Source organism: Lissotriton vulgaris, chromosome 11, assembly GCF_964263255.1.
Source record: "Lissotriton vulgaris chromosome 11, aLisVul1.2, whole genome shotgun sequence".
Taxonomy (NCBI): domain Eukaryota; kingdom Metazoa; phylum Chordata; class Amphibia; order Caudata; family Salamandridae; genus Lissotriton; species Lissotriton vulgaris.
The window spans coordinates 99,996,726-101,089,970 of NC_141699.1; the positions used below are offsets into that span (position 1 = coordinate 99,996,726).

At 47.8% G+C, this 1,093,245-nt stretch overlaps 2 protein-coding genes across 4 annotated transcripts; one reads left to right on the top strand and one right to left on the bottom strand.

The window, feature by feature from the left end:
• The first annotated feature begins 8,394 nt into the window (after window positions 1-8,394).
• MED15 (mediator complex subunit 15) lies at window positions 8,395-790,482 on the top strand. Of its 2 annotated transcripts, none has more exons than XM_086942779.1 (17): window positions 8,395-8,567; window positions 57,727-57,814; window positions 157,634-157,685; window positions 182,556-182,585; window positions 227,591-227,833; window positions 366,462-366,781; window positions 403,887-404,207; window positions 421,789-422,076; window positions 500,070-500,209; window positions 503,820-503,944; window positions 504,435-504,569; window positions 504,871-504,934; window positions 535,344-535,410; window positions 576,859-577,022; window positions 645,913-646,079; window positions 746,111-746,266; window positions 789,068-790,482. In XM_086942779.1, the coding sequence occupies exons 1-17, from the start codon at window positions 8,500-8,502 to the stop codon at window positions 789,202-789,204; spliced, it is 2,565 nt and encodes an 854-aa protein (XP_086798905.1). In that variant the 5' UTR covers window positions 8,395-8,499; the 3' UTR covers window positions 789,205-790,482. The 2 variants fall into 2 exon arrangements, with proteins under 2 accessions (XP_086798905.1, XP_086798906.1); XM_086942780.1 differs by having other exon boundaries at window positions 746,111-746,209.
• Window positions 790,483-839,693: 49,211 nt separating this feature from the next.
• LOC147679042 (coiled-coil domain-containing protein 74A-like) lies at window positions 839,694-987,650 on the bottom strand. 2 transcript variants are annotated; one of them, XM_086942781.1, is made up of 9 exons: window positions 987,451-987,650; window positions 980,162-980,713; window positions 954,300-954,344; window positions 942,455-942,544; window positions 934,731-934,899; window positions 905,995-906,208; window positions 905,583-905,683; window positions 867,824-867,880; window positions 839,694-840,083 (listed from the first exon to the last, which is right to left on the bottom strand). In XM_086942781.1, the coding sequence occupies exons 2-9, from the start codon at window positions 980,424-980,426 to the stop codon at window positions 839,948-839,950; spliced, it is 1,077 nt and encodes a 358-aa protein (XP_086798907.1). In that variant the 5' UTR covers window positions 980,427-980,713; window positions 987,451-987,650; the 3' UTR covers window positions 839,694-839,947. The 2 variants fall into 2 exon arrangements, with proteins under 2 accessions (XP_086798907.1, XP_086798908.1); XM_086942782.1 differs by lacking the exon at window positions 987,451-987,650 and adding an exon at window positions 986,583-986,715.
• Window positions 987,651-1,093,245: the final 105,595 nt, after the last annotated feature.

Consider the following 1,093,245-nt stretch of genomic DNA (forward strand, 5'->3'; position numbering starts at 1 on the left):
GGCGGTGTCGGCAACTTGATTGGAGCAAACAGGCTTTGGCTAATGCAAGCCACACAGGAAGTGGAAAAAGCTTATCACTCGGACCAGCAAGGTCAGAGCGAGTGCTCCTTTTTACAGGAGCCAGGGCAAGTCTGGTGCAACCAGACCCGCACTGTAAATTGTAGGTTTCGTCGCCAAAATGGCCGCTGACCACGTGGCAAGTGGCCGGGATGGCGCGTCGAGTGGCACAATGCAAAAGGGCCCCACGCAGATCGTGGCGATGCTGGGGGGCTGATCTTCTGGTCAAGGGCTGCTCCGTTGTGGGGCTTCTCAAACCCCAAAGCACAGCATTGAGGGTGCCTTGGGTGCCTTGGGTCAGCTTCTCAGAAGTCTTTAGAGATGTCCGGTCCCATGTCTCTCGGTGCCTCCACGGGTCCCTTCTTTGCAGGGACTGTGGATCGGGCTATGAGAAGTCTGGGAGTCTGGGTCTTGTCAGGCTCTGGGCTCGGGCTCCGGCAGGAGGCAGCGGCAAAGCAGATGTTGAGTTGCTGGATGGTGCCTGTGTTCACAGGGTGGCCACTCCTAGGCCACAAGGTAGATGTTCTTCAGTCTTCGGTGCAGCAGAATGTCGAAGTCTAGTCGTCTTCTTAGTTTCAAGTTGATTCAGGATGATCTGAGGTGCTATGGCACTGCTCCCACTCTTATTCCCAATCTGAGGGGTGGATCACCTGCTAGGTCCCTTCTCTGGGTGGGACCAGGAAGGGGGGCGGTTACACCCCCTTTCCTTTGTCCAGCTCCGCACCAGGACTGGGGCTAGAAAGCCCCAGCACCGGTTTGGACTGGCTTATGCACGAGGACACCTTGTGTGCCCGGGCATGTCTGATTCTATTCAGCCCTGTCCTACCCAATACACAAAATCCTGTCTGGGGTGGTGCTCGCACCTCCCAAGGCAGGAAACCCTTTGTCCAAGCCTCCCTCGCTGAAAGGACTCCCAGCAGCAGGAGGTCAGACTTGTGTCAGTGGTGGCAGCATCCAATTTGTGATGCTGAGGCACTGGTTAACTTTAACCGGGGTTCAGGTTATGTACATGTTGTGTCCCTCTAGAAGGGTGGAATGCTATCCCCGTCGACAGGACTGTCGTGGGGATAGTATTCCAAATCGTATGACGCCTTACTCAACATGTTTTGATAAAGCCAAACCAAAGTTAGCATATAACCGCGAGGATTATAATGCACTTAAGAGTATATGGTGTGGCAATATCCAGGAACAGCTAAGGGAGTCGTTCCCGACAGCTGCAGACAGGCTCAGCTCATGCTAGAGCACCATCTCACATGAAACCATGCACTCTGCCTCCAGGATTGCAGAGGCCTTCCATAGGAGTGGCTTATAGGTTACCATGTGTCCAGTTAGGTTAGATATAGGTATACTATATCTAAGTAAGAGGTGATTACACCAACTTACCCCCGCTGAGTGATCAGCCAGTTGTGTCAAATATGGAGGCCAGGCCAGGGGTGACACAATACATGCTGCAGCCCCTGGTAGGCCTTGGCTATACCTATGCCCTGGGTACCTATGGTACACTGTTACAGGGGCCTATAAGGTGAACCAGTTCCAATTCGTAATGCACCTAGAGTGCATTGGCATTAATTTAGAGAGAGAACAGCAGGCTGTGGGTCTGATTAGCAGGCCCACAGCCACATTAAGTCATAAACCAGTGAAGCAAAAAGCAAACATTTGGGGTGACCATAGGATAGCAGACCCTACTCTCCTACAACCACCTCTTCCACTCCCTTCATCCCACCCTTGTGACTACAATCTCTCTAGATTCTTCCTCTTCTTCTTCTAATTTGTCTGCTTTCTCCCTTTCTCTCCCCTGACCCCCACACATTCCTTTAGACCGCTATCCTGGGAGTCACAGGTCTACCCGTTATCTCCCCCTTCTATTGTTTCCTCCCCTCCCATTCTGCCCCCTTCCCACTGGACCTCACCCTTACCTCGTCTGCTTTACACCCCACTTCACCTCTACATCCTGCATCTCCCCATTATTCCACTGCCTTTCCCCACCCCCTGACTCCCCTATTCCTACCCATTTCCCCCGTATTAAATCCACCTTTCTTACAACCTGAACTACCGATCAACTCCCCTTACCCTCCCCCTCCCTCCCTTCCTCACCCCTTTCTGCTCTACCCCTTTCCTTGTACCTTCGATTCTGTTCTTACACCTCCCATCTCTCTACAACCTTCACTCCCCCTCCTATGCCTCACATCCCTGCTTCCCCTATTTGTAATTCCATCATCTTCCCTCCCACTGACCTTACACCTCCCATCTCTCCACAACTTACACTCCCCCCTATGCTTCACAACCCTGTTTCCCCTCTTAGTAATTCCTCCCTCTTCCCTCCCTTTGACCGCACAGTCTTTCACTACTCCCACAACTTTCATTTAGCTCAACGCCTTCACTCTGCCTGGTGCCTGCACCCCTACATTCACCTTTCTTTACTCATGGTACCTGGCCTGCACCCTCTCTCTTCTCCCCATTCCTGTGGCCTTCCTTTGACCTCCCTCCCCTCCCTGTACAGCCCCTTCTCCTCTCATCTCACCGTATCTATGGCCTTCCCATAACCCCCCTCCTACCCCCTCCTCCTCTCGCCATCCATTTCTACCTCTCAATTTTCTCCTCGTATGTATGATCTCTATTGATCACCTCTGTTCAACACCAGTAAAAATATAACTGTAACTCCATACACTCCTTTCTATCACCATCTTTCCCCCTCAGACCCTTGCATTACATCTCTCTCCCCAGTCCCCCACAGCCCACTGTCCTCCTTCGCCTACTTCACTTCCTCCCCCACCTTCGACCCTCGCACCCCAATACTCTCCCCGGTCTCCCACTTCCCTTTGTCCTCCTTCGCCTAAGCAACTTTCTCCCTTAACCATTGAGCCACCCTTCACTCTGTGCTCAGCTCAGCTCTCTCTGGAAACTAAACTTAATTTTCTCATCTCTTCCATTTCCCAGCTTGAAGCGTCCATTTCACTCTTATGTGCTAAGATATCTCCCTCCCCGAATAACCTCCTGAGGAGTTCCTTGCTCCCGCGCCCCAAGAAAGCCAACCACAGTCTGTCCTCCACAGACATCACCAACTTACTTGCTAGTTACAAGACTACCAACGTCAATTCCCCTCCACTCGCCTCTCCTAACAATTCTACTCAATTTTACATTCAGACCATCTCTTCGCCCTTATCAGTCCAGACACTCACATCACCAAAACAGTTGCGTCAGAGCTACACTGTATGCTCCATAACTGCAGATCTACAACCAAACACAAACTTGAAATCTCTGACAGCATCACCCACCACAATCTCAACATGCTCTTTCTCACTGAGACCTGGTTTAATGACTCCTCTCACACTTCATTTGATCTTTTGATACCTACTGACTACTCTATTCTCAGAAACGACAGAACAGACAAGATCGGGGGAGGTGTTGCGATTATCTTCAGAAACTTCCTCCGAATCAAAGCCTTTTCCACCATCCTCTTTCGCACTTTTTAATGCCTTTCCCTAAAACTCCAAGTTCATCATGGTTCACCCTTCAGGTTCCATGCTAACTACCACCCGCCTGGTAATTGCTCTTCCTTCATGGAGGAACTCATCGACTTCATTAGTGACCGATATTCACAAAACGACAAGCAGATCTTCCTAGGTGATTTCAATCTCCACTGGGGCTCTGTGGAAGACTCGGCTGCCAACAAACTTGCAACCTTTCTCTCAGCTAACGATCTTGTCCGGAAATTACACACGCCAAGGGCTCAATTCTGGACCTTGTTATTTCTAAATCAGACCAGCTTACCACTGCTCCCCACATCCATGTAGACTGGTCAGACTATTTCCTCTTTCCCTTACCTTTTCACCTCTTTCACATTATAACTCTCGGCCAACCTAAAAGAGCCTCTACTTGGTTCCGCAACACAAAAAATATTGATCTTGGGACCCTATGTGATTCTGCTATGCGCTCACTTCCTAGTCTAGACCCCAATACGGATGTCAACGATCTCACCCCCCCATTGCCTCTCAATCCTTGCAGTCGAAATCAACATGGTAGCTCCACTTCAAAGTAAAAGGAAAAGACCCACCCCATCAGCTCCTTGGTTCAATAAAGCTCTCTATGACGAAAGGAAAAACCTTTAGAATCTTGGAGAAACATTGGAGACAATCTCCTTCCAACTCCAACCTCTCTCTTTTGCATTCAGCAAGATCCAAATACCACAAGCACATCTTCCAGAAGAAAACATCACATTCCAGGTCTCTCCTCGATTCAGCTAAAAACAGACCCAAAAAACTTTTCGACCTCATCAAAAACCCAAATTGTTCTCCCCAAACCATCAAACCTGAGGATGCTTCAAAGAAAGCAACTGAGTTCGCTATATTCTTTGATCAATAGGTAAAATCTCTGGTGGACCAGGGCACACACCCCTCCCCCATTGAGGAGCGAAAATCTGTAGTCAGTTGGCAGAACTTTGCCGCCATCTCGGAAGATGATCTCCTCAAATGCATCCTTGAAACCAAACCCTCCAACCATTCTTCTGACCCCATACCCAGTGTCAACGCCATTGATTTCTATACCAACACTCTCTCCTATTGAACCAGGCTAGTTAATCTCTTCCTCAGTCAAGGATCCCTCCTAGTTGTCCTCAAAACAGGACAGGTTACCCGTCTTCTAAAAAAACCCTCTGCAGATGCAAACGACCTCAATAACTTCCGCCCCATCACCAATCTCCCTTTTCTTTCAAAGATCACAGAGAAATGCATTGCAAAACTACTTTCCCAACACATTATGGACAATAATCTCCTTGACATGTTCCCGTCTGGCATTATTCAAAATTGCAGCACTGAAACAGCCCTGCTGTGAGTGATCGGCGATGTGCTGCATATACTTGATTCGGGTGAATCGTGCCTTCTGATTCTTCTTGACCTCTCTGCAGCCTTTGACACTGTTAATCACAACACCCTCCTTAACACTCTTCAACAGAGAATGGGCGTGGAGTACACAGTACTCAAATGGTTTGCCTCATTTCTCTCAGACAGATCCCAAATGATCAAGATTGCGAACAGTCTCTCGTCTCCACTGGTGGTTGGTCAAGGCGTCCCTCAAGGTTCTATCCATGCTCCCACTCTGTTTAATCTCTATCTTGAACCACTAGGGAACCTCCTAAGAAAATCTTGAATCCTCTACCATCTCTATGCGGATGACACCCAAATCTACCTCAAGGTGTCTTCCTCTCATGATCTCTCACTACTCAACTCTACTCTCAACTCTTTTCAAAACTGGATGCTAGTTCACTAACTCATTCTCAATCCCTCCAAAACGGAATTCCTCCTCTTATCTAGCTCTCTCTCCCCACCTCCTGTTCAATCCTGGATGGATCAGTTGATTTTACTCAACAGTAAACCCGTCATTGTTGACTGCGCTAAATCCTTAGGTGTCATTCTTGACAAAAGACTCAACCTAATCTCACACATCAACTCTATTGCCAAGAGCGCGCGTTATCAGCTGCGCCTTCTATAGGGGATTCGTCGGTTCTTCTCAGAAAATGACCTAAAAACTTTGGTCCAATCGCTAGTTCTCTCTAGACTGGATTATTGTAATTCTCTTCTGACGGGCCTTCCCAAATCTCACCTCTCCCCCCTCCAATCCGTCCTCCATTCAGCAGCCCGCTTCACTTCAGAGTCCAAACGAAGTGACCACATCACTCCTATCCTGTCTTCTCTCCGATGGCTTCCCATCGAGGCTAGAGCTATTTACAAAACGGCGTGCATCACCCACAAAGCTTTGCACTCTTCCTCCCCTTGCTATCTGGCGAATAAACTGAAATTGTCTGGAGGCTCAAGACCTTCTCGGGATGCGGAAAAATTCCTGCTTGAGCCTCCCTCTTTCAAAAACGACAAGCATTTGCAATGCAATAGGTCTCGCATTAGGAAACTTTGATGTTTTTTTTTTAGCCTGTTGTTTGATGGTGGATTTGGAGGGTGGAGGGTGTAGTTGGTGTTGGAGGGTGGATTTGTAGTGTGGATTTGTAGGGTGGATTTGTAGGGTGGAGTGCTGAGTGTTGCTGTGGTGGTGCTGAGTAGTTTTGTGGTGGTTCTGAGTTGTGCTGTGGTGGTGCTAACTGATGCTGTGTGGTGCTTAGTGGTGATGTGGTGGTACTGAGTGATACTGTGGTGGTTCTGAGTGATAATGTGGTGGTGGTGAGTGGTGCTGTGGTGGTGCTTGGTGGTGTTGATTGAATTTGTGGTGGTTGTGCGTGGTGCTGTGGTGGTCCTGAGTCATGCTGTGGTGGTGCTGAGTGGTGCTGTGCTGGTTTTGTGTGAAGCTGTGGTGATTTTGAGTGGTGCTGTGGTGGTCCTGAGTGATGCTGTGGTGGTTTAGAGAGCAGTTGTGGTCATTATGAGTGATGCAGTGGTGGTGTTGTGGTGGTTCTGGGTGGTGTTGAGTGGTGCTGGGCTTGTGCTGAGTGGTGCTGTGGTGTTGCAGAGTGATAATGTGGTGGTACAGAGTGGTGCTGTGGTGGTGCTGAGTGGTGCTGTGGTTCTGCTGATTGATAATGTGGTGGTGCTGATTGATGCTGGGGTTGCGCCGAGTGATGCTTGGGTTGTACCGAGTGATGCTCGGGTTGCGCTGAGTGATGCTGAGTGTTGTGTTTTTTTATGTAGTGTTAGGCACTTATTTGTAATCGTATCCCAAATGATGAACTTTCTGTGTTCAGAGTAATGCTATAATAATACAGAACTGAGCAGACTCCTCCTGGAGAAGCCTCTGAGTGCTGAATGCGCCCAGAGTCATGTCGAGGCTGTTGCCTTTGGAATGTGTTTCAACACTGCCAAGAGATAAATTTACATATTGCTGTTAGTAGTGCGTCATGCATGGCAGTGGGATCATTCGCATATGTAAACACCTCCTTGTGAAGCTCCTGATGAGCGCTGAATGGCAAGAGAACTCCTTAGGCCATGAAAGGGCTTGCCCGACGTAAGGCCACTGCGCCCTTCACACAAACTACATATATGAGGAATCCGTGTCTGGCGAAGGTCCTCAGATTCTGGTCAAAAAGCCCAATTGCAGAAAATACCTCCAGTAATGCTGTAAAAGGTTGAAGAATCAGAGGAGGCCTGAAGGAACTCGGGACCATTCAGTACAGTGTGGCAACTCAGCTGGAGTGAACCCAATTCCAAAAGATACAAACGCGGGAGATCGTACGAAAAAGACAGGAACAAAAATAAATGCACGAGGGGTGCTGATGTTGCTGACATACTTCAAGTGGGTTGTGATACAGCGACGGCTGATTTTGACACACAAATAAACAACGGGAACTGGAAACTAAATAGTCCATCTTGGATTGGAAAGTTTTGCATGTCAGGAACAAGGAAGCCTCCTTCTTCTTAGTGAGGCCGAGCAGCACGCTGGGGAAGCAACAGATGGCTTTGATGTGGACGCGCGAGGCAGGCGGATGGAAAGCGCGTGCAGCAGGGGGCGGAGCGGATCCCTTTGAAGTGACGGTTAGAGTTGCATCAGGAAAGCTAAACCAGCAGGCGGATGCGCGTTCACGATCACATGCACTTGTGGAAATCCCCCGGCTGGTTTAGCTTTCCTGATGCAACCCTATAATTCTCGCTATTCATTCATTGCGGATTGGAATAGCGAGACCTAAAAAATTGATGGCACAATCGTTCTCAGGTAATGCAGTGAGATTCTGTAACTCGCTTCCTCCTTTGCTCCGTGACATCATCTCCATCCAGATCTTCAAAGCAGACCTCAATTCTCTTCTATTCCAAAGACACTTTCAGAACTAATTCCCTCCTTCTCAGACCCCGCCAGGAAGTCCTTTAGTCAGTAAATTTGTTTTATATATTTATATTTTTGTTTGTACATTCTGTGCTAATTATGTTTGATATTGTGTTCCTTTTGCCTGCGTTATTTTGATCTATGACCTGCTATTTTTCGCTAGGAAGTGTTTTAGTCATTGTAAATTTGTCATATATATTTATATTTTTGTTAGTACATTCTGTGATTGCTGTGTTTCATATTGTGTTCCTTTTGCTGCGTTGTTTTGATTTTATGGCCTACTATTTTTGTTGTTTTCCATTTTTGTAACAGTTCTCTCATGTAACGTAACTGGTTCTATTGTACAGTGCTCTGACACCTTCGGGTAAAGTCCGCGCTTTATAAAAAATGCATTAACAGTATACAACTAAGATGGCGATTTGCGGTGAGAGGATATTTGCAGTACCTTGTCTAGTGTTTCTGATAGCGTGAAGAACGTCACCGAGCTCGCGCTGAGTAGCAAGCAACAGTGCGTCACCCAGCTCACGCTGACAAGCAGTAGTACTCATGTTCCCGGCATTCCTCAGGCGTCGCTCTGGCTCTCGCTCCCTCCCAGCATCCCTCGCTCCTCTGTCTCCTTGTCCGCTGTGAGTTCCGGCGGGGGGCGCACCGTGCTGTGAGCTGTAGCATCTGCGGGGGCTGAAGATGGACGTGAACAGCCAGGAAACCGACTGGCGCAGCACGACCTTCAGACAGAAGCTGGTCAGCCAGATGTGAGTGCCAGGGACACCGGGCCCTGGGGGAAGAAAGAGACAGTCTGGAGAGGAGCGGGGAAACTTAGAGCCCAGACAGATCGTAGTGGCAGGAAACTCCCGCCATCCGGCCTCACGCAGCTCCCGTGGCAGAGTGCTCGCACACCAGTAGCGTTTACTGTTTGCGATAAGTCGTATATAGGGAGCTATCGTGTGCCCATCGTATTGTTTGCGCAATCCGGCATAATTGTCATACATGATTTATGTCCCGAGTGCTAGTCTCCGGTCTCCTGTGCAGCTCTCAGTGTAGGAACTATATATTGGCTGTCATGCCTATATGCTGCCTTCCTGGTACGGAAACTGTTATGTTGCGCTATCCTTGTGCACCCCCCCACCCCCCACCCAGCGTGATAGGTGCTGTCTGCCACAAGTATTACTTGTTGTGCCTTATGTGCTGCGTGTCATGCGTGTTGCATGCCATATATGTCATACATGTCATAGTTACAGGACGCATTACATGTCATAGTTACAGGACGCATTACATGTCATAGTTACAGGACGCATTTAGTGTCATGTGATTGATGCTGGCCTCTATAAGGGTGTTTATGTGCTATCCGTAATTCCATGTGTACAGCCACTTTGCCTTAAAGAATCCTAAATATAGCCTGTTATAAATGTATGTATGCAAAAAACAAAACCAGCACCAATATTGCCTATTACTTGGTATGGGGACCTAGAAGTGACCACACGACCTACTCAATTAAACAGTAAGTCTTGAGACAAATTATTTGGTCCAGAATAAATCAATTATTTTAATTTCAATTTTTAAGTCGAAACATATTTAGTGGAAAATTTACATATTTATATACATTGCTTATTTCACTCCACATTCATTCACGACGACACTACTTGCACTCAATACAAACATTCAACCATGCATACACATTATAACACACATAGAATCAATTGACATGAATTTGTGCATAATGTATTTACAAAAAACAACCAACACAGGAAATCAGATCAATGGTTGTGAACAATTTAGTGTTTTAAGAACGTCCTAGTGTTGTATACAAAGGTCTCCGCGTTTCGAAAACCCTTTCTTCAAGGGAATTCTCTTCAGGACCACGTAGCTGTGAATGAGAAGACAGACAAAAGTCAGTCTCAAGAGACGACCATAGCTGTGTCACTTGTTGATTAAGGGGGGGAAAACTAGTCCTACCTCAATGGTGCTCGTTTTCTTAGGTCAGGAATTCTGAAACAGATAAATAACAACCCGACTCAATACTATATCTATTTGCTCTTATTCAGGGAAAAGCAAAGTGTATGTATGACCTATCTTGTCACTGGTGCTGGCAAAGCTTTCGTGTGTTATCTACAGCCATGGGTACTATCTGTAGTGCCACGTATGTTTCCCAACATGTTAGATGCTTCCAGACAAGAGTTTGTGTTGTAATGTTATATGTACACCCATCTTAATATTCTTTCGTGAACTCCCCTTGTAAGCATTACAAAAGAGCCATTATATCATATGTGACATAACAATTAATAATTGTTGTGTGCGACCCGCCATGCCCTCTTACTGCCGAACTTTGTATCACACATGCACACCCAACGTGCGCAAAATCTCGTATAAAATCGGACTGCTCCTCCCTTACACTTGACCAACATACCTGGATTCGAGCTCACATTCAAACATAGTATCGGGGGGGCATCCAACCGCCCCCCAGCATTGCAACATAACCTTTCATCCTGTTAATCTCCCACTCACTGTCTTCTCACGCCTTTTCCCCTTCATAGCTCACTACATTCTACCCTCGAGTAATCTGCCCAAATAATGCGCAGCTCCGTCCTACCTTTTGTGGTCCTGCACCCCTTTCCTCCTCTTCAGCTCCTTTTTGACCCCTGTCCAACTTTTTATCTTGGCCTTCTCTCTCCTCCTCTCTCTTGATCCTGACCTAGTAAATGTCTCCTCACCGGATTAAAATAGCTCTATGTCTTTGCCTTACCAAACTTGCTAAGTATCAATCGGCCTCACCACTCTATTGCTCAAAGCTCCTTCTCCCTTGATATACTTAGCGCTCTAAACACTACACTACTGTGCTTATGCCCCTCCTCTGTACACCTCGTACCCTATTCACCCACTTTTTTTACTCACATCTTCCACCGCCCTCTTCTGCTGTGTGTTCAGATAGCCTACCTAGCTGTCCATTTTGCATTGCTCTCATTACCACAACAATCCACCACCTCGCTCACTCCCCCCCCCCAAACTGTGCATTCCTGTCAAAGTACTTCAAACCCACACATCCCTTCCTCCTCCAAGACAACAAATATAAATAAATATATATATGTATTGCAACCTATATCATTCCGTACTGTACACACACCACACCATTGCAAATGACACCAGCACATCAAATGCCACGGCTAGAAACCCAGGCTTCCCTTATTCACATGTTAGATAACTATCCTTAGCACTTCTATCTCCAATTTCACTGATACACTACCAACCACGATTCCACAGCATACTCAATAGAACATTTTACACTTCTCGTCATCCCTCCTTCTGGGTAGCTACCCATCCTGTCCAAATCAGTACACAACACCCAAGTACATCGCACAGTACATCCATACCTACAAATCCCAAGTTTACCTTCTTATTTAACACGATCCCCCTCGCATTTGATAAAACAGCGCTAGAGAAATGCCAGAGAGAGCTTAACTCCTTCGTTTGGGGATATAAGTCAGCAAGAATATCCTGGAAAAAGCTGAGGAGGAGGAGGGAAAAGGGGGGCCTATCCCTACCCGATCTACAATATTATGCGTGGGCATTCCAACTATCCCATTCGAGAATGCTTTTAAAAGTGCCATCTAACACATCAATAGGTATCATGTTCATGGCAATGCTGATTGGTGCTGGCTTACCAACTAACGGCTACATGTTCAAGTTTGGAGAACAGAAATACTTCAAGAAAGTTAAATTAAAAACTCTTATGTCCCAAGCGAAGCTATGGTCACATATAAGGAGGAACCTGGGTTTGTCATACTACTCCAACCTTGCGCCCATCTGGGAATCCCCAGGGCTCCCTTCCTGCTGGGATGATAGGCTTACTATTCCGTTGAGAGCAGGAGGGATACTAACATGGGGAGAAGTGTTGACAGGTGACTCTCTGAGGCCCTGGGAGGATTTGCGGGAGCAGCGGGGGATAGAGCTCTCGAGGATTAAGTATCTACAATTAGATAGTTGGGTTAAGGCAACAAACAGGTCTGGGGTACCATTAGGGAAGCATAGCATCACCGAAGAGAAATTGGTAGCGCAACCTGCAGGGAGTAAAGAGGTCTCGAAATGGTACTGGTGCCTGCTAGAAGAGATAGACGGAGATTTCACCCTACCGGAACAACTATGGGGCTCAGATCTGGGGGCCCAGAGCATCGAAACCTGGCAGAATTCCTGTACCCTATTATATAAATGTGTCAAACTTGCATGGCTTAGGCGTAATAATTTTTTTACAATTCACCGTGCATATTTTACACCGCTAAAACTTTCTAAATTTATCCCAGGGAAGAAATGTAATAAATGTGGCCATATCGCAGCCTCAGACATCCATATGTTCAAAGAATGCCCCAACATATCACAATTTTGGAATGAAGTTAAAGCAACTCTGGACTCTATTCTTAATATTTCGATCTGCACCTGGATTGAGTGGTTGGCAGTTGGAGGCTAAATAAGAGGTGGTCAGGCAAATGAGGATAAAAAAAAAAAAAATCCATACCTACAAATCTCATCACGGAGCTACCACTTATCACCAGCACATCTGCACAAACCCACGTTCCCAGAGGCCTAAACCTCCCTTTCAACATACTAGCTCCCAACCCAATCTCCGCACCCATAGCCCCCCCCCATTATACAGTTAATCATAACTCATTACCATTCTCTCCATCAAACCAATGAAGGTAATGTTTTCTGTCCCACTAACCACTACACCAGATCCATCCTAAAACAACAAGCGGAACTATGCTTTGGGTCTCTGCCTCTCACTGATACCTAGGCACACTCCACATTCTGCCATACACCCGCACCCAGGACTTCTGAAACTCTCAACTCGCCCTACATAGGAAGATGCTACAGGCTTCTTCTAAGTTAAGTCTATACAACTTCAACATTTTTTAACTAAAATTGCTAAATAGAAACTAATTTTAATAAATGACCTGCAAAAACAAGCATTACAAATGCAATAGGTCTCGCCTTTCATTAAGTTAAAGGTGGGGCGCTGCAGAGACGCCTGGAGCCTGCTAGTGACCCCCAGAAATCTGCAGGTGGTGGTCAACCCTGCTGAGCTACCTACCGGTTACACATTAACGGGACCCTCACCGGAAGCAAAACCCTGCTGAGCCCCGTCTCGAGTCCATTAGGGCCGATGTATTGGCCATATTATATAAGGCCCATAGAGTCGATGCGAGAGGCCAGGGGGCATAGCTACTCAGGATTTAATCTTATGTGTGACATTTCTGTGCCCCGAGTGTGACGCTGAGTGTCTCTATCATGAGTACAATACAGCAGCTGCTCTTTGCGTTCTGGTGTTTTTAAACCCTTTCTTCATCTTGTAATGGGAAATGTCACAAGTGGAGTTGTATGCCTCACATACTCCACGCAGCATTGTGTGCACTACTTAACTAATACGATCTGTACGGCAAGAGCACAACCTGCTTTGTTAATCATCCCAGAGAGCAGCGGAGACCGCAAAACAGTCATCACAGAAACATCGGCCCTGACCCCTGATATAGTCGTGGCCTTAAATGCATCTGCTTCAGATGGGTGCGTCCGCTTGGTTCAATGAAACCGAAGACTACAACCTCCAGAATGCGCTGAGAAGTGGAAGTCTCCTGACCCGAAGGAACACGGGAACCTACAACAAGCTGTTGGCGTTGGGAAAAATATAGTGCATAGCAGATAATGTGTGTAACGCCGCAAATGAGAGATCTAATATGGGTGGGCGGAGCTAAAAGGAGACAAGACTGCAACAAAGAGGGACTAAGAAGCCTCCTTTTTAATCGTGAGCCTGCGTTTTGCATGCAGGATGACGCCAGCGAATGAGGAAGATGGGCGGGGATTCAACTCCGCCTCAGAAAGCTTTGGAATCTGTATTGATTCCGTGAAGCTCTCGTATGACGAGAGTAGCGCATGCGCGCTGCTTTCGCCAGCCGAGACTTAAACATAACTGATTAATTAACCCCCCATACGTTTGGACAGCTGCAAATCGTTACTATACTGAAATCCTTTAATATCTCTTCTACACAGCCTTTGTCTGCACTCCTTCACCCCCACACCCGTACGTCAGCCCTGTGGCACCCTGTACCTTCCTTTGGAGTACCTACCTCTTTTCCAAGATCCCAACTTACCTCGCAAAGAGGTGGTCGCACCTGAAAAATCTCTTCTCCAAGTCTGCAGCCTTTGTTCCCTTTTTAACTTTCCCATTGGATAACATTGAACGTCCGACGGCTTAAAAGCACCCTGCACCCAGCCGCCTGAGTGCTGCTGAAAGTACAACTACTACTCCTACTTTACTTCCCCACTTGCCCTGAGTAAGTGACCAGGAGCTCAGCTCCCACAGCCACGTGGCCTGCTTGCTTGCAGCCACCAATCAAAGGCCCCCTACCCTCTGTTGGATTGCATTGGGCCTACTCTCTCTGCACCCTACTGCCCCTGTGCCGCTGAGGGTGTATGTAACAACTGTACCTTTCCAACCCTGGGAGACTCCTGAGTCTATACCCAGAACCTTAACTCTACCAGTCGTGTACTTGCCTAAAAGCTGATAACTCATTTTCCTTCCATAGGCTAACATTGACTGGTTTCACTTGAAAATTATGTGTGGGCTTTGAAACGCTAAAATATTCACCTAAAATCAGCCGAATAACGAAATCCGAATTACTCACTTGTGATCAGGAGATAAGCCAGCCAGTACTGTACCTTTTAGCCCAGTACTGAACCAAAAAAGTAATTATAACTGTACTTACCAGTAACTTGAATTCCTTCCCATAGGATAACATTGCTTGATTTTCACTGAAAAGTTTCTAAGTATCGACTTTAAAAATACAATTTTATTCTTTAAAAATCACTGTTTATAACCAAAACACTTTTACTTAACTGTTGACAGCTTATGTCCCGGTACAGAATCTAGGCTCCAGTCCTATGATTAGAACAGTAATCCATAAAGTAATCTATTGCATTTATCTGGCAAAACCCATGGAGCTCAACTTTAAATTGTGTTTGAAATTGTGTTGCCTATTGTAACCACTATAGCTATTGTACTTACAAAGTATTTTGCCTATTTGCAAAGTAATTACCTAAAGTCACTCATATTGAGAAAAGTATATTTTGATACCTTGATGGTTCTAAAATAAAACAACTATATCTTTTGATATAAAACAATTTGCCTAGAGTTCAGTTCTTGAGTGTGTGAGACCATTTGCTGATTGAGTGTGTACAACAAATACTTTACACTGTCCTCTGATACTGCCTTACTGCTCGACCAAGCTACCACTTTAAAGAGTAGATTATATCTAACTTTAACCTCTACCATACCTCTGGAGACTGGGGACTCTATACACACACTGCACCTTACTTTGGTCCAGTATATATAGAGCCACTTTCTTACATGGAACATTCTTAGTCTTTTGCTGATCTATATAGTGCATGCCTAAAGGTAGAAAGCAGTATTAGCCACATTGAGCGTGTGTACTCAAACACTGGCTGCATCTTAATCAGGAGCATGTCCTGTTACTATATGCTTATTGCATAAAGTGCGTTCAACACAGCATATGCATTTGTAATGCACACATTCACTAAATGGGATCTCTGGGTACTGGATAATACATGTTTATTTTAACTACTCCTTTGTATGGATTTTATTGACCATGGTAGGGTGAAAAGCTATGTGAATATTTTTTTTTTAAATCAGACACACTCATGGCCTTAATGTACAATTTGAGATTATTTGACCTACTCCTTCAGAATCTGATCACACAAGGCATATGTGCACAGTTAAAAAAATAAAATAGAATATTACATGTGCACAATACCCTTGTTAGCACATTGTACACATTTAGACAATTTTACACACCTGTTTCACTCATTAACACCTGCCAATAATGCAGATGGCCATTATTCCTGTGGCTTGTATATATAGAACACCATTGTTTGTAAAATACATCCCAATTAGAAATGCGTGTTAGACATATCTTTGGAGTGGGTTTACACCTTATGATATCAAACATGTTATTTCTGGTTATAAATCTGTGACTATTACACTGACACTGGGCATCTGATGTGTGCATGCCTGTTAGTTTTAGAATTATGGGCCTGATGTAGAATTAGACTGAAAGAATTATCTGTGCCAAGTGGGCAATGCATTACCCACCATAATTAGCATGCTCTTTGAAGGAAATGGCCACAAGTATGTGTCCATCATGGGTGAACACACTTTGGCGAGGAAAGACTGTCTCAAAAGCCATTCCTGGCCATTAAGGGAGGCTGAATTTCTGAGACAAATGCGGGCACTGGAGAGGTGCTCCCAAAATGAGGGTTCTTTGTAAGTTCCCACATAGCTAGTCTTGCTAAGACTCTGGGCAAGTTTCTCCTGCGTCTTAGGGAGATTACCAATGCGAAAAGAACAGTTGATGGTCAGAATGCAGAACAATGTCATACATTCACCCCAGTACAGAATTCTGAGCCTAAAGTGATCGTTTTTTTGCTCACCATTCCTTTCCAGTATGGACCCAGCCATATGCAAATCAAGCCAGGTCTAAACTGGGGTGGCATGGTGCACAAATGTATGATGGATTTAACCCAGATCTCTTGAATGGTGGTGAATGTGAACAAGTTTTTCTGTTTAACACCCTCTCATTCGGGCCCAATGTCTATTTGTTATACATTTTGCAACGTGCGCAATGCTGATTATGATGAGTAGACTTGTACAGGGCTACTTAAATTGACTTGCCTTTAAAAGGTACACACATGATTGTTATATGTTAAAAAGTTTGTGTATGTTTTATTTGACTTTTGTAGTGTGCTTCTTTATGGCCATGTGATAATAATTGTGATCACAGTTTTGGATTTAGGTGTTGTCCTTTTTGGATGGGTGTGCCCTTTCATACTGCATGAAGATCAATATTCTTTTTTGAAAAAGATGATCTTGAGTCAAAGTTTTGTTGGGCTAAAGGGGTGATGGCATGTTCATATTGTGGAATGGGACCTTAAACTTTAATGAATTTGTCTCCATATTTGAGTTGCAGGATCTTCAAGAGGCGCTGGACCTAATGTTTTCTGCAACACTTATAATGCAATGTCAGACACTAAAGGTGCCCAGGGCTTTCTCTTTATTATGCCATTTTTGACTTTGACATTTCACTTCTGTTTGGATGTAGCGTCTGACTGGCATAATTGAAATAGATTGTTTTAACATGCTGTGTAGCAGTTTTGAGACTTTGCAGTTTTGGTTCTTATTTGGGATGCAGCATTTGGTAGCTCTTTTGGGTCAGTCTTTTTAGGTCTCTGCTAATAACGTTCTGAAAGCGCGTTCTCGCCGAGAACTATAGTCTGCGTCTCAGCAGTCTGAGAACGCTGAAGTGAGACAAGACCTGGCTGCGCGCAGCGTTTCCCCATAGGATAACGTTGTGCGCGCGGCCAGGTCCTGTCTCAACAGCATTGCGTGGCAGACCGGATCGCGTTGCGCGCCTCTCTGGAATGCAGGGAGAGTCTGCAGAGGGGCACCCGGCGCTGTTAACGAGGCGCGCGGCGCTCATAAACAGACTGGTTCTTTGTGTGTGCATTCCACGAGAATGCATGTTCTTGTTATTTTTGTCGTTATTTTTACAGAGGCATTGTATTTATTTCTAATAATATTTGTGTGTGGCTGCGCTGCCTTAATGTTGTTTGGACTGGGTAAGAGTGGTCTGCTTAATTCAGACACTCTGTTCATCATCACCCCCTTTTCTGAATCATTTTTGTCCACCATAAGCGTGGAAGGGTATACTCAGATGTGAGTCCCTTGCTCATTGCACCATCAGGATTCAAGCAAGCCGGGCCGAAGACGGCTGAAATGCCAGAAACCGGTCCCCGGTAGCTTTTTTCCTTCCCAGTATAAGAATTGGCTTGGTAGTTTGGTCTGCCCTGTTCCCATGATGCACTGGGCCGGGGTCAGACTAATTTGCATATAGCCAAGTTCTGAGCTGGGATGGTGCAGTGAGCTAAAAAACGGTGATGGATCAAGCCCTGATCTTTGGACTGGGTAAGAGTGGTCTGCTTAATTCAGACACTCTGTTCATCACCACCCCCTTTTCTGAATCATTAATGTTGTCAGTGGCACTTACTTCGCAAACATGCGATGCTCACTTATTACAGTGTACACTGGCCGCGTTCAGTTTATTTTCTAGAAATCACGGATCAGCTTGGCTGAGCTCGGCAGAGGCTTATAACAGGCAAGTCGCGGGTGTTTCAGGGAGGTGGATGTTCTATAGAGCTGAGTGTGCTGACTTTGCTTTATTTCCATCTTTTCTGATGCCCTCCCACCACACTCCGACACAGGTGCAGCCTCGCAGAAACTTATTAAAGGTGAGCAGCTGGTATTCAATTTAGGTGGCTGCACTACGGAGCTGAGTGTGGTGATGTTTTTTTTTATTTTTAAAAAGATTGATTTGCTCCCGATGTTGCTTTCGCAATCCAGGCACAAAGGTAGGCTAAGCAGAAACTTATTAAAGGTGAGCAGCTGGTGTTTAATGTAGGAGGCTGGTGACTTAAAAAATGTTTGCTTTCTGCCGTGCTTTACCGTTAACTTGCAGCTTCAGCGCTGGAGCCATCCTAGCATCAGGGTTTCCCTTACTCATCACTGCCTGCACTCTAGTGCCATCATCAGGGCTAGGATAGCAGAGCTGTGAGCCTGAAGAGTGAACGCCGGCATTAGAACAGAGACTCAGCATTCTGGCAGTCTTAGGATAAAGGCTGTGGGGAGGGGCACAATGATTAATACCACCATTATACTGCAGTTTGGGCAACTAAAGTCCAAGGTATCTGTGCTGCAATGTGCTCGTCGCAGCTTGTGTTCGATACAGAGCCAATGACCCCTCTCAGAAGCTTGCTCCTCGAGTGCCTGCCCATGGGAAGTAAGATACTATACCCCAAAAGAGCTTTGCACCTGCGAGAACTTACAGCCCCTCCCTAACAAATCCTATAGTCACAATTAGGAACTACCTACCCAGTTATCATAACACACCCAGAGTGTGCTCACCTATTAGAAATAAATTATCCACATCCTGAGACTTCTACACCCTTTTCCGAAATCTGACTCTTTTTCCTGCACCTTAAACTAGTGTAGCTTGGGGCCCTCCACCGGAGGCTATTACCTTACTTCAAAAGACTGTAACCCTGAACTTGTAGGTCTCTGTGTTGCATCACCTTCGTGTTGCATCACCTTCTGGGGTGCTTCTCGTGAGCGGTGTTGCAGGGTGTGTCCCGCAAGTGCACTCTTCTTATTCTGTTACTGCTCTTCAGATGTCTCTGTCTCCTTACACCTGCCTCCTGCAGTCGCCTCGAAGTGGCAGTTGTGTGGCGCAGACAAGTGTAAGCTCAGGCCAGCATTGAAGAATATCTGAGTTTATCAATCATAGGGTTCCGACCTTTCTTGAAGCCATCTTACATGAGAAGCAGACCGGCATCTCGCGTATAAGCACGGGTATTACATTTATAAAGTTACACAACTGACAGTTAATTTGCTATATAATTGCATTTCAAAATTGTACCTAGATCTAGAACCTAGGGTTCTTTCTTTCTTCTTTTACTTCTTCTCCTTCGCTTCGCAAGGGCTGCATGGGCATTAGGAATCCTACAGCTGGTCACCTCACTACCTCCTTTTAGGCGCAACTGAGGCTTCTTGAGTGAGGGGTGCTGGGGCATACTGGTTTTCTATGGTGCATAACATTCATTTAGTGAGCCTTAATAGTCCGGTGAAACTCAAAGCAATCTTGTCCTACTTGGAGCATTCGGGGGAGAAATTTCTTATTGCAAGAAACCCACCTACTAGCCAGAGATACGCACCGCATGCGCTCACTCCTGTTTCCCCCACAATATTGATCCTCTGACACATCCAAAAGAAATGGGGTTGCTATTCTGATCACCCTGGTCTTCCAGGGTAGCGTCACCAATGTGATACCCGAACATAGGGGCAGAGCACTAGGGGTCAGGCTTCAATGGGGCCATACACAGTTTACAGTTGCGTCTATTTACGCACCAAACTAACACCAGGAACGCTTTCTGATTACTCACCTTACGCAAGTCCTGTCCACACCTGACCGTCGGGTGGTTATAGGGGTAGACACGAATCTCGTAATGAACATGGACATGGACCGTTCTGGGCAGTGCACTACACATGTTGGGACTCTCTCACAAGCGTGACACCACTGGCTTACGAACAGCTCCCTGAATGACATATGGAGGCAGACACATCCCTCTACCTCTGACTGTGCATATTTTGCTGCAGCCTTGAAATCCTATGCCCGCATGGATCACTTTCTGGTTACCGATGCACTAAATGGGAGGACTAGTGGAAGCGATGATAGAGCCTCGCTCTCTATTGGATCATGCCCTGATTACGCTAACCCTGAGTCTGGGCGCCCCTCAAGCACGACCAAATGGTGGCGTCTCCGGGGATCCATGCTACATTCGGAACAGAACACCAAAGCACTCCACAAAGCAATCGTGGACTATCTTGCCACAAACTACTATGAAAGGGTCCGCCTGGCCTCTTTGTGGGAAGCTTTAAAACTAGTAATACAGAGTTACCTGATAGCTATATCAACAGGCGAAAACAGACTCTGAAAGGAGCATAGGTTGCAGATAAAGATGGTAGTAGAAGAGCTAGAGTTAATACATAAACGCACTGGGGCTCTTCGAATTTTGAGGGAACTAGAAAAGAAACCTCTAAATCCACTGGACCAGACTGCTTTACCCCTCTGTTTTACAAGAAATTCTGCCCGCTACTAGCGCCTATATTGGCTAGGCTTTTTAACTCATTTATCGATACCGGGCACTGCCTGACTCTCTATGAGGGCTCTATTTCGGTAATCCTCAAACCCTCCAAGGATACCCTGGAATGCGCTTCCTACCGTCCCATCTCAGTGCTCCATTTCGATGGTAAAATTATTCACAAGTATATTGGCAGTGCGTATCAACCCATATATGGCTGGTCTCGTTGACCCAGGCCTGATTTATTCCCATGAGACAATGGGGGGATAATACCAAACGCCTTATGCATCTCACAGAGCTCTTTGACCGCTCCTGGAAGAAGGCTTTCCTGCTCTCTGTTGATGCCGAGAAGGTCTTCGGTAGGGTGCACTGGCCATTCCTGTTTGAGACGCTCCCCGGTTTGGCTTCGGAGAGAGGTTCCTAGTCTGGACGAGGTGCATTTACAAAGTGCCTAGGGCTTCTGTTAGTCTATGGATGCTCCTCCAAGCCTTTCCCCGTAGACAGAGGTACCCTCCAGGGATGCCTCCTATCTCCATTGCTATTTGTCCTGTTTATGGAGCCGATGGCCCAGAGAGCTAGGGAAAACCCTATGATTTCGGGGATCCGTCTGGGGGCGGACCTTCACACAATAAGCTTATATGCAGACGACATAGTCCTGCCCTGGACGAATCCCAGAGTCTCGCTCCTGGCCTTGGTGGATGAGTTCTCCCGCATCAGCGCAGTATCCAGCTTTAAGGTCAACCTTTCCAAATCTCAAATATTGAACCTCTCCACCCGCCCGGATACGGTAGAAACCCTGACTAGGCAATTTCCATTCATCTGGGCCAGGCAATCATATTCCTTATCGAGGGATTCTCCTGGCGCAAACCCCGTCCAAAACACTAAAAGCCAATTATGGCCCGTTCTTGGACCAGACTAACAAAACATCAGTATTGGTGCGGTCGGGCCTCTCATGGGCGGGTCGCAATGCGGCTGTCAAGGTGACGATCATGCCACGCATAGTCTATATTTTTCAGACTATTCCTCTCTCCCCATCCCCAGCTACTTTGCAGAGCCTGGAACATGTGATCAACCGCTTTGAATGGGGGGAAATCGGCTTTGAATCAGCGTCTCACAGATTACTAACCATAAACCGGAGGAGGGATGACCGTCCCAGTGGTGTCTAGATATTTCCAAGCATCCCAGCTGCCCTTTATTCTGGAATGGAATCGCCCCCTCTCGGAGAAACAATGGTCGTTCAAGGACTAAACTATAGCAGGAGCGAATATTTGGCGTGATATCTGGCTTCCGCGTAGGCACGGGGGCTCTACTCGTCCCCGATCACAGTAACTATTCTAAAAATCTGGGATGCTACGGCGATCCGCCAAGGCTTTACCTCATTCCCGGACTTCCTGCCTGGATGTAAATATGAACCATTTTAGCGGTGGCGGGAGGTGGGCTGAAAATGGGTAGGTTCCTTATTTGATCAGGCGCGCAACACCCATTGGACTCACTGGGCTTCAGCCCCCCCTCCCCACCCCCTCCCTCCCCCGTCGTGTATGTGTGCCCGGAATGAGACACTACCCCCGGGTGCACACACAGCCGCACCCGAGCATTTCACAGGTCTTTAAAAGACCATTTGAATGTTAATGAGTCCTTGCTGTTGTTTCACCCCTTCTAAGAGCCGCTGCAGCTCCACTTTGCCTATTGATTAAAGGTTCAGCCCCCCTGAAATTTTGTCTTCGCCCCCTTTTGTTACATTGCACAGCCCAGCAAAGCCCACGCAGCCTCTCTGAAACCCGTAGCACGTGACAGCAAGTAGTTCATTGGAAGGTGGTTATCTGTGTACAACCACCCCAGAATTAACATTTTACACTATATTTGCACTTTACTCCCCCTATTTGCACTTTTCACACTTTTATCCCACTTTTGTAGTCCTGAGACTAATTTGTGAAAAAAACAATGTTATATATGTACTGCATGACGGAGCGGTAGGCTAAGTGTTCGTTGCTGACATCAGCTGTAACCTGCAAATCCTGTCCAGGCCCACCCAGCCAGCCCTCTACCCTTCACAGATCATTACATTTATTCATTCTTTAGGTGTACATTCGGGCACCGAATACCTTGGTGCAAATTACAGCCTCCGTCACGGAGTGTGTCTTTGGAATCCAATTTACAGGCTGCCGGAAATAAGGGGGTGGGGTGTGTAATGTGCACAAATGTTTGCGCGCCCGTTTTGTATGTGCTATTGCCCAACTTTTCATTTACTTTTTTTGCGTAATTACTATCTAAGCACTGGCGAGGAGTGCCTGGGTAAAACAGAGCAGGACCCATTTAATACCAAATGGTCAAAAAGTTCTCTTTATATTTAGAACTAAACGTTCTTCCTGCTGGAATCTCCCCCTACTCCCTCCTTCCTTCACTGTGGTTTTTGCAACCCTCGGAAGCTTGGTACAGTGATGTCAGTGCTTGTTTTTTAACTGTCGCCTGCCCAAGATCAGGAAGCAGGCATACCAAACCGGCACCTCCTCACCACTTCTTGTCAGCCAATAGCAACCATAGGTCCAGGGAAGACATGGCTTGGCAGTAAGGGCTGGACTGTTCCCATGAGGCACAGGGTCAGACTGATTTGCATATAGCCATGTCTGAACTGGGGTGGTGGAGTGAGTTAACGAATGGTGATGGATTAAACCCAGATCAGTTGACTGGGGGTGAGTGTTTGTTTTGCTCAAACGCTCCGTCCATCATCATCTTTTGTATCGCTTTGTTCGCCCTATGTTGGCAGGGTATGCTCAGACGTGAGTGAGTCCCTTGCTCACTTGGCCACTAGATTCAAGATAGCCTGGCTGATGAGGATTATGAATCCGAAATCGGTCCCAGGATGCTTGTTCTTCCGGTCCAGGGAAGACATGGCTTGGCAGTTCGGGCTGGACTGTTCCCATGAGGCACAGGGTCAGACTGATTTTCGTATGGCCATGTCTGAACTGGGGTAACTGAGTGAGCTAAAGAATGGTGATGGATTAAACCCAGATCAGTTGACTGGGGGTGAGTGTTTGATTTGCTCAAACGCTCCGTCCATCATCTCCTTTTGTATAGCCAATAGCAACCCCCATGCCCAGCATACACGGAGAACTACACTGCTATGACACAGCACTACCAACTGCCTGCATTCCTGCCCCTACACTGGTACCCCGCGGTGCAGCCACAGGACAGTGGCTACATTGCCTGTGTCTGCCCGGCAAGACGTTGTTCAAGCCATGGAGGTTTCCCACAGCTGGGTGCAGTTAATAAATACAGGTACCCAAAGATATGTGACATCAAAGAATAAGAATGGACGTGTTACAGGTAGGCTTTTTTTATTTATTTATTAGTTTTCACTTATATAGCGCAAACTTTACCCGCAGGTATCAGAGCGCTTTAAATCAGCATGCTTTGAACAAGCAAGGTTAGCACTCTATATTACTGCTAACTTTGCTTAGCTAAGCAACAGCTAACCATTCATAAACAATGTTTATATACCAATTGCAAAATAAAAAAAATAATTAATCCAAAGCATTGTCATTTACAATGCCAGTAACTCAAACTTTAATGCTGCGAGACCGATTGCAATGTAAATGCTTGTTTAAAATTGTAATTCATGTTTTACACTCATGGTTCTTGTGTGTTTATGACAGAAGAGGTAGTGCTGTAACTTTTGATCCCATAAAATGTCAGGTAACTGCGTAGTTTAATTCTTGGGGAAATTGAAATAAGCACATATTTTAAAGGTTTAAATAAGTAAATACGTTTAGGTGATTCTGGTATGGTAGGCCACTGTAAAGCAAAAGGTGCTTGAAAATTGTCTTGGTAGAACTTGATGGATGCAGTTTTTGGGGTAAGTCTCCATTGAAAGAGTTGAATCGGATGGACATCTGGACTACAAGCACTCGGAACTCATCCAAGGATCTTAACTCTGATGATAAATTGCTTAATGTTCTGGCATTCAGATTCTGGAACGTTGGAGACATTCATTTTGTGTCCAAGGTGCTAGCTTTTGGAACCTGCTCCGATTCTCATTATTCTCTAGAGAAGATAATTTCAAATCATTAAATGGTTTAATCCATGGCTTTTCACTTTGTGAGTAGCAACCATTGTAGGATTGTGCCTGTTCTAGCCCCTCTCGTTTTTAGGTCTCGCTAGCGAACGCAGCGCATGCGCTGCTTCGCCTTGCGAGATCTATTGTTGCCTCTTTCTGTCCCGAAGGGAGACCGGAGGTGGCACGCTTGGACAGGAGATGTGCACTCTGTAGTACATTAGTAGTTGGCTAGGTTATCTTTCTAGTCTTTATGGAATATACCCCCTGTGTATTCTGTGTTCTGTGCTGATTATGCTCTGTATTCTATTCTGTGGCAGTTGACTGGTCGCTGCTGCAGTGTTGTGTTCGCTCTTGCTTTACTCTACATCTTGAAAAAAGAAGTATTTGAATTCTACCCACTTCTCTACTGGAATCTATTTACCACAATTTTTCGCGACGAGGACTTGAACTCCACGCAAATGTAGAGCTGCACAAAGACAAGAGCGGACAAATTCGAGGTGATTCCGAATTTGGGTTTGTATTGTTTCCTGAGACGCATCTTAACACGAGTTGAGGTTTGAGTCTGCATTTCTGGGTGTGGATGAAGATAGTCACAGTGATGAGATGGGACTCAGAAACAGACCTAAAGCCCTGTTTGTTGTTAATGACAAAGATATTTACTTACTGGTGGACACAGGCTCACGCTACACAATCATTCCTAATCACATTTATGTTGATGGGTGGGTAGTACTCCTCTTCTCCCTAAGGATATTTCTCCTGGTGGATATCAGGGGGAACCTTTAGACATTATTGGTTATTTTAACGCTTATATTAAATTTTCTTCTAGACAGATTCAAGGGAAAGTTTGTGTCTGCAACGGGTCCTGCTATTCTAGGGTGGGTCCATCAATACGATCTCTCCATCATTGTCAACCCTCGTGCTGATCTACAGGTTATGGTTGTGGAAGATAATGAACTGCTTTCTATTTTTATCTAGGTTTGAACATGTTATTTGTGAGAAACTAGGGCGTTTGAAAGGTTAATCTCACAAAATTATTTTATAAAAAGATTCTGTTCCCGTCCAGCATAAAGTTAGGAGAATACCCATTGTTATCAGAGACAAAGTAAAGCGTCTTCTTGATGATATGTTGTCTTCAGGCGTGATTGAAGCCGTGGAAGCTTCTCCTTGGGTTTCACCCATTGTGGTCACGAAAAAATCGGACGGCAAGCTCTGCTTCTGTGTGGACTTGCGCTCATTGAACCAGTGTGTCATAGCTGATACTTTTCCTTTGCCTAACATCGCGGAACTTGTTACAACTCTCAAAGGTGCTTGTTTTTTTTCAAAGCTCGACCTTAGAAGTGCTTACCACCAGATTGACTTGCATAGGGATTCTAGGAGTTTGACAGCTTTTATTACTCCTTGGGGCACTTGTCAGTTTAATAGGCTCCCTTTTGGGTTAAATTCAGCAGCGAGCGTTTTTCAGCGGATGGTTGCTAGCATTTTTGAGGGTGTACGAAATGTGGTTTATTTTCAAGACAACATTTTGATTCATGGCTAGACGGCAGATCAACATAATTCTACACTTAGGAGTGTCTTAGGAGTAGTTATCGGGGGCTGGTCTTAACTCTGCGCAAAGACAAGTGTTTATTCTCAGTAGACCAAGTGGACTATTTAGGTTACACAATCACCTCTTCGGGTATCAAACCTAAGAGGGATTTGTGTAATGCCATTCGTTCTGCTCCTCGGCCTGTCTATAAGGACCAGTTAAGTTCCTTTATGGGACTTATCGAATACTACTCAAAGTTCGTAAAGAACTTTTCAGACAAGACTGGTTTTATAAGATCTTTGCTCAAGAGGGGTGTTCGTTTTGTTTGGGGCCATGAGGAAGAAAAATGCTTTGAGAACATTGAGAAGGAAATTTGTGGTGCTAATCTTTTTGTCTCACTTTTTTTTTTTAAATATATCATTTATTGAATTCACAGGATGATAGACAACTCAATTGTTACATCATGCATTTGTCCACATCTCAAGGATGTCTGTCGTGGTTGCGGGACGTATCACAATTTGCAGTAGTACCGTGTTGTATACAGCTTAACAATGATGCAATACAAATGTTCCTGCCGTGTCAGTGCAGTAATCAAGATGGCATCAAAAGGTGAATAACAAGGGATAGAAACAAAACCTAAAAGGGGACGTAAGATGGAGGTGTGGTCATCGAACGTGAGGACGTGGTGTGTGGTTCGGATCAAGGATCTGCCAGTGTATTGCGGGTTAATGGGTTAATGGTTTCCTTTGGGTGGTGACTGCGGGCTATCTCTTGGTGTCGGCGAGGGCCGGTGGCAGGAGGTGTGTTGCATGCTCGGGGTGTTAGGTGGGGCATCACCGCGGTGGTCACGGTGTGGCATCGTCGGTAGGTGTCCTGTGGTTGGTTACGTGTATCTCTGTCAGGGGCGTCAGGCTCGCGGTCTGTGTTCTCTGTCTCGGTCAGCACCTCTTGGCATTCCTTGTGTAAGGAGCCCAGCATCTCGTCCCACAATGTTGCGATCGGAAACTTCCGCAATCCCGCGGTTTCCTCATTGTGCAGGGTGATGCTTTCTGCTTTCGCCCAATTGTCCAGGGAGGTGCGCCAGTGTTCCGTTAGGGGTGGGGTGGGTCGTTTCCAGTGTTTCGTGATCAGCCGTTTGGCTGTGAGGAGGCCAAGGTCCCAGAAACGAGAGGGGACTTTATTATGCTTGGCCCGCTTGTATATGCCCAGTATACATGCTTCCCATGTGTGTGGTACCTGCATGGCGGTGCAGCGCTCCAATGTCGGCAGCACTGTCTGCCAGTATGTCTGAAGTTGTTGGCATCACCATAGCATATGTAGTAAGTCCGCGCCCTCCAGTGTACATCTCGGGCAGCCAGCTGTGGCGCCCGGGAAGTACAGTTTAATTTTGTCAGACGAGAGATACGCACGATGCAGTATGTAGAACTGGATCAGCTTAAATCGCGCATTTCGTGGGATGTTCCTGGGGCCCGACAATATCATCGTCCATTCTCCATCTGTCCAGTCCTTCCCCCTGTCAGTCGCCCATTTGTCTCGCAGGGGCTGTAAGGTATGCTGTGTGTGTGACAACAGTGCTTGGGTCAGCCAGTGTACTACATGTGTACCGTTCCCCATGACGTGTAGGTGCTGATCAGTTGATGTGTGGGTGGTTCCTCTGCGATGCTTCCCCATCGTTGCGCGTATGCCATGACTATGGAGGCATGCTGTAAAAACTGCCCCGCTGGAAGACCAGTATCGCTGGCCAGTGTCACGAAGGGTATCAGGGCGCCATCGGCATAGAGGTCTGCCATGGTGTCCACTCCTGTGCGTGTCCAGTGTTCGAGTGCTGCTTCCGTGACAACAGATGAGGTTTTGGGGGTGCCCAGGAGTGGCAACGCAGGGGCGTATGGTTTAGTGTGTTTAGTGAGTTTTAAGCTCCTGGTGTAGCATGTGACAGCTACGGCTGCATGTAGTTGTGTAGTTATCCTCGTGGGCGCCAGGGGGTGGAAGAGGGAATGTATTTGTGTATGAGACAGCATATCTGTGGCCGTGGCTGTATCCTCTGTTCCTACCCTCGAGCCAGGCCGTTACCCACTGTAATTGTGCTGCCAGGTAATAGAGTTCTAACTTCGGCACTGCGAGGCCTCCGTCGCCGACCGGGTTGTAAAGTTTCTGCATGGCCACTCTGGGTCTTCCAGTATTCCATATCAGGTCTCTGACCATGGTTTCCAGCTCTTTGAAAGTGCGGACCTGGACATATGTTTGGATGTTAGCAAAAAAATATAGGAGTCTGGGCAAGACCATCATTTTCGTCAATGTCACTCTACTCGGCACATTAAGTGGGAGTGTCTTCCAAAAGGAGATCTGGGATCTAATGGACGTTATGGCGCGTGTCAGGTTGCCATCTAGGATGTCCGGGGGTGTTCTGTATATGTATATACCTAGATACTTGAAAGTGGTGTGGTGCCATGGTAGCCGCTCACCGTGGATCGCGATCTCAGGGTCAGGAGTGTCCGGAGCGAATGCATACGCCCCAGATTTGGCCCAGTTAACTTTAAGGCCTGACATGGACTCGAAGGATCAGAAGATTTCTGACCGCTCCGGCGGTATGCAGGTGAGGTCTTTGATATACAATAGTAAGTCGTCTGCATACAGCGACACTATGTGCACACCGTCCGCCATTGGGATGCCCCAGTGTGCGCCTCTGGCGCGCAATACCTCGGCAAGGGGTTCTATTGCCAGTGAGAATAATAGTGGGGATATTGGGCAGCCCTGTCTGATGCCGCGTCGGACTCTGATGGAGTTAGACATGAATTTGCCAGTGCGGACTCGTACTTCTGGCCGGTCTTATAGCAGTCCGACTAGTTCAATATAGTAGTCTCCTAATTCGAATTTGCGCAACACTGATAGCAAGTAAGGCCATTCGACCGAATCGAATGCCTTCTCAAGGTCTAGAACCAGGCAACCCGAGCGCGGCCATTCCTGCACTGCGTAGGTCTGTACGCGGAACAGCCTCCGTATATTGTGGGAGGTGCACCTAGCGGGCACAAAGCCGTTCTGGTCAGTGTGCACCAAGGCAGGCACTAGGGCTGCCAGGCGTCTGGCCAGGGTCAACGCCAAGATCTTATAGTCTGTGTTCAGCAGCGCCAGTGGCCTATAAGATCCAAGGAGCATGCCATCTCGGCCTGGTTTAAGGAGAGACACCAGCGTCGCCTCATTCATTAACTTGGGCAGAGCTGAGTCTTCCAGCGCCGCCGAATACACCCTGAGTAATTCCGGGATCAGGATATCGGAGCAGGCTTTGTAATACTCCGGCGGTAACCCATCTGTGCCGGGGGCTTTACCATTTGAGAGAGCGAAGATGGCCTCTCGCAGCTCATCTGCCACCAACGGGTCTCCCAGGTCGTCACGCTGGTTGTCTGTTAGGACAGGTAGTGTTATTTCGTCCAGGTATGTCGTGATGGATGATTGTGTGGTCAGCAGCCGGGACTCATACAGCGCACTGTAGTGCGCTACAAAGGCCTTGTGTATTTTCGCCTGGGTGTATACTACTGGGCCATTGACCGGGCGAATCGCTGTCACGGGCGACGTGCGCTCTTCACGTTGTATCAGCCAGGCCAATAATTTGCCAGGTGTATCCCCAGTGTGATGTGTGCGGGCTGAGTGGGCTGTGTAGTTAATGTGTTTCAACCGATCAATCAATCTATCGTGTTCCGCCCGTGCTTCCAGTAAGTTAGTGTTGTCGTCAGTGGCCGCTGTCTGCTCCGCTTGTAGCAAAGTCGACTCCAAGCGTCGGAGGTCAGCTTCCAGCTGGCGCCGGGAGTGGGCTTGGGTGCCTAGACAGTGCGCTCTGAGGACCACTTTAAATGCGTCCCATTCTATTTGTGGTGTCTATGCCGTTCCTGCGTTGTCCTCGAAATATTGCGCTGTTTGTGTGTTTATGGAGCTCCGACACTGGCCATCCAGCAGCAGATCAGGCTGTAGCCTCCATGTGGGTATCGGGGGTCGTGGTTGCTCCCATGTCAGGTCTAGTATATGCGGGTTGTGATCGGAGTGTGTGCTGCCCATGTAACAAGTGTCAGTGATGTGTGGTAGGATCTCGCTGGACACCATATACCTATTGAGGCGCACATGTAGGTCGTGAGCCCCTGAATAATATGAGTAATGTCTAGTGTGTGGGTTGTGGCTACGCCATGCGTCGTGTAAATCCCATTGTGTGGACCATGCCTGAAGTGCATTTGCAGTGTTATGTGCCTGTGAGTTGGGTGGTGGAGGGTGTGAGCGGTCCAGGGCGAGATTCAGCGTGTTGTTGTAGTCTCCGCCGAGTACCCAGGGGGACGCCATGCCAGGGGGCCAGTGTGTTTGACATCTGTGCGAGGAAGTCCGCTAGTCTTGTATTGGGTGCGTACACTGAGACCAGTACCATCGGGTTACCGTTAAGTTTGCCGTGAATCGCGACATATCTCCCCTCGGGATCTATGTGTGTGTCTATCGTCGTCCAGGGAACGCCTGGTCTGACCCACACCAGTGTGCCTTTAGCATAAGATGAGAAACCTGTGGCATACAACTGCCCGCGCCATCTGCGTCGCAGTGTGGGTATTTCCGTAGTGTTAAGGTGTGTCTCTTGGAGAAGGGCGATTTGAATGTGGTGGCGATTGAGGTATGAGTAAATCTGATATCGGCGTGTTGGAGTGTGTATACCTCTCACATTCCAAGTACACATCTTAACGGTAGACATCACAGGTTGTAGCGATTCCCACCACCCAGATCCCTCTTCTCCTCCCCGGGCACCCCATGTTCGCTATCGGATAGGCGTCACCCACAGTCGCGCAGATACATATAAGTGCACACCACATCAGTAAGATCGATCGAGGGAGGGGGGAGGAACATGGCTAACGGAACATGAAGCCATTGAACAGTATGAACATTTGAAATACCAAAAGGTCGGATGCGAAACGTGCTCCCGTCCATACTCTCTAGGAGAGCAACAAAGTCTAAGTTTAAGGGGGTGGATGTGCTATGCGCACAGTGTCAATAGAATCGTTGTGTGAGGGCTTGCCTCTATCCCGGGGGTGGCGTGCCAGTCTGTCGCCCATGCAAGTAGGGGACCCCATTAGTACATGTAGGAAATACCATACTTTACGTGTCTTGAGCCATCTGTAGCCAGGCGAAGTGTCTCTGGAGCTATGCATCGGCTGGGCGTGGGTTTCCAATGTCTCTCTTGGTCTCTTGTCCGCCAGGGGGGGAATTCAGTGTGGGTTGGCCACTCTTCCGACTGTGAGGTGCAAGGGTGCTGGTCGTTGTTTCGTGCACTTTCCGTTGTTGCAGCGCTGCGTTTCCGTACGTGCGTGTCTTCAGGTCCGGTCCGGTGTGGCTTCCCTTGGTAATGTCTCTAAGGAGTGCTGATTTCCTGGCGCAGTTAGCCTATATAGTCCGCCGTTTGTGGAGTGACGTCCGGTCGGTTCCCTGACGCTTGGGAGTCCGGTAGGCCATAAATGGCTTTGTCGTCGCTGGGGAGTTCCTGCATGCTGCCACTTGCTGCTTCGCTCTGTGCAGGGGATCTGCTGAGCTCCATGACCAGGCGGAGGGCATCTTTTTTCTCCTGCCTCGCGGCATCCGCCGGGGGGGGAGGAGGGGAGTCTTCGCCGCACCATGTGCGTCGGTCCGTGTCCGTTGGCGGGGTCTGCGTTTCCTTCTGTTGCCTCCGAATTGCCTCTGGGGTGCGGGACCCGTGGTTGTTCTGGGGTCCGTGTCCACACTGCTGTCTAGCCATGCTTCCATGTCCGATGGTTCTGTGAAGAAGTGAGTGCGCTCCCCCGCCACTACTCTCAATTTCGCAGGGAACAGCAGGGAGTATTGCAGTCCTAGTTGCCTTAGGCGTTTTTTCACCTCTAGGAAGGAGTGCCGTTGCCGCTGTACTTGTACCGTGTAGTCCGGGAAGAACATCACGGTCGCGTTTTCAATCCGGACCTCGTGGAGTTTGCGCGTTTCTCGCAGAATGGAATCTCTGTCCCGTTAATTCAATATGCGGAGCAGCATGGGTCTTGGGTTGGAACCAGTCGCCAGCGGCTTGGTGGGGACTCTATGAGCTCGTTCTATCACGAAGTGAGGGGATAGTGACCCCTCCGGTAGTATGTCTTTCAGCCACCGTTCCATGCGTTCTTCTGGGGTCCTCCCTTCCCATTTCTCCGGGACCCCGACCAAGCGCACGTTGTTTCTTCGTGCCCTACCTTCCGCATCTTCGGCCCTGTCTTCAAGGAATTCCACCCTGTTCAGTAAGTCCTGGATCTGCTTGTGCGACTGGTCGGCTTGAGGTTTAAGTACCTATACGTCGCTCTCCAGAGTCGTGGTGCGCTCCGACAACTTTTTATGGTCCGCCCTTAGGTGCGTCAGGTCTATGACCACGCTATCAATTTTCGTGGCCAGGGATGTGCGAGTCAATTATATGGATTCCTCCAATCTCTCCATGGCCGCCAGCATGGGTCCAGCTTTGTCGTTGTTTGGTCGGGGTCGGATCCTTTCCCGGACTTGTCCATCTTGCCCTTTGAGTTGGAGCCGCCGGTACCGGTTCGGGTTCTGGGCCAGTTAGACATCTGTCGCTGTGCTTCGCCTCCACCTCAGCTGCGCGGCCTGTGCCAGGAGGACTGTTCGGCGTGAATGGCGGTCACGCGATCACTGTGGCCCGTGAGTTGGCAAGAGCTCGTGGCCAAGCCGGCGTGACGTGTCAGTTGGGCCGCCAAGTTTTTGGGGGCATGCGGTAGCAGGCTGGTGTGCGGCCTCCAGGAGTGGTGTTGGCGTGGCTGTGGGTTGCGCGGGTTTCCACGCCGCCCGCGTGGCGCCGTGGGCTACAAGGTCTCTATGAGTCCCGGGATGCAGTCGTCTGTGCGCCCTTACCGCACTCTGCCGGTGAGTGGGTGTCCTGGCTCCTGTCGTAGGCCTCCGGGTCTATTCAGTGATGGCGCCCACAGGGCCGACCGGTTCTGCCACTTGATTCGACTCTGTTCACCCCCCACGGCGAGCAGCGCCTATATGTCCGGCCTTTTGGGGCTGGGGGCGAATGTTCAGGCTCTTTCGGCTGGTGCCGGTGATTTTCCGCGAATGGCGGATCTGCTCCGGCTCCCCCGCCCCAGGTCCGTGTTCTCCCGGTCAGCGCCGGTCCGCCACGTGTCGTCGCCCGCGGGCCCTGTGTCTCGACGGGTGGCGTGTGGTGGGTGGGTTTCCCAGCCAGGTCGGGCTGGGTCCTGGGTGCCGTTCACCTTCCCGCGCGTTGTGCGCAGGCTCTGTAAGTGGGCCGCTTATTCGGGCCTGGTGCGTCTGGTGGAGCCCCGGCCTGCCCTGGGCTACCGCCGATGCTGGATGCGACGTGGGCGGCTCTGGCGCCGCGGAGTGCTCGGTGCGGCGTGGATGCGCCGATTGCCGCCAAAGTCGGTAGGGTGCCAGAGGGTGATGTCCCGCTGCCACGCCGTCGGCTTTCGGCTGGCCAAAATTCGTACTTTCTGGATAATTACACCGTGAAGGGGAGCTCGGAGCGGAGCTCTACCCCAAGGCGGCCATTCACGTTGTGTGCCTAGCCACGCCCCCCCCATCTTTTGTCTCACTTTGATGTTCACAATAAGTCCATTGTCACAGTTGACGCTAGCGCCACAGGGTGAGGGGCTATGTTGTCTCCGGTTAAAGCTGCTTCTGAGGTTACAGTGGCCTTTGCCTCAAGGACTCTTACTGACTCAGAGTAAAATTATTCGGTTATTGAGAGGGAAGCTCTCGCTGCTTCCTGGGCAGTGGAGTATTTTAGGACAGATCTCTGGGGCATGAAGTTCATAATCAGGACTGACCATAAACCTCTCATTAAAGTTCTTTCTCCAGGTGGGGCTGGCAAGGGTTCTGCCAGACTCATGAGATTGGCAGCTAAGCTTCAGGAATTTCAGTTTGTTGTGGAATACATTCAGGGGTGGAAAAACGTCCAAGCAGATTGCCTTTCAAGGTTCTCTAGACTGGCGTAACTTGCATGACTCTGGTATTTCTTTGGATATTGACGACATGGCTGTGGCTTCTGTTGAGGGTGTTCTTTTCGTTGGGATAGGTGCTTTCTCTAGTGATGAGTGGAAAAAAGAAATGGCATGTGACCACACTCTTCAAGAAGTTATCAAACTTATCAAATCCGGTTCTAGGCGTGAAAGTACTCTTTCAGTCTCAGTTAGGCCCTATGTCACAATTTTGGATGAACTTTCTTTCACCAGCAATGACATTTTACTCAAAGGGGAGCCGTTTATACCTCCTTTTGGTCTCAGGAACAAGCTGATGGCTTTAGCACACGAGGGTCACATGGGACAGACACTCACTCAACGCTGTATAAAGAACCATTTTTGGTGGCCTGGTATTGATTCGCAGGTTGAGCATTGCACAATGTGCAAAGAAGGTGAAAAGCGGCTGAAGATCGGTCCTAAGTCAAAATCTGATACGCACATACACTGTCCTGATTTACCGTGGCATACCATCTGCCTTGACTTCATTGGTCCTATGGGGGAACTCAATTAGAAAGATAGGTTTGCCATGGTGGTTGTGGATGTTTTTTCAAAAAGGTTGGTCATGAACTTTACTAATGACATCACTACTGAATCACTATAAGATTTTTAGGAAACTTATTTAAAGATGAGGGTTTACAGTCTATCATCATTACTGACAATGGTACTCGACTAACGGAGCGCGTTATAAATCAATATATAACATACCATAACCTACTCAACTCGTCTCTAGGCATATGCAAATTTTCTTGAAAGAGTGCGGCATTTCACACCACCGTACTTTCTTATATAATCCCCAAGGCAACGTAGTGTGTGAAAGGGCCAACAAAGTGGTGAAAGGCATAATTCAAATGGCTTCAGATGGTGGGGGTATTGTTAGAAAAATGGTCAACTAAATGTTGTGGGCCTATCGAACAACTCCCTCATCTAATGGCGAATCCCCTTTCCAGTTGATGAGAGGACGTGATCCGGGTTCAAAGTTGGTACCTGCATGGATGAGACAAGTTGTTGGTTTGCAAAGTGCACAGAATGTTCTTTCCTTACCTCGCTCTACACCTTTCTTAGTTGGGGATCTTGTCAAGGTCAAAAGTGGAAGGGTACAAAGGGGTCTCTCGAAGTTCAAAGGTCCTTTTAAGGTAAAGAAAGTTCTCAGTCACTGTGTTATTCTTAATAACGGTGAATGTTGGAATTTTAGAAGGGTGGCTCTCTATGAAAGAGTGAAGCCTGTGCCTGTTGACAATGTTCTTCCTTCCTCTTCATTGGATGGTGTCCCACACATTTCTCAGAATCCTATTACCTTCTACCACCAGTGGTTATTGGCTAGCTTCCAATACTCCTGTGGAGTAGTTTCCTCACAATGATATTTCAAGTTCAGGGTGTGGTGATGCTCTTGTTCCAAATGTTTCTGTCCAAAGTAACATTGACAGTGATTTTTCTTCACAGAATGATTTATTGCTTAGTCGTCCTGTTGGGTCTCGCCGACCACCTACTTATCTACAGGATTTTATTCATTAATATTGCTGTTTGTTCATTTTTCTCTGTTGGTTTTTTTTCCCTTTTGATTTGTTTTTAGAAAAAGAAAGGGAGAAGATGTGTAGTAAATTAGTAGTTGGCTAGGTTATCTTTCTAGTCTTTATGGAATATACCCCCTGTGTATTCTGTGTTCTGTGCTGGTTTATGCTCTGTATTCTATTCTGTCAGTCAAGTCAAGTCAAATAATTTATATAGCGCACTACATACCCAGAGGGTCTCAAGGCGCTTGATGAAGGGTGGGGAATTACTTGTAGAATATCCAGGTTTTAAGCTGCTTTCTGAAGGCTAGGTGGTTTTGAGTAAGGCGGAGGTGAATGGGAAGGGAGTTCCAGGTTTTAGCCGCTAAGTAGGAGAAGGATCTCCCCCATCCCCCCCCCCCCCATGGTGGTTTTGTTGATGCGTGGAACAGCAGCGAGGGCTTGGTTAGAAGAACGTAGCTGGCGGGAGGGGGTGTAGAAGGATAGTCGCGTGTTGAGGCATTCGGGTCCAAGTTCGTAGAGTGCTTTGTGTGCGTGGGTGAGGAGGCGGAACGTTATCCTCTTATTGACAGGGAGCAAGTGGAGGTCTTTCAGGTGACCGGAAATGTGGTCTTTATGCGGGATGTCTAGTATGAGTCTGACTGAAGCGTTTTGGATGCGTTGGAGTTTTTTCTGAAGTTTTGCGGTGGTACCGGCGTACAGGGTGTTTCCGTTGTCCAGGCGGCTTGTAACCAGTGCGTGGGTGACCGTTTTTCTAGTTTCGGTGAGGATCCAGCTAAATGTTTTTTTGAGCATGCGAAGAATGTTGAAGCAAGATGATGAGACGGCGTTGACTTGTCTAGTCATCGAGAGTGAGGAGTCCAGGATGACGCCCAGGTTCCGTGCGTGGTCCGTTGGGATGGGTGCTTTTCCTAGGGTCGCTGGCCACCAAGAGTCGTCCCAGGCGGAAGGGGAGGTACCTAAGATGAGGACTTCTGTTTTGTCTGAGTTCAGTTTAAGACGGCTGTGCTTCATCCACTCGGCTACTTCTTTCATCCCTTCGTGTAGGTTGGTTTTGGCGGTGTTATGGTCTTCGGTGAGTGAGAGGATCAGTTGAGTGTCATCAGCGAAGGAGATGATGTTGAGGTTGTGTTGGCGTGCGATGGTCGCGAGGGGGCTCATGTATACGTTGAAGAGGGTGGGGCTGAGTGAAGATCCTTGTGGCTCGCCGCAGATGACTTCGGTGGCTTCTGACTTAAACGATGGGAGGCGGACTCTCTGAGTTCTTCCGGCAAGGAACGAGGTGATCCAGTCCAGTGCTTTTCCTTGAATTCCGATGCTGTTGAGGCGTTGTATAAGGGTGCTGTGACAGACTGTGTCGAAGGCTGCGGAGAGGTCAAGCAGGATGAGGGCGACTGTGTCTCCGTTGTCCAGTAGTGTTCGAATGTCGTCTGTTGCTGCGATGAGTGCGGTCTCGGTGCTGTGTTTGGCTCGGAAGCCGGATTGTGAGGAGTCGAGGGATTTGTTGGTTTCGAGGAAGGCGGCGAGCTGGTTGTTGACGGCTTTCTCGATGACTTTGGCCGGGAATGGTAGGAGCGAGATGGGGCTGTAGTTTTTGAGTTCGGTGGGGTTTGCTGTGGGTTTTTTCAGAAGGGCGCTGAGTTCGGCGTGTTTCCAGCTTTTCGGGAAGGTGGCGGAGTTGAGGGAACAGTTGATGACGTCTCGGAGGTGGGGTGCGATGATGGAGTCTGCTTTGTTGAAGATGTGGTGGGGACATGGATCTGTGGGGGATCCTGAGTGGATGGAATTCTGTGGCAGTTGACTGGTCGCTGCTGCAGTGTTGTGTTCGCTCTTGCTTTACTCTACATCTTGAATAAAGAAGTATTTGAATTCTACCCACTTCTCTACTGGAATCTATTTACCACACACTCCATACGCGTGCACATCTCCTGTCTCCGGAGGCTTGCAGTGACACCACCTCCCCCCCCCCCCCCCCCCCCCCTCCCCCGGTCGGCTCCACGGAGCCAGTTTGTTCCTTTTTGAGGTGTTGGCAAAAATGAAGTTAATTTCCTAGCACAGCAAAGATTTACGGAGGGCTGCAGGGCTGGGACAAAGTTTGCTTGTCTGCCCTTGAAAAAGCCTTAAGTGGAGGCAGTGTTTGACAAGTCCGTTCTGCTTCCTCAGAAAATGTAAATGTAGGATACTTGTAAAGCGCACAGCTGCCCATCACCGGGGCGTCCCGGCGCTGTATAACGCTGTGGAACCCTTCCTGGCTCTCCCTGTGAGATGCCCCTCCTGGACACCCCCAAGGTGAAGCCAGGCATCCCAGTGTTGTAGGGGCCATTGTGGATATTAAGCAAGCTATTGCCCAGAGTTGCAGCGTGGGACCCCATGATTCGAGTAGGCGCTGAGGCGAGAATTATAGAGTCCGCAGACAAATGAGCCCATGACCCTGCCGCTTCGGGAATTGAACCCTGGTACCGAGCCAGACCTCTGCATCAGGGTCTGCCGCTCTAACCACTAAGCCACACTCCTCCACTTCAAAGTGGGTATGCGAGCGTGGATCAGTTTTCACCTCCAGCGCCAGTAGGGTTGAGGTAAGGTCAGTTACATGGCTGTCTCGGAACGTTAATTTGAATCCTTATTGTATGTAGTGTGAAAGACCTCTGTCTTTACAGTAAACCACAAGAAACCTCTCTGTGCTTTAAAACAGTCTGTTGTTCGATTAAATGCTTTGACTGCGGTTTGTTATTCAAAGTTTGTAATGGGCCAGATATTGGAGGGAGGGTGGGCTCGCAGGCGGCTGGTGTGGTCGGTCCTTGTGTTCTGTCAAAACCTTTTCCAGTATGTTTACTACACAGTGGTGACCACAACTTCACTCCCGCATTGTGGAACGTATTTAGAGCCGGTCATGAGGTAGTAGAGGGTGCTAAAGAGCCCCCTTAAAGTAATCCTTTATTCTGAGTTTACTACATATTGCTCTGAGGTAGACTTGTAGGTTATGTGTTAGTGTCTAGGCTTCTGGCATGGGGCTTAGAAAGGTTGGTCAAGTGGGGGTAGAATCAATCCGGTTTCAACCCCTTAACAACCTCTCTTGTAGAGCCATCTACCTATACAGAGTAAGTACTGTATCTGGCATTGGCTTACTAAGGTTGGTGGGTCTGGGGCAGACTCATTCAGACTACTTCTAAAGACCCATCCCTTCCTGCAAATATTCCAATTTTCCGGTAGTCTGATTAGAGTGACTAGGTGGGATTCTGTGACTTTACAGGACTTCAATAAAGTTCACTTTTAGGAAAAGCAAAAAGCGCTCTAGACTTTGAAGAAGTTGCCCCTAAAAAGCATAGTTTTAATCAGGAGGCGCTGTAGAATTTGAGACCCAATAGGGATCGTTCTAGTCCAGATGACTTTCATGAATACAAAAGCAGTAAAAAGTGAAAATACCCAAGTCTTGGAAGAGATGAAAGAAGCACAACTTACATTTTCCAAAAACAAAATAGCTTACCCCCCCCCCCCCCAACCCCCAAAATGTGAGACAAATTTTTCTTTCCAGTCTCCGTTTTATGGACGCTCATGTTGAAAATCTGTGGACATGTCTGCCTTTGTTCTGGAGACTTGAGCAATTTGTGCTGATGAAGAAATAGCCTTTAAAGAAAAGTAATGTAGCTTTAGTTTACTGTCTATGTATTAAAATTCTCAATTTGAAAACCCTTTACTGACTGCATGGTCAGCTTAAGGGGAGATTGCACTATTTTCTTTACTTCCTGATTTGTGTGTTAGGGAGGCCAATCCTGCCTCTGGTTTTGCTATACCTGTTGTGTAAGGAAAAATCGGTCTGTTTCTTTTAGTCAGTGACTCGGTGTTGTACCATTTCTCAAGCTCCATCCACTATTCACACATTTGCTTAACCCGTTCTATGCTCATGACGGAGCCGCTCAGTCATGAGCCTCGGTTGAGCTGTGCTCATGACGGAGCGGTTCCGTCATGGCCCGATCGGCGCGCCTGCGTGGCGCGAATTTCGCTCCTGTGCTGGACGTTCCATTGAGCGGGGCGGGCCATGACGGAACCGCTCCGTCACGAGCACAGCTCAACCGCAGCTCGTGACGGAGCGGCTCCGTCACGAGCATGCGTGCGCCGCTCGCCCCCCCCCCCCCCCTCGCCCCCTTAGCGCTGCGGCGGAATTCCCGCCGCAGCGAAGGGGTTAAAAGGTTCACGGGCTGTTAATGGAATTTTGTTTGTGTTGAGCCTGGGCAGCACATGCGCTGCTCTGTGAGCCATGCTGTATTGGAGAAAGGAATAAAAGTCCCGTCCACGCTCCACCCATATTTGTCATTAGCTTGTGTCATTGTCCTTCGTAGATTCTCCCTTCTGATTTGTACATAGGCTTGTTAGTCCCTCCTTAGTACTGCCTTCCCTTCATTCGTAACCTTACATAAGCCCTGACCCTTTTTCTTTGGTTGTTACACAGTGACTCTTTTTTTTTTTTTTTTTTTTTTTTTAGTCTGTAAGCACTATTTTTTTAAATGGTTTCTCCTACTGCAGACACGACATGCTTTCCTGCAACATTCTGCGTGTCTTGCGCACTTTCACTTTCTAAGCAGCCCGGGACAATGGTGGCCACTTCTTTGAATAGGTCTTGCATTTACAAGAGTTTGTTTGAGCTATTGGCATTGTACATGACCATGCCTTTTATTTGTGTTAATTATCAAAACATAAACAAGACATTGTCCTTTACAATGCCAATAGCTTAAACACTCGCAAATGGGAGACCTATTGCATTCAAGAAATCCTACCGCTTGGTGACAGTGGCCTCTACAAAAATTGTTTGACTTAACAAGCTTATAGCCTCTCAGAGGCTGCAGAAGAATAGAAATGTTTCTTTCATCCAGCTTAACTACCCTCAAGCAAAATTCTAGAAAAGCTGAATGAAATTGGAGGCAATTCCTTGAATAAATATAAATTTGGCAAACTTACATCCAGTTCTACTCCTTGAGCATGACGTTTTCCACAAATCTTTTTAGGTCTTGCGACCTGCGTTGCACTGCGTAAGCAGTGCTTCGCAGCACGAGGCATTTTATAATCAAAAACGGGGTTTTAGCACTCACCTAGGAATCGTACACGCTCGTGCGTGTGCAATTCCTTTTGTGCTACCCTATTGGCCTTTGCGTGCGTCTTATTTTAAAAGACTGCACGCAATTGTCCCGAAGCACGCGCATAGCTGCTCCCATGGCCTATTGCTGTCCATTATGCGCACCAAGCGCGTGATCTACACCAATAGGCCGTGGGAGGAGCTAAGATTGTGCCCACACAGGCGTGACGTGCACACCACTTGTTTTATTTGGGATTGCAGCTGCTCTAAATCTGCTGCTTTGGGTTCCTGTCGGGAAGAGGCTGCAGCAGAGCGAGATACTCGCTGCAAGTGCATTGATCCCTTGCGATGTGTGCCCTGCTGGTGTCGCGCTGGGTTCACTGCGAGGGCTGTCGTGTGTCACCGGGATAGGAGGGGTTGAAGGAGCATAAGAAAGTGAAACGTGCTCACAATTACAAAGATGTCTGCTGCAGCCATACGACCTCGCCGATCTCTATACGATCACTGCTTCCGGGATGGGGGCTGCCGGTGAATGATCCGCACTGGGCTCCATTCCCCTAGTGAGTTCAAGGGCAGGGGCCGAGGGAGGGACCTGGAGACACACAGGCACATTCACACAGCGGACCACGTGAAGACTGCGGGCTTGTGCCTCCGAAAAGTCAGACGACTCCTGGTCCGGTCCACTCCAGGGACCTGACCAGGAGTCGTGAACATGGGGGCATCCGATCGGTTCCACTTCCTCATACAGATGGACAAGTACAAATGTAGGAGACTGCCTGACCTAGGAGCCTACAGCAGCCTAGTAGTGGGGAGTGTGGGCATTGTCCAATGCGTCAGCACCTTTTGGGCACTGCAATGTTTCAGCACTTTTCAATCTATTTGTACTTTTAACACTGTGCGTGCATGATGCTTTTTCTTCTTGTGTCATTCAAAATAAACACAAATCATTCTAACACAATTGTACACCCGAGGGAAATCTGGGTGAGGTGTCTGTGCTCCTCGGGGCCAAGTGTAGTATACCTCTACTTCTCAAAATTATTTTGGGGACTCTAGTATATATGGATCTATGTTTTATTATTTGAGTAGCGCGGATCGAGGGAGGGGGAATGGTCTTTCGTAAAGTCACCCGCTCTTTAAGCGGAAAGGTGAGTGAGTAGTACACGTGGAACCGACCCTTCGGTCTTGAATCATACTTCTGCACTACATCTCTGTGGGCGCTACATCTCGTGCGGGTGTCGTGGTTTCAAGACTGGCTGGTGTTCAGGGAGCAAAGAAGCTACAGCTGGATGTGGCTAGTGCAGATCCACTCTCCGCGCTGAACGCTACCTTCCGCTGTTTATTGATGTTTAAATGTCTGACTTTTCGGAGGCACAAGCCCACAGTCTTCTAAAAGAGGGGGGACTCAGAGTGCGCTCTTCCCAGACTTAAGTTTGTAGCTGCAGGGGGTGAGAGGTGAAACAGGGTGTGTAGAGGAGGGAAGTCCACGAAATAATAAATAGCTGGAGAGGATGGGGTGGGGGCGCGTGTCGGGGCACTCGTGTGGGGTGGGTGGAAAACAATTACAGTGGTTGCTTTTCCCTGACTGGGATGGGCAGTGTATAACTGTTCTCAATGATTCCAGACACTGTTGTATTCTGACGTTTTATTGTTTTGGAAGCATGAACTATTAAACCGAGTGGGAGTGAGTGTTGTGCCTTTCCGTGGGCTACATTGCTCCGGCCGAGAAGCATTGGCCCCCTGAGCTCTGACATGGACTTTTGAGGGTCCTCGCAGGACATACTTCTCAGCGTTTTATAGAAGATCTTTTTAAAGCAGAATTAGTAGTTGCTAGTGTGAGTCACAAATACCAGTGGATCAGAACATGTCCCATTCCATCGATCCGGCTTGGTACACCATTATGTACACACGTCCTAAAAAGAGCTAAACATGACTGCCGGCAGAGCGCTACTGCTAAATTAAAACGCCTAATATGGTACTCCCCAGCACTCTGCTTCTAGGTACTTAGACAGACAATTGGGCCCTCTTCCGCGGCTGTGAGGGGGCGGCTGAGTTCCTGCTGGTTTTTCACAGGTGCAGGAGGTCTGATGGCTTTCTGGCCCCTTGATGTGTGGGCGTGGCATGGGATGTGGTAGTCCAGCTGATAGACATTGGTTTGCAGGGTGGAGTTACCGCTAGGGGCCAGGAAACGACAGAAACCCGTCATCAGATGGTTCTATATTTATTTTTTCTGTCAGTTGCTGCCATTGCCAGAGGGTTGTTCAGAGGGAGATGCTCTGTGCCAGACCACCCCCCAGTGCTACAACAATTACCTGTTGCTCGGTTTAGAAATGTGTCTGTACAGCTTGCCAAAGAATGTCAATGCACATTCGTATCAGTCGGTTTTAAGAGAAGCGGCTGTTAATGTACATTATCCGGGCCAAGATTCAGAATATCCATCTAGGGTTTTTGATTCTGTGTATAGAGTGCTCTGGAGTATTTATTAAGATTGGTTAAACACTTTTTTTAAAGACCTCTTTTATTGTTTTCAGCGGAATAACCGCAGTACAAATGATTAAAAAACCAAAAGCTACTGCTGTCCCCAAACCTTTGACATGCAGTAAGAAGTGATCGCTGTTAAGTGGCCGCAGAAGGAGAAATCATAAGTGTCGGGCCCCAACACACTCCTCTCGTAGCACCGCAGCGCAGCAGCATATGTAACAAAAGGGACTTGCGCCTCATCCTCAGAGGAAACCTCCTGCGACCCCCCCACCTCCTGTCGCAGAAACGCAGGCAGCACCTCCCCCAAGCCTGCTGGTCGTCCTAGCTTGGGTAAACACTTGCTGTAAAAAGAGAGCATTTTTAAAATGTTGCTCGGGAGCAGCTGGTCGATATTTTTCATAGTTGCATCATCTCCGGGCATCTTTCTGTCCTCTCGCTGATCTTTAGGGAATTCGAGGCCTTGGATAAAATTTAGCTGCTGATTTTCATAGCTAAAATCAACACATCAACGTACAAGATGGGTTTGGGGCTGGACAATCGAGCACTAAGCGCTCTATGGAAAATGAATTTGTGAAACATGTGACAAGAACTTTAGTGCTACAATAGCCAGTAAGGAAATACAAAGTATTTGTCAGCCTAATTCACTTATTTGGATTACTGCTCATCTTTTAATAAGTAGTGTTTCTGGCTTTCATGGTTGATTTGGGGCACTATATGGGTTACAAAAAGAGAAGGACCTGAAGACCGCAAGACAATAGGTGTGAGATGTGTTTGACAATAACGACAACTGTGATGTTGGAGTATGTCTGTCTGGTCTTTCAGGTGTTTTATTGTTGTTGGTAAAGCCTTGGTATTGAATGTGGAATCCTATTACATGGTGTATGTTACACTAAAATGCTTCAGAGGAACTCAGCGGAATCCGTGTTTTTATGAAATGCTGCATAATTCCACGGAGTACAACTCCATGAGTTCCGCCCATCCCTAGTTCAAATACCATGCACCCTACCTTATGGGCTGATAAGTGTAGATATAGGTGACTTAGTAATCTTTTAGGTAGGGTCTTGTCCTGTCAAAAAGATTTAGTTTGACAGGTTGAATTGCAATTTTTACACTACTAAAGCCAGGCTACAATGGTAGGCCTGAAGCCATGTTTGAACTGCCACTGTTGTGGACGGCACCATAAGTGCTGTAGTCTACTAGTGCCATCTAACTTACATGCCCTGGCTACACCATATGTCATATAGTAGGGACTTGTAGAAAAATTAAAAATACCAATAAGGGAAATGCCAATCTGTTTTAAGGGGGATCCCAGGCACTTTACTAATTGTTAGCAGGTGTAAGGGCTGTTTCCCAGTCACAGTATGTCCCATCTATGAAGAGATGCAGCTTGAATATGGCTCCATGCATCTGGTGGTTGATAGGGTAGGTGGCGTAGCACATTTATTTTCTTTCAGAAGGTTCTGGACTTAGGGCCTTATTTATATCTTGTCAGACAGCTCGCGGTTCCTTCATGGGGATGAAATAAATGCCTCCGTCCACATGACGGAGGGACCACCTGCTAAATTTCATGATCATCACAATCTTTATTTCGGCATGTCAGACATAAACAAACAATTTAAAACATCCAATAACTTTATGATAAAAATGGTTAAATACATAATTAAAAAATCACGTAAAACAATGATAGTTATAAATAAAAAGTATAAAATAGGAATAGTATTAAAATGTTAAAAACATTGGTACAATTCAAAGCAAGTAAAATCCCTGTACAATTTAGGCAAGGGATTGTTTAACAAGCATTTGCAATGCAATGGGTCTCGCATTATTAAAGTTTGAGCTATTGGTGTTGCATTCTTTAGCAATGCCAATAGCTCAAACTTGAATAATGCGAGACCTATTGCATTGCAAATACTTGTTTTGTTACTGAACTCGCACTCTTCCTACTCTCCTCCAGTACTCACCGCTGATTAGTCCTATTGCGATTAAATTACTTCCTTTTCTTCTTTCAGAATATATAACATCATAAACTCTATGACAAAGAAGCCGACGACTCCGACTCTGTTGGAGAAGATGCATCTTTTATTCTTGATTCCCTAATGAACTGTCTTGTAAACTGTAAACCAGGTTCTTCTCTGAACCCCATCCATGTGATTTCTCTCTCCGCTTAGGAACATTCTTCTTTCCTCTTCCGTTCATATGTGGCACAGTTTTCAGTCTTTAGAAAATAATCTTCTCTGTCTTGAGTACTGAGACAACAATTGTTTTATTTCCCCCTACCTGCAGTATCAAGTATCTTGAATGACATCTAACTAAACCTCTTTGCCACTTTTTCAATTCCATAACTTGCTTCATGATACCCAAACTGGCTTCCACATTAAGAGAAGCACAGATCTAGTCCTTGCCATTGTCGTTGATGGGCTCTTTTACCTCTGATAATAGCATTGTAAATACCCTGGTTCTTATTGGTTTGTCAATGGCATTCTAAAATGTTGGCCATTCACTACTTCTGTGTGAATTTCACAAAGTAGGCATTGCCAGCCCTTCTAGTTCTTCTGCTTTCTTTTTAATTCTACTTTTTGTTGGCAATTTTTCTTTTTCTACCCACAACTTGATGGTGTGGTGTCCGTTAAGGGTCAATGCTGTCCGTCTTTTGGTGTGGTGTCCGTTAAGGGTCAATGCTGTCTGTCTTTTTGTTATCTTTGCATATGTCCTTTGCTTTTCTCCTTCACTTTGTATATTGAATGCTATGCTTATGCCAGAATCTGTTCAATCCTTCCAGTAATAATCTTCTGCTCCATCACCGTCGTCATGCAATCGGGGACTGCTTGGACAGTAATTGGCGAAACCTTAACACAGAAAATACTACCCTTTCTCTGATCATTTTCTCTCCGGCCGTGGAATTTGGTCTTTGTCCCAGTCTCTCCACTTCATTTAGAAGTTATGGAGTCAGTCTGTATGATAAACTTGAGTTGTCCACTCCAAATTCCTTCTTTCTTCTTGTACGTTTCATCTCTGCAAACTCTATAGACACTCATGCAGCAGGTCTTACTGTAATACGATCTCCCCTCAATACCCGCAACCACATCTATCTCAGAACCATTGCAGCACAACTCAGTGAGCTTCAAACCATTCGCAATCCAATGGCGTACAGTGCGGCAAAGTGAGGGATATTAACATGTAGTGAGACCAAATTGCCTTACAGAAGAAAGGAATGAGGACAACTAGTTTTGTGTTAAACCACAAATCCCAATACTTCTGGCTTACATTTTTAGTGTCGTGATCCACAGTTGCAGGCGCTGACTGCCCAGTTTCTATAAACTTTCATTGTTCTTCCCATGATATGCATAGCATCACTCAGTACCTGCAGAGTCAATCAATCAATCAGAGTAATTGTAAAGCACGCTACTTACCCTTGAGGGTCTCAAGGCGCTGAGGGGAGGGGCTGCCGCTACTGCTCGAAGAGGTACAAAAGGGGGTGGTGATGGACGGAGCATCTGAATCAATCAAACACTCACACCCAGTCAAAAGATCTGGGTTTAATCCATCACCGTTCTTTAGCCCACTCTGCCACCCCAGTTCTGACATGGCCATATGCAAATCAGTCTGACCCTGTGCCTCATGGGAACAGTCCAGCCCGAACTGCCAAGCCATGTCTTCCCTGGACCGGAAACAAGCTTCCGAGGACCGGTTTCTGGCATTCCAGCCGTCTTCAGCCCGGCTTGCTTGAATCCAGTGGCAAAGTGAGCAAGGGACTCACGTCTGAGCATACCCTGCCACACTTATGGTGGCCAAAAGCGGTACAAAAGGCAGTTCGGGCTGGACTGTTCCCATGAGGCACAGGGTCAGACTGATTTGCATATAGCCATGTCTGAACTGGGGTGGCAGAGTGGGCTAAAGAACGGTGATGGATTAAACCCAGATCTTTTGACTGGGTGTGAGTGTTTGATTGATTCAGATGCTCCGTCCATCACCACCCCCTTTTGTACCGCTACTGCTCGAAGAGCCAGGTCTTGAGGAGTCTTCTGAAGGCGAGTAGGTCTTGGGTCTGCCGTAGGTGGGTAGGGAGGGTGTTCCAGGTCTTGGCAGCGAGGTAGGAGAAGTATCTGCTGCCAGAGGTTGTTCGTTGGATGCAGGGAACAGAGGCGAGGGCGAGGCTGGCGGAGCGGAGATTTTTTCGGTAGGGGTGTAGAAGCGGAGTCTGCTGTTTAGGTACGCTGGTCCGGCGTTGTGGAGTGCTTGGTGTGCGTGGGTGAGGAGCTTGAAGGTGATCCTCTTGTCGTCGGGGAGCCAGTGTAGGTCTCTCAGGTGGGGGGTGATGTGGCTGCGGCGGGGGACGTTGATGATCAGTCGGGCTGAGGCGTTTTGGATGCGTTGTAGTAGTCGTAGGTGTTTGGCTGGGATTCCTGCGTAGAGTGTGTTGCCGTAGTCCAGTCCGCTGCTGACGAGGGCCTGTGTCACCGTTTTTCTTGTTTCGGTCGGGATCCACTTGTAGATCCTTCAGAGCATGCGGAGGGTGTTGTAGCAGGAGGAGGAGACGGCGTTGACCTGTTTAGACATGGAGAGGGAGGAGTCTAGGATGAATCCTAGGTTGCGTGCATTGTCGGTGGGTGTCTGTGCTGTTCCCAGTGTGGTCGGCTACCAGGAGTCGTCCCAGGCCGAGGGGGTGGGTCCGAGGATGAGTACCTCTCCCTTGTCGGAGTTCAGCATCAGACGGCTGTTCCTTATCCAGTTGGCGACGGCCTTCATTCCCTCGTGGAGGTTGGTTTTGGCGGTGTGCGGGTCCTTGGTGAGGGAGAATATGAGCTGAGTGTTGTCAGCGTAGGAGATGAGATCGGCTGGTTGGCGGGCCACTTGTGCGAGGGGGGCCATGTAGACGTTTAACACCGTTGGGCTGAGAGATGAGCTCTGGGGGATGCCGCAGATGATGTCGGTGGCCTCGGATCGGAAGGGCGGAAGCCGGACGCTCTGGGTTCTGCCGGAGAGGAAGGACGTGGTCCAGTCAAGGGCCTTCTCTTGGATTCCGACTTCTAGGAGGCGTGTCTTTAGAGTGCGATGGCAGACCATGTCGAAGGCGGCTGACAGGTCCAGGAGGATGATGGCTGATGTTTCGCCGTTGTCTTGTTGGCGCTTGATGTCGTCTGTGGCGGTGATGAGGGCTGTCTCGGTGCTGTGGGGTCGTCTGAACCCGGACTGGGATGGGTCCAAGATGTTGTTGTCTTCCAGGTGGCAGGCCAGTTGCATGTTGACTATTTTTTCGATGACCTTCGCTGGGATCAGGAGTAGGGAGATGGGCCGAAAGTTCTTGAGGTCCTTGGGGTCCGCCTTGGGCTTCTTGAGGAGGGCGTTGATTTCCGCGTGTTTCCAGCTTTCCCGGAGTGTCGCTGTTTGGAAGGAGATGTTGATGACCTTCCGTAGTTGGGGTGTGATGGCAGCGTTTACTTTGTTAAATACGTGGTGGGGGCACGGGTCTGACAGAGATCCTGAGTGGATGGAGTTCATGACCTTGCGTGTCAACGTCGTTGACGTTGGACCAGGAGGTCAGGCGGTTGGCGCTGGTGGTGTTTTTTTTTTTTTTTTTTTTTGCAGTGGAAGAAGGCCAGTGAGTTGCACAGTTCTTGTGAGGGCGGTATGTCGTTGGCGCTGGGGTTGGAGAGTTCATTTACGATGCTGAAAAGCTCTTTGCTGTCATGTGCGTTGTTATCCAGGCCGTCTTTGAAGGAGGATCTCTTGGCTAATCTGATGAAGTGGTGATGTCTGCGGGTGGCGTCCTTGTGGGCTGCGTGGTTGTCCAAAGTGCGTTCTTGAAACCATATCTTCTTCAGTTTCTGGCATGCGTGTTTGGAGGTCTGCAGCTTGTCGGTGAACCAGGTGGCTCTCTTGCTGGCGTGGTTGTTGGAGGGTTTCTTGAGTGGGGCGAGGGTGTTGGCGCAGTCCTCGATCCACTGTCTGAGGTTGCGGGCTGCGGTGTTTGGGTTGGTGGGGTCGGTGTGTAGGTTGTGGGCGAGGGTGGTGATCAGCTAATCTTCAGTGACTTTGCTCCAGCAGCAGCGAGGTAGCTGTTGGGAGCGGTGGTGCGTGGTTGGTTTATTGAATGTGAAATGGATGCAGCGGTGGTCGGTCCAGTGGAGTTTGGTGGTGTGGTCGAAGGTGACATGGGTGCCTGTGGAGAAGAATGGGTCCAGCGTGTGGCCAGCGGTGTGGGTGGGCGTGGTGACGAGTTGTCTGAGGCCGAGGTTGTCGATCTGGGTGGCGGAGTTGGCATTGTTGTTGTTCTCGAGGTGGAAAATCAGGTCCCCAAGGAGGATGTAGTCCGTGGAGGCGAGTGCCTGGGTGCTGGCAAGTTCTGCGATGGAGTCGCTCAATTGAGCTCCGGGTCCGGGGGGTCTGTAGATAAGTGTTCCTCTGAGGGTGGTGTTTGGGTCGGTGTGGATCTGGAAGTGCAGGTGTTCGGCGGTGTTGAGGGTGTCGTCTGCGTGGGTGGCGACCTTGACGGTGAACTTGTGGACGATTGCTATTCCTCCTCCGATTCCGTTGGCGCGATCCCTGCGGGTGGACTTGTAGCCGTCCGGTATGACTATGGCGATGTCGGGCGCCGAGGAGTCGTTCCACCAGGTCTCAGTCAGGAAGGCCACGTCTGGGACGGAGGTGTCGAGCAGATCCCAGAGCTTGACGGAGTGTTTGCGTGCGGAGCGGGTGTTGAGTATGCAGCAGAGGTTGTTGGGTCCAGTCCTTGGGAGGTTTGGTGGCTCTGTCGCAGGTGAAGCTGCAGGTGTGGCAGGAGAAAGGTACGTGAGTCCATTTCGGGGCGGCTTGGAAGCAGGTGTGGTTTCGGCCGGCGTTGAGTGCGTAGAGGGTGCTGGCGTCGTAGCGGAGTCTGGTGGTGTGGCGTTCGCGGGGTCCAGGGGTTCTGGTGCTGGGCGCGGTCCAGGCGCGGACGTGCGCAGATAGGCTTGCCTTTGCGCTCCCGCTGCGCGGCCTCCATAAGAGTGGGATGGGTGGGGAGAAGCAGCTGGGAGGTGGGAGCTGGGTCGCCAATGAGGAGCAGGGGGGCGGGGCCACAGGGACGCAGCGGCGGGAAGGAGCGGAAAACAGCGGGAAAACAGGCGGGCGCCAGGGAGCAGGTACGAAGCAGCTGGCGGCAGTGTGGTGGCGTGGGGATCGACCTGCCTGCGAGCAGGGTCAGAGGTTGCTCCTACGCCACTGAGCGGCCTCCTTAAGAGCGGGAGAGGGAGGGAGGAGCAGCTGGGAGGCGGGAGCGGGGTGACCAGGGGGGCAGGGACGCAGGGACGCAGTAGTGGGAAGGAGCGGGAAACGACGGTAAAACAGGAGGGCGGCAAGGAGCAGGTACGAGGCAGCTGGCGGCTGTTTGTAGCGTGGGGAGCGACTTGCCTGCGGGCAGGGTCAGAGGTAGGTCAGAGTAGGTTAGTGTTATCGGTTTTGCACTTTGGTATACAGCCTCCTGCATTGATAGAGGGCAGCATTAAAGACACCGCAATTGCTTCCCTTTAGTGAGGATTAACCTTGTGGTTTTGTGATGAGGATTGCTTTAGGCAGTCCTAACATCTGAGGGAGGCAGGAAATCCCTCTGGTGCGAGCACCAGAGGTATTTGCTTTCATTTATTTAAGCCTTTGGGAGCTGGGAAAGAGCTTCTCCAGTGGCTCTTTATTTTTCCTCTGAAGTGACGATTAGGGTGCTGACGTCATTTCTGAGAAAGTGAAATGAGCCGATTTCTTCATTTCACTTTCACTGCTTCGGTGTTCTGGGGCATAGCTCAACTCCCCCCCCCCCCCCCCCCCCCCCCCCCAAGCACCTAAGCAGATGGAAGAGGTATTGTTGGAAAGGGGAGAATCTCCCCTTTCATATGGTACATTTACCGGAGATCTCCAAGCCAAGATCCACCCAATACATCCGCAGGGACTATTTTTAAGGTGTAGAGCAGCCCCCCCGGGTCAAATGCTAACTGCCCCCCCCCCCGGGTCAAATGCTAACCCCCCCCCCCCCCCAGCCCAAACGTCTTTTTGCCCGGGGGGAAGTGGGGGCAGGTTGGAGGCTGTTTTTTTTTTAAGCAAAAATTGGCAGTTTGTGTGTTTATTCTTTGAATGCAGACACATCTCTGGTCTTGAGCATTAATATCCCTGGCCATCTGTTGAAAAGATGACCGGGTACCATAGCTTGCTCTTTATTAACATCTCTCTCCACCCACCTCTTCATCTCTGACTCCTGATGGATTAGAATCTTGCAACTTTACAACTGTGGGAATGCACCATTGTGAAACAAAGCAAAGGGGATATCATAATACAGGACTTTAGAAGGTGCTTAAGTTAATGTTTAGGAATGAAGCTGATAAACATTATAGCACATCTTTCCCCTAATATTGAAAGGAAACATTAGTCTTAAAAGAGATTATTCACCCATGTCATAATCCTTATGCCACACCTGTGGTATTTTTGGTCTTTTGCTTAAATCAGTTATTTTGCTGGAGTCTTCTTTGATAAGATTCAAGTTATTATCACTACTTGCGTTTTGTGGTTGATGGGGCATAGTTAGCTAGTCTGTCTACACTCAATTTTTGTCTGTTATTGCTACTTTTCGTTTGACTTCGACAATTCTCATGGGTTCAAAGAACTTGGAATCCTGGTCATTTCTTCCTACTGTTTTACCTATACCCAATCTGCCACATCCCATTGTTGTGTTCCATGTTTGTCATAGCAGTCCTTAAAGTTGGCTTGGTGTAATGTAATTTTATTTCTCACATTTACTATTTTATTTTCCATGCTTTATACTTCACCCTCCCCGCCCCCAACCATTTGGGAAATAGTTTCGTGCTAGATAATCTCGTAACCTGGTTGGGAGTAGTATGAAAGGCCCATAACTTGTCTTTTATGGATTTCTCAACATGTAAGTGGTTTGCACGTTCTAACTGAATACACTCCTTTATCATTCTGTTTACTCTTTCAACTAGTCCATTAGCCTGTGGACAGTGTTTGATGCATTATGATGTGTGATTGCCAATTGTGTCAGGAATTCCTTTAGTGATGATCAAGTAAATTGTACCCCATTGTCAGTGATGATAATAGATGGAATACCCTCCGTGGTAAAAGTACCTCTCTTAATAATGGCATTTGTAGTGATTTGGTTTGCCATCCTATTAACTACCCAGGGAGAATGATAATCTGTTAAGACGAATGCAAAGCGTTTCAGCACACCTTTACAGTTAATGGGGCCAATTATGTTAAGGGCTAGTTTTTCCACAGAGCTCACACCCACAAATGAGATATTAAAGTGTTAAGAATTGTTTTTGATTTGTCGCTGTTAGCGCAAATTGTACAATCTTTCACTATTAACTCCATCTTAAAACCCATGTTGGAAACCAAAAGCATTCTCAAATTCTGGATTTATTTAAGCTCCTCCCTAAGTGGTCGACTTGTGTAAGATCTGTGATTTTTTTTATCTCTTATGTCTATGGGGGTATAATGTTGTCATTCCTTAGTATCCGATTGCAGTTACTTTCATGTCTGACTTCCCTGTATCCTTTAATCTAATCATCTACTTATTTGCAAGTTTTGGGCCACCCTTCTAATGTGTTTTGAATTGATTCAGTGTTTTCCCCTTTTCAATACTCTCATTCCATTCTTTCGAAGTAATAGCTGGGGCAGTATTTTCTAAAATGGGGTACTCTGGAGTTTCATATTCTTCTTCCTTGACTAATTGGGCCCTAGATAGGAAATCAGTAGCTGTGTTTTGGTTTCCTGGAACGTATTCTACTTTGAAACAAAACCCTTCTAAGCTTAACACCCAATCTGTCTATCTTTGCTGAGAGCGCTGTTGGATGAGCCTTTCGAAGTTGTGTGTATCGTCTGTACATATGCTGAATTGTAATCCCCATTTAAAAAAATGTAAAAGGCTTCCTTGCCCAAAAACATGTGAGGGCTTCTTTTTCATCAACTGAATAGTTCAATTCTGATTTAGTGAGGGCACAAGTAGCAAAAGTAAGAACTCTTTCCCTGCCAGCATTAAGTTGCGATAAAGTGGCTCCTAGTCCCATGTATCTGGCATCTGTAGTTAAATAGGATTTTTCTACTGGGTTCAAAATTGCACAAGAACGGAGCTGTGAGTATAGCTTTTTTGATATTTTCAAAAGATGATTGGTGTATGTAGTTCTTTACCAGGTCCCCGAGGTTACTCGCTTAGTTTGCAAGATTTTTGACATATTTCAACATGTATTCTGCAGTCCTGAAACTAACTTTAACTTGTTTTTCTTTTCTGGTGCAGGTGCTTTTTTGATAGCTTCTAGCAGGTATATTTTAGATTTAAAACCATCTTTAGAAATGGTGTGTACTAGTTATTATCTGGGAGCTCCCAGAAACTTGTTTCTTTTCACTGTAAGACTGTGCTGGTGTCAAAAGGTAACTCCCTCCCCCTTTCTGGAGTTGCTGTCTGAACAAGGAGAATTAGATATTTCTTCATGAGTGAGGCTTTATCCTGCAGTTCAAGATATTCTGTACCTGTACAGCTAGATGAATTTCTTAGTCCGGCTTTTCAAATTCTGCAGAGTTGAATGATATGCACCTCTTCTTAATGGTGACATCTTGGTCTTTTGGTTTCTGTGTATGGTTGTGAGGGCTTGGTGGTGAATAAAGCTAGTAAATAACTTCTCATATAGAAAAGTGGCGATGCTTACACACCCATAACACTGCTGCTTTCTTTCTGTGGATAGGTACTCCTACAGCCATTAGGCGACTCCTGGTGGCATGTGAAACCACCCTTTTAACAGTCCACCTTTCTTGCTTCCTCAGGATGTTAGTGCTGAGCCAGAAACACATCCAGTTCTTTTGAAGAGGCATCAACTATGGGTTACGTGCACAGGTGTGGACCAAAGTTCGCCAGATGTTCTGCAGAAGCAACATTGTCTCTGATATCCATGTTCTGAATATCATTATTTAAGTGCATGTGTACTTGTTCAGAGATGTATATCTATTGTTGGATTTGGGCATGTGATTTGATAGTGTGTATTTCTTCTATTTTGCTGTTTGAGAAACCCATCTCTGGTGATAACTTGCCCATGGTCGTCATGGTACAAGCATAATGTGTAGTCTTTTTGGAGTCGCAGGAAGATTTTCATGATCATGTTTGTAGCATTTCTCAACATGGCTGGGCAGGAGCCATTGTGAATTAATAGCAGGCTGCAGCTATCGCATGATCTGTCATCCTTGACTGCACCTTTTACTTTTTCAATTGTTTTGTTTTAATCTTACCATTTGCAACATCTGCTTACATTTCTCTTGCTTCTGTTCCTTTCTCCATCTTGGTTGTATGTGCGCCATCCCTGATGTGTTTTCTGTCCATTGCTTCAATATGTGCCACGTGGGCTTCTTGAGCATTTTATTTAGCTGTTTTGTATAGTGCAGACCATATGACTGGGATGTCGAACTCTTTAGATTTCAACAAGTTGCATAGTTACGGAGAAACCAACCAATAGAGAAGGAATCCTATTTGCAAACACTTGAGTTTATATTTTGCCCATGACTTGTGCAAAAGGAGGTTGTTCTGCAGCATAAAATGTGATACCTCGTAGGAGCCTTAGGTGGTGTTGGGTACCTCTTTACGGTGTGTTTATATTTTTATGGGTGACAGTTTCTGTGGGAGCTTCATACTTATACACTTTTTGAAATACAAAGTGTCACCAGCAGATGCACGTTGCTGCCATATTTATCTGTTTATTGGCACTGAATCTGACGGACTATGTTGAAGGTAGTCATTAAGGCCCTCTTGGAGGCCAGAGTATGCGTCTTTTCGCTGGTGAAATTCTGTGTAGTTGCTTGACTTTTAAATTCTGTGAACAGAGCTTCTAAGTTTCCCGATTTCTTGCACGAGAACCTCACCCAGTTCAGTTTTTTTTCTGTGCATTCTGGCACTTTTATTTCATTGCAAATTAAAAACTACAACTACAGTAATACTCATTTTATTTCAGATGGCGTTTTGCATTTCTGGGATGAAATGGTAAAGCGAGAGCACAGTTGCAATTTTTTTTCTCATTTTATTGTGATTTGTGGAGAAGCGATTACTCAATTGTTTTTTTTCTCCTATCATAGTTATAAAAGGCACGAAGTAGTCGCATTGCGCGTCACAGCTTTACTTCTGCAACTCCCAGCACAGATGACCTAATCTAGAAGACGGTGGTGTCTCTCGGGATAGCGCACGCACTCTTCTGCGGCTCCCACAAGTATAAGCCTCTCTGGTGCGCTTCCAATTCAGCGGTCTCCACCATCTAGTTTAGGCGGTCTGTTTTGGGGGTCCCTGTGCGGAGGAACAGTGGTGCGACTTTGAATTTTACTTTCCTTCTCTATTTCTGAAATATTTGCGTTTGAAAGTTTAAGTAAATGTTACACTTTAGTAGTACCTTTGCGTTTTCCGTGGATGTCGTCAGAATGAGTCTATTTAAATCTTTATGGAAAAGTAAGCTGCCCTTGAAATACAAATACTGGTTTAGCAGCCTTTGGATTCTGAAAACGAACAGAGGATATGAATAAGGAAGAGCAGAATTTAAAATCCGTGATTGGCTAGCAGTCTGCACAGGAAGGCTTTAAAAAATGCTTCCTAAAATTTCGGTTCATTTCCTGCTGATGCGAAGTGTTGAGCTCCGTGTGTGGTGGCACCAGGCGAAGATCCGGTTTTCCGCCCTTCTCTGCCATGCTGCTGCCGCCCTCTCTCGCTCTCAGCTGGCCACTCGATTCACATTTGAGCACCCTGCAGCTCACCTGCCATGCTGCTGGCGTCTCTAGTGTGGTGCTGGGCAGAAGCAGTGGTGAGCTCGGCCCCTCAAAGAACACGCAAGGAATGGCGGAGCCGAGACTCCTAGAGCAGTCTCAACCCAATGTTTAAATCTCTGCAGGCTCTGTGAAATCATTGGCTAAGTATTGTAGGCATCAAAAAGGTTTCCTTGGGAGTACAAGACAGATGCCAGTATCTAATACTATCCGGTAGCCACTAGATGGTTCATTACCCTTGGTTTCCAAAGTAGCGTGCGACCCACCAGCTGCAACGCCTTGTCAGAGGTAGGAAGTGGTTAATAAATGCAAATACAATACTGTGAAATACAATAGGAACATTTTAAAGTTTAAAAAAACATTGGCAAATGCCAAATGTCTGGCCTTGTCAAGCTGGTGGAATGTATATTTTGTTTGTTTTATTGAAAGCAAATGCCACAAAAATAAACAGATGAAGAAAAAGCACATGTCACCAAAAAGGATGGATGTGTCCATAAACATTTCAATTTTGAAAATAAATGAACCATTTTGTATCATTTTAATAGAATAATGCGAGTGCTTACTTAGCAGGAGGTATACTTAGAACTAGCATTGAACCTCCTTGTAGTTTTAATGTACATCACAGGAAAATATGATTCTAATCGGCACACAGAACATGTACTGTGATTTTGAAATACTGTAGACTGAAAACAGTTTAGACACTTGAGGATGACTAATTTAAAAAAAAGAAAAATAATTGGGGGGAAGCATTGGCTGTGAATTATAACCCGCCAAACAAAATATTGAAGTGCACTTGTTTTTAGGAGCGATTAGACAAATGCGGTCACTCTCAAGCTGAGAGCCAATGGCTATATTGCGCTCACCCATTGACCAATGTTATATTGTGATAGGGAGAACCAAAATGCGAATGATATTCGAACATAACAGTGGACGAAGAGTTTCCAAAAACACTTTGTTTTTCGTTAAGAAATGTTGTAGATGACATGAGGCTGGCAAAATTCCTAAAACGGTCTCGATGCCTGGCCTAAAATGAAAAAAAAAACCTTGATTTCCTTTAATGGAATTTGATGATTTGAGTAGAGTAAGACAATAACTGGAACTAGAAAGAAAGGCCACCAGTCACTGCAGTTCTTCCAGGTACATAGAAAGATAATAATGCAAATTAGCGTTTGTTAGAAGTAGCACAGGAACATTGGCTTGCTTTTGTTTCTTGGACCTATGTTTCCCTCCTCTGCATTCATCTTTTTAACGAAAGATCTTTTTGTAATACTGTTAAACTGTAACCCAAGACCAAATTACTTTGGAATTGAAAGAAGTATCGATATTTAAAAGTGTAGTTCGTACTTTTCAACGATTTCTTGTGCATGACAACCACCTGAGCGGAAACAGGGGTGTCTCCCCTCTAGATAAGAGAGGTGGCCAGGGACCGCTGAAAAGTGCCAAGGGGTGTCTCACTGCGGATCTTCCTCGTTGGAAGCCTGGCCAAGCACTGCTGCATGAGGCAAATAGTTAACTTCTATTTAAAGAAAGCTTTATAGTTTCTTTAATTAAAACTTTTTTTTGCGAACGTGCACAGGTCCACCATTTGTGTTTCTGTATTTGTCAACCATTGCTTAATATAGAAAACGACATGGTAAATATACAAGTTTTGTTAGTGGCAGAATTAATTACTTTTATAACGCAGCATTCTAGGGGATTCTGGGGAATAAATATAGGTACACTTGCAACTGAATCTTTTCCTCTTTTGTCTTATGTTGCAGTGATGAAGCAATGAGGAAAGCTGGCGTGGCGCACAACAAATCCAGCAAAGATATGGAGGGCCACGTCTTCCAGAAAGCAAAGACCAGGGTAAGATGGCGTATCATTGATGACTGAGGTTTTTCTACAGGAGCTATGCAGGCCTGCAAAGCATAACCTCACTATCATCCTTTGTCATAAGCGGATCATGAGTACTGATAAGGTGATCGAGCATAGGCTAAATTTGGCCTCTTAGTTTTCATTTATCACTAAACTCTTTTCTGTTACATAAAGTTTTTCTTTGCCCTCCCTCCCCATCGCCCACACCTGACAGCTCATCCTTTTGTGAGGTTAATTGGGTTTAAATCTTTTTATTGGAAAACAATGTAGCAAGATACATAGTTCACAGGAATTACACAGGTCATTGCCCAGTGGGCTCGGTGGAAAGGTCATAAGGGGCCCAGGGGCCCTAGCAGTGTTAGCTAAGTTCGACCTGTCTGGAAAAAGGTAGCTGTAAACCTCATCAATTTCAGTAACTTCCCAAAGAGAAATTCCCCCACTCTCCGTCCCATTTGCCCCCACACCCTCCCTCCCCTCGTCCAGTGCTCAAGTCCCTTCTCGAAAGATGGAGTTTCCGAGCCGGCGGGATCACGTCGGTAACATGAGTCTCACTGATCTGTGGTCGCTGGTGTGGTAAGGCGCAGTAGTCTGAGGTAGCGTGGGCAGGTGATTTCTGTGAATTCAGTGAGTAGCAGAGACCGGAATGACTGGTAGAGCTCTTCATATTGGTCTCTATCTCCGGCTAGGGTGAGCAATATCTTCTCCATATCTAACACGTGCCACAGCCGGTGGAGCCAGCGGTAGAGGGGACTGTAGCTGTGCGCCAGTGTGTGAGAATGTTTTGCAGTGCTGACCCCAATGCAATGGCGATTTGACGTCCTCTGCGAGATCGAAGGGATACATCAACGTGTTAGGGAGTCCCAGCAGGACGTATGCAGGGAAGCGTGGTATGTTGGTTTGGAAATGGGTTTCCACTTCATAGAGTATATGCGTCCAATAGGATTGGAGGTGAGGGCATTCCCATAGCAAGTGCATTAGGGTACCTACTTGGTTGCAACCTCTCCAGCAGTGTTTGTCTTTGGAGTGGTCCTTCTCGTGTAACCTTTCCGGGGTGTAGTACCAGTATGTGGAGATTTTCGTGAGGGTTTCAGTGAGTCCCATGTGGTACGCAAAATGACGTGCCCTGTAGGAGATCCCATCCAACTCCGTGTGGCTAAGAGTCCTGCCCAGCTCCCTCTCCCGACCGGGGTTGTGGACGTGTGTGGGAAGTGTTTGGATCATCTTGTAAATGTCGGAGATAAGTTTGGCATCGGAGGTGCGGGTTACCAGCCACCTCTCATATGGTGTGAGGCGTCTGTCCGCCGTCTCCCGCACCTCCGGCTGAAGCGCACAGGGCCTCATCTGGAGGTAGCGCATGCGTTCGGTCTCGGGAAAGCCGTATTCCTGCTTAAAGAGTGGAAAAGGGAGCACGCCGTCCGGACCGTATACGTGATATAAGAACCGGCAACCCGCTGGGCGCCAATGCGCAAAGGCTCCTTTCTCCATACCTGGGGTAAAGTCTGGGTTGTCCACCAGTGGCTTCAGTGGAGAGAGAAAGGTGGTCAGCTCCTGAGAGCTGTTGGTTGCGTCCCAGACTTCCAGCGAGACCCGGGTTACATGGGAAGCGTAGAGGTTTGCGGGACTATGTGACTTTGGTAGAAAGGGGACCTCTTGTAGAGGACGACCCGCCACTGCTTGGTCCTGGAAAAGCCAGTGTTTCCCAGATTCCCACCGGCTCCACTCGACCAGGTAACGAAGTTGTGCCGCCTGGTAATATTTATGCAGATCTGGTATGCCTAGCCCCCCGGATTTTGATGCCATCATGGCGATTGCCCTCTTCATTAGTGGCTTTCGGCCCTGCCAAATGAACTGAGCTAAGTCAGCCTGTGTCTGTCTGATCCAGCCTGCAGGTGGTCGTAGTGGCAAGGCTCGGAAAAGGTAGAGGGCCTGTGGCAGGATGGTCATTTTGACCGCTGCTATTCTCCCCAGCCAGGAGAGGGGGAGATGTTTACAACGGCTCAGTTCTTCCCGGATCCGTGTGCGAAGGATAGCGTGATTCGCCGTCGTCATTCCTGCGAGCGCCGGGGCCAGCTGGATTCCCAGATAGGGGACGGTGTCAGTCGCCCACTGAATAGGGAGGAGGCCTTGCAGGAAGGTCCTGGTGAAGGCAAAGAGAGACTGGTCCAGTGCCGTGGATTTGTCCACGTTAATTTTGAACACCGCCACCGCCGCAAAGGCATAGAGCTCGGCGATGTAGGGCGGTGCGTGGATGTTCTAGGGAGATCATTATGTCATCCGTGTAGAGACTGATGGTATGCACGTCTCCGCCAAACTTTATGCCGATGGCCTCCCTATTTTGTCGTAGTCTCTGCGCGAGTGTCTCCATGTATAAAGCAAAGAGAAGGGCCGACAACGGGCACCCCTGCCTCGTCCCTCTTTCAATCTCAAAGCTGGATGAGCTGCAGCCATTGACTCGCACTATTGCGGAGGGGATTTATAACGGTTAAAGATCAGGGTACGGAACTTCTCCCCAATCCTGACCTTGGCTAAAACTAGTTCTAGATAGGGCCAGTGTACCCGATCGAATGCTTTCTCGGCATCGACTGCCAACATCCTATGTTCCCCTGGTATGCGAGAGACTTTTTCAATCAAATGGACCACTCGTTTGGTGTTGTCTACTGTCTGTCTTTCGGGGAGGAAGCCGGCTTGATCCGGGTCAATGAGGCCCGGGAGACAAGGGGCCAGCCGTGCCGCCAGTATGCCAGTGTAAAGTTTAAGGTCGACATTAAGGAGCGAGAGCGGCCTGTAGGCCCCGCATTTGGTTCTATCCTTTCCCAGTTTCGGGATGACCAAGAGGTATGATCGGGGGAGGTCCGGCGGGATGTCCCCAGGCTCTGCAAAGGTGTTAAAAAGGCAGGTGAGGAGGGGGGCCAGTTGGTGCAAAAGGTTTTGTAGAAAATCGCGGAGAAACCGTCCGGGCCGGACACCTTCCCTATCTTAAGTCAAGCGATAGCAGCAACTACCTCCTCAATTCGGATCTCCCTCTCCAGATAAGCTGTTTGTATCGGAGCTAGGGAAGGGAGCTCGACCGTGTCTAAGTAATGTGCGGCTGCCGTTACATTCGGAGGGCCGCCAGAGTACAGGTGCGGAAGGTCTCTGCTATTTGTGCGTCCCCATGCGCTGTGGATCCGTCCGATCGAGAAATCTCTTTGACATTCTTTTGTTTTTGTGCTACCCGCAGCCGGTTGGCTAGTAAGCGGCCGCATCTATCCCCCCCTGTGTAATATGTGTGTTTGAGGCGCAGCGCGGCATATTCAGCGCGGTCTAAATCTAGAGCTGTTAGCAGCTGCCGGGCCACTTTGAGTTGTTTCCATATTCGAGGGGCCCCTGTCCGTTGGTCCATTTGTTCTAGTTTGTGCACTCTTTGAGTAAGTTCGTCCCGTTTAATCTGCCTGGCTGTATTCTCCGCAGAGGAGAGGGCGATAAACTCTCCTCGGAGTACTGTTTTCACGACGGCCCACTTAGTCGCAAGGGTGGTGTCCGAGTTGGCATTATGGGTCAGATAATCTTGGATGGCGGTCTGTATATGCGTGACCACGTCTTTCCTATGTAAAAGAGTGTCTCGAAGTCTCCATACACTGGGTGGATGTGTTGTAGGGGGTAGGATTAGTGTAGTGGTGACCGGAGCATGATCCGATAGTGAGATGACCCCAATGTCAGTGGATGTCGCAAGGGCGCATACTGGGCTTGTGGTTAAAAGATAGTCCAGTCGTGTGTATGTTTTGTGTGCGTTAGAGTAGTAGGAGTAAACCTTCTCCCGTGGGTGGTTGAGGCGCCACAGGTCATGTAAATCGAGCTCTGTCAGTCTCTCTAAGCAAGAGGGGGAGAGTGTCCCTGCTTGGTGGGAGCGCTGCCCCGATCTGTCTAGGACCGTGTTGAAAACCATGTTCATGTCTTCCCCCCAATATGATAAGTCTGTCTTGCGTGGCAGTGATATCAGTGAGAGCTGAGTGGAGAAATCGGTCCTGTCCCTCATTGGGGCAGTACAGGGAGCCTATCGTGAATGTGAGACCGCCCAAGGTGACCCAGTATGCCAGTAGTCTGCCCCGCAATTCCGCACTCTTATGGAGGACTTCCCCCATGAAGTGGCGCGCCACCATGATCGCCACCCCTGCTGTTTTAGTATGGCTAGAGGAGGAGTATTGACCAGGGAATTTCCGTGAGCGGAGTCTGTGGCAGTCTCGGGCCAGTAGGTGTCTCCTGGAGTAGACAGATGTCTGCCTGCGTGCTTTCAAGGTAGGACAGGACAGTCCTTCTCTTAACAGGATTATTAAGGCCCGCACATTAAGGGTCACTATCTTTAGGGTGTTAGGCGTCATGGTGTGCGGGTCAGTAAAGTTCGGCTGTTGTGTCGGGCAGATGACCTCAGGCACGCAGGGGGGTGGAAAGCCCCTAGGTGGCGCCCATTGCCGTGGACGGAAATGAGAATTTGAGCAAAAAGACTTAAAGAAAAGGAGAGCACTGTACAGCCCTCCCACCCCGCCCGATCTCCCTCTTTCGGCGCCCCTCTCCCATTCCCCCCCTCAAACACCCCACCGCAACTCCCTCCTCCCCATCCGTCCCGCCCTCCAACCTCATACCCCCTTGATCCGTCTCCCACTTCTCGCCACCCGGATCCCAACTTTGTGAATAGTTCAATGTCCCAGTCCTGCCAGTCCATCGCAGGGCTGTGGTAACGTTACCTAGTGGAGCGTGTCCAAGTGACGGCCATCGTGGCCCCCCATCTGCCCCCCCCCCCCCCCCCCCCCGGCACCAGCACAAAAGAAGCGAGGAGACGACCCCTCCTCGAAGGAGATCATTCGATGTCGACATTTCTTTGGCCACTTCTTGAATGGCTGTGGCCCGTTCTTGCGAGATGACGTGGGCCTCTGGTTTAGAGTGGAGCTTGGGCGATCGTCTGCGTCTTACCCTCTGCCAGCCCTCCAAAGGTTGTTCCTGGGGCGGTGTCATAGGTCTGGTCCTCCGGTTGTTCTAGGCCCTGAAGCGTGCACGTGTATTGCAGGGATTGTAGTTGCTGTAGGGTCCCCCTCCATTTGAAGATCAACCTGAACGGGTGGCCCCAGGAGTATGGGATCTCCTCTTTGCGTAGGAAGTCCGTGACCATTTTGAATGACTTCCGCTTCTGCAAGGTTATGGCCGACAGGTCCTGATACAGTGCTATAGGACAGTTGCGGAATTGGAGTGGGTGCTTCTGTCTCGCCTCCCTGAGGATCCTTTCCTTGGGGGGGGAAGTCTAGTAGGAAAGCCAGGATGTCAGGTGGGGGGGGGGGCGGGCGCACCTCTGTGGGGTCCCACTCTGTGTGCTCTCAGTCCTGATTTGGAAGTCTGATGGTTCCCCCAAGACGTCGCGAAAGAGAGCTTACAAATAGGCCGTGATGTCCGTCCCCTCCTTCTTCAGAGGTACCCCCCGGACTGGTATGTTTCGGCCAAGACCGGTTTTCCAAATCTTCTGCGTGCGCTTGTGGATCCAGTTGCTGATCTCTCAGGCGGATGACCTCCTGTTGTAGTTGGTCTATCTCCTTGCTCCTGGCCTGGTCTTTCTCCTCGATGGCCATCACCCGTTCCCCTAGGCCGTCCACTTCACGTCTGATCTCCTTGACTTCTCCCGCCACCTCCTGGTGCAGCGTTTTCAAGTCATCCCTGAGCGAATTGAAGAGCGACTCCAGGAAAGACTTGGTAATCGGCGTGTCCGCTCCAGCAGTGTTAGGGTGCGGCCTTGCAGGTTCCAGCGTGGGTTGCCCTTTTTCAGTCTTGTCTGGCCCTTTGCAAGCATCTCAGGGAGCGTACGTTCTCCCTTCTTCCGCAGGCCCGCCATGGTGTCCCTCTCAGACCCCCTGCTGGCCTCTCGCAGTCCTCTCCCAACACTGTTCTTGCCTCTAACCAGGCAGGCGGACCGGGAGCGTGTTTCCTGATAGTGGTGAATAACTGTGTATGGTCAGAGTAGATGTGAAAGGTGTACCGGTGACCCCTCGGCCCCCGCCGCAGAGCTCCACCTGTGGTCTGAACCCGCTGTGATGGCTGCCTCCCAGGTCCCGGCGCCTTCCTCACTCTCCTCTGTCTTCTTCGTGTGCCCCTGTTGTCTGTCGAGTCGGTGTTCCAATTGCCCCCGAGCAGCGCCGTCTCACCGCGCTCACCTTGGGCCAAGTGGCTAATTGGTCCCCTTAGGTCATGCTCAGGCCTCCCGCGCCCCTTCCTGGTCCGTCTGGGTAGGGGTCAGTCCAGCACTGCGTTGTCTCTTCGGGCTTTTGCCAAGGCTACAGGACACATGGGCCCTAGCAGACCTCCCGCCGGGGGCTCAATTATGCCCCCCAGAGTTAACTACTCCCACCAGCTTCACTCTTCACTCATCACTCCTCACCTCCATGTGGCCCTTGGGGGGTCGCAGCCTGGCCGCCTGTCTTGTCTGCTGCCTGGGCTCAGTTTCCGCTATCTCCCGACTTCTGGGGCGTCTGTGGGCTCGCGCCGCGGCCTCCGCACAGGCCCGAAGCCGGGGCCTCGATTTCGGCCTTTCCGGCCGACTCCTCCTGAAATAGCCGCAAGTGTTGCAGCGGCTCGCTCCGGTCACAGACCGCACTTGTCACTGGGGTTGCTCTGTCGAGCGCAGGCGGTCTGGGACAGGGGACCCAGGTAGCCGTTATTGGTCGACCAGACCGGCCGCCATTTTTCCCTCCGCTTCGCGGGTGGGTCTCCTCCGACCCAGGAAGCTCCCGCCGAGTGGTTTCTGGGCTCACCGGACTGGTCACGTCACTCTCTGCAAGGCAGCCGGGTTTCGAGGTGCTAGGGGGGTCTAATGGCTATATTAAGAGGCGCTAAGGGGGGTTAGGACGGGGAGCCTCCGGCACAAACGTCTGCTCAGGCCGCCATCATGGCCACGCCCCCCCCCCCCCCCCCCCCTGTGAGGTTAATTAGAATGCATAGAATACCTTACCCCTAAGCTTAGGGATTTTTCACATGGGCATTCATTTTTTAAAATATTATGAAGTGTCAAGGATTTTTTTGTTGTTGACATTCTGATTTTTAGCATTCCCAACTTAATAATAAAGAACTGAAAAAGGCTGTGCTTCTAAAGGCAGGAAACGGCATCCCACACAAGAATTCTTTATTTGACTCTTGATGTACTGTAATCCTGGCAGCATGTTATTGTTGATATAGCAGTTAATTGCCTAGCCTCTCTATCTTCAAACCTAGATACTTGATTTGCTAAGCCATCACGACAAGAACCCCTGCATATCATGCTGACCAGTTTTCAGTATCACTGGTGGTTCTTGTCACACCCACCACAGACAGAAAACCATCGGGATTGACACGAAGCGCAACAGAAAAAAAAGCAAGGAAACCGTTTTTCTTAATGATCCGGAACATCATCACTGTATTCGTAAGGACTCCCGGCACTCTGTTCCTGTTTAGGAAAGCGCTGATAACACACCCTATTAAAGAACTCTGCATTATTGGCAGTAACAGCCTGCTTTCACTGTTGGGAAGACGGTTCCCTTCTAATCTGGTCGGCTGATCTTTGTCTGCGACCTTGTACTGCTCTATGCTGCCTTTGTTAGGTGTACGCTATACAAGTGCCTCATATATACATACCTAGAAGTCAACCTGAATGATTTCCTGTCATCTGGTAACAAAATTGTATTTGGTGTTCCATAAGCAACTAGTATTGCCCCATTGTTTTCATTTTCTATGAGATATCGAACTATTCGCATTCATAATATCAAAATGGGGGGCTAGGAGAGTAAAACCAGGGCATACATCCTCCATCCAAATGTAAGCACAAGAAATACACCTTGCTAAAAAGTGTGTGTATATATGTGTTTATATGTCACATGTGTACACACACGTATACACACACACACACACACACACGTATACACTCACATGTAAGTGGTGTATGTGTGTATCTATGTATCTGTGTGTGTGTGAATATATAATATGCACACACACATGTGTGTGTCCTACTGGCGGTCCGATATGGCCCTAGTACCTCCTGTATGTCCCACACAGTGGAATTCCTGAGAGCTGGTCAGAGGCCCTGTCCCCTTTCTCCACCACTCTGCAAACGTGACTACTACTAAAGAAACCATTGAAATTCACTGAAAAAAAACCCCAAAGGTTACAGGGGAGTTATCATTTTTTTTTTAAGCTAGTTTTTTTATTAATCACTGCTTCCAGTTTATCAATAACAAGGACATGCAGGTACGTCTTCAACATCTATCGTCACTACTCAAATTACTTTATTTTTTACTATACTAATTTTCAACACTAATCCTTTGAGTTCCGGAGTGGCGTGCTACTCTCCAGGAATGTGCTTCAACATCCATCAGGGTTAACAAGTGCTATATGAATGCAAACCTTTCTTCCCCTTTTATCCCTCCGCTATCCTGCTCACTCCAAATAACTGACTAATATACACCACTGAAATGACTTTCATATTTCACTATATTAATTCACCACTAATCCTTTATCGGCTTCCTGAATAGCATGTTTCAACCCCCCATCAGGGGTAACAAGCGCTATATAAATACAAACCTTTTTTCCTCCTCCATCCTTCTGCTATCATTCCAAATCCAAATAACTGACTAACCTATCCACCACTTAAAATGTATTTGCATTTTTCACTATACTAATTCAACACTAATCCTCTATGGGTCCCGGAGTAGCGTGCTACCCGCTGAAAAAGTGATTTGATGCCTCGTCAGGGGTAGTAAGCGCTATATAAATGCTATTACAATACAATACAGGTTTACCTCCAAAGCTGTTAAGATGACATCCCACTTTTTTGCTCGTTCTCACTACCCGTAAGCCGAGTTACTGTCTTTTTAAGCAGCAGTATATTTTTGGTAAAGTAGGGTCTACATCCTGAAAAAACAATATAATAACAACAATAACCAAAATAGGGAATCTAGATTCCCCCTTATCTAACCCCACCCCCTCCTTCCTTGGCAGCAAAAGGCTGGCGGCACTGTACTTCTAATATAGGGAATCTGGCGGTGCACTCATGACTTGTTTACAGTTCATGTGTTCATGGTGCGAGAAGGTGTGTGTGGTGATGTTACATTAGTTGGTGATCAAATGGGGCCCATCGCTCGGTGAACTATGCATGCTCTCATTCTCACTCTCATTCGTTGCTGTGGACACTTTAGCCAACATTTGTCCCTAATGCAAGAGATCACTCTCTGCATTCTCATTGGAGCATACTGCTCTGAGGCGGCATTCCTCAGCTAAACCCTCCATTTTTCCCACGTGGGTGGGGCTGGATGTATAGTGCATCCTAGTCCCCTTCTTGGGTGTTGGGAGCATGCCCAGGATACAGTGTTTTATGTAGATGCCAATTTGCACCGCCGTTGCTGTGCTAAGGGACAGCACCACCTGGTAGTAGAACCGTGGTAGGTGCGGACTATTCTAGGTCGAAATTCAACCCCGGTTCTCCTTCAATGTCTTATATATGAGTGAGATGAGCCCCCGACTACAACCTGGATCTAGCAATGTTGCCAATGTACAGGACTCTAGGTACATCAGGAAATATTGTCTACATCTCTCGCACAGTGCGTGATATTTTGCTGTACTGTAAAAATTGCCCCAGTGGCACCTGAAATCAGTCCTGAGCTTCCTGAAAGGTCATGAACGTGCTATTCTGGTACAAATCTCCTGTGGTCTCATAACCCCCTTGTATCACTTAGAAATATCCATGACCTCTTGGATATTCTGAAAACCCTTCAACCAACGCAGAGGCAATGCTCTAGCATATGGGGCCTTTCGGACCATCCGGGTCACTGCCTGCTCCTAGACCTTCGCAACCCGCCGAATTATGTGAGGGCAATTTTTAGGGGCCCTCGAGCCCATCATTCGGAACTGCTGTTGTTGTGTACCCCCATTTCATCCTTCTAGTAGGTCCGTCTCGACCGTGCGTTCCCCCATGCACCATTGTGAGGCATATTTCAGTAGGCCAGCCACATAGTATAGCTTTAGGCCTGGAAACCTAGACCACCCCCTCCCCAATCCATGTCTAGTTTAAGTGATCCCAGTTTGGCTTTGCTTTTCAGCCCAGCCCAGGAAGTTAGCAGACTGTTCAATGTGTCGAACATTGATTTAGAGATTTTGCACAAGGAGTTCTGGCGTACGTAGAGACAGCGAGGCAAAAGAACCATTTTCGATAATGCCACTCTCCCCATAACAGACAGTGGTAACCTGTTCCAAAACTTTATCGCTGCACGGAACCCATCAAGGACCCTCCCCATGTTTAATTCAAACTGGGACTCCAGCTGGTGAGCAATCTGCATTCCGGAGGTAACGGAACGATCGCACTTTCAATCCATGCCAATTATGGGGAGATCGTTAGATGCCCCCCGCGCCAATGCAGCATGCAGGAAGAATATTGCTTTATGGCAGTTGATAGAGAGGCCAGAGGAAGCCCCAAATGAATTCAGTATATCCCGCGCTACTGGGATCGCCCCTTCCAGCTCACAGATATAAAGAAGAGCATCGTCTGCATACATGGAAACCCCATGTGTACGACCGTCTACCGCTGTACCCCATGGTTTTATATCCCTGCGCAATCATACGGCCAAATGTTCCAGGGCGAACATCAGCGGGTATAATGGGCTCCCCTGCCTTGTGCCCCTCCCAATCTCTATAACGTCTGACACATGTCTCCCAGTCCGCACTCTCGCCATCAGTTTGCTATATAGCAGTTGGACCCAGGCTATGTACTCTCTTCCAAACCCCATTCTCTGCAGTACTTCCCATAGGTAGTCGCACCGGAGAGTATCAAAGGCTTTTTCAATTTCCAAGGAGACTACTGCCGCTCTGAGTTCTGTGTCTGCTACCAAGTGCAGGACATTTGATCTATGTAAATTCATATGTGTTCCTCTCCCTGTCATGAACCTGCATTGGTCCTCATGCACCAGTGAGTTCATTACTCTTCGTAGTCTTGTAACTTTTGACAGCAATTTAGCATCTACTCCCAGCAAGGATAGGGGCCTATATGCAGTCGGGTGCCCGTCAGGATTGGGGAGCATAACAATCTGCGCCTCACGCACGGAGTGTGGGAGTATTCCAGCCTGGTTAGCCTCCTTCAAATTGTCCAACAGACCCAGAACAATTTGATCAGCATAAGCCTGATCTAGTTCAACTGGTAAACTGTCTGGGCACGGCGTCTTGTACCTAGTCATTCCCCTTAGGGCTTCTCAAAGGTCCTCCAGCCAGAGTGTCGCCCCCCAGTTCCTACCGCTGTTAATCCGAAAGCCTCGGTAGAGGAACCCCTCGGTGGAAGTCGCTCCCATCTGACCTCTCTTCTCCTGTGATCCCACGGTATGGATCCGCCAGGTGAGCGAACAAAACTGCATTGACACGGACCTGTGCATTCCCTGTCCCTCCCTCTGGGCGATGCAGTGTTAGAATTATCGGGGTGGGCGTTCGCGTTTTAACCACGCAAGCAGCCTGCCTGATCTGTCTCCTTCTCTTTGCAGTAATTTCTGGTATTCCCTGCGGGTCAGGCAATCCAATCTATCCCAGGTCTCCCCCCACTAAACGCTGCTCACGTTAGAGGGCATCCGAGGGCTGATCCGTCGTGCATCCCTCATTTTGTAGCCTAGCGAACATGCCTTCCGCCCCACTCAGTTCCGTCTCTAACAGTTTCCTGGTGCCCCCCCACGCTGGACAAGCGTGGGGGGGGCGCCAGGCAACGGGGGCTTCTAGTTCCAGTACAATTCTTCACGCACAAAATTGAAAAAAGCTACACGGAAATCGCTAAATCACACTCAGACAGGACCTTGCAGTCACATTCTTACCACGCCCGGTCCTTTCCAAACCGATTCACCCCACACTAGCTCATACTTGGATGCTTGGCCGCTTCTCAACCTGGATTCCCTGAAATCTATTTTAGGGAAAGAAAAATCCGGTTCTCCGATGTACCCTCTTCCAATCCCAATAATAACACAGCTTGACAACATTAATCTGTCCATTATTCTGCATGCCTGCCTGCATGACGCACAAGGCTATACACCTGAAATCACCCAGCTACCTCACTCATAAGTTGACAATGTCCGGTGGGTCCAGAGCTACCAGGAGCACAAACAATCTTCTGTTGAAACCGCGAAGATTCCGGAAGGAAAAAACTTACAAACGCTCCTTCTCTGGAATGGCGCCCAGGATCTGGAACGCACTTCCTCCTGAAACGAGGCTCATCTCTTCCTCCCTTCTTTTTAAGAAAGAAGTCAAAAGTATCCTTATGGCTAAATACACTTGAACAATTCGTTTGATTTACATTGCGAACAGTATTATCAGTATTCTGTTATGATACAGCCTATATATTCCTATGTACGTGTGTCTGGACTTATATTAGTCTAAAGTGCTTAGATCCTTGCTACCTCATATCCGTTTTTTATCGATTTCGGTATTATTCACAGCGTTTTGATGGCCTACGCTCCAACTAGGCCGTGCTACCTCATACCTGTACTATACGTAATTTGTTTTTTGCTATGTACATGAACTTGATGATCTACCTCCCTACTATCCCCCCTTGTTCCCCTACCCTTCCACCTGCCTGTGTAAAGCACTCTGTTATCTGCAAAGATCTTGTTCGCGCTATATAAAACTCTCAAAATAAAATAAAATATTCTAAAAGCTCTGAACTCTTTCCTGCTCGAATCCTCAGTCCCTGCACATTGGAAGCATGCCATGGTGACCCCTCTCCTGAAAAAGGCCACAGCCGACCCGAGTGTTCTCTCCAACTACTGTCCAATTTCTCTTCTGCCAGCCTTCTCCAAAATACTTGAGACACATTCATTCCCATCTCTCCCAATTCAATTAATCGAATCTAATAAAATTCTTCACCCCTCTCAATCAGGCTTTAGAACCAGATTTTCCACTGAAACCACACTGCTGGGTGTCACGGAGAAGATGCCACACCACCTTGATAGAGGAGACACAGCTGCAATAATACTGCTCGACCTCAGCGCGGCGTTCGACACGATCGCTCATGCTATACTCAACACACTAAGCTATTTGTGGCCCAGCATTGAACTGGATCTCCTCTATTCTAGCCAACCGCACCTTTCAAATCTTTTCTGCCACGGCCAATTCTAATTTTCACTCTTCACCTTACCGGGTACCCCAAGGATCTATTCTTAGTCCTCTGCTTTTTAATTTATACGTTAGGCCTCTAGCGCACATTGCCGAACAAGCCTGCCTGACCCTATTTACTTACACCGATGACTCCCAGATCACCCTTTCGAGCACTGACCCCGGCTCGACATCTCTCCTTCAGTCAGGCTTAGGGAAAATTACTAAATGGATGAACTGCAACCTTCTTAAATTGAATGGCGACAAGACTGAAATCTTGATTCTCGGTAAAAAGAAAGACCTGTGGGGCCTGTCACACTGGCCTGCCGAGATGGGGGCCCTCCTGCTGCCCTCCAGACACGTCCGCAACCTGGGAGTTACTATCGATGATTACCTAACCATGCACCAACAGGCAGTCAAGGTCTCAGCTGTCTCTTTCACCATCTTGAAATGGCTTAGGAGAATAATCTGGATGCTGCCAGGCGACACCCAGAGATCAGTGGTCCATACCCTTATAACATCTCGGCTGGATTATGGTAATGTCCTCTATCTGGGCTCTAACAAGGCAGTGATCAGACGACTGCAGCTGGCACAGAACTCTGCCGCAAGACGTACATTGGCTCAGGGTTGAGAGTTGTATCAAATTCAAAACCTTGAGCTATATGTTTAAAGTCAAAATGGGCACGGCTCCACAGTACTTGCAATCCCTTGTACGTCCCTATACTCCCACTCGCCATCTACGGTCTACAACTCATGGAAATTTCACTCTACCCAGAGTCAAACTCTCCAAGATGGGTGGGAGATCTTTTTCCTACCTCGGTCCATCGCTATGGAAGTCTCACCCCCCCCCCCCCGATATCCGCCAAGAAACCATCTACACACGCTTCCGCAGATCCCTTAAAACCTGGCTATTTAACCAGTTGCTCTGTCTATCGGTATGAATAAGCTATTACCTGCACTTGTCCGTCCAGCGCCGGGAAACCCTTTTTTTGGGTAGCTGACGCGCTCTACAAGCTTATTAAATAAAATAAAATAAATAGTAGACCAGTTCTCCTTAAAATAATCTAGTATGGTTTCCCCAAGTTCTTCTCTGAATACTTGGTCTCTTAGCATAGATGATTGCAATCGCTGTATCGGGACTCTATGCCTAATCTTCTCAGATCCCCATTCTAACAGCGCAAGGGCATGGTTTGACAGTACCGTGGCCCCACCCACACTACCACACAACTCACAGGAGAGCAGAAACCTGTCAAGCCTGCTGTAGACCGCGCTGGCTGGCGTGTACCAGGTATACTGTTGTTATTCAGGGTGCGTTTCACACCATATGTCCACACACTGAAGCATATCCATTACCCCTCTCAGGGCGGCTGACATATTCAGCTTGGTGTGATATTTGGTGGGGGGTGGGGTGTCTGTCCAGTGTACCATCCAACACACAGTTGAAGTCACCCACCCATGTCACTGGTATCCCAATGTATGGTAATACAGAATTTTTTTGATGAGTTAGACAATCTGTTATCATCCAGGTTTGGGGCATAGAGGTTCACCAGACACACTTCCTTCCCATCCATATCGCCGTGCACTACTACGTATCTACCTACATCAGCTTCATTGCTGTGAAGCTTAAACAGTGGAGCTATCCATATGGCTACCAACTGGCATAGGATGAGAACGTGGATGCGAACAATTGTCCCCCCCCCCCCCCCCCAATTTTTTGTGAAGTTTCTGTATTTTAGTGCCTAGTAGGCGTGTCTCCTGTAACATAGCCACCTGTGTGCCCTGCAGCCGCAAATATGACTGCAACGCTTAACAAACAAATGTAGCCCTCTCACATGTTATAATTTTATAGTGCCCCGTGACCAACAATAATCACTAGTCTCAACCCTTATGTTACCGGCCTGCCTTTGGCTGCTGCCAAATAACCCCATATTTTGAACATTAGAAACCCCCAATCCTCCGAGTAGACACTGTTTTTTTTTTTTTTTTTTTTTAATTTTTAAAACCTTTATTTGTAAAAAGCACACAGCTATTCAGCCTAACATCCCGGAGGCAAGGCAGCACGGTGAATCAGGAGAACAATAGTGCAAGAACACTCGGAACAGTACAATACAGGTTGTTTTTATAGTTTTATATTAAAAAGGAACATAGAACAAAGAAGGAAGAAAACGCCAAGTGGCGCTAAAGAGTGGCAATGGAATAGAGGAAGCCTTCGAGGTGTTGGTAGCGGGCAGGGGGAAACGAGCACTGTCACTGACACAGGAGAATAGAGCAGGATAGTAGAGGGGAGGAGGAAAAAACAGGATTCAGCAGTACAACGTATCACAGGTTATGGTGACATATGTTCATCTAGAGAAGCAGGCTCCGGTGGCAAGCAAATATCTCCCCGGTAAGCATTCCAGGCCGCCCACACTTTCGTCCATTTCTGGGGCTTACCCCTGGCAACATAGACCGTCTTTTCCCTAAACATACACCAATCCATGTTGGCCTTCCATTGTACCACCAGGGGAGCCGTAGCAGCCCCCCATTTTTGCGCAATGTCGCGTTTGGCCACCATGTTGCCCAGGGTCACCCACTGAGTCTGAGCCACATTGTGATCGGATGGTTCCCAGATGTTGAGGAGACACCTCCGAGCCTCTGCATTCGCCACCACCCCAGTCACCTCACCCATAATCCGGTGCACACGTCTCCAGTAGGAGGCTATGACGGGGCAGTCCCATAGAATGTGCATGAAGGTAGCAAGGACACCACAGCGACAAAGCCCGTCGGGCGAGTAACCCATACGCACAAGCCGGGGGCCAGTCACGTACACCCTGTGCAGGATTTTGAATTGCACCAGCCGAAGACGAGAGGAAATGGCGACTTCCTTAGGGGAGGACACAGCGCTCTGCCAGTCCTCGTCGTCAATCTCCAGGCCATCGCGCACCCACTGATCACGTACTCCCAGGAGAAGGTCAGTGCGGACATTAATTAGTTTTTTATACGACAGTGAGATGGCACTGTCGGGCATATGGCCATCTAACACTCTGTCTTCCAACGGGGAACTTTCTGGAATCGCCCCCTCTGCCGGCTTGGCAGAGAGCAGCGCGTGCCGCAGCTGGGCATAACGGAAGAACTCCGAGCCGCCCAGCTGGTATTCGGTCTGCAGTTGAAGGAAGGTCTTGATATCGCCCTTAGAGATCATGTCATCCACCCTGGAGATACCTATGAGGTCCCATTTATCAAAGCCCTTGGTGTGCCATAACCTGCCCAAAATATCGGAGTCATACAAAGGGGTGAATCTAGTTAGCCTGCCCTGCCAGCCCTGCACCTTGGTAATCGTCCGCCAGATGTGGACCGCTGTCTTCGTTGGACTAGACATCAGCCTATCCAGAGACCTCGAGTACAGCGCCCTGTAGTAATTACCACCACCCAAAAGCCACCTATCCATTGCATAGCCAGGGCTGTTTACCGGACCGTAGAGACCATGGTTAATAGCCGCCAGTTGGGAGGCCCAATAATACCTATGCACGTCCGGCAGTGCGATACCCCTGTCGTACCATGGAAGCGTGAGCTTCGTGATAGCGACGCGGGGACGGCCATCCCAGAGCAAGGCACGTTGAAGGCCCTCAATCTCTCAAATAGCAGGCCGGAACCGGATCTTGGGTGTTCTGCAAGGCATACAGGAACCTGGGCAAAGACATCATCTTAAATAATGCCGCGCGGCCAAGCAGGGAAAGCGGAAGCTTGCGCCAACTCTCCACATCACGCCGGAGGCGCAGGAGAGGGGGAAGCAAGTTGTGGTCATATCGCGCCTTTGGACTCCCGGAAATGTAAATCCCCAAGTACTTAAATCCCTGACTGGCCACCTGAATGTTGCAGCCTCTAGGGAGGCGTGGTGTGTCCCCTTTTAGTACGTACAGGGAGGACTTGGCCCAGTTAATAACGAGGCCAGAGTACCGTCCAAAAAGTCTGAGTACATCGCATGCCACAATGAGCGACTTGCAGGGGGAGGTTAGGTAGAGCAGAATATCATCGGCATAGAGGGAGACTCTGTCCTCGAAACCGGGGGCCCAGGTTATGCCATGCAGATCAGGGTGCGTGCGCAACATGGCCGCGAGCGGCTCAAGAGCAAGCGCAAACAGAGGCGACAAGGGGCAGCCCTGTCTGGTACCCCTATGAAGGGCAAAAGATGCCGAAATGCAGCCATTGACGGCAACGTTGTCCAGTGGGCCAGCATAAAGGAGTTTCACCCAACCCACGAACACCGGGCCAAAACCGAGCTTCGTCAACACCGCCCAGAGGTAACTCCACTCGAGAGAGTCAAAAGCCATCGTGGCGTCCAAGGACTCGAGAACTGCCGGCTCCTCAAGGGTATGGGCCCTAGCCAGGGCGCCGTGGAGTCTATGCAGGTTAAGGGCAGTGTTGCGGTGAGGAATAAAGCCCGACTGGTCCGGATGTACTAAGTCGCCGATAACTCCAATCAGTCGATTGGCGAGTAGCTTGGCGAGGATCTTAGGCTCAGCATTTAGGAGAGAAATGGGACGATAAGAACGACACAAGTCTCTCGGCTTCCCTTCCTTATGGATGACCACAATGGTGGCCAACCTCTGGTCCAGGGGAAGAAGGCCGGTGTCTCGCGCTTCCAAAAACATGGTACACAGGTGCGGGGAAACCACATCTGGCCGGATCTTATATAACTCGACCGGGATGCCGTTAGGACCAGGTGCCTTGCCCGACCGCAACGAACGGATCGCAAGGGCGATCTCGTCGGCAGAGATGTCCCTGTCCAAATCGTCACGGTCTTCGTCAGAGAGACGGGGAAGGTCAACGGCCGAGAGAAGCGCAGTCGAGTCGACCTCGGAGCGATCCGAAATAGAGGTGTAGACACCTCGAAAATCGTCAGCAAAAGACTCGGCAATGGCACTGGGGTCAGAGACGACAACACCGTCATCCCCCATAATCTCAGGTACAACACGGCTAGCCATCTCCCTCCTGTCCAGCCAGGCCAGCAACTTCCCAGCCTTGTCTCCAACGTCATAGATCCGACCCTGCTGTTCCTTAGCCAAAGCTAGGGCAGCATTCGTGGCAAGGTCGCGGTATTCAGACTGTTTGAGGGAAAGGGCATGCAGGAGAGCGGGGTCGGGTTCTGTCCCCAACTGGGAGTCAAGGCCCATGATCTCCTCCTCGATGCGTACCAAGTCGGCATCCCTGACTCTACGGGCCTCCGCTATAAGAGCGAAAGCCTCGCCCCTCAAAACAGTCTTAAACGCCTCCCATAAAGTCGCGGCCGAGCCAACCGAACCCTCATTTTCAGAAAAGTAAAGGTCGATGGCCTTGGCTAGGAGAGTGCGAGTTTTGGGATTGCGGAAATACCATGGATTAACTGCCACCGGCCGGTCCGACAAAACAATGTCAAAATCAAATGAGACCCACAACGGGGAATGGTCAGAAATGCTCCGCGCCAAAAACCGGGCCTCAGACACGGCGGGCGCATGTGCTGCTAATGTGAGAACATAGTCTATACGCGAAAGACTACCATGCGCGCCGGAATGGAAGGAGAAATGGCAGAGCGTGGGGTGTAAAAGCCGCCAGCTATCCACTAGCCCCATGGTCTCGAGGAAGGACGGCAACCACAATTGGGAACCCCGGAGGTCTCTAGGCGGATGACGGTCCAAGGAGCCGGAGCAAACTGAGTTGAAATCACCCCCCACAACCAACAAACCAGCAGGCAAATTTAAAATGGCGCCACCAAGGTCTTGGAAAGTGCTAGACTGTAGGCCCGGGGGAACGTAAACTGAAAGTAATGTCAGGGCACGCCCTTCCCATCTTCCCGCCACTGCGGCGTAACGCCTCCTCTCATCAATCAGGGTGACGTCGATCTCAAGTGTAACGGAAAAGCACGTACAAGGACACCCGCCCCCCGAGATCCCGAAGAGAACCCCGAGTGGGCCACCATTTTGTATCCCTTACGATTGAGTGCTTTGCACGTGTTCCCAACCAAGTGCGTCTCCTGCAGAAGGACAACATCAGGCATATGGCGTTTAAGCAGTTGAATCACAACCCCTCTCTTGATACGGTCACCCAACCCATTAACATTCCAACTGAGTACTCGTAATTTCCTACCCCCCATCCTCGTGCCGCCTGCCCCACCCAACCCCAACAGTCCTCAACAGCAAGTGAAACTCAGCAGTGTATACGACCCATTGCCTAAGAAATAGAGGAAAGAATAAACAAATGAACTTTCCCAACCCCACCCCCCACCCTGCACCCCTGCAGCAGACTAAAGAGCCCCCCCCAACCAGCAGTGTGCCTGTCGCCCCATAAACTAGTCTACAAAAAGCCCCCAGAGGAGTATGGAATCTCCACGAACTCCTCCCGCCACCCTCCATGTAAACGACAGGAGAGTTATCAAAATCAAAGCAACATCGGTATCGACAGTCACATACAGCAGGGCCACCAACCGCCAAAATCCGTGCAGTAGAGCCAAGTCCTATTGATCGGAACCACCAGTCGCACCTCCAGAGTCGAGTAGACACTGTTAAACCAACGTGCATCCCCTAATGATCCCCAAACGTCACACCCCCCACCCCAATTGTACACTTCAGTAACAATAGCACAATTTCCAACTAAAAAATCAGTGATGACAAAGACACACACTCTCCACTCAGACATCATGCCACTCTCACATTCTCAATCCAAGGAAGCACCTCAACTATTACTAGACTCCGCCTAATCGCAACCCAATTGAGACCAATTCTCTGCCTTTTTTACTCGGAAGACCCTCAACATCGAGAACGATCTCTCACAGGACCGAGTACTTTACTCTGTGCCACATTCACAAACTTCCCCGGCACTACCAACTACGTCACAACATATCCCTTCAAAATGTGACCTTAAGAACGAAGCCACCTGGTCGTCCCTTGACACCTATTCGGAAGAGGCTTTGGGCAAGATTCTAAATACCTTGAAACCTCCAAACCACCTCATCGATCCGCTCCCTGCTAATGCTGTTCAAGACCAAACCCCATGGCTGCTTCCGCTTTGGACCAAAATCATCAGCGGCTCACTCCAACAAGGTTGTATTCCAGACACCCTCAAAGTCGGTCAGGTCTCACCCATCCTAAATAAACCAACAGCTGACCCCACTGATCTCAACAACTATCACCCTATATCCAATATCCGTACCCTGGCCAAACTGCTTGAAAAATGTGTGCACCACCAACTATCTAAATATATAGTTCACTTTGACCTCCTTAACAACTATCAATCAGGCTTCAGAGCAGGGTACAGCACGGAATCTGCCATGACTCACATTATTGATAATGCGCTTCAAATCCTGGACCAGAATGGATCATGTCTTCTCATCCTGCTGGACCTATCTTCAGCTTTTGATACAGTCAAACACGAGAGTCTGCTTCACCTTCTCAGACTTAGGATGGGTCTTTCAGGTTCAGTGTTAAATTGGTTCACCTCCTTTCTACATAACCAAACACAACAATTCAAGATCAAAAACACTTTTTCCAACTCGGTACCAGTAAGGCTGGGCGTCCTGCAAGGATCCTCATTATCCCCAAGACTATTTAACCTGTTCATGGAGCCACCCACTGCAATTCTACAAGCGGCTAACGTGCAGTATCATATGTACGCAGATGTTACACATCTGTATCTAAAGATTAATACCTTAGAAGACATTAAACAGCCTAATTCCACACTTATGTCCACCCAAACTTGGTTGGCAGAAAATCATCTCAAACTGAACGCTCTTAAGACCGAATTTCTCCTTATAGCCCCCCCAGCTAAAATCCCCGTGATGCAAAATGTAATCCAACATCTCACTGCACTCAACGCTCGACCAACTATTGTGGACTCAGCAAAATCCTTGGGAATAACTCTGGAGAGCAATCTCACTATGCCGAAACACGTTAGCAACGCTACAAAAGGAGCTAACTACCAGATAAACATTCTAAGGAAGTTGAAGCCATTCTTGCCAGTCAACGACTTCAAACCGGCTGTACAAGCGCTAGTTATTCCTTGTGTAGATTATGGTAGTGTCTCTTTATGCGGCCTTCCAAAAGCGACTACAGCCCCCCTCAGAGCCTCTATAAACTCTGCAGAAAGACTCCTCACGGGCTCGAAAAGAAGCTACCACATCTCCCCTGACCTAAAATCCTTGAATTGTCTCCCGTTTGAAGCAAGAATTCATCTAAAAATAGCTTGCATGACACACAAGGCCTTGCACCACAAGACCCCAAAGTACCTTGAACATAAATTGACAATCTCCGGTGGCTCAAGGTCCTCTAGGGGTGCAGATAACCTTCTACTGAAACCTCAAAGATTCAGTTAAAAAAAAAAACATAAACAATCCTTCTCTGGGATGGCTCCTAGGATTTGGAATACTCTTCCCCCTGAAACCAGACTGAATCCCTCCACAGTATCTTTCAAAAAGGAAGTAAAAGCAATTCTCATGGCGAAATGTACTTGACCACGCCACCCGGCCCTGAATCTTTGCCAACCGAGAAGCGACTGATTCGTTCTCTGATTACTTTTTCTGTGTTTTTATGTTACGCCTGTCGAAAGCTGCGCACCACGCAGCTTTTCGGCGTAGGCGAAATCTTTTGTGTACAGTGTGTGTGTGTTGTCCCGCCCCTCTGTTCCATTGGCTAGCTCCATAAATGGAGGCTAGCCATTGGAACAGAGAATTGTCCGTCAATGCCGGAGCAGATTCGTGGGCGTTCCCGAGAATTTTAGGCTTTTGCCCACGTCATGCGGCTGTAGGCGTGTTTTTTTATTTTTATTTTTTTGTTTTCGCCATTTCGGAAGTGTCTTTTGCAGGGGTGGGTTGCGCGATGTCCCACTGTCCGTTCCCGCCGTCCGTGAGCCCGTTCCCGCCCCCCCCTCCAGCTGTCCATGTGTGCCCGTTCCCGCCCCCCCCTCCCGCTGTCCATGTGTGCCCGTTCCCATCGGTGGTCTCCCATTATCACTGGTTGAGGCCCCAGCTTTCACTACGCTCGGCCTGATGAGCTCTTACTTCTGACTGGCTGAAGCTGTTGGTGTAACGCATTTACTTGTTGGATTTCATGGATCAGAGGGCTATATCCAGTGGCATCATACACCCGGTTCACCTTTGAAAAGAATCAAAACAACATAGTTTTAATATAGGAGGGCCACAATTAAAAAAAAATTAATTTGATTTAGTTTTATGTAAGGTCAGACATAAACCTCTTGTTTTGATGTACATGAATGTGACAATTGCTTAGTTGAGTTGCATGTTGTAAAAAAGAGAAATACATGGGTCTTATTGGTGCACCTTGTCAGGTTATAATCCTGCATGAGATTATTTGCTGAAGGATACCTTTCAGTTAACTTTTGGCTCAGATGTACTCGTACGTTCCCAATTGATTCTTCTGTTTGACCAAACCCACTCCAATACAATTGTTAGTCTGTGAGATTGTCTGAAAACAGCTCATGGGTGGATGTCTGCCTATTATTAAAAATTGAATGGAGAGTAGTACGAGGTCTATTGCTAGAACGTGATGTCTCCACATGGACTGTGGCCCACTGGCTTAAGGAACTGCAACCTCTTTGCCTTTCCTCTGTCACATGTTTTTGGAATCTCCTTTGATTCAAGCTCTCCTTTAACACTCACATTAAGAAGTCTTAGAAGGTTTGGTCAACAGAGTTCTTGGGCTCATTTGGTCAATCAAATTCTAACAGCACAAACTTCTATGTAATACACTTTTTTTTTTTTTTTTTTTTTTTTTTTTTTTCCCCCTGCATGCATGTCTGATGTTTTACATAGACATCTGCTGTTCGCTCTGTGAGGCTCAAAATTAAGGAAATGAACAAACTGTAGAAGCTTTAGAATCTAGGTGCTTTCCTAGTTTTCAGCCTGCAAGGCAGGGATCATGCCTTGGCAGCTTGACAAACCTTGCACTAGTTGCCTGTCAAGCAACATAGGCATTGCAAGATTTTCTGCTTGATCAAGCCATCAGTCCGGCCTGGTATTGTTTTCATATCTGATGTCTTTTTACGTTTCAACATTAGACTTTTGAAAATCCAGGTGTTCTGACGGTCCCCTATTTCAAGAGAACCGGTAGAGCCGTGGACTATGGATCTGCTCTTGACACACTCCCTTGGCAGTCTACTTCTCTGTGATTCACTTATCTCCTGTTTTCTGGCTGGGCTTCTCCTGATCGGGCAGTCGACTCTTGTTGGACCAGGGGCACACTTCTCCCCTCTTATGTCTCAGATAGACTGAAAGCCTCTCCAGCAAGGTACTCTGGGATACTTGAACTTCAGCTGTTCCGGCCATGGATCATAGCAGCTGTCCAAGTGCTCTATAGAAAACCACATTTCTTGGTCCGTGAAGAAACTTGGAACTGGAACCAAGTGGGAAAGTTTGGGTCTTACGTGTATGTATGATATCCAGAGAGGGAATGTGGATCAACTGACTATAGTTTCGGTACTAGTTTTGGGTGATTCCTCTATATAACTTTATCTCCTTTCTGCATTGCAGACAACATCTTTGTGTAAGGTGATGCCAGTCATACCAGGTAGCGCTGGTACTGGCTTGAAACCAGAGTACCCATAAGTTGTACACTAAGTATAAAGCTCTGCTCCTGGATGCCATCAGTCTTCCTGGATGGACTTAAGACAAGGCAAAAGGCCAATACCCTGCCTAGAAATTCTCCCCATCTAACAGCTGAATATGCTGACACGCCACCCCATGCTTCCACCAGTGCCCAGGAAGTACTAATCTGCAATTTCCTGCTAAGTAGGTCACACTGAATTTGTAACTGCCGCACTCTCATCCCTTCACACTTCACTGTCTAAAAACCTACACCGTTTTGCAGGAATGCTCACAGTGCATTTCCACTGTCTGGGTAGGCTATATCACAAACTCCCATCTTGTGCCTTGTCAAAAACCAGGGGCAATCCAAAAGGTGTCTCACTGGCAACAGCATACACACACTCACAAATAACATGGAGACCTAGTACCAGGCTTCATAGATAGGGTTGTCTGAATAGGGTCCAGGCATGAGACACGGGTGGAAGTTAACACGAGCGGGCCTGTACGCAAGATACTCTTACCTAGAACCGATAAAAAGGCTTTTCCAAACTCTATTGGTTACAAAAATAATGGTATGCTGGCCGCTTGCTCAGAGACCGACAGTAATATTGTGTTAGCTAGCGCCTGCACATTTGGTTCCCCTTCCGAAGCAGGCTCTGCTTCTCGTTTGTCAATTTCGGGCCTAGGCATTAGTGCTTATGTAGGATTTTGCATGTGCAGGGCTAAAACAGTCTGTATTCACTTAGCTGGGTGACTCGGGGCCTTTGTGCCTGTCTATTTATCGTGCAGGGGACATCCCCATTTTGTTTGGAGTAAAAAAACGAAAACAAACGTTCATATGGGCATGCGTATTAAGCTTTATTGTTCAATTACTTAAAATCGTTACAATATACTATTTTTACAAAAACTTCCAAAGAAAAAAGAAAAAATCTCAGGCAACTTGCTACGAACTGTAGAGAAGTTTAAAACATTAAACAATTATCAAAAAATGGCAGTTAAAGTGCAAGTACATGAAGCTTATGTATGCTAATGCTTAATTGGTTTTTCTTCTCATTCGTCTTGGCTGTCAGGGTGGACAGGACTTGGTCTGGATGAAAATTCCTGCCCAAAGTGAAGCCTTTGAAGCGAGCTAGAAACCAATAGCACCGAGGTACTGTAGATACTAAAAATCTATTTTACAAGACAAGCTACCAAGTTTAGAAGAGTGCAACATTTTGTAGAATAGTAGAAAATGATGAAACAAGGAATTGACTTTGGCACAGCATGCCTGTGTTAAGCGCAATGTGTAGGCTATATGTCCTATGTTGAGCAATGCTAGGAACAAGCATAACTGCAGATGGGCATACAGTAACATGCTGTCTAGTTAATTGCCTCAGGGATGCATTCTAATTTGCATTTATAGTGGGACAGCATGTGAGAATAGTGAATCATTGTGAAGTTCTGGAAGAGCAACATTCCTGTGCCCATCCAATACATCTGGATCTCTGGTTGTATAGATTATTAGAATACCATTGTTCATGATTTAACAAAATTCTCCCTATGATTTCACTGCACTGGAGAAAAAAATATGATGAGGGCTATATATCCACAAAAGGTTGCTGTGTGTGCAATTAAGACTATTTATTTTCGTCTTTCTAATTACATATATTTTAAAGTTGAGAAGTTAATTTGTTACATTGAGTTGAAACTATAGGTAAATAATGTGGCATAGCAAAGACTACATAGACCTTTTAAAAGAATCGGCTAGTGATTACACTATTTTTCTTGGTAAACCACATTCATTAAATCTACCGGACAAAGAAGCAGGCCCTCTGTGTACCACATATAATCAGTTCTAGATATTTATAGTTGAGACTTAGTAAGTGATTTAATTTATGAAAAACTATTCTTCAAATTTGTGTTGTCGTATTGAGCGCCTATGATTCTCGTCTTGAGGAAAATAGTCTCTTAAATTAAATTTAATTTGTGGAAATATTCCAGGTGCATGGCATTGTCTATGTTGTTTAAATCAACCAGTCGAATGCTTGCCTTAATGAAGTCCATTCAATAGGCTATTTTTCCTCTGCTCCCTTCTCTTGCTTTTCTGGGATGAAGTGGACTTGGTCCTGAATTTCATCTGTTTTCTACTCACACCTCACACCTCACCCAGCCCTTCCTGATGACTCCCTTACTCCTTACACTAATTCTCAGCTACTCTATTACCTCCCTCCTTATCTCCTATGGTAGCCGAGTCTTCATTGTATTGGTTTTTACATGTATCCACTTTGTGATACCCTGTTTTTTGCAAAAATAATTATTGGCACACCATTCAACAATATGCCTGAAAAAGACCAACTTTACACATTATAGTCCGCAAAAGGCAGAGAGCCCACCTTCTAAATGAAAGAAACACCAAGCTACCATTTTTAAAATTCTGAGCATTGTAAACCACAAGAAGACCAAATACAGTGCAGACCTTAAATCACCGATGTCTTGGGGTGGGGGTAAGGGACAGAAGTAGTGAAAAAAAGAACATGATTCCAGGTTACTGTATCAACCCCTCCCACTCCCCAAAATCATGACCAACTCTCAAAAGAAAAGCAATCCAGAGCCTCAAATTAAAGCATCTTTATTCTTGGTTTTAGATGCATACCATGAGAAATTATGTGACCATTTGCAGCAAGGAACTGAAATGGGTAGAGTCCTCCATGTCCGCTTAAATTGATAATGATAGGTGGTAGCTCCCTAATGTCGTGTCAGTGGGCTGCATTTACATTGTCTATCCTGTGTGGAATGAAACCCAGTTCTACAGAGACACTGCTGTTCTAGAGCAGTTCACATATAAGGGGCAGTCTACACAGTAGGAAGAACTAAACAGGCTCAAAAAGTAACAGTTGTGATTTGCTTTGTATCTTCATGTATTTACATTTTGTTGAGAGCTGCTCTTTCCCTGGTTATTGTAAGCATGCGTTACAATAGATTGAGTATAATAATAATAAAGTTTATAAAGCGCCTGGTTACACTTTAATCAGTGTGTCCCCGCGCTGCCGATACAGACCATAAAAGAGCTTCAACAACTGTCAGGCTGGAGGCATAAGTGGGAGCTAACCGGACATCGGGCCTACTACTTTGGAAATAGGTGAGTCTTTAATTTCTGACGGAGCCTCACCTCAGACGGTTGTATAGTGCTACTAATTGTTTCAAAGCCTAAGGGTTTTCCCAAGACTCCTGACACTTTGGCATTCTTTTCACCCCCACCAACTCCATTACCATTTGAGGATTGTCCTAAGCAGCTGCATTCATGTAATAAATAGGCTGGTCATGGTTCAAATTCTATTTCCTAATGGGGCTTGTGGAACTGTATCAGTCTTTGCTCCACACCTCTCCTTTCTTGTCTTCTTTTGATGCATTCAGTGCATGGAGGGATGGAAAAGTGGATATATATATTTTTTTTAATTGTATTCCCCCCCCCATCTCTTTTATAAGCGGTCTTCTGAAAGAACCCTGTTCACTTTGCAGGTCAACACAAAATATTACATATTTAATAGTGAAAAGTCTCAATAGGAAGTACGTCTAGAATAAAGCACTCCGAACTAATTCTTTCACTGCCGGGATGTTTGTGAGCCTCCGTGCTGGAGTAAAAAAAAAAAAATAAAAAAAAAATAGTCCATTATCTAAATACATGTCCCTCTTGGAGCTTGTAGAAGTTTTGAAAAATCTTCAGATGTTTGTATTTTTAAACAATTCTTTAAATGTTTTTTCATTTGTATAAAAAAAATCTTGTAACTCTAACCAGGAAATTGTTGCCATGAACGTCTGGAACCTGCCAATACCGGAATGCTTGGGTTTTCCTTTGAAATGTAATTTGCACACTCAGTTATTTAAAATTCGAGTAGGGGGACACAAGTTCAGAAGGATCAGTATTTATAATGCACTTTTCGTTTGACTGATATCAGACACGGGACTATATGGAAAGTATATGTGGGAACTTTATCTTGACTCTCACGGCAGACATTGGTTAAAGGGCACAGATTCTGTCATCCGGAGACTTGTACCAGTGTTGTCCTTGGGCTTAACCTTCTGTTGAGTCCAAAACTGAGTACCAACTACATCCCTTTATCATGTGAGACTAGTATTACTGTGGTTGGTGTGTTATAAGAGACTCCGTTAGTGCTTAGTCACCATCCACAATTAGTCTCTGGGGTTCGTTCTGATACTGATAGCGATGGAAGATTGTTGATTTTTTTCAGGTGGATTGAAATGGGTGTGGTTAGCTGGGGGTGGAATATGCGTAACCAACCAGTTGGTGACTGAGCGCTGATAGTTCCCCTCCTTTTTAGAGTGGAATTTGTTTTTACTACAGATCACCCCCCACCAAAAACCCCTGAGTTTGTTGATAGGCCAGAGTACCATGATCCGTTGCATTGATTGTGTATTGTGGCAGGCAGGGCCAGTGTGTCCTGGTATTTTGGCCGGCATGGCCAGTGTGTCCTGGTATTTTGGCAAGTCAGTGCTGCTCAACGTGGTGTGCATCGCCCGGCCCATGGAACACTGAGCAGGGATCTTGCCCGGGCCCAGCCAGCTAATGCATGTGTGGCATGGTGTTACAGGTAGGAGGAAGCCCTACCAGCTCCAGTTGAGGTGGCTGCACTGGGGTTGCAGTTCTTGAGGCTTGTTGGATCTTGTGGCTTGGGATCTTTTTTGGGCTCAGACACACAACTCACCATTTGGACAAGCTTTGTGCCCACCCCAGGCGAGTACTTGGATCCTGGTGCAGGTGTTTCTCTGTGTGGTACCCCTTATGCTCTCTTTGCACCTTGTTGTTTCTATCCATTCAGCCGTCTAGGCCAAAGTTGGACAGATTTGAGCTCCTCCGTATCCTCCGTCCACAGTGGCACACAGTTTGCTCACATTGTAGAAACACTTTGGCCCATATCCTTCAGAACAGTGTCTCACTAATACAAGGTCCTCTGCAGTGCTCCTCCTGAGCAGTGGCTCAGCACTTTTCCTCTAAGAGGAGACTAGACAGCCTGTCTTGGCAATCCTGGTCGAAGTTTCCAATTTTGTGGTTTCTGGTCCAAATCTGGCAATGGGTGTTGGCAGTGAATATCCCAACCCTGGAGTAAAGAGTTTTTTTGGTTTTGTTACCACTAATGTGGAGGCCCTGAATTCTGACAGAGTTGTAGCACATGGGCTGGAAATTTCTGTCCCATTGTTATAGTCTCATTGCAGATAGTGGTTTTGTATTCCAGCAGTCAACACAGATTGTTTCATTTGGTTAGCCTGCTCTGACTGGTCTAGCTAAGGTCTTTGGAGCAGGAAATTGGGGTGGATCTGGGAGTTTTGAGAAACATAAACGGAGTGTACAAAAAGCAAAGGAGGCTGTCCCACTTAACTACCTGCTAACTTGTGGGGAGTTAGCCCTTTCAGGATAAGGCAGGGCGGAGAGCTTTTAAGCTTCAAAAGGTTCCTGTGTCTCCTTTACATTCAACGCCTGACCCAGCCCAGAGGATCACTGACATGTTTTCAAGAGTCCTGAAACTAACCTCTGCTGCCTGAACACTGCTCCATTTTTAGTACCACTTGGATGTAATAAGAATCGTGTTGTGCCACTATCAACAGTATCACTTCCACCACTGTTAGTTCTCTAGAGCCTGGCGAGCCTGAAATCACGCTTGGAAAGGAGGTAGCAGATGGTGCACAGCTCTGTACACGAGAGCTCTGCTTTGACTCTCAATCTGTGTCACAGAAAAGCCTTTAGAGTCCTGAGGTGGGCATTGACAACGGCTGCGCTTGCTATGATGAACTTGAGGCAGAGGAGCAACTTCTCCAGATACATGCTTGGGACCTTTCTCCATCCTCGAAATATAAAATCTTTATTTAATTCTGTATGTTTAAGGAATCTATTGGTGCTAACCATGCTTTCCTTGCCTTAATTCTTTGGTAGAAAATGCTGAACATGTTTGCCAGCTTTTTAGCAGTTTGTTTCCAAAAAAGTGTCCCTCACACACAAACATATCCCTGACAATCCTTCATCCCATCTGAGTTCTTTTAGGTTTAAAGCATTTTATTGAAAGAGTACAAAGAAAGAGAAAACATTTGAGCAATGGTTACAGTGCTATGTGCCGTAGGGCCAGTCCCAAAGGAGTGCGTAATATCCCAAGTTCTTTTAACAGGGGCCCTTTCGGCTCCGCTCCCGCATGCTCGGTCAAGGATCAAAACACAAAAGTAGAGTTATCTCTCTGTACCCCTCCTATTTTTGTAAAACTACCCCCCCACTCCCTCACCCTCCCTTTCCCCTCCCAACCCTTCCCCACCCCATCCAGTGCCTTGCTTGCCTCCTGTTTCGGTTCCTTACCACCGCCTATCCTCACTGACCATGCTCGGTCAGTTGACCGTTAAGCAGTGTGATCCATCGGTGGTGTTAGTCTCAGTAGTCTTGGGTACCTCGGGCAGGTGAGCTCTTTGAATTCCGTGGTTAGCAGTGCATGGAATGGTTGCCACAGCTCCTCAAATTGTTCCACCTCCCCAGCCACCATGAGTGATAATTTTTCCAAGCCCAGGACATGCCACAGTCTGTGTAGCCAACCCGTAATGGAGGGGTGACGGTCGTGCGCCAATGTATTAGGATGTTTTGAACTGCTGAGCCCAGCGCTATGGCAATTTGCCTACCTCTACGGGATTTCAGTGGGTACATTAAACTGTTTGGAAGACCGAACAGGATGTATGCCGGAAGGCGGGGCAGCTTTATTTCGAAGTGCGCATCGATCTCGTCAATCACCTCTTTCCAATAAGAGTGTAGCAGCGGGCAATCCCATAAAACATGTGTAAGTGTGCCTATCTGCCCACACTCCCGCCAACAGGTGTTCTCAACATGTCGATTCATCTCGTGCAGCCATTCTGGGGTGTAATACCAATATGTGGATACCTTGGTGAATGTTTTGGTGAGTCCGATATGATATGCCGAATGGCTTGCACGATACGAAATCTGGTCCCACTCTTTATGGCTTAGTGTCCTGCCCAGTTCCCGGTTCCATCGTTCTCTGCCAGGGTTATGAAAGTGGAAGGGGGGAGGCTGCAACAGCCCGTAGAGATCCGTGATTAGCTTTGCGTCTGAAGTGCGTGTTACCAACCATTTTTCGTATGGCAGCAACTTCCTGTCAGCCGACTCTCTCACCTGTGGCTGCAGCCCCCAGTGCCGCACCTGCCAATAGCGCATCCTGTCCGTCTCGGACAACTGATAATCCTCTTTGAGACTCTGAAAGGGGAGGATCCCTTCCGCATCATACAATTTGGAAGAGCGCCCTACATCCGTCTACTCGCCAGTGCGTGAAGGCTCCCGGCTCCGTCCCTGGTGTAAAGTCCGGGTTGTCCACTATAGGTGTGAACGGTGAGGGGAACGTGGTGAGGTTGTGGACCTTGTTGGTGGTATCCCATACCTTCAACGGGACTCGTGTGACATAGGACGCGTAAAGGTTAGGAGGGCAGTGTGCCTTACGCAGGAAGGGCACCTCCTGTAGAGGACGGCCTGCAACCGCCTGGTCCTGGAATAACCCGTGCTTGTCCGACTCCCACTTGCTCCACTCCACCAGGTACCGCAGCTGCGCTGCTTGGAAACATTTGCGTAGGTCCGGAATACCTAGTCCCCCTGACTCAGGAGCCAGCGAAGAGAGAACTCTCTTTATCCTCAGTTTGCGGCCTTGCCAGATGAAGAGGGCTAGGTCCGCCTGTGTCTGTTGGATCCACCCCTTGGGCGGTTGGAGCGGCAGTGCCCAGAACAGGTATAGTACCTGGGGTAAGATCGTCATCTTGACCGCCGCCACTCTGCCAAGCCAGGATATCACGCTCTTGCCCCATCTCCCCAGTTCCTCTTTGATCTTCTTGCCCAGAGCCGCATAATTAGCGGTCACCATTGCCGGCAGTGTAGGCGCTAGCAGGATACCCAGGTACTGCACTTGGTGCGACGACCAATGCATGGGGAAGAGCCCCTGCAACTCCGATCTCGTGGCAGCTGTCAGGGAGACGTCTAGTGCAACTGACTTTCCCATGTTCATTCTAAATCCCGCCACCGTCGAGAAAGCTTCTAATTCTCTAATGCACGCTGGGAGTGCACGTCTCGGGTCTTCTAGGGTCAGTATCACATCGTCCGCATAAAGGCTGACCGTATGGATATATCCTCCCATCTTTACGCCTGTCGCGCCTGGGTTCTGGCGTATTCTCTGGGCGAACGGTTCCATATATAGGGGGAAGAGTAGCGGGGACAACGGGCAGCCCTGTCTGGTGCCCCTCTCGATAGTGAACCGCTGGGAGCTACAACCGTTCACCCGTACCACCGCTGATGGGAACCTATAGCAGTTGAACACTAAAGAGCGAAATTTCTCTCCTATACCCATTTTCTCCAACACCCGTTCTAAATATGGCCAGTGTACCCGGTCTAATGCCTTCTCAGCATCGACTGACAACAGCATTCTCTCCCCAGGGATTCGGGAGGCCTTCTCCAAGATGTGTACCACTCTCTTGGTGTTATCCACCGTCTGTCTCCCAGGCACAAAGCCGGCCTGGTCCGGTTCCACCAGTCCCGGCAAGTGGAGCGCCAGTCTAGCAGCAAGAATCCCTGTGTACAGTTTGAGGTCAACATTTAGGAGGGAGATCGGCCGATACGAACTGCATTGGGTCCGGTCTTTCCCCGGTTTGGGTATGACAGACACTGTGGCTTGTAGGAGATCAGGCGGAATAGCTCCCGGGGTGGAGAATGAGTTAAAAAGTCTAGCGAGAATGGGTGCCAGCGTGGTGCCGAACGTTTTATAAAAGTGTGGTGTAGCCGTCCGGGCCTAGGGCCTTCCCATGCTTGAGTCTGGAGATGGCTGCAAGCACCTCCTCGACCTGGATCTCTCTTTCTAAATACTCTGCTTGCGTCGGTGCCAGAGATGAGAGGGTGACCGAATTCAGATAATCCTCTGTTTCTCGCGTCGCCAGATGGTCCCCTGTGTATAACTCGTTGTTATAGGCAGGGGAAACCCAATGAACCCTTGTAGGCTGGGGCACTGTATGATTGAAGTCAGAATGTGCTACAAGGGACTTGTTTAGAAAATACTCAGTTTGATTAATGAGTTGTACCAAAGTAACACACTGTAGTATCCACAGGATAACAGTCTTATTGCACAACAGTAAATCAATTAGTGGAAGGGAAAAAGAGAACGCACAGAGCAAAAAATTATATTTCAAACAAAGTTTTTACTGCAAAATAATTTTTAGGGGAGATAGATACAAACAAATCAATTAGAGCAAAAAGTCTTGAACAAAGAGACAAACCAAACAACCCAAATTAATCAATAAAAAATGGTTGTGAGTTTGTGTCAAAACAACATTAAAGGTGATGACGGAGTGTCGACGTTTCGGTCTAGGCTGCAGTCGCCAAATAGACCATCATCAGGACGATATTTATTCAATGCTGAAAAAAACTCCCTTTAATATTCAAGGTCGGACTACATCCGTTGGTCTGATTTCAACTAGCTGGCAAGTCAATTCGAAAGACAAATCCAGTCGTTTTTGGAATAGAAGCTCGAACGGCATTTAATGTATCCTAACGGGTTCGTCTTGTTTGGTTTATTCAGTAGGAGTTGATGTTTTTAGTTATGAACTATAGAGAAAACATTGTCTATCTTTGTTCATGACTTTTTGCTCTAATTGATTTGTTTGTATCTATCTCCCCTAAAAATTATTTTGCAGTAAAAACTTTGTTTGAAATATAATTTTTTGCTCTGTGCGTTGTCTTTTTCCCTTCCACTACTATTGTGCAATAAGACTGTTATCCTGTGGATACTACTGACTGTGTATAACTCGGCATAGAATCGACGGAAGGCCTCAGCTATCTGGGCATCGTCTGTAACCGTCACTCCATCACCAACCACAATCTCTTTTACCCGGTGACATTGGTGTGCCTCCCTGAGTTTATTCGCTAAAAGTCGACCACACCTATCGCCTCCCTTATAATACGCGTGCTTCAGACGCATCGCCGCATATTCCGCCCTGTCCATGTCCAATGCCGACAGGAGTTTCCTCGCTGCCTTCAATTGCCTCCAGATCCTGGGGGCCCCCGTGCGGTGATGCACCTGTTCAAGTTCCCGGACCTTTTGCGTGAGTTCGTCTCGCTTTTGTCGCCGTTCCCTATTCTCTGCCGAGGAGATTGCAATAAATTCTCCCCTCAGGACTGCCTTGAGTGCTGCCCACTGAGTCGCCAGCGAGGTGTCCGCGTTGTCGTTGTGAGACTGATATTCTCTGATCGACTCTATAATGTGTTTCACTACTGTTTTTTTGTGCAAGAGAGTGTCTCTGAGACGCCATACCCCGCGAGGAGCCTGAACCGGTGGCAGAGTGAAGACCCCCGAGACCGGCGCATGGTCCGATAGAGAAAGGACTCCAATCTCAGACGCCATGGCCAGTTCACGGACCGGTCCGGTGACTATAATATGGTCTAGTCTTGCGTATGTCTTGTGTGCATGTGAATAGTAAGAGTAGTCCCTATCTGTGGGGTGCAGTCGGCGCCAGAGATCGTGGACATCCAGGTCCGCCAATTGGGTCTTCCTTGCCGACGACAGTTCTGTGGGTAACGTTGAGTTGATCTGTCCATAGATGAATCGAACACCATGTTCAGGTCTCCCCCTAGAATGATGTGTCTGTCTGGGGACGCTGTTATATCCACCAGTGCAGAGTTGAGGAAGCGTTCCTGATGTTCGTTCGGGCTGTATAACGTCCCGATGGTAAACGCCAGGGTCCCCAGTTTGAACCTATACGCCAAAAGTCTCCCTTTTTGCTCTGTAAATTTGTGTAGAATCTCTCCCCTGAAGGACCTAGAGACCAGGATTGCCACTCCTGCTGTTTTGAAGGTGTTCGAGGAAAAGAACTGTGTGGGGAACTTGCGCGATCGCATTCTATGGCAATCACGCATTAGTAAGTGAGTCTCCTGTAGGAGACCGATATCAGCGTGCGCATCTTCTAGTAGAGACAGGACCGCTCTCCTCTTAACTGGGTTGTTAGGCCCTTTGACGTTAAGGGTCACCACCTTAAGGGTCGCCATGAGTGATTAAAACAATGTGGTAGATGCAATGGATCAGTATCAGTGAGTGACAGTTCGTGGACCAAACGGACATGAATGTCCCCTTTGAGGCAACGCGAATGCACCAAGAGCACTGGATGGACCCCTCCCCTTCCCGCAACCAACTCCCAACACCACCTCCCTGCAACTCCCCAACAACCCCCTCCCGCTCCACCGACCACCCCTCCAAACTCTTCCTCCCCGCCCCCTCTCCCAACTCTTCGAAACCCCTGAACGTATTGTCCCAGTCATGCCCCAAGTGGATAAGTCTGTGGTATGGTACATGAGTGGATGTCCAGCCAAGTACTTCTCCCCTCAGCTCCCCCCCTTTGTCCCCAAACCTTCAACAACAGCAATGCTATGCAGTTCTTCCCCCGGAGCAATCTTACGCTGTCAGTGCGATATCACCATTAGCAGCTGAGTCTCTGGATGCTTCCTGAATGGCGCTTGCCATGTCGGCTCTGATGGTGGGCGAGCCCGGCCTCCGGGACGCAGCCGACGGCACCCTTTGCCAGCCGTCGCCGGTGGTGCACCTCCGTCTTGGTGTGGCGGAGTCTTCCTCCACCGCTGTGATACCTAGTACTTCACATGTCTCCTGCAGTGACCGCAATTGGTGCATCGTGCCGTTCCATTTGAAGTAGAGGCGGAAAGGGTGGCCCCACGAGTAGGCTGTCTCGTGCTGTCTCAAGAAATCCGTCGCTATTTTAAATGCTTTACGTTTCTGAAGAGTGATAGCGGACAGGTCCTGATATAGCGCCACAGGATGACCACGAAAAGCCAGTGAGTGCTTCTTCCGTGCCTCAGCCATAATCCGTTCCTTCAACGGGAAGTCTGCGAGAGGCCAGAATGTCCGGGGGCGGGGCCGATGCGCGCCTCGGGGGTCCCACTCTGTGCGCTCTGTATATACGTATGGGAAAATCCGCAGCTTCTCCCAGTATATCCCTGAAGAGGTCCCGTAGATAGCCCGCCGCATCTGTGCCCTCCTCCGTTGATGGAATTCCTCGAACCCTTATGTTTCGCCGAGACCTATTTTCCAAATCTTAATTGTGTGCTTGAAGGTCCAATTGTTGGTCTCTGAGGCGAAGCACTTCTTGCTGAAGTTGCACAAGTTCCTCGTCTTGCCGCTGCGTAGTGTTTTCCAAAGTGGCCACTCTTTCCCCCAGGCCGTCCACTTCTCTACGCACTTCGCGCACTTCTACGGCCACCTCCTGTTTCAGGGCCTGAAAATTGGCCCTCAGAGTGCCGAAAAGGGATTCCAAAAAGGACCTGGTGACCGGGGGCTCCCCGCCACCTGCTGATTGTGAGCCTCCCGCAAAGCTCGGCGAAGGCTGATTCCTTTCTCCTCTGGTTTGATTTCTGCTGAGCATCTCGGGGAGCGTGCGTCCCCCCCCCCTCTTATTGCTTTTTTGTCCCGCCATCCTGGCTGTGGGGCCACTACACCTCTCCTGTGCCACCTACTAATTCAGTTCCCAAGGGCAAGTGCTCCCCTGAAGGCGCCCGCTCTTCGCCCCTCGTCCCAGTGGAAACCGGTGTGCTCCAGCTGAGTCGATCCGCGTTATCTTCCACTCCACTAGGCCGCAGCTGCGTTCGTACTTCAGTCTTTGCTGGGGTTGCTAGTTGTTCAGGCTCTTTCGGTGCCCCCGGAGTGTCCAACCTTCCTTGCCGTGAGTCTTAAGTGTGGGGGATTCGCCGTGTATCCCGTCCACCCCCGCAATGTCCGAGGGAGGTCCTTTCGGCCCCTTGTTCCCCTGGGTCTTCTCAGTACGAGGGTCCACCGGGGCTTCGGCGCGGGGTGGTCTGTGTGTTCCCCTGCGCCTAATCTCCACGTGTCTCCGGTGGCCCACTTAGGCAGTGTATTCCACAGGTCCCCTTCCCTAACCCCGGTCTTCGCTCTCGGGGGGCTGCTGAGGAGCTCTCTGGCCCTACCTAGTGCGGGGAGTAGGTGGTAGTGGCCCCTTGGTGCTATGTCCTCTCCCGGGCTCTACCAGGTGGCGCACTCTGTAGCGGACTTCTAAGTCCCCGGGTATTGCCTCTCGTTGCCTGGTTGCCCTTGCCTCCCTCTGGCACTGCAGCGACTCTTAAGAGAGTCCGGGCTCCTACCTTCGAGCCTTGCGACCCGGCTCCGCTCTTCCGCCTAACTCCAGCTTCCCCGCCGGTCTCTCCTGCTGTAGGCTGCAGCCGCGGCTCGATTTTACCTGCTACTGGCCTCCTCGAATGGCACTTCCTGCCGGGCCGTAAAGTGTCTTCCGGGGGTCCTGGACCGCTTCCGAGTCTAAGGGGCCACCTCCTCACCACTCGGAGCACCCCTGGCAGAGGTCATCACCACTCCGGGCTACCTCGCTGCTCCCGGCCATCTCCCAGTTCCGGTCCCTCTCCGCTCCCGACTTCGGAGCTCGCCGCAAACCGAACCCGCACCTGGACGAACTCGTCCGGAGTGTCACCTGGGGCAGTTCCGACTCCGGGCTCGGCTGCAGCGGCCTCTCGGGCTCGCCTTCCACGCCGGCGACGCCTCCTCGCACTTCAGCTGGGTCTCTGGTGTAGGCCGCAGCCTCGAGTTGGGTTGGGGCCGACCACGAGGGGAAGGTCTCCCGCTGGGTCGTCTGGCGTTTCCCAGGCTACTTACAGCTGTGACCGCGGTTCCGGGGCCACTTCTCCACCCCACCGCGTGTCGCCGCCGGAGGATCCCTCTGTCTCTGGGACTCGCTTCGCTCTAGGCCGTGTCTCGGCTACAGGCCATAGCCGCTCCCGATCCCAGAGCCCGTTCCACACCACACCCGGTCCGCCGTATCCGGGGTGTTTCCGGGGCCACCTCCAGCTCCGGGTTCGGCTCCGCAGACTCCGTTACCTCTCCCGTCGCTGCCTAGCACCAGCAGGGGGGAGAACAAGCTGTTTTTTAGGCCTGGGGCCTGGACGGGTTCGGGAGCCTCAGGCAGAAGCGTCTACCTACTCCGCCATCTTGGCCACGCCCCCCCATCTGAGTTCTTTTAAGTGTACTGGATGTACGGGTACTAACAAGGTATGGGTTTTCTAGGTGTACTTGATATATTTAATTTGAGAAGTTTGGAAATCAACTGAAAGTGGAACACCAGTCGAAAGTACCTGGGCACAAGAATCGCCTCTGGGCCACTACAACGACCGGTCCAATCCCCACCCTGATTTGACTGAACTTGCTCAGCATGATAGTGGACTGATTAAAAAAAACAAAAAAATGTAAGCAAATTTTTCCACAAAGCATGTTCATTTTCATCTACCCAACCTCACGCAGAAACATATCCCCTGGAAGCATTCACACTGTGGTTTCCTCAGTGTGGGAATGCCAGTACAAGGCATTGTTAAAGATGATTGCAGATGGCTCTAGTACAGAAGCAGGAATTCACAGCCTCATGAGCACTAATTATTAACTTTGAAAAGACATTTGATTCACTAGGTTGTAGCTTCTTGAAGTAGGTGCTCCCCAAATTAAATTTTGGACCCTCATTTTATTACTTGTACTAACCTCTTGACTGACCACCCACAAGCCAAAGTGAGAGTAAACTCTTTCCCCATCCTTTGGTATTAAGAGGGAAACCGGGTATAGTTGTCCTCTTGATTTGCTCTTGCCATTGAACCGCTTGCTGACTAGATTAGGATCGACGGTACAAAGGGTGGCATAGAAGATCACTTCTCATTATGCTGACTAACTGCTCCTTTTTATGAATTATCCAAAATGGATCTGTAAATGACATAGGGGGCATAGGGACGCACAATCTGTGTTCTCCTCTGGCTTCTGTTCCAACACAGTCAAAACGTCCACAGCTCATTAGTGAGTGTCCGGAGCCTCAGTGGCAATTGTAAAATAATTTGAGAGAGAACCGGTGTAGAGACCCGCCCGTCGACCCGCTCGTCCGGCCCTCGAAATTCCAGTGCTACTGCCTGGGTAAGCCACTGCAACTGAGCCGCCAAGTAATAAGTCTCAAAATCGGGCACCACCAGCCCACCTTCAGCCTTCGGACTCAGAGTTTTCAGCTCCATCCTCGGTCTACCATCAGCCCAGAGAAAAGCCGTGAGCATCGATTGGAGTGGTTTAAAAATTGACGCTGAAATCCAGGCTGGCAGGGTTTGAAAATAATACAGTAACCTGGGGAGGGCCACCATTTTAAGGAGGGCCACAGTTGTTCTTAAGGCCTCGGATGGCTCCAACCACCTTGCCATCCAGTTAGTCAGGCTGCGCATGATGTTCACGGTTTCCCGGGTACATCAAGCAGTGGTACTCCCATTGCATCCCCTCCGTAGTTAATGGACCCCCATCCAACGGGGCAGTGGGGAACAGACAGGACTTCGCCCTGTTTACCTTAAGGCCTGCAACCTCCTCAAGATCCTGGAGTAAACGTTTCGCTCAGACGAGGGTGCCGGCCGGATCTGCTAGAAACATGAGTAAATCCTCGGCACAGAGTGCAATGTGGTGAATGCGTCCTTGCACAAATAATCCCGGAAACCACCGTCCCGTCCTAGCCTGGGCCGCTAATAGCTCCATGGCAAATAACAGCAGGGAGAGCGGGCAGACCTGCCGCGTCCCACCGGTCACTACGCAGGCATCTGAAATTAGTCCCCCTGTTCTAAATCTAGCAGTAGAGTTTTTGTATAACAATTCCGTCCATTCCACAAATACATACCTCAAACCAAATCTACTCCGGACTTGAACTCCTTCTCAATTTTGACCGCTAAGATGGCAGCGGAGACCTTCAGATAGGAGTCCGCATCCAATATATAAAGCAGGCGCCTCACTTTCTTGGCAGTGTTCCGTGTCGGGATAAATCCTCGCCTGCACTAAGCCGGCCATGTGCGGGAGCAGCCTCATTGCCAAAATCCGACTTAAGATCCTATAGTCAGTGGTGAGCATGGACAAAGGGCGATAAGCAGTCCTATCAGAAGGCGGCTTCCATGGCTTCAGCAGTGGAACAATAATAGCTTCACGAGTGGTGACAGGCAATTGTCCCGCGTGCCGCGCCTCATTCTAAAGAATCAGTAATTTAGGAGCCAAGAGATCAATGTAGGTCAATTAAAACTCAATTGGCAGCCCATCTGCCCCCGGGGTCTTGTTTTTCGCCATATGTTTAATTGATCCCTGGATTTCTCCTAGCGTTATATCTTTTTTTAAAATTTGTTTTTATTGTTGCATCATCGAACAAGGGTACAAAGTGGACCATCTGCTGGCGTGGCGTCAACATTCAGCCACGGTCAGCCATGCGTGCAACATTTCTGTATATAAACTTGTGTAATTTGGTATTTCCTCCATTATACAGTACAGATCAATCAGACAAGTCTTCAGGCTGGGATACAGGGAACGTGCTCCGTAAGGGAGAAAGGAGATTAACAGTGGGCATGTGAATTCCCGCCTTGGGGGCGTTGGATCGGGGTCTGTACAGTTTGCATAGCAATGTTACCAGGTAACTGCGGGGACAGAACTGTGGGGGGGGGGAGCATATAGGCGTTAGCAAGAGCATGGTAGAAGAAAACCGGTGTCGAGCATCGGGAGGCAAGGGGTTCCCTAGTATGCACTCACAGTGAGGTAGGGCGGTCAGAGTGTGGAGGCATCCCGTGCATGTGAGTAGTGGGACGGTAGACATGGGGGCGGGGCATTGACGAGGGAGTGTGGAGCACCGGTATTCGGTACTGGGGGGGGAAGGGCCACAGTCCAGGACTATGAGCTCACTTGGGTGGGGGAGGGGGAAGGCGTAGGTGGGTCTTCTGTGTGTTAGGACTGCCGGAAGCTATGAAGGATCATGGCCCATTCCATAGAGATGGGATGTTTACGTGCACCCCTGGCCTCCTCCTCCTTGAGGGCATCCTCCTCCGCCCACTTACAGACCGCCCCCGTCCATGCCTCTATGGGGGGACCTTCCGGAGATTGCCAATGCATGGCTATGCATCTTTTTGCCAGCAGCAGCGCCAAGGACACAAAGCATCTGTGTACCGGTTCTTGTTTAGGGCCGTGAAAAATGCTTCGCGCGCTGGATTCCCAGGAGGCCAGGGTTGTGAGGCCTGTGAGATCTGTCAGTGTGTCGTGCACCGTTTGCCACAGGGAGTGGAGGTCGCAACGGCTCCAAAACATGTGGCGAAAATCTGCATCAGGGGAGCGACATCTGGGGCATAGGAATTGTGTTGACGGATAAAACTTCTTCAGTCGCGCCGGAGTGAGATAATCCCTGTGCAGTATATAGTATTGAATGTTTTTGAATCTGGTGTTCCTAGAGACGCGTTTCGAGGCCTAGAGCGCCTTGGTCCACTCTGAATCATGTAGTGCGCGCCCGATGTCTTCCTCCCATGTGGCCCGTAGGGTTGCCAGGGGAGCGTGCGAAAGTTCCCTTATCTATTTTATACAGCCAGGTGACCAAATGGCGTCCCACTCCCATGTGTAGAATAGTGTGTATTACTGGATGCGTGTCAGGTTCGCCGGCCTGGAGATTATAGGAAGGACGGAAACCCTTGAGTAGCTGTCGGTGTCTGAGGAATTGACCTGGGGGGAGTTCGAACTCCGCGACCAGCCGGTCGATCGGTTTCAGCTGACCATCCTCAAAAAGCGACTCCATGTCCGTGATGGCACAATGCGTCCATTCAGCAAGCATTGGAGCAGAGAAATAAGAGTCCCTTCTGGGGCAGCCTACCAGCGGTAGTAGCGGGGAGTACGGGGTTCTACCGGGGGACATCCGGTGGATCCGCGTCATGCATTGACGCGCTATCGCGACTTGAAAGGGGTATGTACGCCGAGGTTTGGTGCCCGGGAGGAGAAGACGGGTGAGTTCCGGGGTTGTGACTCAGCCGGTCGGGGTAGAAGTCTCCTGGGTGTAACGGTCTGCCGTCCAATACGATAGCCATTGGAGCTGCGCCGCCAGGAAATAGGACTCAAAGGAGTGAGCGCCGAGCCCGCCTTGTGTTGTGGGGAGTTGGAGGGTTTTCAAGGCCACCCTGTGTCGGCCTGCGCCCCAAATAAGGGTACCAAGGAGAGAGTAGAGGTCCCGGAAGAAGGACCTGGGTGGCACCACCGGTAGATTAGTGAAGTGATAGAGGAGCCGGGGAAGCATCACCATTTTAGTCGGGGCTATCCGCCCTATCGGGGCTAGTGGGAGCTTGTTCCAGAAGGCAACAGTCGGGCGAAGGTCAGCGAGCGCTTTACAGTGATTACCGTCAAAGATGTCTGCCGGAGAGTGGTACAGGCGGACACCGAGGTACCGGGGGGCCTCCGCGGACCACGAGAGTCTATGGGTCCCCAACCCAACGTCACGGGGTGGTAAGCCCGGGTGGAAGGGATAGATCGTGGACTTGTCCCAGTTCACTTGGGGTCCCGAGGCGTCTGCAAACTCAGCAAGCGCCAGTCCTATGGGGGTAAGGTCAGTCTCGATGTCCCGGACGTATATGAGGTCATCTTCGTACATAGAGACGCAATGCGTAACGTCTGCGGGTGGGATGCCCCAATGTATTCCCTCCTGGCGCAGTCTAACAGCCAGCGGTTCGACGGCCAGGGAAAATAGAAGAGGTGACAGGGGTCACCCCTGTCTCATGCCTCGCCGAACCTCAAATGCAGATGAAATTTGTTTCCCAATCCGTACTCTCGTTGTCAGATCGGTGTACAGAAGGCGTGTGTACGCCATGAGTGTCGGGCCAACGTTGAGAAGACGTAGGACCGAGAAAAGGAACGGCCAAGTGAGGGTGTCGAACTCCTTTTCCAGATCCAAAATGAGGCAGGCGGTCCTGGACATGGAAGACTCGGCGGATGCTCTGTGAGGTTTTCCTTCCTGGAACAAATCCACATTGGTCAGGGTGGATCAGTGGGCATATGACCTGGGCATACCTGTCAGCTAGGATCTTCCCGAGGATCTTACAGTCTGCCGACAGGAGCGTGATAGGGCGATACGATCCCATGTGAAGTGGATCCCTGTGGGGTTTGGGAAAGGTAACAATCACGGATTCCCGTAGTGACCGGGGCAGCATTCCCAGATGAAGGGCCGCCGCGAACATCCGAGCCAATCGGGGGACCACCAGGGGAGAAAACGTCAAGTAGTATTCTAGTGGGAAGCCGTCGAGCCCCGGGGCTTTGTTTCGAGACAGGGCACGTAGTGCTTGGGTGATATCTGAGGGTACTATTTAAGTATCGAGCATACGCTTGTCAGCATCCGATATCGATGGCAATGTCAGTGGATCGAGAAAGCGGTCCACGGATGATGGAGAGTACCGGGCCGGGGCCCCGTATACCCCTGCGTAATAGTGTTGGAACGCCAGGAGGATCTCAACTTGAGATTGCACTAGCACTCCCTCCGGGTTGATAATATCAGTGATTGGTTTGATCTCGGTGTCCTGCCTCGCCATCCAGGCAAGCAGTGTTCCCGTTTTGTCCCTGTCTTTATGGACTCTGGAGGCATAGGCCCTGAAATTGTATTTCCTGAGATCAGCACAGGCGGCCTGGTATATTGACTTCACCTCGGCTGTGAGCGCGGCGTGCTCCTCCGAGACATTGGTTTGTTTAGTGAGTGTAGCTAGGCGCTGTTCCGAGGCTAGGAGTGTCTGTTCTAATGTGCGGTGAACCCCTGCAATCTGTTTGATGCATTCCCCCCGTGCCACCACCTTAAATGCATCCCATTCCACTAGCGCCGATGATGCCGTGTTCGCGTTGTGTGAAAAGTAGTCTTGTATGCTGGTTTTGTGTGCGTCTCTGAATACCAGGTCTGATAAGCAGTCTTTAGGGAGACGCCAAGTGGGGACTGGTGGGTGCGGGGGGCGCCAGGTCAAGCGCAAAATGTGGGCATCATGATCCGAGAGGATCCGACCTAGGTAGTCCGAAGAGGTTACCCTAGGGAGGATTGGTGCAGAGCATAAGAATCTGTCAAGGCGGACCCGAAGGTTGTGAGATATCGAGTGGAATGAGTAAATGCGAGCCAGTGGATGCAAGTGTCGCCATGCATCGGTGAGGGCCCAGTGTGTGGTCCAAGCTCTAAAGAGTTCCGCTTGCCGGGGGACTGGGGAATGTGCGGGGGGGGTGATCGATCCAAAGTGGGGTCCAGCGTGCAATTGTAGTCACCCCCTAAGACCCACGGAACTGTAGTGAACTGGGCCAAGACTCCTGTGAGGTGGTCCCAGAATTTATCTTGCTCCGTGTTAGGGGCGTAAATGCTGCCCAGGAGGATCCCTTGTCAGTCTAAAATTCCCTCCAGTAGTGCATATCTGCCCTCCCTGTCTACCACCCGCGTGCTCGGAAGGGGGTGCCCGGCCTAACCCAAATTAAGGCGCCGCACGCAAATGCTGAGTATGTCGTGGCACAAAAGGTCCCCCGCCATTTGGTTTGTAACCGGCCTAATTCAGTAGCGTTAATATGTGTCTCTTGTAAAAGAGCAATACTAGCTGACATACGCTTAATGTAGGAGTAGACGGAATAGCGTTTGCTGGGTGTGTGAAGGCCCCGTACATTTAGTGTGAGGGCATTAACATCCGACCGTGGAACCGCCATTACTAAGGTGTCGTGTATGTGATCAGGCCCCCTTGCAGTCCCCGAGGGCAATAAGGCCATGTGTTTCGCGTGTGCTCCTGCACGCCATGCTTTCATAAGTGCGGGGGAGGAACTGACTGGGATAACGGGTAAAACCAAGGGTGGGAAACAGTCCCAATACCGGGGATATATCACCGGGGTGGCATAGCCAAACTAGTGTCCCACTAGGGGAGAAATATAACAGGATTCTGCGGGGGTGGCAGCATGTGTTACCACCAGGCTTGTGCGCGGATCGGGCTTTTGTAGGAGAAATGTCTATCGCGCGCGAGCGCATATAGTTAACTGGTTATGCAGTCTTTGGACACAAACATCACATAGTGCATTAAGCGACCAAGAAAAGAGGATACAGCAATTGTCTTTCTGCCCATCATGAAGAGGTGCCAGGTTGTCCAGCCAGGGTAGCGTCCATTGTCTGTGTTGCAATAAGGGGGGAAGAGATTGGGCCAAACCCCGACATTGTGCCATCACTGTCTCGGTCTTTCTCAGGGGTGAACAGGTGCGGTTGGCTTTCCAGATCTGGTGCAAGGGGAGATATGTGTAGCTCCGTCACCGCTCTTAAGGCGTCTCGCCTCTCCATGATTTGCGTGAGGTAGGGTGAGCCCGAGGGGGAGGATGCTTGGCTTTTGGAGGGGCCTGTCTGGGTACGCCTCGTGCCCCGTCTTCTGGATCGTCGCGAATCGTTGTTGTGCATCCGGTGGGGTCCGGTCTTAGGGATCAGTAGACAATGGAACTCAGTCAATCCCATGCCTCATCCGCCGTGGTGAAGAATATGGCCTTCCATTTGTGCAGCACTTTGAGGCGGGCTGGGAACAACAAGGAGTATTGGAGATCATTTGCGCGGGGCGTCTTTTAACCTCCAGAAAGGTGGACCGCTGCTGCTGGACTTCTCGGGCATAGTCCGGGAACACCATGATCTGTTGGTCCTCTACTTGCAGGGGACCCGCCGTTCGGGCTGCACGAAGCACCGCATCGCGGTCTCGGAAGTGTAGGAACTTAGCTAGCATGGGACGTGGAGGGAGACCCGGCTTGGGTTTCCGGGCGGGGACCCTGTGGGCTCTTTCAATAGAGAAGAATGCTGAGCGTTCTGACTCGGGGGTGAACGATCTGGTCCATGATTCCATGTAGGTCAGAGGGTCCGAGTTTTCAATCCCCTCCGGCAGACCCAGGACGCTTGGACGCCTTCGGGCAACAATTCGCGCTCGATAAATACTCAAGTTTACAAGTTTATGTTGCATCGCCTCGAGCTTCCCTCCAAATCAACCGTGCGTTCCTCGAGGGCCGCCACGCGGCGCAGGACTTCCTTCATGTCCGCTTCCTGCGTTTTCACCGCGGGTCGTAGCGTGACCACAATCTGTTCTCCCTCCTTCACTCTGTCTGCCAGCTTACGATGGTCATCGCGAATCAGGCTAATGTCTGTCGTCAAGACGCCCAATCGTTCCTCCATTGAGAGCCGGGATAGTTCAATAGCTGCCAACACCTGGTCCAGTTTCGCCGATAATGTGGGGTCAGTAAGTGGCGTGTTGGCTTGTGTCCAGGTCCTCGTGTGCGGCATTTTCTCAATGGCCGTTTCAGGGACGGCAGTCACCTACGAGCCCTTTGGTTTCCCCATGGGCCCGGAGAAGAGAGCACCACGCCTCCGTGGAATCCGGGAACAGTGGGCCGTCAACTGCCAGTTCGTTGGGGTAGACGACAACCCGGTGGGGGTTGGTTATTCAGTCCTTGTTGGTGCCGGGTAGTTATGGGCTCGCCAAGTCCGGAGCGCGCGGGGGTCCGCAGCCGCTGGTGGTTTCAGTGGTGCAGATGGGGGCTGCGCGGGTATCCATGAGCGCGCACCATCAGGGGCCCCCCCCCCCCACTGTTAAGGTTCTCCAGGAGAAGGGGGCTTCTCGCCGTCCGCAGCGTGGCAGTGTGTGGGTGGCTGGTTCTCGCCCCCCCCCCTTGGTGCATGGAGCAGTCTGTGCCGGTCGCTGGGGCCGAGGGCCAAGCGGTAGGGTCCTGGGGGTCTGGGGCAGCGGTAGGTTGTCCTCGGTGTGGCGTGCTGCTGCCACAGCTCCGGGGGAGCGCCGCCGCTCCTAGAAGGGGGCTCGCGCCGAGCTTGGTGTCTGGGTCTCCGTAGGCGCCATGTTGGAGTCAGGCGCCCCGACCCGTAGAGCCGCCCGTGGTGCCAGGTGCGTCTCGGCCCTTCCGCACAGGGGATGATGTGGCGGGTGTCCTCCGGTGGGCCCCAGAGGGAGCAGGAGGCCGTTGGGGTTCTGGCGCTGGGATCCCTGGGGGGGACAGACGCTCACCGCCTGGAGGAGACGCCGCGGTCTTCAGGAGGCGGCAGGCGGGGTCGGTGCAGGAGTCGGGTTAGACACCCGGCTGGGAAGGAGCGCTGGTGGAGTGGAGCTCCGGAATGGCGGCCGCCATCTTGCGCGCCAATGCGAGTTTGAGGGAGAGAGCCCGGTTCCGATCACACTTTCGCGGGCTGGTTGCACTACACAGCCAGGATCTCCGCAGCCGCCGGCTGGCTGCACCTCTCAGGGCTTCCGATCGAGGAATGGGCGCTCGGCGGTGCAGGCATCTGTGGGACGGAGCCGCGGTCGCCATTTTGTGACTCTGCACACAGCTCCGGCAGGAGATGTTTCTACAGGTGCCGCACGCCAGCAACATCCGCGGCTCACCTGGAGGATGCCTCTATGAGTGAGTGCACTACGGGTGCCTATTCTGAAGGTTGAGGCTCCCGGCGATCTCTGGAACTGGGAAAGATGCTAGCCCGATCGCGGAGCCTCAGCAGAATACAGCCGCCATCGTGGCTTGCTAAGCCACGCCCACCCCATGCGTTATATCCTGGCCTAACAGCACTGCCTGTGTCCCATCAAGTTTAGGAAGATAAGCCCTGTCTAAAAACTCCCCAAGAACATCCTCATTCAACGCCACATTACTCTGATATAGATTTGTGTAAACAGCAAGAAACTGATCATTAATCCCCGGCTGGGCATAGCAAATTTCTCCGTTTGGGCTACACAATTCCATTATGACCGTCCCCCGCCTAGCAGGGTTGGTTAACCAAGCCAACAACGCGCAGGATTTGTTGCGTTCCGCATGAGCACGCGCTATGTATTTTTTTATAATCGAAACAGCGCAGCCTCTCAACCCCTATGCCGACTGTGTTCCTCGCCTCCAACAAATCCTGCTGCTTGTCAGGCCGTTCTCATTCCGCTTCCTGCAGGCATTGAACCTCAGTCTCTATATCTTGCAACAGCGTCTTACGCACCCCCATCAGATTGGCAATATAGAGACCAGGAGCACAGCCTTAAAGGCATCCCAGTCCATAGCAGATGAGAACGCTGTGCCCTGGTTCTCGAGGAAATATTGGGCCATGCCAGTCCCCACTACCTCACAAAAGATCTGATCCTGTAGCAGCTGAAGCTTTTTTTTTTAAATTATTTTTATTAAAGAAAGAAAACAAACGAAGCAAGGCATCAACAAAATACAAAAGTGCATAGACTTTACAAGGGCAGTGCGACATTTCAGTAGACATTACAATAAGCAACGCACTGATGGGGGAATGGGGGAGAAGAGGGTGCAGCAGTAACATGAAAGCAATCAAGAACCATAAGGGGTCGGGGAAAGCTGGACATTAAGGACTGCAGCCGCTGGTGGTACACATACGTCCCCTCTATACCGATTCCAGGGACCCCAAACCTTATGCCATTTTCGGGGGCTACCCCGAGCCAAATATACAGTATTTTCCCTGAACATGCACCAATCCATGTTTTCCATCCACACCTCAAGAGTAGGAGGCCTCTGGGACCCCCACAAGTGTGCAGTGTTCCGTTTAGCAATCATGGCCCCTAGAGTCACCCACTGGGTCTGTGCTACATTATGATCCGTGGGCTCCCAAACATTCAACCGGCAGTGCCTGGCCTCTGGCAAGAGAGCCACACCTGTAACCTCCTGCATCTACTTGTGTATCCTACTCCAATAATCAGTGACTTCCCGACACTCCCAGTCCACAACCCCATTTGCACAGACCCTCCTCGGAAAAACCCATCCGGACCAGACTGGGACCAAGCAGCTGAAGCTTTAAACACTATTTTTATTTTTTTATTTTATAAAGGTTTATATAGCGCAAACCAGATCTCAAGGGATATTGGAGCGCTTTACAAAATGACGAAGGTGGAGTACTACTCCAGTATCGATAACAGAAAAAAAAGAATGCCAAACAGTTGTAGATGCACCCCTTTAAAACTGATTTGACTACATTCATTGGTGTTGCTGATGTTGGGAGTGGTCAGCTTTTTTGTAACAATCGATAGGGGGTTTTGGAGGGCTGATCCCTTTTTTAGTGCGATTACATAGCTTTCAAATTACGGAGTGATTTGATTTCCAGGTGGTTCGTGTTTATTTTGTTTGGTGGCGGTTATGAGTTGGCTGGAATTCTACGGCTAGTAGGATTTAATGCCTTGTAATTCTGTAATCTCCCCCAACAACCTAAAATATTTCCTCTTTACCTTGGGTGAAATATTCAGGCTGAAATATTAGTTTGGTTTGGCTACCCAATATTCTAAATGGTGTTTCTTGTGAGTAAAGAGTTTTAAGTGGGTGTGTATTAGATGTTTGGCGCTGTCTGTCCAAGTCTAAATTATAAAATCAAGCCTGTTAGTACGAGGTGTTGTCCTATGGTCTTGATTTGGGAAGACCAGGTTTTGGTGTGGGCTGGAGGCCTGTTTGGGAGGTTGGCTTTTATAATAAAATAATAATAAAAGTTACATTTGTAAAGCGCCTGGTGACACTGAGGCTAGTGTGTCCCTGCGCTACAGTGGCAGTAAGCTAACAGCAGCACCTACCAAACAAAACAGATTAAGAAGCAGGGAAATGGTGGGAAGATCATTTCAGAGAGCTCCAACCGGAGTGCCTGGGGGAGCGAGTTCCACAACTGGGCAGACAGTTATCGAAACGAGCGCTCCCCCCCCCCCCATCCTGGCTCTCTTAATTTTGGGGACATGCAGCTTACCTTTCCCGCCGGACCTTTAAAGTCTGGTCGGTACATAGGGTGTTAGAAAATTGTGCAGATATGTAGGCCCCTTTCTTTGTAAGATCCGGTGACTCATGCACAAAGCCTTGAACTTTACCCTCTCCCTAATGGGGAGCCAGCGCAGAGAAGCCTGCGCACCAGTAGCTGAGGCCCTCTTAGGGAGCATGAGGACTAATCTTGCTGCTGCATTTTGGATGCACTGCAGGCGCTGCAAGCATCTAATAGTTGCAACAAGACACAGAAGGTTGCCATAGCCAGGCGAGATGTTACCATGGCATGGACAAGAATCTTCCTAGATACAGTGGGGAGGGCGTCAAGGATTTTCCGCAGTCTCTTCATGATGCCAAAACAGGCGCCTGCCACCTGCCCGGGCTTTGGTCAGAGAGACCACCAGCTGGGTGTCATCAGCATCAGCATAGGACAGGGCATTAATTCCATATTTATCCGAGATTTTAGCCAAGGGGGCGACATAGAGCTTGAACAGTGTTGGGCTCAAAATAGAGCCCTGAGGCACCCCCTTGGTCAGCTTGATGCTTCTAGAGTGGTAGTTTCCCTGCATATCCTGAAAGCAGCGCTCGGATAAGGATTCCATCCACTTTAATTCTCTGCCAGCCACACCCCCTCTCTCTAGATCGTAAAGCAGGGTATGTTGGGCAACAGTGTTGAACGCGGCACTTAAGTCTAAAAGAATCAAGGCCGCGGTCTGTCCTTCGTCAACATACTTCGGTAGAGTACAGCAGGGCAGATTCTGTGGAATGCAAAGCCCGAAAGCCGTACTGGGAGGAATGAAGAAGGTTATTGGTACAAATGTGAGTGTTTGCAATCTTTTCCGCAACCTTTGCAAAATATGGAAGCAGAGAGATGGGACGCAGATTGTCAAGCTGGTCAGCGCTAATATGAGGCTTCTTCTGTAGGGGAAGTACCACAGCCTCCTTCCACATTTCTGGGACCACCCCTGAGATAAAAGACAATTCTAAAAGATGTCTCAGAAAAGGCTCTGGTGCGTCAATACTACCCCTCAGCACCCTCTGGGTAGCCAGGGTCCCTAGGCGAACCCAACTTAATTCCAATGGCAATTCTTTTAAGGATGTCCTGAGGGGGTACAGCAATTTCAAAAAGACACTGCATTTCAGACACATCCACAGCTTCCTTTTGCATTCTTTTACCATCACGAACAGATTTGGGAAAAGAAGAGTAAATCCTCTCCAGCTTATCTCCAAAATATTCCGCAACTCGATTGCATGACTCCTCAGAGCCAGCGATGCCAAGGAGGAAATCTCTTTGAAGATCTTAAACAGCTTTTTTGTAGAGTTCTCTGCTGTTTGAATCCTATCATTCAAATAGGCTGCCTTCGCCTTCCTAATGAGTGAATGGTAGTTCTTAAGGCTAAGTTTATAATCTACTTTCAGGCGGGCTGAGAAGGCTTTTCTCCATCCCCTTTCTAATTGTTTGCAGGTGGTTTTAGCGCAACGTAACTCCTTGCTAAACCAAGGGGCAGATTTAAGTCTGTTCGTGGACATTTTAGTGGACCAAGGTGCAGTAACAGGTTTGTTCGTAACTGTTTTTGCTGACAATATAGAGTTCTGATTAGCATTATGTGTGTTTGAAGTTAATTTGAATTCCAATGATGCATATTTTTTTTTGGATGTGACGGTGAGCTCACTGAGGCTAGGGGTTCGGCAGTGGGGGAGGGATTGGACTGGAGTCATGATTTAAAGCGATGTTACCAGACTTCCCTTCAAGTTCGGGCTGATTGCCTGTTGATTCCTTTCTTTGTTTCGATTTACCCGTCATAGCGGCACTTGTTTGAATATAGCTGTCACCTGTTTGTAAGGCACCCACTTGTATTTGTCTCAAGGGAAGTTTACGGTAGCTTCCTCCTGGGATTTTTTCTTGTCTGCATGGTTGGATTTTGAGGTTTTCTTGTTCCTGATAGGATTTATTGGGAGTGTGGTATACATTGCAACCATGGGATATTTCTGAAAGGAATAGTTTTGTTGAGGGTTTAATTAGGTCATTCTTGTTTCTGGGGAGAGGGACGTTACTCCCAGCCTCTCTTGTGGGATTTTTGTATTTGTGTTTGGCGATGCTCCCTTTCGAGGCTTGCGAGTCGGTGGTTGACGAAGGTGGCCCAATATAATGATGTTTAGTGGGGGAACATAATATCGCGTCGAGCTGAACGTGGAGCTCATGTAGCACTGAGAAGTAGGAATAGTCGCTAACTTCCAGGTGGTGTACCCTCCATGTGTCAACTAATCCCCATCTATTCTGCCATTCCCGTCTAGCCTTCGAGATCTTATGAATTGGTGCGTCAGGGAGGGGTGGATGAGACCTGTCCAGGGAAATATCAGGATTAGAATAAAAGTCCCCGCCTAGAATCCCTGTGCCAGTCAGATATGGCGCCACTCTCCTGGACAATTGGGGAAAAAAAGGCTGGTTGGTCAGTGTTGGGCGCATATATACTGCCCAATACCACAACCCTACCATTGAGCCGACCCGCAGCCAACACATCGTCCCTCTGGGTCTATCAATTGCTGCGTGGGCTGAAAAGTCACCCCTGGCCTAACCCATATCAATGTGAGTCTCCTGAAGGAAAACAGGAGGAAAACTATTCTCTCTGTATTCTCTAGTAGCTACAGAGGATCAAAGTGGAAGGCGGCTGTGATCGATGTTATCGTGCAGCGTAATCAACAAACCATGCAAACAGGGCAGCGCCAAGCCTCAAACAATGCCCCCATTGCCCTGCATCGCAGAACAATAACCTCAACCTCCTCCCTACACCCGCCCCTACCCCTGTATAACATGCTACCAGAAAGGCGAGGAAGCGCCTGAAAGCCAAAGGAAGGTAAGCATCAGTGAAAAGGGGAAAAAGAGAGAGCGAAACAAAAAGAGGAAAAGGTAGCAAAGCAGTCAAATAATGCCATCAGCAGTTCCTGGAGTAACATGTGGCAACTCAACACTGTCAACCTTGAACGCATCAGCATCCGAGCGATCCGATGCCTTCTCCGATTGGGTGTCCGCTCCAGACGGCAGTTTATGGTCCTGCAACAGCTCTGATACCGCTTTCAGCCCAGCAGATCTCTCCTTCTCTGTCTGAGATGCACAGGGTGTCTGCATGAGATTGCGGCGATGTCTCGACCATCGAGGTGTCATATGGTTATTACGTTTCCATAGATTGTGTTAAGTTAGCATGTGCTTGTTAAATGTTTAAACGCCATATTTTCTTTCTGCTTCGGTTTGCACACGGCACCTAATTGTTATTTCAGCTTTTAACCTAGACGAAAGATGTGATTTATTTCAGAATAATATATTATTGTACTGGTATCAGTCGTGCCTGGAACACTTGGTACAACTGTCTGCACACTGAGAACTGCACACTCTAACACAAGGTTACTGTAGGCCTGATCCTCGCACTACGTTAGTCATAACACAAATAATGTTTGTGCCAACTTTGGGCTTTACGTGAGTTCAAGATACAGTTACAGGGAATGAGAAAACACACTTGATGCTGGACATGCTGAGAGCTGGTAGCTGTTGATGTGATCTCCTCCTACTGAGAATTTGAGGTATGGGTTCGCCCAGCTAAAGCCCAGATGAGACCTTCTTAGATATAATATAATATGCTAATTAGGGTGCGCGAAATATAGGTGATACAGAATTCTATAGATTTTGCATCATAATATGTTATCACAATTTGCTTACTATGGATTAGTGACTATGCTGCTGACTCTGATTTTTATAATATGTATGTTGATATTATACAAGATACTGCGTTTGAGAATGTTGCATTGAAAAAATAAACATTTCAAACTTGCACGTGTTCTCATTGCCTCCCAGTTTCGGTTTGGAATGATAATATAACGAAAGAGTGTTCATGTGTTCCACGATACCTGAGGTATTCTAAGTTCATGTTCTCGATTGTCTAAGACATCGGGAAGTATTCACTGCCGATGAGATACTGTAGCTAGCCTGGTAAGGGGATTTCTGAAACATAGGTGAGTTGTGGGTCACCCTGACTCACCCAGGTTCTAGGTCTCTGAGCACAGTTCTGTGAGAACGAAACCCTGCGACATGGCGCCCATACGTTGGTTGGCCTTATAACATGACACTCGAGTAGTATATCATTCAAACCTTAACGCCTACATTCCCGTTTCCGGAAAACGGCAGTGTCGGAAAAACCTACCTATTTTTGAAATAGGTCCTTTTCAAGCTTGAATCTGTCTAAAACGGTTTCTTTGAATTACTACCCAGTTGTGCTACAAAGTATAATTAGTTTTTTCTAATTCCTGTGCTAACATGGCTCAAGCCGTGGACATCCCGCAGCATAGTCGCATTGCGGTGAGTGTCCATTTGCGGATGTATGATGTTCCTATGAAAGGCTTGGCTGTGGTTCTGGTGGTGAGCGCGGAACATGCTTACCCGTACGAACTGTTTTATTCGTGGGTGACATTTCCAGAGGTGGACGCAAATACTGGTGTGTTCCACACATACACTGCTTCGGTTGTACCGGCGGCGTACGCTCCGTACAGAGCACTGGAGGTACCTATAGACGCTTGGCAGCATGGAGTTTGGTTTGGTGGCGCCCTACCGCACGCTTTGACTGCTCCGAGGTTAGGTCCTTTGTCCATTGCGGGCACTAATTGGCCTGCTTTGGGTGGATTTACTCCTCACCCTCGACGTAACGCTTGTAACGTAGGTGAACTGCGGCAACTTCATGAAGTCGCGGTGGGAGTGATTAGAGCACTTGTTCATTACATTGGCCGTAATGTTCAAGACGCAGCCCCTAGAGGCGCACAGCTTCGAGCAGAACATGCTGGTCTGAAAATCAACCCGGTCATGGTTAATTCCGTGATGGGTAAGAAGCCCCAGGAAAAGGACGATTTTCCGTTCTGGCTTGCTGAGAAATTCGGCCAGCTGGAAGCTGTGTTTCCTAATACGAGTCCGGGTGATAAACACCGGATTCTTACACTGAGTTTGCCGAAAGATCTGGCTCCTGACCTTGCTGACTGTGAGACCTGGGGAAAAACTTTTGCAGCGGTCTATTCGAGGTGCTATGGCTCCCCGTCTGTGACCAATCTGGGTGGGGACCTTAAACGTGTTCAGGACGAACACGTCCGGAGGCGGCTGTTGAATTGGGCATGCGCCTGTGTGGCTCCTTTGAAGTAGTTTGCGGTGTGATCCTTGCGAATGTCAAGGGGGATGCTGTGAACTTTCAAGTTGCTAACGCGTTAGCGTTGGTTCCCGAGCCCGACCGACCCCGACAGTTAGCAAAGATTATTGTGAATGCTTACAAAATGGTGGGCCGCAATGCAAAGGGGGTTAAAACTTTTCCTGATCAGGAGAAGAAACAGCCCCAGAGTCAGACATCGGAAACTAGTGGTCAACAAAAGACCAAGAAACAAAATTGGCCTAAAAAGCAGAATCAGGGTAAGCAGCAACAACAACAAATACAGGTTTCTGCTCCTGCGTCTCCATTGCCTGCGCAGTCGGATCGTGTTTATGATTTGCGCGACCGCGCGATGATTAAATCGCCTGAGAGGTTTCAGGCTTCTGAACAACGCTCTCCTCGTTCCTTTCAGGACTCATCGGCTCCGTCAACCGGTGGTGGAGGGGGCGGCAGGGGCCGGGGTGGCCAGCAAGGACGTGGTCAGCCCCGCCCGCGTTCCAGTGGAGATCAGCAGGAAGGCTCTACGCCCAAGAGACCTCAGTTTGCCACGAAGAAAGTCGCTGCCCTGACCGCGCATCGTTATGCCCCAGATAGTGAGAACGCGGCTTCGGAATCGGACGTGTGCTCTGACCTTGCTGGACAGCGCAGCAGAGATTACCATAGTGAGAGAGGCCCTCCGTCCACTGTTGAAGGTGACAGCGACTGAAACTTTTGTTGTGATTGAAACTGCAGATACGCATGTTGCTCCCCCTGAAAGACTTTTTGAAATTGTCCTGTTAATTGAAGGTGACATGCAGCGAACTGTAAAAGGGGTATTTTGGGAAAATCTCTCGTCTACGTATGACATTTTGCTTTCGGAGGCTGACTGGCCCCCACCTTTTGTTCTCGCAGCTCCGCGAGGGGAGGAGGTAATCCTACCCAGCTTCGCGCACACAGTGCCGAGGGTAGAGGCGCTGCATTTTGCAGAAGAGTGGGTTCTGGCGCTTGCGCCGGCTGTGTACCGCAATCAATGTGGCTGGGATAAATTGTCACCAAGCCATGAGATTCCTTTACGGTCACAGCCACAGCCTCAACCACAATATCCCATACGGCGTGAAGCGAAAGCTTCAGTCGCAGCTATCCTTGAACAATTGGAATATCAAGGTGTAATTGAAACGTGTGTGTCACCGATGAATAACCCCCTTTTTACTGTGAACAAGCCGGACGGCTCATATCGTTTGGTTTTGGATTATAGGCATTTGAACTCGCATTGCCGTAACTGTGCAGTACAGAATACGCACGGCTCTGCATTAGTGAATAGTCTTGAGCGTAAACGGTTCAAAACCACGCTTGACATTTCCAATGGTTTTTATGCACATAGATTAGATGGTCTAAGTTCCCAATGGACCAGTTTTACGTGCGCCGGAGTGCAAAAAATGTTTGAACGACTCCCAATGGGCTACAAGAACAGTCCTGGAGTTTTTTCCGCACGCATAGTCTCTCTTTTGTAGAGCTTCGACCCAGTTGCTTGTTCGTATGTGGATGACATTTATCTCACAGACGACGATCTTTGGGAGCATCTGTGTCGAGTAAATAGCATAATTTGTAACTTTGCTGACATGGGTTACAAGTTTAACTTTGCAAAGTCGCACATTGCAGAGTACACAGTGTTGTTTCTAGGTTACGAGCTTAACCATGAAGGGAAGGGTTTAGCACCCCATTTCCTGGAGAAATGCGCACAGTTGTGCTCTCCGACAACACTGAAAAAATGACAATCTCTTCTGGGTTTTCTGAATTTCGGGAGGACTTACATTCCGGAATATGCCCAGCGTATCAAGCCTTTGTATGCTTTGATACAACCATCTTTTTCCAAATCATGCTGGCTGCCTGAGCATTCGGCCATTCTGCAGTCTTTGCAGGCTGATTTGCTCGCTTCTGAATACTTACAGACTCGTGATAACCATACCAACCTGGTGATAAGAATTGTCCCTGGGGCGGTGGGTTTCACTTACCTAACTTTTAATGAAGGAGATACAGTACCTATTGCTTACAAGTCACACTTGTACACTTCGGCTGAATTGCGTTTTTCCACTGTGGAGAAAGTTTTAACGGCTGTGCAGATGGCAATTCTTAAGGAACGTGCCCTGTCACAAGGAAAGCGCATGTTGGTTGTTACCCCGTGCCCTGCCTTAGAGGCGGTTACGAAAGCCAGTGTACCTAATTCCAAAGCTTTGCACCCTCGGTGGATTCAATGGGCTGCGTCCTTGACGTCCCAGGATGTCACGTTTATTTTTGACGCCACCTTACGGTCCCAGGAGTATTTACAGTATGAGTTTGTTCATCCTGCTCCATTAGCAATGCGGCCGTTGGAGGATTTCCATTGCATCATTTACACTGATGGTTCGGCGCAGGTTGCGCATGGCTCTAAACATGCCTACGTTTCCGCATGCGCCATTGTGGTCGGTGCCATGGTGAACGATGAGTTCAAGTCCAGTGTCGTGCACACGCAGACGCTTGGAGACTGCACCGCACAATTGGCAGAGCTTCGTGCTCTGATGCTTGCATTGGAGTATGCAGATCCTAGTGTGACGACTTTAATCGTAAGTGATTCTTACTACTGTGTCCAGTCTTACAATGAAAACTTGTTCTTTTGGATTCAGAATGATTTTCGCGACTCCAAAGGTAGCACAATAAAACATAAAACTATCTGGGTCCGAGTGGCGGAACTTAAAGAGAAGCTGCCACTCGTGTTTGTGATTCATACTCTCGGTCATCAGCGCGTGGGGTCCACGCTGTTGGCAACTCGCTTGCTGATGAAGCAGCGAAGTCAGCGGTATCAAAATACTTAGTTGCAGCAGTCACGAGGTCCAAAAGCAAAATCGATGATGACATCTTGGCAGCTGTAGCTGCAACGGAGAAGGGAGGTAAATATCCTGCGGGATTCCCTTCTAAATACACATACCACTTAAGTCCCGATAAGGTTCCTTATGTGAAAATCCCTGAAGTTGGCGAGCGTTTAGTTCCCAACTCGGATCGCAGAGCTGCTTTGATTACAGCGGCACATGAAGGTGTGGCGTCTGCGCATGCGGGCGTCTCTGCCACTGTAACTCAGCTACAAGAGAGATTCTGGTGGCGGGGTCTGTACAAACAGACGCATGAATATGTTCTTCAATGTAACATTTGCCAGCAGATTAAGCCTTCTACTGCTGCGCGTCCGCCTCAGACACAGTTGTACATCTCTAATAAACCGCTTGGTTGCGTTTATTTGGATCACTGCGGTCCTTTTTCTTCTGATACTGCGTTTAAATACATCTTAGTAGCAGTTGATTCATGCACACGCTTTGTATGGGTATGGCCGCATCGAAGCGCTGATTCGCGGACTGTCATTAAGGATTTGCGTGTCTTTGTGGGAATTTTTGCCTGTGGTACTTTCCATTCGGACCAGGGTCCGGCTTTCGCCTCTAAGGCATACAAGGCTGCTATGGTTTCGTTGGGAGTCCAAGTCAAGTTTTCAAGTCCCTACAGGCCTGAGGGCAATAGTGTAGTAGAACGAATGAACCGCGACTTAAAGCAATCTTTGACAGCCCGAGTTATAGGTACTGGTAGAAACTGGCTAGCCCACCTCATAGGCGTGCAGCGTGCGCTTAATAATCTCCCTAGAAGGTCTCTGAGTGGGCGGACCCCATACGAAATGCTCTTTGGTATCAAGATGTATGTACCTGACTTTGATGGGCCGGACTACAAGGCCCAGGCCGGGGCCTTTGACGTAGATGAACATTGCAATGTTTTACAGAATCTACAAAAGACCAGAGACAGTCTTGCAAAGGAACATTTGCCCTCCACATCGGATGATGCGTTGCAGATCCCAGTAGTTGGCTGGCTACCCCAAGTTGGAGAACTGGTTCGAGAGAAGATCGATAACAAGAAAGAGTTTGGTCCCTCATATCGAGCACCAGTTCGAGTCCTTGGAGTGAAGGGCACAAGAACAGTCATTTTACCACCACTTCCAGGTCGTAAGGAAAACAGATTTATTTCTATTGACAATGTCAAGACACACAGGGTGGCCGATTCTTCATAGCATGACACCGGCTGTATCCTGTCCTTCCATGGTGAGGCACTCTGTGCTGGCTATTACATCTGGTGCAGAACAGGAGGTGCCCCTCGAGATGCCTGCCATATCCAGTCCTTTATTAAATACTATTCCTGATACTAACATTGATGAGCTAAACTACACTTATCCTGCTGATTTATCGATGCCTGATTTACAGACCCGTTTGGCAGGCCAGTCCAGATTCTCTTTTGACTCTGTTTCGGAAACATCAAAGAAACCCACAAACATTGCAAGATATGCCACGTTGTTCAAAAAACATTTTTTAATTCCGCCTTGGACATACATATGGTTGATCCTATTTTCATTCTATCTTTTTATGTCAATTGGTTTTGTGTTTTATTTTTTCCGCCTGATTGATGGTCACTACGTTAAAGAAAGAACAGGAATTCGGTACCTTAATGGAACATTGGCCCCTGTTTCCTCTTCACATTCTGCGCACAGGATGAAACGAAACTTAAATACAGTTAACATTACTGCTTGGCCTGTCCTTGATGGGATTGTGTGGGATGCGGTTAGGTTTCAGATACACGGGCCTACTGAAGTGATTAATGTTCCAAATGTGCTTAGAGTAAACATGGGAGATGTGATTAAACAAAATATACGTTCTGATGATTGGGATATTCAGGCCGTGGAAGCATTATTCTCGGATTTGAAGTATTATGCTGCCTTCGATACTGAGGATCTGTATACAGATTCTGTTAATTATGGTGATTTGTTTTGTTTTCAACACTATGGTAATCATTTTTTGCATAAGACAAATTCCAGGAGGGTTGCTGTAAATTATACACAATGGGAACATTGCCCTGCTCCATTCAGTGGCAGTTCCAATACATTTCTGAAAAAATATACCTATTTTACAGACTTTGATCAGTCTAATCCCGAGTCATTTTATTTTAAAATGACACAAAAGCCCATTTCCAAAGTTAGACTTACCGATACAAAATTACTGTATTCGAAGTCCTTTTTAGACAGGTTGGCTGTAGATGGCTACGAGTTCTGGAAAGGAACTATTGACCTTAAATCGGTTTGGGGTACCAAAGATTGGCAGGTACAAGGTAACTCGGGCCCGATCCACGTTTTGAAGAAGACTATACTGTCACAACTTATTCTGTGGGGAAGCTGTGTCAAAATTGGTTACAGCATTCAACTTTAGCTGCAGTTAAACTACATTTGTCTCAATTACATGATAATGTGGATTTAAACGATTTTATAAAAGGCCCTGCTAAAGGTAGATCTAAACGATTCCTGTATGCAATTTACAATGAAATTTGGAAAGTTAACCAGGTTGAGGCTGCTAAACGCCTAAGGGCTATTGATCAAGCTAATTTGGAAAAAGTGCTTGCAGTGGTTGATAACAGCATTAACACGCTTTCTTCCCGAATTTACACTTTAAATAATATTGTGTCTTCTGTTGTCGACATTGTGCATGATGAAGTGTCTGTGTTATATCATGGTCAAAATCAATTGCGTTCTGTGATGCAGTTTGCGTGGACACTACAGACTCTTAAGTCTGGTCGAGTGCCATGGACTTTTTTGAACGTATCATCATTATTTGCCCCGTTTAATTTGACTGAAAAACAGCGCATGTTGTCAATGAGAGATGCTACATTTTCTATGTTACATATTGAAAAATTAGAATCCCTGCCATTTTCGGTGGCTGAAGTGACTGCAGCAACATGGCTTATTCATGGTGTTATAACATTACCTTTTGCGTTGTATAAATTTACAAATTGTATGAAATATATAGCCATTGGACGATATGAACCATTAGGCAGCGCTTTCCTCCATGAAACATGGTCTTTACCATACACTTACAGATGCCTTAAGGAGGGGAATGAAGTGAATCTGAATGGTGAAGAATGTACACAGTCGCCTGACCGCTCACTTATTTGCAGACACATCCAGTTGCATGGTTCTTGTAATCAGGACAAACCTAATTTGGCCTGTGTTTTGAAAGGGACACCAGTTCCTGCAATAGTTCCCACGTTCTATTTGTTGTCCAACGGTAGTTATTTACTTTTAAATAACGAGTTTTGTTGTGGGTTAGAGCCTGGTATCGCATATGTGGTTACCGTGTCTGAAAGGGTCGTTTGCTGCAAGAATGTGTTGTATCCACCCACGCATGGGAATTCAGAAGTTTTAATTTGGCCAAGAATACCAACCTTGAGAGCTGAATTCAATGGTTTAGGCCGTATAAGAGCCCTTTTGTCTCAAAAACAGGTGGCCCTGAGCTCTGCCCGCGAAACTTATGTCCTTCACATAGCACACACACGCACAGAAGTACAAGCGCTTTTAAGTACTGATTTGCCGTTTCATTTTTGCGAGCTGGTTCATCAAATCTTTAATGCCTCCTCCACATCCAGCCTCGCTCATTTTTTTTAAATGGTTAGCAGTGGTCTCGTGACTACATTTGAAAAAGTATTTGGTATTATCCCTGCGTTCTTTCATTCTATATTCGCTAGTCTGTTTGGCGGATTTCCTGTTTTGCTGGCTTTGGCTGCAGGCGTTCTGGTGATATTTTATTTCATAAAACATGGATGCCCATCCTGCGCAAGGAAACGCACAGCACCTACTGATGCAGTTTCGCAACCGGATGCTTGATTATTATGGATCCCTGCCGCTTGCGACTCTAAGCACGGCTTTTGGATTATCTTTCAGATTTTCCTATTTCACCTGTGTCCAGCCTGTGTCTCATTGCCTGAGCTGTGATTTCGACTGGGCCATTGATTTGTGTCTCTGTTTACCGACTTCTCCTGACGTCGACTTTGATCAGCTGATGTCCCCCGTAGTGGCTCATGAGTTGGTCTGTTCTGGCGAAAGGGTTATGGCTGTGGCAGCGATGCATGGACTAATGGGTCAGTGGGACATATTCGCAGCGGCGCATGACTTTCTGGCACAGAGCGTTCTCGAGAACCCACTGAGTTGTCCTCTGATGTTGCTAGAGGATTCGGTGCTGGAAGAGCACGTATGTTCTTTCCCATTGCTTAATTGGATGGCTGAACTGTTTTCGGATGATGACAGTGATTTCATGTTGGAAGCTGTTGCTACATATTTTGCATATTCATTCAACGAGGAATGACTCTGAATACTTCCATCATTATGGCACGTGACTTTTTAGTAATTCTGAATGGTGCCTATGTCAGGGGAGTCTTTGCTTCTTAAAAAAAAATTGGTAGCTGTAATGATAGCCGTGTTGCCATCATATGCCGATTTAGGCACAAAGTCCTGTCTCCTCGTCGGATCCTGGTTCCGGAAAGCATGTGTACAAATACAGCAATTACTGATTTTTGTTGCATTAAGGGGCTATCAGACTTACAGTTTGGGTTTCGGCAAGGCTTGGGAACAGTGGAGCAGACTTTAAACCTGTCCCTCGTAGTCCAAAAATATACAAAGGCTAAAAAAGGATATGTTCATCTTACCTTTTAAGGACCGAACGAGTGCCTTTGACACAGTGGATCGCTCCAGATTATGGTCACTGATGACTGACTTGGATATAGATAGTGCAATAATTTCTTTGCTGCATAGGCTCCAAGCACATAACACAGCCTGAATGAGTTACGCTAGGACAGCGGCCGGGAAGAGTGCAGAGTTAACCCTCACGCTCCACTATTACACCCAGCACTTTACATACAGTTTATTGTAGATGAAAGACTGAATTTTCTACTCACAAGGTTTCGACTCCAAACCATACACTTTCTTGTGGCTTACCCCTCCAAATGTTCCTGGTTTTCATCTTTACCTCTATCAATGTGAGATCCCTGCTGAACAGAGCACTTTGCACTTCTTGCGCCCCATATTGCGTGCTTTGGAGTCAAGTTCTCACATAGCAGCCTTATCTTACTTGCAGTGCCTGGGAAATAAAACTGTCATTATTGCTGTATTAAATTACATTTTAAGTTCCCTGAAACTACGATCTAAATATTGGAACTTTTTGGTGTTGTGCTGCTATTACATTATTTAATCGATCTTAACTGAAGTTTATATGGTTTATTATTTGTATTGTGCATTTTATGATATGACTTTTATGGCTCGTCTGAGCCGAATAAAGAATTTTGATGATGGTGCATTAATCAAAACTTTAGCTGTATGCGAGGGGATGCAAAATACCAATCATACACAACACTGCACCATGTGGTAACACATGGCAGAGCAGGGAAAGCTATTACAGCCGTATATGAATGCATCATACACCAGGCCAAAATAGACCTATTTCTATGGGAATTGTGGGAATATGACTTAAGTAGGCAATTAAATATCTAAGGATTGGGCTATGGTGGTGCTGCATTATTCCTCAAAAGGCCTTGCATAATGTTAAATTTAAATTGATGCAGTTAAAAATACTCCTGGAGTATATTTAACACCTCATGGGTTGCATAGAATGTACATCAATGTCACAGCTCATGCCCTAGGTGTTGACAAACCAGAGCGTATAGCACTCATAAGTTCTGGAGATGTCTGAAATTCACTCCAAATTGAAAATACATTTGGAAGACTGTACAGGAAGTGACTGGCAAAACCTGTCCCCACTCTTCAGAAATGAATATACTGAGCTAATGCAAAAGAGTGAAAACTAGAACCTGGATTTGCAGTCTTGGCATAGTTGCTTTCTAAGAGGCAGGTTGTCACGGCCTGGAAATCAACTCTGGCCCGACATTGGACCCGAACGCTCAAAAAATGAGTTTCGGCAGATAGTGATATCCTCAACATGCTGCAACGACGAGCTAGGGGAAGAGTCTGTGTCATGATATGGCATACAATGATAGTTAAATTTAAGATTAAAACAGATTATTGTCTCTCATAGGTTGCTAAGCAAAGGATTATTAAAATCTGCCATAACTGTGAGTCATCTTTGTATTGCTCTCAAGCAGAGTACTCTCAAGATAACACAGTGGGTGGTAGTTCACCAATCCATTTTTCATAGCCTGGATATGATGGCGTAAGTAGAACACTGTGGCTTCAAGTTATTGGGTCCCCACTCAGACCCCCACACTATGCACACCAGGATTAGCAGTTGTTCATTAGGTTACACTTAATAGTTAACACAATGTATGCTACTTGACTGCTTACCTCTTAATGTTAGATCCTGCTGCCACCTAATGTCGACTATGCCTTGTTTATGTGCTATAATGGAAATCGCTCTTATTGACTAATTTGAAAGGCATACATGTGACTCTTGAGTTGTTTAAAATGTGATTTATTTTCCTTAATGCATAAAAATTAATAAACCTTATAAAATAAAAAATAAAAAAAAAGTTCAGATAATATCGTCCTGCATTCTTGCACTTGGTTTTGTAAAACCGAAAGCTCGTTCTTGGGCAATCAACATCCTCCTCTGTATTAAGTATTTTCGTAAAGGCTTCTCTCTACAGCTGCAGCAATATTTGTAAATCTATCTCCTTACAGTTCTGTGATCCAGATTCTCGGATGAATCTTACCTCTTCTTAGGTTGAGGGTACTGTTGCAGGGATTCTGCTCAGACACAACTGTGCACAGAGGACCTCAGTGAATTGTGGTGGACCAATAAACTCACCTCAGTACCTAGAACCCCTAACCGACTAGCATCAGTGTCACATTAGCTCTTCGTCCTATAGCAAAGGAACCAATGATTAGACAACCCAGAACATGCGACTTAGGTTATACTCCGGAATGGTGGGAATCAAGAACACTCTTTTGTTTGATATTCTCATACCAGTCCACAACAGGAGTAAAAAAAGACACGGGGCAGGTTAAAATGTTTATTTTTATGGACGTGCTCTAAGATGCAGTATCTTTGCTAACACAAGCAGACATATTATTAGAAATAATATGATCAGCATTGTTACAATTCCATAAAACACAAAAGGAGAAATCATATTATAATGATTGTGAAAACAGGTCTTATAGCACCTAGTATATCACCCTCCCTAGCTAGAAACTGTTTTATAAAATATAGAAGGTCTCTTAGGCTTGTGTGGGGGGCCCTATACCTCTAAGATCAGCAGGAGTGAATCACATCCGGATCTGCAAAAGCTCTGTCTCTCTGGAAACTGAATTCTTCCAAGTGCCTGAAATCATGCCTACAGTTCAATAAGAAAGGCACCAGAATCTCAGTAGGCTGCAGCTGCATGTATGTTAGTTATGTCTAAAACGTGAGCCAGTCAGCCTGAACAGCAGGTACCTTGTTATGATAACCTTGGAGGCTTTAGCACTCACTGTGCAGATTAGGGTTGCTTTGTAAGTCTAGAGATGCCGAAAACAAGCCATTCTCATGTGAAGTAATTCACGCAGCCTTACTTAAAAAACCGCTATATGCAGTGTTGTGTGCAAAAAGCAGCAAAAAGTAAAATGGCGTTTAAACTTCTAATAAGCCTATGCGAACATAGCAATGTGCGCAAACAAGGCCCATCCCTCACTACAGTACCAATAGTGCTTTTTCATGGATTTCTTGTCAGTCCGTTGATGCATCAGAATAGACTTGACCATCGTCTCCAAGAGATGTTTTCTCCAAAGGTCAATACTTTCTGTACCTGCCAAATGTGAGAGCCACCAGAGATCAATAGCTCATCATGAAGTTCAGGCACAGGTTCTGAAGCTCTAGCCAGCAAGGTGCTCCTTTGCTTCTCAAATGTTTCTGAATGTGCAGTGCTCATTGACGTTTTCTTGGCTGTTCTGAAAGGTGATCGGTTTGCTGGTTCTTGCAGGTTAGTTTAACTTAATCTTGTATTCTGATATGGTGCTGGATTTGTTACAAAACCCTTTTTTAAGATGGCTAAAATTGTGAGCCCTTCGAGAGGCCCTTATTCAGCATGTAAACTGTGATCTGCTCCTCACTTGAATGAGGTCGACATCACTAATAGTCGCCATACTCCGTAATGTATATCAAGAGTTGCGCTAAAAATCAGTTGCCACTGCCCTTGTGGGTGGAAACACACATGTAAGTGATTTGCTAATGAAGTGTGATTGAACTCATTTGACAAACAGCTTCTCTGGCTTTAGTTAGTAGTTCTGCAGTCAGATGTTTTTAATATGGATCCCTTTAAGTCTACCGGGTTCCATCTGCCTACCTCTAAATATACACTCCGAGTGGTAGTTTTAAAATCCTGGGCGACCCCATTATAGTCTATGGGAGCATTTTTTTCTTGGGAAGGTGAAGCCTGAAAAAAGAGGGTAACATTCACCACATATGGGTGTGTTGGCAGATATGTCATGGTTTCAGCTATTGGGTAAGATTACATTCATTATCACTTAATTGGTCATCCAAATTGGGCACTAATGTCGCTTGTCGAAGTACTTTAAGTCCAGAAGTTTTAGCGGGAACTTTCCCTATACTTGTATGATGTAATCAATGATGTAATCAATTATATCATTAATTATATCATATAACGTGTCAAAAGTGGTGTAATATGTGAATTCCTAAGCAGAGCATGCCAAGTTCTAGTAATTTCACTAACTAAAACTGTGGATTTTTCTGTAGTTTTCTGTTCTTTAAATGTTAGTTCTTACCTCATTTTAAAACCTAACTATAATGTCACTTTAACTTTAGGTGTTTTTTTTCTGCAAATATTTTTTGTGTTAACTATATTCTAAATTGAGCATACCACTAACCCTCTTGAGCAGCCTGCACCGAACCCCACCAGACACAGCTGGCTGCTGGGATTGGCCACAGACCTTGACCCCATCCGCTGAAGGGTGGATAGCCCCCTGCAATGCGAGCCTTTCACCACAGTATTTTCTTTAAATTATTATTTTGTTTGCTGTGTCTCACTGTAGTGCATCGGTTCTGGCAACAAAACTGCTTTTTATTGTATTTTAATTATGGGGAGGGGGTGCCTGTGGACACCCCTACATCAGCCAGTGGGTTTAGGTGTAATAACTTTTCTCCCTTCAGGGCTGTTTCCAACTTTTTATCAAAACTGTGACTGAGTCCCCGAGGCTTTTAATGGCAGCTAATACATTTTCTCTCGTGTTGTGGCCAGTCAGGCAGATTATTTCAGCACAGTGGGACTGGTATGCTACCGCAGTACAGAAACAGCCAACAGGAGAACACGCTCCTGTGACTAGTCACAAGCGGGCAGTGTAAACATTTATTTTAGTACAGCTGAACCAACCGCTTGCATTTCTTACTTTTTGTGACGGTTAACCACCTCATGTCCAACCCAAGCTCCCCTTTACATGCAAATGTATCCAGCGGCTGAACTGATTTATCCCAAATCACAGAAAGCACACCTTCTGAGTAACTTTCTAACTCTATACCAAGATAGGTGTAATTATGTTCAGTCTTTTTTCTGTATCAGAGCAATGTTTGCTATGAGAATTAAAATGAGAAATGCCCTCACCCACCTCTCCCCACTGGCACGTTTGATAGATCAGCACAAAACTTTCATTAAAGTAACCAAAGTGGATGCATGTTAAAAAAGCCCCAAAAAACGTTTTGGTCCCAATTGTCAGTCGTTACCCATGGTATTAGCAAAACCAAAAATACCTTTCCTATGGAAACTCTAACCTACATTAAACACAAATTGGTGAGTGCCACTTTGCTTGAGATGTTTATTAGGAAACCCTGGGAAGGTCTCAGATTGTAGGTGGCCAGCTGCCCCTTTATATGGAGCACCACTGCACCCCTGACACTTTGTTTGCTCCCCTCATATGTCTGTTTTTCGGTCTCACCTGGCATTAGCAGCGCGCATGCGCTGTTCTCGCCATGCGATGGCCTTTTGGAATCAATACAGTTTCGGAAGGGACTTAAAGCCCGCCCTTGTTTTCAGTTGGCACGTGTCATCGTTTAAGTTAAACGGTGGCGTGTGATTGGAAATCTGGCTTCTTGGTTACTGCCTTGTCCACTTTTAGGAAGGCCCCATGTGGACAGGCCGACACCATCTTTGTTTTGCGTGACGTAGGAGGGTGTGTTGGTAGCGAAAACGCTCGCTCCTCATTGGGAATACTGCCGTCTCCTCCCTCCCCTTCCCCCATTCAAAAGCAAACTCTCCAGAGTTGCGCTATTCATTCATGTGCAGCTGCGCCTTGCTTATAAGCTTCATTGCTCCGACTGCGACGCTAACTTCAGGCTATGATTCATACAGGTTCAGATATATTCATTTCTGGGTCGCTGGAGCCAGGCCAGACCAGTGCCGTTTGCATTATTCATTTACAAATTATGTGTAATTCCAGATGGCAGTGGCTGCTCAACTTGTAGGGTGTCCTATTATTTACCAGTGTGAGTTAATGAATATCTCAAATCCTTGTCCTCCACCCTCCTCCTCTGGCTCTCCCCTCTGCAAACACTTTGGGGAGATTCTGCCCAGAGAGTAGAAAGAGTTACCAGTGCCACCCTCACAGGAAACACCCCATCCAGGGTAGTATTACTGGAGACAACAAGTGGAGTGATGTTCCTGGGAGCAAAAACGCAGTTGAGCTGACTACGATGTCTCTGGTCAGCAGGGAAGGGCGGTGCAGTCAGTTCTAGCCTCTGGGTGGCTGAGCTGGCCCAACCCTCCAAATTATTGTGCCATTGTTATTTTGTTGTTGCATGGACACATTTTGTTTCCACGCAGGATGCTTCCAAGTTTAGGAGCGCCCTGGCTGGTGTGCCGGATTGGATGACCAACTGCCTCCAGCTGAACGCTACTAAAACAGATGTATTGCTGGTAGGGAAGGATAGGAGACTATGGAGCGAGCAATGGTGACCTACCACTCTTGGTAGTGCTCCCACCCCTAAGACGGTGGTCAAGAACTTGGGGGCAGAGATAGATTCAACCCTCAGTTTCCAGGATCACACTAAGAAAGTGGCCGGCACTTGTTTCGGCTTCGGGGACTAAGGCCCTTGCTTGGAGTTCTTTGATCCTCCTACCCTTCAGCTGATTGTCCAATCGGCCATTCTATCTAGATTGGACTATGCAAGCTCACTCCTCCTAGGGGCTAATCAAGCTGAGTTTTTGCGCTTGCAGCGTGTCCAAAATGCTGCTGCCAAAGCCCTCTTGGGGCTTCCCCGTAGCTGCTCCGCTTCCAGTGCTATCCGGCGGTTACACTGGTTGCCCATAGCCAAGCTGATTGAATTTAAGGCCCTGTATCTGTCCTTTAAAATCCTGAAGCTTGTATCCCCTGGGCTCCTAGCCAATTTTCTGGTCCCTTATGTGCTGAGACATCAACTGTGTTCTCTGGGATAACATTTGGTTGTGGTCCCCCGAGTCAACAGTCTCCGGGCTGGGGGGGTCAGTCCTTCTGCTGTCTAGCAGCCAAGCTATGGAATTCCCTACCCTTCCAGATTCGTAGCTTGGATCGCCTGCTGGACTTGAGAAAAGCTATTAAAACAGTCCTCTTCCCCTCTGCTTAGTCCTCTTTTTCCCCTTTTTCTTTTGCGCTGACCTGGCCAGTCTTTTAGCCTCCATGTGGGTCTGCTGTCAGCGCCGGGACGCCTCTTTGCTGAGGCAGCTGCATGCTATATAAGCCTAATTAACATTAACATAACATTTTTTGAGGCACTGGGATTTTCAGAAATTTGCCCACGGACACTTGGTGTCGAGTTCATTTTGAGCGCGGGCTGCCTCATCCGTGCTTATTTTAATGTGCCATGTTTCTGTCTGGTAATAGCTGAGCCCAGGGGAGAAAAATGTATGTTGCAACATAGACCATGGCCCCTCCTACATGCAAACTTGTCTGCCATCGCAAGATTCAACATGTTATTGTTTAAGCTGCAACAGATGAACAGGTGCTGCCAGTTCAAGTGTCTGTGTGACCAGTCCGTCTGGGCGCATTCTTAGTCTCTGCCCCTGCCCTGAAAGAAGGCTTTCTCTGGAGGCCTCTGGGCATGTCTGGAGCTGTGCTCACTTAAGTCTGTAGTTCCCACTGCCCCAGCGGTATTTACGCCTTTACCTTCAAGAATAGCTGACATGCGTTTCATTCATTTCTCCAGTATTGGGGTGTCTTTCATAGATTCACATGCTTGAATATTCCCCGTCTAAGTGGGAGTCCACTGTAAATAATATAGCAATGTAGCCATAACACAAGCATATATACTTAGAGAAAGCAAAACCATAAAGTTTTTCCTAGATAGACAACATATAACTTCTATGATATATCTTCGTCATTATGTATTGGTCCAAATTCCGGCCAATTGGGCGTCAGCACCCTCTTAGAATGTTCTCCTCAGAGGCTCAGGCCCTCAGATTTTCTACCGCACGTCGTGTGAAGGGAGTCTCCCTGAGCTCTACTCATATTTCTTCTCTTTTTAGGTCTCGTAGCGAAAACACAGCGCGTCAGCGCTGTGTCTCGCCAGAGATCTTTTGATGCTGACTCTGCCTCCCAGGAGGCAGTGCCGGCCGCGCGCATCGCCTTGGAGGCGATTTGAAACTGGAACGCGCGCTGTGGCCAGGCGCTGTCTCCTGGGAAGCTCAAGCACCACACACGCATGCGCATAAACACAGACACACACACAAGCGCCCATGCACGCACGCACATACATACAGAGACACCCCCTCTCACACATACACACACGCGCGCACACACGTGCACCGAGGCCCCCCCTCTCCCGCCGTCACCGTCGCACGCATACATACATACACACACACACACACAAGTGCACCAAGCCCCCCCAGCCTTTTGGAACTTACCTGGCCAATGTCGGGGACTCTGCTCTCAGCACGCGGCGCCCAACCTCCTGCTGGCGCTGCCCCGGGGCTCTACACCGCTCACTGGAGCCCCGGGCCGCGAGACGCATTGACTCCGCCTGCCTCCTCTTCCGGTCTGGACGTGGCCCCGCCCCCGTCACAGGCGACCGTGCCTGACTTCCGGGGCGGGATTCCGGGGGCATTTTAATAGTAGTCATTGTTGGCACGTTCTGTTCCGGGACAGCACGGTTGTTTGTCGCTGTGATGCATACAATTACTTTCTACCCTGCTGATGACCGCCCGAAAGTCGGATGACACTTGGGAGTAGTAGTTAGACGCGGATAGTGGCCAAATAGGGGTGATGGGTTTGAGGCGGGCTCCCCATTGGAGGGGCCTGGCTGGGGCCAGCCAGTTAGATGGTGGCGAGAGGAAGGGGGCCGGTGGGGTATGGGATGGTCGGGGGCAGGGCCAGTCTGAAGCAGAGGGAGTGTGAGAGGGGCGTCCCGGGGCGGGAGGGCCGATCGTCGGTGAGATGAGTGGGAGGGCCGATCGAAGGGGAGGGCCGGCGGCATGGAGGCGGTGTGGTTGCATGGGGGTGGAGCCATGCCAACACGTCTCTCCCACCGGTGAGGCCGGAAAAAACTTTCTTGAGTTCGGACCGAGGACCCGGAGCGGCCATCCAGTACCACCCCTAAGGACCCTCCCCGCCCCCGGGACCAGCCGCGAGCCCCCACCGGAGACCCTCCAAGGACAGAGCCGCACTCAGCCCGCACAGCCGCCCCCCGAGTCCTCGCAGACTGGGGGGAGGAGCGGGGGCCGGAGCAGGTAGGACCGAGAATGAAGGGGTGAGGTGGGTGGGAGGGAGCAGGGTGCGCTGACCCCTCAACGTGTCTGCGCCCAGCAAACATAGCGCCTCCTAGTACTAACGCACCGTACACCCCGGAGCGCTGAGTCCCCTTAATTTCCACCTACACTTCTACCAAAACAACATTTCCACTTAGAACAAACACCTTCTCCCCAATTGCATCCCCCTTCAGCCCTGTAACCCTCCATGCAGTGACCCCACCTCTTCCTATACAACTGCCCCCCCCCCGACCTGCAGTAAGCCCGCAGAACCCAGCCAAGACACTCCTATATAAACTATACACAGTACTTAACTGGCGTGCCTTGCCGGACAAAGTGAATACATGGGGTGCAAGAAGCACCCTCTTTGCTGCAGACAGCTGCCCTGTCCGCCTCTGGCAGCAGTCTCTTGCAGACAGCGACTGTCCATAGATAGACCGTCCCACAGCACAGACACCACCACCAGGACCCCAAACAAACAGCAGCCTCCGCTCTCAGACAACAAATCTCTTCCAAAGATAGCAGCACTCCGCAGCACCAATGTACCAGCACGGGTATTGTCCCAACTGACAGCTGCCGCACCACAGACATGTCCCCGAACACCTTCGCAGACTGCAAATCTCTCCTGTCTCACCAAAGATACCCAAACGCATCACTCCTGCCACACCGGACCCCGTCCCTCACTACAGGCCTCGCCTCACGTGTACCCTCACCGACATCCCTGCTCACAGGGAGATGGCACCTGCTCACACGCAGAGCCCCTTCCACAGCCGGCAACCACCCTCTGACAGACAGACTTCCACCCCACAGACCTGTCCTAGAGACCGACAGCACCAACCTTAATGAACCTTACCCATAGTTAATGGTTATCTCAAAGACATAACATTCCTACCTACGGCCCCTAGCAGCTTCCAGCTGTACCCCGGTTAACTTGCGTTGTTGCTTCCACGTCTCAATTTAAAGTTTTGGTCTGCCCTTCCTTTGGAGAAGATTACATTCAAATGTTAGTCCTCATCCCCCACAGACTCGTACTGTGTCACCCAACTCTAGGAGTTAGGCGTCATCTGCTGTGGTTGCACACTCGTCCTATCTTTTCTTTCAGTGTGTATGTTTTGAATGGCCTCCTGGCGCTTGGCAGGTTTAATTTCACATGTGGGGGGCTATTTGAAGTGCTGAAACAGTTCGCCAAGTGGCTTCCTCTGAGAGCTTGTCTCCAGCTCAAATTATAGAAGATACAAACGTGTAAACACATCCCTAAGGATGGTATACTCCTTCAGAAGTAAACGGATGTTGGACTTGCTTCGACGTGCTGTTATGTGTACGGTCTCCACAATGTATCTGTTTTCTGTAGGGTCCATAATGCAAACCTTATCAGATGTGGTCACTGTGCTGAAGTCAGTGCTGCAGTCCAAACATACAGAACTGACACGGACACCACCACTGCCATGCACACACGGACACCACCACTGCCTTTCACCACATCACTCAGGGGCACTGCCACATCACTCAGGGGCACCGCCACATCACTCAGGGGCACCGCCACATCACTCAGGGGCACCGCCACATCACTCAGGGGCACCGCCACATCACTCAGGGGCACCGCCACATCACTCAGGGGCACCGCCACATCACTCAGGGGCACCGCCACATCACTCAGGGGCACCGCCACATCACTCAGGGGCACCGCCACATCACTCAGGGGCACCGCCACATCACTCAGGGGCACCGCCACATCACTCAGGGGGCACCGCCACATCACTCAGGGGGCACCGCCACATCACTCAGGGGGCACCGCCACTTCACTCTGGGGACACCGCCACTTCACTCTGGGGACACCGCCACTTCACTCTGGGGACACCGCCACTTCACTCGGGGACACCGCCACTTCACTCGGGGACACCGCCACTTCACTCGGGGACACCGCCACTTCACTCGGGGACACCGCCACTTCACTCGGGGACACCGCCACTTCACTCGGGGACACCGCCACTTCACTCGGGGACACGACCCACTTCACCCTTCCACCAACTCAATTACAATAACTTTTATTTAAGTATTAAAAAAATGAAAAGCCATTGTTATTTGTAATATCAATACATCTTAGTCATGTAAATACAACTCATATTGCATTACAAATGCTATAGGTGTCACATTTGCAAATGTTATAGTTATTGGCATTCTCATACACAATGCCAATAACTCAAACTTTAATGCTGCGAATCCTATTGCATTGTAAATGCTTGTTCCCTCAGGAATTCAGTTTTTTTGGAATGTCTACCACCAAGAAATCACTCTTCAGACCTTGTGGTTGCTGTGGAAAGCAGAGACTTCATTCTGAAGACCCTCCTAAAAAGTGCATATATTGCCTGTATCCTGAACATCAAGTTAAGGATTGCAAGATATGTAGAACCTTCTCTCAGAAGACCTTGAAGGACAGAGAAGGCCGTCTCCTATGGCTACAGCAGTTGAAGACTTCAGAGAACCCAGTCTCTGATGTGGAGAGTGTGTCTTCCATCAAAACTTCTTCATCTATAAAGAGAACAAGTGAACATCAGAAGACATCTCCTAAAGTGATGAAGAAACATCACAAGGATCAACCTTCCACTTCAAAAGGGGTGAGTTATTCCCCTCAGTCTTACTGCACCTGTTACGCCCTCGTGATCTGACTCTCAGGTGTCTAAGACTCCATCTACGCAGTTTTTACCTCAAAAACTGCTCATCTCGTCTGATTCATCATCGCTACCCCCGTCGACGAGAGCTGCTGTTGTAGAGTCTACGTTTATGATTTCGGCATCATCATCCATGAAGACGACCCTGATCCTGTCGTCTGCATCTTCACCGTCGACAATTGTATCTGTGTAGGTGAGGCCTATTCGACTTTACCTTTGACATCGTCAACGCTATCATCCAAGCAGAAGAGGAAGGCTTCGTCGACGGCAACCTCGACGACGGCAGCCTCGACGGCGGTGGCTCAGTCGGCGGTGGCTCCGTCGGCGGTGGCTTTAGTTCCACTGAAGTCTTCAAGTTCTCTTCTTCATCAACGCCTTCGTCTTTAGAGGCTCTAAAGCCGATTAAAACCCCTTCTCAGCCTCCAGCGAAGTTATTTTCTTTAGGTGATAAAGATTACGATGATGATGATCGGTTCAGGGTGGCTCGAAGTCCTTCGGAACTGCTCATAAAATGTCAGGACTCGGATGAGGAGGAAGACCTAGAAGAAGAGGAAGATTATTCAGTATGTGGAACGCAACCTGAGCCTGAACCTCTCTAGGCACAGATGCCTTTGATGCTTATCTCTAATCTACAGTATATGCTGGATGATTATAATCGCGTTTTCCGAGGTCAGTACAGACCTCTCCAGCACCTCAACCACCTACTCAAGCTACTAAAAAGACCCTTTGGTGACACCTTCGGGGTAGACGACCAGGACACAACAACAGACCCCTCACGTTTTACAAGAGGGCAAAGATGATGATGATGATGATGAAGGTGAGCGAGAATAGGGTTAGCTGGATGATAGATCCATACTTTCAGAATGGGACAACTACCACATTCGGACGCCATCCCCCACTCCAGCTCCTCTAGATTCCCCACCAGTAGACATTGGCAGTTTTCATACACTCATGGAAAGAGCAGTGGAAAGATTCCAACTTCCCATGATGATAACCGAAGAAGATTGCTTCTTATATGATTTTAAAGAGCAGCCTAAAAAACAAGAGCGCACTATTCCCATAATCTATTTCATTTGGCCAGAAGGACTTAAAATCCTAATTTCATTCCATCCATTCTACAGAGGCTGGACAAAAAGTACAAGGCCCCCGCAAATACACCTGCTTGTATAATTTCTCAGACAAAGCCTGATTCCATCATTACTCAGTCTGCACAGCGCCGAACAAGATATCCTTCATCTCCAATATCCGCACCACCTGACAGTGAAGGTAGGCGCCTTGATGCTATAGGCAAGACATTTTCAACAATGGCAGCAACAACAGTCCGTGCAGCCAATTCAATAGCCATTCTTGCCAGGTACGACCGGCAAATGTGGTCTGACATTTCCGCTCTAGTTCAATTAATACCAAAATCTTCAAGGGCAGAGGCATTGAAAATTCTTCATGAGGGAGAAAAGATTTCTTCTGAGACGATTGATTGCTGCATCGACGTCTCTGCCACTGGTTTTTGCCTTTTGGCTGGGGCTGCGGTTCTCAGAAGACAGGGCTGGCTAAAGGCCACATATTTTCTTCAAGAGGTACAAACAAAAATGGGGAATCTTTGTTTGGCCAACATATAGATGATGCCCTTCAGACAATAAAGAAAGACACTGACACGGCCCGTGCTCTTGGAACTCTCCAATTTAAAAGGCAAACTTTTCGAGACGCAAGAGGTCGTGGGTCCTATTCCTCCTTTCGAGGTACTTCCAGTCAATATAAAAAAGATCAACAACGATATTACTCCCAGTCGTACAGGCAGCAACACTCTTCATCCTATAGACAATACAGAGGTAAATCCTCTTACAGAGGAAAGGACTCTTCCAAGAAATAATGACTCATCACAAACTATTTCTAGCCCCGCCCGATTGTTCACGGGTTGGAGGTCGAATCTCACACTTTTTTTTTTTTAAAACAAATTTTATTGAAGATTGTTACAAGGTGTAGACCTCTGTACTTCAGAGGTAACCACAGGACATTAGAACCACATCAAATAGTGCACAATCTTATTTTCAGCTGAAAGAATACGCCAAACATTATGAACTACAAATTGAAACCTGACCCCCCTGGCCCCCCCCCCCCCCCCTCACGTTGCATGGTCTTCTGCCCCGTCTCCGGTTCTGTAACAAATCCCTGTATACTATGCACGTACTTGTTGGGGCTAAAGTCCAGCCCTCTCTTCCATGCCACAATCGTCTGGGCTCGGGTGTCTTTCCAGGCTCTCGCAACATCCCTCTTGGCCAGCGTGAGGCCCAATAGAAGCAAGTGCCTTTTGTACACATTACCCCCACCCCTTCCATGACATGCAGAATCCCCAGTCTTGGTGTACGATGGAGGTCCCACCCCAGCACTTCCGGCAAGCAGTCCCACACTCCTCTCCAGAAACGAGCCAGTGCTGGGCAGCTCCACACCATGTGAAAGAACGTCCACACCTCCTGTCCACGTCGCAAGCATTCCGGGGACGCTATGAGACCCGCCCTCCATAAGCGATGCCTGGTAAAATACGCCCTATGAAGGTACTTACATTGTATCAACCGAAGGCGAGCTGAAATGGCCGCACCCCGCGGCCCTGCCAGCGCCTCCCTCCAATCATCCTCATCCAGGGCCCAGAATCTCACACTTTTACTCAAAATGGACACTAATTACTACAGATCAGTGGGTCCTGGATATTGTACGCAGGGGTCATGCATTAGATTTCCTAAAAATTCCTCCCAATCCTCCACCAAGAGGTCCACCTCCTGCCCATCTTAAGGAACTTTTAAACCAACTCGCAATTCTAATAAGGAAAGGTGCGATCGAAGTGGTGTCTCAACTCCAAAGGGGCAGAGGTTTTTATTAGAGGTTCTTCCTCATACAGAAAAAGTCTGGAGAATGGCGTCCTCTTCTGGATCTACGTGCCTTAAACAAATACATCAATAAACAAACGTTTGGCATGTTGTCCCTTCAGGAGGTACTTTCTTTACTTTCTCAAGGAGAATATATGACAACTTTGGATCTCCAGGATGCTTATTTTCATATACCAATTCTACCAAGGCACAGAAAATTTCTCAGATTCAGAGTAGCCGGAAAGGACTTCAATTCAAAGTTATTCCTTTCGGACTTCGTTCCGCTCCCTGTGTGCTCACCAAGGTCCTCGCACCGGTGGCAGCTTACCTTCGCCTGCAAGGAGTACAAATATTTCCATACTTGGACAACTGCCTGCTAAAGACACAGTCATTCGAACAGGCTTCCAAACACACTCAAATCTGCAAGACCCTCTTTCAGTCCCTGGGCCTCATATTCAACATGGAAAAGTCTCAATTTCTCCCTGCTCAAATCAGACTGTTCTTGGGATCCATTCTAGACACCAAGCTAGCAAAAGTCTTTGTGTCGCACGAAAGACGTCTGCGTCTTCACAACTTAGCAGCCTCCCTTCTATTAAGAGTCAGCTTCTGTCCGACAGTTGAAATCTTTCCTAGGGATTTTGTCCTCTTGCATCCCGCTTGTCCCGCACTGCTGGCTGAAAATGACACCTGCTATTCAGGAGGATTTGGACAAACAATTGGCTTAAGTTTCAGGAACCTTCAACGATGTAGTCAGTCACATCTCGAATGAAAAAAGGTCTCGTGGTGGACTCAAAGAATGTCTCTTCAGGTCGTCTGTTCCTGATGGACGCTCCGAGCTACGCTCTCACAACACATGCATCTCTAGAAGGCTGGGGTGCGCATCTTCTGGGATTAACAGTAAAATGAAAGTGGAACCATCAGCAAAAGACCTGGCACATCAATCTTCTAGAATTGCTGGCCATTTATCTAGCTCTAAAAGCGTTCTGTTCCATCATACAAGGAGCATCAGTGTTGGTTCGAACGGACAACACAACGTGCATGCACTACATAAACAAACAAGGAGGCACAAGATCCATCCTACTGTCCCATCAGGCTCTGCAGATTTGGGATTGGGCGATTCAGCATCAGGTCGTCCTTTCAGTAGTGCATGTTCCGGGAGCGTCAAACAATCTTACGGATTCTGGAGCAGGTCTTCTACAACCAGCCACGAGTGGGAGTTACATCAACCCACACTGGATCACATTTTTCGGCTATGGGGTCGCCCGAACCTGGATCTATTCGCAACACATCTGAACCGCAAATGCCTGTCCTATACAAGTTGGCTTCCCCAACCAGAGTCATGCGGAAATGCCTTTTTGATGAATTGGTCGACAATATATGCCTACGCTGTTCCACCAATACCTCTAGTTCCCAGAATTCTTTGGAAAATGAGGAAAGAACCCTGTCACATTATTCTAATAGCTCCCAGATGGCCGAGACAAGTATGGTTCACGGAACTCCTGCTCCTGTCACAGTGCGATCTGATCATTCTTCGCCCTCTTCTGAATCTTCTAACCATGGATCGGGGCCAAGGCCATTCCGACCCAGCATATCTACGCTTAGCGGCTTGGAACCTGAGCACTATGAATTTCTGAATTTGAACATTCCTGCGGATTGTAGGGAGGTCCTGGCAAAGGCAGGAGTACCTTAAACTGTGAAGACATACAAACTCAAATGGAAAAGATTCCGTCTCTGGTGCAATGGTGCCCAGGTGCATCCTATACATTCCACGCCAGAGCAACGTTTGCCTTTCTTTTTACACTTGGCAAAGTCTGGACTCTCGTTTGCTACCTTAAAGGTTTTTCTAGCAGCAATCTCATGATTCCGTCAAGATGGCTCCAATTCTCTTTACTCTTCCAGAGTCATTCAACAATTTTTTAAAGGTCTTTTTCGGATGTTCCCAGCAATTCGTTGACCACCTCCTCCTTGGCATTTAAACATTATCTTGTTTGATTTTGATTATCACCACAGCCAAAAGAGTGGCAGATGCCATCTTGATAGGAGTACAAACCCTAGAGGGGAAGGTAAAGACCACTTTAACCAATACTGTCAATCAGAAAAATTCTGATGAAACTACCAAAGCGAACAAGGAGTACAAAGAGTCTATACTTTTTTCCAAAATTGAAAAATTTCATAAAGATCTGGCAAAATTTGCGTTAGAGAAAATGTACCCATACACAAGTGACACCTATAACCCTCCAGATTACAACAAGAAGGGGAAACGGCATGGGTCTAATTATTCCACATCTTCCTCAGACCCACACTCCAGTGACTCAGACTCACCTCGTAGTAGCACATCAACGGGGCAGGTAAGAGGTCGTTTCAATAGGCCCAATCGTAGGGGGGCCAGACATGGAGGTAATTTTTACCAGCAAGGTCCCTGGTGGCCTCCGGCTGCTTGGGGATATCATCAGCCACAATTCCCACAACCAATGCCCAATTTTCAGCCTCCACCACAATGGTTTAATGACCAGGCTGTTTCAGGACAGGGCCATGGACGGAGCAGAGGCAGAAGGAGAGGCCAGCCCCAGGTTCATTGGGAAGACGAACCATCCTTTCCCTACACCCGAAGCAGGAATGGCCATCTGCAGCAACAACAACAACAAGCACGACCTAGCACAGAGGGGAGAGCCTCATAGTGAATATTAGAGCTTGGACCCTCAGTGACCTTGAGGAACACGTTCTTAATAGAGGACTTGGGTTTGGACCCACCAACATGGGTGATCCCTGTTAGTGTGTTCAGGTCTTCCTACGAAACTACTTATAAATATTTTACAATTGGCTAATACTGCAGTTTCCACTACGGTCCTACAGCTACCATGTGTGTGGGCTGGTCCAAGCACCGTGGCACACTTCCTTTGAGAAGCAGCCACTTCCTGTTCTAGTAAAAACTATTCCATTGGCTAATACTGCAGTTTCCACTCTGGTCCTACAGCTATGGAGCATCCTCATTGGTCCATGTAACACATATCAACTTCCTCCCTGTTCCAGGCAAGTAAAAACAATTCCATTGGCTGAGAATGCAGTTTCCATTTCCTGTTTTAGTAGAAACAATTCCATTGGCTGATACTGCAGTTTCCACTCTGGTCGTACAGCTATGGAGCATCCCCATTGGTCCATGTAACATATATTAACTTCTTCCCCGATCCAGTCAGTACCTCCCCCTCTGCTCAGGATCAGTCCAGGGGGACCGACGGACAGGTGAGGAAGCGACGCCAGCCAAACTCATGCAGCTCTCTAAAGCGAAGCGGTTTCCTACTTCATACTTAGGAGAGCGCTCATTTTCCAGCTTTACACAGCGAAGCGTTTCTCTATTTCCATTCTTAGGAGAGCGCTCTGGATATCAGCACATAGGCTGTTGGATTACAATTACAAAGCGGAGTTTGATGAGCTCCTTATGTATTATTGTTACTAAATGAACTAGGTCCGCTATCAGCCAGCCTTGAAGAGCTTTTTTCACTGCTCTTACATTGACATATTGTTAGAATCAGAGATTTGTTACTGTGTCTCACTCTCACGGCAGCCCTTGCAGTTGCTGTCTGTCATGTACTCCGAAACAATGCCTAGGTTTTTAGCACTTTGTGCCAGTGAACCATTAGTATGGATGTGATCTAACCAGACACCCACTATTCTATTTCACGAATTGGAGCGGTGCCTCCAACCCTGAGCAGTGGCCAGGAAGACGTGAGGCTTTCTCCCAAGCATTTTTGAGTGAGTAAAAATAAATAAAAAAACATATCTCGATCGTTTTGGAGAATGACCTATTGGCATAAAGAAACATATGGCGCAAAAATAATAGAAATATGTGTCCGTCTTCTACCTATTTGTTGTCCCTTGTTGTGTATCTTCCTTTCTAGGAAAGAATCCTAAATACCTTATGAAACATACATCCCCCGGTCTGGAAAATCCAATGTACGGTAGGATGTTTTGTATCACTAATTTGTGTTAATTTTTGCTTCTCACTAAGCTTAGGTCAAGCTTAATTGCAGTAGTGTTCAAGAGGTCCAAACGAAAGCCGGGTACACTTTCCTATAATGGCTGAAACATGTTGACCAAATATCATCCTTAATAGACAGTTATTGTGTCAAACTGTCTCACACTCATTTTAATCTTGACACCATGATTTTCCCTAATAAAGCTTTCCTTAAATCATGGTAGCCAATTTTACATCTCACTTTTTGATTCTTTTTGCACACTTTTTTCTCACTGCAATTTAACATCCCACACCATTCCAAACAGATTTGACTTTTGTAAGGATCCATCACTGGTGGTTCCTTGGGTTTGGAGAAGCACATAATTCCAACAGGTGTGTGGCTCCTTAACCGGACCATCTGTGGTTCTATCCCAGATGATGAAGCTCTGCCATATGGGTGGGCTGATGGGATTTGTTTCCTTTTTGTTGTACAAACCTTATAGGTAGACACAGAGTCCGTCACATTTTTCTTTGCCCCCATTAGTTGTACAGACCATTGACAGTCCTTTTGTATTGTTATACTGTGAATAAGGGGTTTGTCTGTCCTTTGGTCTTTAAATAATTTTCCCCTTAGACCCTCCACCAACCTTGTTTTTTGATATCTATGAAAGACACCAATACAGGAGAACCACAGTTTACAGGTAAGTAACTTTTGTTTTTCTCTTGCGTGGCTTGGTTTTTAATGTTTATTTTACTTCCCAGGTGAATGGAGACACTATTCCAATAATTACGTTTTTTTATGTACGTAAGAAACTTATATCCATTTACATTTTGGAGTCCATATTTCTTTAGAGTTATTTAAGGGGCATGCGCATTTTCCTTTTTTTTATATGTAGAGCATTACTCTGTTCCTTCTCTTGCCCTAGCATTCTCATTTTTTACAAAACCTGGAGTTGACGCTCAGGGTGATAAAATGACTTGCCGAGTATCTCACGTTTTAGCCAAGTTCGAAAGCCGAATTTAACACTGTAGCGCCTAAGTCAACACTTCATCGCCAAACCTCAGGTCCTTCAACACATGTTTACCGTATGGAAGGAAATATTGATTCCATTTTTTTTCCAGGTTGTATTTTTCGTTTTTTTGTGTGATAAAGACTCGATCCCGCCCATCCCATTCCCCCACCAATAAAATCAAATAGCCAATGCGCTTGTTTATACATGGCGGGGTGGCTCAGTGATGTGAACTTTAGCTGATAAACAAAGACTGCAAACACTTCAAGACCTGATCTGTATTCATTCCTTCCGACGTAGATAAAACGGAGTGCTTTTACATTTGCTAAGTAACACCTGTGATTTGAAAATGCTTAGAAACTGCAGGAGCGATATATGAAGCGCTATATAAAAAGGCATATTATATTATACCTGTTCAATTTATATGGCCGGCTATAATCTTATTTCGCTCTGCCACTTTTCAGAGAAAAGTGTCTCCAGTATGTTCTTTCATGGTGGATTGCTGTGGGTGTTTACTAAGGTAGAGCCCAGGAGCAGCTTTGCCACCGTCCCATTGTCCTTACGCCCTGAAGAGGGTCGTGTGCGAGTGGACACCTCCCATCCTGGTACTATGCTAGCAACAATATGTGTCCAGAGAAAGAAATTTGTTTAAAAATACATGTATTTTTCTGTGTTTAGCCCTCGATACATACCTTGTGCTTGATCCTATCCGGACATATCACAAATATCAGCCATCATTCATGTATAACAAGATAAAGAAGTATGAGTGATGGTTTCAACCAGGTATATCCTTTTTCCTGTGTCCAATTGTACCAAATGAATGAGGCACCAGTTAGCAAATGTACTTTGATTGTATTACAATGTATTAATTTTCATCGATTCTTATATCTATAGTAAAAATATTTTTCTAATAAAACTCTTATTTAAAAAAATTAACAAATAAAATAAAATCATGAATTTTTGAATACATTTCTGTCTCCTATTGTTGCTAACATAGATCCACCTTGTATTCGTTTCTTACATGCTTATTTTCAAATTATGTTGTTACCCTGATGTAGGAAACTCATTCCAGGGGTACCCCCTTTTTCCACACATAGACACCTCCCATCCTGGGTCAGGCGGAGATGCTAATCTCCAAGGCAGGCATTCCATCTTGTGACTAACACCAATGTGACAGCCCTGCGACTCAATTACAAAAGCAGCCGAAGCTGACAGCGAAATTAAGTATTGATCCTTGGGTGTGCTAGCAATTACTAACTATGGCGGGCTAGAAAGTTGAATTCAGGATAAATCCATTAATCAACTTTCTTTGAACTTCAAAAAGAAACAAGTATTTGCAATGCAATAGGTCTCGCATTAGGAAAGTTTGAGCTATTGGTCTTGTAAATGGCACATTTTATATTTGTGTTGGTTTTGAAAATAGAGAAATTAATAGGTTTGTCATTTACAATGCCAATACTTTTAACTTTTTCAAATGTGACACTTATAGCATTTGTAATGCAACATGTTTTGTATTTACGTGACTTAGATGTATTGATATTACAAATAACAATGGCTTTTAATTTTTTAAAATAATTAATACTTAAGTTATTGTCATTTATAATGGCAATAGCTTAAACTTTTGTAAATACCTTTTGTGAAGATTATGTTCAGTGTATTTTATTGTGACGAAAATCCAAGAACAGAAGTGAAATATTAACTTCTTTTTGTGACATTTGTAATAAAGCTTGAAACATTGAGAGAACATATTTGAACCAGTTGTTGTTGAATGGTTGCACTGATTGCTGTGGTGGAGCGGAGAGATGTTGTGGTGACGACGAGTGATGCTGTGGCGGCGAGGAGTGATGCTGTGGAGGCGACGAGTGATGCTGTCGCGTTCAGTGATGCTGTGGTAGCACATAGTGATGTTGTGGTGCCCCTGAGTAATGCTGTGGTGGTGCAATAGATAGATAGAGGTCGAAAGATTAAGTGAGGGCGACGGACAAGAGTGAGGGCGACGGACAAGAGTGAGGGCGACGGACAAGAGTGAGGGCGACGGACAAGAGTGAGGGCGACGGACAAGAGTGAGGGCGACGGACAAGAGTGAGGGCGACGGACAAGAGTGAGGGCGACGGACAAGAGTGAGGGCGGGGTGGGTCGGGGGGTCGGTGGTGTGGGTGCGGTGGGTGGGTGTTGTGGGGTGGGTGGGTCGGTGTGGGGTGGGTGGGTCGGTGTGGGGTGGGTGGGTCGGTGTGGGGTGGGTGGGTCGGTGTGGGGTGGGTGCGGTGGGTGGGTGTTATGGGGTGGGTGGGTCGGTGTGGGGTGGGTGGGTGTTATGGGGTGGGTGGGTCGGTGTGGGGTGGGTGCGGTGGGTGGGTGGGTCGGTGTGGGGTGGGTGCGGTGGGCGGGTGGGTCGGTGTGGGGTGGGTGCGGTGGGTGTTATGGGGTGGGTGGGTCGGTGTGGGGTGGGTGCGGCGGGTGTTATGGGGTGGGTGGGTCGGTGTGGGGTGGGTGCGGCGGGTGTTATGGGGTGGGTGGGTCGGTGTGGGGTGGGTGCGGCGGGTGTTATGGGGTGGGTGGGTCGGTGTGGGGTGGGTGGGTCGGTGTGGGGTGGGTGGGTCGGTGTGGGGTGGGTGCGGTGGGTGTTATGGGTGTTATGGGGTGGGGTGGGTGGGGTGGGTCGGTGTGCGGTGGGTCGTTGTGGGTGGGGTGGGTCGGTGTGGGTGGGGTGGGTGTTATGGGTGGGGTGGGTGGGTCGTTGTGGGTGGGGTGGGTGTTATGGGTGGGGTGGGTGGGTCGTTGTGGGTGGGGTGGGTGTTATGGGGTTGGATGGGTGGGGTGGGTGTTATGGTGTTGGGTGGGGTGGGTGTTATGGGGTGGGGTGGGTGGGGTGGGTGTTATGGGGTTGGGTGGGGTGGGTGTTATGGGGTTGGGTGGGGTGGGTGTTATGGGGTTGGGTGGGGTGGGTGTTATGGGGTTGGGTGGGGTGGGTGTTATGGGGTTGGGTGGGGTGGGTGTTATGGGGTTGGGTGGGGTGGGTGTTATGGGGTTGGGTGGGGTGGGTGTTATGGGGTTGGGTGGGGTGGGGTGGGTGTTATGGGGTGGGGTGGGTGGGGTGGGTGTTATGGGGTGGGGTGGGGTGGGGTGGGTGTTATGGGGTGGGGTGGGTGTTATGGGGTGGGGTGGGTGGGGTGGGTGTTATGGGGTGGGGTGGGTGGGGTGGGTGTTATGGGGTGGGGTGGGTGGGGTGGGTGTTATGGGGTGGGGTGGGTGTTATGGGGTTGGGTGGGGTGGGTGGGGTGGGTGTTATGGGGTGGGTGGGTCGGTGTGGGTGGGTCGGTGTGGGTGGGGTGGGTGGGTGGGTCGGTGTGGGTGGGTCGGTGTGGGTGGGGTGGGTGTTTCGGTGTTCGGTGTGCGGTGGGTGGGTGGGGTGGGTGGGTCGGTGTGGGTGGGGTGGGTGTTTCGGTGTTCGGTGTGCGGTGGGTGGGTGGGGTGGGTGGGTCGATGTGGGTGGGTCGGTGTAGGGTGGGTGTGGTGGGTCGGTGTGCGGTGGGTGTGGTGGATGTTATGGGGTGGGGTGGGGTTTCGGTGTGGGTGGGGTGGGTCGGTCGGTCGGTGTGGGTGGGTCGGTGTGCGGTGGGGTGGGTGTTGTGTGGGTGGGGTGGTGTGGGTGGGGTGGGTGTTGTGTGGGTGGGGTGGTGTGGGTGGGGTGGGTGTTGTGTGGGTGGGGTGGTGTGGGTGGGGTGGGTGTTGTGGGTTGGGGTGGGGTGGGTGGGGTGGGTGGGTCGGTGTGGGTGGGGTGGCTGTTTCGGTGTGGGTGGGGTGGGTGGGTCGGTGTGCGGTGGGTGGGGTGGGTGTGCGGTCGGTGGGGTGGGTGGGGTGGGTGGGTCGGTGTGCGGTGGGTGGGGTGGGTGTTAGGGGGTGGGGTGGGTGTTAGGGGGTGGGGTGGGTGGGTGGGGTGGGTGGGTGTGGTGGGTGTTATGGGTGTTATGGGGTGGGTGGGTCGGTGTAGGGTGGGTGTGGTGGGTGTTATGGGGTGGGTGGGTCGGTGTGGGGTCGGTGGGTCGGTGTGGGGTGGGTGTGGTGGGTCGGTGTGGGGTGGGTGTGGTGGGTCGGTGTGGGGTGGGTGTGGTGGATGTTATGGGGTGGGGTGGGGTTTCGGTGTGGGTGGGGTGGGTGGGTGGGTGGGTCGGTGTGGGTGGGGCGGTGGGTGGGGTGGGTGTTATGGGGTGGGGTGGTGTGGGTGGGGTGGGTGTTATGGGTTGGGGTGGGGTGGGTGGGTCGGGGTGGGTGGGGTGGGTGGGTCGGTGTGCGATGGGTGGTGTGGGTGTTATGGGGTGGGTGTGTCGGTGGGTGGTGTGGGTGGTGTGGGTAGGGTGGGTGGGGGGTGTGGGGGGTGGTGTGGTGGGGGTTGGGGGGTGGGGGGTGGGTGGTGTTGGGGGTGGGTGGTGTGGTGGGGGGTGGGTGGTGGGTGGTGGGGGTTGTGGGGGGTGGGTGGTGTGGTGGGTGGTGTGTACGTGGTTGTATGTGTGTGCGGTTAGAGAAGGATGTATGTGGAAGAGAGCAACAGATCAGCACGGGAGAAGAAAACGGAGTTGGAGAAGGAGGCAGGGGAAGAGACAGCAGATCAGCACGGTAGAAGAGAACAGGTAGTTGGAGAAGGGGGCAGGGTGGAAGAGAGCCGCAGATCAGCATCGGAGAACAGACCAGGGAGTTAAAGAAGGAAGCTGAGTGGAAGAGAGCAGCAGATCAGCACAGGAGAAGAGAACAGGGAGCTAGAGAAGGAGGCGGTGGAAGAGAGCAGCAGATCAGTACAGGAGAAAAGAAGTGAACATGCTAAAGTGCCATCAAGTTGGTAGCCTGCTGAAAGGGGAGGAACAGAAACTCACACTCCAGGAGTATTAAATGTCATCAAGATAGATAGTTGGTTTTTCTCAAGATAGGAGGGGTATTAGTCAAGAGTTGCACACATGGGATAAAGAAATAGTATGGATGGCAATGGGAGTTCTAAACTTACCCGGCTTTAAATGCAAAATCAATCATAATGATTGTTTCTGTTACGAGCTAATCCAGTCCTATGTACGCGTGAATGTAACTGAGTGCAGGACCCAACGTGGCAATAATTGTAAGGCTCGCCACAAATCCGGCAACCTGCCTGACGATTCTGGATCTGTGGAGCAGAAGTCCCTATTAGCGAGGGTCCGGATGGACGGGAAAGTTATTGCAGGTCATAACAGGACTGTTCACAAGCGGAGTTTATATATCTGATGGGGCCTGAACATAACATATCATCTTATCTTCAAAGTGCACCTTCGCCCAGGAGAGATGTAATAACAGTTTTTATGTTTCGGTAAAATAAAATCTGAAAAAACTTATTTTACATCGACCTAAGGCAAGCTGTCACTGTTGGTCTGAGTGCCTCATTAAACGCCTATCTATCATAGTGTTTTCTATGACAGATTAAGTTGAACATAAAATTTGTTTTGAAGGGCATTTTACAGTGCGTCCTAATCGAAGTACATTGGAGTGAAATATGTCAGCAGTGAGAAGTAAGAAAAAAGTATGCAATTTACAACAAGCATTAGCGTCCGCAATAGCGGCCGCGAAACGAAAATAGTCTGCGAAAGGAGCAGGGGAGTGAGCGAGTGGGAGGGGATTCCTTTGAAGTCTGAGGCCAGGGCTCGAGCATATGGGGTGTAATAAAGTCTTCGGAGTGGCATTGCACAGTAGTGGGGTGGGGGAGAGCATTCCTTTGAAGTGTGAAGCTCTCGGGATTGCTGTGGCGGGTCTGATGCGATGATGCGAGGCGGCTCGGGCAGCAAATGGCAAGCGCGTGCACGGGCACATGCACTCTATGTAATCCGCCTGACAAAGCCTCTTGATCAGCTTTCATGATCCACCTCGATATGTCTCGAGCTGCAATGCTTGCGCATCGGCAGGTCTCGACCTAAAAACAACTGGAATTGAGATGCACAACCGCTAAATGGAATGGACGCTCAAAATGTGTCCAAATCGTGATTGCATCGTATGACATACAACTTTTCTCCGCTCAGTGACATCTGTTCCTCCCCAAATTAAAGTTTTACTTTTGTTAATGTCGAAGCCATTTATTTAAGTCTTGCCTGGCGTTGCAACGTGGTGCTCTCGGCACCTATGGCCAGAGGGAGGGATGTGGCACCAATGGGGTAGAGGGAGCTAGATGGGAGCGGGGGCCCGGAAGGGTGGGCAAGGACAGACCCTGTCAGAGGAGCCCAAGAGAAAAAGCCACCAACACCACACCACAACACTACCTACACAACTACATCCATATGCCTCGTACTACTCTCATCCACACTCACAAACCTTCTAGCACACACTGCTTTTCTCCTCAACACTCTGTCCTTCAGCATCACACTACTCCTCTCCTCCTTCTCCTACAATCTCCCTCACACTGCTCTTCAAAACCAATCTACTTCCTTATCCCTAATACTAAGCTAATAATCTTACCTTCCTGCTACCTTGCACAACTCTTCTACTTCTCACACTCCTTTCATATCCCTCCTACTACTCTTCTACTCCTCTCTCCTAACTTGTCTCGTACTGCTCTCCATACTTTCCTTCCGTCAAAATCATGCAAATCTCTTCCACGCTTTCTAAATTCTCCCTCATACTACTCTCCCACTCCCCTTTCTTCTGCCTCATGCTACTCTCCTCCTCACTATGCTTCATTGACCCTCATCTATTCTTCTACTCCCTCTCCGTCCCAAATCTTAAACACTGCTCTTCTCCTAACGCGATGTGTTAAACTACTACACACATAACAATTACAATTCAACCAACATAAAGGCACAACATATCACAAACACTCAATAAGACATAGCTAAAATACAATACCATTAGTAAAGCAAATAGCTTTAACTTAAAGGCGAGACCTAAAGCATTTCTAATGCTTGTTCTAGAAGTTTTTAAATCATTGGATTAGATTAGTACAGTGCCATTTAGGCAGAGCCGTGCCCATGGTTTCATTCATTCTATTTTTGCATAATTTATACGCATCTCATGAAAGGGCATATTATTTTTTTTTGTGTGTGTGTGTGTGTGTGTGTGTGTGTATGTATATATAGTTCATAATATTAGCAGTGCACTAACATAGAAAAAAGAAAAGGGCGTTGGAGAATAACCCTCACAAGAAACTCCAATTTTACAAAAAGGTGGGGGGGGGGGGGGGGGGAGGGACGGTGTTTGGAAAGAAGCGTAGGTATAGTTAGGATTTTATTTCCATAGGGAATAACTTTGTTGGTTTGCTAATAACTTTGGTGCTGCTCGATTTATCTGTACGAAAAATAAATTTAAATTGTCTTTTTGTCTACTTTGTGCATGGAAAGATTCGGGGTGATCCATCATGCAGAGGCTGAGAAAAAGGGGGAGGGGGGTTCCAAAACAAAAAAACCCTATAGCAATTTCCATAGTTTTTTACCTCAAAAACTTCTCAAAGGAATTTCACCAAATTTGTCAGAAAGCGACTTTTGTGGTTTGGTGTAAATCCTTTCAGTAGTTTTTGAGAAGTTAAGGTTCAGAATTTATAGAAATCTGGACAGTTGTTGGCCTGATATGCTGTGATTGGCCAATTTAAATGGGACTAGTTAATCCGGATTGTTTGTTTGGGGACAACCTAAACCATGCTTTGGCAGCCATTACAAGACCCCTGGACTTGATCCCTGTGTCCTGAAAATGAATTTAAAAAAATTAAGATGGGAGGAGTAAGCACACCCGACTCCAAAGAGAATGTGGGGTACCAATCCTCCCGTTATTGGCTGACCACAACATGTTGTGGCAGCCATTACTGGACCTTAGGACATGGTCCCCATTGAAATGCTTTGTAGTGATTGGCAGGTTTTGAGGGTCACAAAGGAACCCATATAAAGGGTGATAACAGATTTTAGTTATAATCTAAATCATTTGTTGGTGGTACCATACTAATTTTAGCAATTGTGGTGTTCTAAAGTGATTTTACCCTGTGAAAAATGCTGACCCTCTGGTGAGATTTCATGAACCATAGTTAAGTGAAAACGGTTTTCTCTCATGATTTACTCAGCTGTTATAGAAGGTGCACTAAAAGCTAAAATGAAACCACATTTTCTGTACATTCACATTATCTTTCTCAGCCATGTGAGAATAAAGTCTGACATTCTGAGTAAAACTTGTACTTCCAACCCTCTGTTCTACTGCAGCCTCACAGTGTGTTTTCAAAAACTAGACTGCTAACAGTTTGACAAAAGTGTGGCAGTACAGAAACCATCTTGATGTATTCAAACCAGTAAAACTTAAAGTATTTCTGTTACTTAAGAAAAATAGAAATGATGCTTAGTTCTGTAGAAAGCAAAATTAAGACACATTTTAAATGAGTTTGCAGATATCCTCATGTATTTCTTGAAAACATTCTGACATGCAGAGTCAAACTTGTACTTTCAACACCAGCAGCAGATTGGCCGTTAATGTCCTGACAATCACTACAGCTTTACCACAGTGTTCTAATGTGCAACTAGAGTGCTAACATTCTGAACTTAGGAGAAAAGTGTGGCACATCTGAACGCCATCCTAATGGAATCGAAGTGGAAAACTGAAAGCATTTTCTACTGAGGATACTGCAGAAAGGAAGAAATGAAGGAGCTTCATAACAAACAAGTCTTCTAAGATGGCCACCAGAGATAAAAAAAAGACAAAATATAGGTCCAATCGTAGCCCAAGTATGGCCCAGTGTTAGAGGTGGACAAACTCTTACGTTTTATTTTACAGCTTTATACAGCACTGAGGTGACCTGACTGTATTGGAGTGCTTAAAATACGCATCAGGTACATTACACAAGGACACGTTCATTTTGGTTAGAGGCACTGGGAGATTAAGTGATTTGCCTAGAATCACAGGATGTTGAGCAGAGACTTCAACCTAGTTCTACGGTTCCAAAATCGACAGCTCTTGCTATAATGCCACGTCTTTCTCTTAGGTGGATCAGATAATCATGATATCAACTGGATAAAAAAAACTACAAATTGCTAAATATTTAAAAGTGCTGCATTGCTTCTTGAGCATGTGTGCTCATTCTAGGTTTTTTAGAGCACTAGCCGTAATTTTTATGGGAAAAAGACCCTCCTTTCTATAATTTCTACAGGAAATGCTTTAGATTTTACAGTTTTGATTCCATAAAGATGATTTCAGGTGTACCACACTTTTATTATAAATACAGAATGTTAGTGATCTAGTTGTTCATTATAACTCTGTGGGGCGGCAGAGGGCAGGGGCACCTACAATGTAAATCAATGGAAATAATTCCCCTGATGTGTTTCAAAATCTCCCTCTTACTAACTTCAAATGTTGGCATGTATGGTACAACGGACTATGGAGGGAAGGAGGAATGTGATAGGGACATGGGCTCGGACAATAGAGCGTAGGGGCACTAAACTGACCTTACTGGGGCAGGTGCCAGGGGTAGTGGCAGCACAATACATCACACAGGGCAAGCTGGAGAGCAGTGCAGCACAACGGGCCATGGAAAGCAAAAGGCGAGGGGACAGGGGCATGCATCCGGACAGCAGCGCAGCTGGGAAAGGGGCAAGTGCAGCAAGCTGACCATACAGGGCAGACTGGAGGGACAATTACAGCACAGTGGACCATGGAGGGCAGGAGGGAGGGGACATAGCCACAGACTCAGACAGAGAAGTGCAGGAGTGGGAAGGAATAACAATCTAAAAGCTAAGGGCAGGCAGAAGGGACAGTGACAGCACTACAGACCATACAGAGCAGGTGGTATGGGTAGTGGCATCACAGGGGACCCAGGAGGGCAGGAGGAAGGGGGAGTGGCAACAGAATGGACCATGGAGGAGAGGAGGTAGAGGGTAGGGGTACGGACTCTGACAACAGAGGGCGGGGTAGGTGACCGGTCTGGAAACATGACCACAAAGGGCAGGCGGGGGAAAAATGTCTGCATAAAGGGCTTCGCCTGACAGGCAGGTGGGGATGCTGAAGCACAACCGATCACGAAGGGCAGGAGGGAGAGTTCAGGTACCCGCACATGTAAAATGGAGGGCTGGAGGGATTGGGACGGAGAGAGCAATCTGACAATGCTAGGAGGGGAGGAGGGCAGAGTAGCGCAAAGGAACATGGTGGGCAAAAGTGAGGGGCTGGGTCAAGCACACACATTGGAGGGTGGGCGAAGCAGGGAAGGGGCAGCAAGCTAACCACAGAGGCTAAACAGAAGGGTGTTGACGGGAACATAGACTTTGGCAGTAGAGGGCAGAAGTAGTGATAAGGGTCAACAAGCTAACTGACCATGGAGGGCAGTGACATCTTTTTGGGCCATGTAGGACAGGAGGGAAGTGCAGGGATTTGGACACGTCCAGCAGAGAACAGGGAGGAGGTGGGTAGGGGCAGCAATCTAACCATGCAGGTCAGCCAGGAAGGGCACTGGCAGAACAACAGCCACAAAGGGCTGGTGTTAGGGGGCAGGGGTATAGACTTAGACTGTGGAGGGCAAGTAGGAGGGGGGAAGGGGTAGTAGAACGGACAATGGAAGGCCAGGTCCTTCATCCAACTCTCCTCACCCCCCCTCCCCCTTGCGCGTGGCAATGGACATTTTATTTTTAAATACCTAAAAATTCCCCAAAAACCCTACAGATTTAAGTGAAGATATAATTAAGTGAAAATATCACTTAAAACGTATCATTTGTGCCCTGAAAAACACTAATGTGCGCCCGCTCCATGCACTGCTTTAACCATCGCATATTTAAGTGCTCATGCACCATCAGACCATTAATCTCGGCCACTACAGTTCGCGACCATGGAACTGACCAAGGGAGTACCTCAGGGCTCCTGTCCGAGCCCTACTTTGTTTAATATCTGTGTTGCTCCCTTGGCCAATCTCCTCCGGACCTGTGGTTTCATTCCCATTTCATACGCCTACGATACGAACCTCCTATTTCCTTTCAGCAAATTCACCCCATCAGTTCAGTCTGCTTTCTCCTCTGATATGAGGGCTATTTCTAATTGGATTATATGTAAATTTCTCCAATTTAACGTCGGAAAGATTGAGATGATGCTTTTCGGTGAGGCCCCCTTGCTGTGGACTCCCGAATGGTGGCTGGCGGACCTTGGTGCTTCCCCCGCCCCCAAGTCCCAGGTTAAGAACCTGGTCATCCGCTTGGACCAGGCCCTTACTTTGAAGGAGCATGTTGCTCAGACAGCTGGCTCCTGCTTTCATACGCTTGGTCTTTTACGCGAAGTTTTTCCTCTGCCTCCTGATTCTACTCGGAAAACCCTGATTCAGGCCCTTATACTCCGGTTTTTGGACTATTGCAATGCCCTCCTGGTCTCCCCTTCCCTCCGTCTCCTCGATCAGCTCCATTGGCTCCCAGTGCGTAAGCGGGTAAAGTTTAAAGTCAGCTGCACTGTCCACGAAGCCTTATGCAACATTGGTCCTTCTTATCTTGCTGAGAAATTCACGCTCTACGCCCCTTCCAGGACCCTCTGTTCAGGAACCAAATCTTTGTGTGGTCTCACGAGACAGAAAGCTAGGCTGGGTGGAAAGGCATTTTCCTACCTTGGCCCTCTCTACTGGAATCAGCTCCCTATTCACCTAAGACATTGTCCTGATCATTTCCAATTTAGGAAACTCCTTAAGACCATTCTATTTTGATTCCCTCATCAGCTTTTCCTGCAGCCATGTCCGTAGCGCAGAGATACCCTTTCAGGAGTCGATTCAGGCGCTATATAAATAAACAAATCAATAAAATGGCATATTAATTTACTACTTTTATTAAATCCCTAATCAGAAATGCATCATTATTGACGATAATGTACATGGCAAGGACGCAAGTTAGTTACTTGAGATAACTATAACTATAACTGTTGAATTTTAGAGGTTTTGTACGTTTCAAATGAAATGTGTCAAGTCAAATTTCCATCTAGCTTTAACTTCCCATTAACCTTTGTTTTTTCCAGTGAATTTCTAGGTTTTATTATAAAATGTAAAGTTAGTTTTCCTCACAATTCCTAATTCACTCACTGTTGCTCTGTCACTCACTTTTTCACTGACCTTTTCTAATTCCAGAAATGTATGTATTAAAAACGTGTGTTTATATATATATCTATGTATACTTACCTGGGAAGTTGCGATGTAAAGTTACTCCCTATGTAGTGACTGTGCTTTAATTACTCCTGATGTACTTACCTGCGATGTAAAGACCGATCAGCATTTTCACTTGTGATCACATGAAAGCTCATATCTTTAATCTTTGCTGCTGTGTGGCTTACCTATTGAGTGTATATTTGTAGCCCCTCGCCCTTTCAGTGCTGTCGGAACTGCACCAAAATGAAAATACATGTTCGAGGCATATGGGCTGCAGATGGTACATTATGAATAGATCACCATCTGGTGTTGGGCTCGGATGATTGCACTTTGTTTTTCTCTTGGAGAGTCTTTTGTGTCTTGGTGACTCCTCCCTTAGTTGGTAGTGCGCATGGGCATTGGCTCCATCCTTAGATTGTTTTTTTCCGCCATCGGGTTCGGATGAGGATCGAGACGCTCCAGATCAACTTCAGAAGAAAGTGATTTATCGGCGCGTATTCCATTTCCAATTCGACGGTATTGTTATCGAACGCGTGCATTTCCATTCCGACGCGTTCCAAATAAAAAATCGGACAGAAAAACTTGGATCTACGTCGAAGAACAGGAGGCCTTTCTCGACGCAGTCAAGCCCGGAGTCCATGGAAAGGACTCCATTCAAAAAATGTCCAACGTGTGGTGCTAAGTTCCCACACAAGGACCTACACGAGGTGTGCAACCTCTGTCTATCGCCTGAACACGAATCCAGGGACTGCGAAGCCTGCGCAGCATTCTCCTCCAAGCTAACGATTAGAAATCGTCGAGCTCGAAGACACGAGGTTTCCAGAATGCAGGCGGAAGCGATCCCAGAGTTGTTCGGAGACGACCAAATCGAGGAAGAAGAAGAACAGTCGGGGTCGGAAGGGGACCAGTCGGAGACCGAAGAACTCATCGATCAACAAACCGTGAGTGACGACGTCCCCTTACCGAAAAACCGACCCCGTGCGGTAACGACCCCGCCCTCGGGCCCGGTCAAACCGCGGAAAAAAGTTTCCGACGCCCCGCCCTCGGGCCCGGCAACGAAACCGAAACTGAAACCGAAACACTCGGAATCCCACCATGTCGGATCCGAGAAAAGGGCGACATCGACTTCGGAACCGAGGCTACATGCAAAAGGAAGCTCGGTATCGAAACATTCCATGTCGAAACATAAATATGACTTATCGCCCAAGAGACACTCGATACCGAGAAAGTCGGAATCGAGCAGGCATTCGGTGTCGAAAACAACAAGATCTGACGATCGAAAAATAAAGCACCTCTCGGAACCAGGACCTTCGGTACCGATTCAGGAGCAACAGACAGATCCCAAACAAAAGATCTTGTTTATTGATCCACAAACTGGGAAAGTGGTCACAAAGAAGAGAGTGAACAGTCAGAAGATAAACTTCTTCCTCCAAAAAAGAGAACAATGGGGACCAATATAACTCCTCCTGCTTCTCCTCGTTCTAGAGTCACTCCCTCTTCTCCTATTCCTCACAATAGGCAAAATATTCCTACACCTTCCACACCAAGACCAGCTACACCTCAGTCAGATGTAGACAGTGATCTAGGGGAGGGAGAACCTCAGGGGGATGACGAGACTATCCCAGATGAGGAGGACCCATGGGAAAATTATGATGTAGGGTCAGATGAGGACAATGACCCAGAGCTTTACCCATCAAAGCCTTCACCACCTGATGATAACACAGGGTTTGTGCAGCTCATTAATAGGGCAGCAAAATATCACAAACTAGATATGCACACAGAACCTCAGATAGAGGATTTCTTGTTAGAGACTCTACCTAATGCACGGAGAACATCAGGTACTCTTCCTATGTTAAAGGGTCTTCTTAGTCACACAGATGAAATATTCGAAAACCCAGTGAGAGCCAGGGTGTTAAACCCGAGAATTGATAAGAAATACAAAGCGGCTCCAAAAGACCCAATATTTATTAGAGGGCATGTACCTCTAGACTCGCTGGTGGTCTCAAACGCTCGCAAAAGAGCAAATTCATTATCTACAGGAGAGGCTCCTCCACCAGATAAAGAGTCGAAGTTAATAGATGCATCAGGCAAAAGAGTAGCATCTCAGGCAGCGAATATCTGGCGTATAGCCAATACACAAGCACTACTCGCACGTTACGACAGGGCACATTACGATGAGTTAGAAAAACTTCTCATACATCTACCAAAAGAACATCAGAAAAAGGCAGATCAATTAATACAGGAAGGTAAAATAATCACCAATACTTCCATTAAATGTGCACTAGACGCAGCAGACACTGCAGCAAGGTCTGTTAACACCAGTGTCATGCTAAGAAGGCATGCATGGCTTAGAATCTCAGGATTCAAACAAGAAGTACAAACAGCCCTATTGAACAAACCATTTGATCAGAAAACATTGTTTGGTTCAAGCACAGACGAAACATTAGAAAAGATGAAGAAAGATACAGAAACGGCTAAGTCAATGGGAGCATTGCAACAGCCAACACACAGAGGTTCCTTTCGTAGATCCGTCTATAGAGGGGGCTCAAAGAACACAGGAACAAATCAGCAATCCACATCTTTCACACCAACATCACCCAGAGGTAATTCAAGAGGCAGTTACAGAGGTTACAACAATAAGGGTAGAGGCCGCGGAAATAATAACAACCGCAACGCCTCAACACCAAAACAGTGACTTCATAGAACTCCCCCCAGACCACATAACACCGGTCGGGGGACGTCTATCACAGTTCCTACCTGTCTGGGAAAACATCACGTCAGACAAGTGGGTGAGACAAATTATCCAACATGGTTATTGCCTAGAACTCACAGCTACCCCACCAAACATCCCCCCCAAACAGCGTCCAATGAGTCAAGATCATCTAACATTGTTAAGAGAAGAAGTGCTAGCACTTCTACAAAAGCATGCAATAGAGAAGGTCCCAAAGGATCAACAAGGAACAGGAGTATACTCTCTATATTTCCTGATCCCCAAAAAGGACGGGTCCCTAAGACCAATATTAGACCTCAGACCTCTCAATGCTTACATAAATTCGGAGCATTTCCACATGGTCACGCTCCAACAAGTACTCCCTTTACTGAAGAAAGGGGACTTTCTTTCTACACTGGATCTAAAAGACGCTTACTTCCATATCCCAATTCACAAAGCCCACAGAAAATACCTAAGGTTTGTGTTAGAAGGACAACACTATCAGTTCAGAGTCCTTCCGTTCGGTGTCACAACAGCACCAAGAGTTTTCACAAAATGTCTAGCTGTGGTGGCAGCACACCTAAGAAGACAACAAATACACGTCTTCCCATACTTGGACGATTGGCTAATAAAGGCCAAGTCAAAGGAGGAATGTCTTCACAGCACACAGAAGACAATCCAATTGCTGCACCACCTAGGGTTCACGGTGAACTACAAAAAATCACACCTGCAACCAAACCAGATTCAGCAATACCTGGGGGCTACAGTAGACACAGAGAAGGCAATAGCATACCCCAACCCAATCAGAGTACAGACAATGGTCGGGTTAATACAAAGATTTCAACCACAACACTTACTACCAGCACGAGTGTTTATGCAACTATTAGGCATGATGTCCTCCTGCATACTGCTAATACCACATGCCAGACTACAAATGCGCCCACTACAAGAGTGTCTAGCGACACAGTGGAATCAGGCTCAAGGTCAGATTACAGATCTGGTGTTGGTAAACGACCGGACGTATCGATCTCTGAAGTGGTGGAACACAGAAAACATTTCCAAGGGACGGTCGTTCCTAGAGCCAATTCCACAAGTGATAATAACAGCGGACGCATCGCTCTCCGGATGGGGAGCGCATATGGACAAATACATAGTACAGGGGAAGTGGAGTGTGCAGCAAAAGAAACTGCACATCAACTACCTAGAACTACTAGCAATATTTCTAGCACTAAAAGCTTTCCTAATGCAAATAGCAGGAAAAGCAGTCCTGATCAGAACAGACAACATGACTGCAATGTATTACATTCAAAAACAGGGGGGGACACACTCTCTCCAACTGTCCAGACTAGCACAGGACATATGGAGATGGGCCATTCCTCAAAAGATCTATCTGTTAGCGGAACACCTACCAGGAGTTCAAAATCAAATAGCAGACATCCTAAGCAGACAGTCAGAACAAGTACACGAATGGGAGCTGCACGACCAAATACTACAGCCATTCTTCCAAAAATGGGGGCAACCAGAGATAGATCTGTTTGCCAATCATCAGAACATAAAATGCAAAGAATTCACATCCAGGTACCCACACCAAAGGTCCCAGGGCAATGCACTGTGAATAAATTGGTCCAACAAATTTGCTTACGCGTTCCCTCCTCTACCACTAATTCCATTACTGGTTCGGAAACTACAGCAACACTCAATGACAATGATACTAGTGGCACCCACGTGGGCAAGACAGCCGTGGTTCACCACGCTGCTACAACTCTCACAAGTACCACATCAAAAGCTAAGGTTATTACCCATGCATCTTACACAGAACCATGGAGAAATAATGCACCCAGATCCCAAACAACTGAACCTAGCGATCTGGCTCCTGAAGTTATAGAGTTTGGGTATTTAGATTTACCACCAGAATGCATGGAAATCATTAAGCAAGCAAGGCGTCCTACCACTAGAGCATGCTATGCAGCAAAATGGAAGAGGTTTGCTATACATTGTAACAGTAAGAACATCAACCCTCTGGATGCATCCACTAAACAAATCATTTGCTATTTATTACACTTACAGCAATGTAACCTAGCATATACCTCTATCAGAGTTCATCTCGCAGCTATAGCGGCGTATCTACAAAACAGACATCTGTCACTGTTTAAGGTACCAGCAATTAAAGCTTTCATGGAAGGACTCAAAAGAGTCATTCTACCAAGAAGACCACCTTCCCCAGTCTGGAATCTCAACATAGTGCTTACCAGACTAATGGGGCCACCCTTTGAACCTATGCATAGGTGTGAAATACAATTCCTCACATGGAAGGTGGCCTTCCTCATAGCTATCACGTCACTTAGAAGAGTAAGTGAACTGCAGGCTTTTACGATTCAAGAACCATTTATGCAGCTACACCAAAATAAAGTGGTTCTTAGAACAAACCCAAAATTCTTACCGAAGGTTATTTCAGCATTCCACATCAATCAGTCAGTGGAATTACCGGTTTTCTTTCCAAAACCACAAACAGTAGCTGAGAGCCCTGCATACACTTGACGTTAGAAGGGCCATATTGTACTATATAGAAAGAACACAAACTTTCCGAAAAACAAAACAGCTATTTGTTGCGTTTTCTCCTACACATAAAGGCAATCCCATCTCCAAAGCGGGCATTGCCAGATGGATTGTAAAATGCATTCAAATATGCTACTTAAAGGCAAAGAGAACATTAACTGTTCCTCCTAGAGCTCACTCTACACGTAAACTAGGAGCATCTATGGCATTTCTGGGAAACATTCCACTAGATGACATATGCAAAGCGGCTACCTGGGTTACACCGCACACTTTCACAAAACACTATTGTGTAGATGTGCACACAACACAACAAGCTAGAGTGGGACAAGCAGTATTAAAAACATTGTTTCAGACAGTTGCAACAGACACGGGCGACCACCGCTAGGGAGAGAACTGCTGTATAGTCTATTCATAATGTACCATCTGCAGCCCATATGCCTCGAACGGAATATGCTACTTACCAGTATGCATCTGTTCTTGGCATAGAGGGCTGCAGAGTGGTACATGCCCTCCCAGCCTCCCCGGAAACCTGTGTCTGTTCCAACATTATCTTATTTAGATACACTTACATGGGCACTCTTATCTGTATTCTACTATACTACTCCATCTAACCCTACTATGGCAAAACAATCTAAGGATGGAGCCAATGCCCATGCGCACTACCAACTAAGGGAGGAGTCACCAAGACACAAAAGACTCTCCAAGAGAAAAACAAAGTGCAATCATCCGAGCCCAACACCAGATGGCGATCTATTCATAATGTACCACTCTGCAGCCCTCTATGCCAAGAACAGATGCATACTGGTAAGTAGCATATTCCTTGTTGTTTCTTTGTAGATTTCTCAACATCATATACATCTATAGAAAAGGTTTGTCAGATTTTTTTAAATTGAAGCGTACATATACTATTTTGACAACCTGTACTGACACTAGGAAAGTGAATCCGCGGTAGATTGCCAGGCTGGAGAAAAATTGGTGCTTCCTTGTTGAATACTCATAGCGTTGCCTGAATTGCTTCTTTTTATGTTTTCAGGAGGAGTACCTTTCTCTTGTGGCCAGGTTGATCATCCACTTCCGTGATATTCGTAAGTATATCTAGTATTGTTTAGATTGAGAATATGTTGGTTCTTAATGTTTTGCTTTTCATTGGAAGGTGCTCATTTCTAAATCATTTACTGTTTGTTATTCAAACCAAGAAATTTGGTATTTTGTAATCCGCTATGAGCAGATTTTCTTTTTTTAATTTTTATTCCCATTCTTTATTCTGGGCTTAATTCGGGTAGTTTATATGTGAATTGCTATCTGCTGAAAAATAAATGTCAAATAGGCGAGTCACTGAGGTTGGTCTTCCTTCTACCAAGTTCTTTGTGGCCACATTTGTCAATATATCATTATTTAGTTTGCCTTTAGGATATAGTTTTCCTTTCAGCATCTTAGGTCCAGTGATTCTACCTCTCCTGAAAGTAATTTGATACTGTATTGTTCAGGACACTGATGGGGCATGTCATAATTTCCAGTTAGTCAGAATTTACTGTTAATCGGACGTTAGCACTCATTGGTTAACGTATGAGCCAACAAGGCATAAGTTCTTTGGTAGATACTGTAATTTCATGTCTGTTCTCAAAATGTAGAATTTGAGAACACATAGCCTTTTCAACCAATTTTTGTTTTAATGTTGTCTTTCGTCGCTGTGTGATGCATTCAAATAAAAATGTTTCTTGAATCCTAAATGCCTTCTTTGGACCAGACAATGATAGAGCTACGATGGCGGTGCAGTCTAATTTGAGCAGATTATTGGAACTGCACGGGTAGCAGTTGTTGATGGGCCTTTAGTATTCTATTCACCATCTTTCTGGAAACCGGGCTGTTTTTTAAGATGTAGATGGGCTAATCATCCAATATCTGTATACAAATAAGAGAAAAACGGTAAGGGTGAAAGGACAGGCACAGAAAATAAACCTTACATTTTTGTCCCTTATTCTATGTTTTTTATAAAGTCCGTCCACTCAAAACCTCATGAGGATCTACCGTTAAGATCCCAGCCACTCCAAATGTCACTAAATAAATTGAGGGAGCGTCGTGATGTTCAAAGACGTGTCACAGGTTCAACGATGTTGATTCCAAAATATCTTTTTATTGAAGTTCATGAAGAAATGGCAACAGCTTTTCACCAAGTTCAGTTTCTCATACACAACAAAAGTACATGCTATACAGCCAACTCGTTTCGTCCTGGAGCGGACATCATCAGGGCTCCAAATATTTAAACTGTATAAATACAGTCTTTTGCCAAATTTCGCTTCTCCATTCACTGATTCCCAGCCTTTAGTCTCTCAATTCTAAAAGCAAACTCTAATGTGGGGAGGATGACTAATCTATCGGCTGGAAGTCAATTCAATATGTAGAGTTCCTCAATCTCTATTTATATACTGGATAACTTATTCAGGCCTGGACTTCTCCTATTTTCTTTATCATCACTTCTTTTCTCACAATGTGTACGCTAATACGAAGTCAGATGTCCCACCTCATCTATTTTATCCACAATCCTATTAATCTCAGTGAATCATAATCCTCCTTCTGTTCCTATTAAAGCAGTGGGCAATCCTTAAAACGGCCGGTGACATCTGGCTTCTTGCAATAGAAGTAAATGTAAATGTAGTGTATTTTGTAAAGCGCACAGCTGCCCCAACGGGGCGTCCCGGCGTTGTATAACGCTGTGGAACCCTTCCTGGCTCTCCCTGTGAGATGCCCCTTCTGGGCACCCCCAAGGTGAAGCCAGGCATCCCAGTGTTGTAGGGGCTGTTGTGGAGATTAAGCAAACTATTGCCGAGAGTTGCAGCGTGGGACCCATGATTAGAGTAGGCGCCGAGGCGAGAATTATCGAGTCCGAGGACATTGAGCCCAAGACGCTGCCGTGATGGAACTTGAACCCTGGTCCTGGGCCGGATCTCTGCTTCAGGGTCTGCCGCTCTAACCAGTGAGCCACACTTCCCCAGGCCAGTCCAGGCCTGAATAAGTTATCCAGTATATAAATAGAGATTATTGAGGAACTCTACATATTGAATTGACTACCAGCCGATAGATTGATCATCCAATATCTGTAGTCCAGTTTACGAACAAACTCAAAAGGGTTAATAAGCTAACTTCGGTAGGCTACCATCAGCAGGTAATGTGAGCACTCCTGCAGGTAGTGGTCCTGAACTTCTGCGGCCTGATAAGACATTAATAATTGAAAAATTAACAGCATTCAACATTAATCCAAGTAGGGATTCCAATAATATTGTCAAGATAGTAATCTATTTATTGTTTAGCACTATTTCTGTGCAAAGGAGTGTGGCTGAGTTTGGATGGGACATTGAGGAGCGAATTAGTCTTTTCTTTGAGTTAAGTTTGATGCATTATTAGGGATGGTAAATAGGTCTCTCCCATTCCCTGCGAGGCAAGCCAGGGGCTGTCTGCTTTGTCTGTTGTGAATTTTAAAATCTCAAATGTTTGAATTTTAAGCTGGAGCCACAGAGGCTTGGAGTCCCTCTTTAACTTCTTACTAGTTGAACCATCTTCTACAGGGGCAGGTGGATGTACTTTCTGAAACCTAGTAGTATATTTTATTGCAGGGAAAATAGAGTAAAGCTACACATTTTAAATGACAGCAGATGTGCAATAAAAGTACCAGAATTTCATTATGTAAATCTCATGGCAGATGACTAGAATGGCTAAAAGGTTAGGACTCAATACTGGGCTTCGAGAATGGCGGATTCTGGCTATAACAGACTGTGCAGGCAGAGGATTATGGGCTGGACTGAATACCGTAAACCAGGAAATGGCTGCAGAGGTCGGTAGAAGTTTACAGAAGTTCAATGATTTCACAGCCAAAGTTTTACTGTCTCTACTCCCAGTTTGGGTGATTTTCGCTTGTGGACCTCTTGTTAGAAAACAGATTTAAGTTACCGAATGTCCCCCAGAGATTAAGCATAGGAGTTGGAACGTGGTTCAACGTACACGGTACGGATCCATGGGAAATGCATGGGAATCTGCTCAGATTCGACCTAAAAAGCTCTGACCCAGTGTGCGCTGTTTTCGGGATTGATGTTTGAAAGTGCCTTAGTGTCCGATAATGCAGTTTAAAGAATAAAAAAGATGCACTGACATATTGCTGTACTGTACTAATTATTCTTTTTTAGTCCTTTGATTGATTTTATACAGATCAAATGTCCGCTAATAATGAGTCGGTGTGATAGCAGCCGTACTATACAAGTCACATGTGGTGCCCGATAGTACACGTATATCTAATCACGCACTGACGAAAATGTGCATACATTCTATCGCAGTAATAGCATGGTCACAACTGTCTAAGGAAAAAGAAAAATAATGAGACCAAACTTCACATTGAATCAGTCCAAAACAACCAATCCCATAATCGCCATCCTCATCCGTCCACCTCCCCCACCCCACCCCACCCCAGCCATGTGCACTGAATGTGTCATACCGACATTAAACAAGATTGAACAATCGCAAAGGCTCTGCCACAAATCCCAGGATCTCGATCACTGGGGAACCACAATATATTCAGTTTTGCAGTATTATTGACCCCATTGTTCTATGAGGTTGCACTCCCCATCCCTATCCCGGGTATCGGCTCGAATAGAACGTTCTGCTGAAGCCATGGTACTACATCAGTCTGCCTCGTAAAAAGGACTGGGGTGGTTGTCTCTGTCCAGGACACGTCAAGGCGTTGCTTTGCCAAGACCTGGAAGCACAGTAATAGTTTAGTCTTTTTGGTTATCACCCCTGTATGAAGGAGACAGCGAGTGGGGTCGCGCAGCTGGATAGAGTTTGTATCAGTCGAAATACAAGAGGTCACTGCTTGCTAATAATACGAGATCACTGGGCACGTCCAGACCATATGAAGAAAGTCCGCTGTATCATGATTAAGGTTTTCAGTTCAAACAGATTTTTGCATATAAATAGACAGAATAATATTTTTCCTTTGTCTGTATTTAGAAATGGAAAAATGCCAGTAAATGTTTAACAGAGATGTTTTATAGCTACGATAACATCAGGTGTTTGCCTCTGTTGATAGGTCAGCCAGGTTTCAGCTGCTTCAGACGCTATCTTTTTGTTAGGTTTTCCCTGTGAAATGGATCCATAAAAGTAAAACACTTTTACTGGAAAAGTCGTCTTTTTCTGATATTATTCTGTTCCAGGGTGAAGCCTCGGGTCGGAGGAAAAAAGAAGAAAAAAAGTTCAAAACATGTAAAAATAAATAAAGCAAGACACAGTGGTTGCAAAGTTGCCGGATTGGTTTTATTCACACCCAAACACATTAGCACCACTGTGCAGAGTTTGCCAGTGAAGCGCTTCTTACGTTTTCTCGCTTTTGTTTGAACAGAATTGTTTTCGGTGGGTGGGGAAGTGGTACTGCAGTAGATTTTGCCATAACAAAGGAGGTAAGTGGCCATCAGGCCGCCCTTTGTTGGAGTATCCTGACTGGCAGCGATGGTGGGAATGGGGGAGACGAGGAGGGGAGACACACCTAAAAGCAATGGAGGGAAAACAAATGCACACAACTTATCGCTTCACAGGTACTTAGGTGAGGAATGCTTTGGACTGTCTTCAGTCCCTGTGTATACATGATAAAATACCACTACTATAGAGATTTAATACCACTACTTTCTTTTATAGGGCTACAGAGCTACTCATCCCAATGCAGGGTGTCAGAACAATTTACATTACACATACACAATTTATACATTGACTGTAAATCACATGTGTAAATCAGTGTGTAGGATGTGTTACATATGACAGTGAAGGTTAAAAGGTGTAGGAGCCACATGTCCTTCATTATTTTGAAACCAACGTTGTCGTTTTCGTATTTTACAAGTGCGTCACTCATAGGTTCATAGAAAGGACATCATATATGCGCATTTCAACATACGATTATAACCCCGCCATGCCACATCTCCGGTTCTCATTGGATCATTCAGGCCGACTGTTCCTTCTTCATAAAGAGAGTAGGCCATCAAACACAGACTAATCCCACCCAGAAGACAGTCAAACCCAGAGAGGCTGAGCTATGGCATTCCAGGGTTGCATAAGTACTCTCAGCATCCACACACCCTACCAAAGAACCAAGAAAAGAACACCCCCCCAACTCATACCCCCCGCCACAGCCCCATTCCAGTAGCCCCACCGCCCTACTTCCTTCAGAGATGTCGCTCTCCCTAACCGCACACTCATTACACAATAAGTATGTCCCATGGTCCGTTGGATTCCCTATGGGATTGGCTCAAGTCACACTTAGATGAATGCACACACATTGGGCCTTTCCCCATCTACCCCTGCCCACCTGCAGCCCAAGATTGTGCTCCCATGCATCACAAGGGTGATACCAACTTTCAACAAGGTCAGTCGTCATCATCCACCGGATTCTTAAGGAGATCCACCATCGCTACCAAAGTTCCCGCCGCATCCCATAGTTTGTCATTATCAGCCAGCTGGAGCCGAATGGTCCCCTCACAGTCTGCCCATTTTGGGAATTCCCGTAGCCAGCGCGTCACATTGGGGCCTGTGACCGCCTTCCAATGGCAGGTGATTTCACGCTTGGCTATAACTAGCCCCAGGTCCAGGAATTTGCTAGTGGTTTTGTTGCGAGAAGTATGGGGGAACCAATGCAACAGGCACACTCATGGAGTAGTTTGCAAGTCCCTATCCGTCACCACTGTCAGTTTCGTCATGACCTCCCCCCAGTATCCTTGGAGTACTGGACAATCCCAGAACATATGCATGAATACTGCGTCCTCCAGTCTGCACCGCGGGCAGGCCGCGTGAGAGCCAAAGAATTAATTGATTTTGCAAAGCGTGAGGTACGCCCGATGAAACACATAGAATTGTATGAGTTGGAATCTCGCATTACGAGAGCATTTCCATGCTCGTTCCTGCAGCATTTCGCAGGGTTTTGCCTCTATATGCATACCCAGATCAGCCTCCCATTTCACGCGCAGTCCCTCCAAAGGAGTTCTGGAGCCCTGCATCAGTCTCCAGTACAGACACGTGAGACCGCCTTGATTTTGCCCTGAGAGGTGACCACATATTGGCAAGGGAGGAAGACCTGCAGTTCCTCCATCCCCTTTTTCCAATGTTTGCGAATAGCAGCCGTCTCTGCCGCATGAAGGAAGAAGTCCTGAGCTGGCAGCTCGTACCGGTCGATGAGGTCCTGAAATGGTAAGAAGGGCACTGTCCTCATATAGATCCCCGATAGAGGAGATCCCTAGCTCCTTCCATATCTGTAGCCGCTGCCAATCACCTCCGTGGGGTAGTTCCTCGCAGAACCACACCGGAATCTCAGGGGCATACGCAGGGCCCACCTTATTGCGCCGCGTTGCCCTGGTCCAGCATTGCTTCACCACCCACAAGTCTTTGGGCACTTCTCGTTCGCGCACCGGAAGCTGCAGCAATATCCGAGTCCGGAGGCGAAGACCCTGATCTCTACTTCTCTGATCTGGCTCAACTCCCAGTTTCTCCACCATCCGCTGTGTGAACCACTGCAGCTGGGCTGCATGGTAGTAAGCCTCGAAATCAGGTACTGCAAGACCCCCTTCTTGTTTGGGACGTGTCTTAGTAGGCAGCGCCACTCTGCACCTCCCTGAACCCCATAGAAAGCTCGTATCCATAGAGTTAAATTGGGCAAAGTACTTTGCAGGCAGCCAGAGCGGCAGCGTAACAAAATAGTAAAGTAGACGTGGCAGGGTGACCATTTTTAGCAGAGCCACTCGCCCCGCAACCGACAGTGGTAGTATCCCCCAGAATTCCAGATTACCCTTTGTAGTTCGCAGGGACCGCCCTACATTACCCTCAAATAAATCAGCAGTCTTATGGTAAATTTGGACTCCCAAGTAAGGCAAACAAGTGCCCTCCCATCGGACATCTAGGCCCTCCGGAGGGTCGATCTTCTCCCCTCGTATCTGGATCACACAGGTTTTTTCCCAATTAACTTTTAGACCCGCCACTCTCCCCAACCTCTCCAGCAAGTCCCGGGCCCCCCGTAGCTCGCCCGCTGCGTTGGCAAGGAACATTAACAAATCAGCAGCATAAAGGGCAATATAGTGTATCTGGCCCATCCCCTCTAGACCGCTGTAATGTCTCCCTGTCCATGCACAAGTCGCCAGCGGCTCCATTGCCAGGGCAAACAGTAGGGGAGGTAATGGGCAGCCCTGCCTTGTCCCTCTGCCCACATCACAGGCCTCGGAGATCACCCCTCCCGTCCTCACCCTGGCTGTCGAATGGGCGTAGAGAATCTTCATCCAGGCCACAAATCCCTCACCTAAGCCAAAGGCCCGCAAGACCCGAAATAGGTATGGCCACACTAAGCTATCGAAGGCCTTTTCATTGTCTATCGATAGTACACATGCATCGTCACCCCCTGCACGCGCCTCCTTTAGCAATTGGCACAAGCGCCGAATATTCATGGCCGTGTTACGGGTAGGGATGAACCCAGCTTGGTCTCTGTGCACCAAGGTTGTCATGTGCCCCATCAGGCGATTGGCCAATATACCGCTCAGGATCTTGTATTCCGTAGTGAACATTGCCAGAGGGCGATACGCTGTGCAGTCCCATTCTGGTTTGCCCGGTTTAAGGAGGGGCACAATCACTGCCTCCCTCGACGAACCAGGCAAGTAGCCAGTCTGCTTCGACCGGTTGTAAATGGCCATCAGGTGCGGAGCCAACAGGTCGATGTAAGTGACACAGAACTCTGACGGTGACCCGTCAGTACCCTGTGTTTTTTTCCTGGCCATACACTTGATAGCTCTCCGAATCTCGCCCAGATCTACTGGACGGCCCAGGGTTTCTGCCTCTTCCGCGTCCAGCTAGGGCAATTCTATACCATGGGAACCCCCCCCCCCTCCAGATCTCTAGGGTCCAACCTGCTACTATATAGAGCAGAGTAGTAGTAGTCCAAGAAGTGCGTTTTAATAGCTTGCTGTCCAAAGTGGACTGTCCCTCCCTCTTCCCTAAGTTTAAGAATCGGCATGCCCGGTTTGCCAGTCAAGCCAGTAGAGCCCCAGACCTGTCCTGCTCCGCATGAGCTCGCACCGTGTATGCCCTGTAGTAAAAGCACTGCAACCTCTCGACTTGTGCCGCCAGCGCTTCCTTCGCCTGTAACAGTCCTTCTTGCATGTCCTGCTGACCCGGTCTCGCCCTTTCCTTCTCCCTAAACCATCTTTCTGCCTGAGCCACCTTTCTGCTTGCTGGACCTCACTCAATAATGTTCTTCGGGCTTCCACCGCTCCCCCAATGCACCGCCCACGCAGCACTACCTTGAATGCGTCCCACTCGTTATGCAGACCAGAGGAAGTGCCCACGTTGTGCTGGAAATAGTCCTCTATGGCAGTACCTATGGTGGCTCTAAAGACCTGGCCTTCCAAAACCTCAGTTCGGAGCCGCCAATTGGGGATCGTCGTCCTGAGGCGAACCCAGCTCAGGCCCACCAAGAGGAGGTTGTGATCTGAGGCGGTCCTAGACAAATACTCTCATCGTGACCATCATGTGGACATCAGGGGAACACAACACCGCGTCTAGTCTGACGTGCAGCTCATGAACCGCTGAAAAGTAATAGTAGTCTCGGTCCCTCCAAGAATCCGTGAGTCCCCAACGCTGCTGCCAGTCGCGCCTAATGTCTGCTAGCCTACAGGCAGGGGCGTCCGGGAGCGGTGGGTGGGATCTGTCCAAATCTACATCAGTCACACAATTAAAATCCCACCCCCCCCCCCCAGAGAACAGGATCCGCTGTTCCCCCACCAATTTCTGTGAGAGTTGTGCAAAAAAGGAGGATTGGTCGATATTGGGGGCATATATGCTTCCTAGTGTAATGTCCCGCCCATCCAGGCGCCCGTGAACCCTGTAAACCTGCCCTCCGGGTCAATCACCTGTCTCACACATTGAAATGGCACCCCCGCCCATACCCAGATCAATGCCCCCCTGGCGTAGGCCGGGTAAGTAGTGTGTAATACCTGCCCTCTCCAGCGGCGCTGTGAAGCTGTTCCCTCTGCCTTTGCTGGTGGGTCAGAATCGCCCCCTCCCGGCCCCCCTGCCGTCTTGGAAGTCGGTATTGCCCGTTGGGCCACCCGGCAGTCCTGGAGAGTCCTCACCTGCCCTGGTATCGCCCATTGGGTCGGCCCCCAAATCCGGCAAGTGTAACTGACCTTGAAGCATGGACCCGGCAGTCCCGCTGTAGCCCCCTCACCCAAAAATTCCGTCCGCTGTCTGCGGGGTGACGTCTGGCATCTCAGAGTCCGATAGTCCTTGGGCACTACCAGATCTTAGGCTTTCCGTTCCGCTCTTCTCGATGTCTGTGACATTGCTCGCCGGGCTAACCACCCCCTGGCTGATGGCCGCCACCGCCTGCACCGCTCTATCCCTTTCGTGACGTTGATCCACCGGAGAAGTGGGCCTCCCCCCTCAGCGGAGACCCCATCTGTCGTTCTCGAGGCGAAGACACCTGGGAAGTGGGCGCAGCCGCGCCCCCATGAGCCTTTAGCCAGTCCCATGCGGCCTGCGGTGTAAGAAAGAAGTGAGTCTTTTCATCTGCGGTCACCCGCAGCCGGGCTGGAAACAGCATAGCATAGGGGAGATGCCGTAGTTTTTTCTTAACAGCCAGGAAGGATGAGCGTTGACGTTGAACCTCCCTGCTATAATCCGGAAATGTCATCACCCTACTGTTCCCGATTTGCAAATTCTGCTGTTCACGAGCCACCCTCAGGATAAAGTCTGTCGCAATAATGCAACAGTCTCGCCACCATTGGTCCCGGCGGCGCTCCAGGTTTAGGTGGGCGAGCCGGCAACCTATGCGCCCGCTCTAGCGCATAGAATGGAGATAGGCCCTCCAGTGCTACCTCCGTTCTCAGGCAGTTTTCCAAGAAGTGGACCACATCCGCCCCCTCCTCACGCTCCGGGATCCCCACTATGTGGAGATTGTTGCGTCGTGAGCGCCCCTCACTGTCCTCCGCTCGTACCTCCAGTACTTTTACCCTGCGTGTTACTTCGTTCAGCGAGTGGTGCAGGGCAGCCACTGTGTCCGGGATGTCCTTCAGAGTGGTTTCTTGCGTCGCCACCTTCTCTTTAAGCTTCCGGTGGTCATCCTTCAGGAGGGTGAGATCCGATCCAATGGCATCCATTCTCTTTTCGAGTGCCTCCCGTGAGGCTATGATGGCCTGCTTTACTTCTCCCAATGTGGGGTCTCCATTCCTTTCCGGCCTCTGCCGCCGAACATCGCCATCCTCATCTTCAGTGTGCTGCTCCACGTCGTCTAGGCGAAACATCTCAAATCCCTTTTTCCTGGATGTTCTGCCCATCATGAGCCCCACACACCACCAACACCGCAGAGGCCCCGAGCTCTCGCCCCGCTCCAGGGAAGGCTGCTGTCCCCTGATGCCTGTTCCGAGGTTACACCGTCTCAGATTCTGCGGCGAGCCTGTGCAGCTAAGTGGTAGGCTTCCCACGCCTTCACCGACCAGCAGAGCCTGTCCGTCCTGCCCTGAGGCTCTCTACGGTAGCAGTAGTTCCCAGGATGGGGCCCTCGTGTTGATGGCAATCCCTTCCTCCACTCTACTCAGTGCCTAGCTGGGCTCAGGAGGCACCCACTCGGGCTCCATGGACAGCCCCCGACACTGGCCCGCTCAGCACGTGGCAACTGCCTCCAGCCAGCTGGCACCTGCACCACTGTCTCCCAAATTTGTTCCAGACAAGACACTGCAAACAGGCCCACTTTATCTATTCTTGGGATTTTCGCGCGCTTTGCACCTCTGCTGTGCCTCGGGTTCCAGGGCTCCCCAGCATCGCTCACTAGGCCAGTCGTCTCCTTCACACCAGTAATGTCCCAGGCTGCCTCTGATTTAAGCTCTTAGTCCAGGTAATGCTCCCAAACGCCACAGGTGCAACGAAGAAAGTCAAATGCCCGGGGCCTCACCGTGGTGCAAGCCTCGTCCCTGGCGCCGCCATCTTGAAGTTGGGCATCTGCTGGCGACCAGCCAGAGGAGATCTTCGCGCTCCCACGTCCCCTGACGCCTTCTCACTGCAGATGCCCAGGTAGGTTATCTCCGGTCCCAAGCGGTGGCGTCCACGGGCAGAGACTCTCCCAGGACCCAAAGGAGCTGCGAATGCACGGCCCCAGTCAGGCGTCTTTCCCGCTGAGGGAGGCTGCCATTTTATGGCGCGAGTCGGTGGACCTCCGAGTGGGGGAAAAAGGCCCTCACAACTTTCTGCCGCCGCTTGCATTTCTGCCACAGACGGCACCAAAACGGGCACAAGATGTTCCGACACGAATGTCTGTGTCGAGGGCCCAAGTAAGTGCTCAGGATGCGTTGCTGCGGAGTCCGGCCGCGGAGGAGCCCGAGGTCCGCTGCCGATCACATCATCACCCAAGCCACGCCACCCCACATGTCCTTCATAGCTCCCTGTGCTATATTGGAAGGATTACAATGTATGAACTGCAAGTAACAAAAGGATCTTTGTTAAAAGCAGTAACTAATACCCATTTACATAAATCTATCTGAACCTATGACAACCAAGTGTGCATTGTCTATTTAAATAAATGTGAAAAATAAATGCTGCACCTGTCTTTTTTTGCTTACAACAAAAAGAACTGTGGATAAATATAGATAAATTGACCAAAAAAGAAATATGGATAAGTACAGACAGAAATGTTAAAAAAATAAATACCATGAGACCGGGAGCCCTAATCAAGATTGCTTCTAGGACAGGTTGTATTAACGCCCTGGGTACATCTTGGCAAGTCTGTCTAGAGAAAGGTATGTGTGGTTCAGATAATTTAACTGCATGCATCTGAATCGAACGTTCTGCGATATCGGTCTAAGAGAACCAAGATATCTCTGCCAAACAGTGTCTATTAACTCAGTGGGGAACCGGGCAGCCCACCATTTCCTGAAGATAAGGGAGCACGGACCAACTAGACCATGTTCAGGTTGTGATATAGGACAGATATCGTGCAGTGCGAAGACTTGGTACTCTGCATCAGCTCCAGGGGAGCATCTGTTTGAGTTAGGTCTCTGTCTGTATTCCACATCCTGCCAGCATTACACATCCTGCCAGCCACATCCAGAAGAGACAAACCTACCATAAACTCTCCCGGAGGAAGGCCACTATTCTCCTTTAAGTCTTCAAATTGCGCATAGTCCTTTCTGCTGCTCCGCCCGTGTGGCGTGTAACCAGCTGCCGTCCAATCTACTGAGTAGAGGGTCCGGAAAGATCTGCAAAGTAGTGGTTTCCATAAGGGTAAACAGAGCATCCTTCTGGCCATTATGAATGCATTTCCTCAAGCACCATGCATCTACGTTTGTTAAAATGTTGGGGGTCTCCCGTTGGGAGGGGCACGTCAATAGCCATCCAAGTATGGAACGGCCACCCAAGTCAAGGCCCAGTGTTTCGCTTTCAGTTCATGACGCAGCGTGGATCCACCTTGGTGGCCGTGATTTAGTATAACAATTAATCTGGAACACCCAGGCCGCCCATCTCAAATACCTGGCTCATCGCTTCGATCTTGACTGTCTCTTAGGGCCCTAGATAAGGGAGACAAGAAAACATCAGAGCTCCTGAAAAAAGGACATAATATTACCAGAAGTGCAGCGAAAAAATAAAGAAGGCGCAGGAGTATTAACATATTGGCAATGAATATCCAGCCCATTGGTTAAAGTGGCAGCTGTGACCAGAAGGAACGAGACTGACGGATGGACGCGAGTCCCTTGCCTAGGTTACCATCCACCAAGTCTTTCTCTGTGTGGTAAACATGTACTTCTAAGTACTTAAATGTGTCGGGGGCGGGGGAGAGGCCCACTGTAGAGGGGAGTGTATCTCCAGTGCCCACAGTTCAGAGGTTACCTTCAATAAGGGAAAAAGGCATGTTTCACCCCTCCGACCCTCAGTTGATTTCATTCTGGATACTAGGCCAAAATAATCCAAAGCCGACATGGTTGCTGGCAAAAGCAATGGATCGGCCTTCAAATAAATCATTGTATTTTCTTCGTACATGGAAACTATCTGGGATAAATCCGCTGTCTGATATCCTTACTTAATCGCTCGTTTCCAGAGCATACAGGCTAATGGTTTCATAGCCAGGGCAAACAGTAAGGGGGAGAGGCAACATCCCTGCCTGGTTCTGCGCCCAAATGGAAAACTGCCTCACAATATCACCAGGGTGTACCCTGGCCATGGGAGCAGTATAAAGTATCTGTAACCTCGTACAGAAATCCTAGCCTAAACCCATTCTCTGCAGGACACCCTGTAGGTAGGCCAAACCCAGGGTATCACCCAACCCTGCGTGGATTTCCTGTGCGCCCAATCCATTACATTGAAAAATATTAAGGAACGTATTGCGGGCCGAAGTGAATCTGTTTTGGTCAATATAAATCACCATATGCACCATTTGGTTCAGTTGGTTCACTAAAACCTTCCCCAGTACCTTATAATCTAGTGTTAAGAAGAGACAATGGACAATAAGATGTTACTTCCAGCGTGCCTCTCCTGTGCTTTGGGAGCACAGTAATCAGGCGAGGGCCACTCGCATGCTTTCCGGTAGACAACCCTGCCTCTTGGCTCATTCATGCAACGCTAATAAACATGGTGCCAAGGGTGGCCGGTACGTGACGTTAAATTCAATAGGTAGCCCATCAGTGCCAGGTGTTTTGCCCCTCAGGACGTGTTTGATGGCCAACATGATCTTTTGAGAGCTAGCTTGTGCCAATAAGGTAGCAAGAAGAGGGGTTCTATAGATAGTAAATAGGCCAGAATTGAGTAGGGAGTCGCATGCGGTTGGGCCTGAAATAGGTTTCTCTAATAAAGTTTAAACGTTTTATTGATGTCTAGTTGGGAGTTAACTATGTGACCAGCGAGAGTGTGAATAGCACCAACTGTGGTATGCGGACGTTCCAATTTCAACAACGAGGCTTCTGCTGACTTTATGACCCAGTTCATGCTGTCGCTTTGTGTAGCAGTTAAAATCAAAAATAGCCTGCCATCCTAGATGAGACTCTATAATCATCCTAAGGTCGGCTAGTACTGGCTAGGAGGTTGGATCATTCATCCAATAGCTTTCCGCCCCCTCACTTGGGCTTACAATGCCAGCCGTTCTTTCTGTAGGGCCCTGGCTACTCCGAACTGTGTCGACATGCATAACCCCCTAATCATCAACTTGAAGGTATCCCACCACCTCTTCATCTGAAGCAGAACCCTTGTTCTCCGTAAAATATCTATCAACATGTACAACCCCCATCAATAGGGGTAGTCCGAAATTAAGTGTCTACCAGTGCCTGTGATTGCAAGCACCCGGTGGGAATGGTCAGCCGTGGTCTCCCCCACTTGAAAGATACCAACAGTGGACAGTGTTCTGATAATATCCACCCCAAAAAATTCTGCCTGTCTGCGTTTAGTAGCTAGTGTCCCTGAGACAAAAATTAAACCTATCCTGATGTGGAGAGCTTGTAGTGCAGATTACTGGGAATACTCCATTTTACTTGGGTTCAGCGTGCGTCACATATCCAACTCCTGTATGTCCTGTGACCATTGCTTTAGGTGCTTGGAGGTAGTGTGAGATTGAGCCCCCACAAGCTGAGTGGACCTGTCAAGGTCTAAATCTGGAACACAGTTGAAATCTCTGCACTAGAATGCAGGCGATTGTGGTGAATGAACAAGGGCTGGTAATAAGGACGTCAAGAAGGGAGACTGACCCACATTAGGCGTGTAAAGGGCCACCAAAGTAAGAGGTTCCCTGTCCAACATGCCCACCACAATGACATACCAGCCTTCAGTGTCAATTACAGTATGTTCTGACACAAACGATACTCCCGGTGCCACCAACTAAGGACCCCCTTGGCATAAGCAGCATAAGTGATACCCACCACAAGGCCTCGATAAAGTTTACTTAACTTCTGGACATCCCCTGCCGTTAAATGCGTCTCCTGTAAGCTAGTGAACTGAATGTGACGCCTGCGAAGATAAAAGGGAATCATGTGTCTTTCCCTATATGTCTATACCCCTCAAATTCCATGTGAGTAGATTGTAATCATTAGTAGTCGTGTAATAGGTACATAATGAGAGGCATCATTCACAGACTGCATTGGGGTAAGTAATAAGACAACAGATACGTCTGACTGGGCAAAGAATTCGAAAAATAAGGCAAAAAGGAAATAGTAGGACAACATTCCTGTAAGTAACCGCTGTCAAACCCACAGTCCCAGTCCACATTGTCTACTGGTCATTACCAAATATCGCCATTAATGATCGTGCAACCAACCTGCATTCCATTAGATATTAAGGGGGACACCAAGACCTACCACCCATGAAATCGCATGCTACAAGAACCAAAACTGAAAAGCAAGTCACTTATCAAATCGTTGGTCGCAAGACCAAACAGCAACAGTCGCCATGTAAGCAGAGCCTGCAGCCCCAGCCAGGAGTGAAAGCAGGACTATCTCCATGAATGTATGTGCTCTTGTATTACATCCCCAGCGGTTTGAGGAATCACAGTAGCGTAATTCGGTGTCTGGGGGGACACCACCATGGCAGCGCACTTCCACGCCTACCGATCGTTGTTCTACTTCCGCAACCACTTGTGTCCTCTCCTTGGCAGCCTGTTCCTTCGTAGGGCCAGTCGGGCAGTGCCTGCCACGGTCCCTGCAGCAACACTGCACTTTCCATTCCAAAGGGGGAGGGGAAGATTTTCCCGGTGCAGCCGTTATAGCCCTTTGCTCCAGCCAGTACCATGCGTTTTCCGAAGTGGCGCAGACGGTGGTACTGTCTCCCTGCATGATGAGCAGTGTTGCAGGGGACTGGAGGTGTAGAGTGTATATTTTGTGTGAGAAGCATCACACCTCACTCATTTCCCTCTTGTAAATGTCAGTAGGTAAAACAGTCGCAATTTACAAGGGTAAAGACGAGGCAGAAAATAAGACATCGTGGTTTGGTGAGCACCAAAATCCAAATATTAGGCTGCATTCTTTGGGCATTTCTCATAATTGGGTGCCATTTTTTGCACCTGATAAATGGACATTAGGATGTAATAAATAGTGAACCCTTTTACGGGTCAATCCTAACTGGGGCCTCAGTAATCGGCAATCTAAATGCTGGGGTGTTGAAGTCGTATACGGTTTTATAGAAAACCTGGAAGTCCCAGAATACAGTAACTATTGGCAAAAATTGAAGACTGGCTAAATATGTCACAGCTTGAATTAGATTGTGGAAAGATGGAAGTCTCTTCACAAATAGTTAGGATGACCAGATGCATCCACATCACCAGGCCACCAATGTTACATTTCTGAACTTTGCTTTTAAATATTATTGTTGTCACATGTACTGACTGGTTCAATGAGCTCAAATAAAATAAACCAAGAGTATGCCCAGAATAAAATTCAAAGTCTAAGAATGGAAAATAGATGTTCTTCTGATATGGAGTTATCTGGACACCCTACATCTATTAGCTGCTAATTTATCTCTTCTGTTTGAAACAAAGTGAAGCAAAATGCAAGCTGATGGCATTTGACGTCATCTGTGGCATGCCAAAGATGTTCTGAATGGGTGATTTGGATTGAGAGGCAGTTCAAACCCCAACACTTCTCTTCTGTATTTTATTTATTTTATTTTATTTTGAAAGTTTTATATAGCGCGAACAAGATCTTTGCAGATATCAGAGCGCTTTACAAGTGTACTAGTTGAGGTAGTTAGGTACAAGGTGCATAGTTACATAGGTAGGTCAAAATACAAGAGGTAGGTTACAGGTGAGGTAGTGTCGGTACAAGGTGCATAGTCAAACAGTTGCGCCAATAGTATAAAAGTACAAAAATAAGGAACATATACTTGTTTAAGCGTGCTTAAAATGCTTTTGGAGATAGCATAAAGGTAGGCATAGTTGAGGTAGGTGTGTGCAGGGTGACTAGTCACACAGGTGCATCAGTAGTACAAGAGGAGGGATAGTTGAGGTGGTGTAGGTAGAGTGTGCAAAGTCAGACAGGTGCGTCAACAATATAAAAATATACAAAGAGGGAACGTATACAATCAAATAAGTCGATAATACAAGTAATACAAATAGACCAAGGGGTCAGGCAGGTAGTACAGAGCGGATTCATGAGAAATACAGAATAGATCATGTGTATTTAGCCATGAGGATCGCTTTTACTTCTTTCTTAAAAAGTTTGTTGGAGGAGATGAGCCTGGTTTCAGGAGGGAGTGAGTTCCAGATCCTGGGGGCCATTCCTGAAAAGGAGCGTTTATAGGTTTTTTCTTTCCGAAATCTTCAAGGCTTCAGCAGAAGATTGTTTGTGCTTCTAGTAGTTCTAGAGCCACCAGAAATTGTCAGCTTTTGAGTGAGGTAGGTGGGTGAGTTCATGTGTATAACCTTGTGCGTCATGCAGGCGATTTTCAGATGTATTCTGGCTTCAAAAGGTAGCCTGTTCAGGGATTTAAAGTCAGGGGAAATATGCGAGTGTTTTTTTGAGCCAGTGATGAGTCTCGCTGCAGCGTTAAAGGACGCTCTTAGGGGTGCCGTTGTAGTTAGGGGGAGCCCGCAGAGGGCGGTGCCACCGTATTCTCTGTGCGGGATGACTATAGATTGTACTGCAGTTTGGAAGTCTTTGGCTGGAAGGAAGGGTTTAAGTTTTCTCAAGGTATTGATTTGGAAGTTCGCTCCTTTGGTTGCCTTGCTGATGTGCTGCTGCATGTTGAGATTGGCGTCAAGTGTTATGCCTAAAGATTTTGCTGAGTCTACTATGGTAGGTTGTACATTTAGAGCCGTTAAGTGCTTAAGCCATGTTTGAGCCGTAGAGATTTTTGCGGGAGGTGAGATCAGGAGGAACTCAGTCTTCAGCGCATTGAGTTTGAGGTGATTCTCGGCAAGCCAGGATTGGGTGTTTCTGATCGTGGTGTTCAGAAGCATGATGTCCTTGGGAGATTGTATTTTGAGATAAAGTTGGGTGTCGTCGGCATACATGTGAAAGTGAACATTGGATGTTTGTAGTAAAGTAGTGAGAGGTTCCATAACTAGGTTGAACAGTATTGGGGGAGAGGGAGGATCCTTGAGGGACGCCTAGCGATACAGGTACCGGAGAGGACATCAGGTTGTTGCTTTTGAATCTTTGTGACCGGTTGTGTAGAAAGGAGGTGAACCACTTGAGAACAGTCCCAGATATGCCCATTCTTGTGTTTAATAGTTAGAGTAGGTTCTCATGTTTAACTGTGTCGAATGCTGAGGAGAGATCAAGAAGGATGAGGAGGTAGGTATCGTTTTGGTCTAGGATTTGGAGGGCGTCGTCAACTATGTGAGTCATGGCAGTTTCGGTACTGTGCCCTGCTCGGAAGCCTGATTGATGAGCGTTGAGGAGATCAAACTTATCTATGTGTTTAGTCAGTTGTAGCTGTACGCATTTTTCCAACAGTTTAGCGAGAGTGGGAATATTTGTAATAGGGCGGTAATTGTTTAGATCAGTGGGGTCTGCTGTTTTTTTTAGTAGCGGTGTGACTTGTCCGACTTTGAGGGCGTTAAGGATGGATCCTTGTTGAAGAGAGCTATTGATAATCTTAGTCCAGAGTGGGAGGAGCAAAGGGGTAAAGTCTTTTACAGCGTTAGCAGGAAGGGGGTCAGTGAGGTGAATGGATGGTTTCAGGGTGCTGAGCAATCTGCCAATTTCTTCTTCGGAGTAGGTGCCAAAGGATGACCATGTAGCATTGTTCTATGGTTCAGACGCTGCTGTGTGTTGGGGGTTGGAGTAAAGGATTGCGTCATTGAGATCGCTTCTTATGTTGTCGGTTTTTTGGTTAAAGAAAGTAGAGAAGTCTTCACAAGAAGGTGTAACGCCCATGGTGCTGAGTGTCTTGGGTTGTTCTTTGGATTGTGTTCTGATTAGCTCAAACAATTTTCTTGAGCGGTTTTTTGCTTGGGCGAGCTGGAGGCTGAAGAAATCTTTTTGAGCGTTTTATTTTCCTGAAGTAGGCGTTTCTCTGTTTCTTCAGGGTTTTTAGGTGCAGTGCAGAGGGGGCTGACCTCCAGGTGAACTCTGCCATTCGCATGGCCCGTTCATCATCATTGAGGCTCCCATCATACCATGGGTTGGAGATCTTGGACGAAATTCTTTTCAGTTGCATGGGTGCTGCCTCATTGATTATTGTGGACATAGCATTGAGATAGTTGTCAGTCAGGAGTTGAACGTCCGTAGCGCCGGAATGAGGAAGTAGGAGATTGCAGCTGTTAGGCGGTAAGGAGTTTGGGTTGAGTTTCTTCATGTCTCTCTTTTCCAAACTTTGGGCTTAGAGGGTTGAACTGGGTTAAATTTAATATTTTCATTGATAAGGAAGGAGACAATATGATCTGATCAGTCGCAAGGTTGGATTGACTCAAGTTGAATAGCGTATCAATTAATGTGAGGGGAGGACCAGCCAGCTGAGCCTGCTTGCGCTAAAACTCTTGAGCTTCTGAGAGTGCTGATTAGCTACACTCACTCACACACCAGGACTGCCAGAGTGGGCCAAAGGCATATTAAGACCAATACACGCTCTTGTTTTGCCATTTGCAGTTCTCTGCCCTGCAGCCTCTGTGAGTGGCACGGACTAATATCAATCACACACTGCTTGAAGCAGCCCACATAAACTGTGCAACGTGGTGGCAGAAGCAATACCACAGAAAAGATGCACAGATAACATCTGGTGCCAAGACCACGCCCTCCAACATCTTCCCATTGCTATGAAATCCTATAGCTTGATGGATGCAGGGATGCCCTAAAATAAACACAAATTGCAAAAAACACAGTTGATGGACAGAATGTAGAACAATGTCCTTGTACTGGGGTGAATGTATGACATTGTTCTACATTCTGTCCATCTGTGTTTTTTGAAATTTTCACCCCAAGTGTGCTGGGTATACTCAGACGTGATTCCCAGGCTCTCCACACCACTGGAGTCAAGCTATCCAGGCTGAATGAAGGCTGATAGCCAGAAACCGGTCCTTGGATGCTTGATTCCGGTCTGGGAAAGACATGGCTTGGTAGTTCGGTTCTGGACTGTTCCCATGAGGCACAGGGTCAGAGCTGATTTGCATATAGCCAGTTTCTAACCCAGGGTGGTGTGGAGTGCAAAAAAACGATGGATTTAGGCCCAGATCCTTGTACTGGGGTGAATGTATGACATTGTTCTACATTCTGTCCATCAACTGTGTTTTTTGCAGTTTTTTTAAATAAACACAGACACACTAATGCAATGCAACCCACACGTGCGCCGTTGCGTGCTTTGGGGGAAACAAGCATTATCAGTAACAAAGCGAAAAAAAATGACCTTTTCTGCAATCAGACTGATATGATCTTCTGTACTCTGTGAATGCAACCACAGCTATCTTTTACTGGAGCAGCACAACCCACATAACAGAACAGAAGAGGAGGAATGAGAAACTGGTTGTGGAGAAAACATGTGTTTGAGGCATGTGCGCTGTAGATACACATGCTTTGTATACTCGTGCCATCTAGTGTTGGGTCTGGATGTTTTCAAGTTGTTTTTCTTCGAAGAAGTCTTTCCTAGTCACGAGGTAAGGTGACTCCTTCTTTCGGTGATAGTGTGTGTGGTCATCGACTCCATTTTTAGATTGTTTTTTTCCGCCATCAGGTTATGACATATTACGGTGCTCCAGTTCAAAACTGCTCTTCCGGTTCCCCTCGACACACAATCCTCCCTACCCTCGACGGTATGGTTTTGTACATGTTTCCCACTTCTCCGCGTACCGTTTCGGGCAACAAAATCTGTTTTTAGTTCAGAAAGCTTCGTGGACGGCCTTCAGGCCTAACCGCTTTGGATCAGCGAAGAGACTATAGAGGGAACAACTTTAAAGGTAGGGGTAAGGGCATTGCACCCCGTAACTCCCCAACACCTAATAAGTAAGGACTTGCCCACGCTTCTCCACGGCTATACCTCATCTGCCGGGGAAAGACTTCATCAGTTTCTGCCTATTTGGCAATGTATAACACACAAATGGGTGATAAAGAATTATCCAGCATGGCTATTGCCTGGTGCTTACCAGCAATCCTCCAAACATTCCACCTCGATCTCACAAATTGTCTCCAGAACATCCTACAATTTCTTGAACAGGAAGTGCAGTCTCTCTTACTGAAACGAGCGATAGAGCCAGTTCTGCCACAGTATGCAGCTCAGGGGTTTACTCTTTGTATTTTCTCATCCCCAAAAAGGACTCATCCCTAAGACCTATTCTGTATCTCGGAGAGTTAAACCATTATATGCTGTCAGAACACTTTCACATGGTGACCCTTCAACAGGTACATCACTTTTACCGACAGCAGATTTTATGTCTACTCTAGATTTAAACCCTGTTTTCACCCTGTTGTGGGAAAACAATCTAACATTGGAATCAATGTACATGCCCACTTTCACCGAAAGGAGGAGTCACCTTACCTCATGACTAGGAAAGACTTCTTCGAAGAAAAACAACATCTGGACCCAACACTAAATGGCAGGAGTATACAAAGCATGTGAATCTTCAGCTGTACGTGCCAAGAACAGATACTTACTGGGTAAGTAACATTATCCTTTTTCCTTTACTTTGCAGATTCTGAACTCTGATGTCGCTGATCTGTTCGATCAGCTCCACCCCCTGTAACTACTCCCATTCGTGCCTGGCCATGGGGCCTATCCAGTGTGAAATGATAAATGCTGAAAACACACACCAAGTGGTTTAAAGTGAGCATGACGCTGGAGGGGTCCTGTTCTTGTGCCGTGGGAGGAGGGCAGCAGCTTTCCCAGCTCAGGGAGGAGAGCAGGAGGGACACAACCAGCTCATACAGGAGAAGAGCTTGGCCATCCCTTTGGCTAGAAAGGAGAGGCAAGCAGTACAACAGTGTGGCAGTGATGAGAGAGCAAGAGCAAGGGGACGGACACTATAACCAGGAGCAGGGAAAGGGGACAAGTTAACATGATTTATAGCCCAGTTTACTGAAACTGCCCACCGAGCTATTGAAAACACATGCGCTCCTGAGGACAGCCCTTAAAAAGCGAAGAAATTAGTTCCCAAATTGATGTTAAAATGGTGGTGTGTGTGTGTTAGTGTGTGCGTTAGTGTTACTTGGTCCCTGCTCTCGGAATGGGCTAATCTCAAGAAGAGGCATGACAAATGCGTGCCATGAACAAATCGGGAGAAAGAATAGGTGAGCGACGATGGAGCCAGCAAATAGGAAGACTTTGGTCCCACAAAGTATATACAACATGTCTCGAAGAGACAGCGCAAGCCCCATCTATCCATGGCCTAACAAGGGCAGTGCTTCAGGAAGTCCAATCAGCAGCCATTTGCTAACAAAAGTGTTAATTGAATATGTAAAGAGAGCCCTTTTACTAGCTCTTCACTCACACCAATGTTTGCATCCTGTGCCCTCAAGCCTCTAGAATGCAGGTTATACACTTCCACAGTTTGGGAAGCTGTCCTCACTTTCCCTTCTAGTGCCAGAGCAACCCAGAGGCATTTAAATGTATCCCACCCTGCTTCATAATTAATTCTTAGAGTTAAACCCGAGTATAAAGGCAGAATCTTTTTCAATGTGTCCTTTATTTCACATGTATTTACTTGACACATATGCGCCCAGCAATTATATTTTCACTCTCAACCCTTGAGCTGATCAACTGACCTGGCTGGATCCATGCTCTAGCCATAGTTGAGCAATTGAGAGATTGTTTACCTGATTCTAGTACCTATTACAGTTCCTCATATAGCATGGTCTTCAGGAGTAAATTATGTGGTTTGTTTCTACATTCTTGCAACCTCAACTGCATACTGTTTCCGAAATATTCACTACATTCCTTGAATCTGGCATTAAATAACTGTCCTTTAATTAAACCTTCCCCTCCCCCCTCTGCATGCCTCCTCTCTCTGAGCATAATCTACTGTGACACAACTCATTTAGAAGATGTCAATCAGTCCTCTTTCCCCTGAAAGTCGTTCCTTTGCAACCGAACGGTAGCTAGTTTCCCCAAACTCCTGTATTAATCCCACCAATCATGTCCTTGAGCTCACAGCCCCCAAATTATTACAACAAACGACTATTACTTTAGTCCACCATAGGAACTGAAATTACTGCATTAAATATTTTATTCAAGCACACAAGACTAATCCCAGTGACTAACAGTAACCAATCGCCAAATCAAAGGACAGAGTGAGGACTAGGTAAGCTAGTCCGAATCCCCAGGATTATATGTCAAAATCAATAAGACTGGCTATTTTTTTGGGGGGGGGGGCGGGAGAGGGGAGACTCAATGAAGTACGCGTGCTGGCAAACCCATTGGTTCACGAAGCCCTCACCCACCAACCTAGTTGGTGGCATGCTTCATCATCGGGCCCACCACAGTGACACTGAGTGTGTCCCGGGTGTGCTTCGACGCCAGTTTACTGCGGAGCTGGTATGTTCGCTGAGTGTGCAGTGTAGTGAGTGAGAAAGTGAAGGTTAAAAGGCTATACAGTGGGTCCCAGTACCCGAGGGTAAATGGATAAACTTTAATTACTGGGCCCCTGTTAGCTACTAAAAAGGCAAATGGATGTTTTGGAGTGCGAATTATGACCTCCTGCGTCCTGTGTGGTCTACATGTTTCAGCCAGGCCTTTTTTAATTTAAAACTGGCTTTCCTCAGGACCAAGTGAGTATGTGAAAAAGGTGCAGGTAAATAAATACAAATACTAAATTATAGTGATTGTGTTATTTTGCTGTGTGTCACACTCCCTAAGGTGTGTTATATGTTAGAGGGGGATTCCCTCTTGCTTTAACAGGCTGTTTGCTGTAAAAAGCTTCCTTGGGTCACCTGGCAGAGAAAGAGACCGGAATTGCCGGTCTAGATCCTCCTTGGACCTGTCGTCCTCTTCCAGGTGACCCAAGGAAGATTTTTACAGCAAATAGCCTGTTAAAGCAAGAGGGAATCCCCCTCTAACATATAACGCACCTTAGGGAGTGTGACACATAGCAAAAATACACAATCACTATAATTTAGTATTTGTATTTATTTACCTGCACCTTTTTCACATACTCACTTGGTCCTGAGGAAAGTCAGTTTTAAATTAAAAAAGGCCTGGCTGAAACATGTGGACCACACAGGACGCAGGAGGTCATAATTCGCACTCCCAACACGTCCATTTGCCTTTTTAGTAGCTAACAGGGGCCCAGTAATTAAAGTTAATCTATTTACCCTCCGGTACTGGGACCCACTGTATAGCTTTTTAACCTTCACTTTCTCACTCGCTACACTGCACACTCAGCGAACATACCAGCTCTGCAGTAAACTGGCGTCGAAGCATACCCGGGACACACTCGGTGTCACTGTGGTGGGCCCGATGATGAAGCATGCCACCAACTAGGTTGGTGGGTGAGGGCCTCATGAACAAACCAATGGGTTTGCCAGCACGCGTACTTCATTGAGTCTTCACCCCCCACAAAATAGCCAGTCCTTTTGATTTTGACATAACAGTAACCAATAACACTGAACTAACCATTAACCTTGGGTTCTGGAACAGCATGCTGCCCGCATTAAAGCGATTTGGCGCCTAGTCAGTGGTAGTGTGCGCTATATAAATTCAATTGAGAGGAACAGGAATGACAATTCGCCAGCCCCCATTTTCCAACAGTTGAGAATTTCGTGGGTTTCCTCTGTTTAAGATTTCATACTTCTGCCATCCCCCATCTCCACCACTTCCTAGATGTGTTCCAGAGAGCATTCAGTTATACTGTGGTAAACGAAGTCCCAAGAATTGATGGGATCTGGAGTTTACATTTTTTTAAATAAATTGCATAGGTTGCAGGAATTAAGAGTTGGACTTGGTGTTTATGGTCCTTTATTAGGCTTTCCAAAAAATACTTTCACTTTTTGCTCTGCTTTATATTTGCATCTCAAATGACAATGTCACTTTCTGATGTGTATGTGTTTATATTACAGACAACAAGAAGTCACAGGCATCAGTTGGTGGTAAGTGTTGGTGTTATAGTCAAATTTCCTATCATGAGTTTAGATGGCAGTGTTTGTGTTCATTGTCATCATTATGCTTTAAAAAAGCAATTTGATTTTTTATATATGTATTTGACATTTGTGTCCATACATAGTGCAGATGTGACTACTGCGACACCTTTCTCCTGTTACGAATATATTTTGTTCACTTTTTTATCATTCTGTTTTCCTCTGGTCTTGATGGTGATGTGTATTTAATGTTTGTAGTCTGTTTACTTAGAGACGTATGGGATACCCTTTATGTTCATTGTAATAATTCTCATAATTGCTGTAATTTTTACGCCTGAGGCAGCGTTATATGCCTGGTGTTTTTAAAAATGGACAGTTCTGTTAGTCGATTTTGCATCTCAGTTTCCCTATCTACTCTTGCCTTACCTTTGCTCTCCTAGATTGGTTGCTCCCATAAAACCCTTTCTTTTTTCTATAATTTTTCATTTGATCAGTGTTGAAGAATCAACTCTTTTGTGTCCACAAGGCATGCTCTGAACATTTACAATCAGGTATTGGTACGTGTTAGAAATCTTCCTGTTTGATAATCTGGTATATGGGTTTGACGACTGTCTCACAGGTTTTGCAAACACTTGTTAGTGTTAGAGCCCCAAAATCCGCTTATCCATATAAAATCCTTGATCGGAAGATATTTACTTGATGTGTGTACATGTGTATCCCTAGAGAACCTTGGTAACTCCCACTCTCCCACTGCTTTCAAATCGTGGAGGGAAAAGGACTATGTTCAAATATGTGGTCCTTGTTATGTCAGCGATAACCTGTATTCAGTTTTGAACCAGACCGCATTGCCATGCTAAATGCAGAAAGTCTGCCCCACTGGGGCTGTTACGAGGACAACTATCCGTGTGGGTCGGTGTAATGCTACACATGTCCTTAGGATTAAGGCAAGTCCTATGAAGGAAGTTGTAGTATATCCGCTTAAAGCAGGCGTTACACGAGACTGAATTGGTTAGTTCGCTAACTCACGTCCAGTTCCTTTAGTCCAATAGGGTGTCTAATGATGTGCAAGCCTGGGGCGGTTTCCCAGCTGCTTCAGCACAAATCTCCCTGTACAGCAGTGCTATTAGGTGGCAACCGAACTGCAGTGTTCGAGGCATGTGGGCTGCTGAATTCATATCTGTGCATAGATCGCCGCCTAGTGTTGGGTCCGGATGATTGCACATTGTTGTCCTGGAAGAGTCTTCGAAGTATCACGAGATAGGTGGCTCCTCCCCTGGACTACAGTGCGCATGGGCATCGCCTCCATCCCCAGATTGTTTTTTTCCGCCATTGGGTTCGGATGTGTTTCGGTTCCCTCTGTCGGAACCGATAGTAGTTTTACGTTTCTACTCGAGACCAAAAGGTCTTTAGGCTGGGCGTCGGTATTGTTTCGTTCGGGTTATCTTATTGTCAGCTCCGAACACTCCCTGCCCCTCCGCGTGCTCTTGGCGCGGACGGGCCTACTCGACGCTCGAAGTTCCTATCATGGAACGGACTCCGTTCAAGAAGTGCCCGGTGTGCAATTCCAAATATTCACACCTCGACGTGCACCCTGTGTGCAACAAGTGTTTATCACCGAAACATGACGAGGCCAGGTGTATGGCCTGTTCAAAGTTCCGGTGCAAGAAGACCCTAAAGCAGCGTCGCGCTGCTCGGCTCCAGGCCCAGTTGGCAGAACCCCCTGCGACCCTGCCGGACAACATCTTCGAAGGTTTGGAGGTTTCGGACTCTAACCCTGCGTCGGAGGGGGAGGAACCCGGCGACGCTGAAGATGAAGACTTTTATGAAGCCGGCGACGAGGTAGGGGACGACGATGAGGCCATTGCCACCGTGGGGGATAGCTCGGAGGAAGAGCATCCCCAAACTGACTCAGGGGTCAATCCCCAACACACGGCCCAGGTCGAGGGATCGCCTTCGGGCCTTACCCAAGACCTCGTTACTAGTCCAGCAGCCCCGCCTCTCGGCCCGGCCACGGACATTTCGGAGGGGCCACTCCCGTTGAAGGAAACGAAAGCGAAGCCATCGGGATCCACGCAGTCGGTTTCGAAACCGAAAGTGAAAGCTCCATTGATGGTGCAGAAGGCTCTGGAGGTGTCAACACCTAAGAAGATCAAGATGGCCGACTTGAAGAGCCACGCCAAGATGGCCGACCCCAGGGCCTCGGGGTCGATGCCGAAGGCAAAGGTGTCCGACGCGGCTGCGTCGGCGCCGAAGACGGTGGGGGTCGACGACCCGAAAAAGACTCAGAAGAAGCGCCACAGCGATTCCTCGGCTCCGGCCGTGCCGGCTCCGAACGTGAGAACCAAGGATGGCATGGTGTCGACTTCGAAGACGCTGCCTCCGGCAGGCTCGACTTCAGACTCGGGGGGAGCGCACAAGCCGGTCAAGCCCTCTCCGACGCTAGCGAGGAAGGTAGTAGAATCCCTCCAACGGATTCGAAGTACTGAGGTTCTCGAGCAGGAGGGAGTTAAGCCAAAGCCCGCATCGAAGCCGGTGAAGGCACAGACGCCTATTCGCTACACCCTGCCGCCGAAGTCGGCGCCGAAGGCATTCGCTCCGAAGCAGGGGGCGGATGTGCCCTCAAAAGACTCATCAACGTCCAAGGCGGCGTCAGGGGTGTCGAAGCCTCGGCTCCAGACACTCGGAGAGGAAGAGCGCCGAGAGGTCATCATCGACGCCAATACTGGGAAATTGTCCCTCCTCAAGAGGAAAATCACCGCGGAACCGGTGCTAGAGCATTTTCGGATTCCTCTTAAGAACAAAAAGGACTCGGCGGGTGCTTCGGACCCTATGGAGCCTTCGTCTCCCGCGCATGGGGAACGGTCTCCTACTGGTTATAATGCAGGTGAAGGTGACGGTGAAGAGTACGACGAGTACAACTATCCGGCGTACTCGGATCCGGAGGAGGAACATGCTCCTTGGTCTGCCGGAGCCGACCCAGACGACCCGCAATCGGGTCAGGACCCGCAGCTATTTGCGGCAAAGACATCACCGACAGAGGACTCAGCGGCTTTCAACGCTCTCCTTGAGAGAGCTGCGGCTAACCACGACGTCGAGCTCCACTCAGACCCGGTGGATGTGGACTTTTTATTTGACACCTTTTCAGTAGCCGAAAAGTCAGTCAAGACTCTGCCGATGCTTAAGGGGGTGCTGAAGCACGCAACGGAGGTCTTCAGGGAGCCCACCCGGGCGCGGGTCATCAACCCTCGCATTGACAGAAAATATAAGGCAGCGCCCTCGGATCCTACATACATCAAGGGACACTTGCCGCTGGACTCGTTGGTTGTATCCAACGCTCGGAAGAGGGCGAACTCGCAGACCACTGGTGACGCTCCTCCCCCAGACAAAGAGTCCAAAATCTTTGAAGCCTCAGGGAAACTTATTGCTGCACAGGCAGCAAACATTTGGAGAATCTCAAACACACAGGCCCTACTTGCACGCTATGATAGGGCTCATTATGACACCTTAGAAACACTACTGCAACACCTGCCTGACCAATACAAGGAGGCAGGAGAAATGCTGATTCAGGAAGGAAAGCTCATCACAAACGCATCCATAAAATGTGCGCTGGATGTGGCCGATACAGCCTCCAGGGCAATCAACACCAGTGTGTTGCTTAGACGGCATGCTTGGCTGAGAATTTCTGGGTTCAAGCCCGATATTCAGACAACAATACTGAACCAAACTGTTAATCCTGACCACCTATTTGGCCCTGAAGTGGATGCCACGCTGGAAAAGATGAAAAAAGATACGGACACTGCCAAGTCGATGGGGGCCCTCCAGTCCCAGCAGTTTCGGAGCGGTTCCTTTCGTCGCTCCAACTCCAGAGGCACCTCGAGGGGTCAGGCATCGCAGTCCAATCAGTATTACAAAAGTAACACCCAACCCTCATACAACAACAAGGGTAGAGGTGGCTACAGAGGCAATAACATCAAGGGCAGGGGACGTGGAAACAACAGCTCCAGGTCCACCACCACCAACAAACAGTGACGTCTTGTCACTGCCCCCGACCATACAACACCGGTCGGGGGGAGACTCCAGCAGTTCCTGCCCGCGTGGAAATCCATCACCACGGACAGGTGGGTCAAGTCTCTTATCCAGTACGGTTACTGTCTGGAACTTACTTCCATTCCACCAAACATACCCCCAAGAAGCCGTCCTATGTCCGGCGAGCACTTGACCTTGTTGCAGCAGGAAGTCCTTGTCATGCTGCAAAAAGGGGCAATAGAGCCCGTCCCATTACAGGAAAGGGGAACAGGGGTTTACTCCCTGTATTTTCTAATCCCCAAAAAGGACGGATCCCTCAGGCCCATCCTGGACCTAAGGCCCCTCAACTGGTACATTCTCTCGGAGCACTTCCATATGCTCACGTTACAGCAAGTACTGCCTCTGCTTCAGCAGGGGGACTTCCTGGCTACGCTGGATCTGAAAGATGCATATTTTCATATCCCACTGCATCCTTCCCACAGGAAGTATCTCAGGTTCACGATTCAGGACCAGCATTACCAGTTCAGGGTTCTGCCGTTCGGGGTCACCACGGCGCCGAGGGTATTTACAAAATGCTTGGCGACCGTGGCGGCGCATCTCCGGCGCCAGAACGTCCATGTCTACCCCTACCTGGACGACTGGCTCATTCAAGCAAAGACAGAACAACAGTGCGTCGACCATGTGTCACGCACCATTCATCTCCTGCATGATCTGGGATTCTCTATTAACTACCCCAAGTCCCATCTCCAGCCCGCCCACGTGCGGCAGTATCTGGGCGCGACTATCGACACTCTAGCAGCCACTGCGCAGCCGAATTCAGTGAGAATCGCCAGTATCCAGGCGCTGATCCAACGATTCAGACCCCAACACTCTCTTCCGGCGAAGGTGTTCATGCAGTTGATAGGCATGATGGCCTCCTGCATCTCCATCGTCCCGCACGCGAGACTACATATGCGTCCGCTTCAGGAGTGCTTGGCACGTCAGTGGACTCAGGCTCATGGGCAACTGACAGACCTAGTGTTGGTGAGCGGTCGGGCATACAACTCTCTGCATTGGTGGAATCCACAAAACCTTTGCAAGGGCCGACCATTCCAGGAGCCTGTGCCACAGACTATCCTGACAACGGACGCTTCTCTCCAGGGATGGGGAGCGCATGTACTCCACTACACGGTGCAGGGACTATGGACACTACAGCAAAAGAAGATGCACATCAATGTGTTGGAACTGATGGCAATCTTCATGGCCTTGAAGGCGTTCAAAGTACATCTGTGCAACAAGGTCGTGTTGATCCGGACGGACAACATGACGGCCATGTACTACATCCAGAAGCAGGGAGGCACACACTCTCCACAGCTGTCTCATCTGGCTCAGAGCATGTGGAAGTGGGCCATTCAGAGGAACATCTTCCTCATGGCAGAGCATCTCCCGGGCAAGGACAATCAGTTGGCGGATCTGCTCAGCAGACACAGCCATCAAATGCACAAGTGGGAGATACATCCATCGGTACTCCTACCGTACTTCCAAAAGTGGGGTCATCCAGAGATAGACCTGTTCGCCACGAAAGAGAACGCAAAATGCCAAAGCTTCGCCGCCAGGTTCCCACACCCGCAATCACAGGGCAATGCGATGTGGATGAACTGGTCAGGCAGATTTGCGTACGCTTTTCCCCCAGCACCTCTGATACCGCTGGTGGCACGCAAACTAAGGCAGCACTCGATGACTCTCATCCTGGTTGCTCCAACATGGGCTCGCCAACCATGGTACACCACGTTTCTGGAACTCTCCGTGGTACCGCATCAAAGGCTTCATCTCACCCCCAGTCTTCTGACGCAGAGCCATGGTGACATTCAGCACCCAGATCCGCAACAGCTCAACCTGGCGATCTGGCTCCTGAAGTCCTAGAGTTTGGCTACCTCAGTCTTCCTCCCGATTGCATGGACATCATTCGAGAGGCAAGGAAGCCCACTACTAGAGCTTGTTATGCGGCTAAATGGAAGAGGTTTGTCATCTACTGTGTTAACCACAATATTGACCCGCTAGATGCTTCCATTCAGAACATCATTTGTTACCTGTTCCACCTTTATCAATGCAATTTGGCGTACTCTTCCATCCGCATTCACCTGTCTGCTATGGCAGCATACCTACAGAATAGGCAACATCTGTCGCTCTTTAAGGTCCCTGCGATCAAGGCTTTTTTGGAAGGACTCAAAAGAGTCATTCCACCAAGGACACCACCAGCTCCGGAATGGAACCTCAATGTGGTTCTTACAAGGCTGATGGGTCCTCCCTTCGAGCCACTGCACTCTTGTGAGCTTCAGTTCCTAACTTGGAAGGTTGCGTTCTTAGTAGCAATCACATCGCTACGGAGGGTTAGCGAGCTGCAGGCGCTCACCATCCAAGAACCTTTCTTCCAGGTACACGCTAACAGGGTTGTGCTCCGCACTGACCCTAAATTCTTACCCAAGGTTCTGTCTCAATTCCATATAAACCAGACAATTGAGTTGCCTGTGTTTTTCCAGAACCCAGAGACGCTGGCGGAGCGCATGCTCCACACCCTTGACGTTAAGAGAGCCTTGATGTACTATGTAGACAGGACAAAGGATTTTTGCAAAACCAAGCAGCTTTTCGTTGCTTTTGCCACACATCACAAGGGAAACGCTATCTCCAAAGCTGGGATCGCTAGGTGGATAGTGAAATGCATTCAGATCTGTTACGCTAAAGCTAAACGCACTCTCACAATTCCACCAAGAGCCCACTCCACTAGAAAGTTGGGGGCCTCTATGGCTTTCCTAGGTAACATTCCCTTGGAAGATATTTGTAGAGCGGCTACATGGTCAACCACACATACTTTCACAAAGCATTATTGTGTAGATGTGCACTCTAAACAACAGGCAGCTGTTGGCCAGGCTGTTCTCAAAACGCTTTTTCAGACGGCTGCAGCTGGCACGGGCGGCCGCCGCTAAGGGAGGGATTGCTATGTATTCTATGCACAGATATGAATTCAGCAGCCCACATGCCTCGAACTGCAAATGCTACTTACCAGTATGCATCTGTTCTTGGCATGTAGGGCTGCTGACATTCATATTGCCCGCCCTCCTCCCCGGCGCCTGTAGCAGCTGCAGCATTCATTTACATATATTTATATGCTCTTAGCATGGGCATCATTCACATACTTCACTCCATCTCTGCCAATGGCTAAAAACAATCTGGGGATGGAGGCGATGCCCATGCGCACTGTAGTTCAGGGGAGGAGCCACCTATCTCGTGATACTTCGAAGACTCTTCCAGGACAACAATGTGCAATCATCCGGACCCAACACTAGGCGGCGATCTATGCACAGATATGAATGTCAGCAGCCCTACATGCCAAGAACAGATGCATACTGGTAAGTAGCATTTGCATTAATAAGAACCCAATCGTTTGAGTGGGGATGGACACTACAGGGTAAGTTGGCCAGATAACCTTGGTTATTTCTGCCAGGCGAGTATGGTGCAAGAGGGCAGAGTGTGACTGGCGGGCCTCCTCGAAGGAGATGAAAGTCTCTCCAGGGTATAAATCCCCAAGGTAAGTGCACCCTTCCTCCTGCCATGCCTGAAAGTACATATTGTGCATTATCTGCCTGATCAGTTTTAATGTCTATACTACAAGTTCCCTGTGGAAAAAAAATGGGCCCGGTTTCAAAACAGCTTGAACAAATCGATGCCCGATTAAGGCGATATGTCTGACTGTATACAGAAGTTTTTTCGAAATCCCTGCTTCCTCCATCAATAGCTCCATTAAACATTCTGCTGTCTCTACCACTTTTTTCCAGTTCTTACCCAGTCTAGTCATTGGGCCGCATGTTCAAGGTGACACTCTTAGTCAGCGTCATAGAGTCTAACTGCTTAAAGTTCTTGGTTGGAACCGTCAGAATGGCAAAGCGAGTTCTGTCGCACATACAGGCATCGTGGGAGGAGTACCATTTTGGCTATTGCCATTCTGACCATTAAGAAGAGCGGTAATGTGTTACAGAAGGCCACGGATTCCCAAGAACCTGTGCACATTTAGGCATAGCTGTAGTGATCTGGTGTGGGCTACTTCAAAGCCTAGATACTTAAATTGTGTCAATTTCTAGTACAGGCACAGAACCTGCAACTGATCCACCAGTGTGGCGACTAGTGAGGCGAGAGGCAATAGCAAGGACTTATTGCAATTCAGGCGGAGGCCCGAAAGATTACCAAATTCATCAAGCAACTGCAACAGCCGTGGCAAAGCAACCCTGGGTGAGGACAGATAAAACATGTCATCTGCATATAGCGAAATGACATGTTGAACCTCTCAAAGTTGTGCCCCTTTCCCTCATTTCTTTGGGTGCCCATATGGCCACCAGCTCTTTTGCAAGCACAAACCAGAGTGGAGATAATATGGAACCTTGCCGTTTTCCCAGCCCACCGTCCACTCCTTGAGTGGCATTGCCCCACCCGCACTTATGCTCTCTGCTCTGCATAGAGGAGCCAGACCCATCCACAGAACCAAGGGCTGAAACCCATGACATGCAATACCTGGATCAAGTAAACCCACTCCACTGTGTCAAACCCTTGCTTCAGATTGACTGCAGTGTGCACCAGCTCCTCATCTCTTCATCTCTGTATTAGGCCTCGTGTAGGACATATGCCAGGCACCTGATGTTCATGTCGGAACTTCTCACCCGAGCAACCATATGACTATTGATGTCCACCCATTGCATGTTCCAGGACTCGCACAGCATCCCCGCCTGCCCAAATGGACTGGCTAGTACTCCATTTCTGATCAGCATCCCAGCCAATCCTGCTAACCTCGAATATAACGTGACACGCTTGCCCACACCGTCAACCAATAAGACTGAGCACACAGTCCAGCATCCTTAGGGTTAGACAATCTATTTTCCCTCTGTCCTGGGAACTCTACTCGCCCCACACATCCCCAGCATAGTGGCATGCATACAACAAACATCCTGCTGGCTACCACTGCAATCGCACACTCTCCCGACAATTGTTCAGGCAACCTTCAAACCGCACTCACTCAGTTATTAACCCTGTTCACACTGCTCAGTCGCCCCCCCCCCCCTTCCTCCCCCCCCCCCAATCCTCCGTGGCAACCATGGTATCGGGCACAAAGTCCTGCACCAGGCTAGTGATGCCTATATCAGTTCCTTCTCATTGGGCTGTAGATCTGCCCTCTGTTCAGTGGCAGGCAAGTATATGGTGCTTAGCTGCATGATGCCATCCTCGCTGATCGTAACCTTCCACGGCCCAGGCTATGAGAATTAGGGCTGGTTGCCCGTGCTTGGCTGTAACCTTAAGATCTACGAGAGTGTGTTTCCTCCCCCACATGTCCGAGAGTGGCTGACTACCGATAGAGAGCCTACGGGCTCGTCCCTGATTTCTAGCCATTCTCAAACAGTTTTCTCATGTTGTAATACTGAGTTTAGCTGGGTACCATAGCATGTACCGAAGATTTAAAGCCCTTAACTTCTGCTTGACACTTAAGGAAAGATTTACGCCGACGTACATAAAGACCGCCTCGATTTTATTTAAAAAAATATATATATTTATTATTATTATTCAATCTTTATTTCGGCCAATTTGACCATCAAAGATATGCAAAAAACACATGTAAAACAATATAAAACCATCAGAAAAAGCAGCAGCACATATTATACAGTATAAAATCATTCTACCCTACAAAATAAATACTACTAGGGTGAAAACAGATAAAAGACCATGCGTTTAAAATTCTTAGTGTTAAAATTAGGTGGGGTACTGCGACTTAAGAATACGGGTGCGAGTATGCCAGACATTTGTAAGAAATTTAGCTAGAACGAACACCGTTGGTCCCGAGACATCAGATTTTAAAATTCTGTACATCGGGAGGTACTCCCTACAACCAAAGTTTCTGGTGAGTGGTAGGAGCCAATATTTCTTGGCGGCCTTGTAGGTTGGACAGAACAAGACCACTTGTAGGTCGGTTTCCTCAGCACAATTGCATGCCGGGCATTGCTTGGTAGAGGGCGGCGTTGAACAGGAGCTGGTGTACGACCGCAGTGGCAGTTTGCCATATCTCCATTGGAGAAATAGCTTCCTGGCCAGCACGGGAGTCATACCATCCAGAACCCTCTCCAGCCTGTATGAATCCTTGCTTTGCGTGAATACAGATGTTAAAGACCCCTCACCCTGGGAATCTAAGACCATAGCTAATTTCTGCTCATGATAAAGCATTGGCCAAGACTCTTCGTGGGATCCTTAATGAGGCATTAGCTGGATCAAACCATAGGTCGGGGAGCCCCAGTCTCACACAGGACTTTTTTATATATTTTATCCAGGGGATCTGTAAAGCTTTGGGGTGGGTTATAAACTCCCTCAGCTCCGCCCTGTAGGTAAAAAGTTCTTCACTACTCCATAGCCTTCGCCAGAAGGCTATGGGTCGAAGACCCAGTTCATCTGCTATTGGTCTCAGTCCCAGGTCCATCCTCAAGGGCAGGAGTGGTGCACTAGACGGGAGTGCAACTAACTGTCTAATAAAATTATTCTCCGTTATAGACAGACTGTGGGAAGATGTGTGGCCCCACAATTCCGCCCCGTACATAACGGCACCCCTGGCCTGTGCCTTGTAAATCTGGAGGACCGGCCCCAGTGGTCGATATGTGGAACTTTTCATCAACCGGACTATGCCGCCAGTGGTCTGCACTAGTTTAAGGTTAGCCCTAGTCTGGTTTGTTCCCCAAGACATGGTTTCATTCCACGTTACACCTAAGTATTCAAAGGTGGAGACTCTCTCTAGACGTGACGATCCCAGTAAGGGGTTCGGTGTGATCTTTGGGTTGGGTTCAAGACCATAAACTTAGTTTTTGTGGCATTGATCTCCAACCCCCTTTCTGTGCAGAAAGTCACAAAAGAATCAAGGATCCTCTGTATCCCCATGGGGGTTTTGGACAGCAGCAGGGTATCATCTGCAAACATGATTGCAGGCACCCTGCTGCCGTTCAACTTTGGAGCATCAGTGTGTTCAGTGCCGTTGAGATGGGCAATTACCCCGTTGACAAAGAGGCAGAACAGGGTCGGTGCCAAAACACAACCCTGCCTAACCCCCCCTGTCAACGGGGAATCTGTCCGTCAATTCCCCAAGCTTCCCGCACCTGACCCGGGCATAGTTGTTAAGATGCAGTCTCTGTAAAATTATCAGAATGTCCGGAGGGACCCCCATCTCGCCCAGGACACTCCAAAGTTTCCCTCTGGGCACCAGGTCGAAGGCGGCCCTCAAGTCCACAAAAATAGTGTATAGGCTGCCACCTTCAAATACCGCTGTCCTCCAATAGATAATATTCAAACGGAAGACCTGGTCCACTGTAGAGACTCCCTTCCTAAAGCCTGCCTGATATGGGCTGAGGGCACCCGTCTCCTCAGCCCAGTCCTGGAGGCGATTCAACAGTATCCTACCAAACAGCTTCTGGGGCACGTCAATTAAGCTGATTGGTCTGTAATTGGCTGGGAGCAGAGGTGAGCCCTTCTTAAATATAGGAACCACCTCTGCCCCCAGCCAAGTACTCGGGATTTCCATACCGTGCAGGACTGCATTGTACACAGTGGCAAGGTAGGGGGCCCACACATCGGGCTCCTGCTTGAACAGGTCCCCGGGGAGACCGTCCAATCCTGGGGCCTTTCCAGATGTCAGTCCTGCAATTGCTGCCTTGACCTCCCCCACTGTTATCAGGTGCCCGTCATACTCTGCCAATCTATTACCGATGTCAATCGTAGTTTCTCCCAGCTCAGAACTATAAAGAGACTGGAAGTGTGCCTGCCACACCCCGGCTGCAATATTTGGCTCTATTGCCGAGTGGAGGCTCCCTGACCCCCATTTACCACTCGCCAAAACATTCGGTGGTCTCTTGTTGCGAGGGAACTAGTGAGCTCCTCCCATTGGTTCTCCTCCGATTCAATTTTAGCGTGGGTGACTAGTTTTTTGTATGCCCGTCTACTTTCTCGTAGCTTCTCTCCGCCTATTCCCTCCTTGATGCTTCTAAGAAGTTCTCCCTTTGCCTTCCTGCAGGCTGCATTGTACCATGGGGATTTATGTTGCTGCCCCCTCCTCAGATTCTTTACCTTGCTAAAGAGCTCTGATGCCGCTCCCTTTATAAGGTCCTCATGTGCCTGATATAATTTGTTATGGGAATATTTATTGCCCACATCATCAGCGAGCTCTCCCACTTTTTCCAAAGTTGGAATTACTCCAGCGTAGAGCCTCAGGAGTTTCACTTGGCTCATAGCTAATTTTTCCCACCTGATTCTTCCCCTGTTACCCAATAGAAGGTTGGGCTTGTTCTCCTCCTTAGTTAAAATAGAAGGTTCTCTACCCGGGTGGATGAGATCTAATTCTAGAGCATTGTGGTCGCTATCTAGTCTTTCGGTGACCCTAAAGTCCAAGATAGATGACCAATTCACTATCTGTACAAGGGCGTAGTCCAAGCGGGACTCTCTTCCTACTCTATTGTACGTGGGTCTGCTTGGCATATCAGACTTGGTACGCCCATTGCAAGCTCTGATTCCATGCTTTAGGTTTAGGGCAGTAAGCTGCAGTGCTACAGGTGTCCATGCCTTCGGGGGGGTGCTACTACAGAGGGTACTGCCCACCTGGACTCTTCTTCCATGGGAAAACCCTCTAGAAGGCCGGCCAGCGGTTCAAAATGAGAATTTAAATCACCTCCCACTAAATAGGGTGTGTCCCTTGGAATTTCAGATAGATAAGCTGAAAGCTCATCGATGGTGGGAGATTCTCGCGAGACTCCCACTGGCCTAGAGTAGCTGTTAATCAAGACAAGTTTCGCTAGGTTCGGCCAGGCCAATAGAACCGCTAGAATATCGTCCGATGGCACCGGTAACCGTGAAGCCTGACACCCTAGGTGGGATGCCACCCAGGTTGTGAGTCCACCCGAGGGGCGGCCCTATTTAGAGTTTTATAGAGTGCGAAAGTGACCTGTTAGGGTATCAGAGCGCTTTTCAGGGATAACACATTATATACAAGTTTGAAATAGGTGATAAACATGGATAGGGATAGAAGGAAGCAACTACATCTGGGCATCACAGGGTATATACAGTATTCAGAGCAGTGACGTGTGCGCAATATGCAGAGATGTCCAGTATTTAGATTTGAGGACGTAATAAGTTAGTACAAAGGCAAGAGCAACAAAGCAGACAAGAACCTTGCAGAAAACAAAAAGCAATGCCGCAGAGCGGTGTGCACAATTAATGAGATTTATGGGAGGAACTTGCCCATTAGGTAAGGTTTTAGCTTCCTTTTAAAAGATTGTCGGGAGAATTCTTGTAGGATAAGAGGAGGGCTAGAGTTGCACCCCCACAGGTAGGTAGGATGCTTGCGAGGATGAAAGTGTCTATTGGCTAGCGGCATGGGTTGGGGGAAGGGCTTGGTGAGGGGTAGAAGAGCTGAGTTATGGGAGAGCTTGATATTCATGATAGCGTATTCAGTGAGGTGAAGTTTGCTCTTCAAATCGAATTAATTTATGGATGCTCTGAGCTATGTTGGATGCTCTGATGTTCAAAGTTTCAAGGTCCATCAGAGAGGGCTGTACTTGCGCAAAGGGAACCAGGGGGGTGGCGGCTTTGCCTTATTGTAAGATGCTGGAGGTTGGGAGGGTGAGGGGGGAGTGGAGGAAAGTTCTCTAACAGATCTAGGGGAGATGCAGCCTAGAGATTCATTTTGAGTGGGGAACACAATGGGGAGAGTCGAACCACCCGACCTTATGGTCAAGGGCAGTGCACCTGCAAAAACAGTTGATGGACAGAATGCAGAACAATGTCATACATTCACCCCAGTACAGAGATCTGGGCCTAAATCCATCGTTTTTTTGCACTCCACACCCCCCCAGTTCAGACATGGCCATATGTAAATCAGCCTTGACCCTGTGACTCATGGGAACAGTCCAGCCCGAACTGCCAAGCCATGTCTTTCCTGGACCGGAATCAAGCATCCTAGGACCTGATCTGGGAGGGAATGGACATGCCCAGCTGCAGTGCCACACCTAGGGACCAGTGACTTCAGAATCTTGCTATGCAACCCACTCTTAGCAGGAGCTGGGGTGCATTTCCACCCCTCAGCTTCAAGCCTCAGTCGCAGGAGTATACAAGGCATCTGCAGGGACTCCCTGGCGGTATCCACTCAGGTCAGGGGATAGCCAAGTGCCCCCCAGTTCTCTACATCAGCAGATGTAAATCAGTACCGGGCTGGACCAAAACCTGCCCCCGGTGTAGGACACGGCATTCCGCAGTTGCGGCCAGCAAGTCCCTCTCGGGTGATTACGTTTGAGGTGTGCCGAAGTCCTGGGCAGCCAGAGCCCCTTCAGGCGGCTCCACCTTCCCCACCACAGGGCCAAGTCTGCATTAATTAGAGATTGCGCTGCTGAAACGCCCCAAAGCTGCAGTGCTTCTCTTACCCTCTCGTGCGTTGAGCCCCCTCTGGCCGAATCGATCCATTGCTCACAAGTCCTCCCATGTGTCCTTGTCCGAGTCGAAGGTCTGCCACGGGCAGACAGACCGCGTCGCCAGCACCAGTCATCAGGGAATCAGAGTCACGGAGGTGGCGCCTCGACTTCTTCGGGCTGCCAGGAATCACTCGCCCCCTCGTCTCTGGGAGCATCGCTCAGTCAGACGATGTCTGAGGAATCTACCCCTCTCAGCAAGATCAGTGGCAGCCCCACCGATTTGCGAAGGGCCGATGCATGCCACAGGCCCAAATCCGGCAGGCCACTGGTCACAACTCCAGTACCTGTTCACGGCCTGTTTAGATGGCGCCTCTGGCTTTTTTCAGTCACCGGAGGGTGACAGGAGGTGGATGCATCATTCTTGTCTTGGAGAGGCAGCAAGTTACGGTGGTGCAACAGGATTGAGCAGGATTATATTTTATGGCTGGCCGAGAGTTCACATCCTGGCGGCCATGTTTCCATGCCATGCCCCCCTTTTCAGATTGTTTTTAGGTCTCGTGCCTGCGTTGTGGTTTTGCTTTCCTCGTCTGCCATTGGCTTTCGCGTGCTTTAAAAAAAAAAAAAAGCGCAAGATTGGGCAAAGGCAAGCGCATGTCCAGCCTTTGCGCCGCCCATTCCCCTCTGTGTCTAGGACGCTCATCAGATCAGCGCGCGGCACAGACTACAGGCTTCCTCGTCCCCCCCCCCGCTCCTCTGTGGAGCGCTCGCACCACTAGTTTCGATATTCGCCCTCAGTTTTTCTTTACTTTTGGTATAATCACGGCACCCGCGCTTTACTTTTGATGTTTTACGTAAAGCGTGGGTGCCGCGATTCTACCAAAAGTAAAGAAATAGGAAAAAAAATCTATTTCTTTACTTTTGCTATAATCTCGGCACCCGCGCTTTACTTTTAACATTCAAAATAAAGCACGGGTGCCACAATTATACCAAAAGTAAAGAAATAGATGTTTTTGCAACATTTCAACTGCGTTAATAAAGCAATATTTCCGGCCTAGTGGATCATCTGCTCACTTTGTCATCAGATGTGCTCTGTCCTCAACCGTCGAGGTATATAATTGTGCCCAACAAGAGGCTTGCACAAAAATTACACTGCAATAAAATAAACAACAAGTGGGATTTGGGGGTTAATTTATGCAAGGTTTCTGCAGCGGCGGGATTCCAGGCGCTTTGAGCGAATTTGCAAAGTTAGTTCCTACTAGTGTGGTTTACAGAGTCCTCAAACTGGTGAGGCGTCATAAGCACCTCTGGGTGGCCCCTGGGCTATAGGTCACTCCCTCGGCGGAAGTAGCTCGGTGAGGGCAAGTGCTCTGGAGAGCTGTGCGCCAACGACAGACCACAGACTCGAACACCCAGTAAAATGTCCTCCTTTTAGTGCGGCGCTGTGCCAGTAGGCGCTATATCCGGTGCAGTGCTTGGTTTTGTTATTGTGGTGATTCAGAAAAGGGGGTGGTGATGAACAGAGTGTCTGAATTAAGTTATTGTGGTAACAGCACCTCTATGCGCGAACAGACCTGCCGTGGAGGTCTGTGCGATCTTCAGGTCTTGGTCTTCCACCCACCGGATTCGACCTAACCTTGCTTCATTTTAGCGCAGCTGCAGCACCTTTGTGAACCCGACGCTCTAGTGCACTAATATAAGATTCCTCGTGTGGTCCTGGTGTCTATGCTCCTTTGAGAAGAATCGGCGACAATTTGCTTAATGGGTTGAGGCGCCTTCTACAGCGCGAAGCCTCTGCTGGTTCAGTGAAGTGATGAATGCGTCGCCTGCAGGAGGGTCAACTTAGCCTTTCATCCTCCGAACCTTGATAAACTGGGGACTGCTTTAGGTGGATAACAATGATCATTTATTAACATAGGGTGAACATGCATTTACACATGCACGTTATGTTACCTTCATGGGATAAATTTAGTTCACCTCACATGTTCAATGTCATTAAAGAAGCTGTAATGATGTGAAACAAGTGCTGGCCACAAATACTTTAGTATTATTGGGTGTGTGTGTTCTAGGTGTAAGGACAGCACCTGCATCCAAAGGTGGAATAGATGAATGCAGACAGTAGGGCTGAGGATATTCCGCCAGTCCCTCGGGCTGCACGGGTGGAAGTTCCATTTGGCTGTGTGCATGATTCTGGTTTTTGGTACTGTTTAGAACAAAATAATAACAAGCATTTGCAATGCAATAAATTGCGCAAGTTTAAACTATTGGCATTGTAAATGACAATGCCTTTTATTTATCTTAAAAAAAAGCCATTGCCATTTGCAATGTTAGTAGCTCAAACTCTTGTAAATGCGCGATCTATTGTATCAACAGTGTTAAACCAGATTCAGTTCTTTTTATCTTGTTGTTCTGCAGCCAACATGTGTTTTGCCCCATATTCATCACACGCGCTTGGGGCTTTTTCAAAATTTGACTTATAGGTATGTTGCACAGTTTACATGTTTAGTTTTCAAGCGATTCTGGATCTTGTAGGAGCAGAGACACTTGTTTCTGTGCTGGGTTCCTTGAGGTGGATCTGGAGAAGCTAGTTATGCTTGATTGTTGTATTAGTCGCTTGGATGTACATCTGGAAAAGCTAATTATATCCAGTGATGACACAAGTAGTGTGGTGATCTTTTGCTCAGAAGTAGAGCTGAGCACCGTATTGAGCACAGCCGAGTGCTGTCCAGCTGAGCAAGGGAGTCTGCACCAAACCGTTCCTTAAATTACACATGTTGGTGCCTAACTGAGTGGTCTAGTCACCACACTAAGTGCATCGATGAAGTGGAAGAGTGTTCAGTTCAGCTGTCCTAAGTTTGCATGGCTGCAGGTCCTAGTGCGGTCTGGTTGTACATATAGAACACTCTCTTCTTCAGGGCACAAAGGTGATGAAAGTACAATGCTGCAATCTGAGTTGCCTCCGGTGCAAGCTAAACCACAGCTTTTACTGTCCTTCTATTAAAGACCTGTGCAGTGCTGGCATGCTTTCTTAATTTTTTTTTTTTTTTTAGAAGTATGTCAAATATTTGCATAGCAAGTGCCCATTACCCATTTGTATTTACAAGGTTGTGGAGGCTGTGACCACCGTGCACTATGTGCTCATGTTCCAAAAATAGATGGGCATTGGCAAAAGCGTTCCTGCTTTTTGAACCCATTGACTTTGCTAATGCTGTTTGCAGATGTGTATAGTATCTGTAAAAAGCAAAATATATTTTGACAAGTCTGTGCAGCATTTGCAATAAAGTCATAATGACGCTGTTGCTGGTCGTGTCATTCTGTAGATGCGCCCATGAGTCACCATGCATGTAGTGCTAAGAGAATGACAGGCGGGCCCCAATTACTTTTTCCTTGTTTACACTGAAGATGGTAGATGCCACTTAGATGTGTAAATATATAAATAAATGTATGAAAGCACAAATCGAGGCGAGTCAGGAACTATGTGATGATATCGCTAGGTTCTTTTTGAACAAGGTAGAGGTTATCTTCTCAGGATTTTAGTCACCCAAGCCCAGGAGGAGTTTTAGCGTTGATGGAGGGAAAGAGGCCAGTTGCTGACCCCCTCCTTGACAAATTTGCACCACTGTCCACAACGGACATTGAGAAGCTTCTCCTGTCTGCAAGATCAGATTCCCCTATGAGCCTTGTCCAGTCTCGGTGATCAAATGGGCCCCGGTTCCAGTGGCCCTTTTACTTACCCCTCTGTTCAATGCAATGTTTGAAGCAGGGCACTTCCCTAGACCTTGGAAGCTTGCTTCTATATTGTCTGTTAAAAAACCCAGCTTGGGCCCAAAGGAGCCCAGTAATTTTCAACCTATCTCACGCATCCCTTTACCTGCAAAATTGGTGGAGAAAAACCATGAACCTGCAGCTTAGCGCCTTTCTACTCGAAACCCAAGTTTTAGATCCCACTCAATATGGTTTTAGAGAATGGCACAGTACAGAACCAGCCCTTACAAAATGGACGGAAGAGATGAGGGAGGCATTGGATAGGGGAGGTAAGGCTGCCCTAATTATGTTGGACTTATCTGCGGCCTTTGATACGGTCCATCATGATGTATTGATGGACCGTTTGTTGCCATGTGGGGTCCAAGGCAAAGCATGGGAGCTCCTGAAATCCTTTCTGATGGACAGATCACTAACTGTGGCACTGGGTGAATTCCATTCTAGACCTTTCTCTTTGTCTTGCGGAGTGCCACAGGGGTCTTCGCTTAGCCACACTTTCTTTAATGTATATGTATCTTCCCTAGCTTTTTTTATTGGTTCCTTAGACTTCAGCCTGACATCGCAGGGGGGGGGGGGCGGGGGGGGCAAGTCCTGGAATGATCTTCCCCTATATTTGAGAAAGGCCACCGACCTCCATACTTTTAGGAGGGGATTGAAAACCTGGCTTTTTAACCTTCAACGTTGCCGCCTACCTAATTTCTCAGAGAATAGTGGTTAGTGCTAGGACAACCTTGGGTAATCGCAGCGCTTTAGAAGTATCTATAAAACAACATAGTAGCAAATGTTAGTGTGGGGCCCTCAACAAAAAAAAGAAATGGAAATGCCAAGAGGTGTGAAGAAGCAATGAAGCAGAAGATGGGGGAGGAGGTGAAAAGCAGCACACGAAGGAGAGAGCATCATGCGGGAGGAGGAGAAACCTTCAAAACTAGAGCAGCAAATGAGGGAGTATCAAGAATCAGGGGTTAGGGAGAGGGAAACAGGACATAAGCAATAGAGCTTGACAACACATGCACTCTCATAGAGTGCTGAAAGATGAAGAAAAATGTAGTCCCATAAATATGAACACTAGAAGGATTCAAGTCATCCTATCAATAGGATAGTAAGGAGATTATGCTCCAGGGAACAGGCAAATAGAAGTGGAGGGACAAACTGAAGATAGACAAAAAAAAGCCATTGAATAAAAAGAGAGCAAATAAACCAAACAAATAGGTGACAACAAAGGCAAGCAGTGTTAATCAATAGGTTGAGCCTAAGCCCTCTAAGTTTTTGATGTAGCCCCAGGGCCCAATTGGAGCCAGTGGTTGCAAGTAGGGCCCACAAGTACGTTTTTTTTGTAACATAATTTTATTCCCAGCAAGAGAAACAAACACAGAAAAAGCAATGAAAAAGGGAGAAGGTAGCGATGATCAAAAGCTAGCAATAATAAGGAAGGGAATGACTGGTCGTGGATTGAAGAGGCATGAAGTAGGATCAAGACTACGCAGCTTTGATTTTCAGCACTTAGTCCTTTGATTGTGCCTTCAGTGAGCTTTGGATCATCGCATGTAGTCACGGTTTAGGAAGTGATAATCTATGAATCTGTGACAAGGATGTGACAGAATATGCCAGTTAGTAGAAGGTATGACAGTCAAAATAAGTGGTTTTATGGTATTAATCAATGCAAACAGGTTGTGACAGCTTATCATTTGATTTTGGATCCGATTTCATTAGTAGGTCCCAATCTGATGCCTGAATGTATCTTCTAGATCAATATCTTAATAGTCTCAGCTTTAGCCTACTTATGGAGCTCTACGTTTCGCAGTGCTAGGCCATAGGGAGATTTCCAGAACATTTCAACAGCTCTTAGCTATAATCATATGTAGGTCAAAGAAACAATTAGTCCTTGACATTAACACCAGTAAACAGTTTTTTTCATTGGATAGGTTTTGTTTGCAAGTTAATTCAGTTAACTGCCTCATCACCTAAACCCAAAAGGTTGGCTTTTACCGATGTTAAGTGATATCGTCAAACATGGTTTCAGACCTTTCACATCAAGGACAATGTTATATAATTTGTAGAGCACATGGCTGCCCCAGCCAAGGGTCGTCCCAGTGCTAAGCACAGACAGCAAGAGGAAGACATGGCCGAGGAAACGGCACAACCGATTAATTAGAGAACAGATACGTTTTTATAGCCTTACGGAAAGCTGCATGATCGTGAATGCTTCTGATGTTAACTGGAAGGGAGTTCCAAAGTTTAGGAGCTAAAGCTCGAAACGAGCGTCCTCCGGCTCTGGCTCTCTTAACCCGCGGAATGACTGCCAGGTGCTGATTAATGGAACGCAGGAGGTGAGTGGGCGTGTACGGTATGAGGAGGTCTGCAAGGATGTCCGGGTTTTGGGCATTGAGGATCCGGTGAGTAATGCACAACGTTTAAAAACACTCTTTTCCACAGGGAGCCAGTGGAGTCTATTGATGAACTCTGAGGTATGTCAAGTCCTGGATAGCCCAAATAACAGTCGGGCTGCAGCATTCTGTATCCTCCGGTGGCACTGTATCTGCTCTATTAACACCCAAATTTTGAGCACTGGCATAATCCAGCCTCAACAGTATATTGGTCTGGATGTTGACCTGCCGGATATTAGCCACAAAGAAGCCCAGCAGAGGTTTGAGACCTTGAAGGAGTCCGAAGCAGACTCCGGCCACAGCTTTGGTTTGAGGCTGGAAGGAGAGAGCCAAATCAAACCAAACACCCACATTTTTGACTGTTTGCTTAGGTGAGGGTGAAGAACCAAGGACAGAAGACCCCCATTGCTCACTCCACAAATGAGTGTTTTTCCCCACCAGCAAGATTTCTGATTTGGTGGCGTTAAGTTTGAGGTAGTTTGTCATCCAGTTTGCGACCTCTGTTAAATCCTCTCAGAACTTAGCATCATCCCGAGCCGGGTTGTTGGATAGAGCGATCAATAACTGTGCATCATCTGCATAGGGGACCATAGTCAAGCTCCTAGCCCCAGACCCCTATTACAATATACTGACACACTTGATAGATGTATTTCGCGCAGAACAGATTAGCTATTGAGACTTTCTCCTACTAAGTCGACCCTCTCCCACTCCTTTCCTATTAAACCGTCTGTATCAGTTTTCAAGCTCCATCCAGCTGCAGATGGACTTTCTTATCCTTTACTCCATGCTGCACTAAACATTAGTTGACATGCATCACTGTGGTTGTTCTTTTCCTGACAGTTTCTTATATGCCTTTTTATGTTCCAGAGAATGGGTAAATACAACTGGGCCGAACACTCAGTGAGCCATCTCAAAATAGGGCACTATTCCATGCGATCCCACTCGATCTGAACATACTACCCAAAATGAAGTCTACATAATTTAGCACATTATTCCAGAAGAGACCTTCGTGTATTGGACACAGTACATTTGGTGAAGAATCTTTATGCTACACACTGTATTCCTGAGGAGGCCTTCAGAACTAGACACAATACTCCTCCAGGTGGGACCACCCCATTGATGTACATAGTGGTAGAACAAATTCCCTTTTCTGCTGCTGATGACCTCTGGCATGCTCTTCAAAGATAATCTTTCTCTCCCTATTTTTATGACCTGAAGGTCTGGGAGAATATAAATGGTTTCTGCTTTTGAAACGAGCAACCTTTTTGTGAAGTGTCCGATTTCCAAACTTGTTGATAGGGGCAGACATTTTGCAAATTCAGTTATTTCTTCAGACGAAGCCATGTTCTCAGCTTTTTTGGCTGCCCTTCTTTTTTAGATTTTTTTTTAGTCTTACAAACTGTCAAATGTACTTGCAAAAGATAATGCTGTACAGTTTACACTTGTATTTTCAGAAGATGGGTAGTAACCAATTTTCACCCCCAATATATTTGATAGTACGATAACATCAAACAACCCTCCTATCTTTTTCCTGTTTTCAGTTACATTTTGCTACCATCTATGTATGACTTCCCGGATAACTGAAACATTTACATTTGACTATATTGGACCTTAATTGCCACACAGCTATACTAGCTATACTCCACCTTATATGGCATGTTGCAAACCCCTATTTTAATGTATACGCTCTACCTCCTGTTTGCCACTCCTTTTGGAGTATCGGCCTACTGTAGATTTCATGAGATCCGCATGTAGGCATAGCTTATCTTGTACATTCACTGAGCAGTTACATCAGACTGGACTGTTAAGATACTCCATTAGTTGTCTCTTTCTCCCAATAGTCTTCTGATTGGTCTATCATTGAGAATGTTCTTGACCACGAGTATTGCTTCTTCAGTTGTCTGAATGGTCAAGCTCTTTGTCTTTTGGACTAAATTAAATCCAGTGCTGAAACCACGTTGAGCACAAAGATCATTCTTTCCCTACCCTTTCCTTGGTCACAGAATCGTACATCATTGGATTTATATGTTCCGACTAACCTTATGCTGCTATGCTGATACACATTTTGTAACCCACCATTTTCCTGACCTAGGTCCTTTGCTTTCCCTTAAAAATTGTGTTTAGGGCATGTGAACTGTAGATCACATGCTTTGCATAAGTCTGCCATCTAGTGTTGGGTCCGGATGTTTGCACCTTGTTTTCCGTCGAAGTCTTTTCCAGTCCCAAGGTATGTGACTCCTCCTTTCGGTGATAGAGCGCATGGCATCGACTTCATTGTTAGATTGGTTCGACACAGTTTCTCGGGTTCCCCTCGGTGCGTAATCCACTACCGTCGACGGTATTGTTTCTCAATCGCGTGGCCGGCCTTTAGGCCTACCCATGTCGGATCTGCTCGCAGTTGATTGAACAGACTATTTAAATTCTGTCCCGGGTGTCGCACAACGTATCCGTGCACTGACTTGCACGAAGTGTGCAACTTGTGTGTGTCCCCGGACCACAACAAACAAGACCGTGACATGTGCTGATCTTTTCGATCCAAGAAGACACTCCGTGATAGTCTGGCCCGATGCCACAAAATGTGCCAACAAGGCGTCTCTGCTCCCAATCTGTTTGGAGAAGATTCCGAATACAAAATCTTCAATGCGCAAGGAGCCGAATAAGAGGAGGTACACATTTCCCTGTCCGAAGCAGACACATACATAGGAGACGTTCCGCAGGGTCAGCAGATCATGAGTACTGATACTCCCTGCCCCAACTCCTGCCCAATAAAAAGGCTCCGGTCCTGCCTCTGCCTTCGGGCTGAGGTCGGGACAAGCAAATATTTCCAACGCCCCGCATTTGAGCTCGACAATGGAAAAACACCAAGGCTCTGGACCGAGTCTGCCTCATTCGGGCGCGACCCAAAACATTTGGCACCGAAATCAAAGCACGTCATTGTGAACATCCCTTCAATAATGAAACCCAAGTCTTCGGAACAGAAAACCTCGGTGTCGAAACCTTCTGCACTGAAAACATAGGCACCAAAAGACAAAACAGCTCCTCCCCTATCAAAGGAGCCTCGTTTCGAAGTCCCACCTTCCAACACTGACCCGAAACAGTCTTGTCATTAACCCTAAAACTGGTCATATTCATGTCAAATTTCCAGCTAAACTGAAACCAGAGATGGAGGAAGCTTACCACATTCCCCGTAAAAAGAAAATTTTTGGTACTAATCCTTCTCCTCTTGACCCCCCTTCCCCACTTGACCCCAATCTAATCATTACTCCTACAAATTCACCACAGTCACCTGAGCACCAGGATGACATGGATGAGAATGCACCAGATGCCAATAGTCCAGATGCATGGGATGATTACAATGCAGATCCAAACACTGACCCTGACCCGTATCTATACCCTACAAAACCCTCTCCACCTGACTAAATGTGGCGCTTATAGAATTAACAGAGCTGCTCAATGTCACAGGGTTATGTTATGTTATCAATTGTTAACTCGCACAGCTACTCAGAGTGTACGGGCTCGAGCCCAAGAGAAACAGAACAGGAAAAAAGACTGTAGAACTAACTCAGTTGAAGAAGAATGTTTTTAGTTTTTTCCTATCCAGAGTGGGATTCCGAAGGCTTTGCAGATCAAGAGGAAGAGAGTTCCAGGACTTTGCAGCTAAATAAGCCAGGGAGCTGCCCCCCTTTCTTTTCAGAAGAATTCTGGGTATGATAGCCAGGTGCATATTAGAGGAGCGTAATAGTCTGCCAGGGATATAAAACCGAAATAGTTTCCTAAGATAGGCAGAGCCATACTCGTAGAGCGCAGCATGGGCCGTAACCAACCCTTAAATATTATCCTAGCTTTTACCGGCAACCAGTGCAAATTGCGCACATGCTGCCTAACACTGGTACGTTTGGGTAGGTCCAACAGCAGCCGAGCTGTGGCATTCTGGACCACCTGCAGCTTATCCATCCGGTAGCCAGGAAGCCCAACATACAATGCATTTGCATTGCTTCCCAAGGAGCCTCTTGAAGAGGATTTTCTTTTTGAGACATTAACTTCTTTGCAAAGAGTTACTCCTACACTACCCATGCTTACGGGCATGCTTAAACATACAGATGAGATTTTTAAGGACCGGGTGCGTGGAAGAATACTAACACCATGGGTAGATAAAAAATACAAACCTGCACCTATAGTTCTCTTCCAGGGGATCCTCATCAATAGTCATAAGCATTAGAATATTCCCGCCCATGCGCGGGACCCCGGAAACAATATATTATATGTGCCCCACATATACATATACATATATATATAAATATATATATATAAAAATAAGCAATTGCAGCCAAATAAAACAGTAGAGCTGGAATATGCTGTGAAGAATTTCCACCATACATGTGTATTAGCATTAGAAACATGATAAACAACACCAATGCTTGTTTAGAAACTGTTTTAATGCTTAGAAAGCAGCAGAAATTCTTATAACACACTGTAAGCATATACAGCTCCCAGGCTGCATTGCAAATACCCAGTCTAAAAAGACTGAAAAGCTAACCCTGTGGCTGCATGTACCAAAACTGACGCTGTGCCTTTAAGGCACCTCTGCCCCTAGCTTCCCATCATGCCTCAGGGGTTACAGTTAGGTCAGTTGTTCTTTCCGGCTCCTTCAGGAAGGACCCTGGATACACAGCTCCACATTTTTTCTGCCTTTTTCAGTCAGAAAATCTTCAAAGGAACAGTTTTTTGATTTACTTTGACTTTTTACATCAGGGTCAAGTAAATAACTGCTTAGCAGTCGAATTTTTGTGAGGTTTTCCTGTCAGGATGCCTTCATTATTTGATGATTGCCCTTCTTGTGGCCACAAGAAGGCAAAAACGGACTCTCATGAGGTCTGTATTTTATGCTTGCCAGAAGATCATGATCCAAAGGACTGTTCTCATTGTCAAAACCTGTCTGAAAGAACTTTAAAAGACAGGGAGAGGAACAGGCTCTATGGTTTGGCCCAAAGATCCATGAGGGGAAGATCTACAGAGAGGAAGAGTTCAAAGAGACCCAGAACTCCCTCCAAAGGCAAGTCAGAGCGTCCATCGACCTCAGCACCGGGCTCGGCGCTGAAAAAACAACATCTGATGGAAAAATCGAAAGATAAAGCTCCGTCGACGTCGGGACCGGCGTCGATGAGGAAATCGTCGTCGAAAAGAAAGTCACCGACGACGAAGAAAGCTCCGCCGTCGTCAACTAGGCGACGATCGGCGTCGAGAGAAGCCTCGAGATCTCCGTCGACGAGAAGATCGGCGTCAAGACGTAAGTCAACTCCGCCGCCGTCAACCAGGCGACGGTCGGCGTCGAGAGACAGAATACACTCGCCGTCGTCTCAACGTCGACAGGCTTCGAAGAGTGTGACACCTCCGCCGAAGTCTCCACGGAGGCGCTCGGCGTCGAGGAGCAAGAGCCCCCTCGGACGATCGTCGTCGAGGAAGGGATCATCGTCGAAGACGTGTCGGCGCTCGACGTCGAGGATGTCCGATCCTCCGCCGTCGCCGCATGCCAGGTCGACATCAAGGGCTTCGTCGACGACAGGACGTCGAAGGCCATCTCCGTCGCCGACAGACCAACGTCGGTTGACGTCGAGACCTCCGTCGACGGCAGGGCAACGCCGTTCGACGTCGAGACCTCCGTCGAGGGCAGGGCAACGCCGCTCGACGTCGAGACCTCCGTCGACGGCAGGGCAACGCCGTTCGACGTCGAGACCTCCGTCGAAGGCGGGACGACGCCGTTCGACGTCAAGGGAGAAGACCCCGTCATCGGCTCGACATCACAGGTCGACGTCGAGAGAACACAGGTCGTCATCGAGGCGTTCGACGTCGAAGATTATCACTCCGTCGACGCCGCAGAGGCGTCCAACGTCAAGGGAAAGACTTCTAAGACGTCCGCCAACACCGGTGAGACGAAAATCCCCTTCAGTGCCTTCGACTATTTTGGTGACCCAATCGGCTTCTCACCATTCCTCCTCAAGTGCCTCTAGCTCATCGAGGTCCACTTCCAGGAGTAGAAGTCCGTTGCCCCAGCGAAAGATAACCCTCTCGCCAAGATGGTATGCTCCTTTGAGCAAGTGGAAGGATTCTGGAGCGACGGAGAGGCTGCAAAGATATGTAAGCCCACTCCACAGGTCACCCCTTCAGAGACTGATAGAGGAGACAGACAGACAGAGTCCTATCAGGCACCAATCACGCTCTCGGGAGAGGAGAGCGGAAAGGTCGCATACCCCCAGGGTCTCCCGATCGCCACGGAGAGAGCATCCCAGATCTCAAACACCGAGAAGGGAGAAACGAACTGAGAGGTCGAGATCTCCACGAAGGGAGCGTCGGAGAGAATCACGTTCTCCTCGAAGGGAGGACCGACCGAGAAGATCGCCAGTGAGGAAGGAAAAATCTCACCACAGGAGAAGGAGAACACCATCATCCTCCTCCTCATCTTCTTCGAGATCTTCTAAAGGGGATTACTCCCCAACGCTGGCAGACAGCCCTCGCTCCAGAGCTTCCCCGCTTGACGACGTCAACACATATCTGGACGTTCTTCAAAGGGGCGCAAAAAAGCTTCAAATAGAAATGGCTGTTCCAGAAGTTTCCACTACTGTGATTTTCGAGACCCTTCGGCACAAATCATATTCACGGCCTTTGCTCCCATTGGTTCCAGGGATAATGGACCCAATCAAGGAGGTCTTTCTCACACCAGCGGCGATCAGGGCGGTTCCGGCACGTATCCAGAAAAAGTATAGGCCGGCCGACTCGGATCCAATCTTTGTTAAAGGGGAGCCTGCGGCGGACTCAGTTATCGTAGCCTCAGCTAGGAAGAATCACGCAGTCGCTCCCTCTTCTTCAGTTCCTCCTGACAAGGACAGCAAGACCCAAGATTCTTGGGGACGCAGAGTGTGCAGCACAGCAGCTTCATCACTGAAAGTCTCTAGTGCCTCAGCACTTCTCGGCAGATATGATAGAGCGCTGTGGGACTCCATGGAACGATTCAAAGAGAAATTGCCCAAGGAGGACCAGAAGGACTTTGAGGAAACGGTGACGGAGGGCTGTTTGGTGGCAAACCAAATGATCAGTTCATCCGCAGATAACGCCCTTCTAGCAGGACATGCCTACTCACATGGGGTTTGCGCGAGAAGATCTTCTTGGTTGCGGTTGACTGGTCTCAAACCAGATGCCCAACAACGCATCCTCAATCTGCCCTTCTCAGGATCTTCCCTCTTTGGGGAGCATGCCGATCAGGAAATGACCCGCATGAAAACCGAATTGGACACGGTGAAGGCGGTTGGTCTGGAAAAGAAGAAAGAGCAGTTCAAGCGACGCTTCAAGACCAACAAGAACCGGGGAGGCCAACAGAGGGTTCAAACCCCTCAATGGTCTCAGAACAAGCCACAAGGGAAGACACAATACAGAGGAGGAAAATCGGGCAGAGGCAGAGGCGGACATCATCAGTCCTCTGCCACGCCTAGAGGAGGCAAGGCCTGAACAGTGGCTTCCTCTGGCGCCGTTACCCACTCCAGTGGGAGGAAGTGCTTCGCAACACCTGGCAGAGTGGGTCAGCATCACAAAAGATCAGTGGGTGCTGAATATACTGCGCAATGGATATGCGCTACGTTTCCGGAAGAGACCACAACCGATTCCTCCAAAAAAGACTCGCTCGTACCATCTAAACCTCCTCAAAAGGGAGGTGAGCGTCCTCTTAAAGAAAAACGCAATCGAAGAGGTACCCCCATCCCAAAGGGGGAGAGGAGTGTACTCAAGGTATTTTCTAGTCCCCAAGAGAGACCAAGAGGACAAGTTCAGACCGATTTTAGATCTTCGGACCCTCAACAAGGTGGTGGTCAAAGAGAAGTTTCGCATGCTGGCACTTCATCAGATATGTCCTCATCTACAAAGTGGAGATTGGATGTGTTCGGTGGATTTACAGGACGCGTACTTCCACATTCCTATAACACCAGGTCATCAGAAGTACTTGAGGTTTCTGGTAGGGAACAAGCATTACCAGTACAAAGTACTTCAGTTCGGTCTGAAATCCGCACCAAGGGTGTTCACCAAGTGCATGGCAGTGGTAGCGGCATGTCTACACAAAAAAGGTCTCTTTGTGTACCCATATCTAGACGACTGGCTCCTGAAGAGTCCGTCCCCTCGTCAAGCCACCAAAGACTGTCGTCTGTGTCTTCAACAACTACACAGGCTTGGGCTCCACGTGAACACAGAAAAGTCAGTCCTGCATCCCACACAAACCATCCACTATCTGGGAGCAGTCCTAGATACAAATTTAGGAAGAGCGTTTCCTTCGCAGGAGAGACTATCTTCCATGGGGCAGAAATGCAGAAAGCTACTTCAGTTTCCTCGTCCAAAGGTGCGAGAAGTAGCGTCTCTACTGGGTTCCATGGCGTCCTGCATCTTCCTAATTCCAAACGCCAGGTTGAGGATGCGTCCTCTACAAGAGTCTGTGGAAGATCAGTGGGACCAAGCGACAGGAGATTGGGAGGATCGAATCATCCTATCTCAAGCAGCACTGTCCTCAATACAGTGGTGGACTCGCCCTCGGAATGTCTTGCAGGGAGTCCCTTTTCAGCAGCCTCTTCCTTCGATGTCTGTGGTAACGGACGCATCTCTGGAAGGTTGGGGTGCTCACATGGGTCATCTTCAGATTCAGGGTCGCTGGTCGACCAACCTTCAGACATACCATATCAACATGCTGGAACTTCGAGCAGTTCATCTGGCGCTCAAAGCGTTCCTTCCAGCAATCACAACGGACAAAATCTTGGTTCAGACGGACAACACTACAACAATGTTCTATCTGAACAAGCAGGGAGGAACCCGGTCTCGCCCTCTGTCTCAGGAGGCCCAGACAATATGGCACTGGCTTCTGGCTCGGGGACTGTCGGTGGTGGCAGTACACCTTCCAGGCGAGCTAAACACAAAGGCGGACGCACTCAGCAGGCACTTCGAAGATCAGCCAGACTGGGTGCTAAACGACGAAGTAGTCGAAGAACTCTTCCGTTGCTGGGGCCGTCCAGACATAGATTTATTCGCGGACGACGAAAACGCCAAATGCCACGCCTTCGCGTCCAGGTTCCACCGACCAGGGACACAAGGGAACGCTCTCCTGCTGGAGTGGACAGGAATGTTCGCCTATGCGTTTCCTCCTCTGGCACTGATTCCGAAGGTGGTGGCCAAGCTCATCAGATCGAGCATGGACATGATCCTAGTTGCTCCGGATTGGCCGCGACAATGGTGGTATCCAGACCTATTACATCTGTCGCTGTGTCCACACAGACGTCTGCCATGCAGACCAGACCTGTTGAGCAAAATGAACGGGAGGATCCTGCATCCCAACCTCCCGTCACTGAACCTGACTGCATGGCTCCTGAGGTCTTGCAATACGGACACTTAAATCTGCCTCCAGAATGTATGAATATTTTAAAAGAGGCAAAGAGGCCTTCCACAAGGGCGTCTTATGCATTCAAGTGGAAGAGATTTTTCATTTGGTGTAGGGACCATGACTTTGATCCCACCAAAGGACAAGAAGAGGTAGTCCTCCCTTACCTCCTTTACTTAGCGACATCAGGGTTGAAATACGCTTCTATCAGGGTTCACCTATCTGCCATAGTAGCGTACAGAAAATCACCTACACAAACGTCATTTTTTTCAGGTCCCAGTGGTTAAGGATTTCCTTCAGGGATTGAAGAAGGTCTATCCCCCTGTGAGAAATCCTTCTCCTCCCTGGGAGTTGAACCTGGTTCTCTCCAGGCTGATGTCTGCACCGTTTGAACCTATACACAAGGCCTCCTTGCAGCATCTCACTTGGAAGGCGGCCTTCTTGGTGGCAATAACCTCTGCTCGCAGGGTTAGCGAGATTCAAGCACTCTGCACCAAGGAACCCTACACTGTGTTTCACCACAACAGAGTGGTAATGAGGGCTCACCCTTCTTTCCTTCCAAAAGTGGTATCGGATTTTCATATAAACCAAACGATTACCCTTCCTTCGTTCTTTCCTAACCCATCGACCCCAGCTGAGAGGTCGTTGCACTCGTTAGATCTTAAACGGGTGCTAAAGTTTTACCTAGAAAGAACGAAGGGCACCAGAAAGACAGACCAACTCTTTGTCAATTATGGTTCAATGAGGACCGGGTTTGCAGCAGCCAAGAGGTCCATCTCCAGATGGATTGTCTCATGTATCAAACTAGCATACCAGCTGGCTGGCAAACCTTTGTTACAATCACCCAAAGCTCATTCCACTAGAGGGAAGGCAGCCACAACAGCATTTTTACATGACATTCCCATGTCAGAAATTTGCAAGGCTGCGACATGGAAATCAGTCCATACCTTTACAAGGCATTATTGCCTAGAGTCTGATTCCAGAGCGGATTCTCAAGTAGGGCAAGCCTCCTTGAGAAACCTATTTGGGTAGAATAAGGCCTACTTTTGGGCCTACGAATGTGAATGTTACCTATTGATTCCTTTGCCCGCAGGGATGAGGTGAGGCTCGCTACTCTATTCTAATGCTTATGACTATTGATGAGGATCCCCTGGAAGAGAAGGATTAGTTACTTACCTGTAATCCTAGTTCTCTTCCAGGGGTATCCTCATCAAAGTCATAAGCAACCCTCCCGCCTCCCCGGGCAAAGGACTTTGTTTATTAAGTAGGAGATGTTTTAACCTATTATTACCATGGTTTTTGTTTTCAGTCTCCGAAAAGAACAACTGACCTAACTGTAACCCCTGAGGCATGATGGGAAGCTAGGGGCAGAGGTGCCTTAAAGGCACAGCGTCAGTTTTGGTACATGCAGCCACAGGGTTAGCTTTTCAGTCTTTTTAGACTGGGTATTTGCAATGCAGCCTGGGAGCTGTATATGCTTACAGTGTGTTATAAGAATTTCTGCTGCTTTCTAAGCATTAAAACAGTTTCTAAACAAGCATTGGTGTTGTTTATCATGTTTCTAATGCTAATACACATGTATGGTGGAAATTCTTCACAGCATATTCCAGCTCTACTGTTTTATTTGGCTGCAATTGCTTATTTTTATATATATATATTTATATATATATGTATATGTATATGTGGGGCACATATAATATATTGTTTCCGGGGTCCCGCGCATGGGCGGGAATATTCTAATGCTTATGACTTTGATGAGGATACCCCTGGAAGAGAACTAGGATTACAGGTAAGTAACTAATCCAACCTGTCTACATTACATTAAAGGGCAAGTTCCCTCAGACTCCCTAGGGGTTTCCAACACTCGCAAAAGAGAACTCTCAAACCGGAGTTGCACCTCCTCCTTATAAGGAGTCCAAGCTTATAGATGCCTCTGGCAAAAGAGTAGCTGCGCAGGCAGCCAATCATTAGCAAGATACGACTGGGCTCACCATAACGAATTGGAGCAATTGCTCCAATTCTTGCCCGACGAACATAAATCAAAGGCACATGATTTAATTCCGGAGGGTAAACCAATTTCCAACACTTCATTAAATGTGCTTTAGACGCAGCTGACACGGCATCTTGCGCGGTCAAGACTAGTGTTCTTTTGAGACGACACGCCTGGCTAAGAATTCCAGAATTTAAACCTGAAGTCCAGGCTTCCATTTTAAACCTACCCTTTGACAAAGAACACCTCTTTGGTCCCGTGGTGGATACCGCTTTAGAAAAAATTAAAAAAGACACAGAGGTCGCAAAATCCATGGGAGCTTTACAGTCCCCATCTGGTAGGGGTTCTGTCCGCCACTCCTTTTACAGGGGGGGGGGGGGGGGGGGGGGGGGGGCTCAAAACATTTATTCAGACACCTCATCTATACTACTATTATAAAGTAAGAACTGGGAACCTTTGAGGCAGGTAAACTCGGGAACCACAGCGCCAATCCAAACACCCAATACATCATTGGAATTGGCAGGGTCTGCAGAGTGACATAGGCTATATACCCCAAAAAAATATACGTTGTTTAAAAAATATACCTTACAAAAAAAAGGAGTCCATTGGAAATAGCGCCGGCCGTGTGCGACAACGTGCTGACATCAGGAGCGCGAGGAGGATACTACCATTGCTGTTTTTTTGTGTTGTCCTCTAGGCGCTGGCCGCTGCTTTCTGACCCCCTTGGCGCTTTACAATGGATGTACTCTCTGACTTGGATCCTCTGACTGGATGGAAAGTTTTACGGTAGGTGTCCACTGTCATATTCGTGTTTCGGTTTACGCGCAACCCCCTTAAAAACGGTGTTTAAGTTCCTGCTCGGACGTGAAACTGAGCGTTTGGTGCCACGGCAAACAGCTCGCCAAATACATCGCCGGTGGGAGGAATGCTTGGGTTATTATTTACGTCTTCCATGACAGCCCATGGACTGCAGTCAGGGCTCGGAGCATGATGTTCTGTTGCTCCCTTGAAAACATGTTTGCAAGAAAGAGCAACTTTCCAACATTCCGAACAGAGGAAGTGCCAACGCAGAGCAGTCTTGCTGCCTTTGTTACAAGGTGGAAAGTTATAGTTTGTCTCTGGAGTAGCGGTGACCTCGTGCGTCCGTAAATGCCGCTCTGTTGGTTGTGTCAGTACCGTATCATGGCAGGTGGGAGTAGATTACCATTTCTGTTTGTTTCCTGGCTTTCTAATAGTTGTGGTTTTGCATGTCTTAATGTAAAACGGGAAGGGGAACTACAACCCCCACAATACAACTTTTAACAAAATGACCGAACTACTCACGTGCGCCAGGTGAAAACATGGGCTCCGTCTGCGTAATAATTTACAGTTTGTGGTATTTTTCATTGTTTGGGACAGTTATGCTGTGCACATTGCTTTCTGTTGATGGTTCAAAAGCTGCCATCCAGAGGCTCAACTAGAGCCAAATATCGCGGGGGTGGGGATGGGGGTGGGGGGGCGTAAGAAAAAATTTCGGGGAGGAAAAGTAACGCAGCGTTCAGCGGGAGGAGCACGGAAGACAGCGGCGGCGACAGTGGGGCTAAGACGGCCCCCGAGGAAGACGCGAGGTAAGCGACGCTCCTCGTGTAAAAAGGCTATTTTGACCGACCTACACAAACCTGACTGCAGAGACCATAAATGAGTACACATATTCGAGGGCAGTTTGTCGTGTGTGTTGCACGTTTATTAATACTCCAAGTCGCCGTCTGCTGCAGGCCAGAGTGGAGGATGCAGCCTCATTGGGGATTGAATGCAGTGACGTTTAGAGTTGTGCTGTGCGCCCCAGGCGCTGATTACTCTTGAGATTGTGTGTTGTCCAGACAGCAGAGACCATAAATAACTGAGTACACATATTCGAGGGCAGTTTGTCGTGTGTGATGCACGTTTATTAATACTCCAAGTCGCCGTCTGCTGCAGGCCAGAGTGGAGGATGCAGCCTCATTTGGGATTGGTAACTCCTAACGTGGTGTCAGAGAGAGTGAGGAACCAATAGTTGACCTTCCGTTCGCACCTTCTATGAGCCGACAAGCACACAGTAGGATGACGCGAGGTAAGGGAGTTCCTGCTACCTGGAAGCCTCATTGCCCCCGGACAACGTCGGGACGGGGTGCTAGTCTGCCTGTAAAGGCAACAATGAGTCATCCTCTTTTGGAGGTTACTTTAGAGTAGGATTTCAAGGCAATAATGGCAAGGCAGGAGGAGGAGCTTCGTGGGCAAGCAAGATGGCCGCGTAAGCTCGGAGCTCCGGAGACCCTCCGACCCTCCGCATAAATCCTGATCGACATCCTGATCCACGGTGGTGGATTCATGTTGGTGAATGGTCGTTGAGACGGGATCTGCTGTCCGATTCAAAATCCGACACTTATAGACGGAGATACGTTGAGCTGAAGATTCGAGCCAGGGACGGACCATTGTCTCGGTGATGGCCGACGGCAGCGACACAGAAACGCATGATCGATATGCTTTGTGAGTGACTCCTGCGTCGACCGGTGGAGTATGCGGAGTTGCGAAGTGGCCTTTCGCTGAACAAACATCTGCGGCTGCTACGCTCCACATCTGCTTGCATATCCGAGGGGGTTTTGGTGTACCACCTTTTGTTCAATTCCCCAGCTCCAACATGGCGGGCAAGGGCGAACCGGACAGAACGGTGAACCGGGTCAGCAGGAAAACGGTCCAACCCCAGACAAACCAGATTGACCGCTATGCCCAACAAAGGACCTCGCCGACTGCGGCCGCCCACTCAAAAGACGCCCTACGGGCGAGTTCGCTGATTGAGTCAGAGCCGACACTCTGGGACATCATGGGGGCTATAGCTGGCATCAGGACGGAGATGCACAAGCAACATGAGGTCCTAACGCACAAAGTGGATACTCTGACGATCGACCTTAACCTGATCAGGGCCGACCTCGGCAAGACCAATGACAGGGTGAAATCGCTAGATATCAAAACGGCGAGCCTCACGACTGATGTCTCGGACCTGCAGACGGAGGTCCGTAATCTGAGGTCTGTCAACGATCTTTTCTCGAGGCGGCTGGAAGATTTCGAGGGACGTGTCAGGCGGCAGAACGTCTGAATTATTGGGGTACCGGAGGGCGCAGAGGACTCGGCCACCGATCTCTTCGTCAAGACCTTATAAAGACTCATCTGGCCCCAGCAGGCCTCAGCCATTTCTTTTCTGTTGAACGGGCCCACAGAATGCCGGGTGGACCGCCTAAGTCGGGCGCCATGCCACGGCCCATCATTGCTCGCCTGTTTAACTTTAGAGATCGAGACGTGATCCTACAGGCCTCGAGACGACACGGGCCCCTTAAGTTCCAGAACGCGGATGTCCACTTTTACTCTAACTTTACTAGGGCGGTTCAAAGACAGCGCCAAAGTTTTGCGGGAGTGAAGCGGTGTCTCAGAGACTTGGGGATGAAGTACTCTATGTTCCCCGCTAGACTGCGTATTGAACATAATGGCCGTGCTGTATTCTTCGACATGCCTGAAGTGGTGAGTGACTGGCTGAACACCTTGCCGCACAGACACGGGGAACGAGAAGAACATTCGGAGGTCGCCTCGGGAGGCCCGAGCGTCAGGAGTAGAATTCATTTCACTAACTTTGTCGGTGATCCTGTTGATAACGACCAAAAAGCCATACTGTTGCACTTTCTGGTGTATATCCTTCTTTCCATTATGGAGGGTGGCGGGGGGGGACTACGTGATCTCCTTTCTCCTCTAGGGTCTTCTTGTAGTTTAGTATATGGGGCGACAGGCACACTGCTGGTTGGGGGGGGGGGGGCTACTTAGTCTGCTGCGGTGGTGCAGGCTGGGGGGTGGTTCGATGGTTGGTTTTCTTTGTTTTCTTTGTTTTCTTTGTTTTCTTTGTTTTCTTTGTTTCTCCTTTCTTCTTTTAAGGCAATTCAACGAATGCTCTAATTCTTTCAATGTACCTGTGAGGCCTACTGGGGTCGGCGAAGGCCTACGATTTGACGATGGGGGGTAGGAAATTAAGAGTTCTGTGTTGGAATGTTAACGGCTTGGGTGATCGCATCAAGGGGGGTGGTTTTGCAACTGTTTAAGAGGTGTATGCCTGATGTTATTCTGTTGCAGGAGACACACTTGGTGGGAAATACGTGTCGAGCGCTCAACAGGAAGGGTTTCAAGATGGTGGCACATTCAGGGTTTTCCTCGGGATCCCGGGGGGCAGGGATTATGATGCGCACGTCTCTCCCATTTGAGATCGACTCCAGTGTTGTGGATGAGAGGGGGCGGTACGCTGCAGTCACGAGGAGATGGGAGGGGCGGTCCCTGATTCTGGTTTCAGTTTATGTTCCCCCGGGGTTACAAAACAACACTTTTCACGACCTTGGAGGCGCCATCTTGGGCCTACCCGAGGGGTTGCTTATTGTGTTTGGCGATTTCAATGCAGTCTGCTCGGGGACCTTGGACAGACATCCGCCCAGAGATCTCCGTAGTTCACAATCCTGGTTGCCCGATTTCCTCGACACCATGGGACTGATTGACTGCTGGAGACTTATGCATCCCACCCGGAGTCAATATTCGTTCCACTCCGGGGCGCATGGTAGCCTCTCTAGAATAGACTATGTCCTGGCCCTGGCGGTCCATGCGCCGGCGATTTCCGAGGCCCGCTTGCTGGCGAGGGGCATCTGACCATTCCCCGGTCTGGGTGTCTTTCGACTTCGACATTGTGGTATCCGAGCGGCCAGTAGTAGTTAACCCGTGGTATTTTCGTAACCCGAAGACGCGCGGACTCCTGGCCAGAGCTATCTAATTTGAATTTGAATTTAAAAACATTTGTATAGCGCACTTCTACCACGCGGTTTCTTGGCGCTTTTGGATTGCGAGGAGACAACAGGAGTGGAGGGAATCTAGACATTGTAGGCTCGGGAGAAGAGCAGGGTTTTAAGACCTTTCCGGAACTCGATGTAAGAGGATGTCATGCGGAGTTCCGTCGGAAGGGAGTTCCAGAACGCAGGAGCGAGAACTGCAAATTTTGTTCCGCCCGCCTTGTTCTTTCTGAAACGGGGGGTAGTTAGCAGGGCCTGATGGGTGGATCGAAGCTCTCTACCCGGCGTGTAGGGCTTGATGGCGGAGCAGATGAACTCCGGGGCGGTGCCCATTTTGGCCTGAAAGGTGGTACAGCCAAGCTTAAACAAGGCTCGCTCTTTCACCGGCAGCCAGTGCAGAGCCTGCAGTAAGGGAGTAGCTCGGTGGAATTTGGGCAGGCCGTGAATCAGGCGGGCGGCCTGGTTCTGCACTAGCTGCAAGCGGTGAATGGCGTAGGCTGGGGCGCCATTGTAAATGATGTTGCCATAGTCAAGGCGCGAGAGCACCATAGCCATCACTATGATCTTTAGGGCAGGTAGAGAGAAAAAGCGAGGGATCTTCCTGATGGTTCTGAGGGAAAAAAAGCAGGAGGAAACAACCGAATTGACCTGTGAGTGAACGGAAAGTGAAGAGTTAAGGAAAATACCAAGGGTTTTGACCTTGGGGACAGGGAGCGGGGGGACACCAAGTGAAGGAGGCCAGTGGGAAGGGGACCAGGGACTGCAACCACCTCCGGTCAAGACTAACTCCGTCTTGTCCGGGTTGAGTTTGAGGTGGTTGCAGTTCATCCAATCCTGGATGAACAACATGACGGATTGGACGTTCAGGGAAGATGAGGAAGAGTGGGAAAGGTTAAAGATTAGCTGGAGGTCATGGGCGTAATTGAACACCGTGACCTCGAGCTGCTGTAACATAAAAATAAGAGGGTAGATGTATAAATTAAACAAAAGAGGGGAAAGTGAGGAACCTTGGGGGACTCCACATACAACCTTACGAGAGGCAGCGGTGAAACCAGCTAGATGGATCCAAGCTCTATTTCACTGAGAACACTGGGTCGGTTGCATCGGCCGCTACTCTATGGGAGGCGTTTAAGACGGTTCTGAGAGGTGAGGCTCTCTCCCTTATTGCGGACGTCCGGAGACGCAGAGATGCTGACATGGTGCGCATCGAAGCAGAGATTATGGAGCTGGACTCCCAATTGGAAGCAGGCCCAACGCCTGATCTACTCCATGCTCTCTCGCTTAAACAAACAGAATATCGCGATATTGTTTCCGATGCTGCCAAAGTCATGGGTAGGGAACAACAGGGCAGAATTTACGACGGCGGGGACAAGGCGGGCAAGCTCCTTGCTTGGCTCGATAAGGAGAGAGCCAGTCGCGTGGTTCCGAAGGTGTTGGGGGACGACGGCCTGCTTGTCACCGATCCGAGGGCAATAGTGGAGTCGATCGCGGACTACTTTGGGACCATTTACACTTCGGTCTTGGACCGGTCTGAGACCGACTCCGGTGCGCTTTTGGCGGAAATAGATCTCCCGTGTCTGTCGGAGACGGACCGTGAGGACTTGGATAGGGACATCACCGCGGACGAGATAGCCCTTGCCATTCGTTCCCTCAGACCTGGTAAGGCGCCCGGCCCCAATGGGATTCCAGTGGAACTGTATAAAATCAAGCCCGATGTCGTATCTCCACCCCTGCGGAACATGTTCTTGGAGGCGCGAGAGACGGGCATGCTTCCCCACGACCAGAGGCTGGCCACCATTGTGGTTATCCATAAGGAAGGGAAACCCAGAGATTTGTGACGATCATATCGTCCCATCTCTCTGTTGAATGCTGAGCCTAAGATTCTTGCCAAATTGCTGGCCAACCGTTTGATTGGCGCAATTGGCGACTTAGTGCACCCGGACTAGTCGGGCTTTATTCCACACCGCAACACGGCCCTTAATCTCCGGAGACTCCATGGAGCCCTGGCTAGGGCTCACACGCTCAGGGAGCCAGCTATTCTGGCGTCGTTGGATGCCACAATGGCGTTTGACTCCCTCGAATGGAACTACCTGTGGGCAGTGTTGGCGAAGCTCGGCTTTGGTCCGGAATGTGTAGGGTGGGTTAAACTTCTATATACCAGCCCGTTGGCTAACGTGACTGTCAATGGTCGAGTATCCGCGTCCTTTGCTCTCCATAGGGGCACTAGGCAGGGCTGGCCCCTGTCGCCCCTTTTGTTCGCTCTGGCACTTGAACCGTTGGCAGCGTGGATACGGCACCACCCTGACATGCATGGCATTCGTTGGTCCCCTGGATTCGAAGACCGTGTCTCATTATATGCAGACGACATCCTTCTGTATCTTACTTCCCCTTGTAAATCTCTCATCGTAGCATGTGACGTGCTTCGACTCTTTGGCCGGCACTCTGGCCTAGTCATTAACTGGTCGAAGTCACACTTATATGTTCTGAGAGGGGGGGGACCTCGTCTTCCGAGGGACTGTGGCATACAGGTTACGAGACAGGGATTTAAATACCTGGGGATCTATATTTCAACTGACCCCAAGGCACGCTACGAGAACAATTTGCTTCCCCCTCTTATTCGTCTCCGACGTGACGTAGAGGGTTGGCGTAAACTTCCTCTCTCCCTTCTTGGGCGCGCGGCATTATTTAAAATGATGTCCCTACCCAGGTTCCTGTATGCCTTGCAAAATACTCAAGATCCGGTCCCTTCCAGATACTTTGGGGAAATCGAGAGCTTGCAACGTGCCCTGCTCTGGGATGGCCGGCCACGTATTGCTATCACAAAGCTCACGCTCCCGTGGTATGATGGGGGTATAGCGCTGCCCGACGTGCGGAGATACTATTGGGCCTCCCAGCTGGCAGCCCTTAATCACGGTCTTTACGGCCCGGCAGATAGTCCGGGTTACGCCATGGATCGGTGGCTCCTGGATGGCGGGAAATACCATAGGGCGTTGTACACGAGATCTCTCGATAGGCGGATGTCTGGGCCAACGAAAACAGCTGTGCACATCTGGAGAACGATCACAAAGGCACAGGGGTGGAAAGACAAGCTCACAATGGCAACTCCACTTTACAACTCCGAGATTCTGGGTAAATTGTGGCACACTAAGGGATTTGATAAGTGGGACATGATCGGCATCTCTAGGGTGGAGGATATGATGACACGAGGGGGGGTGAAATCTTTTGCCCTATTACAGACAGAATTCCAGCTGGGCGGAACGGAATATTTTCGGTACGCCCAGCTGCGACATGCACTCCTGTCAGCCATGCCGGAGGGCGAGGCGATCCCTGAATGTTCTCCCCTGGAAGATCGGGTACTGGACGGCCATATGCCGGACAGCGCTATTTCCCTGACGTACAAAAAACTGATTAATATTCGCATGGACCTTCTTCTGGGGGTGAGAGATCAATGGGTACGGGACGGGATTGAAATCGACGACGAGGACTGGCAATATGCGGTGTCATCCCCCAAGGAGGTCGCTATCCCCGCCCGGCTTCGACTGGTGCAATTGAAGATTTTGCACAGAGTTTGTTACTGGCCCCAGACTAATACACATGGGACATTCGGTTGATTGCCTCTGTCGGCGTGGGTGTGGCGCTCTGGCCACTTTCATGCACATCATTTGGGAGTGCCGTGCGATAGCCTCCTACTGGAGGCGGGTACACATGATCATGAGTGAGGTGACCGGGGTGGAAGTTCACGCGGAGGCCCGGAGATGCCTCTTGAATATCTGGGGTCCAACGGATTACAACACTGCACAAACCCAGTGGGTTACCCTTGGGAATATGGTCGCAAAACGGGACATTGCACAGATGTGGGGAGCGACAAAAGCCCCTAAGGTGGTACAGTGGAAGGCCAACATGGATTGGTGTATGTTCCGGGAAAAGACTGTATGTAGCTAGGGGTAAACCCAAAAAATGGCAGAAGTTGTGGGGGGCCTGGAACGAGTATAGGGGTGACATCTGCATACCACCGGAAACCGCCCCACTGGAAGAACACTTGACCCCATAGCCTATAACTCCAACTGATGTTTTCGTATCACTACTTTCCTGAGTTTCCCTCCCCCCCATGGCTCTATGCATACATACTGTTTTGAACCTAACTGTGATCACTGTGCCTAACCGACTCCTAGATTGGGCCCCACTGCATAATAGTTTAATTGCCTTCTTTCTTAGCGCTAGTTCTGGCGCCTCTTTCTGTACTTGTTCCTTTCTCATAAAAAACATAAAAAATGGAAAATTATAACCTTGACACGTTCTGGTACCTTGCTTCTTGCACTATGACCCATTATTCTTTGAGTTGCTGCCTAGCCTCCGGGATGTAAGGCTGAATAGCTGTGTGCACGATTTGAAAATAAAGGTTTTAAATTTTTTTTTAAATAAAAATAAAAATAATGGCAAGGCAAAGGTAACACTCCCCGTACTTCCCCTGCAGCAAACAAACAGTGACTTGTCTCCTCTTCCTCCGATCATTCAACACCTGTCTGGGGACGTCTCTCGCAATTTCTTCCTGTCTGGACTACAATAAATTCAGACAGATGAGTCCTGGAAATGATCCAATCTGGTTATTGCCTGGAGCTTACCGGCACACCCCCAAACATTCCTCCACATACTCACAAAATGTCACCAGAACATCTTGAGCTTCTCAAACAAGAACTACACTCTCTACTGCAAAAAGGAGCTATAGAGCCCGTCCCATTCCAATATGAAGTGCTCTGGGTAAACTCTGTATACTTTCTCATACCCACAAAGGACAGATCTCTCTATATTAGACCTCAGAGATCTAAACCTCTATATTCAATCTGACCATTTTCACATGGTAGCACTCCAACAAGTCCTCCCGCTCCTTCAGCAAGGGGACTTCCTGTCTACTGTAGACGTAAAGGACTCATACTTCAACATTCCAATACATCCCGCTCCTAGCAAATTCCTCAGGTTTGTGGTTGTAACCGGACAACTTTATCAGTTCAAAGTACTCCCATTCAGAGTCACCACTGCTCCCAGAGTATTCACCAAATGCCTCGCAGTAGTCGCCACACACCTGCGAAGACAACATATTCACGTCTTCCCATAGTTAGACGACTGGCTCATCAAAGCCAGTACTCACAATGTGTCTACAACACACTCACAGAACAGTACACTTACAGCACAACCTGGGATTCTCAGTAAATCTGTTGAAATCCCATCTCCAACCCTCCAATACCCAAACATACTTGGGAACCACTTTAAATGCACAAAAAGCTCTAGCCTGTCCCAATCCAACCGGAATCCACAATATTCTGCTCTTATTTCCAAGTGTCAGCCCGGCCACTCATTACCAGCTCTGGTATTCATGCAGCTACTGGGACTGATGGCATCTTGCATCATGAAGACTCCAAATTTGTTTCCTACAGGAATGTTTAGCATGTCAGTGGAATCAATCTCTGGGTCAGTTGGCAGATCTAGTGTTGGTGGACGGCCGCACTCCTCGCTTTTTGCAGTGGTGGAATCCACAGAACCTTTTTCAAAGGGCGGCATTTCATCGACCCAGTTCCACAGACACTGCTAACAGCAGACTCATCACTTAATCGTTGGGGAGCTCATTTCCAAACTCACACAATTCAGGGATTGTGAAGTCCAAAGCAAAAGCAACTCCACATAAATCATCTAGAGCTGCTAGCAGTCTTTCTATTGCTCAAAGCCTTCCAGACTCACCTTGTGGACAAAGCCGTCCTGATACACACAGACAATATGACAGCCATAATGTGTTACATAAAGAAACAGGAGGGACACACTCTCTCCAACTGTCACACCTTGCACAAGCATCCAGTCTCCTCATGCAGAACCATGGAGAAAGAAGACATCCAGATCACAAACCTCTCAACCTTGCGATCTGGCACCTGAAATCATAGTTTATCTACATCTTCCACCAGACTGTTGGAACATCATTAAAGAGGCTAGAAGACCTACTACAAGAGCTTGCTATGCATATGCAGCTAAATGGAAACAGTTTGATTTTTATTGTAATAACAATCCTATTAACCTCCTTGATGCTTCATTTCAAAATTTTATTTGCTATTTGCTGCATTTTCAGTGGGCAAATTTAGTGTACACGTCTATTTGCTTACATCTTGCTGCAATAGCTGCATAGCTTCAAAATAGACAACATCTGCCTCTTTTCAGAGTGCCTGTTATTAAGAGTCTTATTCCACCAAGACTTCCACCTGCCCCAGTATGGAATCTTTACATTGTTCTTACAAGACTCATGGGTCCACCCTTTGAGCCACTGCATAGATGTGAACTTCAATTTCTCACTTGGAAGGTTGCTTTCCTCATTGCTATTGCATCACTGAGGAGAGTGGGTGAGCTTCAGGCACTAAACATAGAAGAACCATTTTGGCAAGTTCACCTAAACAGAGTAGTTCTTCGTACTAACCCTGAATTCCTACCCAAAGTAATTTCTGCCTTCCGAATCAACCAATCTGTTGAGTTGGCTGTGTTTTTTCCTCAACCAGATTCTGTGGCAGTACATTCTCTATACACCTTAGATGTTAAACGAGCATTACTGTATTGCATAGAAAGGACAAAACCTTTTTGTAAAACTAAACAACTCTTTGTTGCTTTTGCTCCACCTCACAAAGGCAATCCCATTTCTAAATCTGGTATTGCACAGTGGATAGTCAAATGTATTCAGCAAAAAGGACTTTAACAATTCCCCCAGAGCGCATTCCACTCGCTAACTAGGGGCTTCTATTTTTTCTGTAGGAAACATCCCCATAGCTGACATCTGTAAAGCTTCAACATGGTCTGCACCTCACACATTCACAAAACACTGTTGTGTAGATGTGTTAGCAAGACAACAAGCTAATGTAGGCCGATCAGTTCTACCTACACTCTTTCAGCTACAGGTTAGCCACCACTTTGGGAGCTTACAGCTGTATGGTCTATGCAAAGCATGTGATCTACAGCTCACATGCCTCGAACGGAAAATGCTACTTACCCAGTATGCATCTGTTCTTGGTATGTAGAGCTGTAGATTCACATGCGCCCACCCACCTCCCTGGGTACCTATAACTGTTGCAGTAATATCTTACTTAGATATATACACATGGACATCTCTATTCTACTCTTACTAACTCCAGTCTCACCCTCTGCGGGAAAACATTCTAACAATGGAGTTGATGCCCATGCGAACTATCACCGAAAGGAGCCGCCGCCTACCTTGTGACTGGAAAATACTTCTTTGAAGGAAAACCAAGTGCAAGCATCCGGACTCAGCACTAGATGGCAGACCCAAGCAAAGCATGTGAATCTACTGCTCCAAATGCCAAGAACAGAAGTATACTGGGTAAGTAGCATTTTCCTTCTGCACACTTTTGTACTTCTGTCATCCGATTGAATGACTCCCTGAGTTCAGCCTTTTTTTAAACCTTTCTCCTTTTATTCTTGACCTTCTGTTTTTCTCTCGCAGTTGAGCAGGGTTACCACCAGTCCATTCCCGAGTCTTTTAATGATTTCCTCTGTTTTCTTAATCACATTCACTCCTTTTCTTCTTGCTTTTCAGTCTCACTGCTGCACTCCTTGTTACACATGCATAGCAAAATTGTTTGTGTTCTCTTGTTTCTCTTCCCATCAGACACCTTCAGTGGCTTTTTGTAAAACTGTTATCATTCTTCAAAGCCTTGAATCTCTGAGAGAATAACTCTTAGAACAAATCTTTAAATCGCGCTACTTTAGCACCATGGGAGGGCAAATATATCTGTGAGAAATGGTGTGTTTGAGGAAGAAATGCTACCTCCCCATGATATCAGACCAGCTGTGCTTAGGAAATTAATTGACCCTATATGCTGTTTACATGGCTCTAGGTCTAGCAAATGGACTGCTTCGTCTCATTTCCTTTAGATTGCTCTATTTCTTTCTGTCAAAATGTGCATGAAGTCCTGTCTGTTTGCGTTGTACTCGAATAGTGTCTAAATGTTGTATGATGGAAAGGCCACATTTGTAATCTACAGGCGACATTCTGAGCACAACTAATATCTGGGCCACCTTCTAATATCCCCTTGCAAAGTCTTTCATTTTACTTTTCTTTGAGCTGTAGTTAACCGAGTAAGTTGCTAGCTTGCTATGATGGTGACGGTCATTTTTTTTTTTTAACAGATCCCATGAATGCCCTCCAGAATTTAACAGGGGTTGCCCCAGCAGGTGCACCTGGCATGGGCATGAATGTTAGGCCACCAGGTGCGCCAATGGGTGGAATGGCTGGTTTGGGACAGATGGCCCAGCAAATGAACCTCCCTGGACAACAACAACAACAACAGCAGCAGCAACAGCAGCAACAGCAGCAGCCTGGCACCTCCGTAATGGCCCCCCATAACATGGCAGGGGTGACAGCACCTGCAAGTATGTTATTTTTTTCATGCCTCAGGGCAGTCTTATTTCCTCTTCTACTTTGTTGCACTGGTTATAGAAGCTTTTTACTGTAGCCAAGTCCCATCTTCCAGGTTTTTATTTCTGAATTCACATTACCAGTTGCGATTATTCACTTTTCCTTGTCAAGATATTGATCCTTTTTCTTTTGCATCTCTTTCGAGTAAACGCAAAGGGCTTGCATGTTAGACACTAGCTGAAAAGACTGTAAAGGTTGATCAGGATTCTGCAGCTTTCAAGCTTGTTGGATTCCCCTATGTGGCGTGTAACAGCTTGCTGGTTTTACGCAGGGAATAGGCCTTTTGATCCCTGCTGTGCTTTTCAGTGTGCAGTCCGTAGGTTTGATGATGAAATGTTTAAGACTAGGGCATTGGAATGAATGAAATAATTTCTATTTGTGATTCATCCCGACTGTTTTAGCAAAAATAATACATGCAGTAAGAGAAAGCATCCAAGTTTTAAAATGAACGTATTCTAAAATAACACAGCAGTGTATCATGTTCACTAGCACTGCAGCCAGCATTAACCAGTCTCTTGGCGGCAGATAATTTAGTAGTGCTCACGAGGGCAGAAAAATTATAAACAATTGTTTAATAAACCGGGTGTGAGAAGAGGTTGGAGGATGTTCTATGCAAATGCTGTATTCATATACTCTTGCAGATTAACCAATGTAAAGGTTTAATGCAGTGGTTCCCAAACTTTTTTGACCAGCGGCTCCCTTGACCCATTGCCCGTGGCTCACCATTGTTACTTTTTTTGGAGAGTGGGTTGGATGTAAGCCCAGCCTCAGGAGTACTTTCATTTTCTCCCTGAAAATAATTGGGATGAAGATGATGAAGGTATTATAATCCTATATGCAGGGTGTTTCGTATTACTAAGGTGACGCCTCTAATAAAATATTCCTAGTTAAACTTCTTTGCCCATGCCTTTTTTAGAGTACGCTCAAACATTTTATCCCACTTACAGTGCAAGATGGCGCCCCTATGCATGTAGGCCCCATTATCAAAGTGTTGGTGCACTTGAACATTTGCATGTACTTCAATTTCTACCCATGTCATACCTGCCAACACACGGCCTCAGCAGGGTGACTCATGATTTTTTAAACTACATATTTTTTATTTTAAGAGTTTTATATAGCGCTGGCTAGACCCGAAGGTATCAGAGCGCCTTACATGAGGTTCCACAAAATTACAAGATTACATCAGTTCCAATTTACATCAGTTGCTAGACAAACAATTACAAGAGCATAGAAAACGAGATAAGTGAAGTGTAGAGGGTAAGGGCAAAGGGGTGGGAGGAGATACGGCAGAAAGACGAAGGAAAGTCTTCCCAAAGTCCGGTTGGGTAGGTGATGGTCGAGGGGGAATTCCCAAAACCCATCTCCTCTATAGCTATCAGGTAGCTCCACCGGGCTTTGGCCAAATAGCTAGGTCTCAACAGGAAACATTTAAGGAACATGGAGGGCAAAATAAATGGAGTGTAGAGGGGAGGGGACAGGGAAGGTGAGAAAGGGAGGATAGGGGAAGAGACAACTAGGAGAGACAAAGTGAAATCTGTCTAAAGGCCGACTGGGTACGTGACGACCTCAAAATCAATGCAAGTAAAATAAATTCCTCAGATTTTGTTTTTAGAACGTCCCTCTTTCTTACTTCCAAATGTTGGCATTCTGCTGTATATGGTGTTTTACTTCCCTATGCTCAAGTAGAGAGCAGGCCTGTCTGACAATGTGTGTGTACCGAAAGAAATGTGTCCTGGAAGTACCCATGTGTCAAGTACAAATGACAACACTTAATAATACTTGGTGTGTTTAATAGACAGAACAACTGTACTTTTCTGATAACTTGCATTGGCTTAAAATGCGTTTGGGAAAAAACAAAACTATTAACTAGTCTAAGGAAATGAATCTGGCATCTTCAGCTTACTTTGAGAGTGGTAGAATGTAGGGATCCAGTGAAATATGGAGGTCATCTCTCTCGACACTCCATCAATTAGCACTACGTTTACAGTTTTAGGCATGTCCCATACAAATCATCAACATCATGCATCTAAGTCGAAGTCTAATAAGTTTAACTGAAGCCAACGGAGCCGTCAACATTAAATGCATTAAAGTGCTTGGTGCACGACTCCCCTGGCTAGGTTTGATGGCTCCCCAGGGAGCCATGGCGCACAGTTTGGGAACCACTAGTTTAATGTAAGAGTAAAGGACACTTGAAAAAATTGTTGGTTTCCCTATTAACCCTGTCTTCCGTTATTTGCTTGGCTCCTTCACACTGTGGGTCTTGTTTCTAGAGTTAATACGTTGTCAAGGTGACTGTGGTTGATGCTGTAGTTCTTACCAACACATTACCATCTTACTAGGGGTTTGTGTGGTTAGTATGCAATAAAGCATCTGTTAGTGCAATGAGTTGTGCGAGTCCTGGGTGGGCAGAGTGAAATAAAAAGAAAATTATGCTACTATGCTGGTGTAGTTTAAACCTGCTTAGGGTTGAAATGGGGTAGGTGATACATGATTATAAGGTGTGTACATTAGACTGACCAATGTTGATATTTATTAAATACTGTGAAATCCATTCAGTTTATATATAATCATGAATTATTTTCTAGCATATCGTGTTATCCTTACCAATTCATTCCTATTGTTAGTATTGCAAGATGCTTTTTCAGACATCTGAAGACATGACGCTGTGTATTACTCTAGAGAAGATGCCTTTTTTGTTTGTACTGTAATTTGGGTCTTGGAAACCCCTTTTAGAGCGCCTGGAAACATCAGAAATGTGATTTGAAGCACTGCGAAAAACATCTGGTATTGTAGGTAGGTGCCTTTCTTAGCATGGAATAGTCTAAAGAGTCCCATGCAATAACACATTTCTTGATGTCAAGACGAGGGGCTGTGGAGCTATTTTTCAGCAAGTAACTGAAATACATGCAAACACAAATGTAAGTAAGTTACCAACCAGTTAGTAGCCTTCCCCCGCATTGGTCTATATTTTTTTGAGTAATTTTTTTAAAAATCATGTTAGATCCCATCGCTCAGTGATAAAATACTTAATATAAATATGCACATCTCAAAGTGCCCTAGGTTAGCTAACATTTCTCAAGTCAGTGTGGTTTGTTTCCTCACACTTACCCTTGCCATGTCCTCCTGACACTTTATCTCCAAGCATTACCTATACTATAGCTTTAGTCTAAACATACATAGGAGTATAGATGACATGCAGTATGAGGCTTAATGGTGGGTCTCATGTGAAGCTGTAAGATGGCAATGCTGAATAACCATATTTGCAGTTAAGTATTTTAGAGGTATTCTAATTATATTAAAAACTTGTAAAGTCATGGATGGCATTCCAGGATGCTGTTCTGACTTTGATACTGAATGTCTGCCCTGCTATCATTGTCCAAACAACAATGACTGTAAAAGGGTGAGCGATCTCCATGTTGCTGCCTTGGAGATTTAAGCCAACAAAGTATTTACCAAAAAACTCCTCTTGTGCCTTTCACTCTTGTGGACTGTGCTTTAATATCTCTGGTGACTTTCCTTTCGGTTTTACATAAACAAAGGTGGTGTAGTCTATATTCCATCTGACTATAGAAGCTTTTGCCAGTGCTTGTATTATTCTATCCGTGCCATAAGCTGCAGACAGCTGGTAGGGTAACTGTTAATTTTTCTTTTCTGGTTTAATTTTTCTTTTCTGATAGCAGACCAGTGCCCTTTTATGTGTTTAAAGGGCCCCTTCAGGTGAATTGGTAGGGTTTTTGATGGAATAATGGCATCGAGAGGGTAGTTGATGTGGCTTTCGAAAAGGAATGATACTTTTTTTGTAGTGCTTTGTGCCACATTGCCACAATTTGTAACCCCCCGAAATTAGTATTACTCAATGTAATTGAACTTAAATCCCAAACCTTAAAAGGCTGGAAAGCTGAGTGAGCCTTGCTGGTATTCAAACTCTTGACCTGCATGTGTCACTGATAAGAGAACTCGCCACAAAGGTGGAGATGCTCCTTTAGAGCAGAGGTTCCTTTGTTGACTGTTTGTTGATTTTATTTCTGATGAAGAGTAGTCCTATTCCATGTATTGCTTTGTGGGCAATACCAAACAGCTTTAACGTGGATCTTCTGGCAACCGGTAACCAATGCAGGGCTTTCAAGGCAGGGGAGATGTGGTCTCGTGGTTTGATATGCAAGAGTAGTCTGGCAGCCGAGTTCTGAATCCGTTGCAGTCTTCATGGTCGTTAAAGGTGATCCGTGGTAGAGGCTATTGGCGTGATCGAGTTTGGATAGAACAAGGGAGATGGTAGCTTGGACCTTGTGTGGAAATCCCAAATGAGGGAAAATTTGTCGCAGAGTTTTTATAGTAGCAAAGCTTGATCTTGCTAGTTTATGCACTTGGACATTCATTGACAGCTTGGAGTCCATGGTCATTCCGAGGTTTCTTACTTCCTTCGATACTTAAGGCAGTGATCCCAGGTCATTGGGCCACGCTGCAAGCGGGTTGTAATTTTTCCAATCTCCACACGTGAGTATTTCAGTTTTTGAAGCATTCAATTTGAGATGGCTCCAAGTCATCCACTCATCCACGGCTCTGAGACAGCTGAAAATTGGTGACTTTCCATTGTCTTTGGGGCTTTCCAGTTGAAGGAGTATTTGCGTGTCATCTGCATAGTTGTAGCACGTGAGGTGAAATTTATTGATCATTACTGGTAAAGACTTAATGTAGATGTTGAAAAGCATGGGCGAGATGATAGAACCTTGAGGGACCCCTGGTTTTGTGGAGTACGGTTTGGACAAGAAAGGTGGGGTGTAGATTACATTAGTTCTGTTTCGAAGGTGGGACGTGATCCAGTCTAGAGCAGTTCCCTCTATGCCGGCTTCATAAAGTCTTTGTTTCAGAGTGTCATGGTCAACCGTGTCAAAGGCAGCTGAGAGGTCCAAGAGGAGTAGCGCAGCAACCCTGTTGCGGTCAACTGTGTTCTTTAGGTCATCCCAGATGGCAAGGAGGGCAGATTCAGTGCCTCTTCCCGGATGAAATCCTGTTTGGCAATCTGAAAGTATGTCATTCTCTTCAATGAATTGTAACATCTGGGCGAAGGCTGCTCTTTCTATCAGTTTGCCCAGGAAAGGTCCATTTGTAATGGGTCTGTAGTTGTCAGGGTTCAGCGGGTCCAAGTTTGTTTTCTTCAGTAAAAGGCGTATGTATGACTTTGTGAGTTCCTTTGGAAATATTCCAGTAGTTAAGGAATTGTTGATGATTCTTCTTACTGGAATGGCAGCAGAGGTTGTTAAAAGAATTGTCTTGAAAGTTTGTGGCGGGCAGGGGTCAGAAGGGCTGCCGGCAGGCCTGCTTGCTTTGACCAGGTCCATAAATTCATTGTGTGAGATGTGTTGGAAGGAACAGAGAGGCTTGATTAGAGCATTCTTGGATAGTTGTTTTGTACAAGGGTTAGTGCTGGTGCTTTGTTTCTTTTTTAGGTACTAGTCCAACGTGTCTGCTTTGTCCGTGTAATGATTTGCCAGTTTGTCTGTGAAATCTTGAGTAGCAGGATGAGTTCCTTCTGGGCACTTTGGTTTTCGAAATTCATTGAGTATTTTATAGAATTCTTTATTTGCACATTTAGCGTTTTGAATTCTGTTTGAATAGTACCTTTTCTTAGCTTTTTTGATAGCCGACTTATATAATCTGTTAATTTTTTGTAGGTGAAGTTTGTCTTGTTTGGCGTTTGTTTTGAGCCAGGTACGTTGCAGCTTTCTAATTTGTTGTTTTGTCTTTTTTTCTATGTTGCTCCAATGTGCTTTTTTAGGTCTCGGTAATATCGGCAGACCGGAAGTCCGAGAATTATTGTCAGTAAGAGGGCTGCTTTATCCCTCCCTCTTTTTGGCTCTCCCTCCATTGGCTGGCTTTCTAAACGGAGGCCAGCCATTGGAGGAGAGAGCCGTCCCTCCAAAGAAGCTGTCTTTTTCGGATTTGGGGGCATACATTTTGCTGTTCTTTCGCCAGTGACGTCACCCGTCACTCAGAACAACAAAACACACGCCCCCAAATGCGAAAATGACCATGCTTTCTCCAAGGCATTTCTGCTTTGCCTCGGAGAAAGACGGTGGTGGTTTCCAGAGTTGCTCTGCTCGTCCCCCCTCCCTCCGCAGCTCTCCTTCGTCCCGCTCCCACCCCCCTCCCTCCGCCCGCAGCTCTCCTTCGTCCTGCTCACCCCCCGCCCCCTCTCCGCCCGCAGCTAAATCTATATCTACAGGGATTTGGAGACTGTTAAAACTACAACACAAATGGCAAGGCAACACCTTGTGAGCAACTCCTTGACAGTAGAAGCAGAAATCTGCTGGGCGCATTGAAATATGGAGCATAAAAGAAGAGAGGGGGAGTGAGAAATAAAGTAGCTACAAATAGAAAAGGTGTCACTTTGAAATTTGCCTCAGCACCCCATCCGCCCGTCACCTCTGCCTCTGCCTGCGCGCCATGCAGCTCTCATCCTTTGTCAGATGTCAAAACAGCGCGATTAAAAATCAATGCCATGATTTTAAACTAATACAAGGATCACGTAATGGCTGGAAGAGAAAGAGGAAACCGCAGGAACGGACCGGCCTTTCAGAAGCTTCCCGCAAACGCTCGCTGGGACGCTGCTTTCGCCTTTTCACAGAATGCCATTTTGTTTTTTTCCTCAATAGGTATGCAGTTAAAATCCCATCTGCATTCCGATCTGGCAAGGCGCGAGGACGGGCAGGCAATTAGCAGCCCGACTAGAATTCTTGCCCAAGGCCTCAAACGCCCTGGAAGGGTCCACCCAGTTGCAGCCCCTGCTATTAACCAGCACAAACGAGGGCCTAACCCCACAAGAAAGAAACGGAGAACAGGACGCAGCCACAGTGCACCCCACTAAGGGGGGGGGTTGAAATCAGGTCATTTTCCACAACGTTTAATCAACAGGAATTATTACACGGGTGCGAATTGATATTTGAGGAATAGTTGCACGGAATGACCAGTGAAAAAGACATTTTGCACCAATACGTCAGTCCCAATGTCTGTGCAAACATTTCAGTACAACATTCCACAAAAGAAAACAATCTAATGTGGAAATGTTGATGCAGTATTAGCAATTCAGCCAATGGTCGGTCCAGTATGCCCATATCACTGCTTACAGCTTACCAGGGCATGAGTCCTAAACAAGCTTTGGCATATCCAATAGGTCTCGCCTTATGGATGCTAAAGAAGATCTACTAGTTTTGCAATTGTTTTTTGCCGATATCGATCCGCATCAGCAGGAAAAAGCAAAAGTATGATGATGGGATGGCACGCACATGTAATCATAAGCTGGGGAGGTGGAAGAAAGAGCAACCAGGAACGAGCAAATGCATTAGCAATTTGTTGTTTAACCCAATAGATAAGAAAATGTTTACATCTTTCAAATTCTATGCAAACCTTGTATTTACCACATGTGGTTCTCTTAACACTTTGTCTGAAAAGCTTCCCCACCCTTCCCAGAATGCTAAGCCCTTTTTTCACTATTTGGTGTAGTTTACACATAGGTCTCTCTGCTAATGCAATAGATAACACATATCCAAAATATTACGCTAATGCCAACAGAAATTACAATGCCATTTATTTAGGGAAAAAAAAACCAATACCAATAGCTCTACCTATAATATTGCCAAGACCATTGCATTGTAAATGCTTGTTTCTTTTGTTCTGTTGTGTGGTTTTGAGTGGTATCAGGATGTCAAAAGCTTCCTGTAGCCACTCCTATAGATTCTGAACAGAATGTATGGTTTCCAGATTTATACTGGATGTTGTTTCCAAGTGTTCCAAATTGAGTTTGTTCCACGGCCGATAGGTGAATGGTGTTAGGTGAGTCTCTTAGTGTTGTTTTATGTTGGAAAGCAAGCAAGTGGTGGTCTGACCATGTGACGAGTTGGTTTGAAAGGTAACTAGTTCAGTATTAGCAAAAATGACATCTAGGATATGTCCAGCGGTGTGTCGGATTGGGGACAATCTGATGCAGGTTCATGCGTCTAGGCCGGTGTTTTTTTTTGTATGGGTCATATTGGTTTTATCTGAAAGAGACACGTTAGTGATAGATTCCTTACCTTAGAATATCCCCAGGCGTCAGTCTGGATCCGGAAACTTTTGCGTAGCAATACCCCTGAGCGTCGGTAGGCATCGTCCGTGGCTCTGCAGTAGTCAGCGTCGTTAGTTTAGAGTACGGCGTCTGAGTACTTAGACGCCGCCCTCGCACGCTGATGTCATTTCTTCTTTTTTCCGCGCCAGCTAGCGCAGATCCGGAGAAGCTCTACCCCTTAGTCACTTTTTGACTTAACTTTTTTGATCTTTTGATCAGTTTTTTTCTCGAGTCGTTCGACTCCTACGGTGCCGGTAGGGATGCCCGGGTTCAAACCCTCCTCCAAGTGTAGCCGAATGATGTTGGTTACCGACCCCCATCGCCGGTGCCTTCAGTGTCTAGGCCTCGACACGACGACCCAACCTGCTTCGGCTGCCGGGCCCGGACGTCTATGGCTAGGCGCGATCGGTCCCGCAAGCACCTTGAGAACCGGCAGTCGGCCCCGTGCCGTTCAAGGTCCCGGTCCCACAGGAGGTCGAGGGACCGGTCGCTGGGTCAGAGCCCTTGTAGCTCCGAGAGTCTGCATCGGTCTTCGGGATCAAGATCCTCCGGTAAGAGGCATGAGGTCTGAAAGCGTCATCGCTCTTCCGACCCACCCCGATGCTCGCGCGACGCGGCCGGGGGTTCGGGTGACGCCACCCACGCGGCTCCGACGGATTCGCGGGCGCTGCAGTCTGCCCCACACCTTCCGGTCCCTAGGCACGATGCGACGCCTGAGGAGGTCGAGCGGTACCTCATGGCCATGAGATCCTTCCGTCCTCCGCCAGGCTCCGTGGCGCCCTCGGGCCCAGCGGTCCCGGCTGGGGGGCCTAGCGGGTCGGATGCTTCGGCTCAGACGCCGCCGGGTGCTCCGGCCCTGACGCCGCCGGCGACTTAGGTCCCGGCGCCGCAGACCCCCACTGGATCCGCTTCTGGATCCGGGTCGTCGCCGGTCGACCTCACCGACGCCAGTCCCTAGAGTGTCACCCCTGGCGCCGCCTACGGGCGACGCCGTCCCTGATCATGCCCTCGATTCGGTTCCAGCGCCGGAGCGGCGCCGCTGCTCTCAAGGTCGTATGGAGACTTTTATTTCCACGAACCGGCCCCATCTTTTGAGCCTGAATTTCAGGTGATGGGTGACGAGGAAGATTGGGAGGGTTCTGGGACCCTCGGGCACAGGAGTGCCAGTCTCAGCAGTGCTGGACATGTGAGCTTGGGGATGCCAGTGGGTCTGACACTTCGCCAGACACTGGTTTTGTCTCCCCTCCAACCGTGGCTACGGAGGAGGGGTCTGCCTATAGTGTAGTGTTGACGTGGGAGGCCAAGGCATTGGGCCTGGAGCTCCCCGTCACGGCCGTGAGGACTAACCTCCTCACTGAGGTCCTTAAACCGCAGGCAAGCTCGACTGAACCTCTACTGCCATTTAATGAGGCCTTGTGTGACGTTCTTTTGGGCACTTGGTCCAAGCCCGCTACTGGTCAGCCTGTAGATAGGAACGTGGCCAGACGCTACCGCCCGGCTCCGGGCGACCCTTGCTTCTTGTTCACTCATCCCACCCTGAGAGCCTGGTTATCCAGGCCTCTACTTCTCAGACCGCATTCCCGACGGCTCTGCCCGATGGCGAATCCAAGAGGTACGAACAATTCGGTAAGAAGGTGTTCTCGTCCCTGAGTTTAGGACTGCGGTCAGTCAATACTGTATGCCTCTTGGGCCGCTACACCCACACTCTGTGGGACACGGTCGCGGACGTGCTGCCACAATGTCCAGAGGAGGCCCGGACTAAACTCGCCCAAGCCCTTGCGGAGGGTCGAGATGCGGCACGCTATTCCATCCGTGTGGGCTGGATACCACAGACTCACTGGGCAGAGCGATGGCAACGACTGTGGCAGTTTCACGCCTGGTTGAGGACCAACTTTTCGGCTGATGTCCAGGCCACCCTTCTGGACATGCCGTTTGATGGCCGTCCCCTCTTTGGCGACAATGCATACCATGCGCTTGAACGTTTTAAGGACTCCAGGGCTATGGCCAAGTCCTTGGGCCTCTCTGCCCCAAGCCAGCAAACGGGTGCCTTCGTTCCTTTCGTGGCCAAGGAAGGGGCGCTCCCACATGTGCTGCCAGCCACGCACTGCAGACTAATACACAGCGCGGTGGCGGCCGTGGAAACTGCCAATGCGGCGGTCGGGGACAACGGCGAGGCCAGTCCACACCTTCCCCTGCAGCATCCGCCGCAAAACCCTCCTAGTCCGTGCTTTCAGGCCCATGTGACGCCAGTGGGGGGCAGGGTTCGCCATCACCACTTCCGCTGGCGCACTGTCACGTCGGACATGTGGGTGCTGCAAATCGTCTGAAGGGGCTATTCCCTCCCCTTCAAGACGACCCCTCCAGCCATGCCACCCCAATACCAAAGCGTGTCGGGGTATCATTTGCAACCTCTGCAAGAGGAAGTTACGGCCCTCTTGGCCAAGGGGGCCATCGAGCACGTTCCTGGGCCAAAAGTAGGGTGTGGTTGTTACTCCCACCACTTTCTGGCGGTGGTCGCAGCTCATCTGCGCAGGTTAGAGGTTTCAGTCTTCCCCTACCTCAACAACTGGTTGTTGAAGGCGGGCTCGCCCCAGACAGTTGTCAGCCACCTCCAGAAGACTGCGGACCTCCTGCACCAGCTGGGGTTTTCCATCAATGTGCCGAAGTCACACCTGTGCCCCTCTCAGAAGCTCCTCTTCATCGGAGCGGTCCTCGACTCGGCGCAGTTTCGGGTTTATCCTCCCGAACATCGGGTCCGGGATATTCAGGCTCCGATTCCAATCTTTCAGCCTTTATCCCGGGTCTCGGTCAGGTTGACGCTGCGGCTTCTGGGGCTGATGGTCTCCTGCATCCTTCTAGTGCATCACACCAGGTGGCGGATGCGGGCTCTGCAGTGGGACCTGAAGTTTCAGTGGGTCCAGCATCAGGGCAACCTGTCCGACCATGTCCTGATCTCGAAGGGCACTGCGAGACAGCTGCAGTGGTGGCTCACGGACCGCGATTGGGTCAGTGGCAGATCCCTCTCCCTTCCCCAACCAGAGCACGTAGTTGTGACGGACGCGTCCCTCCAGGGCTGGGGAGGCCACATGGAAGAGGCGGAGATTAGAGGCCTCTGGTCTCCGGCGGAGTCCCGGCTCCATATCAACCTTCTGGAGCTGCGGGCGATTCGTCTAGCACTGAAGGCATTCCTTCCCTCTGTCCGGGGGAGAGTAGTGCAGGTGTTCACGGACAACACCACTGCCATGTGGTACTGCAACAAACGGGGCGAGGTGGGGTCGTGGACCCTCTGCCAGGAGGCTATGCGCCTCTGGCAGTGGCTGGAACATCAGGGCGCGACCCTGGTGGTTCAACACCTGGCAGGTTCTCTGAACGCCAGGGCGGACGAGCTCAGCTGAAGGTGCATGATGGATCACGAATGGCGTCTGAACTCGGACGTGGTGCAAGGCCTCTTTCTGCAGTGGGGAGAGCCTTGGTTAGATCTATTCGCCACCGAAGAGAACGCGCAATGTCATCAGTTCTGTGCGTTGGAATTTCCAAGGTGGCACTCGCTCGGGGACGCTTTTCGTCGCAAGTGGAGTTGCGGTCTGTTGTACGCCTTTTCGCGAATACCACTTCTGCCCAGAGTGCTGAAGAAAATAAAGCTCGACCGGGCTCAAGTCATCCTTGTGGCTCCAAACTGGGCGCAAAGGTACTGGTATTCCGAGCTACGCAGTATGTCAGTCGATCCCCCGATTCGTCTGCCTCTTCGGGAGGACCTTCTGTCGCAGCAGCAGGGGACGGTCCTCCACCCGAACCTGTCCAGTCTCCACCTCCATGCTTGGACATTGAGCGGCGACAGTTGAGGCCATTTGACTTGCCTCCTGAAGTCTGTAATGTCATTCTGGCAGCCAGGCGTCCCTCCACAAAGTCGGTATACGCCTGCAGGTAGAACAGATTTTTGGCATGGTGCACAGCAAAGGCTGTGGATCCTCTCAATGCCCCTCTTTTTGAGGTTCTCCTCTTCCTTCTTTCTCCTGCCCAGCAGGGCTCTGCTCTGGGCACTATCAAGGGCTACCTTTCTGCCCTTTCAGCCTTCCTAAGGCTACCTGATCAGCCTTCTTTGTTCAAGTCCCCCATTGTCAACAGATTCTTAAAGGGCATCACTCATATGTTCCCTCCTGTTCCTTTCGTAATGCCCCAGTGGGACTTGAACCTAGTTCTAACTTACTTGATGTGCGCTCCCTTTGAGCCGCTTCATAACTGTCCTTTCCGTCTTCTTTCGCTTCAGACTGCTTTCCTGGTTGCCATCACCTCTGCCAGGAGAGTGAGTGAGCTCCAGGCTCTTTCCTCAAAACCTCCTTTCCTTTCTGTCCATCCGGACAAGGTTGTGTTGCGGACAAAACACTCTTTCCTGCCCAAGGTAGTCACAGCCTCCCACATCGGGCAGTCCATCACCTTGCCCACCTTCTTTCCGCCTCCGCATCCCTCGAAAGAGGAAGAGAGACCCACGTCTGGACCCAAAATGTGCGTTCTTACTGTCTGGATCGCACATGCCAGTTCCGGATGGATGAACAACTCTTTGTTTGTTACGTGGGCGCTAAGAAAGGTCCGGCGGTGCACAAGCGGACCATCTCTTGGTGGATCGTGTTGTGCATCCAAGTATGTTACTCTTTGGCTAAGACGGCCCACTCCACTCGGGCCACGGCGACTACTACTGCCCTGGGCCGAGGAGTCCCCTTGCAGGACATTTGTCATGCAGCTACGTGGACCTCGCTGCACACGTTCGCAAGACACTACTGCCTGGACAGCTAAGTCCGGACGGATGGCTTCTTTGGCCGTTCCGTCCTCCAGGACTTTCTGGTGTGATTATTGGTTCGCAGACCCACCACCGGGGTTGGCATTGCTGGGGTATCTATTCTAAGGTAAGGAATGTATCACTAACATGTCTCTTTCAGATGCACAAGTTACTACTTGTCTAATGATATATCTGTAAGAGACGTTAGTGATAGATTCCTTACCGACCCACCCATCCTCCCCATTCTGCGAACCGATATCTAGGGTTAAGGTCTTCCCCTTTCAGGGCCCTAGTTTCATGGCACCAGTGTTGGTTCTATCATGGCTCTGCGTATCTGGCGCGGAAAAGCTTTGTATAAGAACTGATATCAGCGCGCGAGGGCGGCGTGGGGATATTCTAAGGTAAGGAATCTATCACTAACCAATGTCTCTTACAGATATATCGTTACACAAGTAGTAACTTGTGCATCAAACCAAATGTTAAGGTCACCCAGAACGCATAGGTTGGAGTGTATTGTTATCAGGTTTGAAAACTGTGTCTAGAAGTGCGTCTGGGAATGTTGCCTTGCTAGGTGGAGGTCTGTAAAGGAGCAGGAAGTTACAGGTGGAAGACGGTGTAGGATTGCATCTTGTTAGAAGAGCCTCACAATTCTTTATGGAGATGTTGTCAGCTTTAGTGATATGTGTTATTTGCCTAAATACAACAGCTAGACCACCTCCTTTTTTGGCTATACGATTTTGGGTGATTATTTGATAGCCTAGAGGAATGGCTTCATGCAGGACTGGAGCCATATCCTCTCCCAGCCATGATTCGGTTATGAATAGTATGTCTGGTTTTGCATCGGTGAGAAGGTCGTAGATGTGATGCTTGTTTTTAGAGAGAGATCGAGCATTTATTAGTAGACAGTGTAGAGAGTGGCCTTTGGTGATAGTGGGATTTTGTTTTGAAGAAGAGGGATCAGTATTGTGTGGGTGTGTAGCAGGTGTGTTTTTAGTGCTGGTATTAGCTGTATTAGGATAGCAATCGTGTAGCTTTTCTTTATCGTGTTCCTCATCCAGCATGCTAAGAAGACATTTTGATAGGTGTGCATGTGTATGTGTTTGAGATGGTGTTTGAGAGTGAGTTGGAGTGCTGTGTTGCTTTTGTGGTGTAATATTGCTGTGAGGTAGACTTGGGGAAGAAAAGATGTGAGGTGTGGCATGTTGCTTATTTTTTTTGCATGTGTTTAAGGCTGAAGGTGTATGAGTCAGGGGAGGTGGTGCAGTATGTGGGTCATGTCGTAATGTTCTAAATTGTCCAATGGATGAGAGGCTGTTAGAAATGGGGTGGTTACAGGAGAGGTGCTGTATTGCTGTTTCTGTGTTAGGTGTGGTGGAAGAGTGAAAGCTTGGCATTGGAGTTTGTTCCTTTGTGTGCTTTGAAAGGTGGGTGTATGTATGTATTTTGTGATGGTAAGTATTATGAGGTGTTGTGCTCTGAAGATCTTGTTGTGCTGGTGTGTGTGAAATGTTTTGCTTTTGAGGTGTAGTGAAAAGGGGTGCTGATGTATAGGTTTCATGCACTGGATTTGGTTGTGTAGTATTGTTTGTGAGAGGAGGTTGTGACGTAGAGGGGGTGGTGATGTGTTTGAGTAGAGTGTATGTTGTGTAGGAGTGAATGAAGTAGAGGTGAGAGTGTTTATCTTAGACTGGTTTGTTTCAAGAGTTACTAAGTGGTGATGTACAGTGTGTGTGTTGTGGTTTAGTGTTATTATGGTAGAAGGGAGAGGAGGGTGTTTGTTGGACAACTGATGGAAGGAGTATTATATGTTAGTGATAAAAGGTGGACTGTTAATGTAATTACAGCAGGGAGAGTGTATCTGAGTGGGATGTAATTGGCGTTGTTAGTGATGAGTGTATTGGTTAGTGGTATAGGATAGAGTAGTGTACTGTTTGTGGGTGATGGTGAATATGTGTGATAGTTTGGATAGTAAGATCTGTAGATGTGCTTTGGTTGGGCTGGTGGTACATTAATCTGTGCATAGTGTTGTGCGTGGTATATATTTGGTGTGAGTGTGTTGCTCTGTTTGTGGATGTGGATGGTGTGGGCTGGGTATTGTTAAATGAGAAAAAGGGCAGCATTTCTGGCCCTAGTCCTGACCAGTCTCGAACAGGATCAAACGGGCAACTGCCCTTTTCTCTCCGCCCTTAACCTCGACGTCCGGGCTGAGACGCCCTAAGCCTGGCCTTTTTTGTAGCTCTAGTATTCAGGTGACCCCATCAGCCAATGGGAACCCTAGACCTAACTCTATCTAATCACACTACCCCTAACATCTCGAACCAATAGGAGACCAGGACCTTACAGCCAATCTTAGCCCTAGTCCAAGCACCCAATCAGTTCAAAAACCCTGATCCCTACGTCCAATAAAGGCCTTAGCCCTACCACTAGTCCCAACCCAAGTCCAAGTCCAAGCAGCCAATGGTACTGGCAGCCCTAGTCCCTACTTCCAATAGAAAGCCTAACCCTACTCTTAGTCCCACAACTGGTCCAATCACACCAGGAGCCCTAAATAGCTACTTCCAATTAAGGGTCTAGCCCTAGCCCTAGTCCCACCCTACTCCCAACAACCAGTAACCTAGGAAGCCCTAGTCCCTACTTCCAATAGAAATCCTAACCCTAGTTCCAACCCTGCAATGACTGAATCACAGACCGAGAAACCAATCAGAACCCTCAAATACCCAACCAATGAGGACTTTAACTCCAACCCAATAGAAACACCAGATACAACCACCAATCAGTGTACACATGTGCCAACCACTAGCAGACCATATAAGGTCTCAGCGACCTCAGACAAGGTTTGCTGGCCAGGGAGTTGGAAGCTGCTTCTCCTGTTCAGAATCTCTGAGGAGACAGACCGGCTCAATCCACACTTTTGACTTCTGCAGGTAAAGGTTTCACTAACTCGAAATCTAACAATACTGTTTGAATAAAGCTCCCCCTGCTGGCCAAAAAACGAAGTGCCCAGGCCCCAGTAAATACAATTTAAACAGCTCACAGAAGCACCCTATGATGTAGAAAATCCCTGTTGCTGGGGGTGGGGGAGGCAGGGGGCTGGCCTCACTGGCTTGTGAACACAAAATGGTGGCTGGGGGTGCACTGTTTTAGCACACAGGTCTAAGCACAGAGCAAAGGATACATTTGGAGGGAAAACAGATTTGTCACCAAGGAATGAGAGGGACAAACTACAGATGTTGGACTGCAAATCCCACGATTCAACACACTAAATGGAGGCAATCATGGGCAGGGAAAACCACAAATTTAAAACACAACACAGGTGATAAAATATGCAATTACAGGCAGGCTAAAACTACCAATTTTAACTGTAACAACCACAGGATACTATAAGAGCTAACGCAGATAAAGATATCCACCAAGCCCTGGTGCTCCTGGACCTGTCGGCCACGTTCTACACAGTTGACTATTACATCTTGCTAAACCGTGTCGAGCAGGCCGGCCTTAGGGGATCCGCACTTGGTTGGATAACCTCCTCTGGTCGGACGCAGTCAGTGAGATTCTGTGCATTCACAGCTCAGAAATTATCTTTCTGTGGAGTGCCACAGGGTTTGTCACTTTCACCACTGTTGTTCAATCTATATCTTAGACCTTTGTTACATTCTTTGAAAAACCGGAAAGTCACCATCTTTAACTATGCCGATGACTTGCAACTAATATTTCCCCTGAACACACCAGATTCTGTCGACGAGTTCCAGGCTACGATGTCGCATATACAAAAATGGATGGACATAAATCACCTCAAGCTCAACCCAGGAAAAACAGAAATAGTTCTGCCTGGGAAGAGTGAGCTCAGCTGGGGTCCCCAATTTTGGCCATCTTACATGGGCTCCCCGCCCATAGCCTCGCAGTCAGTCAAAAGCTTGGGGGTCATCTTAAGCTCCGACCGGTCACTTAAAGGGCAAGTTGGAGCTATTGTTTCATCCAGCTTTTTCCAATTACGGAAAATTAGGAAAATTGCACATTTGTTTACCCACTCAGCATTGGTACAGGTAATAATGGCCTTAGTACTTTCTCGCCTGGATTTCTCTAATGCTATATAACTCTGGCTCCCAGCCGGATTATTGAAATGTCTCCAGATGGTCCAAAATCAGGCGGCAAGACTGATATGGAAACCACCCAAATGGCAGTCAGCCCGACCTGGCCTTGAAAAACTCCATTGGTTGCCGATTGCCCAAAGGATCACCTTCAAAACCGGCTGTATTGTTTTCAAAGCACTGCACGACAAGGGCCCTAAATTTGTTAGACAGATGCTAACTGTGTACAAACCACATCGCAACTTGTGCTCTGCCCATCTGAACCTGCTCACCATCCCTTCCTTTAAAAGGAAGAAGCAAGGGGGATGCTGTTTTTCCTTTCTGGCGGCTACCCTTTGGAACTCCTTCCCTATCGCACTCAGAAATTGCAGTCCCGTGGCCTTCAGAAAGTCCTTGAAAATGTGGTTATTCAAGCAGACCCACGAGTAAGGAATATATCTGGGCCACTAACATTAGCGCCATGAAACCTAAGGGTGTACGTGCGCTTTATAAATAAATATTAACAAACATAACATAACAGGCATTGACTCTTTGAAGTCAAATATTTAATTTCACATGTGTACATAAGCTTATAAAGGAGCAAACATCAGCCTTGAACGCCTCAATTTGCTCTCCCATCCAGAAACAGAGGCATGCTAGGACGACATTTCATAAATAGTAATGAAGAGAAATCATTTTGAGAGTGGTTGAGCGAAAAGGGTACCCAAGTCTGTATTTTTCATGTAATGTGAAATTGCTGTCCTTAGTTAACGGATGTAAAAGGCTTGATAATACATCAGGGAACTTGGTGGATAAAGCAGGGTTCTTGCTTGTGCAGTATGTTGTACTTCAGAAACTGTCTCTGAACTAAGTTGATTTCTCTAAGCACAGTTGAGGCAGTGGCTGATGACTAAACTGTTAGGACTTCAGGAACATGGCTGGTATATTTATAGCATTTGGGTCATGATCTAGATCCTGCTCATCTCTGGACAACAATCTGATATGAGCTTTGGGAAGTATTTCTTGACTGAGGGACAGCTGTAGAAGACTAGACGGTTATGTCCGCCTTAGCAGAGGAAAGGTTCATTAGAATAGTGTGGTGTAATAACATTTTCATCTGGTTATGAGGTGTTTGGAAAGGAGTAGAAAATTGTTCTTCTAATTAATTAAAGGTAAAACACAAACCAATGGAGAATAAGGAGGACACTATTAATCCTACAGATTAGAAGAGGTATACAAAATGAAAAGTCTGAAAAATAACTATGCAGCTTAAAATTGCATTTGAGAAAATGTTAAACCAAAGGGTTTGAAGATCTAAGGGTATTTACTTTCTAACTGCAGTCAAACTGTTTGTACATCTTGTATACCGGTAGTTGAGTTGGAGATTTGACCCAGCTAAACATGCAACCAAGGCCTGGCCACAAGTGTGGATGTTCATAGATAAAAATAAAAGCTTGAACAAAAGACTTCGTTCTAATTCAAGACCTGGACATATGCAGTAAGGTTGATTCAGGTATCCATGGCATCTAGGCCCGTCATAAGCATTAGTCACAGTCCACGCATGCTAACATTTCCTGAGTATTTATTTGCGGTATTTATAAAGCGCGACACTCATCCCGGGGGATATCACGGCGCTATGAACCGAAGGGACTACTGAAGGCATGTGCAGAAGGGTTATGTTTTAGGGAAGAGGTGTGTTTTCAGCTTTCTTCGAAACTGAAGATAGTTTGTGGTGTGTCTTAGGTCTTTAGGTAGGTCATTCCACCTTTTAGCTGCCAGGTAGGAAAAGGCGCGACCCCCTGTAAGTACTTGTCTTCATTAGGATTGTCTGATTCTTTCATTACAAAGGTCTTCTAATTTCAGTGATTTTTTAGAGAGGTTTTAAGTAATACATTGTATTGGTTTTTGATGTTTAAATAGTGTGACATTTCTGGCCAGATGTGAAGGCTCAGTGTGTGGTTACTCAAAATCTTTATTTTGTGCATTAGGTTGATGAAAGATAGATGTCTTACTGTCAACACAATCCAAACTCCAACCCGATTTGGGATAGAGGAAAATTTGAGGTTTGACTAACTAAGCTCATGTTGATTTTGGAAAGTATTGTATAGACGAATAGACTAAACATTCCGGCAGTGCTACCAAGTCGCGGGATAGTTATGGTACTAGCTTGCATCTCATTATTTTTAATAATTGCTCTAGGTAGGGGCCCTGCATTTAGGAATACAAATTATTAAAATATTAGCTCAAGGAGTTTGCTGTAGTTTGTTAAAGGACCTTCTGGTCCTAAAAGGAACCATGATGGTCGAATATAATGCCCAAAAATGTCTAGGATTTTCCAATGTTGACCTTTCTTTTATTAACAATCCAATTCATAGTATGAATGTTCGAGGCATGTGGGCTGCTGAATTCATATCTGTGCATAGATTGCCGCCTAGTGTTGGGTCCAGATGATTGCACCTTGTTGTCCTGGAAGAGTCTTCGAAGTATCACGAGATAGGTGACTCCTCCCCTGGACTACAGTGTGCATGGGCATCTTCTCCAACCTCAGATTGTTTTTTTTCAGCCATTGGGTTTGGATTTTATTCCTATACTCCAACTTCGGAATAGAAACAAAACTTTTCTAAAGGCCAAAAGGCTTTAGACTTCGACGGTATTGTTTTCGCTCGGTACTCATTGACTCGATCGAACTTACCATCTCGAACCAGTCGTCGACACGGGCCGCTGGGCCCTTTCGATGCCACATGGGCCTGCTGTCGATGGAAAGGAGCCTGTTCAAAAGGTGCCCACAATGCCACTTCAAGTTCCCGCATACTGACAAACACTCAGTATGCAACAAGTGCCTATCACCAGACCATAAGGAAGAAACCTGCCCAGCCTGTGCCCAATTCCGTTCGAAGAAAACCATCTGGATTCGATGGGCCGCTAGGCAAGAGATGCAGCGACAGGCACCGGAACCAGACAACATCTTCGATGATGACCAAGAACTTCTAGAAGCTGAAGATTCGGACCTAGAGATCGTCACAGTCGAGGACTACTCTGACTCAGACGACGAAATCCCACCGGGGCAAATCGTGAGTACACTGCCACCGACCCCGATTACCCAGTTACCGAAGGCTCCGGTCGAGGCATCGCCAAAAGGCCTTAGCCAAGATCCGAAGAAACATTGGCCAGCCCCACTGTCCAGCTCGGCCCCGAAACCGAAAACTAAGCCTTCAGAGACCCCAGGGCCAAGTAACGTGATCCCAAAGAACATTCTAGAACCTAAGGTCGTTGACCCGAAGGGCGTCGAACCGAAAAAGGCCGTACAGCCTAAAGGCGTCGACCCGAAGAAGGCAGTCGACCCAAAGAGCGCCGAACCAAAGAAGGGCATCGAGCCAAAAGGCGCCGAACCTAAAAAGACCGTTGAGCCAAAGGTCACCGAGCCGAAGGGCGCCGACCCTAAGAAGGTCGCTGACGTAAAGAGTGTTTGAAAGAAAAAGTAATTAGGAACTGGTGCCGTATCGAAGCCTGTGATCCAGCATGAGAGGGCTATCGAACTTAAGACAAGTGCTCCAAAAAGACCGGTCGATCCGAAAAAAGCCATTGACTCGACAAAGGACAGTCAACCGAAAAAACCTGTCGAGCACAAGAAGCGCGTTGAACCGAAAAACCCGGTCGATCCGAAATCACTCGTCGACCCGAACAAAGGGTCCGAGCCGAGAAAAACCAATAAGGCACCAAAAGTCGTTGAAACAGAAGGGGGTATCGACCCAGAGGCAATAGTCTATCCAAAACAGACTAAGCCGAAGAAATCAAAGACACAGCCACGGACAGTGGTAGAAGAACTCTTCCATCCAGATCCATCAGACGACCGGGCTAAAATATATATTAATCCTGAGACTGGTAAAGTCACAATCCTACACAGGAAGAAGAGACCACTGGACACAGACTCTCATTCCCCCATTCCTCTAAAGAAGGACTTTGGGACTTCTCCCTCTAGACCCTTAGTTCCTTTCTATCCCACTATGCCTACTACGCCTTTTGCTCCTTACTCTCCTTCTCTCTATGGGGACAATGAGGCCGACACAGGGGAAGATCCTCAGCATGATTAGGACTATCCAGAGGATCCTAACCCCCAAAATGAACCATGGGGAGAGCCAACTAACCCATATGACATGCATCCCATCCCTGACGTCTCCTCATACCCAACAAAGCAGTCACCTACTGACGACACCATTGTCTTCAACCAAGTAATAGACAGGGCAGCGTAGTACCACAGCGTAGACTTGCACAATGACCCTATAGACCAGGGGTCCCCAAACCGGTCCTGGAGGGCCGGATCCATGCCAGATTTTTAAAATTACTATATTATCTCAATGGGGATATCCCAAAAAATCAGGATTGGATCCGGCCCTCCAGGACCGGTTTGGAGACCCCTGCTATAGATGAAGACTTCTTATTTGACACTTTCCCTACTTCGGAGAAAAACGTCAGAACACTTCCTATGCTAAAGGGGGTATTAAAACATGCACCTGATATATTTAAAGATACAGCCAGGGCACACGTAATCAATCCCAGGATTGAAAAGAAATATAGAGCAGCCCCTACAGACCCTACCTATATCAGGTCAGTTGCCATTAGACTCACTTGTAGTGGCTAATGCACGCAAAAGGGCCAACTCACAAACAGCGGAGGCTCCTCCTCCTGATAAAGAGTCCAAAATACTAGAGGCCTCGGGTAAAAGGGTAGCATCACAGGCCTCCAATTAATGGAGAATTCCGAATACACAAGCTCTGCTAGCTCGTTACGACGGAGCACACTATGACCAGCTTGAAAGCTTAATGCAACACCTGCCTGAGTCCTTTAAAGCCCAAGCTAATGACCTCACACAGGAGGGAACATTTATTACAAACGCCTCCATCAAATGTGCGCTTGAATCAGCTGACACTCAGCCAGGTCTATTAACACTAGTGTTCTACTATGGCGACATGCATGGCTGCGTATTTCGGGCTTTAAGAACGAGGTGCAGTCCACCATCCTTAATCAACCAGTCAGTCAAGACTTCCTTTTTGGCCCTGCTGTAGACACCATTGTAGATAAAATGAAGTCAATGGGAGCATTGCAGTTTCAGCAACACAGAAGTTCCGTTCGACGCTCCTCATACAGGGCAGCTACACGAGGCAATACTTCCCAAACGTCATCATCATACAAAGGCAAAGGCAACACACAAAGTTCCTTTACCAAAAAAACCAACAGAGGAGGTTATAGAGGAAACAATAATAAGGGAAGAGGATGTGGAGGCAATAACACCAGAGCCTCCACTGCCACAAAACAGTGACTTCATCACGCTACCTCCAGACCACCTAACACCGGTCGGAGGCAGACTCCAACAATTCCTACCTGTCTGGAACGCAATTTCCACGGACAGGTGGGTGAGACAAATTATCCAGTATGGTTATTGCCTGGAACTCACTTCTACCCCCCCAAACATACCACCCAGACACCTTCCTATGTCCAAAGAACACATCGCATTGCTACAACAAGAGGTGAAATGCATGCTGGAAAAGGGGTCCATAGAGCCAGTCCCTTTCCAACATCAAGGGACAGGAGTATATTCCCTATACTTCCTTATTCCCAAGAAGGACGGTTCTGTAGTAGGGGATCTCTGTGTATAGTCATAATCTAGTGAATAGTCCCGCCCATGTGCGTGGACCCCGGCAATCAAAAATTATCTCTTAAGTTGTCAAATCATGCAGAATTGCAAGACACGTAAGAGAGAATTTCAAGAAAAATAATGCAGCCTATATCCACAGGCTACACTGTCCAGTACTTCAACTATAAATTCCACCAAACAAAACCACACACAACACAGCCTGCCCAGTTTCCTCCACAGAGAAACTTGCCTCTACCAGTAAAATACTCTGGAATGATGGAGAGGAAGGCATGGACAGACAAGCCCCATAGGCTGCCATTATGTGGCTTAAATAGGATACTGTGCCTTTAAGAGAACTTTCCAGAACTTCTCCCAGTATCCCAGAGTGCACAGCAGGTCCCTTTTACTTTCAGTTCTTTTTTCCGGTTCCTGCTAACAGGACCCTGGCATTGAGCTCTCCCTTTTTTCAAGGGTTTATTGGATTTCTGTTCACTTTTTTGATAAGTGTTTGCAGTATATATTCCTTGGTGCTTCTCTTCTCTCCTGTGCGTTTGTTCAGGCTTTTTAGGGCTCTAAAATGCCTGGTATTTTCGACAAATGCCCAGCATGTGGAAGGAAGAAGGCCAAAAGTGATCGACACAACGTCTGCATAGTCTGTCTCCCTGAGGCACATGTCCCTGAAGACTGTGACATCTGCCAGCAACTTTCAGCGAGGACCCTGAGGGACAGGCTGAAGATTAGGCTTCAAGGCCTTGAAGAGAGACGACTGCAGGCTGCAGGTGGGTCTGGGCAGGCGGGGAAGGTTCCCTCAGCCTCTGCTGAGGCCTCTGGGGGGCTCCCCAGAGGCAGGAAGACCAGCAAACGGTCCCGGTCTCCGTCGGCGTCGATTGTATCGACGACGTCGAGAGGGATGACGACCGTGTGTTCCCCATCTCCCCGGGGCTCCGGGTCGAGACGGCGTGATGATTCGACGTCGAAGGGCCTGGATAGGCCGCCGTCGAGACCACCGTCGACGCCATCTTCATCGTAGTCGTCGACGTCCGCGTCGAGCTATCGACGTCGAAGGAGCGACAGGGGTCGGCGCTCGCCGTCGAGGCGACACCGCTGGTCGCCGTCAAGAAGACGATCGGCGTCGAGGGGATCCTAGTCATCGAGAACCTCGAGAAAGCGGTCGGCGTCGGAGTCGTCGAGGCTCGTCGTCGAAAATGGAACGGTCGGCGTCGAGGAGGCGGCGTTCGACGCCAGAGACGCGGAGGCGACATTCGACGCCTGAAACGCGACGCTCAGCGTCGAAGGAAGAGATCAGCGTCTAGGAGTCGTTCCAACTCTCCTAAACGGCGCAGGAGTAGTTTTGGCGCCAAAAGTCATGCTGGATGTAGTGGAGGGCGCCGGAGAAGGCGATCGCCTGCTGAAGGGGCTGGGTCGCAGTCCCCTCCCCCGAAGAAGTCACCGGGTTAGGTGTACTTGGTGGTTTATACACCACCTCGGCCTAAGTCGCCCCCTCCCTCTGTACCTAAGGAGGACCCTCCCACCAACCCTCCGCTTCCACCACTTCCACCCTCAGGACGACCACTGCTTCCACCGCATGGGCCCGCCCCTTGGTCGGAGATACCTCCTGTTCCTCCACCAAGGTCGGTGTCACTACCTCCTCTACCTACACCACCTAAGGGGACTCCTAGAACAAGGCCCCAGGATAGACCACGGAAGACACCCCCACGGAAACCTGCGGAGCGTCCACGAACCGGGAGGTCACGCTCTCGCTCCACAGGTCGTCCACACGGTCGAGACGCCGCCATAGGAGGCACAGATCTCGCTCTCGCTCAAGGTCCCCAGGGACTACTCTCCGACTTTGTCGTGATCACCGGACACAAGGGTGTCGCCGGTTGATGACCTGGTGGCGTTTCATGATGTCCTAAATAGAGGCGCAGCCAAACTGGGCATATCCTTGACGGTGCCCAAGCCCAAGACATCGGTAATTTTTGAGACACTGCACCAGAAACTCCTGTCTTGTCCGCTACTACCTCTGGTGCCGGGCCTGGAGGAACCGGCCATGGACCTTTTTCTCACCCCGGCGTTGACTAAGGCGGCCCCCTCGAGATTACAGAAAAAATACGGGGCTCCCGATTCGGATCCGGCTTTTCTGAGGGTGGAACCTCCTCCAGATTCTGTGTTTGTGACGGCGGCCCGCAAACATGCCACCACCCGTCATCCACAGCCCCCCCCCCCAGACAAAGAGTCTAGATGGATGGATTCAGCTGGAAGGAAAGTGTGTGGAACATCAGCAACCTCTATGAAGGCTGCGAGTGCCACTGCTTTGTTGGGACGCTACGACAGCGCCCTCTGGGACTCCCTCCAGCAGTGTGCGGAACACTAACCTCGCGAGAAGCAGGAAGATTTCCAGGAAGTGTTAAACGAAGGGATGCTGGTAGCGAATCAAATTATCAGTGCTGCAGCAGATTCGTCCCTCTCTGCGGCGCATGGCTTTTGCCATGGGATTAACCAGCGGCGACATGCCTGGCTCCGCCTTACGTGACGTCACTGAAACCAGACGCACAGCAAAGAGTTGGCAATCTTCCATTCTCTGGCGAAACCCTATTTGGGGAAACATGCGGATGACGAAATGGCCCGCATGAAGGCGGAGGCCGAAACGCTCACGGCTGTGGGTCTAGAGAAGCCCGAAGAAACAAAGAAATTGTACCGCTCATTCCAACGGCGGTTCGGTGGACAGGGCAGAGGACGTGGCCAAGCTTCGGGACAGTCGCAGCAACAACAGCAGTTCCGTAAGCCGTTCCAGAAACGCCCGAAGGGCAGAGGAGGCCAACAGTTGGCACCAGTGACCAAGGGCCCGGCCGGGTCTAGGCCCTGAGCACTTACTTCCCCCGGATCCGTTACCCACTCCGGTAGGGGGAAGCATCCAATTTTTTCTGGCAGAGTGGAGAAAACTTACTCCGGACAAGTGGGTGCTGAATATTGTTTGCAATGGATAGTCTTCGGTTCACCAGCCTGCCTCCAGCAATTTCACCGGTCAGCTCACAGTTTCAGCTGCGCGAGCTCCAGGCGGAGGCAGATATCCTGTTAAGGAAAAGGCCGATAGAAGACGTACCTCTGTCTCAGAGAGGAAGAGGTCTGTACTCCCGGTTCTTCCTGGTTCGCAAGTAGGACAAGAAAGAGTTCAGGCCTATTCTGGACTTGCGACAGGCAAACAAATGGATTCGCAGGGAGAAGTTTCGCATGCTGTCGTTGCATCAGATCTATCCTCAGTTGCAACAGGAAGACTGGCTATGTGCTATAGACCTACAGGATGCGTACTTCCATGTGCCCATTGCACACAAACACAGGAAGGTCCTGCGGTTCCAAGTCGGCACCAATCATTATCAATACACAGTACTCCCATTCGGGCTAAAGTCTGCGCCGAGAACATTCTCGAAGTGCATGGCGGTGGTGGCAGCACACCTGAGGAAGAACAAGGTGTTTGTCTACCCGTACCTGGACGATTGGTTGATCAAGGCCTCCTATTTCTCGGAAGCTCAAGCACTCTTCCAGAAGACGTGCGTTCTCTTGAACAAGCTGGGGTTGCACATCAACATGTCCAAGTCTGTCCCGACTCCGGTCCAATGCATACAGTACTTGGGAGCCTCCATCAATACACTGTCGGCAAGTGTGTCTCCTTCGGAGGAGCGACGATTATCACTCCTTCGGAAGGCTCAGGTTCTCATGACCACTCCATCTACAACAGTGAGGACGGTGTCTTCTCTACTGGGATCGATGGCCTCCTGTATCTTCCTGACGCCACACGCACGGCTGCACATGAGACCTCTGCAGGAGTGCTTGGAGGACCAGTGGGATCAGAGGAAAGGATCTTGAGACGACAAGATACGACTGTCTCTGCATGCTCTTCAGTCTCTGAAGTGGTGGTGTTCAGCGGAGAATCTCCTCAGAGGGGTTCCCTTCCACTAGGACATTCCCACGCAGACTGTCGTGACGGATGCTTCTCTCCACGGGTGGGGGGGCGCACTCCGGAAACCTGCAATTTCAAGGAACGTGGTCCCCGATGGAGGCCACATATCACACCAATTTCCTGGAACTCTGAGCGGTTCACTTGGCACTGAAGGCCTTTCTTCCGTCCTTTCAGAACAACTCTCTGCGTGTACAGACGGACAATACGACCACGATGTATTACCTCAACAAGCAGGGGGGTTCGAGATCAGGTACTCTGGCGCAAGAGGCGCAGGCGATCTGGCACTGGCTTCTGGCCAGAGGACTGACGATAACGGCTACCCATCTGCCAGGTGTGCAGAATGTTCAGGCGGACGCACTGAGCAGACTGATTCAGGAAAACCTCGAATGGGTCATAAACGACGGAGTACTAGGAGAAGGCTCAGCAAGGTGGGGGACTCCAGACGTAGATCTGTTCGCCACCGCCGAAAACAGCAAATGCCGAGACTTCGCCTCCAGGTACTACCAGCAGGGGACGCTGGGGAATGCGTTATGGATCAACTGGTCGAACAGCTTTCTGTATGCTTTTCCACCCATTCCCCTGATTCCGGCGGTATTCATCAAGCTGGCCCGATCCAGGGCTCGGACGATACTCATTGCCCCGGAATGGCCCAGACAGTGGTGGTTCACGGACCTGCTTCACCGGTCTCTCCTTCCTCACATTCGGCTGCCGTGCAGGCCGGACCTTCTCACGAAGTTCGGGGGGCAGATGTTGCACCCCAACCTCTCGTCTTTGAGTTTGGCGGCATGGCTCCTGAAATAGTGCAATATGGCCATCTAAATCTGCCCGAAGATTGCATGGACATACTGAAGGAGTCTAAGAGACCTTCCACTCGGACTTCCTTTGCTTACAAGTGGAAGAGGTTCTGTATCTGGTGCCAGTCCAAGAACTATGACCCGACGACGTGCAAGGAAGATGTCTTCCTTCCTTACCTTCTACATTTGGCGCAGTCTGGCCTTAATGTTCATTCCATTAAGGTTCATCTTGCTGCATTGACTGCCTACAGGAAATGCCCTTCACAGACTTCCTTCTTCCAGATCCCTGTGATCAAAGATTTTTTGGAAGGCTTGAAGAAAGTGTTCCCTCCTGTCAGGCTTCCTTCGCCTTCATGGGAATTGAATGTGGTGCTGTCCAGATTGATGAAGGAGCCTTTTGAACCTATTCATAAGGCTTCGTTGCAGCACCTGTCCTGGAAGGCGAAATTCCTCGTGGCCATTACATCGGCCCGCAGGGTGAGTGAGATTCAAGCGTTGTTGCCAAGAACCTTATACTGTATTTCATGCTGCTAAGGTTGTTATACGCACTCACTCTAAATTTCTTCCCAAGGTTTTTTCTAATTTTCATGTCAACCAGACTATAACATTGCCTACGTTTTTTCAGAATCCTTCATCTCCAGCGGAAAGGTCTCTACATTCCCTGGATGTTAGGAGGGTGTTGAAATTTTATCTGGATAAAACCAAAGATATTCGTAGGTCAGAACAAGTATTTGTCAATTATGGATCGGTCAGGATGGGTCTTGCTACCTCTAAGCAGTCCATTTCTAGGTGGATTGTGTCCTGCATACAGTTGTGTTACCAAAAAGCTAAGAAGACCTTAGGGGGTAAGCCTAAGGCTCATTGCACCAGGGGAAAAGCTGCCACAACAGCTTTACTCTGTAATGTTCCGATTGCAGAGATCTGCAAGGCGGCCACTTGGAAGTCGGTTCATACCTTTTCTAAGCATTACTGTCTGGACATTGATGCCAGGGCAGATGCTCAGGTTGGGCAGGCTTTGCTGCGGAATTTGTTCGCACAATAGTGGTGTTAATTTCTTTTCTCCACCGCCGCTTTGGTGTGGGGATGGGCTTGCCGTTCTATTCACTAGTTTATGACTATACACCGAGATCCCCTACTACAAAAGGAGTAGTTTCTGTCCTGTAACTCCAGTTCTGTAGTAGGGGTATCTCTGTTATAGTCATAAGCGCCCGCCCTCCTCCCCGGTGGAGATAAATATTCATGTAAGGAATGCTACAGGTCTGGCGTTCTATGCCTTCAAAAAGAACTGAAAGTAAAAGGGACCTGCTGTGCATTCTGGGGGGATACTGGGAGAAGTTCTGGAAAGTTCTCTTAAAGGCACAGTATCCTATTTAAGCCACATAATGGCAGCCTATGGGGCTTGTCTGTCCATGCCTTCCTCTCCATCATTCCAGAGTAATTTACTGGTAGAGGAAAGTTTCTCTGTGGAGAAAACTCGGGAGGATGTGTTGTGTGTGGTTTTGTTTTGTGGAATTTCTAGTTGAAGTACTGGACAGTGTAGCCTGTGGATATAGGCTGCATTATTTGTCTTTAAATTCTCTTAAGTGTCTTTGCAGTTTCTGCATGATTTGACAACTTAAGAGATTATTTTTGATTGCCGGGTCCACGTACATGGGCGGGACTATTCACTAGATTATGACTATAACAGAGATACCCCTACTACAGGATTGGAGTTACAGGACAGAAACTACTCCTTCCCTCAGACCAATACTGGACCTCAGACCCCTAAATCAATACATACTGTCGGAGCACTTCCATATGATCACACTACAGCAAGTGCTCCCATTACTACAGCAAGGAGACTTCCTAGCAACATTGGACCTCAAGGACGCATATTTTCACATACCCATCCATTCAGCTCACAGAAAATATCTCAGGTTCACAATAGAAGGTCAACACTACCAATTCAAGGTCTTGCTCTTCGAGGTAACCACAGCTCCAAGAGTGTTTACAAAATGCTTAGCGACAGTAGCGGCACATCTCAGGAGGCAACACATCCATGTGTTTCCGTATCTGGACGATTGGCTAATACAAGCAAAATCGTACCAACAATGTTCAGAAAACACGTCCCAAACACTACAGCTGCTACACAGCCTAGGCTTCTCAATAAACTACCCAAAATCGCATCTGCAACCGTCCCACATACAATAATATCTGGCAGCCACTATAGATACCTCCATGGCAAACGCATACCCAAACTCAGCGAGGATAGCCAGCATGCAGATGCCCCTTCGCAAATTTCTTCCACAACACTCTCTGCCAGCTCGAGTCTTCATGCAGCTTATAGGCATGATGGCCTCCTGCATATTCATTGTCCCCCATGCCAGACTTCAAATGCGTCCATTGCAGGAATGCCTAGCACGGCAATGGAACCAGGCTCAAGGACAACTAAAAGACCTAGTGTTGGTATACAGTCTCGCTCACAACTTTCTGCAATGGTGGAACCCACAAAACCTTTCCAAGGGGTGACCGTTCCAAGAGCCGGTTCCACAACTAGTACTAACAGCAGACGCATCACTGACAGGCTGGGGAGCCCACCTCCTTCTCTACACAGTACAAGGGCTCTGGACAACCAAACAAAAGAAACTGCATATCAACCAACTTGAGTTGTTAGCGATATTCCTAGCCCTGAAAGCATTCCAGAAATACTTGTACAACAAGACTGTGTTGATCCGGACGGACAACATGACCGCAATGTACTATATCCAGAAACAGGGAGGAGCACACTCTCCACAGCTGTCCCACTTGGCACCGAGCATATGGAAGTGGGCAATTCCAAAAGACCTCTTTCTCCTAGCAGAACACCTTCCAGGGAAAGACAATCCGATAGCAGACCTGCTCAGCAGGCACAGCCAACAACTACACGAATGGGAGATTCACCCCCAAGTTCTCCAGCCATTCTTCAAAGAGTGGGGTCACCCAGAAATAGACCTGTTTGCCACAAAAGAAAACTCGAAATGCCAGTACTTTGCCGCCAGGTTCCAACATCCATTGTCACAAGGCAATGCAATATGGATTAACTGGTCAGGCAGATGTGCGTATGCTTTTCCCCCAGCACCGCTGATTCCGCTGGTAGCACGCAAACTGCTGCAACAGTCACTCACGCTAATCCTGGTTGCTCCCACATGGGCGAGACAACCATGGTACACAACGTACCTGGAGCTTTGAGTAGTCCCTCATCAAAGGCTGTGCCTCGCACCCCATCTTCTAACTCGGAACCATGGAGAAATCAGGCACCCAGATCCCAATCAGATGAACCTAGCGATCTGGCTCCTGAAGTCTTAGAGTTCGGATACCTCAACTTGCCTCCTGATTGCATGAACATTATCAAGGAGGCAAGACGGCCAACTACTAAAGCATGCTATGCAGCTAAATGGAAAAGATTCGTTATTTACTGCAACAATAACCAAATCAACCCACTAGATGCTTCCATACAAAACATTATATGCTACCTGCTGCATCTTCAAAGATGCAACCTAGCATACTCTTCAATAAGACTACGCCTAGCTGCTATAGCAGCATACCTTAAAAAAAGGCAACACCTTTCACTGTTTAGAGTACCAGCAATCAAAGCTTTTATGGAGGGTCTTAAAAGGGTGATCCCTCCAAGACACCCTCCTTCCCCAGTCTGGAATCTAAATATAGTACTTACCAGACTTGTGGGACCTCCTTTCAAACCTCTACACTCATGCGAACTGCAATTCTTAACGGTGGAAGGTAGCTTTCTTGATTGCCATTACCTCACTCAGGCGAGTTAGCGAATTACAAGCACTAACAATTCAAGAACCTTTCATGCAAGTACATGCTAACAGGGTAGTTTTTAGAACAAACCCTAAGTTTATGCCAAAAGTTGTATCAGATTTCAATATTAATCGATCAATAGAACTGCCAGTGTTCTTCCAAAATCCACAGTCAGTAGCTGAAAGAGCCCTACACACACCAGATGTAAAGAGAGCTCTGCTTTATTATGTGTACAGAACGAAATCATTTAGAAAGACAAAGCAATTATTTATTGCTTTCTCACCACAACATAAAGGAAATCCAATATCAAAGTCAGGAATAGCCAGATGGATCGTTAAATGCATTGAAATATGTTATCAAAAGTCTAAACGTACTTTAACTGTCCCCCCAAGAGCACACACTACGCGAAAAATGGGGGCATCCATGGCTTTCCTAGGGAATATTCCTCTTGAAGACATATGTAGAGCAGCCACATGGACTACCATACAAACTTTCACAAAACACTACTGTGTAGACGTGCAAGCAAAGCAGCAAGCTGCTGTAGGCCAGGCTGTCCTCAAAACTCTTTTTCAAAGTGCTGCAGCTGGCACAGGTAATCCCCGCTAGAGGAGATACTGCTATACAGTCTATGCACAGATATGAATTCAGCAGCCCACATGCCTCGAACGGAATATACTACTTACCAGTATGCATCTGTTCTTGGAATGTAGGGCTGCTGACATTCAGATCGCCTGCCCTCCTCCCCGGTGCCTGTTGCAGCTGCAGCGTTATCTTTTGCATGGCCATCTCTTACTTTACTATCTCCATCTCTGCCACAATGGCGAAAAACAATCTGAGGATGGAGAAGATGCCAATGCGCACTGTAGTCCAGGGGAGGAGTCGCCTATCTCGTGATACTTCGAAGACTCTTCCAGGACAACAAGGTGCAATCTTTCGGACCCAACACTAGGCAGCGATCTAAGCACAGATATGAATGTCAGCAGCCCTACATGCCAAGAACAGATGCATACTGGTAAGTAGCATATTCCTTTCATGTTATGAATTTTCCCAGACACTTTTTGAGACTTTTGTGAAAGGTGGCTCTAAGATCAATAAAATAAGAGAGTAGTACGGGTTTCCAGGTTAGAGCAATTGTAGTTAAAATAGAAAGAGTAATCTAAAAATCATTTCATCCACTACCTCTTCTCTATGTTTGAAGACAAAGCATTGCAATTTTGAATTTGCACACAGACGCATGCATATTGTATCTCGCTGATTGAATAAAGAGTCCACTATTACCTGATCTAGTTTCCAGATGGAGTCTTTAGAGCAGGGTTATTCAGCCTTTTGCTGCAGTGAGAGTTACTTCTGATCAGTGAACATCATGAGCTAATGAAGGGTGAGCAACTCGCGCATTGTTACCAGACACCCCCACAACCAGCTTCATTGACTTTAAGCCTAATACATAGAGCAAGATATTATGGTTGAACTAAATGCTTTGATTAGTGTCACTATTACAGGGCTGCCATATGTGTCTGAGAGCATGGATTTTGGGATGTATGAGCATGTGCGCGTATGAATGGTATATTTGTGTATGGATGACCGAGCCTGTGCTGTATGTACAAGTGGCATAGGACATACTTTTCGCCATATGTGGCATCATTACATGTATAACACAAAGATATAACTCCTCCTTCTTTTTTTCTAAATGGGAGACATTTAAAGTGCAGAAAAATGTTCATAATATGGAACATTTTTCTGCACTTTCTCCCATTTAAAATAATGCCTGTATTATTCAGACATAAATATGCCGCCGTGTCTACTAGCCACTGGAAGCAAATGCCTGCTGTGTGTAAAGAAGACACTTTGAAATGAGAGAAAATTTTACTGAAGTTAATTGCGTTCAAATGAATTCCATAAAGTTGATCATTTACATTTTCTCCCATTTCCAAGTATCACAATTACAAACAGCAGGAATCGTTCTCTCAGTGCCTGTAGACATGGTGCCATATTTATAACAGAAAAATACAGCCATTTGGTTGCATGGGAGGGGTTTAAAGTGAAGAAACATGCTTCATAGAAAATTAATTCAGAAAAGGGGGTGGTGATGAACAGAGTGTCTGAATTAAGCAGACCACTCTTACCCAGTCCAAAGATCAGGGCTTGATCCATCACCGTTATTTAGCTCACTGCCCCATCCCAGCTCAGAACCTGGCTATATGCAAATCAGTCTGTCCCTGGCCCAGTGCATCATGGGAACAGGGCAGACTAAACTACCAAGCCAATTCTTTACCAGAAAGGAGACAAGCTACCGGGGACCGGTTTCTGGCATTTCAGCCTCTTCGGCCCGGCTTGCTTGAATCCTGATGGAGCAGTGAGAAAGGGACTCATGTCTGAGTATACCCTGCCACACCTATAGTGGCCAAAATCGATTCAGAAAAGGGGGTGGTGATGAACAGAGTGTCTGAATTGAGCAGACCACTCTTACCCAGTCCAAAGATCAGGGCTTGATCCATCACCGTTATTTATCTCACTGCCCCATCCCAGCTCAGAACCTGGTTATATGCAAATCAGTCTGTCCCTGGCCCAGTGCATCATGGGAACAGGGCAGACTAAACTACCAAGCCAATTCTTCACCAGAAAGGAAACAAGCTACCGGGGACCGGTTTCTGGCATTTCAGCCGTCTTCGGCCCGGCTTGCTTGAATCCTGATGGAGCAGTGAGAAAGGGACTCATGTCTGAGTATACCCTGCCACACCTATAGTGGCCAAAATGTGCCAGTGTAAGAATTGGCTTTTGTAGTTTGGTTTGCCCTGTTCCCATCATGCACTGGGACAGGAACAGACTAATTTGCATACAGCCAGGTTCTGAAACTGGGATGGTGCAGTGAGCTAAAAAACGGTGTTGGATCTAGCCCTGATCTCTTGACTGAGTGAGAGCTTTCTGCTTAATTCAGAGACTCTGTCCCTCACCACCCCTTGTTGTAAATATTTTTGTCCACCCTAAGCGTGGAAGGGTATTCTCAGATGTGAGACCCTTGCTCATTGCACCATCAGGATTCAAGGAAACCGGGCCGAAGACGGCTGTAATGCCAGAAACCGGTCCCCGGGAGCTTGTTTCCTTCCCAGTGTAAGAATTGGCTTTTGTAGTTTGGTTTGCCCTGTTCCCATCATGCACTGGGACAGGAACAGACTAATTTGCATACAGCCAGGTTCTGAAACTGGGATGGTGCAGTGAGCTAAAAAACCGTGTTGGATCTAGCCCTGATCTCTTGACTGGGTGAGAGCTTTCTGCTTAATTCAGAGACTCTGTCCCTCACCACCCCTTGTTGTAAATATCATAGAAAATTAAGACATAATTGGTTTAAGTGAAAGCGCAGAAAAACATTAACATTTAGTATCTCCCATTTAAAAAAAATTTACTTTTTCATTTATAAATATGGCACAGTGTCGACCGGCTACAGGGAGCAAGAGACCTTCAGCCAGCTGCTGATAATGTCAAAGACATCCTTCCTTTAACTTTAAAAGGCAAATGTGACCTTGTATTTATTTACTCTGAAGGTGTCTGTGAGTTACTGGTAGCTCGCGGTGACTGGTTTTAGATACCTGCTTTAGAGGATCTGCATGAGTAATCTGCAGTTTCATTATTCACTCCTGAAAGGAATTCCATACACCTATTGATATGGTGTTCTCACAACCACTGGTCATGTTGTACTGTACCTCTAGATGTCTAACTTTGTTATACTATGATCTGTCACATTCCAACAGGTAAGTGGCACACTGGCCAGTTTTACTTTCTGCAATTGGACAAATAGATCCAACAGTAAAACATAGGGATTATAAAATTAAAATTAAATACCAGCATTTGTAAAGCGCATAGCTACCTCCGGAGAGGTATCCCGGCGCTAGGGGCTGTTGGGAAGATTAAGCAAACTATTGCTCAGAGTCACATGGTGCTGGACTAACCTGCCGCCAGCACCAGGGATCGACCATGAGCCACACCTCTTCCCCTCGATTATAGGATGGAGTGAAAGCTTTTTCCTGTAGTACTGTTGTAATATGCCTGGGTTAGTGACATAAAGGGTAGCCTGTTCCAAGCAGGTTCATACCTTTGAAGCTGCTGTATTACCTCTATTCTTCCTCACGTTAAGGCTTCAGAAGTGATGATTCTTGAAAAACACATTCAAAATGTCAATTTTTTTAAATCTTGAAAAATAGAAGTGATGTTACTTGGGAGAACATAAACCCTACTAGAAAAGTGACAGTGGCGGTCAGAGGATAAAGAGAGGTACGTGGGATTCTTTCTTAAAGCTGGGAAAACGGGATACAGAAAAAATGAAGAAAGGGTTAGCCGCTATAAGGGACAAAAAAAGGAATTTAAAAAGAAAAGAAAAAATTACAAGCATGGCAAAGGCAATAGGTTTCGCCTTGGCTAAATCTATTGGTTTTGTCAATTGTTTTTACATGTTGCACAGCAGTTGCATTTATGCACATTATTGTAGAAGGAATGGGCCGTGGATGGAAAGATGCATGAATTTACGGAGACTGGAAATAGTGTTGTGGGTCTACCGCTGTATCTTGAATTCACCTGAACAGATCTAGCATGTGTTTAGCTATGTTAGTGTAACAGCAGCATGTGTCCCGTTCAGATGGTTCACTGGAAGGTACATGGTTGCAGGGGAGAGAATGGGCATGACTGAAGGGGAAGTTGCAGGTCAGGGGAGGGTAGATCACTGGGAGGAAGATAGTAAATGATTATAGTGGATGAAGGTTCCTGGATGGAAAGACTATAGGTCAGTAAAGGAGATCGCGAGCTAGGCATTGGAGAATAGATTTGTGAATCACGCAGGCCAATACAGTAGACCGAGTCCAGGGTTAATATACCAACACTTCCCCGGTCCTATGTGTATATTTTTGAGCACATACTTGAGAGTGAGGTTCAGTGCATTTAGACATGGCTGTAGAGAAGATCCTTTACGTATATAGTGAGAGAGATTTGAGACTAACGTTCATTGGTTCTCACCCTGGTGCATGTGATGTGCACCGCTGTCATGTCCAAGCTCGAGGATGGTAGTGCCCTGGTTACAGGACCCTCTCCTCGCTGGAGCAGAAGACACAATACTTTCTAGAGAAGTGCGCCTGCGCCCCAGCTTTGGATGCCGAAATAACAGGGCTCCAGTCAAAACCTGGACTGAACAAAGAACTGGCTCCTGGGAACATAGATACAGAAATATCTATTCACAGAGTATCTGTTGCAGTTTAATATCTCCTTCAGAATCTTTCAAAATGTCAGTCTTTTAATTCTCAACTATTGCAGTAGTCTGCCATTTACTGATTCCTATCGAGTTACTTAAGAACACAGACAAGTGCTCAGTGGGGGGGTGTGGGCACATGTACACAATTTTGCAGGCATGTTTTAATGCTCGTAGATATTTTGGCTACATTTCGATCACAGCTCCCAATGCTGCCTCTGCGCTTGTACAATGTATTCGGCTATTGTGTTAGTGCATGCATGCCTCCAGCACCACGCTGTCCGAGGCCAGGGACACACCCACCTGCTTGGTGTCATTTAAATGTGTTCGTTTCCAGAGCGACAGGGTTCTATGTGAAAACATACATTCTGAAAAACATAAACACTAACATTAAAACACTCCTATTGTTCATATATGTCTATATTGATTATTGACCAGTTTTAAGTTGACCAATCCAGCTAGAGTCCGAAACATTGTAACACTCCGTAATTTACTAGTCCAACTCCAGCCCTAGTACACTTCAAGACCAGTGCTTGCTAAGATTTTTTTTGTGTGCATATAGGCATTTTTCATGAAGCTGTGTTTATGCACGGTAGATATGTTGGCAGTAAATGGTTTCAAACTTCTAAGATTCACCCTTTCCCTTCTGCTAGCAAGGACCATCAACAGTTACCCCAGTATTGGAACTTTCATAGATTCCCATGCTTTGTATCATTCCCCGTCGTCGGAATGGGAGTCTCGGTAACAAAAATACCATAGCTGTAGGTACAAAAGACAATGGAATAAGGCCTAGGCCTCATTTCCTTTTGTAGCATATCACCCTCTTTGTGTAAAAGAGACCAAACTTTGGCCTCAGCCAATCAGAAGTGCCTCACCACTTAGAACCTTCCTGAAGGAACCTCAGAGCCTCAGATTTTCTACCGCACGTTGTGCTAGGGAGTCTCCTTTGAGCTCTGCTCAACTTCTACTCTTCTAAAGGATTTCTTCAGGATTTTTCTACAGGATTTTCTTCAGAATCTTTCAGATTCTCTTCAGGATTGTTCCTACCTTCCAGGATGTCGGAAATTGAGAAGAAAATAGCCCTTTTCAAGCCTTGTTCCTCCTGTGGCAAGAAAAGGCTTTTTGTGGAGGATAAGCATAAGGACTGCATTTATTGCCTCTATCCTGACCACCAGGCTGCTGACTGTTCAATCTGTCACACTTTTTCTGCCAAGACCCTCCGGGACCGTGAGGGTAGGCTCCTGACATGGCTGCAAAAGCTAAAATCAAGGAAGGATACTGTCTCCAGTGACAGTGAGGATGCTGGATCGATGTCTTCTACAAGAAGGTCAGTGAAAAGGGGTAGGGGTTCCCCTTCTACTTCGGTGGGAAGATCATCTAAGGCCTCAAAAAAGACCCCCAGTGAGTCTGAGAGCCCAGGTCCCAGCAAATCACGGAAGTGTAAAGGAGAGGGATGGACCTTCTACGCCTTCTACAGGTGAGAAGACTGCCACAGCCTTCAAAACACCTTCATGCCAGTCTTCTGAGAGGACTTCTAGGTCCTCGAAGACGTCGACTGCGGGAGGCCCGTCGACGAGAACATCGAAGACTCCGTCGACTGGAGGTTCGTCTACGTCGCGACCGTCGATGGCGGAGTCTTCGCCGTCGACGGAGAAACTGAAGACGCCGACGACGAAGGTACCAGCTTCAAAGGTGTCGACGAAAGAGCCGTCGACGGCGAAGGCCCCGTCGACGTCTAAGACCCCGTCGACGTCTAAGACCCCGTCGACGTCGAAGGCCCCGTCGACGACGAAAGCACGTCGACGACGTCGACGGCGAGAGTCCCGTCGACGACGATGATGACGGTGTCGGCGACTGCGGTCTCGTCGACGACTACTACAGTGACTGACAACAGCTGGCATGTCGACAGTTTCATCGTCGACGACGTCCACGACCCCTATCTCGACGGCGTATATACAACCGTCAACTAAGGAACCCACGATACTGTCCACAGAAAAGCGAATTACCATTTCGGTGACGCGGATCACGCCAGAGATGACTTCTCCAAGGACGGTGTCCCCTCTGTTACCTACCATGCTCCTTCAAGAGGGAGAATCAGAGGAGGATGAACAAGATGCATATAGCTATGCCAATAGTCCTTCCCAACTATTTGTCAAATGCCAGGACACTGACTCAGAGGGCGAATACGGCCACGAGGAACATAATCATAGTCAGCAGCAGCAGCTGCAACCTGAACAGGAAATGGTTTCAGTGCCAACATCTTTCCTGCAAGATCTACATAAGATGCTACAAGACTATAAGTCTAAGGCCAGTAGACCTCTGCCAAATACATCAACGCCTGCTACACCTTCAAGGCTTCAGGCTTCATTGGTGCCACCTACTTTCTCGGCTCCAACTTCTCCACAGCCTCAAGCGTCCGTCCAACAGGATTCCTCTGGATTGCCAGGGACTCATGATGTTGATGAATCCTCGGATGAGGACCAGCAATCGGATCATGTCTCTAATCCCGACACGGAATATGATGAATACGTTATTGACAATCCCGCATCGCCAAATCCGGACCCGGCGGACTCCCCGCCAGCGGATATTGGGGGCTTCCATCAGCTGATGGAAAGAGCGGCGGCAAGATTTAAATTGGCAATGCCTAAAGTTACAACAGATTGTTTCTTATATGACTTTAAGGAACCCTTTCGAAAGACTGCCAGGTCTATTCCTATCGTGGATCACCTATGGAAAGAGGGCTTAAAGACAATGACACACCCGGCGACGGTGGTCCCGGTGCTACCGCGTTTGGAAAAAAAGTACAAAGCGACCGATGATGCCCCTGCGGCCTTGACAGGTCATCCACGACCAGACTCTGTGATCTCACAGGCAGCGCAGAGGAAATCGCGCAACCCTTCGGCACCACTGACAACTCCTCCGGACAAGGAAGGGCGGAGGTTGGATAACGTGGGAAAAAGATTCTTATCGATGGCAAGTTTGCTGGTGCGAGCGGCTAATTCCTTAGCGATCCTGGGAAGGTACGACCGTCAACTCTGGTGCGATATCGCCCCGTACCTTGACCAGCTACCTCCTGAATCTATGTCGGAGGCAAAGAAGATTTTACAGGAGGGAGAGGCGACGTCGATGGAAATCATCGATTGTGCAATGGATATTGCAACTACTGCATTCCGTTCACTGGCAGGAGCAGCAGTACTCCGTCGCCAAGGGTGGCTTAAAGCGACTTGGTTCCGGCCCGAGGTCCAGAATAAAGTCTTGGATCTCCCCTTTGATGGAGAAGCGCTGTTCGGCAAACTCATTGATGACACCCTGCAAGATATTAAAAAGGACACAGAGACCGCTAGGTCTTTAGGAACACTTCAGTACAGAAAGTCTCCTTTCAAGGGATCCAGAGGCAGGGGTGGTACTTATAGAGGCTCCTTCCAACAACAACGATATTCCAACACAGGATCCGGTTCCCAGCAACACCGTCCGTCTTACCAGCAGCGGCAAGGCCAGTCTTCCAACTACTCCAGGCCTTACGGTAAAGGAAAGCAAGGGGCACGAGGACGAGATTCATCCAAGCGCCAATAGCGGCCTCCTGGCTCTTCCTACTGGACCCTCCTCCAGGAAGTCATCAGTTGGAGGCAGGGTCAACAAATACCTTCACAACTGGTCCCTGATAACATCGGACCGTTGGGTGCTCAACATCATTCGGAAAGGGCATACCTTAGAGTTCACACAAGTTCCGCCACCCAAGCCCCCGGCAGCCACTCCTTCAAAACACCAGCGTCTCCTTTGGCTCGAAGTTCAACAAATGCTCCGAAAAGGGGCGATAGAGCCAGTTCCATCGAACCAAAGAGGCCAAGGATTTTATTCCAGGTTCTTCCTGGTGAAGAAGACGCTCCACAAGTGGCGCCCCATTTTAGACCTCAGGGGGCTAAACAACTATCTCATTTCTCTGTCCTTCCGGATGGTGTCCCTCCAGGACATTTTGAAGCTGATCAGCCCGGGGGATTACATGGCCACGCTCTATCTCGAGGATGCCTATTTCCACGTTCCGATTCACCCAGCGCACAGAAGGTTTATGCGATTCACAGTAGCCAAGAGCCATTACCAATTCAGGGTTTTACCCTTTGGACTCCGCTCAGCCCAAGAATTTTCACAAAGGTGCTGGCGCCAGTAGCAGCTTTCCTGCGAAGGCACAAGTTTCAGGTCTTCCCCTATCTGGACGACTGGTTACTAAAAGCTCCGTCCAGAGAAGCAGCGCTACAAGCGGTTCAAGCATGTACCAATTTATTTCAGAACCTGGGTCTCACTCTAAACGACGAGAAATCTTGCCAGATCCCGTCCAGAAGAGCTCGGTTTCTGGGAGCCATCTTGGACTCAAAGCTTTCACGAGCTTTTCCTACTCTGGAAAGGAGGCAGAAATTACAAACCATGGCCCAAGACTTACAAACAAGAAAGTCTCTTTCAGTACGCCGCTACAAGTCTCTGCTGGGAGTAATATCATCGTGTATTCCACTAATCCCCCATTGCAGACTGAGGATGCGTCCCTTGCAGGAACAACTGGACAATCAATGGAAGCAAGTCCACGGTTCGTTCGACGACAGAGTGGCTATCACTCCGGAGATGAAGGACGCGGCCTTATGGTGGACAGACCAAAACAACTTGTCCCAAGGCCTATCCTTCGCAAGCGACCCGTCTCCACAGGTGATCACGACGGACGCGTCATTGGAGGGTTGGGGAGCAGTGCTGCAGGACCTACATGTCAGTGGTCATTGGTCACCCCAGGAAAAACGCCTCCACATCAACCTGTTAGAACTCAGGGCGATACGACTGGCCCTGCAAGCGTTTCTTCCTCGCCTGGAAGGTTCACAAGTGCTTATCAGGACGGACAACACCACGGCCATGCACTATGTGAACAAGGAAGGAGGGACCAGATCACGACCATTGTCACGAGAAGCCCAGCAGGTCTGGGAATGGGCGATCCAACACAAGATGTTTCTGATGGCAGAACACTTGCCTGGCGTCCTAAACGAAAACGCCGACAGACTGAGCAGGTCATCCTCGGTCAGCCACGAATGGGAGTTGAATCAGGAAGTCTTGGAACAAGTCTTCAGCCGGTGGGGAAGGCCGGACATCGACCTTTTTGCCACTCCGACCAACAAGAAATGCCGGTCTTACGCAAGCAGGCTTCCCCATCAAGATTCACTGGGAAATGCCCTTTGGATAGCCTGGTCGAAGACATTTGTCTACGCTTTTCCTCCCATTCCTCTGATACCACGACTAATCAAGAAACTCAAGGTGGAACCGTGCAGGATGATCCTGATAGCCCCGGCTTGGCCGAGGCAGTTCTGGTTCACGGAGCTCCATCTGTTGTCGCTAGCTCCCCCCTTGCCTCTACGGATTCTGCCGGATCTTCTCACGATGTCCGAAGGACAGATTTTGCATCCAGACCCTCAGTCGTTACACCTGACTGCATGGCTCCTGAACAGCGAGAATTTATGAACCTGCCATTGTCAAAGGAGGTTAGAGAAGTTCTGTCCCAAGCAAGGGCTCCTTCAACTAACAAAACTTACCGCCTTAAGTGGAAAAGATTCTGTTGTTGGTGTCGAAAGCAACACATTGATCCATTCAATTCCAAACCTCATCAGATCCTCCCTTACCTGCTGTCTTTGGCCAAGTCTGGTCTAGCCCATTCATCAATTAAGGTCCATTTGGCTGCTTTGTCACGATTCAGAAGGACAGACTCTGGGCCTTCATTATGGTCTTCCAGAATAATCAAGCAATTTCTTAAGGGCCTGTTCAGGGTCTATCCACCGGTGAGACCGCCTCCTCCAACATGGCATTTGAATCTGGTCCTTTCCCAACTCATGAAGGGCCCATTTGAACTAGTCCATCGTTCTGACATCAAATTTCTTTCGTGGAAATTGGCTCTTCTCCTTGCTCTCACGTCGGCTCGGCGTGTAGGGGAATTACAGGCTTTGACCATTCAAGAACCTTTCCTTCAATTCAAGAGGAACACGGTCATCATGAGGACTAACCCTAGGTTCATGCCAAAGGTTCCCTCGGATTTCCACTTGAATGAACCGGTCATTCTGAAAACATTCTTCCCTCAGCCTTCCACGCCAGCGGAAAAAGCATTGCAGTCGTTGGATGTGCAGCGATGCTTCAAATTTTATTTGCAACGTACTAAAGACTTTCGAAAATCTTCTCAACTGTTTGTGGCCTTCGGGGGACCGAGTAAAGGCCTTCCACTATCCAAACAGGGTGTTTCAAGGTGGATCACAAGCGCTATATTACATTGTCACAAGGCTGCTGGTAAACCTCTGACTGGAAAGATACGAGCGCATTCCACAAGATCTGTGGCTTCTTCAACAGCCCTCTTCGTGGGGGTGCAAATTAAGGATATCTGCAGAGCTGCTACCTGGAGCAGCGTCCACACCTTCACCAAGCATTACTGCTTGGAATCTCTGCAACAGGATGATGCAGCAGTAGGACAGGCTGTCCTGAGGAACCTCTTCTACTAATGGTGAGCTTTCCTTTCTTCCCACCTTCCATTTTTCACATTTTGTATCTAATGTCATGTTGTCTACTGCTATTATTTACAATGCAAAATGTGATTATCTTGCCAACTGCTTACTACTCTGATACAAAGCATGGGAATCTATGAAAGTTCCAATACTGGGGTAAGAAAACAAGTTACTTACCTGTAACTTTAGTTCCCCAGTATTGGTAACTTTCATAGATTCCCATGCGCCCACCCACCTCCCCGGGGAAAGCTCAGCCTACAACAGATATGGTGTCTAAGTACACAACGGCTACGAAAATCTGAGGCTCTGAGGTTCCTTCAGGAAGGTTCTAAGTGGTGAGGCACTTCTGATTGGCTGAGGCCAAAGTTTGGTCTCTTTTACACAAAGAGGGTGATATGCTACAAAAGGGAATGAGGCCTAGGCCTTTTTCCATTGTCTTTTGTACCTACAGCTATGGTATTTTTGTTACCGAGACTCCCATTCCGACGACGGGGAATGATACAAAGCATGGGAATCTATGAAAGTTACCAATACTGGGGAACTAAAGTTACAGGTAAGTAACTTGTTTTCTTTCCTCTCGGCTCGTGAGCTCGGAGCTTCCCTTCCCTAGAAAACTATTATCAAGTGCATGTTTTTGTTCAGTTATGGCTTCACTTTTCCTTCTGCACTCAGCCTCGCAGCCCTCTAATGAAAAGCAACAGTTTCCTTCACCATCTATCTCCGGAATTGTGCCTATTTAAGGTGCCTATTTTCAAAAATACAAGAAAGAATGAAGGGGGAATCAAAATAAGCCTCTTCCTGTCATTTCATTAATGTCGCAGCTGTTAGCACCACCAGAAAAGAGAGAGGAGTAACAGTGAGAGGAGGGCGGGGGTGAAGGAGAAAGAAAAACATGCATCCAATATGCTTGAAATGCGTGCAGCCACTGGGAGATTATGTAAAGGGCGGAGGACCAACAAATGGAGCACATTGATGGCGCTGTGCAGGCAAAACCTGAAATGTTCAACAAAAGCAGATGTAAATGAGTACTTGGGCCATGGGGCACTGAGAAAAACACATCAACAGGAAATAGTATGCTACAAGCAATAGAAATGGAAGAAAAGTAAGTGGCAAGCACACAAACTAATGAAAAGTACTGGTGGGTCATAAACCCCTTTTAAGATTTATATTAGGTACAATAGATTTCACAAGTGCTGTGCAAACGAAACCTAAAATAAGAGCAGGGGAGTACAGAAAGAAAAAATAGAAGTAAAAAGATAGCCGACAAATTAAAGAAAATAGAATATTGGAGTAGTAAATTCAGACTGGTAAAGTACTTTTACTACTCCTTGATCTGATATGCGGCTTTAAATTGAAATGACTTTCTATTTACAAATAAGGTACAGGCCACTTGAAATACACATCTGTGATCTATAAAGCACTTTTTAAGAAAATGTAGAAACTAAACATAGCATGATGCTGTTAATGGATTTGGCCTCTCACTGAGCGCTGTATCTTGATATAATCTGTGAAATTTGTACCATCTGTCACATATTTTGTGCAATGTGCTCTTCCTCTGTTCTTATTAACGGACAATCTGTTTCTACGCTACTTGCTAAAACTGGGTATTTGTGTTCTCCCGCATCCTTTGGCGATGCCCCTTCTGGCCACTGCTTCTCTTATATGATACCCTTTTATTATATAGCATTGTCCCTATTTGGATAGGGCTTGGTCACTCCATATGCCCAATAACATAGTTTTGTGATCCTGGTCTATTGTGGCATCTGCTACTTGTCATAGGCAACCTCTCACCTGAATTGCCTGGTAATCAGGGAATTACACCTCAAATGTTTTTAGTCATCTCTTCTGCCATAGCCTTTGAGGCTCCGGTCAGCCACTGTTCTGGGTGCTCAGATTCTCGCCTCCCGTTAACATTGTCCAAGTCACTTGGGTCTCTTGCCTATCTTGCTCTCACTGTCTGTAAATAGTTAGGTATGTTGTTAATCCGTTTTATATCAGCGATATTGCCTGTTTTGGCTTGTAGTCTGCCAGTACCCTGTTGTCTACAGGTGACCTGCCTTGTACATCCACCAGCTGTTCTTTAGAGCTCAGCAGTGCGTTTCTGAGTTGTACGGTCATCTAGTCCTATTCTTCCTCTAATATCTCATAGGTCTTCATTTTTTAATCCTCCCATACATTTTTTCTTTTTTCTTTGATATGTTGAAAACCTGACAGCTATCCCACCTCACTGAAATTGTAGCCGTCCCCTAAGGTGGTTCTGCTGTTTTGTTTACCCATTCTATGCCTTTCATCACTGCTCTCCACCCCACCATACATGTTTGTTTTGGCCTGTCCAGTAGAGGAGTTGGAGTTTTCTCACGTATCCGAGCACGGTATAGCTTGTGCTCCATAATGTGTCTGTCTGATATGCTAGCTCATCCTGGGTGATGAGTTATAACGGGATCACTTTAAGTAAAATAGGCAGGACAGCTTAATACCTAAAGCCATGTAGTGTTCCTGTAGGAGTCCTGGTTGCGAAAGACAAACTCGTCGAGGGCACTGTTGTCAATAAAAGCAAAGAACCATCGGGTCAGTGAGTCTTTCCACGCACCCCCACGACCAGCGGTGGACAGACGACAACTTTGAAATACACAGATTTACTATCTGGAAAGCAACTACGTCCCAGCTATATCCCACAACACAGGAACCCAGGAAGGTCCTATCTTTAACAGCCATTGAACTGGCCCCCCTTTTAAAGCGCTCCTGTTCCTTTTGTGTCCTGAAGAAGACCCCATCATGAGGTTCCCAACAACCCTTACAACCAGGGGTCGAAACTTACACAACTAGCCCACGGCATTTCTCTGAGCATAGGAAGAACCAATGGATTAATACAGATCCTGTGCTTAAGGGTAGTATGGAACTACTGATCTAAACCAGACTGTAAAGGCTGCATTGAATTTTACTGTGATTGTTTCATGGTCACAACACCTTTACCCGGTCCCCACTTTTATCCCATCACACCTAGCCCCTCTAACTACCTCATTTTCCTGTTCACTAAAGAGCGCGTTGATTTACCAGAATGTAATTGGCTCTTGATATGATGAGCACACTTGTTTTTTTCAATTTGTCTTTTCAAATTTTTCCTTGATCAAATGAAGTAATTGATGTTTTTAAGTTTTGATTTCTCAAACTTTGATACTCAATGACTGACACCTAGTATCCTACTTACGACGTGCTCAAATAAAATATGCACTGCACATATGGACTACTTATGATTTAAGTTACATAATCTTGATTTGTGATATTTGTTGACATTTGATGCCTATGAAAGCAATAGACTCCGACCACATTCATACGTACCAGCCCATCCTGGGTGGCACAGCCATTGAAAACTGCTCGGTTGTGATGCCCAGAAGTACCTTCAGATGTCTGGGAATGCAATTCGATCACTGTATACCCCTCTGTACAATTTGGTCAAGGTAATACATTTGGTCTCACCACCCCATAATGGCAATCAAACGTTCCTGTCTACGAACGAAATATAGGTCTGTGACACCTAAAATGGAATATTTTGGAATTTATACATAATATAAATACACACGTGCTACACACCACCCACCCACATATTTTGGAATATTTATTCAAACTCCTACACCGGCCCAAACCCACTTGGGTATCTACATCATCTTATGTATTGCAGCCCTACCTAATCAGGATGTTGGGGGGGCCTTGCTGTACTCCACATCTTTCCTGATGTCTAGGGCTCATTCCAAGTTTAATCTATTGTTTTTATGCATTCTTGTTAATATACATTCTCAAATATGTTATAGCCTTATGGAACATAAAGAGCAAGTTTATATGTTCAGGTTCTAGCAACAGTTCTGTGAGAGGATGTATTGTGGACTTCTAGTCAATAAGAGGGCTGCCTTTCACATAGAAATTTCCTGGGATTTTCCCAATCGATTTGTTAGAGGTCTGCAAGACCTAGTAGTATATTGCCTGCATAAAAAAGATCCTGAAGTCTCATCTGGCTGTCCATTGTAGTCTTCTGAGTAACGTATCCTTTCTGACCAAGCAGGCCAGTAGGTCTGCACCTAGGCCTAATAATGTGGTTGAGCCACCTCTCTCGTGGTTCTAGTCAGTGGAAAAGACTTGGACAGCAGACCGTTCATCGAACCTGTGCCTTTGGTTATACATGCAGTAATTTTAGAGGATATAAACCCTGCCGGTATACCATTCTACAAAAGCGATACAAAAGGGGGTGGTGATGGACGGAGCATCTGAATCAATCAAACACTCACACCCAGTCAAAAGATCTGGGTTTAATCCATCACCATTCTTTAGCCCACTCTGACACCCCAGTTCAGACAATACCATTCTAGCTAGGATTCCGAATAGGGTTTAGCAGTCTGCTCCATTACAGTTCGGATATATATATAATATATATATTATAATCTTTTTAAACATATCACGGGTTTAGTAACATTTCGTACAATTCAAACAGTACAGCTTCAGAGTTTTTCTTTTACACCCTTTACCTCACGTACTTCTGGGTTCATTGTAACCTGTAACATTATAGTCTCTGTAGATAATCATTCACTTTCCTCTGACTGTGATTACTCTCTTGCGGGTTCGCAGATATTGCCTCAGTATCCAATTCAACCACCCCACACCAGAGACCACCTTTTAGGGCTTCTTATATGTAAGTATACAGATTTTTCGGCTATCATTATACCGTCAATGTCGTTGGACCACCGTCCTAGGGTCGGGTCAGTCAGGATCCCCAGACCTGCACTACGTTTCTCTTCACGATTGTCACCCTCAGCGTCACCCAGTCTCGAGCCGCATGGTTAAGGTCCCAGGTCTCCCAAATGTTAAGGAGACACCTCTTAGGTTCTTGTTGAACAGTCACCCCGAATATCGTACACATGAATGCTTCCCAGTACGCCACAATTACTGTGCACTGCCAGATTGTATGCAGGAACGTGCCAATGCCACCACACTGTCGCAGGCAAAGCGGGTTGTCTATCCTGCCCAGTGTGCTTAATAGTGTTCTTGTGTAATAGGTGCGGTGTAGCACCTTCAGTTGTATTAGTTTCAGACTAGAAGGGATTGCCACCTCTTTGGGGGATGCTATCGCTTCCTGCCAGTCCCCTTCGTCTAATTCGCCTACATCTTTCTCCCGTCTTGTTTTAAGAGCCGTTGTGGGGTCTAGCTGGTTATTTATTATTTTCGTGAACATTTGCGAGATGGCTCTTTTTGTCATATGATCTGTAAGTAGTCGGTCCTCCAGTGGGTGAAGATTCTGGCACCTGTGTGCCTGGCGGGATCAGGGCTTTGAGTGCATGTGTAATGTGCATGTGTAATCTGTATGTATCTAAACGTTTCCGCCATTGCCAGGCCATAAGTCATTTGCAATTGTGTGAATGAAATGATCCCATCTTTCCTCCATAGGTCACCCACCTTTGAAATGCTAAGCAAGTCCCATTCCCTGAAACCTTTAGTGCAGGGGTCCCAAAAGGGTCCTGGAGGGCCAGATCCATTCCAGATTTTTTGGATATCCCCATTGAGATGCATTTAGTAATTTTTAAAATCTGGCATGGATCCGGCCCTCCAGGACCGGTTTGGAGACCCCTTCCCATCCCAATGTCCTTTGCGCCTCATGCAATATCTTAACTGTATGTGCTGTTGGTCCGGTCAGGTTCATTTTCTTGGTACTAATATAGTGCCCTCAACATCCTGTCCACTCCCAAAAGGTCCACCCCCATGCGATAGGCTGGTTCCTCCTGCTGCGCGTGTACCCATTGACTTATGACTAAGTTGGTGTGCCCAGTAGTATGCTCTTATATTAGTTAGTGCGATCCCCCCCATCATACCAACCCCGTATCAATTTGCACATGGCTATACGGGTCGATCTGCCACCCCATAGTAATGTAGTTGCCTCCGAGTTTATTGCTACAAAATAGGCCGGGGTGACCGGTGAAAGGCGTGTTCTGTAAGGCATATAGGAATCTGGGGAGCGCCTTCATCTTAAAGGGCTGCCCTACCCAGCAATGTGAGTGGGAGGGATCGCCAGTGGCAAACATCCCGTCGAAAGCGTGACCGGGGTTTCAGAAGATTTTCTTCTATGAAGAGCTTGTTTTGTTGCTTTGTGTATATTCCCAAGTATTTAAACCCTTTGTCAGCTATTTGTATGTCACAATTACGTGGAAGTATCTGAAAGAAACAGGTTCGTATTAGATTCCTTACCTTAGAATATCCCCTGGCGTCAGACTGGATCCGGAAACGTTTGCGTAGCAGTACCCTTGCGACTCGGTAGGCGTCGTTGGTGCTGAGATGACGTCGCCGGAGTACTTACACGCCGCCCTCGCGCGCTGACGTCAGTTCTTCTTTTTTCCGCGCCAGCAAGCGCCGATCCGGAAAAAGTGGTACCCTTAGCCAATTTTTGACTAAACTTTTTCGATCATTTTTGATCTTTCGTCGAAGTCGAACGACTCTGGTGCCGGTAGGGATGCCCGGGTTCGAGTCCTGCGTTGACTGCAACCGACTGATGTCGGTAACCGACCCCCATCGCCGGTGACTACATTGCCTGGTGCCTGACCACGATGACAAGTTGTGCCCCAACAGCCGGGCCTTGACGTCGAAGGCTAGGCGGGAGCGGGCCCGCAAGCGCCTCGAGCTCTAGCAGTCGAGGTCCCGGTCCGGAAGGAGGTCAAGGGACTGGTCGCGGGGCCGAAGTTATCACAGCTCGGACAGTCGACACCACTCCTCGGGCTCCAAGTCCTCAGGTAAGAGGCACAAGAAGTCGAAGAAGCAACATCGCTCTTCTGACTGCCCGACGCTCGCGCAACGTGGCCGGGGGTTCAGGCGACACCGCCCGCGCGGCTCTGCCGGAGCTGCAGGCGTCGCGGCCTGCTCCATACCCGCCGGTTCCTGGGCAGAACACGACGTCGGAGGAGATCGATGCCTTACTCACGGCCATGAGGTCGCCCACTCCTCCGTCTGGTTCCGCGGCGTCTTCGGGCCCCGCGGTCCCGACTGGGAACCCAAGCAGGCCGGGTGCTTTGGCCCCAGCGCCGTCTGGTGCTTCGGCCCTGGCGCCGTCGCCTACTTCGGCCCTGGCGCCGTCGCCTACTTCGGTCCCGGCGCCATCGGCGACTTGGGTCCCAGTGCCGCAGGGCCCTGCTGGATCTGGTTCCGGATATGGGTCGTCGGCGGTCGACCGTACGACCTCTCCAGCGCTGGCCCCTAGGGTGACGCCCCCAATGCCGCCCCCGGACGATGACGTCCCCCCATCGACCCGGTTCCGACGCCGGAGCAGCACCGCTCAATGCCCCATTCGGCGCCAGCAGAAGACTTTTTCTTCTATGGTCCGGCCCCATCATTTGACCCTGAGTACCAGGAGATGGGTGGCGAGGCGGATTGGGAGGGGTCTGAGGGCCCTCTGGCACGTGAGTGCCAGTCTTATCAGGACTGGGCAGGTGAGCTAGGGGATGCCAGTGGTTTGGACACTTCGCCAGACACTGGTTTTGTCTCCCCTCCTACTGTGGCTACGGAGGAGGGGGCTGCCTTTTGTGTGGTGTTGAAGCGGGCGGGCAAGGCCTTATTTCTTCAACTCCCCTTCGTGGCCGTGAGGACTAACCTCCTCACTGAGGTCCTTAAACCGCAGGCAAGCTCTTCGGAGCCTCTGTTGCCGTTTAATGAGGCCTTGTCTGATGTTCTTCTGGGCACTTGGTAGGCCCGCTACAGGTCCCCCTGTAGATAGGAATGTGGCCAGACGCCACCCCCGACTCCGGGCAACCCTTGCTTCCTGTCCACCCACCCCAATCCCGAGAGCCTGGTCATACAGACCTCTAACTCCCAGACCGCATTCCAGGCGGCTCCAGACGCCACCGCCCGACTCCGGGCAACCCTTACTTCCTGTCCACCCACCCCACTCCCGAGAGCCTGGTCATACAGACCTCTAACTCCCAGACCGCATTCCAGGCGGCTCCAGACGCCACCGCCCGACTCTGGGCAACCCTTACTTCCTGTCCACCCACCCCACTCCCGAGAGCCTGGTCATACAGACCTCTAACTCCCAGACCGCATTCCAGGCAGCTCCAGACGCCACCGCCCGACTCCGGGCAACCCTTACTTCCTGTCCACCCACCCCACTCCCGAGAGCCTGGTCATACAGACCTCTAACTCCCAGACCGCATTCCAGACGGCTCCCCCCGATGGGGAATCCAAGAGGTACGAACAGTATGGTAAGTAGATGTTCTCACTGAGTTTGGGTTTGCGGTCAGTTAACACCGCGTGCCTCTTGGGCCGTTATACCCACTCTCTGTGGGACACGGTCGCGGACGTGCTACCACAATGTCCGGAAAGGGTTCCGGACTAAACTCGCCCAATCCCTTGCGGAGGGTCGAGATGCGGCACGGTATTCCATCCGGTGTGGACTGGATACAACTAACTCGCTGGTCATGGAGATGGCAACGACGGTGGCGATTTGTTGCCACACCTGGCTGAGGTCTACCAACTTTTCAGCTAATGTCCAAAAGACCCTTATGGACATGCCGTTTAATGACCGTTGCCTCTTTGGCGACAAGGCAGACAGAGCGCTTGAGCGCTATAAGGACTCTAGGGCTACAGCCAAGTCCTTGGTCCTGTCGGCCCGCGCCAGCAAACTGCTGCCTTTCGCTCCTTTCGTGGCCAAGGAAGGGGCGCCCCGTCACGTCCTGCCAGCCACTGGCCGCAGACTAAGATCCAGCGCGGTGGCGGACGTGGTAACCGCCGTGGCGGTGCCCGAGGACAACGGCGAGGTCAGTCCACATACACCCCCGCAGCATCCGCCTCAAAGCCCTCCTAGTCCGAGCTTTCAGGCCCATTCGACGCAAGTGGGGGCAGGGTTCACCATCACCTCCTCCACTGGCGCTCCATCACATCAGACAGTTGGGTGCTGCAAATCGTCCAAAATGGCTACTCCCTCCCCTTCGAGGTGACCCCTCCAGCCATGCCACCGCAGTAGCACCGCGTGCCGGGGGATCACTTGCAACTTCTGCAAGAGGAAGTTATGCCTTCTTGGCCAAAGGGGCCATTGAGCGCGTTTCTGGGCCAGAAGTAGGGTGTGGTTGCTACTCCCACTACTTTCTGGTTCCCAAGAAGGGCAAAGGGGACCTACGCCCTACCTTGGACCTGCGGAACGTCAACGGCTTCCTCCGGAAGGAGAAGTTCAGGATGCTGATACTGGCTCCGGCCTAGCTGCCCTGGACCCGGGAGACTGGATGGTAGCGTTGGACTTGCAGGACGCTTATTTTCACATCCCCGTCCTGCTGGCCCACCAGCGCTACCTGCGGTTTACGGTAGGCCACGAGCACTTTAAGTTTACCATGCTCCCCTTCAGCCTTACCAGCACCCCACGGGTGTTCACGAAAGTGAAGGCGGTGGTCGCAGCTAATCTGCGTAGGTTAGGGGTTTCAGTCGACGACTGGTTGTTGAAGGCGGGCTCGCCCCAGACAGTCGGCAGCCACCTCCAGACTACGGCTGACCTCCTGCACCTGCTGGGGTTCTCTATCAATGTGCCGAAGTCACACCTGTGCCCCTCTCAGAAGCTCCTCTTCATCGGAGCGGTTCTAGACTCGGCGCAGTTTCTGGTTTATCCTCCCAAGCAGCGGGTTCGGGATTTTCAGGCTCTGATTCCGATCTTTCAGCCGTTATCCCGGATCTCAGTCAGGTTGACGCTGCGGCTTCTGGGGCTAATGGCCTCCTGCATCCTTCTGGAGCATCATGCAAGGTGGCGGATGCGGGCTCTGCAGTGGGACCTGAAGTTTCTGTGGGCCCAGCATCAGGGCAACTTGTCCGACCATGTCTTGATCTCGGAGGGCACTGCAAGACAGTTGCAGTGGTGGCTCACAGACCGCGATTGGGTCAGTGGCGGACCCCTCTCCCTACCCCTACCGGAGCACTTAATTGTGACGGACGTGTCCCTCCAGGGCTGGGGGGCCACATGGGAGAGGCGGAGATCAGAGGCCTCTGGTCTCCGGCGAAGTCCCGGCTCCACATCAACCTTCTGGAGCTGCGGGCGATCCGGCTTGCACTAAAGGCATTCCTCCCCTCTGTCCGGGAGAGTGTAGTGCAGGTGTTAAAGGACAACACCACCGCCAAGTGGTACTGCAACAAACAGGGCGGGGTGGGGTCGTGGACCCTATGCCAGGAGGCTCTGCGCCTCTGGCAGTGGCTGGAACATCAGGTCGTGACCCTTGTGGTTCAACACCTGGCAGGTTCCCTGAACGCCAGGGTGGACGAACTCAGCCGTCAGTGCATGATGGATCATGAATGGCATCTGAACTCGGACGTGGCCCAAGGCCTCTTTCAGCAGTGGGGAGAGCCTTGGTTAGATCTATTCGCCACAGAAGAAAACGTGCAATGTCATCAGTTCTGCGAGTTGGAATTTCCAAGGCGGCACTCGCTCTGAGGCGCTTTTCGTCGCGAGTGGAGCTGCGGTCTGATGTATGCCTTTCCGCCTATACACCTTCTGCCCAGAGTGCTGAAGACTATCAGGCGCGACCGGGCCCAAGTCATCCTTGTGGCTCCGGACTGGGCATGAAGATACTGGTATCGCGAGCTACTCTGCATGTATGTCGATCCCCCGATTAGTCTGCCTCTTCAGGTGGACCTTCTGTCGCAACAGCAAGGGACGGTCCTGCACCCGAACCTGTCCAGTTTCCACTTACATGCGTGGAGATTAAGCGGCGGCAGTTGAGGCCATTTGACTTGCCTCCTGAAGTCTGTAATGTGATTCTGGCAGCCAGGCGTCCCTCTACAAAATCGGTATACGCCTGCAGGTGGAACAAATTTGTGGCATGGTGCACAGCAAAGGCTTTGGATCCCCTTTCTGCCCCTCTTTCAGAGGTTCTTCTTCTTCTTTCTCTTGCCCAGCAGGGCTCTGCTCTGGGCACTCTGAAGGGCTACCTCTCGGCCATTTCCGCCTTTGTTCAAGTCCCCAGTTGTACATAGGTTTTTGAAGGCCATCACTCATATGTTCCCTCCTGTTCCTTTCTGGACCCCCAGTGGGACTTGAACCTTGTTCTGACTTATCTGATGTGCGCTCCCTTCGTGCCACTTCATAACTGGTCTCCTCGTCTCCTTACTCTTAAGACTGCATTCCTGGTTGCCATCACCTCTGCCAGGAGAGTGAGTGAGCTTCAGTCTCCTACTTCTAAACCTCCTTTCCTTTCTGTCCATCCGGACAAATTTGTGTTGCGGATGCGACCCTCTTTCCTGCCCAAGGTAATCACAGCCTTCCACATCGGGGAGTCCATCACCTTGCCCACCTTCTTTCTGCCACCGCATCCCTTGAAAGAGGAAGAGAGGCTCCACCGCCTGGACCCAAAACGTGTGCTCTCATTCTATCTGGATCGCACACGCCAGTTCCGGGTGGATGACCAACTCTTTGTTGGTTACGTGGGCGCTAAGAAGGGTCGGGCGGTGCACAAGCGAACCATTTCAAGATGGGTTGTCTTGTGCATCAAGGCTTGTTACTCTCTGGCTAGAAAGGAGCCTCCTAGGGGGCTACGTGCCCATTCCACTCGGGCCACGGCGGCTACTACTGCCCTGGGTCAGGAATCCCCTTGCAGGACATCTCAGGCAGATGTGGCTTTTTCGGCCGTTCCGTTCTCCAGGACTTACTGCTGTGATCATTGGTTCGCAGACCCACCACCGGGATTGGTATTACTGGGGTATCAATTCTAAGGTAAGGAATCTAATACTAATCTGTTTCTTTCAGATGCACAAGTTACTTACCTTCGGTAACAATATATCTGTAAGAAACAGTAGTTGGATTCCTTACCGCCCCACCCATCCTCCCCGTTCTGCGAACCGATATCTAGGGTTAAAGTCATCCCCTTTCAGCGCCCTAGTTTCATGGCACCAGTGTTAGTTTTTATCATGGCTCTGCGTTTCTGGCGCGGAAAAGCTGTGTATAAGAACGGACATGAGCGCGCCAGGGCGGCTTCTAAGTACTCCGGCGACGTCATCTCGACGCTGACGACTGGCGCGGAGCCGCAGACGACTCCTACCGACGCGCAAGGTTACTGCTACTCAAAAGTTTCCGGATCCAGTCGGACGCCTGGGGATATTTTAAGGTAAGAAATCTAATACTAACTACTGTTTCTTACAGATATTTCGTTGCCGAAGGTAAGCAACATGTGCTTTGGGGGTGGGGGGCATGTAGTATAAAAATTGGCGATTTTGCACCCGTTTGTGTAACTGGATACCAGGCCATACGATGCACAGATGTCTGAGGCAATTTAGTGAGCATGCAGGTGTGGCTAGATATAATACGTCATCCGTATAGAGCTAAATGCGATCCTCCCATCCCATGACCCATTTGAATCCACAAATTACCGGGTCTTGTCTTATTCCCGCCACCAATGGTTCCAGTACTATGGCGAATAGGAGATGCGGCAGTGAGCAGCCCTGTTTTCTTTCTTTACCCAAGGGGAAATCACCCGAGATGCGCCCATTTGCCACCACCCACGCCAAGGGTTTAGTATAGAGCAGTTTTGCCCATTGACAGAACTTGGGGCCAAATCCTAGGTGGTGTAAGACTGCAAAAAAACAAAAGGCCACTCGACCATGTCAAATGCCGTTTGTGCATCCAGGGACAGAATTACCGCATCTTCGTCTATAGTGGTACTCCATGCCAACACACCGTGGAGCCTCCTCAAGTTCAATGCTGTGTTGTGGTTCGGCATAAATCCTGATTGATTTGGATGGATAACCATTTCCAGATACGGTTGTAGTCGTAATGCTAGCGCTTATGCCAGTATCTTCGCTTCAGCATTTATGAAGGATATCGGTCTGTAAGACATGCAGTCTTGTGGCTGCTTTCCAGGTTTATGTATAGCGACTATCGTGGCCAAGCGCTGATCTCTGGGAAGTTTCCCCTGTTTTCTACTGTCCTCGTACATATTAAGAAAGTGTGGTGCAAGAATGGTGTCCGTTCTTTTATAGAACTCTACTGGAATACCATTTGGTCCTATGGCCTTACCGGTATGTAGGGTATTGATACTGGAAGAGGTGTGGCGCAGCGGCCAGGGCGACTGATTACGGACGCTGGGGATAATGGTTCGATCCCTTGCACTGGCAGCAGGGGTCTGCTCAGCACCATGTGACTCTGGGCAATACCTCGCTTAATCTTCCTGACGGCCCCCAGCGACAGGAAACCTACGGGTAGCTGCGTGCTTTACAAATGCAGGATTATTATTGTTTGCTCGTCTGAGCTCTTCCTGGGTCAGGTCTGCCTCTAAAGACTTGGAGGCCGCGTGGTTCAGTGTTGGCATTTTGATATCTTTTAGGAAGGCTCAATTGTCTTCCAGTGTATTCGTGGCCAATGGTGTATATATTGTCTCGTAATGGGCCGCTAAAGTCTCTACTATTTGCTGGGGATCGGAGGTCGTGTTTCCCTGTTCAGTTTGCAGTTGGGCTATCCATCTAGTAGCCCTTTCCCTCTGCTCCAGCCACGCCAGGAGTCTGCCTGCCTTATCCCCTTGTTCGTAAACAGTATGTTGCGTGTTTGTGAGTTTGGATTTTGTCTCTTCCCAAGTGTAGGCTATATATTCTTTTTGGGCTAAATGCAGTCTGCGTGCTCTTCCCAAGTGTAGGCTATATATTCTTGTTGGGCTAAATGCAGTCTGCGTGTCATCTCTTCCGTAATAGCTGTGGTGTGATCTGCCTCGGCACATATTAACTGGTGCTCTAACATGTGGATTTGATGCTGTTGCTCTTTTCTGTGATTTGCCACTAGCGAAATTGTCTGACCACGGAGGACTGTTTTCTATGCCTCCCACAGTATCGTAGGCGTGGGGACTGAGTGTGTGTTCTCAGCAAAATAATGCTTGGTAGTAGTAAGCATGCCCTTCCTAACCACTTTGATCTTCAAGTAGCCCGGATAGAGTGGAAACAGTCTACGCCTTCCCGTGATAAAGGACGTGTATGTGATCCATACTGGTGAGTGGCCTGATATGCCCCTGGGCAAGTGTCACCTCTTGTATTCTATCCATCCCTACTGCCAGTCTAAATATATAATTATTCTGGAAAGATTATTTTGTGCCCCAGAGTGGAAGGTATATTGGTGTTCCTCCGTGCGCCTGGCTCTCCAGACATCCGTGAGTCCGATCACGCTTATGAACTCATTCAATTTGTGATCAGCGCCAGTAGGGCCTCTGGGGGTTTTCCGTTTATGGCGGCGTTGACTGTAGCGTTAAACCTCCTCCTATGATAAGTTCCCCCTGAGGGAGCAATAACAAAAATGTTCCCAGTGCTGGGAGGGCAGATTGATGCAGTGCTCGTGGAATGTAAACCGAGACCATGTTGTAATGCCTCCCTTCCCATTGACATGATATCGCATCAAATCTCCCCTGATCGTCTGCCCAGGATCCAGTCACTAGGAGGGGGCAGCGATTTTGAGTCAGGATTCCCACCCCCCTGGAGCCGCAAGTGAATTCTGAGTGTACCTCCATCTTGTAGCCCCATCTGTTCAGTGCTTTACATGCTGTGCCCATCAGGTGTGTTTCCTGTAGCAGTGCCACTGCTGGTCCCTTTCGTTTGATGTACTGCAGAACCAGGCCTCTCTTTATATTATCTCCCAGCCTGTTTATATTCCAGGATAAGACCGTGAGGGCGGCGAGTTTTGTTAGCATCTGGACCTTTTGAATCTATAGCTGTCAGGGATCGCTAGACTGAAATTGTCGCATATTATGTGTCTCGTTGGTAGGTTGCGTGCTGTCTGCATTTGTTGTGTGCATCATAACATAATCAAACTCAAACCCCCTAAACTGAACCCAGTCACTCTCCCATCTCCCTGCATAGCGGACTTTGAAGTACCCGCCTTCCCAACTTAGCAGAGTGCTTAAATCCCAGAACTGTGTACTTGCGTGAAGGGGGAGAGCTGCTCAAGACCAGTCCGGGTACCTTCCCTTATTACAGCTTCATGTCCATGTCTTGACTCTTATCATTCAGGAACGTAAATGTATAGGCATTTATATAGCGCACTACTTACCCGGAGGGTCCCAAGGTGCTTCGACCGCTGCGAAACCCTTCCTGGCTTCCCTGAGAGATGGTCCCTTAATGGGTATCTCCAGGGTGAGACCAGGCATCCCCGGCGGTCTGGTGGGGCCGTTAGTGAGGATGAGGCAAGCTAATGCCCAGAGTTGCCGAGTGTGATCGCTGATCAGAGTGGGCACCGAGGCGAGAGAATTATCGAGTCCGCTGACCCTAGTCCAGAAACCTGCCGCGCCGGGAATCGAACCCTGGTCCCGGGCCGTCCTCTGCTCTCGGGTCTGCCGCCTCTTAGTCTCATCAGTCACAGGGACCAGTGGATCTTTACCCCTAGCACCTACGTCCAAATCTTCAATGTTTCTGCCCGTATCCAGTCAGCCAGCAGGTCCTCAGTCCTGTGGTGACCGTCTCATAGACATTCCGTTGTCCATGCAGATTTAGTCCTAATCTGAGTCTCCTGTGCATTTTGCAATGCCATCTCCGTAGAGGTCTCCTTCTCGCGCTGTTGAATCTCCCGAGCTCCTAGGGAACTCTCTATTTCTTTGTCCTTGCCTTTTTGGCTCCCAACCTTTCCATATCCCTCAAGCCAGTTCTGGGCCTCCTGTGGTGTGGCAAAGAACCATGTTTTTCCTTCTGCCTCTACTCTGTTTCGCCGGGAAGAGCATTGCGTATTTTAGGTCGCGACTGCACAGTTCTTTCTTCACTTCCTTGAAGTCTTGTCTTTGCCTAGTCACCATTGCAGTGTAGTCCGGATAGATCATCACTGTGCTGTTTCCACCTGTAAGGGGGGGGCACAATGTGGGCCGCTTGCTGAATTGCGTCACGATCATGAAAATTGAACATATGCGCCAATATATGCCTGGGTGGGGCGCCCGGTCGGGCCCATCCGCCAGGCACTCGATGTGCCTGTTCCACTGAGAAGAAACTGGATAATCCACGTGGTTGCTGTTTGGTCTTAATCAGGTCTTCCACAAAGCGGTCAAGGCCTGGCCCTCTCACGCTTTCCAGCACTCCCACCAGGCGGACATTATTGCGTTTAGAACGGCCTTCCAGATGATCCAACTTAGCTTCCATGTGCTTATGCGCCTGTTCCAGTTTTCAAACTTGTCATTGTAATGTCGCTGTATCGGAAGAAAGCATCGCCGTCGTGGATTCAACCTTGTTCAGTGTGGATCTGATTTTAACCACACCTGCCTTCAGTAATTAAAGGTCCGTGAAGATAGTGCCAATCCTTGATTGCATCTGGGTCAGTGTAAGCATAATGTCCTGGAATAATTTTGCTTCATGGCAGTAGAGTGGAGGCTATTGTTGCTTCCCTTTTATGACCCTGCATCAGGTAACTGTTCGCTTCAGCAGGCGTATTTTTCCAGTTTGTTTTGTTGTGTAGTGTGTTGGCCTCTCCCTCCCACGATGTAGTTGCGTGGTATGCCTTACAGTGCTGTTTCTGGGCAGGTGGTGCTCGCCGCTGCCTGACTGCATAAAGAACGTCCACGCACGGCCTTTCGGTTTTCCCACCCTGCCTATAGCCGATGGGATTTGGGGGTCTGTGATGTATCTTAACCACCTTGACTTTTGAGGGCCGTATTTTAATCTTTAAGGGTGAAGCTTCTTTGTGTTTCTCACCGATCAGACTTTGGCCCCACTCAGTCTGTGCTGTTACCTTACCTTATGGCGCTGGGGTCACCTACTGCAGCCCCGAGAATGCGCCGATTGTCTTTGCGCAAAAGTTAAAGCATCTCCAGTAGGACGTCAGCTGTTGCCAAACGGTCCGTCGTGATCTGGCCCCGTTTGTACTTCCACCACGTTAGTACTTCCACCGCGTTCAGACAATCGCGGGACGTCACCGGAGTCTAATATTTTTCCGCAGTCATTCAGGCTCCCTACGCTCCCCCCGGCGCACCAGGTTTCAGGTCTGAGGCTGTGCCCCCACAGCGCCTCTCCCTCTCTCAGGCCGCTGGCGCGGTTTTTTCATGCGTGCGGTATATCCCTGCTGTGTCTGGCTTTCCGATGTTTGTGGTCTTGGTTCTCCGGCGCTGTACTTTTGGTTTGTCTCATCGCCTCATTCCCGCTGCGACCCCTCCGAGCTCCTATCAGGCCTCTGTTGACTCACCGCCGTCTACCGGAGCTCTGCACTCCTCTTTCCACCGCCTGTCGGTTCCGTACGCGTGGCATCGAAGTGGGCAAGGTACCAGGACCCCAGCAACTATCTAAACTGCAGGTCTCCCGTTGCTTTTTCCGCCGAGCGCTGCGTCCCATCTACGCCAGGTCCCGGCTCATGATTTACATACATGCCCTGAACTCGCCACACGGTGTTTCTTCCATCCGGTTTCCCCTAGTTTGCTGAAACTTGCAGCGACTGTCACTCCAGCGGTCATGTGCTCTTCCTGGGTTTGGGTAGCTATGTGCATGCAGAATTGTAGCCGGATTGATGTGGAGAGACGTTACCGGCCTCTAAGCTCTCTCAGGCTGCGGCCATCTTCGTTGACTGCTATCCACGCCCTCCTCCAGTTCGGGTATATTAGTGTTTTAATCCTCAAATTGTGCTGAGTTGCCCTTCGGGTCATAATGGTATCAATAAATGTATACTGAATAGAGCCTTTTTATTTCCTTGGTGCGCATCTTGGTCTTCATATTTAGCAGTGATATCGGTCTATATAATCCACATTTCTTCAGGGGTTTACCTGTTTTTTAGGTCTTGCTGAACCAACGCGCATGCGTTATTCTGCATGAGTATAGTAGGCAAAACAAACTCTTGAAACCAGCGAGGATTGTCCCCAATGCATGTGAGGTACTCAAGCGCGACGCTTCCCCAGCGCGCCCTTGGCCTCACTTCCCAATCACACCCCATATGGTGTTCCCTTCCACTCGCTCGCACATCAAAGGCTGCAGCTCCCCCGCCAATGCGCTCCCGCCCTGCCCCCCCACAGCAATGCCAAGAGCTTGTTAATTTTTATTGCCGTGCGGCGTCCCTTTTACAGCCGCGTGGCGCCAATGCTTGTTTTTTTTTTGCTTCCCACGCCCACCACCCTCCAAGCACAAACAGTGTTTCCCTTCATCAGACGCCAATGCTTCCTCCTGGCTGGAGACCAAGCAATGTCTCTGCCAGTGCCATGTGTGCTTGTCCCCATCGCCTCCTCTCCCACGTTCTCCATGTTCCCTTCATGTCCCAACTGCCCTCTCTGTATTCCTTTCGTATTAATCTCCCCACCCAACCCCATGCTTTCATATTCACCCCCACCCTTCCTTGTGCTGACTCTGCGCTCACGGCCCAACCCTCCCCCTTGTGTTTATTCTCCGAACAGAGTGCAGCCTTTCGCACAAAGCTCAAACTCCTACTCCACTGGTCCCACCATGTTCCACGCAGGTCTTGTGGGCTTTCCTACAGGCTCTCCTGTCTGCCTCACCCGGTCTGCAGCTGGTCCACTGCAGCGCCCATCCCGGTGCTAGAGCCTGATATTTAGGATAACAAGGAAAGGCGTGTGCGGCATTGGCGCTAAATAAACTGCTGTATTGTAAAATGTAATTGTGTCTTTGCGTTTTACCAGACGACAAATACCAGATCGTCTGTGCCCTGAAAACAGGCGGAGAAAGCTTATCTAGTCGATCGAATGTTCATAGGACGAAATGCAGTCCACAATGATAACTTCCAGGGCTAAGGCAGGCTTACTGGTACTCTTTGTAGTAGGAGCTGTTCACATGCAGTTTGTGTCGAGCCATGATGTGGTGTATTGGGTCACTTGCTTTCTCTATGATCATCCTTCGCTTGTAACATGTGGGTTCGATAAATTAGTAGTCTGTGTTGTGAGGTGCACAAGTCAGTGCCTCAGGACAAGTGCAGGATTAGAGGACAGTACTAGAGATTGTGTATGTTGCATTTGTTCTGCTGTTAGATTTTGCTTCATCTGCCCGCAGTCCGTGACAAATTCACACTTTCACAGCAGTATTCTTCCCTGAATACGGGATGGTGCTAAGTTTAGCCAAGGGTTGTGATTTTTAAAATGCAGTAGTGGGTAGATCTGTCTATTATTTATACATTCAAGTCTTTTGTGATTGCACACAGGTGCCTACAATCACAATGTACGTGATTGGTTCAATTTGCTTGTTCCGTCCTGGACAAAAAAGAAAATGGAGGCAGTATTCCTGTGTCACACAGCGTGACTTGTAGAAAGAAAATCATAGTAAAATCGTGGGCAGTTCTATTTCTGCACTGTCGGCAGATGATGCTGGTAGTATAGCATATTGGTATATCCAAAATGTGAACGCTAAAATACCTGCTCCTTCCTGCAACTTCCTTTCCCCATGGCTTTCCTCAGCGTCTTCACCCATCACATTCTTTCATCTCATTCGAATCAAGTATTTCCACCTACGCTTCTCTGTATGGTTAATGCCACAACCCTCACTGTCTTCAACCCTCCGTAGTCTTTTACTGTGTGCCACGCCTACCCTCCTATTTCACCCAGCCTGGTTTACTCCTTACTTTCTGCACGTGTCTGTTCTCACTTCTTTACTATCCTTCTGTACCATTCCTGCTTCTTCTCTACTGTCCTCCCTACCCTTACGTACCTTGCTTCCTGTATGCTAGCCTTTCCCCCTCGCTGTCCTTGTTCCATCCACTCTGCCGCTCCAACACGAAATGGAAGCCGACTTCAGTCAATTTACTAAGGGTAATCGGGGCAGTGGCTCATATATGGTCGACAATAGGAGGCCCTTCAACCATCCCTAAAATAGGGATGTGGCTGCTTGTGATAAAAGCTGTATGTACTGATTTGTAACATGACTCATGTTTTGTTCACTTTAATTATCAATCAGGGGCTATTAATGCTACTCTAGAGCACATTCAAAACTTTGTCTATTTATATTTGATCTTTAAAGTATCTGCAGATATAGGCTTAAAATGGCAACATCATATACCAGTGCTGCTGGTCGAAAACCGTTCATGTGGCAACCCTTTTCACAGGCAAAGGTCCTGTGCAAGACAGGTCATTCCACCTGAGAATGTATACATTCCAATCCTGCAAGCTGAGTTATAAGTCGGGCCCCTGATAGCCATGCTGTCATTGAACAGCTGTTGATGGCAGAATGTGACGGGCTTAGCTTCTTATTCTTGGCAATGAAGTGTTTGATTCTGTTATCTATTGTGCATTTTCGACATCCCTCATTAAAAAACAATGCGCAATGCTAATGTCCATGTTCACAGCCCAGGTACACCCCTACAGGAGGGGAGCAGTTTTTCTTAAGCTCACTGTGCATTTTTTTAAAAAGCCATTCTGCACAGTATTGGTGACTGTGCACTCACATATTGCTCACTCACACTACTTTAGGCCACACACTGCACCCTCACACCCCGCACCCTTGCACACCTCGCACCCCTGCACACCTCGCACCCTCACACACTCATTACACTGTGCCCTCACACACTGCCCTCACACACTGCGCCCTCACACACTGCGCCCTCGCACACTGCACACTCGCACACTGCACACTCGCACACTGCACACTCGCACACTGCACACTCGCACACTGCACACTCGCACACTGCACACTCACACACTGCACACTCACACACTGCACACTCACACACTGCACACTCACACACTGCACACTCACACACTGCACACTCACACACTGCACACTCACACACTCACACACTGCACACTCGCACACTGCACACTCGCACACTGCACACTCGCACACTGCACACTCACACACTGCACACTCACACACTGCACACTCACACACTGCACACTCACACACTGCACACTCACACACTGCACACTCACACACTGCACACTCACACTTCACACTCACACATTGCACACTCACACATTGCTCACTCACACTACTTTCGGCCACACACACTGCACCCTCAGACCTCGCACCTTCACACACACTCCTTACACTGTGCCCTCACACACTGCCCCCCACACACTGCCCCCAACACACTGCCCCCAACACACTGCCCCCAACACACTGCCCCCCACACACTGCCCCCCACACACTGCCCCCTCACACACTGCCCCCTCACACACTGCCCCCTCACACACTGCCCCCTCACACACTGCCCCCTCACACACTGCCCCCTCACACACTGCCCCCTCACGCACTGCCCCCTCACGCACTGCCCCCTCACGCACTGCCCCCTCACGCACTGCCCCCTCACACACTGCCCCTCCCCGCACACTGCCCCTCCCCGCACACTGCCCCTCCCCGCACACTGCCCCTCCCCGCACACTGCCCCTCCCCGCACACTGCCCCTCCCCGCACACTGCCCCTCCCCGCACACTGCCCCTCCCCGCACACTGCCCCTCCCCGCACACTGCCCCTCCCCGCACACTGCCCCTCCCCGCACACCCAACCCCCCACGCACACCCAACCCCCCACGCACACCCAACCCCCCACGCACACCCAACCCCCCACGCACACCCAACCCCCCACGCACACCCAACCCCCCACGCACACCCAACCCCCCACGCACACCCAACCCCCCACGCACACCCAACCCCCCACGCACACCCAACCCCCCACGCACACCCAACCCCCCACGCACACCCAACCCCCCACGCACACCCAACCCCCCACGCACACCCAACCCCCCACGCACACCCAACCCCATACACACACCCAACCCCATACACACACCCAACCCCATACACACACCCAACCCCATACACACACCCAACCCCATACACACACCCAACCCCATACACACACCCAACCCCATACACACACCCAACCCCATACACACACCCAACCCCATACACACACCCAACCCCATACACACACACCCAACCCCACACGCACACACCCAACCCCACACGCACACACCCAACCCCACACGCACACACCCAACCCCACACGCACACACCCAACCCCACACGCACACACCCAACCCCACACGCACACACCCAACCCCACACGCACACACCCAACCCCACACACACACCCAACCCCACACACACACCCAACCCCACACACACACCCAACCCCACACACACACCCAACCCCATACACCCACCCAACCCCATACACCCACCCAACCCCATACACCCACCCAACCCCCATACACCCACCCAACCCCCATACACCCACCCAACCCCCATACACCCACCCAACCCCCATACACCCACCCAACCCCCATACACCCACCCAACCCCCATACACCCACCCAACCCCCATACACCCACCCAACCCCCATACACCCACCCAACCCCCATACACCCACCCAACCCCCCCATACACCCACCCAACCCCCCCATCCCCATACACACCCCCACCCCCATACACACCCCCACCCCCATACACACCCCCACCCCCACCCCCACCCCCATCCCCATCCCCACCCCCCCCATCCCCACCCCCCCCATCCCCACCCCCCCCATCCCCACCCCCCCCATCCCCACCCCCCCCATCCCCACACCCCCCATCCCCACACCCCCCCATCCCCACACCCACCCCCATACACACACCCACCCCCATACACACACCCACCCCCATACACACACCCACCCCCATACACACCCCCACCCCATACACACCCCCACCCCCATACACACCCCCACCCCCATACACACCCCCACCCCCATACACACCCCCACCCCCATACACACCCCCATACACACCCCCCCCCATACACACCCCCATACACACACACCCCCATCCCCACCCCCCCATCCCCACCCCCCATCCCCACCCACCCATCCCCACACCCCCCCATCCCCACACCCCCCCATCCCCACCCATCCCCACCCACCCATCCCCACACCCCACCCATCCCCACACCCCACCCATCCCCACCCCCCCATCCCCACACCCCCCCCATCCCCACACCCCCCCATCCCCACACCCCCCATCCCCACACCCCCCCATCCCCACACCCCCCCATCCCCACACCCCCCATCCCCACACCACCCCATCCCCACACCACCCCATCCCCACACCACCCCATCCCCACACCACCCCATCCCCACACCACCCCATCCCCACACAACCCCATCCCCACACAACCCCATCCCCACGCATCCACACACCCATCTATCTATCTATCTCTCTATCGCCCTCCCTCTATCTATTGCACTCCCTCTATCTATTGCACTCCCTCTATCTATTGCACTCACTCTATCTATTGCACTCACTCTATCTATTGCACTCACTCTATCGCATCACCACAGCATCACGCAGCATCACCACAGCATCACTCGTCGCTACCACAGCATCACTCGTCGCTACCACAGCATCACTCGTCGCTACCACAGCATCACTCGTCGCTACCACAGCATCACTCGTCGCTACCACAGCATCACTGGTCGCTACCACAGCATCACTGGTCGCTACCACAGCATCACTGGTCGCTACCACAGCATCACTGGTCGCCACCACAGCATCACTGGTCGCCACCACAGCATCACTGGTCGCCACCACAGCATCACTGGTCGCCACCACAGCATCACTGGTCGCCACCACAGCATCACTGGTCGCCACCACAGCATCACTGGTCGCCACCACAGCATCACTGGTCGCCACCACAGCATCACTGGTCGCCACCACAGCATCAATCTGTGCAACCATTCAACAACTGGTTCAAATATGTTCTCTCAATGTTTCAAGCTTTATTACAAATGTCACAAAAAGAAGTTAATATTTCACTTCTGTTCTTGGATTTTCGTCACAATAAAATACACTGAACATAATCTTCAGAAAAGTTATTTACAAAAGTATAAGCTATTGCCATTATAAATTTCAATAATTTATTTATCAATTGTATAAAAAAAACAAAAGCCATTGTTTTTTGTAATATCAATACATCGAAGTCACGTAAATACAACATATTGCTTTACGAAGGCAATAGGTGTCACATTTGCGAAATTTATAACTATTGGCATTGTAAATGACAAAGCTATTAATTTCGCTATTTTCAAAACCAACACATAAATGAAAAATGTGTCATTTACAATATCAATAGCTCAAACTTTCCTAATGCGAGACCTATTGCATTGCAAATGCACGTTTAATCAGTGTTCCTGAAGCCATCCTCTTATCTAACTCCTCTTTTCGTTGCCTTCCAAGAATATCGCCCACAACTTTTCCTGATAGTAGTTTGATCATTTCAGTGGAGGCCCTTTGGCCTCTGGGAGCTTTACACTCTTTAATTGGGAGATCACCTCCGGAATCTCTTTCTTGTCTAGTGGACCTTCTAGCTTGTCCTGGGTCAGCGTGGCGACTGGCAGGTCTGGAATGAATCATGCACTGTATTTCTCTGCTAAATTTGTATGAGTTTGAAGGAGCTCATCAAAGTAGTCTGTAAAGGTTTTCGCAATATGTCCCCTGACTCTAGCTAGCCTGTGGGGTTCCGCACTCGGACCCATCTGCTCTTCTCCTCATCTCATTTATCCAACTACGCAATAGGTCTGCCAACCTTATTTACAACTTCATACAAGTGTGTCTGTTTACTCAGGTATATTTTCTTTGCCTTATTTTCTACTGTAGACCTATATTCCTCTCTTTATTACCCTATTTTCCATTTTTGGATCGGAAACGGTCCCTATTGTCATAATAACTTCAAATGCCACTAACTCTGTTTCTAGGTCATTGACGTTTTGAAATCTGGATTTTTAAGGCCCATTGTTTTGGAGGTAACCTGTACGATATCCAAGATGTAAGGAGTTATCTGATATGACACTAGCCAGCATTTCGGTATGTTTAAATCTGCCTACATCTCTCTTGAGTGAATTTGTAATATAGCCTAGAGAAAGGAGATTGTGCTCATGGACTGAATGATACTTGTTGAGGTTCTGTGTCACGCTCCATGTGTAAGCCCAGCCGTACAAGTCTGCAATACTTTGTACTGTTGCATCTTTATTGGTTGTGGCTTATGTATGGCAGTTTAGGGTTTTTTCCATGAGGAGATTCAAATCTCCTGTGTCTTCTAAAGTTCCAATTGGGTATTGTGTCCCTTCCATTTCAACATTCTGAAAGGCATCAACGTCCTACCTCTTTACAACTGGAGGTAAAACCTTTATATGCCATCAGTTTATATTTTACATTTGGGTTGTATTGCGTGCGTTTCCTTTTAGATGCATTTCTTACAGTATCCCACTTCTGCATTGCATCATAAGAACCATACGCCTTTTAATCTTATTGTCCAATCCATCATCAGTCCAGGAGATTGTTTAATGCATTATTTGTGGTTGTCTTTTGTTATGCGTCTAAGAATGCCTCTCTGAATCTTGGAGTCATGGACGATGCCATAATCTACATGTTTGTTGTGTGTGTATTCATTCTAAATAACTCCCCTAACCCTCTACTCACCCCACAATGTCTTCTAGTGAGCCTAAACCTACCTACCACAATCCATTATGTGTCTTTGGACCTATTTCCATCCTCCATCCCGTCCCGTCCTAATTTGCACCCCACGTCATCCCAGTTTGGACCCAACTATATGAAAACCAGTCTCTTGACTCTGCTCCATCACTTTTTTCTGTACTTTAGTTTGTCGCCCTAAGTGGAACGGATACGCTTAGACGTGGGTCCTATGCACACGGTCACTGGAACCAAGCTGTGCCCGGCTGATCCCGTAACTACGGGGAAACCAGCCCAGGGTTGCTTGTGTTCTGGTTTAGGGAGGACTTGACTTGCCAGTTTGGGCTAGATTGTTCTGATTGGAGCAGGTTCGAGTTTGATTTGCATATAGCTGGTTCCAAACTGAGGTGACAAGGTGTGCAAAATAACAATGGATTGGGATGCGGCCCAGAATGCATTCCTGGGGCTGAAATTACTACAAGCATTCCATCCATTACTTTTTTGTGTACTTTAGTTTGTCACTTCTTGCAGGGTCACTTATCTATCTCTAAAGTTCAGGAGGTTTACACTAACGGAGCGCAGAGGGGCCCTGGGCGGAAGTATGGGTGTTAAATGCCTGGGCGAGCCTGCTCTATAGAGAAGTAGGGGGACAGTCTGCTTGGTTTGAGTATTGACTATCTGTGCCTCTAAGAATAAGTCCACACTTAAGCTTTTATTTTTTTTGTGAAACATTTTTTATTGAGAAAAACAAACATCAGCATAGCGGTGCAGAGAGAGTTATATGATAGACAGCAGTGGTGCAGTAGGTAATACAAAATACAATCATACATGATGGAAGGTCTAGGGCGACGGGGATCATCCAGTGCAAGGGCCAAAGGAGGCTGACCTATTTACCCACGATAGGAGTTCCACGGGCCCCACACACAAGATCATTTTTGGGGACATCCACTTGCTACATACAGTCTTTTCTCCAAACATTGCCCAGTCCAAGTCCCTTTCCCAATCCTGTAACGCAGGCGGGACCCAAGCCCCGCACCACTGGGCGCTATTCCTCTTGGCCAGCATTAGCTCCAGTGTTACCCACTGCGTCAGACAAATGTTCAAATCAGACGGTTCCCAGATGTAAGGAGACACCGACGGGTCTCCACACGGAGCTATACCGACAGGACAGCATTGATGATGTCATGGATGTCGCGCCAGTAGAGCTGGATCCGTGCACATTCCCAAACTAAATGAAAGAAGGTCCCCAGCTGGCCACAACCCCGCCTGCAGAAACCCTCCCCAACCCTTCCCATTTGCACCAGTTGGGGCCCTGTTACATAAATACGGTGGAGAAGTTTTAGTTGGACCAGGCAAAGGCGAGCTGGTATTGATACGAATCTGGGAGAAGTCATCATCCAATTATATGCCATCCCTAGTCCACTTCTCTCGGAGGGCCAGGAGAGGACCCGAGAGATTATTGACCAATTTTGTATAGATCAGGGAAATAGTACTGTCAGGGAGCTGTTCATTCAGCACTCTATCCTCCAGTGGGGATGATTCCGGCAGTGCGGTCCCGGGCTGTAAGTAAGTGCGAAGTCCATGTCGAACCAGCAGGCATCAGAAGCCATGTTATACTGTTGCTGCAGTGTTGTAAAAGACTTAATATTAGATTTATCCCACAAATCCCGTATACATGCAATACCTATGAGATCCCATTTGTCAAATCCCTTGCTCCTCCACAGGTCACCCAGTTGCTCGGAATCCCATAATGGCGTTGCGAGCGTTAGTTTTCGTCTCCAGCCCAGGCGAACGGTAGCCAGACATGTACAGTGTGTTTGGTGGGGCCCGTAAGGGGATAGTGCTGGGGCCTAGAGTAAATGGCTCTACTGAAGGTTCCTCCAGGGAGGAGCCACCTATCCATGTTATAGCCCGGGTCGGAAGGCTGGGCATAGGTGCAATGGTTAATGGAGGACTGGTGAGACGCCCAGTAATACAATTTGATATCCGGGAGGCTGATGCCTCCGTCATACCAATTCAGGGACAGTTTGCCGAGAGCAACGTGAGGCTTAACGATCCATATTACGTCTCGTTGGAGACTTTTTACCTCTCGGAAATATGATGCCGGTATTGGATCCAAAGCATTCTGAAGGGCATACAGGAACCGGGGTAGGGACATAATTTTAAAAAGAGAGGCTTTACCTAGCAGGGAAAGGGGAAGCGACTTCCACCTGGTGATATCTTTGCGCATCGGGGGCCGGAGGTTACGGGAACAGCGAAGAGAAAGAACCAAAAAGAGGAAGATTCACAGATATGTAAACCCTTCGGTACAACTTTGTAGTGGGCACCCGCGTGGCGGGATCTTGGGCTCACCCTCCACTATGAACAGGAGGGATTGACTCCAGTTTATGGAATAACCGGAGTATCGTCCAAAGATCGTGAAGATATTCAAAATCACTATCCAGGATTTCCTAGGAGAGGACAAATACAGAAGGATTTATTTATTTTATTTATTTTGAAAGTTTTATATAGCGCGGACAAGATCTTCGCAGATATCAGAGCGCTTTACATAGAGGGGTACATGATAGAGCATAGTCAGACAGATAAATCAATAGATCAAACAGTACAAATAGGTGGCTGCAAAGCCAATCATGTGAGTAATAAGGCAACTCATACAAATAAGCAAAGGGGTCAAACATCAGATACAGATCGGTGCAGAGTATAAACAGAGTTCGAGATAATAGTTCAAGTGTATTTAACCATGAGGATAGCTTTTACTTCTTTTTTTAAAGAGTGTAGTGGAAGAGATGAGCCTGGTTTTGGGAGGGAGTGAGTTCCAGATCCTAGGCGCCATTCCTGAGAAGAAGCGCTTATGTTTTTTCCTTCCGGAATCTTCGAGGTTTCAGCAGAAGATTGTTTGTGCCAGAGATTGTCAGTTTCTGAGCGAGGTAGCCGGGTGAGTTTAGGTGTACCGCCTTGTGTGTCATGCAGGCGATTTTCAGATGTATTCTGGCTTCAAAAGGCAGCCAATTCAGGGATTTCAAGTCAGGGGTAATATGGGAGTGCTTTTTCGAACCAGTGATGAGTCTCGCTGCAGCGTTTAGAGAAGCTCTTAGTGGTGCGGTTGTAGTTAGGGGGAGTCCGCAGAGGGCGGTGCTGCCGTATTCAATTCGAGGGATGACTAGTGCTTGTACTGCGTGTTTGGAAGTCTTTGGCTGGGAGGAAGGGTTTAAGTTTCCTCAGAGTATTGATCTGGAAGTTCGCACCCTTTGTTGCCTTGCTGATATGCTGCTGCATGTTGAGATTGGTGTCTAGTGTTATGCCTAAAGATTTTGCTGAGTCCACGATGGTGGGTTGGACATTGAGTGCGGTTAGGTGTTTAAGCCATATTTGAGTGGTGGAGATCTTCGCTGGAGGTGAGATCAGAAGGAACTCTGTTTTCAGGGCAATGAGTTTGAGATGATTATCGGCAAGCCAGGATTGGGTGCATCTGATCGTTGAGTTCAGGAGCAAGATGTCATTGGGGGATTGTAATTTGAGATAAAGTTGGGTGTTGTCGGCGTACATGTGAAAGTGTACATTGGATGCTTGTAGCAAGGTGGTGAGAGGTTCCATGACTAGGTTGAACAGAGTTGGGGATAGAGAGGATCCTTGGGGGACGCCTAGCGTTACAGGTTTTGGCGAGGACATCAGGTTGTTGCTCTTGAATTTCTGCGACCTGTTGTGAAGAAAGGAAGTGAACCACTTGAGAACAGTTCCAGATAAACCCATTCTTGTGTTTAGTAGTTCTAGTAAATTCTCATGTTTAATGGTGTTGAATGCTGACGAGAGATCAAAAAGGATTAGGAGGCAGGTGTCGTTTTGGTCTAGCATTTGAAGTGCGTCGTCAATTATGTGAGTCATAGCGCTTTCTGTACTGTGACCTGCTCGGAAGCCTGACTGGTGAGGGTTGAGGAGATCAAATTGTTCAATGTGTTTAGTCAATTGTAGTTGTGCGCATTTTTCCAGCAGTTTGGAGAGAGTGGGAATATTGGTAATGGGACGGTAATTGTTGAGATCAGAGGGGGTCGGCTGTAGGTTTCTTTAGTAGAGGTGTGACTTGACCAACTTTGAGGGAGTCAGGTATGCTTCCTTGTTGGAGAGAGCTGTTGATGATTTTAGTCCAGAGAGGGAGAAGCAAAGGGGTAAAGTCTTTTACTGCGGTAGCAGGAAGGGGGTCCGTGAGGTGATTGGATGGTTTCAGGGTGCTGAGCAGTTTGCCAATTTCTTCTTCCGAGTATGTGCCAAAGGTTGACCATGTAGCATTGTTTTTTGGTTCAGTGGGTGCTAGGCATTGGGGTTTGGAGTAGAGGCTTGCGTCAATGAGGAGATCGTTTTTTATGTTGTCCGTTTTTTGGATAAAGAAAGCAGCGAAGTCTTCACAGGAGGGTGCTTCACGCACCGTGTTGAGTGGTTGGGGTTGATCCTTGGATTGTGATCTGATTAGCTCAAACAGTTTTCTCGGGCGTTTTTTTGCTTGGTCGAGCTGGAGGCTGAAGAAGTCTGATTTTGAGCGTTTTATTTTCCTGAAGTAGGAGTTTCTCTTTTTCTTCAGATCTTTTAGGTGCATTGCAGAGGGAGCTGATCTCCAGCTACGCTCTGCCATTCGCATGTCTCGTCTATCCTCATTGAGACTCCAGTCGTACCAAGGATTGGAGATTTTAGTAGAGACTCTTTTTAGCTGCATGGGTGCAGCCTCATTAATTATTGAGGTCATAGCGTTGAGATAGTGGTCAGTCAGGGTTTGAACGTCCGTATCTCCTGTCGGTGGGAGTAAGAGATTGCAGCTGTTAAAGGGCAAAGAGCCTGGGATTAGTTTTTTCATGTCTCTTTTCCAGACTTTGGGCTTTGAGAATTGAGCCGGGTTAACTTTAACTTTTTCATTAATGAAGAATGTGGCAATATGATGATCTGACCAGTCACAGGGTTGGATGGACTCTAGTTGGATAGAGTCCTCTTTGGAGATGATCAGGTCGAGGATAGAGCCTTTCTCGTGGGTCGGGCTGTTGCATATTTGGGTGAGGTTAAGGGCATCGAGGAAATTTTTAAGACTATTTACCACCGCGTCATTGCGATCGTTCCAGTGGAGGTTGAAGTCACCAAGGTATATTTGGGTGTGCTGCCGTCCGGAGTTGGTTGAGATCATATCCATGATTTGTTGGGAGAAGGTGAAGTTGTCCCTGGGTGGGTGGTAAATGCTGTGAAGAGAGCATATCGGTTTGCCCTCACTAATAATGTCGAGGCAGATGTATTCCCAGGATGTTAGGGATGGTAGAGAGGTGGAATTGACTTTCAGAACAGAAAGGTTGTTCCTGTAGATGCATGCGATTCCACCACCAATTTTGCCTGATCTGTCGAGCCTGATAATGTGGTAGTTGGGAGGAACCAGAATGTCCATTATAGGTGTCGAAGATTCAGTTAGCCAGGTTTCAGTCAGGATGATTAGGTCAAGGTCCAGTGAAAAGAGGAGATCAGCAATGGCGGCGGAATGTTTTGAGGCCGATCTGCAGTTGAGGAGAGTGCATTTGAGACGGGGTGTGTTGAGGGTGGTAGGTGGTTCTAGAGAGAGAGGGACTTTTCTAAGGTTATTGGGTATGGAGCATCTGCTGTTTTGTGTTGGGTGTCTAAGGGGATTTGAGTGTAACGTGGGAATGGTGAGGTGAGGTGTGGGGTGGTTGTGTGATTTTGGGGGGCTGGTTCATAGGAGCGGAGAAGGGTGAGTGTGTAGAGGTCAGAAGTAGGGTTGTGGGTGCGACAAGGGCGGTTGTTGCGATTGCGAGCTGGGATTGAGGTCCGGTTGGGGTAGAGTTGAGTGAGAGAGTTAATCGGAAGGGCGGAGGACAAGTTGGGCGTGGAGGTGTGGAGTTGTGGTTGTGTGAGGGGTTGCAGGGGCGACGAGGGGGACGAGGGCAGTTGCTGCGGCTATGAGCAGGGATTGACGCCTGGTGCAGGGCGTGTTGAGTGTGGGAGTCAGCCGGAGGGGTAGGGGACAATTTGGGAGGGGTAGGGGACAATTTGGGAGGGGAGGTGGAGGTGGGTGAGGGGTGTATGGGGTGTGTGGAGAGTTGTTCTTTGATGATGTGTAGGTCTTCTTTGATCTGGGTGAGAGTGGCCATGATGTTGTCCATGTTGGGGTAGGTGGTGGGGGGGGGCAGTCCGAGGTGAATGACTGACCAGGGAATTCGCGTGCAGGTGGGAGAGTGGGCTGGTGATCGAGCAGGACTGCGTTGTGTTAGTGTACGTGATGGTGTTAGGGAGGAGAGAGGTGTTCGAGCAGGGCTGCGTTGTGTTAGTGTACGGGATGGTGTTAGGGGGGAGAGGGGTTTTGGGCGGGAAGGGTGTGGATGAGGCAGGGAGGATATTGGTGGTATGAGTGAGGGCATTGATAGGCGGGGGGGTCAGGGTGTAGGCTGGGAGACTGATAGTAGTGGTGGGGGTGCAGGAAGGGTAATGCGGGCTGAGAGTAGGAGGGGAAATGGGATTGGAGGTGGTCCTGCTGTGGGGAGGGGGAGTTAAATTGAGAGAGGGTGTGTTCTGCGTAGTTGGTTAGAGGGTAATGGGGACTGAGAATGGGGGGGGAATAACGGGGGATTTGTCGATATGCGCGTTGTTCTGGTGCTGGACTAGGTTAGGTGTGTTGTGGGTGGGAGCTGTGCAGTCAGGGGTGAGCGGAGTGTTAATGCCAGCTGTAGGTGTGAGAGGAGTGTTGATGGTATGTGTGGAGGTCCGAGGGTTGGTAGAAGCGGTGGGGGTGTGAGTGGTGTATGAGGGGGAGCGATCTGTGTCTGTGTTTGAGGCGTGTGTGGCAACTGACTGGTGCTGAACTGGGATAAAGGGGTTGTGAGTGGGAGATGGGAGGTCAGGAGTGGTAGGTGTGTCCCTGATTGAGGAGTATGTAGTAGTTAGCTGGCGCTGAACTGGGATAGAGGGGCTGTGGGTGGGAGATGGGAGGTCAGGGGTGGTAGGTGTGTCCCTGATTGAGGAGTGTGCAGTAGTTAACTGGCGCTGAAGTAGGTTGGAGGGGTTGTGGGTGGTGGGAGCTGTGAGGTCATGGTTGGTGGGACTGGAGGAGATTTTAGTGTTGGTCCGAGAATTGGAGAGGTGCTCTTTGAAAGTGGGGAACAAGTTGTCTAGTAGTTCCAGGTTCCTGTCTGTGGATTGAGATAGGACAATCCCGTTATTGTAAATAGTGATGGTGGCTCTGCCTGGAAAGAGTTGGGATGGCGTGATGGAGAGAGTTAGGCTGTGAGTGGATTTCCTGGTGGAGGAGACGGTGAGTAGGGTGAGGAATGCTTTTCTCCATTGAGCTCTGCGTGTGGTGTGGAAGATGATATCAGTGTTCAGGGATCCATTGACCGGTGAGAAGTAGGTGTCCGCAAAGGGGGTTTCAGGATGTGACCTAAGGAAGCTGTGTTTAAAGCGTTTAGCGGCTTTTTTGGTGAGTGTCGGTGGGTAATTGATTTTATATGTGTGATTGCCGATAGGATCCATGTTGGGATGGTGGTTTAGGTGGGTGTGGGAGAATGCACTATAGTGGTACACATGTGCAGGGAAACGAATGCATACAATAAGTTACATAATACAAAAGTGGTGCTAGTGATCAACCAGCATACCCAAATATAAGAGTGTGTAGAGAAACAAATACATGATATAGTCTGCATAAAGGGAGATCCGGTCTTCCCAGTCTGAGGACCAGCGCATTCCCCTAATCCATTAGATCCGGACGTATCCAAGCTGCCAACGGCTCCAACGCTAGGGCAAACTGCAATGGGGACAGGGGGCAGCCTTGGTGGGTCCCTCTGCCTAGCTCGAAGGCGGCCGACTTCTTGTTATTAACCACCACTTGGGCCATAGGTTGGGAGTATAGCAACTTCACCCATTGAATGAACTTGGGGCTAAACCCCAGCTTCTCCAAATCCGCCCACAGGTACGGCCATTGATGATGTCAAAAGCCATGGCTGCGTCCAAAGGAACTATAACCACCGGTTCCAATATAGAGACCGCCCTGCCCAACACACTTGGGCTTTTTGACTCTTCCCGTGATCCCCATGATGAGGTATTGTTCAGTTTTCATCTTCCTTCTATATCTTAATCTGTAGTAGCCAGTATCTTTGTCTCTATTTGAAGTTATTTTAGTCTAGCCTGCAGTCCTTAGTAAAAACCATCATGAGTCTTGAACTGTGGTTGTCAATTCTGCAAGCAAGGGATGTCTTCCTTGGGGTCCTTGGCCTGCCATCTTATTCTGGTCAGGACAATTTGGGGTGTATATCCTGAGGAAGGCCTATTTATCCAGCTAATTTTGAAATGGATGGAGGGACATTGGGTGCGGTCGATTAACTATCCTTTATCTGTGCTAGATCTCCTGTACGTCGTGCCTGCCTAGGGTGGAGTTTGAGAATAGGAGGTGTACATTATTTCATGAGGAGACCAGGTGCTGACGCCTGCTGGTATGTTTAAGGTATTCCTCTCTGGGACTGCTGTGTATTTCCTATGAAACACACCCAAGATGATGGACGGAATGTTGCACAATGGCAAAACATTCACCATCAGTCACAGATGTGGGTTTAATTCATTGTTATTTTTCTCACCAAGCCACCCCAGCTCAGACATGGCCATATGCAAATCAGTCTTGACCATGTGCCTCATGGGAACAGTCCAGCCCGAACTGCCAAGCCATGTCTTCCTTGGACCGGAATCCAGCATCCTAGGACCGGTTTCTGGCTATCAGCCGTCTTCAGCCAGGGTAGCTAGACTCCAGTGGCTTAGTGAGCACGGGACCCACGTCTGGGCATACCCTTCCCACATAGGGTGAACTGCCAAACACACAAGATGATGGACGGAATGTTGCACAATGGCAAAACATTCCCCCTAGTGTATTTCCTATGGGCTGTTTATTTATGTGGCTCTCAAATGTTAACCTACCATGACTGCTTGCTTTCTGTGATGCAGTCTTGACTTGGAGAAAGGCATCTCTCGATTTTGGTTCCTTTCTTTCTACTTGTCCCTCTGTGATATTGATATATTGCAAGAAGCTGGAGCCTCCTGACCGTTTCTTTTTAGGGGACCCCCTTACACTTCCGTCCCCTGGGAGCCGCCTGACTGGTGCACAGCACATTAATCTACACCAACTCCTTCTCAAGTCTAGGTAGTGGGCATGACCATTTTGTTTTTCCTCTGAAGGTGCTTTCATGCCTTTATTGCTGCCACCAGAGTCGAGATTCAGGAGTTTTGCAGAGAGGTGCGCTTACATTTGGTGTTCTCTTTGGCGCCACATACTGGCCATAGCTCCCCGACTGTTCAGTTAGAGAGTGCCATTCAGGTCTAGAGCTCAGGTGAAGTTTCCCTGGCACCCTGAGTGGCCCTCAGCTCTTGGACTTTTCTGTAGGGGGGTTTTATAGTTTGTTTGTTGGGGCACTGGATGTTTGCAGGGTGATGAATTTACGTGGGCCGGTCAAGCGCTCAGTTACTCTGCGGCTAAGATGGCCAAGCAAACCCTTAACCCCCATTTTAATGTTACCAATTTTAGGAATCAGAATTGCATTTTATTCTGTCAGGGTTTCCCACCCAAATATGTTTTTTATTATTGTAGTGTCCATATGCAAGGGCATGCCTTTGGGGAGATTTGCTGACTAGACTATTATGAGGACCTTGCGTTGCTAGTCCCACGTGCAGTTCAGCCTCTGAAAGTGTAACTCTCCATCATGGCATCTTCATTCGTATTCATAAATACTGACTATCTCCACCTATGCGCGAAAGTCCAGAAACTCTTACCTCACATCTTCTTCAAAACAAAGTTTGTAAAGGCAACAGGCCTGGTTTAGAGTTTGGTGGGCCAGTACTCTCTTGCAAAGATAGCAGATATTCTGTGCACTTGATTGCATATGCATTACATCTAATGCACTTGCAATAAGGTAGTTGGGATATCAGTCACGTTTGTTACCGGGGTACCTGTTGGTTAAACTCTAAATCAGACCTATTGTTGATTCATTTTAACATTTTTCTTAAATAATCAATCCAAGTAGATATGAAACAAAACAGCAGCCAACTGTTTGAAAACCCCCGATATACTTTAAAAGGATAGTGCAGCAAGTATGGCTATGTATGCATTAGTTCCGTCCTCCCGCATTATTCCAGAATCCATTTTAGTGACAGTTGGCTTGAGTTCATTTCTCAGGCTCGTGGGGCACAGATTCCAAACAATGAGTATCAGGCCTTTTCATTTTTTTCTTAAAACATGTTGGATTCTAGATACGACGCATGGAGTAGACTAATGACAGGCGAAAATGTGTAACTGTTTGCGAATCACATTAGTAGTTGTCTGAAAAACTTAAATGGCCGTCTTGCAGGTTTCAGTAGAAACTTAGCCGATTGTAAATTTCACAAATACTGACGACCTCATACATCATTCTGTCACACTGCCATTCACAATCCAACTGGGATCTGAGCAACTGCGGTGTGGCAGAGAGCAGTTAAGGCTGCGGCGAAGGACTAAGATTTTGGGGTTGAATCATGTAATCAAAGTCAAGCAGCAAGTGAAGATAAAGAAGAGATCCACAGAAGAGCTAGACATAGGAAAGTGCAGTGGAGCATGAATTGCTTTTTGGGTAAGAAAAGAAAGGACCTTAAAACCAAAAGCTAGCCCCGGGTACTCATGGAGGACAGCGTAAATTGCTCAATGCACCATTATATACATCTGCAGCAGTGGTGTGATGGGTGTTCGTGCTTCAAGGAAAGGCTGCCTGGGCACCGTCCTATGGCAGCAGTAACTGGAGATGGTTCTAGTCCAGAAACACCAGCCATGGAACAGATGGAGCACGCAGGCACCATAGGCAGTGGAAGGATTGCAAGGCGTAGATGTACCTCTTCCATGGAGTCTAGACGAGATTGTGGCACAGGTACGTTACTACCCTTCCTTTCCCAAAGCCTGCATGTGACCCTGGGTTTTGTGACCCTCTTCGGCCAGTCCTGGGTTTTCAATCAACTGCACACCTGGGACCAGAAAATGTTACCATTATAAGTATGGGCTTTAAAGTCCCAGCACTGAAAATCCAGAACTTGTCAACAATGTTGGACATTACTTCGGGCCACTTGCCAGCTATTCCTAGCACTAGTCCAGTGAATAATGCTGCAAATACATTCCATGTTATGGGTCTCTCCAGGCACCCTACCTTTGCAACTCCACACAATGCTTTAGGGACATGTAGTCCTGCTAATATATTCAATCACCAGGCCCCACATCTAGGGTACAGTGGTGTAACAATGTTAGAATAGTTGTGGGTAATGCAGTACACATACTATCTTGTAACAGAAATGTTTTTCAAGGTTTTTAGCCTCATGTGGGGAAGAATCATCAGAGAACTAAAAGAAATGTACGATCTCGGTGTGCTTCTTGTGCCAAAGCGCATCATAGAGATGTTTCATATGTGTGCATGCACAACAGTAAGTGCCTCTTACCCTCCTCTGTATCCTGTCCTTCATTCCCAAACAGATGACCGAGCTGGTGGACCTGATACAGATGAAGAGGAGGTGATCACCATGATGCTCCACAACATCGCCACATCTTCACAGACTGTGAGATCAGGCTCTGCTGCACCTCCCCAACCATTGCCACAGAAGGACGAAAAGTCTAGGAAGAAAATGCGTGTACAGATGGCATCCACATCAAATCTGAGTGATGGTGTTATACCTACCGTTGAACAGTTTCGTGGCCTAGAACGTGCCATTTTGCGTGTGCAGCAGAAACGATTGCGCGCAATGCATATGCTTGGAAGGAGGATTGGGACTATGGACAGTAATGTTACAGCTGCATTGGGCTCTGTGAAGGGCAGCATAGATGAATTATGCCAGGCTGTTAGGAGTGTAACACAGGCAGTGCATGCTCTCGCTGACAATGGAAATGCTACGAATCGGAGCGAGGAAGCCAGTATGCAAGATCACAGTCTTAACCACTTTGAGCGTAAATTGGCTACTGTTGGCTCTGCTCGCAGCCCTCGCGCCACCAGCGTACATGTGGACATGTTGCTCTCCAGGGCAGATGTGTCCAGTGGATTGATACAGGCTAGAAATGCTCTTGAAGAATTAAAAGCAGCTGATACGGGCATAACTTCTGTTGAGCCACAAGAGATTGAGGGTGATTTGACTAGTCAGAGCAGTCCTCCCCTGTCCGTGGTAAAAACTGAAAGCAGGAGACCCACATGCATTGGGAATGGGAATGGCAAAGACAAGAAGGTGCCAACCAGAGGAAAGAGGAAACAGTCTGGTTCTTAGTGCTTTTGCTCACACGTCTCATGAATGCAAGTGTGACTGCATGCAACATATTTCATTTAAAAGTTAAATATTCACTGTTTTAGCATTCAGTACATTTTCATATTTACCAATGTCCCTGTGGAAAAAAATTAGAATAAACATTTTTTAATATTCAATTCAATGAATGCATTCTTTTGTTCTCAGGAAAAGGAGTAAATTAGTGTTGAAATGAGTATCACTACTCTATGTGTTCACTCCCATCCAGCTACATTGCAGCGGTGTGCATCATAGCTCAAGATACCATAGTTTTGCGGCAGATAACTGGAGCCATCATGTGGTGCCTCTGTACTATAGTGCCTGAATCTAAATCTTAACTTTAGAATGCTGAACATCCAATATACTAAAAACCTAGTGAGTTGGTGTGCAGCGTTTCTCCTGTCATTTTGTGTTGGGAGTTGAAACAATGATGTTATGTACTGCATTGATGATACTTGTGCTTCCTCCGATATGCAGAGAAATGCTGGTCAGAGTTGGGGCTCACCATATAGTTGCCAGTCTCTCACTTATCTCTAGGCATTCGACCATTACATTAAGTGCACTTTGCCAAATGAGTGCTCACAAAGCTCCATGCCATTATGCTGTATTATGCATTTAAGAAAACAAAAAGTGATGTGTGGTTTGCTTGACTTAATCTCAGCACTCATTAATTACACTGGATTGCAGTTCAGTCCATTGTTTTTTGCCAACCATGCCACCTCAAACGGGGATCAGCCATATTCATTCGAAATCTTTATTTCGGTTCCTTTGAACCATAATCGATGCATAAAAACATACAAATGTAAACCTGTACGAGCAATTTTAAATACATAATATAATGGAAAGGGGTCTGTATATTACTTAAGCCCTTTTGTTAAAACATAAATACAAATATAAATATGTAGAAAAGGCATCAACTGTTAAAAAAGAGGAAAACTCATGGTTTTGGGCCTGGGATCTGCAACCAACCTCCAATATTATTAAAATATAAGACAATTTAATAGCTTTATACTAGCTAATAGATGGTACAATAGAATTCTCTGTCTTTTTCAATATGAACAGCTATATTATTTGAAAAGTTTCAGGAAAACACGGACAATACACTATAGCTTCAGTCCTACTTTAGCTCTTGAAAAGCTAACCGCTAATAAGAATCTACTAACACCAAAAACAATAACATGTGCAGTCTCGGTCTTTAGGATACTTTCCGCCTCTTTGCATGATCTTATTCCTAGGTTTAAACAAATCGGTTTAATACATTTTTATCCTTGCCTTAGCATATGCAGATCAAAAGTAAAGAATATGCAAGTCGTTTTCTTTGGCTGTATCTGAACAGAGAGTGCACAAATCCACAACATTTTCATTGTTTACTGGCCCAGTTCGCTACAACTGTATTAGTATTCATTACGCCATATCTAAATTTCATATATAACGTTTTAGCAAGTCGTGGGCGAACCTCGTCCAGGAAAGGCTCAAAATATGCCATATCCTTGAACGAAAGGAACCTTGTCGTTAACGTCCCACTTGCTGAATCATGTAGCACACTACTTTAGGTGTAGGCCCAGAAAGTGGATTTTAACAGTTTTTAGAGGCTTGAGAAAATGATGAATCGTCCCAAAACTGTGCTAAACCAATCTTTCTCAGCCATAAACAAACGTGTCTAAGCCATGTAATTCTTTTGTTCTGGTCCAGTTCCATGATTTGCTCTAGGTCAGCCTTATAATGTAATAATTCCGGTGCTGACCATAATCTTACCCATAATGTAAGAAGTCTTAAGATTGCATAGTGATTAGTCTGTTTTACATTCTAGTCCATAATAATTGGTATTAGTGGTGTGCGTACAGGAAGATTTAAAAGTGCTCTATAACCTTTATTTTACCCCACCTCAAAAACATTTTACAGAAGGGTCCCCATATTTCAGCCCCGTATAATGCGGCGGTTAGGGCTTTGAATTTGAACACCTCCAAGGCTGATGAAACAGCCTTAGAAAAGCTATTCCCATGCCTTTCCATCCATATATTTAGACGTTTTAAAATGGGCCTTGTAAAAACGTTCTGTAAAATATCTATTAAACTAATTGGGCAATAATTTACTGGGTCATAGCGATTTCCCTTTTTAAAAATTGCAATAATTTCGGCCCCTTTCGTAGTTTCTGGAATTGCTCTGCCCGACACTATGGCATTGCATAAATAATTGATATAGGGGCCCCAGACACTGATGTTGTGTTTTAGTAAATCTCCAGTTATTTTATCCGGTCCAGGGACTTTCCCTGGTTTAACTGCACTAATCGCCAATATTGTTTCTTCGAAGGCAAAAACTAATTTGGCATTATTTGGACTCGGTATCAAGCCATCATTAAGTAGGGCCATACCACTGCTTGATACTGCGTACAGCCTTGTAAAGTGGTCAACCCAGGTGGCTGCATCAAGATAAATGTCTTTGGCTTCCTTCCCCGTTTTGTTCCCTTTGGCTACAAGCCTCTAGAAGCCTAGTTGGTCCTTATTTTTAGCTGCTTTAAGAAAATCAGACCAATTATCATCGTCCCATGTTTTTTTTCCGCTTTTTCCAGGGTTTTCTTGTATTTGATCCTAGGCTCCTTTATACTAGACCTATTGCCATTTTTCATTGCCATTATTACTGGACATATTGCCATTTTTTTATTGCCATTATTCTGTCTTAGCTTTACGACAACCCTTGTCATACCAGGGATTTACTTCACTACGAAGTCCTTTTGTTTCTCTGTTCTCCTTTTTTGAGATTTTAGTCACTACCGGGACCAGTGCTGTCAATAGGTCTTTGTGTAATTCTAAAAATAAGTCTTTCCCTATTTAAGAATCTAAATAGGGTCCAAAAATATCAGCTAATGTATTATAACTATTTTCCAATGACTCGTGCTCTAGGATATGTGCCCATTTTAAGGACCGAAGATTATTACTCACTAAAAGGTTGACGGAAGCGATATCCAAACTCTCAATGCTCAGGGAGATAGGAGGAAAAAGCTGGTCAGATAGTGATAATTGGAGGGGACGGTGGTCACTCTATTCTCAGGGCTACTTTTAGATCAATTACATAAGGCCAAACTTCTAGTGATACCAGTATGTAATCTATTTTACTACGAGAATTACCCCTGCAGAATGTATGTGCCTTTGGCATATCCAATGGTAGGCGCCCATTACATGCTCTCAGACCATGCCCAGCTACCAATTTCATGATTTGAACCACTGCCACTTTGCACGGTACTGTATTAGTGCTGTCTAGTACAGGAATGTTATTAGAAATGTCTTAATCTTCAAAAAATGTACAGAGCCCTGTAACCGGTTTACAGTTACAATTTAGTTCACCACCTATTATTATGCCTGTTTTTTGTGTCTAATGAATTTAGAATAAAGTCCATGTGTTCTATTACCAATTACTCTTTTGAGGCTGGACTATGTCTATTATAAATATTAAATAAGTGTAGGAGCCTTCCGTCCTTAGTTGTAATTTTTACACCAACTATATCTTGTGATTTAATACTCAGTTGAGTAATTTCAATTGCGAGGGTTACTTTTATCCATATTACAAGGCCCCCTGAGGGCGTCCCTCTTACTGATGGAATTTTATCCACATAAAATGTCTTGTAGCCTACTCTATGTGGGGTTTCTAGGGCCCAAGTCTCCTGTAAAAGACAGATATAACTCTTTTCAATGCACTCGTGCCAATCTGTGTGTCTGAGATTTTTACTGAGCCATGCTACGTTCCACGAGATGAAGCATAGCTTTGAAAGATTGACTGATTTGGGCTCAGCTATCAGATTACAATTAGTGTTACAAAGGTTACTAAATATTGTAGCTTCATCTAGTAGCTCTGATGCAGCGGGCTGGGTGATGGGTACGAATCCCCCCACCCTCCTCTTCCTTTTGTTCTTGTGGTTCTCCCTGGGTCCCTTCCTGATTATTCCAGTTTCGTAGGATATCTGGCCTCTCTGTTTAAAACAATATCCTGATTCCCTATTGTCTTGACTTTCCTCGTTCCAGGTAATGCTTTACCAGGAAACGCTGCGATTTGTAGTCAATCAACAGCTTCCAAAGGTGATAATTCCTGCTGTCTGTTCGAGGTAAGAAAGGGGGCAGCAGTATCATACTCAAACTTTCCAGTAGATGGCCTATAGAAATAGCCCAGGGGTAAGGCATGGATGCAAGCACTCTGTGCCGCAGTCTCCTCCTGAATTCTTAACAGATTGCGGACCATATGTGGACGCCTAACATTTATGACTATACAATCCCTTGTATGTTCTTGGGGGATTCGCCTACCCACCCTACCCTGCGGACCATTAAGATGTAGTTAATTTTTTGTGGGTTACTTTTTTTAAACTTGGTTAACCAATCGACGATTTTATTTCTAAGATTGTGCCAAGATTCTTTTTGTTCTCTTTTCAGGGTAGGGACCCCGGCTAAGATCAAAACATTTGGACACGCAGTTGGAGGTAGCCTTAAAATAGCTGCATTAGGAATTAAATCAGTTTTTGTACTATGTAATGCCCCTGAGCCATTACCCGTGTTTAAATGATCAACAGCCACCTGGATACGGAGTCCGCCACTTTGGCCTTTCTCACCAGTAGCTATAAACTCTGACCTGCCCCTTGCATATATTCCCCTACTGAACCTATCAAACGTAGATGGTTCTGAGGTTTGTCCACCAAATATATCCTCCTTCCTACTTGTAAATGTATCTCTGTCCTCAACTGTTTGATTTACCCCTTCCTCAAGTATTTGTTTGACATTTTGGTTTAGAGTGCCTAGTTGATCCATAGCCAAATTTATCTGATTATTTTTGTGTCCATAGCACTAAGTTTAATGGCCATGTGTTCATTGATCTGAGTTAGCATTTGGTCTAATGTGGCCTCAATTGTAGATGCAATATTTTGTTCTATCTTCCCATAGCCCTCACTAGGTGAAGCAAAAAATGAGGTACAGTCGGCATCAATTTGGGTACCTACTGTATTACATAGAGACACCTCTTGCTCAAGCTCATCTATGAATTCCTTAGATTTCATAGATGTCCCTCCTTGTTTTTTTTTTTTATAGCACCTTTCTTAAAACCATTTTTACTAGATCTCTGTATCTGTTTGGGTTTTGCTTTTGGAGCCCCTGCCTTTCTTGGAGCTCGTAATCTCAAAGATATTCCAGGCCTATTAGTGTCCACTAAGTTAGGGGTTGTTGAACTACTCAATGTAGACAATACAGCAGAGCCAGTTGAGTTAGCAGGAGGAGTTGGAGTTAGGACATTTAGATTTAAATGTGGTGTGGTAGTTAGCGTTGGTGAACTAACTTGTCTATAAGTAGGTAGCCTGGCAGGATCATGTGACAGCCTTCTCTCTGCCAATTCAATTTCATAAGTCAAAAGTGACTTGGCTCTAATAATGCAGGCTTCCAGGGTGCCAGCAGCACCCTTTCGCTTGTTCATGATTGTGTATTTCTTTGCTTTGCCAATACATGAACACAAACGGCGAGAACAAGATTGCAACTGTAAACCGTAGCAGACAATATTCCCAAAACTTGAGGTACAAACAAAGCAAACCGACCAAACTTGACTGTTTCCCCTTCAACCCTCAACCAAGCGACCGCTTACCATGAAGCGTAGATTAAGATAGTTCTTAAAGGGGTCTGAAAACAAACTCTTTAAAGAACACTCTTCTTCAGGGGTCCTAGTTTTTTCAGAACAATTTATTGCTACGAATTCTGCTGGTTTTTATCTTTTGCCCTGTCTTTGAGGGAACAATTCTGTGTAATCGTGGGTGAATGTTGTTGCCATCCTGCCCCTCCATTTACTATGCCTTCTACCTAAAAAAGATTGGTTCTGATCAGAACTCATTGGTTGCTAAAGTCAGAGAAGTGTACTCATCATGTACTCCTTGGTATCTCCTCTTCTATAGAACTGAAAAATTTACAGTTCCTTCAGTTAAGCTAATCTATTTTCTTATTTATTTGGAACGTTTGGTAAGTAGATCACTATCCAGACACCTGAGGTGGTTAGATTTGTAATCAAGACATTCCATTTGCTGAAAAACTGTCAGTCTTCTCCAATGTTGAATTCTCAAGTGCACTCAGCAGTCTTGATGGCAGTTATTCAACCAGCAGGCACAGTGCAGAGACCGATCCCTTAAGTTGCTAGCAAGGTCTTTGTTTGAGATAGTCTTTTTTTATGTTTCTGGTTTGTTCAGCTGAACTAGTTGGAGATCCAGTCTACCCCCCTTGCTCCATAAATCATCTCTCCTCCCTTACGGAGTATATTTTGAAACAGTAAACATTAATTGGGTGGGTTTAGACACCAACCAGAAACTCGCCCTTTCCACCCAAATCAACCCCCTTCCCTCCCTTTCTCTCCTCCACTTCAAGTCACAAAGATCCACCCTTATCTCCCTTAATGAGTGCAATGTCGAGCGTGTGGCACTCTGTTATGACCATGTGATTTATGTAAACATCCGTATTACTTTACCCTTTTCAGTATATTGTGGTATCTAGTAGGTCAAATACTCTGGCTGCTGAGACAAATTAGATCCTGAACTCACGGTTTAAGTAGCTGATCACCAGAGTGTATAACTTGTGAAATAATTGTTTTGGCCTAGGTTGCTGTTTGCCAGTTTGTGTCCCAGAAGAGTCCAAAGTCTCTATAGCCATATTTTGATTTTGCATTTGTTCCTTGCCCAAGGGAGAGACAGTATAACTTGTTTTGCTGCTAGTAGTAGCTGGAAATATAGCCTTCGTGTCCCAAAATTAAAGAGGATCCTTTTTTTAGATACTGCATTCACTGATTCATCTGGATGCGTGCCTAACGATCACCATCTTGTGGTTCCATCTCCTCCCAGTCACATAACAGAATTCAATTCCGTTGCCTCTCAGACAATACACCGTCAAGGATTTTTAAGCTAGTGTATGGCACAGCAACAATGAATCTTCTGGGGAGGTCTGACATTTTGCTATGGTAAACTATTCAAAACCTCCCATAAGCTTATGTACCAGGTACATAAGGGATTGTAGTATCAAACCAGGTAGTAAGTGCAAATATAGATTATGTCATCTTGGAATTTCTGAGTATTACCATTTGGTTAGTCTCTAAAGATATTTCTGTTGATGTATTACACTACTAAGAACCTCTGTAAAAGATCTTGATCTTCCCTCTTTCCAGTGTGGTTCTTCTCAGACCACACCACTATGGTAACAAGCATTTGCAAAGCAATGGGTCTCACATTACTGATAGTTTGAGGTATTGGTGTTGCTAATAATAATGCAATGCCAATAGCTCATACTTTCAGTAATGCAAGACCTAGTGCATTGCAAATGATTGCATAGTGAGCCAGGAACCAGTATTGTATGTCTCAGTGCAGTACCACAAGCTGCTCCTAGAGCGCCCTAGTGAGCAAGGCACCAGCACTGAATGTCTAGGTGCAGTATCGCAAGCTCATCCTAGAGGTCCCTAGTGAGCAAGGCTCCAGCTCTGCTTGTCTAGGTGCAGCACTGCAAGCTGCTCCTAGAGGTCCCCAGTGAGGATTATAAACTTTGAAGATATGGTAAATACACCCTACCCATAATGCATTGCATGCAAGACATTACCACGAGTACATTCAAATATCTGTCCATATATACAATTAGTAGCTTTGAATTGTGACAAAAGAATTGCTAATTCTGGATTAGGTTAGGTTGAACTCTATGTAGGGCTGATGAAGGGAAATTTATTGAAGGTCTAATATAAATGTGAGATGTGGTAGTTGCAGTACCGCAAGATGCTCCTAGAGATCCCTAGTGAGCAAGGCACCAGCACTGCCAGTACCGCAGGCTGCTCCTAGAGGTGCCTAGTAAGCAAGGCACCAGCACTGCCAGTACCACAAGATGCACCTGGAGGTCCCTAGTGAGCATCACAAACTTTTGGGCACGTATGGTACTCCCCTAATGCATTGCATGCAAGACAGTACCACGAGTACATTGACTTAGCTATGTCCATATAAACAATTAATAGCTCTGAAATGTGACAAAATAATAATTATATTAATTACAGATTAGGTTTTACTCTAGGTGGAGCTGATGAAGGCATTTTATAGAAGGTCTAATGTAAATGTGAGATGTGTAGGTGCAGTAACGCAAGCTGGGCCTAGATGACCCTTGCGAGCATCACAAACTTTGAAGATATGGTATTTCCACCCTACCCATTATGCATTGCATTGATCCCTTCCTGAATCCCACAATTTATCAGAACTCCACTTAAAATGTTTTTTTCCCCAACATCTGGTCCAAACATGCCTTTGGACTTCATGGACCTTTATGCTACAATCAACAAATGTTTGACTCCAGTGACTGGAGTTGCATTAGGACTCAAGGGTTTCTCTCAGTGTCAGAATGTATGAGAAATAGGTGGTTTTGGGCGGGGGCATGGGGAGTTTATGGATGGCATTAATTTGTGTTTCTGTCCTAAGTGAAACAGTAATTTCCCAGGGTCCGACCATCCTCGGTTTGCAACCTGTACTTGCCCTGTCCACTGACCGAGGAATCAAATTGTTTGCATGCCATGCCTTCTAAAACAAAAAATACTGTTTAATATTGAGTAACGTGTTGGTGTGTGCACTATAGGATGCAGTGAGAGGACCCTACAGGACCGGTACAGGTAATTTTACATTAATGCAGACTATTTGTAAGGAGAAGTTCTGTCCTGTATTTTAAAGGTTAACTAAATCAACGTCTTAAGTCCCTCTCTTCAAATGCCTCGGACTACAAGGAGAAACTGTCTTTCCCACAATACAGACTGCACTGAAGACACTGACCACTCATTTGCTATCTGAGGATCGACCCACCGAGGTTCTTCAGAGTCTAGCGAACTGAGCAAGCATTGCTTACGAACGAGACTGATTTCAAGCCCCCAGACTATCTGAAAGAGGTCTCTACTGTCGACTACAGTGGCTGTCCTCGAGCTCACTGCACCAAGAGCCTATTTTGGCACGAAGCCTTGAGTTAGTCTCCAAGCTACAAAGCCAATTCAGGCTTCTTTGGCATCAAGCATGATGGCTTTCGTGTAGTTGACCCCAAAACGCTTCTCCATCCCATTTTTAAATGATGAGTGACATGTCACCAGGCTACCGAAACAGCCTGAAGTCAGGTTGAGGAATTATGGACATCTGCATTGTCACGGTTTGTCCTCCACTACAGGACTCTTGAGCAGGCTTATTCCGCCGTGGTGTATATGTTCTCCATACCAATAAAACTTGGGGCGAAAGACTTCAGCCTCCACCAAGCCTTGTTCCTCCTCTACCACCAGTCACTACGCTTCCACCTTCCCTGCAACACTTTACACACACCGACTCACATCCCACAGGAGCCCTACTATAATATGTGGCAAGGTTAAATGTGGACCCTCTGGATGACACTAACCTTGAGCCCCACCCGGTGAAGTCTGTATCAACACACTACACAACAGCGTACCACACGGTCATTCAAAGAGCAGCAGACCACTAAAAGGCACCACATTTCATAGAGGAAGATTACTTCCTGGTGGGGACCTTATCTAAAACCTGCCCATGTTTAAAAGCATGTCACAATGCACAGGGAGACATTTTAATAAACTGGTTACGGTTAAGAAGTCTTATGGTACATACCCCCATACTCATTGGTAGTTTTATATAATTCCTACGACTCTAGTAGGACTGTGTATATAACATAACCTGAATTTGTAAAACACCTGCTCACCGCGAAGGATATCTTGGAGTTGAATAACAGATCTTTGTTATCCAGCTCAGCGGAACTCATTTTTTTGACCTCTGAAAAATAAAAGGCTGAGTAGACCCGCTGGGATTGGAACCTGTGACCATGAGATCATACACAGGTCCCTACAGTAGACGCATTAGTACACTAAGCCAACAGACCCGGCAACAACAAAACTTCATAATACTTAGACTGAGTCATCTTATAGAATCAGTAAATGTTGGTCTATTTGACTAGGTCAGAGTACTGCATCTAAACTCCTAAACCTATAGAGTTATAGATGTTGTCAGTAACTTAGAACAAGTTGCTCAGATTCACAAGAAAATCGTGATAACAGATCTAATACTTCCGTTTGTCACTTTTGCATGCCCTAAGTGTTCACAAAGAAAGATTCAATATTTCGTTTTCAGACGTTTATCGAAAAGCTGTAATCTTTGGAAATAAAAAATTAAATGTGATTGTAAGAAAGATGACACGTTATTGTAATTAGCATTATTAGAATAGTTAACAACCCAAATCAATTCAACCATACTAATTGCTCATAATGTTGCTAAAGTTACTCTTATCGAGTACTAGCCCTATGCTAAAGAGAGCATATTAAGAGTACCCTTCTGACAGGCTTGTTGGAATGACCTAACCCCATACCTTGGTACTGTAGGTCAGGAAGCCTTGCTCAGTGCATCCGCAAATGCATCTCGGTCGAAGTGCACAGCTTTCTTCCTTCTCAAGATGAAGGTTGGGGACAGCAGACTGAACTGCATCTTACTGACGGCACACAGCATCGTTCTGTGATGACTTAGGCAAAGAGTGAACCTATCACCAACTTAAGCACGGAAGCAATTTCATTAATAAAATGGCAGGCTTATCACACTGTGCCAAAAGTGCAGGACAGCAATTTAGTTAGACTAATGCAGAAGAGTCAACTCCTTACGAGCACTGAAAAAAAACCAATGCATCAGGTTCTGAATTTGTGGGCTCCTAGAATTAAATGTGCAGACTACCGGGGCGACAATGTTGATCAAAGAATAAATTCACGGAATGGCCGTTCTCGCAATTGGAAAATGTGCAAACCGCCATTAAAAAATTATGCGAAGTAAAAACACGAAGGAAAAATGGGGCCTAAATACAAGCCAAGTAGTAGTAGTACATACCTCTAGAATGATAATTCGCCCACAGAACAGGAGATGCATCAACTCCAGATAAAGAGAGGCTCAAGATAGGTGCAGCTGGAAAGAGTTTAGCAGTTGGGGGTATGTTTCAAATTCTTAAGGCCTCCTTTCGGTATATGACATATATCATTGGGAGGAGATGGAGCAACTAGCCAAACATCTCCATAAGAACAATTGGTTTCACAGTAGTTAGTGCAGAAGGAAAATATTTCTAATGTGAACATTCATTTGCATTATATACAACAGATGCAGCTTCCAGGAAAATGAACACAAGCACCATGCTCAGAAGATATGCCTGGATGCCAGTCACCAGTTTACGTCCTGGGTTTCCACAGCACATCAACATCCCTTTTCATGGCGAAGACCTGTTTGAGCCACAAGTGGACACCATGATGGAAAGAAGTTTAAAAGAACCAGACTGAAGCCCCGGGTGCACTCTAGACGTAAACCAGTAAAACTAAGTTCCAGCAGATGAGAGGACATACTAGAGTTGCAGCAACACTGCAGCATTGCAACACTGCAATAGTCTCCTTGCAGAGGAGACTTCAGGTAGTCCAGAACGCAGCAGCCAGACTGGTGTTGGGACTAACACGCAGGGCGTCGGCCTCAGCTGCTATGAAGACCCTCCATTGGCTACCGGTTTGTAAGAGGATTCTGTTCAAACTCCTATTGATAACATTCAGAGCCTATCATCACCTAGGTCCCGGATATCTCTCAGCAAGATTTAAGCCTTACTCCACGACAAGAACACTAAGGTCAACCACGGCCAACCTGCTCAGTGTCCCAGTATTTAGGCTAGTCACCAGAGGTGGAAGGTCAGCGACTGTCCTGGGAGCCAAAGCTTGGAATAGCATGCCCAATGAGCTTAGGGCCACTAAACAAGAGGGGCAGTTCAGGAAACCGTTAAAAACGTGGATCTTTGGTCTATCAGTTGATTGCTGCCAAAAGCTTATTTAGGCTTATGTCACCCTCTTGATCTGTTGATAGCGCTAGGAGACTCCGTTAGGAGTGACAGTTTGTGCTTTAAAAATTCTCATGTCATTTCATTATGGATCCCTAGGGCTGCAGCCATTTCAAGAGTGACCAGGCTTAAAGAGCCTTATGAGAGTGTTTCAGAGGGAGCAGCAGAGGAAAGGGTCTAGGCTGCCATTGAACAGGTGCCTCCACCTCCCAGCAGTGATTTACCCACCACTCTCCCAGATCATGCAACACCTGTAGGGGAGAGAATCTGGTTACTCCTTCCTCAATAGGAAGAAATTACATCAGATAAGTGGTTCCTGCCCAGTGAGTATACTGCTTGGAGTTTCACATGACACCTGCAAAATCATCTCACCTCTCCTTCGTGCCATCGGCCGTGTCATCGAAGACTTGCAAGAGGAGATATAGGCACTCCTCAGCAAATAGGTGATGCAGAACGTGCTTATTCACACTAGAGAGTACTGTATACTTCCACATTCCAAAGGAGGACCTTTCCTTGCGGCCTCTGCTAGATCTCAGGCCATTAAACTATTACATACTGTCGGAACATTTGAAGATGACGATAGTGCAGGATGTCATTCCATTGCTATTCCCAGATTATTTGGTGACCCTGGATCTTAGGCATACCTACTTTGGCATCCCCTTTTATCCGGTACACCAATTCCACCTCAAGTTTGTGGTACGTGGACAACACTACTACTTCATAGTGCTGCTCACTGGGTCACATCAGCCCCACAGGTTTTTACCGTGTGTTTAGCTGTGGTTACAATGCATCTGCACCACAGTGCCATGCATGGCTTGCTTGATTAAAAAAAAAAAACCAAAAAAAAAACAAAGCAGCAGTTACCAGCAAGACCTTGCACACACTCAGAGAGCTATATTGCTGTTATGTAGCCTGCCATAAATTTTTCTCTCCCAGCATATTACAACCCTTTTTTTAAGTTTAGCTTTATCTAAGGCTGTTCGATTTTCAAACGTCATATGTATAATATACTTATCTAAGGAGGCTTTCAGCCAGCTGTCTTCATCCATTGCTCTGTTCTGTCATGCACGTTTTGTTTAGCCCACTACAGCATACACCATGGGGCATTGAGTCAGCCTACACCAGCCTCTGGCTAAATTCATTTTGAATGACTACATTTTGCTGTTCATGAGGAGCACATCCGCTCACAATATAGTTCTCTTCAGTGCCAGTGTTTTTGTTTATACTTAACGATCACTTTGGCGTTGCCTGTGTCTTTACAGCCTGATGAGATAGCAGGACGTTTCCTATCCGGGCACAGGACACATTCCAGCTTTATCGGTTCCTGACTCTTGCTAATCCCATTTGGAGCTGCCTTTGTTAGGTCTCGCCTCTCAATGAGCATGCGCATTGAGCGGAGCGAGACTATAGCAACTTGAACAGACTTTACCCAACTGGTGATTTAGTGCTGTGCCCATGCGCTTTTAGGTCAATGCGCAAGCGCATTGACCTAAAATGCGCGTGCACAGCATCAAATTGTCAGCCATCTGTTGCCCAGCTTGGTGCCGCTCCACCCCCTGCGGCATCAAAGGCTTTCACGGCCGGCCGGCCGTGCTTTCAGTTTCACGGCCGGCCAGCCGTGTCTCCTTTTCTTTTAACTTGTTTCTTGTTTCTTTTATCGTTCACTCTGTTTTGCTTTTCCTTTCTCTCGATATTTGTTTTATTTTTTTATTCTACTCCCCCCCCGCCCCCCCCCCCCTTTCACTTTCTTCTGCTCGCACTCGATCTCTTGTTTAAATGTATGCTAGGCTGGGATTACAGTGTGTAAATAAAACATTGATGTCCATTGAGACCCCTTTGCGATTTTATTTTAGGTCTCCGCCAACCCCCTCTCCGATTCCTTCTAAGTTGTCCTTTTCTCTCTGCCTTTATTTCCACCACATGCTCTAAGCTCCCTCCCTCTCCTCATTTTCAACATTCCTTAGTCTGCCCCCATTGTCTTCGTCTCCTGTTTATTCCCCTCTTCCTCTCAATCTCTTTTTCTTTCTCTTCTTCGCTGTCGGCCTTTCCTCCTGTCTACTTTTAATTCAATTGTGCATCTTTACCGCTCTCGGGCGTCTCATCCTTGCTTCTGTGTCCCACCACATCCCTCCTCACTCACTTGTTTTCCATCTCGCTGCTGCTTTCAAGCATCTCCAAAATTCACCAACACTTCTCGTTTTTTTTCTTTTTTCACCCACCCATTCTCACCTGCCCTCCGCAGCACACAGCATGTTTCCTTTCATCAACCGGGCGCCTGCTGTGTTTTATCTTTTCAAATGGCAGCCGTGCATTTTCTCACAGCTCTCGCCAGTGCAGGAGTGGATTTGTGCCCTTCACCCTCCTAGCTGTGTCTCTTCCGGGAACCCAACTGCCTCCCGGCGCACCGCAGCTCTCCCCTTCCCACTTGCTTTTTAAAGTTTCTTGTTTGTTGCACGGGCATTAAATATGTAGGCACAAATAAAATTCAACGCTGCCTATGTGGAGCTTACACCGGGAAGGCTTTGGCAAGGGGCTGGGAAGATGGTAAAACTCACTTTCATGCCGGACAAACATGGGGGCTCCATAACAGCAACTGATAAAAGACGCAATAACATGGCTATCAAGTGAAGCACAAATACCTCATAAATCATATGCTTGTCTCCAGGAAGTGCATACCTTAGCTGCCCTCGAACCAAGGACTGGTTAGAAAGGTGCAAATAAAAAAAGGTTGAGAGATTTTTTTAAAAGGCTTTTTGAAAAGTGAAAAAAACCTCTCCCCCTCCCATCTTCCCGCTCTCCTCAACCTCCCCTCCCCACTCTCTTCTCACTCACCCCTCATTCTCTCCCCTTTCTCCCCTCGCCTCTCCCCTCTCACCACTCTCCCCTCCATCTCTCAAATCCCAATCTCTCCTCACTCATTCCTCTCTCCCCTCTCCTCACTCACTCCTCTCCTCACCCACCCCTCTCACCACTACACTCCCTCTCCAATACCTCTCTCTCCTCACTCACCCCTCTCTCGCCTCACTCACCCCTCTCTCGCCTCTCTCCCCTCCCCTCACTTACCCCTCTCCTCACTCTCTCCAGGCCTGACTCTCTCCTCCCCTCTCACCACTCTCCCCCACCACTCTCCCCCACCACTCTCCCCTCTCACCACCGCTCTCCCCTCTCACCACCGCTCTCCCCTCTCACCACCGCTCTCCCCTCTCACCACCGCTCTGCCCTCTAACCACTCTCCCCTCTCACCACGCTCCCCTATAACCACGCTCCCCTATAACCACGCTCCCCTATAACCACGCTCCCCTATAACCACGCTCCCCTATAACCATGCTCCCCTCTCACCACGCTCCCCTATAACCACGCTCCCCTCTCACCACTCTCCCCTATAACCACTATCTTCTCTCACCACTCTCCCCTATAACCACGCTCCCCTCTCACCACTCTCCCCTATAACCACTATCTTCTCTCATCCCACCTCACCGGTATGCACTCTCACCACTCTCCCCTCTCACCATCACTCTCCCCTCCCTTCTTTTTCCCCTCACTCCCCACTCTCCCATCACTTTCCCCTCACCCTCTAACCCCACTCTACCCTCCCTCTCACCACTCTCCTCCCTCTTACCACTCTCCTCCCTCTCACCACTCTCCTCCCTCTCACCACTCTCCTCACTCTCTCCCCCCTCTCCTCACTCTCTCCCCCCTCTCCTCACTCTCTCCCCCCTCTCCTCACTCTCTCCCCCCTCTCCTCACTCTCTCCCCCCTCTCCTCACTCTCTCCCCCCTCTCCTCACTCTCTCCCCCCTCTCCTCACTCTCTCCACCCTCTCCTCACTCTCTCCCCTCTCCTCACTCTCTCCCCCCTCTCCTCACTTTCTCCCCCCTCTCCTCACTTTCTCCCCCCTCTCCTCACTTTCTCCCCCCTCTCCTCACTCTCCCCTCCCCTCTACCATCTCCCATCTCTCTCCACACTCTTCCTTCTCTCTCCTCTACCCTCTCTCCTCTCTCTCCACACTCTCCTCCCTTTCTCCCCCCTTTCCTCACTCTCCCTTCTCTCCCCTCCCCTCTCCCATCTCTCCTCAAGGTACACACGATTGTCAATGAGCACTAACACAGCATCACTTATACCATTTCGGCATTAGTCAACACCACTAGTTTTTCCCTGTTCTCATCTTCATCTCCCCCATGGTTACTCCTTTCCCAGGTCTATCTCCATTGCTCTGCCTTCCACCTCTCATGCCTCTCTCCCAAACTCATCTTCTCCCTTTCTATACTCCACTCTCTCCCTTTCTATAATCTGACTCCCTCTCCTGCTTCTCTCTCTTGCTTCGCTCTTGGGCTCCCTGTCCGTACTTCTCGCCCCTGATACACTCTGTCTCCCTCTCCATGCTTCTGTCCCCTGCTGCACTCTCAGGCTCCCTGTCCATGCAGCTCACCCTTGCTTCACTCTTGGGCTCCCTCTCCCTGCTTCTCTTCCTTGCTGCACTCTCTGCTCCCTCTGTGCTTCTCTCCCCTGCTGCACTCTCGTGCTCTCTAGAGATGTGGCCTAACGACCAGAGCTGCCATCTAAGTCATGTAAATACAAAACATGTTGCATTTCAAATGCTATAGGTGTCACATTCGCGAAAGTTATAACTATTGGCATTGTAAATGACAAAGCTATCCATTTAGCTATTTTAAAAACCAACACATAAATAAAATATTTGTCATTTACAAGACCAATAGCTCCAACTTTTCTAATGCTAGACCTATTGCATTTCCAATGCTTGTTTTTCTCATTAATGCTGCATCAAAGTATACCAGATTGTGTCCATTTAAATCCATTCTGTATAAAGTAATTCTCTTTTTAGAATGCATTCCATGAAATGCCGTGATAACTAGACTCCCGTACGAATTATAATTGAGGACTACAGCGTTTCTGGCTGTCTATCTTTGTACCCTATTTGTCTTCTCTATGTAACCTATCCACCTGTGTATCTGTTTGTCTACTGGTCTATGTATCTGTCTGTCACCCGGTCTGTCTAGTGTCTAGCTCCCAGTCTTGTCGCTCTCTATGCTGCGATCTAGCTTTCTTCACAGTTCTAGCGTTCCGTCTGTCTTTACAACTCCATCTTTGCAAGTTCATCTGGGAAACCGCCTTTACCACGACGGCCAAACCATGTGCTGCAGTTGCAACGCAGCCTTTACAACAAATGCGTTTTTACCATGTATTTCCTTCTAACTACATGCCTTGGGGCAAGAGGCGTTGTACTTTATAGTCCAATGCTATCCCTACTGTTGCTCAGACTCGAGGTGGAATAGTACATTATACCGCTCCAAAGTCCAGCGTTTTCCCTAAGGCATGTTCTAACAATTTGTAGTAAAGCAGTGTGTGGTAATGACACATTTCTTGTAAAGACTGCAGAGTAATGGCATACGTGGTAAAGGCATGCATTGTTCGGTCATACAACAGTCTGTCTGTTTATCCCTCTTTGTCTGTCTATCTGTCTATCTTTGCAAGCCTAATGTATTTGTCTGTCTTTGCAAGTCTCATTGTATCTATCTTTGCAATTCTATTATTCTGTCTATGCAAGTCTATTATTTATTTGCAAGTATCATTTTATCTATTTATCTGTCTTTGAAAGTCTGTCATTCTATCTCTTTGCAACTCTATCGTTCTATCTAGCTTTAAATGTATCATTATTTATATACTAGTGTATCATTCTATCTACACAACCCTCTCTGGCCTTTTGAGCCTCTATCTTGCAAACTTCTCTAGTTGTTCTTTTCAACACTCTCCATCGATATGTAATAGATTTACAAAAGCATTACTTAGGAGCATTTGCAAAGGCAAGAGGCTGATAGCCAACTTCAGATTAATTGGCTTTTTTTTTTTAGGTTGAGTGTTAGTTGGACCTTTTTCGTTTTAATATAATTGTGTATAAAATAGTTATTAATTCAGCCACTGTCGGACTACACTATTTGTTACAACATGGTTCCCTTTCACAAGGAGAATCCACACACAAAGTAGTTCATTTTAGTGCCAGGCACTACTATGAGTACTTTTTTGGATCAAAAAATATTTTTCTTCTGCTCAGTGTTTTTGTATTTTTGATTGATAAGGGCCTTACAGCTTCCTCAGCAATGTTTTACAAAATCCACAATGGTACAAAACCAAGAACTGCAAAAGCCAAAAGGCTGGTGGCCAACGCCAGGCCTCTTGGATTTGCCAATGCTTGTTGGGGGTTATTTTAAGCACAATATTAATGTTAATGTTATGGTGACTTGTAAAGCGCAACGGCTGCCCCCGCAAAGGGGCGTCCCGGCGCTGTAAACCGAAAACAGCACAACTTGTAGCAGAACAAGACCGCTTATAACAGAGGGAAGAGTAATGTTTTCACAGCTTTACGAAAAGGCAGATAGGTCTTTATACTGCGAATAAAACTGGGGAGCGCATTTCAGAGTTTCAAGGCCAACACACGCACAGCGCGCCCTCCAGCACAAGCCCTCCTCACCCTGAGGACAGCCACATGATTTTGTCCCATAGAACGAAGTTGGCAGGAGGGAATGTAGAAAGTATGCAGATTAGTCAGAATGCATGGAGATGAAAAATTAAGGATTTAAAAATAATGCAGAGGGCCTTGAATTCTAGACGTTTGGCCATGGGCAGCCAATTGAGGCGACGGATGGCATTAGAAGTAGGATACCTCAGCAGGCCAAGGAGAGCTAGAGCCGATGCATTGTGAACACTTTGTAGTCTGACAATCTCTGGCATAGTCCAGTTTTGACAGGATCAGGGCCTGGATGATAACCTGCCTAATAAGGGTATTGAAAAAACCCAGCAGAGGTTTGAGCCCCCGCAATAGCCCAAAACAGGTCCCTGCCACCTTCTTGGTTTGGGTTTAAAAGCAAAGAGCGGTATCCATCCAAACCCTAGGTTTTTTACCACCTGATCTGAAAGAGACATGTTTGTGATTGATTCCTTATCTTAGAATTACACCCAGGGGTTACTGGATCTGGAAAGTTTTTGTCAGCAGTGCCCCTTCGGGTCGGTAGGCGGCGTCGTGCGGCTCCACGCACGTCGCTGGTGTCTTGGTCGCCGAGTTGATGTTGCTGGAGCTACTTAGACGCACCGACTTGCACTGACATCAGTTCTTTCTTTTTCCTCACCAGCAAGCGCAGATCCGGAGAGAGCGGTACCCCCAGTCAATTTTTGACTGAGTTTTTTGGGACTTTTGTCTCTGTTCTTTGAGTCTTTGACTGCTGGAGTATAGGGATGCCCGGTTTTAAGTCTTGCGAGGCTTGTCCCCCCCAGATGTCGGTGACGGACCGCACCGCGAGTGTCTTTATTGCCTGGGGCACGACCTTGACCTGTGTCGTGCCCCAACTGCCGGGCCATGGGTCCGAGAACATTGTGGGAGTGTTCCGGAAAGTTGCTGGAGGCCTGGGAGTCTGCTTCGCACCGTTCATGGTCGTAGTCCAGTGGGAGGTCAAGAGAGCGGTTGCCACCATCGTTCAACGATGTCTTCACACTCTGGGTCAGGTAAGATGAAGCACAAGAATTCGAAGAAGCACCGTCGCTTTTCGCCTTCCCCCTGTCTGTCGAACGACCTGGCTCAGGGTGCGGGTGGTGCCTCCCCCGCAGCTCCATCGGAGCCTACGCAGTCACTGTCGGCCTAACCGCCCATCCTCGGTCCGTTGGAGACTGCGGCTCAGCTGCAGGAATTCCTGTCTGCCATGGCCCGCCTTTTTGGCCCGTCGGGCCCCACCAGCGCGCCTTTGGGCCTCCCAGGTCCGAATGGGGGTTCTCGCCCTACTTCATCGGCGGCTCCACCTGACTGCGGTGGCTCCGGCCTCGGTGCCGCAAGACACCCCTGGATCCTATGCAGGGTCCCAGCCGATGTCGATTGACCTTGTACGACCTCCATCGACGTCTACGGCACTAACACCGGCGTCGGCCGGTTTCCCGACTTCCACCCAGACATGGAGACGTCGCCGGACCAGTGTCGATCAACGCCTATTTCGACGCCCATGGGGAATTTTGATCCCTTTCTCCGTCCTCCTCCATCTTTCCCACCTGCCCAGCAGGTTATGGAAGGATCCTAGATTCAGTCCCGAGACATGTGCTGTAAACAGTAAAGTAAAAGTGTTTTGGTTACAGTAGTGATTTTTAAAGTATATAAATGTATTTTCAAAGTTGACACTTCAAAGTGGCCTGGAGAAGCTCAAAAAGGCGGTATGCCTTTGAAGCTTTCCCTCCCCATCCCGGGGGAGGAGGCTTGGCACCTCGTCCCAGGATGTGCATTGTTCCCGGCCACCGAGAGTGGCAGTTTCTCGACCCAGGGGGTCCAGAAACATGTCTGGTGGTGGCAGCCTCGGTAGCCACACAGTTAGGACACTGGGAGTCGGCTAGGTTTCAGGGGGCATCTCTAAGATGCCCTCTGTCGTGCATTTTACATTAAATCCCACACTGGCATCAGTGCGGGTTCAATGTGCTGAGAAGTTTGATATCAAACTTCTCAGTCTTCAGTGAAGCCATCATGGTGCTGTGGAGTTCGTAATGACAACCTCCCAGCACCATATACTCTTAATGGCAGCACTGCACTTAGTGCCCAGGAATGGCCCTGGGTACTGTAGGGGCACAGGGCTCATGCACCTGTGCCCACACCACTGGCATAGGGCACCCAGCTAGAGGGGTGACTGGTGGATGACAGGCCAGTGAGCTTGTGGGCATGACATACAGGGTTGTGTGCCAGGTCGACTCTCAGTTTAGTTCTGTACTTGGACACTCAGCCTGCAAAGGCAGTGTGTGGATGTCAGGGTACAGGGCCCCTAAGGGTGGCACAATAAGTGCTGCAGCCCTTAGGGGTCTTCTCTAGTTATCATGCCCTGGGTACCTAGGGTACCATTTACTATCGGCTGACAGGTGGCCAGAGATGCCAATTGGGTTTTAGTTTCAACACAGTTTTAGGGAAGGAACACAGGCCCTGGGCACCTGGTTGGTAGGAACCCAGGGAACACTCAGTCAAAGCACATCAACAATTCAGTAAAAAGTGGGGGCATACCTATGCAAGAAAGATGGCCCTTTCTCACACCGGTGATCTGGATTTCTCACCAGAACCTAGTGCACTGTCTCCTTCTCCCGTGGCTACAGAGAAGGGTGGTACATATTAAGTGGTTTTGTGTAGGGCACCAGAGTCTCTTCAGCTCCCTACAGTGGCCGTCAGGACTAACCTCTTGACAGAAATGCTTTGGCCGGCGGCTTCCTCTGTGGAGCTGCTGCTACCCTTTAATGATGCCCTTTCAGACATCCTTTTGGGCACCTGGTCCAGGCCCACCACAGGAGCTCCTGTGGATAGGAACGTGGCTGTTATTCCCCCTCTGTGTGGGATACGGTGGCTCAGGTGCTGCCTCAGTGTCCGGAGGAGGCCCGGCCGGTGCTCTCACAAGCTATTACTGAGGGGAGAGATATGGCAAAGTTCATGATTCGTTGTGGCCTTGACACCGCCGACTCGCTGGGCAGAGGAATTTCCACGACGATGGCGCTACGCCATCACGCCTGGCTGAGAACCACTGGCTTTTCAGGGGATGTCCAGAACTCTCACATGGATTTGCCTTATGATGGCACTCTCCTTTTTTGAAGACAAGGCATGTAGTGCATTGGAGCGCTTTGATTCCTGAGCTACTACCAAATCCTTGGGCCTTTCGGCCATGTGCACCCCTTCGGCTTCTGCTTTTCGCTCCTTTCGTGGCCAAGGAAGGGGGACCCAAACACTTTCGTTCCAAAGCCACAGGCCTGCGCAGCAACAGTCTCAGCGCAGCTGTGGACGTGTGACCTGCTGAGGTGGGTCACGGGGCCAGCGGGCGGGTCAGTCCACCACCTCCACTGCCACCACTTCCTTCAAACCTTCCTAGTCTGGTGTTTCAGGCTAAACGCCAGTGGGCAGCAGTATTCGCTATCAACTCCCCCACTGGTGCACCATCACTTTGGACAGGTGGGTTTTACAGATTGTCCAAAGGGGCTATTTCCTCCCCTTCGGGACCACCCCTCCAGCCATGCCACCTCAGTACCACCGCATGTCGGGGGATAAATTGGCACTTCTCCAGCAGGAAGTTGAGGCCCTGTTGGCCAAGGGGACCATCAAGTGCGTTCCGACACCAGAAGTAGGTTGTAGTTACTCCCACTACTTCTTGGTCCTGAAAAGTCAATTGCTTCCTCCAGAAGGAGAAGTTCAAGATGCTCACATTTGCTCAGGGCTTGTCTGCCCTAGACCCGCAAGACTGGATGGTAGGGTTGGATTTGCAGGATGCTTATTTTTATATCCCCGTCCTACCGGCCCACTGGCGTTACCTGCGGTTCACTGTAGGCCACGAGCACTTTCCGTTCACTGTGCTCCCCTTTGACCTTACCAGCGTCCCTCGGGTGTTCACGAAAGTGATGGTCATCACAGCCCATCTGCTCAGATCAGGGGTTTCAGTCTTCCCCTATCTCGATGACTGGTTGTTGAAGGCGGTCTTGCCCCAGGCAGTCTTCTCCAACCTCCAGACTATGGCCGAACTTCTGCATTTGCTGGGGTTCTCCATCAAAGTACCAAAGTCGCACCTGATTCCCTCTCGGAAGCTCCTCTTTAACCGAGCGGTTCTGGACAAGGCGCACTTATCCTCCCAAACAGCGAGTCTGGGACATTCAAGCTATCATTCTGATCTTTCGGCCCTTGACCTGGGTTTCGGTCAGGATGACCTTGAGGCTGCTGGGCCTCATGGCCTCCTGCATCCTGCTGACCAATCATGCCAGATGACGTATGCGTATGCTTTGCTGTGGGACCTGAAGTTCCAGTGGGTGCAGCATCAAGGGGACCTGTCCAAGTACGTCCAGATCTTGGAGGGCACTGCACAACAGTTGCAATGGTGGCTCACGAACCGGCATTGGTTCAGCGGCAGATCCCTCTCCCTTCCCCAACCGGAGCGCACAGTGGTGATGGACGGGCCCTGTAGTGTAGTTCCTAGTTTCCCACTAGGCCCTGCGCATTGGAATAACATAAACAGTAGTATCGACGTGGAACTGCGGATATTCCAGGCCTCCACTGACTATGCTAAACTTAATTGGGTTGTGTTACCAACTAGCTCAGAGGTCACTGGAAACTTTCTTCTCTGCATAGGAAGTGATCAGCTTCCTTGGCACAGACAAGAAGGGATTCAGTTTTCCAACAACCGTGCAACATGACAACTTTGCTCCTCAGATCAAGAGTCAATCTCTAGGGTCGTGTGAAACAATAGACATGTATTTCACTCAGTCAGTCTAGTGCAGTTTACTTTCACGAGATGTAGAGAATAGAGAGACGGGCGTTTGTCAATAAAGGTTAACATTTATTGAACAGTCTTTCTTCTCGTACAAGAGAAATGTATTGCCACAATTGCAATAATTGTTATTATAAAAAGTACGTACAGTAAGATAAGTATTGCGAAATAGAACTGTAAAAGCATTGATATGGTTTCTTAGCCATACAATGGTTTAAAAGTAATAAAACATATATACAGTCATATATACATTAGGCTAACATACTCAACTGGTGCTCCTAACTAAGCCTACCCCAGTGTGCCTGACCTAAGCCTAACACGGGGAGTAAGTAAGTAGCTTAAGTTAAGTTGGTTTTGCCAAGGTTTGTTTCAAGAATTCTCGTCTAAGGGTTTAGTCAACACCATACCTCTGAATAGAATGATGGAGGATTGGTATCTCCTTCAGGGGTCTCTCTCGATATCCCAGTCACCCGCGAGGGGGGATTTCCAGGTTTGCTAAGTTTTTATCTTGTTGAAGAACTCTGAGTGTTATCTAGGAATATCAGATAGTGACTGCTGCTCTGTCATTGCACTAATTGGTCGCAAAGGAAGTAGCAGAGAGTCATGCTGGAATGTGGCTCTGTTCATGTGAGGCCAGAGATGACTTTTCAGAAAATCGCACTTGAACGGTTATGCCAATATAGGGAATAAAGGGATTTATATCCGAATAGGGGCATAAGGTCACAGTATCGATCAGGAACCTAGATTAACACGCAACACCCACTCCACGGGTTAATGTCCATCAAAATTACTAAAACTAAAGCAATTAGATGCATGTGTAACATTGCCCACCCCAAAATACATAAATGCATTCGAAATAGGCGTACTTGTAATACATGGAATTTAGGTACTGTACGTTTTTTTTTAAAGCATAGTAATCATTCAAAAAATTATTGCATATGAAATCAATGAACGATTATGCATAAAGAATTACACATGAAGTATCTCTGACAGAAGAAATGCGAGATAAATCATCACATAAAAATGCATTGTAATAACATGTGTGCTAGAGGCTGGTGTTATGTTGTTATGTCTCTAGATGTGTTTAGAAATAGAAGTGTGAAGCTTCTGTTCTCTAAGAATAGTTTTTATGTTAAGCAAAGAATTTGTTCGTGCCAAAAAAGGTCAATATTAGAAAAATTGTCCAATTCAAAGAAAAAATTTTAATGCTTGAGCGGGGAAACATAGAGTTCCAAAGCTTATTGCAGTCATTGTTGATCAAAACTGAAGGCCGAATTCAGAGTTCTCGGGAACGCTGTGTGTCGGAAAGCTTCTCAAAGTTATTGTTTCTCTACGGGTGAGAACATCGTATCAGACAGGCTCTCAAAGAATTGGTCTACAAATTCAGGTGATAGTTCAACCAAATTAGATAGCGCTGAAACTTGGCAGGTGTGAGAATGATTGCTGTCATCGAAGGCAGGACCAGCAATGCTCACAGAACGTTGTACCTGGATGATGTTGCTTTTGTCACTCGCTCCACTGTTACCACTTGGCTGTAGTACAGGAGTCTCCACAAATGCCGTCATCAGGATTGGTAGCCGCTGGGGACAACACAATGCGTGAGCCGTTATTGGACTGAGCAAAGTATCGACGTCCATTGGTACTGCTGATGGAAGTGAAAGACAGATGTCCAACACGCATTCATTGCCGCAAAGCATACACCGTAGCACAGGTAAAATGCAATTTTGCCATATCGGTCTGAATGAAAGGAACCAGGTCATGTTTAGATCTCTCAGCCTGGCCAATCCAAGGACGTTAGTTATCCTGTCCCGGTAGCGCATTGCTAGGATTGTCTCTTCCATTCCCATGGGAGCTATGTCTGAGCCGAGGCTTGCCATAACGAAGCAGGAGGGACAAAAATAGAATCCCTGCGATGAGTCCCAAAAATAATGGTATGCCGCCAAAAATGGAGTGCACAAAATTAGGAAAGATTCCCAAAATTGCCTGGAAGGGTGTTAGCAGTCCCGTAAAGACTGTCTTAAATATGCCTGGGATGCTTGTTGCACTAGACATGTTAAGGAGTTGGCTGAACATTTCTACGAAATGCACGGGGCAATTTGTTGATAAAAGGTCATGAATTTCAGTAGCTGTCCTTGCAACTAGAAGATCATTCGTCTCTTTAGATGACGTTATAGGCACTGTTGTCTGTAAAAGTACAGATTTCATTTTGCTTAATGTATCAATTCGTATAGAATAGAGATTCAGACGAGGCCAGATGGGAGTCACTATGTCTGGAGGCCCACTCGGGAACAATGCTTGCATACAGCATTTGACCATGGACGTTACTTCTATTAGATAACTTTTCCCTGGCGTCAGGCCACAACATCTGTGATCCGTTCTAAGAATGTAACTCCCGTTTGCGAGTTGCATAAAGAAGGGCTCTATCTGAATTGCAGGTGTGACTAGCTGGTGGCATGAAAGGTTGTTTGAATTTCCATCACATGCTCCGTGTAAATTAATACCCTGACACAAAAGTATACCGCTTAGTGAATGTTTACAGTTCTCACCACTAAGAAATACATTTTTGTCACTGTCACTATAGCAAGAATGAGTGTATGGTAATTTCCATATAGATTTTACAAATCCTTTACCCAATTGTTCATATTGGCCAGCAGGTATGTATTCAAGGCACTTTTTAAATCGGAAAGTTGTTATCGGAATTGTGATAATTCCGTGTATTATCCATTCAATGACAGGACTCTCTGACATTGTCAATGGTAATCTCTCGAGTTTTTCGATGCTCAGGATTGTATAGTCTGCTCCTTTCTGTGCCAAACTGATCTGTTTATCAGTAAGGTTAAAACTGGAAAATAATGACGTTGTGTTTATCAAACGCCAAGGCACATAGCCTGAACGAAGATTTTGCAGCGTCCAGCCTAATTCTATAATAGAACGCAATTGAGACTGGCCATGTTGTAACATTAGCAAATCTCTGTCTATCACATCAAAGGCAGAGGATACAATATTGTCCAACGAATATATTCTGGAAGACAGTCGTTAACCCATTGTCTACCACAGAAAGTGATTTCTCCAAATGAATACGATCAATTTCTCGTATTTTTTCAGCAGTTTCAATTTGCTTTACTTTCCAAGCCTCGTTGTAAGCAGCATAGATGCTGGTCGCTATGAAACGCTTTTGACGCTGTTTGCGTGGTCCAAGAATGAAATCGCGCAAATCAGCACCATCTTTTAGTAAAGACAAGTGTTGCTTAATTTCAGCCAGTGTGGATGTTGTTAGCCATTCAAGGCAGAGTTTCCCTACACTGTATGTTGTTACAATCCCTGGATGCTGTCTCTGGGAGTATCTAGGGTCTAATCTGGTCATTTTTAACCCTTGTGTTTTATTCAGGAATCTATCTTGACAGCTATTTGTGTCTGTAGGCCAGATTAACCACTTTTTCCAATCAGGATGTGTTCTGTTAAAATGTAAAATTTGTGACACGTCTAACTCAATATCTGCAGTTGTATTCTCAGGTATTGGCTTTGGTATAGACGGTGTTTTAAGGTCTTTGATCTTAGCTAGGCCAAGACAAGATGTTTGGTGTATTGTGTCATTCAAAAATAACATTTGTTCTGGTATCATGCAGGTTCTAAATAGTGCTTCAATGCCTTGCACCTGCCAATCTTTTGTACCCCAGATTGTTTTCGTTTCAATATTATTTTTCCAATAATCAAAACCAAATGTCATCATTTTGTCATAAAATGCTTCTGAATATATCAATTTAGAATTTGTCAGCATTGTTTTCATTCCTGTTTTATCTAATAGTTTGTAATAAAACGTTTCTGCATCACTGGTGTTAAACCCTGAGAAGTATTTGAATTTCTCAAAAAATGCTTTAGAACTGCTTTTAGGTGGTGTAGAACAATGTTCCCATTGATCATACATAAAAACATTTCTAGGCTGTTCAGATTTATGCAAGTAATGATCCCCATAGTGGGTGTAACAGAATAATTGCTCATAACTAGATGAACCTTGTAAATAATCATGATCTGTGAATCTAGCTGACATTACTAAATCAGACATCATGTCATTAATACTGTTAAAGTCCCAATCATCAGAGAATGTACTAGGTGTCACAAAGTAATTTAAGGAAACCTTTAGTTGACGAGGATACTTCAGGATTTCGACCGGACCATATATCTCATAGTCTGTTTTCTCCCATACTACCCCACCAGGTATTGGAATTGCTGTGACATTTACTGTTGACAGTTCTCTTTTCTTCACATGGGATGATCTGTGTGGTTTCAGGACTAAGTTGATGTTCTGACTTGCTGTGTCCATTCAATTGTAATAAACTTCCCTAAAATTAAAACTAAAATTAGGCATAATAGGAGTATGAATACCCCTGAGATAATCCAATGCTCAATCAACGGTGAATCCAGATATAGTTCTTTGATTTGTTGAAGGAGTCCTGTTGTATTTTCTTTAGAATACTTTTTTGTTTCTGGCATCACTTCGGGGTCGTTTAAATCTTCAGAGAAGTTGTCGAAGTTGATGAAATAACCAGAGGCAGTTCTGTCAATTGATGGGATTGTTCTTTCAATCTGTCTCTCGGTAGCACTTTCTGATGCCACATCATTGTAGACTGGTGTTGTTTCTTGACAAACTGTTTCAATCTGTGTTTCAAGAGGCACGAGTTCCATGGCATTATTGCATAGTCCTTCATTGTGCACTGCAGGCTGATCGAATGTGATTAGTCTTTCAGTTTGAACCTCTTGGATTGTTGCAAGTTTGGGTATTCTGTTGTTTCTTGGGAGTCCACTGGGCCTACTGTTGATTATAGGCCACATGCTTGTGGTTTTACCAGATCGATAGACACGACTCTGTTCTCCTTTTTACCAGCAAGGGGCGGTAGCACAACTGATCTTGTTCCGGTGACTGCCAAGACAGGTACTGTTTTTCTGTAAGAAGGCCCAAATTCCTTCTTAACCGCGATCTTTTCTCTGACTAGATCCCCAATCTTTGGAATCCAGACAGGCCTTGCTGGGGCTGTTGCGGGTGGTGCCTCGTCAGTGGTACTTGGCTGTTGCTTTAACTTTATGTTGCTTAATGATTTTCTTGTTTCATTCAGTTCCTGTAAAACAGCCAAACGATCCTTTACATCAAAGTGCTTTGTTTCTTCTTGTACCACTGACATCTGACTATCGAGGTCCTGAACTCGCATTCTAATTCCGAACAATAGTTCGTATGGGCTGAAACCTTTTAGAGAATTTCTTGGCATGTTGTTAAGACTAGTCTGGACACTTATTAAATGTTTGACCCACCCAGCGCCTGAACCTAATACCTTCGCTGTTATAGATTGCTTTATGTCCCGGTTTTTTCTTTCTACCACACTATTCCCTTCGGGGTGCGACGGACAAGAATACTGCAACCCAATTCCCATGCTAGCCATGGCCTCCTTATACGCTCGAGAGCTGAAAGCATGACCCTGGTCAGAATGGAACGTGGTAATTGCGTATGTGCCGATAAAGACTCGCAAATCTTTTATAACCGTTCTAGCGTCAGCCGAGCGCTGGGGCCACATTTTTTAAGTGCTTTTAGCCTTAACTAATTAATAGGACTCATGTTGGGGTGCAGGCAGCGTTACGCTCTTTCTGACTGGTAGCCGGTAGCATGGTTCACTACTGCGATCCCTATTGCAGTTTTCACAGTTGTTTGCATATATTTGGTGTTCTACACTCATTCCCGGCCACCAGTATACTGATTGTAATTCAGTCAGAGAAACCTTAATTGTTTGGTGTCTCAGACCCAAACCCATATGTGCGTCTGCTATTAAAAATATTCTCCTGTTCGTGTTTGGAATTACTCTGTCCCCCACTCCAGGGATTCGAGCAAAAGGAACGGAGTTTGCATCGATTATGTATGCATAATTGAGTGGATAGTTTACGGTTAGTGCTGCACAATCGCCTTTTACGGTCGTTTTTACTGCCAGCATGGTTTCCCCGTCTATGTATTTATCTGTACGCTTTTCTGTGGCTACGGAAGCCGGTTTAGTTGCTTCCCCGGTGGCTGTATTAGCCAATGAATTCCCTGCAACGTGAACGCCATCACGTTGAAGACTCTGTGCGTGAATCACGTGAGTCTTTTGTAGGTCTTTACTTAAAAGAGCTACCCCGTTCCAGAGCAATTTATGCTTTATTGTGGCACCTGTGTCATCTTTGTAGTCGTTTTTGATCCAACTCTGCAGTTTGTTGTTGTAAGAGTTGACGCAAAAATGAGAATCGCACACTATAAGTGTCGGGAATTCACGTTCTGCATTTTCAAGCGCCATCTTTAAAGATCTGATTTCAGTTCTCTGAATCGAACACTTTCTTACAGATTCAGTTTTTGTTACTTTCGGTCTGATTTTACCGCACAGCCAACGACATTTAATGATCGCACATGCTGCGTCGTAGGATTTTCTCTCTACGTTGAAATGCTGTACAGAGCTATCTGTATAGATTATACAGGCATATTGTGGGAGAGGCAGAATTTCGATTGGCAGAGGATATTCTTCTTCATACTCTAAATCATTCAGTTCTTCGTATTGCGGGGCGAAATAGTATTTCACGTCTTCCGCTCCTAGAGAATCTATGCACTGTATCCATTTTGGATCCAGTGACACTGTAGGCAGGTTTACTGGGCTGAATAGCACTTCGAAGGCGGATTCCGCTGTGAGGATGTTAATCCTTTTGCCGTGTGCTAGTTCTCGTTCATTTGCTAATGCGATTTGCACTGCGTTCACAGTTCTTTCTGTGTGACTGAATGTTTTTTCTGCTTGTGTGTACAAGTGAGATTTAATTGAAATTGGTACCTTTTCTCCCTCATTAGAGGTTAGGTACGTGAATCCGCATCTTCCTGGGATGACTCGGATTACAAGATCACGTGTGTTGTCACGTGTGTCTAATTTTGTTTTTGCTAACATGTCTGTTTGCAGTGATCTCAACATTTCTGTGTGTTTTTGAGTCCAATTGATTTGTTTAAAATCAGGTTTTATTAGTTCGTAGAGAGGTTTAACCCTCTCTGCGTAATTTAGGATGTAAGTTCTTCCGAAATTCAGAAAACCTAGAATGGATTGTAAATTCTTCAGCGTTTTTGGAGCTTGGAGTACAGCGCACTTCTCTAAGAAGTTGTCCGCTAGGCTTTTCCCTTCACTTGATAATTCGTACCCTAAAAATAGTACTGTCAGATGGACAATTCGGGACTTTTTAAAGTTGAATTTGTAGCCCTCTGCTGCGAACCCAAGTATAATGGTGTTCACTCTCTTCAAGTGAGTATCCAAGTCGTCATCTGTGAGATAAATATCATCTACGTAAGACAATGCTTCATCATCATAGATTTGTAGTAACTCTGTTACCCTAGCTGAGAATAGTCCTGGGCTGTTCTTGAACCCCTGTGGGAGTCGACAGAATTTTTTCTGCGACCCAAATGCGGAGAAAGCGGTCAAATATCTGCTTTCCGGTGCAATGTTTTGACAAAAGAAACCATTAGAAATGTCTAATGTCGTTTTATACTTTTTTCCTAACTATGTTATTCATTAGGGCTGCACTATGCGAGTTTTGTACTGCAAAAGTTTTGCAACATGTATTAAGGTGTCTGTAGTCCAAAACTAGACGATATGAATTGTCTGACTTGGAGACAGGAAACAAAGGATTGTTCATTTGAGAGGTGCATGTTTCAATCGCCCCCTGGTACTCAAGTTGATCTAAGATCTCCCTGACCTGTTTTTTAGCTTCTTGCTTTATGGGATACTGCCGTTGGGCAGTTGGTTCATTTTTTAATTGGATTTTGTGAGGCGGTGAATCCTCATCCCATCCTACATGATTTTTATATAATGCAGGTGCCTGGGCCACTGCCCATTTCCTTGCATATGTATATTTTTTGTGAATCGGAATGTGATTCGAGAAGGCAGGCATAATCACTTCTTCGCCACGAGGGCACTCCCTGACAAACTCCGGGGGCCAATCTTTTTCAGCTAACAGAATATCATAGCCTTTTGAGAGCTTATCCCAAAATAGACCTTTAATTTTCCTAGTCTTATCACCCTCCATACGCAATGTTATTTCGTATATTTTATGGGGCTCGCTAAGTCTGGTGTCGGCAGTTTCAACTTGAATGTATTCATTCGTGTCCACTGTCTCCAGATGACTCATCAAGATCTTGCGCGCTATACTGATTTCTGCTGCACTGTCCAACATTGTCAATGCCCACTCCCCGTTTTTCAACTGTGTCCTCAGTATTCTCGGCATGGTTGATTACTTTAATACTGGCTACCTTCTTTTTAGGAAATTGAGATTTCTTATTTTGAGCAGGTTCCTTGTCTTTGGACTTGGTGTGCTCTCCTGGGTCTGACCGTCCTCTTCTTTCCGAATTCTGTCGAAGAGATCGAGAGGGACGTGTATCAATACTTTGATATCTATCAGGTTTTTTTAGATTATCCCTATTTCTAAGGTTATATCTTTTCTCAGAGTGCTCCCTCTGGGGAGACTGGTGTTCTCGAGTCGGAGTTCTTTCCCTCCGTCGAGGAGACCTTCCTCTGGACTGGAAAACTTTTTCCTTGGGAGTGGATTGTTTATTTCCATCCCAGCTCTTTTTAGGAGTGTTTAAATTATTTTTAAAAAAATAATTTTTCAGGATTTTCGAGCAGTTGGGGCTTTACTGGTTTTCCACCCAAGCTGTCTCTACCTAATTCTTCATAGCATTTTTCTATTATTTTTGCTAGCTCAACAGGATCTTTTATATCTGTTTCCTTCAACTTCTGGCGAATCGCCACAGATGCTGCTTCTCCCTTTATGTTGGCTAATAATATAGCCGTGACCTGCTTGAAGTCCTTCAGTAATTTCATACCTAGATTTAAAGCGGGCTCTGGACCGAATTCATTTTGAATTTGTTTTAGCACTTCTGGTATTACCGCCATAGACGGAACACCGTGTGTTTTTGTGTAAATGGAAGCAAAGACTGTACCCCAAGTGTCGCAGTCCTCCACGTGTGGTGCGATTCCCATAGGAAGGCAGATGGTCAAGATTCTATGTTTCTCAATAGGGGTAGTATCAGGAAATACTGCCTCTATTTGAGTGATTTTCTGTGCTAACCAGAAAGGAATTTGTTCCCGTTTTACGGGTGTTTTACCAAGACATGACTGTATGTTCTGTGGTGTAATTTTATTTGTGTTCCCCTGGTGAGGGGTTAGCTGGTGTGAATTAACAGCCGGCTGGACTGTTGCAGTCCGCATTACATATTGGACTAATTGCCTATGTATTTTTATTAATGTGTTTAGCTGTACTAACAGCTCTTCTCTTGACATTCTTACAATGTCAGGATGTGGTGTGTAGCTGGCTAGAACCGGCCACGTGGCTCCTGGTCTCCCTAGAGGACCGAGCCTAGTTATGTGATCATTGTGTTTTAGGGTGCCATTAAACCAGAGCAGGTGCTCTTGAAATTTAAGTGGGATTTCAATCTCCTCGAAGGGAGCGTACTCTCCCGGAGGTTCCTCTATTTTGTAATAGTGAAACTCTTGTGTTGTAGCGTTTGCCGCTGGAAAGTTTATCCATGAATAGAATACCTCTGTCTGCCGATACTCGTGAGCCTCTATCACGAAAATTACTGTACCACCTTGAGGTGTCAGTCCGTTCTCTATAAGTTTTAACGGTATAGATCTTCTTAAGTGGACCGGGATGATAATAGCATCCGGGTCTGTGTGTTCGGGACCTTGCTGAGTCGCATCTGCTGCGCCCCCAGTGGTTCCGTTATTTTCTACTGACATTGTATAAATGCAAGGTTTGCAGAGTAGGTCTCCAAGGAGACCAAGATTAGGTGCACAATATTTTGGAACACTGTATCCTTCAACGTTGAATAAACCAGAGCTTTACATAGGAATCTCTTCCTACTAAGGTCGGGCGGATTTTAACCTTTCACCCACTCCAGACGTCTATTGGAGTATTTACGGGAGAAAGGGGTCTGTGTGAAGTATGCACGACTGAGTTACTCTACTGTCTTGCGTTAGTTTATCGCCTTACCAAACGTTGGGCGCCATGTAGTGTAGTTCCTAGTTTCCCACTAGGCCCTGCGCATTGGAATAACATAAACAGTAGTATCGACGTGGAACTGCGGATATTCCAGGCCTCCACTGACTATGCTAAACTTAATTGGGTTGTGTTACCAACTAGCTCAGAGGTCACTGGAAACTTTCTTCTCTGCATAGGAAGTGATCAGCTTCCTTGGCACAGACAAGAAGGGATTCAGTTTTCCAACAACCGTGCAACATGACAACTTTGCTCCTCAGATCAAGAGTCAATCTCTAGGGTCGTGTGAAACAATAGACATGTATTTCACTCAGTCAGTCTAGTGCAGTTTACTTTCACGAGATGTAGAGAATAGAGAGACGGGCGTTTGTCAATAAAGGTTAACATTTATTGAACAGTCTTTCTTCTCGTACAAGAGAAATGTATTGCCACAATTGCAATAATTGTTATTATAAAAAGTACGTACAGTAAGATAAGTATTGCGAAATAGAACTGTAAAAGCATTGATATGGTTTCTTAGCCATACAATGGTTTAAAAGTAATAAAACATATATACAGTCATATATACATTAGGCTAACATACTCAACTGGTGCTCCTAACTAAGCCTACCCCAGTGTGCCTGACCTAAGCCTAACACGTGAAAAGGGGAGTAAGTAAGTAGCTTAAGTTAAGTTGGTTTTGCCAAGGTTTGTTTCAAGAATTCTCGTCTAAGGGTTTAGTCAACACCATACCTCTGAATAGAATGATGGAGGATTGGTATCTCCTTCAGGGGTCTCTCTCGATATCCCAGTCACCCGCGAGGGTAAACCGGAAGCGCCGGGACTGGATTTCTCTGCACGAGAAAGGCAGCGGCTTCTCTTCAGCGCGTCGAGGAAGGAGGGGGGACAGCGTCCGCGGGCAGCTGGAATCTGCTGGATGTCTTCGCAGAGGGACGGCTGTTCAGCTACTTAAGCGTACTGCACCATAGGTCGCGCTTTGGCGGCGATAATGGTATCAGCAGCTTCACCACCACAGGTTAGCAGGCTGCAGCAACAGAGTGCTAGATTTACCAACACAGGGTCATGCAGGCAGCTGGCATCAGCAACAGGCAACGAACATTGCTTAAGGCAACGTTGGTAATATTTATACCTGACAGGTGCCGGGTTTGACGCAAGTTTGCTGGACATAAGACGTCAATTAAAGATGTCACTAGGAAGTGATAGTTATCAGTTGCTCATTAGAGTTCCATTACTAATCAAAACATAGCAAGCGGGGATTTCCAGGTTTGCTAAGTTTTTATCTTGTTGAAGAACTCGGAGTGTTATCTAGGAATATCAGATAGTGACTGCTGCTCTGTCATTGCACTAATTGGTCGCAAAGGAAGTAGCAGAGAGTCATGCTGGAATGTGGCTCTGTTCATGTGAGGCCAGAGATGACTTTTCAGAAAATCGCACTTGAACGGTTATGCCAATATAGGGAATAAAGGGATTTATATCCGAATAGGGGCATAAGGTCACAGTATCGATCAGGAACCTAGATTAACACGCAACAGCCCCTCCTGGGATGGGGTGGCCACATGGGAGAGGCGGATCAGAAGCCTCTTGTCTCTGGCAGAGTCCGGGCTCCATATCAACCTTCTGGAGCTCCGGGCGATCCTACTTGCACTGAAGGCATTCCTTCCCTCTGTCAAGGGGAGAGTAGTGCAGGTGTTCACGGCCAACACCACCGCCATGTGGTTCTTCAACAAGTAAGGCAGGGTGGGGTCATAGGGCCTATGTCAGGAGGTTCTGCGTCTCTGGATATGGCTCGAACATCCAGGCATTTCCTTGGTGGTTTAACACTTGGCAGGTTCTTTGAACGCCAGGGCGAATGAACTCCGCTGCAGGTGCATGATGGATCATGAATGGCATCTTCACTCGGAGGTAGCGCAAGGTCTCTTTCAACAGTAGTTAGATCTATTCGCCACCGAAGAGAACGCGCAATGTCAGCAGTTCTGCTTGTTGGAGTTTCCGAGTTGGCACTCACTTGGTGGTGCTTTTAGTCACAAGTGGAGTTGCGGTCTATTGTACACCTTTCTGCCTATACAACTTCTACCCAGAGTGCTGAAGAAAATCAGGCACGACCGAGCCCAAGTCATTCTTGTGGCCCCGGACTGGGCTTGAAGAGTTTGATATCCCGAGCTACTCAGTATGAGCATAGATCCCCCGATCCGACTGCCTCTTTGGGAGGATCTTCTGTCGCAGCAGAAGGGAACAGTCCTCCACCCAAACTTGTCCAGCCTCTACCTTCTTGCGTGGAAATTAAGCGGCGCCAATTGATTCCATTTGACTTGCCTCCTGAAGTCTGATAGTATTCTGGCAGCCAGGCGCCCCTCCACTAAATTGGTATATGCCTGCAGGTGGCACAAATTTGTGGCATGGTGTACAGCAAAGGCTGTAGATCCCTTTTCTGCCCCTCTTTCAGAATTCCTTTTGTTCCTTCTTTCTTTGGCTCAGCAGGGCTCTGCTGTGGGCACTATTATGGGCTACCTTTCTGTTATTTCTACCTTTCTCAGGCTCCCTGATCAGCTCTCTTTTCAAGTCCCCTGTCCGTATATTTCTCAAAGGCATTTCTCACCTTTTCCCTCCTATTCCTTCTGTAATGCCACAGTGGGACTTGAACCTGGTTCTTACTTATTTGATGTGTGCTCCTTTTGAGCCGATTGACAACTGTCCTTTTCGTTTACTAACTTTAAAGACTGCTTTCCTGGTTGCCATCACCTCCGCTAGGCACATGAGTGAGTTCCAGGCTCTTTCCTGTAAACCTCCTTTTCTGTCTGTTCATCTGGACAAGGTTGTGCTCCGCATTCATCCTTCCTTTTTGCCAAAGGTGGTTACTCCACTCCACATTGGCCAGACTATCACTCTGCCCACTTTCTTTCCGCATCCTTCCAGAGAGGAAGAGAGGCTCCACTGTCTGGACCCAAAACGTGCGTTTTTTTTTTTAACCTGAATCTCATACAACGGTTCCTGGTGGATGACAAGCTCTTTGTTGGCTACGTAGGCGCCAAGACAGGCCGGGCTGTGCACAAGAGAACTATCTCCCGCTGGATCGCCTTGTGTATAAAAACCTGTTATTCTCTGGCTAAAAAGAAACCTCCGGTGGGGCTAGGCACCCATTCTACCCGGGCGATTGCAGCTACTACTGCATTGGGACGTGGTGTCCCACTGTAAAACATTTCTTGGGCAGCACCGTGGGCCTCGCTGCACACTTTTACCAAGCATTATTGCCTTGACAGCCAATTCCGGAGAGACCGTTTTTTTGACCATTCTGTTCTCCGTGACCACCTGGTGTGATTTTGGTTCGCAGACCCACCACGGGGTTTGGTATTGCAGGGGTATCTATTCTAAGGTAAGGAATCGATTACTAACGTGTCTCTTTCAGATGTACAAGTTACTTACCTTAGGTAATGATATATCTATAGGAGACATTAGTTAGTGATAGATTCCTTATGGCCCCACCCATCCTCCCTGTTCTGTGAACTGATTTCTAGGGTTAAGGTCATCCCTTTCAGGGCCCTAGTTTCAATGCACCAGTGGTCAGTATCTTGCATGGCTCTGCGTTCCTGGCGTGGAAAGTCGTGTACAGAACTGGCGTCTGGGCACATGGACCTGTCTAAGTAGCTCCAGCGATGTCATCTCGGTGACCACGACGCCAGTGACTTAAGCGGAGCTGCACGACGCCGCCTACCGACGCGCAGGGGTACTGCTAACGAAAACTTTCCGGATCCAGTCTGACGCCTCGGGGAAATAAGGTAAGGAATCTATCACTAACTAATGTTTCTTACAGATATATTGTTATCAAAGGCAAGTAACTTGTGCTTTAGGAGTAGGTGCCACCAGTGCTCACTTCACAGCTCCGCATCTCTCCCCACAGGCAGTACCTCAGACTTGCTGGTGTTGAACTGGAGACAATTTGCAGTCATCCACTCCGAGCAGCTTCAAGAACGCTACAGAACTTACAAGTGTCTCGAGTAATGTCATCGGAGAGTGTGACTACCAACTGAGTTTCGTCTGCATACGATAGTACCGTGAGCCCTGTTATTAGCCACCATCGCCAGCAGTTGAACATACAAATTGAAAAGGGTAGGGCTCAAAGCGGAGTCCTCCGGTACCCCCTGCTTGGTGGCATAAACTCTGGAGGCACAGGGAGGGGCGGCAACCTGGAAGGTCTTTCTGAAAAGAGGCAAACCAGTCCAGGGTGGTGGCCGCTATACCCACCTCCTCCAAACGCTCAACAGGATCTGGTGGGAAACCGTGTCGAACGCGAAACGAGATCAATCTGAATCCGTGCCGAAGTACGACTCTCATCCACGGCCCATCTCAGATGTTCGGTGACAGAAACAATATGGCAGATTCTGTGCTGTGACCAGCATGAAAGCCATTCTGAGAGGGGTCCAGTATGTTATTTTCTTCCAGATACCCAGTCAAGATGGTGTTGATTTAGACCTCGGAGATTTTAGAGACCCAAGGCAGGAGGGAGATGAGGTGGAAACTCTCCAGTTTGGCCGCATCCATGTTAGTTTTCTTTAGCAGGGGAACCACCTTAGTATTTTTCCAAGTTCTCGGTACGACCGCCGTAGAGAGAGATACGTTACTCACATGGCTCAGTGGAGGAATGAGCACAGGTAACATTTTCATTGCATAGGCAGGCTTGAGAGGATCAGACTGGGAACCAGACTTGACTTTGCTGCATAACACAGACAATATCTCATGGGAAATGGCAGGAAAAGTAGTCAGAGTGTAAGAAGTAGGAGGACAAGCCACAAGGACAGAGCCAGACATGACCTGAGGGAAGGATTTATAGATCTTTTCCATCTTCACAAAGAAGGTGGCCAGAGTATTGCATTGCTCATCAGATGATATCGGAGTAGCAGTCAGGGCTATAGAATATTTCAGCCCTCAGTATCAAAAATATATTTTTAGATGGATTTGCACTGCTCTTGATCTCCTCCGCATAGTAAGTGGCCCGTACCGACTGGATAGACCTATGATATTGCTGTGTTATAGGACTTCTTAAGGTTAGGGTCATAGCTCTTTCTCCATGCTCTTACACGCTGCGCGTGCAAGTGAGCTCAGCATTGTACCAGCGCCTAGATTTGGTACTGCATCTTTTAGACCATTTTACTGGAATGCGATAGTCGAGAGCACCAGAAATCCAGTCGGACAGTGGTTTATCAGCAGAGGTTGGATCTGCTGGAAGACTGTGCGAGGATGAGGAAAGAAGAGCATGAATTGCGCTGTATTAAGTTTATGCCAAGGGCACCTAAGTATGCTCTTCTTGGGCTCTCTGCTCATAGGTACAATGCCAGAGAGTGTCATCGTTATAAGGTAGTGATCCGACCAACACATCGGGGAGGGAGAGTGAACAGTCAGGAGAGCAAGATTAGTAAAAACTGAATCCAACAAATGGCCAGCAGAATGTGTAGGCCTATGCACTAGTTGGAGAAGTTGACACACCGCAAGATCAGCCAGAAAGTTATCCATGTCCGCATCTTGAGGATTATCCAGGTGCAAATTTAAACCCACAAGGATACTGAAATTTGCTGCTCTCATTGCTAAAGGCCCTACAGCGTCAATAAGAGCCATTCTGAACTCATCGGAGGGTCCAGGTGGGTGATAGATCAATAAGCACGACAAAGTATAGTATGACAGGTGAAGCCTGTCCAAATCTAGAGTGATGGCATTTCAGATTCTCTTCCCTCTTTGTCACACATTGCACCCTTGAACTTTGTGAACTATCATGAAATTGTTGAGGATGATGTTCACTACAGAGTGTCTAGCCTGGCAGCGGTCCAAACTGGAATGGCATGGTGAGCAAAAAAACTATGGATTTAGGACCAGATCTCTGTACTGGGGTAAATGGATGACATTGTTCTGCATTCTGTCCATCAATTGTTCTTTTTGCATCTGGCAGCAGTCCCAAGCAACAAGTCAATGAGAACATCTTTTGTTGACCGGGCCCGGAGGTCAGTGCAATCTAAAATAGTGGAACAAGAACAAGTTATTGCTAGGTAGATCATTTGTTGACTAGCAGCCACATTATATATATATATATATATATATATATATATATATATATATATATATATATATATATAATGTGTATATATATAATGTGTATATATATAATGTGTATATATATATATGTGTATATATATATATGTGTATATATGTGTATATGTATATATGTGTATATATATATATGTGTATATATATATATATATATGTGTATATATATATATATGTGTATATATATATATATGTGTATATATATATATGTGTATATATATATATGTGTATATATATATATGTGTATATATATATATGTGTATATATATATATGTGTATATATATATATGTGTATATATATATATGTGTATATATATATATATGTGTGTATATATATATGTGTGTGTATATATATATATGTGTGTGTATATATATATATGTGTGTGTATATATATATATGTGTGTGTATATATATATGTGTGTGTATATATATATGTGTGTGTATATATATATGTGTGTGTATATATATATGTGTGTGTATATATATATGTGTGTGTATATATATATATGTGTGTGTATATATATATATGTGTGTGTATATATATATATGTGTGTGTATATATATATATGTGTGTGTATATATATATGTGTGTGTATATATATATGTGTGTGTATATATATATATGTGTGTGTATATATATATATGTGTGTGTATATATATATATGTGTGTGTATATATATATATGTGTGTGTATATATATATATGTGTGTGTATATATATATATATATGTGTATATATATATATATGTGTATATATATATATATATATATATATAATTTTGTAAAATCAAGAACTTTGTTCAAAAGTTAGTACTGTTTTTGTTAGCAATTTTTACATGCAAGTAAATCTTTCAAACCTATGCACCTTTATGCACTATGCAGTCCTATGGGAGGAAAATTTGTAAATGCATAAAGGTAAGTAAAGTTGGTTTTAGGACTTTAACTTCTGGGTTTATAGTTGTAGTGGGCCGAAGGTCCAAACTAGGACCATCCGGTGAGGTCTGGTGACTTCACACCCTCCGCAGGAGACAGATTTGACTTTCCAGATCACGAGTACCGTCTCCTGGTTGTCTGTGGCTTCGGTCGGGTCATGGAGTGAAGGGGGCGGGCCAGACTTGGCTTGTCTGTGTCTGCAGGGGAGTTAGACTGTAGGCAACTTCCGTTGTGCTGGCAGGATACCCAAGGCTTTGATTGTACTCCAGCTTGCAGGACGAGTCACTGTCATGATTGTATAGAGTGGTGCGAGCAGGCAGGGTTTTGCGCCAAATGTTCTCAGCTCTTCTGCAGTTTTCTCCAGGCAGTGTCAGGTCGCATAACAAAGGCCGCAGGGCCTCTGAAGCTTCCCTCCCTGGATTGCAGTTCCTTTGCAGAGAAGGTTTGAACACCTCCGCCTAGAGCAGGCTTTGTTCCTGACCTCTGAGAGCAATGGCTCTGACCATGAGGAGATCAGAAACTTATCTAGGGTGGCTGGCTGGTCGTGACAAGTCGGTTATTACATCAGTGATTGGTAGCTTTTCTGGGGGCACCTCCATGATGCCCTATGGGTGCATTTCTTAATAAATCCAATACTTGCATCAGTGTGGGTTTATTAAGACTCGATTTTGGTACCGAACATCTGGGGGTACAGTGAAGCCTTTATGTAGCTGGGGAACTCGTAATCGCGAGTATCCAGCCCATGTACTCTGTATAGCTTCCCTGTGCACTTGTGGAATCTAAAGTTGAACTTGCATATCACAGGGATATATCCATTCACACAGATATGCCCACACATGCGTATAGTGCATCCCGTCTTAGGCCTGTAAAGCCTGCTGTAGGGGTGACTTACCTATACCACATGCAGTGCTGTGTAGGTATGGCACACAGGGATGTGTTAATGATACAAGCTGGTTAGTAACTACCTCCCATACTCAAGCTGCTACAGACAAAGGGATGTGTGCCATATCGACTCAGGCTGCAGTGGAAGTCTGGGGTCTGGTGTGTGGTCCCTTAGGGGTCCCTCTTTAGTTCCCATTGCCCTAGATGCATCAGATACCAGACAATAAGTGGGTGGTAACCATGTCACAAGGAGCCCTTTTCTTACAGCCCTGGAATGAGGCCTGATAAGAGTCGACCGAGCACCCCCTTCCACAACCGTGTTCTTGATGGAGGCCTTGGCTTTATTGAGTCAACTGAAGGTGGCCACAAATGTACTCAGTTCCTCAATAAAAAGATCACCGAAGAACCCCCCTAGGGCCACTGGGCCGGCTTTGGAGGTGGTTTGATCCGCCCACCCCACAGTTTTGGGTTGAGTTTCATGAGCAGAGATCGCAATCGCTATGTGGAAAGGGCACAATTGGAGTTGTCTAGGAATAATCGCCCTTTGTGCCCAACCCAAAAGGATATCTGGAGAAATGAGGGTCACAGAGGGTTTGGTGTCATCTGCCATGTCCAATATCTTTGTGAGGGAGCCAGCAATGTCAAGGAGCTTGTCTTGACAGGGCCTCCAAGAGCTGTCAATGCTCTTTCTGGGGTCCCATATGTACTTGACGAGTAATGGTGCCATTCAGGGACCTATTGGGAAGTTAGGGCTACTTTGCCCTACAGTGATGGAACAAGGCACTGTAAAATAAGGATCCACAAATTGAAGATAAAAAGTAGAGGTTTATTTGAAGAAAAGATCCCATCCACAGGTGAACATCCAGCCAGCAATAAAGTAGGATAGCAACTGCTTAGTGATCAAAGGATAACATTCCATCAGAGAATCCAGTGTCTCATGACATCAGCGCAGCTGTGTCATGAGGCAGAGACACACAGGACCAGGATGCCACACATCTCCCTTCTAACAACAACAAGAAAATTATAAGAGAAAACAAAACAATGCTAAAACATTAATCACACAGTGACGTAGTCTTTTAAATATTTAGGAGAATGAGAAACCCTTGCAGACTTGCGAAGAAGTGAGGAGGACTCAACTCCAGGAGTTTGAGAATGACGACTGCAAGAAGCTTCCACAAGATCATTGCTAACCACCACCACCCTGTTCAAATTCCAAACACGATGATCAGCAGTTTTGATGGCGTTCTTGAAAACTTTGATGACACGAATAGGCTTCTTAAAGGTAGCAGAAAGAGCCTTATTGTTTTTGCAGGGATTCTTAATAAGTACCCAATCTCCCACTTTAACAGGTGTGACCTTAACAGAATGTCTCTCATCAAACATCCTTTTTCTAGACTCAATTCTAGAAAGTTCACGCAACATCCACTCATCAGAGTCATCACGAGGAGGTGGTTGCAAGTCATTGACCCATGCCGGTACCACAAGGGTATTAGGAGTGCGTGATCTAAAAAGTTCAAAAGGAGTCTTTCCAGTAACGGCATGGGGAGATAACCTGTAAACCTTAACCTTCTTAAAGACATCTGTTCTCCAATCTGTGCCAGCAGACTTAGCCATTCTAATAGTCTCTTTAAGGACACGGTTAAATCTCTCAACCATACCGTTGGTTTCTGGGTGGTAAAGGGAAGACCTTTTGTGTTTAACTCCTTGCTCTAACAGAAAATTTTCCATCTCTTTAGAGACTAATTGGGGACCATTATCTGTGAGGATGGCGTTAGGGATGCCCTCTCTAGCAAAAAGTTTAGTTAAAAAATCCACCACATGCCTAGTCTCGATACCACGAGTTATGGCAATTTCTGGCCATCTAGAAAAGAAATCAACAAGAACAAGAACATACCACTCACAACCAGCTGATGTAATAGGCCCCAAAATATCCAAACCCACTTCTTTCCAGGGCGCATCCGGTCTGTCTCTAATCACCATGGGTTGGACTTTAGGTTTTGCTACCTTCTCACTAAGAGCACAGTCAATGCAATCCCTAACTTTGCGCTCTACTTCCAAATCCATATTTGGCCACCAATATGAGCTCCTTAAAATCTCCTTAGTCTTAGAGATTCCTAAATGACCGATATGTGCTAAAGACATAAGCTCATCCCGAAGAGCTAGGGGTGGAACCAATCTAGTTCCTCTAAAAAGTAATCCATCTTGTTCAGAAAGCTGATCCTTGACATGCCAAAATTTCTCAAGACCTTCATTACATTTGGGTTTAATCTTCCATCCTGTCATTAGGAGTTTAAGTACCTCTACCAGAGTCGAATCTTCCTGAAGCATCTTCAACCACCTCTCTTTATCAATGACAGCCTCTTCTACAACACAAACCATCTCATCATCAACATCACAATCTTCCTCATCCTCAACCTCAGAACTGGGAACAAGGCGGGACAAAGCATCAGCCACTTTGTTTTCTACTCCAGGTAGGTACTTTACACTAAAATCATAATCCTGTAAACCAACAACCCATTTTGTAATTCTACCAGACACCGCATCTATACCTTTTTTCTTTAAAATTTCACAAAGCGGCTTGTGATCTGTCCTGACCTCAAAATTGGTTCCCCACAATAAGTTTTTAAGCTTCTTGACTGACCAGTAAACAGCAAGAGCTTCACGCTCAATCACTGAGTATCGAGTTTCAGCTCCCTTTAAACTCCTTGACAAGAAAAGAATGACCCTCTCAAAGCCCTCAAATTTCTGTACAAGCACCGCACCTAAACCTTTCAGGCTTGCATCAGTAATCAAAATAGATTTCTCAGAAGGATCAAAACTGCTCAATTTCGGAGCAGAAGCTAGCCTCTCTTTGATGACCTCAAACTCACGCTGACATTTCTCTCCCCAAATGAAATCTACACCCTTCTTCAACAAATACCTCATATTGGCACACAAAGAGGCAAAGTCTTTCACAAACTTGCTATAATATTCAGCAAGTCCCAAAAAACTCATCAACTCTTCCTTGTTCTGTGGGGGAGACATCTTAGAAATTGTAGAGATCAGATTTTCCTTAGGCAAAATTCCTCCTTCTGTAATAGTGTGACCTAGATAATCAATGGAAGTTTTTCTAAATTTACACTTCTCAATCTTGACAGTCAAACCTGCATCACACAACCTTCCTAGGACAGCAAATAGCCTAAAATCATGTTGAGGATTATCCATGCCAAACACAAGAATGTCGTCCTGATAGACTCTAACACCATGTAAACCTTTTAAGACCTTCTCTAATGCCCTCTGAAAAACCGATGCGGCTGACACTAAACCAAATGGTAGTCTAACGAACCTAAAAGTGCCATAAGGTGTCACAAAAGAGGTTAAGTCTTTCGAATCTTCTTCCAACCTAATCTGATGGTACGCGGACCTTAGATCAATGGTGCTGAAAATTTTAGCACCTTTAAGTAGCATAAGCATGTCCGCAATCTTGGGTAGAGGATAATGATCAGTAACTACACACTTGTTGAGTTCTCTTAAATCAACACAGAGACGGAGAGAGTTGTCCGATTTCTTGGCTGCGACAATCGGGGCAACCCACTCCGTTCCTTCTACTGTTTCTATGATGCCTCCCTTGACCAGCTTATCAAGTTCATCTTTAACTTGTTCTCTGACTGCTACGGGTACATTTCGCACTTTGCAGCAGACAGGTACAGCATCCTTCTTCAAGATGATACGATGACAATAGTCATTAAGACATCCTAAATTTTCCGAAAAAACTTTAGGAAATCTGGCTTTCAGTTCACTAGTGAAATCACAAGAAACTACTGAAACAATCTGAGGTGTGCAGGGAAAGGGCTGTTTTAGAAGAATGGGAGGTGTCGAGTTTGGATCAAGCATAACACCCAAATCTTTAAGAGCAAACCAGCTTATTATGCTATCTCCTTTTTGAGAAACATAAATTTTTGCTTTGGCCAACCTATTCTTATAATTAATCATACCTTCAAAAACCCCAAGTAGTTTAATGGGTTGACCAGCATAACCAAATGGTCTTATATCGGGGCGTGAGAGCTCAAGTTTATGTCCCAACTTACTAAAAAAAAAATCTTTTGCTACAATAGTAATTTTTGCCCCAGAATCGAACAAAACTTTGGTGGGATAACCTTCCACCAAAATTTCATCACAAGGGGAATTCTTTGCTTCCTCAGCACTTACAGTTTGAATATAAATTTGCCCACAATCTAGGTGTTCATCTAGATTATCTTCATTTTCAAAATCATAAAATATCTCATTCACTCTACCTCTATAGTTTCCCCCTTTACAACATGAGGTGAAATGTCCTTTCCTTTTGCACTTACTACAATAAGCTTTCCAACCAGAACATTGTCTATCTGTGGCAAAATGCCCCATTTTACCACATCTGTAACATCTTACTTGGGAGAAATCCAAACTGTTCTCCTTTTTTTTATACGGAATTTTGTTGGAAACATTTTCATTTTTAGAGTCTTTTTGCTGATTTTCACTTGTTCTAGCAGTAGATTTCACAACATTCACAGTTTCTTTCGTAGTTTTGTTGTCACCATTCTTTTTGATGACTTCTACACATTTAATAGAGTGTTCTATCCTCTTAGCAATAGTAAGAACTTCCTCTAAAGAAGGTTCATCCTTTTGCCACAATTCTTCTCTCACCTTTTCAATATAACACCCAAGCATGAACTGATCTCTAATATGCTCATCAAGACTTGCCCCAAACTTACATGAGGAAGCAAGTTTCCTTAAAGCTGTAATATAGTTCTCAATCGTTTCTTCTTCCATTTGTGTTCTTCGACCAAAATGATATCTTTCTAAAATTGTACTGACTCTAGGAAGATAATGCTCATCTAGTTTTGCAATACAAATTTCGTATTCATTTAAAGTACTGTCATCAATGTCAGGCAAATGATCGAATACCTCTTGTCCTTCTGCCCCCAAACAGTGTAAAAGTAGGGCTGTCTTCCTTTCAGCACTCAAGCTAGAACCACACACCCTTGCATACCTTTCAAACACTTTACGCCATTTTTTCCATCTAATAGGAGGATCCCCAGGTGAGGACAAAAAGAAAGGGGGAGCAGTGACATTTTGCATGTTGATGTTAACCAAAAAGAAATAGAGCACAAAATGAAAATAAGAAAAGAGATGTCTATTATGTGTGTGTGTCACAGTAGAACACACAAAGTCAGTTCCAAGTAAGTGTATCCAATTATAATGTGTGTGTGTCACAGTAGCAGGACACACAACAGGTTGACTAATGTCAGATTGTCTAATATGTGTGTGTGTCACAGTGGTAGGACACACAAGAGCAAGTGGCAGGACACACAACAGCTTGCTTAAATTGTGTGTGTGTCACAGCGGTAGAATACACAACAGGAGTTCCAAGTGAGTGTGTCAGGAGAAAGAATTAAATAAAACAGTACCTTTAAATCGTTGAGAAAACTTGGCAAAGTTTGTACCATAAATGTGATGATAACGAAAGTTCAGGGTAAAATGGAAGAATAGCGATGACCAGCGGTGTTTATAACGCGTTTACAGAGTAACGCGTATGTTGTGAAGTGAAAACCGAAGAATTCACCAATCCAAGATGGCGCCTACGTTTGCGTGACTCCCAGGATGCCTTGCGGCACGTTTGCGTGACTCCCAGGATGCCTTGCGGCACGTTTGCGTGCGTCCCGGCCGGCTTTGCGAAGAGTGCAAAAGCGAGGCGAAGCAAGATGTTTGTGTTCTAAAGCTTCGATATTCTGGCAATGGCGTTCTTTTGCAAGAGGCAGCTCGCTCGTGAGGACGCTCGCTCGTGGAGACGCTTGCGAGGACGTTGGCAGGTAGGAGAATCGAAAGATGCAACTTGCAGAGATCGAATGCGCTGTATAAAATAGGCGCAAAAAGTGTCCAAAGTAGTAATTAAAAAGCCAATAAAGCTCAACAAAGTTAACACCGCTAGGTTATGCCATTAAAAACATGTAGGAAGAAAACAAAGTGGTTTGTTTTCTTGCTAAAAATTAAGTTGAATTCTTCTTACCCTGAAAGTGGAAATATAAGTTTCTTTTGTTTTAAAATGCAGTCCTAAAATCCAGTCCAAGGTAAATCAAATATCTTCCATCTTAAAAGTTGAATGTCACCAAAGTATCTCAGGTTGTTCCAAGTATCAGGAATTTGAAAAGGAACAAGTTCTTTTTTTAAAAAAAAAATCTTGAGATAGGTGTTGAGATCTTATCTTCTTCTTCCCATCCTGCGTCGCCAAATGTAAAATAAGGATCCACAAATTGAAGATAAAAAGTAGAGGTTTATTTGAAGAAAAGATCCCATCCACAGGTGAACATCCAGCCAGCAATAAAGTAGGATAGCAACTGCTTAGTGATCAAAGGATAACATTCCATCAGAGAATCCAGTGTCTCATGACATCAGCGCAGCTGTGTCATGAGGCAGAGACACACAGGACCAGGATGCCACAGGCACTCCGCTATAAGGCAGTTACGAATCTCCTTGTCAAGGGATTTTCACAGTCTCCCTGTCATATACATGGCTACTTTGTCCGCAGGTGTCCTATGTGACGACCGTGGGTGCATTAGGTCCTCTTGGTTGGGCATGTCGGAGTCTTAAGTCCAGTGTGCTCTTACAGCCATCAGGCGGATTAGAATCTAAAGAGTGATGCCGGGGTCTGTCTCCACATCCCAGTCCGATCTGGTGGTGGAGTTATCGCCTTCTGGTGCAGCTGAGGCAGCAGACGCTGTTCAGACTTGTGATAGGCTTGTCGGGTAGTAATGGCCGAGGGTGTGTTTTCCAGCAAGGTCAGAGGGAATGTTATGACCCAAGAAAGCATGTTTCAGCCTGTCATCTAGATCGACACCTAGGTGTGTTTTTTCTTCCACTTCTGGGGCACCTCTGGCTGGTCTGTAGGCACAAATGTGGATGACCCTTTGGTTTCTTCTCTAGGGGTGGGGGGGTTGTAGGCACTGCGCTGTGATCTTATGGAGATTTTGCTTTAGCCTGAGAGAACGCCCTCTGTCTAGAGGAATCTATGATCTTGCAGAGTCCTGCAATACCTGCATAATAGGGACAAGTTGGACTGGGTGAGCCAGGTTATTATGTATAGCTGCCTGTGAAGGCACTGGACAAAAAGTTCCTATGGACACCAATGCCTTGCTGTACACTGGGAAAATTATTTTCCCAAATTCAACTGATTTATTTATTATCTGCACCTGGGTTGGTGCCCTTCTTTCCACTTACTGGGTATTAGCGTGTAATCCTGCTTCACGCGCTCTCATGAGCATATGCACAAGTTCAGGCACGATTGCTTCTATTACAGACTCCTGTACGGGGCATGGTCATGCTTTACTGGTAGCGCATTTATTTCACCAAGCCCCTGGAGGTGTCACGCTCTTGGCAAGATGTCTGATCAACACACTAATTCGAGCGAAACAAAGCGACTGGCACACTCACACCTAAGAGGAGCCTTTAATGAGGTATATGGGCGCTCCTAGTGGTCTGAAGACACAGCCACAACTCGCCTCGAACAAGATGTTCACCCCGAGGGGCCTGCAACCGCATATGAGCAGCAAGCGGTCCCGCGGTTGCGCAGAGTAAGCTTAAAGGAAAACGCTAGGCAAATATTGCAAAAGAGCATGCAAACAAAGAATTTACAAACATGGCCCTAAGGCCTTTTCACTTATCTGATGGCTACATGGAGCAGTGAAGAAAGAGGAGGAATGTTCATGGATAGAGACTGGAAAGGGAGATCCCAATGGCCTGATTGTATGAACTTTCATGAACTATTTCCAAGTGTTCATGGGATTTGTAGTTTTTAGGTCTTTGCTTGACAGCGCTTGCGCTGCCTCTTTGAGACATCCTGTATCTACTTGGTGGGTTTCAGCCTGCCCATATGCTTCCCATTTGCTGACTTTGTCTGGCTCCTATTCTTTCCCCTCATTGGTCCATGGCAATAATTTGTCATGTCTCCTTGCTGTGGTAATTTCTGAGAGGGACTAAGTACTGTATAAATACACTAGTGACCATTTTAACATCTGTTTGCAAAATCCTTTTTTCTTTAATCTTGTTTGAAGCATTTGAGACGAGCGCTTATCGAGCTCTGCTGTAAACAGGGCTATAAATTTTATTCTTATCCCTTCACATCTGAGGTGCATTCGGAGACCAAGGTCTGTTTTTTGTTCATGCTCTTTGGTCTCTTCTTGTGCGTCTTTTACAATGTGTGCAGTTTTCCCTTTACGGAAAGTTGCCACTCCTCGCACAGTCTTGTTTTCTGTTTGAGTCTGATCACTGTCGCATGCTGTACATTGGCAACCTTTGGCATGCATTACGACTCTACCCAATACTGCTGCTCTTTTGGGAGCACAGTTCAAGCAACACTGTGTCTGTGTGGGAAATCGTTATTTTTTTTACACTGCGTTATTTTACCCCCAACTTTTTTCCCCCCAAAGGTTTATGGATGGTAGGTGTGTTCTGATTCAATGCAGGGGACGTTTCGATACGGTTGGTGAAATGTGTATCTACTGGGCATCCTAGTTTTTCAATCCGCTAACCCTCAAAGCAGTCAGCCAGTGTTGATATTTCTGTTTTCAGAGGATTGTATAACACCCTTGTTGCATTTTGTTCAGTTCACCTCAGCCTTTATTTGCTGGTCTGTGATTGATGGCTTTGAAATGCACAGTGTCCTCAGATTTTTCCTGCTGGGTAATAGCAGTTGCGTAGCAACACGTTTGTAAGGAGGCATGGAATTTAGTTGGCACCTCAGGAAAAAGGTTCCGTTTCTTGTTTTATTTCAAGTCTGGAGTACAGTGGAAGAGTTCTTCTAGTCGACTATTTGATCAAAAAACTTGATAACATCAGACCTAATACATTACATTGATTAAAAGCCGTTCAGTATCAATAATCCTTTTAATTCTACACACATTTTGATCGCATATATTCAAATCAGTTTATCCACTTTAATATAGTGTAGCAAGATGTAATCCATTCCCATACAGCTCTTAAGGAGGAAAACTTTAAACGCTTATCGGAAAATAAATCCGATCTGTGTCAAATTGACAAAGGGCACTGAAGCAGTACATCTAAAGGCATCCTTTCCCAATTCATACCACAACTGCACAGGGATTCCACCAACAAAGATCTTGTTACTCTGCCTGGTACTGTATATAACCTAGTTGAATCACGCACCCTCTGCCTCATAAGGACTGCAACTTGACATAGTTGTCCATTACCCTTAAAGTGCTGTCGTGCACATATTCTCAGCATGGCATCAAGATATTTCAGAACTCATGTGATATGGTTCTTGTCTGCAAATTTACAAATCTGTAGTGCCACAGTTGTGCAACAAGACCTATTTTACTGTGTTATTCTTTTACTATAGTTTTTCTCTGTTATATAAATCAATGCTCAACATGCTGATAACTTAGGACAGCTTTCAAACCCCTTATATAACCCAATATAATTTTCTCCTTGTCTACAGAGCTGTAAGATTCCATCAGAGCCCCTTGAAATTAACAAAGTGGTTTTAAACTCAGTCTGAAAGTCAAAATCAGTTAAAGAGCTTAACTTGCTAAGCAATCTTTAGGCTGGCTTGTTGAGAGAGCATTACCCAAAAGCAGATTCTGAGAAACAAAAAATGTCCTTCTTAAAATGGGGGTTCGAGGCATATGAGCTGCAGATCGCACACTGTGCATAGATCACCATCTGGACGTCGACCCTCACTCCCTCCATACACCATCCAAAAAGGCTTCGGTCACACCTTCACCTTTGGGCCCAGGTGCACACCAAGAGCCTGCTTCCCATGCCCGCCCTCTGGCTTGGCAAAGAAGCCTATTAAGACTTCAGGCGACTCATGCTCGAGTCAGTCTGCCACCGGTACCGAAACCCGGTCTCCGGCACCGAAAAAGAAGAAACCCTCCTCCTCCTTGCCGATTGCTGCCTCCTCATCCAACTAGTCTGTACCTAAATCTACAAGCACCAACCCATCCACTCCTAAAAAAGCACTCGGAGCCTAGCAAAAAGCTGCTCCCTAAAAGTTTGGATCCACGCCCTTGGGAGCCGAAAAAGACCTTGGAACCAAGAAAACAACTGGTTCCACAAACAGCCACATAGACTGTAAAACATCACGTTTCCAAGCCAAAAGACCACAAAACTGTTCCGGAGTTGGTACGGAAGTCTACCGAACCGAAGAAGTTTTTGCTGAAAGATCAACTTCAATCAGAAGAGCTTTTTACACCAGACATTCAACAAAAACACTTCTAAAAGACCCTAAAACTGGTCAGCTCACCCTGAGTTCCAAGAGACCATTGAATACGCCTGCACCGGCTCCACCACCTAAAAAGAGGGACATTGCGACATCTCCCTTCAGGATCCCTTCTCCACCATCTCCTCCACTTTCTCCCCCACTACGCCATTCTCCTAAACCATCTCCTCCCCCAGGGAACAATGATGACACTTCTGATAAAGGGGAAAGTGCGGATGAGGAGCCATTAGGGGACCATAGTCCACCTTCTTCTCCTGATCCTTGGGACGACTACAACACGCCAGACGACCCTAATGTTCCACAGGAGGATATCTACCCCTCTAGGCCTTACCCTCCAGAGGACACAACCGGTTTTAATCAGCTACTTCACAGAGCTGCCCAATACCATGGGGTTAATTTACACACAGACCCAGTGGAAGAGGATTTCCTAATGGACACGTGATACCTCACAAAGGTCCACGTCTATTTTACCCATACTAAAAGGGGTCATTAAGCATGCACCTGAAGTGTTTAAAGACCCTGTAAGGGCAAGAGTTATTAACCCCAGCATCAAGAAAAAGTATAAAGCTGCCCCTGGGGCCACAGCTTATATTAAAGGACCAGTACCTTTAGATTTACTAGTAGTTTCCAATGCTAGGAAGAGGGCTAACTCTCAGATATCTAGGGATGCTTCACCCCCATTAAGAGTCCAAACTATTAGACGCCTCTGGCAAAAGTACAGCGTCACAAGCAGCTAACATAGGGCGAAACATACTCCCTGCAACTCTTCAAACTAACACAAAGCATATGGAGATGAGCTATTCCTCAAAACATTTTTCTCCTAGCCCAACATGTTTCAGCAGTCCAGAACACTATAGCAGATTTGTTAAGTCGTCAAACACAACAGACTCACGAGTGGGAACTTCATCCGCAAGTTCTTCAACCTTTTTTCCAGTTGTGGGGGAACCTAGAGATATATCTCTTCGTCACACACAAAAATGGCAAATGTCCAAGCTTCGCCGCTAGGTATCCACACCCACTGTCCAAAGACAATGCAATATGGATGAATTGGTCAGGCAGATTTGCGTACGCTTTTCCGCCTCTCTAACTCATTCCACTGGTGGTGCACAAACTGCAGCAACACTCACTGACCCTCATCCTAGTTAGTCCAACATGTGCCAGACAACCGTGGTACACCACATTACTGGAACTATCGGTAGTCCTGCACCAAAAACGACACCTCTCTCCACATCTCCTAACACAGAGCCATGGAGAGAGCAGACACCCAGATCCAGCACAGCTCATCCTAGCGATCTAGCTCCTGAAGTCCTAGAGTTTGGTTACCTTAACCTTCCCCCTGATTGCATGAATGTTATCAAGGAAGCTAGAAGCCCCACCACTAGAGCTTGCTATGCAGCCAAGTGGAAACGATTTGTTATATACTCTAACAATCACAACATCAACCCCTTAGATGTGTCAATCCAACACATCATAGGTTACCTACTACATCTCCAAAAGTCTTAACCTAGCATATACATCTATTAGGTTACACTTTGCTGCTATAGCAGCCTATTTACAAAACCGACAACATTTGTCACTTTCCAGAGTACCTACCATCAAAGCCTTTATGGAAGAACTCAAGTCTAATTCCACCCAGGGTACCTCCCTCACCTGTATGGAACTTAAATATTGTGCTCACAAGACTAATGGGTCCTCCATTCAATCCCTTGCACAAATGCGAATTTCAGTTTCTCACATGGAAAGTTGCTTTCCTAGTGGCCATCACTTCCCTCAGAAGAGTCAGTGAACTAAAAGCACTTACTATTCAAGAACCATTTTTACAACTCCATCATAATAAAGTGGTTCTCAGGACAAACCCAAAATTTCTTCATAAAGTTATTTCTCCTTTTCATCTTAATCAGTCTGTAGAGTTGCCAATATTCCTCTCGCAACCACAAACAGTCACAGAAAGAGCTCTCCATACGCTAGACGTCAAAAGAGCACTCCTTTATTATATTGACAGAACAAAACCTTTTTGTAAAACTCAACAACTTTTTGTATCCTTTTCACCACCACATAAAGGCAATCCTATATCAAAAGCTGGAATTGTAAGGTGAATTGTCAAATGCATACAAATTTGCTATCAAAAAGCAAAACTTACGTTCTCTATTCCCCTAAAGCCCACCCTACCAGAAAAATAGGGGCTTCAGTGGCTTTCTTAGTGAACATTCCCTTATGACATCTGCAAAGCAGCTACATGGTCTACACCGCACACATTCACAAAATACTATTGTGTAGATGTGCAAGCAAAGCAATAAGCTAGTGTGGGCCAGGCTGTACTCAAAACATTATTTCAAACAACTGCAGCAGATACTCGTGGTCGCCGCTAGGGTGGAGTACTGCTTTACAATCTATGCACAGTGTGTGAATCTGCAGCTCTACATGCCAGGAACAGATGCATACTGGTAAGTAGCATTTTCCTTTCATTCAGTGGTGCAGCACTCACATTGTCTAGTCAGAGCTCTCATTTGTGTCTTTACCTATATAGGTAAGGTTTCATTTACTGGGCATCATTGTTCAGAGAAATGTGGGGCTAAAGTGGAAAGTTGTGGAGAACCCTAGTGTTGCAAAAGCTGTGAGGCACTTTTGTATAGGCGATGCAGACCTAGATGAGAAGAAGCAGCTTTGTAAAGGTAATGAACCAAGTTGGTAATGAGATCTTCTGCTGTGACTTTCATCGTCAGAGTATCGAATTCATGTTAGTGGATTGTACAGCCGAGATTATCAACATCACAGGAATGTTTTGACATTAGCTTCCGAGAAAGTGTTCATTCTTTAATTCATATGGTCAGAGGACATGGGGCACAGTGCCTTTAAGTGCTGGTTTACTGGACAGTGTAATGTAGATACATTAGAAAAGGGCTGTATTTACAAATTTCAGTGGATGTCTAAATGTAGGCTCAGCCTTGTAAAACTTCCAAGAAGTTCACAGACTTGTAGAGCTCTGTGGGCACGAGATTTTCCTTCAATTATACAATATACTTTTCCACAATTTTCTTGGTTTATTGGCATCCACCGTTGTCAACATCACGTTTTTTTCTTTTAAAAAGAAAGAAATCCTTTCTCTCCTTCAATCTATAGTGATTCCCTGAGGTGTCCATATATACATCCTGTTTTTAACTAAGGTCATCAATTCATTACACTTCTCAGAGGTAATGCCACAATCTACTTTTTATTACCTCACAGACATTCTCGAGCCTCATAGAGAAAATGCATTAAGAACCTTTCTGAATTTAGAGATCCAGTCATTATACTCTAAATACGTCCACATACTGAAACATGTGTTATGTCTCTGAGAACGTCTGTTATTACATAGCCTCTGTACGACCCTCCTATAAATTCAGTTAATATAAGTTAGACCTAAGGACTTGTCCTTCAACCATTTCATACAGTCATTTGTAGGTCCAAGCCTAGGCTAACAACTTTTTGGGGACATTCTGAGAGCTTCCCTGGGGATGTATTCTACCGTTTGCTTACCTTTGGCTTTGTGTTATGTACTTTACATTTGCTAGCTTTCTATTTACTGGCATTATTTGTTTTAACCTGACCACTTGAGTTTATTCCTCCTGTGGAGCATAGCCTATTTACTACATTCTTCTACGAGTGCTCGATTATCTGTAAAAGGACATTTAAATCTTCTCATCTCGACACATTTGCTGTGCGTTCATAGGCGGAGGTCAAGGGGTCCGGCTCTTTCATCCAAGGGAACTTGGTGTTTACTTTTATTTTTACCTCTATATCCACAGACACCATCCCCCACCCTACTCCGTTACCCACCATGATGGCTACGACTTTGTACTGTATTTTAAATGAATGATCATCTATCAAATATCAAATAAAGAAGAAAACAAGTATTTTCACATAAAATTTATAGCTTCGTATATTTTCTTTGGGGGATTGTTTTCTCTGTTCTTGAGTAACTTTAAACTTTGAATTACTATTCTTGTGATACTCTATGATTAGTCAACACATGGGTTTGTGCTGAGTCTTATCTGAACCTCACAGTAGCAACACCAAGTTGGTATATGTCAGTTGTATATTCTGCCCACCTGTGTTTCTTATCTTATCTGCCTATACAGTATTGAATGATGCTACAGCCTAGTACTCAGATCTCTCTATTATGATGATTAACCCTTTCATTTTTCATGTGCTCACTGTATCCTACTGTTCTAAGATAACCTCCCGTAAATGAATTGATAAATAATTTGGTGCAGTTCTATGTCACAACTTTATTCCTATTTTCTGCATTACATATATTATGATCCCCTCTGAAATATTTTTTTTTTTTTTTTTGGTGTAAGAGGTTTATTTGCACTTATCACAAGAAAATACGTTACATGTGATTCGCCTACAACCATTACTGGCCGGCTGCAGTTGTGTGTGCCCGAATGGGCTCGCTTGGTCATGTACACAGCCCATCAGCCGACATCCTGAGGACCGGCGGCGTCTTAAAGTGTAATCACAGTACTAGTATCAAGTGCTTTATTCACTCATAACCATGCCAGGGTTCTTACTTTTTTGGTAACATTTTCTCCCAACTGTAACTGAATTCACTAAAAATGTCAACAGATTTCACTGTTTAAACTTTGAAAATTCATCAGGACTATGAATGTTTTGCGTTCCTAGAGAAGTAAATTTTCAAACTGCCAGAAAAGTAACCACTTGTACCAATAAAAACTTGTGTTTTATCCTTTCATTTTTTTGTGTTAATCTTAGAAAGTTGACATGCTCACTTCTACATGCATTTGGTTAAGTATTTTCAGACATAGCTGTACTGCTTCAATTACCTAGCGTAGGGATGAGGCTTATCCATTACAAGTGAATGAGAATGTTGAAATGAGCATCTTGAAAATTCCCTTAACTTGATCCTGAATTGAGATTCTAGGTGCCATCCCTTCCATCAGCTACATTGTTGATTTCTCGCCGCAAAGTGTGTGGCAGGATCTCCATTAAAGGTGCCAACTTTGACCTTGTGAGTTATCTCATGGACCGTGCCCTATAGATCTATGTTATTGACACAGTTGCCGTATGCTACATCTTTTAATGTCTTCGATTTTAGTCCATTGTAAAGGTGTATCTTCTGCCTTTGCCATGTTGCCTATTTCTTCTACAGTTTCTCTTTAATAGTTAAATGTCTTCTGTACCCTCTCACCCCCCCAGGTGGGCTTTTTCAGTACTCTTCAATGATGTAGATATTGCCAGGATCATCGCCTTGATTGATCGGGCTTATAGCCTTTCTTTTCTGATGATGCCCACTCCAGGTCATTTCAAGAAATTAAAGCGACACTGACACCAAAGGACTCAAACAATTACATATGGCACCATCAAATTTGATGAAGTTTGAACCAGCTTCAGTCCTAGCCAGTGAGACAACTTGCCTTCTTTATTAACTCATAACCTGGTACATAGACAATCACTCGATGGTGACCGTTCCTTTGGAGATGTTGACTTCTCCACTGAATATTATTTAGGACTCTCAGAACAGACTTCCTAACCCAGTCATTTGGGCTATGGATTGTCGGTGCTACCCTTGGTTCAATTTACTGATTTGTTACCACTGCCGTTGTTTCCAGTGGTTCCTTGAAGTAATCCATGTTTTGAGGCTGCCTCAACTCATTATACCTCCACTGCCGCCACCTTCAGTGTCATGTAGACCCTAGAAAACGGAGGAACCGGAGTGTTAAGAAGATATGGGTCACCATGAGCAGGTTGTTTTAGAAATATTTGCCGACATGAATACAGACCCGTTAACATTTCTAATTTCTACATTAACAAAGTGATTAGTCTTAACATATCTCTTTTCAAGGACGTACGGTTCATATTGTAAGGGTATCAATAGCATTCTACATTGATTCAGCAGCTCTTCTCAGCTGTTGAGGGGCATGTTCTGCCCCACAGGATCCCCCTGACCTCTTTCGCTTGTGTATCTGATTGCTATTCTTACCATAGTGACCTCCTAAGAGAAAGGCATCTGTGCCCAAATCCTGGGCAAATTCATAATGTATTCAGCCAGCTCATATTTAATGTGCCCTGTTTCATGATGCACACTTTACATGCCCGCTTGGTCATTTCTTACACGGTTAACCATTCTTAAGGGGATGTCATGATGTTAAGCCATTTTCACATGTTATGAATGGAACAGTATTATACAGTAGGTAAAGATGTTTTTCTTTTTTCAGTTAGCCTAGACCCATAAAATGGAATTATATAAACTATGTACATAGAATTGTAAGACATCCATTATTGCGGATGCCCAGCGGGCTATTTATTTGTCTGATGTGATTAGTCCTTGAAACAAACAGAATGAAAAATTGCACTCGTTTTTTTTTATTGGTATGAGTGAGCCATAGGGATTGTGAAATGGTATTGAATGAGTCATCTTTTGCTTAGTAGGGTTTAAAAAACTGAAGATGTTTGATTGATTTATAAATATAGTTCTAAAACTTGAAAATGTTGTTCCTCCGTGTGTGAATCGTCTTGAACAAAATACTGTTTGTGATTATATGTAAAAATAGGCACGCCTAACTGTCCGATGTAGATTTCTGCTACTTGTTATGAAAGGCCCTCTTTTTCCCAAAATATTGTTAATTTTGTTTGTGATTTTTGTATAACTCTGTGTAAGACTGACTAAATCAAATGTTGTGAATGTTAAAAAGTGGTTTAATGTAGACTCTAGGATTTGAATTGGGAGCTGTGGCTAGTGCAGGCATTCTTGCTAATCACACCTAATGAAAGATTATTACATTTCAGCTCAACTTCAACTGCAGCAGATGGCGCAGCAACAGCAGCAGCAGTTCCAGCAGCAGCAAGCAGCTTTGCAACACCAACAGCAGCAGTTCCAGGCAGCGCAGCAGTCTATGCAGCAGTTCCAGGTGCAGCATCAGGCAGCTGCGCAGCAACAGCAACAACAACAACAACAACAGCAGCAGCAACAACAGCAGCAGCAACAACAACAGCAGCAGCAGCAACAGCAACAGCTTCAAGTAGCACAGCATCAGCAGTTGTTAAAAATGCAGTTGCAGCAGCAGCAACAGCAACAACAGCAGCAGCAGCAAAATCAGCAGCAACAGGTAAAGTATAGCAGGGGCTTTTCTGGCAGAATGAAGGCCATCTCGGGCCTGGCATAGATTAAGTTCAATTTTTTTCATTCCCCTTTTGGTGCTAGGCAGCTCAGGGTCCTCGTGCCACCAGTGCGTTGATGTGTTGGTTATTCTGTGCGGTTTTTGTTGGATACTAATCTGGTGTCCAGTTTGCATATTTTTAATCTGCTTATTTTGGGAATTTGATTGTTAGCAATGAAATCCGTTCAAGGGTTCTATGTGAGAGAGAAGTGATTCTTTATGGATGAAATAGTTACAGTAATTGTCTTTCAAAAAAGTTTGTGAATGCACTTGGATGGTACCTTAATGAACCCAACGAATCTCTGAGCATTTTTCGCGGTTGCAGCTTTTGCCTCATCTAAAAGAGTTACCCTTGCTGGATAGAGAGTATATGAGGTCATGCTAGCTTGAACAGAGAGCAATATTTTTTCATTTGAAGGAAACCAGTTTTAATATTCTCATGATAGTGTAGAAGTGATTCTGCCCACCCTGCCTCATGGCCAAATATACTGTCCTCTTTCCCCACTATAAAGTCTAGGTCTCCTCCCTCCAGCTTCAGGAATGTCCGCAATACCCTTTCATTGTCTGAGTTAACAACCTCATCTCCACCTACTGCACAGGGACAGGCCTAGGGCTTTCATACTTCAACTTGCAGACCTCCATTACTGTGGCTCACTCCTGCACACATTTTTCTGATGTATATTTCGAACTGCAGATTCCTCACCTAGTGACTATTCCCCAGGCATCAGACTTGATCGAAAACTTTAAAACCGCACTCTTGTATAACAGTAGGTGGCATTGTGGGGCTTCTCCCCAACGGTATTCCACTGCAGAAGTAATCAGTGGAGCTGCGTATAAATGTTACACATGCACACTGAAATACGCACTTTCAGACATAGATCTGGAGCTTTTCCTTTGTGTTTTCAGCATTACTTTCTTGCAGAATCATCCAGTGTGCCAGGGAAAATCTCACATCATAACACAAAAGTGTTTAAACTGTGCAGGGATTGTCACAAACTGATGACGCAAACAGATGTCTTTGACAGACCCTCACAAAGTCTATGTGTGTCTGGTAACAGAGCAGGACTCCAGGGACTCAGACTGTGCCCAGATGTACCGGAAGACGATATGAGACAGTGAGGGCAAACATTATGGCTCCTTTTTTTAAAAATCTTTTTATTATCATTTTTTACATTTATTTTTTGCAAGCAATACAGGATTAATTCAGTAATATTAACCAGTCAAATCAAAAATGTATAAAGCCAGAATAATGCCCAGACTACCATCAGCAAGCACAGAGTATATCACAGTCGAATTTATCAGGAACTGAATATAATAACAAATTATAATTATCAAATCAAATCAGCTCCCCCTGAATCCATTGCCGAATTGGGTCCCAGATCTTCATTCCCAGCATTCTTTTCTTTTTACCTTTTGTGCTATATAAAGCTGTCTCTATATTATATGCCGCTAATAGACGAGCTCTCCATGCTTCGAATGGAGGGGGGAGGATCTAATCCATTCTTGAGTAATGCATGCTCTCATTATAGCCATAGATATGAATATGAGCCCTTTGTGCCCCTCGAGTAGGACTTCAGAGGTTACTCCCATTAAGACATGTTCCCCCGTTAACCTAAGAGAATAGCCTAACACTTTGGTCAAAAAGGTCTGAATTGCCTCTATAAAGGGGACTAGCAGCGGACATACAAAAAACATATGCAGTGAATCAGCAGCATGTAACCCACACCTATTACATGTTATACCCACCGTCGCACCCCATTTTGAAATTTTTAGCGGTGTATAATATAAGTCATAAAGAGCCATGTAGTGCTGTGTGCGGGCTCTGCCAGTGATCAACACAGTGTTAGCAAGTGCAATTGATTCTTCTAAACAAATAGTTGCTACCCCTAACTTCTCTGCCCACCCTGAGGCGTGGATTTCTAAATCGTCCAGGCATAATGTCAGAAGAGCTCTATAATAATGTCCAATCCTTTTTTTGATAAACAGGTCATCAATCAATGAAAATCTGGTAATACCTGATACTTCCATAAGTGACAGAGTTAAAAAAAGCTATGTATTTGTAGATATTTAAAATAGTCCTGATTTGAGAGGTTATATCTAGTTGTAAGCTCCAGGAAATTAAAGAGCCGATTATTCTGCCATAGATCATTCACCCCGTGTATTCCTTTATTTCGCCATCGAACCATTGCCAGATCTTGAAACACAGATGGAAATATTTTACGAGCATTAAAGGGTGTATAAATCGAAAGTTTCCTAATTCCCAAAAGTTGCCTAACTATCTTCCAAACTCGGAAGGCTGCTTTCAGCGTCTTAAATTTAGTTTTTTTGTAATAACTTGGCTCTATATTTTTTAGGAAACATCCACGACATTCTTCGCCCATTATAAGTTCATAGATGGAGGGAGATTGACTCTGTGGGATCCTTACTTTTTCACCAATAATCAGAGGGGAAATAAACTGTAAAACCGACGCAACATAGTAGTACAGAAAGTACGGGATGCCCCACCCCCCCTAGATTTGGGTAAAACCATCTTTTTATAGGATCTACGAGGTTTCTTATAGCTCCAAAAAAACTTAGATGTCATCCTTTCCAATTGTTTAAAGAACATCAGGGGGAATTCAAGTGGGATAGAACGAAACATGTAAAGAAACTTAGGAAGTATTGACATTTTCAATACATTAATTCGGCCAAATAAGGATAAATGAAAATGATCAATCCGTTCAAGTGTAGCATTTGCTTTTTGAAAAATCGGGTTAAAATTCATAGCTGGGATATCTGAAATAGGAGAGGTAATTTTAATACCCAAATACGTTGCTACCGAAACCACTGGGATCGATGAAGGGGGTGTCTGGCCTACAAACAAGTTTTGAGTCTTAGCTATATTCAACTTGTAACCAGAGAATACTCCAAAGCGAGTAGCAAGATCTTCTATAACTGGCCGGGCTTCCTGAAGATTGGTTGTAAGCACCACTCAATCAATCAATCAATGACATTTATAGAGCGCACTACCTACCCGTAGGGTCTCAATTCGCTTAGGGGGAGGGGGGTGCCGTTACTGCTCGAACAGCCAGGTCTCACCACTATATATCGTCAGCGTATGCAAGCGCCCTATAATTTGTATTCGCTACTATGACGGGTGGGATCCCCGGTGCTGAGTTCAGTTTATTTAAAAATATGTCTAAGTACAATGCAAACAAAAGTGGAGAAGCAGGGCAACCCTGGCGGGTGCCTCTAGAAATGGAAAAAAAATCAGATTTTTTTTAACTCAGTTTTATGCAAGATGTAGGTGATACATATAGCGCTTTTATGGCCGAGATGATCCGGGGGCCAAAACCTTTAATTTCTAGCATCTCCCACAGATATGGCCAGGCTACCCTGTCGAATGCCTTCTCAGCATCCAACAGGGTAATACCAAGGTCACTGTTCGTTGCCTCAGCTCTGTCCATTAAAGTGATTACACGCCTAACGTGATCTGAGGTGTCCCGACCAGGAATAAAGCCATGTTGAACCGGCGAGACTATTGTGGAGATTACCCTTGATATACGAGAGGCTAAGATCTTCGAGAAGATCTTGCTATCCGCATTTATAAGCGAAATCGGTCTAAACGACGAGGGAAGAAGAGGAGGTTTGTCTTTCTTTAAGAATGCCATTATTGTAGAATGACTCCATGATGGAGGTGCTACCGCATTTTGTGCTTCTACACATGTTTGCAATAAATCTTGTTTTAAAAGGGCTCTAAACACTCTATAAAATTCTAAGGGTATACCATCTGGCCCTGTAGCTTTCCCAGTAGCCAGAGAAAGAATAGCCATTTCTATTTCCTCCCATGAAATTTCGGCCTCTAAGGCTATAGCTTGAATATCAGTTAATTTTGAAATAGTATCCGACCCGCAGAAATCTAGCAATGTCTCTGAGGAATATGAAGTATCTTCCTCCCTATATAGTTTGCTGTAAAATAAGCGAAAGATATCTTCAGGTTGAGTATAAATCTGACCCGAATCGTCTTGAATCTCCTTCACATTATTAAATGTTTCCTGCTGTCTGAGTCTCTTAGCCAATATCCTTCCTGTCATTTCCCCCATCTCATAAATTTGTGAGCGAGATACTGCAAACTGTTCAGCAAGTTTCCTTGCATAGATCTCATATAGCCTGGACTTATGAATAGCCAATCTTGCTTTAATATGCTCCGTATCCTGAGCTGTACTAATAGCGGATATCAATTTAGCTTCCCACTCTTGTACTGCCCTGTAATAGGTGGCAAGTTTAGCTCGGGAGGACTTTTGTTTATTAATAGAGTAGGACAGAGTTTCTCCCCGGACGCAGCCTTAAGAGTCCCAGACCATTTGAGTGGTAGCTGTGCCACGATTAACATCAAAGAATTCCTTAATCCATGTGGACATATGCTCAATGTACACAGAGTCTGCCAAAAGTTTACGTTCAAATGTCCAGGAGTTTATCTCACGGGGTAAGCCATGACCATATTTAATCTCTATTAATATAGGATTATGGTCCGAGATTATTCTCGGGAAAATCTCAAAAAGGATATTATTTAATAATGTCATGGAGCTGAAAAAACAGTCTAAGCGTACCAGCTTCTGATGTGGGGCAGAGTAGTATGTATATCCAGGTGACCCATCTCTTGAAATAAAGCCTACATCCACCAACCCAAACTCTGTAACTAAACCTCTTAGTGCCTTGTAGGTCTTACTCTTAAGGCCAGTATAAGGTTTTTCTGAGGTTAAATCAAAGTCCCTATCTATATGAATATTAAAATGCCCACACAATACTAAAGGAGTAGGCCACGCAGCGAGTTCTATACTTAAAAAGTTAAGGAGGTCGGAGTCGTCAACATTTGGGCCATAAATTGAGCAAATAGTTAAAGGTTTGCCGTCAATGTATAATTCTAATATGACCCATCTTCCATACTGATCAGTTTTTTTTTTTCAAAACCAATTTTATTATGAGTTCAAGCAAATTTCAGTACAGCCCTCCACAGTCAGGAGGAGACTGTCAGCAACAGATAGAGGTAGACACAGCATTAATACAGCATTGAGCCCAGCATTATAGATCGAAAAATATCAAACTACCCCACCCACCCAACCCCTAGAACGCCAACCAACCCCACCCGCAGCTACCCACCCCTTATCCCACCCTAACCCAGTGCACGTGATCACAGGTCAGCAACAGGAGAAAACCTACAAGGGTGGAGCCGGCCAGCAGCCTAGAGCGCGGGATCCACATCCAGCAGTAATGCATCATCAAGGTCTACGGGGGGGTCAAGGAGCAGGCCCCGGTAATCCGCCCACCGTTTCCAGATTTTGTAATGTTTGCGGGGACATCCCCGGGCTTCAAAAACAGGTCGCTCCAGTCCCATAAGGAAGTCCAGGCCCGCCTTCCAAGCCCCAAGTGGGGGGGGCGCGCTCGCTCTTCCAGGCCTGCGCCAAGTCTCTCTTCGCTACCACTAGCCCCAGCAATAGCAAATGGCGTTTGTAAACATTGCCCCCAACGCTTTCCAGAACATGAAGAAGGCCCAGCCTAGGGGTACGGGGCAGGTCCCATCCCAACACCTCGGACAGGCAGTCCCAAACCCCGGCCCAGAATCGAGTCAGTCTCTCACAGGACCATACCGTATGAAAAAGGGTGCCCTCTTCACAACCACACCTCAGGCATTCCGGAGTCGCGATAAGGCCCGCCCTCCATAGACGGTGTCTAGTATAGTATGCCCGGTGGAGGTATTTGAATTGGATGAAGCGGAGGCGGATAGCTATAGCTGCACCACGGGGAGATTCAAGGGCCTCGCGCCAATCGTCGTCATCCAAGGGACCAACATCGCCCTCCCAAGAGGCCTTCAGCGCCGAGAGCGACGGGGAACAGTGAGTGACCAGAGATCGGTAGATCTGTGAGACCTTCTTGTCACCCAGGTCTCCCATAAAAAGTTTTGCCTCGATGGGGCTAAAGTCTGGAAGCTGTTCCAGGCCCACCAGGCTAGGAGTAAGAGCGTGGCGAAGTTGAAGGTAGCGGAAGAACTGGGTCTTGGGCATGCTAAATTCAGAACTGAGGTCCTGAAAGGACTTTAGGGTAGTACCCGAGAGGACATGGCCGAGGGACGAGATCCCGATCGCATCCCAGCCGTCAAATCCGGACAGAGACGCCAACGCTGGTAACAGGCCATTACGCCACAACGGGGTTTCAGCCGTGAGCCGCCCCCACCAGCCCACCCGGTGCAGGGCCCGCCGCCAGACCGTGAAAACCACCTGGGTGACCTGTGGAAGCAGTCGCCTCCGCCTGGCCGAGTACAGCAGGGTGTGAAGGGAGGCGCCACCCATCAGAGAATGCTCGAGAGCATAAGCCGGATCACTACGGTCTCCATACCACCACTCGTTAAGCACAAGGAGATGGGAGGCCTGATAGTAAGATAGAATATCCGCAGCCGCCAGACCGCCGCAGTAGGTAGAGAGGAAGCATGTGCGCAGCGCCACCCAGGTGGCATCCCCTGCCCACAGAAACCGGCCCAGCACAGAGTTAACAGTACGGAACCACTGCGGGTCAATCTGGAAGGGATGATTCTGTAGCTGGTAAAGGAGACGGGGCAAAGCTACCATCTTGAAGATGGCCGACCGGCCGTAGATATTAAGAGGCATGCGCGTCCACGTCTTGACGTCCAGTTGGACCCGATCCCACACTGGCAAGACGTTCCGGTCCCACGCCACTGTGGGCGAAGCAGAGAGGAAGACACCCAGGTACTTCACACCCTCCACAGCCATCTGAAGGGATGCAGCCCAAGGGCACGCCACCGCGGCATCCCCCAGCACCCACAAGGTCGACTTGCGCGGGTTAAGGTAGAGCCCCGACGCCCGACCAAAGTCCTGCATCAATTCTAAGACACGAGGACCCGTACGCTGCAGGTCTGTCATGAAAAATAGCACATCATCCGCATATAAAGCTATACGGTCCGAATGATCCGCACCCCAGACGAAGCCACGGTAGAGCTCATCGCGGCGCACCCTGGCAGCCAGCGGCTCCATGGCCAGCGCGAAAAGGTAAGGGGAGAGCGGACACCCTTGGCGCGTGCCCCTGGAAACCGGAAAACGAGCGGACGCCGTCCCCGAGATACGCACTGAGGCTTTGATCTCGGTGTAAAGCAGCCTGACATAGGAGAGGAAGGTCGGGCCTAGGTTCAGCAGCGGCAATAGAGCAAAAAGAAACGTCCAGCTGACCGAATCGAAAGCACTATCGATATCAGCCAGCAGGAGTGCCGCCGGATCCTCCGAGGACTCAACGGCCTGTATCGCAGCCTGCGCCCGCCGTGTATTGTGTCTCGTAGCCCGGCGCGGCATAAAACCCGCTTGGTCTGGGTGGACGAGGGCCGAGATGTGTGGAAGTAAGCGGTTCGCCAGCGCCTTGGCCAGAAGCTTGGCCTCGAAGTTAATGAGGGATATGGGACGATAAGATTCATGGCGATCAGGGGGCCTACCCGGCTTCAGAAACACTACGATTTCGGCATGGCGCCAATCCGGTGGGAGGCGGCCATGTTCTCGTGCCTGTTCCAGGGCCCGCAAGTATTGCGGCCCGAGCTGCAGATGGAACTTCTTATAGAATTCACTGGGGAATCCGCTCGGCCCCGGCGCCTTGCCCACATTCAGCTGACCCAGCGCATCACCCAGCTCCTCAGCCGTCAGGGGAAGGTCCAGGGCATCGCGCACCTCATCGGACACAGCAGAAGGGGGAACCAACGCAATATAATCTGCGATACTGGCGGGGGAGAGGGTCTCTCGAGAGGCATATTGGTGCCCATAATAGCGCGCAAAACTCGTTGCAAGAGTTGCCGGGTCTGTGATCGCCACTCCTGCACCATCAACAAGGCCCGGCAGTGTTAGGGGCTGCAGGTTCTGTTGGCACAACCTATGGAGCATAGTGCAAGACTTGTCACCCCACTGATAAACCCGGCTACGGGTTGCCAACCACGCCTGGCGAGCCTCGTCTAAGAGAACCGAGGAATAAGACTGTTGTGCCTGCAGGAGTAGCCGCAGTGCCATATCATCGGGTGCCTCGCTGTGCCTAGCCTCAAGCTCCTCCACCCGCTCCGCAGCCGCAGCAATGCTACCCAGCCGAGTCCGGCGAGCAGATGCACACCAAGCGAGATCAATTCCACGCAGGGTGGGCTTCATAGCCTCCCAGGCGGTCACTGCATCCATCCCCTCGGTAAGGTTGTCCTGCCAATAATGGGCAATCGCGCTACGTAGATGTTGGGAATAGTCAGGGCGCTGCAGATGCCACGTGGACATCCGCCATCTGAAGGGGGGGCGCGCTCTGCACAAGTCAAATTGAACTGCCACCGGGGAGTGGTCAGAGAGTCCGCGGGGCCGAATCGCTGCCCCCTTCACTCTGTCAAGAAAGGCCCTCGGAACAAACACACAATCTAAGCGCGAAAGGGAGCCATGGACAGCCGAAACATAGGTGTATTCTCGCCGCTCCGCATGCAAATGTCTCCACACATCTACCCAACCCAGACCATCAACCATAGCTCCTAATCGTGTAGGTGAGGACACCAGTGCCACTCCAGGCCTCCTCTGCCGGTCCAAAGCCACATCCAACACATCGTTCCAGTCGCCACCAATCACAGCCATGGAGTGGGGGAGTTCAGTCCATAGGGCAAATAGTCGTTCCGCTAAGGCCCATTGCAAAGGGGGGGGGGCATACACACAGCCAAACACAACAGGTTCTGCACCAACCTTCCCCTGAACAAATACAAAGCGGCCCTGGGGGTCAAGCCATTGACGCTCATGAACGTACGCCAGCCGTCTATGAATAAGAATGGCCGCTCCCCTGGAGCCCCTAGCAAACCCGGCATGGAACACCTGATGAAAGCCAAAGCGTTGTAGACTCAGGGCCCTTGTACCTAGCATGTGTGTCTCCTGAAGGAGTACATCCGCCATGTCTCTCTTAGCCCAGCGGAGCACCGCCCCCCGCTTGATCTTGTCCAATAGACCCCGTACATTCCAGCTAAGAACACGCATGGAAGCGCCAGAGGGCGCTGAGTGAGGAACATTAGCCATTATCACAATGCATCCAGCCCCCCAATCCCCGACTCCCGGCCCATGCCCCAGACCCCACCGTTGCAAAATTCACAAAGACCACGTGCACCCCAGACAACAGAACCCCAAACCCCACAATCCCCCAGAAGCAGACCCCTTCACCTAACCACCCAACACCCCAAAACCCCCTCCCCCCACCCCAATACCTCAAAAAACAATGAAGCATCTGTCGCGGCATACAGTACTTTAGGCCCAAAACGTGGTGCCAAAAGTCAGACATGCCAATGGATCCCAAACAACCCCCCTAAACCAGGCACACTCCCAGAACCACCCCCCAGTCCCAGAAGGAGGAGGCAGCCCATAGTACGTGCCCCGAACCCCAACAAACATACAGCAGAATCATAAGCATAGCACCACAGGAAAGCATCAGACCGGAAAGGCCCTAGCATTCGCCAAAGAGGAAGTCAATACTGCACCAGCCAATGTCTGTCCCACCGTCCACAGCTCAGCATCTGCAACATGTAGGTGCACATGAAAGGCATCCAGCAGACAGTTCCAGTGAACAGTGATCAGGAGCCTTTATCAGATTGATCCGTATCGGGCTGTGTGTCCCCCAAGAGGGGGTCCCGGGACAGGGACCTCCGCCGGGAGCGGGACTTGCGGTGACGTTTCCCCTTGCCTGATGGGTTGCTCCGGTCCTGTGACGAGCCACGCGACGACCCAGAGTGCAGCCCTGGTTGGACATGTGGTCGAATTCTGACTGCCTCATCGGTCCAGTTGAAGACGGCCTCCGGCGTATCGAAAAAGAGGGTCTTGGAGTTGAAGATCACCCGCAGGCGGGCCGGGTAGAGCAGCGAGTACTGGATTTTCAGGCCACGCAGCTTGGCCTTGGCTGCCAGGAAGGAGTGCCTCTGCTGGTGGACCAGTTTGGTATAGTCCGGGAATATCATAATTTTGTGATTGTCATAGAGCAGGGTGTCCTTAAGCCGCGCTTCCCGGAGGATGACGTCCCTGTCGTGGAAGTTGAGGAGCCTGGCGATGATCGGGCGAGGCCGCTCCCCAGCCGGCGGCTTCTGAGTCAAGGCACGGTGTGCACGCTCCACCACGAAGCATCGCGACAGGGAATCCGGGGGTAGCCAGCTCTCCAGCCACCGAGACAGAAAAGCGTCCATGGGCCCATTCTCGCAGTCCTCCGGAAAGCCAACAAAGCGCAGGTTGTTCCGCCTCGCCCGCCCTTCGGCATCTTCCACCCGAAGCATCAGGCCCCGTTGAGTCTGTTCCATGTCAGCAACCCTCTTCTTAAGGGCACCAACATCTCCTTCCACCGCCGTGACCCTGGTCTCAGTTTCAGTAATGCGAGCGACCGCATTACGAAGATCTTGACGCAGCAGCATCACATCGGCACCCACCGCGCCAATCTTCGCATCCAGCATGTCGCGGGACTGTGTAATGGCCGTCAGCAACGCTGCGTTGTCCGGCCCAGCAGTTTGACCCCCACCAGCCGCACCTGCTCCACCACCTGGGCCGGTGAATTGATCAATGGGTCCAGTCTTAGTGGCGGCCGAGCCCCTAGTCATGGCGGCCGCCGAGACGGCAGATCAGTGACACGCACCTGTATCGAGGTCGCACCTCGCGATAGTCCACCAACCAGGCCTCGGCCGGGGCGTCCAGAGCACACCAAGCCACACAGGGTCCCCTTGCCACTGGCCCACAGATCAGGTAGGCCCCCAGGCAACGCCGCCTCGCCAAGATGTATTAGATCGTCTCCGCGCCCACTGGCACTCCAGGCACGGTGCAGATATGGGCCACTCTAGTCCAGTCCACCGGTCCTCCGGCCGCTGCCCCGGCCACCGCAGGAGCAAGGAAGAGCAATTATCCGGGCCTGGCGCCCGACTGACACCTCAGCCCCCGGGGGCTCCGCTGCGTCCACTCACCCGGTCAAAGGATCTAGGCTGGTGACTCCGGGCGGGGACCACCAAACTCGAGGTCCCGGCTCCACCAAGGCCAGGTAGGCCGCAGATCGTCCGAGGCCCCCTCCAGGCACAAGCCCCCACCGCAGGTCTGGTGAGGAATGGCAGGGGATCCCGTCGTAGGTCGCCGGCAGCAGGCAGCCCCAAATCGCGGCCAAAGAGTAGCGCCGCAGGCCCCGGATCAGGTCCTCCGGCCTGAGCTTGCCAAAATTGAGGCCCCGGCTTGTGCAACCGGTATTAGGCCGCCCACCGCTCCGAAGTGCCTCACCGCCGAGCGAGGGCTCAGCGCGTCTCTCCCGGCACCAGCCAGAGGTTCCGGGCCGGTGACTCCAGGCGGGGACCACCAAACTCGGGGTCCCGGCTCCACCAAGGCCAGGTAGGCCGCAGATCTTCCGAAGCCCCCACCGGGCACCGGCCCCCACCGCAGACACTGCGAGGAAAGGCAGGGGGTCCCGCAGCAGATCGCCGGCAGCAGGCAGCCCCGGGTTATGGCCAAAGGGTAGCGCCGCAGGTCCCGGATCGAGTCCTCCGGTCCGGGCGTACCAAAATTGAGGCCCCGGCTTACACAACCGGCACCAGGCCGCCCACCGCTTCGAGCCGCCTCGCCGTTGAGAAAGGTCTCAGCACGTCCTTTCCGGCACCGGACGACTCCCAGTGTCGTCCGCTACTGTTGCCCCAGAAGTGGTGTACAATTCGGGTCCGGGGGCCAGGAGAAGTCCCAGGATAAGTATCGGGCCGGCGGGAGCTCTAACAAGCCACGTCCACCATGATCGCCCGTCAAGCCACGCCCCCCCATACTGATCAGTTTTGATTCGGTTGCAAGATCCTAACCCTTTTCTAATAAGTACTGCCACTCCCCTAGTAGTGGTTCCTTGGCTAGTACATCCCACAAGGCACATACCCAGATCGTTAAACCATTTTCTATTATTCCAGCTCAGATGTGTTTCTTGTAGACACAAGATATCAGTTTTCATTCTATGAATAATTTGGGCACATATACCCCTTTTTTGCTTGTTGTTCAGCCCACAGATATTCCAGGAACATATCCTTAATTTATCCATTTACTTTTTGTATTTTCTGTTTTTGTTCTCCCCTCATTATATATGTCACAATTTTGTTTAGCCACCCCTACTTTATCCAGAATTGAAACAAAAATCAAACCATCTTCATCTAGTTTACAATCGCTGTAACAGATTACGTTAATCCTGTTCTTGCTTGCCCCTCCTCCACACCCCACCGTCCCCCTGACCCCCCTCCCACCACCACCACCACCACCACCACCACCACCACCACCACCACCACCTGAGAAACATATTGCGTCTCGCCCTGTGCTCTCATCTGCATAGCACCTGTCTAGTTGAAGAGAGAAAAAAAAAAGGTGTTATAATCCCATTTTAGTCCAAAAATTATCAGTTTTTTTTTTTTCAGTCACTTAAAGAGATAAAGACATATCTATTATATCCAACTCATTTTTTTTACATTGTAGATAATAAGTCTTTTGCTGCACATTCTGAAGTGAGAAAATGGGTTCTTTCCTTGAATATTACTTTAAGTTTCGAAGGATTGAGGAGGAAGGCTTGTGCGCCTTTTGCCTGAAATAAATGAATAAGTTGGCGAAGTTGCCATTGTTGTTGAACAGTAAAGTGGCAATAGTCTGGCCGAACAAAGAAATCCACACCCTTCCCCCTCCGTTTACGATCCGGTCGGGCCAGATCATACAATGCTTCATGTGCCAGGAAATTGTTTAAAGATATCAGGATGGCTCTTGGTTGATTCTTTGAAGCTCCACCAGAGTTTTTATTACGCTGAAATGGGAATCTGTGAGATCTCAGAAGCTCCCGGTCCCACTGCCACTGAGTTAACTCCGGAAAAGCCTCGGTAAATAGTTCGATAATATACTGCCTAACATTGGATCCCTCACCTCCTTCAGGAATACCCAAAACGCGCAAATTATTGCGCCTAGACCTATTTTTTAAGTCGACTAACTTCCAGTTGAAGTCCTCTTTTTTAGTAGTCAACGTAGTAAGCTGTGCGGCCTGTTGAGTCATAGCATCTTCAATAGCTGAAATTCTCCCCTCAGCCTCTTGCACTCTATTATTTATTTATTTATTTTATTTGAAAGTTTTATATAGCGCGAACAGGATCTTTGCAGATATCAGAGCGCTTTACACGGCTGGGAATGCCAGCAAGAGATTGGGGTTACACATAGGTAGAACAACACATCAATAATACAAATAAACAGTTAAATGTGTGCATAGATAGTCAGTAGCATCGATAATACAGGTGAGATACATAGTCATAAAGTTCGAACAGCGATTTAAATGTGTGCGTAGATGGTAGTAGCAACAATAATTCAGGTGAAATACATAATCATACATGATCATACATGCATAGAGTTTGAGCAAAGTAATACAGGTCGGAGTAGGGTCTTCCGAAAAACCACGCTAATCGGTCAAGTGTATTTGGCCATAAAAATGGCTTTTACTTCTTTCTTAAAAAGAGTGAAGGAGGAGATGAGCCTGGTTTCAGGGGGGAGTGAGTTCCAGATCCTGGGTGCCATTCCTGAGAAAGAGCGTTTATATGTTTTTACCTTCCGGAATCTTCGAGGTTTTAGCAGAAGGTTGTCTGTGCCTCTAGTGATTCTAGAGCCGCCAGAGATTGACAGCTTCTGAGTGAGGTATCTGGGAGAGCTCAGGTGTAGAGCCTTGTGTGTCATGCAGGCGATTTTCAGATGTATTCTGGCTTCAAAAGGCAGCCAGTCCAGTGTTTTCAGATCAGGGGTGATGTGTGAGTGTTTTTTTGATCCAGTGATGAGTCTGGCTGCAGCGTTTAGAGAGGCTCTTAGGGGTGCAGTGCTGGTTAATGGGGGACCACAAAGGGCGGTGCTGCCGTATTCAATTCGAGGGATAACTAGAGCTTGTACTGCAGTTTGGAAGTCTTTGGCTGGCAGGAAGGGTTTAAGCTTCCTCAGTGTATTGATTTGGAAGTTTGCTCCCTTAGTAGCCTTGCTGATATGATGTTGCATGTTAAGGTTGGAGTCGAGGGTTATGCCTAAAGATTTCGCTGAGTCCACTATGATGGGTTGGACATTGAGTGCAGTTAACTGTTTAAGCCAGGTTTGCGTGATGGGGATCTTCGCCGGGGGTGAGATCAGCAGGAATTCTGTTTTCAGAGCATTGAGTTTGAGATGATTATCGGCAAGCCAGGCTTGAGTGCTTCTGATCGTAGAGTTCAGTAGTAAAATGTCGTTGGGGGATTGTAATTTGAGATATAGTTGGGTGTCATCTGCGTACCTGTGAAAGAGTACATTGGATGCTTGGAGCAAGGTGGTGAAAGGTTCCATAACTAGGTTGAACAGGGTTGGTGATAGGGAAGATCCTTGTGGGACGCCTAACGATACAGGTATTGGAGAGGACATCCGGTTGTTACTCTTGAATTTCTGCGACCTGTTGTGTAAAAAGGAGGTGAACCACTTGAGAACAGTCCCAGAAAGACCCATTCTTGTGCTCAGAAGCTCGAGTAACTTCTCGTGTTTGACAGTGTCGAATGCTGAAGAGAGATCAAGCAGGATGAGGAGGCAGGTATCACCTTGATCTAGAATTTGAAGGGCGTCGTCAATTATGTGCGTCATAGCTGATTCAGTGCTGTGTCCTGCATGGAACCCTGATTGATGCGGGTTGAGGAGATCAAACTGGTCGATATGTTTAGTCAGTTGTAGTTGAGCGCATTTTTCCAGTAATTTGGCGAGAGTGGGAATATTGGTAATGGGACGGTAGTTGTTTAAGTCGGATGGGTCGGCAGTAGGTTTCTTTAGCAAAGGTGTGACTTGTCCAATTTTGAGGGAGTCAGGGAAAGTTCCTTCTTGGAGCGAGCTGTTGATGATTTTAGTCCAGAGGGGAAGGAGCAGTGGGATGAAATCTTTGACAGCGTTGGCAGGGAGGGGATCCGAGAGGTGATTGGAAGGTTTCAAGGTGCTGAGCAGTTTGCCTATTTCTTCTTCGGAGTAGGTTTCAAAGGTTGACCAAGTTGCATTGTTTTTAGGTTCGGTGGGTGTTATGCAATTGAGAGTGCTGTGGAGTCTTGCGTCCGCGCGGAGGTCATTCTTTATGTTGTCAGTTTTTTGGGTAAAGAAAGTGGCGAAGTCATCACATGAGGGTGCTTCGTGCAAGGTACTGAGAGGTTGGGGTGGTTCCTTGGCTTGTGTTCTGATTAACTCAAACAGTTTTCTAGGGCCGTTTTTTGCTTGGTCAAGCTGGAGGCTGAAGAAGTTTGCTTTCGAGCGCTTTATTTTCCTGAAGTAGGCGTTTCTCTTTGTCTTCAGGGTTTTTAGGTGTAGTGCAGAGGGAGCTGTCCTCCAGGTGCGCTCTGCCAGTCTCATGGCTCGTCTATCTTCATTGAGACTCCCGTCGTACCATGGTTTGGAGATTTTAGCGGGGACTCTTTTTAGCTGCATGGGAGCAGCCTCATCAATTATTGAGGTCACTGCACTAAGATAGTGGTCAGTCAGAGATTGGACATCTGTAACGCCAGTAGGGGGGAGTAGGAGGTCGCGACTGTTCTGAGGTAAGGGTAATGGGTTGAGTCTTTTCAGGTCTCTTTTCCAGACTTTAGGTCTGGTGGGTTGAACAGAGTTGAGTTTGACTTTTTCATTGATGAGAAATGTAACAATATGATGGTCTGACCAGTCACAGGGTTGAATAGCCTCAAGTTGAATAGCGCCCTCTTTAGCGATGATGAGGTCGAGGATGTTTCATGCAGGTTTTTATCACTCTTCTGAGATTATTTTAAAGTTTGCGCACTGCAGCCTGCGTACGCAAATTCTCTGCTCTGGTTTCTTCCCGATGCTGCACCATTACTTGATACAGCGTATCCAAAGTAGTCCCAGTTACCTGCAACCTCTGAGACATATTGGCCACTACTGGTGAGGTATTCTCAGCAGGGGTAGCCAGAGCAGGAGATCCCAGGTTGTTTTCATATTCATTTTCCATTCGTGAGGCCCCGCTACCTCTGCCTACCTCTCCTCCTCTGAGTATCGTATTATCAGTAGCCCCCCATTCCATTCGAGCAGATAGAAGTTCAGCGTTATCTAGCCCATCTTCAATGGAGGAGATGGATTTTTTTTGTGCCCCACCAGTTATACTAGAGGTACTATCATCATCCCCTGACTCCGCGCCCAAGCTTTCTGACTCTAATGCAGTAGATAAATCTGACATTGAGTAGAAATTCCCAGCAGAGTCTATTGATTGAGTATCCCCTGTGATTTCAATCTCCACCTGTAAATCATTGTCTATTACAACGTCTGGTTGAGAGTTTATTTCCTGAGAGGGGGACATAGAATGAGTTCTGGAGTCAGTATGAGAGTCAATATGAGCCATTTCGGTAGCTGCATTGCTGCTAGTATCCTTTGGGCAATTTTTTTTAGTTAACTGAGGAGGCAGGTCAGCTATGGCTCCAATCACAAGAAGACTCCACACGGCAAAAGGTTTAAGTTGAAAAGAAGGTCCTGTACCAACTCCCACAGAAGATCGTGGCACTCAGTCTTTGTGCAAGTCCAAGCAAAAGCATAAGTAGTCAAAGTGGGAACTGGCACCTTTCCACCACTCTCAAACACCAGACCGGGTGTGAGGTCCAAGTTTAGACCACATTGGTATTAGTGCCCATGTAAGGAAATTCCTCTTTTTGTATTGTCACCCCCAAGTGTTTCGACTTATGCTGCTGGTTTTCTGACTCTGAGTGACCTGAGGCCTCATAATCAGACCTCTGTGCTGTGACCCTAAAATGTTTGTCAAATTGGCTATGCCTAATTGGAAATAGCTAACTTACCTGTAAGTCCCTAGTAAATGGTACCCTGGTACGCAAGGCATGCAAGTTAGAGGGGTATCCCAGGGCTTGAAGCACTTGTTGTGCCACTCTGGAAGTCTCCCAAGTAAAACGAGTCCTGCAGTTCGCCACTGCAGACGTGTAGTGCATTTGTGCACTGCTAGTCCCACTTTGCCATTGAAAGCAGTGGCAAAACCACCACTTCCCCTGGATATGTCTGTAATTCACTCCTCTGGCAGGCCTACTGAGCCCTAAAGGCAGGGTGCAACATATGATACAGACAGGACATGCACTTTATATGTTCTGGCAGTAAAACATGCAAAACAACTGTTTTTACAGGAGAAAGACTTGGTTGCTCAGGTGGCAAGCACAGGGTTACACGCCGACTCCTCATCTGTGTTAACTCCTTAACAGTGTGACCAAAGTGGACACTTCAAGGTATCAAACAACTAGTTACATTAAGCCACACTTGTATCTCAAGTCGAAATTAATGTAATTTGTTGCATTGTGCAGCTTTAGTAAAGTTGCCACTTAGTTGCCTTTAAAACCCCTTTGCCTTCCTGGGCACACATGGATCCTGCTCCATGAGACAACTTTTTGCCCTCCTGGAAAGACTTGTTTAACGGCTCTTGGGAAGGAGAACAATGAGGTATTGCAGGCCAGAGATTCATCACCTCTCTCCTGCAGGAAGCCACTTGGGTGTTTGCCCCAAAATCTAGGCTTCAAAGGTGAAGAAGCCTTTGAAGGGCAGATGTGGGGAGGGCCACCCCTTTGTTGAGGGTAGACAGGCTGACACGAGAGGCAGAATGGGGAAACCAGTTGCCAAACCAGTTCCTCCAGGGGTGTGTAGCCCTGAGGTAGCCAGACTCCAAGGGTGTGCTAGGGAGGTCTGTACACCTGGAGAAGGGTCCCGCCATCCTGGGAGGAGGCTGAATGGTGCATCCTGGGGTAGCCAGATGCCACACTCCACAGGAAGTAGTCAACTGGTGGGTGCAAACCTGACCACCAACCTTATCCTGACCTGAGAACATTTTCCGACCATAAGAGGGGCACTCCTGGCACACAGATCTTGACTGAAGGACTGCCCTGTTCCACCTAGGGACCAGCAAAGAGAGACTGCACTGACTTGGACTGCACCTGGTGGCTAGTGAAGAGAGGGGCTTTCTTCCATTTTTTGCCCAAGAAGTCTTCTCCAGAGCCCAGTCAAGCCAAAAGAACTCGAAGAGCCAGCTGACTAGCTTCGTGTTTGCAGAGATACAGCAGCTAAAGAAGCTTGCTGGGGCAAGTTGATAGCCCAAAGTCTTCAAGCCGCTATTAGAGCAGCAATGCAGTACCGTGGACCAGGATTCGATGCACAGAGATGCACCTAAGTTTGAAGGTCTACGGAGTGCTGTCGGAGAGTTGCTGGAACGCTTGTAATTGAGTTATCGACTTAAGAAAGATTAGCCCAAGGGCAGGCGACTGGTAGTCCAGTGGTGATCAAACTTACGCCAGACCGGAGAGGACTTAATTTGACGTCGACCCTGCAAACTTGACCTACCTCACCGTCTTCGTGGACCGAGGAACCCCTGCTAGAAGACCCCGATAGCCTGGGTTGCATCTACAGTATCCTTGGGGCTTCTTCAGCATCCTTCATCCCTTGCATCTGGACCGCTCTGTAGAAATCCATTGCAACGCGGATAGGGTACATGGAACTGCTGAAGTACTGTTATTCTGTGAAGGTAACTGTTCTGAGGGACCTTGCTGTTCCTCCTGACTAACTGTTGGCCGGATTGGTTGCCCCAAGTACTTCTAACCAACCGCATTGACAGTCACCAAAGATTTCTATGAAAATGTTTCGAAGTGTCCAGTTCTGTGACTTTGCCAAGGCTTGTTCGCTTTTGAGTGAATGCACTGATTTAATATTGCCTGTAAAATCTAGATCTCAGGAGCCCTCCAGTGTATATTTTTTGTTCTATGTCTAAATTCTTATACTAATACAACCTGTTTTTCTAAATTGGTGACGGATTTCTTGAATGTTGTATCAATTTCTTCTTCAGAAGTTTTAGTGCTATTTGTAGGAAAGTGTCCCTTTTTAGGTCTCGCCTGAGCCTATGCGCTTGCGCATTGCTCCGGCGAGATTATAGTAAGCGGAAAAGAAAAGTCTACCAAAACGGCTGCGAATCGCATACAGTTCATGTGATCTATGCGCGTGCACAGCCACATAACACACCATCATTTGTCTGTGCCTTGGCATCCGGCTTCAAAGGCTGCTGCTCCCCCGCCCCCGCGTGCACATCGCGCACCACCATTTGTCTGTGTCTCGGCATCAGACTTCAAAGGCTTCCGCTCGCCCCCCCATCCCCTAGAGAGCTTGTTTCTGGACGAAAGTGAAAGTCTACTGTGCTTGTTTACAGTAGCCTTGCTCCTCAAAGCTGTTGCTGTGTTGCCATCTCTCTAGGGAAACTCAGCTTGAAAACACTCGACTTGCTACTGCAATGCTACATCCGCTATACTTTGCCTCTAGACACGTTGATCCCTCGCAGACTGTGCTGACTCTGCCCCTCCTGATTCTGAAACTGACCAACTCAGTCACCACGCAGTCTCTTCTCTCTGTCTTATGATGTCTGCCCTGCCACCATTTACTTCGGACCCTCACCCTCACACCCCCTCACCCTCACACCCCCTCACCCACCCTCACCCTCCCTCACACACCCTCACCCTCACAACCTTCTCACCCCCACATCACTCAAGGACACCCCCACATCACTCAAGGACACCCCCACATCACTCAAGGACACCCCCACATCACTCAAGGACACCCCCACATCACTCAAGGACACCCCCACATCACTCAAGGACACCCCCACATCACTCAAGGACACCCCCACATCACTCAAGGACACCCCCACATCACTCAAGGACACCACCACATCACTCAAGGACACCACCACATCACTCAAGGACACCACCACATCACTCGGGGACACCACCACATCACTCGGGGACACCACCACATCACTCGGGGACACCACCACATCACTCGGGGACACCACCACATCACTCGGGGACACCACCACATCACTCGGGGACACCACCACATCACTCGGGGACACCACCACATCACTCGGGGACACCACCACATCACTCGGGGACACCACCACATCACTCGGGGACACCACCACATCACTCGGGGACACCACCACATCACTCGGGGACACCACCACATCACTCGGGGACACCACCACATCACTCGGGGACACCACCACATCACTCGGGGACCACCACCCCATCACTCGGGGACCACCACCCCATCACTCGGGGACCACCACCCCATCACTCGGGGACCACCACCCCATGACTCGGGGACCACCACCCCATGACTCGGGGACCACCACCCCATGACTCGGGGACCACCACCCCATGACTCGGGGACCACCGCCCCATGACTCGGGGACCACCGCCACATGACTCGGGGACACCACCACATGACTCGGGGACACCACCACATGACTCGGGGACACCACCACATGACTCGGGGACACCACCACATGACTCGGGGACACCACCACATGACTCGGGGACACCACCACATGACTCGGGGACACCACCACATGACTCGGGGACACCACCACATGACTCGGGGACACCACCACATGACTCGGGGACACCACCACATGACTCGGGGACACCACCACATGACTCGGGGACACCACCACATGACTCGGGGACACCACCACATGACTCGGGGACACCACCACATGACTCGGGGACACCACCACATGACTCGGAGACACCACCACATGACTCGGAGACACCACCACATCACTCAGCCTAACCCCATCATCAATCTGCACCACAACAGCACTGTCCTTGCTTGCTACGAACACACATTGCCATAGCCAATAGGACTCATTAGGAAAGTGTAAGCTATTGGATTTGTGAATAACAATGCTATTAATTTATGTATTTTCAAAGCCAACACATATTAAAAAAAAATGTCCTTTACAATACTAATAGCTCACACTTTCCTAATGCGAGACCTATTGCATTGCAAATGCTTGTTGTCACTGTTTTGTCACTGTTACCCCCACCTTTTCCTATTGGGACTGATGATTTTCAACTGATGTCAACTAGGTCCCTGCTAACCAGGCCCCAATGCTCTTTACCGAAAACAGGGTGAAATGGTCTAACTGTCACACACTTTGGCCCCTGTGTAAGTCCTTAGTAGGTGGTACCCCTGATACCTAGGGCATGGGTACCAAAGAGGGCCCCTAAGGGTTGCAGCATGTATAATTCGACTCTAAGGGACTCCCATACAAATTGCATGCAGCTTGCCGTTGCCCACTACATGTCCTGGTACAATCCATGCCAACGTCTTGCATTTAACATATATGTCCCCCCTACAGCAGGCCGTGTGGCCCTAAGGCAGTGTTCATTAGATTACATGTGAGGGCATATCTGCATGAGCAGATATGCCCCTGTACTGTGTAGTTCAATTACTAGATGGTACCAGTGAACAGGGAAGCTATCTTAAGTAAATGTGCTGGGCACTGGTAATTGCGAGTTCCCCAGCTACATGATGGCTTTACTGAAAACTATGGTGTTTGGTATCAAACACCTTGTCTTAACAAATATGTACTTTTGCCAGGATAAGATGTACACCCAGAGGGCACCTTAGAGGGGAACCCTGAAAAACCTACCACTGTCTAGTGTGCTGGCTGACTGAGATCGTCCAACCTTCCACCACAGACCTGTTTTTCACCCCCTGCAGCTGAGCCCACGCTCTCTGAGGCCAGATACAATGCCTGCTCTAGAGGAAGGTGTTCACACCATCTCCAGCAGGATGGCTAGTGATTTGCCATATCAAGGCCAGGGGCTTCAAAGCCCCTGCCACCTTTCATATTCGAGCCTGGCTGCCCCCAGACCTGGGAGACGCCATCCACTGCCCTGAGGCCCATTTGGCACCATGACAGGTGGGAAATTAGCTATGCTAGTAGGCGTGTTGCATCGCCAGACTAATCACTCCCCTAAGGTGGGCTGCCTGATGTGCTCCACGAAGAAAGGGTTCCACCATTTTTGTTTTTGGTGGAATTAGGAGCTCTGGTGCTGGATTATGCCCACTCACCACAGGAAATGGTCATAAAGAGGCTGTAGTGACCCCAAGGGTAAGAAGCCCATTGGCTAAAACCCTACACTCCTCTTACTGCCCCAAACTTCCGTATTTAAATGGCCCCATGTAACAAGGAATCCGATTCGCCTGATTAAAGAAGGACAAAGAAGAGCTCAAGAAAACTGTGGGCTTCAAATCCTCCTTACCTGCTTCTGTCACGAAAATTGCAAAGACCCGACCCGCCCTGCAGCTTTGCATCCTCCAAAAGCTCTGGAGGCCTACCAGCACTGTCAACCACTCAGCATCTCCCTTGAAGTGGAGGAGCCACTTGCCTGCGGACACTGACCGAATCGACCCAGGACACCGTTCTGCCCCCCAGGTCCGCTGATACATCAGCATCCCAGGAGGAAATCTCAGTGCTCGTATCAGTCACATCTGTCTCCCTATCAAGTTTGGGGGTGCCAGGAACCCCAGGAGCCCCCCTACACCAAAGCCCGGGGTACCGAACCCATTGCAGCAACCAAGGCTTCTTCAGTGTCCAGCCCAGACACCAACACTGCTAAGACAAACCTACCAACGTGGGACACTTGCTTCAGAGAGGCCATCGTCGAGAGTGGCCCTGCTATCCTGTTTTGTCCCCATCTCCAGGTCAACCTAAAAAGTGAGAGCCCCCAACACAAGCGACCAGCCCAACAAAACACCTCTACACTCGAGCCTCACAGCCTGAGTCTGAGCCGATCGACAGTGTACATTTGAGCAAGAGTCCCTCTAGAAGCAAGCCCCTTTTTGGGTTCCGACGGATTTGTCCCCAAGTCCCCACTTGCAGCATTTTAAGGTTACAGGTTTTCTCCATAGCTTTAAGCTGTAGTGTTCGAGGCTACCCTTGCGACCAGCACCATTGCAACCGGACACACCAGGGCTAATAAACTAAAACTGGTGGTTCTAATGACCTTGGCCCCTACTTACCTCAAATCCAGAAGAACAACCCTGTAACTGGATTGCAAGTACCCCTATGCAGTGTATGTTTTTCCCATAGGATAACATTACCGCGTTAGAGGCTCATTCCTCAAATCTGACAGCTGGATTTTCTGTGTTTTGGAAAATCGCTAACTCGAAAAGTACCTACCTAACCGCGCCGATGTTGGTGCCTAAATTAATATAAAAATCTGTTATTTTTGTAAGTTGGTGTTTTATTGCCTTATTGAGTTTGTCTCATGTATTGACTGTGTGTGCAACAAATACCTAACATGTCTGATAAGCCTAAGGTTGCACGACAACACTACCACAAAAAGAGCACCTTGGGATTGTTAAAGCAAGCCCCTGCATACTAAAAAGAGATACCTGGACTCTGCACAATGAAACTCATTTTGGTACACTATGTAGAGCGCCAGCTTCCTACAGTGTTTGAATGCTTTTTTTTTGTTAACACAAATTTTATAAGGCATTTTGGTTAACGATCAGTACATGCAATATGTTAAATGCTCATAGTTGTTCATAAATTAACAAATATTATACACGATCTGTTTCAAGCATCATACCCATGATATTGACCAATGTTACCATACATTCTTACATAGCAATCATATTTAATTCAAATATAAAGGAGTTGCACTTAACTTTGCTTGGCATTAAACTTATGTGATGCGGAACTGAAGATTATGTTGCCTGATCTCCAGTACGACCCACCCACCCTAACCCAACTTTTACCAAACGCATAACTTAAAAATAAAAAATAATTTAAAAAACAACACACAGCGCTGTGATGGAATCTTAATTGATCCTGTTGATATATACACCGGGTGTGAATCATAGCCGAAAGCTATTGGAGAGGAAAAGGGGGAGGGAAAGAGAAGGGGTAAATAGGCAGTGGGGGGTGGGGGGCAAGAGGGAGGGAGGAGGAAACTAGCCCCCACCACATAAAATAAACATCTAGCATGGGTCCTGCCATTATGGGGGTAGGAATCAAACCAGCGCCATGTCATCAGCCCGTGGAGTCTGAGAGCCCAATGAAGCTTCCTCTGTGTCGGGCCTAAGTAGTTCCACAAAGTGCGCCCATTCTAAGACAAAGTGCGCCCATTCTAAGGATATTGGGCTCTTCCTCAGACCCCTATATTCTTCACGCTGCAGCGCTTACCTTTCTGTAGTAGCCCAGCGGAGGACCTCCTCTTTACATTTACCTGTGCGCGGGGTGTAAGAGCCTTCCAACGCTGGGTGATCAGCCTTTTCGCAATCAGGGCCAAACCTGCAAAGCAGTGCAGCAAGTCGATTTCTTGGGAAGTGGGAAAAGGCCGAAATGACAGGCCTCTATATTGTCCCACGGCGTGTGTTCTGTAATGGTGGACAGAGTCTGAGTAACTTCCCACTCAACACCGGGCAAGACCACATCATATGAATAAAATCAGCGTCTGGAGCGGGGCATCTTGGGCAGTTTGGAACGGAAGCAGTGTACATCTTTTGCAGGGCTGTCGGGGTGAGGAAGGCCCTATGTAGAATAAGTAATTGTATGGTGTTCAAACGACAAATACGAGAAACCTTTTTAGGATGTTTTAACATTTAGGTCCATTCCCTGTCGTTTAAATCTCGCTCCAGTATTTTTTCCCATCTCTGTCGTAGAGGCCGTAACTAGGTATTCAGATGTTCTCTCAGACCTAGATACAGCCACCGAACCAGATGACGGCAATGACCCATTATGTGAATGGACTTCAGGAGGTGAAATGTGGGAGGTTCGCTCTGGTCTACTAACCAGTATGTTCAAATGAAGTGTGTGATTATTGCATGTATGAGAAAGAGGGTGTCTGATACTGCATTAGTGTGTACAAACTCGGCGTGGGGCATCAAGTTACCGTCAAGGAAGAAATCTCAGACTGTCCCAATCCCCAACTGAGTCCAATCTCGCATCTGATTTTGTGTGATTATTCCGCTTGTAGTAGGTAAGCCACAGAGCGGGACATTCGGAGCGTATAGAAAGTGTATTTTTGCATATTTTTGAGCCTGTTTCCAATAGTGGATTGCTACATGCAGAAGAAAGGGAGGGTTGTGTATCTTGGCTGCTCCTGGGCACAGCAACACCTGTAGTGTACCACGTCCTAGGCTTTCCGGGGTGTAGGGTATATCAAATAAATGATGGCCTGCCAACCAATACGCCAGCCACTGTGATTGTCCTACTATGCAGTACCCTTTAATATTCGGGGGCACCCATCCCACCTGCATTGCTAGGGAGCTGCAACTTAGCTAGTGCGTATCAATGTGTGCCCAAGCCCCAGATTAGAGCAGTCAAGAGCTTCCAGCATTTTAAAAATCCAGGCCGGGAGAACAGTGGTTGAATGCTTAACACTTGTTCCTCTGTGTAAGCCTTGCTGCTCTGTGCCACAGCTACCCAGGGTTGAGCGGAGAGCTTTCCACCGTAACCTACTGGACCTAAGTGGGTTGGTAAGTGTATTATATAGTGAGGTTGCACAACCGCATCATATAATACACCCCATTTCCTCACGGTCGATTTCAGTTTTGACGCCATCTCGTGCAGGTTCCTTTTGTACCAAAGCTGGAGGAGAATGTACAGCCAATGTGCTATCAGACTGCAAACCGAATCCGCCACCATCTTGACTGTCTGCATAATGCCTGGGTGCAGTTATGTGCTTCTCTGGAGATGTCCAAGCATCCTAGATGGACATAGTGCTGGTGGCTCTTGTGTTTTTGGTGAGAAATGGACCTTGAGTTGGTTAGTGAGAGCTGAGCCGCAGCACGTTCCCTGGCCTATTGGCTCCCACAAGACAATTCTACTGGGAATCTTTCCCCTTTCTGTAGCTATTATAGAGATTTTACGTTTCGCCCTCTCGTGGTATGCCATGTTGTTGGCAGTGGTTGCAGCACACCTTGGGAAATCGGGGGTACTAGTCTTTCCCTGTCTCAACTGGTTGCTGAATGTGGACTCATGCCAGACAGTATTCAACCACCTTGTGAAATTGGTGAAAATCCTGACATTGTTGGGGTTCACTATCAGGATGTCAAAGTCACGCCTGGATCCTTCACAGACACTCCTGTTTATCGGCGCTATTCTGGATATTGAGACCCTCACAGGACTGCTCGGGGCTCAGTTTGAGTTCCCAATGGTGGCCCCCCTAGCATCACATGGCCCAACTGTATCTCAAGAAACCACTCCGGCCAGATCTTCCCTGGTGCTGACACCTTTGCTGATAGTCACTCCAAGAGTACCATCACCACCCCACTTCTAAAACTAATTAGCCCTGCAAAATATGAGCAGTCTGGAAATGTCATTAAAGAACATAATGCAGTGCTCTGCCGGGATGTTGATGCTTCTCAAATGGGTTTAACTTCCTTCAGAGTCAGCCCACCCAGCCAACTGAGGCACAGTACCAGTTCCTTGAGACCCTAATGGGTGAGTAGTTGCGCTTGAACCTGATTGATCGATTGAGTTCCTCCGCCAGTACAGGGGAAGAGGCGAGTGGAAAGGTTGCCAAACCCAGCAACCCTGCTTGTCCTTCCCTGCTTCACCTGGAAAGCTGCTTAGTTTCCATTTGGAGCATCGGCTACCAGTTGGAGGGCGGGTATCCTCTATTCTGCAGGGTCATCGGACCAGTGGGCCCTGCAAATTGTAGAAAGGGGCCATTCTAGACCCTTCGAGCAAAAGAGTAATTTAGTTGGTCTCAAAGCAGGAAATTGTACAGGTGTGCTACTCTCTGTACTTGTTTGTTCCCAGGAATAATGGCAGTGTTTTCCCATCCTAGACCTTAGGCTCTTGAACCTTTACCTTCCTTTGAAAGGAAAAGTTCAAGATGCTGCTGTTTGTTGAGGTCCTTCTGGCACTGGAAGGATGAGACTGGATGGTGTCACTCGACTTTCAGCATGCGTATTTCCACATACTAATGCTCTAGTCACATGGGAGTACCTGTGTTTTGTGGTAGGCACTCATCCACTCACTACCAGTTTGTGTTCCTCCTATTTGGCTTAACATCGGCACCTCAAGTCTTTACCAAGATGATGAGGATAGTTGTGGCTCTTCTCTAGAGGTTGGCAATTGTTGTTTTCCTGTATTTGTAGGACTCGCTACTCAAGGCCAGCTTGCCACAGATGGTGTTGCATCACCTTCAAGCAGTAGCAACCCTGTTGTTCATCGTGAGCTTCCTCATTAAAGTACCCAGGAGCAGTACATGACACATCTGGAAAAGCTTTCCGTTCTCCTCAGAGGATATGGTACATTCAGGTTATGATTTCAATTTTTCAGGAGTAAGCTAGAGTTGCAGTGCTACTTGTTGGGTCAGCTGACCTCTTGCTTCCTCCTGGTCACCTACTCATGTTGGCACACAACGGCTCTGCAGTCATGACTTCTTTGGCATTTTGTTGACTGACTCATCTCGTCTCTGGTGACTCCTGCTATCATCAGGCTCCCACTCAGCTCCTCAAGCTTGGCATCGTACTATGAGTATCAGAGGAAAAGGCCAGATGCTGCTCAGCAGTCTCCACCCATCTCTAGGGGCACAAGAATGCTCAGTAATTATTTTGAACTTCCCTTAAAGCAAGCCCTGGTTCAAACTTGAGCTTGTGGCTTGTCCAAACACGCAGATGGTTGTGTTTATTTTTTTTCTCATGTGGGGGTAGGTAAGATAGTCTTTATAGGAAAGTACCTCTTTTTGCATGGGTGACCCCAATTTTTGTCAAACTGTTGATGTACTTTGACTGAGTGTGCTCTGGTTTCCTGCCAACCATGTACCCAGGGCCTATGTTCTTTCTCTAAACTTTACTGATTCAAAACCCAATTGTCACTCTGTCCACATGTAGATCCCTTGTAACTGGTATCATGTACCAAGGACACTGTGGCCAGGGAAGGCCTCTAAGGGCTGCAACACTCATTGTGCCACCCTTTGAGGTACTGTACCTTTACACACACAATCACACTGCCCTTGCAGGCTGCATGTTTTGTTGCAGAACAAAGTGAAGAGTCGACATAGCACACATCCCTCTCGGGGTCCTGAAATAATGCACATCTTGGGACGAGGTGCCAAGCCTCCTCCTCCTGGACGGGCATTTATTTTATTTAGGAAGTTTTATATAGTGTGAACATGACCACTGAAGGTATCCGAGCACTTTACAGATTGTGCAGTAGGACGAGTACATGCAAACACAGAAATTCAACATATCGAAAAGTACATAGACTTAGAATGACCAACAATCTCATAAACCTAGCTTCAAGGACACAAAACAGCGTTGATAGCCAGGCAGTCAAGTGGGGAAGGCAGACTGAGGCAGATCTTTCTTCATCAAGAGCCCTTTAAGTTCTGATTTGAAGAGGACAGTGGAGGGGGATCACCCTAACTTCGGGGGGAAGAGTTTCAGATCCTTGGCGCCATACCTGAAAATGCTCGATTGTGGTCTTTTTTTTCCTGATTTTTTTTTTTTGGGTTTGAGTAAGAGGGTGCAGACTCTTGAACCACATGAGAGCTCCAGTTTCTGAGCGAGGTACTTTGGGGTCTTGAGGTGGATGGCTTTGTGTCATACATGCAATTTTCAGTTGAATCCGAGCTTCATATGGGAGCCGTTTTCCACGAAGGAGAAGCTTCAAAGGCTTTGTGAGCTGCCCCCAGCAACTGGCCCCCACTGGTTCTGACCCCCACTGCCTTGTGTGGCCTAACCGACGGTGTCCCACATCCCAACTTACCTCCCCAACCGGTGGTAGCCTCCAGAAGATCTTCGTCCCTAAGGCTGCAGTGTTTGTTGCAACTGGAGAATCCTCATTGAAATCAATAGGGCACCCAACGCCAAAACAGCACCCTGCACCCAGCGCCGCTGCAGGTGCACCTTGGGTGCTAACTCTGATTCCCCCTTTGCTCTGAGATTAACACCAGGAGCTTTGTTCCCACAACCTTGTGGCCTGCTCGTGAGCAGCCACCAACCGGAGGCCCCCTTTCCCCGATTGGATAACGTTGGGCCTCAGCACTTTGCACCTGGCCGCCCTAGTGCCGCTGAGGGTGTTTCAAGTGTGCATCCTTGACCCTGGCGGAACCCTGGTGAAGGAAGGTGGATACCTGACTATGGTTACCCCAGATTTTTTGCCTAGTGTTTAGCTGGTTTTCGACTTAGTTGGCCTGGGATCCTGCTAATCAGGGCCCCAGGCTATCTGCTCTCTCTTTAAAATGGACTCCATGTACCCTAAGTACATCTCCAATTGGATACTGGGTCATCTTATGAGCCCCTGTAAGGTGTACTATAGGTACCCAGGGAATAGGTGCATCCAAGGCCTACCAGGGGCTGCAGCATGTATTATGCACCCCTGGCTGGCCACCGAAATTGGCACAACTGGCTGATCATTCAGCTGGGGCAACGTTGTGTAATCACCCCTTGCTTAGATATAGTATACCTACATCTAACCTTCTACCTAGACACATATACACCTATAATTCACGCCTATGGCAGGCCTTAACAATCCAGGAGGCAGAGTGCTTGGTTTTATGTGAGATGGTGCTCTAGCATGAGCTGAGCCTGTCTGCAGCGGCGGAACCCTGGGTCTAACCCCAGAATACCAACTCCCACAACAAAGTACTTGCCTGCAAACCGATAACTTTATTTCCTCCCATAGGATTGATTTGACTGCTTTTCTTTTAAAATTCTTCAAAAAGTGTTGGTTGTATGAAAACTTGAAAAACTCCATACATGAAAAAAGTGAATTACTTACCTTTTGTCTAGGATATATCTCAGTGTAATATCTTGGCATTCCATCAATCAGGTGAGCGAGGTAGAAGTATGGATCCATTCAGCTTCCGTGCTATGTATTCAAAGATCAGTGGGGGGAATGGATTATTCGAAACTACAGCACCAGGGTTTTTACGGTTCTTGGTGGCCTTCTTAAAAAAACCCTCATACACGCACGTAGGTGGTGTGGCGGTATATCTTGGTTCTCCGCCAATTTACGTTGAGTGGGTGCATCATCATAGGGTTTTTTGTTGTATGCAAACCCCCACCGGAGGTAACCACTGGATGTGTAGTAGTGTCCAGAAAAAAGTGCTCATAAAATAGTGAGTTAAAAAAATCCTTGGATCATCACAAAAAGATATTTTATTGAGGAAAGGTAATTCAAGAATTATTAAGTCATTTTGTGTAGATTTGGATCACGTTACTAGATCCTCTATACATAAAAATAGGCCAACATGTTTCAGCCCCACTGTGCCCAGCCGGGTCTATGGGGCTTTCTTCAGGACAATATCACAAAATTAACCATGCATGTTACAAAATTACAATCTTATTGGTACAGCTATAATTAACTAAGTTTACATGATGATGCTGACGATAAATCTTTATGTAATGTTTTGAATATGCAAAGTAGAGATAAGATAAACCTATAGTCCTCAGTAGAACATTCCCTGTTTTTTCCCCCCCCAAGATATCGAAAAAAAGTTAGCAAAAAGCTAATCAAACTATAATCAAAAAATAGGGTTAATAAGAAAATAGATATCTAGGTGTTGTTGTTTTCTCAATTACAGGTACTACAGGCCTCAATTCAAAGAGAGTGGAGTACTCAACCACCTCTAGGTGCTACACAAATCGTGTGAGTACATTTTAAATTTTCATTTCGGTCCTGAAGAAAGCCCCATAGACCCGGCTGGGCACAGTGGGGCTGAAACATGTCATCCTATTTTTTTGTATAGAGGATCTAGTAACGCGATCCAAATATACACAACATGACTTTTAATAATTCTTGAATATCTTTTTGTGATGATCCAAGGATTTTTTAAACTCACTATTTTATGAGCAGTTTTTTCTGGACACTACTACACATCCAGTGGTTACCTCCGGGTGGGGGTTTGCATACAACAAAAAAACCCTATGATGATGCACCCACGTGGCGTAAATTGGCGGAGAACCAAGATATACCGCAACACCACCTACGTGCGTGTATGAGGATTTTTTAAGAGGGTCACCAAGAACCATAAAAAGTAATGTGTATTGTAATCCACAAAGTAATTGTGAAGTAATTCTGATTAGTGAGTTACGTGTAAATCAACTAACTACATTTGAACCTGCATTCAACTGTAATTTACTGCATAAATCTTGCAAAGTATTATTTCACTTACCTGCACCAGGCCTGTCTTGGTTCTAGAAATAAAATAACTGAATAATATTTGTATATAAACGTATATCTGACATATGGTCTGAGTTCAGCCTTTTAGTGTGTGACATAATTTCTTCATTGAGCTTGTACAATAAATACTTAACACTACCCTCTGATAAAGCCTTACTGCTTGCCCGCACTTCCACAAGTAGAGAGTAAGGTGCTATCTACTGTTACCTCTGCCTACCTTTGGGGTTCCACTGGACCCTGTGCACGCTATACCTTACTTTGGTATAGTATATACAGAGCCAGCTTCCTACAGTCTTTTAGTCTGCCCCACTGGGCATGTATTGTTGAGTTGATCCTTCTGACACGTCCTGAAGGCTGTTTTAGGGCCTCGGGTTCCTCGCTGCTGATGGTGTATCTGTTTTTGGCTCTGCAGGGTGAACTCTGTGTCTCTGTTGCAGCTAGTGCCATTCTGTGCCTCACATGGCAGCATCACGTCTCAGCCCTCCGACAGAATCTAGTGCTGTCTGTCAGTCCCAAGCCCTCCACTCCAGCAGACCTAGAAGTGCTGGTTTAGTGCCCCAGGGCTCAGCGTGTGCAGCAAATATTTTTTTTGGGGGGGGGGGAATGTGGGAGCTCAGCTTTCATTCTCTGCCAAACCTGGTGTGAGATGGCCTTAATCTCATTCTTTTGAGCCTGATCTAGCACAGAAGCTTCACTTCTAACCGTATATACTGCATGGAGGACATGGCTTGCTATCCACTGTCTCCAGTTCTAGATGCTACTGATACAATCTTAAGCCATAGAAATAGATGTTCGAGGCATGTGAGCTGTAGATCCTTTTTAAAGGAATGTGGTAGACATCTTCTGTCTCAGGTTTGCGTTTTGTCACCTTTGTTGTAATATGTCCAGTTGTTGTGTGAATATATAGCTCCTGCCGTTTCGGATCAGGTTTGGAGGGCGGAGCATTGAAATGCTGCTCTTTGGATGGAATCGGCACATCTGAGATGCTTTGGGGAAAAGAGTAGCCTCCCATGCTGCAAACCTTTGGCGCATCTCCAATACACAAGCACTGTTAGCTAGCTACGACAGGGCGCATTGGGATGAAATGGAGCAGTTGCTCCAATTTCTACCTGAGGAGCACAGGTCCAAGGCGCAAGACCTAGCGCGGGATGGACAGCTCATTTTCAATAATTCTATCAGGTGTGCCCTAGATGCTGCCTACACTGCAGCCAGAGTGTCCTTTTAAGAATGAATGCCTGGTTACGTATTTCAGGATTAAAACCAGAGGTTCAAACTTCCATCATGAACACACCATTTGACAAGGAACACCTTTTCGGCCCTGCTGTAGATTCCTCACTAGAAAAATTAAGGAGGACACAGAAGTGGCCCAATCTATGGGAGCCCTTCAATTAACCCCAGGAAGTGGTTCCTTTCGGCGCTCCTTCGACTCCGGAGGGTCCAAAAATACCTCCTCAGATACTGCCACCACCACACCACCACCACCAAAGGAAACAATTAACCCTCCGCCTCTAAGGGTTTCTTCAGAGTGGGTTACTGAGGCAACAACGACGAAGGGAGAGTCTTCAATACATGTGCCGCCCCCTCGAGCACTAAACAGTGTCTGCCCCCCTCTGACCATTTAACACCTGTCGGGGGATGTCTTCCACATTTACTACCCGTCTGGAAGTCAATAACTACAGACAAATGGGTACTGGAAATTATCCGTTCTGGTTATTGCCTGTAGTTCACCAACAATCCACCAAACATTCTTCCACATTCACACAAACTGTCACCGGATCACTTACACCTCCTCAAACAAGAGGTTCAGTCTCTCCTTTTAAAAGGGGCTATACAGTACCACGGGTCGGGCGTATACTACTTTTATTTCCTCATACCTAAAAATTACTGTTCTCTCAGACCAATCTTGGACCTCAGAGCATTAAATCTTTACATAGTTAGACCATTTTCACATGGTAACACTTCAACAAGTGCCCGCACTCCTACCACAGGGCGACTTTCTCTCTACTCTAGACTTAAAAGATGCCTATTTTCACATTCAAATACATCCCGCTCATCGCAAATTTCTCAGATTTGTGGTAGCGGGTCAACATTACCAGTTCAAGGTACTCCCGTTCGGAGTCACCACTGCTCTCATAGTCTTTACACAATTTCTGTCAGTAGTCACTGCTCATCTAAGAAGACAACACATTCTTATCTTTCCCTACTTGGACGACTGGCTCATCAAAGCCAGTAGGAATAAAAGTGTCTCCAACATACTCACAGAACACTACAGTTACTGCACCAACTGGGGTTCACAATCAATGTGTTGAAATCGCATCTCCAACCTTCCAACACTCGAAATGACCTAGGAGCCACTTTAGATACTCAAAAAGCTCTGACCTTTCCCAATGCAGCCAGAATTTGCGATATTTAGGCACTAGTTATCCAGTTTCAGTCCAATCACTTGCTTCCAGCTCGAGTGTATATGCTAATACTGGGAATGATGGCATCTTGCATCATGATTGTTCCCCATGCCAGCCTTCACATGCGTCCCCTATAAGAATGCTTAGCGAGTAAGTGGAACCAATTGCAGGTTCTGTTAACCGATCTAGTGTTGTTAAGTGGCTGTACTCATCGCTCTTTGCAGTGGTGGAACACGCAAAATGTATCAAAAGGACGACCCTTCATAGACCCAGTTCAACAGACATTGCTAATGGCTGAAGCGTCCCTCTGTGGCTGGGCGCTCATCTTCAGCACCACGCAATGCATGGCCTGTGGAGTCGACAGCAAAAATATCTCCATATAAACTATCTAGAGCTGCTAGCAGTCTTTCTATCGCTCAAAGCATTTCAGACTCACCTGCTCGGTAAAGCTGTCCTAGTTCGTACCGACAACATGACAGCTGTGTATTACAAAAAGACGGGGGGGCTCACTCTCTCCAACTGTCACACTTGGACCAAGACCTTTGGAGGTGGGCCATTCCCCTCAAAATCTATCTCCAAGCGGAACACCTCCCAGGAGTGAACAATGTGATTGCTGATCTCCTCTGCAGACAGAGATAGCAATTACACAAATGGGAACTTCACCCTCAAGTTCTCCTCCCATACTTTCAAAGTTGGGGAGTTTCTTAAAGAGATGTTTTTGCCACACACCAAAATGTAAAATGCTCAAACTTCGGACCAGGTACCCCCATCTGCCTTCCAAAGGCAATGCACTATGGATAAACTGGTCAGGGATATTTGCCTACGATTTTCCACCTCTACCAGTCATTCCATAAGTGGTTTGGAAACTCTGGCAAACATCCATCAAACTGATCCTAGTAGCTCCCACATGGACCTGTCAACTGTGGTTCACATCCCTGTTGGAGCTGTCACTAGTTCCACATCAAAAGCTGCACCAGATCTCAAACAACTGAGCCTCGCGATCTGGCTTCTGAGGTCATAATTGGGTTATCTAAATCCCCCACCTGACTGTATGAACATCATCAGAGCGGCCAGAAGGCCTACTACAACAGCCTGTCATACAGCCAAATGGAAATGCTTTGCTATCCATTGCAATAACAACAACATCCATCCTCTTGATGCTTCAATAAAAAATATCATATTACCTGTTACACTTGCAGCAGTTGGGATTAGCTTACACTTCTGACTACATCTCGCTGCAATAGCTGCTTATCTACAAAATAGGCAACATTTATTGCTTTTCAGAGTGCCAGTAATCAAAGCTTTCATGGAAGGACTCAAAAGAATGATACCACCTGCTCCAATGTGGAATCTTAATATAGTCCTCACAAAAGTAATGGGCCTACCTTATGAACCCATGTACAAATGTGAGCACAGTTTCTTTCCTGGGAAACTGCTTTCCTTATTCATTGCAATCACTTCACTGAGGAGAGTGGGGGAACTACAGGCACTAAGTGTAGAAGAACACGTTTTCCAACTTTACTGAGATGAAGTGGTTCTTCGTACTAACCCCAAATTTCTACCTAAGGTAGTATTTGTCTTTCACATCAATCAGTTGAGTTACCGGTATTCTTTCCTCAGCTTGATCCTGTGGCAGAACGAGCTCTACACACCTTAGATGTCAGAAGAGCCCTTTTATATTACATTGAAAGGACAAAATCATTTTGTAAGACTAAACAACTTTTTGTTGCTTTTGCACCAGCACACAATGCAATCCCATATGCAAGTCTGGTATTTCCTGATGGATTATTCAATGCATTCAAGCTTGGTATGCGAAAGCAAGGAGAACGTTAACAATACCCCCTAGAGTGATTCCACTCGCAAAATAGGGGCTACTATGGCTTTCTCAGGAACATCCCTATAGTTGACATTTGTAAAGCTGCAACATGGTCTACGCCACACACATTCGCAAAACACTATTGTGTAGATGTGTTAGCCAGACAGCAAGCTAATGTGGGCCAGGCGGTACTTAAAACACTATTTCAGACAAATCTAACAGATACAGGTTAGCCACCACTTTGGGAAAATACTGCTGTATAATCTATGCAAAGCATGTGATCTACAGCCCACATGCCTCGAACGGATGATCTTACTTACCCAGTAAGCATCTGTTCTTGGCATGTAGAGCTGTAGATTCACATGCGCCCACCCACCTCCCAGTACCTGTTGCAAATCTCTTACTCTATATACATATGCATGGACATCTCTATTCTTTACTTACTAACTCCATGCTCACCCTCTGCTGGAAAACAATCTAACAATGGAGTCGATGCCCATGCACACTCACTGAAAGGAGTCGCCGCCTACCTAGGGACTGGAAAGACATCTTTGAAGATAAACAACTTGCAACCGTCTGGACACAACACTAGATGGCAGGAGTATGCAATGCATGCAAATGTACACCTCTACATGCCAAGAAAAAAACCTTTTAAGTCAGTTGAGTTAACAATGGTTTACCAACATTCTACATTCTTCTCTGACCACACTGCCTGCCGACTAAGGCCCAACACACATTGGGAACAGGAGATGGCTTGTGCTTGGTACTTCTCACTGCTTGATCCTGTGGCTATGAACTTTAAGCAGCGCTGTACCCCCAATTCTAGGACCCATTGACAAATCTTAAACTAAATTTACCAAGATTAATATGGGTGGACAGATATTGAAACTTCTTTACTTTTGTCATATAAAAGCACAGTTTCAGCAGTCCAGAAAAGGAGAATATTAATTACCCAGTAAGCATCTGTTCAAGTTGGATAAAAAATTGCCAATCTTTTAATTTACAAAATGGAGGCCTTCCTTAATGCCCTGCTTCCAGCACATTGCAATTGCATTTTACGTAAGCATGTGACCCTTAAAGGTTTTAGTGGTACATATGATATTTATTGATGGTAGGGGTACTTCACAGTTTAGAATTTTAAGTGCATTCAGATTCTATCGTCCTCTGTCCCTTCTTTTCACGGTCCCTTCGTGTGAGTTCAATAATGTAGCGCAACTGGGCGGAGCGCCAAGCAAGCGAGCGTGCCTTCACAGTTTTTGAAATATTGGAGCATAGTTAAGCATGGTGTCCAAATGAAAAATCGGTGTGCATCTCATCACTACTAATGTACATTATATGATTAACTTCTTTTCACAGGACATTTTCCATCTTTCTTCTGCTTCAAGAGCTTTCTAAAATGATTAATTAGAGTAGGGTTCATAAAGCATTTTAGTGTCTGGTAGTATAGGTGGAACTTAGGTTGTGGATTCCCACTAATGGGCTTGATTGTATAAAGAAAAGAAAATGCACTTCAAGGGCTTGATTGTATAAAGAAAAGAAAATGCACTTGAAAAGCCTATTTAGATTTTAACTCTTTAGTGCTTTCGCGCTTTATCTGATAATACCAGTGTGTTTTCAAATGTGTGTGTTTGTGATAGGCTGTTTTAGCTATGATTGTTTTTGCCGGCCTCGTAAGTGGACTACTTCACGTAGACTCAGTAACATTTTAGGTCATTCTGATTGATTTTATTAACATGGGCTCTATGGGTGGTCTGATTAAAAATTTGAACAGTCATCCACCAAAATGTTATACTTTGTTTTAATATCCCACTTGTTATTTGCCTTTTAGATCCAGCACCAGCAACTTCAACGAATTGCTCAAATGCAACAGCAGCAGCAGCATCATCTGGAGGCGGCCCAAGCCATAAGAGCTCAACAGGCCCAGCAGCCAATGCAGCAACAATCACAGCAAGTGATGCACTTGCAGCAGTTGCAGCAACAAGTGGGACAGCCTCAACAGCAGCAGCTTGCATCCCAGGTTACAGGGCAAACTATGGTGCCCCAGGGTCCAGGCATGCCGGGTCAAATTCCAGGGCAGGTGTTGCCTGTACCTCTTACTCCCCAGCAGCAACAGCAGCAGCAGCAAATGAAGATACAGCAAGCCTTGCAGGTATGATCTCGGGTGGTGATAGTTTCCTCTTACCATTAGATTCTAGTATTGTACACTTCTGGGCATGTTGTGTAGATGGAAGACAGGCATGTTGTGTAGATGGCAGACAGGGTTCTTTTATTTTCTCGCGTATATAAATGTGTGAAATTCATTACATTTTGATAGATGATTTTTTCTGCAGATTCTTCCCCTTTAGAATATTTCCAGGTCTCAAGCTGAATTGAGATTTTTTCTGCAGTCCTGTACTTTCGCCAGTAGGTGGTGCTGAATGGTTCTGCTATCACTGCAAACAGCCCTCGCAGTGACGGAGAGGAGCCACTAATAAACACTACCCCATGTGCTGATGTCTGTTCCTTTCTTTCCTTACCCTTTGATGTGGTTCAGATCCTGTTTTCCAGTGACTCAGTTATCCAGACATTGTGCAAGGGAACTAATCTCCCTTGAACGAGACAAGATTTAAGCCATTCCATGATTGCAGGAAGCAGTGTCTGTTAGGGACCCACACAATGTGTTCCTATGGTGCTTGAGCTTCAGACACGACTGGAAGTTGTGTGATAAGTGCGCCCACATGCATCCAACGTTATTCCGGTTAGTCAAAATTGCACCATATGTGCAAGAAAGCCGAACTGCACTCGGCCGCCTCCTGCCTTGAGGAGTTGCATGGGTGACACTCGAAGAGTCCAGCATATTGTGACTCCAATCCGGTCCTTCATTTGGTCCTGGCACATCCCAAATTTCCCAGGTCTTCATGGACCTTTCAGCAAATAATTACTTTCAAGGAGAGCAGACTCAAAATTTCCAGAGTCTATTGACTCCTCTGTCGCACCTTGGTCCCCACAGAGCCGCAGGGGCTTCCAGTTGGATTTCCATGGGTGTGGAATCCCCTGACTCACTGTTGCTTCTGGACTTACTTTGCAGCCTGTACTGAAGTGGATACACTCTCAGGGTCCACATTATTTCTTTCTCTGCCGGTGCAGATATAACCTCTGCTGGCAACCGAACCAGATCCAACTGTGATGCCACTCGTGGCTTCTCAAACCAACTTAGGCCCACACCAGGCCTATATTGCACTGTGAAATAACTACGGCTTAACTAATAGTTATTTGAGCAGACCTACAGCTTTGGCATCTCCCTCAACGCCTGTACTATCAGCGGCTAGAGGATTTATTTGGCTCCAATCCAGTGTGATCCAGAGCATATCTAATGTCCTTCGTGACAATTATAAAGAAACAGACTATCTTGCTCCTTAGCACGCTGATGAGGGGCTGTAAAACGTCAATTGTGCTAGATAAATTACCCAAAACCGAGCTGGACTAACTAGCTGGTCTTCCAGTGGAAGGAAGTGCCTCCTTTTCTGAAGTAGTGTGAAGAGAAATGGAAGTGCTAGATTTGCAGTTGCTGACTCTTAAAACCCAAGCCTGTTTAACTGAAATTCATCAACCAGGTCCACCTTCATCTGGGCCACTATTACCAGTTTACAAGACCAATACAAACACGCTCATGGTAATGTGACTTAGCTTTGCTTAGCATGTCCTGTCAGCAGACCTGTGGTCCGACTGCACAGACATGCCCCTGACTACTCCGACCTTTTGACTGAACACCCAGTGCCTGAAAGCTTTGTGATTCAGGTGTCTACAATTATCTAAATGAGTTTCCTTTCAGCTCACCCTATAGGGAGTTGAAATGTATTGATGCCGTTGGCAAGAAAACGTTTTCCTCATATAGTCTAAACTTTATTATCTTTAAATGTGTTGTGCCTTCTGGATAAGTATACCCCTTCTTTACGGGACATGGGCAGTGAGATCTTGCCTGAAATTCTGGAGGACATCATTGCTTCACTGGCCCAAAATAGTGGAGAAGTGTGGCTCACTGGTTAGAGCAGGCAGACCCTGAAGCAGAGGTCAGACCCGGGACCAGGGTTCAATTCCCGACGCGGCAGGGTCTTGAGCTCAAATGTCCACGGACTCGATAATTCTCGCTTCGGTGCCTGACCTAATCATGGGTTCACAGTCTGCAACTCTGGGCATTAAGCTTGCTTAATCGCCACAACGGCCCCCGCGGCGGGATGCCTGGCTTTCACCTTGGGGATGCCCTGTAGGGGCTATCTCACAGGGAAAAGCCAGGACGGGTTCCCAAGGCAAGCGCTTAGAGACCCCTGGGTGATAAGCGCTATATAAATCCAATATACAATACAATACAAATGATCCAAGAAGGAACGCACAGAGTAAAGTATGTATTGGGTATAGGCCTGGACACCACAAAGTGCTGTTGGCATCAGTGCAGCCCTTCTAAGGCATGCCTTTGTGGAGTAAATCCGGTTTTCAGGGTTGTCCAAACATCCTTTTTTTTTTTTTTTTGGGGGGGGGGAAAACCTTTATTGTGCAAGCAGAAGCGTACAAATACGGGCCTACAACCAATCAGGCCGGCCACAACACATTATGGGCGCACAAAATCAGAATTGAAATTCTCCAGCAGTTTCTCAGCATTATATGAACAATCAGTCAACATTTAAAGGCCCGATATAACCGCTAGGAGCAGGATAAGAGAAGGTTAATTTTATAATATAGTAGGAAGTATAGCAGGATCAATTGCAACTGTTAATTTCTGAATTCCTATGGCGGGCAGTTGGTAAAGCAGCAGTACAAAGGAGCAGTGAGAATCAGAAATAATAGCAACAATTGGCAAAGGCAACGCATAGTTTCCCTGTTTCAAATCCGTTCCCATAGCTGCCCACCGTCCACCCGTCACCACTTGAATATGTGCTGGTACAAATCAAAGGAGTCAGAACAGCAACACAAAGATAGCCATCCACTATACTAACCCAAAGAAGGGGAAAAGGAGAGGAAGGGTAGAAAGAGGAATGTGAAAAACAATAAAGAAAGAACGCAGCGCCGCAGTACGCGCCCCATGGCGAGCAAGGCACACAATGCTAGAGACCCACAGTCGGGATCGAGGCAAGTAAGACGTGTAAGTGTGCTATCATTATCATTAACGCGAAGAAGTCATGTCCTACACTGCCAGCTAACACCCCATGGAGTACGCGCGCGGACACAGCGTCCCGATAAAGGGATACAAAAGAGCCATAGAACGAAGAAAAAACGAACAATATATAGACCCCATCTCACCCACACCACCCTGCACCCCTGCAGAAGGCTACGGCCTACCCCCCCGGCAGCGTGCCTGTCGCCCTAAGTAGAACCCAAAATACAGAAGAATCAGAAAGTAAGGAAAGAACACCACAGACAAAAAGAGAAAGGAAAAGGGGAAGAAAAAGCCAGTGGGAGAGGAGATATGCAATCGAACATTCAGCTCCCACACCCCGCCTTAATACAATTAGAGCCCACATCGTGACGAGATCGACCCAAACTCAAACATCAGGAACATGAAGAGAAATTGGTCATACTGTTACAGCTGCGAGCAGTCCTAATCTCCATACATTAATTAGCAGTCTGCCGAGGCGAGTCTGTCTCACCCCTGTCCTCTCCTGATCATTACTTTAGTACACAATAAAGGAGAATACAGCAAGCAGGTAGGCATGGAGTGTACATAGGATCGGAACAAGGCAGGCAAAGGGTGCAAAACAGGGGATCCAAGTCTCGAGCAGCAATGCAAACAATGGCGGTCGCTGACCAAACTGGCGAAGAGCAACGTCAGGAGCAGCAACCAGCGTTAGTGCAGTCCCGCCGACCAAAGGGGGAGGTGTCCCCCACGGAACAATCATGGGACCCCACCAGAGCAACTTGAGCCAGACAGCCACCGGGCACCCCAGCCAAACTGACCTGGACGGACCCCGGCGTGGGGCCCTCACCCACGTCCACCACAATCAAAACCTCCTGGAAACTCGGGGCAACAGACATATGAACTCCCCGATGAACGGCGGCAGCATTCCCTGCAACAGCCGGGAGAGACAAGTCAGCACACTCCCTCAGTCGGGCCGCATACATGGGGGGTGGCCCAACAGGCCCGGCGGCAGAACCGTTATCTTGCACAGCTGCATCAAAGGCCATGGTCGCGCGCCAGGAACACAGGGCAGCGAAGACATCGCCAATCGTGGGCTCACTCCCAGAATTTTCAGCCATCATGCAGTTCGACAGACCAGATTCGCCGCCCCCAACAGGTCCGAGACCCATGGTGCCGAGCGCCATTTTGTCGGTGCAACAAGGACGCTCCGTTCCTCAACCCCAGACCCGTCCGTAGAACAAGGCCCAGCGGAGTCTCGCCGGGTCCCGCTGATGGCAATCTTGGTGCAGAAAGATGGGCCGCCAAGACACAGGGGGTAGCCGGCGCCACCGTCTCATGGGCGCTGCCCGCCGATTCCGGGCGAGGGGCTTCAAGATGGCCGGACAGGACAACAAAGGGGGGACAAGCCTCCTGTACGGTCTACCCCCGTCCGAGGCAGGCCGCGCCCTGCAGCTGAGCCCCCGGGCCACCAGACCGGGCCCGGTCAGTCGCCACCGGTTCAACCGCACAATGGCCTCTGCAGCCGACTCCTCTCCTCCACCAGGGGCTGGCGTCGATACCCCGCTCTGGCCGACCGTCGCAGGCGAGTCCCCGGCCTGCACGCCACGGAGGCTCCGGAGCAAACAAGGGCACAGCTCAAGATCCGCGGCACCCAGGAGCTCCCGGGACAAACGGTGAGTGCAAGCAGCCTTTCATATTCCCATATTCCGTCGAATGTGTCTCCTCGGGGCAGGATGAAGTACAGGATTTACGGTTCAGGCAGGAAGGTTGGCGGAGCCGAGCTACAGTGCGGCCATCTCGGTCGCGAGCTTGGCCCCTCCCCCTGTCCAAGCATCCTTAGTGGTCACGCCCTTTGATAGATCTAGGCTATTTGGATAAAATGATCACTTGGTGCTCCAGCTATTCAAAGATTGGGGTTTTGCAACGTGAATCTTTCTGGATTCACTATGCTGTGCATTATTCCGCCATCTAGTTGTTGGATCCGGAACTGTAGTATTTCTTCTCTTCCCCCCCCGTGTCTGTCGCCAGACCATCATTTGGTGTCCTGCGTGACGTTGACTTGCTTCCTCTGGAAGCTCCCACCTTTGGTCGCCATCTTCAGATTCTTTTTTCCGCAGATGGGTCCGGATAAACAGTGAAGAAGCCTCAAAACTTTGGAGAGAAGAATCAACGAAAAATTGAAAAACAATCAAAAATATCACCAGAGAAGACACCGGAAGACAAGTAAAGACAGAAGTCGACGAAAGAAGAGAGAACATCAAAGAATTCAACATTTCTATTAAGAATGCGCATACAGGGGGCTCCCTGGGCCCAATGATGGACAAAACTCAGTTTAAATTCTGTGCAAACTGCCACCACAATTACGCGCAAAAAAAACAGCACCCGGTGTGCAATCTCTACATGCCGCTCTACCATCGAAGCGAGGACTGCAATGCCTGTGCAGCATTCACTCCGAAGACCCTCAGAGTAAGGGAAAGGCAAAGAAGAGCAAATTACAACATGCAGGGGCAGGGGGACACCTCAATTGCTCTGAGATTTGGGACTCTCCAGCGGAGAAGACAACATCGCCGAAGGACTGGAGTAAGCCATAGTCGTCGAGGTCAAAAAGAAAACATCGAAGGAGGTAAGAGTCGTGGAACCCAAAACACTCCATTGATGCACACAGAAGCGAGTCAGTCCTCGAAAGGAGCAGGGCTGTTGAAGCACTCGATGTCGACAACTGCATCCAAGGACAAGCAGCCCGTCGGTTCCTTTTTATAAGGATTCCCAGACCGCGAAATCCCAAAGGAAAGGCGCCAAAGAGCAGCCACGAAAAAAAGGGCCTCGACATCGAAAAACGAAGGCCCGAAAGCAGTTTAGACTTTGACGTCAGCAACCACGAAGAGAAAAGCCAAAACCCTTGAAGCCGAACACGCAGCTGAGATGGAAAAGAAGAAAAGGATTGAGGCTGAAATGGCAAGCATCTTGCAAAGCAAGAGCGACTTTGAGGAAAAGATGAAATTCTACAGCATTCCCTCGAAAGCCACAGCCGAAAGGTGCGTTGAGGATTTTCAACCACCAACCACACCTGAACCTGGAGAGGAAGAGGAAGAGGAAGAGCTGTACTGCAGCGACACCGAAGGGGAGGTAGACAAGCAAACGTACCAGGGCTCGACCTCCTTGGAGGCTCAGGATTTGCAGTGGCAAGATCTCAATGCCAAATCCCCAGAAGAGGGTGTAGAATCCTATCCGTTGAGGCCTTCGCCGCCGGACGACATAGGGATCTACAATCAAGTCATCAAAAGAGCGGCAGGCACATATGGAGTGCAGCTAGAGGAAGAAAAAACCCAGTCTTGCTTCCGCTTGGAGACCTTGTTGCCATCTCAGACTAGAAGCCAGTTCCTGCCCATGCTCCCAAGTGTACTGTACCAGGGGAAGGAGGCCTTCAAGGAGCCTGCTATGTGTAGAGCAGTAACTCCACAAGCAGAAAAGAAATATTTATTTTTATTTACTTAACCGATTTGTAGAGCGCATGGCTGCTCGTGAGCGTCCCAGCGCTGAGTGACAGGAACCAGACCAAATACAAACATTCTTCAAAAGACCCCATGTACATTAGGGGAACAGTCCCAGCTGACACTCATCGCATCCACAGGTAAGAATAGAGCAAATACACCCACTAATTCTGGCCCACCACCAGACAGAGAGCAAGAGGGTGGACCTAATGTGTAGGAAGATGGAAAGAGGTGCGGCGATACAATGGCACATCGCCAATTCCAATGCGCTCATCAACAGGCACGCATACCAGCACGGAGAAGAAGTGGGCGAACTCCTAAAACGCATACCAGAGAAGGGCGAGACACCTGGTAGAAGAAGGGAAAAACATGGCAAATTCATGTCTGAAGTCGGCCCTGGATGCAGCGGAGAAATCAATCAGGCAGATAATGTTGGGGATCACAGAAAGGAGGCATGCCTGCCTAAGGATATCCGGCTTCAAGAATGAAGTTCAGAACAACATCCTCAACACACCCTTCAATGGGGAACAACTGTTTGGCGCACCAGTTGATGACAAACTGAACCAACTGAAAAAGGACAACGAAACGGCTACATCCATGGGAGCGCTGCAGTTCAGAGGTATGAGACGAGGGACACAATCAAGGAGGCCAACAGGTAGGGGGAACCACCAACCTGTGGCACCACACCAAACTTTCCAACAAGGTTATCAAGGAGGTAACCAGAGATAGCAGCAACAAAACTTGCGGTACCAGCCACAAGGGCAATCCTTTTGAGGGCTCGGCCCAGGAAGGGGTAACGGGCAGAGGGGGAGTCAGCCACCCTCATCCAAGTGACTCATCAGCAGAACCAACGCACACCTGGCCAAGATCTCAGGGGGTGCGGAATGAGTCAACACAAAGACTAAGAACGAATCAAGATCTACAACCGTTCCTCCAACACACACCGGTAGGAGGCAGATTAAAACACTTCCTCCAGGAGTAGAGGGAAATATCAGACAAATGGATACTAAACCTTCTACAATATGGTTACTTTATAGACCTGGAAAAGCCACCTTCAAACATAAAGCCAAGAGACAGAGTACTCTCAGCAAAGTAGCGTTCACATTTGCTGCAGGAAGCAAAAAAACGGCTAAGGAAAAGAGCCATAGAAATAGTACCACACAGAACGGAACAAGGGAGTCTACTCCACATCATCATCATCATCATCATATATAACTTTATTAAATTATTTGTACAAAACCCCATCAAAGTATACAATGATAAAAACGTAAATATGCGATTAAAATAGTATTAAACCATTTCAAACACTAGTACAAATGACATCCCGAATCATATTAAAAGCAAACTTATGAAAATACATAAATGCATTCGACCTAGTCAAGCTAAAAGGGAAGGTATGCAACCACGGACATTTGGGATACTATACCTTCTGTAGTAGGGGATCTCTGTGTATAGTCATAATCTAGTGAATAGTCCCGCCCATGTGCGCGGACCTCCGGGGTCCACGCACATGGGCGGGACTATTCACTAGATTATGACTATAACAGAGATACCCCTACTACAGAACTGGAGTTACAGGACAGAAACTACTCCTTCCCTTTAATGAAGCCCTCACTGACACTCTCCTGTGGCACTGGGCTAAACCCTGCACAGGAACACCTAGATGCAGACTGATTGCCAAACATCACCACCCCTCCCACCTCATGGGACCCTGCCTGTCTTTGGCGCCATCCTCCCAGGAGAGCCTGGTGGGCTAGGCCTCCACCCCCAATGTCAACCCAAGAGCATTCATTACTGATCCACTGGATAGAGAATCTAAGAGGCTGGATACTGTCAGCAAGTGCATGTTTTCTTCCACCCGCCTTGCATTGTGGTCGGTGAACACTGCCTACCTCTTGGGCCACTATTCCAGGCTTTGTGGGATTCGATTTGAAGCCATCCTCAACCAGACTCTACTGGACATCAGGAATATGGGTAATTTTGCCTATTGTGTGCGAAGAACACAGTGGACTCCCTCGGTAGCCAGTCTTGGTTACTGTTCATTGAGTTCTTCTGGGATGTCCATTCTTTGTCGATTGACATGCTGTTAGACCTGTCAGCCCTAGGGTGGTCTTTCCTTATTTTTTTTCGCCCTAGCCTCATTTTTCCCACCTTCTTTTTGTTGGCCTTAGGTCTCCGGGCACCTTCCCATTGCTAATCAATGCTAAGGTGCAGGTACTCCCTCCCCCCAACATGGCTGCCACTGACCCCTGCTACCGCAGCGTGGTCTTCTTAGACGCACTCTAGTAGCCAGGAGCTGGCTGGAATCCCTAAACATTGTAGCAATACCAGCCCGCATGCCTGCCCATAGCTAGAGTGAGGAAGCTCCTGGAACTTCCGGAATAGGGGAGTGGTCACCGACTGCCACTATAAAAGAAAAGGGAGGGAAACTTTCTAGTCAGTTGGGGCATCACTTACCTGGGGGACCCTACGCAGGAGACTTAGGCGGGAGGGCCTAGTCAGGAACCTATACCACTGGGGGTGACAGGGTTTAGGCACTGCCCACCAAGCTGTGTGAGGAACACTGAACTAGCCCACTGATCTGGCCTGGCGGGAGGGGAACCCAGGGACCTTCAACTGAACAAACCCCCCCCCCCCCCCTCCCCCCCCCCCCCCCTCCTCAAGAAACCCAGAGACTGAATCTGTCAAGGGCGCAGGAACCACCAAGCGCCAAGAACAAACCTCACTGCAAGGACTACTGGGGATCAGTCAGGTATAGGGCTGTGTCCACTCTGCGCCCCTTTCTGCCTTACCTGGGTCCCTGCGCTGTTCTGCCTAACTACCCCTGACTGATCTGCCTGAATTGCTGTGCCCTGAGGCGCTTTTCTCCTCATGTGGAATCCTGAGGGGCCTCAATATTTGGACTGCCTGACTGGCCTCCTCGAATTGTAGTGCCTTTCCAGCGCTTCCCTCTGTGCCCTTGAAGCGCTGGATCCCTGTCACCTGTGCCTGCTACAGCGCTGCTGCCCATGAGCGCTGTGTCCTGAGAATCGCTATTGAGGATGCCTCCCTCACGCGTTGTAGCCTGTTGACCTGCTGTCTACCTCTAAGCGCTAGCACCCCCAAGGGCTGTGATTTGTGGACCGGCTGTGCCGGGAAGCGCTGTTGTCCCCGTGAGCACCCCTGACAAGAACTCACCATTGCGGCCCGGCACCACGCGAGAGGGGTGCCGCTATCATCCTCGGGCCTCAGAGGGAATCGGGGCCTCGCCATCGCTGACACGACCTTGGCGCTTCTCCCTGCGTGGACCCGCTTGCTGTGTGTGCCTACGTGGCGGCCCCCGGTATCAGGAGAGGGCTGCCGGAATCCAAGGTAGGCCGCGCTAAACCTTGCGAGGCCCGACGGCGCCTACACCCGCACCACGTGACGGGCGCCCGGCCGCGTCATAGGCCGCACCCCCGACTTCAGCTGTGATTGGCCGTCGGGCTGAACCCCTGCCATCCCGGTCTCTGATTGGCCTGTTCCTGAAAAAGCTCCAGTCCGGCCCCCAGTTCGTCGCGGAGGGGGTCAGATGGAGCGACAGCCCCCTTGCTACTTGCTGCACCCTCGGGCCGGCGGAATTATCTGCGTGGGGGCACGTGAAGCCCGGCTGCGCCCCGCGTCCGGCCCCGCCTTGCAAGACCCACCGGAGGGCTCCAAAAGGAGCACAAGCCCTCCCTTAACAAGCTGTGCCGCCGCAAGGGGCCTAGAGGAGGCCTGAAGTTGAAAGGTAAACCCCCGGGGAGGAGGGCAGAAGGCCGAAGGAGGTCCTAGGTTCGCATCTCTCCTGGGGAAGCTCAAGTTGGGCCCCGTTGGGCCCCGATTAGCCCCTGAACCGTTTGAACTGGGCTAAAACTTTGATATGCCCCTGGAGCCGGGGCTATATAAGTTAACCCCTGCCTGGGATAAAGTTAAAGGCTCATTTAACTCTATACATATTTGACCTGGCTACCAAAATGCTTTACTTCTGCTAATTAACTGGTCTGCATTTAATGAAAGGTCCTGCCTACCTAATGAGTTGCCTGTTCTCTTATAATGAGATGTTGCATGATCTTTACTGACATGTCTATTTTTACCAAATGAAAGGCGTTCTTTTGCCTAATGGAATGTTAGCTTTTGCCTAATGCAGGGTTGAGAAAATGCTGACTAATTGTCCTACACGAGGAGACGTTATTCCTGCTAAATGAAACGGTATTCTAATGTCTCTCTAAGGAATTTCTTGCAGGTGCTGACTGGGAGCAAGGCTGATGCCAGGCCTACAGTTATTTACTATTTAATATTTATTTATTTATGTATTTATGGCTGAGTAATGAAAAATATGCGTTTTTAAGGAAAGGTAATGAGCTATTACTACTGTGATCTTTGATTGCCCTGATCTTGATCTTAGATAAAACTTATTTATTTGAATCAAACATACTGGTGTGGTCTCAGTTTCTGCGTGCACTTATTGTCTCAGTGGATGCGTATGCTCTGCAGTCACTTAACACCTAAGCTTTGGGTGCCTACCTGCTCGGCCCATGCTACCCCCTGGGGATCTGGTGAACCCAGTTCCTACACATGTCATTTAATGAAACCTGCCTTTTCACCAATAATGCAGATGTGGCACTCAAGCGTTGTCGTAAGAGCAGGGTTACTGCTGAATCTCTGGATCAATCCCTTTCGACCTGGCCACAGCTGCAGTCCTTCTGTCCCTGCTGCAGAAGGAGCAATTCTGGGCTTCCACAACCCCAGCCGCTACAACAGTTGGCTGAATCCTTTTGTGGAAGGCGACTCAGAGCCCAAAGAGGATGTGAGAGCCATACCCAGTGAGCTTCCCAGTCCCCTGCTTCCTTGGCCGCTGCAGGTTATGAGACTTTTGTGTGTCTCCCGAGCACACACACCCTGTTGAGTTCAAGATTCAACATTATCTGTCCCAATGGTCCACACCATTACATCGAGCATTACATCAGGTGCTTGAGATGTGGGTATGCCCTACCCTTTATGGACACTCCACCCTCTAACACTTGCCACCTTCAAGAACAGCTGACGGAGGTCCATCTCCCTGTACTCCATCAGGTAGTACAGGCTCTCTTGACCAAATGAGTTATCGAGAGAGTGCCTTGCCGGATTGAGACCTATTCCAGCTACTGCCTAGCACTGAAGGACGGCTGAGGCTTCCGGCCTATCTTAGGCCTGTGCCATCTCAACTGGCTCAAGTTCTATTTGGAACATGTGGTGTACGCAAAGATAAGCATGTACATCCCCCGAATGAGGCACTCCTTGGGTGATCAAAAAAATGATTCCAAAGTTATAGGTAGAATGTAGGTTTATTATTCAATCTTCGTTCAAAAGAGTTTTCTCAATGATATTCTCATCATATCAATGAAGTCTGTAAGTAGTACAACGTGTACATAATGAACACGAACTCCAATGCATTTCGGGCTAGACGCCCTTTGTCAAGGAGAGCTGAAAAGAAAAGACGAGCCCATTTCAGGGTGGAGGATAAAGTGGTGTGTGAAAAATGAAACAGTGGTAAAGATGGCTACAAAAGTTAGACATTAAGTGCCGATCAATATGAGTTCTAGGTCGGGTGCCTAAGTAAAGAATGGTGGGTGTGGAAGGTTATTGGCAGCGTGCAGATCGAGAGGTAAGTGAACGGAAAGTCCGCAAGGTAAATGGAAGTGAAGGGGATCTATGACGAGTGCGGTGAGTGTGAACGGGTTGGGAACTAAAATCAACATTGCGGCTCCGTCACGGGAACCTGCGTGGAGGCTGGGTGCTTACTTCATAGAAGTTGCGGGGTAGACCGCTGCTTCAATCAATGAGTCTGGGTATTCCAGTTCAGTCGGCGCGAAATGCGCGAGGGGAGGTGGATAAAGGAAATGTGACATGAAGGAAATAAAGAAGGGACTCACGAGGAAATTAGAAATGGAAGGAGGCAGTGGAAAGCGAAAACGAGAGCCATCTTAGAATGGTCAAAAGGTAAACAAAGGCAAGGAATGGATAAACATAAAATGAAAAGAAGGGAAATACAGAGAAATAAATAAAGAGCAATGAGATGTACAGTAAACTACTAGGGATTACAAATAACAACTGTATTCAACACGATCATTCAATCCATGTGATTTGAGTGTCTGTAGACGGTACATCCATTCAAGTTCTCTTTTAAGTAGTAACTTGCGATTGTCTATGCCTTCAGTACGAGAGATGGTTTCCAGTACTGTAAATTGAAGTTGTGCAATGGTGTGATGAAACTCATGAAAATGCATGGCGACATTAGATTTTTCCTGTTTCGTGCGGATGTTGGATTTATGCTCGTTCATGCGAACTTTTATTTTCCTCTCAGTCTTGCCGACATACATTTTTCCGCAAGGGCATTTCAAGGCATAAATTAAGTTCGTAGAGTCACATGTGGCATTTACTTGAAGTTTGACGTTCACTTACCTCTTGATCTGCACGCTGCCAATCACCTTCCACACCCACCATTCTTTACTTAGGCACCCGACCTAGAACTCATATTGATCGGCACTTAATGTCTAACTTTTGTAGCCATCTTTACCACCGTTTCATTTTTCACACACCACTTTATCCTCCACCCTGACATGGGCTCGTCTTTTCTTTTCAGCTCTCCTTGACAAAGGGCGTCTAGCCCGAAATGCATTGGAGTTCGTGTTCATTATGTACACGTTGTATTACTTACAGACTTCATTGATATGATGAGAATATCATTGAGAAAACTCTTTTGAACGAAGATTGAATAATAAACCTACATTCTACCTATAACTTTGGAATCATTTTTTTGATCACCCAAGGAGTGCCTCATTCGGGGGATGTACATGCATATCTTTGCGTACACCACATGTTTTAGATTTTCAGGCGCTTGACGGAAACTCCACCCTGGAGTGCACCCACCCCTTCAAGTATCACTATAACTTTATTTAACAGGGTTGTGCACCACCCATTTCTTTCTATTTGTCAAGTTCTATTTGCCCTGGATCTTGGGGACTAGATGGTTGAGATTGACTTGCAGGATGTCCATTTTCATATCCGTCCTACCCGCCCACAGAAGGTATTTGCGGTTCACCGTAGGCCGCAAGTGCTTTCAGTTCGCTGTGCTCTGCATTGGCCTCACCAGCACCTCTCGTGTGTTCACCAAGATGGTGGCGGTGGTTGCCGCACAACTGTGGAGGTCAGGTGTTCAAGTCTTCCCCTACCTCAACGATTGGCTGTTTAGGGGGGGCTCACCTTGGGCGGGCTCACCTTAGGCGGTCTTCTCCCACCTCCAGACGAAGGCGGACCTCCTGCATTTGCTGGGGTTATTGATCACCATGCCTAAGTCACACTCCCTCCCAGACGCTCCCTTTCAGACGCTCCCTTTCATCTAAACCATTATGGTGGACACAGTGATGTTCAGAGGTTATCCTCCAGATCAGCAACTCCAGGAAATTCAGGAAATTATACCAATGTTTCGACCTTTATCCTGGATTTTGGTGAGACTGACTCTGAAACTGCTGGGCATTATGCCCTCCTGCATCGTGCTGGTAAAGCATGCCCACTGGCATATGCAGGCTCTGCAGGGGGACCTGAAGTCTCAGTGGCAACAATATTAGGGTACTCGTCGACCTGGTCCAGATTTTGAAGGGAACTGCATAAGACCGGCAGTGATGGCTGACGAACCATGATGACTCAGTGAAATATTACTCTCCCTTCTCCATCTAGATCTCAAAGTGTTGACAAATGCATCACTTCTGGGTTGGGGTGGGCATCTAGGAGAGGTGGAGATCAGAGGACTCTGGTCTTTGGCGGATTCTCGACTCCGCTTGTTAGAGCTGAGACCAACTGGGGAACCGAAAGGCTTCTGTTACTGGGTGGCCATGCTGGTAAGAGGGTAGATTAGGTGTTTAGAGGTTGCAGGGAAAGGTGGTGGACTGACCAGATCACCTGCCCACCTGGTGGTCCATCACATCAGACAGGTAGGTTTTGGAAATCGTACTAGGGCTACGCCCTCCCCTTTTTGATAACCTCTCCCTCTTTGCCACCATCTCACGATCGGATGACTGAGAATCATCTCTCGCTTCTCAGCAAGGAAATCACCACTCGCTTGGCCAAGTGAGCCGTTGAGTGGGTGCTAGTGCTTAAAGTGAGTTGAGGTTGCTATTCCAGCTACTTTCTGATCCCCAAAAAGGACAGAGGCCTACGTCCTATTCTAGACCTGCGGCCCCTCAACCACTTCCTCAAGAAGAAGTTAAAAATGCTCACTTTAGCTCAGGTTCTGTCTTCTCCGGACCCAGGAGACTGGATGGTAGCGTACTTGCATGATACCTGTTTCCACTTTGCTGTCAGGTCATCCCACAGATGCTATCTGCTGTTCACAGTAGGCTAAGAACATTTTGCTGTGCTCTCTTTTGGCCTTGCCAGTGCCCCCTGGGTGTTCACCAAGGTGATAATGTTGGTTGCAGCACATCTGCAGACATAAGGGGTTCCAGTCTCCTCTGTCTGCAACTGCCTGTTGAAGGCAGGCTCGCCCCAGGCCGTCATCCCCCACCTCCAGAATACGGTGAACCTTCTGGGGTTCACTATCAACATGCTGATGTCATACCTGACTCTCTCTCAGATGCTCCCTTTCACAGGAGCTCTTCTGGACACAGTGTAGTCCTGGATATTCAGGCTATGAAACCAGTGTATCAGTTTCTATACTGGACTTTTTTTGTGGGAAACACGTTGGTTTTTCTAAATAAGGGCACTGGCTGAACCCAGGGAAGATTGGCTGCACTACTTTACATTACTTATCTAGTGACTGAATGCTAATGGATGTATTATCGGGGCTCGAAAAATTCACTCGACCGCTCGCATTTGCGAGTTAGAATAATTCAGGATGAGCTATTTTTTGGTCTTACTCGCCCTTTCTGGCGAGTAGGAATACAAACTGACACTTGACCCCTGACTCTGAAAGCAGAGGAAATTTGACAACATAGCAAGATTTAAAGGCATCATTGTTGCTCACAAAGTGAGCAATAAAAATGCTTTAAAATCTTGTTAATTTGTCACATTTGCTCAGCTTTCAGAGTTAGGTCAAATGCATTTCAGTTAGGTCGAGGAGATTTTGGAGGTTACTAGACCTGCAGGTCTAGTGCCTTTTTTATGATTTTTCGAGCCTATCTCCTCTCGGAATAAAAAATTGGGAATACCATCATCCAAAAGAAACTTTGATATTGTGGATTGTAATGGACTTGTCTCAAAGACCTAGCAGTTTGCAGTTCTTTACTGCAAGATCTGTTGACCAAATCTATTAACCTTATGAATGGTGTTCGTTTTATTGCTGCATACATAAACTTATGAATATTGGCAGAAGGAATATGCAGGTATCGTACCAATGTTATCTTCTATTTGGGCTACAGGCTTATGATCAGAGTGGACACGCGGTGTTTTGTGCTAGTGTGATAAGGCATATACATTTTTGTTAATTGTTTTGGACAGCATGCGTTTTGTTTAAAAAAAAGTTTAAAGCTACATAGAGACTTTGAAAATTAAATAGGCCTGACTGGATGCAGGTGGTTATTGCCATAATGTGAAAGGCCACGTTGCATTGGGATTTAGTTGTGTGTAATTAAGCAGTTCGAATTTAATTACAATATAAGAAAGTCAGCTTAATGTTACAGTAACGGAAGGACTAACAAGACCTGATTTTAGTCACAATTTGTATAACGGTATAAAGGAGTAGAGGGACTTTGCAGCAAAAGGAACCCTTAAGATCAAATCTAGCATTGATGTCAGCACACTACACTGCATTTTTGAAGTGCTAATTTCTTGTCTGAGGCTTATGTCTAGTGCAGCAAATGTGTTAGACAAGTGCAGTGAGATTAATGTTTTAGATGAGAATTCTGCAGTTTTCCACCATGAGAGCAAAAGTAAAGACTAAAGAAATCAATGTTTCAGCCAGTGGCAATGGCTGTAGCTTAATGAACCTAAAGCAGAGGCCATAGAGAAAGTCCTGTTGAACTGGGTGCTTGTTCTGTGTCTTGTGGTCGAGAATACGAGGTTCACCATGGTTAGAAAACCTCCCTAAATACCTCAGATGAATGCAATGTTTTCCTATTTATTAGTCCTTAGTCTGTAAATAGTTTCCCTTTTTTTCCAATTCTGCATCATATTAACCTAACAAAAATGTTGGTTCCATATCGGTATATTGAATAACTTTATACATAATCCCTTTCAACCAATCCCCACAGCAGACAATCATCCTTTTCGCAACTGATCCATTATGCGTAATCATGCTCCAACTATTGTGCTAACCCCCATGCCTAATTATCTCTAAACGGAATTGTAATCCTTGTGTTACCATTAACACATTTTTAATCCTAGTTTCATGCTAACCGTCATTAAACTGTTTATCTTGCTTAAGTACAATACAATTTTTCATTTAGCAGCGTATCTATTACTTGTGCCTCAAGCCAGTCAGCTCCTAGAGAGAGAGGAGACTGCACACTTCTTGACTTAGCTTTGCAGAATTGATCCTGGAAGTTCAGCTTTTCAGACTTCTTTGTATTGCCAATTAAGCTGTGTATCCTTCATTTTCTCATTTTTTGGCAGAAAAGCTCCACTGCTACACACACTAAACGTTTGTACACACCATTCACTTTTCATCTTACCATTATGTAGAGGGGAGAGAGGTGGTAGAATTTTCTTTTGTCTTGAAGCACAGCTTTGAGAGCCTTTCCCTCTTATGTGCAAGACATTTTTGAGTAATGTAGGTTCTGTAAAAGTATAGAAACCTCTCTTTCCACATTATCAACTGAATATTCCTCTCTGTAACTACGCGCCTCATTTTGAGGTTCTTGCACCTGGGTTCAATAAGGTAGTGTATGATTGCACTTTGTCATGCAAGTAAAGAGTGATTGCATCTCCAAGGTTTCGATCATTTTTGGTCTACTGCTTGTCAGCTTTTTGAGCTTATTCTGCAAACCCATCTGTAGGTAGGAATACTCCGCTACAGAGATGCGCTCCCTGTGGCACAGGTCTTCTTTGCACAAATGTAGTAAATAAATGTATGCTCTGTCGAGGTGAACTGGGAATGCTGCAGCCCTTGTCACTTCCTACTGCAAATTACCTTTTGTTTTTTTCCAACACCCCAGGATAGAGTTCGGCAGGTAGCCCAACAGCAAGCAGCCCAGCAGCAAGCTGCCCAACAACAGCAACAGGTGGCCCAGCAACAGGCGGCCCAGCAGCAGGCGGCCCAACAACAGGCAGTCCAGCAGCAGCAAGCACATAGAGAGCAGCAACACCAGCAGCAGCAGGCTGCGGTGGCAGCAGTGCACGCCGCTCAGGCTCAGGCACAGGCTCAAGCCCAGGCCCAGGCCCAGGCGCAGGCCCAGGCGCAGGCCCAAGCTCGGGCAGCTGAGATGGGAGCTGCTGCAGCACAGGTATGTCACTAGAGGTAGTACTGTGAAGCCTACTACAATATGCATGCTGGACTAACCACTGGGTTTGGCTTCTGGCTTGTTTTGTACTCTAAAATGTGTTTTGTCTATTGTTAAGATGGATTGTAGTAGAGCCACTATTACCTTCTTATGATTTTCTTTCTTTTTGACTGCTGCATCCCCTCATTTCGTCATTGCTGATAGAGCCCTCTGAAAGTCCCTGGGCCAGCCCAGTGCTCTTAGTCCAAAAGTCGTAAACCAGAGCTGAGGTTTTGTGTGGACTATAGAGTTCTCAATGCAGTAACTAAGACAGATGCTCACCCTGTTCCAAGAGCTGATGAACAGGTTGTGTAAAGTCATGTTACTCAGTACTTTTGATTTGGCATCAGGGTACTGGCAAATTGGACTCACCCCAAGAGCCAAAGAGAAATCTGCATTCTCCACCCCAGATTGGCATTACTAGTTTACTGTGGTGCCCATTGGTTTAAAGAATGCCCCTGCATACTTCCAATGGCTGGTAAGTTTTTAGTGCAGCCTACCTTGATGATATTGCCATCTATAGCTCCACTTGGCAGGATCCCCTGATCCACCTGGGAAAGTTCTTTCGGACACACTATTAAGGCAAGCAAGTGCCAGATAGTGCAGAGCTCAGTTGTATACTTGGACCACTTTGTAGGTGGAGGCCAAGTTCAACCCTTACAACCCAAGATCCAGACTGTTCTGGACTGGGTGGCTTCAACCACACTGACTCAAGTCAGGGCATTTCTTGGCTTGACTGGGTACTACTGGAGATCGGATATGGCAGCCCTCACTGAATTAACCTCAAAGAAAGTAAGCTGGACAGAGGACTGTGAAAAGGCTTTTGACATTCTGAAGAAAACAATATGCTCAGCGCCCATTCTAAAAGCTCTAGTTTATACAAAGCAGTTCATTGGGCAGACAGATGCCTCTGAGCATGGTATGGGGCAGTTCTATCCCAGACTAACGATGATGGTAAGGACCAGCCTGCTGCTTTTATTAGCAGAAGGCTACTCCCCAGAGAAAAGCATTGGGGTGCATTGAGAGAGAAGCTTTTGCTGTGGTTTAGTAGCTGAAGAAGCGGAGACCATACCGGTTTGGGACTTACTTCCTTGTTCAAACTGACCACAGGACTCCAGATGGCCATTTCAAATGGAAGGGGGAAATCCTAAGCTGTTGAGGTGATCCATCACCCTAGAGTGATTGGATTTTACAGTGGAAATCAGACCTGGGACTTACCATGCCAATGCAGATAGCCTTTCCAGGTTCTTCCACTTAGAAAATAAAGACTCTCTAGAGAAAAGTTAGTTTAATACCCTTTAATTGTGGGGGAGGGGGGGGGGTTGTAGCAAAATACCCGTTTTCACATGGTCACCCCAATCTTTGGCCCACTGGTACTGATGTTCTTGACTCGGTGTGCCCTGGGTTCCCGCTAAACTGCAACACATTCAGTTGGCCAGCATTTAGCACTGCTATTAAAAATACATATGGTACCTAGGGCATTTTTACTAAAGAGGGTCCCTGTTGGCTGCAGCATGCATTATGCCTGCCCCCCACCCCCCACCCCCAAAACGATATGCCGACAGCCATTGCAGGGTGCATGAATGGGCGCACTCCCTTCTGAAAACACAGCACTGCACACTCCCTGTGTGCAGTGCCCTAATACTCTGCTTGTCTTATATGTAGGTCAACCCTTCTGCAGGTGTTAGTGTCCTAAGGCAGGGTGCATATAATTAGGGCTCCCGGTTTTATGGTATATTTTTTTTTTACATTTCGATCTGTATTTATTCATGTTTCTATTTTGCTAATTTTTACTGTATTTATCAATTTTTGTGTGTTTCCTGTATAAATGAAGCTGCAATAGGTATTTTTCTGCATGTATTTTAAATGATGAATGTCCAAATGATTTCAGCAGTAAACAGTGAAACAGCGTTATCTGAAAACACTTGCATAGTAGAATAGCATACATAACTGTGGATCTGCACTTTATTAAGCTTCATTAGAAAATGTATTGTCTTTTTTTTCATCGCCGCTACATCTCAATCTATACACCTCCTGACCTGCCACTCATGGTTGACAGTGGAAAAAAAATCATCAAAAAATGGCCTATGTTCTAGGCATGTGGGCTGCTGAATTCATATCTGTGCATAGATCACCGCCTAGTGTTGGGTCCGAATGACTGCACATTGTTGACCTGTCTTTGAATTATCACGAGATAGGTGGCTCCTCCCCTGGACTACAGTGCGCATGGGCATCCTTTCCATCCTCAGATTGTTTTTTCCCGCCATTGGGTTCGGATGTACTTTCTTTACTCAAGTTCGGAATCGATAGAAAAACTTTTCTACAAGGCCTAAAGGCCTTCGGGGTCGTCGGTATTGTCATTTCGATCGGTGCCGAGTACTTTGTTCCAGTTCTTTTGGAGCAGGACGTCGAAGAGGGCCGCGTGGCCTTTTCGACACCAGAGGCCCGATCGTTGATGGAACGGAGCCCGTTCAAACAATGCCCCCTTTGTAATTCTAAGTACCCACACATCGATGCACACCCGGTGTGCAACAAGTGCCTATCTCCGGAGCACGAGGCCAACTGTTTAGCTTGTGCTCAATTCAGGCAGAAGAAGACGCTTCGAGTTCGACGCGCAGTGAGGCAGACGGTGACTAAGCCAGCGCCCGACCCGGTAAATATCTGAGATGAAGAAGACGATGAGGTCGTCGAGACTGAGGATCCAGAACAGCAATCGGATCCAGGTTCGGAGCATTACTCCAACTATTATGAAGACTACGAAGAAAATGTCGAGGATGAAAACGTCGACGAAGTAGGGGACGACGCACTAGCCATCGGAGCCGTCGATGACGACTCGAGCGATGAACCAGGCCCAACCGTGAGTACGGGGCCCGGTACAGACACTGAAAGACTTCCAGGGGCTCAGGTCGAGGCATCGCCGGAAGGCCTTAGCCAAGATCATGACGAACATTCTATAGCCCCGCGTCTCAGCCCGGCTAAGAATATATCACACGAGCCATCGGTCGAACATTACCAGTCACTGGTTAAATCGAAAGCGAAAGCCATCGAGTCGAAACCGAAACTGCTGGAGACAGCCTTCGGATCGAAAAGTTCAGATCCCTCGGATTCGACGAAAAAGAAGGGTGTCGAACCGAAGATCGGTACACTGAAGTCCATGACTAAAGTCAAGCACGTCGAACCGACGAGGTCGACGTCGGCTGACATCAACACAAATAAGGGACTCGAGTCTCGGAAGGTTCTCGATCCAAAGCAAAGAGTCGACAGGTCACAGTTCGTCAAGACCAAGAGCGGCTCGAAGGAGCACGTCGAGTCGAGGCAGAAGAGTGCGCCTCCAACGCAACAGGCGCCAAAGTCGACGCAAGGCCAACAACGTATTGGCGAAAAGACTAAGTCGGTCGGACCAATGACGACGCCGGCCCCGAAGAAGGTCAGTCAGTCTACAAAGACTATGCCACTGATAAAATTTGGACTGCCCCGACTGCACGGCCTAAGGCGTTTGAACCAAAAACGGGGATCAAAACGTCCAAGAAGGTGTTGATGGGGAAAATGAGTCATTCTCTAGAAGAGGACATTGTGTACCAAGAGCTCTCCTATGATGAGCGGTCAAAGTTACATATTGACTCAAACTCTGGCAAACTTACTTTTTATCAGAGGAAGATCAGGCCAGAAAATCCTCTTGAAACATATAAAATTCCACTCAAGAAAATGGATTCTTCCACATCACCTGTTCTTTTTGAGACTGTAAGGTCCCATAGCCAGGACACTTTTGCATACTCACCCACACGCACTAATGAGGATGTGGGGTATAACTACAATGAGAAATTTAATTATCCCGTGGACACGGATCAGGATGACCAGACTCAAGCCTGGACAGACCCTGTAGACCCGGGGGAGTCACAGACTATTCCTGACACTCATTCTTATCCTGTCAAGACTTCGCCAACAGAGGATACAGCTGCGTTTAACGCATTAATAGAAAGCACTGTGTGGGAGCACAGGTCGGATAAACAGGCGTGGAGGCTGAAGATAAGTGCAAATAGGTTGTTTATTAATAATTGGTTGGGGAACAAAGGTTCGTGAATCACTATAGGTTTCTTCCGGCTTTTCTTCTTCTCGAAGGAGTGCTGTTAAGGCTGTCGTTCCAAGCTCCTCTTCATCGGAGTCCACAGAATGTCCCCGGAGGCTCATAAGAGGTAAAAAGAAAGGGCCGTCAGAACACTAATCCTACGAGTCTTCAAAGGTTTATACTGTCACCACTCCACACAGTGTTTGTTTTCTGGGTTGTTCTAGGATCCAGTGATTTAGCAAATTAAAGGGGAATTTAGAATGAATGAGTGTACCAAAGAACGTATGGTGGTACAGACTGTGCAGGGACAGGCATTGATCATCACACCCTATTTGGATGCGTAATCGAATATTTAAATCAACCAGAAACCTTGCCCCAGGTAAAGGTCTTTGACACGAGAACCATTAAATGAAGGCAGTTGTTGCAAGCAGGTATGTCACAATACTATGGCCAAGAACGATATGTCAGGATAACTGTGGTTAACAGCTACAAAGTGTACTTTCTGTATCCTCTAGTTCCTATCACCACCTCCCCGTGTTCCGCCCTCCGTCCCTTGTAACACCCCACTCACCGGCCCTGCCGTAACTCTCCAGAGTCACGGCTGCCCTCCAGCATCCTCCGGGGGACTCCACCAGTCCTCACACCACGGTTCGTCCGATTCCTCTTCGGCGCCGTCTTCTTTCCGGAGCTCTGTCACGCTGGTCTGGTCCCGCTGGTCTGGTCCCGCTGAATGTTCTCCGTCTCCTCCTCTGGCGTCCTCTCCTTCGATTTCACTCTCCAATCCGGCCCGCCTTCTTCCCCACGACCTCCGCTTTTCATTGGTTTATTGCGTGCACTTCCTGTGTCATGTCTAACCCCTTCCGGGTCTTGACTGCCGCCGGCTCTCTGCAGGGACACGAAAAGACGGCATGGAGTTTCAGAACTGGGATCGGGACTCCTGAAGTCGGTCCGACATACCCGATCCTTTGGTGGACACCGTGAATGATCCGCCCAGGGAGATTCCTCCTCACATCCCCTTTCCCTTGCTGTCTTACTACTTGGGGTCGACTCTTGAGGAAATCGAGAGAAAAAGTCGGCATTGCCTTGGTCTTTACCCTTCCTATGCTTGGTGCGGAAGCGATATGGTTGTAAGGAAAGAAACCACCTGAGCACTCTCTCGTTATGTCCCTTATTGCTGGCTAACCACTCTAAGGGAGCATGATCAGTATACAGGGTGAACTCTCTACCTTCTAGATAGTACCTTAAAGATTCTATAGCTCATTTGATTGCCAAGGCTTCCTTCTCTATGGTGGCTTAATTTTGTTCTCTCGGAAATAGCTTACGGCTAATACACAGGATAGGTTTTTCTCCTTGAGCCGTTTCTTGTGAAAGAACGGCCCCAATACCCAGGTCTGAGGCATCAGTTTGTAGGATGAAGGGAAGAGAATAGTCTGGGCTAGTTAAAATTGAATTCGATGTTAGAGCTTTTTTAAGGGATTAAAAAGCTTGTATGACCTCTAAGGGGGGATGTTTGAGAATCTCTTCAGTCTTACACTTTTTCTGCAATAGTTTGGTTAGAGGTGCCGCCTTCTGTGAAAACTGAGGGATAAATCTTCAGTAGTACCCCAGTAATCCCAGGAAAGCTCTCAAGTCTTTCTTGGTTTGCGGTAAAGGAACTTGGGTGATCGCTGTGAGTTTAGAGGTTTGTGGCCTAATCACTCCCTCTCCTTACAAGTAACCTAAGTACCTGACAGTTTGAGATGCAAGATGGCTCTTGGCAGGATTTATCCGTAACCCATACTTTCCCAAAGCCTTGATCACATTGGAGAGATGACTCAAGTGTTGTTCCCAAGTCTCGCTATAAATGATAATATCATCAATGTAAGCGCCAGCATACTGTTCGTGTGGTCGCAGGATTACATTCATAGCCCTCTGAAAAGTAGCTGGGGCTCCATGTAACCCAAAGGGTAGGACCTAGAACTGGTATAACCCATCGGGTGTAGAGAACGCTGTTTTTTCTCGATATTCTTTGCGAAGGGGAATTTGCCAATATCCCTTACACAAATCAAGCGTACTGATGTATTTAGCTTGTCCAATTCTTTCCACCATCTCATCAACCCGTGGTAGGGGGTAAGTATCAAACTCTGATATTTTATTAACCTCCCTGAAGTCAATACAAAAACGTACTGACCCATCGGGTTTGGGAACTAGAACAATCGGAGAGTTCCATTCACTCATGGAAGGTTCAATAATATCCATTTGTAGCATTTTTCTGTATCTCTTCACGTATAGCTTCGGGAATGCAATAAGGTCTTAAGCGTACACGTTTCCCTGGGGTCGTTCTTATTGCATGTTCTATAAAAGAAGTCCTGCCTGGGGTAGTGGAAAACGTTCCCTGTAACGGTTGTAACACCTGTGATAGGTGTTCTCGTAAGGATACAGGCAAATCAGGATCTATACATTGGTCAAAGGAAGTGGTCGCTAGCCCTGTCATGTTCACATCGTTTGGAATAGGACCCTCCCATTTCTTCAATAGATTAACATGATACACCTGGGATACATGTCGGATGGGATCCAACTCAATGCGGTATGTCACCGGAGTTACTTTGTCTATTACAATGTATGGTCCCTGCCATTGTCCTAACAACTTATGGTCAGAGGAGGACATCATAAATGATACAGGATCTCCTATTTGGAATGTTCTTTCTTTAGCCCCTTTATCATACTGTCTCTTTTGGGCTATTTGGGCCTCCTCCAAGTTATTTCTAACTATCGTCCTTATCTGACTCAAATGGGTTCGTAGTTTGGACACATACTCTGTGATGGGTTTGGTATTGTGTGGTTCTGTTTCCCACCGTTCTTGTGCCATCTCCAACAAAGATCGGGGTTTGTGACCATACAATAATTCAAAGGGAGAGTATCCGGTACTTTTCTGTTCTTTGCACCTAATGGCAAACAAGGCCAAAGGTAGCATGTCTTCCCATCTCCTTGTTTCTAAAGCCAGGAGTTTCTTTAAGGTGGATTTGATGGTAGCATTATATCTTTCGACTAATCCATCCGTCTGGGGATGTTAAGCCGACGTGCGGATCTGTTTAATTCCTAACTGGGAACACACTTGCTTCATTAGTCTGGACACAAAAGGTGTCCCCTGGTCGGTTATAACCTCTTTAGGAAATCCTACTCTAGAGAAAACCGTAATCATGGCTTTGGCAATATTGGTAGTATCTGGTCTCCGTAGTGGTAGGGCTTCTGGAAATCGAGTGGCGTAATCTATGATAGCAAGAAAGTATCTACATCCACTACGTGAGGGCAACAAGGGTCCTATAATATCCATGCCTATTCTACTAAAGGGCTCACCTATGATTGGGACTGGTTGAAGGGGAGCTCTAGGTGGGTGGTATCTACTATTGCGTTGACATATAGGACACTCCCGACAGTACCGTTTTACTTGTTGGTATATCCCTGGCCAATAGAAGAGTTCTAAGATTTGTTTTTCTGTCTTATCGGCTCCGAAATGTCCCCCAAGTAAGTGACTATGAGCCAGATATAACACCTTCTCCCTAAACGGACCAGGAATCAACAGTTGGGCCTTTTGTGTCGGACTCCCCTTTCTGTATAACAAGCCATTCTTCTTAAAGAAATAGGGACCTACATGATGAGGATCCTCCTCATCCAGTGCTAGATTCCAGGCTTCCTGTAATGCTGGGTCTTCTTTTTGGGCTGCATGGAAACTTCTATCCGTTTCCCACGGGTTTTCGTCTAGAGTTACTGGCAAGACAATATGGTTCTTTTTCTCCGCTCTTCTTTGTCGTTTGCTTTTCCGTATTTTTGCCTCCGGCCACTCTTTTCCTTCCTCTTGAGTAAACGGGGCAATAGACCACCACTCCTCCTCCTGGTGTGGCTTATCATGTAGCAACTGTTCTAGTTTTGGGTAGCCGTTTCCCAAGATGGCTTGTTCGGGTAGTTGAGGTATTAACCCAACGGTCAAAGTGGTTCCCTCATCTCTTGGATGTTGTATCCTTACTTGTGCGGTTGGGTAGGGTTTTGTATCCCCATGTACACTTCGTATTGCGACTGCTCCATCAATAGGACTGATATGAGAACCCAAGTCTTGTGGACGCACCACACTATGCAGGCATCCTGTATCAGCTAAGGCAGTTACTTGTTGACCGTTTACAGAGACAGTGCAATGGTATGGGGGTTGTTTTCTGTCTGAGGAAGAGCAATTATAATTACAGACTACACCAATTTCTTTAGGCTCCTCTTTCTCTTTTTGTGGGCAAAATCGTGCAATATGTCCCATCCCTCCACATTGATAACACTGGGGTCCCATAGGAGCTCGAAACATGGGTGTTCCCGGTACGATGGCTAAAGGCTCTGGTTTCTTATGTGGAGGTGGGCGAGGAGGTCGATGAAGTACGGGCCCGCTTGTTTTCCCTGAAAAGTTATTACCTTTCTGTAAGTCCTGGGCCCTACTATAAGCACTGGAAATTTCTACTGCCGTCTCAAGAGTAAGATTAGCTTGTTGGCGTACCCATTTTTGTATAGGTGGATGAAGAGAAGTTAGGTACTGTTCTAAATCTCTGCAGGGACACGGAAAGACGGCATGGAGTTTCAGAACTGGGATCGGGACTCCTGAAGTCGGTCCGACATACCCGATCCTTTGGTGGACACCGTGAATGATCCACCCAGGAAGATACCTCAGTGAGTTCCTCTTCACAGGCAGCAATCAATCATGAAGTGGAGATGCATGCTGACCCAATTGAAGAAGACTTCCTATTTGACACTTTCTCCACTTCAGAGAAATCAGTCAAGACATTACCAATGTTGAAAGGTGTCCTAAAACACGCAGGAGACATTTTCAATGAAACCACAAGAGCAAGGGTTGTTAACCATAGAATCGAAAGAAAATACAGACCGGCACCGGTGGACCCTACATATATAAAGGGACAGCTGCCATTGGACTCTTTGGTGGAATCTAATGCTCGTAAGCGTGTCACCTCCCAAATCACTGGTGATGCTCCTCCTCCAGACAAGGAGTCTAAGATATTAGAGGCTTCTGGAAAAAGGGTGGCTGCTCAAGCAACTAATATATGGAGAATTTCTAATACGCAAGCCCTGTTAGCCAGATATGATAGGGCTCACTATGACACACTAGAGCAACTGCTACAACATTTGCCTGATGTCTACAATGAGGGAGCAGAAACACTGATACAAGAGGGAAAACCCATATCTAACGCATCCATTAAATGTGCGCTAGACGCAGCAGACACCGCAGCCAGGGCCATCAATACATGTGTCATGCTCAGGAGACATGTGTGGTTAGGCATCTCTGGGTTCAAACCTGAGATTCAAACCACATTATTAAATCAACCTGTGAACCCTGATTATTTATTTGGTCCTGATGTGGACACAATATTAGAAAAGATTAATAAGGACACAGAGACAGGCAAGTCTATGGGTGCCTTGCAGTCACAACAATTCAGAGGAGGCTCCTTTCGTCGCTCCGTACAATAAAGGGAGCATGCAAACCACCTATAATAAAAAGAATAGAGGTGGATACTGTGGCAACAGCAACAAAGGCAAAGGACGAGGGAATAACAACACCAGATCCTCCGCCAATACTAAACAGTGACGTCTTGTCACTGCCCCCAGACCATGTAACACCGGTAGGCGGACGATTACAGCAGTTCCTGCCAGTCTGGGAAAGCATTACCACAGACAGGGGGGGGGGGGGGGAGGGGGGGGAACCTGCTACTGCTCGAACAACTAGGTCTTGAGTTGCTTCCTGAAGGCGAGGTGGTCCTGGGTCAGGCGGAGGTGGGTGGGGAGGGAGTTCCATGTCTTGGCGGCGAGGTAGGAGAAGGACCGTCCCCCTGTGGTGGCTCTACGGATGCGGGGGACGGCGGCGAGGGCGTGGCTGGTCGATCGAAGCTGGCGTTTGGGAGCGTAGAAGTTGAGGCGGCTGTTGAGGTATCCTGGGCCTTGGCTGTGTAGGGCTTTGTGTGCGTGGGTGAGGAGACGGAAGGTGATTCTCTTGTTGACCGGGAGCCAATACAGATCTCTCAGGTGTCCGGAGATGTGGCTGCGACGGGGGATGTCCAGGATGAGTCGTGCTGAGGCGTTCTGGATCCGCTGGAGTCTCTTCTGGAGTTTGGCGGTGGTTCCGGCTTAGAGGGTGTTGCCGTAGTCCAGACGGCTGGTGACGAGGGCCTGGGTGACCGTCTTCCTGGTCTCGGTGGGGATCCACCGGAAGATCTTACGTAGCATGCGCAGGATGTTGAAGCACGACGAGGAGACGGCGTTGACTTGTCTGGTCATGGAGAGGGAGGAGTCCAGGATGAAGCCCAGGTTGCGTGCGTGGTCTGTTGGTTTGGGTGCGCTGCCTAGGGCGGGGGGCCACCTAGTGTCGTCCCAAGCGGCGGGTGAGGATCCCAGGATGAGGACTTCCGTCTTATCTGAGTTCAGTTTCAGGCGGCTGTCCTTCATCCATTCGGCTACCTCCTTCATCCCTTCGTGAAGGTTGGCTCTGGCAGTGGCGGGGTCGTTGGTAAGGGAGAGGATCAGCTGGGTGTGGTCGGCGTAGGAGATGATGTTGAGGTTGTGCTGGCGTGCGATGTCTGCGAGGGGGCTCATGTAGATGTTGAAGAGGGTTGGACTGAGCTTGGAGCCTTGAGGGACGCCGCAGATGACTTTGGTGGCTTCAGATCTGAACGGAGGGAGGCGGACTCTCTGTGTCCTTCCGGCGAGGAAGGAGATGATCCACTCCAGTGCCTTCTCCTGGACTCAGACGTTGCTGAGGCGTTGTACTAGGGTATGATGGCAGACAGTGTCGAAGGCCGCGGAGAGGTCGAGGAGGATGAGGGCCGCTGTTTCTCTGTTGTCGAGCAGCGCCCGGATGTCATCTGTGACTGCGATCAGGGCGGTCTCGGTGCTGTGGTTGGCCCGGAAGCCAGACTGCGAGGGGTCGAGGGATCCGTTCGTCTCGAGGAAGGCGGCCAGCTGCTTGTTGACAGTCTTCTCGATGACTTTTGCCGGAAACGGGAGCAGCGAGATGGGGCGGTAGTTTTTGAGGTCGGTGGGGTCAGCCGATGGCTTCTTGAGTAGAGCGCTGAGTTTGGCGTGCTTCCAGCTCTCCGGGAAGGTAGCGGTGTCGAAGGAGGTGTTGATGATGTCCCGCAGGTGGGGTGCGATGATAGCGCGGCCTTGTTGAAGACGTGGTGAGGGCAGGGGTCGGTCGGAGATCCGGAGTGGATGGAGTTCATCGTGCGGACGGTGTCTTAGGTGCTGATCGGAGTCCAGGCGCGGAGGGTGGTGGTGGGGGGCGGTGGTTCGGTCGTGGTGTTAGTCGGTTGAGTGCTGAAGCTGTTGTGTATGTCCGCGATCTTGTTGTGGAAGTAGGAGGCGAGGGAGTTGCAGAGGTCTTGCGAAGGGGTGATGTCGTTGTTTCCGGCGTTGGGGTTGGAGAGCTCTTTGACGATGTTGAAGAGTTCTTTGCTGTTGTGTGCGTTGTTGTCCAGTCGTTCCTTGAATGCAGTTTTCTTGGTGGCGCGGATGAGTTGGTGGTGTTTTCGGGTGGCGAGCTTGAGGGCAGTCATGTTGTCCGGTGTTGGGTCTCTGCGCCAGGTTCTCTCGAGGGCTCGGCAGTTCTTCTTGGAGCTCTTGAGTTCGTCGGTGAACCATGGGGCTTTCTTGCTGCCGGGTCTGCTGGGCGGGGTCCTCAGGGGGGCGAGCTCGTCTGCGCAGTCGCTGATCCACTTCGTGAGGTTGGTGGCCGCCTGGCTAGGGTTCGTTGTGCTGGTGGGAGGGTTCATGCTCGGGGAGGATGCGAGCTGGTCGGCTGTGATCTTGTTCCAGTTCCTGCGTGCAGCCTGTTGCTGGTGGTGGTGGATCGTGGTCCTTGCGAAGCTGAAGTGGACGCAGCTGTGGTCCGTCCAGTGGAGTCCGGTGGCGTGGCTGAAGGCGATGTCCTTGCTGGATGAGAAGACGGGGTCGAGTGTGTCCGGCGTAGTGGGTGGGGGTGGTCACCAGTTGCTTGAGTCCCAGGTTGGCGAGGTTTTCCAGCAGGGTGGTGGTGTTGCGGTCGTTGTTGTTCTCCAGGTGGAAGTTGAGGTCCCCTAGGAGGATGTAGTCAGCGGAGCACAGGGCGTGTGGGCTGATGAAGTCGGCGATGTCTTCGCTGAATTGTGTGCGTTGTCCAGGGTGTCTGTAGATGAGGGTGCCTCTGAGGCTGGTCTTGGGGTTGATGTGGACTTGGAAGTGCAGGTGCTCGGCGGTTGCGAGGGTGTCATCGGTGTTGGTCGTGATGCGGATGGTGTTCCTGTGGACGATGGCGATGCCTCCTCCGGTGTGGTTGATGCGGTCCCTTCGGATGATCTTGTTGCTGTCTGGGATGGCGATGGCGATGTCAAGCCCTGAGGAGGCGTTCATCCAGGTTTCCGTGAAGAAGTAGACGTCTGGGGCTGTGGTGTCGAGCAGGTTCCAGACCTCGATGGCGTGCCTGTGGATGGAGCGGGTGTTGAGCAGGATGCATTTCAGGTGGCTGCTGCTGTTGCTCGTCTTGGTTGGTGCAGTTGTAGTGCAGGTCCGGATGCAGGTGAACTTGCAGGAGTTGCAGCAGAAGGGTCCGTGGGTGCGTCTCGGGGTGGCTCGGTAGCAGCCCGGGACTCGGCCGGCGTTGAGTGCGTTGAGGGTTGCGGCGTCGTACGTCCGGCGGGTTGGCTGGGGTCTGCGGGGGCCAGGGGTCCTGGCGCTGGGCGCGGTCCAGGCGCGGACGGGCGCAGACGGGCTTACCTTTGGCGCACCTTCGGCACTCAATCGGTGCTCCCGCTGAGCGGTCGCTCTGGGGACGTCATAAGAAGGGAGCCGGGAGGGAGGGTCTGCGGGCGGGGGCGGGAGCGGGAGCTAATCGGCTGGCGGGGGGGCGGGTCCTCGGGCTGGGGCGGCGGGAAAATCTGGCGCGGTCCTCGGGTGGCTGGGGTGGCGGGAGGCAGGGGGCTCGGCGGCCCTCGGTGGCTGGGGTGGCGGGAGGCCCAGGAGCGTGTGGGTGACCAGGCCGGGAGGCGCAGTGGTCACTTTTTGATCCTCTACACTCGTGTGAAATACAATTCCTAACGTGTAAAGTGGCTTTTTTAGTAGCGATTACATCACTTAGAAGAGTAAGTGCGCTGCAAGCCCTAACTATTCAGGAGCCATTCATCCAAATTCACACAAATAAAGTAGTGCTACGTACAAACCCTAAATTTATGCCAAAGGTGGTTTCCCAGTTTCACATCAATCAAACAATAGAACTGCCAGTGTTCTTCCCCAATCCAGATTCAGTGGCAGAAAGAGCTCTACACACACTAGACGTTAAGAGAGCTCTCCTGTACTATATAGACAGGACAAAACATTTCAGAAAAACTAAGCAAGTGTTTGCCTTTTCACCGCAGCACAAAGGCAACCCCATTTCTAAATCCGGTTTAGCCAGATGGATTGTTAAGTGCATACAGATTTGTTATTAGAAAGCTAAACGCACATTAACAGTTCCCCCAAGAGCGCATTCAACACTCAAGCTAGGGGCATCCATGGCTTTCCTAGGAAACATTCATCTAGAAGAAATATGTAGAGCAGCCACAAGGTCTACCATACACACATTTACCAAGCACTACTGCGTAGATGTACACTCCAAACAGCAAGCAGCTGTAGGATAGACTGTTCTCAAGACTCTTTTTCAGACTGCTGCAGTTGGCACGGGCAACCACCGCTAAGGAGGAGACTGCTATACATTCTATGCACAGATATGAATTCAGCAGCCCACATGCCTCGAACGGAATATGCTACTTACCAGTATGCATCTGTTCTTGGCATGTAGGGCTGCTGACATTCATATCGCCCGCCCTCCTTCCCGGTGCCTGTAGCAGCTGTAGCACTCAGAATTGACTTCTAGCAATACTTACTGTATCATACTCCATCTCTGCCACAATGGCGAAAAACAATCTGAGGATGGAAAGGATTCCCATGCGCACTGTAGTCCGGGGAGGAGCCACCTATCTCGTGATACTTCAAAGACTCTTCCAGGACAACAATGTGCAATCATCCGGACCCAACACTAGGCGGCAATCTATGCATAGATATGAATCCGGGCACCGCAGAAGGACGACAGGTCCAAGGAGGAACCAGACCGGTACTTCCGGTCTTCTACTCTGCCGAGTGACCCAAGGAGGCTTTTACAGACACTAGCCTGTTAAAAGCAAGAGGGAATCCCCCTCTACATATAGATGCACTTTAGGGAGTGCGACACATACTAAAGAAACAACACTATAATTTAGTATCACTTATTTGCACTTTTTCACTCATTGGTCCTGAGGAAAGCCAGTTTTTAAGGCCTGGCTGAAACATGTAGACCGCACTGGACGTAGGGAATCATAAATTCACCAACACGTCCGACAGCCTTTTTATCCGCCAGTCAATAAAATTTACCTATCTTACCCTCGGGTACTGGGACCCACTGTATAGCTTTTACATTCTCACCTTCTCATTCACTACACACCACACTCAGCAAGTATACCAGCTCTGCAGCAATACTGGCGTCGAAGCACACCCGGGGCACGCTAGGTGCCACTGTGGTGGGCCCGATGATGAAGCATGCTACCAACTAGGTTGGTGGGTGAGGGCTTTTTAAACAAACCCAACGGTTTCCCAGATAAAGCGTACACAACAGAGTCTCGCACCTCTAGCTAGTCCTTATTGATAAAACAAAATAGATATGAATGTCAGCAGCCCTACATACCAAGAACAGATGCATACTGGTAAGTAGCATATTCCTTTCCGTATTTTTCTGTAGTTACAAATAAATACCGACAGTAAAATAAATATCTGAAAGAAACAGGTAAGTATTAGATTCCTTACCTTAGAATATCCCCAGGCGTCAGACTGGATCCGGAAACTTTAGCAGTACCCTTGCGCGTCGGTAGGAGTCGTCTGCGGCTCCGCGTCTGTCGTCGGCATCGTAGGCGCCGGAGTACTTAGACGCCGCCCTTGCGTGCTGACGTCAGTTCTTCTTATTTTCCGCGCCAGCAAGCGCCGATCCGTAAAAAGTGGTACCTTTGGTCAATTTCTGACTAAACTTTTTCGATCCTGTTTCGAAGTCTTATCGACTCCGACGGTGCCGGTAGGGATGCCCGGGTTCAAACCCTGCACTGACTGCGACCGACTGATGTCGGTTACCGACCCCCATCGTCGGTGCCTTCACTGTCTGGGCCTTAACCACGACGACAAGGCCTGCTCCGACTGCCGGGCCCTGACATCCAAAGCTAGACAGGAGCGGTCCCGCAAGCTGCGCTCTAGCTTCAGCAGTCGGCCCCGCGCCGCTCGAGGTCCCGGTCCGAAAAGAGGTTGAGGGACCGGTCGCGGGGTCGGAGCCATCATAGCTCCGGGAGTAGTCATCGGTCTTCGGGCTCGAAGTCCTCAGGTAAGGGACACAAGTAGTCGAAGAGGTGTCATCGCTCTTCCGACTCCCCCTGACGCTCGCGCGGTGTGGCTGGAGGTTCGGGCGACACCATCTGCGCGGCTCTGCCGGAGCCGCAGGCGACGCTGCCTGCTCCATACCCGTCGGTCCCTGGGCAGAACGCAACGCCGGAGGAGATCGAGGCCTTCCTCATGGCCATGAGGTCGCTAGCTCCTCCATCGGGTTCTGCGGCCCCGACTGGGGGCCCCCAGCGGGTCGGGTGCTTCGGCCCGACGCAGCCGGGTGCTTCGGTCCCGATGCCGCCGGCGACTAAGGTCCTGGCGCCGGAGGTCCCCACTGGATCCGGATCCGGGTCGTCGCCGCTCGATCTTACGACCTCGCTGACGCCGCCCCCAATGGTGTCGCCTCAGGCGCCGCCTCCGGGCGATGCCGTCCCTTGTCCTACCCTCCATTCGAGTCCGGCGTCTCCACGCAGATGGGATATTTCTACTTCTATGACCCGGCCCCATCCTTTGGCCCTGAGTCTCAGGAGATGGGTGGCGAGGGGGATTGGGAGGGGTCTGAGGACCCTCTGGCACAGGAGTGCCAGTCTTTAATCAGACTGGACAGGTGAGCTAGGGGAGGCCAGTGGTCTGGACACCTAGCCAGACACTGGTTTTGTCTCCCCTCCTACCGTGGCTACGGAGGAGGGGGCTGCCTATAGTGTAGTGCTGACGCGGGCGGCCAAGGTCTTGGGCCTGGAGCTCCCCATCGTGACAGTGAGGACTAACCTCCTCACTGAGGTCCTTAAACCGCAGGCAAGCTCGGCTGAGCCTCTACTGCCGTTTAATGAGGCCTTGTCTGACATTCTTCTGGGCACTTAGTCCAAGCCCGCTACAGGTCAGCCTGTAGATAGGAACGTGGTCAGACACCACTGCCCGGCTCCGGGCGACCTTTGCTTCCTGTCCACCCACCCCACCCCCGAGAGCCTGGTCATCCAGGCCTCTAACTCCCAGACCGCATTCCCTGAGGCTACCCCGATCGGGAATCCAAGAGGTATGAGCAATACGGAAAAAGGGTATTCTCCTCCCTGAGTTTGGGGTTGCGGTCCGTCAACACCGCGTGCCTCTTGGGCCGTTACACCCACTCTCTGTGGGACACTGTCGCGGACGTGCTGCCACAATTTATTTATTTATTTAAGAAGCTTATAAAGCGCGCAGCTACCCCGAAGGGGGTGTCCCGGCGCTGTAAGTACATGTTAATCACGAGGAGGGAGCTACCAGGTGCATGTCCATCATAACCTGAAGCTACATAGGGCCACAAGGATAACTTAATCAGAGATTGGTGAACAGCCAGGTCTTAAGTTTACGTCGGAAGACTTGCTCTGACTCAATGAACCTAAGGTCCAGAGGGAGGCTGTTCCAATACTTGGCCGCGGTCACTCCGAACGTTCTGCCGCCACTCCTGGTGAGCCGAAATCTGGGTGCCACCAAAAGACGAAGGCTGTTTGATCTCAAAGATCTGGCTGATACAGATAATTTGAGTCTTTTACTCAGGTAAGCCGGCAATTCCGTGTATAGCCCGAAAGGCAAGGATCAAAATTTTGAATTGAATGCGACGGGAGATGGGGAGCCAGTGTAGTTCGTTCCGGTAGGCTGAGACCGAGTTGCGGGTAGGGATGTGTCCGATGAGTCTAGCTGCCGCATTCTGAACAATTTGCAGTCGATCAATGAGATAGAAGGGGGCACCGGCGTACAGGCTGTTGGCATAATCTAGATGTGCCGTGATAAGAGCATGGGCAATCGTTTTGCGGGACGTCAGAGGGAGATAGGGAAAGATCTTCCTGATCATGCGCAGCTTTCTGAAGCAGGCCGTGGTAACTCTGTTGACCTGAGCTTTACAGGTCATAGAGTTATCAAAAAGGAAGCCGAGATTGCGGGCCGACTGTACAGGACTAGGAGGGGGGTTCAAAACAGTAGGCCACCACAGAAATTAGACATCACCCGGAAGGCGAACTCACTAACAGGTGCTTTTGGTATGATAAAAAAATCCACCAGCAATTTAACCTACCATATCTGCAAAACTGTTACCTTCCCTAACCTATGGCAGTGAAGCATTGAACGGAAAGTACGCAATAATAATAAACAAAGAAATCTCAAACTTTTCGATCCCTTTTCTGCGCACCAAAAAATGCCTCACAGTCCCAAATTAAATTGGAATTTGGCTTGAATAACCAACTACATGCTCGAATGGGTAACACAATTAAAGTATGATATAGGGTAAAAAATGACAAGGACAATTTAATCTCAAAGCTTTTATAGAAAGAAGTAGAGGGCAATAATTAATTATCTGTTTGGAAGTATCTCAAGAAGGCTTTGGATGAATTTGGGCTTAAGGAGATTTGGATGACCACCATTCCTCATGAATCTTTTTAAAAAATTGTAAATAAGACAACTGATATTTTATCTGTAATAAGTGACAGAGTCCCTGGCCAAAAGGAAACACGCCTGGTCTATAATAAACAGTTACAAAAAAAAGAGTCCGCAACAATATTTGAATACAGCTTGGACTTGGAAATATAAAAATATATTCATGAAAGCCCGGTTCAGAATCCTGCCCGGAGAATCTCATGCACTGCCATGGAAAAAGCTTGAAAATAATATATCATGTCGACTGTGTAATACAGGAGAAGAAAACATCATACATTTATTGCGCCTTTGCCCGGAACTAAAGAATGATAGATTAACACTTTTAAAAAGGCATTTCAATGAAAGATCAATAAGGACATGTAGACAAGCACTAATCCAATGTCTTTGCTTGGAAGATATACATATTAACTCTGCCCTCTCAAAAGTTTTAACCCCTTGGACGCTCATGACGAGCTCAGCTCGTCATGATGTACACCTCCATACACTCATGACGAGCTGAGCTCGTCATGAACAATGGGAATAAATGATCTGCAGCACAGGAGGAAAATAACACTAGCATCGATGGTGATAACAAGTGCATGGAAAAAGCTGGAATTTTCAAAACATTAACTATGATACTGTTTATATTTCTGAATTTTAAAGACTGTGAAATTATAGCTTATTTTTACTTTTACTGTATTACTATAACTGAAATGTTATTTTGTGCATTCTCTTTTGGCAAAGATTTTAAATAATCAATAAACATGTCAAACCAAACAAGAGGAAGTTACAGCCCTCTTGGCCAAGGGGGCCATTGAGCGCGTTCCTGGGCCAGAAGTAGGGTGTGGTTGTTACTCCCACTACTTTCTGGTACCCAAGAAGGGCAAAGGGGGCCTACGCCCTATCTTGGACCTGCGGAACGTCAACTGCTTCCTCCGGAAGGAGAAGTTCAAAATGCTGACACTGGCTCAGGTCTTAGCTGCCCTGGACCCGGGAGACTGGATGGTAGCGTTGGACTTGCAGGACGCTTATTTCCATATCCCTGTCCTGCCGGCCCACCGACGGTACCTGCGGTTCACAGTAGGCCACGAGCACTTTCAGTTTATCGTGCTCCCCTTCGGCCTTACAAGCGCCCCACGGGTGTTCACGAAGGTGATGGCGGTGGTCACAGCTCATCTGCGCAGGTTAGGCGTTTAAGTCTTCCCCTACCTCGACGACTGGTTGTTGAAGGCGAGCTGTCCCCAGACAGTCGTCAGCCACTTCCAGACTACAGACGACCTCCTGCACCAGCTGGGGTTTTCCATCAATGTGCCAAAGTCACACCTGTGTCCCTCTCAGAAGCTCCTCTTCATTGGAGCGGTTCTCGACTCTGCGCAGTTTCGGATTTATCCTCCCGAACAGCGGGTTCGGGATATTCAGGCTCCAAATCCAATCTTTCAGCCTTTATCCCAGGTCTCGGTCAGATTGACGCTGCGGCTTCTGGGGCTGATGGCCCCCTGCATCCTTCTGGTGCCTCACGCCCGGTGACTGAAGTTTCAGTGGGCCCAGCATCAGGGCAACCTGTCAGACCATGTCCTGATCTCGGAGGGCACTGCGAGACAGTTGCAGTGGTGGTTCACGGACAGCGATTGGGTCAGCGGCAGATCCCTCTCCCTGCCCCAACCGGAGCATGTCGTTGTGACAGACTCGTCCCTCCAAGGTTGGGGGGGCCACATGGGAGAGGCGGAGATCAGAGGCCTCGGGTTCTGCTCTGAGCACTAGCTACCTTTCTACCCTTTCCGCCTTCTTAAGGCTACCCGGTCAGCCTTCTTTGTTCAAGTCCCCGATTGTAAATAGGTTCTTAAAGGGCATCACTCATATTTCCCCCCCCTCCCTCCCCCCCCCCCCCTGTCTTTTCCTTTCGTGATGCCTCAGTGGGACTTGAACCTTGTACTTACTTATCTGATGTGCGCTCCCTTCGAGCCACTTCATAACGGTCCTCTAAGTCTTCTTACGCTTAAGACTGCTTTCCTGGTTGCCATCACCTCTGCCACGAGAGTGAGTGAGCTCCAGGCTTTCATCCAAGCCTCCTTTCCTTTCTGTCCATCCGGACAAGGTTGTGTTGCGGACAAGACCCTCTTTCCTGCCATAGGTAGTTACAGCCTTCCACATCAGGCAATCACCTTGCCCACCTTCTTTCCGCCTGCTCATCCCTCTCCACCAACCAAAACGTGCGCTCTCTTTCTATTTGGATCGCACACGCCAGTTCCGGGTGGATGACCAACTCTTTGTTGGTTATGTAGGCGCTAAGAAAGGTCGGGCGGTGCACAAGCAGACCATCTCTCGGTGGGTTGTGTTGTGCATCAAGGCATGCTACTCTTTGGCTAAGAAGGAGCCTCCTGTTAGGCTGAGGGCCCATTCCACTCTGTCCACGGCGGCTACTACTGCTCTGGGCCGGGGATTCCCCTTGCAGATATCTGTCAGGCAGCTACCTGGGCCTCGCTGCACACGTTCGCAAGGCGCTACTGCCTGGACAGCCAAGTCCGGATGGATGGCTTCTTTGGCCGTTCGTCTTCCAGGACTTTCTGGTGTGATTATTGGTTCGCAGACCCACCACCAGGGTTGGTATTGCTGGGGTATCTATTCTAAGGTAAGGAATCTAATACTAACCGGTTTCGTTCAGATGCACAAGTTACTTACCTTCGGTCATCCCCTTTCCGGGCCAGAATTCATGGCACCAGTGTTGGTTTTTATCATGGCTCTGCGTTTCTGGTGAGGAAAAGCTGTGTATGACGTCAGCGCGGGAGGGCAGCGTCTAAGTACTCCGGTGACGTCTAAGTACTCCGGCGACGTCATCCCGGCGCCAACGACGACGGACGCGGAGCCGCAGACGACGCCTACCGACATTCAAGGGTACTGCTACGCAAAAGTTTCTGGATCCAGTCTGACGCCTCGGGATATTCTAAGGTAAGGAATCTAATACTAACTACTGTTTCTTACAGATACATCGTTACCGAAGGTAAGTAACTTGTGCTTCCGGTCTTTATTTATCTGTAAAAATCAGTCAAAACTGAAAACTGCGAGCCCTAATTAGAATACATGTGAGGGCATATCTGCATGAGCAGGTATGCCCTTGTGATGCCTAGTACCATTACTAGGTAACTCCAGAATCTTCTCCTCCCCATTCATTTTAGAAATTATTAATCTCTCCTTATCGGGTTTATAAAAGCATGCTAAAGTCTTTCTCCTGCGTAAAATCCCTACTGGGATCGCAATAAGCCCAATACTTTTCGCCCCATCTCCCTTTTTATCTTTTCTGCCCAAGAAAATGGAGTAATATGTCAACAGAATCTTGACAAAGTTTTTTGAAGAACGCCATATTCTGGATATATGTACTTTTGGTACATTTGACCCAACCTGGATAACAAAGTGAGGCTTTCTTTAGATTCTGTGAAAGCGTTTGAGTGTTTGGAATGGGCTACTTATTCTTCAGTTTTCAGAGAGCAGGTCTGGGAAGTGGCTACATTCCCATGGTCAAATGGTTATACAGTGACCCAACAATGAGAGTTAATTATGGGGAATATGTTTCAGAAATCTTCTCTGTCAAAAGTGGAACCTCGAAGGGTGTCTGCTGTCTCACTGCTGTTCATTGTGGCACTTGAACTGTTGAGAGCAGCTATTCACCAGAATGAGGAAGTCAAAGGAAAACCCACAACAGCAAGCTCACAAAATGCAGATAACTCCCGGCTTACGATGCAACAGACTATGACTTCTGTTCCCCATTTAATTTTTAAGTTCTCGATCTTCTCTGGCTACAAGACCACTTGGTTAAAATGAGATGTACTTTCACTCACTTTTCATACAAGCAAAAGCTGAATAGATACCTGTGAGTTTAAATGAAATAAAACCAATTTCAAATAAAATACCTTGGAATACTTAAGTAAAAAACCTAATGCAAAATAACATCCTCCTAATAATGCAAAAAAAAATGCTCCTCAATTTCAATAGATGTTCTCACCACTGTCATTATGGGGGCAGGTACAAATTAATAAAATTAATATTGCTACCCAATTTAACTACATCTTTGACCTGCTAACCTAAAAGTGCCACTTAGATTACTTAAATCATTGGACATGGCATCAAATGTTTTATATGAAACTCAGTCAAGCAGAGGTTGAACATCTCTGCTACAAAGGCAGGGGGCCTCAGAATTCCTCATATGATCTCATGTTGTATAGCCAACAGACTTGAGAGCATATCAAAAAATACTTTCCTCCCGTAGCCAACAACTTGCTTAGAGCAAAATTGCCTCCAGTACTGTAACCCCCTGAATGTACTGTATAGTGAACTAATAGAAGTTTCAGAAAGTCAATCCCATTCTACATTCAGTGTACCTGGCATGGCACCACGTCCACAAAGATCTATGGATCAATGGTTATTTGCACGCACACTCTGATTAAGCGTTCGCTCCTCACGCTGCTCCCTGCTCAATAATTGGTATCGTAGCGCTTACTGCCAGACTGCTCATTGCCATTGAATTCAATTGCGCACTGCTTACTGCAATCAATTGTGCCTGATTATATCGATATCGTAGCGTTACTGCTAAACTGCTCTTCAATTATTATTCAACTGTGCATTGCTCGCTTTGCCTGCTTTAATTATTTGTGCCTGATTGTGCCGGTGCCACTGCCCATTTAATAGCGATTATTAAGGTTATGCCCCAATCTCGTCCTGTTTCGCTTTTGGTTTTGCTGCCATTTTGTTGTTTGTTGTTTTGCCTCCCAGCCCGGCTCTCCACCCCGCTCCCGCCTCCCAGCTGCTCCTCCCTCGCTCCCCCCCCCCCCCACTATCCACTTATGTCAGAGCAACATACGCGCAGCGTTCACGCGCAGCGGGCTGCCCCATACCTGCCGAAGTTGGCCAAAGGTAAGCCCGCCTACGCCCGTCCGCGCCTGGACCGCGCCCAGCGCCAAACTCCCTGGCCCCCGCAAAATCCACTCCACCCGCATAAAGTACGACGCCACCACCCTCTCAGCACTAAACCCCGGCCGTCTCCCAGACTGCTACCAAGTAGCCCCAGGACACACCCATGGACCCTTCACCTGCCACTCCTTCAAGTTCGACAGCATCAGGACCCACACCAAATCCACAAACTCCAAACAGAGCTCCGTAACTAACCACCTGAAGTGTATCCTGCTCAATACCCGCTCGGTTCACAAACACGCAACTGAACTTTGGAACCTACTAGACACCACATCGGCGGACGTCGCCTTTCTTACAGAAACCTGGATGAACGCCTCATCAGCGCCCGACATTGCCATAGCCATCCCGGACGGCTACAAGATCATCCGAAAGGACCGCATCAACCAAACAGGTGGAGGCATCGCCATCGTCCATAAGAACACCATCCGCATCCTACAGACCACCTGGCCCCTGCACACAATTCAGCGAAGACATCACGGACTTAATCAGCCCACACGCCCAGGACTACATTCTACTGGGAGACCTCAACTTCCACCTGGAAAAGAACAACGACAGAAACACCACCACCCTTCTGGACAACCTCCCCAATCTCTGACTCAAACAACTTGTAGATACCCCCACCCACTATGTCGGGCACACGCTCGACCCAATCTTCTCCTCTAGCAAGCACATCTCCTTCAACAACGCCACAGGACTCCATTGGACAGACCACAGCTGCGTTCACTTCAACTACAAAAAGACCACGACCCACAACCAATCCCCTGCAGAAACTGGAATAAAATTACCACCGACCAGCTCTTCACATCGCTTCACCAAAACCCTCCTACCATATCATTGGACCCTAACCAAGCAGCCATCCACCTCACACAATGGATCACCCACAGCGCTGACGAATCAGCACCCTTGAAAAACCATCAAATCATACAAGGTAGCAAAAAAGCCCCCTGGTTCAATGATGACCTTAAGAAATCCAAAAAGATCTGTCGCACCTTCGAGAAAGCATGGCGAAAAAACCCAACCACTGGCAACTTGGCCACCTTCAAGAACGCCACCCGCAAGAACGCCACCCGCAAACACCACCAAGTGATCAGAACCACCAAGAAATCAGCATTCAAGGATCAACTCGACAACAACGCCCACAACAGCAAGGAACTATTCAACATCGTCAAAGAGTTTACCAACCCCACTGCATTGCACCAACGACATCACTCCCTTTCAAGACCTCTGCGACTCTCTAGCCTCGTTCTTCCACAACAAGATCGCTGACATACATAACAGCTTTGGCGACCAATCCACCCCACCTACCTCCGAACAAAAACCCCCCACTAACAACCTTTGCATCTGAAACCCAATCACCACTGAAGACACCATCCGCTTGATGAACTCCATCCACTCAGGATCGCCAACCAACCCATGTCCCCACCACATTTTCAACAAGGTAGACTCCATTATTGCACCCCAACTCCGAGATGTCATCAACTGCTCCCTCAATTCCGCTACCTTCCCGGAAAGCTGGAAACTTGCCGAACTCAGAGCCCTCCTGAAGAAACACACAGCAGACCCCACTGAACTTAAGAACTACCGCCCCATTTCGCTCCTCCCTTTCCCTGCCAAAGTCATTGAGAAAACCGTCAACAGTCAGCTAGCCGCCTTCCTCGAATCCAACGGCTCCCTCGACCCATCACAGTCCGGCTTCCGAGCCAAACACAGCACCGAGATCGCCCTCATCGCAGCAACAGACAACATTCGAACTCTACTGGACAGCGGAGAAACAGCTGCCCTCATCCTACTTGACCTCTCCGCAGCCTTCGACACAGTCTGTCATAGCACCCTTATACAACACCTCAGCAACGTCGGAATACAAGGAAAAGCATTGGACTGGATCATCTCGTTCCTCGCTGGAAGAACCCAGAGAGTCCGCCTCCCCCATTTCAAATCGGAAGCCACTGAAGTCATCTGCGGCGTTCCACAAGGATCATCACTCAGTCTCACCCTCTTCAACGTATACATGAGTCCCCTCGCATCCATCGCGCGCCAACACAACCTCAACATCATCTACGCAGACGGCACCCAGCTGATCCTCTTCCCTCACCAAAGACCCAAACTCCGCCAAAACTAAGACCCAAACTCCGCCAAAACCAACCTACACAACGGGATGAAAGAAGTGGCCGAGTGAATGAAGAACAGCCATCTAAAACTGAACTCGGACAAAACGGAAGTCCTCATCTTAGGATCATCCCCCTCCGCTTGGGATGACTCCTGGTGGCCACCGGCCCTGGGAAACGCACCCAAACCAACGGACCACGCACGTAACCTGGGCTTCATCCTGGACTCCTCCCTCTCGATGACCAGACACGTCAACTCCGTCTCATGATCATGCTTGAACATCCTACGTATGCTCAAATAAATCTTCCGTTGGATCCCCACCGAAACAAGAAAGACGGTCACCCATGCACTAGTCACAAGCCGACTGGACTACGGAAACACCCTTTACGCCGGAACCACAGCCAAACTACAGAAAAAACTCCAACGCATCCAGAACGCCTCAGCCAGACTCATCCTAGACATCCCCCGCCTAGCTCACATTTCCAGTCACCTGAAAGACCTCCACTGGCTCCCCGTCAACAAGAGAATAACGTTCCATCTCCTCACCCACGCACACAAAGCCCTTTACGACCTAGGACCCGAATACCTCAACACACGCCTGACCTTTTACACCCCCACCCGCCAACTACGATCGTCCAATCATGCCCTCGCTGCAATTCCACGCATCCAAAGATCCACCATGGGGGGAAGATCCTTCTCCTACTTAGCGGCCAAAACCTGGAATTCTCTCCTGACCCACCTCTTTCCTTACACAGAACCACCTCTCCTTCAGAAAACAACTAAAAACCTGGATATTCGATAAGTAACGTACCCCCCCCCCCCCCCCCCCCCCCCCCCTCTCAAGCGCCTTGAGACCCTCTGGGTGAGTAGTGCGCTATACAAATCTTTAACTTGAACTTTAACTTGAACTAGCACCAATGGTCATTGAGAGGGATCAAAACTCTAAAATCCTTGACTCATCAGGGCACACAAAAACAATTTCAGGACCTGAAAGTGGAATATTACCTGACTGTAGTCTAGGCAGGTAGATATATTTAGTTGTGTCACAGCCTGAGAGATGTTATGGGGCAATGTAGGAAGCTGGGTCTATATATAGTGCCCCAAAATGCGGTGCACTGTGCAGAGAGTCCAGGAAACCCCTACTAATTTCCCACGACTAAAATAGTGAAATACCAAGTTTCGTGTTCACTTCAGGTAGCCCACCCTAGGGGCATCTTATCCCTGGCTCACACTTTGATAATGATCATTAGGAATGTGCAAAAATAGGCAACTTTTCGCTCACAAATTAACCGATGAGGCGGGCTGCACAGTGTCTTATGTTTAGATTTTATGTATTGTCGCATTCACTTGAGCACTGCATTGTTTGCACTTTGTATATAATGAGTACACTGAAGACTGCAGATAATTGTTGAGAATATATATCAACAAATGAAACCTTTGGTCAGAACTCTTATTCATTACTATTATATTTTTGTTATAATTGAGAAATGCTCTCTCTGCAGTTGTTGCAAACTTCAGCTTCTTTTTTAATTGATTTTCTGGGCCTATGTTTTTACTGAAGTGGACGGTGTTTTTGATGAGGGTACTCAATGGGTTGCTGTCATACTTTTAGTAGTGCTGTGGGGAATTTTAAGGATAAACACTATGTGCACCTGATACGCTATTAAACTTTGCACGCAAATCGCTTCGAGGCGCTGTTTGCATTTTTTTTTGTGTATGTGTTGTTTGGTAATCAACAGTATATTCTGTGTAAAAAGTGCTGTTTGTCCTCGGAGGCTTCAGAGTATGGGAACCCCCACTGCACTCAAATACACACTTTCACTGAGCTTTCAGACTTCAAATGACTATTTTAATTTAAGTCACTGCTGTGAGCTTTGTTGTTATCACTCAAGCAAGAAGAAATACGGTTGACAAGGGAGGGCGAGGGTGAGACAGGCAGGGGAGCGAGAGCGCCACGTGGCCACGCAAATTGGAAACAGATCGCCATTGCTCGCTCCCGCAAGGTGGATGCTACCACAAGCACGAGTGCTTGAATTGAGCTGACCGATTTCTAAAGGTCATCTCCTACAGCAGCGCATGCGCGCTGCCGTGGCGTGACCTAAAAATTAACACCTTATGTGTGCCTGCAGGTCTGTATTCCTCCGTGACCTACTTGTCGGTATTCCTCTGTGACCTACTCATACGGTTTAATACAACACACTACACGGAGTTTAAGGTGATCTGGAAATGCCGAGTAATTGACTGACCAAATGCTAGCCTCGGTGCTCCTAGACACTGTGCATGTGTCTCCATCTGGAGAGAAAATCCTAGACGTCCAATCCAGAGCCCTCACATCTGAGACGCGCTTGCAAGAAATCAAACATAGAAGCATAGCCAACTTTCCTGGATAGGTACACATTGTCTTGCCAAGGCTCAGAGTTGTAAAACCAGATTGACATCCCATAAGTGAGAATATCTACATTTTGAGTGCCTCACTACCCTCAGTAATTTGCGCACCAAAGTATGCTACCCTACCAGGAAGCCCAACCATGGTTCATGACCTGCCGAAACTGAAGATCTAGCTGTAATAATTGTTCAGCATGCCAGACCTTTCTGAGAGAGTTTGGACAAGAAGTTATGGATGTGCACTAAATCTGCCCCAGAGGGATCCAGATTCGTTCTCAAGTTGCAACATAGGCATCTGTGCTAAGTGGCAGCATATTGTTTGTAGGTGGAATCTGCTCTCCTGATGAGAGCCGAAGCTTGTCTCGAAAGTCCCAGGCAATCCCATCGACACCCAGTAATCCTAAAAACCATGAGGTGAAGCGATCTGTCCGGGATTAGGGAGTGCAAGTTGCCCTGGCATCAGTCAGCATTGGCAGGCTCTGGGAAAGTCGGATTGGAAAATCCACAGAAAGTTCCAGAAGAACTGGAAACCATCCTTGCTATCTTCAAACCGGCGTCATCAGAATCAGGAATGCCCTTTGACACCAAATGTGTGCTGTCACCCTAGTCATCATCACAAACCGGGGGGACTTGTATCCCCGAATTTAACTTAATCGTGCAGGAAGACCTCTGTCACCCTCACCAAATGGTCTGGGTGGCAGTTAAGAAGCGTGGTAGCTAATGATCCAGGCAAGACGCAAGGAGAGGCACTTTGAAAGGACCCCATCTGTCCATGATCATTCTGAACACGATTGGGACCAACTTCCAAGCGCTGAAATCCTTCAGATGTTGTGACTTCCAATCCGAAAAACTATTGTTTTCCTGAGAGGTATTATGGTTTGACTTGCTTCCTGTCTAGACGGCAATGCCAGAAACTCCGTGAGCTTCGCCAGAACCCTTGACTCTCCAAGATGATTGATGTACTGAACTGCCCATATGTTTTTCATTTTCAAGATGGAACACAGCACCGTGTCCCTTGTTAGAGACTGAACTGCAAAGGAGTCTGCAAGCAACTAAAAGCAGTTGATCTGCTCTCTTTATCTGACAAAGGGCCTCCTGTGGTGACTTCTTCACATCTTGCACCCCAGCCTGTGAGACTGGCATCCAATTTGAGTACGTCTGGCAATGATCCAAAGATGGCTCTGCCGTTCCAGGCGGTCATGTGGTCTAGCCACCACTGCAACTCCGTCCTTGCCTCCGTTTGCAGCCGAACCAGCACTGAGTAAGTTACCCCCTTTTTAGGTCTCGGAGAGACCTTTTGCCATCCATCCACAAAGCTGACTTTTTACGATGCGGATTTTCAAAAGTTCACGTGAATCCCAATCACGTGACCTGCTCTCATGCACGAGCCTTCCCCCTGCCAGCAGCCTTTCTCCCTTCACAGCCATCTGTTCTCTCTCCCCGCCGTCACTTATTCAAGGTCGCAGGCCGTCCTAATTGCATTTTTTCAGCCTGGCTACTACAAAGGGTTCGGCTGCCCCGCCCCCTGCAATGCCGAGCGCTTCTTTTGCGTTTCTTTTTTTGATCTCTCTCCCTGCTTCGGTCTGGTTTCTGCTTGTTTTACCATTTTTTTGTTTGTTTGTAACTTGCTTTTGAGAAAGGGATCCATTTCGCGGCAAAGCTGCTGCTTCTGTCTGCCCAAAGCCTCTTGTTGCACAAACAAGTTTTCAGAGGAGTCGTCAGACCTGTCCTATTGCGAAGAGAGTCGAAGTGCAGAGGATATACATTTTCCAAATATTATATTAGTTCGGAAGCACATTGGAACTTGATTTTCACCTTTCCATGCAGTATTAATGTGTTTGGGTGACTTAGCCAGGCATCAAAATAGCAAATTAATTGGTTATATGCTATCTGATTGCCTGTTAATTTAAGGGCATCTGCGATTGGTCACTTTTGATACCTATAGTATACATACATGCATAGTAGTTATGTAGCGCCCTACTGCACGTGACTGTCGATTTGGACTTTAATCCCACCTCCATGGAAACAAAAAAACAGATTGGCGGGTTAATGTTTTTATGCTGCTTGCAGGCGACAGTCAGAACGTTGTGACTTCTGCCAATGCTCGATGCCAAACGTGCGGCTTGTCACGTGTTTGTGCGGAGTGGCTAAGGCTTTCAAAGATCTTACCAGTCCCTATTGCATTCAGTCGCCTACCAGAGTCCAGGCGGTACGTCAGCCATGGATTTGCAATCTATGAGACGGGCATACTTAGCGCGTAAATCACCATTAACACACATTTAGCAAGTGGGCGAATACCTCTACGTGCAGCAGCCGTATTGAGTGTGCAGTGAATATGACCTATATATACATTTACTTCGGGTTTGGGTACTGCTACATTGGCTTAAGCTCCGCTCTATCTTGCGTGGAAGTCTAAGAACACACGATAAAATAGCCGTCCAATAAGTTACTTAAATTTTGAATGCTTTTTTCCCCTATGTTTCTACATCCATACCTAATCCGTTCATCCAAGGACACACCATCTATCCATTCAATCATTCATCCATCCAAGCATCTAACCAAGCAACCCATCCATGAACTAACCCACCCATGCGTCACCTACCTAATTATTCAAAACACCCTTCCTCTCATTCATCCATCCATTCATCCAAATACTCACCAGACATCCATCCAAATATCCATCTAAGTACTCACCCAGACATTCATCCAAGTAGTCCTCCAGGTATCCAACCTCTCACCTATCTAGCATTTATCTAAACATCCATCATCCACCGACATATCCACCCATCTACTCAATCGCTCACCCACTTACTCATCTCTTCTAAACTACAACATTTTCTCCTAAAAGCTCATGTTGACCAGGTAGGAGGATTACGATATTTCAGAACTGTGCGAGCACACTCTGTATACAAACAAAGGAAGGATGCGAGGGTATAGAAACAATAGCACATTCTTTATGCTGCTTTTTTCTGTGTTCATAGGAGCTGCACACGGATTTGTTTAAGTTCGAAAGAACATAGACTGCTCGGTGCTGTCAGCCCCAGGAGTCAATTCACATAAATCGCTTATATTTCCAGATTAAATAGCTCGCACTGGCACCGGAGCACTGTTTGCATTGGCAATTGGACTGATTCATTGATGCAAAATCCGATTTATTTATTCATTGGCCAATTAGTGCAGCGGTCTCTTTTCACTTTGTCGGGTGTTGCAAATGTTCATGTAAAGTTGCATTAACATTAGTGAAGCTATGTAAACTGAAAAATAAACGCCAGTGGAGAATTCCCCTAGATTGTTGTCAATGATATAGATACAATCTACCTCGTGACAATGCACATATTCTGGCATGTCCCTCCGCAATAAATGGGATTAAATGTTTGCCAAAACTGTGTGTATGAGTTTAATCGCTTGCAACATTTCTCCTTTCTGTGTGTGAAGGAAAGATGGCAAAACCAGTAGGTGACGGGCTGCCCCCTCTCCTGGGTCGTGTACTTGCATGAACTCGAAGCAGACACAGGGTTGCTGGCCCCTCCCTTCTCGGATGAATGCAGCAGCACGCGCACTGGCCTAGCCGGACTTCACACTTGAAAGGAATCTGCTCGGGCGCTCCTACTAACATAAATTAACAACTCTTTATCACAAAGCTTCACAGGAAAGACCAGGGACGCCATATGGACAGCAGGCAGCCAAAACACATCTTCCCCACTACTCTTTTCCTACCATTTTTTTGTCGCTTTCCAGCCGCTTGGCGACTGGCTTCCGAGAAAATCAAGATTCCCAAGTGAACTGCAGTCTTATTTATTATTCTAAAAAAAAAAAATAGATAGAAACATATCTTGGGAATCGTAATGGAAATAATTTGAGTTTTAGTAACCTATGAGCTCGTAATACCAAACGATAATATTACTCTCATTAGTGCTAGAAGTAGCACACCCTTTCTTCTCCCATTCGGTTATGCTTCCTGTCCTCTTCTGTTTCATTGTTGCCTTCTCCCCTAACTCTGCCCTCTTTGTTCTCCCGGGTTTTATATTGAATGTCCTCCACTCATCCTATATCTTTCTCTTATTCTTCCCCTCTACCTATTCAGATTACTTCTCTTCTTCTTTTCCCCCTCCTTATTCTGTTCTCTATCTGCATCTCAATCCATTCTCCCTTCTTTGCCCTCTCTTCACTTTCACCCTGTCCATTTTGTCCTGCCTCTTCAATCTGCCCCAACGCCCCTATTCTGTACACTGTTCTCCTAACTACATCCTGGTACTAGGTGCAACCAAACACAAACAAAACCTCACACACAAGGGCATGTCAAGAACTGCCTCTGGAAGTTTCACCTGATGTGTATGTCTGAGAGCATGTACATATTGTTTCTGTGTGTCTGCGAGCCTTCACCAGTGTATGAGTATTTGAATGTGTGTATCTGTGACACTACTTTAGTCCACATACACTGCTCACTCACAATACTTTAGAACACACACACTGCGCCCTCACACTACTTTAGGCCACACACACTGCGCCCTCACACTACTTTAGGCCACACACACTGCGCCCTCACACTACTTTAGGCCACACACACTGCTCCCTCACATTACTTTAGGCCACACAGTCTTCGCCCTCACACTACTTTAGGCCACACACTCTGCACCCTCACACACTCTGCACCCTCACACACTCTGCACCCTCACACGCTCTGCACCCTCTCAAACTCTGCACCCTCTCAAACTCTGCACCCTCTCAAACTCTGCACCCTCTCAAACTCTGCACCCTCTCAAACTCTGCACCCTCTCAAACTCTGCACCCTCTCACACACTGCACCCTCTCACACACAGCACCCTCTCACACACTGCACCCTCTCAAACTCTGCACCCTCTCAAACTCTGCACCCTCTCAAACTCTGCACCCTCTCAAACTCTGCACCCTCTCAAACTCTGCACCCTCACACACTGCACCCTCACACAGAATTACACTCTACTCAATACAACATACACTCCACACAATACCACTCAGCGCCACATATTTATATGCTACATAATTACACTGCGCTCAACGCAACATACACTCCAAACAATACCACTCAGTGCCACATAATTACAAGCCACACTATTGCACTCTACTGAATACAACATACACTCCTCATAATACCACTGAGTGCCACATAATTATATGCTACATAATTACACTGCGTTCAATGCAACATACACTCCAAATACCACTCAGTGTCACATAATTACACGCCACATAATTACAGTGCACTCAATGCAACATACACTCCAAATACCACTCATTGCCACATAATTATATGGTACATATTTATACTGCGCCCAAAGCAACATACACTCCAAATACCACTCAGTGCCACAGTTACACGCCACATAATTACACTGCACTGAATGCAACATACACTCCAAATACCACTCAGTGCCACATAATTACACGCCACATAATTACACTGCACTCAATGCAACATACACTCCAAAAACCACTCAGTGCCACATAATTACACGCCACATAATGACACTCTACTAAATGCATTACACACTCCACACAATTCCACTCAGTGCCACATATTGATATGCTACATAATTACAATGCACTCAATGCAACATACACTCTAAACAATACCACTCAGTGCCACATAGTTACAAGCCACATTATTACACTTTATTGCATCACCGCAGCATCACTCAGCACCACCCCAGCATCACTCAGCACCACACCAGCATCACTCAGCACCACCCCAGCATCACTCAGCACCACCCCAGCATCACTCAGCACCACTCCAGCATCACTCAGCACCACCCCAGCATCACTCAGCGCCACCCCAGCATCGCTCAGCACCACCCCTGCATCGCTCGGCACCACCCCTGCATCGCTCGGCACCACCCCTGCATCGCTCGGCACCACCCCTGCATCGCTCGGCACCACCCCTGCATCGCTCGGCACCACCCCTGCATCGCTCGGCACCACCCCTGCATCGCTCGGCACCACCCCTGCATCGCTCGGCACCACCCCTGCATCGCTCGGCACCACCCCTGCATCGCTCGGCACCACCCCTGCATCGCTCGGCACCACCCCTGCATCGCTCGGCACCACCCCTGCATCGCTCGGCACCACCCCTGCATCGCTCGGCACCACCCCTGCATCGCTCGGCACCACCCCAGCATCGCTCGGCACCACCCCAGCATCGCTCGGCACCACCCCAGCATCACTCAGCACCACCACCCCATTATCACTCAGCACCACCACCCCATTATCACTCAGCACCACCACCCCATTATCACTCAGCACCACCACCCCATTATCACTCAGCACCACCACCCCATTATCACTCAGCACCACCACCCCATTATCACTCAGCACCACCACCCCATTATCACTCAGCACCACCACCCCATTATCACTCAGCACCACCACCCCATTATCACTCAGCACCACCACCCCATTATCACTCAGCACCACCACCCCATTATCACTCAGCACCACCACCCCATTATCACTCAGCACCACCACCCCATTATCACTCAGCACCACCACCCCATTATCACTCAGCACCACCACCCCATTATCACTCAGCACCACCACCCCATTATCACTCAGCACCACCCCCCCAGCATCACTCAGCACCCCCCCAGCATCACTCAGCACCACCCCAGCATCACTCAGCACCACCCCAGCATCACTCAGCGCCACCCCAGCATCACTCCGCGCCACCCCAGCATCACTCCGCGCCACCCCAGCATCACTCCGCGCCACCCCAGCATCACTCCGCGCCACCCCAGCATCACTCCGCGCCACCCCAGCATCACTCCGCGCCACCCCAGCATCACTCCGCGCCACCCCAGCATCACTCCGCGCCACCCCAGCATCACTCCGCGCCACCCCAGCATCACTCCGCGCCACCCCAGCATCACTCCGCGCCACCCCAGCATCACTCCGCGCCACCCCAGCATCACTCCGCGCCACCCCAGCATCACTCAGTGCCACCCCAGCATCACTCAGCACCACCCCACATCACTCAGCACCACTCAGTGCCACTCCAGCATCAATCTGCTCAACCATTCAACAACAACTGGTTAAAATATGTTCTCTCAATGTTTCAAGCTTTATTACAAATGTCACAAAAAGATGTTAATATTTCACTTCTGTTCTTGAATTTTCGTCACAATAAAATACACTGAACATAATCTTCACAAAAGTTATTTACAAAAGTTTAAGCTATTGCCATTATAAATTACAATCACTTTTATTTAAGTATTAATTATTTAAAAAAATTAAAAGCCATTGTAATTTGTAATATCAATACATCTAAGTCACGTAAATACAAAACATGTTGCATTACAAATGCTATAGGTGTCACATTTGCAAAAGTTATAACTTTTGGCATTGTAAATGACAAAGCTATTAATTTAGCTATTTTCAAAACCAACACATAAATAAAAAAATTGTCATTTACAAGACCAATAGCTCAAACTTTCCTAATACGAGACCTATTGCATTGCAAATGCTTGTTAGATGAGACGCCTTCAACCTCTGCAGGACCTTGAGGTGCAGCGGGCCCAGGAAGATCGCCTGAATCGATGATGGTAAGAGACCTACATTTAGGTACTGAAGGGAGATGAATTCCTTTGCCACTGTGCATCTCAGTTCTTTGCTGATCAAGGATAGTTTATTGTGCACAAGCTTTAGTATCTGTTGGATCGAGTCTGAGGAAACCCTTGAAACCTGTAAGGTAGTGATTTCCTAATTCCATTTATTGATGATGAAACCGAGAGATTGCTGCAGGGAACTGCTGGGGGTGAGACACATGGTCCTGATTAAGGAGCAAGAGATCCTCTATATAAAGGATCAGTCTGACACCTCTGGAACTGAACCATTGAACCACTGGCCGTGTAACCTTGATGAAGCCCCATGGTGCCAATAATAGCCCGAAGGCAAGAGCTGTAAACTCGGAAACCTGACTGTCCCTTATGAACTGCATTAACCTGCCATGTGGTGGGACAATGAAAATGGTGAAGCAAGCATCCCCAGGGTCGTGCCTCACCAGCCAATCGTTTGGCAACAAAATGTCCAGCAGAGATGGAGGCCCTCCATCTTGAAATCCCGGTAGACCAGCCATTGGTTGAACTCCTGTAGGTTTATCACTGACTGCATACCCTTGTCTTTTTTTCTCGACCAGGAAAAGATTGTTGAGAAAACCCTTCGGGTACAGATAAGTTCATATGATAGCTTCTTTGTTTAAGAGGAATCTTACGTCGAGGGCAATTAAGCTCCTCTCTGTGAGGGAGTGAACCTTCTGCCATGGGACTGTGATGTGCACAGGGGTCCTTTAAAACTTGATGTAGAACCCTGAGATGGTTTGTATGACCCAAGCATCTCCTGTTCTCTCTCTCTAGGTGTTGCGAAAAAGACCTAGACCTCCCACCTTTGGAAGGAAGGGTATACCTTACCTGAAGCCTCAACAAGTGGCATTGGTTTGTCCTAGGAAGCTTCCTCTACTGCGTCCTATGCCACAGGATGGAAAGAAGCCTCCAAACCGTTTCTGGTTCTGGTATTGGAACTTTTGCTGATGGCCACCTGGATGTCTCTGGTAGGTTGTTGAAAGTGCGGACGGACGAGCACCCTCTGCTGGACCCTCCAAAAACATGCTTGTTGAAAGCTCATTTCATGGACTTTTGGGCCTTGCCCAGAGACAAAACAAAAAAGATGTAACAAACTTAACTCCTTAAGGAAGGGGAACCTGAGGGGTTCCCAAAGAGGCCTGCATTAGCCACCAGACTGGCCCTTAAAGTGGCCTTTTTTCCCAACTTTGGGTCGATTTTGATCAGGAGGGAGCGACAGAGTTCAAATGAGTGCACAGTTTGCTTTCTCTGTATAGCATATGGCCCTCTTAGCCCAGTCCGACAAGAGATCTGGAGAAATAAGGTTGTCGGTCTAATATATCAGCGGGCAAAGTACAACAAGTAACTGGTCCTGGCAGTTACTCCAGAAGCGATCTATCCCTTTTTCAGGATCCTCCATGAATTAAGTGGCAAAGATGGCCAGTTTTCTGTCAATTTTAGGTGTTGCAGCAAACTTTCCGTCCTGGCATGGACGAAGACACTTCTCCGAAAGCGACCGCTGACCTCTTTATCTAAAGACTTCCTGAATCTGTTAGCCACATTCTGGGCTACTCGAGGTGCTGGACTCCAGTCCCCAGGCCTAGACTGATAAATATCACACAGATCAATCATGCATTCCAAATGTTGGACCCTGGAAGCCCCATTATTAGTAGGACTAACTGACCTAGGACGTTTAAGACTGTCTTCCACTCTCCAAGGTCTATGAGGACTCAGCTCGTTATCGGAATCGTCGTCCTGGCTTGGGTCGCCTAAATTTTCCCCATCCTATTCAATGAGCGTCTGCGGGTGTAAACCCAGGTTCTTCTGATTCACTGCAATCCACGTTTTAGGAACTTTTGACAGAGGAAGGCTTTATAGGCTAGGCGACCCAGGGACCTGTTTATTCATTGTATCCTTAGTCTTGCCCATGGCGTTTGTGGCTGACGCCATTCTAATGGCCAGCTAGGGGCTACTACTTCTCACAAGCGGTTGCTAACTGTGCTGAGCAGCAACCAGTAGTATCTGCCTACTCAAAGGCTGTAGGGCAAGTGACATGGCTGTCTGTAATGTGAAGTCTACTGCATCCACAAACTCATTGGCCAGAACGGAGGGGGGTGGGGGTTCGACCTCCAACCACAATCTGGAAGGGTTCCTCGCCCCAGAACCTGCCACTGGAGTTCAAGTTCTTAAAAGAAATGAGCAGTGAAGAGACGAAGGCCTAAAGTGGTCCTTCTAATCTATGTGAAATGTGTGCTTAAGGCACAAGCACTAATTGTATAAAAAAAAATAATCCCTGACCCAATGTACTACAGCATAGTCCTGCAAAAAGTGAGGGAAAATTTGACTTGAACTTTGTATGCCAAAGATACAACTGGCTGCAAGACTGCTCAGCCAACTGACTACGACAAGTAATCGCTGAGGGAACGAAGCGTGCAGGCTGCAAGTGGCAATCGCGCCTACATGGCCTTCTAGCTGCAATCCCCCGGCACCGCAGGAGAGAGCTTGCACGCCAAGCTGGGCCATGCCCAGTTCTTTAAATGGGACGGTACTCACCGGTATTGAGTACCGGCACTTCTCCCCCCCCCCCCCCCCCCCCCCCTGCGTATCGGAACTTCTCCGTGCCCAGGGAGAGTACCGGTACTCACTGCAGCATGCATAATGAGAGCACGCTCAGCATTTCTACGCTGCAGTGTATGCTCACATGATTAGTATTTCACACTGGCAGTGGCAATCCTCTTGCCATTAGCAACAGTGTGAAGTCACCACCCCGTAGCTGTGTGGCGGGAAGGAATGGAAGCCCTTAAATATGTAGTTTGCAATGCCTTTCCCTTCCTTCTTTGCCACACAGCAGTGAGGACAAGGAGCCCGTCGGGTGCAGAGCCTGAATAGGACTGTATTCCTGCACCCAGCCCCATCCGGGACCCAGGAAGCAGCAATCAGATTCCTGCAGTTTGGGCCCCATTCCGTACAGCGTCGCGGAGGACGCAGGACATAATCAGGTGGGCCATATTAACACCTTAGCCTGCCTGCCACTAGGGTCTTTCACCTGAGTCATTTGCCCCTTGCTGAGCTGCGACAATGAGCTCATAATGGGCGAGGAGGAGGGGAGACAGCCTGAGCACCCTCCCTGGAGCCCAGGTTAGATTGGAGGAAGCCTCTGCCCTGGTGGAGACTACAAATGCTCCGGATCTGGCATCGCTCACTTGCTCTTCTACTGAGAGTTCTACTGGGGCATTCTGACCCCAATTGGCTCTGCCTGCTACAAAGGGGGGAAAGAAAAATGTAGGACTCGCCACTTTCAGCGATGCCAATGCTAATGCTCAGTGAGCACAATCTGTTACTGTCAGGCAGATTTGTTTTTTTACAATTGTTTCTATCTATTAAAATAAGCGCACTCGAGTTAAGATGAAAGAGCAATTAGATGCATTTAAATATTGTTTTCTCTTGCCTCGGAGGTTGAATGTCAGGCGATACCATCGGACAAATTGCTGTATTTCACAGATCAAACTAGGGTTAGTGATCCATTTCCTACCTTGCACTCAGGCCCATGGTACATTGGATATGTCACTGGCTGGTACCCAATTTCACACATTATTATGGGTGCACTGCACTGCATACAGGGCTCGAGTTGCGGTACCACGTGGGTGGACGGCGTCCCCCCACTTATTTTACCGGGGGGGCACCGTCCCCCCTGCCAAACAACTGGACTTCACTCTTTGTCCTTTCTGGGAATAGGAGCTCGGCACCTTTCGTGACGTCATTTCCGATCCTGACGTCACTTCTGGTGACCGCGTTCCCCCACTTAATTTTTTTACGACTTGTGCCCTGACTGCATAGTTTGTGTCAGTAAACCTAAGTCTGTGAAAAGTTTAGTAGTAATGACAATGGAAAATGTGTAGTGTCTGAACAACAGTGCACTACCACACTATGCTCCAACAGTTACATACAACACCGATTCCGTCACTTTTGGCCTGTAGCCCCGCCCCTGGCCCCACCCCTAGGCCTGCCTCCTTGCCCGCCCCTTTGGTCATAGCTCAATTTAGTGAGAAACCTAGTCAAACTTTGTCATTTGAAGGGAGCAGTGAGTTTTTTGAGCTTGGTTGATGATTTTCAGGAGATCATCCCAGACATGACTGTTTCGCAACAGCTGTTCTGTAAAGCTCACGTAACATAGTACATCTAAATGAAGCTTTTGATGTAGAATTCCTCTCAAAACAATGTCATTTTGAATTCTATGTCTGTTTTTTCTTCTAAGTTTTGTCTCCAGCCTAACAAAGGTGGCTCAATGCAGAGACTGAAAAGGTACTAATGAACCTTCACAGATGGCATGTAATTAAAACATCTGAATTGGCACTGGGTGCTGTACCAGAGCGCTATGCAGACACTGTTTGACAGCACTTCCCAGAATATTAACTTCATAGCCAATAATTTAGATTCACTTTTTCAACCTGAGAAGAAAGTAAGATGGTCAACCGAGCTGGAATTTTAATGTTAAATCATTGATTTTTAAATGTTTGACAGCTTATTCTTCAATCAGTTGATTTGTCTATTCTTGAAAGTAATCGCATCTTCATTCAGGCTTACCCGCTGTCTTGTGAAAATGAAATCATTCTTTAAAGTTCCAATCCTAGTTTCCTTTTCCTGACCATGCTATGCACATCTCTTCGAACTGCATTTCTGTTTGGACCTTTGTTATTGGAGTTACTGTTAAGTTTAACAAGTAGGTCTTATTTTTTCATCCCATAATGCTTGCTATAGTACTGCAGCTACTCTTCAGTTCTCTCTCTTAACTAGATGGATTCCTTTCTCTACGCATTTCAGATGCTTAATTTTAAATACAATCTCAATGTTAAGTTCTTTGCCGCTCACTTCCTTTTAGTTTATCCTTCTTCATTGTGGTTCTCTGTTGTCAACGCCCAGATGTTGACATTGAAGCCTTTCTCTTTACAGGTCTCATGTCATTTAGATTCTGACTGAATGCACATGTCCCTTTTGATTTCCTCGCCTGATGGTCAGCATGTATGCTGCATTCTGTTGTTGCCCACATCGCGTGGGCCTCTGTTAGTTCCCCTCATGGTGATCTTCCTTGCACCCTTTCACCTGTCTTTGTCATTCATGACTCCGAGCATGTGCTCCTTCCACTTTGTGGCGGTTCAGAAGGAGGGACACGGAGCCCAGAGCGGGGTAACTGAGGTTTTATTTTAATGATGGTCTTTTTCTTTCTTTGGGTTCGTCTTTCTCTGGCTAGGGCGGCAGGGTCCAAGGTGGCAGCTAGGTCGCGGCATCTTCGGGGACTCTTCGTCTTTCTCCTCTCTCTGGAGAGACCCGTTCTCTTTCTCTGGTTGGGTTCCAGCGCCACATGCGGGAGAGAGAGAAAGCCTCTTAGTGGGTCGCTCTACAGTTGTGTTCTCCCAATGAGAAACCAGGGGGAGTGAGGACACCGTTGATCGTGTACTACTTTCTACAGAGTGGTACAAGAGAAGGGTATTCGTGAAGGAGAGATGGTATGGGGAGGTAGGGAAGGAAAGGGAGGGTAGGCTGGAGACGATATGTACAATATTCACACTGCGGCTCCCCGCCTCCCCAACCAGCCTGACACACGGTCACGCACCTGAGAGAGCCACACTCCTCCTCCTCCGTGAGTGTGGCTGGGCGCTGCGCTGTATCGTGGGCCTCCTGGCACAGCTCCTCTCGTCCTCTTCTCCTCTGCTATCTCCGAACTTCGTCCTCCTCCGTTTTCCACACTCTCGACTCGTTCTCCTCTCTTCTCCGCCAAGGTGCCGGGACACCCCGTTCCTCCTTGTTCCTGCTTTTTCACCAATCCCCTGGTCCGCGCGTCATCAAGGGCCGAGGCTGTTCATTCCACATAGGAGCGCGTCACAGGGGGAGGTGCTTTCTTCGACACGTCGGCCCCGTTAAAGGAATATCCCTCGGTTGTCATAGCCTGCTGATTCCACCACTCTTCGGACTCCAATTCCCAGGTGTCCTGAGGTGATGAGAGAGAGGAGGTGGAAGGTAAGTCAGTACACCACCAGTCTTTGAGAGAAATATCGGCTGTATCCTTACCCGCCTCCACCTCCCTGCTACACACTTATAGTTTGAAGTCCTCATTACTGTCATTACTGCGGATTGATGTCGTTCATTTCCCTGATCTTTCCTTCGTGGTGTTCTTGCATGTCCTTAATTCTCTTTCTGGTTCGCCCAGATTGGCACTTCCCTAACGTGAAATTTAGTATTTCTGGTTATCTCAAGTGTTCACTTATGCACATATCCTGCCTCCTCATGGCTCAACCACATTGCCACTAACGCATGTGAATGTTCCTCTTTTATTGGTCCCACTTGTCCGTCATGCATGTGCTCCTTCCTCCTCACTGTTCTCCCATGTTGTTGCTCATGCTTCTTCCTCTGTTGTTTCCTCCCTCACTGATGCTTGCTCTCATAGGCCGGCCACAGAACAAACTGGAAAGCACCAATGTCAATAAAAAGTACGGAGTGGTTACGCAATACTACACAATGCTGCGAGTCCATAATGCTAACTGAGTGCAACCCCCCGGCACAGGATCACAAAAGGTTAATTTTATGTTAAAGAATAAAGGATCGGTTGTATAATAAGCGTCCTGGTGCACATGGCGGGGAACAGAACCAACAACATTATAATAGGGAATCCATAGATCTGTCATCAGAATAGTCCAAAGCGTTCAAGCCATAGATGCCCTTGCAATTCTTCTTCAGTCAGTGTCCACCCGCAACCTCATGTGCCCAAAGACAAGCAGAACATCACTCTCATGAAAATCAAATTAGCAGTGAGACGGATAAAGTTGCAATCATTATACAGCCCAACCCGGAGAGTAAAAGAAAACGAAAATACTAGAAAAAAGGAAAAGGGGACTCCACGTTACTCTACCCGCCCCACGGCGATAATGGCGATCAACAATCCAGACAGCAAACATTCTTAGGTGCGGGGAGGCTAAGTCAGGATAAGCAGAACCTGAAAGTACCATATTATATAGGAATACCCAAACCTCCACCCCCAGGCACTCACCCCGCTGGAATCACGCACAGTCATGGAGACCCAAGAAAAGAACACAAAAGAGCCATAGAAACAAGTAACTATCTAATAGACCCCAATCCACCCGCCCCACCCTGCACCCCTGTGGAAGGCTATGGCCTACCCCTCCCAGAAGCGTGCCTGTCGCCCTAAACATGAACCCGAAATATAGAATGAGATAATATAGGGAAAGGGAAGAAAACAGATAAAAAGGGAAAAAGGAAAGCCAGGGGGGGGTATACCATGTAACAAGGCACACGGCCCCCCCCCCGCCCATACAAACAATTAGTGCAGCCCAAAACGAAACTGGCATGTTTTTCAGGTAGCCATACATAGTAAGGATTCGACAAATTATATCAATTTGGTGCAGTCCATAACTCCGTGTACCGAACAGCAGTCCTCCGGATTAAAAACCGGGCTCACCCCAGTCCTTTCTTAGCTATCGCCACGATGTATGTCGAAGTAGCGGGCATAAAACAAAGCGTAGAGAAAAGGCCGTGGAGCAGCCGCTGAACGGCCAATGGAAGCAACCCATAAGATCTCCTCCGCCGACGGTAATGCAAAAGCTGTTTACGGCAGTCATGTACATCAGTGTCCATGATCCCCAGCAAATCTTCCCGAAGGCGAACCAAGACATCGCTGCCCCCAACAAAATGCGGGAAACAAACAGCAACCACCTCGAGCCCATCCGCATCTCTGAGGGACGGCCCGGGAGCAATGGCGGTTACCACATTGTCTTGCACACAAGAATCCCGGGCCAAGGTCACTTGCCAAATCTTCAGCGCTCGTAGGACGTCGCCAATCGTGGGTTCACGCTCCCCAGTGCAGGCCCCATCACAGTACAGAGGTACAGCATCGACATCCCAGGGCGTTCCACAGCACACGGCATCAGTCGCCATTTTGCGATTACCTCGCCGTCTTTTGGAACCAACTCCTGGGGCGGGCTCACAAGCAGGGCCCCCGCGGGATCCCCCTCAAGCATCCAAACAGCAACCTCGATGCAAAAATGAGGGCCACAAAAAGAGGGGGACCCGCCGGCGCCACCGCTCCGCTGGAGCCACTCTCCGCCACTGAGCGATGAAATTCGGAATGGCCGGGCAGGGCAACAAGGGGGGGAGCCACCAACACAGCGTCCCCCACACACAACTTGCCGCACCTCACCTCTGGACCACCGGACGGTAGTCCCAGGCGCCTTCAGTTGCCTCCGGCTTTTTCGCACAACGGCCTCCTCCGGCCGGTCTCCATCCTCCACCCGAGGCCGCCACCGACACCGTCTCGCCGGCTACTCGCTGAAGGCAAGGCCCCGGTCTCCACACCACGGAGGCCGCACTTCCTGGAGGACGCCGCTGCGGACCCACTGAACGCCGGAGCCACCAAGACGGGTGGTAAGTATCAGCAGACCTTCATCTATGAAATGTTATCATTTTTGGGCAGGATGGGCGGCAGGATAGATGAGTTTGGGCAGGGAGGCCGGCGGAGCCAAGCTACCGTGCGGCCATCAAAAAGTCAAAAAGTTTTATTTGTGTTGGTACTCGTCAGAGGACCACAACATTTTACATTTTACACACATTTAAAAGAAAATCAATTTTTTAAAATAAAGGTAGGAAGGTTTTTAAGAATTTGTAAAGATTATAACAAACGAATTCGTTCGGAGGTTGCTTACACAAAAATATAAGTTCTCTCACCATTGTGATTCTACAAGAACGGTAAATAGGGTCCAGATATCTTGCACGAGCTGTAGTTACTTTATGATTTGGACATACAAATAGTACGTGCTCTAGATTCTGAACCCCCAGCTTCACACAATGTACATGTTGGAGATCCTCCCGGGAGCCATTTTGAAGTATATGCTGATACAGGTAGGATGCCCAATCGAAGCATGGTGATGGCCCTCCTTGCTCCATGCGTCAAGGTGAATCAGATATAAGACTGGCTTTGTTTGTATTCCAGTAAGTCAACGAAGGGTTTGTAAATCACTAATTTGTTACAATGTTGGGAGTCCAGCTCATAGCTCAATTTTGGGGTGAAACATTTTAAGAACAATTTTACTTGCGCTGATGACCAAATGAGCAATATGTCTGGGCTTATATTTGCCATACGAAATGCAATAGACATGTTCTCTAGAAAAGTTTGCTGTTTAGCGTCCGACCCAAAAGTCTCTTTATTCAGCAACGATCTTAAGGTATTCTCTTTTGCATGTAGTAGATTGTAGGCCCACCTTATTACGTTGGCAATTGCTGTAGCATAAGAGCTTGTGATTGATAGTTCTAATCTCAGTGCTTGAACAGGTATGGCGTCTGAGACTTTCATAATCCTTCTTAGAATTTTTCCTTCTTTGCGATCCATAAAGGCCCATTGCTTTATGTGGATGTACTCCGTCGCATAAGATAATACAGGTGGTATTTTTACTCTGTAAATTTTTATCATTGAGGAAAAATGCCTGTTCCCTGTGGCACTGTAGAGTCTCTGGAGTGCTGCAGCGTGTATTTCGGATTTCCTTTGTAGATTTTTTATCTGTGTTATGTTTGTTAATTTCTTCGAAAGGATCCTGCCGCGGTAGGGATATTCGTTAACCTCTTCAATCTTTTCACCTCCTATCCTCCAACTGTATTTGGCGCTTTTTTTCCTCCCCGAGAAGGCTACCACTTTTGTTTTCTTTATGTTTGGTACTAAGTAGTTTTCTTTGGAATAATTGTCCAAAATATCCAATGAGCTTTGTAATCCGAAAGGAGTAAGGTCTAACAACACTATGTCATCAGCGTAGAGCAATGCATGGATGCTTTGCTTAGCGATTTTAGGAGGTAGACTGGAGCCTAGTTGCAGGTGATGTGGCAAGTCACTTAAATAAAGGGAGAATAGAATCGGGGCTAGAAGGCACCCTTGTTTTAATCCATTTTCAGTTTTGATTCTTTTTGTTAGTCCTTTTTCTCCCCCCATTTGGACTTGACACCAGGTATTGGTATGTAAATTTACTATGGTTCGTAGCAATTGTTCTTGGATTCCAAGCCTCCTCAATTTTCTCCATAATGTTGGTCGATCTACCCGATCGAACGCCGTGGAATAGTCTATAAATGCCGCGTAGACGACCTGGGTTTTTCGGGTTACGTATTTATCTAGAGTGACCTGAATAACTGCGATATTGTCTGTTACAGAATGTTCAGGTCTAAAACCTGCTTGGAACATGGGTATCAGACCTAACGAGAGAGCCCATTCTTTCAGGCGATCTAGTACTTCTGCTGCAAATACTTTTCCTACGGCGTCCATGAGTGCTATTTGGCGATAGTTCCCTGCTTGAATTCTGCTTCCCTTTTTGTGAATGGGAATGATAATGCTCTACTTGTCCAGTATCAAAAATGTAGTTATAGAGGGGGGATAACAACTGACTCCATTCCTTTGGGTCGGCTTGCAACACCTTGATCGGGATCTGGTCCGGGCCAGAGGCACCAGTGCTTCTGGCTTTACGGATATTCAGTTCAACAGATATAGCTGTGGTTTTGGTTATTGAACTTTTATCTTTTCCTATGATGTTAACCTCGCTATTTTCATATGATTTTATTATATTTGCTTTGTAAAGATCTGTCAAATAAGTTTCCCAGTCGTTCGGAGGGACCGGTATAGTTTGCAGTTTCTTTTTTGCTCCAGTTATTTTTGCGATTAGAAACCAATATTTGCGCTGGTTATGTTTTTTCGCTGCTAGCTGAATGTCGACCCAGTTACGATCTTGTAAGGCTTTGTTGTTACTTTGTTTCTCACGTCTCAATTGATTTTTTAGTTTATTTATTTCCTTCTTCGTAGATGGCGAGGAATTCATATATTGGGCACGTATCAGTTTATTTAACTTTTTCTTTAATTCAGAGTTCTTAAAAGTGCGCTTGTTTTTGTCTTTCTTCTTTCTATTACCTACTGTACCATCTGTTACCATATTTAAAATGAAGTTTTTGATATCCTTGATAATGGATTCAAAATTTTCTATAGGATTTTCCGAGTATGTTTTTGCTAAAAATTGTGAATGATCAATCATTATTGAGATTTTATCCAGAGTCGAAGAGTTCCAGAAGATGCGTCTCTGTTCGCTTTTTATCATAATAGTGCTTTTATGATATATGATGTGACAGGCTGGAGAGGATTTAGGTATCCAATCTGTTGTTAAGTGCATAAATGCATGATCACTCTCTTGACTAAACTGGGTAAGCAATTGCGTAATTGTATCCGGCAGATCCATACTGCCAATGATGTGGTCTATAATGGATAGGGACCCGTTGCCCCGTCTAGTGTAATTTGCCGGGATATCCCCTTCCGTATTGCCGTTTAGTATTACCCCATTTAGATTCGTCAACGCTGAAATTAGCAGTTTACCTCTTTTGTCAGCTTGTATACCCTCAGGAAAGTGTGGAATTGTAGTTTCCATGGATTCTTCTAAGAATAGTTTTGCCCATTTGTTGATTTCAGTGTTGGAGATTTTACTGTTGAAATCTCCCACAATTAAGAAGGACAAAAAAAGATGGTCTTCTGTTATCTTCCTGATATTTTCCATGATATCTAAGAATGTAGTATCCAGTTTTTTGCCTGGTGGGGCATATACGTTGAAGAGGAGGATTGCCTTTAGGGGAGCTGTGCTATGTATTTTTACGGAGATTTTGATGCACTGTAAATTTTCTGATTTAGTATCTACTATTTCCTGCTCCCACAAATATTCTTCCCTCAATAATATAGCCAAGCCACCTTTAGCGTGACCTCGTTTGGTAGGTATTGCAGGGATTTCATGTACATAATAGCCTTTATGAGTGAAGGGTTCAGTCGCCCATGTCTCTTGTAGGATCAGGATATCAGGCAGATTACTCGTGGCTACAGACAATTTATTCTTAGATCTACCGGCGATATTCCAAGATGTAATTTTTAGACCAGTGCTAAACAGATTGTTGTAGAGTGGTCGTAACTTTGTGGCTGTTCAAAGTCTCCGAAATCCAAGCCCAAGACTTTATACTGTTGCTATTGTCAGATTCTTTTGGAACATGATACCAGACAGCCCTTTGTCCTTTATCCACCTGAATTTTTATATTTTCTTGTCCTGTAAAGTGTAATCCTGAGTACGTGGTTCCTGGATCTCTTGTCACATCAAAATTTTGCTGGAATGTTTTGACCTGTGAATTTGAGATTGCTCGTATTTGATCATTGTACCAAATTGGAATTTTATTAACCATTGGTTCCATTCTTTCAACTACATCATATCCATGTTTATGTAGTGTTTCCTTCTCGTTGAGTATTATCCCTGGTAGAACTGATGACCAGAATGTTACCGTCACTAGTTTGATATTGTCTTTCTTGGGAAAGATCACTAGATCAAGTTCGCTACTGGTCATTGATTGTAAAGGCCTTATGTGATGTAAAAGATCTATAATCCTTCCTCTATTGAGTGGAGCTGAGTCGGTAGGGAAAAGTTCCTCAAATTGGAGGGTTTTAGAGTATGTTTCTTCTCCCTTTTGTCTAGGCCTGTAGTTATCTTCCCTTGCACTTTGATTTGATTGTGTGGAGAGTCTGGTTGGAACGTACTCTTCTGCTCTTGGGTCCAAGTGTGGCATCTTTTCTTCAAGATTTTTGTTATTAATTTCTAGCTTTTCAATTGTTTGAGGCTTTGTTGTGTCATCATGTTGTTCCTCTTCGGGTTTATATATAGTGACTGATTTTTGAAATTTTAGCCATCACAATGTCGAGCTTGGCTCCTCCCCCCCGGATTTATGCCTTTTGATGCTTGCTCACACACGGTTGCACAAACTCCTCTTCATTCAGCCTCTGCCTGCATTTCTCATTTGCAATTACTTTTGTCTGGTGTCCATCTAAGCTCCAAGACGAATGCAGCAGCTTTGGCCCTAGGCGCATTGCAAATAAAACCAGGTTTCCTGCTTAACACTGCTATGCCGGCCACTCCTCCAAGCTCTGCCCCATCAGGAGGACCACAGACTACACAAGTACCGTCTTGGACACCTGTATTTTGATATTTTTGTCAGTGTTTACCTTAGTCATCCACTAGTCTCCTATAGATGTTAGAGATGTGAAAACGGAGTCACAATGGCAAATGTACCTTTTAACCATAAAGTAGTCTTTGCGCTTGGGAGGCATGGCACTAATATAACACAGCAAAGCCACAGGCAGGTGTTGATGTTTTTACAGTGCTCGCCGTTTTTATTTTTTAAATTAGATTGTTCTTTGCATAAAAGGTATAGGTAATGGATCAGAACAGCGAACCAAACATTACACATCAGCACAAAATAAAGTGTTCATCACACAAACACATGCAGACAATTCCTCACACACATTAAAATGTATAGGTAGCTTGTCATAGCTTTCATTTCGGTGGCAAATCATGCCGTTAATAGCTAGCATGAAAATAATAGTTAGCGTGAGGTGATTTCCAGTGCTGACCAGTTATTGGGCATGTGCTTCTTTATTTGTCAATGCCTTTTATAGAGGGTATAAGGGCCAAGCTAATATTTTGCTGAATGAATCTACTGAAACTACTCCTATTCTTGTAATACAAATATTGGATCTGGGGTACCTTTTTTTTCTTTTTTTTAAATTATTATATAACTTTTATCGTATTTTCAAATAAGTGGCAGATTATGCAAGACCTGTCTTTTGTGTTTTTGAATTGGAACATGGCTAACATAACACAAAATAAACATATCATTCCTTTGTTGTGTAGCATGCACCTATTTTCAGAATTAGGAAGGCGAAATATGAATCCAGTCTCTCCCAAAGGCCCCATAAGCTCTTATTTTTATATGAGCAACCACTGTCTTTGTAGATTGATTACTTCACCTGCAAGAATCTGCCCTCTTAACCTCTCATGCATTCGTGGAGACATTTTGGACAGCAGGTGGCTGAATATATCTCTTCTAGATAAGACTACCCATCTGTAATGATGATTGCTCTACTCAGGTGCCCCAGAAATCTTCTAGTATACCCAACGGTATTCATTTTTTAAAATGTCAATGAAACTACTCAGCACATTGAATAGTGTTTGGTTTGTAATTCGCCAGTATACCTGTATCAAGCAACATACTCATGTTCTGATCAAAATCGCCTTTTTATGTATAACATATAGTGCATTTTGGTGAAAGATTTTTATCCATCTTGTACAGCCTGCCTGGAGTGCAGTAGCCCTCTAACCCCTCCCCTGCTGGTGACGGAACCACTCCGTCATCAGCCGAGGTCGCGCTGTGCTAATGACGGAGCGGTTCCGTCACGGCCCACTCGGCACGCCCGCGCAGCGTGTATTCCGCGTCTGCGCTGAGCGTTCCATTGAGCGGGCGGGGCCGTGACGGAACCGCTCCGTCATGAGCACAGCGCAACCGCGGCTGGTGACTGAGCGGTTCCGTCACCAGCATGGACGTGCGGCCGCCCCGCCCCCTAAGCACTGCGGCGGAATAGCCGCCACAGTGAAGGGGTTAATCATAACCATCAACCGTGTGTAGGGGAAGGAAGAATGTTTTTCTGTCATTGGGAATCTCAGGATACTGCCTCCCTGTCTACAACTCATTAAACATTAAGGTATCCTGCCTCCATTTTTGCTGAGATTCCGAAAGAAAAACTTCTTTCATACAGAACCATTCATGTTTTTTTAATGGACCCTCACACACACTATTGGTGTCATGCTTCATCATCGGGTCCTACCCTGTTCTAAGCATCGTTCTAGTCTAAAGAGACGTGGACGCCTAGATATTTAAAACTGCAAGACTAAACACAAAGATTTGTTTGCCAGTTGAGCATCACCCACATCCTTATATTTTAATTCTTGTCTACTTTCCCCAGTGAACGTCCAGGACAGAGACCACACTGTAGAGCCTGAGAAGATCAACCAGCCTCTGCCGAGTCCAGCATAGTTGTTTTTTTATCTTTATTTTCACGTTTTCACATACTATAATCAGGAAACGATACTGAAATGGAACATTGTTAAGCAAGTCATTACATGGCTGGCATATTCAGAACATCAGTAAAACAGCATTTGGCATCAGTACAGCTAGCAAGTCAGGCCCCAAAATAGCTAAGGAGTGCACAGGTAACAGTTCGGTATTATCTATCAGGAGGGTCTTGATGCAGCTGCACTTCATCGGTTAAGACATGCATTAGCACCATAATCTATGATAGACAAAGAATTCAAAATAGTACAGAGGTGCAAGCGTAAAACACATCAAATAGTCAAAATCGTTCTTCCTGTCACAGTGCATCAGCCCACCCCTTCAGGTACAATCCCATTTTCAATTTGAGAGCCAGTGTCACTGCATTTCTCTGCGACATATACACGGTATGAACCCCAAATGTCTTTTGGGCAGGAAGAGGTAGGCATAAGCGAAGCGTAGTTTTCACTATTTACATTACAAAAAGCTAGGCTACTCAGCCAGGCCTTCAATGTTGGAGCTGTCCTGCCCCACACCAGCGCTATTTCCTGCTTAGCCAGCAGGAGCCCAAGTGCAGCAAACCTCCTTGTCTTTTTGCGAAAATTAACCATGTATCCTCTGAGCGCGATCTCCGGATGGGGTTTAGTGACAGGGAGATCATTGCGCCTAATGTAGCATGTACTTGCTCCCAATAAGGCTGAAGCTTAGGGCATGTCCACGTTAAATGGGCAAAATCCGCTTATGGGGTAAAACACTTCAGGCAATGATGGAGCTTAGACAGTTCCACTCTGTGACCAGGCGCAGGAATGTGATATATTCTGCGAAGGAATTTAAAAGGAATGAGTTTGTGCCTACTATTGAGAGATTTCCTTCGTGGCCCTACAGAACTGTTCCCATTGATAGTCTGATATAGGCCGACCAAGGTCGTGTTTCCATGCAAATCTTAGCATCTGAGATCGGGCGTATCTTAAGGCATGCTTTGTACATTTTAGAAATCAAATGGGCGCCTGTCTCGCTCTCTATTAGCAGTGTTAATGGGGCTGCCGGTTCCGGCGCTATTGGAGATGTAGGCAGAGTGGCACGTAGTGCGGAATGTATACGCCTCATAATGAAGGCGTCCATAATGGTACTGCCCTGGAACCTAGCGTCCTCCAAAATCGAGGATATATGATTATTGTGGAAGAGATCACCAATTTGTCTAATATCAAATTTAGTTAGTGTGCGCTACACCAGTGTTTCCCCCATAATGGTGAGCCATAAGGGGCTTGGAAGCGGTAATGTCAGTGAATAGAGAAGTTCCAGCCCCAGTGGTGTACGCAATTTCTCCCATGCCCAGCTGGTGGTGGAGACTGTTAGTATGTCACGTGGGTCTCGAGTCCAGCTTAGTTAGCTCAACCAAAACTAGCATGTCAGTGGGGCTATGCAGTCCTCAATGCTTCTGTCCCATTAAAAAGCGTGCACCAGAGCATCACTCCTGATCTATGGCACAGGTGGCTCCAGTGCAACAGTAGGAGTGGTAGGCAGCCTTCCTGTCTTGCGCCCATTTAAAGGAAAGGATAAGGGGCTCAACATCATCTCTTTGATTGTAACTTGTAACTTGGAATTGTGGGTTATTATAAAGGACCCCTATAAAGGACCCCTTTGGAGGTTAACTAGCGAGGGCTGAAGTTCATGTGGTGTAATACTGGCAACAAGAACAACCGTTTGAGGGAATCGAAGGCCTACTTGAAGCCTAATACAAAGTTCTCTAGATCCAGAAAACCCATGTGCGCCAGACACTGTCTAATGTTCCAACCCAGGGCAAAAGAGGCGATTAAATCAACCAGGCTTTTGGCTAGTAATATCTTGAGTAACATTTTTGTTTTCCATTAATGAGTGAGATTTGGGGAAAAGAAGCGCATTGATTTGGGGAAGCCGTCCAGGTTTTATAAGGAATTATGGTCATTTCAAGATATTCTAGCAAATCCTTATCTTGTATAGCTTTGTTGAACATGGTTAATAAGTGTGTGGGGGTCAACAATGAAAAGTACCGCTTAAAGTATTCAAGTGGTAACTAGGATTTTTTGTGAACCGCATGCCGGATATAGATTGCGTGGGCTTCTTAAATTGATAAGACGCTCTAATGTGTCTCTCATTGAGACTCAGTGAGCGCATGCAGTCACCCAGAGACTGTTTTCACCAACCAAAGGCTCTGAACAAACCAGGCTACCAGGCACCTCCCAGCAGCAGCCTGTAGGAAAGTGGGTGTTCGAGGCATGTGGGCTGCTGAATTCATATCTGTGCATAGATCGCCGCCTAGTGTTGGGTCCGGATGATTGCACATTGTTGTCCTGGAAGAGTCTTCGAAGTATCACGAGATAGGTGGCTCCTCCCCTGGACTACAGTGCGCATGGGCATCCTCTCCATCCCCAGATTGTTTTTTTCCGCCATTGGGTTCGGATGTACTTTCTCAACTCCAGTTTGGAAACTTTGTATTAACTCTTTACTAAGGCCAAAAGGCCTTCGAAGCGTCGGTATTGTCTCGTTCGGTGCCTGTTTCTTCTCCAGTTCTTCGAACCGGACATCGGAAGCAGTTTCTCGCTTTCCACACCAAAGGCCCAGACTACGACGACGATGGATCAGAGCCCGTTCAAACGATGCCCCGTCTGCAATTCGAAATACCCCCACATTGATGTGCACCCAGTGTGCAATAAATGTTTATCCCCCGAGCACGACGAGGCCAGCTGTATAGCCTGCTCGAAGTTCCGCTCCAAGAAGACGCTTCGAGTTCGACGCGCAGCAAGACAGTCAGCGCAAAAGTCGGCGCCTGAGCCGGTCAACATCTTTGAGGCCGGTGACGAAGAAGGTGCCGAAGAAGAAGATCCTGACGAGCAGTCGGACCCAGCGTCGGAGCATGACTCCAACTTCGAGGTGGACGAGCAAGATGAGGAATATGTCCACGAAGAAGACGTTGTCAAGGTAGGGGACGACGAGGGGGCCATCGGAGCCGTCAATGACGACTCCAGTGATGAGCCAGGCCCAACCGCAGAAGCGGGGCCTACTACAGACAATACGCTCCCTACCGCTCAGGTCGAGGCATCGCCGAAAGGCCTTAGCCAAGATCTTCCTTTACATTCTATAGCCCCGCGTCCAAGCCAGGCTAAGAATACTTCGAAGGAGCCATCGGTCGATTCTTCAAAATCGAAACCGAAACCTACAGAGCCAAAATCGAAACCGAAACTACTTAAAGTGGTCGTCGGATCGACATCGACACCAGTCAAGTCAAAGACTATCGACGACCCTTCGACGTCGAAAGGTGCCGTCGCCTCGAAGACTAGAGCGTCAAAGCAGAGCTCTACCGTCAAGCACGTCACCTCGACGCAGTCGGCGTCGACGCACAAACATGGGGACAAGACCAAAGGCCTCCAGACCAAGAAGGCTGTCGAGCCGAAGATTTCAGCGCTCAAACCGCTACTAAGCAAACACCTCGAGTCGAAAACCAAAGTCGACCCGAAATAGCAGGTGACATCGACGCCCAAGGCCGTGCATGCTACGCACCGGGAGCTCGAGTCGACGCAATCAAGCAAACGTACTACTGAGTTGCCAAAGCAGCTCGGATCGACCGCTACGGCAAGCTCAAAAAAGGTCGGCCACCCTCCGATTAAATTCGGTCTGCCGCCAACGGCTCGAGCCAAGCATCTCTAACACCACAAAGGCACCGACCCTTCCAAAACGTTATCTGCACCTTCGAAGCCCACCCCTGAAGAGGTTGTGTTCCAAGAACCCTCGTACGACAACCAGTCGAAACTTCATCGACTCTGAATCGGGCAGGCTTACCATCCATAAACGGAAGATTGCACCTGAACATCCCTTGGGGGCTTATAAAATCCCTCTTAAACAGAAGAAAGACTCGGCCACCCCACCAGTTCTCTTTGAACACGTTCAGAGCTATTCACAACAGATGGCATATTCTCCAGCACAGAGTGAGGAGGACATGGGTGATGAATATGGTCAGGCAGCCTTCACTTATCACGCTAAGGCTGATCAGGAGGAACCTCAGCAATCGTCTGATGCTGTAGATCAAACTGTAGATCCTGATGATCCACAAGCTGCACCGGACGCTCAGTCCTACAATGTCAAAACCTTGCCTACTGAAGACACGGCGGCGTTTAACGCTTTGATAGAAAGGGCAGCCCTCAACCATGACGTGGAAATGCACGCAGAACCTGTGGAAGAAGATTTCTTATTTGACACTTTCTCCACCTCTGAAAGATCCACAAAGACTTTGCCTATGCTAAAAGGGGTCCTCAAGCATGCTGCGGACATTTTCAAAGAGCCCACAAAAGCAAGGGTTATCAACCCAAGGATTTAAAAAAAATGTAGGCCTGCTCCAGTGGACCCCACCTACATCAAAGGCCAACTCCCATTGGACTCCCTCGTAGTGGCCAATGCTCGCAAGAGGGCAAACTCGCAAACTAGTGGTGACGCTCCTCCTCCGGACAAAGAATCAAAGATCTTGGAGGCGTCAGGAAAGCGAGTGGCAGCACAGGCTGCTAATATTTCAAATACACAAGCCCTATTGGCTAGATACGATAGGGCTCACTACGACACACTAGAACAGTTGTTGCAACACCTGCCTGATGTTTACAAAGAGGGAGCAGAAATGATCATACAGGAGGGGAAGTTAATTTCTAATGCATCCATCAAATGCGCACTGGATGCGGCAGACACGGCAGCTAGGGCCATTAACACTAGTGTGATGTTAAGACGTCACACATGGCTTCGCATCTCTGGGTTCAAACCCGAGATTCAAACAACTCTGCTCAACCAGCGGGTTAACCCAGACTTCCTTTTTGGTCCCGAGGTAGACACAACCCTCGAAAAAGTAAAAAAGGACACTGAGACAGCAAAATCCTGGGGGTTCTGCAGTCACATTAGTTTCGGGGCAGTTCCTTTCGTCGCTCCGGTAATAGGGGAGCCTCTAGAGGACAGGCTTTACAGCAAGCCCAGTACACCAAAGGGAGCACGCAATCCACTTATACAAAGAATACCAGGGGTGGATACCGTGGGAACAGTGCCAAGGGCAGAGGACGTGGCAATAACAATGCCAGATCCTCCGCTCCCAACAAGCAGTGACGCCTTGTCACTGCCCCCCCGACCATCTAACACCTGTCGGGGGAAGACTCCAGCAGTTCCTGCCAGTCAAGGCATTACCACGGACAGGTGGGTGAGACAACTTATCCAATACGGCTATTGTCTAGAGCGAACCACTCCCCCCCCCCCCCACCAACATATCCCCAAGGCGCCGTCCTATGTCCGCAGAGCACATGCACTTATTGCAGCAAGAAGTACTCTCCCTGCTGCAAAAAGGTGCAATAGAGCTCGTGCCTGCAGAAGAACGAGACACAGGAGTGTACTCTCTGTACTTCTTAATCCCAAAAAAGGACGGTTCCCTGCGGCCCATTCTAGACCTCAGACCCCTCAACCAGTACATACTGTCAGAACACTTTCATATGTTAACTTTACAGCAGGTCCTGCTGTTGCTCAGTCAGGGCGACTTCCTAGCGACCCTGGACCTCAAGGATGCATATTTCCACATTCCCATTCACCCAAGTCACAAAAAATATCTCAGGTTCACCATCCACAATCAGCATTACCAATTCAAGGTCCTGCCTTTCGGGGTCACCACTGCCCCCAGAGTGTTCACCAAGTGCTTAGAGACTTGCTGCGCACCTTCGAAGACAACACATTCATGTCTATCCCTACCTGGACGACTGGCTTGTTCAAGCAAAGTCGGCCCAGCAGTGTGCCAGCCACATGTCACGCACAATTGACCTCCTTCACAGTCTAGGGTTTTCACTCAACTACGCAAAGTCGCACCTGCAGCCCGCCCATGTGCAACAGTACCTAGGGGCAACATTGAACACTCTGACGGCAACAGCGCAGCCGAATTCTGCCAGAGTCAACAGCATGCAGCTGCTCATTCGGAGGTTCAGACCTCAACAATCGCTCCCAGCGCAGGTGTTCATGCAGCTGATCGGTATGATGGCCTCCTGCATATTCATAGTCTCGCACGCGAGGCTGCACATGCGTCCCCTTCAAGAATGCTTAGAACGACAGTGGAACCATGCTCATGGGCATCTAAAAGACCTAGTGTTGGTGACCGGTCGTGCATACAACTCTCTGCATTGGTGGAATCCACAAAACCTTTGCAGGGGACGACCGTTCCAAGAGCCTGTCCCACAGATAGTGCTAACGACGGACGCATCTCTCCAGGGTTGGAGAGCGCATGTCCTCCATTACACTGTGCAGGGACTATGGACTGCACAACAGCAGAAGATGCATATCAATCTTTTGGAGCTGATGGCAATCTTCATGGCACTGAAAGCGTTCAAGTTGCACCTGTGCAACCAAGTCGTGTTGATCCGGACGGACAACATGACTGCCATGTATTACATCCAGAAACAGGGAGGCACACACTCCCCGCAGCTCTCTCACCTAGCCCAGAGCATGTGGAAGTGGGCCATTCAGAGGAACATCTTCCTCATGGCGGAACATCTCCCAGGCATAGACAACCAGATGGCGGACCTGCTCAGCAGGCACAGTCATCAGATGCACGAGTGGGAGATTCACCCCTCGGTGCTCCATCCATACTTCCAGCAGTGGAGTCATCCAGAGATCGACCTCTTCGCCACAAAAAGAACGCAAAATGCCAAAACCTCGCCGCCAAGTTCCCACACCCGCGGTCTCAGGGCAATGCGATATGGATGAACTGGTCAGGCAGATTTACGTACACTTTTCCCCCAGCCCCGCTCATCCCGCTGGTGGCGCGAAAACTGCGGCAGCACTCCATGACGCTCATCCTGGTTGCTCCAACATGGGCACGGCAAGCTTGGTACACCACGTTCCTGGAACTTTCAGTGGTGCCTAACCAACGGCTGCGCCTCACTCCCAGCCTCCTCACTCAGAGCCGTGGAGACATTCAGCACCCAGATCCGCAACAGTTGAGCCTAGCGATTTGGCTCCTGAGGTCATAGTTTGGCTACCTCAACTTGCCCCCTGAGTGTATGAACATCATCAAAGAGGCAAGGCGACCTACAACTAGGGCGTGCTATGCAGCCAAATGGAAACGTTTTGTCATATACTGTTCCAACAATGACATTAATCCGCTAGATGCGTCCACGCAAAACATCATATGTTACTTGCTGCACCTATATCAATGCAATCTAGCGTATAGTTCCATTAGGATACATTTGGCTGCCATGGCCGCTTATCTTCAAAACAGGCAGCATCTTTCCCTCTTCAGAGTGCCTGCCATTAAGGCCTTCTTGGAAGGCCTTAAAAGAGTAATCCCTCCCAGACACCCTCCTTCGCCTGTCTGGAATCTAAACATCGTTCTCACCAGGCTCATGGGGCCCCCCTTTGAGCCTCTTCATTCTTGTGAGATACAGTTTCTTACATGGAAAGTAGCTTTTCTAATAGCCATCACATCGCTACGAAGAGTCAGTGAGCTTCAAGCCCTGACAATTCAAGAGCCCTACCTTCAAATTTATGCTAATAGGGTAGTGCTGCGCACCAACCCCAAGTTCATGCCAAAGGTAATCTCGCAGTTCCACATTAATCAAAACATAGAACTGCCAGTTTTCTTTCCAAACCCAGATTCAGTGGCAGACAGAGCACTGCACACCTTAGATGTTAAAAGGGCTCTCCTGTATTACATCGACAGGTCAAAAGACTTTAGAAAGACTAAACAACTGTTTGTTGCCTTCTCTCCACAACACACATGCAACCCTATTTCCAAATCAGGTATAGCCAGATGGATTGTTAAATGCATACAAATCTGTTATCAAAAGGCTAAACGCACTTTAACAGTTCCCCCAAGAGCGCATTCCACACGCAAGCTAGGGGCATCCATGGCTTTCCTAGGGAACATTCCTCTAGAGGATTTATGTAGAGCAGCCACATGGACCACCATACATACATTTACCGAACACTACTGCGTAGATGTACACTCCAAACAGCAAGCTGCTGTAGGACAGGCTGTTCTCAGAACTCTCTTTCAGACTGCTGCAGCTGGCACGGGCAACCGCCGTTAAGGAGGTAACTGCTATTTATTCTATGCACAGATATGAATTCAGCAGCCCACATGCCTCGAACATAATATGCTACTTATCAGTATGCATCTGTTCTTGGCATGTAGGGCTGCTGACATTCATATCGCCCGCCCTCCTCCCCGGTGCCTGTCGCAGCTGTAGCACTCAGAATCATTTTCAGGCATGATCATCACTTTCAGTATTACACTCCATCTCTGCCACAATGGCGAAAAACAATCTGGGGATGGAGAGGATGCCCATGCGCACTGTAGTCCAGGGGAGGAGCCACCTATCTTGTGATACTTCGAAGACTCTTCCAGGACAACAATGTGGAATCGTCCAGACCCAACACTATGCGGTGATCTATGCACAGATATGAATCTCAGCAGCCCTACATGCCAAGAACAGATGCATACTGGTAAGTAACATATTCCTTATGTTGCAGTAACCCTCCCACTTTTTGACAGACTACTGATGCACTTTTTCTTCGTGTGCCCTGGGTCCCTGCCAATCAGGTTCCCAGGGCCAATGTTCTTTCTCCAAAACTAACCCAATTCGCATCACTGGCCACAGGTCAGCCCCTGGTAAATGGTACCACAGGTACCCAGGACACTGTGACCAGGGAAGACCTCTAAGGGCTGCAGCACTTTATGTGCCACCCTAAGAGGCCCTGTACCTTTACACATACACACACTGCTTTTGCAGGTTGCGTGTTTTGGTGCAGAACAAAGTAAAGAGTCGACATGGCACACATTCCTGAGTGCCATGCCTGCAATTCACTGACCTGGTATAGATCAGTCACCCCTCTAGCTGCGTGCCCTATCCCAGTGGTGAGAGTGCAGGTGCATGAGCTCTGTACCCCTACAGTGTCTAAGTCCATTCTTATACATTGTAAGTGCAGTGCTGCCATTAAGAGTATGTGGTGCTGGGAGCTTGTCATTACGAACTCCACAGCACCATAATAGCTACTCTGAAAACTTTGGTATTAAACTTCTCAGCACATTAAACCCATGCTGATGCCAGAGAGCATCACAGAGATGCCCCCTGAAAACTAACCTGCCACTAGTGTCCAGGCTGAGTGGCTGCTTTCAGCTGCCACCACAAGACATGTTTCTGGACCCCTGGGTAGAGAGCCTGCTGCTCCCTGGGGCCTGAAACAATGCACATCCTGGGACGAGGTGCTGAGTCTCCTTCCCCCAGGATGGGCAGGCTTCACGAAGGGGAAGCTTCAAACCCTGCCGCCTTTCTGAGCCTCCCCAGACCAATTTCTGCTTTCAGCAACTGGTCCCCACTGGTTCTACCCCCCCCCTGTTGGGCAGTAGAACCAGCAGGAAAAACAAGTAAGGGAAAGAGGTGTACCCACCTCGCCAACTCCACCCCTCAGGTGGGGGGCAAGGTAAAGCACAACTCTGAGTCCCCGCCATCTTGAGGATGGGGGGACGCAACCAACCGGAGAAAGGCTCCTGCCCCCCTCCCACTGGAGGGTGGCACGATAGGGTGTGTACCCACACCAGGGAAGGGACCCATTGGTCCCTGCCCTTTACCTATCTGTAACACCCCTAAATCTAGTATTTAGGGGTCACCCTGAACCTTGTTTTCTCAGATCCAGCCTGACAAGAAGAAAAGAAGGAACGAACAGCCGTGCAGCCAGCTAACAAGAGGAAGACACCCACGGACTTGGCCCCAGCCCTACCGGCCTGTCTCCCCTCGAACCTGCTCCTACGAAATCCCAGTGTGTCCTGCAGCCAGCCACCGCAGAAACCCCAGAGGACCTGCCTGCCTTCATTTCCAAAGACTGCTTCTCCTGTGAACACCGGATTTGGTAAACTGCGACCTCTGGAAGCAGCTGGAAACCGCAAATCCAGTCCACTCTGCACCCGCAGAACCCGGCCCGAGCGGAAAAATACCTAGAGAAGGTCACCCCGGCTATTCTGACCCGAGATCCGGCGACACCTAACCTGCCTTAAGCCTCCAGCCGACGCCTGCAGCCTAAATCCAGAAGGCCCCCCTAGCTGCAACCAGGAGCTAACCAACCCATAACCTCCCAATTTACCTATCGAAGTGGCGGTCACACCTAGAAGACCATCGTCTCCCTGCATGCAGTGCTTTTGCAAACCAGAGGTTCTCCATAGAAAACAGGGCGCCCAACGTCGAAACAGCACTCTGCACCAGTGCCACTAAGTGTGCACCTGTTTGTGCTACGTTGTTTCCCCATATGCCCTGACCTTTACCCTAGGAGCTTTGTTCCCACAACCCAGTGGCCTGCTTTCCAGCAGCCAGCAACCAGAGCCCCCCCAATCCCCCATTGGATAACATTGGGCCTCAACTCTCTGTACCTGGCAGCCCTAGTGCCGCTGAGGGTGCAACAACAGTGCATCACCGACCCTGGGGGACCCCTGAATCTAACCCTAGAGCCTTAACTCCCACAGCCGATTACTTGGCTGTGAAGCGATAACCTGTTTTTCCTCTATAGGATAACATTGACAATTTTCTTACAAAAAGTTTCGAAGTGTGGTGTTTTTAAATCTAAAAATATTCTTTAAAAATCTCACAAATAACCAACAAGTATTTACTTACCTCTTTGCAGGAAATGCACCAGTGCTGAATCTTGGCATCCAGCACTGATTTAGAAAAGTAATGTAGAACGTAACTTACCTGTAATTTACTGAAAAAGCCTATTCATTTCAATGTACTGTATGTTGCAACCTACTGCATCCCTTGTAAATCAAACAAAGTTCAATTTATATTGCATTTCCAAACTGTTCTATATTCAGCAACTTATTACTGAGAAGTATTTAATGCTTACCTGTGCCAGGCTTGCTAGGTTCTAAAAATAAAAAGTATATTTTTATACAATAACTATTGGTCTAGAGTTCAGTCCTTGAGTGTGTGAATTCATTTGCTGACTGAGTGTGTACATCAAATGCTTAACACTGTCCTCTGATCCTGCCTTACTGCTAGGCCACTCTCTACCACAAATAGAGAGTAAGGTTCTATCTAACTTTAACCTCTGCCTATGTCTGGGGGTCACCTGGACTCTATACACACTATACCTAATTTTGGTGTAGTATATATAGAGCCAGTTTCCTACACAGCCCTTCTGTGTTGAGATGTTACTCCTTCGTCATGTGGCTCGGCCCTCGGTCTGATTATTCTGGTTTCTTGACATGTCTCCCCTGTTCTGGGTCGGACCTGCTACTACCTGCTCTTTTTCTTCCTGTTCATGCATTTTTCTCTTCTGAACCTTATGGACCACTGGTACCATCACATTCCTGTGGGGTCTGCTGTGCTTTAAGTAAGGTCTTTAATTTCTGTTACCCAGTCCCAGGCGTCCTTTGTGGTTTTCCAAAAAGAAGAATTTGGAGTTGAAGATAACCTTCGGTTTGGCTCAGAATATTAGCATATATGTAATGTTCATGGCTTTCAGGTTTTTTTTGTAAAACGTATGGCTTTCAGTTTTTAACGCTTTTTAACTATGTCCAATAAAATCATTTACCGTTGGACCAGATAACGTAGTCTGGGAAGACCATGATGCGGATGGATTCAAAGAGTAGTGGATCTAGAGAATGAACTGTCTAAGAGAATTCATCCTCGTCTTTGTGATTAACATATCCATTTTTTTTACGGCTCTTCTCTGGCTGAGAACTTTTAAGATTTTTTGGGGGGAAATCCCACAAATTAAAGATCGTTCTTCCTGGTTCTATCCTCAGCATCTTCCATCTGTTATTCCTGCACTTTTAATACTGAAGAGAGGTGCAACACCCAGGACTTTTGTTCCTCTACTCTGTTTTCAAGCCCTTAGATCTGCCCCTCCACGTAAGTCACTCTGTCCACTGCATTGCATAAGCCTTGCCCGAAGAGAACCATGTCCATCCCCCACCTCTCCTATTTTGGGCTTCAGGATGGTCAGTGTCTTTACTAGTACCATTGTCATCTCGGATATCCAAGATACTTTGGTCAGCCATATCTAGCCTTGATGAATGTTTGTCAAGTTTTTCTGTCATGCGATCCATTCTGCAAGATAGTGCATCTATTTTCCAGTCAGTGGTTTGGAGGTTTTGTTGCATACTGCTCAGTATAGTGAGACGATCATTATCTTCTGGCATACTGTCACTCTCTCAACTCTGTCTGACTATTCGCCGCCATCCCGTCCTCTTGTGGATTTTTTTTTTTAGAGAGGTTCAAAGTTGAGTTTCGATTGTGATCTGTCAGACTTGCCCATGGTGTGTGCTGTAAGTGCTTAATTTAAACAAGTGTGTGCATGTACTTGATTGGTGTGTCAAGGATTATCAGGTGTGAATTTGCTGTTAGTTCCCTCTGAGTTGTTGTGATTCTTCAGTGATTTATCCGTGGAGGGGGCTGATCCTCAGGTGCCGCAACAGTGCACAGGCCCAAGTGGCTCCCAAGTCTGTATCGAACATTCGTAAATGGGTATTCTCTTCAGGTCTTTGTTCTCTAGCTGCAACACATCTTCTCGAGCGTTTGCCAGGAGACCCCCTCTGCACACATGTCATGGGGACCTGATGCAGGGACTTAGGTTAAGGTCGAGAACTATGTCTTAGTCTCACAGTAGTGGAGAAGTGCATCACCTGCACCACAGTCTCTGGTGGCGTTGATTCTTCACCACAGAGTCTGGAACCAGGCCCAACCTAACCACCGACCTAAATTTAACACCGGGCCAGGGGCTCCACGTGTCAACAGTCGTCCCGTTCAGTGCTATACGCACTCGCATCCCTCTAGAACGTTGTAGAGCAAATGGCTGCAAAGTCGCCTCTATAGCAATAGAGCCCACTCTCCTCACCTCCGCGTATGTGTCTGCAATATACCAGCTCACAGCAGAAAGAACAATTTTCCCTCAATGGCCACAATATTTCAGTACAGATATATATATCCAATATTAAACTTAATATGGGTGACAAATACACAACAGTCTAATTAACTTTCTTAAAGTATAACGTTTTATTCATTGTTTCCAAGTTATCATTTCTTTTAATAATAATCTTTTCTCATACTTGCTCAAAATGGAAAATGTCTTTAAAAAAAAGTTTTTTGGTATTTGATTCATGGACAATTTCATAATAGATGTAGAAGTCTCAAGTCTCCAAATACATTGATATTTCATTCAAAAAAAGTCACATAAATATATACATAATACATAGCTAAATACAAAACGGTCAATTCACCAAAATAGTTATACCCCTGGTAACTAGCAGTCTGTCACCACATACTCACACATTCATACCCTCACCACACTCATAACAACAATATCTGAAGAAAGGGAACTGGATCCAGATTGGCAGAGGCACCCTGCCAATCGATAAGTCTCAAAACACAGAATGAGACTTCGCACTTGGTCGACGTGCGTTTCGGCGGCGCAACGCCACCTTCCTCAGGACTGCTTCCAGATAAGGAAACTCATATACCCAGGGGACGTTAGAACCATAAATTACTAATCCTGCCCATTGGGGAAGATTTCAGCAGTTACACCCTGTACTTTTCTGTATATCATAAGTCAGAAGGATTCCAGTGTAACTCCCCCCATATATATTGATGTTACTATTACTGAAGGGTCGTATTGAATGCCATCACAGGATGAGATCGTGGTTTTCGGCAAAACTTTTTGTGTAGGTTATTGCCACAGAAACATCGATCTCCCCTGTCTAAAACGTCTGTCTTTTCCGGAAAATTTTGAGGCTATGCCTTCCATTACATGCGAATCACTTAGTTTTAAAGTAGCTGCGGGCCGGCGTGTCCTCCAACTTCGTAACACGGTTTGAATATACCAGCTCACTCCAGATGGACAGGTGTTCAAGCTGTCGTCTTGTGCAGGCGGCAATGAAACAGGTGGGGCAGATCTAAGTCAATCAGTAACCCCAGTTTCCCCATATGGTTGTCACATTCATATTGCAGCAGGTTCTCCTTGTATTTGCAGTTGCCAATGGGTCTTTTTAGTGTCTTTTTTGAGTGGAATTACTGGTGTGCTTAACGGAGCCACATTACAGTGCAGCATATTCCTGCTACACTTACATCCCCCTCATTTGGACAGAGTCCGGGAGAGAACCAGAAATGTAACCCCTTTTGACCTCAAATGGAATCATTAAATCCCCATGGATAGCATGGCATATTTGGATTTCATTAAAAGACCGGAGGCTACCATTATGCAATAACTTGTATTGCTGCCCACACATGCAGCATAATGTTTGCCTCCGTAGTCTTTCATGAAATCAAGATTCTCTCTGTATGTTAATAGCAGAATCGTCATTCTTTTGAGACTAGGTAAATTTACTTTCTACAGCTTTACAGTGCAGGAATGAAACTCCTTATTTGTAGCATGAATCTATTTTTGTAGATAAGCATGTTTTGATTAGGGTGTGTTTTTATACAGAAGTGGAGCATTAAAGAAAAGTTTTTTTTCCCTTATGTACTTTTGGCAGTGCTAGTAACCAGTTATTAATTGGTACCCATGCCTTTTGAATGCAGCAGTACTGCAGTGTAGCAGACCTGTTTTTGACAGGAATTTCTTTCTTACAATATCTCAAAAGATCACGAGCAACTTACAATCACTACTTACATTAACATATCTGCAGATATTTAAATGGGGTTATTGCATCAAGAATGTTTACAATTTATTCTGCAGGGACTGATGTTATCGGAAATAAACTGGGTGAAGCAGTGGTGATTTATATGCAAATTTGAAATGTATTTGGGCAAGTATAATATGGCCAAGCTCGGCCAAGTTTTCCTGAAGCGACTGCTGCAATGAGAAAACCATTGTCCATGATGGGTGATTGATGCCACAGAGGGGAATGTACACAAAAGATCTCTTTGAAGGTGGCTACTTTTCTGTGTTGGGTTACTGAGCACATGTTCATACAGTGATTTTAATACGATCATGGCTTGTGAGGCACCTCTTCTGGACTCAGAAAATTAAGACTAAGGAGTTAAATCGGAGAATTTGATGTGTGCTAGTTTGATACAGCAATTTGTATGCATCTGAGCACAAGACTCCTTTCTTATACTTACATAAGCACAAAATACATTTCTCTTGATATTGTTCCTTGTTAAGTGACAGTAAGGTTTCTTTGTGTATCTACCAGTTTGAAGAACTGGGTCAAATTTGGAAAAACTTCTTTCTCTAAAGAAGTAGTTTGATGTTGTTTGAGATATATGAATACAGGCATATGTTTCTCAAATCTGGTGTACCTGTATCCTGGAGCAAGACCTCATTTTGACAATTAGCTGTAGAACACCTTCCTGAACATTTTAAAATTGAAAAATATGTTTTGCCAGAGTTTGTATGCTCCACAAATGGAGTTACAAACTGTTATTGCAAAATATATGTGCCCCTTCACTGAATCCCAAAACGGAAGGTCATTAAAGTCTGCAGGCAGAGACTACAGAAAAGTACTGCTCCCTAATAAAAAGTATTTACAGTCAAGTAATCTAACTTTAGAATTTGAAGATTTGCTTGTGGAACACTCATTTCCTCTGTTTGTTACAATCTAGTCCTTGCAGGGCGGATGTGTCAAATAAAATGGAGGCTGCAGTATGTCTGATTTCTCTTATGGATAAAAATATCTTTGTCAAAAACACAAAAGTGGCGGCGGGTCCTGTGAATAGGCGCAGCAGTAGGTGAGCAGCTCCACGCAATAGTGTACAGAGCCACACACCGTGACCCCGACTCCCAAGAGGCACGCTAATACGGCATTCTAAATATTTCCTTTCTACCAATGGGACGAAAGGATTCCCTACCGTGAGTACATGGATGGGACATAGTGACCAAGGACAGGGTACACCTTAGCATGTGTACCCCAATACCCCCGCCCCCCCTAACCTGCCCCCCGCTCCCCCCTTCCTGGTTTACTCTCATTGGTCCTGACGAAAACCTGAGCGTTACGACCATGGGTTCAAGGGTTGAAACATGTAGACCATTTTATTGCATTTTTTTTTCTTCACTGGAGGATGCGGAGGGTCAATCTATCCTAGCACTGTCGTAAATATTTAATTTACCATCTTAATTTCTATGCAGGTAAGTACTTAATCAATAATAACTCAATCGGAAAGAAAGAAACAGAGTCCGTGGTGTTAGAGTTCTTAGGGGTTTTATTCCTTAAAAGGAATCGTTCCGGAACTGGATATCAGGTTCCTGCAACCACAGAGGGTTCAGGAAGGGATAGAGCCTACTTTATTGACATTACATTACTTTTATACTTAATATACATAATAGAAGTCAATGCAGAAGGCGTAACAGCTGAGAGAAACAAGATAAAACACACACGTGGTCATGATACGTAATTAGGAGGCGTGAACTAGGCGTGAACATAGAAGTGTGTGCTAGAAACGTCACAGGTAGGTGCCATAAGTGGGTGGCAACAATAAGCAGAATCTTGCAATGTCAGCAGAAATCTGAGGCCTGGATGCGCGCGCAGCTGCATGACGTGTAACTGACGTGAAGCTGAAGGGTGCAGGGGACTTGACATTTCAACTAACGGAAAGAGACAGGAGTCTGGCATGTCAGATCAACTTGTGCTTCTATCATATCTGATATCTGATGTTTAGGAACTAAGCTATCTGGGCGGAAAGGTCTCTGGGGCAGAAGCTATTCTATACTGACTGTGAGTGCGTGTATAAGCGCCTACGTGTCTGCATGAGAAGCGTGGGGGCATGGGCCTTCCATGGTAGCGTGGTAACAGAGGCTATGAATTACTTGCACAGAGACACTAAGGCCAGGCCCTTTTGCTCTACAGCTGGGGGAATGTTTACTTAAACTAGTAGGCAGGAATGCATCTTCGGAGAGGAAACAGATAACTCGAAGGTTGAATTCATTCTTGGCAGGCAGCAGGCTGAGCTAAGCGCGGTGGGCCGCGCTGGAAGTAAGGCAGAGTTCACAGGTACGGGGGCAGCCTGGGCTGAGATTTTCAGAGTCAGAAGGCAGAAAAAGCTCGATGGCAGAAATTCAGGGCCTACTTTGCCAGAGCTGAAAAACGTGTAAAGTACACCACAAAAAGACGTTGGCATGGCATACTTAGGAACGGACTATTCAACCCATTCAGGGTGGGTCGGAAAGGGGACATGTTAACGTTGGACGCAAATGTATTTGCGTCTTCATAGCTGGCACAGGAGGGAAGTTACATGCACTTTAAACTCGTACATGGAGACGGTGGGGTACACGATAGGGAACATAACTTGGCCAAAAATTTATATTTCCTCATTCCCTCCTTGTTCCCTACGGACCCTTCATGATATCTCGATCATCATGAATTGATCAGTCTGTTCTTGTAACATAATTTGCTCGTCTCTCTTCCGTTGTCGGTTTGAGAGAAAACTGGAATGTTCAATGCACGATGTGGCGCACAGTCCACATATCGCCGGCCCACACTGTAGGCACAGGCAGCAACTGAATACTATGACAAGGCCAATGCCTAGGAAGGATAGGATCTTCCATCCCCAAGCGTACAACGTTGTCCAGAACCAACCGGACCAAGTCCAGGTGCCTGGATTCTGATGTATTAAACTTGCAATTTTGTGAAGACGTGTATTAGCTTTGTATACAGATGGCGCGTTTTCTGGAATGAAAACACAGCAACTTGACCCGATGACTTTACAAGCTCCACCTCTATCTGCCAAAATGACGTCAATAACGAGACGATTTTGAAGGACAACAATCCGCATAGCAGACTGCTCCTCTGTTAAGTTACCTAGGGCGGAGGCAGTTTCGTGTACTACCGCTTCAAGGGTTCTAGTTAGTCTACGTATTAATTTACTGTTTTGGACGGGACCTGTGAAGAAAAAGAATCCTTTATTAAAATCTGTGTATTGCTCCCATGCCGTTTCAGTATAGTCGACAATCGGGAGATCTCTTCGGAATCTATCTTTTACTAGATTTGTATTTCTATGATAATCAGGAGGAGCTAGGAAAACAGGGGGCAGAAGGAAAGCAATGTAATAGGTACCATCCCAATCTGGAGGTAAACGTATGTATGCGGTATGGCCACAAACAAAGTAGGAATGACGTGTAGCTCGAAATGAGGACCTACCCTCATCAGTGAATTCGACCACAGTGGTACATTTACTATGACCTAAGTGTACTGAACCTTTCTTTCTAACACAAAGATGACCAGTGACTGGTAATACTGACATAGCGGGAAGAATGGGTGCAGTTTCGGACTCAATAGTAAGGATCATGAGGTTAACTGTGTAATTTCCTAATCCATATACTTTGTTTTCTAGATCAGTTCCTATTCTAACGGATCGTCCACTTTTATCAGGGTAACAGACGTCGAACAGAACTGAATTCAGGTTTCCCCAAACCCAGCCTTCTTCGCGGGTAACAGCAATATCAGAATCTAAAGAATTAATCAATCTACTCCATGCACCACAGGAGCCATTGTGAGTGAACGGATACGGAAAGAGGGGCAGAACTCCCTTGTATTTCTGGTGGGGAGGGAGTCGGCCACATATCCAACAGTTTGTAGCATTGCTGGTCTGATGGGAGTGATGTAACATGCTAATGAATGTGTTGTTGCGCAGCGCAAGTCTGTAAGATAATTCGTGAGGGGGTAATGTACTAAAAGAATGTTCAGCAGAAACATTGTAAGCAGATTGTTCACGCTTGAAAATAGGGTAATAGATAGGAAGCAGTATACTTGCAGCAATAATCAGAAGACTTAGAAAAAACATAATTAATAATGTCACTATACAGTGACTACGCAGTGATTTGCAATAGGTACGTTTCTTGAATTGTCTCTCTCTATCTCGATCTAGGGGATACATGTCAGAAACTATTTAACCGATTCACCTAGGGGAGGACTTAAACAATTAAACTGTCTGACTTGCTAGATCGAAGTTTCTGTTTATACTCCTCTTGGGGAGTTTTCTCTCGTTCGGGTACTTTAAAGTCACTAGGTTTAATACAGTCTTTGGTGGGGGTGGACGAGTCAGGGTCTGGTTTCAGTTCGTTGCATTGTTTAATATGACTCGTGTGGACCCACCCCTTTCTGCCCTCCACCTTCACTGCGGTCCTCGTAGTAAGAAGGACGGTCTTCGGCGCTTTCCAGCGGGGCTCCAACGGGCTTTTCCTGTCGAAGTTCCTAATTAAGACCAGATCGCCAGGACGGACATCATGCGGTTTTACATCAGTGTTGTCAGGAAAAGCTGCGGCAACCTGTGAACGACATGATTGGAGTGCAGACATCAAGGAGGCAAGGTAATCTGTCAACATGTTACAATCAACATCAGTAATTTTCTTAGGAATGGGCGTCCCCCACATATTCGGTGGTCTGCCAAAGACCACTTCGTACGGGGATAGTCCTGATCTCGAGTGGGCAACCATTCTCATATAGAACAGTGCAACTGGCAGGGCGACTATCCAGTCGACCCCTTTCTCCTGGCATATTTTGGCAAGGCGGGTCTTAAGTGTCTGGTTATGCCTCTCTACAAGGCCTGCGGCTTCTGGATGTCGGACACAATGGAATCTCCACTGATATCCTAGCAAAAGGGAGACATGCTTCATGAGTTCAGATGAGAACGGCTGTCCGTTATCTGAGTACACGACACGAGGCAAGCCGTATCGTGGGAAGAATTCTCGAACCAGCTGCTTGGCAGTGGTCGGGGCAGTGTAATCTGAGACTGGGTATGCTTCGGTCCAACGAGAAAGTGCACAAACAACTACGAGGACATATTTGAATCCTCGACAACGGTCCATCTGGATATAATCCATCTGGAGGACTTCAAAAGGGTGATCGGGAGGATGAAATCCACCTTGCTCTACAGGGACGCTTTTACCTGGATTGAACTGACAACAGATCATGCGAGTACGCACTTTCTGTTTTGCTGCTGCTCGTAAGTGTTTGTTATACCAGAGATTCTGTAAACTGTCTAACATAGCTTTTTCTCCTAGATGTGCAGGACTATGTGCTGTGTTTATCATGATTTGGACCATTGAGTCGGGGAGGAACCATGTAGATTTTCCCTTTGTGACCCATCCTTGATCTGTCTGGATCCCTCCTAGTTCAGTCCATTTCTTTATTTCATCTGGAGTGGCATGTGTCTGAATATCGATTACGTCTAGGGTGGGATCCCTGACTGACATACACTGAATTGGTACTATTGTCTTTGTCACATCAGTAGTCTGGGTGTGAGTCAATGCTGTATGTTTTGCTGTCTGGTCTGCCAGGTCGTTACCCTGGGAAACAGAATCTGTAACCTTAGTATGTGCTTTACACTTCATGACTGATATGCCCGAGGGCAAATGTATTGCTTCTAATAGTGCTTGAATGAGGGGACCGTGTTGGATCTTGGCACCATGAGAGGTCAAGAAACCTCTTTCTTGCCATAACATTCCGAAGTCGTGTACGACTCCGAACGCATAGCGGGAATCAGTGTATATGTTAACATTTCTGTTCTTGGCTAGAATACAAGCTCGGGTCAGAGCGATGAGCTCCGCCGCTTGAGCAGACAGTGTGGCAATACGGTGTGTTTCTTTAACTTCAGTTTCAGTGGTCACTGCATACGCGGCCACTAATTCTCCTGTACTTGTTCTCATGCATGAACCGTCCACATAAAGTGTCAGGTCTGGATTTGTCAGTGGAACATCTGTTAGGTCTCGTCGAGGTTTTGTTACTGTATTAATGATCTCTATGCAATCATGCGGGGTTGGATCTGTCATAATTGTAGGTAACAATGTTGCGGGGTTCAGAATGCTACAGCGTCTGATTTCTATGTGTGGCTGGAATAGTGTCAATTCATAACCTGTCAGTCGTGCTATAGTCAAGTGTTGAGTCTGGGTTCTGTTTAAAAGAACCTCTACAGAATGTGGAACTTGAACTGTTAATGGATGACCTAAAACAATTGAGTCACTCTGTCTGATTGCTAATGCTGTTGCTGCTACTGACTTCAAGCACGCAGGGAGTGCCTGAGCTACTGAATCCAATGTACTTGAAAAATAAGCGCAAGGCTTATGTGAACCTGCTTGATCTTGAGTGAGGACAGACAATGCTGTACCCTCACGTTCTGTAACAAAAAGTGTAAAAGGTTTGCTGTAACATGGTGTCGCTAGAACTGGTGCTTGGCATAAAGCTTTCTTTAATTCTTCAAAAGCCTGTGTATGTTCCTGAGTCCAAGGGAGGACAGTCGAAGTCGCTGCCTCCTGTGTTGTTAACTGAATGAGTGGTTTGGCTAGAAATGCATACTGGGGAATCCATTGTCTGCAGTACGAGGTGAGGCCTATAAAGGCCCGCACTTCCTTTTGTGTCTGGGGTTGTGGCATATTTACAATTAACTGATTGCGATCGGGAGTGAGCTGTCTCCCCACTTTGGACAGCAAGTGACCCAAGTACACAACTTGCTGAACACAGAATTTTAGCTTCGAAGGAGACACCTTGTGTCCCTTGTCGGCCAAAAAATGTAAAACTGTCAGTGATGCTTGTTCACATTCGGGCTCACTTCGTGCGGTGATCAGCAGATCATCGACGTATTGCAGTAAAGCGGTGTTAACTGGCATTGTGATACAATCAAGTTGTCTTTTCAGTGCTTGGCTATAGATGCTGGGTCTTTCTGTGAATCCTTGAGGTGCGCGTGAAAATTTGAAACTTCGTCCATTTAAACTGAATCCGAAGAGATATTGGCTCTCTGGATCAATAGGTACACTGAAGAAGGCGTTCTTGAGGTCGATTACAGTAAAGAACGTTGCTTCTGAATCAATAGCAGTCAATAGGGATGATATGTCGGGAACCACAGGGTACTGTGGAATAATGCATTTATTCAGTTCTCTTAAATCAATCACCAGCCGATATACTGGTGGTGCATTGGGATCAGTACGTTTAAGAATCGGAATGATGGGTGAATTGCAGATATTTGAGTCGGTTTCTACAACCACTCCTTGGGCAATGAGCTCTTCAATGATTTCCAGTAAAGCCACTACAGCATCGGGTGGTAACTTGTATTGTCTGATTCTGGGTAAAACTACACCTTGTTTGAGTGTAACACGGTATGGTGTAATGTGCATACAACCTACATCAGTTGGGCCTTTTGCCCACAGGTGATCTGGTACATTTTTCAATCTGACGTCAAACTCACGTAACACATAATGACCCTTGAAATCCCGCAGAAAGAGTCTAACTCCCTCCGGGGAGCAGCAGATCACGGCTCCTAGAGCCTTCAATGTTTTTATTCCTAACAGATTTTCTGGACATGATTTCGTGAGTAACAGGTCTGTAACACGTGATAATGGACCCACAGCCAGGGGAACTGGTTTCGATACCTCATTTACAATAGGCTGTCCTGAAAAACCAAGGGAAACATTCTGTGAGCCTGAGAGGGGTGCCCCTGGAACTTCATCGTGACTGATTGTGGTACGACTTGCCCCTGTGTCAATTAAAAACTTTCTGTCTTTTCCCAATACTTGACTATGTACATAAGGACCCTCTTGATCTACAGGAATCTCAATAAGAGGCAAGCCACCCTCCCTCTCTAGGCTGTTTCATGTATATCGTGGATAATCGGGGTAAGCGGACTGGGCATACTGGTACATCTGTTGTGAAACTTGCTGAGTTGCGGCAATGGGCTGTGGCTGTGATACCGCTACTGTCTGTGCTGTATGTGATGAAGCCTGCATAGGCTGTGTATTCTGCATGGGCTGTATATTCTGTGAAGACTGATGCTGGTTATGGTCTTGTCTAGGCGGATGCGGTCTTTTTTTAGTTTTACCTGTCGCTATGTTATGTTTCAGAACTGGGCATTCGTGTACGTAGTGACCTGGCTGCTTGCAATAATTGCATGTCCCTTTAACGGGAGCTGCGGAATGGCCTGTCTGAGTCGTACCCTTTCTCTGGCCGTCGGCTGGAACCGATTGGGCCACTAACATCTTCATTTTCGTGTCTTTCATGCGTTTCTGTTCCTGATCTTGTTCTTCTCTAATTCTGTTCTGATGGTATTGTAACATCTGTAACATCTGGGATGGTGTATTTGCCTGCCAAGTACTTTCAACTTTATACACGCGGTTCTTAACTAATGGCAGGGAATTCTCGACTAATTTTGATACAAAAAGATGCGGATATGACTCGCTACTTGGTTTAAGGCCACTATTAATAATGAAACATTTCTCGAATCTTGAATAGAAGTCACTAGTATCTTCATCGTGTTTCTGTTTACAGGACGAGATGGCGTCCCAATCTTCCTTTCTAGTTGTCAATAATCTTGGCAGAACCTGTACTATCAAACCTGGTAATGCTTTAGTTTTTTCCCCAAGGCCTACCCCTGGGACACGTTTGTTCTCTTCGTCTTCTATTTCTGCCCATACAATCTTTTTCTCTCCCACCTCCCATTCTTTTTCCTTGAGTTTCTCGTAGATGCCCGTGGGCAGCAGTACCTTTAACATTTTCATGATATCTTCATATGTGTAATCCCCCATCAGTAACATGTCTTTAAGTTCTCTGTGAAAACCTGCGGGGTCTTTATCATGACACGGTACTAGTTTCTTCATTTCTAACAGTTCTAACTTAGTCAGAGGCGTGTGTACATACACACGTTTCAAGTTATGATCCTCACCCATAACTGGATGCACTTCTCGTAAGGGGTTCTGACTTTCAATGCCATGCAGACGTTCCATATGGTACATTTTTCTTTCTGGGGGCGGAGCGGGAACATATTCGGAGCTTATGAAAGTGTTATATCTGTGGCGTTGTTCTAGAATTATTTGAATTAATTTGGTGCTTAAACCTCTCCATGAGTAGTTCTTCTAATGTATCGTGTAAGGGACCTGGATCAGAATGTTGGTTTCTGTATAACGTGAGGAGGTGCTGAATCATGTAAACACCTGCTAATTTCTGTTCGTCTGGGGAAAGGTTCAGGAATGTCTGCGCTACTGTGTCATCATTATATATATATCCGGGTTGTTAGCCCATAATACTGCTGACCGAGCTAGTTCTTGTTCTTCCATAGAATTAAGTACATGGTACCCCATTCGGTCTCGAAGCCTTTTATCGGTCTCCTGGAACTGATGTTCAGTAGAATTCGGATTGGTTAAGCAAGAGAGAAAAACTCTCTTGCTTTTTGGACGAATGCCTTTCCTAAGGTAAGCTCCCTTACCTACATATGCTATCGTATCTGTAGTCTTTTCTTGTTCTTCAGGTTCTTCCTCCTCCCCGGAGGAGGCATTCTCCTTTTCTTTTTCCTTCTTGTGTATCTCTATTACTTCTTTTCTTATTTTCTTGTACATACTGGCTATGCAACCCCCTTTATCATGTTTTCCTTCAGATATATTTTGACCCCACTTGTTGAGTCCATCTAATTCATCCTGGTCTGTCTCAGGCCTGTCTCGTTCTCTTATTAAGCAATTTATGAAAAAACGTAGTAGAGACGCTTGAGTGTCGACTTTCTGATATGCCATGGCTTCCTTAATACTGTCAGGGTCTTCCCCAGTCCGGACAAAATTGTATATTCTATCTAGGTACTCTTTCATTCCTGGGAAGTACAGTAGGTAATCGGTAGCTTGTCGTAAGCGTAGTGATGCTAAAAACATCCTATTATCTTTACCAGGTACTGGGTCGTATCTGCAAACTAGGAGCGGTTCTTTGAGTATGTCGAGACGGGGTGATTGGGGCATAAAAGTATTCTTCATATCCTTACGGTGTAATCTACGTGTTGGCGGCGGGGTCTGGGGACCCCCGGACGCGCCTCCTGAGGCTGAAGCTTGAGCGTTATCTCTTTGTGGAGTCCGTATCGGTACTTGAATTTGCCTTTTAGTAGGATCAGGTAGAAGCTGTTTCGGCGTATTAATTTTAGGTACGGGAAGTGGCGGAGGTGGTGGAAAAGGGGGAATCTGTCGGGCGGGGGAACCTTGTTGTGGTACTGGCGGAATATGATCTTGGGGCGGGTTACCACCCCTGTCCCCGTCGTTAGGCAGGGCGCGGACAGGCAGATTGGTGTAAGCGGGAGCTACATCCTCTAGATAGGAATTCAGGAATATGTCTTTAGTGGTCCTGTGAGTTACTTTAGTTGGAACTAATGGTGGCGGCAGATTTTTCGGTATTTCTGAAGTGGCTTCAGGCGAACCTTCGGCCACAAGATACATACCATTTACAAGATTGTTTCGTGCGCGGTCTATTTGCTCTGATTTTACTCGAATCCCTTCAGTAACTAATTCGTTTTCTTGAGCTTTATCTGATTCTTTAAGTCTGTCTTCTCTACGGAGTGCTTTTTCTGTACGCTTATGTGATTCCTTACGCCAAAATTCTATGGCGTCTTTCTGAGATTGTCTGGCTTTCTTTTTCCATAATGCTTCTTCTACCTTCATGATGCACTCAGCATCCCATGTTCCGGTAATGGGCCATCTGTGTCTTTCGTCTAGATGCTTAGTATAATCGGCCCATAATTCTAGATACAATATGGCATCTATGCCATGTTTCTGGTACATGAAATTTCCAGGCGTGTCCCTAGGGGGGATAGGAATTTCTTCCTCTAGCATCCCTTTCCTAGTTCCTATTTGCTTTAACTTGTTAAAAAACGGCATTTTGCTTACTTAGTACTGAATGCTCAATCCTTGCTGCTTAAATCTAGACACAGCTAGTTACACAAGAACACAATAATGCACATTAAAAACAATCACTCATACAACGACATTGATCACATGAAGAAAGACATTAAAAACACTTATTACTACCCCCTATACTGGATGTACTGCTAAACAGCACAGATACACTGCTAAGAACAGTGCAAGAACTTGAATCATCAGATATACTGCTAAACAGTACAGATACACTGTCTAAAACAGTGCAGACCGGACTTGTGTACCCAAACCCGTCTAGATATGTCCCAGCAATGGTACTCACCGGGAAGCACGGAAAACAGAAGGCCTCGGAAAACTCGACTGGACTGGACCGGACTCGACTCGACTCGACACGTGGATACTTCGGAAAACTGGTGGGCCTCTTGACACCTCGGACCTTGCTTCTTTCGGCTAGGCTCTGGTCGGGATCCTCCGCGCTCCTCACCGCCTCGTCTGGGTGCTAATTGCAGTCTTCGTCACCTCCGTGGGCCAGAGGGAGATACAGGAAATCCTGCCGGTACGCGTAGGTTCCGTCTAACTGATGGCAGGGGACAGAGTTTGCAACGCACCAACCGGCGCGTGAGGTGGGGGAGGGGTCCCTATTCGGGCGCCAAAATGTCGTAAATATTTAATTTACCATCTTAATTTCTATGCAGGTAAGTACTTAATCAATAATAACTCAATCGGAAAGAAAGAAACAGAGTCCGTGGTGTTAGAGTTCTTAGGGGTTTTATTCCTTAAAAGGAATCGTTCCGGAACTGGATATCAGGTTCCTGCAACCACAGAGGGTTCAGGAAGGGATAGAGCCTACTTTATTGACATTACATTACTTTTATACTTAATATACATAATAGAAGTCAATGCAGAAGGCGTAACAGCTGAGAGAAACAAGATAAAACACACACGTGGTCATGATACGTAATTAGGAGGCGTGAACTAGGCGTGAACATAGAAGTGTGTGCTAGAAACGTCACAGGTAGGTGCCATAAGTGGGTGGCAACAATAAGCAGAATCTTGCAATGTCAGCAGAAATCTGAGGCCTGGATGCGCGCGCAGCTGCATGACGTGTAACTGACGTGAAGCTGAAGGGTGCAGGGGACTTGACATTTCAACTAACGGAAAGAGACAGGAGTCTGGCATGTCAGATCAACTTGTGCTTCTATCATATCTGATATCTGATGTTTAGGAACTAAGCTATCTGGGCGGAAAGGTCTCTGGGGCAGAAGCTATTCTATACTGACTGTGAGTGCGTGCATAAGCGCCTAAGTGTCTGCATGAGAAGCGTGGGGGCATGGGCCTTCCATGGTAGCGTGGTAACAGAGGCTATGAATTACTTGCACAGAGACAGTAAGGCCAGGCCCTTTTGCTCTACAGCTGGGGGAATGTTTACTTAAACTAGTAGGCAGGAATGCATCTTCGGAGAGGAAACAGATAACTCGAAGGTTGAATTCATTCTTGGCAGGCAGCAGGCTGAGCTAAGCGCGGTGGGCCGCGCTGGAAGTAAGGCAGAGTTCACAGGTACGGGGGCAGCCTGGGCTGAGATTTTCAGAGTCAGAAGGCAGAAAAAGCTTGATGGCAGAAATTCAGGGCCTACTTTGCCAGAGCTGAAAAACGTGTAAAGTACACCACAAAAAGACGTTGGCATGGCATACTTAGGAACGGACTATTCAACCCATTCAGGGTGGGTCGGAAAGGGGACATGTTAACGTTGGACGCAAATGTATTTGCGTCTTCATAGCTGGCACAGGAGGGAAGTTACATGCACTTTAAACTCGTACATGGAGACGGTGGGGTACACGATAGGGAACATAACTTGGCCAAAAACTTATATTTCCTCAGCACGGCATCTCAAATAATTTTTTTAATATTGTCCAGTTGCCCCAGAATAAAATTCTTTTAGTGGGTTATATATGGCCAAGTTTTAAACTCACATTCTGTTTTACTCACTTTTTTTCACACAAATGAATTAACCAGCTCCACTGTAATGAGGTGTCACAGCACACCCGGATGGCACACAGCTATTCGGGTGGGATCCCAATGATGAAGCATGTCACCAACTAGGTTGGTGAGGAAGGGATCTTCTACAGAAAGGAGATTTTCCTTTGCTGTGCGCTTTGCTTCCTAAGAATACCACAAAGACCGTGCTCTATCTCACGGGTATACTCCTCATCTTTGTTTATTTATCTGAAAATATCTTTGTCCAAGTCTAAAGTCATGCCTAAGCCAGTGAATACTTTTTTTTAGTGATTGTTGTTGAGCAAGGTGCATTAGTTTGGATGTGAAAAATGGTTACTGTCTGTAGAGTTTGTTTGGCAAGGCGAGGAAGAAAACCACAATTGATCACAAATCCCGTCAGCCAGATTGTAGTATGGTTGGATGAATCTGGGCAGATTTTAAAAATTTGATAATTGCCATTCCATTGTTCAAAAACCCAGATTTTTACAGTTCTGTTTTATGCTTTCTTAATCTTTCAGGTCAACCAAGGCAATGTGACCTCCATGTCCTCACCTTCCCCTGTTCCCCAAGTCCTTACCCCCTCCATGCCACCCCCTCCTCAGCCTCAACCGTCCCCTCAGCCGGGACAGCCTACCTCTCAACCCAACTCTAATGTGAGGTGAGTAAAGCTGGTCTTTCCATTTACATTACTACTGAAGATGGAACTCTTCATAGAAAAGTATTGTCTATCTTGGTGCTGCATTTAGAACCTGGAAAGCCGTCCGTGCCCTGATGAGCATAATTGAGCATTCTTTCCAATACTGTTCATTAATCATTTGACAGCTGAATAAAGGGCTGAGATTAAGTTTGATCATCAGCACCAAGGTACCATAAATACCGTTAGAAGGTTGGGCTACAATGTCAGGTCAAAAGGGGGAGAAGTGGGTACACAAGCAGATCATCATTGGAGCTGAGCCATCTTCATAGCGCCCTTGGAGATTCTTAAGTATCCATGGTAATTCTCCAATGCCTAGCCAATATGATTAGAGTGATTTGCCTGGTGCCAGTTGCGGTAGATGGTAGCTGTAGTAGACGAAATTGCATTGTGGGGATCTCTGCAGTGGTTTAGAGAGAAATCTGCTTTTTATCCCCTTTGTCAGGAGCAGTTGTTTAGAAAAGCATTTTACAAGATTGATGCCTATATTTATAGCTTAAAGTGGAATGCACCAGAGTCTAATGTGAGAGTAATAGAAGATGTGGTGAGTCCAGGCACAGTGTAACAGCTGGGGGAGTGCAGACCGAAGTGAACAGCTTCTCAAAGTAGAACATTCCTAAGGCTAGTTATGCTGAACGTTTGTCATGCTGAGGTTAGTCCGATGCTATACAATATGTGAGAGGAGCTTGGGAAGTTGACAGTCTAGTGTTAGAGTAGGAGTAGTGAGTGAGAATCTGACCCCAGTGTAGCACATTACCTGAAGTCCAGGTGAAGGTGAATAAACTCTTCTACAGTCTACCTGTGTTCTAAGCATCTCAAGACAGCATTATCTGCACAGAAAGTCACTCCCATTTTTTTTAAAAAACATTAAAACACACACACACACACAATTACACACAATTACACACTATGTAAGTCAGTTTACATGTACGTTTTTGTTTAACTAATAACTTTTTTACTAATAACTTTAGTGCCATTTGATGAATCTTCACAAAACTTTACCAAAATAACTTCATCCACCATAGCTTCTTCCTGAAAAGTTTCTAGGTGAACTCTCAAGTGTTGGTAGGAACAGGCAGGTCTGAAAACACTTTTTTCCCCCCATGCATTTCTCAAAGGAAAACTGCTGAAATTTGTCAGAATGCTAGGTCTTTACTAAAAAAGCATGCTTTTTAGGATTTGTTGTACATTTGTGTGGTAGTTTTGTATAGCTATATTGACTATTGGACCCGTGGGACGGCAAATTTAAAAAGTGTGTTCTAATTGGCTGAGTGATTTGTTTCTATCTTGCTGTCACAGGAGCATGTGCTGTGGATGGCTGGCTGCAGCCTGAACAAAAATATTGCAGCGGTCATTACATGTCTCTGCCCCAGTGTTCTGCACATAAAAAAAAGTAGGTATAAAGGGGCAGGGAGTAGGATATGCGGACTGCCACTCCCCTACCTCCCCTCTCAAACCAAACATTGGCTGGCAGAGTGTGTGCCCTTCAGTCGTGCGCGTGAGGGTTTCGCCATCAGTAGGGGTTTGAGTGCAGGGCCTGTCCATACCAGTCCCTGCGACCAGTCCCACACATGACCTAAAGAGAGGGGCATGGAGGGGTATAATAATAAGATATTCTTTTGTGTAAAAAAAAAAACATCCAACGGTAAAGTGGAGTTATACTGGAAAAATGCAGTAAGATTTTAGCTTCTGTTAAATAAGAAAAAGTTGAAATTCTGGGGAAAAGCAATTTTCGCGGGTGTATAATAGTCTGTTGATGACAAAAAAGTGATTTTTTTTTTAAAACAAGCGGTCTTGACAAAACTATACAAGGTCTTTAGAGAGGGCTCATACAAGGACTCTATTAATGGCCCAAGGGGGGTTTCCATCCACACTGCAGCTGGGAGGGGGGATATGTCTCATGTTCCTCAGTATCCAACAAGTTGTTATACCTTATAGAGATTTCCTTATTCATTGGAAGGGTATATTGCCACAAACCTTCAATCTCTCTGTTCCCTCTGACCTCCCCATTGTCTGCCTCGTACCATGATGTTAACTGTAAATATTTGAATCTAGAGAGGCCTGGCCTGATCTTTGCCCTCAGGTACTCCCATGGATGTATCCCCCCGGAGTCAACTAGTTCGGACCAAATGGTGATGCCAGCTCTTCTGATAGGCAATGCCAAACTGTCCAGTAGGCAGTCGGGAGTTCCCGGTGCATCCAAATGGGGGCACTGTCAGAGTAGTATCCAATGCCCCAGCTACGTCTGAGCCTATACCATAGCTCCAAGGCCGCCCTCAAAACCTTCAGGCGTACCCGCTTGAAGAATCTTGGTGATCCAAACTTATATAGAAAAGTCTCGCCGTCTCCTCCTCCCTCCACTCGCACCATTTCCCTCAACAACCTCCCCCAGGCTGACTCCCCTGGTTTCACGAGTAGCATCCGTATGCTTTTAAACCGGAATGCTGCTGCGTATAACCTTACATCAGGAAGGGCAAGCCCGCCTTTCTTTAGTCTGCGTCGAAGTTTTTTCCACGCCAGGCGAACACCTTTGTTACCCCAGACAAAACTCCCAATCTTACTCTGTACCTTCATTAAGTACCATTAACTGGACCAAGTTTGCCCCAGAACCAGCTCCCAAATGCCCCAGTTGTCTGACACCTCTTACATATCTTCTTTGAGTGTCAAGCACTTGTAAGATTTTGGGCTGAGGTGGACGACAATATTCGTGATATCTTTAATACCAACATAGATATCAATATGTCATTAGTGTTTTTTGGAGACAACGGTTGCCTTAGTCAGACCCTCTCTCAAAGGGACAGAGGTCTATTAATTTATTTGATTTTGCTGGCCAGAAGGGAAGTGTGTAAGAGGTGGAAAGACCCCATACCCCCACAAAGGGAAGACTGGCTTAAAGCCTCATTTTCCATGGCTCGTTTAGATTACGAAGATGCAGAAGATAAGCAAATGAACATCTGGCATCCCTTTGTGAGTTGTGGGGAAAAATGTAAGATTAATTTAACATAACTGGTCTAATGATTACACCAGGTTCCCTCACAAAAAAGGGATCGGTCGGATGACCCAAGCGAGTGCGGTAAGCCGTAGGGGCCACAGATTATGAAGGCGGCTTCATAAGACCCGCAGAGGCTTGAAAGGTGAGATGAGGACCAAAAAAAATATGAAATTCTGGGGAAAAGTACTATTGTTTAAAAGCACCAAAATACTGAGATTCTCCTGTTATACATAACTGGCATGGTATTACTTGCACCGCTGTGATGTACTACTTATGACTTAACATATATGTCACTGATCCCATTTGACATCTATGGAGGCTCAAGTTAGGCTTTTGTCGGTTATGTATAACTAGTGAATGCTAGTGCTTTTGTTTTTCAACAGTAGTGCTTATTTGGTGAATTTCTAAGATTTATTTTTGAACGTCATCTCAAAACCACCTCATCTATTGTATTATATATTTTATATATATATATATTATACGGTTTTGTATAAATGTTTGCGGTAGATATATTCCCTATGATTCTGCAACATCAATGATTAATGAAGAAACTTTAAAGCATTTTGTTTTCCCCTTATCAAGCTCTGGACCAGCTCCATCTCCAGGCAGTTTCATGCCAAGCCCATCACCACAACCATCACAAAGCCCTGCTGCACGCACCCCACAGAACTTTAGCGTTCCTTCACCAGGACCTCTTAACACTCCAGGTAAGGTGAATAAAGTGCTGAGATTGTTTGTTCATCAGCACCAAAGTACTATAGATACGGGTAATAGGTTGGGCTATAATGTCTGGTCAAAGGTGAGATGAAGATACACTAGGAGAACATCAAATGTTGATTGGTATAGAATCAAATGGCTGCAATCAAAAATCCGAGCAATGTTGGAAGACCAACTCGGGTAATTTGGAGTACAATGGGAGCTAGAGTGTGGATTTGTGCCCTGGTGCCTTGTCAGCTTTTTGCTTGGAATCTAGTTCTCTAGAAGGCATTGTGCATTGTTTGTATAACTCAAAGAAGCCATTGTTGCGTCCTGTATTATCTCTAAGCTCCTACTGCCTTTAGATAAGTTAAAATACTAGGGTAGCCCTTTGCATCTTTTTTAGCTCCAGTCATGTCAGGTCACTGGTTGCCAGGGCATCAGTAGCTTCACAGAAGGTTGAATTGCCTGCCTCACTTTCAAAGTTTTGAATTTCACCAGGTAACCCAAATTCGGTGATGAGCCCAGCCAGCGCTAGCCAATCTGAAGAGCAGCAGTACCTCGAGAAGCTAAAGCAGCTGTCCAAATACATTGAGCCACTACGACGAATGATTAACAAGATCGACAAAAACGAAGGTGCGTTTAACTTGCAGCCAACTCCATGTGTGGTCGGTGAATTACTGGATCAGGAAAGAGTCTGTTTTGAAGATGTACACCGGACTTTCCTAGTGACATGTCTTTTGTACCATGCAATCATTTCACCAGTAGTGTTGAATGTTCCCATTGTATATTTGCCATTAGTGCAGTAAAACATCTGAAGTGTGTGATAGACATACCCATTTTCCTTTTACACTTCAGATACATAATTACTTAATGCACCATGACATCTCATATCATGCCACTCCAACAGTAACATGTTCTTTGTTCATCTTTACAGATAGAAAGAAGGATCTCAGTAAGATGAAGAGTCTTTTGGATATACTTACGGATCCCTCCAAACGGTATGTACAAGTCTGGTAACTAAACCCATGTATTCTCATAACTGTATTTGGTATTGGTGATTTTTCTGCTTGCAATTCCGTTTTCATGTGAATGTTTGCTCTTTGTATTTTCTTTTGTTCCTTGTACAAATCACATTTAGACAATTGCAAAATACAATTACACTTTCTCTATAGCAGGAGTATCTTTTGTAGCTGTGTGATCACCTTCTCAGTAAACCACCCATTGAGCCATTGAATATAGAAATCAAAACTCTGCATTAGCTCAAAAAAGGGACAATTTAGTTTTGTAGTAAGAAATGTGCATATCCCTTGAACAATTTACCCGTTATAAAAAATACTATTTAATGTTTAGTGCATATTTTATCTTCTGGATTCAGTCATGCTGTGCCTGAACACGTTTGCTGTTTTGTTTTTGTTGACAACTAGAACAGTCTGATGTATTGTGTGTATAATGTAGGACGCTGGCTCTTTACATATTGTATGAAAATTAGGTGCACTGTGTAGAAAGCTCAGGTACCTCTCACTAGTGTACAGGGGCTTGCTTTAACAATCCCAAGGCGCTCTATTTGTGGAAGTGTAGTCAAGCACCTGTACTCTTATCAAAGGGGAGTGTTAGGCATTTTTATTTTATTTATTTAATTTGTATAGCGCTACAGCTACCCACCAAGGGGTTTCCCGGCGCTAGTAGTTCAGAAATGCGTATTTTGCCAGTCAATATCAGATGTTAAAAAGCCACGTTTTTAATGCTTTCCTAAACTTCACATGGCTGACTTCCGAACGTAAGGAATGAGGCATCTTGTTCCAGAGGGATGGGCCTAAGAAGGCAAAGGATCTTCCCCCCATCCGTGATAATTTGATTTTAGGAATAATGAAATTGTTAACGGTTGCTGATCTAAGGACTCTCGAAGGTAAGTAAGGATGCACAAGGTTCCGCAGATATTTAGGGGCAGTTCCAGTTGAAATTTTGTGCATAAAGCATAAGGATTTGAACCTAATCCTATTTTCAATTTTCAACCAATGGAGGTCACGGATGTATTTAGTAGTGGGGCAGGACATAGGGATTTTGAAAAGAAGTCTCGCCGCTGCATTTTGTACTAATTGCAGCCTTCTGATTGTAGCTTTCTTTGCCCCTAGGTACAGCACATTACTATAATCTAGCCTTGAAGTAATCAAGGCATTGATGACAGTTTTTTTGGTGCCATCAGGGAGCATCCAGCAGATCTTCTTTAGCCATTTTAAGACTGCAAAACATGTAGCAGAAGTCTTAACGGCTTGCTGGTGCATATCTAAAGATTCATCAATGATGACTCCCAAGTTACGTGCCTGTGAAACAGGTATAGGAAGAGGGCCCATTTCAGATGGCCAGTGTTGTGGTCCCCAGGCGTCTCTATTTTTTCCAAGAATAATTAGCTCCGTTTTCTCGCCGTTAAGCTTAAGAAAATTATCCTGCATCCATCCAGCGATCTTACCTAACCCTAATTTTAGCATGGAAGGATGGTTACTTTCGGCTGAAGAAAGAGAGAAAAGGAGCTGTGAGTCGTCAGCATATGAAAACATATTCAAACCTGTCTCCTCAACTAATCTCGCAAGAGGACTCATATACAAATTAAAAGCAGTGGACTTAAAATTGAGCCCTGTGGTAGTCCATGTTTAAGAAGTAAAGTCTCAGAGCAGGCATACTGAGAAATAACTTGAAACGTGCGATTGCTTAACAGTGACTCAATCCAATTTATGGCTGCGCCATGAATACCTATGGAGGAGAGTGTTCGTAACAGCACCACATGTGAAACAGTGTCGAACGCGGCACTCAGGTCAAATAATATGAGTGCCACAGTTTCTCCTCTATCTATCATGGCGTGGATGTTTTCTGTCACTCCAAGCAACGTCGTTTCCGTAGAAAAACCTACACGGAATCCAGATTGTTGTAAAGGAAGGAGATCGTTTGTTTTTATGAATTCCGACAGCACCTGATGCACGTGCTTTTCCAAGATTTTTGAAAAGATAGGCAGAAGAGATATTGGTCTAAAGTTGGAGGGCATATTTGGATCTGCTCCAGCCTTCTTCAACAATGGGTGGACCATTGCATGCTTCCATTCTGCTGGAACGTATGCTTCCTGAAGAGAGGCATTAAGTAGATCTGTAATGGACGTCAATACATTTCTATTCAATTGTTTTAGGACAGAGCAGGGTAAGGGGTCCTTTGGTGAGCCGGATTTGATCGTATTTAGTAAATTGACAACCATGTCTGCATTTAGCGGTGGCCAACATTCTAAGGTTGCATGTCTTTTGTCAATGGCACAAGAGTCCAACTCTTTGAAAGCATCGCCAACTTCCATAATTGGATCACCAGGAATGATCGTATTAAGCTGGTGTTGATCTTTTTGTGCGAGCTCTATGCCCTTATGAATTTTGTCCACTTTGTTGACAAAGAAGGAAGCTAACTGATCACACTGTTTTTTGTTTAAATCGGGTGGTTTTTGAACAGTGTTAGATCCTGCAAGCTCTTTTACAACATTAAACAATGTTTTTGATTTGTTTAACGCCTCCGTAATTGTCATACAGACATAGTCTGTTTTTGCTCTTCTACATAACATCTGATAGTGCGTCAATTTAGATTTATAAGTTTGTTTGGCTTCCAGGGAATAGGTTTTCCGCCAATTGCGCTCCGCACTTTTGCATTTAGTTTTTTCTTCCTTTAGAGTGTCATTAAACCAAGGGGCAGGAGGATGACGGGTATGGCCTCTTAATTTTGTTTTAGGTAGGCAAGAATCAATGGCTTTCATGAGCCAATTCTGTACTGAAAAAGAAAGGCTTTTAATGTCTGATTTTGTACATGGGCCATTAGTTTCAAGAAAGGCATTTAAAGTATTAATGTCCAGCTTTTTCCACTTCCTAATATATTGAGCAATAGTTGATATATTTTCGTTTTTACCTAAATTAGTTTGAATGGAAAATTTTACTAGGAAGTGATCAGACCATGGGATGGGAAGGGCAGGGAATGTAATCATATCCAGGATATTGGAGAAAATGGGATCCAATAAGTGCCCTGCACGATGCGTGGGTCCAGTATTTTTAAAGATTAAATTGAGGGAGGCAAAATCAGAGATAAAGTCAGTTGCGATTGTACAGTTGGCATTATCCAAGTGCACATTTAGATCACCAATGATTGTAAAGTTGGCCGCCTTCATTACCAGCGGGGTAAGCAGATCCAACAAGGCAGCTTGCCAGTTAGATACTGGCCCTGGCGGACGGTAGACAAGGGCGCCTGAAAAGGTATAATTGGGGGCTAGCAGAAGCTTAAAAATAGCACCCTCACACCCTAAACATGGGAGCGGGCTAATTTCACAGTTGTAATTTTTCTTAAAAATGATAGCTATACCACCACCTAAATTTTTTGGCCTATCCTGTCTAATAATAGCGTATGTGTCCGGGAGAGCTGTTGCAATATCGGGTCCCGAACTGTCCTGAAGCCATGTCTCTGTCAGAAACAAGGCATCGGGCGTCTCGTCAAGTAGCAGATTAAATATTTCTGTCTTATGTCCTGGAAGAGAGCGACAATTCAAACTTAGAAAAGAAAAGAATGTCGGAGTGTCTCCAGGGGATTGACTGCTAGATCTGGCTTCAAACACTTTTGTTCTTACTGGATTTGAATAAAGGGGGCAGTTTTGACATACATCACTTTGACCTAGATTCAGCAGAGTACACCGGGGTGACTTGGGAAATCGTAGAGTTTGCATATATTCAGATGTATATGCAGTGCTTGTATTAGCAGTTCCTTCCACCACATGCAATACCTGTAAGTGTTCCTTACTGATAGGTGATGATAACGCCATGGTCCTATTGCACGTCCGTGGCGCGGACGGGTGCAGACGGGCTGACTCAGGCGTGACTCCGGCGCTGAACGAGGCGCTTCCGCAAAGCGCGTCCGCTAGCGCAGAGAGCGACCGTATTCTTAAGTAGTGGAGAGCTAGAGCGCTCTCACTGCTGTCGTCTCCCACCTAAGATGGCCGCCGTAGAGGATGTTATCCCTATAGATCGAGTTTCTGCCCTAAGGTCAGCTGAGACCTTCTACAAGCGGTGTAAAATAAATGCAAGGAGCTGGGGAGGTATGCTGAGTGCTAACAGTGTGGAAATAACAATTTAGACAAGTTTTAAAAGTTTTTAAAAATCGGCGATTAAAATGCAATATTAAACGATGGTAATTCCTAGTATCAGCTAAAGTAAGCAGCGTTTCTAAGGGAGCGAGTAGAATACTGTGCAATGCTGGCAAAACGCTTTCTAAGGCATTTGTTGCACATAGTCAATAAACGAAACACACACTCAATAAGGAAATACAATTTCAATTGATAAAAATAACACTGATTTTTATAATAATTTAGACACCAAGGTCTTCTGTATCAGGTAAGGACTTTGAGTGTTAGCGATTTTCAGAAATGCAGGAAATACAGCTGTCTGATTTGAGGTATGAGCCTCGAACGCGGTAGTGTTATCCTATGGGAGAAACATACTCTGAAGTGAAGTAGTGTGGCTCACTGGTTAGAGGCGGCAGACCCGAGAGCAGAGGACGGCCCGGGACCAGGGTTCGATTCCCGGCGCGGCAGGTTTCTGGACCAGGGTCAGCGGACTCGATAATTCTCTTGCCTCGGTGCCCACTCTGATCAGCGATCACACTCGGCAACTCTGGGCATTAGCTTGCCTCATCTTCACTAACGGCCCCACCAGACCGCCGGGGATGCCTGGTCTCACCCTGGAGATACCTATTAAGGGACCATCTCTCAGGGAAGCCAGGAAGGGTTTCGCAGCGGTCGAAGCGCCTTGGGACCCTACGGGTAAGTAGTGCGCTATATAAATGCCAATACATTTACATTTACATTTACTCTGCATACGGTCACTGGTAAACAACTTGCAGGAGTGTTCTTCTGGACTTAAAACAAGTAGGGACCAAGATGCAAGAAAGCACCAAGAGTTCAAGTTTACCTGGCCTGGTGTGTCTGGGTGCAGAGGTGCTTTTCACGGTGGTAGCCTTGAACGCTACACGTTGAGGTCAATGGGGAACAGTACCTGCAAAGAAAGGCTAGTCCGACAGAACCCAAAAGGGGTCTCGGGACCACAGAGCCCACCATCTGTTTCAGTGGACTCAGGCTGAGGGGTCTAGGGTGCATAGGTGTTTTGTCCAGCGGGTCGCCAAATTTTAGGCTCTCTCACAGTTCTCTGTGCACCTGCAGAAGAAAGACAGCCAAAAGGTGTCTAGCATGGAGTTGGCCTCAGTTGAGGTTCCTCAACGTGCAGGTCGATTTAGCAGCGGTGGTGTTCGGTCTGAGCACAAACAAACTGTGGTGCTTGCAACAGACTCCGGTACCCAGAGTATCGGTGCAGGGTGACTCCAGGGTGGATCAGCGTTTCAAAGACTGGAAAGATAGACATGGCTTACCTCCTGGACACTTGGTGACCTCCTCCTGCATCTGTCGACTTGGTTGTCAGCAGATCGGTGAACTGACCATGCGGTCGGTGCCTGCAGGGCAGTGTCTCCTCCACTTCCATAAAAGATGCTGGCTAGTTGCTGAAGAGCTGGCAGCCCTCTGAGGCTTTTGGAAGATTTACAGCTGCAGGACGAGTCGGGTATTTGCAATCGTTCGGCCAGGAGCAGGCAGGGTTAAGTGGCAAGTGCACAGCTAGTCCACAGTTCTTCCTTTCTACTGCTCTTCTTTGTCCTCTTTCTGTGTATACCAAACACATTAGGTTTCAGTGAAGCCATCATGTAACTGGGGAACTTGCAATGACCAGTGCCTAGTAAATATACTTAAGATGGCTTCCTTGTTCACTTGTACTATCTAGTGATTGAACTAGACAGCCCAGTGGCATTCTAAACTCCGCAGATGCTGCCCATGTTTCCGAAGGAGGTGTGGGCCATACTCTCTCAAACTATGGGAGAGATGCAGGCAAGTTCACTAACAGTATTGTAGTGTAGTTCCTAGTTTCCCACTAGGCCCTGCGCATTGGAATAACATAAACAGTAGTATCGACGTGGAACTGCGGATATTCCAGGCCTCCACTGACTATGCTAAACTTAATTGGGTTGTGTTACCAACTAGCTCAGAGGTCACTGGAAACTTTCTTCTCTGCATAGGAAGTGATCAGCTTCCCTGGCACAGACAAGAAGGGATTCAGTTTTCCAACAACCGTGCAACATGACAACTTTGCTCCTCAGATCAAGAGTCGATCTCTAGGGTCGTGTGAAACAATAGACATAGATTTCACTCAGTCAGTCTAGTGCAGTTTACTTTCACAATATGTAGAGAATAGAGAGACGGGCGTTTATCAATAAAGGTTAACATTTATTGAACAGTCTTTCTTCTCGTACAAGAGAAATGTATTGCCACAATTGCAATAACTGTTATTATAAAAAGTACGTACAGTAAGATAAGAATTGCGAAATAGAACTGTAAAAGCATTGATATGGTTTCTTAGCCATACAATGGTTTAAAAGTAATAAAACATATATACAGTCATATATACATTAGGCTAACATACTCAACTGGTGCTTCTAACTAAGCCTACCCCAGTGTGCCTGACCTAAGCCTAACACGTGAGAAGGGGGAGTAAGTAAGTAGCTTAAGTTAAGTTGGTTTTGCCAAGGTTTGTTTCAAGAATTCTCTTCTAAGGGTTTAGTCAACACCATACCTCTGAATAGAATGATGGAGGATTGGTATCTCCTTCAGGGGTCTCTCTCGATATCCCAGTCACCTGCGAGGGTAAACCGGAAGCGCCGGGACTGGATTTCTCTGCACGAGAAATGCAGCGGCTTCTCTCAGCGCGTCGAGGAAGGAGGGGTGACAGCGTCCGCGGGCAGCTGGGCTGGATGTCTTCGCAGAGGACGGCTGCACGGCTCCTCAAGCGTACTGAACCACAGTTCGCGCTGTAGCGGCGATAATGGTAATCAGTAGCTTCACCACCACAGGATAGCAGGCTGCAGCGACAGATTCGCTCGCTCAACAGCAGCTAGCTTCGCTCACATTGCTTAAGGCAACGTTGGTAATATTTATACCTGACAGGTGCCGGGTTTGACGCAAGTTTGCTGGACATAAGACGTCAATTAAAGATGTCACTAGGAAGTGACAGTTATCAGTTGCTCATTAGAGTTCCATTACTAATCAAAACATAGCAAGCGGGGATTTCCAGGTTTGCTAAGTTTTTATCTTGTTGAAGAACTCGGAGTGTTATCTAGGAATATCAGATAGTGACTGCTGCTCTGTCATTGCACTAATTGGTCGCAAAGGAAGTAGCAGAGAGTCATGCTGGAATGTGGCTCTGTTCGTGTGAGGCCAGAGATGACTTTACAGAAAATCGCACTTGAACGGTTATGCCAATATAGGGAATAAATGGATTTATAGCCGAATAGGGGCATAAGGTCACAGTATCGATCAGGAACCTAGATAAGCACATAACCGTATGAGAGCAGCGCCACAATTGGTTAGGGGAGTTGCTGAACCCGAGCAGAGAACACCGAGATGTAGCGAGGAAATAGAGCAAGGTAAGTGTGTTCCTGGATGGTGGTGGTGGACTTGCAGGATGCATAGTTCTGTATTCCTGTACTTCCAGCCCACACATGTTACCTACTATTCACGGTGGGCCACAAGCACTTTCAGGTTGCCATGCTTCCTTTTGGCCTCACCCAGTTTCCCTCTGGTGTTCACCAAGGTGATGGTGGTGGTTCCAGTACATCTGTGGAGAGCTGGGTGTACCAGTCTTACCCTATCTTGAGAACTGGCTGTTGAATACAGGCTCGCCCCAGGCAGTCCTCTTCGCTCCCCTCAATGCAAACCTCCTACACTCGCTGGAGTTCACTATCAACGTGCCAGAGTCACACTTAACTCTCTCTCAGACGCTCCCTTTCATTTGAGCTGTTCTGGACACGGTACAGTTTTGGGCTTATTCTCCCGAACAGGTAGTCCAGGATATTCAGGCTACGATACTGATGTTTCAGCCTCTGTCCTGGCCTGAATTTCAGTGAGCCTGGCTGAAGATGCTGGATTCATGGCCTTCTGCAAACTGCTTGTGACACATGCCCGCTGGCATATGGGGGCTCTGCAGCGGGAACTGAAGTTCCTGTGGGCGCAGCATCGGGGGAATCTCTCCGGCACAGTACAGATCTCCGAGGAGACTGCAAAAGATCTGCAGAGGTGGTAACAAACTTTCCCTGTCGATTGAAGAAACAGTGTATTTCTCTGTTGATTCCCATAATCTTTGAACCTCCGCTTGCGGTCGACTTCCTCGAAGGTCCCCCATCGAGGCTTGGCCCCTCGGAGCCTCCTTCCACCGCCTCGGCTAACAAGAATGAACAATTGATGGACAGAACTCCATTCTGCTTCTGCCCGAAGTGTCGAGCAAAGAACCCTAGGACAGACCCCTCATTCAGTTTGTAACCTGTGTCTGTCCCCAGACGATCAAAAATGTTATGCTCGGGACGTTTTGCCATCTGATGTAAGAAGACCCTTCGAGATTTACATCTTGCATCTGCAGCTATGGGACACCATGGTTCGGAAGACTCACTGGACCTGTTCAGGGAACAGGTGCCTGACGCTCTGCGATCCTCAAGGGTTCCCAGAGCAGTTCAGATCCACTAGCTTTAACTTAAATTGGACTCTGGCGTCGATGAGTCCCCACCTTTTCTGCGCCCTTCCGACACATCTACCGCAGTGAGTACTGACACCCCTCCTCTGAAGCCTCTATGACACGCTGTACCTGAGCGTTGCCTTTGATAGGGTCAGGATTCAGGTTCGCAGCCCCAAACACTAGGCCTCTAGTTCACCACTGCCTGACCGCCCCGGCTGGCACCAAGAGAGAGAGTCTGAGCCGAAGGAACCATCCTCAACATCGAAATACGACTGTACACCCGTCACCTTTGACATTCTCCTTCAATCTGCCCTCAATGTCGGAGCATGACCCCAAGTCACACACGTCGGCTTTCGCCAGCTCCTCCAAGGTACACTTAGTGTCAACGGTTAATCAATTGAGAGTGACCCCTTGCACACCAGGGGAATAGGGTATTAGTAAGTAGTATGAGAAAGGAGATCCCTTGGTGAAAATGAATGCCTCACAACAAATAGAAAAGGGTGAATTAGTGGCTATGCTCTAGCCCATGTATTAGAAGTGAGTGTCAATAACAAACTAAAAAGATATTTTTGTAAAATATTATTGAAGCTTTTATTTTCAATTGATTAAAAAGGAGTTTTTTGTACAAAAATTGCTTTAAAAACAGTACATACTCAATACATTCAAATATACCACAAAATCATCTCTAAATAAAAACCATAAAACAATTAGTCCTAAAGATAAGAAAAGACAGAGGAGAGTACAAAAAAAAGACAATCGTTTGAGGCATGTGGGCCGCTAAATTCATATCTTGTGCATAGATCGCCGCCTAGTGTTGGGTCTGGATGATTGCACCTTGTTGTCCTGGAAGAGTCTTTGAAGTATCACGAGATAGGTGGCTCCTCCCCTGGACTACAGTGCGCATGGGCATCCTCTCCATCCTTAGATTGTTTTTTTCCGCCATTGGGTTCGGATGTGTTCCATGACTCTCGTTTGGAACCTATAGGAAAAACTTGTTTTCTTCAGGCCAAAAGGCCTCTTTAAGCGTCGGTATTGTACTTCGTTCAGTTCTGAGTTAACTTATCCGGTTCCCGGATACTTGAGCACATGTGCTCCCAGCTTTTAGGCCCGATCGAAGATTGACATCGACGATGGAATTCCAGGCCCCGTTTAAACGTTGCCCAGTCTGTAACGCGAAGTACCCTCTCTCAGACGTGCACCCTGTGTGCAACAGATGTCTGTCTCCAGACCACGACGAGGAGAGTTGCTCTCCCTGTTGGAAATTCAGGTCGGAAGAGGTGCTCGCTCTTCGACGTGAGGCGAGACTACCGGATAGGAGAGCGTCTGATGTGGAGGATATCTTCGAGGCTGGGGACGACAAGGGCGTCCAAGAGGAGGAACCGGAGCACTTCTCCGACCCTGCCTCCTGTCAAGAATCTTACTACGGAGAAGAGCGAGACGATGAGAACGTCGAAGACGAGGAAGCCTCCGAGGTAAGAGACGACGGTATGGCCATTGGAGGGCGGCTCCAGCGATGAGCAAGACCCGACCGAACCTTCGGGGGTCGAAAGTGACACTGTCTTGTCAAAGGCTCAGGTCAAAGCGTCGCCGGAAGGCCTTAGCCAAGATCTTTATACTCATTCTACAGCCCCGCAACCTGGCCCGGCTAAGAATAATTCAGAGCCTTCGGTGGGTATGCCTTCGAAAACGATACCGAAACTGCCTAAAGACAAATCAAAACCGAAACTGAAACTGGTCAAACCAGTATTCGTTTCGCAAAGCCTCGTTCCATCGGATCCTAAGAAGGCTCGAAGTGTCATTGCCCCTTCGGGGTCACAAAAGGGTGCCAACCCGAAGATCGGTACATCCAAGAATGTGCCAAAGGCCCAAAGAGACGGAGCGACATCATCTAAGGCTGCCCTCGGGGCATGGACACTGAAGACGGACTTGAGTCGCAGCCGCCCCTCAGTCCGGAAGCATACAAGTTGATGCTGGTGAAGGTTCTCGAAGACAAGTACAAAATGGCCGCGTTGGAACTTGACGCATCAAGCCGCGGCCATTTTGGGAATCCCAGTGCGACTCCTGGCTCAAAGTTGGCGATGGCCGTGAAAAAAGTCAAACAGCCATCGGGGCCTCCACCTATAGTTTTTGGACTGCCTCCGACTGCAAGACCTAAAACGTCTAAGCCGGCACAGGGCACCGACCCTGGTACAATGATGTCGAAACTTAAGGGAACGACCGCCACTCCTGAAGGCGTCGGTTCCACTCCACCTTCTTCTGAAAGCTCGAAGAAGTTGTACATTGACTCTGCAACCGGAACACTCACCCTTTTCAAACGGAAGATCTTGCCGGAAAAGCCAATGGAATCCTATCAAATTCCACTCAAAAGGAAAAGAGACTCTGCTTCCTCGCCAGTTCTTTTCGAGTCCGTAAGGCCTTATGGACGAGCCTTTACTCATTCCCCCACACGCACTGAGGATGGTGGGGGTGATGACCAGAATGACAAGCAATTCAACTATCCTGATTAATCTAATCAGGATGACTCGCAGGATATGCTCGACGATCAAGGCACGGCGGACACCCAGTCTTACCAAGTAAAGACAGCCCCCGCAGAGGATACTGCGGCATTCAACGCTCTACTTGAAAGGGCAGCGTTGAACCATGATGTGGTCATGCATGCAGACCCAGTTGAGGAGGACTTTCTGTTTGATACCTTCTCTACCTCTGATAGATCAGTGAAGACGCTGCCGATGCTGAAGGGTGTCCTTAAGCACGCCAATGACATTTTCAAGAACACAACCAGAGCAAGGGTGGTGAACCCACGTATTGAAAAGAAATACAGGCCTGCTTCTGTGGACCCTACGTATATCAGGGGTCAATTGCCATTGGACTCTTTGGTGGTCTCCAATGCCCGGAAGAGGGCGAACTCACAAACGAGTGGTGATGCTCCTCCCCCAGACAAGGAATCCAAAGTATTAGAAGCCTCTGGGAAGCTGGTTGCTACGCAGGCGGCGAATATTTGGAGAATAGCCAATACACAAGCTCTACTGGCTAGATACGATAGAGCTCACTATGATACCCTAGAGCAATTGTTGCAACACTTGCCTAATGCATATAGAGAGGGGGCGGAAATGTTGATTCAGGAAGGGAAACTGATATCAAACGCGTCTATCAAGTGTGCCCTAGATTCAGCAGACACTGCAGCCAGGGCCATTAACACTAGTGTAATGCTAAGGAGGCAGGCATGGTTACGAATTTCAGGGTTTAAGCCAGAAATACAAACAAGTTTGCTCAATCACCCCGTTAACCCAGATTTCTTGTTTGGGCCTGACGTTGACACAATTCTTGAAAAGATCAAGAAGGACACCGAGACGGCTAAGTCTATGGGGGCCTTGCAGTCTCAACAGTTCAGAGGGGGTTCTTTTCGTCGCTCAGGTAGTAGAGGGCCGTCAAGGGGGGCACACATCTCAGCAAACACAATACAATAAAGGTGATGCACAGACCACCTTTAACAAAAACAATAGAGGTGGATACCGTGGTAACAGCGCCAAAGGCAGAGGACGTGGAAATAATAACACCAGGTCCTCCGCAAATACCAAACAGTGACGTCTTGTCACTGCCCCCGGACCATGTAACACCGGTCGGGGGACGACTCCAGCAGTTCCTGCCAGTCTGGGAAGGCATTACCACAGACAGGTGGGTGAGGCAACTTATCCAGTACGGGTATTGTTTAGAACTGACATCCACTCCACCCAAAATACTACCAAGACACCATCCTATGTCCGCAGAGCACTTAACCTTATTACAGCAAGAAGTGGCCAGCATGCTGCAAAAAGGGGCCATAGAACTAGTGCCTCTAGAGGAGCATGGAACAGGGGTGTACTCTCTCTACTTCTTAGTCCCAAAAAAGGACGGGTTTCTCAGACCCATTCTGGATCTGAGACCCTTAAACCTATACATCCTTTCAGAACATTTCCACATGCTGACTCTGCAGCAGGTCCTGCCGTTGCTCAGTCTGGGGGATTTCCTGGCCACTCTGGATCTGAAGGATGCATATTTCCATATACCCATACATCGGGCACACAGGAAATACCTCAGGTTCACTATACAGAACAAGCATTACCAGTTCAAGGTACTACCCTTTGGAGTGACCACTGCTCCCAGAGTGTTCACCAAGTGCTTGGCAACAGTGGCAGCACACCTTCGGAAATAATAATAAGAATAAAACCATTTATAAAGCGCCTGGTTACCCAAAAACTGCGTGTCCCCGCGCTGAATACTGCAGAATAACTTGGAGGAAGGAACAGGGGTGGGTCAGAAGGGAACAAACGGAACACATTCATATCTACCCTTACCTGGACGACTGGCTTGTGCAAGCGAAGTCGGCCCAGCAGTGCACCAGGCACGTGTCCCACACAATTCATCTTCTGCACAGTTTGGGATTTTCTCTAAACTATCCCAAGTTGCATCTTCAACCCTCTCAAGTACAGCAATACTTGGGAGCGACGTTGGACACTGTGACAGCTACAGCCCAGCCAAACTCAGTGCGAATCGACAGCATGCAACTGCTGATTCGCAAATTCAGACCACAACACTCACCACAGGCGCCAGTGTTTCTGCAGTTGATAGGCATGATGGCCTCCTGCATCTTCATAGTCCCGCACGCGAGACTGTACATGCGTCCTCTCCAAGAGTGTTTAGCACGACAGTGGAATCAGGCTCAAGGACAATTGAAAGACCTAGTGTTGGTGACCGGTCGTGTGTACAACTCTCTGCATTGGTGGAATCCATGCAACCTTTGCAAGGGCGACCGTTCCAAGAGCCTGTACCACAAATAGTGCTCACGATGGACGCATCCCTCCTGGGGTGGGGGCGCATCTCCTTCATTATACTGTGCAGGGACTATGGTCGGATCAACAGAAGAAGATGCACATCAATCTGCTGGAATTGATGGCAATCTTCATGGCAATGAAGGCTTTCAAGATACATCTGTGCAACAAGGTCGTGTTGATCCGGACGGACAACATGACGGCCATGTATTACATTCAGAAGCAGGGAGGTACTCACTCTCCACAGTTGTCACACTTGGCTCAGAGCACGAGGAAGTGGGCCATTCAGAGGAACATTGTCCTCATGGCGGAGCACGTCCCGGGCCAGGACAACCAGATGGCCGATCTGCTCAGCAGGCACAGCCATCAGGTGCACGAGTGGGAGATTCATCCCTCGGTGCTGCAACCGTACTTCCAGCAGTGGGGACATCCAGACATCGACCTGTTCGCCACAAACGAGAACGCAAAATGCCCAAACTTCGCCGCCAGGTTACCACACCCGCGATCTCAGGGCAATACGATATGGATGAACTGGTCAGGCAGATTTGCGTACGCTTTTCCGCCCGCCCCGCTCATACCTCTGGTGGCACGGAAACTAAGACAGCACTCAATGACTCTCATCCTGGTTGCTCCAACGTGGGCGAGGCAAGCATGGTACACCACGTTCCTAGAACTTTCCGTGGTGCCTCATCAAAGACTGCGTCTTACACCCAGTCTTCTCACCCAGAGCCATGTATGTAAATGTATTGGCATTTATATAGCGCACTACTTACCCGTAGGGTCCCAAGGCGCTTCGACCGCTGCGAAACCCTTCCTGGCTTCCCTGAGAGATGGTCCCTTAATGGGTATCTCCAGGGTGAGACCAGGCATCCCCGGCGGTCTGGTGGGGCCGTTAGTGAAGATAAGGCAAGCTAATGCCCAGAGTTGCCGAGTGTGATCGCTGATCAGAGGCGAGGCGAGAGAATTATCGAGTCCGCTGACCCTGGTCCAGAAACCTGCCGCGCCGGGAATCGAACCCTGGTCCCGGGCCGTCCTCTGCTCTCGGGTCTGCTGCCTCTAACCAGTGAGCCACACTGAGCCATGGCAAAGTTCAGCACCCAGATTCGCAACAGTTAAACTTTGCGATATGGCTCCTGAAGTCATACAATTTGGGTATCTGAATCTGCCTCCTGATTGTATGGACATCATCAAGGAGGCAAGACGGCCTACCACTAGGGCCTGCTATGCTGCCAAATGGAAACGTTTTGTCATTTACTGTTCCAATCATGACATTAACCCGCTGGATGCATCAACACAGAACATTATTTGTTACCTGTTAGATTTATACAGATGCAATCTGGCATACAGTTCTATACGTATTCATTTGGCGGCAATAGCGGCTTACTTACATAACAGGCAACACCTTTCGCTGTTCCGAGTGCCAGCCATAAAGGCTTTTATGGAGGGACTCAAACGAGTCATCCCACCAAGAAGACCTCCTTTACCGGTCTGGAATCTTAATGTTCGAGGCATGTGGGCTGCTGAATTCATATCTGTGCATAGATCGCCGCCTATTGTTGGGTCCGGATGATTGCACATTGTTGTCCTGGAAGAGTCTTCGAAGTATCACGAGATAGGTGGCTCCTCCCCTGGACTACAGTGCGCATGGGCATCGCCTCCATCCCCAGATTGTTTTTTTCCGCCATTGGGTTCGGATGTGTTTCGGTTCCCTCTTCGGAACCGATAGTAGTTTACGTTTCTACTTGAGACCAAAAGGTCTATAGGCTGGGCGTCGGTATTGTTTCGTTCGGGTTATCTTATTCTCAGCTCCGAACGCTTCCTGCCCCTCCGCGTGCTCTCGGCGCGGACGGGCCTACTCGACGCTCCAAGTTCCCATCATGGAACGGACTCTGTTTAAGAAGTGCCCGGTGTGCACTTCCAAGTATTCACTCCTCGACGTGCACCCTGTGTGCAACAAGTGTTTATCACCGGACCATGACGAGACCAGGTGTATGGCCTGCTCGAAGTTCCGGTGCAAGAAGACCCTAAAGCATCGTCGGGCCGCTCGGCTCCAGGCCCAGTTGGCGGCGCCCCCTGCGACCCTGCCGGACAACATCTTTGAAGGTTTTGAGGTTTCGGACTCTAACCCTGCGTCGGAGGAAGAGAACTACGGCGCAGAGGATGAGGAATTTTATGAAGCCGGCGACGAGGTAGGGGACGACGATGAGGCCATTGCCACCGTGGGGGATAGCTCGGAGGAAGAGCACCCCCACACTGACTCAGGGGTCAATCCCCAACATACGGCCCAGGTCGAGGGATCGCCTTCGGGCATTACCCAAGACCTTGCTATTAGTCCAACTGCCTCGCCTCTCGGCCCGGCCACGGACATTTCGGATGAGCCACTCCCGTTGACGAAAACGAAAGTGAAGCCATCGGGATCCACGCAGTCGGTTTCGAAACCGAAAGTGAAAGCTCCACTGGTGGTGCAGAGGGCTCAGGAGGTGTCAACACCTAAGACAATCAAGATGGCCGACTCGAAGAGCCACGCCAAGATGGCCGATCCCAAGGCCTCGGGGTCGGCGCCGAAGGCAAAGGTGGCCGACGCGGCTGCGTCGGCGCCGAAGATGGTCGGGGTCGACGACCAAAAGAAGGCTCCGAAGAAGCGCCAAGGCGATTCCAAGGCTCCGGCTGTACCGGCTCCGACCGTCGGAACCAAGGATGGCACGGTTTCGACTCCGAAGGGGCTGCCCCCGGCAGACTCGGCTCCCGACTCAAAGGGAGCGCACAAGCAAGTCAAGCCCTCTCCGACATTGGCGAAGAAAGTGGTTGAATCCCTCCAACGGATTCGAAGCGCTGAGGTTCCCGAGCCGGAGGGAGTGAAGCCGAAGCCCGCATCGAAGCCGGCGAAGGCGCAGACGCCTATTCGCTACACCCTGCCGCCAAAATCAGCGCCGAAGGCCTTCGCTCCGAAGCAGGGGGCGGACGTGCCCTCGAAAGGGACATCGACATCCAAAACAGCGTTGGGAGTGTCGAAGCCTCGGCTCCAGCCACTCGCGGAGGAAGAGCGCCGAGAAGTCTTCATCGGCGCCAATACTGGGAAATTGTCCCTCCTCAAAAGAAAAATCACCACGGAACCGGTGCTAGAGCATTTTCGGATTCCTCTTAAAAACAAGAAAGACTCGACGGGTGCTTCGGACCCTATGGAGCCTTCATCTCCCACACATGTGGAACGTTCTCCAATGTGTTCTAATGCGGGGGAAGGTGAAGATGAGGAGGGGGACGAGTACAACTATCCGGCGTACTCGGACCCGGAGGAGGAACATGGACCTTGGTCTGCCGGAGCCGACCCGGACGACCCGCAATCGGGTCAGGAACCGCAGCTATTTGCGGCAAAGACCTCACCGACGGAGGACTCAGCGGCCTTCAACGCTCTACTCGAGAGAGCTGCGGCTAACCACGACGTCGAGCTGCACTCAGACCCTGTGGATGTGGACTTTTTATTTGACACTTTCTCAGTAGCCGAAAAGTCAGTCAAGACACTGCCAATGCTTAAGGGGGTGCTCAAACACGCAACGGAGGTCTTCAAGGAGCCCACCCGGGCGCGTGTCATCAACCCTCTCATTGACAGGAAATATAAGGCAGCGCCCTCGGATCCAACATACATCAAGGGACACTTGCCTCTGGACTCGTTGGTTGTATCTAACGCTCGGAAGAGGGCGAACTCGCAAACCACTGGTGACGCTCCTCCCCCAGACAAAGAGTCCAAAATCTTCGAGGCCTCTGGGAAACGAATTGCTGCACAGGCAGCTAACATTTGGAGAATCTCAAACACACAGGCCCTGCTTGCACGCTATGATAGGGCTCATTATGACACCTTAGAATCACTACTGCAACACTTGCCTGACCAGTACAAGGAGGCAGGAGAAATGCTGATTCAGGAGGGAAAGCTCATTACAAACGCATCCATAAAATGTGCGCTAGATGTGGCCGATACAGCCTCCAGGGCAATCAACACCAGTGTGTTGCTTAGACGGCATGCTTGGCTTAGAATTTCAGGGTTCAAGCCCGATATTCAAACTACAATACTGAACCAATCAGTTAATCCTGACCACCTGTTTGGCCCTGAGGTGGATGCGACGCTGGAAAAGATGAAAAAAGATACTGACACTGCCAAGTCTATGGGGGCCCTCCAGTCTCAGCAGTTTCGGAGCGGTTCCTTTCGTCGCTCCACGTCCAGAGGCACCTCAAGGGGTCAGGCATCGCAGTCCACCCAGTATTACAAAAATAACACTCCAACCTCATACAACAACAAGAGTAGAGGTGGCTACAGAGGCAATAACGTCAAGGGCAGGGGACGTGGAAACAACAGCTCCAGGTCCACCACCGCCAACAAACAGTGACATCTTGTCACTGCCCCCCGACCATACAACACCGGTCGGGGGGAGACTCCAGCAGTTCCTGCCCGCGTGGAAATCCATCACCACGGACAGGTGGGTCAAGTCTCTTATCGAGTACGGTTACTGTCTGGAACTAACTTCCATTCCTCCAAACATACCCCCAAGAAGCCGTCCTATGTCCGGCGAGCACTTGACCTTATTGCAGCAGGAAGTCCTGGTCATGCTGCAAAAAGGGGCAATAGAGCTCGTCCCGTTGCAGGAAAGGGGAACAGGCGTTTACTCCCTGTATTTTCTAATCCCCAAAAAGGACGGATCCCTCAGGCCCATCCTGGACCTCAGGCCCCTCAACTGGTACATTCTCTCAGAGCACTTCCATATGCTCACGTTACAGCAAGTACTCCCTCTGCTTCAGCAGGGGGACTTCCTGGCTACACTGGATCTGAAGGATGCATATTTTCATATCCCACTGCATCCTTCCCACAGGAAGTATCTCAGATTCACAATCCTAGACCAGCACTACCAGTTCAGGGTTCTGCCGTTCGGGGTCACCACAGCGCCAAGAGTCTTTACCAAGTGCCTGGCGACTGTGGCGGCGCATCTGCGACGCCAAAACGTCCACGTCTATCCTTATCTGGACGACTGGCTCATTCAGGCAAAGACAGAACAGCAGTGCGCAGACCATGTGTCACGCACTATTCATCTCCTGCACGATCTGGGATTCTCGCTGAACTATCCGAAATCTCATCTCCAGCCCGCCCACGTACGGCAGTATCTGGGCGCGACGATAGACACGCTGGCAGCCACTGCGCAGCCAAATTCAGTGAGAATCGCCAGCATCCAAGCTCTGATCCAACGATTCAGGCCTCAGCACTGGCTTCCAGCGAAGGTGTTCATGCAGTTGATAGGCATGATGGCCTCCTGCATCTCCATCGTCCCGCACGCGAGACTACATATGCGTCCGCTTCAGGAGTGCTTGGCACGTCAGTGGACTCAGGCTCGTGGGCAACTGACAGACCTAGTGTTGGTGAGCGGTCGGGCGTACAACTCTCTGCATTGGTGGAATCCACAAAACCTTTGCAAGGGCCGACCGTTCCAGGAGCCTGTGCCACAGATTATCCTGACGACGGACGCCTCTCTCCAGGGATGGGGAGCGCATGTACTCCAATACACGGTGCAGGGACTATGGACACTACAGCAACGGAAGATGCACATCAATGTGTTGGAACTGATGGCAGTCTTCATGGCCTTAAAGGCGTTCAAAGTACATCTGTGCAACAAGGTCGTGTTGATCCGGACGGACAACATGACGGCCATGTACTACATCCAGAAACAGGGAGGCACACACTCTCCACAGCTCTCTCATCTGGCTCAGAGCATGTGGAAGTGGGCCATTCAGAGGAACATCTTCCTCATGGCAGAGCATCTCCCGGGCAAGGACAATCAGATGGCGGATCTGCTCAGCAGGCACAGCCATCAAATGCACGAGTGGGAGATACATCCATCAGTACTCCAACCGTACTTCCAAAAGTGGGGTCATCCAGAGATAGACCTGTTCGCCACGCAAGAGAACGCAAAATGCCAAATCTTCGCCGCCAGGTTCCCACACCCGCAATCACAGGGCAATGCGATGTGGATGAACTGGTCAGGCAGATTTGCGTACGCTTTTCCCCCAGCACCCCTGATACCGCTGGTGGCACGCAAGCTCAGGCAGCACTCGATGACTCTCATCCTGGTTGCTCCAACGTGGGCTCGCCAACCATGGTACACCACGTTTCTGGAACTCTCCGTGGTACCGCATCAGAGGCTTCATCTCACCCCCAGCCTTCTGACGCAGAGCCATGGCGACATTCAGCACCCAGATCCGCAACAGCTCAACCTGGCGATCTGGCTCCTGAAGTCCTAGAGTTTGGCTACCTCAATCTTCCTCCCGATTGCATGGACATCATTCGAGAGGCAAGAAAGCCCACTACTAGAGCTTGTTATGCGGCTAAATGGAAGAGGTTTGTCATCTACTGTGTTAACCATAATATTGACCCATTAGATGCTTCCATTCAAAACATCATTTGTTACCTGTTCCACCTGTATCAATGCAATTTGGCGTACTCTTCCATCCGCATTCACCTGTCTGCTATGGCAGCATACCTCCAGAATAGGCGACACCTGTCGCTCTTTAAGGTCCCTGCAATCAAGGCTTTTTTGGAAGGACTCAAGAGAGTCATTCCACCAAGGACACCACCAGCTCCAGAATGGAACCTCAATGTGGTTCTTACAAGACTGATGGGTCCTCCCTTCGAGCCACTGCACTCTTGTGAGCTTCAGTTCCTAACTTGGAAGGTTGCGTTCTTAGTAGCAATCACATCGCTACGGAGGGTTAGCGAGCTGCAGGCGCTCACCATCCAAGAACCTTTCTTCCAGGTACACGCTAACAGGGTTGTGCTCCGCACTAACCCTAAATTCTTACCCAAGGTTGTATCTCAATTCCATATAAACCAGACAATTGAGTTGCCAGTGTTTTTCCAGAACCCAGAGACGCTGGCGGAGCGGATGCTCCACACCCTTGACGTTAAGAGAGCCTTGATGTACTATGTAGACAGGACAAAAGATTTTCGCAAAACCAAGCAGCTCTTCGTTGCTTTTGCCACACACCACAAGGGAAACGCTATCTCCAAAGCTGGGATCGCTAGGTGGATAGTGAAATGCATTCAGATCTGTTACGCTAAAGCTAAACGCACTTTCACAATTCCACCAAGAGCCCACTCCACTAGAAAGTTGGGGGCCTCTATGGCTTTCCTAGGTAACATTCCCTTAGAAGATATTTGTAGAGCAGCTACTTGGTCAACCACACATACTTTCACAAAGCATTATTGTGTAGATGTGCACTCTAAACAGCAGGCAGCTGTTGGCCAGGCTGTTCTCAAAACGCTTTTTCAAACGGCTGCAGCTGGCACGGGCGGCCGCCGCTAATGGAGGGACTGCTATGTATTCTATGCACAGATATGAATTCAGCAGCCCACATGCCTCGAACTGCAAATGCTACTTACCAGTATGCATCTGTTCTTGGCATGTAGGGCTGCTGACATTCATATCGCCCGCCCTCCTCCCCGGCGCCTGTAGCAGCTGCAGCATTCATTTACATATATTTATATGCTCTTAGCATGGGCATCACTCACATACTTCACTCCATCTCTGCCAATGGCTAAAAACAATCTGGGGATGGAGGCGATGCCCATGCGCACTGTAGTCCAGGGGAGGAGCCACCTATCTCGTGATACTTCGAAGACTCTTCCAGGACAACAATGTGCAATCATCCGGACCCAACACTAGGCGGCGATCTATGCACAGATATGAATGTCAGCAGCCCTACATGCCAAGAACAGATGCATACTGGTAAGTAGCATTTGCAATAGTTTTGACCAGACTGATGGGACCTCCTTTCGAACCTCTCCACTCTTGTGAGATACAGTTCCTAACTTGGAAGGTTGCCTTCTTAGTAGCGATCACGTCGCTAAGACGGGTTAGCGAGCTGCAAGCCCTAACCATTCAAGAACCTTTTATACAGGTTCACACGAATAGGGTGGTGCTACGCACTAACCCTAAATTCATGCCCAAGGTAGTTTCTCAGTTCCACATTAATCAGACTATTGATCTGCCAGTTTTCTTCCCTAATCCAGACTCAGTAGCAGAAAGATCACTGCACACGTTAGACGTCAAACGAGCACTCCTGTACTATATAGATTGGACGAAGGATTTCAGGAAGACTAAACAACTCTTTGTTGCTTTCTCACCACAGCACAAAGGCAAACCCATTTCCAAATCGGGTATAGCCAGATGGATTGTTAAGTGTATTCAGATTCATCAAAAGGCTAAACGCACACTAACAGTCCCCCCAAGAGCGCATTCCACACGCAAGCTAGGGGCATCCGTGGCTTTCCTGGGTAACATTCCATTAGAGGACATATGTAGAGCAGCCACATGGAATAACATACATACATTCACCAAACACTACTGTGTTGATGTACATTCCAAGCAGCAAGCTGCTGTAGGACAGGCTGTTCTAAAGTCCCTCTTTCAGGCCGCTGCAGCTGGCTCAGGCAACCACCGCTAAGGGAGAAACTGCTATTCATTCTATGCACAAGATATGAATTTGCGGCCCACATGCCTCGACCGGAACATGCTATTTACCAGTATGCATCTGTTCTTGGCATGTAGGGCCGCTAACATTCATATTGCCCGCCCATCCTCCCCGGTGCCTGTCGCAGCTGTAGTAGTCAGAATTATCTGTAAGCATGGTCATCAAGTATTGTATTGGACTCCATCTCTGCCATAATGGCGAAAAATAATCTGAGGATGCCCATGCGCACTGTAGTCCAGGGGAGGAGCCACCTATCTCGTGATACTTCAAAGACTCTTCCAGGACAACAAGGTGCAATCATCCGGACCCAACACTAGGCGGCGATCTATGCACAAGATATGAATGTTAGCGGCCCTACATGCCAAGAACAGATGCATACTGGTAAGTAGCATGCATATTCCTTATTTGTCATAGCAGTACATATCTGGGAATGCGAAATGGAAGAGACTAGTCCAGTATACGTTTTGCTTATGTTATCTATGGAAATAGCTCTGTCCCTTGATTATGTGCTTTCTTGCGTCGACGCGTTTCGATGGTTAATTTGAATTTTTGACCATCTTTTTCAAGACAGAAGTGATGTCTCTCCTATTTATATGGCACTGGATGGTTGCCAAATTCATGAAGGTCCTTATAACATGTGCTCTTCTATTTCATTTTGCTCGACAGTTGTTCTTATTATACATGGCATCTGCCAAATGATTGCCGTTGCCTTTTCTCTTATTGTCCAGTGGGCTGTGGATATAGGCACTTTTAATTTCATCGAATTCCGGCCTCCCACTCCCCAGGGACGATTTAATAGTGCACTCTTGGTTGTTTCTTTCTAGACAATGTGAAATTGTCCTGGAGTTTTTTGTCGTTTGTCACCAGTTAGTTTCTCACGCTGTCCGGTGGTGTTTAAAACTGGCTTCGATATAAAATTCTCCTCTCTTCGAGAGTAGTCCGGGTTTCCTCGCTTCACTTCAGTTTCTTGGCCCAGCTATTAATATCTTGTCCTTTTGAAATCCCAAGGAGAAGCCTCTCTTAAATCCGGCCGTAACCAGGTTGAGATTCTTCCCGCCTAAAACGACTCGCGTATCACGCCTGGTGTCTTACGCGCATTTCCTGACATATGCTTTCAATTAATTCAAAGCATGTGGCAGGAAAGGCGCGCGCACCACTCGCGGTTTTGTTTTCCCGATTGCAAGGCATTATAAAGATGGCTGTTATACCGTAACACTGCAGCACAGAAGCAAAACCGGCTAAGAAGTTTGTTTCTTCGTCATTCTGCAGAACATCTGGCGCTAGTGAGGTGTTGCTGGACTGCAGAGGTGTCTGAATGTAGATGGGGTGGGGTTGGAGGCATCTCGTACACACTATCTTAAAGGGTTGTCAGCTGGTGCATTGGCACGTTCAGTCTGCCCATCTGATATATCAACTACGATCACAAAACAATGTTAACAGGAGTCAAGGTAGCTCATCGGGTTGAGCGCTTCCGCTGGAGATCAGTGTACACTTCAGGCTTGAGGGGTTAATGTGCCTGTAGCGAAGTCTGTGTGTAACATGGAAGTCATCTGTTTGTTTTCTCTGGCGTGCACATGTCGATCCATGTGCTTTGAAGTGTATGCAGCAGACACCTGGGCAATCTGCACATCACGAATCCCGGAATGCTCGACTCAGCCTGTCATGCTTGCTAATTAAAACCAGCACTGCATTTGGTTTCTGGCATGCCCTGTTATAAAATGCTCAATATATTGTCCGCTCTATTGGATGTTGGGTTTCAGGTTGTGCCCGGGGCTGGGGTTTCTTGCCTGCCTGCCTGGGTGTGGGGAGCTGAGAGGCGGTGCACGTCCAGGAATGCCAGCCGCGCATAAGGCATACGTGTATTTCCACAGTCTGGTCACAGTTGTTGGTGCACCAGGAACAGCGGCCGGAGGGGTGTCGGAGCCCCCGCCGCCCATCCTAGCTGCCACTTCATAGGCCGCCCTCTAGAGGAGTGGGTTTGTCCACAGACCCTGACCCCGGCTGTCATTCGTTGAGCTGGGGGCTTTACCCACAGGCCCAGTGTGTCTCTGTGGGGCACGCGACGCTCCAGTACTCACCTCGCCCACCACGTTTAATAGGATTGTCCTATTGGTATAATAGTTTTACCGAGGTGGCCCCCTCTGGAAGGACATCCGAGATCCCTTCCAGTAAGGGCGAAGGATGTCGAAACTAAAAAGGCGGGTGCTGTTTCCAGACACCCCCTTTCCAGGTACCACCATGTGTACGGTTGCCGCATAGACCCTGTACCGCACCCGCGGCCCTCGCTGGCGATGGGCATTGCTCCCGCTATCTGTCATCTGTTTACTGTCTCTAAAAGGTGAAGATCGGCCCGAGCCCCCTGACTGTCCTTTCACGGGTGTGGGTGGCGGCAAGATCTCCGCCTCACAAGAGTGATGCCTCTGGAGGTAGTAGTCTTACCGACACCGCTACAGTGGGTCGGCCACTGCTACGGTCCCATATCTCCCCCGGCTGCACCCAGGGGTGGGGCGGGGAGCTCTCCACAAGCTCTCCTCGGCTGTTGACAGTGGACAACCACCAGCAGACTCCCCTACCCTCCCCCACAGGCAGCTGGCCACTCCCCCCCGCATCGGGGACTGCTCGCCACCGGACTCCTAGGATGCGTTCTGAGGGGTGCGGCTTCTCCTCCCAGAGATTCACAGGGGTGTAAGTTTTTTTCCACAAGCCACCCCTCCCCCAAGGCCGCCCTAAGCTCTTACCTCAGAGCTTGCCTTTTGTCACCTGTCCGCTTCCTTATGTTTTCCAGTGACAAGTTCTCAACTTTTTATAGGTCCAGGAATGGCAATTTAGGATTTCCGATTAATTTTGAGTGCCTCTGTAAAAACCGTTTAAACACTCTCAGACAGCCAGCAGGAGAGGTTAAATATGATATGGTGTAAAGAATAATGTAACATATATGAAGAAAATTCAGTGTATGTGTAAAAAAAACATGTAAGCACTCCTGACCAGCCAGCGAGGGTGGCCAACAATGATGAAGCGCTAATAACAATAATACATCTGATTAGTACCTGGATGAAGGAAGGGATATTTTTTGGGCGAGCGAAGCGAAAAGCACCTCACACACCTTCTCACACACCCCCTCGTCCTCACCCTCACTCACCCTCACATCCCCTCACCCTCACTCACCCTCACATCCCCTCATCCTCACATCCCCTCACCCTCACATCCCCTCATCCTCACATCCCCTCACCCTCACATCCCCTCACCCTCACATCCCCTCACCCTCACATCCCCTCACCCTCACATCCCCTCACCCTCACATCCCCTCACCCTCACATCCCCTCACCCTCACATCCCCTCACCCTCACATCCCCTCACCCTCACATCCCCTCACCCTCACATCCCCTCACCCTCACATCCCCTCACCCTCCCTCACCCTCCCTCACCCTCCCTCACCCTCCCTCACCCTCCCTCACCCTCCTTCACCCTCTCTCACCCTCTCTCACCCTCTCTCACCCTCCTTCACCCTCTCTCACCCTCTCACCCTCGTTCACCCTCTCTCACCCTCCCTCACACCCCCTCAAACTCCCTCGCACCCCCTCACGCTCCCTCACACCCCCTCACGCTCCCTCACACCCCCTCACCCTCCCTCACACCCCCTCACCCTCCCTCACACCCCCTCACCCTCCCTCACACCTCTTCACCCTCACACACACCCTCGCCCTATCTATCACCCGCCCTCCCTCTATCACCCGCCCTCCCTCTATCTATCGCCCTCCCTCCCTCCCTCTATCGCCCTTCCTCTGTTCCACCCACCTCCTTCTCTAACTCCCTTTTCACTTCTCTTCTCCTGTGCTCATCTGCTGTTCTCTTCCACCCGCCTCCTTCTTTACCTCCATGTTCTCTTCGTCTGTGCTGTTCTGCTGCTCTCTTCCACCCGCCTCCTTCTCGAACTCCCTGTTCACTTCTCTTCTCCAGAGCTGATCTGCTGCTCTTCAAGCCGCCTCCTTCACAACCTCCCTGTTCTCTTCTCGGTTGCTGTTCTGCCGCTCTCTTCAACCCCACCTCCTTCTTTAACTCCCTGTGCTCTTCTCCTGTGCTGATCTGATGCTCTCTTCCACCCACCTCCTTCTTTAACTCCCTGTTCTCTTCTCCTGTGCTGATCTGATGCTCTCTTCCACCCACCTCCTTCTTTAACTCCCTGTTCTCTTCTGCTGATCTGCTGCTCTCTTCCACCTCGCCTCCTTCTCGAACTCCCTGTTCTCTTCTCCTGTGCTGATCTGCTGCTCTCTTCCATCCCGCCTCCTTCTTTAACTCTGTTTTCTTCTCGTGTGCTACTTTGCTGTTCTATTCCACCCGCCTCTTTCTCTAACTCCCTGTTCCCTTCTCTTGTGCTGATATGCTGCTCTCTTCCACCCCACCTCCTTCTTTAACTCCCTCTTCTCTTCTCCTGTGCTGATCTGGCGCTCTCTTCCACCCCACCTCCTTCTTTAAATCCATGTTCTCTTCACCTGTGCTGTTATGCTGCTCTCTTCGACCCACCTCCTTTTCCAACTCCCTGTTCTCTTCTGCTGTGCTGATCTGCTGCTCTCTTCCACGCCGCCTCCTTTTTAGGTCTCGCCTGGACATCGCATCCGAAGGATGCGTCCAGGCTGGAGACTTAATGTTGTCTGACACGGGGGAATGAGGGACAAGAAACTGTGACGAGCTTATCCTTGGCTGGATTGAGCTGCGTGCACGCGCGTCAACATTCACGCATGCGCACATCACAGCCACACGCATACACAGCACTCACGCATGCGCACATACACACGCGCTGCTTACTTTCACTTTGCAACCCCCCCCACCAGTCATCGGATTTTTTTACACACGCATGCATGCATACATACACACACACAGACACGCGCGCAGGCACACACGCACGCACACACAGACAGACACACACGCGCGCGCGCGCGCGCACATGTCCCCTCCCCCCCTCACACCCCACTCACCGAGTTCTTTTAGTGTGTCCCTCTCTCCTTCCCTCTCTCCTTCGGCAGGCAGCGGGTCATCCTAGTAGCAGGCGGGGCTCTCCACGAGCACAGGAGCCCCGCTAGCTGACACGCAAATCTTCCGGCAATCTTCCGGCTGACGGGCACAGGAGCGCGGGGTAGGCTCCCGTCTGCTTCCTGTCTTTTTGCGGCCCCGCCCCCGTCCCAACACAGGTTGCCTGGCTTCCTGTTCGAGCCGGGCTGCGGGAACATTCACCCGCGGCACGGCTCTGACGCCTGACGTCATGAACCAAAGACTAGAATGCCGGGCCCAGTCAGGTTGTGCTTGCACTTTGCAGCACATCCTGCTGCTGGAGCGCGGAGTTTGAGGAAGGTGCCGCCCCTCACTGCTGGCCGTTTTGCTGGTGGCGCCGCAAATTGAATCATGGCGCCGTTCACAATACTGCTGCAGGCACCTCGCACTGACCCGGGCTATCGCCTTGCCTGTTGCTCAGTTGTTAATTTACTCCCCGCCGAATTATTGCAGCCGCCCTTACTATTTCAAAATTATAAACTAAATACGCCCTCATTCAGACAAGCTACTGGAGCGTCGAGGACCTGGTATCGCTGACCCTGAAGCTGCGTGCAGTTTTACTTCACCTCTCAAACTACGTGAGTACTTAATTTACATTTTTCAGTGTTCCCCAACGTTCTGTGCCACCCGGGTTTTTCACGAGACAAATAGTGCGAAGGAGGTTTCAGGCAGGGCAGGGCCTTATTCAGTCCACTATTCAGCCAGGGTTCCACACATACTGGAAAGTTAGTCCCAGGGCGTGCTTTCTTTTGCAGTGTTTTTTATATGGCGGGAAGGTGACCCGATGGTATAATTGAAGGGTTATTCTAGCGCCACAGTTTCATTACAAGGTCAAGTTCATTAGCTGTTTGGCACGTGGAAATTAAATTATTTTCCCAGAATCACAATATTTTGGGCCGGTTAGTCGAGTTTGGAACCTTGTTCCCAGTGCCAAAGTCAGCAGCCACTGATCCTTTTTCCATGACCAGCACCACCATGTTCTGCATCGTGTATGCAGAAAAAAACAACAGATTTGTTTTGCCTTCTTACGTAATGCCATACCAAATTGTAGCAGGCTAGCAGCTGATGCCCCACACCACTCCTGCTAGGCTTCAGTGACGATGGAGCTACTCCACAATTCACAATCATGATCGAACACACCGATGTACGGTACCCAACCTCTGAATGAGGAGGGGCGGGACTGGGGGGTGCTGAGAGGTAAGACAGATTTTGTAGCCATCAGTTTTTGGTGGATGTTCCATTACCTGCCATCTCTACATGACGGTTTTCTGCTGTTTGCAGTCTTCCTCTAAATTGCATCATAGGCAAGCAATCACCAGTCAGTGCAATGGAGCTCAAATGCCACTTCAGATTATAAGGGCACTAGGTTAGTGCCGTTCCATTTCTGGTACTTTGCAGCAGTTAAGGTATTAAAGTTTCTCGTTGCTCAGACGGGTGTACTTTCTGATATTTATATGTTTTATCTTATCTTCATTGCTTGATTTGGCTCGCAAGAAAGTGTCACTCAAAGTCTTTCAAATGGCACTCATAATTACACTGAAATTATGAAAATGTCACACACAGCACTCTGAAACCTTGGCAGCTATGCGGCAGCCTCTGACAGTGTGACCTGCTTCACTAATCACTAGCTGCGGTAACTGCAGGCTGCTGCTGCATGCAGTGCACACAAACGCGGACTTAGTTTTGGCAATTTAAAGTCCCGTGTTAGCACTGTGCGGCTGTGCCTGCAGGGATAAATTATGTGGCAAGCGATGAATTATGTGGCAAGTGATACATTATGTGGCAAGTGATAAATTATTTTGCTAGTGATAAATTATGTGGCAAGTGATAAATTATGTGTCATGAATTATGTGGCAAGTGATACATTATGTGGCAAGCGATGAATTATGTGGCAAGTGATACATTATGTGGCAAGCGATGAATTATGTGGCAAGCGATGAATTATGTGGCAAGTGATACATTATATGGCAAGCGATGAATTATGTGGCAGTGATACATTATGTGGCAAGCGATGAATTATGTGGCAAGTGATACATTATGTGGCAAGTGATAAATTATGTGTCATGAATTATGTGGCAAGTGATAAATTATGTGGCAAGCGATGAATTATGTGGCAAGTGATACATTATTTGGCAAGTGATGAATTATGTGGAGGGGAGGGGCTATAATCATGCAGAAGACGCCATTTTGCTGCTGCATAAGTCATAGGTGGGCTGCATCATTATATGTCAATATGCAACATATTTTATATGTCCCTTTTTATAAAAACAAAATGTAACTACTGCAAAAAAAAATTATTTTATGCAAACAAATTTAAATACTGCATAAATAATTTTAACAACAAATACTTTATATGTAGCTTTTTATGTACATAAGAAAACTATAGCATAAAGCAAAAAACATTGCCATTTACAATAATAATAGCTCAAACTTAAATAATGCGAGACCTATTGCATTGCAAATGCTTGTTTTTAACTCCCTGTTCTCTTCTCCTGTGCTAATCTGTTGCTCTCTTCCACCCCACCTCCTTCTTTAAATCCATGTTCTCTTCACCTGTGCTGATCTGCTGTCCACTTCCACCACCTCCTTCTCTAACTCCCTGTTTTCTTCTCCCATGCTGCTGCACGCCACACACTGCTGCACGCCACACACTGCTGCACGCCACACACTGCTGCACGCCACACACTGCTGCACGCCACACACTGCTGCACGCCACTCACTGCTGCACGCCACTTACTGCTGCACGCCACTCACTGCTGCACGCCACTCACTGCTGCACGCCACTCACTGCTGCACGCCACTCACTGCTGCACGCCACACACTGCTGCACGCCACACACTGCTGCACGCCACACACTGCTGCACGCCACACACTGCTGCACGCCACACACTGCTTCACACTGCTGAGCGCCACACTGCATGCACACTGCTGCTTACTCACACTGCTGCATTACTCACACTGCTGCATTACTCACACTGCTGCACGCCTCACACTGCTGCACGCCTCACACTGCTGCACGCCTCGCACTGCTGCACGCCTCACACTGCTGCACGCCTCACACTGCTGCACGCCTCACACTGCTGCACGCCTCAAACAAACATCTTTTACTTGCAAAATTTGTTTTCTTTTTTGCAAACTGTAAATCAAAGTCACAAACACATATTTTATGTACATACCCATTTCATAACTAAGATTTTCAAAAAAGATGCAAAATACATACATCAATATTTATTAACTACTTCTTCAACAACCATTATCTATCATTTAACTTTTTAATACACCTACGCATTATATGTGATTGTATTTCAGTATAATTGCAATTCCATAACTAGCACTAACATTGCCATTTTCAATGCCAACTGCTCAAACTTTAATAATGCGAGACCTATTGCATTTCCAAAGCTTGTTTTAATGTGTCATGGTCTTTCCTTCAGTTGTCCTTTGAAAACGCTGCAGAAATGTGAAGTGGCCTTGGAGAAGCTAAAGAATGATATGGCAGTGGTGAGTTAGCAATATTCTTTTAGCTTGATTTAAATTGACAGTTGATACCAACCGCATTAAAAATAAAATAGGCAAATTTGCCACGGTATTCAGCTGCGCATATACATTGTAATTGAGTGCTCAGTGGGCAGGAGGACCGCATAAGGCCAGCGCTACTGGTTCGTGGAGTACAAACGATCTAAAGGTCAATAACAGCCAGCAATGGTGCGTATTGTATCCATAAATGCCGCCCACAGCGTTCATACCCTCTCATCCATGAAGCCTCACTGGATATGTGTGAATAGGTTAGGATGCCTGAGCCCCAACAGAGACTGATATGAATGTATGCCTTTTTTCCCTATTTCATGTCTATTCCGGGACATATACATCTCAATAAGGGGGTTGAAGGTCAATCTGTTGATCCAAAAACCTGTCAGTAGACCCCCTATGTCCTGTAATCTGACCTACGCTAACTGGAGATATGCCTAGATCTCTGCTCTTACAGCATGTTGCAAGGTCACACATCCTAGCTGTCAACTTTGGCAGTGGATGTTTTAATTAGAGCATTGCCTGCTTGGCCATCAAGAACACTTGTGTTGCAAGTTTCTTGACTCTTTTGGGCCTCAGCACTTCCTAGTAACAGTGGGGGAGTCAGTATTATCTCTCCCTTCAAAATAGCCATCAATGTAGCTACCAGGCTGTTTAACACTTAAACCTAGTAATCCTAACTCCGGTTTGGCCAGGGACACGCTGCATGACCATAGATGCTGTGGAGCCACTTCACGGATGGGAGCCGCATAAAGGACAGTAATGACATTCTGTTGAACCCTTCGTAAGATCAATAAGCAGGAAACTGGGTTTAAAACTTCTTTTGTAAATCAGAATGCGTATCTGAAGATACAGGTACAATAGAGGTTGAAATTGACTTACTGTGTGCAAGCAAAACCAAACATACAAAATGTCTGCTCAAATTGTTTGAATCAGAAGAACTTGTATATGAAGCCCTGAAGACGTTTTCGTGATGAAACATGTTTGCTACATTTGCATTAAAGAAAAGAAAAATTATTTTTAAGAACACAGAAATGTATGAATAAAGACATTTCTATTGGGCAAATCTATGAACTCTGTGCATCGTACTTTGAAATGTTGTTCTGGACCACAGAAAACGTATAATTTGCACAAGGAAAAGGTTAGCTTTTCCTAAAGGGAGGTGAAAGAGCCTGGCTCTCCAGGTCCTTGCACCACTATAGTCTTTTGTAACTTGCTACCCACAAAGTGATAGGTGCGATAAGGAATTGGCTCAGCCTCTTTATGTAAATGATCTAATCCTAACTCGGGCGCAGTTTTGTTATGTGGTCTAGCATTTAGCAAATGAACATTTCTAGTGTTACCGACCCTTGTTGATGATGTTTATATCGCACCAGCAATTGTCCTCCACATAAGTGTTGGCTATTGTCCATAGCCCTAAACCAATTGGACATCCCTTAAACAGTTTTTAGGTCTTGCGTGCATTGCAGGGCAGAGCCCTGCTCCGCCTCCACGAGAGATTATGTAGGAGAGGACTTTCAGAAGAGGGCTTTAAGCCCCGCCCCTCATTCCCATTGGCCGGCGTCACCGTTTATGGTAAACGGTGGCCTGCCATTGGAAATTAGGGTTTTCTGTTCATGCCCTTTGTCTCGAAGCCGGGCTGGCTCACCTGGTTTGTGTCTGTCGGGAAGACATTTCTTAGCTTGTTTATTTAGCAAGCTGATAAGAAATGTCTTCACAAGAGAGCGTGAAGGTGAATGCACCAGGTATTCTGCAACCACGCTGGCTTCACGCCTGCTGCATGCTCCAGTCAGCTCTCTCATTGGTCTGTCGGCGTCACTGAAACAGATGCAAGGGGGGTCGTCAGCTGGTGGCGATCACTAGGCTTGTTTCCTTTTAGTTTCTGAGCCGGTGCTGCAGACTTTTTTGGAGACACTTGCTGTATAATGTAACCGATTTATTTATTTATTTATTTATTTATTTTTAAGGTTTTATATAGCGCGAACAAGATCCTTGCAGATATCAGAGCGCTTTACAGAAACAGGAGGTGGGGTAGACAAACTTTTGGAGACATTATAATATTCGGTAGTGAGAGGGTTGCAAGGTAGGATAGCAATCGCATAAGAGTATACACACTAATAACAATCAGGAAACAAAAAATAGGAGCCGTGCAGTGTCTTTGCTCCCGTGGCGATCGAATAAGATTTTAGCACCCTAGCGGGTGTTGGTAGAGCAATCAGGTCATAGTATAAACCCTAGTAAACAAACTGGAAACCAATAATATAGAGTCCGTGCAATGGCTTTGATCCAGTAGCAATCAAACAAGAGTATAACACAGATAAACACTCAGGTAGCCGATAATATAGGGGCCGTGTAATGTCAATGTTCCAGTAACAATAGTGTTCAGGTAAACTTAGCCATAAGGATGGCTTTTACCTCTTTCTTGAAGAGAACAGTGGAGGGGATAAGCCTAGTTTCTGGCGGGAGTGCATTCCAGATCCTAGGTGCCATTCCTGAGAAGGAGCGTTTGTATGTTTTTTCCTTCCGGAATCTACGAGGTTTCAGGAGGAGGTTTTTTGTGCTTCTGTTGGATCTTGAGCCTCCTGATACAGTCAGCTTGTTAGTGAGGTAGTTGGGTGACTTGTGGTGTACGGCAGAGTGTGTCATACAGGCAATTTTCAGCTGTACTCTGGCTTCAAAAGGCAGCCAGTTCAGGGCTTTTAAGTCAGGGGATATATGCGAGTGTTTTCTTGAGCCAGTGATGAGTCTCGCGGCTGCGTTCAGCGAGGCTCTTAGTGGTGCCGTTGTTGTTCGGGGCAGCCCGCTGAGAGCCACAATTCCATAGTCTATGCGAGGAATGACTAGGGCTTGTACAGCAGTTTGGAAGTCCTTGGGTGGTAGGAAGGGTTTGAGTTTTCTCAGAGTGTTGATTTGGAAGTTGGCTCCTTTAGTTGCTTTGCTAATATGCTGCTGCATGTTGAGATTGGAGTCAAGTGTGATGCCAAGGGATTTCGCAGAGTCCACGATGGTGGGTTGGACATTGAGTGCGGTTAGATGAGTGAGCCAGGTTTGGGTGATGGCCTTTTTCGCCGGAGGTGAGATCAGAAGGAACTCAGTTTTCAGCGCATTTAGTTTGAGGTGATTATCGGCCAGCCATGCTTGGGTGTTTCTTAGTGTGGCATTCAAAAGCTTGATGTCTTCCGGTGATTGTAGCTTGAGGTAGAGTTGAGTGTCATCGGCGTACATATGGAAGTGTACATTTGATGCTTGAAGCAGGGTAGTGAGTGGCTCCATGACGAGGTTGAACAATGTGGGGGATAGGGAGGAACCTTGAGGGACGCCAAGTGTTACGGGCACAGGTGAGGACAGTGCGTTGTTGATCTTGAACTTCTGAGACCTGTTGTGTAGAAAGGACGTGAACCATTTGAGAACAGTCCCGGATATGCCCATTCTGGTATTTAAGAGCTCCAGTAGATTCTCGTGTTTGACCGTATCGAATGCTGAGGAGAGATCAAGAAGGATGAGGAGGCAGGACTCATTGTGATCAAGGATTTGGAGGGCAGATTGGCTATAAAGGGGCGCGCGGTAGTATGTTTTTTTGACACAGCTTTAAGAGACACTTCCTGGTACAGTCTGTTTTGCGGGGTGACAGTGGTATTTTGACATTGCTCGAAGCTCCCACACGTGCTCTGATACACATCCTGTTCTTATAGAGGCGGCAGCAAATTTCTGCCATAGGTTGCTTTCCTCAAAACAGGCAACATACTGGCGATTTATTACTGGATGTACGAAAATCTTGTTCTTTTGTTTGCATGTGGTTTCATCTCGGAAATTGCCTGTATGTTGGTTCCTGTGTTTTCTGCTTCCCTTCCCCCTCTCTGCAGCTGATAGATCAAGGCAAGCATGCTTATCTCATGTTTCTCTCGTCGCATCAAACAGCTCGCCTGCACACTGAAAGGTTTTTTGTTTGTGTGTGGGGTGTAGAAGCAAATCTCCATGTTTTTGAAGCCACATTTTCGCAATGGGGAGGTTGTCTCCATCCTCTTGTGTTGATTGTTTTGGGATGATCACACGAAAAGAGGTGGGACATTAGTAACTATATTCATTGTACGACCTTCCTTTTGAAATGGAAAATATTTGGGCCAGTGGTTCCTGGGTCTTAGCTGACCGCGGAAACGCACTATATCGTCAGCGATTATGCTTGCATCTCTTAAAACACAAGTCCTGAATTTTCAGTATCCCTGAAAGCTTGTTCAGTCTGGTCTGAGAATTTCCTGTCACCTCTGGATTCTGCACGGCTTTTCCGCAGACGCTTCCTCAATGGTCTTCACCTCTTGTTGTTGTATGGTATTCGCTTCTCTGAGCAGGGTCTTTTTGGGCCTCCCTCTCGCCCATTACTACTGTTCTGTACTTAGCTCACTGCTAGAGATTCTCTCACCGGTCTCATCCTATTTTGCCATTCTTCATTTATCTGCACTATTGTTCGAGGACCTTTGCTTGATATTGCCGCTATTTTGATCCATCACCATCCATCATAACCTTTTATCCTTTACCTTTCATCATTCAACCCATGGTTGAATACCCTATCACTACATATTTCTACTCCAGTATTTTGATCGGAGTCGCTGTGTGATTTGCAGTCTGTTCCGTTCTAACTTAACTCTTTCTGACTGAAGTCTGACTAACAAGTTGGTTGGGATTGTGTACTTTTGATCAACATTTGATTACATGCAGGCCGTAAACCAGCAAACTAGATTTAAGATAATTATTTTGTTTTGCGCTTTAACTTTCACAATATGCCCTATAGTTTTGGTTTCAGAGGATTCAACTTACCTTGTCACTTATAAAAAGTGGGTGCTTTCTCTGAGACGCTGGTTATTGTTTATTTTTTCAACTTTACCATAAGTTTTAAAAAATTTCTTTTGTCTACCTGCTGGTTTATAACGGACTAGCAGCCCGTCCCGACGTTGTCCGGGAGCAATCATGGCTCAGGGCCCCGCCCGTCCTGACATTGTGTAACCTGCCCAAGTCACTGCTCACATCACTTTTTCCTACTGTAATGCCCCGTTTGGTACCTGCCCACGTCACTGGTCACGTCACTTTTTCGTCCTGTAATGGCCCGTTTGCTACCCGCTCCACTTTCTAAGCTTTTGTCACCTGCACACGTTTCTTTTTCCTCCGGTTAACCTGCCCACGTCCCTGCCCACGTCACTTTTTCCTCCCTGTAATGCCCCGTTTCACTTTTTCATCCTGTAATTGCCCGTTTGCTCCGCGCTCCACTTTGTACGCTTTTGTCACCTGCACACATTTATTTTTCCTCGTGTTAACCTGCCCACGTTACTTTTTCCTGCACACGTTTGTTTTTCCTCCGGTACCTGTGGCTCGCTCGCCGCTCTTCCCTCACGTTTGCTTTGCTGACTGGTAACTTGGGGCCCTACCTCATCCACCGCTGACCGCTCCTTCCCGCCGCCGCTCCTCACTGTCTGCCCGCCGATCCTCACCACCTGTCCGCCGGTCATGTCCGCTGCTCCCCTGATCTCCGCCGCTCCTCGTCACTGCTCCTCCCCGCGCTGATCTCCACCGCTCCTCCCCGCGCTGTTCGCCGCCGCTCCTGTACACCGCTCCTCGCGCGTACGCCGCTCCTGATGTCAGCACGCACATCGCGGCCGGCGCGACTTTGAAGGGACTACTTTTTTTTGTAACTTATATTTTTTAATAACGTATTTATTTTTAATTTATATAGCCTATGTCCATCTGCAAACCCTGAGGATTACAACATATCATGGGCGGAGATAATTCAGTGCTTATGACTTTAATGAGTATACCCCTGGAAGAGAACTAGGATTACAGGTAAGTAACTAATCCTTCTCTGGCTCCTCCCTGTTTGGCACCCATACATATTAGGAAATGGGCAGAATGAAGGCAGAGCTCAATACCCTCAAAGCTGTCGGCGTGGAGAAGGAGGAGTTCAAGCGTCTATACAGGCCCACCCAGCGCAATGGATACGCACTACGTTTTCGTGTGTTTCCAAAGTACATTCCTCCAAAAATATCTCGTCCTCACCAGTTAAAGTTGCTGCGGCAGGAAGTGGTAACCCTTCTACGAAAAAAGGCCATAGAAGAGGTTCCTTCCGGCCAGCGAGGGAAGGGAGTTTATTCCAGGTACTTTCTTGTGCCCAAAAGAGATCAGATGCACAAGTTCAGACCTATCCTGGACCTTCGCTTGCTGTACAGAGTCATCATGAAGGAGAAGTTTCGCATGTTGGCCCTTCATCAAATATGTCCACACCTGCAGGCAGGAGATTATATGTGTTTGGTGGACCTCCAAGATGCGTACTTCCATATACCTATCGCTCCACGTCATCGCTGGTATCTGCGGTTTGTAGTCGGCGACAAACACTATCAGTACAAGGTCTTACCCTTTGGACTGAAATCTGCCCCACGAGTCTTTACCAAGTGCATGGCAGTGGTGGCAGCAGCCTTACACAGAAGAGGTTTGTTAGTCTACCCTTACTTAGACTTGGACAAATCAAAGCGCAAAATTCTGGTGCACAATGAATAATTTAGGTAAAACCCACGTGCAGGGCATCAATTCCCACCTAACAGAGGAAACTTCGGCAGGCCACCTCCACGATCACTTTAACCCAAGAGGGGAAAGCTCAGGTACGGCACAAACGGGTCAGGACAGCCTGACAAGCTGAGCACCCATGGAAACATCAGCAGGAGGTCAACAAGAGAACTGCACTTCAAGATTTTGCAGAATAAAAACCGAGTAGCCAAAAGTAGGCCAGAGGGGGCACCGGGCCCCAACGGTATCCCCCCCAATATTGTTTAAAACTGACCCGAACTACTGGGCGGCTGCATTATTACAAGTGTTCAATTCCATAGAATAAGGGGCTGGCATCCCAGACTCCTGGAAAGGCTCCATAATATCCCTAATCTATAAGAAGGGAGATACGAATAAACCTACTAGCTACAGACTTGTAGCCTTAATTGATGTCGAGGCAAAATACTATGCCGGTCTCCTTTTGGACGAACTTACAGTATGGGCAAATGAAACATCCCTCATTCCTATCAATCAGACCGGCTTCTCCAAAGGCACTGAGACCATCACAAATCTACTTACCCTGACGCTATTGATGGATGGTGCCAAAGCAGCAAATCTCCCCTTATTTTTCTGCTTCATCGATTATTCTGCTGCTTTCGACAGCATAAGCAGGCAGAAGCTGTGGGCTAAACTAGCAAAGATGGAAATTGCAGCAGCAGTATTAAAATAGATAATCCACTTACACACCAACACTTGGGTTCAAATAAAACTAGGAACCGGAGAATATCTGTCAAGGAGAATATCAACATCTAGCGGATTGAAGTAGGGCTGCGTCATGGCCCCCACGCTTTTTAACCTGTTTATGGCAGACCTTTCTACAGAATTAAACAACAGCACTTCTCATGCACCGAGGTTAGGCGGGCTGCCACTCTCTAACTCACTGTATGCTGACGACGTCCTCCTAATAAGCCGAACTCCAATTGGGCTTAAGCACTTGCTAAATACTACTGCCAATCATGCTACATCTAATGGTTTAACCATCAACCTAGATGAGTCAAAAATCATGCGGTTGAACCCGAAAAAGAATACTACCGGGTTTCATTGGAACCTGGCAGGTGCACCCATGGAAGTCGTGTCAGAATACAAATATCTAGGGATAATACTGGAAGAGAAAGGTACCTTCAAGCCACAAAAAGAAGCCAAAAAAACGGAAAGGAAATACCATAGCGGTAGCTCTAAAATCTCTGAAACACAAAACTGCCGGGCCAAGCTTTTATCTCTTACTACAAGTACTACAAGCAAAGCTAATTCCAGCTATTACATACGGAAGCGAATGCCTCCGGGTAAAAGATGAAGAGACTTTGGAACAAATTGTGCTAAGAGCTGCAAGAATAATCTTTAGCCTACCAAATTATGTGTCTCCCGCGCAAATCAGGCTGGAGCTTGGCCTACAGTCACAAAAAATAGCTCGCAACGCAGCTTATGTGAAATGCTGGTTTAGGATCAGAAGCTCCGATAACTGCTCACTGAATTTCAACCTATGGAAAGAGATCGACTCAAGCAGAGCTTGCATCCCAAGGGTTTACCGGACCACATCGATAAACCGCCTAGGCCTGAAGGAACTCTGGGCAACTATGGGAACGCAGAATAGTTTTAACTCTTTGGTAAACAAGACAGTAAAAAATCTATCCGTACTTGAAGACAAAGAAAAGCTCAGGAGAAGGTCCCATGGCTGGTGCGTGCTGCAGAGCTACACAACACCTGGCCCTCAAGACTACCTGCGTGCGGGCTTCAGTAGGAGGCTAAAAGAGAAAGAGTGCCGCCTCTGAGCAGAAGCTGAAAAGAGCATCATGCATCTACTATGCATGTGCCACGGTCTGGACCTAGAACAACGCTTGTTATTGAAATTTATCTTTAACACCAAGAGGATAAGAGCCTGCAGGCAAGCAGTGAAGGCTTGCTTTGGTGGAGGAGACATACAGCCGACATGCCGGTTTGTACAATTTATGGGGGCGGCAGAAGAGAAAATGAATCCTGGAACACCATAAAACAGGTCTAAATTAGGGGCTTACCCTGTCTGGTCCCGAGAATGGCCTCTTCTTTTTTTAAATCTGGGAAATGCCTGACATAATACAGCTCTCCTTCGTCGCCTGAAAACGACGGGGCTATGGAAAGGCCCAAGGCCCAAGGTCAAGAAAGACCAGTAATAACTATATCATAACAATTGAAATAAACCTGATATATGCAACTATTAATTCTGTGACTTTCAAATAAAAAAAGTAATTCTTAATTTTTTTTAATCTAGGCTTTTATATCTCAACTTTTGGACTAAGGATTGACTAAAGCACACTTGTTGATATAGACACTCTGTTGGAGGAAGGCTCATCTAAGCTGAAAAGGAAAACTTGGCCATGCCAATTTCTCCCATATCTCTTCTTATCTTTATTGTTTGTGCAATAATGATGATTTTAGTGTACTATTTTAGTTTGAATTTGTTTGGACTTGAGCAATCTCCTTTTTGTAAAGGTTTTTATTAACTTGTACAATAAATATTTACTTACTTACTTAGACGATTGGCTCCTCAAAGGGTCTTCATGTAAACCTGGAGAAGTCTGTGCAACAGCCCACCCAGGCGATCCATTGTTTGGGATCGCCTCTGGAAGTGTGTTTCCTTCAGAGGAGAGACTTTCTTCAATGCAGCAGAAGTGCAAGGCTCTGCTTCAGACAGATCGCCCAGCAGTCCGACACGTGGCATCTCTGCTGGGGTCAATGTCCTCCTGTACATTTCTCATCCCCAACGCCAGGCTGAGAATGAGACCATTGCAACAAGATCTAGAAGACAAGTGGGACCAAGCAACGGATCACTGGGAGGATCGGATTCTGCTCTCCCAAGCAGCAAAATCATCCATCATGTGGTGGACTTGGACGCAGAATCTGTTGGTGGGAGTCTCTTTCCATCAGCCAGTTCCAGTGCAATTGTTGATAACTGATGCATATCTGCAAGGATGGGGGGCACACATGGGGTGCCTTCAAATGCAGGGCTAGTGGTCCACGAAAGAACAGTCCTACCACATAAACATGTTGGAGCTACGAGCCGTCCATCTTGCTCTGAAAGCTTTCTTGCCGCCCATCACGTCCAACTCGGCCCTGATCCAAACAGACAACACGACCACCGTGTATTATCTAAACAAGCAGGGTGGTACACACTTTCGCCCTCTCTCCCTGGAGGCTCAAGCGATCTGACACTAGCTTCTGGCTTGGAACCGCTCCAGCTGGCTTGTTTACGTAAAAAGTTTCTTCTACGACTTGGGCCTGGAGAAATACTATCTGTCTCGCCCTACCATCGCCGAAGTTTCTAAAACCACTCCAAAGAAGATCTGTATGTCACATCTGGAAGAGCTAAGATTAAACATGGACATTGGAAAGAGCTCAGTCCAGCATATTTTGAATATCCAGACCACCTCTTGCATCCAGCCTTATTTAAAATTCAAGATGAGTAATTATGACAAACTATTATTGACCTGTTTTAGGCTCAATATTTTTCACAGACGAGTGTCATTTCCCCATGTTAATGACTGGTCTAGGAATCTCTCAGCATGTCCGTGTGACGATGTTTCTTCCCAGTCCACGATACATACTGTGCTATTCTGTAAATTTTATATAGAGCAGAGAAAAACTTGGATAATTCCAATTTTAAAAATGATGGGTCTATGTACCTGCCGTCCAGCCTTTTTAGCTCTCCAACTGGCTGAGGGACGAGTCCTACACAAAAAATGTTGCCTGCTTTTTGAGATTCTGTGTTCGGCACAGAGCAAATCTTGGCTAATAGTATTTTCTACTTTTTTAAAGAATTTGGCTCTATGCAAGATAACTGATGAACTAGGAAATGGAAATTGGAACTATAGATAAGAAAAGTGATTAATTGGAAATTTTAATAGTATTATACATTGTTTTAACATTTTAATTTTTTTATCATGATCTGTAATAACCATATTGTTGTTGTTGTATTTAAATGAACTTTTATGGTTTTCTTTGAATTTGGAAACCGAATAAAGTATTTGAATGAATGAACCTCTCCACTAGTGGCAGTGCACCTTCCGGGAGAGCAGAACGTCCAAGCAGACACGCTCAGTCGGCACTTCAAAGAACAGTCAGACTGGGTGCTGCACGACGAGCTGGTGGCAGATATTTTCCAACAGTGGGGTCATCCATCAATAGATTTGTTTGCAGACGACAAAAACAAACAAGCACTGGCGTTGCCAATAGGTCTCGCAGTAGGAAAGTTGGAGCTATTGGTTTTGTAAATTACATTTTATATTTGTTATGTGATTTACAATGCCAATACTTTTAACTTTAGCAAATGTGACACTTTTAGCATTTGTAATGCCACATGTTTTGTATTGACGTGACTTAGATGTATTGATATTACAAATAACAATGGCTTTTAATTTTTTTAAATAATTAATATGTAAATAAAAGTGATTGTAATTTATAATGGCAATGGTCCGAAGTAGATAAAATAGTGGCAAAATAGAACAAGTAATGTTACAAAAGGTGAAAAACAAAGGAAGCTTTTTTAACATATACATTTTGTTTTAAAGAGCAGCGAATTGGTAGGATGATGTTGTTTGTGTGGCTTACATCTGTTTAGGCTTATGCTGGGACACACCAGTTTGCAATGTTGCTAGTGTTTTAAAGCATTGTAAAATACTCCGGTGAGGAACGCCTTTGGGTGAGGCTGTGTGTGTGATAGAAGCTGTGTAAGCGTAGTGTGCGACATACAAGGGGGAGTGAGCCTGTAGCAATTTGGTTATTAGCACAGAAAAAGCATTGTGAAAAAGTGTAATCTATTCTGCAAAGCTTGGTGTAGTATAACAGAAAAGCACTTGCTGGCGCCAGTGAGGCAGCATTTCATTGTACTTCGCAACAAAGCCTCTTTAAGATGCACATCATCTTTTAAACACCCAAGAAGAAAAGCACTTGCTGGCGCCAGCGAGGCGCCACTTCATTGTACCTACCAACAAAGCCTGTTTAACATGCACAGCGGTTTTTAACACCTATGAAGTTATTAAAGTTAGCGAGTAAGTATATGTGTATGCCCTGAAGCTTTTTTAGCGTGAGCTGCCACACACGACACGGGGCGCATAAAGCTCTCTTATCGCAATAGACGTTGCGCGCGTGTCCCTGATACTTTGCAATACAGCTAGCTTCCTACTTTTTTAAGCACCCAGCGACTTGATAAATAACTTTATTTGCCAGGCTTGTTTTCGATATAAGTGAAAGGCAATTGCTGACGCTGTATGCGCTGTATAAAAGGAGGCAAATTACCAAACATTGTTTGCAAGGCTTGTTTTTATATAACTGAAAAGCAGTTGCTTTCACAGTATAACCTGTAGGCTTTGTTTCAAAGGAGGCAAAGTTACTACGTTTGTTCAAAAGGCTTTTTTTTATATAGGTGAAAAGCAGTTGCTTGTTTGCAAGGCTTGTTTTTATATAACTGAAAAGCAGTTGCTTTCACAGTATAACCTGTAGGCTCTGTTTCAAAGGAGGCAAAGTTACTAAGTTTGTTCAAAAGGCTTGTTTCCGTTTAAAGTGAACAGCAGTTGCTGGCGCCAGAGAGGTGCCACTTCATTGTAGTCACACGCTGTAAATCTTGCAAAGCCAGGTGGCCACGCACGAGTAAGAACGAAACTGAAATGTAAAGCGAAATTAAACAAGAGAAAATAATAGCAGCTTTATGTGATTTCCCTCATGAGCGAGGAGGGGGTGCGAGGGATGAGTGAGGATGGGGTAGCAGGGGAGGGAACATGGCCTGGGGGAAGCTGGCTGGGGAGGGGGAGAAGAAATGCAAGTAAGGCTGTGTGCGGGGAGACAGAGGGGAGGTGCTGGAGCTGGGGAACAGATGGCCGTGAAAGTTTATGGCCCAAAAGCGCGTGCCTGTGGCCACGTGAACTCGAAGAAAACCGCACCAAAAAACCCGTGGTTTCACGAGTATTTTGAGCACTTGAATTCTCGCTCCGCTCAATGCGCATGCGCATTGATAGGTCGCGAGACCGAAAAATGCCACGCCTTCGCATCCATATTCCACCGTCCAGGGACAAGGGGGAATGCACTTTTGATGGATTGGTCAGAGACATTTGCTTATGCCTTTCCTCCTCTGTCTCTGATCCCGTAGTGTCCAAGCTCATCAGATCCAACATGAAGATGATTCTGATAGCTCCAGACTGGCCACAATAGTGTTGGTACCCGGACCTTCTGCAGTTGTCGGTACTACCCCACAGGAGACTGCCTTACAGAGCGGACCTGCTGACCAAGATGGACGGGAGGATTCTCCATCCCTTGGCAGAATCGCTCCTGAGGTCCTACAATAAGGACACTTGAATCTGCCGCAGGACTGCATGCATATTCTGAAAGAGGCTAAGAGACCTTCCACAGGAGCGTTGTACGCTTTTAAGTGGGAGAGATTCTACATATGGTGTGTTGAAAATCATTTTGACCCTACGAAGGAGGAGGAAGAAGTCATTCTTCCTTACCTTCTGTATTTAGCTAAAGCGGATTTTAAATATGCCTCAATCGGGTTTCATTTGTCAGCCATTATGGCATACAGAAAATCACCCACCAACCACCTTTTTTCCAAATACAGGTGGTTAAGGATTTCCTACAGGGGTTGAAGGAAGTGTATCCCCCGGTTCGAACGCGTTCTCCTCCCTGAGAATTGAATCTGGTGCTGTCTAGATTAATGGGCCCTCCTTTTGAGCCCATTCATAAAGCCACGTTGCAGCACCTGACGTGGAAGGCCGCATTTCTGGTAGCGATACCATCAGCACGCAGAGTAAGTGAAATCCAAGCGCTGTGTACAAAAGAACCATATGCTGTGTTTCACCACAATAGGGTAGTGTTAAGGGCTCGCCCTGCTTTTTTACCAAAGGTTCTATCTGATTTCCATATTAATCAGTCAATCTCCCTACCGTCCTTCCTTCCAAATCCTGCAACTCCTGCGGAGCGGTCGCTACACTCCTTGGACCTCAAAAGAGTGCTTAAATTCTATTTGGAGTGTACTAAGGGCATAAGGAAATCGGATCAATTGTTTCTGAATTATGGTGCCATGAGAAGGTTTCCCAGCCTCCAAGAGATCCATTTCAAGATGGATAGTGTCCTGTATAAAATTGGCCTACCAGTTGGCACATAAACCCCTTTTGTTGTCTCCTAAAGCACACTTCACTAGGGGAAAAGAGGCCACAGTAGCTTTCTTGCATGATGTTCCAATGTCAGAAATTTGCAAGGCAGCAACCTGGAGATCGGTTCCCACGTTCACAAGGCATTATTGTCTAGAATCCGATTCCAGGGCGAATACTCGAGTGGACCAGGCCTCCTTGAGGAATCTATTCGTACAGTCTTTTACCTATCCAGGCTTAGTTATCTGAGCTGGTTGGTTAATTTACCGTTGTTTCCTTTGCCCGCATGGGGATGAGGTGAGGCTCGCTATTCTATTCTAGTCCTTATGACTATTGATGCGGATCTCCTTGGAAGACACGGATTAGTTACTTACCTGTAATCCTAGTTCTCTTCCAGGGGTATCCTCAAAGTCATAAGCAACCCTCCCGCCTCCCTGGGCAAAGGTTCATTGTGTTTTTAATATGGTTAATGTCACCTCTTTGTGTTATGGCTTTTTGAGTCACCGGAAAGAACAACTGACCTAACTATCACCCCTGAGGCATGATGGGAAGCTGGGGGTCATGACTGCCTTAAAGGCACGGTGCCAGTTTATCCCTATTGCAATGAGTTAGCTTTTCAGCCTTTTTAGGCTCTGTTTCTGCAATGCAGCCTGGGAGCTGTATATGCTTTCAGTCCTATCTGAGAGTTTGTGCTGATTGCCAAACAGTTTTAAAACCTGTCCTGCTATTGTTTTTCCCTATTTCTAATGTATTCTTTTATGATATAATGGGAGTCCTTCCAGCATTATTCAGCTCTCGTGTGTGTGTGTGTGTAAGGCTGCATTTGCATTTTTATTATACATATATATATATCTGCTCGGAGCTTGCCGACGATATAGGAATGAGGAGCCGACCCAAAATTGCAAGTGAGCAATTAGTAATTATTATTAGTGAAGCTTGCCCTGCCAGTATATATAATATATATATATATGTATATGTATATATATATATATATGTATATATATATATATATATTACCTACTGGCGGTCGCCAGTAGGTATATATAGTTAGAATTTTCAAAAATCCCATAGGAAAAAAATCCTATGTCGAATAACTTTCGCGTTTGTGGACAGAATTGGCTGAAATTTTCAGGAAAATGGCACACATTGTTTCTGAGCAGCCCCTGAAAATTTGGGGGGGTTTCGTCAAGGGGGGGCCGAGAAAAAAGGGGGGTCCCAAAACGCATTTTCCATAGGGCGGTTGGACTCACTTTTAGCTCGAACGGCTGAATGGATTTACACGAAACTTGGCAAAATTGTAGATATGGTTTGCCCGACGTGCCTTTGCTATGTCTCAATATATGTGCTCCAGAGGATTTTGAGAAATTAACGTTTTAAAAAACAGATATATCTGTGACAGCGCTCCGGTTCGCGTACCTGACGCGTAACGGAACTTCGCGAAGCGAAGCTGATTGGCTCTCCGGTGTCTGTCAACATTCTAAACAGTCCGGACCGGCCGCCATCTTGTCTCTCGGTAGGATCGAGAGACAAGAGGAGGAGAAAAACAAAGGGGGAATTTAATGAAAGGGGGCAAGGTAGACCCCTCTTGACCCCCTAGGAATGATGTTGGGGTTATTAAAGGGTCCCGTGGGGCAAATAAAAAAAAATTGATTTTTCGCGGTAGAAGCGCTTCCCGGTACGCGAACTGGGTCGCTCACCGGTAGCGTAACGGGAGTTCACCATTTTGTGTTTCGTTTTAATTAAATCACAAGATGGAGGAAAAACAATGTGGGAAATGGGTATAAGGGGGCACAGGAGACGTATCCTGACCCCCTAGGTTTTCTGAGGGTGGCTGAGGAGGCTCATATATTTTGATACATGTCTTACAGCGGCTGCGCGTGAGCGGAATTTTTTTTTGCTGCGTGACGTCTGTTAACGTTCGATTCGAAGGAAATCAGGAAGTGTTGACCGCCATTTTGTCACTGCGAGTAAATATATTGTTCATTTCAAAGCGTTGCAACATGGAAAAGGGAGAAGGTAGAGATTGTCTTGCTGCGTAGTTTTTCTCAGGGTGTGCAGTAAGGCCCCGGTTATGCTTATACTCACGCTGGGGTCTTCGAACACTTTAGCAAATGATGATCCAAGCTGAGGCAAAGGAGGGTGTCAGTCGGGGGGGGGGGGGGGGGGGGGGGAGCAATGGTGCAGTTTTCACTTCCATGTCTATGTGTTAAAATCTGGTTTGCGATGTAAACCTAATCGGCGCCACCTTGTCCCCACTCAGGCATGTACGCTCTAGCAAGCAGCAGCCATTTTGAAAGCGCTATGGCCCCTCTGCCACTTGCTGGTCCCCAGTGCGTCTCCCTGACGCTACGAACACCCCCCTTCTCAGACCACCCCCGCTTTCTCTGTGGAAAATTAATCCATATTGATAAACATTGTCTGCGCCATTTTGCCTTTTTTTCAATGCCACACTTTTGTCGTGCACGGCAGCCATTTTAGATGCCTTGACCAGACCCACTCTCTGCACGCCGCCGATCCTCAGCACGGCTCCCCACCTTCGCAAGCATCTCCCCCACGTACTGGTCACCCCCGCTCTCTCCCTCATGCATGGGCCATAAACCTCCCCCCATCTGCGCTGCTCTTCCCTGAGAATCACACCCCGTGCCCGCCCGACACCTCCCTTTCACCCTATTCACTACCGCACCCTCTGACACTCCTCTTCCTCTGTGTCCGATTGTCCAGGCCGGTCCCAGGCTATCACCTAGCCCTGCGGATGTAGTTTATGGCCCCAACTGTAAAGAATCACCCCTCTTCAAAGGAGTTATAATAGATCAAGGCCCCCACCCCATGAGATCCGTCACACCACACGCATTCCGGGAATCGGCGGAATGTCCTGCTGTTCCTACTATCTGATAACGATCCTGTATTGTGATTGGGGAGGGGATTCTCACTGTAAGGGTGTGTGGGACCGAGCCTGAAGCGGAAGATTCCAGGGATGCCTTTCTGTACATCAAAGTCTTCACAAGAATGTGTCACATGTAATAAAGCAATAAACCTGTGTATAAGAGGCTAGGCCTCGGAGATGTGGTCAGAGCACCTCCCGAAGACATTCTGTCTGCGTGTCCGAAATGACAGGCTCTCCTCATGAGAAATAAACCCTGTTCTTGCGTTCCAGCCTCCAGCGCCTGTCTCTTTATTTGGTAACTATTTGCTATGGGAAATTAGAGGCGTCCTTGCGCCAACAGCCTGGGCATTCGACAGTAACTGGCTGCTTTTCCTCAATTGGCGTCCCAACGTGGGGCCCATCAGCGACATGTGGGTTCAGTAAGAGAGGTCCTGATGACTGGGTGAACATCTAAACGATTAGAGTATACCTGCCTGGACAGGACCCTCGTCTGGCTGCCGATCGAGTGAACTTCACCGATTCTGAACGGACCTCTCTTGAGTGACCTGCTGTCCTGACTGGGACCCCACAGGAGTGCTGTGGTAAAACTGGAGTAAGAGGACGATCGGGCGCTGGAAGGGGAAGGCGAAGAACTGTCCTCGTGGTCCGGGTAAGGTTAAGTAGGACGTTTTATACGTCTGATTGGCAGGATGGTTTTATCCACCTGATTGACTATTTGATTGATTGTTTGTATCGGAATTGTTTGAAAATACTAGTATTATTCGATTGATTGGTTCGTTTAGCCTTGGTCGCTATTTGATACATTGGTCCTCTTTGGAGATTCTCTGTCTACAAACGGAGAGGAATACGAAGATTCTCTCTTCCTTTGCAGGTAATGAAGGGTAGGTAACGCGGACCTTTGTCCCCCGTTGTAACCCATCGTGCCTATCTCTTTCTCACCATTTGATTGTTTGATTGTCCGAACACTGGTTGTTTGATATTAGTTCTTTGGAGGTATTCTCTGCTTACAAATAACGTGGAATAGAGATATTCCGTCTAGTCTTGGCAAGCAGTGAAAAGATAGGTAGTGCGGACCCTTGTCCCCCCTTTTGTAATCTGTCATGCCTATCTTCTCCCCACTGATTGGTAATTGGTTCTACCCGGACCATTTATTAGAGGTAGCTCGTCCGGCCCCACCGGAGGGCACCCCTAATAAAGAGGACATACATATAAAATACGGATTAGCCACGGTACCATCCTAGCAAATTATGGCAAAATGAAAGGAATCGAACAAAATCAGTAGGCCACTGATAGGATCCTTTCTGACCCTGCTAAAACAAGAAACACCAGGAAATAGCCCTCCGCAAAAAGTATGAAACCAGGGGGAGGAGCCAAGCTCGCGGTCGGGATGGCCATGAGGTAGTTAGGCTCCGCCGCCTTCGCTGCCTAAGCATGCCTGCCCTACCACCCACCCCGCCCAATAACCGACAAACCCTATACAAATGAAAGTCTGCTGATACCCACTATCGGCGTCACCAGATTGGACTAGATCACGCACAATTGGACTATGTCTTTTTCTGGTTATACAGTAACATCTTTGTGCTCGTTGCCACATTACAAATATATAGCACTCCAACAAAGTAGTAGGATTATAACACTTTAATAACTTATAAATGTATACAACGCTCCAACAAAGTAAACACGTTAAAAAAAAACATTTTAAACAACTATTTACATGGCAGCTTGCTGCAACATCCATCTCAAAGCATTCATCGTCCGCTTGACACTGTCCCTGCCCCTCCCTCCCCGGAGTAGCAACAATGGGCTGCTTTGGGCTGTCTTTTAGTCGGCTTTGGGCTATAAAAAGCCTACAAAATCCGTCGGCCTTTGAGGCGGCGTCAGTAGCGGACCGTTGTGCGGACGGCACCGAGGTGGTATCCAGCAAGTTGCCGCACTGGTCTGGCCATCCTACAATGCTGCGCCGAAAGACAGCGTGGGGCGCCCCGGGGGGGGGGGGGGGGGCGGGCGCGAATGGGCCTCCCCAGGTGGAGGCTCCTCAGCTGCAGTGGGGCGCCCCTTGGCGTTTCACCCGCCATCCACCTGAGTTGCGCCCGCTCTTGCAGCACAGTGCCTCACCCGCCATCCAGCTGAGTTGCGCCCGCTCTTGCGGCTACAGCGTCTCGCCCACCATCCAGCTGATTTGCGCCACTCTTGCGGTGCAGCGATAGGCGGCTGCCATAGGACTCTCAAAATGGCGGCCGGCTCTTCGGATTTGGGCCTGGTCCACTAAAATGGCCCTGGGACACCTTGGAACTCGGACGCTTGCCTGCTAGGGCATGGGCCCCATTCCCGAAAGCGTCCCCTCAGCCTTGAAGATTCTACAAAAGTCACCGGGCCCCCGACTTCCGCAGGCTTCCGGTGGGGAGCGGCTGCCATGATTGCTTGCGGAATGGCCACGACGGAGTCACGAGATGGTGGTGCTCTCATGCTGACGCCAGCTTCAGTCTGAAACATCCAGAAACACTGTAGACTACCAATTCGATCAGTTCCGGTGGAGCCCCAACGTGACCCGGTAGGGAAGAACTTGCCCTCCTCTCTTTTGACTGATGGTTCTTGTTGCCTATCTCTTCTGTTGTCATTTAACGGAACCTTTTTTGACTGCCGAAAGGGGTTCTGGTCCGACCGCTGGTTGGTGGAGACATTTTGACTATATCCTGGACCTGCCCGGCCTCACCCAAAATGGCGCCGGTATAAATGGGACTCGCAACTCCTTGTTGTGTACTGGTTGCCCAGCCTTGATATCACGAGATACGTATGCAGTTTTGAAGCACATGGCGGGCCGGGGACGAGTACTGATTGAACATTTGGACATCCCTATTAATAAGTTCTGATGTGTTATTGATTACTGTACTATTGAAAGTTCGAATTAAAATCACCCATGGTACTTGCCCGTAAATGTATATCTAGATAATTTTATTGTAACTGGCCCTGTCGTACTTTAATTATAAAATTTACATCCACCGATTCCGCAACTGTTAGACACCTTAGTTCTTGCAACCTAATGGCCCGCCCGTTACGTTCTTCTACAGTGTAAATGTCCCCTCATCATATACGATTCCAGTTTGCTCCGTGGCCGGCCCACGTGGTGATAGGCCCGTATTTGTATACTGACATTTTCACAATAAAGGTTTTTAAAACAAAACATGGTAGTAGTACCTAGATTGGTAAAGTTTTGAATAATAGCCACTGTTTTCGAATCAGTAAAAGGCAAGTGAAATAAAGCAGCCCGATTACATGACGGTTAAAAGGTATAATACGCAGGAATGCTGTAAAGATAAATGGTCAAGGGCTGTTGTGTTTTCCACTTCTGCAACATAAAGTGATCGATAAGAATCCGATATTCAGGCCTATCAGCGACTAAGACAGCAGGCCGAGCCTCTTTTGCTCAACGGCTCCCTCATGGGACGAAGAAACGCCCTTTTTCTCGAAATAGGAATATTTTACTTGCAGGACAGTTGTAAATTTCCCGGGAAAATACATTAGCCTGGAACATTGTTAGTGATAAACTGTAAATGCATCTGGGTCCTTTGCTTTACAAGTCAGAGTGAGAAAACAAAAGGTGGGGCTTTCATCATTTGGGGAAAAAAAAATGTTCTAAACCAATGAAAAGTGTTATTTTTAGGTCATATGACCAAGCCTTCCATCATTAGGAAACCAAAAGTAAAATGAACTAATGAAAAGTTTTATAAACAAGTCACATGACCTGTTATGCTTACGTTACGCGCTCCGCGCCGCTCCGCGCGCCGGATCGCTTCCGGGGCGCTGCGCTTCGCGCCTCGGTTCGCGTTCCGGAGCGCTTCCGGGTGCGCTAACGCGGTGCGTCATAAGACGCATTACGCAGTAACGTGATACGTCGCGCTTACGCGACGCGTCACAATGTTGATTTCTAACGCGGTAGTTGCGCTAACGGAACGTTTACTGGTTTGCGGACCGGATCGTGGAACAAAATTAAGCTAACGGGAAGCTGCCCAGTTCGCGGACCGGCAGCGAAACAAAAAAAATAATAAAAAAATATATATATTACAAAAATATAAAATATATTTTTGAATTAGAATAAGAATACATTTTACAGCTTTTGATATTTGATATTAAAAAACCATTGAAATTCACTGAAAAAACCATAGGTTATAGACCATATATAGTTAGGGATTAGCATTTACAAAACCTTGAAAATTCACTGAAAAAACCATAGATTATAGACCATATATAGTTAGGGATTAGCATTTACAAAACCTTATTTTACTCGCACAAAACCATTGAAATTCGCATATATAGTTAGTTGCACTAACTATATATCGCGCACCCGCAATCCACTGCTGATCATGTCACATATTACATCATTCATGACATGGTCAGTGACATCACTGATGACATCACTGATGACATCTCAAATGACATCACTGATGACAACATCCAGTGACTGTATGTTTCTGTAAAGTTAAAATATGTCTTACATATTGAAGAATGAGTGGATGTATAAGTGTCTGGATGAAGGATTTAGTAGGTGCATGACTGACTGTATGAGTGAGTGATTAAATGTGTCTCACTGAGTGCATGGGTTAGTGACTAAACTGTCTTAATTTGTGCATCATTATGTCTGTTGTTCTGTAAACTGCTGCATGTGTTGATCAGTAGCTATATGAGTAACTATATGAGTTATTGATTGGTTGCCCAAGTATTTGTATGGGAGACTGAGTGTGTGTGTGGGTGGCTGGGAGGTGTATGACTCTGTGCATAGATGTGTGAGCAGTTGATTCACTAGATGTATGGGTTCAAAAGTGCATGTGGAAACAGCTGTATGGGCGGTTGACTGTGTGCATGAGTGTATTGGTGAGTGAATGGATATCTCAGTGCTACATGTCAAAGTAAGTACATATGTAAAACACAGTACATGTGAGAGTTGACATATATAAAAATCTGTGCATAAGAGCCGGTGAATGTGTGAGTGGCTGTATGGATCATTGTGAACTTGTATCAGGGATTGTATAAGAGTAAATATGTGTTAGTATATGTTTGAATAAGTAAGGTGTGTATAACTATAGTTGAGGAAATGGAGGTGTGATTGATTCTTTGCATGACTGACTAGGTGTGTGAGTAACTCCATGGATGAGTGACAGTCTGTGAGTGTCTGTTTACACTGAGTGTATCTAAGGTTATATTAGAGTCTGAAGAGGTTCATCGTATTATCACATGAATGATGTCATCAATGATGTGAACAGTAATGTCAAATGAGATGTCATCAGTGATGTCATCAGGGATGTCATCAGGGATGTCATCAGGGATGTCATCAGGGATGTCATCAGGGATGTCATCAGGGATGTCATCAGGGATGTCATCAGGGATGTCATCAGGGATGTCATTTGAGATGTCACTGACCATGTCATGAATGATGTAATATGTGACATGATCAGCAGTGGATTGCGGGTGCGCGATATATAGTTAGTGCAACTAACTATATATGCGAATTTCAATAGTTTTGTGCGAGTAAAATACGGTTTTGTAAATGCTAATCCCTAACTATATATGGTCTATAACCTATGTTTTTTTCAGTGAATTTTCAAGGTTTTGTAAATGCTAATCCCTAACTATATATGGTCTATAACCTTTTCAGAGAATATATATATATATATATATATATATATATATATATATATATCCGTTCCTCACACGCTGACACTTTACCCAGACGCGGGGCAAGAACAGACACGGACCACCAAATTGTCGGTTGCTGGTTTATTCAGGGGCTGTCGCCATAACGTTTCTGCTCATTCGAGCCTTGATATATATATATATTCCCGCCAGTGGTGTTCCTATGCGAGTAGCACACGAAAAGCGGCGGAGGTTACCAGCCGCACTCCTGGGTATGGGCAGTGTTCACCAGGCGGGTTGATTAAAAGCAGTCCTTCACGTCACCTGACGTGTTCCGCTGTAGAGCTTCTTCTGAGGTTTTAGCTGTGTCCTGCATCGCCTATTAAATAGCCCACTATGACACGCCCCTGCATGGGGAAAACAATTAACCGCCTATAAGGGCCTTGTGGGGGATGTAGTTTTATCACCTTGTGCACATTATCTGCTGAACTAAAGTCCGAATTGGACCCCCGCTTGGAGTTGTAAACCTCATCGCTCCTCCGTTCCGCCGATAATTGTTGGCATCACGGCCCCCTGTGGATATGGGGTGGTGCTCACTCGGCGGCAGCACCGCCGCCATTTAGATTCCGACCAGTGGTGTTCCTATGCGAGTAGCACATGAAAAGCGACGGAGGTTACCGGCCTCACTCCTGGGTATGGATATATATATATATATATATATATATATGTATGTATGTGTGTATATATATATGTGTATATGTGGGGCACATATATGATTGTGTTTCCGGGGTCCCGCGCATGGGCGGGAATATTCTAGTGCGTATGACTTTTATGAGGATACTCCTGGAAGAGAACTAGTATTACAGGTAAGTAACTAATCCTTACCTGCCACCATCACCCCGCTCCAGGAGGCCCACTTTCCTCACCCAGTACCCCATTCCTAAGGGCTTGGTGGTCCAAGCCTCAAATTTCTGTTTAAACCCTGGTGCATTCCCTACCACTCCACATGAGGTCAAGTCAAGTCAAAACAAGCTTTATTCGATTGTTAAAATCATAAAAGCACAAACAAGCAATAAAAATACAGTGTCACATTTCATCAATTTAAAAAGACATTAAACTTTTATGATGATATCAATACATACAGAAGTTATTAAAAATGGGCATGCTAAAAGTGCAGTTTAAAAACAATAAAAAAAACTCCAAGTATACGATCACCCCGCCAAGTTATTCGGGGATAGCTTCCTGGTCTTAACACGCATAGCAGCTACCAGGCAGCTAGCCACCCTGAAAATTACCCTTGTAGATCCTAGTAGTTGTAGGTGGAGGAGAGCTGGGCGTACTTGTAAAAAACCTGCATCTCTTAGAATTGGGGCTAAGAACCGTCTCCTACCCTCCTTGAAGTGATCACAGAACATTACAAAGTGCATAAGAGACTGCTCTGAGAAATTGTCACAACTACATGGGTTCAATGTATCAGGTACCCCCCACACTGGGAAATCACCTAGGGAGTATTGTATGATGTTGAACCTGAATCTAATAAGGAGGTGACGGTGGAATGGTTTGCTGACAATTTTCAAATAGGGTTCAAGAGAGGGAGTAGTTAAGAGCAAAAAATGTGCTCTTACTTTTGGCTTAATTAGTTCCTCTTCTTCCCTAGCATGGTTTGCCCTGAGCAAAAAGTTTTCCTTGATCCATTTTACGTCTCCTTTGACTATGGTGTTCGGGTGATTGTAAAGATCTGGCCTACCCATTTTATTCAGTGTGTTCTTAATGTATGCTAGCCAGGGGATTTTAGACACCTTATCTAGCGCCATGCAGTCTTTAAGGATGCAGTGGTTCAAAGGAATATCATTGTTTAACCAGGTTTTTGCCCAATAGACCAGAGGGGCCAGTTGTAACTCACCGGTGACGTAGCCTATGCCTAGCTCAGTATGCAGGGAGAAAACTGGTGTTGATTGTGGGACTCCTAACAATGTTCTGAGGAAATTATTTTCCGCAATTTGTATTTTACCTTGTGGCGCAAAGCCCCACAAGGGGGCACCATACATGGCTATAGACAGACATTTTGTCTTGTACACTTTCAAGAGGGCATCCATTGGACGCGAACCTAGTCGCTTTGCGAAGCTCATTATAGCTGAGGTCGATCTCTTAACTGCAAGGCTTTTCGCATTTAATTGGGTGGTCCAGGAGCCCTCCTCCTCGAAGATAACGCCCAGGTAAGTGAAAACTGGTACCCTGGTCACCCCCTCACCAGTGCAGGTAAACGTCTTTAGCTTTTGAGTTTTCATGCGTTTCCCTGCCACCATTATATGTGATTTTTTTATTGTTGATTGCCAGGTCGAGTGATACCATGAACTCTCCAAATGCATCAAGAAGTTTCTGCAAACCTACCCCTGTGCGGGCTAAAAGCACTGCGTCGTCCGCGTATAATAATACGGGCACCAGGGAGTCCACCACTTGTGGAATGTCAGGTGTTGAAACCACGAGTTTTTTACCCAGTGAGTTGATGTAAAGGGTGAATAGAAGGGGGGGCCAGGATACAGCCTTGCCTGACACCCCTTCTAGAATGGAAAGGCCGAGTACAGCTTCCCTCCCGGTCGGTTCTTATGGAGGCTGACAAGTCAGTGTGGAGTGACGCTAGGAAGTTAACCCGCGGGGGGTCAATGCCCAGGCTGGCCAATATGGCCCATAGCTTGGATCGATTGACCAAGTCAAAGGCCGAGGAGAGGTCCATGAAAGCCATGTATAGATTTCCCTCTTTGGCCTTGGTATATTTGCCTACTAGCATAAGGAGGTTTAGGCACTGATCCATGGTTCCTCTCCTGGCCCTAAACCCATACTGCAGGTCTGAAAGAACCCCCATCTCCTTTATGTAATTCCCCAATCTATGTAATATGACCCTGCCCAGGATCTTGACGGCAGAGTCAATCAGTGATATTGGCCTATAACAGGCCGGGTCTGTTCGAGAGCCTTTCTTATAAATGGGAATGATGGTGGAAGAAGACCATGAATTGGGGAACCCAGCTGTACAGGAGGAGTTAAAAACATTAGTGAGTATTTTAGCCCACATATTCAGGGGTGACCTATAAAGATCTGCTGGAACGCCATCTGGGCCCGGGGCCTTACATTTTGACATTTCCAAGATGGCCCTAGTGACCTCATGCTCGCTAAATTGCAGGGGGACAACAGGGACCATGAGCCAGTGGTGACTGTCTAGTGCTAGTGACTCTTCGCTGTTATATATTTGACTAAAATGGGCAACCCAATCTTCCTCGGGGATCACACAATCCATGATAGTTTTCCTCCTCGGAGAAGTAGGAGTGATTGATCACTGCCCAAAATTTGGAACTATCTTTCAAGATATTAATTGATGTAAGATTGTCCCAAGCCTCATTTTTTATGGACTTTTTTCGGTTATCGATGGTTAGTCTGTAGAGTTTCCTGCACTCAGTCACCCGCTCTCGATTTCTTGGCTGCTGTTTGAGAGCCACCATAAGCCCCTTGTGAGCCTTAGAGCATTCCCTATCGAACCACCTTGGGCGGTTATTTTCAGCTCGCTTCTTCCTGAGTGTTAAATCACATTTCACTTGTGTACAAATGTTAGAAAAAGAATTAATAATGTCAATGTCAGCTGCCGAGCTGTCTGTGCATGTTAACAAATCTGCATGAACATTTGCTTTAAGATGCTGAATAAATGTGTCCGGGACCACCTTGGACCAGTTTAACCTTCTTCCCCGGTCCTTGGGAACAATGGAATCGCAACAACCACCCAGACGCTCAACCTGAGCTGTGTTGTTGTTCCCAATATTTAAAGTCAGAATCTAGGGATTATGGTCACTAAAGGCGGAAACCTTGACTTCCAGGGAGGATACCGCATCAACTAGTCCCGCTGAGATAAAAATATAATCTATAACAGTGTTTGCATCTCTTCCTGTGAACGTCGCTGCCCTATTCTCCCCCTCAGGCCCAGCAACTTCAAACAGATTTACGTCGGCAAGTAATTCTTCCAACTTCATCCCCTGCGGTGTATTTTCATAATGGGGACTTAAGGCACCCGGGGGTGCCAGTTGTTGTTTAGAAAGACAATCCCAGCCGCAGGGGTGTATATTAAAATCTCCCAAAAGCAAAATTTCGAATAAAGCGGTTTGATGAGACTTGTACTGAGAAAGGAAATAGGATAGGGACCTTAAATGTGTTATATGATACCTTATCCGGTGCATTATAAAAATTTACTATTAAAAGTATTGGGAGGTTTGGCCTAGCTCATTCTACTCATAAGATGTTATCTGCTGATAATTCTATTTTCTTCATGGAGCCTGCCAGTTTGATAGAGATGATTGTATATAAACCTCCTTTGGGTCTCCCTCCCAGACCTGCGATCGCTTTAACAAAAAAGCTACGATAACCATTTAGATAAAAAATTTCCATTTGTATCCCATGTCTCCTGGAAACACATGATGTCATGGTGAGTTACAAAATAAACCCATCTTTCGTCCAAGGCTTTCTTTCTTAGCCCTGCTATATTCCAGCTAAGTACCATCAGTTTGTGGCAATGACTATCTAGCATGGAGATCTCCTGACCATTCAATTGGGTGGGTGATAGTCCACTAGGCCCAGGATGGAGGGGTTTACAAGTGGTGAGAACCGATTACTTAAAGCAACTGGTTCCACCTGTCTTTCAGCTGAGTGAACAGGGACATTGTGTGTGATTGTGGCGGACTTATCCCCCACCCGCAAACGTGCCTGTTGTGCTTGATAAGAATAATATTTCACATCCCCTGCCCTTCCTGTATGTCCTAGTAGTGACGGAGTGTGCCTCAGTCAGGGTTTGGCCTGTCGGTGGGGTGGAGGTGGATAGAAATAGCCTAATGGCAGGGGTCTAATACCTGCGCCATCTAGCTCAGAGCCATCCCAGAGTAATGTAGTAGCCAAATTGGGACTGTTAAAGTTGACAATCACGCAGTCACCAGTGATGCATTTCTCCCTTCGCCCCACCCAGTCCACCCTTCTGGAAGCTATGATGTTTTTCCCCACATCCAAACTCCCACTACTGAACTGTGTACACCATCTTCTGGTTCTGTTTAGTAGATCCTGTTCTGATTCCCTCTGGTTGATGTTAAGGCGTGGGATCCCAGTTAGGATTACAACTAGTGGTGCTACATCTAGGGGGAGATCCACTATGTTGTTCTGTCTAGCATGCCACCCACTATGTCTTCGCTCATTGTCTGTTGGCTTGCCTGTCCTGTCCTCCGGCATACCCCCCGAGACTAAGTTTGTTTGTGTCTCCCCTTGAGGTGTTGTGATCCCTTTGGGTGGATTTATGCAGGTTATATGGCTATGGCTATTAGCCTGCATTGGTGAGCCCATGACCACCTCCTGACTACCAGACAGTTCCGGGTTTTCGTGGGCTCGCTTCTCAGTGTAGGACTTCAGGTCTTTTAGACAGTTATCAATGCGTTCACATTTGTGCAAGATGTTTTCTACACATTGTTTCTAAGTATCCACTATGTCCTTTGCAATATTAACCAATAGTGGTTCCAACCTGGTAACATGAGGTAATCCAAGAGCCTGGATACCTTGGGAAAGATGTGTTTGAGGTATGTGAGCTGTAGATCACATGCTTTGCATACACGTCTGCCATCTAGTGTTGGGTCCGGAGGCTTGCAAGTTGTTTCTCTTCAAAGAAGTCATTCCAGTTATGAGGTAGTTGACTCCTCCTTTCGGTGATAGTGTGCATGGCCATTGACCCCATTGTTAGATTGTTTTTTTCCGCCATCTCATTCAGACGTGTGTTGCTGCGCTCCGGTTTGAAACCGTTCTTCTGGTTCACCTCTGTGCGCAATCCACTCTACCTGCACCAGTATTGTTTGAAACTCGTGTCCCACTTCTCCGCATATCATATATGTCGAGGAAACCCTCTCTTTTGATTGGAAAACTTTGGGAAGGCCGTCCAGCCTAACCATGTGGATTCACCTCACAGTCGATGGAACGGACTCCTAAATTCTGTCCTCGGTGCAACGCCGAGGACCCACACACCGACTCATACGAAGTGTGAAACTTGTGTTGGTCTCCGGAGCACAACAAACAGGACTGCAATGCATGTAGGTAGTTTCGACCGAAGAAAACCCTCTGCAATAGTCTGGCACAACGTCGCGAAATGCGGAGTCAAAACGTCGAATACACGCCGGACATCGGTGAAGGATCCGAGCACGATTTTTGATGCACAAGGGGCCGAGGAAGAACAAGAAAAACTTGCATCTATTCCGGTATCGGACTCCGAGATGGAAGAAGACTTGCCACAATGTCAACTTCCCTTGAGTATCGAACTTCCCTTGCCACAAAATCCAGATCAGCCCAAACAAAAGGCTTTGGTTCCACCCGTGCCTTCTGGCCATGGTTGGCACTGAGAAGGTGTTTATTCAAGCTAACCTGGATGATGACAACTGATTAGCCAGAAACCGGTCCCAGGGTGCTTGTTTCCGGTACAGGGAAAACATGGCTTGGCAGTTCGGGCTGGACTGTTCCCATGAGGCACAGGGTCAGACTGATTTGCGTATGGCCATTTCTTAACTGCGGTGGCGGAGTGAGCTAAAGAATGATGATGGATTAAACCCAGATCAGTTGACTGGGGGTGAGTGCTTGAAATGTTCAACACTTTGTCCATCATCCCCTCTGGTTTTGCTTAATATGTTTGACGCCCCTCCCTATGGCTCTGCACCGAAACACGTCACTAAGCCTTCCGGCTCGGGATTGAGTCAGCCAAAGTCTGGCACCAAACCGATACCTTCAGGCTCAAAGCCAAAAACTGCTTCGTAGCCGAAATCATTGACACCAAAATAAAAGACTCCTTTGGAACCAAAACCTTCCGTGTCAGTCATTCTACCCCTGCACCGAAATCCTCTGTGCCAAAACCATAGAAATGCTCCTCCGAAGCTGCAGGATCTGATTTTTGACTCCCCAAAGTTCCACACCACGTAATTCCACCTCCTCCAACAAGGTGTGACTTCTCTACACTTCCCCCCGATCATTTAACACCTGTCGTGGGACGTCGCCTTCAATTCTCTCATTTGGCAATCTATTACTACAGACAAATGGGTGTTGGGAATTATCGAACATGGTTTTTGCCTGGGGCTTACCAACAATCCCCCAAACATTCCACCACGCTCTCACAAAATGTCACCAGAACATTTACACCTACTTCAACAAGAGGTCCAATCTCTCTTGTCCAAAGGAACCATAGAGCCTGTACTGTTAACCACTTGGCTGCTAAGGCTTTCCCCCCCCCGGTGCTGGATCCTTTGTTTTCCCATTGTTCATGACGAGCTCAGCTCGTCATGAGCATGGAAGGGGTTAAAATAGCAAGGGACAGGCGTGTACTCCCTAAATGTTGTAGTTCCCAAAAAGGACGGCTCCTTGAGACCTATTTTAGACCTCAGAGAACTAAACCTCTACATACTATCAGAGCATTTCCACATGGTGCACTTCAACAAGTGCTCCCACTTCTACAGCTGGGCGATTTTGTCTGCTCTAGATTTAAAGGACGCATATTTCCACATTCCAATTCATCCCGCTAATCACAAAAACCTCAGTTTCATGATAGTGGGTCATTATTACCAATTTAAAGTACTACAGTTTGGAGTCACCACTGCTCTCAGGGTATTTACCAAATGCCTGGCAGTAGTCGCAGCCCATCTGGCAAGACAGCACATCCACGTCTTCCTATACCTGGACAACTGGCTCATCAAAACCACCATTCACTTACTTCACCAACAAGGGTTTACAGTGAATGTGTTGAAGTCTCATCTGCAGCTTTTCAACACACAAACCTATCTGGGAGCCACGATAGACGCTCAAAAAGCTCTAGCCTTTCCAAATACAGCCAGAATTCACAATATTTACAGTCCCTTCTCACTCAGTTTCATCCCAACCAATCGTTACCAGCAAGAGTATTCATGCAACTGCTAGGGATGATGTCTTGCATGGTAATTGTTCCCCATGCAAGACTTCACATGCATCCCCTTCAAGAATGCTTAGCAAGTCAGAGGAACCAGTTACATGGTTAGTTGACCAATCTAGTGGTGGAACCCACAAACGTTATCAAAATGGCGGCCCTTTCTATACCCTGTTCCACAGACAGTGCTAACAGTAGATGCATCGCTCACTGGTTGGGGCGTTCACCTACAAAGTCACACAATCCAAGGATTATAGAGTACAAGAGTCTCCATATAAATCACCTGGAGCTACTAGCAGTGTTTTTAGCGTTCAAAGCTTTTCAAATTCACTTAACAGGCAAAGCTGTCCTAGTCTGCACAGAAAACACAACAGCTATGTTCTAATACAGAAAAGGGGAGTGGGGGAGTGGGGGAGTGGGGGGGTTACACTCTCTCCAACTGTCACGCCTAGCATAAGCCATTTGGAAATGGCTTATGCTAGGAAGATGTTCTGCCAGGAGACACAAAATGTATCTCCTGGCAGAACATCTTCCAGGAGTAAACAATCAGATTGCAGACCTTCTCAGCAGACAGAGACAGCAACTCCACAAGTGGAAACTTCATCCCCAGATTCTTCTTCTCTACTTTCAAGAATGGGGATTTCCTCACATCGACCTGTTTGCCACAGCTCAAAATGCCAAAGCTTCACCTCCAGGTTCCCACACCCACTCTCCAAAGACAATGCCCTATGGATGAACTGGTCAGGGATATTTGCCTATGCTTTTCAGCCTCTCCCACTCATTACGTTGGTAGTTTGGAAGCTCAGACAAACATCCCTCAAACGGATTCTCATTGCTCCCACATGGGCAAGTCAACCTTGGTTCACCCAAGCATGTCACTCTCCTGGAGCTCTCGGCAGTTCCGTACCAAAAACTGCATCTCCACTCCAGTCTCCTCACTCAGAAACCTGGGCAGACTGCTCTTCGAAACCTGACCTCCTAGGTGATCTCCCTGATGATTTCCTAATTTACAGGATAGACAGAGTCATGAAAAGGGGAGGTGGAATTGCGCTCATAGCCAGAAAGGACTTTAATATACTGCTTAGACCAATTCCAGACATCACAGAGCGAAGCAGCAACTTTAAAAATCAAACTTGACCGCCAGAATACCTACAAAGGCATACTTATTTACCACCCACCAATAGCTAAGCCAGCTTTTTAAACTCTATAGGTCAACTCCTGGAGCTCAAGGCAAAACAATCTAACTTCACAATTCGATGTGACTTCAACTTTCACCTTAAAAATAACGCTGAGACAGACACTGTAGCCCTTTTAGACCACATGGCCAGTACAGGACTCACTCAGCTGGTCAGTGAGCTTGCACACTTAGCTGGGCATTGCCTGGACGGGATTTCCTCTGATCACCCCAATTTGTCATATAACAGAGTTCTGCCAGTCATTTGGTCAGACCATAAAGCAATAATGTTTGATATCTAAAAGGCCTACTAAGGTATTAAAAAAAACACTTCACTTCCGTCTACGGCACAAGGTTGAGGGACAAAAACTAAGTAAGATACTTAAACATTCCAGTCAGCCCATCCCTACGGACTTGGATGAGACAGTGAGGAGCTATAATTTCTGGATCGACCTCGCGGTACAGCAGTTGGCCCCTTGACTTTGCGGCACTCAGTCAAGCAATCTCCCTCTGAACCATGGTTCAATGAGTCCTTGAAGGCACAAAAACTAATCTGTAGAAGATTTGAAAGAAAATGGAGGCTAGCTGAGGATGTCCAAACTAAATCTAATTACAGAGAGACAACAAAGTCAAAGGGGAATCCCTGGAAATACCACTTTTTTTTAAATCACTCTCTTATGTGTTGTATACCACACACATCCAAAACAAACCTGTTTATAAGTAGAAATGTTAAATTCCCACACTAAAATGTAACGTTTACACTCTTCTTTATTTGGTCATGAAACATGGAAGAAAACGTTATCTTCCACATACAAATTAAAATTCAGAAAAGCTTCTTAAAAACATACATGATTAAAACATTGTCACAATTACAGTACATCACCTTATGGACATCTTTGTCTTACACTTAGTAACTCCATTCTTGCCCTGTGCGGGTAAACAATATAACAATTGAGCCGATTCCCATGCGCACTATCACCGAAAGGAGGAGTCGTGTACCTTGTGACTGGAAAGACTTCGAAGAAAAACAACTTGCAAACATTCGGACCCAACACTAGATGGCAGGAGTATGCAAAGCATGTAAATCCACAGATCTACATGCCAACAACAGATGCTTACTGGGTAAGTAACTATATCCTTTTATGTCAATAGGCTAATTTTATTGTATTATGAATGTTTTCCCCTTTTTCTGACATGTATACTTTTGTGGTTTTGTTATGAACCGAATAAAGTACTTTGACTGACTGACATGTCAATATGCAATTGCACAATTACAATCCCGGTATAGTGATGACTTGGAAACAAGCATACATTAGTGTTGAAAGTGTTTTGCTGCCTGTTGTCGATTGAACTATATTGTAGAAATAAAACTTGTTTGGTTTTAATGTGATTTTATTTTTGCACACAAGGATGATGGGACTTGATTCTCTTTCTCAGTTCAAACACCACATGGAATGGCTTCAAACCATGAAGATGGTTTCAATGTGATTGTCTCTCAGTAAAATATTTTAGTAGATAACTGGTTAACAACAAATTTAACTTGAGGAATAATAAGCCCACTGGGGCATGATGACCTGATACATTGGTACATATTGAATGCATAATAGGTCAATTTGGAGACCACAACACATCCAAGGCTGATACATGCCATATCAGGCAGAATGTCCTACTCATTGATGAATTTAGAGACAGATGTTCTGATGCCTGGTCTGCGATATGGGAATATATCAATGCTCATTTTATCTGATAGAGACATTGAGCCACAGTTTATTTACCTTTTTTAATTGTTTAAAATTGTATTTATCAGTTTTCAAACTTTTAACGTACCGTTCAGAAGCATCTAGAAGGAGTATAAAAGTGCATATCATGTATACAAGGCAGTACAGCATGGGCATAGAATCATACTATATATGTCCCTTATGTTACGCTGTGGCATTGATAATGCAGTGAAATGCAAGATTCATTACCTTTGAATTTCACAGATGTCGGACTGGATCCTGAAGATTTTTCTTCAAGCAATACCCCTGGTATTAGTCAGCTTTACATGCTGTCAGCGGTGTCATCAGTGCCGTTGTGACATGCGCACCACCTATGTAGGAGACACTTCACCGCGCTGTCAATTCATTCTTTTACTGTGCCAGCCAGTGCAGATTTGTGGTGAGAGCTAAACTGTCACTTTTTGACCGGCTTTTTTTGACATTTTGTCGACCCCTTTTTTTGGTGTGTAGGTTTTCCTCATGTCAAAGAAGACTTGTGGCTTCAAGCCTTGCAGTGCCTGTCACCATGCCATGTCGGTGACGGGCCCGCACCTGGTATGTCGACGTGCCTGGAGTGCGACCGTGACTCTAAGTTGAGCTCCGACTGCCGGGCCATGGCTCCGAAAGCTTTGAGGGAGCAGTCCCTAAAGCTGTACTGGCCTGGCGCTCCTCACCGCGTTATTCTCCCCCAGAAGTTTCATTCTTGGTTTAGTGGAAGGTCCGGGCACCACTCTGGAAGTCCCAAATCTTTGTCCTCCCATGCAAAGTCGTCGAATCGGTCAGGTAAGAAGCACAAGAAACATAGGAAGTTGAAGCGTCCGTCAGCCGCTGCTATGGAGCAATCTTGGCGCTCCAAGTCTTGTTCCTTGGAACTTGTGCCTGGGTCAGCTCTACGCTACCCGGCAGCTGAGCGACCCCCGCCTAGCTCAACGAATTTTATGATGCCATTTGCCTCATATTTGGGTAGCTGACTTTGCCAGTGCCTTTATGCCCCACATGCTCAAAAGGAGCTCCATCAGGTTCTGCGCCGATGACCACCCATGGATCAGAACCAACGCCAGTTGTACCACTGTGACCTTCCCGGCACTAATCCTGATGCCACTAGCTCCCATTCTTATACCCAACAAGCCGGATTGGTTCCGATTCCAGCACCGGCGGGAACCCTTAGGTTTTAGGTCACTTCTTCCGACCTCTTCTAAAGGGCTAGGAAGGGAGGAAGATTGGGAGGGACCCTTTACAAGACCAGACTTATGAAATGGACTGGTATGAGGCTAGTGGAGTGGATACTTCTCCAGATTCTGGCCTGCTTTCTCCCCCCTACCGTGGCTACAGAGAGGGCGTCATACACTGTAGTGGTGCTTAAGACAGCTGAGGTCCAAGGCCTTCTGCTTCCGTGGCGGTCAAGACTAACATCTTAAAGGAGGTCCTGTAGCCTTCTCCTTTGAACTCTTGCTGCCTTTCAACGAGGCCTTAACTGATGTCCTGCTGGGGACCTGGACCAAGGCCAGCACAGGGGCTCCTGTAAATAGGACAATTGCCCGCCGCCATCACCATGCACCCGGTGACCCACATTTTCTCACCAAACACCCTACCCCCAAGAGCTTGGTGATCCAAGCATATACCTCCCAAGGCTTGTTCCCTTCTGCACCCTTGGTTAGGGAATCCAAGAGGCTGGGTAGTTTGGGAATAAATTGTTTCTTTCACCAGCCTTGCATTGCCATCGGTGAACACTGCATGCTTTTTGGGCCGTCACTCCCACACTTTGTGGCAAACGGTTCTGTAGTGTGGCCACAGATCTTGGAGGAGCCCAGGCCATCCTGTGGTAAGCAGGATCAGATGGGAGAGAAGTGGAAAAGTTGGCCATTTGTTGTGGTCTTGACACAAATGACTCGCTGGCCAAAGTAATCTAATCAACAATGGCTGTTCTACGCCATGCCTGGTCAAGGACTTCTGGCTTTTCATGGGATGTCCAGGCCTCAGTCATATGCATGCCCTTTGATATCACCTGTCTCTTCGGAGACCTGGCAGACCTGGCACAGGAGCGCTTTAAGGAATTGTGGGCTACGGCCAAGCCCTTGGGCCTCTCAGTGGCCACTTGCCCCCAATCTACCTTTCATGGCTACGGAAGGGACTTTAAGCCACGCCACCAATACCCCTGCGAAGGTCACGCAAGTTCAACAACCTCAGCACGGTCGTGGGCTTGGCTGCTTCTGACACTGTGGGTCAGACAACCAGAGAGGTCAGTCTATCGCCTCTACCACTGGCAGAACATCACCTCGGACAGCTAGGTTCTTCAGATAGTCCGAAGGAGCTTCTCCTCCCCTTCTAGACTACCCTTCCCTCCAGGCCTCCAGCTTGTGACTGGCTGACGGAGGATCACCTGATTCTGCTTCAGAAGGAAGTCATGACTCTCTTGGCCCAGGGAGCCATAGAGAGGGTTCTGTTCCCAGAAGCTAAAGGGCCTGCACCCTATCCTAGATCTGAAAGCCCTTAACTTTTTTTCAAAAAGGAAAAGTTCAAGATGCTCACTCAAGCCCAGGTCTTGTCTGCCCTGGATCCAGGAGACTGGATAGTAGCATAGGACTTGCAGGATTCCTATTTTCACGTTCCCGTCCTGTTTGCTTATCTGTGCTACCTACGGTTTACAGTAGGCCACAAGCACTTTGAGTTCACTGTGCTCCTCTTTACCTCACCAGTGCGCCTCAGGTGTTCACCAAGGTGATGGTGGTGATTGCAGCTCATCTGTGCAGATCAGGGGTGGCAGTCTTCCCCTATCTTGACAACTGGCTGTAGAAGGCGAACTTGCACCAGAGTGTTGTTTCCCACCTCCAGACTCCATTTGCTGGTGTTCACTATCAATGTGTATAAGTCACATCTGACTCCCTCTAAGATGCTCCCTTTCATCGAAGCTGTTCTGGACACAGTGGACTTTTGGGCCTGTCCCCTGAGCGGTGTGTCCAGGATATTCAGGCTATGATGCTGATGTTTCAGCATCTATCCTGGATTTCGATGAGAATGACTCTGAGGCTGGTGGGCCTCATGGCCTCCTGCATCCTGCAGTGACACATGCCAGATGGCGTATGCGGGCTCTTCAGTGGGACATGAAATTCCAGTGGGCGCAGCATCAGGGGAATCCCTCCAACAAAGTCCAGATCTCAGAGAGAACTGCACAGTATCTGCAGTGGTGGCTAAAAGATCGCGATTTGGTCAGAGGCAGATCCCTCACTTTCCCAACCAGACCCCACAGTAGTGGCAGATGTGTCACTTCTGGGATGGGGCGGCCATCTCAGAGTGGTGGAAATCAGAGGACTCTGATCTCGGGCAAAATCCGGACTCCATATCAACTTGCTGGAGCTCCAAGAAATTTGCTTGGCACTGAAAGCCTTTCTTCCTTCAATCAAGGGAAACCGGTTCAAGTGTTAAGACAACCCCACTTCCATGTGGTCCTGCAAAAAAATAGGGCAGGGTTGGGTCGTGGATCCTTTGTCAGGAGGCCCTGTGTCTCTGGACATGGCTGGAACCGCGGGGCATATCCCTGGTGGTTCAACACCTGGCAGGTTCTCTGAACACCAGGGTGGACAAACTCAGCCATCGATACCTAGTGGATCACGACTGGCATCTCCTTCTGGAGGTGGCACAAGGCCCCTATCAACAGTGAGGAGAGCCTTGGTTAGCTATCTTCACCTCTGCCGAGAACGTGCAATGTCAGCAGTTTTGCACGCTTCAGTTTCTAGAGTGACACTCGCTCGGACACTTTAACCCCTTCCATGCTCATGACGAGCTGAGCTCGTCATGCAGTACACTGTTCGTGTGCTCATGACGAGCTGAGCTCGTCATGAACAATGGGAATAAATGAGTCAGCACAGAGGGGGAATTGCTGCAGCACTGATGGTGTTAATCTCGTATGGAGCCTAGACCTCCTATACGCCTTTCCGCCAATACCACTCCTGTCAAGAGTGCTCAAGAAGATCAGGGGCGACCGGGCCCAAGTCATTCTGTGGTTTCGAACTGAGCACAGAAAGTCTGGTATCCTGAGCTCCTCCAACTGAGCATCTGATCCTCCGATCAAGCTGCCCCTATGGGAGGATCTTCTGTTGCAGCAACAGGGGAGGGTCCTCCACCCGAACCTGTCAACTCTATGCCTTCTTGCATGGAGATTAAGTGGCAGCAGTTGATAACATTCCACCTTCCTCTCAGTATGTAATGTTATTTTGGTAGCTAGGCGTTCCTCTACCAAGACCATGTACACCTGCTGGTGGCACAAAATTGTAAAATATTGTACTGAAAGGTCTATCGATCCTGCTTCCCTTTCTCACGTTTTGCTTTTTATTTCAAACCTTGCCCAGCAGAGCTCTTAACGGGGCAATCTCAGAGGATACCTTTCAGTCCTGTCTGCCTTCCTGAGGCTGCTGGCCCAACCCTCTTTATTCAAATCTCCCATTGTTAATAGATTCCTTAAGTGACTTGTACATATGTTTCCATCTTCTCCTGTCATTATTCCTTAGTGGGACCTTAATTTGGTTCTCTCCTTTGTAATGTGCGCTCCATTTAAACCTCTGTGCAATTGCCCCCTTCGGCTGCTTACTATCATAGCAGCCTTTTTTTGTGGCAATTACATCTGCCAGGAGGGTGAGCCAATTGCAGGCTCCATCATCCAAGTCTCCATATCGGACCATCTTTCTGGATAGGTTGGGAGGGTCACTAGGGCCTCTTTTTTTAACCGAAAGTGGTAGCACCATTCCATGTGGTGTAATATGTCACCTTGCCCACTTTCTACACTCCTCCACACCCCTTTAAAGAAGAATAGCGGCTCCACAGTCTGAACCCAAAAAGAGCGTTTAAATTCTACCTTGACCACACTAAAGAGTTCGGGGGAGGGGGTGGTGGGCGGAGACCAACTCTTCTTGTAGTCTGTTGCATCAAAGAAAGGGTGTACGGTGCGGAAGAGGACTATCTTGAGACGGGTCATTCTCTGCATCAAAACTTGCTACACTCTGGCCAAAAGCAACCTCCTGAAGGCTTAGGAGCTCATTCGAAACAGCAATGGCTGCTACCACAGTGTTGCAACGTGGATTTCCAGTCCTCAACATTTGTCAGGCACCAATGGGGGCATCTGTAGGAGGCTGGCTCTGTATATTTCACATCACCAGATGTTAATACCGTGCACAGAGTCCAGGGGTTCCCCAAAAGTGTACAGGGCTTAATGTAAAACCCAAAGTGCTCTATTAGTGGCAGTGTGGGCGAGCAGCCTTAGGCTTAACACAGGGGAGTGTAAGACATTTGTTGCACATACGATCTATAATGCACACACGACTCAAGAAGGAGATCCAGACCAATTTTATAAAATTATGCTTTGTATTTTATTTTAAGACCCAGGTCTTCGTAATAAGGTAAGTACGTTTTTAATCAAAAATACTTTTCACTTAAAAAAAATCGACCCTTCGAAACTTTTTCACACTGTCCAATTTTATCCTGTAGGAAAAACTATTTCACAGTTAAACAGGTTAGTATCGAACTTACAATTTCAGTTTTAGGAGCCAAAAGTCCGCACGGGCCAGAGATCAGGCAAGTGCCAAAACTGCGCCACCAGCGGCACATGGGTCAAAATCTGAGTTCAACCCAGTGCTTTCCAATAGAGATGGGGGTGCTTTGAGCCACACCGCTTGCACGCACATAAATCGGTTGTAGGGGCCAAGCTTTGGAGGTTCGGTTAAGCACGGGGGCACAAACCACCACCGAGCATACACCACCAGCGGCACAGGGCGGCCGGGTGCAGGGTGCAAATTCGAAGTTGGGCACCCAATGTTTTTCAATGAGAATTCTTTGGTCGCCAAAGAGCCTCCAGGCGTGCCACCAGCAGGTGCAGGAGGAAGACCAACAATAGCAGAGTTAAGTTAGGATGTAGGGGGTTGCAGGGGCACCCACCGTCTGTTCAGCTCACCAAGGACCAGGGGGTGCAGGGGTGCCTTTAGACATCGGAATCTGCTTACCGGAGCCAGTTGCGATTAGGAGGAGCCTCTCGATTCACACTGCAGGCTCCTTGGTGGAGAATTCACTGCACAGGTGAGCCACTCAGGACGTTGGCATCCGGTGCAGGGTGGGCAGGAAACGCAGATCCACCTGGATTGTTTTTTCTGGACAGGCCTGCTGTCCTCGGAAGATTGGAGTCTTTATTGAAGTCAACAGTCCTCCCTGGGGTTTTGGAGGTTGCAGGGTTGTTGAAGCTGGAGACCGGCCGGTAGGGCTGGGGCCAAGGCAATCGGCTTCTGCTGCAGGGGGGCTTTATTCTTAAGTCGTCGCAGATCTAGGGTCCTGGTTTGGGGGAGCCACCTAAATACAAAATTTAGGAGGCATTTAAGGGTATAGCAGGTAGGGAAATGGGCACCTTCCCTGGGGTGACTTCACCCCCTGGCACGCTCCTGTGGGAAGGAGCATAGACTTAGCCCGATTTGCAGGGGACCCCCATTTTCAATGTGGCCTTAAGATGGCTGGGATTGAAAAGTGTACTTCACCTCGCTTCCTTCCTCACCTTAAGGGGTTTTGTTGGCAGAGATGGGCATATCTATCTTATGAAATTCCGCCCCTGAACGCCCCCCCAGTGGGGGTGTAAAGCATGAGCTGCCATCTGCTGCTAGCAGCTGAGGCTGGAGGTCACATTACATAGGCGGCAGGCCTTTGAAGCTTCACTTCGTCGTGCACTGGCCCATCTTGGGGGAGGAGGCATGCCACCCGTTCCCAGGATATGCATTGTTTCTGGTCCCAGAGAGCAGGGGCTAGCTACCCAGGGTCCAGAAACATGTCTGGCGGTGGCTGGCTGCCTTCAGCTGGTCAGATACCACACCAGAGTTGGTAGAGATTCAGAGGGCCCCTCTAAGGTGTCCTCTGGATACATGGTACAGTAAATCCCACACTGGCATAGTTTGGTACCAAACACTCCCGTATTCAGTCGAGCCGTCATGAGCTTGTGTAACTAGAGTTGTCGAGTTCGCATCCCATGTACTCTCTAAGGCTTCCCCAGCTCTTACAATATTAGGAAGTGGTGCCCCGTATTGTAGGGGCATTTCTGCTCATGCAGATATGCCCTCTCTGGTAGTAGTATGCACCCTGCCTTAGGGCTGTGAGGCCTGCCAGAGGGGTGACTTACTTACGCTGCCAGGCAGTGTTAGTTGGCATAGCACCCTGTCTGGGTGCCATGCCAGCTAACACTGCCTGGCAGCGTAGGTAAGGGACCCTCTTCAGCTCTCAGGCCCTAGGTACCCAGGGTACTAGGTATTAGGGACTTACAGTGAGCAGAAGTACCAATTGGGAGTTTGTTTTAGGGAAGGAGCACTGGCACATGGCACCTGGTTTGCAGGGACCCTGTGCACTACATTTGAAACTACATCAAAATCCAGGCAAATAGTGGGGGGCTAACCATGCAAATGAGGCCCTTTCTCAGCATCTTTGCACAGGTTTACCAAGCATTACTGCCTGGACAGTTATGTTCGCAGGGATAACCTTTTTTTGCTGCTCTGCCCTGCAGAACTTCCTAGTCTAACATAGCCGCAGCCCCCCTCCCGAGGATGTTTTTTCTTGGGTATCTATCTCAAGGTAAGGAATCTGCTGTTAGATGTCTCTATCAGATGGACAAGTTACTTACTTTTGTAACGCCTTATCTGGTAGAGACCTGATATAGCCGCAGATCCCTAACCGATGTCAGGTCTGTCCCTTTCATGGCCCTAATTGTTCAGAGCACACCAATGTCAGTGCACTTCATGGCTCCGCACTTCTGGCGTGGAAACGAACTGGTCAGCTCATCAAGGTGGCGCCTATATAGGTCAATCGGACGCCACAATGGTGCTGACTGTGTCCAGTGAAGCCGACAGATGCCACCTACTGGCACGCAGGGATATTGCTAAGAAAAAAAAGTCCTGATCCAGTCTTGACGCCTCGGGGAAATTCAAAGGTAAAGAATCTGCGGCTAGATCGTCTCTACTAGATAAGGCGTTACTGTGGTTAGTAATCAATCAATCGATCACAGGCATTTATATAGCGCACTACTTACCCAGAGGGTCTCAAGGCGCTTGTCTATTTCTTCCTGTATTTGTCTAAATGTGTTTATTTCACAACATTTTGATTGTGGTGTTCGTCTGCTGTTGTGGGCATCTTCCTTGTTGATCTAATTGTTCGCTCTTGCTCTGCCAAATAATATACAAATTTCTCTGTTTAATACTTCCTCCTTTTTGTATGTTTTATATTCTTAGGAGTTTCAAAATTATATTAAATCTCAAAAAATGGTTGTTTGTTGATACATGCAAATATTCATAGCTATGCTGCTTCTGTTTCAGCCAACCCCTCCTCCTCCAACAGTGCCCACTACCAAGCAGCAATACTTGTGCCAGCCTTTGTTGGATGCAGTCCTTGCAAATATTCGATCCCCAGTCTTCAATCATTCCCTTTTCCGCACCTTTGTGCCTGCTGTGACGGCCATTCATGGTCCACCCATAACCACGTGCGTATTCATTCGTTTAATCCATGCATGAAATGATTTTCACTAAAATGTGGCAAGATATTGAACTGTTTGGAGTGTGACGTCCCTAATCTTCCTATTGAACATTAAAATAAGGCTGAACTTGAAAGTTAATTTCATAAAAGCGCTCCAAAATATGGAAATCCACACAAACAAGCAAAAAGAAAAATTTAAGTTGCAGAATAAACCTGATTTTACTTATCTTATTTCATATAAACACTTTGGAAAGCATTCCCCCACTAAGATGATGGTTGATTCTTTTGTAAGTATAGAGATAGCCAAAGCACAAGCTAGTTAATCATTTGAAAAGAATGTTTGTATGCTGATGAAATGGACTCCTAGGGCTCATAATCGGATTGTTATTGCCAATCATGATGCTCTTAACCTGTATCAGAAATTAGGTGAGCGTTTGGGTCTCCGGTTATCATATCCAATGTAGTTCTACATTTGTAAGAATATTAAAATGTGTTCCAAGGAATGGAAGATCCATTGAATGCATTGGACGACCTTAATGCATAAACTTCTCAGAAGGACTCTGCTTCTAGTTAGAGCCATGGAAAGAATGAAGGCTATTTGCCTCTCTTTTGGGGTTGAACAAATATGGTGCTGTTCTGAGGATATATTTAAAGAACACATTTGTATCTAGGGAAACAAAATAGTGACCATACTAAGCTGTATTAGAAATAAAACTTGGTTGGATGAAGGTGAAGCAATGCGTCTTGAGGGCTTTATCTTGTGCCAAGAGAAAAATATAGTGACATTGGAAATTCATCAAGAAAACCTTGTGTGAAGAATATATTTTCTTGTCTCGGTCGAGAAAAATCCTCAAGGGTAGATATTGACGGATCGAGGTTTGACTGCGAATGGATCATCTCTACTGAAATGTTAGCCATCAGATTTCTTTGAATTCATAAATTGTAGGAAATATTTGCATGTGATGAATCCTGGAGTTCATTTTGAAAAGATAGATTTTTGAAAATAGCTGTTAAAGAAGACGCAACATTTTCTAAACAATTCCAGTTATTTTCATTGTCCACGTTTGACAGAAAGCACAACTCCAGAAATCCTTTCTAAAAACAGAAAAACAAAGCAGGAGCTGGTGCTCATAAGCATAGGCTTCTACATGTGTGAAGTTTGACCCTGGATACCTTTAGGGTCTTTCTGAAGGAGCAAGGAACCCAGCAGGGTTGACTTCAAAATACTTTACAGGACATTTGTAGCTTCCTTAGAGAGGGTCTGGGTCTAAATGCCTTAGTTTTCCTCTTTACCACTGTGCTGGATTGCATTGGTAAATGCACCTTTTTTGTGGTACAAATAAGTCAATGAGAGAATGTAATGACGTCTGTGTGGTCTGCCTTACAGGCTATAGAGAAGTGTTGTATTTTTCCGTTGATGCCATTCAAAAACAAAACAAAATGGCGAGAGTTGACCTCATCGTAAACTTGCTTGTCAGGCCCCTTACTGGGGTGGAAATAGCTTGGCCAACTATACCCAGAAGATAGAGCAGCTAGATTGACTGGTAGTGGATGTTAACAGATAGATGATATATTGAAGGGGCGTACTTGCAAGCACAAATATGGTATGAGCAAGCCACTTTCTATTATTCACCAGCCTATTTAAACCAGCATGTGCTATATTCGTGAGGGTTCCAGGTTAACCGCTTGAATCAGAGACTCCTTTCTAGCTCTTGTCAGTGACGCAGTGTAGTCTCCCTTTGTCATCTTTATATACATCACTTTGTGACATCCAGCCGAGACGAATTTTGCTGCATGAATCTTTTCTGGATTGAGATGCAGTGTGTTATTCTGCCATCTAATGTTTGGATCCGATATTGCCCTTTTTAGGTTTCGACCTAGTGTTTGCGCAGCCGAAATTTAATGATTTGGAGTATGCCCCCCCTCTCCATTGGCTGGCTTCCTAAACGGAAGCCAGCCATTGGAGCAGAGGGGCGTCACTCCATTTCAGCCCCGTCCATTTCGGATTCGGGGCATGTTTTTTCGTTTCTTTGGCCGTCACTCAACTAAACACGCCCGACTCGAAAATGTCGGCGCTGTGCTGCTGGATGTGGTCTGTCTGGTACTGGGTGAGTATGCCTTTGCTGAAACTATACGAGTGATTGTAAGATTACTATCTGCCCTTTTAATTCATACGTCCTGTTTATGAATCGAACGTGCTTTTTGTCCCACGTACTAAATGCACATATTGTAATATGAATTATTGTTCACATTGCATTAGATTAAGTGACAAAGCAAGACAGGCCGGCCTGGGTGAGGATGTGCGACAGCTGAAAGTTGGCTCTTACCCGGAGCAGCCTGGGGGTCAGGGATGACGTCTTCTGTCCATGGTTGCCTTTGAGCCGATACTCGCTGATCCCCGAGTCTTAGCGCTTAGATGCGGCATTCCCGAAGACGCCGTAGGGCTTAGTGAGGTGTACTTTTTAAAGTGTTGGAGCTGGGCAGACTCCAAAGCATAATGTGCCTCGCCATTTACGTTTCCCTCCATGTCCATGGCCCCTGCTTACACGCTGACCCGCTATCGGTCTGCCATTGAGCTCTTGCTTCTGTGGCATCTCCAAGGCTCTATTGCCAGGGCCACCGCGTCCTCTCACGGTCGCTAGGTGACGGGAAATATTTCCCCGCCTACCTTACGCCCGCCGCCATATTCTAAACTTTCGATTGGATGAAAGTCAATCATCTAAAATGCAACACAGGCAAGACAGAAATCGTGCCTATGGGCCCAAATAACAACTTCACGCCCAAAACCTGGTGGCCGGAAAAGGCAGAAATTCCACCAAATACAACCCAATCGGCACGAAACCTAGGGATCATATTTGACAGCAACCTCTCTTTCAAGCAGCAAGCCTTGAAAGTCGCAGGTAACTGCTTTGCCATCATTAAAGGACTCAGGAAGATTTTTGACCTTCTTCCACTAGAGGCTAGGAAGACGGTAACAGTTGCTTTGGCGACGTCGAGGATAGACTATTGTAATAGTCTATATGCAGGTACTACTAAAACCACCACACATAAACTTCAAATGGTACAAAATGCTGCAGCTAGGTTAGTCCTCAAATGGCCGAAGAAATCCTCCGCATCATCTGCACTTAATACTCTACATTGGCTCCCAATTAATAAGAGAGTCCTATTTAAAATATTGATTATTACCTTTAGAGCTACCCACGCTCTGGGACCAAAATACCTACAGCAGAGATTTGCCAGATACCACCCTTCTCGCAATCTCCGATCATCCAGCTCAAATTTCCTGTCAGTACCTAGGTTCAGGCTCAGCACGAGAGGTGGCAAATCCCTCCCAGTACTCGGAGCAAAAGCTTGGAACACTCTTCCTCCCTCCCTTCGTGCCCTAGACAAGGAAAAAGACTTCAGAAAGGGATTGAAAACCTGGATTTACAAGCTACAGGACACCTGTGTTAGAGCACTAGTGTAACAGTTGGGTGAGCTTCCATCCATGCCCTACCTGTTTCCTACATCTCTGGATCAGTATCTTGCGCCTTGATGCTCCTTGGAGTGACTGCTGCGCGGTACAAATGCTATCTTACATTACATTACATATTTGCTGCTGATTGGCTGCGAACCACGTGCGCTTTGGTTTTAAACACAGGCCATGCTGTTCGAAGGTGAAAACAATAATCTTAGTACCGATGTCTCAACTGTTAGAAGTGCACAAAAACGAGACGCTGTCACAGTAAGTGCTATTCAGACACATTTTTGGACAGGATTGCAATTGAGAAAAACCTTCCTCTGTCATGCAAAGGTGGCAGATTACTTTAGCAGATTAGATGCAGGCAGCGATTAATTTGTTTGAATATATATACGTGCTGCGGTGCAAAGTTTTTCTCAAATAACCTACCATCGGTTCTACTAAATGTCCGGATTGCCAAACACAAAGTTTGCCTGCTCCTGGTTCCACTAATCATTTTTTCCCACCACCGAAGTCTTCCTGTGCCCTTCCATCACTCTTGCAGATTCATTTTGAGTGAGTGAGAGCGGGTGGAAAATGGGAATAAGTGTACGTGAATGAGCTTAAGTGTTAGTAAGCGAGGAGAGAGTGAGAGCGAGACTCAGACAATGAGTCAGTGTAAGTGATTTACAATGAGCTGCAATGAGTCTGAGTGAATATGTGAGTGAGGGAGTAAACGTAGGTAAGCATGAGTAAGTGTGAAGGGGCATAACCCAGGCCCCTGAAGTCACTGCGGTGTGGGTGACCGTAACCCTTTTTGGGCCACCAGTCCTTTATTGGAGCCACTTTCAGCACAAGGCCTATGAATATCTGTGAATTACTGGGGACTCAGGGGCCTCTGATCACATTCTGCAGGGCGCCCCGCCTGATTGGTATTTTGCTGCTTCTGTCACTGCTTCCAGATATATTATACAAGTAACATCATATCTACAACAAGCCAGGACTGTTAGCTAGAACGCACCGAGAGGACCCGGCCCACTTAAAAGCCCTGAATGCCGCCATAGGCGCTGTGCTCTCAGCTACGCCGGGTAGAGCTCTGTTCATTTAAGGCTCACCCTCTGAACCGTGGCTTTTCTAAGGCCCCGTGCACCCTTCTGCGCTGCGGGCATGCTCTGCAGCTCGCCTCGGTCTCATACAGAGGCTGAATGCTGCCCGATCTCTGCACTCTGCATGTGGGTATATGTTGAGATTTTACTCTCCTGTGTGTGTGTAACACTAATGCCCGATGCCCACCGTGGTGCCCTACCAGGAGGTTCTATGCTTCCTGGTGTGTTGCACAGATGCCAGGAGCTCCGTGGTGCACAGCAAGAGGGCTCTGTGTGTTCCTGGTGTGTTTGCACAGGTGCCGTGATTTCTCTAGGTGTGCTGCGAGGGTGCTGTTTGTGTTACTGATTTTTTGGCCAAATGCCCTGGTCGCCCCTCCATCCCCAGCTCCCGTGCCCCAATCTCACTGGCGCGCTGCGAGGGTGCTCTGTCTTCCAGGTGTGATGCACAAATATACCCGGATCTCACTAGTGCGCTGCAAGGGGTCTCTGGGCTTCCTCGTGTGTTGCACAAATTGCCCGCACTGAGGTCACCTGTGCATTGCGAGGAGGCTCTGTACCTCCTGCTGTGTTGCGCAGATCCCCGCACTGATCTCACCAGTGCTTTGCGAGGAGGCTCTGTACTTCCTGGTGTGTTGCTCGGATGCCCGCACTGATCTCACCAGTGCGTTGCCTCTGCCATTTTTCTTGTTCTTGCCTTCTGCCCCCTGATTGTGCCGTTTTAAGTCTCGACCTCTGCCAATGCGCTTGCGCATTGCAGATGTCGAGACTTATAGAGTTGGATCCACGGGAGCTAAACCAGGCGGATTGCGCAGAGTGCATGTGCCCGTGGACGTGCTTGCCATTTGCTTCCCGAGCCGCCTGCCTCGCATCACCCGCCACAGCAATGCCGAGAGCTTCACTTCAAAGGGATCCGCTCCCCCGCCCCCTGCTTCACACGTCAAAGGAATGCGCCCCCGCAATGCCGAGAGCATTTCCCGTCAGCTTTTAATTTCATTTCGCGGCCGCTTTTCATTTAATTTTGTGGCCGCTTTTAAGTATCCTGCGTGTCTTTTGCACTTGTTAAATTATTTAACCCTAGTTTTTCTTGGTCTCCCATTCAAACAGTCACTTTTCATGCCATAAGGATTCTTTACATGTACATACCAAGTCAACATGTATTTATGCTTTCATCACAGTGCGTCACCTAGGGTTTCCACTTGTTACGGGTGATACGAATCCACGTGCCTTTTGATGTTTTATTTTGGTTCCCACCAGCAACAAAAGTGTTGCTAAAGTATTTATTTGGGTACTAGTTCATTTTAACTCAAAACAATCACGCTAAAGATCCCAGAACTCACACCCTACCTTTCGTCTTCTAACCGGACGTCTTTAAAAACTCGACCTCTGCCTTTTTATTTTATTATTCATGTTATTCCGGAAGAGAATGGGCGGAACCTGGACTTCATTTAGGCATGTGGGAAAAGCGTCTAAAAAAGAACTAGAGTGCTGCCTCACGTACGCCGTATTGCATGTATAGCACCGGACATTGGCAAATGCTGGTATTCAGTCTTCTATTACTGTTTATGACCTCGTTTTAAAACAAGATCAGTAAGTTATCACTCCCCCGAGGCACGCACAAGATGCATGGTCTATTCGTGTATTCTTTAACTCCACACTTGGGCGTGGCCACTTCAAACAGTAGGGTCAGAACATGAGAACGGTAGTGTTTCCAGTATAGAAGCAGCCAGCCTTTAAAGCCCTCTCCCCTCTGCTGTGTGTTTATTAGCGACCGGGGTAGCTATTTGTACATTGAGTACAGCGCCCTGCAAAATGCATTTTCCAGACTGCAGCAGCATACTTGTTAAACATTTTTGTGCAGTTTCATATAGAGCGTACTCGACCCAAGGGTGTCAGATCTCGTTTACACGACGAGCACCAGTTGCATTCCACCGACACATTCATTTTTTTAGGCATGGGGAGATAAAGCGATTTGCCCACAATCACAGGATGTTCAAGCTTCCAGGCAGGATCGAACCTGGTCCCCCAATTTCAAGATCGGTTGCTCTAGCAGTTAAGCCACCTTCTGTCCCCTCTTCTCCTTAAATGTCTTCTATCACTTCTTCGATTGCCTGCCTTCGTATCTGAAACCTCCCTGGTTCCAAACTTCTTTTTCTATATTTTTTAATAACAGCATGGGTAGCTTTTAGTAAAGCTTGGCATGCGCCCATGCACACACACCCTCACCCACCCCTCACAGACCCTCACCGACCCTCACCCTCACTCACCCTCACACACCCCATCACCATCACCCCCTCACCCTCACCAGCCCACACCCTCACAAGCCCACACCCTCACACCCTCACCCCTCCTCACCCTCACCCCTCCTCACCCTCACCCCTCCTCACCCTCACACCCCCTCACCCTCACACCCCCTCACCCTCACACCCCCTCACCCTCACACCCCCTCACCCTCACACCCCCTCACCCTCACTCACCCTCTCACCCCTCACCCTCTCACCCCCTCACACTCACACCCCCTCACCCTCACACCCCCTCACCACCTCACCCCCACACTCACCTCACACACCCACTCACCTCACACACCCACTCACCTCACACACCCACTCACCTCACACACCCACTCACCTCACACACCCACTCACCTCACACACCCACTCACCTCACACACCCACTCACCTCACACACCCACTCACCTCACACACCCACTCACCTCACACACCCTCACACCCCCTCACCCTCACACACCCCCTCACCCTCACACACACCCCCTCACACACACCCCTCACCCTCACACCCCCCTCACCCTCACACCCCCCTCACCCCCCCCCTCACCCTCACACCCCCCTCACCCTCACACCCCCCTCACCCTCACACCCCCCTCATCCTCACACCCCCTCACCCTCACACACCCTCACCCTCACACCCCCCTCACCCTCACACCCCCCCTCACCCTCATACCACCTCACCCTCATACGCCCCTCACACTCATCCCCCCTCACCCTCACACCCCCCTCACCCTCACACCCCCTCACCCTCACACCCCCCTCACCCTCACACACCCTCACCCTCACACTACCTCACCCTCACACACCCTCACCCTCATACACCCTCACGCTCACCCCCTCACCCTCACACCCCCTCACCCTCACACCCCCTCACCCTCACACCCCCTCACCCTCACACCCCCTCACCCTCACACCCCCCTCACCCTCACACCCCCTCACCCACACACCCCCCTCACCCTCACACACCCCCCTCACCCTCACACACCCCCCTCACCCTCACACACCCCCCCTCACCCTCACACACCCCCCTCACACACCCCCCTCACCCTCACACACCCTCACCCACCCTCACCCTCACACACCCTCCCCCTCACACACCCTCACACACCCTCCCCCTCACACACCCTCACACACCCTCCCCCTCACACACCCTCACACACCCTCCCCCTCACACACCCTCACACACCCTCCCCCTCACACACCCTCACACACCCTCCCCCTCACACACCCTCCCCCTCCCCCCTACTCTCACACACACCCTCACCCTGACACACCCTCACTCTCACACACACACCCTCACACACCCTCACCCTCACACACCCTCACTCTCACACACCCTCACTCTCACACACCCTCACTGTCACACACCCTCACACCCCCTCACCCTCATACACCCCCTCACCCTCATACACCCTCACGCTCACCGCCTCACACCCCCTCACCCCCTCACCCCCCTCACCCTCACACCCCCTCACCCTCAAACCCTCAAACTCCCTCACACTCACACACCCTCACCCCCACACACCCCCTCACTTTCACATCCCCTCACCCACCCTCACACCCCCTCACACACCCTCTCACCCTCACACACCCCCTCACCCTCACCCCCCCTCACCCTCACACACCCTCTCCCTCACACACCCTCTCCCTCACACACCCTCTCCCTCACACACCCTCTCCCTCACACACCCTCTCCCTCACACACCCTCACCAGCACAGTATAACAAAACATAGCATAACAAACCATAGCATAGCATAACAAAAAAAGCATAGGATAGCAAAACAAAACATAGCAAAACACACCAAAAGAGCATAGTATAACAAAGCATAGCATAACAAAGCATAACATAACAAAGCACAGCAAAACAAAACATAGCATAGTATAACAAAACACAACAAAACATAGCAGAACAAAACATAGCATAAGATAACAAAACATAGCATAACAGAACAAAACAAAGCATAGCAAAACATAGTATAGCATAACAAAGCTTAGCATAACAAAACAGCATAGCATAACAAAACATAGCATAGCAAAACATAGCATAGCAAAACATAGCATAGCATAACAAAACAATACATAGCATAACAATACACAGCATAGTATAGCAAAACAAAGCATAGCATAACAAAACATAGCATAGCATAGCATAACAAAACATGGCATAGCAAAACAAAGCATAGCCTAATAAAACACAACAAAAAAAGCATAATATAACAAAACACAACAAAACATAGCATAACAAAGCATAGGATAGCAAAACTAAACATAGCAAAGCATAACAAAACAAAGCATAGGATAGCAAAACATAGCATAACTAAGCATAGCATAACAAAACAGCATACCATAACAAAACACAGCATAGCTAACATAACAAAACATAGCATACAGCATCACTCAGAACCTCCACAGCATCACTCAGGGGCACCACAACATCACTGTGCTACCACAGCATCACTGAACCTCACATCATCACTCAGTGCCACCACAGCATCAATCTGTGCAACCATTCAACTGCTTCAAATATGTCCACTTAATGTTTCAAACTTTATTACAAATATAACAAAAATATGTTAATATTTCACTTCTGTTATTGGATTTTCGTCACAATAAAATATACTGAACATAATCTTCACAAAAGTTATTCACAAAAGTTTAATCTATTGCCATTATAAATTACAATAACTTTTATTTAAGTATTCATTATTAAAAAAAATTAAAAGGCATTGTTATCTGTAATATCAATATATGTAAGTCACGTAAATACAACACATATTGCATTATAAATGCTATAGGTGTCACATTTGTGAAAGTTATAACTATTGGCATTGTAAATGACAAAACTATTTGTTAGACGGAGACCCGGAGGGTCGGCCGAGTACAGGGGGAGAGGCCTCCGATGAGGGCCTTCTCCGGTGATCGTACAGACAAGTAACTCCCCCTCCCCCCCCCCCCTCCCTCCTCACAGATGGACACCACACAAAGATGAGTTCTGCACACTTTATATAAGAATCTTGAGGCAAGGTGATGAACGATACAGCGGGGCCAGGATACGAGGATCCTGCCAATTCTAGTCTCTTTGGGGGATAGGGGCAGCGGGACAGTCTTAGTACCGTTTCGGTACGGGGGCAGTAGGAGATGGAGCTCACAATCCTCGAGCTGGGGAGTTCGTAAGGATGGGCCGCCACAGCGCCAGCAGGCTTCGACGATGGTTCACGATGAGGAGCCGCGGCAGCGCCAGCAGGCTTGGACGATGGTTCACGATCAGGAGCCGCGGCAGCGCCAGCAGGCTTGGACGATGGTTCACGATGAGGAGCAGCGGCAGCGCCAGCAGGCTTGGACGATGGTTCCACGAGGATAAGGGCCGCGGCAGCGCCAGCAGGCTTCGAAGATGGTTTTACCATGAAGAGGGCCGCGGCAGCGCCAGCAGGCTTCGAAGATGGTTTTACGATGAAGAGGGCCGCGGCAGCGCCAGCAGGCCTCCAAGGATGAGTTTGTCTTGGTGTCTCTCGACTCCAGGATACAACTGCCTTCCTGTTCTGGAGCTGCCCCAGTTATAAGTCTGGCGCCCTTTGATGTCCGGACCCTCACACTTGGAGGTCGGGAGGTCCGAGATGAGGGAGTCCAGACACCCAGCAGGGGGGTGGAGCCAGCGCCCGGGGAGGCTGGGGGCGATCGACACCTGGTGGAGGAGAGCCATTGACACTCCTTCTCCCATTGACCTGCCAAGTGGTCTCTTCACCCCCTGGGTGGATGGTGGTGCCTCGATGTCGGGGCCTGGCCAGGCCTGGGGTTGGGGTCGGTCTGAGGCCACGCGGTCTTGTCGTGTGGTGTCCAAAATGGCGGCTGGGCCGGGGGCATGGGTGCTGAGAGAGGGCCGGGCCAGCCGATACCGGGGTATTCAGGAGCTGGGGTCCCGTTGGTGACGGGCCGTGGGTTGCCCCGGTGGGTCGCCGGGACGGTTCTTGTTGAGGACATAGGAGGAGCAGGGGTCCGGGCCCCGCCATGCGGGGAGGGACTGGGCCTTCCATGAGGCCTGTCCAACATGTGTCCCCCCCCCCAGCTGAAGGCAGGGAGAGTCACCCATCTCCTTGGGTACTCTCCTCGCCGAGGCGGAAGAAGCGTGACAGGCCGTCTGCGTTGGCATGGTCCTGGCCTGGACGATGCTCCACGGTGAAGTCCATCCCTTGCAGGGAGATGGACCAGCGCAACAACTTTGGGTTCTCTCCCCGCATCTGCATTAGCCATTGCAGGGGGCGGTGATCTGTTTGCACCCGGAAGTGGGTACCGAAGAGATAGGGTCGGAGCTTCTTGAGGGCCCACACCACGGCGAAGGCCTCCCGTTCGATGGTGCTCCAGCGCTGCTCTCGGGCCAGCAGGCGTCGGCTGATGAAGGCCACTGGTTGGTCAACTCCCTCGGTGTTGAGTTGGGAGAGGACGGCCCCCACGCCATGATCTGAGGCTTCTGTCTGTACTATGAACTCCCAGCAGTAGTCGGGGGGCCTGGAGCACGGGGGCGGTGCACATGGCGGACTTCAATTTCTCAAAAGCCGCCTGGCATTCAAGAGTCCAGTTGACGTTTTTGGGGTTCTTCTTAGATGTGAGTTCTCTGAGGGGCCCCACAATGCTGCCATAGTCTTTTACAAAGCGCCGGTAGTACCCGGTGAGCCCCAAGAAGGCTCGGACCTCTGTTTGGGTAACCGGGGGTTCCCAGGCCTGAATGGCAGCGATATTGAGCTGGAGGGGGGCCACCCGGCCGCTTCCCACTTGGTGTCCCAGGTAGGTCACGGACCCTTGGCCAATCTGGCACTTGCTGGCTTTGATGGTCAGCCCGGCCTGCCGGAGGGCGTTCAGGACCTCCTGGAGGTGGTGGAGGTGTTCTGCCCAGTGGCGACTGTACACAGCAATATCGTCCAGATAGGCGGCGCTGAATTCCTCGAGGCCCGCCAGTACCTGGTTCACGAGTCTCTGGAAGGTAGCGGGGGCGTTTTTCATGCCGAATGGCATCACTTTGAAGTGGTAGTGGCCATCCGAGGTAAAGAAGGCGGATCGCTCTTGGGCCCCTGGAGGTGAGGCCGATCTGCCAGTAGCCCGCTGTCAAGTCGAAGATGCTCAGGTAGCGGGCGGCCCCCATGCGGTCAATCAGCTCATCTGCCCGGGGGATGGGGTGAGCGTCGGTCCTGGTAACGGCGTTCAGACCCCGATAGTCCACACAGAACCGGAGTTCGGGGCGACGCCCAGGGCGGCAGCCTTGGGGACCAGCACGACCGGGCTGGCCCAGGGGCTGTCAGATGGCTCGATCACACCCAGAGCCAGCATTTTAGAGACTTCTGTCTGGATGCAGGCGCGCACTCGATCCGGCACTCGGTACGCCCTGTGTCGGATAGGGGGGCTATCCCCGGTGTCCACGTCGTGAAGGCACCAGTGGGTGGCCCCGGGGATGAGGGAAAATAGGTCGGCAAATTGGAGCAGAAGTCTCGACAGTCTTGGCGTTGCTCTGGGGATAAGGCATCGGAGAGTCTGACCCCTTCCACAGAGCCGTCCTTTTCGAGCGCTTACAGCAGGTCCGGGAGGGGTTCGGAGTCTTCTTCAGTCCCACTGTCGGTAGCCATCAGGAGGCTAAGTTCCGAGCGCACGAAGTGGGGTTTAAGTCTATTGGCGTGGAGGACCCGTAGGGGGTTCCGGGGTGACTCCATGTCGATCAGGTAGGTGACTGGACCCTTGCGCTCTACTACTTTGAAGGGTCCCATCCATTTGTCCTGTAGGGCGCAAGGTTCAACCGGGGACATCACCCAGACCTGTTGTCCCGGCTCGAACTCGATGGAGGAGGCATGCTGATCATACCATCGCTTCATGTCCTCTTGACTGGCTTCAAGGTTGGCCTTGGCAAGTTCCCTGAATCGCCGGGTTTGGTTACGGAGGGTCAGGAGGTACTTGTATACATCCGGAGGAGTCTTCTGAGGGGCCACCTCCCACCCTTCTTTGACCAGGCTGAGGGGACCCCGGACGGGGTGTCCATACAGTAGTTCGAATGGACTGAAGCCCAGGGACTTCTGGGGGACTTCCCTGTAAGCGAACAGGAGGCACGGGAGCAGCTCGTCCCATTGGCGACATAGGGGTTCTTCCAGGCCCATGATCATCCCCTTGAGGGTGCGGTTAAACCGCTCTACCAGCCCATTTCCTTGCGGGTGATAGGGGGTCGTGAATTTGTAGGTGACCCCGCACTGTTGCCAGAGGGACTTCATGTATTTGGAGATAAAGTTCGTGCCCCTGTCACTGACGACTTCCCGGGGGAAGCCCACCCGTGAGAAGATCTCCATCAGGGCTCGGCCCACCACGGGCGCGGTCACGGTCCGAAGAGGAATGGCCTCGGGATAGCGGGTGGCGTGGTCCACCAGGACCAGGATGAACCGGTGTCCTTGTGCTGTCAGGGGCCCCACAATGTCTATCTCCACGCGTTCAAACGGGGTGGTGACGATTGGAAAAGGCTGCAGGGGTGCTTTCAGTATTCGGCCGCTCTTCCCGCTGGCCTGGCAGGTTGGGCAGGCCCGGCAGTGGTTTGTTACATCATTCCGCATCTTCGGCCAGTAGAAGTGGGTCACCAGGCGGCTGTACGTTTTGTCCTGCCCCAGGTGTCCGGCAAGAGGCACATCGTGTGCTAGGTTCAAGAGGAAGTCTCTGAAGCGGAGGGGGACCACCAGCACCCGGCTGGCCCCCAACTCGGCAATCTTTTGCTCACTGTAGAGCAGGTCATTGTCCCAATAAATCCAGTGGGCCCCCGAGGTGTCTCCTGCGCTCTGGGTGAGGGCTTGCTGTCGGAGTCCCTCGAGGGAGGGACACGTTCTCTGCTCCTGTCGGAATTGCTCCTGAGTAGGGCCACCCTCTTGACGCCACTGGGCCAGCTCTGGAAGGTCCCGGAGCCGATCAAGTCCTTCTTCGCGGGACTCCGGGGAACTGGGCTCCGGGGCTGCTCCTTCGGGGACGATCGGCGGAGGGGGTTCTGGCCATTCTGGTTCTTCGGGGCTGGTGATGGAGCGGGCGGCCATGGACCGGGTCGTTACGCAGACCCATTCAGGGAGGCCCAGCATCCCCAGGTGCTCTCTTCGCTCCACGGCTGACCAGGGAGAACTTTCGAGGTCGTTCCCCAGGAGGCAGTCTACTGGGGCATCGTCGCGGACAGTCACTTTTAGCATGCCGGATACTCCTCCCCACTCGAAGGGAACGCAGGCCATCCGACACAGGCTCTCGGAGTTGTCGGCCGACCGTACTGGGCAAAGTACATTTGGTAAGATCTGGTCCGGGGTCACCAGATGGCAGCGGACTGCGGTCACACTGGCCCCGGTGTCACGGAGGGCTTCAGCCCGGTGTCCATTAATGGTGACCCACTGGCTGTACTTCTGCGTGTTGGCGGGAAGGGGCGCCCGTGGAACCAGGTCTCTTTCCCCTAGACAGACCAGGGACATGGCGGCGGGTTCCCACTCGGGCTGGTCTGGCTCGTACTCTTCGGGGTCTTCTTGGGTTTGTTCTTCTCCCATGGTGGCGGCAGCGACCTGGCGGGGCATGGGACTCTGGTTTTTCGGGCAGTTGGGATCATTGGCGTAGTGGCCGGGTCGTTGGCATCGGTGGCAGGTAACATTGGTGCGGAACCCTGGTCGCGTCGGAGGGTTTCCTCTCCTGGCCGGGGGCGGGGGGTTGCTGGTGGTGGCCACCGGGACGGTGTCTCTGCCCCGACCCTGGCCTCCTCCTCCCCCTCGGGGGCGATGGGGCCCCTGAGAGGCTCTGTTCTGTTCGCTGGGCCAGTTTTGAGGGACTCGTGTGCTCTCCCATCAGTCTGCTTCGATGGCGAGTTCTTTGGGCTCAGTCAGTTTACTGTCAAGGAGGTGCTGCCTGAGCTCGACGAAGAAGTTATTAGAGAGGTGCTCCCATACAATAAGGTCGAATAGTTGCTCGTAAGTGGTCACCTGGCTGCCCTTGATCCACCCCTCGAAGGCTCGGCTAAAGAAGTTCACGTACTCCACCCAAGTTGTACCCGGGATTCGTTTGCAGTTGCGGAACCTCTGGCGGTACATCTCGGGCGTGAGTCCGTATCGAGTGAGGAGGACGGCTTTCATGTGGTCGTAGGACGTCATCTGATGGTCAGGGAGTTGCAGCAGGGCGTCTCGTCCTTCGTTGACAAACCTCCCCCATAGCCCGGCTCCCCAGTCGCTCCGTGGGATCCGGTGGGAGGTCATTGCTACTTAGTAGGCTTTGAACCATTGCTGGATATCATCGTTCCGCTAATATTCTCTGACGACATCCTTGGGGATGTGGACCTTGGGCTCCGTAGTGACAGGGGGGCTCTGGTGCCCAGGGACTCTGAGGTCTTTGTTCTGTCTCCGAATCTCTAGTTCCTTCAAGTTGCGCTCATGTTCGTAGGCTAGTCTTTTCTCTTCCAGCTCCCTCTGACTCTTTTTCTCTTCTCGCTCCTCTCGGAGCCGTAAGTGTTCTAGTGTTATTTTTTGTTCCGCCAATTTGAGTTCTCCATATAAGCGAAGTCGAGCCAGTTCCAATTCGTGGAGCCGGCTCTTCTCCCGTTCTCGGGCCTCCTCGGACGAGAGACCCGGTCTTCTTTCCTCTGTAGGAGCGGTGCTGGTTTCGGTGGTCTAGAAGCATTGGTTTTGGGGTAAGGGCGTTCCCGTCTCCGCCCAAGACTCCAAGGCGTGTTTGAGGTCATCTTTCGTGCTCAGTCCTGTGGTAGCAATGCCCAGTTCTATACAGAATTGTTTTAGTTCTTTGTGGCTGTGTTCTTCTAGTTTCTCCATCAGGAATTTTTCCGTTGTTCTACTCTCCTTGGTCGTCATGGTTGGCTGTGTGTCGTAGGGTGAGTTACTCTCTGTACGATTATGCGTCAGCTCGGATTGCGCCGCTGGCCACCAATGTTAGACAGAGACCCGGAGGGTCGGCCGAGTACAGGGGGAGAGGCCTCCGATGAGGGCCTTCTCCGGTGATCGTACAGACAAGTAACTTCCCCCCCCCCCCCCCCCCCCCCCCACAGATGGACACCACACAAAGATGAGTTCTGCACACTTTATATAAGAATCTTGAGGCAAGGTGATAAACGATACAGCGGGGCCAGGATACGAGGATCCTGCCAATTCTAGTCTCTTTGGGGGATAGGGGTAGCGGGACAGTCTTAGTACCGGTCCGGTACGGGGGCAGTAGGAGGTGGAGCTCACAATCCTCGAGCTGGGGAGTTCGTAAGGATGGGCCGCGGCAGCGCCAGTAGGCTTCGACGATGGTTCACGATGAGGAGCCGCGGCAGCGCCAGCAGGCTTGGACGATGGTTCACGATGAGGAGCCGCGGCAGCGCCAGCAGGCTTGGACGATGGTTCACGATGAGGAGCCGCGGCAGCGCCAGCAGGCTTGGACGATGATTCCACGAGGACAAAGGCCGCGGCAGCAGGCTTCGAAGATGGTTTTACGATGAAGAGGGCCGCGGCAGCGCCAGCAGGCTTCGAAGATGGTTCACAAGAAGGAGCCGCGGCAGCGCCAGCAGGCCTCCAAGGATGAGTTCGTCTCGGTGTCTCTCGACTCCAGGATACAACTGCCTTCCTGTTCTGGAGCTGCCCCAGTTATAGGTCTTGCGCCCTTTGATGTCCGGACCCTCACACTTGGAGGTCGGGAGGTCCGGGATGAGGGAGTCCAGACACCCAGCAGGGGGGTGGAGCCAGCGCCCGGGGAGGCTGGGGGCGATCGACACCTGGCGGAGGAGAGCCATTGACACTCCTTCTCCCATTGACCTGCCAAGTGGTCTCTTCACCCCCTGGGTGGATGGTGGTGCCTCGATGTCGGGGCCTGGCCAGGCCCGGGGTTGGGGTCGGTCTGAGGCCACGCGGTCTTGTCGTGTGGTGTCCAAAATGGCGGCTGGGCCGGGGGCATGGGTGCTGAGAGAGGCCCGGGCCAGCCGATACCGGGGTGTTCAGGAGCTGGGGTCCCGTTGGTGACGGGCCGTGGGTTGCCCCGGTGGGTCGCCGGGACGGTTCTTGTTGAGGACATAGGAGGAGCAGGGGTCCGGGCCCCGCCATGCGGGGAGGGACTGGGCCTTCCATGAGGCCTGTCCAACACTATTTAATTAGCTATTTTCAAAAACAAAACATAAATAAAAAAATTGTCATTGTTAGAACTGGCTATTTCTGGTAGGCTAAGGCTGACGCCAAAGCCAGGCAGAAACCACCATTCTAGTCAGGGCAAGGAAGTCACACGCCAAGATAACCCCTGCTCACCCCCTTGGTAGCTTGGCTCAAGCAGTAAGGCTAAACTCGGAGGCAATGTGTAAAGCATTTGCGCCAGCGCACAACAGCAACAACATACTAGGCACACCACAAAAGAGACTCCACACAAGGTTATTATAAAAATTACTTTTGTATTGTAAAAACACATCAGATAAAATCACACATATACATGGTGCCAACTGGAACGGGCAATATTCACAGGGATTATGTACACCAGACAGGGCCACACGGGCCACTGTCATATTCAGATATAGCACTTCTAGATAAAATGTAGAATATAAAATCACTTCTAGGATAAAGAATAAGTGTAACATAAAATAATAATCAAAGATAACAACCAGTAACCACTGGTAACAGGAACCAGGACCTTACTAGGACCACCTGTACTAAGAAAGAAGAACCACCTAAGTATCACACAGCATTTAGGGGTCGAAGAAAGAATACATTACTCATGATGCAATAAACCTACATTCAGAGGAGTAGAAAAGACAACCACCTAAGTATCACTCAGCGTTTAGGGGTCTAGGAAAAGAACACATTACCCATGATGCAATAACCTACATTCAGAGGAGTAATAAGGGAAAGAAAACACACATGATGCAATAACACATTCAGAGGTGCATAATAAATCAATAGCGCAAAAACTCACATTAGCAATAACTATTAAAAAGCATAGAAATCACATTGCGCCAACCCTACATAAGGCACTACCTGTGGCAGTCCCTAGGCCAACTGGCCTTGTGGGGCAAGGATGCCCTGAGTCCAAAGTCAGGGTGCGCTGCCATGCAGCGCCAGTTCCAAAAGTACAAAAAGCCTAAACGTGGCAGCTGCCCACAAAGTGCTGGGCAACTGTGTAATAACAAGCTGTGGCAGGGCTCTCAGTAGCCCCTAGAACAAATCTGTGCCACCTGAGCCACACAGGCTCTAAAACAAACACTGCGCACGTTGGAGCCACACAGGCTCTGGCCAACACTGGTCAAACGTTGGAGCCACACTGGCTCTAAAGCAACATGCCTCCTGGAGCCTCCCTGGACTCTCCAAGCGTTGGGGCGACCCACTGCCAACCGGGGCCGCCCTTGAATCCCTCGTGGCTTTAGACACAACTTAGCCCTCTGGGGACGGGCAACGACAATCTGCCCCGATATGCCCCTAGCCCTCTGGCTCTTCAACAACAATGCGGCCGACTCGGGAGCTTCTCAATCAATAATGGCCCCCGGGCCTCTCAGGCTCTAATTGCAGGAATGCCCAAGCCTCGTGGGCTCTCTGGACGGATGTGCCCCCAACATTGGAGTGGTAGCGCCACGCAGCCATGTCGGAGCGGTCCACTGTCACACGGGACCGCTCTTGCCCTGGTGCCACCACCGGCACCGCCAGCCACATCACGGAGCCCCCCCCAGCCCTCTTGACTCACCGGGCTGTACTCGGCGGGGGCTCCTCTTCGCTCGCGGTGGGGGCAGGCACCGACAATGGGCCTCGCGCCCCCGCCGCAAGTCTCCTCTCCTCACTCGGCGCGCCTCCTCCTCAGATGCCGCCAGGCTCCCTCAGCTCACGGGAGCCCGGCCGACCCGCCGCCATGCGTCCTCTTCTCTCCCTTCCTTCCCCGGGCTTGCGGTCGCCATTCCTCGGCACCCGGGCTGCGAGGGCGGGACTTCCGGCCGGCCGCGCTTGGATTGGCCGGCCGGCCATTCACTTCCGGGTCGTCGCGAGCAGCGCGGCGGCCCGTTTTCAGACAGGCAGGCGGGCAGAGATTTTCCCGAGGAGTGGGCTCCCTCGCGGAACGTAATTTTTAAAAGATAAAGATGGCGGCAACGCCGGGTCGCACCGGCCAATTAAAATCACACTAAGCGAGGTGGGCTCTCTCAATAGAGTGCGCAGCAGCACTCGAGCACACCAAGGACAGGAGCGCTTCCCCACGAGGGTAAACCACAGCGCTCTACCCAGCAGTCAGAATAAAATGCCCAAAAGGTCCTAGCGGAAAATCACAGCGCCTCCAGGCGCTATAAGGACAAATCCAGCGCTCCCAGCGCTACAGCACAGAAAAAGCACTTCCAGGTGCTTAGGGGGGCAGAAAGTCTAGCAAAGTCCCCCCCTCAGCCCAGGCAAGGCAGAGGGGTCCCCCCAGAAGTCCTCCAGGCATCCAGGGGCTGGGCAGCGCCCGCCCCTGGTAGATTCAAGTCAGAAACAAGAACATTTTGGAAGGGGACACAGCCCCTTCTTATACACAGAAAAGTCTTTGAAGCCTTTGAAGTCTCAGTGTGAGAACCAGCTGGACTGGTTTAGAGGGAAGTCCCCTTCAGTATCAGGGTCAGAGGTGCCAGTCGCCCAGCGGGAGGTGGAGCCAGCTTTGTAGTCAGGCAGGCACAGCCCTTCACTATCAGGTGCCATCTCCTCCCACTTCCCTGGCAGCAGATGCTGCCTTTCATCCATGGGCTGACTCAAGACAACCTCCCGGGCTCTCCAGCCCCTGTCATCCTCAAACCAGACAGTCAATCCACAAGCAGGCCCAGGCACTCTGGGCCAGGCTCACCAGCCAATCACACGCTAGCACCAACTTACACAAATATGCCAACTTCCAAAAGTAGTACTTCTAGACTAGACACAGTTATGCCGCATACATCATTTTGCAGCATTCACTCTCACGAGTTCACACATACCAAACTCGCCCCTGCACTCCCCACACATCAGGAACTACCATGGGCATACATATTCCCCATTCATTCCTATGGGAGGGCAGGTCACTCACCATTCATTCACAGAGAGCTCAAGCACTTTACACTGTACCACAGTGAAAAAGTGCGCAGAGGCCTAAAATCACCAACACCAGGTTCCATAAACAGGCTAGGAAAAAGCAAAAAGTCTAGGGGTGAACCTGCCCAACGGGCCGGGTCCAACACAACCCCCTTCCAGCCAAAACGCAGGGTAGACCAATCACTCCACTGATGGCCTTCACTGCTTTGGGCGACAAAAACACGGACACGGACCCGCACGGCAGGGACACCCTCCGGTTTTTCGCCACTCTGAACCTACATGGTTTCCTCCAAACAATAACTCTGACATAACTAGGATACCCCACTGGTACTCCCTAGTCATCCACAGCCAAGACCAGGCCATAGGCCATCCAAATCACAGGTCCTAACTAATCCACAGAGTGGGGGGGTAGTAACCCCTGGCACACAATAGCCATTCTCCACTCTGTGTAGCTACAACCACCACTGATCCAACAACCCAGGGACCATACCCTCAGGCTGACCAGAGGTCACGGGCAAGAATGCCCCACCCTACCTCTACTTCTGGGTTTCCGCACCCTCACAGAGAAGCATTCACCAGAACAAATTTCTTCTACCAGATCAGGACCTCACTCCATCACTGGTCTACCACCTGGAAACTATTTCACTTCTGAGGTACAAAGCACACAGCACAGTTCCTCTTCATCAGGTGGGGGGACACAGCACACAGCAAAGTCCCCTTTCCTCTACCTTAGTGGAAACAACAAACTGCAGGTGAGCCCCAGAACACACAGCAAGGGCAGCCCCCTCAGTTTCTTCAGCTGATCCACTTTGGCGGAGATTCCTCTTGACCTAGATGTTTCCTAATCTCCCAACCTAAGATCTAAACCCTCAGGTTGCACCGGGGTCAGAAGTAAGGACACCGTCCCTCTGCACCCCCTTCCAGTTCCAGTATGTCTCAGGCTAGACAGAGCACACGCCAGCGGCGTATCAGCGACACACTCTCCTCCAGTACTCCCTATCACAGGGTGATTCTCAGTATGTCCCAGGCTAGACAGAGCACACTCCAGCGGCGTATCAGTGACACACTTCCCTCCAGTACTCCTCCCAGGTCAGGCCACAACCCCAACCCGGCTTTCCCCCCTCCTCGGGGAACGACCTCCAGAGGCCCCACAAATGGTCAAGCACTCTAGACGGTCAAATGCTCAGCGAGCCACGACTTCTGCACCCTCCACTAGGAGCGGTACTGCCCAACACTAGGACCGCCGGAGATCTGGTTACAGACACTCCCCGTCCTCTAGACACAGGAAGATCCTCCTCAAATGACCTATGTACAGCTTAGGCCCCTGACCTGGCGCTCCCTTAGGGAACCCTCCAGGCCCTGAGATAGGGTTTCAGGCCAACGTGGGACACACCGTCCCACACTCACTCCGCCTCCACTGAGACAGGGCGTGAGCCCCTACCATACTACTGGGACCTAGCTGGGTTACACAGTAACCTCTTCCCCTTCACAGGATCATCAGATACACAAACCACTCCTTTTAGAATCACCTCCTAATGCCTCTGCAAGACATCTAGCACACCGCCAGACATCCACCTTCTTATCCAGTGCCTCTGCAGGACCTCCTGCACACCACCAGAGGTACACCTCTCATGCAAGCTTTTTAACAAAAAGAAAACTCACACCAACTCCTCCAGTTCAGCACATCACTCATTCGCACACCTCCCCCCCCCCCCCCCCCCCCTCGGACTGGTAAGGCAGTTTCTACCACCCCTGATCACTCAACCTGACCACACGTGACACAGGTACCAAACTCTGGGAGCGGGGAATGGGAATTAACACACTGGACACATTAAAGCTGCCACCACTGGATCCTACCACACTGGGGAATCCAGACACACACACTACACTCAGGGAACAACCACCCTCCTGAGCTAGTCATTTAGTCATTTCTCCTCACACTCCCTCTCTTCCATCTACCCACACAGGGACAGGATTTGGGATTGGACACGGGACCCAGCAAGGGATTCCTAATCTATGGGAACCTCCCCCCTCTAATGGCGTCCCGCCCTGTCACTTTCTCTCATCTGCCACTAAACATAAAGAGCAGAAACACTTTTGAAAGTGACACTCTTGAGGAAAAAAATCAAAAACAATAATCCCATACATGTGACTATCTGAAAAAAACAATTGCAGAGTTTTGTAATGTAGCCTGTTGTCGCTATGGCACTGCGCAAACACATGTCCAAATCCGCACCGCTGCCCAACAATGTTAGAACTGGCTATTTCTGGTAGGCTAAGGCTGACGCCAAAGCCAGGCAGAAACCACCATTCTAGTCAGGGCAAGGAAGTCACACGCCAAGATAACCCCTGCTCACCCCCTTGGTAGCTTGGCTCAAGCAGTAAGGCTAAACTCGGAGGCAATGTGTAAAGCATTTGCGCCAGCGCACAACAGCAACAACATACTAGGCACACCACAAAAGAGACTCCACACAAGGTTATTATAAAAATAACTTTTGTATTGTAAAAACACATCAGATAAAATCACACATATACATGGTGCCAACTGGCACGGGCAATATTCACAGGGATTATGTACACCAGACAGGGCCACATGGGCCACTGTCATATTCAGATATAGCACTTCTAGATAAAATGTAGAATATAAAATCACTTCTAGGATAAAGAATAAGTGTAACATTAAATAATAATCAAAGATAACAACCAGTAACCACTGGTAACAGGAACCAGGACCTTACTAGGACCACCTGTACTAAGAAAGAAGAACCACCTAAGTATCACACAGCATTTAGGGGTCGAAGAAAGAATACATTACTCATGATGCAATAAACCTACATTCAGAGGAGTAGAAAAGACAACCACCTAAGTATCACTCAGCGTTTATGGGTCTAGGAAAAGAACACATTACCCATGATGCAATAACCTACATTCAGAGGAGTAATAAGGGAAAGAAAACACACATGATGCAATAACACATTCAGAGGTGCATAATAAATCAATAGCGCAAAAACTCACATTAGCAATAACTATTAAAAAAGCATAGAAATCACATTGCGCCAACCCTACATAAGGCACTACCTGTGGCAGTCCCTAGGCCAACTGGCCTTGTGGGGCAAGGATGCCCTGAGTCCAAAGTCAGGGTGCGCTGCCATGCAGCGCCAGTTCCAAAAGTACAAAAAGCCTAAACGTGGCAGCTGCCCACAAAGTGCTGGGCAACTGTGTACTAACAAGCTGTGGCAGGGCTCTCAGTAGCCCCTAGAACAAATCTGTGCCACCTGAGCCACACAGGCTCTAAAACAAACACTGTGCACGTTGGAGCCACACAGGCTCTGGCCAACACTGGTCAAACGTTGAAGCCACACTGGCTCTAAAGCAACATGCCTCCTGGAGCCTCCCTGGACTCTCCAAGCGTTGGGGCGACCCACTGCCAACCGGGGCCGCCCTTGAAGCCCTCGTGGCTTTAGACACAACTGAGCCCTCTGGGGACGGGCAACGACAATCTGCCCCGATATGCCCCGAGCCCTCTGGCTCTTCAACAACAATGCGGCCGACTCGGGAGCCTCTCAATCAATAATGGTCCCCGGGCCTCTCAGGCTCTAATTGCAGGAATGCCCAAGCCTCGTGGGCTCTCTGGACGGATGTGCCCCCAACATTGGAGTGGTAGCGCCACGCAGCCATGTCGGAGCGGTCCACTGTCACACGGGACCGCTCTTGCCCTGGTGCCTCCACCGGCACCGCCAGCCACATCACGGAGCCCCCCCCCCCCCCAGCCCTCTTGACTCACCGGGCTGTACTCGGCGGGGGCTCCTCTTCGCTTGCGGTGGGGGCAGGCACCAACAATGTGCCTCGCGCCCCCGCCGCAAGTCTCCTCTCCTCACTCGGCGCGCCTCCTCCTCAGATGCCGCCGGGCTCCCTCAGCTCACGGGAGCCCGGCCGACCCGCCGCCATGCGTCCTCTTCTCTCCCTTCCTTCCCCGGGCTCGCGGTCGCCATTCCTCGGCACCCGGGCTGCGGGGGCGGGACTTCCGGCCGGCCGCGCTTGGATTGGCCGGCCGGCCATTCACTTCCGGGTCGTCGCGGGCAGCGCAGCGGCCCGTTTTCAGACAGGCAGGCGGGCAGAGATTTTCCCGAGGAGTGGGCTCCCTTGCGGAACGTAATTTTTAAAAGATAAAGGTGGCGGCAACGCCGCGGTGACAATTCCGGGTGGCACCGGCCAATTAAAATCACACTAAGCGAGGTGGGCTCTCTCAATAGAGTGCGCAGCAGCACTCGAGCACACCAAGGACAGGAGCGCTTCCCCACGAGGGAAAACCACAGCGCTCTGCCCAGCAGTCAGAAGAAAATGCCCAAAAGGTCCTAGCAGAAAATCACAGCGCCTCCAGGCGCTATAAGGACAAATCCAGCGCTCCCAGCGCTACAGCACAGAAAAAGCACTTCCAGGTGCTTAGGGGGGCAGAAAGTCCAGCAAAGTCCCCCCCCTCAGCCCAGGCAAGGCAGAGGGGTCCCCCCAGAAGTCCTCCAGGCATCCAGGGGCTGGGCAGCGCCCGCCCCTGGTAGATTCAAGTCAGAAACAAGAACATTTTGGAAGGGGACACAGCCCCTTCTTATACACAGAAAAGTCTTTGAAGCCTTTGAAGTCTGTGTGAGAACCAGCTGGACTGGTTTAGAGGGAAGTCCCCTTCAGTATCAGGGTCAGAGGTGCCAGTCGCCCAGCGGGAGGTGGAGCCAGCTTTGTAGTCAGGCAGGCACAGCCCTTCACTATCAGGTGCCATCTCCTCCCACTTCCCTGGCAGCAGATGCTGCCTTTCATCCATGGGCTGACTCAAGACAACCTCCCGGGCTCTCCAGCCCCTGTCATCCTCAAACCAGACAGTCAATCCACAAGCAGGCCCAGGCACTCTGGGCCAGGCTCACCAGCCAATCACACGCTAGCACCAACTTACACAAATATGCCAACTTCCAAAAGTAGTACTTCTAGACTAGACACAGTCATGCCGCATACATCATTTTGCAGCATTCACTCTCACGAGTTCATACATACCAAACTCGCCCCTGCACTCCCCACACATCAGGAACTACCATGGGCATACATATTCCCCATTCATTCCTATGGGAGGGCAGGTCACTCACCATTCATTCACAGAGAGCTCAAGCACTTTACACTGTACCACAGTGAAAAAGTGCGCAGAGGCCTAAAATCACCAACACCAGGTTCCATAAACAGGCTAGGAAAAAGCAAAAAGTCTAGGGGTGAACCTGCCCATCGGGCCGGGTCCAACAGTCATTTACAATACCAATAGCTCAAACGTTCCTAATGCGAGACCTATTGCATTGCAAATGCTTGTTTTCCTTGCCTCTGCCCCTATTATTGTGCCGTTTTTCTTGCCTTCTGCCCCCTGATTGTGTCGTTTTTCTTGACTCTGCCCCCTGATTGTGCCGTTTATCCAGTATTATGGGTGTCTTTCATAGATTCACATGCCTGAATCATTCCCCGTCGTCGAGACGGGAGTCTCCGGTACATAGAAAAATAATGTCCTATAGACATATATAGAGAGAAGTAGACCTAAGGGCCTCACCTTAGTAGCCTATCTGTCCTTTTGTAAAAAGGACCAAACTCTTGAAGAGAGCCAATCAGCTAACACCTCACTCTAGAACCTTCCTGTCGGGAGCCTCAGTCTCTCAGATTTTCTACCACACGTTTTGCTAAGGGAGTCTCGACCTGAGTTCTCCTCAGGTTTCCTTACTATAGCTTATTTCTTCACAGATTTGGATTTCTTTTCTTCACAACTGATTATGGCTGATACTCAGAAGAAGGGTCTCTTCAAAGCATGTACTTCTTGTGGAAAAAAGAGGTTACATGTTGAAGACCAGCACAAGACATGGTTGTATTGCCTGTATCCAGACCATTCAGCAAGACAGCAAAATTTGTAGAACTTTTTCTACAAAAACGCTGAAAGAGGGAGAAGGACGTCTTTTACTCTGGCTGAACAGGCTGAAGACCAGAGACAATCTGGAATCTTCGGAGGAGGATGAGTACTCTTCGGTCTCCTCACAGCTGTCTTTAAAAAGGCCACGGGTGGCTTCCCCTAGCCCTACAGACGCTCCTCCAAAGAAGACTGCAAAAAAGTCTTCATCGGTCAAGTCATCAGCGTCTGAGAAGGAGGTTCACACCTTCAAAAAGCCTGCGCCGTCGTCTACGACGACATAGTCTACACCCTCGTCGACGCCCTCATCTGCTCAAAAAAAGACTCTCACGTCTGTCTCGACGACAGTATGGATGACGTCAGCATCGTCGGCGTCTTCATCATCGCCGACTACACCTTCATCGATGGCGGGTAAGCCTTTGTCGTCGATTGTTAGCATCAAAAAATCATCATCGTCAACTACAGCGTCGTCATCAGTGTCGACGACGAGACCAGCGCCGTCGGCGTCTGTGCCGTCGACGAAGCCTTCATCGTTGACGAGTGTGCCGTCGACGAAATCATCGTCGTCGACGAGTGTGCCGTCGACGAAAGAATCAACGACGAGAGAGATACCGTCGACAGTGCCATCGTCGACGAGAGTATCGTCGACAAAGTCATCGTCGACGACATCGCCAACGAAAGCAACGACGGCAATGGGCATACCGTCGTCAGCTACACCGTCGACGAGGACATCGTCGACGCCACAATGGAAGCAGTCACCGACGATTCCACCGTCGATGAGACGTACGCTCCGTAGACGATAAATCGTCTAGAATCCGGTCGCCGGCGAGTCCTTCGATCGAAATTACACCAGAGTTAACGTCCCCAAGTAGGGTGCAAAGATTGCCTCCGGCTCGTCTCCTACAAGATGAGGAGTCGGATGAGGAGGATAGCACGCAGGCTACCAGTCCGTCTCATCTAGTGGTCAAATGCCAAAGTACGGATGAGGATGACAATGATGCTGAAATTACCCAAGAGCATAATGTTCAGGCACAGGTTCAGACTCAAATTACGCCCATGGTATGTTTACCAGCGTCTATAGTGTCTGATTCGAGGTTTTTAATACAGAACTATAAACAACGATTCCCTGAGTCCTCAGCTCCAGCAGATAGGCAGGCTCCCCCAGCGGTGAGGGCAGCTACGTCTCCACGGTCCATACCACCACCATTAGTGCTTTATCACGAAAGGGAACAAGTACAAGATCCTTCATCATCTGAAGATGAGTAAGAACCACATGAAGAGGGGGAGATCCAAGATGACCTTTCCAATCACGATGACGGAGATGATTACATAATTTCTTCTCCAGCGTCCCCGGAGCCCGCAACATCAGGTTCACCAACGGCGGACATAGGAGGGTTCCACAATCTGATGGAGAGAGCGGCCAAAAGGTTCCACATAACGATGGAGTCTCAGGAAACGGATTGTTTCCTTTATGATTTTAAGGAGCCACTTAGGAAGACAACCAGATCAATTCCCATCATTGAATACATATGGAAAGAGGGTCTACAGTTGATGCAGACACCAGCCTCAGTTTCAGCGCTGGTTCCAAGACTGGACAAAAAATACAAGGCCCCAGCATCGGCGCCAGCCTGTCTTACAGGGCACCCCAAACCAGACTCTGTGGTTACACAGGCGGCGCAGAAAAATTCCAGGAATCCCTCCTCACCGTTAACAGCCCCACCAGATAAGGAGGGCAGGAAGCTGGACAATATTCTCAACCACATCGGCAATGACAATAAAGGCGACGAATTCAATTGCGCTGCTAGGAAGATATAATAGACAATTATGGGCAGACATTGATCCGTACTTATCTGAACTGCCGGACGACACGAAAGAGGAGGTTCAATCTCTGCTTCTAGAAGGTCAGTCTTCGGCCTCTGTATTAATAGACTGTGCTCTGGATGTTGCAATGACTGTTTTCAGACAACTAGCAGGAGCAGCTGTATTGCGAAGGCAGGGATGGCTCAAGTCTACCTCATTCAGACAGGAGGTACAGTCTAAGGTCCTGGACATGCCATACGATGGACAACAACTGTTTGGCGCAAAGATTGATAAAGCGCTACAAACAATAAAGAAGGACACGGATACGGCGAGAGCCCTTGGCACGCTGCAATTTAAAAAACAGTCCTTTCAAAGGAACAAGGGCAGAGGACAATCCTCTTACAGAGGCAATTATCAAAATAGATCCTCATATTCTTATGGCCACGGCAAGTCACAATACCAGCCGCGCCAACAACAGGGCAGGCAGTCCTCTTTTGGAAAGTCCAACTTTAGGGGAAAGACCCAACGAAAGCCCGCTGGCGGACGCCAATGACCTATTACTACAGCCAGTCCATCCCTCATCTTCTTCTTTGAAAATTGAAGGAAAACTGACCCATTTCCTCAACAACTGGGGGAGAATAACAACGGACCGGTGGGTCCTCCAGTTAATTCTATTTGGACATTCTTTAGAATTCGAAATTATCCCTCCAACAACCCCTCCTCGCCCTATGCCTCACAAAAACCTGCGATTGCTTCTTCAAGAAATCTCAATCATGCTTCGAAAAGGGGCAATAGAGCGAGCACCGTCAGCTCACAAGGGGAGAGGATTTTACTCCCGCTTGAAGTTGAAGTTAAAAACATTTATAGAGCGCGCTAACACCAGGCGGTTTCATGGCGCTATAATCAGATTTACGCAGAAAGGAGAAGGGGAAAAAGGGAACCAGTGTAGTTATTACAAGTGAAAGCTAAAGAAAAAAGGTAAGTTTTCAGAGCTTTCCGGAAATCCATATAGTTAGTTATGGACCGGATAGAGAGAGCGAGGGAATTCCAGAAGGAGGGGGTAAGGGTGGAAACCCGAGGCCACCGTGTTTTTCCCTCTTACAACGAGGGACTACCAAGAGGACTTGGGTCGAGGAGCGAAGGTTTCTTGTAGGGAGATAAAGCCGAATTTTTACGTTGACAAACCCAGGGGCGGTGCCTGCAAGAGCCATAAAGGTGAGGCAGCCCAATTTGAAAAGGGAACGTTGAGGGATGGGGAGCCAGTGGAGGGATTTGAGAAGAGGAGTGACACGATGATACTTAGGGAGCTGGTATATCAGGCGGGCATCCTGGTTCTGAATGAGCTGGAGGCGCCGGAGCTCATATTCCAGGATCCCCACAAAAAGCCCGTTGCTGTAGTCCACGCGGGACCATGGCCATGACAATGAGTTTGAGGGCCTCGACAGAAAAAAAACAAGAGATTTTCCAGATGATGCGTAGAGATAAGAAGCAGGATGAGACAACGGTGCTGATCTGAGGACGCATAGTCAGATCTTGGCTGACTAGGATAGCCAGGGTTTTTGCTTTGGCAGAGGGGGACCAAGGGCGTGGGGCCAGAATGCAGGGGACCAAGGACTGGGGAGGCTGCCGGTGAGTATCAGTTCTGTTTTGTCCTGGTTTAATTTTAACTGGTTGAAATTCATCCAGTCAAATATAAAGGTGAGGACAGAACAGAGGTTGGACCTGGAGACGTGGGAGGGAGAAATATTGAAAATGAGCTGGAGGTTGTCTGCGTAGTTGTAGACTGACAACTCCATGTTTTGTAAAGCCAGGATAAGGGGGTGGATATAGAGGTTGAAAAGAAGGGAGAGCGCAGAACCCTGGGGGACTCCACAAGTGACCGGGCAAGGAGAGGCCGAGAAGCCATCCAGATGTACGGCCTGAGTCCGACCCTCTAAAAAGGTGGTGAGCCAGGCCAGGGCAGACCCCCAGATGCCTGCGCCTCCGACACGGTGGAGAAGAATGGAGTGGTCGACCGTGTCGAAGGCGGCGGACAGGTCGAGGAGAACCATGGCCTGAGAGGAGTTGGAGTTCGCACCTTGCCAGAGCCCGTCCAGGACTGATAGGACCACGGATTCCGTCGAGTGGACTGGACGGAATCCGGCCTGATGGGAGGCTAGAAGGTGATTGTCCTCAAAGGTCGAGAGGCAGGAGGTGATGTGGCTCTCAAGGGTCTTTCCTAAGAACGGGAGTAAGAAGATGGGGCGGAAATTAGAGAGAGAGGAGGGGTCAGTCCCTGTTTTTTTGAGAATGGGAGTGATGACAGCCGATTTGAAAGCAGCTGGGACAGTACCCTGTTGGATGGATGTGTTGAGGAGGGTAAGCGGGGGTCCAGGACAATTTAAGGAAGATCTCCTAAAGTATGCGGGCAGGACAGCAGTCCAAGAGGGACCCTGATTTAACTTTCCTGAGGAGACTAAGGAAAGTCGCTTCTGAAATGGAAGGGAACATGTCAAGAAAGACAGATGGGGAGCGGGGGGGGGTGAGGAAGGAGGGGGAGGGCTGGGGAATGTTGTGCCTGATGGCGGCTATCTTCTCAATGAAGTAGGAATTGTGTGAGTTACAAAGGGATTGGGAAGGAACCGGTTTGGGTTGCACTCTCTGCGGCTGCAAGGTTGTGGACAATAGAGAAGATCTCCTTGGGTTTTGTACTGGCGAAAATAATTTTAGCTGAGGAGTACTCGGTTTTGACCGTCAGGATAGCAGTTTTATATCCGCGAAGAAGGGCGGAGTATTGGGGCTTGAGGGTGGGACAGTACCTGCGCCTCCAGTGGCGTTCAGCTTGTCTTAGAGAAAGTTTAAGGGTTTTTAAGATCTTCAGTGAACCATCTATTGGCCTCATGGGAGCGGCGGGGCCTGACTAGTTTAGGGGGGGGCGGCTAAGTCACAGGCTGCCGAGAGCCAATTGTTAAGAGTAGCTGCCTGTGAGTCCGGGGAGGAATCCGCTAGGTGGGGGGGTGAGGCCGCAAGGGAGGCGCACAAGGCGGGAATGTCCACACGGTTCCAATTACAGAGCCACAGGTTTTTAGGTGGAGAATATTTATTGACAGCCCCTAAGTCGAGGGAGAAGGATATGAGCGAATGGTCGGACCAAATGCAGGGGGAAATGGACAATGATGAGGTGGCGATATTGGCAACCCAGACCTGGTCAAGAAAATGGCCACCAGAGTGGGTGGGGAGGTGGATCAAGGGAGTAAGATTAAGGCAGCCAAGAGATTCGGTAAAATCTTTAGAGGTAAGATCTTCCCGGGGGTCATGGGGCCAGAAGTTAAAGTCTCCCAAAATGAGCACAGAGGAGTTGTTGACCACGAGAGTGGCCAGCAAGTCCTGTATGGATGTAATGAAATGGGGCATGGACTGAGGAGGGCGGTATAGGAGTAGGCAAGTCAGAGGGACCGCGAGGTTGATAGAACGAGCTATCAAAAAGTCTACTGAGGAAATTTGGGGGTAGGGCAGAAGTTGGAACTGGAATTTAGAGTGGACAATTATAGCCACTCCACCACCGGATTTCCCATCCGGGCGGTCGGCACGGAGAACGTAGTAAGATTCAGGGAGAGTAGCCAAGACATCCGGTAGTGAGTCAGAGGAATACCAAGTTTCAGTTAGGAATAAGAAGTCTGGTTTGGCGGAAGTCAAGAGGTTAAGCAGCTCAAGTTGGTGCTTTACTGCAGAGCGGGTGTTCAATAGCATGGCGCTAGCCTGGGCAGGGAGCGAGGTAGCAGGGGGCTGCAAGGGGTGCTCTGCGAGTGAGGAGGATTCCACAGGGGTCAGGATATGAGAGGATATTCCGAGGCGACTGATGCGAGTCTGGGTGGAAGGGCTATTGCGCCAGTCGCCCCGGAGGGACCGTAGTTGAGCTGGCGAGTAGGAGACAGTTCGAACATTATGGCTGGCCCGAGTCCCGAACGTGCGCATACGGGCTTGCCTTTGGCGCGCGTCCGCTGCGCGGCCGGATAAGGGGGGTGCATCTTGTACTGTAGGGAGGTGGGAAGGTCTGTCAACTACACCGCCAACCCACGACTCCCTCCCTCCAAGATGGTGCCTGTATTCGCAATACCTGATCCCCTGCTGCAGCCTCAAAATCGGCTGTGCAGGGACCGAAGGAAAAAGGGTGAGTGGAAACAAAGTAGTTAAAAGCACAGTTTAGGGTTTTTAAAAGCAACTACTCCCGGCTTCCGCCTCAGGAGATGCGTAGATCTGAGCAGCGCGCGTGATGCAGAAGCGCGATTAAATACCAGCGGGAGGGTCTGTCAACTACACCGCCAACCCACGACTCCCTCCCTCCAAGATGGCGCCTGTATTCGCAAAAGACATGGAGGCCCATTCTAGACCTCAGGGCGCTCAACCCATTCTTAAAGAAGCAATGGTCATGATTCAAGACATCTTGGGCCTACTGGAGGAGGGAGATTTCATGACATCTTTGGACCTGCAGGACGCATACTTTCACGTCCCAATCAACAAGAATCACAGGAAATTCCTGAGATTTGCAGTGGCGGGCCAACACTATCAGTTCTGTGTCCTCCCTTTTGGCCTCGAGTCTGCACCCCGGATCTTCACCAAGTGTATTTTCCCAGTGGCAGCATTCCTCAGACAGCATGGGCATCAAGTCTTCCCGTATTTGGACGACTGGCTGGTGAAGGCACCATCCTTGTCAGGCGCGACCAAATCCTCCAACGCCTGTCTCAATCTCTTCAAGGACTTGGGTCTTACACTCAATCAAGAAAAATCCACCTTGCATCCCTCTCGAGTCATTACCTTCCTCGGAGCAACACTAGATACAAAAGCTGCAAAGGCTTTCCCGTCTTCAAGAGAGAAAACGCAAGCTTGTCTCTCTGGCCGCATCAGTTGCTTCGAAGAAGACTTTACCAGTCCGGACCTTCAAATCCCTCTTGAGAATGATGTCCTCGTGTATCCTACTCATACCGCACTGTCGGCTATGGATGCGTCCGCTCCAAGAAGCTTTGTCCAAGCAGTGGACGCAATGCATGGGATCGTTCGACCGCATAAAGATCACGAGGCAGATCGTCAAGGCATTGCAGTGGTGGAGGTCGCTCAAGAACCTCTCACAAGGGTTACCGTTCCTGCTTCCTGCAGCTCCCCATGTCATTGCAACGGATGCCTCATTGGAGGGTTGGGGAGCAGTCCTGCAGGAATTGCGGATCAGTGGCAGATGGTCAGAACAGGAGACGCAGCTCCATATCAACCTGCTGGAGCCGAGGGCAGTCTTCCTAGCCTTGCAGTCCTTCTTGCCAAGGATCAAGAACTCCCTAGTGCTCGTCAGGACCAACAACACTACGACGATGCACTACCTGAACAAACAGGGAGGGACACGTTCGCTAACACTCTCTTGCGAATCGCAGAAGATCTGGAATTGGCTCATTCTCCACAATGTATCGTTGAGGGTGGAGTACGTCTCAGGCAAGGACATTGTCATCGCAGACGCCCTAAGCAGACAGGTCTTCATCACACGAATGGGAGCTAGACATGGCGACCACCGCTCAAGTCTTCTCAAGGTGGGGAACGCCGCAAATCGACCTATTTGTGACCAGGGAGAACACCAAATGCCAAAGCTTCGCAAGTTGGCATCCCCAACCAGGGTCTCTCGGAAATGCATTTTCCATCGCATGGCGCAACGTCTTTGTGTACGCATTTCCGCCATTTCCAATGATTCCCAGAGCCCTCAGAAAGATGAAGGCGGAGCCTAGCACTTTAATTCTGATAGCCCCATTCTGGCTGAGGCAACATTGGTTCACAGACCTTCATCGCCTCTCACTGCAGCCGCCGATCCGTCTACGTCAGCATCCATCTCTACTCATGATGAGCAACAAGCAGGTTCAACATCCGGATCTGAAATCTCTCACGTTATTGGCTTGGCTCCTGAGTACCGTGAATTCAGCAAGATAAACATCCCGAATTATTGTAAAGATATCCTAGCCAGGGCACAAGCGGACAGCACTAACAAGACTTATTCCCTGAAGTGGAAACGCTTCTGCATCTGGTGTGCGGACAAAGGTCTACGTCCCTTCGCCACCTCTCCAGAACAAATATTACCCTACTTGCTCCATCTGGCGCAGTCGGGCCTGGCCCACTCCGCCATAAAAGTACATTTGGCGGCGGTATCACGGTTTAAAAAGACACCTAAAGAGCCCTTTCTCTGATATAGCAATTCCTTTAAGGTCTCTATAGATCTTTCTCGACCAGGGATGGTCCCTCCAACATGGCATCTAAATGTGATGAAACACCCTTTTGAGCCCATTCACAGGGCAGACTTGAAATACATTTCGTGGAAGACGGCTCTCCTCCTGGCGCTTACATCAGCAAGGAGGGTCAGTGAACTGCAGGCTCTTTCCATCCAAGACCCCTTCCTGCAGTTTAGGGATGACAGAGTCATTTTAAGGACCAATCCTAGGTTTATTCCTAAGGTCCCGTCGGACTTCCACTTGAATGAGCCTGTGATTCTCAGATCATTCTTTCCAAATCCCAGCACCGCAGCTGAGAGATCGCTGCACTCATTGGACCTTAAGAGATGTCTAAAATTTTATATTGATGAAACCAAACATTTCAGAAAATCTAACCAACTCTTCATAGCCTTCAGTAGGCCTAGGAAGGGTCTACCGCTTACCAAACAAAGCATCTCCAGATGGATCTCTTCGGCAATTGCTTTCTGCCATGACCGAGCCGGACAGCCATTGCACTCTAAAATCAGGGCGCACTCTACAAGAGCCATGCCGACTTCTATGGCACTATTTTCAGGAGTGCCAGTTATTGGCATCTGCAGGGCGGCAACATGGAAGTCGCCACATACCTTCACCAAGCACTACTGCCTGGATACAGAGCTGATGAAGGATGCAGCAGTGGGACAAGCAGTGCTACGCCATCTATTCCAGTGAGGTGAGCCTTCCTCCATCCTTTTCTGGTATGTACATTTCTCTGTTACTGCTTCTTGTTGGTGTCTATTGATGCTTCATAGTCGCATGATATGTATTATCTAATGACTTGTGTATGATGCTCCATCAGAAATGTGCACAAGGTATTGCTTGCTACTCTGATTCAGGCATGTGACTCTATGAAAGACACCCATAATACTGGATAAGATATGCATTACTTACCTGTAACTGCAGTTATCCAGTATTGGTGTCTTTCATTGATTCACATGCAACCCTCCCGCTCCCTTGGAAGGACTCACCTATCTCTCTATCAGTGCTACGCCTACTTAGCTTGGTGTGTACGAAAATCTGAGAGACTGAGGCTCCTGACAGGAAGGTTCTAGAGGGAGGTGTTAGCTGATTGGCTCTCTTCTAGAGTTTGGTCCTTTTTACAAAAGGACATAGATAGGCTACTAAGGTGAGGCCCTTAGGCCTACTTCTCTCTATATATGTCTATAGGACATTATTTTTCTATGTACCGGAGACTCCCGTCTCGACGACGGGGAATGATTCAGGCATGTGAATCTATGAAAGACACCAATTCTGGATAACTGGAGTTACAGGTAAACGCATTTCTTTTCTTGCCTCTGCCCCCCTGATTGTGCCGTTTTTCTTGCCTTGTGTGTGTGGCTCTGTTTGTGTGGCTCTGTGTGTGTGTGTGTGTTGGGGTCTGTCTGTGTGGCTCTGTGTGTGGGGGTGGCTCTATGTGAATTACTCTGTTTGGGTGGCGCTGTATGTGTGTGTGGGTGACTGTGTGTGTGGCTCTATGTGGGTGCAAATGCAATAGGTCTCGCATTTGCAAACATTACGCTATTGGCATTGTAAATGACAATGCCATTTATTTATGTTTTAAAAACAAAAACATAAATAAAAATGTAATGAGCAATGCCAATAGCTCTAACTTTAACAATGCCGAAACCATTGCATTGTAAATGCTTGTTTTATCCTCTTATCTTCTTTTGACCATCAACCAGTAGGTGGGTATAGTCCTTCCTGTATGAAGTCAGATGTGTACCTTTGAAGACAGCGAAACCAACCTCAAAGCTCAATCAACCAAGAGTCAAAGGAAAGCGCAAAAACAAAGAACCTCACAGGTTGAAGACCAAAGACACTATTGGGGGCAGACCGTCATACTTTTTCTATGAAAAAGAATCGGAAGGAAAAGAAGCTAAAAAAAAAAACAAAGACCTCTGATAGGAAAATGGACCAAAGGTTGACGCACAACATTGAAAGGAAAAAGTGGAGCTTGAAGAAGCCAAACTGGTGGAGCTGCTGCCAAGTTATTTTTTGACGAATCCCAAATGGGATTTCAAATTCTAACAAAGCCAAGTGAACACACAGCTGAGATAGTTCATCATACCTCGAACCAATACTAACACAGAGAAGACAGAGGCATGCTTCCTACTGGAAACGGTACTTCAAACACAGGTACAAAACAGAATTCTACGTTGTTGGCTCCTCACTTAGTCATTAACCTAGATTTTTCTCAAACATTTGCGGGGACCCCAGAACACTTTCTTCTTTAAATATTTAGAGTCAATTTGTCGCTGGAGATAAATCCCTCATGGTCTATAAACTGGTGGTACCTCCATGATCAGCAAGACAAGACAGCAATTTTCTGAATCAGAAAAGTATAGTTAGGTGGCATGGTTTGCTGTAGATACACATTCTCTGCATACTCCTGCCATCTAGTGTTGGGTCCGGAGTTGTGCAGGTTGTTTTTCTTCAAAGAAGTGTTTTGAGTCGCAAGGTTGAGTGACTCCTCCTCTCAGTGAAAATGCGCATGGGCATCACCCCCATTGTTAAACTGTTTCCCCGCATGCGGGTGAGAATAGAGTGTATAGTACTTGTAGGTAATGAGAGAACCATACTAAATGTATATTTGGTGAAAAAGTAAATGGAAGAAACTGCAATAGCCAGGGAGGAGGGTGGGCGCATGTGAATCTACAGCACTGCATGCCACGATAAGATGCTTACAGGGTAACATATTTAGTTCGATGGCATGTGTGGCTGTTGATGCACATGCTCTGCATTGACTTTAAAGCAGTCTCCCTCAAAGTTGGTTATAAAACAGTCCCCCTCCGAATTGGTGGCTAACCTGGGGGTGTTGCAGTTGTTTGGAAAAGGGTATGTATCACTTCCTGACTGGCTTGCTTGCATGCTAAACTATCCACACAATGTTTGGTGAAGGTGTGTGATGTGGAACATGTAGCTGCCTTACATATGTCCGCTATTGCAGTGTTTCCTGTTAAGGCCATGGTTGCTCCCATTTTAGGTCTCGCCTCTCAATGCGCATGCGCATTGAGCTGCGAGACTATAGGGGATTAAACAGAGGTTTAACTAGCTGGCGATTTGATGCTGTGCCCGTGCGCTTTTAGGTCAGTGCGCAAGCGCATTGACCTAAAATGCGCATGCACAGCATCAAATTGCCAGCCATCTGTTCCCCAGCAGCTCTTCCCGCTCCGCCCCGTAAGCTTCCCCCAGCGTGCGCTCTGCCTCAGCCGCACTCCTCCCACACCTTTGAAGTGAAGCTTAGCTTCACTTCAAAGGCCCCTGCTGCTTCACACTATTCACGGCCGCCAGGCCGTGTCTCTCCCTCATCGCCGCTCTCCCCGCTGCGCCCCCTGTCGCATTTCTCCTCCCCCCCCCCCCCCCTCCCCACAGCAATGCCCTCCGTCTTGTTATTTGTTGCAGCTTTATATAGCACCAAATCGATCCAAAGGTATTGTACACTGGTCCCTCTCACCCACTTCCTGTGGCAAGGTTAATGCATACTTATTTTGGTGTGGTTACTTTCAAACCTTCCCCCGACCCATTGCTGTTTTCAATGCCATCATCAACCTTCCCATGATTATTTTAAACCCCTCACCCCGCCACTATTTACAGTTCTCCCCCACCATCCCTCTATGGCTTTCTCAATTCACCCCCACCCATCCTGCTGTTGCTTTTAAATCCCCAAAACCCTCCAGTTGTTTCTGTCAGACCTTCCCCTCCTACCTCGCCAGAAAAAACATCACCCGCTAGCCATCCCACCAGATTGACTTTGGCAATGCTTTTTTACTTAGATTTCTGCTGTGCTGCGCTTGGGCAGCATGCATTTCTGAGAATGACAGTCCGGGAACTAGCCCAGAGCGTGCTCGGGGTAAATAAATACAAGTAAAACCCACGTGCCTTTATTATTTATCGCTCTCTCTCCTTTGTTATTTATCTCTCCCTCCCTCTCGTTTGTTATTTATCTCTCTCTCTCTCTCCTTTATTGTTATTGATTTGGACTGATCAAAGTGAACAACACTGCTGGAGTCCTGCTCACACGTTGTCATTGGTGCCTGAATCTTGTTTCCTGTGTGTCTCAGCCGGTCGGTCATCCCTTTGTTTTGAAACTGTGCTTTGTACATGTGGATGGTGACAAAAAGGGGAGGTTCACAATAGGCTGCAGCATCACAGTCATGTTTTATGTCTTGTTTTGGGTAATTACAACATGACTGTGGGCTCAGTCACTGCTCACCCGTCCACGTAGCAAGACTAATATGCATTTGCAATCCAATAGGTCTTGTTTTGCTTTGAAGCCAACTGCACCTCCCCTCTCTCTCACGGCCGCCAGGCCGTGTTATTTTGCTCGCATTTCTCCTCCCCCTCCCCAGCCGCCAGCACCTCCCCTCTCTCTCACGGTCGCCAGGCCGTGTCTCCCTTTATTTCAAATTACCTTATAACCACTTTCATTTTCTTTCTTTTTAGCATCACATGACAGTCTGAAAATAGAATTCTTAATCAGTGTTGCATTCCAAATGCTATAGGTGTCACATTAGCGAAAGTTATAACTATTGGCATTGTAAATGACAAAGCTATCAATTTAGCTGTTTTAAAAACCAACAAATAAATAAAATATTTGTCATTTACAAGACCAATAGCTCCAACTTTTCTAATGCGAGACCTATTGCATTTCCAATGCTTGTTCTGAGTAGAGTGCGCTCTCGGAGAGACAGGGAAAGGTCTTTTAGCCTTAGCATAGCATGTTTGAATGCATTTTACTGTCCTCCTGGCTATGCACCATTTGAATATAGGAGTTCCTTTGTGTGGAGGTGAAAAAGTTGTTTAGAGTTTCTGAAAGTTTTAGTTGTAGCAATATAGAACATAAGTGCTCTTTTAACATCTAAAGGTTGAAGAGCCCTTTCTGCAAGAGAAAATGGTTGTGGGAAAAAACTGTCCATTCAATCGACTGATTGAGATGAAATTGAGACACCACTTTAGGGAGAAATTTAGGCTTGGTGCGAAGATCCGTCATGCAATTGAAAGAAAGGTTATTCCAAGGTTACGGCCAGGTGCTCACTAACACACCTAAGTGATTTGATGGCGACCAGAAATGCAACCATCTAAGAAAGCAATTGACGGGGCATGAATATAGTGGGTTAAAAAATGTGGGGAGCCCATGTGTCTGTTGAGGACAATATTGAGGTTCCACAAAGGTGCTGGTAGAACCTGTGGTGGAATAACTCATTTGAGACCATCCATTAAGGATTTAATTACTCGGACATTGAACAAAGAAATTTCCCGTCTTGCACAGCACCGAACCCAACACTAGATGGCAGGAGTATGCTGAGCATGTGCATCTACAGCACTACATGCCACAAACAGATGGTTACAGGGTAAGTAATATTCCTTTAATGGAGTATGGCATCATTACAGCACCTGTCTGAAGGCAATGCTGTATTCTATCTGTAAAAAATGATAACTTACACAGAGAGAAGAGTGCCAGTTGCAGAGATTAAAATGCATTGTTGATTTAAGAAGTCAGCAGCTTCTACTTGCCAGCTTTTCCTTTACTGGCATTTTGCCTTACAGCCTCAATTCTTTTTTACGACTCGCACTAAGTGGATCTCAGAACACCCTCTGAATTTCTTTAATTTTTATTCAGTTTTTCACATAAATTAAGGAATTTTCTACTTCACTTGACGTATTTCAGGACCATTGACCTTTTATAGTGTTTTTTTCCCCCCACAACAAAGAAGGAATATTTTTACAGAAATGCCATCACTCTTCGTGAAATATCTCTTGTGTGGGTCAAAATAGGCATCCTCATCCTTTCACTGTGTGTGGTGCATCTCCTCCCTCACACGCCAAGCAAATATTGATAAAAAAGAGCCCTGCAAATTTTGACAAAAAGAGCCCTTAACCACAGGGAGGGTGTTTGTTTCAGAGGATAACTTGAGAACTTCCGTCAGGAGGATTCTTTTTTTTTTTTTAAATGGTTTTTATTGAAAATAATAGACAATTACAACAAACGAGACCATCATGCAACGGACATCTGCAATACAGTTTGGGCAAATCAGCGTTCCAGCGGTATAGTATCATGTAGGAGTATCACAGTTGGGTTCAAGGTGCCTCAGTGTCCTCATTTACTAAATCGGGCTCTGGTGGTGTGCAAATATCTCCTCGGTATACATTCCAGGCATCCCATATCTTTCCCCATTTGCGGGGTCTCCCTCTGGCCACATTCACAGCTCTCTCGAAACATACACCAATCAAGGTCATCATCCATTTCCGAACCCGCGGTGCTCGACCAGCCCCCCAATGTTTTGCAATGTTTTGCTTGGCAATCATACAGGCAAGTGTTACCCAGAGCCTGCCATGAGTCGAAAGATCAGAAGGCTCCCATACATTCAGCAAACAGCGGCGTGCCTCCAATGCAACCTGTACACCCCACACCTCACTAATTTTCTCATGAATCTTGGTCCAGTATTTCTGGATATCAGGGCACTCCCACAGAACGTGCATGAAGGTACCTAACATACCACAACCCTGTCGACAGGTTGCGTTTGAGGCGAGCCCCATTCGGCAAACCCGGGGCCCGTGGTATAGGACCGGTGGAGAATCTTAACTTGCACCAACCGAAGTCTCATGGAGATCGCCACTTCTCGAGGGGATGACACAGCTTCCTCCCAATTCTCACCATCCAAAATCAAGCCTTCTGCCACCCATTGCTCATGGACTCTGACCACGGGATCTTCTGTGTGGTGACCAACTTTTTATAAACCAGAGAGATCGCTCTGGTGGGGATATATCATCCAGGAGTCGATCTTCCAGTGGAGAGGCCTCCGGCGGCGTCACATCACGAGGAACAGCTGCCGCCAGGGAATGTTTGATTTGCAGATATCTGAATCGCTCACTCTAATTCAAATGGTGCTTGGCCTGCAATTCCTCAAAGATCAATATACCGTTCTTGCCCATATGTCTCTAATCTGGGAGATACCTATTAGGTCCCAACGATCGAAACCCTTCGACTTCCACTGGCTGCCCAGGGCTTCGGAGTTCCATAGTGGGGTGGCCATAGTTATCCTACCCTCCCATTGGATGGCACGGTTGGCATCTTGCCACGCCCGTGCCGAAGCCGACATGGGACCCATCAGTGGGAACCTACCTCGCTTGGCATGGGCGTCTGCAGGGGGGGCAAGGAGGGGCGCTTGCCCCCCCCCCCCCCCCCCCCCCCCCCCTGGAGCGACCCTCCTTGCCCCCCTGCGGACGCCCATGAAAACTGTGACTTCAAGACGGGGTTCTCACTCTTTCCTCTTCTTTCTTTAATTTGCTTCCCTGTGAAATGGATCCAAAAAAGAAAGACTCTTTTGCTGGAAATGTAGTATTTTTCTGACATTTTAATTCCAAAGTGCAGCATTGGAAATAAAAGGCTAAAAATATGAAAAACAGATAAATAACTAAATAAAGTAGGACAGAGTGGTAGCAAACTGGCCAAACTGATTTTATTCACACCGAAACACATTAGCGCCACTTTTACAGAGTTTGCCAGTGAAGCGCTATTTTAGTTTTCTTGTCTTTGTTTTCCCTGGACTTGGAACTAGTGCACCAATCCTGGAGGTACTGCAATGTGTGGATTGGAAAACAAAATGTGTGCTGCGGCTCTGCGTCCAGGGATGTGGTCTTTTTACCATACAGCTTACGTTTTGTAAGGATATAAGCAATGGCCATTGAAATGGGTCCATTCAGGGCCCTGTAGTCGTGTCCTTAACTTTTCAGGCAAAAGCACTCACTGATTTCTGAAAAGTGAGTGTAAAAGCATTAAGGTAACCATGTTGTTCCTGCTTAAATTTCCCATGGTTTGCAAAATTTTGCATTCCCTGTAAGTGTTTGCTTCTTCCAGGATGTTGTTTCATTTTTTTTGTAGGCCGCATATTGCTCTTGTCTAGCGCGTAATTTAAATTGCGCATCCAGGTGTTTATAGCAGGCAACAATTGGGTTGTAGTTAAAAACAGTGGGAGTTTTTCTCAGTGGGGCAGTACGGTGTTCAGTGGGGGAGAGAATGTGGCACTATGGTCAGAGCTGCTGAATTTGGAACTGGGAACCAGGTTGAGCCTTAATAACCAGCCCACCAGACCACTCTCCTGCGAGAGCACAATCACATGCTAGACCTTAGAAGGCTTCGCAACACCTTAGAAGTCCTGGTGTCTTCGCCCCAGCAGGTGGACCCTAGCATGACAAGTGTAGGTTAACCTTCAAGGCTTGTCCACCACTATCCATACTGAAGGTCACCTCCAGTCTTGCGGGCAGGCCTATGAAGCAGCACACCCTAGAACAAAAGTCAATGAGTTCGCAGGACCCTTGAGAAGGGCCAGCTCTAGGGCTGTGCAACCAGTGTGACCGCACCAGGTGCTGACTTTAAGTGAAGGCATCAAGTTTGCAAGAATATTATGGTTTTAAAAACGCTTGCTGCCTCCTTCCTGGCTTCCAGCAATTTTCGGCAACAATAAAAATGTCATGATAACTCTGGTGATTAATGTTCTTCCTAGATGGAGATCAGAATTTTGTCTAGTGGAAGTTTTGAGTCATGGAAAGGTAGCTCAGAGGGTTAATGTACCGGCTGCAAAAAACATGCGCCATGCAGATCACAAAGTGCACATAATGTAAATAGGTCAGTGGGCTACTGCTTTTTCAGAGATCCTTTTGTTACTTTCAGTTTATAAGTTAAAATCCTAACTTAGAACAGTGAGCTATTAACTGTCATCTAAGAGTTGCATACAAACTGCAAGGTATAAATTCGAGTGTTATGCCCCCTCCCCCCACCCTCCCCTGTCCCCCAGTCTTTGATTATCCTAAAGTCCCAAAATGTGTTCTTTTGGACAGAAATCAATTCTGATTATTAAGGAGAACCCCCAACCATGGTATTACATTTTAAATTCCGGGTATTGTGTTTCTCCAGACCAATCACTATAAAACTATACAGGCTACAGGTATGGTTGTCATGTGACTCCTACACCTTGTAGTCCTTAGTCTTATGTAACATTTTCTATACAGTGATTTACACACATATTTATTGTCTCTGTGTAATGAGTGTGATGCAAAGTGCTCTGACACCCTACAATGGTATGAGTGGCGCAGTAAATCAAATAAAATGCAGAGAGTGGTTATGGAGACTTGGGGGGCACAGTTACAGGGTGGTAGTGAGGGAATCCATGTCAGAGGTGGTCATTGGGGGGCACTAACAAACATTATTGCACAGGACACCACCAGTGCTATGTCTGGCCCTGCCCTTGTGGCCAGTCTGCCTCACCCAAAGGTACCTCCATTGGCCTTGTTTCAGCTGCAGTATCTGCAATTCACCAGGGATTGGAAATGCAGGATTTTCACGCAGACCAAACTAAGTTTGCAAACTTCACAGTCTCCCTGCTTCATTCACAAGCACTTTTAACATGTGCTGCCTGCTGTGGGGCCACTGGAATTAAATATGCTGCAAAGGATGACAACATTATGCCGTAGTGTTGACTAAATTATGCATTAAAAAAAGGCTGCAGCGTAATGCAGTATATTTTCAGATATTTTATTATTTTGACATGTGTACACATGCTAACAGTCTCTGAAAAGATTTTGCCTTATTAGTACCAGTGTAACATACAAATGCAGCAGTGAAAAAGGTGACCAGTCAACATTTACAATAGGCCATCCACTCCGCAGCAACACAAGTCACATTTTATATTAACCTTTGATGTGTTTGAGCTACAAACCATTTATTAGTTTAAATGGTCAGATCATGCAGCAGATCTTGCATTATGAGGCAAATATGGCAGAGCCATTATTTTAGAGAAAACATTTGCAAACTAGGATATTTTGCCATTCATGTTTGAACTGCTGTTGTTGAAAAAGGGTGAAGTGCTGATGACAGAAACACCATGGCTCGGAGACAAATGGCTTGTTTCCACATTTTATCGTATTTGGTACATTTTGTGATTAGAAGCATATCCCACTTTGTGAATATATTTTAATGTCAATAACTCATAACCTTAAATAATCATGTGTATCCATTGGTTGATTAAACTGGGCAGTGAAATGCTCATTATAACCTTAAATAATCATGTGTATCCATTGGTTGATTAAACTGGGCAGTGAAATGCCAAACAAATACTAAAAATTGAGATGTCTGCGCATTCTAGCCACACCTCTGGCTCCACCCACAGATCCAATCCTTGGGTTATTCCCGCCCTCTAATTCTCCGCCCACTGTTCCCCTTCTTTCTTTCCCCCACTTCGACCACTGTGTAAGACTCAGAATCCCTAGACCTGTGATGTGGCGCAACTGCGGGCGCTGCATGTGCCAAACATTTACGGTGCCGGGCTTCCTCATAAGGGAGCTGGCCATTATTGTATCCCTAAACGTGCGCACGATGTCAGTTTGACATTGACTACAGGTAGAGGGACTTTAAGTTTCTTTTAAAAAATATAGCTAACATTGGGACCTATACATTTTATTTTGTATAAATTAATTGAATGTGTGTAAAATTTAGCAATGCCCGGGAAATTCTAGTAAAGGGACCACCCACTGTCAAATCACTAGTGTGTGTGATTGCTGCATTATTTATTACTAACTTTGGCGTTGTGCTTTAACTTTGGATAAAAGTTATCATGAATTCTAGCACCAGGAAGCCAATATTGGTAAATATGTGTGCTACAAATAATCCCTAACATACACTGTGCATACAGTATATTTAATCTGTTGCTTTAATCATAGGCTGTTTTAAAGTATTCTGATAAAAATCGAATCGTGCTGAAGACAGCCTTGATTGGTGTTGGATCGAGGACCCAAAAGTCTGCACACCTAGAGATAAAGCACCTGTCAGAAAGTTTAGCATTTCCCTACAGGTGGTGTTTGTTGGCCCGTGGCAGGGTCAGTCACATGTCCTGGATTCCTGTCATTTAATTGAGTCTATCCTAGTTCTGCGCCCCAGTGTTTCGTGTGCCCCACCTGGCACACATCATGTCGGAGGATGGTGATGGTGTTAACATTTTGCCCCCCCCCCCCCCCCCCCCCTGGAAAATTTTCTGCGGACGCCCATGTCGCTTGGCATACAATACCCGGGTATACTCACCCCCCGGCAACTGAGCTCGATCCATTGCGAAGCCGGGGAGCCATACATCATGTGATTAATGTGGGCCAGTTGGGAAGCCCAGTAGTATTTCTTAATGCTGGGTAGTCCAATCCCACCGTCATACGAGGGTAACATCAGTTTAGATAACGCAATCCGCGGCCTCCCCGCCCAAAGAAGCTGACGCTGTAGCGATTCTATCTCATTCAAGTAAGAGGAAGGCACGGGATCAAAGAAGTTCTGTAAAGCGTATAAGAACTGCGGTAGCGCCATCATTTTGAACAGAACCGCATGCCCCAGGAGGGAGAGTGGCAGCTCCTTCCATTTTGCGATATCCCGGCTGAGTCTGGCCAAGGCGGGAACAAGGTTAGCATCGAAACGCTGTTTAGGGTCCCGGGAGATGTAAATACCTAGATAACTAAATCCACCTGCTCCACTGGGCAGGTTTCTGGCACTCTGGGGGGGGTCGCCGCTCAACACAAATAAAACCGATTACTTCCAATTAATGGCAAACCCCGAATATCTACCGTATATCGCCAAGATATCCATGAAGACAATGAGGGACTGTCGGGGGGGAGGTCAGATACATCAGGATATCGTCTGTATATAGCAAGATTTTGTCCTCCCACTCCGAAGTCCAGCGCAACCCTTTGATCGATCGATCAGCGGCTCCAGTGCCTCCAGTGCCACAAAAGTGGCGAGAGGGGACATCCTTGTCTGGTGCCCCTTCCAAGCTGAAAATCGCGACACTTGTGATTGTTTACCACCACCCGGGCCAGTGGCGCAGAATACCGGAGACGGATCCATCGTATGAATTCCGGGCCGAACCTGAATTTCTCCAGCACCGCAAATAAATATGGCCATTCCACTCTGTCGAACGCCATAGTAGCGTCCAACGACAAAAGCGCCGCTGGCTAATGGATGCTAGCCGAACCTGCCACCACCCCATGGAGTCTACGAAGTTTGAGGGCGGTATTTCGGCGCGGCATAAAACCGGACTGATCTGGGTGTACCAGTTCAGTTATAATTTTCACCAGCCGGTTCGCGAGTAATTTGGCCAGAATTTTAGGCTCCGCATTTGAGAGAGATTGGGCGATAAGAACAACATTCCAGACGAGGCTTACCATCCTTATATATAACAACAATGTTGGCAATATGCTGGTCATAGGGAAGCATGCCATTTTCCCTGCTCTCAAGATACATGGCCTTCATAAAGGGAGCTATACGGTCAGCATGAAGTTTATAAAGTTCAACAGGAATACCGTTCTGGCCCGGGGCTTTCCCGGAGCGCACCCCGCGGATGGCCATCGCGACCTCGTCATTTGTTATATCTGAATCCATAAACTCTCGATCCTCGGCCGATAGAGCGGGCATTCGGATATCTCGGATGACCTCCGCGTTCTCTTCCACCGTGTGCAGCCCCGCTGAGGTATAAACCTCCTCGTAGTATCTGGCAAACTCGTCCACTATGTGCTGCGGATCTGCCGTGGTACCAGAGCCCGCAATATGCAGCTCCGGGACCAGACGAGACCCTCAGTCTCCCTTCTCCAACCACGCTGTCAGTTTCCCCGCCTTGTCTCCGTGTTCATAGACTCTACTTTGTGTGTTAGCGTGTTGTTACCTCGCCCCCTCCCGCGATAGGTGTTTGAACTCATCTCGGAGGAGACTGAGGCGATGTTCACCGTCCGGGTCCCCAGTGGTGGAGACCTCCTTTTCCGTCGCCAATAGCCCCGCCTCAACCCTGTCGATTTCTACCCTGCTCTTTTTCTTCTGCCCAGAGATTAGGGAGAGGGCCTCCCCCCTGACAACTGTTTTGTAGACCTCCCAGAGAGAGCAGTCAGATTCAACTGTCCCAGAGTTCTCACTAAAGTAGTTATCAGTGACACGTACCAGTTCCTTTTTGGTGGCGGGATCTCTCAACCGCCATGCACTAATTGGTGCAACCCTAGCAACATTGTCCGGTCCGATTTTCAACTGCAACCATATCGGAGAGTTATCAGACAGATAGCGCACTTCCTGGACAAATACCGCCTGAGACGCAGGCAATAGCAGATAGTCAATTCTATAGAAAGAGTAGTGTGCCGCAGATGTGTGTGTGTATTCCAAGTCTACGGGATGCCGAAGCCTCCACCCATCCACCATACCCGTACCAGCAACAAACTCCGACAACCACCTACTAAAGGGAGGTAACACACGTGAGGGTTATCTATCTAATTCGCCATCCATGACTGCATTAAAATCACCATGATGCCAATGGGTAGCGATAAGAACATCCTACTCAGGTCACGGAAGGTGTCTGTCTGCAATGTGGTGGTACATAAACTGAAAGGAACGTATTTGTTCTGCCCTCCCACAGCCCTGAGACCCCGATATACCGGCCACGGTTGTCAGACCAGGTAACCTGTATGGTGAGCGGGAAGGAATTCTTGACCAATATCCCCACCCCTCTGGAGCCTGAGGTGAAACCGGCATGGGCAACCAATTTATACCCACCCCTGTGTAGCGCCATACATCTCTTTCCCATGAGATGAGTCTCTTGGAGTAGGACCACATCTGGCAACCGGCGCCTGATCAGCTGTCCCACCATTGCACGTTTGATCGTATCTCCCAGGCTATTCACATTCCAGCTGAGGACCGACACACCCAAACCCCGCCTAGCTGACGCCATATTCGTCCCCGGAAAAGCCTAAAACATTAAGCGACATCCATTGCAAGCCTAGGTCATAAACAAAACACAAATCAACAAACAAAAGTCCCCACAACCCAACCCCGCAAGCCCCCACCCTGCACCCCAGCATGTAACTTGTGCACATCCCCAACCAGAAGTGTGCCTGTCACCCTAAAACTAACTACAATATCTAAACGTAGAAAACGGAGGAGGACCTTAAAACAGGCCACCAGCTCACCTCAACCCAACCCGCCTATGAACCCCCAATAGTGCTAATCAAACACCCAGAATATTAAAAGAAGCGGGGATTAAGAGTTTCTCCCCCATCAAACCAGCTCCCTTGCCACCCTGTCCAACTGCAGCGACCAACACGGGATTATTGTTCCTCATTGTCCTTCGGGGTGTCGCCTTCGGTATCGGGCCCCTGGATTCGGTCCAACCAGACCGATGCTGCGTCTGGGTGATCAAAAAAACAGGCTTTACCGTCGCGTTCTATCCGGAGGCGGGCAGGAAACAACATGGAGTATTTGAGTTCCGAGGCACGCAGCCGTCTTTTGATGTTTATGAAACCCTGCCTTTGTTTCTGCACAGCCTGGGTGAAGTCAGGGAAAAAGAGGAGAGACGCATTTTCATAAGCCAGAGATCCAGAGGATCTCGCAGTCTGCAGAATAGTATCTCTGTTCCGAAAGTTTAGAATGCGGACAATCGGGCGAGGGGCGCCCCTGTCTTCGGGCGGCCACCAGGTACTCTGTGGGCCCTCTCAACGGTGAAAAAGTTGCTGAGACCCTTGGGTTTTAAATGGTTCAGGATAAGGTCTTCCACGAACAGGTCCCTGGTCTGCCCCTCTGATCTCTCCGGTATGCCCAGGATACAGACGTTATTGCGCCTCGCCCGTCCTTCGTACTCATCCAGCTTGCGAGTATATTGGGTCGAGACTCCTTCAACTCTCTCATTTCCTGCTGAAGGTCCGACACATCGTCTGTGAGACTCGATGTTTTAATCTCAAGCGATTTAACTTTTTCCGAGGTTTTATTCAGGTCTGCTCGGATTAGGCCCACCTCGATGTGGACAGTGTCCAACTTGGTGTCCATCTTACCAAGGGATGACTGAATCGCAGTGATCGCCGCCATCCGGTCTTTCAATGTCTGGTCTGCCCCGGACGGGGCCTCCTCATTGCCACTCATTTGCATGCGTTTCTCGTCCACCGGGGACCCCTTGGAGAAACTGTACTTTTCCAGTCTATTGGACCGGTTTGGTGTTCCTCAGCGTTTTTGGAGGTAGCTTCTCGGGATCCCCCCTCGCAGCCATTTTCAGTTTCTGTGCGACTACCAACTCTGCCGGCCGAATGAACCCTATATCGCAAGGGCAATCGGCACAGCTACAGGTTGTTCCGTAGTGGCGTAGATGTGTGGAGTCAATTGACATGAGATGGGGGTCCGAGAGACACTCGAGTGGGACGCGACTTCCACAGAACGAGTTGCGCCGTTCACTTCCGGTCTCTCTCTCCAAAGCGGGCAGTGCCACACGCTGGGTCCTGGTGGCGCACCCAATAGTCCCCAAAAGTTCCAGACGATAGATTCAAGTCATCCGAGCGCCCAAATCATTCGGAATTTCGCCCAGTGGCTCAGGAGCGGGTCCCCCACCAGATGGTAGGGACGGGGCTCAGGATATTGTGCCTGATGGCAAGTCAGGATGTGGTGGCCGGCGGAGCCGGTGCTCAAGCGGCCATCTTGGTCGCTGGCGCGGCTCCTCCCTGCCCGTCGGGAGGAATAAACAAAAAAAAGCAGAATCAAAAAGACACAGATGGGGCTTTCTCTTTAGAAACGCGACCCTTTACTGAGACAGTCTTCCACACAGAGAGCTGAAGAGAGAAGAAAGAAAAATCACTGTGACCATCATTTTGGGAACTCCTGTCATTCCGGGGAACACTGGTCGACTTAAAGACAGGCATAGACACCGACCTGCTAGTTGACCATAATTCTACAGGTACTGTTACTCCCTCTAGTACCAGCAAGACTGATGTCTCCCCCACCAACATCAACATCTAAACAGTGCCAACATTGCAGCTGACAACATTTGACTGTGAAAAAATCAACGCCAAAGAAATCCCACCAGACAGCGTTTAGATCAACATGGATGCTTTCGATGTCAAGATTGCCATCGAGCCACTCGGCATACCGAAAATCGATGTTGAGGCTCTTGTGTGGTATAATCAGGGCATAAAATGCAGGTTATAACTTACATAACTCATAACTGCTGGGCCTCTTATGCAATCCCTGGCAATGTAAGGGAAAACAACATACATCATAAGCTTAGGGCACGAAAAGGCAGCAGGCAATGAATAAACCACATGAATCATCACGTCACCATGAACACCATTCACAGCAACCTTGCGCTTCTATTAAACCCTCTATGGTAGCCAGTACCCCATGTAGGGAGCAGAAACCTCTAAGCGCCTTCTTCATGAAATACAGTAATCACTGCTCTCCGACACACAGGCTACCAGGGCACCTGCCCGCCTATATGTGGCTTCTGTTTTCTACATTTATTCAGAAGCACATTATCTATCTTATCAGGAAGTTTATTACCTAGACCAAGGCTGATTATACCAGCAGAAGACCTATTACAGGAACATCTAACACCTTTTGATATACTTGTAGACTTACTACACCTTCTCGCACATCTATACTATCTGCATTAGTGCAACCCCAAACTCCATTGATGGTACCAGGAGCCAGATCCATGTCACTATTTCTAACTAGACCACCTCAAACCACTTCACCAAAGTCTTAATCTCAAGAATCCTAACCTATATTTACTCCAATGTCTGCATCTGCATCACCTTGTAAGGTCCTCTACATTCTATGTGATATTCTAACTTTTCAGGGTATCTTAATTCGAGTAGCGAATAAATTGAAGATTCAGTTTCAGATTCCCTAGACCGTTGTTGCAGTCGTAATGGAGACACGTCAACCAAGTACTTCTCCAAGGCCTACTTTGCTTTGATACTTGGATTTTCAGAACTTCCGGACAAGAAATTCTTAACTCCAGAAACAATGAAAACTGGCACACCAATGCTTTAAAAAAAAATGTAAACACTATAAACAGGATCCAAATTATTTGCAATAAGATCCTGAAGTGGATTCTGTCATAGTGTGAGATTTGAGAAAGAGAGACACTTCGAGTCCATAGACTTCAGTCCCTACAAACCAAGAGAGCAAGAGACTTGATGCAGAGGGAAAAAGTCTGTGGCTCTGCTGCTGTTAACTTTACAGCTACAAGTGCACCAGCTCTTTTAGCGCAATACGATACCTTGCTAATGACCTCCCAAATGACTAGAGAAGGCTTTCTGAAACTAGTAGAAGAAGCTCAAACTGTTTCCATTCTTTGTTCAGTGCAGTGATTGATTTGGTAGATCTTGCTCTTACACAGTTTTGTCATGGCATCGCACTCAAAATATCCTTCTGGCTTAGAAGAACATCTCTGAATCCAGCTGCTCTCTTAAAGATTATAAAACTTCCCTTCACTGGATCAGTTTTATTTGAGCCTCGCACCATTGACCAGATAGAACAGAACAAATCGGCAGAAACCCTTTAGGCCTAGCGTCAGAAAAAAAGAAGAAATCAACTATTTCCAGTATAGACCTAGAGATATTCGATACCAACCCAGACAGAGAGGGTTTTATCCTCTCATTACCTCCTCGTTAGTCTTCCTCGACACATGAGTAACATAGTGAGCTTCAGCTCCACGACAGAACCCTCCAAAGTAAAAAAAAAGCCTCCCACGCCCTCCCAACATGGCCGACCAGTCACACCTGACCTCTATAAGAGGCAGGCCGGCCCAACCAACAGCCTGTTTTTTTTGTTCTGCGCGATTCTCTCCAGAGGCGCTGTCAGGAAGGTCGTCTGGACATGGTGCTGGGGAAGGTGTTCTTGCCTCTAGGGCGACGGGACACTTTGTGGCGGGATCTGGGGTCCCTTCTGGCTCGGGGTTCTGCTCTGGTTCGCCTCTGGCTACGTGTTCAGGGCCTAATGTCGGCGACCATCAATGTGCTCCCCTGGGCTCGCCTCCACCTTTATCCCTTGATCAACCATCTGCTGTCCTTCTGGGATCCCCGCTCGGAGGATTACGAGTTTCTGGTCCCGGTCTCCCCGCAGCTCCGGTCGGAGTTGGGGTGGTGGTTGGTGGAGTCTCACCTCTCCGAGGGTCTTCCCTTCTTGATATCCCCGTCCAGGGTGATCACGACCAATGCCAGTCTCCTCGGCTGGGGGGCAACCTTGGGCGCGGAGTCGATTCAGGGTCGTTGGGATCCCCTACAGTCTCGCTGCTCCTCGAACTATCGGGAGTTGAAGGCTGTCCTCCTGGCCTGCCGTCATTTTGCACCTTCGCTAGGGGGTCACCATGTCTTGGTACGGACAGACAACCAGGTGGTGAGGTGCTATGTCAACCATCAGGGGGGGTGCAGGGTTCGCTCCCTTTGGTTACTGACTCAGGAGTTGTTGTCGTGGGCAGAAGCGTCGGTCCTGTCTCTTCGGGCTGTCTATCTCCCGGGGTCCGACAATGTGGAGGCCGATCGACTGAGTCGGATCTTTCCTTCGTTGCTTTGTCTCTCCCTGACCCCGGTGGTGTTTCAACGCCTGGTGTCTCGATTCGGTCTGCCTCTGGTGGATCTGTTCGCGGACGGGGACTCGTCCCTCCTGCCCAGGTTCTGCTCTCTCCTCCCGGTTCCGGGGGTATGGCGGGTGGATGCCCTGTCATTCGCTTGGCCTTCCGGTCTGCTGTACGCATTTCCCCCGTTCCCTCTGATTCCCCGGGTCCTCTGCAAGATTCGCTTGGACAGGGCCAGGGTGCTTCTGGTGGTTCCTGGCTGGGTCCGCCGCCCCTGGTACCCTCTCCTTTGCGAGCTGGCGGTTCAGGCCTACTGGCCGATCCCGGATCTGCCCTTTCCGTTGAAGGGCCCCCCGCTCCCGGAGTCGGTGTTGCGCCGGCTCCATCTGCAGGCCTGGCTCTTGAGCGGGTGACGCTGCTTGCTCAGGGTTGTTCATCTGGGGTTGTGGATTTGCTGCAAGGCTCCCTGGCCTCGGTGGCTTTGCGGTTCCTCACCTTTAAGGTGGTTTTCCTGGTGGCAGTGGTGTCTGCTGGGCGAATGGGCGAGCTGGGGTCGTTCCTCCGCTCCCCTCCCTTCTTGGGGGTGTTGCCGGACAGGTTGCTTCTCCGTCATGACCCCCGTTTCCTTCCCAAAGTTCCTTCCCTGGTGAACCGGGCTCGAGAGGTGTCTTTGCCCTCTTTCCCTCCCGACACGGATCCTTCCTTGTCCTTGCTGGATGTCCGGCGTGCAGTTTTAGTTTATCTTGAGCGCACGTCTTCCCTTTCCCGGTGTGATAGCCTGTTCGTGACTTTCGGTCCAGTTCATTCGGGCCACAAGCCCTCTCTTTCCACCTTGGGTCGCTGGCTTAAACAGGCTATCATCCTTTCCTATGCTTCACTGGGTTCGGTGGTACCGGCAGGGGTCCAGGGTCGGTCCACGAGGAGTGTATCTATGTCCTGGGCCTCCTTCAAGGGTGTCTCCACTGAGGAGATTTGTCGGGCGGCGACGTGGTCGTCCCCCCACATGTTCATGGAACACTATCGCGTTGTCTTTGGTGGTTCTGTCCCTGGGGACTTCGCTGGGGCCGTTCTGAGTGCGGGAGCTGTGGCTCCTTGATGGCCTTTTCTTTATGTCTTGATTCTGGTTTGCTGTAATTCCTGTTTTCTTTGCATTGTACTGAATAAACCTTGTGTTGGTTTATCTGCATCACTGTGTGGTGTTCTTATGGTGGTCAATGAAGCCTTTTTGGCTTGGGTATTTGCTCACTATGTAAGTCATGTGGCGAGGAAGACTAACGAGGAGGTAATACCCTGGTTACTTACCGGTAATCTTCATTACTCCGAGTATAGTCTTCCTCGCTACATGAGTTCCCTCCCCCCTCCCTGTCTGGCTATCGGCTTCATTGTTTGCTTGGTAGTTCAGGCTGTTGGTTGGGCCGGCCCGCCTCTTATAGAGGTCAGGTGTGACTGGTCGGCCATGTTGGGAGGGGGTGGGAGGCTTTTTTTACTTTGGAGGGTTCTGTCGTGGAGCTGAAGCTCACTATACTCGGAGTAATGAAGATTACCGGTAAGTAACCGGGGCAATAGCCTTTCTACACTGTGCCTCAGAAACCTCAGTAATAACAGCAGCAGCAGTTGTCCTGGTCCGTTGCTGAAGCAGACGAGGTAAAGGCCAACAACGGCACAAACACAACCAGGTGCCAATAAACCTCCAAGTCACCAAAAGATTGGGGCATTTACATCGGAGTAAGGGTTTTACGCACTGGGATAGTATAGGTCTCTCCACGGTGGGTGACTGTGGGACAAGGGAACGGTGGTGCCTTTGTGCAACTACAACAATACCGACTAGGTGCAAATGAGAAATTTAGATACATGTAAATACGTCAATCAATCAAAGAAAGACATTTGTAGAGCGCACTACTTACCCGGAGGGTCTCAAGGCGCTTGGGGGGGGGGGGGGGGGAGGGGGAGGGGGGGGGTGTTGCTACTGCTCGAACAGCCAGGTCTTGAGCTTCTTCCTGAAGGAGAGGTGGTCTTGTCAGGCGCAGGTCCGGAGGGAGGGAGTTCCAGGTCTTGGCGGCCAGGTAGGAGAAGGACCTTCCTCCTGTTGTCGTTCTTCGGATGCGGGGGACGGCGGCGAGGGCGTGACTGGCTGATCGGAGATGGCGTTTGGGAGCGTAGAAGTTGATGCGGTTGTTGAGGTAGCTCGGGCCTTGATCGTGTAGGGCTTTGTGTGCGTGGGTGAGGAGACGGAAGGTGATTCTTTTGTTGACGGGGAGCCAATGCAGGTCTCTCAGATGTCCGGAGATGTGGCTGTGTCGTGGGATGTCGAGGATGAGTCTGGCTGAGGTGTTCTGGATCCGCTGGAGTCTCTTCTGGAGCTTGGCGGTGGTTCCGGCATAGAGGGCGTTGCCGTAGTCCAGTCGGCTGGTGACGAGGGCTTGGGTGACCGTCTTCCTGGTCTCAGTGGGGATCCACCGGAAGATCTTCCGTAGCATGCGCAGGATGTTGAAGCACGACGAGGAGACGGCGTTGACTTGTCTGGTCATGGAGAGGGAGGAGTCCAGGATGACGCCCAGGTTCCGTGCGTGGTCTGTCGGTTTGGGTGCGGTGCCCAGGGCGGGGGGGCCACCAGGAGTCGTCCCAGGCGGAGGGCGAGGAGCCCAGGATGAGGACTTCCGTCTTGTCTGAGTTCAGTTTCAGGCGGCTGGTCGTCATCCACTCGGCTACGTCTTTCATCCCTTCGTGAAGGTCGGCTCTGGCGGCGGCGGCGGGGTCGTTGGTCAGGGCGAGGATCAGCTGGGTGTCGTCAGCGTAGGAGATGATGTTGAGGTTGTGCTGGCGTGCGATGGCCGCGAGGGGGCTCATGTAGACGTTGAAGAAGGTGGGGCTCAGCGAGGATCCTTGAGGGACGCCGCAGATGACTTCGGTGGCCTCTGACTTGTACGGTGGTAGTCGGACTCTCTGTGTTCTTCCGTCGAGGAAGGAGATGATCCACTCCAGTGCCCTCGCCTGGATTCCGACGTTGCTGAGGCGCTGCACTAGGGTGCGGTGGCAGACAGTGTTGAATGCCGCGGAGAGGTCTAGAAGGATGAGGGCCGCTGTTTCTCCGTTGTCCATCAGGGCTCGGATGTCATCGGTGGCAGCGATGAGGGCGGTCTCGGTGCTGTGGTTGGCTCGGAAGCCAGACTGTGAGGGGTCGAGGGATCCATTCGTCTCGAGGAAAGCGGCCAGCTGCTTGTTGACGGTCTTCTCGATGACTTTGGCTGGAAACGGGAGGAGCGAGATGGGGCGGTAATTCTTGAGTTCGGTGGGGTCCGCTGTAGGTTTCTTGAGTAGGGCGCTGAGTTCGGCATGCTTCCAGCTCTCCGGGAAGGTGGCGGTGTCGAAGGAGGTGTTGATGATCTCCCGCAGGTGGGGTGCGATGACAGCGTCGGCCTTGTTGAAGACGTGGTGAGGGCAGGGGTCGGTTGGAGATCCGGAGTGGATGGAGTTCATCATGCGGACGGTGTCTTCGGTGCTGATCGGAGTCCAGGCGCGGAGGGTGGTGGTGGGGGGCGGTGGTTCGGTCATGGCGTGCGTCGGTTGAGTGCTGAAGCTGTTGTGTATGTCCGCGATCTTGTTGTGGAAGTAGGAGGCGAGGGAGTTGCAGAGGTCTTGCGATGGGGTGATGTCGTTGTTGCCGGCTTTGGGGTTGGAGAGCTCTTTCACGATGTTGAAGAGTTCCTTGCAGTTGTGTGCGTTGTTGTCCAGCCGGTCCTTGAATGCAGTTTTCTTGGTGGCGCGGATCAGTTGGTTGTGCTTCCGGGTGGCAAGCTTGAGGGTGGTCATGTTGTCCGGTGTTGGTTCCCTTCTCCAGGCTTTCTCGAGGGCTCGGCAGTTCTTCTTGGAGCTCTTGAGTTCGTCGGTGAACCATGGGGCCTTCTTGCTGCCGGGTCTGCTGGGCGGGGTCCTCAGTGGGGCGAGTTCGTCCGCACAGTTGCTGATCCACTTCGTGAGGTTGTCGGCGGCCTGGCTGGGGTTCGCTGGGCTGGCGGGAGGGTGCTGGCTCAGGGAAGCGGCGAGCTGGTCGGCTGTGATCGTTGTAATAGGGCTTTCGTCAAGCCCTATTACAAGAGATACCGCCAGAAACGGAGCTGCCGGAGGCCTCCCCGTTGGAAGACCGGCTACTCACGGAGTTCATGGAGGAAAGGGCCACCTCATTCACGTATCGGAAATTACAAAATAACTTACCGGACCCCACTGCGGCACTTCGAGCAAAATGGGCGATGATCAGGAATGGCAGGAAGCAATAGCGTCTCCTAAGGAGGTGGGAATCTCAAGTAGACTCAGGCTAGTTATGTTATGTTATGTTACTGGGGGTTTTGTAAAGCGCTCAGCTGCTCCGAAGAGCGTCCCGGCGCTATAGATCATTACACAAATACCAGCAACTAACAAGACAGCCAAAGCGGCACTAAAAATCAACAGGAACAACTTACAGGGCAAAAATATGAGTTTGAAGTCCCTTTCTAAAGGTAGACAGATTGGAGCACGTTCGCAACGTCAAGGGCAGAGTGTTCCAAAGACGGGGGGCCAGGTAACTAAAAGAGCGACCTCCACAACGAACACGTCTCACTGCCGGCACAATTGCATTGGCCTGGGCAGCCGACCTCAAGGGTCTAGATGGGAGATAGAAGTTGACCCTTCTCTGCAAATAGCCAGCGCCGAAGTTGTGTAGCGCCTTAAAAGCTGTGGTTAAGGTCTTAAAGGAGATGCGCTTACGAATCGGCAGCCAATGCAGAGTAACAAGGAGGTTGCTGGCCCTGGCTCTTCTGGTAAGACCAAAGATTGCCCTGGCTGCCGAATTTTGGACTACCTGCAGGCGGGTCAGCAGATATTCAGGAAGACCCAGATAAAGTATGTTGGCATAGTCTAGGCGTGAGCCTATCAAGGCCTGCACCGTAATCTTCTTGTGCTCCAAAGATAGGTACGGCAGAAACTTTCTCAACATCCTTAGGATGGCGAAGCACTTCCCCGTCAGGCCGGCTACCTGGGCCTTGAAGGAGAGGGTGTTATCAACCAGCATACCCAGATTCTTAGCTGTAACAGAATCAAAGGCCACCAGTGCTTCCATCTCGGGTCGGCAGGACAACCAAAAAACAATATCTTGGATTTGTCTGAGTTGCATTTTAGGCCGCTTTTCCCGAACCAATCAAACACAAACTCCAGAAACTTCCGGATGGCCGCTCCATCGATGTCACAGCCCCTGTCACAAGTGAACAGGAGCTGTGTATCATCCGCATAGGAGACGATCTGAGCCCCTAGCTCCTCTACTCGCGCCGCTAAAGGTGTCCTGAAGATGTTAAAAAGAGAGGGGCTGAGTATGGAGCCCTGAGGGACCCTCACCTCAAGTGCATCTGAAAGTCCTTCACCGCATATATTACACAAGAACCACGTTACACAAAATACAGAGAGCAACACACCCATTCTGCCTTAGGGGATGTGGGGAGGAGGGAACCTTTTTTCACACTTTATGGGACTGTCCAGTCTTGACAGGCTATTGGCGACAAGTATTGCGCACCATATCTCAATCTACAAAAGTGTCACTCTTACCTGATCGGAGAAGGTGTTTATAAAATATATGTACGATCTGTCCCGACCCCTGCAGACATGGGTCACGCTGAGATTCATGATTGCTAAATGAGATGTTGCACAGAAATGGGGGGCAGAAGACCCCCCGACATTGTCATCTTGGTGCAGAAACATGGACTTGGCGATGATCACTGAACGAACAGTATATGCAAACAGGGGCACCCCACGGAAATGGAATAAAATTTGGACCATGTTGAACACTTACTGGGGAGACATTTGTGACCCACTGCCAGAGTCAGAGGGGGATAGTTCAAAAGAGGAGGAGGAGGAAGGGTGAAGACGTAAGGGGACCACGGGGAGGGTTATTAAAGGGGTGCTGCACTACGTATAAAATTACCAGAGACAGCTGTTACTGCTTATTGTGATTATACCATGCTGGAAATTGTCTGATTTATGCCATGATGTGTACTGTCACTTGCTTATTATTTCAATAAAAACAGTTAAATAAAAAATAAAAAAATAAACCTCCAAGTCTCACTCACAATCAAAACCGTGAGAAATCGAATCCCTCTGCTCTTTAACCCAGTCCAGTGGGAGGAAGTGTATCGTACCATTAGGCAGAACAGAGATTGGTAACCACCGACTCATGCCTTTTGCAAATAATTGAGAACTGTTACGCCATCCATTTCAAATTTCTTCTGTCAATACCACCAAAACTAAAGCTCCACTTGCTGCAATGAATAGAGGTCCAATCTCTACTCCAAAAACAAGCAATAGAACCAGTGCCTGTCTCTAAGAGGAAAAGGAATGTATTCAAGATATTTTTTGGTTCTCAAGAAAACTCCCAAAAATCAATTCAGACAGATTCTCGATCAAAGACAAGGGAACAAGTTGATCAAGAGTTCAGAATTTTATCTCTGTGCCAAATATATCCACAGCTAATGAAGGCGGGTCTTTGGATCTTCAGGGTGCTTATTTTTACATGCCAATAACTGTAAACACACATTTTCTAAGATTTGCAATTGGTAGGACTTATTATCAATTCAAATTCCTTCCCTTTGGACTAAAGTCTGCCATGAGAACATTCTCCACATGCATCATTGTAGTTGCAGCTTACCTCTCAAGGAAAAGTAACTATATCCCTATCTGAACAATTGGGTGCTAAAGACACCATCTTCTCAACAGGCACAATTGGGTTTCAACACCAAGGCCAATTTACTAAAATGTTTAGGTTTACATATCAACCATGAGAAGTCTGTAACCTCACGTAAAGTTTCTCGACTATCTAAGCGGTACTGTGGATATTGAAAATTTAGAAGTGTGCTCTTGGTAGGAAAGGGTGTGTACAGTTTTACAAAACTGTCACCTGTTAGTTATTACAAACACTACATCCGATGGCTTAACAAGTCTCATCCCTACTAGGATCTATGGCCTTGTACGTATTACTAGTTCCTAATGTCCCTCATCATATGAGGCCTTTACAACATTCTATAGAGAGCCAGTGGCCCAATGGAAAGACAGTTGGGATGTCGAATCCTCTCTCATAACACTTGTCCAACAATCACTGACTTGATGGTGCAAGATGAGCAGTCTGCTAAGAGGAATTCCTTTTAGCCAGGATCTTCCCAACCATTATGACCGGTGTCTCTCTCACACGGTGGGGTGCCCCTCCGCAGCATATCTCAGCACAAGGACTGTTGTCAGAAAGACTGCTACTATACCACATAAATGTTATAGAGTTTTTTAATTGAATAGTGTTTGCTGATTTTCAATTGAGCTTTAGCAACCCCAAGGGCAATGAGTTATACATATTACGTTACATCATACTGCAATGTAATAACTACTACAATAGTAGTTATTACATTGCGATACATTTAGACTCAATGCTGTTACGATCTCCTATAGTTTCATATAAGACTACTAACTTAACGTTTAACATGTTGGCATCTGTCTTGCATCAGTGAAAGCACCTTGATAAACTGACAGTGCTGGCCGTGGTATTTTGTGCACATTAGTGTAATCAACACTTTGTAGTCAGTAAGATCCAGACTAATTTAGAATGTGGGAGGGCAATTTAATGTCAGCCTGTCCGCATGGTTGTATTGGTACAACAGAGCTGTGTGTTCGTCCTGTGAAGGCGAAATGATAACAAGGGGGGAGATGGGAGAAGGAGCAGGATCTAGCCTGGGTGAAGATAACAGGAAGTGGTCTACCTACCACTGCGAATTAGGTTCATCCTAGGGAGACTCCAGGTCAGAGGGAGTGCAGATCAGTTTGGATTCTATAGATGTTTTGCAGTCTGGGGGTTGCTGGAAGTAGGATGACTCGAATTGTTGCAGTGTCAGCTCATGTTCGGACACCAGTGCCCCATGACGGTCAACAAGCCATGGGTGTATGTGAGGTGCTGAGTTAGGCTTCCAGGACACAGCCAGCCTGCGTTTGGCTAGGACCAGTGCCAGGTCTAGGAATTTGTTGTTAGTTTTACGTCGTGTGTTGCGCTTAGTAATGCCCAGCAGAAAATGAGGGCCTTGCGCTGTGACCTTCGTGTCCATGGCCTCTGAGTGTAGCGACCACATCGTTCCAGTACGCTGCGAACTGAGGACATGCCCACACCATACATACAAACATGGCTTCGGGATTGTGACATCGAGCGCATATATCAGAGAAGTTAGCATACATTCGTGCCAACCTGTGTGGACTGAGGTATTTATGGTGGCGGTAATTGAGTGTATTTATTTTTATTTATTTATTTTATTTATAAAGTTTAATATAGCACTATCTTATTTTTGGGAACACTATGCACTGCAACCACTACTTGTCGGTTAGTGTGATTGATCGTGCCACATCCCAGTATTCTCTGAGTGGTATCAAGAGGGATACAGTATCTGCTCTCAAGGAATTATAAAGCTTATTGTTTGCCCGCTTACCTGTGCCATGTGTTAGTAATGTTTGAAGTAGTCCGGATGTTTTTGGTTCGTCATGTGTGTTGCATGGATAATTAAGTAAGTGATGCATACATTAAGAATGAGCCTGGGGATATGCCATTATCATCCACCAGAGTTTCAAATTCGCATAGTCGAATCAACGAACAAATTGCCCCAGGTGGTTAGACCGGCCGCAGACCAGTCTCCCATCTCCGGACGTATAACTCTGGCAGTAGGGCCGGGGAGTACCCCTGTTAGCAGGTCGGGATGTAGGATGGCAGCAAGTGCCCTATCCATAAGTAACGAGTTCAGCAGCTGCGAGCCATGGGCATTAATATGTTTCCCATCTTTTCCGGAATCACTGTTCCGAGCCGTGCAGCCATTCCAATATCATGGGTTGGCGTAGGCCAAACGTCTAATGTCCCAGTTTGGTCATGTTGCGACCTGTCCCCAAAAGCATTGGCCACTGCAGCTGTGCAGCTGCGTAATAATGCTCATAATTAGGAGCTCCCAGACCACCTTCCGTAATTGGGGCTTAGAGTTTTGTGAGGGCAACTCTGATTCTAGTCTTACCCCAGATTGAAGACATTAGAAGTGATTTTGGTCTCAAAACTATTTGCCTGGCAACGTGAAGGGAACAGTTGTGAAATAATACAGCAGTCTGGGAAGCAGCAACATTTTAGATTATGGCTATACGTCCCATGGGAGAAAGTGGCAGTTCTGTCCAGAATGTCCAGGAAGAGCGAGCATTGGCAATCGCCCTGCCCAGATTGCCATTTATTAAGTCCTCTTTTTAGTGACAGATTTCTACTCCTAGATACTTGAAGGAGTCGTAAGACCAGGTAAGTGGAGCATGTGACAGGCCGTTCTTTTGTTCCAGGTTCTGGGTCTTCTTTGGGAACAAAAGAGACTTTCCACAATTCACCTTCAGGCCAGAGAAGCATCCATAGCAATCCAACAGTTCCGTTAGGCTATATAACACTGTCTGATGGCCATGGGGATATATCAACGCATCATGAGCGCAGAGTGAGACTTTGTGACATTGATTGTGTGGTTTAATGCCCCAGTTGATTACCTGACTGCATAACGCACAGGCCAAAGGCTCCATTGCTAAGATTAAAATAATTGGTGATAAAGGACACCCCTGCCTAGTGCCCCGCTCAATATTGAAGGAGCCCGAATTCATGTGGCCTGTCTTGACATGCGCTTGCAGTGCGTTATATAAAAGCTTAAACCATTGTAGGAAGTCAGGCCTATGCTGTAACCCGCTAGTGCCGCTCTCAGATACTCCCATCCAAGGGTATCGAACGACTTTCTATATCTAGAGAGGCGATCCATGTCGGTCCCCTTGCTATACGTGCCCGTTCTAATAACAGTAAGAGCTGGAGCAGGTTGAGGCTGGTGTTCCTGCCAGGTATAAATCTGTTTTGTTCGTAGTGCAGTTGCAGTTGTCACTTCCAGCAATCTATTGGCCAGCACCCTGCCCAGTATTTTATAATCTGTGTTCAGAAGGGACAGAGAGCGGTATGAGCACATCTGTAGCGGATCCCTGCCTGGCTTAAGGAGCACCACTAGTACAGCCTCGCGAAGGGAGGATGGTAGTATGCGCCGCTCGTAGGCTTCTGTGTACACCCATCGTAGATGAGACCAATTGTGTGCAGAACAAGGTATAAAATTCCAGGGGCCATCCATCTGTGTCTGTTTTTCCTCTCGCCAATTGCTGGAATGGGATCCATTATTTTGGTTTCCGAGATGGGGGGGTTCTAGGCCTGTGTAATGGGTCAGCGGGATCCGGGGAAATGCTATTTGCTCTAAGAAGAGCTGTAGCTCGGTCGTATCCTTGGAGGGGTTGGGGAAACACTGTATAGGGAAGTGTTGTATTGGCAGAAGGCTGAGTTAATCTCATCTTGCGTGTTAACGAGGCAGCCATCCAAATTATAAATGGCGTTGATGGATGTTTGAGATGAGTCGGACTTAAACAACCATGCCAACGTCCTTCCCGCCATGTCCCCCTCCACGTCTTCTGGATAGGTATTTTTATAATCTTGGTCACGCAGCCGATATAGCAACTATGGTGGTGGATCTGCGGTGTTCTACATTCTTTTCCTGCAACAGTTCTTGCGCATTTAGTCAGGGCTCTTTCCTCAGCGATTCACCCCATTGCGCTGTACCTTATTGTCCCAGATGCAGGGTCCAGCCGGTGGGGTGGGCGTTCCGCAGGGTCCCCGCTGCGAAGCCCCAGGCCACCTGAGATAAGAGAGTGCAAATTGCTCTCTGTGTCCCCCCGTCACCCGGGGTGGGCCCCACTGTTTCAGTCCGAAGGATGGGGGGGGAGGATTGAGGTGGTCGGGCACTGGCTGGCAGCACAGTAGTCCTTGGGTCTGGAATGAGAGGAGTCTGCGGGCCCTCGCCCAGTCCTTTCGCCACGGTATTGCTGCCGTTGCGGCCCTCTGTGGTGTCCCAGGTTTAATTAGTCCTATGGTGCTCCTCCGCTGCCCCGGGAAGTCACACCGCAATGACGCCGCCATCGGTGTCGTACACAATACCAGCGGCTCCCATACACACTGACGCATCCATCTGGGGCACTTCCATCGGGTGCAATGTGCCGCCCGAGTGGTAGTCTAGGCAGCAGTGAGCCAGCGTCTTCCGGCTCGGGTGCTACAGGAGTACCTCCTCACCCTGCGGTACGGTTCTATCCAGGTCCGGGGGCCCCGAAGATGATACAGGGCAGCCCTTGTACCTCAGGGCCCCCATAGGGCGACAATTATGCCAGGATGTTCAGCGGGCTGAAAAAGTGCTGGAGTTAAAGGCAGTTCTTCTAACCTTAGAAAGCGTTTGCACCATCTCTAACTTTTAATACGATCCTGATTCAAACAGACAATACAACAACTATATACTATGAGCTAGCAAGGGAGAATCAGATCAAAGTCTTAATAATTATTAGTAAGTAAAAAAAGAGGGAGGTCTCCTTAGAAATGCAATTCGGGACAAGGAGCGTAAGGGTAAAGGACTAGGGAAGTCCCATGGAACTCAAATGTTAAGAAACCCTATAGTGTATATCCCTTATAACTCAAAAAAACAACGGAATCCAAAGATGTACAGTATTAAGCAATGAAAACATAAATTGATCGGTTCAATGAGGCCGGGTAAGTGTGCGCTGAGGCTTTTGGCAAGGATTTTGGTATAAAGTTTGTATTTAACAAGGCAATGGGGCGGAAGGAAGAGATGAGCGCGGGGTCTTTACTAGGCTTCGGGATGAGAGCTAGTTCCGCCATATCCGGGGAGGGCCCATTTGTATCTGTGAAAGAGTTAAAAAGGCGTAGCATATATGATTGAAGTTGTGGTAAGAAAGCGCGATAAAACGAGACTGGGAGGCCATCAAGGCCTGGCGTTTTGCCGAGGGGGGAGCTCCTTGCGAGCACTAGTTAATTCCTCTAACGTAATGGGTTCCTCTAAGAGTTTGGAGTGGTACTCATTCAAGGGATCCCAGTCACAAGCTTCTAAGGCGGCTTATATTTGACCCGGAGCAGGTGCATTTCGCGCATTAAGGGACGCATTGTAATGCTGAAACACTTGGAGTTTAGAGGATTCCATTGTGTCCCAAGACCCGTCCTCTAGCTTTAGCTTGGCAATGTGTGACTTGGCTGCACGTGATCTCAGACGGCCTTCCAAGACGGTACCCACCTTATACCCGCCGTCGTAATAACGCTGCCGCAGCGCAAGAAAGGCGTGCTTGGCCTTGTTAGTTCTGTGTGCCCTAAGTGGTCCCCTTAGTATAGCCAGGCGCTTCTTATGCACCGCCAGCGGGCGCTCTTGATCCAGTCGCTCGAGCATTTTGATTTTGTGCATCAGTTTGTTCTCAAAGAGGCTGGCCTCATGCATCCGAGCACTGGCAATAGATGTAAGGGGGCCGGGAATCGTCGTTTTGAACGCGTCCAATAGAACCGGAAGCGGGGACTCCGGGAGGTCGTTAGTTTCAAAATAGGACGAGATAGCAGCCTGTAGTTCTGCCCTAGCCAGCGGGTCTCGAAGGATGTGAGGGGGAAAGCACCATCTAGTAGGCCTCTTGGGGCGAGAAAAGTGGTCATAAATGATTAATTCTCAATGCCGGACATGTTGGCTGAGAGTGTATCTTTAACCAGGGAGTGTTACACAAAGAGATAATCAATGCGTGAGTAGGAACGGTGTGCGTGGGAATAGTAAGAGTAATCACGAGTCTCGTTAGAGTGGTACCGCCAAACATCTATTAGACCCAGAGCAGTGAGGCATTTTATCGTCGCTGCCGACATGGCGCCCACCCCATGAAATGAGCCCCCCGCTGCGATCTAGGCACGCATCCCACACTAGATTTAAGTCCCCTCCTACTATTAGGTCTGAGTTAACATGTGCTATATGTTCTCGGAGAATCTTGCACAAGAAAATGTCTTGGCCTTGGTTTGATGTGTAGATGTTGCGACGGGTGATTGTGCATTGCCCCAACTTGACCATCACTTTATGAAGTATGCCCTCAGTGTCACGGATCGCCTTAGAGTCGCCCTGATGGATGCCCGCCCGGCGGAGGATAGCTACCCCCGCTGTCCTAGTGGGCGCCAATGACCAGAACTGGAGGGGAAAGCGTGGATGTAACAGGCGCGTGACATCATCCCTGAGGATGTGTCTCCTGCAAAAAAAACGATGTCCGGGTTTTGCAAAAGTAAGTATCGCCATATTTGACGCCGCTTGTTGGGGGAGTTGAGATCCTTTACATTAAGGGATATAATCTTCAGGCAGGGTGCAAAAGTCATGGTTCCCTATCATCCAGAGCAAGCGCTGTCTCAGGCAGGTGGTCCGAGGAGCACAATGTCCACTGGTAGCTCCTCAGTGTGTCAAGGTGACTCCCCCTCCGGGTGGATGGGTTGGAAGGGAAAGGAGAGGGAAAGGGATAAGAACAAACCTAACAATTCAAATATTTTAAGGGCCAACAGGGCCGAATCAAGTTCAGGGAGTATCCAGGCGTATAGGCATAGGTTGTCCTGGAGATGTCATTCTCCCAGAAATAGGAGTGGGGGTCGGTCATCGCGTTTTGGAACAAATCGAAACCTTTGAAGCGGAGCTCAAGGCCGCCGCCTCAAGTAAAGGCTGGGCCTCGATTGGCGGGATCTCAATGAAAGGGATGGTGTAGCGGCTACAAAGTAATGGTCGGGGGTCCACCCCGTGATAGGAGCTGTACGTTCAGTGGATTAAGAAGCACACAGTTGTTATTTGTTGACAGATTTTTGCGAGCCTAGGGGCAATGGGCCTCCCTCGAGGGATCTGATGTGTTGGATTATGTCCGGTTTTCCTGGGATGAACTGCTGCGCTCTCAGGAGGATGGATACCTGGTGTGACGCACCGTGGTCCACTGTGGTTTCAAAGGGACTCTGGCCTTTGGAGGTATACATGTGGGACTTGCCGGGGGGTTGTCGGGAATTTGAATTAACTGGGCCACCTCTCTGTATGCATGTATGGACTCCTACTGGAATATGAGGGCAAAGGGGTGCCCCCATTGGTTGTGGATGTTAAGCTCCCAGAGCTTGTCTGTGATGGGCCGGAAGTCTCTCCGGCGTCTCAGCGTTGTGGGGGCCAGATCTTGGAATAGCTGAATGGGCGTGCCCTTGCACAGGATCTCCCGTTTGTCCCTATCCGCCTTGAGGATGGCTTCCTTCTCGGAAAAAAAGTGGACCCGGGTCAAAATGTCCGGGACAAGGCCAGACCTCCCAGGTAGCCCAGACACTCGATGTGCGCGATCCAGGGCAGGTTGCGAGGCATCGTCGTCACCTCTGTCGTGAAGTAATTCCGCCACAAAAGTCATTACGTCGTCATCTTCTACCCCAGTCGGAATCCCCCGCAGGTGTATGTTTTTCCGGCGCCCCCTATTTTCCAGGACCTCCTGGTTGAGCTATAGCTCAATGTGTTGTTGTTCCAGGGTGGCCAGTTTCTGCCATAGGTGTTCCTGATCTTCTGTACGGGCGTCAAGGGTCTTCTCCAGGTCGTCTACTCTCCCACCCAATTCCCCAACGTCTTTCCGGAACTCCTTGACTCATGCTTGGACCTCAGTGCGTAGGGATCCTATTTCAGATTTAAGTTCCTGCATGAATAGTCATAAAGGATTGTGTAACCAGCTCCGAGAGGCCTCCGACTGCCAGTGTTGCATCTGGCGCCAGGACCGAACCTGGCTTGTTCCACGGGGCCATGACCGTGGTGTCTTTGGGGGTTGTTGAGAGCTCCTTCCCGGACTTAGAGCGGGTCACTTTCAGTGACTGCTGGTGACTTTGCTGCAGATCGCTCACAAGATGTCGTCCCACCAGCCGTTATCAACTCCCAGCCCTGGCCGAGTTCCCAGCCCCCGGGTTTGCAGCTGGGAAATACCAGTCACAATGGTGCAGTGGGGTGGTGCGCTGTTTCAAGGGCCTTGTAAGAGCTATCAACCTCGAGGGCGTGGAAGCCGCAGGCAGGGCAGAGGGCCCGGCAGGCCGAATTGTGGTGTCTCCTCTCTGTGAGCGTTGGGCCAGTGTAGCCCGGGAGAACCCCCAGCCCACAAGTAGGAGTCCCCCAGGCAGGCTGCAATGCGGTAGCTACTAGGGCGTCCAGAGAAAGGCAGTGCAGGGCTGTAGATCCTCCGCTCGCGGTACCAGCTCATTGGACAGTTGGAATAGCTGCGTCTGTGACCCTGGCGTTCGGGGGTGTATAGAGACCGACCCTGGCGGGGTGAACCGTTGCTGGTCTCTGAACCGGCTTAGTAGGATATGTAGGTGGAGGCCCAGTCCTACAGCCCAGTCTCCCTCAATGGCGTGTCCATTTGCCGGTTCTCACCAAGGGTAAGAAGTTATGTTGGGCCCTCTGAGTGGCTCAGGGTCACGTCTTCTGCCCAAATGTTTCCACCAGCGGCGTTTCTGCCTCCCTGCGCCTGCTTGTTGTTGTGGGCCCAGGGCTCTTTTAGGGGTCTAGAAGGTACATGCCAGTGTCAGAGGTCCCAATTAGTCACTTGATGTGGTGAGTTCGAATGTAGAGCTGTGCCCTTGCAGCTGGTAGCGGACTGCCTTAATCTGTGAGGCAATGCCGGAAGTGAGAGGCCGTAGGGCAGGGGGCGCCGGGGCACGGGCCAGGTCCCCAAAGGCCAGTATGTAGACGGGACCGCAGACGGCCCTATTCGCAAAGAAGCCCCCAAGCGGCAGCAGCAGCACGCCCCTCCCCCCGCCTCTGTACCTGTATGGGTTCTGCTCTGCGGACAAGATGGCGGCTGCACTATTGGCGGCGATTGCTCCTCTGGCGATCTCTGGCGGGTTGGTCAGCGATCTCTTAGTTCAAGGCTTCCTCCGGTGTTTCCTGAGTAGACTGTCAGTCGCCTCTTGCGGGTTTCCACCTCGGCGTCTTGGGGAGTCTCTGATTTGGACTCGCGAAGGTCAGGCAGCTAAAATGGCGGGCAATCCTGCTGGAGCGTACTCTCGCCTGCCGGCTTGGTCTGCTCCACCTCCGGTCACCACCAAGAAGTGCGGTGCGTCCTTAATCAATGACAGCCTCCGAATTGCTGCTGGTCTGCTCTTGCTACACCACGGTGTTCGCAGCCCGTGAGATCCCGCTCAGACCGCCTCCAAGGACCTCCGGAGTAGTCCTGCATGTACCAGGCAACCCTGGTGGCGGTTACCTCTCAGGATGTAGTGCTGGGCGACCACAATTCGGCAGCTCAAGGTCACCTCCGGGTCCTAAGCCAACTTCATGGGACTGCAAAGCTTAACCGCAGGGCACAGGGGTCACCTGTGGCGGCGACTGCAGAGATGTTGGGCCCGGATAGTTAAGATGACGTTGAATTAGCTTGATCATATGTTTTATATATAAAACATATATGTATAAAATGAGTCAAATGGTTTAGTAGTTATGTCACAACATTACTGTCAGAACTTCTGTTTACATTAAAAAAGATTATTTTGCTTAAAATCTGGGAACCTCCATTACATATCATCACAAACCCAAGATCCACATATCAGTCTCCCCTACGAGAAATAGAGGGTAAATGCCAGCGTTAAAATGTCTATGCTTAAAACGCACAATTCTCACACATACATTGTGGGATCCCTAGAATCTCCTACCCATCGCATCCAATATTAATCCAACTAATTTGCATGTTTTAACTGTTCACAGTGAAATGTAATTTTTGAAGCAAAAAAAGAATAGTGACGTTTAATAATGTAGATCCATATTCTTAACATCATGTGTTGTCTCCTCTGCAGGACTCCAGTAGTCTCCCCCTGGAAGCGAAAGTTTGAAGAGGATGAAAGGCAGACTATACCAAATGTGTTACAGGGAGAAGTGGCAAGGTTAAATCCTAAATTCCTTGTGAACCTGGACCCATCCCATTGCAGTAATAATGGAACAGTTCACCTCATATGCAAACTTGGTAGGTGCCTTTAAACCATTGTTTATTTCCACCTGTCTTTCCTTTTTCTCAATAACTCAATTATTTTCTCCATTGTAAACACTCTGTAATTAATGGATGAATCATGTGTTCAGTGTCTTTACATTTGCATTAGAAACTATTCAGTTTGAGGCATGTGTGACTGTAGATACATATGCTTTTTGCATACTTCCGACATCTGATGTTGAGTATGGATGTTTGCAAGTTATTTTTCTTCGAAGAAGTCTTTCGAGCCACGAGACTTCTCCTTTTGGACCAAACCATGAAGGAGCGGCTCGTCCTGAAGCAGGAAAAACTTTATATATAGCCTCTGACTGGGAGTATTTTTGCACAGGCTTTACAGCCGGCACATCTACCATGTAAGCGCTAGATATCATTTCAGGAGGCCTCCTAAGAAGGACATAGCAACCAGTCCTCTGCATCCTCCTCGTCCTGCTTCTTCACCACCTCCAACACCCCTTTCTCCACCACCACCTTCATCACATCATTCACATACTGACCCAGAGGACATTACGCCACAGGGGTCTCCCACAGCGAATCATGTTGGGGGGCAGGGATTATTCTTGCCCACAGATCCCTGGGAAATTTATATTGATCCCCGGGTGACACTGACCAAGATCTCTACCTGACCAAGCCATCACACCGATAATTCATCTTATCAAGACCTCATTGCTAGGGCTGCTACATATCACCAGGTCCCATACACAAAGACCCTATTAAGGACGTTTTTCTTTTTGAAATGCTGTCCGGCACACATGGGGCATGCCAATACCTTCCTATGCTCAAAGGCATGCTCCGCCACACAGATGAGATTTTTAAGGACCCAGTGCAGGCACCTATTACACCCAGGTTTGACACAGCACCCTCGGATCCTGTCTACATCAAGGATCAGATTCCCTAGTTGTATCTAATGTCTGTAAAAGGGCCAACTCACAAACCTCAGCGGACGCTCCTCCACCGGGCAAGGAGTTCAAGCTTATTTACGCTTCAGGGAACAGGATAGCAGCACATTCTGCCAATCACTGGTGGATTGCCTACACTTAAACTTTATTGACACGATACGTCAGAGTACATTGGGGCAAGATGGGGGATATCCAATACTTCAATCAGGTGTGCTCTAGACTCAGAGGAAACAGGTGCCAGGGGCATCAATTCAAGTGTACTGCTGTGTAGGTATGCTTGGCTTCGTATATCTGGCTTTAAGACAGAGGTACACCAAACACTGTTAAATGTGCTATTTGAAAAGGAGCGTCTGTTTGGTCCCCAAGTGGACCAAGCATTTGAAAAAATGAAAAAGAACAGTATTGTAGCTAAATCAGTGGGGGGGGGGGGGGGGGGGGGGGCACTACAACCCCTACTTCTCGTGGCTACGTTCGGTGTCCCTCATACAAACAAGGTGCCAAAATTACATCCTCTGATGCCTCTACCTCGTACAGCACCATCAAGGGGATACTACGGTGGAAACAAATCCAAGGGTCACGGTAGGGATGTCTCCGGACGCACTGCACCTTCCACCTCAAACGCAGGGTCTCTCTCCTCATTCCACAAGACCATTTAACACCTGTCGGGGGCTGACTAAGTTTCCTTCCCACTTGGAAAAATATAACTTCAGGTCAGTGGTTGTTGGTCATTATCCAAACATGGTTATTGTCTGGAGCTAATCACCACAAACCCAAACATTTCACCTCGCAGACACAATCCCTCCATAGAACATAAGAACCTGCTCAAACAAAAAGTGCAGGCTCTGTTGCTCAAAGGAGCCATAGACCCTCTTCCTCTTCAACATCAAGGTTCAGGAACGATACTATCTAATTCCCAAAACGACTGATCACTACGTTCCATCTTGGAGCGCAGGCCCTTAAATATTACATGCTATCAGAACACTTCCATATGGTCACCCTTCAAGACGTGATCCCACTGCTCCAACAAGGCAACTTTATTGGCACTAGACTTAAAGTACACTTACTTCCACATCCCGATCCATCCAGCTCATCGCACGTACCTCAAGTTCGTTAAAGCTCGAAGGCAATACCAGTTCAAAGTGTTACAATTCAGTCACTACCGCACACACCCCGTGTGTTCACTAAATGCCTAGCAGTGGTAGCAGCATATCTGCGCAGACCAAACATTCATGTCTTCCCATATCTGGATGACTTGCTACCAAAGCCAGTACACTTCTCATGCGTCAACAACACACTCCAACTAGACTTCATCTACTACATCAACTTGGTGTTTACTATCAACATACAAAAATCGCAGCTTCAACCTTTACAGATTCTGACATATTTAGGGCCATGCTCAGCGCACAGTTGGGTTTGGCATACCCAAATATAACCAGGATGCAAAACATCCAAAGCTACTACAGCAGTTTCAACCCAGTCAACACATAACAAGACAGTTATGCAACTCTTAGGCATGATGTCATCTTGCATCGCAATAGTACCACATGCTCAAACTACAGGTTCAGGAATTTCTGATCGAAATCACAGGGTCAGCTACAAGATCTAGTGTTTGTAGAGAGCAGCACTCCATGCTCTCTGCAGTGGTGGAGCACACAAAACATATCAAAGAGGTGGCCATTTCTAGACCCTTTACTCGAGTCATTCTCACAGTGGATGCATTCCTAACAAGGTGGGGTGCTCACCTACAGGATCTCACAGGTCAAGGTCTCTGGAATGCCTAAAACCAGGGTCGCCACATCAACTGCCACAAGTTTCAAGCTGTTCACCCAGCAGTAAAAGCATTTCTTACTCACCTAGACGGACAACATGACAACCATGTACTATTTACAAAAACAGGGACACACATTCTTTATCTCTACAGTTATCACATCTGTCTAAGACGATTTGGAATTTGGCAGTACGTCACAACATCCACCTGCTAGCGGAACACCTCCCAGGGATGGACAACTACTTTGCCGGCCGATTCAGCAGGATGTGGCAACATGTCCATGAGTGGGAACTCCACCTCCACATCTTCCTCCCATACTTTCACAAGTGGGGATTTCCATAGATAGACCTCTTTGCAGCTGCACACAACGCAAAATGCCCAGACTTCACCTCCAGGTTCCCACACCCACTATCAAAGGGCAATGCACTACGTATTAACAGGTCAGGGACATTTGCCTCTGCTTTTCCACCTCTCCCGTTTGTGGTTCAGGCAAACGTCTCTCACCCTTGTTCTAGTAGCTCCCGTTTGGGCTAGACAGCCATGGTTCACCACACTGCTCGAAGTCTGTAGTTCCCCACAAGGAGCCTCCCCTCAACCTGGACCTTCTCACTCAGAACCATAGAGAAATCAGGTATCCAAATCTGAAGGAGCTCAACCTTGCGAGGTATTAAAATTCTGTTACCTTAATCTCCCAACTGAATGTATGACCATTCTTAAAGAAGTTTGTAGGCCTACAAGAGCATTTTATGCAGGAAAGTGGAAAAGATTTCTCTTCTGTCTCAGTGAACACAATTCATTTGATGCAACTGTGCAAAACATTGTTTGCTGCCTTCATCATTTGCAGCCCTCTGACCTGGTTTACACTTCAATACACCACTTGTAGCTGCAATTGCTGCCTGCCTACAAAACAGGCAACACTTATCTTTGTTCAAAGTACCTGATAATAAGGCATTCACAGAAGCCCTTAAAAGAATAATCTGATAGAGACTACTATCCACAGATTCCTTAACGTAGAATTATCCCCAGGCGTGAGACTGGATCCGGAAACTTTTTGCCCAGCATACCTGCACGCCGGGGGGATGGTATCACACAACTCCGCCCAGGCGTCATCCTTGTACGTGACGTAAGCGAGGTCACATAAGTCCGACCCCGGAGCGCCTACGTCCGTTTCTTTCCTTTTCCGTGTGCAACGCGGATCCGGTTTGTGCTCCGGGCCTGTTTAGGCCTTTCCCTTTCGATATTGTGCATGTTTGTGGGAATAGTGTGCGGATGCCTTCGTGATTTAAAAACGTGCTCGTCTTGTGGACGTCTGATGTCGGCAACTGACCCTCACCTCATTTGCATGTGGTGTTTGGGGGAAGATCACGGATCCACTGATTGCGAGGCGTTCTAACAGTTGAAGCCGAAGTCCCGGCAGGTGCGCCAGATGAAACTTCTCTCGGCTCGCATGTCCAGATCGTCTTCGTCCCCTCAATCAGCTTCTGCGAAAGGTTTTCGACATAGCCTTCGTTGTCGTTCCTGAGGGCTGGTTTCCAGCCTGTTGGTGGTGTGGGCTCTCCGCGGGTGATGCAGCCCTGCTTATCGTCCCCCTATCCACCGTTTCCCGGTGAGGGGGCATTGAGAGCCCAGATGAAGACATATGCGGTGGCTCTGCATGCCTCGCTTACTTCTCCTCCTTCCCCTCCTGGGACGTCGACGGATCCCTTGCGCAGTGCGGGGCCCTCCGCGACTGGCCCCGGCGCCGACTGATTCGGATCCAGGCTCGGAGGATGTGGTGAGACCCTTCAGGGTTCCCTCCTTTGGACCACATCACCTCTGCTTCGCTGCAAACTCCAGCGGGAGTCCCTGTGGCGTCCCGGGGGCTCGGGTCGCATCCTTGAGCCCCTCTCAGCCCCATGGACAGGCAGCGATCATGGGTCGAGGCTGGCGGGGAACTTCTTGTTATTCCCCGGGTCCTTCTCGTCCCTCCACGCAGGTGGTTGCCTCGTCAGAGGTAGAGTCGGCGCCGGAACCGCTTCGGCTCCAGCCCAGCCCCGGTTTCCTGTGGTGGAGGAGGCCTGTCCGGCATCTTCTGTGGCGCTGGACGACGGTGACGTCCTGCCTCAGATTGCGGACTCTACGGCGCCGGACAGGCGTCAGGTCGTGGACTCGTCCTCGGACTCCCCCTCTTCCCCGGAGGTTGGGTGCCTGCTGGTGTCATCCTCGCCAGACGGGTCGCCGCGTCGTGGCTTTTTTCCCGGCGTCATCGAAGGATGGCTCTTTGTCGTTACCGTTGCAGCGATTTTCGCCAGAGGAGCAACAGGTCCCGCACTCATCGTCCCTCTTTCTCTTTTCCGGACCTGGCCACTCCGATTGGCTTAGGGAATGGCCGCCTTAGTTTGCAGCTGTCGCCTACGGAGGAGCTGCTTTTGCCCCGTGGGGCCCTACGGAGGCGGGTGCGGCCTTCGCTCGCGCTGTTTCCATGGCTGTGCGTATTTTGCGAATGGGTGATCCGGCTGCACATTTTCCAGCGGATCATCTTCTGGAAGTTCTCCACCAGGGCTCTGGTGGGAGGGAGCTGCTGCTTCCATTTGAAGGTTCGCTCCATTCTTCTTTGACAGGGACTTGGGGGCGCCCCGCCATGGGAGACACTTGTGCCCCAACACCTTCTGCACCAGCACCCCGTGACCCGGTATGTCTGTCCCTTCATCCCTCTGCCTCAAGTCCTCTTTTGCGGACTGCTTTTCCATCCCTACCGCCGCTATTGTCTCCACCATCACGGGAGGCCTGCTGGCTGGACGCTTGGGGGCGCAATATGTTTGCTTCAACCAGTGCGGCCCTGCGGTTCTGTTGGCTGCTGGCCGGCCCTCCTTCACTGTGTGTTTTTGTTCTAGGTTATCTACACCAGGTTGGCCCTGAAATTAGGCCTTTTTAGGGCTCACCCCTATTCCATTCTGTAAGGAATAGGAATAGGGGCGAGCCCTAATGCCGCTAATCCAAAGTCTCTCCCAAAGCAAGAGGATTTTCGACAGTTCACGAGAAACAAGCCTCTCGTGCACGAGCTCGCATTCCATCATCAAAGGCATCAGCCTCGCTCTGGCCTCACTTCTCCTCCCCCCTAATTGCTCTCACTCCTCATCTGTTGCCACACGCACTAACCAGGCAGCCCACCCCCTCCCTCTCCAGCACGCGCCCCATTCCCTCTCTGTTGCCACAGCCTCGCGGCGCCAATGCCTGTTTTCTGTGCATTCCGTGACTTGTAGTGCTCGGATTTTTTGGGGCATGCAGCAGACCACAAATCCCAGAAGGTAATGTCCACCAGAAGTAGAGATAAGCCTCCCTCCCAGCATGCTACGAGCAGTGCTTGCTCCAACGGAATGTGAAACTGCCCTTCCCTGTGCTCAAAGTAATAGCAGCAGACAGAGGACTAATTTCTCTATCTCCCCTAGCGGATCGGCCATCTTGGTCTGTCTATCCCTGGCGACCTTCATGGACTAGTCATTCCTCACGATCAAATGTCTGCCTTACTGCAGTGGTACTTTATGTATATGCCTATTTGTATCTTGCACACTTCACTTTTTAGTCAACTGTAATGCACCAAAGCTACCTCATATATTTGCATCATATGTTTACACGCAAGATTATGATAGGGTGTCCGCCTTTTACGGTGTTACTATATGTCTATATTCCTAATGGTATACTGCACATCCCACTTTCTCTGCACCTTTATACACCAATTGCTACCTCATATTTTGGTTGCTCACTAGTGTCACTATAGGTCACATATAATTTTTTGGTTGCAAATGTATGTTACTACTGATTCATATACCACATTTATTTTTTGGTTGCAATTGTATGTTACTACTGATTCATATACCTCATTTATTTTTGACTACGCACTATTGTTATATAGCATATAACTTTGTTGCAACTCTATCTTGCTGCGGTTTTAATGCACCTCATTTATTCTGAAACACCCATTTTTGACTTTTCACTTTTGTCACTTTTGATTCAGGCATTTTACTATCTGCATCAGTATTTCAGTCCAGCACATCATCCGTATTATACCTATATTTTATGCTGTACATGTTTGTTACCCACTACGACTTCACTGTAATGCACCGAATAATTGCTTTTATTGACCTGCTACAGTTATATAACCTGCTCCCATTTCAAGTGTTCATACCTTTTTGCACCAACTACTACCTCATACACTCTGGCTGCTCATTAATGCCACTGTTGTTATAGGCAATTGGTTATTAGTGCATGTGTTTGTACTCTGCTCCCGTATATCATTATTGTACACCCTACATCTGTGCAACCCGCACCCACTACAGATCTTACCCCTGTTTGCATTGACTACTACAGCATACACTTTGGCTGCCCACTAGTGGCACTTTCAGTCCATTCAACCGGCGATTACTGGGCACCCTCCCACACCTACCGACTCCATCACCCCAACATGGAGCTCATCGGCAAGCACACACACAGAATCAACTACCCACCCGCACTCACCAAAAAAGCAGCTAAACGTTTTAAACACAACTTACTGAGGTCCCACCCTGAAGTACCCTTTGCAGACACCTACCACTCACCGGTCAATGGTGCAGTAAACATTGATATCATCTTCCACACCGCACGCAGAGCTCTATGGAGAAAAACGTTCCTCTCTTTACTCACCGTATCCATTACCAGGAAATCCGCTCATGGCCAAACACTCCATCACACCATCCCAACTCTTCCCAGGCAGAACCTCCATCACTATCTATAACAACGGGATTGTCCTAATCCAATCCACAGACAGGAACCTGGAACTACTAGACAACCTGTTCCCAACTTTCGTACAGCACCTCTCCAATCCACGGACCCCACTCAGTCCGATCACCCTTGACCTCACAGCCCCCAACCATAACGATGCTAACCCAAATCAGTCCCTAAACGACACGCACCTCTCCTCCACCACCTGCACCGCCGTCAACCACCCACCTATTGCATCCACTTCACACTCATCGATCACAGACTTAGATATCTCCCTGACATACACCAGCCGTACCCCCTCCCGTCCCACCAATACCCGGACTTCCTTTCATACCACTCCCATTCCTCTATCCCCTGACAACACAGCCCCCAACAACAACGCCTCTAACCTACCTCAGCCCCAAAAGAACGCACGCCTCTCCCCTACCACCGGCACCTTAGTCATACACCCACCTACGGTTATTACCCCACACCCCTCAATCACAGACACAGTTATGTCACCCACACACACCAACCTTACCTCCTCCCCCCTTTCACCAGCCCACATTCCCATTCTTCTCACCCATGACATCACAGCTCCCACCCACAATCCGCCCAACCACGTTCAGCACCAGACCGACACGCACACAGACAAACCCTACCCCTTATTCCCCCCCACTCTCAGCCCCCACTTCCACCCATTAACCAACCACACCGAGCACACCTCTATCATTTCAACTCCGACTTCACAAAAAAGAACATACAATCACACTTCCCCTCCCGTTCTCACCCCCAATACCCTACATGCGCCCCCATTACCACTTATTCACGCCCATCCTCCACCATGCACTCTCCAACTACCACCAATACCCTCCCCCATACTATGTCATCCTACCACGACCTTCCAATGCCCACTTCCAAAACTAATCCCACACTAGACTACGTTATGGCCTCCCTCCTCCAGCTCAAAGAGGACATTCACATCATCAAACAACTACTCTGCACGCATTCCAGACACTCCTCACCCACCACCCTCCTCAAGCTCAAACAAGACATGCACATCATCAAACAACTACTCTGCACACATCCCAGACACCCCGCACCCGCCTACACCAGCACCACCTTTCCCAACAGGACCTCCACCTGGTCGGCTGACTCGTGCACTCAACGCCCCCCGCACTGGACCTCAATCCCTGTTCGCAATCGGGAAAACCGTCCCCATCGCTCCTGCAACACACTATCGGACCTCGACACAGTTACCCTCCTACGCTCCAGCTCCCCTTAACAACACACCCTCCACACTCCGCGCCATTCCAACGATTCTTCCAAATCCCCATAGACCCCCACGCAAAACAGAATGTCTATCCTTAGTAACCTGAGAAAAGTCCCCCTTTCTCTAGAACCCCCTTCCACCCTCGACACACCCCGTCTCAAATGCACCCTCCTCAACTGCAGGTCGCCCTCTAGGCACTCCTCTGCAATCGCTGATCTCATCTCATCACTGGACCTTGACCTAATCATCATGACTGAAACCTGGCTAACTGAATCCTCTACACCCATATTGGACATACTGGTTCCCCCCAACTACCACATCACCAGACTAGACAGGGTTGGTCAAAAAGGTGGGGGAATCGCATGTATACACAGGAGTAACCTCTCTGTCTTGAAAGTAACCTCTCCCTCCCTACCCTCCCCAACCTCCTGTGGATACATTTGCCTAGATATTATCAGTGAGGGCAAACCGATATGCTCTCTACACGGCATCTACCACCCACCTGGAGACAACTATGCCTTCTCGCAACAAATCATGGATTTGATCACAACCAATTCAGGGCGACAACTCACACAAATATACCATGGTGACTTCAACCTTCACTGGAACGATCAGAATGACGCAGTGGTAAATAGCCTTAAAAACTTCCTCGACGCCCTTGACCTCACCCAAATATGCAACAGTCCGACTCGGAAGAAAGGCTCTATCATCGACCTTATCATCTCCAAAGAGGACTCTATCCAACTCGAATCTATCCAACCCTGTGACTGGTCAGATCATCACATTGTCACGTTCTTCATCAACGAAAAAGTTAAATTTAACCCGGCTCAATCCATCAAGCCCAAAGTCTTGAAAAGGGACCTGAAAAAACTCAACCCAAACTCTCTACCCCCCAACAGCTGCAATATATTACTTACTCCCACTGGCGTTATGGATGTCCAATCCTTGACGGATCACTACCTCAACGCGATGACCTCCATAGTTAACGAGGCTGCACCTATGCAGCTAAAAAGAGCATCCACAAAAATGTCCAATCCTTGGTACGACGGGAGTCTCAATGACGATAGACGGGCCATGCGAATGGCAGAGCGCACTTGGAGATCAGCCCCCGCCGCACTGCACTTAAAAACGCTGAAGAAAATGAGAAATGCCTACTTCAGGAAAATAAAACGCTCAAAATCAGATTTCTTCAGCCGCCAGCTCGACCAAGCCAAAAATCGTCCGAGAAAGCTGTTTGAGCTAATCAGAACACAATCCAAGGAACAACCCCAACCACTCAGCACTCTTGGCGAAGCACCCTCCTGTGAAGACTTCGCTTCTTTCTTTATCCAAAAAACAGACAACATAAAGAACGATCTCCTCATTGACGTAAGTCTCTACCCCAAACCCCTCTGCACAGCACCCACTGAACCTAAAAACAATGCTACATGGTCATCCTTTGCCACCTACTCGGAAGAAGAAATTTGTAGACTACTCAGCACTGTGAAACCTGCCAACCATCTCTCGGACCCCCTTCCTGCCAACGCTGTCAAAGACCTTACCCCGTCGCTCCTCCCACTCTGGACTAAAATTATCAACAGCTCACTTCAACAAGGAACCATCCCCGACTCCCTCAAAGTTGGACAAGTCACACCGCTACTAAAGAAACCTACAGCCGACCCCTCTGATCTAAATAATTACCGTCCCATTACCAATATTCCGACTCTTGCCAAATTGCTGGAAAAATGCGCACAAACTCAATTGACTAGACACATTAATCAGTTTGATCTACTCAACCCCCATCAATCAGGCTTGAGAGCGGACCACAGTACAGAAACTGCTATGATTCACATAATTGACGACGCCCTCCAAATCTTGGATCAAAACGATACCTGCCTCCTTATCCTTCTGGATCTCTCTACTGCATTCGACACCGTCAAACATGAGAACTTACTCGAGCTCTTAAACACAAGAATGGGCATATCTGGAACTGTGCTCAAGTGGTTTACGTCCTTTTTACACAACAGAACGCAGAAATTCAAGAATAACAACTTGATGTCTTCTCCAATACCGGTATCTCTAGGCGTCCCACAAGGATCCTCCCTATCCCCAACTTTGTTTAACCTAGTTATGGAACCTCTCACCACCTTGCTACAGGCATCCAATATTCAATTCCACATGTACGCCGATGACACCCAACTTTATCTCAAAGTACAATCACCCAAAGACATTATGCTCTTGAACTCAATGATCAGAAGCACCCAATCATGGTTGGCCGCTAATCATCTCAAACTCAATGCTCTTAAAACAGAGTTCCTCTTGATCTCACCCCCTGCGAAGATCACTACCACTCAAATCTGGCTTAAACACCTAACCGCACTCAATGTTCACCCCACTATCGTAGACTCAGCAAAATCTCTAGGCATAACACTTGACACCAACCTCAACATGCAGGAGCACATCAACAAAGCAACTAAGGGGGCGAACTACCAGATCAATACCCTAAGGAAACTCAAACCCTTCCTTCCAGCCAAAGATTTCCAAACTGCGGTACAAGCTCTAGTCATCCCCCGAATAGATTACGGCAGCATCGCCCTCTGCGGTCTCCCCCTAACTACCACGGCACCCATAAGAGCTTCTCTAAACGCCGCAGCGAGACTCATCACCGGATCAAAAAAGCACTCACACATTTCCCCTGACCTGAGAGCCCTGAACTGACTGCCTTTTGAAGCCAGAATACATCTGAAAATCGCCTGCATCACGCACAAGGCTGTCCACCTGAGATCACCCGGATATCTCGCACAGAAGCGGACGATTTCCGGAGGCTCTAGAGGCTCTAGAAACACCAGAGGTACAAACAATCTCCTGCTAAAGCCCCAAAGATTCCGCAAGGAAAAAACGTATAAACGCTCCGTCTCAGGAATGGCACCCAGGATCTGGAACTCACTCCCCCCTGAAATCCGGCTCATCGCCTCTACCATACTTTTTAAGAAAGAAGTAAAAGCTATCCTCATGGCTAAATACACTTGAATTATTACTGAGGTTGATATTACAGACGTTGGACCATTCAGTTCTACTGATCTTTTCTGCATTTTTGTATGACTCGTGTTACTGACCTGTCTGAGTGTTTACGCTATCAATTATTTGTATTTGTTTCACTATTGATGTATTTGGTTGACTATGTTCCCACATGTACCTTCCCCACCCCATTTGTTATTTACTCACACGCTCTTCCTTTGTCTGTAAAGCGCTCTGATATCTGCAAAGATCTTGTTCGCGCTATATAAAACTTTCAAAATAAATAAAGTAAATAAAAACCTGGACTGCAGAAGCTTGTTACGCATGAACCTGTGAAACTTCGCAGGGCTGGACAGGAAGGACATCCTTTTGACCAGCTGTCACCATCTCCCATGAGCACGTGCAGCGCAAGCCACCTTAACCGAGCCCCGCACAGAGTCGCATACTCTCTCGCATTTTCAGGTAGTGAAAGCCAGCCAGCTGGAAATGTGTCTAAATACTACACTAACTCATTGCGTCACACTACAACATGCCCTCCCCCGTAAGCCTTGCCCTACTAATGTCAACATGCTCTGCATGACATTTGCATATGTGCTTGCGACAGCATGATTTGCATGCTAATGTGCACACCTGCTAACCAGCTGCTGCATGCACCTCTGCCACCCCGGCCTACCGGTGCTGTGATGCAGCTGCCGCGTGCACCTCTGCCGGTGCTGTGATGCAGCTGCCACGTGCCACTCTGCCACCCCGGCCTACCAGTACTGTGCTATGATGCGTCACGCTTTCATAAAACCCAGACTTTGCAGTAAAGCACATTCAGTGCAACCCATACATGTGGAAATGGAGCATGAACAACCCAGGACCCTTCGTGTGACCAGAGCAGAGATCACCCATACACTAGAAGTGCACGACAGACCCTGTCCCGACAGGGCCCCAGATTCAAGAACCCGCACATCTTGTCCATGAGAGGACATTGTCTTCTGTTCAAAAAGTACTGGAAACCAATTTTTTTCAGACAGGCCTTCGTGTAAACAGATGTGATGAGAAGCAAGGGGAGGGGCGTGCAACAATGGCTTGCAGAACAGAAGGAAAGGGGCAGTGGGCTGATTATTCCCGAGACCCAGCTGTATTTTTAGGACCGCAGCACTGGAGGTGCAACATTTATGCATACATTTTAAAGCAAGCTGTGCACCTTAGTTAAGGACCAGACATCTAACACGGCTAATGCTAACCGGTAGAAACGAATAGTTTGCTAACCTGGTGCCTACGAAAACTTGTACCATTCCTTCCTGTGACATTAACTGACTGGACACTAAGAGCCACCTGTAGCTCTCTGTTGACAGCATCCCCGGCTCACTCGTCCTTCAATAATTATACAGTCTCTCTGTACTCACTCTGGTATTCTAGCAGCCAAACTGGAAAGTCTGTACTTCGTTTTTGAAAATGTACTAATATCCTTTAAAACCGGCCCTTCAGAGTGGGGGTAAAGATCGCATCCTTCGTTCCCACGACTGGCACTTTTTGTGCGCCCCAGGCTACTGCAACAGTACCAGCAAAACTGCCATATTTATGAATGAGGAGGCCACTTACACGGGTAATGCCACTAGATGGCACCATATGCCGGATCTGCCATGTGTTCTCTTTCTGAATCCCAACAGGGCAATTTGAAACAGGCCTTCGTCCGAGAAAAGGTTTCGGTTTAAATGTGTTGAATCTCGCCTACAACGTCGGACATGCCTGCATAAGACACTCTGCTTCATCGATATGCACCAACTTATAGTGTGCACCAAGTTCTTCCATGGCACTCCGAAGTGGTCATATACAGGTTTGGCACTGTAAAAACGACAATAAACATCCGAGACATGAAGAAACTACAATACACTTTAAAAATTTAAATGAGGATTGGAAAAATGCATGGACGTTAGTACACCAAAATGCGGCAGCGGAAGTGACCCTTTGGCCATAATGATGGCAAAGGAAGTTACATCATGTGACCTTTGACCCTGCATCGTCCCAAGAAGTGATGTCACATAACCTTAATCCTGATGACATCAGAATAATTAACACTGCCGAAGCCACATATTTTCATAATTAATATAATATATACATCTGGAGGAGAACAAAGGGTTGGGGGGTTCTCTTTTAAAGAAAATTTTGAAAAAATGGGCTTATGTTTGTTTTCTGTAGTGTTTCCATCCAACCCCGCCCACTCCATCCATCCATCCCCCCCACTCCATCCATCCATCCCCCCCACTCCATCCATCCATCCCCCCAACTCCATCCATCCATCCATACCACCACTCCATCTATCCATCCATCCCCCCACTCCATCTATCCATCCATCCCCCCACTCCATCTATCCATCCATCCCCCCACTCCATCTATCCATCCATCCCCCCACTCCATCCATCCCCCCATCCATCCATCCCCCCATCCATCCATCCCCCCATCCATCCATCCCCCATCCATCCATCCCCCAACCATCCATCCCCCAACCATCCATCCCCCAACCATCCATCCCCCAACCATCCATCCCCCCAACCATCCATCCCCCCAACCATCCATCCCCCCAACCATCCATCCCCCCAACCATCCATCCCCCCAACCATCCATCCCCCCACCATCCATCCCCATCCATCCATCCCCCCACCATCCATCCCCATCCATCCATCCCCCATCCATCCATCACCCCATCCATCCATCACCCCATCCATCCATCACCCCATCCATCCATCACCCCCATCCATCCATCACCCCCATCCATCCATCCATCACCCCCATCCATCCATCACCCCCATCCATCCATCACCCCCATCCATCCATCACCCCCATCCATCCATCACCCCCATCCATCCATCACCCCATCCATCCATCACCCCATCCATCCATCACCCCATCCATCCATCACCCCCATCCATCCATCACCCCCATCCATCCATCACCCCCATCCATCCATCACCCCCATCCATCCATCACCCCCATCCATCCATCACCCCCATCCATCCATCACCCCCATCCATCCATCACCCCCATCCATCCATCACCCCATCCATCCATCACCCCATCCATCCATCACCCCCATCCATCCATCACCCCATCACCCCATCCATCCATCACCCCCATCCCCCCATCCATCCATCCCCCCAGTCCATCCCCCACTCCACCCCCACTCCATCCATCCCCCCACTCCATCCATCCCCCCACTCCATCCATCCCCCCACTCCATCCATCCCCCCACTCCATCCATCCCCCCACTCCATACATCCCCCCACTCCATACATCCCCCCACTCCATACATCCACCCCCACTCCATCCATCCAACCACCCCCCACTCCATCCATCCCCCCCACTCCATCCATCCCCCCCACTCCATCCATCCCCCCCACTCCATCCATCCCCCCACTCCATCCATCCCCCCACTCCATCCATCCCCCCACTCCATCCATCCCCCCACTCCATCCATCCACCCACTCCATCCATCCACCCCCCCACTCCATCCATCCACCCCCCACTCCATCCATCCACCCCCCCACTCCATCCATCCAACCCCCACTTCATCCATCCCACTCCATCCATCTATCCATCCCACTCCATCATCCATCCAAATCCCCCACTCCATCCATCCCCCCACTCCTCCATCCATTCCCCCGACTCCATCCATCCATCCCTCCCCCGCCCCACACTCCATCCCTCCCCCGCCCCACACTCCATCCCTCCCCGTCCCACACTCCATCCCTCCCCGTCCCACACTCCATCCCTCCCCGTCCCACACTCCATCCCTCCCCGCCCCACACTCCATCCCTCCCCCGCCCCACACTCCATCCCTCCCCCGCCCCACACTCCATCCCTCCCCCGCCCCACACTCCATCCCTCCCTCGCCCCACACTCCATCCCTCCCTCGCCCCACACTCCATCCCTCCCTCGCCCCACACTCCATCCCTCCCTCGCCCCACACTCCATCCCTCCCCGCCCCACACTCCAATCAATCGCCCACACTCCATCCGCCCCACTCTCCATCAATCGCCCACACTCCATCCCTCGCCCACACTCCATCCCTCGCCCACACTCCATCCCTCGCCCACCCTCCATCCCTCGCCCACCCTCCATCCCTCGCCCACCCTCCATCCCTCGCCCACCCTCCATCCCTCGCCCACCCTCCATCCCTCGCCCACCCTCCATCCCTCGCCCTCCCTCCATCCCTCGCCCACCCTCCATCCCTCGCCCACCCTCCATCCCTCGCCCACCCTCCATCCCTCGCCCACCCTCCATCCCTCGCCCACCCTCCATCCCTCGCCCTCCCTCTATCTCTCTCTCGCCCTCCCACTATCTCTCTCTCGCCCTCCCTCTATCTCTCTCTCGCCCTCCCTCTATCTCTCTCTCGCCCTCCCTCTATCTCTCTCTCGCCCTCCCTCTATCTCTCTCTCGCCCTCCCTCTATCTCTCTCTCGCCCTCCCTCTATCTCTCTCGCCCTCCCTCTATCTCTCTCTCGCCCTCCCTCTATCTCTCTCTCGCCCTCCCTCTATCTCTCTCTCGCCCTCCCTCCCTCTATCTCTCTCTCGCCCTCCCTCCCTCTATCTCTCTTTCGCCCTCCCTCTATCTCTCTTTTGCCCTCCCTCTATCTCTCTCTTTTGCCCTCCCTCTATCTCTCTCTCGCCCTCCCTCTATATCTCTCTCGCCCTCCCTCTATATCTCTCTCGCCCTCCCTCTATATCTCTCTCGCCCTCCCTCTATCTCTCTCTCGCCCTCCCTCTATCTCTCTCTCGCCCTCCCTCTATCTCTCTTTTGCCCTCCCTCTATCTCTCTTTTGCCCTCCCTCTATCTCTCTCTCGCCCTCCCTCTATCTCTCTCTCGCCCTCCCTCTATCTCTCTCTCGCCCTCCCTCTATCTCTCTCTCGCCCTCCCTCCCTCTATCTCTCTCTCGCCCTCCCTCTATCTCTCTTTTGCCCTCCCTCTATCTCTCTTTTGCCCTCCCTCTATCTCTCTCTCGCCCTCCCTCTATCTCTCTCTCGCCCTCCCTCTATATCTCTCTCGCCCTCCCTCTATATCTCTCTCGCCCTCCCTCTATATCTCTCTCGCCCTCCCTCTATATCTCTCTCGCCCTCCCTCTATCTCTCTCTCGCCCTCCCTCTATCTCTCTCTCGCCCTCCCTCTATCTCTCTCTCGCCCTCCCTCTATCTCTCTCTCGCCCTCCCTCTATCTCTCTCTCGCCCTCCCTCTATCTCTCTCTCGCCCTCCCTCTATCTCTCTCTCGCCCTCCCTCTATCTCTCTCTCGCCCTCCCTCCCTCTATCTCTCTCTCGCCCTCCCTCCCTCTATCTCTCTCTCGCCCTCCCTCTATCTCTCTTTTGCCCTCCCTCTATCTCTCTCTCGCCCTCCCTCTATCTCTCTCTCGCCCTCCCTCTATATCTCTCTCGCCCTCCCTCTATCTCTCTCTCGCCCTCCCTCTATCTCTCTCTCGCCCTCCCTCTATCTCTCTCTCGCCCTCCCTCTATCTCTCGCCCTCCCTCTATCTCTCTTTTGCCCTCCCTCTATCTCTCTTTTGCCCTCCCTCTATCTCTCTCTCGCCCTCCCTCTATCTCTCTCTCGCCCTCCCTCTATCTCTCTCTCGCCCTCCCTCTATCTCTCTCTCGCCCTCCCTCTATCTCTCTCTCGCCCTCCCTCTATCTCTCTTTTGCCCTCCCTCTATCTCTCTTTTGCCCTCCCTCTATCTCTCTCTCGCCCTCCCTCTATCTCTCTCTCGCCCTCCCTCTATATCTCTCTCGCCCTCCCTCTATATCTCTCTCGCCCTCCCTCTATATCTCTCTCGCCCTCCCTCTATCTCTCTCTCGCCCTCCCTCTATCTCTCTCTCGCCCTCCCTCTATCTCTCTCTCGCCCTCCCTCTATCTCTCTCTCGCCCTCCCTCTATCTCTCTCTCGCCCTCCCTCTATCTCTCTCTCGCCCTCCCTCTATCTCTCTCTCGCCCTCCCTCTATCTCTCTCTCGCCCTCCCTCTATCTCTCTCTCGCCCTCCCTCTATCTCTCTCTCGCCCTCCCTCTATCTCTCTCTCGCCCTCCCTCCCTCTATCTCTCTCTCGCCCTCCCTCTATCTCTCTCTCGCCCTCCCTCTATCTCTCTTTTGCCCTCCCTCTATCTCTCTCTCGCCCTCCCTCTATCTCTCTCGCCCTCCCTCTATATCTCTCTCGTCCTCCCTCTATCTCTCCCTCCCTCTATCTCTCTCTCGCCCTCCCTCTATCTCTCTCTCGCCCTCCCTCCCTCTATCTCTCTCTCGCCCTCCCTCTATCTCTCTTTTGCCCTCCCTCTATCTCTCTCTCGCCCTCCCTCTATATCTCTCTCGCCCTCCCTCTCTCTCGCCCTCCCTCTATCTCTCTCTCGCCCTCCCTCTATCTCTCTCTCGCCCTCCCTCCCTCTATCTCTCTCTCGCCCTCCCTCTATCTCTCTTTTGCCCTCCCTCTATCTCTCTCTCGCCCTCCCTCTATCTCTCTCTCGCCCTCCCTCTATATCTCTCTCGCCCTCCCTCTATCTCGCCCTCCCTCTATCTCTCTCTCGCCCTCCCTCTATCTCTCTCTCGCCCTCCCTCTATCTCTCTCCCGCCCTCCCTCTATCTCTCTCTCACCCTCCCTCTATCTCTCTCTCGCCCTCCCTCTATCTCTCTCTCGCCCTCCCTCTATCTCTCTCTCGCCCTCCCTCTATCTCTCTCGCCCTCCCTCTATCTCTCTCGCCCTCCCTCTATCTCTCTCGCCCTCCCTCTATCTCTCTCGCCCTCCCTCTATCTCTCTCGCCCTCCCTCTATCTCTCTCGCCCTCCCTCTATCTCTCTCGCCCTCCCTCTATCTCTCTTTCGCCCTCCCTCTATCTCTCTTTCGCCCTCCCTCTATCTCTCTTTCGCCCTCCCTCTATCTCTCTTTCGCCCTCCCTCTATCTCTCTCTCGCCCTCCCTCTATCTCTCTCTCGCCCTCCCTCTATCTCTCTCTCGCCCTCCCTCTATCTCTCTCTCGCCCTCCCTCTATCTCTCTCTCGCCCTCCCTCTATCTCTCTCTCGCCCTCCCTCTATCTCTCTCTCGCCCTCCCTCTATCTCTCTCTCGCCCTCCCTCTATCTCTCTCTCGCCCTCCCTCTATCTCTCTCTCGCCCTCCCTCTATCTCTCTCGCCCTCCCTCTATCTCTCTCGCCCTCCCTCTATCTATCTTTCGCCCTCACTATCCATCGCATCACCAAAGCATCACTCTGCACCACCACAGCATCACTCAGGGGCACCACCACATCACTATGTGCTACTACAGCATTACTCAATGCCACAGCGCCACTCAACGCCACAGCGCCACTCAACGCCACAGCGCCACTCAACGCCACAGCGCCACTCAACGCCACAGCGCCACTCAACGCCACAGCGCCACTCAACGCCACAGCGCCACTCAACGCCACAGCGCCACTCAACGCCACAGCGCCACTCAGCGCCACTCAACGCCACAGCGCCACTCAACGCCACAGCGCCACTCAACGCCACAGCGCCACTCAACGCCACAGCGCCACTCAACGCCACAGCGCCACTCAACCCCACAGCGTCACTCAGCACCACTTAACACCACAGCACCACTGAATGGCACAGCATCACTCAGCACCACTGAATGGCACAGCATCACTCAGCACCACTGAATGGCACAGCATCACTCAGCACCACTGAATGGCACAGCATCACTCAGCACCACTGAATGGCACAGCATCACTCAGCACCACTGAATGGCCACAGCATCACTCAGCACCACTGAAGGCCACAGCATCACTCAGCACCACTGAAGGCCACAGCATCACTCCGCACCACTGAAGGCCAAAGCATCACTCAGCACCACTGAAGGCCACAGCATCACTCTGTGCAACCATTCAACAACAACTGGTTCTAATATGTTCTCTCAATGTTTCAAGCTTTATTACAAATGTCTCAAAAAGATGTTAATATTTCACTACTGTTCTTGGATTTTCATCACAATAAAATACAATGAACATAATCTTTGCAAAAGTTATTTACAAAAGTTTAAGCTGTTGCCATTACAAATTACAATAACTTTTATTTAAGTATTAATTATTAAACTAAATAAAAGCCATTGTTATTTGTAATATTAATACATCTAAGTCATGTAAATACAACCCATATTGCATTACAAATGCTATAGGTGTTACGTTTGCGAAAGTTAAAACTATTGGCATTGTAAATGACCAAGCTATTAATTTTGATATTTTCAAAACCAACACATAAATAAAATATTTGTCATCTACAATACCAATAGCTCAAACTTTCCTAATGCGAGACCTATTGCAAATGCTTGTTCTCTTTGACTGCTAACCAGCCTTCCTCTGGGGTTTTTACCCGCGGCTCTTTCTGTTGTCCTCTGCTGCGGAAGTTTCTTCCTAAGAGGGTTCCCATGTCTTGGGACTTAGCATACCCTATGTGGGGTAGTGGTAGCTGTTATATTGCTTGTTCTAGGCTGGGGAGTTGTGGTCGCCTTCCTGTCTTTGCTCTCCATGGCGTTTATGTACGTTGCAGGTGCAATACCCTTATTGCTTTGGAATGCCTTGGTGGCGCACCGAGGTGTTCTTCTCCGGGGTCGCTGCGCTGTACGCCTCGTCTGTCTACAGTCTGGTGTCGTGGCTCTGGTTCTACTTCTTTTGGGTCGTGTTTTAGGCCCCTCTCTGAGGTGTGTCTGGGCCCTTCTTCTTCACCTTCATGTTTCCTCCCTCTTTCAGGCGCAGCCTTCCCGGTTTTCCTGGGTGCCGAGCTACTCTTTCTGCTTCCGACTGCTTTATTGCTGGTCTCTTGACTTCTGGCTGTGATGGGCTCAGCTGCCCTCTTCGCAAGGTGGGGGGGGCTTGGTGGGGGGGGCTTGCCTTCTTTCCCGCATCTCAATGGAGCCTCTAGGTTGATCTTCTTCCTCTTGCTTGCCTTGGCCTTGGTTGGAGGTTCTGTTGCCTTGTATGGGCGTGGGGTGTTTCCGCCTCCCCTTGCCTTGCCCTTGTTTCCTTTGTTGAGTGTAAACGGGCTTCCTCTTCTTTCTTCTTCCCACACTCCCCTTGGGGTCGGTGGTGTTCGGCTTGTAGGAGTTCCCTTTGCCTGGGGGGGACGGGGGTCCTCGCCCTGTCCGTTGGACTAGTCCCCGGTGGGACACTCTGTTATGTCCATGCTGGTGGGTTCCTTGCCCAGACCCTCCTTCCCCGTGGGTATGGCTAGGGTATCTATTCTACGTTAAGGAATCTGCGGCTAGTAGTCTCTATCAGATGTACGAGTTACTTACCTTTAGTTACGAAGTATCTAGTAGTGATGATTCTAGCCGCAGATTCCTTCACAGCCCGCCCTTCCTCCCCGTTCTGTGAGGACCTTTGGCTTGGTCTTCTACACTCGCCTCCTGGGGCATGGCTATGGCTTCTGTGAGTGCATCCCTTCGTTCTTTTTGACGGGATGATTTGTTTTGTTTCTTGTTCCTTTCCTCCTCTTTGAACCAGGAGCTATAGCTCGATGGTAAGTCTTGTGAGTCTGGTGGCAGAGGATTTCACAGGACTAGGGTTCGTATCCTGCTAGTGCTGTTGAAGTGTCCTAAGGTGGCACATTTTCAAACTCTGCTTTCATTGGAGGATAGCTTTAGAGGTACTCCTGTGCCCCTCTGCTCTGGTTGCCTCGGGATTGAGGCTTGCCTTCACTCTCTCCCTCCCCTCCTTCTCCCCTTTTTGTTGATGGGGTCATGGCCCCTCTGCCTTTATCTGGGCTGGGGTCCTCTGGCCCTGCTTGTGACCTTTGTTTGTTGGGGGGTTGTCGCACTCTGTGCTGGGGTTGTTTTGGAACTGGTCCCCTTCATTGTTCTTGGTTGTGGTCGTAGTCCTGCTACATGTTGTCATGCCGTTTTACATGTGTTCCTTGTCTCCAAAGAGGAGGCTGTCTACATACTGGCATGGTGACTGCTCTGTTCTTTCCCTTTTCCTTGCCTTTCGGTGTTGCAGTGTTGTCACTGCTCCTTATGGTGTTGTTCATCACCATTTCTTTGCCCAATTTTTCTGCTCTTTCGCACACTGTTCCCATACTCCCACAGTTTTCTCTGATAGCTCCGCGTTGTGGTGCGGAAAAGTTCTCCGAAGAAAACTGATGTAGGTGCACCGGGGTGGGACTTATGTGACCTCGTTGACGTCACGTACGCAGACGACGCCTGGGCAGAGTCGCGTGATGTCGTCCCCCCGGCGCGCTGGGATGCTGGGCAAAAAGTTTCCGGATCCAGTCTCAAGGCTGGGGATAATTCTACTTAAGGAATCTGCGGCTAGAACCGTCTCTACCAGATACATCGTTACCGAAGGTAAGTAACTCATACATTCAACCTAGAGTTCCACCTGCACCCGGTGAAGTAGTGTGGCTCACTGGTTAGAGGCGGCAGACCCGAGAGCAGAGGACGGCCCGGGACCAGGGTTCGATTCCCGGCGCAGCAGGTTTCTGGACCAGGTTCAGCGGACTCGATAATTCTCTCGCCTCGGTGCCCACTTTGATCAGCGATCACACTCGGCAACTCTAGTCATTAGCTTGCCTCATCTTCACTAACGGCCCCACTAGACCGCCGGGGATGCCTGGTCTCACCCTGGAGATACCCATTAAGGGACCATCTCTCAGGGAAGCCAGGAAGGGTTTCGCAGCGGTCGAAGCGCCTTGGGACCCTACGGGTAAGTAGTGCGCTATATAAATGCCAATACATTTACACCCTCATGGAATCTCAATATTGTATTTGCCAGACTTATGGGTCCACCATTTGAACCATTGCATAACTGCCCCCTTTTAGTCTTTATTTTGGAAGGTTGCTTTTTTAGTGGTCATTGCATCACTTAGGGGTGTTGGTGAGCTCCAGGCATTAACCTTGGAAAAACCTTTCTTCCAGCTAAACAGAGATATGGTGGTCCTTAAAACCAACCCAAAAATCCTTACAAAAGTGGGTTTCATCTTCCCACCTCAATCACTCAGTGAATTATTTGTTTTCTTTCCCCAACCGGATTCAGTTGCAGAAAGAGCTCTTCATATGCTAGATGTCAAAGGAGCGCTATCGTACTATAGTGACATAACTTAAGAGTTCCCTAAGACTAAGCAACTCTTTGTTGGTCTTTTGCCCCGTCACAAAGGAAAGACCATATAATAGTCAGGCAATTATGGATAATTAAATGCATTCATACTTGTTAGGCCGAAGCTAAAAGGACTTTCCCTACACCACCTAGGGCACACTCCCCTAATAAGATAGGGGCTTCCATGGCTTTCCTGGGCCAGTAGCTGACATTTGTAAAGCAGCTACATTGTCTACTCCACACACTTTAACAAAACATTGTGTGGATGTCTTAGCATGCCAACAAGCCAATGTACATCAGGCAGTGCTACGCACTCTCTTTCAAACAACTGCAACACCCACAGGTTAGCCACTGCTTTTGGAGAGGGACTGCTTTACAGTCTTTTCAGAGCATGTGTCTCTACAGCCACACATGCCTCGAACGGAATATGTTACTTATCCTGTAAGCATCTGTACGTGGCATGTAGTTCTGAAGATTTGCATGCATCCACTCTCCTCCCAGGACACCTGTGGCAGTTCCTTTACACTATTTTATTTGCATGAACATCTCTTCACTAATACTTACTCACTCCATTCTCACCCGCCTGTGGGAAAACAATCTAAGAATGGAGTTGATGCCCGTGCGCATTATCACCAAAAGGAGGTGTCACTTTGTCTTGTGACTCGAAAAACAACTTGCACACATCTGGCCCCAACACTAGATGGCGGAAGTATGCAGAGGATGTGAATATACAGCACTATAAGGCACCAACTGATGCTAATAGGGTAAGTAACTTATTCCATACTGCACATGGCTCACACTATGAACTAGATTGTGGCAGTACATCATTTCAGCTTGCTGTCTGTGGCAGATCCTTGACAAGTAGAGTCCTGTTTGTGCAAAGGGCAAAGGTTCCATCTCAACCCCTAGGTGTGTGCTGTCTGGCTCTTGAAATGACATTGAGTCCATCCTGTCTAGCAAAAACTCTGACTGGGCACAGCACTATTATAAAATTGCAAGCAGCAGCAGGTGGGTGTGAGTGTGGGACAATAGGGTCTTATCTGATGTGTTCTTAGTGTGATGCAATCTTGCCATAAAGGCAGTGGAAGCAGTACTCTGACACTCGTACATTGTGATTTCTTGGCCTTTATTAAGTATGCAAAGGAGAACAAGCTGGGACTAAGAATGGTGGCAAGCATATGCTAATTACTGCTATGGCTCTTGGTTTTACACTCAAACTAGGTGCCAAACAACCTGACACTGAATATTTCTCAAAAAGCATCCCCTGTCCACAACTTGAGTCTATTACTCAAGACATTGCTAGTTTATTGATTAATATTTTTAATGTAGATGAATGATTTAAGCCTCTTTGTCAGTCACCAGACTGTATTTGGAACCTTTTTCAGCCGTAGTTCATCGCCAACACAATGTGACGCCAGTCATAGTATTTAGCTTCTCTCACTGCCTCGTCCGAAGCGACATAGACTTTTTATCGACGGACCCACAAATGCCAGCCACATTAGTTCTTTTTTCTGCACATGTCAGTATTTCTTTGGGTGTTTTTTTGGGGACAGAAATTCTACTCCCAAAATGTTTAGGCATTATGCATTGTAGAGCATGCTGCGTCGTTTATTTGTAACACACCCCCCTGCCTTGTGTATTTGGTATCTGGGAAAGGAGAATGAGCTGGAATTGTGTGGGCTCTGCCAGAGGATGGTTCATGAAGTACTAAAAGACTAGCCAAGCTATTCATTACTTCTGTGAAGGAGAAGTCTAAACCGCTTTTCAGGTCTTGGGCAAAGTATTGTAAGAGGTCCAAGACCCTGTCCACTGAGGAAAAAATGTGAGAAGAATCACTGTTCCTCACATTGTGGTAAAAAAGGGAAGAGAGAAAGGACACTCTTCCTCTTCATCATAATTGCACCAGCCTTGCAACTTACCTCTCAGCAGATAATTTCGCAAATAGAAGCATTCACAAAAGCAGTGCTGGAGATTTTTGCTGCCTTTCCCCCTAAGACACATTTGTCAGTTCTGAGGAATTCGGTATTCTGGCTAGGAAAGCAGATGTCAAGTGGTGCAGTTATGCCATAGACTGCTTTGGCCTCTAGTGTTGTACCTTTGCCATCCTTCCTCCTGTTGGGGAGCTACAATTAGAGATAACTATTTTCTTCTCCATCGTGGATTTTCATTTCACGTTAACTGGTTCTTGCTCCGCAGGGACTGAAGTCTGTTCTCAAACCATCTTCGCAGCTGATGTCTTTTCCAGCTTCCAACTCCCTATGGGCATCTGCGTCATTAAATCAGTCGTAGCTGGACTCTACTACTTTGCAGATTGCAAAATTTCCCAGTCTTATAGACACAAGTGTGAATTCTGCCTGAAAGAAAATAAACTTTTTGAACTACTCATAAATTGTAAAGGAGTCTCAAGAGGATGAATGGCTTATTATGTCTGCATTCTGAAGCACTCTTTTCCACATCTGTATGACAAGGGAACTGATGATTTTGATGGCAAATAGAGGGATATTACATCCTCCTTGAGGACTTCTAATGTATCCATCTACAGCAGAACAGGCACGTAATGGTTCCAAAGAGTAACAGAATTAACAGAAATATACATCTTTATTCTCCCTGGATAGCCATGGCTGCTGCAAAGCAGATGCAGACAGGTCAACTTTATAAAAATATTACCCTCAGCTTTCCTTTGGTGTTACCACTGCACCTTGAGTGTTCTCCAAGTGACTAGCCGTGATGGCCGCTCCCCTGTGCAGACACAACATCCACATCTTCCCCTACCTGGACGACCATCTGATTAACTGCGCCACTGCATAACAGTGTCACAAACACACACAGGTGACAATAAACCTATTGCACTAGTTAGGGGCAATTCTCCACTCAAAAATCGGCAAGGCCTACCCAAACCCTGCCCTGATACAGTCCTTCCAGACACTAGTCACGGTCAGAACAGGTATGTGCCTCCTCAGCTTGATGGTCTTCTGTATTTCTATAGTTTCTCATGCCAGGTTACACATGCGTCCGTTGCAAGAGTGCTTCAGATCCACGAATGCCTGACATAACTCCCTTACAGGGTGGGGGCACTTACAGGTCCAAACTGTCCAAGATCTGTGGGAACCCAGACATCACCTACTTGGAGCTGTTAGTCGTCCACCTAGCGCTGAAGACTTTCTATCCCACGTGACCGGCAAGGTTGTTCTCATCCGGAGGTACAACATGACGGCCATGTACTAGCTTTGGAAACAGGGCGGTACTCTATCTTGCCTGCTCTCTCAGCTACCCAAGAGCATTTGTCCGGTGGCCCATTCTCCACAAGATCCATCTGCTGGAGGAGTAGCGCCCTGGAACGGACAACGATGTTGCTGACCTCAGCAGGTTCCAACAACAATCCCCCAATGACATCAAACTTCTGAACTCAACGCTCAGAAACACCCAATCATGGCTTACCGATAATCATCTCGAACTCAATGCTCTGAAAACGGAGTTCCTTCTGATCTCACCTCCCGTGAAAATCTCTACCACCCAAACTTGGCTTAAACACCTATCTGCACTCAATGTCCAACCTACCATCGTGGACTCGGCGAAATCCTTAGGCATTACACTTGACACCAATCTCAACATGCAGCAGCATATCAGCAAAGCAACTAAGGGAGCTAATTTCCAAATCAACACCCTGAGGAAACTTAAACCCTTCCTCCCAGCCAAGGACTTCCAAACTGCTGTACAAGCCCTAGTCATTCCTCGCTTAGACTACGGTAGCGTCGCCCTTTGCATACTCCCTCTTTCTACAACTGCACCCCTGAGAGCCTCTTTGAACGCTGCAGCAAGACTTATCACTGGATCAAAAAAACACTCACATATTTCCCCTGACTTAAAATCCCTGAACTGGCTGCCTTTTGAAGCCAGAATACATCTGAAAATTGCCTGCATGACGCACAAAGCTGTACACCACAACTCACCCGGCTACCTCACTCAGAAACTGACAATATCTGGTGGCTCAAGAACCACTAGAAGCACAAAGAATCTTCTCCTGAAACCTCGTAGATTCCGGAAGGAAAAAATATATAAACGCTCTTTCTCAGGAATGGCACCCAGGATCTGGAACTCACTCCCTCCTGAAACCTGACTTATCTCCTCCTCTGCATTCTTTAAAAAAGAAGTAAAAGCTACCCTCATGACTAAATTCACCTGAACTTGTACTCTTGATCTATTTGAGGATATACACCTTTCTGCACTATTGTTTGTCTGATTGTCGATTTGTTTCATTGGTTTTAGTCCATTATTATGCTACCCCATGTACCCACCCTATTTTGCTTTTCATTTTTTACCTACAAGTATTCTATGCTCAAAAGTCTGATAATCTCTCCCATGTTACTTGTTTTCCTTACCTCCTGTATTTGTAAAGCGCTCTGATATCTGCAAAGATCTTGTTCGCGCTATATAAAACTTTCAAAAATAAATAAATAAACTCCTCCCACAATTCCTCCTCAAGAACTTCCAATGGTGGGGGTTCCCACAAGTAGACCTCTTCGCCACTGCAGAAAACACCAAATGCTCAAGCTTCGCCTTCAGGTTCCCACACACACACAATCCATTAATTGGTTGGGGATATTTGCCTATGCCTTTCTACCTCTCCCCTTCCTTTCAGTATCTGGTTTGGAGGATATGGTAAGCATCTCAAACCCTCATCCTAGTGGCCGCCTCTTGGGCCTGAAAACACAGGTTCCAGACTGCTCGAACTCTTGCTTCGGTCCGCATATGGTGATCCCCAACAGGCCGGACTGTGAGAAGTTGGCCTGGCATATGCTGTCCACTATTCTAGTGGGCACCCTGCACCAGTCCAAACAACGATTATTGATGGTAGGTTTAAGACAACCTTTACAGAAAGCTATCCTAGTGGTAGCTGTGGAGAGCAGCCTTCAGGCTAAGTCTTGAAGGAATGTAAAGCAGCTTGTTTTACCCGTCTATAACTTCATGAATGACCAAATGAAAGGAGAACCACTCCAGGTATATATAAAAATATATGTATTTATTCTAAACACACCCCTCTAGTCTCTTTATGAGGCTAGAGGCAAAAGTACAATACAGTAACTTAATTAGCACACAGTAAATTAGCACAGTACATGTTTTGCCCTAGGGGCCTCACAAACCATATACTAAGGAAGGGGTATAAGAACCACAAGTGACATAGAAACAAGGCCTAGCGCCTTTGGAACTGCTGGGGCAACCAGGAACCACCCAAGGTAGGGACGCAGGAGACCCACGGGGGACGCAAGCAGTGTCTAAACACAGCTGCGAATCAACATTTTCTTCTATGGAGAAAGTTGCGGTTCGATTTTTAAAGAATAAGGACACTTAGGAGTGGACTAGGAACAAACCCCTCCAGTACTGGACACTTCGAGAGTCGAGACCCACAGGAGCACCGAAGTGCTCGTGTTACCTCACTCAGGGAAGCCGGGTGCATAGGTGTCTTTTCGTGTCGGTTTTCGTCGTTTCCTATGGAGAGCTGCAAAGAAGTGCTGCAGGCGACCAGATGAAGAGTGGATTCAAGTGTGTATCGGAGATCTGAAGAACCAGAAAGCAGAGGTGTCAGAGTCTGGGTCACTAGCCAGTAACCAGGAAGGCGACAAACAGATGCCAGCCGATGTCAGGTGATGTAGGTGAAGCTTGACTCTTCAGCCACGAGGTCCAGAAGGCGGCATCAATGACAACCAGGAGCTGGATTTGAGCTGTCCCACGTCGGATGTAGAGTGCTGCAGTGTCGGTATCCGGATTGGACCCAACAAGCCTTGGCAACAGCAACCCACGCAGAATGCAAAGATTTGCTTTGGAGCAGACCAGCAAGGTCTGAGGAACTCACCCTTTGGAGGGGAGTCAGGGCCGTCTGGAGCAACCAAAAATTATTTAATTTAAATTAATTAGTAAGTATTAATCGTAATTAATGTTAGGTGTGTGTTGTGGATATTGTAGTGTTAAAGTATGTGTACTGAATATATGATTTTTGCTCCCCTACCGACCCCTGCCCTCACCACATCTTCAACAAAGCCGCCTCCATCATCGCACCGCATCTCCGGGACATCATCAACAGCTCCTTCGCATCCGCCACCTTCCCGGAGAGCTGGAAACACGCCGAACTCACCGCCCTTCTGAAGAAACCTCTGCAGACCCCACGGACCTCAAGAACTTCCGCCCCATCTCGCTCCTCCCGTTTCCGGCCAAAGTCATCGAGATGACCGTCAACAAACAACTCTCTGCCTTCCTCTAGACTAACGGATCCCTCGACCACTCGCAGTCTGGCTTCCGAGCTAACCACAGCACCGAGACCGCCCTCATCGCAGCCACCGACAACAGGTCCCTGCTCGACAACGGGGAAACAGCGGTCCTCATCCTCCTCGACCTCTCAACAGCCTTCGACACCGTTTGCCACAGGACCCTGATTCAGCGCCTCAGTAACATCGGAATCCAAGGAATGGCCCTGGAATGGATCATCTTGTTCCTCGCCGCTAGAACCCAGAAGGTCCGCCTCCCCCCGTTCCGGTCCGTGGCCACAGAGATCCTCTGCGGCATCCCTCAAGGATCCCCACTCAGCCTCACCTTCCTTAACGTCTACATGAGCCCCTCACTGCCATCGCACGCCAACACAACCTTAACATCATCTCCTACGCTGATGACACCCAGCTGATCCTTTCCCTCACCAACAACCCCGCCACTGCCAGGGCCAGCCTCCAGGAAGGAATGAAAGACCTCACGGAATGGATGAAGCTCAGCCGGCTGAAACTGAACTCAGAAAAGACGGAAGTGCTCATCCTGGGAACATCCCCCTCCGCCTGGGACGACTCCTGGTGGCCCCCTGCCCTTGGCACCGCCCCAAGCCTACGGACCATGCACGCAACCTGGACTCCTCCCTCACAATGACCAAGCAAGTGAAGTGAACACCTTATCATCCTGCTTCAACACCCTGCGAATGCTCCGAAAGATCTTCCGGTGGATCCCCACCAACACCAGGCAGACTGTCACCCAGGCCCTCGTCACCAGCCGACTAGACTACGGAAACACACTCTACGCCGGAACCACAGCCAAAACTACAGAAAAGACTGCAACGCATACAGAACGCCTCTGCACGACTGGTACTGGACACCCCCCGCCACAGCCACATCTCGCCCCAGCTGAAAGACCTGCACTGGCTCCCCGTCAGCAAGAGGATCACGTTCAGACTCCTCACCCACGCACTCAAGGCTCTCCACAACCGCCTCAAGTTCTACACGCCAACCCGCCAGCTCCGCTCCGCCAGCCTCGCCCTCGCCCCACGCATTCGCAGAAAAACCGCCGGAGGAAGATCCTTCTCCTACCTGGCAGCCAAGACATGGAACTCCCTCCCCACTCACCTACGACTGACCCAGGACCATCTCTCCTTCAGGAAACAGCTCAAGACCTGGCTCTTCGAGCTGTAGCGGTTTCTTCCCCCTAACCCCCACCCCCACCCCCAGCACCTTGAGACCCTAGCGGGTGAGTAGCGCACTATATAAATTCTTTGATTAATTGATTGAATATAGTTTAAATCCAATTATTGTTAATTATGGAAATAAGTTTCAATAAAGCGTTGTTTTTTGTGGTGTGGTGTTCTAGGGTAGGAAATAAAACAAATACATTTATTTTTTAAATAATTTGTTAGTGAATATTTGTTCCTTTTAAATAAATATTGTTTATAAATGTATTTATTATTTTTTGTATATCATATTTGTAGGTTTTTGTTATATGTAATATGTGTTCTTTTTATGTTTAATATGTTTAATTGTATATTTTAAAAATATTGTTTATTTTTAAGATCATTTTTTAAAATTGTTTTAATGTTATTAGTAATTTTTGTTTTTCTGATATCCAATACTTTCAATACTGTTGCACTTCTTACTGGAGTGGGAATAGTAATTTTTACCCCTCCGCTATCCAAAATTTTCCCTAATGTTTCATTCATTGGAGTGAGAATAGTAATTTTTACCTCTCCGCTATCCAACACTTACCCTACTGTTGCAATTATTACAGCTGGAATAGTAAATTTAATTGTTTTGCTATCCAAAATGTTTCCTACTGTTGTATTTATTGTGTTGCAAAATGTACGTTTTAATTTCGTTTTAATTCGGTTTTAATTATTTAATGTTTTAATTATAGCAGGTTTTTTTAATTTTTAATTGATATATGTATATATTTTATTTTTATTTAATTAAAAAGTTAAAAATTAAATCGATAATAGTTAATAAATTATTATATAGTTAAGTAAATGTATGTATAACTTATTGTTTGTTTATACTTTTTAATTAAGTTTAATTTTTATATTTAGTTAAAATGTATATTAAATTTAATTTTGATAAAGATATTTTATATTTGTAATATATTTTATTTATTTCTAAATCGATATTTTTTACATCTATATTTTTAACTTCAATATTTTTGTACTTGCCTATTTAGTATAGGGAGTCGATATTCTTACTATCTATTTTTTCCTCTCGATATTTTTACCAACCATGTTTTTACCATTGATATTCTATCGGTGAACCGCCATCACTTCACTCAGGCATGTTAGTGAGCTCTAGACATTACCACTGGAAGAACCTTTCTTTCAAGTACACCGGGATAGGGTGGCCTCCGTACAAACCCCAAATTACTTCCAACAATGGTCTCATTCCATCTGAACCAGTCCATTGAACTTCTCATTTTCTTTCCACAACATGATTTGGTTGTGGGACATGCCCTCCGTACCTTGGGTGTAACAACAGCACTCCTGTATTACATAACAGGGCAAACCCTTTTAGAAAATTTTTCGTCATTTTTAATATTAAATATTAAGGAAAGCGGGCCCATTATCGTCAACTAAAGCAAATCCTGCAGATCACTGCCAATGCACTTGTGCTGGTACTCCTTAAGCAATATATGCGATTGAAGTTATTCATTTCTCTTTTTAGGTCGAGGCCTCGTCCGCACTGCTGTAAGCAGTGGTGGGCGGAGCCGAAGATTTAATGATGTCTAGTATGGGGGCTTGAACCCGCCCCTCTTCTCCATTGGCTGGCCTCGTAAATGCTGGCCAGCCATTGGAGGAGAGGGGCGTCACTCGGTTCTAGCCCCGGCTTGAGCAGATTCGGGGGTGTTTTTATCTCTTTTTTAAGCCCCGCCCCTTTTCTAGTGGTGGGAGTTACACCCTCCCTCTCGCGAGGTCCCAGTGAATTCCTCCTGTAATGTGCCTTTTGCTACCTCGTGTATTTTGTTTGCTCACAATTGTCACTTTTGCCTCATGTAACTGAACGTCTACCTTTTTATAATTTGTTCACTCGTAATCTTCTCATGTATCATTTCTGTTCCTATTGTGAAGCGCTGGATTTAGCAGTGTCACTGTTGTGTTATAGAACTCGTCTGCAAGTAATTGCTGTCTGCTATGCTCGTCCAGTACTGCATCAATGATCTCTGATGATATGTTCTGCACGGCCCCTCAGTTCAGTGATGGCGCCCGGTGGGCAGGTCGGAACACAATTTGGGCTGGATTATGCTTCTGCGGGATTTGGGCTGTGCGAGAGCAGGCAGCTTGCGCAGATTCCGGATTGCGCATTGCCACGCCCCACCATACTCACACGGGTCGGCCTCACCCCACCACTGAGTGAGTCATGGTGACTGGTTTCGCTTCTGTTGTGCGCCATGTGTTTACTTTCTTTTCCACTTTTTATACGAAAATTGACATGGCCAATGCTTGTCTTTTATTCACTTCTGTTTTTGACGTCAATAAGTGGGAGGAGGGGCCGCAGTACAGAGTTTGGAGGCGCACGGCAGGAGCTGTGGCTTCCTTGTCTTTGTTGTTGCTTCTGTTGTACAACTTCTGTTTACTTTCTTTGCCACTTCGTATAAAAAAAATTGGCATAGCAAATGCTTGTTTTTTATGAGGTGCCTCTTTTTTTTCTTTTCATATACAACCAATCGGAAACCGCAGTCTGTTACCCAATCCGGAGCTAGCTCGAGTCTGAGTGTAAAGCACTCGATCCTGCCTTGCATGTGTAATTTCCAGTGCTCTCCTATATTGGAGCGAAGTATTTCGTTTCTCTTTTCCGTTTTCTCAGCCTATATCACCTCTTGTCCGCCGTGCTGAAAATGGCTTCAGATAGTACATTACAAGCTAGAGTAGCTTATCTCCTGAGTGGACGGCACGGAAAACCCGCGCTCACTAGCACCAGAGAACTGCCGTTGGCCAACAGGAAGGGGCTGCTGGGAGGGGAGTTGTGCATATGTGGGGGAAATGGCTGCCTGGAACCGTAGCGCGTGAGCTAAAGGCAAGGGGTAAATCAAGTCACACTTGCAGGTGAGGGCGACACTGTCTGTGTTTTAAACTCACTTTTTATGAGATATAGTACCATTTTTCTTATAGTCAAATTTTCATTTTTTTTAAGAATGCAGTTCTCCGCTTATATTTGTCCATCGGCCTCCCATTTAGTTGTTCCCCAAATCCTTTGTCTCGAGAAAGTGAGGTCATGTCGTCGTGGTTAGAGACGTAGTAAAGTGACAACTTGAAACCTGCGTTGAATGTGTGTGGGGTTCTGTCTGTGTGTGTGTGGGGGGTTCTGTCTGTGTGTGTGTGGGGTTCTGTCTGTGTGGGGGGTTCTGTCTGTGTGTGTGTGTGTGTGTGTGTGTGTGTGGGGGGGTTCTGTCTGTGTGTGTGTGGGGGGGGTTCTGTCTGTGTGTGTGTGTGTGTGGGGTTCTGTCTGTGTGTGTGTGTGGGGTTCTGTGTGTGTGTGGGTGCATGTGGCTCTGTGTGTTGCTCTGTGTGGGTGCAAATGCAATCGGTCTCGCATTTGCGAGAGATTAAACTATTGGCATTGTAAATGACAATGCCATTTATTTTTTGTTTCTCTTATGGTTCTAATTTGTTTTCTTGATCAGTATCATCGCCATGCAGTTAATTTCTCTTTTCTTTATTCTGTTACCACCATGGAACAATACGACTCCTGACTACGTCTGTATATTTTCTGTTTTGTTACTCTTTCTTTGAAACCACCAATAAAAACTTTTGAATATAATTTAAAAAATAGGAAAATTGGGGGGCGTGGCTTGGCCGGCTGCAAGATGGCCGCACTCTGAGTGGGCTCTGCCGGCCAAGCTTAATTATCCGTTAAAATCCTGATGACATCCTTACCCTGGCTGCACTCTGACGTTCCATCCAGACTCCCCCATCGAGTGAGGCGCTGATGCATCGCCCCGCTGCCTTCAGATCGGGCGCTGTGCCTTGCCCATTGTTTGGGGACATAGGGCCTACGACCTGAGGACCCCAAGGTCGGGCCTTCTCTGCCCGGGACTGACTGCGACTGCAGGGCATCGCGGAGACCACGTCTGCTGCCCGCGGGTGAGTGGAGCCGCCGCGTTAGCTTTGCGGGCAGGGCTGGGGGCTTGCAGGCTGTTCCGCCCGACCCTGTATGCCGCGGGGTAGGAGCTGAGCGTTTGGCGGCCTCCCGGCCGCTCTGCGCGGCCGATGCTAGTACCCGGACTCGGTGTTGCGAGCGGCAGGCCCCCGCGACTCCCCACTCGCTTTTGCCGCAACTAGGTGCGTGCCCCCCTCCCTGACGGCTGTTCGCTAGCTGAGCTGCGCAGGCGCTGCCCGCTGCCTTCAGTTCCCCGCCTGCCTCTACTCCTGGCCCTGATCTGCGCTGACAGGATCGGGCCTCGGTCTTGTTGTGGCCCCCAGCCACTGGGCCTGTGTTTGGCCCGCTGTGAAGGGTGCTGATGGAGCCTAGCGGCCTCGCCATCCAGCTGGCTCTTTCTCCTCTTGTCGCCGCCTGACTGGCACATGCAACATCACCTACAGCACCCCTGCTGACTGAAGCTGTGGCCCTTGTAAGCTCCTGGGGATCACTGGTTCCCTGTTTTGCTGCCTGCTGCTCCACCTGGCGCCTGGACGTGCTACGCTGCCCTGGCCTCGCCTCCCAGGGTGCGCGTTGGCTGGATCATTGCCTGCTCTGTGTTGTTGCCTGGTCTGGCGGCTGTGTGCATGGTGGGTCGCCTCCCTGGTTCCTCCTACGGGCTCATTGACTTTAGGCTCTGCAGTGCTCTCATTTGTCCAGTTCACCGTGGCCTTGTGGAATGGGCTGGTTGCCTGTATTGAACTGGTTTGACAGCCTCAGTGGCCTGGAGCCTTGATGGGGGATTGCCCCAGTTGTGCCATCGTTCATCCACGTCACTTCTCAATCCCATGGGCTCCACACATTTCATGCCTTTGAAGGTGTCTTCTCTCCATTCTCCGGTGGCGTCATTGTGTGGAACCCACTTACCTCTCACTGCATTCCTGCTGCCAGCTGTTGGGGGTCTATGGACCTCTGGCTCTTTCTGACTGTTTTCCTCCTCATGTGGGCCACTCCTCTGCTGCCGGGGCCTCATCATGGGGAAAAATGACCTACAACAACTCAAGATAGCCTTCGAGCTCCAGAGGTCCTCTCGCCAGGACGGTGCGGGCTCCGAGGGTGCAGACTCCGCTGGCACCATGGAGGCCCCTTCAAATCGTGAGGACGACCTCAAGGCTATCATGCTGGACGTCAAATCCACAGTGACTGGTATAGCTACCCATCTGGACCAACTTTCCGCCCGTATGGACACAGTAAAGGCCTGTGTCGACTTCCATGATAATCGGATACTCCACTTCAAAACTAGAGTGTCGGACGCTGAAGAACTGCCACCCAAGACTGACAGAAACTACTACAGATGGACAAGATCTTGGCCATCATCTGAGACCAGAATGAAGATTTTGGATGCCCGCTCCTGTCGGAGCAACCTCCGCATCACGGGTCTTCCGAAGTCCACCAACATTTCCAGGATGGAGGATTTTGTGGAACAGTTGATTAAGGAACTCTTCGGTGACGTCCTTTCCTCAGTATTCATTATGGAGCGTGCCCACCGCTCTCTCGGTCTACGTCCCGGCCTTGGGCTGCCTCCACGCCTTATTATTACCGGGATCGGGACGCCATTCTTCGTGCCGCACATGACAGGGGCACCATCACCCACCAGGGTACCCTTACCGTCCAAGCTGCCTGGAGAGAATTCATTCCTGCCAAGCGCATTCTTCAAAAGCATGAGGTTTCGGCCTATCCGGCGAAATTGAGGATTCGACAGGGCACAAAAACACTTGTTTTCCCTGTTCCCAGAGAGGCCCTGGCGTTTGCCAAGAGACTGGACAAGGATGCCCGCTCCTCCCCTTCTACATCTCAGCCCAACGGGGCTGGTCGTCTCAGTGTCAGTCAGTAAGTCAGTAAAAACTTTATTTGGTTTGTTACAACCATAAAAGTGTACACTTTACATTTTGTCAATTATTAAAAACATAAGCAAGACAATATCATAGAAAACTTAGCATATATACATTACGTATAAAATAGCACTTTTCCTTTAAAATAAGAATCAAATATCCCCCTACAATTGATTAAATCAAGTAATTCATACATTTGCATCAAATACTTCCGATAAATTACGTACAGTACTGTTACCTTTAAAAGCACAATCTCGTATTATCCTAAGAGAACATGCGATAGTTACTCTGTACACTTGAGGAACACCTTGACTTTACTCATGAATTTCCCCATAGCACAGGCTATATCTAGGTCTGCATTCCCACTAGGAGGTTAGCTGCTTGCGTCCTATTCATAATCCTATATTTTTTTAATATCGGGCATAAACTCTCCTTTCGTATATCTAAAATCTTCATGCAATCTAATAAAATATGTACGATATCGCAAGGGGGTACCTAACATGCAAGTGCAGTTACCATGACTATTTATCATAAAGTTATTCACATAGCAGGGGTTTATCCCAATTCGCACTTTTCGTACCTCACGTCTTAAACTGTAGCCCGGTAGCCTATCTAAATAGGGATACTGCTGGTCAGTTGCCCAAGCCAGGGTCATATGGGACACCGATGTTTTTCACGGGAGATACTCTCGATCATATGTGCGGGACGTCTCCGATCCCAATGACCTTAGTTCTTTCTGGTCTATTATTGAGTGCCCTAGTTGCAGGCATAGATTTAATCCCTCACTCCATATGCTTCGCTTAATGAGGCTCTTGTTTCTTTCGCTCAGGACAGCTCACTAATGGCAATTTCACCTTTACCCCACTGGGAGATTTTTTGGGGCTCCCCTGACCCTATGCGCTGCCAGAAGCGTATTAGGCCATGCAAGAAGTTAGAGCCCAAGAGGTAATTCCCAGCTCTAGTCTTGCTGCTTGTACCATAGATGATTTTGGCAGCGAGAACAAGCTTTTTAGGATATTTCCCTTCTCTTTATCCCAACATTTTTCCACTTAAGTAAAGTACCTCTGCCCCATCCAGGAATTGTCGAGGGACCACTGCTAGGTAGGCCTTTATAATCAGCCTATCTGACATTTCTCCATATACACCGTTGAATCTTTTTAGTCCCTTCACTGGCGTCCAGAAGGTCAGCCCAAAAATCGTCTTCCCATTCCTTCTTTGTCAATGGGTGGCAAAGAAGGAATGGGAAGACGATTTTTGGGCTGACCTTCTGGACGCCAGTAAATCAAATGACCAGACCAAATTCTGGGATATTGTCAAATGTGGAAAGGATGGTGAGTTTCGTACCCCGTCTAACCACGTATGCCCAGAAGACTGGATTAAACATTACTCTACCCAATTCTGCCCAGTAGCTGTAGACTCCTTGCCAGGACCGACTATACTGCCGGTAGGAATCCCTGCCAATACGACCCTGTCCTTTACTGAAGCAGAAACAGAGTATGCGCTAGGGTTAACAAAGAGGGGGAAGGCACCCGGGTTGGATCAAATTCCGACAGACCTTTTCAAAGCAAATACAGGCCTTTGGGTACCCTACCTGACAAACATAGCTAACATTATAGCGAGAGGTGCCCGTATCCCGAAAACATGGAAAGGGGCGGAGATTCTCCCCATACACAAAAAGGGAGATAGATCAAACCCAGGGAACTACCGCCCGATTAGCTTAATTGACTGCTTCCAGAAAGTGTTTGCCCGCATGATTTTGGTGAGGGTTCTTGGGTGGATAGAACTTGAAGGAATACTGTCCCCTCTACAGGCGGGCTTTAGATCTGGTACAAGTACCATTGACCAGGTCTTGAGGTTCTGCATGATCTTCTGGAAGACTGTTATACTTGGCGGTGGTACCATCTTTGCTGCTTTCATAGACTTGAAATCAGCTTTTGATTTGGTGCCGAGGGGAAAATTATGGCAGGTATTAAGGGACTTAGGAATGCCTGGGGAACTAGTGGAAATGATTATCAGACTACACGAAGATAACTTCGCCAGGGTCAGATGGGGGACACAAGGGCAAGTTACGGACCCATTCCCAGTGTCACGAGGAGTCCGTCAGGGGTGCGTCCTCGCACCCACCCTATTCTTACTCTTCATAGATCAGGTGGTGAAATTTTTTGGGTCTATTAATACGGATGCACCATCCCTGGCGGGGACTAAATTCCCAATGTTGATCTTTGCGGACGACACCCTCCTCCTATCAAAGACGAGGGGGGGTCTACAGAGGGCTCTAAATCACTTTGAGGAATACTGCAACCATAATGACCTCCAGATAAATGTGGGGAAAACTAAATTCATGGTTTTCTCCAGGAAGAAACCTATACGTAGTAGTGTACAACTTAACGGGGTTAACCTGGAACAAGTTGACACGATGACGTATCTGGGGGTCACTCTGGATTGCCGCCTGTCCTGGAAACCACAAATTGAGACCCAGCAGTTAAAATTGGCCCAATTGACTGGCTGCCTCCTGCGAGAGCAAAAGAAATCTATCACCAAAAGGGTTGCCCCCGCATTACAAATTTATGATGTCAAAATTAATGCTGCAACACTCTATGGGGCAGAGTTATGGGGCTACATGGATCTGTCGAGTTTGTACAAAATCCAGTGTAGGTTTCTTCGTAACCTGGTGGGGCTCCCCCAATCAACTCCACTGATCCCGCTTTGCCATGACATGGGTTGCCCTCCAATAACAGACATGGCAAGGTTTAGGGTAGTGTCTACTTGGAGGAGGTTGTGGTCCACGGAGGAGTTGGCTCTCTTCGCTAAGGAGTTAACCGAAGTGAAGACAATTGGGGGTTCTGAGCGAATCCCCTGGCTCCATTCGGTAAAAAAGAGCCTGTGTGATATGGGTCTTATGCATTTGTGGGTTTCGCCAGGTACTAACAATTTCCCCTCGAAAAAGGAATTTAAGAGCTTATTTTGGGCCTCAACTCGCCATTCCTTGGCACATGCATCTAGCTCTGAAGATCTGACGGGGCGTTTTTTAAGATTTAAATTGGACCCGGCTCGTGAGACATATTGGGATCTTATCACCAGGCCATTAGACAGAAAACTGTTCCACCAATTTCGAGTGGGCTCATTACCCCTTAATTCCTTCACCTCATCTTGGAACAACAACAACACTAATCTTTGTAGTCGTTGCCCCGGGTGTAAGGAAACGGAGGGCCGTTTTTTGTTCGCCTGTCCCCAATACAGAGAACCCCGTTTAAAATGGCTAAAACCCATTTTTAAACGCTCGAGATGTAAAACATCCTCGGATGCAATATGGGCTTTAAAAACAAATACAAATGATTTCACTGTGATATGTCTGGCCAAATATCTAGGTTGGGCATGGGCAATCAGAGCAAGAAGGAACCCAATCACCACATGATTAAATAACCTGGGTAAATTGTATAGTGTTTTTCAGCAAATGCGGAAGATATTTTTAAGATTTGTTAAAATTAATGTCTTGTTTCCACTTAACAATGGTTTAATAATTTTTTAACTGTGGATATTAGATAGATTTTATACTGTCAATTATATATAGATTCAACTACTTTTATAAGATCTTGTAATATGTAGCGATAATGAACTTGTTTTAAATGTTTGTCAAAATTGTCTTTTATGATTTTATTATCGAAATAAAGACATTAAAACCTGATTAAATCAAGTAATTCATACATTTGCATCAAATACTTCCGATAAATTACGTACAGTACTGTTACCTTTAAAAGCACAATCTCGTATTATCCTAAGAGAACATGCGATAGTTACTCTGTACACTTGAGGAACACCTTGACTTTACTCATGAATTTCCCCATAGCACAGGCTATATCTAGGTCTGCATTCCCACTAGGAGGTTAGCTGCTTGCGTCCTATTCATAATCCTATATTTTTTTAATATCGGGCATAAACTCTCCTTTCGTATATCTAAAATCTTCATGCAATCTAATAAAATATGTACGATATCGCAAGGGGGTACCTAACATGCAAGTGCAGTTACCATGACTATTTATCATAAAGTTATTCACATAGCAGGGGTTTATCCCAATTCGCACTTTTCGTACCTCACGTCTTAAACTGTAGCCCGGTAGCCTATCTAAATAGGGATACTGCTGGTCAGTTGCCCAAGCCAGGGTCATATGGGACACCGATGTTTTTCACGGGAGATACTCTCGATCATATGTGCGGGACGTCTCCGATCCCAATGACCTTAGTTCTTTCTGGTCTATTATTGAGTGCCCTAGTTGCAGGCATAGATTTAATCCCTCACTCCATATGCTTCGCTTAATGAGGCTCTTGTTTCTTTCGCTCAGGACAGCTCACTAATGGCAATTTCACCTTTACCCCACTGGGAGATTTTTTGGGGCTCCCCTGACCCTATGCGCTGCCAGAAGCGTATTAGGCCATGCAAGAAGTTAGAGCCCAAGAGGTAATTCCCAGCTCTAGTCTTGCTGCTTGTACCATAGATGATTTTGGCAGCGAGAACAAGCTTTTTAGGATATTTCCCTTCTCTTTATCCCAACATTTTTCCACTTAAGTAAAGTACCTCTGCCCCATCCAGGAATTGTCGAGGGACCACTGCTAGGTAGGCCTTTATAATCAGCCTATCTGACATTTCTCCATATACACCGTTGAATCTTTTTAGTCCCTTCACAGAAGCCGATGCCCTCATTTTTAAGATTTCCAGATGGGTATGCCATTTCAGGTTACTCGTAAACCACATTCCCAGATATCTGTATTCTGTTACTCTCTCAAGTAATTCTATACCCAGATACCAAGGGAACTTAGTTTTGCTCCTCCCGAAACATAATATGTTTGGTCTTCTCCATGTTTACTACTATTTTTTTTATTTAAGCAGTATTCATTTAACATGTTTAATTTTCTCTGGAGACCTATCTCAGTCTGGTCCATAATCACCAGGCCATCTGCATGTAATAAGCAGGACATATGGTTACCTCCTAATTTTGGACTAGCCTCTCTAACCTCTCTTAGTTTTAGAGGTAAGTCGGCTAGGAACAGGGAGAAAAGCAAAGGGGCAAGTACGCACCCCTGCCTCAAGCCATTTCCAATCTGGATCCTCCCAGACAATCCTCCCTGCTCGTCCCAGAATACCTGGGCCCAGTTTTCAGTATGTAAGGCCTGTATAAGGGCCAATAGATCACCATGTATTTTGTAACCTACCAGGGTTGACCACAGCTGCTCCCTACCCACAAGATCAAATGCCACGCGGAAATCCATAAAACAGCAGAATAAATTACCCCTCTGTTCTATCGACTTCCGCGCGATGGTCCAGAGAGCAAAACAGTGGTCCACCGTTGAATGTCCTTCTTTAAACCCATCCTGTTTTGGGGGTACTATCTGATTATCCTCTGCCCAATTTTTCAGCAGACCTAGGATTACTTTGGAGAATACTTTTTCCCCAATGTCCAGGAGATTTATTAGGCTGTAATTTTTTGGGGAGTTTACGTTGCCTTTTTTTGTGTTTTGGTCTAACGATTTTCCAACTATCTGGCATAATTCCTGTATTTAGTATCCCCGGAAACATATTTGAAAATAACTCAGCCCACCAGTCTGGATTAGTTTTTATGACTACTGCTGGTAGGTTATCTAGCTCCTCATGTTAAATTTAATCCAGCTATTACACTCCTAATATAACCTGAGGAGAAATGCACTGTTACTTCTTCCCTAACTCCTGGCCAGCTGGTCGATATTATTTCCCCCCTCCTCGGCCATTTGCCATAGATTTCCTCAAGGTAGGTTACCCACTTATCCTCTGGAACGGAGCACTGCAGTGTCCCTACAACTTAACCTGTACATTTCTGTATCAGTTTCCAGAAGCCTTTGACATTTTTTTCTTTGTTTGCCTCAAGTAAGTTCACCCAACATTTTTCCTTATAGGATCTTTTTTTTCTCTAATAGTTGCCTTACATTTTATCCTTAATTTCTTAAGTTCGATTGATGATACATCGTTATAGCTAAGCCTAAGGCATCTTTCATATTGCCTAATAGCGGCCTTTACTTTCCGGCAGTCATTGTCAAATCATGGTTTGTTATTTTGATATTGTTAGAATTGGGGGTCTCTGGTTGGCGCAAGCATTCACTTGTGACAAGCAGGGACCCTCTCCTCTAAGTCAGGGCGAAGGATGACCCCTTTGAATTACCCTTGCTCACCGTCTAGGTGCGTGGCGTGAGCAGCCAAGGCTATTCTCCAGGCGTTGTTAGTGAAGCATTTGTAATAACACACACAGTAAACAATCCCCCCACAAATGGACACCAGGCTGTAGTTATATAAAAATACGTCGTCTTTATGTAAAAATATATATGCTCAGGTAACTTATTACAAGACCAATATAACGTTTTTCTTAGGCCACAGTTCAAAACGGGTTCTTCTTGGTTTCTTTTACTTTCCACACAGTTCTCTCAGTTCCGTGGTAGTTTTTAAACTGATTATGCACTTTTCCACCCCTCTAGGACCTTAGGGACTCAGTCCTGCACTCCGTAGCGCTTCGGACGGGTGAAATCCCAGCCCCCTTCCGAGGTTCGCGACGTACTGCTTCTGGCAAGGAAGCGTACGGGCCGTTCTCCAAAGGTAGGATCGCTGCCGCCCTGAAGCTCCGGGCTCGAGGGCGCTTGGGAGAGGCGCTGCGGGGCAGCTCGAGTGTGCTTGAGAGGCGCTGCGGGGCACGTCAGTCTGAGCCGGCTTCGGGTGCGATCACGGGAAGCGCCCAGTCGTGCTTAGGGAGGGAGACCTAACTGGACCTTTGCAGAGACGCACAGGGCAATAAGGAAATGAAAAACGTTGCGGGCCCCTAGCCCGAAACAGCCCTTTGCGTCCTAAGTGGTTGGTACTGCTGGTTGTGTTTTCCGGGTCTTGCGGCGCACTCGAGGGTGGGGCGGTTCCGGAGAGTGCTTAGGGGTCTCTTCACAAGGCGGAGGATCTCCGTGAGGCGGGGCGCAGGACGGGAGCCCAGAGTACGGACGGTACCGAGGGGGGATGGGGGGGTCCCTTCACAATGCAGCGCGGCCTCTCCTGGGATGACAGAGCAAAGCGGCGCGGCCGGGTGCAATGGTATGCACGGGAGGCCGTCCAGGCTGCTCGCGTCTCCTGGATTCCGGCGGGAGGGGCAGAAGACGCGCTCAGGCACTCCAAATAGCAGGCGGGGTAGAGGAGCGGCCGGCCTTAGCCCAGGGGCAGAGAACGACTCTGAACAGAGGAAGGCTCTCAAGGGCAATAGGGCAGGCTGGAACCCGGGTACCACGGCCCTAGGAGGGGCCAGAGGGGGCAGACTTCACCTCCGGCGGGAGGAAATACTCAGCCTCAGATAGCAAACGAGCCAAAGCACAGGAGAACCCACTGATCCTGGGGTTCATTTCAGGGGGCAAGCTCAATCAAGCCCTTGGAGAAAGTTTCTAGCACAAGTCAGAAAAGTCTTTTCATCAAGTCTTTTCCTCTCCTTCCTCAGCAAGGCAAGCAGCAGGCCAGTCCTTCCAGCATCTTCTTCTCCTTCTAGTTGGGCAGAGGTTCTTTATGGGAAACAGGATTCTAATTTACAAGGAGCAGGGCTCCTACTTTTATACAGCATTTTCTTTGTTCTCACAAGCCAGGGGGGCCTCTACATAACTTCATTCAGTCTCTGAGCACTTTGTTGGGTGTACTCTGGCTTCTGCTTTCAGTGTGAGGGGAAGGCACATCAGACGCTCCACAGGAGGTGGAGTCAGCATTGTGTGGACAGGGGCAGCCAGGAGTACTTGTTGACAGTGCTTCTCATTTCCTGGGCCAGTTGTCGACTGAGTCATCAGTCGCTCCCCAGGGGGCGGAGCCAGCATTGAAGTGGCAGAGCACAGCATTATTCAGAGTCCAGGGGCACTCCCACCTCCCACCAAGTTGTAATCCTTGCATTCACCACCTGTCATCCACCAGCCTGGTCACTCACATAACCCAGACAGTCAGATACACATCCTAGCAGAGGCGGGCTGAAATGGTTAGGCAAGCACATGCTAGCTTTCTAAAAGTAGCATTTGCAAGCACAGGATATTAAAATAAACTTTACTAAAAGATGTATTTTATTATTCTGAGTTCAGGCATACTAAACTTGACTTTCTACCATGTTCCCTGAGCCTGCTGGGATTATCGGGTGTAATAACTCCCATCAGCCCATCTTGGCCTAAGAGAACAGGTAGCCTTACAATAGTGCAAAAACGAAATTGGCTGTAATTCACTATTAGGACGTGCCACACATATCAGGGCTTGTCCTACCTTACACTTTCAATGCACCCTGCCCTAGGGCCTACCATAGGGGTGACTAATATGAAGTTAAGGGAAGGTTTAGAGGCTGACAAGTGTGTGCACTTGCCTAGACAGCATGACAGTACCAGACTGCACGCAGGTTCTGCAATGGCAGACCCTAGACACATTTTAAAAGGCTGCTTCTGTGGGTGGCGCGACCAGCACTGCAGGCCCACTTAGCAGCATTGGCATTTACAAGCTCTGGCACTCCTGGTGACTTTACTGGGGACTGACAGTAAATCCAATGAACCAATCATGGAAATCAATCACATATATACTTTACATTGGGAGTACTTGCACTGCGGCACGGTTTGGCCGTGGCGCAGTGCCCTGAGCAGCGGATACCAGCAAAAACATCTGAGGCACATCAGCAAAAAGTGAAAGGGAAACTCACGCCAAGGTGCCAGGTCTAACAGATATAATTTAGCTTTGCTTACTAGCCCGTGATTTCCCCGTTTGATTTTTCTCCTGAGGCATTTTACTAGTTGCCTTATTATATCCTCATACCAGGGTAAATCCTCCCTTGGTAGTGGGTTTTCTAGCCCAACTATTAACTGGAGTGCACTCTGTTTCTTTATATATTCTTCACTAATCCGGGTTGTAAGCCGCTTTGGGTATTCAACATTGTAGCACTTTCTGTCTCGGCGGGTCCCTGTATGCCTGTAATTCCATCAGCAGTGGCAAGTGCTCACTACCCTCTACCCTGAGTATTTCAAAGTGTTTTATTAAATGGAAGCACCATGCCTGAATTAATACATAATCTATGGGGCACATTTGCTGCCCTATTTTAAAGGTACGCTTTGCTGGCCTATCGGTTTCTTTTCTTCCATTAGCACAGACCAGGCCCATAGCCCCCAGCAGCTGACCGAGCTCCACGTCTTGGGTTGAGACGTCGCTACTGGTGAACATCGCAGACTCTGTTATATACTCTTAGCAGATCACTCTGCCAAGGCTCAATTTTTTGGGGGTTTAGTCTATGGTTAAAGTCACCCAATATTAAGAGCACATCTCTAGGGTCCTTTTTAGGTCTCGGCTATAACGCGCTGAAAGCGCGTTCTCGCCAGAGAACTATTGTCGGCGTCTCAGCAGTCTGAGACGCCAAAGTGAGACCAGACCTGGCCGCGCGCAGCGTTTCCCCATAGGATAACGTTGTGCGCGCGGCCAGGTCTTGTCTCCACAGCTTTGCAGGGCGGACAGGATCGCGTTGCGCGCCTCTCTGGAATGCAGGGGGGAGTCTGCAGAGGGGCGCGCGGCGCTGATAAAAGCTTCGCTTCTATGGTGGGCATCTGCTGCGCACGTGTGTGTCAGAGGCTCTTCTCCCGTGCATTCATTGAATACTTTAGAACCACCAGGAAATCTTTGGTCACTTCTACATTTCTGCTCGTTTTTTACAGACCGGCGTACTCTGAATAACGCCATTTGTGCACAGAAAGTAAAAACTGCACTTGAAACCGCAATTCATGCCGATGTTTACCACCGATTTTATATGAACTGGTTTAGGAGTTGTGTGGCATGTGCTGTAAACGGCTTTTCACTAACCGCAGCTTTGATGTAGTTTGTTTGATAAATGTCTGTTGTTGAACCGCATAGTTAAAATCGCCTTCCGCACCCCGAATAAGCAGCAGCGGTCGCCTTTGAACAGTCAACGCTGCAAATATATATACCCTATTTCTCCAGAAGCTTGTCTCTTTCGTAGACGAATTTGTGCTTTATCGCATTTCAGCCCGTGCGCTCGACCCTGCAACGCCTGTGTGTACTACGCGTGTATCTTTCCAGCTTAAAAAGGAAATGACATTTCGCAGACTATTTTTAGAGCCTTGGAAGAGGTTTGTTTTTGTTGGCACAGAACATGCAGTGAAATGTGCAAACCAGATGTCTTACTTTTCAGAGCCAACGGCCTTGTGTGTTTTATAGCTCAAGTTTAGCCAAGCTGCCTGTTATTGCACGTAAAGCTAGGAATTGCAGAGGTTAGCGGCCTCTGAGTGCAAGAAATATTCCCCCAAGGCATATGTCTCCTGGCTCCCTCTCACTCAATGCGTGTGCCCTTTTTTCACAGGCACAGCCTGTATTGTTTTATCTGTGTGCATTCTTGCTTCTGTGGAACTGTTGACATGTTGGCCACATAACCCAAAAAGAGATGGTATTTTAGGGATCTGTGATAGTGGTTTTTATAGTGATGCATTTAATTTGCGGTTTCTGTTTGTACCATTATAAGAAAAGCCGCATCCCTGTTTCCTGAACCCAGGTCCCACCACCACACACCTCTGATTATGCACCTCGGGCAGGTGCTCACAGCTGTTATTATTCACACAACTTTGATGATGCACCTCAGCCACGGGGCTTGTTGAAACCAAATCATCTGACCGCCTGATGGCCTACCTACTTGAATCTTTCTTGCAGGTTTTACATGGCGAGTAAAGCCTTCAGTAACAGGGGTTTCGTTGCACAGCCAGGTCTCCTGTAAACAGACAATATCGGTCTTCCTAAGGATATTATTAGACCCTTCCTGTAACAGTATTCTTTTATATCCGTTAACATTCCAGGACAAGATGGATAGACTGTGCGACGACCCAGTTTCTTTTTTTTTTTTTTTTTTTTTTTGGAAAACCTTTATTTGTAATTCAAAGTACACCGCTATTCAGCCGTACATCCCGGAGGCTAGGCAGCATTATAAAGCAACATAGAAGTGTGCACAAAACAGTAAAAGGAGCAGTTAGGTTTAATTTTATATATTATAAAAGTGAACTTAAGAAACAAGGTAAGAACCGAAAAGGAACAAGAGTAGCGAAGGGAAGGGGGAGAAAGAGGGGGGGAGAAAGGGAGAAAGATGGCAAGGCAGAGGAGCATAGAAGAGCGGCAAGGCACATATCCAGGGGGAGAGGCGGGAACTTCCGCATCATGAAATAGTCATATCAAGTAAGCACACATGTGTAAGGGGAGCAAGAAACAGGATTACATCACGTGAAGACCTGGGTGGAGGGATTAACTATGGTGAGAGACGAATCTCCGGTTGGACTACCGCCGGGGGCACACAAATGTCACCTCTATAAGCATTCCAGGCCCCCCAGACCAGCCCCCACATCTTGGGCTTACCCCGGGCTAAGTAGACAGTCTTCTCCCGGAGCATGCACCAGTCCATGTTGGTTTTCCAAAGACTCACAGTGGGGGGGGTCTGAGCACCCCATCTCTGGGCAATGTCCCTCTTGGCCACCATATTCCCCAATGTGACCCAGCAGGTTTGAGCGTTATTGTAGTCGGTCGGACCCCACACATTCAGCAAGCCGCGTCGAGCTTCCGCAGGCAAATCCACACCAGTCACAACACGCATAACCGCATGCACACGTTCCCAATAAGAGGCTATGACATGGCACTCCCAAATGGTATGCATAAAAGTGGCCAGCACACCACATCCCCTCCTACAAAGGCCGTCCTGGGAAAGCCCCATACGAATCAACCTGGGGCCAGTGACATACACCCTGTGAAGTACTTTCAGCTGAACCAAGCGCAGTCTGGCCGAAAATGTTACTTCCTTAGGGGAAGATACCGCCGACTGCCAGTCCTCGTCATCCATCTCAATCCTATCATTCATCCAAAGATCTCGTACTTTCACCAGGAGGTCCGACCGAACATTGATAAGTTTTTTGTAGGTCAGGGAGATGGCGCAGTCCGGCATATGGCCGTCCAGCACCCTATCCTCCAGCGGGGATGACTCGGGAACTTTTTCACCTACAGGCAAGGAAGTCGTAAGGGCATGTTTCAATTGCGCGTATCTAAAGTATTCCGTGGCCCCCAGTTGAAATTCAGCCTGTAGAGCAGCAAACGATTTAATTTCCCCCCTGGCCATCACATCCGCCACTTTGGAAATACCGATAAGGTCCCACCGATCAAACCCTTTTGAGTGACACAATCTCCCCAGCAAGTCCGAGTCGTAAAGGGGAGTAGCCATGGTGAGCCTACCCTTCCACCCCAGTGCTTTCGTAACCGCCCACCATAAATGCACCGCGGTCCTGGTGGGACCAGTCAGTTTCCGGTCCAGAGATCTAGAATACAACGCTCTATAGTACATCCCGTCGTTCATAAGCCTGCGATCCATGGCATACCCCGGATTAACCACGGTCCGTAGAAGCCATGATTGATAGCCTCCAGTTGAGAAGCCCAGTAGTACCGGCGTACGTCGGGCAGGGCAATACCGCCGTCATACCACGGAATGGTCAGTTTGGCCACGGCAATGCGCGGCCTTCTGTCCTGAGGTAATATAAATTTTATGGTCAAGTTGTGTTCCCTAGCGAGTACCCCACCAACTCCATGTACGAGTTAAAGTGCATGTAACTTCCCTCCTGTGCCAGCTATGAAGACGCAAATACATTTGCGTCCAACGTTAACATGTCCTCTTTCAGACCCACCATGAATGGGTTGAATGGTCCGTTCCTAAGTATGCTATGCCAACGTCTTTTTGTAGTGTACTCCTACGTTTTTTCAGCCCTGGCTGAAGTAGGCCCTGAATCTCTGCCACCGAGCCTCTTTTCTGGCTTCTGACTCCGAGAAATCTCTGCCCAGGCAGCCCCCGTACCCGTGAACTCTGACTTACTTCTAGCGCGGCCCTCCGTGCTCAGCTCAGCCTGCTGCCTGCCAAGATTGACTATAACCTTCGAGTTATCTGTTTCCCTCCCCGAAAATACATTCCAGCCTGCTAGCTTCAGTAAACATCCTTCCTCAGCTACAGGGCTAAAGGGCCGACCTGTCTCTATGCAAGTAATTCATAGCTTCTGTTGCCATGCTTCCATGGAAGGCCCCATGCCCCCACGCTTCTCATACAGACACTCAGGCGCTTATACACGCACTCACAGCAAGTATAGAATAGCTTCTGCTCTAGAGACCTTTCTGCCCAGATAGCTTAGTTCCTAAACATCAGATATCAGATGTGATAGAAGCACAAGTTGATCTGACATGCCAGACTTCTGTCTCTTTCCGTCAGTGTAAATGTCAAGTCCCCTGCACCCCTCCAATTACACGTCATCCAGCTGCGCACGCATCCAAGCTTCCGATTTCTGCTGACATTGCCACATTTCTGTTAGTGCCACCCCTTTGTGACACCTATCAGTGACGTTTCCAGAACACACCTCTAGTTCACGCCTCTTGATTACGCACATGTACCACGTGTATACTGTTATCTTGTTTTCTCTCAGCTGTTACGCCTTCTATACTGTTTCCAATGATGCAAAATAAGTATATAAGCTATGTACTGTTAATAAAATGTAGCGCTCTATCCCTTCTGACACCCTGTGTGGTGGTCAGAACATGATATCTTGGCCATGACCATTCCTTTTTAAGGAATAAAACCCCTTAGAACTCTCACACCACGGACTCTGTCTTTTTTCATCCGATCTGAGTTATTATTGATTAAGTACTTACCTGCATAGAAATTAAGAGAGTAAATTAATTATTTACGTCATTTTGGCGCCCGAATAGGGACTCCTCCCCCACCTCACGCGCCGGTTGGCGCATTGCAAGCTCTGTCCCCTGCCATCAGTTAGAAGGAACATACGCGTACCGGCAGGATTTCCTGCATCTCCCTCTGACCCACGGAGGTGACGAAGACTGCGATCAGTGCCCAGACGAGGCGGTGAGGAGTGCGGAGGATCCCGACCAGAGCCTAGCCGAAAGAAGCAAGGTCCGAGGTGTCAAGAGGCCCACCAGGTTTCCGAAGTTTTCCGAAAATTTCCCGAAGTTTTCCGAAGTTTTCCGAAGTATCGAGTCGAGTCCAGTCGAGTTTTTCCGAGGCCTTCTGTTTCCGTGCTTCCCGGTGAGTACCATTGCTGGGTCGTATCTAGACGGGTTTGGGTACGCAAGTCCGGTCTGCACTGTTTTTAGGCAGTGTATCTGTACTGTTTAGCAGTATATCTAGTATTCCGAATTTCTGAATTTTTGCACTGTTACAACAGTGTATCTGTACTGTTTAGCAGTACATCTAGTATAGTGGGGTAATCATCTATGTTTTAAATGTTTTTGTGATTAATGTCGTGGTATGAATGTGATTGTTTTCCTTGTGCATTATTGTGTTTTTTTTGTATAAATAGTTACATTCAGAATTAAGTATCAAGGATCGAGCATTTCAGTATCAAGTAGGCACAATGCCGTTTTTCAACAAGTTAAAGCAGATAGGAACTAGGAAAGGGATGTTAGAGGAAGAAATTCCAATCCCCCCTAGGGACACTCCAGGTAATTTCATGTATAACAAACATGGCATAGACGCCATATTGTATCTAGAGTTATGGACCGATTATACCAAGCACCTAGAGGAAAGATACCGATGGCCAGTTAACGGAACATGGGATGCCGAGTGCATCATAAAGGTAGAAGAAGCATTACGGAAAAAGAAAGCCAGACAATCTCAGAAAGACGCCATAGAATTTTGGCGTAAGGAATCACATAAACGTGCTGAAAGAGCACTCCGTAGAGAAGACAGGCTTAAAGAATCAGAAAAGGCCCAAGAAAACGAATTAGTTATTGAAGGAATTCGAGTAAAATCAGAACAAATAGATCGCATCCGAAATAGCCAAGTGAACAACATGTATCTTTTGGCCGAAGGTACCCCTGACGCCATTTCAGAAATACCGAAAAATTTGCCGTCACCATTAGTTCCAACTAAAGTAATGCATAAGACTACTAAAGACATATTCCTAAATTCATACTTAGACGATGTAGCACCAGCTTACACCAATCTGCCTGTTCGTGCCCTGCCTATTGACAGGGACGGGGGTGGCACTCCACCCCCAGGTCACGTTCCGCCGGTACCGCAACAGACTTCTCCCGTTCCGCCAGCCCCGCCACTTCCCGTACTCAAAACTGACCTACCGAAACCACGTTTGCCTGATCCACCTAAACGACAAGTTCAAGTTCAGATACAGACTCCACAGGGAGGTAATGTACAAGCGTCCGCTTCAGGAGGTGCGACCGCGGGTCCTCAGACCCCGCCACCAACTCACAGATTCAATCTCAGAGATATGCAGAGTCCTCTCACGTACAGGTCTCCCCACTCCTCTAATTCATCCCGCCTTGACGCATTAAAGGAAAACATGTCAGTTTGCAGATATGATCCAGTACCCGGAAAAGACGATTTAATGATATTGGCATCATTACGGTTAAGATCCGCTACTGATAGCTTGTTATGCTATGCAGGAATGAAGGATCGTCTAGACAGAATATATGAGTTCGTTCAGACAGGAAAGGACTCTGACAGTATTAAGGATGCCATGGAGAAACAGAAAGTTGGCATGCAAGCACTGATACTACGATTTTTCATAAATTGTCTAATAAGAGAACGAGACAGGCCCGGAACAGATCAGAGTGAATTAGACGCATTGAACAAGTGGGGTCAAAATATAGCTGATGGAAGACATGACAGACAAAATTGCAAAGACTCTATGTACAAGAAGATTAAGAAAGCAGTGATAGCAGTACACCAGAAAGAGAAAGAAAAGGCTTCCTCCGAGGAGGAAGAAGTACAGGAAGAATCCGAAAGAAATATAGGAACAATAGCATATGTAGGTAAGGGAACTTACCTTAGGAAGGGTATCCGTCCGGAGAGCAAGAGAGTTTTCTTCTCTGCCTTAACAAATCCGAATTCTGCTGAGCATCAGTTCCAGGAAACTGATAAAAGGCTTCGAGATCGAGTTGGGTACCATGTACTCAATTCTATGGATGAACAAGAACTCGCCCGATCAGCTGTATCATGGGCTGAAAATGCAGACATATATAATGACGACACGGTAGCGCAGACATTTCTGAACCTCTCCCCCGACGAACAGAAATTAGCAGGTGTATACATGATTCAGCACCTTCTCATTAAATACAGAAAACATTATTCCGATCCAGGTCCCTTACACGAGACACTAGAAGCACTACTGATGGATAGATGGAGAGGTCTAAGCACTAAATTAATTCAAATAATTCTAGAACAACGACACAGATATGATACCTTTGTAAGCTCTGAATATGTTCCCGCCCCACCTCCAGAAAGGAAAATGTACCATATGCAATGCGGGGGTGGTATTGAAAGTCAGAACCCCTTACGAGAAGTGCACCCTGTTATGGGTGAGGATAAAACTTTGAAACGCGTGTATGTTCACACGCCTCTGACTAAATTAGAACTGTTAGAAATGAAGAAACTAGTACCATGCCATGATAAAGATCCTGCAGGTTTCCATAGAGAGCTTAAAGACATGTTATTAATGGGGGACTACACATATGATGATATCATGAAAATGTTGAAAGTATTATTGCCTACGGGTATATTCGAGAAATTAAAGGAAAAGGAATGGGAGGTGGGAGACACAAAGATTGCCTGGGCAGAAATAGAGGAAGAAGAAAAGAAACGGGTCCCAGGGTTAGGCCTTGGGGACAAAACTAAAGCATTACCAGGTTTGATAGTACAGGTCCTGCCCAGATTATTGACAACTAGAAACGAGGATTGGGATGCAATCTCGTCCTGTAAACAGAAACATGATGAAGATACTAGTGACTTCTATTCAAGATTCGAGAAATGTTTTATTATTAATAGTGGCCTCCAGCCAAGTAGCGAGTCGTACCCACATCTTTTTGTATCAAAGTTAGTCGAGAATTCCCTACCGTTAGTTAAAAATAGAGTGTACAAGGTTGAGAGTACATGGCAAGCAAATACGCCATCACAGATGTTACAAATGTTACAATATCATCAGAACAGAATTAGAGAAGAACAAGATCAGGAACAAAAACGCATGAAAGACACAAAGATGAAAATGTTAGTAGCTCAGACAGTCCCATCCGACGGACACAGAAAGGGTACGACCCAGACAAGTCACACTGCAGCTCCTGTTAAAGGGACATGCAATTATTGCAAGCAGCCAGGTCACTACGTACACGAATGCCCAGTTCTGAAACATAACATAGCGACAGGTAAAACTAAAGAAAGACCGCATCCGCCTAGACAAGACCATAACCAGCATCAGTCTACACAGAATACACAGCCTATGCATGCTTCCTCGACTCCAGCACAGACCGTAGCAGTACCACAGCCACAGCCCATTGCCGCAACTCAGCAAGTTTCACAGCAGATGTACCAGTATGCCCAGTCTGCTTACCCCGAATATTCCCGATATACATGAAACAGCCTAGAGAGGGAAGGTGGCTTGCCTCTTATTGAGATTCCTGTAGATCAAGAAGGTCCTTATGTACACAGTCAAGTATTGGGAAAAGACAGAAAGTTTTTAATTGACACAGGGGCAAGTCGCACTACAATAAGTCATGATGAAGTTCCAGGGGCACCCCTCTCAGGCTCACAGAATGTTTCCCTGGGTTTTTCAGGACAGCCTATTGTAAATGAAGTATCCGAACCAGTTCCCCTGGCTGTGGGTCCATTATCACGTGTTACAGACCTGTTACTCACGAAATCATGTCCAGAAAATCTGTTAGGAATTAAAACATTGAAGGCTCTAGGAGCTATAATATGCTGTTCCCCGGGGGGAGTTAGACTCTTTCTGCGGGATTTCAAGGGTCATTATGTTTTGCGTGAGTTTGATGTCAGATTAAAAAATGTACCTGATTACTTGTGGGCAAAGGGCCCAACAGATGTAGGCTGTATGCACATTACACCATACCGCGTTACACTCAAGGCAGGTGTTGTATTACCCAGAATCAGACAATATAAGTTACCACCCGATGCTGTAGTGGCTTTACTGAAAATCATTGAAGAGCTCATTGCCCAAGGAGTGGTCGTCGAGACCGACTCCAATATCTGTAATTCACCCATCATTCCGATTCTTAAACGTACTGACCCCAATGCACCGCCAGTATATCGGCTGGTGATTGATCTTCGAGAATTAAATAAATGCATTATTCCACAGTATCCTGTGGTCCCCGATATCTCCTCTCTATTGACTGCTATTGATTCAGAAGCAACGTTCTTTACTGTAATTGATCTCAAGAACGCCTTCTTCAGCGTGCCTATTGATCCAGAGAGCCAATATCTCTTCGGATTCAGTTTAAATGGACGCAGTTTCAAATTTTCGCGCGCACCTCAAGGATTCACAGAAAGCCCCAGCATCTATAGTCAAGCACTGAAAAGACAACTAGATTGTATTCAAATGCCAGTTGACACCGCTTTACTGCAATACGTCGATGATCTGCTGATCACCGCACGAAGTGAGCCCGAATGTGAAAAAGCATCACTGACCGTTTTACACTTTCTGGCCGACAAGGGACACAAGGTGTCTCCTTCGAAGCTACAATTCTGTGTTCAGCAAGTTGTGTACTTGGGTCACTTGCTGTCCAAAGTGGGGAGACAGCTCACTCCCGATCGCATTCAGTTAATTGCAAATATGCCACAACCCCAGACACAAAAGGAAGTGCGGGCCTTCATAGGCCTCACCTCGTACTGCAGACAATGGATTCCCCAGTATGCATTTCTAGCCAAGCCACTCATCCAGTTAACGACACAGGAGGCAGCGACTTCGACTGCCCTCCCTTGGACTCAGGAACACACACAAGCTTTTGAAGACTTAAAGAAAGCCTTATGTCAAGCACCAGTTTTAGCGACACCATGTTACAGCAAACCGTTTACACTTTTTGTTACAGAACGTGACGGTACAGCGTTGTCTGTCCTCACTCAAGATCAAGCAGGTTCACATAAGCCTTGTGCTTATTTTTCTAGTACATTGGATTCAGTAGCCCAAGCACTCCCTGCGTGCTTAAAGTCAGTAGCAGCAACAGCGTTAGCAATAAGACAAAGTGATTCAATTGTTTTAGGTCATCAGTTAACAGTTCAAGTACCACATTCTGTAGAAGTTTTGTTAAACAGAACCCAGACTCAACACTTGACTATAGCACGACTGACAGGTTATGAATTAACACTATTCCAGCCACACATAGAAATAAGACGCTGCAGTATCCTGAACCCCGCAACACTATTACCAACAGTTATGACAGATCCAGCCCCACATGATTGTATAGAAATCATTAATGCAGTAACAAAGCCTAGACGAGATTTAACAGATGTTCCATTGACAAATCCAGACCTGACACTTTATGTGGACGGTTCATGCATGAGAACAAGTACAGGAGAATTAGTGGCCGCGTATGCCGTGACCACTGAAACTGAAGTTAAAGAAACACATCGTATTGACACACTGTCTGCTCAAGCAGCAGAGCTCATCGCTCTGACCCGAGCTTGTATTCTAGCTAAGAACAGAAATGTTAACATATACACTGATTCCCGTTATGCCTTCGGAGTTGTACACGACTTCGGAGTCCTCTGGCAAGAACGAGGTTTCCTGACCTCTCATGGGGCCAAGATTCAACACGGTCCCCTCATTCAAGCACTGTTAGAAGCAATACATTTGCCCTCGGGCATATCAGTCATGAAGTGTAAGGCACATACTAAAGTTACAGATTCTGTTTCCCAGGGTAACGACCTGGCAGACCAGACAGCAAAACATACAGCACTGACTCATATCCAGATTACTGATGTGACAAAGACAATAGTACCGGAAAAGTGTATGGCAGTTAGAGATCCCGCCCTAGACGTAATTGACATTCAGACACATGCTACTCCAGATGAAATAAAGAAATGGACTGAACTAGGAGGGATTCAGACAGATCAAGGTTGGGTGACGAAGGGAAAATCTATATGGTTTCTCCCTGACTCAATGGTTCAAGTCATGATAAATACAGCACATAGCCCGGCACATCTAGGAGAGAAGGCGATGTTAGACAGTTTACAGAATCTCTGGTACAACAAACACTTACGAGCAGCAGCAAACCAGAAAGTGCGTACTTGCATGATCTGTTGTCAGTTCAATCCAGGTAAAAGCGTCCCTGTAGAGCAAGGAGGATTTCATCCTCCCGATCACCCTTTTGAAGTCCTCCAGATGGATTATATCCAGATGAACAGTTGTCGAGGTTTTAAATATGTCCTTGTAATTGTTTGTGCTCTGTCCCGCTGGACCGAAGCATACCCAGTTCCAGACTACACTGCTCCGACCACTGCCCGACAGTTGGTTCGTGAATTCTTCCCACGGTACGGTTTGCCCCGTGTCGTGTATTCAGACAACGGACAGCCGTTCTCGTCCGAGTTGATGAAACAGGTTTCCCTTTTGCTAGGATATCAGTGGAGGTTCCACTGTGTCCGACATCCCGAAGCAGCAGGCCTTGTAGAAAGGCATAATCAGACACTAAAAATCCGCCTTGCCAAGATCTGTCAGGAAAAAGGGGTCGACTGGATAGTCGCCCTGCCCGTGGCACTATTCTACATGAGAATGGTCGCCCACTCAAGATCAGGGCTATCCCCGTACGAAGTGGTCTTTGGCAGACCACCGAATATGTGGGGGACGCCCATTCCGAAGAAAATAACTGATGTTGATTGCAATATGTTGACAGATTACCTTGCCTCCTTGATGTCTGCACTCCAATCATGTCGTTCACAGGTTGCCGCAGCCTTCCCTGACAACACCGATGTAAAGGCGCATGAGGTCCGCCCTGGGGACCTGGTACTCGTCCGGAATTTCGACCGGAAAAGTCCGCTGGAGCCCCGTTGGAAGTCTCCGAAGACCGTCCTCCTTACAACCAGGACCGCCGTGAAGATAGAGGGGAGAAAGGGGTGGGTCCATACGAGTCACATCAAACTTTGCAATGAACTAAAAAACGGACTAAAACAGGACTCTGACTCGTCCACCCCCACCAAAGACTGTGTTGAGGAAAAAGACTTTACCGTTACCGAACGAGAAAAGACTCCCCAAGAACTGTACCGTATGAAGCTCCGATCTAGCAAGTCAGACAGTTTAATTGTTTAAGTCCTCCCCTAGGTGAATCGGTTAAATAGTTTCTGACATGTATCCCCTAGATCGAGATAGAGAGAGAGAGAGAGAAGCAAAGAAACGGACATACTGCAAATCACTGCGTAGTCACTGTATAGTGACGTTGTTAATAATGTTTTTTCTAAGTATTCTAATTATTATTGCCAGCATTCTGCTACCTATATATTGGCCTATTTTCAGGCGTGAACAATCTGCTTACAACGTCTCTACTGAACACACTTTTAGTGAACTTCCTGCACATGAACTCTCTTACAGACTTGCGCTGCGCAACAATACATTCATTAGTATGTTACATCACTCCCATCAGACAAATAATGCTACAGACTGCTGGATATGTGGCCGACTCCCTCCCTACCAGAATTACAAGGGAGCTCTGCCCCTCTTTCCGTACCCGTTCACTCACAATGGCTCCTGTGGGGCATGGTTTAAAATAATTAATTCCTTAGATCCTGATATTGCTGTTTTCGATGGGGGCTGGGTTTGGGGAAACTTGAACTTAGTCCTGCTCAACGTCTGTTACCCTGATAAAGAGGGACTTCCCACTCGAATAGGAACTGATCTAGAAAATGAAGTATATGGATTAGGTAATTACACAATTAGCCTTATGATCCTTACTGTTGAATCCGAAGCTGCTCCAGTTCTGCCCCATATGTTGGTATTACCAGTCACGGGTGAACTATGTGTTAGCAAGAAAGGTTCAGTACACGTAGGTCATAGTAAATGCACTACTGTGGTCGAATTCAGTGATCATGGTAAATCGTCCTTTAAAGCTATAAGTCACTCCTATTTTGTTTGTGGTCATACCGCATACATACGTTTGCCTCCAGATTGGGATGGTACCTGTTATATTGCATTCCTTCTGCCACCTGTTTTTCTAGCTCCCCCTGATTATCATAGAAATACGAATCTAGTACAGAATAGACCCAAAAGAGATATTCCACTTGTCGACTACACAGAAACGGCATGGGAACAGTACACTGATTTCAATAAAGGATTCTTTTTCTTTCTAGGACCTGTCCAAAACAGTAAACTAATACGCAGACTAACCAGAACACTTGAAGCTGTAGTACATGAAACTGCCTCCGCCTTAGGTAACTTAACAGAGGAGCAATCTGCTATACGGGTTGTTGTCCTTCAAAATAGACTTGTAATTGACGTCATCTTGGCAGATAGAGGTGGAGCCTGTAAGGTCATCGGGTCAAGTTGCTGTGTTTTCATCCCACAAAACGCACCATCTGTCTATCAAGCTATTACCCGTCTGCATAAAATTGCAAATCAGATACATCAGAATCCAGGCACCTGGACTTGGTCCGGTTGGTTCTGGACTACGTTAACAGCTTGGGGATGGAAGATCTTATCATTCCTAGGCATTGGCCTTGTTATAGTATTCAGCTGCTGCCTGTGCCTGCAGTGTGGGCCAGCGATTTGTGGACTGTGTGCCACATCGTGCATTGAACATTCCAGTTGTCTCTCAAACAGTCAAAGAAAGAAAGATGAACATATAATGTTACAAGAACAAACCGATCGATTTATGAGGATCGATATATCATGAAGGGTCCGTAGGGAACAAGGAGGGAATGAGGTAATATAAATTTTATGGTCAAGTTGTGTTCCCTAGCGAGTACCCCACCGACTCCATGTACGAGTTAAAGTGCATGTAACTTCCCTCCTGTGCCAGCTATGAAGACGCAAATACATTTGCGTCCAACGTTAACATGTCCTCTTTCAGACCCACCATGAATGGGTTGAATGGTCCGTTCCTAAGTATGCTATGCCAACGTCTTTTTGTAGTGTACTCCTACGTTTTTTCAGCCCTGGCTGAAGTAGGCCCTGAATCTCTGCCACCGAGCCTCTTTTCTGGCTTCTGACTCCGAGAAATCTCTGCCCAGGCAGCCCCCGTACCCGTGAACTCTGACTTACTTCTAGCGCGGCCCTCCGTGCTCAGCTCAGCCTGCTGCCTGCCAAGATTGACTATAACCTTCGAGTTATCTGTTTCCCTCCCCGAAAATACATTCCAGCCTGCTAGCTTCAGTAAACATCCTTCCTCAGCTACAGGGCTAAAGGGCCGACCTGTCTCTATGCAAGTAATTCATAGCTTCTGTTGCCATGCTTCCATGGAAGGCCCCATGCCCCCACGCTTCTCATACAGACACTCAGGCGCTTATACACGCACTCACAGCAAGTATAGAATAGCTTCTGCTCTAGAGACCTTTCTGCCCAGATAGCTTAGTTCCTAAACATCAGATATCAGATGTGATAGAAGCACAAGTTGATCTGACATGCCAGACTTCTGTCTCTTTCCGTCAGTGTAAATGTCAAGTCCCCTGCACCCCTCCAATTACACGTCATCCAGCTGCGCACGCATCCAAGCTTCCGATTTCTGCTGACATTGCCACATTTCTGTTAGTGCCACCCCTTTGTGACACCTATCAGTGACGTTTCCAGAACACACCTCTAGTTCACGCCTCTTGATTACGCACATGTACCACGTGTATACTGTTATCTTGTTTTCTCTCAGCTGTTACGCCTTCTATACTGTTTCCAATGATGCAAAATAAGTATATAAGCTATGTACTGTTAATAAAATGTAGCGCTCTATCCCTTCTGACACCCTGTGTGGTGGTCAGAACATGATATCTTGGCCATGACCATTCCTTTTTAAGGAATAAAACCCCTTAGAACTCTCACACCACGGACTCTGTCTTTTTTCATCTGATCTGAGTTATTATTGATTAAGTACTTACCTGCATAGAAATTAAGAGAGTAAATTAATTATTTACGTCAGTCCCACAAGAGGGTACGCTGCAAGCCTTCGATCTCTCTGAAGTATTTAGAAGGGACTGGGTCCTGCGTGTTTTGAAGCGCATACAAAAATCTCGGCAGGGACATCATTTTGAACAACGCCGCTCGGCCCAACAAGGACAGCAGCAATCTTTTCCAACCCTCCACGTCACGCCGAAGGCGTGCCAGAGGAGGGAGCAAGTTGTTGGCGTACCGTGCCCTGGCATCCGTTGAAATATAGATGCCCAGGTACTTGAAGCCCTGCTGCGAGACCTGTATTGCACAGCCCCTAGGGAGACGTGGAGTGTCTCCGCGGAGCACGTAGAGGTAGGACTTGGACCAGGTAATAACCAGGCCCGAGTATCCCCCAAAGGTACCCAGTACATCAAACACCACAATCAAAGACCGACAGGGGGAGGTAAGATAAAGAAGAATGTCGTCCGCGTATAGCGAAACACGATCTTCAAACCCCGGTGACCACTTGATCCCATTAATATCAGGGTGAGTGCGGATCCAAGCAGCAAGCGGCTCCAGCGCAAGGGTATAGAGGAGCGGCGATAACGGGCAGCCCTGTCTGGTACCCCTGCGCAAGGCAAAGGAAGCTGACATGCGGCCATTGACCGTTATGTTGGCCATCAGGGAGGAATAGAGAAGCCGAACCCAAACTTAGACAGCACAGCCCAGAGGTAGCTCCATTCCAGAGAATCAAACGCCATCGTCGCGTCCAGCGAAGCCAGAACAGTTGGCTCGCAGAGCATATGTGCCCGCGCCATGACAGCGTGAAGTCTTCTAAGATTAAGGGCAGTGTTCCGGTGAGGTATGAAACCGGACTGGTCTGGGTGGACCAAGTCCGCGATCACGCCCACGAGCCGATTGGCCAGCAACTTAGCCAGGATTTTGGGCTCGGCATTCAGCAACGAAATAGGGCGATATGACCTACAAAGGTCTCTAGGCTTCCCCTCCTTATGGATGACCACAATGGTGGCCAGGCGTTGATCCAGTGGAAGTTCACCAGCTTCTTGGGCTTCCAAAAACATATTCCTCAGGGGCGCCGCAATAGTGTCTGCTTTGATTTTATACAGCTCCACCGGGAGACCATTGGGACCCGGAGCTTTCCCGGAGCGCAAGGACCGTATTGCTATCGCCACCTCGTCCGCCGTAATGCCCCGGTCCATGTCGTCACGCTCAGTATCAGACAGGCAAGGGAGCTCAATCCCCTCCAAAAAGGAGGCCGAGTCCGATTCTGTCAAAGCGGAGACTGATGTATAAACCGTCTCAAAGTAGTCGGCAAAAGCCGAGGCAATAGCAGTGGGATCAGTAACAACCAGCCCATCATCACCCAGTATCTCAGGCACCACACGGGAAGCCAACTCCTTCTTGTCTAGCCAGGCAAGGAGTTTGCCCGCCTTGTCTCCGGCATCATAAATCCTCCTTTGCTGTTCCCTGCCCATCGCCTTGGCAGCGTCAGTGGCAGTGGCTCTATATTCCGACTGCTTCAGGGAGAGAGCATGTAACAGTTCGGGTGTCGGTCCCAGCGCCAGCTGGGAGTTCAGTTCTGCAATATCGGACTCCAACCGCACCATGTCTTCATCCCTTCGTCTGAGCACCTCCGCTATCAAGGAGAAAGCCTCCCCTCTAAGGACAGTCTTAAAGGCCTCCCAGAGGGAAAGGGCCGACGTTACCGTACCTGTATTCTCAGTGAAGTACAGATCGATAGCTTTAGCAAGGAGGTCTCGAGTCTTGGGGTTGCGGAAATACCAGGGATTGACCGGCGCCACCCTGGCCGCCGACGCTATGCCAAAGTCAAAGGATACCCAAACTGGAGAGTGATCCGATATACCCCTGGCCATAAGGCGAGCCCCAGAGACGGTCTGTGCCTGAACCGCAGGTGTCAAAATGTAATCAATTCGAGAAAGACTACCGTGGGACCCCGAATGGAAAGTGTACTGTCGTTGAGCGGGATGTAAAAGTCGCCAACAATCAATAAGGCCCATAGTGCTCATGAAGTCCGGGAGCCATGTTTGTGCGCTGCGTAGATCTCTGGACGGAAAACGATCCACAGTGCCCTAAACCACAGAGTTAAAGTCACCGCTCAGTATTAACAGCCCCTCCGGGAGGCCCAAAATGGCGCCTCCAAGATCTTGGAAGGTAGCCGTTTGCAAACCCGGGGGGACATAAACAGAAACCAAAACCAGGGTACGTCCCTCCCATCTGCTCACCACGGCAACATAGCGGCCCCTATCATCAACCACTGTGGACTCCACCTCCAGGGGAAGAGACATGCGCACCATTATACCCACCCCTCGGGACCCCGAGGAGAACCCGGAATGGGCCACCATTTTGAACCCCTTTCTGTTCAGAGCCCTACAAGTATTGCCAACGAGATGAGTTTCTTGCAGGAGGATAACATCGGGAACACAACGTTTAAACATTTGTAATACAACACCCGTTCACGTTCCAACTAAGCACATTCAAAGTCTTACCCCCATCATCAAAGATGCCCCGTCCCAGCCATCCCCCCCAGAAAGCAGCCACCGATACGGTGTATTCAAGACAGTAGCAGCCTCGCCATGAGAAAAGGAAAAAAAGGAAAAGCAGAAAAATAACACACAATCCAACCACCCCCCACCCTGCACCCCTGCATTAGACTAAAAGCCCCCCCAACTAGCAGTGTGCCTGTCGCCCCGTGTAAACTAACCTACAAAAAGCCCCCAGAGGAGAAAGGAGACATCCTATCACCCCCGTTACCCTCCAAAGTTGAGAAAACAGGAGAAGTAAAAAAGAAACAAGAGTCAATGAACGATGCCATCCGCAGAGCCCCTCGCAGAAAGATCATCAACATGATAAAGTTTATTCCTGGGAACCTGGGCCGCCCGACGCCTCTTCCGACAGATCCTCAGGATTGGTCCGACGCAGAGGCAAAGTGTCCAGCCAGTCCCCGGCAGCATCTGGCAAATCAAAGAACAGCGTCCGAGCACCATGTTCTATTCGAAGTTTCGCTGGATAGAGCATGGAGTACCTCAACCCCATCTCCCTCAGTCTCCGTTTAACTCCCATAAAACTTTGCCGGCGTTTCTGTACAGCCTGAGTGAAGTCGGGGAAGAAATTCACGTCAGCATTCTGAAACCGCAGCGGACCGCCACTTCTCGACGCTTGTAGGATTGCGTCTCGGTCTCTGTAGTTAAACAGTCTGGCGATGATGGGGCGCGGGGACGCACCCGACTTCGGTTGGCCACCAGGCAGTCTATGAGCTCTCTCCACCGAGAAGAACTTACTCAGGCCTCCGGGCGCCAAGTGCTTCACCACCAGGTCCTCCACAAACAAATCGGCAGCGTCCTCCTCCGCACCCTCCGGCACACCTGTAATGCGGACGTTCTGGCGCCGTGCCCGTCCCTCAAAATCATCAAGCCGGCGCGCAAGCATAAAATTAGCGGCCTTCAAGTCCCGAACCTCGGTCTGCACGTCCGACATATCAGTAGTCAGACTCGACGTCTTGATGTCGAGTGACTTGACCCTGTCGTTCGTATTCCCGAGGTCGGCCCTGATGAGGTTGAGCTCGATCGTGAGGGTATCAACCTTGTTGGACAGCACTTCATGCTGTTTGTGCATCTCGTATTAACAGCCCCTCCGGGAGGCCCAAAATGGCGCCTCCAAGATCTTGGAAGGTAGCCGTTTGCAAACCCGGGGGGACATAAACAGAAACCAAAACCAGGGTACGTCCCTCCCATCTGCTCACCACGGCAACATAGCGGCCCCTATCATCAACCACTGTGGACTCCACCTCCAGGGGAAGAGACATGCGCACCATTATACCCACCCCTCGGGACCCCGAGGAGAACCCGGAATGGGCCACCATTTTGAACCCCTTTCTGTTCAGAGCCCTACAAGTATTGCCAACGAGATGAGTTTCTTGCAGGAGGATAACATCGGGAACACAACGTTTAAACATTTGTAATACAACACCCGTTCACGTTCCAACTAAGCACATTCAAAGTCTTACCCCCATCATCAAAGATGCCCCGTCCCAGCCATCCCCCCCAGAAAGCAGCCACCGATACGGTGTATTCAAGACAGTAGCAGCCTCGCCATGAGAAAAGGAAAAAAAGGAAAAGCAGAAAAATAACACACAATCCAACCACCCCCCACCCTGCACCCCTGCATTAGACTAAAAGCCCCCCCAACTAGCAGTGTGCCTGTCGCCCCGTGTAAACTAACCTACAAAAAGCCCCCAGAGGAGAGAGGAGACATCCTATCACCCCCCGTTACCCTCCAAAGTTGAGAAAACAGGAGAAGTAAAAAAGAAACAAGAGTCAATGAACGATGCCATCCGCAGAGCCCCTCGCAGAAAGATCATCAACATGATAAAGTTTATTCCTGGGAACCTGGGCCGCCCGACGCCTCTTCCGACAGATCCTCAGGATTGGTCCGACGCAGAGGCAAAGTGTCCAGCCAGTCCCCGGCAGCATCTGGCAAATCAAAGAACAGCGTCCGAGCACCATGTTCTATTCGAAGTTTCGCTGGATAGAGCATGGAGTACCTCAACCCCATCTCCCTCAGTCTCCGTTTAACTCCCATAAAACTTTGCCGGCGTTTCTGTACAGCCTGAGTGAAGTCGGGGAAGAAATTCACGTCAGCATTCTGAAACCGCAGCGGACCGCCACTTCTCGACGCTTGTAGGATTGCGTCTCGGTCTCTGTAGTTAAACAGTCTGGCGATGATGGGGCGCGGGGACGCACCCGACTTCGGTTGGCCACCAGGCAGTCTATGAGCTCTCTCCACCGAGAAGAACTTACTCAGGCCTCCGGGCGCCAAGTGCTTCACCACCAGGTCCTCCACAAACAAATCGGCAGCGTCCTCCTCCGCACCCTCCGGCACACCTGTAATGCGGACGTTCTGGCGCCGTGCCCGTCCCTCAAAATCATCAAGCCGGCGCGCAAGCATAAAATTAGCGGCCTTCAAGTCCCGAACCTCGGTCTGCACGTCCGACATATCAGTAGTCAGACTCGACGTCTTGATGTCGAGTGACTTGACCCTGTCGTTCGTTTTCCCGAGGTCGGCCCTGATGAGGTTGAGCTCGATCGTGAGGGTATCAACCTTGTTGGACAGCACTTCATGCTGTTTGTGCATCTCGGCCTTCACGCCAGCAATGGCTCCCATCACATCCCGGAGGGTGGGTTCAGTATCTTCCGGGGAAACGTCCCGCTGCGAGTCCTTGGTAGGGTCCGATGCACCTGGCGAACCTTTAGAGAGAGAAAATCGTTCAGGGATGGTGGGCTGCGAGTGGGAGGGTTTCCTGCTGAACCTCGGAGGCTTCCCTTTGTCTGGATCTCCTCTGCCCGCCATATTGGGCGACGGGGATCGTACGATCCGAGAGGGGGCAAGCCAATGACACCACCTCCACTCGGTCGAGGTCAACAAGTCCCGCCACGTCCCCAGGGGTCAGCAAGCCTCCAGGGAGAGCAGTATGGCCGCCGGACCTTGCAAATCAGCTAGTCCCACTCGAAATGCCACCGTACAGGGGCTCCGTCACCGCCCCAACAATGCCAGGCAGCTATGGCGTCGTCGTCACCAGGATTCCCGACGGTGTAACTCGGTGCAGGAAGCTCGGATCTTCAATCTGAAAACAGGCGCCGCATCAGCATCAACACCGAAACTGATTCCCACCGCCGTGGGACAGGATGGTTGACAGGATCAATACGGAGGATCGTAGGGTCTTCGAAGCTCCGAGCTTACGCGGCCATCTTGGTTGCCCGCCAAGCTCCTTGACGACCCAGTTTCTTAATCAATATTACTCAAGTACCCTTCTTCCTCGCAGTCCATATGTGCCAATTCTCTTTATCTATTCCCGACGAGAACATCTTCATCAACCCACTCTAAGTTTTTAGGAATTATAGTGATTTCAAGAGCTTCCTTATAACCCCGTCCCGAGGTGATAATTTTTATTTGCCTTTCTCCCAACCCCGCATGGTTCCTGAGGAATGGTTTCTCTTGATTATCCATCAGCACCTACTCTCTCTTTAATATTCTTATTCCTTCCCTTAACATCTCAGCTTCTGCCTTTTCCATTGCAGCTTTTATTAGTGCTGAGTGGAGAAGGACCTTTGTTATTTCTTCCCCTTTGGTGTTAACCAAAACCCCCACTTCTTTTAGATCATCTGTATTAACATATTTTAAACTGGGGCATTTTGCAAATGAAGAGAGGAGCTGAGAGCGATTTAGGAGCTTTAATTTCTTGACCCTTCCCGCCCCCCCCCCTTTCCATGTCCTATAGGCTCTACAAATAGCCAGGTTTCCACAGTCCTATTTGGCTGTGAAACTTGTAATCTTTCATCTGGCCTTTCTTCCCTTCTTTTCCTATTTACTTCTTCTCTACCTCTATTCCTACAGCTTTTACTGGGAGTTGGGTTACTAGGCCCTACACCTATGGATGTCTCCATCCCCCATTGTAGTGCTACATCCTCCTTTACCCCAGGAAATTTCCTCAAGGGATCCTTAGCACTCTTTACCATACTTTTTCCTGATTCCCACCTAGGTTGTCCCTCAGGTCTATGAGTGCTTGCTCCTATGTCTACAAAGGTTAACTTTTTTGTTTCTGACATCACTACCTTGTCACTTAGCCTTAGATCTGGGACTACCCCTTCCCGTACTCTTGTTGCTTTGCGGATTGATATCTACATGGGGCCTGTTTTCCCTTCCTCCGCCTCGGGGTATTTTGTTTTACACACCACCTTTCCCCATATCTCTTAATAATCATAGGGCAGCGGGAAATATATACTGTTGGTTCATATCTCTTTAAGTCTGCTCACCCTTACCACTTCTCCCTCCCTATCCGCTTTAATTTTCTCCTGAGTTTCTACTGGTCTTACTAGAGAGGGCATTAGGCCTATAATCAGCTCCCCAATTATATTCTTAAATTGGTTACTTTTTGTTTTTAAAATGTCAATATTTAAAACTGAGACCTCTAAAATGCCCTGCAAGGTTTTCTGGAGCATTAGCATAACCTCAAGCATAGATAAACTGGAGGAACCTGTCACCTCCAAACTATGCGAGGGAAGGCCTGATAGGTCAGTACGGGCAGCATAGGAGGTTTCCAGTCTTACTTTCACATTTGGACTAAATTCCCTCTGGGCGGAGTCTTCCTCACCCAAGGCTTTACTCTGGTTTTCTCTTTCTTCCTCCTCCACCTCTACTTCTATGTTCTGGATAATTAACAACTGAAATAACCGTGGGGAGGAAGACCAGCGTGGCTCCAACGGAATCTCAGCGATATCAAAGTCAGTCTGGTTTAGGAATTCCACGTTTATAGCTGCCGGGTCCTCTATAATTTGTGGAGACTCCACCACATTCATCTCCCTTTCTGGCGTCTCCTTCACTTTAAAATGTTTGCCTAAAAAGTCCTTGATAGATTTTGAGGCTGCCGATCCGCCTTTTATGCCTGCTGTCTTAGAAGTCATCAACACCTTCTGTGGGATTGAGCCTGAAGGAGGGGTTGACCCCATCGCTGGTGTTTTACTTCCCGAGGGTGTCACCATATCACCATTTACATTGTTCGAGCCTTTCGGTAATTCAGTCAAGTCCTCCATCCGGGGGCTTTTATTGCCTGATTTCTTAGGATTTTTAGGGGCTTTACGTGGTTTATTTTTCCCTAGGGCTATTGCTTTTGTTCCCTTTAGCTCCTTTCTTCCGGGGTACATGATTTTAAGATTATTTTCTCCTTCAATTTCTTTAGATTCCCACCGCTCTTAGGGTACACGGCCGCCCCTGTTTCCTGTGCACTTAATGTCTCCGCTTAATTCTATTATTAAAAAGGGAGAAATTATCTTTTTCATTGACCTCTGTTCTGTGGGCCCGCGCTCTTCACTGGTTAGAGGCGGCAGACCCGAGAGCAGAGGACGGCCCGGAACCAGGGTTCGATTCCCGGCGCGGCAGGTTTCTGGACCAGGGTCAGCGGACTCGATAATTCTCTCGCCTCGGTGCCCACTCTGATCAGCGATCACACTCGGCAACTCTGGGCATTAGCTTGCCTCATCCTCACTAACGGCCCCACCAGACCGCCGGGGATGCCTGGTCTCACCCTGGAGATACCCATTAAGGGACCATCTCTCAGGGAAGCCAGGAAGGGTTTCGCAGCGGTCGAAGCGCCTTGGGACCCTATGGGTAAGTAGTGCGCTATATAAATGCCTATACATTTTCCTTCACCCCTTCTCAAAAATATCCTCACTTTTCCTTTCACCAATCTGCCTCTAATCTGAGTACTCGGCCACTCAGAACTTCACCACCTTGATCTTCAATCAATCAGTCAATCACAGCATTTATATAGCGCACTACACACCCAAAGGGTCTCAAGGCGCTAGGGAGGGGGGGTCCGCTACTGCTCGAACAGCCAGGTCTTGAGTTGCTTCCTGAAGGCGAGGTGGTCCTGGGTCCGGCGGAGGTGGGTCGGGAGGGAGTTCCATGTCTTGGCGGCGAGGTAGGAGAAGGACCGTCCTCCTGTGGTGGCTCTTCGGATGCGGGGGACGGCGGCGAGGGCGTGGCCGGTCGATCGAAGCTGGCGTTTGGGAGCGTAGAAGTTGAGGCGGCTGTTGAGGTATCCCGGGCCTTGGTTGTGTAGGGCTTTGTGTGCGTGGGTGAGGAGTCGGATGGTGATTCTCTTGTTGACCGGGAGCCAGTGCAGGTCTCAGGTGTCCGGAGATGTGGCTGCGCCGGGGGATGTCCAGGATGAGACGTGCTGAGGCGTTCTGGATCCGCTGAAGTCTCTTCTGGAGCTTGGCGGTGGTTCCGGCGTAGAGGGAGTTGCCGTAGTCCAGACGGCTGGTGACGAGGGCCTGGGTGACCGTCTTCCTGGTCTCGGTGGGGATCCACCGGAAGATCTTACGTAGCATGCGCAGGACGTTGAAGCACGACGAGGAGACGGCGTTGACTTGTCTGGTCATGGAGAGGGAGGAGTCCAGGATGAAGCCCAGGTTGCATGCGTGGTCTGTAGGTTGGGGTGCGCTGCCCAGGGCGGGGGGCCACCAGGAGTCGTCCCAGGCGGAGGGTGTGGATCCCAGGATGAGGACTTCCGTCTTGTCCGAGTTCAGTTTCAGGCGGCTGTATTTCATCCATTCGGCTACCTCTTTCATCCCTTCGTGTAGGTTGTCTCTGGCGGGGTCGTTGGTGAGGGAGAGGATCAGCTGGGTGTCGTCGGCGTAGGAGATGATGTTGAGGTTGTGCTGGCGTGCGATGTCTGCGAGGGGGCCCATGTAGACGTTGAAGAGGGTTGGACTGAGCGAGGAGCCTTGAGGGACGCCGCAGATGACTTCGGTGGCTTCCGATCTGAACGGAGGGAGGCGGACTCTCTGTGTTCTCCCGGCGAGGAAGGAGATGATCCACTCCAGTGCCTTCTCCTGGACTCCGACGTTGCTGAGGCGCTGTACTAGGGTACGGTGGCAGACAGTGTCGAAGGCCGCGGAGAGGTCTAGGAGGATGAGGGCCGCTGTTTCTCCGTTGTCGAGCAGGGCACGGATGTCATCGGTGGCTGCGATCAGGGCGGTCTCGGTGCTGTGGTTTGCCCGGAAGCCAGACTGCGAGGGGTCGAGGGATCCGTTCGTCTCGAGGAAGGCGGCCAGCTGCTTGTTGACGGTCTTCTCGATGACTTTTGCAGGAAACGGGAGCAGCGAGATGGGGCGGTAGTTCTTGAGGTCGGTGGGGTCGGCTGATGGCTTCTTGAGTAGGGCGCTGAGTTCGGCGTGCTTCCAGCTCTCCGGGAAGATAGCGGTGTCGAAGGAGGTGTTGATGATGTCCCGCAGGTGGGGTGCGATGACATCGTCGGCCTTGTTGAAGACGTGGTGAGGGCAGGGGTCGGTCGGAGATCCGGAGTGGATGGAGTTCATCGTGCAGATGGTGTCTTCGGTGTTGATCGGAGTCCAGGCACGGAGGGTGGTGGTGGGGGCGGGGGTTCGGTCGTGGCGTGCGTCGGTTGAGTGCTGAAGCTGTTGTGTATGTCTGCGATCTTGTTGTGGAAGTAGGAGGCGAGGGAGTTGCAGAGGTCTTGCGAAGGGGTGATGTCGTTGTTTCCGGCGTTGGAGAGCTCCTTTCTGTTGTGTGCGTTGTTGTCCAGTCGTTCCTTGAATGCGGTTTTCTTGGTGGCGCGGATGAGTTGGTGGTGCTTTCGGGTGGCGAGCTTGAGGGCAGCCATGTTGTCCGGAGTTGGGTCTCTGCGCCAGGTTCTCTCGAGGGCTCGGCAGTTCTTCTTGGAGTTCTTGAGTTCTTGGAGTTCTTGAGTTCGTCGGTGAACCATGGGGCTTTCTTGCTGCCGGGTCTGCTAGGCGGGGTCCTCAGGGGGGCGAGGTCGTCAGCGCAGTCGCTGATCCACTTGGTGGGGTTGGTGGCCGCCTGGCTTGGGTTCGGTGTGCTGGTGGGAGGGTTCATGCTCAGGGAGGTCGTGAGTTGGTCGGCTGTGATCTTGTTCCAGCTTCTGCGTGCAACCTGTTGCTGGTGGTGGTGGATCGTGGTCCTTCTGAAGCTGAAGTGGACGCAGCTGTGATCCGTCCAGTGGAGTCCGGTGGCGTGGCTGAAGGCGATGTCCGTGCTGGATGAGAAGACGGGGTCGAGTGTGTGTCCGGCGTAGTGGGTGGGGGTGGTGACCAGCTGCTTGAGTCCCAGGTTTGCGAGGTTGTCCAGCAGGGTGGTGGTGTTGCGGTCGTTGTTGTTCTCCAGGTGGAAGTTGAGGTCCCCGAGGAGGATGTAGGCAGCAGAGCAGAAGGCGTGCGGGCTGATGAAGTTGGCGATGTCTTCGCTGAATTGTGTGCATGGTCCCGGGGGTCTGTAGATGAGGGTGCCTCTGAGGGTGGTCTTGGGGTTGATGTGGACCTGGAAGTGTGGGTGCGAGGGTGTCGTCGGTGTTGGTCTAGATGCGGATGGTGTTCCTGTGGATGATTGCGATGCCTCCTCCTGTGTTGTTGATGCGGTCCCTTCGGATGATCTTGTAGCCGTCTGGGATGGCGATGGCGATGTCGGGCGCTGAAGAGGCGTTCATCCAGGTTTCCGTGAGGAAGGCGACGTCCGGTAAAGTGGTGTCGAGCAGGTTCCAGAGCTCGACTGCGTGTCTGTGGACGGAGCGGGTGTTGATTAGGATGCATTTCTGGTGGCTGTGGCTGTTGCTCGTCTTGGTCTTGGTCGGTTCTGGTGTAGTGGAGGTCTGGATGCAGGTGAACTTGCAGGAGTTGCAGCAGAAGGGTCCGTGGGTGCGTCTCGGGGTGGCTCGGTAGCACCCCGGGATTCTTCCGGCGTTGAGTGCGTGGAGTTCGGTGGCGTTGTAGGTCCGGCGGGTGGGCTGGTTTCTGCGGGGGCCAGGGGTCCTGGCGCTGGGCGCGGTCCAGGCGCAGACGGGCTTACCTTTGGTGCACCTTCGGCGCTCAATCAGTGCTCCCGCTGCATGCGTCCGCTGCGCGGTCGCTGAAGGGGCGACATAAGAGGGGGACGGGAGGGCGGGTCAGCTGGGCTGGGCTAGCGTCTGGGCCAATGGGCCGGTGGTGGGCGGGGCCGCAGGGGGCCAGCGGCGGGAAAAGTGGCGAGCGGCCGGCTCAGCAGTGGCTGGGCCGCTGGGGGGGCGACTGTGTCTGCGTCAAGGAGGCAAGGAGGCTGGCAAGAAGGCAAGGAGGCTGGCGATCAGCAGGCGTGGGGAGCAAGGGGGTGACCCGGCCTTGAGAAAGGCACAGCGGTCAATCTTGCTGCAGATTTAGGTATTCTCGTGGTCTTCAGAACTACAATTGACCCCTCTCCGCTTCTGATCTTTACTGAGAGCCTCCTGTGTGTATTTTGTCGCATTTAACTCCTGCCGTTTAGATCTTGGAGGACTCCTTCCCCACACGGCGTTCCCTACAGGCAGGCTCGTTGGTTGCGGCTCGCGCGCGTCGCCCGATACCGGGCTCGCGGTCCACGGCACATGCTGTCTATTTCACAGTCAACAGGGGTATTGAGGTCTCCTCAGATCTTAGATCCTCAGGTCTTCTCAATTACAGCACGCCATACACCCTGCCGCGTCTCCCGGGTGCGGCTGCTGAGCCCGCGTCGATACCGAAGCCGGAAGACTTACGTGCGGAGAAAGAGAAGTGGGAGGTTCGCAGGAGCGCATCCTTAGCCACACAGAACAGAGCCGGTCATCTCCGTGATAATGATTGAATAGTGCAGACATTACTGTTTTTCCTCCTACCCTCTTTCTGAATGATGTCTGTCATATCTTTAGCTTGGCCACCCTGCTTCTTTGCAGGGGTGTATGCCTAGCCCTGTCATGCCCTCTTGGGATGATTCCCTTTTCTTCCATTGTTTCCTCCTCTCCTAGTTGGGGGTTCCCGGGGTGGGGCGGGTGGACTACCCAGCCTGATTGGGGGGTTGGAGTGGGTGCGGGGTTGGTGGGGTGTCTAGGTCTGGGGCTGTTGGGCAGGGATGGTATTGCAGGGGGGTTGTGGGGTTCTTTGCTCCTCTATTGAGGAGGTGGCTTCAGTTTGCCGCCGCTTTGTTGTTCAGTAATGCTTTCAAATGTTTCGACACTGACACTGTACCGTGCCTACTGCTTTGGTTCTTCGCATTCAGTCTTGTATGCCACACTGCATTGTGCTCTCTGACTTGCTTTGTTCGTGCTCACTGTTCATGTATTGAAGGTCAACATGTTGCTCCACTGGTCTCTCCCTCCCCTTACATCAAATCTGGATCTCCGAACGACCCTGCTTCCTCTTCGATCCTGGCTAAAATCGTACCGCCTTTATCACGGCCCTCACAAAGATTCTCAATTTGTCCTTAACCCATGCCTTGGTCCCCATGCATTGGAAGGAAGCTATTATTAGACCTATTCCCAAGAAACCATCGGCCGATCCTAAACTGCTTGCTAACTATTGTCCCATTTCTCTTCTCCCTCTGTTTGGCAAGGTTATGGAATCTTTGATCAACAGACAATTAAGCTCTTACTTGGAGAGAAACGCATTCCTGGACTCTTCACAATCCGGCTTCAGGGCCTCACAGCACTGAGACTGCCCTGCTTGAAATAGTAGACAACGTCAGGATGACCTTCCACACAGGACAATCGGCCATATTGGTCCTGCTCGACTTGTCTGCTGCCTTCGACACCATCTCGCATAACATCCTCCTGGAGTGGCTTGTAAAGATTGCTGTCGAAGGCTCAGCGTTTCTTTGGTTTAAAAGTTGTCTGTCCAACAGGCGCTCAAAGGTCCAAGTTGGAAGGTACTCCTCTAGCCACCAGGAAATCGACAAAGGTGTTCCCCAGGGCTCGATACTAAGCCCTACACGGTTTAATCTTTATGTCTCCCCTTTAGCGAAGGTGATCGGAGCCTATGGATTCAACACCGTATCATACGCTGATGATACTCAGCTGTTGATTACCATGGGCCATGATCTCATGGAAACTAAACTAAGATTCCAAAATTGTATGGTGGTAATCAACAGCTGGATGACCGACAACTTTCTAAAACGAAATGCTAGCAAAACGGAAATAGTGCTCTTTGACAAGTCCTGGACGGAAGAGTGGTGGCCTTCCACACTTGGACCATGACCTCCCCCCAAGTCCTCAGTTAGGAATTTGGGGGTGATAGTCGACAATAAGCTATCCATGACCGAACACGTCAATAAAGTTGTGCAGACAAGCTTCGGCTAGATGCGCAGTTTGAAGAAAATGTTCAAGTGGCTTCCCCTTTCATCCCGTATGCCACTAATCCAAGGCCTTATTATAAGCCGCATTGATTATGGGAATGCCCTTCTGACATCCATGAATGAAAATATCTTGGCAAATCTGCAGGTAGTGCAAAACACCGCGGCCAGACTAGTACTGGACCGCCCCTCTCGTACCCCTTCTGCTCCATCCCTCAAGATCCTGAACTGGCCGCCCATTAAAAAACCTATCCAGTTATAAATTGTGCTGCCTAGTACATAGTACATAAAACCATCCATGGACAGGGGCCGGTTTACCTGGAAAAGAAGTTACAACCCCACAAACCGGCCAGAGCCCGTAGATCCTCCAGCATGCAACTGCTAATGGTCCCGAAAGTACCCACGGTGACAGGTCCTTCAGTAAAACAGCTCCTGATACTTGGAACTCCTTGCCCCTATCCATCAGGGCTCAATCTAATTACCTCAGGTTCCGCAAAATCCTGAAAACCTGGTTTTTCTAACTTCCTAACTTCTCCGACCTTGCTTTCTGTCTGGTGCATCTGCTAGCGCTCTGAGACCTTCGGGGGATGTACGCGCTATACAAATGCAATTTACATTACATTACATGCTGCACCTCCTGTGGTTTGTTCTGTGTGGTGCTATTACTGCTCACCTTTGTGATTTGCGCTCTGAGCCATGCCTGTTAGACGCTTGCGTGCCTCGCCTGCACTACCTGGATTGTGAGGCTCCCCCGAGGGCCGTCTCAAGTTGCCTGCTCTCCATCCTGCCTGTGCTGCTTGCTGCCACCCTCTTTCTTTCCTGTTTCTCATGTTAGCTGTGCTTACGTGCGTGGCTTGCCGCCTGCGCTGCGTGGTGCTGCACTTACAGTTGCCCCCTTATGGCTGACACAGTCTGCTGGTCCTGGAATGTCAGTGGCCCGAATGATCATCACAAGGCCCGATTGATTCACTCACACCTACAGCGACAAAGTGGATATATGTCTCTTACAGGAGACTCTCCTATTGCCGGAATCTATCTCTAGACTCCAATCCTGTTACTAGGAGGAATCCCACTCTGCCTCCTACTCATCGTATGCCATTTTGATACAGCGGGGCCTCCCTTGGCAGACTGCCCGGGTGCTCCTTGATCCGAGAGGCTGGTATGCGATCCTCCATGGTTTACTACTTGCTCAGCCCGTTACGATTGCCGCGGTCTACAGCCCCAACTGCGATGACGTAGACTTTTTTAATTACATCTGGCACCTCATCTCCTCCTAGTGGCCCCCGGCGATACTTTGGGGGGGGGGACTTCAATGTCACTTTAGACGCGACTTTGGATCGATCAGAGTTCGAGGCATGTGGGCTGCTGAATTCATATCTGTGCATAGATCGCCGCCTAGTGTTGGGTCCGGGTGATTGCACATTGTTGTCCTGGAAGAGTCTTCGAAGTATCACGAGATAGGTGGCTCCTCCCCTGGACTACAGTGCGCATGGGCTTCGACTCCATCCTCAGATTGTTTTTTCCCGCCATTGGGTTCGGATGTCTTTAATTCCCTCTTGTCGGAATCGATAGAAAAACTTTCTTGAGACCAAGAGGTCTTTAGTCTATACGTCGGTATTGTCTTGCGTTCGGCTTTACTACTTCTAGCTCTGCTCCGAGCCGGTTTCTGTACTTCCGCGTGCTCTCGGCGCGGAAGACCTAGTCGACGCTCCTGACTTATCTACCATCCATCATAGACCGAAGTCCATTCAAGAGATGTCCGGTCTGTAACTCGAAGTAACCACACATCGACGTCCACCCGGTGTGCAACAAGTGTCTGTCGCCGGACCACTATGAGGCCAAGTGTATGGCCTGTTCACGCTTCAGGTCCAAGAAGACACTTAAGCTTCGACGAGCTGCGCGCCTGGAGGCCCAGCAATCTGCTCCAGCGCCTACGGACATTTTCGATGCTGGGGATGTCGAGAAAGAATATATCCAGGACGTTTCGGAATCAAACCCAGCGTCGGACGTCGAAGAAGACTACGACGCTGATGCTGAGGTGTTCGAAAGCGAAGAAGTCGTCGAGGAGGTAGGAGACGACGACGGTGCCCTTGGGGCCATGGAGGATAGCTCGGACGAGGAGCTTCCTCAAACTGACTCTGGGGCCGTGCCTATTGATAAGGCCCAGGTCGAGGGATCGCCTTCGGGCCTTACCCAAGACCTCGATATGGGTTCCACGGCCCCGCCTTCGGGCCCGGCCACGGGCATTGTTACCGAGCCACTCCCTGGCAAAACGAAACCGAAAGTGAAGCCTACGGTCTCGACGCCAGATACTGAACAGGTGCAAGTATCGAAACCGAAAGTGCGCATCGCTTTGGTCAGGTCGAAAACTTCTGAGGCTTCGGCGCCGAAGATGGCTGTCGAGCCGAAAGGCCAAGTCAAGGGCGTCGAGACGAAGTCTGCCGCGCCGAAGACTAAAGTAAAGGTGGTCGATACTGGCGCGTCGGCGCCGAGGACTGTCGACGCCGGCAAGGGCCTTGTCGACCCGAAGAAGGCTGTCGACGAAGCGAAGAAAACTCTCGGTGACCCAAAGAAGCGACTCGATGACCCGAAGGTCCTCTCTGCCCCGGGTCCTCACGACAAGGCCAAGGCCGCTGCGCCTCATGACTCGACGGCGAAAGTGGCCTCGAAGGACTCGACTCCGAAAGTGGCCTCAAAGGACTCCGCTGAACCGGCGCGTCCATCCGCCTCGTTCACCAAAAAGGTGACGGACTCCCTGCAGCGCATCAGGGACGGCACCGCGGCGGTCGAACCGAAGGACCCTCCGCCTGCGAAGCCTGTGGAGAAACCAGTTAAGGCGTCCACGCCGATCCTCTTTACGTTGCTGCCTAAGACGGCGCCGAAGGCTTTCGCTCCCAAGGCAGTGGCCGGCGTGCCCGAAAAGGTCTCCTCGGCGCCGAAGGCCTAGTCGGTGGTCCACGGCCCGCGACCTCGACTTCCTTCGGGGGATGAGCGTCAGGAACACTTCATCGACGCCGATACGGGCAGGCTTTCCCTCCTGAAGCGGAAAATCACCCCAGAACCCCAACTGGAGTCTTACAAGATCCCTCTTAAGAAGAAGGACTCTGCTTGCTCTCCGGTCTTGGTGAAACCCCTTTCACCACGGACACATGATGTGTCGCCCAATTACTCCGATGTGGACGCTGGTGAGGGTGATGAGGAGGATGAATATAGTTATCCAGTCTATACAGACCCTGAGGATGCAACTGAGCCCTGGGCAGCTGGTGGTGACCCTGGGGATCCTCATTCAGGACAAGACCCTCAACTTTTTTCTGCCAAGACTTCACCTACAGAAGACTCTGCTGCTTTCAATTCCCTCATTGAACGGGCTGCTAACAATCACAATGTCCAGCTGCATGCTGACCCTGTGGATTTGGATTTCCTCTTTGACACTTTTTCAGTATCAGAAAAGACTGTAAAGACTCTGCCTATGCTAAAAGGTGTTTTAAAGCATGCTGCTGAGATCTTTAAAGAACCTACCAGGGCGAGGGTGATAAACCCTAGGATGGACAAAAAATACAAGTCGGCGCCTACTGATCCTACCTACATTAAAGGACAGTTGCCTCTGGACTCCCTTGTTGTCTCGAATGCCTGGAAGAGGGCTAATTCTCAGACTACGGGTGATGCTCCTCCCCCAGACAAAGAATCCAAGGTCTTTGAGGCTTCGGGGAAGAGGGTGGCAGCACAGGCAGCCAACATATGGCGCATCTCTAACACACAGGCGCTTCTAGCACGCTATGACAGGGCGCACTACGATACACTAGAGACCTTCTTGCAACACCTGCCTGATCAATACAAAGAAGGGGCTGAGATGCTGACTCAAGAGGGGAAGCTAATCTCTAACGCTTCCATTAAGTGCGCTCTGGACGCAGCCGATACCGCTGCCAGAGCTATAAACACCAGTGTTATGCTTCGGAGACATGCCTGGCTGAGGATCTCTGGATTTAAGCCAGGAATCCAAACCACCATCCTCAACCAAACGGTTAACTCAGATCACCTGTTTGGCCCAGAAGTTGACACCACCCTAGAGAAAATAAAAAAGGACACTGACACTGCTAAATCCATGGGTGCCTTACAGTCCCAGCAGTTTCGGGGTGGGTGCTTTCGTCGCTCCAGCACTAGAGGCGTCTCAAGGGGTCAGCTTTCACAATCCACGCAATACTACAAGGGCAACACCCAGACTACTTATGCCAACAAGAGTCGAGGTGGATATCGTGGCAACAGCGCCAAAGGCAGAGGACGTGGCAACAACAGCTCCAGGTCCTCTACCACCAGCAAACAGTGACGCCTTGTCACTGCCCCCGACCACACACCGGTCGGGGGGAGACTCCAGCAGTTCCTGTCCGTCTGGAAGTCCATCACCACGGACAGGTGGGTCAAAACTTATCCAATACGGTTATTGTCTGGAGTTAACATCCACTCCACCCAACATGCCCCCAAGGCACCGTCCTATGTCGGACGAGCACTTGCACTTATTGCAGCAGGAGGTCACCGTCATGCTACAAAAAGGGGCAATAGAGCTCGTGCCTATGCAAGAAAGAGGCACAGGGGTATACTCCCTGTACTTCTTAATTCCAAAGAAGGACGGGTCCCTCAGGCCCATCCTAGACCTCAGGCCACTCAACTGCTACATCCAGTCGGAGCACTTCCATATGCTGACCCTGCAGCAAGTGCTCCCGTTGCTCAGGCAGGGAGATTTTCTCGCAACTTTAGACTTACAGGATGCGTACTTCCACATTCCACTGCACCCTTCCCACAGGAAATACCTTAGTTTCACCATCCAAAACCAGCACTACCAGGTCAAGGTTTTGCCTTTCGGTGTCACCACGGCACCCAGGGTGTTCACAAAGTGCCTGGCGACAGTGGCGGCGCATCTCAGGAGACGGAACATCCACGTCTACCTATATCTGGACGACTGGCTCATCTAAGCGAAGTCAGCCCAGCAGTGTGCCGCCCTCATGTCCCACACCATTCACCTCCTGCACGATCTGGGATTCTCACTGAATTACCCAAAATCCCACCTCCAGCCCGCCCACGTACGGCAGTATCTGGGTGAGACCATAAACACTCTGGCGGCCACAGCACAGCCGAATTCAGTGAGAGTCAGCAGCATTCAATCGCTGATACAAAAATTCAGACCTCAACACTCGCTTCCAGCAAGAGTGTTCATGCAGTTGATAAGCATGATGGCCTCCTGCATTTCCATAGCCCCGCACGCGAGGCTACATATGCGTCCGCTTCAGGAGTGCTTAGCACGTCAGTGGCAGTTGAAAGACCTAGTGTTGGTGAGCGGTCGGGCATACAACTCTCTGCATTGGTGGAATCCACGAAACCTTTGTAAGGGCCGACCGTTCCAAGAGCCTGTGCCACAGATCATCCTGACGACGGACGCTTCTCTCCAGGGATGGGGAGCACATGTACTCCATTACACTGTGCAGGGACTTTGGACGCAACAGCAGAGGAAGATGCACATCAATGTTCTGGAACTGATGGCGATCTTCATGGCTCTAAAAGCCTTCAAAGTACATCTGTGCAACAAGGTCGTGTTGATCCGGACGGACAACATGACGGCAATGTACTACATTCAGAAGCAGGGAGGAACACACTCTCTGCAGCTGTCTCATCTGGCTCAGAGCATGTGGAAGTGGGCCATTCAGAGGAACATCTTCCTCATGGCAGAACACCTCCCGGGCAAGGACAATCAGATGGCGGACCTGCTCAGCAGGCACAGCCACCAAATGCACGAGTGGGAGATACATCCATCAGTACTCCAACCGTACTTCCAATGGTGGGGTCATCCAGAGATCAACCTCTTCGCCACAAAGGAGAACGCAAAATGCCAAAGCTTCGCCGCCAGGTTCCCACACCCACAGTCGCAGGGCAATGCGATATGGATGAACTGGTCGGGCAAATTTGCGTATGCTTTTCCCCCAGCACCCTTGATACCGCTGGTGGCACGCAAGCTCAGGCAGCACTCTATGACTCTCATCCTGGTTGCTCCGACGTGGGCTCGCCAACCATGGTACACCACGTTTCTGGAACTATCCGTGGTACCGCATCAGAGGCTCCGTCTCACACCCCGCCTTCTGACGCAGAGCCATGGCGACATTCAGCATCCAGATCCGCAACAGCTCAACCTGGCGATCTGGCTCCTGAAGTCCTAGAGTTTGGCTACCTGCACTTGCCATCTGACTGTATGGACATCATTCGGAAGGCCAGGAAGCCCACCACCAGAGCATGCTATGCGGCAAAATGGAAGCGGTTTGTCATTTATTGTGCAGACCACAACATTAACCAGCTAGATGCTTCTATTCAGAATATCATCTGTTGCCTTTTCCATCTGTACAAATGTAATCTGGCCTATACTTTCATTCGCATCCATCTATCTGCGATGGCCGCTTCTCTCCAGAATAGGCAGCACCTCTCCCTCTTCAGGGTGCCTGCCATTAAGGCTTTTCTGGAGGGACTCAAACGAGTCATTCCTCCGCGGACTCCACCAGCTCCGGAGTGGAACCTCAATGTGGTCCTCACCCAGCTGATGGGTCCTCCCTTTGAGCCACTGCACTCCTGTGAGATTCAGTTCTTAACGTGGAAAGTGGCTTTCCTCATAGCAATTACATCGCTACGGAGAGTTAGTGAATTACAAGCCCTAACTATCCAAGAGCCATTTATTCAAATTCATCCTAACAGGGTGGTGCTTCGCACTAACCCTAAATTTCTACCCAAAGTTGTGTCTCAATTCCATATCAACCAGACTATTGAATTGCCTGTTTTCTTCCAAAATCCTGAGTCATTGGCGGAGAGAATGCTCCACACCCTTGACGTCAAAAGGGCCCTGATGTATTACATCGATAGGACCAAGGATTTTAGGAAGACTAAGCAACTCTTTGTCGCCTTTGCACCACACCACAAAGGTAACCTTATTTCCAAGGCTGGTATTGCTAGGTGGATCGTTAAATGTATCCAGATCTGCTATCTGAAAGCAAAACGTACTCTCACCATTCCGCCAAGGGCCCACTCCACCAGTAAGTTGGGGGCCTCTATGGCATTCCTTGGAAACATTCCTTTGGAAGACATATGTAGAGCAGCCACATGGTCTACCACACACACGTTTACAAAGCATTATTGTGTTGATGTGCACTCCAAACAGCAGGCAGCTGTAGGGCAGGCTGTTCTCAAAACACTTTTCCAAACTGCTGCAGCTGGCACGTGCGGCCGCCACTAATGGAGGGACTGCTATGTATTCTATGCACAGATATGAATTCAGCAGCCCACATGCCTCGAACCGAATATGCTACTTACCAGTATGCATCTGTTCTTGACATGTAGGGCTGCTGACATTCATATTGCCCGCCCTCCTCCCCGGCTCCTGTAGCAGCTGCAGAATTCACATATACTTCTAGCATGGTCATCATTCACTGAGTTTCACTCCATCTTGGCCACAATGGCTAAAAACAATCTGAGGATGGAGTCTATGCCCATACGCACTGTAGTCCAGGGGAGGAGCCACCTATCTCGTGATACTTCGAAGACTCTTCCAGGACAACAATGTGCAATCATCCGGACCCAACACTAGGCGGCGATCTATGCACAGATATGAATGTCAGCAACCCTACATGCCATGAACAGATGCATACTGGTAAGTAGCATATTCGTTCCCATACATCCCATTCGCCCGCAGCAGCAGCTCTTACAGCTATTCTAACCGATCACGCTCTCTATGACGCTTGGCGCCACTCCCACCTCGACGCTCGGGAAGGCACCTGCTTTACTGGCCGAGGGGCTGTTGGTCCCGCATCAACTTTTGGCCGACCTCGCCAGATGCTTTGTCCTGTCTCACCGACGCAGTGCACATGGCTTGCACCTTTTCTGATCACGCGCAGGTCAGATCCGTCTCCGCCCTCCTCATTCCCCGCAACAGGCCTTTACTTGGCGCCTCCCCCTAACGCCCTCCGGGACTCTGCTTTTTGTGCGGACATCCAAACCGCGATTACTAACTACTTTGAGCTAAATGTGGGCTCTGTGGAATCTGCTTCCACCTTATGGGAAGGGTTTAAGTCCTTCATCCGGGGTGAATGTATTTCCAAACAGGCCTGCGTCCTCCGATCTATTCGTACCACTCTGGCTAAGCTCGAGGAGGAAATTGAGGATCTGGATGCTGCCCAGGCGGTGCACCCCAGTCCCGAAACCCTGGCGCTACTGCTCCAAAAACACACTGAATTCTCTGAGGCTGGTCGCGAACTGTCCTTTTTGGGCAGGTTGGGTCGGGCGTGTCGCTTTGGCGAGGGAGACCGCCCAGGGCGTACTCATGCCAACCTTCTACGCCCACCGCGAGCCGCTTTCTCGACTTTTACTCACAACTCTATTCTGCTGGCACTCCTCTGCAATATTTCGATTCCATTGCGCTCGTCTGGTTGGAAGACTACCACCTTAAATTCCTTGATGAACCGTTTTCCAGGGAGGAAATACTGGCTGCCATCAGTAGTCTACCCGGAGATCAGACCCCCGGCTTAGATGGCCTGCCAGCCTCGTTCTACAAAACGTTTGCTGATCTCTTGAAACCACATTTGGCGGCTATGTATAATGACTCTTTCGATACCGGTCTCTTCCCGCCTTCCTTGCGTGATGCCCTGATAACCTTGCTTCTTAAACCCGACAAGCCTGCTGACCGTTGCGACTCATACCGCCCCTTTCTCTTATAAAAATAGACAACAAAATCTTTGCTAAATTTATCGCCTCCTGTCTTCTTTTACTTATGCCCACCATTGCTCTCCCCGATCAATCAGGCTTCATTCCTGGTAGGGCTCCTCACACAACCTTCGTACAATCTTCTCAGTGTTGCATCAAATTAATCCTAACCTACCGGCAGTGGCTGCCTTGCTGGATGCCACGAAGGTGTTCAATATGCTAGAGTGGCCCTTCTTATTTTACATCTTTCCGCGAATGGGCTTCAGTGAAATCTTTCTGCGTAAGGTTAAACTTCTTAACACCAATCCCTCGGCACGTCTCCGCATTAACGGTCAAGTGTCCAACCCCATTATTATTGGCCGTGGCACATGCCAAGGGTGTCCGCTATCGCCCATGCTTTTTAGGGCTCGACCTCTGCCAATGCGCTTGCGCATTGCAGATGTCGAAACATATTGGGGCTTAACAAGAGCTTAACCAAGGAGGCGATTTGATGCTGTGCCCGTGAAAAGGCGTGTGCACGCATCAAAGCCACCAGCCTCCCTCCCACAGGCATCTGAAGCTCCCCCCAAGCGTGCGCTCTGCCTCAGGCATTTCTCCTCCCCTATTTATATACTTCACTTTTCACGCCCGCCAGGCCGTGACTCGCATTTCTCCTCTCCCCTCCCCACAGCAATGCCAAGAGCTTGTTTCACTTCTTTCACAGCCGCGCTCTGCTTTCAGTTTACTTTCAGTTTTCCTCTCTTGTTATTAGGTATTAGGACTCGTTTACAGATGGCTTTAATCGATACAATAAGCAATAAGCTATTTTTGTATATCAACGTTTTAAAGTAAATAACAGAAAAGCGTGTTAAGTGGCATACGTTTTGTCTTATGTTACATAATTTAAACTGCCCTCTTGAGCAATATGTCCTGTATTCACACACTTTTCAATGACCCTGTCAGCATTTTTTCTCAAGCACGAATCAGTATCAAAGTAAAAGTTTGATCTGCTTTTCAGTGTCTGTGCGACTACTTCCCAATATAGGATAAAGTGCTGGTTATAACACTGGCAGCACTTTACATAACAAGTGTACAATTTAAGGAAGCATTTATAGAGGGGTCTTGCTTGTCTCCCGCTTAGAGCAATTTCAATTTGAATACATCCAGCTCGTAGTAAAACGAGTTGCGAAGACTGCTTACTCACAAGGACATGGTGGATGAACACGATCACACTATCGGAATGAAACCTATTGCAAGCACTGCGGGCAGGCAAGGCTGAAGCAAGCACTTGCTAACGTCCCGGTCGTTCCTTATAGTTCTAAGCTGGTCATTAACGCGAGGTATTTTCATCTAGCATGCTGACCAGGCTTTGCGTTCACTGACATGGCTTCTGGTGTTCGTCTTCATCAGTAACATGCCAGTGTCTCATCAGAAATTCGTGACGGAAAAATTGACAGTACGGTTCGAATGAACTGCCTGTTTAGAGGCATTTCATCCACCTAGACACATCAAAAGAACGAACACTGGTTTAATGTTTATTTGAAAGAACATAAGTGGATGCGTATACACTTTATAGAAGGCTCGAATTGTTAGATGTACTGAATTCGCCCTTAGATGTTCTGGTCTTAAGGTAGTCTTGTATAGTGTACGTACATTTCTATCTACATTTGAAAGAATAAATGCTGACCCAGTGAAGGTGTGTCACAGTATGGTTGAGCACAGATTTTCGGTGCAGTAGTTAAACTCTCGGAATTTTTCTCCTCATGCGTCTGATGCAGTTTGGTTTGGCAGTAGAGTTACACGCCGAACTTTTAGATGCTTTATGCTAGTTAAATATTTTTCCTTTTTCTCACTGCCTTTTTCTCTCACTCGGTCAAAGCTCGCACAACCACGTGCATGGTGCCCAGCTTCCATTTCACAGCAGACACCTCGTGCGCGCGCGCCACCTCTGCTGGCAAACGCATTCAGTTCACCAGGGTGCACACCCCCTTACCCCTCATATGAATCTCCCTCCCACCCTTCCTTTCATATCCGCTTTCCTTTGAAGTTTCAGCCTGAGCTTTCACTGGCTCCTCTCCGCCCCCTTCCTTTAATGGCCCTCCCACAGCTCAGAGCGCGCATCGCTTGATATATTCTATGCTTTGCTCCTTTGTTCTCTTTGCCTCTCTTGTTTCTGCTATGTAAGGCTGCCCGCTTCATCAAAGCGATGCAGGGGTCCCGCTTTTTAAAGAAACGTTTAGCAGTTACATACATCGATCAGAAAGGATGATTGCCTAAATCCGATTACAGAATTAAAGGGCCAGCTCCCAGGACATCTATTTAATCGGCTATTGACCCATGTATGGTAAAGTTGCATTGTGTCAATGAGCATTGCAAAGACTCCATGGTGTTGCATTTCACGGATGACAGGAGGCATCATTTGAAGCACATGGGTACACTCTATGCCATTTAGTGCAAACCCTTGCCCCTTACATGTATATGCTATATTAAACTACACATAATCCCGCAGAAACTGCAGCCCTGGTGAGGGTTAATTTCTCAGTGAGGGATGTTCTGTACATGGAGGCCTCAATTTCGAGAGTAGCGACTTCCACGGCCTCTGTTTGCCATGGATGGTTCGTAGCTCTCACAGGTAGGTTGTTGATGATGATACCCTTGTAAGAAAGCCAGCAAAGTTGGAATTTAAACCAGCATCACTCAGCAGCACCACAGCACCACTCAGCATCACCACAGCACCACTCAGCATCACCACAGCGCCACCACAGCACCACTCAGCATCACTCAGCACCACCACAGCATCACTCAGCACCACCACAGCATCACTCAGCACCACCACAGCACCACTCAGCAGCATCACTCAGCGCCATCCAGCACCACTCATCACCACCCCAGTATCACTCATCACCACCCCAGTATCACTCATCACCACCCCAGTATCACTCATCACCACCCCAGTATCACTCATCACCACCCCAGTGTCACTCATCACCACCACAGCATCACTCCGCGCCACCACAGCACCACTCGGCGCCACCACAGCACCACTCGGCGCCACCACAGCATCACTCGGCGCCTCCACAGCATCACTGGGCGCCTCCACAGCATCACTGGGCGCCTCCACAGCATCACTGGGCGCCTCCACAGCATCACTGGGCGCCTCCACAGCATCACTGGGCGCCTCCACAGCATCACTGGGCGCCTCCACAGCATCACTGGGCGCCTCCACAGCATCACTGGGCGCCTCCACAGCATCACTCGGCGCCTCCACAGCATCACTCGGCGCCTCCACAGCATCACTCGGAGCCTCCACAGCATCACTCGGAGCCTCCACAGCATCACTCGGAGCCTCCACAGCATCACTCGGCGCCTCCACAGCATCACTCGGCGCCTCCACAGCATCACTCGGCGCCTCCACAGCATCACTCGGCGCCTCCACAGCATCACTCGGCGCCTCCACAGCATCACTCGGCGCCTCCACAGCATCACTCGGCGCCTCCACAGCATCACTCGGCGCCTCCACAGCATCACTCGGCGCCTCCACAGCATCACTCGGCGCCTCCACAGCATCACTCGGGGCAACCACAGCATCACTCGGGGCAACCACAGCATCACTCGGGGCAACCACAGCATCACTCGGGGCAACCACAGCATCACTCGGGGCAACCACAGCATCACTCGGGGCAACCACAGCATCACTCGGGGCAACCACAGCATCACTCGGGGCAACCACAGCATCACTCGGGGCAACCACAGCATCACTCGGGGCAACCACAGCATCACTCGGGGCAACCACAGCATCACTCGGGGCAACCACAGCATCACTCGGGGCAACCACAGCATCACTCGGGGCAACCACAGCATCACTCGGGGCAACCACAGCATCACTCGGGGCAACCACAGCATCACTCGGGGCAACCACAGCATCACTCGGGGCAACCACAGGATCACTCGGGGCAACCACAGCATCACTCGGGGCAACCACAGCATCACTCGGGGCAACCACAGCATCACTCGGGGCAACCACAGCATCACTCGGGGCAACCACAGCATCACTCGGGGCAACCACAGCATCACTCAGGGCAACCACAGCATCACTCGGGGCAACCACAGCATCACTCGGGGCAACCACAGCATCACTCGGGGCAACCACAGCATCACTCGGGGCAACCACAGCATCACTCGGGGCAACCACAGCATCACTCGGGGCAACCACAGCATCACTCGGGGCAACCACAGCATCACTCGGGGCAACCACAGCATCACTCGGGGCAACCACAGCATCACTCGGGGCAACCACAGCATCACTCGGGGCAACCACAGCATCACTCAGCGCAACCACAGCATCACTCAGCGCAACCACAGCATCACTCAGCGCAACCACAGCATCACTGGTTCAAATATGTTCTTTCAATGTTTCAAGCTTTCACGCTTTATTACAAATCACAAAAAGATGTTCATATTTCACTTCTGTTCTTGGATTTTCGTCACAATAAAAAACACTGAACATAATCTTCACAAAAGTTATTTACAAAAGTTTAAGCTATTGCCATTACAAATTAAATACATTATTTAAGTATTAAATATTTAAAAAAATTAAAAGCCATTATTTGTAATATCAATACATCTAAGTCACGTAAATACAAAACATGTTGCATTACAAATGCTATAGGTGTCACATTTGCGAAAGTTATAACTATTGGCATTGTAAATGACAAAGCTATTAATTTAGCTATTTTCAAAAATAACACAAATAAAAAAAAACTCATTTATAAGACCAATAGCTCAAACTTTCCTAATGCGAGCCCTATTGCATTTCCAATGCTTGTTGCTATCGCGATGGAACCCCTGGCTGCCAGATTGCGACAGCACCACACTCAGAGGTATTGGTTTCTCGTCCCGCTCCTTGCTTGTCTCAATGTACGCGGACGATGTTACTCTATATGTCCGCCATCCTCAAGAGAACCTTGGCCCTCTGGTCCGGGAGATCATTCGCTTTGGTGGGTTGTCGGGCATCCAGGTGAACTGGAGCAAGTCGGTTCTATTCCCCTTGACTTATGCCATCGTGCCATTCTCACCTGACTTTCAGTTTGTGTGGGCCTCTGGCCCCATGCGTTACCTGGGTATCTGGCTAAGTAGGGATCTGGATGAACTGTGGAGGTTAAACTTTGGGTGTGCGGTAGACTGGCTGGAATCCAGGATTCCTTCGTGGAGCCGTCTTCCGCTGTATCAGGCGGGCCGCATCTCAATTGCCAAAATGGTGGTCCTTCCTAAATTTCTCTACTTGTTTTTAAACATCCCTATCCCCCTCACTTCTCATTTCTTCCGCAAATTACGCTCCCTAATCATTTCGCTCGTCTGGGCGTGTAAACAGCCAAGAGTAGCTTATGACATCCTTACTCTACCCATGTCTGCCGGTGGGATGGGCGCGCCTGACCTCAGAATCTATGCCTTGTGCACCCAGGCCAGCTTCCTGAATTTCTGGATCCACCCCTCCCCTTATCAGCCTCATGTCGCAGTCTAGACAGATGTGGCCTCTCCCTGGCCTCTGTCCACAGCTTTGTTTGCGCCCGCAGTGCGCCCTCGGGCTGAGGTTGACATGGTCGAGACACTGAGATGGGCCTGGTCTGGCCGGTGCCGGCTTTCTGGCGTTCCTCTGCTCTCTGCCAACTCCATGCCAATAGTGAATCACCCGGACTTTCCCTCACTTCGGGCTTCCATTATGTCTAGGAGTGCGACACGCTTGGGCTTGAAGACAGTGGCAGATCGATATCCGGAGAACACCTTTTATTCGCTTCCTGACGTCTCAATGCCACTGGACACGCTTTTATTCTACCAGTTGCGTGCCACTTTCCGGAAACTGCACCCCACTTTCCCTCAGCCCCCGCCCACCATGCCGGCTTTGGATTTCATCTATACTTCCTCATCGCCGCACAAATTAGTCACCAAATTGTACGCTCTTACCCTAGTGTCTGCTCCCATTTCCTCTGATCGTGCTCGGGAGGCATGGGGGCTGATCTTGGATTCGACATCTCGCAGGCTGACTTGCTATATTGCTGTAATCAGACGAAGAAGCTGTCACCGAACTACCGGCTTAGTCTGATCCACTTCAAGTACTTGCACAGGCTTTATTGCACCCCGGTGCAGCTCCACAGGCTCGGGCTCACTCTTGGTGACAATTGTGTGTGTTTTGCTGCTCTGGCTGCGGACTTTTCTCATCTAGCTTGGCTATGCCCTAATGTCTCCGAGTTCTGGCAGGCGGTGTGTTCCGCCATTTCTGACATCACCGGCGCTGCAGTGCACCCCGATCCACCTCTGAGTCTTCTCGGTTTCGTCAAATTCTGTCCTGATGCTTCTCGTCGTCTGATCTCGATGCTGCTGGTCCTTGCTAGGCGCAGGGTGGCCTTGTATTGGGGTCGCCGACCTGCCTCCAAGGCCGAGAGTTGGTTGGAGGATGCCTATCGGTGCCAGACTCTCCTATCGGAGTTCTGGGATTTAATGCCTGCCAGGTCCCGTCCTGTTGACATCTGGGGTCCTCTGGTTACTTACCTTCTTTCCCGTTCCCACCCCAGTGGCGCTGCCTCTTCTGTGCTCCGTGCCGGCCTTTAGTCCACGGCGGCCGCCGGCGCTGGTCAGTGACTGCTCTCCCTTGCTATAGGCGTGCGCCCTTTTTTTTAGTTCCCCACTGCTGTTGCTGCTTTGTGTATGTTTCCCCGTGAGGGAGGGACCTCGGTGTTATGGAGCTGTGATATCAACTTTCACGATCTTTTAACATGCTGCAAGATGTTACCTACCTGTAACTGAACGCTTGACCTGCTCTGTTTTTTGTATATTTGAACTGCGGTGTTGTACGGTGTCTGCCCTGATTTTCCTCAATAAAGGTTTTCGAAAATAAAAAAAGAAATTGTTGGGGAGGTGGATGGTACAGTCGACGTTTCGGTCTTCCGTTGTATAAATCCCTCAGACCATCTTCATAGCAATAGATATTGCATATAGCAAAGACCCTTTTAGAGAGAGACAATTTATTCTGAGAGTGAATCCAGCACAGATGGTTAAATTTCCCAAAAATGTAATACTGTTCCGCACCTTCAATGTCGGAGTTATCACTCTGATCAGGTGATTGACACAACAGTGATGTGGAGTAAAGACGTACAAATTTGCCTCAAGATTCGATAATCTCGAAAATCACTATTTCATTACAAACTGCTAACAAGCAGGCAGCAGTCCTCCAGCACGTCGACTGTGCTACCCACTTCCTCAATAATTAGTGTATTTTAAGTGATTTTTTTGTATATCAGGAGATGTCACTTCTTTGACTATTTGGGAATGGATGTTTTTACTCATGAATTATAGGTTAAGTTGCAATATACCTTTTCATTTTTTTCATCAAATAAATTTCAGTTCTTATTGTACCCTTTTTTATGTGATTTATATATGAAAATACATCTCGATATTTACTATAAGATTAAAAAAAATATGAAGGAAAATTAACTTTTAGAAAGTTATCCTTTACCTGCTTGAATTGTCAGCAGGCTAATAAATATAATTCTCTGCCAGGCTGCAGGCTGGAAGGGACATAAATAGGAACCAGAACCAAATACTACGGAATGCTAGTACCCTGCCTCCCTCCCCAGACCAGTGGAGCCCTCCAGGAACGTAAATTAAGGAAAGGAAAGAGTCCCCTAATTCTCTATTAAGAGAACACTTCAAAAACCAAGGGGACGTGTCTCATTTGGTTTCAAGATGGGATCCAATAAAATAGACTTTTGGCCCTGACTAAAGCTATCGACCCACAGGGCGCAAAGCAGGCTGAAACATGTTACCTGGCTCTCCCTGATATAGATGTGAGAGACACCTTACTTTTCTATTCATATCTTCTATTCTTTTAACCATACCACTACCCTCATCCCCCTTTATCATATATTGCTGAAGGTAGGAGGAATTTTTAAACATATCTTTCCACACGATGGATCTCAGATAGTCTGACACCAGAGACAATTCCAGGAGGATGTGACTATCAGTTACTAAGTAAGCCAGCAGAAAATGTACCTCTGGCAGAACAGCGCTGTTGAGGGTCTTAGAACATTGTTGGTGTTGTCCTCTCCTCTAGTAACTCTTCATCACTTGAAAAGAATAACCTGATGAATTCATAGGACAAAGGTTGAACATGAACATTTAAGATCCCCCAAGCTCTGACTTTCTGTAGTAACCAGGGTTTGACACTATTTAGTAATGTTAAGCGATTGCCAACAACTGGTAATGGCTTAATCAGCTATGCACCCTTTCTTCACTACCTATTTTTGATAGTTCTAATGCTATACACTTGAATTCGGTATCCCTAATCTTGTTACTTGATATAGGTGTTTTCGACCTTCCATCATGGAGTATTGCCGCTCATCTTTAACTGTGATTTGTTTGCAAGAAACTCGGGCTGGGAGCTTATTGAACCTTGAAGGCTAACGTTCACAAACTTCCCTTACTGACTACTGGTGGCGATGCAAGTGGAGATGTAGCTAGTATTTTAACAACTGTGTGGTTCTATGCAGGGTAGACTGAAACCATTATTTTTTTACACATATTGTCCTCCAACGCTTGAAGAAATATGGACTTGCACAATGTTTAAAGCTTGTTACAAGACTTTTTACTTTAAACTGTTCTCACTGAAGGGTTTAGTCTGAAAGTAATCCCCATCTCATCAGTAGACCTGTAGGATGACATAGCTCAGTGTAACAGAAGACCCCTCACAGCCCAGTTAATTCTTATTTCAGAGGAAAGATGCAAATGGGAATGATTTGGTTACTTTTTTATATAAGTATAATTTGAGTGCTGTTAGTAGATGCAATAAGGGTGACACTCATATTCTTAGAAGTCTTTCACAAACATGAGATTTGAACTTGTGAAGAGGTTATTTCATGGTGTCCAGGAACTCCAGCAAATTTAGTATGTGCTATGTGAGAAAGTGACCTCTTTTTGCATAGTTACCACCACTTTTTGCTGTACTGCTGATGTGCTTTGACTGCATGTTCCCTGGGCTCCTGTCGAGCAGGTACCCAGGGGCTATGTTCTTTCCCTAAAACTGCATTAAAAACAAAACCCAATTGGCACTCTCTGGCCACGGGTCAACCCCTGGTAAATGGTACCACAGGTACCCAGGGCACTGTGACCAGAGAAGGCCTCTAAGGGCTGCAACACTTATTGTGCCACCCTTAAAGGCCCTGTACCTTTATACACACACACACACTGACTTTGCAGGCTGCGTGTTTTGGTGCAGAGCAAAGTGAAGAGTCGACATGGCACACATCCCTGTGTGCCATATCTGCAACCCACTGCCCTGGCATAGAGCAGCCACCCCTCTAGCTGGGTGCACTATACCAGTGGTGAGGGTACAGGTGCATGATCCCTGTGCCCCTACAGTTACTAAACCAATTCGTAGCCATTGTAAGTGCAGTAATGTCATTAGGAGTATATGGTGCTGGGAGATTCATTCCAAACTCTACAGTACCATAATGGCTTTACTGAAAACTGAGAAGTTTGGTATCAAACTTCTCAGCACATTAAACCCACACTGATGCCCGTGTGGGATTTAATGAAAAATGCACACAGAGGGCAACTTAGAGATGCCCCCTAAAAAATTACCAAAATCTGAAAGAAACACGTTAGTGTTAGATTCCTTACCTTAGAATATCCCCAGGCGTCAGTCTGGATCCGGAAACTTTTGCGTAGCAGTACCCCTGCGCGTCGGTAGGCGTCGTCTGCAGGCGTCCCCTGCGGCTCCGCGTCCGTCGTCGGCGTCGTGCGCCGTGATGACGTCGCTGGAGTACATAGACGCCGCCTCCGCGCGCTGACGTCAGTTCTTCTTTTTTCCGCGCCAGTGGACGCAGATCTGAAGAGCAGTACTCCGGTCTTTGACCAAGTTTTTTCGATTGTCTTTTTCTACTATTGTGCCTGATAGGATGCCAGGATTTAAGAATTGCGATGGCTGTGAGCGCACGATGTCGGTCACAGACCATCACCGCCTCTGCCTCCGGTGTCTGGGCCCCGACCACGACGTGGAATCCTGCGTCGACTGCCGGGCCCTTACCAACAAGGCTAGACGGGAGCGGTCCCGCAAGCTGCTGGAGCTCCGGGTGTCGGCCCCACGTCGGGACCGGGAGCGGTCCCGGTCCGGCCGGAGGTCGAGAGAGCGTTCGAGGGAGCGGTCGCGGAGCCGCGCCGGGCGCTCCGGAAGTCGACGCCACTCGTCATCCTCGTCAGGTAAGAAACACAAGAAGTCGGGGCGTCGTCATCGTACCCCCGACTCCCCCCGACGCTCGCGCGATGCGGCCGGGGGCTCGGGTGACCCCATCCCCGCGGCTCCGCGAGAGTCGCCGGCGCGGCCTGCCTCATACCCTCCGGTCCCTGGGCATGGCGCGACGCCTGAGGAGATCGAGGCGTTCCTCATGGCCATGAGGGCGCTCGCTTCTCCGACGGGGCCTACGGCGCCTTCGGGCCCAGTGCTACCGTCTGGGGGCCCTGGCGGTTCGGGTGTCCCTGCCTCGGCGCCGCCGACGGCTCCGACCCCGGCGCCGCAGGGGCCTTCGGGATCGGCGCCGGCTGGTCTTCCGGCCTCCCCGGCGCCGTTGCCATCGGGGTTACCCCCGACGCCGCCCCCGCGCGGCGCCGGTTCTCCGCTGCCGGTTCCGGCCGGCGGTGGGGTTCCGGCGCCGGCTCCGGGCGGCGCCGCCCCCTTACCTTCTCCGACGCCGGACGCGGCGCCGGACGGGCGTCGATCGACGCCGGTCCCGGCGCCGATGGGGCCCATGAACCCCGAGGAGCCGGTCTTCATCATTGACTCCGAATACGGAGAGGATGAGGAGTACGGTGAAGGTTGGGAGGGGTCCGAGGACCCTCTGGCTCGCGAGTGCCAGTATGACCCGGACTGGACAGGTGACTTGGGGGATGCCAGTGGTTTGGACGACTCCCCTAACCCTGGTTTGATCTCTCCTCCAACCGTGGCATCGGTGGAGGGAGCTGCCTATTCTGTGGTGCTGATGAGGGCTGCCAAGGCCTTAAACCTTGAGCTCCCCGTCGCGGCCGTGAGGCCTAACATCCTCACCGAGGTCTTCAAACCGCAGTCATGCCCTTTGGAGCCTCTGCTGCCGTTTAATGAAGCCTTGTCTGACGTTCTGTTGGGCACGTGGTCCAGGCCCGCTTCAGGTGCGCCTGTTGATCGGAACGTGGCCAGGCGCCACCGTCCTTGTCCGGACGACCCCAAGTACCTGTCTACCCACCCCACTCCTGAGAGTCTGGTGATCCAGGCCTCGACCTCCCAGTCCGCATTCCCGTCGGCCCCGCCCGACCGGGAATCCAAGAGGTATGACCAGTTTGGCAAAAAGGTCTTCTCGTCCATTAGTTTGGGCCTGCGGTCTTGCAACACCGCCTGCCTCTTGGGCCGCTACACCCACTCTGTGTGGGATACGGTCGCGGAGCTGCTGCCAGAATGCCCCATGGAGGTGCGGGCAAAGCTCGGTCAAGCTGTAGCTGAGGGCCGGGATGCAGCGAAATATTCCATTCGGTGTGGTCTTGATACGACCGACTCGCTGGGCAGGGCTATGTCTACGACGGTGGCGATTCGCCGTCACGCCTGGCTGAGATCCGCCAATTTTTCGGCTGATGTCCAAAATACCCTGATGGACATGCCGTTTGATGGCTGTCACCTGTTCGGTGACAAAGCGGACCACGCGCTGGAACGCTTCAAGGACTCCAGGGTCACGGCCAAGTCCTTGGGTCTCTCGACCCAGCGTCAGCAACCGGGTTCGTTTCGTCCCTTTCGTGGCCAAGGAAGGGGCGCCCCCACACGTGCTGCCAGCCACGCGCCGCAACAATCCTTCCAACGCGGTGGCGGCCGTGGAAACCGCCGTGGTGGCGGTCGGGGACAACGGCGGGGTCAGACCACACCTTCCCCCGCAGCATCTACCCCAAAATCCTCCTAGTCCGTGCTTTCGGCCCCATGTGACGCCAGTGGGTGGCAGGGTTCGCCATCACCACGCTCACTGGCGCACGATCACTTCGGACAGGTGGGTGCTGCAAATTGTCCGAAGGGGCTACTCCCTCCCCTTCGAGACCTCTCCTCCAGCCATGCCACCGCAGAACCACCGTGTGTCGGGGGACCACTTGACACTTCTGCAGGAGGAAGTTACGGCCCTCTTGGCCAAGGGGGCCATCGAGCGCGTTCCTGGGCCAGAAGTAGGGCGTGGTTGTTATTCCCACTACTTTCTGGTGCCCAAGAAGGACAAGGGGGGCCTACGTCCTATCTTGGATCTACGGAACGTCAACGGCTTCCTCCGGAAGGAGAAGTTCAAGATGTTGACGTTAGCTCAGGTCTTGGCTGCTCTAGACCCGCAAGACTGGATGGTAGCGTTGGACTTGCAGGACGCCTATTTTCACATCCCCGTCCTGCCGGCCCACCGGCGTTACCTGCGGTTCACGGTAGGCCAGGAGCACTTTCAGTTTATCGTGCTCCCCTTCGGCCTTACCAGCGCCCCACGGGTGTTCACAAAGGTGATGGCGGTGGTCGCAGCCCATCTGCGCAGGTTAGGGGTTTCAGTCTTCCCCTACCTAGACGACTGGTTGTTGAAGGCGGGCTCGCCCCAGACAGTCGTCCACCACCTTCAGATGACGGCAGACCTCTTGCACGGCCTGGGGTTCTCCATCAACGTGCCGAAATCACACCTGTGTCCCTCTCAAAAGCTCCTTTTCATCGGAGCGGTTCTGGACTCGGCGCAGTTTCGGGTTTATCCTCCGGAACGGCGGGTTCGGGATATTCAGGCTTTGATTCCCATCTTTCAGCCGCTATCCCGAGTCTCGGTCAGGTTGACGCTGCGGCTGCTGGGACTGATGGCTTCCTGCATCCTTCTGGTGCATCACGCCAGGTGGCGGATGCGGGCTCTGCAGTGGGACCTGAAGTTTCAGTGGGCCCAGCATCAGGGCAACTTGTCCGACCACGTCTTGATCTCGGAGGGCACTGCGAGACAACTGCAGTGGTGGCTTACGGACCGCGATTGGGTCAGGGGCAAGTCCCTCTCCCTTCCCCAACCGGAGCACGTTGTCGTGACGGACGCGTCCCTCCAGGGCTGGGGTGGCCACTTGGGAGAGGCAGAGATCAGAGGCATCTGGTCTCCGGCGGAGTCCCGGCTCCATATCAATCTGTTGGAGCTACGGGCGATTCGTCTGGCACTGAAGGCATTCCTCCCCTTTGTCAACGGGAGTGTAGTGCAGGTGTTCACCGACAACACCACCGCCATGTGGTACTGCAACAAACAGGGCGGTGTGGGGTCGTGGACCCTTTGCCAGGAGGCTCTGCGCCTCTGGCAATGGCTGGAACGTCAGGGCGTGTCTCTGACGGTTCAACACCTGGCAGGTTCTCTGAACGCCAGGGCGGACGAACTCAGCCGTCGGTGCTCGATGGATCACGATTGGCGTCTGAACTCGGGCGTGGCGCAAGGCATCTTTCTGCAGTGGGGAGAGCCTTGGTTAGATCTATTCGCCACAGAAGAGAACGCGCAATGTCATCAGTTCTGCGCGTTGGAGTTTCCAAGACGGCACTCGCACGGCGACGCCTTTCGGCGCGAGTGGAGTTGCGGTCTGTTATACGCCTTTCCGCCTATACCACTTCTGCCCAGAGTGCTGAAGAAGATCAGGCGCGACCGGGCCCAAGTTATCCTTGTGGCTCCGGACTGGGCTCGAAGGTACTGGTATTCCGAGCTACTCAGCATGTCAGTCGGTCCCCCGATCCGCCTGCCCCTTCAGGAGGACCTTCTGTCGCAGCAGCAGGGGACGGTCCTCCACCCGAACCTGTCCAGTCTCCACCTCCATGCTTGGAGATTGAGCGGCGGCAGTTGAGGCCATTTGACTTGCCTCCTGAAGTCTGTGATGTTATTCTGGCAGCCAGGCGTCCCTCCACTAAGTCGGTATACGCCTGTCGGTGGAACAGATTTGTGGCATGGTGCACAGCAAAGGCTGTGGATCCTCTTTCTGCCCCTCTTTCGGAGGTTCTTCTGTTTCTTCTTTCTCTTGCCCAGCAGGGCTCTGCTCTGGGCACTATCAAGGGCTACCTTTCTGCCCTTTCAGCCTTTTTGAGGCTTCCTGATCAGCCTTCTTTGTTCAAATCCCCGATTGTAACTCGATTCTTGAAAGGCATCACTCACATGTTTCCACCTGTTCCGTTTGTGATGCCTCAGTGGGATTTGAACCTGGTTCTAACTTTCCTGATGTGCGCTCCCTTTGAGCCCCTTCATTCTTGCCCTCTCCGTCTCCTGACTTTAAAGACGGCTTTCCTGGTTGCCATCACCTCTGCCAGGAGGGTGAGTGAGCTCCAGGCTCTTTCTGTCCAACCTCCTTTCCTGTCCATTCATCCTGACAAGGTGGTTCTGAGGACTAGACCTTCTTTCCTGCCCAAGGTTGTTTCGGCCTTTCACATCGGGCAGTCCATCACCCTCCCTTCCTTCTTCCCGCCTCCGCATCCTTCAAAGGATGAAGAGCGGCTCCATCGTCTGGACCCAAAACGTGCGCTTTCATTTTACATGGATCGCACACGCCAGTTCCGGGTGGATGACCAACTGTTTGTTGGCTACGTGGGTGCGAAGAAGGGACGGGCGGTTTGTAAACGTACCATCTCTCGATGGGTCGTCCTCTGCATCAAAGCGTGCTACTCTTTGGCTCGGAAGGAGCCTCCTGTTGGGCTGAGGGCCCATTCCACTCGGGCCACGGCGGCTACTACTGCCCTGGGCCGGGGAGTCCCCTTGCAGGACATTTGCCAGGCGGCTACGTGGGCCTCGCTGCACACCTTTGCGAGGCACTACTGCCTGGACAGTCAAGTCCGGAGGGATGGCTTCTTTGGCCGTTCTGTCCTCCAGGACTTTCTGGTGTAGTTTTGTATTGGTTCGCAGACCCACCACCGGGGTTGGTATTGCTGGGGTATGTATTCTAAGGTAAGGAATCTAACACTAACGTGTTTCTTTCAGATGAACAAGTTACTTACCTTCGGTAACGATATATCTGTAAGAAACATTAGTTAGTGTTAGATTCCTTACCGAACCCACCCATCCTCCCCGTTCTGCGAACTGATACCTAGGGTTAAGGTCATCCCTTTCAGGGCCCTAGTTTGTACATGGCACCAGTGTTGGTTCTCTCATGGCTCTGCGTCTCCTGGCGCGGAAAAGCTGTGTGCAAAGAACTGACGTCAGCGCGCGGAGGCGGCGTCTATGTACTCCAGCGACGTCATCACGGCGCACGACGCCGACGACGGACGCGGAGCCGCAGGGGACGCCTGCAGACGACGCCTACCGACGCGCAGGGGTACTGCTACGCAAAAGTTTCCGGATCCAGACTGACGCCTGGGGATATTCTAAGGTAAGGAATCTAACACTAACTAATGTTTCTTACAGATATATCGTTACCGAAGGTAAGTAACTTGTTCCTCTGGTGTCCAGGCTAGGTGGCTGCTCCCCAGCTGCCACCACCAGACATGATTCTGGACTACTGGGCCAAGTGCCTGCTGCTCTCGGTGGTCTGAAACAATGCACATCCTGGGGCAAGGTGCAAAAGCTCCTTCCCCAGGAAGGGGAGGGTCCACGAAAGGGAAGCTTCAAAGGCTTGCCTCCTTTGTGAGCTTCCCCAGGCCATTTGCTGCTCCCTGCAACTGGTCCCCAATGGTTCTGGCCCTCAGTTTTGGGTGGGAGAACCGGCGGGAAAACCATTCAGGAACAGAGGTGTGCCCACCTTTGTCAACCCCACCCCTAAGGTGGTGGAGATGAGGCGAAGAACAACTCTGTCCCGGCCATCTTGCAGATTGGGGGACCCAGCCAACAAGAGTGAAGCATATGCCCCTCTCCCACTGGAGGGTGGCATAATAGGGGTTGTACCCACCTGAAGGAAGGGACCTATTGGTCCCAACCTTTTACTTACCTTCAACGCCCCTAAATCTAGTATTTAGGGGCACCCCCAAACCTTGCCTCCTCAGACAAGCAACGACAAAAAGGACCAAACAGCTGTGCCGTAGCTAAGAGGAGGAGGAAGCCCACTGACTTGGTCTCAGCCCTACCGATCTGTCCCCACCTCCAACCTGCAGAAGTGAAACTCTGGTATGTCCTGCAGACAGCAACCTCAAGAACCAGGAGGACCTGCCCTGCCTTCCAAAGAAAAGACTTTGTCTCTTATGAACACTGGATTTGTTCACCAAAGGCTCTGGCTCCAGCCAAATCCGAGAGTCTGCACCACTCTGCACCCGTCGCCCACGGCCCAAGTTAGTGGCCCAACACCACGAGGAGATCTGCCTGGCGATTCTGACCTGAGATCTGGTGATGTCTGAGCGATCTTTAAACTCCCAGCAAAGCCCGCAGCCTCTTTCTGGAGACTCGACGCGACCAGACCTGATGAGAGAAACCTGACTCCTATAGACACCCGTGCACCTGAAGCCCCACGGCCTGGGGTGGCCCAACCAATGGTGTCCCGGCATCCCAACTTACCTCTCAAACCGGTGGTCACCTCCAAAAGATCTTTGTCCCCGAGCCTGCCGTCTTTGTTGAAACCAGAGAATCCCCATTGTGATCAAGGCAGCCGACGCCAAAACAGCACCCTGCACCCAGCTGCCCCTGTGCGGCTGCGGGTGTACTTTGGGTGCTGACTCTGATCCCCCTTTGCCCTGAGCCTTACACCCGGAGCTTTGCTCCCACAACCTGTGGCCTGCTCATTAGTAGACACAAACTGGAGGCCCCCTAACCCCCATTGGTTAACATTGGGCCTCCGCACCCAGCCACCCTAGTGCCGCTGAGGGCATAACAAGAATGCATCCTTGACCCTGGGGGAACCCTTGTTCTTACCTCAGATATTAAACCCCAAAGACAGAGTACTTACCTGGTAACAGTTAACTTCATTTCTCTCCATAGGAACCTATTTCTACGTGTTGAGTTGATTTGTATGGAAACCTTAAAAAGTACAATTGTGCAAACCAGTTTTTACTTACTTACCTTTTCTCTAGAAAATGTTCCAGTGTGGTATCTAGGCATGTCACACTGAGTAGATAGAAAAAGTAATCTAAAAAGTAAGTAAAAAGTAATTTGTACAGTATTTCAATACCTTGACTTACCTGTATTGCAAACAACTGCATTTTGAACTTGAATTGACTTGTAAACACTGCATACTATTTTGCAAAGCATTTTTCACTTCCCTGTGCCAGGCTTGGCTTGGTTGTAGAAATAAAATAACTTAACAATATTTTTATACAAACAAAATTGGTCTGAGTGCAGTCTTTGAGTGTGTGACATCATTTGCTGATTTAGTGTGTGTACCAAATGCTTAACACTACCCTCTGATAAAGCCTTACTGCTCGCCCACACTACCACAAATGGAGAGTAAGGTGCTATCTTAGTTTACCTTTGCCTACCTTTGGGGTTCCATTGGACTCTGTGCACACTATACCTCATTTTGGTATAGTATATACAGAGTCAGCTTCCTACATACAGCAATTGTCAAATATTAGGAATTCCTTTCAATAAACTTTTAATTGCTAATTAGATTTGTAACTGATTATTCAACTTTCCTGTTTAGGTATTTGAGATCAGTACATTTCCTTGTGATTAATTTTAGCGTGCCGTTTTAATTAATTTCACCATAATGAATTACTTGCAGCACTTGTAAACCGTAAAATTGTTGTTTTAAGCTATGTGTAAGAACAAGCCGTTATGTAAGTGTTTTGTTTTCTAGATGACAAGAACCTCCCGAGTGTGCCGCCTTTGCAGTTGAGCGTCCCAGCAGACTATCCTGATCAAAGCCCACTCTGGATAGACAATCCCCTGCAATATGGTAACCTGTCTGGCACTTTCAGTGCTACCAACTGTGGGGATAGTATGAGGGCTGGAGGTTAGTTTACCTCTGTCATCCATACACTGATTAAAATCCGAGGATATTGCTTCCAAACTTTACCTCATTGCTTCTTAGTCAAATCAAAATTCAGTTGTAAAATCTCTTCATTTGCCGATATATGTTCAGCACTTTGGGAAACTGTACAGGATTAATTTCTAATCTGATATTGCTTTATTGCACATTATAGCTGCCAGTAGGCTATACCGTTATCTGTAATAGGAGAAAGCACTTGGTGAGTTGCAACCAGTTGGAGGTTGAGTGGCAGTTGTGTGTGCAAGGTATGAGAGGATCAGACATAGAGGGCGAAGTGGGCTAGTTGACTGTATTTGGGGAGAGTTTGATGGCAGTCATTGTGGTTGGGGACTTTGTGGAAAGATTGCTGGGATAAGTAGCTTCTGATTTACTTTCTGATTGAGAGTTGGTTAAGTGGATTCCTGAAGTTTGGAACATAATCTAGAAAGGTTTTGGAGGTCTGACACCGGAATGACTGCTGTCCTACCCCATATTGAATCAGTTGCTAGCCTTGGGTGGTTTGTTGCCCAGGTAGGCCGATTTCATAGAGTATTCCGGGACTTTTAAGAGGTGCAGCATTATTTCACTTTAATTCAAATTATTGGAGAGTGAAATAAATTATTGCAGCATGTATGTGCCTTCCTACCAGCATTAAAGACCTGCTATGAATCTTGCAATTATGTTTTTGATGGATACTTGTACCTGCAGATTCCTCACTCCTTTAATCTCCCAGACGCAAGACTGGATTCTAAAAAAAACTGAAATCACTCTGTGCCTGCAGGTGGTGCTCAACTATCCCTCTTTGCCAGGCAGGACAAGAGACATGGCATCACCCAAGCCATAAAAGTGACATGTCCCAGTGCTCCAATGTGAGTTTCTTTTTTTCTGTACCCTTCAACATGGATCCAGAGAACTCTTTTAGGAATCACTTGTGGTGTCTGGGTCTGAAGCACAATTCCAGATGGTTTAGGAAATGTGGCCTCATGCATACCAAAGCCATCAAAGAGCAAGAGGCCAAGCTGTACATGACACAAGCCTCAAGCTGGTTAAGATCAAGGTCCCAACCTGAAGTGTAGTTGGATATAACATCTTTCTGGGCCTTCCCACCTCCTCACAGGATTCTGGACATTTAGGATATCATTCTGACCTTTCAGGAGGCGCCTTTTCTTCTGATTCTGATGGACTTCCCAACATACTGTATCCTGCTGGTCACTCCTGCTCCTTGATACATGAGCTGCCTTCATGATGCTTAGGTGTCCAGTGGGCTCAACACTGGGGTGTGCTGATGGATACTATCAGGAGTTCTCCCTGGATGCAACTTTAGATTATCAGTAGTGGTCCGTGACATGAAACCCCTTGCGGATGCTCTTTCTACCGTTTGCCAACAATGGCCACTGTAGAGGTCATATGGGGTGCCCCAGATGAGGTGGCAACCTGGAAACCATGGACAATCTTATAGGTTATTTCTTGATCATGTCAGCCTTTTAACATTTACAGGTTTCCACCAGCATGTTTTGTTATGCCACAGTGGGGACTTGACTTGGTGCTTATGTTCTTGATGTGCTCACCTTTTGATAATATGCACTGCTATTATGTGAGATTTCTGTTTTCCTTAATGTGTTTAATTTCACGCCGTGACAGTGAACCGCCGGTGCTCTCAGTGCAACCACTGATTACTATCTTATTTTTGGACCAGCTAGTGCTTTCTGCTTGGGCATCCTTATTGCCGAAGGTGTAGTCTATCACATTCCCACATGCAGGGTAGTCTATATAGTCTTCTTAATGAACGCTGTACAAATATTTATTTCCAGTTGCATGCAGACACGCATATGCAATTGATCTTTAATGATAGAAATGTTTCCTTGTGAAAGTGTTCCCTGATCCAGCACACAAGTGGAAGTAGTATTTAATGTTTATGATGTAATGAGATTCTCGTAACGAAGAACTCTAGCTTCAAGAGAGTAAATTATCCTTTACCCCTCATGCTAAAGTTGACTCGGCGTTAACTTTTTATACACACACAACCAGTTTTTCCTTGGTGGCCGTGGTATAATAGACTCTTATTGCAAGGCATATAGAGTTTTAAATTTTTTTAAAGCAACACATTAAGTACATTTAAAACCAGCTCCTAAGTGAAACATAGCACTATAAATAATGTTGTATAATACCTGTCCCAAATCAAGTGTGAGTAGTGGATGCAGTGTACTGGAGTACCTGCAGGTGTCCCCTCTTTTAAATGCTAAAACATGAGAAACGGAACTCAAAGAATAAAACTGGTCTGGATGTGCTATTAAATGTAACCTGGATCATGTGGAGATCACTTAAGTATTTTCCAAGCCTGACCGACATTGCCTGTCTGCTGTGCAGGGGGTCATGCACCTCTACCTTAATTGCACACTCTATGTTCCTCTCTCCTACCTTGAACAATATACTATTGAAGTGCTTTTCAGTCTTTAAATTACCATCTCCAGGAGTTTTTGCAGTGAAGCGGAGTATACAACAGCATCCTCAAATGAATACATTTATTTGTATGTATATTCAACTGGATAATCTGTTCGACTAAGCACAGGCCCTGCAAGGAGTCTCAGAAGTGTGCTCCTTACCTAATACACTGTCATCATGAGATGCTTATGCTAAAAAGTCCCCTACCGAACTAACACAGTAGGAATTCTTAATCTGAGGTGCCCTTAAGGTCTGACTTCTAGGTGCTCCCAGTCCCAATTCCTTCATGCCTATGTTTACCAGAACTAAAGTGAAAATATCCCTATTAATTTATTTTACTGATAACTCTGAGGCAAAGGTTAGGATTAACCCTTTCGATGCTGATGACGAGCTCAGCTCGTCATGATGCACAGTTGAGCTGTGCTGATGACGAGCTGAGCTCGTCATGAATCCAGCCTCAGAGCAATTTCCAGCACAGGGGGGGAAAACGCCCAGCAGCCATGTGGTTAAGTCTGTTAAATCTCATGTTAAGGCGATGGAACCTTGACCTGTAGCAGCCTTGAATCCGGTTGTAGCAGTTACTGTTGTTTTCTTATGTTCGGATGTTGGTGAAAAAACATCCATTTGCAGTGGTGTACTTGCTGCAAGCACTAATTTCATACCTTTTCTTTTGACAAACTATTTCCAGGGTAAGGCATTGTGTTTCCTCCTTCTCAGTATGTGGTGACCAATTCTGGGTTACGTGGCAAAGGAGGCCATGATAATGATAATTAATGATAATATCCATTTGTTATAGTTACTTATCTTTGTATGCTGCTATAGGAGAGTGCCCCTTTTTCATGGTTACCCCCCACTTTTTGCCTGACATCTGATGCAACCTGGCTTGATGTGCCCTGGGTCCATGTTAATCTGGTTCCCAGGTCTTAGGTTTTTCCCCAAAACTGTACATTTGTACTCACAATTGGCACATCTCTGTCCACAGGTAAGCCCCTTGTAAAAGGTACCAAGGGCACTGTGACCAGGGAAGGCCTGTAAGGGCTGCTGCATCTATTGTGCCACCCTTAGAGGACCTGCACCTTAACACACACCCACTGCCATTGCAGGCTGCGTGTTTTGGTGCAGAGAAAAGTGAAGAGTCGACATGGCACACATCCCTGTGTGCCATGCCTGCAACCCACTGCCTGAGGCCTAGGTAAGCCATCTCTCTAGCAGGGTGCGGACTCTGCGGATTCGACCCCGGCACCGACTAGTTCAGCTACAGGTTTTGGAGGTGTGTCGTCGAGATGCGGCACTACGGGATTCCTCTCTTCGTTTTGGAGGTGTGTCGTTGAGATGCGGCACTACGGGATTCCTCTCTTCGACCCACGCGACCCTGCCTCGCTGTAAAACCCAGCTGGATTCCCTGTGGTGTCACAGTAGGTTGTTGGGACTCACAATTCGTCCCCGAATCCCCCTCGGTTCTCTGGGCAGGAGGCTGTCTTACCGGAGGCCGAGCCGACACCTTTCCTCCACAGCCCTGGCAGCACTGCGGGTGGAGGACTGGACCCAGGGCGCCTCCCCGAGTCCCTCTCGGTCTTCTATGCAGGTGGCTGCCTTGTCTGATCTTGGGCCGGCACCTTTTCAGCGCCATTCATTAGCCGCTCTGGCTCCGTCCCAGCCCCTTTCTCCTATTTAGCACTTGGTGGTGGAGGTCGACTCGGCACCCCTGATGGCCACTTCGGCGCCGATCGAGGACACACACCGGTGCCCATGGCGTCTGGTCGACGACTCCTCTCCGGATGTCCCTTCCTCTCCAGAGGCTTGTCATCTCCTTGTCTCCTCTTCACCGGAGACTGGATGCTGCGTCGTTGCCTTTTCCCCGCCGACTTCCAGGTAGGGCTCTACGGCGTCTCTGCGGCCAAGGCCCCTGGACCCTCTCTTCCGCACCCCACTGTTGGTTGCCGCGCAGGCTTCTCCACCTTCCTCAGAGACCCCTCGGGCCCCCCACTTTTACATGGGTCTTCCATCATGCAGGTGCTGGCCGTTTCTTCCTCCAGCTGGGCTCTGGGACGGGCAGCTTAGTTTGCTGCCTTCGCCCACGGAAGAGTTGCTCCCTCCCCCGCCACGCCCTACGGAGGCGAGTGTAGCCTTTGTCTGGGCCATTTCCACGGCCACTAACATTTTGCAAATGGGCGACCTAGTCTCTCCACTCCCTACGGACCATTTGTTGGAGGTACTCCACCAGGGCTCTGGTGGAGGGGAGCTGCTTCTTCCATTTTACGATTCGCTCCACAACTCTCGCCTGGGGGTGTACTGCTACGGGAGATCCAGTGCCTCAGCTGCTCCTCCACCGCCACTATCCTGCTCCACGCAATGCAGTCTTCCTTTTTTCCCACCCTTCTGCCCCGGGCCCTGTCCTGCAGACTGCTTTTCCTTCCTTGCCTTAAGTGTTGCTCCCTCCGTCACGGGAGGCCCAGTGGTTGGACTCCTGGGGGCGTAACATCTTCGCTTCCACTAGTTCTGCTTTGCGCGTGCTCAACACACTTTGTGTGTGGGGCGTGGCTAGCCAGCCAAGATGGAGGTTGCAGCCCGATAGAGCTCCGGATCCTCCTGGGGAAAATCACCCTGACTGCGCTGTCCCAGCAGTGCCTACACCTGAACGAGAGTGGAGGAAGTGGCACTGACACCCCTGCGCTCCCCGGGAGATCACTCTGTCCCTCGGGATTGCCCTGTATCAGCGAGACCGAAAGGGGCCTGCCGGGTGAAACTTGAGGGCCGAGACCGGGAGCTCTAGTAGAGGTGGGACTGACCTCCGTGGAGCCGCCTTCTGAAGGCGGCTCCACGGCTTGCAGGTAGGGCCTACCTTGAATTTGGCCTACTGCGGGCCTCGCAGGAGTTTGCAGACGAGTGGGCGGAGGCGCAAGGAGTCATAGGAGGGACCGGCAGGCCTGCGGGCGGCACCACCCTGAGGCCGGGGCGTCTGCTGAGACCACTGTGTTTGTCGTCTGGACCTGCTTGTGCTCGCCGCGGGAGCGTGTTGGTGCCCGCTGTGAGGCGGAGGGCTGCACGTGCCCCTGTATCGATCCCAGCCTACAGAGGGCTTTACTGGACTGTAAAGTTGAGTGCCGGTGGGAAAAGGGGCGAGGAGGCGCTCACACGGCTGGAGGCCCGCCGCCGTGTAGCCCCGCATCGGGCCTGAGTGCTTGCTGAGACTCTTCCCCTGCCTTGTCCCGGGTGAGGCTGCTTCGGGGGCTGGCGGGGACCCGATGTTGCACCGAGAGCACCGCGCCGCCTTCCGGTGCGTCTGTGGCCTGTTCGGGCCTGAGCTTACTGGACGCCTCGTCAGACTGTGAAGCTGAGGGCAGAAACACAAGTGGAGACGTGCAAACACGGCGGGCTCGAGGATTGCACCGCCTAGAGGCTTGGGCACCCTCGATACCTACCAAACCTGTCGCCTGAATCCACTGGCAGCCTGGCCCGCGCATCCTGGCGGAGCCGGACGGACCTGAGGATGGACGCTGTGGGGGAGGCGAGGCGCATATGAGAGATTCTGCAGAGTGGGAGCGGTGAGTGACGGTGCTCCCTGGAGGCCCCCTCTTCCTTTTATCCTTTGCGACCCTTGCCATCACTCCTCCCCCCCCCCCCCCTTCCCCCAACCCCCCTACCTGACGTCTCACATTCGCAGTTAGACGCCTGGCTCACATAGGGGAGGTAGATGAGGACTGTCTTTGCGGGCTGCCCCCCCCTGCCAGGACTTTGGTTTGGAGGCCCTGGACAATGCATACCTTCCCTTGCGGTAAACTCTATATTTGACCGCATGAGGGGTAACTGACCTACCCCGAGAAACACCTTGCTGGGGCATTAACGGAGGGCGTTGCGGCTCGCCACTGCTACACCCCACCGTAACCTTAGACACTGAAGCGACCCCTCGACCCAGCGGAACGGTATCGCGGCCCTGCAGTGAGTTTGGAGGAGACCCAACACCATGGGCAGATCCAAGACAACGGTACAAGAGGGACAGGGTGGCTCCGGCACCCCCCGTACCATGACTGGCAGTGCAAGTTGGCGCTCCTCGCCGGGGGCCGCCTCGACTGGACACGTCTAAGAACAACCCTCGGACAAACTGGATCTCATCCTTAAAGAGATACGGGAATCTAGGACGGCTATGGATCTACATTTGGGCGCTCTCACTACTGGACTGACTCTCCTAAAAGCAGATCAGGGCAAGCTGGCAGACAAAGTTAAGGAACATGGCCTAACCTTAAAGGATTTTACACAGACAGTAGCGGAACACTCCTCCACGTTGAAGCAGCTCCAAAAGCAGGTTACCACGCTCCTAGATCGTGTGGAGGATGCAGAAGGGAGAAACCGGCGCAACAATATACGCGTTATCGGACTACCGGAGCGCTGTGAAGGGAATCGAGCGGCGGATTTCATGGAGCAATGGTTCAGAGACCATGTGGCACCTGAAGGACTTTCTCCGTATTTCTGTGTGGAATGGGGGCACAGTATTCCGACTGGACAGCCTAAACCTGGATTACCGCCCCGCCCACTGATCGTGAAAATCATTAATTATAGAGATCTGGACACTCTGTTATAGAAAGCTAGGGAGAAAGCACTCATCCAATACGAGAACCCCTGTGTCCTTCTATCCCGACTACACAATGCTGGTCCAGAGACAGCGATCCTCATATCAAGCAGTGAAGGAAAAACTACGGAATGCACAGCTTAAGTACGCACTCCTGTATCCCGCCCGACTGAAGGTCATACATGAGTAAAAAGCTCATGTTCGAGGCATATGAGCAGCAGATCGTACACTTAGCATTAGATCACCACCTGGTGTTGGGCTCGGATGATTGCAGGTTGTTGTCTTCTTGGAGAAGTCTTTATAGTCACGATATAGGTGTCTCATCCCTTGGACAATACTGCGCATGGGCATCGGCTCCATCCTTAGATAGTTTTTTTTCCGCCACTGGGTTCGGATGAAAGTTTCTCCGCTCTGGCTAGAAAAACTTTTCCAGCATCTTCGAAGCTGAAAACTTCCACAAACTTAAAAAAAAAAAAAACTACCTTCGACAGCGAAGACAAGGCTTTCGACGAACTACATAACTTCCATTCCGGTCATCGAAGTGGGCCGTTAGGCCTATCGACGCCGTGCGGCCTACACCACATGGGAAGAACTCAGTTAAAGAAATGCCAGGCAAAATCATCTCGAGGTTTGCAACGAGTCGACCTGCACAGCTTCCGATCGAAGAAGACCATCCGGGATCGGCGGGCCCAGTGACACGAAATGTGGAGATCAGCCCCAGCACCGGACAATATATTAGACGACGAGGTTCCGCTCGTTCCGGAAAAAGATGACTCGCCGGATCTCCAGATCGTATCAGAGGTAGAGAACTCGGACGACTCGATTTCATCACGTCAACCCGTGAGTACCTCTGCCCCTGCACCTCCTACACTGCCCAAACCAAAGGCGAAAGTCAGCACTCCGCCCTAAGGGCCTGGTCGAGACCAAGTGCTCCCTCTTAAAGCCCAGACGTTGAGCTAGGCTCTGAGGAAGACAACTACGCCTTCAGGTGCTTCGGCACCGAGCAAACCACACGTGCCGATCCCACCACTTCCAACGGCACCGAGGCCAAAAGACTCTTCGACACGAAACAAAAAGACTCTTCGGCACCGAAACAGAAAGAAACAGAAAGACTCTTTGGCACCGAAACAGAAAGACTCTTTGGCACCGAAACAGAAAGACTCTTTGGCACCGAAACAGAAAGACTCTTTGGCACCGAAACAGAAAGACTCTTTGGCACCGAAACAGAAAGACTCTTTGGCACCGAAACAGAAAGACTCTTTGGCACCGAAACAAAAAGACTCTTCGGCACCGAAACAGAAAGAAACAGAAAGACTCTTTGGCACCGAAACAGAAAGACTCTTTGGCACCGAAACAGAAAGACTCTTTGGCACCGAAACAGAAAGACTCTTTGGCACCGAAACAGAAAGACTCTTTGGCACCGAAACAGAAAGACTCTTTGGCACCGAAACAGAAAGACTCTTTGGCACCGAAACAGAAAGACTCTTTGGCACCGAAACAGAAAGACTCTTTGGCACCGAAATAGAAAGACTCTTTGGCACCGAAACAGAAAGACTCTTTGGCACCGAAACAGAAAGACTCTTTGGCACCGAAACAGAAAGACTCTTTGGCACCGAAACAGAAAGACTCTTTGGCACCGAAACAGAAAGACTCTCTGGCACCGAAACAGAAAGACTCTTTGGCACCGAAACAGAAAGACTCTTTGGCACGAAACAGAAAGACTCTTTGGCACGAAACAGAAAGACTCTTTGGCACCGAAACAGAAAGACTCTTTGGCACGAAACAGAAAGACTCTTTGGCACCGAAACAGAAAGACTCTTTGGCACCGAAACAGAAAGACTCTTTGGCACCGAAACAGAAAGACTCTTTGGCACCGAAACAGAAAGACTCTTTGGCACCGAAACAGAAAGACTCTTTGGCACCGAAACAGAAAGACTCTTTGGCACCGAAACAGAAAGACTCTTTGGCACCGAAACAGAAAGACTCTTTGGCACCGAAACAGAAAGACTCTTTGGCACCGAAACAGAAAGACTCTTTGGCACCGAAACAGAAAGACTCTTTGGCACCGAAACAGAAAGACTCTTTGGCACCGAAACAGAAAGACTCTTTGGCACCGAAACAGAAAGACTCTTTGGCACCGAAACAGAAAGACTCTTTGGCACCGAAACAGAAAGACTCTTTGGCACCGAAACAGAAAGACTCTTTGGCACCGAAACAGAAAGACTCTTCGGCACCGAAATCGAAAGAAGCTTCGGCTCCAAAGCAGTCGACCTCTAAAGATAAAGATGGAAAGCCAGCTTCCACTCCGAAGACTGCCGTTCCAGTGACAACACGTGCAAGGCCGGATCCAGAGGTCCCGAAGCCCTCGGACATGCCTGTTAAACCGAAATTAACACCTTCGGCAACAAGACCTTTGCCACAGGACACTGTAACACCTCCCAAGGCAAAACGACCAAAACAACTTCTGTCGGAACCGAAAAAATCGACGCCGAAGAAGGTTGTAGAGGAGGAGGAGGACGAAGAATTGTTTAGACCAGACCCTAAACAGAAGAAAATCTACATAAATTCAAAGACTGGACATGTGGGTGCTATACCTCTTAAGAAGAGACCAGCAGAAACGCCACCTACACCTGTGGTTCCTGCCAAAAAGGAGGACTGTGCAACTTCCCCTATGCACCCTACCTCGCCTGTATCTCCTTCCTATCCTATTCTTCCTTACATTTTACCTCACATATCTCCTGTATCCTCTCCTGCATCCTCACATTCACCACAAACTGATGAGTAGTATGACATAGGTGGTGGGGAGTGTAGGAAGGTAGATGACTGACTATGGTTACCCCCGACTTTTTTCCTGGTGTTTTGCTGGTTTTCCGACTTAGTTGACCTGGGGCCCTGCCAATCAGGACCCCAGGCCTACTGCTCTCTCTCTAAAATGGATTCCATGTACCTTAGGTACATTTCCAATTGGAACTGGGCCACCTTGTCAGACCCTGTAACTCAGGGCATCGGTGTACCCAGGGCCTACCAGGGGCTGAAGCATGTATTATGCCACCCCTGGCTGGCCATCTAAATCTGACACAACTGGCTGCACGACAGCTGGGGCAACCTGGCGTACACGCCCGTTGCTGTAGGTATAGTATCCCTATATCTAAACTCAAAATGGACACCCGAGTTCCTATCAGTCACTCCTATGGCAGGCCTTAACAATCCTGAAGGCAGAGTGCGTGGTATCGTGTGAACTGGGCTCTGGCACGAGCCGAGCCCGGTTGCAGCTTGCGGAATCAAGACCCAACGGCTGTTCCATGATAACGCGTATCATATCGGTAACTTCGGTATAGCGTTATCAAGACATGTCGAGTAAGGTGTCATACGAATCGGGATGCTGCCCCCTCACCAAGTCTGGCGACGAGGTTAGCATTCCGCCCTTCTAGAGGGACACGACATGTACGTAACTGTGAACCCCGGTTAAAGTTAACTGAAGCCTCAGCTCCACAAAATGGATGCTGCCACCACAGACACGAGTCTGACCTCCTGCTGCTGTGAGTCCTTCCAGCGAGGAGAGCTTGGACAAAGGGTTTCCTGTCAAGGGCGGTGTTCGCACCGTCCCAGACAGGGTTTGTGTATTCTGGGTAGGTAGGGCTTTACAAGAAGGTGACTGCGGAGTGGCACCCCGGTGCTCACTACGCATCTGCCGGCTAGAACCAGTTCCAGGGGCGCGCGGCCCCTGACCTGGGGAAAGTCCGGCAGGGGAGAGGGGTGTAACTACCCCCCTTCTTGGTCCCACCCTTAGGGCAGGACCTAGTCATGTACCCACCCCTTCCTTTAGGATAAAGGCCGGAGCGGGGACCCTTCCAAATGAGATCATCTTTGAATCAAGAATACTTTCTACGAAAGGACTTCGAGACTCTTCTCAAGATTTCTCCCTTGTGGCTAAGGAGTAGTCACCCTGCATCAGCGGGCACCAACTAAGAACTCTGCGGTTTGCTGCAAGTCCTTCCTCAAGGAATCCGACGGCCCAGCTCGACGAGAACCGGCTTCCCTGGCACCTCTGACCTCTACCCACGTCGTCAGCTCAGCTGCGATCTGTGGGTGCGACGAGACCTCGAGGGACCGGCCATCATCAAAACCTGCACGCTTTCTTAATCAGCACGACCATCGAAGCAATTCTCTGGTGAGTGCTCTGGGGTCCGAGAAGCCCCGACCCTGAGCAGCTCCAGCACCGAAGTGCAGCCTCCCAGCATCTCCACGATCTGCGTGGGGCCCTTCTGCTCACTGCTCAGCACGTTGTCTGGTCACTAGCCGCTGGCTTGTGCCCTTCTTTGACGACATCCGACAACCAACGCTGCTGGTCTGGTTGCTCCAGACTGGCCTTTGCTTCCTTCTTTGAGAGAAGCACCCCGGACCCTCCTGGCCCACTCAAGACGCCATTTTAGGCCCACCACGTGGCCCTGAAATCTGCCAAGGCTTGTTGCCCCAATCCTGGGCCCGCCGACGCCGACAGCATCAACCTTCGTGGGACAGCTCGCACCTCCATCCTAGTCGCCGACAACGCCGCCTGGTCCGTGAGACTGCAGAGCCTAGCGTCGCCCACTCACCTAGTCGAGTCCTGGTACCCTCTGACTACTGGCTAGTAGTACGAACTTGGTCCCCTCTGCTTTCAGGTATCAACGATCACTGATCCAGGCTTGGATCTCTAGGAACTACTCATCACTGGTCGCCGGCCAGCAACTCCTTTTCTTCCGGCTCCTGGCTCGTCAGCGAAGACCCCGACGCCTGTAAGACTTGTGCAGCCGCAGCCCTCGTGGCTAGGTAACTTCGGCATTTCGGTGCCTGCATAGCCTCCTTACTCTAGTGTCCCGAGTTCCTCGCTTCCGACTTGCCTTATCGGGTCCGCCCGAGACCATTAGAACTTTCCGTGCCCTCGGGCATTTGTTTTAATTGTGCACTTGAAGTATTTTCTTAAGAGTTTTGTTCTGTGCTTAGTACCCTGTCCTCATAAAGAGTCCAGGGCTGTTGTGATTCTAATAAATACACTGTTTATTTTCATAGCACTTGTGTGGTGTCCTTTCACTTGGGGTTCAAGGGGTATGTGATGGTATAACAGCTGGCTTAACACGCCTCTAGAGTTTAGTCCGAAGACTGCTCGTATCCACGCTACTAGGATAGCTGGTCTAAGGTTGACTTACAACCAATCACCATAAGGGTCGTTTGGACCGATGCATAGTGGTCGCTAGAATAGCGAACGCTGCATATCGGGCCAACTTCTCACAGGGAGGATCCGAATACAGACCCAGATACGTATCCTTTAGATGAGGATGTCTATACCTTTCCACCTCATAATGTGCCTGATATCCTGGGTCCACAGGTATACCCATCAAAGCCCTCTCCTCCAGAGGACAGCATTGGCTTTAACACCTCTTACACAGGGCTGCTATCTACCACAATGTTACAATGCACTCAGATGACATTGAGGAGGATTTTGTGTTGGATACTTTTGAGCCATCACACAGATCCACTCACATTCTTCCCATGATCAAAGGAGTCATTAAGCACGCTCCAGAAATATTTAAAGATCCTGTGCGTGCTAGGGTACTGAATCAAAGGATAGAAAAGAAATATAGGCCTGCACCCTCTGACCCAACCTATATTAAGGGACATCCTCCATTAGACTCTTTAGTAGTGTCCAATGCAAGAAAAGGGCGAATTCACAGACTTCTGGGGGAAACGCCCCCACCTGACAAGGAATCCAAAGTTATTGATGCGTCAGGTAAAAGGATTGCTGCACAAGCTACAAATATATGGCGCATTGTCAATACACAAACCCTTCTCTCACGTTACGACAGGGCTCATTACGACCAATTATAAACTCTAATGCAGCACCTCCCAGATCAGTATAAGGATCAGGCAACTGAGCTTATTCAAGAAGGCAAATTAATATCCAATGCCTCAATAAAATGTGCACTAGATGTCGGAGATACAGCTGCTAGAGCTGTAAATACTAATGTGATACTCAGGAGACCTGCATGGCTGCGCATTTCCGGGTCCAAACAAGAGGTGCAAACCGCAATTTTTAACCAGCCCTTTAACCAGAACCAGTTATTCGGTCCAGAAGTAGACACTACACTGGAGAAAATGAAAAAAAGACACACACACGGCAAAGTCAATGGGGGCCCTACAATCCACACAGAATAGAGGTTCCTTTCGTCGCTCCTTCTATAGAGGAGGCTCCAAACAGTCTGGAGCAGACACAGCAGCATCTTTCAAAACACAAACACAAACCTCCTCTAATAAGGGATATTTTAGAGGAGGATACAGGGGCAATAATAACAAGCATTTGCAATGCTATAGGTCTCGCATTAGGAAAGTTTGAGATATTGGTCTTGTAAATGACACATTTTTTTATTTATGTGTTGGTTTTGAAAATAGCGAAATTAATAGCTTTGTCATTTACAATGCCAATAGTTTTAACTTTTGCAAATGTGACACCTGTAGCATTTGTAATGCAATATGTGTTGTATTTACGTGACTTAGATGTGTTGATATTACAAATAACAATGGCTTTTAATTTTTTTTAAATAATTAATACTTAAATGTTATTGTAATTTATAATGGCAATAGCTTAAACTTTTGTATATAACTTTTGTAAAGATAATGTTCAGTGTATTTTATTGTGACGAAAATCCAAGAACAGAAGTGAAATATTAACATCTTTTTTTGACATTTGTAAAAAAGCTTGAAACATTGAGAGGGCGATAGATAGAGTGAGGGCGATAGATAGAGTGAGGGCGATAGATAGAGTGAGGGCGATAGATAGAGTGAGGGCGATAGATAGAGTGAGGGCGATAGATAGAGTGAGGGCGATAGATAGAGTGAGGGCGATAGATAGAGTGAGGGCGATAGATAGAGTGAGGGCGATAGATAGAGTGAGGGCGATAGAGTGAGGGCGATAGAGTGAGGGCGATAGAGTGAGGGCGATAGAGTGAGGGCGATAGAGTGAGGGCGATAGAGTGAGGGCGATAGAGTGAGGGCGATAGAGTGAGGGCGATAGAGTGAGGGCGATAGAGTGAGGGCGATAGAGTGAGGGCGATAGAGTGAGGGCGATAGAGTGAGGGCGATAGAGTGAGGGCGATAGAGTGAGGGCGATAGAGTGAGGGCGATAGAGTGAGGGCGATAGAGTGAGGGCGATAGAGTGAGGGCGATAGAGTGAGGGCGATAGAGTGAGGGCGATAGAGTGAGGGCGATAGATAGAGTGAGGGCGATAGATAGAGTGAGGGCGATAGATAGAGTGAGGGCGATAGATAGAGTGAGGGCGATAGATAGAGTGAGGGCGATAGATAGAGTGAGGGCGATAGATAGAGTGAGGGCGATAGATAGAGTGAGGGCGATAGATAGAGTGAGGGCGATAGAGTGAGGGCGATAGAGTGAGGGCGATAGAGTGAGGGCGATAGAGTGAGGGCGATAGAGTGAGGGCGATAGAGTGAGGGCGATAGAGTGAGGGCGATAGAGTGAGGGCGATAGAGTGAGGGCGATGGGTAGAGTGAGGGCGATGGGTAGAGTGAGGGCGATGGGTAGAGTGATAGAAAGATAGTGAGGGCGATGGATAGGTAGATAGAGTGAGGGCGACAGTAAACATCCCATATTTGAGGAATTTACTGTGTGCAATTTTAATTTTGATTCAACATTTCAATGCGTCCCCTCGAGCGCCTGTGTTATGCTACTAATATAAATGAATTTGCGATGTTATTCACTGTAACCAAACAAAATGAGGCGGACATGTGGCCTCTGGCTTCAAAGGCACAAAACCTGAGTTCAGATTTTAGTTCCTGCACACAGGCAAAGCGTCTTATCTGACAGTTTTGTGCTTTCTGAGCTGGCGGGCACAGCGAGTGCTGAGAAGCCGGACTACCAGTGTGCTCATTGTTTTGACTGCCTCCTTAGTTTTTTTTCGACCCAGCCATGAAGTGAAAGCACCTCAGTAAGTTAACTACACCACATATTCCTGCGTGCAACAAGAAGTATCTGGGGTCTGATTCCAGTCGGGGCGAGTTAGACGTTTATCCTTTTTTGACCAACAAAGTCAGTTTGAAATGGACAGTAAAATAAATAAAACACACTGCACGCCTTCTGCTGTGGGCTCAGACGAGAAAGAACAGGGAAGGAAGGCCCGGCAGAAGAGCTGTTATGTCTGATGCTTGGGATGGCTGACGTTTGTGGGTGGCTGACGTTTGTGGATGGCTGACGTTTGTGGATGGCTGACGTTTGTGGATGGCTGACGTTTGTGGATGGCTGACGTTTGTGGGTGGCTGACGCTTGTGGATGCCTGACGTTTGTGGATGCCTGACGTTTGTGGATGCCTGACGCTTGTGGATGCCTGGCGCTTGTGGATGCCTGACGCTTGTGGATGCCTGACGCTTGTGGATGCCTGACGCTTGTGGATGCCTGACGCTTGTGGATGCCTGACGCTTGTGGATGCCTGACGCTTGTGGATGCCTGACGCTTGTGGATGCCTGACGCTTGTGGATGCTTGACGCTTGTGGATGCCTGACGCTTGTGGATGTCTGTTGACGCTTGTGGATGCCTGACGCTTGTGGATGCCTGACGCTTGTGGATGCCTGACGCTTGTGGATGTCTGTTGCTTGTGGATGTCTGTTGCTTGTGGATGTCTGATGCTTGTGGATGTCTGATGCTTGTGGATGTCTGATGCTTGTGGATGTCTGATGCTTGTGGATGTCTGACTTAAACATTGGAACCTCCTGAGGCACAGCCCGGCAGAAGAGCTGTTATGTCTGATGCTTGGGATGGCTGACGTTTGTGGGTGGCTGACGTTTGTGGATGGCTGACGTTTGTGGATGGCTGACGTTTGTGGATGGCTGACGTTTGTGGATGGCTGACGTTTGTGGGTGGCTGACGCTTGTGGATGCCTGACGTTTGTGGATGCCTGACGTTTGTGGATGCCTGACGCTTGTGGATGCCTGGCGCTTGTGGATGCCTGACGCTTGTGGATGCCTGACGCTTGTGGATGCCTGACGCTTGTGGATGCCTGACGCTTGTGGATGCCTGACGCTTGTGGATGCCTGACGCTTGTGGATGCCTGACGCTTGTGGATGCCTGACGCTTGTGGATGCCTGACGCTTGTGGATGCCTGACGCTTGTGGATGTCTGTTGCTTGTGGATGTCTGTTGCTTGTGGATGTCTGTTGCTTGTGGATGTCTGATGCTTGTGGATGTCTGATGCTTGTGGATGTCTGATGCTTGTGGATGTCTGACTTAAACATTGGAACCTCCTGAGGCACAGCCGGGAGTAGGAGCTATTTTTACTTGTATAAACTTTTAAAAACATTGATTGTGATAACGTGTTTTTAAGCACTTACTTGCCCTTCCCTACTCCGGATCGTCTTGGCGCAGATGGCCTTGCACAGCGGATTCAGCGCTGACGCGGGGAGTTTCCCTCAATCTTTCTTGCCGCCATCGCCAGCCACGGGACACGCACACGCTGAGGCCACGCCCCCTGCAATTGCTACTTAAGCGCGCTGACTACGAGCGCCTTTACTTAAACATTGGAACCTCCTGAGGCACAGCCGGGAGTAGGAGCTATTTTTACTTGTATAAACTTTCAAAAACATTGATATCAGATAGCGCGGGCTGATCGGCCGCTGGGCAGAGGCGGCGGCCTTGCGATTATTTATAAGGAGAGCTATGTTTGCCGCTGTTTGACGGAGGAGATTGAGGATTGCGAAAGTCTTTCCTTTGCGATCGAGTTTTCCCCCAATACCAGCTTTACTGGTATTATCTACCGTCCCCCTGGATCTATCGGACAATTTAACACCTCTCTTTTATCGGTGGCATCCCAATTGGTTGTCTCTCCCTCCAACTTTACCTTACTGGGAGATTTTAATATCCATTTTGACAACCTGCTGGACCCCACGGCATTAGAGATGATGTCAAGTCTAGCCGCCATCCAATTGGAGCAATTAGTCCCCTCCGCCACGCATGGAAAAGGTCATCTTTTAGATCCGATTTTTAGTAATAGTGACCAACGTAAAGTGGGCACCATTACCAGCCTTCCATGGTCGGAACATTTCCTGATAGCCTTCCCCTGGACCACCAGCAAACCCCTTCTATCCTATTTTACATCTCGGAAAACCCGAAATTGGTCCAAACTTTCTATCGACAATTGGACGAAGGCTCTTAGCACTACTAGACCCATACTTTCCCATGACCCGATGGCAAATAATATTAAATACGACGAATGGATCACCACCTCTCTTGACTTGGTTTTCCCGTCACACCTATCTAGGTCAAAGAGGCGAAGTAAATCGGCCTCGTGGTACACAGAAGACCTCTGAAACCAAAAGCGCCTCTGCAGGAGACAAGAGAGGAAATGGCGCATGACCTACAATCCTGTTGATAAAGCCACTTACAGGGAAGCTATTAGGAACTATAAATTGGCAATAAAAACTTTGCAAGCAACCTACTATAATGATAAAATAACAACGGCTAAATCTAAGCCGAAAGAAATATATCGTATAGTAAACTCCCTGATAAAACCCTCCCCGCCTGCCATAGATAATAGTAGTTCCCCTTCTAAATGCAACAAGTTGGTGGATTTCTTTTTTCAAAAAGTGAATAAAATCTACCTCTCCTTTCCTGTTCCAGCTATTGATTCACTTTCACAACGCTTGGACTCAGTTCTGGACACGGACAATAAGCTGGAGTCTTTTCCATTGTTGAAACTGGAAACATTGGAGTCTCAAGCACAACAAATAAAATCCGGCTCTCCGTGTGACCCAGCCCCACCGGGCTCGCTGGGGTTGGCCAGTAAAACCATTCTCCCTACTCTCCTGGAATTATTGAACTCTTCCATTTTGAGTGGGATGGTACCCGCGACATGGAAGCATGCAATGGTACGAGCCCTATTAAAAAAACCTTCCCTCGATCCAGCTAACCCTAGCAACTACCGCCCGATTTCTCCGCTCCCATGGGCATCTAAGATCCTGGAGAAGCATGTCAACACCATTCTGACGAAATTCCTCGAGGAAAACCACCTCCTCGATGCTTCCCAGACGGGCTTTCGCCCAAAACATGGGACAGAGACTGCTCTAATGGCTGTGACTGAGGAGGCGAGACGGATCTTGGATCGGGGGGGATCAGTGGCAGTAATCCTCCTCGATCTGAGTGCCGCGTTTGACACAGTACATCATAAAATTCTGATGAACCGTCTCGCCGACCTAGGAGTGTCCGGAGAAGCCCTGGTCTGGTTTGAGTCTTTTCTATCGGACAGAACCTTCCAGGTCTTTGACGGCACATCCGTGTCATTGAGCAGGCCTTTGGGGTGCGGAGTCCCGCAGGGTTCATCCTTGAGCCCTACGCTCTTCAACGCATACATGAGGCCGCTGGCTGGGATTGTTCGTCCGCATGGTATCAACATCATCTCCTATGTGGACGACACCCAGCTGGTGGTCTCCCTTGCGCAGAAGAGTGGCCTCCAGTCACCGCCCAATCTAGCGGCGTGCCTGGAGGATGTAAAGAGCTGGATGATGAGCTCATGTCTGAAGCTCAACGACGACAAGACCGAGCTCATGCTCCTGGGCCCGGCGGCCCCCTCTATTTTGGAGCTGAAATGGCCCGCGAGCATGGGTGCGGCTCCAGGCCCCAGAGATAACATCAAAAGTCTGGGTGTATGGCTAGACAAGTCGTTGAGCCTCAATACACAGGCCACCAAGGTGTCGGCCACGTGGTTTGGCCGCCTTAGGGTGATCAAAAAAATTCTCCCCCTCCTTCCATTTGAGGCCAGACAAATAATCATACAGGGCCTTGTCCAATCCCGCCTGGACTTTAATAACGCCCTCTATCTCGGAGCACCAGACTACACCTTGCAAAAACTCCAGCGCACCCAAAATTGTGCTGCCCGTGCGCTATTGGGAGTCCCACGAAGGACTTCAATAAAAACTGGCCTAAGAACTCTACACTGGTTGCCTGTTAGGGACAGAGTGAAGTTCAAAGCTCTGTGCATTGCTCACCAGACCCTCTGGAAAATGGGTCCAGAAATTAATTGTTCTCAGATTTCTCCTTACCTTCCCAACAAGGCGCTTCGATCCTCAACTGCATCACTGGCCAAGATTCCTAGAATCTTTAGAGCCAGAGCAGGAGGACGCTTGTTCTCGTACAATGTGTCAAAACGGTGGAACACCCTCCCTTTGCAGTTGCGAGATAACTCCAACTTAACTAGTTTCCGGAAACAGCTCAAAACCTTTTTGTTTCAGTAACTAGTAACTTCCTGTTCTTCTGAGGGCATCTTCTGTTTTAGTTTCAGCGCCTGGACGCCTCAGGGCAACTGTAGCGCTTTACAAATCTCATTTTCATTTCATTTCATTGTTGATGCCTGATGCTTGTTGATGCCTGAAGCTTGTGGATGCTTATTGATTCCTGATGCTTGTGGATGTCTGACGCTTGTGGATGTCTGATGTTTGTGAATGCTTGAAGCTTGTGCATGCGGGACTCTGGTGCATGCCTGCCGCTTGTGGATGCCTGCCGCTTGTGGATGCCTGCCGCTTGTGGATGCCTGCCGCTTGTGGATGCCTCCCGCTTGTGGATGCCTCCCGCTTGTGGATGCCTCCCGCTTGTGGATGCCTGACGCTTGTGGATGCCTGACGCTTGTGGATGCCTGACGCTTGTGGATGCCTGACGCTTGTGGATGCCTGACGCTTGTGGATGCCTGACGCTTGTGGATGCCTGACGCTTGTGGATGCCTGACGCTTGTGGATGCCTGACGCCTGTGGATGCCTGACGCCTGTGGATGCCTGACGCTGGTGGATGTTTGATGCTTGTGGATGTTTGACGCCATGTATCTACACCATTTTAAACAGTAAATATTACAAAGAGCATTTCTAGGTATTCCAAACAATTTGCAAATAAATTAAATCTTACTATCACATACTTTTTCATGTCTAAAAACTGTGATAATGGTACTTTTAGAAAGCCAAACACCCCCGTCGAAATAAGAAATTCCAATATGAACAAATTATTTCCACCACCATCAATAAAACTTTAACTTTGTGTTTTTTTACACGTAAAACAGTCTCACAAAAAGACATAATAGGGACAAAGTGATCTGAAAACCTTCTTTTCTAATACCAGTTATCACAAACTACAAAACACATTTCTTTCTTGCATCAACAAGACTAGAATCGTTTTGGAAATAAAAAAAATACTGTTCAAACCATCAATATTTTATGAGAACATTTTGTACAGTGGCAAACGGGAGACAGAGCTAGAAAGAAGGCAACACAGAAATCTGATGTCAGAAAAGTATAGTCGGGGGGAGGGGGACGGGGGTCATTACCCTAGCCTCTCTAAAGTTAGATGCACTGTTGTCAGCGTGAATGCAGCTGAGACATCCTCTCTCCCATCCTCGCCCCTCTTGAAGTAGCTTGGAGCATCTTCTTCGCTAACGCAGGGCATCTTTTGCAGCACCCAGTCTCAGCTGCCCTCCCTTTCCACGGACAGCACTACGTTTATGCGGTCTGCTTTAAACAGTAGTTAGCTGAAATTGTTTTTAGCATGACCAACATTGTGTATTTATTATTATCGTGGTGAAAACAAAAAGATATAATGAATTGTGTAGGGAAGAGCTTGTGTCTAAGTTGGTGCCCGAGTTGTGTGTTAATGATATAAGTGACACTGGAATCCAAACAGAGTTGGGTTGGTAGGGCTGCGGGGAGCATCTGTACTGGAGAGGGAAAGAGGAGCCGAGCTTCTCATTTGCAATGATTACCGAGTATCTGGAAGTTCAAGATGGGCGCAACAGGGATTCGGAGATGAAATGTCATCTGCATACTGCCAAACTCTCCTTGGCATGTGCTAGAGAAACACGGCTGGGCAGGCGAGCACATTTCACACAGCGAGCCATCAAATCGCAGAGACAGAGGCGAACAGTGTGAACAGACAGTGTAGATAGAGACTACGAGAGAGTCAGAAAGAGTCTAGAGAAAAGAGATTGCGAGAGATAAAGTGGAAGGCAGAGTAAAGGGAAGAGTGCGAGAGTGCAGGTGTGAACGAGTGTGTGTATATTTGTGTGAAAGAGAGAAATAAGCAATGATGTGACATATCGAGAAAGAGGAACAAAGAAATTATTACCATGGGAAATAGTGAGAGAGAGGGTGAAACAAAGAGAGAGGATGAAACAAAGAAAAAGTGCGTGTTAGAGAGTCTTCATGATTGTCTGAGCGGGAGTGTGCGTGAAAGTATGTGCACATGTGTGAATGAGCGCCTCAGAGGGCGTGTGTAAGAAAGAGAGTGTGTCGACTAGCTTGCTTGCAAAAGTTGTCAACAAACAGCTCCTGGAAAGCTTGGTTCCGAAGTACTTAAGACAAACAACGGTATATCTCGGCACAAACTTGGTTTAAAAACGTGGTAATGGCCTAAAGACAACCACCAGTTCAGGGCCAATCAGCCTTTTCAATGGTCGGTAAAAGCACGCAGGGGATATACTCCAGCTTCAGGTCAACTCCAGCTCTTGTTAAGTGGGTATATATGAGAAATGCCGATATAATGCTTTTCAAGATGAAGCTATACTCCGACAGTGTTGCTGCAGGGCATTCGCACAGCATGGTGTGCGAATCAGACTGCTTAAAAGATCGGTCTCAACCTATTCTGATGACAAGTTAAATTGCCCAATCACTCTTTGCAAGTGAGGATTACAGGAGAGAAAGGCTCTTCAAGAACCAGCCACTGAAGTGTCTACATTCTGAAACGGCCCACTTCTCACTTGGTATACAGCTACAGCAGAGAAAGCATCGTTAACAAGCTCTTGGCATTTCTGTGGGGAGGAGGGGAGGGGAGGAGAAATGCGAGACAAAGTACGGCCGGCCGTGGGCAGCAACAGCAGGTGTGACTAATTAGGGGGAGGAGAAATGCCTGATCAAATGGCAAGCTCGTGCATGGGAACATGCACTTTAACACACTGATGGAGACCAAAAGGCGGCCAGGCTGTACAATGCTGTCATGTTTTGAAGGCATGAGTTTGGCCTGGGCTGGAAGCAAGGAGCACGGCGAGTAGGGAGGGGCTGGAGAGGTGAGGGCACAGAGAAAAAAAATGCGAGTCACGGCCTGGCTGCCGTGAAGTGTGAAGCAGTGGGCGGGGAAGCAGGAGCAAATGGTAAGGGGAGCCTTTGAAGAGCAAGGCAGGGGGATAGAAGCGCGTTCACGAGCACGGGCACCTACAAATCCTCAGCTTTTTGGTTTGACTGCAATAGGTCTCGCTACGACCTAGGAGGACGCGGTAACAGCAATCGCTCCTCCTCCACAACTAAACAGTGGCTTTCCTCTGCTCCCCCAACAGCATTCCACTCCTGTGGGGGGCAGATTAACACAGTTCCTGCCTGTCTGGAACTCCATAACAACGGACAGGTGGGTGAGACAGATTATCCAACATGGCTACTGCCTAGAACTTACAGCAACCTCCCCAAACATACCACCCAGGCAGCTTCCTATGTCTACAGATCACCTGACTCTGCTTTAACAAGAAGTCCTAGCACTTCTACAGAAAGAACACCGAAACTTACCTGAGGCACGCCATCGGGCCAGAGCCGTGAGGGAAACGGCAGAAACAGCGCAACGCCGGGAGGTAGTCCAGACCAGCAGACTACACTCCCCAGCAGCCCCTGGGGCGGAAGCACGCCCGTGACGTGCGAGGAGCGCCCGGAGGCGCCTGTTTAAAGGCTGACCCCCCGGGAGCCTCACAGACCGCTCACAGACCTGGTGTTGGTAGACAGCCGTACGCATCGCTCTCTGCAATGGTGGAACACCAAAAACTTGACAAGAGAACGGACGTTCCTCGAGCCTGTTCCACAAATAGTGCTCACAACAGACGCATCCCTCACAGGATGGGGAGCCCATCTCTTACACCGCACGACTCAAGGTCGATGGAAAAACCAACAAAAGCTACAGGTATACCCAATGCACTCAAAAGTAAAACGTATGTAAGGTAACATTCAAACACATATACAATGTATAAAGCGACAGAGAGATGTAGCAATCTCCAGTTGGAGTGGTCCGATGGAGTCCTTTATTTAGTACAGCAGCCAGCCGACACGTGTTTCATCGCTATTGCGAATCCTCAGGGCTATATATGGCTGTGTTACACCAAAAGGTTGCTCAGCTGGTGATACTTCCGACCCAGCCTGGCCCGTGACCGTAGACGAAGAAATATCAAGGAAGAAGCTGCCGACCCCTGTGTAAGGTAATTATCGGTTGTCCCGGTCTTGTGTGTTGGATCACCACGACAACTTCATGTAGGGCGTGTTCGTGTGTTAGTACATTTCAATTAAAGGTCTCACGGGGCTTCATGCTACTTTTATGTAGCCACGAGTCGGGTACGACTCACTTCGTGTGAAGAGAAATGCCCAATTCAAGTCTGCGGTGCAGCGTTGCCGCGTATTTCTCCGGGTTGTGTAACTAGTTCAACCAACACAAGCTGTTGCATATCAACCATCTAAAGTTGCTAGCAATATTCTTAGAACTCAAAACCTTTCAACTTTAAGTACAGAACAAGGCTGTCTTAATCTGGACGGACAATATGACAGCAATGTACTATATACAAAAACAGGGGGGGACACACTCTCTGCAACTGTCCCAGCTCGCTCAGAACATTTGGAGATGGGCCTTTCCTCAAGACATATATCTGTTAGCGGAACACCTTCCAGGAGTTCACAATCAGATAGCGCATCTGTTGAGTCAGCAGTCACAACAGATTCACGAATGGGAACTGCATCCACTAGTTCTTCAACAGTGGGGGCACCTACACATAGACCTGTTGGCCTCCCACGAAAATGCAAAATACCCAGCCTTCGCCGCCAGGTTCCCACACCCAAGGTCAGAGGGCAATGCAATATGGATGAACTGGTCAGGTAGATTTGCGTACGCTTTCCGCCTCTCCCCCTCATTCCACTAGTGGTACGCAAGCTCAAACAGTCTCACCACGCTATTAGATCTCTCCCTGGTTCCACATCAAAACTTACAGGTCACACCCTTGATATCTGAAAGAGACTCGTTAGTGATAGATTCCTTACCTTAGAATATCCCCAGGCGTCAGACTGGATCCGGAAAGTTTTGCGTAGCAGTACCCTTGCGCGTCGGCAGGCGTCGTCTGCGGCTCCGCGTCCGTCGTAGGCGTCGTGGGCGCCGTGATGTCGTCGGAGTACTTAGACGCCGCCTCCGCGTGCTGACGTCAGTTCTTCTTTTTTCCGCGCCAACCAGCGCAGATCTGGAAAGAGCAGTTCCCTAGTCACTTTTTGATCCCCTTTCGAAGTCTTACGACTCCGACGGTGCCGTTAGGGATGCCCGGCTTCAAGCATTGCGACGAGTGCGACCGTACCATGTCGGTCACGGATCCACACCGCTTGTGCCTGATGTGTTTGGGCGCCGACCATGACGACGAGGCCTGCTCCGACTGTCGGGCCCTCTCGAGGAAGGCCAGGCGGGAGCGGTCCGCAGGCGACTTGAGATCCGCCAGTCGGCCCCGCGCCGTGTGAGGTCCCGGTCCCACGGGAGGTCGAGGGACAGGTCGCGGGGACGGAGCCGTCACAGCTCCGGGAGTCGGCACCACTCCTCCGGGTCCAAGACGTCAGGTAAGAAGCATAAGAAGTCGAAAAGACATCATCGCTCTTCTGACTCCCCCCGACGCTCGCACAACGTGGCCGGGGGTTCGAGTGACACCGCCCACGCGGCTCCTCGTGAGTCGCGGGCGCCGCATTCGGCCCCATACCCCCCGGTCCCTGGGCTGAACGCGACGCCGGAGGAGATCGAGCGCTTCCTCATGGCCATGAGGTCCCTTTCTCCTCCGACGGGTGCCGCGGCCCCTTTGGGCCCAGTGAACCCGTCTGGGGGCCCTAGTGGGTCGGGGGCTTTGACCCCGACGCCGTCGGGTGCTTCGGCCTCGATGCCGCCGGCGCCTTCGGGCCCGGCGCCGCAGGGCCCCGCGATGCCGCCGCTGCCCTCGGGCTCGACGGTGCAGCGGCTCCGGCGTCGTCTGTGCCTTCGGGCCCGTCGCCGCAGGGTACCGCTGGCCCTCGTCGGGCGCTGGATCGTCACCGGTGGACCTTACGACCCCCCCCGGCGTCGGTCTGTGTGGTGTCCCCTCCGGCGTCGGCCTCGGCCGACGCCGTCCCCGATGCCTCCTCTCAATCGGTTCGGACGTCGGGACGACGCCTATCGGCGCTGATCTCGACGCCGTTCGGAGATTTTCATCTCTATGAACCGTCCTCATTCGCTTATGACCCTGAGTCTCAGGAGATGGGGGAAGAGGAGAATTGGGAGGGGTCTGAGGACCCTCTGACAAGGGAATGTCAGTCGAACATGGACTGGACCGGAGACCTTGGGGAGGCCAGTGGCCTGGACACCTCTCCAGACACTGGATTCGTCTCTCCTCCTACCGTGGCTTCGGAGGAGGGCGCGACATATGGTGTGGTGTTGATGAGGGCTGCTAAGGCCTTAGGCCTTGAGCTCCCCGTCGCGGCCGTGAAGAGTAACCTCCTCACTGAGGTCCTTAAGCCGCAGTCATGCTCCATGGAGCCTCTGCTGCCGTTTAATGAGGCCTTGACAGACGTTCTTTTGGGCACTTGGTCCAGGCCCGCTACAGGTTCGCCTGTAGATAGGAACGTGGCCTGACGCCACCGCCCGGCCCCGGGCGACCCATCTTTCCTGTCCACCCACCCCACCCCCGAGAGTCTGGTTATCCAGGCCTCTAACTCCCAGACCGCCTTCCCGACGGCTCCCCCCGATCGGGAATCCAAGAGGTACGAGGCCTATGGCAAGAAGGTGTTCTCGTCCCTTAGCTTGGGACTGCGGTCTTCCAACACCGCATGCCTCTTGGGCCGTTACACCCATTCTATACGGTGGCGGAAGTGCTACCAGAGTGTCCGTTGGAGGTACGGGCCAAACTCGGCCAAGCCCTAGTGGATGGCCGGGACGCAGCGAAGTATTCATACAGGTGCGGACTGGATACTACTGACTTGCTGGGCAGAGCGATGGCTACGACGGTGGCGATACGACGCCACGCCTGGCTGAGATCCGCCAACTTCTCGGCAGACGTCCAGAATACTCTCATGGACATGCCGTTCGATGGCCGTCGCCTCTTTGGCGACCGGGCAGACCACGCGCTTGAGCGCTTTAAGGACTCCAGGGCTACGGCCAAGTCCTTGGGCCTCTCGGCCCCGCACCAGCAAGTGGGTGCCTTTCGCTCCTTTCGTGGCCAAGGAAGGGGCGTCCCCACACGTGCCGCCAGCCACTTGCCGCAAACTGTCGTCCAGCGCGGCGGCGGCCGTGGAGGCGGTCGGGGAAACAAGCGGAGCCAGTCCACACCTGCCCACGCAGCATCCGCCTCTAAACACTCCTCGTCCGTGCTTTTCGGCCCATGTGACGCCAGTGGGAGGCAGGGTTCGCCATCACCTCTCTCACTGGCGCACAGTCACTTCGGACAGGTGGGTGCTGCAGATCGTCCGAAGGGGCTACTCCCTCCCCTTCGAGACGACCCCTCAAGCCATGCCACCGCAACACCACCGCGTATCGGGGGATCACTTGCGGCTCCTGCAGGAGGAAGTTTCGGCCCTCTTGGCCAAGGGGGCCATCGAGCGCGTTCCTGGGCCAGAAGTAGGACGTGGTTGCTACTCCCACTACTTCCTGGTACCCAAGAAGGGCAAAGGGGGCCTACGCCCTATCTTGGATCTGAGGAACGTCAACGGCTTCCTCCGGAAGGAGAAGTTCAAAATGCTGACACTGGCTCAGGTCTTGGCTGCCCTAGACCCAGGAGACTGGATGGTAGCGTTGGACTTGCAGGACGCATATTTCCACATCCCCGTCCTGCCGGCCCACCGACGTTACCTGCGGTTCACGGTAGGCCTCGAGCACTTTCAGTTTACCGTGCTCCCCTTCGGCCTTACCAGCGCCCCACGGGTGTTCACGAAAGTGATGGCGGTGGTCGCAGCTCATCTGCGCAGGTTAGGGGTCTCAGTCTTCCCCTACCTAGACGACTGGTTGTTGAAGGCGGGCTCGCCCCAGGCAGTCGTCAGCCACCTCCAGACTAAGGCGGATCTCCTGCACCTGCTGGGATTTTCCATCAACGTGCCGAAGTCACACCTGTGCCCCTCTCAGAAGCTCCTTTTCATCGGAGCGGTTCTCGACTCGGCGCAGTTTCGGGTTTACCCGCCCGAACAGCGGGTCCGGGATATACAGGCTCTGATTCCGGTCTTCCAGCCGTTATCCCGGGTTTCGGTCAGGTTGACGCTGCGGCTTCTGGGGCTGATGGCCTCCTGCATCCTTCTGGTGCATCACGCACGGTGGCGGATGCGGGCTCTGCAGTGGGACCTGAAGTTTCAGTGGGCCCAGCACCGGGGCAACCTGTCCGACCATGTCCTGATCTCGGAGGGCACTGCGAGACAGCTGCAGTGGCGGCTCACGGACCGCAATTGGGTCAACAGCAGATCCCTCTCCCTTCCCCAACCGGAGCACGTAGTTGTGACGGACGCGTCCCTCCAGGGCTGGGGAGGCCACTTGGGAGAGGCGGAGATCAGAGGACTCTGGTCTCCGGCGGAGTCCCGGCTCCATATCAACCTTTTTGGAGCTGCGGGCGATTCGTCTGGCACTGAAAGCATTCCTCCCGTCTGTCCGTGGGAGTGCAGTGCAGGTGTTCACCGACAACACCACCGCCATGTGGTACTGCAACAAACAAGGCGGAGTGGGGTCGTGGACCCTTTGCCAGGAGGCTCTGCGTCTCTGTCAATGGCTGGAACATCAGGGCGTGACTCTGGTGGTTCAACACCTGGCCGGTTCTCTGAACGCCAGGGCGGACGAACTCAGCCGTCTGTGCTCGATGGATCACGAATGGCGTCTGAACTCGGACGTGGCGCAAGGCCTCTTTCTGCAATGGGGAGAGCCTTGGTTAGATCTATTCGCCACCGAAGAGAACGCGCAATGTCATCAGTTCTGCGCGTTGGAATTTCCAAGGCGGCACTCGCTCGGAGACGCTTTTCGTCGCGAGTGGAGCTGCGGTCTGTTGTACGCCTTTCCGCCTATACCTCTTCTGCCCAGAGTGCTGAAGAAGATCAAGCGCGACCGGGCACAGGTCATCCTTGTGGCTCCGGACTGGGCACGAAGGTACTGGTATCCCGAGCTACTCAGCATGTCAGTCGATCCCCCGATTCGTCTGCCTCTTCAGGAGGACCTTCTGTCGCAGCAGCAGGGGACGGTCCTCCACCCGAACCTGTCCAGTCTCCACCTCCATGCATGGAGATTGAGCGGCGACAGTTGAGGCCATTTGACTTGCCTCCTGAAGTTTGCAACATCATTCTGGCAGCCAGGGGTCCCTCCACAAAGACGGTATTCGCCTGCAAGTGGAACAGATTTGTGGCATGGTGCACAGCAAAGGCTGTGGATCCCCTCAATGCCCCTCTCTCTGAAGTTCTCCTCTTCCTTCTTTCTCTTGCCCAGCAGCGCTCTGCTCTGGGCACTTTCAAGGGCTATCTTTCGGCTCTTTCAGCCTTTCTGAGGCTGCCTGGCCAACCTTCTTTGTTCAAGTCCCCTATCGTAAATCGTTTCCTGAAGGGCATCACTCATATTTTTCCTCCTGTTCCCTTCGTGATGCCTCAGTGGGACTTGAACCTGGTTCTCACGTTTCTGATGTGCGCTCCCTTTGAGCCACTTCATAACTGTCCACTTCGCCTTCTTTCTTTGAAGACTGCCTTCCTGGTAGCCATCACCTCTGCAAGGAGAGTGAGTGAGCTCCAGGCCCTCTCTTGCAAGCCTCCTTTCCTGTCAGTCCATCCAGACAAGGTTGTTTTGAGGACTAGGCCCTCCTTGCCAAAGGTGGTCACGGCCTTCCACATTGGGCAGTCCATCACGTTGCCCACCTTCTTTCCGCCTCCGCACCCCTCGAGAGAGGAGGAGAGGCTCCACCTTCTGGACCCAAAACGTGCGCTCTCGTTCTATCTGGATCGCACACGCCAGTTCCGGGTGGATGATCAACTCTTTGTTGGGTACGCGGGCGCTAAGAAAGGGAAAGCGGTGCACAAGAGGACCATCTCTCGATGGATTATCATGTGCATCCAGGCGTGTTACTCCTTGGCTAAGAAGGAACCACCTGTTGGGCTGCGGGCTCATTCCACTCGAGCCACGGCCACTACAACTGCCTTGGGCCGAGGTGTGCCCTTGCAGGACATTTGCCAGGCAGCTACGTGGGCCTCGCTGCACACGTTTGCTAGACACTACTGCCTGGACAGTCAAGTCCGGAGGGACGGCTACTTTGGCCGCTCCGTCCTCCAGGACTTTCTGGTGTAGTTATTGGTTCGCAGACCCACCACCACGGGGATGGTATTGCTGGGGTATCTATTCTAAGGTAAGGAATCTATCACTAACGTGTCTCTTTCAGATGCACAAGTTACTACTTGTGTAACGATATATCTGTAAGAGACATTAGTTAGTGATAGATTCCTTACCGACCCACCCATCCTCCTCGTTCTGCGAACCGATATCTAGGGTTAAGGTTATCCCCTTTCAGGGCCCTAGTTTCTTGGCACCAGTGTCGGTATTTGTCATGGCTCTGCGCTTCTGGCGCGGAAAAGCTGTGGCTAAGAACTGACGTCAGCACGCGGAGGCGGCATCTAAGTACTCCGACGACGTCATCACGGCGCCCACGACGGCTACGACGGACGCGGAGCCGCAGACTACGCCTGCCGACGCGCAAGGGTACTGCTACGCAAAACTTTCCGGATCCAGTCTGACGCCTGGGGATATTCTAAGGTAAGGAATCTATCACTAACTAATGTCTCTTACAGATATATCGTTACACAAGTAGTAACTTGTGCGTTAACACAGAACCATGGAGAAATCAGACACCCTGACCCGAACCAACTGAATTTGGGTATCTAGCTCCTGAAGTCTTAGAGTTTGGTTATTTTAACCTACCACCAGACTGCATGAATATTATTAAGGATGCGAGAAGACCACTACTAGAGCGTGTTATGCCGCCAAATGGAAAAGATTTGCAATATATTGCAAACATAATCACATTGATCCACTGGATGCTTCCATCCAAAATATCATTTGTTACCTGGTCTAATTTGGCATACTCTTCCATACGCACACATCTTGCAGCAATTGCAGCCTATTTACAAAACAGACAACACTTGTCTCTTTTTAGGGTACCTGCAATCAAAGCATTTATGGAAGGATTAAAAAGAATAATCCCTCCCAGACTGCAACCTTCTCCTGTATGGAACCTAAATGTGGTCCTTACGAGACTCATGGGACCCCCTTTTGAGCCTCTGCATAAATGTGAACTGCAATTTCTCACATGGAAAACTACTTTCCTGGTTGCCATCACCTCTCTCAGAAGAGTAAGTAAAATACAATTGTTCACTGTACAAGAACCATTTTTTCAAATACATACTAATAAAGTGGTTCTCAGATCTAACCCACACTTTCTTCCAAAGGTTATCACTCCTTTTCATTTGAACCAATCTGTAGTGTTACCTGTGTTTTCCCAAAACCCAGAATCGGTAGCAGAAAGGGCCTTGCACACGTTAGATGTTGAAAGAGCTCTGCTATACTACATAGATAGAACTAAATCCTTTAAAAAGACAAAATAATTGTTTGTATCTTTCTCTCCTCCACACAATGGCAACCCTATCTCTAAGGGTGGGATTGCCAGGTGGATTGTTTAGTGCATACAGATATGCTATCAAAAAGCTAAACGCACACCAACAGTTCCTCCTAGAGCACACTCCACGCGCAAGCTAGGAGCATCTATGGCTTTCTTAGGAAATATACCATTAGAGGACATATGCAAGGCAGCAACATGGTCTACACCACACACCTTTCGTAAACACTATTGTGTTGATGTGCAAGCCAAGCAGCAAGTAGGCCACTCTGTCCTTAGAACATTATTTCAGACTACTGCAATGGACACAGGCGACCTCCGCTAGGGGAGACACTGCTGTACAATCGATGCTAAGTGTACGATCTGCAGCTCATATTCCTCGAACGGAAAATGCTACTTACCAGTATGCATCTGTTCTTGGCATGTAGAGCTGCAGATTCATACACGCCCTCCCGCCTCCCCGGGCCTGTATACATTCCAGTTCTCATCTTACTTAGATGCACAAGCATGGACATCCTTTTTTTCTTACTGTATCTTTACTAACTCCATCAATTCCCATCATGGCGAAAAACAATCTAAGGATGGAGCCGATGCCCTTGCGCAGTATTTTCCAGGGGGCGGGGGGTCACCTATATCGTGACTACAAAGACTTCTCCAAGAAGACAACAACCTGCAATCATCCGAGCCCAACACCAGGTGGCGATCTAATGCTAAGTGTACGAATCTGCAGCTCTACATACCAAGAACAGATGCATACTGGTAAGTAGCATTTTCCTTTTTTAAGAGTCCAATAGACGTTGAAGAATAGATGGAGGTGATGTGCAAAGGATCTAGCCAGGCCAGTGCTCTGGAGATGTCTACGCAAGGCTCGGATGGTATCCTTGAGCTCGATGCTCGCCGCTCCTTGAGATCCAGCCGGGGGAGTGGAGGTGCTGGCCCCTCGCGAGAACAACAGAGGAGAGACCAGGAAGGGGCGCTTGCGGTGGCTGGTGCCTTTCGAGAGGACTCGCACAAAACCACAACCGACTCAGAGGACAGTACATTACATTCAGATTCTGAACACAGTGCAATCCTGTTCCCCCACCATCACGCCTAGAGCAGCAAATGACATAATAGATAATTGACTATAGATGCCGAACCGCTATCACTAGGAACTATTGATGCAAACATTTATATTATTGCGGAGGTTATGTTTGGTGTTGGAATTTTTGTTATGACTTGCAGCTGCGTTCTTTAGGTCGCAAACAGTCATTCCTTGATAGTACACCGGGGGTTGGGTTTCATGGTTGTGACCCTTATTTGAATATTCCACAAACTCGATGCAGTTGAAGACCAGAACTGGGGACTGGGGGGTTCCTGGTTACTCAGGGCTTACCATAGGAATATGTTCACATTACCACTCCCTTCACATTTGTCTTTTACACTCTGGATGGTTCTTTGTTGGTCCTAGGGAGCATTTACGCTCCAAACTTTGAACAAGACCGGTTTCTGTACAGGCTGGGTACGGTTTTGGCAGATTGGGACTGGATTCCTTGGATACTTGGAGGGGACTGGAACGCAGTACTAGACATAGGATTAGATAGATCACATCCTCCACTTCAGGATTCTGAGGCGAGTAAATTGGCTGAGCATTTCACTACCTGGGTGGACATTATCTGATGCTTGGCGGGGTCTCCACCCTATATACAAGGAATAGTCTTTTTACTCCCCAATGCACAACCTCCATACTAGAATTGACCGATTCCTGTGCTCCAGATCTGTGGTCACTAAAATAGGCGGTTTAGAGTATCTGGCTTATACTTTTTCTGATTATAAACCCCTAAACTCACTCCTCTGGGGTAGGGTACCGACAACGGTGCCCACCTGGAGATTGAATCCACGTCTGCTCGAAGAGGCTCCCTTTCGTACATCATTATCCAACACTTTCTAACTACTTGAGGGAAAACTGGAACACTGCCTCCTCAAACTTGATAGAATGGGACGTCCTGAAGGTAGTGGTCAGGGGGGGCGACAATAGGGCACCTAGTAGGGGTCAGACAGGAGGTGCACCAGAAACTTTGTGACATGGAAGACAGACTGCGGACACTCTGTGCCAATAGACAATGCAATGATTGAAGAGTTCCTACAGGACTCCCCTTTCCGGTAGATACAAAGAAAGACATTGACAGCCCCATTACCCAACATGAGATGCGGGCAGCGATTAAAAGCCTGAATCGTAATAAGACACCTGGCATGGATGGTCTTCCTGTAGAGTTTTACCTAACCTACTCGGAACTCCTAGTGCTAGTACTGGAGACAGTCTACAGGGTGGCATTTGACACTGGCCACCTGCCTGAATCCACTATTTAGGGGCCTGTTACGTCCATACCTAAGCCGGGACGAGACGCGCTAGAAATGCCCACCTATAGACCTCTCTCCTTGCTCTCCACCGAATATAAGATTCTAAGTAAGGCCCTCGCCAACCGTGTACAATCACACCTCCCCACACATATTCACCAGGATCAGTGCGGATTCCTTCCGAATTGCAGCACATCTCTGAACACTCGCAGATTGCACTCTATAGTGGCAGGTACTTCACGCGATCTCCCCCGTGCGGGGTGTAAAGCGCTCGACCTTCAACAAGCATTCGACTCCTTATCCTTGGAATTTGTTTGAGTCTTTGAAACAATTTGGTTTCCCAGATAACTTTCTGAAATGGGTCCGCCTATTGTATACATCTCCTACGGCCAGGGCTCGCACTTGCCGATATATCTCAGAACGATACACGGTACACAGAGGTACGAGACAAGGCTACCCCTTGTCCCCACTGTTCGTGTTTGCTCTTGAACCCTTGGCCCTAGCCCTTCGGAGAACAGCGGATTGCATGGGCATCCCTATTGACGGGACACAGCACCTAATATCTATGTACACGGATAATATTATCTTATTTCTACGCGATCTGACAGCAGACAGCGACCCGTTATCTGCCATATTTGATAGGTTTGAGCATTTGTCAGGTCTAGCGATAAACCCCAGTAAAGTCGACCAGTTTCATCTTCCGATAGGCGCCACACTTAACTCACATACGATTTGGCACATACTCTATCCCAGTTGCCCCCACCACCTTTAAGTACCTTGGTATACAGGTATATAGGACACCAGAGGATCAGATAGATGGTAACATTCAACGTGCAATAACAAGGCTCCGAAGTAGTGTAGGTATCTGAAAGAGACACTTTAGTGATATTCCTTACCGTAGAATATCCCGAGGCGTCAGACTGGATCCGCAATTTTTTTGCGTAGTAGTACCCATGCGCGTTGGTAGGCGTTGTCCGCGTTCGGCGTTGTGGGCGCTGTGATTACGTCATCGGAATACTTAGATGCCGCCTCCGCGCGCTGACGTCAGTTCTTCTTTTTTCCGCGCCAGCAAGAACAGATCCGGAAAAAGTTGTACCCTTGTCAATTTTTGACTAACTTTTTACGGTCCTTTTGATCTACTTTCGAAGTCTCTCGACTCCGACGGTGCCGGTAGGGATGCCCGGGTTCAAGCCCTGCGCCGACTGATGTCCTAGATCGACCCTGGACATGCTCTTCCCGGGACGAAAAAGACCCAGGCTGGAAAGCCTCCGAGGATTGCAATAGATGTGCCACCATCAGTTAGAAACACCGCTTCTTCAACAACTTCAGTTTTCACTTCTGGCAGGAACCACAATCCTTGGTGTTGTGGTGTTCATCTAAACACCACATACAAATTGCATGCAGGTACGTCCTAGACATATGTCTGTTACAAGACCCACAAGGTTTGAAACCTGTCGACATCAGACAAGGGCAAACTGCTCCACCACACCAAGTGTCGAAGCAGGGCTGGAAAAAATTACCTGAGTAACAGCTTCTCCGGATCCGTGTTACAGCACGGAAAAGAAGAAACTGACATCCGCGCGCCGGAGGGGATGTCACTGCGGTGCCGTACAACACCGTACCCAGCACGCAGAGGTACTGCTGAGAAATTTCCAGATCCAGACTGACGCCTGGGGAGAATACAAAGTTATCAGATGCATGAAACACCTTATAATAAACTGACAATTAATGAGTTTTTACTATGTATTTATGAAATGGAACACCAGATGGTTGCCTTGGACTAGTTGTACATGTACTTTATATCCCTATGTACCATCACATTGGCAGGAAACATCTTATTATTTTCTTCTGTTAATGTGAGGTTCTGTTATGTATTTCCTAATTATTATGCAATTGTCCCAGAGCAATTAAGCGAAAAGAGTTTTTTTTAAGCTTAGAAAACCTCTACTCTGGCTTTGGTCCTGCCTAAATCCTGGACAGTATGGTTTTGCTGTTTATATGTAGTTGTAGCGCAGACTGAGATCTAGTACAAGCTTTACTTTTAGGCAAAGTGGGCAGTATAGGTTTTTGTCTGAGTATTGTTTGGCTGCTTCCATTCCTGTGATAACTATGTATCTGAAAGAGACTTCTAGCTGCAGATTTCTTACCTTTGAATTTTCCAGGTGTCAGGCTGGATCCGGAAACTTTTGCTCGAGCAATACTGCTTGCGCGCGCCCTCGGATGGCTCCATTCAGCTCTGCGTGATGTCGGCGTCATTCGCATCAGTTATGACTTCGGGGTCACCTAAATAGGGGACACCCAGGCACACGGTCATCATGTATTTTCTTTCCGCATCAGTTAAGCGCCGATACGGAGAAGAGCTACCCCTGAGTTGCTTTTTGACAGGCCTTTTTCAACTTTTGTCGACTTTGTTATTGTTCATCGTGTCAAGTCAAGTCGGGGACATTTGTATTGCTCACACATCACTCCAAGAGTCTCATGGCGCATGCAGACGGCTCTGAACGAAAACTGCTGGCTTAGTTATCAAATAGCCATGTTTTTAGCTTCTTGCTGAAGCAGTTATGGTCGGAGATGGAGCGTAGATGTAAGGGGATTTTGTTCCAGGATGGCGGGGCGAGAAAGGAAAAAGCTTTACCCCCTTTTCTAGCCATTAGAATTCTAAGGGGAGTAAGCAGCGCATCATTACTGGATCCGAGTACCCTCCATGGTTGATACCGACGTAACTTTCCTAACCAATATCTTGGGCTAACTCCGTACATGTTTTTATGAGTCAGACAAAGAATTTTAAAAATCAGTTTTTTCACAGGAAGCCAGTGAAGGGTTTTTAGACATGGAGCAGAAGATCTATATGGAAGATCTAAAACAAGCCTAGCAGCTGTGTTCTGCAGGATCTGAAGCCTGTTGAGAAGGTTTTCATTTATTGAGAGCAGTAAGGCATTGCCGTAGCTTATCCTGTTTATGATCAGCCCCTGGACTAATGGCTTCCGCGCCTCAATGGGATCCATTTGAAGACCCTTCGCAAACTGCGCATTACACCAAAACATGTGCCAATGATGTGGTTTATTTGGCTTTTCATGGACAACTGGTTGTCCATGTAAAAACTGAGGTTGCAGACCGTTTCCTTGATGGTTGGGCAGTGGCCTAGATTGACTGGCCACCAGTCATGTGCCCAGTCTTCTGTGGCCTTGCCAAAGAGCATAATCTCCGACTTACCACCATTTAGTTGAAGGTGGTTAGACCTCATCCACCGATCCACATGGGACAGACAGTTTTGGAAATGTTGCTTGTTTTCGATAGGGTCTGGGCCTAAGGTAACCAGAATCTGCGAATCGTCGGCATACTATATGATATCAAACCTGTAGGCTCTGATCACCTTAGGCAAGGGGGTCATGTACATGTTAAAACGTGTCTGGCTCAAAATAGAGCCCTGTGGCACTCCCATCTTCACAGGTCTTTCACATGAAATGCTGTTTCCCATCTGAACAGTTGTCCTCTCCCAGAGCCGATGTTGTAAAATGCTGTTGGAGATGGTGTCAAAGGTGGCAGACAGGTCTAGCAGGACGAGGATGACTGACTGATGTTTGTCTAATGCCAACCTGATCTTGTCGGTGACGTCGACCAATGCGGTCTCTGTACTGTGCGCCGCCCTGGAGCCAGACTGTAAAGAGTCTAAAAGTCCATGCTTCTGAAGATGGTTAACAAGCTGTTGGTTAACAAGGGTTTCCAGCATCTTCCCATAATAGGGAAGCAAAGAGATGGGACGATAATTTAGGAGAAGTTTTGGATCGGCCCTTGTTTTTTTTTTTAAATAGGTCTCACTCTGGCTAGCTTCCATATTGTAGGGAAGTCTGCCTCTGAGAGGGACCTATTAAAAAGACTGATTAAACTTTCCAACAATACCGGAGCAATGGTAACGAAAAATTTTGGAGGCACAGGGTGGGTGGGAGAGCCAGATTTTATCTTTTGCATGACAGACGTGTGCGAGGATGTCTTTGAGGAAGACAGGGTTTAAACCGTGCAAGCCTGTCACCGCAATATGTCGGTAACTGACCCTCACCTGGTCTGTCTTCGGTGTCTCGAGGGCGACCACTACTCGAAGTTGTGCTCGGACTGTCAGGCCATGGCTCCGTAGGTCTTACAGGTGCAGGCTATGAAGCTCCTTGCGACCCAGTAGTCAAAACTATCCAGCGCGACTCCGCGGAGGTCCTGGTCTCGTTCGGAGAAGAGGTTGTTGCAAGACCACTCCCGGAGCCCCAAGCCCACTTCGTCCCACTCTCGGTCATCGGGACACTTTGAAGAGGCACAAGAAGAAGTCCAAGCAGACTTCATCTTCGCCTTGACTGTCGTCCATCAACGAACAAGGTAAGGAGCACTGATGCTCTAGCCACGGTTCTACAGGGCTGGGGCCATTGGCGACTTTGAGCCTCCCTCCCTTTCCGATAGCCGAAGAGACGCCCGCTCAAATTAAAGAATTTTACAAGGCCATGTGCCGCGTTTTTGAGGAGGCCTAACCCTCTGGTGAGTCCTCCAGCCCTACGGGTTGGAAGGAGCCCCATCGGATTCTATGCCTTCTGCTCTGTCCATGGCACCGGTGGGGCCTTGGGGATCCAGGACGCCGTCGGTCGTGCCATCACAACTTTTCCCTGCGTCGGACCCGAAGTCTGTGCCTCCCGGTGGTTTCAGCCCCATCCTTATCCCTGATGAGTCGGAACGGCGATTTCAACGTCTATAAAAGCCAGGGAACCTGAACATTTTGATGATGTTTTGGACACGGGAAGGGATTGGGATCCTTTAGAACACCACTGTAGATGAAATCACTCTGCCCAGTGAATCAGTCATGTCGAGGCCATACCATATGGTGAATTTTGATGCATCTCTCCTATCCTTAACCGCGTGACAGCACAGCCTAGGCCTCCTCCGGGACTTGTGGCAGCATTTGCACAACCGGCTCTCAAAGGGAGTGGGGAAACGGCCCAATAAGCTTGCAGTATTCACCGACCGCAATGCTAGGCTGGAGGAAGAAAGCATCTTTTACCCAAGTGATTCCAGCCTCTTGGATTCCCTATCCCGAGGTATGGACGGGAATGCTCCCTGGCAGGTAGAAGCCTGCACCACATAGCTTTCAGGGGTGAGGTGTTGGCTGAGGAACGTTGGGTCGTTCGGATCTGGGCGATGGCAGCATGCAGTTTTCCTATTTACTGGAGCCCATGTGCTAGGCTTAGACCTCGTGCCTAGAAGGACATCAGTAAGTGCCTCATTAAAGAGCAAAAAGGGTTCAGAGGTGGAAGCCCCAGGCACTTCAGTCAGGAGATTAATCTTGACCTGCACTGAGGGCAACTCCAGTCCGAGAACCTCTGCTGTTCTCTTGACCACCATGGCATAAGATGACCCTCCTCCGTAGCCATAGTTGGCGGAGAGAGCATGCCAGCATCTGGGGAAGTGTCTAGTCCACTGGCCTCTTCAAGTTCCACATCCCAGTCCATCTGCTCCGCAGTAACATCCCGGTGTTCTAAAGGGTCCATAGACCCCCCCCAATCCTCTGCTTTGGGTACTCTTAAGGGTCATCTTTCTGTTCTATCTGCCTTTTTACAGCTTCCAGACTAACCCTCTCTCTTTAGGGCTCAAGCCCTTTGTTACGCCCTTTGTTGTGCCGCAATAATTTGGTCGTCGGACAAAGTGGTGCTTCACAACCGTGCTTCATTTTTGACGAAGGTGGTGACATCAATCCCTGTCTGGGGCAGTCTATCAGGCCGCCCACTGACTTTGCACCCCCGCATTGCTCTAAGGAAGAGGAGCGTCTGGACCCACAAAGATCGTTGTCATTCTACCTTGACCGCACAAGAGAGTTACGGGGGGACGACCAACTCTTTGTGGGGTACATGGGATCTAAGAAGAGTCGGGCAGTGCAGTAAAGGACCATCTCTAGTTGGGTCGTTCTCTGCAATAAGATCTGCTATACCCTGGCTAAGAAGAAGCCCCCTGAGATTATTGGCCCATTTCACCAGGGGAAAGACAGCGACTATGGACTTGGCTCGGGTGTCCCAGTCCCGGACATCTGTACGGCAGCAATGTGGGCATCTTTGAACATATTTGCCAAGCACTACTGCCTGGACAGTCTGGTCTGCAGGGACAGGCATCTTGCTAGTTTGGTACTGCAGGGCTTCCTAGTGTGAGGAATTGGTCCGCAACCCACCGTCAGGAGTGTATGGCTTGGATAGCTACTTTAAGGGTTTGGAATCTGCAGCTGGAAGTCTCTTTCAGATGAACAAGTTATTTACCTTCGGTAACGCATTATCTGGTAGAGACAATAATTAGCTGCAGATTTGTTACAGGGCCACCCATGCCTCTCCGCGAAGCGGACTGATTTTGATAGGGCTAGACTTACTCCATTTTCAGTTACTTCGTGGCTCTGCGCTTCTGGCATGGAAAAGACTAAAAGTACTAATGTCTGCGTGCCTGTTTGGTACCTATATAGGTGACTGCAACATCATAACCAACGCAAGCGAGACGTCACGCAGAGCCGAATTGAACCATCGGATGGCATGCGCAAGGGGTATATATTCCTAGAGCAAATGTTTCCGTATCTAGCGTCATACCTGAGAAATGCAAAGGTAAGGAATCTGCAGCTGGATATTGTCTCTACCAGATAATTCATTACCAAAGGTAAGTAACTTGTTCAATTAGAGAATTATTGCATGTAATGTCCATATATGGAGGGCCACAAGAGTGGTGTATTGTGAGCTGTAGTGTGCTGTGTATTATGTTTTATATTTGCTGTTGCCTTTTTTATTGTTATGAAATCTTTATGGCCTAAGTGAAGTATTTTAATTCATTCAAAGGCGGTAGAGGCTTTGAAGCCTCTGGTCTTGATATCCTAAATCACTAGCCATCCTGCTGGAGGAGGTTGAAACACCTTCTTCCCTAGCAGGCATTTTTTTTGAGCTTAGTGAGCCTGGGCTCTCACTTTTAGGGGGTCAGAAACTTGTATGTGGTGGCAGGCTGGACAATACCAGTTAGCCAGCACACTAAGACCAGCAGGATTCAGGGCGCACCTCTAAGGTACCCACTGTGAACATGTCAGGACAAATCTGATACTGACATCACTATGGATTTGTCAAGACTAGGTGTTTGATACCAAACACCATTATTTTCAGTGAAGCCTTTATGTAGCTGGGTAACTTGTATTGACCAGTACCCACTAGATATACTTAACATGGCTCCCTGATCACTTTTAATATTTAACAATGGAACTAGACATTACAGGGGCATATCTGCTCATGCAAATGTGACCTTACATGTAATATAATGCACCCTGCCTTAGGGCTATAAGGCATAAGCCCTGCTGTAGGGGTGGCTTACAGATATATTATGTGCAATGTCTGTAGGCATGGCACACATTGATTGTGCCATGTTGTATTTTCACAATGGTTTACACCATTTCACACAGTCTTCAAAGGGAGTCTGCATGGATTTGGGTGTGGGTCCCGTAAGGTGGCACAATGCATGCTGCAGCCCTTGTGGTTCCTCCTTAATACCCATACCCTATGTACCAGGGGTACTATTTACTAGGGACTTACAGGGGTGCTAAAGTCCTTGCCAATTGGTTTAACAATTGAACATGTAGTTTGTTTAAGGGAAAAAGCACTGGCTCTGGGGCCTTGTTAGCAGGGTCCCAGTGCACATCAGTCGATAAACATTAATACCAGTACAAAAAATGGGTGTGACTGTCACAAAGGGGTAGTTTCCTATAGTAAGGAAACTGCTGCTAGGCCTTTTCTACCTGATAAGGAGTTACCAAAGGTAAGTAACTTGTTCTACAGGAGCGTCACCCACAGGGCCGCCTATACCTGTTTTAGCATAGCAAGTGGGAGGCACTTAGCTGGCCTTGATAAGTCTGCAGGCCGTCTCCAGCCCAGGCCTGGGTCTGCAGTCTCCCCTCCTGTGCCTCTCCTACTCGCTCAGTCTTTTGAGCCTGGAGACTCTCATCATCCCCTTGGGGCCCTTCTATCAGCTGTGGCCCTCCCCACAGCGCAAAGTTCAAAAATAAGTGGCTAGAGGCCCTCTCGTCCTGTGTCGTGCACCAGTGGGGCAACAGCGCGCGGATTGAGCCACCAATGCCCTGATCTGCCCCCGTGCCGGCTCGTTGTCCTCAGCCACACCACATGATCGTTTCCCCACGCTCCACTCCTTATCAGCTCGCACCAGTAATGTTCAGTCTTCTACCTCGGGGTGAGTGGCAAGAGGCCACACCCAGTTCTTGTGGCCTCTGCCTAGGGGGACCGCAACCCCCGTTGCCTCAGGGCTTCTATACCGCTTGCAACACCTGGCCGCTATTTCCTCCAATGAAGGGTGGCTATTGCTGCGGTTGTCGCCCTACCTCAATTACCGAGAAGGGGGAGAATGGCCATGATCAGGTCACCCACAGTTCCCCCCGCTTCATTGGGATACTGCTGATGCCTCTCCTGGACAGGATGACCTCAGCTGAGGAGTTCAGCCGAGAGCGTCTGCAGGCTTTGCCTTTCAGGTCCTGCCCCCTGTGACTTGAAAATGTGTTCATGTTTACTGTTACCTCTGGCAGAGTTTGATCAAGTAAAAGGCTTGGTCTTGTTGTGAGTCTATTGAGTTTTTCCATAAAAAGAAGGGTTCTACTTCATTCCCTTCCTGTGTTCTCAATGCTTTGACGAACTTTCTTTTTTACTGAGGATACTGTTGAAATTAACACATCTATTTCCCCAAATGGCAGAAGAAACTGCATTCCTTGGGTGCCTCAAGCTCCTTTTGGACAGGAACAAATCCAGTGATTCTGCTAAAATGCTTATTGTAACTTACTAAGCAGGCCTCCAGTTCTTAGCTCTAGGTCGGTACTTTGGGACATGTGCTTATGAACTGGGTCAAGACATTCCAGAGTCTTGAATGTGCACGACTGGCAGCACAAAAGTCATTATGGGTTGGACCCAGTACAGGTTGACGCAATATCGGTCTTGTGGTTTCAGTCCAGCAGTCTTGGGATAAGAAAGTGCAACTCCAGTGGTGCTTGGAAAAAAGGCCAGGATCCTCAAGAGTCCAGCAGCATTGCCATCATTTCTCCAGATCATAAGAGAATTGCACATCCATTGAACAGTGAGGAAGGAAATGTCAACGCATGGCAGAACCCAGCCAGAACAGGTGCCAAAAAGTGATTTTGGAAACAAGGGGAGGAGATGTGGCCTGAGTGCCAGACCTTTTAACTTGGAACCCGAGAAGCAGGTTTGAGGCCTGAAATGTGCTTAACCTTCTGTTATTCATAACAAATCACTTAAATCTTTGCACTATATAAAACTGCAAAACAAAAACGAATGTATTACAGCTGTGTTCTGAAGATGTCCCATCGAGTCTGTTCTCGAGTCTTTTCTCACTGCTCCTTCCTCACTCTGTCTCCTGTCATTCTCCCATACACATATGTACTTTTGCCCCTCTCCTTTACTCTAGCCCGGAAACTTCTGATATCACAAGAGTAATACAAGTTGGCATAAAACTGGAGAACTTGTTAAACAAAAATCTGTAGAATCTGTTGCTTATAGAGGTGGATGTAAAGGTGAAGGGTACAGTATTTAAGTTTTAGTATAAACCTGGGTTCTACTTCGTTAGGGTAAGATTAGTCTAGTGGGTTGACCTGGGTTGGGAGTGGTTGTCGGTTCCTGGAGGAAGAGAATGTTTCGTCAATTCTAGATAGACAACACTGTTCTGAGCTAGAATTGCAGTCCAATACAGGAGTGCCTGCTTTTCGCTAAAATTGTTTTCTTGCTTTTCAGAGGCCAATCCATTCCTACAGTCTGTGTACCGGTATATGACTTCCAAGCTGCTGCAACTTCCAGACAAGCATTCAGTCACAGCACTTCTCAACACCTGGGCACAAAGCATCCGCCAAGCCTGCCTCTCAGCCGCATAACAAGACTTTTTTGTATCTAGGTGTCTGGTTAAGTAGGAAACCTAATGTTAGTTTCAGTTGGCTTCTCTGCTTTGATTTTTAGCCCCAGTGAAACCCCAGGTGCCCCCACCCCAAGCATTGACTCTATACATCTCTGTTCGCCTGACAGATTGTTGGGGGGAGTTGAGAGGATAATATTGTCTTCTCAAAGAAGAATTTATTTGTAGACTTCCATTAGGGAGTCAAACTGGTTTGGGGGCAATTCTTGTGTGCTGCTTGGATTTTCTCCCATTCATATAATTTCTGGATGTTGCCGGATATTCTACTTGCCCATGCTTCAGGCTTGTGCACCAGAAGTACTGGTTCTGCATGGAAATCATCTGCAGCAAGTCTTATGTGTCCCAGCTTCATTCTTATCTGTAAAGGGCTGTAAACCGAGCCTTGGTGCTCAGGGATCAAATTGACTACCCTTGTGGAGAGGACTTGTGCATACGGCGCTTCTGAGCTTCATTGAGAAGTTCCTTCGAGTCTCATTTGTCCCTTTACCAATGTGGAGGGTGGAGATGGTATTAGCGGTATCTTGTGTCCTTTATTCCACTCCACAAATGGAGAGGACCAAGCTCTACAGGCATAGTTTTCTCCATGCCATTAAAATCTGGAACTTGGACTGGCTTTGTATTGCCATATGTATTAAAAGAAAAAACAGTGACAATTTCCTTGCGTTTGTCACTTTGTCATTTATTTTGTTTTGTTTACAAAATGTATGTGTGGCTGCACAGGTCCTGAGAACTGTCTCTCACGCCACATGCACGTGTACATATTAGTTGCAGCTCCTTGAGGGCCTGGCAGACAAAAGGTATCATTACTGCATGTTCCTTCTCTTTAGTGTGATTGAAGGTGTACTGTTGGTGCCTGGGAGCATTTCAAACTGTGGCCAGATGAAGGCCCTTTTCAAGACAAGCAGAGGGAGTCAAAAGTGGGTTTTATTTAAACGAACTTGCTGCCTGTCAGCATGCTGGAGACATTTTAATAAAGGGAAGACTCTTATTTTGCACACACTTATCCTGTTTTATTTAACTCTAAATGTGCAATAATCCAGAGACTCCAAACAAATGTGCACGATTTTCTGCAGCATGCAGCTCTGGTGTCATTCCTTTAGAGGAGTACCAAGGAATCATTAATGCAGGGTGGTATTATGTAAGCCTGACTGAGGCAGCCATGTTTGATATTTTGTACACTATTGCAATGTCTTTTTCTCTGTTTATAAAAAAATACATTTTATTCTCCTCTGTTTCAAAAGATACATCTTTAGAGTAAGGTTGAAGGGCAGAGACATCTAAGTCAGCTTGGGACATCTAGAAATTACTGATTTATGAAACAACCAAATGGTGGTCTAAGCAAGACTATAATAGCCCTACAAGTAGATGCCGGCAAGGTCTGTCACCATTAGGTGGCCTTGGGAGGAGGACTTCCAACACTTATAAGCAATGTTTTTCTTCTCATTTTCTTTATTACACAGCTGTTTATTACATTTTTAGGAGGGTACAAATGCTAAATTAGGGAAGTGTAAATACTGGCAGATTGTCAGGGCCAAGGCACACAGGATCTGATCAGTCACCATCTGAGTCCTTCTTGTAGGGCTGTGATATCACCTCGAGGGACCATTTCTATTGTTGTAGGAATAAGCATCAAAATGCAATAGTTTTCTTGATCTAGGCAATTACTCCATTTGAAATGATGAGTGTCTGTGGCCTAGGCTTAAACTGCCAATTAGTCGTAATTGCTCAGATGTTTGCATGAAGGTGCATGTTTTCTAGCTGGGAGTAATCAACATACCCAGTAATGGCAAACACTGTAATTGGAAAACAGTAGTAAGAGTGGTTCAGCAAAAGGAAATCCCAAAGTCTGTTTCTGGGTGAATTAGTACAATTTTATTCCTGGTTCATTCCTTTTTTTTCAAGGGAATTGATACTCCGTGAAAGCTTGCTTCACTGAAGCTGCATAAGCCCGAGAGGTTTATTCCAAAGCTTATTTTGTTTGACTAATGTCAAGTTAAAGTAGTTATGTAACAGTTTGGATGAGCAGCTTTGAAGGTCTAAGTCAGGCACGCAATTCTGTTCTAGCAATGTTTGTCTGTGTTCAATCTACCGGCTAAACCGGCACAATCCTGCACAAAGCTAGAACTAAACCGACTGCCTATGTCTGTGTTTAGTACTTGGACGGTGCATGGCCTTTATCACTGGCTTGTCCTCTGCCTGAAAACCGCCACCACATGCCACAGGACAGTGGTGTCACTAAAGTGGTTTTTTTTAGGAGTGGTGAAGGCACTCAATTAGGCCGCTCATATAACTGGTGGGGCCACCTACAATGGGTAACCTGAAGTTTGTGCCTTGTATCTAAAATATAATATATTTTTAAAATATATATTGTCTACCAACTGTTTTTGACGTACCAGAACAGGGTCCGACACATCACGGGATCAGTTTATACACAATGTTTTTATTAGCATGACCCCCATATAACATATTTTGGCCGTATGCATTGCCTTTCTCGCACAATGAGTGCCATTTTGTTACCTTCATTTATACTATGACATATTACTCAAGGAAATTGATGAAACACCTCATGTGGCATTACATATTTAAACTGTCATATTGACTGCATGGTTGGTAGTACGTAGCAAACAAATCCATATTACATTCAGTCCTAAATAATGCTGATATTTACAAGTGGCGAATGTGTTAAAATTCATGAAATATGAATTGTACAGAAGTACATATAGACACAATTATGTGCATATAAAGTCCAATGTCTAAAAATCATAACCTCTCTAAATTAAATCGGAAATTAAATCAAACTGGATAAAAATAGTAGATAATTGCAAGGTCGGTGTAATCAACAGTACAATCAAATTCATTCACTGGAGTGCTTCTCCATTCTATACTATATCTAATTTACATGACGCTCCAGTGGACTGTCTGATTACACTCATCTAATGGACAGTAATTCATGCATAAGAATGTTTTCTGGATTCTACATTAATCCAATCGCGAGGTGAAAACCTCCTAAATTAAGTCATGTCTACATGAAGCCCAAGTGGGCTTTGTCTAGTTGCACCCATCTATTAAAGCTATTAAGCACCATTTGTATTTCCTTCTAGAGTTAAAAATATTTTAATTCAGAAACAGGGCAAAGTAAGTTCTTGTTTAAATGGACTTTGTGCTTTCAGAGTTACCTGGCATGCATGTGCAAGATCATCTAGCCTGATGGGCAATCAAAAGATTGAAAGAGTAATACTGAACACAAGAACAACCGCCCCTCCACAACTTACCCATATGACGGTAGCCTCAGAGAAGAGGTGCACCGACCTAGCAACCTATTTTTGCACTAATGTTATGGATATTTACACTACATTCCTGACTGAAAGAGAAACCCTCCCAAGACAGGAAGTTGAGGAGGCACAGTCTACCCCTACGGAAATAATTACCAGCTACCCCCCAGTGCTTTTGGAAGAGGTGAAGCTACTGATGGACAAGATGAAATCAGGTTCGCCTCTAGACCCGGCACTACCACATACTCTAAAAAGAAAGTTGCAGACACCATTCATCCAACACTAGTCAAGGATTATGAACCTATCACTTGACGAGGGGGTAGTACCAGGGGCATGGAAGCATGCCATAATACGACCACTTCTAAAAAATAAAAAAAGCCCACCTTAGACCCTGCTCAAATAGGGAATTACCGCCCCATTTCAATGTTGCCATTTGTGGGGAAACTGGTGAAGAAACACGTTAACAGAGCATTGACAGAGTTCTGTAAACAAGCCAATGCCTCCACCCCACACACATGGGATTCAGCGCACAGCACAGAATCAGCGTTATTGACAGTGGTCGGGGAAATCAAAATGCCGCTGGACCAAGGTAGTGCTACAGCTCTAATACTGTTCGACTTGAGCGCAGCGTTTGGTACGGTGGACCTTCATATCCTACGAAATAGACTAAGGGCCATTGGTGTCCAAGGTAACACTCTTAAGTGGCTGGCTTCGGTTCTGGAAGGAAGAACCTTCCAAGTTATGGAAGGCGATCTCCATTCCAGAACAATGCCTTTGACTTGTGGGGTGCCTCAGGGCTCCTCACTGAGTCCTACACTGTTTAACTTCTGTATGAAGGCACTGTCACAGATTGTCCAAGAGTTTGATGTCTTCATGACAGCCTATGCTGATGACACCCAGTTGTGATTTCCCTGGATCCCAGAACCAACGGGAACGCCGGAAACGTAGCTCCCTGTATGGAAAAAGTGATGGGTTGGATGACAAACAGCTGTTTAAAATTGAATGGGAACAAAACTAATGGTTATCCAGTATTGGGGTATCTTTCATAGATTCACATGCTTAGAATCATCCCCGCCGACTAGGTGGGAGTCTCGCGGTACCATAAAACATATACACTATAGTCCTAATAACATTATACCATAGGCTACAGTGTATAGGAAAGTCACTACAATAGCCTATCAGTCTTTTTGTAAAAAGAACCAAACTTGGGAATCAGGCCAATAACGCAGTAGCATCCTCTAGAACCTTCCCCACAGAGAGGTAAACCCTCAGATTTTCTACCGCACCTCGTGTGTTAGGGAGTCTCACTGAGCTCTGCTCAGTTTTTTCCTTTTACCTTTCTTACTGAGAAAAGAATGTCTGATTCTAAGAAGAGCTTATTTTTGGCCTGTTCTTCCTGTGGGAAGAAAATACTTCACTTTGAGGACCCACATAAAGAGTGTATTTATTGCCTCGACCCAGCACACAGTCAAAGACTGCAGGATCTGCTGAATTTTTCCTGCCAAGACTTTGAAAGATTGTGAAGGAAGCCTGCTGGTTTGGTTGGAGAAGTTGAAATCATCTGAAGGGGTTTCTGAAGGTGAAGGAAGTGCTACTCCTCAAGTGTCCACCCCCATCTCCAAGAAAAGAGATAGATCTGGAGATCCTCCTGAGAAAATGAGTAATACCTTGAAAACTTCATCTTCTGAAGCAGGTCACTCCTCCTCAAAAAAAGAGAAATTCTCTTTTGAGGAAAAATCTAGAGATAAGGTGAAGGTTTCTCAGAAAACGACCTCAAAATCTCTTCAGGACCCTCCGTCGACAACTAGAATATCTTCGTCAACGAGGAAATCACCACAAAAAGTGAGTGGATCTTCAGCGTTGAAGAAAATTACACTGTCGACGAAGTCTTCGGCGCCGTCGACGAGAGTCCCTACGCAGTCTATAATTCACATTTTGTCGGCGACTGCTTCGTCGTCGAAGATCCTGGCGACGAAGCTTCCACCATCGCCGACGAGCGTCCCATCGACAACGAGCCCACCGTCGACGCCGATACCGACAACGAGCCTACCGTCGACGAGCCAACCGTCGACTACGATGCCATCGATGACCCCACCGTCGACAATCATTATTCCCTCGTCGGCAAGTCAACCTTCGACGACTACTTCAACCATGACGTCGACGACCACATCGTCGACTGTCTTTTCAGTCGACGGCAACCATGATCACAACGTCGACGGTGCCAACTGTTGTAGCAATATCAGCGGAATTTGAATCACCTTCAACATATATTTCTGATACTTTAAGGTGTAAAAAACCCTCGCCTTTGCAATTTACGCCTATTCTGAGTTCTAAATTGTCGTCTAACAGACAATTTTATCATGATGTGTCCCACATTTCACCTTTGCCTCCCAGCCATTATTTGGAGGAATCTGAAGATGATCCCTATGGGCAGGCATGTGACCCTTCACAGCTCAGGATAAAGTATCAAGAGGGTGATGAAGAGGAAGAGTACTATGAACCATGTGAGTCGTTGAGAGAACCTCAAGAAGTTTTCCATCAAGAACCAATGATTCAAATGCCAGCAGTTTTGCTACAAGGCCTTACAGCAATGCTTAAGGGCTTTAATAGTCGTTTTCCTCCGCCTCCTCCTCCGCAACAAGTTTCTGCTCCTGTAGAGGTGCAAACTGTGACACCTGCAACACCAGTTTCTGAGCCCCGGGTGACAATACCTTCACAGCTGCTGCAAGACGATGACGATAACACAGTAGCAGAGGACGGAGAGATTCCTAATTCGCCCACTACCGTAGATGAATGGGACGAATATCTGATCCCAGATCCAGCTACACCGATTCCACTGGCTGCAGACTCTCCTCCTGAGGACATAGGAGGGTTTCATGCCATTATGGAGAGAGCATCTACAAGATTTTACCCGACTATGCCAGTGCAAAAGACTGAGTGTTTTTTGTATGATTTTAAAGACCTGAACAGAAAGTCCACACGTTCTATTCCCATAATTGATCACATATGGGATGAGGGAGTAAAGATCATGAAAACTTCATTCTCTACTCCTGCAATTCTGCGTCGGATTGACAAAAAGTACAAGGCACCAGATGATGCTCCTGCCTGCCTTTCGGGTCACCCTAAAGCAGACTGTAATTTCTCAGGCAGCACAAACAAAATCTCGGAATCCTTCCACTCCTATAACCGCTCCCCCTGACAAGGATGGGAGGCGCCTGGATAACATAGGAAAACGTTTTACAACCATGGCAGGCGCTACGGTCCGAGCTACAAACTGTTTGGCCATTTTGAGTAGATATGATCGACAATTGTGGTCAGATATGTCACCATATATGGAATATTTGCCTGAGGACAAGAAGATGGAGACAAGGAAGATCCTTATGGAAGGAGAAAGATCGGCTTCTGAAATCATAGATAATTCTATAGCGTCTCTTGGCTTTCGTCAACTCGCCAGAGCAGCTACATTAAGATGTCAGGGCTGGCTTAAACCCACTAATTTTCGCCCTGAAATCCAAACTAAGATCCTTGATGTGCCTTTTGATGGCGACCTCCTGCTTGGAAAACATATAGATGACGCTCTACAAGCTATAAAAAAGGACACAGATACTGCAAGATCGTTAGGTTCTTTGCAGTATCGGAAGACGCCCTTTCGTGGAGCAAGAGGCAGAGGATCCTACTCCTTTCGTGGGGGTTACCAAAAGTATCAGCAACAAGGTAACCAGGGTCGTTATGGATAAAATTATCAACAGCAGCAACAAAACTACAGGAATCCTCCGGCAGCCGCCTACAGGCAACAAGGCAAGAGACGTTAATCTCAGGGCAGAGATTCTACCAGAAGGCAGTGACAATCCTGTTGCACCTGCACCAGACTCGCCACTACAATTCAAAATTCCAAAAATTTCGCAGCATTTAACCAAGGACAAATGGGTATTAGATATCATAGAAAGGCCACACTACTCTCGGGAAAGTGGGAATCACTGGTCGCCAGTGCAAATCTGGGTGGTAGCGGGCCCTTCTGGTCTGCTGTCAGGAAAACAAGGGAAATGGGCAAAAAACTAACATCAATTAGCTGTAAAATAACTAGTAGTGTATGGGAGGCTCACTTCTCTAAAATCTATGCCGCACCACCTGAGGAGTTGATGTCTCCCTGCCCAGGACAGTTGCGTGGCTTACAGATTGATGCCCACGAAGTAGAACTAGCTATAAAAGAGAGCCTTGGAAACAAGGCACCAGGCCCTGATGGTCTGCCCATTGACATCATTAAGTATAGTCCGGACTTATGGGCACCTATTCTTCTTAACGTCTTTAATAGCTTGCCAACAGTGCCCATGCCCACTACATACCATTGTCCCGATCTTTAAAAAGGGAGACAGGTCGGACCCAGTTAACTATCGTCCGATCTCTCTCCTGGACAACACCTTAAAGATTCTGGGGCGAGTAATTTACAACAGGGTGCTTGAATGAACCGAAGACACAGACTTACTGGACCCGTGTCAGATGGGATTCAGGAGCAGGGTGGGGACAGTGGAGCAATGCTTGAACCTAAAATTGATAATTGACAAGTATAGCATTGCTAGATCATCCCCCATTTACCTTGCTTTTATGGATCCTTCATCCTCCTTCGATCTTGTTAATAGATCTAAACTCTGGACTATCTTACTGCATTATGGGCTAGACGAGGCTCTTGTTAGCTTCCTGGCCTTTCTCCATACTGATCTTAAAGCACAGGTCAGGATTGGGATGGGTGGAGAAGTTTCCGGGGCTATTGACATTGGCAGGGGGGTGAGACAGGGGTGCGTTTTAGCACCCCTGTTGTTCATTTATCTATATTAACGGCCTAGCCAGAAGTCTTAAACAAGTTACTATTGACGTCCCGATAATCCTAGGGAAACCTCTACCAGTGCTATTATACGCAGATGATGCGGTGCTTATGGCCCGCACACCAAATGCCCTCCGCTCATTAGTTCAAAGTTTTGTTCAATATATGGAGGGATTAGATCTGCGTGTAAATTTAAAAAAATCTTTTATGCTGTCATGTGGCCCTGGGAAACGGAAGCTCAACACAATACATATAGGGACAGATAAACTCGAATCTGTTCCTATATTTCTCTATTTAGGATTGGTTTTCGCTGCGAACGGATCGTGGAGTGGGCATTTGGCCCACGCCACGAGCAAGTTCTCGAAAGCCACCAATTCAATTCTGAGCTTGCCTCGCCCGGAAAAAATAGGTGCCACAAGAGTTATTTAAAAAAAAATTTGATTATAGTGTTTACCAGTAGCCTCATACGGAGCTGAGGTTTGGGGGTTGGGAAGTAGCCCATGCATTCAGCGGGAAGAAAGTCGTTTTTGCAGGAAAATACTGGGCGCCCCAATCTCATCCTCTGATTTTATCTGCCATAATGAACTAAACCTTCCCTATGTTTGTGATTTTATCAGAGCCAGACCAGCATTATTCTGGATTAGGGTTTGGAGGAACAATTCAGCCACCCTTACACAAAATATTATAAAGGATTGCTTAAATTGTGACCATGGCATGGCGATTCCATGGCTCTCAGGAGTCTTCAAGACACTGAGCGCCGTGGACAGAGGTAATTCATTCTCCGACCCCACCAGGATTAAGCTTAAGGATAATACTGAGGTTAAATAAGCACTGTATGCACTTTACAAATCTGAACGGATGGAAAGAGAATCATCAAAATCAACTGTTGTAAAATATTTGGCAAACGAACTGTGTAGACAACCACTCCCGCTGTATCTTACCCTACCCGTGACCAGTTGGGAGAGATCACTTTTGTTTCGTTTAAGAGCGGGTTCAGTGACATTTTTGTTGTCTTTCCCCTTGGGTTATCGACACAGCACAGAATATAATCCATGCCTATGTGATGGTGTCAGTACACAGGATGGTCTGCACTTTCTATTCTTCTGCAAATTTTATCTAAGATATATTAAATGGTTTTTAACTCCATATTTTAGGAAACATAGACCCCTTTCTCTTGAGGAGTCTTATATAATGTTGGTTTCCCTGGATTCAGATGAATTAATCTTTCGCACTAGCACTTTTTTGAGACTAACACGAGTGCGTAAAACAATGGAAAATCCTTGATGTTTGCCTCATCAGAATTGTATTACATTTTAATTATGAATCTCTGTAATAATGTGTAATGTAAATGAATTGTTTTTATGTGGTACTTTTATGAATTTTATGAAATTCGAATAAAGGTCTTTTGAACTTGAACTAGATATCATAAAATTTGGACACACCCTGGAGTTCACCAAATTTTACCCTCCTCTTCCACCTCCAAAGAAAAATCCACAAATCTTTCTGCAGATGTTTCACTCGCTGGGCCTCTCACTAAATACCCAAAAGTCAAGCCTTTATCCGTCTCAAGTAATACAATTTCTGGGAGCAAAATTGGACACTATTCAAGACAAGGCATCCTTGTCCGCAGACAGGATGTCCCGCCTTCTCTCTCTGGCATCAGAACTTCTAAAAAGAAAGTTTTCTTCGGTGAGAATGATCAAATCTTTTCTGGGGATCTTATTGTCAGCAATCCTGCTAGTGCCTCAGGCGAGGCTAAAAATGAGACCACTTCAAGAGCAGCTGGACAACCAGTGGCTCCAGATCACGGGTTCTTTCGACGACATAGTGCAAGTGACCCCAGTTATGAAAGAAACGCTTTCTTGGTGGGGGAGTTCCAAGAATGTCTCCGTAGGGCTCACTTTTCAACCACCAATTCCGGATTTTATCATCACCACAGATGCTTCCCTGGAAGCTTGGGGGCCCACCTTCAAGACCTCAGCATAAGAGGAAAGTGGTCTTCAGCAATGGAGAAAATGCACACCGATTTTCTGCAACTTCGAGCAATTTCACTGGCCCTGCAATCTTTTCTTTCTCGACTGCAAGGATCAACAGTTCTCATCAGAACCGACAACACCACTTGTATGCATTATCTAAACAAGCAGGGTGGTACAAGGTCTCACATTCTTTCCCAAGAGACACAGAACATATGGAAGTGGATTCTTTTGAACAAAATAGCAATCATGGTGAAACATCTCCCAGGGGCGCAGAACACCTGGGCAGACTCTCTCAGCAGAATAACAAAATCTTACCACGAATGGGAGCTGGAGCAATCGGTGCTGGACAACATCTTCCAGAAGTGGGGCAAACCAAATCTGGATCTCTTTGCCACCCGGATCAACCGGAAGTGCCCTTTCTTCACAAGGTGGGAACCGGAGAAGGGTTCCTGGGGGGTTGCCTTCATGATGAGGTGAACAGGAATATTTGCTTACGCATTCCCTCCTGTTCCTCTAGTCCCGAGACTTTTACACAGAATGAAGAAGGAACCATGTTGCATGATTCTAACTGCACCAAAATGGCTACGTCAACACTGGTTCACGGAACTTCTTCTTCTCTCCAAGTGCAAGCCATTTCACCTTCCGATGCGACAGAATCTGCTATCGATGAGCGAAGGACAGATTCTTCACCCTTGCCCAGCTCAGCTGCAACTCCATGCTTGGTTCCTGGACTCACAGATTTCAAACATGTAAACTTGCCACAGGAATGCAGAGACATTCTGGATAAAGCAAGAGCCCCTTCTACATTGCGAACCTATGCCATAAAATGGAAAAGATTCTATAACTGGTGCTCTAATAATAATTTACATCCACTGGAATGTTCTCCTGATAAGGTTCTGCCTTATTTGTTGTCACTCTCTTAGTCTGGTCTAAGGTTTGCTTCAGTTAAATTGCATTTGGCCGCTATTTCTGCATACAGAAGGTCTTCAGGTTTGGAGTCACTTTGTTCCAATCGTCTCATTAAACAGTTCCAGAATGGAGGCTAAATGTAGTGCTACAGCAGCTTATGAAACATCCATTTGAACCCATTCATAAAGCAGATATTAAATATCTCTCATGGAAGACCGCTTTGCTGTTGGCACTCACCTCTTCTCGACGGGTCAGTGAGTTATAGGCGTTCACTATACGACAACCTTATTTGAAATTCACTAATGATTCCTTCCTTTTGCGAACTAATCCCTCATTCATACCTAAAGTCCCAACGTCATTTCATCTCAATGAGCCTGTAGTATTGCGAACATTCTTCCCCAATCCATCTTCCGCGCCGGAGAAGTCTCTGCATACTTTGGATGTCAAAAGATGCCTGAAATTCTACATATCTCGGACTGTGTCCTTCAGAAAATCTGACCAGTTATTTCTCTCATATGGGGGCCCTAAAAAAGAATCTGCAATCTCAAAAGCTACTATCTCAAAGTGGATTGCATATGTGATTCAGTTCTGCCATTGCAAGGCAGGCCGTCCTTTGTCAAACAAGCTGTAAGCTCATTCTACCAGGGCAATGTCCTCATCCACGGCATTGTTTGCTGGTGTGTCTTTGGACAAGATTTGCAGAGCTGCAACCTGGAAAAGTGTACATACTTTCACTCTGCATTACTGCCTGGATCTGGCAACAGAAGCTGAGTCAGCAGTTGGACAAGCAGTGCTACGAAACCTTTTTAGATAAGGTAAGCCTGATGGCAAGAATATATTATTTTTGGTATTGTAAAGATTTTCTATTTCATATGGCCATTGTTGTGTATATGTATGGTTTATTTTTACAGACAATATAGATATGTTTGTATATGTTGCATTGGTTTGACATGGTATCTCTTGAAGTTCCTATGATACCCACCATCCACTATGTATATAAGCATTACTTCCTGCTATCTACTCTGATTCTAAGCTTGTGAATCTATGAAAGATACCCAATACTGGATAAGAAAAACGAGTTACTTACCTGTAACTTCAGTTATCCAGTATTGGTATCTTTCATAGATTCACATGCGGCCCACCCTCCTCCCGGAGAGGCTTATCTTATCATGTTGATATACTACTGTCACTAGTGCTACGAAAATCATAGGGCTTGCCTCTCTCTGGGGAAGGTTCTAGAGGATGCTACTGCCTGATTGGCTGATTTCCAAGTTTGGTTCTTTTTACAACAAGACTGAGATAGGCTATTGTAGTGACTTTGCTATACAGTGTAGCCTATGGTATAATGTTATTATGGCTATAGTGTATGTTTTATGGTACCGCAAGACTCGCACCTCGTCTGCGGGGATGATTCTAAGCATATGAATCTATGAAAGATACCAATACTAGATAACTGAAGTTACAGGTAAGTAACTCATTTTCTTCTCAGTAATAAGGCAGTCACCAGGCCGTCTATCAGCTGGCCCAAATGCCTGGGTAACCAACCCATGCCAAAGGAATCGATCAAAAATGTGGGATTCTGGATCGACAAGGACCTAACAATGGCAACCCAAGCCAAGAAACTGACAAGCATATGCTTTGAACTACTTAGAATCCTCCGCAAAATACTGAAGCGTATTCCCTTAGAGCTCAGAAAGACAGTGGTCCACACCTGGTCACATCACGCCTGGACTACAGCAATTCACTTTTCCTGGGGGGCTCCCAAGTTCGTGATCAACCAACTCCAGTTGGTCTAGAATGCCGCTGCAAGGCTACTGTGCTAGGCCTCTACCCGGGAGTCAGCTAGGAAGTATCTAAAAGCTCTACACTGGCTTCGGGTGGAGGTCAGAATCAAATTCAAGGCACTCGTCATGACCCACAGAGCTCTACACAATAATGGCCCAAGTAAAATTAGAAACCAGTTGACCCTTTACGTTCTAGGTAGAAGCCTGAGATCCGTCTCAGAACGACTAATAAAAACCATGCAAATTAGAAGAGCCAGATGGGGAGGTAGATCATTCTCCCTCCTGGCACCCAAGCTATGGAACTCACTACCTCGTGAATCCTGTGTACTGACATCTGAAACAGCTTTCCGGAAGGCGATCAAAACATGGCTGTTCAAGCAGTGTCACTAATCCATCTCTAGCCTTCGTAGTGTGGGACTCCTGCAGCGCTGGAAAACCCTCTGGTAGCCACGTGCTCTATAAATCTAAATAATCAGATAATTCAAAGTCCTTACCCTGAATTTTTGGACCCTTGAGGTTCAACTGTGTTATGAATACCCTAATACCAGTAGAACAAAGGGGCCTCTCTGTGGATTGTGTCAATGGTAAATTCACTACTTGCCTTATTGACACTGGTGCAAGGCATTTGGCTCTCAAAACCTCTGAATCCCCCGTTTTACCCTTCTCTGGCTTGTCCATAGACTCAGTTGGTATTTCCAACCAGAGAATCCCCAACATATTACTGATCCGGTTTCCATTTTGTGGGACTTATCCGCAACAAGCTTTCCTTTTACTTAACCCAATTTCCCTTACAAACTGATGTATTGTGTAAATTGAATTGTATTATGTTTTGTACCCCAGAAGGACTGTTCTTGAATATGTTTAAATGTCAAGAGAATAAGGTACTTTCATTACTATGTGAGAGCTTGAGCTGACCAGAGGAAGCAGACAAGATGGTCATGTCACCTGATTTAACAGAATTACATTCACAGGTATCTTCCACGTTATGGTCCTCAGGGTCAAACAATGGGAATTTATCTCACTAAGGATCCTATAAAGGTGAACGGCGAACCTCAAGTGCAGTTACCCCAGTACCCATTAAAACCGGAGGTATAGGAGGGGGATCTGAACTATAATAATTAGATCAAACAAGGGGTCTTGGTGCCTATTATTAGAAGATGTAAGACCCTGATTCTACCGATATGCGAGGTAGGGAAAGTGAACATGTACAGGTTTATACAAGACCTTTGGGCTGTTAATAATGTGGTCATCCCAAGTTTTCTTGTGGTCCCCATCCCTGTCACCACTCATTCTTGCATTCCCGCAAATACCCAGTGCTTTATCTCTGTTTTGCCTTCTTTATTCCCATATATGAACATAGTCTGTTTCTTCTTGTTCACAAACCACAGGTCTCATCTTTCGTAGACCTGACTCCCTCAAGAATTTACAGTCTCCCTCAAAATTCTCCCATGCCCTAAAGGTTTTGATGTTTTGGTTTTCACCCGAGGTTCTACACTAATTCAATATGTAAGTGATTTACTTTTGACATGTTACTCTACATCATTGCAAAGAGGATTCAGTCTATCGTTTCATCAAATTGGCAAATAGGGCAGAATGCTTCAAAGAAAAATTGTACTTCTGACTTCCCCAGTTGACTACCTTTGTCTTGAAGTCTCTGCTGGCAAGTGCTACTTGCCTTTCTGAACGAGTTAAATCCATCCATAGTTGCCCCACCATATAACTTTTTTCCAGGTAAGTACCTTTTTGTAGATGGTGTGTATTTTGTATATATTTGTGCTATACCAAAATGTTTGTAGGACTTTGATCGAAAAGATACCCTTGGCAATGGTCTAGTCAAGCAGAAAATGCATTATGTAAAAATTAAGCAAACTTTAACGTCTGTGCCCACTTCAGGACTCCCTGATTATACCAAACCATTTACTTTGTTTTGTCATAAACAAAATGGACTTGCACTTGGAGTGTTGGTACAAAGTCATTAAGACCCAGAAAAAAGTCCATAGCGTATTACGTTTCTGTTCTGCATACTCTCGCAACTGGGCTCTCACTAGGTTTATGTACTGTGGCAGCAGAGGCAAATCTTGTTGAAACTTTTGAAAATATTGTATTGAGCTCCCCATTAACTGCTGCAATGTCCATTCTGTGGTTTTGCTCTTCACTAGAAAAATTCAAAAACTAAAGTATTGTCTTCAAGTCTAACCCTACACGTGATATTTTTTTAAGTAAAAAATGTTTCTCTGCCTGCCGAAAAAAGAAACCAATGCCAAAATCATGAACAAGTCCTACTGCCTGTGCAAAAACAAAACTAACACGGAGATCCTGTGAGTGTTACCAAATCGCGTCGGCCATCTTGGATTGCCTCTCTTATGTAAAGACCTGGCAGCTGTTTCAGAGGCACAGAATTGCACAGCATAAGTCTTGGGCGAGTAGTTACTCTTCCTCACAACACAACGAGGGAAGAAAGTTGAGCTGCAGAAGCCATCGAGAGGCTCACAGACAGTGGAAGCATCAATCCCAGAAGCTGTTAGAACATATTAAAACAGTGCTACGACTAAGCTTGTTATCATTCTAAGGTAAAGTCAACAGGCATCAGAAAATCGATATTTGACTGGCAGGATTATATATTATCCGAAGTACTATGTAGAAATACAAGAATGCCAAGCTATTAAAGGAAAAGAGCATTATGATAGAATGGCTGATCATTTGAAGTCTCCCTGAGTAAATAGTGTTCCAAAGTTCTAAGAGCCCAGAACAGTACACTTTTTAATCTTCTTGTCCAATAATGGTTGTTTAAAGAGATGTTATCCTTAGAACAATAGATGAATCCTTCGTACAATGCTGGGAATACTCTGAACATGTATCACGGAATATGAACATCAGATATATAAAGCCTGAAGAAAACATTTTCCTTTCACAGGTAACATTGTTATGCAAATATCCTTTTATGCTAATGTTCTGAGTTATTGTGAGAGTTCTAGTATTAGTCACCTGCTAATAAAAAGCACTGTCTCATTACAGATGTTTCTCCCCCAGTACCCTCCATAAAACCCTTTCGTTCATCTGGTCACAATGAAACTATGATAAACTATAATAAATATATTAGAATATAATTGCAGAGTCGGTCGGTGCTGCCTGGAAATGGATATTGAGGGTACTGATCCATAGGATCTCGGCTACCTTTGCCAATATGAAATACTAAGTTATTTTGACCAGCTGCTCTCTTTTAACGCTGCTTCCTTTAATGCCCATGAGTGAGGATGGCGATCCACATGACTGTGTCCTAGCCGCTAACGATGTTCTAACCCCTGTGTCGATTTGATTAACATACCCATCACTGACAGTGAGCTAATGTAGTTTGTGGATGGCTCGTGCCTCCGGAACGACAAGGGTATATCAAATTGTGGCGAGCTGTCTTTTACCTATTGCGAAATGAGCTCAGGTTGCAGAGCATCGTTCTCGCCTTGTACCTAGCCAAAGAAAAAACAGTTACTGTGTGCATGTCCTTTACGTACATGTTTGGAGTGACTCTCACCCTTGGGCCCTTCTGGATGCTAAGAGGTTGCTTGGCCTTAGCCGGTACTCCAGTTAAGAATAGGCAATATGTACAAAGCCTTTTAAATACCGATCAGTTGACACAAAGGTGGAGGTAGTGAAATGGGTTACACGCCAGCACCCTCATGACTTTCAAGGGGCAATGCTTTAGATTCGTGGTCCTTAACCTATGATCCGTGGATTCCTTGAGGTCCGTGACTGTTTAGAAAATTAAATATTATTAGCACATATAAAGTATATTTACACAAAAAACAATGTAAAATTAAAGATATTAAAATGCTTGTAAACATGAAGGTGGCTGACACTAATTTGGTATCCTTAGCTTGAATGACAGGAGCAACTCAAGTACAGCAGTCTCGTTTAGAGGATTGGTGGCTTCAATTGAAGCACAGATATGAACTGACAAAAAGAGAGCATGCAGTAGTAGCAAAAAAGACAGGCATACGCTAGAGCCTAGCATATTACTTAATCTTTTAAACAAAACCAAATTTTGAAAAACTTATGTCCCCATGAAAAATAACATTTAGATTTTTGTGTATTTTAATTAAATGAGATATTAATTTGTATGTGTTTGATATATACTTGTTTCTGTATTTGTGTGAATTGTTTTGAGGTTCAAATCATAGCAATTGGTTAGCTTGGAGTCCCCAGCTTCCAATAGTGATTCAGTAAAGGTCCACATTAGTCAAAAGGTTAAGAAACACTGCCCTATCCGATTCAGCTGCTAAGAATGCTTCTCATGTTATGTTATAAAAATCTCAGCAGTTTTAGACACTGGAGCAGTGCAGCAAAGTGTAGCAGGGTCTGAGCTGTTGAGATTCTTTCATTGACTTCTATTGGTGATATTTGGGCCATATGCTTTTAGATTCATTTAGGGTATATATTAGAGCTTCATATATGCTATCTCCTACATTACAGTAGTTCATCTATGGTATGGCGTCCCTAATTTTCTAGCTGGGACAGTGTTCTTCAGGCCCCGTGAAAATGTTTACTAGTGGCACTGGGTTTTCTGGTACTTAAAACTTACAAGCTTAGTTGATAAATCCCAAGGCTATGTTAAAGCCTCCTCTATGTTCGTAACGTGCATAAAGTATCTCAAGGTCCAAATATGTGCATATATCTCATAAGCCTGCCACTCACAGTAAAGTAGTACCCTCAATCAACCAATCAGTAGATTTGAAAAGTGCTACTTGTCACCTGTGAGGGTATCCAGGTCGATTAGCCTAGCTGAATAGCCAGGTCTTCAGGGACTTTAGGAACTCTGGAAGAGACTGGGGGTGTCCATAGATGAAAAGGTAACTCATTCCATGTCTTCGCTACTATGTTGGAGGAGCAATCTACTACGTTGGATGCAGGGGCTAAGAGTTAGAGAAAGGGGCGGAGTTGTCTGGCGGGTGGTGCAGGCGGTGGTTTTTAAGTAGGTGGGTCTGCAGTTGTGTAGGGCCTTGTATACATGGGTCAGGAGCTCGAACTGGTTGTCTTTTTGCGCAGGGAGCCAGTACAGGTCCCTGAGATAGGGGGTGATGTGGGTTCATCTAGGGAGATCCAGCACAAGTCTGGCTGCAACATTCTGTATGGTCTCTAGTCTGAGGAGGTGGTGAGCCACGATCCCTGCGTAGTGTGTTGCCGTAGTATAGTCAGCTGTAAAAGAGAGCCTTGGTGATGGTGGGTCTGGAGATTTGGGGTAGCCATTTGAATATCTTATGAGGCATGCAGAGGATGAAGAAGCGAAAGATGAGATGGAGCGGACCTGAATTGTCATGGTTAGCTTATTGTCCAGAATGTTGCCTAGGTTCCTAGAGCGCCGATTACAAATAATGGGGTAACCCAAAAATCGTCACTAGACCTGGTTACAATGCAGGAATAAAAATATGGTTCTGTGATTCCTTTAACACCTTGGGTGCTAAGCAGATCCCCCTCCTGTGCTGATATTTACAGAATCCCCTTTTACATGACGAGCTCAGCTCGTCATGAGCATCGAAGGGGGTAAGGAGAACTAAAATCCAATCAATATAGTGTGTGTTGCATATACAGTCAACACTAGCATTTAATACCATGTACGGACCACTACGGTTTATGCAATCAAGAATATATTATAAAGGCATACACTGAATGTGAAAACAAAACAAGAAAGCTCCAGAAATAATTTTTCATTTGAAGTCTATTTATTCTTACAAGGCAGAGTCTTAGTTACATAAAAACAATGTAAATAGCATAAAGTTCGCTGAAAGTCAGTGGTAGTGTAGTCAGCCAATCATTGATACACGGTATATGATACATAACAAAGCGTTCACTCTATATATTAGCATAACATAGATACAATACCTGGCTGGGCAGTGAACATTATAAAGTTCCACGTGGCGGATACATGGGTCGCCAAATGCTACTAACCCCTGCTCAGGTGAATTTAGCCATGAGGAGCGATTTCACTTCTTTTTTGAAAAATGTAATAGATGGATTAAGTCTGGTTTCTGGAGGTAGAGCATTCCAAATTCTGGGGCGCCATCCCTGAAAATGTTAAGTTATAAGTTTTTTTCTTGTTGAATCTTTGTGGTTTCAGTAGAAGATTATGTGAAAGAGACACATTAGTGATATATTCCTTACCTTAGAATATCCCCAAGCGTCAGACTGGATCCAGAAAGTTTTGCTTAGCAGTACCCCTGCGCGTCAGTAGGTGGCGTCGGGTTGGCTCTACGTCCGTCGCTGGCATCGTCTGCGCCGAGATGACGTCACGGAGACTACTGAGGCTCCACCAATGCGCGCTGACGTCAGTTCTTTCTTTCTTCCTCGCCAAAACCACAGATCCGGATTGAGCAAGTACCTCGGTCATTTTTTGACTGCTTTTTGAGACTTTTGTCTCCTTCTCTTGTCTCCTGGTGCATGTAGGGATGCCCGGCTTTGTCTTGTGGGTCGTGCCGCCGTAACGTCGGTGGCGGACCCCCACAATGTCTGCCTTTACTGCCTGGAGACCGACCATGACTCCCGGGACTGTCGAGCAATGACCCCGAATGCCTTAGCGGGAATGGCGCCGGAAGTTGCTGGAGGTTCGGCACTCCTCTCACCGCTGCTCTGGGTCTAGGGGCCGTTGGCGGGACCGGAGCTGTCGCTCCTCTGGCTCAGATTCAGGTAAGCAACGCCATAAAAAGAAGTCAAAGAAGCGTGTTCGCTCTCCGACATCCCCCCCCCATTGCTCCTCCGAGGGGGCCAGGGGCTCCGCCCCTGCGGCTCCTCCAGAGCCTGGGAGTCCCGCAGCCTACCCGCCATACCTGGGTCCGTCTGTGACTCTCGAATAGATGCAAGAGTTTCTTGCTGCCATGGACCGCCTTTTCAGGCCTCGGGCTCCTGCCAGCGCGCCTGCTGGCCCGTGTCCAGATCCTGTTGGCTCGGCGGTACCTCCTCTGGCGCTGGACTCGGAGCCACTGGATCCAGCTCCCTCGGCCCCGGCGCTGCCCTTGGCTCCTGCCCCTGGCTGCGCCACAGCTGCCGCACTGGGTGCCGTTTATCCCACCCATGCCCCGGTTCTCGGACCCTTTCGTTCCGACCTGGGATCCGCATTGGGATGCAACTCCGGCTCAGCCCCGCCCGGCGCTGCTATCGGCGCCACTTGACCCCGCTCCGGAGTTGCTGCCGCGGCCGGCTCCCACTCCAGAGCTAAACGAGCACTGGGACGGCACAGAGGACCCCCTTGTGCGGCAGTGTGACTCTGAGAAGGATTGGGTGAATGACCTTCAAGAAGCGGGTGAACTTGATGTGTCTTCTGACCCGCGGTTTGCCTCCCCTCCTACTATGGAGGAGGGCGCTTCCTACACTATGGTGCTGTGTCGAGCTGCGGAGGCTCTCCATCTCGACCTCCCTACGGCGGCCCTTAAGACCAACCTCCTTACAGAGGTGCTTCAGACGGCGTCTACGTTGTCTGAGCCTCTGCTCCCTTTCAATGAGGCCCTTACCGAAGTCATCTTGGGCACTTGGTTGCGGCCGGCCCCGGGGGCACCGGTAGATAAGAACGTCGCTAGGCGTCATCGCCCGGCGCCTGGTGATCCTGCCTTCTTGACCACTCACTCCACGCCTGAGAGCCTGGTCATTCAGGCCTCAACGTCGCAGAGTGCCTTTCCCACGGCTCCGCCGGATAAGGACTCTAAGAAGCTGGACCAATATGGCTAGAGGTTGTTCTCCTCGGCCAGCTTGGGGTTGCGGTCCGTTAAAAGCACCTGCTTATTGGGCCGTTACTCCCACGCAGTGTGGGATTAGGTAGCGTAGGTCCTGCCTCAGTGCTCCTAGGAGGTCCAGGCTGTCCTTTCCCAAGCGATTGCGGAAGGTAAGGATGCAGCAAAGTTTGCAATCAGGTGTTGTCTGGACACAGCTGATTCCTTGGGCAGGTCGAAGAGACGTCATCGCTCTTCCGACTCCCTCCCCACCCCCCGTCACGAGACACGCCCCTCTCCCCGAAGCTCGCGCGACGCGGCCTGAGGTTTGGGTGACACCGCCCCCGCGGCTCCGTCATAGTCGCGGGCGTCGCGGCCTGCTCCACACCCTCCTGTGCCTGGGCAGAACGCGACGCCGGGGTAGATTGAGCGCTTCCTCATGGCCATGAGGTCCCTTGCTTCTTTGACGGGCTCCGCGGCGCCTTCGGGCCCGGCGGGCCCGTGTCGGGGCTCTAGCGGGTCGGGTGCTTCGGCCCCGATGCCGTCGGGCGCTTCGGCCCGATGCCGCCGGGCGCTTCGGCCCCGACGCCGCCAGTGCCTTCGGGCCCGGCACCCCAGGGCCCCACCGGATTCACTTCGGGATCCGGGTCATCGCCGGTTGACCTGACGACCTCACCGGCGCCGATCCCTCAGGTGTCACCTCCGGCGCCGTCCTCGATGCCTTCCTCGATCTGGTTCCAGCGTCGGATTGGTGCCGCTGGGCGCCGCTTTCAACACCCCTTGGGGAGTTTACCTTCTATGAACCGGCCCCATCCCCAACAACCCTGATTATTAGGAAATGGGTGATGAGTATTGGGAGGGGTCTGAGGACCCTCTGACACAGGAGTGTCCGTCCCAAGAGGACTGGACAGGTGGACTTGGGGATGCCAGTGGTCTGGACACCTCGCCAGACACTGGCTTTGTCTCGCCTCCTACCGTGGCTACGGAGGAGGGGGCAACCTACAGTGTGGTGTTGATGCGGGCGGCCAAGGCCTTGGGTCTTGAGCTCCCCGTCGCGGCCGTGAGGACTAACCTCCTCACTGAGGTCCTTAAACCGCAGTCAAGCTCGGCTGAGCCTCTGCCGCCATTTAATGAGGCCTTGACTGACGTTCTTTTGGGCACTTGGTCAGGCCCACTACGGGTTCGCCCGTACATAGGAACGTGGCCAGACGCCACCGCCCCGCCCCTGCGACCCATGTTTCCTGTCCACCCACCCCACCCCCGAGAGCCTGGTCATCCACGCTTCGAATTCCCAGACCGCATTCCCGTCGGATCCGCCGGACAGGGAATCCAAGAGGTATGAGCAGTAGGGCAAAAAGGTATTCTCCTCCCTGAGTCTGGGACTGCGGTCTTCCAACACCGCATGCCTCTTGGGCCGCTACACCCACTCTCTGTGTAAACGGTCGCGGAATTGCTGCCAGAGTGTCCGTTGGCGGTACGGGCCAAACTCGGCCAGGCCCTTGTGGAAGGCTGGGATGCAGCAAAATATTCTATCCGGTGTGGGCTGGATACCACGGACTCACTGGGCAGAGCGATGGCAACAACGGTGGCGATTTGTCGCCACGCCTGGTTGAGGTCCGCCAACTTTTCGGCCGATGTCCAGAATACACTCATGAACATGCCGTTTGATGGCCGTTGCCTTTTTAGTGACAAGGCAGACCACGCGCTTGAGCACTTTAAGGACTCCAGGGTTACGGCCAAGTCCTTGGGCCTCTCGGCTCCGCGCCAGCAAACGGGTGCCTTTCGCTTTTTTCGTGGCCAAGGAAGGGGCGCCCCCACACATGCTGCCAGCCACGCACTGCAGACTAACATCCAACGCAGTGGCGGCCGTGGAAATCGCTGTGGAGGCGGTCGGGGACAGCGGCGAGGCCAGTCCACACCTTCCCCCGCAGCATCCGCCTCAAAACCCTCCTAGTCTGTGCTTTCAGCCCCATGTGACGCCGGCGGGGGGCAGGGTTCGCCATCACCACTCCCACTGGCGCACTGTCACATCGGACAGGTGGGTGCTGCAAATCGTCCAAAGGGGCTACTCTCTCCCCTTTGAGAAGACCCCGCAAAGCCACCGCAATGCCACCGCGTATCGGGGGATCATCTGCGGCTTCTGCAGGAGGAAGTTACGGCCCTCTTGGCCAAGGGGGCTGTCGAGCGCGTTCCTGGGCCAGAAGTAGGGTGTGGTTGCTACTCCCACTACTTTCTGGTACCCAAGAAGGGCAAAGGGGGCCTCCGCCCTATCCTGGACCTACAGAAAGTCAACGGCTCCCTCTGGAAGGAGAACTTCAAAATGCAGACACTGGCTCAGGTCTTAGCTTCCCTGGACCCAGGAGACTGGATGGTAGCGTTGGACTTGCAGGACGCTTATTTCCACATCCCCGTCCTGCCGGCCCACCGGCGCTACCTGCGGTTCACGGTAGGCCACGAGCACTTTCAGTTTACCGTGCTCCCCTTTGGCCTTACCTGCGCCCCACGGGTGTTCACGAAAGTGATGGCAGCGGTCGCAGCTCATCTGGGCAGGTTGAGGGTTTCAGTCTTCCCCTACCTCGACGACTGGTTGTTGAAGGCGGGCTCGCCCCAGACAGTCGTCAGCCACCTCCAGACTACGGCTGACCTCCTGCACCTCCTGGGGTTCTCCATCAATGTGCCGAAGTCACACCTGTGCCCCTCTCAAAAGCTCCTCTTCATCGGAGCGGGTCTCGACTCGGCTCAGTTTCGGGTTTATCCCACCGAGCAGCGGGTTCGGGATATTCAGGCTTTGATTCCGATCTTTCAGCCTTTATTCCGAGTCTCGGTCAGGTTGACGCTGCGGCTTCTGGGGCTGATGGATTCCTGCATCCTTCTGGTGCATCACGCCCGTTGGCGGATGCGGGCTCTGCAGTGGGACCTGAAGTTTCAGTGGGCCCAGCATCAGGGCAACCTGTCCGACCATGTCCTGATCTCAGAGGGCACTGCGAGACAGCTGCTGTGGTGGCTCATGGACCGCGATTGGGTCAGCGGCAGATCCCTCTCCCTTCCCCAACCGGAGCACGTAGTTGTGACGGACGCGTCCCTCCAGGGCTGGGGAGGCCACATGGGAGAGGCGGAGATCAGAGGCCTCTGGTCTCCGGCGGAGTCCCGGCTCCATATCAACCTTTTGGAGCTGCGGGCGATTCGTCTGGCACTGAAGGCATTCCCCCCCTCTGTCCGAGGGAGTGTAGTGCAGGTGTTCACGGACAACACCACCGCCATGTGGTACTGCAACAAACCGGGCGGGGTGGGGTCGTGGACCCTATGCCAGGAGGCTCTGCGCCTCTGGCAATGGCTGGAACATCAGGGCGTGACCCTGGTGGTTCAACACCTGGCAGGTTCTCTGAACGCCAGGGCGGACGAACTCAGCCGCCGGTGCATGATGGATCACGAATGGCGTCTGAACTCTGAAGTGGCGCAAGGCCTCTTTCAGCAGTGGGGCGAGCCTTAGTTAGATCTATTCGCCACAGAAGAGAATGCGCAATGTCATCAGTTCTGAGCGTTGGAATTTCCAAGGCGACACTCACTCGGAGACGATTTTCGTCGCGTGTGGAGTTGCGGTCTGTTGTACCCCTTTCCGCCTATACCACTTCTGCCCAGAGTGTTGAAGAAGATCAAACGCGACCGGGCCCAAGTCATCCTTGTGGCTCCGGACTGGGCACGAAGGTACTGGTATCCCGAGCTACTCAGTATGTCAGTCGATCCCCCGGTTCGTCTGCCCTTTCAGGAGGGCCTTCTGTCGCAGCAACAGGGGACGGTCCTCCACCCGAACCTGTCTAGTCTCCACCTCCATGCTTGGAGATTGAGCGGCGACAGTTGAGGCCATTTGACTTTCCTCCTGAAGTCTGTAATATCATTCTGGCAGCCAGGCGTCCCTCCACTAAGTCGGTATACGCCTGCAGGTGGAACAGATTTGTGGCATAGTGCACAGCAAAGGCTGTGGATCCTCTCTCTGCCCCTCTTTCTGAGGTTCTTCTCTTCCTGCTTTCTCTTGCCCAGCAGGGCTCTGCTCTGGGCACTATCAAGGGCTACCTTTCTGCCCTTTCAGCCTTCCTCAGGCTGCCTGACCAGCCATCTTTGTTCAAGTCCCCTTTTGTAAATCGTTTTCTGAAAGGCATCACACACACGTTTCCACCTGTTCCCTTGGTGATGCCTCAGTGGGACTTGAACCTGGCTCTTCCTTTTCTAATGTGCGCTCACTTTCAGCCACTTCCCAACTGTCCTCTTCGCCTTCTTACTCTGAAGACTGCTTTCCTGGTTGCCATCACCTCTGCCAGGAGAGTGAGTGAGCTCCAGGCTCTATCCTCTAAACCTCCCTTCCTTTCTGTCCATCCGGACAATGTTGTGTTGCGGACAAAAACCTCTTTCCTTCCCAAGGTAGTCACAGCCTTCCACATCGGGCAGTCCATCACCTTGCCCACCTTCTTTCCGCCTCCGCATCCCTCAAAAGAGGAAGAGCGCTCCACCGTCTGGACCCAAAACGTGCGCTCTCATACTATCTGTATCGCACACGCCAGTTCCGGGTGGATGACCAACTCTATGTTGGTTACGTGGGCGCTAAGAAAGGACGGGCGGTGCACATTCGTGGAGGAGTGTGGCTCGCTGATTAGAGCAGCAGACCCTGATGCAGAGGTCTAGCCCCGGACCAGGGTTCAATTCCCGTCACGGCAGGGTCTTGAGCTCAAATGTCTGCGGACCCGATAATTCTCTGCACGGTGCCTACTCTAATCATGGGGTCCCACGCTGCAACTCTGGGCAATAGCTTGCTTAGTCTCCACACCGGCCCTAATTGCTAAGGATGCCTGGCTTCACCAGGGGGCTGCCCAGGAGTTGGGCGCCTCACAGGAACAGGCCAGGACGGTTTCCTCAGCGGTTTATTCAGCGCGGGGACACACTGGCAAGTGTAACCATGCGCTTTATAAGCTTCAGAATTATTACAACCGGACCATCTCTCAGTGGATCGTGTTGTGCATCCAAGCGTGCTACTCTTTGGCTAAAAAGGAACCTCCTGTTGGGCTGAGGGCCCGTTCCACTCGGGCCATGGCGACTACTACTGCCCTGGGCCGAGGAGTCCCCTTGCAGGACATTTGTCAGGCAGCTACGTGGGCCTCACTGCACACGTTCGCAAGACACTACTGCTTGGACAGTCAAGTCCGGAGGGATGGCTTCTTTGGCCGTTCCGTCCTCCAGGACTTTCTGGTGTGATTATTGGTCCTATTCTAAGGTAAGGAATCTATCACTAACGTGTCTCTTTCAGATGCACATGTTACTACTTGTGTAACGATATATCTGTAAGAGACATTAGTTAGTGATGAATTCCTTACCGACCCACCCATCCTCCCCGTTCTGCGAACCGATATCTAGGGTTAAGGTCATCCCCTTTCAGGGCCCTAGTTTCAATGGCACCAGTGTTGGTTTTTTGACCTGGCTCTTCGTTTTTGGCGCGGAAAAGCTGTGTCTAAGAACTGACGTCAGCACGCGGAGGTGGCGTCTAAGTACTCCGACGTCATCACGTCGCCAACGACGGACGCTGAGTTGCAGACGACACCTACCGACGCGCAAGGTTACTGCTGTGCAAAAATTTCCGGATCCAGTCTGACGCCTGGGATTTTCTAAGGTAGGGAATCTATCACTAACTAATGTCTCTTACAGATATATCGTTACACAAGTAGTAACTTGTGCATCAGGGCAACCTGTCCGATCACGTCCAGATCTAGGATGGGAACTGCACAAGAGTTGCAGTAGTAGCTCACGAATCGCGATTGGGTCAGTGGCATATCCCTCTCCCTTCCCAAAGCGGAGCACACAGTAGTGACGGATGCGTCCTTCCTGGGATGGGGAGGCCACGTGGGAGAGGCGGAGATCAAAGGCCTCTGGTATTCGGCAGAGTCCCGGCTCCATATCAACATTTTGGAGCTTCGGCGATCCGACTCGCACTGAAGGCATTCCTTCCCTCTGTCCGGGGAAGTGTATTACAGGTGTTCATGGACAACACCACTGCCATGTGGTATTGCAACAAACCGGGCGGGAGGGGTCAAGAACCCTATGTCAGGAGGCTATGCGCCTCTGGACTTGGCTGGAACATCAAGGCATTACCTTGGTGGTTCAACACCTGGTGGGTTCTCTGAACGCCAGGGCGGAAGAATTCAGCCGCCGGTGCATGGTGGATCACGAATTACCTCTGAACTCTGACGTGGCGCAAGGTCTCTTTAAACAGTAGGGAGAGCCTTGGTTAGATCTATTCGCCACGAAAAGAACACACAATGTCATCAGTTTGGGCATTAGAATTTCCAAGGCGGCACTCGCTCGGCGACGCTTTTTGTTGCGAGTGGAGTTGCGGTCTGTTGTACGCCTTTCTGCCCAGAGTGCTGAAGATGATCAGGCGTGACCAGGCCCAAGTCATCCCAGACTGGGCTCGAAGAGTTTGGTATCCTGAGCTACTCAGTATGAGCATCGATCTCCTGATCTGTCTGCCTCTTCAGGACAATCTTCTGTCGCAGCAGCAGGGGACGGTCCTCCACCCGAACTTGTGCAGCCTCCACCTCCATGCTTGGAGATTGAGCGGCGACAGTTGACACCTTTCGATCTTCCTCCCGAAGTCTGTGATGTCATTCTGGCAGCCAGGCGTCCCTGCACCAAAGCGGTATACGCCTGCAGGTGGAACAGATTTGTGGCATGGTGCACAGCAAAGGTTGTGGATCCCCTTTCTGCCCCTCTTTCTGATGTTCTTCTGTTCCTTCTCTCTTTGGCCCAACAGGGCTTTGCTCTGGGCACTATCAAAGGTTATCTTTCGGCCATCTCTGCCTTTCTAGAGCTTCCAGATCAGCCTTCTCTTTTTAAGTTCCCGGTTGCTAACAGTTTCATGAAAGGCATTACGCATACGTTCCCACCTGTGGCCTTCATAATGCCTCAGTGGGACTTGAATCTTGTCTTGAATTTTCTGATGTGCCCTCCCTTTGAGCCCCTTCATAACTGTCCTTTACGTCTTCTCACCTTGAAAACAGCTTTCCTGGTTGCCATCACCTCTAACATGTAGGTGGAGAGCGTCGACGTTTCGACTCGTCTAATGAAAGGAGGCTATTTTGGGATCTCTGCTGCGAGTTTTCTTCAGGACGGGGTAGGGCAACCTATTCCTGGTGCCGTGCTGGCATCACAGGTATGTCGAAGATCCAAGCTGGGCCGGTGAACTCCCTGGTTGTGCTATCATTCACATGGGCGGACCAGACTTGTGAAGTCCTCATTGAAGATTTGAGCCCTGGAGTTGGGCATCCATATTTAAACAAAGACAGAATTAGTCGGAAAAATCTTAGGTGGAAAGAGTGATGCGCAGCTCACAGTAGTGCTCTTGCCGAGTTCAGAACACGGCAAGAGCACTACTGTGAGGTGTGCGTCTCCCTTTCTACCTAAGATTTTTCCAATTAATTCGGAATATATAGAATTGTGAATTAAGTCTATCATATGGAATAAATAGACTTCAAATGAAAAATTATTTCTGGCGCTTTGTTTCGTTTTCACATTCAGTGTATGCCTTTATAGTAGATTCTTGTTTGCATAAAACGTAGTGGTCCCTGGTATTAAATGCTAGTGTTGAATGTATATGCAACACACACTATATTGATTGGAATTTGGTTCTCCTTAAAGGAGTCACGGACCAATTTTTTTAGGTTCCTAGTGTGGTCAGTGTGGGTAGGAGTAGGTCTGAGGGCCACCAGGATGCGTCCCATGGGGAGCTTTTGTATCTGAAAATCTGTACTTTTGCCTTGTCCATGTTGAGCTTCAAGCAGTTGTTCTTCATTCAATTTGCGACGTCTTGGATGCAGTTGTGAAAGATGGTGGTGTCTTTGGAGAGGGAGAGGATGAGTGGTTGATTTATTGATGATTGATTGATTTTAGATCTTATATAGCACACACTGTCACCCTACGGGTATCCTGGCGCTTCAGACTGAAAAAATTATGACCAGAGTGGAACAGGTCGCAACAGAAAGATATAAAGGAGCCGGAACTTAGGCCATGGGATAAAGCCAGGGTTTTAGGTTCCTGCGAAACTCTAGCAAAGAGTTGACTTGTCTAAGGTTCTGAGGGAGTTCATCCCTTAAACGTGCGCCAGCCACGCTAAGAGCCATACCTCCTAACCTCGACCGTTTAAACCGGGGAATCTTCAGCAGGCAAGCACTGGAAGAGCGGAGCTGCCTTGGGCGAAACCTTTCCTGAAGGGGACCGGGACCTAGCTCATGCACTGCTCTGAAGACCATACACAGAGTTTTGAAATGTACCCTCTCCCTAATGGGCAGCCAGTGTAGCTCTCTCAAAGCCAAGGTCGTAGAAGAACTCCATGGCCTACCAAGGGCCAGTTTGGCTGCTGCAGACTGGATTCTTTGCAGTCCCTGAAGAATGTATGCAGGGGCCCCCAAATATAGGGAATTGCAATAATCCAGCCTGCTTCCCACAATGCTGCTTACCACCAGAGATCGAGCCTCTTTAGGTAGTAAGGGGAGTATTTTCCGTAGCATGCAAATTAGGGCGAAGCAAACGATGGCGGTCTTACTTGCCTGTGATTCCATCTGGAGGTCGTCATCAAACATCAACCCCAGATTGCGAACCTTCCTAACCGGGGTTAAAGGTGCCTCCTCTGGTGTGAGTCTATAGTCAGATGGAAATTGTCTAGACATCCTGCCTGCAGAGCAGTACACTACCTCAGTCTTTCCGCTGTTAAATTGCAATGAGTTCCTTCTGAGCCAGTCAGTCGTCTGCCGCATGCATTGCTGGAACGTGTCCAAAGATAGTGCATGGTCCCCTTCCAAGGAGAAGGCTAGTTGTGTGTCATCGGCATAATTGACTAGACAGACCCCAGATGGCTTTATGATGGAAAGCAGGGGTTGCAGATAGACGTTAAATAGGATAGGGCTGATCGCAGATCCCTGCGGCACCTCGTGTGTGACTGGAGATTTACCAGAGGAAAATGGTGCTAAGGTAACCACCTGCTGTCGACCTTCTAGATAGGATTGAAGCCATTGCAGCGCCCGGCCTGTTCACTCCTATCCTCTTCAATCTTTCCACTTGTATATATGGTTCACCGTGTCAAATGCGGCCGACGTATCGAGAAGCACTAAAACAGTGGCATTCCTGTTGTCGGCTCGCATACGCAGATTGTCTAGCATAGTGGCCAGAGCCTTCTCGGTCCCGTGCCCAGGATGGAAGCCAAATTGGTCTTTGTCTAGTAAATTATTCTCCTGTGTTGTCTGTGTAGGATATAATTTAAACAGGCCCATATTGTTTGTAACTCCAGGGTCATAACAGTCCTACACGCTTAGGGATGAATTTAGTGCCTGATTTAGATTTTGGTGGATGGGTTACTCCTTCATAACAATGACGACTATCCTGTTCGGCGAAATATAAATCCCATAGGACATAATGAGTTTTATATTTCAGTGGACGGATATGTCACCTATTTGACGGAGTAACCTGTCTGCTGAGATCCAAATCAGACTTTTAGTCTCCAGATATCGACCCAAGTGTAGAACTTCGTTCACTAGCATATTAATTACTCCTTGAACCACTCCAAAATAACATAGTAGAGAGACTTTGGCAATCATCACCATGGCACCGATAGGAATGATCCAGTGGAGATACCACTTGATCACACAAGATGAGAGGAATAGACGATACAGCCACTCAAGCATGCATTCACTCATGACTAGTAGAACGCCATCCTAGCTAGGCTATGGAAAACCTCAAGTTGAATTTATAATATCGAAGTACCAGAAAATCCAGTGACTCCGGTGCGTGCATTCTCAAGGAGTCAGACATCCCATTGAGACCACCAAGGACGCCATTGCACTGAGGAATCACCATATTGTACAAGGTAGTGTATAGCACAGATTTAAAGTAGTACCTTAAGTGATCTATTCATATCCATATATCTAGATAGGAGTCATAAATACTTTAGTAAGTAAGTTACAGGGCTTACAAAGCGAAACAGATCATATTAGAACTTTAAAGGCATTAGCTTCATACAGTTAAAAATAAGCACTACATAGCTGGCAGCGAATTTTATTAGACCTACTTCACAACCAATGATACCTAGTGTTAGCCTATGCAGAAAGTTGTGTTTATAATAAGGGCATTCAGGTACTTGCAAGAGTGAGCCAGGACAGACCAGGCCCTTTAATGCACTAATCTTAATTTCAAAGAAAGTACAGTTCTAGTTATTTTTTTTGCCAACAAGACTAAGAATATGGGGCGCTGGCACAGTTTTTGTAATTACTCAAAAGCAATGAATGACAACTGTAGGGTCATAGTTTCGTAACAGTAGCAGTTTTGTTCTCTTCTGGCAATGCTTGAACCCCAGTGCATTGTTGAACATAGCACTGAGAGGTGTTAAATACAAATCAGAACCTTGATAATCATGTATGTGGGATGAAAAGTTCAATCTGAAAGAGACAGTTAGTTATAGATTCCTTACCTTAGAATTACCTCCAGGCGTCAGACTGGATCTGGAGAATTATTTCATAGCAGTACCCCTGCGCATCAGTAGGTGGCGTTGTTTCACTCCGCTTCCGTCGTCTGCTTCGTGGTCGGCAGGATGACATCACAGTGCCTTCTTAGACGCTCTTCTATGCGCAGACATCAGTTCTTTATTTTTCCCCGCCGCCTAGTGCAGATCCGGAGAGAGCTACCCCTTTAGCACTTTCGCTGCTTGAGAAATTCTTCTAGTGTGCTGGGCCCTAATAGAACTGGGTGTGGTCATGACAAGCTCAGCTGGTCATGAGCACACAAGCACTGTGCCTCATGACGAGCTGAGCTCGTCATGAGCACCGAAGGGGTTAGTCACTTTTTGACTGAACATTTTTTCGACATTTTGTCGGCTTTTGAGTCTTTGACTCCTGGTGCAGGAGCAATGTCCCATCGTCAGACCGGCTTCAAACCCTGCGAGGCCGGTCACAAACTGATGTCTGTGATGGACCCACACCTCTTGTGCCTGTGGTGTCTGGAGCGTGACCACGACCCAAAGTCATGCTCAGACTGCCAGGCCATGAATCCTATGTCTTTGCAGAAGCAGTCCTGAAAGCTCTTGGAGTCCCGGCAGTCTGCTTTGTGTTGCTCCCGGTCTCGTTCGAGGGTAAGGTCTCGAGACTGCTCGCCGAGCCCTCACACCTCGTCTCATTCCAAGTCTTCGAAGCACACGAAGAAGGCGAGGAAGCACCGGCGCTCTTCACCTTCTCCTGAACCCAGAGCGACGCTGCTCTAAGGATCCGTCTTCTGTGGCTCCTTCCGGGACTACAAAAGATGGATTTATAATGCTTTTTTCCATCGAAACGCGTTGACGCTATAATTTGATACACAATCTCCCTATTGGGCATTGGTACAAAAGAGCTAATTGAAGAATGCTTAGCTCCATGCCTAGATATGTGATTATTACCGATGTGTAAATCGCTAAGACTGAGTTTTCCTGTCTAGCACTTCTTTTTTCACTCTTATATTTTCATGCATATTGTAATATATATTTTAGATGTATTGTGTTTTTATGAATTTTTTGTGATATCAAATGTATTGTAGTGGAGAAGTGTGGCTCAATGGTTAGAGTGGCAGACCCTGATGCAGAGGTCTGGCCCGGGACCAGGGTTCAATTCCCCGCTTTGGCGGGTCTTGGGCTCAAAAATTCCACGGACCTGATAATTCTCGCCTTGGTGCCTATTCCAATCATGGAGTCCCACTCTGCAACTCTGGGCAATAGCTTGCTTAATCTCCACAACGGCCCCCACAACGCTTAGGATGCCTGGCCTCCATCTTGGGGGTGCCCAGGAGTGGACGCCTCACAGGGAAAGCCAGAATGGGTTCCACAGCGGTATTCGTACAAGCGCCTTGAGACCCTTGCGGGTGAGTAGTGCGCTATACAAGTATCAGTTTACAATTTACATTTACATTAACGGGTCATCCCCATGGTTTTTAACTTTTTGTAAAGTGATCAATAAATATGTGATATATTTTTTTAACCTATAGTGTTATAGTGGTTTCCCTATTATATATGGTCTAAACCTTGGAATATGTGGATAATGATGAATGATAGTTTGAGTGCATTAGGGTGAATGTTACTTGAAGACAGGTTCATCTTTGCTGAGAAATTTACCCAAGGAGATTTTTCTTTTCTGTCCTTCAGGGATGACTCCATGCCTCCCTCTTTTCTGGGAGGCGGGGCGTCTCCTGCCCAGTTTCGTGCATTCTACGAAGCCCTCCACTCTATCTTATGGCAGCCCGACTCCGCCGGAGCGCTTTTGGGCCCTGGTTCCGTATCGACGCCGGTCAACCTAAATCGACCTTCCCCTGCGCCGATCCGGGGGTCGGCGCTGTCCCCATCCTCACCACCGAGATGGACCTGGAGCGATGTCGGTCAATGTCTAATCAGACGCCTCAGGGTACTTTTGTTCCCCTGTTTATCCCTGGTGTTCCCTATCACCCAGAAGGTGGTGATGAGGATTGGGAGGGGTCGCTGGACCCTTTGGCAGACCAGCTGGAAGAACCAGACTGGAGAATGGACCTGGGTGATGCCAATGGTCTGGACACTTTCCCAGACCTTGGTATGCTTTCTCCCCAGACCGTGGCTGCAGAGGAGGGAGCATCTTATGCTGTGGTGGTGCAAAGGGCAGCTGAGGCCTTGGGCCTGGAGCTCCCTTCAGTGGCAGTCCGGACTAACCCTCACTGACGTCCTTCTGGGCACCTGGTTCAAGCCAGCACAGGGGTTCCTGTGGAAAGGACGATTCCCACTGCCCAGCTCCGGGCGACCCAGTTTTCCTCACCCAACACCCTTCCCAGAGAGCTTGTTGGTCCAAGCCTCCTCTTCCAAGGGCGTGTTCCCTTCTGCTCTTCCAGTTAGAGAACCCAAGAAGCAGGATCACCTTGGGAAGCACATGTTCTCTTCCTCTGGCTTGGCACTGCGGTCCATTAATATTGCGTGCCTCTTGGGCTGATACTCTCATGCTATCTGGGATACGGTCATGCATGGGCTGCCTCAGTGCCCAGCGGAGGCCCGTTCTTTCCCAAGCAGTGGCAGATGGGAGAGACGTAGCAAAATTCACAATTCGCTGTGGACTGGATACCACTGACTCACTAGGCAGAACTATTGCCACGTTTGTAGCCCTTAGGCGCTACATCTGGTTTAGGACGTCTGGCTTTTCGGGGGATGTCCAGTCAACCTTGCTGGACATGCACTTCGAAGGCCCTCACGTTTTTGGTGACAAAGCAGACTCTGCTGGAGCACTTTAAGGATTCTGGAGCTACAGCCAGATCCTTGGGCGTCGCAGCGTCTTCTCGTCCCTTTTGTGGCTACGGAAATGTCGCCCAAACACGTTGGACCCAGTCCAGCCACCGGTTTACACAAGCTGCCCGCTCTGCCGGGCCGTGGGACCCATTGACTTTGCGGGTCCATGAGCCAGCGGGCGGGTCAGTACACCTTTCCCCACCCCTTCCAAGTCCGACCTTTCTGGGCAGCAGAATTCACCATCACCTCCCCCACTGCCAAACCATCACTTCAGACAGGTTGGTTTTGCAAATAGTTCGAAGGGGCTACTCCCTCCCCTTCGAGAGTACCCCTCCCTCCATGCTGCCGTCTTTCGATCGCATGCCGGAGGATAATTTGGAGCTTTTCTACCAGGAAGTCTCGGCTCTCTTGGCCAAGGGAGCTATTGATAGTGTTCCTATGCGAGAGGTAGGTTGTGGTTGCTATTCCTGCTACTTTCTGGAGCCCAAGAAGGACAAAGGCCAGCGTCCCATTTTAGACCTCAGGGCCCTCGACCGCTTCCTCCGGAAGGAGAAGTTCAAAATGTTAACCTTGGAACAGGTTGTCTGCCCTCAACCCTGGAGACTGGATGGTGGCGCTGGACTTGCATGCTGCCTATTTCCACATCCCCATCCTGCCAGCCCATAGATGCAACATACAGTTCATGGTAGGCCACAAGCATTTTCAGTTCACCATGCTCCCCTTTGGCATTACCAGTGCCCCTCTGGTGTTCACGAAAGTGATGGCAGTGGTCGCAGCTCATCTGCGCAGATCAGAGGTTCCAGTCTTCCCCTATCTCCCTATAACTGGCTGTTGAAGGCGGGCTCGCCGCAGGCTGTCATCTCCCACATCCAGACTACAGTGGACCCCTGCATTCGCTGGGGTTCACTATCAATGTGCCAGTCACACCTGACTCCATCTCAGACGCTCCCTTTCATCGTGGCGGGTCTGGTCACAGTGCAGTTTTGGGCCTATCCTCCCGAGCAGGGAGTCCGGGATATTCAGGCTATGATACCAATATTTCAGCCTGTATCCCGGATTTCAGTGAGACCTGAGGCTGCTGGGCCTCATGGCCTCCTGCATCCTGTTGGTGGATCATGGCATATGCAGGCTCTACAGTGGTAGCTCAAGTTACAGTGGGCGCAGCTGCATGGGAATCTTTCCGACTACATCCAGATCTCGGAGGGAACTGTGCAACAACTGCAGTGGTGGTTAGCAAACCAAACTTGGGTCAGAGGCAGATCCCTCTCCCTTACCCAAATTTACCTTACAGTAGTGACAGATGCATCACTCCTGGGAAGTGGCGGCCATCTGGGAGAGGTGGAGATAAGAGGCGTCTGGTCTCCAGAGGAGTCCGGGCTCCTTATCAACCTGTTAGAGCTCCGGGTGATCCGCCTGGCACTGAAAGCATTTCTTTTCCCTCTCACAGGGAGGGTAGTGCAGGTGTACATGGACAGCACCACTGCCATGTGGTACTGCAACAAACAGGGCTGGGTGGGGTCATGGCCTGTATGTCAGTAGGCCCTTCGCCTCTGGACATGGCTGGAAAATCAGGGCATCACCCTGGTGGTGCAACACCTTCGGGTTCTCTGAACACCAGGGTGGACGAGCTCAGCCGACTGTGCCTGGTAGATCACAAATGGCGTCTTCACTCGGAGGTGATGCAAGGCCTCTTTCAGCGGTGGGGGAGAGCCTTGGTTAGATCTGTTCGCCACCGAAGAGAACGCGCAGTGTCAGCAATTATACACATTGGAGTTTCCAAGGCGGCACTCATTCGGCAACACTATTTGTTGCGAGTGGAACTACGGCTTCCTGTATGCCTTTCCACCTGTATGCCTTTCCACCGGTACTACTTCTGCCCCGAGTGCTGAAGAAGATCAAGCGTGACAGGGCATAAGTTATTCTTGTGGCTCCGGACTAAGCACGAAGAGTCTGTTACCCAGAGCTCTTGTCGTAGGACCCGAACTTGTCCAGCATCCACTTGCTTGCTTGCTTGTAGATTGAGCGGTGACAGTTGAATGCTTTTGACCTTCCACCCGAAGTCTGTAATGTCATATTCGCACCCAGGCGTCCCTCCACTAAAATGTTATACGCCTCCAGATGGAACAAGTTTGTGGCATGGTGCACAGCAAAGGCTGTGGATCCCCTTTCTGCCCCTCTTTCAGAGGTCCTCTTGTATCTACTTTTTGGCCCAGCAGGGCTCTGCTCTGGTCACTCTTAAAGGCTATTTTGCGGCTATCCCTGCCTTTCCTTCGGCTGCCCGATCGGCCTACCTTGTTCAAGTCCCCTATTGTAAATAGATTTTTTAAGGGAATTACTCATGTCTTTCCTCCATCTACTTTCATAATGCCCCAGTGGGTCTGGAGTCCTGTTCTTACTTATCTCATGTGTTCTCCCTTCAATCCCTTTCATAACTGTCTTAGGTTCCTCCTGGTTTGAACTTAGTTTGCAGACCCTCCTCTGGGGTTGGTATTGCTGGGGTATCTATTCTAAGGTAAGGCATCATTAACTGTTTCTTTCAGATGAAAAAGTTACTTATCTTCGATAGTGATGTATCTGTAAGAGACATAGGTTAGTTATAGATTCCTTACCATCTGTACCCATCCTCCCTGCTCTGCGATCTGACTTCTAGGGATAGGGATTCCCTCATAGGGCCCTAGTTGTGGTGCACCAGTTGTCAGTGTCTTTCATGGCTCTGTGCTTCTGGCATGGAAAGTCATGTCAGATCGGATGTCAGCATGCAAGGGTGGGTCTAAGTAGGCACGCAACGTCATCCCGGCAACCACGATGCCGATGACTGATGTGGAATCGACTGGCGCCACTTACCGATGTGCAGGGGAACTGCTAAGAAATTCTCTGGATCCAGTCTGACGCCTGAGGGTAGTTCTAAGGTAAGGAATCTATAACTAACCTTTGACTCTTACAGATACATTGTTACCGAATGTAAGTAACTTGTTCCTCGAAGTTTTTTTTAATGCATTTCTGCCTGAAAAACAATATCATATATATTTAGATATGGGAACAGGACTGGATGCGTTTACTCCTTGATGAATGTAAGACAATCCATAACAAGAGTAGAATGGGTGAAGGATACCATTAAAGCGCCGGGACACTCTTTTTGAGTAGCCGTGCGCTATACAAAAACAAATATAACATAACATAACAAAACAAAACACTGTGAACATTAGACAAAACCAGGCAATGGGAGTGGAGGAGAAATTTGCAGATCCAAGGTCCATGGCAAGTTGAGCCCACCATAGGTTGCATGCAAAGAGATGGAAGGTGAGAACATTTAGAACAACACACAACAAGGGAGTGCTATCAGACGGAATCCCACTTTGCCACCTGTGCATACATTCTACAAAGATATCCTGACCGCATGAACAAGAACACCTTCAACATTAAATCGAGTTTTCATATGTTCGAGGCATGTGGGCTGCTGAATTCATATCTGTGCATAGATCGCCGCCTAGTGTTGGGTCCGGATGATTGCACATTGTTGTCCTGGAAGAGTCTTCGAAGTATCACGAGATAGGTGGCTCCTCCCCTTGACTACAGTGCGCATGGGCATCGCCTCCATCCCCAGATTGTTTTTTATCGCCATTGGGTTCGGATGTGTTTCGGTTCCCTCTTCGGAATCGATAGTTTAAAACTTTCTAACTCGAGACCAAAAGGTCTCTAGGCTGGGCGTCGGTATCGTTTCGTTCGGGTTTTGTCTGTTCTCAGCTCCGAACTCTTGCTACCCATCCGCGTGCTCGGCGCGGACGGGCCTACTCTACCGCTCCAGGCATGGAGCGAACTCCGTTCAAGAGGTGCCCGGTGTGCACCTCCAAGTATTCACACCTCGATGTGCACCCTGTGTGCAACAAATGTTTGTCACCGGACCATGACGAGGCCAGATGTATGGCCTGCTCGAAGTTCCGGTGTAAGAAGACGCTCAAGATTCGTCGGGCCGCTAGACTCCAGGCCCAGTTAGCAGCACCCCCAGCGCCCCCGCCAGACAACATCTTCGAGGAATTTGTTGAAGACGACGACGCGATTCAGGTTTCGGACTCTAGCCCCGCGTCCGAGGGGGATGCCTACGACGCGGGTGATGAGGACTTTAACGAAGCCGGCGACGAGGTAGGGGACGACGATGGGGCCATTGCCACCGTGGGGGATAGCTCGGAGGAAGAGCATCCCCAGACTGACTCAGGGGTCGACCCCCTTCATGCGGCCCAGGTCGAGGGATCGCCTTCGGGCCTTACTCAAGACCTTGTTACTAGTCCAGCAGCCCCGCCTCCGGGCCCGGTCACGGACATTTCTGGTGCGCCACTCCCGTTATCAAAAACGAAAGTGAAGCCATTGGGATCCACTCCCCCGGTTCCTAAACCGAAAGTGAAAGCTGCACTGGTGCAGAAGCCTCTGGAGGCGTCAAGTTCCAAGAAACTCAAAATGGCCGACTTGAAGAGCCACGCCAAAATGGCCGACCCGAAGCCCTCGGGGTCGGCGCCGAAGGCGAAGTCGACTGACGCGGCCGCGTCTGCGCCGAAGATGGTCGTGGTCGCAGACCCGAAGACGGCTCAGAAGAAGCGTCATGGCGATTCCGCAGCCGTGGTGTCGCCGGCTCCAGCCGTTGGGAACAAGGAACATGATGGATCGGCTCCGAAGACTGCGCCTTTCGCCGACCCGGCTCCCGACTCGGGGAGGTCGCTCGAGCCAGTCAAGCCCTCTCCAGCCTTCACAAAAAAGGTTGCGGAATCCCTGCAACGGATTCGGAAGGGCGCTGTGGTTCCCGAACCAGGAGATGTGGCGCCAAAGCACACACCAAAGCCCGCAACGGCACAGACGCCTATCCGCTTTACCCTGCCGCCGAAGTCGACACCGAAGGCTTTCGCTCCGAAGCATGGGGCAGGCTTGCCCTCAAAGGAGGTATCCACGCCCAAATCGTCGGTGGTGGTGTCGAAGCCTCGGCTCCAGACACTTGCGGAGGAGGAGCGTCGAGAGGTCGTCATCGACGCCAATACTGGGAAACTGTCTCTCCTCAAAAGGAAAATCACTGCGGAGCCGGTGTTGGAACATTTTCGGATTCCTCTCAAGAATAAGAAGGACTCTGCGGTTACTTCGGCCCCGATAGAGCCTACGTCTCCACCAGCCTTAGACCGCTCGCCAGCGCGTTCCAATGCGGGGGATGCTGACGATGAAGACCCAGAGGACCCGCAGTCGGGTCAGGAACCGCAGTTTTTCGCGGCAAAGACCTCACCAACGGAGGACTCAGCAGCTTTCAACGCTTTAATTGAACGGGCTGCAGCTAACCATGATGTCGAGCTGCACTCGGATCCTGTGGATGTGGACTTTTTGTTTGACACTTTCTCGGTGGCTGAAAAGTCAGTCAAAACATTGCCAATTCTCAAGGGTGTGCTGAAGCACGCGACGGAGGTCTTCAAGGAGCCTACTCGGGCGCGCGTCATCAATCCTCGCATTGATAAAAAATATAAGGCAGCGCCCTCGGATCCAACATATATCAAGGGACACTTGCCACTGGACTCTTTGGTTGTATCCAACGCACGAAAGAGGGCGAACTCGCAAACCACTGGTGAAGCTCCTCCCCCAGACAAAGAGTCGAAAATATTTGAGGCCTCTGGGAAACGGATTGCTGCGCAGGCAGCTAATATTTGGCGAATCTCAAACACACAGGCCCTACTTGCACGCTACGATAGGGCTCACTATGACACCTTAGAGACACTGCTGCAACACTTGCCTGACCAGTACAAGGAGGCAGGGGAAATGATAATTCAGGAGGGAAAGCTCATCACGAACGCTTCCATCAAATGTGCGCTGGACGTGGCTGATACAGCCTCCAGGGCCATCAACACTAGCGTGTTGCTCCGAAGACATGCTTGGCTTCGGATATCAGGGTTCAAACCGGATGTACAAACAACAATCCTGAACCAAACAGTTAATCCTGACCACCTGTTCGGCCCAGAGGCCCAGACGCGGCACTGGAAAAAATGAAAAAAGATACAGACACTGCCAAGTCTATGGGGGCACTCCAATCTCAGCAGTTTCGGAGTGGTTCCTTTCGCCGCTCCAATTCCAGAGGCACCTCAAGGGGTCAGGCATCGCAGTCCACACAGTATTATAAAAGTAATACCCAAACCTCTTACACCAACAAGGGTAGAGGTGGCTACAGAGGCAACAACGTCAAGGGCAGGGGACGTGGAAACAACAGTTCCAGGTCCACCACCGCCAACAAGCAGTGACGTCTTGTCACTGCCCCCCGACCATACAACACCGGTCGGGGGGAGACTCCAGCAGTTCCTGCCCGCGTGGAAATCCATCACCACGGACAGGTGGGTCAAGTCTCTTATCCAGTACGGTTACTGTCTAGAACTTACTTCCACTCCACCAAACATACCCCCAAGGAGCCGTCCTATGTCCGGCGAGCACTTGCACTTGTTGCAGCAGGAGGTCAAAGTCATGCTGCAAAAAGGGGCAATAGAGCTCGTTCCACTGCAAGAAAGGGGAACAGGGGTTTACTCCCTGTATTTTCTAATCCCCAAAAAGGACGGATCCCTCAGGCCCATCCTGGACCTCAGGCCCCTCAACTGGTATATTCTCTCGGAGCACTTCCATATGCTCACGTTACAGCAGGTACTCCCTCTGCTTCAACAGGGGGACTTCCTGGCTACGTTGGATCTAAAAGATGCATACTTTCATATCCCCCTGCATCCTTCCCACAGGAAGTATCTCAGATTCACGATCCAAGACCAGCACTACCAGTTCAGGGTTCTGCCGTTCGGGGTCACCACAGCGCCAAGAGTCTTTACAAAGTGCCTGGCGACTGTGGCGGCGCATCTACGACGCCAGAACGTCCACGTCTATCCCGATCTGGACGACTGGCTTATTCAGGCAAAAACAGAGCAGCAGTGCGCCGACCACGTGTCCCGCACCATTCATCTCCTGCACGATCTGGGATTCTCGCTGAACTATCCAAAATCCCATCTCCAACCCGCCCATGTACGGCAGTATCTGGGCGCGACAATAAACACACTGGCAGCTACTGCGCAGCCAAACTCAGTGAGAATCGCCAGTATCCAAACGCTGATCCAACGATTCAGACCTCAGCACTCGCTTCCAGCGAAGGTGTTCATGCAGTTGATAGGCATGATGGCCTCCTGCATCTCCATCGTCCCGCACGCGAGATTACATATGCGTCCGCTTCAGGAGTGCTTGGCACGTCAGTGGACTCAGGCTCATGGGCAACTGACAGACCTAGTGTTGGTGAGCGGTCGGGCGTTCAACTCTCTGCATTGGTGGAATCCACAAAACCTTTGCAAGGGCCGACCGTTCCAGGAGCCTGTGCCACAGATTATCCTGACAACGGACGCTTCTCTCCAGGGATGGGGAGCGCATGTACTCCATTACCCGGTGCAGGGACTATGGACACTACAGCAGAGGAAGATGCACATCAACGTTCTGGAACTGATGGCAATCTTCATGGCCTTAAAGGCATTCAAAGTACATCTGTGCAACAAGGTCGTGTTGATCCGGACGGACAACATGACGGCCATGTACTACATCCAGAAGCAGGGAGGAACACACTCTCCGCAGCTGTCTCATCTGGCTCAGAGCATGTGGAAGTGGGCCATTCAGAGGAACATCTTCCTCATGGCGGAGCATCTCCCGGGCAAAGACAACCAGATGGCGGACCTGCTCAGCAGGCACAGCCACCAAATGCATGAGTGGGAGATACATCCATCAGTACTCCAACCGTACTTCCAAAGGTGGGGTCATCCAGAGATAGACCTGTTCGCCACAAAGGAGAACGCAAAATGCCAAAGCTTCGCCGCCAGGTTCCCACACCCGCAATCACAGGGCAATGCGATGTGGATGAACTGGTCAGGCAGATTTGCATACGCTTTTCCACCAGCACCTCTGATACCGCTGGTGGCACGCAAGCTCAGGCAGCACTCGATGACTCTCATCCTGGTTGCTCCAACGTGGGCTCGCCAACCATGGTACACCACGTTTCTGGAACTCTCCGTGGTACCGCATCAAAGGCTTCATCTCACTCCCAGCCTTCTGACGCAGAGCCATGGCGACATTCAGCACCCAGATCCGCAACAGCTCAACCTGGCGATCTGGCTCCTGAAGTCCTAGAGTTCGGCTACCTCAATCTTCCCCCCGATTGCATGGACATCATTCGGGAGGCAAGGAAGCCCACTACTAGAGCTTGTTATGCAGCTAAATGGAAGCGGTTTGTCGTTTACTGTGTAAACCACAATATTGACCCGCTAGATGCTTCCATTCAGAACATCATTTGTTACCTTTTCCACCTGTACCAATGTAATTTGGCGTATTCTTCCATACGCCTTCACTTGTCTGCAATGGCAGCATACCTCCAGAATAGGCAACACTTATCACTTTTTAAGGTCCCGGCTATTAAGGCTTTTCTGGAAGGACTCAAAAGGGTCATTCCACCACGGACACCACCAGCTCCGGAATGGAACCTCAATGTGGTTCTTACTAGGCTGATGGGTCCTCCCTTTGAGCCACTGCACTCTTGTGAGCTTCAGTTTCTGACTTGGAAGGTGGCTTTCTTAGTAGCAATTACATCGCTACGGAGGGTCAGCGAATTGCAGGCGCTCACCATCCAAGAACCTTTCTTCCAAGTACACGCTAACAGGGTGGTGCTCCGCATTAACCCCAAATTTTTGCTCAAGGTTGTATCTCAATTCCATATGAACCAAACAATTGAGTTGCCAGTGTTCTTTCAGAACCCAGAGTCGCTGGCGGAGCGGATGCTCCACACCCTTGATGTTAAAAGAGCCTTAATGTACTACGTTGACAGGACCAAAGATTTTCGTAAGACCAAGCAACTTTTCGTTGCATTTGCCTCACACCACAAGGGAAACGCTATCTCCAAAGCCGGGATCGCTAGGTGGATTGTAAAATGCATTCAGATCTGTTACGCTATGGCCAAGCGCACTCTCACAATTCCACCAAGAGCCCACTCCACCAGGAAGTTGGGGGCCTCTATGGCTTTCTTAGGTAATATTCCCTTAGAAGATATTTGTAGAGCAGCCACATGGTCTACCACACATACTTTGACTAAACATTACTGTGTAGACGTGCACTCCAAACAGCAGGCAGCTGTTGGTCAGGCTGTTCTTAAGACACTTTTTCAGACTGCTGCAGCTGGCACGGGCGGCCGCCAATGACGGGAGGACTGCTATGTATTCTATGCACAGATATGAATTCAGCAGCCCACATGCCTCGAACTGCAAATGCTACTTACCAGTATGCATCTGTTCTTGGCATGTAGGGCTGCTGACATTCATATCGCCCACCCTCCTCCCCGGCGCCTGTAGCAGCTGCAGTCTTCATACATATATATACATATACATATATCTGCTCGCAGCATAGGCATCACTCACATTCTTCACTCCATCTCTGCCAATGGCTAAAAACAATCTGGGGATGGAGGCGATGCCCATGCGCACTGTAGTCCAGGGGAGGAGCCACCTATCTCGTGATACTTCGAAGACTCTTCCAGGACAACAATGTGCAATCATCCGGACCCAACACTAGGCGGCGATCTATGCACAGATATGAATGTCAGCAGCCCTACATGCCAAGAACAGATGCATACTGGTAAGTAGCATTTGCATATCTAAACCTTCAGCAGAATCTTTGGATCTTACACTATACATTGAAGAAACTGTAGAAAAACCAACAGCAGCAAACTTCAACCTCCATGCTAACAGCTGTCATCCAAAATAATCAATAAATACCACACCAAATGGCACAGTGACGTGTATCAGAGGAAACTGCAGCTGTAACAAAGAAGGTACAAAAAACAAAATAAGTGAACTAACTGAACGAATCACCAGTATTGTATGACGTTTTAACGTGTTCCATTGCAACGCATGCCTTCCCTACGCATGCATTATAACTTGAATGCCATTACCACACAACTTTTACCATGCAGACGTTTACAGCGAATTTCGTTGTAAAAGCATGCATGGTAAGGGCTTATTCATGGTAAAGACTGTCTCAGATTATTTCAGACCCATGCCCTAATTCCCATAACTGGTCCCTTGCGCCCTCCAGCCTGCAGATCTTTGTGAAAAATACCCCTCCCCGTGCGACACCTGCTCATCACAAAGTCAGAGAACACAAACATCAGTTACATGTAACTTTTTCATGTTTCAGAGCCAAAAATCTGATGGGGCTTAAACTAAATTATTTGGAGATTATCTTTTATGCACAGACTCTGTCCTTGATGTAAACACTGATGTTTATATAGTCTGACTTTGTGATGGGACTTTTTAATATTGTATTGTCTAAGTATTTATAAATGTAATGTTGCCTGTCTGTTTTATGTGTGTACTATACATTTAACCTTTGATATGTTCTACAGCCCTGACTAAGTCCACAGAGGTCGATGAAATGCGTTGGTTGTTTTTAAAAGGACATTTGTGAAGATTAAAGGAATTTATGGACTAAGTCTTTTTTGGAAATTATTCTATGGTGGTGGATTTTCACAATTGAAAAAATAAATTTATGATAATATGTATGAACACAAAATGATCTGTTTGATATGCAACCCCTTGCGTTAACTGTAAATTACACTGTAGACAAATGGCAATCTAAGGAAATGGGAAAACCTGTTAGTTTGATCAAACCAAACGTAACAATATCCCACACGAGAATAAATTACCCTAACTAATGAGAATAGAAAGGAGATACCCTCCCAATCCAACATATCCCCCTACGACGACATGACACACAACAAACTCAGTGCACACTGCATTGATTACGTAAGCACCAACCAATGTGGTACTCACAGACTACATGTAGACAGTGGCACATATGTTTTACCAGGCACCAAGCCGTGATTACCAATCTCCTAAAACAAGTCAGTTTCAATATTGCAGCTCTATACCAGTGTCTCTGTAGATTTTGAAACTGTTGGTACAAGCTTCGTATGTCAACACGGCTACCACAGGAGGACATCACAAGCATCTATGCGTACCAGTTCTAACATGCTCAACATGCGTATGTTCTAATGCAGTACACAATGAATAAAAAGGTAGCAGTTAAAACTAACTGCTACAGAGAGAAAGCAGCGCAGGCCACGACATGTTCACAAGGCATGATACTAATTGACTGCCTGCGTAAGACTGCTCACAGATACCAGTGACCATGCGTCTTTCAGAACGTAAATGTGACATCAACTGTCCAATTACAATGACTGATGGATCTTACCATTGGCTGCAGTGTCCAAGCTATACAGCCATTGCTACTTTTATCCTTAACACCTGTCCCCCATACCTAAAGACAATGTTGTGTTGTAATTGGTCAGACTGATCACCGTAGTTACTTCCCAACTATAGACAATATGGATATATACACATGTGTGATCACCAGTACGCAGCGAGTCGTGAGAGCAGCGTTTCACCGGTTTGGCACCATGATCTGCATAGGATTTCACTTCATTATTGGGTCAAGATAACAAAGCATGTACCTTTTCTGTGAGAGTATTTGTATTGATCACAACCTATTCAAATTTAATCCATGCGATCTACACCCAAATTTCCCTACAGTCATGGACTTCTCATTAAGCGGTCACCGGATGTGAGGCGGGGCCGCATTGCACCGGGGTTGACGCTCTAGCCTTTTGCTCGCCCGCCCGTATTAATTTGGAGCAGGGAGGCGAGCGCAGCTATATGTGAGTATCTGACCTACGAGTGCAGGATCTTGCTCCTAGTCCTTTTCGAAATTGCGCAGGCTCATCGTTCTGATTTAGCTTTTTAAATGTAAAATGTAAAGTTGCCGCTTTTATTAAATTAGTTAGTGTAACATTTTTAAAATCATAGCGCTGACATTGTGTGAGCATTTTCGCTACTTACATTGTTAGGATTTCAGGGATCTGTCCTTAGCGTTCGGCCCCAGCGGTCACCGGATGTGAGGCGGGGCCGCATTGCACCGGGGTTGACGCTCTAGCCTTTTGCTCGCCCGCCCGTATTAAACACCGTAATGAGACGTGCGCGCAGCGGGCGCGCCGAAGGAGCGCCAAAGGAGGGCCCGTCTGTGCCCGTCCATGCTCTGGCCGGGCACAGGGCCACGACTCCTGGCCGTTTCTCTTCCACTTCTGTCCCTTCTGTAGCTCTTCGGTATACTTCGGCTGATCTTAGGACCCTAAATGTCCCCTCCTGTGAGGCTGCGCATTCCTGGGCGGTCACTGATAGTCGGTTCAGATCTTGTCCCTTCTGTAACTATCAACGTAATAGTCCCGCTCTCCCGCCTATCCAACCCTGTAATGAAATTAAGATCATTCAGGCGGGCCTGATCAACGCCAGATCTCTGGTGTGCCACACGGCTGAGGTCTTTGACCTATTAGCAGAAAATGACTTTGATCTACTCTTTGTCACTGAGACCTGGATGACTGACTCCTGTTCTCCTGTAGTCGAGTTAGCTATCCCCCGCGGTTTCAGGATCTGCAGAGTAGATCGCAGAGCAGATGTGGGAAGAGGGGGAGGGGTTGCCGTGATCTATCGGGATCACTGGACTCTCACCTGCGAACATCTGGATGAAATCAAAGAGGAAGAACTTCTCCATTTTTGTCTGGAGCTTAGTCCGCATTTTACCTTAGGCGGCACGCTAGTGTACCGTCCCCCTGGCTATGTTGGAAACTTCATTGGATCTCTGGAGGAGGTTATCGTGCCACGAGCTTTACGGTTCTCCCGTTTTCTACTGCTGGGCGATTTTAACATTCATGTGGATTCCGAGAATACCACTGAATCTACCCGTCTCAGTGAGACTTTTAGCATGGCTCACCTCTCTCAATGGGTTGATGCCCCCACTCATGCGGGAGGTCATGTTCTTGATTTGATATGTACTAACTTTGACATCAGTCTGCCCCCCCGATGCCTATGTTGTGGTCCGACCACTGCCTGATTAAGTTTGCTTGGCAGTTAGGTGAGGATTTGAGGAAAATTCCTTCTTTGGTACATCGCCCACAGATTAATTTGATGTCCCTATCTGAGTCCCTTTCCGACACCCGTCCGGTTCCAATGATGGAGCTGGAAGCGACTGTTGACGCATTCAATCTTTGGATAGCGAACGGTGTCGCTACCTCCACTAATGTGGGGGGTGTCCGTCGGATGCGATCGAGACCCTCACAACCATGGTTCACGCATGCTTTGCGCGAACAGAAGCTGGTTTGTATGAAATCAGAGCGTGCCTGGAGACAAGCTTACCTGCCAGCCGAAAAGAAGTCCCTACGCGCAGCCCAAAACGACTATTACGCTGCGATTAAGACAGCTAAAAGCAGGTACTATTCGGACAGAATCGAGAAGGCGGATAACAACAGTAAAGAGATCTTCTCAATCGTCCAAAGTTTCCTATCTCCATGTGCTGCCCAACCCCGGCTCCCTTCTTCCGCTCAATGATGTGAAGAATTGTCTTGTTACTTTACGGACAAAATTGCAAAAATTCAATTGGACTTAGAAGTGGCTCAAAAGTCCTCTATGACCCCACCCGCCCTTTTAGTATCGGATAGACGATGTTTAGAGGATCAATTTGTTGCTTTCCTCCCGGCCTCGGAAGCGGACATACGGCAAATCCTGGCAGCGTTAAAGTCCGGATCTCCTTCTGACCCCTGCCCAGCCAGGGTTTTAGGAGGGATAGCGGATACTATTAATCAGGAGGTGACGCATATCATTAACCTCTCCCTTTCCATGGCCTTGATTCCGAGTAGTTGGAAGGAGGCAAAGCTGCTCCCTCTGTTAAAAAAGGCTGGTCTAGACCCAGCAATGCCATCGAGCTATCGGCCCATCTCACTGCTGCCAGCTATGGCGAAGGTGTGTGAGAAGGTGGCTTTCAAACAGCTGGATAGCTTCATTGAGTCCTCCCACGCCCTACACCCTGCCCAGTCAGGGTTCAGAGCGGCTTACAGTACCGAGACAGCACTAGTCGAGGTCTCGGAGGCAGTTCGAGAGTGCTTGGACGGGGGTGGCAGAGCGGTCCTGATCCTATTGGACCTCTCTGCCGCCTTCGATACGGTGCCCCATGCCTTGCTTATTGCTAGACTGCGAGCCGTCGGCATTTCAGGGTTGGCCCTTGACTGGTTGTCATCGTTTTTGAGCGATAGAACTCAGCAGGTCTGGATGCCCCCCTACTCTTCGGCCCCGAAGAGACTGTCAACTGGAGTTCCGCAGGGTTCCACGTTAAGCCCTTTACTGTTTAACGTCTATATGACCCCTTTACTATATCTGGCGGAACAGCTGGGAGCCAAGATAATAGCTTACGCAGACGACACACAGCTGTTATTCACCTGGCCTAAGGGTGTGTCTGATCCATCAGCAGTCCAGCATTGTTTGTCGGAAGTATTTCGGTGGCTGGCACAAGTCCAACTTAAGTGCAACGAAGACAAGTCTGAGGTCCTATTCTTCGGCTCTTTTCCTGACAACTTCAAGGATCAGATTTGGCCCCCGGACCTGCCCTGCCCCAGTGCGACGGGAGGCCCAGCTAAGAACTTGGGGGTCTGGTTCGGTCAGGATCTGAAGTTCGCGGATCACATAAAAAAATTGACCGGCATCTGCTTTGGTACCTTGCGAGCCTTGAGAAGATTTTTCCCTCTTCTGCCCAGGGCAGCCAAGGAGTCTGTTCTTCGAGCCTTGATTTTATCTCGGCTCGACTACGCTAATGCCTTATTTAGTGGCCTACCTGCGTACATGGTTCATCGCTTACAGGTGATACAAAACGCTGCAGTACGTCTGCTTTTCTCTCTCCCTAGGAGGTCGAGTGTGCGGAGCCACCTACGAAGTCTGCACTGGCTACCAGTACCACATCGAATCTTGTTTAAAATTCTGGTGTTGGCATTCAGAGCAGTTCATGGCCAGGGACCGACGTATTTGCAGAAACGGTTTTCATTCTATACTCCTAACCATGCCCTACGATCGGCCAATCAATGCCTATTGGCCACCCCCAAATACAAATACGCCCGTCTGGGAGGCCAATCAATAGAGCAATAGAGCGCGCTATAAAAGTTTTAATAAACATAAACATAAACATTAAAGAAGTAAGTAGGACCTAAACAGTAAGCAAGGTGCATAACTGCCAACTTGAAGAACAATCTCACAGAGTGAGGTGGGGGCGGGCCTTTGAAGGGGCCGGGCGTTGTGCCTAGAAGTACTTGCGTATCAATACCAAAGCGGATAATGAACGGAGTGCTTGAGCAAATCAAACACTCGCCCTTTGGTTTTGCTTTGTTCGCCCCAAGTTGGCAGGGTATGCCCACACGTGGGTCCCTTGCTCACTTAGCCACTGGATTCAAGCTAGCCTGGCTGATGACGACTGATTAGCCAGAAACCGGTCCCTGGATGCTTGTTTCTGGTCCAGTGAAGACATGGCTTGGCAGTTTATGCTGGACTGTTCGCATGAGGTACAGGATCAGACTGATTTGCAAATGGCCATGTCTGAACTGGGGTGGCGGAGTGAGCTAAAGAATGATGATGGATTAAACCCAGATCAGTTGACTGGGGGTGAGTGCTTGCAATGTTCAACACTCCGTCCATCACCCCCTTTGGTTTCGCTTTGTTCGTCCCAAGTACTTACATGGCACTTTTGAACCCCACCCCACCCATAAGCTCCCTCCTCCACCCAAGAAAAAAAAAGGGTTGCTGAGGCTGGAGTGTTCACACCCCTTAATGGGTGTTGGCAGCTCAAAGCCTTGGAAAGCCACTATTTACCATGGTTTTCAGCTTGTTTTCTCTGCCACCGTGTGATACTGGCTCCTCACCGGGAGACAGTGTGATGGGAGCCAATATCGTGTGTCACACCTTGGCACTGTGCGAGTTGACGGGTATGAAGATGGTAGACACATCCGTAACTAATATATTCCAATAAACACTGGCCATTTCTAGACAGAAGCGGGAACTGAGGACCCTTTTTGTACATTATTTCAGAAACAAAGCCCACATATGTGCGAAAAGTACAAGAAATCTACCTTCTGTTTTTGTGTTAGACCCCATCAGAACCAGTGAAGACACATTATTTTGTATACGTTAGATTTCAAGTCACGCAATTGACTATTCAACATGAGGATTACCTGAATACAGAACAAGACATGGGTGTGGACCTCTGTAGGGCACATTTATAGTAAGGCGTATATTGTAAGAAATTGGATGTCCTATGTTAATATTGTTTCATCTGACAATCTATATACAAAATATCTTCTATACTTTGTATCCATATCTTTATTCATGTTTGTAAACTAGGATAGTTTTCTTTAAAAATGAGTTGGGAAGCTTCATTATTCGAAGATACACAGACCTTATGTCTCAAATATTCAGCCCCTCTGGGACTTCAAAATGATGCAAGATACAAGTGCATCGAACAAGGGCAGGGCTAAAAATGAAATGTCTACTCAACAGGATGTGGAGCATTTAGAGAGATGGAAGAACTCTCAGGGAGCTGTTGTAGAAGCCAAGAGAGAGAAGTCAAGGAGTTGGTACAAGAGGGAAAGCATCAAAGGGGAGTTGGGAAGGGGGAATAAAGAGAACAAAACATATATTGGATTTCAAAAGAATTCACAGAAACTAAATATTAAGATGACCACTGCATACTAAAGTAGATGATTTTAAACTAAATGTAAGCATACCTTGATGTGTTCCTAAAAAGAAACTAGAATACAAGTGGATGTTCAAAAATATTTTATTTTCTTAATCATTTAAAGTAATGATAGAAAAACCAGTCACAAAATATGCAATGCTGGCTCTCCAGTGTTGTGTAACCTGTCCTTTGATTTGCATGGAAAGTGGAATTTTTACAGTATGTTTAACGATTCAGTTTGCCCTCAAATGTTTTTCACCAGGAGGTAACAAACTTCCTCTGATTACTGTAGACATTTTAAGCAGAGATGCGCAGGCTGTTAAAGTAAGACCAGGTTTTGTCACAGCACTGGACGTCTCATTCGGGTCCTTTGCACAGCTTGGTTTCTCTTCTGTCGCCCCACAAGGCTGTTTCCTAAAGTTTGCTTCATTGCAGGTAAGATGACCCTGTCACTACCAGCCAATGGAGCTTTGATCCTAGTTTGGGAGAAAACATCAGGCATCAGTATTAGGTTACATGCCGGGATAAAAATGTTGTTCACAAATTGACGTTTGCAGTTCTCAAACCTGGAATCATAGTTATATTCTCGGATGTAAAGCTATGACTGAAGATTCCCCTCTCTCAAGAACAGTATAAGCATTCCTATTCACCCTTTCTCGGATTTCCACTGGAGATAGTGGAAGTGGTTTACCAATACCTTGCTAGTGTAATAGACCTAGGGTTTATCCAATATGGCCAGTGTTATCCTGGTCTGAAGGGGAAGGAGTTGTCTTCCTGTGCCTTATCCTGTGCGTTGTAGATAAAGGCACACATCTTTACCAGCTCCCCATCTACCCTTCTGGGGCGAGACACTGACTTGCCTGCACAAGGCCAATCATTTTTCTGATGATGTGCTTAGAAGTGTCATGATACTGCTAGATGGGCATTTTAATACTCCTTACTATTCTCAAAGTCTGATCCGTCTTATCTAAATACCTCCCAGTCCACTCCTGCTGGGAGGCTTGTTTTGGGTTCCTCTCGACATGTGCACACTGTGCTCTAGGGTTATAACTACCACCTATCAGTATCTCTACCTTCGGAGATGTAGATTTCTCCTTAACAGATTAAGAGGGCACGATCATAACCAGCTTCTCAGCCCTCCTCTTCAGTCTTTACTGTTTGCGGATGAGATCTTATCCTGGGCAATGCACCCCTCATGCTATGGAAAATAAATGAAAAAAGCAGATTCTGCCCTTAGCCACCTCAAGAACTCAGGGGCATATTATCAAGGGGGCTTATCTCCGCTTTTTTGGCTTTAAAAGCCAAGAAAGCGGAGATAAAATTATCTCCCTATTACCTAGCTGTCGCTAACACCAGTTAGCGACAGCTAGTAGGAGATAGCGACCATCTTGGGCCCCACTTTGCATGTCAGTGATATTTATCACTAATGACATGCAAAGTGGGCGTGCCAAGATGTTAGTGACTGGAAACAGTCGCTAACATCGCTATCTCCAATTACCAACTTTTGGAGATATTCGCGCTAAGCGCGAATATCTCCAAAAGCTAACACCTGCCCTGAGCAGTTCTTAGCCATGTTATCCAATGGGAGGTGGATAACATGGCTAAGAGCATTTGCTCAGTAATGCATGAATATCGCTGACTTCTCAGCGATATTCATGCATTCCGGCCGATTTTTATCGCTTAGGAGATAAACCTTGATAATATCAAGGCTCCTAAGCGATAAAAATCTTCGCTACACGGCGATAAAATTATTGCCGCTAAGACAACCTAGCGATAATTATCGCTAGTTGTTGGTAATATGCCCCTCAGTTTCTTCATATGTATTTCATAACAAAGTGTTCCTCCTTCATTAGGCGCAAGTGAGACCATTCTCTATTCTTCCTCTGCTTTTTGCTGTCTTCAGCTGGAGACAGGCATGTCTCACCAGCTCACTTACGTATCAGTGATAGTAAATCTTGCATGATGTTTTATTGTTTTCCCAATACATTTTTATTGAATTTGTAATTAAGGCCAGCTATGCCAAGGGTAACCACATTTGTAAAAAATAACTCTTCCCCGTGAACTGTGTCTTCTGAAGCTGCTACTCCATGTCCACTGCAAATAAAGGAATACAAACCAACACTTCAGGAATATTTCATTGTAGCTATCTGTGGTGGCCAGTCCTGAAGGGCCCCACCCCACCACCTTTTCCGAGAAGAGTGTCTTTTAGGCTGAGCAAAGATCAGCTGACAGTCACTCCTCATGTTCAGACCAGGCATCCATGCGCTGTGCTTGTGCTAAATGCTCGGGCTTCTCACTGCCCGAGCTGAACTTTGCTGGGCCGAAGATATCACAGCTCTGTGGGCGTGACCTCAAGCCAGGCAAAGCGATTAGTGGTCCTCAAGACGAGGGGGAGCACCACTGATAGCCTTGGACCTGGGCGCTTCAGTTTTAAGCCCTAAAGTGCATAGGGCCAAGTGTCCATCAGTGACGCTCGTCAGAGTGGTGTGGGGCCAGCACTCACTGACCCCACTTCACCCTATGATGTGAAAGGGACTGCTGCTTCCTCTTCTTGGCTGACTGATAACAAGGTCAGCCAGTGGGAGGAGGCAGCAGTCCCAATAGTCAGGAACTATCGAACCTTCCCTACTGCCATTGAGTTCACCGCTGCAACCCAGTACGTTTTTTTTAAAAATATTTGGTGAATGTATGTGTATTTGTGAGTGCGTGTTGTGAATCAGTGTGTGTGTACATGTATGTGCTTTTGAATGGTGAGTAAATGTGTGCATGCTTGTGAATGCATGGGTGCGAGTGTGCATATCCGCCCGCCCCCTATCCTACTTGAATTACCAGACTCCACTAGGAGCTAGACCTTCCAAGAAAACATAGGATTCTCTGCAGGTATTCATTGGGTCTATTCTAAATTCCTGCATTCACCGAAATAGTTTAGCAGAACCACGTTTTGACATGGTCCTCCACAGAGACTTTTAGGCCTTCATTTAGAGTTTGGCAGACAAGGTGTGGAGGAGTACTCTTTCCGCCAAACTGAATGCCTACCCCCTCCAGAAGGAGAGTTGGTCACACTTAATGTTTCCACCGATTGAATTTGGAACAGTAAATCGAAGTACCTCAGACCATTTGCCCTGTTAGAAGCGGAAAGTCCAAAACATTTTTTTTCTGTCCAGTACTGCCAGGGAAACCTAGCAGTCCCCAACGAACATAAAAATAACTTATGGTTCCATAAAAACTCCCAGAGCCATTTTATTGTTGTACAAAAAGAAATCTTGTTTTGGGAGGTTGTTTGTGTAAAACAAAACGTTTGCTAAACAGCTTCATGCTTGCATAATTGTGGTCACTCAGCTAACTTTCAATGCCTTCAGAAAAGCCATCATGCACATTTTTCATGCACATTTTCTTTCTCCTCCCCACAGTTTCAAGAGCCAGGCCCAGAAATGTATTAAATCTGTGGTGCCCTTGCTCTGATGATAGTTTAGACTGTGCTTTAAAGAAATGCGGCAACCCAGTAACTCGGCGACCTGGTGCGGACAATTATTATCAAAGAGATGGTCCCTCTGGGGGGAGTGTATCACTGGACTTCCACAGCAATAGTAATGTCAAGGAAAACGTTTGACTACGGTTTCTTATTTTGAGCAGTCAATGCATAATGATAAAACAAGTGTGCTTGTGTTAAATACAAATATATATACATGTGATCAAGGCCTCTGGGCAGGCCGAAACGTCATGCTGGCAGGGCGCTCTTTTGAATAAAGATACTACTGCTCACCTTCACATCGTGGTCATCTCCTCGTTTCTGATCCTTGTGTTGCCTCCGGGAGAGGGGGTGCGGAGATTTTGATTGAGTTGTACGTGTGTATATATATATATATATATATATATATTTTTTTTTTGTTTAATTTATTTTTTTTTTTATTTAACACAAGCGCACTTTTTATCATTTGAGTCAATTTCACTGCGCTATCACCGTTTTGGAGCACCATGTTCTTTTTTGATGAATGTAAATGATGTGGCATTATTCTATCATTATGAATAAATGCATTGACTGCTTAAAATAAAATAAGTAATAAAAAGTGTTTTCTTTGACATTACTATTGCCGTGGAGGTCCATGGATACACTTCCCCAGAGGGACCATCTCTTTGATAATAATACTTTGGACTGAGGAGCTTCTTCTAGCACCTCTCTCTGACTCCCATATCAGTCACTTTGAAAATAAATGATGGACCTCTTTCAAGGCCCGAATCATATTCCATATAAAATTAGTCTTGGTCTACATTTAAACACAATAATTTCAGTCTTTGAACAAATTTCAATGATACTGGGATTAATAGTGGCCAAGCGCAATATCTCGCGTTGATAGGGGGTGGATCAGGGACCAAAATTGAGGCATTGGAAGCAGGACATGGATTAGTGCATTCTACCAGATACAGTTTTATATGAGGGCTGGGGCTGGCCTAGAAATCCTTGTGCCTCTACTGTAAATACCAGTCCCGACGTCTTATGGGCTACTCATTCCGATTTAAATGAGGCTTTTGAAAATGTGCAAAGGGAGGCAGTAGGGAATACAGAGACGGACATTGGATGTGGAGATACTGATCTTGCAATAAAAAGATTACAAAAAATAAAAAATAAAGAATTTCAGTCTTTGGTCCATCTAAAAAAAAAAAAGCACAGGATCCTGACCACCTGGAGACTCTGGACCTCCAGTTGTGTTCTCTCGGCACTTTCAAAGGTATTAGATTTTATTACAAAGGATTTTAATGGGGGATCAATTTTCTTGTCCAATGTCGCCAGTTTCATGAGTATTTTATATACACTGTTCATCCTCCACTTTCATCCTGAACTCTAAGGCCTACATTTATCCAACGTTCCCACAATGCAGCAAGACACCTTGCTGCGCTGCATGAAAGGGAGAGGGCAGGAATGTGCCCTATTTAACATTATGTGGTGCACTCATGTCCTTTCCTTGTGCTGGTGCACAATGGGCTGCCTTGTGCCAACGCAGGCACTAGCGGTGCAAGCGTCCCTCCATTCTAGGCAGCATTGTTTTTGTGAAGGAAGGGCACCTACCTGCACAAAAATAGTTCTCTGAGGCTTTTCCCTCTTTCTATGTGTGCTGCAGGATTGTCTCCAACTACGGAAGCTAGAATCCACCACCCCTTGGCGGGAAATCTGTATTGTGCACTACAGGTGTGATTGGTGGTGGGAATGCCATTACTCCTCAACCCTACCCTTTGTTGTCGTGTCCCAGTACTTCTACTTTGTCATGATTGAGTGTAATGTCTCATTATTCATGGGCCTTTGTCTGGCTGATAACCGTAGCAGAGGATAATGGAATGGGCAAGTTGTCGTTTAACCATTATCGAAGGCTTTTCATGAGATTGTCTTGACCATTTAAGTGATGGCCCTATTGAGCAGTTTGCACATATGATTCTAGCCCTCCATCTGCCAAAGGTCCAAACAGTGCAGCTTAAATATATATTTCTTTTTTTTTCTTTTCCCTAAAACGTTTTTTCCAGAAGCATTTAGACTCAACATGTAGAAGTGTACCGTTTGTGATATTTACCCGAAATTCCTCTTAAGTTTATACCAATAACCAGGACACCCATCAACTCCCCACCAGACGCAACAATCATAATGCTTCTAAATGAGAGGCTTCTCATGCCCCCTCCTCTTGGTTCCCTCTGGATCTAATCAACGGAATTACTCCGTCTCCATTAATAGTTCAAGTCTAGTGTCCTTAATTATTTTGAAAGTGTTGACTTTGGTTATTTAAGTTGTACATTATTTTTTCCCATCGCTATCACTTTCAATAGTTTTATATATCATGGATTCAGCACTGGGATCTGTTTTTTTCCAGTCCACTCCGATTAAATTGTTGACTGCGTGTCATTTGGTGAACCAGTGTGCTTGTTTTTTATGTCCATGGCTCTGGAATAGGGATTTTCCGTCCCAGAAGAAGGGATTCGGCATGTCTGATCTCACAATGACGCTTTTGATTAAGGAAATGATTTCATTTGATGCAGGGTCACCTTATGTGAACAGTTGTGCCCTTCTCCTTTCCAGTAGATTTCCTGTGTATTGGGGTAGATGTGTTTGAGTCTATGAGGGTTGAGGTATAAGTTGTAGATTAATATGTATCTCTGTTCTCCTTGTAGTACATTTTATGGTCTTTAGTTAGGTCTTGCCATACTTTTCCCCATTATTCATCCTCTGTCTCTTCCCAAGATTTGGGCCCATATGTTTTGGAAAACCCCAATGCCCTTTCTTTTCTCTCTTTTAAAGCAGCCTGTAGATGTTTGAAATAACCCTACCTGATTTGGTATCTTTTTTAAAGTTCATTCATTCTCTTGAGGCTCCTGTTTTCATTATCGGATGCATTGTCCACCTTGCACTGGATGAAATATTGCATAGCCCCTTTTTCAAATATACTCCTAGAATTAAGCAACATCTATTGATTGTTTAAAAGCATGTCAACAGTTCACTGGTGTAAAATCCAGATTTTGGTGTATTGGTGGGAAGGGCGAAGAGGATGTTGTCAGACTCAAAGTGGTGCTGCTAACCACGTCCCACATTTTCATAACTGTGTTTAGTATATCACTAGCATATGTATTCTATGGACGCTACCTACTGTGTCAACGGCGGAACGGAGGCAGGAGGAAGAACCCATCATCTTATCGGACTTTGAAGTGAACCTGGCACAATTTCGACCGGAGTTGAGCCCCCCCTGCGTATCCCCCCCCTGCCCCAAAACCGTTGCACAGCTGTTGCAACCTCAATCTGACTCGGACAGAACAGAACTAGAATGAGTCACATTCCTTTTGTCTCAGTCTCAAAACACAGGCACAGTGATACTGGAGATGATCGGGCTGATGCATCCTATTTTTATGATGAGGACAATCTTTATATGGCCCTTCAGGCAAACAGTGGTCTAGAAACCTTCCAGGACACACAGCTAATTTATCCATCTGGCCGTCCTACGAATCCGCGTTTTTTTTTTTCTTCAAAACAGTTTTTATTAAGATCGCTGAGATAGACATACACAGTGCTCCGAACCCCGGAGGGGCTGTGACAACAATCATGCTTCATATTGTGCGATGCATTTAATTGACAAACCCTCCACCCTCCACCCCACCCCCCAACTACCCAACCCTCCCCTCCCCCTTCCTGCAACATTACGTCTCTTCAACACTGTTTAGGGTAAGCATACTATTGTCCGTAGAAATAACCTTGTCTCAACATGCCCATTACAACTGCCCATCCTCGCCCCTTGGCGGTGGTGGAGGCTCCAGCCACAATCCCCTGTAGTCTGCCCATCGTTTCCATATTTTATAGTGTTTTGTGGGGCAGCCTTTGGCCTCAAACACCGGCCGCTCCAGTCCCATGCAAAAGTCCAGTCCTTTCTTCCACCCGACCACCTTGGGAGCCCTGGGATCCTTCCAGGGCTGCGCCACATCACGTTTAGCCAGTGTTAGACCTAGCAGCAGCAAGTGTCTCTTGTAGACATTACCGCCCACCCCTTCTAGCACATGGAGCAGGCCCAGTTTTGCCGTACGGGGGAGTTCCCACCCCAGCACCTCCGACAGACAGTCCCACACACCCGTCCAAAATCCCGCCAGGACACTACATTCCCACACTGTATGTAAAAGGGTGCCTAATTCGTGACCACATCGCAAACACACCGGGGACTCAATCAGACCAGCCCTCCACAATCTCTCTCTGGTATAATAAGCACGGTGCAAGTATTTGAATTGTATGAGGCGTAAGCGGACAGCTATTGCTGCCCCCTGGGGGACTCGAGATCCTCCCGCCAGTCTTCCTCCTCCAACTCTCCCACATCCTGCACCCAGCGGTCTCTCAGGGGCTGTAAGTCTGAGGAACAATGTGTCACTAATGTTTGGTATATTTTGGATATCTTTTTGTCTTCTAGATCCCCCATAAATACCTTCGCCTCTATCGGGCTGAACTCAGGTAGCGTATCCAAGCCCACAAGCGCAGGTGCCAGCGCGTGCCTGAATTGTAAGTATCGAAAGAACTGCGTGCGGGGCATGTCAAATTCTGCGCTAAGGTCCTGAAAGGATTTAAGTGTGGTGCCCTTTAGGACCTGGCCCAATGTTGAAATTCCCATCAAGTCCCAGCCCCTAAGGAGGAGCCAAGCCAGCGACCGCAATGGCCGCCCAGTCCCTCGGCTCCGATCACCATCTCCTCCCGGGACCGCATTCTGCGTGAACTACCGTGACTAAACGGAGTGTACGGGGACATGAAAGCGCCCGATCACCGAGGGCGCAATCCCGAGGTTCGTGCCTGCGTCTGGAGGCGAGATATGGTCGGCGACGTTTGCGGCCCGCAGCAGCCCTGAGACCGGGGACTCGGCCATCTTGTGAGGCTGGTCCCCGAGTGAACAACAACGGCCGCCGTTGGCCTAGAGGGACCGGTCAGCTCTGAGGTGGCGTGTGGCGGCGGTTTTTCTGGCAGGCTTAAAGTGGCAGACTGTTCCTATGCGTGAGCGCCGAGACTCTCACTGTGCCCCCGTGTACACGGATAAAGCGACACGATTTTCACTTGCTCTCCGCCGAGAGATATTTTCCTAACCATCCCGATCCTGGCGGAAGGCTCCCGAATTTCCTGCGAGCCGCCCTTCAGCTGCACAGACTCCAGCGGTGCCTTTTGATTGATCTTGGTGGCCCTGCCGGGGGAGCTACACTCCTCGCTGCCTTGCTGCCTGTGCCACGGCCCCACACCGGACCTACCCTGACCCGTGCTACTATGGAGAAGGTGACCAGGATACACGGGGGGCACGGAACTGGTTTGCACCTTGACGCTTTGCTGGCCTCTTTGGCTGCCCTTCATGATACACTGGTGCAGGGCGCCCTATCATTGGGGGGGCAAATTGGATAGCATGACCCTCGCGGTGGAGCGCCTGAGATCGGCTGACCCATTCGTGCACGGTGAGACGCCGTCTTTGGCGCCCGGATGCTTCAAGATGGCGCCTACTACTGCAGCTGGTGGGTCGGGAACACTGTGCCTTGGGACTTTCCATACGTGTACTATTGGATGCACTGGACACTCCGGAGACGCTAGCCTGGACCTGGCTGCTATATCCTTTTCCAACGACCGGATGCTTGAGATCCTGGTGCTGTTCCTGCCGTATTCGGACATCGGATTGTGGTTCTCCTGTGTTGCGTCATTGCATGGAGTGTGGAAGGTCTGTCTCACTGCCAGGTCTAGCCCATCGCACTTGCTGGAGATTGGTACTGTCGCTGGTTCTGGTACTTTATGCAAGACTGGACAAGGATAAATGTCTCCCCTCTGGGCCATCGTCCTTTGTGCTGGGGATGTGAGGGCTGCGCGATACGTTGTCTTATTTGATGCTGCGCCAAATTGACTCTGTCCCTTGCGACATGTTCCTTCGATCTGATTCTTGCTGCTATAGTTCACATTCTGTGCTGGTATAATATCATGTATGGGAGAGGCCGAGGGACTGATATAGGTTGGCTTTCATTTTTGTTTGTGACTTTGACTGCAAGGGGTATCGCTTTCAGTGCGTTGTTAATATAGTGGGTATGGATGCTTTGGGGAGCGAACTGTACTGTTTTGTGATCAATCCTGTTTCCGGCGTGCTATTGCCACGCTCCGCTCGTAGTAGTCCCGACTGTCTATACCCTGCTCAATGATTACCCCTTGTACCTGAATGTTTTAATTGCCGGCGAGGGGCACCGGGTGCCCGGGTGCGGGTCCGCTTCTCTCCTCCTCCACTCTGTTAGTGAGTCAGGCTGTAGCCATTACAGGGGTGCAGGGTGGCGAGTGCGGGGGGGTGTGTTGTTTTAGTTTGTTTTGTTCTATGGTCCCTATCGCTCTTTTCCGGCTTCGGGGGGGTCTTCCTCCTTACTGGGGCTGGCTGTCTCTGGGTCTCGCACCTTTCCTTTCTCTCTCTCTTTCCGGCATTACATTACGCCTTTGTTTCCTGTTCTTGGGGGTGGGCTCTCGGGGATCGGACTTGGTAAAGTCGCTTTTTGTACCGTTGCTATTTTCTAGTTTTGTCGCTGCGGCTGCTTTGATTGTATAGTTGCTGTAGTCATAGCCTATCTCCGATTGTAACTGGGGTACGTCCCCCCTGTTTCTTTTTTGTCCTTTATGTAAGGTGTGTAGTCCTTGTTGTTGCAGCCCCCTCTCTTCTTCTAAACTTAAAAACAAAAACCTCATATTCTAAATTGCGCACCCCGCAGTCCTTATAATGTACTTTGAAATATCCTGTTTGTATATTGACCTATTGCCCACGATTCTCCTGTTTTTAAATGACTGTTTTTGCGGCCGGCCATAATGGTTGTGGGCTTGCGCTTGTATCTCCTTAATTTTCCAATAAAGGTTTTCAAAAAAAAAAAAAAGTCCCAGCCCCTAAAACTCGGGAGGGACATCAGGGCCGGTAGTTGCCCGTTATGCCAGAGTGGGGTCTCCCCTGTCAGTGTCCCCCACCATCCATACGACGCAGTGACTGTCGCCAAATCTGAAATACAACTTGTGTTGCCCTAGGCAATCTCTTCCGCAGGTGCGCCGAGTATAATATCGTGTGTAGGGAGTCTGGTTCCATTAGGTACCTTTCTAGGGCATATGCCGGGTCCTCTCTGCCACTGTACCACCAATCATTCAGGACTACCAGGTGTGATGCTTGGTAATATGACAGAAGATCCGAGGTCGCTAGTCCCCCACAGTACGTGGACAGAAAGCAGGTCCGCAGAGCCACCCGCGACACGCCACCGGCCCACAAAAATCGACCGAGCGCCGAGTTGACTAGTCGGAACCAATGCGGCGGTATTAGGAATGGGTGGTTTTGTAGTTGGTACAGCAAACGGGGAAGGGCTACCATTTTAAAAATGGCGGATCTACCATATATATTGAGGGGCATGCGGGACCAGCACTTCATTTCCTGCTGCACCTTGTCCCACACGGGAACGACATTGCGCTCCCAGGCGATTGTCGGCGTGGTCGTCAGGAACACTCCCAGATATTTAAGACCCCCGACCGCTCTCTGTAGTGGCGAGGCCCACGGCCCGACCTCAAAGTGGTCTCCCAAAATCCAAAGAGTGGATTTCTGCAGTTTCAGGCAGAGTCCCGACACTTCGCCGAAGATTTTCATGATTTCTAGGACCCGTGGCCCAGACCGATTCACATCTGTAAGGAAGAATAGGACATCGTCCGCATATAGTGCGATCCAGTCTGACGGTCCCGCCTGCCACTCAAAGTCCCTCAGCTGTGCATCTATCCGGACCCATGCAGCCAGCGGCTCCATAGCTAGAGCGAATAAGTAAGGCGAGAGGGGGCACCCCTGCCGAGTGCCTCGTCCTATCGGGAAGGCCGCCGATACCTCCCCCGCCACCCTCACCGAGGCAGTCAGACCGGTATACAACAGTCGGAGATAGGACATAAAGTGAGGCCCCAGATTGAGGCACGGAAGGAGGGCGAATAAGTAGGTCCAACTCAAGGAATCAAAGGCCCTGTCAATATCTGCTAGTAAAAGTGCCGCTCGATCCCCGGTTTTACTCATCGCCTCCACCGCCACATGAGCGCGTCGAATATTATGCCGCGTCGCTCGGCGGGGCATGAATCTGGCTTGATCCGGGTGGACCAAGTCCGATATGTATGGGAGAAGGCGATTCGCAAGCGCCTTAGCAAGTATTTTGGCCTCTGTGTTTAGAAGAGAAATTGGCCTATAGGACTCGTGGCGGTCCGGCGGTCGACCGGGTTTACAAAAACACTACAGTTTCTGCATGTCTCCAGTCCGCCGGCAGAAGGCCCTCCTCTCTCGCCGCCTCCAGGGCGGCCTTGTAATGTGGCCCCAGTTGGAGGTGGTAGCGCCTGAAGAATTCACTAGGGAAACCGTTGGGCCCAGGGGCCTTACCCGCATTGTGCTCCCCCAGTGCCTTGCCCAGTTCCTCAGCCGATAGCTGGGCCTCAAGGCGCTCACGCACATCATCCGGAAGCGCTCGGGGAGGGAGATCAGTTATAAATTTATCAATATCAAATGCTGAGAGGGAGTCCCGCGGGGCGCACTGCACCGCAAAGTAGCCGGCTAAGCTGTTCGCCAGCTCCCTTGGAGCTGAAATGGAGGCCCCGGTAGCATCTCTGAGGCCCGGCAGTTCCTGTGTCTGGAACACCTTTTGGCAGAGTCTATGAAGCATCGTACTGGATTTGTCGCCCCATTGATAAATTCTACTTCTGGTCGCCAGCCAGATCTGCCGGGCTTCGTCCAATTGGAGGGAGGCATACGACTGCTGCGCCAACAAAAGCTGCCCCATATCTTCTAGGCGACCCGCTACCCCGCATTGAGTTTCCAGCCGCTCCACCTCGGCCCGCACCGCAGAGGCCTGTCGCCTGCGATGCGCTGCCGCGCACCATGCTATATCTACCCCGCGCAGCGTGGGTTTCAGAGCCTCCCAAGTTGTCCGTGTGTCGGACACCGTGCCTAGATTGTCATCCCAGTACTGGGCGATGGCCACCTCCATGTGCTGCTGATACGCCTCCTGCTGCAGGTGCCAGGTGGAGAGGCGCCACCTAAACAGCCGTCTCTCTCTTTATCTAGGGCAACCTCCACCACCACAGGGGAGTGGTCCGAAAGTCCCCGCATTAGGATAGTCGCCAAGACCAGCACTGGGAACAAAAATGTAGTCTAATCTCGAACGATCGGTGGACCGCCGAGACGTATGTGTACTCCCGCTCATGTGTATGCAAGTATCGCCATGTGTCCACCCAATTCAGACCACTCACCATACCATTCAATTTCGTGGGGGTATCTACAATGGGGTCACCCCTGAATCTGAGGCGGTCAATCCGACACTGCATGACTTCATTCCAGTCCCCTCCTATGACCGCTAGGCCCTCCGGGATCTCAGCCCACACTGTGAAGAGTTTTTCAATCAGAGCCCATTGCAATGGGGGCGGAGCATACACGCTCCCAAAAATTACCAACTCTGAGCCCATCGTCTCTTGTACAAAGACATAGCGGCCTTGGGGGTCTATCCAGTGTTTAGTGTGTGTATAAGCCAGTCTGCGGTGCAACAGCAGTGCCACCTCCCGAGATCCCCTCCCAAAGCCCGCGTAGTAGACTTGATCATAACCATATCTCTGTAGGCTCAGCGCTTTGTTACCCATTAGGTGTGTTTCTTGTAGCATCAAGACATCCACTTTCTCCCTCTTCCCCTGTCGCAGCACTGCACCTCTTTTGATCTTGTGGAGCATACCCCGCACGTTCCAACTCATCACCTTCATGAGGGCGCCAATATGCGCCCACCCAGGGTTTTCAGCCCCCATCTAAGCGCAGATGGATTTGTACGGCAAGTAGCGGGCACAACAGGCGTGGAAACCACAACAGCATCTTTCGAGACAATCGTGTGCAGAACAACACCCCCACCCACAGGCCCCAACCACCCCTCCTTGCCATCCCCCTTCATACCAACAGCAACCAACTTCCCAAAACTCCCCCCCACCCCATACCTCAATGAAAGATGAAGTATCTGTCACGGTGTAGCGTGACTTCTGCCCCCAACATGAGACAGACCGCCCACCCCACCAATGGACCCCCATAGCTACCCTTAACCCACTAACAACTAAACTCAACAGAGGGGTCGAATCCGCCCTCCCTATGCCGTCCCCCCACCCGGGTCCCAAAACCACAAAGTTACTTGTATAGGTAAATTCTTATGATGCCGTCCACCATGGCTGTCCAAGTCTGGGAGGAGCGAATCATCCTCCCTGAATCTTGAGTGATCAACCATCCGTTGCTGCGATACCTAAGATGCCAGATCTTGAGAATCCGGGGCCCCAGTAGCTCCGGCCGCCCCATTCTCCGTAGAAGGGTTCTTCTTAGAGCGGGACCTCCAGTTGCTTCTGCTGCGTGACTGCCGCGGGGTCCGGGGGGCCCAGTAGCGGAGGAGTCCGAATCACGACCCGGGGGAGTGTGCACCCTAATACGGACCGTCTCGTCCGTCCAGGCAAAGACTTCCTCCGGGGTGTTAAAGAATAAAGTCTTGGACTGGAACACCACCCGCAGGCGGGCCGGGTAGAGCAGTGCATACTGAATTTTCAAGCCCCGCAGTTTCGCCTTGGCCTCAGTGAAGGATTAGCGCTGCCTTTGCACCAATTTAGTGTAGTCTGGAAAAATCAGGATTTTATGATTGTCAAACAGCAGAGGTTCCTTCACACGGGCCTGTCGCAGGATCGTGTCCCGGTCGTGATAGTTGAGTAGTTTGGCTATCAGAGGTCTAGGACGTTCCCCAACCAGTGGCTTCTGGGTCAGCGCCCGGTGTGCCCCCTCAATTATAAAGCATCGCGATAGGGACTCTGGAGGAATCCAACTTTCCAGCCAAGTGGTCAGGAAGGCCTCCATGTCGCCCTTCTCACAATCCTCCGGAAATCCCACAAAACGTAGATTGTTCCTCCGGGCCCGCCCTTCTGCATCCTCTGCCCGCAGAGCTAGGCCCCTCTGGATGCCCTCCATATTGGCCACCTTCTTCTTAGGAGTCGCGACGTCATCCTCCACTCCAGTAATCCTTGTTTCGGCTTCTGTTATGCGAGCCACAGCGTTGCGCAGGTCCTGGCGCAGTAAAGTAACATCTGCTCCGACCGCCCCAATTTTCGCGTCCAGCATGTCCCGGGACTGTGTGATCGCCGCCAGGAGGGCGGCATTATCAGGGACGGATGCAGGCGGTCCCCCAGCCGCACCGGCACCTCCCGGTGGTCCAGTGAATTTATCAATAGTGCCCTGCTTTGAGGTCTGTCCGCTGTTGCCGCCCCTAGTCATAACTGCTGAAGACCTGCAGTGGTGGCTGCTCGACTGTAACTTGACAAGTGGCCGAGCCCTATGTCTACCCCACCCAGAGCTGACAGTAGTAACAGATGAGTCACTGTTTAGTTGGGGAGGTCACCTAGGGGAAGAGGAGATCAGAGGACTCTGATCTCTTGTAGTGAGTCGCCTCCAAATCAACTTACTCCAGTTGCAGACCATTGACTTGGCATTAAAGGCCTTCCCACTGTCCTGTGAAACATGGACCAGCCTCCCTTTAATGACAACACCACTGTCATGTAGTACTGCCACAAACATGACAGAGTGGGTTCCTGTGCCGGAGGCTCTGCAACTCTGGGGCTGGCTGCATCAACAGGGTATTTCACTTGTAAACAACATGGCGGGATCATATACAAATCAGCTGATATATGCCTAGCATATATCAAATGGCAGCTATAACTGGAGGTTGCGCAGGGCATCTTCCAGCAATGGGCCGAACCCTTATTCAATCCATTCACATGCCCTTTTGCATGGTGGAGTTGCCAAGAAGGCGCTCTGAGATGCATTCTGCCTTGAGTGGAGCATAGGACTCTTATATGCCTTCCTGCTGCTACCTTTCCTGCCCCGAGTTTTGAAAAAGATTAGGAAAGACCGGGCCTATGTCATCCCAGTTGCTGCGGATTGGGCCTGGAGAGTGTGGTACCTGGAACTTGTGGGTATTGGCATCTGTTGTCCGGTCAGGCTGCTCCTTCGGGAGGATCTTCTGTCCTATCAATAGTGCAGGGTGCTGCACCTGAGCCTGCGCAATCTACACCTCTGTGGGCTTGAGTGAGTGGCAACAGCTGACTGCTTCCGAGCTGCCTCTGAAAGGAGTAGATGTCATTCTAACGGTCAGTCGTCCTTCTAAGAAAACATGACATTGGGATACATCTATGGCTTGGTGTAATTCCCTCCATACAGAACCATTACATCAAAGTTGATGTTGCGCCTTTTGAGGTATGGGCATTGTTAAAGGTTGTCTGCCCTTTCAGCCTCTTTGCATTTACCCGCCCAACTATCCATATTTAACTCACCTGTAGTGACACATTTTCTTAAAGGTTTGGTCAATAAGTTTCCACCCAAAAAACTTTTGTAATGCACCAGTAGGACCTTCATTTGGTTCTCATTGTTCTTATTCTTCTTATTTGTACCCCTTTTGAACCAATGGACTGCTTTCCTTCGCAACTACTGACTCAAAACAGTCTTCCTTATAGCGAAGGCCTCTGCTTATCGCATGGGTGTCCTTTCATGCACTATCCACCACCTTTTTCTGGAACAAACTAGTGCTACAGACTAGAACGGCATTCCTGCAGAAGACTGTGACACCTTTTCAAGTTGGACAATTCATCACCCTTCCATCATTAATTGCTCCACCTCACTGCTTGAAACAAGAGTAGAGGCTCATCGTTTGGACCCCAGGAGAACTTTTGAGTTTTTACATCAATTGTACAAAGGACCTTCGGTTGGAGAATCAGCTCTTTATGGGGGTTGTGGGGTCGAAGACGGGTAAAGTATTGCAGAAAAGGACCATATTAAGTTGGAAAGTTTTCAGTATAAAAACTGATACACATTGGCGAAGAAGCACCCTCTGGAGTGGTTGAAGGCTTATTTGACTACTGCTACAACTGCATCGGCACGCTGAGTGCCTGTACTATACATCTGGCAGGCTGTGACATGGGTGTCAATCCATACGTTCAAGGAGCACTCCAGCCTTGATAGCCAGGTCCTGCTGGAAGGGCACTTTGCCTGTTTGCCTCGTTCCTGCCATTCTACAGACCCAAAGCCTTGGTACATGTTCACAGGGTGAGGACCCTGTGGTTAGAAGTGTCCATCAGAAGAACAAGTTACTTGCCATTGGTAATGCTCTTTCTAACCACAAATTCCTCACCTAGTTCTATCCTTGCCATTCTGTGGAATGGACATCACACTCACTCGACATCGCTGGAGCGGGACCTGGAATGATCGTGCCACTGCGCGCATGCAATGCAATCTTTGTACTGCTCTCTTCTCGAGGCTCCAATGTATGGCTTCGCCATTGCGCTCAGACCTGGCTACTACCTCTTGTTCTCCTGACAGGTGCTTCTCAAGCATATATCAGTGCGCCCTGATGATGATTCCCCAATCTTAGTTGGGATTGAAACGTCGTCGACTTGCACATCCTGTCTACAAACAGTTTTATTTGGATTTACATGGAGCAAAATATGTTTTTCTGTACTGTGACTGTTCCTAATATGCAATTACTGACAATGTCACTTTCTGAGAAAATGCCTGAGGCTTAGAAATCTGTTGATTTCTAATCTTTTACCCACAAATCTTTTTATAGATTTTGTTTTGTGTTTCATATTTGTACACTTAATAAATACACTGTCTCTCCATTTGGAAATTTCTGAAACAGATCTCAATACGGCTCTGTGTAACATTAGTTCTATGGTGGTTGGAGGGACTGCTGTCCTTTAACCCATTAGCTGCTGCCGTCAGCCAATGGCCGTCACGAGCACTACCTCGGTAGTGCTGGGCACGTCCACTAGCCGACGCGGCCCAGCCCGCGCAATAGAACGCTTGCAGGGCGGCGGATTTTGCAACGTGCTAAACTGGTTAAATGGTATGTGGACTTATTTTCTAATATGGTTCAAAATACCTTTTTTTTCTTTAACCCCTTAAGCGCTGCGCCCGTCCAGCGGCCGACGGCACCACTACCTCGGGAGTGCTGCCGTCGGCCGATGGACGTTCCAACTGCACCTGCGCAATGGAACGTTCAGCACTGGAGCTGGACGTTCCAAAGCAGCTAAGGTGTTAACGAAGTGAATTTTTGTCAGTGTGTTTAAGGTCATTTTTTATGTGAAGGTCCTTGTGAGTCCTGTCCAGGATAAACTCAAACTCATCATGAACCTTCAGGATGCTATGAAAAGCTGTTATGCATGCAATTCCAGATCTACGTTGTTGACATTGCTGTTGATCTCTCTGATGTGAACACTATTTATCTGACTGTGTTCCTACGTGGATGTCGATTATTGCTTGAGAAGTTTCAACCTCTGTTTGTTTATGTTTATGTTTGGGAAATTTGTATTGCGCACAAATACCCTGGGGTGTCTCGGCGCATGAGGACTGTAATCCAGACAAGAAGTGCTAGTGAGACTCACTGATTGAATAGCCAGGTCTTTAAATGTTTCCTAAAGATTATGAGAGTGGGGCTTCTTTTAATGGAGAGGGGAAGGGTGTTCCAGAGTCTGGCGGTGGCAACAAGAAAGCGTCTATCTCCCCAAGAGGAGGTTTTTGCGCGAGAAACTGGTAAGCAAAGGGCCGTGGAGTAACGGAGCGTGCTTGAGGGGGCGTATATATGAAAGGCCTTGTTAAGGAACTGAGGCCTTGCGTTGTGTATGGCCTTATAGGCGATGCAAAGGGCCTTGAACTTAATCCGATTTCTGACCCGAAGCCAATGAAGATGCCGGATGGCGTTGGTGATGGATTTAAATTTAGGAATGCCGAATAAGACCCTAGCTGCATCATTCTGAACCAACTGAAGCTTGCTCAGGACCTTCTCTTGGGCATTAAGGAGGAGGGCATTACAGTAGTCGATCATAGAGCAGATCAGGGTGGTAACAAGGGTCTTTCCCACCGAAGCCGGGAGATAGGGCATAAGCTTCTTGATTTTCCTTAGGAGGTAGAAGGATGAGGATACCACATTGTTTACGTGGTGGTTGAAAATCAGTTTATCATCAACCATTACTCCTAGGTTTCTGACCTTGGTAACAGGTTGTGGTGGGATGCCCATTTCTTTGGGCCACCAGATGGAAGACCAGCCGGGGGATGGGTTGCCAAAGATCATGACCTCGGTCTTGTCTGAGTTTAATTTTAAACAATTTTTTTTCAAAACCGCTTTTATTGAAAGTTTAGGCAAAGCATAAGTACAGTTCTCCACATTCAGGAGGATACTGTCCACAGTAAACACATAGTAGAATGACTAGGAGGCCTAAACTTGGAAGCACCCCCCTTCCCATCCCATGTCATCGGCTACCCACCCCTTATCCCACCCTAACCCCGTGCACGTGTTCACAGTTCACCAAATACGTGGGTAAGGCAAAGCAGGTGTCAGATAACGTCCTAGGTCTCAAGGTCCCCATCCAGAGGTGGCACATCATCTATATCAACGGGGGGTTCCAAAGTCAGCCCCCTGTAGTCCGCCCACCGCTTCCAGATCTTATAGTGTTTCCGGGGGCACCCCCTGGCCTCAAACACAGGTAATTCCAGCCCCATAAGAAAGTCTAATCCCGCCTTCCAGGCGCTAAGTGGGGGGGCACGGTCGCTCTTCCAGGCTCTCGCCAGATCCTGTTTAGCTACAACCAACCCCAGTAACAGGAGGTGGCGTTTGTAGATGTTGCCTCCCACATTCTCCAGGACATGGAGGAGGCCCAGTCTGGGCGTACGAGAGAGGTCCCACCCCAGCACCTCCGACAAACAGTTCCACACCCCATTCCAAAATCGGGTCAGACCCACACAGGACCATACCGTATGCAATAGCGTTCCTCTTTCAGTTCCACAGCGCAAACATTCCGGAGCTGCAATGAGGCCCGCTCTCCACAATCGCTCCCTAGTGTAGTATGCCCTATGTAGGTATTTAAACTGTATAAACCTGAGGCGTACAGCTATGGCAGCCCTGCGGGGGGACTCAAGGGCCTCCCTCCAGTCATCCTCATCCAACGGGCCAACATCTGTCTCCCAGGAGGTCTTCAGTGACAGGAGAGAAGTAGAGCAGTGAGTAACCAGCGTTCGATATATTTTGGAAACTTTCTTATCTCCCAGGTCCCCCATGAAAAGCTTGGCCTCCACTGGGCTGAATTCGAGAAGCTGGTCCATCCCCACCAGGCTCGGCGCGAGTGCATGGCGAAATTGTAGATATTTGAAAAATTGGGTCTTGGGCATATTGAATTCGGAGCTGAGGTCCTGAAAGGATTTGAGCGTAGTCCCCGTGAGGACATGGCCGAGTGAGGAAATCCCGATGGCGTCCCAGCCTCCAAAGCCCGATATGGAGGCCAGTGCTGGAAGTTGTCCGTTATTCCACAGCGGAGTTTCGGCTGTCAGCTTGCCCCACCAACCCATACGGCGCAGTGCCTGTCTCCATATCATGAAGACCACCTGGGTGACCCGCGGCAGCACCCTCCGCCGCCTGGCCGAGTACAGCAGCGTGTGTAGCGTGGCATCCCCCATCAAAAAGTGTTCCAACGCATATGCCTGGTCGCTGTGGTCGCCATACCACCACTCATTGAGCACCAGTAGATGCGAGGCCTGGTAGTAGGACAGGAGATCAGAGGTAGCCAGACCTCCACAGTACGTGGAGAGAAAGCAAGTCCGCAGTGCCACTCTGGAGGCACCCCCAGCCCAAAGAAATCGGCCAAGTACTGAATTCACACGACGGAACCACTGCGGGTCGATCCTGTATGGGTGGTTCTGCAGTTGGTAGAGGAGCCGTAGCAGGGCAACCATCTTAAAGATGGCAGATCTGCCATAAATATTAAGGGGCATGCGTGACCAGGTCTTGACGTCCGATTGGACTTTGTCCCATACCGGCAGCACGTTGCGTTCCCATGCCACAGCGGCAGAGTCCGACAGGAAGACACCCAGGTATTTTAGACCACCGACCGCCACTTGTAGAGCCGAGGCCCAGGGGTATGTCTCCGGCTCGTCACCCAGCACCCACAGGGTCGATTTACGCGGATTGAGGAAGAGTCCTGACACCTCGCCAAACATTTGCATTATGTCCAGCATGCGAGGACCAGAGCGGTGAAGGTCGGTCATAAAGAAAAGGACATCATCCGCATACAATGCGATGCGATTCGAGGGTTCCGCCCCCCACACAAAGCCTCGATACTGTGCATCTTGACGTACCCGTGTGGCCAATGGCTCCATGGCCAGTGCGAAGAGGTAGGGGGAGAGGGGGCACCCCTGGCGGGTACCCCTAGCAATCGGGAACTTCTCAGAGATCGCTCCAGAGATGCGCACCGAGGCGGTGATGTCTGTATACAGTAGCCGCACATAGGAGATGAACACCGGTCCCAAGTTGAGGAGCGGCAGGAGGGCAAAGAGGTAGGTCCAGCTGACTGAGTCGAACGCCCTGTCAATATCTGCGAGCAACAACGCTGCCCGATCCCCGGTCGCCCCCACAGCATCTACCGCCGCCTGTGCACGCCAAATGTTATGCCTCGTCGCCCGGTGCGGCATAAAGCCTGCCTGATCCGGGTGGACCAGGTCTGCAATATGTGGGAGCAGGCGGTTCGCCAGTGCCTTGGCCAGGAGTTTGGCCTCGAAATTGATCAAGGATATAGGGCGATAAGACTCCTGGCGGTCGTGGGGCCTACCTGGTTTCTGGAATACCACAATTTCGGCTTGACGCCAGTCCGGCGGCAGGCTACCTCGTTCCCGCGCCAATTCCAATGCCCGCCTATAGTGCAGCCCAAGCTGCAAGTGGAATTTCTTGTAAAATTCACTGGGGACCCCACTGGGGAACCCACTCGGACCCGGCGCTTTGCCCACATTGAGCTGGCCCAGTGCATCACCCAGCTCCTCCGCCGTCAACGGGAGGTCTAGGGCCTCCCTCACCTCGTCCGAGACTGCACGAGGGGGAACGTCTGTGAGGAACCCATCAATCGCTTCGGGTGGGAGGCATTCCCGAGAAGCGCACTGCTCGGCATAGTAGCGTGCAAAGCTCGCCGCAAGAGTCGCAGGGTCTGTTATCCGGTCCCCTCCCCGTCAGTGAGGCCTGGTAGGGTGAGTGGCTGTAGCGTTTGCTGACAGAGCCTATGAAGCATGGTGCAGGACTTATCCCCCCCATTGGTATACCCTGCTCCGTGTAGACAGCCACGCTTGACGAGCCTCGTCTAGCAACACCGAGGCATAGGATTGCTGCGCCTGGAGAAGCAGTTGCAGCGCCATGTCATCACCCTCTCCCCGGCATCGTCTCTCCAGCACCTCCACCCGCTCAGCAGCTGTAACAATGGTCTCCCGTCGAGTACGAGGGGCAGCAGCGCACCATGCAACGTCAATGCTTCTCATAGTGGGTTTCATGGCTTCCCACACCGTCACCGCATCAACCCCTCCCGCCAAGTTCTCCTGCCAATAGTGGGCAATCGCACTGCGCATATGCTGGGTGTAGGCCGCTTGATGTAGATGCCATGAGGACATCCGCCACCGAAATGGTTGGCGTGTCTTGCGCAAGTCAATCTGCACCGCTACCCGAGAGTGATCAGACAGCCCCCGAGGCCGAATTGCAGCCCATTTCACCCTGTCAAGGAAAGCCCCTGGCACAAATACACAATCCAAACGTGAGAAGGAGCCGTGCACTGCTGACACATAGGTATATTCACGCGCCCTGGCATGCAAGTGTCTCCAGGCATCCGCCCATCTCAACCCATCCATCATCGCCTTCAGCCGCGTAGGAGAGGCCGCAGCCACGACCCCCTGCAGCCTCTGCATGTCCAGACTCACATCTACTACATCGTTCCAGTCACCACCAATCACTGCCAGGGAGTGGGGGATCTCAGCCCATAGGTCAAACAGTTTCTCCGCCAAGGACCACTGCAGCGGGGGGGCATACACACTGCCAAACACCACTGGCTCCGCCCCAATACTCCCTTTCACAAACACAAACCGACCCTGGGGATCGAGCCAGTGACGCTCGTGGGTATATGACAGCCGTCTGTGAACAAGAATGGCCACCCCCCTCGAGCCCCTGGAAAACCCTGCATGAAATACCTGGTGGAAGCCAAAGCGCTGCAAGCTCAGTGCCTTAGTACTCAGCATATGTGTTTCCTGGAGGAGCATTACATCAGCCGAGTCCCTTTTACCCCAGCGCAACACGGCCTCCGCTTGATCTTGTCCAACATCCCCCGGACATTCCAGCTCAAAATTCGCACAGAGTCACTAGCAGGTTCCTGCCCTGAGGTGTTAACCATAGTCTCGATGTACAAGTCTCTGCAACCTCCAGGGCCCGACCCAGGACTCCAACACCACACAAACCAAAATAGCAGACGTCACGTGCACCCCCTTCAGAACACCCACATCCCCCCCTGTCCCCGTCCACCAGCCCAGCTCCCAGATCCCACCCCCCACCCCTATACCTCAGAAAACATTGAAGTACCTATCGCGGCATGTGGAGCTTCAGGCCCAAAATAGTGCGCCTAAAACCCACCATACCAATGGATCCCAACTACTCCCCCCAACTAACAGGGCTCACCCTTAGGATCACCCCCCTACCCTGGGAGGACCAGGCGGCCCACAAACAGTACTCCGAACCCCATTGTACCAAGTATCCGGTGTACAGGGAGGGCAGGAAACAGGCGCCAGCCCGCCGAGGGCCCCCAAGCCCCACCAAGCCCCAAGTCATACTGCACCAGTCGTCGTCCGCTCCATCACCAGAGCCAAGCCCTCCATAGGGTCCATCAACGGACCAGGGTTAATCGACAAGGGCCGGATCCATACGGTGCTCAGTTTTCTTTGCCAGATTGATCAGTGTCAGGCTGTGTTTCACCCAAAAGGCCCTCCCGGGACAGGGACCGCCGTCGTGAACGGGACTTCCGATGTCGTTTACCCTTGCTGGCGGGGTCATTCCTCTCCTGTGATGATCCACGCGAAGGTCCAGAGCTCAGTCCCGGTTGGGCGTTCGGTCGGATCCTGACCGTCTCATCTGTCCACTTGAATACGTCTTCCGGGGAGTCGAAGAAGTGGGTTTTGGAGTTGAAGACAACCCGCAGACGGGCCGGATACAGCAGTGAATATTGGATTTTTAGGCCGCGCAATTTGGCCTTCGCCGCCAGGAAGGAATGGCGCTGCTGCTGGACCTGCTTGGTGTAGTCCAGGAAGATCATGATTCTATGATTGTCGAATAGCAAAGTCTCTTTGACCCTTGCTTCCCGGAGTATGGTGTCTCTGTCGTGGAAGTTCAGGATTTTTGCGATGATTGGCCGAGGCCGTTCCCCCACCGGTGGTTTCTGTGTTAAGGCTCTATGCGCGCGCTCCACCACGAAGCAGCGTGACAACCACCTTGTCAGGAAGGCATACATGGGTCCCTCTCGCAATCCTCCGGAAAGCCTACAAAGCACAGGTTATTTCTTCGCGCGCGCCCTTCCGCATCTTCCACGCGAAGAGCCAGTCCCCTCTGGATCTTTTCCATCTCCGCCATTTTCCTTTTCAGAGCGCCGACGTCCCCCTCCACTTCCGCGACCCTGGTCTCGGTCTCCGTGATCCGGGCGACAGCGTTGCGGAGATCTTGGCACAGTAGCATTACATCGGCAACCACCGCGCCAATTTTGGCATCCAACATGTCTCTTGACTGCGTGATGGCCGCCATCAAAGCCGCGTTGTCCGGTCCGGCGCCCTGGCCACCCCCGGCAGCCCCGGAGCCTCCACCGGGACCGGTGAACTTATCAATGGTCCCCTGCTTGGTGGCGCCCGAGCCACCCCCGCCTCTGGTCATGGTCCAGACAGTTGCGGCGGGCCGACTCGCTTCCGTTGCAGGCCTTCCTCACACTGTCCTCAGAGATTAGCCACCACTCGGGGTGAGACTGGGGCCTGGAAGTCCCGCAGGGCACTGCGCCATACCCGCTCACCACCACCGTGCCAGACACCAACGATCAACGGCTCCAGATGGCAGTCAGGGCCCCCAGTGGCAAATGTAGCGGTCGGCTCCGCTCCCCACCGTTACGGGGCCCCCGCAGGTCCGCACCAGCCACCATCGCTCACCTCAGTCCAGAGAGTGCTTCACCGCCGCGGGAAGGCAGGCACAACCGGGCCCCCAGGCCGCGGCAGCCAGGCAACGCCGCCCCCCGGGGCCGCACCAGCCACCAATTCAGGCCCCAGAGCCGGGGGGGCGAGAAAGGCGCTGACGCGCCGCAGTCCGCTCCGCCGGTTCGGCGGGAATATGAGGCACAATCAGTTCACTGGATCGGCTCCCCCCGGGGCCACTTTACAGGGCCACAGCAGGCCGCAAAAACGGATGGGGCACTCCCCTAGTCACTCCAGTAGTCCAGCGCCAGCTCCGTCACAGCGCCGTTCCCGGCAGCCCCGGGGGACCCGACCGTCCCGGGGTCCGCAGAACCCTCCCGCATCGCCGCCTCCTCACGGCCTCCAGCAATGCTCTCGGTCCCGCAAGCGGCAGGAGACTCCGCCGCCCCTCCTCCGGCAGCCAGGAACCAGCCGTCCAGGACCCGGGGGGCCCACCAGCAAGCAGGCCGCCCGGCGCTCGGAGCCAGCAGGCGGGGTCAGGCAAAAATTGAGGCCCTGGCTCACCACGCGTCGAGCAGGCCCGGCGGGCGCCGCCACCAACAGCTTCTCAAGTCGACGATCGGGGGCCCCGGATACAGCGCCGGAGGGTGCCCTCTGTCCCCAGCAGTCTCCGCCGTCACTGTAAGGAGGGTTATAGGTTCGGGGTAAGGATAAATCACCAGGATAAGTAACGGGCCGGCGGGAGATCTAAGGAGCCACGTCCGCCATCGTCGCCCTTGAAGCCACGCCCCCCAATTTTAAACAATTTTTGGTCATCCAGGAGTTAGTGGCTAGCATACCCTCCTGAAATCTGGAAGCGACTGCTGCTCCATCTCTGTGTACTGCTAAAACCAGCTGGGTGTCGTCGGCATAAGTAGTTAAACTCAAGCCGTAAGATTTAATTATCCTCGCCAAGTCCGACACGTAGATGTTAAATAACGTGGGACTTAGCGAGGATCCCTGCGGCACCCAGCATGGAAGAGCAAATGTGGAAGAGTAGAATGTACCCATCTTTACGGTTTGAATGCGATCCGATAGAAATGAGGCCAGGAGGTCCTTTGCCAGGTGGTTAATGCCTAAGGTTGCGACACGGTCGATCAAGATGGAGTGATCGACAGTGTCAAAGGCTGCGGACAGGTCCAATAGAATGAGCACGGCTGCTCCACCTTGGTCCATGATTGCCCTGATTTCGTCCGTTGCTTTTATTAAGGCAGTTTCTATCCCATGACCTTGCCTAAAGCGGAACTGGGTGTCGTCTAGTAGATGATTACGATCGATGTAATCAGACAGCTGCCTATTCATGAGTTTTTCCAGAATCTTGGCAGGGAACGGCAGACACGCTATAGGACGGTAGTTGACTGAAGCAGTGGGGTCTAAGGACGGTTTCTTTAGTAAAGGTTTAATCACTGCTTTTTTCCAGGCAGGGGGGAATATCCCTGTAAGGAATGTTGAATTACAGATATCCATAAGAGGGGGTTGATCACCTCTGCATCTGTTTGAGTATGGACGGTGGACAAGGGTCTAGTGGAGACCCTGATCTGGTAGATGTAATGAGATTGCTAATCTGGACCGCAGTGACCAGGTCAAAATTAGAAAACGAGAAAGATGGGCGTATTAAGGAGGGGGAGGAAGCGAGATCGGTAGGATGAGGATGTGTGGGAAATGCTGAGTAGATCTTTGTGACGTTGGTGGCGAAGAAATCCGCTAATGAGTTGCAGAGGTCAGCAAACCTGTCTTCCATATGCCATGGGCTTCTTCTAATTGCGACTCTACTCTTTAGCAGGGGATCAAGATCTTGAAACAAATTATTGCTGACACAAGTTTGCAGGATCAGCTTGCAGATGTTGCCTTATCTTGAGGGAGCTAAGACTTCTGTAGAAGTCTAGGGCTGATCCTTGTCCTGTGACGTGGTTTCTTGGTCTCCATCTCTTCGGTCAAATTTCTTTGAGGCCAGGTTGTCATTTGGGGATTTTTTTGTGTTTTATTCTTGTTAGAAGGCAATAATTGTTTGCAGAGACCCTTTTGTGCTATAATTTGCTTCAACGTGATAATTCAGACTGATTTAATGCGCTTTTGTGCCCATTTCTCTCATCTGTTTTATGCTTCTGCCAACTTATCGAGACGCTAGACCGTAGGCGGATCTAAAACTGTTACCGCCACCATACCTGGACTCTCCCACAGTCGTGCTATGTCTATATTTTACCTGCCCTTCTATCCACCTGAATGTTGATGTATCACATGCAATGATTTCTGCTTTTGTACCTGTGGGCATTATGTTGCTGTCTGTTGCGGTAGTGTAGACCACAAAACTGCTCTGGGGACTGTAGTTTGCAGCTCATGTGGAGCCCACCTTGTTTATCAAGAACCTCACAAAGCATAGACACCCAAACTACCTTTTTATTCCCCTTCCTTGCGTGGCTGCTTCAGTTCTATACCCGTTAGTAGCAGTTACCGATGGCCTGCCGTGACTGTCAAATTACCCACTCTTGACCCTGCTATTGCTCATCCATTTCCAGCTACACTCTAGTCTCTCTAAGCAGGGTCACTAAGGCAAGCTTATCATAAAGCTGAATATATGCTTGCGTCACTGGGTTCTTATTACTCTGCCACCACAGAAAATGAGGGATTCCACAATCACCAATTGCATCCTCGGCCTAGACCTTCTTCCTGCCCCAGTGACCAAATGGCATGAGTCGGACCCTGCAGCTTGGCAGCTTGCTGCAGCCGAGTGGACCACGTCTGTTCCCTTGAGCAGTCTTTTATTATTTGGTTGAATGTTCACCTCTCGGCTTTCCTTGTGCCCATCTTAATGTTCTCCATTTGCAGAAGAGATGGGTTTAGGGGCTTTTGAATCAACTCACTCTTTAGTGCAAGTGAGTCATCTGGAGTTTTAAATGCAATGAAAGTGTAGCGAAGAGCTTGCTACATCACATCTTTCTGTTATAGGCCACTGTAGTTCATTTTTATGATAGAATTTTCCATGGGCGGAGGACCCGGAGCTCAGCAAAAAAGCTTGCGAAACGTCCCCCCAAAACTGCCCTTTCCAATGCAAGGTTAGACCTACCCATGCCCACACAGTTTCTATCACCGCCTGTGTAATGTGTGTGTGCATGTATCTATTTAAATAAAATGTAAACTATTATAAAAACATTTTAAAAATGCAGGTTATTGGTATACTATTAAAATACAAATAACAAAAATGTAACGGATAAGCTACTAAATGAAACTAAGTAGGCACATTTAATTGATAAGGATATGTTAATAATAATATAAATTAAAGAAACAGATTACCACATTAAATTAGTTACAAATTAATATATTAATGAGATTCAGATATAGGTCAAACACTAGAATGAAATTATAATTAAAATAAAATTAATTGAAAACATTGCCATTGGTTTGGGTCAATGTAGTAATGGATGACTGCAGCTTTCACTCTTGGAAAGGAGAGTTGAGAGGAAACTTCTTTGTCCCTTTTTTCTTGCTACTATCAGCAGTGGGTTACAAATTGTCGCCTTAGTAATACTTTGTTCTGCATCATAGGATCTTATAGGACCAGAAGTACATAACTTTTCCTTCTTTCCCACATTGTGCATGAGACAAAATCTTCAGATACTACTTGTGTGCTTACCATTGCTACAATGTGTACTTACCATGTTTTAGGATCACCCTTTACAGCCACTTTTGGAAAATGGATAACATCCTTATCCCTGAAAAGAAAATAGTTATTCAAGGATACCATTTTTTACAATAAACAAGCCATGATGGAAATCAAGCAATAATATCTTGGAATTAACAGAAGTGCTCAATTCATTTGTTCGTCTTCTGAACCTTTTTCATAATATTTGTACACTTAATTAAAGCTGCTGATGAGCAGATTTCACCTTAATTGCTGCTCTTATACATATCCACTGGTTTTAAAGACAGTTCACACCGAGGCTGCAAGGAAGTCTCAAGAGTTTAAGAACATTTTTAGTGAAAGAGCTAACATGCTGGAGAAGTCACATTTGATCATCATTCATGCAGATGCCAATGCTTATGATCAAAGTTATTCATCTATTTGTATACCGTACCTCCTTGCAACTGTCTGTATGTTTGCATATTTAGGGTAGTCTCTCAAGTGTGTCTCCAAATATTTCAAGATATGTCACTTAATAGGACTATACATTATAACCTCTTTCTACTTCTAACTGCAGATTCCTCACTTTACATTGATCACACCAAAGACCATCGGGCGGATGATCAACTCTTCATCTGGTTCACTGGGGCAAAGAGGACAAGGCTGTGCAGAAACAGACCATCTCTGGATGGTTGTACTTTGCATTGAGATCTGCTATGCATTAGCTCAGAAGCAGCGTCCTGAGGAGTTGTGGTCCCATTCCACTGGGGCCGAGGCAGCCACTACTGCGTTGGCACAGCAGATACCTGTCCTTTACAAATGCCATGCCACAACATAAACGTCACTCCACACGCTCAAGAAGCACTACTTCTTGGACAGCCAGGTCCATCAAGATGGACATTTGGCCTGCTCAGTCTTCCTGGACTTTTTGGTTTAAGCCAGTTCGCAGACCCACCTCCAGTGAGGTATTGCCTGGGAATCTATTTTAAGGTGCAGAGTCTGTAGTTAGAACTCTCTATCAGAAGAACACGCTACTTACCTTCTGTAACCGATTTTCTGGTAGAGATTCTTTACTAACTGCAGATTCCTCACCAACCCTCCCATCCTCCCTGCTCTGCAAATTGGGTTCCTCACCCTAAAAGATCCCATTAAATACTGCACACTGGTCAACATTGGTTTTTACATGGCTCTTACACCTTCGGGTAAAGTCCGCGCTATATAACAACGCATTAAATAAAATAAAATAAATGGGCACAGCAACGTCACTTCCAACGCGGAGCAGTCTGGCGCCACCTACTTGCATACAGAGGTACTGCTCAGGATTTTCCTGATCCAGCCTGACATCTGGGGAATATTTTAAGGTGAGGAATCTGTGGTTAAGTGAAGTTTCTCCCAGAAAAGAGATTACCAAAGGTAAGTAACTTGTTCAATTAGAGCCAAGATGCTAACTTATTTTTGTACACTTGCTGTGAAGAACTTAATTTCATTGCACCTCTAAGTATACATTCCTCGCCCATTAACACCTTATCATCTTTATTATCAATTCTTACTAAGTGAGGGTCAATCACTGTTCAGAGTTGAACAACCATGCTTACTCTTAAATAAAAACTCCTTCCACTCTGGCCTTCGTGGGAACATGTACTTTCATTCACCATACACAAGTTGAGAACGCCCCTAACACGACCCATACTATGTTGGGCATCAAGCAAGTTTCTGGCAGCGATGGATTTGTAGAATATGTATCTACCTGCACAAGTCTTTCATCATAATATGTACTTCAGTAATTCTTTGGGGTCCCAGGGGCGTATTAGCAAGAATGACGTTAACATTATCGCCGTTTTAGCGGCAGGAAACTGCTGCTAAAGCGGCGATAATGGGCTTGATAATATGCCCTTGTGAAGTCCCATAGAAGCCCAGGTTCTGGTGTCAACCTGGGCTTCTATGGGAATTCACAAGGGCATATATTATCAAGCCCATTATCGCCGCTTTAGCAGCAGTTTCCTGCCGCTAAAACGGCAATCATTGTAACGCCGTTCTTGATAATATTGCCCCCAGTTTTTAAAACCATTTATAACCTTCCATTTGAGCTAACACCAAACTGCTGATCTGTACAAAACTCTTCATGCCACTAGGACACAAGGGAATTAGTATTTTCCTCTAACAGCTCTGAAATTAACCTGGGCAAGTATCGGTCATTGGCAGGTCCGTAGCAGTAGGCTATCCAGCATCCATGCATAACTGCCATTGTCCAGGAGGACAGATAGATCTGAAACTTAAAAATCAAAAATATCACCTCACGATCTGGAGTCATCAGAGTGCACACAGTGGTCCATACATTCAGCCATTTTGGCTACCTACGGCGGGTAATAGCCACAATTCGATGGATAGCACTCAATAGTGTAATCCTCTCAGAATGTGCTGATACTTTGAGGGTTTTTCCTTTCCTTCATCTCCCTGTATACTTGTTGTGAGTCTGGTAAACCACCATTTAGGTGTTTTGCAAGTTCTGTTTGGACATCTAATCTTCGGAAGTGTTTGTCTCCTGCTTTTCACATTGTCCCAGTTCCCACTGGTTCATACTCAGGATCCCCCTGGTCACCTCCCACGCTGGTGCTTCAGAATGTTAAAAGGCCAGTTTTGAGGCATTTGGAGAAAGGTCCTCCGGTCAGTTTGTCAGTGTTTTCTTTGTTCGTGGTCATTTTGAGGCCTTTTGTATTAATTAAGTAAATCCTGGTGTAGATTGAGTAGGTTCTTTATTAGAGAACATCCCATGCAAAATGTTGGAAGACCGCACCACATACAAGAACGCCATGACAGAATACCACCATCTCATCAGATCAACCATACGAACCTTCATCCAGAACAAGATCTCCGCTAACGCCGGCAGCACGAAGGAACTTTTCAGCATCATCCAAGAATTCACCGAACCCCCCAGCGAGGCAAAATACATCACTTCTTCCTAGGGCCTCTGCAACAAGCTCAGCTCCTACTTCCATCTGAAAATCAAGTCCATCTACGACAACTTCATTAAATGAACTCTGGACTCCGAAATCACCCCTCCCCCCCAAACAACACAAACCAACCCACCTTCTCTTTCTGGACCCTAGCCACCACTGAAGACACCGAATCGACCATGAAAGGCATTCACTTAGAAGCACCCACTGACCCCTGCCCTCGGCACATCTTCCACAGAACCACCTCTGCCATCACACCGGAACTGTGACGCACCATCAACACCACCTTCGAAACCGGCACCTTCCCTGACGACTGGAAACACTCAGAAGTCTAAGCCCCTGCTCAAGAAGCCCTGAGCAGACCCTTCGGACCGCAAGAACTACCGACCCATCTCCCTCCTTCCCTTCGGGCCACAGTCACAGAGAAGACTGGCAACGCCCAACTAACGAAATTAATTGAAGAGAACTCCATCCTCGACCACTCCCAATCTGGATTCTGCAGCAACCACAGCACCGAGACCGCCCTGCTCGCTGCCACAGACGACATCCTGACCCTCCTCAACCAAGGCTACACCGCGGCCTTGACCCTGCTCGACTTCTCCACAGCCTTAGAAACCATCTCCCACCGCACACTCGTCACCAGACTCCACGACGCCGGCATACGGGGAACTGCCCTCTAAAGGTTCTGCTCCTTCTTTACCGGCAGGACCCTAAGAATCAGACTGCCACCCTTCCTCCCTGAGCCCACAGAGATCAACTGCGGAGTGCCTCAAGGATCGTCACTCAGCCCTACACTCTTCAACATCTACATGGCACCCCTCGCAGCCATAGTCAATCAGCACAGACTCAACATGGTCTCCTACGCCGACGACTCCCAGCTTATTCTCTCCCTCACCAAGGACCCCGTCACCACCAGACTCCGCTTCCAGAAAGGAATAAAGAATGTTGCAACCTGGATAATCAGCAGCTGCCTGAAGCCCAACTCGGAGGAGACATAGGTCCTCGGACCCTCCCCCACTGCCTGGGACACCACCTGGTGGCCCACCACCCTCGGCAGCCTGCCTACCCCCACCGATCACGCCCAGAACCTCAGCATTGTACTCAACTCCTCCCTCTCCATGACACGACAGGTCAACGCCATCGCCTCCACCTGCTTCAACGCCCTCCGCATCCTTCGCAAGACCTTCAAATGGATCCCCCCCCGAATCAAGAAAAACCGTCACCCACACACTCATAACCAGCAGACTGGGCTACGGAAACACCCTCTACGTCAGAACCAACAAGTCTCTGCTCCGCAAACTCCAGCCCGTACAAAACACCGCAGCCACTCGTCATCAGCAACACATCACCCTGCACCTGCGAGACCTCCACTGGCTTCCTGTCGAGAAGAGAGTAGCCTTCAAGGTACTCGCCCACGCCTTCCAATGCCTCCACAACACCGGACCCTAATACCTCAATGAGAGAATCTCCTTCCATGTACCCAAGAGTAACCTATGATCTGCTGACCTCGCCGCAACCCTGCACATCCGCAGAGCCAGAACGGGTGGAAGGGCCTTCTCCTACATCGCGGCCAAGGCCTGGAACGTGCTCCCAATCGACATCAGACGCGCTCCCTCTCTGAACATCTTCATGAAGCTAATCCCCCGAGCGCCTTGAGACCCTCACGGGTGAGTAACGTGCTTTACAATTCCCTTATTAATTGATTGTTTGATTCATTCATTGGTCATGTAACCTCCCCATCCAGCAGCAAGTGGCCCCATTGAATCACATAATCTGACATCACAAGCTGGAACATCTCTACATTCTACAATCCCTCATGTGAGGACAACACTGCCAGAAGTAATATATATAATTACTAGATACCAAACACCTCCAACGGTTACAATATAGAGCTACAGAAGAAAAACAAAACCTAGGCTTAAATGGTAACAAAACTCCAACTAACCAAAGCAAAACAATAAAATAAAGCCCTACAACAGTGTAGTCAACCCAATATGGAACATTTACAATTCACACAGGATCATTTCCATTATACATTACAACTTCTATAAGGTTCCAGATCATTCCATCCGCCACCTTAACAGCATTGCAGAATTGTTTGACAATTCTCTGGGGACCCACCTTTAGATAACACTGGTTTATTTATCCATACCAGATCCCCCAGTGACACATCCAATTTTTGAAACCCTTTACGAATGTCATAATACAACTTTCTATTTTCCACACATTTCCTTTCCTTTTCACTGACACCTTTTACTGGTTCCCAAGTCACACTTTCACCTTTTCCCCAATGTAACCACCCAGGGAACAATTCAGTGTTGGCCTTCCTTACCCAAAATTATTCAAAGGAAACTTGCATGTAGGGTGAATTTGTTTGCAAATAAAAACTTATTCAACCCTCTCTTCCTGCACTTACCTCGAATTGAATACATTCTTTAATTGCACAATTAAACTTGTCAAATGTACCATTGCCTTTGAGATAATATAGAGAACACTTCTTGTGCTTAATACCTTCCATGTGCAAAAATTCCTTCATTTCAAGCAACACAAATTGAGGACCATTGTTCATTAATATAGCATTGGGGAGACCTTCGCGGTTGAAAATCTCACTTAGGAAATCGGTAATCCTTTTAGTTTCAATACTGCTGAACATCTGCCCACCGAGAGATCTGATCAACTAGAACAAGAAAATAATTTGAAGTCCCTCTCGAGTGTAGTGGTCCTACAGTATCCACTGCCACAACATCCCATTGCTTGGATAAAAGATCAGTGCACTTCAACAGGGGGCTGGAGGCGGGCGGGTGCCGGAGGGAGCAATCCTGACTGTATGCACTTTATCGCTACTTTTACAGTCTAGACATTCTCTTACCAATCGCCTTTATCACCCAATCCATTCTTGGCCACCAGAAGTTAAGAAGCACTCTTGCCTTGATTTTGTTAATTCCTTGATGCCCTGCATGTCCTAACCTCATATTTGTTTCCCTCAATACTGTTAGCTCCACAAGCCTTTAACCATGTAGAATAATGCCACCATCAGATGAAAGTTCATCCTTTACCTTCCAGAAACTTTCCAGCATGGGGTTTTTTCCTCATTTCTGACATCCAACCATTGTTCAGAACACCACATACCTGTTGCAAAACAGAATCACCAGCAACAGCACCAACCCACTCCTCCTGCAATACACATCCCTCTGTAATACTGTATACTCTCACTTGTGCATCTATCACCTGTTCACCCTCCTCAACTACAGAACTGAGTCTTGAGAGACAATCCGCAATTTTGTCGGGGTGTTCCCATAACATAGCATACCTCGAAACAAAACTACTGGAGAACCACAATCCATTTGCAAATATGCATGGAAATTATGTCAAGACCCTTCTTGGTGAGAACTTCTACCAATGGTTTATGATCCATATAAATAGTAAATTGTCTTCCCCACACAAAACTTCCACATTTCTTAATTGACCAATAGACGCCTAAAGCTTCCCTTTCACAATTGTGGAGTACTTCTCTTCCACCCCATGAAATGGCCTGGAAATGTATGCAGTGGGTCTGAGCGCACCTTCCTCGTCTGTCTTTGAATTAGAACAGTACCAAGACCATTGGTGCTTGCATCAATCAATATGAAACATTCCTTGGATAAATCAAAACTACTCAGATTATATGCATTCCCAAGTTCCCTCTTGATCACCTTCTCACACACTCCATCCCAAACAAACTACACCCCTTTCTTTAATAATTTCCTCATATTCAACGTTTTGGAAGCCAAATTAAGCAAAGATTTAGCATGAAATTCCACTATGTCCAATAACATTAACAGCTCATTTCTTTTCTCTGGACTATACAAACTCACTATGTTAGCCGCTCGCAGCCGTTTTTGAAGCGCTGAGCCCTTTTCAACTCATCGACACTTCCATGCTAGGATTAACTCTGGCTGTTCCTTTTTGCTGACCTGGGCTCTGCTGCTGAGAGAGACTCTGTTCCCCTATCGAGCCACGGACTGGGGCTGAAGAGACAACATCACCGGGAGGCAGAGGGACTGCGAGGACCAGAAGGCAGTGCGCAATATTGGGCGCAGCTGGTCCTCTTCCCGCCTACCATCACTATACCTCCCACTATTTAATCAGGCCCACACCCGCGACTCGCGGGCGGTGCCGGGCCAAGCCCGGGCCAAGGGCGAGCCCGTCTACGCCTGTCCAAGCCCGGTCAAGGCAGGGCTGGGCCACCCCCTTCGGACTTTACTACTGGGACTAAAAAGAGCAGTAAGAGACTTGCAGCCTGATTCATGAAGTAAAATTGCGCCCACCGACAGCGAGGCTCCTCCACCTGAAGGCCACATGCTCCACTAACAAGGCCGGCGGCCGATGACACACTATGGCCCGCAGGGGCTGCCCCACTCCAAGTTCAGGCACACTTGCGCACGCGCACCTCTGACCTCCAGTTGCACTGTAACAGCATCGGCAAACAACACACCGTACAGAGGTGACACCTACAAATACCGTGCTAGTGGGACGGACTTCGAGTGGGGAAACCGCGATAGGAACATTGGGACACACCGATACGAACTGTTTTGTTTAGTTTGCCGATTTCATGGCTCAGTTCTAGAAAAAAATGAAAAATAAGGCGTCATTTATGGACTTTTCCTTTCTTGACTTAAGAAAATGTGACTATCTTCTCCATGTCCTAGCACACCGGGGACACAAGGGGCGCAATGACATGCCCTTTTTATGATGGCCCACACCCCCACGATTCACCGTTCATTTGCAGCCGGCCCGCAGGGTTGTAGGCTTTGCTATGTGTACTGTACCTTTGAACATTAATAAACGTCTTAAAAAAAAAAAAAAAAAAAAAAAAATGAAGTAAAATTGCGCCCGCAATCGCTGCAAAAAATGCATATGCGGGCGCAATTTCCGTAATCGGCATTCAACAACAAAATAGCGAATTCGCAAACACATATTTGCGAATTCGCTAATATATTCGCAGAATCCCGGCCTCTGAGCATTAGCGAATCGGAAATAGCGACACACCACGGATTCTGCGAAAATAATAGCGAAATCGCAAAATAATCGCAATCGGTATTCAAGAAAAATCGCTATTAGCGAAAAACCCAAAAATCGCAATTTGCACCGCGCAAAATAAGGACAACTCAAAGCAGGTGGTAACCATGAAAGCCATGGAAAAAAAACTTTCAAAAAACCGTTGTCCTATCACCAACAGGTACTGGCCTGACCAATCACACATAAGGACCATCATCAGCAGCAGCATTAGGAGTCCCACAATGCCAGGAATGTACATGGTGGTGAGGCGTCGCAGGCTAGAGCGATTAGCACAGAGGAGACACAGGATCCAGGACAGGATATTCCGCCAGCGGGTCACCTTGCTGGGCCAAACCAGAGAGCAGATATATGCTAAATACAGGCTGAATGGGGAAATGATAATGCAGCTAATACAGGACCTTGACCCCCTGATGCAGCACCCAACAAGCCGTACCAATGCTGTGCCTACACATGTGCAGGTATTGTGTAGCCTGCACCTCCTGGCCTCCGGAAGTTTCCAGGGGGTAGTAGCGGCTGCTGGGGGAATATCCCAGCCCACCATGTCACGCTGCCTCCACACTTTTGTTGACGCCATGCTCACCCAGCTACACCGTCACATCAAATTCCCCGCCAGCCAACAGGAATTGGACATGACCAAGCTACAATTCTACAATGTAGCCCATTTTCCACATGTGCTCGGATGTATAGACTGTACCCACGTCGCCATCTGCCCACCAGCTGGCATGGAGTATATGTTCCGCAATAGAAAGTGCTACCACTCCCTCAACATCCAGATGGTCTGCAATGCCAAGACATACATCACTGACATTGTCGCACGGTACCCAGGGAGTACCCATGACTCCTTCATTTTCCGGCACAGCGGACTCCACACACGACTGGTCAGGGGAGAGTTTGGGGAAGGACACCTACTTGGTAAGTACACTTTGATTGAAATGTCACATTGCAAAGATGTAACAGCGCAGCACAGGCAATCACCATCTGCTCCTCTCATTCAGGTGACAGTGGCTACGCCCTCCGTGAATACCTCCTGACCCCATACCTCAACCCTGCTACACCCCAGCAACGGCGCTACAATACTGCACACATACGGACAAGGAATTGCATAGAAAGGACATTTGGCCTGCTCAAGAGCAGGTTCCGCATACTGCACAAGACAGGTGGGGCCATGTATTACAGTCCTGAAAAGTGCTGCCACATAGTGGCTGTCTGCGCAATACTACATAACATTGCAACCAAGCGCCGGATACCTGTTGACATCTCTGGCAGTGAATCTGAGGGGGACAACCGGCCACCTGCACATGCGCGCCATGCACAAGGGGAGAACCCAGCAGAAGGGCACAGACGTCGCAACCACATCACAGTGAACAGTTTCTAGTACAACCACTTCCATCACCCCACAAATCAACAATGCATGCAAAATGTAATGATGACACAACGCTAATGTGTGTAGCAAAATAAATGTATTTGTTAAATTCACAAAATGAAATATAAGGTTTCTGTCCAAATAAGTCCAACAAACAGTATTACGCCATACTGCTGTGCATCACTGCATGGCAGGCTTGACCTCAGCCTGTGCCATTGGTTAAGTGCAGTTCTCTAGGTGCACCTAGTGCGCGTTCCTCCATAGCGCCTCTGAGGGGCATCCTCCTCCGGGGCTTCAGGCAATGGGGGGGTCCTGGTGCTGCGGGTGGGTGGTGGGGCCTGTGAGGCAGATTGTGAGCTGACGCTGGACGCCCCCTCACTCGCATCATCACCCCCCACAACAGATGGAATAGGTGGAGGGTGAAGAGCAACGACGGCCGTGGTGAGGGTCTCCAGCACCCTTGTCATGTCCTCGCTGCACAGTATGATTGCGTGCTGCTGGGTCAGAGAGCGCCGCGCCAAAAGAGATGTCGCATTTGCTGACACGTAACTTGCCCTGCTGTAAGTGGCAAGCCGGGTCAATAGTTGGCGGTGGCGCCGGCGTTGCCCACTGCGCACTATCAACATGGCACGGGTGTTGGCCTCCACGGCTGCAGCAATGCGGGCCATTCCCTCTCCCACACCTGCCAGGTCTGCCCTCATGCCTTCCATGTGGCCTGCAACAGAGGCCACATTGCGCCCTATCATGTGCAGTTGGAGCTGTATAGCTCCCTGCTGCTGAGCCTGGCGCTGGTGAATGCGGAGCATGTGTCTCTCGACGCTGAGCCGCGCCAGTCCATGAGCATTGGCCCGCCTGCTAGCTGCTGTGGAGCGCTGGCGTGACCTGCCACGCCTGCCCTGCTGGCCTGAGTGTGAGGCTGGCCGCTGTGTGGACAGTGGCGAAGCCCCGGATGTAGAGGCGACAGCTGCTGGGGGTAAGACCGCCGGTGTTGCAGGTGCGCCAGTCGCAGGGGGTGTGCCTGCTGGTGTGGCAGTTGCAGTTGATGCAGGGGGCACAGGAGTGACTGCCCTGGCTGCGGCTCTGGGAGGAGCAGCGGTGGCAGGAGGCACAATGGGGGCTGACATGCCAGCGGATGTGGGTGCTGCACCAGTTGCAGGGGGGACGCTGCTGGTGGTACTTGCTGCTGGTGTAGATGCAGCGGCAGGGGCTGGTGCCTGGGTTGGTGTTGGCACCTCCACCTCCGGGACGCCCTCATCGATCTCCAGCCTATCGCTGTCACTGGTATCGCCACCTGTGGGGGTAAGTGGTGGATCATTAGTTGCATGTATCTGGCAGACGTGCAGTTGCTACATGCATGCTGGGTGACATTCCCTGAATGGCAGTGGCTTTGTGTGCTTTGGGACCTGTCTGGCTGCATTGTGGTACTACAACATTGTGGCCAGACTACATCTCCCACAATGCTTCAGGACATTCCTTGATGTGCAACTATGGCATGCCTATGGGACATTGGGGTAGCCTATTTGGTCATGGACATCCATAGGGGGCAGGGTCGCAGTCGCATGACACTTACCTTGGGTGTCTTGGGTGGGGCAGGATGAGTCCAGTGTAGTAAAACCGACACAGGCCTCCTTCTCCAGGGTGTTCTCAACCTGGTCCTCCATGGGGGTGTTTGGTGGTACCGTTGGTCCTCCTACTCCTGTGCCCGAGGACTCCCCAAGGCGCGCCGCCACCTTCTCCTTGGCACGGCCTCGGAGGTCGTACCACGCTTTTTTAATTCCTCCAGGGACTTGGCCGCCACTCCCACGGAGTTCACTGCTGAGGCTATCCCCTGCCATATGCGCCGCTTCTCCTGTTCTGGGACCCTCCGTGAATTAGCGCCAAACAGTCGGTCATGGTTGGCCACAACCCCCTCAATTAGGTGTTCCAGCTCCTGCTCAGAGAATTTCAGTTTTCTCTTGCGCCCAGACGAGCTGCTGGTCCCAGGTGCAGGTTCCTCAGCCATGGTATAGGGTTGTGGATCTGTGGATCTGTGTACTTTCCAAGATGAGCTGCAGCGCTCCAATGTGCTCCCTCTCTCTCTGCCTCAATGTGCAAAATGGTGGTGGGAACCGGCAGCTTCCTGGTTGTGATGTCATCACTGGGCTCGAAATGCGACTTCCCGTTTTCCCGATCTCGCAAGTTTGCGATCTCGCAAATAGCGATATCGCAAATAGCGATATCGCTATTTGCGAGATCGCAGTCCAGGCGCGGGTAGCCGGAAATTGCGATTATTCTGCGATTAATCGCAATTTCAATCGGATCGCAATCGGATTTTGCGATCGCGTGCGGAACGCTTTTTTTAATCGCAATTATTCATGAATTCGGATTTGCGATTTCTGAATAGCGATTCGCTTTTTTTCGCTATTTCAGAATCGCAAATGCCGATTTTCATGAATATGGCGGTTGGTTTTCGATCTATTGTGGTTTAGATAAGATCTTGGAAAATGAACAAGGGGGTTTGAGGGTGACACTGTCATATCAGCTATACTACGAATATTTTGTGCCTAGCCTGTGAATTAACTATCGTGGTATATCTGTCTAGCTCTTAAATAATGACTACTATACCCGGTAAGGGAAAGAAAACCCAGGGCAGGGGGAGTACTAGAGGGACATTGGACGCTTTTTTAACCAATGTTGTCTGGCCATTGGATCTTGAAATCTAAGTTGCTGAGAGTTGTTTGTCGTAGGAGTTCCAACGGAACAAGCGCTCATCTTTGGGTCCGATAATACACTCAATCTCTCTCCCTATACAAAGCACACAGAGCAATGGGAATACCTCTATTACGGATATTGGTATTCCCTTATTATTTCAGGATAATTTACAATCATCTTCCCAAGAACCAACCACGAGGGTCATCCGTGATGTAGTTAACCTGGATCCCTCCTCAGACATATCCTTGGAGGAGCCCTCATTGCTTCAGCTGCCCAGCCCCACCCCTGTAAATAAAAAGAGTAATGCCCCACAAAATCCATTAGGTCAAGGAGCAGCATTGAAGAGGAAGAGAAGGGGGAACTTACACAGGGGTAGGCGAACAAAAGCACCTAGAACTTGTATAAGCTCCCCCACCGACCGAAACACGATAGGAAAGCAGCCAAACTTGCCCCCAGTAGAGCTAAACTGTCAGGGAAAAAAGATTCCGCCCAAACCCCAAGCTATCGAAACTGAACCTAAGCAGTGCACAGTGGAGAGCATAGAACACCTAGTTAGATCTCTACTTCTCCCACTATTTGAGAGGGTAAAAAGGTTGGGAGATCAATTGAATACCGTAGAGGAAGCGTCCACATTAAACACTAAACTCTTAAAGGATTTAGCAACCCATAAAACGAACTATATGTGCGGTGGGCAGAAGCCAAATAGCAATCCTATTATAGGGCATACCCCTTCCTGTTCTAAAAAACTTAGCAAGATGGCAGAGAAAGAAGTAACAGCGGCCAAGGAGACTAGGGGTTGAGGGCCAGTCAACTACATTTCCAACCCAAATCCACTTACTAAAGAGGTAACCCCTCACAAGGCCCACCCCTAAGTCACAAAAAGAACAGGATGTCATATAGAAATGCCTCCAGAAGCGGCATCATATGTCATAGTGCTCAAGGGGGTTCCAGAGCTCACAGTAGGGAAGAGAGAAGGCTACTTAGAATTAAAGAATAAAGTAGTCCATTGGCTCAGACAAAACAGACCTCTTCCCCCCAACTTAGACGGGGAAATAGCGCAAGTGAGAAGACTAGCCTGGGTGAGACAGAGACCGAAAGATATCAATGGGGACGTAATTATTATTAATTTCAGAGATCGGAGGGTCGTAACTCATATCGCTGACTGGTACCTGGAGCGGGGGAGTAGAGGCATATCGTCCCGAGTCCTGAGCTATTTTTACCCTCAGTCGCTGATGACTCCTTACGGCCCAAGTGTTCCTCCTACTAAATTCAATTTTCCCACTCATACTCCCCATTATATGAACACAAACCAACAGAGACTTACCTACCCTGCATTCAGGCACGTAGAAAGGCCCATAAACTTTTGGGGTGACAGTATTCAGCAAGTCCCCCAAACACCGTATTGGCCAATCCCTCTAGCCAATCGCTATAATGCTCTCTCAGGACTGGATGATTTAGATTGACACTTTAGGACTACCATGGCAAAGTACCCATTAAAATCTGATATCCCTCCTCCCATAGTGTCAAATCTGCCAAAAAAGAATGTAGCCCTGGAGCCTGAAGGGGACGCAAGGTACTCAAACGATGCTGCCCGGAAAAAGGCAGTAGTAGTTAGACAACATCAGAAAACTAGTATAGTGACTGATACGCTCCCGCCACCACAATTCCCACTAGAACCCCAGGCTTCATTAGCCCCTTCTCTATATAAGGGAGAAAGAGAAAGCCTCATCCCAGAGAGTATATGCCTTAGGCAGATGGAATCTATTCACAGCCTTCTTTCATGGAACGTTGCTGGTTTGGCAAGTAAAGTGTCCCAGCAACCCTGGTTAGACGCTGATACTGAACACAGCATAATATGCCTACAGGAAATATGGTCCAAAGAGGAACTACATATTATCGGGTTCCAAACTTTCCACACCCCAGCTATGGCAAGCGCACAGGGACGAAATAGAGGGGGTTTAAGCACATACGTCTCTACAACAGGGGACATTAAAGTACTCAAGTTTATGACTACCGATTTCTATCAAATCCTGATGATTAACTGGGGTCATCTAACTAATATGATTATAATAAACTTCTATAATAACGTGCCACCACACATGTTAGATAGCATAATTAACAAACTCTTGCTCAGCTTAACCTCCCTAAAGGAGCAATCGGCAGGAGAAAAGGTCATGATCTGGGTAGGGGATTTTAATTGAACTATCTGCCCTCACTGCTCTACGGGCATCTGCGGCCTAACTGAGCACAGGGAAGACTGCCCTACTCATTTCACCCATACAAAACTTGGTAGTACTCTCAATAACATTCTTTTTCGTTTTAACGTGTCCTTTGTAAATGAGTTATGTAGCCCGAGTATTCCGTTCCAACCAACTTTTAATGGAAGGGGGACTAATTCCATAATTGATTTTACATTAATATCTACAGCCCATGCTGGGTTGATAGCAACTTTGGAATCGGGCCAGGTCCTGTTTAGTGACCATTATCCTGTATCCTTCACTTTACAAATCAAAGGGCATACACAAATACAAACTATAGTGGATAAATCACTTTACACACCCAAGATCAAATTGGCATCCAAAAATGGCTATACACTAAAATGGGATAAGGTGGAGCCATTAGGTTTCTTGAGAAAATTAGTCTTGACATCTCTTGAAGATATGTCTATTTGCCTGGCACAAGATTAGGACCCAGAAAAAGTTATGGCCTCCTTTTCAAAAATACAAGTAGCCGCAAAAACTCCACTGACCAGAGAACAAAGGGGCGAGGAAAATAAAACCCACAGGTGGTTCGACCGCAAATGCACCAAGGGGCTTATTTACAAGGCCCTTGCGCCACTTTTGCGTCATTTCTAACATGGGAAAAGTGACGCAAAAGTGGCGCAAGAGGCTTGTAAATAAGCCCCCAAGGCTTTAACAGCCCTTAAAAAGACCCTGCAGGCAACACCAAGAAACCCTGAGTTAATCCGGCAGGCCAGAAAGATATACACAAAGACGATTAAGATTAGAAAGGCCGGGAATGTCCGGAAGTGGAGGTGTTCTGGCGCCGAGTGCATGCGGTTATGGGTGAGGTGACGGGTGTTGTGTTATTGCCTGAGGCAGTAATATGGTTGCTAAGCGAGATATAGCCCAACTGTGGGGTTCTTAGAGGCCGCCATCACTCCTAGCATGGAAAGAAAACATGGACTGGTCCATGTTTAGGGAAAAAACTGTATATGTCTCCCGTGGCAGACCTAAGAAATAGGGTAGGGTCTGGGGTCAATGGAATGCGTACCGTGGAGAGATTTGCACCCCCCCCATTCACTGACATTCCGGATCCGCTTCTCCTCCCTTGACTGTGCGTTCCCGATACTTAGCTTTTGTCGACTGCATTGTATTGTTTTGCCCCTGGGCCCCCCCTTCCCCTCTCCAGTATTTCTCCTCCTTTATATTGTAGCATATCTTCCACCCGTCTCCCACTGCCATAAGGGACTGCCAATCTACTGCACAGTAATGCCTCGACCTTCTTTGTGTTTTGTTTGTTGGTTTTTATTTATAAAATATAAAAAGTGAAACCTTTCACTAATCCTATTTATACCACATGCTTTTACAAGATCATGAGATATCGCTGCCGGACCACCGGGTTGTCGGCTGAATAGCTGTGTATTCTGGTGTTGATATTGATCTGTGCAACTGGCCAGCCTCCGTGGTTGTAGGTCTGTAACTGTCTCTTCCTTTACAAAATAAAGTTTTCAAAAAAAAGATTAGAAAGGCCACATTGAAAAGAGAGGCCTGGGCGGCCCTACAAGAGGCATCGCAAAAAATAGATAACACGGCTTTTTGGAAAGTGGTAAATACCCCCTACCTACAAACCCAAGAGGCCGACTTTATAGACATAGCAATATCCAGGGACACCTGGGTGACTCATTTTAAACATCTGCCACCATGAATGCCCCCAGTGACAGGACGGCTAGTCTCCATAATTGTAACCAACTTAGCCCTTTCCCACTTGACATAACTTTTAGATGCCAAGAAGTGATCAAAGCTATAAAAGACAGTCCACCAGGAAAGGCACCGGGCCCGGACGGCATTCCGGTTGACGTTTATAAAGCCGAGTTAGACCTCTGGGCTCCCATGATCACGAATGTGTTAAATAAGGCTAATCAATATGGGTTTATATCATCCTGGCCTGATGCCATAGTCGTTCCCATCTTTAAAAAAGGTGATAGGAACGACCCCACCTGCTATCGGCCAATCTCACTTTTGGACGCATTGATGAAGGTGGTGGGCCGGATCATCCTGAACAGGATTCAAACCTGGGGAGGAAAATCATGTCATCTCAAACCTGCAGTACGGCTTCAGATCTGGCAAAGGGACTGTGGAACAGTGTTTAAATTTGGACCTACTTATTTCCGAATATACCCAGGCAAAGAGCGGAAAACTTTTTATCACTTTTATTGATTTAAGCTCCGCCTTTGACTGTGTAGATCACGAGTTATTATGGGTAACACTTGCTGAGATGGGCATTGATAGCCAAATTCTGTCCTTTATCAAAGAACTATATAGAGGGGCAGGAGCAAGGGTGAGGTACGGCCGTAGGGGGGAGTGTTCAGACAAATTCCCTATTCAAAGGGGGGTTAGACAGGGGTGCATCTTAGAACCTCTGTTATTCACCCTATATGTCAATTCCATTGGCAATATCTCAGGGATTCACAACATGATTACCCCACTATCGGCGGGACCCCTGTACCAATATTATTATACGCAGACGACGTGGCTTTAATGTCGCGGACTAGATTAGGATTACAGAGGACTGTGGATAAATGTACTTGTTTTATGCGGGAGAGAGGCCTAAGAGTGAATATATCAAAAACCTATACAATGTCCTGCGGGCAAGGGACAAAGAGGGTGCCCTGTCCAATTTTCCTTGATGGGAAAAGAATCGAAACCACGGATAAGTTTGCTTATCTAGGCATAGGAATGCAGCAGTAAGCGCTAGACAATTAGCCTTCACACGTACTATCGGAGCCTTGAGTAATTTCTCTGCCAAACTAGGGGGAAAGCCAGCGAAATAATTAATATATATTTATAAAGCTAAATGTGTTTCAACAGCTACATACGGTGCTGGCCTGTGGGGGCTGAAAAATGCGCAGACGATACAACGCTGCGAAAATCAGTTCATTCGCCATCTACTAGGCGTGTCCAAATCTACTTCTACGTACATGCTACATATAGAAGCTGGCCTCCCTTATATTTCTGATATCATAAGGATTTCCCCCATACTTCTCTGGCATAAGGTTTGGGTTACACGCGAGACCGCATTGAACAGAGATTTAATTAATGACTGTCTTTCCCTTGATGGAGTAGCCAATATCAAATGGCTATCCTATATAAGAAACATGCTCAATGAGATAGGACACCCGGAATTCTTTGTTAGACCAGCTAGCATGGAGGTGGTATCGAGAGGATCGCTGAAAAAGATGGCTCTTGACCATCTAGCGAGTAATAGGTGAAGTTCTGAAAAAGAAAAAAATACCATCCTTAGATTTCAGCAAATTACTGCCCATGAGGGCCTACAAAGGTATCTAATCTTTGTGTCAAGCCCCTACACCCGCATGTTGTTGACTCGCTTAAGGCTAGGCACCTTTTTTCGTCTGATTACTTTTCCCCTTTGTACCAATTGGTCCATGGATAACCTTGTATGCCCCTGTGACGATACTTCTTATCAATCAAACATACATTGTGTCCTGTTCTGTAAATTTTATCACCTCCCAAGAAGGGCTTTCCTGTTACCCGTTCTTAGAGCTTGGGGGATTCGAACTTGTACATTAGCCTTTCTTAAGCTGCAACAGTTAGAAGAAGATCATGTTATACATGCAGTATCTAGCTTTTTTAAACTTGTGATTAAATTCCGGAACACAATGTGATGTTTTAGTAACATGTTTTAGCATTACAATTTGTCTTAAGTGTATATTATTAAGTTTTTAACCAATTGAATATACTGTGAAATTTATTTTTATATTATGTGCTTTTATGATTTTGAACTTTGAAATCGAATAAAGCTTGTTTGATACTGATACACTATGTTAGCAATTGAGTCCTTCTTAGGGTAAATTTACTCAGCATTAACTCCAAGCCCCAAATGCTAAATTTTCGTCCTTCCAAAGGCATATTTACTCAGCTTGAGTGTCAATTTATTCTTCCTCAATATGCGCAACACTTCTGCGCCCCTTTCATCGTGTGATTCCTTAGTATCACCATAAATCAGAATGTCATCTTGGAAGCATTTGATACCTTGCACACTCCCAAAGAGACGGTACATTACACGCTGAAAACAGCAGCAGCTGATACTAAGCAAAATGGCATGCGCACAACGCGGTAAGTCCCATACGGTGCTATAAAGGTGGTGTAGTCTTTGGATTCTGGATGCCGTTTAATCTGGTGGTATGCCACAGTCAAATATAAAGTAGTAAAGTACTTGGCAACATGAAGCAAAGAGACCACCTCTTTGATGTTGGAAAGAGGAAAATGGAAAACGGTCACTTAATATGCACCTGTTGAGAGCTCCCAGGTTCACACACAACCTGATGTCATCTGAATGTTTACAAGATTCAATGGTTGCAACCCATTCAGAGCTCTCAACAGGTTCAATAATGCCTTCCCCACACAACCTATTAATCTCACTTTCAACTGCTTCCCTCATGGAGATAGGAATGATGTGTACCCTTGCAACCACCAGCATTGCCCTTGCTTCAGCTTTACTTGTTGCATATAGCCCTTTGGACAACAAATCTCCTCACTAAAAAACCTCAGGAAACTGATCACAGAATTTTGTTGGATCATCTCCTTGCCGAACTTTGAGTTTCCGCACTGAGCACAATTGAAGCCCCTTACTATAATCCTCTCTGATCATGAAAGGAGTTGGAGAATTAGGATCAAGTATGGCCCCTGGGTCTCTCCGATGCGATCAACTCAAAACAAAATCCCCTTTCACTCTGGGCATAGACCTTTCCATAGAAAGTCTTTGACCTGAACTTGATGTCAGACTCCAAATATCCTATAAGATCAATGGTCAGCCCACCGTAAGCTCTAGGAACAACATCAGGAGCCTACAGCTTGTAATTACCACTGAGCTCTTTACCAAACAATTAATTTGAAATCAATGTCAACCATGCGTCTGAATCAAACAGAGTCTCAACATCCAGATCCTCTATCATAACCCAATCCTTAGGATACTTCTTCACTCCTTCATTGGTATGCACAGACAAGATACAGTCATCTACTAACTTTACACCATCTTGAGTGACATTTTCGGATAAGCGACAACCCTTTGCGAAATGACCTTTTTTGTTGCAGGTCTTATAGATGGCCCTACATGCAGGACATTTCTTAAATTAAGCAAAATGTCCTGGATTGCCATACCGATAACACACACCTTTTGATTTCCCTTGTTGAGGCTGCAAGGTTTTATTTTTACCTTCCTCATTGCTTTTCCCCTCATCCTCCTTCACAGCTACTTTGCTCACAGCAATTTCCTTACACTTATCAAGCTCCTCCACACAGGCTAAAGTATGTTCTTTGCTTTTGGCAATGATAATAACCTATTGGAACGGAGGATTATCCTTCCGCCACAGTTCACATCTAATCTTTTCACTGGGACACCTGAGCATAAACTGATCCTTGATGCTCTCTTCTAATGCAGCCCTAAACTTGCAGGTAAACGCTAACTTCCTTAAACAAGTTACATCATCCTCCACATTCTTATTGGTCTTCTGTTTTTTCATGGCGAAATGGTACCTCTTAAGGATCGTGCCAACTTTGGGAAGGTAGTGTAAATCTAGTTCCTTCTTATATATATCGAATTCATTCAATTCATCATCCTGATCTCCCAAATCTGGAATATTCTCAAAGACATATTGCCCCTCACCTCCCAGTGTAACAACAGAGAAGTTTTCTTCTCACTAGAGAGATTTGCCCCACAAACTCTGGAATAATGCAGAAATGTCTTCTTCCACTTGGACCGTACAACAGGTGGTTCACCAGGGGCAGTGAGAACAAAATGGTGGCTGAATAACATTCTGCATGATAGGCCAAACCAAACACACTTGTGACAGAAGTAAAGAACTGTGAAAGAAAACACATAAAATAGTTAAAGCAGTAGCAGTGTGCTATGATTCACTAGCGCTTGAAAGGCGAGCCTATCTCCGTACTGCTGTGAAGGCCGTGTTAAATATAGCTCACAAGCACTATACAGAGTGCAGAAACGTACAAGAGCGAGATCGCACCCCTTTAGAAGGCCTGCCCGTCGCTGACAACAGGTAAAATTAATGAAGCTCATTTGGCACAAGGCTCAATTGGGCAAGTACTGCGCTGGTAGTACTCACAACAGGTGTATAACACCAGTAGAAGACCATCACCCACAAGCAGGAAGAATTGGAATTCAGGCATGCCTATTGCGTGCTGAAATTCAAGGCGTGCTTGTAGCGTGCGTAACAGCGTGTAAGAAACAGGCACGTGTAAACAATCAGGCAGTGCTGAACTTCAAGGCGTGCCTATCGCAGTGCAAGAAACAGGCAGAAATAAACAAGCAGTAGAGATGGCGTGCCTATCACTGCTGTGATGCCAACGCTTGCATCTCAGATAAGCGGGGCGTGCCTAGCGCCGTGGGCGGAATAGTGAAAGCCATAGAAATCCTGATGCAAAATGGCTGTCAAAAGCGCTGTGCATCCTCTCTTAGGACCATAGGGCTTGTTCTGGCAATACCAGGGAAAACCAAAGCCATGACTTTCTGAAAGAAGTCAGCCACAGGAACATCGAACAAAGAGGCACAGCTTCAGAACACCCAAAACGCCAAGCAATTGTAATGTACTTCACTTACTGGCATATAGCTGCATTTTTTGAATACCGTAGAATTCAAAAGACACGCGTACCAGTGAAAGCAGGTAACGCACCGTTACACCTGTTCCTGTATCTGTTGCTGTGGGGAAGTTGAACTCCTTGACTTCAGTATATAACAACACAATTCTTCCCCACACAGTACAAAATTGCCCAAGAACCCCCAGAATAAATTGAATCCAAGAGCAATAGAGATCAAGGAACAACAACAAAACATTGCTCTATAAAGTGTCTGTTAAAAAAAAAACATTTTTTTTATTGGTGCGTAGATAAAAATAAATGAGGTAAAATCCTGGGTTTAATGGTTGGAGATGTTGCGATGCTCTCCTTTCCGCTCTTCGCCAGTGTATTAATGAAGTAATCCTGGGGTAGATTTAGTAGGTTCTTTATTAGAGAGCATCCCATCCATGGGTCCTGCAACCTCCACGTCCAGCAGCAACTCACCCCATGGAATCACATAACCTGACTTTACAAGCAGGAACATCTCTACATTCCCTCATGTAAGGCTAACACTTCCAGAAGTAATACATACCATTACTATATACCACACCTTTTAATGAGGTCTTGGGGGAGGACTGTAGTTATGGGGCTCTATCTGATGTTGAGATTTTCCTTGACTAGTGATGTCCCAGAGAATATGATTGCATTCCATATATAAATTAAGGTACTTCCTTAGGGCACTTTACTCTAATGAGGTTGAGCCGATAAGGCTAACTGTATCGGTTGGTGTGAGTTCGAAATGTGATGCAGCAGGCACCATAAGTAACACTGAATGGCCAAACAGTGCTACATCTTCAAAAAAGAAAAGTAGTTTTATTTACAGGAAAGTAATAAGAACAGTAAAAGAAATAATACACAAAAACTGGCAGGTTCTATCACTTTTCTGGGATACAACCACAAACATTTTCTTGGCATATATGAGTCAATAGGAGTAACATACAATAATTAAAATGACTCCAAAATGATTAAAATAGTATGTAGTGACTTGGATATACAAAATCGATTAAAAAGGGTCCATAAAGAACAACAGAAAAGCTAAAGTCCAGTGCTGATCAATGGGATGCAGTTTACCTCTGCAGCTGAATGAGAAAGGCACACGGTCAGACAAAGATTAGCAGATAGCCCAAGTGAAGAGTGTTGCCTTTGCACAAATTTTTGTGGAACTCAAAATCTGCCAGAGAACCAAAGCTGTAAGCTGACGGACCAGGGCTTAAAGAGTCACTGATTTTGTGATTCTGCGAACTTTGAAGCAAAATGCTCTCAGTGATTCAACTGTGGAAATGGTAGACTGCGAGGCAGTGTTTTAATCAGACAACATTTCCCTACTCTACCATCTCACTTTGAAACTTTTCTAGAGGTTGACATTCATCGGCAGGGCAAGGATGGAAACCACATCCTGGTAGGTCGCCATGAAACTAGACTACAGCATCACATCTTTGGCAAAAATAGCAGAGGAGAGCCATCCTGGAAACCTCGGCCTGGTCCTCAAGACATCGAAAAGTCTGTATGTCCTAACTTTCAGAACTTATAACAATAACATCTTCCCTGGTGTTTAAAACTTCACAAATGGTCATGAAATACTACTTGGACATATTCCACAGAGTGGGCAAACGACTTTTCCTCGCTTTTATCCTGTTCACAGCAATATGTCCACAGATTTTGGTGGTTTTTGCCCTTACAGACGCAGACCCTTCCACACTTTTCCAGCCAAGGGAGATGTGCTTCACAGTACACTGGTTCCTTCTGGGTAGACCTGGGTCCTACTGAAAGCTGTGTCTGATCCGAGAAACCAGGTACTCAACACTGGCTTGATGCAGGATGCACAGTGCCTGATGTCAAAGGGTCGAGTCTAGTGGCGGAGACGTTGGTGTAGCGGTCAGTGTAGCCTGTCTCCTTGGCCCTTGCCCCTCCTGTTCCGTGAAGGGAGAATGGATGCCATGTGCACCACCACTGCTGAGCATCCACGTGATCTTGCAGTCCAGCAGATCTGGTATTTCCCTAGATGTTTCAGAACATTTGGGACAATGCAAGGCTGGGATCAGAGTTGAGTAATAGAGTCTAATACCAGGCATCTGGAGTAAAAGCCAGGAAGCGGGCATGATCAGCACATTCTGCTTCTTACTCCGGTCCCCACTCTCAGCAGCGCCCACTCCTCACAGCTCCTGGAGAGTGGCATGTAAGAACTGCCTCACCATGTAAACTACCCACAAACAACAGAACAGAACCAAGAGCCTAGGTCTTTAAAAAGGTTTACAGAGTGCCTCAGGTGACCTCCACATGAACATCCTGTACAGGATTTGGGAGGGTCCTCCGAGACCGCAAAGGTGCGTTTAATCCGGATCAGCACGGGATGATGCACTGTCTGACGTAGTTGGATGGACTTCTAGTACCTAGAAACTCCAGCAAGGATTCCTGTTCAGATACTGCAGTAGGCTGTTGGGGGTTGGTCCGCCCGATTTTCACTCTTGCTATAGGAGTTGAGTGTTGAGCCGAGGCTGCTACTTGTCCCTAGAACGAATATGCGACTTACCAGTATGCATCTGTTCTTGGCATGTAGGGATGCTGACATTCATATCTGTGCATAGATCGCCGCCTAGTGTTGGGTCCGGATGATTGCACATTGTTGTCCTGGAAGAGTCTTCGAAGTATCACGAGATAGGTGGCTCCTCCCCTGGATTACAGTGCGCATGGGCATCGACTCCATCCTCGGATTGTTTTTAGCCATTGTGGCCAAGATGGAGTGAAAGATGACCATGCTAGAAGTATGTGTGAATTCTGCAGCTGCTACAGGCGCCGGGGAGGAGGGTGGGCGATATGAATGTCAGCAGCCCTACATGCCAAGAACAGATGCATACTGGTAAGTAGCATATTCGGTTCGAGGCATGTGGGCTGCTGAATTCATATCTGTGCATAGAATACATAGCAGTCCCTCCATTAACGGCGGCCGCCCATGCCAGCTGCAGCAGTTTGGAACAGTGTTTTTAGAACAGCCTGCCCTACAGCTGCCTGCTGTTTGGAGTGCACATCAACACAATAATGCTTTGTAAATGTGTGTGTGGTAGACCATGTGGCTGCTCTACATATGTCTTCCAAAGGAATATTTCAAAGGAAAGCCATGGAGGCCCCCAACTTTCTGGTGGAGTGGGCCCTTGGTGGAATGGTGAGATTACGCTTGGCTTTCAGATAGCAGATCTGAATACATTTAACGATCCACCTAGCTATACCAGCTTTGGAAATGGGGTTACCTTTGTGTTGCGGTGCAAAGGCAACAAAGAGTTGTTTAGTTTTCCTAAAATCCTTGGCCCTATCGATGTAATACATCAGGGCCCTCTTGACTTCAAGGGTGTGGAGCATCCGCTCCGCCAATGACTCAGGATTTTGGAAGAAGACAGGCAATTCAATAGTTTGGTTAATATGGAATTGAGACACAACCGTAGGAAGGAATTTAGGGTTAGTGCGAAGCACCACCCTGTTAGAATGAATTTGAATAAATGGTTCTTGGATAGTTAGTGCTTGGAGCTCACTAACTTGTCGCAGCGATGTAATTGCTATGAGGAAAGCCACTTTCCATGTCAAGAATTGAATCTCGCAGGAATGCAGTGGTTCAAAGGGAGGACCCATCAGCCGGGTGAGGAACACATTGAGGTTCCACTCCGGAGCTGGTGAAGTCCGTGGAGGAATGACTCGTTTGAGTCCCTCTAGAAAGGCCTTAATGGCAGGCACCCTGAAAAGTGAGAGGTGCTGCCTGTTCTGGAGGTAAGCGGCCATTGCAGATAGATGTATGCGAATGGAAGCATAGGCCAGATTACATTTGTACAAATGGAAAAGATAACAAATGATGTTCTGAATAGATGCATCTAGCGGGTTAATGTTGTGGTCTGCACAGTAAATGACAAACCGCTTCCATTTCGCCGCATAGCATGCTCTGGTGGTGGGCTTTCTTGCCTCCTTGATAATGTCCATACAGTCAGGAGGTAAGTTGAGGTAGCCAAACTCTAAGACCTCAGGAGCCAGATCGCCAGGTTGAGTTGTTGCGGATCTGGATGCTGAATGTTGTCATGGCTCTGCGTCAGAAGGCTGGGTGTGAGGCGTAGCCTTTGATGCGGTACCACGGACAGTTCCAGAAACGTGGTGTACCATGGCTGGCGAGCCCACGTTGGAGCAACCAGGATGAGAGTCATCGAGTGCTGCATGAGCTTGCGTGCCACCAGCGGTATCAGAGGTGCTGGGGGAAAAGCGTACGCAAATTTTCCTGACCAGTTCATCCATATCGCATTGCCCTGCGACTCTGGGTGTGGGAACTTGGCGGCGAAGCTTTGGCATTTTGCGTTCTCCCTTGTGGCGAACAGGTCTATCTCTGGATGACCCCACCTTTGGAAGTACGGTTGGAGTACTGATGGATGTATCTCCCACTCGTGCATTTGGTGGCTGTACCTGCTGAGCAGGTCCGCCATCTGATTGTCCTTGCCCGGGAGGTGTTCCGCCATGAGGAAGATGTTCCTCTGAATGGCCCACTTCCACATGCTCTGAGCCAGATGAGACAGCTGCGGAGAGTGTGTTCCTCCCTGCTTTTGAATGTAGTACATGGCCGTCATGTTGTCCGTCCGGATCAACACGACCTTGTTGCACAGATGTACTTTGAAGGCTTTTAGTGCCATGAAGATCGCCATCAGTTCCAGAACATTGATGTGCATCTTCCGTTGCTGATGCGTCCATAGTCCCTGCACAGTGTAATGGAGTACATGAGCTCCCCATCCCTGGAGAGAAGCGTCCGTCGTCAGGATGATCTGGGGCACAGGCTCTTGGAACGGTTGTCCCTTGCAAAGGTTTCGTGGATTCCACCAATGCAGAGAGTTGTATGCCCGACCGCTCCCAAACACTAGGTCTTTCAACTGCCCGTGAGCCTGAGTCCACTGACGTGCTAAGCACTCCTGAAGCGGGCGCATATGTAGTCTCGCGTGCGGGACTATGGAAATGCAGGAGGCCATCATGCCTATCAACTGCATAAACACTCTTGCTGGAAGCGAGTGTTGAGGTCTGAACTTCTGTATCAGCGATTGAATGCTGCTGACCCTCACTGAATTTGGCTGTGCTGTGGCTGCCAGAGTGTTTATGGTCGCACCCAGATACTGCCGTATGTGGGCTGGTTGGAGGTGGGATTTTGGGTAATTCAGTGAGAATCCCAGTTCGTGCAGGAGGTGAATGGTGTGGGACACGTGGGCGGCACACTGCTGGGCTGACTTTGCCTGGATGAGCCAGTTGTCCAGATAAGGGTAGACATGGATGTTTTGTCTCTTGAGGTGCGCCGCCACTGTCGCCAGGCACTTTGTGAACACCCTGGGTGCCGTGGTGACACCGAAAGGCAAAACCTTGAACAGGTAGTGCTGGTTTTGTATGGTGAACCGGAGGTACTTCCTGTGTGAAGGGTGCAGTGGAATGTGAAAGTACGCATCCTTTAGGTCTAAAGTTGCGAGAAAATCCCCCTGACTGAGCAACGGGAGCACTTGCTGCAGGGTCAGCATATGGAAGTGCTCCGACAGGATGTAGTAGTTGAGTGGCCCGAGGTCCAGGATGGCCCTGAGGGATCCGTCCTTTTTTGGTATTAAGAAGTACAGGGAGTAGACCCCTGTGCCTCTTTCCTGCACTGGCACGAGCTCTATTGCTCCTTTTTGCAGCATGACGGTGACCTCCTGCTGCAATAAGTGCAAGTGCTCGTCCGACATAGGACGGTGTCTTGGGGGCATATTGGGTGGAGTGGACATTAACTCCAGACAATAACCGTATTGCACAAGTTTTCTGACCCACCTGTCTGTGGTGATGGTTTTCCAGACTGGCAGGAACTGCTGGAGTCTCCCCTCGACTGGTGTTGTGTGGTCGGGGGGCAGTGACAAGGCGTCACTGTTGGTTGGTGGCAGAGGATCTGGAGTTGTTGTTTCCACGACCTCTGCCCTTGGCGCTGTTACCACGATATCCACTTCGACTTTTGATGGTGTACGTGGACTGAGTGTTGCCCTTGTAGTACTGCGTGGACTGGGAGAGCTGGCCTCTGGAAACGCCTCTAGTGCTTGAGCGACGAAAAGACCCACCCCGAAACTGCTGGGACTGTAAGGCACCCATGGATTTAGCAGTTTCCGTTTCCTTTTTAATTTTCTCTAGGGTGGTGTCAACCTCCGGGCCAAACAGGTGATCTGGATTCACTGTTTGATTAAGGATGGGGGTTTGGATTTCCGGCTTAAATCCAGAGATTCTCAGCCAGGCATGTCGTCGTAGCATAACACTGGTGTTGACAGCCCTGGCTGCGGTATCAGCCGCGTCCAGAGCGCACTTAATCGAAGCATTAGAGATCAGCTTCCCTTCCTGAATAAGCATCTCAGCCGCCTCCTTGTATTCATCAGGCAGGTGCTGCAACAGGGTCTCCAGTGTGTCGTAGCGTGCCCTGTCATAGCTCGCCAGAAGCGCTTGTGTATTTGAAATGCGCCAGATGTTGGCTGCCTGTGCTGCTACCCTCTTCCCCGATGCCTCAAAGACTTTGGATTCTTTGTCTGGGGGAGGAGCATCACCCGTAGTCTGAGAATTAGCCCTCTGCCGGGCATTCGAGACGACAAGGGAGTCCAGAGGCACCTGTCCTTTGATGTAGGTAGGATCAGTAGGCGCTGACTTGTATTTCTTCTCAATCCTAGGGTTTATCACCCTCGCCCTGGTAGGTTCTTTAAAGATCTCGCCAGCATGTTTCAAAACACCTTTCAGCATAGGCAGAGTATTAACAGTTCTTTCTGAGACTGAGAAGGTATCAAAAAGGAAGTCGACATCAACAGGGTCAGCATGGAGCTGGACGTTGTGATTGTTAGCTGCCCGTTCAATGAGAGCATTGAAAGCTGCAGAGTCTTCTGTAGGAGAGGTTTTTGCAGAAAATAGTTGAGGGTCTTGTCCTGCTTGAGGATCACCTGGGTCAGCACCAGCGGCCCAGGGTTCATTGGTATCTTCAGGGTCTGTATAGACAGGATAACTGTATTCGTCCTCATCATCCCCCTCTCCAGCGTCCACATCAGAGTAAGTGGGCGAAACATCATGAGTCTGTGGGGATAGTGGTTCCACCAAGACGGGAGTGAAAGCAGAGTCGTTCTGTTTCTTGAGAGGGATCTTGTAGGACTCCATCGGGCGTTCAGGGGCGATTTTCCTCTTGTGGAGGGAAAGCTTGCCTGTTTCGGCATCAATGAAGTGTTCTTGATGCTCGTCCACTTTAGGTCGTCGAGGCTGTGGGACAGGGACCACCGTTGACGACTTCGGCGCTGAGGAGACCTTCTCGGAAACGCTGGCGACCGCCTTGGGAGAGAAAGCCTTCGGCGCCGTCAACGGCTCAACAGCAATGTCCGTGGCCAAGCCGAAGACCGAAGGCGGGGCCGTAGAACCCATGGTAAGATCTTGGGTAAGGCCCGAAGGTAATCCCTCGACCTGAGCCTTAGTAATTGGCACGACCCCAGAGTCAGTTTGAGGAAGCTCTTCGTCCGAGCTTTCCTCCATGGCCCGAGGGTCCCGTCGTCGTCTCCTACCTCGTCGACGACTTCCTCGGCCTCGAACATCTCTGCATCCACGTCGTAGTCGTATTCGACGTCCGAAGCGGGGTTCGACTCACTAATGTCCTGGATAGATTCTTCCTCGACATCCCCTGCATCGAAGATGTCCACAGGCGCCGGTGCAGCATGCTGGGCCTCCTGCCGCGCAGCTCGTCGAAGCTTAAGCGTCTTCTTGGACCTGAAGCGTGAACAAGCCATACACTTGGCTTCATCGTGGTCCGCCGACAGACACTTGTTGCACACCGGGTGGACGTCGATGTGGGGATACTTCGAGTTGCAGACGGGACATTTCTTAAATGGACTACGGTCCATGACGAACGGTCGATAGGGTCTGAAGCGTCGACTGGGCCTTCCGCGTCGAAGCACGCGGGTGATGGGAATCCGGCTCGGGACCGAGCTGGAAGAACTAAGACCGAACGCAAGACTATACCGACGTATTAGGCTAAAGACCTTCTGGTCTTAAGAAAGTTTTCTATCGATTCCGACAAGAGGGAATTCAAAGACATCCGAACCCAATGGCGGAAAAAAACAATCTGAGGATGGAGTCGATGCCCATGCGCACTGTAGTCCAGGGGAGGAGCCACCTATCTCGTGATACTTTGAAGACTCTTCCAGGACAACAATGTGCAATCATCCGGACCCAACACTAGGCGGCGATCTATGCACAGATATGAATTCAGGAGCCCACATGCCTCGAACATGATATTAAATAGTAGACAGAATGAGCTCTTCTCCTTTCCCTCTCCTCAGTTGTACAGCTTGCTACAGCCGCATCTGTATTTGATATCATACTTTGCTGTCTGCTCAATAAGTTGTTCATTTGTAATCTCGCTATTAGTGGCTTTTGTTACTGCCTGGCCATTGTTATTGTCCATTCTCTTTTGACATCTGCCAGCCACACAAGGAATCAACTTTGTGATGGCGGGTAAGACTTCAGTATATGACAGCTCAATCAATCAATATGCTTCATTGTTTCAGCATTAAGCCATAAAATACACGTACACATTTTTACGTGCATTAAAATTAAGTACATCTATGATAACATTCTATAAAGCAAATATGTTTAAAGTAAAAGCTAGATTCTATAAGCAGGCGTCCACCATTCCAACTAAAAGAATTAAAAAGTAGCATCAACCGTATGCCCTTTTACCCTGGTTTTAATACAAGTATGCCATTAATTCAATTTGGAGAAGCAGTAAAGCGCAAGTGCAAAATACATTAGAAATCAAATCCTATTAATGGTGCTTTAATTTTAAATTCTGGCAGCCATGCTCTCATTAATAGCAATACACATCCTATTTACATTATGCTATACATTAAAACATCAAAGTGCAGGTGCACATACAATACAAATCACAACCTATCAAATCCAGCTACTAGCAAACAATCATCATACAATACTTTCACAACTACAAGAGTTGCTTCGGCGCTGGCTAAATACCTCTCTTACATGAAGCCAAGCTGCCCAAAGATATGAAGCTACAGAATTACAAATAATGTTTTTGTCCGTCCTAAGACATAAAGCTAGGATAGTACTGATGGAGCCGACCTCACGATACCTAAACAAGGGCAGCAGCAGATTTTGAGCAAAAGATGCAAAATATTATCCTTCCTACCTTGAAGGCAATCACAATGTTCACTTCCTCTCTGAAGTCTTGCACATCTAACAAGGTAATTCCTAGAAGGGAAATCCGCAAACTACACTTGATATATAGGGTGTGCTTCAGTTCTGGATAAATCTGGTCCAAAGAGGACTTCCAGCCAGGACTGCATTATTATCAAAGTAGTCGCTCAATATGCTGCCTGGTTTTACCTCTAGCTTTGATTCCCACCTAAACATGTAATAGTGTTCTTTCACAAGTTCTATGGAGTTGCACCCTACCTTGTTCGGATCTGTCCATAGATCTTCCCCCTCCAGCTGCAGTTCAATTAGGAGGTGTCTGTCACATGCACCAGGCAATTCTGTTGACCCAGACAGCCACTTTTGTAGGCATCCTCAGCGACCGTAGATATATGTTGGCTTTGTGGCTCCTCAACAGCCTGATCCAATATAGCACTGGTTTTATTGCTGCCAGATCCAAGATAGGTTTTAGGCCAAGTTCCATATGAAGTGCTAACAAGGGGATCAGGTCCCAGCTTTAACAGTGCCCTCAAAAATGTGTTTTCTGCCACTTGCCGTAGGTCCAGGCATGTGACAGCTTACAAGGAAAACAAGGACAGGCAATCATATGCAAGACCATATTAGGAAGAAAAAAGAGGACACAAGGGATGATAAAAAGGAGGCAAGAGATGGGGAGGTTGGAGGACATGCGGTTGGGATGAGTCTCAGACTGCATAGACGAGAGAATAAGATACTCCAATAAGCTCTCACTCCAGGAATCTAATTAGGAGCTATTTTACTGCAAATAAGGCAACGAATGTTAGAAATGCCACCCAAAGCACAAAGGTGGCACAACAAGATGCAAGATCAGAGCTGGACATCGATCTGATTGGCAGCCTTCAGGTCTCATGCAATAACCAGGACACCTCACATATCCAACCCCAGAGACGGATGCTTGATATGTTCCCAGGGCACCAGTCAATGAAGCCGACAAAGAAGGCTAAGGAGACAGGTCAGGAGAAAGCACCAACTGAAATCCCACACCATGTCTGCAGACGTTCCACTCCCGCACCCCAAACAATGATCCCTAATACAAGGTAGAGAACGTCGCCAAGACCAACTACCTCAGTAAACTCAACAACTTCAGCAAAGTAGTCAGTAATCCTACCTCAGAAACAATCCTTGCCAGGTATGCACATTTCCCTAACAATCCCATCAATTACGAAAATCAGATTTAAAAAGCCTGGAACGACAGATGGAGGCTGGAGACAGAACATTCAGCCAAAGTCCACTGCACCAATGGATGAGGGAGCAGGGGCCCCGCAGCTAAGACCAAGCAAAATTCTGCACAGACAGCGACAAAGGCTTTAAGGGATGCGGTAGAAAGGCCTACATAAAATAACCACTTCTGGGGAAAATAAAATAGTTATTGTCAGTCTTAAAGAACTGAAGTCAAGACCTGGTTCTTGCAGCAATCCAAGCTACACCAAATACTTTCTAGAGAAAGTCAGGAGGTCTTCAGATAAGCTGCAAGAAGGACTTCTGCAGGGAATTTACCTAGTTAGAGATCATACAATCCTTTGCCTATGCAAACCTAATAAGGACAAACACCCTTTTAGGTATTATTGTTTTCACCATTTACATCCCCATCCCCTCCCTCCGGAGTCCACTAAATTTGAAGAAAGGAATAATTCACTAAATTAAATAGTAAATCATGACACTGGTGAACCAGAGAACTGCCGTCTGATCCTATGTGGAGACCTGAATGGAAAACTATGAGCATTTTAAGAGCAGAGTGAGAAGTATGACGAAGGAAGAAGGGAATGGTGTAGTGATCAGTATTTTCAATGCAGAGACCTTTTTATTTCGACACGAAAATGTGTGTTTGAACATGAAACAAGTGATTAACTGTGATTCCATCAAATGCATGTTTCTAGCATATTCTTCTGTTTTGAAAATGTGTCAGGATGTGGCAATATTAACCTTCTGCAAAACATACAGTTAAAGATCTTTGGGATTGTTTAGTTTAGAAATGTTCAACAAGTATCTGCAAAAATAAGACGCACAATGATTCTTGTTTAGATTAGGAGTTATTCCAGGGGTGTCTTAAACACAATGACCATTCCTTTTCAGATTGTATCATTTCCATCATTTGTCTCTCATGACTCTTCTATTTTCATCACTTGTCTTTTCAAACATTTTTATTTCTTTCATAGAAAGTATGACATGCTCAGAAATGCCTTTTCACATTCTTCGATTTCGCCTATACTATGAGTTCAGACTTTTCCGTTGTGATTTCGGATTCTTCTTTTCATAGTGTGAAGTTTATTTCAAAAATACGTAGGCCTTTTGGCATCATGTCTGCTCACTCAGTAAGCTGACATGTTTTTATTGCTTAATGCTTATAGTTATGGAATCTAGACAACGCGTATGCCGCTGTAATGTTTTGTGTACCGCTGCTTTGGTGTCTCCTAGTCTCATCATAGTTTTCAAAATTTAAGATAACATTAACGATAAGATACCATAAAAACCCAGGTATGCAAGCTTACGTAGGAAAGGAGATCAGGATGGGCTTGGCCCCAGATGCTACCGTAACCAAAGAAGGCTTCAGCAAGAATACTGCGAGGCTCTGGCTTCACCGACTGGTACTCAAACAGGCACAACATCCTTGCTGTTGTACCTGGAATAGCGGCCATGCTATTCCAGACAACAGATCTAGCTGACTGAAACCACATATGTATGCGCACCACCCTTGGAACTTGATTAATAGGCTGAACTAGCATAGCACCTATAGTTAGCACAGTGAGGGTGTTGAGGCTGCAAAATTCAATGACCATGTTACCCTTCTGTCCTGTTTTCACTGTTCATGAACTGTTTTAAGTGTTATCTTCTGTGATTTTACCATCTTATGTCATGTACACTAGATTAGGAATTTTAAACTATCTACTGGTCATTACCAGAAAACACTTACTACGCTTAGTAGCTCAGTGTGTTGTGTCTGGGCTGCAGCACAACTGGATTTCTAATTCCTATGGGTGCATTAAACTAAGCCCTTGCACCAGGGAGTTAGAAGTACGACTCTGTGACTCTAGGGAGGGGGGCCCAGAGAATGCATCAACGGGGCACCCCAATTATTCCCGGTGTGTTCCCAAACACTAGAAAAAAAGGAGGACATTTTGAGGTAAAATCCTCTTGGAGAACAACTTGCTGTCTACTGTGGGTGCAAAAAAAAAGCCAAATTTGCTGTTTAGGATGCACTGAGTCAAGGCGATGCAAAGACATCAAACAACTAACAGAATGTTATAAAACACATATCCAAGCAGAAATAAAGGCATTTGGCAGATGACGATGGGGAGCAGTGTCTATTAATGATTCTAAGGTGTTTTGGTCCCTATACCACAGGGACCTCCCATGCTAACATCAACACCTATATGGTAGGGACCAAATGGATAACCTACTTAATAGAAATACTTTACACTAACAGTTTCACACACAGACAAGCAATCGAAGAGCAGAAGAAGATCACTTGGTACACACCTGAAAATATTTTGGGGGTGATACACTGACTCAAAAAACATAACTCACCAGGAAAGAACATGATCTCACCTGAGAGCTTCATCAACTTTGCTGACTTTGAAGGTATTTTCATTGTTTGCTAATACTGTCTCAGTTCCAGAATCATGGAAAAAGACGAATAATCCCACTGTATAAGAAACTCAAGGTCTTAGATCTCAGTTCCTACCACCCGATAAGATATAGAATTGATATACAACTGGTGGAATCCTTTTGGAGCAAAATTATTTCCTGTGCCCAAAAAAGGCAGCTGCTCCTCACTTTTGAAGCAGTCTCACATCTGCGGAGTAGCCTTTTAGAGCATGCATGCATGCTGTGTTTGACTGGCTGTACAGGAGTCTGCTTAAATGAAATTCGGATAAGACAGAAATTCTTCTATTTGCGTCCCATCAAGCCAACTGTTGGGAGGCAGGCTGGCCTACATCTTTACTGGCTCCACCACTCCCATCTTCAGTGACAAATAATCTTGGAGTTACATTTGAAAAACAACTTTCCCGTCAACCACAGGTTTCAGCTGTTATGTTATTCTGTTTTGAGTTACACTACACCCTTGAGAAATGTCTGTTCCTGCTGCCTCTTCATTCTAGGAAGACAGTGATTGATGCATTGATTATTTCCAGGCTTGACTATGCCAATGCCCTCTATTTAGGGCTGTTGACAGCCTTGCTTGGTGAACTCCACGTTGTTCAGAATGCCACCGCACTGCCTATTAACCTTTTCGATGCTGATGACGGAACCACTCAGTCATCAGCTGCGGTAGCGCTGTGTTGATGACAGAGCGGTTCCGTCATGGCCCGCTCGCTACGCCTGCGCGGTTTCTGCGCCTGCGCTGGGTGTTCCATTGAGCGGGCGGGGCCATGACGGAACCGCTCCGTCATGAGCACAGCTCAACCGAGGCTGGTGACGGAGCGGTTCCGTCACCAGCATGGGCGCGCCGCGTGGCCGCCCCGCCCTCTTAGCGCTGCGGCGGAATAGCCGCCGCAGCGAAGGTGTTAAGAAGGATTCACACACTTTTTCTTTCATGTCCTCGGTATCTCTGGACAGATTCTTGCCCTAAGGTTCATCAAGCGCAGTGTGCTCAGCAAAGGCTGGCTTTGTAATAGTGCCATAAGTAAGGCACATGAGGAACAGAGGTCGCTCCTTCTCCTTCTTCTTGGTGCCTAAGCCCTAGAATCAGCTTCCTTTTGAACTTTGGACCCTGAGCCCTGAATCTTTTTTTCCACTGTTGACTAAAAACTTGGCTATTCTCTTTTTGTTACTCTGGTGCTTAGGTTCTTTTCTTTTTGGTTCTATTTGCATTCTGGGCGCTAACTCTGGCGTTTAGAGCTCAAAAGGGGACCTGTCCCTACTATTTAAAGCTCAGACTCCCCAGATACTATCAGGAGAGATGCTTGCGGTCTAATTCACGACACCTGCTTTCTATCCCCCGCGCCAGGAGAGCCAGACTTGGAGGCAGGTCCTTCTCTGCCTGCACGGCGACACTCTGGAACGCCTTACCGGCCAACATCCAATTGGCTCCAACGGAAGCCAGCTTTAAGAGGCAGCTAAAGACTTGGCTCTTTTCCCAGAATAACTAAGCACTCCCTCCCCTTTTTCTGCCCATTCTGCCTGGAAAAATGATCACTCAGCGCCGGGACACCTCCTTGCGAGGTAGCTGTTCGCGCTATATAAATATCGGTATTATTATTATTATTATTATTAAGTCACTCCTAGGAGTAGCTGTGCGATTTATAAAACCCAATCATGCACTAATACATTCATTCAGACATACATACATACATGCATACAAGGGAGAATCCTCACAAAATAAATCCTGGATCAGCAGTCCACAAAGGCCAACAAGAACCACATTCTAAACCTAATTCCGGTAGGCTTTAGGAGTAGCCTCTCTACCATAAATCAGATATTTAACCTTCATTCTATCATCTTTGAGTTTTCTGTTTCCGGCCTTCCTGGACATCGTGTAACCATTCAACTCTGTCAATAGGATACTCCATCGATTCAATCTGGATACCCTTGGGCTACCTTCGGCCCTCCTCAGAACCATCATCATCAGTCTTTACTCAGACTCCACAGCGCAAGTCAGAGTGGGCATCAAAGGCACCATTGCTTGACCATTGGAAACAGAGGGGTGAAACAAGGCTGTATTATGGCCCCTCTATATACAAAAGACATGTATGATATAATACTGCCAGCCTCTCTGACATGCTTAGAATTAACCAAACCAAGACTCTACAGCTCCTGTACGAGGACAACTCCACATGCTTCCATGCGTGTCAAATTGTAATAACTATGTATTTGATGTAAATGAAAGACCTGCATTACAAATGGAGGTGAGAAAGTGGAAAGGTGGAGTTGACTTAGTATAACTCTTGTAGCTTTGAGCCTGGCTGGGCCCTGATGCATTAGTAACACATCCCAGTTAACAAGAAAGTGTTTTACAATTCTCAGCTTAATTTTCAAAAGCTTCAGCATTCCCAATGCCATAACTCCTCTCTTGAAGACTTATAGATTAGTACCGTCCTTTTCTTTGCACGATGGAAAAGCTCCACGATTTCGCCTTCAGACGATTTTTAAACGTTTGTCACATCAAAATCAGGAATGTCACCAGTTTCTTTGATTAGGTGTCTTTAAACTTACTTGACGCAAACTGTCCTGATCCAAGTAGAACCTCTACAGATTTCGCCTCTTGGCATTTTGAAAGCACTAAATCTCTCGAGTTATCTACCAAAACCTGAATTTCCAATTGATCCACACAATAATTTGCTTGTGCTTCAAACCATATGTCTGACCATGAGGGACTTGTGCAACGCTTCTATTAGATCTGTATTGGTTACTAAAGCTTGGAATCAAACTCTTACTCCCCTGCTGCAGAAACAATCCATTGATCATACAGCATTACACAATTTTCGCTCTGGATTCCCTTAGGGCTCGTATTTGAATACTACTCATTATAATAACTATATTGCGCCTTTGCCATTTGTGTTCTTGATGTCCTATGCGGATAACACCCAGATTGTTCTCAAGCTGGATGATAATCTTAAACTAGCACAATCCATTTACTGTTCCGGTCTCTCCGAGCTTGCTGTTTGGGTGAAATGCTAAAATCCACCAAAAAAAATGATTATTATTGTTGGGTTTCCTTTTTACATCTGGCCCCCATGTGATGGCCATCAGGGCATGGTGTCCTGTTCCTTCCAACTGAAATATCTGGGAGAAGTCTTTCCCACACCCTTTCCCCTTAGGTGAGTTTTGTATGCACCTACTGTTTTTTTTTACATTTGCAAACATCACAAAGTCGTCCCTTTGCTTAATTTTGGAGTGCCATAAAACTACAGCCCAGTATATCATTCGGTCTAAGCTGGACTAAAGCAATTCCCTCTGTGTCCCCCTCGGCACTTTTTTTTTTATCTCAGTTGCTGATTGTTCAGAACTGCACATTTGATCTTGAATCTTCGGTGGTGTGTATTCATATCACAATATCCTTCCAATATCCACTCTCTCTCTGTGACCAAAAGATCTATCTTTAAGGCTTAAGGCCCTCTATTTTTGTCACATCACTGTTCACATGAGTGGTCGACTTTATCTCCAGACTGACTTCTTCCATATAGACCTTTGTCCAGTTTGACTGGGCGGTGAACTGCCAAAGGCAACGTGGTCGCAATCCTTGAAAGGTGCAAGGTTTGAATAGGAGGCAGCTCATTCTCTTACATCGGACCTAATTACAGGAATCAACTTCAGTTAACTTTACCTCTATCATCTTAACATCTATGTTCTCTGAAACAGCTCAAGAGTCAATTGTTCCCTCATACACAGACTTCGTGTTCTTTTGCAAGCACCTTGTTTTAGGAGTGCCATTAGTTTAACTCTGCACTTCATACATTCACAATTAATACATCAAAGTATTATATTATATTTTATTTCATATATTTTGCTTATTTAGTGCTCAAGACCCTGGATCGCATTTCATCCATTCTCTAAAGTTTCTTATTTTGCTAGTTTAATAATTATCTACTTTTGAAAAGTATGCCGTTTCTACCCTGGTGTACTGCATCTATCATTCTACAACTGTTACACTATAGAAAATAATATAATATAATTTGGTACCTGGGAGGTTGGCACAGCAAACCCTTGGCCACGAGGTATAATTCTGGGGTCCACTTATTTTTGTAGACAACTTCCTCCAGAAACGTTTTTAAGCGCTGCAGCTGAAAAACATATAGGAAGATATGTGGGACAAAGCCTAGGGATTATGCATTTTCATCGGACAAGAACTTCCCAGTTGTGTATGTCCTTGCATACTGCATTTTCACAAATCATTTGACCTTTTACTGCTTTCTTTGCTAAATTCACATTTCTTCCTTTTAGCAGCCTAACATTTATCTTTTTTCGTTTGCATTCCTAATCTATCACCCTGGATAGCAGACTTACTGAACTCTATACTTTCTCACCTCTCACACCCTGACATTCACTCTGTGTCCGGGTTGTCTCACACATCAGACACCCCAATCCTGCTCACCTCTTGGGCTTGTGTATGGTTGGTGCTCCAGAGCTGGTGTATGATGCTCTCGCACTCCAGCAGGTTAGGTGCCCGGGGAGGCTGCCCGGGGGGCCCATTCACCAGGAGGGGTTTGAGGGAGATCACTGGCAAGCGGGGATGTCCCAGCTGGGTCTCTGTAGGATGTGTCTGTGCAGATGACAATGCTTGTTCTTCCATTCTGCAGTCTCCACAGCTGTCATCACAAAATAAAAGAGGCTTAGTAAACAAATGTCACACTGTCTCTGCATTCTCTAACACAGATAAGTGGAGGTACTGCTACGGACAAGTGAGTGCTTTCCAAGAGATGCAAGTTTCCAATAAACACTGGAACAAATTCAGTGTTTCGAAATTAGAAGTAAGCGAAGCGCCTTGGTTTGGGGGACTTAATAAATGGCCACATGCATCTAGTGCTCTTCCGCGGCTGAGTTTATCTTTTAAATTTTAATACCAAATGTAAGCTATTTTATGCTACACGAAGCTGATGAGAGCAATAATCCAGCATAACTACTGGATAAATCAGCAGCCTTTAACAGCCTTTCCCGAATGAAGACGGCAGCAAGTGATGGTCAAGGTATAATGATGGCAGCTGTCAGACAGGCCCTGAAACACCAGTTTAATGGAGTAAGGCTCTGCCTTACATCCTCCATGGCAAACAGCCATTGTTTCGGTTGTGATCCAGTGAATACGGACTGGAGATTGTCTGACCTGTCCAGGGTCCAGTGAAGGAAGACCACCAGCCCACTCTGTCTACAGCAACTTATGGGTCTCCACTCTCACCCACTCTGCCGTGGTGCACTGGGACAATGGCACCAAGGAGTACCAACATGGAGCTGAGAAGAGAGTACCCATGCTGCCCAACAGCTGGTGCTAAGTGAGTGGCGGAGAAGTGAAGAGTGCAGGAATGGGAAGCAGGAGACTTTGAATGCTGGCAGACATTGGGATCAAGACGCAAGAGTATCACTGCTTCCAACCTGACGTTTCACTGCCTAAAACACAGAGAAGCACAGACAGAAGGAATGTTATAAAGTAAGTATGCCCAATGCCACAAAAAGCACCCAACGGAGACACATGATAAGTGATGTGTTAGAGGACAATAGTGTCACAGTAATGCTTTATCTCCTGTCCAAATATGGCCATCTGTAGATTGTCACATAAAGAAGAGACACAGACAAGACAGACACTCCTCAAAATATCCCTCCCAACAAGCATTATCTCACAAGGAAACCATACAGTTAAGAAAGAGCGATTTAACACATTTACTGTCAACAAAAGTTCAAGAAGTGATCCACCCTCTCCAATTAAACAAAGTTATCAGATATCCTGACGGAGTTGAAATTCCTGAAATCATGTATTACATCTACTTCCTCGAAACGTCATGTCAAAGAAGGGAAATTAGACTACATACAAAAGAAAAAAGGAAAAAGTATACAAAAGAATTTCAATCAATCAATCAATCAAGAAATTTGTATAGCGCGCTACTCACCCGGAGGGTCTCAAGGCGCTTGGTGGGGGGGTCCGCTACTGCTCGAACAGCCAGGTCTTGAGTTGCTTCCTGAAGGAGAGGTGGTCTTGGGTAAGACAGAGGTGGATGGGGAGGGAATTTCAGGTCTTGGCTGCCAGGTAGGAGAAGGATCTTCCTCCCATTGTGGCTCTTCGGATGCGTGGAACGGCGGCGAGGGCGTGGCTGGTCGATCGTCGTTGGCGGGTGGGAGTGTAGAAGGTCAGGCGGTTGTTGAGGTACCTGTGGCCTAGGTCGTGGAGGGCCTTGTGTGCGTGGGCGAGGAGGCGGAACGTGATTCTTTTGCTGACGGGGAGCCAGTGCAGGTCTCTCAGGTGTCCGGAGATGTGGCTGTGGCGGGGGATGTCCAGGATGAGTCGTGCGGAGGCGTTCTGGATGGGTTGGAGTCTTTTCTGCAGTTTGGCTGTTGTTCCGGTGTAGAGGGTGTTTCCGAAATCCAGTCGGCTGGTGACAAGTGCCTGGGTGACCGTCTTCCTGGTTTCGGTGGGGATTCATCGGAAGATCTTTCGGAGCATGCATAGTATGTTGAAACATAAAGACGAGACGGCGTTGACTTGTCTGGTCATTGACAGAGAGGAGTCCAGGATGAAGCCCAGGTTGCGTGCGTGGTCCGTTGGTTTGGGTGCGCTGCCTAGGGCCGGGGGCCACCAGGAGTCGTCCCAGGCAGATAGTGATGATCCAAGGATGAGGACTTCCGTCTTGTCCGAGTTCAGTTTCAAGCGGCTGTTCTTCATCCATTCGGCTACTTCTTTCATCCCTTCGTGTAGGTTGGTTCTGGTGGTGGCGGGGTCGTTGGTGAGGGAGAGGATCAGCTGGGTGTTGTCGGCCTAGGAGATGATGTTGAGGCTGTGTTGGCGTGCGATGGCAGCGAGGGGGCTCATGTACACGTTGAAGAGGGTCGGGCTGAGTGATGATCCTTGTGGTACGCCGCAGATGACTTTGGTGGCCTCAGATCTGAACGGGGGAAGGCGAACTCTCTGGGTTCTTCCGGCGAGGAACAAGATGATCCACTCCAGTGCCTTCTCTTGGATTCCGGCGTTGCTGAGGCGTTGTACTAGGGTGCAGTGGCAGACAGTATCGAACGCTGCGGAGAGGTCCAGGAGGATGAGGGCCGCTGTTTCCCCGTTGTCGAGCAGGGTTCGTATGTCGTCAGTGGCTGCGATGAGGGCGGTTTCGGTGCTGTGATTGGCTCGGAAGCCGGACTGTGAGTGGTCGAGGGATCCGTTCGTCTCGAGGAAGGCGGCCAGCTGTCTGTTGACGGTCTACTCGATGACTTTGGCAGGAAACGGGAGGAGCGAGATGGGGCGGTAGTTCTTGAGGTCGGTGGGGTCTGCTGATGGTTTCTTCAGGAGGGCGCTGAGTTCGGCATGTTTCCAGCTCTCCGGGAAGGTGGCGGTGTTGAAGGAGCAGTTGATGATGTCCCGGAGTTGGGGTGCGATGACGGAGTCGGCCTTGCTGAAGACGTGGTGAGGGCATGGGTCGGTTGGCAATCCGGAGTAGATGGTGTTCGTCGTGCGGATGGTGTCTTCGGTGTTGACTGGGGTCCAGTCGCGGAGGGTGGTGGTGGGGGGGGGTCGGTTCTGTGGTGGGGTGCGTGGTCTGTTCGTCATGCTTAAAGAGTTAATGATATTCTCAGTGGAGTCATAACTAGAATACCAAGTACACCAACTCCAGAAAGCACACAAAGGTCTAGAAAACATAAACAGACCAAACAATATTTGCCTACAAGGCGTATACTGTTAAGCCTGGTTATGTTTTACAGACCTTTGTGGGCTTTCTGGGGTTTCTGTACACAGGAATGAAGAAAAAGATCTAATATGATTACCTTTTTGGTAGACATTCTACGAAAATACTAAGCCGATATCTACCGCCTCACAAAAAAAAATGAAACATCCAAAAGGTGCACAAAAGAGGGCCCCCTCCAAAATCGAAAGGGAATAATAAACTGAGAGGGATTATTATACACTTTCTGGAGTACACCAGGGACAAGCAGGTTGTCGAGGCAGCCAAAAGGAAAATGTAATAGGCAGACCTACAGATCTAAACCTCAAAAGATTTAGCTAGGGCCACTGTTGTAAAAAAAAAGTACATTTCTTGATCCCAGATAGCAAATGAAAGAACACAACATCAAGCATGGAAATATGTGTCTGGGAAAATGTCAAGTAACCCACCAACAAAATGAAAACATTTCTACATGGCTTCACACAACAAGAAGTGGAAATTAGTCAACCACCACACAAAAATGAAAACAGATGCAAAGAAACCTCTGTAACTGAGCCTGAGTCAAGATACCACAAATAATTCAAAGAACACAATGAGTTAAACACTCCATAAAAAACCCAGCCAGTGGCATATCGGTCGTCCGAAACCATTCGGAAGTGAGCCAGGCCCACAGATTCTTCCTGTTATTAATTCATGCCAGTTGGCTTTAATTTTCTCTGATAGATATCAGTTTTCTCTGCCTATCAGTGAAAAAACTATTAAATGTGTCTAATGGAATGTCATGGGTTGGACAGTAAATTAAAGAGACAACAAATTCTATTCTTCCTCCAAAAACAGGATACTCATTTGGCCTTTAAACAAGAAGATTTTTTTACTACTAATAACCACAGAAACTATTTGGGGTGCCTATAAAACGATGCTTCGTGGGAAATTTGAAAATGACGAAAAGCAAAATCCAATTTTAGAAAAAAAACCAAAACATTTAAAGGAAATCGGAAAGCTTGAAAACCTTTAGAGCCAAAACGAGTTCCACACATACTCCAGAATCAAGATAAAATGCAAATATGCGGCAGATACATTTTGCTAAAAAGCATGGGGAAATACCACACCACCAGTAATAGATGCAGCAAAATGCTGGCAAGCTACTTTAAACCCAGAAAGAAGAAATCAAACATTGCCTCTATTAATAATGGGAAAGAAGAAATAAAAGCAAAGCAGTCAGACATTGCAACAATATGCAACACCTATACTCTAGTGAAACATGAACACAACAAAAAGAAATTAAAACATTCATTAAGAATGTACAACCCCAACTACTCTGTGAGGATGAGTTGGCCATTCCTGAAGTAGTAATTCTTTAGGAAGAGATCAAGCTGGCAATCAAAAGAATTAAAAAAGGAAATGCATATGGATCAGTTTTCACTCTTGAATTTTATCAACAATTTGTGGAAGACATTGGCCTCAAAACTCTCAATCTCATACAGTAGCTTTATCCACAACAAAAAAACTCAAGTCATCTTTGTTGAAGCTCCATTTATCAAAAGAAGGAAAAGCTCTATAACATACCTAAATAAACAGACCTCTTTCCTTAGTCAATTCTGGCTGCAAGATATTTGCCAAGTTCTCGACCTCTCACATACAGGCTATTATTCCTCACATAGTAAGGCAGAACAGACCGTTTTGTGAAAGGTAGATCATCAGCATCTATTACAAGACTAATTACAAACATTATAGCCTCGCCCGAAGATGAATCTGAGTTTGTGTGGTGTAGATTCACACCATTTACTATAAATTATTTGATTGCATTGAACGACCCTAGATGTTTGAAGTTCTTAGCCATGCCAAGACTAGGTGACTTGACCGCAGACCCAAAGATAACATTGTAATAAATGACACACTCCTAAAACACTTCCATCTAGAAAGGGGTACAAGACAAGCCCCTATCTTTTTTAAACTGGCTTTGGAACTCCCACAAGTAAAACTGAGAAATAGCAGTAACATGAGAATTAAGAGTTGAATTGATGTTTGGTTAAACTTTATGTTTTGTGCCTTGAATTGGTTGTTTCAGGATGAGCGGAAAACTTTCTGTCGTAGGAAGCTTGTAGGTTATGTGCCATGGCTGTTGTGTTTCTGTGCACCTGTAACTACATGTCCTGCGTGTATAAATATGATATATTGCCACTGTGAGTGTACAGACATGTGGTGGTAAAGCCTCATGCCTGAGGACCTGCATATGAAGGACTGTTGTGTAATGGCAGTCAAAATCTACTGCTTGTCTAAATTCTTTACATGATATGAGGTCTGGAAAGCCTCATGCCTTGACCCGTCGCGGTGTTTCTGTGACGTCTATTTATGTGTCTGTGTGGGCACTGGAGAGTTTATTATTGGGTGAATGTGTAAGCTAGACATGTTGGAGATTGAGTGGTTGTGAATGATTGATCCTGCTATTTATAAGAAAGGGAACAGCTGTTCTTTGTAGGAGAGGGAGATGGGTAGTATCCTCTGTGTCCCCATTCTCTGGTGTCTGGAATGCTGTCAGTAAATGATATAATAGAATGTAGGTGCTGGTGTGGAGTGGAAGCTGTTTTTGACCAGCAAATGCACGAACTGCTGCTACGTTGGGACACTGTAATTTAAATTTTAACTCTTGCTTATGATTTTAGTTGCGATAGGAGCATTTGTTGGCATGTATTACTGTTTTTAACAGCCTGCACTGTATTGTTTTTCTTTACTTACCTGCTTCTTTCTACTGGCTTCAAGCGCCCCGGTCCACCGCAGCCTCGTTGGCTGATTGATGTGGAGGGCGAATTGAACTTGAGTGCCGGAAAACTCTCACTTCTGGTTGCACATTTCTAGATGCCATCTTGGCTGGCGGTCTAGTTGTTTTGCGCTCCCGCTGCCCGGTATTTAACGGAGCTGGGCACGCTTAGTCCATTGTTTGTCCAGCAGATGCACAAACTGCTGCTACGTTGGGACGCTGTAATTTAAATTTTAACTCTTGCTTATGATTTTAGTTGCGATAGGAGCATTTGTTGGCGTGTATTACTGTTTTTAACAGCCTGCACTGTATTGTTTTTCTTTACTTACCTGCTTGTTTCTACTGGCTTCAAGCGCCCCGGTCCACCGCAGCCTCCGTGGCTGACTGATGTGGAGGGCGAATTGAACTTGAGTGCCGGAAAGCCCTCACTTCCGGTTGCACATTTCTAGACGCCATCTTGGCTGGCGGTCTAGTTGTTTTGCACTTCCTGCTGCCTAGTATTTAAGTGCGGTCTAGTGCGGGCGCGCAGCGGACACGTTCAGCAGGCGCGCCGAAGGCTAGCCCATCTGCGCCCGTCCGCGCCAGTACGTCGCCTCTCGCCAGAAACTCTGGTCGAGGCGTGTCTGGATCCCGTATTTACTCGGTGGAAGAACTATTAGCGATTAAGCCCATAGCTAATTTGTGTAAAGCTTCGCTACTAAACCCTTTGAGTGGTCCAGCCAGCTGCTCACGCTGTACGTATGCTCTCCCTACTCCTTTGTACCTTTCGCCCCCTTCCACTATACATTCTCAGCAGCGGTTGAAAATCCTTCAGTTTAATGTAAGGTCATTAGTCAAGCACTACCTAGAAATTCATGACCTAATTACTGAGGAAGCCCCGGACATATTTTTTTTGACGGGGACTTGGCTTAATGGGGACACGGTGGTGGAACAAAATGTAGCTCTGCCCTCTGGTTATTCCATCTGCATGATAAACAGGGAGACTGGAAGGGCAGCATTGCGGTGATTTTTAAATCCTGTAACTCCTGTCTCTTCATTAAGGAAGCAGTTGAGCGGTGCGAATGTGCTCGTCTAAATATCACAGTGGGTATCCATCTGACTCTCTCGGGGATCCTAGTGTACCGGCCACCAGGGTCGGCTGCTAACTTTAAAAACGCACTTTTGGAGGCAGTGGGCATGCTTGCTGTGGGCACTGCTAATTTTAGCATTTTTGGTGATTTGAATCTGCATTTTGATCTCGTGCAATACGATCTGTAGCTTGCTTGCAGATGGGCTGAGTTTCAGCTAAAACAATTAGTCCCCGGTCCCACGCATGTAGGCGGCCATTTGTTAGACCCTATTTTTTCTAATATTGAGTCTGCTACTGTGGCGGTGCCTACTCCCATGGGCTGGTCCGACCATCTGTTGGTGGAAATGTCCTTCCCAATCTTAGAGCCGTTTAATAAGGCCATTCCCACCGCCTCCATCTGGCTCTAGCCCACCGCTCCTCCCTATCTCCATACCTGGCCCTCCTCTTTCTCGACTTCGAGAAGGCCTTTGACATGGTGGGTTGGGAGTATCTACAAGATGTGCTGAGGGAGATGGGTTTTGGCCCGCGGTCCCGCAGCTACATTGGGGTCCTTTACGCGAACCCCAGGGCCCGAGTGCTGGTAAACGGGGCGCTCTCAGAGGCATTCCCGATATGGAGAGGGACGCGCCAGGGGTGTCCCCTATCTCCACTCCTCTTCGCGTTAGCGATGGAGCCCCTGGCGACGCTCATCCGGCATGACCGCCTCATTCAGGGGTGGACCTGGAATGAAAGTCACATAGACAAGATCGCCCTCTATGCTGACGATGTGCTCTTGTACTTGGCAGACCCGGCTACCTCGGGCCCCAGATGTCTACAACTCCTTCAGGACTTCGAGCAAGTCTCCGGCCTTCGGCTTAATGCGGCGAAATCCACTCTGGTCCCACTGCACCCCTCCTGGGAATGTTTCGACTGGCAGTCGTCCATCTCCCTCAGACACCATTCGGTCAAATACCTGGGGATATGGGTGACTCTACTGCCGGAGTTGGAATGGGCACTGAACATCACGCCCCTAGTGAACCGAATGAGGTCAGATTTAAAGAAATGGCAATCCCTTTCTCTTAAACACCTCTAATCCCCTTCCCCGTGCCTGGTTCCGGGAGCTAGATGGAACCCTGTCCAGGTTCCTCTGGAGTGGCGGAAGACAGCAGATTTCCCTCCCCAACAGCCGCATCCCACCCTTTGATGGAGGCTTGGGAGTGACCCATTTCTACCTCTACTATCTCGCCACCAAACTGATCGTCATCCATGACTGGTATGCGGGCGGCAGGTCCGACCCGGCATACCGGGTGGAACTGGAGGAGACGGATTTCCAGGCACTCCTCTACAGGAGCCCGGTCCCGCAGACCATGGCCCCAATTACCAGAGCGGTCTTGCAGGCTTGGCGCACGGCCCTACGTCACACGGGATGGGACCGCAAACTTACCCGACAGACGCCACTCTGGCAAGGGAACTGGCTCCAAGAGGTATCGTCCCTGGGCGGGTTCCGACGCTGGGATCTCATTGGAGTGTCGGTGCTCGGGGATGTGTGGGTGAGGGACCACATCCGAGCCTTTGCCGACCTACAGCAGCGCCACGCCCTTCCCCACACCCAGCATTTCCGCTACCTGCAGCTGCGTCACGCCCTCCAAGCGCATCTCCCCGCGCCAACTACCATTCCAGAATTCAGCCCACTAGAAGCCCAGGTGATGATGGGGGACCTGGGGAGGGGGGGGGGGGGAGTATCCCGAATTTATCGTGCCTTAGTCAACAATAGTCCCACGTCCCTAGACCAACTGCGTACCAGATGGAAGGGATGGGTGGGACCCCTGGAGGAGGCCGACTGGAGGGACGCCCTGATGGCCCCACGTACCCTAACCATGTCCTCCAAATTGCGGTTGGTAAAGACATACTACCTGTACACGTCCTACCTCACCCCAGAGAGACTTTATCGAGCCCACTTGAGAACCTCCCCAGACTGCCCCAGATGTGGAGATTCCCCGGCCGATTTTTTTCACATGGTATGGTCCTGCCCGGAGCTCGGGAGGTTTTGGAGGGGAGTGGAGAGAGAGCTTTCACGGGCCTTGGGCTGGGAGGTCCCTCATGACCTGCTTCGGGTGCTCCTGGGGATCTTTAACGGCCTTGATGGTACTAGATCAGATAAGCGCCTGCTGGGGACGGCGGTGGCCTTAGCTAAACGGGACATAGTACGTCATTGGCTGCGAGATTCCGCTCCCACGGTGATGGCCTGGAGGAGGGGGGTGGATTGGTGTGGGGCCCAAGAGGAGGCCTTTTTCGAATCCCGGGGTTCGCCAGCACAGTTCTCCAAGATCTGGAAGAAATGGTACAATCTGCTTCCACCGTGAACCAAGAGGTATGCGTTGTCTCTTGCCAAAACCATGTAAATGTGAGGTCGGACCGATTTGCTCTAATCCCTTTTATGTATACTGTTGATTTTTTCTCACTGCACCTATTAACTGTCGAGCTGCTGCCAATGAATCTTCTTTGTTGTTTTCAAAATGCCAATGAAGTTGATTATCAAAAACAAAAATAATAAGGCCATTTAGCAACCTGTCTTTAAACGTCCTTGGCGGAAATTTAGACTAGAGGATTTTCATGCACTTCTTAGTGCTGATCCTCTGGGTTCTCTAAATAGCGCAGAGTCAGGTTATGATGTATTTTGTGATTGGATTACACGGGGACTGGATTCCCTCATCCCGGCGAGTTGATTTAAGGGACATACTCACGACACCAGTCCCTGGTATAACGACTCTTTGGCCACATTAAGGAAGGCCTGTAAAAGAACAGAGCGTGAGTGGCGAAAAGATTATGATCCCCGGAAAAAAGCATGTTATTTGGCCGCGATTAAATCCTACCATAGAGCTGTTTGTAAGGTTCGGGCGGCCTATTATGCCAACGAGATCAAGCTCAGTTCCAACCCTGCCAAATGTATTTTCAAGATCTTAAGAGATCTTAGAGCTAGGAAAAACTTGGTGCCTGCAATCTCATCTGAACAGCAATGTGAAGATTAGGCCTACTTCTTTGTAGTGAAAGTGCGTGCTATCTATCGGTCCTTACCTCCTACGACCTTCCCCCCTCTTTCTATTTCTCCAAGACCTTTGCCACGCTCCGGTTTTACGGTTACCCCGAGATTTCACAAGATGAGCTTACTCGGCTGAGCGTGAAAATTAAATCTGGCTCCCCAGCTGACCCTTTAAAGCCAGCTCAGTTTAAGGAGTCCTTTTCGTTCTTTCTGGCTCCTCTTTGCCAGATAATGAATTCCTCCTTCTCCTCAGCAACGCTGCCGGTGCGGTGGAAACAAGCATGGGTGTCCCCCATTCTTAAGAAACCATCGCTTGACTCGGCTAAACCTGAGAACTTTAGGCCATATCTCTCCTTCCCTGGGTGGATAAGATAGCGGAGGCGCATGTTAACATCACATTAACCAATTTTTTGCACTCCAATAACATTCTGGGTGTATTGCAAAATGGCTTCCGCTCCTGCCATAGTACAGAGACTGCTCTCCTGGCCATGATTGAACATCTGCGGACCATCCTTGATTTCGGTCAGACGGCGTCACTGATCCGGTTGGATCTCAGTGCCTCCTTTGACACGGTCTCGCACGGTGTTCCGCTACAACGACTGGAGGAGGCAGGTGTAACAGGCTCGGCTCTGGAATGGTTCAGATCTTTTCTGTTCGGAAGATCTTTCTGAGTCTCTGCCCCCCCCCCATTTCTATCTCGGGTCCATTTCATCGATCAGGGGTGCCTCAGGGCTCTGCTCTGAGTCCCACATTATTTAACCTGTACGTTCAGCCGCTGGCAGCGGTCGCCAGGCAGTGGGACCTTACTATGGTCTCATATGCGGACGATACGCAGCTAGTGGTGCCACTAGCTGAAGGTTCTACTTTGAACGCCTCCATGTTTAGAGATGGCCTGACGGCCGTAGCTGAATGATTGACCATTAACTATTTGCAGCTAAATGCGAATAAAACTGAGGTTTTGCTAGTCGGAAAGAACGCAAGCTTGTGGGGTGAGCACTGGTGGCCGAGTGCCCTAGGTAAGACTCCTGAACCAAAGGAGGTGGTTAAGAACCTGGGGGTGTGGATGGATTCCTCTCTTAGTTTTAAAATCCATACCAAAAAAGTTGCAGGCACGTGCTTCAGCCTCTTGCGAGGTCTTAAACCCCTCTTGAAGTTTTTCGAACCACCGACCCGCCAGCTGATTGTCCAGTCGACTATTCTATCTCTTTTTTTGTAAACAATGGGATTCTATCAATGTGAGTGGTGACTAATTTTATATGATAATGTATATTCTCTAAACTCGTGGATACACTGCAATTTGAAAAACAGGCCTCTCTGCGAGTGGCAGAATGAGGGCACTGTGTTTTTAAAATACCCCTCACACACTATGAATCCCATAGTGTCATTCTCCCATCATTGGGGTCTTCCCGTCCCTCTACGGGGCGGGGCGTGCTTCGACCTACGAGTGACGCGAGAGCACTTATGCTTATGACAATAGGCTACGTGATGTGATGAGGACAGTGATATGTGTTAGGGAGTGTAGGGACCTATTTACGTGAATGGTAGTGTAAAAAAAGGGTAAAAATTCCCTGGCTAGTCGAAAAAATTTACTTTAATGGCTTCGCAAGCTGGGAACATTAAAAAGGGGGTTAGTAAGTAGAATTACAAGTGTGGTCTACTTTATCGACATGACATGTTTCATAGGCAGACCCCTCCTGCCTACTCATCAGGACCTCTGTTGATCCCTACTAAAAAACTAAATTCTAAACTAAATGTTAAATGCCTATGGTCCTAAAACTTAACAGCAAAAATCGGCTGCTAGGTTTAGCCTCGGGGCTTGAGTTGGCCCTTAGTGAGGCATTATCATGGAAAATGACCTAATATGGTCTATATGGAAGGAAATGGAGAAAAAGGGTACATGGTTGTAGAATTACAATATGTAAAGCACAATTCATACATGGCTCATTATTGCGTGAATCACAATGTGGCTTAGTATCCCAAAGTATTCTCAACATTAATTATGTATATGACCCGATGAACTGCCATTCGCCATTGTGGCCAAAGGGTATGAACCCTTGGAAAACTTCAACAAAGCGTGATACACACTTCAAACACAAACACATATTCACAATCCAAAACGACCCATCTGGTGGTGGGTTTTTAAACAAGCAAGGGTGTGTTTGTGTTTGAAGTGTGTATCACGATAAGGAAAGGATTTCCTCCTTCTGGTGTACAATCGGTACACGGTAGTTTAATTCCCGCTTCGCTTCCCGGATTTCACCGTGAATCAACCGTTCCCCTACGATTGCAATTGGGTGCAGCTTATACAAAAGAAAAAAAATCATGTGAGTCGCCCCTACAATCAACCGCGCACCGCTTTGCGGGCGCTCTGCCTTATGACACCATTGCCATCGCATACAGAATACTCACTTGACTTACAGTCTACCCCCACTCGTGCCGCCTTCGTGCTGGCTGAGCAGATAAATTCCTATCCAGTCCCTGTCCTGAGGAGAACCTACACTAATCACGGTTCGAAACGCGTTGACCCCCAGCCTGTGACAAGAAAGAAGGGTGCAGCTAGGGACTAACTAACACCACTTCCGTGGGCCCTTGCTGGCAATCTTAAAAATATTCTACCACAGGTGTTGTGAGACAGGCAGGCAAGCCCATTCCACCTTTAGATCCGCCTGTCCACTGGTATTCTAGTCAAAGGACTGTTTTTATTTGCCCACTTGTAAATAGTGTTCTTTGTGTAAAGGTTGTCCATGTCGCAATTAGTTTGTAATGTAATCTGTTTGAAGTTTCTTGTTGGTGTTGTGAAATCCTGAGTATTTACCTTAAATGTCTGTATATTTGTATATATTGTACACATAACTGTATGTTTTTGAACTGACTGTTCTGATAGAAATTTCCTTTGATGTCATGTTTCTGATGAACTAATGAAAATTGATTATAAATGAAAATAATTTTGTTTGTAATATACAACTGTTGGCCACGCAGTACATATTGGCTGTGTGGGTCTTGAACTTTCTTGAAATAATCCTGATCAGCCACTTTGCTCTGTTTACCTATTGATATCTGCGCCAGCTTTGCTCTTTGGACGTCCTTCTTTATGTTTCCCATGAATCTTTCCACCATGCCATTTGCTTGTGGCCACAGAGGTGTTATCTTCCTGTGATGGATACCTAGATAGTCTATAAACTTTCGAAATTCTTACCTTGAGAACAGCGAGCCATTATCTGTCTTTAGCGTTTGTGGGGAATCCCACGCTGCAAATATGTCATCCAGTGTTGGCAGTGTTGCACTTGCTGATGTTGACAATACTTGTTGCACAATGGGAAATCTGGAGAATTCATCAATGATCACAAGCAAGTAGTTGCCCGTTTCCAGAGGCCCATAGAAGTCTGCTACCAGTTCTGTCCACACTACCCGCGGGAGCTCTGACATTTGTAGTGGTCCTGGTTTTGATGGCTGCCCTGTCGTTTGGCAGATGTGGCAGTTTGTGACGGTGGCCTCCACCATGTTGTCCAATCCCGGGAACCACACTTTCTCCCGTAGCAGTTTCTTTGTTGCGACCATGCCTCTGTGTGATTTGTGCGCCAAGTTTACAGTCTGTCTCAGAAAAGCCCTTGGCATCACTATTCTTGTTCCTCTTATTATTATTCCATTCACAGTCTCCGATAGTTCTTCATGAATCTTTTTGAACGCCAGCATTTCCTCTTTGATCACTCCATCTTCCATGATGCTGTTGTTGTTGACATATGTCGCCATCTTTGTTGTCTTGTTACCATTTTTACCGCCTGAATTGTGGCAGCCTTCTCTGTTTCTTGCTCCAGCTCTGTTATGGTTATCGATGCTGGAGTGTTTTGTTTCAGTACAAAGTTCAGCTATTCCTCCGCTATTGATGTGACCTGAGGTCTCTGTGGCAAAGAATGCCGCGACATGTCCGCCGGGTTGTGTTCTTTCCCTGGTTTATGCACGATCTTGAAGTTAAAGGCCATCAGCCTTATGCCCCAGCGTTCAAATCTAGGTGGTATTTTAGCATTTGGATTTACACAGATTGTTACTAGGGCCTGATGATCTATTATGATACTGAATGGTTTCCCGTATATGAACATGTGATAGTGTTCACACGCCCATACTACTGCAAGGCTTTCTTTTTCTGGCTGTGTATATGCTCTCAATGTCGGACAGGCTTTTGCTTGCATAGGCCACGATCTTTCTTGGAGAGTTTTTGCCTGGCATATGTTGTGCCAGGATCGCTCCTGGTCCCACCCGGCTGGCGTCCACGTCAGTTCTGTGCACAGCAGTGGATCGAAGTACGCCAGATAGTCGACCGCTATCACTGCATGTCTGATGGCCTCAAACGCCTTGTTGCATTCTTCTGTCCACATGCATGAAGGTCTGGCCTTGCTTTATTAGTTCCCTCAGTGGTGTGCTTACTGTGGCAAAGTCTTTTATGTATCTCGTGCAGTAACTGGCAAGCCCAAGGAATGACCTCACTTCTGCAATGTCGCCCGGAGGGCTCGCTTTTTCCAGCGTCTCCACTTTGCTGCCATCTGGTTGCATCCCTTTTTAGGTCGAAGCCTGCATTGCAGGGCATGGCCCTGCTGCAGGCAAAGAGATATTGTGAGCAGTGGATTTCAGTATGGCATGAAGCTACGCCCCTTTTTTCCATTGGCAGTCCTCTCGAAACGGAAGCCTGCCATTGGAAAAATCTCCTGTTAAGCAGATTTGTCTGCTCTGGATCCCACCTCTCGAGGACTCCATGACCTGCCTTACGGTAGCACGACAATATTTTCAGAAATATCGCCTTGGCAACCATGAGGCAGGTCAGGGAGTCCTGGAGGGGCGGGATTCAGTATTATGTTTCCGCCCGTTTTTTTTTTGTTTGTTTGTTTGGTTTCGTTTGTGCCATCATTCCTGTGCGCCCCTGGGCGGTGGAGGAGGTAGGGGAGAGGCGGTGCTGGTTATGTTTGTTGCAGGATGCCTTTTTTTCTTTAAATGCAGATGATCCTTTCACGGCCGTGCAGCTTTACTGCTGCGCGGCCAAAGCTTGTTATTTTCGCACCCAGCCATTACCATTTGGGAGCATAGAGAGGGGTGCGTGTGCATAGAGAGGGTTGCGTGTTTATAAAAGCTTGGGTTCATCCTTGCCTTTAAGAACAAATCTTCAATGTCCTAATCTGTAAAGTTAAAAGAAAAAAAAAATGTACAATGAATTTATTGTCAGTCATGATCTGGATCTACTGTTTGCCACTGAGACCTGGGCAGATGCCGGGTCCGGTCCGGATTTCTGTAATGCTACTCCGGTTGGGTACAGTGTTGTTAGACACGATAGGCCGGTAGGAAGAGGTGGCGGCCTTGCTATTATCTTTAAGGATAAATATCGTACCACACTTGATCCTATAAATTCGGCCAACTGTGAATCAGCCGCTTTTGCTATTAGCATTACCCCCAAGCAGGCACTAAAGGGTGTCATACTTTATCGTCCCCCTGGCCCCCGTAATTCTTTTCTTTCCTCCCTTTCTGACCTAAGCGACAATATTATATGTTCTGATACATACACTATATTGGGAGATTTTAATTTTTATTTGGAAGAGCAGGACAACTCCGACACTGCCCAACTTACAGCTGATTTTTCCAACTTAGGGTTGCACCAACTAGTCAAGGGCATTACGCATCAAGCTGGACACTCCCTTGATGGTCTGTTCACGAATGACCCTGGCATATCTGTACTAGATATCATCCCAATTACTTGGTCTGACCACAGGGCCATTATCTTCCAAATAGACATACGACCTGTCGCCCCTTTGGTCTCCAGGCCTGGAACCAGAATGGGCACTCGTGCCTGGAAAACTGCAGATATGCCTCAGATGCTACATTCTCTGGCTTCCTCCCGTCCTCAGGGTGGAAATACTCCGGCACTATCGGCCTCAACTTTTCAGGACTGGATCCGAAGTGCTGCTGACCTAGTGGCCCCAGAGAAAATCACGAAGCCCAACAGAGTATCCCCCTCGGCCCCCTGGTACAATGAAGATCTTCGACTACATCGCCAACACTGCAGAAATTTAGAAAGGCGCTGGAGGAAGATCTATTGCCCCATAGCCAGACAAACTTATAAAGATGCCCTTCAGATTTACAAAAAGGCAATCTTGGCCCGAAAAACTGAATTCTTCTCGGCACAAATTAAGACCGCTGCTAATTCAGCCAGAGAACTCTTCTCTGTTGTCACCAGCTTGTCTACCCCCCCTGCTGGGCCTGAAGTGGAGCCCTCACAGGCTTTCTGTAACGAATTAGCAGCCTTCTTTATCACAAAGGTTGCAGATATATATGCTTCCTTTGAAGATAACTCTAGAACTGAATGTAGAGGTGGTAGCGGGAAAGAAACATTGTCCCACCACAACCATGACCATTTTTCATGCTTTCTACCCGCATCACATGAGGATGTGATTAACATTGTCTCTACCATCAAATCGGGCTCCCCACTGGATCCTTGTCCCCCAACCGTGATGTTAAAACTCACAGAAGTGATTTCCCGCCCTCTCATGGAGATCTGCAATACTGCATTTTCGACAGGCCAATTTCCAAGTATATGGAAGAACGCTGTCATAAAACCCCTCCTGAAAAAACCTTCCTTAGATCCCACAGCCGTTGCAAGCTACAGACCGATCGCGTGCCTGCCCTTTCCTGCCAAAGTATGCGAATACCTGATGAATAGACAGCTCTCAGAGTTCGTCGAGACTCACCAACTTCTCGACGATACGCAGTTTGGATTTAGGAAAGGGCATGGAACAGAGACTGCCTTGATAAAGGCCTCTGACGAGATCAGGGTGATCATGGACCAGGGAGGGGCAGCTGTTCTTATCCTTCTGGATCTGTCAGCAGCTTTCGACACGGTCGACCATGCCACCTTAGTCGACCGTGTCACTGCTTTGGGGATTAACGGTTGCGCCAAGGATCTTATCTCATCGTTCCTGGCAAACCGTACCCAGACAGTAAAGTTGGGAGATTTCTATTCCCCTATCTCTGCACTCCCTTGTGGAGTCCCACAAGGCTCCTCGCTAAGTCCTATGCTTTTTAATATCTATGTAGCGGACTTGGCGAGGATAATAAAGGCCTATGGGATACAGCTTACATCGTATGCAGACGATACCCAGCTGGTGCTGGGTATTCACAAGGATGGTCTCACCGTAGCAGCCAACTTTCAGAAAGCTATGCTTGAGGTCAGTAGCTGGATGGCTCTGAACTGCCTTCGCCTCAATTCGGATAAGACCGAGATCATGACCTTCGGAAGACTCTCCCCTGAATGGTCTCCTGGTTGGTGGCCAGAAAAGCTTGGCCCTCCACCTGTCCCAGTAGAAAAAACCAGAAACCTGGGAGTGATCTTCGATAACAAGTTGGTTTTCGACCTCCACACCAATAAGGTGGTGTCGTCGTCTTTTTTCATTTTGAAAAAAATCAAGAAGCTGCTGCCTTATCTCCCGCCGTCAGCTGGGAAGACTCTGGTCTCTACCCTAGTCTTCTCCAGGATGGATTATGGGAATGCACTTTTCCTTCACACCCAGAAGCGTGTCACAACGAAGCTGCAATCTATTCAGAATGCGGCTGCTAGGATTCTTCTCAACATCCCTCGTCGCAAATCTACCACTCTTGGTATTCGTCAGCTTCATTGGCTGAGAGTGGAGAACCGCGTCAAGTTTAAGACCCTCTGTATTGCTTATAAGGCTGTACATGGCATTGGACCTAGGTTCCTGGTTGAAGCCTTCCAGATGTATACTCCTAGGAGGCAATTAAGATCGGCCAATAACAGTCTCCTCCCGGTGCCACGCACAAGATCGGTCACCTGGGGAGACAGGCGCTTTCTTGTGGCCACTCCAAAACTTTGGAACCTCCTGCCTCTAGCCATCAAAACCGCCCCGAACCTGATGAGCTTCCGCAGGCTCTTGAAAACATGGCTGTTTAATCAGTAAGAGGATGATTTGATGACAGACTCCAGTTGCTCTACAGCGCCGAGACACCTTCGGGTATTTGTTGCGCTATAAAAGTTGCGTAAATAAATAAATAAATAAATACTTTATCGCACGCCCAAGCATTGCTTGCCTTTTAAATATGTTTTAATATGTATTTCGTGCTTTGGTTGGTCCCGGTTGTTACGTTGTCCGGATCTAAGATGGAGGCGCTCTATGCTTGGGACCGGTGCATCAATTAAAAATACACCGAGGCTGTCCGGGAAACATGGTGCCCCAGGAGGAGTTGCAGCACCTCGGCCGGGAGCTGTTGGACTAGAGCCGGCCCTTGAGCAAGCGCTTCCGAGCGCTCTTTACCCTCCGCGCCTTGGGCGGCCGGGAGGCAATCGCCGGTATCAGCGGGGCGTTCCAGGACCCGTCTGCGCTGCTCAAGCATAAGGCGGCCTACTGCCTGGGACAGATGGGGGACCGTGCGGCCGATGGACAGAGAACAGGAGCCCATGGTGCGGCATGAAGCAGGTGAGACTGCCAGAGCATAGCCAGGGACACTGTAATTTTGTGGCTAGTGAGGGCCACATTATGTGGTAGGGTTCACAGAATTATGCGGCAAGAAATAGCAAGTTATGTGTCGTAATGCGGCACATTTCGTAATGGCATCTACCTGTTCGTTATTTTGTAATTTGTACACATTAACACTGTCAGGAGAAAGTTCCATCATATAAGTACTAGTTTAATACAGCAATACGCCACTTGTATTGGAAATTAGACTGTGTTACGAAGAAATAGCCTTTATTAAGGAGAGGGAAGACTGTTTGCCTTGGGCTAATTGATTATATGCCGGTGGTTGCCTGTGAAGGTAACCAGTCTGGTGTCCTGTCGGTTAACAGAATTTTGAAGACACGTTATCTGGACACTGCTAAACTAGCTACATTGTTTTTACCTTAGCTGTCCCTGAAAGTAACTCGAATATTTATAGTCTGTAAACTCGTAATTGAGCACCATTGTTATCATGTGCCATGTTCATTTTCCTTGTGGATCGAAGTCTGGGGTTCCCATTTAGTATTTATTTATTTGCAGTTCTATAAAGTGAGGCCAAGACCTAGAGGATGATGGAGCACTTTCCCTAACAATTTTAAACAAAAGGATAGGCAAGTTTTGCTTCGATACATATGCCTTCTCCACCGCCCTACGTTCCTGGAGTAGTGTCGGTGTCTAGATGTACAGGGCCCTCATTCACAAATGTAAACTTACACTTTTGTGTAATTTTACAGGTTATTGTGGAAGTCACAAACTACGAGTTTAATTTTACTAATAGTAATTTTACGTCTGCAGAGACTCCGCAGTTGTAGCAGAGAACTGCGCACATAAAAAGATAGGACAGGCCTGTTTCTTTATGTGCAAAGTCTCCACACGAGTGTGAAGTCTCCACAGTTGTAAAATTACTATTAGAAAAATCAAACTTGTAGTATGTGAATTACAAAACAATTGTAAATCTACACAAAAGTGTAAATGTAACCTTCTAAAGTAGGCCCATTGCTTTTCCCTATCATTGCAGGGAAGCTCTCTGTGTTAGTGTGTGTGTGTGTTAGTTTGTGTGTTAGTTAGTGTGTGTGTGTGTGTGTATTTGTGTGTGTTAGTGTGTGTGTGTGTTAGTGTGTGCGTGCTAGTGTGTGTTCGTCTGTGTGTGAGTGTGAGTGTGTGTTAGTGTGTGTGTGCGTTAGTTAGTGTGTGTGTGTGTAAGTTAGTGTGCTAGTTATTGTGTTCGTTATACCCAGAATGAAAAGTGAAAACGACTTATTGTCAGGGCACCCTTTTCACTCTCAGCATATTTGTGTTGACATTCCTAAGCAGTGTTTTATACTATTTATTATTATACTATTTGCTGAGCTGCCGCTCACTAATAAGAAAATGCGGTCATATGACTGGACGCAAGCGAATCAGAACAATACATGTGGAGACTTTGTGTCCAACAAATAAAACGCAGTATGTTTGATGCCCTGATTATTTTTTCTCTAATCGCCTCGTGACACAATAAGCGAGCGATTCTTTCCCGTTGCTATACGAGCCACTTTTAAAAAATTTGGTTTCTGTGCAGAATTTAAGTGGAAATATATGTTTCCGAGGTTTGGGTCGCTGAACGTGCCACAAGCCACAGTGACGTAAAACAGAACAAGCATTGACATAGCCAATAGGTCTCGCCTTTGGGACCTTATAAGTGTTTAGCCATGCAACAGATGTTGTTGCACCAAGGATATTGTGCTAAATAACTAAACACTTATAAGGTCCCAAAAGCGAGACCTATTGGCTATGCCAATGCTTGTTTAGAGAAGATGTGTCTGAAAAATACCAGTTTGTTTCTTCCTATTTCACACTTGTCTTCATTCAGCGTGAGACCTGCTTGTTCCAGCTGTGAACATACGTCCTGCAATGAATGCTCTGTCATGCTCGTCATCTGTTCGACCACACACCAGAATGCCATCACTGTAATTAAGGCTGTTCTTTACCGGCCTTCTGACCTGCCGCATTGTTTCTTGAAATATTTCTGCAGCTGATGAGATGCCAAAACTCAGTCGCTTGTAACGAAATAGACCCATATGCCTGGATGTTCTTGTGTTTCTTTTACTGGGCTCCTTGTCACTTTGTCCCTTGTATTCATCGTTCTTGCGTTCTCCTGTTTTTGTTTTCTTTACTCTCCGTTTTATGCTGTCTATTTGTGTTCTTTATTCTTTTCCATCTTTATTCTCTCTTTGTTTTCTTCTTTTGTGCAGCTTTCTTCCTCTTATTTCACTTTATTTGGTCTTTTGCTCACTTTATTTTTGTTTTTCCTTTATTTCCTGACTTTAAAATGGCCGCCGGGCCTCTCGCGCTCCTTATTGGCTTTTTTTGCCCAATACCAAGATGGCCTACCAAGTCTCACAAGATTGACGGTCCTTTTGAGCCTCTGCCTGACTTAAAGATGGCCGCCAGGCCTTTCGCAATGCTGATTGGCAGCTTTTGCCGGACTTCAAAATAGCTGCTGTCCTCGCGCGAGATTTCCTTTGAGTTTCTCGCGTGCAGACCTTCTGCTCAGGCAGGTCGGTGCTTCTTACCGGCTTTCTGTCACGGCCGGGGTGGGCTCCCGCGCTATTTCTACTTCGGCCGGGGTGGGCTCCCGCGAAGTATCTTCGCTCCTGGCTCCGTAGTTAGTCTCTCTTGGGACGCCTGGACACACGCGTCGATCCTTTTCCTCACATCCTCGTCGCCAGTCATCGTATCGTTCTTCTCAGGTACACAGGAGTCAGATGAAGGATTCAGGTACTGCTTTATTATTTGTGCGCTGCGCTGACCACACGAATCAGGTCCGAAGAAGCATTTTAAAAAGAAGGTAGTCTTAACCAGAACATAGGATGCCTAAAAAAAATTTTTTTTAAAAAGAGTCCTACCGAAGAGCAAGGTGGTTTTAGGTTCTAGACAGTGCGCCACAAAATTGATTCTTTCTGACTCCTGGGTGAGGGCAATAAGCCCAAAACACCAGTGTGAACGCGAAGCTCAGTTCAGAAGAAAGCTTCCACTGATGAACATACAACACACGGTGGCACATTAGTGGGGATTCACTCAAAAGGCAATTCTGCCGCTGATCAAGCAGCAACATCTGCAGTACAGAAGAGCAAAGTAAAGCAATGTGCTGGTATATGCAAGCCTTGACAAGTTAGCTAAGTGTAGTAGTATTACCACGGAAATAGGATGTGACACTAAAATCAGCAAATTAATACTATGCTCTACAAGTTGTGCATAATGCTCCACAAATTAAGCAGCTGTTGAACACAGCAATCCCACCAGCTATTTTTGAAACTGTAGAAACAATTCTACATGCATCAAACATGACAGAAGTACTGTTACATATAAAAGAATGTTGTAAGGGAACATTAGCTGAAATATAATACACTTTAGGATCAGCTTCATAAGCATTATGGTACTAAACATCTATACTTCTTTTCTGGGTTGGCCCCAGTAATGGTAGTAAGCAGAGCAGTACTGAGTGTGGTACTAATAATGAAGAAATTAAATACTCAATAGACCTGAAGAAATATTCCACGTGAGAATCACAAGATGCACATAATGAATTAACACACAACTCATGGAATGCGCATGAACATAATAAAGTTTCACTACTACGAAGAAACTCCTGCTCCAGAGCAGTCCTTATATGAAAACTATTGTTCTACCGACATGTAGTGAGAACACGACTCAGTGCATGAGTGATTTACAGACACCACAAAGAAATTAAGGTCTGAAGCACTGAGTAAAGTCCCTAGAGCTATTGTTCTGCACAAAGGACCTACACACAACACGCGGATGCTTAGCACTAGACACACGGGGCCTCATTTATGAGGCTGTGCGTCACTTTTACGCCACCGGTGCGTCACTTTTTGTGACGCACCACAGGTGTAAAAAATGTGCCTTGTTGCGCCATATTTACAAAGTGATGCATCTAGGTAGATGCGTCACTTTGTAAACCCCTGCGCCACATTATACCTGTGCCAGGTATAATGTATGCAAGGGGGGCGTTTTGACGCAAGTAAGAGTCATAGAAGTGACGCAGTGAAATCTATTAGATTTCACTGCGCCATTTCTTGGCCGCTAATGTATCAAAATCTTACGCCTGCCTCATAGTCACTGTTTGTGCAATGAACATAGCGTGTTGTCCAAGCACAGGCTTACTTTCTTCTGGACAGTTTATAAAATGCATGCATGGATTGCCATCTTTTTTCCTGAACATTTCACTCTAACAAGTATTCTGTGTAATGATATACAACATCATGTGTGTGAAGGGTAAACAAGACACCGGCGCTAGGGACTGGTCGGGCATGCGGCCAGTTGGAAAAGGAATGAGAGTTCCAACCTCAGGCATTTATATTAGTTCTTTACAATATGGAACAATGTGGTGTAGAGGGAGGCTTTACATTACTTGGCATATTTCAAAGAACTAATATAACCACGCTGTCAGGTGGCGGTTACAACGTAGGCAGGTTTTAGACCAATAGATAGTGACTTGTGATAAACTATATTTGGTGTCTGTTTAACCTTTGACCTACTTTGTATATTAACTGCTGGGTTGTGTATACTAATTCCAACATTCTATGCAAACAGTTTAAGATGAACAGTGTATAATAATAAAATAGTGAAAGATACTAGCTAATTTGTGTGCATATGTTTTGGAGTAGTGGGGGAGGGGTACTATACCTACCACATGCCTATGAGGTATTCTCTTACAGGTTTATCTGACTCCTAATGTGCCTACCTACCAGAACATAACTCATTAGAGGATTGAGAGATACCTGTCAGGTCTCATTTTCTCTGGCTTTTCAGGGACTCATTTCACATAATTAAGAATTCCATTCCTCAACAGTTTATCCACCCTAAACCAACTTCAAACCAAGATATAAAACAGAAAACAAGATGCTCTGCATTAAACCTGTCATAGTGGGGCAGGGTTGATACCATTAAAATGATGCTTACTTCTACAATATTGCAGCCAATCAGAACTCTCCTGCTCACTTAAGTTCAAGTTCAAGTTCAGGGATTTATATAGCGCACTACTCACCCAGAGGGTCTCAAGGCGCTTGGGGAGGGGGGGTTCATTTTTTGTCGAATAGCCAAGTTTTAAGTTCTTTTCTGAAGGAGATGTGGTTCTGTGTAAGGCGGAGGTGAGTGGGGAGTGAGTTCCAGGTCTTGGTCGCTAAGTAGGAGAAGGATCTACCTCCCATGGTGGATCTTCGGATACGCGGGACTGCGGTGAGGGCCTGATTGGAGGATCTTAGTTGGAGGGTGGGTGTGTAGAAGGACAGTCGAGTGTTGAGGCATTCGGGTCCTAGTTTGTAAAGGGCCTTGTGTGCGTGGGTGAGGAGACGGAACGTTATTCTCTTGTTGACGGGAAGTCAGTGGAGGTCTTTCAGGTGTCCGGTAATGTGCTCTTGGCGAGGGATGTCCAAAATGAGTCTCGCTGATGCGTTTTGGATGCGTTGGAGTTTATTCTGTAATTTGGCTGTGATTCCGGCATATAGTGTGTTTCCATAGTCCAGTCGACTCGTGACCAGTGCGTGAGTGACAGTCTTTCTAGTCTCAGGGGGGATCCGACTGAAGACTTTTTTGAGCATACGAAGTACGTTGAAGCAGGACGATGAGACTGCGTTGACTTGTCTGGACATCGAGAGTGAGGAGTCTAGGATGAAGCCAAGGTTACGTGCGTGGTCTGTGGGTATGGGTGCTGTGCCCAGAGCCGAAGGCCACCATGAGTCGTCCCAGGCAGAGGGGGAAGGTCCTAGGATGGGCACCTCCGTTTTGTCTGAGTTAAGTTTTAGGCGGCTGTGTTTCATCCATTCGGCTACTTCTTTCATGCCTTCGTGAAGATTGGTTTTGGCGGTGTTAGGGTCTTTGGTGAGGGAAAGGATTAACTGGGTGTCGTCAGCGTAGGAGATGATGTTAAGGTTGTGTTGGCGCACGATGGATGCGAGTGGGCTAATGTAAACGTTGAAGAGGGTGGGACTGAGTGATGATCCTTGTGGTACGCCGCAGATGACTTCAGTGGCCTCTGATTTGAATGGGGGTAGTCGGACTCTTTGAGTTCTTCCAGCGAGGAACAAGATGATCCAGTCCAAGGATTTTCCTTGTATGCCGATGTTTACTCTAACTGTGTTCATAGAGCTGAACTAAATAATCAACAGATTCCTGTGGAAAGGTAAATATCCTAAAAGTTCACTGTAGAATCTACAAACCCAGAATCAATCATTGAAACCACAACCTTACATTCTTTAAACGCAAGGACTGTTAACGGCTGTTTGCTTACAACAAAAACGCAAATACAAAGAGGACATTTTCGAAACAGAACAACAACTGGATATAGATTATTCACCCACAAAAAGGACAGCAACTATTTATGAATATATTAAATATATTAAATCTGAGGTACAACAAAATTAGCAAATCACATTATAGATTCTTGTAAGATGTGATCTGCAAACCTAAGCATCGACATTCTGAATTTGCTCAATAATTGATTTGGTAAACAGCCATGAAATGTTCACATTCAGCCTCTATTACTGAAACCGTCTTGTTTAGCCTTCACAGGTGTATGTCGTATAACCAGACAGATTACATAAAGTGTATTTAGATAATAACTGCTGCTGGAGGTGCAACAAAGGATGAGCATATTCTTTTTTAATAAATATTTGTATTGCATAAACAAGACAAAAATACGAAGTGACGTTAAACAGCATAGATTGTAACACCATGTCACAGTTCTTCCATTGACAAATACTAATCAAATCCCCTTGGCCCCTATCCACTCATCTATATCCTTTCCCCGACAGTCCACTAGGCTACGACATGGTCCAGGCCCGCAGATCGCAAGAATCTGATTGTTCACCATCATGGGGACACAGATCTCTCCTCGGTAAGAAGGATGAGCAAATGTAAAACACATGCTTCTCTTGTACCCTAAGATCTAACAGTACAGCTCTGATGTTTGTAAACCTAGGAGTACCATCACTGCCTCAACAAATGCTCACAAGCATTAGGGAAAACTCAAAAAAGAGTATGCTAAGTTTCTTCACAATCTGGTACAAATCGCTCTCTAGAGAATCCCAGCCACTTGGAAATTTCAAGATCCTCCGAGCCTCAGTCATTCGTAAAACACAGTATGCTGTTCACAAAAGAAGGAACTCACAAATTGATGAAATAGATCAAAAGAACCACTGGTACCTCCTAATCATTTATTTGAATACTCCTTCAATACAGTTTTCCAGGATAGACACAGATCAGCAAAACACCATGAGGACAATAATCCCCTAGATAGCTTCCTACACTGTCATTCTTCCCAATAACTGATACTAATACATTACTGTACAGTAGCTTTCATCAAGATTCTCTGAAAAGACACCTTCCCTTTAGCCAAATGCTGAGAGTCACTCGCATAGTTTCCAACAACGACACAAGAAACTCGCAAATGCAATCCATGGCCAAGCGATTCTCCAGCAGGGGATACCCTCAAGCCATCATCAAAGAGGCAACAGAAAGAGCAAACACCATCTCTCGGACTGAAGCTTTGAAAAGTAAACAAAAGGATCCCAATGAAAGAATGGCACTGGTTTCCAGATACTCCACCTCGAGCAAAACCTACAAAAAGATTATATTAAAACACTGGCGAATTTTATCATCAGAACCAGACTTTGAAGACCTTTTCAGAGAACCTCCCATTTTTGCTTACAGCAGACCCATGAACATCAGAGAAATACTGTCCAAACCAACTGCCACCTCAAGAACATACACGGGCACACGTCCGTGTCATCACTGCAGCAATTGCAACAATGTCATCAGTGGTAACACGATTAATCACCCCATGAGAGGCTTTGTGATCAATCTCCAAGTGGATGCAACATGTGATTCTGCTAACCTGATCTATCTACTCAAATGTCCATGTGGGAAGATCTACGTGGGAAAAACCAGCCGAAAAATAAAAACCCGTTTGAATGAACATAAATCGAACATTCGAACAAAAAACTCTAAATCAAACGTGGCCACACATTTCAATGAAGCCCATCATAGCGTGGCTCAACTTAAGTACCTTGTACTTGAGATGGTTACCCACAAAGAAGGAAAAGACAACAACAAAACTCTCCTACAAAGGGAGACTTCATGGATCTACAGACTCCAATCCTTGAAGCCCTTCGGGCTCAATGATCGAACTGAATTAAGTTGTTATTTGTAATAACTTTGTTTGATGCTATGTACCCTCGTTCTGCATTTCACCTTAGCTACACACTCTCTTTCTGATCACTTTACCCCATTACAAGATGGCCGCCTCTATTTTTTCACACACCTTGGGTCCTTTATCTATTTCTATCACCTGTTCACCTTCCCGGAACTCCGCAGTAACTCCGCGAAGTTCGTGACACTCGGTTCACCACCCGAACCACTCCCAGTAAGTACACCTATTGCATGCTCTTTACTTTTCACCCGAACGCCTTTCCGTTCGGTAAACCTGATGGCCTTTCACTGGTTTTTCTTGCAGCACCGACGTGAGCACATCTCTAATGTCTGAAGCGTAAGAGTAGCTCTTTTATTTGTATTTTTGTCTAAACACTTCCGCCTTGACCACTCGACCTGTTATCACGGACCTTTACTATAATTTCCCATCACACCCTGGATCCTCACCACCCAACCCTGTCTCTCCACACTTTCCGTAGTGCACGAAAAAACCCTCGACCACCCGCATGACTCCATACTGTCTAAACATCTCTTTACGTTACCGCATTAGTTACCGTTGATCTAAATGCATTTTTTGTATCCTCCCGCAGCGCTCCTTGATAAAGGACTACTCCAGTCCGAAATGCATTGGAGCATTTGTTGAACTACCGTTGATTCATATTGAACACAGCGTGATGTAACGCTTGATTGTACCCTTTTGTGAATCCACGAAATACAAACAATGATGAAACCTTGAACGCATTATTCTTTTGAACTATTTTCGATTGAACCCTCATTTGAGTCAGGTCACCTGAACTTTTATAAGTGTGCCTATTATACAGGGATGCGCCCACGTACCCACGTAGCGCACTCATCTTCTGATGTAAACCTAGGAGTACCATCACTGCCTCAACAAATGCTCACAAGCATTAGGGAAAACTCAAAAAAGAGTATGCTAAGTTTCTTCACAATCTGGTACAAATCGCTCTCTAGAGAATCCCAGCCACTTGGAAATTTCAAGATCCTCCGAGCCTCAGTCATTTGTAAAACACAGTATGCTGTTCACAAAAGAAGGAACTCACAAATTGATGAAATAGATCAAAAGAACCACTGGTACCTCCTAATCATTTATTTGAATACTCCTTCAATACAGTTTTCCAGGATAGACACAGATCAGCAAAACACCATGAGGACAATAATCCCCTAGATAGCTTCCTACACTGTCATTCTTCCCAATAACTGACATTCTAATGACAAAGACCAATAACAAATATGACGTAGGAGTCTGAAGGACTCAAAATATGCATGTGGATCTTCTAATCCACTGAACAGTGGTGTGATCACGGGTGCAGCCGTGCAGTGACACTGGAACCCAAGGATGGGAGGGCGTCACTGCACCCACAACAGCTTGCAGACTTTCTGAGAGACAAACTAAAGCCATTTGTTCATGCTTTGAGATTCAAGAAGGGCAAGGAGCTTGGATTACTTGCATTAGTATGGCAACCTTGCTATGTCACTGCCAGAGCATTTAAACACACCGACAAGTTAGGCCTATTTCTATTGTCTTGCTGGACCTTGCAATAAATCTTCAAAAAGCGTTTAAAGAAATATTACACTTGATGAATGTTGACTCCATTTGATGATTATGCACACAAGAAAAAATAGATAGGTGGCAAAAGCAATAAAAAAGAAATCTCTTGTTGTGTTGTGTCACAGGGAAGAGAAATGGAGGTTTAAGCTATACGAAATATTAAGGAACATGCTAGGAATATTAATAGTCCTCATTCAAAAGTCTATCTGATATTTTAAGAAGCATTCTGTTATTACCACAGCTCACATGTGCAGTACTATCATAAAGGTTTTACATTTATAGAAGGCCTTAGATATCAATTTTTACGTCTTGTTGCCCTGTCCTTGGTCAGTTTCTATACTAGGCTGTTTTCCATTGTATATACCTAGGCTGCACGCGCAATGTCTTCAATTCCATCTTCGCACTCGTGGTTGAAGCCAGACTCTGGGGTGCTTTCGTATCTCCTTGCTTTTTCTCCATCTCTTCTTGTCCTGCATCCTGTTCTTTAGAAGGCGCGATCCGCAGTGAAGCACTATTCTTTGACTGAGCAAATTCTGAAATTAAAATACAAAGTAAGATGATAGAAAGCACAAACAAGTATATCATCCCTGAAGCTCTTAAATATACAGTCAACCTACAAAATAAGTAAAGGGTGCTCTGCTTGCCGTCAATCATGAGGCACTGGAATTTCAGACAAATGAAATCTGTTTAATTTACTGCCAACTACTCGGCAGCCGAACTGTACACAATCATTTTGTGGATTCCCGTTCAATCAAGGGCTTCACATATACCCTGCCGGATCTTTTAGTTTTGGTATACAGATTAAACAAGAATCGAGGATGGGCTGTGGTCATAGTTGTCACCTGATGGTCGCAGTTCTGGGCTGCTCCTTGATGTCCTTGCTAAATATGTTTTAATTCAACTTCCCCTTCTGAGAGAGATCCGAAAAGCTCAGATTTGTTCAGAGCAAGACACTGGGATTTTATGACCTTTGACAGCATAATGCAGGCTTTGGTAAAAAACAGAATTAGATTTCATGGACAAGGTATCTTCCCAAAAAAAGCAGCATAAGGTGAATGGCATATTCTGTTTGGCGCTGCCAAACCACTGCAACATGGCCTTTGACGCAGTATGCGCCTCAGCCTTTCATCCTGCGCTTACACTATCAAGGCTGGGTGAGGGAAGAAAACTCGAGCAGAGAACATGGCACAGGATCTAACCTGTGTTGCAGCCATGGATGGTAGGGTGGACTATGGGCACATGAACCAAGGAATTCTACTCCGGACAGGGTGGTTGCTGACACCCAGCATCATTGATGAACGTGATTGGGGACCCACATACCATACCCCGCGGTGACTCTAAAGTTGATCATCCAGGTCGGTGTGAGTAATGCAGTTTTTTTTTTTATTTCATTGAAGTTGCTCAGCATACATGGACAGATTTGTATATGAAATAGTTTTAGACAAATGGTACAGAAATTAAAGAACACCACATTAACAGTGTCCAATTACCACAAGTAAATTACCAAGTCAATTATCCAGAAGGTTCCCACATCTTTACTTTGGTAGTTCCGATGCATGCTCTGTATGAGTCCAATCACTATCTCCCTTTGATATGTGTCCAGTAACCGCTGTATGCCTCCCACAAACCCCACACCTTTTACCCACTTCCGTTGGCATCCCCGACTCTAGTACACAACTTTTTTAGCTTTGTCACACTAGTCAAGGTCAGTTTTCCAGTCGTCCGACCCTTGGAGAACGAGCCGTACCCAAAGTCCTTGCTATATTCCTTTTTGGTCACAATGGCTGCCAACTTAAGCCAGATATTTTTGATTCTTTGGCCATACCATCTCCCCAGTTATGCATAATATTTGCCACTGTCCAGCCAGTAGGACTTCCAGGCCTGTGACCTCAGCCAAAACCCTGGTTACCTCCCGCCAGCACTGTTGAAATTTGGTACAGGACCAGAACATATGAAAAAAAGACCGTACCATTCCACAGCCTCTGGTACACTGGTCTGAGTCGAACCAACCCAGCCGGTACACAAGTCCCCTCTAGGATTAGGATCTGTGAAGGATTCTAAGTTGTATGAGGCGGAAGCGAGCCTGGGTAACCACTTATCTAGGACTCTGAATCAGACAGCTATGGCAAGGCGATGAATGCCATGCACATGTCACCAAAGGCCTTAATCTCAACTTGCAAAATAGAACTATCCAACAAATTGACTCAATAGCTATGTAATTGTTTGCTGAGGAAAATTAAATTGATGATCTCAACATCAACACTCCTCAAAGTTCTGGTGCCTAATATGAAATGAGGTGACATTTCATGTTCTTGAAGAGGGTCACAACCGTCTGCCAAACAAACTTGAAGACAGTCAAAATAGATCATGGAGGAAAAATATAAGAATTATAGGCACTCATACTTCCATTTTGAATGAAGGTTTTTAGTTGTATGTGTAAGACTTGTTAGTTACCTGCATTTAACCACATTGGTAGACTTACAACATGGAGGTGCCTGAAACTCTTGTCTTTTGCCTAGGTAATGTTAGGATGTGTGGTTGTTCATATGGGACATATCCATCTGAAATTAATTTTTATATGACTATCATCATTGAAACTTGTTACTTTGAAAGATTACGGTCTTACAACAAGGTGCATAAGAGACATTCCATCCTGTGAAGGTTAGGCAAATGGGGGGATGACTTTGCCATATTGCAAGTGACACACCTGTCGAAGGTAAGATGTGCAGAGGATGTGATCTTGTTTCTCTCCCCAACGGATTACTCAGTTTTAGGCAAGAAATCAAAGGATGACCATACTGATTTGTAATGGTTATATGATGTTACAACGCATTCCGTTGCAACACATACCTTTTCCACGCGTGTGTTACAACGGAATGCCATTACCACGCATATGGTTTACCACGAAAATGCCTTTACCACTCATAGTTTAACAACGTTTTTCATTGTTTAACTATGCATGATATTGGCATTTTCATGTTAAACCGACTGCATGATTGATTATGTATTGCAAATATATATATATATATATATATATATATATATATATATATTCCAGAACAGTTACACTTTCGTCCTCTAGTCAAAAGGACAGTATGAAGTACGGACTCCAGCCAGCGTATATGCAAAGTTTCATTTATTCAGCGTGACTATGTTTTGCTGCCACTAAACGCTGAATAAATGAAACTTTGCATGTACGCTGGCTGGAGTCCGTACTTCATACTGTCCTTTTGACTAGAGGACAAAAGTGTGACTGTTCTGGAATAATTGGGCTCGCTGCCCTGTCCGCTGTTGTTAAGAGGAGGGGTCATAGCGAGGTGCGGCGGCTGCTTGCACGGATGATGGATATATATATATATATATATATATATATATATATATATATATTTGTTTTTTTAATTAAGCCTAACCTAATAAATTATTATATTTAAAAAATATACTTACATTTTCTTTCGATGGTATTCTCCTTCTAACTCTTTAAGTGGTCCTTTCTCTATTTTTTATGCAGTACGTAGACGCACGTACGTAATCACGTCTGTTTGGGAGGCTCTTTCCATGAAGGACAGAGGCACAGAAGAGCGTGTTTTAGGTAAGTTTTCTTTCTTTTTTTTTTTAAACCCTCTCGTTTGTTTTTATTTGGGGGGGGGGACCCCCCTTTTTTTCGACCTTTAACTCACATTCCAGTACTACGTTTTACGTAGAAAAGGAATGCGTGGTAAAGGTTATAGTGGTAACCACGCATGTGTTGTAAAGCATGCGTGGTTAGTGCATTCGGGGAAACGGCTTAGTTGTAGTGGCTGTTTCCCGTTTGTAACAAGGGAGGACAGGTTATGTCCTGCGAGGACTCCTGAAAGATCACTGGGGGTGATTGATGGGAATAAAATGTAAAATAATTGAGCAGAAAATGTTAATCTTCTCTGTTTACACCCCTAACAATCTTAAGGAGACCTTTACCCAGAAATCTACCTCAGACTGCCAGCATTTTAACATAAAAAAAAGAAGGGTAATTTTAATGCCACTCTAATTCATCCAGAAAAAGGTCTTCCCTAATACGCTCCTAAAATGTTAATACAAAGGATACAAAATTCCGATTTACCAGATGTTTGGCACATTTGCATCATGGGCAATGAGATTACTGACACGTCTCACATTAGTAGACTTTTTTCTTCTGTCCACTGACCTAGTGATCTTGCCATTGTATATGAAATTGAACCCTAATGCTCCAGCTGATCACTCTACATTTTTTGTTTTGCTTAACATTGGCCTCCCCGATCCTGCACTGTGCCACAGAAGGAAAATGGATCACTTTATTGAGGGACGCTGTTCTTTAATAACATATGAGAATGGCAACTTAGCTTGACTTTGAACTGAAAACCACAAACAGCGTGTCATGAAATACAGAATGAAAACCTGCCAAGATGGTGATCAGAAGTGAACTGCTAATAGGTGGGGCAACCCATAAGCAACAGTAGGCGTAAATTGAGGGCCTTGAGTTACAACACAAACAAGAAGTGAGGAAAGAACGTATCAGACTATCTACGACTGCACATCCTAAAAGATTAACTAGCCACTTCTTCCTGGACACAGAAATAAATCTTTGTTGGAATCAAAGCAATGGCACTTCAAACATGAACGCATGGCAAGCAGAGATTAAAAAAATAGCAGACATAAAACTGTATCCATACCATGAAGTTTAAAAAATGGATAACAGAAAGGTGGGCAACATCCAAGGCCATGCCTTTGTAAAATACTACATGCGGCTCTACTCTGGCCAAGTTTGGATCAAGAGAAACAACAACCATTTTGAGACTCAGATGGACTTCCGACAATACAGCTCAATACTTTAAAAGATACTAGAGGCCTGATTTATAGTTTGGCAGACACAGTGGTGTAATGAAACTTAAAACCCTCTCCCCCCAGCAAAGTATATGGAAGGAGTCCCCACGCATCTGAGCCAGTCAGGAGCTCTCAGCCCAGGTGTCTGTCGACCATGCACAGTGGCAGAGAGGGCCTCCTGGAGCTGGGGGGGCCCCACACTACAGAGGCTGCGGGGGCTATTGTTACGCCACTGGGCAGACAGGTTACTCCATCACAAACAACAACTAATCTTCTTGTCCACCATATTACAAGTGCCATTGGATATAATGCATTTGTAATAGGACAGACAGGATATCCATTTTTAAAAAAATATTAATTTTTATTGTTTTTCCAAGCAAGCAAGAAAAGGGGTTGCGGTTACATGCCCCTGACATGTAGCAAAATCACAGGTCATCAGGGCATCTCTGAATATATAGGTCAACTAGCAAGGCACTGCACACTGTTACCACGTTAGTTAGTTGCAACCAGTAACAGATCCCAACTCTAACTAACACCCCCCATCTCTCCCCCCCCCCCCCCCCCCAGCGTGTCATTTAATCGCAGGGTAAAACAAGCCATGGAATCTTGAGTCTGCATGCTGCGAGGAAATTGTGTGAGGGGCTACTGTCACCAGGCGCCTCCTAGCATGCTAGGTGTGTTTCCCTGTTAAGCGTGAGGCCTGAGATCAACGGGATCTTAGCGCTGGTTACATGTTAGAGCACAGCTGCCCCAGGGTCCACTACTAATGCGTCATCGTCTTCTTTGTCTGGGGAGTTAAGTGCGAAGGACGGACAGGATATCCATGATGTTTGTGATGGAGTAACCTATCTGCAAACTCTAAATCAGGCCCTAAATCTATTACGAAGGACAATATGGAAGTTGCCATCCTGTTGATGGCCATAAATAAAGCTTCGGGCTAGACCGTTTCAGCGCAATTTTTTTTTAACAATCCCTTATCAATATCCTCAGGGACCCCCTTGTTTCTTTTGCTGGATAAAGGACTTACCACTATGCAACAACCCAAACCAACTCCTTTTGTGGACATTTTGTGACAGCGTGGAGTGGTGTCACCGATGAAGGCTCTGCACGGCATTTCCAGAGCCGAATGGTGTCAGAGCAGAGCTGCATGCTACCACATGACAGCATGCCAAGGTACTAAGGAGACGTTTTGGATCCAGTGTGACTCCCGGGAATACTCAAATTGTGAGAATTCTGCTTCTAGATAGGGTCTCTACCAGAAACAGCATTACCAAAGGAAAATAATTTGGCCATCAACAACAAGAACAGATATAAAAGAACTGCTGCATCAAACCACTGGCTGCATAGTCCTTTGTTTGGTAAACAGTAGCCTCCTCAACATCTATCGCGTTCAGGTGCCTACGTCCCAAATCTGCTTATGTCCCTTTTTCCCTTGCAGGCCTCGTAATCAAAATACAACCATTCCTTCCCTTCACCCAGTTCTTATTTTCCCTCTCTCCTCTATGGCAGACAGAGGCTAGAGTTATCAAGTTAGTCAGTATGGTGCTTAGTGGGGAAAAACCAAGGGGACACGCCCTTGCAAGCCATGACCACTCCGTTGGCCATGGTGGGTCCAGGACTCAGAGAGGCAGATCCATTGAGCCTCCTCCCTGGCTTCAGTAATGTGTCTCTGAAACCGCCCGCAATGGAGCAGCTTGCTCTTGAGGCGTTCTTTTCTCCGTTTAGCTCCCCTACACTTTTTTCGGTTTGTGTGGGCTGTCCGCTGCTTTACTGAGTAAGGGTTCCTGTTCTGCTACTGCTTCAACATGCTGTGTGACCTGTGAGGCCTGACAAGACTGTCGTAGAGGAAGAACCCCTAACGGAGGCACCCCTGCCCTAACCACCTGGAGGTTGCAATTGCTGAAGACGAAAGACTGCTGTCAAGGCCAGCCATGCTTTTTGTTCCTAGAGGCAAGAATCCGAGAGGCGAGGCTGTTATCCATGATCCTGTACCTGCTGACAAGGATGCAGACTGTGCATCTGCGAAAAGTCCACCACTAATTTCCGCTCCAAGCAGTGTCCCAGCAAACAGCTAACATGAGGCCTGAAGGCAAAAAGTGATGGATTGTATCTTCAACTAAAAAAAGATACCCAGCACTGGATACAATCTGCTTTCGGTTGCTGTAAATACACGTGATGAAGAGATTTCTACTCCTTCAGAGGATAGCCAGTCGTAGTGAAGCGAAGTCTCCCATTGTCTAAGAAACAAAAAGGGAAACCACTTACCACATGATGAAAACTGAAGTTGGTCCTGGTAATGACAACCTCAATAGTAAGGAAATGTCTCTGGAAAGGCAAATCTGATCTGTAAAGCAGATGGAGTGGAAAAAATTCTGAGGACTCTTTCAACTTGACATTTGGTAGAAATTTGATCTGTGGTGGGATCTGGCGGAATGGAGTGCCCAGCACTTTCACCTAACAGGCAGAAGTTTGGGTTGTTTCGAATGAGGTGAATGTGCTAATAAATAAACAATATTGTTTTGCGTTTTTGCATATTAATATGGATTACTGCCATTTTAAGACAACAGAAAATCCCATTCTGATGACGGGTAATGACGAAAGTATGTGAATATAAGAAAGATACAATGATGGTGAACTTTTACAAATTCTCGCTTACTCAATTCCATCTGCACTGACTGCAGGAAATATAATTTCTCTATATTATAAATAGGGCTCCCGGTTTATTGGCATTTTGTCTCTTTAACACTTATATCTACAAATATCTATATTGTTGCCCATATTATTAGCATTTATCCACATTTATGTTGTGTTTCCCGATCAAATGAAGTTATACCTAGTATATTTCCATATTTATTTAACTGATAACTGTGTACTCATACTTTGATGCCTGTTGAGCTTTAGCACTAATAGCAGCCACATGTAATTTAACATTACACTCACATGAAGATATTAGCATTATAGAACAAATATGTGAACATATTAGGGTATTTCAACATATCTCATTATTCTCCATGCTGTCTATTTGCACATGTATTGGCCTGTGTGGTTTTATGACAGCATGGAGTGTCCTGGAATAGACAACCAAATGTCTTTACGTTTCTTTAAAAAAAACTGCATCGAGGAAAAAACATTGTTTTCTCATTGTATTAATTTTAAAAAATCGGTAAGCACAGTAAACTGTAAGCCTTAATGATACTTTGAGCAGCGAATCTGGCCACGGTAACGTGTATTAAAAAGAGAGAATCCTCATACGTCTGCCATCTTGGGAGTCTTTCGCGTCTGCAGAGGTTGAAGTGGAATGCTTCTTCTTCGAATCATCAAGGAGTGGGACTCTGCTACTGCCTGCAATGAGATCAGAAGGCAGGATAAAAGGGTCACAAGGTCTGGAAACAGTAACTACAATCAAAGCAAAGCCGATGTAAACAGATTGTGTACTGCATGTGTCCATCAGCTCAATACTGGGCTGACGTTTTTGATTTTGAACCCGAAGTTGTTTACAATCATGCGGCTTGCAGCAGTCTAATTACTTGTCCAATATGCAGCCACACCATAACAATCCTAAAGATCGATAGTCGTTCCCTCAGAGTGTGGGGTGACAGTAGCGGGCCTTTGATAATTAATTACTAGAGGGATTACTTCCCTTCTGGTGGATACTGTATCTAACTGCAGATTCCTCAACTTACAATACTCCCAGGTGTCAGGACGGATCTGGAAAGCTTTCACCAGAAGCCTTCTTGAAGTTACGATCAGGTAAAGACAATAAAAAGCAGGCCCTAACTAGAAACTTCCTCACCTTTAAGAACAGAATGTGAAGACTCACCTGATGACATGTGTCTCTGCGATGACACCATACTGCACCATAAGTGACTGCCCATAAAAGCACCACCTGCATGCTGACATCAGTTCCCTTCTTTTCCCATCTTCTGACATGGATCCGGAACTGCACTCCAAATGTCATCAGCCGCCACAGTAAAGTGGCACAACATTTTCTACGTTCAGATTAACAACCTACCTGTAAAGCTATACTTCAACCGCACATGGGCATGTATGCACTGTTGGCAATGACTTTCACATGCAATGTGGTTGCTTCGGATTGTTCAGGGAAATGAAAAGACTGACTAGGCAGGGGCTACCACTATGTTGGAACACTTCAGGGAAAGCAGGTACAGCAGTTCCTAAACACTCCACAGAACCCTGACGCTAGGCTCTAGGGAGCAGAGGTACAGGTAAATACGCAGGAAGGGGGAACAATATGCTTAAGTTCGAGAATGCCTTATCTGGTACAGACTACATCTAGCAGACGATTCCTTAATTATTTATTTATTTATAAAGTTTTACCTTTGAACTTCCCCAGGTGTCAGACTGAATCTGGAAGATTTTTCATGAGCAGTACCCCTGCACACCTGTAGGTGGCATCGATCTGCCCCATGTGCTTTTTCGGCGTCATCCGCACCGGAAGTTATGTCACAGTACCTATGTAAGCACCACCTAGGTGCATTGGCGCAAGTTACTTTTCACAACTTTCCGTGTCGGAAGTGCAGAGTCATGAAGATCACTGATCACTGGTGTGTAACACTAGAGGCCTGTAAGGGTGCAGCCCTTTCCCAAGAAATCAGTTCTCAGAGTGGGAAGGATGGGTGCGTCATAGGAATCTGCAGCTATATATAGTCTCTAGCAGATAAGGCGTAGCCGCAGATTCCTTACCTTTGAATAGATATCCAAGCAATACCTTCCCAGAGTTGGGTCTGTGGACCATTTTCATGCAAGCAAGTCCTTCAGGACCAAATGGTAAAGTGTCCATCCCTACGGACCGGATTTCTAGACAGTAATGTTTTGTAAATCTGTGCAATGATGCCCACATTGCTGCCTGGCAGATGTCCTGGACTAGAACTCCGCATGCTAACACAATGGTCACAGCTTTAGCTCTGGTGGAATGAGCTTGTAAGCCTTCAGGAGGTTACTTTTTGGCCACTGCGTAGCAGATTTTGATGCAGGGCATGACCCATCTAGAGATGGTCCTGAGCTTTCTTCGCACCAACATACTCCACGAAGAGTTGATCGTCCACCCAGAACTCTCATGAGCGGTTAAAGTAGAACAACAATGCTCTTTTTGTGTCCAGAAGGTGGAGTCGCTCCTCTTCTATAGAGGGATGTGGAGTCGCGTATAAGGTAGGAAAAGTGACTGATTGGCCTATATGATTTGGGGTGACCACTTTCGGTAAAAAGAAGCCCTGTGTAAGAAGCACCACTTTGATAGGATGGACATATAGGTAAGGCAGCTTAGTTGATAAGGCCTGCAACTCACTTGACTGTAGGCAGAAGTAACTGCCACAAGGAAGGCTGTGTTCAAGTCAGACGCCCGAGTGAACAACTATGGAGAGGCTCGAAAGGAGCACACATTAAGAATAGACCAGATTAAGATCCCAGTGAGGCATGATCAATGGTGAAGGAGGGAAAAGATGGCCAAGACCCTTTAGAAACCTATATACAATAGGGGACTTGAACAATAAGGGTTGGTCAGGCAGCCGCAAGAATGCAGAAAAAGCAGACAGATAGCCGTTATGAGTGCCCAGAGCAGAGCCCTGCTGGCAAGGGATAGAATGAAAATCAAGACTTCAGAAAGTGGGGCAGAGATTGGAACAATATGATTTTCTGCACACCATGTAACACATTTTTTCCAATGGCAAGCACATACTGTCTTGGTGGAGGAACGCCTGGCTTCCAAGATGACATTCAGCCTTTGGAAGGAAGGTCAAAAGCTGTCAACTTTTGTAAATACCTTTTGTGAAGATTATGGTCAGTGTTAAGTGTGAGCGGGAAATCCGTTACGCTCGCGGATTTTGCGGATTTTTGGGAAATCCGCAATCCGCGAATTTTGCGGATTTCCCGCAAAATCCGCAAAAAAAAATCTGCGAACGTAACGGGTTCAAAAGTTGAACCCCCACTCATGCAACTATTTTACAATGGTGCCAGCAAGCTGCCAGCGCCGTTGTAAAATAGTTACAAAGTTAGCTTGCACAGGAACCACTAGATAAAACGAAGCAGGTGCTGCTTTATTTTATCTAAGTGCTTCCTGTGCAAGCTAACTTTGTAACTATTTTACAACGGCGCTGGCAGCTTGCTGGCGCCATTGTAAAATAGTTGCATGGCTGGGCACAGGTCTGCAGCTCACTCAAGGGACCCCTGCGCCCTTCGGGGCGATTGCATAGTAACACACACATGGTCGCTCGAACTAGTTGATGCTCAAATTCAGTGACTCATTCATTAGCCCAAAAACAATCGTGAGCGTCGTCGAGGCTGGACAGGTGGGCCTTCTTCCCAAATCTACCGTGGAAAATCAGCTGTGATGCTGGATAGGCTTTGCATCCTTGACTTTCACGAGCGCAATACCCGTGCTGTTCCTGTGACCAGGAGCTTCTTTCTCTTCATCTGCTGAACTGATCTTTCTCTGACCTTTTATTCACACAAGACGAGGCACATACCCTACTGGGCACATTGTGTTCGCACGGGTTTCTGCAAGTTCGCACGCGTTTTGTACATTTTCGCAATTTGCGAAATTGTACAAAACCCTCGCGAACTTGCAGAAACCCGTGCGAACATAAAAAAAAAAAATCTGCAAATTCGCGGATTTTGCGGATTGCGAGTTCGCAAATCCGCAAAATTCGCGAACGCGAGATTCGCAAAATTTGCCCATACTTAGTCAGTGTATTTTATTGTAACGAAAATCCAAGAACAGAAGTGAAATATTAACATCTTTTTGTGACATTTGTAATAAAGCTTGAAACATTGAGAGAACTTATTTGAACCAGTTGTTGTTGAATGGTTGACAGATTGATGCTGTAGTGGCGCTGAGTGATGTTGTGGTGAAGACGAGTGATGCTGTGGCGTTCAATGATGCTGTGGTAGCACATAGTGATGCTGTGGTAGCACATAGTGATGTTGTGGTGCCCCTGAGTGATGCTGTGGGGGTGCTGAGTGATGCTGTGGTGATGCGATAGATAGAGTGAGTGCGATAGATAGAGGTTGTGTGTGTGGTTGTGGGGTTGTGTGTGTGTGTGGGGCTGTGTGTGTTGTGTTTGTGCACAACTATTGAAACGAAAAAAATGCGACGGAAAAAAAACAACTGCGTCCAGCTAAAGCAGTGCGGTGGGCCACTGCCAGGTACTCTACTCGCGAGACACTCACACGTGGGCTCGGTGTGTCCTTTTTCCAATTCACAGCGCTCAGCCAGTGCTTAATTTGTAAATAAATAAGTGCCAGGCCTCTCCTCAGGAGGACACTGCAGCTTGCCCCACCCCCTGCACCTACCAGCGCAGCCATGACAGTACCAACACAACTAGTAACACATTGCCTCAAGTGTGAAATTTCAGGCTCACAAGGCTTTAAGGACGGCTTGAGGGGGAGTTCAACATTTTTAATATATATTGAATTATTAAACAACTCTTGTTGTGCTGACCACGAAATGAGACAAACAGCCCCACCATGTTGCAAACTGTTGTAAGTGCAGTGATGACACTTAAGTGCCGGTGCCGGATACCGGAAACCATCGGCTTAAATTAAACTCTGGTTCAGACCCAGAGCCCTTAATCCCAAAAGGTGCAACATGAAATCCACAAAGACAAAGGTGGTCCTGGCAGAGCGAATGTGAATGCCAAGGGGTGTCCCAGGAGGGTGGGGTGCAAGTTGTAGAAAATGATGCACTGCAGCGGAACCGAGTGGGCCGCACCCGCGCGCATCTATTGGCAATAGCGCCTCCATGCGACATACTCATAGGATGGCAGGGGCTCGAGCCCCAGCACTAGTTCATGCTTAGGGTCTTGTTGGCGGGCGGGGTGTGCTGCCTCTCCCTTGCACTTTGTTAATTGTAATATCTTTTTTTGAATTATGCTTCATACTGCCGCCTTGTCGAAGCGCTGTAAATGACCGATGGTGCGATTACCCAGTGTAGACGGACTCCACTTACCGACCTAGAAAGGATAGGGGTTGAGTAGGTTTTGCAGGGTTTGAGAATTGTGACCTGCTGATCCCCTTAGAGGCGAGCAGTAAGTGTTTAACCTGGGGAACCACCTCTTGTGCCATTCACGCCTTTGTTTAAATGTGAAAAACACAGTTGATGGACAGAATGTAGAACAATGTCATGCATTCACCCCAGTACAAGGATCTAGGCCTAAATCCATCGTTTTTTTGCACTCCACACCACCCTGGGTTAGACACTGGCTATATGCAAATCAGCTCTGACCCTGTGCCTCATGGGAACAGTCCAGTCCGAACTACCAAACCATGTCTTTCCCAGACCGGAATCAAGCATCCAAGGACCGGTTTCTGGCTATCAGCCTTCATCAGCCTGGATAGCTTGACTCCAGTGGTGTGGAGAGCCTGAGACTCACGTCTGAGTATAACCAGCACACTCGGGGTGAAAATTGCAAAAAACACAGTTGATGGACAGAATGTAGATCAATGTCATACATTCACCCCAGAACAAGGATCTGGGCCTAAATCCATCGTTTTTTTGCACTCCACACCACCCTGGGTTAGACACTGGCTATATGCAAATCAGCTCTGACCCTGAGCCTCATGGGAACAGTCCAGTCCGAACTACCAAGCCATGTCTTTCCCAGACCGGAATCAAGCATCCAAGGACCGGTTTCTGGCTATCAGCCTTCATCAGCCTGGATAGCTTGACTCCAGTGGTGTGGAGAGCATGGGACTCACGTCTGAGTATACCCAGCACACTCGGGGTGAAAATTGCAAAAAACACAGTTGATGGACAGAATGTAGAACAATGTCATACATTCACCCCAGTACAAGGATCTGGGCCTAAAACCATCGTTTTTTTGCACTCCACACCACCCTGGGTTAGACACTGGCTATATGCATATCAGCTCTGACCCTGTGCCTCATGGGAACAGTCCAGTCCGAACTACCAAGCCATGTCTGTCCCAGACCGGAATCAAGCATCCAAGGACCGGTTTCTGGCTATCAGCCTTCATCAGCCTGGATAGCTTGACTCCAGTGGTGTGGAGAGCCTGGGACTCACGTCGGAGTATACCCAGCACACTCGGGTGAAAATTGCAGAAGACACAGTTGATGGACAGAATGTAGAACAATGTCATACATTCACCCCAGTACAAGGATCTGGGCCTGAATCCATTGTTTTTTTGCAATCCACACCACCCTGGGTTAGACACTGGCTAGATGCAAATCAGCTCTGACCCTGTGCTTCATGGGAACAGTCCAGTCCGAACTACCAAGCCATGTCTTTCCCAGACCGGAATCAAGCATCCAAGGACCGGTTTCTGGCTATCAGCCTTCATCAGCCTGGATAGCTTGACTCCAGTGGTGTGGAGAGCCTGGGACTCACGTCTGAGTATACCCAGCACACTCGGGGTGAAAATTGCAATTGTATGACATTGTCGTAGAGTGGAGTGACAGAGTGGAGTGCTATAGACTGGAGTATGTATAGTGTGGTAGATCATTGCCATTATAGACAACACATTTTCAATTAAAATTACCATTACATCGCACAGACATTTACCGATAAAACTTTATGACTCTCAAACGATAATATGTGGAAATTGGTGTTCTCTCGTGTACTAATTTGTTTTGATCGTATTAAAATATTAGTTTCCATCACACTTCAGAATTAGAAAATAAGTGTGCTTCTTTGTGGTTTCCTAATTCTGATAAATTCTGAAATATATTCTGAAATATTTATACATTTCATTTACTGGCATTTACATTTGATTGTGTGCTAGAAAAAAATACCATCCTACAGCCTTTCCTTTCAGCCCTCAGTACCCACATAAATTCTCTCACTTTGCAGTCAAAGAAAGAAAAGTCAACATCAACCTCCCTGGAAGACGAGCCAGACATGTGAAGGCTGATGAAGGCTGATAGCCAGAAACCGGTCCTTGGATGCTTGATTCCGGTCTGGGAAAGACATGGCTTGGTAGTTCGGACTGGACTGTTCCCATGAGGCACAGGGTCAGAGCTGATTTGCATATAACCAGCGAGACCTAAAAAACAAGGGGCGGGGGAAGCAGTGTGTAATCACTGTCACACCCTTGTTGAACATTAAACGTAAGGTCATAGACAATGCAGCCAACCCAATAAGTAAAGAACAGTTATCCCCCCCACTCTCGCCTGCCCAACATCAATTGTCCCCTTTACATCTCAAAAAGGGTGACCGTTGTCCGAAACTCCGCCTCAAGCCGGCCCTCTGCCCGCCTGGTTCCCGTCTCCCTGCTTTGTTGGGTTTTTAATCCCTTGATTGTATATCCAGTCTGCAATTGCCTCAGGACGATCAAAAATCCACGCTCTCCCCTCCGCTTCGACTCGGAGGCGCGCTGGGAACAGCATTGAGTATTTCAGGCCTCTTTCTCTCAGGTCGCGTTTAATCGACATGAATGAGCTCCTCTGCTTCTGCACCCTTTGCGTGAAGTCAGGGAAAAAGGAGATATCAGCATTTTCATATCGGAGGGGGCCACTGGCCCTGGAGTTTTGGAGGATTACATCCCTGTCCCGATAGTTTAGGATACAAGCCAAAATGGGCCGTGGGGGAGTGCCCGGCTTGGGTCGGCCGCCAGGGACCCTGTGAGCCCGCTCGATCACAAAAAATGTACTGAGGCCTTTGGGCTGTAGGTGTTTGAGAATAAGGTGCTCAACAAACAGGTCTGGAGATTGCCCCTCTGATTTATCCGCAACTCCTATGATACAGAGATTGTTGCGGCACAGTCGGCCTTCGTAGTCGTCCAGCTTGAGGTCCTTGTCCTCCCTCTGTAACTGCGTGACATCACCCACCAAGCTGGTCATCGTAATTTCCACCTGCTTCACTTTTTCGTTGTTTACCCATGTCGGCCCTGATGAGGTTGATATCGAGGGCCACCGAGTCCAGTGAGGTCTTGACACCTGTGATGGCCTCCATGACATCTTTGAAGGAGAGCTCAGGCTCTTCTTCTCCAGAGCCTACATGTGTTGTTTCATCAGATGGACGGCTCCGCTGCAAGTCTTTGGTCACTGTGTACCGATCCAGCTTGTTGGCTTGGACTGATTTCGGTCCCCTTAGTGCGCTCCATCATAGCGGGCAGGTGAGTCACAAATGGATGCAGGGTATAGGGGTGGCTGGGTGAAGAAGTGCACTGCTATAGGACAGGTTTAATAAGAGTGACACAGAGTTGTGCACCCTATCCCAATCACCACAAGGTTAGGTCCAACGCAGGTAGGTAGAACGAAGGGATCCCAGGCCAAGAGGCCCTAAAGCCCCCTGGGGTGAGTTTCTGGGCCCTGGAGCCACCCGTTACAATCCAATCTGCTCCTGGTCTCACCAGTTGGAGGAAAAGGCGTATGCGATCAACCGATCACTATGTGAGGGGGGGGGGTTCCCTTGGGAAAAAACAATGGGAGAGACAGAGAAGCGGAGGTTAGCTCTGGTGGTGGAGGGGTATTCTGACAGTGAGGGGATGAACTGGGTATCGTCTGTGCAGGAGATTATGTTGAGTCAGTGCGATCGGACGGTGTTGACCAAGGGGGTCATGTAGGCGTTGAAGAGGATGGGGCTGAAGGATAATCCTTAGGGTACGTCAAAGTTAATCTTCTTGGGTTCCAAAGTGTACAGTCGGAAATGGATTCCCTGGATTCTTCCGGTGAAGTATGAGTCAATCCACTTGAGGGCGTCTCCCTGGATTCCGGTGTGGTGGAGTTTGTTGATCAAGATGTGATAGGAGACTGTGTCAAAAGCAGCTGACAGGTCCAAGAGGATGAGGGCTAGGATGAGGGCTGCATTTTCACAACATCCAGCATGGCCTTGATGTTTTTGGTGTCTATGATCAAGGCTGTCTAAGTGCTGTGGTTCGCTAAGAATCTGAAATGAGAGGGGTTTAGGAGGTTGTTGTGTACCAGGGTTTCAGTGAGTTGCTTGTTGATTGCCTTTTCGAGCACCTTTGCTGGAAAGGGGAACAGAGAGATGAGCCGGTAGTTCTTTGGTTCTGCTGGGTTGGCAGATGGTTTCTTCAGGAGGTGCCGCACTTCAGCGTGTTTCCATGCCCTTTTTAGGTCGAGCCGTTGCAAAGTATATATTGGAGACATGCTGACATCTTCAATAGGAATGCATTCCGCCAATTGCTTACGATTGGCTTTTTGTTTTGTAACTCGGGGTTGCTTGCTTTTAATTTGCTGACTTTATTTTTTTTTAGGCTGTCCAGCATGTCTTCCTCCCTATCGCGGAGAATGTATGATGTTACAACACGATCATGTTGATTGCGGTATGTTACAACAAAGGTTTTACAACGCAAGTCGCTTCAACAACTTGCAGTGGAGGGCGTTGGACTTAAAGATAGTACGATTTACTATTCCAACACCAGTCTACGTACAGTAGGAAAGGTGTTGGAATAGTAAACCGTACTATTTCTTGGCTTACAGCACCATCCAGCGCAAGTAGTTGAAACGACTTTCGTTGTAAAGCCTGCATTGTATACCTACCGCGGTGAAACGCCCGCCGTTGTAAAGGTCGTTTTCCATCGTGGATCATAGCCTGTTTATCACCTCTTCGACTGGCTCCTTGTATTCTTCCACAAGTTCTTGCTTTATGGAAACTTTTCTTTCTTTTTTCTTAAGGCACTCCTCAAGAGTATGTGTGTTTGCAGTTGTCTCTCTAGTTCACAACAGTAAGCGTGTGGCATTTCATGAGAAAGTATCCTGCCTCCTATCTTTCTGCTTGATGGATTGTACCTATCTCTGGCATGTCTGTAAGGAACAGTGTTCTGTTGTTTATTTTGATCAGTACTCTTTACTAGTAACATAACTTAAACAATCCTCTTCCTAAATTTCACGCTAATGGGGTTGCTAAAGCATCCTTAAAATATTCATGCTGGAATTCAGAAGTGAATGAGCAATATACAGTCCTTTACATTTCGGTTTTATCCTGTCATAGTTGCTGTGCATTCAAAGACAGAGGTCACATGTCTGGCTCGTCTTCCAGGGAGGTTGATGTTGACTTTTCTTTCTTTGACTGCAAAGTGAGAGGATTTATGTGGGTACTGAGGGCTGAAAGGAAAGGCTGTAGGATGGTATTTTTTCCTAGCACACAATCAAATGTAAATGCCAGTAAATGAAATGTATAAATATTTCAGAATATATTTCAGAATTTATCAGAATTAGGAAAGCACAAAGAAGCACACTTTTTTTCTAATTCTGAAGTGTGATGGAAACTAATATTTTAATACGATCAAAACAAATTAGTACACGAGAGAACACCAATTTCCACATATTATCGTTTGAGAGTCATAAAGTTTTATCGGTAAATGTCTGTGCAATGTAATGGTAATTTTAATTGAAAATGTGTTGTCTATAATGGCAATGATCTACCACACTATACATACTCCAGTCTATAGCACTCCACTCTATGTCACTCCACTCTACGACATTCTACTCCACTTTATGCCGCCTACTGTACAACACTCTATCTCACGCCACTCCACTCCACTCTGACACTCTTACCCACTCTATGACACTAAACTCTACAACACTTTGCTCCACTCTATCCCGCTGCACAAAACTCAATTCTACTCTGCCACTCCACAACACGTCACTCCACTGCACGGGTCTCCACTCTGCGCCACTCCACCACTCTGCTCTACTCTACTCTACTACTCTCAATGCCATTCCATCCTATAACACTTTACTACACTCTACTCTAGGACACTCGATTCTATGACATGCTACTCTATGCAACTCTCACCTACGCCACTAACTTTTAACCATGCTGAACCGCAGGTGCGCAGATAAAGGCAATATAATCTGTGACTTCAACTGTGAATGTACAGGGCTGATCTGGGCATAGCTGAGCTGCTACTCACATCCCCATTGCTAAAGAGTGAAACAAAGGACATTGTACCTGCCACTGCCAAGATGTGCTGAAGTGCAGACTGCTGTGTGCGAGATGCTTTTCCGAGTCAGGACAGCTGGTGGCAGGCAGGACAGACAACATGGCCGAGTAATGCTACTGCTGGACACAAAGAGTGGATGTATAGGGCAAGTAGGAAGGGATACTGAGAGTTCCACATGTGCCAGCCAGACTCACTGTGTGCATCGCATGCCCTGTCCCAGCTGAGCCAAGCCTAGTGTGTGAAACAGAGCCAATGTCGGGTGCTTGCTGAGGTGGGCCAGTGCAGCCAGGGCGGTAAAAAAGGTTTCGGGTGCTCTTATGACTTGGGAGCATAATCAAGTAACAACATTCCTGTCTAGTTCGGACATCTGATGATAGGTAGGTGATGGATAAGATTTTGAGGGCCATGAGATGCGGTGGTGGGATGGGTGGGGAGACTCCATATTCATGCAGCTTGCCTCAGCCTGAAGTCTTGAACAGGGACATGTATGTTTACTGACCTCCGTAGGTGATCTTTGGAAGAACACACTGCCATTCTCAATCCAGTCTATTGTCACCTCATGTGCAACAGGCTGAGACAGCAACTTTGGAAATCAATATCATTGACGAAATGGTTTGCCCTGGTTAGTTTTAGCTCCAGAGAGAACTAAACTGGAAATCAATATAACTGATGAAATGGTTTGCCCTGGTTGGTATTGGTTCCAATTCACCCCTGGCTCTGATCAGTTTCTTCTTACTTTTAGTGCACCTTCAGATAAGCTGCAGATTTGATATTCTTAGCCTGCCCCCTACCCACTATTACCCTGTCCCCGTCCCCAGCCTCCTTGATGAAACAATACATCGCACATTACATACATATACATTGATTTCTCTTAAAGCTTGTTTCCAGTTCAAAGCTATCGGGATGAAACTTTTGGGGCTGCAAGACTACATAATTTGTTTTACTCAGTTAAATCATTCTCTAGCAATCTCCATTCCACTTTCTGCAAGTGCCGAAAGCAATTCAAACTTCATCACTCCAGCGCTTTTAAAGGCATCCATCATACAACCAGAAAAACAAAACTTATCTGGATAAAGTAAAAAAGTGGGCTCTACACCTGACTGGTACACTGGCCCCTAGAGGATGATAGAGGTTGGACGAACCTGTGCAAATAGACCAGGGTTGCTATAACCTACCATCATGATCAGGGAAAACATTACATAGGCATACAGTACCTTTCTCTGACAGCTTCTCGTTCATAATGAGTTGATATTGAAGATCTGAAATCAAATATAACACAGTTATGCTCAAAATTAAAGTCAGCATGTTTGCACTTGCACAAATACCTTGCAACACTGAAACACATCACTTACATGTGACCCTCTCTCAAAGGTTTGGAAATATTCACTTAAACAGTACATACTTATAAAACTACACAAGTGGACAGGGAAAATAAGTTTGGAGGTGGTTTTACGGCAATTTATTTAGGATTCTGCCCACCTAAAAATACTTAATTGTTTCAACTGCCCATCATATGACGATTTGGTTCCAACTAAGAAGACTAAACCATCAAGATTATTTTTATCTCTAGCGTACCACCCACATGGAGCATCCCCAGCTTCATTAAATCATTTTTATGAAAAACGTTGTTTATTATGACTCTGTAAGAAAAATAAGATGCTTTTTAGTTACTTAAATTTATGACTGAATACTACCTCGATGCAAGCAGCCTAGTTTAATGAAATGCTCAGTCTCTATAAATTTACACTGATCTCTGATGAACCAACTCCGTGGGCAGGCCATCTACTTGTTCCAATATTCTTCACTATTGAAGGCATTAAAGTCGATAAACCCATGTCTTTAATATGGTGATAAAACATGGCGATTCCTTCGCGCTCAACTTGCCTTTCAACAATAAAAGTACCTCTTGAAAAACTAGAGTAGAAGAGCGGCCAGAGATTATTTTCAGCTTCTGAGACTATCAAGAAAGCCATGGAATTACAGAAAAATATTACAGTTAAATAGGTGCCTGGAGATACCAATTGTTATCAGCATTTGCCGCTTCTATCACTCGGGTATTAAATAAACAAGTTCATAAACCCTTGGTTATTCAAGGAACTTGCTTCCTTTGACCTTGCTTGCAGGCAGGTCGCTCCCTATGCCACCACACAGCCGCCAGCTGACTCGTTGCTCCTGCCTACCTGCCCCGGCTGTTTCCCGCTCCCTCGTACCCGCTGCTGCGTCCCTGCGGCCCCGCTCCCCTGTTCCCCATTGGATACCCCGCTCCCACCTCCCAGCTGCTCTTCCCCCTCTTCCCTCCTCTTATGGAGGCCGCGATGCCCATCCGCGCCTGGGCCGCGCCCAGCGCCAGAACCCCTGGACCCTGCAACCGCCACAAAACCAGACTCCGCTACGACGCCAGCACCCTCTACCCCTTCAACGCCGGCCAAAACCACACCTGCTTCCAAGCCACACCGAAACGGACTCACAGACTTTTCACCTGCCACACCTGCAGCTTCACCTGCGACAGAACCTCAAAGGACCGGACCCAAACACCTCCGTTGCATACTCCACAACACCAGCTCCGCACGCAAACACACCGTCGAGCTCTGGGACCTGCTCGACACCTCCGCCCCAGATGTGGCCTTCCTGACCGAGACCTGGTGGAACGACTCCTCTGCGCCCGACATAGCCATAGCCATCCCAGACAGCTACAAGATCACCCGCAGAGATCGCGCCAACGGAACCGTAGGAGGAATAGCCATTGTCTACAAGTCCACCCTCAAGGTCGCCATTGTCTACAAGTCCACCCTCAAGGTCGCCACTCACACAGACGACTCCCTCAACACCGCCGAACACCTGCACTTCCGGATCCACACAGACCCCACCACCACCCTCAGATGAACACTCATCTACAGACCAACAGAAATTATCTCATCAGCTATTACTTGTATTCTTGAAAGTTCTTTTATTCAATTCAGTTGAAAAGATAAGATAAGATATACACAGGATCTACAGCCCTATGTATTTACCTAGAGTTGTCCCATCCCACCAATGGGACATTTCACTCTTTTTAAGTTTTTCTAATCTCTGGAATTTTATTTTTAATCCCTCAGTAGAGGGGGTGGTCCTGTTGTTCACATTAGAATTGTTGGCAAATAGGTCTTGAGCTAATTCTTGTCTCCTATCTTTGAAGCCTGGCATGGTGATCCGCTATAAAATAGATAGTCGGAATCCTTGATTAATCTGTGGCAAGATGTCAAATGCGGAGTTGGCTAGTGCTACTGGGAATTGTAACAATTTGTTTAGAAAAAAGAACAACAGTGGAGGATTCCCAAAGGAACAGCACCTAGTCAAATATTCTCCAAAAAATGTTTTCTTTTTGGCCCACACTCTAGTACATGGGACAGTCTGTGTGCACACTTCAAAACACCCACCGTTACAGTGTAGGTTCAAAACATGAACTGTGAAAGAATTTGAAAAAGGTCAAGGTGCACCACTTCAACGTTTTCAGAGACTGTGAACTCTGATAAGGTCAACAGAAATGATCACATCAGCTATTACTTGTATTCTTGAAAGTTCTTTTATTCAATTCAGTTGAAAAGATAAGATATACACAGGATCTACAGCCCTATGTATTTACCTAGAGTTGTCCCATCCCACCAACGGGACATTTCACTCTTTTTAAGTTTACCTAATCTCTGGAATTTTATTTTTAATCCCTCAGTAGAGGGGGTGGTCCTGTTGTTCACATTAGTATTGTTGGCAAGTAGGTCTTGAGCTAATTCTTGTCTCCTATCTTTGAAGCCTGGCATGGTGATCCGCTATAAAGGATTCCGACTATCTATTTTATAGCGGATCACCATGCCAGGCTTCAAAGATTGAGATGTCCCGTTGGTGGGATGGGACAACTCTAGGTAAATACATAGGGATGTAGATCCTGTGTATATCTTATCTTTTCAACTGAATTGAATAAAAGAACTTTCAAGAATACAAGTAATAGCTGATGTGATCATTTCTGTTGACCTTATCAGAGTTAACAGTCTCTGAAAACGTTGAAGTGGTGCACCTTGACCTTTTTCAAATCCTTTCACAGTTCATGTTTTGAACCTACACTGTAACGGTGGGTGTTTTGAAGTGTGCACACAGACTGTCCCATGTACTAGAGTGTGGGCCAAAAAGAAAACATTTTTTGGAGAATATTTGACTAGGTGCTGTTCCTTTGGGAATCCTCCACTGTTGTTCTTTTTTCTAAACAAATTGTTACAATTTCCAGTAGCACTAGCCAACTCCGCATTTGACTTCTTGCCACAGATTAATCAAGGATTCCGACTATCTATTTTATAGCGGATCACCATGCCAGGCTTCAAAGATAGGAGACAAGAATTAGCTCAAGACCTATTTGCCAACAATTCTAATGTGAACAACAGGACCACCCCCTCTACTGAGGGATTAAAAATAAAATTCCAGAGATTAGAAAAACTTAAAAAGAGTGAAATGTCCCGTTGGTGGGATGGGACAACTCTAGGTAAATACATAGGGCTGTAGATCCTGTGTATATCTTATATTTTCAACTGAATTGAATAAAAGAACTTTCAAGAATACAAGTAATAGCTGATGTGATCATTTCTGTTGACCTTATCAGAGTTAACAGTCTCTGAAAACGTTGAAGTGGTGCACCTTGACCTTTTTCAAAAACTCATTTACAGACCACCCGGACCCTGAGCACAATTCAGCGACTCCATCGCCGACTTGCCAGCACCCACGCACTCCCCTCCACAGACTACATCCTCCTCGGGGACCTGAATTTCCACCTCGAGAACAACAACGACGCCAACTCCACCACCCTGATCGACAACCTCGCCAACCTCGGCCTCAGACAACTCACCCACCCACGCCGCTGGCCACACACTGGGCCCCAACTTCTCCACAGGCACCCACGTCGCCTTCGACCAAACCACTCCACTGGACCGACCACCGCTGCATCCATTTCACCTTCAACAAACAAACCAACCACGCACCACCGCACCCAACAGCTGCCTCGCCGCTGCTGAAGCAAAGTCACCGAAGACCAGCTGATCACCACCCTCGCCAGAACCCACCCACCAACCCAGACGATGCAACCTCAGACAGTGGATCGACGACTGCGCCAACACCCTCGCCCCACTCAAGAAACCATCCAACAACCACGCCAGCAAGAGAGCCACCTGGTTCCCTGACGAGCTGCAGACCTCCAAACGCGCCTGCCGGAAACTGGAGAAGATATGGCTCCACGAACGCACTTCGGACAACCGCGCAGCCCACAAGGACGCTACTCGCAGACCAGCTCATCAGAATTGCGAAGAGGTCCTCCTTCAAAGACCGCCTGGATAACAACGCACACAACAGCAAAGAGCTCTTCAGCATCGTAAAAGAACTCTCCAACCCCAGCGCCAACGACATACCGCCCTCACAAGAACTGTGCATCTCACTAGTCATCTTCTTCCACCGCAAGATCGCTGACATCATGACAGCTTCAACACCATGACCGCCCCGACTACCCCAGAGCCCACTCCCTCTGTGAACACCACCAGCGCCAACTGCCTGACCTCGTGGTCCAACGTCAACGACGACAAGACACGCAAGGTCATGAACTCCATCCACTCAGGATCTCAGTCAGACCAGTGCCCACACCACGTATTCAACAAAGCAGACGCTGCCATCGCACCCCAACTACGGAAGGTCATCAACATCTCCTTCGAAACAGCACAGTCCCGGAAAGCTGGAAACACGCCGAAATCCACGCCCTCCGCAAGAAGCCCAAGGCAGACACCAAGGACCTCAAAAACTTCTGGCCCATCTCCCTGCTCCCGTTCCCGGCGAAGGTCATCGAGAAAATCGTCAACACACAACTGGCCTGCCACCTGGAAGACAACAACACCTTGGACCCGTCCCAGTCCGGGTTCAGACGAAACCACAGCACCGAGATAGACCTCATCGCCGCCACAGACGACATCAGGCGCCAACTAGACAACGGCGAAACATCAGCCCTCATCCTCCTGGACCTGTCAGCCACGTTCGACATGGTCTGCCATCGCACTCCAAAGACACGCCTCGTAGAAGCCGGAATCCAGGAGAAGGCCCTTAACTGGACCACGTCCTTCCTCTCCGGCAGAATCCAGAGCGTCCGCCTCCCGCCCTTCCGATCCGAGGCCACCGACATAATCTGCGGCATCCCCCAGGGCTCATCCCTCGGCCCAACGCTGTTCAACGTCTACATGGCCGCCCTCGCACAAGTGGCCCACCAACACAAGCTCAACATCTCCTATGCCGACGACACCCGGCTCATCCCCTTCCTCACCAAGGACCCTGAAACCGCCAAAACCAACCTCCACGAGGGAATGAAGGCCGTCGCAGACTGGATGAAGAACAGCCGTCTGAAGCTGTACTTGGACAAGACGGAGGTACTCATCCTCGGACCCACCCCCTCAGCCTGGGATGACTCCTGGTGGCCGACCACACTGGGAACAGCACCGATACCGAAGGACCATGCACGCATCCTAGGATTCATCCTCGACTCCTCCCTCTCCATGTCTAAACAGGTCAACGCCTTCTCCTCCTCCTGCTACAATACCCTCCGCATGCTCCGCAGGATCTACAAGTGGATCCCGTCCGAAACAAGAAGAACGGTGACACAGGCCCTCGTCAGCAGCAGACTGGACTGTGGTAACGCACTCTATGCAGGAATCCCAGCCAAACACCTACGACAACTACAACGCATCCAAAACGCCTCCGCCCGACTGATCGCCAACGTCCCCTGCCACAGCCACATCACCCCCCACCTGAGAGACCTACACTGGCTTCCCGTCGACAAGAGGATCACCTTCAAGCTCCTCACCCATGCACACAAAGCACTCTGTAACGTCGGACTAGCCTCCCTGAACAGCAGACTCAACTTCTACACCCGACCCGCCAGCTCCGCTCCGCCAGTCTCGTCCTCGCCAATGTCCCCCGCATCCAACGAACAACCTCCGGCGGCAGATCCTTCTCCTACCTTGCCGCCAAGACCTAGAACACCCTCCCTACCCACCTAGGTCAGACCCAAGACCTACTCGCCTTCAGAAGACTCCTCTAGACCTGGCTCTTCGAGCAGTAGCGGTACCCCTTCCCCTCAGCACCTTGAGACCCTCACAGGTAAGTAGCGCGCTTTACAAGTGTTCTGATTGATTGATTGATTAAACTAGAGCTACGCAGGACTGTGCAAGTGTGGCTCAGAGCATATGACACAGACTTAAAAGGGGCCTGCGTCGGAGATCCACTTTTTTAGGCGCTTCAGTGGCGCAAGCCCTTCATTGTATCTATGAGGCGAAGCAAAGCCACCCTGCGTGGCTTTGCATGGCCTCATAAATATGGAGTAAGCCAAAGCAGCGCAGAGCGCTGAGTTGCCTTACTGTGGGCCAAGGAGGCTTCCCATCGGCCTGGCGGTGGGTGTTCCCATGCAACACCCATGGATTTTGATGGTGCCCCAGATATACAATATCACACAAACCTAGGGCAGCTTTAAAACCTTATGCCTACCCAGAGCAAACTGCCCCGTATTTACTAGATAAGATACATTCCTGTCCTTTCTGCCTGCGCTGGCGCACACTTTGGTGCCTAGTGCCAATGCAGTGGCCTTTGCCCCATGGAACAAGGGTGTCTGCGTTGTTGGCAGGATTTTTTTGTGTATGAATGGGCAGCTTCCTACACAAAAACAATCCATGGAGGCATTTTTCACGTTCTGCAGCACACATGCAAAGAGGAAAAGAACAAGGTGAAATGAAAACATTTCTCCTCGTTACGCCTGCACTGGGGAAGCGTATGGTTTTGATGCTGCCCCAGGTTCATATGATTTCGTAAATCTGGAGCAGCATCAAAATCCATAGGTGTTGAGTGGGAAAACCCACAGCAACACCCATGAAATGCCCCCTTGACACAGAGTAAGCCAAGTAGGCGCACAGCACTGCCTTGCCTTTCTCCATTTCTATGTGGCCATTATTTATTTCTTTTTGCAGATTTATATAGCGCAAACTCAACCTGAAGGTATTGGAGCGCTTTACATGAGCACCAGTTATGTTACACAAGGACACATTCATTTTTTTTGGTAGGTACAGGGAGATTATGTGATTTGCCCAGAATCACAGGATGTGGACTCAATCCCCAGGATCTGATTGAGAGGCCTGTGCCACCAGTGCCACCAGAGCCTAAAAAACAAAGTGATACTCCGGCGGAGCAGGCCTCTTGTAAATAAGCCCCCAGGTTTTAAAATAGATCCAAGGCATACTATATACAGATCAGTCATGCTTATATTTCACAGCGTTTATGTAATGTCCCAGTTTCTCTGAAGACGTTTTTTGAACTCCAGCCCCCTTCATGTAGCCAAGTACACATTACTCCAACCATCAGTCTCTGTCACCTAATTTCTTCTTTTTCCACCGAGAACACTGTAAGAAATTATTGGGAAAAAACTTCCCTAAAACCTACACATCAAGGAATAACCAGTCAATTTCCCACCTCCCTTACTTATCTAAGTTGCTTGGCTAAAAGCATTTTTTTCTTTTTACAAGTTTTAGAATTTATTGACGAAAACAGCCTTTTAGATAGTTGTAGTTTTTGTTCTTGACGACCTGTTAAGGATGATGAATGCCTGCGGTCCTGGAGCTTTGGTTCTCTTGGACCTCTCTGCCGCATTTGATACAATTGAGCACATAATCCTACTTGAACGATTGCGTGATACAAGGCTCAGATCAAACGTTTTAGCCTGGTTTAATTATTTTTTTACAATAGAAAACCAATAGTTTATATCCCTCCTTTTTAATCCTCAGTTATAGAAATTTGTTATGGATCAATTTGATCTCCATCGCTTTTTAACATTTACTGGGTACAACAATGTTTTTGAAAGCTAAAGATAAGCAGTTAATTTTTGGACTGTCACCAGACACAAACCAATCTACCCCTCTAACTAGGATCCTTGAGGCGAACAGATGGTGGATGTCTTATGAATTACTGAAAATTAAATCATAGCAAAACTGAAATACTTCCTAAAATCTGTATGACGGACTTGAACTGGCCACATCACCTTCTTCCTCAGTCCCAATTTAGCAATTTATCCTGATTTCAATCTCAGTCCTATCACTTTGGTAGCCAATGTAACCACGTCCTGTTTGCTCCAACTTCAACTGCTTTTGAGCCATCCAACCACTTTTAGACAACAAATTAATTATGCCAGTGATAAAAGCTGTAATTCAGCCACGATTGGACTATGGTAGTGCAGTCTAACTGGCTGCACTGAGAAAATGGGATATGGAAAGTACACTTGATCAGGATGCGACAATTAGACTACTCTGTGGCCTGTGACTCTCTTGACTCAGCTATCTCAGGCAGAAAGAAACCACATTGGCTATCAGTGCACAACATGATCATTTTTATTGTTTTCACTATTGTACATACAGCTGTTTATCAAACACAAAAAATATACAGATACCCGAAAGAGCGATGCCAAGGAAATGTATGCACCATAAAAGCAGGAGTGTTGCCATAAACAGCTTTTGTCACTCATACAAAAGGTGATGAATGGAATGCTTGCAATTTGTCTAACCCCTTGCAATCACTCAGGGTAGCATTCCAACCCATCGTTCTTTTTTTTAATATGTTTATTGAAGTTTTGTACAGAATTAATAATCCAGGCAGGACAACGAAAGGCAGACATTGACATGATCCCAGTAATATCTATCACATTCACCATGGCCATAATCCCACATCACAATAATAGAAAAAAAGAGAAAGTATCAGTTCATCTGTTGTAAATGATTCTAGGACCCTAGTTTAATTTTCCCGATTCATGCCCTTATATAGGTATAAATTACCCGATCCTTATATAGGCATAGAAATCATTACCATATTTAGACTGAGCCTATGCAGCCCAAATGCGGCATGGCTACTTCCACTAAGTTCCGAGAATCAACAACGATTTCTTAGAGAAACCCACCTTCAGCAGCTAGGGACATCCCCTTGCCTGAATACTAATTTATCTAGGAAATCATGGAGTTTTCAAAGAACTGAGTCTTCAATGACGTTATTAAGTCCAATCATACGTCAAACTTGGCACCTTCAAATTATAAATATGCCTACATTTGCCCAGACAAACACACAGTGGTTTGGAGCAGATCGACTATCTACTTGCCCCCGCCTGCAGCAGCAAGTGCCGAAGGAAGCCGACCCTCCAGCAGACGCACTGAGAGAGACTGTCTTTTCTCCAGCCAAGAAATCCAGCTCCAGTGTTTCCAGGCTACCCTTGCGGGTTGCTGGGACTCTGGGCAATAGCTTGCTTAATCTCCACAACGGCCCCCGCAACGCTAAGGATGCCTGGCCTCCACCTTGGGGGTGCCCAGGAGTGGACGCCTCACAGGGAAAGCCAGGATGGGTTCCACAGCGGTATTCGTACAAGCGCCTTGAGACCCTTGCGGGTGAGTAGTGCGCTATACAAGTATCAATTTTTACAATTTTATTTACAATCTTTCAGCCATGCTATCCATTCTATAAGTTAGGGAATCTAGCTTGGTGCCTAGGGAGGATATACCACCCTGGAGGTTCTTCTCAATTGCCAAAAATAGGCCGCAAATGTCTTGTTGGTCATCTGTGACTTGCTCCTGGTCCCCGACGTCCTCCCCGACAGCGGTTTCACCAGACTTGGATCGTTTAGGGTCAAAGGACAACTTGGTTTGTGTTCTGTCCACTCTCCCCTTACTGGCTCTGCTTGAGAGTCACCACTCGTGTAAATTTCCAGCCAAGCGTCCGAGTCTCAGCACGGCGTTAAGCTCAGTCCAGCTACACCAATCACAGGGAGAGCCGCCAGGTCATCCGATCCAGCCAGTATCCGCCGCAGAGGAATGGTACCATCACCCTGCAAGGCAACCTCAAATAGCACAAGAAAGGCAATGTCTCCTGCGCCTCTCAATGTATTCTCAACCAATAGGACCCTCACACTGGTGCCCGCACTGAGAGCTGGCATTCCAAACTTAACTAGCAGGGAGCTCTGGGGACGAGCCAGCGCTGAGGGGCGTTCAGCCAATGGCGCGCTAGCAGGGCGGAGCTCCGGAGGCGGCCGAAGGGCAGGGGCTACGAATCCTACGCCGCCGCCGTCGTGCCCCGCCTGTGCACCACAGCCGCCGTTCCCACAGCCCACCGCAGGCCCCGCCGGAGCAGCAGAAAGTTAGCAGGCTGGAAGTTGTCAGCCTGTCCCTGCTCGGGAGTGTGTGTGATAGGAGATGTGCACGGCGCCGGGCTGGGCGTGCGTGCCCAGGAGGTGAAAGCGCCGAGGGCTTGCGCGTGCAGATCCCCTGTCTCACATTCCCAGGAAGTGGACAACAAAAGATGCTTCGCTGGATGCAGCTGCGCTGCTACACCAGCTTGCCCTAAAAATGAATGACATGGGAATAGTACCTACTTGAGCAGATTGGGACCCTGCTCCACTTCCAATGTCTCTGTCTATGCTCACCGTACTAACAGCTGATGGCCAGAAAGGAAAACCTTGACCAACGCGGAGCTGTTGCCCACTTCACTACCCAGGACCTTAAAATCAGGAACTCAAACCGCAGTGCAGCAAAGCTGCTGTCCCAACGTTGCAGAAACTCTGGGATAATGGCCACCTGGTTTTCAGTATCTCTAAATTCACTTAGACCCCACAATAATTCTATAGAAGAATCTACTGAATGAGTAACGTCTCTCAATGGGCTTCATGGCATTGCTATGTAAGAACCTACCGCATGTATGCATTCATACTTTTGATGCAGCTGTACAAGAAGAACTGAATGAACAATTACCACTCCCCATGAGAACAGTTCTCACACTCAGTTCTGTGGTGATACTGAATGGTTTATCCATGTGATAAGCCCTTACTTGATCTTCAATTGTGCATCTAAAAAGAATCCCTTTGTTGGCAACAGGTAAAGCGAGATCTAGAACCTAGTCTGTGACCTGGTTGGAAATCCAAAAGATGTCCTCATAGCAGGCACAGTGGTCTGGTACAACCATATCAATCAGAGTTGGCAGCATACAGTTTTGTGAACCTTTAGTACAACCAGACCTTTTTACTTTGTGTCAAAGGTGTGCACTGTCTAGTGACACCTCCTATGCAATGTCCCATATTGCATGTGAACCCCAGACCTTGTACTGACATTTAGTGCACATGTCGAGTGCCCGAGCGTATGGTATGTATGTTGCACGAGCAGTAGCAGGACTCTGCGTTTGGTAAAAATCTGAGCCCTAGGGCCAGTCGATTTTGGATGTCCCCTACAAGATGAAGAATTGATACAGCTTCAGCTTTAGACAGTGGAAGCGTATTACCTGTATCTGGGGAAGGATGGAGACAAAGCATAAAGCAGCCTTTGATTTTTTTTTAAGTGTGTATAGAGGAATTGCACAAATACATACAAAATGGATCATACATAATACATTGTAGAAAGATACCAATAATACCATGATTGACATTTTACACATTTAGGGGTTGCATCTATAACAATTCAGGGGTAAAAGCAATTGCCTTTCCTATATACAGAATAAGTTATTATGGCAGTTGAGTATAATCGTCTTCCTCTTTCTTACAATCAAACTCCAATATTATCTTCCCCTTCTAGCCATTTTGATATTGGGAGCCATACGTTTCCCCCCCATTTCCTAGCATGGCAACCCTTACATTCATATAACGTTTGCTCTAGACTATAGATGGCAATCAGACGGGCCAACCAGACATGAGACGTTGGGGGATCAAGGTCTTTATATCTAGTTGCTATCAGTAGTCTGACAACCGTGTTTGAAATAAATACAAAACAGGTCTGGCTGTAATTCAGCCCTGAACTGTTGTCGTGTACTAACAGCATTCGCGAAGGGGTAAGGTTGACCCTCCTACCAAGTATCTTCTCCCAAAATTTCTCCATATCCCTTTTTAGCAATGATAGCTTAACACAGCCAAAAACCAAGTGCACCACTTCGGCCGGGGCAATCCCACATCTGGGACACTTATCTTCCTCCCTTTTTTTCCAATTAAATCATTTAGCTGGAGTGAAGTATGAATGAAAAACCGTCTTAAAGTGTTGCACCTTCAGATTGGCTGACAGGATAGTTTTTTTTTGCCAGTTCTAGTGACATATTTATATCGATATCTTCATTCTCCAGTTTGCTAGCCCACTTTGTCTCAGTTCTCTCAATATTATCAGGTACTTTATCCATCATGATACCATATAGATACTTTATCTTACAATCGACTCTGCCCAGTGCTTCAAACAACGGGATCTTTGCCATGGATATCCCTTGTCTGCGTTTGCTAAAAAAAACTTTTATTTGAAGATATTTAAAATAATGCCTGTGAGAAATATCATAATCGCTCTGTAGTTCAGAAAAGGGGTATAATTGCTCTTTTGCGTGGATCTCTCCAACTATCCTCAAACCGAGCTGTTCCCATTGTTTCCCCATTGTGTCGTAGAAGGCTGGGGGGAAAAGAGGCAACGGCCAGAGTGGTATATACCTAGAGCATTTTTTATATTCTCATGAGTTTTTGAATTTTTCCCGAAGTCTTACAGACATTAATGATGATTTTAAATTGCACCTCCTTAAAATACCTGGGTTCTAGCTGGCGAAGCAACAGAGCTCTTGCCCTCTCTCCAAGTGCCAATTCATATATTGTTTGGAGGTCCTCAGTCCCATCAGACCACTCTCTAGAGCCATTTTCAAAGAGAAGTCTGTTCATTTGTTGCATTAGTGTAGCCCAGCAGTAAAAAGTAAGATTAGGGGCAGCCCATCCACCTCTGATTTGAGGCATGGTGAGAAATTTCAGGGATCTCCTTATCTTGCCATACTGCCAGATAAAATTACAAAAAATAGTCCAGTGTCTTCATTATCGACAAGTATAAAATCTTAGGTAACATTACCATCTTAAGGACATTTAATCCTCCCAATGATTGTCAGATGTAATAAGTTCATTCGCCTCAGATCAGATGCAATTTTGCTAATCATCGGGTCAAAATTAATTTGGGTAATTGTTTCTACAGTTGGATTGATCCTAACCCCCAAATATGTAGCCAACAACACAGCTTTATTTCAATATAAAAAATATCTTAAAAAGCACAAAACAGTTAAAATACAGTACATGTTTTTTAAGAACACTTCATAAATAATTAAAAAGACAGAAATAAAAAAATCATTAAACCATTTTACAGCTTTGATCGTAATTTAAAAAGACAATAGCCTTATAAAATGTATCTTAGATTTTTAAGTCTGATCACCCATGCCCAGCTAAGAAATTTAGCTACCCCTCAAACCAGTGTAGTACTAGGATCTGTCTGAAGGATTCTTAGAGCAGAGACATGGCTCCTAGTCTCGAGCTGCCGACAGACAGGTTTTAGCCATTTTGATCTTGGTTTATTGTAGGCGCTACACACAAAAAAAAGGTGCAGAATGGTTTCAAGTGCATCATTACAAGACGGGCAGTTGGGAGGTGTTTGATTGGGGGGGTTTCCACTTGGAAGAGCGTTCCCGTACCGGTAAGGTTCCCAATCTAAACTGGATGTATAAAGCCCTGTCTTTGGGTTTTCTAATGAAATCCATATATGGTTCAAGAGAGTGTACTGTCTTGTGCAGACGAAACTCGACTGAGAGTCTGCCCAAGTTAGCAGCTCTGGATTCTTTGGCATCAACCCACAACCAATAGGCTCACTTTACATCCAGTTTAAAAACCGATACACCGGTCTCCCACGCAACATTAAAGCCAATAGCCGTTAACAACTTCTTAACCTTTGTTAGCCAAACAATTTTATGCGACCCCTGCATATTCATAACTTCTCTAAGGCCGTCTGCGTAACTAGCTAGCTCAGGTGTACGCCACAGGCGAGCCCAATAGAGAAGCGGTCGCAAGATGATAAGATCTTTAATAGATCTGCGACCAAGGTCATATTGAAGAGGTTTGTTCGGGGTGCCCCTGGGTAAAGACAGAAGCTCCCTAAAGAACTTATTTTCGGCCATGACAAGGGAATCAACATTATTGAAACCCCAAAGCTCCGCTCCGTAGAGTGCACTGTTTATAGCTTTTGCCGAATATATCTCCAGTGTAGGGGCTATGGGTCTGGATAATGAGGCTCTGTGCTCCCTACCGATAATACCCAGGACACGTTTGTGATTTAGGGCCATTTTCTCAATATGTGAGTTCCAATTCAGTTGGTCGGATATCCTAATCCCTAGGTAGTCAAACGTTTTAACACGCTCTAGTGGCTTCTCATTAAGTATGAGCTTACGATTGGCTTTCCTACTAGGGTTAAAATAAAGGAGCTTGGTTTTAGAGGTATTAATGACCAAGCCCCTAGAATTACAAAAAACACAGAACCGATCCAAAAGCTTTTGGAGCCCCATAGGCGTTTTAGAAACCAGTAACGTGTCGTCCGCAAAAAGCATAGCAGGGACTTTAACACCGGCCAAACTAGGGGCATCAGCATCGATGTCCGATAGGAAAGAGACAACCCCGTTAACAAACAAAGAAAAGAGTGTCGGCGCCAGGACACATCCTTGACGGACACCTCTGTTTACCGGGATTTTAGCAGTTTTCTGCTCCAAATATGTAGCAGTGGATACTCGCCGAGTATCCTGAAAAGCGATGTAATCGGTGCATTTGATCAGTGTCTTGGTTTTATTCAACAGATACCCTGACTCCCGTCCATATGCTGCAGCCATAGATTCTACTTCTTTTATAGCTTTTTCTGGATTAGGTGTTATTACAGCAATATCATCAGCGTATGCTAATACTTTGGTTTCAATCCCCCTCGTAAGAGCCGGAATGATATCTTGATTCTTTAAAATCTGTTTAATTGAAGGGTCGATATAAAGGGCAAATAATATCGGGGAGCACAGACACCCTTGCCTTGTTCCTCTTGCTACTATTATAGTATCTGATTCCTTGCCCCATTAGCTGAAGTCTAGCATATTGATCAGCATACATTGTGTTAACAGCTGTTATTGCCCTTAGGCCGAATCCTTTAGCTACCAGGGTTTCCTTATAAATATTCCCACACCACCCTATTAAATGCTGTTTCCGCATCCAGGAGGATCATAGCCAGCCTCCTTTTGGTTTCTTTGGCAATATCAATCAATGCCACTGCTCGTCTTATATGGTCAGTTGTGTCTCTTCCAGGTGTGAAACCATGCTGCCATGGTGTGACAAGGCTGGCTATGACCCTCTCGGGACGCACTGCCAACATTTTGGAATAGATTTTTGCATCTGTGTTTATTAGAGAGATGGGCCGACATGAGGTAGGGTTATCAGGAGGTTTGTCTTTCTTTGGAAAAATGATGATATTAGTGCCCTTCCCAGAATCTGGTGGGGATCCAGTGTATTGTACTCCTAAAAATAAATCCAATAACAAGGGGGCTAATTCAACTTGAAAGACTCTATAAAACTACAATGGGATTTTACCAGGGCCCTCTGCTTTCCCTGAGGCAAGCTGCAGTATTGAATTTTGCACCTCTTCTACTGCAAACTCAGATTCCAGCTTCTCGCTCTGAAGTCGTGCTGGAAGCAAAGTGCAGTTTCTCCAAGATGGCCGGTCCCACGTGTCTCGTCGCACCCACGGATCTCAGCTGTGCTGCAGATGTAAGTAGAGGTCGGAGACGTCTGGAAGTCCGGGTCTCGTCAGGCTCTGAAGTCTGGATCCACTCGGGAAGACGACAAAGTGAACCGCTGGAACGCTTGAAGGTGCCTGCTTGTGCAGGGTGGTCATTCCTTGGCCACAAGGGAGATTTCTTCAGTCTTCTGTGGAGCAGAATGTCGAAGTCCAGAGTTTCTTCTTGTAGAGTTTCAAATCAGGATAATCTAATTTGGAATGGGACCAGCTCCTACCTTTATTCTCCTAAAGGGGGCTGTACTATGACTAGGTCCCTCCTATGGGTGGGACCAGGAAGGGGGGTGCTATCCTTTGTCCAGTTTTGCGCCAGAGCTGGGGCTGGAGTGCCCCAGCAACTGGTTTGAACCGGTGTATGCACAGGGCACCTTGTGTGCCCCAGGCATGTCTCATTCCTTTCAGGCCTGTCCTACCCAATACACAAAATCCTGTCTGGGGTGGTGCTAGCACCTCCCAAGGCAGGAAACCCTTTGTCCAAGCCTCCCTCGCTGGAAGGACTCCCAGCAGCAGGAGGTCAGACTTGTATCTGTGGTGGCAGCATCCATTTTGTGATGCTGAGGCTCGAGTTAACTTTAACCGGGGTTCACAGTTACATACATGTCGTGTCCCTCTAAAAGGGTGGAATGCTACCCCCGTCGCCAGAACTGGCGAGGGGGGTAGTATTCCAATTCGTATGACACCTTACTCGACATGTTTTGATAATGCTATGCCAAAGTTAGCAATAACCGCGAGGTTATAATGCACGTAAGAGTATATGGTATAGCGTTATCATGGAAAAAGCTACAGGACTTGGTTCCGAAAGCTGCAGACAGGCTCAGCTCATGCCAGAGCACTATCTTACATAATTCCAAGCACTCTGCCTCCAGGATTGTTAAGGCCTGCCATAGGAGTGGCTTATTGGAGTATATGTGTCCATTTTAGGTTTAGATATAGGTATACTATATCTTAAGCAAAGGGTGATTACACCACTTTGCCCCAGCTGATTGATCAGCCAGTTGTGTCAGATTTGGATGGCCGGCCAGGGGTGGCATAATATATGCTGCAGCCCCTGGTAGGCCTTGAGTTCACTTATGCCCTGGGTACCTATGGTACACTGTACAAGGACTTACAAGAGTGACCCAATACCAATTGGTAAATGCACCTAAAGTACATGGATGTCAATTTAGAGAGGGAACAGCTAGGCTGTGGGTCTGATTAGCAGGCCCACAGCCAGGGAAAGTCGTAAACCAGTGAAGCAAAAAGCAAAAATCTGGGGTGACCATAGGATTGCAGACCCTACTCTCCTACAGCATAATCGCCTCCTTCTTTCAGCAGTAGTGTAGCAAAAGTCAGGTCTGGTGAAAAAATAGACATCTCCAACATTCCTGGCTTTTTCAACTACTGCCTGCCTTAAAAGAAAATTCCCCAAAAAGACCAGGACTGCCCTTGGTTTGAACCCTTCCCTAACTGGTTGTTTTAAGGAGAAAGATGTCCTGGGGACTCGCTGGACCTCTTACTGCCAGTTCCAGTCAGAAAGTTCCGGGAAAGCTTGCCGAAAGGGATCTAGCATTTAACTCCTAATGTCTGATCCTTCTCTTCCTTCGGGAATTCCCAAAACTCTCAGGTTGTTACGTCACTGGCTGTTTTCATGCTCCTCCAGTTTCCATTGAATGTCCACAATTTGCTTTTCTTGTGCTTTATTCTGTGTAAGCTTATCAGCCACTTCCGATTCCATGTTGTTAATTCCTGCTTTGAGCTCGGTCAGACGCTCCCCTATAGTGCTGCAAGTCTTAGTCAGTTTTCTGACCACGCCCTGTACCTTCCTTGCTGTGTTCCGGTCTTTGCCTGCATCTGCCCTAGTCTCTTCCCAGTGTTGCATAATTGATTGGAGCACTGTTTCTAGTGTGGCAGGTTCATGCCCGGGGTACCCTGAGGGGTAATCGTTTGAATGTTAGGGAATCTTTTAGGGAGTAATCCCATTTCAAGCTTGCAGTCCTTTGCATACCATGTTCCATTATTTTCCCCAGCCCTCCGTGCTGTTGTAAAGAGAGTGTCTGAACTGACAAAAAATATCGGGATGTATTCTGTTTCTAACTATGATGTTGGTGCATAGAAGTGATAGGGCATGTGTCTTTTAAAGACGAGAACCCTCACTTACCCAAAGGTGACATGCTTCATCATTGGGTTACCTCTTGTACACTGTGACCACAAGGTTCACAGTCTCGGCTAAAACTCTCCTGTAAGAAAAGGAGTGTGAGGTGTTTTGTTCGTAAATCATCCAATGGAAGTATGGAGTGAGGGGCAGAGTGCAAATAAAGTGAAAAAGTGTATTAAAGCTAGCTTATGGGAGACAAAATGTACTGTTATTGGGATCTCTGATGGTTAGGACAAAAAAGCTTAGTGAATAGGGGGGTAGATGTTCCCTATTAGAGTATGGTCAACATATTTCTGCCTTAGATGACCTGTCTGTTCATGGCATTCATCAGGACCCACTTCTTGTCACTCTGCTATGCAAGTGAAAAAATCATATTAAAAAATAAGAAATACCATACTTATTTATGACGGCATCAATCAAAGTAGTACCAGCTGCAGTTTGGTCCACAATCTGCAAAAAGTATACATTAGCATTAAACATTATTATATATATATATATATATATATATATATATATATATATATATATATATATATAACCTACTGGCGGTAGCCAGTAGGTATATATAGTTAGGACCTAGTTTCCATAGGAAATCCCCAACATTCTATTGGGAATAACTTTGGCGCTGGTTGATGAATCTTTGCAAATTTCTCAAAGAAGATGGCTCGCTCCGCTCCTCTCCTTCCCTGAAAGTTTGGGGGGGATTAGTCAAGTGGGGGCTGAGAAAAAAGGGGGGTCCCAAAACGTGTTTTCCCCATGTTAATTTCCATAGGACCTTTAGACACGGCTACAGCTTGAACCACTGAAGGGAATTACACCAAACTTGTCAAAATGGTAGTGTCTGGTACGCAGATCACGCTTTTTGTTAAATAGTGTAAATCCCTCCAGTAGTTCCTGAGAAAATTAGAAGAGAAATCAATTATATATCTATAAGCGCGCACGGTGCGCGCACCCCGCGATTTTTCGCGATTTTTTTGGGGGGGGCTTCTCTCTTTCATTTTAATGTATTTAATTTAATTTCGAGGGTGCCCACCCCTCGTTTTGCCCCCCGAGATCACCGCCGCCGCCCGAGCTGCCTTAAAATGGCAGCCGCCTGGTTGTGGGCGTGGCCGGGAGGACGTGGTTTCCGCTTCCCCCTGCCTGGGGGAAGCCTTTGCTGTGCCCGTCCGGTCTCCTGTGCCGAGGGGAAACCCACTGGCGTAGCTAGGGGGGTGCGGTGGGGGCGGTCCGCCCCAGGCGGCACTATTCCGAGGGCGGCGGCCGCGGCAGTGCCCCATTGCAGCGCCCTTATCATTTATGTACTGTCAGTGAGTGTCGTGTCCTCATATAAATGATAAAGGCCGCCGCAACAACTGGCCGCCACTACCACGGCCGCCGTCTGAAGTGCGAGCGCTGCACAGCAGCGCGTCACGTGACTTCAGGGCTGCGTGACTTCCTGCTTGCTGCGAGGAAGAAGTTGTGGCAGGAATGAGCGCGCCTCGCTCACACCGAAGAATCATTTAAAAAAATGTGTTCGTTTGACCGGACCCCTGAGCCAACCCCAAGGATCACAGCTGCCTCGCAGCCAAGGGCACACCGGTGTGCAGCTTTGCTGCTGAACCTATAAATCATGCCCGGGCGGCATGGTTTGCCCCGGGAGTCAGTGTAGCCATGAGGAGGTCTAGCCGTGCTGAATTGCCGCTCGTAGAGTGAGGCAGGTAATTGTATCCTATCTCTTGATTGAATTCGATTTCGAGCCCTCTGTCTTTAAAGTTTCGAGCATCTGTAATTCAAGAAGAAGACGCTACTCTAAAGACTGTCGTATTTAGGAAACGTACCAGACCTACATATTGCGGCTGCATCAATCAATGGATAGGGTGCGACACACAGAATTGTTCGAGAAAGCTAAGGGGCTCCTTAGCTATAATCTCCAATTAAAGACACATAGCATCTACATAACTTGAGACAAACTGTCTTTATCTTTATCCTGTCTGCCCACCCGAGCATTCTCGAAAATAATGGTCCAGTATCTGTTTACCGGCCAGGGAGTTCACATCCAGCCTAGCTTTGGTTACACTAAGATCAAATCAGCATGGCTTCCTGATTAAAGCTTGTGGCCGAGTTTTGCATGTTCAAACATTATGACATAAAATAAATTGTGTTTGTATAACAGGTTATATGATTCAAATGAAATGAGAATTTGATTACCTACTGTGAGAACTAAAAAAAGATAACATAACACAGAGGTTTCATACGAACTAAATCTTTTTATTGCATTAAATATTAAAAGAATAAATCATTTTTTGAAAAAGAAAAAGAAATAAATTTCTAATATCACTTTTTTGTGTAATTTAATGTACTTTCAAAATCCTATACAATTATTGTCCCACAGTGTCTGTTTATGTCCATATTTTTAATCATGTTTTCTAAACTCGCTAGTTACAACTAATTGTATCTCTTGATATCATCTGTAGCACGACAACAATATATGGTCATCCTCACATGGTTGGTGTATGAACCATGCATAACCACCTATAGAGAAACTAATACATTGATCATTCGGTATATTCCAGTGTATAATATTTGTGTATGTACTCTAGAGAAATTGCATCTAAATGAAAAAACAGAAACAGGACTATGTATTCAGCAGGAAGCTTTAAAAAGTCTTACACGTGTTGCAGCCGCATTAAGTGACAGAATAGGAAGTATTAGAAAGTGAGGTGGGAGTGCACCTGTCGCATGTTGTCACATGGTTTCAGCCATGTGTGTCTTTATGGGCAGCGGAATGGGCAGACCTGCTTCCGGCAAGAAGTCTATATGTAATACGTATTTACATATTTGAGATGTTTGACAAAAATGTGCACCCAGTGACAATAAAGACTCTGTTAGGACCCATTTTATTGTAGTGTATTGCAGCATTTCTATAGCGCTTCCTACCCCCTTGCGGGGTACCGTAGCATATCTTTGAATGGACAGCGCACTGCACTGTGGGGGGTGCTTGGTTGGCTGAGTTGTATATTTGTTGTGGTTCTGTGGGTTTTTAATTAAATAAACACTGTCCTGAACGAAGAATGCTTCATATATATATATATATTACCTACTGGCGACAGCCAGTAGGTATATATAGTTAGGATTTTTGCACGTGTGGATTTTGTCTAATTAAGGTAAAAAAATATATATATATCTGTAAGCGTGCACCGGCGCGCTTACGTTACGGGTTTTGTTTGCGCTGCAGAGCCGATACGTCACGGTTATGCGACGCGTCATGAGGCGTCTCACGTGGCTACGTGATACATCACGTAATAAAGAATATATTTTACAGCTATAGATATTAGCTTTTAAAAAACCAATGAAATTCACTTAAATAACCATAGGTTATAGACCATATATAGTTAGGAATTTGCATTTACAAAACCTTGAAAATTCACTGAAAAAACCATAGGTTAGAGACCATATATAATGTTAGCTGGACATTTTATTGACATAAAACCAATGAAATTCCATATATAGTTAGTTGCACTAACTATATATCGCGCACCCGCAATCCACTGCTGATGATGTCACATATTGCATCATTCATGACATGGTCAGTGACATCACTGATGACATCACTGATGACATCTCAAATGACATCACTGATGACATCATGACACACCAATACCAGTTACTACATACGCACTCACTGATTCCTATGTCTACAGACACATTCACTCATTCACCCGTACAATCACTCATACATACAGTCCCTCATTATTCCAAACACTTTCATATGCACTCATACACCTATGCAGACACTCACACACTGCCACTCATCCAAGGAGTTACTCACACACCTAGTCAGTCCTGTAAAGAATCAATCACACTTCGATTTCCTCATCTATACAGTTAAACACAGAACACCTTACTTTTTCAAACATATACTAACACATACTTACCCTCTTATACAATTACTGATACAAGTACAGATTGATCTGCAGAGAGTCACACACCTCCCAGCCAGCCACACACACACTCAGTCTTCCATACAAATACTTGGGTAACCAATCAATAACCCATATAGCCACTCATATAGCTACTGATCAACACATGCAGCAGCTTGCACAACAACAGACATATTGATGCACACTTTCAGACAGTTTAGTCACTAACCCATGCATTCAGTAAGACACATTTATTCACTCACTCAGTCAGTCACGCACCTACTAAATCCTTCATCCAGACACTTATACATCCACTCATTCTTCAATATGTAAAACATATTTAAACTTTACAGAAACACACAGTCACTGGATGATGTCATCAGTGATGTCACTGACCATGTCATGAATGATGTAATATGTGACATCATCAGCAGTGGATTGCGGGTGCGCGATATATAGTTAGCGCAACTAACTATATATGGAATTTCATTGGTTTTATGTCAATAAAATGTCCAGCTAACTATATATGGTCTCTAACCTATGGTTTTTTCAGTGAATTTTTAAGGTTTTGTAAATGCTAATTCCTAACTATATATGGTCTATAACCTATGGTTTTTTAAGTGAATATATATATATATGCCATTATATACGTGTATACACACACACCATTGCGTCCTCCACCTCACGGCACACGTGATAAACATAGTCAGTAATGTGCTTCTAATTATGCATCTCACCACTAAGGTACTATTAGTGTACCACCACCTTCCAGAGGTCCTTAACTGATAGATCTCCAGAATCTAAAAATTTAAGCATATAAACAATATTGATATTATTATTAAAAAAACGATAGTTAAAATGAACAGCACTGGACCTCACTTTTCATAAGTATCACAGTAAATAGTACTACAAGTGGTGTTGTTTTAAAATGGACTTGCATATCCTAATGTATCATCGATTACATGTAATCTGACTTCTAATTAGTAGCTTTTCATTTTAGTAGTCCAAGTGATTCCTATATGTAAACACCCATTTCTATTCACAATAAGAAGTGTTACACTTGACGCATACGCACTGTGCTCATCTAATTACCCCTTATTTGATAGAGGTATGTGCTAGACCAGGTACTGAAATTGCCAAATATCTACAGTGGGCATGTATTTTGAATGCCTAAAAGTAAATACCGGCTGTGAAGCTGAACGTTTACCGGCAATGGCAAGGTGCCTCTAAGTCACTGGTTTATGACAACCATTTTGCCCATAACTACAAAACATCTCCTCCATAGGACCGGCTATGTTTGCCATCTGAAAAAATACCGATACCCCTCACTTGTATGTACCTGATTTCCTGGGGTCTGTCTTCCTCTCAGATCGGACCGAAAGGACTACGGGTTTCAACACACGGGCTACGTGTGGAAACGTAATCTCTACTGTCCTATTACTAAAACAACAGCTCCCATGATTCTTGTGACCAGGAAGGAGAGGATTTCACTTCCGGTTCAGGACGCAAATCCAACACTCAAGGCATACTTTAAAAATGCGGCAGTGGAAGGGTTTGGAGAGTGATGCCCTTCGGTCCGATCTGAGAGGAAGACAGAAACCAGGAAATCAGGTATATACAAGTGAGGGGTAACAGTATTTTTTCAGTAGGTTAATGTAGCCGTTACGATCCTAATGGATTCTAGCGGGATTGTGAATAGCAAAAAGGAGTAGATGAGTTCTCAATACGCTCTACTAGTAGGAATGCATAGTGGAGACCTCCTTCTAGACCTCTCCGCAGCCTTCAACACCATCTCACATAGCACGCTCGCAGCCAGACTTCACGACGCCAGAATACAAGGAGCTGCCCTCGACTGGATCCAATCCTTCCTCTCCGGCAGAACCCAGAGGATTCGACTCCCTCCCTTCCTCTCCAAACCAACGGAAATCAACTGTGGAATACCACAGGGATCATCACTCAGTCCCACGCCTTTCCACATCTACATGGCACCCCTCGCCGCCATCGTCAGCATCGTATCCTACGCCGACAACACCCAGCTCATCCTCTCCCTCACGAAGAACCCCGAAGACACCAGACTCTGCTTCCAGGAAGGAATGAAGAACGTGGCAGCCTAAATGAGAGACACTGCCTGAAGCTCAACTTTGATTAGACAAAGGTCCTCATCCTCAGACCCTGCACCTCTGTCTGGGACAACACCTGGTGACCTGTCGCCCTCAGGAGCCCACCCACCCCTACAGACCACGCCTGGAACCTCTGCATCATCCTTGATTATTCCCTCTTCATGAACCGCCAGATCAATGCCGTCGCCTCCACTAGTCTTAACTGCATTCGCATCCTCCTCAAGAGCTTCAAATGGATCCCCCCAGACTGCAGAAGGACCGTCACCCACGAACTCATAACCAGCAGACTGGACAATGGTAACGCCCTCTACGTTGGAATCAACAAAACTCTTCTACACAAACTCCAAACCATGCAGAACTCCGCAGCCAGACTCGTCCACGGGACACCGCATCCGGAGCACATGACCCAACACGTACGAGGCCTCTACTGGCTCCCCGTCGAGAAGATGGTCACCTTCAAACTCCTTACCCATGTCTACAAATCCCTCAATAACATTGGATCCAAATACTTCAACGAGAGAGTATCCTTCCACATACCCAAGACGAACCTCCGCTCTGCCGACCTCGCCCTGGCATAGGTCCCCCGTACCCGCAGGAACAGAACCGGTGGGAGAGCTTTCTCCTGCATTGCAGCCAAAACTTGGAACGAGCTCCCGGTCAACATCAGACGCTTCCCGACCCTCACATGTTCAGGAAGGACCTCAAGACCTGGTTCTTCGACTAATCCGGAAACCCCCCCCCTTCCCTCATGGGTGAGTAACGCGCTATATAAACCCCTGATTGATTGAGTGATTGTGGTCCTTGTTCTTGAGAAAAAGCATGTAATAGGCAAGTACTGTGAGGAGTAGAAGGGTCATACTTTTTTTTTTTTAACTGTCACGATCTCGCAAGGATTCCACGGGATCGTGAAAAATAGGAAGGTGTGGGTGAGGTTTGAATACGCTCTGGTATGCACACTTGTTCCTGTAGAAAGGAGTCTCACTGGAGATGGTGTTTATCAGCACCTACTATTTACGCCCATTGGCTTGGGAAGAGTTGTGAGTAGAGTTTAAGGCTCTTCCCACACCCTACTACATACACCCATCATCTGAGACACAGGGGGCTGAAAAGCCGCCACGCCGGGAATCGAACCATGAGCCCCGTACTCCAGAGTCAGCCGCCCTGGCTGCTGCACCACATCTCTCCATGGGCATTGCGATGGGTGTTGCCACTCAACACCCATTGATTTTGACAGTGCCCCAGTCACGTAAACCTGGGGCACTACCAAAACCTTAAGCCTCCCCAGAGCAGGCCTAGAAGAAATGTTTTTATTTCTCCCAGTTTTTTCCTCTTTCCATGTGTGATGCATTCTGCAGCACAGATACAAAGAGGGCAACGTCTCTATGGATTGTTTTGTGCAGGAAGGGAATCCTGCCAATAACGCAGAATGATGGTGCCTGTGTTGGCGCTAGGGAACAAATTCTGTAGATATTGTGCATTCCTTTCGTTTTTGGTTTAGGGCAGCGCAGCAAAAAATACTTGCGCCACTGCCCAATGCCAAATCTTTGTAAATGAGTCCCTTAGTGCAAGAAAGTGTGAGAGAACCCTTCAAGAAGAAGCTCACTAGAATTCACACCAAGGATGATGCCTCACTGATGCCTTACCACTTTTAAAGGTCACAAGCCGCCACTGAAACAGAGTACTGTAAGCAGTTTTTTTATCTATTGCGAGAGTTAATTCTTAGCACACTCTTTCAAAACAGTGAAACTCTCATGAGAACACCACAAAGTATTGAAAAGAATCTACAAAAAACAACAAACATTCTATGCAACAGTCGCCAAACAAGACACCATTTTCTAAAAAAATAACCAAGAACGGATGGTACTAAAGATCATACTACCTGAACCCTTCATATTGTGGAAACACTTTACAGATAGCCCATCTTCTGAAGCAAAACAACCACATGTACATAGGTTCGTACCTGGTGCACACACTCTTATATGTTAAGAATAAATGATAATGCTGACCCGATTCTTTTTAATTGATAAATGTTTGGAGCACAAACCAAATTTTAGTAAATACAATGAAAACATAATTTAATGGCAACAAAGACTGAGAATAAATATTTAACATTTAACCTGTTTACTTGTGTGAAGTTCGATTATGCATCCATTTGTTTCTGGTTTGGACTATACAAAATCGCAAATAAATGTGTATGTGATAATCATAAGTACTATGATGTATACTGTGTTGACAGGTGGGTGAAGCACACTTCCCACAACTCACCTCTGTTCTCCCTTCGCAGCTGTTCGATTTCTTGGTGCAGTTTCCCTAGAGTGTCAGTATGCTGCTGCTGCAGGAACTGAAATCTCTTCTCCAAAATGCCCATCTTCTTGTTGGTATCCCCATCACTGGGCGGCAACACCTGATCCCAAGGTGGCAGCAGTACCCGCTGTGGCTGAGACGAACCAGAGTGGGGGACACTGTCCAATCTCAGCACTCGTGGCCACTGGGGCTGACTGCCCAAAGGAGGGAGGCTGGCACTGCACATTCCTGGGTCTACCGTGTATGTAAACGTCTGCAGAAAAGGCTCAGTGGCAAGCTTCCTTAGTGGCACCAGTTTGTTACACCCACAGCAACTAACGAGAAGAAAGGAGAAGCACTCAAAAAATATATGTGCTTGCCTTAACGACCAGTTTCCCACATTTTACACCAAACCAGGGCACGCCAACTTTTGAAGGCACCTCCTCCTTGACCAACAGCAGTGCAGCAAATATTCAGTGTATTGAAGTCATTAATTATAGATTCTTTTGAACTGCTGGATAATCTATCACTGTCCTGTAAAGAGAGATGGAGAAGTATGTTGGAAGGTAGTGCAAAAAAAATGCAGATAGAAAATTAATTAAAAAGCAGTATATGCAGGTACTGTATGGCCAGAAACAGTGGATCTTATGGTCCTAAGCATTTATCCCCCCCACTGGCCCTGTGGTACTAAGTAATGAGCCGTCTGTCAATGAAGTGATACAAAGCAGTAAACCATGTGCCTTTGCTGTGGTTCTAAACAGTGTTTAAAGTGGTCGTGCGCAAAAGTTCGGTGAAGTGGTCAGAAGCAGTGGGCCCTCTGCAGGTGTTCTGAACATATGCAGCGAGCCCTGTGCAGGGATGTAGTCATAAGCAATGCGTCCTGTGCAGGTGTTTAGGATCATAAGCAGTGGCCCATATATAGGTGTGGTGCTCATAAGCAATGAGCCACAGGGAGGTGTCTTTAGAAACAGCGAAGCCTATGAAGTGGCTGAATACCTGTGCAAGAAGGGATGCATAATTTCAGGAAAAAAAGAAAGTTTTTATAGGTGCTGCTGTAAAAAAAAACAATGGGGGACTGTGCTAGAGCTGTGAAGCATGTACTGCTATTTCTGTATTTAGCCACTTTACATAATTATGCACATCTTCCAGATGTAATTTGAATAATATTAACGCTGTGCAAAGAAAAACTGGAAGTTAATAGTTAGAGCCCAGGTGTTCCATAAACAAGGAGACCAATACGTGTAGCAGGCTCAGAAATAATGAACATCAACACACACAAAGTGATGAGAAGAATGCTTGCAATTTGTCTAACCACTGGCAATCAATTAGGGTAGCATTACAACCCATAGTTATTTAGTTCACCATGCCACCTCAGATTAGACCTAGCCATATACAGAACAGTCTTGGTCCCGCTTCAATAGGTACAGTCCAGGCTCTACTCCCAAGACAAAGAGAAAAAGAGAAAGGAGGTAGTGGTGTCCCTCTAAGAGGAATATCCGCACTATCACAGAAACCTGTATAGTTAAAGACAATTAAAGGACCACAAGTATTGAACTAGTCTAATGATACTAGCGGAGTGCAACAAAAACCCACATCACTCACTACCAGGGGGGACCAAATGTTATTATTATTATTAAGTGGGTTTTATTGAGCGCAGACTACCCGGAGGCCTCGTAGCGCTGAGTGTGACTGGGGGCAAGTGAGGGTGATATGATTTACATAAAAAGGAGGGTTTTTAGTTCCTTACGGAATTTTAGGAGATTAGGCTCACCGCGCAGGGAGACTGGCAGAGAGTTCCAGGCCTTGGCCGCATTCCAGGAAAAGGAGCGGCCTCCCCATCTGGCACGTTTTACCTTGTTCTCAGTGGCCAGAAAGGCTGTGCTAGAGCGCAGCGACCTGCGGGGGAGATATGGAGTGGCCAGCGAGCAGATCATTGCTGGCGCCTCCTTCCACATAGCCCTGTGCATAAAGCACATTGATTTAAACAGTGTTCTGGCCTTGATGGGTAGCCAGTGGAGTCTTTTTAAGGCAGCAGTGCCGGAATCCCGCCTGTTAAGACCCAGCAGGAGGCGGGCTGCTGCGTTTTGCGTGACCTGGAGCTTCTTTGTTGTAGTCGCCGGGGCCCCTAGGTACAACGCATTCCCGTAGTCTAGACGGGACAGGATGATAGCTTGCACCATGATCCTGCGGGCTTGTGGGGGGAGAAGTGGTAGTACTTTCCTGAGCATACGCATCATGCCAAAACAGGTGGCAGATACGATCGTTGCTTGGTAGTTGAAATTGAGATTGGCATCAAGCCAGATGCCCAGGCTCTTTATTTGGGGTTTGGACTGAGGCTGGGAGCCCATGCATGGGGGCCAGTTCGGAAGCGGGCAGGGGATGTTTGGGAAGATGTTGAGAAGAGAACTCAGCATGTAAATATCACAAAAGAACTGGGTCAGGCGTGCACCATCCTGAATCACAATAGTCAAACTAAGGGATCTAATAATCACCATAAAGCATTATATTTTGTAACAATAAATAGTACAAGACAGAAAAAATCAGTCGATATCCTTCAGAATCTGAGAATCTTCATTTCATTTTATTCTTCAAATCATCACAATGGAAACAGCCGACACGTGTTTCGTAAGTACTAAATGAGTACCATAACTTTCTCAAGGCTGGAGATAGGTAATATCTGGTGTGAAGACAAGCTGATGACGGAAAAGTAAGGATCGTCCTATTCCTATTAATATATGCAGAAAGTCCACTGAAATGCAGAGTGGCGAAGTATGTAAATCACTCAAATTAATGTTGTCGGGGTTCCGTTAAAGTTCCAGGTAGCCGTATCCAATACCAGGAAACTCTTGTGAAGGAAACGCCATCCCGCAATAGGAATGTAAAGCTTTATTGTTACAAAATATAATGCTTTATGGTGATCATTAGATCCCTTAGTTTGACTATTGTGATTCAGGATGGTGCACGCCTGACCCAGTTCTTTTGTGATATCTACTCCCAAGACAGACCCTCTCAGAAACAGTGCTTTAACCCTTTCGATGCTGATGACGAGCTCAGCTCGTCATCACCAAAAGGTGTCGTGTGCTGATGACGAGCTGAGCTCGTCATGGTGCCACTAAAATGGCATTTTCCAGCACAGGGGGGGAAAACGCCCAGCAGCCATGTGGTTAAATGGGCTGGATCTCACTGGTACTAACTACCGGCACTTCTACATTTTATGTTCTTGAGTACCAGAACTTCTCAGTGTCCAAAGAGAGTACCAGTACTCATGGGGTAGCATGCCAAGCTCAGTGAAATTTGGCATGTACAAAAAGAAGCGCGACAGACCTGAGAAGACAGTCCATTGTGGTGAAGCACTCTAATAATCGAGAGATAATCTGCCGTCAGTGTCCTAACTCTGGGCGGCACATATGCATTTATTTAGAGCTGGCAGGAAGTTTGAGAAAGGGCCCAAGTCACACTGTGATATTTGGCACACAGGCTCTGTGGAGTCAATAGCACTGTAGGTGCACGAGCAGGGCCTGCTAAAAGGCATGTTGTCACTGTGGGAAATCTAATAAAGGATTCCTGCTGGCATAGCAGATTACGGCTGCACCCGTTTGAAGTCAGATTGAGGAGAAAGGTGCGGATAGTGAAACTGTAGCACAGCCGATAGGAATCAAGGTTAGTAATGTAGGAAGCAGCCAGGGATGGATTGGCAAAGCGCATGGGCCCTGCCTGAGTGTCACCTGTAGGCTGGTTTCATGGAGGACAACCACTCACAATATCCTACTGACCAACCAGCCCCCACTATGGCCACCTGACTAGGCCACTATGGAATATGTAGGTGGGCCGCAGCACAAAACGCTGTGTTTAGAGGTCGGGACCAATGCAAGTGAGAGGCCAGTTTTGTGACTGTAGTTTTGGGCCGTCTTCACCTTAGCCCAGACCTCACAAGCAATGCTATTCTGCATTCCTTCCTGCCATTCCGTCACACAGTGCCTTGATAGATGTGGTTGGGCGGGGCAGGTGTTCCTCTGGTCATTAGGCCATTCGAAATTCGGCCCCTGCGGGACTCAGGGTTCGGTAGGTGAAACAGCTAAACACAAAAGCAGTGTCTTTGTAGTACTCCTCTGCCAAGCACTCCTGAGGCCGTGGCAGGCGGGGGAGAAGAGAGTGTGAGGAGGCTGAGAAACCACACAGGGAGGCCAGGCTAGGTGTTGTGACCCTAGGACTGCTCTGTAGCCTAAATGTTGCGTTTTTCCCATGCTCCCTCCCAGGCAGGTGCTTAACATTTATCCCGTGGTAGGCGGGAGAGTGAAGGTACTATTCAGAGGCCTTCGGAGAGCCTAGGTTTGGCTCTACCTTTTGGGCCATTCCCACGTCAGCCCTAAGGGGCTAGCCCAGTGCAGAAGCAAATTTGTTTCAACTTGCCTCTCTGCCAGGCCTCGCTGGGAGGCCAGGTGAAGTGTTGACGTCATTGGGACATTTTAAGCTTGCCCGCAATATCAATAATTAGGTTACCTGCACATGTTCCGTTTTTCAAACGCCAACAAAAGTACTTGCCAAAAAGATCTGTGCTTTATCTGATAACAGTTTTGACTCATCATAAGTTAGCACAGAGGGTTCATGTGCTTGCTACAAAACACAAAATGCTGATTGCAGATTTGTATTTTATGTACATAGGCATGTGGGTTACTAGTTTTGCACACCAATTAAATCTCAATCAAATTAAATGGGTGTCCCTGGTCAGGTCCCTTAGCACTTCCCGTAGCTCCGCCCAAGCCCCACCCACTAATCCACATCTCAATATGGTGAGTATCTGCACTTATTTTTTTCCATTTAAAGCACTGCTCAGAACACAAGTAACCCAAGTAACCCAAGATAAGTATGTCCAGATGTGTATCCTGTGCAGCTGAAGGGCCCGGGTCAGAGCGACAACGGTCTTGGGTTGTGTGTGTTCCGGGTCAGGGAGGAATCTGCTTAAAAGGTCCTGTTGGCATTGTGTGATAACAAGGGTTTTGCCGGTTGTGCATCCTTCCTGAAGATTTTCTGCCCAGACTAAGACATGGTGAAATGCACAAAGCAAGACACTCACATCAGGGCGCCTTTGCTTTCATACCACAAGTCATTTAAGAAATGGCTGTTGTACAAAAATCTATAACGTTGTCAAAACACATTTGCTCTGGCTATGGCCCTACGTGCGGGAGAGATCATAGCCTCGCTAGACGTCGGAAGGGCCCTAGTCAATCATTACTCATTCTTCTCAGCATCTCTTCTATACATCTTCCTCCTTCGCTTATCTCTCTTCCTACAGTCCTCCTGCCAGTCTCCCCTGCTCATTCTGCCTTTCTTCTCTCAGCATCCAATGCCACTCGCTTTATATTCACCATGTTGCTTATCACAAACTCACTCTTCGTACTCTACCTGTCTCTAATTTCAGCCTCTCCTACTAATCTCACCCTGCTCAGCCTGTCTCTCTTCTCCCAGCAACCTCCAGCCAAGAGATCTGAGTTAAATCCATCATTCTTTTGCTCACCATGCCACCCCAGTTTAGACCTGGCCATATGCAAATCAGTCTTGACCCTGTGCCTCATGGTAACAGTCCAGCCCGAACTGCAAAGCCAGGTCCTCCGTGGACCGGAAACAAGCATCCTAGGACCAGTTTTGGGGTTTTACCCCTCTTCAGCCAGGATGGCTTGATTCCAGTGGCACAGTGAGCCCAGGACCCACGTCTGGGCATACCTGGCGCATTTAGGGCGAGAAAGCAAAAGACACACAATTGATGGACGGAATGCAGAACAAATCAAAACATTGACCTACAGTCAAGAGATCTAAGTTAAATCCATCATTCTTTTGCTCACCATGCCACCCCAGTTTAGACCTGGCCATATGCAAATCAGTCTTGACCCTGTGCCTCATGGGAACAGTCCAGCCCGAACTGCCAAGCCAGGTCCTCCCTGGACCGGAACAAGCATCCTAGGACCGGTTTCGGGGTTTCACCCCTCTTCAGCTAGGACAGCTTGATTCCAGTGGCTCAGTGAGCCCAGGGCCAAGTCTGGGCATACCTGGCGCACTTAGGGCGAAAAAGCAAAAGAGACAATTCTCCATCTACTCAGCCTGCGTCTCTTCTTAGCATCGGACGGTTTATCCCCACTCAATCTGTCTGATCTCGTTAACTATCTTGCCAGTTCCACTCTCCTCAGCATAGATCGCTTCTCTCAGACTCTCAGTACTCGACCTCTAACATTTTTGGACACTCCTGCCAGCCACTCCCTAATAGGTCAATCTCTCACCGCTCAGCATTTGCGGTCAGTCACTCTCTACTCAATCTGTATTCAACCAGTCACTTTTCTGTTCTGGCAGCCTCTGCCTACTCAACTTGCCTCTCCCCTCTCAAACTCCCCTGCCAGTCTTTTTCCCTTACCAGCATCTCCTGCCGGTCTGCGTCGAATAACCGTGTTTTTCTCCTGCAACTTTCTTTCCAGTTTTACCCCACTCCGCAAGTCTCTCTTCTGTCCCTTCTCTAAACTCTCTGCAACTTTCTTGCCAGTATGCCCTTCTCCCCATGTCCCTCTTCGGGCATCTTCTGCCTACTCGACTGCCGACTGCCGACTCTCATATCAGTCAGTACTTAGTAACCCAGTCCTTCCCAGTCCGTCTCTAACCTGCTGGCATATCCGGCCAGCCCCCTTCACAACCTTTCTCTTCTCTCAAACTCGCTAGTCAGGCTGTCTCCTTCTCCCCCGCCTCTCTTACCTCGGATGCCCCTTGCCTTTAGTAAGCCCGTCTCTCCCTTGCCTTTAGTAAGCCTGTCTCTCCCTTGCCTTTAGTAAGCCTGTCTCTCCCTTACCTTTAGTAAGCCTGTCTCTCTCTCTTGCCTTTAGTAAGCCTGTCTCTCCCTTGCCTTTAGTAAGCCTGTCTCTCGCTTGCCTTTAGTAAGCCTGTCTCTCTTCTCTAGGCACCTCCTGCCAGCCACTCTCACTTCTCGGCCGGTCCCCTCCTGCCTGTCTCTCTCCTACCGCCCCCTACTCAGTATGTCCATCTCGCCTCACCCTCTCTTGAGGGTCTCCATCACTCTCTCCCCCAGGGCCTCTGTTGTGGTGGTCTTCTTGCGCTCCACTCCCTGTTCTTTCATTGACCAGTCTTCTTCTCCCGCCCGTGCCCCTTTTCTAGCTCTTTCCCTCGGCTAGCATGTATTTCTCTTGTCTCAGTCTCTTTTCCTGCTCGTGTCTCACTTTTCGGTCGTTGCTTCCCCTCTTCCGCCCCCCTCGCGCTCTCTTTTATCCGGCTACCTGCGCCAGTCTCCCTGCTGAACCTTTCTTTGTGGCTGTCCGTTGCCATGGCAGCCCGGTGCGCCCACCGCACACCAGAGGCGGGGAGAGTCAAAGCTTACAACCCTGGACCCTCTCCGCTACACCGGCCCATCACGGTCCGCTGAGGATTCCATTCCACCGCGCGCACAACCTGCTTGGGATCACACCCTTCTGTCCACAAAAATGGTACAGTCCGGTCGGTAACCAGGAAGCGAAACGAGGCTCTGCGCATAGAATCCTTACAGCAGCGGAGCGCATGCGCATGCCCAGCAATGGTAGTCGTGGCGCCAACTTTAAGGGAGGTGAAAGCTTCAGTTGGGGTGAGGAGGCTGCTCACAAACATCCATACCCGGGGCTTTGCGAGGATGAAAAAACTGGGAGGTCTCTCAAAGGGTGTGGCTCATGTAATTAAGGGCGTGGCTTAAAACCTCATGAATTAAAAATCTGTGTATAGCTAGTGTGTCGCCTTTTATTTTTTTGTTTCCGGCATGCATCCAAAAACAATACATCAAATAACATTATACCTACAATAAGCCAGGACTATTGGCTTTGTCAATTGTTCTTAGTTACATACGACAAATCATTAACAACTATGGCTTTGTTGTACAAATATTGAAAATGCTTCAGTTCTGAAATGATGAGACTAATGGGCCAGAAGTACGACGAGATTAAGCATGCGCCAGTGCTTAATTTGTAAAATATTAAGGGGCAGATTTACAAGTCCCTTGTGCCACTTTTGCGTCACTTTTCCCATGTTAAAAGTGACGCAAAAGTGGCGCACGGGGCTTGTAAATCTGCCCCTAAGTGCCAGGGCTCTGACCAGGAGGCCACTGCAGCTTGCACCACCCATCGCCCTTGTCATCGCTCTTGTCAACTACTAGCCATCTCTCTCGCATGTAAATGACAGTTCACATTATTCCAGGTCCCCAAAGCTAAAAGAATGGCTGGGGAGGCAGGTATTAGTAATGTTAATGTATATTGTAGTCTTAACCCCTTCGGTGCTCATGACGAGCTCAGCTCGTCATGAGGCACGGTGCTGGTGTGCTCATGACGAGCTCAGCTCGTCATGACCACACCCATTATCATTATGACCCAGCACAGCAGAGGAATATCCTGCGCAGCCAAGGTGTTAAACTACCATTGTTCTGCTTATCTCTAAATTAGATGAGCATCGCCCATGTGGTGGACTGTTCCAAATATGGTGTTGACAATTAGGTGCTGGTGCAGAGCACCGGAAACAAATTAAGTGCCAGTGCACACTATTTTGCAACTCGCAAAATAGTGTTTTGTGATTCGCTATTAGGAAGGGGTGTTCCCTTCCTAATAGCGACTGACAAGCCATGTACAAATGATTTGCGACCGCAATTGTGGTCGCAAAACACTCTCAATTTACCGCTCTCTTCAAGACTGGGGTGAATGTATGACGTTGTTCTGCATTCTATCCATCATTTGTTCTTTTTACACTCTTCAAGAGGGTGGTAATACAGTTGCAAAGAGGAAGGAGTCCCCAGTGGACCCCTTCCCCTATGCAAATTCAGGGGAAAATATTTTTTAGGGGCAGGTAGTGGTCCCAGGGACTACTCCCTGCTCTTAAAAAATGAAACAAAAACGTTACATTTTTAAAAAATGCATTCAGTTTTCTTTTAACCCCTTCGATGCTGATGACGAGCTCAGCTCGTCATCAGCCACGGGGGGCGTGTGCGGATGACGAGCTGAGCACGTCATCTAACGCGTCTTTTGCAAAAAAGCCGCGTAGCGCAAAAATAGCCGCAGCAGCGATGCGGTTAAGGTAAACAGGCAGCATTTTAAAAAACTGCTTGATTTAAAAGCTGTCTCAGACATGGAGGTCTGCTGAACCCAGCAGACCACCATCCCTGGGAGAGCCAGCCATTCTCAATGGGATCGCAAATTGCGAGTGCCTCATTAATATTCACGAGGCACTGTTGTACATTGTAAATTGCGACTCGCAATTTGCGACTCGCAAACAAGTGCAAATTGCGAGTCATAATTTACACTGGTCGTACATCTGGCCCTAAAAAAACTATAACGAGTCTCTTTTTTAAACTACATCAAAAGCAGTGAAGAGTGGTACTGCAGCAGAGTTAAGAATTTTTTTTCACCCTGAGGGTGAAAACGAAAATGGGGAGCCCCATAGAGACCCATCCCAGCACCAGCTTTTAAAAACTGTCGGTGCTGAGCACATCAGGACCCGTAACACAAAAGTGAGTATGAGGGTCAAAGGGAATTTTTAAAGACCAGCCCAGATTCACATCCCCAATAAACTCAATTATAAACAACACAACGAACAGGGGGCCTAAATGCCTCAATGCAGGCTCATCAATAACACTCGCCTTCTAGTAAAGTGTTAGCCTATGTCACATCAAAATGGGAAGCTCAAAAAGAAGAAACCTGAGTCTCTAAGTGATATTTGGTAAGGATCAGCCTATTGACAGAATCTGGGTGACCATCAACTCTTCACGGTGATCAATATTATCATTTGGCCAGCCAGTTCAGGGGATGGTGAGTCTCTTGATCATAGAGCATACCATACCGATATATAAAAGGCTAGATCTTACCCAAATTCACTCTGGAAGAGTAATGTGAGTAATAATATAGTTACCCACTAAAAAAAGCAGAAAGGAAAGCAGTGCAAGAAAAAATGGTGAATTAAAATAAGGTGGTGTGCCCCAATATAGAACTTTTATTCAGAATGCAGACAACAACCCCTTAATTAAAAAACAGAACAGTGCAAACTGCAGTATTAATCAAATAACTGCTGAAAAAGGGCCAACATGTTTCAGCCAAGTGGGCCACTGGTCCCCAGGCTTTCTTCAGGGCCTCTGCTCTTATACAATTGCTACTGCATTAGTGAAAATAAGCAGATCTAAATTCTAGAGTGCTTGCTGTGATTTAAGTGAAAACCAACAAAATCAGATCCTCCACCTCAAGGGATGCAAATGGCATTTGTAATAAATCAAAATTAACAATTATAAGTCTCTAGTTACTTCTTAGAGACCCTTGGATAACTGAAAATACCGCATGTAATGAATTTAAATTCGCTCACCCAGCTTGACCGGGGACTGGACCTCACCTCACCTGGACCATGCTCATAGGAGTGTTGAGGTCCCGCTCTGTAAACAGTAAAATAAAGCAAAGAGATGCAAGGAGAGGAACCATGGAACTTGAAAGTTAATACATTTCCCCATGAGACCTACGGCACAAATCTCTGTTTCTTAAAAAACTGTCCAGGAGGCAATCTGTCCTTGACAGCTAATAGTCACTCAATCACCCACTACAAATACAGCCTCACCAACAGCAAGGGGTTTGCTGTAAAAAATGGCTAAGCCTCTAATCAGTTTTCTCAGACCAATAAAATAAGCTCTGGTACTTGGTAAAGTATCTACTAAACAATTACAGGATACAACAAGAGTACCAAATACTTTCAAGCAGTATATTTAAAAAGGAGGCAAATCCTATAGATGTAATGGCCTTATTATGTTTCAAAATCAAGTATACTCGAGCCTTCCTCTCCGTCGGTACCTCGAGACTACTCTGAGTCTAGGGGGAGGCACCTGACCAAGAGAGGAGGCTCCTTTAAATATCTACGAGTCTGTTGAAACTTTGACTCATTATTCAAAAAACAGTTGCCTTCGGTATAACTCGATGTTAAATACCTTGTATTTCTATCCGTCCTGGAAAGTATCATGATGGAGCATAGTACAAAACGGAGCAATCTACCAGTAGCAGGCTTCCGAGATGCGCGACTACGAGATGACGTCATTAGAAATGGCGTGTGTAGTTCAACGCGATCCCGGTCACATGGTTTTTGGAAAATGCTTCTAAAACTACAAAATGGCATCATAATGGAGGCATTTGTAGTTTGAATAGCCCAACCCCACTCCCCCATCTGGACCCGGCCCACTTGAAGCCTTGTCTGTACCTAAATATGTTATTCATTCTATACTTTTGAAAATTTCAATACATGCATGCTGGCAAGACAAGTTTGGTGAGGTACCTGTACCTGAAGAAAACTCAGGTCTCGCCTATGCAATAGCTATTGGCTTTGCCAATGTGTTGTTTTAATCACGTTGTACACCAGCATGGTTAAAAGTTTGTAGCACAGAGGAGAGTGGAGACTTTTGTGCCCTGTGTCTGTGTGTGTACACGGCCTCTAGGGGTCTTCAGCAGACTTCTTACAAGTATTACGTAATCTGGTGGGTGCAGTTAATAGTATTTGTGACATAGTGCGTTAGTAAACTTGCATGCTGAAGAATAAAGATATGCAAACCAGAGCTCCATGTGTGGCATGGTCTGTTTCATGCTCCTGGGCTGGGGAAGACGCTACAACTGGCAATGGGGTATAAGGTTTATGATCCCAAGGATTCAAGACTTCTCTCCCTGAGAGTTTGCCGTGGCCTAGCAAACTGCTCATGCATTCCAAGTGTGCCCCAAGAAGCGGTCTAAAGTTGGTGTATCTGGAGTCACAACGCAATTCCAGATTTTGAGAGACCCTCAAAGAAGTTGAAGGCCCTATGGAGGATCTCAGTCAGTTAGCCTGCTAAAAATCTACTGGTAAGGATGAAAGAAGAGATACTGCACCACAGCATGTAACACAGAGCCAGCACCAATACAAAGCAGAAACACTAAAGTTTTTGTGCATGATGGCAATGCCTCCTCCTGGTTGGTCGGTGCGGTCTTGTGGAGGATTTTGCAGCCGTCTGAGTTGGCAGTGGCTAGGTCCAGGGCTCAAGTGGGGTTCATCCAGGTTTCAGTGAAGAAGGCGACATCGGGGAATATGGAGTATAGCAGGTCCCACATCTCCACGACGTGCTTGTGGAGGGAGCGTGTGTTCAGCAGGATGCAGCTGAGGGGGTCGGGTCCGATTCTTGTGGGTCCTGCGGTTGGAGGGTTTGGTGTGCAAAGGCAGCCGAGGGTGCAGTTGCAACAGGTGAATGGGCCCTGATGTCATTCGGAAACGTGAGGTGGCAAGCAGTGGAACGTCCGGAGTTTATGGCGTGGAGGATGCTGGCATCCTAGCAGTGGAAGTCCGGGAACCAGGGTCGATGGCGCTGGGTGCAATCCAGGCATGGAGGGCCACAGATGGGCTTGACTTTGGCGCCCGTTCAGTTGAGTAGGTGTTGGGCAGGGCTGGACAACTAGGAGGCGGCGCTGGAGTGGCGCGAGGCCATGGGGGACGAGCAGCAGCAAGGGCAGGAAGCAGAGGCACAGAAAGCAACAGATTAAGAGGAAAAATAGAGGAAATAGAAAAAGAGCTGATCCAGCGGGCCTAAAGAAATTCTGTCTCAAAAGCATTACCCTACACCATGATACTCACCATTAAACATAAACTCTTCACAAGGCCCATAAAAGACTGAGACAAGCATTGGCCAACTGAATCATGTGACCTAATTAATCGGAACTATTCGCAAAACTATTTACATTTATATACAACTGCAGTTTATCATCATCATGTTTATAAAATAATGTTATTTAATTAAGTCACCTAGGCAATGGATTAACTGATGGTAACTAGACTCAAAATAACCAAGACCAGCTTGTCATTTTAAAATCTTCTTTATTAACTTTATTTTCAAATAAAGAGCATTTTTTAAGTAATAAATCTTTTATTGGGGAGGAGCCAAGCTCGACATTGTGATGGCCGCACGGTAGCTCGGCTCCGCTGGCCTCCCTGCCCAAACTCATCTATCCTGCCGCCCATCCTGCCCAAAAACGATAACATTTTATAGATGAAGGTCTGCTGATACTTACCACCCGCCCTGGTGGATCCGGCGTTCAGTGGGTCCGCAGCGGCGTCCTCCCAGGAAGTGCGGCCTCCGTGGGGCGGACACCGGGGCCTTGCCTTCAGCGAGTGGCCGGCGAGACGATGTCGGTGGCGGCCTCGGGTGGAGGATGGAGGTCGGCCGGAAAGTGCCGTTGTGCGAAAAGGCCGGCGGCAACTGAACGCGCCTGGGACTACCGTCCGGTGTTCCAGAGGTGAGGTGCGGCAAGTTGTGTGTGGGGGACGCCGTGTTGGTGGCTCCCCCCTTTGTTGCCTTGCCCGGCCATTCCGAACCTCATCGCTCGGTGGCGGAGAGTGGCTCCAGCGGAGCGGTGGCGCCGGCGGGTCCCCCCTCTTTTGGTGGTTCTCGTTTCTGCATCGAGGGTGCTGTTTGGGTGCTTGAGGGAGATCACGCGAGGGCCCTGTCTCTGGGCCCACCCCAGGAGTTGGTTCCGAAGGGACGGCGCTGTACTCGCAAAATGGCGGCTGCTGCCGTATGCTGTGGAACGCCCCGGGATGTCGATGCTGTACCTCTGTACTGTGCTGGGGCCTGCACTGGGGAGCGCGAACCCACGATTGGCGACGTCCTACGAGCGCTGAAGATTTGGCAAGTGACCTTGGCCCGAAATTCTTGTGTGCAAGACAATGTGGTGACCGCCATTGCTCCCGGGCCGTCCCTCAGAGACGTGGATGGGCCCGAGGTGATTGCTGTTTGTCTCCCGCATTTTGGTGGGGGTAGCGATGTCCTGGTTCGCATGCGGGAAGATTTGCTGGTGATCATTGACACTGGTGTACATGACTGCCGTAAACAGCTTTTGCATTACCATCGGCGGAGGAGATCCCATGGGTTGCTTCCATCGGCCGTTCAGCGGCTGTTCCACGGCCTTTTCTCACCGCTTTGTTTTATGCCCGCTACTTTGACATACATCGTTCCGATAGCTAAGAAAGGACTGGGGTGAGCCCGGTTCTTAATCCAGAGGACTGCTGTTCGGTGCAAGGAGTTTTGGACTGCCTTAAATTGTGATACTTTGTTGAATTCTTAATATGTATGGCTACCTGAAAACTTGCCAGTTTTGTTTTGGGCTGCACTAATTGTTTGTATGGGCGGGGGGTGGGGGCCGTGCGCCCCGTTATATGGTATCCTCTCCCCTGGCTTTCCTTTTTCCCTTTTTATCTGTTTTCTTTCCCTTTCCCTATATTATCTCATTCTATATATCGGGTTCATGTTTAGGGCGACAGGCACGCTGCTGGGAGGGGTAGGCCATAGCCTTCTGCAGGGGTGCAGGGTGGGGCGGGTGGAATGGGGTCTATTAGATAGTTACTTGTTTCTATGGCCCTTTTGTGTCCTTTTCTTGGGTCTCCATGACTGTGCGTGATTCTCGCGGGGTGAGTGACTGGGGGGAGGATTGGGTATTCCTACCGATTATGGTACTTTCGGGTTCTGCTTATCCTGACTTAGCTGCCCCGCCCCTAAGAATGTTTGGTGTCTGGATTGTTGATTGCCATTAGCGCCGTGGGGCGGGTACAGTGACGTGGAGTCCCCCTTTTCCTTTTTTCTAGTATTTTCGTTTTCTTTTACTTTCCGGGATGGGCTGTATAGTGATTGCAAATTTATCCGTCTCTCTGATGGTTTGACTGTTACGAGAGTGATGTTCTGATTGTCTTTGGGCGCATGAGGTTGCGGGTGGGTACTATCGAAGAGGAATTGCTAGGGCATCTATGGCTAGCACGCTTTGGACTTTTCAGATGACGGATCTATGGATTCCCTATTATAATGTTGTTGGTTGTGTTCCCCGCCATGTGCACCAGGACGCTTATTATACAACCAATTCTTTAAATATAAAAATCAACCTTCTCTGATCCTGTGCCGAGTGGTTCCACTCAGTTAGCATTACGGACTCGCAGCATTGTGTAGTATTGCGTAACCACTCCATACTCTTTATTGATGTTGGTGCTCTCCAGTTTGTTCTGTGGCCGGCCTCTGGGTTGTAGGCCCGTATTTGTATGCAACCATCTGCACAAATAAAGGTTTTCAAGAATTAAAAAAAAAATCTTTTATTAGCATTCAATAAGCATCATTTAATTAAGTAAAGGCACATTAGACTGTCAGTCTTAAACAAATCAGCACAGAAAGTATTTAAGCAAAAAGAATCTCATTCCCTAAACCCTATTTCCCTAACTAAGTTTAATAAAACCTAAAAGGAAAGTCATTAGTATATTCTCCCTTACGTGAATCAAAAGTCCTTCAGCATCTCACGCTCTACAGGAATCAGGAAGGAGCCAGCAAAGCTCCTCCCAAGGGGCCAAGTTTTATACCTTTTCTCTATCAAAAACTTACTCAAAGAATACTTTTTTAGTGACATTCAGCACACTCATTGGCTGTCAGACGTCAGTCCACATGAAATCATTGCCTCTTCATTCCGAATTCGTGCCTTTCCATAACGTCTTTGTCTATTGTCTCCAAGTGACATTAGCTTCCGAGGTCCTTTGCAACATTTTATTGAATAACAGTTTGTTGCTTCCTCAGCTTGGCTTTTCTGCCGTATCCTGTCCTTGGAAAATTATACAACACGGAGCACATCCTGCACAGTTCCTCATATTTTGTTTACTGAAGATTATGAACAACAAACTCTTTTTTCATTCTTTGCTGTGCTCGGCTCATCATGACAGTATTCCAAACGATTTCCAAACACCCTTTTTAAAAACTAGGCCTCAGGCCTCTTTTTCGAAGCACTAGTATGCAAAGAAACACAAAACATTAAATAATTTGAGTAATGAAAGTCATTCTGTTACCCACCCCCTTTACTAATGTTAACCCATTAGTTTATGTTACCTAGCTTTGAGCACGAATAAGCAGCAAATTTAAAGACCTTCTTCACATGAGCCTCAGGATTCTCCACAAGCCTTTGCCACATAAAAGACACGACATAGACGAAAGCACATTTAAAAATAAGCACATGCTATTATTTAAACAGCCGCAATTAATGTTGACAAAACGAAAAGACAAAGTTAGTTTATTAATTCAACGTACACGCAGATGCAAGAAAGAGCACATAATGTTAATCCCCTCATGTTCGTGTAAATGCATTTTTAAACTAAGTTGTATTAGTACAAATCATGCATAAACCCATTAATATTATTAATTCATTATGGAAGTATAACTTAGCGAGTGAAAACGCATTTTATTTCTCAATCTCGCTTCATCAACTCCCTCATCTGGTGATTTTAAAATCACCAAACAATACCCACAAATGTTACCAACATTTTATCTTTTGTAGACAACATATTTTGAACACTCTCTGTGTTAGTATTTCTATTTCTAAACCCCTGTCTCAGCAGTTTGTCTAGAACTCTCATATTGAGCTCTACAAAACTCTTCCATTTGTATCTCCTTCTCCTGTGCCTTTTTGAGTCTGTAAATCCTTCTTTTTTCCCTCACATGCTTCTTTCTCTTGTGAATCATGCAACTAATTTTTAACGAAAGCGTCACTATAACTATGATTATTACAGGATAAAGTACTTTGCCAATGATTGAACTGCCAATTTCTCTAAACCATTTCCCAATTGCCTCAAACCTTTTGCTCAGACGTTCTGAAAAATTGTCACTTTCCATAGGTTCTATTTCTGAGTGAATTTCAGTGATATTTTTGATAAGCATCTCAATATTCTGGCTCTTATCTGGGATATAAGTACAGCAATGCTGGACATGTAAAATCCCGCAAACTCCTCCTTCTTTCGCTAGCAGAATGTCTAATGCAAGACTGTTCTGCATAACCATGCTTCTGGTGGCGACAAGTTCAGTATTAACTAATTGGAAACCACTTGCAGTGTCTGTGGACAATCTATCTACAATTGTGGAAACCTTTCTGATTTTGATTGCATTCAGGGTTATTCCCACCATAGGAATTATTGCACCAAATATGTCACCCATAATTTCTGAAAAACTCTCTCTCTTGTACCTGTTCAGGTGTTTGCCAATTTCAACTGATCCTTCTGCATTTCTGTCCACATGAATTTTTTTTTGAAAAACCAATCTAAGGTAGCACGTCCCATACCAATGGTCTGGGAGGCTAAAGTAAGCTTTGTTCCCACAAATAAAATAAATTCCAGGAAAAATTGGTTCTTTGCCACCTTTAAATCCCCATCCCCCTACAATACGATAAGTATCCTCACATTGACTAGCTCCCAAAAATAATTGTCGTACAATGTGTTATCTCTCCTAATACAGAATTTCCCACTAACAGGATCATCTATGTGAATAGCAGCATATCTATTTCCACCATTGAGCTTCTCATCCTCAAGCTGCCAAAATTTGGATTTTGTTTGTTTCAGCATATCATTTCTCTTATAAATCGCCCTTCTCTCCTCAACCAACTTTAAGAAAGATCTTTCTTCATCTCTCATTTTGCAAGTTAAGTTGTTCTTGTAAGCATATTCTTAGGTAAGTTCATTAGTCACTAAAAAGAATTCCCTCATCTGTTTAGTAGGTCTAACTTTGTTTAAGCTATTTACAACTTTCAGGTTAGCAAAAATGTTGTCGTAGTCTGAGTAATAGTACTCCAGGTGACCTGTTTGATAGAACAAGCTAGCTATAACACTGCATGTAATGCCATAAGTAAGAGGAAGCATGTTATACTTAACTCCCTCTGAAACTGAAGCAGGAAGCTTCACAGACATAGCAATCCTTCACATCCATGACTTTTACATATTCAGTCAAGTGTCTTGAAAAAGAATTAGTAGAAAAATCACCAACAGATCTATCTTGGTGGATCTCTGCTCTGTGCTCAATAACTCTATTAGTTTTGCCTATAATACCATGTCAGCTTGTTTATATTCAGCTTTGCTTGTCATGTTAGCCTTGTAATCCTCTTTATCTATGCCAAAGGGAAAGATGACTGCCAAAATTAACCAAACCAAGATTATTAGGATCACACAAATAGAAGACATTTTACAACATCTTCTAAAAATAGCACACCTTGAATTGTCAGTATTAGGCATCTTTTTTTTTTTTTACAAAGTTCTTACTGAATTCAAATTCAAAAATCAAAAACAAAAATTTAAAAATAGTACTTATATACACCTCCCCTTTTAAATTTCTTTTTTTAGTAACCCTCTAACAGCTTTTCTTTGACCTTGCGTCTTACATTAAAGTGTTTTCCCAGCTAACACAATTTCTTCGACCTTGTGTCACCTAACACAATTTCTTCAGCCTTATGCCAAAAATAAATCTCAACCTAAAGACAACTAAACTAATCAATGTCACTTGCTTCTTCCAAATCCTCCTGACTACTACCACTGATTTCCACGACTGGTGGGATAATAATATAGGTCCATTCAGGGGACTTGTACTTTAGATTTGGCTTTAATGGTCTTTTGCCCCTACTGCTAATCACTTCAATTTTCTTTCCTGCTTGATTTTTCTTTTCAGAGTCACCTTTTTGACTTGATATCTCATTAATCTGTTCCTTTGACTTGTTCACCAGTTTGAATTTTATATTTTCTCTTGGCCCATTATCTCCTTTTCTTATGGATTTCTTCTTAGGTTCAGTTTCGTTACATTCAGCTTTCCAAGCTCTTTTTCTGAATTTTCTTATCTCAGAGTCTTCATCACTCTCATCCGAATCTGTTTCAGAGATTTCAAATTTATGTCTAGGATCTTCTTTACTCGGCAGCTTCACTCCGTTAGGAACATCATCCTAGTAGCTGGTACTCGGTAATTCGGCTTCTTCTTCTGGAATTACTTCTAACTTCCCAGTTTCAGAATTCTTGTTCCTGCTTTCAGAGTTTTTAATCTGCTTTTCAATACTCTCCTGATCTTGAATCTCTTCTGACTCAGATTCTTTTTCTGCTTCTTTTTCTAGAACATTTTCATCATTTTCTGAATCTAGAATCACAATCTCTAGATCTTTTTTATTCAGTGCCTGATCCGCATCTGAATCTTCCAGATGGCGACCTTCTTGTTGATCTTCAGAATCTGGATTTCTTTCAGGTTCTTCTTCATAGTCTGAATCAGTTGTTGTGTCACTATCCTTGTCAGGATTATCAGGAGGTGGTACACGAATGGTGTGACTTGCATGCACCCACCTTTTCAAACCTTTGCATTTACCTGCTTTTGTTGTGTCTAGTATCACCTGTCTTGCTTTTTGCCACCTGGGTACTAAACAGTTTCTTCTTCAGTGAACTTTTGTCCTCACCCAGTCACCTGGTAACAGATCATGAGCTTGCTCCTTTTCTTTTGAAATCACATCAGTTCCCACCTGATTGAATACAGAAGTTACCACACCAGATAAATTTTTGCAATATTCCATAATTGCACTTTCATTGATACTCAAAACTTTTCCAACTGGTATAAAAGCTTGTCTCATTACTCTTCCCATAAGTATGTCATGGGGACTTAGACCTGTCTTTTTATCTGGTGTGCTTCTCAAAGACATTAAGACAAGTGGAAGTGCATCTGTCCACTTCATTCCTGTAGCTAGACACATTTTCGCTATTCTATTTTTTTAATTGTCCCATTAATTTCAACAACACCTGATGCTTCTGGTCTGTATGCACAGTGTAGCTTTTGCTTTATGTTCAGAGCTTCACAAATCAATTGTAACAATCTGTTTTCAAAGTGTGTGCCACAATCACTTTCAACAGTGACTGGAAATCCATACCTCGGTATGATCTCCCTTAAGAGCAATTTTGCCACAATAACTGAGTCATAGTGATGAGTTGGGAATGCTTCCACCCATCTTGAAAACAGACAGACAATCAAAAGGACATATCTTAGTTTATTATGGGGTGGCATGTCAATGAAATCCATTTGCAATCTGGTAAAAGGACCACCCTCCCATCCTATGGTTCCCATGCTCACAACTGTTTTTCTGTTTGGATTGATCTGTTGGCAGATCAAGCATCTCTGGCAAAGTGATTCTGCAATAATCCTAAATTTTGGATTATACCATGTCTGCCTGAACATCCTTATCATAGAGTCTCTTCCTAAATGTCCTGGACCATGGTACATCCGTGCCATGTCAGCAATCATGCAATTTGGCATCACAGGTCTGTCATCTTTGTAAACACAAACTTCATCTTCCTCCCTTTGTCTGCAACCATCTTTCAGCCACGTGTTTTTCTCCTCATCATCTGCCTCATCTTGTAAATCTTTTACTCCCTGCCATGTTTCAACTACAGATATTAGCATGAGAGAGTTCAAAATATGTTCGTTGTCTTTTTCCCGATTAATTGAAAATTTGTTTTTCGCACAGTAACGTGCCATTTCATCAGCAAAAGAATTACCTTTAGTAATATAGTCTTCACCCTTTTTATGAGCTGCACATTTCACAACAGCAATTTTTTCTGGTAACTGAATGCCATCAATCAACCTCTTGATCAATTTTGCATTCCTGATTGGCGTTCCCGCAGAAGTTAAATAACTTCTTTGAGACCAGAGCTGGCCATTGTCATGGACTAGGCCATATCCATACTGACTATCAGTCACTATGGTAACCTTTTTCCCTTCAGCTCTTTCACATGCACGAATTAAAGCAATTAATTCTGCCACTTGAGCTGAACGAATTCCTTCAAGAGTTGAACCATCAACCACTTCTGCAACTGTGCAAACTGAATATGCTGCTCTCAGAATGCCTTCATCTGTTCTTAGGCAAGTCAAGTCAAGTCAAGTCAAGTCAAATAATTTATATAGCGCGCTACATACCCAGAGGGTCTCAAGGCGCTTGAAGAAGGGTGGGGAATTACTTGTCGAATATCCAAGTTTTAAGTTGCTTTCTGAATGCTAGGTGGTTCTGAGTGAGGCGAAGGTGAATGGGAAGTGAGTTCCAGGTTTTAGCTGCCAGGTAGGAGAAGGATCTTCCTCCCATGGTGGTTTTGTTGATGCGAGGTACAGCAGCAAGGGCTTGGTTGGAGGAGCGTAGCTGGCGGGAGGGGGTGTAGAAGGAAAGTCGTGTGTTGAGGCATTCGGGTCCGAGTTTGTAAAGTGCTTTGTGTGCGTGGGTTAAGATGCGGAATATTATCCTCTTATTGACGGGGAGCCAGTGGAGGTTTTTCAGGTGACTAGAAATGTGGTCTTTACGCGGGATGTCAAGTATGAGTCTGGCTGATACGTTCTGGATGCGTTGGAGTTTTTTCTGAAGTTTTGCGGTGGTACCGGCGTATAGGGTGTTACCGTAGTCCAGGCGGCTCGTGACCAGTGCGTGGGTGACCGTTTTTCTAGTTTCGGTGGGGAACCAGCGAAATGTTTTTTTGAGCATGCGAAGAATGTTGAAGCAAGATGATGAAACGGCGTTGACTTGTCTGTTCATCGAGAGTGAGGAGTCCAGGATGACGCCCAGGTTCCGTGCATGGTCAGTTGGGATGGGTGCTTTTCCAAGGGCCTCTGGCCACCAAGAGTCATCCCAGGCGGAGGGGGAGGTACCTAAGATAAGGACTTCTGTTTTGTCTGAGTTCAGTTTCAGACGGCTGTGCTTCATCCACTCGGCTACTTCTTTCATTCCTTCATGTAGGTTGGTTTTGGCGGTGTTCGGGTCTTTGGTGAGTGAGAGGATCAGTTGAGTGTCATCAGCGTAGGAGATGATGTTGAGGTTGTGTTGGCGTGCAATGGTCGCGAGGGGGCTCATTTATACGTTGAAGAGGGTGGGGCTGAGTGAAGATCCTTGTGGCATGCTGCAAATGACTTCAGTGGCTTCTGACTTGAATGGTGGAAGGCGGACTCTCTGAGTTCTTCCGGTAAGGAACAAGGTGGTCTATTCCAGTGCTTTTCCTTGGATTCCGATGTTTCTAAGGCGTTGTAGGAGGGTGCTATGACAGACTGTGTCGAAGGCTGCGAAGAGGTCAAGGAGGATGAGGGCGACTGTGTCTCCGTTGTCCAGTAGAGTTTGAATGTCGTCTGTTGCTGCGATGAGTGCGGTCTCTGTGCTGTGTTTTGCTCGGAAGCCGGACTGTGAGGAGTCGAGGGATTTGTTGGTTTCGAGGAAGGCGGCGAGCTGGTTGTTGACAGCTTTCTCGATGACTTTGGCCGGGAATGGTAGGAGCGAGATGGGGCGGTAGTTTTTGAGTTCGGCGGGGTCAGCTGTGGGTTTTTTCAGAAGGGCACTGAGTTCGGCGTGTTTCCAGCTTTCCGGGAAGGTGGCGGAGTTGAGGGAGCAGTTGATGACGTCTCGGAGGTGTGATGCTATGATGGAGTCAGCTTTGTTGAAGATATGGTAAGGGCATGGGTCTGTGGGGGATCCTGAGTGGATGGAGTTCATCAGGCGGATGGTGTCCTCAGTGGAGATTGGTTTCCAGTCATTAAGGATGTTCAAGGGGGGTGAAGGTACAGCAGAAGGTTGGGTGGGTTGGTCTCCGGGTTGGTTATCGAAGCTGTTGTGGATGTCTGCGATTTTGTTGTGGAAGAACGAGGCTAGGGAGTCGCAAAGGGTTTGAGAGGGAGTGATGTCGTTGGAGTTGGCTGAGGGGTTGGTAAATTCTTTGGCGATGTTGAATAATTCCTTGCTGTTGTGGGCGTTGTTGTCTAGTCGGTCTTTAAGTGCAGCTTTCTTGGCAGTCCGGATCAGTTGGTGGTATGTGCGGGTGGCGTTTTTGAAGGCGTCCTTGGTGCTGGTGTTTGGGTCTTTTTTCCAGGCCTTCTCAAGGGAGCGACAGAGTTTCTTGGATTTCTTAAGATCATCGTTGAACCAGGGAGCGTTTTTGCTGCCTAGTTTGATTTGACGTTTTTTCAAAGGTGCTAGGTTGTCGGCGCTGTTGGTTAGCCATTGAGTGAGGTTAATGGCTGCTTGGTTGGGGTTCGAAGCGTCGGCAGGGGGGTTTTGAAGAAGCGATGAGGAGATCTGGTCGATGGTGATTTTGTTCCAGGTTCTTCGCAGAGTAGGTTGAGGAAGGTTGTGGGTTGTGGTCTTTTTGTAGACAAAGTGAACGCAGCTGTGGTCCGTCCAATGGAGAACTGTGGTGTGGCTGAAGGAGATATGTTTGCTGGAGGTGAAGATGGGGTCGAGTGTGTGACCTGCGTAGTGAGTGGGGGTGTTAACAAGTTGTTTGAGTCAGAGGTTGGCGAGATTGTCCAGAAGGGTGGTGGCGTTGCTGTCGTTGCTCTTTTCCAGGTGAAAATTGAGGTCTCCCAATAGGATGTAGTCCTCGGAGGGGAGGGCGTGTGGGGTGATAAAGTCAGTGATGTCTTCACTGAATTGTGCACGGGGTCCTGGTGGCCTGTAGAGGAGGGTGCCTCTGAGTGTGGTCTTGGGGTCGGTGTGGATCTGGAAGTGAAGGTGTTCGGTACTAGCGAGGTTGACGTCTGAGCTGGTTGAGATGCGGATGGAATTCTTATGGACGATGGCGATGCCTCCTCCTGTTTGCTTGGTGCGGTCCTTACGGATGATCTTGTAGCCTTCCGGGATGGCAATGGTGATGTCTGGGGCTGAGGAGGCGTTCATCCATGTTTCTGTTAGGAAGGCGACGTCCGGAGAGATGGTGTCTAGTAGATTCCAGAGGTCAATGGCGTGTCTGTGGACCGAGCGGGTGTTGAGCAGGATGCATTTTAGGTGGTTGGTGTCAGGTCTCTGTTTGGTGTTCGTGGATGAGGAGTTGGTCTTGGTGCCGTCATACTTGCAGGAGTTGCATGTGAAGGGTCCATGGGTGTGGCCAGGAGCGGCTTGGGCGCAGTTGGGGAGTCGGCCGGGGTTTAGGGCTAAGAGGGTGGAGGCGTCGTATGTAATGCGGGTGTGGTGGGTGGTACGCGGGCCAGGGGGTCTGGCGCTGGGCGCGGTCCAGGCGCGGACGGGCGTAGACAGGCTTACCTTTGGCGCACCTTCGGCGCGGCCGTAGCGCGTGGACGCTGCGCATTGGGACATCTGCCTTAAGTGGAGAGTGGAGGGGGGCGGAGCGTGGGAGGGTCAGCCGGGAGGCGGGAGCGAGGTGGGGAAGGGCCAGGGGATGCAAAACAAAATGGCAGTAACAACAACAAGGCAGCAACAACAACAAGCTTTGCAGCAGTGTAAACGGAGGCGCTTTTAAATAATCTAAACCATGTAACAAGCACAGCCAAGAAGTGCGCGCTAGCGATCTAAAGAGAAATAACAATGCAGGCACTATTATTTGATTACAGACAGAGCAGTCAAGCGCTACTTGAAGGGAAATAGTCTGCACTCAAGCGCTACGATAGTAATTGCAGAGGCAGAGTCAGGCGCTACAATTTCAGGACAGCAGTCAGCGTGACGGTGAAATATCAGCAGAGTCAGGCGCTACAATACCAGGTCTTCGCAGGAGGAGGCAAGGGGAGCGACCGTTCGTGTCCAGGACAGGACGGTCACAGCTCAAAGAGGGTGCGAGGACGGCTTGTGGTTTCCGTGGGTGGGAGGGTCAGCCGGGAGGCGGGAGTGAGGTGGGGGAAGGGCCAGGGGATGCAAAACAAAATGGCAGTAACAACAACAAGGCAGCAACAACAACAAGCTTTGCAGCAGTGTAAACGGAGGCGCTTTTAAATAATCTAAACTCTGTAACAAGCACAGCCAAGAAGTGCGCGCTAGCGATCTAAAGAGCAATAACAATGCAGGCACTATGATTTGATTACAGACAGAGCAGTCAAGCGCTACTTGAAGGGAAATAAGTTTCATTTTTGATTTCGGTAATAACACCATCAGGCAACAATGTGGAAGGGTTTAAATTCACACATCTTGCAATCGAGACATTATCTGATCCCAGAATAACCTTTTCATATTTGGTCAATCTGTTACTCAATAAGTGTTGTGTCTTACTTCTGGTAAGGAGAGTTTCAACTGAATTAGGTACATACACTTTTACAGGAAACCCCATTATGATTCCTTCACTTAGCTCAAGGCTTACACTTGTTGCAGCCACTGCTTTTAAGCAACCTGGCAATGCTTTTGCAACAGGATCAAGAACAGCTGAAAAGTAAGCTAATGGCTTTCTCAGTTTTCCATGTCTCTGAATCAGAACTGATAATGCACATCTTCCCTTTCACTGCAGTACAGCTCAAATTCCTTGTCATAGTCTGGCATCCCCAATGCTGGAGCTTCACACAGACTCTTCTTTAGCTGCTCAAAAGCCTCTAACTCAGATTTTGTCAAAATAATCGGGTCTTTTATGTCTGCTTTTGTCAATCTTTGTAGTGGTTTCTCAATTACTGAAAATCCACTAATCCATTGGCGACAATAACCTACCATTCCTAAAAACATTCTGACCTGTCTCTGTGTTGTTGGAGGTTGTATTGCTCGAATTCTTTTTATTCTCTCAATTGTCACTTGTCTGATTCCTTTTGCAATTCTGTGACCAAGATATTTTATTTCTTGTTTGCAAAACTGTAATTTTGCAGGTGACACTTTATGTCCCTTATCTGCCAAACGATTCAAAAGTGTAATGGTGTCTGTTACACAATTTTCTCGTGTTTTTGCAGCCACTAGGAGATTATCAATGTACTGGACCAATGTTGATTTTCCAGGCAAGTCTAGATCTTCCAAAGATTTCTTTAACAACTGATTAATGATAGATGGACTCTCAGTATACCCTTGAGGGATACAACACCATGCTAAGATACGATCTTGGAAACTGAACGCAAAAATTTGTTGACTCTCTGGATGCAGTGGAACTGTAAAGAAGGCATTACACAGGTCTATGACCGTGTACCATTCTGCATCATGCGGAAGGAATCTGATAAAGAATTACCGCCGGGTTTTGTACAACTGGACAACAAGGAACAACTATTTGATTAACCTTTCTCAGGTCCTGAACTATTCTGTAAGTTCCGTTTGACTTTTTGATTCCCATGATCGGTGAATTACATAGGCTGCTCTCAATCTCTTTTAAAAAACCTTGTTTTATGAATTTCTCAATCACAGGAATGACACCCTCAATAGTTTCTGCTTTCATTTTGTACTGAGGAATGTTTGGAAAATCCATTCCTTGCTTTACAGTAATTTTTACTGGGTCCACATGTTTCATTAAACCCATTTCATCACCAGTTAAATCCCAGATTTTTGAATTAACTGCCTCTTTCAACTCTTCAGGTAAATTGTTTTTATCAAAAGCAGAAAACAGTTTATTATCTTCTTCAACCATTAGCATTGTCAATTTGTACAGACCATCTTCTTCTAAAGTTTGGAGCTCAATACCATCCGGTGAGCACTATATTTTGCAGTTCATCTTGCATAAAATATCCCTACCTAACAGGTTAACTGGAATGCTGTTACAGACTACAAATCCGTGTTTATCTTTGTAATTTCCAATCTCTATGTTAACTGGTTCTGTTAAATCTATTTTAATCTGCTGATTTGCTACACCTACTACTTGGATGGACTCACCAGAGAGAGGAAGGTTTTCAATTTCCACTGATCTAACAGTAGAACGGGTAGCACCAGTGTCCACAAGAAAAGTGATTTCTACATCATTCACTTTACCATTTACAAATGGACCTGACTGACCTACCTCAAGAGTGGCTCCAAGCACACACTCTTCTTCCTCTCTCGGGCACCGTCATGAGTTAACCTATGAGTCACTCCCTCCGTTCAACCAAAATTGCTGAGAAACATTTGGCACATTCACTCTTTGTGATCTGTTTACCTGGTCACCTCCGCAGAATCCCGTCTCAGGACTGAACCTTTGCGCATTCACACAATTTGGAAGTGGCGGTTGTGGAATTTGGCTCTGCTGATTCAATTGGCTCTGCTGATTCACTAACTGTCGCTGTAGCTGTTGCTGCTGACTTATTTAATTTAACTGTCGCTGTAGCTGTTGCTGCTGATTTATCTCATTCTGCATCTGTGGATTTAATGATGAATTTTTAAAATTTCTGGGCGGATTCTTACACTCCCGCTTCCAGTGTCCAATCTCGCCGCAATTAAAACATGGTAGCTTCTGCTTGAGCTCTTCATTATTAACATTACATTTTGGTTTGTTCAAATTCCCCTTAAACTTGCCTTGGTTCTGGTAAACATTTTTATTTTCTAAGGTTGCTATTTGCTGTTCAGCTACCTTCACTTGTTCCCATATTGCCTTTTCCTTAAGCTTTTTCTGCTTTGCATCTATCTCATCACTGCAGTATTTTGCTTTTCTCAGGATGTCATCAACTGTAAGTGATTGCCAACTGACAATTCTGTTTCTAATCATCTCACCAATTTCAGGTCTCAAGCCATAAACAAATCTGTATATGAAGTGGCTCATGTCCTTTTCACTTAATTTTTCATAGCCACTGTATTGTTTAAATACCAGCAGTAATCTTTCATAAAATGAATGTACTGACTCTTTTGGTTCTTGATTTGTTCTGTCAATTTTAACCCAATCTACTTCTTTTGGAGGAATCTTGTTTTTCAGCCACATAATTACCTTGTCATAGAAATCCATGAAATCAGCTGAAGGAGCACCTGTTATTTTATTTCGAGCTGGTTCTTCTCTGGGCCAACCTACAGAAATTGTACATTCTGTCCAAAGATCTAATGGGACAACAATGTCAAATAATCCATCAAGATCAATCCACAGAACTTTTGACACTTTAATGAATCTGTCTACCTGATGATACCATTCTACTGGCTTTTCTCTCAGCCGAGGAAAATCATTTGTAAAAAGCAAAATGTCCTGCCTTGTCCATGGAACATGAACATAACCTCCGCCAGCTATTTCCCTCATAGGAAACTCAGTTGCAACAACTTCCCCCCTTTCTCTTTTTTCTTCTTCTCTTTTCTTTGTCCATTTCACTCTCCATTTACTTAATTCACCTAATCTTTTTAAGAACACAATTAATTATTTTACATGGGTTATCCTGCCTGTGGTATTTAGGTTTTCAATGTCTTTTTCAGAAAAATCCACTCTGTAATGTTTTTGCAATTGTTTCTGTCTGCTCAAATCTATGTCTAATTCAGCAGCCACTTCTTCAAATTGATCATATTTGTTTTTCGGTTTCCATTGTATGCTCTTACAGATAAATAACAATTCATTATCCTGATATTGTTTTAAACAGTCAGTTCCAATTGTGCTAATAATTAATTCTTCTAAATCTGCTTTTAATTTTGCCACATCAAGTTGTTTAGATTCAGGAACTTGTGGAGTTAATGGAGTCTGTATTAAATCTGTTTTATTCATGCTCTTTTCTGAAGATCCAGAATCAGATCCTGCAACAGATGGTATCTGACCATTTGACCAACTTTGATTAAAAGTTAAATTTGGCATTGTTTTTTCTCGATGTATTTCTGATAATTCTGAATAAAATTTTTAAGCTACTTTCTGAATTTCCGCATTTAATGGGACAGTCAGAACTGTTCAAAAACTGGTACAACAGGACCAATTGTTACTGGTACTGTTACTGCTTCCATCCCTTTCGTTAATTGCTGTATTAATTCCTCTTTTGCTCTATAATATTCTGAAACATTTGGTACATTTTCAGGTCCCTCTGCTTTCTTTTCATTTCTCGGGAATTCATTTCCCTGCTCTGGAATCTCTGGATAATTTCTGTTTTCTCTTGGAGTAATAGATTTACTTCTTGACCTTACTCTTTCAGGTAATCTTAAAAATCTAGGTGAATTTTCATTAGACTCTCTAGGAGGTGCACTAGGAGAGATTCCTGAAGAAACTCTTGGGGTAGACTGTGAACAACTTGGCTGATAGGGTGGTGGATTAATAAAAATTTCTTCTAAAACCGCATCATCTAATTCTTCATTAAGATGACCTCTCTTTCAGGTATTCTTCTGACCTGATGTTTCAACAACCATCTCCCTTACTGGGCACAAACCATCATACATGTCTGCTTTTCTCCAACGACACACTCTATCTTGATGAGTTTCCCTATTTATGTCTAATTTTGGGCCTCTTGATATTCCTCTGTTTTCTCGCTCAAGTTCCATCATTTCAATCTCCAATTCAACTAAAGCTTCAAATTGAGTAGGTCTAGGCTTTGGCATAAGAACCATCATTTTTTCTCTCAGGTTTTTCAAAACTTTAACATTAAATGATCCATCTGCTGGACACGCTAATACACCATCATCTTTGGTATATTGCATCCAATTTTCAAACCAAAGGACAGTATGATAACCATATTCACCTTCCATATATACTGCGGGTGTTTTGTACTTATGAAGTAATTTTCCACCACGCGTTTCAATTTTCTTATCAATGCTGAATAAATTTTAAAATTTCTGAAACCATGAAGGCTTCTTTTCCTCCTTTCCGCACCAATAACTCATGATTTAAAACTATTCCGTTTAATTTAGAAAAGATCGTAAGAATTTCTTTGTTGTTAGGCTACTTTAGCCAATCCGTGTGCGAAACTCACCAACAAGCCAATCAGGTTAAGCCATGTCACTACCTTGCTCAACCAATAGAAATGCAGTTTTCAGAAAGGACCAATCAGCTAACAGCTAGTTTCGGTCACATGAACCAATCAGTGCCCTTGCTGTGACGTATGTCAGCCAATCGCAGCACGAACCCTGTGACGTATACTGCCGCTGCAGCTTCGCTGTCTTCACTCCGCAAACTCACCCCTCCTTTACAAAATGTTTTTACAGCGCCATTTTAAAACAATTCTTTTCAATGAAATTCAGTTAGTAACTACAGAAAAACAAACCATTTGTCTGTTTCGCTAAACAAAGTGATAGTTTTTATCAATCATTCGAGTTCTCACTCTCGTGAAATAGACGACGCTATTTTCACAAAATAATTTTTAAACATTCAAACGGAAAACCCTGACCATGTATACATGAAATCTTCAGCAGGACTTTAACCTACCAATAGAAATCTTCAATCGCCAGTAAGAATAGACGATGCTTCCTTACCCTTCACTCAAAATTGGAAAAATCCTATTACTCTTTTCACAGCGAGTTTTAAAACGGGCTCCCAGTCCCTATGCTCAAAGCTACGATTTCATAGACAATCCTCACTATACATACAACCTGTCATACCTAAAATCCCTAAACTTGTGCTGTACGTCCACAACACTAGCGATATAATATCACTAATTTGAAACAGAACAAATGAACTGTGTAACTTCACCTGTCATACTACTCTGCCGGCAACTTAACCAGGTATTTTCACACTGCTGTAAAAAACCTTTCAACTACATATAAGAACTGGACAAACTTAACATGTGTTAAACATGTATCACATGTATCCTATGTATCTACATGTAGCATGTTAGTTACCATAGTAACCATAACTCTGCTACCAGAAAATTGATCCAGCGGGCCTAAAGAAATTCTGTCTCAAAAGCACTACCCTACACCATGACACTCACCATTAAACATAAACTCTTCACAAGGCCCATAAAAGACTGAGACAAGAATTGGCCAACTGAATCATGTGACCTAATTAATTGGAACTATTAACAAAACTATTTACATTTATATACAACTGCAGTTTATAATCATCATGTTTATAAAATAATGTTATTTAATTAAATCACCTAGGCAATGGATTAACTGATGGTAACTAGACTCAAAATAACTAAGACCAGCTTGTCATTTCAAACTCTACTTTATTAACTTTATTTTAAAATAAAGAGCATTTATTAATTAATAAATCTTGTATTAGCATTTAATAAGCATCATTTAATTAAGTAAAGGCACATAAGACTGTCAGTCTCAAACAAATCAGCACGGAAAGTATTTAAGCAAAAAGAATCTCATTCCCTAAACCCTATTTCCCTAACTAAGCTTAATAAAACCTAAAAGGAAAGTCATTAGTATATTCTCCCTTTCCTGAATCAAAAGTCCGTCAGCATCTCACGCTCTACAGGAATCAGGAACGAGCCAGCAAAGCTCCTCCCAAGGGGCCAAGTTTTATACCTTTTCTCTATCAAAAACTAACTAAAAGAATACTTTTTCAGTGACATTCAGCACGCTCATTGGCTGTCAGACGTCAGTCCACATGAAGTCATTGCCTCTTCATTCCGAATTTGTGCCTTTCCATAACGTCTTTGTCTATTGTCTACAAGTGACATTAGCTTCCGAGGTCCTTCGCAACATTTTATTGAATAACAGTTCGTTGCTTCCTCAGCTTGGCTTTTCTGCCGTATTCTGTCCTTGGAAAATTATACAACACGGAGCACATCCTGCACAGTTCCTCATATTTTGTTTACTGAAGATTATGAACAACAAACTCTTTTTTCATTCTTTGCTGTGCTCAGCTCATCATGACAGGATTCCAAACGATTCCAAACACCCTTTTTAAAAACTAGTCCTCAGGCCTCTTTTTCGAAGCACTAGTATGCAAAGAAACACAAAACATTAATTTGAGTAATGAAAGTCATTCTGTTACCCACCCCCTTTACTAATGTTAAACCATTAGTTTATGTTACCTAGCTTTGAGCACGAATAAACAGCAAATATAAAGACCTTCTTCACACGAGCCTCAGGATTCTCCACGAGCCTTTGCCACATAAAAGACACGACATAGACGAAAGCACATTTAAAAATAAGCACAAGCTATTATTTAAACAGCCGCAATTAATGTTGACAAAACGAAAAGACAAAGTTAGTTTATTAATTCAACGTACACGCAGATGCAAGAAAGAGCACATAATGTTAATCCCCTCATGTTCGTGTAAATGCATTTTTAAACTAAGTTGAATTAGTACAAATCATGCATAAACCCATTAATATTATTAATTAATTAAGGAAGTATAACTTAGCGAGTGAAAACGCATTTTATTTCTCAATCTTGCTTCATCAGAGCAAACAATTGCAAAAAGGAAAGTTGAAAAAGAGCAAAAATGCAGAAACAGGAAAGCAGGGGTACTACTACTGGACCTGGTAGCACAAGGGGAAACAGCTACTAGGTGGAGCTGTGTGGTAGGGGGAGCAACACACTGAAAAGCAAGCAAGACAACAACCTGGTGAGCAGTGGATGAGTTTGTTGAGAGACATGATACGCTCATAAAGCACTGCAAGTTCAATTCAATGATGAAGAAGCCATGCGTCTTCGAATTATCGATGGTTGCCTCTCCGATTCATTCCGACGACGCATACTGCGAGAAATGCTCAATATGGTGAAAGTGCTCATGGCTACAAGAGCAGAGGAACATGCTGATCGACTGGCTGCTGATATGGAAGCTGGAAAAAATCTAAATGAATCAATATTGAGTATGAAAAGTAAGCAGAAACACAAGACAGAGGCCCACAGAGGGATGTCTCAGAAGAAAAAGAAATTGTGTTTCCACTGTAGATTCTCCTCTCCACAAAAAGGTACATTTCCTGCAATCAGACAGATATGCGAAGCTTGTGGGAAGGGAAACCTTTCATAACTATTTGCAAAGCGAAAGAAGAACTAAGTGCACCATGGAGAGATGAGAAGATGGATGCCAGAAAGTTCCGGAAGCACTCTAGCCACTCCCATAAGGCCAAGAAGACGAGACAGATGCTAGCACTACTAGATAGACAAAGTTCAAATTGCTCTCCTACAGGAGACCCACCTGAGTAAAAGTAGGGAGGGCTCGGTGGCATGTAGATGGGCATCTTATCGCTTGGCCTCCTCTTATTCCACGTATGTGAGGGGGATTCTCATTCTTATCAAGAGGGGTGTCCCGTTCAAGTCAATTAAGTCCTGTATTGACACTGAGAGCCGTTGGCCTATGGTGAATGGGAAGTTAGGGGGGATGCTGGTGACTGTTGTGAACATTTACGGGCCAGTGGTGGATGATACAACATCTTTTTTGAAGCTGTTCAAAATATTGCGCACCTGGCCGGAGGCTGCGCTCCTATATAGGGGAGACCTCAACACGCACCTTAATCCGCAAGTAGATAAATCCAACCGTACTGGGGCGCGTACGGTCAAGGTGGCCCAATGTATACAAGATTTTATGGAAGAGATGGGCCCGATTGATGCCTGGCGGCTGCGCAATGAAAGGGTTTTAGAAGGTACACACATTACTACCGCTTTTAATAGTTGGTTTCGCCTAGATTACTGGATACTCAATGGGGAGGCTAATGGATGGGTGGAGAGGATCCACACATTGCTGAGAACTCTATCAGATCATAATCCTGTTATTCTTACGTAGCTGTGCCCTACAACTTGCATCGACCCTTCACCTGGCGCTTTCGCGCTGACTTTCCTTCTGGACCCGGTTCATGCCGACACAATAAGGAATGCTATCATACAATATCTTGAATTGAATACGGGCACAGTAGACAGTCACACAAACTTATGGGAAGCTTTTAAGGTGATGATAAGGGGGGTGTGCATAAGCACCTCTGCGGGAATTTTACGCAATCTGAAGGGGTCAATTGCTGCAGTTGGAAGAACAGTTAGGGGCATTTGAATCCCAATACGCCGCAACACCCTCCTTCGAAACATTGTTACGCATTAATGAATATGTTGAGGAATATAACTCGGTAGTGGCTACAGAAATAAAATACCTCTCTAAACGATATGTAGCCAGAGCATACGGAAAGGGTGGTAGGCCGGGTAGGGTTTTGGCTAGTAGACTGCGGGACGGGGTCGACAACCCCCGATCGACCATATAGTTGGTGACGCTGGTGATGACCATTACTCCCAGAGCAGTATTGTAGAACAATTTCGATCTTTCTATAAGGTATATGTACATCTCTGGGAGGCATGCCTGAAGCTGCGATGAATAAATATCTAGATGATACAGCCTGTTCTTGGTTATCAGACGTACATAGAAAGTATCTCAGTCTCCCCATAGATGAGGAAGATGTCAGGGAAGCCATTCTTTCATTGCCCAACAAAAAGGCCCCGGGCCAGATGGCCTGACGGCCGAGTTTTATAAACAGTATGCTGATCTCCTTACACCACATATCTTGGCAATGTATGGAGAGGCCCATGACGCGGGCTACCTTCCACCATCCCTGAGGCAGGCCTTGATCATCACATTGTTAAAAAAGGATAAACCCTGAACGCGGTGCGAGTCATATCGCCCGCTTTCCCTCATCAATCTCGACGCAAAGATTTTGGCGAAAGTTCTAGCCACTAAACTACAACCGTTGCTGCCACTTCTAGTATTACCGGATCAATCTGGATTAATTCTAGACCGCTCTACATCCCTGAATCTGCGCACAATCTTTGCCATGCTCCACGTGCTCAACCCGCAGTTGCCAGCCTTGGCTGTGCTATTGGATGCAGCCAAGGCGCTTGATTCTATAGAATGCAAATATATGATATACATCCTTAATAGAATGGGTTTCCCCCCTGTCTTTGTTCGCTGGATACAAGTCCTGTACACGGACGCCTCTGCGAGGGTCAGGGTGGGCGGACTCACATCAGAACCGTTTGGCATCGAGCGTGGTACTAGACAGGGCTGCCCACTGTCCTCTTTTCTTTTTGCCATCGTGTTGGAATCCTTGGCTCGCAAAATCCGGCAATCTCACAGGGCGGCTGCCTTGAATTTAAACAATCGGCCAGTTGGAATTTCCTTATACGCGGACGATATGGTCTTATACCTTGGTGAACCACAGACCTATATGTTCCTTGTTATTCGAGAATACGTTAAGTTTGGCCTCTTCTCAGGATTGCAAATAAACTGGGAGAAATCGGTTCTCATTCCCCTCACACCTGCCACAGTGTCACCTCAGGTCGAGCATCCTTTGGTCTGGGCGGAAGACCCAGTCAAATATCTGGGTGTATGGATACACCGTGATCCTGAAACTGTAATCAGAGAAAACTACGGACGTGCCTACATCGATCGTTGGGGTGGTCTACCACTCTCGTTGGTGGACCACATAGCGGTGATAAAAATGACTATCCTTCTCAAGTTTATATACTTGTTTTGTAATATTCCTGTACCCCTGACTAAGCTTTTTTTTTTTTAACGGTGCAGTCGCAACTGGTAAGACTGGTGTGGGGGACGAAGCCGCCGAGAATAAGTTGGACCACACTAATATTGCCGTTCAAGAAGGCAGGGTTTAGTACTCTGGATTTTTATTTGTACTACTTGAGCGGGCAAGCTCAGCATGCGTACTTCTGGTTTCGACCGCACAATTTTATCCCGCATGTGGCTGTGGAGGAGGGGGACATGTATCACGTGCAATTGAACAGTATTATTACACACACCAATAGACAGACACCTAAGTTAGAGATGAACACGATTGACACCACCATTTCAGCATGGCAGGAGATTGGGAGACGATCCAATAGGCTGCCCTTTTATGCTCCTGCGTTATCTATTGCCGGGCATGCCACATTCTCAGTAGTTGGAGAGCGAGGACCGATCATGGTTTTCAGGGAGGCGGGTTTAACACACATGAGTGACTTGTATGTAGATGGGAAGTATATCATGGGTGCAGACCTGTACTACATACAAAATCCCACGCCACTTTTTCAATGCACCTGTTACAGATTTAGTAGGGCGGTACAAGATCACTACACTAGCTTCCCAGATGAGCTGGTAGTGCTGAAGGCGCTACAGTTGGTAATTGTTGCTGCATCAAAGAAAAAACTGCTGACTAGATTGTATAGGGTGGTGCAGGAGGAGACAGGTCGCCAGGGGGTCAAAAGTCTGGAATGCTGGAATACTATACAAGATCCCCCGATTACGGAGGACATATGGGAACAGATATGCATATTGACAGTCCAATAGTAACCTACGTATTATTCATCTGAAGTTCCTACACCAGGCGTATCACACTCCCAAAAAGCTTCACAGGATGGGGCTTAGGGATACGGGCAGCTGCAAACAGTGTGGGCAGGGAGATGCTGACTTCCTTCACCTTGCATGGAACTGCAGGCTGGTGCATCAATATTGGGAGGAGGCTGTCTCTCTTATATATACAATGCCTGGTCAGACGTTTGTTTGCATGCCACTGGAATGTTTGCTGGGATACGTGCCTGGTTTGAAAGCTACAATGGGTCGCTTTGTACGAGTAACGTTGTTGTTGGCGAGGGTGCTGTTCACGTGGGATAGTCGACAGAGCCCGAGCACTGCTAAGTGGATAAAAGACATGATCTATTGTCGTGAGCAGCTGGAACTATATGCTGAGCAATTACCGACGGCCTCCCGCCCTATAGACATTTGGACTCCCCTGTGGGAATATTTATTGACTCAGAGTGAACAGGGTGAGGAGTAGTTTGCTGCTAGTAGGGTGTTAACTACAGTCAATAAGGACTAGCCTGTTTGTGAAGTGTTACCTCAACTCAAAATTGTATGAGAAAGTGCAAACTATTAGGTTTGTTCATGAAGCCCTCACCCACCAACCTGGTTAATGGCATGCTTCATCATTGGGCCCACCCAGTGACACCGAATGTGTCTGGGTGTGCTTCGACGCCTGGATACAGCGGAGCAGGTATTTTACTGAGTATGCAGAGTTGTGACGTAAAGGTGAAAGTTTAAAAGCTATACAGGGGTCCCAGTACCAGAGGGTAAATTACACTTTAATAACTTGGCCACTGTTAGCATTAAAAAAGGCTGATGGATGTGATAGGAGTATCTATTAGGGTCGCCTTCATCCAAGTGTGGTCTACATGTTTCAGCCAGGCCTTTATTATTAAAACTGGCTTTCCTCAGGACCAAAAAGTGAAGGTGCAATCTTAATTTTAAGTGAGTGTGTAATTGAACAATGTGAAGCACTCGCTAAGGTGCCATATGTGTGCGAGGGGGGATTCCCTCTTCGAGCAGCACTGGACATACAACGAGTATGACAATACAAACATACAAGGGAGAGTCTTAGGGCCAGATGTAGGTCGCCAATTACCGGTCGGTAACGGCCGAATTTGTCCGTTACCGACCGGTAATTGGATTTTGAGATGTAGGGCCCTTCATTTTACAGATTCTGTAAAATACTGAATCGGTAATTTGACCGATTCGGTAAATTCCAGATGTAGGTAGCACTGTTTACCCCAATTGGGTGGTAAAATACCGAATTCAGGTGTAAAGCACACCTGTGCATGTACACCTGTGCCATGTGACACACAGACATGCCCTTCGGGCATGTATGTGTGCCACATGTCACACAAGCCTGTACTTGGGGTGCTAGAGGGTGTCAAAGTGACACCCCCTGCACCCTTGCAGGATTTGGTATTTACCGATTCGGTAAATAACGAATCGGTAAATACCAAAATCGGTATTTTCCATTGATTCCTATGGGCTTCATGGCTCATAGGAATCAATGGGCTGTAGCAATTCGGTATTTACCGAATCGGTAAATACCGAATCATACAGATTCGGTAATTCTAAAATTAGAATTACCTACATCTGCCCCCTTCCGGTTTACCGACTCTTAAATACCGAATCGGTATGATTCGGTATTTAAGAGTCGGTAAATCGAAATTACCTACATCTGGCCCTTGGTCTGGAAGTATATAATCACAAAACAGTCTGATTGCGATTCCTATTGTGCTTTGTAGACAAGAAAAAAGGCGGCAAATTGTGTAACCATATTGGTGGTATGGTTAGGGTGTAAATTATCGTTTATGCATAAGGTTTTGTGGGGAGCTAGGCATCGTAAGCATCACATACATAAATAAACAATGGGGTGATAGGTGCATGAATTGAAAATTATCCGCACGTTGGCTTTTGCCATGAAATGCCCCATGGAGTAGTCCGGCAGAGGAAAGGAGCCTAGAAAGAGAAAGGGGCCTCGGGGGGTTAGCGACCTGTGAAGGAAAGGCTTACCCGGATTGTCGCTGAAGTGCACGTGTACTCACGAAACTATCGGTGGAGATCTGCGGTGAACCTGTTGCTCTCTCGTGGACCTCAGTAACAATGCCATGGTGAATACTTTGCCTTAAATGCTGGCCATGTGATTCAGATCACCTGTGCATGCGAGGACATAAAGGAGAGACTATCCTCGCTGAGTCATGTCTCTATTGCACGTGTGTGGGGAGGTAGTATTTCCTTATGCGCATGTGCGGTGCTGTCAGGTTCAGGTCTGCGTCTTGTGTGCATCCATCAAGAAAGATAGAGTTCCGTGTGTGCATGCGCGCTGCTAATGGGCTGGCGCCTGCGCATTATGTCGGAAAGTGTTCCGGGCTGGGCAAAGTATTGCTGAAGAATTAAAATGTGCAATTAAAAAAAGCTAACAGAGTTAGCGCACCAGAGGTACTTTAACTGGTTATAAATACCAAGCTGGCACAACAATAGGGATGGGACAGCAATCAGAACGAAGATAAGGGGATCGAAAGGAGTATAGAGAGTGTAACGTTCAGGGCAATATCATGGTTGCAGGGAATTCCATGGAATGGAGTCATTTAGGCCCAGTAGTTGTGTTGAAAGATGGTAAATCCATCTCTGTTCTTTAGTTAGCAGAATCCGATCATTGTTGGGGTGGTGGGCGTCAAACTGTTCAATGACAGTCCAGGTCATGTCATTGGGAGTGTGGTGTTCAGTGAGGTAGTGCTCAGTCAGTTTGCTGATGTTTTTACCACATCTGATGGTGCTTCTGTGTTCAACCACTCTTTTTTTTTAAGTTTCAAAAACCTTTATTTGTTTCAAGTGGTTTCACAGCACAAGTCGCCTACAACCCTGGGGCCGGCGGCAAATATCGACAGTTTAACGAGTTCCATTAGTGGTAACACAGCCCATCGGCCGACAACCCGGGGGTCCGGCGGCAATGTACACAAAAATATATGCATTATCTACAATAATCGCAGTCCTCCAGCGATAAAATCAGGGTCGCAGGCATAGTTTACTATCTCCTAGCTGTCTCGTTTTCCCCTTGTATCACTCTTTCAGGAGTCCGCAGACATGTGAAAATGAAAACAAACCTAACATTGAACCATTACCCCTCCCTGCTGCCCCCCTTCACACACTGCGACATTGGTCGGCAACACACTCATTCATCACATTGCAGGATACTGCACCTCCTGCAACCTCAGCCCTCTCATCACAGTAGAGGGGGCGCGTGCAACCCTCTAATCCCTTCCCCACTATAATTCTCTCCCTCAGAACAGAGCCGCACACCTTCCCTTGACTCCCTAAACATCCAAGGTCGCTCAGTGACAGAGATCATTCAACACAGATCATGACCTATCCTGTCATATCATCAATGAGGGCCACCAGGGGCACTTCGATCCCAGGTTCATCATTGCATTTTCACCCTGAGTGGCCCCCCTTATGGCCCCCCTTATGTGTGTGTGATACAGAGCCCAGAAGTTTAGGGCAGCGCAGTCAAGGATGAATTGTCATCGTGTGAGGTGCGTCCAGGGGGTTTGCATCAGTACATCATGTAGTACTTGGAGTGTGGCGTCTTGCGGGAGACTGGTATAGTACTACATGATGTACTGATGCAAACCCCCTGGACGCACCACACACCACAACAATTCATCCTTGACTGCACTGCCCTAGCCCTTAAGGAGAATTTCTTAGAGTATAATGGCACCTACTACCTGCAAACCAACGGAACCTCGATGGGTAGTGTTTTTGCACCTAGCATGGCAGGACTGTATGTCCACCACTTCGAAAAGGAACACATTATGCCACTGACCAACCCATACTCGAACAATATAAAAACATGGCGCTGATACATAGATGACATCTTTGTAATCTGGGAGGGAACACAGGATGCACTGAAAACATTCCTTACATGGCTCAATGATCGTGATCCTCACTTACGCTTCACTTGTGAATCCAGCGACACTGAGCTGGCATTGCTGTATCTCAAAATCACAGCAGAACAGGGGACCCTGCGTACCACTACCTACTATAAACCTACAGCTAGGAATTTGTTGTTGCGGTTCGATAGCTTCCACCCCAGACCCCTGCAAGAGAAACTTCCCTTTGGGCAGTTCCTTCGAATTCGCAGCAATTGTAGCCACATAGCAGACTACAAAAGACAATTGTGTGCTCTGTCACACAAACTACAAGAATGCGGATACCCCAATGCCATTATCGCCAAAACCAGCAAAAGTCCTTGCAACATAAACAGAGATTCACTTCTGGAAACGGTCACAAAAGAGCAAGAACCACCGCCCATGACCGGTGTGACCACTTTCAACACAGCCTCAAATCAGGTCCCTGGTATCATCCGTACACAGTGGAATATAATCAACTCAGGAACCAGAAACTGGGAGACCCCACATTTCGCCTTTAAACGAGCTAATAACCTCAAAGACAAATTAGTGTCCACACGACCACAAGCCAGCATCAAACCAATGGAAAACACAGTCCTCAACTCCTGGGGCCTGCCAAAGGTCACTGGCCACTTTCCTTGCAATAATTGCAGTGTGTGTCACTTAACCAAACCGACAAAAACACTCAACCTTGAACCGGGTAAAATATGGACACAGCGTCAACACACCAACTGCAATTCCAGCAACCTGGTGTACCTTATACCATGCCCTTGCGGACTCGGCTATATTGGCATGACAACCCGCAAAGTCAGGACAAGAGGGGTTGAACACAGAAGCACCATCAGATGTGGTAAAAACATCAGCAAACTGACTGAGCACTACCTCACTGAACACCACACTCCCAATGACATGACCTGGACTGTCATTGAACAGTTTGACGCCCACCACCCCAACAATGATCGGATTCTGCTAACTAAAGAACAGAGATGGATTTACCGTCTTTCAACACAACTACTGGGCCTAAATGACTCCATTCCATGGAATTTCCTGCAACCATGATATTGCCCTGAACGTTACACTCTCTATACTCTTTTCGATTCCCTTATCTCCGTTCTGATTGCTGTCCCATCCCTATTGTTGTGCCAGCTTGGTATTTATAACCAGTTAAAGTACCTCTGGTGCGCTAACTCTGTTAGCTTTTTTTAATTGCACATTTTAATTCTTCAGCAATACTTTGCCCAGCCCGGAACACTTTCCGACATAATGCGCAGGCGCCAGCCCAATAGCAGCGCGCATGCATACATGGAACTCTATCTTTCTTGATGGATGCACACAAGACGCAGACGCGCACTTGACAGCACCGCACATGCGCGTAAGGAAACACTACCTCCCCAGACTCGCGCAATAGAGACATGACTCAGCCAGGATAGTCTCTCCTTTATGTCCTCGCATGCACAGGTGATCTGAATCACACGGCCAGCATTTAAGGTGAAGTAATCACCATGGCATTGTTACGGAGGTCCACGAGAGAGCAACAGGTTCACCGCAGGTCTCGACCGACAGTTTCGTGAGTAAACGTGCACTTCAGCGACAATCCGGGTAAGCCGTTCCTTCACAGGTCGCTAACCCCCGAGGCCCCTTTCTCTTTCTAAGGTCTTTACCTCTGCCGTACTACTCCATGGGGCATTTCATGGCAAAAGCTAATGTGAGGATAATATTCCATTCATGCACCTATCACCCCATTGTTTATTTATGTATGTGATGCTTATGATGTCTAGCTCACCACAAAACCTTATGCATAAACGATAATGTACACCCTAACCATACCACCAATATGGTTACACAATTTGCCTCCTTTTTTATTGTCCACAAAGCACGATAGGAATCAGCAATCAGACTGTTTTGTGATTATATACTTCCAGACTAAGACTCTCCCTTGTATGTTTGCATTGTCATACTCGTTGTATGTCCGGTGATGCTCTAAGAGGGAATCTCCCTCGCACACATATGGCACCTTAGCGAGTGCTTCACATTGTTCAATTACACACTCACTTTAAATTAAGATTGCACCTTCACTTTTTGGTCCTGAGGAAAGCCATTTTTTATAATAAAGGCCTGGCTGAAACATGTAAACCACACTTGGGTGAAGGAGGCCCTAATGGATACTCCTATCACGTCCATCAGCCTTTTTTAATGCTAACAGTGGCCCAGTAATTAAAGTGTAATTTACTCTCGGGTACTGGGACCCCTGTATAACTTTTAAACTTTCACCTTCACGTCACAACACTGCATACTCAGTAAAACACCTGCTCCGCTCTATCCAGGCGTTGAAGCACACCCGGACACATTCGGTGTCACTGGGTGGGCCCGATGATGAAGCATGCCACCAACCAGGTTGGTGGATGAGGGATTCATGAACAAACCGAATGGTTTCCACTTTGTCATACAATTTTGAGTCAAGGTAACACTTCACAAACAGGCTAGTCCTTATCGATTGCACATATAAACCTTGGGGATACGGACTAGCTATCTAGTCCTCCCTCTCTCTCTTGATAACGACACATGTTAACTACAGTCATCATATCACCGGACAATTCTAGTATGTGGAAGAAGAACTGTGGTGCGGACATGTATGTTGTTTTATAACATAATGATATGCCTGATCGTTAATGTACGTTTTTACAGGAAGGGGTTAAGTTGATCTTTGTTATACTTTTTACAATTTCCTGGCATTGTACACTCAAGAGATGTATGTAATGTGCTCTATTGAAATAATGAATAAACAAAAACAAAATGTTTTAAGTATGCTGTCAGCTTGCCGAAGGAGGTTTCACACTAAATGCAGAGAAATGGGAGTTTTACAGAAAAATACTTAAATTCTTTGTGCATATTTTTACTGAAAAGGGAATGATTTGACCCCGAAAAACTACAAGCATTGTCGTCAACTTGTTCTCCAGAAAACGTGACCATGCTGTCATCCTTCTTAGGCATAGCCAGCTACTGATCCAGATACATTTGTGATTTTGCCACTGTGTGTGCACCTCTAAGAGAACTAACGAAGCAAGATATTCTGTTTGAATGGTCATCTGAATGTGACCAAAGTTTCAGGAAAATAAAACACACAATTGAAAATACAACTGAAATTGCTTACTTTGACCAAAATTACATACAGAGATTCTGGTAGATACAAGGGCGTTAGGGTTGGGCACGATCTTTGCTCAACACAATTGACAGCAATGGACAGCCCGATGCTCTGAGACACATTTAGTGTCTCAGAGCATCGGGTGATCCATTGCTTGAGATTGGTGGCCGCTTGGTTTGGGTCCGATGAGAGGGCGGGTTGTTTTGGTTGAGTGATGTGAGGAGTTGGTCGGAGGTGATTTTGTTCCAATTTCTCAGAGGAATAGGTTGTGGGCGGTTTTGGGTCAGGGTGGTTTTGTAGCTGAAGTGAACACAGCTGTGGTCCGTCCAATGGAGAGCTGTGGTGCGATCGAAGGAAATGTGCTTGCTGGAGGTGAAGATAGGGTCGAGCGTGTGTTCGGCTACATGGGTGGGGGTGTTAACAAGTTGTTTGAGTCCGAGATTGTCACGGTTGTCCAGAAGGGTGGTGGTGTTGCTGTCGTGTTTGTTTTCAAGGTGGTAGTTAAGGTCTCCTAAAAGAATGTAGTTCTCGGAGGCGAGGGCATGTGGGCTGACGAAGTCAGTGATGTCATCGCTGAATTGAGTGCGGGTTCCTGGAGGCCTGTAGATGAGGGTGCCTCTAAGTGTGGTCCTAGGGTCGGTGTGGATCTGAAAGTGGAGATGTTCGGTGGTTGCAAGATTATCGTCGGAGCTGGTCGTGATTTTGATGGTGTTCCTATGGATGATGGCGATGCCTCCTCCTGTGTGATTGGTGCGGTCTTTTCAGATAATCTTGTAAGCGTCCGGTATGGCTATGGCGATGTCGGGTGCTGATGAAGTGTTCATCCATGTTTCTGTAAGGAAGGCGATGTCCGGTGACGCAGTGTCGAGTAGGTCCCAGAGTTCAGTTGCGTGTCTGTGGACCGAGCGGGTGTTAAGCAGAATGCACTTCAGGTGGTTGGAGTCGGAGCTGTGTATGGAGGAAGTGGATTTGGTGAGGTTCCTGAAGCAGTTGAACTTGCAGGAGAGGCAGGCGAATGGGCCATGGGTACGTCCTGGGGTGGCTTCGCAGCATTGTGGTGTGCGTCTGGGGTTGAGGGCGAGGAGAGTTGCGGCATCATATGTGAATATATTGGGTTGGGTGCGGCGGGGACCAGGGGGTCTGGCGCTGGGCGCGGTCCAGGCGCGGACGGGCGTAGACAGGCTTACCTTTGGCGCACCTTCGGCGCGCATGGGGCGCGACCGCTGCGCGTGAACGCTGCAAGCAAATGCATCTGTCATAAAGGAGAGTGGAAGAGGGCGGGCGAGGGGGGGGTCAGCTGGGAGGCGGGAGCGGGGTGGAGAGGCGGTGCTGGGAGGCAACAACAATCAACAAAATGGCAGCGACCCTAAAGCCAAACAGGACGAGGCTGGGATCACAATATTTGGTCAGAGAGGGAAGCGTCACCGGTTCAATTCGCAATAAGGAGCAAAATAAGTAAAAACAGTAAAAGGCAGCAATGCACAGACGAAAATCAATGACAATTAATGAGTGCCCAGCTCAGCGTGTAATATAGCGCTACGATGCAGTTACAACCCGGTACAAATGAGGCGCAAATGAATGCAGGGTGAATGCGAGCAATGGGCAGTTGTTTTAAAAATGCAAATGTCAGTCTGGCAGTATAGCGCTACGATACCAGCTTGGGAGCAGCGTGAGGAGCGACCGCTTCTGAAGAGGTTCAGGACGGTCTGTCTGAAGGAGTGTGCCTAGCCCTGCACAAGAAGAGACTGTCCAAGAGGAGAGGCCCTGCATAGAACCTGCATCACTCAGAGAAAGCTGGCCACAACAGGAGTGAATTTTTATGAAAACTGACCTATACACCGGGTTATGTGTGTGTTTCTTAAACTCTATCACACATTGGTATTAAATAGATTGGAGTAACAAGATATATGTATTTATAAAACTTCTTTTTAATTATTATTATTTTTTTTTTTTTTAACTTCTCACAATTGATAATGTGACTTTTTTTCTTTTCACACTTTTTTTATATACACATAAATAATCGTTGATTCATACAAAATTCTAAACATAGATATATGTCTGATTACAATGATTTATCATACATATATTTATACATAAGTCAACAACTGATTATTCATGACCAATACAAAACTAGATCCAACGCGTTTCGGCGAGTCGCCTTCATCAGGAGTTTTGTATTCTTTATAGTTGATACTAAAATAGTAGAAAACACTCAATTAATTCTTCTCAAAAATGCAACAATCTATAATAGACAACATGTGACAGTAGTTATACCTATATTACACTAGTTCTTTCTATTCTGTAATTGGTTCAAGAGCACCCTCTCCCAGTGCCGAAAACCCTCACCCTAGATAATTACAAGCTCTATCTATATACATCAATATCTACATATTTACATTAAACCTATACATGTAATATTTACATATATACATTCTTTATCTATATACACAACTTGTTTGTTTGATCCTTACATTCAAAATTCTCTGTGTTTGTATTATTTCATGTTTATTTAGAAAATTCCAAACTAAGCGCATATTTAGAGATCATTTTTAATTTTAAATGTCTGCAGTGGGATGCCCAATACAATACTAGCGACTGACTGTAAATGACTGAATCGCAATGTATCCTACCTTAAGTATAATAATGAGGATTCTATGCGTGATAAAGGGAAGCAGTATCTGGATGGCGACGACTGGGAAGATCCTGGACAGATTTAAAATCTAAAGCAAATATGTATAATAAAGTTCAGGGTCATCGGGGTCTGTCTAATAATCTATTCAGAACCAACCCTGTAATTTAAAAATAAGTACCTGTGAGGAGATCTATTCTGATAGAAATACAGTCCTGTGATTAAACGCCACGTATAGGGCTATAGTTTGCGGTGTTCCCCTGATGTAGGGTTCTGCCGGGGTATACGAATGTCTGCCAAGATATAAAAAGAAAATAAAGCTTACTGAATATCAGAGGATACTATCCATTAAAAGTGAGGCAGATAAAACGATGGTACCTACTTGTAGTTGATGTTTAAGGATATACCAGCTATGATGGATGACTTTATATCCTTACAGGGCGCACTGAAACCAATGCTACGTGAAAAAACCAAGATCAGCAAAGTGTAAGAACTCAATAGTTCCTGGAAGTAGTTACCGTAATAATCTACAACTGTTACAGATAACCATATCTTAAACAAAAGCGGCAATCTAATACTATCCTCATAAAGTAGATAAAAAACAATTCCAAAACTATGCCAAACAAATAGACTCCTTACAGTGATACTAATGCCATCCTATCTATCTAACAAGTAAGCGGCCACCATAAAAGACTAGGAGCCTACAAATATAGCTGGTGTGCTTGGTAATTGCATGATGATCGTCACTCGTATCTGAGTGTGCAATCATGTAAACCATCGGGAACTATGGCATCTAAGGAAATAACTATTCTGCCGGAGCCCCTGTCTGTGGATAGAGTTTTCACTTACTTGAAATACGGCCGCCGCAGAATCCCGTCATGCCCGAACTGCTGCAACCCAACAAGTGTATATGTGGGGTATTTAAACCACTGGAGCGCGCTAACGTGCGATACTTCAGTGGACGTATCGCGATGATTGAAATAGCGAAACAAGGGAGCCAGAATTAAGGGTGTTCTAAAGCGGAGTAAGCGCCATCTTTAAATGTAGTCATGATTGTGAGATTACTCTCTCAATTTATAACGTATGAAAATCCGGAATAAAAAATTAGTTTTTCAGTGACTATTTTGCAACAAGATGATAAACACAACTGAGAATAAATAATCGTATATTGAATTATTTATATATATATAAATGGCCCGAAACAGTGATTATATTTAGAAAGCAGTGAGGCTTCCAAGTGCCTGGGTATTGAAATGCAAATCCTGAATTATGTATGTTTACCATCAAATGAGTCCAAGTACGAACAGAGTGCAGGGTGTAATTGCAACTGTAGAAGGATCCAGTCTCTCGCAAGAAGGACACGGCCATCTTGAAGTGGTAGTAGACCTATGCAGTTTGGGTGAATTGGCTGTAAATGTGTGTAAATATAATGATGTGTCGCTTGATGTATAATTCAAATAGTAATCTCCAGACATTTAAAACGTGACATATTGAAAGGCTAAAGCTGGTTGCACAGATAAATGCATCAACATGAGGGAAAAATAGTCAATGACAACCTTATATGGGAACAAATACATGATAAACTTTCTCGTGAATGTATCATAATTTGTGAAATATATAATGACAAACATTTTCTTCTTCTTCTGAGAATACACTATTCACTTGAGTGTCAAGATATAGACTGTAGTTATCCTTACACCTCGATCTTATGGTTCCTAAATAGACTAGATGCAGACTTATCTATTCATATATATCTTATAACAGTGCTTGTTCCCATGGAATTTCCGCGTTTAACCCATTCGTTGCTGTTCCAAGAAGGAAAATCCAGTAGACTTCCCGCATTTTGCGGACTTTCTCCAAGTCTAAACCTGTCTTAACTTGAATTCTTTCTAGAATGTACCAAGACATACTATCTGGAGTATGGTTATATTCCAGATAGTGTGTGACCATGGAGGCTGTTAATTTCTTCATACGTATAGCTGATCTGTGCTCTGTCAATCTTACATTGAGCGCTCTCCCTGTTCACAACAGGAGTGAAGCCAGGAGCGATGTGTACTGTGAGGGAGTTCCCCAGTTTCTCTGAGTTTTTTCTATGCAAACTGCACCAAGACTTTTGCAGGAACAAGTTTCACTGTGTTGTCCGGAAATCCGCCGCCTTGTGCCCGATATATCGGTGCTGCCGGCATCAAAAATGGGAGCCACATCACTGCCTCATTGGAACACCCTGGTTGCCACAGAGGCCAAAACTGCTAAAGGCATGATTTTCCAGATGAGTCCGCCCAGAGGCTGCAACTCCTAGACCAGAAGAGCTGTCTGCACCCTGCCTGGAGGCAGCCACGGCGAGGATGAGTGCTGCCGCACTGGCCGCCTGCCACACCAACTTCATTTAGCAGTTCCTGTGTTGATGCCCACATCTTAAATAACATCTTAAATTGGATCGATCTTTGAGAGCGAGGTTTTATTCAGCCGAATAACATGGGAGCCCCTGAACCATCAGCAAAATGTCTAACAAAAACTCTAAGCAAATAGAAATATACATTCCCTCAGTAATGTAAATTTACACAACAATTCAGTTCTCAGGCAAGGCAAACAGTCATGTATTGATTATATGTGTAACAACTCCTTCCTGGGAAATTAGGTAACATTTGTTGAACAGTGCATTCTTCCGACTGTGGATACAGCCTTGATAAACCCTTGCAGACGCCTCCTGGTGTTAGCATGCCTTCTGAAGCCGACCTCTGCACAATACCTTCAATTATTAGTTGCTGAAGTTTAACCGTGCGTTAGTGCTGGTGCAATGTATTTGCATGACTTGAAGGTGGAGTCGGTTTAGTGTTCACAGTTTCAGCCCAACAAAAGTGAAGCCACAGCGATGTCGGGTGCACGAACTGCACCAGTACAACCGCAACGCCAAACAGAAGCATTCGCGGCTCCTCGAGGGAGAGCTGCGGGGCAGCGGAGGGGTAGGGAGGGGGGTAGTAAACTTCGGTATACGGCCGAACGGAGTTAAGTACATAAATAAATAAATAAAACAAACTACATTGCGCATGCTGCAACACATCTGGAATCCTAGTACCAATTGTCATCATTGTAGACCTGAGCGAACTCATCACCCTGGTTGTAGATGTCCGAATTGGTGCCAAAGAGCGAGTGCAAGGTGGGCTGCCTCCCTTGAGGGGCCGGTATGTTCAATGAAGAAAGAGGCCCCTCGGGGGGATTTGGGCACAACTTCGATAGAGGTCGGATCGGCACCAATTGGACATCAGAGTGAACATTGGGTCCTTTTCCTCCAGTAATGAGAGCAGGAATGCACCTTGGACGTGGACGGCGACTTCCAGCGGGCCCTACGCAGAGGCCTCATATGCTTGGTGACGTAGGGTTTCGCCTTGCGTTCACTGATGTCCTTAGGATTCATTGACTCCCAATCGGAGCAGGCCTTGGAATCGTAGCTCTACCAAAAACACCAAAGGAATACTTGGTGGGGATCCATCACAGACATGTTTGCAACAGTCCCTACAGTGCTCGAAACCTGTAGTTTTAGGTTGTGAAATACCCGGTACACTGGAAAATGTTTGAGGAACAATGTCTCCGAGAGACATGAAAGGAGCTATGGATCAGTTTCTGGGGGTGTGGAAGGAAAGTAACTGACGTCAGTGCACCAAAGTGCCACCTGTATGGGCCACACAAATAATTTTCGGAGTGGAACGGCATCAGTGCAGAGCCCCAAAGCTCCAACATCAGGCGCCCAGAGGTGCCGCTAAAAAAGTTTTCGGATTCATTGTGATGCCTGGGGAATATTTAAAATATGAGGAATCCGCGGCTAGATGTCTCTATCAGAAAATAGAGCTAAATGCAGGGTTACGCTCCGCACGTATCTTTGCTGTAATTACACTAGAGCAAATTATGTGAGTTACACCCACCCCTACTCAAAATCACATGAGTCCGATTGAGTGAATAGAAACAGCCATACAAAGACAGTGCTCCAACCGCCAACCAATGGATTCTATATGTAAGTGGTTGTGGCCCTGACCTCGCCATGCTGCTTAACTGACAACAGTGACAAGATCAGGGTTGGATCCAGACACAACCCGGTTGTCAGCAGTCTACCACTTGCAGGATATTATGGTGTCATTTGTAGGGGTCGGCTGTGCTCAAATGAGACAGCCATGCCTGCAGGCCATGCAAGTAGCACCAGTCTGCCTCTGACAGCATCTTACCGACATGAGCCTTAATCACAAAGGGACTACAACACAAATCAAAGAAGATGCTGGACACATCCTTTTGGATGTCAAAGGAGAACACATGTTTTTTCATTGAAACATTATTATAAATCTTCTGACATAGGTTTTGTTGACTCGTTTCATCACAGTGGGATTTTGGGAAGGTAATAGAGCAATCAAGTTCCCCCTCACATCACCTCTTCTGAGTACATGTGAGAGGGTTAAATTACACAGTCTTATTAAGACTTGTGTCTCTAGCCAAATGTATTTGCTTTATAAGAATGAACCGACCACTTGCAGCCAACAAAGTGACTCCAAATGAACAAGTTACTGACCTACAGGAACTCTTTCTGGTGGCTACTCTATCCAACCGCTGATTCCTCTGTGGTAAATAAAGTTATTACCCTGTCATAATTTCTATACATTAATAAGGAATAAGGATAGCTCATAAAATGAGAGGCAGAGTCCGTGGTGTCCGATTCAAAAGGGCTTTAATACAATGACTTGAGTCAGGGGAGAATCGGGTTCCATCACCACTAAGGTTCAGGAAGGATCGTCTTCTGGGGCTTTATTCACATAACACATTATATATAGTAAAACCATACAATTACATTGAATAGAGAAGGCGGAGCGCTCCAGGTGGAGCAAGTGAAAGAAAGAGATAAGAACACATGGGCGTGAAAGAAGGCGTGTAAGGAGGCGTACACGTGGGTGTTCACTTGACGTGTCATAGGTGTGTCATAGGTGGGTGGATGCATAGAGGAGGTCTGCAGGGTCAGCAGGAACCTTTACCCTACTTGTGCGCGCAAAACTGGTCATGACGTGTAACTGACGTGTAACTGGGGAGAGCTGGGGGGAGCTGACTTTAGCACTAGAAGAGGAGTCTGGGATGTCAGAACGACCTGCACCTTTGGCATATCTGATATCTTGTGTTTGGAGGATGTATTGTCTGAAGTAAAGGTCTCTTGAGCAAAAGCTGTTCATCACTAAATGCTAGTGTGTGCATATATTTCTTCGTGCATTGCGTGGGGCCATGGACCTTCTATGGCAACGGGTTCAGTAAATCACTTGAATGGAGACAGGAAGGCTAGGCCCTATGCTCTGCAGGCAGAATATGTTTACCCCTTTCACTAGACTGGAATGTGTTTTCACGGAGCTGAACAGATAACTGTAGGCAAAATACCGTCTTGGCAGGCCAGGCCGGGCACCTCTCGGCTGAGCAGGGAGTAAGGGAGAGGTCAGGGATGCATAACTAAACTGCAGCTTTCAGAGTCAGAAGAGGCTCGAAGCCTGAATTCAGGGCCTGGCTCGGCTGGGCCACAAAAACGTGTGCATCTTGACTGTTAAACGTGTACCATGTAAATGCATTGGCAACGTAGGCCTCAGTGCAGAATTAACGTTTCATTCATGGAGGGACTAATAACTGACATGCTAATGTTAGACGGAAATGCAGAGGCATTATTATTAAAGGCATGAGAAGGAAACTACATGATAATACGGACATAAATGGGGCATAGGTACATACATAGGGTGCATGTAGGGGACACACTGGCCACGTAAATTTTTATTTCCTCATTCCCTCCTTGTTCCCTACTGTGCCCTTCAGGACACATCTATATTCATGAGACCATCTATCTGTTCATATAGCATCATTTGCTCATCCTTTTTCATTTGTGCACGGGAACGTGAATGTGGACGGGGAATACAGGCAGTGGCGCACAAGCCGCAAATCGCTGGGCCACATTGCAGACAGAGACAGCAACTGAATACTATGAGCAGTATTAATCCTAGGAATGACAATACTGTCCAGCCCCATCCTGCTATTACACTCCAGAGCCAACCGGACCAAGACCATGGGTCCTGATGCATTTCACGGGCTATCTTATGGAGTCTGGTTATTGCTGCATACACTGATGGTGCGTTATTTGGAATAAACACACAACAACTGGAGCCGATCACTCTACAAGCCCCGCCCCTGTCGGCCAGGATGACGTCAAGAACAAGGCGGTTCTGAAGAACAACAAGTCTCATAGCAGACTGTTCCTCGGTCAAGTTACCTAAGGCAGAAGTAGTCTCATTCACTACTGCTTCCAGTGTTCTAGTTAACCTGCGTATTAGTTTACTATTTTGGACGGGACCTATGAACCAGAAATAACCTCTAATATAATCCTTATACTGTTCCCACGCTGACTCGGTCTGATCGACAACTGGGGACTCGGTCTCCCTCTTGTGTCTTACATGTACGAGTCGGGAGTCTCGATGATAATGGGATGGGGCTAGAAAAACAGGTGGCAGTAGGAACGCAATATAACACGTTCCACCCCAGTCTAAGGGCAGACGTACATAGGCTGTCTGACCGCAAATAAAATAGGAATGGCGGGAAGCTTTGAAAGTAGACTTTCCTTTATCATTAAACTCGATCACAGTATTACAATCACTGTGTCCCAAGTGCACTGAACCATTCTTTCTAACACATAATTTACCTTTAACTGGTAAGACTGTTATAAACGGTGAACCTGTATTTGTCTCGGACTGGACGTTCAGAATCATGAGGCTAAGGGAAACATTTCCTAATTCGTACACTTCATTTTCTAGATCTGTTCCTTTCCTTTGGGGAAAACCATCTTTATCGGGAAAACATGCCTTATTCATTACTATATTCAGGTCCCCCCAAATCCATTCACTCTGGGAATCTGTAAGCTTTCTGTCTTGTGTTAAGGACATTAAAGCAAACCAAGCTCCGCACGAACCATTGTGCGAAAACGGATAAGGAAAGAGGGGCAGAACTCCCTCCATTTTCTGATAAGGTGGGAGCCGGCCACATACCCAGCAATTTGTGACATTGCTGGCCTGGTGAGAATGGTGTAACATACGAATAAAAGTATTATTGCGCAGTGCTAGTCGATACGACAATTCATGGGGTGGCAGGTCGCTAAAAGTGTGCTCTACAGTGTAATTGAAGGAAGAATGTATATGTGAACCAAGAGGAGGAAAGAAAACATGTAGCGTCAAGCTCATACATATAATCGATATACTTAGAAAAAACATAATGATCAGAGTTACTATGCATCTGCTGCGTAAGTTTTTGCAATATTTGTTCATCTCTTTCTGCCTATCTCTCTGTCTATTTGGGTCTACGATCTTATACATGTCAGGAACCTGTCTAACCGCTTCACCCGAGGGGGACTTAAACAATTAAACGCTGTCTGACTTACTAGACCGTAGTTTTTGTTTATATTCTTGTTGCGGAGTCTTTTCTAGCAAAGGGAGTTTAGAGTCAATATTTTCGGGACAGTCCTTAGAGTCTTTCACTGAACCAAGTCCATGGAAGCATTTCACGTGATGGGCATGGAGCTAGCCCTTCCTTCCTTCGACCTTGATGGCGGTTCTCGTCGTGAGAAGAACCAACTTGGGTGCGCGCCAACGGGGCTCCAGAGGACTTGAACGGTCGAAGTTACGGACAAGCACCAGGTCTCTCGGAACAATTGAATGAGTCTTCACCTGGGTGTTGTCGGGGAAGGCAGCTGCAACCTGTGAACGACAAGAAAGGAGTGCAGACATCAAGGAAGCCAGGTAATCTGTCAGCATAGTACTGTCGACATCGGTAATCTTTCTCGGCATAGGCGCACCCCACATATTCGGCGGTCTACCAAAAACCACCTCGTACGGGGATAGTCCGGTTCTGGAATGAGCTACCATACGCATGTAAAAGAGGGCAACCGGCAAGGCTACCATCCAATCCACGCCTTTTTCTGCACAGACCTTTGCTAACTTAGTCTTGAGTGTCTGATTGTGTCTCTCTACGAGACCTGCTGCCTCTGGGTGTCGTACGCAATGGAATTTCCACTGGTACCCTAACAGAAGAGATACTTGTTTCATAAATTCAGAAGAGAATGGCTGACCGTTATCTGAGTACACGACACGGGGCAAGCCGTATCGCGGGAAGAATTCTCGGACCAACTGCTTGGCAGTGGTCACAGCAGTGTAATCTGAGACTGGGTATGCTTCTGTCCATCTAGATAGGGCACATACAACTACGAGGACATACTTGAATCCTCGACATCTGTCCATCTGAATATAATCCATCTGGAGGACTTCAAAAGGGTGGTCAGGAGGATGAAATCCACCTTGTTCCACGGGAATGCCTTTGCCTGGATTGAACTGACAACAGATCATGCAGGTACGCACTTTCTGTTTTGCTGCTGCACGTAAATGCTTGTTGAACCAGATGTTCTGTAAACTGTCTAACATGGCCTTTTCTCCTAACTGTGCTGGACTATGTGCTGTATTTATGATAGTTTGAACCATGGAGTCAGGGAGAAACCATGTGGCTTTGCCTTTTGTCATCCAACCCTGGTCTGTCTGGACCCCTCCTTGTTCAGTCCATTTCTTGATTTCGTCTGGAGTGGCATGTGTCTGTACGTCGAGTACATCTTGTGAGGGATCCCTGACTGTCATGCAATTCGTCAGTGATGGTACTTCAGTCTTTGTCGTGTCAGCTGGAATATCTGTTTGAGTCTGGGCCGTAAGTTTAGCTGTTCGATCTGCCAGGTCGTTACCCTGGGAAATAGTGTCAGTGACTTTCGTATGTGCTTTGCACTTCATGATAGCTATGGCTGTAGGTAAGTGTATTGCATCTAACAGAGCCTGAATGAGGGGACCATGCTGAATTTTGGCCCCATGAGAGGTCAAAAAACCTCTCTCCTGCCAGAGGACTCCAAAGTCGTGTACGACTCCGAAGGCATACTGTGAATCTGTGTATATGTTTACTTTCAAGTTCTTGGCTCTTATGCAGGCTTGGGTCAGAGCTATAAGCTCTGCTGCTTGAGCTGACAGAGTGTTAATTCGATGTGTCTCTATGACTTCAGTATCAGTCGTCACTGCATAGGCGGCCACTAACTCTCCTGTGCTTGTTCTCATGCATGAACCATCTACATAAAGGGTCAGGTCTGGGTCGGACAGTGCAATGTCTGTCAAGTCTTGTCTTGGCTTTGTCACTGTGGTAATTACTTCCACACAGTCATGTGGTGCAGGGTCTGATGTGCTCGAGGGTAAAAGTGTAGCAGGGTTCAGAGTATTGCATCATCTGATCTCTATGTGTGGCTGGAACAATGTCAGTTCATATCCTGTCAGTCTTGCTATAGTCAGGTGTTGTGTCTGTGTCCGGTTCAAGAGAACTTCCACTGAGTGTGGAACCTGTACTGTCAAGGGATGTCCTAACACTATGGAATCGCTTTGTCTGATTGCGAGAGCTGTTGCTGCAACTGATTTTAGGCACGCAGGCAGAGCCTGGGCCACTGGATCCAATGTACTAGAAAAGTAAGCACAAGGCTTGTGTTTTCCTGCTTGATCCTGTGTAAGGACAGATAATGCTGTGCCTTCGCGTTCAGTGACAAAGAGTGTAAAAGGTTTGCTGTAACATGGTGTCGCTAAAACTGGTGCTTGACATAGAGCTTTTTTCAATTCGTCAAATGCAAGTGTATGTTCTTGAGTCCAAGGGAGGACAGTCGAAGTCGATGCCTCCTGTGTTGTCAACTGTATGAGTGGTTTGGCCAGATATGCGTACTGAGGGATCCATTGTCTGCAGTAAGAAGTGAGGCCAATGAAGGCCCGTACTTCCTTTTGTGTCTTGGGCTTTGGAAGATGTGCAATTAACTGGATGCGGTCAGGTGTCAACTGTCTACCCCTCTTGTTATGTTATGTTATGTTATGTTACATTGATTTATTATGCACACAGATACTCCAGCCAAGGAGCGTCCCGGCGCAGAGACAAGGTAGAACATAAAACAACAGAAGAATGAAAACATAGAAGCAGCTAAAACAGGAAAGTTTTTATAGCCCTCCGGAAAGTCAAGAGGTCCTCCATCAGACGGATTTCAACAGGCAGGGAGTTCCATGCTGACGCGGCCATTACCCTAAACGAGCGGCCTCCCATGCGACTGAGCCTGAATCTGGGGACCACCGCAAGGGCCAAGCCCTGGGAACGGAGGGTGCGGGTGGGAACATAAAAGGAAAGACAGCTCGATAAAATTTCCGGGCCTATACCTCTCAGAATCTTAAAGGCAAGACAAAGAACCTTAAAGAGGATGCGCTTCCTGACAGGAAGCCAATGTAGGGAACGAAGGACACCTGCCAGCGAGCTGAATCTGGGCAGGCCGACAATCGCCCTCGCCGCAGCATTCTGAACCCTCTGCAAACGGATTAGCTCGGCCTGGTTAGCCCCAGCCAGAAGAGAGCTGGCATGGTCCAGGCGGGAGATGATAGTTGCCTGGATCACCAGCTGCCTGGTCGGGGCGTCAAAGAACTTGAGAACAGGTCTCAGGCCCCTTAGGAGTCCGAAACAACAGGCCGCAGTTTTTTTTTTTTTTTTTTTTTTTTTAGTGTGCCCTACAAAGGAGAGGCCCGCATCCAGCCATACCCCCAGGTTTTTCACCTCCGATACCGGGATCGGAGTGGGTCCCAGCTCTGAGGGACAGCAAGTGTCCAAGGTAGACCACTTGCTGGGCACAGAATTGTAACTTTGAAGGGGACACCTTGTGTCCCTTTTCTGCCAGGAAGTATAAGACTGTCAGTGATGCACGTTCACAGTCTCGTTCTGTTCGAGCTGTGATCAAAAGATCGTCAACGTATTGCAGCAATGCAGTGTCAGTAGGCATGTGAATACTGTCTAATTGCCTTTTCAGTGCTTGACTGTAAATACTAGGACTTTCTGTGAACCCTTGAGGAGCCCTCGTAAATTTGAAGCTTCGTCCATTTAAACAGAATCCGAAAAGGTATTGGCTCTCTGGATGGATCGGGACACTAAAGAAGGCGATCTTGAGATCTATTACAGTGAAGAACGTCGCTTCGGAATCAATTGCAGTCAATAGTGAAGAAATGTCTGGTACCACTGGGTACTGTGGTATTATGCATTTGTTCAGTTCTCGGAGGTCAATCACTAGTCTGTAGACCGGTGGTGCATTCGGGTCAGTTCGTTTAAGAATCGGAATGATAGGAGAATTACATACATTGGAGTCAGTTTCTACAACCACTCCCTGTGCAATGAGTTCGTCAACTATTTTCAGTAATGCAATTACAGCATCAGGTGGTAACTTGTATTGTCGTATTCGTGGCAGTACAACTCCTTGCTTGAGTGTGACACGGTATGGTGTAATGTGCATGTAACCTACATCAGTCGGACCTTGCGCCCATAAATGCTGTGGTACATTCTGGAGTCTGGGATCAAAATCTCTCAATACATAATGTCCTTTAAAATCACGTAAAAACAATCTCACTCCTTCCGGAGAACAACAAATCACTGCTCCTAGTTCTTTCAATGTCTTTATACCAAGCAAATTTTCTGGACATGATTTAGTAAGAAACAAGTCTGTAGTGCGGGACAATGGACCAACTCCTAGGGAAACTGGCTTTGACACTTCGTTAACAATAGGCTTTCCTGAAAATCCCAGGGAAATATTCTGTGAGCCTGAGAGGGGTGCCCCTGGAACCTCGTCATAACTGATGGTAGTTCTGCTCGCCCCTGTGTCAATCAGAAATTTCTGTCTTTTACCAATACACGACTATGTACATAGGGACCCTCTTGATCTACAGGAACCTCAATAAGGGGCAAGCCGACTTCCCTCTCTAGGCTGTTTCATGAGTACTGTTGATAGTCTGGATAGTCCGACTGTGCATACTGGTACATTTGTTGCGTGACATGTTGTGTGGCAGCAATGGGTTGGGGTACAGCTACTGCCTGTTGCGTGTTCTGTGGCGTTTGCGTGTTCTGCTGAATGTTATCCTGTCTAGGAGGACGCGGTCTTTCTTTTGTCTTGCCTGTAGCTATATTGTGTTTCAGGACAGCACATTCATTTATATAGTGACCTGGCTGTTTGCAGTAATTACAGTTCCCTTTGACAGGTGCCGCGCCCTTTTTATGGCCATCAGCTGGAACTGATTGAGCAACTAGTACTTTCATTTTCGTATCTTTCATGCGTCTCTTTTCGTGTTCCTGTTCGTCTCTAATTCGGTTCTGGTGATACTGTAACATTTGTAACATTTGGGAAGGGCTATTTGCTTGCCAGGTACTCTCGACCTTCAGTACTCTATTTTTGATCTGAGGTAAGGAATTCTCTACCAATTTGCTCACAAAAAGATGTGGATATGATTCACTACTTGGCTTCAGGCCACTGTTAATAGTAAAACATTTTTCGAATCTAGAATAAAAATCACTAGTGTCTTCATCTTGTTTCTGTTTGCAGGCTGAAATAGCATCCCAATCTTCCTTTTTAGTAGTCAATAATCTCGGCAAAACCTGTATCAATAGTTCGGGTAGTTCTTTAGCTTTGTCCCCAAGACCAACACCAGGGCCTCGAGTTCTATCCTCGTCTTCTAATTCTATCCAACTTATCTTTTTCTCTCCCACCTCCCATTCCTTCTCTTTAAGCTTTTCGTAAATACCTGCTGGTAACAGTACTTTCAATAACTTAATGGTATCAGCGTATGTATAATCCCCTATGCGGAGCATGTCTTTTAATTCACGGTGGAACCCCCCTGGGTCTTTATCATGACTGGGCAGTAATTTTTTCATTTCCAATAATTCCATTTTCGTCAAGGGTGTGTAAACGTACACTCGTTGAAGCTCACCCCCTGCAGTTCTAACGGGATGAACCTCTCGTAGGGGATTCTGTCTGTCTATGTGAAAGGTCTTTCTTTCTCGGTGGGGGGCAGGAATCAAGTGCGGAGTCAGGAAAGTCAAGTACTTATTTTTTTTTTTTTTTTTTTTTTTGAAATATATTTTTATTGCAGGAATCAGTAAACTGTTACAATTATGACCAGCATCAAAAATACACCGAAATCAATCGACTGCATCCCGTCCACCCCCCGCAGCACGTTTTTATACACTATCATCCAGCCCACAGTTCAAAAGTCGGGCGATAAAATCCAGTGGGGGTACAGCAGGAGCGAAAGGCTGGTCCGGATAATCCACTGTCCGTCATCTGCTTTTCTAAACAAGCCCCCAAACCCAAAAAAAAAAATTACCCACCCACAAAACACTAACTTGCAAAGAAATCCCTCCCCCACCCAACCCCGCCATCAGTGTATGGAAGCTACCGCAATAGGATTCGTGAGAGGACCCAAGATGAGCGTATCAGTAACAGAAAACACCCTCGCCTATCGGGACTCAGGGCGCGCTGCTATCTCACTATCAGAGTCGCTGGGGGCGCAATAGTCTCTGAGGGCCTGCACTAGTGTCTCCCATTCCAGCGCTGTCTCCTGTGCTCGTTCGTTACGTTGTCTCCCAGCCAGTTGATATCTCAGCGCGCTTTCCCCCGCCGCCCACTTCAATAGTTCGCTATGCCATCTGCTCCCAGTCGGACCAGCTCGTGCCTTCCAGTTCCTGGTCACCTCTCGTTTGGCTAAGAGAAGCCCTAAATCAATAAATTTACTGGAAATTTTGTTTTTGGGGGTATGTGGAAACCAATGCAACAGACCCACCGCCGCATCAACCGATAGGGGTCTCCCCGTCACCTCCGTCAGTGTCTTCTCCACCTCCACCCAGTAAGAGGATAGACCCGGGCAGGCCCACAACATATGGAGGAGGTCTGCCTCTGGCGCCGGGCATCTGGGGCAGGCTGCCGAGCCCGTAGCGAAATATTGTTGGATTTTCGCCGGGGTCAGGTATGCCCGATGGAGTACATAATAGTGGACCAACTGAAAACGGGCGTGACGCGTCCCCTTCCAAGCTCGCCGCACGAGCTGAGACCAGGTCGCTTCCGGGATTTCCTTGCCTATGTCTGCCTCCCACCGGCCCTTGAGGGTCGTGAGGGGGGTCAACCCTTCATTGATCAATCTACCGTAGAGGCAGGTGACCGCCTTCACCGTGCCCGCAGACATCATGACGTATTGACACACCGGAGACGTAGGAGGTTCCTCCTGTCCGCCTTTCCAATGCGCCTGGATCGCACGGACCAGGGCCGAGTGCAACAGGAAGTCCCCTGGGGGAATCTCGAAGCGGTCAATGAGCTCCCGGAAAGGCAAGAGTACCCCGGCCTCATAAAGATCCCCCACCAACTGCAACCCCGCGTCCTCCCAGTCCGCCAATCGTGACCAATCCCCGCCATGGGGCAGCGCCGTCAGCATCCCCAATGGTATTTCCGGCGCATACGGTATCCGGAGTTGGCCCCTGGCGTGAGCCCGGTTCCAACATAGGCGAATGGTCTTTTCCTCCAACGTCAGGTCCTGTAAGGTCAAACGTTGGCGTAGAGCTATGAAAGATAGGACATGCCTGGCCATCCCTGTACCTCTCCTGTCCTCCGGGCCTCGGAATTCCCTGGCAACCTCCTGGGTGAGAGTCTGGAGCTGCGCCGCCAGATAGTATTTCTCGAAATCCGGCACTGCAAGTCCACCTTCGGTTTTCGGCCTCATCAGGGTCTTAAGGGCCACTCTACGGCGGCCCGAGCCCCAAAGGAATCCAGTCATCGTCGACCGTAAGAGCCTAAACGTGGCTGGCGGGATCCAAACTGGCAGCGCCCGGAAATAGTATAGCAGTCGGGGGAGAGCCACCATTTTGAGGAGGGCGACCCGCCCCGCCAACGAAAGCGGCAGTGTAGCCCAGAAATCCATGTTCCCCCGTAGAGCTCGACTGCATCTGGCGATGTTTCCGTCCAGGAGGTCAGATGGATCATGATAAATGTACACCCCCAGGTATCTGAAACAGTCAGGTTCCCATCTAAGTCCTCCATCGAGGACTGGACTAGGGGTGCCTCTACGGACCGGGAAGAGGCATGTCTTGCTCCAATTTACCCGTAGGCCCGAGACCGCCCCGAACGCCGTGAGCGCCGTCTTAGCTCCATGTAGGGCCTCGACTGGGTCCTCAAGGAAGAGTAATAGGTCGTCGGCATATAACGAAACATGGTGCGGGCCCGAAGGGGTCCGGAAACCACTGTAATGCGCCCCCGACCGGAGTAACACTGCGAGGGGCTCCACCGCCAGCGCAAAGAGAAGTGGGGATAACGAACAGCCCTGTCTCGTGCCCCTTTCTACCGGGTACTGTGAGGAAATTAATGGGCCCGCCCGAACCCTGGCCGACACGGAGGCGTACAGGACCGCGGTCCACCTGATGAAGCCCTCACCGAGGCCAAACCGTCGCAACACCGTGTGTAGGTAGTCCCATTCCAAGCTATCAAACGCCTTCTCTAAGTCCACCGACAGGACCACTGGGCACGGAGCATCCATTAGCGGCTCACCCAGCAAGCGGAACAACCTACGGATGTTCATTGTTGTATTGCGCTTAGGGATGAACCCGGCCTGGTCCGCATGCACTAGGGAGGCCATGTGGCCGACTAGTCTCGAGGCCAGGATGCTGCTCAGAATCTTATAATCGACCGTCAGCATCGATAAAGGCCGGTAGGATGCCGGATCGGTTGAGTCTCGCCCCGGCTTGAGGAGGGGAACCACCAGGGCCTCACGCATTGAGCCAGGCAGTCGGCCAAGCCTCTTCGCCTCTCTATAAACAATCACCAGTCTCGGAGCCAGGAGGTCGGCATAGGTCGCATAAAACTCCACCGGAAGACCGTCTAGTCCTGGGGTCTTGTTCCGCGCCATCCTTTTGATGGCGCCGCGGATCTCCCCCAGTTCGATATCGGAACCTAGGGCTTTCGCCACGTCAGGCTCCACCACCGGGAGCACTAGGGGTCGCAAATAGTCCTCAAGAAGGTCGGGGTCTTTGGCAGCGCGACTGCGATACAACTGATCGTAGTAGTGCCGGTAGCAGCCTAGAATCTCCGGTTGAGTGTGCACCATGGTCCCGTTCGCCATACGCATGGATGTCGTCAGTGAGGTCTGGCGCGTAGGGTTTGCCAGCCATGCCAGCAATGCACTCGATTTATCCCCTTCTGCAAGGGACCGAACTGTATAGGCCTTGTAGTCGAAGCAGCGCAGCCGCTCGACCTCAGCCGCTACCGCCTCCTTCGCCTCCGCCGTGCGTCCCTGGAGTTCAGGGTGCCCGGGGCGGCGGAGTTCCAACTCCCGAAGCTTCCGATCGGCCACCTCCAGGTCATCGAGGATAACCCGCCTCATACCTACCTTCTTGGTGATGCAATAACCCCTCACCACCACCTTAAAAGCGTCCCATTCCAGCGCCCTCGAGCTCGCAGAGCCCCCGTTGGACGCGAAATACTCCTCGATCTTATCACCTAAGTCCGCTCTGAAGACAGTGTCCTCGAGCATCTCAGGGCGTAACTTCCAGGTGGGCACCGCCGGCGCCCCCGGAAACCAGCGAAGGGCCAGCAGGAGGGGGTTATGGTCCGAGATGGTCCTAGTCAAGTATTCGGAACAGGTGGCCGCCGAAACCAGTTCTGTCGAGCCAAGAAACCCGTCCAACCGAACGTGCAACTCGTGGAGGCCCGAAAAGTAGGAGTAATCTCTAGTGTCGGGGTGTTGCGCTCTCCAAATATCCGTCAAACCCCACCGTGTCTGCCAGTCTCTACGGCCCTTGGCCACGCGGCGGACCGGAGAATCAGGGAGGGGCGGGTGCGAGCGATCGGTCTCCACATCCACCACTGAATTAAAGTCCCCACCGAGCAGGAGGGGCCCCGTGAAAAAGTGGGCTAGCGAGCCTGATAACCTAGAAAGGAAGGCAATCTGGTCCATGTTAGGTGCGTAAACACAGCAAACGTTCAGGTCCCTCCCCCCCAGAGTACCAGAGATGGCCACGTAACGCCCCTCGGGATCTACCACTGAGTTTGTGACCTGGAAGGGAACCCCAGCCCGGATCCAGATTAGCGCCCCCCTGGCATACGCTGAGTACGACGTGTAGAAGACCTGTCCCCTCCATCTACGCTGTAGCGCCGCCCCTTCCGCCTTGTTCAGATGGGTCTCCTGCAGTAGCGCCATTTGTATTCCCCTACGCACTAAATAAGCATGGACTTTGTGCCGCCTAGACATGGTATGAAGCCCCCGCACGTTCCAAGTAATACACTTCACATTAGCAACGTCAGCCATTGTCCCATACTGTGCGTGCAAAGTCTCTCCATCTGGGTCTCAGCAATAGGTAAACAACAATCCCCCCAACACTGATGGCGGCCATTTCCCCCAACCAAAACTCAACAAATCTTACGTTACCCAAACCCCTGCCCACCCCCCCCAGAACAGGACTCAAACAACTCCATCTAGTTCCCATCCAAACCATGCCCTCAAGAAACCCCCTCGTCCCAAACTAATCCTACAGTCGCCACCGTAGGAAGGCCTTAAGGGCCAGGTGCGGGCTGGGCGGTGGCAGTGGGCCCTCGATGCCCTGGCTGCCAGGACTAAAGCAAGCCCTAAACAGTAACGGAAACCCTCGGGGCAAAGGCAGGGCACCCCACCCCCCCGCTTCTCCCGTAATCATGTTGAACCATCGGCTCCCTCCACCCCCGCTACGGGCCCCCACCCAAAAGGATACAGCTCACCCCGTCAACCCTGTCCATCAAGAAGGTCCTCAACCGATTTTGGTGTAATCACCGGTGTGCCGGTACTATCTGTCACCGAGTTCTCCGAGTCCGTCGATGCCCCCTCGTCACCAGGGTTCTCTTCTTCTGCGATGGCGTCCTCTCGTGACCCAGACAGGGCAGACAACACCTCCAATACACCTTTCCGCTCCGTCGATGTCTCTGCAGTAGTAGGGCCGCCTGAACGGCCCCGGCGACTCCGCACCCTCGTGGACCGCCGTCGCTGTCCCGGCTCCGCCGTTGTCTGAGATGTGGAGGCAAAGCCATCTTTCCCAGCTCTATAAAGTTCAAGCCAGTTACAGGCCTCCTCCGGGGTATCAAAAAATTGAGTCTTGTCATCTACAATGACGCGGAGCCTTGCAGGAAATAGGAGCGAGTATTGAATACCCTCACTCCGGAGCTCGCGCTTGATCGCCAAGAATGAGTACCGCCTACGTTGGGTTTCATAGGTGTAGTCCGGGAAGATGTTCACCTGGCTGTTCTCCACCTTGAAAGGGCCATTATGTCTAGCGGCATTGAGGATGAGGTCCCTGTCGCGAAAATGTAGGAGGCGCGCCACCACCGGGCGCGGCGCCCGGCCCAGTTGCGGTGGCCGTGCTGGGACTCTATGAGCCCGTTCAAGGGTGTAGAAAGAGGATAGGCCCTCCGGGGCTACCGTGTCTCGGAGCCAGGCCTCCAAGTAGGCCACCATGTCGCCATCCTCGATCTTCTCCGGCAGGCCTACCACTCGGATGTTGTTGCGCCTGTTACGGCCTTCCGCATCCTCCGCTCGCTGTTCCAAGGCAGAAATCCGGGTTAGAGCATCTTTCACTGCCGCGGCCAGGGTTCGCTGCGCCGGCTCCAAGGTTTTCACCGAGCCTTCTACTTCTTTGACCCTGTCCGATAGCTTGCCATGATCCGCCCTGAGGAGGCCCAGACTCGTCGCCACCTGAGCAATGTCCTGCTGGAGGGCCGAGCGTGTGGTCGCGATCGCTTCCAGGACGCGATCAAACTGTTGCTGCAGCGGTGCGCCACCAGCGTCCCCCGGGTTGCCGCTGCCTTCCTTGTCTGGGGTCTCCGAGTCAGAGGCGGCCGGGGTGGGCCCCTTGGCCCCTCTCGGCTTCCCCATATCGCGGGAAGCGCACAGTGTGGGCTCAGATAAAGGTGCCACCGAGTGCGGACGCCGACTATAACTCTCCCGAATGGAGGTCCTCGGGGTGAAGGCCGGTGATCCTCTCCTCCAGGGCCAGGTGGATCTCCACAGGTTCGGCTCGCGCCACCACCGTGTCGTCTGAGAGCGCTGAGGAGGAGGCGGAGACACTCGGCGCCAGGTCGGGCAGGTCCGTCTGGTTGACGAGGATCCGGAACGAGGGCCGCCCACACCTCCAGAGACTTTGCGGCACCAGGGGGTTATGCTTCCCATGGGATCGGGACGATCGGGGGATGCAGCCAAGCGCCGCGTCGGAGGTCGTCACCACCGCCGGGACCTCCAGACGTCCGCGTGCCGGGGTTTACTATGGTAGGAGCTTCCGATCGCCCGGGCGCATTCATCAATACCAGGGTCTCAGCAGGGCAGAGTCCAGCTCCTCACTCTCCTGGAAAACACAAGAGCGGCGGGCACGTTATGACCAGCGGCGTTCATCCAGGCTAATGGCCCCGTCCAAGGGGACAAAGGGGTCCGGGCGCCATATTGGGTCGCTCTCCCCGGGACCTCAAACTTCGTGTTTCGGGCAAAGCACCACTCGTCCAGGCCGCGCCGGGCGTCTCATTGGGGTCCAGTTGGGCCGAGCGACGATTTGCGGGGGCTAGGGTGCCCCGCAGCCTCCGATTAACAGGATAATCCCGGGCTCAGTCCCGGAGCCGAGCTCTCAGGCGACCATCGCCATCGGCGCCCAAGCCACGCCCCGAAAGTCAAGTACTTATGTCGTTGATCTAGAATAACATTAATTAACTCGGCACCTAGGCCTCTCCATCTTGCTAGGAGTAAATCGTCCAGTAATTTATACAAGGGACCTGGATCAGAATGCTGACTCTCGTACAATGTGATAAGATGTTGAACCATGTAAATACCAGCTAAACGCTGTTCTTCCGGAGGAAGACTCAAAAATGTTTGCGCTACTATGTCATCCTTATAGATGTTGGAATTACAAGCCCATTGTACTGCTGACCGGGCTAGTTCCTGTTCATGAATAGTACAAAGTTCACTACTCCCTACTCGTTTTTTCAGTGCATGTTCAGTAGCTTGGAATAGGTGTTCGAGAGAATATCTTTCTGGTATTGGAGAGAGGGTACGTTTGCTGTAATCTAGGCTTATGGGTCGGTCAAACGGTCTTGTCCTACCTACGTAATTCATTTTACTTATTTCCTCTGTTACTGTATCATCCTCATCTGTGACTACCTCATCGTCTTTCTCGGCTTGTTCTTTCTTGTGTATATCCAAAATTTCTTTACGAATTTTCCTGTACATGCATTCTATTCTGTTTTGTGTATCATGTTTCCCAACAGCTATATTGTCACTCCAAGTCATCATACCTTTAGTTACTTCTCTATCTGGACGGTCTTGTTCCCTGATCAAACAATTAATCAGAAATCGTAAAAGCATGCTTTGAAGCTCCACCTTTCTATTTGCCATGGCCTCCTGTATACTTTCTGGTCCCTCTCCCGTTCTAATGAAGTGGTATATTCTGTCTAAATGTTCCTTCATGTCTGGTAAAGTGATCAAATAGTCTGCAACGCGTCTTAAACGTACTGAGTATATGAGCATTGCGCCCGCACCTGGTACTGGATCATATATACAATCGGAACGGGATTGCCTAAGCGATGCTGGTGTCGTTACTTTTGGCGTGCGTTGTAGTGCTAAATCTCGTAGTGCTCGTGATGGTGGTGGGGTGTGCGGTGTGTGTAGTATGTCTCTAGTGGGCCCTCCTCCAGATGCCCCTAGACTTGAGTCGCCTTGGCTTGAATCATCTTTGACTATCAAGGACGCTGCTGCTAATGCGGGTTGATCTTGTGCTACGGGTGGTTGGTGAAAAGGATTGGTAGGGTTGGCAGGAGGAGGAGGAAAATCTGCATTTACATAATCAGGAGCAGCGTCTTCTAGATAGGAGGAGAGAAAAATGTCAGCTGCTGTCTGTTTATGACTATGGACTTTTGTCGGGGGTCAGTGGTGGCGGCAAGTTACTGGGTACTTCCGGGGTCACTTTAGGTAGGCCCTCGGCGAGGACAGGATACATGCCTTTAATAAAGGCATTTCTTTGTCTATCTACTTGTTCTGCCTTAACCCGTTCACCTTCTTCTTTTAGCTCCTTTTCTTTGGCTTTTTCTGATGCTTCTCTACTTCTCTCTGCTTTGTGGATTTCTTTCTCTGTTCTCCTATGCGCTTCTTTACGCCACAACTCTATGGCATCTTTCTGGGATTGTCTAGCTTTCTTTTTCCACAGTGCTTCTTCTACTCTCATGATGCAATCAGCATCCCATGTCCCTGAGACAGGCCATCTATATTTCTCTTCCAGATCCTTCGTGTAATCTACCCATAAGTCTAAGAACAGTATGGCATCCCGCCAGTGTTTCTGGTACATAAAATGACCAGGAGTGTCCCTAGGCGGGACGGGAACTGCCTCTTCGAGTATCCCTTTTCTGGTTCCTATCTGACGTAATTTCGGAAACAGCGGCATGTTTGAACTAACTTGAACGAAAACACAATGAGCACAGGAATAGACTGGAAACAATCACTCATACCACAACATTAAAACATTAAAACAGATACATCCTAACTAGTACATAGATAAACACAATCCTGAATTACTGGTTACTATATGCACTGCTAGAACAGTACAGTCATACCGGTCTCATGAAGAGACACGTCTTTACCGCATCCATCTAAATGGACACGTCAGTACCGGATCTGTGTACCCAGACCCGTCTTGACCGGGCTCAAGTAAATGAAACCCGTCTCTATGCGTTCCCGACAACGGTACTCACCGGGAAGCAAAACTGAAGGCCTCGGAAACTCGATACTGGACTGGACAGCTACGACGTCTGGTGCTGCGCATGCTCCTCGGAACAGGTGGGCCTCGGGATACCTCGGACCGTGCTCTCTCAGCTTGGGCTCTGGTCGGGATGGTCCGCAATCCTCACCGCCTCGTGTGGATGCCTGGTCGCAGTCTCCGTCTCCTCCGTGGGCCTGAGGGAGTTGGCAGGAAATCCCGCTTACGTGTACACTTGGAGTCCGTCACGGCTATAGAAGGGGTCAGGGGGCTGCGCTTACATCGCCGGCGCGTGGGGAAGGGGACTAGTCCCTATTCGGGCGCCAGATTAATGTGGTAAATAAAGTTATTACCCTGTCATAATTTCTATACATTAATGAGAAATAAGGATAGCTCATAAAATGAGAGGCAGAGTCCGTGGTGTCCGATTCAAAACGGCTTTAATACAATGACTCGAGTCAGGGGAGAATCGGGTTCCATCACCACTAAGGTTCAGGAAGGATCGTCTTCTGGGGCTTTATTCACATAACACATTATATATAGTAAAACCATACAATTACATTGAATAGAGAAGGCGGAGCGCTCCAGGTGGAGCAAGTGAAAGAGAGAGATAAGAACACATGGGCGTGAAAGAAGGCGTGTAAGGAGGCGTACACGTGGGTGTTCACTTGACGTGTCATAGGTGTGTCATAGGTGGGTGGATGCATAGAGGAGGTCTGCAGGGTCAGCAGGAACTTTTACCCTACTTGTGCGCGCAAAACTGGTCATGACGTGTAACTGACGTGTAACTGGGGAGAGCTGGGGGGAGCTGACTTTAGCACTAGAAGAGGAGTCTGGGATGTCAGAACGACCTGCACCTTTGGCATATCTGATATCTTGTGTTTGGAGGATGTATTGTCTGAAGTAAAGGTCTCTCGAGCAAAAGCTGTTCATCACTAAATGCTAGTGTGTGCATATATTTCTTCGTGCATTGCGTGGGGCCATGGGACTTCTATGGCAACGGGTTCAGTAAATCACTTGAATGGAGACAGGAAGGCTAGGCCCTATGCTCTGCAGGCAGAATATGTTTACCCCTTTCACTAGACTGGAATGTGTTTTCACGGAGCTGAACAGATAACTGTAGGCAAAATACCGTCTTGGCAGGCCAGGCCGGGCACCTCTCGGCTGAGCAGGGAGTAGGGGAGAGGTCAGTGATGCATAACTAAACTGCAGCTTTCAGAGTCAGAAGAGGCTCGAAGCCTGAATTCAGGGCCTGGCTCGGCTGGGCCACAAAAACGTGTGCATCTTGACTGTTAAACGTGTACCATGTAAATGCATTGGCAACGTAGGCCTCAGTGCAGAATTAACGTTTCATTCATGGAGGGACTAATAACTGACATGCTAATGTTAGACGGAAATGCAGAGGCATTATTATTAAAGGCATGAGAAGGAAACTACATGATAATACGGACATACATGGGGCATAGGTACATACATAGGGTGCATGTAGGGGACACACTGGCCACGTAAATTTTTATTTCCTCACCTCACTTTTCGAATAGCCCCAAGAATTAGACTAGATCCGGAAGATGTTGCAGCACAGTCCCTGTGCATTCATAGGTTGTGTTGTGCAGCTCCGCCCCAGACAACCAGATCTGTATTTAGGCAAAACCCAAGTGCACTTACATCATTGTCCGCATCCATAGATGTGAGGCGTATAAGTAATCAATTATACCAGGGTGCAGATCTATAACTGGAGACCATTTTCGATGAAAAAATAAGTATATTTCACAGAATGGGGAGGTAGGAGGGCAGAGAGGAATCTGCAGTCAGATAAAGTACCACCAGAAACAGCTTTAGCAACGGTAATAATGGTGTTCTTTTTATTGATACTTCTAATCACAGACTGCTCACCTTCAGAGTAGTTACCAAAGCAATACCTCCCCTGCGGTGGGTCTGTGGAATGACTTAGGCCAAAATGTTTTTCAGGACAGATAAGCCAAAATGTCCTTCCCGTAGGACCTGGCTGTCGAGGAAATAGTGCTTTGTGAGCGTGTGCACTGATGCTCATGTTGAAGTTTGACAGACATTGCAGAAGAAGCACTTAGCATGCCAATGAAGTGGTAGCAGCCTTGGCCATGGTGGAATGGGCCCCTCCAGAGGCTACTTCCTGGCTATTGTGTACCAGATCTTAATGCAGAGGAGTATCAATTAGGATAAAGTCCACTTCGGCATTGCCTTGCCTTCATTTGCTGCAGAGAACCCAACAAATAGCAGATCGGTTACCCAATGTTCCGTGGTACGATTGATATAATCCTCCTGTTTTAGGGAACGAGGAGGAGCAAAGAACTTCGGATGGGTGATAGATTGTCCGACGAGTAACAAAGTCATGACCTTCAGAAGAAAAACACCCTAGTTCTTCGCACTAGCTTGTCTGGAAACGAAGTAAGTAATACTTTATTCGATATTTCCATATCATAAAAGTGCAAACATTCATTAAACATAAAATCTATGTACAAAAAGTATCACATACATTATACATTTTCATCTTAAAAAATTAAAAACACTCTTTACAATAAAAAATAATTACAGAAGGCTAAAGTGCATTTTCAGTAAGAATCATCAATCTAGATGGGGTTACGTTTCTATTTTGTGATGTCTAGCAGCCTAGTCCATATGAACCAAGCGCTAGAGAGATATTTTGCAATCCCACAGACAATGAACATGGAAGATGTATCAGTTAGAGATGTTAGGATTGCATTACGTATCCTTCTAACACCCATCTCTCTGCACACAGGTTTTAACCACCTCGCTCGAGGTAACTTATAAGCCCTACAAGCAAACAAAAAGTGAGGTAGAGACTCCTTCTTGCATGAACAGCCTGGACAAGTAACATTATAGTCTCTCACTCCTTTCCACCCCGCTACAAACTTTTTCAACGGGAGTGTGCCGTATATCAGTTTCAAAAAGAGTGATCTGTCTCTAGGAATTTGGATGTAATCCAAAAGAGGCTCTAACTTCCTGGTTGGTTTATGTTCCAGAAATTGATTGGTTAATGAACCCCACTTTGTACTTTTTAGTTCATCAGCATCCACCCACTCCCAGTAAATTTTTTGGACAATTTGTTTTTGAAGTGGTGATTGAGAAACCCAAAATTCTGTCATTCCTAGATTCATCACCAACTGTTTTAGTTTATTGAGCCACTTTATTTTTTTGGAGACATTAAAATTAATCAATTCATCCAACACCAAAGCGTATTTAGCCAGTTCTGGTGTCCTTCTTAGGCGCACCCAGAACAGCAAGGGGCGGAGGCGTGCTATGTCCCCAATTGATCTCTTGCCCAAATCGATATAAAGGGGTCTTAGAGGGGTTGAATAGGGGAGTGAAACTAGGTCTCTCACAAACTTGTTCTCGGCTCTTACCAAATCCATTGTATTATCACCTCCCCACAGTTCAGAGCCATAAACCGCCGCAGCTAGTGCCTTTCCCTCATAGACTGCGAGGGCCGGAGCTATTGGCCTGCTAATAGATAGGCGCTGGTTCCTCAATATTACTCCAGAAACCCTTTTAAGATTCAGGAGCATTTTTGCTAAATGAGAATCCCATTTCATGTTGTTACATATTCTGACTCCCAGATAGTCAAATTCTTCAACCATCTCCAAAGCGGCCCCATTTAGGGTAAGATGAACTTTCCTAACCTTTTTTGAGGCTAGCACCATCAACTTTGTTTTAGAGGTGTTGATGGTTAGCCCTCGCTCCTCACAGAACACACTAAATCGATCAAGCAGTTTCTGTAAACCCGATGGGGTTTTTGACATCATAAGAGTGTCGTCAGCAAAGAGTAGGGTAGGTGTTTTCTCCCCTGCCAGGACTGGGGCATCCGCAGAGTCCTCCCTCAAATGGTCTACCATCCCATTAATAAAGAGGGAGAACAATGTTGGAGCCACAACACAGCCCTGACGGACCCCTCTGCTGACTGGCACCCTCTCTGTAAGTTGACCTTGACTACCCCACCGGATTCTGGCATAGGTATCTTCGTGAAGCCTAACAACAAACTGCAGGAGATACCATGGAAACCCCATAGCCAGCAAAACCTTCCAGAGTTTAACACAGGGGATTACATCAAATGCTGTTTTTAAATCAATGAAGGCCAAATATAGGCTACTCTTTGCGATGGTCACAGATTTCCAGTATACTGCACAAAACCTGAAAACCTAGTCCATCATGACTACATTTTTCCTAAAGACCGCCTGGAAATGAGTTAAAATGTTGTCCTCATAGAGCCATGTCTCAATTCTATTAACTGTGACCCTGGCAACTACCTTCTGGATTGTATCAATTAAACTTATAGGTCTGTAGTTGGCAGGGTCCTCTCTGTCGTCTTTTTTATATATGGTAACGACCTCAGCACCTTTTCAAGATTCTGGGACTGGATGTCCAGCCAAGACTAAGTTCATTATAAGTGCAATGAGGTCGGACCATAATTTAGGGTCATGCAGAAGGAAGTCACCCGGCAGTCCATCCGGACCTGCTGCCTTACCTGGTATTATATTGGTAATAGCATCCTGCACTTCCCGGGAGACAAAGGTTTCTAGCTGCGTTTGTTTATCCATATTATAGTTGTTATAAACCCCCTGAATTGCACTAGGTCCACTGTCCAACAATATAATTTTAAAAAATGGGCGTGCCACTGTTGTTCTGTTATATGATTTGGCATTGCCTCGACCCCTCTTCTTTCAAATTTATTGACCAAATTCCAAAACTGGGTTGAATCTTTTGCATTGGCAGCAAGTTTAAGTTGCTGTCAATGATCCTCCTCCTACTTCCTCTTAGCTACTTTGATAATCCTACTGTATTCCTTTCTAGCTATTCTTATTGCTGGAGGGTCCTTACTTTTAATGGCAGCTGTTATTGTCTTCTTCTTTGCCCTACACTCGGCAGTATACCAAGGTGTGCCGTTCGAAGTTTTAATATTACTCGGACCCTTTCTCGTCTCAATAATAAAAAAGCTCCTATTTTGTCCATTAGAATCTTAAAATAATCCATTGGTTTATAATCTTGTGAAATTGACTGTATTAGGCTACTAGATATTAACTCTATAATCTCTGCATGTACCAATTCTTTAATGCTATTTAATTTCCTTCCTCACAGCTAACCCTACTCCATTTTACTTTCCGATTACAATTTGTAGGGATAACTTCTTTAGCAATCATCCTTGGGGTATTCCTTGTGTTAGTCTTATTCCCCCAGCTAAAGCTCATACAGAGTGAGTTATGATCACTGTCCTGAGATGGCCTGACCACCATATCTACCAAACTATCCCAAGATTGTATATCCATTAATATATAATCTATGCGTGACGGACATCCCCGGAAAGGAAGTGGTATTTGGCTGGAATGACATCTTGAACCTCACACATGCATCATGCTGATGTTATCATGATGAGAAAAATGGTCAGCGGACACGGGGCAGCTGTGTAATGGCTCTTTAGGTGTACATATAAGAAACATAAAGACCAAAATAAAGTTCCACTGTGGCATCACAAAGGGTTCTGGACGAACCATGTGGAACAAGCCTTTGAGTGAACACATCATAACAGGTGATTTGAATAAAGATGATTAGTCAGGCAAACACAACAAGGGCAAAAGGGCTGATAAATAATCTTTAACAGTGTCCACTGCAAGTCCCTCCTGGGCCAGAGACAGAACAAACACCTCACTTAGCAGTCTGGCTTGCAACAGGTCCATGTCACAGGTGCCACACCAAGCCACATACTTGACCCAGTGTCCTCCGTAAATGGATTTTGCAGAGATATACCTGCCCGCCAAAATGACATTCACTACTTTGGGAAGTAGATTGAATGGAGTCAACCACCACTGCTTAATCTCCACGCATTGAGTTGCAGATTGCCCAAGTCCAGTTGCAAGACCCTGCCCTGCTGCTTCAACAGACGATCTCACTGACGTGAACGCCTGATTAGGGGACAGATGGTCATGTCCAAAAGCCCTGGGTACCATCCTCTCCTGGCCCAATGTGGGAACACTAGGATGACTTGGAACTGGTCATTCCTGATCTTCCTTACAACTCAGGGCAGCGGCTTGAATGCATGCAGGAGTCCCTAGCACCACTCAAAGTGGAATGTGTCTCCAAGGGAGAGCCTTCTTGGGAACTTCAACATGCAAAAGTGTTGACACTGTGCGTTCTTGTAGGTGGCAAACCGATTGAGACAGGGCTCTCCCGATTGGGAAAGACGTAATGCTTGACACAGATGCAATTGCCATTTCTGATCCCCTAGGCGCCGTTGGCTGAGTTGGTCCATCCTGGTGTTTAAAGCTCCTGCCAGATAATGTACGATCAGCAAGATGCCCTGTTGATTAAGCAGGATTAAAGGCGCAGGGCATCTCGACACAGGGTCGAGAACACTACTCTACCATTTTTGTTACAATAATACATGGCGGTGGTGTTGTCAGTGTGGACCTGAACCAGCCTTGGAAGCCTTACAACGCCAAGTGAATTTCCTGCAACTCTGAGACCAGAGTCCTCTTATCTCCACCTCTCCCAGATGACATTCCTAAACCAACAGTGACACAACTGTGAGCACCTTCAGCTTTGGGTGGAGGAGAGAGAGGGGTGTGCCCCTGGTCAATTTGCACTTGTGCAGTCACCACTGCTGTCTCATCCAAAACAGGTGTCTGGTTCCCTTGGTGCTGGTCCCACATAGACTTCAGATCCCACTGTACAGCCCCCATTTGCCATATGGCATAATCGACAAGCAGGTTGCAGGAGGCCAGCAGTCTCTTAAGCCTCCAAGTTATTCTCACTGAGACCCAGGACTGTGGATGAAACAGTGGGATCACCACCTAAATGGCCTGGACTTGCTGTTCCGGAGGGAAGGCTTGAAAGTGCACCATATACAAGATGGGTCTGTTGAAAAGGAGCCAGTGCAAAGGCATCATTGACTGTATTCCCAAGGATTTAACAAGTGGTAGCTGATAAAAAGGTCTGGTTCTTCGACTCCCCAGATACGGCCAGAGATTGGCTTGAGGGCTGGTGCACTACGGACCAGCCACGGAGAACTCATAGGTCAAACCACGGGCACAGAGAAGACAGCCGGACGGGGTCGCAAACATCAGGCAGAGGGGGAGCGGGAGGATCCCCGACTCATGGACTCGCAGGGGCTGACGGAGAAGAATGACCCGGAATAGAAAAGACTATAATGGATGCTGTCTTTTGTTAATGGACCTAATGGTTTGCAGTTGCAGATGGACGCTGGCCTGTTTAGCCCCGGGTGTGATCAGGGATGCCACCTGCTCGGGGAGATGCTTTCCCCCCTACACGCAAGTACTCTGGTTGTGGGATGGGTTAAGCACTCTGCTCAGTTGAGGAGGCGGGCAGTTGGAAGCCCGTTAAGCAGGGGTGCAGGGAGGGTGGATGAGGGGAGGGGGTTGTTTTGATGCAGTTCAGAATACACATGTAGAGTCAAGGAATACTGTTATGCATACGGGCGGTTTAACAAAGGTCTGGTATATACAAAAAGGGTCTAGCTCTTCCATGAGGAATCTAAGCAGTCTACTGAACAGGTACAGGGCCAACACTCATGACACGAATCATGTCAGGCACACCAAGGACCTCATAATTGCAAATGGCTGACGACCCAGCACCCAGCGCGGAAGGGGCAGATCTAGATTCACGGGGCTCGTCCCTACGATTACTGACTTGGAATGTGAGAGAGCTGGGAGATAAGGTAAAACGGGGACTGGTACTGACCGCACTGAAAAGGCAGAAACCCACTATAGCATTACTACAGGAGACACATTTGACGGGGGGCATCCAAGGCCATGGATAGTAGAGGATACAAGATGATAATCCACTCGGAATTTACATCGAGGTCCAGGGGGACTGGTATCCTGATTCAGAAATCCTCAAAGTTCATTCCATTACAAACTAAGACTGACGATCAAGGGTGCTTCGCGGCCCTGCAAGGACAGTGGGAGGGTAGGCTCCTTAACTTGGTTTCTGTATACATTCCACCAGCACTTCACTCGGTACAGTTCCCGAAACTGGCAGACTTTTTACTGACTCTTCCCGAGGGGGACGTTATTCTTGGGGGGACTTCAATGCCATTGTAGATACACAACTTGATAGGTTCCCAACGCCAGTTCTCACGGGGGGCAACGCCAGTTCTCATGGGGGGACCCCCCCCGCTTCCAGCGTTTTCTGACAGCCATGGGTCTAATCGACGTCTAGAGGCATACCCACCCCAAGGCTAGACAATACACCTTCCACTCCGCAGTACACGGCAGCATGTCGAGAATTGACCACTTTCTGGCCATGGGCAATGGCATCCAACATATAGACACCGTAGAAATTCACCCTAGGGGAATCTCGGACGACTCCCCGCTTACCCTTACGATTTCCACTCAGGAGAAGTCACGCAAACGCATATACCCCATACATGCTGCATATCTTAAGATTCCCCAAGTTCGCAAGGCTCTTAAAAAGGTGACAGCGCAGTATTTCACAGAGAATGTAAACTCAGTACGCTCCTCAGAGGTTGTTTGGGAGGCGTATAAGACGGTTTTCAGGGGGCAAGCCATAAACTCAATCACAGGCTACAAAAGGGAACAAGCTCAGGAACTAACCAAATTGGAATTAACGTTGCAGGAAATGTCAACAGCACATGAACAACACCCCACTGCGGCCACGTCACATGCACTTAACCTTCAACAGCTGCTCTACACTGACCACTTACGATTTCAGGTCAAGGGGCAAATAACTGACACGCAGAATAGGATTTATGAGGTGGGAGACAAGGCGGGAAAGATGCTGGCATGGCTCGACAAGAGGGGAGGATGTTCTAGAGGAATCCAACAAGTGAGGGACAGTCTGGGGATAACGCACACTAACCCAGAACAAATAGTAGAGAAGCTCGCGGCCCATTTCGAGGGGGTCTACACGCCTGAGCGCGTAGTAACACCCGAGATGGCCAGAGAGGCATTGGAACAGATTGAGGTCCGGACGCTTCCTTCGGAGGTGGCCACAGAGTTAGATGCGGACAGTACTGCTGAAGAAATCCAATTGGCTATTAATGCGTTGAATCCGGGTAAGGCGCTGGGACCGAACGGCATACCTATAGAATGGTATCAAGCGACGCCCGAGAGCCTAAGCAAACATCTACTAGCAATGTATAAGGAGTGTTCAGAGAAGGGCGTACTTCCACCAGATCAGAGACTGGCAACTATAGTAGCCATCCCCAAGCCGGGGAAACCACCTGAAGAATGCTCCTCATACCGCCCATCTCGCTGCTTAATGCAGAAGTTAAAATCCTCGCCAAACTCTTGGCGACCAGAATTGCCTCACCTGCCGACCCTCATACACCCGGACCAGTCTGGATTTATGCCTCATAGAAATACGGCGTTAAATCTGCGCAGACTGCATGGAGTGCTGGCTAGGGCGGAATCGATCGCAACACAAGCAGTAATATTGACCCTTGATGCCAAGATGGCCTTTGACCTTGTAGAGTGGAACTACTTGTTTGAGGTTCTGTCTCGTTTAGGATTCGGCCCCAAGTTTACCGCATGGATTAGATTGTTATACGCTGACCCGGTTGCGCAGGTGGTGGCAAACGGCCATATCTCGCGAACGTTCCCACTGGGGAGGGGCACACGTCAGGGATGCCCCCTCTCGCCATTGCTAGTTGCGATTTCCTTGGAACCACTAGTCACTTTAATAAGGACCTCGCCGCTACTGACGAGCATACGCTGGGCGGAGGGCTGGGAGGAACGGCTTTCACTCTATGCAGACGATATGCTGGTATATCTAACGGACCCAGAACGCGGGGTGCCGGCTCTTTTGCATCTCTGTGACAGTCATGGTAAGGTATCAGGATATACGTTGAACTGGAGCAAATCGGAATTATATGTCCTGAAGGGATCGATCCCGTGCAGAATGCCCTCTGAAGGTAGATGGCTCATCCTTTAAATACTTAGTTATCCAGGTTACTAGGGACCCATTGGAGTTTATGGATAAAAATCTGGGGCCCCCCATGGAAAGACTTAAACAGGATGTTAAGATTTGGGCGGGGCTGCCTTTAATGCTGCTGGGAAGGGCGGCACTGTATAAAATGATGGCCTTGCCCCGATTTCTGTAAATACGCCATATCCAGTGGCTCCGAGATCTTTTCAGAAAGTAGCGGCGATGGTATCAAATCTTTTATGGGGAAACCTCCCGGCACGCATCGCACAACCCAAACTGCACAGGGGATGGTACAATGGCGGGATCGCGTTGCCTAATCTGAAATTGTATTATTGGGCAGCACACCTGAAACCCATCAACCACTGGATATACACTCCGCAAAATGAGCCAGCATTTCAAGCAGACAGGGCACAACTGGGCACGAATAGTTTACTGGCCCCGTTATATGATCAGCGCAAAATGCGCAAATTGGTGGGGCCCACCAGACTAACTGTGGCGCTGTGGCATACGGCGACGGCGGCACTGGGATGGAAGGGGAGAATAACCAAGCTTACCCCACTATGGGACTCTCGAGCCTTAGGTAACATGAGAAACAGCAGAGGGTTCTCACACTGAGATATTATAGGGATATCTACGGTGGGGGATCTCTGGGAAAGGGGAGGTGTGGTGCCTTTTAGTAGACTGAGGGAGTTGTACGACCTGGGTGAGCGGGAGCTATATAGATATATTCAGATACAACATGCGTTGCTCGCTGCTCTACCCCCGGACACTGAATTGCCAGAATCATCCCCACTTGAAGACCACCTTCTCACTGATTTTATGATTGAACGTGCGACATCACTTACATACCGTAAACTACTTAACAACTTACCGGACCCACTGATCCCTTTGAAGGAGAAATGGGAGGGGGACACCTGTGAGATGGACGAACATGACTGGAATGAGGCGATAGCATCGCCTAAGGAAGTAGGAATCTCCGCACGACTGAGACTTGTACAACTGAAAGTTTTACATAGGGTGTACCACACTAGGACTATGTTGCATCGCATTAACAGAGCACAACACCCTTACTGCCTCCATGGGTGCGGGGAGGAGGGCACGTTTTTTCACACCATATGGGACTGCCCCCGGGTCCAGGAGTTTTGGAGACAAATAATGCGAACAATATCACAGACGCTGGAGATCTCACTGTTACCTGAACCAAAGAGATGCCTCCTAAATGTATGGGAACCTACTGATCTATCCAGGCATGGTCAACTCTGGGTCACAGTGGGCTTGATAGTGGCCAAACGGGATATCGCACAGTGATGGGGAGCGGCAGAAGGGCCAACAGAGACACAATGGTCCCTGAACATGGATAGGGTAATGGTAACAGAAAGGGCGGTGTGCTCCAACCGAGCCTGTCCGGGGAAATGGAACAAAATCTGGACCAAGTGGAATGTGTACAGAGGGGAGATCTGTGATCCCTTGCCGGAAGACGACCAGGATGTGTCGGATGGGGAAGGGGAGGAGGAATGATAGTTCTCACAGAGTATGATGGGAAGGGAGGCCACAGATCACGGGTTGCACCAGATTTTACAGGATAGACTCGCGGGACGAATGGGAGAGGTTACCAGGGGGGAAAGTTCGAGGAAGCCGGTGCACTCACACTAGCAGGCTTTTAAGGCAGTAATGGATGGACCGGGTGGAGTTTACACTGGGGGGACGCTTCTTGACTCAGTTAAACACGACCGATAACAAACAAAGCATGACCACAATGTGATTCCTTGAGTTTTCTGTGTTTTGTTGTTGTTTTTGCAAAAATAGAAAATCAAGAACCAGTACTGATTGACATTATAATGACTACAAAGTACCTTTTAATCGGTGCAGTTATAAGGATTGTAAAAAGAATGGCATTCTGACACCAACTCACTGTTACTGCATGATGATTGCGAGATCGTTATAGCGGCCAGCCACGTGGGTTGTAGGCCTACAGCTGTGTACATTTGAAGGTGCAATAAAGGTTTTTGAGCAAAAAAAAAAAAAATAAATTGGGAGGACTCAGCAGTTGGATGTATCCATCAAAATCATCTGGCTGACTCCCTCTCAACAAAGGGCTAGTGCATGGAAGCCCTGAAGTGCTTTTATTCTTCATACTGAAATGCGTCAAATGCAGGTGTGCTTGTAGAAACAAGAGCCGGCTACAGCGATTGTTGTTTAAATGTTGCTAATCTCATGTGACAAAACACAATACCAAGAAAATGTATTTGCTGTATTAAAGCAATACTGGTAAAAGCCTTAGCACTGAAAGTACTGGTAGTGCCAATAAACAATCAAGACGGTGGCGACTCTAATTAAGATCCACTTATGAAAGAAGGATTCGTTACTTACCTGTAATCCTAGTTCTCTTCCAGGGGTATACTCATTAAAGTCATAAACACTGAATAATCTCCGCCCATGAGCGGGAACCCGGAACACATAACTAAATACATATATATGTGTAAATATATAATAAGAGTACATAGTACTAAAGAAATTATACACATATACATGTATACACTAATAACATGCAGCCCAACCATATCCTATAGGCTAATAAAGCCATAATTACATATTTTCTGCAGAATGAAAATAAAGCATAGAAACAATGCAAGAAAAAGGCAGGAGCCTAAAATGCATTTCACAGACAGAAAAAACTTTTATTTTCATCAAGGAAACTGTAATAAAAGGCAATTAGCCTATGTAGGCTGCATAAAAAAATAACATCCCTGTACAGAAAATCAGACTGGCACCTCGCCTTTAAGGCCTCAGAGAATCTGAACACATTGGCTTTAAGGCCTCCAGGGGGAACTCTGCTCCCATCATGCCCCACAGGTGACAGTTAGGTCAGTTCTTTTGTACGGTACAGTAAACCTTGCAGGTATCTGCATATATAAAATCAAATCAAATCAAAGATAGCTTTATTCGATTTTACATTAAAATCATAAAAGCAGATAGAGTAATTACATCCAGTAAAACGGTAACAATTGATATTTAAAAAGCTATATACAGTACATAGTTCATGAATACCAGACACCCGTTACTCCAAGGGTGCAAAAATAAAACAGCAATCATAAAGACTCATGAGGATTACAGTCAAACCATAGTGGATCTGCATCTAATCACATATTTCAGGTACCTAGACACAGCAATAATAGTCATTTCATCAGACAAGGTCAGTAATTTAAATAATGCTGGTCTTCATTGTCTCAGGTTCCAAGATTTAAGAAGAGGTAGTAGATATCTTTTCCGCCCCCACTCGTAAAATCTGCAGAACAAAACACAGTGTATGATTAATTGAGTGGAAGAATCGTCACACGGACAAGTCGTTAATTGTGTCGACCAATCATTTGGGTTAGGAAAAGTTAACATCCTGAAAAAACTTCCAGTTCTCAAACGGGCTAAAAGCATTCTGCTATAACTTGTCTGATCTGGTGACAAATAAAGCTGTAGCCCAGAATTTTGCAACAGGAATTGATGATAAATAACAGAGGCCTTTTTTCCCTCAAGACACCAGCGTCGATCTTCCAGATGGGCAAGGCAAACTTCTTTCAATGCCCGTCTGGAGATCGAAGACAGTGTCTCAGGGGAATCATAAAATTTAGGGCGCCCGATGTTTTTAGAGAATTCCTGAACATAAGAGAGCCACTGGATCTTTTTGGAGCCTTCAAGTTTGATACAATCCGCAATAATCACCCTATTAAAAGCAGTTTCTGCTGTAGTCCACATCTTATGCCACAACAACATGGGGCTGATTTTAATTAGATCTGAAATAAAGGGCAAGGCTAATTCTTTGTGGCAGACATAGGTGGAGGTGGAACGGGGAACAGCGAGCAGGTAGCAGAGAAAACCATTTTCCTTTGTTTGAATTTCATGGCAATCTGCAACCCCCCCAAATACCAGCTCCGTACACAGCCATCGATACACATTTCGCCTTATATATGTCAATCAGGATTCGTACTGCCCTGTCACCTAGCTTATTTGTGAATTGCTTCAGAGCACCAATAGACCGTGAAAAAGCTAGATTCCTCGTCATGATCGCTGATCTCCAGGTGCCCCTTTTGTTAAAAACAATCCCTAAATAGGAAAAAGTGTCAGTTAAGCCTATCTTTGATTTTTCTAAATGAATATTACAGGTAATATTTACCTTGTTCGAGGAGCACATAGTGAAGGTCTTTCCTATATTAATCCTAAGGCCCCTATCTCCCATGTATGCCGAGAAGCTGGTTAAGGCCTTCTGGAGGCCAGTTTGTGTTCGAGCCATAATGACCGCGTCATCGCCTTCTATTTGCGGGTTGTCCACCTCTGTTTTTAATAAATGGTCTGCCACCCCATTTATATATAAATTAAAGAGAAAAGGAGCCAGGATGCATCCCTGGCGGACACCTTTCTCAATTGGGAATTTGGACGTGCATTCTCCCAGTTTTCCATAGCGGACTTTAGCCCCTGCTCCTCTATATAACTCTTTCAGAAAGTTAAGGATGTTAAAATCAATACCAAGATCTGCTAAGGTAGCCCACAGAATATCATGATTCAAGCAGTTGAAGGCCGAACTGAGATCTACAAAGGTCATAAATAAATTTCCCCTCTTTGCTGCCGAGTATTTACCTATTACTAAGGCCAAATTTAGGCCTTGTTCGACAGTACCAAGGCCTGACCTAAAGCCGTACTGAAATTTTGAAAGGACGGCTTTCTCCTCAGCACATGACTGGAGACGATTTAAAAGGATTCTGCCCGCTACCTTCATTAGCGAGTCAAGGAGGGAGATTGGCCTATAGCATTTGGGGTCGTTTCTGTCCCCCTTCTTAAATATGGGGACTATAATAGCTTCCTGCCAGGTAGTTGGAAAACCCTTGATGTTACAACTGTTTAAAACGTTGGTCAAGAGCGGTGCCCACAGGGCGACGTCATCCTTATAGATGTCAATTGGAATACCGTCTGGTCCCGGGTTTTGCTATTTGAGCTATCTGCCAAAGCTGATTCCACCTCCTATTAGGAGAAGACTACGTTAAGGGGAAATAAATCTAATGCATCAAGTTCTGTAATGCTCGTGACTCCCACCACTGAACTCGTTAGTCCAGTACGAGTCTCTTGTTTATATAGCTCTGTGAAATGTTTAACCCAAAGAGTTTCATCAATAACAATTTCTACCTGGTCAGAGTTCCTCTCCACAAAAAATGGGGCATTGACTGCATTCCAGAATGCAGTGGTATCTTTTAATGCACTTGCTTTTATTAGGGCTTCCCAGGCAGACTGCTTCAAATCCTTCCTCTGTTTCTTTAAGGCATCCTTATAGGAAGCTCTGGCTACTCTGATGTCTAGCTGGTTTCTTGGGACTTTTTTTAAGGTCTGGATCAAATGAGTGTGCACTTTTGTACACTCTTGGTTAAACCATCCCTCTGCTCTACTTTACGTGCTGTACCAGTTAATTTGTTGCTAATGTGCACTGAAATCTTGTCAAAGGCTGCAATAACCTTGGTGGGATTAGGGTTCTCCTCTAAGCAGGTCATAAAATCATCTTTCTGTTCCACTACCAGGTTCTCTAAGAAGTTAATCGGATTTACCTTACTCCATTTAATTACATATCCATTGGTTCCAGCCAAGGAAATCCCATGTGTATAAATATTTTCCACTACATTGGTAGCTTTGCTGCCTCTCTGCCGTATTTCAAAACTAGAACTAATTGGATAATGGTCACTAAGTGCAATGTGCTCTAAATTAAACAAGAGTACACTGCGATGATAATTGGTAGAGACCAATGTATAGTCTATAATAGACCGAGACCCCCGCCCAAAAAAGGTGGGTTCGAAATCGATCGGAGGAACACAAAGTTCATTTGCAAAGCCCAGGTCCCACTCAAATAATATATGATTTAATAAATTTCAGAGTACGGAATGCTCAAAATGAGTACAGGGATCACCCCCAAGATTCACCATACCACATATCTCCGTATCGCTGTGCATGCATAAATGGCAATTAAAGTCCCCCGTCAAGATGATAACGTGTTCTTTCTGGTCAGATCCCAATCCCCTACGCATAGCATCATTTAATTCCTCCAAGGCCCTAGGTAAGGCGGCCTTAGGGATATTATTATAAAAGTTAATCAGGAGGATAGAGTGGTTTTCGCCTGACCTTAAGGAGAGGAGTTGGTAGTATTGAACTCCCCCGTTGGGTAAGCATTTAGTGGTTATGTTGCTTTTGTTGGATATAAAGGTACATAACCCCACAGAACAGCTCCCTCTATAGTTAGGTTGCGCTGCAAGGAAGTGTGTGCGAAACTCTACCATATGTATCTCAACCTTCTCCCAACATTCCTGCAAGCAAATTACTTCAAACTTATCTATAAGTTCCAGGAAGGTTAGGTCCCTTATTTTGTTTGTAAGGCAAGCTATATTCCACGATAATAACCCCATCCTAACCCTTTGGGCACGTTGTGATGGTCCTATGTCTCGCGTGGTGGGATTCGAAGTGTGACCTCAGGTAGATAAAAGAGCCAAACTGACTTCATCATCCCTTATAATCTCAGCAGGAGACATACTACGTGCTGGGCTATCTATCCTGGGCGGCTCGATTGAGGTTTTTGCTTGTAAACTTAACCGCGGTTTTTCGTTTACTATGGGGCAAGGAGGGTTGGAGGGTACTACTTGTTCCGTAACCTTGCCCACGGGGGCCGGGGCCAGTCAGTCTACCATCTCCAAACAATCAAATCTATTGGTGGTCTGCATGCCTCTCCAAGGCTCTCTAAAGGCTCGCTCTCTATTATAACCAAAGTTGCCATTCCAATCCCCCCAATCACCCCCCAGTCACGTCTACCTACTCTACGCCAGTTTCCCTCATAAGCATCATAGTCACGACCAGGACGCCAACTAGGGGGGGTAGAAGAAAGAGAGACGTTTAGTCTCAATCCCTTCATTTCCTCCATGCAAATCCCAAGAACATATGTGATCGACCATATAAGGATCCTCAAAATGTATCACAATACAATCACCCTGGGTTGTTTTCATTTCCTTCCCTAGGCCAGTGTACCCTGCGGACCGTTAAGATCCTACTAGAGTGATTTGGCGGGGCGGTCTATTGATATTTAACCAGTGTATGACATTGTTTTTCAATGACCAGTTCAATTCTTCCTTGTGGTCATTCAACTCAGGAACCCCCGTCATCACTACCACATAAGGGGCTGACTCGGGTGGTAAGTTTACAATGGATCTACCAAATCCTCCTCCCCCATACCGTGCTTTGGTAGGAAGTGGAGGCAAAGCCCCATTTGTTTTCACTTCCTGGCTAGGGTGATTAGTAGTATTCTTGGAACTAGTTCCCTTATTGTTATCTATAGTTGCAGAGGTCTTAGGTTTTGACTGCAACTCTGGGGTAGGCATAATTTTAGTATTTGCGGGGGTCCCCCACGGATTTTTGCTTTGTGGCTTGGGTGGTTGATTTGCTTTAGTGACCATTCTTTTAGGTACCGTTTTAGATGTTCCATTTTTAGTAAGAACACATAATTCAGATAAATTCTCTACACGGGACAGTCTAACCTCTAAAGGGGAAAGATGGGATTTAAATAGCTTGTCTATTTTAGTTAAAAGTCGCACCTCAACTTCGTCAGTATCGCTGTCGGCCACGAGGATGGCAGAGGCCTCAAGGCTCATTGGCCTTACATCCCCGTTTATCAGATCTATTTCAGGGTGTGACTGGCCTGAAGGTGCTAAATGATCGAATTCCTCTCTGGTGTTATCTGGTACTTTATATGTAGCACCAGCTTTTTCTATGTTCTTCTTTTTTTTAGTTTTTTTCTTTGGTATAGCGCCCTCCCGCCTCCCCCTGGACTGCCCAGTGGCATTACTTTTAGTAGATAGGTTCAGGCTGAGGTCCAGGGTTTTTTCCAAGGCAAGGCTTAGCTGTGAGTCAGTTAAAAACTGAGATACCGATAAGTCTACCTCGGTCGGTAGACTATGAATTTCTGCGTGCACGGGGCCTCTGTCCTTAGCCTTATCAGGGGTTTTTGCGGCTGAGATGAGACCCAGGGACGATCTTCTTGCCAGGGCAAGATCCTGTGAGACTCTACGTTCCAGCTGGGTTATCTCTTGATCGATAAAAGAGTTTGCCCTTATTATAAAGTTATCTATTGGGCCTGTGAGTTTCCCCCCACACGCTGCAGTTTTGCTCTGTGTGCCTCGGGTAGACATCGTAATGGATGGACCCGCGGTATAAGTGCAGATGTAAGTCTGTAGTACAAGGGAATAAAGGGCAGGTTAGTTTACTCAAACAAAAAACTTACAAGTTAGAGGAATTCAGAGGTTAGAGAAAGGGCCCAGTCCAGTCTCTATCAGTCACTAACGGGCACAAATGGGCCCACTCTCAGCCAGGGCTTCTCCCGGGCACGACCCGAGCACGTCCCGCGTGCACGTTGTGACTAACTGTAATGTAGGGGAATGGCAGGAAGAGGACCAGCTGCGGCCGATGAACGCCGCTGAGAACGCTGGTCCTCGCAGTCCCGACCTCGACCTGTGTGTGGATGTCCAGTTCAAATTTCTGGGTTCAGCGTTGCTACAGTTCCCCACTGTAGTGTCAGAGGCAGCACTCCCTTCCCAAACAAAGCACGAGCGGCTCCCGCGAAGCGGGGGGCGCGAGAGGTGGGCAGCAGTCAGGAGAGAATCTCCAGCGGGAGTTTAAAAATCCGGGGCTTCGACAGCACTCCCTCGGTAAAAATCAGGCAAGTGGCATCCAACATGTAAGCTCTCCGTAGCGTTTTTACTCTGCAAGGAGGGGCGGGAAGAGGACCAGCTGCGACGATGAACGCCGCTGAGCACGCTGGTCCACGCAGTCCCGACCTCGACCTGTGTGGATGTCCAGTTCAAATTTCTGGGTTCAGCGTTGCTACAGTCCCCCACTGTAGTTTCAGAGGCAGCACTCCCTTCCCAAACAAAGCACGAGCGGCTCCCGCGAAGCGGGGGCCGTGAGAGGTGGGCAGCAGTCAGGAGAGAATCTCCAGCGGGAGTCTAAAAATCCGGGGCTTCGACAGCAATTCCTCGGTAAAAATCAGGCAAGTGGCATCCAACATGTACGCTCTCCGTAGCGTTTTTACTCTGCAAGGAGGGGCGGAAAGAGGACCAGCTGCGGCAGATGAGCGCCGCTGAGCACGCTGGTCCTCGCAGTCCCGACCTCGACCTGTGTGTGGATGTCCAGTTCAAATTTCTGGGATCAGCGTTGCTACAGTTCCCCACTGTAGTGTCAGAGGCAGCACTCCCTTCCCAAACAAAGCACGAGCGGCTCCCGCGAAACGGGGGCCGCGAGAGGTGGGCAGCAGTCAGGAGAGAATCTCCAGCGGGAGTCTAAAAATCCGGGGCTTCGACAGCACTCCCTCGGTAAAAATCAGGCAAGTGGCATCCAACATGTACTCTCTCCGTAGCGTTTTTACTCTGCAAGGAGGGGCGGGAAGAGGACCAGCTGCGGCCGATGAACGCCGCTGAGCATGCTGGTCCTCGCACTCCCGACCTCGACCTGTGTGTGGATGTCCAGTTCAAATTTCTGGGTTCAGCGTTGCTACAGTTCCCCACTATAGTGTCAGAGGCAGCACTCCCTTCCCAAACAAAGCACGAGCGGCTCCCGCGAAGCGGGGGCCGCGAGAGGTGCGCAGCAGTCAGAAGAGAATCTCCAGCGGGAGTCTAAAAATCCGGGGCTTCGACAGCACTCCCTCAGTAAAAATCAGGCAAGTGGCATCCATATATAAAATCAAAACAAGCATATTAAACCATAATGCTACTGCTCGCCCGGGGAGGCGGGAGGGTGCCTTGTTCTTGCAGAGAGCCCATATGAGCACCCCAACCCTGGAGAGAGGCGTCCGTGATCAGAGTTTGAGTCGAAGGATCTTGATAAAATGGCACTCCTTGTATTAAGTGTGATTTCTTCATCCACCACCGGATGGAATCTTTGGCGGACTGATAAAGGAGAATTCGATCTTCCCAGCATCCCGTCCTCTGTCTCCACTGATACTCTAAACACTGTTGCAGAGGACGCATGTGCAATCTTGCATTTGGAACTATGAAGATGCACGATGCCATCGATCCCAGGAGAGAGGATACTTGATGAACTGTCGGGCAAGTGGATTGACGAAGAAGCTGACATTTTGACCTGATTGATAACCACCTCTCCTCCGAAGGACACACATTTTCTTTTTCTGTGTCCAGGAGAGCTCCCAGGTAGTGGATTTGCTGGGTTGGGTTCATTATCGATTTCTTGAAATTGACCTGAAGACCCAACATGGGCATGAGATGAAGGCATATTGAAAGATGATCTTCCAGAAGAGATGGGGACAAACTTTTCAGGAGCCAGTCGTCCAAGTAAGGGTATATGAAAATCCTCTGTTTCCGAAGGAAGGCAGCAACCACTGCCATACACTTTGAGAACGTTCGGGGAGCTGACTTTCGCCCGAATGGAAGAACTGCATACTGGTAGTGATGAACAGACACTTGAAACCTGAGAAATTTGCGATGTCTTTTTGAGATTGGAACATGAAAATATGCGTCCTTCAGGTCGATGGAACATATCCAGTCCCCCTGATGTAATTGGGGGAATATTTGATGGAGCGCTAACATCCGAAACTTCTCCTTTCAAATGAATCTGTTCAACAATCTTAAATCCAGTATAGGTCTGAATTCTGCATTGGGACCTTTCTTTCTCACCAAGAAGAAGCGGGAGTACAGACCTTGGTTTCTCTGTGGAAGAGGAACTTTTTCTATGGCTTTCTTGCACAGAAGGATGTTTGCTTCCTTTTGCAAAATCTTTAGATTTTGATGAAATACTGTCTTTGGACTTATGACAGGAGGAGGTCTTTTGAATTTGAGAAGATAGCCATTTTGTATTATGCCGATGACCCACCAGACCTTTGTCAATCTTCTCCACTCGTCTAAGTATAACGCAATGCTTCCTCCTACCGGAGTGGACCACAGCTGCGGAGGAAGATCTTTCTCATTGCTTTTGAGGCTTTTTCGCAGCAGAAGACTGTTGCCTGTTTCCTCCTCTTCCTCGCCCAGGTCTGCGCTGTTGAAACAGCGACATCTGTTGAGACTGGCGCTGGTTTTGCGAAGACCAGTTTGATGTTTGCCCACGCTGTTGAAACGACCTCTTGTCGTAGGGACGAAAACGACGGCGGAACTCCTTCTTTTTCTCTAGGCCCACCGCCTTCAGAGTGTCCAGTTCCGCCTTCATCTTGGCCATATCATCATCTGCATGAGATCCAAATAATGTTGTCCCGTTGAATGGTAGGTTGACTATTTTCCTTTGGGCATCTGGCTTAAGGCCTGTGAGGCGCAGCCATGCCGACCTTCTGGAACATAACCGTGTGCTGCAAGATCCGTCGAATCCGCCGCCGCACTTATACCTTGATTTGCCAACAATCCATCTTCTCCAACAATCTCCAGGAAGTCCTTCTGATCTTCCTTAGGGAGCTTCTCCACAGACCTAGCCATAGAGTCCCATAGCAAACGATCATAGCGACCGAGTAAAGCCGCAGCACTGGCCACTCTCATGACAGATCCAGCTGTCTTACACATCCTCCGGCCAAAGGAGTCCATGTTTTTACTGTCTTTCTCCGGAGGAGCAGATGAGACCGATGTAGCCGAATGGGCCTTCCTGGCTGCCGCCACTATAAGAGAATCTGGTGGTGGATCTGTGCGCAGGAAAAGAGGATCTTGATCAGGTGCTTTATACTTTTTTGCAACTCTTGGGGGAGCCTGAACCCACTGTCGCTGGTGTCAAGAACATCTTCATTGCAGGCTCCAACAAACCAGGCACCAATGGAAGAAGAGGTCTAGCAGACGACTTATGATGCAAAGTTTCAAATATGACAGAAGACTTCACAGGAGGCACTGCCATTGTGATGTTGAATTTGCTAGCCACACGGCACAATACCTCATTGAAGGTTCCTAAATCATCCACCGGAGATACCCTGGAGGGTGGCGTTGATGAAATCGTGGGTGATTCGTCTCTGTAAGAAGACCTTGTTAGAGAGGAAGATGCAGGAGACCTATGCCTTCTCTCAGGAGTAGGGGACCGAGGAAACCTACTGCGCTCCCTAGAACGTGAACGCCTCCTCACCGGAGACCCAGATCTTCTGGGAGGACCACCAGGCGGTGGTCCTGAAGCTTCCAAAGCAAGCGGTCATTCATTAGGCCTTGGCTGCATCTTCCAATGGCGGATGCTTTCTAGCCATCTTGGAGACATGTTCCCAGGAGGTGTTCTACGCACTGGAGAGCCCTCCGGGGTAACCTGCACAATCTGGATTCCCATAGAGGAAGAAGAGTCTGAAGAATAACTCGAATGCGAAGATCTAGAAGCCGGAGTAGGCACCTCTCTAGGGAACAACTGTCCATCCCTTGACGTTGAATTCCTTGACGTCGAGCCAGAATGCGCCACGATAGAAGGTTCATTGTGCGGAGAGGCTCTAACCACTGAAGACCTGTCCACAGATGCACTCGACGTCAGGTCTTACGACGTAGACCTTGGAGGGTCAGCCAATGCCCTCGACGCCGGCTCCGACCCCGACAAAGACCTATGAGAGGTCCGAGAGGCCGATCTGGAATGTCTTGACGCCGACCGTGAGACAGATGGCGGAGACTTCAACGTCGGCTTCCTCGGCGTAGAATGCTTTTTCGACGGCGACCGTGATCTTCTTTTTTCAGGTCTCGACATCGTATCTCTCGACATCGACCTCACTGTTCCTCTCGACGTCGAACGCACTCTGTCTCTCGACATCGAACGCCTCACTCTCGACGTCGTCCTCACAGCAACCGACACTAAATGCCTCGACGTCGACAAACTTCTCGACGGCGACCTCGATCTTCGCTTCAACGACGATTTGTGCCTTACCGGCGATGTCTTCGACGTCGATGTACTTTTCTCTGGTCTCGACGCCAACATAACTGACGGCGATCTAGATTTCTCACTTTCTTCGACGTCGACGCTTCCTGATGTCGTTTTTTTCTTGCTTTTACCTTCAGGAGAAGCAGACCTTCGACGTTTTGTCAGAGAAGAGGGCCTTCCAGATGACAACACACTTCTTGCCCCCTTTTCATGATGTCTTTCTCTCTCCAGAAGTCCCAAAAGCCGAATCTTCTCTCTTTCCTTCAAAGTTCTTCTGGAAAGCTTGAGGCAATGATAACATTTTTCCACATCATGTGTAGAAGGAAGACATACCACACAAACAGAATGAGGATCTGTTTTAGACATCTTCTTCCCACAGGAAGGACATTTGTAGAATAATGGTGGCATAACTGACTAAAACATTTCTGAAACATTAGTCAGAAAAGGTAGAAAAACACCACCAACAGCAAATACTGTCAAATAAGACCGGAAAAAAACAAATTCTGACTGAAAACAGACAAATTCAGCAGAGCTCAAGTTCCAGGTTCCTCACAGAACAAGCCAGAAAAAAGAACTGACCTCACTGTCACCTGTGGGGCATGATGGGAGCAGAGTTCCCCCTGGAGGCCTTAAAGGCAAAGTGTTCAGATTCTCTGAGGCCTTAAAGGCGAGGTGCCAGTCTGATTTTCTGTACAGGGATGTTATTTCTTTATGCAGCCTACATAGGCTAATTGCATTTTATTACAGTTTCCTTGATGAAAATAAAAGGTTTTTCTTTCTGTGGAATGCATTTTAGGCTCCTGCCTTTTTCTTGCATGGTTTCTATGGTTTATTTTCATTCTGCAAAAAATATGTATTTATGGCTTTATTAGCCTATAGGTTATGGTTGGGCTGCATATTATTAGTGTATACATGTACATGTGTATAATTTATTTAGTACCATGTACTCTTATTATATATTTACACATATATATGTATTTAGTTATGTGTTCTGGGTTCCCGCTCATGGGCGGAGATTATTCAGTGCTTATAACTATTAATGAGTATCCCCGGGAAGAGAAACAACCTTTCTACAAATGAGGGTCATGCTCTTTGATGGAAAAGAAACAGGAGCTGCACCCCTGGAAGGGAAACAGATGGCTGTCATTCTGGAGTTTTGGAAAGAAGCAGTATATCATAGCAGGTATTGATAGGAGATGAAAATTATGCTGTTTTGAAGGATGACGGCCATTTTCCATTTTGAAACTTGTCTAGCCTTAAAAGCTTTGAAGCCCCGAATGAGCATAAAGGATCCCCTGTCAAAGGATTGGAGACATTTTTAATCTAATCAACATCCAGCTTGTGATTCTAGCAAGCCTTAGGAGTAGATTTTTTATTAATTTGGATAGGAAAATTTCATGTGTGTTTGGCTATTATCTTACACTTTCAAGATCTTTCTAAGGTAAGGGTATCTTACAATCTTAGACATATATATATATATATATATATATATATATATATATATATATATATATATAAACTTATACATATATATATATATAAACACACACACACATATATATATATATATACACACACACATATATATATATATATATATACACACACACACACACATATATATATATATATACACACACACATATATATATATATATATATATATATATATATGGGATTCAGTCTGGCCCAAGTTCGGAGGCTCCCGGGTGCTCTAAGGCGGTGCACGCGAGGCGCAGCAGGACCCGCTGCGATTACGTGAATTCAGCTTTTCCCCGTGGGGAAGTTTGGTTCCTCGTGCACTCCCGTGTGAAGGTAGCAATTCAAAAACCACACCGGGTTTTAAGTCAAATTACAGATTTCTTTATTCAGCATCCAGCAAAACCTAACGCGTTTCGGTCTCTACGGAGACCTTGCTCACAGGTTAGTTTACTCGACAACATTTTTGCATTTAAATAAAGAAAAAAAGACCCCATTCGGGATTACATCACTTCCTGTAAGTCATACAGGCATTCTGGGACATGTAGTTTACTGATCTTATTTTGTCAACCATAAGCGCAAAAAGTTTTTTCTTTTTTCTTTTTCACAGGGTGCGTAAATTCAAAATTAAACTAATGTTGTTGCAGTTTTCAAACACGTAATTTGTGCATTTAAATCATGCATTTGTTATAATGTTAAGCAACATTAAATAGTAATAAACCTCAAAAAAATCATATTAGAGCCCTCCAGTGGGCAAACCCGTTTCACACCAAGTTCATTTATCAGTTCTTTTGACAGTGCGAAAATTATTCTTGATGTTCACAAATTGCAAATTTAACTCATACATTTGAATGCTGTATTATTAAGCAACCTTAGTAATCAGAGTTCATAATGGAGCCCTCCAGTGGGCAACACCATTCCACACCCGAATCATTAATCAATCTTTTGTAATTGACAGTGCAAACAATATTCTAAATATTCAAACATGTCCTAAAGAAAAATTGTGTGAGAGATAAATGTATAAATTAAGACAGAACAGGCATCAGTCATTTCTGATAAGCGTGTAAGTACAACTTTACAGGTGGCAGTGTAGTTCTTCATCCTGATTGTGCCCAAACGGGCTCAAGGTACGAAAATTCATGATATGTTTGGACTCTTTTTGCCTCATCACCAATTCACGATCTCCACCTCTTCGATTTGGTCCAACACTTTCAATTCCGTAGAAGATTAGAGATTTCCAATCTCCTTTGTGTTCCTTCTCCATATGTCTAGCCATGGCATTACTGCGATCAGAGTTAATTGTCGCACGAACATGCTCCAAAATGCGAAGTTTAAGTTCTTTTTTGGTGCTTCCGATATATTTTTGGGAGCACGGGCATTCTAAGGCATAGACAACAAATTGTGTTTTACAATTAATTAGTTGCTCAATTTTCCAGGTCTTTTTATTTGCCATCTGTATCTCCTTGGTTGTTTTAGCAATGCAACAGACTTTGCATCCTGAACATTTATAGAATCCTTTGGGTCTCCGCCATGCTTCCGGTTTTTTTTGTTCCTGAAAGTGACTATGAATCAGTTTGTCTTTCAAGTTCTTTGCCCTTCGATAGGTCACATTAGGATGATCTCCTACAATTTGAGCCACTGTAGGGTCCATGTGGAGAATATGCCAGTTTTTTTGGAGAATCTTAGTAATTGCTTGGTTGGCTGTTGAGTGAGTGGTGATGAAGCGAATTTTGTCTGATTCATCCTCTGATGATTTTTGTTTATCCACCAGTAGATCAGTTCTTTTGATAATTGCAGAACGGTTAGAGGCAGTTTGTATCCATGCTGGATTGTATTTCCTTTTCAAAAATCTGTTTTTAGCTAGGTCTTTATGTTTTTGCCAGTCGTCTTCGTCCGAGCAGATCCTTTTGATTCGGAGAAATTCTCCATATGGGATGTTCTGTATAAGGCTAGATTGATGAAAACTCTGAGCATGTAAGACCGCATTTGTTGCGGTGCTTTTGCGGTGTAGTGTTGTGTGCAATACATTGTCTTTGACGAAGATCTCCGTATCTAGAAAAACAACCCTAGAGTCACTAATTGTGTAAGTGAAATTTAAACCAAAGTTGGAATTGTTTAAAATTTCAAAGTAAGTTTCAAATTCTTCATTTGTTCCCTCCCAAATTAGCAGCAAATCGTCTATGTATCTTAACCATGCTATGGTTTTTTGAACCGCTTGGTCGTTTTCCGATCTCCATGCCCATGTCTTTTCCCATTGTCCCATTGTCAGGCAGGCGTACGAAGGGCTAAAAGAAAAGCCCATCGCGGTGCCTTTAGATTGACGATAAATTTCATTACCAAATAAGAAGATATTTTGCTCCAGACACATCGAGATCATCTCCATCAGCATGTTATTATGATCCATCAATTGTATACTTCTGTCCATGAGGAAAGATTTACAGGCTTCCATGCCGATTTTGTTTTGAATATTGGAGTATAGGGATATTACATCCATTGTAATCAGCTTGTATGTGGGTTGCCATGGAGTATCCTGTAGTCTTCTCAGCATATCACCCGTGTCTTTTATGTAAGATGTTAAGCCTTTTACATAGGGCAGTAGGAAAACATCAATGTAGTTGGCAATAGGTTCTAATAATGCTCCTTTGGCAGAGATTATTGGTCTTCCTGGCGGTCTAGTGGCATGTTTATGAATCTTTGGCAGAAAGTATATTGTTGCCATTTTGGGGTGTTTAGTTTGAAGGTATTTGTGTTCATCAATATCCAGTAGTTTTTGTTCGAACCACAAGTCCAATTTTTTATCCAAATCTTCTTTTAATTTGGGTAAAGGGTTGGTTTTTAGTTTTTCATAATATTCCCTGTTTTGTAATTGCGAGTGGGCTTCCCGCATGTATGCCTCCTTGTCCAGAACAACGACATTGCCACCCTTATCAGCAATTTTAATTTCGATGGTATCATCCTTTTGCAGTGAGTTGAGGGCCTGGCGTTCTTGTCTAGATAGATTATCTTTGGTGAATGGTATGTTTAGTTGATAGAGATCTTTTACGACACATTCCTGAAAGAAGTCAATTTTGTTCCCAGGAGGGAGTTGTGGGTAGAATCTGGACTTTGGTTTTATTTTGGAGATTCCTGCTCCTAATTGTACACAGTGTGTTTGTACTTGTCCACCCCCTTCTTGGGGCGTTTGGCTCAATTCCATCAGATTTACAAAGTGTTCAGCATCCTCTATGGGAGTCTGAAGGGTCGGTTGAATGGTTTTTCTTCTATAATCGGCCATATCCGGTTTATCAATAAATAATTTGGCAAGTTTAATCTTTCTTATAAATTTATAAAGGTCTATTTGGGTTTCAGCCAAATTTATGCCACTGGTGGGGCAGAAATTCATGCCCCGTTTGAGAACCTGTAGTTCCAATTCACTTAATTGTTTCGATGATAGATTGATGACTTGTAATTCTTGGTCATTGGACGTGTCGTGTTGTTTTATGTTGGTAGATGCCATATTTAGATTTATGTCTGAAGTTTCTTGATCTTTCCTTAAGCATTCCATTTTTTCCTCATGTTGCGTGTCATGGTTCCTACGCGGTCTGTGCCAGAAGCTTGTGCCGTATTTTCGCTTGCCTCTCCTTGTTTGTTTTGGGGTGTGCTTCCCCGTCCTCTTCCCCTCCCTCTTCCTCTTGGATTTGTACACCTGGGGGGACCCATTGTTTTTTCCCAAGTCTTTTGGTTGAAAGCTAGTTTCAGATCGTCTAAAAAAGAACTCCTTGCTCTGGCTTCTCTTTGCTCTTCTTCCCCCCCACTGAGGCTTGGTTCTGTTGATACAATGGAAGAAAAATGTTTCTTCCATTGTATCAACAGAACCAAGCCTCAGTGGGGGGGAAGAAGAGCAAAGAGAAGCCAGAGCAAGGAGTTCTTTTTTAGACGATCTGAAACTAGCTTTCAACCAAAAGACTTGGGAAAAAACAATGGGTCCCCCCAGGTATACAAATCCAAGAGGAAGAGGGAGGGGAAGAGGACGGGGAAGCACACCCCAAAACAAACAAGGAGAGGCAAGCGAAAATACGGCACAAGCTTCTGGCACAGACCGCGTAGGAACCATGACACGCAACATGAGGAAAAAATGGAATGCTTAAGGAAAGATCAAGAAACTTCAGACATAAATCTAAATATGGCATCTACCAACATAAAACAACACGACACGTCCAATGACCAAGAATTACAAGTCATCAATCTATCATCGAAACAATTAAGTGAATTGGAACTACAGGTTCTCAAACTGGGCATGAATTTCTGCCCCACCAGTGGCATAAATTTGGCTGAAACCCGAATAGACCTTTATAAATTTATAAGAAAGATTAAACTTGCCAAATTATTTATTGATAAACCGGATATGGCCTATTATAGAAGAAAAACCATTCAACCGACCCTTCAGACTCCCATAGAGGATGCTGAACACTTTGTAAATCTGATGGAATTGAGCCAAACGCCCCAAGAAGGGGGTGGACAAGTACAAACACACTGTGTACAATTAGGAGCAGGAATCTCCAAAATAAAACCAAAGTCCAGATTCTACCCACAACTCCCTCCTGGGAACAAAATTGACTTCTTTCAGGAATGTGTCGTAAAAGATCTCTATCAACTAAACATACCATTCACCAAAGATAATCTATCTAGACAAGAACGCCAGGCCCTCAACTCACTGCAAAAGGATGATACCATCGAAATTAAAATTGCTGATAAGGGTGGCAATGTCGTTGTTCTGGACAAGGAGGCATACATGCGGGAAGCCCACTCGCAACTACAAAACAGGGAATATTACGAAAAACTAAAAACCAACCCTTTACCCAAATTAAAAGAAGATTTGGATAAAAAATTGGACTTGTGGTTCGCACAAAAACTACTGGATATTGATGAACACAAATACCTTCAAACTAAACACCCCAAAATGGCAACAATATACTTTCTGCCAAAGATTCATAAACATGCCACTAGACCGCCAGGAAGACCAATAATCTCTGCCAAAGGAGCATTATTAGAACCTATTGCCAACTACATTGATGTTTTCCTACTGCCCTATGTAAAAGGCTTAACATCTTACATAAAAGACACGGGTGATATGCTGAGAAGACTACAGGATACTCCATGGCAACCCACATACAAGCTGATTACAATGGATGTAATATCCCTATACTCCAATATTCAAAACAAAATCGGCATGGAAGCCTGTAAATCTTTCCTCATGGACAGAAGTATACAATTGATGGATCATAATAACATGCTGATGGAGATGATCTCGATGTGTCTGGAGCAAAATATCTTCTTATTTGGTAATGAAATTTATCGTCAATCTAAAGGCACCGCGATGGGCTTTTATTTTAGCCCTTCGTACGCCTGCCTGACAATGGGACAATGGGAAAAGACATGGGCATGGATATCGGAAAACGACCAAGCGGTTCAAAAAACCATAGCATGGTTAAGATACATAGACGATTTGCTGCTAATTTGGGAGGGAACAAATGAAGAATTTGAAACTTACTTTGAAATTTTAAACAATTCCAACTTTGGTTTAAATTTCACTTACACAATTAGTGACTCTAGGGTTGTTTTTCTAGATACGGAGATCTTCGTCAAAGACAATGTATTGCACACAACACTACACCGCAACAAATGCGGTCTTACATGCTCAGAGTTTTCATCAACCTAGCCTTATACAGAACATCCCATATGGAGAATTTCTCAGAATCAAAAGGATCTGCTCGGACGAAGACGACTGGCAAAAACATAAAGACCTAGCTAAAAACAGATTTTTGAAAAGGAAATACAATCCAGCATGGATACAAACTGCCTCTAACCGTTCTGCAATTATCAAAAGAACTGATCTACTGGTGGATAAACAAAAATCATCAAAGGATGAATCAGACAAAATTCGCTTCATCACCACTCACTCAACAGCCAACCAAGCAATTACTAAGATTCTCAAAAAAAACTGGCATATTCTCCACATGGACCCTACAGTGGCTCAAATTGTAGGAGATCATCCTAATGTGACCTATCGAAGGGCAAAGAACTTGAAAGACAAACTGATTCATAGTCACTTTCAGGAACAAAAAAACCGGAAGCATGGCGGAGACCCAAAGGATTCTATAAATGTTCAGGATGCAAAGTCTGTTGCATTGCTAAAACAACCAAGGAGATACAGATGGCAAATAAAAAGACCTGGAAAATTGAGCAACTAATTAATTGTAAAACACAATTTGTTGTCTATGCCTTAGAATGCCCGTGCTCCCAAAAATATATCGGAAGCACCAAAAAAGAACTTAAACTTCGCATTTTGGAGCATGTTCGTGCGACAATTAACTCTGATCGCATTAATGCCATGGCTAGACATATGGAGAAGGAACACAAAGGAGATTGGAAATCTCTAATCTTCTACGGAATTGAAAGTGTTGGACCAAATCGAAGAGGTGGAGATCGTGAATTGGTGATGAGGCAAAAAGAATCCAAACATATCATGAATTTTCGTACCTTGAGCCCGTTTGGGCACAATCAGGATGAAGAACTACACTGCCACCTGTAAAGTTGTACTTACACGCTTATCAGAAATGACTGATGCCTGTTCTGTCTTAATTTATACATTTATCTCTCACACAATTTTTCTTTATTTAGGACATGTTTGAATATTTAGAATATTGTTTGCACTGTCAATTACAAAAGATTGATTAATGATTCGGGTGTGGAATGGTGTTGCCCACTGGAGGGCTCCATTATGAACTCTGATTACTAAGGTTGCTTAATAATACAGCATTCAAATGTATGAGTTAAATTTGCAATTTGTGAACATCAAGAATAATTTTCGCACTGTCAAAAGAACTGATAAATGAACTTGGTGTGAAACGGGTTTGCCCACTGGAGGGCTCTAATATGATTTTTTTGAGGTTTATTACTATTTAATGTTGCTTAACATTATAACAAATGCATGATTTAAATGCACAAATTACGTGTTTGAAAACTGCAACAACATTAGTTTAATTTTGAATTTACGCACCCTGTGAAAAAGAAAAAAGAAAAAACTTTTTGCGCTTATGGTTGACAAAATAAGATCAGTAAACTACATGTCCCAGAATGCCTGTATGACTTACAGGAAGTGATGTAATCCCGAATGGGGTCTTTTTTTCTTTATTTAAATGCAAAAATGTTGTCGAGTAAACTAACCTGTGAGCAAGGTCTCCGTAGAGACCGAAACGCGTTAGGTTTTGCTGGATGCTGAATAAAGAAATCTGTAATTTGACTTAAAACCCGGTGTGGTTTTTGAATTGCTACCTTCACACGGGAGTGCACGAGGAACCAAACTTCCCCACGGGGAAAGGCTGAATTCATATATATATATATATATATATATATATATATAAACAGTCTCTGCTATCTCTCGCCCGGAGCCCAGTCCTGGATACCTTCGGCGCAGATGAAGAGAGGAGACCCAAAATGCAGGTGAGCAGTGTTTTATTCAATTACAAAAGCGGCACACCTCAGCATAACGTTTCGGCCTTCACAGAGGCCTTGGTCATATATATATTTGCTTCACTCACACATTCATAAAGGGGCTATCAGTTATAGAAACAAGCATTAGCATAGCCACTAGGTCTCGCCTTTGGGGCCCTATAAGTGTATAGGCAGAGCTTTTGACTTTGTTAATGTGTTTAAGCTGTGCTGTAGAGAAGTGTGGCTGCTGTGCAGCATGCAAAAGTGCCACTTGAGTGAACCTGTGCCGGCCCTAAGTGATGCTTTGCTGACCCTGAGTGATGCTGTGGTGAGTGATGCTGTGGTGGCGCTGAGTGATGCTGTGGTGGCGCTGAGTGATGCTGTGGTGGCGCTGAGTGATGCGGTGGTGGTGCTGAGTGATGCGGTGGTGGTGCTGACTGATGCGGTGGTGGTGCTGACTGATGCAGTGGTGGTGATGACTGATGCAGTGGTGGTGATGACTGATGCAGTGGTGGTGCTGACTGATGCAGTGGTGGTGCTGACTGATGCAGTGGTGGTGCTGACTGATGCAGTGGTGGTGGTGCTGACTGATGCAATGGTGGTGCTGACTGATGCTGTGGTGGGGTTGAGTGATGCTGTGCTGGCACTGAGTGATGCTGCCGTGACACAGTGTCTTTGCTAGTTACAGTTGGTAGAAGAGGGGCAGAAGGGGTAGAGGGGTAGAAGAGTAGAAGAGTAGAAGAGGGGTAGAAGAGGGGTAGAAAAAGGGTAGAGGGGTAGAAGAGTAGATTGGTAAAAGGGTAGAGGGGTTGAAGAGGGGTAGAAGAGGGGGTAGATGGGTAGAAGAGGGGGTAGATGGGTAGAAGAGGGGTAGAAGAGGGGTAGAAGGGTAGAAGAGGGGTAGTAGAGAGGTAGAGGGTTAGTAGAGGGGTAGTAGAGGGATAGAAGAGGGGTAGAGGGGTTGTAGAGAGGTAGAGGGGTAGTAGAGCGGTAGTAGGGTAGAGGGGTAGTAGAAGTGGGGTAGAAGTGGGGTAGTAGAGGGGTAGTAGAGGAGTAGAAAAGAGGTAGTAGAGTGGTAGAAGAGAGGTAGAGGGGTAGAAGAGAGGTAGAGGGGTAGTAGGGTATAGGGGTAGTAGAGGGGTAGAAGAGGGGTAGTAGAAGGAGAGAAGAGGGGTTGAGGGGTAGAAGAGGGGTAGGGGCTAGAAGAGGGGTAGAAAAGGGGGTAGAGGGGTAGAAGATGGGTAGAGGGGTAGAAGATGGGTAGAGGGGTAGTAGAGGGGTAGAAGAGGGGTAGTAGAGGGGTAGAAGAGGGGTAGAGGGGTAGAAGAGGGGTAGAGGGATAGAAGAGGGGTATAAGAGGGATAGAAGAGGGGTAGAAGGGGGTAGAAGAGGGATAGAAGAGGGATAGAAGAGGTTAGAAGAGGGTAGAAGAGGGATAGAAGAGGGATAGAAGAGGGGTAGAAAAAGGATAGAGGGGTCGAAGAGTAGAGGGTTACAAGAGGGGTAGAAGAGGGATAGAGGGGTACAGGTATAGAAAAGGGGTAGAAGAAGGGTAGTAGAGAGTTAGAGGGGTAGTAGAGAGGTAGAGGGGTAGTGGAGGGGTAGAAGAGGGGTAGATGGGTAGAAGAGTAGAAGAGGGGTAGAAGAGAGGTAGAGGGGTATTAGAGGGGTATTAGAGGGGTTGAGGGGTAGATGAGGGATAGAGGGGTAGAAGAGGGGTAGTGGAGGGGTAGTAGAGGGGAAGAGGGGTAGTAGGCTTATGCTGTTATCTACAACTACTAGCACTTTTTCTAAATTAGCTTGATCTATAGCTCTAAGGCGGGTAGCCGCCTCAATCTGGGATGTTTTCCAGAATTCCTTATAAAAAGCATATATCCATCTTTTAGATCTACCTTTAGCCGGGCCTTTTATAAAATCATTCAGATCAACATCGTCAGTCAGTTTAGATAAATGCAGTTTAAATGACGCCAAGGTAGTATGTGAGCTTATTCTGACATAATTTGCCTACAGAATAGGTAGTCACAGAATGGCCACTTTCAAAACGGGGATCTACCCTGACCTGTGTAAAGCCATGAGCTAAACCCAGAAAACGATGCTGGCATGAGTCAGCACTTCTGTGCCAGAGCAACCAGCCTTCGGGATCCAAACTGGATATGTTAAAGGAGGAATTCAACAACAGAGTTTGTAACACTCTCATGGAACATTTAGTATTATTACTTCAACCGGAATATTCCTCTAAATCAGGAAAAGAAGGAGCATTTAATCTTTTAAGAGTAGCCAATCCAAAGCATGTTGTCTGTGAAATTGTAGAATTAAAAAACAACATATGGTTCGTGATGAGGCATGCACGGTGCAAAGCCTCAGTGCATTGCACTTGCCAGCTTTTAGTACCCCAAACTGATTTAAGGTCAATGGTATCCTTCCACCACTCATAGCCCCCAACAGCTGACTGGTCTAGAAAGGACTTTGAATACAATAATTTAGTATCGGTAAGTCTAACTTTGGATGTGGACTTTTCAGTCATTTAAAAAAAATGGATTGTGATTAGACTGATTAAAATCTGTAAAGTAAGAGAACCTTTTCAAAAAGGAAGCAGAACTGCCTTGTATAGGAGCTGGACAATGTTCCCATAATAATTTACAGTGAGCCTCCTGGTATTAGTTTTATGCAGGTAGTGATTGCCAAAATGTTGATAACAATACAAATCACCGCAATTAGCAGACTCCAAGTACAAATCTTCAGGATCAAAGGCAGCATAATATTTCAAATCAGAAAACAATGATTCTACGGCCTGAACATCCCAATCATCAGAACATATATTTTATTTAACTACATCCCCCATAGACACATTAAGCACATTAGGGACATTTATAAACTCAGTGGGCCCATGGATTTGAAATCGAACAGCATCCCATACAATCCCATCTAAGACAGGCCAAGCAGTGATATTAACAAAAGCCAAGTCTCTCTTCAATCTGCGTGATGAGGAATGGGGAGCTAATGTTCCATTGATATGTCAAATGCATGTTCTCTCCTCGACATAGTGTCCATTGACGAGACAGAAAAAAAAACCCACAAAACCAATTGACATAAAAAGGTAAATCGAAAAAATCACCATCCAAATATAGGTCCAAGGGGGAATCAAAAAATGTTTTTTAAACAGTCTTGCCAGAACAGAGATCTTTGAAGGCTTTTTTGATGTGTGGGAATCAGTATCAAATGAAAATCTGGATTCTGTAGCTAAGCGAGTTTGCAAATCAGGCATCGATAAATCAGTTGGGTAAGTATAGTCAGTTTCATCATGTTGAGTACCAGGCAGTGTACTCAATAAAGGACTGGAAATAGCAGGCATCTCAAGAGCAACATCAGGCACAGTATTGGAAACCGGGGCCAAAACAGAATTTCTCAAAATCGAAGGACATGAGACCGCCGGTGTCATACTAAGAAGAATCGACCACTCTGTGTACCTTGACATCGTCAATGGAGATATACCTGTTCTCCTTACGACCTGGAAGTGGTGGTAAAATGACTGTTCTTGTGCCCTTCACTCCAAGCACTGGAACCGGAGCTCGATAAGAGGGACCAACTTCTTTCTTGTTTTCCATCTTCTCACGAACCAGTTATCCAACTTGGGGTAGCCAGCCAACTATCGGGATCTGCAACGCATCAATAGAGGTGGAGGGCAAACGTTCCTTTGCAAGACTGTCTCTTGTCTTTTGTAGATCCTGTAAAACATTGCAATGTTCATCTACATCACAGGAGGCAGCTAGAGTCTAGACCGTCAAGGTCCGGGACATACATCTTGATACCAAAGAGCATCTCGTATGGGGTCCGCCCACCGAGAGACCTTTAAGGGAGATTATTAAGAGTACGCTGCACTCTATTGAGATGGGCCTGCCAGTGCCTATAACACGAGCCGTCAAAGACTGCTTTAAATCTCGGTTCATCCGTTCCACAACACTATTACCTTCAGGTCTGTATGGAGACGAAAACTTGACTTGTACCCCCAACAAAGTCATGGCATCCTTATACGCCTTAGAGGCGAAAGCCGGACCCTGATCCGAATGGAAGGTACCACAGGCAAAAATCCCTACAAAGACACGCAAATCTCTTATGACAGTCCGTGAATCAGTGCTGCGGTGTGGCCACACCCACAAAGCGTGTGATTAAATCAACCGCTACTAAGATGTGCTTATACGCAGTATCAGAGGAAAAAGGACCGCAGTGATCTAAATAAACACATCCAAGCAGTTTATTAGATATGTAAAACTGTGTCTGGGGCGGACGTGCAGAAGTCGAAGGCTTAATCTGCTGGCAAATGTCACATTGAAGGACATAATCACACATCTGTTTGTACAGTCCCGGCCACCAGAAACATTGTTGTAACTGAGCTACAGTAGCCGAAACGCCAGCATGCGCAGACGCAACACCTTCATGGGCTGCGGTAATCAGTGTGGGCCTGCGGGCCGCTTTGGGAATTAACCTCTCACCAACGTCAGGAATTTTCAAATAAGGAACTTTATCAGGACTTAAGTGGTATGAATACTTCGAAGGGAATCCTTTAGGATATTTACTTCCCTTCTCAGTTGCAGCAACAGCTGCCAAGATATCATCATCAATCTTACTTTTGGAACGTGTAACTGCTCAACCAAATATGTCGGTGCTGCCTCATCGGCAAGCGAATTGCCAACAGCGTGAACTCCTACGCGCTGATGACCTAGAGTGTGAATCACAAACACGAGTGGCAACTGCTCTTTAAGCTCAGCCACTTGGACCCAGATCATTTTATGTTTTATTGCGCTTCCCTTGGAATTACGAAAATCATTCTGAATCCAAAAGAAGAGGTTTCCATTGTAAGACAGTAGTAAGAATCACTCACAATAAGAGTTGTCATACTAGGATCAGCGTACTCCAATGCAAGCATCAGAGCACGAAGCTCAGCCAATTGTGTGGTGCAGTCCCCTAGAGTCTGCGTTAGCACGACTCTGGACTTGAACTCAACATTCACCATGGCACCTACCACAATAGCGCAAGCGGAAATGTATGCGTGCTTAGGCCAATGCTCAACCTGCGCTGAACCATCAGTGTATATGATGCAATGGAAATACTCCAAAGGCCGCATAGCCAAAGGCGCAGGATGAACAAACTCATACTGCAAAAATTCCTGCGACTGTAAGTAGGCATCAAAAATAAACCATGACATCCGGAGAAGTCAATGATGCTGCCCATTGTATCCACCGTGGATGCAAAGCTTTAGAATTTGGTACACTGGCTTTCGTCACTGCCTCTAATGCAGGAAACGAGGTAACAACCAACATGCGTTTTCCCTGCGACTGTGCACGTTCCTTAAGAATCGTCATTTGCACTGCTGTCAAAACTTTTTCCAACCGCATTTCAGCTGAAGTGTACAAGTGTGACTTAAAAAAAAAAAATCTTTTTATTAACAAAAGAAATCAACAATACAATACACAAACATTGACCAGGGTGTATGAGGTGACCACTGTCGCATATTTACGGATGCAAGCTCCCAACAACAACAGCGAGGGATTAAGAAGAAGGAAACGGGCCTAGGCGTCCTCCCGGTCCATGTCTGTAGGTTCCAGTTCCGGCGGCTCACAGATATCACCACAATAGGCATTCCAGGTTCCCCAGATCTTGACCCATTTGAATGTAAGACATTGATCTACATTCTGTCCATCAAATAGTTTTTTGTAATTTTCTCCCTGAGTGTACTGGGGTAGCTCAGACGTGGGTCCCAGAGCCTCCACACCACTGGAGTCAAGCTAGCCGGGCTGATGAGAGGTGTTACCTCGAAACCGGTCCGGTCCTCGGATGCTTGATTCCGGTCTGGGAAAGATATGGCTGTTGTAGTTCGGACTGGACTGTTCCCATGGGGCACAGGGTCAGAGCTGATTTGCATATCGCCATTATCTGACCCAGGGTGGTGTGGAGTGCAAAAAATGATGGATTTAGGCCCAGATGCTTGTACTGGGGTGAATGTAAGACATTGATCTACATTCTGTCCATCAAATTGTTTTTTGTAATTTTCTCCCTGAGTGTACTGGGGTAGCTCAGACGTGGGTCCCAGGCACTCCACACCACTGGAGTCAAGCTAGCCGGGCTGATGAGAGGTGTTACCTCGAAACCGGTCCGGTCCTCGGATGCTTGATTCTGTTCTGGGAAGGACATGGCTTTTGTAGTTCGGCCTGGACTGTTCCCATGGGGCACAGGGTCAGAGCTGATTTGCATATCGCCATTGTCTAACCCAGGGTGGTGTGGAGTGCAAAAAAACGATGGATTTGGGCCCAGATCTTTGGACTGGGGTGAGTGTGTGACATTGATCCACATTCGGTCCATCACCTGTTGTGTTTGCATATTCCGCCCTAAGTGCGCTGGGGATGCCCAGACGTGGGTCCCAGGCACTCCACACCACTGGAGTCAAGCTAGCCGGGCTGATGAGAGGTGTTACCTCGAAACCGGTCCGGTCCTCGGATGCTTGATTCCGTTCTGGGAAGGACATGGTTTTTGTAGTTCGGACTGGACTGTTCCCATGGGGCACAGGGTCAGAGCTGATTTGCATATCGCCATTGTCTAACCCAGGGTGGTGTGGAGTGCAAAAAAACGATGGATTTGGGCCCAGATCTTTGGACTGGGGTGAGTGTGAGACATTGATCCACATTCGGTCCATTACCTGTTGTGTTTGCATATTCCGCCCTAAGTGCGCTGGGGATGCCCAGACGTGGGTCCCAGGCACTCCACACCACTGGAGTCAAGCTAGCCGGGCTGATGAGGTGTTACCTCGAAACCGGTCCGGTCCTCGGATGCTTGATTCCGTTCTGGGAAGGACATGGTGGCTTTTGTAGTTCGGACTGGACTGTTCCCATGGGGCACAGGGTCAGAGCTGATTTGCATATCGCCATTGTCTAACCCAGGGTGGTGTGGAGTGCAAAAAAACGATGGATTTGGGCCCAGATCTTTGGACTGGGGTGAGTGTGTGACATTGATCCACATTCGGTCCATCACCTGTTGTGTTTGCATATTCTGCCCTAAGTGCGCTGGGGATGCCCAGACGTGGGTCCCAGGCACTCCACACCACTGGAGTCAAGCTAGCCGGGCTGATGAGAGGTGTTACCTCGAAACCGGTCCGGTCCTCGGATGCTTGATTCCGTTCTGGGAAGGACATGGCTTTTGTAGTTCGGACTGGACTGTTCCCATGGGGCACAGGGTCAGAGCTGATTTGCATATCGCCATTGTCTAACCCAGGGTGGTGTGGAGTGCAAAAAAACGATGGATTTGGGCCCAGATCTTTGGACTGGGGTGAGTGTGTGACATTGATCCACATTCGGTCCATCACCTGTTGTGTTTGCATATTCCGCCCTAAGTGCGCTGGGGATGCCCAGACGTGGGTTCCAGGCACTCCACACCACTGGAGTCAAGCTAGCCGGGCTGATGAGAGGTGTTACCTCGAAACCGGTCCGGTCCTCGGATGCTTGATTCCGTTCTGGGAAGGACATGGCTTTTGTAGTTCGGACTGGACTGTTCCCATGGGGCACAGGGTCAGAGCTGATTTGCATATCGCCATTGTCTAACCCAGGGTGGTGTGGAGTGGAGTGCAAAAAAACGATGGATTTGGGCCCAGATCTTTGGACTGGGGTGAGTGTGTGACATTGATCCACATTCAGTCCATCACCTGTTGTGTTTGCATATTCCGCCCTAAGTGCGCTGGGGATGCCCAGACGTGGGTCCCAGGCACTCCACACCACTGGAGTCAAGCTAGCCGGGCTGATGAGAGGTGTTACCTCGAAACCGGTCCAGTCCTCGGATGCTTGATTCCGTTCTGGGAAGGACATGGCTTTTGTAGTTCGGACTGGACTGTTCCCATGGGGCACAGGGTCAGAGCTGATTTGCATATCGCCATTGTCTAACCCAGGGTGGTGTGGAGTGCAAAAAAACGATGGATTTGGGCCCAGATCTTTGGACTGGGGTGAGTGTGTGACATTGATCCACATTCAGTCCATCACCTGTTGTGTTTGCATATTCCGCCCTAAGTGCGCTGGGGATGCCCAGACGTGGGTCCCAGGCACTCCACACCACTGGAGTCAAGCTAGCCGGGCTGATGAGAGGTGTTACCTCGAAACCGGTCCGGTCCTCGGATGCTTGATTCCGTTCTGGGAAGGACATGGCTTTTGTAGTTCGGACTGGACTGTTCCCATGGGGCACAGGGTCAGAGCTGATTTGCATATCGCCATTGTCTAACCCAGGGTGGTGTGGAGTGCAAAAAAACGATGGATTTGGGCCCAGATCTTTGGACTGGGGTGAGTGTGTGACATTGATCCACATTCGGTCCATCACCTGTTGTGTTTGCATATTCCGCCCTAAGTGCGCTGGGGATGCCCAGACGTGGGTCCCAGGCACTCCACACCACTGGAGTCAAGCATGCCGGGCTGATGAGAGGTGTTACCTCGAAACCGGTCCGGTCCTCGGATGCTTGATTCCGTTCTGGGAAGGACATGGCTTTTGTAGTTCGGACTGGACTGTTCCCATGGGGCACAGGGTCAGAGCTGATTTGCATATCGCCATTGTCTAACCAAGGGTGGTGTGGAGTGCAAAAAAACGATGGATTTGGGCCCAGATCTTTGGACTGGGGTGAGTGTGTGACATTGATCAACATTCCGTCCATCACCTGTTGTGTTTGCATATTCCGCCCTAAGTGCGCTGGGGATGCCCAGACGTGGGTCCCAGGCACTCCACACCACTGGAGTCAAGCTAGCCGGGCTGATGAGAGGTGTTACCTCGAAACCGGTCCGGTCCTCGGATGCTTGATTCCGTTCTGGGAAGGACATGGCTTTTGTAGTTCGGACTGGACTGTTCCCATGGGGCACAGGGTCAGAGCTGATTTGCATATCGCCATTGTCTAACCCAGGGTGGTGTGGAGTGCAAAAAAACAATGGATTTGGGCCCAGATCTTTGGACTGGGGTGAGTGTGTGACATTGATCCACATTCGGTCCATCACCTGTTGTGTTTGCATATTCCGCCCTAAGTGCGCTGGGGATGCCCAGACGTGGGTCCCAGGCACTCCACACCACTGGAGTCAAGCTAGCCGGGCTGATGAGAGGTGTTACCTCGAAACCGGTCCGGTCCTCGGATGCTTGATTCCGTTCTGGGAAGGACATGGCTTTTGTAGTTCGGACTGGACTGTTCCCATGGGGCACAGGGTCAGAGTTGATTTGCATATCGCCATTGTCTAACCCAGGGTGGTGTGGAGTGCAAAAAAAATATGGATTTGGGCCCAGATATTTGGACTGGGGTGAGTGTGTGACATTGATCCATATTCGGTCCATCAACTGTTGTATGTGTATACTCAGTGGCACTCGAATGTCGGAGACACCAAGCATCTAACAACCCTGACGTAGAAATAAAGTCGGGTAGCCACCTACGAGAGGGCAACAACACACGGGAGGGGCGCCTATCTAGTTCGCCATCCATGACTGAATTAAAGTCCCCGCCCAGCACCATAATGCCAACGGGCAGTGTGAGAAACATCCGACCTAAGTCACAAAACGTATCAGCCTGCAACGCCGGGGGGACATAGATAGACACAAACGTAATCGTCCTACCCTCCCAGAGACCCAATATGCCTACATAACGACCACGATTGTCAGACCAGGTCGATCGATTGGGAAGGGAAAGGAGTTCTTCCCTAAGATGCCCACTCCCCTCAAACCAGAAGTAAAACCAGCATGAGCAACAAGCTTATACCCTCCCCTGTGCAGTGCCATACATCGCTTCCCCATTAGATGCGTTTCCTGCAGCAAAACGACATCCGGCATGTGCCGTCTGATGAGCTGACTCACCATAGTGCGGTTTATCTTATCACCCAATCCATTCACATTCCAGCTGAGGACGGAGAACCCCAGGCCCCGTCTAGCGGAAGCCATGCATCCTTCCAAGAAAGAACAGGAGATCCGAAGAAACCCTTAGCAATCCCTGGTCACTTACAACAAACAAATCAACACACGAACATCCCCAACAGCCAAACCCCCAGCCCCCCACCCTGCACCCCTGCATGTTGCAAATGCACATCCCCAACTCGCAGTGTGCCTGTCGCCCCCCACTAACAAGTATCTAAAAGTAGAAGAACGGAGGAGGACCTTACAACAGGCCGCCCGCTCCCACCACCCCAAACCAACCCTTGTCCCCCACCAACCGGAATGATCACATAAAAAGAGTCTTGAGCAAAAGAATTGTCCAGAAGGGGGGAAAAATAACGAACAGCCCCAACCAGACCCCCTGCACCAGTGATAGGATGAGTGCGGCTTACAGTTCCAAGCAGTACGCTATTCTTCGCTGTCCATTCGGGCCTGAGCCCCAGAGTCCGATCCCTCAATTCGGTCCAACCAGTCCGCGGCCACCTCAGGGTTATCGAAGAACCAAGTCTTTCCATCATGTTCGATCCTCAATAGTGCGGGATACAGCATTGAGTACTTCACATCCCTGTCTCTCAACCGCCGCTTAACGGACATAAAGCCTTGTCGCTGCCTCAGAACCATCTGAGTGAAGTCCGGAAAAAACAAGAGCGAAGCATTCTCATAGGCCAACGGCCCAGTGGACCTCGCCGATTGCAGAATAGTGTCCCGGTCGCAAAAATTCAGGACCCGGGCAATGATGGGACGCGGAGGTGCCCCAACCTTCGGGCGGCCTCCGGGAATCCTGTGTGCCCTCTCCACAGTAAAGAAATTACTAAGGCCCTTCGGCTTGAGATGGTTCAGGATGAGGTCCTCGACAAAGAGGTCGGGGTCGACCCTTCGGATTTTTCCGGAACCCCCAAAATGCGGACATTGTTGCGGCGTGCCCAACCCTCATACTCATTGAGCTTACGATCAAATTGTTGTCGGGCCGCCTTGAGGTCGCGCACTTCCTTCTGGAGCTCAGAGACATCCTCGAGGAGGCTCGTCGTTTTAACCTCCAAGTTCTTGACCTTCTCAGTTGTATTGGTGAGGTCAGCCCTGAGAAGGCCCACCTCAATTGTGACAGTGTCCAGTTTTGTGTCCATCTTGCCCAAGGAAGATTGGACCCCAGTGATAGCGGCCATTAGGTCTTTCATAGTAGGGGCGTCGTTGACCGAATCCCCTTCCGTACCTCCAGCCGGAGGTCGTTTCGCTTCGACTGGGGACCCCTTGAAGATAGCATACTTATCGATACGATTCGACTGGACCTGTCGATTGGATTTCGAGGTCTTCAGCGGAGGCTTTTCAGAGTCTCTCGATGCCATCTAGATCGCAAAGGCAGGGGAAACCCACCACTCCTCAGTCGAGTGTAGGCCGGTCCTGCGATGGTCGACTTCCAAGTCAGGTTGAGAGGCACAAGTCGTCGCAGCCGCAACCCGAATGCGACGAAGCAATATCCGACCGGCCACTTCCGCTCTCTGCGGCTGATGTTGTTGCACTCAGCCCCGGATGGCTCCACACCCAGGTCCCCGGTCTCCGAGACCACAGGCCTCAATTTTCTCAACGTAGATATTCGGTCGCTCCGGCCACCAAACGAGCCAGAATTTCACCTAGCGACCCAGGTGCTGGTCCCCCACCCGATGGTAAGGACAGGGCTCAGGATAATATGCCGGATAGTCGGTCCGGATGTGGCGGCCAGCGGAGCCGATGCTCAAGCGGCCATCTTGGTCGCTGGCTCGACTCCTCCCTCACAAGTGTGACTTTTAACCAATAGGTACTGTGTCTCCTTCGTTAAAAGTAAGTCAGTAAGAATTTAGATACAAGAAGATCAGCCTGCAAAGATTGCAAAATAGCTGAATGTTCTGGCAGCCAGCAAGATTTGGTAAAAGTAGGTAGTATCAAAGCATACAAAGGTTTGATACGCTGGGCATATTGGGGAATATATGTACGCCCGAAATTCAAAAGTCCCAGCAAGGACTGTAATTTTTTCTGAGTTGTAGGAGCGCACAGTTGTGCACATTTCTCCAAGACGTGAGGAGCCAATCCTCGACCTTCATTGTTGAGCTCATAGCACAGGAACAACACTGTACTCTGCAATGTGAGACTTTGCAAAGTTGAACTTGTAACCAAAGTCCGCAAAGTTACATATTATGCGGTCAACACGACACAGATGTGCCCAAAACTCGTCTGAGATAAATGTCATCCACATACGAACACGCATCCGTGTCTATCCTCTCTAAGAGATAGACAATAGGGGCAGCAAACATGCCTGGACTATTCTTGTAGCCCACTGCTAAGCGTTTAAATTGGCGTTGTTTGCCGCCACAGGTAAAACTGGTCCATTGGGAACTCAGTCTGTCCAAATTGTGGGCAAAAAAAACGTTGGAAATGTCAAGTGTGGTTTTAAACCGTTTTCGCACAAGAGCAGAGCTGTGAGTATTCTGTACTGCACAGGTACGGCAATGCGAGTTTAAATGCCGGTAATCCAATACCAAACGGTATGAGCCGTCAGGCTTGGTCACAGTAAAAAGAGGGTTATTCATCGGTGACACACAAGTTTCAATCACACCTTGATATTCCAATTGTTCAAGGATTTCCGCGACGGAAGCCTTAGCTTCACGTCGGATGGGATATTGAGGTTGAGGCTGTGGCATAGACCGCAAAGGAATCTCGTGGTGAGGGGAAAATGTATCCCAACCACATTGTGTACGGTACAGAGACAGCGCAAGAGCCTTAGCCCACTTTTCTGCAAAATTCAGCGCATGCTCTTTCGAGACCGTGTGCGCGAAACTAGGGAGGATTACCTCCTCCCCTCTCGGCGCTGCGAGCACAAAAAGGTGGGGGCCAGTCAGCCTCTGCTAACAAAATTATATACAACAAGGGGTGGTGAGGGACAGAGTCTCTGAATTAAGCAGAAAGCTCTCACCCAGTCAAGAGATCAGGGCTAGATCCAACACCGTTTTTTAGCTCACTGCACCATCCCAGTTTCAGAACCTGGCTGTATGCAAATTAGTCTGTTCCTGTCCCAGTGCATGATGGGAACAGGGCAAACCAAACTACAAAAGCCAATTCTTACACTGGGAAGGAAACAAGCTCCCGGGGACCGGTTTCTGGCATTACAGCCGTCTTCGGTCCTGTTTGCTTGAATCCTGATGGTGCAATGAGCAAGGGTCTCACATCTGAGAATACCCTTCCACGCTTAGGGTGGACAAAAATATATACAACAAGGGGTGGTGAGGGACAGAGTCTCTGAATTAAGCAGAAAGCTCTCACCCAGTCAAGAGATCAGGGCTAGATCCAACACCGTTTTTTAGCTCACTGCACCATCCCAGTTTCAGAACCTGGCTGTATGCAAATTAGTCTGTTCCTGTCCCAGTGCATGATGGGAACAGGGCAAACCAAACTACAAAAGCCAATTCTTACACTGGGAAGGAAACAAGCTCCCGGGGACCGGTTTCTGGCATTACAGCCGTCTTCGGCCCGGTTTGCTTGAATCCTGATGGTGCAATGAGCAAGGGTCTCACATCTGAGAATACCCTTCCACGCTTAGGGTGGACAAAAATATATACAACAAGGGGTGGTGAGGGACAGAGTCTCTGAATTAAGCAGAAAGCTCTCACCCAGTCAAGAGATCAGGGCTAGATCCAACACCGTTTTTTAGCTCACTGCACCATCCCAGTTTCAGAACCTGGCTGTATGCAAATTAGTCTGTTCCTGTCCCAGTGCATGATGGGAACAGGGCAAACCAAACTACAAAAGCCAATTCTTACACTGGGAAGGAAACAAGCTCCCGGGGACCGGTTTCTGGCATTACAGCCGTCTTCGGCCCGGTTTGCTTGAATCCTGATGGTGCATTGAGCAAGGGTCTCACATCTGAGAATACCCTTCCACGCTTAGGGTGGACAAAAATATATACAACAAGGGGTGGTGAGGGACAGAGTCTCTGAATTAAGCAGAAAGCTCTCACCCAGTCAAGAGATCAGGGCTAGATCCAACACCGTTTTTTAGCTCACTGCACCATCCCAGTTTCAGAACCTGGCTGTATGCAAATTAGTCTGTTCCTGTCCCAGTGCATGATGGGAACAGGGCAAACCAAACTACAAAAGCCAATTCTTACACTGGGAAGGAAACAAGCTCCCGGGGACCGGTTTCTGGCATTACAGCCGTCTTCGGCCCGGTTTGCTTGAATCCTGATGGTGCAATGAGCAAGGGTCTCACATCTGAGAATACCCTTCCACGCTTAGGGTGGACAAAAATATATACAACAAGGGGTGGTGAGGGACAGAGTCTCTGAATTAAGCAGAAAGCTCTCACCCAGTCAAGAGATCAGGGCTAGATCCAACACCGGTTTTTTATCTCACTGCACCATCCCAGTTTCAGAACCTG

What these genes read in the sequence shown, in the direction of transcription:
- MED15 (XM_086942779.1), top strand. Translation starts at nt 8,500, where the DNA reads ATGGACGTGAACAGCCAGGAAACCGACTGGCGCAGCACGACCTTCAGA. An exon ending in CAGAAGCTGGTCAGCCAGAT is followed by an intron (nt 8,568 to 57,726) that starts GTGAGTGCCAGG and finishes CTTATGTTGCAG; the next exon opens with TGATGAAGCAATGAGGAAAG. An exon ending in GGATAGTATGAGGGCTGGAG is followed by an intron (nt 746,267 to 789,067) that starts GTTAGTTTACCT and finishes CTTGCTTTTCAG; the next exon opens with AGGCCAATCCATTCCTACAG.
- LOC147679042 (XM_086942781.1), bottom strand. Translation starts at nt 980,426, where the DNA reads ATGTGCAGTGCCAGCCTCCCTCCTTTGGGCAGTCAGCCCCAGTGGCCA. An exon ending in ACCATACACAAGCCCAAGAG is followed by an intron (nt 905,684 to 905,994) that starts GTGAGCAGGATT and finishes TATGTTTTTCAG; the next exon opens with CTGCAGCGCTTAAAAACGTT. An exon ending in TTGCTGTGCCAACCTCCCAG is followed by an intron (nt 867,881 to 905,582) that starts GTACCAAATTAT and finishes TTTTCTTTTCAG; the next exon opens with GGATAAGGATGTTATCCATT.